This window comes from Cydia strobilella, chromosome 23 (genome assembly GCF_947568885.1).
Source record: "Cydia strobilella chromosome 23, ilCydStro3.1, whole genome shotgun sequence".
In the NCBI taxonomy this organism is placed as follows: domain Eukaryota; kingdom Metazoa; phylum Arthropoda; class Insecta; order Lepidoptera; family Tortricidae; genus Cydia; species Cydia strobilella.
This window is the reverse complement of record NC_086063.1, coordinates 2,351,735-3,326,283: the sequence shown is the minus strand read 5'-3', so window position 1 is coordinate 3,326,283 and position 974,549 is coordinate 2,351,735. Positions and strand designations below refer to the sequence as shown.

General features: G+C 38.6%; 22 protein-coding genes, 5 long non-coding RNA genes, 10 other non-coding genes and 2 pseudogenes across 48 annotated transcripts; 20 read left to right on the top strand and 19 right to left on the bottom strand.

Moving 5' to 3' along the window:
* The first annotated feature begins 26,302 nt into the window (after nucleotides 1-26,302).
* Nucleotides 26,303-27,568, top strand: LOC134751666 (probable deoxyhypusine synthase). The gene has a single exon (XM_063687109.1). It carries the CDS (start codon nucleotides 26,452-26,454, stop codon nucleotides 27,562-27,564), a length of 1,113 nt encoding a protein of 370 aa, XP_063543179.1. The 5' UTR covers nucleotides 26,303-26,451; the 3' UTR covers nucleotides 27,565-27,568.
* Nucleotides 27,569-27,900: 332 nt separating this feature from the next.
* LOC134751801 (tyrosine-protein kinase-like otk) lies at nucleotides 27,901-76,314 on the top strand. Its single transcript, XM_063687290.1, has 18 exons — nucleotides 27,901-28,324; nucleotides 38,479-38,505; nucleotides 64,559-64,627; nucleotides 65,589-65,701; nucleotides 66,116-66,266; nucleotides 66,523-66,666; nucleotides 66,752-66,797; nucleotides 67,373-67,524; nucleotides 68,007-68,114; nucleotides 68,643-68,759; nucleotides 69,323-69,424; nucleotides 69,526-69,659; nucleotides 70,045-70,173; nucleotides 70,921-71,087; nucleotides 71,671-71,782; nucleotides 72,223-72,318; nucleotides 74,375-74,500; nucleotides 75,427-76,314. The coding sequence occupies exons 1-18, from the start codon at nucleotides 28,276-28,278 to the stop codon at nucleotides 75,544-75,546; spliced, it is 1,962 nt and encodes a 653-aa protein (XP_063543360.1). The 5' UTR covers nucleotides 27,901-28,275; the 3' UTR covers nucleotides 75,547-76,314.
* A 5,859-nt stretch (nucleotides 76,315-82,173) lies between these two features.
* On the bottom strand, nucleotides 82,174-84,192 carry LOC134751811 (uncharacterized). The gene is made up of 3 exons (XR_010128707.1): nucleotides 84,146-84,192; nucleotides 83,160-83,228; nucleotides 82,174-82,351 (listed from the first exon to the last, which is right to left on the bottom strand). It is a non-coding gene; the product is annotated as an uncharacterized LOC134751811 (long non-coding RNA).
* A 17,458-nt stretch (nucleotides 84,193-101,650) lies between these two features.
* Nucleotides 101,651-103,183, bottom strand: LOC134751917 (uncharacterized). Its single transcript, XR_010128721.1, has 2 exons — nucleotides 102,249-103,183; nucleotides 101,651-102,147 (listed from the first exon to the last, which is right to left on the bottom strand). It is a non-coding gene; the product is annotated as an uncharacterized LOC134751917 (long non-coding RNA).
* Nucleotides 103,184-108,070: 4,887 nt separating this feature from the next.
* Nucleotides 108,071-112,144, bottom strand: LOC134751695 (uncharacterized). The gene is made up of 2 exons (XM_063687139.1): nucleotides 109,671-112,144; nucleotides 108,071-108,113 (listed from the first exon to the last, which is right to left on the bottom strand). The coding sequence occupies exons 1-2, from the start codon at nucleotides 112,142-112,144 to the stop codon at nucleotides 108,071-108,073; spliced, it is 2,517 nt and encodes an 838-aa protein (XP_063543209.1).
* A 2,799-nt stretch (nucleotides 112,145-114,943) lies between these two features.
* On the top strand, nucleotides 114,944-115,535 carry LOC134751767 (uncharacterized). The gene is made up of 2 exons (XR_010128690.1): nucleotides 114,944-115,018; nucleotides 115,447-115,535. It is a non-coding gene; the product is annotated as an uncharacterized LOC134751767 (long non-coding RNA).
* A 13,435-nt stretch (nucleotides 115,536-128,970) lies between these two features.
* Nucleotides 128,971-130,299, bottom strand: LOC134751826 (uncharacterized). The gene is made up of 2 exons (XR_010128711.1): nucleotides 130,059-130,299; nucleotides 128,971-129,132 (listed from the first exon to the last, which is right to left on the bottom strand). It is a non-coding gene; the product is annotated as an uncharacterized LOC134751826 (long non-coding RNA).
* Nucleotides 130,300-133,656: 3,357 nt separating this feature from the next.
* Nucleotides 133,657-170,342, bottom strand: LOC134751791 (homeobox protein SIX1-like). The gene is made up of 7 exons (XM_063687280.1): nucleotides 169,647-170,342; nucleotides 156,702-157,373; nucleotides 147,412-147,622; nucleotides 145,999-146,126; nucleotides 144,788-144,892; nucleotides 142,326-142,384; nucleotides 133,657-134,871 (listed from the first exon to the last, which is right to left on the bottom strand). Exons 2-7 carry the CDS (start codon nucleotides 156,804-156,806, stop codon nucleotides 134,727-134,729), a joined length of 753 nt encoding a protein of 250 aa, XP_063543350.1. The 5' UTR covers nucleotides 156,807-157,373; nucleotides 169,647-170,342; the 3' UTR covers nucleotides 133,657-134,726.
* A 12,140-nt stretch (nucleotides 170,343-182,482) lies between these two features.
* LOC134751802 (regulator of chromosome condensation) lies at nucleotides 182,483-205,661 on the top strand. Its single transcript, XM_063687291.1, has 14 exons — nucleotides 182,483-182,629; nucleotides 182,911-183,002; nucleotides 185,359-185,470; nucleotides 186,594-186,681; nucleotides 186,999-187,178; nucleotides 187,647-187,778; nucleotides 187,865-187,961; nucleotides 188,528-188,665; nucleotides 189,336-189,498; nucleotides 192,673-192,794; nucleotides 196,497-196,651; nucleotides 199,317-199,517; nucleotides 202,426-202,477; nucleotides 203,219-205,661. The coding sequence occupies exons 2-14, from the start codon at nucleotides 182,912-182,914 to the stop codon at nucleotides 203,533-203,535; spliced, it is 1,848 nt and encodes a 615-aa protein (XP_063543361.1). The 5' UTR covers nucleotides 182,483-182,629; nucleotide 182,911; the 3' UTR covers nucleotides 203,536-205,661.
* A 591-nt stretch (nucleotides 205,662-206,252) lies between these two features.
* LOC134751929 (U2 spliceosomal RNA) lies at nucleotides 206,253-206,445 on the top strand. Its single transcript, XR_010128726.1, has one exon. It is a non-coding gene; the product is annotated as a U2 spliceosomal RNA (small nuclear RNA).
* Nucleotides 206,446-214,806: 8,361 nt separating this feature from the next.
* LOC134751858 (methylosome subunit pICln-like) lies at nucleotides 214,807-221,249 on the bottom strand. The gene is made up of 6 exons (XM_063687364.1): nucleotides 220,955-221,249; nucleotides 220,249-220,389; nucleotides 219,536-219,634; nucleotides 217,908-218,038; nucleotides 216,496-216,603; nucleotides 214,807-215,115 (listed from the first exon to the last, which is right to left on the bottom strand). The coding sequence occupies exons 1-6, from the start codon at nucleotides 221,074-221,076 to the stop codon at nucleotides 215,087-215,089; spliced, it is 630 nt and encodes a 209-aa protein (XP_063543434.1). The 5' UTR covers nucleotides 221,077-221,249; the 3' UTR covers nucleotides 214,807-215,086.
* A 740-nt stretch (nucleotides 221,250-221,989) lies between these two features.
* On the top strand, nucleotides 221,990-225,375 carry LOC134751694 (uncharacterized). Its single transcript, XM_063687138.1, has 3 exons — nucleotides 221,990-222,208; nucleotides 222,298-222,442; nucleotides 225,287-225,375. The coding sequence occupies exons 1-3, from the start codon at nucleotides 222,119-222,121 to the stop codon at nucleotides 225,373-225,375; spliced, it is 324 nt and encodes a 107-aa protein (XP_063543208.1). The 5' UTR covers nucleotides 221,990-222,118.
* A 15,238-nt stretch (nucleotides 225,376-240,613) lies between these two features.
* LOC134751784 (uncharacterized) lies at nucleotides 240,614-283,395 on the top strand. 2 transcript variants are annotated; one of them, XM_063687273.1, is made up of 6 exons: nucleotides 240,614-240,934; nucleotides 279,148-279,304; nucleotides 280,140-280,668; nucleotides 281,198-281,260; nucleotides 282,094-282,255; nucleotides 282,772-283,395. In XM_063687273.1, the coding sequence occupies exons 1-6, from the start codon at nucleotides 240,739-240,741 to the stop codon at nucleotides 282,871-282,873; spliced, it is 1,209 nt and encodes a 402-aa protein (XP_063543343.1). In that variant the 5' UTR covers nucleotides 240,614-240,738; the 3' UTR covers nucleotides 282,874-283,395. The 2 variants fall into 2 exon arrangements, with proteins under 2 accessions (XP_063543343.1, XP_063543344.1); XM_063687274.1 differs by lacking the exon at nucleotides 240,614-240,934 and adding an exon at nucleotides 252,378-252,648.
* A 2,122-nt stretch (nucleotides 283,396-285,517) lies between these two features.
* Nucleotides 285,518-287,057, bottom strand: LOC134751734 (uncharacterized). The gene is made up of 3 exons (XM_063687178.1): nucleotides 286,823-287,057; nucleotides 286,307-286,463; nucleotides 285,518-285,898 (listed from the first exon to the last, which is right to left on the bottom strand). The coding sequence occupies exons 1-3, from the start codon at nucleotides 287,021-287,023 to the stop codon at nucleotides 285,654-285,656; spliced, it is 603 nt and encodes a 200-aa protein (XP_063543248.1). The 5' UTR covers nucleotides 287,024-287,057; the 3' UTR covers nucleotides 285,518-285,653.
* Nucleotides 287,058-287,434: 377 nt separating this feature from the next.
* Nucleotides 287,435-297,138, top strand: LOC134751723 (rRNA 2'-O-methyltransferase fibrillarin). Of its 2 annotated transcripts, none has more exons than XM_063687168.1 (8): nucleotides 287,435-287,594; nucleotides 289,231-289,407; nucleotides 290,406-290,481; nucleotides 291,615-291,717; nucleotides 292,553-292,723; nucleotides 293,466-293,587; nucleotides 294,401-294,524; nucleotides 295,240-297,138. In XM_063687168.1, the coding sequence occupies exons 1-8, from the start codon at nucleotides 287,582-287,584 to the stop codon at nucleotides 295,408-295,410; spliced, it is 957 nt and encodes a 318-aa protein (XP_063543238.1). In that variant the 5' UTR covers nucleotides 287,435-287,581; the 3' UTR covers nucleotides 295,411-297,138. The 2 variants fall into 2 exon arrangements, with proteins under 2 accessions (XP_063543238.1, XP_063543237.1); XM_063687167.1 differs by having other exon boundaries at nucleotides 289,231-289,410.
* Nucleotides 297,139-299,207: 2,069 nt separating this feature from the next.
* Nucleotides 299,208-315,118, bottom strand: LOC134751740 (WD repeat-containing protein 43). Its single transcript, XM_063687185.1, has 12 exons — nucleotides 314,869-315,118; nucleotides 314,345-314,677; nucleotides 313,334-313,500; nucleotides 311,193-311,331; nucleotides 310,850-310,998; nucleotides 310,364-310,514; nucleotides 309,739-309,915; nucleotides 309,411-309,535; nucleotides 306,950-307,078; nucleotides 301,529-301,651; nucleotides 300,337-300,449; nucleotides 299,208-299,381 (listed from the first exon to the last, which is right to left on the bottom strand). The coding sequence occupies exons 1-12, from the start codon at nucleotides 315,040-315,042 to the stop codon at nucleotides 299,215-299,217; spliced, it is 1,947 nt and encodes a 648-aa protein (XP_063543255.1). The 5' UTR covers nucleotides 315,043-315,118; the 3' UTR covers nucleotides 299,208-299,214.
* Nucleotides 315,119-315,566: 448 nt separating this feature from the next.
* Nucleotides 315,567-407,312, top strand: LOC134751769 (uncharacterized). 2 transcript variants are annotated; one of them, XR_010128691.1, is made up of 10 exons: nucleotides 315,567-317,583; nucleotides 355,437-355,507; nucleotides 393,335-394,463; nucleotides 395,736-395,910; nucleotides 396,342-396,573; nucleotides 397,486-397,811; nucleotides 402,057-402,250; nucleotides 402,911-403,022; nucleotides 403,521-403,582; nucleotides 404,815-407,312. XR_010128691.1 is itself a non-coding variant. In XM_063687231.1 (9 exons), exons 1-9 carry the CDS (start codon nucleotides 315,819-315,821, stop codon nucleotides 404,924-404,926), a joined length of 4,116 nt encoding a protein of 1,371 aa, XP_063543301.1. In that variant the 5' UTR covers nucleotides 315,567-315,818; the 3' UTR covers nucleotides 404,927-407,312. The 2 variants fall into 2 exon arrangements, 1 of the variants encoding a protein (XP_063543301.1); XM_063687231.1 differs by lacking the exon at nucleotides 403,521-403,582.
* Nucleotides 407,313-408,781: 1,469 nt separating this feature from the next.
* LOC134751693 (ALK tyrosine kinase receptor) lies at nucleotides 408,782-452,309 on the bottom strand. Its single transcript, XM_063687137.1, has 31 exons — nucleotides 450,998-452,309; nucleotides 440,613-440,701; nucleotides 440,125-440,240; nucleotides 439,395-439,599; nucleotides 437,985-438,066; nucleotides 437,689-437,755; nucleotides 436,795-437,104; nucleotides 436,069-436,235; nucleotides 435,211-435,398; nucleotides 434,901-435,045; nucleotides 433,812-433,959; nucleotides 432,729-432,872; nucleotides 432,046-432,205; nucleotides 429,440-429,619; nucleotides 429,256-429,379; nucleotides 428,994-429,070; nucleotides 428,291-428,436; nucleotides 426,987-427,098; nucleotides 426,461-426,562; nucleotides 425,950-426,166; nucleotides 425,149-425,361; nucleotides 424,585-424,752; nucleotides 423,365-423,559; nucleotides 421,664-421,782; nucleotides 420,661-420,767; nucleotides 420,317-420,400; nucleotides 417,732-417,796; nucleotides 416,220-416,314; nucleotides 415,612-415,741; nucleotides 414,301-414,421; nucleotides 408,782-413,456 (listed from the first exon to the last, which is right to left on the bottom strand). Exons 1-31 carry the CDS (start codon nucleotides 451,560-451,562, stop codon nucleotides 412,812-412,814), a joined length of 5,286 nt encoding a protein of 1,761 aa, XP_063543207.1. The 5' UTR covers nucleotides 451,563-452,309; the 3' UTR covers nucleotides 408,782-412,811.
* Nucleotides 452,310-452,542: 233 nt separating this feature from the next.
* On the top strand, nucleotides 452,543-469,469 carry LOC134751779 (transmembrane channel-like protein 7). 5 transcript variants are annotated; one of them, XM_063687263.1, is made up of 5 exons: nucleotides 452,543-452,825; nucleotides 458,146-458,340; nucleotides 460,365-460,472; nucleotides 463,240-463,340; nucleotides 466,236-469,469. In XM_063687263.1, the coding sequence occupies exons 2-5, from the start codon at nucleotides 458,163-458,165 to the stop codon at nucleotides 468,240-468,242; spliced, it is 2,394 nt and encodes a 797-aa protein (XP_063543333.1). In that variant the 5' UTR covers nucleotides 452,543-452,825; nucleotides 458,146-458,162; the 3' UTR covers nucleotides 468,243-469,469. The 5 variants fall into 5 exon arrangements, with proteins under 5 accessions (XP_063543333.1, XP_063543334.1, XP_063543335.1 ...); XM_063687264.1 differs by lacking the exon at nucleotides 452,543-452,825 and adding an exon at nucleotides 453,159-453,292; XM_063687265.1 differs by lacking the exons at nucleotides 452,543-452,825; nucleotides 458,146-458,340 and adding an exon at nucleotides 458,751-458,858.
* Nucleotides 464,194-464,386, bottom strand: LOC134751924 (U2 spliceosomal RNA). The gene has a single exon (XR_010128724.1). It is a non-coding gene; the product is annotated as a U2 spliceosomal RNA (small nuclear RNA).
* LOC134751931 (U2 spliceosomal RNA) lies at nucleotides 464,918-465,110 on the top strand. The gene has a single exon (XR_010128728.1). It is a non-coding gene; the product is annotated as a U2 spliceosomal RNA (small nuclear RNA).
* A 2,999-nt stretch (nucleotides 469,470-472,468) lies between the features above and the next one.
* Nucleotides 472,469-482,836, bottom strand: LOC134751853 (actin-related protein 2). The gene is made up of 10 exons (XM_063687356.1): nucleotides 482,662-482,836; nucleotides 482,462-482,572; nucleotides 478,963-479,034; nucleotides 477,421-477,564; nucleotides 475,978-476,187; nucleotides 475,218-475,367; nucleotides 474,692-474,817; nucleotides 474,201-474,353; nucleotides 473,247-473,375; nucleotides 472,469-472,852 (listed from the first exon to the last, which is right to left on the bottom strand). The coding sequence occupies exons 1-10, from the start codon at nucleotides 482,707-482,709 to the stop codon at nucleotides 472,811-472,813; spliced, it is 1,185 nt and encodes a 394-aa protein (XP_063543426.1). The 5' UTR covers nucleotides 482,710-482,836; the 3' UTR covers nucleotides 472,469-472,810.
* Nucleotides 473,822-474,014, bottom strand: LOC134751930 (U2 spliceosomal RNA). Its single transcript, XR_010128727.1, has one exon. It is a non-coding gene; the product is annotated as a U2 spliceosomal RNA (small nuclear RNA).
* Nucleotides 477,741-477,902, bottom strand: LOC134751923 (U1 spliceosomal RNA). The gene has a single exon (XR_010128723.1). It is a non-coding gene; the product is annotated as a U1 spliceosomal RNA (small nuclear RNA).
* Nucleotides 482,837-483,231: 395 nt separating the features above from the next.
* Nucleotides 483,232-516,926, top strand: LOC134751775 (CCAAT/enhancer-binding protein zeta). The gene is made up of 21 exons (XM_063687256.1): nucleotides 483,232-483,482; nucleotides 483,869-483,980; nucleotides 484,396-484,496; nucleotides 485,796-485,883; nucleotides 488,058-488,231; nucleotides 489,590-489,699; nucleotides 490,415-490,560; nucleotides 492,572-492,707; nucleotides 494,392-494,597; nucleotides 495,529-495,703; nucleotides 503,411-503,506; nucleotides 504,902-505,046; nucleotides 505,989-506,188; nucleotides 507,398-507,533; nucleotides 508,841-509,014; nucleotides 510,144-510,228; nucleotides 511,815-511,930; nucleotides 512,519-512,677; nucleotides 513,147-513,215; nucleotides 513,664-513,753; nucleotides 516,474-516,926. Exons 1-21 carry the CDS (start codon nucleotides 483,324-483,326, stop codon nucleotides 516,791-516,793), a joined length of 2,997 nt encoding a protein of 998 aa, XP_063543326.1. The 5' UTR covers nucleotides 483,232-483,323; the 3' UTR covers nucleotides 516,794-516,926.
* A 991-nt stretch (nucleotides 516,927-517,917) lies between these two features.
* On the top strand, nucleotides 517,918-743,646 carry LOC134751797 (ribosomal protein S6 kinase alpha-4-like). The gene is made up of 19 exons (XM_063687287.1): nucleotides 517,918-518,708; nucleotides 581,358-581,426; nucleotides 621,568-621,701; nucleotides 622,532-622,616; nucleotides 646,447-646,562; nucleotides 649,316-649,504; nucleotides 717,360-717,532; nucleotides 717,838-717,919; nucleotides 718,615-718,777; nucleotides 719,600-719,712; nucleotides 720,874-720,993; nucleotides 721,285-721,389; nucleotides 722,019-722,186; nucleotides 730,516-730,634; nucleotides 732,356-732,455; nucleotides 732,976-733,078; nucleotides 733,436-733,578; nucleotides 738,103-738,321; nucleotides 738,763-743,646. Exons 1-19 carry the CDS (start codon nucleotides 517,988-517,990, stop codon nucleotides 739,462-739,464), a joined length of 3,624 nt encoding a protein of 1,207 aa, XP_063543357.1. The 5' UTR covers nucleotides 517,918-517,987; the 3' UTR covers nucleotides 739,465-743,646.
* LOC134751804 (uncharacterized) lies at nucleotides 642,994-766,731 on the bottom strand. Its single transcript, XR_010128703.1, has 2 exons — nucleotides 766,651-766,731; nucleotides 642,994-643,119 (listed from the first exon to the last, which is right to left on the bottom strand). It is a non-coding gene; the product is annotated as an uncharacterized LOC134751804 (long non-coding RNA).
* On the top strand, nucleotides 746,196-795,631 carry LOC134751796 (mitogen-activated protein kinase kinase kinase kinase 5). Its single transcript, XM_063687286.1, has 21 exons — nucleotides 746,196-746,436; nucleotides 770,694-770,897; nucleotides 771,592-771,698; nucleotides 771,911-772,049; nucleotides 772,498-772,761; nucleotides 773,193-773,297; nucleotides 773,598-773,750; nucleotides 777,109-777,247; nucleotides 777,638-777,755; nucleotides 779,215-779,253; nucleotides 783,160-784,010; nucleotides 784,857-784,987; nucleotides 785,233-785,314; nucleotides 786,129-786,251; nucleotides 786,989-787,123; nucleotides 787,739-787,863; nucleotides 788,469-788,601; nucleotides 790,415-790,530; nucleotides 791,881-792,016; nucleotides 792,867-792,993; nucleotides 794,241-795,631. The coding sequence occupies exons 1-21, from the start codon at nucleotides 746,326-746,328 to the stop codon at nucleotides 794,338-794,340; spliced, it is 3,438 nt and encodes a 1,145-aa protein (XP_063543356.1). The 5' UTR covers nucleotides 746,196-746,325; the 3' UTR covers nucleotides 794,341-795,631.
* On the top strand, nucleotides 753,770-753,841 carry Trnat-ggu (transfer RNA threonine (anticodon GGU)). The gene has a single exon. It is a non-coding gene; the product is annotated as a tRNA-Thr (tRNA).
* Nucleotides 767,351-935,765, bottom strand: LOC134751799 (protein enabled). Its single transcript, XM_063687289.1, has 15 exons — nucleotides 935,089-935,765; nucleotides 917,436-917,601; nucleotides 916,497-916,652; nucleotides 915,730-915,848; nucleotides 915,318-915,429; nucleotides 912,830-913,005; nucleotides 912,289-912,385; nucleotides 912,034-912,084; nucleotides 911,561-911,758; nucleotides 911,027-911,200; nucleotides 900,602-900,704; nucleotides 899,858-899,949; nucleotides 898,538-898,661; nucleotides 897,619-897,757; nucleotides 767,351-767,363 (listed from the first exon to the last, which is right to left on the bottom strand). The coding sequence occupies exons 1-14, from the start codon at nucleotides 935,604-935,606 to the stop codon at nucleotides 897,729-897,731; spliced, it is 2,115 nt and encodes a 704-aa protein (XP_063543359.1). The 5' UTR covers nucleotides 935,607-935,765; the 3' UTR covers nucleotides 767,351-767,363; nucleotides 897,619-897,728.
* LOC134751928 (U1 spliceosomal RNA) lies at nucleotides 784,435-784,596 on the top strand. Its single transcript, XR_010128725.1, has one exon. It is a non-coding gene; the product is annotated as a U1 spliceosomal RNA (small nuclear RNA).
* On the top strand, nucleotides 792,428-792,546 carry LOC134751927 (U2 spliceosomal RNA; annotated as a pseudogene).
* On the top strand, nucleotides 792,583-792,752 carry LOC134751925 (U2 spliceosomal RNA; annotated as a pseudogene).
* Nucleotides 802,093-804,153, bottom strand: LOC134751794 (DNA polymerase epsilon subunit 3). The gene has a single exon (XM_063687284.1). It carries the CDS (start codon nucleotides 804,048-804,050, stop codon nucleotides 803,700-803,702), a length of 351 nt encoding a protein of 116 aa, XP_063543354.1. The 5' UTR covers nucleotides 804,051-804,153; the 3' UTR covers nucleotides 802,093-803,699.
* LOC134751777 (uncharacterized) lies at nucleotides 811,789-888,069 on the top strand. Of its 5 annotated transcripts, none has more exons than XR_010128698.1 (21): nucleotides 811,789-812,017; nucleotides 839,648-840,435; nucleotides 859,292-859,384; nucleotides 862,174-862,277; nucleotides 862,969-863,118; nucleotides 864,035-864,161; nucleotides 864,906-865,017; nucleotides 865,658-865,775; nucleotides 866,152-866,241; nucleotides 867,300-867,423; nucleotides 868,185-868,314; nucleotides 870,072-870,175; nucleotides 871,895-872,095; nucleotides 872,750-872,844; nucleotides 875,508-875,611; nucleotides 875,915-876,002; nucleotides 877,457-877,669; nucleotides 878,855-879,007; nucleotides 881,234-881,263; nucleotides 882,394-882,480; nucleotides 884,336-888,069. XR_010128698.1 is itself a non-coding variant. In XM_063687261.1 (20 exons), exons 2-20 carry the CDS (start codon nucleotides 839,821-839,823, stop codon nucleotides 884,382-884,384), a joined length of 2,691 nt encoding a protein of 896 aa, XP_063543331.1. In that variant the 5' UTR covers nucleotides 811,789-812,017; nucleotides 839,648-839,820; the 3' UTR covers nucleotides 884,385-888,069. The 5 variants fall into 5 exon arrangements, 1 of the variants encoding a protein (XP_063543331.1); XR_010128699.1 differs by lacking the exon at nucleotides 881,234-881,263 and adding an exon at nucleotides 870,824-870,844; XR_010128700.1 differs by lacking the exon at nucleotides 881,234-881,263 and adding an exon at nucleotides 870,824-870,844 and having other exon boundaries at nucleotides 882,394-882,490.
* Trnac-gca (transfer RNA cysteine (anticodon GCA)) lies at nucleotides 860,379-860,450 on the bottom strand. The gene has a single exon. It is a non-coding gene; the product is annotated as a tRNA-Cys (tRNA).
* On the bottom strand, nucleotides 874,013-874,084 carry Trnac-gca (transfer RNA cysteine (anticodon GCA)). The gene has a single exon. It is a non-coding gene; the product is annotated as a tRNA-Cys (tRNA).
* On the bottom strand, nucleotides 874,189-874,260 carry Trnac-gca (transfer RNA cysteine (anticodon GCA)). Its single transcript has one exon. It is a non-coding gene; the product is annotated as a tRNA-Cys (tRNA).
* On the top strand, nucleotides 891,605-892,204 carry LOC134751692 (uncharacterized). The gene is made up of 2 exons (XM_063687135.1): nucleotides 891,605-892,141; nucleotides 892,193-892,204. Exons 1-2 carry the CDS (start codon nucleotides 891,605-891,607, stop codon nucleotides 892,202-892,204), a joined length of 549 nt encoding a protein of 182 aa, XP_063543205.1.
* Nucleotides 935,766-974,549: the final 38,784 nt, after the last annotated feature.

Here is a 974,549-nt window from a genome sequence, read left to right as displayed (position 1 = left end):
AATGTCTGAAATAATGGGCTACTTGAATGAAGCTGTACTTAGGTCAAACCTTTTTGCATAATGAAATGAGAAGAGGCCTATGCCAAAGAGTAGTATAATATGCCTATGCCCAGCAGTGAATCGTTTACATATAAATAGGGTGGTTATGAAATGACACGTTAAATGACGTTTATAGATGAAGTTCATAATCGTTTTTGATCGTATTTTCTCGGAAACGTTCGTACCTATTTGTTATCCTAGTTCAGTCAATGTCTATAGGTAACTGTTTGTACCGAGACTGACTGAAATAGCAAGCCACGTTCGTACGTTTCCGTGAAAATATGATGGAAAATTATTATTAGCACGTTGTATAACTCTCCTAATTATCAGTAAAGTTAACACATAAGCACTTTATAAGTCTTAATGTTACAGTTTAAATATTACAGGGCTGTGTCTGCCCAAGAATGTACACATTAACTGCCAATGAGTGCTCTTGACGACTTAATGTCAGTGTTGGATAGTGTACATAATTGCAACCGCAGTAATGCAACGTGTTGACTAAAATTAAACCTTATTGTCATTGAAATAAGCTATATGTATGTTTATAGTTAACTGTGTATTCGTACGTGGTAGTGTTATTGGTAACATTACGCAGAAATTTGCGGAAATAATTACTTAACAGCTCGGTTTATAGGTATAATTTACACGGTTGTTTGTTTTGGTTGGAAATATTACTTAACTGAGGTATAATTTAATAGTTGAAGAGTTGACAGTAGAAATTGGTACCAAACTAAACTATAACATTAACATTACGTAGTTTATTTAAAAACACGCATTACACAGTTACATTCATATAAACAAAGACTTATGTTCTGTTGAAGTTGGTGCAAAGTTAACTTGGATGGCCTGTATCTATGTCTACTTTCCTGTCACTAAAATAGCGACATACATATAGCACTAGCTAAGTACGTCATACCTATTATTTTAGCGCAGTCGAATAGGCCCGTGTTTGCTAAGTTCCAAAGAGGTTCAAGAGAGGATGTAATGTAGGCTTGTATTTACAATTTAGGTATGCAACCATAAGCAACCTTTTTGCGTGCATTACGCCTTGTAAAGAACTACTTTTTATTCAACAGTTTTGTATCGGTTAATCCGGGTGTTAATAACGAATTGATTTTCTGCCTAATTTACTCTACATAATCGGAAGTTAGGCTCACACAACCGGAAGTTGTGTTAATAAGAGGTTGCTGGGTTATGGAACACAAAAACAGAGAAATTACGGTTTAACATTTTTAAGACGGGTTTTTACGAATGAGGGCTATCGTTTTTTTGCTCACCAGTTGGCGCCTCTGTTGATGGTGGTCCAAAAGACTAAAGAACAGCTGTCAGTCATTGAAGTGACAAGTGACATTTGACATTTCGAACTTTGCGAAGACCACCATCTACAATAGCGCCCCTAGCGGCGAATACATACGCGTTAGCCCTCATTCTCATTGCGTTAACCTAACTCGCCTTATAATAATCCGCATGAATTTTTGATACATGGCCAGCTAAGTAGGTTCAACGTATTCAACTGATCGATCAAAAGTCGCAATGTAACAAAAATCGCATGCGATTTGTTGCAAGGCAAAGGCAAGTAGAGGCTTATAAAAGTGCATTTTTTTCCTTAGATTTAATAAAACACTGCGCGCTATTACCGCCACACGGCCACACTATATACCTATGTAGATATATATCTTTTTTAAAGCTATTAGAGAATTAAAAAAATATATAGGTATATTTGGGGACAATCTTATACAGATCGACCTATCCCCAAATTAAGCAGAGACTGTACTATGGGTACCTAGGTAGGTACCCATAGTACAAGCTCTGCTTAATTTGCTCTCTGCCTTGTAATCTGCTTAGTAGATACTAGGCGACGATATCCATAGTAATGCATGAACCGTTCGTATATATTTTTGACGTGTAGTCTTATCCACCACTATTGATTGTGACTGTTCAACTGTAAGGACCAGTTTCACCAACCACAAACCACAATTAACAGACTGATCAACGTCACGGAGCAGCCCAGGTAGCAAAATGACGTAAAATGACGTCAGCGACGTCATAATGACGGCATTATTACGTCATTATGACGTCGTTGACGTCATTTGACGTCATTTTGCTACCTGGGAGTGAACTATGAAACTTACCATACAATAAAATTTTGCGAACGCTTTAACTGTGAAATACGGTTTCGAGCAACCGAACTTGTTGTGTGTTGACAGAGTAACATCTCTAGTGCGCAAAACGTTCAAGCTGATAAACAAGACCAAGTGCGGGTAGTTCGAAAAACTCGCGCGGCTAGAAGATGTTGTTGTCAACTTTAGCCAGTCTTCTCCGAGACAGGGGGGTGTCACTTCGCAGTTTAGGTACATTTGGCCGGCGCGCCTCCCGGGCAGGCGTATGGCAATGGGCTGCCGCTCGACTCGCACAAAATTGAAAATACATTATGCCTTAGAAACCTAAATCTATAGATATTGTTCTATTTACGGATGTCTGAATAAACTGAAGAACAAGGAAGCAGAAGTAACATTTTTTTTTAAATCCGGCGGACTATATTGACCGACATATTTTCAAAGGAACTTCTGTGGCATACCTACTTCCGTGAGAATCAAACATACTAACTCCAGATAAAAAAAAATATGTGTACAGAATAAACGCGCAACGTTTGTATTTATTCTGTTTATTTTATTTTATTTTTTATTATTATTTTATTCGTTATTTATTAGTTATTCTGTGTCCGAGACCACGGGGACAACGCCGTCCTCGAAACGTCGGAGGAAAATTTAAAACTTATTTTCCTCCGACGAACGAACTTAATTGTATTTTTTTTTGCTCCTAACTAAGTATGTAAACGTGACTAAAAATGTTCCTGGGCTATAAATTTTAATTGTTTACTTAGCTATGTGATTATAGCAAGGTTTACGACTGAGACCGATTTGCCACCCGGAATTATCAAAGCATTTTCGACGTAGAACGGTGTTTTTGCTATACTCCATATTGCGTGTACGGATCGAATAAATCATGTAACAAGCAGTATTGGCGAATAAATTATTTGGCATTACATTTTAACGTAATACATATACGTATCAGTAGCTTCTATAGCTCTTTATTCCGCAGAATGTTTTGCGCACCACGGGGCTTAGCCAATATTACAATGTACCTTAATAATGTATGTAAATAGTCACGTGATTTTTCGTAGCATTTGTCATCCCGATATATTTTTTCTTTACGTTCGGCGTTTGTCGATGTACGATTGTAATATCGGCTATGGCTAGACAACCAGATAATCAGTAAGAATGACATTAATAATATTATCATCCTCCAATTTTCGTATCTGCATTACACATTAATTTTTGTCTGAGTGAAGTTCGATCACATAAAAATCGAAATGGATAATTTACCTATAGGTAGGTAAGTAAATACATAGTGCATATATTCCTTGCACTTACGATAAAAAAATCTATTCAAGTATAAATAAATTGTTTTTATAGGTAAAAATTTTAGAGAAAGCACTTGTGATGTAGGTATTTATAAAAATTAAGTAATCCACTACAAGTTTAATTGTGTTTTGTAACTAAAGTTATAAAACACATTAAACTTGTATGTAGTACCAACTTTAATCACATATCTCAGTGAGTACATTTTAATCGTCGTTTCGCCAAAGTACTAAAATAAATCTTAACTGATCCTCAGTGGATCTTATCCCTTTACAATAAGGTATAAGAACTGTTAGTCAGCAGTGTTGACGACGGTACGCCGATTACCACAGTCCAGAGCTAAACACTGACGTTTTTGCCGCCACATTCCTATGACTTAATAGTTAATGCGCTGAGTTTTCTAGTTTTTAGATTGACTGATAATTTGAGTGCAAGCGGCAATTATTCTGGCGATGTGAGTAACGAAAGTAACAGAGTGACAGCAGAGATACAACCTGGCTGACTTATATATTACTTCGTAAAGACGGGCCTCACGACTCACGAACACTACGAAGTGGGCCAGTTCGTTGGTGTGCAAATGGCGTTTGTGCACATTATTCCTTGGTGCGCATGTTCGCTCATATTTTTGCACAAAACGCGAGTTTTAAATTAAATATTCCCAGTTCTAGTGGAGTAGGTAGGCACATCAATATTTTACATACCTCATTTCGTTATGAATTACAGGGACAACGGAGCACTTCGGTTTTTAAATAACATATAGCTTCTCTATGAGTATTTCTCAACTTATTATTTCGTTAGTTAACTGTGTGAATGGAGTATGCATGCACTGCCTAAATTTTTTAAACTCCATATGCACAACTAGGTATGACTGAAAATTTAAGTATCGCAATTTCCTGACGAATTGAGAGTACTTAGGGCTTAGGGCCGGCGTCGGCGTCTAGTCAACTCTATTGGCTGCTACTCGACGTAACGTTGGCGCAACTGCGCTGCGACACGATTTTCCATAGCGCCAACGCTCAAAAGACGCTAGTGTGGGGTGCCCATTAGTTGTCACTCTGTTATGTTTCTTTACTCCTATGTTCTCCTCAAGAGGCTGGCTATGTGGTGTGTCAGCTCAGCACGTGACGCATTAACAATTGAATTGCACTATTATTGCGTTCGAGTGTACAATGAGATGATATCACCCTGACATAATGTATGCACCCTGTATGTATCTAGTAGTTTGTCTATAAATTAAGAACTTTAAAAGGAGTGAAGGTTGTCTTAACAAAATCAATTTGTCCAAAAAGTGGCATATACATATTTAAAACAAATTTACCTGCGGTTGCGGTTGCTTTCATGTATTTATCAAAAAAATATCGAATTGGGGAAAAATCACGTTTGGGATGGGATTCAATATTTATTTTATTCAGTTTTTAGTATTTGTTTTTATAGCGGCAACAGAAATACATCATCTGTGAAAATTTCAACTGTCTAGTTATCACGGTTCAAGAGATACAGCCTGGTGACAGACAGACAGATAGACGGACAGACATGTTTTGCGCAACCGTATCTTCCAGTAACTTTATTGGGATATTCATTAAATAACTTTTAAATGTAGCAATATTTTTAATTAAAATTATACAAATCACAAATATTTGATAAAGTAATTTCATTGGTTCCATATTCACATATTTAAGTTATAGCAATGTGCCAAAGAGATTTTCAAAAATTGCAAAGTTCCCATGAAAATTTGTTCTCGGAATTTATTTATACACGTTTATCGCCAAACCTTCTTAAAGTTACTTTCCATTTCAATCATACTTGAAATAGACGACAATGAGTGACGTAAAAGTTAAAAAAACAGAACAGTTAAGAACACCGAGTAATTTATAATCCCTAATCTGAACGGGACCTTTCTAAGCGCCACTTGCACCTTCCCACTAGCCCGGGGTAAGCGGTTAAACCGTTAACCCAGTGTCAAATTATACCGAAAACCATGGTAACACCAGGTTTAACCGGTTAACCCCGGATTAGTGAATGGAGTAAGTGGCCCTTAGTGGAAACTTGCAAGAGATTTTTTTCATGATTTCCAGAAAATTCGGACTAGGTACATAGTTTTAAGTAAATAGCGTTTTAATATGTCTGCTACGGCGTTACGAGCGCGTTGCTCTATCATCGCGTGCCTGACTTCATTACATGGCTTATGCACATGATACGACAAATATCGCTACTGATAACACAACACAGAATGTATCACATTCATCAGCGATATTTCACTAATTTGTTCGGGCATTACGATTTTATATCCCAAAAATGTACATATTTCATATTTACACATTACATACATACATACACATACACACACACACATACATGTGATTTGTACATATTTTATATTTCATAGCGAATTTAACGTATTTTAATTATTATAATAGATTTACGCTCAACATCGATTTTTTTTTAAAATACTTTAATTAATAAGTAATTTGATTGGATACTTGACGCCTATTCCGTATACCTGAGAAAATAATGAGCGAAAATCATAGTCGTTTAATTTAATACAACGGACACCGCGTCAACGTTTAGATAATTGTGTATTTAGGTAGGAGAATAGTCTTAAAATCATTAAAACTACTAAGTTGTAACCTTTCTTTAACGAACTGTCTTGAATTTGAACTGTCCTAAATACAAACTTGCAATACACTAAAATTGGCATTATATAACATGGTGATCGATCTTATAGTCAAACAATTGCCACCCACGCGCTGGTATGTAATCTCATTATGCCACATGATCCGTTTACAGCCATTATACCACATACGCATTATACAAGTTAGCTTAATGGCGTCTGGCATGATAGGGTTCAATTTTTATTGCAGTTCAATATGAAGATGGTAAGTAAGAAGATCTAGAAAGTTTATCGTCTTTAGAAGTATTCGTAATATATATCTACGCCGGAAGTATGAAAAAGTTTTGATAGATCAGTATTAGGGTTCATCCATTAATTACGTCACACGAATTTCGAGGTTTTTTGACCTTTCCACCCCTTCACACTTGGTCACATTTAGCAAACCCCTCCCCCCCTGGTGTGACGTCACATTTTTTCAATGAAATTGGCAAATCAAATTAACTATTAATATTTTATCAAAATATTTTTGACAAAAGAAATATTAGTAATTTTATAACCCAAAACAGATTAGAAAAGAAAATTTAACGATTTAAAACGATTATCGTTCCAAAAAATTGTATATTATTTATATTTTATTGAAATTCATTCATTTATAGGTTTCAGAGGTGAAGTGGTTAAAAACGTCGTACAAGGACACATTTCATCCCTTTTGGATGTAAGAGGTTTCCAAAACCGGCCTTATTATCTATGTCACTCCTACTATGTAGGTACTTATACCTACTACTGTGTACTTACTATGTCAATCGAGTGATATGAGGGTTGCCAAAGAACATATGGGTAGCTATACAAACTCAGGTACCAACATAAATTCGAAATACATTGCCCTTCCTTCTTTGCCGGCCGGGTAGAAAGCCTACTTAAGTACCTAATTTATAGTTTTAATTAAGTTGTCACAGTGAAAATGATAGCAGTTCACCTGAGTTTGACTGACATGGCGTCCGCCCATTTAATGGGGTTAAGAGCTAAGGTAGCTATACCACTGGTGTTCATTGCTTCTTCTGTGATATTTAAAGGGGCCCACTGACTATCAGTCCGCCGGACGATATCGGCCTGTCAAATTTTGTTCGGAACTGTCAAATTTTTGTTCTAACTGACAGGCCGATATCGTCCGGCGGACTGATAGTCAGTGGGCCCCTTAAGATAACGTAGGGTGGAACTAGGAAACTCCTCTATCTAAATTCGTTACAAATGTTGCGAGTTTTGTTCTTGCCTGACGATCCGGTTCGAAGGACCACCTTCTATTGCTACGAAATAAGATCCATCGATGAATCATTTTATTATTTATTTATTATACTTAAATTAATGTTTGGTTAATTATACGAAATATACATAGGTAGTATTTATAAATATATATTTGAGTTTCTTTCATTTTACGCGGTAAGGGGCTTAAAGTACTTACTGTTAGTTCATTCGTTCAATGAATTGCCAGCAGTTATAAAAGATTAGCTGCGTGTTTAGATATTTTTGGCCGGAAAGTAATTAACCTCGGTAATGAGCCGATTAATTAAAAGCATCATAAAATCTACACGCGAACGTCCACTTCCGATGTGACTCAATTAAATCTAAACACGAGTTTCAGTCGATCGAGCTTTTAAAAGTTTTCAAGAAAACTTAATACAGCCCCAAAGGCCACCCCAAATCTTATCATATGATGACCTATGCAGGTAGCAAAGCGTCCTCAATTCCTACCGGCTTGCTGAATTTCAGGCAGTTGAGCACTTTTCCAAGTTCTAAAATAAAAAGTAAACCCAAAATAGATCCGACTGCTCCTCTAAGTGCATATATAAAAAACCTTATAATAAAGAAATGATAAATATATATACCTACTAAAATGCGGCAAATCCAAATCACTACATAGTATAAAACAATGTCGCTTTCCGCTGTCTGTCTGTCCGTCCGTCTGTCCCTATGATTTAGATTTAGATTTTATTTATTTCAGGATAAAAATTACACTATAAATTTGCATCAATGTCAAAATTATGCTTGTCTTCTTATCATGATCGTCAAACATGACATACTAAAAAATATAAAATAAATTAAAATAATTTATGTATGCTTAGATCTTTAAAACTACGCAACGGATTTTGATGCGGTTTTTTTTTAAATAGATAGAGTGATTCAAGAGGAAAGTTTATATGTATAATTTGTAAAGGTTTTGTGTAAATTAGTTGAAATACCCGTGCGAACCCGGGGCGGGTCGCTAGTGATCTATAAAGAATTCTTCCATACATACATTTTTTTAAATCACGTTTTCTAATAACAAAAATATTTGGCTAGAATATATTTTTTATAAAAAAGCGTATTTACGTGAAAATTAATTTATTAATAAAAAAATGTAGATATTATAGATAGAGTGAGCTCATGCATATACTTATTTCAAAATTTATTACCCCATATTATTTGCGCAGAGAGCCAGTGATAATTATATTTTCTTATCAATGAATTAAATTTTAATTCGGTACTAAAATATTATTTTATATCTATTTCAATCGGATTTTCCCGTATTCAAATTTTTCAATAATAATCACTACCATTATACTACGATTACTTAAAATTCAAACTATAAAAACTCACCTTTAAAAAAACACTAAATAATCCACAATTCACACACCACGCACGCGAATTAAAAAATAACGAGTTGTCTATGCGTGAGCGACCGGCCAGAACGCGCGCGTTTGATCGACTGTGGCGCGACCGCGTGTGATACAAGCTTTAGGAAAACGAAGGGATAGTTCGAAATTGAGAGTGCCTTAGGTAACACTAACTGAAACTTAGATATAATTATAACTATTAAAGTAAATGCTGATGGTTGAGGTTTATAGCTGCAATTAAGTCCCCGGCAAGCTCGGCCGAATTTCACCTTCCCATACAAACGGAATTTTGTGCTCATTTTAAAACTACGTGTTGGATTGTAAAGGAACTTTGCACATGCAATGACGTGAGGTATATCTCGGTCTGAAATTAGTTTATATAGCTCTAGTTTTTATGTTTTTAACAAACGAAATTGAGCAAAAACAAGTTTTGTATGAAAAACTTAAATTCGCTGTATTTCGTCACTCCACTACATAGGTAATAAAAAATATAGTTTACCTACGTTGTTGTAAAAGGAGCACTTTGGGTCATACGTAATACATACGTAAATTCTAAAGGGTACATTCTAACTGCGACAGCATTCCTACATCAGTGTCGATTTTCTGGATAATATTGACATTATTATTCACAACGACGGGACTTAATCGCATAAAATGAAGTTTTTTTATCTCCGACGTTTCGAGAACGGCGTTGTCCCCGTGGTCCCGTCGTGTCGTTGTGAATAATAATAAGTAAAAATAGTGAAAGTTTAAATCAATATTGACATTTCCTGCAGTATTGCTGTTGCAATTAGAATGTAACTTTTAAGCATAGGTCAGCCGCTCTTTTCTCGAGGGACTATATTTGGTTATTTGAAAAATGTACAAGTTTTTAATGTGTGACGTACGACATACAAAAAAAATGGTTCTTGCGGTTGGTGCGGTAAGGTATGACGCTAGTTTTTCTATTCTTCGTTGTACATTTTTAAATCATACATTCAATCTGACAGAAAAGCACCGTGGAACCCTATCGGCTTTTAATCGATGGACACTAGATTTGTGGATACATTACACATTACACTGATGTAAACTTTCACGATTTTTACTCATTATTATTCACAACGGCGGGACTTAATCGCGTAAAATAAGTTTTAAATTTACCTCCGACGTTTCGAGGACGGCGTTGTCCCCGTGGTCTCGGAGAAGACTGTACATTCTAAATTGTAAATAGTTGTGATACGTAGGAAAAATATAAATTATAAAATTACAAATGAGATTAGTGAATGCAATAGTTATTTGTGCAACAAGAGAGGAAAGTTGGTTTTTCTTGCGAGTGTTTATTTTGAGTCCCAAGAAAGCGAAAGATTCTAAGGTAGAATCTTGAGCGTAGCGAGGGACTCAAAAACACGAGATGTAAAATAACTTTGCTCTCGTGTTGCACACATAATTTTTCACCTCAGTAGTGAGAACATATTAAAGGTTAAAATGTATTTCGAATTACACAGAATAAACAAAAAAAAAGTATTATAGTATGTACGATACGATACGATACGAGACGAGACCGGACCGGACCGGACCGGACCGGACCGGACCGGACCGTACCGGAACGTACCGTACCGTACCGTTCCGTACCGTACCGTACCGTACCGTACCGTACCGTACCATAAAAAAAATGTAATAAAAGTATGAAGTTCATGGCCTTCACTAAATTAAAAAGCTACATTGTTTCACTCCCTGGAGTGAGGAAAGTCGCACTTTCCTCACTCCAGGGAGTGACGAAAGTAGGCTTGTTCGAGCTGCTGAGGTGAAAAATATATCGTCAGGTAAACCGTAATAGCTCCCAATTCACCCCTTATTGCGCGGCATGCGTGTCAAAAAAGTCTTAAACGTCTAATATTCTACAATTAGTGTCGAACTTCAAATTGTTCCAGAACCCGATCTGGCCTCAACATAGAAGAGAAAATGCATATGTAATGCAATCGCGTAAGCCGAGACATGTGCAGGTTGAGAGGGAAAGCCGCCCTACCTCTACCTGATCACTTGATAGTGCGTTCACCTTGCATTTTTTACACATGTCCCTGTAGTACAGAAGTATACACATGACTTGCACTTGTCCGGGGAACCATTGATACGGGCGAAATTGATATTGATAGGCCAAGCCTCACCATCCTATCTAGTGACTTGAATCTTGATCAAACGTACGAGTAACACCTTATATTTTGACAAACAGGTGTGTAGGATCTGCCGGGCTAGCACATGATTGGCGCGAGAGTATCTCGCCGCGACATAGACTACCCGTCCCCCTTTAATTCATACAGTTAGTAAAAGACGGGTAGTCTATCTCGCGGCGAGATACTGTCGCGTCAGTCATGTGCTCGGCCTGCTGCACCTCTTAAATATTGATCACAAATAGTTTGAAACAAACGGCAGAGCAGTTATATATTATAGCAGAAATAGCCTTCCCTAAAAACTGATGAAATTACAGTTACGTTTCAACCGATGGCTATCAAGCGGGGCATATTCGACATCGACACGACATGAAAAACACGAGCAGGCCAGCAATAACACGTCATTTCCACACGCTTTCACACGCCGGAAAATGATCCGCTTAGCCCTGCGCCTGCGCCTGTGCTGGATCCAAGCTAATTTCTTATTAAATTCGCTATTAAGGCCCCACAATTTAATACAGTTTTAAGTTAATTTTCAGATTCTTGGTGGTAATGAAAGTTAGGGTCTATTTGTGGACGTGCGTCAAATATATTCGAAGGGAGGTAGGAGCTATACTCTGTCAAGCGATTTCCGTCAGTGGAAAAGAGCGGCAAATTTAAAAAAATGTAGGCGCGAAGGGTTATTGTCCCATAGACAATTTTAATTTCGCGCCTTTTTCTACTGACAAAATTGTTTGACCGGCTATAACTTGTATTTTCTTTTCTTCCTGACCTGAGTCTCAGTAAAAATACTCAACTGACTAATTATTAGTAGTATGTATGTATGTATGTATGTATGTATATACTTTATTGTACATAGAAATAAAAACACGAAAAACACAGTCACAGAGCAAATTAAATACAACAAAGGCGAACTTATCCCTGTATGGGATCTCTTCCAGTTAATCTTAGTAGGCAAACATGTGGAAGTCGCCTTCTATGGAGGCTCCACCATTGCTAACCACACGCATGGCTCGGAAGCCTTTTAAAGTGCATCTTTGTTGCTTTAGCATTAGCATTAAATTCTCTAACGAATTTGTTGTCGCAAATGAATGGCAAGAATAGTTTAAAAAAAACTGGGTAAGTGCGAGTCGGACTCAGGCACGAAGGATTCTGTACCATTACGCAAAAAACGGCAATAAATCACGTTTGTTGTATGGGAGCCCCAATATTTATTTTATTCTGTTTTTAGCGGCAACAGAAATACATCATCTGTGAAAATTTCAATTGTCTAGATATCACGGTTCATGAGATACAGCCTGGTGACAGACGGACAGACAGACGGAGTCTTAGTAATAGGGTCCAGTTTTTACCTTTTGGGTACGGAACCCTAAAAAAAAGAGTTTGATAAAAATTATGTTTTTTATATCATGTCGGTGGCAAACAAGCATGAGGCCCGCCGGATGTGTTTCCTATTATATTTTGTGTAATAATATTAATAGTTGCCTAGTAAAAGACATCAACGCGTCAACTATTAAAAAACCTTGCAACTTGCAAAAATTAGCTGTTCTATAAGGCGGTAGTTAATATTTTGTTTGTCTTAATTTTCTATGTTTAATAATGTTTGTATTTTTGTGTCAATGTTAATTTATTTGTGTGTCGTTGGCGTACGTGTCGCCATTAGTTTTTAGATTAAGCCAGGTCCCACAGAAAACCAGCGCCACACGGTTTGCCGCGGCCGCGGCACTATGCTGAGTGGGGATCCTTTTTGGCGTCCAAATGTTTTTTGTCTGCATGCTTTTCTTTTTTATGTACTATGTTGTGGCGTCAAATAAATGTATTTTCTTTCTTCTTCTTTCTATAGAAAACATTGACTTCCGAAATGTTTGAGGCGGCAGATTTTTTTTTCGCGATTTCGGGGTTGGCCCCATAATAAAGTTGTTAAGTGTGACCTGACTTGTATTGACCGGGATATAGACCGTGATTAGCTTTTGTATTGTTTATACTCTATCTCTCTTCTCTCTTGTTATTGTTGTGTAAATAAACTCTTAAGTATGACCTATATTTATATTCAAAAAACAATTTCAATCTGTATTTGAAATGATATGAGAATCTACCTAGTCCCACACTAATAATATTCATAACTCAGGATAAACACACATAGAAAATGCCCTTTAGCTTATTACACTATCCTAATTTAGTGACTAACAAGAGGGACGCCGCTATACGTGAGAAACGATAGGATGTATCTCTTATCGCGTCTCACGTATAGGCGTCCCTCTTGTTAGTCACTAAATTTAGCAAAGTGTAATAAGCCCTACCGAGATTCGAACCCGGGGCCTCCTGTTTCGTAAGCAGGATCACTACTGACAAGGCTAGGACGCTGTTGATACTTAAGGGCCACCCATTACCATTTTGCTATATAGAATGCATATATATGTTAGTCTGTAAGGTATTTGTAATATGGACCTTGTTGGCTGATTTAAATTTTTAAATAAAATAAAAATAAATAAATTACCAGTCCGCCGGACGACATCAGCTTGTCAGTGAGAACAAAAATTTGACAGTTCCGAACAACTGACAGGCCGATATCGTCCGGCGGACTGGTAATCAGTAGGCCCCTGTGTTATTTAGTCCAAAGCTTTCATATGCCAATCAAAAAAATGGCGCCATCAGTCTGCACAACCGTCAAAAACTGTTTTAAAACGTTACGTAAGTTTGTTTACAAGCTCCGTGGGAACGTAACGAGTAATTAGCCGTAACTAGTTATAATCATAAGTGGTCCGGACGAAAGTGTCGGAAGTTAATGTTCAGTTAACATTTTGTCTAAACACGTCTCTAATATAATCTGAGCTTCTGAACACAACACACAACAAAACAACACAAACAAAACAACATTTTTTTGTTGTTGTAGGTAACAAAAAGGTCAAAAACGATTGTGAAAACTGGCGTCTATTGTGTCAATACGAAAATTTACGGTTTGGGTACATTTTACTGAGGCTTCACTACATATTATAAAACAAAGTCGCTTTCCGCTGTCTGTATGTATATCTGTCCCTATGTATGCTTAGATCTTTAAAACTACGCAACGGATTTAGATGCGGTTTTTTTAATAGATAGTGATTCAAGAAGAAGGTTTATATATTATGTATAATTAGTAAAGGTTTTGTGTAAATAAGTCAACTACCCGTGCGAAGTCGAGGCGGGTGAGCTAGTTAATTATATAGCTTTTAAGAAGTATAAGATTGGAACTTGCCTGTATGGGTCCGGCAAGAAAATTGTGATTTTAAGTAAATTTTTATTATGATGTCCACAGAAAAGTCGCATGTAAACTAAACCAACACTAAAAAAGTTTTAACCCAAAAAAGGAGTATTCGGGGTTTTCAAAAGGCAACGCGCGTGTGATATTTCAGTGTTACTTACTTGCACGCAGTAATAGGCTACGATAATATATAATAATAGCCGTAAGCTGGTTGGCTAGATTGGTAAATGGAAACTTTAGGACTCGATGTACATATTAATACTGTCTTCGGTTACCGCGATAGTTACTCATGAAATAAAACTATGAAAAACCCGAAACCCCGTTCGTGGTCACCCGTTGACCACGAACGCTATTAAGGGTTCGAAACGTTGGAATGTATTATAAATTCAATATACGCGATAAAATCCGTTTTCATAGTTTTATTTCAGGACTTCCTTTCCTCCTGATTGGCAACGTGTGTGTTACACCTCTGGAATTTACGGCGTCCGTAGCGTACTTTGACCGCTTACAAATAAATTAGCCACCAGAAGCTTATTAGCCATCGACTTGGTATACATATAATAAAATAGACTCCCTAATTCGGAACAGCTATGCAATGTAGTATATAGACATTGGAGACCAACTAATGCTGGTTTTCTTGATACGTTATGCATTTACGCTTTGTGAATAAGCGTAGATGATGTTGGTTATGTTTTGGTGAAGCAGAAAACCGGATAAATGACAGGGAATTATCATGATAAGATTTAAGTTTTGGCGCCAATAGCTTTCCTTCGTCTGTAAATAGACAAAGACGCGGGAAAGGGCCATTTCTTCATTATACAATCGTAAACGTCCTTCCCAGTTTTTAGGGTTCCGTACCCAAAGGGTAAAATCGGGACCCTATTACTAAGACGCCGCTCGCAGTCCGGCTGTCCGTCTGTCACCAGGCTGTATCTCATGAACCGTGATAGTTGAAATTTTCACAGATGATGTATTTCTGTTGCCGCTATAACAACGAGTAGCGTTTTTTACGTAATGGGTTGTAATGGTACGGAAGTTACGGAACCCTTCGTGCGCGAGTCCGACTCGCACTTGGCCGGTTTTTTTACGATATAGGAGGCAAAGGAGCAGGCGAATTTCCCGAGGGCCTACCGCGAACCACGTTCGACGTGTTGCCTCTCTGTCGCACTTGTAAATTCGTACGTAAAAGTGACAGGGAGGCAACACGTCGAACGTGGTTCTGAGTAGGCCCTCCGATGGTGGGTAAGCGATTAGCGATTACTGTCGCTCATAAACATTATATAAAGAAGAAACGATGAAGAATGATGGAAGATATGATTCGATGTTCCAGCTAATATTTGAATATTTATAAATTAGAATAAACATTTATAAATATTTGAATTATTGATATATGTATAATACGAAACATCGATCCCGACGAATTAAAAACACCTTTTCAAAGTCAATTAAAATGTCGAACATGACACGAATTATCAAAACTTCATAGATAAATCAAGAAAAGTCTGCAGATATTTTAATAGCACACGCAGTGCAGGTGTTATTTTAAATGTCAATTATTATTATATTATTATTACGAGCCTATTATGTCCCACTGCTGGGCAAAGGCCTCCCCCGGTTTTGAGCTACATCTGGCCAGTCGCTCAAAAAGGAGTCCAAGTTATCCCGCCATCGCCGACGAGGTCTGCCGGATCCCCGGTTTGACTCATGGGGCACCCACTCTGTGGTTATTTTGGCCCACATGTCATTCGGCATGCGGCAGACATGACCAGCTCAGTCAAACTATCAAACGTCAAACTTCTATAAAATTATGACGTAATAAATAACACTGGCACTGCGTGTGCTGTCAAAATCTCTGCAGACTTTTCTTGGTCTAACTGATGCTGAAATAAAATAGTCATCATGTATTTGTATGTATGTATATTTTACATTTGTAACTGCTCACATTGTGTAATTATATAAACCCTACAGCGAAGCATGACCTGGCACATATTGCTTATCTTTATTAGTTAACTGTTAAATTACTTCGTCCCAATACCGTTTAGCAAACACGATTGAGCCACAATTTAATGATTAATAAATAAAGCTTTACTTAACCTAACTGACACTTTGAACTGTGTGAAATACTTGTAGTTTATTAGCTGTCTCATTTACCGGAGCATTTACCCGATTGGATGGAATGTGTCGTGTTTTCTGTCCAACGGAGCCTGTTTCACGACAATGACAAATGACACCTGACATTAATTTCCTGTCCATTTCTGGGTCGATAAGTAACCTGCGTCAATATTTGACTTATTGGACCAGCAATGTACGGCCAATAGGGATGATGACACATGTTGAATTTTATAACAAAATCTGGTTAAAGCGATAAAAAATGAGCGATAAATTTATCGCAATAAATTGGACACCAAAAAATTGAAATGATAAAAAGGATAAGATAAGAAAGACTTCATAGATTCTAAATTGTTTTTTATTTAAGAATAAAATGGTACCATCCGATTCTTAGCATTTTATAAAAAACATATTGTATCACAATTACAGCGGAAAAAAAACTGCGAGTCGCAACATAACCTACTTAAGAACATAGCTCATGCCTCATGCCCATGTCAAGAGAACGTTAATTGATAATTTAGTAACACATTTTATCTGCATGACACAAACGTCCGTTACTTCAGACCGAGGACCTTTGACACCAACCCGTCGCAAAATCATTCCAATTTCAACCTAATAGCAATCCATTTAGGGCACAATTCAAGTGGGATCGAAAGTGAATGTGTTAGAAATGTAGAATTTAAACACACTTGCATTCGTGTTAATAAATTGCAGTAAGGATGATATTTCTTTATCTTTAAAGGCATGCCAATTGATGATTTCGTGACACTGATGCAGTGTTATGTAATTTATGGATTGTTTGGAAATGAGGTCAGAAGAGGACAAAATATTGACGAAATTCTGTGTTCGTCATACATTAGTGTGGTACTAGATATAAATAAACATAATACCTATAGGTATGAAAAACGTTTACTCGCCCTATTTTTTTGTAGGTACTACAAATACTGGACATAGCCTAATACCGGTTCCTTGAATGTCAACGCCAAGTTTCATGTCGTTTGAGGATGTCGATTTAAAATAAGTTTTTGGCAAAAATTTAATTTTTGGTACAAGCTTTTATCGCTGACTGTACTTTTCTTTCCACGTGCAACTAATACTTATCGAGACAATTCTACAAAACCCAATACAAAATTAGGTTTTGTTGTTTTATCACTGAGTTACTATGGCCACTTCCTGTCTCCATCATCAGATCAGCTCTATGGTACCATAATATTGCATTGTCACCCGACTTACATGTAGGTATGTATGCAAATTTTAAGCTTCATTGGAAGTCGGGAAGTGGGTCAAATTTAACTTGCAAGATTTGACTAGACATATTGACCGGGGTATGGAGATGGACCGTGATTATACCTTTTGTATCGGGAGTTCGAAAACAATACAAAAATTAATCACGGTCCATATCCCGGTTAATATAAGTCTAGTGAAACTAACCGTGAATCATTCAAAACTGGTATTGCAAAATTTGACCCGTACAAACATACATCCATAGGTACATTGCAAGTTATTAAAAATATTGTAAGGAGAGCGTAACTTCGGTTGTACGCCGGTTAGGTTCGTGTGTATATTTTTTATAATTTAATATGTAGGGGCCGTTAGCCCTTACACTTGCTCGATGTGGCTGGTAGCGTTGGTGGCGGAGGTAGAAAATAATACACTGAAGGTTGGATGGATACTGAACGATTTATTGAGGAAAACCAGGGTTTATATAGTGGCTGTCTACGTGCTTGGTTGGCATTTAGATGAATTTTACAATATTACCAATAAATATAATAATTATAATTTTCTTAGATGATTCATGCCCTTGACATTTTTATTGTGCATTTAATTACCTATTTTCTATTTTCTTAATGTCACATGACGTATGCATCACGTAGGGCTTACGCTTTAGTTCATCACAACGTAAGCATGTACAGTAATAGGACTGTACATAATAGGTATGCTTTTTAGAGTTATGCGAATACTTTTTGAGGTCACGAAGCTAACTGATTTTCTTTAACTCCGAATGGGGCCAAATCTACGCCATTTAAAGCAGCAAATCCGTACAAATAGTTGATAGATTACCAGATTACAGCATCGGGGTCAATAGAGTGATAGAAGACAAGTTAGCTTTCTACTTATACGGGAACTGAAAATACCAGTTTCAATTGAGATTTAAATTTAAAGCAATTTCAACTTTAAATGTTGGCTGTAAGACGCAAATTAGAATAGTGTGAGTGTGGTTTAGAACCTTTTTAATGGCTTACTTAAGTTAGTTATTTTATTATGATACGTATATGCTGTTGTGTAATGGATTGTGATAAACTACGTCGTGATTTAGGTGAGACTTGGATTACACAAATAAAAAACCCGACTAAAAGCTAATCAGGCTTTCGAAGATTTTATATATCAACGGATATTTTCTATAACATCACAATCGAAAAACTGTAATAGATGTCATATATCAAAGAAAAAGTGACGAAGCCCTCCAGTGGTGAAGGCCGGAACTCAAATCAAAATATTTAATAAAATAATTTGATTTGTTCCCAAACTTGATCACAATCGAATTTATAAATTTTACTTTGATTGGATTTATGTAATGTAGGCATAACGGAGCCGACGTAGTTTCATGGAAGGCGCCTAAATAAATGTAAATAATATAAAATAACTAATTTTAGACTAGGAATTCAACTTCACGAAATTATAGCAAAATTAAATTAGGGTTCAATAACAAAACAAAACAGTTTTACATTGTCCGTCTACCTGCTTCCGGACCGTTCGTCTGTTTAGCTCAGTGGTCAAAAAAGCTTTATTTTAATCAGAGAGTGAAATAGACAGACGTACGGATATAGAAAAATTGTAACGGTGTCGATTACGGAACCAAAAGAACTGGCAAGATAAATATACATTAATCAAAGTTTTGGTAAGAAATCGCCAATTTTGATACTAATATACTTAAAAACTTACTCAAAAGTACCTTTTACTGCATACCAAGCCTACGTAACGTTAGCAAAATCCAGTCTAAATAATATAATAATGAATATCTGTTCTTACTTTCGCCCGCGGCAAGCACTTGTTCAAAAACCGGCCAAGTACGAGTCGTACTCGCGCACTAAGGGTTCCGTACCATTACGCAAAAAACGACAAAAAAATCACGTTTGTTGTATGGGACACTTAAATATTTATTCTATTTTGTTTTTAGTATTTGTTGTTATAGCAGCAACAGAAACATCATCTGTAAAAATTTCAACTATCACGGTTCATGAGATACAGCCTGGTGACAGTGATGACAGACGGACAGACAGACAGCGGAGTCTTAGTAATAGGGTCCCGTTTTTACCCTTTGGGTACGGAACCCTAAAAACCGCTCTGCAAGTCACCCTGACTAGGCAACTTTTGTATTTCAACGTCTTCGCTGTCGAAAAAAATAAAAACAAAAATACTGATTGACTAAATTTCCGGAAAAAACAACGTATTGGCTTTTATTGTTTCCTGTGCACAGTCTGTTGACTGTCCTGTTTATAGAATATCCGCTAATGGTTAGTAGCCGGATATTCTATTATTTTTTTACTATAAGTGTACAGTCAGCAAAATCAAAAGTAGCGGATCAAACTACGCGTCAAAAGTGTCTACACACATTACACATTCACATTCACATTGACATTCAGGGCATTCTCTAACGGCTTAACAAAAATAAATATATCGTTTTCAGGCAAAAGGTACCACATTGTTGCTTGCCATAAGGATGCTCTGACAGGTTTTTCGTATAAAGATATAAGTAATTTTCGTCCTTATGGTATGGCGACAATGTGGTACTGTTTGATTGAAAACGTCACTAATATGTAAAACAATAAGACTGTAACATAGTTTACTTTGGACAGCGAACTGTAGAGATTTATCTCTATAATCTCTTATTTATAAAACTATTCCAGGCCATGGATGTAAGTAACATCTATTTTCCAGGCTGACAGATAGGTACTTTTGGCGCGTTGTTTTATCTGCTAATATTGATACTGACTGTACGTACACATACATATTATCCATACTAATATTATAAATGGGAAAGTCTGTCTGTCTGTCTGTCTGTCTGTTTGTCTGTCTGTCTGTCTGTCTGTCTGTGTGTTACCTCTTCACGCTTAAACCGCTGAACCGATTTAGTTGAAATTTGGTATACAGATAGTTTGAGTCCCGGGGAAGGACATAGGATACTTTTTATCCCAGAACTCACCCCTCAAGGGGGTTAAAAGGGGGGTGGAAATTTGTATGGGGAATCAATAACCGCTGAACCGATTTAGATGAAACTTGGTATGGGGATAGTTTGAGCTGTGGGAAAGGATATAGAATAACTTTTATCCCCGAAATCATCCCTTAAGGGTATAAAAAATGGGATGGAAATGTATAGTGTGGACCAATTTGGGGGTGAAAAAAGGATGGATTAAAAAGCAGATTTGTTTAAGAATTAAGGTACCCAAATTTACTAATTGTGGAATTAGTAATTTAAAATTACTAATTCCACGCAGACGAAGTCGCGGGCAAAAGCTAGTTATATATAATTTGAAATTACACATTTATAGAAAATATGCCGTATTCCAGGCAATAAAACTGTTAAGTATCCTTCTGCTCTAAATTTTTGCTCTAGATTTCGAAGAAACTTAGTTAAAAAAAAAAACAAATTTCGTGGTTATCAAAAGCAGTGCGCGTCACGTGCGTTCGGATTACTTACAGGAATCACCGAATGGGGTTGGCCGGTCGTAATTAGCAGATGGCGCAGGCGTAGCTTGCCCTGTAGATCGCTAGAATTGTGTTGAAACTTTGTTTTTTTAATGCCCTGGATGCCAGCTATGATGGCGCCATCTCTGCAAACCTTTGACAGTTGCCTACCCCATTAGCGAGGGTCCGGATTAGCAAGGCTACTCTACCTCAATCGGACGAGTAAACTCATAGCTCACTCAATGATGCGTAGCGACTTGCGAGGGATGTGTTTGTTAAGAATCAATAGTCACTTCATTTGTTTTTCTCGCTCAACTTGCAGTGATTCTATTGGTGCTTGAGGGGCCCGCTGATTATCAGTCCGCCGGACGATATCAGCCTGGCAGTTAGAACAAAAAATTTACAGTTCCGAGCAACTGACAGGCCGATATCGTCCGGCGGACTGGTAATCAGTAGCCCCCTTAAAAAAACACAACCCTCGCAACGCATTCTCGCACATGTCTGGTCGAAACGCAGGCTAATACTAAGAAACATAGTCAAGTAAAATAGCATGCCGATGTCTCAACTCAACAGTCACACGCAATTCTTCCCGGACGGGTCGCATTACTGTTACAAATGTTACATACTTACTTTAATTATACGTCTTAGACTGGAGGCTAATTGGAGGATACAAAAACGATTTAATTTTGTTATCATTAGCACGGGCATTTCGCTCGCACTTGTACGTACATGTATTGGCGCGAGCGACGCGCACGGGCGAATGATAACAAAATGAAATCATTTTGACATCCGGTAAGTTAGAATAATTGGTCTGGTCGTTGCGTCATTCGGATTCTCTAACCGGACTTTGGAACTACATTTTGGTAAAAAATATTACATGGCATACTTGATATGAGATATTATTACATATGTGGGTCGGCTTGAAGCTGCAAAAAGGAGGGCAATGATTTTTAGCTGGCGTGTTTATTTATTTGGCATGCTTATTAGCCAACAGGTTTGATGGATTTAGAACTAAATAGGTAGTTATTGATTGTGGAAAAAGCGGTGGTGGCCGAGTGGACATGACGTCCGACTTTCAATTCAGGTCGCGGGTTCAAATCCTGATGGATCGTACCAATGAGTTTTTCGGAACTTATGTACGAAATATCATTTGATATTTACCACTAGCTTTTCGGTGAAGGAATAGTAGATTGTGTCACAAGGGAGCAAAATGACATATTTACGGCGAGGGCGTACAATTGAATCCTAAACGAAGCGAAGGATTCTATAACATACAATCCTGAGCGTAGTGAGGGATTCAAGTGTTAACGCCCAAGGTTAAAATAATTTTGCTACCATGTGACACATACTGCTTTTCACGTCACCTATGAGGAAATTACATACATATATAATTTCCGAAAGAACACTATGAAGACTGATATCACTTATATTTATTATTATAAAGTTATTGATTTAAATTAAGTATTTACAAATTTATACACAATACAGAACCGCATCATTATGCTTTGTGAAATATTTGTATTTGTACAAAACTTTTTAAATATAAACTTTTTAAATTGCATAGACAAGTATGGCTGCGTTTAAGGAGATCTAAAATGTCAAAATAAAAATTAAATTATTAAACTAATATTTATTTACGTTTCTTTGTAAATATTACTCTAATTAATTAATTTACTTAATTTAAATATGCTATTAATTAATTTAAAATACGCTAATTACATTTATTGTTTACAATTACAACAAAATATTATTTAAGTTAGAAAAATTGTATGCACGTAATCGATTATAAATAAAATTGTAATCGATTATATGCATACTAATTTCATATGTCTTTGTGTCAATATTTCATACTGGCAACAAAATGTCCTTGAACAGAAAAGTGCCACTTTGATCCCTCCTAGCAGGGAAGAAAAGTTCCCTTTTTTTTAATACCACGTCGGTAGCAATCAAGCATACGGCCCGCCTGATGGTAAGCAGTTACCGTAGCCTATGGACGCCTGCAACACCGGAGATATTACACGCGCGTTGCCGACCCTTTAAAAACCTCCCTTTTCGAATAGGTGATGTGAAAACATTTTTTTCTTTGAACAAACGCGTTTTTTCGAAACCATCAGATTTTCAAAAGGGTTACAAAATATTAACCTATCCTAACCCAAGTTTCTGCAGCACCGGTATTATGGTCGCGTTTTTGTCACTTGTCATATCATGCGTCACTTTCGCACTTAGGTACGTACTTGTTAGAGCGTGACAGGTATTATGGTGACAATCGATAGACAGCCGTCAATCCTATCCTTTTTTTTTGATCATTTATGGCTCCATCTTATCCCGCTGGATGCCTTTTTCATAAAATTAAAAAAAAATACGATATTTGGGAAAAACGCGTTCGGGCTAGTGAAAATTTGGCACCGGCACGGCAACATCGGACAAACAAAGTTGCGATATGATACCGTTTTTTACCTCAAAGAAGCAAAATTTAAATTTTGTTTTTTGAAATTAAACTATGGAAACGGATTATATGGCGTATAATTAATTTACATACGTTTCCCTTTACAGTGTTCGTGGTCAACGGGACAACAGGTGACCCGTCAGTCACCCGATTTATTTCATAACTATCGCGGTAACCGAATACAATATTTTTTTTTGTTTAACCAGATATTAAACCTTTAGAAAGCTCATTCCTGTCAACTCCATAATTTTCATCATCATCATCATCATCATGTCAGCCGATAGACGTCCACTGCTGGACATAGGCCTCCCCCAAGGCTCGCCACTCCGACCGATCCTGTGCCGCTCGCAACCACCGAATTCCCGCGACTTTCACCAGGTCGTCGCTCCATCTCGTTGTAGGCCTACCGGCAGTTCGTCTTCCGGTACGCGGACGCCACTCCAGAACCTTCCGGCCCCACCGGCCATCAGTTCTGCGAGCAATGTGCCCCGCCCACTGCCACTTAAGGTTTGCAATTCTGCGAGCTATATCGGTGACCCTAGTTCTACTGCGGATATCATCATTTCTGACTCTATCACGCAGAGAAACCCCGAGCATAGCTCTCTCCATTGCCCTTTGCGTGACCTTGAGCCTTCTTATGAGGCCCATCGTTAGCGCCCACGTCTCAGATCCGTATGTCATCACTGGCAACACACACTGGTCAAAGACTTTTGACTTAAGACACTGCGGCAATTTGGACGAAAAGATACTGTGGAGCTTCCCGAACGCTGCCCAACCGAGTCGGATTCGACGAGTGACCTCTTTCTCGAAGTTGGACCTACCTAACTGGACTGTTTGTCCTAGGTATACATAATCGTCAACAACTTCGAGCGCAGAGCCTCCGATTAATACGGGAGTTGGCACAACATGGACGTTAGACATGATCTTCGTCTTGTCCATGTTCATTTTCAGACCAACTCGTTCAGATACTCTGCTGAGATCAGCGAGCATCGCACTGAGGTCCTCCATGGTCTCAGCCATGACTACGATATCATCGGCAAACCGAAGGTGAGTGATGTACTCGCCATTTACATTGATGCCTCGTCCTTTCCAGTCCAGAACCTTAAAGGCATCCTCCAATGCAGCGGTGAACAGCTTTGGGGAGATTACATCTCCTTGTCTGACTCCCCGCTGCAATGGAATAGGCTTCGAGCTCTGGCCCTGTAGTCGGACGGACATGGTGGCGTTTTCGTACAGACACTTCAGCACTTCGATATACCGGTAGTCGATTTGGCACCTTTGGAGAGACTGCAGCACAGCCCAAGTCTCGATCGAATCGAAGGCTTTCTCGTAGTCCACAAATGCAAGGCAAAGGGGGAGGTTATATTCCTCAGTCTTCTGTATAACCTGCCGCAACGCATGTATGTGGTCTACGGTACTATAGCCTTTACGGAAACCTGCTTGTTCGGGAGGCTGGAAGTCGTCAAACCTGCGTGCGAGACGGTTCGTGATGACTCTCGAAAACAGCTTGTAGACATGGCTCAGAAGTGAGATGGGTCTATAATTCTTCAGCAAGGTGTTATCACCTTTTTTGAAGAAGAGCACCACCACACTTCTGTTCCACGCTTGCGGCGTTTTTCCTTCGCGCATGACGGAACTAAACAGCGTCTGAAGGGCCTTAAGGACTGGTTTACCACCCGCCTTCAGGAGTTCGGCCGTAATTCCGTCATCACCTGGGGCTTTGCCATTCTTAAGTTGTTTGAGAGCCATACTAATCTCGTACAGGCTGACGTCCGGGATATCTTCGGTATAGTGTCGAGTTAGTCTAGCTCTAGGGTCTCTAGCTAGATCCACGACGGGTGCTCGGGTTGTTGTGTATAACTGTCCATAGAACTTCTCGACTTCTCCCAAGAGCTCAGGTTTGGATGAGATGATCCTGCCGTCGTCGGTCTTCAGTTTTGTCAGTTGGCTTTGGCCAATAGACAGATCTCTGGCAATTAACCATAATTTTAGATGTAAATTATATTTAAAATAATTTATAATAATAATAACCGTTTGCCATGTACTTACTTTTATTTTTATCTATGACGCAATTACCATTCAACACCAAAAAACCTTACAAGTAACATAATCTCACAATCTAATTTGAGCCTTATAACAATGACACTAGGTTCAAAATACTATGTAATTTTTTCTAGTTTAAGACTTGTTTGTCAAGAGAAGCGCAGGCGCAAGAAAACTTACTTTCATTAATCTTGGTTAAGGTGGATATTAATGGCACAGTTCTCTCAAACGCTTACTGAGGCTTACAACAAAAACCAATTTTAATATGAGCTCCGACAAGGCAAAGTTGTTAAGTATAAAGACATCATACTTAACTGGTTTTTTAATGGATTCGATGGGAACTTGCTTACAGCTTTTAATGCTTTTGGGGCGGTTAAAGCTAACAGCGCAGTTAAATGGTCTCGATTGCAGTTAAAGTTTTAATAGTTATTACGTGTTGAGGCCGTTTTGGTTAACTTCCTTGAATACATCTTTCACCATAAAACCATTAGAAAAGAGATATTTAAAGCGGGGCTCTCTAAGCTCCCTGAACCATTAGAGATATTGGACCTTTAAGTCTACGTACGGAGAGAATTTGCTCCTTATGAGTTCTGGCACTTCTGGCGCTTGTACAATGGGCTGTGCTCTGACGAATTGTTTGACATGATGCCTAACGGCCCGGCCACGACATCGCGCGGCGGCGGCAGCGGAGTGCGGCGGCCATAGGTTGGAGCGAGACAGCGATCGGACCTTTCGTTCCCACTAGTACTAGCACCCAAAAGAAAAGGATGAGTATAGTTTTTTTAGTTTTTATTTACTGCCGATTTGGTTTTACCAATATAAATTAAAGCTTTTTTTATATCATGGCCATTTATTTAATTCCTTGGCAACACACAACAGCTGCTTTTTGACGTTTGTCCTGTCAAATCAAACGTCAATGTCAAATTGTCTAAAAATTTTCGGTTCGGCCAAAGATTTCGACGCATTTTCATCGTCATTAGTGTTTTAATTAAGAAAACCATTCCTTTTAAATGTGAATGCTTGCTGAAGACTTGTACAAAAATATTTTTACTAATCATGGATCGAGTTATTATCGAGAAAGACAAGGTTATTGCCCCCGATGTGGCTCTAAACGCTGTGCTGCATCCTAGCCAAGAACTGCCCGCTGAAACCCCTATAGTGACCGGGTACGATTGGGAACTCGGTACAGACTACAATAAACTACTCGAGAGTTATGGAAACTCTGGTTTCCAAGCCACAAGCTTCGGAAAAGCTGTTGCAGAAATCAATAAAATGCTCAAATGTCGCTCAGTAGCCTTGACAGAAGAAACTAGCGATCCGTACGAAGAAGATGTTTTTATCAAGAAAAAAACTAACTGCACTATATTCTTGGGCTACACTTCTAATATGATATCCTCTGGCTTGAGAGACACAATCAGATTTCTTGTGAAAAATAAACTGGTTGATTGCATCGTGACAACGGCTGGTGGTGTAGAGGAAGATTTCATCAAATGCCTCGCTCCTACTTATGTTGGTGACTTTAATTTGAGCGGAAAATCCTTAAGAATCCGTGGTATTAACCGAATCGGGAATCTCCTAGTACCTAATGATAACTATTGCCGTTTTGAAGAGTGGGTCACTCCATTGTTGGATGAAATGCTTGACGAACAGATTAGAGATGGGACAGTTTGGTCACCATCTAGAATTATCGCAAGACTTGGTGAGAGGATTAATGATGAAAGCTCAGTTTGTTACTGGGCATGGCGGAACAATATTCCAATATACAGTCCAGCTCTAACTGATGGTTCTTTGGGGGATATGATGTATTTTCACTCTTACAAGCGTCCTGGTCTTGTAATTGATATTTTAGGGGACTTGAGAAGACTAAACACCATGGCAGTTAAGGCTAATAATACCGGCATGGTTATTCTCGGTGGTGGAGTTGTCAAACATCACATCTGTAATGCGAATTTAATGAGAAACGGAGCTGATTTTGCTGTATATGTTAATACAGCTAGTGAATTCGATGGAAGTGACGCTGGGGCCAGGCCAGATGAAGCGGTTTCTTGGGGAAAAATCAAACCAAATGCTACACCAGTGAAGCTGTATGCCGATGCTACTTTGGTATTTCCATTGATAGTCGCTCAGACATTTGCTAAGCATCATTTCAAAAATAAAAAGAATGTATAAATATCAGATGATAGTTTCATTCATTATTTTAACGGACTTATTTAAAGAGAAAATTTAATGGAAATTGTAAAGAAAAGTTACCTTACTATTTTTGGTGATTGCTAACGCCATCTAACGTCGAGTAGCAGAAGCACGCGCAGTGACATCTATCGGTGACTCTGTCAACGACAGCTGCATTCTGAAACAAAGAAAAACTGCACGTTTCTTTTCAAAACATAGTATTTCATCTGTTACGTTTTTGTAAATAAACTTTGATATTTGTACAATTTTATTCGTTTTAATTGTTCATTGCAGTTCGGAATAATTGTATTGTTTAATTATGAAATAATGTAAGAGATTAACGGATAAAAGGAAAAGGATAATACTCGATTTGGTTTCCGAACGTGAATGGTGTGAATGAACTGTCAAATATTCAATGAAGTTAGCTGCTGTCTGGAATCCTTCCGCCATGCTTGTGTGTGTGGAGATGCACTACTTCTTACATTAGTGTGCCGTCCGTGAAAGCGGTTTTTCAAAGCTCGCGCTCGCCGTTTTCATCGTTTGATGCGCCGCCCGGCCGGACGCCGGTGCCACTGGTGCATAATATTTACATTACGGCTTCCAAAAACCCAACATTCCACTTCCAACGTTGTCTTCAATTAAAAATGTTCGTAGTTAGTTCGAAAATCGAATGTTAACTTTTTAATGTGGCCAGTTTAAGTGAAGTGTTTTATGATGTGCTTTCTGCGAGCGGTTTTATTCCTTTCGTTGGTTTTATCCGGTAAGTCGCATCCTGAGTGCCCTTTGCGGTGCTATTTTTAAGTTTTATGGTCATTCGTTGCAGATATTAAAGTTTTCCCCGGGAGTGTGTAATTTGTCGCTAGGTTGTTTGATGTTGACAATATTACTTTGTACTAGACGCAGCAGTATGAATACTAAACAACTGTTTCTTACTTGATATTCGCTTAGGTATGCGAGATGCGTTTGTTCGCTGTTTTGTTCCGACTGCTATGAATAATACCTATCGATAATCGAGTCCATTGTATTGGTATCAACTGTTAATTCGAATTTCCGATTATAAAATACCAAGTTATTATTGTAACTATTGTAAGCGATTGCAACTTTTTAATAAATCAAGCCAATATTTAATTTTGCATCTTCACAAGTTCCCATCTCTGTTGTGTTGTCTTATCAGTAATTTATCTTAAATGACTCCTCTGAAATCAATTGTATGGTGTACAAAACAAGTTTATACAGTTTGTGTGCATTCATGAATTAAAAAATTAGTAGGAAGTAAGTAACATGCAGTTGAGTGCAATACATAAGATAAGAGACAACATAATTTAAGCTAGTTATTTATTTAGTATTTGTATTGTTACTACAATCCTCTTTATATTTAATTATGTAAATAAATGCTTTCCAATTTCATTCAATAAAGAGTTAAGTTCTTTCTTATACATCTCAGGCCAGTAATTTCCGAAGTAAAACCTCATGATTCCTGATTCCTGCATAGGGCTTGTGATTATCTAGATATCTGAATATGAAAGAGGATTTTCCTAAAATTTCATTTAAATACATTGTGTTTGCACAATTTAATAACAAAGAGGTACAATGGTAAACTTATTCTGAAGCCGCAAAAAAATAATCACAATGTGTTCTAAGCCTATATTTGTTAATAGTGCAAGCAAGAACCTTTTGACACAGGACAACGATATCAAAAAAAGATGGGCAGAATACTACAAAACTCTACTTAATATATCTCATCCCAGAGTTAGGGACTACAGCCGTCCGCCCGCATTCCAGGAACCACTTCTTGCGATTTCCCCTGAGGAGGTAAAGAAGGCTATTCAACAAATGAAAAATAATAAATCGCCAGGCCCCGATGAAATACCCGCTGAAGTCTGGAAACGACTGGGAGCTCAAGGAGTATCGTGGCTTTACAATCTATTTAATAAGCTTCTTCAAGGCCAACCAATACCAGACTCCTGGCGAAATAGCTTTCTAATACCATTTTATAAAGGACAGGGCGATGTAAGAGAGTGTAGTAATTACCGAGCTATCAAATTGATGTCACATACGCTTAAAATATGGGAGCGTGTCCTGAACAACCGACTGAACATAAATATCACCTTAACTCCAAATCAATGTGGCTTTGTACCAGAAAAGGGAACATCAGATGCTATTCAGACCATTAGAATACTACTTGAAAAAAGCAAAGATCAACAAAACTAACCTACATATGGTCTTTATTGATTTGGAGAAGGCCTTTGATCACGTCCCACGTGACCTTATCTGGGAAGCTCTTAGAAAACAACTTGTACCGGAATATTATGTCACTCTTATACAGGACATGTATAAAAGTGTTACTACTCAGGTACTTTGTCCAGCCGGAATAAGTGATAAATTTGATATCAAAGTAGGCGTACATCAAGGTTCTACACTTAGCCCTTTGCTTTTTAACACAACTATTGACTACCTCACAAAACATTGCCAGAGACCACTGCCTTGGAACATCCTCTATGCAGACGATGTTGCTCTTATATCGGAGGACTCAGCAGAACTCCAACAGAACTTCAATCAATGGATAAAAGCCTTTGAAGAAAATGGTTTGAGAATAAGTCGAACGAAAACAGAGCACATGTCTTGCGTCTTTGATGCTGACACAAACAGTAACAACATAAAGATCCTGTTAGGAGACACGCAACTACCAACTGTTAACCAGTTTAAATACTTAGGTTCTGTAATAAGCAGCGATGGGAAGATTGATTGCGACGTCACCCATAGAACAACATCAGGATGGCTAAAGTGGCGACAACTAACAAGCGTAATGTGCGACAGGAAAATGCCGATTAAAGTTAAGGGCAAAATGTACAAAACTGCGATAAGACCAGCGATTTTGTATGGATCTGAATGTTGGGCAACCAATAAGAGCCATCTCCAGAAACTTCACACCACGGAGATGCGTATGTTGCGTTGGTCGGGAGGTGTCACACTAATGGATAGGGTCCGCAATGGCTACATAAGGGGAAGCTTCAAGGTCGCACCTATAGCTGACAAAGTGGTAGAAAAACGCCTCCGATGGTATGGGCACGTACAGAGACGCCCTGAAGACCACATAGTCAAGCTGGCTTTAAACTTGCCGACGATACAAAGAGGACGGGGAAGACGCCCTTCCACCTGGTTGACGACGGTCGAGAAAGACCTCAAAGAAACAAACGTCAATAAAGACACCGCACAAAATCGCGTGCAATGGAGAAGATGGACAAGGAGGGCCGACCCCAAGTAAATGGGAATAACGGTCGAGGAATATATAATGTGTTCTAAGCCTAAGGCATTCTCTACCACCTACCAATCATTTAGTCAGCTCAGTCCAAATCACAAGCCTCACCCCTCTAGGCAATGCTTATTCTATATCCTCTAGCTGACCAAAGCTATAAAAATGTATATTTTAATTTGAATCTTTATTCTTACAAATCAAAGTTGTATTTGTCTTGGCATGTTTTGATGTATGCAATCCCTACTCATTCTGCATATGCAAGCCATTATAACTAGAATGTTGCTATAGGATCATGTCAATAATATCTGATATGCCCATCAATCAAGCTGTCTGGAACGGTGAACAATGTAATCAAATTGCTATTAATATTTGTTGTCATAATATTGTCTTCGGTTACCGCGATAGTTACTCATGAAATAAAACTATGAAAACGGATTATATCGCGTATACAGGGTGGCTAAAAATAAGTGCATTCCCATTGCCAGGGAGGTTTTCGGATTATACTGAGCAACTTTTACTATGGGACCAACTATGAAATCGCGAAATAAAAATTTACCCTCCCATAGAAAATGGACCAGCCAAAATGTATGCATTTACTTATTCAACTCGGTTCAGCAAATAAATGAAAGTCTGTGTAGACTTCATAGCTATTTCTGCTGCCAACTGTACCAACTAAACTAGTATAAATATTGATTGTATGTAAGTACAGTTAGCATCAATAGTAACAGATAAAACAAGTTTGAGTCGGACTCGCGCACGAAGGGTTCCGTACCATTACGCAAAAAACGGCAAAAAAATCACGTTTGTTGAATGGGAGTTAAATATTTATTTTATTCTGTTTTTAGTATTTGTTGATAGTGCCATATATTAGAGAGGGATTCCACCCTGAACCGCTGTCAAACTTCGGTTTTGTAGGAAGTTTCCTTTCTGTACGGTAGCTTTAGCTATTTTATATAAGTAAGTAGGTATAGGTACTTAAGTTTTGTTTCCAAGAAATGTTGCCAATTTAAAAGAAACCCTAAGAATGTTGTGGGCGTTGCGGCCCCAGGGCTCTTTCAGGGTTCCGTAGCATTACAGTAAAGGTTTTAACGCGGTTTTATTTTATTTTATACCTATTTCTAGGTAGAATTATTATATAATGCATTATAAAAACCCATAACTAAAATTTCCACGAATTCTTTGGAATTATATCGCGTACGAAACGTCGAGGTTAAAAAATTTACGCGTTTCGTAATAAAATCTTAGGTAGGCAGTCTTAGATTTAGATTTATTTATTTTCATAATATGAAATTACAATATAAATTATTTTTACACTAATCTATACGAATTTATGATCGTCAAGTAGGAAAATAACAAACTTAACTTTGCTTTAGTTAACTATGCAGCTCTATACTGATATTAACTTGGCAAGCGATAAAGTGCCTACAATGGCCAACATAAACCTCAAGTCCTATGGAAATATGACTATGAATAATACACTCCCACACTTTGTCGGTGCAGAGTTAGTATAGTTGGACTCTACTTATCGTCATACTCTCGTCATTAGGTTAAAAAACGAAAATCAAACATTGCAAATGTTACAACACGGACGACGGAACCCAGAGCTCAAAATCTGCTCAAACTTAACCTTTTTTTAAACAACACCCATTAATATAAATAAGCAGTTGTCGAAATTCGAAATGCTAATGTTGCAAAAAAACACAAGAAATGTATTTTTACTATGGATCATTTCGTAAACTTGTAATACAATGGAATAAGGACCCGTTAATACGCCTACCATTAATAAAATTGTCATAATATATCATTCTAATTTTATGTAGTTTGATAACCACAAATTATAGGGACAAAGTGCTGCTTGAAAATGTACATTTTAAAAGATTTACCACATCATGCTTGGCCGGATTTCATCATGTACAATTGTACAGTCTTTACAATCAAAATTGTGGTATTTTCTATAAAAAGGGACCTTATTGTCAATGGCGCTTACGCCATTATTAACGATGCTCCGATATAAATACAATGCCGCGCGAAGCTGTGCGGCGTAAGCGCCATCGACAATAAGGTCCCTTTTCATAGAAAATGCCCCAATTATATTTGTAAGTACCTATAACTCGTAAATATAACCTATCCTATACCTATAAATCGGTAGGATGGATAAAACCGTCCAAACTAAATTTATATTGCCATTGCAATTGCTTTCAAATGCCGCTTTTTTTGACGTAACAATCTTTTTGCATCCTTTTGCATTTAATGCAAAGTAACATTATGCTTATTACATTTATCCCAAGTCATCGTTATGACAATTTACGTTATGCATTAACATTATGCGTACTAAGTTATGCGGAATAATGTTATGCGTAATATATGCAGTGGCGTAGCTAGGCGAGGGCGAATGGGGCCTTCGCCCACGGCCTCGCACTTAGGGGGGCCTCGCAAAGCCAACCTTTTTATTACTTTAGGAAAACACATTGAAAAGGGCCTGCAGATGTGGTTTTCGCCCACGGCTAGATTGGTTCACGCTACGCCACTGAATATATGTGCCATTCTCAACCAAAAGGGTACTTATTGTCGGTTGTCAATAAGGCGCTATTTCCGTATAGCTTCAATTTGAAATCAACCTTATCGACAAGTGACAATGTGGGGACCTTTTGGTTGAAAACGTCACATATGTTATACCAATTTGAATTTGTATTACGTTATGCGAATTAATATAGACCCGGAATAAGGTCTCTTAATCGATCACACTTTGTTATTCTAAATCGATGCCAGAATGTTATACTCGTAATTATTTGCAATGTTTTTTCTACCTGCTAGCTAAATTGGCCAAAGTGTCCAACCGAAGCAAAAACATCATTGGGTCGAAGGTTCCAGACTAGAGCTGACCCGAACCATAGGTTTCGGTGAAACAACCGTAAAACACAAACACCTTGTTTCAATAATTAAATTGTAGAGTCTGACTAAGAAGTCTCCAGCGACTTTGATAGCACAGAGCGTAGAAGTGTTATCTTAAACGTCAAAATGTCTATGAAATCGATTTTTAATCTTTCACTGTTCCATCCAAGCTACAGGAATAACATCCCAGGTAGCTCGCAGCGGGGGCAATGCAGTCAAATGGCGCCAATGGAGGGAACCTGCAAAAACTGGTTCGTTAATGAAGCAGATATATGTATAATTAAGGTTCTCGAGATCGTAATATCGGGTGTTAAGACGTTGCTTGGATAATTCATACCTTGATTCACATTCCCGATTCCAGACATCCAAGCTAATTTTGCAACAATTTGATTAAGTAAGTAAGGGAGTAGTTATCGACGTCATATTTTCATAGAAATTTGACATTAATGATAACATTACCATACTTTGTCATTGCAAAAGGTTTCGTTTTGCGGAATGATGAATAAAATAAACCTGGCAAAAGCTTACATGATACAATAATATCGATATTCATCCTCTCATAATCTGCTAAAACAATATGGCGGCGGTCCAAACCAGAATCCAACTTAACAATGGAATTCCTTCGTAATCGTCATCATAAATATGTATAAGATTTTCGCCTTATTGCAATGGAGTAAAGTGCATAATAGTTTATATACTTTTGATTCCGACCATTGACCCGCGGAGATAGCTCGCCGAGTTTTACGATTATTACTTTTTTAATTAAAAAGTTTAAGGACCATCTGGATTCGCTTTAAACTGCCATAATCTATGGTTGCAAAAAGGTTAAAAATGTTGGAATGTTAAAATTGCAGCTATTGGCTATAATAAGGAATATGAAACTAGTCTACTCGTATCATATATTTTTCTCAGAAAAAATCTCCAGAAAATTAAAATCTTCAGAAAATTCGCATTTGTACGGGACAACGGTAGACAATTTCATGGAATGGCTGGAATGCTCCATCAGCTCATGGGCCTCATGGCGTAAAATACTGGTTCTCTGTGCCGGTTCTATACGTTGGTAATAATAGTTCAATGTTTTTAAAATTTAGCTGTCTTTACCATACACCAGACAAAGAAAGAAATCAAAGAGTAACTCCATTAGTAATTAGTGTGGCGTCGCTCCCCCATTGATTAAGACGTTAGAGCGCGACAGTGATCCCACTACTGAACCCGGGCGACATTCGACTTCCACTAATGACATGGCCAATGCAAAATGTTCTGAATGATTGCGATATCATCTGGGAATGGTCATTGATTTTTTTAGCGTTAAAGTATAAGGATTCATTTGGTTATAGGCACGTTGGGAAGAAATCTAGATGTCAGTGTTGTGTAAAATTGTTAACAGCTTGTGTGCACGTTAGTATTGATTTTATCACACAGGTTAATAGAAAATTTAAATTTAATAGAATCACCACACGGCTCTCTACAATATGTCAAGAACGCGCACTCGGCTTTTTGGTCATATCATGCGGTCTAAGAAGCATGACCTAGAAAGGCAGATATCTTGGGTCAAATGGATGGCAAGCGCGGGCGAGGAAAAGCACCCACGAGATGGTCTGATAGTGTGAAGAGGGTGGTTGGCGGCAACATGCAGAGCGTGACCCATATGGCTTATGACCGCACACTATTGAGACGGAGCATACATGGTCGCGATCCTCAGCAATGAGGGACCGAGGAAGAAGAGAGATAATAGAAAATTTGTACATCGTCTATTAACCTGTGTGATAAAGTCAATACTTACGTGCACACAAGCTGTTAACAATTTTACACAACACTGACATTTAGATTCTTTCCCAATGTGCCTGTAACCAAAATGAACCCTTATACTGCAACCGGGGTGAATACGGATGGCTGGGGTGAATAGGGACAAAACTTAAAATGTGATTTACCTTACAATTTCTTAATAACCTACATAAAAATGCATCATTCGATTGAAAATAATAGTAGACACCCCAGCCATCCCTATTCACCCCGGTTGACGGTACCTACTTATAAAGCACAGATATCTGAAGTTGCAAATGTCCACAAGGTTTGGCTTCCGATTGTTACAACAGGCGGGCCTTCGCTTTGCCGTCGCAGTATAAAATATAGTTTAAAATGCCAGAATAAAACAACTTCATCGTACAATCCGCACAATATATTTCTCATCTGTGGCTTCCTAAGGAAATGCCTTGAAGTTGAAAATAGCAATATTTCCAAGTTTTCCAAGTGCTGCCTACAAATCTGATCTTACACTATTATCTCCAGATAAGCAGTGAAATCACCGGTAACAATCCAAGGAAAATACGGAATCCGCCGATTGACTACCCCTGGCCCCTCGCGGGCGAGGCAGGGGCGCGCAACTATAAAACCCGACATATTTACGAGCCTGCGTCTCCCCCTGTTCCTAACGAGGGGGCGGAAGGGATGGGCGGCGAGCGGTTGTAAAAAAATAAATAAATGACCGGCTGGGAGAAATAGTGATTTATTTGTATCGTAATTATAAACTTTTTTTATAAAATAGCTTGCTTGCTTGCTTAGCTGCTTAGATTTATGATCTCCTGTGTCTTTCCCGGGCTTCAAACTATCTCCGTATCAAATTACATCTAAATCGGTTCAACGGTTTAAGCGTGAAGAGGTACCAGGCTGACATACAAAGTTACTTTCGCATTTATTTCTAATGTTAGTTAGGGATGTGGTCGTCTGCGATATAATGGAATTATACGGTAACTTTTAGAGGTAAATGGCCGCTTTGTCAATGTGTGTGCACCTTTACATGTGATTTAACCCTGTCAGATTAACAACGTGCATCCCACCCAATGATCTCACCCCTAAGTCTGGCTAGTGAAAGATCCCTGAAAGTTTTCCGCTTTTCACTTGCACCTCACTAAACCCATAGGAAAATCAGAAAGACATACATAGCAAAAATAACTTTAATCCAACCACTTAAAGTCGAAAATCAAACCCATCCCTCGCTTTCAGCCGTCGCGAGTACTCAAAACGTGTTACGGGTCGCTACTGTTAGATTTAAAAAAATCCGATTTTTTTATTTTAAAACTTGGTTATAGAAGGTAGAGTTTGAGAGCTCTTACATTCATCATGGAGAAAAAAAACTTTTTCATGAGATGCTCTTTTCATTAAATGTCTCAGAGGGCGTATTAGGTCTTTATGATTTTTAAGACATTGGGAATTTTCTTATAGAATTACGCCCCTTGGGTATTCTGTGCCTTGGGAGAGAAACTTAATTTTGATTAATAACGTGTAATAGCACACGGCAGAAATGAAGATGCTTAGATGGGCTGGAGGAGTTACGCGCCTAGACAGGGTAAGGAATGAACATATCCGGGGTTCATTCAAAGTGGCTCCAGTAACAGAAAAACTCCGAGAAAGTAGGCTCCGCTGGTATGGACATGTTATGCGCCGCGAAGACTGTACTTAACATCAATACAGGGCCTAGAGGAAGAGGCAGACCACCAGCCACTTGGTGGTCAACCGTCGAAAAGGATTTGAAAGCCCAGAAGCTTGCACCAGTGACAACCCGGGATAGAATATCCTGGCGCCGATGCACAAGGAGGCCCGACCCCAGGTGAACTGGGACAGAGGCAGGAAGAAGAAGAAGAACGTGTAATAGAGTTTAGACCAAGAAACATCTGCAGAGATTTTGACAGCACACGCAGTGCAGGTGTCATAGACATAGTATATACAAGTAGTTATAGACGCGCCACCGCGCGACCGGGGGTATGAGAAAGAATTCATATAAAATGTATACTACGCAATATATTCGGTTTGCGTGTCCAATGTCTTTTCTCTTTCACTCTTATAAATTTCGGTATTTCGCCATAGCCTCCTTGCTATAATGCCCACATGATGCCATATGCCATAACCCGACCATGAAAAAATGCCCGGTCGGTGATAAAGACAAAGCATGGCACTATTTTCTCTTTCCTCTTATAGGAATCGCAATAAAACTATCTTTCTCTATCAAAGAGTGTCAGGCCCTTGGCAGGTGTTAATTTAAACGTCAAACTTCTATGAAATTATGACGTATAAAAACACTTGCACTGCGCGTGCTGTCAAAATCTCTGCAGACTTTTCTAGGTCTAACTTATATCTGACTGACTCAAGAAAGACTGAGCTTCAAAAAGGTCATGTTATCGAGAAATCTATACAAAATTTGACGTTTCCTGCAGTAATGCATAGTCGAACTGCATTACTGCCGCAAATGTCAAAGGCGATGCTTCTGGCCGAATTTTTGACATTTGCTTCAGTAATGCTGGTGTACCTAGTCACAATCGGGACGGTACCTTTTAATTTAAATGTAAAATAATTAATTAATTATTTGGCACATATTTATGTAAATAGTAATATGTATAATTTTAGATTAAATAAGTATGTTTCCCTATGTGGAACTATGTTGCCGTGCCCTAACAGGGCGTCACATGAACAGCTTATATTTAAGAACACCTGTACCTGCTATGTGATATGCAATAAATGATTTCAATTTCAATTTCAATTTGTGTCATTTAAACGCTTTTTTAACGCGCGTTGAAAAAGCGCTCATAATTATGAGGCCTAAGGCTCATAGTTGTTTTTATTCCTAATACTAGCAGCAGTGTACACCCAGCTTTACATAAGTCCGTACGCACGGTCGCGCTGCACCCGAACGGATTAAATTAAAACTAAACGCATGACTGACTTATTTTTACACCCGGGTGAAAATTTAAATTATTTTGTTTTTGTTGCAGGCCTCCATGCTTCCATTGGGTCCGAAGGTAAAACACAGAATTTTAATATATTCATTCATAATTAACACAAAATTGTAGTTTTAATCAAGGGCACATGCCGTGAATAAAATTAGGTATAAGTAAGTACGGAAACTATATTTGCAAGGGGGGTCCCTTTGTTTGATATAATTATTGAAAGTCATAATGTTATGATTGTCATATTATCATTAGTCATAATTCTGAAACCGTTAACTTTTCAGGATTTTCCTCAGGTTATCCTATAGATAGGTTTGTTTTATGGCAATCCTGAAAAGTTACGCGTTTCTGAGAAAAACCAAATTATGACTAACGAGAATGTGGACAAACAATACATTATGACTTAAAACTATATGGGAAACAATAGAGACCCATTCGCAAGAGCAACTTCTAATTTCCTAAACCTCAAAAACCTTAAAATTTTAAAGTTTGCGGACGCGCTCAAAATGACGATGACGATGACAATGTGTGGCCTGTAATAGGAGCAAAAAATTAAACTGTAGGCTGTACTCCTCAAACTGACCAACATTTGTTCAGCTACTTTAAAAAATAATGAAGACTAGACTTCGTATTTTTCATACAAAATAAATATTTACTTCAATGTACGCCATTATCTTTGTGATTGACGTTGCCTAAACATATCAAAATTCGCAATACATTGCGTCTTGGAGAAAACTTTAGTGTATTAAAAATCAAAACACAAGTTATTTTTAAAAGTCGCTGAACAAATGTTGGTCGGTATGAGGAGTACATCCTACAGTTTAATTTTTTGCTCCTATTACAGGCCACATCATTGTATATGGTTACCCTGCGCAGTATAATTTTATGATAAAATAAGTAGTTAGGATCTGAGAGATCTGACAAGCAAAATTATAACAGTATAATATATTTTCAGAGTAATTGAGATAAAAGGTAAAATCCCACACACAAATATGCCATATCTTATTTTGTTCCAATATTTTCTAATTTGGCAACACGTCGAAAAACTTGAGATTCAATCTTGTAAGTTACTTTGTTACTCCATGTTATAAAAATATCCATTAAATTTGGAAGGCAGCCATAATATACCGTCTTATTAAATTGTAGATAATGTGTTGAAACAATATGAGAGGGGAAGCGATATGCTTTTGACCGTCGGCGACCTTTTCCGTTGCAGTGAAACCTGGGTAAACGGAACCTTGGAGACCAAGATCTTTGTTTAGAAAAAAAAAAGTTTTTCAGTTAATCAGTTCGTTTCGTGGCGAATATCCTGCCCCCTTTAGACTTTTGTGTTGTTTAACTTTAATGTTTGGGCCAAATCTTGCAAATTAGACCCACTTCCCATTATTTGATTGAGCTGAAACTTCACATACATATGTAAGTTGGGTGACAGTGTAATATTATGGTACCATCGAGCTGATCTGATGATGGACACAGGAGGTGTCCCTAAACCTAATTGTGTTTGGGTTTGTTAAAATTGTCTCGATGAGTATTAGTCTGGCAAAAAAGAGTAGAAATTAAAAAGTGGCAACAATGTAGTGTTGGCCCGTTTTTCTTAGATTGATTTGAAAGGGACGACACTACAGTGTTGCCACTTTTTAATTTCTACTCTTTTTTGCCAGACTAGTTGCGTGTTGAAAGAAAAGTACAGTCAGCGATTAAAGGTTTTATCAAAAATCTCGCATCTCGGCCCGGCACACACTGAGACTGGAAACCCTTTGCCCAATTGATTGTACTTATAAATTAATAATTGTTTTTTCTTATTCTTGTTTTATGTTATTTTATTTTAATTTCTTTTGTACTTGATAATGTGGCAATAAACAATTCTTATTCTTAAAAATTAAATTTTCGACAAAGAACTTATTAAGCTTGAATTCCGCTTCGACTCTGCAGGTACAGACCGCACCACACTTGTGAGGATGACTCATGTCAATTCAGCTTTTATGTTAAATAAACATATTTCAATTCTCCCTCTGTTTCACGGCATATAATTCATGTTAATCAAGTTAAGGCAATTTTGCCGTGGCACTGAAACGAATTGAAAACACGGCTATTTTCAGTTAAGTAAAAACGTGTTTTAACGTGTTTAAGTAAATTGCATTGAGTCAGTTTATAGAATTATTCTATCTGATATTTTGATTTAATTTACAACAGAGTGGCGTGGGTGGCGTGAGTTGTAAATGTAATTTTAAAACAATTTTTAGGTAAGTATTTAAGTTTTTCTTCAGTCACTTGCAATTTATGTACCTACGGCATTAAGTCCGCCTTTTTTGCGTTATTTATCGTATTTTAGTAATAATGATTTATTACACGCTTATATAAATACGGTGAAACACATTATATCTGAAATTTTACATCCTTCCGACATCCGATATCGGATCGGACAATGTGAAAACGCTTTTAAGGATTAAATTTCAATAAAAACTTTCCATAAAAGAGCTCTAAGTACAACATTTATAAAATATATTTTCTTAAATTTAAAGGTACTACAATTATTTAGGCTGTGCGTTGTCTGTCAGTTATGTCAGTAAATCTTAGATGTAACGCAGCTTTTATATGTACAATTGTACTTACCAATTATCAACTTGTCACTGAGAATCAAAACTAAAACAAACTTACACGCCACGCGCGCACCAAACGTCCTCGCAAGGAAAGACGGTGGTGACGGCCACGAAAACCAGCCAATGTGTCAGTATAACTGGACATCATCTTCCTCGCGTTGTCCCGGCATTTTGTCACGGCTCATGGGAGCCTGGGGTCCGCTTGGCAACTAGTCCCAAGAATTGGCGTAGGCACCAGTTTTTACGAAAGCGACTGCCATCTGACATTCCAACCCAGAGGGGAAACTAGGCCTTGTTGGGATTAGTCCGTTTTCCTCACGTTTTCCTTCACCGAAAAGCGACTGGTAAATATCAAATGATAGGTCATAGTAAGCGATTTGTCACTATAAGCGAAGAGCGAAGTCATCTTATCCGACTTCGTCACAAATAATTTTATATGAAAACCAAACTTCGCACAGTAATTGCGTCACAGTAAGCGGTTGGTCAGTATAAGCGGAGTCATAATAAACGGATTCCACTGTATATTACAAAGGTTATGATTCTGTGCATGCATTTGTTTGTCTCTATCACCATTACCTTAATATGAAGCAAGAGTGCCTATGTCTTCGTTAAAACTTTTTAATTAATGGACAATTACACTAATAGAGCTTAGAGCTTAGAAGTTTGAGCACCACGTGTTGTTAGCTAACTTTGAGGAACTATGGCTTCAACTTTAATGCTTAGTGCTGAGTCATAACATAACCAGTAAAGTTAACGCAATATCGGCGGATATAGCCTTATAATGACACGGCCTCACTTTGTTACTACATGATTATATTTCAATAGGTAGCAAAATGGCTTTTTTAAGCGTAGGTAGGTACAGGTACCACTGTTTTAATTTAAATTGTTTATTATCTTTGACGCTAAACATTAGACTATACATTTTATAAACATTACAGTATACTCATATTTCAGTATATATTTATATTTTGTAGAGTACTAGCTTTTGCCCGCGACTTCGTCTGCGTGGACTTAGTAACCGCAGCTAGAGTAAGACAGCGCCTGGATAAAATGTAATAGCAATCATGCAATTTAGCATAAGTATGCTTAATAGCTTATGTAGACAAATTATCAGGCACTACATTAATTATTTCAATTCCACCCCGCTTTTGACCCTCTTAAGGGATGATTTTCGGGATAAAAACTATCCTATGTCCTTCTCCAGGACTCAATCTATCTCTATGCCAAATTTCAACTAAATTGGTTCAGCGGTTTAATCGTGAAGAGGTAACACACAGACAGACAGACAGACTTTCACATTTATAATATTAGTATGGATGTACAGCTATATCGGCGTCTAGCCCCCATAGTACAAGCTTTGCTTAGTTTGGGGCTAGGTTGATCTGTGTATTTTTTATGTCACAATATGATATTATTGTAAATGTATTGACTTGTGAAAGAGCCCTTGAGGCCTACTTGCAGAATAAATTTTTGAATTATGATTCAGTTTATAACTGACATACAGGCAGTCTCATCTTAAGGGTTCCTTTTTGGTACGGAACTCTGTAAAAATTCAAAAGGTAATAGACAAAACATCAAAGAAATGATTTTATATTTTGTAACCGGCCAGCCCTATCAATAAACAAAAGAACGTTCCAGTCCATGACGCGACGTTGACAAAAAAACCAAAAAGCTAGATATCCAGCCAAACAATGATTTCCGTTTCCGCTCCCAATATGGCGGCCTTTCAGCCCGTTGTTTCCGATTCTAGTTTTACGCGATGATTTTAGTGAAAAAGTACGGGTTATGGAAGTTATGACAATGGGCGTTTTTAGTTTCTCGTTTTTGACGCAGTGTTGACTTAATCTTTAATAAGTTTTTTTTTAAACTTTCGGGTTTTGAAAACATAAATTCGCGATAGACCCGGGTATGTTTTAATATTTGTTTTGTTTCAAATTCATAATTCAAATACCGTGGCAGTAAGTGTAAAAATATGGGTGCACACATCTTACCTATTCAAAAATATGTCCCATAGTTCGGCGAATTAAGCATTATGTGACATATTTTTGAGTAAATTGTATGCACCCATATTTTTACACTTGACTGAACCTAGAGTCCGTCTAAGCTAACTTTGCAACGATTTGAAACAAGATCTTAAATTAGATTCGGACTCCTGAGGCTAAATGCAACCATTTCTAAACATAGCTTAGCCATTTAATTATAACGCAGCGTACTAAGTAGGCGAACAACACACGAACGCGAAGCGAAGCGATGCGGCGCGGGGTGAAGCAATCCTTTGATAGTGGATACCTATAGAAGTGTCCTGCGATGGGCGATCTCGTTGCGAATCAGAACGCCGTGTGGGCCCACCGCGCCGTTTCGCTTCGCGTTCGCGAGTTGTTACTTGTTCGCTTACGCAATTAGAACAAAAATTTGACAGTTCCGAGCAACTGACAGGCCGATATCGTCCGGCGGACAGTGGGCCCCTTAAGGCGGTTCACAATTGATGTGCAATTGTTTGATTGAGACTGCGCTATGTATGTATATAGCTTGGTCCCGCGGTGTGCGAATCAGCATCCAGTGTAAATACCGCCTTAGCCATTTAATATTAATCTCTAAGGAACCGGAGCGAGCTAGTATTTCTAGTTTTAATATCATACAGTTTATCTTCTCTGTATGCGGTCATTGAACAAGGATATGCGGTTAGCGGCTATCTTTAGATAAATTATCGTTTCATTCATATGCGAGGCATGATTATTTTGGTTTAAATACATTCTATTCGGAAGTTTTAGTAATATAACTGTATTTAATCTATAATTATATAACAATATATTCTATGATTCTTCTCTTTCCGCACAAACTCTATAATGTTTATCAGGTTGAATAAATTAAATAAAACAAAACTGCCCGAAACTTTAACATCCCTAGTTAGGGTAGTTTGCGTTTTATTCCGTTATTTTCGGGCAAACGAGGTGGTTTAATTTTCAATTTGTGTCTATTTTGTTTGCCTACAATTTGGCTTGCGTGCATTCGCTGGTTGCAAATAATAAATAAGTTTATACAGTAAAACCTCGATAACTAGAATCTAGATCAGGCGATATAGTTAGATATTTTTGAGCATCTTGTTCTCTCCAATAGGTTTATTTAATTAAAAGGCATTCACTTTTTGCCGACTGCGAGGAACTTATATGGAATGACCTATATGACAATGACAAACACACATTCAAAGATAGCAATACCAATTTGCATAAAATATGCAGTTTTAATATCTTCGGTGGAACAATACTGCTGGGTGGGTCAGGCTGAATGCATTGCATTCAAGACTCTTCAGAAACCCCTTGAAACGCCTTGAATATTTCCATACAAATTCTTCAAGCAAACATTTATTCGCAATGCATTTTTCTATTCCAAACCGGCTTGAATGTCATATGAGTATAATAGCGGATAAGCTCTTTCAATTCTGTGATTATCCGTTGTTAATCTCAAAAACCTCACACTACTTTTAAAGTTTGCATTCAAATTTCAACTTTGTCACTTTAAGATAAGGTTGAGATTGTCTTAACAATAGTTGTACTACAGATAAGACGGTGTGAAAGATATGTTTGTGCGTACATATAAAGTTGGAGATAGTTGTACAAAAGAATGCTCGGGTATTCATAGTTGTGGGGAGGCGACGGAGCGTGCACTACACTAGTCGATGACGATGACGTAGGAATGGGATCATGGTGATTTTTGTCTATACGATAAATAAAAAAAGAGCCCCTAGTAGTAGTAGTAGTAATTCACTTTATTGTACAAAGGTTCACATGAAATTAAATTAAATTTATATAGGTACAGGCCCGAACCTCGAAAGTCCCAAGGATTTATTTAACTTTCGGGACCAGTTGAGACAACTTTTGAGTTTCTGTGTGTAATTTTATGGTAACAGGTATAGGTATGTACATATGGGATCCAGAGGCTTAGTTTATAAGTTATTATAAGTTAGTATAGGTTTAACTAACATAGGCTTAAGGGAATGTACACTAACACTATGGACATGGTCTGAAATAAAATATATTGATTGATTGATTGATTGATTGATTGATAGGTAATTCATTTGTATATATTTATTTATTTAATCTTTATTGCACAAAAGAAATACTTATCTTACAAAAGGTGGACTTAATGCCAAAAGCATTCTCTACCAGTCAACCTTAGGGCAAAGCAGAGAGATTGTGGGCGGTGCTACTACTACTAACAAAATAGTATATAGCGACCTATTTAGAGATTTTGTTAATAAGAATGTCAGTACAAACAGCAACACTCTTGACTGTACATCGGTGAACTTTATTACAAAAGGCCTAAGGTCCACCGATGTAAATGTTAACAGTGTGGGCGATGGAACTTAACCGTTTGGTTATTTAATTTTCTAAATTACGGGATTTTGGAAATCATGTGCAAAAAAGATCATAATTCTATATTCGCGGTAGACCGCGGTAGATGGTCAGGAGACTCAGGAGACCATAGAGGTTGCAGTAAGCACAGCTTGAAGTAAGTTTATCGCTTACATTCAAAACTTAAAAAAACCTGTCGTAAGCTGCATTCTGTATTTTACTACCCTAGTTGTAATGAGCAATTTACACGCATTACGGTTACACAGCGTAGAAAACTAATTTCACAGGGCTTTAAAAAGTTTACAAATTCACCTTACTATGCAAAATGTTTTGTAATGTACTGTTTTAACCACGGTTTTAACTGCAAAACAAAACGAACAGTCGTAAAATTGGGAGTTATTCGTATAATAACTACACTGAACTTTTTAGCGAATTGTAAGTTCGAATGTGTAAATTCGATACATTAGCTGCTTTTGTAGTTTCAACGCGCATCCTATTAGTCTTAACATTACAGACGATATAATAAAGTTTATAGGAATATAGATAGAAACTTGAGGAGAATAATATTAAAGTTAAACTTCGACAAATTGTATTTTAATAACAAACATCCATCATTCTTTCGTAATGGGCACAAACATGTTTAAAATATGACATTATTAATCCGAATCAGTCGGCCAGTATCCAAAATCCACAATTTTATCGAGAGTTAAGAGCTCTATTTGATTAGTAGCCAAATTATTTATTCGTAATTCTGAAGCGGGTAGGTAGAGTAGCTTGATACAACGTCGATTATCGACATCACTTTTATCGATACTTTTCCCGGCCCTAGTTAGGAAATAGACACTGCCACTTGATGACTCCTCCGCCACGCATTGAGGACGGAAACAAGCACGGGAAATATTTTAGGGAAAAATGTTTTGTACAAACATCCTGTATTTATACAAAGTGTTTACTAGCGAATGGCGAATAATTAATGTTTTGATATTTTAAATTGTATTAGTTAGTTATAATTTAATTATCGTACGCCGAAAAGGTATATCATAACCATCGTGTTAATGTTTGTGTTTTGTTTAATGTTTGTATTATGTATTATGTACTTATGAAAAACACCCTATAACCTGTACTAATGTATTTACACCTGTGGTGACGAAATAAAAATGATTGATTGATATTATCACTAAGCCACCATGTTTAATAAGATCTCTGGTAATCACCCAGGTAATTATATAGTTCGACCATAAGTTTTCATGCCAAGTGCTAAGTCAAGGCGTTCCTAAAGAATATGTGTGCAGTGTGCATTGTGCAAATTTAGCGTACATGAAGTCTATACACGGCTTCATTTTTAGTACAGTGGAAACCGTTTATTATGACTCCGCTTATACTGACCAACCGCTTACTATGACGCAATTATTAAATGAAGTTTGGTTTTCATATACAATTCTTGGTGATAAAGTCGGATAAGATGACTTCGCTTGTAGTGACAAATCGCTTACTAGGACCTATAAATCCCATTTTCATGAAATTATGTCCGGTTATACAGACACATTCGCTGGTTTTCGTGGCCGTCCCCACGTTTTTCCCTGCGAGGACGTTTGGTGCGTGCGTGGCGTGTTTGTTCTTTTAGTTTTTATTCCCAGCAACAAGTTGATAATTGTTGCTGGGAATAAAAACAATAACAATAATAATATGATAATTGGTACAAGATTAATAAAACTCATCTCTCACAAAGGAATTTGACATTAATTTGGAAAAGTTAAAAATAAGAAGTTAATCCATTATGCTTTATATGACATCCGCTTAGTATGACGTTTTTGTCGCTTCCCTTCGATGTCATTATATGCAGATTCTACTGTACTAGTAACTAGTAAGCTAAGTTTTGATTTCTCCGTAACCATTCATGTTCGCTGGACATAATATATGGGCGTCAAATCAGTCTCTTAAGGGGCCCACTGACTATCAGTCCGCAGGACAATATCGGCCTGTCAGTTGTTCGGAACTATCAAATTTGTGATCTAACTGACAGGCTGATATCGTCCGGCGGACTGATAGTCAGTGGGCCCCTTTAGGACCACTTGCACCATTCACTAACCCGGGGTTAACCGGTTAAACCTGGAGTTACCATGGTTACCAGTACAACTTGACATTGGGTTAATGGTTTAACCGCTTAACCCCGGATTAGTGGGATGGTGCAAGTGGGCCTTAAGGTCCTAGGTAAAATTAGCCTTGGACCCGTACCTAACGAGCGCGCTTCATAAAAGTAATAACAATGATAACCGTAGCAAAAAAGTAAACGTGGGACTACATTCATATTAATTGAATGACAGATGAAAGCTGTCAAAAAACGAATGTTTCCTATAACTCTTAAGGCGCCACTCACATGCGCACAGTCAATAGGAGATTTTTTAAGCTGATTCATTAATCACTAATAACCTATACAAATGGCGATTACTAAATAGCCAAACTGTCGCAACATCTGTCCCAAAAACGACGAATAAAATGAATTTTCACCCCAAAAAAGACTATACGGAAACGCCAAATAGCACAGTAAAACAATACAGACGGCTAAAAACGTTCTAATCCGCCAACGATTCAATACGTTGCAAAAACAAAACGCATCGCCAGACTTGTCAATTATTCGAGGGCGCGAATACCGTTTCAAAACTCCTCTTTTACACGTCGAAATCGAACTCTATGACTGCGAATTTATGGTATAAATTCGGTCGGTCAGTAAAGTGAGATAGGAGGTTTTGAAGTATATTTGAAGAAGGAATTTTTGCGAACGCAACACAATGGCCCATCAATCTGCGCGGTAAAAACTGGCAACACTAACATACCTGGACAAAGGGTACGGAAAAACGGCGCAGCCAGCTTTGAATTCTCGAATTTGGAATTAGTTTTAGTTTAGGCGTGTACTCTCGATGATTACCTCTTCACGGTTAAACCACTGAACCGATTTAGATGAAATTAGGTATCGTTTGAGGCCAGGGGAAGGATCAATCTTTATCATCATTCCACGCAGACGAGGCCGTGGGCCGTGGACAGAAGTATTCAAATATATGAAACAGTTGCGTTACACAGGTACCTACTGACACCCAACGCACAGCCTAATTTAAAGCAGGGATGTTGCGGATGCCGATTCTTTGACATCCGCGGATGCGGACGCGGATGTCAAGATTTTAGGCACATAAAAGACGTCAAATATTACTCTTTAGTAATTTTTATTTAAAAAAAAACGAAACTTTTAGTATTTAAACAAGAATATAGGTGACCCACTATCGCATTACCTACTATACTAAAGTCCAAATAAAACAAACTTTTCACTTCTTGTCGCTGTCCGTCATAGGCTAAAGTGCTCGATCGACGAATCACAAAAACGAATGACGAAATTAACTAGCACTTACGCCGCCGCTAAGACGATCCTGTACCTACATGTTCCACATCCGCAACCGCATTAAGCACCGCATCGATTTTATGCGGATGCTCATGCGGATGTTGAAAATAATGCGGAAGTTCCGCGGTTGCGATGCGGATGCGAATATTCACAACATCCCTTTTTAAAGTAGAACATTAAACGAAACATATTCGATACCTATGCTATGTACATTCTTTAAATGTAAAACTCCTCTCAAAATGAGGATGAACTTTTTAAACGACTTCTACGCTTATGAAGATAAATGCTGCTTGATCCGAGAGTATCCTCTCCCATTTTTATCATTTCTCTATAAATAATGTATTGTAGATATACCACAGAAGGCATAGAAAGATAGCCGCCATATTGAAAGTTCATCAGATGGCCGATTTTGCGAAGCAACCCACTTTTAGAAAAGCAATTATTTACAAAAAATCGAGGCTAATGATAATAAATAAGTAATTTACGCTGTATATCTTTATCTTGCATCATTGAACAGTAATGTGAATATTGCTGGTCCGATCGAAATCTCATTAACGTCTGCCCCTAGAGATACGCCGGGAATACCTGCTTTTCTGTGCTGAATATAGGTGAAGGCGCGTCCTGCTACGGTATGTGCACAATAGGTACATTATATACTTACCTAGGTGCAGTTAGTGCATTCAAGTATTTGCGTATATCTAGGTAAGGAATTGCCAGGAAATATTCTGCTTTTCTCAGTGTTTTCGATATATTAGGTGAAGTGAAAGTGCAAGTTATTTTACGGTATAGGTGAGTTAAAAAATGTATTTACTTACTACTTGAATAAATAATATTGTTATTATGACTGGCATTATATAAGCTTTGGACCCGGATATGTCTTTAAACTACGTCCGGACCCGGGTATGTCCTTAAACTACGTCCGGACCCGGGTATGTCCTTAAACTACGTCCAAAAGAGAGGTATAGGCACTGTGAATGACATCTCGCTTTGTGTGGTAGGGCACAGGACAGCGGATGTCATTCCAGATCTAGAGCAGAGCCCAACTGGGGAAGTACCTCCACCTTACAGAAAACCGCAGCCAAATAACACTAGACCCTACTCATAGTGTTGTGTGTGTTCCTGCTGGTGAGTAAGGTCGCCAGAGCTCATCGAGGGTGCGGAGTGTTAGGGTCGGCAACACGCATGTAACTCTTCTGGAGTTGCAGGCTACGGAGACTGCTTAACATCAGGCGGGCCGTATACTTGTTTGCCACCGACGTAGTATAAAAAATATATATTAAGGGACCGGTGCCAAGATGATATCTAGGTAAAGCCATGTCGACAGGTTACCATTTCAGAGTAAATTTATTTATCTCTAAATGGTGATAACCTATACTTACCTATTGTCTTATATAAATAGTTACTTCCCCATATTATCAATCAAACGGTCCGGGTTCGAATCCCGTTCCGCTGTCGGAGGGACGGGCGCACGTGACTGGACTAGCGATAAACTGATCGTTATACGTAATACAGGGTTGGTGCTGTAACTTGAAAATCCAAAGTGTCGTGGCCAGATCATAGAATTAATCATTTCATAATCGCAATCATTTCATAAAATGATCGGTTGACCGCATCATGAAAATTATGTTTTATTTTGTAGTTTCCCTCTTCATTGTGTCGGTATTCTGTAATCTATGTTTGACGTGTGTTGTCACTTGTCACTAGTTTAGTTGTAGCTTAGTTTTAAGTCAGGTACCCACTGAAAATCAGCGTCATGGCTTGCCGAGGCATTATCCTGTTTAGCATCTAGTTTGTTTGATGAATGAATGTTCGAATATTATAATGTTATGAATGTTTTAAGATGTTAAATAAATGTATTTCTTTCTTTCTTTCTTCCTTCTTTCTTAATATAGTCAAACATAACCAAATCATGAAGTGTACAATTCTAAAATTTGAATAAAAAACTAACCTGTAATTATTTTTATTCGCATAGCTAGAATATATATGTTTCTAAAAGAAGGTTACGAAATATTGTCTTCGGTTACCGCGATAGTTACTCATGAAATAAAGCTATGAAAACGGATTATATCGCGTAAATTGAACTTATAATACATCCCTTATGGATGATTTTACACAGTAATCGCGAGTGTCATCAGCGATACGATCAGCGTAAATTATAAATTCAATATACGCGATATAATCCGTTTTCATAGTTTTTTTATTTCATAGGTTACAAAAGTAAGCCCATTGTACCTACTTTTAAAAACTATTGCATTTAGGTATCTAATCCTACTAATATTATAAATGCGAATGTCGATCTATATGTCCTCCTCTTTATGTTTAAACCGCTAAACCGATTGAGATGAACCGCGAAAAAGACAATTGTATAATAGGTATTTGTGGAAACCGACAGATTGAATTTATTTCGCATAATATTCAACCATCAGTTCTTCAAACTTCAGTACTTCACAGATAAGGGTTCAAACCCTTACCCACCCTCTTTAGGTTAAGGGTAAAAGGAAGAATACGTGAGGTATTTGGTTGGCAGATATTCGATAAGTCAAATATCGACGAAAAGCTAATCGCTTGAAAAACATCGACCTCACTACGGTTTTCCTCGTTAAAAAAACCTACTCTACGTACGTACATATATACGACTGCAAAAATGAAACTTGCCGTAGTCTGGTAAAAAAAATTGGGCGTTCAAAGACATGTGGACTTTCGGAGGACTTTCGACATGTCACAAACCTACCCACCTATGAAATACCTCCACCTATGAAAGTTGTTAAAATTGTTGCAGGTGAAACTTCTAGACTGGGCATCACGAAAAGACAAAAAAACAAAAAAAATATTAACCCTGTAATAAAACATAGTGCAATCGATTTAATCGCGACACTTTGTATAACATGAGTCATTACATGGCCAAACATGACAAAACAACGGAAACATTAATTTGAACGGGTTTTTTGTACAAATTCGCACAAAATCAAAAACCAAGTCACAAGTTTAGTCACAACACGAACTGTGAACTTTTAAAATTAAAAGTAAAATCAAACCGCGGCGCGCCGTTTTCAGCCGGAAACGCTTAATTATTAATATCGTTTCAACAGTGCCTTGCAGTTTGCCGGTTTTTGTTTTTTAACTAAATGTCCAATTTCAATTAAACGAAATTTTTTTTCACTGTGTGGTAATGGAATAAGTTTGTATGTTGACGAAATTTATGGTGTACACTAAGAGCGTTTTCACATTGTCCGATCCGATATCGGATGTAGGATCCTACATCCACGATGTCGGGCCGCGAGGTGTAGGTACCGGGAGTCTGAAATTATCGGAAGTGTCAATCCGATATCGGATGTCAGATGGCCTCTACGGGAAAGACAGTTCCTTGAGTGTCCTGCGGCATGCAGTTTGTGTATGGGACCAACCCCGAAATCGCGAAAAAAATTTTTTTTCGATTGGTCCGATAGTAAAAGTTGATCTGTATAATCCCAAAACCTTCCTGGCAACGGGAATGCACTTATTATTTAGCCATTCTGTATTTATGCCTGGTACTAGTTTTGTAATTGTTAATACACAGTAAATAGAGAGAGTGGAAGTTTTGTATGTAAAACTTCCACTCGTTCTAATCTATTTGTATTACAATTCCTAGCAACGAAAACTAGTACCAGACAAATATATGTTACTTGAGTAGCCATGCCAAGTTTCATATCATTTCAGTAAGCCGTTTTAAAATGAGAGCGTAACTTTGATTGTATGGCGGCCGCTAGGTTCGTGTCTGGGAAATTAAAATATAGAGCGTACCTACCTACACTGTTTTTGTTATGCTATAAAAATAGCAGTAAATAATTTTATAACTAAATAAACTTTTCTTATTACGAAAAAAATAACTTTACGACAGAAACTTCGTCAAGCTCATTTATTTTGGAGAGACAATAATTTCAACAGGAAAACACATCTCATTCCTGTCACGTAGTGGATGTCGCGTCTAGTGATGTGCCGTTTTTGGGAATGTTGCTGCCAAATCTTGATAAAATAAATACTATAGAACAATTTCACAAATCGACTTAGCTCATTAAGGCTTGTTTTGTGAGTAATCGCTTACCATCACGCGATATAGTTTAGACAGTATCTTTCCGTAGTTTTTGTAAAATTTCCGAATTTACATGGGAAGCTAACAAAATGACGGCCGTTGGACGAAAAAACAGTGTTATACAACGTTAATTTACTGGGTTTGGGCTACGAAATAGAATACGTCCCAAATAAAAGCAATCGGCGATAAAAGCTTGTAGGTATTTTGCATGGCTTTGGCATAAGCGTTGAAATGATATTTGCCACAAACTAGTTTTAACTTCCCACATCAACACTTATGCAGACGTCTTAACATGTCCCTAAAAACGTGTACCATTGTATGTTAATAGCCACACGAACATTATCTTAAGTTATTTTAGGGTTAGATTATATATTTCCTTGAGTAAATCTTTAAAACCATGTTCGTAAAATATCATGAATAAATAAACTCAAACTTTGAACTACTGCGAGCAGCATACATCGAGTCCAACTTCTGAATGTTTCGGAATGTTTCAAGAACAAGCGATTCAACGGAGCCACGGTGTTTTGACACCTAATTAAAGAGTAATTCATATTCATATTCAATTTTTTATTGCAGATAACAAATGATCCATATTTATTTATTTATTTTTTTTTTTTTTTTATTTATTATTTATTTACATACACACAACCATCAATTACAGGAAATCCTAATTCGACAGTATGGAAATTGACACAAAAAATAGGTACAATACATTAGCTTACAGATTACAGTAGCACAATACGTAAAGCGTAGCTCTTGTGAGTTCGTTCAAAGAACAAGAGAACAAATCTAACTCGATCGCTACTCTATTAAGGGTCCGAATTGCGCGCGTAAAGGGGGCCTGGCGAAGGAGTTGCGTTCGAGCGAGCGGCTCGGCCAGCAGGCTCGGCTGCCGCCGCCGCCACACATACCGATCTGGTACGTTCAAACGCACCTCTGCCAGGACTCCAGGGTTGCACAACTTGCCCCGCACCAACTTAAATATATATGAAGCTAGCCCCAGCTCCCTTCTAACTTCTAGTTTATTGTATCCTACCATTCCTAACACGAACAACGTAGGATACTTTAACGGATAAAAAGGGTATACTCCGTATAATTTTAAATATATAAATCTAATAAATTTATTTTGGATGCGTTCCAACATTAACCTATATTTTGACTCGTGTGGACTCCAGATTGCCGCATTACCCTCCAAGTGACTCCTGACTATTGCCTCGTACAAGACACGTATCGCGTTAATATTAGTAAACCCATGAGCCTGCCTCATTACAAACCCCAGATTTCGGAAAGCCTTCTTACATACTGAAACAATATGGTCTCGAAAGGTGAGATCGGACTTCAGCAGCACCCCTAAGTCCTTCACTTCGCCGACGCGCTGCATCGGTGACTCTCCTAACACATATTGGTAGCAAAGTGGATTCCGAGATCTGGTGAATGAGACAATGGCGCACTTTGACACGTTAAAATTTAACCTATACGTTTGACTCCATTTGACCACTCGGTGTATGTCCTCTTGTAATTTAATACAATCAGAGCTGTCATTAACTCTGCGGACAAGCTTGAGGTCATCAGCAAAGAGTAGACAAATGGAATCTTTAACAACGTCAGGAAGGTCATTTATCATTAAAATGAACTCTAAGGGGCCCAAATTGCTCCCCTGACTTACGCCAGACCTCGTGAAATATGGTTCTGACACGTGACCAGCACAGCACATACTGGCGCCTGTTACTTATATAGCTGGCAAGGAAAGTAAGAGTATGTGGAGTGAAACCCGCGCTTGCCAATTTCACGAGTAAAACATCATGGTCGACGGTATCGAATGCCTTCCGGAAGTCGAAGTATGCCACATCCACCTGGTCTCCTGCATCCACTGCCGGCACTATATTGACCATGAGATGCAATAGGTTACCTGTGGTACTGCGCGCCTTCCGGAAGCCATATTGCGCATCAGACATTATGCAGCTAGCTTGGGCCTGAACCGATTGGTAAATCGCAGACTCAAATACCTTAGCGACCGTACACAATACTAAACTACAATACAAAATTAAATAACAAACGAAACCGTCAACGCCATCTATACGACTGTAGGCCAAAACTAGTAGTGCCCTCTGAACGAGAATCAAATTTTCTTGATTTTCGAGGCACGTTTTTTCCTTAAGGAGCCCACTGACTATCAGTCCGCCGGACGATATCGGCCTGTCAGTTAGAACAAAAATTTGACGGTTCCGAACAACTGACAGACCGATATCGTCGGGAGGACTGATAGTCAGTGGGCCCCTTTAGACTGTATCCATCTATTACGGAGTTATATCTATCTTTGGTTAAAGCAACAATAAATAGGGACACTTAAAAATTATTAAAATATTAAATTCACCGAAGGGCAAGCGAATGATGATGGTAGGACCTCTGCTGGCTTGTTTTTCGTACTACGAGTACGTATAAGAAGATTAAGAAGACCCGTGCGTGCGGATGGCAAATGGCGTGATAGCGCTTCGCCAAATCTGGACACGCCGCTCCAAAACCATATATTTGTCGAATATTCCCGGTTTGGAATGTTCCCAGAGTACATCACTAGCCGCGACTCGTGGTTAATTAATTTCGTGCGGAAACATGGTATTAGTGCAAGTATTCTTGTTAGACATTGTTTATTTTCTTCCGAGATGAAAGGAGCTATTTTAGTCCGTAGACTTTCGGATCAATAACGCGCTTTGTTCAACTTTTAACTAGTAAGGCATTCGGAGTTGGATAATTAGTTATTCATTTGATATTATATGTATGATATTAGATATCTTGTGTGTTGTGATTGATGTTATTGTGTCCATAACTATTATTGACTGAATTTTAACTATTATTAATATTTATTTTGTAATTGTTTGTAATTTTAAAACATACCTTTTTATTTGTACAAGACTGAAATTTCAATATTTTAATAATGTTTAAGTGTCCCTATTTATTGTTATTTTAACGTACGTAATTTTAATGTAATATGCTGGATCATTTGTTATCTGCAATAAAGAATTGAATATGAATATGAATTACTCTTTAATTAGGTGTCAAAACACCGTGGCTTTGTTAAATCGCTTGTTCTTGAAACATTCCGAAACATTCAGAAGTTGGACTCGATGTGTGCTGCTCGCAGTAGTTCGAAGTTTGAGTTTATTTATTCATGATATTTTACGAACATGGTTTTTAGATTTACTCAAGGAAATATATAATCTAACCCTAAAATAATGGTAAATGGTAATTAAATAGTACACGTTTTTAGGGACATATATGTCATGGCGTCTGCATAAGTGTTGATGTGGGAAGTTAAAACTAGTTTGTGTCAAATATAGGTATGGCAAAAATGTTCAATGCTTATTCCAAAGCCATGCAAAATCTACAAGCTTTTATCGCCGATTGCGTTTTCTTGGGACGTATTCTATTTCGTAGCCCAAACCCAGAGAATTAACGTTATTAAATACCGCTTTTTTGTCCTACAGCCGTCAACCGTCATTTTGTTAGTTTCCCATGTAAATTCGGAAATTTCACAAAAACTACGGAAATTTAGATGTCTAAACTATATCGCCTGATGGTAAGCGATTGACATTGCCCATGGACACCCGCAACAGTTGCCAGCCGATGAAGCTCTCTTTTCTTGAGGGTTTGAAGGTCGTATCCGTCGGAAATACCGCAGGCGACAGTTCATTCCACAGTTTAGCCACAGAATAAGTAATAGTAATAGTATTATCATACAGAACGGCCACGCACCGCCCCGCCCCGACTCGACCCGCAACAGAAATCTGGCGGACTTTTGGCGTTCTCAGTTCGGTTAGCGACGCGATGACAGAACAAAAATCTCTAGAGAATTTCTAGAGAAACGCACAGTTGAGGACTGCCAACCATCCAAGTCGTGAAGATGAAAATGTTTTTGCTTAGAGTGATGGCAGAAAAAAGCGGCAGGGATAAATCAGAACACTTCCTCGGAGCACTCCCCGTTATTCTAAGTAATATCTTTCACTGCTGTATTTACGTTACGTCATAAAATATTTTGTTACTTACGCCAAAGTGTCGTTTTATGACATTAAGCGTTAGGGTAAGCGTCCCAGTTTATGACTTCGGCAATATTAGCTAGAAATATAAGTACAGATGTGTCCATAAGAACTGGCAGTTGTGCCTGGCAAACAATCTGTCAATGTATAACGGGAAGTAGGCACACATACTCCGTGTATGCCTACGTTTCCGCCTGTGTCTGCGGACGATATAGATCTGAGGGACATATCTGTCTCAAGTTACTGCTGTCTTTGGTAAATAAATAAATATTATAGGATAATTTTACACAAATCAATATAGTCCCACAGCAAGCTCAACACCTAAGGCGTGTTGTGGGTACTAGACTACTAGACGACGATATATATTGTGACGTTTTCAATCAAAAGGTACCACATTGTCGCTTACCATAAGGACGAAATTAGATTGTATTTTTAAGACGAATAACCTGTCAGAGCGTCCTTATGGCAAGCGACAATGTGGCACCTTTTGATTGAAAACGACACAACTAGCGCGAGCAGTAGGTATTAGAGACACGCTTAACCAAACACCCTGCTCATGAAGGGAAACGTGTGTCAAATGAAGCGCGAGTGAAGCGAGGGCGTCGGCACTTGCACTTTCCTTTAAAATAATATTGTTGTGTTCGGTTTCATTCACGCGATAATTGGAGTGTAGCATAGCATAGCACAAAATCGTTTAGTTTGCCGGGGCATACCACATAAAGGTCTTCTTTGTCGGGGACATGACGCGTATCAGCTACTTTAATAAACTGCAGAAATCTATTATATGTACCTACAATTTAAAAACTAAGATATCAAACGTTATCAGGCCAAATAGCGGCTTTTTATAGCTTTATGAGAAGTGTTAAAAAAATAACGTCACCGACATTTTTCTGGAATGCCCCCATCGTCTTGAAAAATCCTAAGACGCGTAGAGGAGTGCAAAATATTGTAGCCGCATATTTGCCAGCTAAAGCAGATGTTGCCATACATTTTGATGTAACTGCATGGACTGACCATTAACATCACAACTATGTTCCATTTTATTAATTACTATAAAATCGGTACTCAGATGGTACTAAGTATCTAAATTATGGCAGCTTTTTGTAGCAAGGTGTTGACAAAAAAATGCCAAGCCGTCAAAATTAATGGTAATATTTAGCATTTGTATAACCCCAGCAAATGTATATCATAATGCGTCCAAAAATGAGTGCAATTAATATTTTATTTGTGTAAAAATTATGTCACCATTTGGCGTGACCCCACACTTGACAGTTCCTTATCTCTTCCCCCGGGAAAATAATCTCGATCTACATAGTAATTGTAAACAAAAAAACGCTCCTGTTCGCCATAACTTTTTTACGATTCCATTAATGAAAGTTGCCACGCATAAACTGAATAATACAAAATGGCTGACTTTACATGAAAACCAACGGTGTTTACGACCTTATAATAAAGGTTCGTGATGATATTCCCAAGCGCTCTAACCAATATAAGTGTCACCATAAGACCGTTAAAGCTGATGCGTAAACGAAGTTACACTTATCCTGTTTTTTAAAGAAATGGTGAGGGATATGAATACGCCCCTTCCCTAGTGGCCCGATTCCGTCACAAAGCGACATTTTACGCCTTTCGACGTACTTTACGACTTGGGGAGCCTTAATTATAGCCTGAAATGCCACTGTCTAATTAAGTTTTCGACTTTATTGGGCTATTAGAACGTTTTTAAGTGGCGGTTTGTAAAGTAAAAGGTAGTGTTTGTCAGTTTGCGGGAGTATGTGAAGTAGTTGGACGTCTCATTTACGCTTCTTTTGTACTTTTGGGCTTGACTGCTTACACAACTGGTTTCTGGGAAAAAATAGACAAAATACTGGAAGACACGGACGGTCTTGCATTGTAAATTAATTAGCGTTTATTTCGATGTTGAGTTTAAAACTCGAAATTAATTTGTACTTGTACGCGGGGACTTACGAGTATAAATCAATACTTGTAAGCCAACAACGGAAGCCTTCCTCATAAGATCTTGCCCTTTCACAGACTTATAAAAAACTTATAAACTTACTCCAGCCTTCACCAAGTTGAAACCGCAACAAAAATGAAGTGCCACTGAATCCGCTGTGAAGGAATAAAATGCCGTCGCTATAATATATAGCCCTCGAGTCAACACTTCACCTAATCGAATAGTTTTGAAATGAAATTGAGCCACATACACATTCCCTTCGCGAAAACCGACATAACTTGGACTTTTCTGTGTTCGTTTGAGATTCGCTGATGGTTTAGTTCAGGGCACTGTGCCTAAGGTGCATAAGGTGTATGTAAAGTTTTGTATTTTTTCTGTAATACTTAAATAGTCTGATTTCTTACACAGTTCTATAGATAATAAATAGTCAATAAAAATTAATTGGATCTCATTCTAGTTTAGTTTTAGTTTGTACTATGCTTGTTTAGAGTCCGTACCATCGCCGTAAGATCGAACAAGGTGTGCTCGCTAATATTTTAACAACACTGTTGTGTTGAAGCTTTAGCCTATGTCTTCAGATGTTTTGAGCACTCTGTGAACATATTTGATAAAATAAATGAGATCCATAAAAATAACTAGGTATGATACAGTCAAATACCCTATTCTACTAGTTAATCTAGAATTGTTAGGTAAGGTTTCAGAATAGCACCCCTAATCTAATACATAGCGCTGTAGCGTACCGTTTTGAGCGCGTGGGGGCGCTGCTCGTAAAATTTTACGAGCGTTACCATGGTTACCGGCGCCATTATGACTAGTTCGCCACGGCGGCGCTAGGGGCGCTGAGGTTCTAAGGTTGTATTTTGATGGGTATTTCATTTTAAAACTGAAAAGCGTCAGGGTTCGTACTATGCATTAGAAATCTAAGATGCTATGTTGCGACATAAGCACAACAATCCAATATCGTCGAGACACATAAACAATAAGTTTGGTTTTAGTTAATTTATGGTTTGCACTGTAAGCCCCGACAGGCAGACGGCGGCAGTTTCATAATAATACCTATTATTATGAAACTGTAATATCATGATTGTTTTACTTACAGAAGAAGTTGTTGCTAGGGATATTTTTAAATTGGATTTATTTACATTACTTTATTTACACACAAACTATAGGTATACTCATAAAACTGTAGCGGGTACCTAAGGCAATTATAATTTCTAATAATCAAGCCAATCAGAGTTTTTGCTGGGAAAGGGTTGACGGGTGTCTGGAAAAAGTGTCTGGTTCTTCAAGAAGCAGGTATTTAGGGTTCTCAAAGGTGGGCAACGCATAAGTGGCTCCTCTGATGTTGCTTATGTCCATGGGCGGCGATGACTGCTTCCCATCAGGCGGTTCGTCTGCTCGTTTGCTTCCTATTACATAAAAAAAAATCCAAAGCAACAATCTTAACATAGGTACCAACTTTTACATAGTAGGAATTATTTAGATTAGTACGGTTTCACTTACTATTGTTTTTAAATTATTTGATATAACTATGTCTCACGATAGTTTAATTTCGATTAGTAGGAATTAATTTATCTTTGCCATTTATACTGCACCTAGTCCAAGCGTCGTTTAATTCTTTGTGATAAACTTCCTAAAGCATATTTACTCTCAATAATGCCTTCGCTTGTGGCTGATATAGTCCGAGCCTTTACAAATAAGACTTTACGTCTGTGTGTATGCAGTAATCTTATCTATGGCATGCGCATCGGCGCGATATTCAACACTGAGCGTGAGTTGACATACAATACACACAGTTTACATACATGCTATTATGTAGGCACACATACCAACCATGAGTTAGTAACCTGGAGCAATAGGTAACGGCAAGATAGTTGAGGTGAATGATTACATACAAAGTTGTTACACGGGTTCACAGGGCGGACACGCTATACTTTAAAAATCACTTGCGTTTCTATGTGTGAACGGCACGTCTGTACACGCGGCACGGTGTGAGTAAGTTGCTTAAAAACAGTACTGAGCGGTCGGCAAACGGCCGTCAATCTGCTGTCGCGGGGCGAGGTAATTCGAGTCGGGGCGGGGCGGTGCGTGGCCGTTCTGTATGATAATACTATTAGATACTTATTCTGTGACGGGTTCTTCTTTTATAGAAACTTTCCTATAATCTCTAGATCTAGATCTTTTCTATAATGTCTTGTATGCATACAGATACAGAGTAGTTTCAATAAAATAAGTAAGTAAATAGGTATTCTTTATTGTGCACCATAAAGTTAAAAAATACACAGAAAGCGAAATAGGTAAAAGCTTAAGACTAGGTAACAGCAGGCGGTCTTATTGCTAAAAATAATTTTCTAGATATAGCTAAAGGCAGATCAGGCTAAGGATATTGTCCCACACACGTGTATTTATCACGTATGTTATCGCTCAACGCAGATGAAGTCGCGGGCAGTTAAAACACTAGTTAAAACATAAAAAACCGGGTCTATCGACAGAGACGGGTTATAAATAAAGTAATTCACTAAGCGCCACTTGCAACATCCCACTAACCCGGGGATAAGCCGTTGAACCGTTAACCCAGTGTCAAATTGTACTGGTAACCATGGTATCTCCAGGTTTAACCTGTTAGCCCCGTGTTAGTGGAATGGTGTAAGTGGCCCTTAATTAATGGAATTGTAGCTACACAACGAAGTTTTTTTCTATATTATAGGTATATTGAACAACTTTTCAACGACGGGTCATGCCCGTCATGCGTATCATCTATCAACACAACGTCACATCACTACGTAAAGTTCGTAACGTCCGACTTGTTGACGGACCGTGTACAATTATACATAGTGACGTCACGTGTAGCTTCACTCAACATGTTCTTAGTACGAGTACAGTTACCGCTTAGCGGATGGAACATATTATAGTTCAATTAGTTCAAAGCTGGAGTGATGGATGAAGTGCGTACCTATTCCAGGTCTGGTCGCATCAGCGAAGAGAATAAAGGTGACGCAACCAAAGCAACTATTAGGTATACAGGGTGGCTTAAACATAAGTGCATTCCCGTTTGCCAGGGAGGTTTTGGGATTATACTGAGCAACTTTTCAAGCAAGCAATTTCGCCTTTGTACAAATGATGCGTTTTTCTCTTGTTTTATGTTTCTTTTTGTACAATAAAGAGTTTACTACTACTACTACTTTTACTTTGGGACCAACCACGAAATCGCAAATAAAAATTTTACCCTCCCATAGAAAATGGACCAGCCAAAATGTATGAAACAGTCAAATTTTTTTTCGCGATTTCGGGGTTGGACCCATAGTAAAAGTTGCTCAGTATAATTCCAAAACCTCCCTGGCAACGGGAATGCACTTATTTTTTAGCCTCCGTATATAATCTGTGACTTTCCGGAGTCTGACGCCGGACCAAGCTTACCCTGCAATATTTGCTTGAATGTGCAGGTAATTTATCTAACTGGCTTTAATTATCTTTACTTTTTAATTTATACATTTATTATGCACATCATCTCACAGTGGACCCATATTCATATTTGGCCAAACATTTTAGAGGCCAACTTATAATAGGCTCTAATTCTTGTAATCTCTATGAATAGTGTTGGGCTCGGAACTTGTTTATGGCCACGTTCTGTTTACCCTTTGATGTTGCCGCGTTTACGCTCATGTTTATGTTACAACTCCCACTGGAACTACTTATTTTTGGAGTCTGGTAAATATAGCTTCGACTTCATAGAGCTGAGATGAAGTGTTGAATGAGTTGAAGACGTCTTGACTCTTGAACGCATGTATATCCCAGTACGGGGGTCTCCAAACTTTTTTACCCAGTCCGAAGGGCCATGTTTATATAAGATACAAGTTGCTACGTTACCAATCATTTATTCATTATTTTTTTTAACCTGACGGGCTCTATTGCACCTAGGGCAATTAGAGCGGTAGGACTGTGTGGGGGGATGGTAGCCTGGGGAAAATCCACTAATCCAGGACCCGTCCGCATCACACGAGACGGTTCCTTTATTCAATATTTGCCAGATTCCTATAAAGAGAACTAGCGTTACCTAGTTTGAGTTTGTAACAGCGCCATCTTTCATGAAATTTGGACATCAAACTAAACAGGCCATATTGCACCTCAGAAACTTTCGCGCGGGCCACTACCGGGCGCCATTTGGTGGTGTCTGGTTGCTGATAATCCCAAGAACTGGACCTGGAAAATTGAAACGCCTCGCGGGCCGGGGTTTGGAGACCCCTGTCCTAGTAGATTGGACAAAGTTAGCTTGGGACCAAGGTAAATTTGTGAGGCGCGGACGGACGGATTCGCAGCAATCATGAGAAAGAGAATCGTGTCCCTGCTGGGTCGAATCAGGCATAGTACTAACAGCATTCTGAATGTGATTGCTGAAAAACTAACGTAGCTTTTAAGTACATTTATAACTAACATCTATGGAGTCTCAGTGCTTCGAAATAAAGAATTTATTATTATATAACTGCATGGCATTTGCTAAGACAACAACGTTAATAATGCCGTAGCTTCACTTTGTTCTGTTAAAGTTAGCTTACTAACTTTAGATAGTTATCACGTAAAAAGCGCTAGTTCCAATATGGCGAATGTTTAAAGGCTGGATCCACCAGTGTACGGCACTGTGCGGCACAAGCATATTCAGTACAAAAATGCTTGTGTCGCACAGTGCCCCACACTGGTGGAGTCCCGCCTTTGTTCTTGAAACATTGATGCGAAATAAGCAATGATTGCCAGTGCAGTTCTTGGTAGTCGATAATTAAGGCGTACATACTAGGAATGTTTAAGTTATAATAAGTCACGTACCTTGTCACTACATAGTATAAAACAAAGTCGCTCTCCGCTGTCTGTATGTCTGTCCCTATGTATGCTTAGATCTTTAAAACTACGCAACGAATTTGGATGCGGTTTTTTTTAATATAGAGAGTGATTCAAGAGGAAGGTTTATATGTATAATATGTAAAGGTTTTGTGTAAATTAGTTGAACTACCCGTGCGAAGCCGGGGCGGATCGCTAGTATGATATAAAATACAAATAATTGTTCATAGTTATAATTGTAACTGCATGCATACAAAATTCTTTTATTAGATTAGATTATTTATTTTATGAAATCAATTACAGTACAACTTTGCCTAAGCCAAAATTATAAGAATTCACATCACGAATGTTATTAAATAAATGATTTATGATTATGATTTATGAATGTCAAAAACTAAAAACTAACATCCAAGAATTCCATAAAACCATCATATAATATTTTATCTCCTAAAAAGGATAGTCAGGGTAGAATTCATAAGAAATATAAATATGAAATATATGTCAATTTTTCATTATAAAGAGAAATTACCTACTTAATATACTCATGTAAAAATATTAAATAACAAAAATATGTCTGTTGTAATGAGGCAATAAAATTAATTTTATCCATAAATTCTTTCAATAAAAGGTTTCTGAGTTTGCGTCTAATTGCTTGCAAAAAAATTAAATGTGTTCTAAGAACAGTCAACTATTTATATGTTTTATTTATTTATAAACAAGCATAATCTTAGACAAATCGAACAAGTTCCACCATGCATAATCTTAATAATAAGTCTTTCAAATATTCTTTGTTCTGGCAATAAGTTAGTTGCCTAATTAATAACCAATAGGTACTGAATTATATCGCGTCCCCGACAAATTATGTTTTTATAACATTTTTATGTTTTGTTTACAGATATCGACCACCATTCAGGACATAGACTACACAAGCACAAGACCAACAGAAAACACCGAGCTACTAATGGTAAGTTGGTGCAAAATAGTAAATTGATACCATAGAGTAACTTATACTAGAGCGGTACTGTCATAGTAAATTTTGTAACCCCAGTAAATTCACTGCCATCTGTCGACACACTTTAAAACTAAAAATGAAGATTTATAAAAATACGATAAAATGTATTTAGATAAATGATTTTTTTATTTGCATTAATTATTTTTATATGTTTTTGACCCATGTTCTTTCACTGGTATGCGTTAAAATTATAAATAACAAACGAAACAGTCAACGCCCTCTATACGAGTGTAGGCCAAAACTAGTGGCGCCATCTGATCGAGAATCAAATTTTCGTGATTTTCGAGGCACGTTTTTTCCTTAGACTGTATCCATCTATTACGGAGTTATATCTATCTTTGTTGTACTAAACGGCTTGCAAGTCTGTTGACGGCTGGCGACATCTCGTGGCGAGTAGCGGAACTAAATGTAACTATTATGTTAAACACGCTCACTTCAGCACTCGAGCAAAATACTAGAGTTAGACCAAGAAAAGTCTGTGCAGAGATTTTGACAGCACACGCAGTGCAGGTGTTATTTTAAACGTCAAACTTCTATGAAATTATGACGTATAAATAACACTGGCACTGCGTGTGCTGTCAAAATCTCTGCAGACTTTTCTTGGTCTAACTTTTTTTTCTAGATGCTTAACTACAGTGCCACAGAGGGGATATTATGTTGGGCTCGTCAATAATTTACAAATGAATCAGCAGCAAGAGGCGATATGTTGGATTGCGCTAATCTAAGACACGAAAACCATCATATGGTTCAATAATCGTATATGAAAACTAATAATTCAGTCGCTGTTTTTAACTTAAGCACGGATTTGCGATTTGGCCCCAAATAAATTGCTGCTAAGTAAAAGCTTGAAATTAGGTGGTTTTTCGACGAACTTTGCATAGACGAAGCTGAAAATATGTGTATTTTTTTACAGAAGATCTCCACTTCGATCCAAAACCATTCAGTAAGAAAATCGAACTGAATACACCCGGGAAAATCCATTGTAAAGTGGCTGGTGGGCTCTCTCCGACCGTACAATGGTTTTTGGTATGTATTATTAATTGGTTTAGTATTTGTTCTCTTTTTACCTAATGTTATAGTCTAATGTAATCCTATTTCTACATGAATAACGACATATTTATAATTGTACCTATGTAAAGTGTGCTAAACAGAAAATGTTAAATGATGTGTAACGCTTGTTATCAATTTACATTTTTATGAAACAACACTTACAGGTTACAAACATAACGAAAAGTATTAGGCATGTCGATATCGTTTTGTTAATTATATGATTCTCTGAAAATATATAGGTATTAGGTACCTTATAGGTATGAGATAAAAAAAAAAAAGTTTATTTACCAAAAATAATTTGACAAGCCATTGACATTACTCGAAAATAGGTACACATTTCATTGACAAAGAAGGCGCTTCGAACTCTGTTAATATAACCATACATTTCAGAATTCAGCAGATGCGCTGCCAGAAGGCGTAAGCTCGGCCAACGGTACGCTGCACGTGGCGTCGGCTGAAAAACGCCACGTCGGCAACTACACTTGCCGAGCCACTGATGGCAACCACACCATCACTGCGGAGATACATCTCGATGTTGTCGGTAAGATATTAACTTTTCTTCTTCGCAGTAAAAACCGCAGGCTGCTGAAGGCTGACACTAAGCGCTTTGTACGTGCCAAAGGCCGTCGAGTCAGACAGAAGGGGGTCCCCACTCTTGGACATTTCTGCTGCAAAGACTGTCCATACTAATTTCGCGTTAGGCCTCCGCTTCCGTTTCAAAGCCATACTTGTAGTAACTGCCTTTGACTATACATCTCTTATACAATCAATAATTCTTTGCTTTTATTTATTTTCAGTATCGCCAAAAGTTATCGAGCCTCTCCCGGACACGGAGATACACATCGGCGAGCGCCAATCTGCGCTTTTGAACTGCCGAGCTATTGGGGACCCGCTACCGACTACGCATTGGGTCCGAAATCTCACCATTATTAACCAATCGCGTAAGTTTTAATATAACATCATGATTGTAGACTTCTGAACCTTCATATTCTAGTGTATAAATTTAAATTGTTTTTTTATTTACAGAAGATGGCGTGGATATCGAAGGAGGTGTAAATGCAACACACGCCAGGTTAGATACAAAATAACTTTAAAGTGGTTAAAATCACTTAGGCTCTAGAGTCGGATCAAACTCTACATGGCATTTGCAATGACAAAGTGTGTCAATATCATAAATAATTTCACATTTCTATTAAAATACGATACTCCCTCACTTTTTCCTTCTATTCAAGCCGGTGCAAAATTATACGGACTCTAGTTACGAAATTTTCTATAAAAGTTCTCACTCGCTCACTGTGCTATACCTTAGTACCAAGGCACATATTTTTAAATAATCATTAAGGTAATCTACCCTGACTATCCTGAGATAATTATATTCTAACACATCAAATTAACTTACCCTGTATTGCAGCCTTTTTGTCTCATTGATAAATTCACGTGAAAAAAAAAACGAAAAAGTAAATTGACTGGCAATTTTAGATCCCCGAAATTCAAGCGATTGTGGAAAAAAATAGTGTTTTAGGGATAAAAATAACACTTAACTAGAGGTGCATTAAGTATTTTTGCGTTCTGAATAAAAGGTACACGCCATAGAATACTCGCGTTTCTCTTGTCGTGGAATGACCTTTAAAATAAGTTTTTTTGCAGAATGTTGTTACTAAACAACGGCTCCCTATGGATTCGTTCAGCACGGCGTGAAGACTCAGACCGCTACGCTTGTACGGCGGGCAGCGCCGCCGGTATGGCGCGCACGGAACTGATCCTTATTGTACATCCAGGCACGTTTTATTTTCTCAGTGGTTCTTTTATTGGCAGTGTCGTAGTAGATGGTAGTAATTTTTCGCGGCTACGGTTATTTTGGCAAGCTTGTTAAAAAGTAAAGGTCAGTATGGCGCGTACAGACCTGATCCTTATCTTACGTCCAAATAAATTTTACCTAACAGCGGGTATTTGCTGTTGGGTTCTGGTCGACGGACTGATATTTAACCATTTCTGAGTAGATGTAGATACATTTACTTGTTTCTCTACTCCCTGCTCCACATGGCGACCCTGCGCACATGAAATCTTCTAAACACACACAAATAATACATCATTGACAAGGCACGGAAAGCAAGGAACTAACTGACGAGGTAGTTTAAAGGGCCGAGGTTTGTCGAGGCCTCTCAAAAGCCGAGCTCAGGCAATCCCTGTTTTCGACAGCGATTTACGCAAATACGTGACATACAATAAGATCAATTATTTGCAGAGGGCTACTATGCGGACGGCGGGAATGAATCTGGAGCCGGGCGTGCGGTGTTGGTGGCCGCGGGGGTGGCGGCAGGTTATATGTTGCTGGTGTTGGCGCTGATGCTGTACTGCAGAAGGCGTCGGCGTGAGCGGCGTCTTCGTGGTAACTATACAATTGAGAACATGCAATAGTATATACGTTAAACAACACTAAATTAATGCAAAAATGTGAAATCCGCAATTGTGTTTTTTAATTGTATAAATGCATAACACTTTTATTAGATTCCTTATGTTGAAACAAGAAAAAAATGTATAGAGTTAAACCAAGAAAAGTCTGCAGAGATTTTACAGTGCAGGTGTTATCTTAAACGTCAAACTTCTGTGAAATTATGACACTGGCACTGCGTGTGCTGTCAAAATCTCTAACTTTTATAGTAATGAATACTTACACACATTTTTTTTTTACTCCACTCCACTCGCAAAAATAATGTAAAACAGTTTAATTTTTTTCCATACAGTTATTTATATTTCTACACTACCTTTTATACGTCCAGATTAAACTTTTCTAACCGTTAACACACGAGACCAGAGCGTACTGCTCTAAACTATATTTTTATTAGATATCCTCCTGCCTTTACTCTTAATTAAACTAATGTACTCAGTAGGTACAGTACTACTTTTGTAATCACAGGTGAAAAGATAGAGCTAGAAATGGCGGAAGGCCGCGAAAAGTTGGTGGAAGAAGGCGAGGACAAGCCCAAGACCAACGGAGCACCCAACGGAAAACTGCCACACGACAGAGACAGCGGTTCGTAGCCATATTTATTTCATAGCGGTTCTTAGCCATAGTTATTTCATAGCGGTTCGTAACCATAGTTATTTGATAGCGGTTCGTAGCCATAGTTATTTCAAGACCAACGGAGCCCCCAACGGGAAACTGCCACACGACAGAGACAGCGGTTCGTAGCCATATTTATTTCATAGCGGTTCGTAGCCATAGTTATTTCATAGCGGTTCGTAGCCATAGTTATTTGATAGCGGTTCGTAGCCATAGTTATTTGATAGCGGTTCGTAGTCATAGTTATTTCATAGCGGTTCGTAGCCATAGCTTAGGTATAACAGTTATAACTACAAGCATATGCCTCAAACGCTTTTTTATTCTTTTATTGTATTTTTGTGCCCATGACAACGGTCAGGCAAGTTCAGTTCAGTTTAGACCTGCTATAATAATGAGTTGATGATGCATGCGAGGCGCGGTGCTGTATGAAAATGGGGGTAGTATGGTGGCGGTGCTGTATTTTCTATATCTAGTATATTATACACAAGTCAAGCTAATTTTGCCCTATAATTAACAGGTTTGTGTTGTTTCAGGTGCCGACACGTCAGAGGTATCGGCGGCATCTCGCGTTTCCCGCCGAGGATTTGAACATCTCGCGGCCCCGAGGACCTTGCTCACGGAGCAGATCCCTCTAGGTAAATAGGAGTTTATTTTAATTATTTAAAAAAAGTTCCATCTTCTTTTATTAATGTGTACCTGCAATCGTATATTTTACTAACAATGGCATCCCTCTCAGGCCGCGGTGAATTCGGCGAGGTCTCACTGGCGCGCCTCGACGTGTCGGCACTGAAGCGCGCGCGCTCGGCCGCCGCCAGCTCAGCGCCACGTTTGCGTCCCGTACTAGTCAAGGCCCTAACTTCTAAGGACGAGGTAACTATGTCGCAGAAGGCCCCGAACTACATTGTGCCTACAGGAACACTCGTGTATAAAGAATCCTGTCCGCTGTTTGTACTGTAATACAATTTAATAAGGAGTAAGGACTTGTAAGGAGTGCAATCCAAAATATTTACTAAATAGCACGTCCAAAAGTATTTAAAAAAAAACCGGCCAAGTGCAAGTCGGACTCGCGCACCGAGGGTTCCGTACTTTTTAGTATTTGTTGTTACAGCGGCAACAGAGTGAAAATTTCAACTGCCTAGCTATCACGGTTCATGAGATACAGCCTGGTGACAGACAGACAGACGGACGGTTTTACCCTTTGGGTACGGAACCCTAAAAAAAAAACTATTTGTAAATTGTCCATTTTTTCCACTAGGCGGCCGGAGCAGAATTCCGTCGACAACTGGAATTATTTGGGCGCGTCCGGCACGAGGGTGTGGCGCGCCTGTTGGCGCTCTGCAGCGACGCAGACCCGCATCTTATGATCCTAGAGCACACTGACTGGGTACGTTATGTCTACATTTTCATTCCATTAACACTCAGATATCGTAGAAAACGAGAGTAAACACGTCCTGTTGCTGGCACAACTAGTATAATTTTACTTGTTAAGATAATTGAACTAGTTCGGACACGATTCGAAGGGGTCCTCCACTTGTTGATGTTCTGCAGCGACCCAGACACGCATCCTATCCTGGAACACACTGACTGGGTAACGTCTCGATTTCCTCTTATTGTTTGAAATAAAAAAGAGTAAACAATCAAAGAAAAACGTGATAAATATACTGGCGCAGTCGGTAGTATCCCGCGACCTTCACCAGGTCGTCGCTCCATCTCGTTGGGGGCCTACCGGCAGTTCGTCTTCCGGTACGCGGACACCACTCCAGAACCTTCCGGCCCCACCGGCCATCAGTTCTGCGAGCAATTCGGTGGATGCGAGCGGCACAGGATCGGTCGGAGTGGCGAGCCTTGGGGGAGGCCTATGTCCAGCAGTGGACGTCTATCGGCTGACATGATGATGATGATGATGATGATGATGAGTTGGTAGGATCTAAGGATTCTAAAGGTAACTATACTAGTACCTTATACACACTGACTGAGTACGCTCTCATTCTCTTAAATTTCAATATATAAGATCATAACTAAGATTTTAAGCACAACATGCCTTAGCAATCAACTAATAATCTTGACTAACATTATGGCTGTTCAATTATTTACGGTAAATCTAACCTCAGTCTTATTTGTTTCCATACAGGGTGACCTGAAAACCTTCCTCCAAGCCACTACTGCAGAACAAACAGCGCAGTTCACGGGCGCTAGTGGCGCCAGCGCGGCGCCGCTGTCGCCGCAACACCAGGCCTTGTTGGCCAGCCAGCTCGCACACGCGGTCAACGCGTTGGCCAACCACCGGCTCACTCACAGGTAAGATATCATAAGATTAGACACATAAAAACCTTCCTCCGAGCCACCACAGCGGAACAAACGTCCCAGTTCACTGGCGCTAGTGGCGCCAGCGCGGCGCCTCTGTCACCGTAGCACCAGGCCTTGTTGGCCAACCACCGGCTCACACACGGGTAAGAAAGAGACGAGAGAAAAGCTAACAAGAGTAAATACTGGAAGACTGGCGCAGTCAGTGGGATCTTAAGGGTCACCGGCAAGCTCGGTTCTCCATACAAACGTAACGCTCTCATTTTAAAACGAGTAGCTAGTTTGCTCTGAAACTTTTTACTTACAATAGGATAAGGTATATCTATGTCTGTAATTAGTTTATGTAGCTTCAGATACCATAGTTAAAAAAATACAGCGAATTTAAGTTTTTCAGACAAAACTTGTTTTTGCTCTATTTCGTTTGTAAACAAGCTAAACACTAATAACGACTTACACTCTTTGAAATTAAGAAAAATGATGGCCGATTTAATTCAATTAATTTATTTCACAATGTATATTCCATAGATTAGTTAGTAAACATAGTCAACGTCTCCTTTAATAGACATTTTTATTACAGAGACATCGCAGCTCGCAATTGCACCATCTCGTCAGCTTTACGGCTGAAACTCACTATGGCGGCCATGTCCCGGGGGCCAGACACCGCACATTACTACAAGCGACACGATCAGGTATTTATTTTTCTGTTCTCCGTGCGGAAAGCGGCAACTTTAGGCACGCTCGCTGCGCTTTGGCTAAACGAACGCTTTGCGGCTCCGTCGAACATAAAAATAGTAACAGTTAAAGACGCCGGTTCGAATCCGGCCTTCACCACTGGAGGGCTTCGTCACTTTTTCTTTAATATATGACATCTATTACAGTTTTTAATAAAAATAGTATACAAACCTAGTAGGCAGTAAATATGAAAGCCTCAGATCACATCATCGACTTCGGCTTTGCCTCGGCCGGCAATGACGTGTTATCTGAGACATTTCTTATTTTACTGCCCTGCAGCAAGAGCACGCCTTGTTTTGTAACTTCTGCCCTCAAGAGTTTAATAACCGTTGATATGACTGTTGCATAAACATACTGTATACTGTAGTAGATAAATACTTAGAGTTGTTTATTATAGGTGATCCCGCTGCGCTGGTTACCGGCCGAGGCGGCTTTGGAAGGCGAATACTCCGCCAAGTCCGACGCGTACATGTTCGCAGCTACTGTATGGGAGGTTAGTTACGCTATTCGACGAGAGGTGGCGCTAGTAGTTGTGTCTTATAGGTGATCCCGCTGCGCTGGTTACTGGCCGAGGCGGCTTTGGAAGGCAATTACTCCGCTAAGTCCGACGCGTACATGTTCGCAGCTACTGTATGGGAGGTTAGTTACGCTATTCGATGAGAGGTGGCGCTAGTAGTTGTGTCTTATAGGTGATCCCGCTGCGCTGGTTACTGGCCGAGGCGGCTTTGGAAGGCAATTACTCCGCTAAGTCCGACGCGTACATGTTCGCAGCTACTGTATGGGAGGTTAGTTACGCTATTCGACGAGAGGTGGCGCTAGTAGTTGTGTCTTATAGGTGATCCCGCTGCGCTGGTTACTGGCCGAGGCGGCTTTGGAAGGCAATTACTCCGCTAAGTCCGACGCGTACATGTTCGCAGCTACTGTATGGGAGGTTAGTTACGCTATTCGACGAGAGGTGGCGCTAGTAGTTGTGTCTTATAGGTGATCCCGCTGCGCTGGTTACTGGCCGAGGCGGCTTTGGAAGGCAATTACTCCGCTAAGTCCGACGCGTACATGTTCGCAGCTACTGTATGGGAGGTTAGTTACGCTATTCGACGAGAGGTGGCGCTAGTAGTTGTGTCTTATAGGTGATCCCGCTGCGCTGGTTACTGGCCGAGGCGGCTTTGGAAGGCAATTACTCCGCCAAGTCCGACGCGTACATGTTCGCAGCTACTGTATGGGAGGTTAGTTACGCTATTCGACGAGAGGTGGCGCTAGTAGTTGTGTCTTATAGGTGATCCCGCTGCGCTGGTTACTGGCCGAGGCGGCTTTGGAAGGCAATTACTCCGCTAAGTCCGACGCGTACATGTTCGCAGCTACTGTATGGGAGGTTAGTTACGCTATTCGATGAGAGGTGGCGCTAGTAGTTGTGTCTTATAGGTGATCCCGCTGCGCTGGTTACTGGCCGAGGCGGCTTTGGAAGGCAATTACTCCGCTAAGTCCGACGCGTACATGTTCGCAGCTACTGTATGGGAGGTTAGTTACGCTATTCGACGAGAGGTGGCGCTAGTAGTTGTGTCTTATAGGTGATCCCGCTGCGCTGGTTACTGGCCGAGGCGGCTTTGGAAGGCAATTACTCCGCTAAGTCCGACGCGTACATGTTCGCAGCTACTGTATGGGAGGTTAGTTACGCTATTCGACGAGAGGTGGCGCTAGTAGTTGTGTCTTATAGGTGATCCCGCTGCGCTGGTTACTGGCCGAGGCGGCTTTGGAAGGCAATTACTCCGCTAAGTCCGACGCGTACATGTTCGCAGCTACTGTATGGGAGGTTAGTTACGCTATTCGACGAGAGGTGGCGCTAGTAGTTGTGTCTTATAGGTGATCCCGCTGCGCTGGTTACTGGCCGAGGCGGCTTTGGAAGGCAATTACTCCGCTAAGTCCGACGCGTACATGTTCGAAGCTACTGTATGGGAGGTTAGTAACGCTATTCGACGAGAGGTGGCGCTAGCAGTTTTTTATTACAAGTGATCCACAGTTGCTAGTTTTCATTGCTTTTGAGGTGACAAATACATGTTATTAGTTAACGCGGTTTTTCATCGGGTTTCTATTATTATGTAGTCAGTAGCATGATTGGTTTACATTTACCTGATGGTTCGTAAACATTTATTTTAAACCGTACTCCATGCTGTTTGAAAAATACTATTGACCTGTTACTTCACTAAATGTAAAATTGTATGAGTTAATTTAATATCGAAATATTCTATTCATTATTAAAAATCATACAAATACAAAATTTATTTGTCCAACATAGGTGTACATGGGATGTTACAGATCCGTCAGTTTCACTATGTGGCGTCTTACGGCATACAAATTTTGAGAGCATGCATGTCAAAATATAAATGTATGTACATATTTACAATAAAATATTTAATCTGTATTTTGAAATATGTTAACATCGGCTGTTCTTGGTTGGTGAATATAATATCCCTGGCCAGCCAATAACAACACGGCGCAAATAAGTAAGAAGTAGTGTTTTAACTAAAACTCACTAGAATGTATTTGTATTTCAGATTTACACTAAAGCAGAGCTGCCATTTGCCAAACTAAACGACAACTCGGTTCTGGAGCGGCTGAAGAGCGGCTCCCTCGAGTGGACGGTCCCGGCTTCGATGCCCGAAGCGCTTGCTGAGTTACTGGTAAGTTTCAGTAAGAATATCATCATCATAAGTAAGTCTCTTGTCGGTGGAGCAATTTCCATGTTTCGCGGTCCTCTGCCTTCTCTTTGAGAGCCTGATACGACACGACGTTGAGTTTTTCCTTTATTTGATGCATGTACGCTCTCCTCGATCTTCCCTCCTTCCTCTTTACTTCAACTTTCCCTTCTTAGATGGATACAGTTTAAGGAAAAAACGTGCCTCGAAAATCACGAAAATTTGATTCTTGATCAGAGGGCGCCAATACCTTTGGCCTACTCTCGTATAGAGGGCGTTGACGGTTTCGTTTGTTATTTAACAATTTTAACGCATAGCAGTGAAAGAAAATGGGTCAAAATCATATAAAAATAATTAATGCAAATAAAAAAAACCATTTATCCATATTTAAATACATTTTATTGTATTTTTATAAATCTTCATTTTTAGTTTTAAAGTGTATCGATAGATGGCAGTGAATTTACTGTGGTTACAAAATTTACTATGACAGTACCGCTCTATCTTATTATATCCTCTTTGGTAAGAATAATAGGGCTGTTTATACTCCCAAGGATTAGATGGATACAGTCTAAGGAAAAAACGTGCCTCGGAAATCAAGAATATTTGATTTTCGATCAGATGGCGCCACTACCTTTGGCCTACTCTCGCATAGATGGCATTGACAGTTTAGTTTGTTATTTAACAATTTTAACGCATATCAGTGAAAGAACATGGATCAAAATCATATAAAAATAATTAATGCAAATAAAAATAATATTTTTTCCATATATAAATACATTTTATGGTATTTTTATACATCTTCATTTTTAGTTTTAATCGTGTGTCGATAGATGGTAGTGAATTTAGCTTTAAGTCTGTCGCTACGCTCAAGATACAAAGTTTACTCAGTCTTTTTTTTATCTTTTTTGCAGAAACGGTGTTGGAGCAACTCCCCATCAGAGCGGCCGCAGTTCGAAGCCATCTGTACCGAGGTAGACGCTGTATTACAAGCGGTTACATCCGCCGAAACTGCACAGGAAAACGACCCTTAAACACACCACTATACAGTTCAGTTTAGAATATTTGTTCCAGGCGTTTATGCCCTTTTGAAATCAATATTACAAGCGGTCACATCCGACGAAACTCCACAGGTAAAAGATCCTTATGTACATAACTTTACGGTTCAGTTTCTAGTAATGAGGGCTATCGTTTTTTTGCTCACCAGTTGGCGCCTCTGTTGATGGTGGTCTAAAAGACTAAAGAACAGCTGTCAGTCATTGAAGTGACATTTGACATTTTCAACTGCGAAGACCACCATCTACACTAGCACCCCTAGCGGCGAATTCATACGCGTTAGCCCTCATTGTGCCAGGCTTTTAAAGTCGATAAAATCGTTTCGATAGAAAAATGTCATACGAAACTGTCGCCAAAAAGCCGCTCCTATACAATCGAAGTTACAATCTCATTCACCGACACGGTATATTAAAAAAATCTTTGAAGCATCATAAATAAGAAGATACTTAAACAGTTAAATTCTTGAAACACGATCATATTTAAAGTATTAAGCGTAGCTTTAGTGAATATTTATGTCATTTTGATGCATTTACATTTATTAATATTATGCCGTTTTTATTTCGGAGTAAATTAAGTAATATTATAGTTATATTTAAGTAGTTTTAAGATAACGAAAGCTAAATGATACTGCCATTTTGTAAATAATGATATTAGAGTTAAGACTGATAGCCATATTAGATAAGGTTTAAAGAAGATTGCCGTTTTTGCAGATAATATTACGGTAGGTGAGTCAGATCAAGCTAGCTCGGCAGCGATTTCGATAGCACACTGTACAGTGCAAGTGTTATTTTAAACGTCAAACTTCTATGAAATTATGACGGTATATTAACACTTGCACAAACTGTGCTATCATATCATAATCGCTGCCGAGTTAAGTTGGTCTGACTCTACAGTGTGGAAATAAATTATGGGCCCTGGAGGAAAAGTGCCTTAAAACCTTAAGATAGCTCATTTTACTTAAAGGAACCATTATTTATAAAAAGAAACCAACTGCATTCAAAGATTTTTTTAAATTCGCTTGACCCGCCCGGGAATTGAACCGACTAAAAATTCCGAAAAATAAACACACTATTTTATTCGACTAGTCGATACAGTTAATGTTAATAATAACATTTCTCCAAGAAACATTAGGTCTTACACTTGTCTGTCATAAAAAAAATATCCATATAGTCGATAATAATTAAAAATCTTTGAATACAGTTTTTTTTTCTTTAAAAAAAAAGAATGTTTCCTTTAAGTAAAATGAGCTAACTTAAGGTTTTAAGGCACTTTCCCTCCAGAGCCCATTAATTTTTTCCACACTGTATATTATTATCTGTGAAATTACATACTTAAGGTAGCTAAAGACGGCTTTACAATCTGATTTAGTATACTTTACTCTATGCTATAGATAAAAGAAGACCCTAACAGTTTTGACAGCTGATATAGATGGCTGTACGTTCTTATACATTACTAGCTTTTGCCCGCGACTTCATCTGCGTGGAGTTAGTAATTTGGGTAGCTTATTTTTTATCCAATATGCTTTTTATCGATTTCTCATACAAACTTCCACCCCCCTTTTCACCCCCTTAAAGGATAATTTCTGGAATAAAAACTACCCAATGTCCTTCCCCGGGACTCAAACTATCTCTATATCACAACTAAATCGGTTCAGCGGTTTAAGCGTGAAGAGGTAACAGACAGATAGACACACATTCGCATTTATAATATTAGTATGGATTCGGTAACTCGGTTGTCGAATGCTTACGTTTGAAAATCCAGTTACTACCGAATGTATAAGTAGCGCTTACTTCAGCTATCAAAACTGTGACAATATTTAGTATTATCAAGTGTTATACTAATGTTTTTTTTTGTCTATAGTATAGCAAAATGTGTTTATACTAAGTGAGAGCGTCAGTAAGTAGTTGTCAAACATTTTGATCGTCCGAAATTAATGTAATTTGCACGTCCTAATCACAGTAGTACTTAAGCATTTATATTAAGATATTTAAGAAAAACTGTATAGAATTTTATTAGGAATAAAATTGGCTCTAAATTAAGCAAGTTACTTAGTATCGTTTGGAAATTAGTATCAATTTATAATGGGTACTTTTACTAATTTGAAGGCCTAGAGTTGGAATAAAATAAAGGTACTATTTTATTGTATTATCTAGGTTTATAATATGCTAGGATAAATAAAATATAAAAAATGAATTGATAACGTAAACGAAATATTATAATTTGATTCGACTTCAGTTAAACCGAATAAAGAAAAAACCTGCTGTAGAATAATTAAATTCATAAATTGTGTCGTTCTGAAGTAAAAGGGTGGCCATAAGGGTGAAATTTGCTTGCATCTCTATACGAATAACCTGTCAGAGAGTCCTTGTGGTAAGCGACAATGTGGCTACTTTTACTTGAGAACGACACAATTGTTATTTCAATGAAAAGTACCCTTATTTCGGCAGCTATTTATTATTTTTACTAGTATTTTAGCGTATTCGCAATTAGTAGTTTAATTTTGGTCTCAAAAAGATATTTTAATCTCGACTTTTATATAAATTGTACAGTCCGACAATAAAGCGCAGAAATAAAATAGAGAGAATATTAGTACATTACGATACAAGTGCGAAAAATAGGAAATTCGCAACGAGTGGCGATACATTAAAACACGACCGAAGGAAACCACATTTTAGACATTGGCGAAACCATCACAAATTTCACAAATTTGATGGAAGCCAGTTTTTAAAATAAGAAGATGGTATCTTTTTAAAGCAAAATGTGATGATTAATGTTAGGTGTTTTCAACCGTCATGTGAATGCAGCACAATATACAGGGTGGCTAAAAAATAAGTGCATTACCGTTGCCAGGGAAGTTTTGGGATTATACTGAGCAACTTTTACTATGGGAACAACCACGAAATCGCAAAAAAAATTTACCCTCCCATAGAAAATGGACTAGCCAAAATGTAATTTTGGGTTTTTTTGTAATATTGGGTTAATTTTATTGTTTGTAAAAACTGACATGTAAAAGTGCCCCTGTGGCCTATTTGCTGAATAAATGTTTGATGTACATATGAAACAGCCAAATTTTTTTTCGCGATTTCTGGATTGGTCCCATAGTAAAGGTTGCTCAGTATAGTCCCAAAACCTCCCTGGCAACGGGAATGCACTTATTTTTTAGCCACCCTGTATAATGTTGCGTACTTATGTACACTCAGTAATTCCCTAAATAATGATCTTACTTTTTTATGTCAGACTGTACTTATATTCTATTATTATTAGTATGTATTATATAGTTTATGTTTCTTGTACATTGCCAAGATACCAGACGACGCATTTATAGGTCATAAGTTTTTTGATATAGTTCATATGTATAGTTTAAATTACTCTTTTTCTACACTGAATTGGGCCTACAAGAATATTTCAAACTGATTGTTGCCCGATACTTAGGCTATAGACCTAGAAACTAGTCCCTTCCATAATATAAGATTTTGTAAAGTTCATTTACAAAATGAATTACATATGACGAAAATTGGTCTCAAAAGGCCTTTAGTACATTTTTAAAATAAAATGCGGTTAACATTGTGTTTAATATTTATAAATTACTTATACATAACAGTACAATATGCCTTCCTGGTTTAGTTGAAATAGCATTTATATCCTAAACCTTAAGGTCGATAATTAAACGGATTGCTCGTAGACAGAAATAAGGTTTTTAAGTGGTAACAAAATTTAATAATTTTGTCCGTGTAGATATTTATGAACTCCTGTTGATACGTCATTGATTTCTAATTAAACTAGAATACCTACTAGGCTTATATTATAAAAAAATCTCATTTTGATCCTATAGTTAAGATAGTAAGTAGCTTTTACACTTTTTTAACGGCGTAAATCGGTTCGAGTCGGTGTAACCGACGTAGGGTTAGTTTTTGTATGAAGTGTTCTGAAATTCTTTGCGAAAAATGGGTTACACAGTTAACATGGATCTCTATTGTTTCCCATAAAGTTTTAAGTCGTAATGTATTGTTTGTCCGCATTATCGTTAGTCATAATTTGGTTTTCTCAGAAACGCGTAAGTTTTCAAGATTGCCATAAAACAAACCTAACCTAACCTGTCTACAGAATAACCTTACGAAAATCCTGAAAAGTTAACGGTTTCAGAATTATGACTAATGATAATCCGACAATCATTACATTATGACTCAATAATTATGTCAAACAAAGGGACCCCTGTTAACACACTGTTCATGTATGTTTAAACAACAGTACGAGTAAAACTATTCAATTACATTGGATATGCTATCAAATGTACCTTCTATCTCTTTTGAAAAACGGTACTCTATTTTTACCAATCTCTCTCAAACCCCACCTAGTAATGTCAGGCGTGGCTCCGCGATTACGTCGCGTCGCTACAAGTACACGCGGCCCACACCAATTTTGGTGTCTAGCCGTAGCGGTTGCCGCGCACCGCTACCGAACGGACGCCTGCTCGCGCTTGCGCCACCTAGCGGTCATATCTGTCGTAATAGACGCGTTCTGTTAGAGAGTGAACCTTCTGTACCTAGTACTATTATTTATTCTGTGGTAATGTTACATAGTTAATAGGGTTTCGGGTACTTCCGAAAATCAGTGTTAAGGGTCCATTTTAAGAATTACCTGATATTCTGATTCTGAAGTTTGCGGAATTACTCGAATACAACTTACTAAATTACGTAATTATACTCATTTCGACACTTTTTGTCTATTTTACAAAGAATTTTAGAACATCTTATCTAGTGCCAGAATAGTATGTAATTATAGTAACAATTAACAGTAACATAAGGAGTAACAGTTAATTCGGTTGACTAGTTTACTTCTCAGTCGACATACTGTAAAATTACATATTATTAAATTATCGCGACAGATTCACGGGATTTGTGATTTCATGCGTTAATTTGTGAACTAGCCATAGTTTTGAAGGTCTTTTTAGCTTCGGATTGAGTAAAAAATATTTGATTTCATTTTATCTATAAAGAGAGAGACATTTGATTTTGTCTTACCTCGGCATCAAGTATCCCCGGTCTCCCCTTTTATTATTTTGGCCGCTGCCTAATATTCAGTATAATTTAATTATAATGAAAATTATTTATAACATTGTGTGATAATGACTGACTTTTTTGAACTTATATTAGTTATATTATTTTATACGTGTACTTTATTATACTGGTAACACATTTGGAGTTGTTATGTTAAAACTGGTTACAATTCGACTTATCTCATTACTTGTGACAATATGGCTTATTTTACTGTTGTGAAAAATTATGTCAAACCTTGAAGAGGGCATATTATAGCTAATTTCGTGATGTCACAAGATCAAATATTTAAAAAATGTCTATTCAGCGATTTCTGGGTTCTGTAGAGTTTTCATATTTAAGTGTTTTAGTTCTAACTCACAAGTATAATTTGGTAGATAAGCAGGAAAAAAATAAGAATGAACTCCTCAGAACTAATTTTATAAATTCACTTAGTGCGTAAGAGTATAGTGAAAATGATGCATTTGCAATTCTTTTAATAAAATGTCATTTGACTGCTAGTAAGCGCCTTGTTTCATTTTGGTTATCATATTCTATACAGGGTAATTTCTGGGTTGTGATCCTAAACCACTTTTTCTGACTGTAAATGATCCACATTATCATATGGTAGTATTTGATTAAAAGATAATTAGTAGATTTTTTCTTATTTCTCAAGTAAACTTAATCTTATACTAAGTACTGTTCTATCGGATACATTTCGGGGAGTGCGCACAGGAGCGATTGCACCCGTTCGCGGTCCACATTCCATTCGTTCGGACGAAACGTTTTGCCTCCTCCTTTTTGGTACGGACAGCTAAGGAATGGAATGCGCTCCCGCCATCTGTATTCCCTGATCAATATGACTTCGGTCTCTTTAAAACAAGAGTGAATAGGCTGTTACTGAACCGGTGAGCTCCATCTTAGGCCCTGTCTTCACTTTCCATCAGGTGTGACTAGGGCCAATCGCCGATCAGTTGATAATAAAATAAAATAAAAGTAATCATGATCACCCTATGACTTTTGACATACGTCATATGTCGATGACATATGTGGTATTTACTATAAAAAGGGACCTTATTGTCGATGGCGCTTACGCCATTATTAACAATGCTCCGATATAAATGCAATGCCGCGCGGCGCTGTGCGGCGTAAGCGCCATCGATAATAAGGTCCCTTTTCATAGAAAACGTCCCATATAGTGCATTATGTGAGGAAATCATTAGGAAATACAATAAAAACACACACTATATTACACGATCTATTCTGTTTATCGAAAATAAACACGGAATAATTATTTCCTCTGTTGCGGATAAGTGCCCACCACGCCCACTCTACGTAGCGGGTTAAAGTTCAAATTCAAATACGGAGAGCGGTCCAAAAGGCCGTTTCTTCTCGGAACAGGGGCGACATGATATGGCTTTTGGGTTATATATTTCTGCAATCTAATCTTTTGGCTCATCTTTCCAGGCAACTCCCTAAAAAGAGGCTTGATCCATTTGCTGAATTTTGGTTTATCTTCGTTCGTTTTCAGCTTGATACCTATAGATTTACTCATTAAGTTCGCGCCTTCGCTTCTTAGGGGCTTAATCAACTGGTTCAGTGCGTCCATGTTTATGTCCTGGCTCAGTATAGCATCAAGGCTTCGGATACTTGGTTTAATATTTTGACCCGTCCGTAAGGCTACGTTTTGTTGGTATCCCTGCATTACTATTTTGTAGAGCTTTGCTAACTTCTCAGCGCTTCCGGGTTCCTAAAGTAATAAACAAAATATAATATCAGACCTTAAACATTATATCTCAACTAAGTATAGATTCGGCATTCGGCCGGCATGAGTTGTGGGGCAAAATCGCCACAGAGTGCATGGGAGCCCGAAAACTCAAATCGGGGACATGGCAGACCCCGCCGGCGATGGCGGGATGAACTAGACTCCTTTTTGAAGGAGTGGCCAGACACAGCATTGGACAGAGATCTGCGGAGAGATAGGGGGGAGGTCTTTGCCCAGCAGTGGGACACGTAAGGCTCCAAATAATAATAATAATAAGTATAGATAGACTGAAGCCCAGCTAAAGGTAATAAAAAAAATCTTAATGTAACTTCAGCTTACTGTGTATGTAACAGCGTTGATTTTGCTGTATTTAAAATTTAACCAAACAAAGCAAATGCAATTCCATTACTCTTATTATTTACTGTCTTAATTAATGGCTTAAAAGAAGGTGTAGGTATCCCCAATCCCATTTGTCTCCGCCAGAACGTATTCCGTATACACATATACGCGCATTTATATGAATCATTCCCATCAGGCCCCGTAGACAACATGCCAATCGCTAACGCTACTTACGCTACGTATGTAGCTAGCGAACGAAACGCAACTGTCACTGTCGCACTAATATGGAAAAGTGATAGACGCAAAGCGATTCGATGGCGAAGCGCAAGCGATCGTCACTTGGCTAGTCCCTTCATGTATGGAGGCGGTCAATCGGTCATGTGGGCAGGGGTAAAAGGGAATACACCAGAAAAAATGGTGGCTAACGGCAGTAACGGCAAAACTAAATGATTACCTCTTCCATCCTAACGCAATTGGTTTCCCCGAAGGCAGTGATGCAGTAACGGGACCGGTGATATTTCACCTGGAACATCAAGGTACTGTAAATGTGCCGTTGCCTGGCATTAATTAACTGCCGTGCCAAACATTTGAAACATTGCCTGGCTCGAAAAACTAGTTCTCTAGACTTATATTGACCGGGATACACTTAGACCTTTTGTATTGTTTTTGAACTCCCGATATTTCTTGTTCACGGGTAAATTGAAGTGCCTTTTTTTCAAATTTTATGGTTGACCGATCTTGCCTCCCCGAGTACCCGAGTTTGTTTCTACGTGATGGTAACAGGGATGTTGCGAATATTCGCATCCGCATCCGCGGAACTTCCGCATTATTATCAACATCCGCATCCGCATAATGCGGACGTAATGAAAGGACGTGACACATGACAAGACAATATTATATCTACGTAACCAGCCCTTTTTTTTTCAAATAACCTATGTATATCCGGTCTTAATTTACCTTAGAATGCTCCCCAGCTGAGTCATTTAAGTTTGAGAATCTCAATTTAGCTCCAATTTGCCTGAGGAGGGAATATCGGACTAAATAATCGCAACAAAAAAATAATTAGTTGTTCTAGTCTAGTCACACCGCGCGGAATATCAGTACGATTTTGTGATATGTTATTGTTAACTTAAGATCGGATATTTTCGTTCTGTACACTATGCCGTAGCAACAGATTAGAAATTATAGGTATGCGTAGTCCGAACTTTGGCATCACTAAAGTTTCTTGTATAGTATCCAGAAAAATTGAAGGCGTCTCACACAAACTATTGCGCTTATCGAAATAAATAAAATATGATCAAATTCATTATTTTATTGTTAATTACTTTCAATAACAGGATAATTAGAAAATAGTCGTAGGATATGAAAAAAAAACTGCAACCCCGTCAAAAATCGAAAAAAAGTGTCCGATCTTAGGCGACCCTACCTTATTGTACGTACCTTAGCTTGTGCAAAGGGAAATTCAGTTATCCCTCCATCCTGCTCGTGTCCATTTTCAAGTTCTAATTGGAAACACTAGAATCACAGAAAAAAAACGACATGTTTAAATAAAAGCTCATGACACGGCCAGTTTTGTCTAAAAGTGCCAATGCAAAACATTAAGCATAGGTAGGTACCAGCCCGTAGAATCAAAATATAATGTAACTACCGACTCTAGACAACGTTAGATGGCGCTGTTCTGAACAGAGAAAACTGAATCAGGCTATCTAGATCGCGTGTTATTCGCCCATGAAGCGAGGTTTAGACTAGCAAGAACTTGCATGCTATTTACGTTACATTGCTGACTACTATGGTAAACTGCATTCAAAATGTTTATCAGATACCGCAATGTAATGAAAATTGCACGCAAGTTCTTGCTAGTCTAAACCTCGCTTTAAGTATGGAATGGACTTAGAAATACTGATTCTACTAAATTCTCGCCAATCGCTACACGTAAATAAAAATTATAGCATAAAGGATGACTCACGTTAGACCGGGCCGTGTCCGGACCGGAGCTTCCGGCGCTTACTTCTCTATGACATGATAGGTGATCGTGATGCCTTCCATAGAAAACGAAGCGCCGGAAGCTCCGGCCCGGACACGTCCCGGTCTAACGTGAGTCATCCTTTAATTGCAATATTAAGAACTTACCGAAATTGGTTTTAAAATACAAATAAAAAGGAACGCAAACACGATAGTGTTCATTTTCAAGTCTGTATTAGAATTGATAAATTCTCTTCAAACGAGCTTATTAAGTCCATAAAATCGATTTTCCAACTAATAATTAAATCATCACTAGGCACTTTAGATTGTAAATATAAGTGACCGTAAGAAATTAGTCAATCAACGCGATTTTAATCAGGTCTTGAAAATAAATATAGCCAATTTCTTACTATCTATCGTTATAATCAATTAAACGCAATACCTATATTGAATAAGCATTGATAACCTACGGTTAGCGAGACCAATATCACTAATATCCAATTATTGAATAATAATTATCTGAATACTCTATGAATAAATTGATCTAAAGCGTTTCGTCCTGTCATTTTAATTGCTCGCCGAGAGTTTCTTAGTTTTTTGGAAACCAGTATAGTGGGAACTTTGTATCCTTACCTTATGTTTGCATTAGTTTTTGTTCTCTTGCAGTTCCTCGCTCGCATCGCATCAATTTGAATCAAGTATTTGTCTATTTGTCGTCACACTCAACTTCGATTCTACAAACAAATAATTCTTCCAATCATTTGATAACTGCGGTTTTCAAGATGCGGACGCCATTCCTACTGTTTATCATCTTGTTTTTGATTATTGGGTCATTAGCTCAAGTAAGGATTTACTATAAGAATTGTATACTTAATTATTTTCAATTTGCTTTGACGTATTTTTATTAGAATATAGTTTCTAAATAAATGTGATATTTTTAGAAAACGTCTGTTGTTACAGGATGTCCATGATTCAGTAAGTATTTTTTTTTTTCAAATGGTGGACATACTCATGGGTAAAAAATTTAGGTAGTCGCTTACTTAGAGCGAAATATAAGAATTAGGGCTTGTTGTATTACCTACAGGAGTAACCGAGGTTTTCAAAACACTGATTTAAACTTTTACGATTTTTACACATTATCAAATTGTATAAAACGGGACTTAATCGCGTATTTAAGTTCTAAGACTTACCTCAACAACAAAAACCAAGATTTACCTCAACAACAAAAACCAAGATTTACCTCAACAACAAAAACCAAGATTTACCTCAACACCAAAAATCAAGATTTACCTCAACAACAAAAACCAAGATTTACCTCAACAACAAAAACCAAGATTTACCTCAACAAGACCAAGTCCGGCTAGTTCAAAAAACTCGCGCGGCTAGAAGATGTTGGTGTCAACTTTAGCCACCTTCTCCGAGACCACGGGGACAACGCCGTCCTCGAAACGTCGGAGGTAAAATTTAAATACTCGAGTAAGTCCCGTTTTAATCAATAGATCAAATAATTTTACAATTTAATAACCGAAGTTTTTCACTAGGATTTTGATTTCTTTGATTCAATCTTCTTTTTACAGAACCGTGACTCGTCGTCATAGTGAAAATTCACTAATCACGCTTCTTTTTAGCTAAGATACTAAATTAAAATAGTTATTTGTAAATGAAATAACGGTTATAAGTAAAGGAAATAACGGTATTATTTAACTTGTACCACCCTTTTTGAACGCAAAACATGACTCCTTTTTATTTGGGATATCATAAGTCAAAATAAAATCGCGAATAACCTCTTACTGTATTTTTATAGGGGAAGAAGTCGGGAAGAAGGGTAACAATATTTCCATTTTATTTATTACATTATTTTCATGGAGTTGTTCGACTTTGCTATTGTCAAATTAATAATTAGATTATGGACATGGTACGTATAGTCTGCATCTTCTCAAATGATTTTTACGCCTAAGCCGGTAATCTCTTAAACAAAAGCCATAGTTCCTTTTGTGACGGGCTCTAAGCTTTCAACTTAGGCACGTGGTAAACCAACAATGCCGTTTAAAAAGCAACTGTATCGCGATAGTACTAAAGTAAAATCTTATACGACGTACCTATAGATACACCATTTTAATTTTTTTGACAAATTTTGATATAAATTGATACAGTGAAATTGCGCTTATGTTGTACCTCAGTATAAGGAATCTATCCACAGTATCCTATCAAAATGAAAATCAGAGAAAAATGAAAAGAAAGACAACAAAATATATAATAGGTATAGTAACCCACTCTACATCACGTAGAGCAATAAAATTATATTACAGAACCTACAAACGTATGCTGTGGTGCTATTTTTTTAAATCATACCCTCAACCTATTGGTTTTTCAGGAATGCAACAAACGCTCATGCCCCGCGCTTTGGCGTCTTTAATAGGTAATTTTTTTTATATTTCTGTAAGGAAGGGCGTCTGCGTCCGCTAGCTGGTGCAGGCGGATGAGCGTGTTAACGAAAAATATGAGCAACGCCAACTGGTGCAGACGCATGCGACGGATTTTACCTAGAATAGTACACGCGTGCTTATGTCCACTCGGAGTGGGCGTAAGCACGCAGGTACGCTAGCTAGCGGATGCCTAACGTAGCGTCTTATCTACGTGCGAACACTCGCGAACGCGAAGGAAAGCGGCGCGGCGCGGCGGGCCCACGGCGTTCGCGTTCGCAACGGGATCGCCCACGTAGGACACTTCTATAGGTATCAAAGGATCGTTTCACCCCGCGCCGCGCCGCTTCGCGTTCGCGTATTGTTCGCCACGTAGTACGCTGCGTAAGAATTCCATCCCTTAGCAAGTCGTGCCCCAAAACAAGTCAATAGACATTATCTACAATAAAAGTTAAATTAAATCTTGACAATTTAAAAGTGACTTATATTGACCGGGATATAGACCGTGATTACCTTTTGTATCTTCAGTCACCCGTGAACATGATGCATGTAACTGCGTCGAAATATCGGGAGCTCACAAATAATACAAAAGGTAATCACGGTCTATATCCCGGTCAATATAAGTCTAGTGAAACTAACCGTGAATCATTCAAAACTCTAATTTAAAAGTGCTTGTTGCTAGGCCTATTTGAATAAAGAATATATTGACTATTGACTAACTGTAATTAGTTATAAATTAAATAAAAATAACAATAAATATTGCTAATATCTACTTAAAAATTAAATTAATACCTATTAAATAAAACTATATTAAAACTAAATTAAAGCTAAATATAGAAAGAAAAACTATAGATATAGAAAAATGTATACCGAAGTTATAAAAAGAACAACCCGTCCAAAACCTCCGCCAGTGGCATTGACCCCATAACGCTGGCTGCGTTACCTCTGTATTGTCAGCGATTTACGCTGGGAGAGGTAAGCGCCAGCGCTGTGGACTCTAAACCCCATTTAATAATTAAAATATATACTTTTGTTTTTACAGATTCAAGCATGCGTTAAAATAAATTTAAAGGCGATGCATTAATGTATTTTTATTTTTATAGCTTTAAGTATCCTAGAAATATATTTTAAATTTATTGGGATAACTCACTTTGTCTTGCGGAAAAGCCGTTGCACATATTGCCAGAAACACAACTAATAGTGGAAACTGGCCCAACTAATAGTGGGCAAAAACACGTGATATTATTTAATTATTTGAATTGTCAGTGATTAAATCACGTTATCTATATAGTATGTTATTGAAAATAAGGGTTGACAAAACTACATACTTATCTAAAATTCGCATTCAGCTCGCAACTTCCCTTAATTCACTAATTGCATGATCCCATGGTACCATTGGTGAGCGTGTACTCTCAATCTTTTTAATTTAAGATTAGTAGTTAAGTTAAATATTACATGTGTTTTTTTTATAAAAATAAACAGTTTAAAAAAAAAAAAAAAACCGGAAATCGTTTTTTCCAGATCGCGATTTTTGCCATTCGCAATTTTTACTTATTTTATTTTTTCTCAATAGCTTCCTTTTCCAAAAGCATTTCTAACTATTCGCATATTTTCCCATTAGTTTTATTTTCTTGTTACGTTTTCTAACCTTTCGCATATTTTCCCGTTTTTTATTTTCCAATAGCTTATGAAATAAAACTATGAAAACGGATTATATCGCGTATATTGAATTTATAATACATCCCGACGTTTCGAACTCTTTACAGCGTTCGTGGTCAACGGGTGACTGAGGAAAAATTACAAAATGCAAAAATACCCACATACTAAAATAATGAACAATCATAGACTACAAACTTTAAGGCTGGTTGTACATGCAAAATCGGTTCATAAGGCTAGTTATACCCAATAGCCAATAGCTTATTTTCCTGTTAGGTTTTCTAACCATTCGCATAATTTCCCACTATAAATATATTCCATTTGTTTACAATCACGGAAGACAGAAAATAGAAACAACGTATGCCGGCTTGTTGTCCCGGCCCGACCATCTGCCGGATGACTGACACTTGTGGATAAAATGTCACTTTGTAATCAGTTTCTGAAGAATTAAGAGAACCTTTACATAGGTACTAGCTGGTTGTATTGTTAATAACTGCTAAGTAGCTTAGCGTGCGCAGCGCTCAGTACTTAAGGTTATGCTCAAAAAGTCACCACTTTTCTCAACGGACAGTCTTTTCAGGGAGGCCTGCTTACTTAGTGTTAGAAAACTCTTTTTGGTAAAAATTGTCACCAGGGCCCACCGAAAGGTCTCGCTCTCGGTTGGACCGGTTGAATCCAACAGGCTCAGAAACCGTTGTTTTAGGATGCCATTAATGCCCACAAAGACTAGTTTCTGTAGACGTTTCAGTTCCTACCTAAAACCGTTCCTTTACAACAAGTTCTGCAAGATAGTTGACCTCCAAAAAATGACTGAAAGGGAAGTAAAAATTGTCGTGACTAGAGCATGCTTGGACTGGAACTATCACGAGACTGAACGTTTCTTAAGAAACATTTATATTTGACACTCCCATCCTCTCCTCCTTCTTCTCCCATCCTCCCTCTTCTTTCACACCCTTATATACAAACACACCCACACACACGCTCTCTCACACATACTCACTCACCGACTTTAATTTGTAAATTTATTAGTCGTTATTAGCTGTAAGTTTCCTCTTATTTTAATTAATCTCTTCTTTTCCTTTTCCTTTTATAGTAGTATAGTTTTGTAGTTTTAATTATTCAAATTTAAATAAAATAGGTGTAATATTCTTTAATGTCAACTGCATTCTAGGACCCCAAGTCACAGGCATAGCCTAGTTTGGGATCCACTGTATCCATGTGTCTGAAAATTGTTCTCTATTGTCAATAAAAATTATTCTTATTCTTATTCTTATTCTAAGTTACCACCAAAGATAGATATAACTCCGTAATAGATGGATACAGTCTAAGGAAAAAACGTGCCTCAAAATCACGAAAATTGTATTTTCGATCAGATGGCGCCACTAGTTTTGGCCTACTCTCGTATAGAGGGCGTTGACGGTTTCATTTGTTATTTATAATATTAACGCATATCAGTGAAATAACATGGGTCAGAATCATATAAAAATAATTAATGCAAAAAAAAATCATTTATCCATATTTAAATACACTTTAACGTGTTTTTATAAATCTTCATTTTTAGTTTTAAAGTATGTCGATAGATGGCAGTGAATTTACAGTGGTTACAAAATTCACTATGACAGTACCGCTCTATCTTATTATATCCTCTTAAGGGTTGGCCTTCACTATATACAAAAAAAAAACATTCATCTCTCATTCATTTTCTTTAAATATTTTACTCATAGGTAGCTAAAATAACTAATTTAAAGTGAATTAAACACGGAACGTTAATGTATATTCATTATCATTATCATGTAAAAAACATGCAATAATTTACGAATACTACGTCGGCAATAACTTTATTTAATTGTCTTGTCAAAATGTGCAGGTTGTTAAATTGATTAGTTCCAAATAAGTAAAACAACCGTCAAATTATACAGGGGTAAAATAATAATTTAACTAAACATTTTCTTTATCGCTGAACCTCACAAAGAAACCTTACTAATGAAAAGATAGTATTAGTGTTAGATATGTATCATTCTGTATATAAAAATCTTATAAATACTAATATCCACGTTATATTGCAATTTCATATTGATCAGTCATCAGTCAGTATTCAGTGGTAGCATCATAAGACATGCGGGTCCTTTCGGTTCTATTTCTGGTGGCAACTCTTGCCATCAATGCCATCCTAGGGCAAGAGCATGTAAGTTGAAATTAAAAAAGCTAAAGTCTTAGATATTCTAGCGATATACTTACATTGCATACGATGGAAAAGTTGGCATCGAACGTTGTAACGCGGGCGAGTGTGATGCTTTTGCAACCGGTGCAGTGCAGCTCACGGAGGTCTTTTTGAATAAAATATTTTTCCCCTCACTAGCTATCTATCTTTTATCCTTTAAAACAAGCGGGGAAAAACTCATTTTATCCACTAGTGGGGAAAATAATTTGACCTTGGATGGAGCGTGTTTAAGTAGCTTTTGACAGATAACAAAACGTAAAACGCTCATAATAATGGTTCGTTCGATATTAATTATCATTTAATAAATGGTTTTAGAATTTAATAAAAAATACCAAATTTAGCTTTATTCAATGATTTTAAGTCATAAACCTTAAATTCCTTAAGAAATATTAGTTTTTTTTTTAAATGATGTTTAATGTTATTCTGAACGCACAAGTTGAGTCGATGCAATTTCAAAACGCATCGTCAGAAATGTCAACATTGTCAACAAAAATTTTCTTACCGACTCCGACACGTAAAAATACACAACTTCCAGAGTTTTCTGTTATAATATTGTATTATCGTAAAAAAATGTGTGATTCCAGTGATGAAGTGGTTGTTGCTGCACTTTCCTCGCTATAGTGAGGGGAAAAGTTTTGTGTTACACACGGGTGCAAATGTATTTTACTTCTCGTGTGTTGAAACACTCGCTACGCTCAGGATTCTATTTTAGAACTATTATTCAACTATACAAACCTTTCGTTTGCTCGTGTTTCAATTCCACACTCGCGGGTAAAATATAACTTTGCACCTTTGTATAACAAATAACTATTTCACCACGCCAGCTGGTAAAGGCCCACGTGATTGTTCAAAAAGTAATGAGAAAGTTACGTTTTATTCACAAGTAGCAAAGTAAATTAATGCTAATTTTGAGCCTATATAATCTTAATTTTAATTCTGTAAATATTATTTATATAAAAACAACTCCGTAGCATCCAATGTACCTGCGAATTCGCAAGGGAAAGACTATGTGCATATACACGAATGTGAAGCAGTACTGCGTAGACGAAAGAGAGGTAAGTAACTAGACACTTTCTTTCATATATATAGTATAGTCCTCCTCATAGTTTTCGATGACGGCGACCCTAAATAATCATTATGGACGTTGTCTAGCGTGAGCCCTAATGTGGCTGGCCAGGCCGAACTTGTTCTTAAATGCTCTATTGCACGCGTGACAATAAAGTTGACCAGCTGCGTTTAACGTGTACACGTAGGAGGGCTTAGGTCTTTCTTTCCGCAACTGTATTATGTCTAGGCTGGTGAGGCGGTTATCTTCAAATATTTTGACACCGTTATGGATGGTAAAACGCCAAGTTGACCTTCCAGCAATCTCCTCCCAACGCTCAGGGACCAACGCTCCTTTGCGTTCTGTCATAGTCATATTAGTTATAGGCCAATCAAATTAAATTCATAAAAAGCGTAGGAATTAATTCCCAGCAAGCTGGAAATCTTTTTAATACCTTTCATTTGGTCCTAAATAAGCGCAATCCGAGTTTGCACAATCCCAGGAGGTCTGCATAAATTTTAGGAGCCTTAGGAGATATTTTTTTCCTTGGATTGCCAAACCACTTAATGTAGAAGGAACCCACCATCAAGTACATGGGCACTACCAGCAAGGTTTGGTGGATCAGAGACTGCTGAAAAGGCGTTTTTGGATTTTTAACGTGAAATTCAAAATGTCGGCCATTTTTTACAACTTTTGACTACGCATTCTATTCTTATTAGGGTCTGAAAGTTCGACTATTGATAATGTTTTTCGACTAGTATTGTACCAAGGAGGTTACCAAAGTTGCCAAGATTTTTATAGGAAAAGTTCTCAGAAATTTAAGTTTAGCAAACAATGAAAACCTTAATAAATACAAGCTTATTATTTGATATTTTTTGTCTGTCACTTAAAATATTTGTAGATATTTTTTGAAGATTATCGCATTAATTTATTTAGATAAAATTAGATATTTATTTATTAAAAAATTTTTTTTTCTTCAATTATTTTTTAATTAAACCCATCCAAAGAGAGTTGAAGAAAATGTCACAGGGACCATCATTCGGCACGAGAGGTGTAGTTATATTAGTAATGTGTAATGTAACCTAATTAAACATATACAGGTTCGTTAAAAAATAAGTGCATTCCCGTTGCCAGGGAGGTTTTGGGATTATACTGAGCAACTTTTACTATGGGACCAATCACGAAATCGCGAAAAACGTGTTTCCTTCCCATAGAAAATGGACCAGCCAAAATATATGAAACAGCCAAATGTTTTTTCGCGATTTCGGGGTTGGTGCTATAGTAAAAGTTGCTCAGTATAATCCCAAAACCTCCCTGGCAACGGGAATGCACTTATTTTTTAACCACCGTGTATTTAGGCATATTTCAAACATTGCAGAAGGTGTTTTCTACTACTTGGGTATGTATCTATATTACCCGACTCTTATTTTAGAAATATCTCAGATGTCGTGAATTTAGTGGTCGAGGTGTATTGTACATATACTATTTTTCTGTTCGACGGAGCGGAGCCGGAAAGCGGCATTTTCGTTTAGCGCAGCGTGCCGAAAGTTGACGATTTCCTCATGGAGAACAGAAAAAGACTTCTAGGTGGAGACGGAACGGCGACAAGTTACACACTTTTATCGGTTATTTGTTGAAATGTGTTGTTTCTGACTGTAATTTTTTTACAGTCACCTACTTACTACTTATCTAGACCAGGGGTCCATTTTTCTAACGGTATTAGTTTAATATTATTAGTGTATATGCGACCCTATTGTCTACTGTTTACGAACCTGCTTTGCTCAAAATATGTTTTATTTAATAATAATTAAGTTTAAGTGACATAAATACTTACTCTAGAAATGTTGTACCTACTATGTACCTACCTATTTTACTGACCTGTAAAACATTAACTTTTACCAATAAATGTCTTGTATCTTGTATCTTGTGTTGTCATGGCAACCCATACGATTTGACAGTTCGTGGACTATTACTACTAGTAGTCTAATAGCGTTCGAGAAATGAGCCCCAGGGGTCACCAATAATTAGTTTCTATAGGGGTTCTTAAAAAAATTACCATCGGGGTCCGTTTTTACTTGTTTACTAAATAAGAAAAAAAACCGGCCAAGTGCGAGTCGGACTCGCGCACCGAGGGTTCCGTACTTTTTAGTATTTGTTGTTATAGCGGCAACAGAAATACATCATCTGTGAAAATTTCAACTGTCTAGCTATCACGGTTCATGAGATACAGCCTGGTGACAGACGGACAGACGGACAGCGGAGTCTTAGTAATAGGGTCCCGTTTTACCCTTTGGGTACGGAACCCTAAAAATCAATAGGTCAGCGGCCCCTGATCTAGACGATTCTAATAAACTTAAAGTTTGAATTAGTTTTGGGACATTTTGGATTATAGTTTCACGGTATTTAAAAAAACTTAACAGATTAACCGGAATCATACTTATTTTATTTTTCTTTAGTCACCAATGCGAGATGGAGAAGAGTACCTGAGAATATCAAACACAGTAAGTACAGGAATATTTTAGCCTATGACGCTTTTTTCACAATGGAGAATGGCAGTTTGGCATTAGTCGGAGTAACGTAAGAATTGATTATGATTGTTATGAATAAACTCTTACACAGTGTGGAAAAAGTTAATGGGCCCTGCAGAGAAAGTGCCTTTAAATTTTAAGTTAGCTCATTTTACTTTAAGGAAACATTCTATTATTTTTAAAAATAGTAAAAAAATCAGCATTTACAGTTTGTTTTTATTCGCTTGCATTGCCTGGGAATAGAACCGACTAAAAATAAAAAATAAAAACTTGCTATTATATTCCACTAGTCGATACAGTTCATGTTAATGTTAAAATTTCTCCAAGAAACATCTCTCTTACACTCGTCTGTCGTACAAAATATCCATAAAATCGCATATGTAGTATTTTTTTGAATTTTTAATCGGTTCGATTCCCGGACGAGCGAAGCAAATTTAAAAAAAAACTGAATGCAGTTTTGAGTCTTTTTAAAAATAAAAGAATGTCCCTTAAGGTTTTGAGGTAGGTAACTACTTACTTTCCCTCCAGGGCCCATTAATTATTTCCACACTGTATAAACTACCTTAATTAGGACTCCTGCGACTTCCACCTGCTTCAAATACATTCTCGTAACTACTCAATCGACAATTTATATATAGGTAAGTATATATATATATATATATTGAACGGTGTTTGATATGTCAATTGATTTTCTCTAAATAGGTAAAGTTTTTTATGTAATATTATATTATTTACAGACGCCGGAACCTCGTGTAAAGAATGATGCAAAGCATGAAAGAAGGCTTATGGACCTCATGGTAAAAATACACAATAATACCTATTAGACTTATGTCCAATATGTAATACTTATTAGCACTTATTAGTCCAATCGTAAGTGTCATAGTGAAATATCTACTAGGTAATTACCTACACTCTCCAATTTTTAATAGAGTTTTCCTGAGCAAGTGAAATATTAAAGAACAAAATAAATGAATAGCGTCAACTTTTCACCGCCGTTAGGAAATAATTTCGTGATAAAAAACTTCAAACATCTAAATTCTTCTACGTTCAGTCAAGTGTAAAAATATGGGTGGACAACTTACTCAAAAATATGTCATAGAGTTAGACTAAGATGAGTCTGCAACGATTTTGATAGCACACGCAGTGCAAGTTTTTTTATGAAATTATGACTATTGGACATATTTTTGAGTATGATTTGTGCACCCATATTTTTACACTTGACTGTACCTATACTAAAACATACCTAACTTGTCAGTGGCAAAAGGCGCTAAATTCAAATTTTCTACTGACAACGTCGATAAGCCAAAGTAACTTAATTAACCGTTTCTTTTTTCAGCGTCGTGGATAGTCGGGACGTCGCGTCGGCAGTCATGAACGACAAAATAAAGACTAAACTTATGTTTCCAATTTAAGTATTTCTTTCTATTCCCTGGCCGCAAGTCGTGTCGAAAGCAAAGATTGAAACATATGATTAAGTTATATACAAAAAAACCACTACAAATTGTTCATGCACATCAATAAAATGTGTCAAGTCATGTGGCAAGCTACAATGTGGTACCTTTTGCTTGAAAATGACATTTAAAGAATGTATTATAGAAATATTCAAATAACATTTCATCGCATGTGGCATATCATGTTCGCATGTTTACTTTTTGATTAGCCTTTGTCGATAAACGAAACGGCTACGCTAAATTTTAACACCCACACTAGCGTCTCCCAAGCGTCGTCGTCTTGTCAACTCTATGCCTGCTGCTCGACGCAACGTTGGCGCAACTGCTCACTGACGCCAATTTCCATAGCGCTGACTAGACGCCGACGCTCAAAAGACGCTTGTGTGGGGTGGCCGTTAATCTTCACTAAATTGGTGGCTTTCGAACGCAAATAATGCATGACGGAAAGGAAATTACAAAAATTAAGAAGCTTCCTCTTCATCAGGCCCCGTAGACAACATGCCAATCGCTAACGCTACGTAGCGAACGAAACGCAACTGTCACTGTCACACTAATATGGAAGAGTGATAGAGAGACACAAGGCGATTCGATGGCGAAGCGAGAGCGATTGTCACCTTAGCTAGGCCGGCTGCTGATCAGAACAAATTTTCTATGGTACCACTACGAAGGTATACAAACTTTGCCACACTATGTATTACAAAGTGTGGCAATGTCATCATTAACAAATAACAAATAATTATTACCTATAGGAACATTCTTACACAAATTGACTAAGTCCCACGGTAAGCTCTGTAAGGCTTGTATTGTGGGTACTCAGACAACGATATATATAATATACAAATACTTAAATGCATAGAAAACAACCATGACTCAGGAACAAATATCTGCTCATCACACAAATAAATGCCCTTACCGGGATTCGAACCCAGAACCATCGGCTTCATAGGCAGGATCACTACCCACTAGGCCAGACCGGTCGTCATTAATCCCTTTTTTTATTTTGTACTGCCTATTCTTAAAACAAAACAAAACCTTAAAAATAATCTAGTTTGTATTTAATATATCCGCACCACAAGTTTCGTCAGGTGGCTACAAATGCAAATCAGCAACATGCTTCGTCCCAAACATACCAATTTAATGATGATATCCTTAACAGGCTTCGTCCCAAACATACCAATGATCCTCACCAGGCTTCGTCATAATGATACATTTATTTTCTATGAAAATATGACACTTCACCACTTTACGTTTATAGTTACACTGCCTCACTTTACGTTTATAGTGCCACTGCCTCACTTTACGGTGCAAAATTAGCTTAGACAGACTAACACTTGTATATAATGTCACTCTCACTTCAAAGTGAAGTGGTTGGACCACAGACCTAAAATTTATGCTTATGGACAGCCGATCCATACTTATTTGAAATTTGGAATATGACGTAAGCTTTGCAAATTCATTATTTACTTAGAAGCTCGATCAAAGAGTAGTATAATATAGCTCGATCCAAATCACTACCACAGAATAAGTAATATAAGTCGAATTAAGTCTCACCTCGAAATCCTTCCAAAGATATGAAATTTGGTATGTATGTTAATTAAAGGTCTCTTTTTCATGTCCACACTATTTCACATTTGGTGACCTCGAGGAATCGCAGCCATCTTGGAAAATGTGTACCATCCTGGAGAAATTTGCGTTTTACTCTAAATATACGTTCTCTATGAAAATATGGTGTAAGGCAACATTAAAGCTTATTAAATTCTACACAAATAAGTCCTAGATAACTTTGCGGAAAAAATACATCTTGTTATAGAAAATAATAGCTGAATCCAGATTTAGCGCTTATACCCTTACAGGGGATATTCTCTTAATATGAAACTTGGAGGAATATGAATTCCTCTTTTGTCTATACATTTGTACACGTTCAACTCCAATATCAACATTTTACTCGACTGCGACTTAAACAAAAAGTAGGGTTATGGGTTCAAATACTGAAAATCAGTACACCCTGTAGCTCAGGATACTGGACGGATTTTTTAAAACGACATATTGGTAGATAGATTCCTCTTGCCCTTCACAACCTGTTTACACCTGTTTTATTAAAGAAAAATCAATACAGCTTCCTTGAGAGGACGCCGAATAGTAAATCATATTTTTACTTCTAGCGCCTAAACTATTGAGTAAATTTCAATAAAATAGACATCAGTAGGTCCATAATTGGTACACGAGTGCTATGCAATACAAATTTACTAGAATAAATGGAGGAAAAATGCGTAAAACTTAAAAATGTGACTATAAAAACAGATTTTAGGTCTTAAATGGGGTTTAAACAATAGTGACAGTAATGAAATTTGATACCAAAAATTTTACGGTGCTTACGACGTTTTGGTCGCGTGGTACAGGTTGTGATTGCGATTAATAATAACAGCGCATTTCGATACATTTTATTTAATTTTCGATTGACATATCTTGGCAGCAGAGAACTTGTATCAAGATAATTGGACGTGTAATAAAATTGTAACTTCCAATTATAAAAACATACAGCATTTACCTATTACACTTAGATAATGTGTTTAATTAATTGCAATGAGGCGGAACCGAGCTAAAACATAAACTCATTAGTAAAACATACTAGACGGGTGATTCTAACTACTTTCGAATGTTTGATTATGTCTAAAACGACGAATTTTTATAATTGTTTAGTTTTAATCAGATATTAAATATTTTTTTTATAACACGTCACTGGTAGACAAGCATGCTACTGTTTTTTTCTAAAAATCACCATGCGACCAAGCGATTATCAGCCGTCTAATCAAGTGACAAATAGTTCATATAAAACGCCAATCAAGTGAAATAATGTATCTTAGTCAATCTGTGTCAGAATGTCCTATCATATTTATTTATTTATAAAAAAAAAAAAAAAGTATGAAAATGATCACGTGACTATTCCACCTGTTCCACCATTTCAATGTTGTATCGCTATTGAGAAATTAATATATATAAAAAAATATATATATATTCCCCTAAGGTGGTGAAAAAGGGGTTGAACGTTTGTAGGGTCATAAATTTTTTTGAGTGCGGGACTTGAAACTGTATAAAAGGCGTATTATTAAAATACAAGAAAAGTGGTTATAAATATATGTGAATATTAATCTGAATCTTGAAAACGTAGAATCACCTCGTGTTCAAGCTACAGACATGTTTGTTACTGATCCCGGCAGCGTCATGCGGCCAACGGACAGTGCATGAAAGAAGTTAATTCATAGATGTGGTTTCTGCTGTTGTGTGCGCTTGTGCCCTGGGCACGGGCAATAGAATACTACGATGACAATAATGAACACGTAAGATTATATAATTACAAACTTAGGCTGCCTTTCCATTGAAGCAAAGAGAGTTAAGAAGACTGCTCACTCCATACATCGGTTTTGTTACAAAAAATACTATTATTTTCGTTGGCGGAACAATCAGTACTGCTACTTTTAAGCGCTTCGGCCGTTCCTATATAGACATTTTGTTATTTTTCAGATAAAGATGCTCAAACAAAAGGTTTGTAAACATTCATTCGGTACATAGTGTTTCCCACTCTTTTTTACTAACCATCCCTGCGATGTATTTGTGTGTTTAGGTCTCAGTGAAACTGAACTTATTTTACCAGGCGACGGGTCATTCTCTAATAATAATATATGTCTGCGGTTGCGTCTAATTGCCACGCCTCTGTTCATACATTTTGTATGGGTCGCGGCATAGAAATACCAACTTCGTTTGTTATCAATATACGTACTTGACACGAGTCGCAATGCATTTCGGTGTACTGTGATGCTCTGCGGATGGTGTCAAAATCGTATAGTATCGCAAACGAAATTTGATAGTTCGAATAGGGCCTTTACAAAGTGCTACGCCGTAGTACGTAGAGGCTACTACGCGCGTATACTAATACTGTCCCAGGCCCATTCGAACACTGACATCAATGATATTTAAAATTATTGTATGTTTTTCTGTGTGTACTTTTAGGATAAGGTATATCTAGTCGTAAGTAGTTTACGTAGCTTCACATACCATAGTTTAAAAATACAGCGCATTTAAGTTTTTCATACAAAGCTTGCTTATGCACTATTTCGTTTGTTTTACAAACTGGTGCTATATAAACTAATTACAGGCATAGATATACCTCATGTCATTGTATGTGCAAAGTTTCATTACAATCCGACACGTAGTTTTAAAATGAGAACGAAACTCCGTTTGTATGGGAAGGTGAAATTCTGCCGGGCTTGCTGCGGACTCAAGTTAGCTTAGCTTTAAATTGTAAACGTAGTGTGAAAAATGAAAGATTTTTATTTAAATACGATAAATCTAATGTTAGATACCGTAAAAAATCTGTTTCACACATAAGCTGTCGTAATTATTTTCAATTTTCTAACCTATATATTTTATTTTTATTTAACTAAAATTTCTGTAATTTTAGCTCAAATTGTTGGATTCCAAAGAAGGGGTACGTATACAGGTCGTTCTTTTAACCTTTTGGACGCCAATGACTAATATATACGCACCGTTGGTTCAACGCCAAAGACCGATTAATCGGTCATAGACCACAGAGCAACATAGACCTACATGCATATGCATAAAGTTCAATTTCAGTTTTGACACTTCAGTGACGTGACGTCTGGATGACTGTTTTTGTGTTTGACACGGCGTCGAAAAAGTTAAAGGCAGGATTCCACCAGTGTGCGGCACTATGCGGCACAAGCATTTTTGTACTGAATATGCTTGTGCCGCACAGTGCCGCACTCTGGTGGAATCGCGCCTTAATACACTTATTCCTTGGCTTGAATGTTCAATAAATTTCTATTCATTTATTTGCCATGCTCGAAATAGAGCATGTGGCACTACAGAGTCTGTGGATGACTCACTCTAGAACGGTCCGAGTCTGGGCTGAGGTGTCAAGACATTTTGTTTTCTATATGTATAAAACAAGGGCCTGACACTATTTGATAGAGAAAGATAGTCTTATTGCGGTTTCTATATAGTAACGGCACCAGTCATGGGACTTGTAAGAGGAAACTTGGAGTATTTGTGATATTTCCCTGATACATGTAAAATGTTACCGCCTTGCGTGTTAGAAGTTGAATGTCCCATCCGTCTTTTATGTTTCAGGCGTGTTGTATCAAAAATTCAGCAATTAGTTTCCACATAATTAACAAATTAAAACTATGTGTTTTTTCTCCAGTCATGGTCGGCAAAGCTCCAGTAATGGTACCCCGGTAATGGGCGTGGATCCAGTAATGGTGCCCCTATAATGGGCATCCCTATGAGTATAAAATATTGGAATAGGAAATAAGATTTGGCAAATTCAGCTTCCAAAATTTGACCCACACTAATAGACCGGGAGCCAGGAACGGATTTCCATGACCAATCGCCTCCCGAGCGAAAACTCGTATGTACATCGAATAATTTTGTTTCGATTAATTTTAGGAATAATTATGATCATTGTTGTTTTATAGGTTTTAGGGACTGGATTTCGAAACTGATAACCATCTTGGAATCCAAGATGGCGGACATGCACTATGTCATAAAAGTCGTCATGGATGGCGTTTTATGGGTTTAAGCGAGTGCAGATTTCAAAAATTATGACCATTTTGGAATCCAAGATGGCGGACATGCACTATGTCATAAAAGTCGTCATGGATGTCGTTTTATAGGTTTTAGGGAGTGCTAGTTTCGAAAATGATGACCATTTTGGAATCCAAGATGGCGGACATGCACTATGTCATAAAAGTCGTCATGGATGTCGTTTTATAGGTTTAAGCGAGTGCAGATTTCAATAATTATGACCATTTTGGAATCCAAGATGGCGGACATGCACTATGTCATAAAAGTCGTCATGGATGTCGTTTTATAGGTTTTAGGGAGTGCTAGTTTCGAAAATGATGACCATTTTGGAATCCAAGATGGCGGACATGCACTATGTCATAAAAGTCGTCATGGATGTCGTTTTATAGGTTTAAGCGAGTGCAGATTTCAAAAATTATGACCATTTTGGAATCCAAGATGGCGGACATGCACTATGTCATAAAAGTCGTCATGGATGTCGTTTTATAGGTTTTAGGGAGTGCTAGTTTCGAAAATGATGACCATTTTTGAATCCAAGATGGCGGACATGCACTATGTCATAAAAGTCGTCATGGATGTCGTTTTATAGGTTTAAGCGAGTGCAGATTTCAATAATTATGACCATTTTGGAATCCAAGATGGCGGACATGCACTATGTCATAAAAGTCGTCATGGATGTCGTTTTATAGGTTTTAGGGAGTGCTAGTTTCGAAAATGATGACCATTTTGGAATCCAAGATGGCGGACATGCACTATGTCATAAAAGTCGTCATGGATGTCGTTTTATAGGTTTAAGCGAGTGCAGATTTCAAAAATTATGACCATTTTGGAATCCAAGATGGCGGACATGCACTATGTCATAAAAGTCGTCATGGATGTCGTTTTATGGGTTTTAGGGAGTGCTAGTTTCGAAAATGATGACCATTTTGGAATCCAAGATGGCGGACATGCACTATGTCATAAAAGTCGTCATGGATGTCGTTTTATAGGTTTAAGGGAGTGCAGATTTCAAAAATTATGACCATTTTGGAATCCAAGATGGCGGACATGCACTATGTCATAAGTCGTCATGGATGTCGTTTTATGGGTTTTAGGGAGTGCTAGTTTCGAAAATGGTGACCATTTTGGAATCCAAGATGGCGGACATGCACTATGTCATAAAAGTCGTCATGGACGTCGTTTTATAGGTTTAAGGGAGTGCAGAATTCAAAAATTATGACCATTTTGGAATCCAAGATGGCGGACATGCACTATGTCATAAAAGTCGTCATGGATGTCGTTTTATGGGTTTTAGGGAGTGCTAGTTTCGAAAATGATGACCATTTTGGAATCCAAGATGGCGGACATGCACTATGTCATAAAAGTCGTCATGGATGTCGTTTTATAGGTTTAAGGGAGTGTAGATTTCAAAAATTATGTCCATTTTGGAATCCAAGATGGCGGACATGCACTATGTCATAAAAGTCGTCATGGATGTCGTTTTATAGGTTTAAGGGAGTGCAGATTTCAAAAATTATGACCATTTTGGAATCCAACATGGCGGACATGCACTATGTCATAAAAGTCGTCATGGATGTCGTTTTATGGCTTTTAGGGAGTGCTAGTTTCGAAAATGATGGCCATTTTTTAATCCAAGATGGCGGACATGCACTATGTCATAAAAGTCGTCATGGATGTCGTTTTATAGGTTTAAGGGAGTGTAGATTTCAAAAATTATGTCCATTTTGAAATCCAAGATGGCGGACATGCACTATGTCATAAGTCGTCATGGATGTCGTTATATGGGTTTTGGGGAGTATCGATTTCGAAAATGATGACTAGTGTATTGGCGTCTCGAGCACTTACGTCATAGTGACGTCACTGACAGTTAGGTGTTAGTCGATGATAGACCGCGAGCAGAGCAGTCGTATCACGTGATGTTTGGGTTGACGAGCCGTTGGAAATACATTACATCGTATGATTTACTGTGGTAAATACAGGACATTACAATGACCATTTTGGAATCCAAGATGGCAAATTTACGACGGCTCAGCCATACGGTCAAAATTAGGTGGGGCTTGCTCGACCAAATGTTATAGAGGGACCCCTGGCAGTTTCTGACGCCGCCATTTTTATTTCAAAATGGCTGATTCTAAATGGCGCCCGATTTTCAAGTTTGTCCTAGCGCGCTAAATGTTGGTCACGGAAACTCGGGGTCCCATGGATTGCTATAAAAATATTTTTTTGAATAAATCCAAGATGGAAAAAATTACCACTTATTTTGTATAGCAACTTCTTAACGGTGCGAGATGGGTGAACGGTGCTCGACCAAATGTCATAGAGGGCCCCGCGACAAATTGGTCTGATATTGCTTAATCCGTTTTTTACATACACATAGCTTCTTTTGATAGGTACTGTAAAGGTTTTGTAACCTTTACAGCCTTTTTTATCAGTAACTGGTGACAGACACGTTTTGAATTTAGAATCGTATCGCCCTGTCAAATGGAACGCGGGTGCGTGATCGCCATTCCTGAAGAGGCAGTCATTCTGTATAGATGATTTGTCAATTAGCTAACCTGTGAGAAAAAAATAATACATTGAAGATCAATCCTCTATGTTTAAATATCTACCACATCTTCCCCAATAGGCGTATCCACTTTACAGTACTGGCCGCTTATTGCACTCCCTAAAACCCATGTAACGACATCCATGACGACTTTATGACATAGTGCATGTCCGCCATCTTGGATTCCAAAATGGTCATCATTTTCGAAACTAGCACTCCCTAAAACCCATAAAACGACATCCATGACGACTTTTATGACATAGTGCATGTCCGCCATCTTGGATTCCAAAATGGACATAATTTTTGAAATCTGCACTCCCTTAAACCTATAAAACGACATCCATGACGACTTTTATGACATAGTGCATGTCCGCCATCTTGGATTCCAAAATGGACATAATTTTTGAAATCTACACTCCCTTAAACCTATAAAACGACATCCATGACGACTTTTATGACATAGTGCATGTCCGCCATCTTGGATTCCAAAATGGCCATCATTTTCGAAACTAGCACTCCCTAAAACCCATAAAACGACATCCATGACGACTTTTATGACATAGTGCATGTCCGCCATCTTGGATTCCAAAATGGCCATAATTTTTGAAATCTGCACTCCCTTAAACCTATAAAACGACATCCATGACGACTTTTATGACATAGTGCATGTCCGCCATCTTGGATTCCAAAATGGTCATAATTTTTGAAATCTACACTCCCTTAAACCTATAAAACGACATCCATGACGACTTTTATGACATAGTGCATGTCCGCCATCTTGGATTCCAAAATGGACATCATTTTCGAAACTAGCACTCCCTAAAACCCATAAAACGACATCCATGACGACTTTCATGACATAGTGCATGTCCGCCATCTTGGATTCCAAAATGGACATAATTTTTGAAATCTACACTCCCTTAAACCTATAAAACGACATCCATGACGACTTTTATGACATAGTGCATGTCCGCCATCTTGGATTCCAAAATGGTCATCATTTTCGAAACTAGCACTTTTACTATACGAGTTTTCGCCCGGGAGGCGATGACTGACGAAATTTGCGTCTGGCTCGCGGTCTATAACTAATAGGGCAAGTTAATAATAGTTTGTAAAAACTATATTAATTTTATCTGAAGTCCGAGCATACCTCCTGACAAATTTCAATACTACATTTTATTGTTTAAACATGAAATGACGGCATGGGAAGCATCATTATGTAAATTGTCCCATCATAGGAGGCATGTAGTTTTACAGCTCCTATGATGGGATTGGGCAAAATACTACTATTTTTTTACATCTCTGGAGTCAGAAAATAGTGTGTTGTATACCTTATCTCATGGTGAATGCAATTAACAAAACACATTCTAGTTTACACCAACTAATAATTAATTAAAATTAAATATATGAACTCACCTCTCTTAGCAAAGTTGTTAAGAATTCTCACTCGTTACTTTTTTCAGTGACACGACAACTTTTGGGTTGGCGCCAATTCCTTAAATAATAACCGAATTTCATAAAAAGTCAAACTTAAGCAGCTCTATGACTCTTGTTTATGGTCAAATATTACCAGTGTTTATAAACTAGTTTAAGATACTTATTTTACAAGATTTGTAGTTTTATGACCCATAACCGGTTCCACGCCCATTACCGGGTCCACTACTATAAGAGGAAAGAGAAAATAGTGCCATGCTTTGTCTTTATCACCGACCGGGCATTTTTTCATGGTCGGGTTATGGCATCATAGCAAGGAGGACCGAAATTTATTAGTGAAAGAGAAAAAGGATTATGCTGCCACACATGAAACTGTCAATACATGAATATGTTTTCTCTTACCCCTGGTCGCTCGGTTTTATGTCTATAACTACTAGTATATATACTGTCTATGATATAAAACAACACCCATCATAGAAAACGAAGTGTCGGACGCCTCTGTACGGACCAGGGGGCCTAGCCAAGATGCCAATCGTTGGCGCTACCACAACGAAACACTTTCTGTCTCTCTATCATTTACATATTAGTGCGACAGAGAGACATTACACATTTTGGATAGGCACCTTAATTTGTTTTTTTTTTTCCTAAGAACAGTGTCTGATAGAAGACGACAGTGAAGAAATAATTAGTTTTAATCCAGACGATAACTCAGTCAAGGTACGTACTATACACCAATTATGCAAGACTATTGACAACTATATTGACCGAAGAGCTGGCGGCTTTCTCGCACAACGTATCAGCATTGCGATACAGCGGGGAAATGCCGCCACCATCCTTGGTACAATGCCTCAAGGGCCTATTTTAGATTTAAGCTAGTTATTAATTTCGTTTACGTAGTACCACTGTATATATCTTGTATGTAAATAAATGTCTATATTACTATGCAATGCAATCAACTATGTATTATAAATCACAATAATACTCGTAACTGTCATTTTTTGTTTGTTTTTACCAAAGATAGATATAACTCCGTAATAGATGGATACAGTCTAAGGAACAACGTGCCTCGAAAATCAAGAAAATTTGATTCTCGTTCAGAGGGCGCTGCTAGTTTTGGCCTACAGTCGTATAGAGGGCGTTGACGGTTTCGTTTGTTATTTAACAATTTTAACGCATATCAGTGAAAGAACATGGGTCAAAATCATAAAAATAATTAATGCAAATAAAAAAATCATTTATCTATATTTAAATACATTCTATCGTATTTTTATAAATCTTCATTTTTAGTTTTAAAGTGTGTCGACAGATGGCAGTGAATTTACTGGGGTTACAAAATTTACTATGACAGTACCGCTCTAGTATAAGTTACTCTATGGTTTTTACTAACTCAATGAAATTGTTATCAAACCTCCGAAAATTAATATTTTATGTCAGCTAAAATTATTTTGCATTAATGATATTTAATATAATTAAACAATTGGATTTAAATATAATAAAAATGTATAAACCTTTTATACCTGTTTTTGTATGTACAGTCGCCATCAGATATATCGGAGAGGCCGAGGTGCTCAAAAATATCTGAACACGCACTCTAGCGCTTTGACAATAGAGGCGTGTTTAGATATTTGTGAGCGCCTTGGCCGCTCCGATATATCTGATGGCAAACTTACTTAATGCAAATAATTATTGAGCTGAACTGAAATCGTATTGAGCTGAAATTAGGCATGAATTAAAGTGATAAGAATAACGCAACCTCATGAACTTTTGGGTTGTTAGAATCATCTTGCAGCAGTTTGTTGAAAGAAAAAGTAAGAGATCCAAGTTATTTAAAAAATACTTACTTGGTTGGCGCGATGACCCAAAATGAGTCTTGGCCTCCAACACGAGAGCACGCCTATTTGCCCGGTCCAGAGCGATATCACGCCAGCTTTCGCCGAACCCGAGTTCACGGAGATCTATCCCGTAACTACACTCGATCAGCGATTTTAACAATACGTTTTTTAAACCAGGTAAAGGATTATGGCGATGGGAAGCTAGAATTGTGCTTGCCTAGCCTCGGGAGGGAGTACTGCGTCACCGTACAGAAGGTAAGGATATTTACGTGAAATACTGCCTTTCAACTTTGAGTAGCAGTGTGAGATACGAGATTTTTTCAAACTAGTGCCGATATACATATTCACACCGCAATCTTTCGCTTGCTCGGGTGTCAATGTCACGAGCGGTTAAACGACAACTGTCAAACAAATTTAGGTTTTTTTTTAAATACTAACACCGTTATGGATCAATGCAGATCTGAAATAAACGATTTTTATTTATTTATTTAAATAAATATTGTACTTTTAATCCCGACTTTTTTAATATTAAGTTTAAATGCGAATGTAACTTTTACTGTCTGTCTGTTACCTCTTCACGCTTAAACCCCTATACCCATTTTATGTGAACAACCCAATTTAGATGTACTTGGTATGGTGAAAGTTTGAGACGCGGGGGAAGTTTTTAGCCATCATCATCATTCCACTCAGCAGAAGTCACGCAGAAGCTAGTACGTAATATACTAATATATTACGTAATATGTAGCCACTATTATTACTACCCATAGAACCGGCACAGAGAACCAGTATTTTGCGCCACGAGTTGTTCTTGTTTTGACAACAAACCATAGAAGCGGAGCATAAATCTCGCGACCTAAACGCGTAAGCGCCATTAATTTTACTGCGCTTAGGGTTCATCCATTAAATACAATTATTTTATTCGCTGTACAGTTAATAACAAGTTTTTGGAACGATAGTCGATATTCGTGTGTTTTTAATCGTTTAATTTTCTTTCCTAATCAGTTTTGAATTATAAAATTACTAATATTTCTTTTGTCAAAAATATTTCGATAAAATATTAATAATACTTAATTCGATTTGCCGATTTCATTGAAAAAATGTGACGTCACACCAGGGGGGGAGGTGTTTGCCAAATGTGACAAGGAGCCCCCAGGGGTCAAAAAACCTACAAAATTCGTGTGACGTAATTAATGAATTAACCCTTACGGCATTTTGGTCGCGTGATACAGGTTGCAATTGCGACAATTTCATTGTTTGGTATCGCTTCTCTATACTAATAACTCGATGTATGTAGCACAATGTATGTGGTGCGAGAGCAACTGAATTAACTAGATTTAAAAACCTGTATAATGAAGTTTTTGAAATTTTCAGAAGCAACACCGACAGCATGAAAAATCGGAAATTAAAGGAAAACTAAAACTGGTACATATGTAAATACATATACCTAGCGGCTGCCGCTTAAGTAAATATAAAAACATACAATACAAAAAGTCGTACAAGCAAAAGAGCGTATCTTCATCGCTCGTGTACTTACGTCGTTTTTAATAGGATCGTTTTTTTTACCTCCATGATATTTGTAAAGACCGCTATAAGAGTCTGCAGCGAGCTCGGTTCTCCATACTACCCGGACAGCTAATATTCTAGCGTAAGTCATCCTTAAATGTAGTGTAGACTCTAGTTCCTCATAACGTGAAATAAGAATTGAAACGCCGATTTGCAACACAATTATGTTATTAATAAATTAAACGCGTATACATGTTATTTCTTTGAAGGATATTGCAAAAGTAAAAAGCTTGACAATGGCCGCGCTTATATAGGTCGCAGGAAACCCGTAGCGCGCGATGTGTGCAGCGCAGCGCCATCTACCATGAAATTGAGTATGCTTTCTTGCTTGCCGCAACATACTCCCGCCTAAAGAATAGCAGAATCCTAGTGGACAGAGCTTCGAAATCGAGCGGGTTAGCACTCCAGTTGCTGTGCGGACTTCGTAGACTCGTGTCACGTTGTCTTGTCCAGGGTGTTTCTGTACAACTCTACCTAGTAGCCATTTACTAGGAGGTAATCTATGATCCTTAATTAGTACGAGGTCTCCGACGTTAAACTCTTGTTTTCTGATTTTCCACTTCGGTCTCTCTTGTAATCTTGTTAGAAATTCAGTTTGCCATTTTCTCCAAAATATTTGTAGCATTTTCTGAATGTTTTGCCATCTTGATAATGAATTTGTCTTATGTTGTGTCAAATCTCTCTCCGGGATGGTGACTAACGGTTCTCCGACAAGAAAATGTGCTGGTGTCAGCGGCTCTAGGTCATCAGGATGATCGCTCAGCGGTGATAAAGGTCTTGAGTTCAGACAAGCCTCGACCTGGTTCAAAAGAGTTGTAAATTCTTCGAAGGTAGGTGTAGCGTCTCCGAGAGTTCTCTTAAGATGAAACTTGATACTCTTGACTCCGGCCTCCCACAATCCGCCATGGTTTGGTGATCCAGGAGGAATGAACTTCCACTTGGTGCCTTCTGTATCTAGTAGGGCTGCTAGTTCAACAGGGATTGTTGACTTGCCAAGTCTCCAAGTCTCTAGTATTTCTTTGCTCGAGGAAATGAAGTTAGTCCCGTGGTCACTCCACATCTCCTTGACGAATCCTCTTCTTGATGTAAATCTTCTAAATGCTGCCATGAACGCTTCCATAGACATGTTGCTCATACATTCTATATGTATTGCTTTAGTTACCATTGCAGTTTCTTTTACATGTTTGTTTTTTAAGATAAGCCATCTTCTACAGTAGGCTATGACTGAGATGAGTTTTCTCAATGATGAATATCTCTTTGAAATTGTAAGTATGAAATCTTCTGTCTTCTGAGTCTTCTCTGACAAGGTAGTAGTTGCGCATTTGATAGATTTTCTTGTTTCTAGATCTGTATCTTCTACTTCATAGTGTTCTCTTCTCCATTCTCTTTGATGTAAAAATGTTGGGCCTTGAAACCATAGTGTATGTTCTTTTAATTTCTCAGGTGTGACTCCTCTCGATGCGGGATCTGCAGGGTTTTCTTTTGTGTTCACGTACGACCATGTTGTATCTATGTTGTTGTTGATTGCAATGACTCGGTTTTTCACAAATGTTGTCCACTTCAGCGGGTCTCCGAGAATCCAGGCTAAGGTTACTTTTGAATCTGAATAAGCGTATGTATGGTTGTGCTCGATTCTCATAGCTGTAGCGACGTGTTTCAGTAGTTGGCTCAGTAGCAGTGCTGCACTCAGTTCAAGACGGGGCAAAGTGAGTTGTTTTTTCAACGGTGAGATTTTTGTTTTTGCCATGATGAGTGATATTTTGACTTCTCCGTCTGGTTGGATTACTCTGCTGTAGACTACTGCTGCGTAGGCTGACATTGATGCATCAGCAAAGCCATGCAGTTCTACTAACTCGCTGTTGTTGGTCGTTCCGATCCATCTCTCAAGCTTCACGTCTGACAGGTGCTCTATGCCTCTGCAGAAAGTCTTCCACTCTGTCTTCAAGTCTTCAGGTAACTCTGTGTCCCATGATAATTCTCTTGACCAGGTCTTCTGTAGAAATATTTTCGCCATGGCTACAGATGGTGCTAGCCAACCCATTGGATCAAACAGGGAAGCGATGACTGTTAAGACGTTTCTCTTTGTTACTCGCTGCTCAGATAAAGTGTTGATTTTGTTTGTTACTAAGAGGGTATCTTCGTTTGAGTTCCAAGTGATTCCTAATGTTTTGATTGTCTCTTTTTTGTTGATGTCTATCTCAGAATTCTTCGCTCTCTTCTCTGGTTCTACTGTGTTTATGAATTCTTTGCTGTTTGAAGACCATTTTTGTAACTCGAAGCCTCCTCTTCTTAGTACTTCTGTCAGTTGACGTTTAGCCTCTACTGCGGTTTCTATTGTATTTCCCCCTGACAGTACATCATCCATGTAGAAAGAATGGTTGATGATTTCTCGAGCTTGTGCATAATCTTCTGTGTTTGCCTCATCGATTGCTATCTGTCTCAGGGTTTTGATTGCTAAGAATGGTGCACATGCTGTTCCGAAGGTTACAGTTAGCATTCTATACTCTCTTATGTCTTCATCAGGGCTGAATCTCCAAAGTATTCTCTGAAAGTCTGTGTCTTCTCTTCTTACAAGGATCTGCCGGTACATTTTGATGACATCGGCGACAAAGCAGACTTTATGCGTTCTCCATCTCATAAGAATGTCTCGAAGATCTCCCAGAAGTGACGGACCAATTAGCAGTTCTGAGTTGAGGCTTACTCCGTTGGCTCCTCTGCATGAAGCGTCATAAACTACCCGAAGCTTAGTAGTGTCTCTATCTTCACGGATCACAGGATGATGTGACAGGTATACTCTTCTGTCTGGCTCTCTCATAGGTTCATCTCGTTCAACTAATTCCATATGTTGTAACATTATGTACTCTCTCATGACTTCATTGTAGGATTCTCTCAATTTTGTGTTTGCTTCTAATCTTCTCTCAGTGCTCATGAATCTTCTCAGTGCGATTTCTCTCGAATTCTCTGGTAAAGTAGGTTTGTCACACTTGAATGGAAGTGATACGATGTATCTTCCGTTTGTATCTCTTGCTACTGTATCTTGATAAATGTTCTCAGCTCGAAGTTCTTGTGGGGTGAGAGTGTCGTTTTCCTCTGACTCTAATCTCTCTGTCTCCCAAAATTTTTCTACCATCTTCTCTAATGTTATGTTCAGATGCATGCTTTTGAACTCTCTCATGTGGTTGTTGTTCAACTGACCTCTCCTGACAGGATGTATCCCAAGCGAGTTTGTTGTGCTATGGGAGTACCTGGTTCTCCTTTAATCACTCCGTTCATCAAAATGTCTGTGTAGATGTGAACTCCAAGTAGTAGATCAATGTTGCTTGGTGTATGGTAAGTTGGGTCTGCAAGTGACAAGTATTGCAGATGACTCCATTTCTGTGGATTGATTGGGACTTCAGGCATATTGTCGGTGACATCTTGAACAATGTAGGCTGTGCAGTTGACTTTGAAGTTGTCGTTGAACCTTGAGTAAACTTCTATATCTGTAGCGGACTTGATTCTTGTTGACATATGACCCACTCCGGTAACTAATCCATCAGCTGGTTTTCTTCGCAGCTGTAATTGTTTGACAGTTGCTTCACTTATAAATGATTCTTGTGAACAGGGATCAATGAGTGCTCGTAGAACTTGTATACCATGGCCAGTCTTAATGTTTACTAGTGCGGTAGCCATGAGCGCAGTATGACTCTGAGTGATAAGGTAGTTTCTTATTTTTGGTGTATCTGAAGGTTTTGTAGTAGTCTCTTCTCTCAAATTTGTAGCGGTTTCTCTCGATGTAGATTGTATTGGATTTTCTCTCTTCTCAGTTGGTTGGTTTTCAAAATGAAGTAAAGAATGATGTCTTTTTTGGCAATGATGACAAGATACTCTGGATTTACAATTTTTCACATTATGTTTTGATGACATGCAGTTAAAGCAAAGTCTTTCCTTTTGGACATGTTGAACTCTGTTGTTGACATCTAGGTTTGCAAATTCTTTGCATAGATAGGTGAAGTGGTTTTGTTTGCAGTAGGAACACTGTATTGTAGTTGTAGCGGGGCTTGTTAGAAAGGATCTCTGTCTCACGATAGCTCTCTCTCTGTCCTTCGAATAGGTTGTAGATGGAACCATTTCTAACACTCTGAAACGTGTCTCTAAGAAGGTTGTAAACTTCTCTAGTTTCGGCAACTCTTGTACAGGTAGCGCTTTTATCTCCTCTTCCCACTGTTTGCGCGTCTCGTCATCCAATTTGTTGAGTATAATGTGAATCACGATAGTATCCCACTCGTTAATCTTTACGTCGTTGTTTTTAAGGCTGTTCAGGCATTCTTGGGTAGTATCGAGTAGCTCTCTGATAGATCTAGATGTGCCGTTGTACACTTTCTTTTGATTCATAAATCTATTCAATATGGTATTTACTATCATGCGTTTGTTGTTGTACCTCTTGTCTAAAGTTTCCCATGCAACATCATAGTTTTTCTCGGTTATTTGCAGATGCTTCAATAATTGTTCAGCTTCACCGGTGACACTTGATTTCAGGTAATGAAGTTTTTGTACCTTGCTCAGCGATGTTTTATTATGAACGAGCGACGTGTACAGGTCTCTAAATGACATCCATTCTTGATAATCTCCAGAGAATTGGGGCAGGATCACTTTTGGAAGCTTCACCTCTTGCGTAGAATGCTTGTTTACTTCCGACGTTGACTTGTATTGCGGTTGCGATTGCGGTTGCTCACTCAAAGTTTCGGATTTGTTGAATAGCTCGATAGTATCCGATAACTCTCCTTTAATCACAAAATACTCTTCTTCTCCATTGGAGTACAGGTCGGTTGTGAAGTAATTATGCTCCTTTTTCTGAGCCGTAGTTGCATATTTCAAGATTTGGAAATGGTTTGTTTGAAATTTCTGCCAATACTCGTTCAATGTATCAATTCTAGCTTGTACATAGCCTTTCGTAATACGTGATTTTCCTTGCTTCTTGAAGTTTATCCCGATCTTTCTTATTAATTCGTAAGTAATTTCTTGTTCCGACACGTAAGTATCCATTTTGTAGGTTATGTAGTAAAATCTTACGGAATATCTTGAATCTTCACTCTTTTGGCTTGAAAAACACTAAATGTTCGTAGCTTTGCTCGTTTTTACACGTTTTCTTCAAAATTATTACGAATCTCGATGTATTTTCACAGTTTTATGTCCATTGTTTACACCGAAGCGCCGACTATTTTTACGAAAATCACTCAATTATTGTTCTCGCGGTACTCGATATGGTTATTTATTGTATTTATGCACTGAAACCTCGTAAATATTGTTCATTCATCGTTTATTTCTCGTATTTTTAGTATTTTCACTCTTGTTCCTTCTTCATTTATTTTGTTCTAGAATGTTCGATGCGTGACGTCTATAATCTCTCAAAATTATTCTTATTTCACTGCGATTGTTCGTTTTTCACCACTAATTCACTATATTTCCGGCTCTAATGGACCACTTTGTAGACTCTAGTTCCTCATAACGTGAAATAAGAATTGAAACGCCGATTTGCAACACAATTATGTTATTAATAAATTAAACGCGTATACATGTTATTTCTTTGAAGGATATTGCAAAAGTAAAAAGCTTGACAATGGCCGCGCTTATATAGGTCGCAGGAAACCCGTAGCGCGCGATGTGTGCAGCGCAGCGCCATCTACCATGAAATTGAGTATGCTTTCTTGCTTGCCGCAACATGTAGTATGCTACATTTCCAGGTAGAAGAGAGAAATAAACTTTATTACGTTAAATAATACAAAATATATAAAATAATATCATAATAAAAAGAAGGGGAATCTAGTGTTCTATGATGGGCATTCCACAACCGTCTTCTTTCTATTCTTCTTCTCGTTCCTCTAATTCTCATGGAGACCGCTCTGATGATTGATATTTGTATTTTCACTTTGATTCATTTTGACCATTTTTCATATAGCTTTAGAGATGTTTTCTTTATTAAACTTTAATTCCAGGTGGAATGCATTCTGAAAAACATTGCTGTCGGATGGCGATCCGCGGCGTCACTTTGCTGGGACAGCCGGACAAGGTAGGTACATATACAGTATATGTTTTTATGTATGTATGGGTATGTAGGTGGGTTGTATTTTGACGTGTAATGTATGTGTATATTATTAATATTAATAAATATGAATATGAAATATATGAATATATACAAATTCAGTCACGCTCCGGATTGTTACGCCATTTAGGGTTCTAGCTAAATTGGACATTCCATAGCGTAGTATAGACCCATTCAGTGGCGGATTAGCCACGTGGCAAAAGTAGCAAATGCCATGTGCCTCGCGCGTTTAGGGGCCCCGCGCACCTACGCATTGTCGCCGCAAAAATCCCAAGTTTCACTTCGTCCGACAAAATTAAAATAATCCATGGGCCCCATGATTGAATTTGCTACAGGCCCCGCGCTGGATTAATCCGGCACTGGACCCATTAATAATTTTATTTTTATTTTTACAGGCGGGATTATCCTCGAACTTTTCACCTCAAACCTTTGAGTGAAACCATAGCAAGCGTAGAGTGAAATAAAACGTAAAACATTTATAAAACTGTTTTTAATTATTATCGAGATGATATCTCTACATACCCGAACCACAAATAAATAGTTAATAGTATTTTCACTTGTTTCAACTTATTTGTTTTACTATTAGGGGTCTAGGGGGCAAAGTTATGGTTTAAACCCTCACGCACATCAAAAGGAGAAAAATACTAACTGCAAACAATAATACAAATAAAATTCAAATCAACTTCATTAACATTTATCAATTTTATTATTCAAACTCATTACTTAAAAGGGCATCTATTTAAAGTTGTACCAAAGTTGGTACCAAAAAAATTTGTGTTAGAATTCGGAATTTTTATATTACCTATTTCTACTCAGAAACACGACCTTTTTTGTGCCTTTTTTACTTTTACTGAGAAAAAAAGCGTCTCCAAAACTTTTGGTCGGTTTGGTTACGGTTTTCAACATGTTTTCAATACAACCTTCATTCTATGACCGTAACAAAATGGACAAAACATTATGAAATTTTTGGGGACACTTTTTTTCTTAGGATTGGATTAGGATTGGTGGAGCTCGTGATTCTGAGTCGAAATAATATAAAAATTCCCAATTCTAACACAAAAGTTTTTGGTACAACTAAAATAGAAATACCTAAAAGTCAATTCTAGCAGCCAAAATGAGGAAACAACTAAAAATTTACATCAAACTTTAGTTTTACTTACTTACCCCTCTCGTCGATAACATGCCACTTTATTATTTGAAGTGTAGAGAAACAAGTGCAAGCGATTGGCATCTTGACTAGTACCTCAGGTGAGGTGAATGGTGATTTGATTTACACGATTCCACTACAAATTATTTGGTAAAAAAAATACTCTTTTTCTGTAGGCATCATAAAAAAATATAGGAGATTAAAGTTTTCACATTTAGTTTCGTAATCAACTAGTAATCTGAAGAAATAAAACTATGAAAATGGATTTTTTTTAATACCACGACGGTGGCAAACAACCATACGGCCCGCCTGATGGTAAGCAGTCACCGTAGCCTATGGACGCCTGCAACACCAGAGATATTACATGCGCGTTGCCGACCCTTTAAAAACCTGTACACTCCTTTTTTGAAGAACCCCATACTGTAGCCCCTCGGGAAAACCTCGGCAGGGAGCTCATTCCACAGCCGAATTGTACGCGGGAGGAAATTCCTCTTAAACCGCACAGTACGCGATCATTTAGGTGCTAGGGTGTGAGGATGAACGCCCTGCCGATGGCGAGCGGTGCGGTGATAGAAAGCGGCCGTTGGCATCATGTCAAACAATTCTTCAGAGCACAGCCCATTGTACAGGCGGTAGAACACACACAAGGAGGCAAAGTCTCTCCTTAGACTTAAAGGTTCAATACCGCTTGTGAGTTTGGGATCGTCGACAATTCGTACAGCGCGCGCAGAGTCGAAGGGTCCAAGCATATCGCATATATTGAATTTATCCCGACATTTCGAACCCTTTACAGCGTTCATGGTCAACGGGTGACTGAGGACGGGCGGGTTTGAAACGTCGGGATGTATTATAAATTAAATATACGTGATATAATCCGTTTTCATACTTTTATTTCCTGAGTAACTATCGCGGTAACCGAAGACAACTATCTGAAATTCTTTGAATCGAAAATGTAGGCTAAGCCGTAATAATAAAATAGTAAATGATAGAAAATTGTTTATTTTACACTCTAAGCGCATAGAAGAGACATTTTATACACAAAGGGCCTGAGTTGGCAACTTATAATAACTTATTCTTCGATTTTCTGTTAAATATACTGTTGCGTGACTGTTGCATTTACTTGCTATATTTTATGGATACAATACACTTCCCTTCTGTGCCGTTGGAGATTAATTTTAGTCGCAATAGAATTCATTGCAGTTGGAATAATCGTACACGATCAAAAAACAGTAGAGGTTGTAAACTGAAAGGGAAAATTTTAAACCAGGATGTTAAATTTGTAGGGAAAATCGACCCTTCGTGCCTACATTATTACGAGTATGCTGCATCTTTCTAGTCTGACAAAGTTAGATTGCTAGACTAATCAATTAATCACAGCAATCCACAGTCGCAATTTTTGTTGGAATGACACAGCGAAACATGTGCCATTCTCAATCAAAAGGGTACTTATTGTCGGTTGTCAATAAAGCGCTATTTCCATATAGCTTCAATTCAAAATCAACCTTATTGACAAGCGACAATGTGGTACCTTTTGGTTGAAAATGTTACATATATCCCATCATAACAGGGAGCTACAGTCTCATTTAGGGCTACAGCAGTCGTATCTGTTGTAGCCTTATGCCTTAAGTCTGCAAGTAATTAAAGCTGTTAGGTCGCGGACTGGACGCAAGCGGCGCGGCAAGCGGCAAATGAAGTCCATTCATACAGTGCGCGATTTGCGCGCTACCAAATGTATGAACGGCCTTGATTTGCCGCTCGCCGCGTCACGCACCGCTTTCGTTGCGACGGTCTGAGTGGCGAGAGAAGGGTGCGTTCGGCGGGGCGTGCAGCGTGGCGTCGAGCGTCTAAGGTATGTGAGCAGCGTACAATGAGGCTACTTGCATATGTTTAACATTAGTTTAGCATGCTCAAACTTCTATTTGAATAATAAAATAAAAGTACACTTACGTGTAATACAACTTGGGACAGCTATCAGGAAATACCAAGGAGCAGTCAGTTCTAATTTAACGGGGGCAGGGCCCTGTATTTTAATTAACAGTATTGCACAAGCTATTAAATCAGTAATGATTTTTATCCCAAGTATATTTGCATATGCGTTTTTCGCCCATTCCATATCCTGTAATTAAAAGGTAATTAAAAATACCTACTGTTTAAGTATTAATTTACCACGAAAAATACTATAAAAGTAAACTTTTATTTTATCTTTTTTGAATTCGGTTTTACCCTTTTTTACATTGTGCCGGGAACCCGCTCGGCGGGAAGCGGGAAAACGCTAGATCGGCTACGCGTGTAGTGCTACAAAATGTTGGCAGTAAATGCGTTAAGTTAATTTTTAGAGCCGGCTTCAGACTACGCGGCGCGAAGCCGCGAACGCGAGTGTGGAGTCGCTGATTAGCGAACTAGACTCCACTCACGTTCGCGGCTTTGCGCCGCGATTCGCACACGAGTGTGGAGGGCCCTTAGGGTCTTACAACCAGTTTTCTTCAGCGGGATTTACATTACGATATTAGATACATAGTAGGCATAAAACTTTATAATACTCTAGACGAACAGTTAAAATCTAATTCGGACTCGATGTTCGAGAAAAAACATAAACAGATATTGTTGGACATGGCGTGCTTCAGTGTCGACGAATTCGTTCCCTGCTACAAGTCACTGACCCATCTACGAAATTGTTAATCTGTGATATACCTTCTCGTATTTTAATTGTAACCTAATGTACCTAATAATTAATTTAATAATAATGTATAGTATAAAATAGGAATAAGCAAAATTGACATGTAAATTTTATTATATTTTTATCAATAAATGATCTATCTAGTGTCATGCATGTTGAAATCAGTTTCTCGAAAGTAGTTTCCTGAAATAATTAGTGCCGTGAAATTCACAGTATCCATGCATGCATGCATGTATTCGCAGTGACCATGGCCCCAACAGCATCGAAACTACACGTCGTCACAGCGCAGGCACTTTCGCGACACTACACTAGTTTTCACGTCGCATTTACACTACGAAACTAGTTGCATATAATTTCACCAAAAAATCGCACAAGGCACGAAAATTCACGTCGTGAAACACGTGAAACTGTTGGTAAAAATAATGTCACGAAATCAATTTCACGCCACCAATTTCGTAATGTAATAGGGTTTGTTACCTCATATGGGTTACAAGATTACCTGAGCAATCCCAAAAATGAGAAAAAAAACGCTGCAGATTGCTGGAATCACAACATTCGTGTTTATTAAAATAGCCCGCCAGCCACCTGAAATCATTACATTTGAAGAGGAAAGGGGGCGACTGCTTCTCCATCATTCAAACGTAGTCCACATTTTCCTCTCTGGATATTGACATTAAGTTATGAAAAATATTTTTGCATAATTTGATGTATATTATCTGATGCGTTATATATTAAAAATCATTAAGACTTTTTTAGACTTTGATTATTATAAGAATTAGGAGCGAAAAACAAATTCCATACAAATTTTTAAATGCTCCTATCACTAACAAATTAAAAATTCTAAAAAAATCAAACGAAGGGGCATAGCTGTGGTTGATCTACATAAAAGTGTGCCGAAAAAATTTCAATAATGCTAATAATACCCAGAGAGGAAAGTGACGAGGACGTTTGTATGAAAAGGCAATTTCGCGCGGTCGTCAAGTTTCGTCTGAAGTCGCCGGTTAAAGAAATTCAGCACCGGAATTTCAATGATCATTGATCACAGAATATCTGAATTTATTCCATGTACTTACACATTTCGGTACTCATGTGTAATATGAATATGTTTAATTGTACTTTAAAACTACGTCTACCTATACTACAATACACTGGGTACTTACATAGTTTATTTTTACGGCACATAAATTACATTTACCTATTGTAAAACTTAATCTATGTGGCCACATCTTCGATTACGAATCTAAATAGGTAAATTATTCTCATGGGTCATATTAAGAGGAGAGTCTGATTGCTTGGACTTGGTGGCGAAGATGACTACCTTTTTCGTTCCCGACAACTAGGTACTTACGTGGTCGTAGCCACCTCCTAGCGAATGGAACCTTTCACACGATAGCACACCAGTACTCTCCAATCGTGCCTGACTGCGACTCGTTTGTCGACAAAAATCATAAACTTTTAAAAGTATTTTTACGTTTTCGTGAATCAACATGGGTGACTTATTAATTATTGTCTTATTTATCGTATAATTTTATTACCTATAGCTTTAATTACTTAATTTTACAGCGCATTGGCGCTGGCAAATTTATTTTTCAATAAATATCATCAATATCATCAAATATATGTATTATGTTTAGAAAAACGTCTTCATACCTAGTCCCCCGTACTTTTGAATCAAGTGGACCAACACCGGCACTAGGATCGTTATGATCGCGATTACGATACTGCCGCACCGCAAACTGAAAGTGAAACAGCATTTCCCCAGCCACGGCATGACTGAAACCAGACGAGTAAAGCTGTAAAGCATCATTCCATTCATTCCATTTGTGGCAGCAGGCAGTGACCGCATGTTCCACTTCGCTTCAAAATATACGAGTGGCATAACGTAAGCGAACGCGAAGCGAAGCAAAGCGGCGCGGCGCGGCGGGCCCATGCGTTCGCGTTCGCAACGAGATCGCCCATGTTCTATAGGTATCAAAGGATTGATTCACCCCGCGCCGCCGTGTTGTTCGCCTACGTAGTACGCTGCGTTAATAATAGTGCAGTCAGCTATGTGGCCCACAAATGGTCTCGCCAGAAGATCAGCGCTGACTTTCGGGTCAGTATTATGCTGAGGCACAGGCTGAGGCGAGACCATTTCGTGGTAAACTTTTACTCCTACTTATTTTATAAATGCTTGTAGTTTTTAGTTATACTTTTGTATGTAATTTTAGTTTTAAGTTTATCACGAAATTCTGATTCTGTTGGATTGAAAAAAAATCTCTTGAACGGTCGATGGAACGTTGCACGTGCACGCCCTTTAGCAAGTAGGTAGATGCACTTTGTTTGATGACATAATGAGATCAAATTCATATTAAATAGCAAACGTTGAAGTAAAAAGCTGCTGAACCTCTCAACCTCCTGGAGACTAAATTTACCTGCTAAACATTGACCTAGATTGGATTTTTTATTTATTAGTAGGTATTAGAAAACGTAGGTTTTATTACAAGACTATGTCGGTTCAAAATTTTCTAGTTACTGGCTATTAAAGTGGCGTGTTGTCCTACATCTGTCTTCTCTAGTTTTGTTTTAGATACTTACGTTTTCAAATCCAAAATCCTTTCAATTGGATACTTATTAAGTTAATATACAAGAGTACTTCTGAAAAATTGTTAATCAATATCTGATAATGCCATGACAGGTGAAGGTTTCTGTCAATTTTTTGTCGTTATGGTTTATGATGGGTTTATGCCAAACGTAGTTTAGGACGTTCTGAACAAAGAATATAATACTTACTAGCTTTTGCCCGCGACTTCGTCTGCGTGGAATTAGTAATTTGGATACCTTAATTCTTAAACAAATCTGCTTTTTAATCCATCCTTTTTTCACCCCCAAATTGGTCCACACTATACATTTCCACCCCATTTTTTACACCCTTAAGGGATGATTTCGGGGATAAAAGTTATTCTATATCCTTCCCCGCAGCTAAAACTATTCCCATACCAAGTTTCATCTAAATCGGTTCAGCGGTTATTGATTCCCCATACAAATTTCCACCCCCCTTTTCACCCCCTTGAGGGGTGAGTTCTGGGATAAAAAGTATCCTATGTCCTTCCCCGGGACTCAAACTATCTGTATACCAAATTTCAACTAAATCGGTTCAGCGGTTTAAGCGTGAAGAGGTAACACACAGACAGACAGACAGACAGACAGGCTTTCGAATTTATAATATTAGTATGGATATTTTAGGTACTTTATTCGTGTTCTCTTGTAATGATAAGTTGTCTGAAATATAATTTCTTTCCGTACTGTTCCTGACACTTCGGTCGCTTAGGGCAGCGGGTAAATGTAATATCGAAAGACAGACTTTCGCATTAATAATATTAGTATGGATTAGAGCATTATAATTATTCGATGACCATGCCACACCTTGTTATTGCGAAGTCTGTGCAGTTAAATGTTTATCACCATCAAATAATATAAATACTCACTAGTGTAAAAACTTGTGTTGTTGTAAAGGCATCCACACACGTCACCGATATTTTCATGCGGCATTTGATAGATCGATTGAATTCGTTGCATCTACCAACCACTACCAACCATCAACCATCATTATATGAAATCGCATGCAGTTTGTTGAAACGTGAGTGAAGTCCGCTAATTATAAATAAGGTTTTACGTAAAAGTAGGTACACATAGTTTAAATTTCAGAAACATTTCAGAAACGTCATAAAAGTAAGTTTGGCATAAACTTTCATGTGTCATTATCAGATATATAATTTCATATAAAATTTTCAGACCAAAGTACTTTTTATAGCAGATTATACAAATATCAACATAAAAGTATAATATTTACAGAACGTAAGTACATAGCAGTGATTGCCCTTTTAACAAGCTTCTATTAACCTTTCATATATGTGTGGTGGTCAACCGTCAAATATCGTGGGTTTTGGAACCTCGGTGGTGCTGTACTTATAAATATTGAACTATTATTATTATACTACTCTTTGCTATTATTACTAACGTAATAGAGCCGACACAGAGAACCAGTATTTTGCGCCATGAGTTGCTGCCGTTTTGGCATCAAACCATAGAAGCGGAGCATGAATCTCGCGACCTAAACGCACGCACACACTTACGACGTTTTAGTCGCGTGATACAGGTTGTGATCGTCTCTATATTAATAATAAAATAACTCAATGCTTATAAAGCAGAAAAAAATCGTCCCCGAGAATTTTTTAAAGGATAACTATGAAATCGATCAGGATCTTTATCATATATAGACAAGAAGTGAAACTTGCCCTGGTAGCACAGAATAAATAATAGATAAGTAGGATACCTTTTTCACTGTACGAATTCATGTTATTTTAGTTTAATATCCTACAACACAGGAATTTCTCAGGACCCATAGGCGTGTATGACATGTAAGTACGTGTTTTTTGCTAATGAATATTTGTATTTCGAGTTCTATTAAATTGAGCTGTTTTCTGATTTGAATCAAATCTAGGAAACTCAATTAAAACCACTTCCTGAGATTCGATAATATTAGGTATACTTGTGAAAAACGATGAATACTTATATACAATATTATTATATGACATTGAGCTGATCTCATGATGGAGACCAAAGGTAGCCATAAGTACTTTGTTTCGGTTTGTTAGATTGCCTCAATCACTAGAAAACTGAAAAAGGAAAGTACAGTCTTCAATGGAGTAATTTTTTGACTAAAAACCTATACGTTTGTTCTACCGCTAACTCCTGTATTACTTCCTTTAAGAAAAAAGTTCATCTAATTAAAAACCACCTGCGAAAAATGTAAGGGTCATTTTTGTAGTTTTGAATTAGGAACCTTATTTTATTCCAATATCCAAATCTGATTTGATTTTGTCCATTTAAAAGGACATCGGGACTTGGGAGGATATATCAAACTTCTGGTTTCAGTGACCATGTACATGATTGACATGATTGTGATGGAGCGATGCTGCTACTCGTTTGGCTTGCGGTGCGGCAGTATCATAATAGCGTTGCTAACCTTAACGACGCCTATATTTGCCTACGGGTATCAAATGGTCGACGAATTCAGTATGAATACGTTTAATAATTCTAAAGTAAATTGTTTTAAGGGCCCCCCGCCAACTAGATAGTCTGGCCAAGTTAAAACTAACTTAGGCAAACTCCATCAAGCAGTAAGGGCTACGGGAGATCGAGACCGATGGAGACAAAATCACAGGAACTGCAAAACCAAGTGGTCAACCTTAGTAATGAGGGCCTGACAAGGAAGAAATACATGGTTGGTTTTTAAAAACGTGCTTCGAAAACGCAAACTGGAGTTTTGGACGCTCGACGCCACGGTGCACGCTCCGCCGAACGCGCCGCTGGCCGCTCAATATGCTTTTATGTCTCGGACACGGCGTAGTCAAAACAAATGTACGGGGGTCGGCATCAGGCTGACGCCCGTCAACCAGCGTCGAGCGAACGATTTTTATTTATAGATGTAGTTGTTTGTTTCTAGAACACAATTCTAGGGATTGACAGGGCAAGCTATGCTGGCGCCATCTGCTAAATATTTCGACCGGCCAACCCCACCAAGCAATAAGTAATTTTACGATGAATATAAATATTTCATTGACTTTATATTTTAACGTACAAAAGCAACTCATGTATTTTAAAGCAACCTCGTTTTACAATAAAAATGGAATATTTTCAGGTGGCTGGGTTGCTTATTTCATATACGCGAATGCTGGTATCGTAGGAGCCAGCAGCATTATGTTCCTGATATTTGGAATTAGACTGGTAACGTTATATTCAATAATAACCCTCTACTGAATACCTATTATGATTTAACTTCATTTTAGCGAATTATAATATATTAATATTATATCAAATGTTGAAACTGATATGCCGTCGCAAAGTTTCCCAAATTGCAAAATGGACAATTTTCAAAAACTTCTTACATTTTTTTTATTGTATGGGGATCGAACATTCCCAATTCAAAAATGATACAAATCAAAATATTTAACGAAATAATTTGATTTGTTGTTCTTCAAAGTTGTTCAAAAATAAATGTTTATTTATTTCCTGTGAAATTTTCGACAAGTTTTCCAACTTTTTGGCAAGTTTCGCTACTTCCACAACTGTAATTAGCTCCATGCATGAATTTATTTTTATTTTTGGATTTATAATTTATATCGTTGGAACACCGGAAATGATAAAAATACTTTTGTAAACCTTAATATTATTTTATTAAAAAATATTTAAAATGTTGAAAATTTTTGAGCGGTTGAAACGCTCATAATTTTTGGCGCGAATTCGACAGAGCGTGATGACGTCACACGTTGGGCGGCCCAACTGACGTTTGCTACTAATGACACTAATCTGTCGAACGCGTGACGTCACGTGGCGTTTCGAGAGTTTCGCTCACTAACTTTTCGCGGGCAAATTTTTGTTCTTTTTATTTATAATTTTGAGTAATTAAATGGTAATTTAAAAACGGAAATGCATTTGTAACATGATATAACGGTAACAAACATCCGAATAAAACATATTTCGTTCAAATATAAACTTCATGCATGAGGCTAATTGATAAGTTGTTTCTATTTCTATTTTTTTTTTCTTACCTTCATAAGCTACATATATGGCTGTATAGCTTAAAAGTCGAACTATATTATAGTCACTCAGGGTCTAAATTCAGTTATATCTGAGGTGGCCATTAGTATTCCTAATTCATTTTATAGATTGAATAAAAAGTTTAGTTTATTGCTTTTTTTTAGGACTGGAAATGGCCGAAAAAAATATATGCACAAATATTTAAGATAAAAATTTTCGCTGATTTCCTGTCATGTGTCATACTAATGGTTATAAGAACAGGGAATCCTGCTCTTTTCTATGCCGCTGTAGTTATTGCAGTTTTTTTGATAAGTAAGTTTTGTTTTTTCTCTAACTTACATGCAAATACGAACGGGAACTGCTTGACATCACAACAACATTGGATTCATATTGGAATCATATCGTACCTATGTTAGTCCTAGTCCGAATAGAACGAAATGAACGCGCGAAAGACAGCTCAGTAACTGTATATGATTCCAATATAATTCAAATATCGTTTTGATATCAGCGTTCAAATTGGCTTGTTAATGTTCAACAATGACAATGTTTGAAAGTTAATTTTATTTTCAGTTTACAATACCTACTGTTTTTTCGTGCTGTACAATTATTCCAAGTGCGGCGAATATTATTGGGGATAATAATGACGGCACTTCTTGGCTGTGACCAGTTTATTGGCTATACGCGAAGTGCATTGCGGGGAAACTACAAGCAACTATAACGCAAGGCGTGGTAAATATGGACACTGTCAAAAGCGATATTATCTTAGGTACCAGTTTACAGATGGAAGAATCAGGCATAAGGTTAATGCGATCAAATCCATCTGCAGGAAATGCTTTTACGAAACCTATTATTCAGGTATTTGAATCAACAACAACCAGGAAACAAGCTTGGTGTTTTTATTTAAATTTGTAAGGGTAATTTTATAAACCTTACATTTTTAGGTAATTTACTAGAAAAGGGCGTTCTAAGGCTTAATTTAATCTAGAATTTCCTACAGTTATATTTTAAAAAGAAAAAGTGATAACAAACTGAGAACCTCCTTTTTTGAAGCCGGTTAAAAAAGATCAAATAATGTACTACCATTATTTTTTTCCTATTTGGAAGTTAATTTTTTTTTTACTTTGAAGTCTTATATTTGTTTATTATTCCCATATATTTTTTAAGTTTCCAATTTATTGTGATAAATTGCACATTTACTATCTATTTAACTAGATTTAGTTATAAAATTCAACATGTGGAAACAACGCTATTGTTTTCCATCGTATTTTCACGGAAACGTACGAACGTGTCTCGCTATTTTAGTCAGTCTCGGTACAAAAAGTACTGAGGTTGGCTGAAGTAGCATGACAAATACCAACGTTTCCGAGAAAATACGATGAAAAACAATTATGCAATACATCTGTAGACATTTTTGGAAGTTTATCACATACATTTATTTAGAAATGTAACGTTCAAGTAAGTAATAAAAATACGGTAAAACATATTCCTTTACTTATTTTTTAAATTCGACACGGGTGTTTATAAAGCGGGATTTACATTACGAAATTAGTGGCGTCAAATTAATGACGTGACAGTATTTTTACCAACAGTTTCACGTGTAATTTATAACTTTCGTAATGGCATAATTTCACACCACTAATTTCGTAATGTAAATCCCGCTTAAGGGCAGACCATTCGCGTGGGGTTTTAACTCTTTATTAATTGTAGGGATCAATTAATAAAGAGCCTATATTTGATAATATTGCCGTATCACCTGATTTTACTGCTTACTTATCCACTTCCAGAAGTCCGACTGAAAATGGAAAAATATATATAAATAAAAATCATTTCAAATTAAAATTCTAACAAAAAATAAAATAATATTACCGAGGAGCGTACGGACGGAGGAGCGAGGATGGTACGGAGTGAAACATGTCGAGCGTTTTCGACTTAAAATACGTGAGTGACCCGTTATTAATATGTTTAATATGTCTGTGTCTCACGGAAGTTTTGTTATTAAAATATTATTTATTTATTTTTAATATCAAACATATTTTACATTTCATTGTCACAAAGAATTAGTATTATTATATACCCAATTAGAGCCAAGGTGAGATGGGGTAAGGAACAGTTTATTTTTCTCGGAGCAAAACGCCAATGCCATTTCTGGACAGTGTTTTCCTTGTCCAGTTTCATCTAGCCTAAGTCAAGATTTAAGAAATAGACCATTCCAGCCTCATGGCCTCTTGAGTTCTATAAATTTTTCATAAGAAAAATACATAAAGATGACATCAAAGGGTGGTCATTTTTGCCGTATAATATCTGAAGGGTACACGAAAAGAACATGTCTAGTCACTATTTTCGGAAAATCAAATTTTGATTTCAAAATGTAGAGCTCTTAATGAACTATTAGTTATACCTTTTGCTACCACTGTATAATATGTGTAACACAATTTTGTTTTAGTTAAAAAAGACCTGGTCACGGAATTACCATACATTTTGACATGGTTCCAAATTTTAAAACCTCGATTACTCAAAATGTTACTAAAGTGACTAGACATGTTCTTTCCGTGTACCCTTCATCTAAATATGCCCTATAAAAGGATAAATTGGCAACAATAACTTACCGATATAATAGTGACCACGTCAGCTATGAACTGTAACCAAATTAAATTACGATAAAGTGCGAAAAGTAGGAAATTCGCTACGAGTGGCGATAAATTAATACAAGACCGAAGATAGAGTTAGACCACTACGTTGCCAGCGATTTTGATAGCCCAGATTGTACAAGTGTTATTTAAACGTCATAATTTCATAGAGGTTTGACGTTTAAAATAACACTTGCACAGTCAGGGCTATCAAAATCGCTGGCAACGTAGTGGTCTAACTCTGGATTGATTTCTATGAAACTAACTTGGAACCACCGCAAGGAATCTCGCTTTCACACTAAAAAAACCGCATGGAAATCGGTCCATCCGTTGGAGAGCTACGATGCCAGAGACTGACAGACAAACATTAGCGTCAAACATTAGACACGCCTCTTTTTGCGTCGGAGGTTAAAGAAACCGATTTGGATCCGTTTTTTGGAAATCTTAAAATATAAAACCGGCCAAGTGCGAGCATGATGCGCGCACCAAGGGTTGCGTACCATTACGCAAAAAACCGGCCAAGTGCGAGTCGGGCTCGCGCACGAAGGGTTCCGTACCATTACGCAAAAAAACGGCAAAAAAATCACGTTTGTTGTATGGGAGCCCCACTTAAATATTTATTTTATTCTGTTTTTAGTATTTGTTGTTATAGCGGCAACCGAAATATCATCTGTGAAAATTTCAACTGTCTAGCTATCACGGTTCATGAGATACAGCCTGGTGACAGACGGACATACAGACAGACAGCGGAGTCTTAGTAATAGAGTCTCGTTTTTACCCTTTGGGTACGGAACCCTAAAAACTACTAATAATTATAACTTACCTGAATTCCTTTTGCTATTCCAGCTAAATTGAAACCTAATTTTGTCTTTGTCTTATTTGGTGCTGATGCTGACTTTATATGTTCTTGATGAAAGGCATGTTTAAATAAGCCAATAAGCTGCTTTTCTTTATTTTGTAATTCCCTTTTACGGCTGCTTTTTGTATTTTTGACAAATAATAATTTGCTGTGTCTTTTTACAACATTGTCGTGTTTGTCCATGCCGTTCTGTAACAAAGGTATCTCTCTAATGCATAATGTAGGTAGAGTCGTGTGTAAAAATATGGGTGCACATATCATACTTTACTTTTTGAGTAAGTTATATCCCTACTTCTCTTGTCCCGAGCGTAAAACTATGTTTCTCTTACCGCACGACGTTAAATATGATTAATCATTATAAAAGGCAAAATGTATTTGCAGTAATTGCAAATAGAATAGAATAATAATAATTTATTCATGAGCACAAACACAAAAATACAAAATTATACAAAACAGAGAAACATAAAAAGAGAAAGTGCCACGAAATGGTCTCACCTCAGCACGTTGCTGGCGACTTCCAGCGCTGATCTTCCGATGAGACCATCCGGTGAAAAAATCACGGCAGGTGACAAGAAGAACAACAGAATTAATATTTAACCAAAGATAGATATAACTCCGTAATAGATGGATACAGTCTAAGGAAAAAACGTGCCTCGAAAATCAAGAAAATTTGATTTTCGTTCAGAGGGCGCTACTAGCTTTGGCCTACTGTCGTATAGATGGCGTTGACGGTTTCGTTTGTTATTTAACAATTTTAACGCATATCAGTGAAAGAACATGGGTCAAAATCATAAAAATAATTAATGCAAATAAAATAAAAACATTTATCCATATTTAAATACATTTTATCGTATTTTTATAAATATTTACTTTTAGTTTTAAAGTGTGTCGACAGATGGCAGTGAATTTACTGGGGTTACAAAATTTACTATGGCAGTACCGCTCTAGTATAAGTTACTCTATGATATAACATACAAATGACAAAGATAGAAATGTTACAAATACATATTACAATAAATAGTTGTATTACGTACAGCTGTTATATCGGGCCAAACTCAACTTGGCCGTACATTACGCCTGAGATTATAACTAGCTAGATTATAAATAGGGCTTACCTCAGGGTAGAAGAGGTTGCATTTGACCCACCCTTGCCCGAGGGCCAAAACATAGAGCAGGAGGGCAGTTCTCATGGCGACGGTAAGCCAGCATCGGCACCTGGCACCTACTATTCAAGGAAATTAATTGATTGGATGCACACAAATTGATTATGCTTAGCGTGCTGCAATTAGATATTCTATAATTGGTCTTGTGATGAAATTTTCTTACGCACTTCTTGGATTTCAAAACTGAATAGATTGTTTGATGATTTTACTTTATTTTTAAAATTTTACTCGGTACGGATTTTCAAATTGTTATACTTATGGTAATTTTGAGACTAGAAAGTTACCTTATCCAAAGATTATGTTTTTTAGGGTTTCGTACCCAAAGGCCCTATTTAAGACTCCGCTGCATGTCCGTCCGTCTGTCTGTTTGTCTGGCTGTCCGTCTGTCACCAGGCTGTATCTCATGAACCGTGATAGCTAGACAGTTGAAATTTTCACAGATGATGCATTTTTGTTGCCGCTATTACAACAAATACTAAAAACAGAATAAAATAAATATTTTTGGGGGGCTCCCAGCATACAACAAACGTGATTTTTTTGCCGTTTTTAAAGATAATGGTACGGAACCCTTCGTGCGCGAGTCTGACTCGGTCGAGTCGAGAGGGTCTCGCCGAGTCGGCAAAAAACCGACTTAATCGGAGAAGGGCGAGACTAGACGAGTACTTAAGTGAGACGAAAATAAAGGGAGCAGTAGGTACCTATGTACACAGTCTTTCTCGACTTATCTGGGGGTCACTCTATGAACGTGTACACCCGGCATAACAAACAACAACTCTTTGAATAGCGCCCTCTCGAGACAAAGCAGTCAACTTCCAAGTAAGTAAATATTAAGAACCGCGCACATTGAATTAACTATGCTATGCGACATACCAAAATAGTTCTAGTGACGGCCGCTAGGTGGCTTTCTTCTATTAAACCATTATAAAACGAGTACTATGAGTGTGTTTTGTGTAAAGATTTGTCCATCTTATATGTATATTACACAAAGGATATATAAGATAGAGAGTTACTGTCATAGTAAATTTTGTAGTCGCAGTAAATTTACTGCCATCTATCGACACACGATTAAAACTACAAATAAAAATATCAGAAAATGTATATGTATATGTGATATATATATATATATATATATACGGTGGCTAAAAAATAAGTGCATTCCTGTTGCCAGGGAGGTTTTACTAAGCGACATTTACTATGAGACCAACCACGAAATCGCGAAAAAATTTTTTACCCTCCCATAGAAAATGGACCAGCCAAATTTTTTTCGCAATTTCAGGGTTGGTCCCATAGTAAAAGTTGCTCAGTAATATAATCCCAAAACCTCCCTGACAACGGGAATGCACTTATTTTTGAGCCACCGTGTATATTAGATTTTTTTATTTGTATTTATATTTTTTATATGATTTTGACCCATTTTCTTTCACTGATGAAACCGTCAACGCCATCTGTGCGAATCAAATTTTCTTGATTTCTGAGGCACGTTTTTTCCTTAGACTGTATTCATCTTACGGAGTTACATAATGTCTTTGGTATATTAAAATGCGACTGCCTTGGTGCGACCAGACCAGACCAGATGGCGTTGGCGTGAATTTGCGCTGTTCGCTGACTATGGAAATTAGATGGCCTTAAGTTTCACATCGAAGCATGTAAGTTAAATGAACTCTAAGCTTTCTTTATTTTTGATAGTTGATAGGTATGTAGGCCAAGCAATAAGAAGGTATAGAGGAAAATGCTAGGAACTCAATTTTTGACTCCGTAACTTTGTTTGGATTAGTTAGGAGGTGAACATATCAAAAGTCCCCGCCCGTAACCCCGGTGCCGGGGGAGAGACGGGTTTGAAGGTTCCATTTTTCTGTTATTCGATTATATCTCGGAAACTATGCGTCTGAGCGACGTGACCACTTATACAAAATGAAAAGTGATTAAATTTGTTCCAAGTTTTATTCAGTCAAGTTTTTCGATATAAATTAAATTAAATTAATTTTTATAGGACATTCTCACACAGATTGACTAAGTCCCACGGTAAGCCCAAGGAGGCTTGTGTTATGGGTACTCAGACAACGATATATATAATATATAAATACTTAAACACATAGAAAACACCCATGACTCAGGAACAAATATCTGTGCTCATCACACAAATAAATGCCCTTACCGGGATTCGAACCCAGGACCATCGGCAGGCAGGGTCACTACCCACTAGGCCAGACCGGTCGTCAAATATATCTTGTGTGTTCCAAGCATTTCCCTCTATAACTTTTTCTGTGCATTCATTTCCTGGCCTAATGTTTTGAGGGATCTTCTTCAGATATTCAAAGTTTAAATAAATCGCACTAATATTGTAAGATTAAAATAAAACGACAATTTTATTAAAAACACACGTTTGTTTGAAAATGCTACTTAACTACTAATAAATAAACTACCTACAAACATGCGAGGTCCTTAATTTAAAATTATTTATACAGTACAAGAGACACGCAGTTTTACTAAATAAATTAACGTGCTAAATACATTTAAATAATAAATAAAACTATGTATCATTTTAACAGCTTTGAGCATTTTTACTGCCCAAAATTTGAATTAATAGCAACTAAATCATAATATAACTAGAACCACAGAATATATAATAGTACTAGATATAGTACAGAAGATTCACTCCCTAACAAAACGCGGCTACTACGCGCAAGGCGGCGCAGCAAGCGCGTGCATGCGTGCGTTCCGTGGCGGTGCGCGGTGCGCGGCAGTTACTATGGAAAAACCTCAAAATTGAGGCGGCCTACCTAAGTACCTGCTTGTAGCGACGCGACGAAGTCGCGGAGTGAGACACGCCTGGTAGAACTCATTTTTAGTGTTCCGTACCCAAAGCGTAAAAACGGGACCCTATTACTAAGACTCCACTGTCCGTCTGTCTGTCACTAGGCTGTATCAGAATAAAATAAATATTTAAGTTGGGCTCCCATACAACAAAAGGTACGGAACCCTTCGTGCGCGAGTCCGACTCGCACTTGGCCGGTTATTATTTTAAAATAAGTATTTAAGATTGAGGAAAATATTTAAAGTTAAATTAAGCTACACATATACTTAGCATTGAACGAGTATGGAAATGACACCATAAACGTAATATTGCTATGAAAATATGGCGTTTGTAATGGCACTGCCATACTTTGGCACGTCAAGGTCGGTGCAAAGTTTTACTATTGGATTGCCAGTTGGATTTAATGGCTATTAATTCAAATTACTTAAAATTTTACTTATAATTAATATTATTTCGCAATGAAACAGTTACTTAATAGTAATTTAATAATGTAAGAATTTAATAAAAAAAATGTTTACAACGCTGCAGATAAAACAAATGTTTACAATGTTTTACAAGTGCATAAAGTCTTATTTTCTGTGCCTTCATTTTAAATTACATTTAAAATTTTTGACTTTCTTAGCATGTTATACTTGTACGTAAACATAATTACATTCGAAAGATGCAGGTTTATTTAAAACTTTAAAACAATCTTTAGTTTTTTTTACTATAAATCTTAAAAGTTTGTCCCACTTTTTATTTCCCAATAATTTTCTTTTAAAATTTAATTTAGAAAAAAAACTACAAAAATTTTGTTTTACAGTCTCTTGTTTATGATGGATCCATCTAGTTGATGGATCCATCATCTAAATTGATTTAAATTGAAAATTTAAATCGAAATCTATTTTTTATTTAAATATAAAATATACACATAGTAAAAGGAAGCCATGATTTTCACTTTAAATATAAAAAAACATTGAGGAATAAAAGGCAATATGGGAATAAACTTAGCAAACAAAAGTACTTTTTATACTTTGCATTTATTTTATAATCTCATTTTTAGAACAGGTGTGGTCCTATTTAACTCGAGAAATTACAAAATCTACTTGACGGGGAATAGAAGATGATAGCTACGGTAGGTACCTTCTGTCACTCTCCAGTCAAATTGAACCCAGTAATTTTTAAGTTACTCAATTTACCTTTAAAATCCTTTTTTTCCACATCCTTATTACTATAACCGTAACAATAAAATTATATTACAAATATTTGGCTAAAAGTGCATATAAATTGTATTTACATTTGTAAGTTTGTAAACTACGCATTTTTATTCTTATCTTTTTGACGCGGGTATGTCTATGTGATATTGTGTATCGACTCATCATATAAACTCGTATCGCTTTATCAAAACCTGTAGAATACATTACCGCTGAATATATATTATTCAGAGCTAAATGTCTTTTGGTTGCAAAAATCTGTTCAAATGTGGGTTCCTATATATTTAACCACACCACTAAGTGATTATGTGATCAAACTCAATTTATCCTTATTTTACACTTTTCTTTGTACGATAAGGATCCTGACAGCATGGTCACTCGTAATATATGGTCAGGATAGTAAGGTACGGTCAGGCGCGGTCATAATTATAGTTAGTGCGGTCACGAGTGGCGGTAGTGTAGATGTAGAGGATGATCGTAGAGCGGGTAGAGCGGTTGCGGTGATTTATCACTGTCGTCAGATGAGGAGTCTACGCTTCTCGTTGGGGTTTGAAGCTAGTACGGTCACGATTGACAGAGGCGCGGTCAGGTTTACTATATTAGTTAGTGAGGTCACGAGTGGTGGTAGTGTAGATGTAGGGGATGGTCGTAGAGCGGGTATAGCGGTTGCGGCGCGTGCGCTGGTAGAGCGTGCGTGGGCGCGGCGTCGGAATCGTCATCTGATGAGGAGTCTAGTTGCTTCTCGTTGGGGTTTCCACTGGAAATAAGAAAAAAATGCGTTAGAAAATCAGGTAAAAAATAACATATCGTTTGGTAACGGAGTTTTAAATACCCTATTACTAAGACTTCGCTGTCCGTCTGTCACCAGGCTGTATCTCATGAACCGTGATAGCTAGACAGTTGAAATTTTCACAGATGATGTATTTATGTTGCCGCTATAACAACAAATACTAAAAACAGAATAAAATAAATATTTAAGTGGAGCCCATACAAAAAACGTTATTTTTTTGCCGTTTGCGTAATGGTACGGAACAATTCGTGTGCGAGTCCAACTCGCACTTGGCCGGTTTTTATTTTTTCGTTTATGCTAACGACTCGGCAACAAAACGGCCGCGGGCCGACTACGGCCCGGCCACGACATCCCGCGGCGATACCTATAGTTCCCACCCCACCTATAGTTGCCGCCGCCGCCGCCGCCGGTGCGCAATTACGTGGCCGGGCCGTATTACATTTGTTATAATCAAACGGTCGGCGTCAACGTCGGATCGAGTATTCCGTAGCCCTCGCATAAGGCTGCTGCTGCTATCCGAACGGCACCTTTACTCTTCCATAGATATAGAGTTAGACCAAGATAATTCTACAGCGATTTTGACAGCACAGTGTGTTATTATTTCAAACGTCAAATTTCTATGAAATTACGACGTTCCTATAAATACCACTTACACAGTCTGTGCCGTGGAAAACGATGGATGGATTGTATGAGAGGATATGAGAAAGAAAGGAGTGAATGCTGAGTTGACGAAAGATAGAGGAGAATGGAAGAGTAAAACATGTTGGTCCGACCCCACATAACGTGGGATAAGGGCAGTCTGTGCCGTCCAAACCGTTGCAGAGTTATCTACCTACTTATTATTTAGTCTAACTCTACCTACTTATTATTTAGTTGAGAGATGCGTGAACTCATTGAGCCGCGCTGACAGTCCCTACTGACGTAACTTGATATGGCGCGCTCGGTCGAACACACTTTTTAGAATAGGGTTCATGCTCCATCGGCCGTGGAGCTGTTAGGTTAGTTTTGACATGTATAGGGGAGACCAAGGTGAGTTGTGACAGTGGAGAGTTGTGACATTGTCGATTTTTTGGAACCTCTCTGCGCGTGCCCGTTTGTTAGCTAGTAATTTGAAGCAAAGATAGATATAACTCCGTAATAGATGGATACAGTCTAAGGAAAAAACGTGCCTCGAAAATCACGAAAATTTGATTCTCGATCAGATAGCACCACTAGTTTATAAGTACAAATAAAAAAATGATTTATCCATGTATATATCGTGTGTCGATAGATGACAGTAAAATGACAGTACCCCCTCTATCCTATACATATATTCTCTTTGTATATTTGTATCTTTGTATTTGTATGTTTTGTAAGATGGACAAATCTTTAAACAAAACCAAAGATAGATATAACGGATATAGTCTAAGGAAAAACGTGCCTCGAAAATCAAGAAAATTTGATTCTCCATCAGATGGCGCCACTACCTTTGGCCTACTCTCGAATAGATGGCGTTGACGGTTTCGTTTGTTATTTATAATTTTAACGCATATCAGTGAAAGAACATGGGTCAAAATCATATAAAAATAATTAATGCAAATAAAAAAAACATTTATCCATATTTAAATACATTTTAACGTATTTTTATAAATCTTCATTTTTAGTTTTAAAGTATGTCGATAGATGGCAGTGAATTTACAGTGGTTACAAAATTTACTATGACAGTACCGCTCTATCTTATTATATCCTCTTTGCTTGAAGTAACAAACCCGCGCTATTGCGAGCTCGTTATTATAGTTAATGGATTCTAAAAAATCGATATCACAACTCTCCTCTGTCACAACACACCTCTGTCTAAAGAACGAACGTTTGAACCTGGCTAAGCTAACATTGCACCGATTTGAACAGAATAATGCGAGTCAGTGTCATTGTAAACGTCTTATTCCAAAGAAATTTGACATTAATTATTACATGTTTACACTGCCATGCAGAGTAAGATTGGGCCGACTCGACATTAAAAGAAAAGTTGCCACAAATGGATCGAAATCTCTGACTTTTTAACTGTGTTTCCAAAACAGGGGTCAAACTTTTTGACCCAAGGGCTAAGGGCTACCGCTTAGTATAGTAGACCAAGGCGAATTGGATCACAGGGCAAACCGGATCAGACAAAATATCTGTTGATATTTAAAGTATTATTTATGTTATGACTGACGTCACAGGCTAAGATGAGAAACGTTTGGCGCAATTTAAGCGAGCTCATATCAATGCAATATTTCTAAGAACGGATTTTTCATCTTGATCCGAATTGCCCTGTGATCCAAGAATAGAATAGAATAGAATAGAATATCTTTATTTTGCTTAAAAATGTGGTACAAGAGATGTTATAAAAAATATATCGTGGTCACACACATTCCCAATTCGCCTCAGTCTACCCTACGGCTTTTAAAGTCCGTCCGTCTAAGCTAACTTTGCACCGACATGAACAGAACAAAGTGAGGGAATATCATTGTAAACATCATATTTTCATAAAAAGACGTTAACACATTGGCTGCGGCAATCAGTTTTAACTTCTAACCATGCTTTACATGGGGTCGTTATAGTTAGGTCAACATTAAAGTTGGGTCATAACCAGGCATCGTAAACTGCGAGCGAAATCCATTGAAATGACGTACTTTGACTCGACTTGACTAAGTAACAACCCTAGTACTTCAATGGATTTCGCTCGCAGTTTACGATGCCTGGTCATAACACAGAAATCCGATCTGAACTCTTAGTTCGATTAGTTAGACTTACAGACAGACGCCTTATTTCTATTTCACCCTTTAACCTTGGATTTTTTAGAATTGAAGTTATGATAATATATTTTTCACCACACCAGCTGGTAAAGGCTCTATTGATTGTTCAAAAACTGATAAGAAAGTTGCATTTTATTCACATGTGAGGAAATGTAATCAAATGCAAATTGTGAGTTGCTTTCTTATGTTTGCTGCTAGAATTGACTTTTAAATGATGATTTTGAATGATAAATATTTAATGACATTCACTTTGAATCGATTTGCTTTGTAAAATATCAAAGATAAAAGAGGCACGAGCCTTGAAACCCTCGCAGCGCTCAAGATTCCATTTTTCGAACCACTCGCTAAACCTGGTTAAATTTTGGAATCTTTCGCTTGCTCTTTTATCAACGAGAGGTTAAACAACAACTTTGCCCCCTTGTAAAAAATATAACTATTTTTGGTTCAAGTTAATACCATTATGACAAAAGTCAAAAAAGTTTTTATATCTTCAACTCGTTAATCGCACTGTGTGTGCAAGATTTGTAGTACACGAAAAAAGGATCAGCTATAGGTATACCTACACTATTTCTGCAGTTGCAAGTGGCCATACTTGGTGTCCTCTTTCCATACGGGCTGAATGCTCATTTACCACCATTGCCCAATAACCTTGCCCAAACGGGATAAATATACTCCGACACCGACAAAAGACGCTTCCTTCCACATGATCGGACGTGGAAGGAATCTTTGTGCCCCAGGATTAGGGCACAAAGAAAAAAAAGAAAAAACAACAGAAAAAAAAACAAAAGCCGCGCCTTAATGAAACGTCAATAACTGACACTCGATACTTTGTAGTGAAACTCGATATTTGCAGTTTTTTCTAATTGTACTGTTGAGGTTTAATGAAGTGTAAATAGTATTGTAGATTATAGTTGTGTATAATTATGATTTAAACAACTTTCAAGAGTTCAAGTGGAGCCAGTGGAGGTTCAACATTCACAACAATACATATATGTAAAAACCGGCCAAGTGCGAGTCGGACTCGCGCACGAAGGGTTCCGTACCATTACGGAAAAAATAGTAAAAAAATCACGTTTGTTGTACGGGAGCCCCACTTAAACATTTATATTATTCTGTTTTTAGTATTTGTTGTTATAGCGGCAACAGAAATACATCATCTGTGAAAATTTCAACTGTCTGTCTGTCTATGCACGGTTCATGAGATACAGCCTGGTGACAGACAGACAGACGGACAGACGGACAGCGGAGTCTTAGTAATAGGGTCCCGTTTTTACCCTTTGGGTACGGAACCCTAAAAAACGTAATAATAAGGGTCCCCGGCAAGCTCGATTCTCCATACAAACGTAGTTCCGCTCCCATTTTAAAACGACTACCTAGATTGCTTTGAAACTTTGTACACTTACAATAGGATAAAGTATATCTATGTCTGTAATTAGTTTAATGTACCTTCAGATACCATAGTTAAAAAAACATGAACGCTGAAAACATTACACTCTTTTTTGGGCAGTCGTGTAAAAATACAGCGAATTTATGTTTTGCAATTAAAACTTGTTTTTGCTCTATTTCGTTTGTTTTATAAACTGGAGCTATATAAACTAATTTCAGACCTAGATATACCTCATATCATTGTATGTGCAAAGTTTCATTACAATCCAACACGTAGTTTTAAAATGAGAGCGGAACTACGTTTGTATGGGAAGGTGCAATTTAGCCGAGCTTGCCGGGGGCTCTTAAATAACTCCCCCACATATGTAGTTTTACACTATCTAATTCCGAATGCAGTGTTATTCAGAATGACTCACCTCGATAATAAAATGACGTCGTTTACCAAAACATAAACTCCATTAAGTAACAGCAAAGATAGATATAACTCCGTAATAGATGGATACAGTCTAAGAAAAAAACGTGCCTCGAAAATCACGAAAATTTGATTTTCGATCAGATGGCGCCACTAGTTTTGGCCTACACTCGTATAGAGGGCGTTGACTATTTCGTTTGTTATTTATAATTTTAACGCATACCAGTGAAAGAACATGGGTCAAAATCATATAAAAATAATTAATGCAAATAAAAAAATCATTTATCCATATTTAAATACATTTTATCGTATTTTTATAAATATTTATTTTTAGTTTTAAAGTGTGTCGACAGATGGCAGTGAATTTACTGGGGTTAAAAAATTTACTATGACAGTAACGCTCTAGTATAAGTTACTCTATGGTAACAGTTACTAGTTTAGTTACGGCTTAAAATTAGAGCTTTTAGTAATAAATATTTGTTTTTGACTTTTTTGCTATAATATTACACGTAGGTATATAAAATTACATCAAATTTCAACGACTTAGATATTGACTGTACCACTGTACCTAACCGTAAAATTGAATCATGTCAAAAATACATTATTATATTATAATCGTCCCGAATGCGGCCCTGCCCGCTTTTACAAACGCAGATGTGACGGTGTCAGGTTACATACGGCCGTCTCGCTCGGCTACGTAGCGCTCTTTCGCTCGGGTGCGCGAAACTATAGCTACGGAGGCTCAGGCAGGTATTTGGATATTTGTTTATTGTATTACACAAAACACGACACTAGTTACTACAAGAACTATTGTATAATAAACAATAATAAATAGTGAATCAATTTTTCACCTTACGTCCATAACGCGAAACGGTCAAGCCACATATTTTGACTAAGGTGTAGAGTGTAGAGTTTATGAAGTTAGGGCTTGTAGAGTTAGAAGCTTGGCTCTACAAGAGATCTGGGGCCCGTTTCTCAAAAGCTTGTAACTTGTAATACAAGTAAAAGTCCCTTTCTAACAAAAGCTGTCAAAAAGTGACATCCGCTTGTATTACAAGTTACAAGCTTTTGAGAAACGAGCCCCAGATAACTTTTTGACAGTGCGAGCCTTATGGTTTCATCTTGGCAACATTTTACATGAAAATGTTTTTTTAACATGCAGATACGTCTGCGAGCGATACTCCAAAGGAGGTTGCGGGTTCAAATTCTCCCGGAAGTGTAACTTTTTTCCATTTTTTTCCTTTAATATAAAATTTTAAAATGTTTTGGTGGGATACAGTAATTTTAAAACATGTTACGTACTTTTTGTTACATTATGTGAATGCATCCCCTTATAAGGAATAAATGGCCATAATTTGACCGTTAAATGTCACTGGTCACCGTTCTATATTTAAAAAGCTGAAGGAACACTCGCAAACAATATCAAAACCGTTCCACATCTCAATAATTACTACCTCGTTTACCAAGAAACAAAAGGTCAAAGCGCACATTTAAAATTGAACTCTATCCGAATAGTATAAAATCGAAAACTCAATAGCAGTGGAATATATCGTTGTGGGTATTATTCTGCATTTGAATTTGATCCTAAATATGTAAAGTATAGAGCTGAATTTCGTTTGGAGATAGGTATGGGATATCAGGTTACTTGAAGTCAGCCAAATGGATAGACAAACGTATGGCCCCTTTATATATATAGTGTATATAATATGGAGTTAGCAGCAATTTTGTTATCGTTTTATTCTAAGTATTAGTATTAAGCAGTTCTGTTTATCCTAAAGGGCAAGAGAGATTTTGATTAAAAGGCTGACAATAACTAAATTCGCTCACTGATAAGGAATTTGACTATTAACTACATACATTACTATACGTACTTATCTTTAAACTCAACACGTTTTCAAATAAACAAAAAAGTTCATGCCTCCCTGAACGCACTGTTTTTTTCTTTTTTTTTTAATTCTCCGGGCCCGGGACTTCCGCGCCATTGAGCCGAAACAGATGCGGATCGGCCAGATAAGATACGATCTGATTTTAAAGATAGGCCGGTTTTGGCAGCTATTGTATTGAGGAGCATGGGAGCTTAATTGATTTTAAAATACTTGTAATACATTAGACTCACAAGAAATGTCATATCGATCACGGCAAACCTAAATAAACATATCGTCGCTATACTTACTCACCTCATATCTGCAACAATCATTTGATGGAAATGTCGCTTTTCTTTCATTCGGAATACGGTGTTTTTGTCATCAAATGAGTGTTGCAGATACGAGGTTGAGTAAGTATAGCGGCGATATGGACGTTGTCTATCGTGAGTCCTAATACGGCTGGCTAAGCCGAACTTGTTCCTAAATACTCTATTGCATGATTTGCACGTGTGACAAAAAAACCGGCCAACTGCGAGACAGGTCTGTCTGTCTGTTACCTTTTCACGCTTAAACCGCTAACCGATTTAGTTGAAATTTGGTATACAGAGAGTTTAAGTCCCTGGGAAGGATATGTATAAGGGTGGTCTTTATCCCAGAAATCCTTTAAAAAGGTGAAAAGGGGGGTGGAAGTTTGTATGGGGAATCGATAAAAAACAGATTGGTGAAAAATGAGCTACCCAAATTGCAAGCCCAAGCAGACGAAGTCGCGGGCAAAAACTCAAAAGGTCAAGTAAATACTGAAGATTACTCGTCTCCAAAGATCATCCGACATCCGATATCGGACCGGACGATGTAAAAACGCTCTTACATTCAAACTGGACATTCAAGATCATATTTTTGCTGATCAAAAGAATGTACGTCCGCTCCAGAGTCCAGTTTCAGTGTAAGGTCCTTGGTCAGTTTTAACTAAAAGCAATGACTTACCTATCTTTGTGTTCTGCTTGTCTGTCTCTTTGTCGTCTATTTTTGAACCAATTTGAAACCTGTAAGAAAATAAATTTACGATTTGAATTTAAATTGTAATTTACTGTAACGTAGTGGCCGTAGTGGTACCACAGTGACCGACACTTCAATTTTTATTTTATCCAAGAAAATAACCGATCTAATATGTTTCCTTTTTTTCATATATGTAATCTGTTGTGGCGTTAAATAAATGTATTTTCTTTCTTTCTTTCTTCTTTCTTTCTTTCTAATACGGGAAGTGTGCTACTGGACAGTGTTGCCACTCAAATCGGCTTCCTGCCCTTATTTTCATGGATAAAAATTTAAGTGTCCGATTACTGGTTCGTTGTCGGTCACTGGTGCCACTACGTTATGAATATTGCTCAACATTACCTAGAGAACAAATCAAATTATTTTTATGAAATATTTTGATTTGTGTTTTTTAAGTAGTCACACTACTATACATACATAAATTATAAACTGAAATAGATACCATACACTAAAGAAAAAGCAAAGATAGATATAACTCCGTAATAGATGGATACAGTCTAAGGAAAAAACGTGCCTCGAAAATCAAGAAAATTTGATTCTCGTTCAGAGGGCGCTACTAGTTTTGGCCTACAGTCGTATAGATGGCGTTGGCGGTTTCGTTTGTTATTTAACAATTTTAACGCATATCAGTGAAAGAACATGGGTCAAAATCATCAAAATAATTAATGCAAATAAAAAAAATCATTTATCTATATTTAAATACATTTTATCGTATTTTTACAAATCTTCAATTTTAGTTTTAAAGTGTGTCGACAGATGGCAGTGAATTTACTGGGGTTACAAAATTTACTATGACAGTACCGCTCTAGTATAAGTTACTCTATGGAAAAAGTGACCAAGTGGCCGTGGCGGGGTGGTCTAGTGGTCAGGACGTCAGCCGCGTTAGCTAAAGACGCGGGTTCGATTTCCGCCTCGGCCACCGGTGGACTAGGTCACCTTTTTTTTAGTGTATGATATTTATTTCAGTTTATAATTAGTTTACCTAACATGCCAAACTTTATCTGGTTTACCAACCAGTGATTCTCTTCTCTACGAAGTTTTTTAAATCTTATTTCTATTAAGATTTAAAAAATTGCACCTCCCCATACAATCGTAGTTCCGCTCTCATTTTAAAACTACGGGTTGGATTGTAATGAAATTTTGCACATACAATGGCAAGAGGTATATCTAGGTCTGAAACTAGTTTATATAACTCCAGTTTATAAAACAAACAAAATGGAGCAAAAACAAGTTTTGTATGAAAAATTTAAATTCGCTGTATTTTTTTAACTCTATCTGAAGCTACATAAAATAATTACAGACATAGATATACCTTATCCTATTGTTAGTACAAAGTTTCAGAACTCGGAACTACGTTTGTATGGAGAACCAAGCTTGCCGGGGACCCTTAATGGTAATCCTTTTTCTCATTATTACGAATTAAAGATGAATAGGCAATGATTGACATTCAAAGCAATGTTGAGGATTATGGTACTTATGTACACTCGTACTGTACTTAAAAATAGAGTATTTCAGTACAGTCATCATTCGTTACCTATTTTAAGTAGTTGGTTGGTAGCAGTCACTAGCAGTTTTCATTAGGTATGTACAGTCGAGTTCATAAATATGTATACATTTTTTCACCTTATTGCAATGGATTAAGGGGAAGAGATGTATACATATTTATGACCTCGACTGTACATAAATAAGTCTCTTATATTAATTTCTGTTTGCTCTCAGTGCGATGCCCTCAATCATACTGATGTCAATATTGATCGGAGTTACTACCGGTAACACAATACCCGGTGTCGGGTGCCCACCGCAGCCCAACGGTGGGAAGACGATGTTTTTAGGGTTCCGTACCCAAAGGGTAAAAACGGGACCCTATTACTAAGACTCCGCTGTCCGTCTGTCCGTCTGTCTGTCTGTCACCAGGCTGTATCTCATGAACCGTGATAGCTAGACAGTTGAAATTTTCACAGATGATGTATCTCTGATGCCGCTATAACAACAAATACTAAAAAGTACGGAACCCTCAGTGCGCGGGTCAGACTCGCACTTGGTCGGTTTTTAAAAAAAAGGCAAACGATTACAGACCTAGATACCTTATCCTATTGTAAGTACAAAGTTTCAGAGCAATCTAGCTAGTCGTTTTAAAATGAGAGCGTAACTACGTTTGTATGGAGAACCGAGCTACGACTCTTAAACCGAAGTATTAGCTTTGTGTATTGAGTAGTGAGACTAGTGAGTGAGTCAGGAAACTTGGTGAGTCAGTTAGAAATAGTACCTGTACAGTGGTGAGACCTGTGGTCTCCGCTAATTCTCTCTTCTCTCGAGGAGATGGGTACGGATTGTGTATGTACACTATGTACCAGTTTCTTACTGAAGTATTGTGAGTCAGGCAAGAGTCATACCTGTACAGTGGTGAGACCTGTGGTCTCCGCTAATTCTCTCTTCTCTCGAGGAGATGGGTACGGATTGTGTATGTACCAATCTCGTAAAACTGACCGCGACTTCTCCTGCAACAAATAAAATAGGTTTGTTATTTTTAAAATAATTATTTGTGCAACAAGATAGGAAAGTTGGTTTTTCTTACGAGTGTTGATTTTGAGTCCCGAGAAAGCGAAAGATTCTATAATTGAATCACGAGAGAAGCGAGTTATTCTAAGTTAGAATCTTGAGCGTAGCGAGGGACTCGAAAACACGAGATGTAAACTAACTTTGCTCTCGTGTTGCACATATAATTTTTTACCTCAGTAGAATGTATTTCGAATTTGTAATAGACCCCGAAGTATGAAGTGGCAGTTCATGGCCTTCACTAAATTAAAAAGCTACTTTGTTTCATTCCCTGGAGTGAGGAAAGTGCGACTTTCCTCACTCCGGGGTGTGACGAAAGTAGGCTTGTTCGAGCTGCTGAGGTAAAAAATATTTAGTCATCAGTAACGATGATCGATGATGACTGATCTTGTGAAACAGTTGTTGATTTGAAATATTCTCTGGATTTCTCCAGAATTTAATAAAGGGATAACATAATGTCAATGGATGGAGTAACTGTGAAGCTCATTAAAACAAAAAAAAATCCAAAACGGGACATAGACACTGTCCACTAAACTTTACAATTCTGACCTGAAATAAATACCCGAATGATCTTGGCTTTAGGCTGCATAGCCGGCTGATTATAACTATCCCTCCCCCATACCAGAGCGTGTCACTTCTCACAAAATTTCGTCCCCTGGTATGCCGGCTGGTCCGGAGCTGGCATACTGTTCCTGGCTGGGTGTGGCGCCTAGGGTTTGCACGATGGATCTGAAATGTATGGGAAGATCCGCGTATTCGGATCCAGATCCGGATAATTTCATACATTTCGGATCCGGATTAAAAACCCTAGGGCGCCTTCTTGTCTTAGATAAATACCCGAATGCTCTCGCAAGCGAATTCGTTTCTTCTTTTCAACTCGCGGCAATGCTACTGAATCACGAATATACTTAGGGCCAGTTGCACCAACCACATTTAACGGACTGATAAAACATACAATAAAACTTAACAAACGCTTTAACGGTGACAGACGTAGACGGTTCGGTGCAATTTTCAGTTTCAGCCATTAAACACCTTGTTCCGCACTAACCTTGAAGCAGTAGCTAGTCTCTTCGCCGTCCCATATCGTCCTTGGTAATGGGAACTTGCGCCTAACTCGGTATTTGCCGACGGCTCCGAGCGGCCGCCCGCGCAACCTCTCTGCCTCCATGTAGTGTGCTGGAACAATCAGATTCAGTCAAATTTGATCCTCTTCTTTTCATCCTGTTACCCTCTGTTCACAGTCTGTTGTAGTGTAGGGCTCTAATCATATTTTTCCGCTGACTCCGGTCCTGAGGGCCTACCGCGAACTACATTCGACGATTTGCCTCCCAGTCAAACTTACGTACGAATTTACAAGTGAGACAGAGAGGCAGCACGTCGAAATTTGGGCAGTTTGGTTGAGTACCCTTCTCTCACCCCATCCCCAATACACCCTTCACGGAATGGCACCAAGTAAATTTAGGTAAAATATGATACTAAAACAAAACTTCCCACAGCCAGAGATACGATAATCACTATTTTTGAGGAAGCGACGTTAATAAGTTTGAAAACCCTTGTACACTCAGCGTCAAATACTCTGTAGCAGACAAAGTGGCCAAATAGTTCGGTACACCATACTAAATATATGGTGTACCAAACTATTTGACTATTTTGGTTGCTACAAAGTATTTAACGCTGAGTGTACTAAAAGTTAAAAAAATGGTGGAGGTGCTGGGTTTATACAGTTATTCCAAAAATAACCTTAAATGAAGGTTTTTTCTTATTTTATTTGTCTATTTTTTTTACTTAATTTAAGTGTCTCATTCTCAGTAAGAGTTGACATTCCTTTTCAAAATGCCTCTCCAAAAGCCTATATAATATAGATCCTCGATGGAAGGCCACCACTCCTTTGGCCTTCAGCACAGATTCTTGGGCATGAAATTTCTTATATTGTTACTATTAAGCCATAGAGTTTGAAGTTTCTCATGGTTGTGGGGTGTGATTATGAGTTATGACTTTCGTTAAAGATAAAATAGCGGTCATAATAAGTTGTCTGCTGATTTATGCCCTTACCTTTAAGCCACAGGGTCTGTAACTTGGCATGATTATGCGCACTGAACGTGTGTGATTCCAACAGCCTATACAATTAACTCTTTGAAGTTCCCCCGATGGAAAGCGACCATAGCTTTGGTTTTCAGCAGCAGACGCTCGATGTTGCCGGCTTGAGCATGTAGATTATATTTGGTCTCTTACCTTTTAGCCACAGGGTCTGGAGTTTCGCATGGTTATGTGGACTAAACGTGTGTGATTTCAACAGACTATACAACTCCTTGAAGTTCCCCCGATGGAAAGCGACCATAGCTTTGGCCTTCAGCACTGATTCGTGGGCGTTGAGTCGCTCGCAGGCTGGGAGCGACCAAGGAAGCGGCCGAGACGCTCCATGTCGCCGGCTTCAGCATGTAGATTATATTTGGTCTCTTACCTTTTAGCCACAGGGTCTGGAGTTTCGCATGGTTATGCGGACTAAACGTGTGTGATTCCAACAGCCTATACAATTCCTTGAAGTTCCCCCGATGGAAAGCGACCATAGCTTTGGCCTTCAGCACTGATTCGTGGGCGTGGAGTCGCTCGCAGGCTGGGAGCGACCAGAGGAAGCGGCCGAGACGCTCGATGTTACCGGCTTGTTGAAGGACCTGGGCAATGGAGAACACGGTCATTATCCAAATTATTCTGCCATCTGAGCAAGACCTAGAGGGTCTACCGCGAACCACGTTCGACGTGTTGTCTTCCTGTCACACTTACGTACGAATTTACAAGTGCGACAGAGAGGCAACACGTCAAACGTGGTTCGCGGTAGGCCCTCAGATAGTCTGGTCTCATAATCACTGGCCGCATGGAAAGGAAGTATAGGGATGGACGTATGGCCACGCATTGGGCGGACAAAATAACGACAAGAGACAAAAGCCACATAACAGAGGCTAGCATTATATCGGGCCTAAGAACTTTTGCCCACTGACGTCCAGTTTTTTGCGGGATACGGTTTTATGCAGGATTCCGTTTATTAGTATACGTGCTAATATAGCAACGTTCACACGAGCATTCTGTTTGCGGGATACTGCACTCATACTACAGAAAACTGGATCCTGCAACAAACCGTACCCGCATAAAACTGGACGTCAGTGGGAAAGCGGCCAACATAGAGCGACTTGGAGAACACTGGTGAAGGGTGTGCACAATCGTCAAATCATCCAGCCATGAGGATACGACAAAGAAGAGAGAGATCCATATTAATTTTGTATTAGGTAAAAACGTCTGCAAAAGATTCCGTAAGGAAATAAATTAAAAGTAGAAAAATCCACTGTTAGTATGGGGTGGCGAACACATTAGACCAAAAGCCCCAAAGTCGCACACATTAATAATTACTATTTCCCAATTCCCAACCCTTCAAACGCTCGGATGGCTTACGTACCATCAAAAATTAGAGGGTTAGCGAAATAATGGCTTCATTTTTGCTGTTATTCCATCACTTATATAGGTACAGTACCATACAGACCAGTGAAAGTAAGACCTCAAGCTCAGTAACCAGATCGATCTAGCTCCAAACTAATAAAAGCTTGTACTATGGGTACTAAATAGGCGGCGATATACATACCTACGTATATGATTTAAAAAAAAACGTTTATTTACAATCTTGCTTTAAACTAATTACATATATTCTTCTGCCAAAACACAGAGCCAAATATATACTTATATACATAGAAAACACCCATGACTCAGGAACAAATATCTGTGTCCATCACACAAACAAATGCCCTTACCGGGATTCAAATTCGAACCCAGGACCATCGGCTTCATAGGCCGGGTCACTAGTGTCACTACCCACTAGGCCAAACTGATCGTCAACATTCTAAGACAACTTTGTAGTCCTGATGATACCTACTAGGTATTACCTAGGGGCTTAGACAAGATTAAAAACTTTTGCAGAAAACGAAACAAAACGCTAAGATAAACGTAAATACTTACTTACTTGGCTTAGGTACTTGGCTTGGCGCGATGACCCATAATGAGTATGGCCTCCGACACAAGAGCACGCCACTTTGCCCGGCCCTAAGCTATCACGCCAGCTTTCGCCGACGCCGAGCTCACTGAGATCCGCCTCCACTCCATCCGCCCAACGATATCTAGGACTAGACATATTGACCGGGATAGACCGTGATTACCTTTTGTACAACCAACCACCAACGCCAACCAACCAACCAGACCAACGAGTGTGAACGCGACCAGACCAACGTGTGAATGCGACCGATGGTAACGTTGAAAGCGAACGCAGCCGACGCGCAAGAATGAGGGTAGACCTAGCGTGGTCTACAAAACTTTGACACCCACCCGCTATTTTCAGTCACCCGTGAAGAAGATGCATGTAACTGCGTCAAATATCGGGAGCTCATAAACAATACAAAAGGTAATCACGGTCTATATCCCGGTCAATATAAGTCTAGTGAAACTAACCGTGAATCAATTAAAACTCTTATCGATATCTGATATCTAGGGCGTCCAACAGGACGGCGAACGTAGGTAAATGATGTATGGAAATGATAATTTCGTTTCGTTTTCTGCAAACGATTTTCATCTTGGCTAAGCCCCCTGGAGTCCGTAATCTGGTAACGACTACGCGTGATGGGGGGTCATGGTATGTTGGTCGATGCGTCTACAGGTAGATTAGAGGCGAAATGCATTAATTAATGTTAGATATAATTAAACACACGTGTTGCGTTAGATAATTAATACGTTTCATTTTGAAATAATCCTATATTTTTATATTGAAATAAAATGTGATAAATATTGTATGTATTTGTGGGTTAATGCATTTAATTGTCTCTATCTCATATTTGATGATCATATTAATAGTTTTCTTTTTTTTTTCATATTATTCAAATTAATTTAATTCACTTATCATTACACTGTCTATAGTACCTAATTACTTTATTAATGATTTGGTCAGCAAAAGGCTCAAAAGGGTTTAAATAATTAATAAAATTAAATCCTTGGTCACATACCAACAGTATCGTTATTACATACTTTATTCCTCATAGGTTAACAAAAAAGGGCATTTAACACAGAGTAAAATTACATACCTAGGGTAGCTTTTAAGTTACGGAAATAACGACCCATCAACTACACTCTGATAAACAATATTTCTAACATAAAACACTTACATCTCTTCATGATAAAATAACCCGTACCGGCCGTGAAAAACAACTACGATAACAAATCCATATTATTTAATAACATCCCTTATCACACTTAATACTTCGCCCCGGCAAATCCCATTATTTCGGTTTCAACCCTCCAATTATGGAAGTAACCGATACCATCCATTAGGGGGCTTCTATACAATCGTTATGGGATTTCCTCTTTAGCGCCCTGGCAACAGTGGCAATACTGACGAGGCATCTTCGAAAATTAAAAAGTAGAATGCCGATAGGGAACAAATCAAATTATTTAATGAAATAGTTTTTAATCCAGTGGTTTGGTCCTGACTCCAGTTATTCCGTTCCAGTCACCTAAGCTGGCGTTCATAAAATTGATTGCACGCTGTGGTAGACTGCTAGTTCCTATATCGGAGAAACAAAGCGCACCATAGCAGAAAGAGAAGGAACATATATATTCGCAGCTGTCAAAAACCGTCAGCAACAAATCTGCTTTAGCTGAGCATTTACTGGAGTCAGGGCCAAACCACTGGATTGAACTGCATAATCCGAAAATCCTTTTCACGGATCGCCATATTGAAATCAAAAACATTGCAATTTTAATCGGGACGAGGGTTTTAAGATCTCATCCACATGGATTCCAGTCATTAGTAAATGTAAGCGGAAACGAATATCGACAGTCGATAAATCGAATATCGTTAGTGCTGTGAGTCGACAGAGTAATATCCCTAGTGCGCAAAACGCTGATAAACAAGACCAAGTAGGGATAGTTCGAAAAACTCGCGCGGCTAGAAGATGCTGATGTCAACTTTAGCCAGTCTTCTCCGAGACCACGGGGACAACGCCGTCTTCGAAACGTCGGAGGTAAATCCTAAAACTTAAATACGCGATTAAATCCCGTTTTACAATTTACTAATGTGCAGAAATCGTGAAAGTTTAAATCAGTGTTGTATTGCATTGTCTACAGAAGAAACCTTTTTTAAAAATGTGTTTGACCCTTAAAGAGAACTAGGTAGATAATATCTATCAGAAAATACAGAGGAAGGGAGCAAATTCCATTTCATAGCAGTTCCTACTAGAAATGACGAGGCAAATCGCTTCACCTACTACTACAAATAGGTACCTATTATTAATGTGGTGCCTCTAGATTAATCAGAACTAAATGTTTAAAAAACCCAATAGATAGACTGGGGGAAAATAAGATCTTTCAAAATCCGCCAATAATTGACGCTTATTGTATTTCAAGCGTCCACACACTACGACGTCCGCTTACCATCGCATGTGCTTATTTTTATTTGGCGTAATACCTATTGTCTCCGAGGTGGTCACAAATATTCGCCTATTTGCTGAACACACATGTGCCATTGCCATCCGGTGTCCTAAGTAAACAATATGCGCTTCTGCAAGCTGTATTAAAGTTACCAATCTTGGACCATTATTGTTGACGTTAACATCTCAGGAGCAAGGTACAGTCAGATGCCAAAGAGGATATAATAGGATAGAGCGGTACTGTCATAGCAAGTCATAGTAAATTTTGAAACCACAGTAAATTCACTGCCATCTATCGACACACTTTAAAACTAAAAATGAAGATTTATAAAAATACGATAAAATGTATTTATATATGGATAAATGATTTTTTTTATTTGCAATAATTATTTTTACATGATTTTGACCCATGTTCTTTCACTGATATGCGTTAAAATTGTTAAATAACAAACGAAACCGTCAACGCCCTCTTTTTTTTTATATACCACGTCGATGGCAATCAAGCATACGGCCCGCCTGATGGTAATGGGTAGTGATGGTGGCCTCTATACGAGAGTAGGCCAAAGGTAGTGGCGCCATCTGATCGAGAATCAAATTTTCGTGATTTTCGAGGCACGTTTTTTCCTTAAACTGTATCTATCTATTACGGAGTTACATCTATCTTTGCAGATGCTGAGATAGTTATCTTTTAGCAGGGGTGCGAAACTCCTCGCTGGCAAACTCGTCACCGTTCGGCTCAGCATTGCTCCGATCAATTATTAGGGTTGGCACAACTTGATGTGCCTTTACGTGCACGACCACAGATAAGATAATGACTTGAATTTTGACAACCCTAAAGGGATAGTGCCATATATTAGAAAGGAACAGCATGATTCGACCCTGAAGCACTGTCAAACCTCGGTTTTATAGGAAGTTTCCTTTCTGTACGGCAGTACTATTATTTATTCTGTGCTTTTAGTGTAAATTTCATTCGACAGCGTGACGTAACGTACGCGTTTGCGTTAAGTGTCATTCGGTATGGGATTTTAAGTTTCCAAAACGTCCCGCTTGGCGCGCTGTTTAAAATCCCATACAAAAATAGACATAAACGCAAACGCGAACGCTCGTCACGCTCTCGAATGAAATTTACACTAGGGATTCGCAAAGGATTTTGTTTTGACCCATTAACCACAATAATTATCACTTTCGTTGACGATATTAACAAGAATAACAAAAATATAGCTTTAGCCAATAAAAAGACGGCCAATAATGTTTTATAAATTTAGCAAATAATTTGTTATTTGGAAAAATGCTTGCTGATTTTTTATCAACCTAAAACTACTATTATTTTCACCAAAGATAGATGGATACAGTCTAAGGAAAAACGTGCCTCTAAAAAAAGTTTGATTCTCGATCAGATGGCGCCACTACCTTTGGCATACTTGGTGCGATGGCGTTGACGGTTTCGTTTGTTATTTAACAATTTTAACGCATATCGGTGAAAGAACATGGGTCAAAATCATATAAAAATTATTAATGCAAATAAATAAAAAAATTATATATTTATAAGAACATTTTATCGTATTTTTATACATCTTCATTTTTAGTTTTAATCCGTGTGTCGATAGATGGCAGTAAATTTACTGTGGTTACAAAATTTACTACAGTACCGCTCTATCCTATTATATCCTCTTTGTTTTCACGTATCTTGTTTCCAACTTTTTTCACGGCTCACTATCTCGCTAACCTAGGAGTCCACTCGGGGACCAAATCCCAAGAATTTGCATAGTTGCTAGTTTGTGAGAAAACGACTGCCATCTGCCACATAAGACCCTTAAGGGCCTTAAGTACACGATCGCTTTAAAATAAATATGTGACGTTCCACGACGGAAGGTACCTTATTATGGCGGTCGGCGCTAATAATTGCGTAAGCGCCGACCGCCATAAGGTACCTTTCGTCGTGGAATGTCCCATATCTTAGGTAGGACTTGATGAAAATAATCACTTGTTTTAAAAACGCCTCACGGACCCCGAACCCCGTTATACCCGGATCCATTTCCAATTTGCCCGGAACCCTCAAAACAAACAGTGGCCATGGCGACCCGGATATCCGGTTACTGGGCGGGGCGGGACACGCCCACAAATGGAACCTTTACAAATATTACGGTGTTTTCGTGTTGTCGCACCATTGGAGCAAAGATAGATATAACTCCGTAATAGATAGATACAGTCTAAGGAAAAAACGTGCCTCGAAAATCAAGAAAATTTGATTCTCGTTCAGAGGGCGCTACTAGTTTTGGCCTACAGTCGTATAGATGGCGTTGACGGTTTCGTTTGTTATTTAACAATTTTAACGCATATCAGTGAAAGAACATGGGTCAAAATCATAAAAATAATTAATTCAAATAAAAAAAATCATTTATCTATATTTAAATACATTCTATCGTATTTTTATAAATCTTCATTTTTAGTTTTAAAGTGTGTCGACAGATGGCAGTGAATTTACTGGGGTTACAAAATTTACTATGACAGTACCGCTCTAGTATAAGTTACTCTATGATTGGAGGCAGGGTAGGTCGTGAAAATTATGAAACTGAAATTTCGGGAAAGTACACCCGTTATTAGATATATCGGTGCTCACAAATATCTGAACACGCCTCTGTTGTCAACTCGCTAGAGTGCGTGTTCACATATTTTTCAGCACCTCGGCCGCTCCGATATAACTGATGGCGACTGTTCCTAGACTCCGTCTGACTGAGGTAACTTTGCACCGTCCGAAATACTTGAATATAAAAAAGTGAAGTGTCAATATAAAAGTAATAGTTTTATAGAAATTTTACATTAATGATGACGTTGCCACACTTTGTCATTGCAATTGTCATGCAGATATAGCTTTGTCAGACTCTGTTAATATTCCAGTTCGTAAAAATGTTAGGTTATATGACAATTGCTAACGGAATCTATAATTTATTTATTTATTGGAAACAATGTAAGTACAGTTTAAAACCAATTCACTTACATGCTAGGAATACAGATATGAGTAGGAACATACAAACTAACCAAAACTAACCTTAACATAAATACTTATAAAAACATGCGCATAAAAATGTCAAAACAAATTCTAATTGCAAATTTACTTACACGCTAGGAAACAAAAAAAATCTACCTTTTCATTGTTAACATTATTTGCCATTTCTATTGAACTCCACTTTTGATCCGTTATATGAGTATAATTTCCACACTCATGAATAAAATAGAATAATGTTTATTCAGGCAACACGTCATTAGTTACATTACAAAACGCATTTAAACAACAATGTGAAAGAAGAAGTATACAAAACACGGATAAAGACAAAGATGTGAGGCTGAAATGGTCTCCAGCTCTACTCAGCATTGCAGTTGGCACTCTCATTTGTTAGGGTTCCGTACCCAAAGGGTAAAAACGGGACCCTATTACTAAGACTCCGCTGTCCGTCTGTCCGTCTGTCTGTCTGTCACCAGGCTGTATCTCATGAACCGTGATAGCTAGACAGTTGAAATTTTCACAGATGATGTATTTCTGTTGCCGCTATGACAACAAATACTAAAAACAGAATAATATAAATATTTAAATGGGGCTCCCATACAACAAACGTGTTTTGTTTGCTGTTTTTTATGTAATGGTACGGAACCCTTCGTGCGCGAATCCGACTCGCACTTGGCCGGTTTTATTTTTCGTATTATTTTCTCCAATGTCATAACATTGAAATGTCAGATAAACTTTTCTCTAGTTTTTTCCAACTTGGTAACTGATTCGCCTAGGTAACCCATGTTCATAATGTGCAATTTCTTTAAAGTCAATGTGCGGAGGGAAAGGCCGTCCATCAGGTAAACCCGTCTACAAACTCTTTCGTCGCCTCTAACTTTTCCATTTACCGGAGGTCGGTAGAGCAGAAAGAGCGAAGTACTTCCTTTCTGACTGTGTCTAAGCGAATTGCTTGTTGTTAATTTTAAATGCCGGTTTTCTCCACATTTACCTTACGTAAGTACTTACGTTTTATCTAACACTAGCGATCCGCCCCGGCTTCGCACGGGTTACACAACCTTTACAAATTATACACTAAAACTTTCCTCAAGAATTACTCTTAATATTGATAGGTCCGCAATCAAAGACCGCATCAAAATCCGTTGCGTAGTTTTAAAGATCTAAGCTTAGGGACAGACAGACAGCGGAAAGCGACTTTGTTTTATACTCTTTATACTTTTATACTTTGTTTTGAATCAAATAACGGATGACGGTAGAAATGCCTTATCGTATCTTAGAATAATAGACCACCAAGGTGCAATGCAGTGTTGCAAATTCTCTTACTAACTACATAAACGGAAAAAATTACAAATCTATTTTAAACCTTAAGTTCGCTAAATTAGAGTTTTTTTCACAACGATGACAACATCATCAAAATAGACTTATGAAAAATTGTGCTTATGTAAAATTTCAACACGATCTGCTTTCTTTATATTACAATTTCTAGCAACTACTACCAGAGGGCCTACCGCGAACCACGTTCGACGTGCTACCTCTCGGTCGCACTTGTAAATTCGTATGTAAGTGTGACAGGGAGGCAACACGTCGAACGTGGTTCGCGGTAGGCCCTCAGACATAGATAATTCGTATGCTGCCTGCTAATTTTAAACGTCAAACTTCTATGAAATTATTAAAATAGAAATAATTTATTCGTTAGCACAAACACAAAAATATCAAATTATACAAAACAGAGAAACATAAAAAAGAAAAAGTGCCATGAAATGGTCTCACCTCAGCGTGTTGCCGTATTAGGACGTATAAATAACTTTTCCACTGCGTGTGCTATCAAAATCGTTGCAGACTTATCTTGGTCTAACTCTATTGTGTAAACACTATTGATTCATTTACTCCATTTGTACGAGCGTTACTCAATGTGATTGAAATTGTTGTACAATTCTGAATATGCTATAAATATTCGTTATATATTGAAAAGGAAGGAATGTGGCAAACGGTATACTATAAATTGTATAAAAATTATAATATTTTTAATTTTCAAAAAGCTTAACCAAAAATAAATTTAGAAATCTTGTCAATAAAATGCGTAGCCACCGTAGATAGGGTATTATACGCATAAGGCCTTTACCTCAACTTTTAATATTAATTTATATAAAATCAAAAGATAAAGAAATCCCATTTATCCTTTAAAAGGGAATCTATTTGTCTCTGGTTTATCTTTGCGTATGACCAACATCAAAACAATAAATTTAAAAACAAAAGAACGAATAAAGGTTGCCACACACGAACACTCACCTCGCATACGCAGGCAACCTGCTCCTGTGTGAAGCCGAAACTCGGCAGGGGAGCGTCTCTGGGTGGGGTGGCCTCCCGCTGCCCCCACTCGGGGCCCCCCAACATATCCAAATGCTCGTCTCCTGCCACTTTGACACCACAATTTGACACTACAAATTAGCACCACTTAGCGGTGCTAAACAATCCACATCAAAGTTAAAGAATGGCGAGCCTTATGCGATTCGAATTTGGAATTCGATTTTGACACGCACTAAAATGCATTTGTTTAAGGCGTTTTTTATTAGTCTTAAATGCGATCGTGTTTGTTTCACCGTTTTGTTTTTAAAAAGCCTTTAAAGGCAGCTATATAAACAGGGAAAGGCAGCAGTCCCAAAAATGTTTAAACAAAACCGGGCACCTTGAAGCGGCAATTATTTGTTTTCGAATTTCGAAAAGGGCCGAAGTTTGTATTGAATCCGAGTTGGTTTTCTTTTTACCGGTAAATAGAGTCAATATTTGGTCACTTCAAATGTTATTTTTTTTCTCTCATTAGTACCCAGTCTCTGTCTGGCTTGACGTTCACTTACACAATTAATAAATAGATTTTTAAATGCGTTCTGAGTTTTATTTATTAATCGCACGTGAATCTATTTTTTCTCTTCTTTCTCATTTTAATCTCGGACAGACGAATACCTGTAACAAAATAAGTTTTTGTTAATACTTTTGTGTATTTATTTATAAAACAAATATTAAACACTTTGGCTCGCCTGATGATAGTGAAATATCGCAAAAAACTCGCGCATCGAAGATTTTGATCTCAACTTTAGCCAGTTTTTTCCGAGACCACGAAGACAATATCATCTACAACGTCGGAGATAATTTTAAAGCTTATATACATATACGCAATTATGTCCCGTTTAATTAAATAATAATGATTTGTTTTCTCGTGATTCTAAATACATAGTAAAAATACAAAAGGTAAAGGTTATATTTTTTGAAATGCCCAATCATTACGCGTGGTACATATTAAAGTGAAATTAAATTACTAATTCTGCACGATGAAATCGAGGGAAAGATCTTGTATTTTTCCAATATGCATACCTACTTACTACTATATGATTTAAAAGACAGAAAGGCCATTTGCCTTAATATTGTTTTTAATACTAAGTGAGTATAAATTAATGTAAAGCGCTTATTAATTCTGCTCGTTTGACGTCATTAATTTATTATGAAATATGGCGCCCACGTGTCTCCTCTGTGTATTTTTGTCTCAGACGTAACAGACGTTTCACTGTTATTTGCATTCTGTCACAGAAAAGCAACATGTCCATACATTGTTTCGATAACTTTTTTTAAATTGGAAATTTTTATATAAGTACCTAGTTGAAACTTTTTTTTAAGTCTTAAGAGCCCGGTAACGATTTTGGAGCATAATGGCAAAGACAAATGTGTGTTGTTGTTGTTGTTGTTAAGTCAACAAACTCTACCGATTGTCACATCATGACACTTAAAACAGGCCTACATTAATCAGATCCTAACACAATCTCGCCCAAAATCTTTGAAAGGGTCGCCATCAATTCAATATTTAACAAACATACCATCACGTACTTTGAATCATTACAAAGATGCACTGACAAGACAACAAAGATTTACTATAAAACTTCATAAAACAAAAACCACAAACAAACTTTAATTTTTTTTAAATAACAAACTCATTAGAATATAAGCTTAGTAAAAACGCCTGTGAAACTTAAATTCGAATGTTCTCGTTTTTAATCTTGTAACGTTTTAGCTTTATAGTAAATTTGTAGGTTAGCTTTGTCTCTTTTCGTGTCATGTTTAATCCGCATGAGTGAGAAGGAAAGAAGAGCGAGATGTTAAATGTTTGGCGTTTTAAGTAATCTTTATCATCGACACGATCAAGGGGCTGATGTATGGAGTTGACGGGTTACCAGTGATGTAACTAACTCGATAATTATCCTGTTTACATTTTTTCTTTACGTAAAAACATCATTTTTAAGATAAGGGTTTCGTTTGCTTTCGAAATAACATTATGCAGACGCCCACCATATATCGGTCGGTAGTATGCTATTTTTAAAATTGGATGGTAATGTTTAGTAAGAAACTCAACAATGACGACAGGATGTTCCTTGATCGCCTACACATTGTAACTCGTATTGTACCAATTTGTAACGCTCGAAATCATGCTATACCTATAGTCATATGTGTCCGCGGCCGGTAAAACGTCCCACTTTGTTGCTTGCCATAAAGACGCTTTGACAGGTTATTCGTATAAAGATACAAGCAAATCTAGTCCTTTTGGTAAGCGACGAAGTGGGACCTTTGACTAGACTTCGACACATATTGCTTGCGCTTACTTTATTGTTGGGTATAACTTTTTTCAAAATATATAAATGAGCTCAGATATATTATAAGGTGGCATATTTTCTTATTTATAACAATACAAATAAAATAGGTACAGGATAATATACACTATGTACCTATCTCGTGTTTACGATCAGATCATTTCAGTTTTAAAGAAAAAAGGGGAAAAATTAAGCTAGGCTTGTATGATATAGATAAAAAGTATTTAAATATTAACTAAAGGACACACATGTCCGTGCCTCAGGGATAAATGTTAACAAAGTAATTGGGTTTAATATTATATGATTATAAGATTTTAAATAAAATTTTGGGCTCTACAATTCAACCCAACCCTTTGTGCGAACCATGAATCTTTTTTATTTATCAATAAAAAGGTGTCGAACTAAATGTTGAAACAAGAAACCCCATTCGCAATTATCAATATTCCTTATGCCTATACAGCCATTACATTCACGTATGAAATATTAAACACAGTGGTTAACGACCAACACACATAAGCTTATTAAATAACACACGCCATTTTACGAACTGACATCCTCATAAAAATATATTTAAAGACCTCGATATCAACAGCACATCACTATTACCCCACGTGGCGCGATCCCTATCGGGCGGGCCAGCTGTAAAACACAAGATTTATCGACAGATTACCGATTCACGATACGGTACAAATCGCCTCACTATTAGCGATTTGATTTTCGAAGGCATTCGAAACATGCCGGTGGGTGCGAACGTTATTGTTTCGGTTCGATTTTTGAATTTTTGGCGGTACTTTAACTTTGTTCAGTACATTTCGTTTTTAATCTGAATAAAAGTAAGTTATTGTTTGATTTATTATAGGTTATGTTACCCTTAATGTTAAAACATGTTTTAAAACGTAAAAGTTTGTTACGCGTTAAGTGTATTAACAAATAACGGCCTATGTAGTACCCGTACATACTTATATGAGTTAAACTTCAAACTACAAACCTATGGAATATTTTTCTCGCCCAAATCATACCCTGACGTCCCTGACTAAGTCATGACATGACTAGGTGGTCCACTGCGGAAAAAATTGTAAAAAATTCAATAGGTAGAATTTAAATGCCTGGTACTTGGTAGTGGAGATATTATTGAACGAAATACACGAAATCGAGCGGTTTGAATTCAAAAATCGGTCCCCTGGGTCATCATGGGTATAAGTTTTATAGTATTACTTTAATTTTAATTAGTATATAGATGTAGTACCTAATGTGTAAAAATATTTAGTTTAGGTAATAACTGCTACAAAGAATCAAAAGTAAGACCTAAATAAAATAAAAAAACTGTTGTTCAATAAAAAGATAATTTGAAGAAAATTGACCTGCAATCTTCATTCTTCTATAATAATAATAAATATAGACGTAAGTTAAAGAAGATTTTTCCGACGGAACGAGGTCGTTGGCTGCAGTTATTTTCTTGTTCTTCCTGCATACCTATGTGACAAAACATTTTTGTCTACCGCTACCGTGACATTTATATCAAAAGTATTTTAGACAGTTTAGTTAGTCGGACCAGCGGCGGTATCATGGTCGCATTTTTATCACCTGTCCTGTCATGCCATGCGTCACTTTCGCACTTACATATTTGTTAAGAGGCCGTAGTCGATTTTAGAGCAAAAATTTTAAATTGATAGATTTAGTCGTTGAAATTATACACGTTTTGTTACGTAATATCTAAATAACAAGTATTGGTTTCTATTAGCACGTCTTCTCATCTTGCCTTTTAATAATGAGGTCGCAAGCGTACGTCACCGGTAATATATGAAAAGAAGGGGCAGTTTTTAAAAATTCATCAAAAATTTATGGTGGTAAATTATACAAATTGATGTATAAGAATAGTTTCAACAAATGTTGTAGATTGTTTAAGTATCAAAATTACGTTGAAATTAAGTCTATTTTCAGAGAAATTGTCACTTGTTTTGAAGTAATTTCTGGAGAAAATTGATTTCGTCTAACTTTCATTTACACTACTTCAAAGTCATAATAATAAAAATGTAGTCTGATAAACGTCAAGTACAGGATATGTGTAATACAAAATGACCATGTTTAGCCGTCCAAACTTTACGAAATTTACAAATAAGAGCGACAAAATCAGTGCTTTACGCGCGTTTACCTAAACGTCCATCAGAAAAGCAAACATTACTAATTTAGTGAGTCTGTTTTCAACAAATTGATCTGATAAAAGGTAAGATAAGAAGATGCGCTAATAGAAACCAGTACTTGTTATTTCAATTAGGTAACAAAAGGTGTACAATTTCACCGACTAAATCTATCAATTTTACATTTTTGCGACTAAAATCGACACCGGCCTCTTAAAACGTGACAGGCATGGTGACAAATGATAAAAAACCGACCATCTTAGCCCTAATGGCCAACTCTACATGGCATTTGCAATGACAAAGTGTGGATCAACGTTATCATTGTTGTCTAATTTCTATGAAAATAAGCCGTTAAAATGACACCCCCCTCACTTTGTTCTTTTCAAATCTGTGCAAAGTTAGCTTACACGGAATACCTATACTTACTATAGTTTTCTCGTTTCTCGGCATCGTTTGGAAACATTTTTAAAATGAGAACGTTAAATTTAAGACTATTTTAGATTTAGAAGATGAAATGATTAGTGGGAGACGTAATCTTATTAATAGATGCAACAACGAACGTTGTTTCCTATCTCACGAAATTAAATATTTTAATTAATATTAATGTTCCTTTCCATTTTTAGTTCTGCATGATATATAATGATTCCCTTAATTAAATATTAACTAATTCCAAATCAAACTCGATAATAAAAATAACCGTTTATTAGATGTGATTAACAATTAAGAAAACAAAATCTCAAGGCCTATTTTAAAAAGTCGTATAAAGTGTACAAACGCGCGTAAATACGCCCTTTAAAATCTTTAAATCTAGAGGCAGAATAGGCGTATGTTCAAAATCTTGATGCTATCTGTGCTCAATAAAAAGGGTCTTTTATACTCTCGACTCGGGGGGTTAATTAATAGTGTTGTACCGTCATTTCACACAAAAGTTACGGTTGCCAGGTCTAATAAACTCAGTTACATTTGAGACATGTGTTTTGTGATAATTTTATTGGTTTTGGAACGCTCGTTAAATTTGATCAGGTTATTTTTTTATTGATTTGCAGCGACTGCGCAGTGTGCGGCCGGGATTCTACGTATTGAAGAAAACGGACACTGTCATGTAATCCTAGATAGTATAATAGATTGTGTCACATGGGAGCAAATTATATATTCTTTATTCATTCATAACAGTAAACTATTGTATTGACCATAGGGTCAACACAATAGTAAGCTTATGATTAAAATTAAAAATAAACAGTACATTTAATTAGATGACATTAAAGCTTAATGAGTAATGAGTGATCCCAAGCTGATGATATTAATGAAAAGTATTAAAAAATATATGGGGCATTTTCAATGAAAAGGGACCTTATTGTCGATGGCGCTTACGCCGCACAGCGTCGCGCGGCATTGTATTTATATCGGAGCATCGTTAACATTGGCGTAAGCGCCTTTTGATAGAAAATACCACATATATGTTTAAATATATAATTTTAACTATAATTTGTATCATGTCAATCAAATGTAATCAATGAAGCAAATATTTATGGTAATTCTGAACGAAGCGAAGGGTTCTACAATCGAATCCCCAGAGTAGCGCGGTACCAAAATTTTACAAAAAAAACAAACGGGAGGGACAGAACAAAATGGCGGAACTATGTTGCCAAAAATATCGCTTAATTAGCGGTAAAGTCTATGCATCCGGTCTTATGTCACGTCCGATCTTAGGCGACCCTACCTTACTGCTTTTCACAATTCCTATGAGTAAATTATTATGATTTAGGCTAAAAAAAATATAGTATGCAAAAAAGAAATAAAATCGGGACCCAGAACAGAAAATTGTCACTTTGATCCCTCGTAGCAGGGAAGAAAAGTGCCACTTTGATCCCTCCTAAAAGAAAAAGTCCTTATTCGAATGCGTAATGTGGAAAAATATTCTAATGTTGTGTACAATCGATTATAGAAAATGTTGACTTACCTACATAGAACACTGATTTAAACTTTCACGATTTTTACTCATTATTATTCACAACTACGGGGCTTAATCGCGTAAAATAAGTTTTAAACAAGACCAAGTGCGGGTAGTTCGAAAAACTCGCGCGCCTAGATGTTGATGTCATCTTTAGCCAGTCTTCTCTGAGACCACGGGAACAACGCCGTCCTAGAAACGTCGGTAAATTTAAAACTTATTTTTCAACACACTTGCTCAAAACGACGTATTTATTCCACTGATTTTTGGCTCATAATCCTAGATATTAGGTAAACACGCGTGCTTTTTCAGTATATTATAAACACTCGTGCTTTTTTATTATATTATCCGACTGAGTTAAGAACGTAACTGATTGCTAATAATATGCATGGAAACGGAGCCTTCTTTAATTAGTCTGACTGGCGGGCACCGGCGCGCCCGACCGCCTGCCGCGGCCCGGCCGGCCCGCCCGCCGCCCGCGGTTTTTTTGAACTGTTAAAATTTGATTAATATGAAAGTTTCTTTTTTTTCCTCGCAAGTGTGTTGAAAAACGTCGTAAGAAACGCGTGTGCATTGGTCATTACACACATCGGCTTTCTTATTACGCGCTCTCTTACAGCTCGCGCGCACAATATCGCCTCGTGTGTAGTGACCAACTTAGCACACTTGTATCACAATGTATTACGCGATTAAGCCCCGTCGTTGTGAATAATAGTTTTCTACATAGAGTCGACCAAAACCAACTCTGCACAGACTGCAGTGATAGTGTGGCGGTGCAACTAAAAACATCGAATTCGTATATATGACGTGTAGCAACGTGTAGGTATAAACGTAGTGGCACTCCGTACTTTATCATATCTTCAAAGTCTGTACTACAGTTTTATTTAGCTTAGACGCCTTAGTCAGGCGGACTCTAGGTAGAACATAGTAAATTTTGATTGACAAATCTGGTGATTAACAAAATAAGGGCTATCGTTTTTGTGCTCACCAGTTGGCGCCACTGTAGATGTAGCCTAGGTCCAATAAACAGATCTCAAAATTCTTTTATGCTTATTTTTATAAAATCAATACGTTCTAATATACACAAAGGTATTTTAACGTCGAAATGTGGCATTTTTTCAATCTGTTTAATTTTGCATATATTTTATAGTTTGTCAAAGGACTGTCTTATTTCAAACATAGACATAGAGAATATATATCTTTGTCTTACACTAGTACTAGCACCCAAAAGAAAAGGAGGAGTATATATTTTTTTGTTCTTATTTACCGCCAATTTGGTTTGACCAACTATAGTTGTCACTTTTGTAAACCACTAACATTTATTGAACTATATCTATTGTTTACCATGATTAATCAAAGATGGACATAGATTTACCACAATTATGAATAAGAAGTGAAAATTTTGTACACACACTAAGCAAGGAATAAATGAAATGAAATGAAATTCCCGATAAAAAGCTTGAAACCCCCAAAACTTGTATGTATTTGACATTTTGAAAGATTTATCCATGGAGACTGTATAAAGGAGCCAAATCTGTATGTATGAAAAGTGTCCATCAAAAAACAGTAATTAGGCGGCGCCACCATACACCGAAATACTACCAAAAACAACCTACGTAATTTGGTCGGGTTATTTGTTGCCTTATATGGTTCATGTTATACTCATGTCCCAGAGCCTAACTAGCGCCACCGGAGAGATTATGAACTATTATTTAAAGCTTAACGCGGTTACTTTTACAACAATTCTGCCATAAGAGATTGCGATCCTTTCTATACCATCCATAGATTTATCGTTATATTTCACAAATGTCAAACCATTGACAGATTTGTTGACTATGACATGAGAAACACATGGCCCAGTGCAGCCCAGCAGCCATATGGTTATCGGTCATGCATTTTGCATGTGAGTATGTCACATCATTAGTTAGTTTTTAGAATCAATAAAAAATAGAGGTCGATATATACAGTTTATCTTTATTTTTCGCAGATGTATTTTATGTGTTTTGAGTTTTGACATGATAACGTCTTATAAATCGATGAACACCGGTAGCATGTACGAAAAAGTGTCACGTATACAAAATAATGATAATTCAGTGATAATAAGTCATTCCAATTCATAAATAAAAGTATGCAATTTTTCATCAATGTTTTCTTATGACATTATCACGCAAAATTATCGTCCGTAAAGCGACTTTACAGACAACCATATTTTTTATACAGGTTTATTTTATTTTATAATAATAACAAATCTATCATTACAGGTTTTGCCTAATGCGATAGATAAGCGACAAACCAATAATCTGAATTATTGACAATATAAATATAAATTTATATTTATATATATTATATATATATATATTTATATTATATATTTATATATATATTTATATTATATATATATATATATATATATATATATATATATATATATATATATATATATATATATTATATTGTCATTTAGGAATACGTAAACTCAAGCAGCGTAATAACTTTATTGATAGTAATGCGAGCAAACCGTTGCTCGCACAAAACTGCTAAGTCGTTGTTGCATAGTTGCTGGAATGCATCTCATCAGTCAGTACGGTTCTTAATGAAGTGCATGGGGTCCCTTTGTTTGACCAAAGTGGATAAAATAGAATAGAGCGGTACTGTCATAGTAAATTTTGTAACCACAGTAAATTCACTGCCATCTATCGACACACTTTAAAACTATAAATGAAGATTTATAAAAATACGATAAAATGTATTTAAATATGAATAAATGATTTTTTTTATTTGCATTAATTATTTTTATGATTTTGACCCATGTTCTTTCACTGATATGCGTTAAAATTGTTAAATAACAAACGAAACCGTCAACGCCCTCTATACGAGAGTAGGCCAACTGTAGTGGCGCCATCTGATCGAGAGTCAACTTTTCGTGATTTTCGAGGTACGTTTTTTCCTTAGACTGTATCCATCTATTACGGAGTTATATTATATTACGGACTTATATCTATATTATTGAGCCATACTGTAATGATTGTCAGATTATCATTAGTCATAATTCTGAAACCGTTAACTTTTCAGGATTTTCGTAAGTTTATCCTATAGATAGGTTAGGTTAGGCTTGTTTTATGGCAATCCTGAAAAGTTACGCGTTTCTGAGAAAAACCGAATTATGACTAACGAAAATGTGGACAAACAATACATTATCACTTAAAACTTTATTGAAATTGAAATTGAAAATCTTTATTTCAGGTCTGTCGGCCCATATTTTGTTAGTTTACAGTTCTTAAAAATATATTAAATTAAATTAAATTATATAATTATTTATTTCAGAAATTCAATTTCCATAATATATTAGTAACTTATTCTATTGGATTAATAAACACACATAAATTGTAAAATAAATTATTTAAAATTAAAATTATAAATAAATTAGCTTCAATTTAATAAAATTTGATTAAAAATTACACATCCATTAAATTACATTACTTTACATTTAAAATTTATAAATCAATTAAATTAGATCTAATTACATTAAAAATATAAATACATTAAATTAAATTACATTAAAATAGAGTTGTTTTTATGGGAAACAATAGAGACCCTAACGAAGTAGATTTATTCTCATGCTCCCTGTTGCATGCTCACAGTTTCAAGCTATTGTAAAATAAAATATAATAACTAGCGTATAATATAATATATAATAACTAGAAACGCTGTATTTCTGTGACTGTTTCTGTTTTAACCTCTTAATAAATAAATAAATAAGTATCACACGTTAATTTAAACCCGATTCGTGTACCTATCTAACTCTAACGTAAACAAAATGTTCCTTAAATTACTTATAAAAGACATTTTAATAAGTATAAACTTATTATAAAGTAGAATTAATAAATTATTACGAGCCTATTGTGTCCCACTGTTGGGCAAAGGCCTCCCCCCTCTTCTTCCACTCCTCCCGGTTTTGAGCTACATCTGGCCAGTCGCTCAAAAAGGAGTCCAAGTTATCCCGCCATCGCCGACGTGGTCTGCCGGATCCCCGGTTTGACTCATGGGGCACCCACTCTGTGGTTATTTTGGCCCACATGTCATTCGGCATGCGGCAGACATGACCAGCCCAGTCCCACTTTAACTTGTCCGCTTTCCAAGCTACATCTATTATTTGGGTTTTAGAGCGCAGCGTGGTGTTCCGGATGCGATCCTCGAGTTTCACACCTAATATGCTGCGCTCCATACCTCTCTGACAAACCCCGAGTTTGGACTTCTGAGCTTAAAAAAAAAAAAAAATATAGTATGGAGTAGAGAAAAAACGTGAATATTTGATAAGCTTAATAAACACATCTGGCTCACTTGCACCATCCCACTAACCAGAGGTTTAGCGGTTAAACCGTTAACCCAATGTCAAATTGTACTGGTAACCATGGTAACCAGGTTTAACTGGTTAGTAGAATGGTGCAAATGGGCCTGGTAAGACTAACTAACTAAGAGAATAAAAATATTTGTAAAATAACAAGGAGTATGCGAAATCGGGACGGATTTCAGGAGAATTTACGATAACTAAAACGACCCCAACACAATTAATGTTGCACAACAGAAAGTCTGGCAAGCGTTATAGCGTTTTCACATTGCCCGATCCGATAACGGATGTCGGATGAAAGTAAAATGTGAAATATATGTGTTTTGTACCTGACGTTTTGAGCTTTGACCTGTAACGCTCTGTTGCGGTGGTTCTTATAGCTATGTTTGATAAAAATCGATCCAGCAGTTTGAGAGATTATCCAGCTCTTTTCCAATATGATATAAGGCATTATTGGCATAAAATATTTGCGTACTGTAAAATGGGGTGAGTAGGTTTCGCGGGGAGAGTTGGGTTATGGTTGGATTACAATAGTCCTAGACTACGAATTTATATCCAAGCTTGCGGCAATGGTATTTATGCTTAAACAATCTATCTCGCATTCCACCCTATCTCGCGCGTAAACCTGACTGGAAGCCTAACCGAAAATTTAAAGGTTTGCGTTTGCAACAAGAGCGTATCTCCCTTCCACAACTCCGGCTTCAGTTATTTAGAGGTAGTTTTCGCTATGCTGCGTGTAACTGCTGGAACAATTTGCCGCCACCAGGACTTAACTGTAAGTCCCTGGCAGTTTTCCAACTACGTTGCAAGGCCTCTTTACTGAACCTCCAAAAGGAAGTAACGTACACTTTTGGTTGAGTGACCTGCTCTATATTGAAATTCAAATTGAAATTGAAAAACTTTATTTCAGACACATTAGGTATCCATAAACATTGGTTAGTACTTAACAAATAACAAAACAAAACAAGGATAAGGTTAGTATTACTTAAGGCTAAAACAAAAAACTCTAACAAAAAATCCTAACCTATCAACTGCGCAGTCTAGATTGCCCGCTGTCACCGGACATGAAATTTCACCCAGTGGTGCTGGAACGGGCAATCCAGCCTGCTGGCCACTACACGTAGGAGGCTGTTGGGGCTGGCGCACACGCGTCGCATCAGGGATGCCGCACGTTTACGCATAATGGCATGAAAGTCTGTCCTGGACTCCGTGAACATACCTGAAGCACTGCAGTAGCGCGGCAGCCCCATCAGCATCCTAAATGCATTGTTGTATTGTACCCTCAGTGTGTTAAGGGTACTAATAGAATAACATATATATCTATAGATATTTAATTTTAGTTAAGATAGCAGCTTTTTATCCACTGCGCATAATTCGGTTGTGCTATCCGGTCCTATATATGTAATAGTTTAAATGTTTAATATACTGTCCTTAGCTAGATACAAATAAGGCGGTGGCAGAATAACAGCGTCCGTTGCTGTAAGTCTTTGGGGCCGCTGTGCCCCGAAGCCTTTTGGCACAGACATTAGCTGAGCCTTTTTCCCTTTCAAAGGAAGGCAAGCCAGAGCTGAGATTCCTGCGGGACCCTTGGGGTCCACTCCGGCCGACAAAGACACGCCGGAGACGGAGACCCAGACCGACTCTCGGGAGCACTCGAAAGTGTGTGACTAATATCCATATATCAATAGGCGTCCATAGGCCACGGTGGGACCCCATTGCACCCCCCCCCCCCCCCCCCGGCACGGCATAGACGGAAACGCCGCAGGGGATGTAAGTGGGTATTACTGGTTCCTTCCTTCTTATCATGGTAGTCATTAGACCTGCAGGTTTAGCACAGGAGCGCCGCGTCAGTATCTCGTACGCGAGATAGACTACCCCTCTTTTTTTTAAACTGTATTAATAAGAGAGGATTCATGGTACGTGGTAGAGTCGGCAGATCAGTAAAGCGAATGATAGAGACAGGAGCCATTGCTCTACCTCGACATACTCCGACAAGTCGTGAAGTTATGCACTCGTGCGGCTCGTGCCACAGTGAATGCTCGATACAGGCCAGTCAGTGACAGGAAATCAACAAAAATATTCAGAGCAGCTTTTTTTAGCGCCAAACAAAGTTCAGCCGTCGGTCGCGAGCGAAAATAAGGAAGGCACGGTTGGTATACTCACACAAATGCGCACAGCTATATTAAGATCCGTCTCACGCCAACAACAGCTTTAACAAGCTAAATGCTAAAAATAATATCCTTGCAGTGACGAAACACAACCTACTTAAAACAATAACCGTAAAAACCGGCAAAATCAGACAACGACACTTTAACACCTTTTAAAAAACAAACACTGAAAGGCGCTAGAAGATTCGAATTTAAATGCCAGTCGTTCCAAATTTGAAACGCGTGCGCGCGCCGTCGGAGCTAAAATGGAACTGGTTTGACTCGAACTTCCTCTAAGCTTTCTGATTGGTCAAGTGGTACCGTGGGGTTTGAATGGACCAATGGGGTGTTTTTTGGAGGTCGTGCGGCACCGCCTTCTATTGGCTCCGCGTGGGATCGCCATTTTTCAGTTTGTGAAACAATTGGAACTATTATTTGTAGGCGTATTCGGTCCATCCGCAGCAACGGTTTCAGAAATTGTGTAAGGTATTTTCGTGCGTCCTACTCAGGGTAATGGGGCACAGCTGACTTGATTAAATCATCCGATGCTGTAATACTTAAACAGGTTTAAGTGAATTTTACGTCGTTTTTGGCAGTTTATGTGAGAGGAAATGGTGTTTCTTGAATTTATGCTTTCTGTTAAATCGTGAAATGGACATCTGAAGCTGTATCTCGAAATGTAGTTTTGTAGAGCAAGAAACTGGATGAGATGCATTTGCTCTAAATATTTTATGTCGGAATTTTAATATCATAAAATGTTTTTCTTTTTTTTTAGAAATAAACTGTTTTTGTTATAGTTGGTCAAGCAAATCTTGTCAATAGAAAAAGGCGCAAATTTTCAAAAATTCAAATTTTCTATGGGACGATATCTTTTCGCGCCTACTAGATCTGCAACTATTTTTTTTAAGGGTGCTGTAGCCTTTTTATTACAAATTCGTCTATTTACCTGCGAAGTACAAAACTTCGCTATAAATTCACCATTTAGAATGGATATCGAATTAAGTTAAAATTTTAGGTAGAGTTTTAATATTGGAGGTCCCTTCTCCATACTCTACGAACTCCCATTCTTACACGATGATGTAACTGTAAAGATAAAGATAAATATATGTTTGTTTGTTTAGTAGTCCCCTTTCTTTAACGAACCGCCGAGCCGCCGACTTTTCGACCTTATTACACCTATCATCTACTATGACCTAGGTATAGGTACATTTAGGTAGTACAGTAGAGTCAGTTTTGCCAAACTCATACATTTCACTTAACTACTTATTAAAAATCGTAAATCTTTCTCAAACTAATTGTATTGAAAGCAGATAACAAGAGCATAACAATGGCATAATATTATCTTAAGATCAGTATAATCCACTACAATTTAAAAAAAAACGTCGTAACAGCCAATCCTGCCTATGAAAAACCGGCATTTTTACGTCACTGTGCGTACCGAAAAAGGTCGTAAGATCGGATTTTGTCTATGTAGTTGCAGATGTTTTTAAAATAAAAAAGGCTATTGTCGATGGATAGAGGAATGGTGGATTGGTCTATTGAAGTAGTGCTTGACTGCCGGCACTACTGAACGTGGTGAAGAGCGAATTTAAAAAAGACGAGAGGGGTTCCTTACACCCCTACGTACCTACCCCTAGTTACGTAGTGTACATGTAAAAGTAAAATTGTTTATTTAATCTGGAGGGCCTTTTGCTGAAAAATAAAAAATTGAAACTTTTTAACTGAACTTTCAACTGAATTTTTCTTTAAACAAAAGAGGCCACTAAGGCCCACTTGCACCATTCCACTAAACCGGGGTTAGCCGGTTAAACTTGGAGTTACCATTGTTACGAGTACAATTTGACATTGGGTTAACAGTTTAACGGGTTAACCCCGGGTTACTGGCATGGTGCAAGTGGCGCTAAGTGTTTTGAACGTTACGTGAAAAGCACAACGTGAAAGCAGGGCGTTTGGTGCCTCATTTACCAAATTTAAATGTCAGATCTATACGCGTAGCTTAGATCTTTAAGTATCTTTTCTGATCTCCAAAAAATAGTTTTGATATGTATAGAGCTGTTGGTTTTCCATGTACCAAAATAAAATAAATATAAAAATAAAATAAAAATCTTGTGCCCGTGGATAATTTTTTTTTCGATTTGGACTGGAATTAATTTTGATGTCCTAAAAATCTTACCCGATTCAACTTGAATTAAAAAAAAAAGTGAAAGTGGTAAGGCCTATATTCTTATTGTGATGTGTAAATGAGTAAATCTTTAGTACTTTACATTATTAATTTTAAAAATCCGTGGGTACTAAATTTTTTGTTGGCCGGAAAAGTTAGTAAAATTCTCAACCTATCTTACATTTTACACCCCTGTATTTTTCACAAAACATCCTGTATTTTTTTTTATAACCGTAGAACAAGGCTTTGGTTGTTATTAAGGCTTATAAAAATTAAATAAGCAGTCAATTGTTTCACATATTTCGATAATCATGAAATTAGTTTTCCTATAATGATCAAAATTCTTAGTGACCCTTATTTTGAGTTAGTATATTTTGTATAGCCCTATTCATCCCTAAATCGGCACCCCTATATCTGTCATTAAAAACAAGATGTCTACCGCTAAACGCCACAAAAGCTCTCGAAAGCACAAAAGCCGGCAAATAAGCGTATAATCACCTATATTCAATGCTTTATGTTCACTACCAACATAACAATGCCAACAGTACCAATCTTACGCTCGTACCCATAAAGCATATTTCACTTTTTTTCTTTTTCGAGTTCTAGATTCTTTTTTTTAAAGGTGTTTTTTAATGTAAGAATAGACCGAAATGAGCAAACAGACTGCCGCCTCTTTAATGTTTTATTTGTTTTTAGGTAGTTCAAGTTCCTTTTTAAATAGTGTGGCAAATATTTAAACATGTGGTTATTTGAGACACTCTTAATGAGTGCGCGTCTTAATCAAATTAAACTATGCTTTGGGAGCTATGTTTTGATTTTCGCTCTACCATAGAAAACATGACCAGCCAAAATGTATGAAACAGACAACTTTTTTCGTTGCTTCGGGGTTGGTCCCATAATAAAAGTTTCAATTACCTATTACATAGGTGATTCAACTCGTAAAATATGAGTAAAGGTTGAAAAATCACCTTGAATTGAAAAAAAAACTATAAGAGGGTAGCAGATACTTTTAGCACGTTGGTTGGTCATCTTTATTTCTTCTTTTCTTTCATTTATTCATAAACAATACAACTGTGTCTGAATATCCGATAAGTTACTATTAATTCTGACTAGACAAGCCGAGATACAAACCAACGACCTGTTGGAATCCACACGCCACCTTTTCATTAAGTATACTAAGTAGGTAGCTCTGTCTCTGTGACCTCATGAACCCCCATTTCGAAAAACACCAAAAACTGAATTGACAAAATTTCACGAGAAATTAAAAAAAATGTAACCTATAGAGGAGCATATTGGAAATACCAAAGCATTTTTGCCCAAGTTCAAACGGAGACCTTCTTGAAATACTATTGTGTGGAATTCAGATTGTGCAGAATTGCGAACAGGAAGAATCGCTACTGTACACAAATAATGACTGTGCACAGTAGCGAATGTGGTGAAATACTATTGTGTGGAATTCAGATTGTGCAGAATTGCGAATAGGAAGAAACGGTATTGGCATGAACGTCGAATAATCCTTTTCAACTACTAACTTCTAAATAACATATTCCACCAAAAAGAACCCCAAAATAAATCCACGCCCTATAAAATGACAATAATTTATGTTATTCACACCAATATAATGGTTTAACAACATGTCAAATACAGCAGTCTGGCCATTTTTCAATTATATGACGTAATTTTTTTTTACTACTTCAAAATTTCAAAGGAAGCGGTTCTCAAGTCACTGGGGTATACTATTATACCCCAGTGACTTGAGAACCGCTTCTTGAGAATGATAGCATTTTTAAACTGTTCTGTAATACAGATTCTATTTTCATACTTATTTTATTAAAAAGTGTACAGCCCGTTAGATCCCTGAGGCAACTAAAAAATTAAAATAACAACAACAACAAAAACAAAATAATAACAACAATTAAAAACAATTAAAATCACAAATAAAAAATAAAATCAATTGTATTAAAAAAGACAAAGTTCCAAATTAGAAAAAAAAGTTTAGTAATGTAATTCTGATTGTAAATAACAGGTTATGAATTAGATATGGATTGTGATCCGTCAGTATCAAAGGTAACGTTTCTGATAATTCTGATTGAAGAAAGATTTTTTATTTTATTTTCTTTATCTTCTCTTCTTTTCCTTTGCCTTATCCCACATTAGGTGAGGTCGGCTCTCCTTATCCTTCGGCGCCAAGACAATCTGTCTTGAGTTTTCGGGTTGGGTAGTTGGGCTTTTTCCAATAGTTTGGCCATACTCGTCCACCACGTCAGAGGGGGCCTTCCTCTACCTGTTTTACCTTCTGGCAGAGCTAGAGCTTTTTGCACGACATGGCCGTCGTCTCTCCGCATTACATGGCCGTACCACCTTAGTCGCGTTTCCGTACGTTTTTCGGAGATGGGAGTGGGATTTTCTTGCTTTATATATTTTCTTATTTATTCGTAATGCATGTTAATTATAAGATGTAATGTTTTGAAAATATATGTCCCGCCAAGTTTGTTGCCGGTCCCATATTGGGATACCCTCCTCTAATCGAGGGAGGATTTAAATCTTCTCGAGGCAGAGGTGTAGGGTAAGAGCCGGCGTAGCTTTATTTGACGTTCATAAGCGCATTGTAATATGCCTACATGAATAATAAACTATCTTTATCCTTATCTGAAATCTCACTTTTGACTTTGACAGATCATATCCAACAAATCTAGATCGAATTCATAACCTGTTTACGATCAGAATACGCCTCCTGGGCAATTCTTAAACATTCATTCACTATAATCGACCACAAAAGACCATCGTGTAAATATAACTCAATGAACTACAGACCCAGAAATCATTCAGCATCTTTAGACCATTAGTCAGCACATTGTTAGCGTCCCCCGTTTAATAGGGTACCAATTTGTTAACCCCTGTTTAGTTGGAAATTCTTTCAATGTCATGCATGTTATTACAATTTGAACATTCTAGCTTCACGATAGAGGCGTAATTTGAATGGATTACTTTCAGTCTTACTGTTTGATGTTTTTAAAGTAATAAATTGGGCATACGGTTATTAGGTATGGAAATTTCAATAGTCATTTCCATACCCAATAACAATATTACTAAGACTCCGCTGTCTGTCTGTCTTGCTGTCTGTCTGTCTGTCTGTCTGTCTGTCTGTCTGTCTGTCTGTTTGTCCGTCAGCAAGCGCAGTGCGCTATCAGTGCAGCACGAGGCCGCACTGGCAGGGTCGCCATGTGAGGTGTGGCGTCAATTGATACAACTTGCTGGTTGGAAGTATAGTTTAGAGACTTTAGAGCGGGCGCTAGTGTAGATGGTGGACTTTTCCATAGTTCGAAATGTCAAATGTCACTTGTCACTTCAATGACTGACAGCTGTTCTTTAGTCTTTTGGACCACCATCAACAGAGGCGCCAACTGGTGAGCAAAAAAACGATAGCCCTCATTGCGATTGACATTATTGAAATTCGGATGCTTTAATTTTAAATAATAGTTTATGAAGCCCAAAAAGACACTGTACTTGTCTAATAAGGTAAACTACCCTGTTATCGACACCTCACAATTCCTACACTAATACTCGTAGAATAATACTTATAAGACAAGTAGAGGCAAAAGAGGCATTTAGATAGTATGAATATTATTCTATGAACATTGGAAATGCAACAAAAAATGCAAACACTACAAGATCATCCTCCAATATTAATTTATTTTGATTTCTACTCCCGATGGGGTCACGATAAAGAGTCGACTCTTTATCGTGACCCTTACACATCAGATAAGCGCGTGAAAAAAATAATGGCTCTCTATGGTCATAAACTCGAGGGTAGATTGTCTTATTTGTCTCTGGTTGTGTATTACCATTGCCACTTGGTTGAATCGAGCTGTCGAAAGAACCAATACTACCTAAGAAGCTTACAATGTTTTATAGTTGCAATAGAAAATTTACTTTTCACATCACCTATTCGAAAAAGGGCTTATTCTTCCCCGCTAGGAGGGATCAGTGCCACTTTTCTTTCCTGCTAGGAGGGATCAAAGTGGTACTTTTCTGTTGTAGGACACGGTTTTTTTTTTCTTATTTGCATACTATTTTTTTAGGTAATTATTATTTTTGGAACATAATAATTTCTTCATATGTAATGTGAACAACAGTATGTGTCACATGGTAGCAAAATTATTTCTACCTTGGGCGTTATCACTTGAATCCCTCACTACGCTCAAGATTCTATTTTAGAATCCCTCGCTACGCTCAGGATTCAATTATAAAATCCTTCGCTTCGTTCAGTATTCAATGTACGCCCTCGCCGTAAATATGTCATTTTGCTCCCTTGTGACACAATCTACTATTGAAGAACTTATTCATCTACTTTACTGTTCTTTTTTTTACTGTTCCGTTTCTTCCTTTGATGGGTTGATTCCCGGTTAACGTTATATAAAAGAATAATAAGATTTATTTGATGTGCAACCTCCAGTATTTTTTATATAATGGCCTCTCCACACGTTACCGATAATCGCATGCGTCTTGCTTATACATTGCGGAATTTGATTATTAATTCGTTACTACTATAATACTTGTGTCATTTCTTGCACATCTGTAGAAGCTTAAAGTTTGTTGAGCGATTGGAACTACGTTGAAACGACATCAAACATCAAATGTTAAACGATGGAAATGGTCTCTATGGTCGTAAACTCGGCTCTGGTGTCGTTAGCAGGATTCCCGGGATTCCTGGGGCTTGTAACACATTCAATAAACTGTTTTCGAGTAAAGCTTAAATAGATACGGGTGGGGCGAAGTACAGTAATTATTACAATGTGGTTTTAAGAGGAATGTGGATGACCGCGCGAAAATGCTCTCCATACAAACATTACAAACGCAGTCCCCATTTTCCTTTTGGATATTTAAGTTTATGTATATTGATGTACATTGACGGTTGTTTTGTCGTGCAACCTCCAGTATATTTATAGTTTCACGACCAATTGGAACGCCATCAAACGTTAAACGATGGAAATGGTCTCTATGATCGTAAACTCGGCTCTGGTGTCGTTAGCAGGATTCTTGGGATTCCTGGGGCTTGTACACATTCAATAAACTGTTTTCGGGTAAAGGTAAATCTTAAATTGGTACGGGTGGGGCGAAGTACAGACATTGTTACATTGTGTCTTAAGAGGATAGCGGACGACGCGCAGGATCGTTTCTCCATACAAACATAATCTCTATTTTCTTGGTTATTAATATTATAGAAAATATTTTTACACAATTTAATGTATACGACCGAAGTTTCGATTTCGGCATAAAAGTAAAGGACCCGGGTATGTCCTTGAACTACGTCCAAAAAAGAGGTATTGGCACTGTTAATGACATCTCGCTTTGTGTGGTAGGGCACAGGACAGCGGATGTCATTCCAGATCTAGAGCAGAGCCCAACAAGTACCTTACAGAAAACCGCAGCCAAATAACACTAGCACTTATAGTGTTGTGTTTCTGCCGGTGAGTAAGGTTGCCAGAGCTCGAGGGTGCGGAGTGTTAGGGTCGGCAACGCGCATGTAACCCCTCTGGAGTTGCAGGCGTACATAGGCTACGGAGACCGCTTGTTTGCCACGTACTATAAAAAAAAGTTGTGTTTCGGCCGATATTTCGGTTTCTTTCTCAGCTCGCTGCATTTCCATTCTCTAGCTAGTTATACTTGCTTTGAGGGCCTGTACTTTCTCTTGGTTGTATCGTGAGGACGAACGGGCCCACCGCGCCGACACCCGACACCGCACTTCGTCACGGACCCAAACTCGAATGAAATAAAAATACTTAATTTCAATTTAATTATTTATTTCGATCATTTTGATCTATGTAGTGTTAATAATTACAACAAAACTTAAAATTAATTAAGGTTAGTGACATATGTACAATTACAATTTACAAAACACACACATAGGTACAATAAATTATAAAATAAAATACAATAACAAATAAAATAAATAAAATCTAGGCAATCTAGATGTACCATTTCTCAACATCTGTTGCTGCCACATGTTGACTGTTCCAGTCCAGTGTTTGAGTAATGGTGCATCTATCTTGCATGCCAACGTTTTCGATACTATTGTTACTGCCACACCGTCTCCGCATAAGCTACAGGTTATTTTATTAAATCTATAGTTTAGTCCTTATATACTCCAGTAACAGTAATGTTGATACAAAATACAAATACAAAATACAAAAATTCTTTATTTAATAAATTAGCAATATATAATGATTTAAAGGGATGGAGCCGCCCAGTAAGCATAAGAATGCCTGTGTCGGGAGACACCGCTCTTCCCTAACTATGTTTTTACATAGAAACAATAACACGACTAATACAATCAATTCTAAATTTAACATGCTAACTATAAACTATAACTATGTAAATAAAGTAACCTAAACTAAACAAACATATAGATTAATCTAACATTTTAGAATTCACATTTATAATACATTAGAAATTAAAAGAAACACAATTTAAAAAGTTACATGTAGATGTATGAAATAATACGAGCGTAAAGAGAGATCTTTTCTGTGTGTGTGTAAGAGCGTGTGTGGATGTGTGATGTGAGTGTAGGTGTGTATGTGCGTGTGTGTGTGCATGTGCGTGTGCATGTGTGTGTGTGCGATTGTTTAGATTCAACGTAGTAAGTTCTCTGTCTCATCATATGATTTAGTTTTTAGCCAATGGAGCTTTTTACAATCATGGTAAGATTTGGAGTGTATGTCTAGTAATTTATTAATTACTTTACTTTACTTTAGAAGGGCCAGTAAGTTAGAGCATAGAGTAACTTATACTAGAGCGGTACTGTCATAGTAAATTTTGTAACCCCAGTAAATTCACTGCCATCTGTCGACACACTTTAAAACTAAAAATAAATATTCATAAAAATACGATAAAATGTATTTAAATATGGATAAATGTTTTTTTTATTTGCATTAATTATTTTTATATGATTTTGACCCATGTTCTTTCACTGGTATGCGTTAAAATTATAAATAACAAACGAAACAGTCAACGCCCTCTATACGAGTGTAGGCCAAAACTAGTGGCGCCATCTGATCGAGAATCAAATTTTCTTGATTTTCGAGGCACGTTTTTTCCTTAGACTGTGTCCATCTATGTGTAGGCAAAGTGACAACCCTAGCGTTCAAGTTAATAATCAAGATCGAGTGCGGGTAGTTCGCAAAACCCAACCCAAGCAAGAAGATGTTGATACAATTCCTCGCCAGTCTGCCTGTGACCACGAACGTAACGTCACGTTCGAAACGTCAGGCCATAAATAAAAGTAAGTTTGTACGCGATTAAGTGCCGTGTTAGTTTTAAAATTAGGATGAATTTTGTTAGCTTGAAAAATCAATGCCATAAAATAAATACTTGGGTTATAAAAGGTTGTAATGAGGGCTATCGTTTTTTTGCTCACCAGTTGGCGCCTCTGTTGATGGTGGTCCAAAAGACTATAGAACAGCTGTCAGTCATTGAAGTGACAAATGACATTTGACATTTCGAACTATGGAAAAGACCACCATCTACACTAGCGCCCCTAGCGGCGAATTCATACGCGATAGCCCTCATTACATTGAAACGGAGTGTGCATTGTATTGCACATTGGGCCTCACGCGGATAGCAGGCTGGCCCACCGCGCGGACACCTGACACCGCACTTCGTCACGAGCTCAAACTCGAATGAAATAAAAATATACGAGCTATTTTCATTACAGACTGATTTGATTTGCCTGTGAAGCCGATGGTCCTGGGTTCAAATCCCGGTAAGGGCATTTATTTGTGTGATGAGCACAGATATTTGTTCCTGAGTCTTGGGTGTTTTCTATGCATTGATGTATTTGTATATTATTATTATATATAACGACAATAAAGGTTTCACATATATTATTAGGTAAGTATATAAAAAATACATTTGTACCACCTTGTACAAAAAGCGGTTAACGACAATTAATTTTTCACATCACCAATTCGAAAAAGGGGTTTTTCTTCCCTGCTAGGAGGGATCAAAGTGGCACTTTTCTTCCCTGCTAGGAGGGATCAAAGTAACACTTTTCTGTTCGAGGACACTATTTTTGCATTTTTTTGCACATTATTTTTTTAGCTTAATATAATAATTTAAACATAGGTGATGTGAAAAGCAGTATGTGTCACATGGCAGCAAAATTATTTCCATCTTGGGCGTAACACACTTGAATCCCTCACTACGCTCAGGATTCTACTTTAGAATCCCTCGTTACTCTCGGGATTCTATTATAGAATCCTTCGCTTCATTTAGGATTCAATGTACGCCCTCGCCGTAAATATGTCATTTTGCTCCCTTGTAACACAATCTACTATTTTTACATACTATATACCTACTTAGAAGTATGTAAAAATACTAAAACTTCTTAAAAAGTTAAAAACCAGCACGAGTGCAAGCGAGACGGATAATGAGACGGCGCATAAGGCTTTCGAGGTGGGCGGGGCGCCACACCCACTAAGCGGTGGTGGAAATCATTTTCATTGTTTTGTGAATTTGTAGAGTTGAGGGCCTACCGCGAACACCGTAGTTCGCAAATAGCGGGCATCTTTCTCTGTCACTCTAATTACGCCTTAATTGGAGAACAAAGAGAAAAAATTCCGTAATTTGCGAACTTTGTTGTTCGCAGTAGGCCCTTTGGACGCGCGCGCCCACGTCATTCATTTTGTCAAAAAATTGACAGATACAGCGGCGGCAGTAATGCAGCTACAGTAGACATTCGACTGTCACCTTTAAGGACATTCCATGGACAGCAATGTGCCAGAGTTTTCAAAAATTGCAAAGTTCCTATGAAATATTACGATATTTTGTAGAGATGCAACGGATATCCGGTCACTATCAGGTATTTGGCCTATCCGGCCATATTTTAACTATCCGGCCAGATACGGAATAGTTACGTAGTATCCGGCCGGATACCGGATAGTAATTAAGCACGATATTTATGTATAACATATGCACTAAACACTCGAAAAAAGTCCGTAGTCAACTAGAAACCCTTATAGTTTCGCCATGTTATTTTATTATATAGATATGCCATCTATATAATAAAATAACATGGCTGTCTGTCACCAGGCTGTATCTCATGAATCGTGATAGCTAGACAGCTGAAAATTTCACAGATCATGTATTTCTGTTGCCGCTATAACAACGTGCTAAAAATTAAATTTGTAGAACCCTCGGTGGGCGAGTCCGACTTGCACTTGTCCGGTTTTTAGTGTTTTTACCTGTAGTGCATAGCACGGCATGGCACCGAAATTGCTTGCACAAATCGACTTGCATTCGTGCACCATGCACGATTTGCATTTAGATTGGGACTGCAATTTGTTTTTGGGAGGGTGAACAAAAATTGCTATGATACGAGTAATAGTAGTTTAAAAATAAATTAACTTAATGATATTGTCATAAAATCTTATTAACGAATAAGGAAAAAACATGGAAAAACAATTAAAAAAAACGGCCAAGTGCGAGTCGGACTCGTGCACGAAGGGGTCGAACCATTACGCAAAAAACGGCAAAAAATCACGTTTGTTGTATGAGAACCCCCTTAAATAATTATTTTATTCTGTTTTTAGTATTTGTTGTTATAGCGGCAACATAAATACATCATCTGTGAAAATTTCAACTGTCTAGCTATCACGGTTCATGTGATACAGCCTGGTGACAGACGGACAGACAGACAGACAGACAGCGGAGTCTTAGTAATAGGGTCCCGGTACCGGGTAGCCAGGGTACCCTTTGGGTACGGAGCCCTAAAAAGTGGATTCATCACAATATTACACGAGTAAGTATATATATATGTAGGTACAAGTAGGTATATACTATATTTAAGCTTGATACCTATACAACCACACTTTTTTATGTGTAAGCAAACGAGCAGACGGGCCGCTTAATGAAAAGCGGACACCATCGCCCATGGACATAAGCAACATCGGAGGAGCCACTTAATTATGCGTTTCCGACAATTGAGAACCCTAAATACCCGCTTTTTTACTACAAGCTTATACTTATACCTACGAATAGCATTTTTTTTGGGATCAGTTTCAGGCGGAGTTATATTATAGGTATTTGCATATATTTTTTTTTATTTTTTTATACATTTTCATTTTTAGTTTTAATCGTGTATCGATAGACGGCAGTAAATTTACTGTGACTACAAAATTTACTATGACATGAACCCTCTATACTATCTATTCTCTTTGCCGTGCATACCTACCTCAAATTCGATGTTACCCCAGTGTAACAATAAAAACATACAGCATAACTGACAACAAATTATAATAATGCTTCTTTTCTTAAAGGAAAATACATAATTTTATGATAGTACGGAACCCTCGGAGTGCGAGTCAGTTATACTATTTTTTTATGACGAATGACGAAAAGGCACCAAGATATTGGTGACAACTAGCGACATCTAGTTAAAAGTAGAAGAGAAAAATTGTGACACTAAAATTACACCAGTGGTTGATAGATGGCGCTCCACTACGATCATACTAGAACGGGTAGCAAAGTATTTTATAATTATTTATGAAGTTGTTTTAATTAATATGCATTTAATTTTAATAATGCCTTAAATTTGACTGAATTTTATTGCCAAGCATAGACAATTGTATGTAATCGAATAACCGGTAACTTCCGACATGCTAATTTGACATTGAAGTGAATGAAGTGGGCAACACCTCGCTCCTAGTCGTTGGCCAAGCGCAGCAAACGGAGATGCAAAGAATTAGCAATCAGATAAATTAATACGTCATCTACCATTATAGTGATATTAAATCATACAATTAGTTCGGCCACAGTTGTAACAAACAAAAACACAGTAAGTAATCCGAGTGTTAAATCGCTTCGTCCTCACGCCAGTCACGCCACTGATGCGTTGTTTGGTTCGCGGTATCTATACAAATGCATAATATAACCTATTCTCGCTTTGCGTAAATCTGTTGAGTGTAGCCTTGTAATTGATGCGGATGCAGTGTAAGTGGTAATAGCGTAATGCGATTATAGGCATAGTGAGCACGTCATCGGTGCAAAGCCGTCGTTTTGTGATCGTTTCGCGCGTTTCGACCTCCACTGATACTGACGCGTCTGGTGTATTGCAGGCCAGAATGCCGGCCGCACGGGGCGTAAAACGCACGGCGTCGAAAACCACCTCTGCCACGTCAGCCAGCGTCTCGAAGAATAAGAAGAAACGCACAGGTAGGATTTTTGGAAGTGTTCACTTGCAGTTGTTTTCTTTACCTTTTTGTGCAACGTCAATGACCTGTCAAAGTATGATGGCGGGAAATGCGTCGGTCTTTGGCCCTTTCTTACTTTACCTATTTACTAAGCTTTACATAGTCTTATTAACTAAGTATGTCTAATTGAAAATCAAATGAATGTAACTGTAATTATGCTTGGAGTATTGAACTCAACTTATTAGATTTTGAGGTTATGCATTAAAATTAAATGTTTCAATCGTAAACATTAGCATATATTGAATATTTTAAATAGTCTCACACTTCTAATGTATGTATATTTTATTTTTCGTGTTGGTCTGTTTTCTATAAAAAAAACCCCATGATAAGGAGACGATAGATAAAAATCATGGAAAGTTTACATTCAGCCGGCCTATTAATTGAGTATTTTAAATAGTCTCACACCTCTAATGTATGTATATTTTATTTTGCGTGTTGGTCTGTTTGCTATAAAAAAAAACCCATGATAAGGAGACCATAGATAAAAATCATGGAAAGTTTACATTCAGCCGGCCTATTACTTAACACAATAATAACAAGCTATAAATAAATTCAGGGTTACACTATGTTTACTCTAAGTCTAAGTCTTATCTATGACTCATAAACATATGATAAAAAATATAGTATCAATACATCCATAAATATATATTTTTTAAACTTGTCACATTTTTATTGAGCTGCTACGGTTATTTATACCTATTCTTAATTGTCTTATTTTTATTTATTTTTTATTTATACCTAAAGCCCGTTACAGATAGAGCGATAATATATCGGCAGATATGGTAAGATACCGACAGATATTTTCGCTGAGCACCACACATGTCAACAATACTAAAATATATATTGCTCTCTGTCTAGTACCTACATTGTGAGAGAGACGAAATTGCAATAAGATATCGTATGGCACCAAAATATATATTACAGCATTGTGTGTGGACTCTTCAAATAGTACGTAAAAGATATCGTAAGATGCCATATCTTACGGTATCTGCCGATACATGTTTGCTTCTCGGCTTAATACATATTCCTTATATTTAAGATCAGTACTATTTCCTGCAAATCTATTTTAAAATAATGATTCAACATATTTCAACTTTGTCCATTGAAAAAACGTTTATGACCTTAAGTGCATAATGACTAACCATCAGAATCAGAATCATCGCATTTATTCGTGCAAATTTCGTCGGTCATCGCCTCCCGGGCGAAAACTCGTATAGCGGTTAACGGCTATGTATGATGAACCCTAGTGAACGTCAGCTGCCGCTTCGTTGGTGGGTTGAGGAATGGCAGCCACCGAAACGCGTAACACGGTCTTTCCACCGCGATACAACCAGGTGACGATTTGTTTTATTAACAATAGCATCTAAACTACCATCTGACAAAGTATCAAACGAGAGGCGATGACTCCGATGACTGAAAATAATTTTCTTTTTTACATGTTCATGTGACCAGCTTACGGTCTTTCCACAGCGATACAATTGGCTGACGATTTTGTTTATTAACAATAGTATCTAAACTATCATCTGACAAAGTATCAAGCGGGAGGCGATGACAATTTTTTTTTTATAGACTTTATTTGCTGCCATTCCTCAACCCACCAACGGAGCGGCAGCTGACGTTCACGAGGGTTCATCATACATAGCTGTTAACCACTATACGAGTTTTCGCCCGGGAGGCGATTGGTCATGGAAATCTGTTCCTGGCGCGCGGTCTATATAACATACAAAAGTATAAAAACAACGAAGAAATATAAACCCACCAACCATCTGTCTCACTTACACATGTAGTGGTTGACTACAATAGGGTATTTGACAAATTTTTATTAATGGTATCGTGGATCAGGTTTGTTCTGAGGATCAATTGTCTGTATGGGACCCATTGTCTTAAAGCAATACAAAAGTTACAAATGATGGTCAAAGTTCCCGCACTTTACTGACGAAATGCTTCTAACAAAATGGCAATACATCGTAACGTCGCTATTGCTTAGACTTAGAAGCCGTTTCGAATTTAATGTAATAAATTGCTCATTCTATCTATTTAACTAGATTTAGTTAAAAACTGTAATAGATTTAGTTATAAAATTCAACATGTGTCTACAACCCTATTATTTGTCTCGTTTCCATACATATATGGGTTAAACTGCAGAGTTTCAGCACCTGCACTCTTATTGTAAGAAATAATATCAAAATTTGTAAAGTAAGAAAGGAATGAGAACATGACACCTTTGTAGAATTTGGATCTGTCATTTCATTTGCCAATAATTTAATTATACAAAATACTGTATAATCCACTTTCTGACCAATATTGTTAAATTACAGCGTTCCAGCTTGAAATACCGAGCGCACCCAAAAAGAGGGGTTCGGTGTTCACATGCGGCCAGGGTGATGTAGGCCAACTGGGTCTTGGAGAAGATGTTATTGAGACCACTAAGTAAGTCTGAAAATATGTATAATTCATTCACTGATTTAGGTTCTAATCATTGTACATCTCAGATATGACAGTTTGAATACGTTAATCTGTCATTTTATTACAAAAACCGGCCAAGTGCGAGTCGGAGTCGCCCACCGAGGGTTCCGTACTTTTTAGTATTTGTTGTTATAGCGGCAACCGAAATACATCATCTGTGAAAATTTCAACTGTCTAGCTATCACGGTTCATGAGATACAGCCTGGTGACAGACAGACGGACAGTGGAGTCTTAGTAATAGGTTCCCGTTTTTACCCTTTGGGTACGGAACCTTAAAAACCCTGTCATTTTATTATGATACAAAAACACAATGTTATGTTAAAAGTTATAAATAAAAAAATAAAAAGTTGTTTATTAAAAGAAAGATTTTAAAATTACACAACAGGCTCAGTGGTCCCACACTAGGCTAGGCCTGTATCGTGGTGACCGCTCTACAGATTTACTACATAACAAGTTTAGGGGTATCCTCTAAAAAATTATGGAATGGAAACAACATTTAGGGTGACTGGGTAATGTACGGCTTTGGACAGAGTAGCATGGCGGTCTTTGGTGTCGAAGGCCAGGTTCCACTTCGGGTCGTCGCGCCACAGCAGTAAGTAAGTTGGGTGATGTAAGTTACAAACAGAACTAAGCTCCGTTATCCATAACTTTTGGGAACAGTGCAGCTGCAGACTCCTTTCTCTGTTTTTGACCTAAAAATCAGTAACATCAAAAGTACTTATTTCCATAATCCAATATTGTTTTCAACACTTCCCACAACACAAGCTGTGTTTTACTATGGGAGAATGGGACTTAGTCAATTTGTGTTATAATGCCCTATAATATTTATTGATTTATTATGTCAACTTAATTCAAACCGCCTTTTGGTATTGGATATTAAATCCGTCCAAAAGAAGCTAACTTTATTGTACATTACATGTATGGTTGCTAATATGGGAATCACCCTTATCAACAAATAACAATGTGTTTATTGCCTTTGGCCTAAAAAATATACTTTTGGTTTGACATCCAAAATATAAAACAAAAAAATAACATAATGTTCTGCAGTTAATAAAATTTTATAATATAATTTATTTCTTACTTTCAGGTTCAAGTATGTGTCGGGTCTCGGAGACAAAATCGTGGATGTGTGTGCCGGGGGCATGCACACCATCGCTCTGGACTCCGATGGAAAGGTAACACAATCTTCTTCATATAATGAAAGTTATTCTATGTACTGGTGTTATTAAACTTAGACGAGATATGTCTGTAAGCTTTTAATTCCAGAATTATGTTGTAAATTTAACAGTGGTTTTTATCCTTTTATCGATAAAGGCACCACTTGATAAAACTTTTTTGTCTGACTGTTAGTTCCTAATATGTCCTTGTATACTGCTGTAATTTAAGCTTATTGTACCTACTACTGTTTTTTTTACCGACTTTTAAATGGCTTTTTTTATTTTATATGTGTACTTACTTATGAAGAGTAATAAATAAATTATAAACTTATTAGGTGTGGACGTTCGGATGCAACGACGAGGGTGCGCTCGGGCGGCCCACGTCCGGGGACACGGAGGAAGGCACCGCGGGCGCCGTGGCGCTCCCCGCGCGCGCCGTCGCCGTCTCCGCCGGGGACTCGCACTCCGCCGCCCTGCTCGAGGACGGGCAGCTCTACGCCTGGGGAGCCTTTAGGGTAACTAATCACGAGGAAATCGTCTAACAGCCAACACGAGGAACCGGGGTTCGAAAGGATAATTATCAATGATACTTATCTTGATAATTATCGTGATTTTTAAGCCTGATAATTATCGATTTGATAATAACCTAAAATTTACGAAGATTCTATAAGACGAGATTATAAAATTTACTAAAGAATTCAAAGAAAATAAATATAGCACCATCCATACCTGGTATAATTATCCGATATTTATCGGATAATTATCTAAGGCTATAATTATCTGGATAATTTCTAACCCTGCAAGGAACTACAATAACCTGTCATGCTCTCATCTCTAGTCTGACATTAGTTTTTTCCCTGATTGTTGTCAGTCTCCACCTGTCATTTATTCTTATTCCTAGCATGCTTCTTTCCATGCCGTGTTGCAGAAAAGCACACAAGCAAAACCGTGATATATATAATATAAATATAATTTGTCTATAGGATTCGCACGGCAGCATGGGACTCGTGGTCCGCGGGCGCGAGGGCAAGGCGTGCCGGGAGCCTGTCCGTATCGATATCGGCGAGCCTGCTGCTGATGTGGCCTCCGGCGGAGACCATCTCGTCATACTGTCTGTGAGTACAAGATACAATACTTATGACTTCGGAGGGCAATTTGCTCGATTTGTAATTGTAATGACATGTAATGTACCTGTTAACAGACGACAGGGGGCGTGTACACGATGGGTTGCGGCGAGCAGGGCCAGCTCGGGCGCCTCGCGCAACGCTCCGCCTCCAGGGACTCGAGGCAGGGCTTCAGTGAGTACATAAATTACTACTCTGACCACGATAACTTTGCATAAACATGGCAGTAAAAATGCATACATATCTATATAAACTCCATACCTGACGTAGCACTTAGCATGAAAACTAACCGTGGTCTAAGTAAGTAAATAAATAGTAGTTGTGTGTATCTCAAATATATATTTTTTATAATTTTAGGATAAACAGTTTAGAAATTATTCAAGAAAATAGGCAAAAAATGACCATTCCCTCCCCCTCTATCTCCGAAACTACTGGGTCTAAATCTAAAATTTTGAAAAAAATACACTAAATAGTTTTTTATCTATAGATGACAGGAAAACCTATTATAAATGTGCAGTCAAGCGTGAGTCCTACTTAATTATTTAGATTTTGATCCGACCCCTACGGGTTCTTTTAAAAGACAATTCACACACGTTTCACATAAAAAAATGCATTGTTAAAAATTGTGTAATGTACGGAACCCTTGGAGCGCGAGTCCGACTCGCACATGGCCGGTTTTTTATTTAAGTTTCCTGTTGATTTTAAGTTAACTGTAAGTTAACAAAGTCCCATGTGATCAGGTGCCCTGCTGACCCCAGCGAAGCTGACGCTGAAGTGGGCCGCGTCCCACGTGTGGGCCGGCTACCACGCCACCTTCGCGCTCGACACCGCCGCCGGGAAGATGTTCGCGTGGGGACTCAACAACTACGGACAACTCGGTAACAACTAATATCACTTTTACAAGCAACAAAGAAATTGTACAGGTCAGGGATGTTGCGGATGCAGATTTTTTGACATCCGCGGATGCGGATGTAGATGCGGATTTTTAAAGGCTCACATGCGCGGATGCGGATGTCGAGATTAGGCACATAAAAAACGTCAAATATTAGACTAACGTCTGTTTTTTTATTCCGTAGACTAAACTGACGTTTCATGTGTAAGACATGACATTTCTTAGTACCACATGAAATGTCATTTTAGTCTACGGAATAAAAAAACAGAATATAAAAAAAAACGAAACTTAGTATTTGGACAAAAATATTAGGTGCCCCACAATCGCATTATTATACTAAAGTCCAAATAAAACAAACTATTCACTTGTCTTGTCGCTGTTCGTCATAGGCTAAAGTGCTCGATCGACGAATCACAAAAACGAAACAAGATTCCTATTGGCTAATGACGAAATTACCTAGCACTTATACCGCCGTTAAGACGTTCCTGTACCTACCTGTTCCACATCCGCATCCGCATTAAGCTCCGCATCGATTTTATGCGGATGCGGATGTTAAAAATAATGCGGAAGTTCCGCGGATGCGGATGCGAATGCGAATATTCGCAACTTCCCTGGTACATGTGGAACAGCACCCTAATGTCTAATCGTACGTACAGGTATAACGGGAGAAAAACGCAAGACAGCCCTATACGCGCCAACGGAATGTGACGCCTTCACTCAGGGTACCGGGTGGCAGCGAGTCGCTTGCGGGCAACACCATTCACTCGCTTTGGACTCCAAGGGACAGGTGTTTGCTGTTGGCAGATGCGAGTACGGACGGTAAGTAATATGTGACGTTTTCAATCAATAGGTACCACATTGTCGCTTAACATAAGGACGAAAATTGCTTATCTTCATACGATCGATCGACGATCCTTATGGCAAGCGACAATGTGGTATCTTTTGCTTTTGCACTATTAGTCAGATAAAAATATATATACGAAATTTATCAAAACTAGCTTTCGTCAGACGTGGCTCACTCCGCGATTTCGTCGCGTCGCTACAAGTACATGCGGTCCACACCAATTTTGGTGTCTAGCGGCGGGTGAGTCCGACTAGCACTTGTCCGGTTTTGGTATGTTGTTAGGAATGTTAAAATGTATTTTTAATTTTGTCGCATTGCGTATTTTCTGTCCCTCACGGGCACACGCGTATAGCACATCAATAGAAAATATACTAGATCCATGGTTTACATAATCGTTTTATTTCAGGAGTAACTATCGTTTTTAGGGTTCCGTACCCAAAGGGTAAAAACGGGACCCTATTACTAAGACTACGCTGTCCGTCCGTCTGTCACCAGGCTGTATCACATGAACCGTGATAGCTAGACAGTTGAAATTTTCACAGATGATGTATTTCTGTTGCCGCTATAACAACAAATACTAAAAGCAGAATAATATAAATATTTAAGACGATTCTCGCTGATTTGGCCTTGAGCGTCTCAGCGTCTCTGTACCCGCACCCCGCTCACTGAGATCGTACGTGAATTTCGTCTCGGTGCGGCGACTGCGGCGGAACGAGGTTCAAAGAATAACCTACAGCCCAGAGGCGCGCGGCATTTGGCGCTATACCTCGTATTTGTGTATCTTTTGCAGATATTTTGTTGTTTGAGTATGAGTAGATCATGCGTGTAGTGGAGGTCGTAAATTATAATAAAAATATATTCCCTTATGCATTATACTTTACAAGCCTCAATTAGTTAATTTGTGTTTTATCTGTTTCTTACAAATAAATACCTAAGTCAAATCGACGGGAATAAGATTTATAGCTAAAGCTTGGTATGTACTAAATTGAGGCGTACAGTGCGTTTATTTTATACAGTTTTTTTTATCCGTATTGTATTGTATTGTAGTCCGGGCGATTTTCCGCAACTCGACGACTGGCGCCTATTTTGCGTTTTTATCCGTAATAAATAAATTAAAATAATGCCATTAATAGTTAACTTATAAAATTAAAGTACCTACTACTAGCTTCATATACTACTACAAATGTGTTATTTTTCGAAGTTCGAAGTTTTCTCAATCATTACGTGGGAATATCATCATTATTAGGGTTCCGTACCTCAAAAGGAAAAAACGGAACCCTTATAGGATCACTCGTGCGTCTGTCTGTCTGTCTGTCCGTCTGTCACAGCCTATTTTCTCGGAAACGACTGAAGCAATTAAGTTGAAATTTGGTGTATATATGTAAGTTTGTGACCCAAAGACGGACATGTAACGTAAACAAATTAATTTTAAACACGTGGGCCACTTTTGGGGGGTAAAAGAGAAAATTAAAAAAAAGTTTTACAAACGATATCGTGTTACATATCAAATGAAAGAGCTCATTGTGAAAATCACAAATGTATATTTTTTATAATTTTAGGATAAACAGTCAATTCAATTCAATTCAATTCAATATATTCATTATTCAAATAGGCCTAGCAACAAGCACTTAAATTGTTTAGAAGTTATTCACGAAAATAGGCAAAAAATGAGCATTCCCCCCTTTATCTCCGTTTATCGTCTTTTGACGACCGGTCTGGCCTAGTGGGTAGTTACCCTGCCTGTGAAGCCGATGGTCCTGGGTTCGAATCCCGGTAAGGGCATTTATTTGTGTGATGAGCACAGATATTTGTTCCCGAGTCATGGGTGTTATCTATGTATTTAAGTATTTATATATTATATATATCGTTGTCTGAGTACCCATAACACAAGCCTCCTTGGGCTTACCGTGGGACTTGGTCAATCTGTGTAAAAATGTCCTATAATATTTATTTATTTATTTATTTATTATCTCCGAAACTACTGGGTACATACTACAATTACACTATTTAACACTAATTACTACTTAACTAAACCTACAATAAACTTAATAGTAAGTTTTTCCGTAAATAAAAATACGATAGGCCGTTTTGCTAGTTCTTAATCGATTAAAATTATTTTTAAACTACAAAAACAATATTTTTTAACAGGTACTATTCATACATACAACGTAATAGGTAATAGGTAGCTTATGTCAAATCAATTATTTATTGTTTCGAGATGGAATGGAACATTATTCAAAACGTAAAACTTGAATGACATCATAATAATATGTCGGTTAGTAAACATTTATTTATTTATTTCAAATGAAGTTTTCTCAAACATACGTATATTATAGTATAATATATACGGATATTATCATTACATTCGTTGTAATAGACCGCAAAATACCGTGTTGCGCTCGCTAATGTGCGTCGCAACCAAATCAGCGCTCTGCAGTTATTTATTCTTTGGCCACAATAACTCCGATATTATAGCACTTTGCTTATGCATAAGCGAACATAGTGCAAGGAAGGCACGGAGCGACGAGCGACACAGCCTCCTCGTCTCAAAGCTTCCACAAGACTGCCGGCCACGCCATTTTCAGGCTGCATACGCATGAAATGTGGAAAAACGTTCGATTTCTTAAGAAAATATTTTTTGATTAAGAAAAGCTATGTTGCATTTGTAGAACCTGTTAAAACATTTTTGTTAGTTTAAAAATAATTTTAATCGATTAAGCTGTTTAGAAGTTATAAGCAAAGTTAGCCGCAAAACGGCCTGTCGTGTTATTTTTTTTTCGGTGAAACTACAAATTTCAGGAAAAAAGTCAAATGTTGCGATTGTTGTCCATAGAGTGAAGATGCATATATATTTTTTTCATAATTTTTGGTTGACTCATTTAGAAGTTATAAGCTCTAAAAAGTAACAGTTTTTGGCCAAAAACTGCGCGAAGCGCCTTAATTGGGACTTTCATACAACAAACGTGATTTTTTTTCTGTTTTTTTTTCCGTAATGGTACGGAACCCTTCGTGCGCGAGTCCGACTCGCACTTGGCCGGTTTTTTTTTGTAACAGTATGTAAGCGAATTGGACATGATCTGTAATGCTTATTTTTAATCAATCAATCAAATCGATCGCGGTAACCGAAGACAATATGAATAAATTCCCAGGTTAGGCCTCGGCGACAGACAAGGCGACGCGGAGACCCTGGAGCCGGTGCCGGTGCTGGTCGGCAAGAAGTGCGTCAGCATCGCCGCGGGCACCTGCAACAGTTTTGCCGTCACCGATACAGGTATATACTCTTTCATTTTTTTATACTGGTGTGTTTTAAGATTTGATCAAATTTTGTAAACACAATATATGTATAGGACATTCTAAAGTATTATAAGTTTTTGGCAAAAATTTCATTTTTGGTACAAGTTTTTATCGCTGACTGTACTTTTCTTTCCACAGGCAGCTAATACTCATTGAGACAGTTCTAAAATCTCGTACTTAGCAAGCTTCGTTGTTTAAACACGGTACTCGACTGAATAGCTCTCTATTATATCACGATTGTATAATAGTATTTTATACAATCGTGATATAATAGAGAGCTTTTCAGTCGAGTACCGTGTTTTTGCTGAGTTGCTTAAGTAAGGTACGAGATTGAAAAGCTAAATTATGTCACTATTGTATATAATACTTTTTCTACGAGACAAAAAAAAATAATACTTTAAACTATATAGGTAAACAAACCAAAAGTATACAGCCCGCGATACGCGAGCTCTCGCAGCCCGCGATACCTTCATACTCGTACGCGCCCCGGCCGCCGGGCCCGGCGCCCCCGGCGGGTTGGGCTACGACACCTCCTCGTAACTCATGAGGCCCTGGTACCTGCTCCGCGCTAAATAATAGCATAGAGTAACTTATACTAGAGCGGTACTGTCATAGTAAATTTTGTAACCCCAATAAATTCACTGCCATCTGTCGACACACTTTAAGGTTTGCATTAAGGTGGTTCGACTAGGTTACCCAAAGCTTAAACCCCGCTAGATGGCGTCACTATCGCAAATTTTCAGGTTTTATTTTTTTGTGGAATAGTGTTGGTATCTGTATACTTAAAAGTATGTTTAGCGCACTCTTTACATAAATATTGAACTATTATAATAAACATTGAATACTTCATTAGTGCAAAAAACACTTTTAAAGTCGACAGAGTGTTTCTGTCATGCTATTTCCTACTATTACTCACACATGCAAACAGTGTTTCCGTGATGCTTGTAGTAGACAATTTCATGCAGTGTAAGTATGCTGCAATGGCGTTGCGGTATGTTCGTGGAAATACGTGCAAGAGGATTCGGGTTCGAGACTGATACGTCAGGGGTATTTTTTTTGTCCTTTCTGTGTTATGTTTCTTATACCTTTTAGTCTTCGAATTCTTGTCCGATTCCGATATAACCGAAATATATTTCAGTGATATCGGAAACGGCTCTAACGATTTCGATGAAATTTGCTGTAAGGGGTTCGATCTAGCTAGGTCTTATCTCTGGGAAAACGAGCATTTTAGAGTTTTTACTTATGTTTTCTTTTTCTCCCAGATGTTCAGTATTATTAATAAATTAGTTTATAACGTTTTATAAAAATATGTGACGTTTTGAACTAAAAGGTACCACATTGTCGGTTGTCGATTAGGTTGATTTCATTTTGAAGCTTTATGGAAATATGACAACAATAAGTAGGTACCCGTTTGGTTGAAAACGCCACATATATTGAAAACCTGACTTTCACAAATCTCACCTTTTTGGGTTCTTCCAACTCAGAAAGGATGGAGAATACTGACGATTCTTAGTAGCACTAGCCCAATAAAGTCCAGGTTTGTAAGTGTCAGGTATCAGTTTTTTTTTAAAGCGCTAAATATAGTTCTACAAGTAAAGCAATCCCTTACTGCCCAGCCTCTATAGTATTTTTCAAACTGGAAGGGTACGATGATAGATTTCATCTCCATACAATTTATAACCTAATAATGCCAAATGTTGCAAAATTATATTGAATTGAGATCTATCATCGTACCCTTGCAGTTTGAAATAGTTATTTACGATACAAGTGCGGAAAAGAGAAAATTCGAAAAGAGTGGCGACAGATTAAAACACGACCGCAGTGTTTTAAATCGACACGAGTTGCGAATTACCTATTCGCACGTGTATCGTACAACGTTTTACAGTACATATGGCCCTTTAAACTTTCGACATATGCATGAAAAGTGCTCTTTACGCACTAGGGCGAGAAAGTTGCACCATATGTACTGTAAAATACTTTTTAGTACATATGGTGCTACATATACGTTACCGCCCTAGTGCGGTAATTAGTACAATACGTGCATATGTCGAAAATGTAAAGGGCCATAATTATGTACTGTAAAACGTTGTACAATACACGTGCGAAAAGGTAATTCGCAACTCGTGTCGATTAAAACACTTCCTTCGGTCGTGTTTCAATTTATCGGCACTCGTTGCTAATTTTCTACTTTTCGCACTTGTATCGTAATGTACTAATAATAAAGTAGTAATTGTCAAATAAAATTAAAACTTTTTTTATATATATTTTTTTGGATTCAAGTAGGTACAGTGAGTAACAACATTGCATGGCCTTCTAATTATAACTATTATAGAAAACGGGATATTTATCATGTTTATTTATATTATTTATTTCTCGATATTTTGGCCGGTCTTGCAAGACCAGTCGTTGTGGAGATCCCTGGGGAGGCCTATGTCCAGCAGTGGATGTCTTGTTGGTGTAGATGGATTCACACAACAAATGAAATAACATTTTTTCATATTTGTTATCCGTAGTTGTCCCTGTACCTGAAAGAAAAATAATATCATGATAGCACAAATTCTCTAATGTCAGGAAGAAAGATGATGCAACAATATGGATTCTAATAAAGTTATCATTTACTTACCTAGTAATAATTGTGTTTTTCATTCATAGACAAAATTCCATAATTTTCATCCCCAGGAAATGTTTTATTTTACTTTATTGCAGTGAGGATGTCCTGATTTTTTCTGGCTAATGAAGGAAAACATTTTATTTCCAAGAATGCCTCTTCATTTTGCACAATACCTAAAAAAACCTAGAGTTAGTGACACATTGACTATTCGGCAACCAAAACAGTAATAATTACATTATATAGGTATTGTTCACTGCTTATATCTACCATTACGGAAGAAGTGAGAATTATTTTCTAAAAAGATCGGCACGAGAAAAGTACAATGTACAATGAAGGAATGAAACTGTACCTACCTTACGAAACTTCACCATCATGAATTCCGCTTCAATTGAGTCTGAATTTTTCTAGATTTTCGCGGACCAGAACACCGATGATTTTTGTAACTTGATTTAGACGTTGCTATCATTTTCAATTTATACAAACAAATTGATGTCACAATAAACATGACCCTATGTGTCAGTGTCAACACTGTCAAATAAAAATGCACTAAACATGACGGCACTGCAAATCCTGCCAGGTCGGCCAGGCAACGTCGCCAACGTCATAGAGTGGCAACGCCGCACGCAACGTATTTGTACACGACATTTGTGACACACACATATGTAAAATTGATGAAAAAATTACGTTGATTTATGTATGATTTCTGTATGGAACAAAGTTTTTCTATTAATTTAGCGCAAACGAATATTCGAAAGTAGATAAATGAGCAAATATTTGTGTAGTAATAGTGTGTAGTGCCTTAATTAAAGCAGATTGAATTTTGTATGAAAATCGAACCACCTTAATTATTTTTATGATTTTGACCCATGTTCTTTCACTGATATGCGTTAAAATTGTTAAATAACAAACGAAACCGTCAACGCCATCTATACGACTGTAGGCCAAAACTAGTAGCGCCCTCTGAACGAGAATCAAATTTTCTTGATTTTCGAGGCACGTTTTTTCCTTAGACTGTATCCATCTATTACGGAGTTATATCTATCTTTGATAATAGTATTGTTATTCCAGGTGAGGTCCTGGGCTGGGGCATGGGCAGCGAGGGCCAGCTGGGCACGGGCGCGGCTGCAGACGCGGCGGCGCCCACGCCCGCCGTGGCGGCCGCCTTCCAGGCGCGCCGGCCCGGCAAGGTCGCCGCCGGGGCGCAGCACACCGCCCTGCTCGCTGTTAGTATACTAGTGCAGCTCTCTCAGTACACACGGTTACTGCAGGCACATCCAGCTGGGCACGGGCGCGGCTGCAGACGCGGCGGCGCCCACGCCCGCCGTGGCGGCCGCCTTCCAGGCGCGCCGGCCCGGCAAGGTCGCCGCCGGGGCGCAGCACACCGCCCTGCTCGCTGTTAGTATACTAGTGCAGCTCTCTCAGTACACACGGTTACTGCAGGCACATCCAGCTGGGCACGGGCGCGGCTGCAGACGCGGCGGCGCCCACGCCCGCCGTGGCGGCCGCCTTCCAGGCGCGCCGGCCCGGCAAGGTCGCCGCCGGGGCGCAGCACACCGCCCTGCTCGCTGTTAGTATACTAGTGCAGCTCTCTCAGTACACACGGTTACTGCAGGCACATCCAGCTGGGCACGGGCGCGGCTGCAGACGCGGCGGCGCCCACGCCCGCCGTGGCGGCCGCCTTCCAGGCGCGCCGGCCCGGCAAGGTCGCCGCCGGGGCGCAGCACACCGCCCTGCTCGCTGTTAGTATACTAGTGCAGCTCTCTCAGTACACACGGTTACTGCAGGCACATCCAGCTGGGCACGGGCGCGGCTGCAGACGCGGCGGCGCCCACGCCCGCCGTGGCGGCCGCCTTCCAGGCGCGCCGGCCCGGCAAGGTCGCCGCCGGGGCGCAGCACACCGCCCTGCTCGCTGTTAGTATACTAGTGCAGCTCTCTCAGTACACACGGTTACTGCAGCCACATCCAGCTGGGCACGGGCGCGGCTGCAGACGCGGCGGCGCCCACGCCCGCCGTGGCGGCCGCCTTCCAGGCGCGCCGGCCCGGCAAGGTCGCCGCCGGGGCGCAGCACACCGCCCTGCTCGCTGTTAGTATACTAGTGCAGCTCTCTCAGTACACACGGTTACTGCAGCCACATCCAGCTGGGCACGGGCGCGGCTGCAGACGCGGCGGCGCCCACGCCCGCCGTGGCGGCCGCCTTCCAGGCGCGCCGGCCCGGCAAGGTCGCCGCCGGGGCGCAGCACACCGCCCTGCTCGCTGTTAGTATACTAGTGCAGCTCTCTCAGTACACACGGTTACTACAGGCACATCCAGCTGGGCACGGGCGCGGCTGCAGACGCGGCGGCGCCCACGCCCGCCGTGGCGGCCGCCTTCCAGGCGCGCCGGCCCGGCAAGGTCGCCGCCGGGGCGCAGCACACCGCCCTGCTCGCTGTTAGTATACTAGTGCAGCTCTCTCAGTACACACGGTTACTGCAGCCACATCCAGCTGGGCACGGGCGCGGCTGCAGACGCGGCGGCGCCCACGCCCGCCGTGGCGGCCGCCTTCCAGGCGCGCCGGCCCGGCAAGGTCGCCGCCGGGGCGCAGCACACCGCCCTGCTCGCTGTTAGTATACTAGTGCAGCTCTCTCAGTACACACGGTTACTGCAGGCACATCCAGCTGGGCACGGGCGCGGCTGCAGACGCGGCGGCGCCCACGCCCGAGTATACTAGTACAGCTCTCTCGGTACAGACGGTTACTACAGCCACATCTATTAGCCAAGCAGAGCGAACGATACCCTCCCAACAACGGTCATTCATGTAAGCACCAACATACACACACACACACACATACACGTGCACGCAGGTACTCACATAACCGCGATTTCGGTGTTGGTCCCATAGGTCCAAAAGTTGCTCAGTATAATCCCAAAACTTCCCTGGCAACGGGAATGCACTTATTTTTTAGCCACCTTGTATAATAATCTATCATCACTGAACGGTTAAATTAAAAACCACTGCTCCTCGGGATAGCTATAGGGCGATCTGTACTGGGCCTAAGGTTGAGCCCGGTCTTCCAAATTAAAATAAATATGCCCCTGGTAATAGGCTAGATGACAAATTTTCATTAATGGTATTAATCAATCAGGTTTATTTTTAGGATCAAATATCTATATGGGACCCATTGCATTAAAGCAATACAAAAGTCAGAAATGATAGTCAAAGCCCCGACAGTGGTACTTCACTCGTGAAACGCTTCTCAAAACGATGAGTGAATGTGACGTCAAGTTCAGCCCATTTTGAATGTATGAACATAATAAGAAAATTGCGTTTTTGTGGTGAAATATTGCGTTTATGTATATAGTTGCTGTACAATATTTTTTTGGATAAAATGTAAGGAATCGAATGGTACTCTTACTTTTTTCCTTTTTGGAAGTTGAAAAATTACTTAACTTTTGAAATTTTCAAGTCCTGTATTTTTGTGTTATTTCCATATATTATTTTTTATCTACATTATAAAAAAATTCAACATGTGTCAGGGGAGCGTTCTTGTCACAGAGAGTTTTAACCCTTTGAATACCACACACATCGTGTACTGCACGTGATCATGAACCTTGTAACAATGCACGAAGATTGATATTGGACTGTAAGTGAATGCGTCAGTTCACATCTTTGGCGGTCAACGGGTTAACACTCTTAATTACTCTATAGTCTTTTAACTACACTCATCATTCGCTTGCCCTTGTCCCATTACATTCACTAGGGGTCGGCGCAGCATGTCTTTTTCTTCCATACCTCTCAGTCACCCGTCATCTCATCATTCACTTGCGTTCGTGTTTTGACTACACTACAAGTCATTAATCAATTTGGTCCTAGTAGTAATGTTAATACTAAAAAGCTATTCGTCCCAACAGCTAGACACATCACCGGTCAAAGAAAAGTCCCCGACACCGGAAATGGAGACGGAAGAACAGCCCGTAGAAGCGAAGGAGACCAAAGGAAAGGAGAAGCCGAAGGGCAGACAGAACAAGAGGCAAAAGAGAGGGGAGCAAGAGGATGAGGTGTCTTCCACGTCGAGCGCGCAGCCTGATGTACCGGAGGGAACCAAACCACAGGTATAAAACTACTTATATAAGCTTATTCCCGGTATTCCCACGACTTCATTCCCAGCGGTTTCAGACTGTTAGCGTTTTACGGGACATTATTTTTGTTGCTCTGTTTTTTTCCCCAAAAAATGTGCCTGAGTGGAGCTTTTTGTATAATATGAAAATTTAGTTTTTAATTTTTCTCATGTAAAATGTAATCTACATGCGTAGCGGGGGATGTGTTTGTAAAGAACCAATAGCTATTCGTTTTATTTGTTTTCCTCGCTCAGCGTGCAGTGATTGTGTTTTACAGCACATATGGCCCTTTAAACTTCCGACATACGCATGAAAAGTGCAATTTTACGCACTAGTGCGAGAAAGTAGCACCATATGTACTGTAAAAAATATTTCGTTCAAATATAAACTTCATGCATGAGGCTAATTATACTCAGACAAAATTACGGGCAGAAGCTGAAGTCTGCTGCAGTATTTTTTAAATATTCTTTAACACATTTAGGTAAAAAAGCGGCGAGCATCTCCATCGTCATCTTCAGTACGGGGACGCAAACCAAAAAAGCAGTAGCGGCTCCGATAGGACAAGAGATACTTATCTATAGGCACGCCTTATAATTTCTTAATACTAGAGACCAGAATACAGGTGGCAGTTATGAAATGTCAGTGTCTCATGTCTAAACTTCGTCAACATTGCCTCTGACATTATTATACTTCCTTTTTTTAGCATTAGAAAAAGGGTAAACAATCTTGATGTATATTTATATTGAAAAAGGCTATTAAAAATACTACTAATGAAACCCTAAGAATGTAAATGCTCATATGCTTTGTAATTGTTACATATTAGGTGCAACTTATTTTTCAAAAGTATTTTTCATTAAAAAGACACGTCATGATCGCTTAATTACCTTCCTTATAATGCTAAAAAAACGTAGTATATGGGAGTTTTCATAAAATAGTGTACCCAATTAGCGTGAGTTGTTAAGAAAAGTATTTCACTGTCAGTTTTGTGACGATAATTAAGCATTAAATTTCAATAAAAACTCGGTTTTGGTGTTCATTTCATAAACTATAAGCGATATTACAATGTAAAAAAGGCAAAAAGTTGATTCCTATAAAGATTTGATGCTTAATTAATTGTCGTGTAAATAAACAAAACTGACAGCGATTAACTTTTCTTAATTACTCATGCTAATCGGGTACACTATTTTCTGAAAACTCCCATATGAATCAGACCCCTTAGCATGACGCGTGGTCGCGCGCGACTGCATAGTTGTAATCACACTTGTCATAATTATAGACTCGCGCGACAAATCAAGTCAAGCTATGGGGCAGTGTTGACCGAAACGTTAACCTTTTAAACGCCAAGAACCACTAAATAGGTCGTGTGCTGTCGTGCCTGCCACGCCAGCGACCACTAAAGTGGTCATGGCGGACGCTGTCAAAGCAAAAAGAAGGTTTATATTCGTTATTCACTAGTCGAGATATTGGCGTGTAGGCCACGTCTTGACGCTTGAGGAAAAGCGTTCAAAAGGTTAATGCAATTAACCATTAACCAGTACAAATTTAACCGTAAACTGTAACCGTCCTTTACGGTTTACGGTGAACCGTAAATTGCAATTAACCAGTATTGTATAGATATTTCTGAACACCTCGGTCGCTCCGATATATTTGATGGCGATTGTTTATTTGAACTATTGGTTGGTTATTTATTGTTAAAACTTTTGCGGATATCGGTGTTTACTTAAGGGGCCCACTGACTATCAGTCCGCCGGACGATATCGGCCTGTCAGTTGTTCGGAGCTGTCAAATTTTTGTTCTACCTGACAGGCCGATATCGTCCGGCGGACTGATAGTCAGTGGGTCCCATTAGAGTTGTTTTGATCTGGGGGTTGTAGAAAATAACCATAGATTGGCATTAAGGCCGTTCCATCGGTTTGCCGCTGTCTTTGTCACATTTCGCAAGAAAGAACGGGAAAGAACATACGCGCCAAGTGTCAATTTTGATCGAATTTTGTCGGTTTTTATTTATTTTGAAAACGTTACCTTACAATATCGAAATTCTAAAGCTATGAAATTACTATTTATGTTAAGATTGTTTTTTCTTCTTTTTTTGTTTATAGTATCACATAATAAATAACCGAGTAAAGTAGGATTAAAAGTCCGAGTTAGGGGTTACTTTGGGAATTAATTGTATCGAGCGAAGTGTCATAATTCGTGTATCGGAAGCTATGTTGTTAAAGATAATATAGTCAAGAACTACATATATTTTTTCCACGTCTACGAATATCAACGCCTCTTAGAAAAACATGATCATATAAGGAGATTTTTCGCCTTCTGGCTCAGGGAACCGCCTTAAGTGTGATTTTTAAAGGTCAAAGTAGTAAAAGATAAACTACCCAATGATGGGCCCTTTAACGGTTAAGATTAAGCCTCATTCCCTCCTAGTCCTTAAAATTCTGATGCAGAAAAAAAAATAAAAATATGTCGTTTATACGCTGGTCATGTTTTTTCTTATAAATCTTATTATGCCCTTTAAAGTTTAAAGTACCGTTAAAGAAAATCAGCCGGGCTAGCACATGATTGGCGCGAGAATATCTCGCCGCGACATAGACTAGCCGTCCCCCTCTAATTCATACAGTTAGTAAAAGACGGGTAGTCTATCTCGCGGCGAGATACTGTCGCGTCAATTATGTGCTCGGCCTACTGTGCTGCTTTAAATTAGGTTAAAGGGTACAGTCATTGGAAGAGTGCCGTCCAAGTATAATTTGTTTAGGTTACTAGGAATTAATTAAGTTGTTTTAGTATTCGCGGTTATGTTATGTTGGGTAGCTCGCGGTATTTAGCTAGTGGTGATGTCCTGTGTCGTCCATTTTGTTGTACTTTAGATAATTAATTTGAGAGTAATATTTAATTTGCTTTCTAGAAAGTAAATGGCGATGAGAAGAAGGAAACCCCCATGGAAGTGGACGAATCTGGTAAGAATTTATTAGTTGTCTTCGTATGATAAAGTATAATGACAGTTTTTGTCTAAGACCGTGCATCGTCGGGAGCTTTAGCAAACTTAGTTTTCATATTAAGCTTTCAGACAATAGGGGGTATTATTGCAATGTTCTGCCACCAGAGTGCAGTACTAGCCCCTTTAGTAAACCATAGAGTAACTTATACATACTGTGCCTTTAACAGTTTTTTGACAAGTTTTCAGAGATAAAATATGACATTGATGCATCAAGGCGATTTGTTTACAGAGGACCTACCGGGTAACGCGAACCGAAATTTCGCTATCTGCCTCGTTATCGCTCGAATATGCAAGTGTGACAGAGATGTTATATAACGAAATTTCGATTTTCTTGTTCCGCGATAGACCCTCAGATTATGGTATGGCAGAGTTTCGCGTAATATTCCCTATTCCATGAGTCATAAGTCCAAAGAAATTTAAATATCGTGCTTTCTATGGGTATTGTTTTTACGACACAGTTGGGCCTAGTGAGTAGTGACCCTGCCTTTGAAGCCGATGGTCCTGGGTTCGAATCCCGGTAAGGACTTTTATTTGTGTGATGAACACAGATATTTGTTCCTGAGTCATGGGTGTTTACTATGTATATAAGTATGTATTTATGTATGTATATATCGTCGCCTAGTACCCATAGTACAAGCTTTGGGGCTAGGTCGATCTGCATTAAGATGTCCCCTGATATTTATTATTTATTTATTTACAGACCACTCACAAGACAAAAAAGAGGACACTAAACCAGACACGGAAGCGGCTGAGCCACCAAAAACGGAAAAAACAGAAGCGGAACCCACAGAAAAAGCCCCAGAGCCAGCACCGGAACCGGCACCAGAAAAGCCAGAGGAAACCAAACCAGAACTCTCCGACTCCAGTCAAGACTCCCAAGACACAGACAAACCGACAGACGTTGAAATGAAAGATGAAAAAGTTAACGGGGCACCGGAAGAGGAAAAAACTGCAGTGGAAGCCAAGAAAGTGGAGGAAGCGATACCAAACGACACAGTTGTTGCCACCACGGCATGATCCTAGAGTTTAGCGTGTGTTTGTGACGAGATATCTATTGCATAGACTGAAAAGCTGTAGATTTAGACCAAGCTAATAGCCGTAACAGACTACCGCACCACACCGCGATCTTGGTGCGGTCAAAATATTCTCGCTCTAACTTGTAGCAGTTGTAGCTACGTCCTAACGCACGTACGGCGACCTCCTTACACACTATCGATAAGTGCGCCGCACCGCACCACGGTCGCCGTGTGGTGCGGTAGTCTGTTACGGTTTTAAGTTGGCAGCGATTTTGATAGAAATTATGACGTTTAAATAACACTTGCGCAGTCTGGGCTATCGAATTCGCTGCTAACTTAGCTTGGTCTAACTACTACTTTGTAATTTGCGTGGTGCCCGGCACAGGTTGAAAAAATTCAAAAAATAAAATTAGCTGTAGTCAGACCAAGCTAACTTTGCACGGCATTTGCTAACACAAAGTGTGAAAATGTCATCATAAACGTGATTTCTATGAAAATATGACGTTAATAACACTTACACAATTTTTTCTGTCAAAATCGATGCAAAGTTATCTTATTCAGACTCGACAAAGAACAAGCAATTTCGGTGTAACTGCCTAGTTCCTCCAAGCATTTGTTGCTTAGACCGTAGGCCAAACAGCGACAAACTTGGGGGCGTGTTTTTTTTTTAGACCACTACTACCATAAATAAGTCTGGTCATAATCATAAACATATACAGACGAATTTGAAATAAAATTTATTTCAGTGTTCAGTATAGTGAATCCAAAATGACCTTAGATACCTAAGTAAAATGTAGATAAAAGATAAACAAGATTTTGAACGTGAACTATTCAGTAACGAGCTTTCATCAGTCCATGTCCAATAAAAAGAAGAATAACACTAGCTCTTGTCACAAATGCTTTCAAATTCGGTTAATGTAAGGCTGCTTGCACACTACCAATCCTAAAAAGTAACTGTTTATTTTTGTAAAATTTTCGAAATATATAAGGAATTTAAATTACTGTGTGCGGGCCGCCTAAAATATTCGAAGTGTTTCATATCAAACAGTAATATACATTCAATAGTTCAATTCTCTCGCAATAGCAAATTAGTTAATACCGTACTTCGGTCAGTAAGGATAAAAAAACTGGTTTTGTCTATGGACTGTTTTAGGCCTCTACAACAAATTTGCAACAAATCGCATAGGATTTTTGATAAAATGTATCAAAATTGCATGCGATTTGTTGCAAGGTCAGTACAGGCCTTAACTGTAGAAAAAACTGCTTTGTTTTATTAAATCCGGTTGTTAAGATAAAGCCGGTTTTTTGCTGCATTAGCCGTTGATGTTCATTGTAATCAAATTGTTGTATATTTCATAAATTTATGACGAGATTTAAATATAAGAGTTCCGGTTTCGGACGCCCGTTCTTTGACCTGTATTTAAGATAAAATAATTTTGTGTATTTCCGTTTTTGACATAATAATGTGATTTCGGTGTAAGTTGATGAAGTTTTTCCTGCAATGTCATTGGTTCGCTGCCTTTCAGGGTCTGATTTTTAAGCCATTCAAATCGTACCTTAATAACCATTTTGTCAGAATGTAAAGGCATGCTCAAACCGGCGGAGCGCAGCGCAGATCACGTTAAATTCACTCCTATTTCAATTAGATTCAGGTATAAATTTGAATGCTCTGAAAGCGACCTCGGAGCATCACAGAGTATTGTCTCCGCGGCATTGTTGAGCATGTTAGAGGATACCGCGGCGGTAGGCGCCGGCATGCCGCGGCATGCGCTATGCGGTGTGCGCGGAGTAAATCCTCCTCGGTGATTTGCGCTGCGCTCCGCCGGTTTGCGGCAGGCCTTTAGTGATTACATTAGTAATCAAGAATAGTAGAACATTGAGGTTGCTAGATTGCTTTTATAATATAATAAGTTCGTTAGGTAGTAGGTACAAATTCTGAACTATAAGGGATCAGAACTTCACAGTAACATTTAGTAAACTATTTGTTGATTTTTTTATTTTATAGATATTTTCGTGCATGATTCTAAAGTACAAGAGTACAATTTCACGATGCTAATGTTTACTTGTTACGATAAAATGAACTATAGTTATAATGATTGTGTTTTAATAATAAAAACGTAGTGGAAATTCGGATTTTATTTAATTGGTAACCCCCGTAGGAAAAATCACGTCTTCATAAGGCAAACACTTTGTATTGTCCCCGGCAAGCTCGGTTCTACATACAAACGTAGTTACGCTCTCATTATAACGACTAGCTAGATTGCTTTGACACTTAGTACTCAATTTCAATTGGCGTTTTGTACAAGTAAACAAAACATTGATCAATTGGCCTACGCACCCAATTATTAACCCAAAAACGTATAAAATTAGCATTAATGGATCACAGGCACTACAACAAATCCCTACGTCACGTCATATAATGTACAAAACTGGTAAATGTTATCAATTACTGAATTTCGAGACCAGAACGTGAGTTAAAGCAAGTCTACCTAGAGCACGGTCTACAAAGGAATGGACACGGTTAACCACGCGGTCAGTGCTTTTGATTTTATGTCTTAAATCCTAAGCATAAGGTGCATAATTAATTGGGCGCGCCAGTGTAACTGGTTTACCCAATTTGCCGCTAGATGTCGCTGCACTACTCCAGTGGAAATCGTACATCGCGGTGTTAAGATTTTTCCTGATTCAATGACCCTCTCTGAACGAGTTTGTCGTGTTATCGCTTCTCGGCCTTTTGGCTAAGATCAAAGTGTAGTATCTGTTCTTTTCAGCTTAATATCTGAAAGTTCCCTCACTGAGGGACCAGTATATTAAACTGATTTTTGTAAACCGACGGGATGTTCGGGGCTCGCTCCACTCCCGTCACGGGTCGGCCCGGCATTGCAGTGCCGCCGGGATTGGCCCACATAATACTCTAAAAACGTATGTATCAATCAATTCATTAGTAAGTTCAATATCCCCTGTGTGTATATTTAACCTTATATACGCACCGTAGGTTCAACGCCAAAGACCGATTAATCAGTCGTAGACCACAGAGCAACATAGACCTACGTCCATATGCACAAAGTTCAATTTCAGTTTTCACACTTCGGTGACGTGGCGTCTGGAAGACAGCTTTTGTGTTTGACACGGCGTCGTAAAGGTTAATGCAAAAATAACTGAGGACTGTCTTTTCAAAAGGGCTTATTTTTGTATGGTGTTCATAGCAGTGCGGGGCCTGTAACAAATTCTATCATGGGGCCCATGGATTGTTTTAATTTTGTCGGACGAAGTGATCTAAGTGCAACTTAGGTTTGTAATAGCCACAATTGCGCACGTGTGCGGGGCCCGTGGCATTTGCTATTTTTGCCGCTTGGCTAATCCGCCCCGCCACTGGTACATAAATAGAGAAATAAGCCCTTTTGAAAAGACTCTCCTCAACTCTTGTCTCATGGTATTCCGCCTGTGGGGAGCCCCCAGATATTTATTTTATTCTGTTTTTAGTATTTGCTGTTATAGCGGCAACAGAAATACATCATCTATGAAAATTTCAACTGTCTAGCTATCACGGTTCATGAGATACAGCCTGGTGACAGAAGGACAGTGGAGTCTCCGAGGTGGCCGAGGAATAGCTGGATCGCGTTTTATAAAGACCTAGTCTATCAAAATATAAATGTTAGAAAAAGACAGTCACCAATTAACATTACAGGTTTGTCTCTAACGCAACCCATTCTTGAGCGGAAAAGGAATTAAAAATACATTTTGTATATGATATGGTTTATTAATAAAGGTTTCATGAACCAGAATTTATTTGGATTACAAACACTACGGACTTTGAGCGTTTACAGAAACGGGGTTCGAAAGGAATTATCAAGAATTGTTTGATAATTATCGATTTAGAACAAAATCACTGTCTATATGGCATGTGGCATAAAAAAAGCGAACGTAGTAACTGTCGTAGCGAAAATTGTAATAAAAGTCAAAGGAAAATTCATGAGCGAAATTCCCAATTAAAAAAATACAGCATTATCCAGATCTGTATTAAATAATACAGGTAGATAGTAAACACCAAGGAGTATAATTATTTAGAATAATCTAAATTATTTCGAGCCCTGTTAGTGTTACAAAATAACAATCAATCGTATTATTACATGAATTCACATCTGATACGAACTAATCATATAATTACAACAATCATTCGTTAGGTTTGTAAGGATTGCTAAAAAAATACGGGGAGAGTTAGACCAATATAAGTCTGCAACAATTTTGATAGCACACGCAGTGCAAGTGTTATTTTAAACTTCAAACTTCTATGAAATTATGACGTATAAATAACACTTGCGCTGCGTGTGACATCAAAATCGTTGCACTTATCTTGGTCTAACGTCTAACTACGTATATTTTCATTATTATTTATCCATCAGGTAATATGTAGTATTCTCTATAAAAAGGGACCTTATTGTCGATGGCGCTTACGCCATTATAATCGATGCTCCGATATAAATACAATGCCGCGCGACGCTGTGCGGCGTAAGCGCCATCGACAATAAGGTCCCTTTTCATAGAAAATGCCCCATATTTCTTAATTATATATTGCTTTATGTTATAACATTTTGAACAACACGAAAACATAGGCCACAAAACACTGTTTAATATCGCTGACAGAATCATAGTGGCACATTCCATTGTCGTGCGAGCAATGTCAAAATATGACAAGGTTTTAGTATTTAATAATACCTGTTAAGAGCCCATCAACGTGCTCACTAGCGCCACTGCTAAATAATTGTGATTATTAAAATTTAACGATAGATATTTAAAAAAGGGGGCCGCTACCGCTACGTACTGTATTTTGTAAGTACCTTTTGAATGCATCAAACTAGTTTTTACGTTGCTGGATCCGTCGATCTATGAACTCAAAACAAAAACGGCCGTTTTAACTTTGGACGCATAGATAGACGAATCCAGTAACGTAAAAACTATTATATTACAAAAGGTACTTAAATACAATATACAGTACGTAGCGACCCCCTTTTTTAAATATCTATCGTAAAATCTTAATAATCACAGTTATTTAGCAGTGGCGCTAGTGAGCATGTTGATGGGCTCTTAACATATGAAGGAGTTTATCAAATTTCAACAGCATTTTATTAACATTTTTATCAAAAATTAGAAATATTAAATTGTACATATGAAAAAGGCGCCAACTCTAGGTACATACATAAATATCACATTCACTCTAAATATAGCAAATACCAATTGGCAACGTTTGGGATATTTCAGTATCTATTTCCTAGCGTCACCTTTGAAGAACAGATAAAGACTCTTAAATTAAACTACAATCGAAATAATGTTATTAACGTTCTCAACGTTTTATCATGCTATAATCTCATACATTTTCATTCAATTGGTTAAAAAATGGAATCAAATATGGAGTTCACAACATAACAGATGTACCTATTACCTCATACCTACTTCCAAGTATAATTAGGCAGTCAAAGGAACAATCAAATGTGTCAAAAAGTTTGGTATTTCTAATAGAATCCTTAGCGCAGTAGCACCTTCACTACCAACAATAATTACGTGAAATAGGGTGGTATACATCTGTCCAATTTCTTTGTCCAATGTCATTGCCTCTCACTCTCTCATTAAGCAAAATGTGAGACAAAATACACATTGAAAGATGGAATACCACCCTTACCCTTGTGCTTGAAAACGGCACAAATTATGGTATAGCCATATTATTAAACAAAATGTAATTATCTTACTATAAAGCAAAACATTCTCCATACGTTCTTAAAAAGCTTTAAATTAACAACCTTAAACTAACTTAAAACAACAAATAAGCTAGTTAAGTTAAAACAAATAAGCTATTATTCCGGTATTCAAAACCTTTACAGAAATCTACATTTATAAGTCAATTACATAAAAAAAGACTTAAGAGCCAACAGGAGTGGTCATTTCTCCATACAAACGTACTCGACTGTTTCCTCCCTGGTTTTTGAAGCTAGAGGAATGATTTTTTCAACACAGATTAATATTGTTAATATCTGTGTCGGTGTGTTTTGCTTTTTTTGATATTTTTGTTTTTTAAAGCGCTAGAGCCCTTCAAACATGGCCAAAAATGGCCTCACTGACTATGCCGCAATGAGAGGCGTGGTATTCAAAACTGGTATCAATTAGCCAAAAAATCAAAACAGTCCGACACAGACAATTTCATAATCATTTAGATTTCCAAATTTAGTTACGATTGCTTAAGTTTTGGAGGAGGAAACAGTCGAGTACGAAACCTCGATTTTTGAGATTTTTACGCAGGATTTTTCGCCTAAGCTGCAGTTGTCCTTATCGCACTAATTTTAGGGGCGGGGTCAAGTTTCTAAATACGTACACGGACAGAAAAGTGATGGGCAATAGTCGACATTGAAAGTCGATAATCTAGTGATGTGATAAGTTATCGATAAACCATAACAAAGTCGCGATTTGCCTCTTAGTAGGCGAAGTAAGTAAAGTGAGTATGCACTTTGGCCTCAGGGGATATCGTTTAACACTATTTATTATTCCTTGGTTCATACAAAGCTGAGCTGACGCACTAGCTACGAGATTAAGTCCTGGCTACCCCCCAAAAAGGGAGGGGAAAAGTCGGCTTCTGCGGTTCAGTTTGCCTCTATTTCTACCTATCTCTTGATATGAGATCAAATTTGGTATAAATTTTGTGTAAATTAGGGACGAATAATTTATTTTAGAAATAATAGTTTCACATTTTCATACACAAATCTGAATATACGAACGAAAAATTAAAACTATATATAATTTTTGGTCACAGATTTGCTCTTTAGAAGCAAATTGTGGTGATTTGCACTAAAAATTAATTACACAATTTAGTTTATTCATTCTTTATTTAGAAAAGTATCAGTTCTAAGTACGTATTATTATATTGCTTTATATTTTACAATTTTCACTATTATTCAAAAATTTATTTTAAACAAAGTATTAATTTTATTAAAACTTTTGTGACGTGATCTCATGAAAGGGGCTCCACGAGGCGAAATACTTTTTACGCCAATTATTTCCTTTTTTATTTAATTTACAACAAAGACGAAAGTTCGAAAAAAATGTGGTTACTTAATAATTGCCTAACTTGTTGAAAAAATTACTTTACATAATATCAATTTATAACCGTAGTATATTCCATGATATGTTTTAAATACACCATATTATTTCCTAATTTTTAAAAGAATATTTAATACCTTTAAAATAATATCTGTCTATCTGTCTGTCAATCTGCCTGTCCGTCTGTCACCAGGCTGTATCTCGTGAACCGTGATAGCTAAAAAGTTGCAATATTTACGGATGATGTATTTCTGTTGCCGCTATAACAACAAATACTAAAAACAGAATAAAATATTTTTTTAAGTGGGGCTCCCAAACAACAAACGGGATTTTTTGCCGTTTTTTGCGTAATGGTACGGAACCGACTCGCACTTGGCCGTTTTTTGTTAATAGCTTTGAACTTTTTTTATGTGGGAATAAACGCTTCGAATACATTTTTCTAGACATCATTCTGAATCCAATGAGGTATCATACGTATTTTTAGGAGTTAGTATCTCTATTAGTGGCAGCCGTACAAGCCCAATTTCAAAGAAAAACCGCAAATCGATGTACAGGTTAGCCGTTTGGCACACGCATACTAAGAGGTCAAAACAAAATTTTTGACCCGCAGTTTCTAAAAAAAATCCCTTAGGAGGGGTATGCTGAAACATTTTTTTTGTATGAAAAAAAAAACATATTTTTTTTCCAAAAACCTATCGTGTGTGGTATCATACGAAAGGGCTTTTTGAGGCGATTCTAAAATTATACCACATCATTACATTTTAGCCATTTTTTTGTAAATTAAAACAAATAGAATTTTCAAAACACACCAAGTTTGGGGTCAAGTTAAAGGGTTAAGTAGAACTGTGTCACTTTGTATTGAAAAAAAAAACTAAATAAATTTTTTATTGCTTTTTTGGGGTTACATATGAGGATATCACGTATCATTTGTACAAAAAAAATCAGCCATATCGTATCTGGAGGAGCCCAAACTTGGAATGTTTTGAAAATTCTTTTTCTTTCAATTTAAGAAAAAACCGGCCAAGTGCGAATCGGAATCGGGCGCCGAGGGTTCCGTACATTACACAATTTAAACAATGTATTTTTATGTGAAACGTGAGTGAAAGGTAAATTGCGGTTTACGATTTATAACGTATTAAAAAAAACTACTAACTAGATCTCGTTCAAACCAGTTCTCGGTAAAAGTTGGCAAGGTAATGTACATCATATATTTTTTCAGTTTTATCATTCTCTTATTTTAGAAGTTAGAGGGGGGTTACACATTTTACCACTTTGGAAGTGTCTCTCGGTCTCGCGCAAACTATTCAGTTTAGAAAAAAAATATATGAGAAACCTCAATATCATTTTTGAAGACCTATCCATAGATACCACACACGGTCGTATGGGTTTGATGAAAAAAAAAATTTTTGGGTTTCAGCTCTAAGTATGGGGAACCCCTAAAATTTTTTTTTCCTTTTTGAGTGAAAATCTTAATGCGGTTCACAGAATACATCTACTTACCAAGTTTCAACAGTTCTTATAGTTTCGGAAAGAAGTGGCTGTGACATACGGACGGACGACAGACAGACAGACATGACGAATCCATAAGGGTTCCGTTTTTTGCCATTTGGCTACGGAACCCTAAAAATGGCTAAAATGCAATGATGTGGTATATTTTCAGAATCGCTTCAAAAAGCCCTTTCGTATGATAGATGAGAAGTATACGATAGGTTTAAAAAAAAAGTTTTTTTTAATACAAAAAAAGGTTTCAGCACTCCCCTCCTAAGGGATTTTTTTTTAGGAACTGCGGGTCAAAATTTTTGTTTTGACTAGTATATACGTGTACCAAACGGCTAACCTGTACATCGATTTGCGGTTTTTTTATGCGAACAGCTTGCACTATTTTTTTCACCACCTTGAACCTTTTGTAGACTAGACTATTGTCCCAAAATATTGGGCGACGACCGGTCGTCTGGCCTAGGAGGTAGTGACCCTGCCTGTGAAGCCGATGGTCCTGGGTTCGATGATATGATATGATGAGCACAGATATTTGTTCCTGAGTCATGGGTGTTTTCTATTTGTATTTAAGTATTTATATATTATGTATATCGTTGTCTGAGTACCCATAACACAAGCCTCCTTGGGCTTACCGTGGGACTTAGTCAATCTGTGTAAGAATGTCCTATAATATTGATTTAATATTTATTATTATTTATTTATTTATTGGGTTTCATATTTATTCCGATCAGAATTAGGAGCTCTTAAATTTATACCTATTTTTATCAAAATCTGACAAATAAAAAAACGGACCATCAATAAAACTGTATAATTACATCAAAGTAAGAAATATCACATGTCACATGTTTCTTTATTATGATAATTTTATCTAACCTGAGGCTTTCTTTTTTTCTATTCAACGGAGCCGGAGAGCGGCAAATTTGTTTTTCAAGACGCTTGCTCGAAAAGATGCAGGTGGATTTCATGCAGGTGTACTGAAGGGAAAAGGCCTATATTGTTCCCGCGGGAGTTATAGCTTTCTTTTTTAATTAGGTATGTCACTAATTCATACGAACCAAGTAAGTTATAAGTAAAATACTTTGTTTAAAATCAAGGTATAAGGGAGTTTTACTTTTAAAATACTCACGACTATAATTTAATATTTTTGTTTATCATATTTAAAAATATTTAATTGGATTAATTTAACAGCCGTTATCTTGTATGTTTTTATACAACAATGTTTTCTTGTATGTCCATGTTATGTTATGTTTTTTTACTATTCTGTAACTCGAAATGTTAATTAGATTGCAGGTTGTAGAAGGATATTGAATTCAGTTACTAAAAACGCGAGCGGCGTGAGGCCGGCGAGGAGCGCAAATAACGTGCGCGTCGGTGTGCGTGCACCACACACACTGGGATAGTCCCTCGGTACGCGGTACCGCCCCCGTCAGCGCGACGACGATATTCTCTTTCAAATCTCAAAATTGAGTTTGGTCTCGGCTCCTGTTGGCTCTTAAGATTCGAAAACAAGGTGAAAAATACTTGTAACACTCAAAAATATCTTGAAAACAGACTTGAGTAAACCGTTTGTGAATATCTTTCGTTCCGATCACTACATTATTCCATCCGGATCTAAACGAAACAGAAACAATAAAAACAGATACAAAATGTACGAAATTATAACACTTTTATTGCCAGCGACTCGCTAGGTTCTCTGTACGTAAGCGCTTTAATGTAATGTTTAGATTTAAAAACATGAGTTTCTTGCAACATTTTTCTCATAAAATGTCATTTTGAAACTCAAGAGGAGTATTTTTTACTCCCAATGTAAGATATATTATATATATATATTTATAGATGCCATTAGAGCTTATTAAGTCTGTAATTAAAATGCAGTCTTTTTGTGCTTCTATAACACAATGATTCTCGATATCACTATGCTCGACAACGTTATTTAATTGTCAATCAATCTTTGGGTAATATGGCTCCATCGATACTGTCGATGATTTCGCCAACGTCAAAATGGGATCCACGTGGGATCGAATTAATAATTCTTGATATAAAACATAAACTTCAGCCCGTGTACGGTAACAGTGTAAACAATAAAATTATTGCCTCTAGGGCTTAAGCCAGACACGGTTAGAGGTAGAAATACCAATTGCTCTTAGAGCACCACGTTGTTTGGTAGTTGTATTATACGTGTCGTTTTCAAGCAAAAGGTACCACATTGTCGCTTGCCATAAGGACGCGCTGACACGTTATTCGCATAAAGATACAAGCAAATTTCGTTCTTATGGTAATAGAGTTGTGCCGTTCCCGCTAACATTACCCATTTTGTATGGGGAATGTTACCGAGCGAGAAATTTCCCCATACAAAATGGGGAATGTTACCGGGAATGGCACAACTCTATATGGTAATCAACAATGTGGTACCTTTTATTGAAAACGTCACATATTATGAGCTGTAAGGTCACTTACTTGGCGTTGACGCCAAAATGGTGGTTAAACTCGTATCAAGATTAATTCTCCATTATCCGCACACTTCCACATTAGTTTACTGCATAATAAGCTATCAGTATAACACTTTAAACAACGTTAATGAGCAAAAACAAAGAAATTAATCACGATACAATGTGACCAAAATGGCGGTCGACAAGCAACTCCTATTTTATTGTCGTATCTGCCAATTGATATTTTTGTGTCTTCCTTCAAAGTAAACTTCTGTGTGCCAAAATTGAGGATATAATTTCCACTTTGCCATGCTTTCCGCTCAAAGCAGATAAACCACGTAATCCGCTAGCGCGCTGGCAGTATATTATGAATTAAAATTATTATTTTTAAAGATCCGAATGGATGTAGAGATATTTAAAAAAGTTTTCATATTTTCCCAGTCAATAAACGACTGAAAAGAGAATCTTTAGTTACTGGCACCTACATCATTGCTAACTTTATATTGAAAAATTAAAAAAGCTAATATAACCTTCCTAGGTTCACTCGTCTGCTATTTCATCTTCAGCCTCTGAAAAAAAAAAGGATTTTTGACAGCCCAAATTTATTTAAAAATTGAGTTTATTCAAAATTGCGTTTCGAAACGGAACCTTATCCATTCGTGATTTAAAGGGGCCCACTGACTATCAGTATATCAGTCTGCCGGACGATATCGGCCTGTCAGTTAGAACAAAAATTTGACAGTTCCGAATAACTGACAGGCCGATAATCATATTATAATCATAATCATATTTAGTGATAGCATAGAGTAACATATACTAGAGCGTGTGTGCGAAATGTACTGTCATAGTAAATTTTGTAACCCCAGTAAATTCACTGCCATCTGTCGACACACTTTAAAACTAAAAATGAAGATTTATAAAAATACGATAGAATGTATTTAAATATATATAAATGTTTTATTTTTATTTGCATTAATTATTTTTATGATTTTGACCCATGTTCTTTCACTGATGTGCGTTAAAATTGTTAAATAACAAACGAAACCGTCAACGCCATCTATACGACTGTAGGCCAAAACTAGTAGCGCCCTCTGAACGAGAATCAAATTTTCTTGATTTTCGAGGCACGTTTTTTCCTTAGACTGTATCCATCTATTACGGAGTTATATCTATCTTTGGTGATAGTCAGTGGGCCCCTTTATATACCAGATTCTAAAGGGGCTAGTTTTATTACCCCAATTTGTAAGACCATTCAGGAACACTGTTCCGCGTACGGGAGAGAATTTCATAATAAGATCATTAAATATAAAGAACTACATATTCGGGTCAAAATTTTTTCGTTGTCTTGTTTTTTGTCATATAATTAATGTCATTACTGGGTCTAACGCGATTAAATTTCATTATTTTACCTTTTTTCCGACGTTAGACGTTTTGTTTTGTTTTTTGTCCCCAAAAAATGTGACGGAGTGGAGGTTTTTGTATGGGTTGAAATTTAGTTTTTAATTTTTCTCAAGACAATTATAATCTACAGCTAGCAAGAGATGCAATAGCACTCAACTTTAATATTGGATAAAAGAAAAAAAAAAGTGTGACAGAGTGGTCAGAAACAAGACAACGAAAAGAATTTTGACCAATTTAATGACCTAACTCTCAGCTCTGTTAGTTTTTGGACCAAGTGCAAGTCGGACTCGCGCACGAAGGGTTCCGTACCATTACGCAAAAAATCACGTTTGTTGTATGGGAGCCCGACTAAAATATTTATTTTATTCTGTTTTTAGTATTTGCTGTTATAGCGGCAACAGAAACACATCATCTGTGAAAATTTCAACTGTCTAGCTGTCACGGTTCATGAGATACAGCCTGGTGACAGACGGACGGACAGCGGAGTGTTAGTAATAGGGTCCCGTTTTTACCCTTTGGGTACGCCTAAAACCCCTAGCTTTGCTCACCATCTGCATGTGTTCCGTTGGCGTGCTCGAGGCGCAGAGTGCGCAGGCGCGCCGCGGCGTCCTCGGGAGTGGCGTTGCTTTCTTCGGCGTCTTCGAACTCCTCATCTCCTGAGGAGAATGGATTACATTTTATTTATCGTCCAACGAAGTGTGCACGATTCATGATAACTTTATACACTAGCTTATATACTAGCTTTTGCCCGCGACTTCGTCTGCGTGGAAACAGTAACAGCAGCTATAGTAAGTTTAGCGCCTGGATAAAGTGTAATAGCAATCATTCAATTTGAGCATTAGCTTAATTGCTTAATATCAATTATCAGGCAATTCATTAAATCTCTCAATTTCACCTTCCTTTTCACTCTCCTTAGGGATGATTTCCGACATAAAACTATCCTATGTCCTTCCCCGGGACTCAAACTATCTCTATGCCAAATTTCAACTAAATCGGTTCAGCGGTTTAAGCGTGAAGAGGTAACACACAGACAGACAGACAGACTTTCGCATTTATAATATTAGGATGGATGGCAGACACGTGGCAGTGGCAGTGAGGTCTCTATTCGGGGCAAACTACTAGGTGTAGTTGAACAAACAAAAAAAAAACCGACCAAGTGCGAGTCGGAATCGCGCACGAAGGGTTCCGTACCATTACGCAAAAAGCGGCAAAAAAATCACGTTTGTTGTATGGGAGCCCCACTTAAATATTTATTTTATTCTGTTTTTAGTATTTCTTGTTATAGCGGCAATAGAAATACATCATCTGTGAAAATTTTAAAATATCTAGCTATCACGGTTCATGAGATACAGCCTGGTGACAGGCAGACAGACGGACGGTCAGTGGAGTCTTAGTAATAGGGTCCCGTTTTTACCCTTTAGGCACAGAACCCTAACAAATAATAAAAATGCATTTTTGCTGCAATTCTGGCCCTTCTCGTAAATTTGTTAAAGTTTCTGGCCCCCCACGAGGAAAGTTTGCCCACCATTTATCAAGATCATCGTCTGGGTCGGGGTGCAGGGTCTGTCCTTGAATCATGGGCTGGAGGTCTAACTCGTTCTGAGGAACCTGAAGCAGTAGGGGTCAGATGACTCATACCTTCATCGAATTCCTCGCCGTCCACATAAGAGTCATCATCAAGATCATCCTCTGTAGCCGGGTGCAGGGTCTGTCCTTGAATCATGGTCTGGTACATGGGCTGGAGGCTGGAGGTCTAACTCGTTCTGAAGAACCTGGAGTAGTAGGGGTCAAATGACTCATACCTTCATCGAATTCCTCACCGTCCACATAAAGATTCATCATCAATATCATCTTCTGGGTCCGGGTGCAAGGTCTGTCCTTGAATCATAGTCTGGTACATGGGCTGGAGGTCTAACTCGTTCTGAGGAACCTGAAGCAGTAGGGGTCAGATGACTCATACCTTCATCGAATTCCTCGCCGTCCATATAAGGGTCGTCGTCGAGGTCACCCTCCGGGTCCGGGTGTAAGGTCTGTCCATGAATCATGGCCTGGTACATGGGCTGGAGGTCAGACTCGTTCTGAGGGACGAACCTGGAGAAGTAGAAGTTAGAATATAACTATTAAGATAAGATAAGCTTAACTGTAAGAGATCCCAAAGGAATAAGTTCTCATTTGTACTAATGACAAATGTTATTTTTCCTGTTTTGTTTTGATTTTTGTACAATAAAGTGTTTTACTACTACTGCTAGTCTAGAGATGGGCCGAATATGGACATAGCCGAATACGAATATATGGCCGAATATTCGGTTGGGCTAAAACTGCCTAAAAACTGAAAACGCGCTGGTTGCTGCTGCTAAGGCTGCGTCTGCGTTCAGCTTATGGTTGGGCCGTGTCGTACGGCTGCCATCGTGGCCCAAAATGGTCCAGCCGGAAGATCAGCACTGACTTTCGGGTCAGCATTATGCTGAGGCGCGACCATTTTCGTGGTAAACTTTAACTCCTACCTATTTTATAAATTCCTTCTAGTTATACTTCTGTATGTAATTTTAGTTTTAAGTTTATCACGAATAAAACATTTGATTCTGATTCTGAAAACAAGTTCATACAGGTCCGCGGTCTGGCACTCATCACGCGTTTTGAATCCTTCCCCTTCCGACCGATGGGAAATCTTATGAAAAGAAACGGAACTGTCTCATGCCAGGCCTAACACCCGAAGTAAGCAAATTGCGGGCATCTTTCTCTGTCACCCTAATTACGCCATAATTGGAGTACCTAAAAGAGAGAGATGCCCGCAATTTGGGAACTTCAGTCTTCGTGGAGGGCCCTCTGATCGCGAAGTGCATGCGCGCCAGCTAGCGGACGCCCAAAATTTGTTTATTCGGTAAATATAATATTCGGCAGTGTGAACCGAACTATTCGGCCGAATACGAACATTGAAAAATATGCCGAATACTGAATAATTACCGAATATTCAGCCCATCTCTAACTACTACTATTAGAAGTCACATGACACTTTAACATGTATAAATATTAATAGCTTTCTAGTCTAGTCCTGTGTTCTAATTTCTTTGTGTGTTTACCATGAATATTTTGTTCCTGGGGGTTATGAATAGAATAGAAGATGCTTCATTAAGAAACGCTTAAACAGTTATGTATATATAATCATAGCAATCACAAAATAAGCCTTATTCACTTGGCTCAATACCATTAAAATTATAAATTTACCTAATTATTATTTATATGCCGTAAGGTCGAGGTATTTTAGCCCTTACAAGGTTACTTTGTCCACCCATGAAAACCCATTTATTGAATTAATAAATTCTTAAAAACGACACTAAATGCTTACACAAAAACAGATTAATCACATAATGTCGTTTTTAAGAATGTATCAATTCAATAAAATAGGTTTTCATGGGTGTGCAAAGTAACCTTGGAGGGCTAAAGTAACCTTGGAGGGCTAAAGTACCCCGACCTTACGGTGCCTAAATCATTTTTTTAACTGCTCTCAATTCATTCTTTCTAGTTCTGGGTATTGAATATTTGAATAAGTTCGATTATTTGTGTTATTAAGAGATGATATATACTCACAGCAGATTTGTAGAGGGAGGGTCATCAGCGTCAAACTCATCATCATCATCGTCGTCCTCCTCATTGGCATCGCCCGCTGCCTGGTTTAGTTCTGGCAGCCTAGGGAAAAAGAAAACCGTCAGAAATTGGTGTGCTAAAGCTAACCAGTCAAATAAGCTTCTTTTAATAAAAAGTCATTCTAGTTTTAGAATTTAGCTGGTTCTCTTAACTTATTGCAGCGAATTCTGTGTCGCTCGTACCAATGAGTTTTTCGGTACATATGTACGAAATATCATTTGATATTTACCAGTCGCTTTTCGGTGAAGGAAAACATCATAAGGAAACCGGATTAATCCCGATAAAGCCTAGTTTATCCTCTGGGTTGGAAGGTGAGATGGCAGTCACTTCCGTAAAAACTAGTACCTACGCCAATTCTTGGGATTCATTGTCAAGCGGCCGAAGAAACGCTGGTCTGAAGACATTACCCAAATAGCCGGAAAACACTGGACGGAGACAGGAGGGGATAGAGAAAGTTGGAAAAAACTGGAGGAGGCCTTCACCCAGAGAGGGATCCATAAAGACAAGTAAAACAACTTACTCAAAAAATACAAAAAAAAAACAAACATTAAGAAAGAATATGGAAGCAAAGGCTATAATAATAATAATTGTCAAGCGGACCCCAGGCTTCCATGAGCAAAATGCCGGGACAATGCGAGGAAGATGAAGGTGATGACCTGAGTTCATGTCCAAGCACCACAAACAGTGCAGGCAGAGGCTCCCGCTGTATGGCGTGCAGCGATATGTTGGGGTACAGCAGGGAGATGGTAGCCGACGCTCCACCGTTGGCGCCGACGCCGCCACCCCACACCACACTACTATTTAAAAAACATTTAAATTTTAATAATACAACTTGTAACGACTACACATCATATTCCCCCTGTCTTTCCTATATCTATAGTTTGCTAACAAAATAATTTAATTAAATTTTTCTATTTAATTCAACTTAATAAGACACTAGTGAAACACTAAAATATCCTTGTTTCTCAAACTACTCGACAAATGAGTTTTGGCAAAATTGTATGCCAATATAACATAGGTATAAGTATAAATGTAAAATATGCTTACACTAAATTTAGAATGTCCTTTCTGAGACAAAGGGGCATAATGACATTGTTATTTTGGGATTGAAGTACAATAACAACATCATTTTCAGTCACATTTTTAAATGAATTTGCTATTTATTCCAAAGTTAGTATAATGTCGCCCAAAAAAATACGAATATGATGATAAATTGTTTAACTACATGTCTCATATACTTCAGAATAAATAACTAAAAACCACAAAACATAAAATACACTTGATTTTTCTCTGAATTAAGGTTAAAATAAACAAATCTGTATACGTAAGAAAACGTGGAACATCTAGACCAAACAAACTTACTTTTCTGTAATGTACAATGTAGCAGTGCCTAGTTCCTGGCCATCTACCAGGAGTTTTGTGCCCGGAGTTTGAGATAGTACCCCTTCAACGGGAGCCGAAAAGGTGGAGGAAACTACAACCATTTTCAACTATTTTGACCACACTGAGTGATATATCAATAAGGTGAAATGAACAACTTATAAGGTAAATAAGTTTAAAAGATCGTGAACAATAGAAAAGCGTGTAAAACTTTCACAAATTCGTGGGAACACGTTTTCCTCTCAGCGATTCACGTTTTGCATCAATAGTTTTTGCATTTTTTGTTAATAATAGTAAGAATGTTTTCTATTACGTTTAAAAGACATTTTTATTCGTTTCTTTGTTTGCTTGGAAACGTTTTGTTATTTGTTCAACGTTTCAGGTTTGGCGTTTTTTATAAAAAGAAACAAATAATAATTAGAATAAAAACAAACAAAAACTATGATTTTGCATAATTAGGTTATCAAGTTTAGAAACAATATTTGTTGCAATATTTTATATCATTATTGATTTTTATGAAGCATACGTATAGCATTAACTTAACGCGGAATTTAATGTTGACCAATCAAAAAACATTCAAAAAAGCTTACACTACGTAACTTCTATATATTAACCAATCAAAATTAAGCAATACATTACCGACAACGAGAACGCACTTCCGTTTCTGTACTGCCATAATTTGAAATATACCGGAATTTTAAAATATTTCTCAACTTTTTCTTGTAGAATAAATAATTATGCCATTTCTCAACTGTATAGTAGTTTCCTAATGTTTATTCTCTTTTGAAGCATTATCATTTATGATGTAATTAATTTTAACTTAAATGATTCAAGTAATTTAAGTGGTTTTATGTTGTAGGATACGATTTTTGTTTTGATTTTTATTTTATTTAGACAGTGGTAACATTGGTTTTTAGTTGTCAGTCATGTCAAGTCGATGAAATCGAGAATGACGAATGACGAGAGTCGAGAATCGAGAAGTGTCATTCGTCTTTCGCTCTTTCTTTGCTCTTACGCATTTGCTGAAGTAAACCAAAAATATATTGAACAATGAACATTCGCACTGAACAAACAGCAATTTGCTATGTAGTACATCCATAAATAAAGTATTTTCTGAATCAAATACACTATTCCTAAGAGACTAAAATGAAGGACTCAAGTTATCATTTTGTGAATGTTGAGGAAACAATTGATCAAGACAACAGTGGCTCTGAAAATCATAGTGAAAATAAAGATGTGAGACCCCTTATTTACCAACTAGAATCATACCAAGTAACTGTTTCTCACCGAGTGTACTAGTATTGTTCTCTTCCTCTCTTATTTAGGTTCTGAAGTTATCAAGTATGGAGCAGGATTCTAGCCGTTTTACTGAAAATTCTGAGGAGATCTCAAAACCTAAGTACTACCGGCTGGACCAAGTAGTATTTGCTGAGTCTATAAACCATGGGGAAACTAATACAGAAGAACTAGGTATGTAATATAAAAAGTCGGAATAATAAACAAGTTCTTATGTTATAATATTATTAAATAAAAAATACACTTAAATATTGCTTAAGCAGTTGAGTAACTTTTTTCACTTCTAGTTATTTGATGGGTAACTTGCCCTAAAGTTGGCCACTGTACCTTATTTATATAGTCTAACTCAGTTCTATAGTTTTTGAAATTAGTGTGGAACTAAAAATTTAAAATTTGAAGTAGTGATAAGTATAAATTTGGGTAAAATATTTTCTAATCAGAAAATCATTTCAACAGACGAACAGGAAGATTTGGGAGAGATAAAATTCATTGACAAATTCATAGTGAAGACTAGACCTGGAAAAAGAAATAGATATTTTATTGATATGAAAGATGACTGTCTGGAATGTCCCATGGTAAGATTATTCTAGATATTAAACAACACCAAATTATAGGCACTACTTTTTAAATATTTGTAGTTATAGTTTATAACTGTTATAAGCAACTTTTACTGCCATCTGACTTTGTAACTAACCTTTCGAGACCCGGGCCCATATTCTAGTAAATATGGCTACCCAGGGAGCCGAGGGGTCTTGAAAGGTTAATCATATCAGCCTTCTATCGCCCACTGCTGAGCATAGGCCTCTCTTCAAGTATGCCACTTATCCCGGTCCTGAGCCAATCTCATCCAGAAGTGACCCGCAGTCTTCCGAATGTCATCCAGCCAACGAGCCAACGGACGCAAGGCACTCCTTTCGTCTGAAAGCGGCCACCATTCCATTAACATTTTGGCCCACCTGCCATCACTCTGTCTGACAACATGTTAAACAAATGAAGAACTAGGCCTTATTGAGATTAGTTTGAGTTCTTCACATTGTTTTCCTTTGCCACAAACTGCCTTTCACTTTTATTATCTAATCCATACTAATATTATAAATGCGAAAGTGTGTCTGTCTGTCTGTTACCTCTTCACTCTTAAACCGCTAAAGCAATTTAGTTGAAATTTGGTATAGAGATAGTTTGAGTCCCAGGGAAGGATATAGGTTAGTTCTTATCCCAGAAATCATCCTTTATGAGGGTGAAAAGGGGGGTGGAAGTTTGTATGGGGAATCGATAAAAAAAGCCGGCCAAGTGCGAGTCGGACTCGCGTTCCAAGGATTCCGTACATTACACAATTTAAACCATGTATTTTTTATGTGAAATGTCTTTAAAAAACTCGTAGGGGTCGGATCAAAAACTAAGTAATTAAGTCCGTCTCACGCTTGACTGCACATTTCTAACAGGTTTTCCGGTGATCTATAGGTAAAGATCTATTTTGTGTATTTTTTTCAGAGGGGGGAATGGTCATTTTTTGCCTATTTTCTTGAATAACTTCTAAACTCAAAATATTTATCAGTACGGTTTTTACTCACTATTATTTTTAGTCGCTTTTCCGAAACAATCCGAAACATGTCGCCAAAAGCGACTTAAAATAATAGTGAGTAAAAACCGTACTGATAAATATTTTGAAATATGTCTCACGATAGTTTAAGTGTGATTAACTTCTAAACTCGAGATTGGTATAGGCTGCCCAGGCTAGTCGTACGCGTCTGTTGATCTCATTGGTTTGGTTCTTTTTTCCAGTCACTATCTCTTGTCCCAAATACACGTATTTATCGACAGTTTCGATGGCGGTATGGTTAACTGTGATATTCGCCTTGACATCTGTGTTGGTCATAACTTTTGTCTTGTCTAGATTCATTTCCAGCCCACACCAATCTCGAGTTTGCCTTCAAAATGAACCTTAAGGCCGAACAAAAAGCACGCATATTTGACCAATGTATCCTGCCTGTTCTCACTTATGGAGCTGAAACCTGGGTTTTCACCAAAGACATACTACGTAAATTGAGCGTTGCCCAGCGGGCGTTAGAGAGAAAATTGGTGGGGATCACATTGAGAGACCGTAAAACAAATGAATGGCTGAGACAACAGAGCAAAGTCAATGATGTTATAAAACGCGTAGCCAATTTGAAGTGGGAATGGGCTGGTCATATAGCACGGAAGACCGATTCGTGGAGCAAACGACTACTCGAGTGGCGACCATGGGGGGAAGAGCGTCCTCAAAGTAGACCCCAGATGCGCTGGGACGACGACACTAAGAAGACTGTGGGGAAACAGTGGCTCCAAGTCGCACAGAACCGCGACGAATGGCGCAAAATGAAGGAGGCCTACACCCAAAGGGTAGAAAAAGGCTAAAGAGAGAGAGAAGAGAGAACTTCTAAACTGTTTATCTTAAAATTATAAAGAAAAGTATTTGAGATTCTCACAATGAGCTCTTTCATTTGATATGTAACACGATATAGTTTGACAAACTTTATTTTTTAATTTTCTCATTTACCCCCCAAAAGTGGCCCCCGTGTTTAAAATTAATTTGTTTACGTTACATGTCCATCTTTGGGTCACAAACTTACACATGTATACCAAATTTCAACTTAATTGGTCCAGTAGTTTCAGAGAAAATAGGCTGTGACAGACGGACAGACAGACGCACGAGTGATCCTATAAGGGTTCCGATTATTCCTTTTGAGGTACGTAAACAGATTGGATAAAAAATGAGCTAGTATACATATAAATAACTTTCATTTTTACTTTATATTGATGTAAAATTTTAGAGGCTTAATACATTTGTTTAACCTAATCCTTCCTTTCTATTTTATACATCGTTGTTTACCATATCTCTTCATCGCATTATCCCAGTTTTTTGTCACGGCTAATGGGAGCCTGGGGTCCGCTTGGCAACTAATCCCGAGAATTGGCGTAGGCACTAGTTTTTACGAACAACTTTGTTTACAATCAACTTTTAATATGCACATTTTTTAGTCAACCTGCTCACAAACTTTCAACACCCAAACACTTCTAAAGGCCCACATTCGCAAAGTCCACTGCGCCACCACCAAGTACATTTGTGAAGAGTGCGGCGCGGGTTTCACTGCACCATATCTATTGAAGAGGCACTCCGCTGTTCACGGGAGTAAGGTGCAGTGTGCGGTTTGTGACAAGTGGCTCAGTCGGCGGACTGAGTAAGTATAACTTCTTTTCTCAAAAATGGACGGCAAAGTCGACGTTGCCGGTTAAAAAGTAGGTCGCGAAGTGCGTAGTTTATGGTCAGTCAAAAAATTAAAATGTTAAAAACATTGCATTGACGACCGGTCTGGCCTAGTGGGTAGTGACCCTGCCTGTGAAGCCGATGGTCCTGGGTTCGAATCCCGGTAAGGGCATTTATTTGTGTGATGAGCACAGATATTTGTTCCTGAGTCATGGGTGTTTTCTATGTATTTAAGTATTTATATATTATATATATCGTTGTCTGAGTACCCATAACACAAGCCTCCTTGGGCTTACCGTGGGACTTACTCAATCTGTGTAAGAATGTCATATAATATTTATTATTTATTTATTGCAGTCTCGATTTCAGGACTGCAATGTTGCATACAAATTCCATTATTTGTCGAGTTCCAAACTTTTTAAAAGTTGAAGTGGCCATATCAAATGGAGGCATAGGTCCATTAAACAGCCAAACAGATGATCAGTACTTATTATTATAATGTTGGTACCGCGACTATTTAGGTGTCTCAAATAGGTTGGCGTACTTTCAGCAGAAAAATACACTTCTATTTTTAATTAATACAATAAAACGGCGGCAAAGCAAATCGTTTTACTTTTTTCTGTGAAAATATATACATAATAACGTTGCTTCTGTAAAATATTTCTATTTATTGCGCCATTTTTGAGAAAAGCACTATATATGACTCGGCTGAACTCCCAAGGTCGTCCGTTTAAAACGAATCCTCAGCCAGCAAATAGCTACTTCTGAGCCTCGACAATAATGTACTATTTGATCCTGTTACCCTCTGTTGGGGTACATATTCCTTCACTGACTCCTGTCATGGGCCATATACCTTACGGCCCGGCCACGACATCGCGACATCGGAACGAAAGGTCCGAACGCTGTGTCTCGCTCCAACCTATGGCCGCCGCTCGCCGCTGCCGCCGCCGCGCGATGTCGTGGCCGGGCCGTTAGTATTTGTTTATTATTATACATATCAGCACTTACAGATAAACCTTACGTGCTAATAGTGTTGTTAGTAATTATTTCATGTGATTATACACTAATATAATTCTACATATTCGTCTTTCTGTTATTATACAATTCTATCAAATGTTTCATTACGAATTATATCATTAAATAGGTACATACTTATATTATATTATTATGTCATTATGAAATTATACTAAATTATCATCATTATGTATGTCACATGTCACATTATTAACTATTTTTTTATTGTAACAAATATTACAGTACAATTTAATCCAAACGAAATTTCAACAAATCATTATTATTTTCACAGTATAAATTAAATTCACATTAACAAATAAAAGATACAACATAACATAATATAATCTAAACTTAATTACAAACGTTTACAACAATTATGTCACAGATTCTACAATAGAGCTAGGGGTTACAATACTTTCCAAGTAACGAGATGTTGCACTTAAAAATTTAGTCTCCGGGGAGAAGAAAATGTCAAGCTGGTTGTCGCTGTCCAGTATGTCATTCATCAATTTTAACGCGTGGTGCAGTGGAGAGGACTGGAGGCGAGCGCGCGCGTGCGCGCTGGAGGAATGGAGAAGAGATCGCGGCGGCGAGTACGCAGTTGTTTAGTTGATAAACGGGGAACGCGTAACGGTATTTGTGCTAACAGCTGGGAGTTTGTTAATTGACCGCGAATTAGATGGAAAAAATATTTAATTAAGTATATGTTTCTTCGGGCTTCAAGGGATGTATAGTTTACCATACCATATATGAAGAGCGTTGGATATAGGAAAGGGTATGCGCCGTATATTTTCTTGTATAGGAATCGCACAAACGATTTTTGCACTCTTTCCAATAGAAGCACGTATTGTTGCTCATGGGGGCTCCAGATGATGGCATTCGTCTCCAGCTTGCTACGCACGTAAGCGTTATACAAGATGGTAATGGCGTGCTGATTGGTAAATGATTTAGCTTGCCGAATTATGAATCCCAGACATCTTCTAGCCTCTTTACTAACGTTGGCTATGTGTGGATTAAATGTTAGTTGGGAATCAAAAGTGACACCAAGGTCTTTAATTTCATTGGTACGCTTCATAGGTTTGCTCTGAAGAGTGTATTGGTAGGTTATAGGCTGGCGAACTCGGGCGTATGTCATTACTGAGCATTTGTCTATGTTAAGGGTAAGGCTATTTTTTGACGCCCAGTTACAAGTTGCTTCTATATCAAGCTGAAGCAATGCAAAGTACTACTGAGTAAGTATGAGTTTATATGTAATAATTTGAATTTGAAATCATTTATTTCATGTAACTGTGTCACATACATTTTGTTAGTAAAAAACTGTTTCAAAAAGGGTTAGTACCTAAGCCTAGAAATTATGCCTATCTATACCTAAACCTACACACTCAAGAAATTGCCACACTGGATGCGTTCTGCGGTCAGCGGTCAGGTCAAACTTCAACTTCAAAGGTTGCTGTCAATGTTGTTTATACATAATGCGGGTTTGACCTGACTACTGACCGCAGAACGCATCCAGTGTGGCAAATCCTTTAACCTACAAGTTACCACTGTAGTTAGCCCATAGGGGAATATAATCCCGCACAGTGTAGCATTAGCGGACAATTATGCTACCTATCATTCTTAAGATGATGTTGGGACTGTCCTGCACCCGGCGCACCCGGGATGCAGTGCGCCTGCGCAAGGTCGTCTGAAAACAATCCACGCGCGCCTCCGCAAACATTCCTGATGCGCTACAGAAGCGAGGCAGTCCCACAATCACCCGGAACGCGTTATTATATATGGAAACGGATAATGACAAGTATGAGGATAAACGCACAAAGCCACAGAATAAGTAATAGTATTATTACAGAACGGCCACGCACCGCCCCGCCCCGACTCGAATTACCTCGCCCCGCGACAGCAGATTGACGGCCGTTTGCCGGCCGCTCGGTACTATTTTTAAGCAACTTACTCACACTATGACGCATGACGCGTGTACAGACGTGCCGTTCACACATAGAAACGCAAGTGATTTTTGATGTATAGCGTGTCCGCCCTGCGACAAAGCTTAACGCAGATGGCGCTGCGATCGCTTGAAAAATGTCAAGATAAAACAAAAAAAAACCATGACCTTTCGTATGATTCCTAAACAGTTGGTGCCATTATTGTCTGTTTTTAAACTCATTCATTTGTCACCAGCCTGTCAGTTCACATGCGAACACACGGTGCGACACGGCAACACGCATGTGCGTCATGCGGCAAGCGCTTCCTGCGACTTGCGTCGTTGCGGCGTCACGAGAAGTTTGTGCACCACGACGGGGACTTGGCCTGCGATCGTTGCGATGCCAGGTATGTAATGTAAATGAAAATAGCCTTTATTATTTAAGTTTTGGGTACATAGCATATTAGTTATTTGTTGTAATTTTTCACCTCAGTAGTAAGAACATATTAAAGGTTAAAATTGTAATGGCGCGCCTAGCCGCGCATTACAACATCATGCAACGGCCACGTGACAGACAGCGGAGCTACCTATCGAGCCGCGGCCACCGATCGAGTGCCAGCCCACTCGCCCCACCCGCCGCGCGCCGTGCCGAGAGTATAAAAGCGGCGCGCGCCCATACAACAGCGTCAGTTTAGGGTAAAGAGAAATAGGGCCGGAAACGTCCGGCCGACTCTAATGCCTATGTTAAAAAAAAAAAAAAAAAAAACAACAGCGTCAGTTGGGCTCACCGCCTTCTGCAGTGAGGACAGCTGATCTCCCGGTCGAGCCGGCGTGTTTTCAGACGCGTAGGCACCCGGTTCCCCTCCGACCCTTCCTGCTTCCCGTAACCCAGTCAGAGCCGGCGTGTTTTCAGACGCGTAGGCACCTGGATTACGTACCCCATCCTACCCTGTATCTTGGTCCGAGCCGGCGTGTTTTAGACGCGTAGGCACCCTTGATACTCCCTATCGCCCTGGTCAGAGCCGGCGTGTTTTAGACGCGTAGGCACCCTAGGCGCTCCCCCCCGATTCGCATATCCTTCCCGTCTCGCCATCCCCTTCACTCTTAGGGGATACCGTTCCCAAATCCGCGAGTAGCTTACCGCGCCGTACCGTTACAAGAATTAGAAGCCACCCCGCGTCGTACCTAGGATACCTATACTTAAGGAATCTTACTTTATAATAAACCGGCATAAAAGCCCGCCGATTTGTATTACAACATTACAACTGTGTTTCCTTATTCTCACTCTGCACCCTCTCTCTCCTCTGAGCTAAATAGGAAACCCTTGCTCCCGTCTGGAACAAGGGAGGTGTATGAGGTCGCGCCCGCCCCGGCGAACGTGACCCCATCACATCTGGCGCCCAACGAAAAAACTCACGTAGGAGTCCATAAGGTATCCTGGAAGGAACCATTGCTCGAGAGAGGACAGAATAAATAAATAAATAAATATTTAACATATACCGCCCCGTGTACTCATATATTCCATACAGCCGCTACACGTAGCATCACCGCACCGAGGCAACTGGGACTGTCGCATCCCGCCCACCCGTAGAGTACACCTAGCCCGCACAGAGGTACACCAGGACCCCCGACACGCTCCATCCAAGTAATAAGGTTAAAAAAAAAAAAAAAAACACCGTATACCGCTGCTTACCGGTAGGTATTAGAAATGCCTACAAGTTGGATATACCGACTGAAAAAACCCGAATTAATACAAGAAGCCACGGCACGTGGCGTACCGACTGAAGGCTTAACCATAGAGGAGATACGTAAGGGCTTGGTGGAGATCCTGAAGGAGGAAGAAGCCGATAAAATGGCGGAAAACAATGCAAAGGTAATAACAAAGCTAATAAAAGAGTGGAACCTGTCATTTGAGACCACAGACGACGCCGTCGAGTTCATAGAAAGGTTGGAGGAACTCATTATGGCGAGCAAGATTAAGAAGGAGGATATATTAGCAGCATTACCACGCATCTTAAAAGGTAGGGCACTGCTCTGGTACAGAAATTATGTAGATTCATGGACCGATTGGAATCAATTCCTGCAAACATTTAAGCTGTACTACTTCCCGGTAAATTATGAAGAGGATCTCATAGCCAAAATTGTCACTAGAAAGCAAGGAGCCCAGGAGAGGTTTACCGACTACGTCACAGACATTCTGACGCTGATGCGCAGGTACGGAAGTCTCGACGAAGCAGCGAAGTTACACCGCATCCACGAGAATATGTTCCATAGCTACAAGCTATACATCAAAAGGCAAGACTATAAGACCTTACCAGAGCTGTTAAAGTTAGGAACCGAGTATGAAAATATAAGGACACCCACGTACGGTGCAACGACGTCGTCAGGAGCGTGGCGAGACGCCAGCGACGACAGCAAATGGAGGGAGGACAAACAAGCAAGCAGCGAACAAACGACCCAAGGTAGGGACGACCGACGCCACAAAAACCAGAAACCGAAACCCGAACCGAAAGAGAAACCGAGCCACACAGTGCATCCGAAGTATGACCCCAAGACCAGCTGCTGGTCCTGTGGGAAACCGGGACATAACGCAGACGCCTGCAGGGGCAGACGCCAAGTGTTTTGCAGCCAGTGTGGAAAACTGGGAGTGCTGAGTAAGGCCTGCTGCAGGAAAGCAACCTGGATAGGGCAGGAAAAGCTAGGAGCAGCCGATAGCCCACAGGCGAGCGACAACCGCATATACACCGATTTGCACATAATGGGAAGAAAATACCGAGGCGTAATAGACACAGGATCCACCAACTCGTACATCAACCAGCAAGTATATAATGAATGTAAGAACATCGCGTACCAAAATAAGCTAAAAACAAGAGAAGTAATACTAGCGAATGGGACCAGGACACAAACCCACAACAACTTGTTGGTCGACATAGAAGTCAAAGAGGTAAAAATCAGACACTGGCTGAGGGTGCTGCCGTCAGCGACGGACATTATAATAGGAATGGACGTCCTGAAACGACTTGGAATGTCAATAAAATGGCCAGGAGAGAGCCAAGACGAAGAAGACCCCGATGACAAAGATACCCAGAGAAAAATCCGAAAAACGGAGAGGACAAGCAAAAAAATAGACACGCCAGAAGAAAATCAGAATAGCACAACCGCCGAATCCAGTCAACAGCAGCCAACCACACTGCTCACAAAGGTACATCACAGAATAGAACTAAAGCACACAGGACCCGTAAAACAGAGATACAATCCGCGAAATCCGAAACAGCAAGAAATAACCGACAAACACGTGAGTGACATGCTTCAACAGGGCGTGATCGAGAGGTCACACAGCCCACATAGTTTCCCCGTCGTAACAGTGGAAAAACCGTCAGGTCAGTACCGATTCCGTGTAGATTACCGTGAGAATAACCAGATATCCGAAAAGGATGCGTACCCGCTACCACAGGTAGATTTACCACATACCAGGAACATTGACCAGATATCCGAAAAAGGTAAATACACAACAAACCAAGTCCCGCACCGCCGAGCAAAAGCGAACCTTACACAACACACACAGAGTCCAGCGATAAAATACAACCGGAAGAAGAAAATTAGAAAAACAGAAACCACGCAGCGCGGACACGAACCGACTTCAGAAATGGAACATGGGACCCTTAAACGTCAATTTAATAGAAGAAAAATAGATATAGGATGGATACCAAAAAGTAAGTTACAAATCGCCAGCCCCCTGGCACCGGCACCGTCCTCGAGACCAGACACGGAGGGCGGAAACAAGAAAAGGACGCGCAGGGCGGGCAGAAAGAGGAACGGCGGCCAACAACACGGCCATACGAGAAGGCCGCGAACGCGGCAGGCGCACCCGCCCTACGAACGTCACAGCAAAAGAAAAAAGGGGGGAAAAGAAGACTAAAAAAAAAAAAATGTGTGAAGTGAAATAATATAAAAATATAACAGTGATTATATTAAAGTACCGTAATAAGAAAACCAAATAGTGTAGTAAAAAAAACCGTAATAAAGCGTAGTAAAAAAAAAACCGTCAGCAGATTTAAGTACCGTAGAAGCATAAAAAAAAATGTGTAAAAAAAAGAAAACCTATTGTTTAAATAAAGTAAAGTAATAAAATGAAGAATAATTACCGTGCAATCAAGTGTGACCAGTAAACCGCAATAGATACTTAATATAAACATAAATAAACCCGCGACATAGTGAATAAATAGAATAGAATGATACAAGCACATAGAAAGAATAGGTTACAGACCAAGTAAGTACATAACAGTGAAGTGCATGGGTAACATTAAGTCAAGTGAACAACAATATAGTGGGAATAGTATAATAGAATAGCAATATATTTACAATAAATAACTTTTAAAAAAACAAGACGCGGGTCAAACAGAGAACGTAGGCTCAAAATAAATAAACGTGTTGCAAATAGGAAGACGAATACTTAGAATAAATACAAAAATGAGATAAACATAATAGCATCCAGTAAATAAAAAAGAATAATAATAAGAATAAAAAAAAAAAAAAAAGAAATGGTATCGTCTTTCAGCCAGCATATTCTAACGGTGATTTTTCCCCATAGGTAAAAATCTCCAGACGGGTGACGGGACTGTAATGGCGCGCCTAGCCGCGCATTACAACATCATGCAACGGCCACGTGACAGACAGCGGAGCTACCTATCGAGCCGCGGCCACCGATCGAGTGCCAGCCCACTCGCCCCACCCGCCGCGCGCCGTGCCGAGAGTATAAAAGCGGCGCGCGCCCATACAACAGCGTCAGTTGGGCTCACCGCCTTCTGCAGTGAGGACAGCTGATCTCCCGGTCGAGCCGGCGTGTTTTCAGACGCGTAGGCACCTGGATTACGTACCCCATCCTACCCTGTATCTTGGTCCGAGCCGGCGTGTTTTAGACGCGTAGGCACCCTTGATACTCCCTATCGCCCTGGTCAGAGCCGGCGTGTTTTAGACGCGTAGGCACCCTAGGCGCTCCCCCCCGATTCGCATATCCTTCCCGTCTCGCCATCCCCTTCACTCTTAGGGGATACCGTTCCCAAATCCGCGAGTAGCTTAGGGTCCGCGCCGTACCGTTACAAGAATTAGAAGCCACCCCGCGTCGTACCTAGGATACCTAGACTTAAGGAATCTTACTTTATAATAAACCGGCATAAAAGCCCGCCGATTTGTATTACAACATTACAACTGTGTTTCCTTATTCTCACTCTGCACCCTCTCTCTCCTCTGAGCTAAATAGGAAACCCTTGCTCCGGTCTGGAACAAGGGAGGTGTATGAGGTCGCGCCCGCCCCGGCGAACGTGACCCCATCACAAAATGTATTTCGAATTACACAGAATAATACAGAAAAACAAAAAAAAATGTAATACAAGTATGAAGTGGCAGTTTATGGCCTTCACTAAATTAAAAAGCTACTTCGTTTCACTCCCTGGAGTGAGGAAAGTCGCACTTTCTTCACTCCCTGGAGTGACGAAAGTAGGCTTGTTCGAGCTGCTGAGGTGAAAATTTATTTGGTTTCACGACTTTAACTTCAACTCGTCCTTTGACGCAACCTCCTCCATAGCTTTCCACTTGTTTCTTTCTTTTGCTGTTTGCATCCATTTACCTCCATCTATTTTTCTTATATCATTCGACCATCAAAACTTTTGTGGACCACTCTTTCTTTTATTATATCTAGGACACCACTCTACAAGGTCCTGTGTCCACTTATCCAGGGTTTCTCTCATCATGTGGCCTGTCCAGTGCCACTTTTATTATTTTAGTTTTTGTTTTTGATTTTGCCTTGATAATGGACAATTTGACTCTGTTTAGGTTTTATATGGAGTATGCTTCTTTCCATATGGTTTTGACACAAGGTTATGGTGCTGCTTTTTTGTAAGTCCCCAAGTGTGGCAACCATAAGTTATTACTGGTATTATGCAACTATTGAAAACTTTAAATTTCTGCCTTGTTGGTATTTCTTTTGCCTTAAAAACTTCTTTCAAAGACCAATACTTTCTCCATGTGATGCCAATAAAATATTCATAAAACATTTATATCATCAAAAGTGTAAAGTTATTACCAGCTTCTGCCCGCAACTTCTATTTCTGCGATCTGCGAGCAACAGCTGGACCATAGGGACCTTTTGTCGTTACAATAAGGTTTAATTTTCAATTAACAGTAGGACAGATCACCTAAAAAAAATGTTTTTTTATTTTAATTTTAACTGTTTATTTTTCATATGGAACAAGAATTACAATATTTTTAGCCCTAATCTTATATTTTTAAGATTATATGGGCTAAGGGATATGGGGACCTCAAACAAGATGGAGTTTACAAGACAAATCACGGTTACCAAGTACAGTATGAATTATCTCAGATGATTTTTTCGGGCTCGGGCCCTAATCTGTTAAACAAAAGGTATTGTTACCTTTATGCCGTTGTTACACTGCTTACTGCTAATAGCCCCGGCATAAGTAAGGGGAACAAGCCCGTTTAAAAAGCAAATTTACCATTTATATGGCATTCATAAAACAGCCCATTCGGAGATATCACGTTTTGTTATTATTAAGAAAAACTCACCATGATTTTTAAACGACATGGTTGCTTTGGCACGTGCTGAAGACCGCTTAAAAAAAAAACAAAGGCTTTTGTTTAACGGATTAGGGCCCGAGCCCGAAAAAATCATCGGAGAAAATTCATACACGACGCCGCCGGCAGCGTATTTACAAAGGCTATACTGATATGGTTCAGATGCGAACTGAACTAGATTAGCTTTTGTTTGGACAAAACTTAACAAAACCCTAATCTATTATAGTATAGAAATTTACTGAAATCGTATAGACTTTATTAACTAAATTCATACGGATATTGTTACTACAAATGCTAGTCTGTTGCGATCTAAAATTTGAATAATATTTTGGTAACGACTCCGATTGTATTAAATAAATTACCGTTCATGCAAATTACTTAACAATGCCTAAGATTTTTTTTTACTTTTAGAATTATTTCAGTTGATAGGTACGAGTAACTAAAATTTCGTAACCAGCCACAGAATGGGAATCAAGATTCCCAGTTAATTTGAAGTCGGTTACGTATTGGGCCAGCGTGTTACCGTTTGGTAACTAGCTACAAAACAGGAATCTAAAATTCCTTGTATGTAGCCAGTTACGAATTGGGCCAGAGTGGAACCGTTTGGTAAATAAGTTTTGTAACTGGCTACAAAATGGGAACCCAAAATTACATTAAATCAATAGGTAGGTTAGGTTCGTTAGGTAGCTTCCCGAAGGGCAAACTGCCCAGAAATAGGAGCCTCGCGAAGCGGGGCTCCGTCTAGTTACGTTGTGAAGTCATTTTTTTTTAAAGAAACAGTCCGACGAACTCCAGCTGACTAGACGGAGCCCCGCTTCGCGGGGCTCCTATTACTGGGCGGTTTGCCCTTCGGGCATTTAAAGCTACCTAACGAACCTAACCTACCTACTGATTTAGTGTAATTTTAGATTTCCATTTTGTAAACAGTTACAAAACATTTGCCAACCGTGGCTAGGAATCGGTAATTCAAAAGCCCTATTTTGTAACCAGTTACATCCCGGGATTTATTTTTCCCGTTTCGAAGCCGGTTACCAATTCTTAGTTACCAAGCGGTACTAAAGGGTACTCGTACTTCTTATTAGGTTTTGTGAGAGCAAAATGTTTGAATATTATCGCGACAAAAACTAATCGATTTGAGTAAATAAGTATTATTAAAATTTAGATATTATATTCAAACGATACTGTGACGTTACTAAACTCGACTAGGTTTTGTCGTGAATAATATTCGAAAATATGTAAGCAAAAAGCTAATCCATTTGAGTGACTACTTTTTACCGAAACGGTATAGATATTGTTAACTAATATGCATAAACAAAAGCTCCCCGATTATAATCTGAGGCGTGACTGAAATAGTTTAGCTTTTGTAAATACGCCCCCCGGGCAGCCTTAGCCCCTAGGCGGCTCCCGCCGCGGGCGCCCGGGGACATAGCCTGCAACTCTGTGGACTCGGTTCGGGACGATGGTACAGATCACAACTTTTTATGGACCGCGAGCCAGGCGCAAATTTCGTCAGTCATCGCCTCCCGGACGAAAACTCGTATAGCGGTTAACGGCTATGTATGATGAACTCTCGTGAACGTCAGCTGCCGCTCCGTTGGTGGGTTGAGGAATGGCAGCCACCGAAACGCGTAACACGGTCTTTCCACCGCGATACAACCGGCTGACGATTTGTTTTATTAACAATAGCATCTAAACTATCATCTGACAAAGTATCAAGCGGGAGACGATGACAAAAAAAAATTATAGACTATTTGCTGCCATTCCTCAACCCACCAACGGAGCGGCAGCTGACGTTCACGAGGGTTCATCATACATAGCCGTTAACCGCTATACGGGTTTTCGCCTAGGCGATTGGTCATGGAAATCTATTCCTGGCCCGCGGTCTATTATTCTTCTTTGTCCTGCCCATTATTTGGGGTCGGGTCTCCTCACTCATCTGCGCCAGGCTATTCTGTCCTGGGTTGTCTTTTCAGGCAAAATTTTGAAATTTCGACCCAATTTAAAGGGGGTAAAGAGGTCATCCATTAATTACGTCACACGTTTATGGGGATTGAGGGGGGTCAAGAAAATGTGACATGTTGTAACAAAGGATCCCAAATTTTGTGACGTCACTTTAACTTTATCTTTAACCGAAAACATATTTTTTCCGCTGTACACTTAAAAAATAACTTGTTTTTGTTATGATAATCGTTTTTATTCATGTAATTTTTATTCCCTATCGGTTTCGTGTTATAAAATTTCTAATATTGCTGTTATCAAAAATATTTTTTATTAAAATAATTAATAGCTAATTCCAATTGCCGATTTCGTTGAAAACCAAATTGGCAAATATGTGTCGTCACACCAGAGGGGGAGGGATGACCGTGACCAGGTGTGACAAGGAGAGGGGAGGGGTCAAAAAATCTTGAAATTCGTGTGACGTAGTTTATGGATGACCCCAAATGTGGTTAATCTTTTACATGACCAAGTCGTGAAAGTTGGTAAATGTATGCATAATATGTAATAATATAGGTTTTTATTTTCAGATTTGCATCACGCACACTGTGGAGTCAGCACCGTAGAACACACAAGAGCTAAGGTAAGTCTACTTAAGCTAACATAGACGAAGCTCGGTACATTTTTGATTTCTAAAAACTGTCCATATGAATATGAGTGACACTATCTCACACATCGCCGCTATACTTACTTAACCTCGTATCTGCAACACTCATTTGATGACAAAAACACCCGTATTCCGAATGAAAGAAAAGCGACATTTCCATCAAATGATTGTTGCAGATATGAGGTTGAGTAAGTATAATGACGACATGTCACTGAAATGTTATCACGGCAGAATTTCCGTGGGGTTGTTTGTGCTCTAGCTCTAGTAGTCAGACTTCAATAGGCTGCTTTCTGATCATCCACTGTTTAAGATCACCTCGACATGAAAGACGAAGAATATATCAGGTACAGAGTATTCTAGTTCGTTGCTTTAAATAGCTTTTCGGTGAAATTATGGGATCTAATGCTATCTATTAATTAACGTAACATAAAAAAGCTGTTTTTTTGTAACGAGATAATTTTAATAAGTTTTTGGCAAAAAAATCATTAATGGCCACCTCCTGTCTCCATCATCAGATCAGCTCGATGTTACCATAATATTGCATTGTCACCCGACTTACATAGTGTATTGCACATTTTCAGCCTCAATGGAAGTCGGGAAGTGGGTCAAATTTAACTTGCAAGATTCAGTACATACATAGGTACATTACATTGCAAGTTAATAAAAAGCTTGTAAAAACATGTTTAATAACTTAATGCAAGATAAAAAAAGCAGTTTTTTTTGTAACGAGATAATTATACAGTAAAAAAATCGGCCAAGTGCGAGTCGGACTCGCGCTTCGTTCGCGGTTTCGTACTTTTTTGTATTTGTTGTTATAGCGGCAACAGAAATACATCATCTGTGAAAATTTCAACTGTCTAGCTATCACGGTTCATGAGATACAGCCTGGTGACAGACAGACAGACGTACAGCGGAGTCTTAATAATAGGGTCCCGTTTTTACCCTTTGGGTACGGAACCCTAAAAAATACCGAGTTCCACACATTGTGTAGATACTGTAGATAGGCACTATCTACAGATTTACACAATCTGCAGTAATCTAAACATGAAAAGGGATTGTTCGTATCTGGCGTGATTACAAGGTAACTTTTTCGTCAGAATGAGCGACTGTATATTTACTTCGTTTATAAATACGGGTCTCTATTGTTTCCCATATAGTTTTAAGTCATAATGTATTGTTTGTCCACATTATCGTTAGTCATAATTTGGTTTTCCTCAGAAACGCGTAACTTTTCAGAATTGCCATAAAGCAAACCTAACCCAAAGATAGATATAACTCCGTAATAGATGGATACAGTCTAAGGAAAAAACGTAACCACAGTAAATTCACTGCCATCTATCGACACACTTTAAAACTAAAAATGAAGATTTATAAAAATACGATAAAATGTATTTAAATATGGATAAATGTTATTTTTTATTTGCTTTAATTATTTTTATTATTTTGACCCATGTTCTTTCACTGATATGCGTTAAAATTGTTAAATAACAAACGAAACCGTCAACGCCATCTATACGACAGTAAGCCAAAGCTAGTAGCGCCCTCTGATTGAGAATCAAATTTTCTTGATTTTCGAAGCACGTTTTTTCCTTAGACTGTATCCATCTATTACGGAGTTATATCTATCTTTGCCTAACCTAACCTAACCCATCTATAGGATAACCTGAGGAAAATACTGAAAAGTTAACAGTTTCAGAATTATGACTAATGATAATATGACAATCATTACGTTTCGGGGTTGCATCTACTAACGCATGTATAACTTAATCTGGTCGTCATCACATTAGTGTGACAAATAACTAAAATATATAGGTACTTGATTATTGTTATAAGTACGAGTACGTGTTCGCATGTCACAAGTTGTAGGTGTACTCGGTCACCGCCCATTGAAACTAAAATATACGCCGCGATAGAAAAACTCGATTATTAACCTGCGAATTGATCAAGGCCAGCAATATCGTTTCATAACACCTCCGTTTTAGTTTACGTCTAAGATATCTCCACAAATTTCAACCTAACCCCTTTGCATTAGGGCGAAAATTGTATACACGTTTTTGGTATTACATTCGTATTTTCTTTCCTAAGGTAATTAATTTAACACATAAAGGTGTTTCTTTTTACATAAATATGATTTTTACACATATTATTGGACGTTACCTACATTACTTTCGATTTGACATTTTTACATTCTTAATAACAGATTAATTTAAATTTGATATTAAGTGATTTGACATTGGCTATTATTTAAAATTCTACAGTTGACATTTAATTTAATTTATTAATTAATTCGTTTTAATAGTATTTTCTTAATGCACTCATAGCAATAACTATGTAACAAATGTTTTGTATATGACATGTATTCCGGTTTAAATTAATGAAATCTTATTTACTTAAGTTGAGTTGCAATTTGTATGTCTATGTCATTTATTTTTGTTTTTAGCAATTAATGCATGTTAGCCATTAAGTATTAATTATAATGCCAATTAGCACGTAAGGTTTAGCTGTTAGTGCTGATTAAATGGAAAATAAATAAAATGAAATTATGTAACTAATTATATATTTACGTTCATTTTTACATTTAAAATTATTTAAACATGGAAACGAAATATTCAAAAAGGCCCGTACTTACGTTACGTATTTATTTATTAACAGGATGGTATCGCAACGAACTCTGAGCTCGCACCTATTCCGAGTTTTTAAGCACAAATCAAAAATGTCGTATCAGCCTATAGGTGTTATAGAGACATACGACATTTTGCCATATTACGGTAGTATTTGTTTCGTCCCAGGCGCGGCCATGTTGAGACCGATGCGCTGAGACGATTTCCCATCGCTTGACAAGCTACTCGCCTTGAATAAACCATTATAAGCATGAGTTCCGAGTTGTTAAGGATTTCTAGGCCATGTTTATACTGGTCATTCTGAAGGCGAAGACTCGCTTGCGCTCTGTATACGATAAGAATAACTGCCGCTACTTGCTAGTCCCGCCAGTTTAACGCGGGCGCTCGGACGTTACCGCTGTGCCTGCGCGAACGAAACGCACGCAATTCGAAATTCGAACGCGCGTGAAAATTAGAACTTCCGAATTTTAAATTACAAAAATGGTCAAAACCAAAGACGGGGACGGGATAAAAAGCAACCTGATTATAACGGAAGTACAGAAGAGACCTTGCCTGTTTGATTCTAACCATCCTAATAATGGTGACAGGGCTGAAAAGGCAAGGTGCTGGGATGAGGTGTACGCGAGCGTGGTTCCTGGGTACGCAGCTCTCGGGCTCACGGAGAAGTTTGCGGCTGGTATGTTCACGCGAATTTTCCGCGTCAAATATATGTCCACATTTTTGCGCCTTATTCCGTTGTGATAAGGCGAAATATGTGTACATATTTTTGGATTATTATCGCATGCGGGCGCGGCGTTCCGCAACCGGTCGACTTCAACTGTCGCTGCGTGTTCTTTGTTTGAACCGTCGTTTAGTACGGCTTTCGAAATAACGCTCCGTGTCCGATTGTACCGGCACGTGGTGTATCTTTGCGCTATTATGAAAATTTTATCACACCGCAATTTTGTATTATTTTAAATTACGAATCATTTGTTTTCGCTGCCTCCTAGATATTCGGGAGTCATTTCATTTGTTTTTCACCAATAGATTCTTGTTTGTGAAAAACAAATGACTTTCGAATATCTAAAACAAATGTTTTCTTGTTTTCCACGATACGCACCTAGCTTGCGGTAGTTTTAAAGAGTATTTCGTTATAATCTCGACGATAACGTCGCTATATAGGTACGTAAGTGGTATAACTATGTAGGTATTATCGCTGGATTCGCTGGGCGTCAACTCCACTTGCGTGACTTGCCCGGCGTAGCAATAATAACTTATGAAAATACTCGTAAACAAAATTGCAGTAAACTACGTGTATGGACAAGTTATTTATTATATACTAATGTAGGTACATAATAGTGTTAGATTAATTATGGATATTTAAGAATGTTTACCTACCTGTGTTACGTCATCGTTTTATATAACTAATAATCTACCCCTGTCTTGAGTAAAATGCAGCTAACTGCTTAATTGCTTAGGCACACGTATTGACTTGGTATTGATTTAATGCGTATTAAGTTTAAATTAGCTACTCCTTGAATCTGAGTCAGGGACCGGCCCGCTATCCCTTATCGGGGTTTTATAAGGGTATTGCATAAGGCTTAACTCACCATACCCTTTGCCAGACGAAACCCTTTGTTTTGGTTTTAAAAACCCTTATATAAAGCTACCACATTTGAGTAATCGGTAGCCCAAATACCCTTACAAAACCCTTATCATCCGCTCACCAACACCTTGCATATTGCTTATAAGGGTTAGCCTTATAAAGGGCTTCCCTTTTAGCATATAAGCGTGCTAATTTAAGTCGTCTACCTTGTTCATAAAGCACACATTACTTCGAATCCGAGCGATCGTCGGCGGCGACGGCGGCGTTCTTTGACTAGGCTAGTATTTTGTTTCCTTTTCATACACTACCGTAGATATATACTAATCCTGTCTCTTTCACGCAAAGGGAAACCTTTATAAAAACCGCTTAAAGATAAGGGTAACCCTTATTAAGAGCTAGCCTTATTTTTGGTTAGCTTTTCGGTAAGGGTTAGTCAAAGGTAAGGGTATGAATGGGCTTGCAGCTCAAAAGGGAAAGTCTTTCAATGTGTTAGCCGTGTTTAAGTGTCGCCCATTGAAAGGGTTTTATCGCGGAAAGGGTTGTCCGGTCCCTGATCTGAGTATTTTAGGAATTTACGTGACCATTTTAAGTCAGATAAAAATATGTAATTAGTTAATGGCATGCGCTTACATAATGTTTGCTATTAATATTAATTAAGTGGCAATTTTAAATAGGTTGATAATGACAACTATAAGTATTCTTGTTTGTTGTTGAAGTAGCTACGTGTTAAATGAGCACTTACGTCGCGTCGTAGTAGTATTTTTGTAGGCGTCATAAAAAAAAAAATAAAAAAAAAATAAAAAAAAAAAAAATGTCGTAAGGGACATTTCTTGAAGGTCCCCATTTTTTAAATGTTCGACACAAATGTGATCAATATACAATTAATTTTTGTAATTTTTTACCCATTGATAAAGCTAATCAGTTTTATAATGAAACGAATCGCTATTATAGTAATTACAAATAGTAATAAATTCAACTTTCTTAAAATAAAAAACGTATTCAAATTAACGCAATAATTATCTCTATCGTATACAGACAGACGCAAACGGGCATTTCCGTTTACGATATCTATCCCGTCCAAACGGAAAATGTTGTATCGTATATCAGATGAAACTTGGAGATACGACATTTGGGATTTTGCCGCAAAAAAACATGTAAAAGATCAGTAAATTAAAAAAAAGAAATTCATATTTTACAAATTTAGGGTTTTTGAAAATATTTATGTAGTAAAGAATTGGGTACAAGAAATGTGAAACAGATTACATACGTTATATTTTTTCATATTACTATAATGGTGATTTTTTTTTTAAATAATTTTATTGTAGAACTCTTCTGTATAACACATTTGGCATACTACGCAGTAGATGCTGAATACCTATGTAAAAGCATTAAAATAAAATGTATGGGTACCTACTCCCTCTATTTTTTTCAGTTTATAGAAATATTGTCTTACATATTCGAAATTTTAAGACATCTATACCGCAGTTTTTAGTAAATTAGTAATTTTTAATTTATACTACAGTCAACTGCAGAATACCTATGAGATTTTTATGCAGGGGAACATGTTTCAATGCAGCTGACTGTATCTTTACTCCTTAGCTCCTTACAAACCAAATGTGGTATTTTCTATAAAAAGGGACCTTATTGTCGATGGCGCTTACGCCATTATTAACGATGCTCCGATATAAATACAATGCCGCGCGACGCTGTGCGGCGTAAGCGCCATCGACAATAAGGTCCCTTTTCATAGAAAATGCCCCAAATTCGTCTAGGATTGTAAACCCGTTCCGCGCGTCTTCCGGATATAATCCGTCAAACCGCGACCCAAAATAATTGTTATACCATTCATACCGATACATCTTTGCCGATACCCAGGTAATTTTTACACTACTGTTTTTCTTATGAACTTTATAATTATAACACCTATAACAAATTAACGTAACCGCTATTTAAGTATACTTTAATGTAATTTATTTAAATAAACGTCAGTACAATAATATAGCTATTATAAAACAAGTAAAATGTAAGGTACGTACATGGTCGTACTGTGGCCCTAAGTTATTGTTTTGTTAATAAATATGCCATTGCCATATAAAGTTTTTGCTTAGTAAGGCAAAGGTACTAGTCTCGTTAAGTTGTTATTGTTACTAACAGGAAGTACAGAACGACCGTGGTTTCTGACGATTTGTATTACAATGGAAATTACAGCTATCAAATTTACTTGCAAAAATTATATTAGAGCACAAATTAAGTAAATTTGCAAGATATTTCATCAACACTTGTTACTCATCAATGCAGTGCAAGAATAAAATAATCTAAACTTCGCGCTCGAAAAAAAGACAACCGTCAACGTGTCACCAAAAACCACCATCATGAATCAATCATAAAACTAATCTTACGTACATTACGCGCTTTGTTAGTATATCTATGTCTCAGCGTTTTCAATAAACTAGCCATGGAAAAGAAGCAATGTATTAATGCACAGCGTTGTAGTAGTCAACAGAATTATCAAGTTGGCTGCATTGGTCCGCGGTGCGGTGTTCGTGACTCAATAGACGCAAGGGGCCGGCCCGCCCGTCTCTCATATCAAATATATACTATCAAAACCTCGCATCATCTTTATCATTCCATTGTAAAATAAACCTTTTGTCTTGTATATAGAGCACAATTTCAAAACAATCTAGAGTATATATATGAGGGCGTGAAAGTGAGAAGTTCATAATATAACACGTAATGTACTGTACGTCTCAACGCTAATCTCGCTGTGGCCAAAATCGGCTAGGAGGAGATGATGATGATGATGAATCTATGCAATGCTCGTTCTACATAACCTTTATTGGGACTCTTAGGGGTCTGTAAGGAAACACGTCTATGAAGAATTGGTAAATTTGGCCTAAGATACCTCTTTCAATTAGGAACGTCAAACGCGTATATATTTCGAATGGTGTTCGTTCCATATTTTGATGATTTTCAACGTATACGAATATTAAATTAGACAGTACGATAATTACTCAGCTGGAAACGGAACCTTTACCGAAAGGGTAGGTAAAAGTATTACTTAATTTTATATAATATTTTTAACTTTCAATGGGAACCAACTTATCAATACTTTTTTATATTGTATGTTAGTTTTTATAACTAAAATACATTTAGTAAACATATTTAATTCTTCTCTTGGCTGGGACGGAAAATAAAATAAGTCTGCGTCATTTTTGCGTAGGTATATGGCACTTACGGCACAAACAACATTTTGTGTTGAACGAAACCGTAGTATCTATATACATATTTCAAAGATGATAATAACAAATCGTGACACTTATTCTATATCCAAGTTATAATAAGAAGCCTACAATTATGTTGTCTAGTTGGAAGAATTGATGAGCAAATCGACATATTTTCATTTTCATCAGATGACGAATCGCTCACAAAATGGCTGAATTGAACGCCAAGTGTACAATCATGAATCAGAAACTATGAATTATATTTATACAGAAAACGCTATTATGCTTATTTGAATAGAGTTTAAATTGAAATATCAATACAATACCTACTTTTACTAAATTAGTTGCGTGCGGTAAGTTGGTACAAAATATCGTCGCAAGGAAAAGTAAAAAACTATACACAAAACACCCGTATTTTCTATATATATCATTATTTTATGTGACGTTCCGAATAAAAAGGAATCTTAGATAGATGAACACTTCCGGTGCTATGCGTCATATTCTCATATTTGTCATAAATAGTCTTAATGCATCGTTAAAAATGGCGTAAGTGCCAATTACATCAAATAAAATCTACACTCACATGAACATTGTTTCTAAATTCACACTGCAGTCATAGTACCTAAACCTAATAAAATCCCTGAAAAACAGCTTTCCTTAAAAGGGCGTATGTGCCATGAAAATATGACCTTTTGCCACTAAGTTTTTTGATTTAGCATAACACATCCATTGTACTTACATCTTACATTGTAGTCAGATACGAACTTTTGTTTTTATTACATACTTATATTCTAATATGTAGCATAGTTATTCTAGTATAGTACTGTATAGTTACATAGTTTAAATAATGCGGTTGTTTACTTGATTTTATTACAATTAAAATAAGTTTTAAATTTTGCAGTGTACCCTGGAACTTGAATTTTATGAACGTATACGCCATACGTATTCTGGTTGAATGCCCCATCAAGGGTTGTCCACTTTGCTCAGGCTTTCGAGAAAATACAAATAAAACTGATAGAAATAAAATCGGTCTTGTTGCGTTTATAAGGAAATTATTACATTAATAAAATAAAATAATATTTTTTGAATTAATAAAATAAAATAAAATAAAAATAAAATTATTTTCTGTTTTTATTATACTACGGGTAGGTTTTTACGCTAGCCAAAAAATGCTTATTATTTATACAAAGATGGAAACATTTTACGATTATTCATCAATATCCCATTTGTTTCTACATGAAAAAATATGGGTTTGTCATTTAGTAGTGTTATTTTGTTATTAAATTTAAGTACTGTATTTTTTTTAATATTTTGAGGCTTCACTTTTTGTTTTGCATTTACCTACTTCTAAGCAGAGTAGTAGGGCAACTTGTTTATGTGGAATAAAACAGCCTTGATTGGCTTTAGCGCCCACTCACTTCGTTTACCTATACGTTATATTATTATGCAATAATAAGTATGTCTATTAAATAAAATATTTTAGTAAGCCAAAGCCAACTTCCATGCCAGGGTCTATCTACAAGGATATCGAAGTGTTCTTAATGAACAACATTAAGAAAATATTTAACTAGTGGCTCTGTGAGCTGTAGACCTCGCGATAAGATTGATAAGCTTAAAACATGTAAAATAAAAAATACTTCGTTGAGTCACAGCAAAGAGGATATAATAGGATAGAGCGGTCGGTACTGTCATAGTAAATTTTGTAACCACAGTAAATTCACTGCCATCTATCGACACACTTTAGAACTAAAAATTAAGATTTATAAAAATACGGTAAAATGTATTTAAATATGGATAAATGATTATTTTTATTTGCATTAATTATTTTTATGATTTTGAACCATGTTCTTTCACTGATATGCGTTAAAATTGTTAAATAACAAACGAAACCGTCAACGCCCTCTATACGAGAGTCAGGCCAAAGGTAGTAGCGCCATCTGATCGAAAATCTAATTTTCGTGATATTCGAGGCACGTTTTTTCTCTATCTATTACCACAGAATAACTAATAGTACTACTATTACGGAGTTATATCTATCTTTGGTCACAGCGTTATTTCATTTCTAATGGGGCAATCCAATAATACGAAGTCGTTACCTAAAAACACAACTGAGTTCTATATTTCGAGTATAAAATAGTTCAAAAAATATGGTCATTTCGAAGTTTTTGCAAAAAACCGGTTCCGATCCCTGGTCTCAAGTGCCATAGACCCTAATGGCACTTAAGTCCTTTAAACCATTTTCTACCATTTTGAACATTTTCCAAACTAAACTACAGAAAAATTATATGTAGTTAGAATACACTAACTACTGAACCTGCTCACAAAATTTCACGAGGAACGGTTGAGAATTGCGACCTGTAGAGGAGAACATCCGGACACGAAAGCAGATTGCCTGAGTCAAAACTGAGACCTTCGCTAAACCTTAGTCGATTAAAAAAGAACCGATTTTTCGTGAAAAGTACGCAACATTGCAAGGCGTTCTCCATAATTCGATTATCTACTCGCAGAATTAACAAAGGACATGACGGGTCACTTTGATTCGGACGATACAACCTCCGAACCGAACACAAATGGCGTAAGTGCCATAATGCCGCTAGGATATTGTATTCTTTTGGAGACAAATAGATTTATTTACGCACTTGTTGGCTATCCGGTGGAATTAACATGCAATATTATTGGAGGATAATGAAAGTGAGACGCGTGATTTTAATTTCAACGGGTTATATGTGCGAATATATGTAAATATAATACTTATATAGTTATATTATAATTAATTATGTGTTTTAGTATACTGCCTTCTATAACATCTATTTGTTTAACCGTTGTTTAAGAATAAGTAAATACTTAAATTTGGATTTCAATAATGAATTGAAATTAATTCAAATCGCTTAGTCAATTTCCTTATCGACGTTAGGCAAAATGTCGTATGTCACTATGTGATCTGTTTTTTATAAAAGAAGATACGGGTTTTTAACTAACGCAGCGTCTTACGTAAGCGAACAACTCGTGAACGCGAAGCGAAGCGGTGCGGCGGGCCCACGGCGTTCGCATCAAAGGATTGATTGATGATTCACCCCGCGACGCAACGCAACGCTTCGCGTTCGCGTGTTGTTCGCCTACGTACTACGCTGCGTAAGCTGTAGTTTCAAATATAGCTAACACAAAAAAAAAAAAAATTTTAGGCAATTGATTATTTTAAGATTTATTAAGTAAACATTTCTAACAATTTTTTTAAAGTGAATATGTAAATACATATCGGCACTTTGAAAAAAATCTCGTATCTTACACTGAGCTGCGACTCAAAGTTGAAAGGCAGTAACTCGGATGCATCCCATACATATAGTCTGTATCTTTATCCTTTAGGTATTTAAAAGAACGTAAACAAACCACAATTAGGTATTTTATTGAGCAAGAAAATTCTTTAGGTCAATTAATTTAACTCGATGTGCCAAAACTTACAGAATTTTTACTACTTACAAGATTATTATGTAACAACGAAGCTGCTATAATCGTGCTATTTTGTTAATAAGAATAGAATAGAATAGAAGATGCTTTATTCAAAAACGCTTAATTTAGACTTAACTAATGACGCTAACAAATCGAAATGATTTGATTAATCAATAGTAATTTAGTTTTGTAATATTTGCTATTACTTCGCCCTAGTAAAGAACCTAAAACGAAATCGAATATTTAGCCATTTGAGGGTATTAGATGAAAATATTACACGATTAAATGAAATAGGTTAAAGCGAGATAAAGGAACCGATCCGGGCAGTTTTCTATTTGGTTGGTTAACGATAAATGTTTCAAATACCCGAAAAGCTAAAAACACATTGTTTACATTTATTTAACTACCGATACAGCAACAACTAAAGATACAGACTATTAGATACCACATTTTTCTTTTGATTGACAGAACAAGATACGAGTTTTTTTTTTAAGTTTTGCCGATATTTACTACACCCAAAATAATAAGTTGGTCGGGATTTTACATGTATGTAGCTAGAGGATATGGCATATGGCGCCCGGGGCAGTCCCCAAATTAGCGCCCCCTGACGACTGACAAAAGTTTCCCTGCTGCTGCCTTTTGCCCATTTTGGCGGCCACTTGCCCCTCTGTGCCCCCCCCCCCCTCCCTCCTTAGTTACGCCACTAATAAAGGTCGCATTTCATACTCAATACTCAATTAATATTGGCACAATGTACAAATACAGAATTTCATATGAATTGTTAAATCTTACATAGGCGAATCAACTTTTAGACCAACACTAATCTCTCCACGATATTTTCCATCAATTGAAAATTTCGCTTATAAATAATATATGTATTACTTTATATCAATTTAGACTAATAGTAATAATTATTAAGAACGTGATTTCTTGGTAACTCCGTTTTGTAACGCCAGAGACGTGAAAAGCATTAGTCTAAAATGAGTAGTAAAACCCAAAATCGTCAAGTTTTCACTCAAATGAATTAACCAGCGTAACACGATGCAGTCGTGACCCGGTTCCACATAAGCCTTGCTCTTCAACAAACTCACCCACCTTTATATTACAAGCAACACTTGACTAGCCAATAATATACCCTATGTACTTGCAATAAGGTTTACGAATGAATAATTAAAAGTGACAACGATGACTACACGAACCAGTTTAACACAGAGCTCCGATTGCAAGGAGATGTTATGAATGAAGGGACAAAAATATACTAGATACTTCCTACAGTCGAGTAAACGTATTTAGGTTGCTTATCGCTGTGACGTGGATTGTACTACGTAATCTAAGTATTTCTAGTTCTAATGAGTGTCGGTATGGTAGCATTTCTAATTAAATATAAAATAAACTTGTTATTTACACCGTGTTGGGGGTCAAAATATTGAGCGTTGTTTTAGATTCCCACGAATCGAAAGCCTGAATGCATTCACCACAAATACATATTTTTATCCCATAAGGCCATAAGGCGTTAAATATGGAGAAAATGAAGAAGTAATATTTTGTAAGTGCGAGAATTGCGAGATTATTGACTCGCGTTCGCCATCTAAAAGCTATAGAAACCATTCATCATCTTCCTCGCGTTGTCCCGGCATTTTGCCACGGCTCATGGGAGCTTGGGGTCCGCTTGGCAACTAATCCCAAGAATTGACGTAGGCACCAGTTTTTACGAAATCGACTGCCACCCTTCCAACCCACCCAAAGGGTCTAGGCCTTATTGGGATTAGTCCAGTTTCCTCACGATGTTTTCCTTCACCGAAAAGCGACTGCTAAATATCAAATGATATTTCGTACATAAGTTCCGAAAAACTCGTTGGTATGAGCCGGGGTTTGAAACCGCGACCTCCGGATTGCAAGTCGTACGTAGCCTAGGTACCATTATAATATGCGAAATATCATTTGACATTTATCAGTGGCTTTTCGATGAACGAAAACATCGTGAGGAAACACATACATATGCGAAGAAATTCAAAGGTGTAGGTGAACAATCCGCATTGGGCTAGCGTGGGGAGTGGGGACTATAGCCCAAGCCCTCTCGCGCATGAGAGGAGGCCTGTGCCCAGCAGTGGGACCTACATAGGCTGAAATTGTATTATTATTAATATGATATTCAGCAAGAACGAAGAATTAACAAAGACATACCTAAATAAAGTGATTTCTCGCGGAGACTTAAAAGAGTCCCTGCGCGGCAAGCTCGCTTCTCCATACAAACGTAGTTACGCTCTCATTTTAAAACGACTAGCTAGATTGCTCTGAAACTTTGTACTTACAATAGGATAAGGCAAATCTATGTCTGTAATTAGTTTATGTAGCTTCAGATACAATAGTTAAAAAAATACAGCGAATTTGAGTTATTCATACAAAACTTGTTTTTGCTCTATTTCGTTTGTTTTATTTTATATACTAGAGCTATACATATAATCTAACTACAAATCTAGATATACCTAATGTCATTGTATGTGCAAAGTTTCATTACAATCCAACACGTAGTTTTAAAATGAGAACGAAACTCCGTTTGTATGGGAAGGTGAAATTCGGCCGAGCTTGCCGGGGACTCTTAACGGCCCAATTCGAACAATGCTAATAAGATGTCACTGTGACATTTTAATTAGTTTCAAATTTCATGTTAGTGTCGAGAGTGACATTTCTTCAACCAAAAACGTCACTTTTGACACTGACAGATCGGTATCGTATCGCTGTGACATCTTATAAGCATTGTTCGAATTGGGGCGTAACTTCGGCACAGGTCCGGAGCATTTTCCCGGAAAACGCTCTATCGATTTTGTTTTAACGAGAAACACGTGTACATTAGTTTCATTATGTTATTGAAACTGTTTTATTGGAAAACTTTATAAATATAATATTTCAAATAAAACCTTTTCCTCCGCTTTCTGCAGAGCTCTCGACTCGGCCACTTTCGGAATAACCGAAATTTATTAATTAAATATAAAACCGGCCAAGTGCAAGTCGGGCTCGCGCACTAAGGGTTCCGTACCATTACGCAAAAGACGGCAAAAAAATCACGTTTGTTGTATGGGAGCCCCACTTAAATATTTATTTTATTCTGTTTTTAGTGTTTGTTGTTATAGCGGCAACAGAAATACGTCATCTGTGAAAATATCAACTGTCTAGCTATCACGGTTCATGAGATACATATACAGCCTTGGTGACAGTCAAACGGACAGTGGAGCCTTAGTAAAAGGGTCCCGTTTTTACCCTTTGGGTTCGAAACCCTAAAAAAGCTAGTCCCCGCACAAAAATCGTAGGTTAACCTTCTTATCTGTCTTCGAATAATATTTGTTTATGCGATACGTAGCTTCAAAGTATTTATCTGTATTAAAGCTAAGTATAGGAACGTTATATTTTATAAATAGAGCTCACAATCGTCAAAGATAAGATTTCTTGGGCCTTTTTCTATTGTAATACCTACCTAATGTAACTTTAACGTACTCTGCGCTCATTAGTGTGAATTCGCCTGTTTCAAATCTGAACACGCCGCAGAGCCATTACCATTTATAGTCATAATTACTGCTTTTAGAATGCTAGATAGTGGTTTTATTGTATTTGTAGCACATCTGTCCGCGGCGAAACCTCTCATTGGCGCTGCCACGGCAAGACTAGTTTGAGTCGGTCTCAGAGGTTTTACTCCATTTGCATTTTGTACATAGGCGAGCTGATGGCTCGAGCAAACCAGTATAAGTTCGCTCTTGACTACGCTTAGTTATTCGGGTACATGTTACACTGGAATAGCTAAGAACTGTGCTCACGTCAGCTATGGGAATACGCAAGCAGTTCTCAGTCGAACTATTTGAAAAGAGAATCTTTATCGAGTGCCCGTTGCAGAGCGGAAAACCGAACGCAAGCGTTCCATGTTTAAATTTAATATAATGTAATTGAATTTTGCGTCATAAACAATATTTCTTTTTTTTTTCTGTGGCCAGTGTCCATGCGCTAGTGACGTGATTAAAACCGATAAATACAGTGTCAAACTGGTTTTTAAATAATTATTTCTGCTAAATGTCTTTTGTTTGCTGGAACTAAAAATATGCAGTGATCATTCGTATTTTCAGTAGTTATTCGTCGTCGAAATGGCTGGTACGTAAACTAGTTATAATTAAATGTTATTGTCTTTGCGTTACTTGTAAAAATAGAATTAGTTAATTAGTTGTTGTGTTTTAATGATATTTGCTGAGTAGGTAATGCGGTCAATAGAGTATTAGAGTACATAATATAAAATATGAATAACGTTTTCTACATAGAAATTAGTTTTATTAGGTATAGCATTTTCTTTGTTACGTTGTTTTGAACACAACTAATAAGAGTAATAAGTGTCTGTTTGTAAGTCACTGTTTTAAAATAGAAAAAAATATAATAGAGAATTTAAAATTTACATTCGTATTGAAAATTTCCAAATGAATACTTCATAAATCATAGCAATAACAACTAGAATTCTATAGTCTCTTATGTCGATAAAAATATTGTCTTTAATTAGAATTGATTACCTACCTGCGTCTCAGATAATAAAATACCTCTTTAGATAACTCAGAAGTCAGAACCTAATATGTTTTTACACAATTATCGGCTGGTAATTTAGAAATAAACAGTTGTTTTCAACCGGTAAGCTACCGTGCTAAGTCAAAAAGGCCATATGTACATTCAATTTTTATACAAACTTACGGCTTTTCAACTTAGGACTGTCGTATGGACTATGGAGTCCCATTCGCTCTTCGACCTCCGCGGAGGTCGCATTTGGTTTATACAACATTTTTTAAGGCTAAAAAGCAGTAAGTCGCTTTAAAGCTCATATCGGGATACTACCTACATTTTTGATTAGCTACTATTTGCCACCCTCTGAAAAATATTAACACACAATGTCAGTTTTTTTTATATTTAAATACAAATACAAAAAATCTTTATTCAGTAGTAAAAAAGACATATAAGTATATATATTTTTTTTTTGAAAAATTAGTCATTCATGCGAGGTGTCCGATATTATTGCAATTATATTTAATGGCAACTGCGTATTTTTGAGATATAGAATAAAATATGTTGTTATTTTGCGTCTTGCAGTGTGACGACATAATTTTAAATATACCTGTTGTTTATTTTTAATTGTATTGCAATAATAATATTCAAACTCAGAATTGAAAATAATTATTGATTTCTCAATTCTCAAGAACGTTTTTGCACGTTATTGTTTGCTTTTACTGTGGCATTTAAGAAAAAAAAATAGAAAATTACACGTTTCAATAAAATGGAATAATTTTATTATTATAATTAATGTTAATAATAAAATTATTCTATTCATTGCGTTTACATTGTATAGAGAATTCTCATTTTAGCGAAATCTGACAAAAACATAAAATAAAAACAACAACAAGATAAGTTTCGGCCCAATTAAGAATGCAGTATGTATGTGTAATGTGTATCATACATAGTAATAAGGTCAAATATATATATATATATATATATATATACACACATAATATGTGAGTTATTAGAAAATAGAAAGGGTATTAAATGTAAAATCCTTCAAAATTTAGGAATAGGTAGTATATAATACAACGTAAATAAATATTTTAATTGAAATGTTTTTTTTTCTCTTTGATAGTCGCATAAATATTAATAAATACAAAATAATGTAAATATAGCTGGTCAAACCAAATTGGCAGTAAATAAGAACAAAAAAATCTATACTCACTCATCCTTTTCTTTTGGATGCTAGTACTAGTGTAAGACAAAGATGATTCTCTCTGTCTATGTTTGAAATGAGACAGTCCTTTGACAAACTATACCTATTTTATTTTAAAAAAATATTAAAATTGGCAGTTTGTTTAGTACGTCGTCCGGTTAGTAAAGTACCTATGACGTAATATCAGCGGTCCCTTGGGCGTCGTTATAGCCGGATTCTACTGCAGTTAGTAATGTAATTAATACGAGAATCTTAAAAAAATTGCCAATTTTGGTATTAAGATGACTAAATTAAATGTTACCTTATATTAAAATCTGCCAGCAACACAATTATCTGACTATTATACACCCTTTACCGTTGTAATAAGGGTATTTAAAAGTCACTTAATTATGTCGACGAGTCTGGTACATACAGCTAGGCACGGTTTAATATGGTTTAACCTTGAAGGCTCAATGTACTGGTACTGCCAATGTACCGCGCGGTCCGCACGCCTCCATTTCTCTTTAAGGAAACGCGAACAATCATGGTTTAATAAACATTGTAGTTTGTTAACTAGGTATTTAATTAATTGATTTTTTGATCTATTTACTTAATATAGGTTTAAATAATTTTATTACTCATAAGAATATTACAATTCACTTACATGAGTACTTATACTAATAATTAATTATCTTGACGAGTACACTTTTATTTGTTATATTATATGATATTACGTGCAAAATTAAGTTTTTGCAAAATAGACAAATTTACACTCAAAATATGCAGTATGTGGGTAGGGAGACATTTATTTTGGCCGCAGCGACTTACATAAGTAAGTACGCGTGCACATTATATTAGGTTACCATGCACAGTAGACCTGTACCAATAACTTCTGAGGTTATAAGAATATTAATGTTGCTTATTTTTTATATATAGTTTCCAGACCATATACTAAACCTAAAAATAATATTTTGTGTCATCCTAGGTATTTGCTTAGGTAGAAATTTAGGTATTTCTTTTTTCAATCAGCATTCTGTAAAAAAAATATTAGAGACGAAATTCTTTGTTTCCCTGTAAAGGCAAAGTGGCTTCCGACGTACACACGCATTTTGTGTCATTTTCATCCACGGGTATAATGGCATTTAATAAATACCTAATATTGATCCTAAAACGCCTAAAAAAATATTAGAGTCGGTAAGTGAAGTGTTGTACTTTACAGAACATTGTTATATGTTATTCAAACAAATCTGTGTCAAATTCATCCACCGCTTTTATTTAAAAAAAATTTTTTTCTAATTAACACCCTGTATCTGCCACAAAAAAAAAATCATATTATTAAGTTTACGTCTACAATATTATAATACCACATTGAGACATCTTTCATAATTTGGGTCATTTTGATCCACGGTTTTTTTACTATCTGGCAAAATAAAACTCAATTGAGCAAGAAGGGCGTGCGCGGGGAAGGGTACCTACGCGGGTGGGGTGCTTATTATACTTGCCGCAATATCAGCTGGCGACTGAGATCTTAATACTATCTCCTTTACCCTTGTTAAGACCAACCAAGAGTGAAAGAGATGGCATTATGAGCTGTCTCGCCACTTAGTTTTGCGATACAGTGTATTTATTTCATTCGGAGGCATAATTACATTGTCTTATCAATCTTACCGTAGTAGGTATATAAATATAATTAAAAATAAACTGTAGGCTGCACTCCTCATACTGACCAACATTTGTGACGTTCCTAATCAAAAGGTACCACTTTCTCTGTGTTAATGCAACTTATGTGGGAGACCGTACCCAATGCAACTTACGCAGCCTACCGTACGAGATCGCATCATCGGCAGCCAATCAGCGCCGATATCATGACATCTAAAGCCCCTGTGATTGGTCCAGGACGTTGCTACGGAGGAGCCGATCCCCACCTACTCAAGGCATTCGCTATTCACCGCATTACCAGATGCACGCATACGTGCCTTTTTATATATACTTATACCTTTTCTGATTTCTGTACAAAATGTACTAGTTTGTAATTAAAGTATTTAAAACGAAAGGCGTCGTCGACATTATTGCTGCTGAACCCGCTCCAAGAGGCTACGAGCTGAACCTAGCCATATCCACGCGCGTACATAAAGTTTGGACCTTCGACCTCGGATGCAACCAGCGACGTGGCTACAAAGGATACTTGGCAAGAGTAACGCAATCGGCAAAGATAGCCATCGGCAGCTACTCAGTGCTTTGGTAAGGCGAACCAATCAAGAATAGCGGCCCTGTCTCATTTCAGTTGTGATAAACGTGTTCATATTTAAATTCCAGTGGTTGTAACGTGCCGTCTTTGTGATCTGCCTACACGCAAAGGTCGCCAGGCCGGCAGCTGCATCGTTGGCAGTTGCAGGGAGCGATAAGTACCTAATCCGGATAACTGTAAGTACCTCGCTTCTTACATCCTACCGACATGGCGGAAGATAAGGTGTTAAAAGATCTTATTAAAAAGAGAGGTTCTGTTAAAGGTAGACTCACAAAATTCATTAAATATATAGAAACGTTCGACCAAGGTTTATCCATTAATCAAATGGCCGAAGTTAGGCTCCGTACACAAGGCGCTACGGGTTTATATACCGAATTTAATTTTATTCAGTCACAAATCGAAGATGCACTTCCCGAAACAGATTTGGACGCTCAACTCGACGCGCGAGACGAGTTTGAAGCCGAGTATTATAGTATATTGGCCCATGCTGAAAGTTTGGTAAAGGACGAGGTTAAAATCGATACCCAAAAATCGGCGATTGCATTAAAATCGGTTAAATTACCTACCATTTCGTTGCCTAGCTTTGACGGTTCACATGAGCACTGGATTGCCTTTCGAGATACATTTTCGTCATTAGTACACAGCTCGCGAGAAATTTCAGACATTCAAAAATTTCACTATCTCAAATCGTCACTTACAGGAAGCGCGCAATTAGTTATAGACTCACTTGAATTTTCAACCGACAATTACAATATCGCATGGGAGTTGTTATTGAATAGATATAATAATAGCCGCTTACTTGTTCATAATCATGTAAAGGCCTTATTTTCAATGCAAACGCTGCAAAAGGAATCACCGGTGTTGCTAAGGAAACTAATAGATAACGTGTTAAAAAATATACGCGCTCTCAAAGCCCTAAAGGAGCGTGTAGACTCGTGGGACACATTACTTATTTATATGATCGTTTCTAAATTAGATTCCACCACAGAACGAGAGTGGGAGCAGCACAAAGGTTCTTTGTCGGCAGATTCAACTGAGTCAAAATTAACTATTGACGATTTACTAACATTTTTAAGAGGCAGGGCAGACATGCTTGAAACTTTAATCGTAACGCACAGTAAGGCCAATTCGCAGGACACTAAAAAGTATACTAACAGTAATTATACACCAAAGTTGCACTGCAATGTCGTGACGGAAAAACCGCAAGTGAAAACACCTTTCAAAAAACAATTTAAATTATGTCCGATGTGCAGTGAGAAGCATCCTTTATATTCATGCCAGGCGTTTCTGGATTTGAAAATGCAGGATCGATTGCAATTAGTACACGATAAAAACCTTTGTGAAAACTGTCTGCGAACTGGTCATACAGCTGATGTGTGTAGGTATGGGCCTTGTAGGAAATGCGACAAAAAACATAACTCAGTTATTCATCGCGATGAAGTTAATGCTATCAGTACAAATAGTTGCTCCGGCACGTCGAATGCGAGCCAAAATAAACCTAATGAGCCCCATACTTCCACTGCTAAATCTAGCAATTATTCTATAACGAATCACGCACACATTGACAACGGTCAGGTGTCTAAGTTAGATGTCCAATGCGCACAGGCATCATTCGATGATTTCGATGAACCGGTTTTGTTGACAACCGCTATCATTGAAATAGTCGATGATTTAGGTAAAATTACGAAGGCATGCGCGCTTCTCGACAATGGAAGCGAACGGTGCATTATATCTGAATCATTATGCGATAAATTAAATACGCGCGTTATACAGTCCACACGAAGCTTATATGGCGTCGGGGAGGTGCCAGTCTCACAGGACACGCATTTTTGTGAAATTGGCATTAAATCCTTAACTAGCACTTATTCTACGCGCATTAAGTGTTTAGTATTACCACGCGTAACCCCCCCGCGGCCATACCTTAATATGCGCAAAGAACAATTCGTTATACCGGACGGAATCGTACTCGCGGATCCCAAATTTTATGAAAAAAAACCGATAGACCTAATAATAGGGGCAGATAGATATTGGGACGTGGTTCAAGAAGGTATTATTCGCCTAGGTAACGGAGCGGTGATGCAAAATTCGTATTTTGGCTGGTTCGTATCCGGGCGTACATGCAATTCATATAATACGCGCAAAAATACAACGAGCACTAACGTTGTATGTAATTTTATGCAAACTATAGACAAGCAAGGTTCCATAGACGAGCAGTTACGTAAATTTTGGGAACTCGAAGACGCGCCGATAAGTCAACGGGTTAACGAATCGCGCAGTGAGGATGAACGTATTTGTGAGGATTTGTTCATGCAAACCACAAAACGGCTTGACGACGGTAGGTTCTGTGTATGCATTCCGTTCAAACAGTCACCTGAGATTTTAGGCGATACGCGCAAACAAGCCGAACATAGATTCCTCGCACTAGAGAGACGGTTAGAACGTTATCCGAATTATAAAAAAATGTATAGCGACTTTATTAAGGAATATTGCGACTTAGGTCACATGGCGCCAGTAGATTCGTATGGTACGCCACACTACTTTACGCCACATCATGGCGTGTTTCGTGAACACGCCAAAACTACACGCTTAAGGGTCGTGTTCGACTGCAGCTGTGCTTCTACGTCGGGATATTCACTTAATGATTTGCAATTTGTAGGCCCCGCGATACAGGGTGATTTGCTATCCATACTATTGCGCTTTAGGGAAAACAAGTACGTGGCGTGTGCGGATATCGAAAAAATGTACCGCCAAGTACTGGTCGACGAGAAGCAACGCGACTTGCAATTAATTCTTTGGCGGGAAAATCCGTCTGACCCCCTACAAGTATATAAATTAAAAACTGTGACTTATGGCACGAATTCCGCCCCGTTTTTAAGTTGTAGGTGCCTTAAGCAGTTAGCGCTAGAGTGTGATGACCCTGAAATAGCCAGCGTAATTAATGATGATTTTTACGTTGATGACCTTATTTGTGGCAACCCTAGCCAGGATAAATTAAAACAAATTTGTTCAAAGGTCGACAAGGTCTTGCAATCGGGTTGCTTTCCATTGCGTAAATGGATTTTTAATTTCGATTTTGATGAATTTACCGAATCGATGGACTCGTCCAAAGAGTTATCATTAGGTGAAAACGTACAAAATAAAACATTAGGGTTAGGATGGTATAACCGTTCTGATGAATTGTTTTATAACACTAGATTTGAAATAAATTCTAAGCCGATAACAAAGCGCATTATCTTATCGGTTTCGTCTCAAGTATACGACCCTCTCGGCTTGCTTAGCCCGACTATTATGATCGCAAAGGTACTTTTACAGAGGTTGTGGATGTTAAAGGCCGATTGGGACACCCCGGTCCCAAACGACATCGCAAAGGCATGGACACGATTTGTCGCTGATCTTTCGAATTTAAAATCAATTCGCATTCCGCGTTACGTATCAAGTGACAATCCTAAACATTTAGAGTTGCATATTTTTTGTGATAGTTCTATAACCGCGTATGGAGCGTGCGCATATGTTCGCGCTATTGATAATGATAACAGCGTCACAGTCAGGTTATTATGCGCAAAGGGGAAAGTGACCCCAATAAAACCGGTGACCCTGCCAAAATTGGAATTATGTGCGGCTCTAGTAGGGGCACGACTGTATGCAAAAATAGATAGCTCACTTCGCAGTCGGTTAAACAAAGTTGTATTTTGGTCCGATTCCACAATTGTGTTATGTTGGTTACGCACGCCACCTAACTTACTTAAAACGTTTGTACAAAATAGGGTCACCGAAATACACGATTTAACCCAAAATCATCCCTGGTATCACGTCAGAAGCGAAAATAACCCCGCTGACTTGATTTCCCGATCTCGGCCGTTAAATTCGTTGTGGTCTTCTACATTTTGGGAACAAGGCCCAGAATTCCTTCACGATATAAATTTCGAGCCTAACTCTGACTTACAAAATAATAACAATGACGATTTACCCGAGCTAAAGGCGAATGTTACACTTTTTTGTGTACCTAAGCGTGATAATGAGGGATGTTTTCCTTTCCATAGATTTTCTCAATTTAATCGTTTACAGCGTACCGCGGCCTATGTTTTGCGGTTTATTTATAATGCGCGCAATAAACTTAGAAAAAAAACTGGGTCATTAAGTGTAGACGAGTTGAATGAATCCGTTCTGTTGCTGGCTAGGCTGGCGCAGTATGAGTCATACCGAGATGTGCATAATTGCTTATCACGTAAACAGCTGTTAACAAATAAACACGGTGCAAGCCTTACTAAATTAAATTTGTTTCTAGACAATACCAACGTATTAAGAGTAGGCGGCCGTTTAGATAATGCTAGCCAGTTTAGTTACGAGAAAAAACACCCTATTTTAATTTCGTGTAAACATTATTTAGCCGTGCTATTATTTCGTTTCGAACATAAGCGACTGTTACACGCGGCGCCACAGCTGTTGTTGTTTACTATAAAGGAAACCTGGTGGCCAGTAGGAGCTAGAAACTTAGCACGGAAGATCGTTCATGATTGTGTCACGTGCAAACGGATGCAAGGTCAAACATTGACACCTATCATGGGCAATCTGCCTCGCGAACGCTTGGAACCAGGGTATCCGTTCATATACTGCGGCGTAGATTATGGCGGTCCAGTGCTTATTTTGAATCGCAAAGGAAGGGGTGCGAAATTAATAAAATCATATATTTGTTTATTCGTATGTTTAGTAACGCGCGCTATTCATTTAGAACTGGTCGGTGACCTCACGTCTGATGGTTACTTGTTAGCATTAAAGCGTTTTATATCGCGTAGGGGTAAACCCGTTGAAATAATAAGCGATAATGGAAAAAACTTTGTCGGACTAATGAACGATTTTGAAAAATTTCTTTCAAGTATATCTGGCGATATACAAGAATACGCCGTATCTCAGAAAATTAAATTTCGCATGAACCCGCCATATGCAAGTCATTTCGGTGGGATGTACGAGGCAGGTATTAAAAGTTGTAAATACCACTTGCGACGCGTTGTAGGCAACGCACATTTGACATTTGAGCAATTAGGCACGACCTTGACCGAAATTGAGGCCTTGCTTAATTCTAGACCACTTACTCCTATGTCATCCGACCCCAACGATTTTTTACCGCTTAGCCCAGGGCATTTCTTGATTGGTCGTCCGCTAACTGCACCTGTGTGCGCTAGCCTGAGCGACGTTCCTGAGCATCGGTTAACGCATTACCAGAGAGTCGAACAGCTTCGTCAGCATTTCTGGAGTCGTTGGTCGCGAGAGTACGTGACGGAGTTACAAGCCCGATCAAAATGGAGGTTCCAGTCTGACGACCTTAAAGAAAACACGCTTGTCGTCATAAAGGAAGACAATACTCCCCCGCTAAAATGGAGTTTAGGCCGCATCGTCAAAACGTATCCAGGCAAGGACGGCGTCTCGAGAGTGGCCGACGTAAAGATGCCTTCAGGAGGAACTGTGAGACGCGCTTTCTCGAAACTGTGTCCGCTTCTTCAGCCAGACTGTTAGCTACATCTCCGACCTATTCTTCACATTTTGTAAACCACCAGTTTCCAAGGCCGGGAGTATGTTAATGCAACTTATGTGGGAGACCGTACCCAATGCAACTTACGCAGCCTACCGTACGAGATCGCATCATCGGCAGCCAATCAGCGCCGATATCATGACATCTAAAGCCCCTGTGATTGGTCCAGGACGTTGCTACGGAGGCGCCGATCCCCACCTACTCAAGGCATTCGCTATTCACCGCATTACCAGATGCACGCATACGTGCCTTTTTATATATACTTATACCTGTTCTGATTTCTGTACAAATTGTACTAGTTTGTAATTAAAGTATTTAAAACGAAAGGCGTCGTCTACATTATTGCTGCTGAACCCGCTCCAAGAGGCTACGAGCTGAACCTAGCCATATCCACGCGCGTACACTCTGACAGGTTATTTGTATAAAGATATAATCAAATTTCGTCTTTATGGTAAACGACAAAGTAGTACCTACCTTTTGATTGAGAATGTCACATCAGCGACTTAAAAATTACTTTTGTTTCGATTTTTAGTAGACTTTTTAAGTTTATTTTAAGACGCAATTTATTGTGATTTTTGTTATGTTTAAGCGTGGCAAGCAACATTAATTACATTGATGATGATGTTCATTAAATACAATATTTTTTCATACTATACTGAACTGTCACCCTATACATGAGAATGAACAGCGCCCTCTTGACAATGATCATATATTACTGGTCAGGCTTTAATATGTGTCATACTCATAATTTAGTAAAGTCCCCTTTGTGGATTCTAAGTTTCCGAGTTACAGCAGTTTAGTGAAAGCGTTTTTTTTAATATAAATTAAGGGTTGAATAAAGAGGAAAGAAAATTTGATTATTTTTGCGCTACGACGCACGGTTAAGGAGATACAGCCCTATAAAGTTTTTTTTATTGTTTTTTTCTTTTTTTCTTTTTTACATTGTGTTTTTTGTATATTACTTTGGGGTTTCATAAAGGGGAACGAAAATTTAATTATTTTTGCGCTACGACGCATGGTTTAGGAGATCAAGCCCTATAAAAAAAACTTTTTTTTGCGTTTTTTTTTTTGTATAAATTAATGGTTACATAAAGGGGACCGAAAAGTTGATTATTTTTGCGCTACGACGCACGGTTTAGGAGATACAGCCCTATATAGATTTTTTCTTTTTCTTTTTTACGTTTTTAAATCTTAATTAAGGGCTTCTTAAGGGGAACGAAAATTTGATTATTTTTCGCTACCATGCACGGTTTAGGAGATACATCCCTAAAGTTTTTTTTGTTGTTTTTTTTTCTTTTTTTTGTCATTGCGTTTTTTGTTATTACTTTGAGGTTTCATAAAAGGGAACGAAAATTTTATTATTTTTGCGCTACGACGCACGGTTTAGGAGATACAGCCCTATAAAGATTTTTTTTTTAAATTTTGCGGTTTTTTAAATATAAATTATGGGTTGCATAAAGGGGAACGAAAATTTTATTGTTTTTGCGGTACCACGCACGGTTTAGGAGATACAGCTCTATAAAGTTTTTTTTCCTGTTTTTTTTTGTTTTTTTTTTAGTATTAATTACGGGTTTCTTAAAGGGGTTTTTTAAATTATTTTTGCGCTACGACGCATGGTTTAAGAGATACAGCCCTATAATGATTTTTTTATTGTTTTTTTTTCTTTTTTTCTTTTTTACATTGTGTTTTTTGTATAATACTTTGGGATTTCATAAAAGGGAACGAAAATTTTATTATTTTTGCGCTACGACACATGGTTTAGGAGATACAGCCCTATAAAGATTTTTTTTTTTAATTTTGCGTTTTTTTAAATATAAATTATGGGTTGCATAAAGGGGAACGAAAATTTTATTGTTTTTGCGGTACCAGGCACGGTTTAGGAGATACAGCTCTATAAAGTTTTTTTTCCTGGTTTTTTTTTGTTTTTTTTTTTAAGTATTAATTACGGGTTTCTTAAAGGGGTTTTTTAAATTATTTTTGCGCTACGACGCATGGTTTAAGAGATACAGCCCTATAATGTTTTTTTTTTTAAATTTTGCGTTTTTTTTTTAAATATAAATTATGGGTTGCATAAAGGGGAACGAAAATTATTATTTTTGCGCTACGACGCATGGTTTAGGAGATACAGCCCTATAAAGATTTTTTCCTGTTTTTTTTGTTTTTTTTTAAGTATTAATTAAGGGATCCTTAAAGGGGAACGAAAAATTGATTATTTTTGCGCTACGATGCACGATTTAGGAGATGCAGCCCTATAAAGTTTTTTTTTTGTTTTTTTTTCATTGTGTTTTTTTTATATTAGTTTGGGGTTCCACAAAGGGGAACGAAAATTTGATTATTTTTGCGCTACGACGGTTTAGGAGATACAGCCCTATAAAGTTTTTTTTGTTTTTTTTTTTTCATTGTGTTTTTTGTATATTACTTTGGGGTTCCGTAAAGGGGAACGAAAATTTTATTATTTTTGCGCTACGACGCACGGTTTAGGAGATACAGCCCTAAAATGATTTTTTTTCCTCTTTTTCTTTTTTGCGTTTTTCAATCTTAATTAGGGGTTTCTTAAAGGGATTTTTTTAATTATTTTTGCGCTACGATGCACGGTGTAGGAGATACAGCCCTATAAAGTATTTTTGTTATTTTTTTCTTTTTTTTCATTGTGTTTTTAGTATATTACTTTGGGGCTTCATAAAGGGGAGCGAAATTTTTATTATTTTTGCGCCACCACGCACGGTTTAGGAGATATTATATCTATATATATAGCTATAATAGCTCTATAAAGTTTTTTTCCTGTTTTTTTTTTTAAGTTTTAATTAAGGGTTTCTTAAGGGGAACGAAAATTTGATTATTTTTGTGCTACGATGCACGGTTTAGGAGATGCAGCCCTATAAAGATTTTTTCCTTTTTTTTCTTTTTTGCGTTTTTAAATCTTAATTAGGGGCTTCTTAAAGGGGAGCGAAAATTTGATTATTTTTGCGCTACGATGCACGATATAGGAGATACAGCTAATACAGCCCTATAAAGATTTTGTTTCTTTTTTTTTTCATTGTATTTTTCATGTATTACTTTTGGGTTACATAAAGGGGAACGAAAATTTTATTATTTTTGCGCTACGACGCATGGTTTAGGAGATACAGTCCTATATATTTTTTTACAATGCATGTGCTCGAAAAGTGCGTTTCCTACGGAGCCATATCGTGCGGAAAGTACTGCTTTTCCGCACTAGTGCTTTTTGTTTTCAATTTTTTTTACAGTACATATGGTGCTACTTTCTCGCACTAGTGCGGAAAAGAGCACTTACCGTGCATATGTCGAAAGTTTAAAGGGCCATATGTACTGTAAAACGTACGATACACGTGCGAATAGGTAATTCGCAACTCGTGTCGATTTAAAACACTCCTTTTAATAATTAAACTTATTTGCCATGACATGTTTTTTTATTTACTCGCACAATGCATAGTAAAACATTGTATGATACACGTGCGTAAAGATGATTTCCGCACTTGTTGCATAAATAGCAATTTTTTTTATCAAAGAATGAAAGAAAGTCACGGTATTAATAACCAAATTTTACTTTAGTGGTACCTTTTCCCTATCACTGTCACAAATGTATGTGGCGTTCACGTAAACGCGATATTTTTAAGATTTCCCTGCGCAATGTTGCCAGCTCGCTCGCAAATCAAACATGTACTTACAGTTCTTTTGCATAATGGTGACATTGTACAATATCTATGAGTTTTAAATAGGTAAAAGATAATTCGACGCATTCTTTGCTTGCTTGTTGCTTGTTGTTGTGTTGGTTGCGTAACTTCTTTGAATAAGTTGCGTTAATTTGGCGCACAGGCGAAGTAAACATGCGTTGCGTACGGCAAGGTCACGCCGCGGCCCCACCCTGCACGGCCTCCGTTGCCCATTCAGACCGCCCGCTAGCTTCGTTTGAACGCAAATAATATTTTTGTAATATTTGTTTAAGCAGTGGATGCAAGTGACACAAATTCATACATCTTATTTATCCCGCATTTCAAATTAATAAGATGTAAACTCTAATATCTTTAATATTCTTTTGTAGCGGTGACAGCCTGTTACAACAAAATCATCAAATATCTTATGAAGCTATGCCTTAATAAGACACAAAATCATTTAATCGACCTATTTAAACGATTTAATTCGACCTAAGTAATTTTTTTTAACTCTAATTTTTTTTTGTGTCATTTAGAATATTATGACATAGTATCAGATTGCAGTGGACGTAATTGACACAAACTATGTTTTCACACTAAAAACACTATCCTAAATGCAACACAGTTACATGTTTTCTCTCGAATATTTTTTTCTCCAAGATAATTCAAAATAAAAAATAATTACCACAAAATAACAAATTACTAGAAAAGCAAATTATATATATGACACAAAACAAAATGTAAGATTTACATGTTAACAAAGTATTCATAAGCGAAAACAGAATTGACTTTAATATTTTTATAACCTAGGGGTCAAAATATAGCCAGCGGTACAGGTCTAAGATTCTTCCGCTGTGCGAGCGCAGGCGCGAAGTCTCAGGCTAACCAGAACTGCAGAACGTATATGTGTGAACTATACAGGTTACTAATAGCAACAGTTATATTATTATTAAAATAAATTGCACACTGGATGCGTTCTGCGGGCAGCGGTCAGGTCAAACTTCAACTTCAAAGGTTGCTGTCAATGCTGTGACCGCTGCCCGCAGAACGCATCCAGTGTGGCAAATCCTTAAAGGCCAGTTAACTGTGTGGCGACAATGGTTGAAAAAAAAAATTAAATACTTATCCAAACAAAATGGCAGTGTGGACTTGTGGAGATACGATATTTGGGTGTTACTATAACAAGTAGATAAGGGGGCGTTTCATATTACGTAACGCAATTTTCGAAGATTTTTGACCCCCCTCTCCCCCTACCTAAAAGTTACGTAACACCCAACCCAAGTAACCATGTTTACCTAAAAGTCACAATATGTCAGGATCGTAGTGGTGGTAAGTGGAAATCCGTGGTCTCTGCCTACCCCTCCGGGAAATAGTCGTGATTATGTATGTATATATTTTATTTTATTAAAAAAACATTGTTACGTAACGCCTTGTTCCAACCAACACCACACGCAAATTGCGTTACGTAATATTTGAACGCTCCCCTAACGCACTTCAGTCGTAAACGCCATCTGTGCGCGACGGTAGTGAAGTTACGTTGTTATGACTCATTTCTTATGAAGTGTGAACATGAACATACAGTTGATGAATAAAGTTTCTACTTCCCGTAGGCCGATTCGCACTTGATATTGATACCGTTAATGAATCTGTCAATTTGATCTCAATTTGTTATCACTCGCCCGTATGTATGTCGATTATACGTATATGGTAACGCTTAAGAAGATTCTGAAGCATCCCAAGCGGGAAAGAAAACAAATGAAACAAATGATGTATGAAAACAAACGAGATCGTATTAAGCGGTGGTTTGTTCGGTCGATCGTATTAAACGTCATAATTTCATAGAAGTCTGACGTTTAAAACTTTAAAATAACACTTATCACAAAAATAAATAATGTTAATTAACTGTGTGTTTCCCATGATAAAAAGGGAGCTCATGCCGGTTACGTCATAAAGCGTCGCATTTGTATTAGGGATAAATATTAACGTAAACGCCATGCCAGAAGCGCTGGTGGCCTAGCGGTAAGAGCGTGCGACTTGTAATCCGGAGGTCGCGGGTTCAAACCCCGGCTCGTACCAATGAGTTTTTCGGAACTTATGTACGAAATATCATTTGATATTTACCAGTCGCTTTTCGGTGAAGGAAAACATCGTGAGGAAACCGGACTAATCCCAACAAGGCCTAGTTTCCCCTCTGGGTTGGAAGGTCAGATGGCAGTCGCTTTCGTAAAAACTAGTGCCTACGCCAATTCTTGGGATTAGTTGCCAAGCGGACCCCAGGCTCACATGAGCCGTGACAAAAATGCCGGGACAACGCGAGGAAGATGATTAACGTAAACGCCATTCGTCCTAATATAAGGTCCTATTTTACACGGAATGTCATATTAGGAACATGGAAGTTTCATGCCTCGAGATCGAAATCGAAAATAAGACGCTATGAAGAACTGTAAGGTCAACAAGTGTGAATTTATAAAAGTTTTTATCATATGTAGGTATATTGATATTTAATATGTCACCAAAAAAAAATTTTCTCCATGTTACATGCCTTTCGTAGGTTTCTAGAAAGAAAATTATAATTATGTGGTTGATTTTCTAATGCACAGCATGGTTGTTTTTAACTGCCAACGTAGCATAGCGGTTTAAAGTAGCTTTGTTGCAGTTCTATTCACGTTTGTTCCAAATACGACCCGCCGTAAGATCAATCAGCTCATATTACGCTAACTGGCAGTTCTGTTTATAATAACATTATCTGAACAATGTACAGACGGGCAGGTAAATAAAATACACTATTGTACATTGTATAGTCAAATAACTGGACTAACTCAACAGAGTGTTGAACGAGGTAACCGAATTGTTTCTAATTTATAAATTGTAAATACAGATGTCAATCGCAATGAAAAAATCAAGATGATCAACTCTGGCCAACGTGGGATTGGAACCCACATCCTTGGATTGCCGGTCCAATGCGTTACCAATTCTGCATCTGTATTTACAATTTATAGATTGTAATAATGTGGTACGTCTCACAATAAAAAACCGACCAAGTGCGAGTCGGGTTCGCGCACCGAGGGTTCCGTACTTTTTAGTATTTGTTGTTATAGCGGCAACAGAAATACATCATTTGTGTAAATTTCAACTGTCTAGCTATCACGGTATGAGATACAGCCTGGTGAGTTGGTGACAGACAGACGGACAGCAGAGTCTTAGTAATAGGGTCCCGTTTTTATCCTTTGGGTACGGAATCCTAAAAAGGAAAAAATATATTAACATTTAAATTTCTGCTTGATACAAAATTAAAGTAACTGTCATTATAAACGTGATATTTTCTTAGAAATTTGATATTAAGAATGACATTACCACAATTAAAATACAGGCAACATTTCTACGTATTAAAACATTTTTTCCCCTCACTAGCTCGGAAAGCCGTCTTTTATCCTTTAAAACAAGCGGGGAAAAACGCATTTTATCCACTAGTGGGGAAAGTAATTTGACCTTGAATGGAGCGTGTTTAAGTAGCTTGACAGATAACAAAACGTAAAACGCTCATAATAATGGTTCGTTCGATATTTAAGAGCCAACAGGAGGTGAGCCCGGGTTCAATTTTGAGATTTCAAGTTGAATATCGCCGTCGCTCTGACGGGGGCGGTACCGCGTAGCTAGGGACTATCCCAGTGTGTGTGGTGCACGCACACAGACGCGCACGCATTTTGCGCTCCTCGCCGGCCTCCGCTGGCCGGCCCGCTACGCTATAGCTATGCATACCACATACCACGCCACACACCACCCAGTTCTTTTCTTACTTTATTCTTCGATTATAACTCGTTCGCTCGCTACCACCACTAAGCGTTTGCTTATTCCCTGTTATTGTGGTTAACTCCTTGATTTTAAGTAACTGAATTTAATATCCTTCTACAACCTGCAATCTAATTAACATTTCGAGGTACAGAAGAGTAAAAAAACATAACATAACATGGACATACAAGAAAACATTGTTGTATAAAAACATACAAGATAACGGCTGTTAAATTAATCCAATTAAATATTTTTAAATATAAACAAAAATATTAAATTACAGTCGTGAGTATTTTAAAAGTAAAACTCCCTTATACCTTGACTTTAAACAAAGTATTTTACTTATAACTTACTTGGTTCGTATGAATTAGTGACATACCTAAAAGTTATAGCTTAAAAAAGAAAGCTATAACTCCCGCGGGAACAATAAGGCCTTTTCCCTTCAGTACACCTGCATAGAATAAAATCTTTTCGAGCAAGTGTGATTAAAAACAAATTTGCCGCTCTCCGGCTACGTGGAATAGAAAAAAATAGCCTCAGGTTAGATAAAATATCATAACAAAGAAACATGTGACATGTGATATTTCTTACTTTGATGTAATTATACAGTTTTATTAATTGTCCGTTTTTTATTTATGTGTTAGATTTTGATAAAAATGTTTGAAGAGCTAATTCTGGTCGGAATAAATATGAAACCCCAATTTGGGACAATAGTGTAGTCTACAAAACGTTCAAGGTGGTGAAAAATATAGTGTAAGCTGTTCGCATAAAAAAACCGCAAATCGATGTATATAGGTTACCCGTTTGGTACACGTATACTAGAGGTCAAAACAAAATTTTTGACCCGCAGTTCCTAAAAAAAATTCCCTTAGGAGGGAGTGCTGAAACCTTTTTTTTATATAATTTTTTTTTCAAACCTATCGTAATCTTCTCTTATCTATCATACGAAAGGGCTTTTTGAAGCGATTCTGAAAATATACCACATCATTACATTTTAGCCAGTTTTAGGGTTCCATACCTCAAAAGGAAAAACGGAACCCTTATAGGATCGTGCGTCTGTCTGTCTGTGTGTCCGTCTGTCACAGCCTATTTTCTCCGAAACTACTGGACCAATTAAGTTGAAATTTGGTATACATATGTAAGTTTGTGACCCAAAGACGGACATGTAACGTAAACAAATGAATTTTAAACATGGGGGCCACTTTTGGGGGGTAAATGAGAAAATTAAAAATAAAGTATTTCAAACTATATCGTGTTATATATCAAATGAAAGAGCTCATTGTGAGAATCTCTAATACATTTTTTTTTATAATTTAGGATAAACAATTTAGAGGTTATTCAAGAAAATAGGCAAAAAATGACCATTCCCGCCCTTTATCTCCGAAACTACTGGGTCTAAAATTTAAAAAAAATACACAAAATAGATCTTTACCAAAAGATTACAGGAAAACCTATTGGAAATTGCAGTCAAGCGTGAGTCGGACTTAATTACTTAGTTTTTGATCCGACCCCTACGGGTTTTTTAAAGACATTTCACTCACGTTTCATATAATACATTGTTTAAATTTTGTAATGTACAGAACCCTTGGAACGCGAGTCCGACTCGCACTTAGCCGGTTTTTCTTAAATTGAAACAAAAAGAATTTTCAAAACATACCAAGTTTGGGCTCCTCCAGTTACGATATGGCTGATTTTTTTGTACAATATACCACAAATGATACGTGATATCCTCATATCGAACCCCAAAAAAGCAATTTTAAAAATAATTTTATTTAGTTTTTTTTTTTTTTCAATACAAAGTGACACAATCTACTTCAATACCTATCTTACGAGACTTATGGAACTGTACTGCAGATACGGTACATATTAATCATACAATGATACGTAATATCCATATATCCAACGGGAAATACCTCTTTAACCCTTTAACTTGACCCCAAACTTGGTATGTTTTGAAAATTCTATTTGTTTTAATTTACAAAAAAAAGGGGATTTTTTAGGAACTGTGGGTCAAAAATTTTGTTTTGACCTCTTAGTATGCGTGTGCCAAACGGCTAACCTGTACATCGATTTGCGGTTTTTCATTGAAATTGGGCTTGTACGGCTGCCACTAATAGATATACTAATTCCTAAAAATACGTATGATACCTCATTGGATTCGGAATGATGTCTAGAAAAATGTATTCGAAGCGTTAATTTATTCCCACATAAAAAAAGTTCAAAAGCTATTAACAAAAAACGGCCAAGTGCGAGTCGGACGCGCGCACGAAGGGTTTCGTACCATTACGCAAAAAACGGCAAAAAAATCACGTTTGTTGTTTGGGAGCGACATTTAAATATTTATTTTATTTTAATGTTTCGTTCATATATTTATGTATGAAAATGTGAAACTATTATTTCTAAAATAAATTATTCGTCCCTAATTTACACAAAATGTATACCAAATTTGATCTCATAGATCATGATCAACAGATAGGTAGAAATAGAGGCAAACTGGACCGCAGAAGCCGACTTTTCCCCTTACTTTTTGGGGGGTAGCCAGGACTTAATCTCGTAGCTAGTGCGTCAGCTCAGCTTTGTATGAACCAAGGAATAATAAATAGTATTAAACGATATCCCCTGAGGCCAAAGTGCATACTCACTTTACTTACTTCGCCTACTAAGAGGCAAATCGCGACTTTGTTATGGTTTATCGATCTTATCACATCACTAGATTATCGACATTCAATGTCGACTATTGCCCATCACTTTTCTGTCTGTGTACGTATTTAGAAACTTGACCCCGCCCCTAAAATTAATACGATAAGGACAACTGCAGCTTAGGCGAAAAATCCTGCGTAAAAATCTCAAAAATCGAGGTTTTGTACTCGACTGTTTCCTCCTCCAAAACTTAACCAATCGTAACCAAATTTGGAAATCTAAATGATTATGAAATTGTCTGTGTCGGACTGTTTTGATTTTTTGGCTAATTGATATCAGTTTTGAATACCACGCCTCTCATTGCGGCATAGTCAGTGAGGCCATTTTTGGCCATGTTTGAAGGGCTCTAGCGCCTTAAAAAACAAAAATATCAAAAAAAGCAAAACACACCGACACAGATATTGACAATATTAATCTGTGTTGAAAAAATCATTCCTCTAGCTTCAAAAACCACGGAGGAAACAGTCGAGTACGTTTGTATGGAGAAATGACCACTCCTGTTGGCTCTTAAATAAATGGTTTGAGAATCTAATAAAAAATACCAAATTTAGCTTTATTAAAATTCCATAAGAAACGTTAGATTTTTTATAATGATGTTAAATATAATTCTGAACGCACAAGTTGAGTCGATGCAATTTCAAAACGCATCGTTGACATTTCATACGTCAGGTCAGAACAGAAATGTCAACATTAAAAAAAATAAAAAAATAGTTTATTTACCAAAAAATTATACATTGATTTATTAACCTATGGTCTCCACACTAGGCTAGGCCTGTCTTGTGGAGTCAGTTGAGACAATTCCAATTTTTAATTAACATTTTCCTACGCTGAAGTTTTGACATTGTGCTAATACTAGGTGATACATATAGCTTAAAGTATTATATAAAAATAAAAACTTAATCTATACAAGATAAATTAGGTTTAGTAAAGAAATTACATCAAGGCACATTATTACTATTTAATTGTAAACAGCATTGTCAACAAATTTTTTACTTAAAAACAATTCTCACCGACTCACGCAAAAATCAGAATTTCCAGTGTTTTCTGTTATAATATCGTACAAAATAAGTGATTCCAGTGATGAAGATGATCTAACGCCTGTGGATGTTGCACTTTCCTCGCTATAGTGAGAGGAAAAGTTTTGTGTTACACATGGGTGCAAATGTATTTTACTTCTCGTGTGTTGAAACACTTGCTACGCTCAGGATTCTATTTTAGAACCACTCGCTTCGCTCGTGGTTCAACTATAGAATCCTTTCGCGTGCTCGTGTTTCAATTCCACACTCGCGGGTAAAATACAACTTTGCACCCTTGTATAACAAATAACTATTTTCTAACTTCTAACCAAAGATAGATATAACTCCGTAATAGATGGATACAGTATAAGGAAAAAACGTGCCTCGAAAATCAAGAAAATTTGATTCTTGTTCAGAGCGCTACTAGCTTTGGCCAACTGTCGTATAGATGGCGTTTACGGTTTTGTGGGTGTTGTGAAATTATGTGACTTTCCACGAGTAAAGGTACCTTATGGCGGTTGTCGCTTACGTTTGTTGGAGCGTCGTTAATAACAGCGTAAGCGCCGACCGCAATAAGGTACCTTTACCCGTGGAATGTCACTATAAACTCATTGGGCAATAGTACAGTTAGGAACATACTTGGGGTTTGTGGGTGTTGTGAAGATACGATCAAGGTTTCTATGTGGGATGTGTTTAGTAATACATACAGCGTTTGTAACGCGGTTTTCGAGAATTATAAATACTTATATTAGTCGCTGTAAAAATAATAATAAAAAAACAGCAAAAAAATCACGTTTGTTGTATGGGAGCCCCATTTAAATATTTATATTATTCTGTTTTTAGTATTTGTTGTTATAGCGGCAACAGAAATACATCATCTGTGAAATTTTAACTGTGTAGCTGTCACGGTTAATGAGATAAAGCCTGGTGACAGAAAGACGGACAGCGGAGTCTTAGTAATAGGGTCCCGTTTTTACCCTATGGGTACGGAACCCTAAAAAACAAGTAAAAATCCTCAAATTATATAAATTATCTATACGAGTACTACGTTTGCGTTGGTTTGCGTCTGCCAAAAAGATATTAAATTGTACTAATACTTTACCTTTCGTATGCTTAGGAGCAGATCTGCTCCATATATATAATATACATATGTGACGTTTTCAACCAAAAGGTACCACATTGTCGCTTGTCGATAAGGTTGATTTCTAATTGAAGCTATATGGAAATAGCGCCTTACTGACAAGCGACAATAAGTACCCTTTTGGTTGAAAATGGCACATATTATGTATATTCAACTAAAACATGAAGTTGTCACGATTGCTATTTATATGGCCAATTTTTTGACATGCGCATACGAAAGTATTTCGAATCATAATTCAATATTTTAAACAAATGATTTTAAATTAAATAAAAATATTATTCAGAGCAAGCAAGCAAGCAAATTTAGGGTTGGTACGTAAATAATTGCACCATTGATTTGTGTAAGAATGTCGTAAAAATTTTATTTAATTATTGATAGCGTGGTTTGATTTAGACCACATTTAGACTGTTGCTGTTAGTATCTACAAAGATAGATATAACTCCGTAATAGGTGGATACAGTCTAAGGAAAAAACGTGCCTCGAAAATCAAGAAAATTTGATTCTCGACCAGAGGGCGCTACTAGCTTTGGCCTACTGTCGTATAGATGGCGTTGACGGTTTCGTTTGTTGTTTAACAATTTTAACGCATATCAGTGAAAGAACATGGGTCAAAATCATAAAAATAATTAATGCAAATAAAAAAAATCATTCATCCATATTTAAATACATTTTATTGTATTTTTATAAATATTTATTTTTAGTTTTAAAGTGTGTCGACAGATGGCAGTGAATTTACTGGGGTTACAAAATTTACTATGACAGTACCGCTCTAGTATAAGTTACTCTATGGTATCTATATGAATATGACGGTTGGTTCGTCACTGAACAGCTGACAGGGATTTATCATTTATCGTTATCGTAGACAAATAATTACAGTAGTTATGCGAACGCTGCGTACACACCTGCGTAACGGTCACATAATTTAATCACTAACTTACACCCGCGACTTTGCCCGTGTAGAAACGAATGGCGTTATTCATAAACACGTTACTGGCCTGAATTAGCTATAAATTAAAATTAAATTAAATATGGTGTTTTCTATAAAAAGGGACCTTATTGTCGATGGCACTTACGCCATCATTAACGATGCTCCGATATAAATACAAGCGTAAGCGCCATCGACATTATCGACAATAAGGTCCCTTTTCATAGAAAATGCCCCAAATAATCATTTATTTCGGAATATAAATTTCCATAATGTATCAGTAGCTTATTACTAAAATGTTTAACCTATGTTAGTGATACAATAATTATGTTATATCAAAGATAGATATAACTCCGTAATAGATGGATACAGTCTAAGGAAAAAACGTGCCTCGAAAATCAAGAAAATTTGATTCTCGTTCAGAGGGCGCTACTAGCTTTGGCCTACTGTCGTATAGATGGCGTTGACGGTTTCGTTTGTTATTTAACAATTTTAACGCATATCAGTAAAAGAACATGGGTCAAAATCATAAAAATAATTGATGCAAATAAAAAAAATCATTTATCCTTATATAAATACATTTTATCGCATTTTTATAAATCTTCATTTTTAGTTTTAAAGTGTGTCGACAGATGGCAGTGAATTTAATGGGGTTACAAAATTTACTATGACAGTACCGCTCTAGTATAAGTTACTCTATGGTTATATGTAATTTATTCTATCACAACTCACAAGCATGTAGGCTTTTCCAATATTGCCAGAAAGCGCCATCTACGCATCTACCCTGTCCGCGACTGTGGCAAGGAGACTGTTGGCTGGTTTGCGCATGATGGCGTGGAATCTATGAATCGTTTGTCTTTGTTTTTCATTTTGACTTATGTATGTGTAAGAAAGGGATAAAACATAATTTAACTAAATCAGGCCCCTAAAGTTTTATGAATAAGGGGGTAAAAGGCTAACGCAAAATTGTAGTTGTTATATTAAATTTTTACACGTTTTAATCGGGCCAAATGCCATGAAAAATATTCACAGGGAAACATGACTAGGTATATTTGTGAGGGCAGACCCTAACCAAATTTTAAAGTTGGCTCAATAGAAAAAAATCACGAAAACATGTCAATTTTTCATTTAATTTCAATTGTTGTATTTTCCATAAAAAGGGACCTTATTGTCGATGGCGCTTACGCTATCATTAACGATGCTCCGATATAAATACAATGCCGCGTGACGCTGCGCGGCGTAAGCGCCATCGACAATAAGGTCCCTTTTCATAGAAAATGCCCCAATTGTATATCGTTGCCCTACATATCATGACCATAATTTTTATTTGCTACGATCACGACATACCTCTTTCGCTTCCTTATAAGCCGCTTATCCACTAGAGGAAGGCTCGGATCGAGCGGCTGCCTCGCTCCGAGGCCGCACAAGTGGAGGTGCTGCCTCAACCTCAGGCTCGCGGTTGAGGCAGCGTCTCCCCTTCACACGCTCGCTCATTTCTTCAATTTTATGATTATACTTTGCTGCACATAATTGTGAATTTTAGGTAAAAATGGTCACTTGGCTGTTATGTAACATTTACGTAGGGGAGGGGGGAACACGAAAACGTTACGGCGCGTTACACGGGGTAGAGGGGGGGGGGGGGGGTCAAAAATCTTCGAAAATTGCGTTACGGTTACGTAATGTTTGAACGCTCCCTTTGGCAAATTGTTAATTTAGTATCTGGGGTATATGAACAAGCATTAGTGATTGGGTATTATGTACGTCATAATATCTATTCTATTCTGTGACAGTACGTAACAGAAATGATTTAACGTAACCGACCTTGGAGCGACGTCAGTATCTTGGCATATAATATCGCGAGGTCACCCGAACGTTCAAGTTGAAGGTCGAGCTACTCGCGCCAGTACTCGTCTGCTGCCAATGATTAATAAGGAAATGAAATGACGGAAGGAAAAAGTTGACGAAGTACTTTTGTTTTAAATCTCACATTTAAAAGAGGATAATAGTAATAGTGGATTGTTATTTTTCCTTACATATTCCAGAGAAAATTAAGAAAAAAGTAGGCGACCTATTCTCCCTACATGTCCCTACTGTCCTCATTTTCCTCTCTGGATATTAACATTAAGTATAGAAAATATGTGACGTTCCACTGGTAAAGGTACCTTTTGGCGGTTGGCGCTGACGTCTAGTATCACCGAATTAGTATTACTAGTAGTAATTAGTAGCGTCGTCGTTAATAATAGCGTAAGCTCCTGACATAAGGTACCTTTACCGTGGAACGACACATATGTTTACACAATTTGATAGCTATGCCCCTTCGTTCTTTTTTAGGGTACCGTACCCAAAGGGTAAAAACGGGACCCTATTACTAAGGCTTCGCGGTCTGTCTGTCTGTCCGTCTGTCACCAGGCTGTATCTTATGAACCGTGATAACTAGACAGTTGAAATTTTCGATGCATTTCTGGTGCCGCTATAGCAACAAATACTAGAAAACAGAATAAAATAAATATTTAAGTGGGGCTCCCATACAACAAACGTGATTTTTTTAAGTAATGGTACTTGCCCTTCGTGCGCGAGTCCGACTCGCACTTGGCCGGTTTTTTTTATATTTTAGAGGTATGGAGAGGCGGTCCTCCAATTTCTTCTTAATGCCACTTAATGGACTGGGTCGATTTGTGAAGGATTGTCCCATAATATTTATTAATTTACTATTATCATACGATAACAACATAATATGAACAAAATAACTAAATAAATCATTATATTTATTATATTTTTTTATTCATTAAATATATACAACAAACTTTTCACTATTTCTAATTATACATTTTAATTTAAGCCAGCATTTAAAGACATAGAGTGCAGTAACAGCCCAAAAAGACCGGGGCCTGTGCTAGGGCTAGTTACAATATATGTGACACAATTTTTAGAGAGGAACGTCACTTTTTGATGTATCACATTTATAAATATAATCATATTTCGCCTGTTGTTTTTCTCGTTGTGTGTGTTTGCTATAAATTACTTATTATAAGTAATAAAATGCAAATCTGCAAGGGACCATAATAAATATACCTACGTACATATACCTCATACCATACCTATTATATCCCCGGGCTTTTGGGTGCCATAATGCTTTCGTATATTTATAACTTTTTTATTGTAAAATTGTTACCAAACCATTAATTAAAAATAGCTAAGCTTCATGTACTTAGAAATGTAAAAATAATTTCTGTTTTTACAGTTTTTAATTTTTAATTATATATATATTTTTACTAGTGTAACCATTATGGGCCAGTGTTGTCTAAAATAAATAAATTGAATTGAATTGAATTGTAAAAGATTCTCATACTTTAAACCCCGCGGTGTAATAATAACGCATATATACTGTCTGCGCGCGAATTCCGTGCACGGCTGAGGAATGTTAGGAATGTTGGGCGTCATGACAGAGTGGTGTCATTTTGTACGTACGGGCGGGGCGCATATCCCCCCACTTCCTCGACCTCCGAATGCACGAAATTGGCGCGCGGACAGTAATGAGTCAAACAAAATTTATTAAGTAAGCCTATAATTTAAAAAACCGGCCAAGTGCGAGTCGGACTCGCGCACGAAGGGTTCCGTACCATTACGGAAAAAACAGCAAAAAAAATGACGTTTGTTGTATGGGAGCCCCATTTAAATATTTATATTATTCTGTTTTTAGTATTTGTTGTTATAGCGGCAACAGAAATACATCATCTGTGAAAATTTCAACTGTCTAGCTATCACGGTTCATGAGATACAGCCTGGTGACAGACAGACGGACAACCAGACGGACAGCGGAGTCTTAGTAATAGGGTCCCGTTTTTACCCTTTGGGTACGGAACCCTAAAAAAAAACAAATTCTCATTAAATCATTATTGTCAACAGGCAAAGAAGTCCAAAAAAGATGGCGCTCCATACGAGACTCTTACACCAAGGCGTATCGCCAGGGCAAATGCGTACCCGCAGAACAGTGTACACCCGGCAGCCGTCGATATCAATACCACGCACAGATGTCGTTCTTACTACGAGCGCTGAAAAACAAGTGAGTACACGGGTTATAGGGTACAAGGGTGCGTGCTAGGGTACCCGTCGAGCAATGTACCCCGGGCAGCCGGCGGTACCATACCACGCTCAGATGTTGTTCTTATACGAGCGCTTGTAAACAAGTGAGTACACGGGTTATAGGGTACAATGGTGCGTGCTAGGTTAACCGTCGAGCAATGTACCCCGGGCAGCCGGCGGTACCATACCACGCTCAGATGTCGTTCTTAGACGAGCGCTTGTAAACAAGTGAGTACACGGGTTATAGGGTACAAGGGTGCGTGCTAGGGTACCCGTCGAGCAATGTACGCCGACAATTGCAGTCGGCCATAGCAATATTATACAAAATCTCAGAGGTCACTCTTGTTATGTGCGCTAACTGCGCGGATGTACGGAACAACATATCAGTATCAAGCACTTATTGATATTATTCAAAGAGTAATATAGTCCCCATTTTACAAATATTCCTTCTTTTGTCGAAACTCGACTCTTTTTTTTTTGGAAATGGAATTAATACCTTAAAGAATTTAGAACACCTATAATAAAAAACCGGCCAAGTGCGAGTTGGACTCGCGCACCGAGGGTTCCGTACTTTTTAGTATTTGTTGTTATAGCGGCAACAGAAATACATCATCTGTGAAAACTTCAACTGTCTAGCTATCACGGTTCATGAGATACAGCCTGGTGACAGACAGACAGACGGACAGCGGAGTCTTAGTAATAGGGTCCCGTTTTTACCCTTTGGGTACGGAACCCTAAAAATTGCCATCGATTAAAATCCAGTTGTTACTTTTTTATTCAGCAATTATATTAACCAAATACTATTTATTTTCCAGAAAACCAAGATACTCCCAAGACAAATACGAGTCGTTCTCAGAAATCTCCAATTCACCACAACACCCGCCTCCCGAAGACCCGCCATTGCCCAAAATAAAGCACGAAATCATCGACAGACCTCTAGACCTCAAAACGAGACCTGAAAAACCTACGCAGGACAAGAGCAACCAGGCTACCATACAAGAGAAAAATTCTTTAGAAATCAAAATAGACGCGAACTCAATATTACCTGACGACCATTTTGACGATGATAAACTTTTTATGAACTCTCTACTTCCTCTATTTAAAAAAATGGACGATGACACTAGATTATTATGCCGCATAGAAGTTTTAAAAATAATAAGATACGCCCTCAAGGGTCATAAGTGTTTTGAAGCGTTGAGAATAGCTGAGGATAGTTTTTTCAGAGATAGGATGAGTGGGATATTGGCTAAGCAGGAAGTTGTGGAAGAAATTAACGCGCCTAAGTCTACGTTGTCTATGACTACTCGGTCTGCTGATGGTAGCAGGCCGGTTAGGAAACGAAGAGTAAGTATTTTTTTAACTTAGTACTATATCTATAGGTAATATAGGATTTCAGTAACTTACTTCTGTACACTTTCTTAATATAATTATAAGGCAATGGGGATCAATCTAGATTCAACCAATAATTACCTATAATTTTGTCTGTAATGTCACAAAAGTCAGGGATGAACGATTTATTCAATTTGATAATCATACACAGCGCTCTTTTTAGGGTTCCGTACCCAAAGGGTAAAAACGGGACCCTATTATCTACTAAGACTCCGCTGTCCGTCTGTCCGTCTGTCTGTCACCAGGCTGTATCTCATGAACCGTGATAACTAGACAGTTGAAATTTTCACAGATGATGTATTTCTGTTGCCGCTATAACAATAAATACTAAAAGTACGGAACCCTCGATGGGCGAGTCCGACTCGCACTTGTCCGGTTTTTTTTTTATTTTTAATGAATGTTAGACTTCTATTTATTATTTATTTAATAACTTATCTTGGTTCATAACGCCATATAACAAAATCTTTGTTTTTTTTTCTTACAGAATCGTTCTCCGTCTCCTCTACCAATGCCACCGAAAAGAAGAGGACCCGGCCGCCCTAGAAAGGTAAGTTATCGTATGTTTTGGAGTTGTTGAATATACGCAGTTACAATTACGTTTTTTTTTTAATCTTTATTTGCCAACAAACTGTTTTGCAGTTTGGCAGAAGAATTAATGTAAAAATATAGGGTTTATTTCGCCAGAATAAATAATTTATTTATTTATTACACAATACATGAAGGTACATATGGCGGACTTAATGCCTTAAGGTAATCTCTACCAGTCAACTAATGTGTTAAACCAGAAAGATTAAGTAGGTGCAGTGTATTTTAAAGTAAATGAATTTTGAACCAAGACTATATGAAAATAAACTATATTGATAAACTTACACATATACTTAATACATACTTTATAATATTTATCATTAAGTTGACGAAGAAGCAAGTTTGTCACGGAAATTTATGTTTAGTTTTAATAGCTTATCACTACGAAACCTTCACGGGATTGAAATTAAAGTCAAAATAAGCTATTTTGTCCAAATAAGTTATCGCAGACTGTACTTTTATAGGTAGTTCATCAAGACGATTCTAACAAACCCAAACTCAATAAGATTGCGTTGTTTTATCACCTAGTTCCTATGGCCGGTCTCTATTATCAGATCAGCTCAATGTCCTTATAATATTGCATTGTCACTTGTCATTCATAAATACACCAAATTCGAGCCCAGTCTAATATCAGGAACGTCAAATTTTCTTATGCTTCCAAGGTTTATAAATTTATATGAGAATGTTTTATAAAATTTATATGAGAGGCTTTTATGTGAGAATTTTGACAGTTTATTACAAATCACGTGTCGGCTCTTATGACTCTACCTGTAACCCATGCACCCTATTTTTCAGGTCCGTCCGCCTCCATCTGACTCCGACGAAGAACAACTGTCAAAGAAACGCGGTCCCAAGATGAAGGTGGTACCACTAGAGGTTCCCAGAATGTCAGAGATGGACGAGTCTCTCAGTAAAGCGACTAGCGTAGCGCAACTCTCCACGCCACTCTTCATGAAGGTAAGAACACTCATACAGCCCTCCTGCCTTAGCCTATCGACCTATTGAAAACCTGAGGGTCTACCGCAATCCACGTTCGACGTGTTGCCTCCCTGTCACACTTACGTACGAATTTCCAAGTAGGTAAATTCGTACGCAAGTGTAGGCCTTCTGCACACTCCTTTTCTGAAGATCCGATACTGTGGTATTTTATAATATAATCTTCGACAGGAAGTTTATTTATATCGAAGGCAGAAGGAAATCTTTCTGTAACGATTGTTTTATGAGTCTTTTTATAAAAGCATTGATTAAGATGGTCGATCAAACAGTAATATTAGTATTTAGGATATAAACATAGTATGGCAGGGCAGTTTACGATTTTGGTCTAAGAGGCATTCCTACGATATTTATACCCTCAACTTTGATTCAGACCAAAATTATTTACACGTTTACCTAGCTACACCTATTTTTATATTTATACATTTTAATATTTCTACCTTACCCTGTGTTTAATACTTTTCTTATTGTCTATTTCAGATGTACAACCTAGAACGCTCAAAGACGCCCACAGCTCTCCCCAATCAGCAGAACATGCTAGTTTCCATCAAGACGGAGCCGGTCGACGATCAAGGTTATTAGACTCTTATGCGAAGAGTTAAGGCTCAAATTTCATTGTGATTTCACATTATTCTTATTGGAGGTACACGGATTTCACTCGTGTAACGTAATCCAGGTATATCAGACTACAATGAGCTTAAGGTTCAAATTTCATAACACCCGTGTACCCAAGGCCTTGCATTAGACTAATGCGATGAGTTTAAGGTTCAAATATCATTCTGATTTCACAACGCCGTATTAAAGGTACACGGATTTCATACGTGTAACCTAGGTCTTATTTGGATTATTTGACTCTCAACACGACCAGTTTAAGGTTTAAATTTCATTGTGATTTCATATTACACATGTTAAGGGTACACGGGTTTCGCCTACACTTTTGTTTGTGAGAATTAAGTTTCTTTAGGACCGGTTGAGTACTTTGGTACCAATGTTACAATATCTGGGATAAATTCATATCATTTTATATAAAGCTGTAAACGTTTCAACATAAGTGTGCTTGATTTGGTTGCCTTCCCAAAATTATTGTTCAGCTAACCCTATGAACGCCAAGAACCCCTAAAGGTGTCATTACTAGTCGTGCCCACAGCGCCAAGGACAACTATAAAGTCGTCGTCAATAGAACTTGCAAACAATGTAAACGAATATGACAGATTTTGTTAGCGTTTGACACATAACCTAACATTTTTACGAAGGTTATTTTCGCTGAAATATTAATAATTAACATTTAATTTAAATAAAAAATTATATAAATTAAATGTTTAAGTATATAGACTGGACTGTTGATAAGGTCATGGTTGTCCTTTTAAAAAGCGAGATTACGAAGTAATGAAGGTAAAATGGTATGTTTACATTCTTTGCAAGTTCTATTGACGACGACTTTAGGAGTTATAGCGGACGCTGTCAAAGTAACCTTCACACTTTCAAGTAAGGTTTACATTCACTTGCGCCCGGGACCTAGGCGTGTTAGTGACGATTTTTTTTATGACAAAGCGTTGAAAAGGTTAAAAGGAGCTTGAAAAGCACTAAAATTTAATCTAGTGTGATAAATTTTATGTTGATTAAAAACTAATTGATTTATTATTATTGCAAACAAACAGTTGAAAAATCGATATGTGTTATCATTAAGAATATGTATTATTTGTTCGTTTGATTGTGATAAATGTAATAGTTATGCTTCGCCATTTATTTAGTTATTCTTAGAATCGATTATTGAAAGAGCATTTCATATTTAGAATGTAAGTTATGTTAAGTAGGTATAAGTAGTGGCCAGCAAAAAGTTATATTAATGTGGTTAACAAGCGTACGGTCCGCATGTTGGTGAGCGATTACTATAGCCCATGGACTTGCAAATCCGAGGAATATGAGAATAATTGCATGTATGCGTCAATTTCAAAGTTAATTAATTGTGCCATTTTCAACCAAAAGGGTTATTGTCGCTTGTCAGTAAGGCGCTATTTCCATATAGCTTTAATTAGAAATCAACCTTATCAACAAGCGACAATGTGGTACCTTTTGGTTGAAAACGTCACAATTTAATAATTAAGGGACAAATGCAATTCTTTTACCGTCAACACATGTCAACATTTGTCGATCTCAGAACAATTATTATGAAAATATAAAAATTTTCAAAACATAATCATTTTGCTGGTCACTGCCAAATAACGTAAAAGAAATATTTTTATAGAAGTCACATGGTAAATATTAGTTAGGAACATACATAATTATAATAGAGTATGTAAAAGAAAATTAAATACAAGGATAAATGTACAGTCAAGGAATTTGTTTTCTGTAACATTTCTTATCTCATCTTTCATTGAATGAACACTCCTTCTTTCGTGCAAAGTCGGCTCCGTTCGGCTCAGTATTGCTCCGATCAATTATTAGGGTTGGCACAACTTGACGTCCCTATGCGTGCACGACCACAGATAAGATAATGACTTGAAGTTTGACAACCCTAAATAGCCGAAAGGGATGCCATACATTAGAAAGGGACATCATGATTCGACCCTGAATCGCTGTCAAACTTCGGGTTTGTAGGAAGTGTCCTTTATGTACGGTCAAGGGCATAAATAATAGATTCATGAAATATACAAACATTAAACATAAACAGTAAACATTCCCAAAGTTTCTAAAATATGTGTACGGTTCTCTTACACCTTAGACAATAAAGTCGTGTTCACATATTTTTGAGCCATTTGTCTGGATCTATATTTTTGCCTTACGGTAGACTATTACTTATTCTGTGTTATGACAAGGTACGAAGTGGTACAGAGATCAAATTCCTTGAAGTTGCTTAGCGGGCGAGGTGTTCAAAATGACCTTTACACGCTCTTAAGTTTTAACAATAAAGTCACGTCAAGATCATTTTGAACACTCCGCCCGCTTAGCAACTTCTGCTGCTTACTACATTGGATACTGTGTTGTCTGTCGTTTACATTCCACGTAAAATAAGACAATAAGGTCATAAGGACTGTAAAGAAGGAATAAATACTTTTTCTATATTATTGTTTTATTTAAAGTTAACTTGTGACGGTATGTAAATTATATTCAGTGATGTATTTATATATTACTAAAACAATAATTCCTTTTCACTTTGTGATTTGTTATTTTAAGTTGTGCTATTTGCAGTGCATCTATCATCTAATTCCTCAGTAAGTCAAAAGAAAGCAACGGCAACGCAATAACAAACCTTGAAGTGGTTTCCCGAATGTTTGCGAAAATATTAGTACAAATCTGGCTTAGCTCTTGCTCTTATCGACTTGGACCCTCAAGTAAAACCGATTACGGCATTATTAAATACGTTAATTTGAATGTAAAATATCATCCGCCGGTTTACTAATACTAATATTTCTAAATTTAACTTCCAAGCCTTCCCGTTGCGGCGTACAAGCCATAATAGGTCCAACAAAATACTTGCTGGCTGCAGGAAATGGACAAAGCCTGAGTAAAGTCCAAGTTTCGTTGTCTATGGAATATTTGACGCACACGGCGTCGCGGAGGCGGGTGAGGCGGAGGTAGAATTTGTTGGGGTTACCAGGAAATATGCCTAAAACAAAAAATAGCAAAATGTGAAATTTAGGAGCTTTGTAATCTCGTAAATAGTGAACTCACGTATTGTATTGGATCCCATTCATTTCCCAACAAGCGCGATGTAATCTTTTTGTGAATTTAAATTACTTTTACATGGCTACATGCCTTCAAAATCATCTTCTTACATAGGTAAATCGGGGGGCGCCAAAATGGTAAATCAGAAAAAAAATTGTTTTAAAAGACGCGAGTGTGACGCGAGCCCAAAAAACGGTTCGTTTTGCTTTTGGGTAAAAAGCTTCATCGAAGGGCGCCAAAACCCGATTTCGCTCTACCCTGATCAAGGACTCGGGCCGGCACAGGTAAATAATTATATTCTGGCAAGAAAACTTTGTTGGGATCGAGTAGTTTTAAAGATAATACATACCAGTAGCCCAGTCTGAAACTCCGTTGGTAAGAACGCTGCCGATCATAGGCTGCCCGTCGTTATACTCAATGCCAGCCTTCAACCAATGGTGCTCATCTATGTAGATCATGAGACCCGCTTGATCGTAGAGAGTTGTGAAATTTGCTTCGACGCAAACCTGAAACGAGAGCAGTTTAAGATACGTGCATACTGTAAGGTGCATTTAACAAAATTAGCAAAGAAAAGCTTGTATTATATCACTTACACCGCTTAAGGTACCTTTCTACACGCAGGTGGTTTAAAAAATTGTTACCAATATTTTGAAATAATTCAAAATCATGGGACATCATGAAATATTATTTAAAACAGCAATGATATTTTTGTAAGGTTCACGAATTCAACATTTCTTATAAACAATCATCAGAATGTGAGACTGGGGGTGATGTGGGTAGTTTCCAAAGTAAACCTCGTGTAGGAGTGGTAGTGGCAGTAGAGAGGGAAAGAAAGCTAATGTTATAAAATTATGATTTACTTTACCTCTAAAGTGAAGTCATCTTTTATTTCTACTGCATACAGATGTCCGGTAGTAAAAGCGAAACCGTAAAAGGTTTTCTGCCAAAAGTCAGTTTTATTATCAGTGGAAAATTCAAGCACTTCCTTGTTAGCTTTCCAATGTTTCGGTTCATTGAGCCATTTGAAATCATTAAAGGAAACTTTACTAAAAGAGGATGACTCCATTACAGATAACTAAAGATTACTGGAGTGTAAATATTAAAAACACGTATATTTATATGAACCAGGGGGTACGTAATAAACAAGTACGTGGCAGGAAACGGACAGTAGGGTTAGATCAGCATGAAAGTGATTGGTCTACAAATATGTACATCATACGGTTTGTTTATCAGCGATTGTTGGTTTCAAGTAATTATATAGAAAGTCCTTGAGATGGAGTTTGCTGTGCATTTTCAAGCCCTTTAGTGAAGTGATCGTTATCAACGTCGTATTTACATTCCAACTTCAGAAACAGGATTACGTAACTTCGTAACTTTACTTCGAAATTTTAGCAGATATTCAAGAAAGTAATATGGCAACACCAACAACGTCAAAGTTTTTTTTACACTCAACCCAAACCAATGAAACCAACCACGCAGATTCAAAATGGCCTCACTTCCGTCAAGTGCACACCGGCGTCATGGGCTCGCGTGGTTTATGAAGAAAATAAAGTTTATTTTTGTGTATAGATAGTCAAAAATAATATAACATTGGATTTTTAATAATAAGTTCCTGAGCTTCAATATGGGCAAACCAGGTAAGATATTTTTTACATCTTCGCTTTGACATGTATGATCGATTTTTGCGTCCAGTTAACTATGAAACTGTCACGTTTTTATGTTTATTCCGAATTTTATTGTATCAATTTATATGTTTTTACACCTAAAACAGTTTATATTTAATACTTACACTGTAACTTCTGATTTACTATGAAATATCACATGCGGTATTTTAGGTTAGGTATGGATTATGTTCGCAGCATTTCTTTGATTTTTCTTATAAAATAACCACAAGGTGGTCCACGTTGGCTTTAACTACATCTTTATTATGGTAACTGTTTTATTACGATGTTATTTCTATTCTTTATTCAGTTATTTCTTTAACCCCACGTGTAGGCTGAGGCGTCTTATCGCCCATACAAGCATACATAACCTCATTTTCCAGTTTGGGAACAACTGATATAACACCCATGCCTACACATGTGGTATGCATGTGGTGGTCTTATTTCAGTAATTTTAGTTCAATATTTCTTTCATTCCATCTATGTTATCCTATGAAATATTTTTTTTAATTTAAAAGTAGGTATAATATAATGATATTTTTGATACTTTTAGCTATGCTGATTATTTTAATACAAGTATGAGAACTATGTGATTTAGTTCTATTTACATCCATTGATTTGTTGAGGTCTATAATTATTAAGCGAGGTTTAGACTAGCAAGAACTTGCATGCAATTTACGTTACATTGCCGACTACTAAGGTAAACTGCATTCAAACTGTTTATCAGATACCGCAATGTAATGAAAATTGCATGCAAGTTCTTGCTAGTCTAAACCTCGTTTTATAGCTCCAGTAAAAACTATACATTTTAACAAAGCATATATTATCAAACTTTCTCTTCATTTAACTTGACCATTTCATTAAGGTCAAATTTTGCTTTATGTTTTCCTCAAGCTTAAAATTTAATAATCCTTGTTATCTACATTTAAGGCTGCCATCCATCCAGACTTCCTAAATTTGCTCTAGATTGGAGCCTGTCGGGACAATAAAAAAAAAAAAAAGAAATATTAAACCAAGTCTAAAGAATTAAGCCATTGTAATTAAAGTAAATGTAAACATGAAATAAATAGCGACCAAGTGCGAGTCGGACTCACGCACTAATGGTTCCGTACCATTACGCAAAAAAACGCCAAAAAATCACGTTTGTTGTATGGGAGCCCCATTTAAATATTTATTTTATTCTGTTTTTAGTATTTGTTGTTATAGCGGCAACAGAAATACATCATCTGTAAAAATTTCAAATGTCTAGACATAGACAGGCGGACAGACAGACAGACGGTCAGTGGAGTCTTAGTAATAGGGTCCCGTTTTTACCCTTTGGGTACAGAACCCTAAAAAAGAAAGAAATGTTTAACCAAGTCTTATAATTAAGCCATTGTAAATAAAATAACAAATAACATCGGATAAAAATGACTGAACATTTAGCACCATTTATAAATTGGTAATACACTTAGCTGTCAACACATATTGCGATGACAAAAATGATGATCAGTGGTCCCTCTAACCTGACCTATTCGTGAAGACTATATCCACTTACCCACTTCTGATCACCGCACTGAACTCCACTTTTAACCATATACTGGACATCACTACAACACCCGACATGTTTCAGAGTTCAACGGAGGCCGTGGCGGCGGGCGCGGTGGTTTTGGCGGCGGACGGGGCCGCGGGGGATTTGGGGGTAGAGGAGGTTTTGGAGGTCGCGGCGGCGGCGGCGGGGGTGGCGGCCGCGGGGGATTTGAGAAGAGGGGCGGCGGTAGAGGGTTTGGCAGAGGAGGAGGAGGAGGTGGTGGTAAGAATTTTTTACATATTTTAATATGTATGAGGCTTCCCTCGTGTGTGCATCATCATGCACAAAGTTAAGTGCAAATGGCGCTGCACTCGTAGAGGCTCCAGCTGCTGGTAGTGTTTAAATTTAAGTTTTCATTTAAAAATAAACTAGGTTTTGTTTATGGAATGTGAATATGATGGCAATTGAGTTGAAGATATACCATAGAAATAAACAACAGTTGGACCCTCTCCAAGTATTGACAATATTGACATCAATTTAATCTCCAAAGATACTATTTTTTTTTTTTTTTTTTTACGATAAAATGTGATTTATTTTCTATTAAAACAATAAAGTGAGCTAAAAACATAATGACCTAAACTATTTTGATACTATTTTGTATGTTCCAAATACTATGTCAGTAACAACCAGTAATATTTAATATTTAGCATCATTATTTTATTATTTTACTAATTTTCTAAACGAACTTGACATTTAACGTTGCATAAACGTCGATAAAATATAAAGTTATAATTATAGATTTTATTGCTATTTGTATGAGATGCATGTAATTTTACCTAGACTTAAGAAAATTGAGTGCCCTGACAGGGTGTCATGTACCTACCATCCTCAAACTGTAACACCTAATGTATTATGAACATGACTGCAATACAATAAAGAATAAAAAATGTTACCATTCAGTGCAAGTCCGAACCTACCTATGACCTACTGCAGAAATCGAACTTTTGCTAAAAGCCTCTATCATGCATATTCAAGCATAAGAGAGGCAGACAGATAAATGATCAAAGTTGTATGTTGAAGGTCCTCAGTTAGAGAAAGCATATCAAAACATGAGATGAGACCTATTTACTAGGATAGGACACAAAATGATGATCAGTGGTCCCTCTAACCTGACCTATTCGTGAAGACTATGTCCACTTACCCACTTCTGATGCTGCAACTCTTAACTGTCAGTATCTCATCATTTTCCTGTTCTGATTATTGTTTGGTGTTGGCAGGCCGTGGTCGCGGCGGTGGCGGTAGAGGAGGCGGTGGCTTCAAGGGAGGCAAGCAAGTTGTCATTGAGCCACACAGGTTTGTTAATAATTAACTACTTATGTGACAGTAAAGGCAGAATTCCACCTGTGTGCGTCACTGAGCACCACAAGCATGTAAAATAAAATAGATAAAATAGCCTTTTATTTCAGACATTTACAATGATATTATTATTAAAGCTTTATTTGTTTTACAGTCAGGTTATTATTACAGGCTCGAACGATATTGGACTAATATTATTAGTGTGTTGCTACTTAAACTCATACGATTTGACAGTTCGTGGACTAATAATATTAGTATAATACCTTTCGAAAAATGGGCCCCTGCTGGGCGAAAGCATTTACAATAGACAGGTTGAAATATCATTATCATTTTTGTACATATATTTTAGTAATCTTTAATCTATAATATCACACTTCTTTGTCTTTTGTCTGTTTGCCAATTGGCAAAGGCCTCCAACCTTTTCCTTTCTTTTCTATCCTGAGGTACTGTTCCAAGTTGTTCCAGTCACTTGGCGTATATCATCGTCTCACCTTTTCAAGGGTCAGCAGTGTCAGCACAAGCATATTCAGTAGAAAAATATTTGTGCCAGTAGCCGGGTCCACACAAATCGAGCATAAGCGCGAGGCGACTTCCTCGCGCACAAAACGGCCAGTGTGGACGTGCCTCGGCCGAGGCGCGCGTGTTGTATCACTTGTATCGACATTTTTAGACGTGATCGCGCGCGCCGCCTCGGCCCAGGCACGTCTACACTGGCCGTTTTGTGCGCGAGAAAATTGCCTCGCGCGTATGCTCGCTCTGTGTGGACCCGGCTAGTGCCACACTGCCGCACTCTGGTGGAATTCCGCCGTGAGGCTAACAAAACTGGTTGTGCAGACAAATAATTAGGTTTTGCTAAGATCTACTGATATCTAGAATCAGGAAGAGTATATTGACAGTTGTTTGAAATTGTTATCTGATGAAAATTTTCTATTTCTTTTTAATGGACGCACGAGACTAATAAGTCTCCACACTTACAGTTACTTGTTAACTTTGAAATGATGTTTTCTACAAAACTTTCGTTCTTCTGAAAGCGAATGCTTGAAGCAACTTTTGTATCTGATCAACTACAAACCACAATATTCTCAAGACTCCATCTTTTCTTTTTGTTGATCGTCTTTTACTTTTCTTAGACACGCTGGAGTATTCATCGCCAGAGGCAAAGAGGATGCGCTAGTGACCAAAAATCTTGTGCCGGGGTCAGAAGTTTATGGAGAAAAGAGGATATCTGTGGAGGTTTGTATATTTATTATGTTAACCTTGAACTTTAATCTGGCTTTTGTAGAAGAATAAAACAGCCTTGAAATTATTAGTTTTAGTTACGGACATTGATATTCTATACGTATTCAGTAGTAAGTACACAATCTCACAGGAAAAATGGTCATGAGTAAATAGTTATTTCGCAATATAATACTCTTGTTTTTTATGGCCATTGCAGAAGCTCTGGCCCTTTGACTAGATTTATCAATTTCAATTCAATTTCAATTTATTTAAAACAAAATGCAATTTACAGGACTAGCCTAAGTCATTACATAATGTGTTAAAGCTATTTTATCTTTTTCTTCTTGCTCCTCGCGTTATCCCGGCATTTTGCCACGGCTCATGGGAGCTTGGGGTCCGCTTGACAACTAATCCCAAGAATTGACGTAGGTACTAGTTTTTACGAAAGCGACTGCCATCTGACCTTTCAAGAGGGAAACTAGGCCTTATTGGGTTTATTTAGTCCGGTTTCCTCACATTCCTTCACCGAAAAGGAACTGGTGAATATAAAATTATATTTCGTACATAAGTTCCGAAAAACTCATTGGTACGAGCCGGGGTTTGAAGCCACGACCTCCGGATTGAAAGTCACACGCTCTTACCGCTAGGCCACCAGCGCTTCTATTTTATCTTTTTGCAATGTAATATTTTTATCTACTTTACTAGTTACTGAACCAACGTGATGATTAGTGGTCCCTCTAACCTGACCTATTCGTGAAGACTATATCCACTTACCCACTTCTGATTCTCCCACCAACCCCCTACTTATTTCCCCCTAATTTATATCCACTAACTAAGAACTTCTTTGCAGACCGACGGAGAAAAGGTGGAATACAGAGTATGGAACCCGTTCAGGTCAAAGTTGGCAGCGGCCATCATGGGCGGTGTGGATGCTATACACATGCCTCCGGGCTCCAGGGTGCTGTATCTTGGAGCTGCTAGTGGAACTACTGTCAGTCATGTATCTGATGTTGTTGGACCGGTAAGTTGATGGCATAGTTTGGGGGTATTTTCTTGTTGAAATTCAGTTAGCATGATTAACTTTACACATTGAAAAGCTTTGAAAGTAATCTGTATAAAAGCAATGTAACCTTAGAAGAATAAGATAATATAACATTTAATTTAGAAAATTTGATTGAAGTAAAAGTTTCTCTAAGAATTGGTTTCTACTGAAATATGTGTGCATAAAGTGAAACGATTTATTATTATTTATTAACGATTCATAGCATTTATTGCAGCCATAGTTTGTACGTTATTCTTATAAATCTAATTAGGGTTCCGTACCCAAAGGGTAAAAACGAGACTATTACTAAGACTCCTCTGTCCGTCTGTCTGTCACCAGGCTGTAACCATGATAGCTAGACAGTTGACATTTTCACAGATGATGTATTTCTGTTTCCGCTATAACAACAAATACTAAAAAGTACGGAACCCTCTGTGGGCGAGTCCGACTCGCACTTGTCCGGTTTTATTTTAGTTTCACTTATACATTTTGGAAACTGTTTTTTTTTTTCTTTTCAAAATTGAGTTACAGTACAGCTAAGTACGTAACTAATATTCATTTTATGCTATTTAAAATCAAACTAAATTCTTAATGATGATTAGTGGTCCCTCTAACCTGACCTATTCGTGAAGACTATGTCCACTTACCCACTTCTGATAACCCTCAACCATACAAAGCTTCACCTGCTTACTTCGCAAACTGAACCCTATTTCTATTACAGGAGGGTCTGGTGTACGCTGTGGAGTTCTCCCACCGATCTGGACGTGATCTTATCAATGTGGCAAAGAAGAGGACAAATATTATACCTATCATTGAAGATGCCAGGCACCCGCTTAAATACAGGTTGGTTATGGAAACAATTAAATACAAGTTTAGTATGAAAAAAAAGAAAAAAAAATGCTACAGTAGTACAAAAGACTTTAGGATCAACGGCTATTAAAGTATATAGCGTTGTAATAATGCTCTGCTCCCACATTGGCTGTTATTAAATGTAATACAGGTTAGAAAAAAATAATGGGGCCCGGAGGGAAAGTGCCTTAAAACCTTAAGTTAGCTCATTTTACTCCAAGGATGTTTCCTTAATTTTCTTCTTTAATTTTTTTAAACTGCATTCAAAGATTCCAAAAAATAGTTGATTCCTTTAAGTAAAATGATTTTATTCAATGCATTTTTAAACAATAATTTATAAACTGTAATAGATGTCATATATTAAAGAAAAAGTGACGAAGCCCTCCAGTGGTGAAGGCCGGATTCGAACCGGCGTCTTTACCTATCGCGGCTAACGCCATGAACCCCTAGGCCACCCCGCCACGGCGGTGCCCGTCCGAATTTCTCGACTATATGCCATCTTAGTAAGACTAGGCGTCTTTGACCAACTCTAAATAATAATAATTTATACTTTAGTGTTGCAAATGAAAATGACAATATAAGGATACTTGTTTTCATTGCTAAGTCAAATGTGTTCGACTAAAGAGTTGTTAATTATGAAAAGAATTAAAATTAAATCTGAGTAATCTGACTAAATGATGATTTCGTTCTTCTAAATCTTTCATGTTGATACATTGAACTCTCTCTCTGATTGCACAGCAGCAGCACATCACTTAGTTTTCACAACATATCGGCCACATCACTAACACATACACGTCCATATTTCAGAATGCTGGTGGGCATGGTGGACACGATATTCGCGGACGTGGCTCAGCCCGACCAGGCGAGGATCGTCAGTCTGAACGCGCAACACTTTTTGAAGAACGGAGGACATTTTGTTATTTCCATCAAGGTATGTCTATTGATATTTTAAGTTTTTTAGGAATCTTGGGAAAATCAGTCTAAATCTAATAAGGCCTAAAGTGGTGTTAAATAGAACAGACAAATAATGTAAACAAATATGACGATTTTGTTAGCATTTGTGAACATATTTTAGTACCTATGATACATTTTAATATAGTATACATATGTAATAATAAAAATCAAAATCAGAAAAATCAAAATTTATTTATTTGTAAACAGGTTAAATGTGACGTTTTCAACCAAAAGGTACCACATTGTCGCTTGTCTATAAGGATGATTTCTAATTGAAGCTATATGGAAATAGCGCCTTACTGACAAGCGACAATAAGTACCCTTTTGGTTGAAAATGGCACATATAGATCTTATACAATAATTTATGTTTCACTATGTTTTGTCATTTGGCATACAAATATAATTTAAAAAAAAGTATGATTTGTATGTAAATTGACCACAACTGTCATTCTATTATTTGGGATATAAAACAGAATACAACCGGAATACAAAAGAAAGTGCTGATGATGATTGTAAATTGTAATGTTACAAATGTAACATCCCGAGAAATGTTAAAATTTTAATCTTATGATGAAAACTAAACGCTAAATCTTTCATGTTGATAAAGAACTCTCTCACTGAGGATTCCACTTTCCTTATTCTCACTTCTCCTAACTTCTCTAGCACCTCACTAACTTTTTTCTATTTCTCAGGCCTCCTGTATCGACTCGACGGCCCAACCCGAAGCCGTGTTCGCGGCCGAAGTGAAGAAATTACAAGCTGACAAACTGAAACCCCAAGAACAGCTGACATTAGAACCTTACGAGCGAGACCACGCGGTCGTCATCGGGGTTTTTAGACCACCAGCCAAGAAAGACAAATAGATTACTTGACTATCAAAAGCTAGATTTTTAGGATTACGTCAATATGAATTTATAGACCGCGAGCTACGAACACATTTTAATTACCAATAGCCTCCCGGGCTCCTGAAATGGTTAAGGGCGATGCGTAATGAATTCTAGTGGATGTCCGCTGCCTCCTTTAGTTGGTTGAGGAATGGCAGACACCGAAACATTGATTTAAAAAAATCGTCAGCCGGTTGTATCGCGGTGGAAAGAGCGTCAGCTGGTCGCATGAATTTTTATGATAGTGATTCAAAGTCATGCAACGTTTATTGAAACGCCTGATGGCATGCTGCATACTTTGCGGACAATGGTAAAGCGCAATTTTTTTACATGGTCATGTGATCAGCTGACGGACTTCCCACCGCAATAAAACCGGCTGCCTATTTTTTTAATTCATGATAGTATCTAAACTATCATCTGACGAAGTATCAACCAGGAGGCAATGATTAACGATATATGCTCCCGGCTCGCGGTCTATTAAGGCTAATATACCGTGCCTAATACTTTTCTGTTATATTAAATAACAGGGAACACCCAATAATTCCGAAATATGTTTTTCCGAATTTCATAAGCACGATTTTCATAATCCCGATTTTTATAAGTCCGAAATATCAAAATTACGATTTTTAAAAACACGATGGAAGAAAATCACGAATGTGCTATTTCCGAAAAATTTAAATCCAATTGTCATTTTACCGAAAGCTTAGTTCCGATTTAACACTTTTCCGAAAAAATGTTTTTCCGAATTCTTAAATTCCGTAAAACCATTGTCCGATCAGAAATAAAATAATTCGGAATTCAGAAATTCGGTCTTATGTAAGGTCGGAAAAATGAAATTCGTGATATTAAAATGAAGACGCGTTTCGTTTGAGTAATTCGGTCTTTTATAAGGTCGGAAAAATGAAATTAGTGATATTCAAATGAGGACTCACGTTTTAGTAATTATTACGGGTGCCTGTCGTGCCGCATCACGTTAAATTCGCCATAAAATATTTTTGGCATAAAAATTCGGCATAAATAAATTCGGATTCGGAGATTCGACCTCCAAGAAAACCAAGAAAGTGGGGGTTAGGTTAGGTTAGAACGGCGACCCCCACTAAAAATAATTGTTTTTAGAGAAGTAGAAGGAAGAACATCAATTCGGAATCAAAAAATTCGGAATAATGGCAATTCGGAATTCGTGATTTCAAAAATCGTAAATATAAAATTCGGCGTTTTTCACTGTCGGAATTGTTATAATCGGAATTTAAAATTTCGAAATAATGGCAATTCGGAATTCGTGATTTCAAAAATCGTAATTGTTAAATTTCGGTGTTTGTCACTATCGGAATTGTTATAATCGGAATTATCTGGTTCGGAATTTACAAAATTCGGCTTTTCGGAAATATAAATCTTCGTGATTTTCATCATTCGTAATTACGACAGTCGGAATTTTGATAGGTCGAGCATTTAAAAATCGGTATTCTGAAATTCGGCATAACATTTTTCGGAATTATGTAGTGTACCCAGCTTTCACACATGTAAGATTCCTGTTTGTCATTGTGTTGCTATTAAAAAGATATATGAAGTTGAAAAGTATTTGATATACTGCCGATATGTCATGTTTTAGTATAAGTATAATGTTAAGTAAGTTTTATTGGCATACGTGAGATGTATGTGTAAGTTTTAAGAGAATGATAAAATATAAATGATGGTGCGAATGACAAATACTGTTTTATTTTGTATCTTAACCATAACTAGATATAAATTTGATCTCGTGTTTAGCACTGTCTATTCCTATTCATACCCAGCCTCTAGTGAAAACGAGGGATAAAAAAATCTCTCCAAATCGGAATAAATCCACATCACTGGGGACAACGCAAATTAATTGCCAATGATTTCTTCAGAAAGAGTCGATTAGGTCTGTTCATGAAGCACACGTAAGTATTTTGTGCGTTTTGTAAACTAAATATTAAAAACCTGATTCTCACATCCTGGTGTTTTTAGGTTCTTTCAACTGAGAATCACTAGCATATTCAATCCTGATGATAAAAAAAGTCCCAAAAAGTATGAAAATTGTACATTCCATTACGCTACGTACTACCACTTGTGTTTTTTTTTTACATTAAAACGTGACGTAATGCTGCAGGCTCCTGGTTCCCGATATTCAAACTGCCCTTTTCAGTGGCAAACTAAACTGCTCTTGTCAGAGCAACTTCACACGTTTCTCTGCTTAACCGCGGAGTATGTCAATCGCAAACTGTTCTTATTAGAACAGTGTCACTGTTTCTCAGCACACGGTGTCAATCGATGTATATTTATGTAATGTGCTCCCACAGGATGAACATTTTGGAACATCTTTTTTTTTAATGGCAGGATGGAGAATGCTGTCGATTCTGAGTAGAATGAGCCCAAGAATGTCCAGATTTGAAACAATCAGGTTTTCAATATTTATTGTATAGTAGAAATTAGTGCATATGCCAATCCGACTCCCAAGCTCCCATAAGCTGGGAAGAACTGATAGAAATGTTACCTTTTTTGCTAATCAAAATTGACCCTCACCACCAAGAAACGCGATCATTCATAAAGTCACAACCTTTTGGACGCCAATGACGGATATATCGGCGCCGCAGGTCCAACGCCAAAGACCGATTAATCGGTCAAAGACCACAGAGCAACATAGACCTACGTGCATGTGCATAAAGTTCAATTTCAGTTTTGACACTTCGGTGGCGTGGCGTCCGAGTGACAGCTTTTGTGTATGACACGGCGTAGAAAAAGTTAACACATTCACCGCTGAGCTACGATCGTAGCCGATAACATGGATTTCCCGGTATGTAGCGCAAATGCTTCGTAGAGGCAAAACGACGTGTCGTGATTAGCGCTGAATAGGTTAATCTTTTTGTTGTCATTGTTTTCTAATTCGTAATTGCTCTAAACGAGATCTGATGCTCTAGTTCGAAGTCTCTTTCTGTCATACTAAAATTGTTTCTTATGGTCCCACCCTGGCAATGTTATATATATAACATTGTGTGACAAGGACAAGGTAAAACACTATCATGATGTCCCTCTTGACGATGTTATACACGGTGGCTAAAAAATAAGTGCATTCCCGTTGCCAGGGAGGTTTTGGGATTATACTGAGCAACTTCTACTATGGTACCAACCCCGAAATCGCGAAAAAAAATTGGCTGTTTCATGCATTTCGGCTGCTCCATTTTCTGTGGGAGGATAAAAAAAATTTTTATCGCGATTTTGTGGTTGTTCTCATAGTAAAAGTTGCTCTGTATAATCCCAGAAACTCCCTGGCAACGGGAATGCACTTATTTTTTACCCACCCTGTATGCGATGCCAGTGTGCGACCACCATTAGAGTACCATTTTGGTATTTTAAAAGGTTCATTACCTAAAGGTAAATTTAGATACAGATGGATAGTCTAAGGAAAAAACGTGCCTCGAAAATCAAGAAAATTTGATTCTCGATCAAAGGGCGCTACTAGCTTTGGCCTACTGTCGTATAGATGGCGTTGACGGTTTCGTTTGTTTAACAATTTTAACGCATATCAGTGAAAGAACATGGAACATGGGTCAAAATCATAAAAATAATTAATGCAAATAAAAAAAATCATTTATCCATATTTAAATACATTTTATCGTATTTTTATAAATCTTCATTTTTAGTTATAAAGTGTGTCGATAGATGGCAGTGAATTTACTGTGGTTACAAAATCTACTATGACAGTACCGCTCTATTTTATTATATCCTCTTTGCTAAAGGTAAATAAAAGCCATATAACATATATTGTCACTCCCCCCCGCTGTCACTGTCATCACTGCCGCCGTTTTGGACCTTTTGCCGACGTCGCGGGCGCTCCTCGTCACTATCATCATCATCATCATCAAAGTCCTGTTCGTCAAAGGAAGCGTCGCTCGCTGATTGTCGCTCTACTTCCATCTCTTCGTCCGAAGTGTCTGTGGAATAAGTTTTTATTTATAAATATTAAATTTGAACACCATAGATGGTGCTGGCCGGGGTGCAGGCAGGCCGAAAAGGAGATGGCGGGACGACTTAGACGCATTTTATCCGGATTGGCGGGACACTACAAACGACAGGGTCGAGTGGAGGAAACGAGGGGAGGCCTTTGCCCAGCAGTGGGACACTAAATTAGGCTAGTGAAAAAAAAAATTGAAAAAAAACTGCCTACGCACAAAAATGCTTTACATAATTTTGGAAAAGAGCTGATACTGTTCAAACTGCTGGATCGATTTTTTCGATTGGATTTTCGAAAAACGGGACCCTTTTACTAAGACTCCGCTGTCCGTCCGTCTATCAGTTTGACTATCATTTCTGACTTTTGTATTTATTTAATGCAATGGGTCCTATATAGACATTTGATCCTAAAAATAAACCTGATCGATTGATAGCATATATAAGATTAATACTCTGAGCCAGAAGGCGAAAAATCTCCTTATATGATCATATTTTTCAAAGAGACGTTGATATTCGTAGACGTAGAAAAAATATATGTAGTTCTTGATTATATTATCTTCAATTTATAAGCTTCCGATACACAAATTGACACTTCGCTCGATACAATTAATTCCCAAAGTAACCTCTAACTAGGACTTTTAATCCAACTTTAATCGGTTATTTATTATGTGACTCTATTAACAAAAAAAAAAAGAAAAAACAATCTTAACTTAAATAGTAATTTTACCGCTTTCGAATTTCGATATTGTAAGGCAAAGTTTTTAAAATAAATAATAAAAATCGACAAAATGTCACTTGGCGCTCATGGTCTTTCCCGTTCTTTCTTGCGAAATGTGACAGTGATAGCGGCAAACCGATGGAACGGCCCTAATGAAAATTTGTCATCAAGCCTATAGCTGGCGTTAGGTGTAACCACACAAGTTCAAGTTCACTTACCATTGTAGTCAATGAATGGTTCCTCGGCGGGCGCCGTTTGTTTTTCTGCCCGCTGTGCTAGTGTGAGCTGCAGCCTTCCGGACACGTTGAGGAGCTGACACAGGTGTGCGCGTCTACACACACGAACAAAATTATTATTTTTTCATTATAAGCAAAGATAGATATAACTCCGTAATAGATGGATACAGTCTAAGGAAAAAACGTGCCTCGAAAATCAAGAAAATTTGATTCTCGTTCAGAGGGCGCTACTAGTTTTGGCCTACAGTCGTATAGATGGCGTTGACGGTTTCGTTTGTTATTTAACAATTTTAACGCATATCAGTGAAAGAACATGGGTCAAAATCATAAAAATAATTAATGCAAATAAAAAAAATCATTTATCTATATTTAAATACATTCTATCGTATTTTTATAAATCTTCATTTTTAGTTTTAAAGTGTGTCGACAGATGGCAGTGAATTTACTGGGGTTACAAAATTTACTATGACAGTACCGCTCTAGTATAAGTTACTCTATGATTATAAGTAAGTAATAAACACTACGAAAAACTATTGGTCACAGCATATGATACATAATATACACGGTGGCTAAAAAATAAGTGCATTCCCGTTGCCAGGGAGGTTTTGGGATTATATTGAGCAACTTTTACTTTACAGCGATAGATGGCGCTAGTAGGTCCCATCATTTATAATTTGTAATAAGTATTATTGTCCACAGATGTTATCTATTCGAGAGTAGACCAAAGGTGTAGGCGCCATCTGTCCGAGAATAAAATTTTCTTGTCTTCCAAGGCACGTTGTTAGACTATATTCATCACGTAGTTAGTAGGAATCTCTATTTTTTTAGCCACCCTGTATATGGATAAATGATTGCATTCATTATTTTTATATGATTTTGACCCAAGTTCTTTTACTGATATGCATTAAAAGTGTTAAAAACGAAACCGTCAACGCCATCTAGTCGAGAATATGCCAAAGGTGGTAAAACGTGGTGGCGCCATCTGTTCGATAATCAAATTTTCTTGATTTCCGAGGCACGTTTTTTCCTTAGGTTTAGGGTTAAGTTTTTACGTTATATCCATCTTATACCGAGTTATATCATTGCTTGAAGTGTCAATGTACATGTTTATGTTTCAGAATCAGGCCACAAGATGGCCCTCCAACGCGAAAGGCCCCTATAGAGTTTGTTTTACCTGTTGGTGAAAGTGGCGAGTAGAGTGGCCAGCCGCTCGGCGTTGTGTGTGTTCATGGTGGCCAGCAGCAGGGCGGCGTGCGAGCGCAGGATGGCGGACACCCATACGCATACTGTGGCGCATCTGTGGACAATAATACTTATTAGAAATTATGAATTATGGGACCTACTGGCGCCATATATCGTTGAAAAGCGGAAATTTGGTGTACTGTCATAGTAAATTTTGTAGTCACACGATTAAAATTAAAAATATCAAAAAATGTATATACACGGTGTTACTTGAGCCACTGAAAACCTGAGACACAAAAACAGATTTTTTTTATTTTAAACTCATCTTGAGTATTTATTATTTAATCCGATAAATATTTAAAAAAATATTCGTTGTTTAGTTTTCTTAACAATTCTATTCGACTGGTAATTCTACACAAGATACTTGGTCGTTTTAGTGACATAAAACAATTGCTAGTTACCATCGTAAACACTGTTAACTGACCATTTGCATACCTTACTGCAACGAGATAAGGTTTACCAATGGCCAGTTAAGGGTGTTGCTCATTGACAAATAACTTGTCAAATGCTAGTTATTGATATTGTTGCATTACAAACTTGTAGTTAGCATGAAAAAAGATAAAAAAAATACCCCCATTAACATATAGCGCAACCGATTCTCCTATCGATTCTGAACAAACTGTTTTTAGGTTTTCAGTGGGTCATGAAACGCCGTGTATACATGTATATGGATAAATTATTTTTTTATTTGTATTTATTATTTTTATATGATTTTGACCCATGTTATTTCACTGATATGCGCTAAAATTGTTAAATAACAAACGAAACCGTCAACGCTATTCGAGAGTAGACCAAAGGTGTAGGCGCCATCTGTCCGAGAATAAAATTTTCTTGACTTCCAAGGCACGTTGTTAGACTATACTCATCACGTAGTTACATAGGTGTTGGCGATACTCACGTGGCGGTACGCTTGGTGGCGAGCGTGGCGAGGAGGTCGAGCAGCGGCGGCACGCACTCCGCGGGGAGCTGCGCCGTGGTGCGCGCCCTTAGACTATACTCATCACGTAGTTACATAGGTGTTGGCGATACTCACGTGGCGGTACGCTTGGTGGCGAGCGTGGCGAGGAGGTCGAGCAGCGGCGGCACGCACTCCGCGGGGAGCTGCGCCGTGGTGCGCGCCCTTAGACTATACTCATCACGTAGTTACATAGGTGTTGGCGATACTCACGTGGCGGTACGCTTGGTGGCGAGCGTGGCGAGGAGGTCGAGCAGCGGCGGCACGCACTCCGCGGGGAGCTGCGCCGTGGTGCGCGCCCTTAGACTATACTCATCACGTAGTTACATAGGTGTTGGCGATACTCACGTGGCGGTACGCTTGGTGGCGAGCGTGGCGAGGAGGTCGAGCAGCGGCGGCACGCACTCCGCGGGGAGCTGCGCCGTGGTGCGCGCCCTTAGACTATACTCATCACGTAGTTACATAGGTGTTGGCGATACTCACGTGGCGGTACGCTTGGTGGCGAGCGTGGCGAGGAGGTCGAGCAGCGGCGGCACGCACTCCGCGGGGAGCTGCGCCGTGGTGCGCGCCCTTAGACTATACTCATCACGTAGTTACATAGGTGTTGGCGATACTCACGTGGCGGTACGCTTGGTGGCGAGCGTGGCGAGGAGGTCGAGCAGCGGCGGCACGCACTCCGCGGGGAGCTGCGCCGTGGTGCGCGCCCTTAGACTATACTCATCACGTAGTTACATAGGTGTTGGCGATACTCACGTGGCGGTACGCTTGGTGGCGAGCGTGGCGAGGAGGTCGAGCAGCGGCGGCACGCACTCCGCGGGGAGCTGCGCCGTGGTGCGCGCCCTTAGACTATACTCATCACGTAGTTACATAGGTGTTGGCGATACTCACGTGGCGGTACGCTTGGTGGCGAGCGTGGCGAGGAGGTCGAGCAGCGGCGGCACGCACTCCGCGGGGAGCTGCGCCGTGGTGCGCGCCCTTAGACTATACTCATCACGTAGTTACATAGGTGTTGGCGATACTCACGTGGCGGTACGCTTGGTGGCGAGCGTGGCGAGGAGGTCGAGCAGCGGCGGCACGCACTCCGCGGGGAGCTGCGCCGTGGTGCGCGCCCTTAGACTATACTCATCACGTAGTTACATAGGTGTTGGCGATACTCACGTGGCGGTACGCTTGGTGGCGAGCGTGGCGAGGAGGTCGAGCAGCGGCGGCACGCACTCCGCGGGGAGCTGCGCCGTGGTGCGCGCCCTTAGACTATACTCATCACGTAGTTACATAGGTGTTGGCGATACTCACGTGGCGGTACGCTTGGTGGCGAGCGTGGCGAGGAGGTCGAGCAGCGGCGGCACGCACTCCGCGGGGAGCTGCGCCGTGGTGCGCGCCCTTAGACTATACTCATCACGTAGTTACATAGGTGTTGGCGATACTCACGTGGCGGTACGCTTGGTGGCGAGCGTGGCGAGGAGGTCGAGCAGCGGCGGCACGCACTCCGCGGGGAGCTGCGCCGTGGTGCGCGCCCTTAGACTATACTCATCACGTAGTTACATAGGTGTTGGCGATACTCACGTGGCGGTACGCTTGGTGGCGAGCGTGGCGAGGAGGTCGAGCAGCGGCGGCACGCACTCCGCGGGGAGCTGCGCCGTGGTGCGCGCCCTTAGACTATACTCATCACGTAGTTACATAGGTGTTGGCGATACTCACGTGGCGGTACGCTTGGTGGCGAGCGTGGCGAGGAGGTCGAGCAGCGGCGGCACGCACTCCGCGGGGAGCTGCGCCGTGGTGCGCGCCCTTAGACTATACTCATCACGTAGTTACATAGGTGTTGGCGATACTCACGTGGCGGTACGCTTGGTGGCGAGCGTGGCGAGGAGGTCGAGCAGCGGCGGCACGCACTCCGCGGGGAGCTGCGCCGTGGTGCGCGCCCTTAGACTATACTCATCACGTAGTTACATAGGTGTTGGCGATACTCACGTGGCGGTACGCTTGGTGGCGAGCGTGGCGAGGAGGTCGAGCAGCGGCGGCACGCACTCCGCGGGGAGCTGCGCCGTGGTGCGCGCCCTTAGACTATACTCATCACGTAGTTACATAGGTGTTGGCGATACTCACGTGGCGGTACGCTTGGTGGCGAGCGTGGCGAGGAGGTCGAGCAGCGGCGGCACGCACTCCGCGGGGAGCTGCGCCGTGGTGCGCGCCCTTAGACTATACTCATCACGTAGTTACATAGGTGTTGGCGATACTCACGTGGCGGTACGCTTGGTGGCGAGCGTGGCGAGGAGGTCGAGCAGCGGCGGCACGCACTCCGCGGGGAGCTGCGCCGTGGTGCGCGCCCTTAGACTATACTCATCACGTAGTTACATAGGTGTTGGCGATACTCACGTGGCGGTACGCTTGGTGGCGAGCGTGGCGAGGAGGTCGAGCAGCGGCGGCACGCACTCCGCGGGGAGCTGCGCCGTGGTGCGCGCCCTTAGACTATACTCATCACGTAGTTACATAGGTGTTGGCGATACTCACGTGGCGGTACGCTTGGTGGCGAGCGTGGCGAGGAGGTCGAGCAGCGGCGGCACGCACTCCGCGGGGAGCTGCGCCGTGGTGCGCGCCCTTAGACTATACTCATCACGTAGTTACATAGGTGTTGGCGATACTCACGTGGCGGTACGCTTGGTGGCGAGCGTGGCGAGGAGGTCGAGCAGCGGCGGCACGCACTCCGCGGGGAGCTGCGCCGTGGTGCGCGCCCTTAGACTATACTCATCACGTAGTTACATAGGTGTTGGCGATACTCACGTGGCGGTACGCTTGGTGGCGAGCGTGGCGAGGAGGTCGAGCAGCGGCGGCACGCACTCCGCGGGGAGCTGCGCCGTGGTGCGCGCCCTTAGACTATACTCATCACGTAGTTACATAGGTGTTGGCGATACTCACGTGGCGGTACGCTTGGTGGCGAGCGTGGCGAGGAGGTCGAGCAGCGGCGGCACGCACTCCGCGGGGAGCTGCGCCGTGGTGCGCGCCCTTAGACTATACTCATCACGTAGTTACATAGGTGTTGGCGATACTCACGTGGCGGTACGCTTGGTGGCGAGCGTGGCGAGGAGGTCGAGCAGCGGCGGCACGCACTCCGCGGGGAGCTGCGCCGTGGTGCGCGCCCTTAGACTATACTCATCACGTAGTTACATAGGTGTTGGCGATACTCACGTGGCGGTACGCTTGGTGGCGAGCGTGGCGAGGAGGTCGAGCAGCGGCGGCACGCACTCCGCGGGGAGCTGCGCCGTGGTGCGCGCCCTTAGACTATACTCATCACGTAGTTACATAGGTGTTGGCGATACTCACGTGGCGGTACGCTTGGTGGCGAGCGTGGCGAGGAGGTCGAGCAGCGGCGGCACGCACTCCGCGGGGAGCTGCGCCGTGGTGCGCGCCCTTAGACTATACTCATCACGTAGTTACATAGGTGTTGGCGATACTCACGTGGCGGTACGCTTGGTGGCGAGCGTGGCGAGGAGGTCGAGCAGCGGCGGCACGCACTCCGCGGGGAGCTGCGCCGTGGTGCGCGCCCTTAGACTATACTCATCACGTAGTTACATAGGTGTTGGCGATACTCACGTGGCGGTACGCTTGGTGGCGAGCGTGGCGAGGAGGTCGAGCAGCGGCGGCACGCACTCCGCGGGGAGCTGCGCCGTGGTGCGCGCCCTTAGACTATACTCATCACGTAGTTACATAGGTGTTGGCGATACTCACGTGGCGGTACGCTTGGTGGCGAGCGTGGCGAGGAGGTCGAGCAGCGGCGGCACGCACTCCGCGGGGAGCTGCGCCGTGGTGCGCGCCCTTAGACTATACTCATCACGTAGTTACATAGGTGTTGGCGATACTCACGTGGCGGTACGCTTGGTGGCGAGCGTGGCGAGGAGGTCGAGCAGCGGCGGCACGCACTCCGCGGGGAGCTGCGCCGTGGTGCGCGCCCTTAGACTATACTCATCACGTAGTTACATAGGTGTTGGCGATACTCACGTGGCGGTACGCTTGGTGGCGAGCGTGGCGAGGAGGTCGAGCAGCGGCGGCACGCACTCCGCGGGGAGCTGCGCCGTGGTGCGCGCCCTTAGACTATACTCATCACGTAGTTACATAGGTGTTGGCGATACTCACGTGGCGGTACGCTTGGTGGCGAGCGTGGCGAGGAGGTCGAGCAGCGGCGGCACGCACTCCGCGGGGAGCTGCGCCGTGGTGCGCGCCCTTAGACTATACTCATCACGTAGTTACATAGGTGTTGGCGATACTCACGTGGCGGTACGCTTGGTGGCGAGCGTGGCGAGGAGGTCGAGCAGCGGCGGCACGCACTCCGCGGGGAGCTGCGCCGTGGTGCGCGCCCTTAGACTATACTCATCACGTAGTTACATAGGTGTTGGCGATACTCACGTGGCGGTACGCTTGGTGGCGAGCGTGGCGAGGAGGTCGAGCAGCGGCGGCACGCACTCCGCGGGGAGCTGCGCCGTGGTGCGCGCCGCCGCCGCGCGGCTCGACGAGTGCACCACCATCTCCAGGATACTACGAGTACACAACAACAACATATTACACAACACAACACCACACCACAGAATAACTAATAATGTTTTCTACTCGTCGACTATAATCTGTGTATTACGACTTAATATACAACACTACAACCTTACTCTTTTCAACGTTGGATAGTCTATGGCACTTCAGACTCGAGCATAAGAATTTTATCGATACGGTTTAGTCAATTATAAAAATTTTGAAAATAGAACTTCATACATTTCGATAAAATATTCCGTGTTTAAGGAGACTCGAATCAATGCAAATTAGCCTACTTAAACACGCTGCTGCGTCGCATCTGCTTTGTGATTGGTTGGCCAACAAAAACATTTTATTTTATGATGTAGTAGAAACAATTGCTTCGTAAGTCAGAAACGCGCATGTGACACCCTTACCCTTAGCAACATCCATACCCTACGAAACCGCTTAGCGTTGCTTGTTAGTCTCCATAGGCTACGGTGGCTAAAATCGAGAAAAAAACTGTTTTAAAATTGAATTTAGCAAGGAGCAAGTACCAGGGCCTCATGAGTTACGAGGAGGCGTCGTTGACCAACCCGCCGGGGGTCCGGGCCCGGCGGCTGGGGCACGTACGAGTAGTATATTTTTGATTTGTTTACCTATATGATTCTACTAGTTGAAAGTATTATTTTTTTGTCTCGTAGAAAAAGTATTGTATACAATAGTGATTTAATCAAGCTTTTCAATCTCGTACCTTAACTTAAACACGGTACTCGACTGAAAAGCTCTCTATTATAATCACGATTGTATAAAATACTATATTGATACGGTTTAGTCAATTATAAAAATATTGAAAATAGAACTTCATACATTTCGAATTTTTGATAAAATATTTCTTGTTTAAGGAGACACGATTCGATGCAAATTAGCCTACATAAACACGCTGCTGCGTAGCATCTGCTTTGTGATCGGTTGGCCAACAAAAACATTTTATGTTGTAGTAGAAACGATTGCTTCATAAGTCAGAAACGCGCATGTGACACCCTTAGTCTCCATAAGCTACGGTCGCCAAAATCGAGAAAAACACTGTCTAAAAATTGAATTTAGCGCGGAGCAGGTACCAGGGCCTCATGAGTTACGAGGAGGTGTCGTTGACCAACCCGCCGGGGGCGCCGGGCCCGGCGGCCGGGGCGTGTACGAGTATGAGGGTATCGCGGCTGCTCGCGTATCTTAGCTATATACTTTTGATTTGTTTACCTATATGATTCTACTAGTTTAAAGTATTATTTTTGTTGACTCGTAAAAAAATATTGTATACAACAGTGATATAATCAAGCTTTTCAATCTCGTACCCAATTAAGGCCACTCAGCAAGCTTGGCCTTAACACAGTACTCGACTGAGAAGCTCTCCATTATACCACGATTATATAAAATACTATTGTTCCTTTCGGCGTCGAGACCCTGGGTCCGTGGGGTCCTGGCGCTGAGTCTCTTTGGAGACCTTTCAAAGAGACTCAGGGACGCAACTGGGGACCAGGGAGCTGGCAGTTACCTCGCTGAACGCTTCTAGCAGTTCAGCGGGATAACGCAGCCAGCATCTCAGGGAGCTTGCCGCAGGGGCCTTTTTAGATTTAGTTTAGTTTAGTTTTATTTTTGAATAGTCTGTATTTATAGGTAGATTATTTGTTACCGGTTACCCGTGAATAAGATGCATGTAACTGCCTCGAAATATCCGAAGCTCAAAAACAATACAAAAGGTAATCACGGTCATATCCCTGTCAATAAAAGTCTAGTGAAACTAACCGTGAATCATTAAAACTGTTAATTTTAAGTTGTTCTTATTTATTGTTTTTGACATTTTTTTTTGTACCTTATACATATATGAATAAATTCGTAGCGTATTAAAAAAAACATTAATTATGTAGCTCAAAACCATGGGCGAAGGTTCATTTTGACGGCGCGAGAACTCGCAAGCGAGTTTTATTTCATTGCGGTATTTGACCAGTCGGCTGAATTAAACTCATATGAAATTAGATTCAACAATTCCAAATTGGTTTTTGAACCAGAGGGCCTATCACAAACAGCTTCGTTTGTCCATTTGTCTCGAATATGCTAGAGTGATAGAAAAGCAGATAACGAAATTTCAATAAGAGTTTTGAATGATTCACGGTTAGTTTCACTAGACTTATATTGATTGTCGAAATATCGGGAGCTCATAAACAATACAAAAGGTAATCACGGTCTATATCCCGGTCAATATAAGTCTAACGAAATTTCAACTTTTGATTTTCATCATAACATAACCTTAAATCAATACAAAAAAAACTGTTAAAAGTAAAATAAAAACTTGTTGAAATGTACATACTCAGTGTCGTTAGACTGTAGCCCCTGTATCAGGAGCCTGGTGAGGTTCTGGTTGACGGCGGTCTTGTCTCTGGCCGCCGTGTCGAGAGTAAGGTTGGCGAGCCGCCTCTCCATAGGCACCTCCACCTGAAAACGGAAAATATTTTAAAACAACACTCCATAAAAGGTGGTTCCCCTTCGTCACGCCTGGCGAGCGCGTCGCTTCATCATGAACCTAGCTTGTTAGAATGCACGAAGGTTGATATATTTTGTGAATAGCGAACAATATTTTTAAGATAAATCGTTTTAAAGTAATAAGACAAAACATACGAAATTCGATCAATTCTTACCTTGGCGCCCGGGGCGACTCGCTTTCTAGTAACCCCTCCCATCGGTTCAAGGTACTGTGCATCTTTGCTGCTGGTTGCAGCTAATTTGTTGATCTCATTCGGAGTGCTGCCTTTGATCTTCTTCGGTTTGGCATCGCCTCGGATCAGGACTTGAGTCTTTGAGGAGAGGTCTGGGGTCTGAAACAAGGTAAGCGTTAACCGTAAGGTCTTTAGGGGCTACGATAAATAAGCTAAGTTGTCCAGGGGAACGTAACCGTGGTATAGAGATAGTTTTAGTCCCGGAGAAGGACATAGGGTAGTTCTTATCCCAGAAGTCATCCTTTAAGGGGGTGAAAAAGGGGGGTGGAAGTTGGGGAATCGATAAAAAGCAGATTGGATAAAAAATAAGCTACCCAAATTACTAACTCCACGCAGACGAAGTAGCGGGCAAAAGCTAGTGTGTAATAAAGGCATGAAGGCTAGTAAACTTACGATTTTTTCGAAGATTAGTGTGGGTCCCTGCATATACCCAACTTGTAATTTGGAATGCGACAGCAGGCCAGGGGGAGCGGCGTGGCCTCACCGTCGTTATTTGCATCGTTAGGTTAGGCTTGCTCGATAAAGGCATGAAGGCTAGTAAACTTACGATTTTTTCGAAGATTAGTGTGGGTCCCTGCATATATCCGACTTGTAAGTTGGAATGCGACAGCAGGCGGCAGCAGGCCAGGGGGAGCGGCGTGGCCTCACCCGTTGTTATGTGCACCGTTAGGTTGGGCTTGATTGGCTTTGTTGATGCCCTAAACATACACAAAGACATAGTTATTTTGTCAGTTCTTAAATGGGAAAAACATTGCGTAATTTCAGCTAATGACACACTCAATCTAAATGAAAGTATTAATTATTGTAGAAGACTATTATCCAAATGAAATGGGTAAATTTTATAGACATCACAAGCAAAATAACAGAATCACTTCACAAACACATGTTTCACTTTCTTCTTTTGGATGGCATGAATATTAGAAAAGTTATCAAGCAGAGAAACCAAACATGTGAAGTGATTCCGTTTCTTTGCTCGCAAGTGTATAATATTCACCAGGACATTGAGAGAGGACTTGTTAGTTTGAATGCTAACCCATTTAGCGTGTGCGAGTAATAATGCACGACTCCACTTCTCGTGACGGCGGCCAGGGTCAATTTTACGTCACCCTCCTCTTTGACTCCGACGTCGATCATCTTGGGAGCATCCTCCAATACGAAATTGTATGTAGGAATGTTCACCGTCTGGAAAATAAATAAACTTTACAACAATCAGGTATAGTATGAATTATCTCAGATGATATTGTGGCATGCGCTGATACACAATGGCCACGTGCTCAGAAACAATGGCCACGCGCTCTCACAAAAGAAACAATGGCTTTTGTTTAACAGATTAGGGTCTTTGGCGTAAAAATCATTTGAGAGGATTCAAACTATACCTTGATTTCTTTGTCAGTCTGTGATATCGATTTCCTCTTCTTCTTCTTATTTGGAGTGATGTCTTCGTCTGTGCCGTTAGTCTGCGGCACCGCGTCGGAGGTCACCGTCACGTCCCAAAATGCGAGGAGCCGTTCAGTTCTAAAAAAAGGAAGTTATCGTTTATTTTCATTTATGTATTTAAGCTTGTAGGTGTAATTCGGATAATATATAATGTCGATATAATATGTAATTATAATTTTTATTTATTTATTATGAAACAAGAAACAAACGGTCATTTACAAAGTGCGTAGTAATTATACATTACATTTTAAAGTTAGACCTACAGTTTCCTCAGAATGTTCCTCTAATGTTCAGAATGTCGGGTAATGCCGATATAGTACATTACGATACAAGTGCGATAAATAGGAAAACGAGTGGCGATCTGGCGATAAATTAAACACGACCGAAGGGAGTGTGTTAAATCGACACGAGTTGCGAATTACCCATTCGCACATGTATCGTACAACGTTTTACAGTACATATGGCCCTTTTAATTTTCGACATAGTTACGTAATGTGCTAATTATCGCACTAGGCACTAGTGCGGTAAAGTAGCACCAAATGTACTGTAAATAGATTAATATGATGGAATTATAGGCGATTTTTGTATTTAATACCCACACTATGCAAAAGTTTATCTTTGTCCTTGATTTTGTCAATGAACAGTAGTGTGCAATATAATAGCAGTGTACTAGAGATATTTGAGTGAATAAGTTTTAAAAATAAATTATAGACAGTCATGGTTTGTCGTTGGTGGCACTATCACCAGAGCCTCAAGCAACAAATAAACCAAGTAGCTGAGACAAAATTGGACTTAAAATTTTTTCATACCAAATTTCTTCTAAATCGGTTCTACAGTTCAAGCCTAAAGAAGTAACAGACAATCAGACACACAGTCACTTTCACATTTATAACATTTATTTATTGAAGCTTTTTTTCTCGCACATCCGTTATAAAATTGACTTTTCTTTTCTTATATTTTCACGATGTGTGTGATCCCTTGAAGGTAAAAGCTATACCTCCATTTTTTTCCATTTCTCTTTGTCTGTAGCATTATTTCCCCAAGTCTTTCCTGCAATTGCTATGATGACATCGACCCATTTTTTTCTTTGTTTCCCTAAGTTACGTTTGCCCAGTGGGCCTTTCCATTTGGTTGTTCGTATAGTCCACCTCTTGTCTTTGCATCTAGCCAAATGTCATTTATAACATTAATAGGGATAAAACATTTTGACTGCAGCATTTTGTCAGATGTAGAAGTCTACAAGTGTAGTAAACAAGTGTTTACTAATATAATTTAAAGTAAGCATCATACAACACTGGCTTATCTTATCAATTGTGAAATACTGATAATACATCTACAATATGTTATCTATACTGTTCAGAAAAATAAACCAAGGGATACAATACACAAAAGATAAGTCAAAGAAGTAACAATTTTGTTCAGCAAAGTCAGTATTCAATCCAATTGGGGTCCCTTTGTTTGACATAATTATTGAAAGTCATAATGTAATGATTGTCATATTATCATTAGTCATAATTCTGAAACCGTTAATTTTTCAGGATTTTCCTCATGTTATCCTACAGATAGGTTAGGTTAGGTTTGTTTTATGGCAATCCTGAAAAGTTACGCGTTTCCGAGAAGAACCAAATTATGACTAATGATAATACGACAATCATTACATTATGACTTTCAACAATTATGTCAAACAATAGAGACCCAATTCAATTATTTATTTCAAATCATTTGATCCATATAGTGTTAGTAAGTTACAACAAAACTTAAAATTAATTAAGGTTAGTGACATATGTACAATTACAATTACAATTTACAAAACACACACAGGTACGATAAATTATAAAATAAATTACAATAATAAATATTATAATTAAAATAAAATCTAGGCAATCTACATGCACCATTTTTCAACGTCTGAAGATTATTATGTGAGGACATCATGTGAGCCTTTTATAATAGCTTAAATATTATAAAAGGCTGTTGTTGCCGTTTTGAGTTGTTGTGTTCAAGGAACTTTTTCATTGTTGACTCATTAAGAAGCCTCCACAGACTCAATTCCTAGAGTATTATTACGAGTCAAACTTACTGTGATCCCTCAATGACCCACGTCTTCTCACTAGTAGCAGCGATCGCCAGCAGGGACTGTTTGGAGGCGTTGTGTCCAAGGCACTTTATCGTTGTGGCCTCTCCATCTTGGAGCCTCCACACTCGAAGCTGCCATGACGCTGTTATTATGTACTTAGCACTGGTTTCCTGAAAAACAATGTAGATAAAATAATAATAATAAATAAAGAATATATAAAGCAACCAACAGAGAGGAATGGAAGGTCTTAGGGAAGGCCTATGCCGGGAGGCAAGTCGACCGATGTCAATAAAAATACCAAATAACATATACAACAAAGAACTTTATTATTATTATGTTTAAATTAAGAATTTGACATGTTTTGTTTTTCTTTTCCTAAAACTTGACAAGAAATGTAAAAAATTTAATTTGAGGTCGAAATAAATGGCTATTTTATTTTATTTTATTTATTTATTCAAAAAGATTGAACATAGGTGGAGCATTCCACGAAATAGTCTACCGTTGTCCCATACAATCGCGAATTGTCTGAAGATTTGCAGGTCTAGGAGAGATCTTTTTCTGTGATAAATGGGCATCAGCTTAAAACACCAAAAAAAAAGTAATATACTAATAACTTAAAGTTAGAAAGGCATAGGTCCCACAGTAACCCGTACAAACACTTTTTGAGCAACCGAGTAGTGAGGGCTAGGAACAAGCTCCCCGAAGATGTGGTTACTGCACAAAATGTGAATCAATTTAAAAATAAATTAGACAAGCATGCAACTACATCTGCCTGTCAATGATAACTGGATACAGGCTATATCAGTTGTCACAACTGCCTGCCTGCTTACTGAATAATAAAATAATAATATACGAAATAAAATGCGTTTGTACGAGACAGCCCGTGGAATGCTCCAGGTACATAATAAAGTGAGCTCAGCTAATGTCATGTAGATATGGAGTATTTATTTATTGTTTAGGTATGGAACAATAAAAATAGACCACACATATGAAAGGTTAAACCAAATAACTTACCTGACTATGAGGTATAAGTTTGATGGCATTGATAGTGTTGACTCCTATATTCTTCCTATCCATGTTCACATGATAATTGTTACTCTGGCCCGCGCCCAATTTCCACTCACAAATGTAGTTACTCTTATTACAACTAAATAAACCATCTCTTCTGTTCCAGTCCATGGCAGTTATCTTCTGCTCCTGAGCCTTCCCAAGTTTCATTTCTAAAACTGTTTGCACTTTTGCTTGTGCTACTGAATATATTAAAATCTTCCCACTGGTCGTTCCTACGGCTATACATTGTGCCTCTTTTACTTCCTGCTCTGAAACACTTGATTTTCGCTTCTCTTTCTTCACAGGAATATGAAATTTTAAGGTTATGTTATCTTTAATGCAAAACTTATTGGTAACTAAGTTTGCCTTACGTATTCTAGGTGAGTACGTATCGTAAGTCAGTACAGAACTCATGCAGAGTTTTAAAAGTCATAACTATAGTGTTTACGTAAAGTTTAGTAACAAAAACCACGTGTAAATTGACTTACCCTGGACGTCGCAATAGTTATCCATTGCAAGCATGATGGCGGGGCCGTTAAATGAAGGTCTGGCGTGTACTCCTGTTTGAGTACATTAGTTTCTGTGTCCCATATCCTTAATCTACCATCCTGGCTAATCGCAGAATAATATTTTCCGTCTTCGGAAAATGCCGCCTCTGCCATCTTTACATGTCAAGACAGAAGTTCTGCGACTGTGACTGTTCCGTTATGCCCACATGCCGACTATAAACGACGTGTGAGGTCACGTGACTTGGTAAGCTTGTTGTTAAAGTTGGAAACTGAAAATACATATGATAAATGAATAAAGTGACACTAATTATATGATAAAACTTATTTATTAGGAAATTTCAATTTTAGTGTAAGTAAAAAATCAATAATATGTAAGTAATATAATATCGCGATTGAAAACATTAGCTGCGTAAACCTGGACACATTTTTGACAGCTGGCTGACATTTGTAAATGTTACTAGTAGAATGGAGAATGGAATTAAAAAAATGTTTTATAAAATATATACAATTTTGACATATTTAACAATACAAAATATGTATAAAAATGGTTAAAATGATAAAATAAATTAAGACAGTCATAATACAACAATATCGGTTATAATAAATAATAGGGTTGCCTACAACATAAAACCATAAAGTAAAAGAAAAGTAAGAAAACACTTCCCAGTTTCATTTTGAACGTCACAAACATCTGTCATGTCGTATATATTTATCCGCTGGCCACTGTCGCGATAGTAGGCGGAGTTTATAATTATTACATTTTTTAGCTCTAATAATGTTCTCGTTCCACTTTTCGATATTATTCTTTGATATATAATTTCCGTGTTTTGTGCTGTGATCGTTACGTCGACGGTGAAGTGAAACAAAGGCTGTGCTAATCGTTGAGTTTCGTATGATGTCACAACTATATCGCGTGAATCCTTGAAAATATGAGTGTTAGTGTTGAAGCGGACGCGTCCAGCCCTCTATCGGAGGGTCAGAGCGCGGGGTTGGACCATACTGGGTCGAAATCATCATCAGATAGTCCAAGTCTCGATACGACGACCGAGAATGGTGAGGCAGGTCAGGACGCCGAGAAATCGGAGCCGAGCACGCCCAAGCCTCACCCCATGGCCTTCACGATCGACTTCGGGGCTTCCAAGCCAGTCGACAATCGCAGGCTTGAGGAACTGGCGAAAAAATCGCAAGCACGGCATCAGAGGGTGCAGTCCATGTCAGCTGGCTTGACACGACCCAGCCCTACGGCTCAGAAGCCTCCAATGAGCGCTAAGCTGCCACGAAAAGCCCAAGGATATAACTCTGAGGGCTACTTCTCCTCAGACCAGGAAGACAGCTGCTTGTCGGGTTCAGTAAAGCTCCGGAGTAGTCCATTAGCCCAATTCATCACCAGTCCCGTTACAAACAGACATATCAAGTCACCCATCCATGATATTCAGCCTAAGAAAACGTCCAAAAGTCCTATAGTTGATAGTATCATGTCCAGGAGTGACAACTTCACGTCCCGACAAGGTTTGAATCTGCCATTGAAGAGTGTAAATAGTTCCTACTTGAGAGACGTCCATAGAACGCCAAGTTATGGTACCTTGAATCTATCTTCTAGTTATCAACGGCCGATGCCAAACATAATAGACCAGAGTCCTGAAGGGGTGCTATTAACTGATATTTCTAGTCCAGAGTTAGATATTTTGACCCCGGATAATGGTTTGTCAACTCCAGAGAAAAGTCCACTCCGCAAAGTCCGAGCCCAGTCTGAAACTCCAGATTTGTTGTTTAAAAAATGTAATCCTACAGTTGAGCCTTTGTATATTGATGATGAGGTTGACGGACAGTCAAATTCTTCTACCGGTACATACACTATTGAAGGAGATAACTATACAGAGGAACAGAAAGCTAGAATGAGCATAGACAGGACTTTTGGTAGCTCAATAAATGATACGATTGAGGAAGTCTTCAGGCCGAGTGAAAGAGACCCAGAACTAGTATTCGACTATCCGAACAGGGTAATAACAAAAGAACCTAGAAGAGATACCTTGCGAAGTCCAAATCTAAATGAAACTTTTGAATTCCCGAAAGTCTCTAAAGACAAAAATGTTCTAGAAATCTCATGTTGCTATGAATCACCATCGGAAACCGATTTAGCCGTACAAACTTCCAAACAGATCAAATCTACTCGTAGTTACTTAGAGAAAATCAAGAATCGGGTCCGAACAATAACAGACAAAACTTTTGCTAAGCCTCCGAAGCATGGTGATGAGGGAGATGTTGGTAGCTTTACCTCAGTCACTACCTCAGGTGTTTTAAGCTCTAAATATCTAGCAAAACAAGAAATCCCTCTCCGTAGACGTTGTAGCCTAACCAAGTCCGAAATAGATCAAACAGACTACATCCACCGATTGTCCAGAGAATCCTCAGTACCAGTTTCTTTGCCAAGCAACAAGCCTCTGGAAGCCAAATTTGAGAGCACTGCCCTTAAAAACGCTCAAAAAGCTTTAAGAGATGACCAAATGTCTGACCAAGTAGTGGGACTGTCCTATTTAAGCTTAAACAGATGCAAGGGTGACAAGACGTGGATACAGGACTGGGCGGAGAGTGTTAAGAAGTACAATAACCACACGTTAGGAAGGAAGGAGGATTTGAATGGGACTTTTACTGTGGACGACGAGCGGCCGCCTATCAGCCCGCAACACGTTAAACGTGAGTAGACCTTGTTATGTTTGTTTAAGGTTGAATTTCGTCTGGCGAATGTTTTGGTATGTTTCAAACGTTTTACGCCACATTATAGATAATGAGACATTAGAGATAGATCTCTATCTTATTCTATCGCAGCTTGCATCCTGTAGGTTTGCCGTAGCTTAGGATGCACGGAAATGCAATATTATTCACTAAAAACCTAGTAGGTAGTAGGTATTCGTACCTTATTCGCGTTTAATGCTGTTACGCATACCCCCTGTGACCTAGAGAGGCGTCGGCGGTTATGTGGGACTCCCATCTCCCATTACTTTCTATTAGCGAGAAAAGGGGGAGAAGTCCTACCCACTAAACCCACATCGGCTTTACTCGCATTGCCGTATGGGATACGTCGTGGGATCGCGAACATTCTACCATGAAAGTTCGCTTTGACCCGCGCTGACGCTGACCTTATCAAAAATCCATCCTGTATCTGTATACATCATGTATACATACATACTATTACAACATAAGAAATAGAGGGCTTACAGGAACGCCGTGATACCCACTTACCCAGTCTTTTTCTAACTGTAAAAGCTCGTCACAGACGTAGCGATAATATATCTGCCGATATCGGCAGGTACCGTCAGATATCTGCGAGCACCAGAGCACCACACACGCAATGATAAATATATGTCGCTCTCTGTCTAGCTTGTGATCATTGTGAGAGAGACGAAATATACCGACCGATACAACGCAAGGCATTTGCAGCAGATGCCTTGCGATTTCCGCAGATATCAAAATAATTATATATTACAGCTTCGTGTGTGGGCTCTGTCAAATAGTACGTAAAAGATATCGGCAGATGTCGTATCTGTCGGTATCTGCCGATAATCGATATATCGCTCCGTCTGTGATAAAAACTTTAATTAGAGGGGGACAGATCTATGTTGCAGGCGAGAAACTGTCGCGGCGCTCCTGTGCTAAGCCTTCACCTTCAGTACCGGGCAAAAGTTTAAGACATTTAAGTTCACCCTTTGTTTTCGGTACAAATTTGTTTCCAACTGGTCCGTTATTGTTTCCAGATATGTGTTTTGTTTGATTAGTCAGTCCTGTAGTCCATCTGATAAAGGAGCAAGCGAGACAGACTGTGAGACCTTAGTGTTGGATGGTGTTGGACATTCTGAGTATAATATGTTTTGAAAAGATGTGTCCCGCCGAGTTTGTTGCCGGTCCCATATTGGGATACCCTCCTACAATTTAGGAGGGAATTAAATCTCGGGTCTGAGGTGTAGGGTTGGAGCCGGCGTAGTTTTTATCGCGTGTATTATATATGTTTACTTGAAAATAGTTGTATTGTATAACTAGCCTTATGAACCGATTTTGCATGTACAACCAGCCTTAAAGTTAATATAAATAAAGGTTCATTATTTTTAGTATGTTGGTATTTTTGCACTTTGTAGTTTTTCCTCAGTCACCCGTCACCCGTTGACCATGGACGCTGTAAAGGGTTCGAAACGTCGGGATGTATTATAAATTCAATATACGCGATATAATGCGTTTTCATCATAGTTTTATTTCAGACACAACTCATTCCCTAAAATCTTATAGGAATGACGGCAAATGCTAGGCCATATGGCCTGAGGGGCATAGCTGTGGTTGATATACAATAAATTATGTCAAAAATCAAAATATTTTCAACAATATCCAGAGAGGAAAATGAGGACTACGTTTGTATGAAAAGGCGGTTTCGCGCGGGTCCTCCACTTTCGTCTTAACTTCTTAATCAACAAGCAACCTTTTGAATATTTAATCTTTAAATATAATTTAGTTTGTGCAAGAACACCCTACTCATAGTGTTGTGTTCCTGCCGGTGAGTAAGGTTGCCAGAGCTCAACGAGGGAGAGGAGTGTTAGGGTTGGCAACGCGCATGTAACTCCTTTGGAATTGCAGGCGTACATAGGCTACGGAGACTGCTTAACACCAGGCGGGCCGTATGCTTGTTTGCCACCGACGTAGTATTAAAAAAAAAAAACAAGTTCAGAAACATAAAATAGTTATTTACGATACAAGTGCGGAAAAGAGGAAATTCGTAACTAGTGGCGATAAATTGAAACAAGACCGCAGGAAGTGTTTTAAATCGACACGAGTTGCGAATTACCTATTCGCACGTGTATCGTACAACGTTTTACAGTACATATGGCCCTTTAAACTTTCGACATATGCACGAAAAGTGCTATTTGACGCACTAGTGCGAGAAAGTAGCACCATATGTACTGTAAATAACTATTATCGTGTACAAGTTTTGGGAACAAATCAAATTATTTTATTAAATATTTTGATTTGTTTTTTTTAAGTAGTCACACAGTCACACTACTATATATAAAAAATTAAAACTGTAATAGATGTCATATATTAAAGAAAAAGTGACGAACCCCTTCAGTGGTGAAGGCCGGATTTGAACCGGCGTCTTTAGCTATCGCGGCTAACGCCATGAACCCCTAGGCCACCCCGCCACGGCGGTGCCCGTCCGAATTTCTCGACTATATGCCATCTTAGTAAGACTAGGCATCTTTGACCAGCTCTAAGGGCAAGCTGTGCGCGCTTGCACCTCCTAAACGAACTCCTTACGGATTTACGTTGTAGCGAGAGAGACTGGTGCTGCCATCTATGAACAAGTTTTGGGAACAAATCAAATTATTTGATTAAATTTTTTTTTTTTTTTATATATAGTAGTGTGACTACTTAAAAAAAAAACAAATCAAAATATTTGATTGTATTACTAGTTGTATGCACAAGGGCATGTTATGTAAATACTGTAAATAGGTATCTATGTCTACGTTATTTTATTTAATAATTTACATCAGGCAACAAGGCCCATATTACAAATACCTACTTTATCTTATTAAAATATACACTATTATAGTTATTTACGATACAAGTGCGGAAAAGAGGAAATTCGAAACGAGTGGCGATAAATTAATACACGACCGCATGGAGTGTTTTAAATCGACACGAGTTGCGAATTACCTTTTCACACGTGTATCGTACAACGTTTTACAGTACATATGGCCCTTAAAACTTTCGACATATGCACGAAAAGTGCACATTCCCGCACTAGTGCGAAAAAGTAGTACCATATGTACTGTAAATAATATTTCGCAGGAAATGGGACGATGCCTAAAACAATTAGGCAATAATTTCCCCTAATTGGCAGTTTTTAGTTTTCGTTTGGTGAGCTATTTGGGATGTAGAAAAACAGATTTTAAATAAATAACTAAATGCTATCTAAGTGCTATACTAAGTGCTATCAGTGCTTCCCTGCATGCAAAGGTTCATGAACTGTCCACGGAAGCGTTATAATAGTAGATTGTTAACCGAGGGATGAAAGGCACTCATTTATGCCGAGGTAGTTTGGCGCTCGAACGCAGTAAGAGCGCCAATAGTCCGAGGCTGAAATAATGCCTTTCACCCGAGTTAAACACTACTTTTCATTTCGAATACGAGGAAAATAAAATGCATGTGTTTTTTTTTAAACATGACTAAGTATCTAAGTATAATTTTTTATAGTATTTCTTGAGGGTACTTTCAATAAACAATTTAGGCAAAAGTATCGTTATTTATGTAATGGGGAGTCAAATATCAGAATGGAAATAACAAATCAATTTAAACAGATTTCAATTGCTTATCATAAAAAAATTACGAAAGTCGTACTTGGAACTTTAAATGCTCTAGTGCAGAAACGTATCATTTTCTGCACACCTTTTAGAACAACAATAACAATAAGCGAAGCGCTGGTGGCCTAGCGGTAAGAGCGTGCGACTTTCAATCCGGAGGTCGCGGGTTCAAACCCCCGGCTCGTACCAATGAGTTTTTCGGAACTTATGTACGGAATATCATTTGATATTTATACCAGTCGCTTTTCGGTGAAGGAAAACATCGTGAGGAAACCGGACTAATCCTAACAAGGCCTAGTTTCCCCCTCTGGGTTGGAAGGTCAGATGGCAATCGCTTTCGTAAAAACTAGTGCCTACGCCAATTCTTAGGATTAGTTGTCAAGCGGACCCGAGGCTCCCATGAGCCGTGGCAAAATGCCGGGATAACGCGAGGAAGATGACAGTTACTCATATTTGAACTATATCTTAATTTCGCAACGGAGATTGCGCTTTTCGGAAATGCGCCTTAATAGTTTACAGTAAGGTTGAGAATGGATTGCATCACGTTATCTGCGTCGAGATAAAAATGCACCGTCGTGACGTCATGCGTTATTTCACTGATAGACTTAGGTGTACTTGTATTGTGTTTTGTGTTGAGAAAGGTTACTTTTGATCGTATCATTATTTGTCCTTTTGGCGTCGAGACCCTTGGCCCGAACACTCCGAACGCGTCTCTACACTATAGAATTGTCTAAAAGAATACAAAAAGGCCCCATCGGCGATTTTATTTAAGGGAGCGAAAGTTTGAAGAATGCTATGTTCCGCCTGTGGTAATCTATAAGTACATCCCTATTACAAAGTACAAAGTTACAAACTCGCCCAGTCGTTAACGCTAGTTTGCTCTAAACTACTCTAAAGTGTAAACAGCAATGAAATGTTACGCCGCTTCAAAGACGGGAGCAGTCATAACAATGTGGAATAAGGAAGGTTTCCAACTGTTTCAGGCGTGGAACTGGAATAATAAATACGCATTCATTATGACAGGATATTAGGTACTAACAGGAGGTTACAGGAGGATACTGATACCTCTTCGTAAAAAAAAAGAATTGAACAGGATTCGAAATTATCCAGATAATCATAGTTTTTGATAATTATCGCGATAATTAACCGATAAATATCGGATAATTATCCCAGGTATGGTGCTATATTTATTTTCTTTAAATTCTTTAGTAAATTTTAAAATCTCGTCTTAGAATCTTCGTAATAGGTAATTATCAAATCGATAATTATCAGGCATAAAACTCACGATAATTATCAAGATAACTATCATTGATAATTATCCTTTCGAACCCTGGAATTGAATAAGGATAACTTTGTATAGACCCTCTATAAATTTAACATGATCCGATCGACAAATTGTTGTCGAGGCGGGATTCGAACCCATGACCTCCAGATTAAAAGTTGCACGCAAGCACTTCTACTCCTATTGCCGCATTGAAGATGAGGGAATTATGTAACCGCACAAATGTGCCATTTTCAACCAAAAGGGTACTTATTGTCGCTTGTCAGTAAGGCGCTATTTCCATATAGATTCAATTAGAAATCTACCTTATCGACAAGCGACAATGTGGTAACTTTTGGTTGAAAGCGTCACAAATGAGGGCAGCTGTACGTTACATGACAATTAGCACTGGCACGAAAGGCTTGGTTAGGTTTCATTAGTACTTTCTGTGATTTGCCTAAATTAGAAAGTACCTCATTTATTATGAGTAGCAAAGAGGATATAATAAGATAGAGCGGTACTGTCATAGTAAATTTTGTAACCACGGTAAATTCACTGCCATCCATCGACACACTTTAAAACTAAAAATTAAGATTTTTTAAAATACGATAAAATGTATTTAAATATGGATAAATGATTGTTTTTATTTGCATTAATTATTTTTATGATTTTGATCCATGTTCTTTCACTGATATGCGTTAAAATTGTTAAATAACAAACGAAACCGTCAGCGCCCTCTATACGAGAGTAGGTCAAAGGTAGTGGCGCCATCTGATCGAGAATCCAATTTTCGTGATTTTCGAGGCACGTTTGTTCCTTAGACTGTATCTATCTATTACGGAGTTATATCTATCTTTGTGAGTAGGCTTTGGCCTCAAGGGCTCTCTCAAATGTCAATATAATATTTGGCGACATGAATTTACATAGCATTCAGGGTCGCAAAGCGGACAAAGCCCTACGGCGAAACAAGAATCAAAATGAGGGACAGGGGATATCGTCTTCGTGGAATCCAGTGATTAGCAAATGTAAGGGGCGAAAAAATATCCCACCACATACCATGGATGTCGTAAGTTAGGAGGATATAATCAAACGGAGTAGCCATTAACAGGCATTTCCCTCTGTCGAAAATAGTCTGCCAATGGTCATACCATACACAATGTATGGACTGACGTTTATCTGACATGGCTATTTTGACGTTACGTATACATTTGACGTTCCCCTCCCCCGCAAAAATTGGCAGACTTTTTTATACAGAAAATTGAGCAAATTACAGACGGAGCCCGTTTGGTTCTCCTCCTAGGTCGTGAGTGACTGAGTGTTGTGTGTAGGCAGTGACAACCCTAGCGTACAAGTTAATAATCAAGATCAAGTGCGGGTAGCTCGCAAAACCCGCGCGGCAAGAAGATGTTGATACAATTCCTCGCCAGTCTGCCTCTGACCACGAACGTAACTTCACGTTCGAAACGTCAGGCCATAAATAAACGTAAATTTTACGCGATCACGTGTTAGTTTTAAAATTATGACACAAGAATCGTTCTGTAATTACAAAAATAATGCCTAGATGTATATATACGCTTGTTTGATGCAAATAAACGATCATTCATTCATTCATTCGGGACCAGGCTCTAGCCGGAGAAAGACCCCATTTAGAATTTTAGACCGAGAGGCTGTGAACACAGCCATTGCCCCTATTCCATGAGTTTACCAAGGATCTCAGTTGGTTAGTTTTATTGGTAGCAATGTTAACAAAAACGACAGCCAATACCTGTTAACCCCTAAACATTACATTATAAATTATAATACTTAATCTTATTTAATACAAAAAAACTCTCTACTATATGTATAACCTAACCTATCTACTCGTATATGGATAACTTTACCTAGATACGGGTGATTCATGAGACGTGAGCAGGACTAATCCTGCACACTCAGTAACTGTTCACTGATCGATCACCGTCGTATTTAGTTGAAACATACCACATTTTTTGTTATTTTTTTCAACTTTTAGGTAAGGACAAATTTAATTCTCTACAAGCATGGTTACCCTACAACACCTAATTAATAAACATAAAACCTCTTTAACCGCAATGACAGCATTTTGATTATGAAGAAAATCTGACAAACTTGAGTGAGATACGAGTTTTTAAAGTGACGTTTTCAACCAAAAGGTACCACATTGTCGTTTGTCGATAAGGTTGATTTGTAATTGAAGCTATATGGAAATAGCGCCTTACTGACAAGCGACAATAAGTACCCTTTTGATTGAAAATGGCACATACGGGTGATTCAGGAGACGTGAGCAGGATTAAGCCTACACATTCAGTAACTTATAAGCAACTGTTTCCTTCTTCTAATTTTATACTTATTTCTTTAATGAATAATGAGCCTCTAGGACCTGAAACTATATAAATATTTAACAATAGCAAAAATGTTTCCAAAAACCCTTTTTATATTTAAAATTACCACCTAAAATCCGTCACGTAACATTTCGTGCCTAAGAATCGATTTGTTTAAGCCTTGTTTATAACCATTTCGAAATATCATTTTTTTCTAAACGTTTAACCGATTTAGAATCGTTTGCATAGGTAATGCGTTATGATTGGCCACTTAGGGAGAAAGCAAATTTTATTTGAGCCATTTTCTAGTTACCAACTGAACCATATGGTTTAATGTGTGGTTATTGTTTTATACACACATGTGAACAATATGCTTATTCTTAAACATGTGAACGAGTGTTGTTACTATTAGACTTTGTTAGGGTTCCGTATCCGTCCCAAAGGGTAAAAACGGGACCTCTATTACTAAGACTCCGCTGTCCGTCTGTCTGTCACCAGGCTGTATCTCAACCCTCGTGAAGTTGACCACCCCATTTCGTTTGCCCGCAAATGGCATATCTATATCGTTAGTTCATCGTTAGTTCACGTTTGTTCAGTAGGTAAAATCGTTAGGACCCGATTCCAAAGTCGATTTTTTTTTTTTTAAAAAAGGGGTGGCTGTCTTCACGCTAGCCACCCCAAACCACTTTTTGTTAGTTTTTTTGGTCTAGATAGCAAGATATTCGTTAGTTCATGATTGTTCAGGCATTGGAATCGTTAGGACCCGATTCCTTCATTTTTTATTTTTTTTTAAAGTGGGGTGGCTGTCTTCACGCTAACCACCCCACCCAGAAATCAGTCAAACTAACCATGTGAATCCATCGGGCGACGTTAGTTCACGTTTGTTCAGGCATTAAAATCGTTAGGATCTCAATAGATTTGCTATAAAAAAATAAAATCAAAAAATTCATATTGGCCGGCCGAGATAGTTCAGCAGGGGGGGCGTAACAAGCAATCGACTCAGATACTAACGATTCTATGCCCTAAATAAGCATCTATAGACGATATACAACCGATACAGTACGGTAACTTGCGGGTATTCAAAACAGATTAAAAGATTTTCGTGGTTTTATATATTTTTTATTCTATGGTGGTGGCTGTCTTCACGCTAGCCACCCCAAACCACTTTTTGTTAGTTTTTTTGGTCTAGATAGCAAGATATTCGTTAGTTCATGATTGTTCAGGCATTGGTAGCGTTAGGACCCGATTCCTTCATTTTTTTTTTTTTCAAAGTGGGGTGGCTGTCTTCACGCTAACCACCCCACCCCGAAATCAGTCAAAATAACCATGTGAATCCATCGGGCGACGTTAGTTCACGTTTGTTCAGGCATTAAAATCGTTAGGATCTCAATAGATTTGCTATAAAAAAATAAAATCAAAAAATTCATATTGGCCGGCCGAGATAGTTCAGCAGGGGGGGCGTAACAAGCAATCGACACAGATACTAACGATTCTATGCCCTAAATAAGCATCTATAGACGATATATAACCGATATAGTACGGTAACTTGCGGGTATTCAGAACAGATTAAAAGATTTTCGTGGTTTTATATTTTTTTTATTCTATGGTGGTGGCTGTCTTCACGCTAGCCACCCCAAACCACTTTTTGTTAGTTTTTTTGGTCTAGATAGCAAGATATTCGTTAGTTCATGATTGTTCAGGCATTGGAATCGTTAGGACCCGATTCCTTCATTTTTTATTTTTTTTTAAAGTGGGGTGGCTGTCTTCACGCTAACCACCCCACCCAGAAATCAGTCAAACTAACCATGTGAATCCATCGGGCGACGTTAGTTCACGTTTGTTCAGGCATTAAAATCGTTAGGATCTCAATAGATTTGCTATAAAAAAATAAAATCAAAAAATTCATATTGGCCGGCCGAGATAGTTCAGCAGGGGGGGCGTAACAAGCAATCGACACAGATACTAACGATTCTATGCCCTAAATAAGCATCTATAGACGATATATAACCGATACAGTACGGTAACTTGCGGGTATTCAGAACAGATTAAAAGGTTTTCGTGGTTTTATATTTTTTTTATTCTATGGTGGTGGCTGTCTTCACGCTAGCCACCCCAAACCACTTTTTGTTAGTTTTTTTGGTCTAGATAGCAAGATATTCGTTAGTTCATGATTGTTCAGGCATTGGTAGCGTTAGGACCCGATTCCTTCATTTTTTTTTTTTCAAAGTGGGGTGGCTGTCTTCACGCTAACCACCCCACCCCGAAATCAGTCAAAATAACCATGTGAATCCATCGGGCGACGTTAGTTCACGTTTGTTCAGGCATTAAAATCGTTAGGATCTCAATAGATTTGCTATAAAAAAATAAAATCAAAAAATTCATATTGGCCGGCCGAGATAGTTCAGCAGGGGGGGGGCGTAACAAGCAATCGACACAGATACTAACGATTCTATGCCCTAAATAAGCATCTATAGACGATATATAACCGATACAGTACGGTAACTTGCGGGTATTCAGAACAGATTAAAAGATTTTCGTGGTTTTATATTTTTTTTATTCTATGGTGGTGGCTGTCTTCACGCTAGCCACCCCAAACCACTTTTTGTTAGTTTTTTTGGTCTAGATAGCAAGATATTCGTTAGTTCATGATTGTTCAGGCATTGGTAGCGTTAGGACCCGATTCCTTCATTTTTTTTTTTTTTTCAAAGTGGGGTGGCTGTCTTCACGTTAACCACCCCACCCAGAAATCAGTCAAACTAACCATGTGAATCCATCGGGCGACGTTAGTTCACGTTTGTTCAGGCATTAAAATCGTTAGGATCTCAATAGATTTGCTATAAAAAAAACAAAACAAAAAATTCATATTGGCCGGCCGAGATAGTTCAGCAGGGGGGGCGTAACAAGCAATCGACACAGATACTAACGATTCTATGCCCTAAATAAGCATCTATAGACGATATATAACCGATACAGTACGGTAACTTGCGGGTATTTAGAACAGATTAAAAGATTTTCGTGGTTTTATATTTTTTTTATTCTATGGTGGTGGCTGTCTTCACGCTAGCCACCCCAAACCACTTTTTGTTAGTTTTTTGGTCTAGATAGCAAGATATTCGTTAGTTCATGATTGTTCAGGCATTGGAATCGTTAGGACTAGATTCCTTCATTTTTTTTTTTTTTTTTTTTCAAAGTGGGGTGGCTGTCTTCACGTTAACCACCCCACCCAGAAATCAGTCAAACTAACCATGTGAATCCATCGGGCGACGTTAGTTCACGTTTGTTCAGGCATTAAAATCGTTAGGATCTCAATAGATTTGCTATAAAAAAATAAAATCAAAAAATTCATATTGGCCGGCCGAGATAGTTCAGCAGGGGGGGCGTAACAAGCAATCGACTCAGATACTAACGATTCTATGCCCTAAATAAGCATCTATAGACGATATACAACCGATACAGTACGGTAACTTGCGGGTATTCAAAACAGATTAAAAGATTTTCGTGGTTTTATATATTTTTTATTCTATGGTGGTGGCTGACTTCACGCTAGCCACCCCAAACCATTTATTGTTAGTTTTTTGGTCTAGATAGCAAGATAGCCACCCCTGTCTTCACGCTAACCACCCCACCCCGAAATCAGTCAAACTAACTATGTGAATCCATCGGGCGACGTTAGTTCACGTTTGTTTAGGCATTAAAATCGTTAGGATCTCAATATATTTGCTATAAAAAAATAAAATCGGAAAATTCATATTGGCCGGCCGAGATAGTTCAGCCGGCGGGCGTAACAAGCAATCGACACAGAAACTAATGATTCTATGCCCTAAATAAGCATCTATAGACGATATACAACCGATACAGTACGGTAACTTGCGGGTATTCGAAACAGATTAAAAGATTTTCGTGGTTTTATATTTTTTTTATTCTATGGTGGTGGCTGACTTCACGCTAGCCACCCCAAACCACTTATTGTTTGTGTTTTTGATCTAGACAGCAAGATATTCGTTAGTTCATGATTGTTCAGGCATTGGAATCGTTAGGACCCGATTCCTTCAGTTTTTTTTTTAAAGTGGGGTGGCTGTCTTCACGCTAACCACCCCACCCCGAAATCAGTCAAAATAACCATGTGAATCCATCGGGCGACGTTAGTTCACGTTTGTTCAGGCATTAAAATCGTTAGGATCTCAATAGATTTGCTATAAAAAAAATAAAATCAAAAAATTCATATTGGCCGGCCGAGATAGTTCAGCCGGCGGGCGTAACAAGCAATCGACACAGAAACTAATGATTCTATGCCCTAAATAAGCATCTATAGACGATATATATAACCGATACAGTGCGGTAACTTGCGGGTATTCGAAACAGATTAAAAGATTTTCGTGGTTTTATATTTTTTTTATTCTATGGTGGTGGCTGACTTCACGCTAGCCACCCCAAACCACTTATTGTTTGTGTTTTTGGTCTAGATAGCAAGATATTCGTAAGTTCATGATTGTTCAGGCATTGGAATCGTTAGGACCAGATTCCTTCATTTTTTTTTAAAAAGTGGGGTGGCTGTCTTCACCCTAACCACCCCACCCCGAAATCAGTCAAAATAACCATGTGAATCCATCGGGCGACGTTAGTTCACGTTTGTTCAGACATTAAAATCGTTAGGATCTCAATAGATAAAAAAATAAAATCGAAAAATTCATATTGGCCGGCCGAGATAGTTCAGTAGGGAGGGTGTAACAAGCAATCGACACAGATACTAACGATCTAAGCCCTACATAAGCATCTATAGACGATATAACACCGACACAGTACGGTAATTTGGCGGCATTAAATAAGGTTAGACAGGCAATAATAAAATGCAAAAACTTTAACTTATGCTCCTAAGTCGACGGCTGAAAAAAATACTCAGAATCGGGTCCATACGATGCCACTTGCAGAATAATATCAGCCGACCATGCTGATTCAAGATAGGTAGGTCATTTGCGGGCGATCAAAGCAGATTTTACGGAAAAAAATAAAACTTGAAAATTTGAATAACCCAACTTATGCTCCTAAGTCGACGGTTGAAAAAAATACTCGGAATCGGGTCCTTACGATGCCCCTTACAGAATAACATCAGCAGACCATGCTGATTCAAGATAGGTAGGTCATTTGCGGGCGATCAAAGCAGGTTTTGCGGAAAAAATAAAATTTGAAAATTTTAATAACCCACCTTATGCTCCTAAGTCAACGGCTGAAAAATATACTCAGAATCGGGTCCTTACGATGCCACTGGCAGAATAACATCAGCAGACCATGCTGATTCAAGATAGGTAGGTCATTTGCGGGCGATCAAAGCAGATTTTGCGCAAAAAAAAACTTAAACATTTGAATAACCCAACTTATGCTCCTAAGTCAACGGCTGAAAACAATACTCAGAATCGGGTCCTTACGATGCTACTTGCAGAATAACATCAGCCGACCATGCTGATTCAAGATAGGTAGGTCATTTGCGGGCGATCAAAGCAGATTTTGCGCAAAAAAAAAAGAACTTGAACATTTGAATAACCCAACTTATGCTCCTAAGTCAACGGCTGAAAAAAACACTCAGAATCGGGTCCTTACGATGCCACTTGCAGAATAACATCAGCCGACCATGCTGATTCAAGATAGGTAGGTCATTTGCGGGCAATCAAAGAATATTTTGCGGAAAAAAATAAAACTTAAATACTCGTATTTTTATAACCCAACTTATGCTCCTAAGTCGGCGGCTGAAAAAAATACTCAGAATCGGGTCCTTACGATGCCACTTGCAGAATAACATCAGCCGACCATGCTGATTCAAGATAGGTAGGTCATTTGCGGGCGATCAAAGCAGGTTTTGCGGAAAAAAATAAAATTTGAAAATTTTAATAACCCAACTTATGCTCCTAAGTCAACGGCTGAAAACAATACTCAGAATCGGGTCTTTACGATGCCACATGCAGAATAATATCAGCCGACCATGCTGATTCAACATAGGTAGGTCATTTGCGGGCGATCAAAGCATATTTTGCGGAAACAAATAAAATTTGAAAATTTGAATAACCCAACTTATGCTCCTATGTCAACGGCTGAAAAAAATACTCAGAATCGGGTCCTTACGATGCCACTTGCAGAATAACATCAGCCGACCATGCTGATTCAAGATAGGTAGGTCATTTGCGGGCGATCAAAGCAGGTTTTGCGGAAAAAAATAAAATTTGAAAATTTTAAATAACCCAACTTATGCTCCTAAGTCAACGGCTGAAAACAATACTCAGAATCGGGTCTTTACGATGCCACATGCAGAATAATATCAGCCGACCATGCTGATTCAACATAGGTAGGTCATTTGCGGGCGATCAAAGCATATTTTGCGGAAAAAAATAAAACTTAAATACTCGTATTTTAATAACCCAACTTATGCTCCTAAGTCGACGGCTGAAAAAAATACTCAGAATCGGGTCCTTACGATGCCACTTGCAGAATAACATCAGCAGACTATGCTGATTCAAGATAGGTAGGTCATTTGCGGGCGATCAAAACAGATTTGCCGGAAAAAAAATTTAATTACCCAACTTATGCTCCTAAGTCGACGGCTGAAAAAAATACTCAGAATCGGGTCCTAACGATGCCACTTGCAGAATAATATCAGCCGACCATGCTGATTCAAGATAGGTAGGTCATTTGCGGGCGATCAAAGCAGGTTTTGCGGAGACAAATAAAATTTGAAAATTTGAATAACCCAACTTATGCTCCTATGTCAACGGCTGAAAAAAATACTCAGAATCGGGTCCTTACGATGCCACTTGCAGAATAACATCAGCCGACTATGCTGATTCAAGATAGGTAGGTCATTTGCGGGCGATCAAAGCATATTTTGCGGGAAAAAAAAAACTTAAATACTCATATTTTAATAACCCAACTTATGCTTCTAAGTCGACGGCTGAAAAAAATACTCAGAATCGGGTCCTAACGATGCCACTTGCAGAATAACATCAGCCGACCATGCTTATACAAGGTAGGTAGGTCATTTGCGGGCGATCAAAGCAGGTTTTGCGGAAAAAAATAAAATTTGAAAATTTGAATAACCCAACTTATGCTCCTAAGTCAACGGCTCAAAAAAATACTCAGAATCGGGTCCTTACGATGCAACGTGCAGAATAACATCAGCAGACCATGCTGATTCAAGATAGGTAGGTTATTTGCGGGCGATCAATGCAGATTTTCCGGAAAAAAGTAAAACTTGAAAATTTAAATAACCCAACTTAAGCTTTTAAGGCGACAGCTGAAAAAAATACTCAGAATCGGGTCCTTACGATGCCACTTGCAGAATAACATCAGCAGACCATGCTGATTCAAGATAGTAAGGTCATTTGCGGGCGATCAAAGCAGACTGCGTATAAAAATAAAACTTAAAAACTCGTATTTTAATAACCCAACTTATCCTCCTAAGTCGACGGCTGAAAAAAATACTCAGAATCGGGTCCTTACGATGCCACTTGCAGAATAACATCAGCCGACCATGCTGATTCAAGATAGGTAGGTCATTTGCGGGCGATCAAAGCAGATTTTGCGGAAAAAAATAACTTGAAAATTTGAATAACCCAACTTATGCTCCTAAGTCAACGGCTAAAAAAAATACTCAGAATCGGGTCCTTACGACGCCACTTGCAGAATAACATCAGCAGACCATGCTGATTCAAGATAGTGAGGTCATTTGCGGGCGATCAAAGCATACTGCGGAAAAAAATTAAACTTAAATACTCGTATTTTAATATAACACAACTTATCCTCCTAAGTCGACGGCTAAAAAAAATACTCAGAATCGGGTCCTTACGATGACACTTGCAGAATAACATCAGCCGAACATGCTGATTCAAGATAGGTAGGTCATTAGCGGGCGATCAAAACAGATTTGCCGGAAAAAAAATTTAATAACCCAACTTATGCTCCTAAGTCGACGGCTGAAAATAATACTCAGAATCGGGTCCTAACGATGCCACTTGCAGAATAATATCAGCCGACCATGCTGATTCAAGATAGGTAGGTCATGTGCGGGCGATCAAAGCAGGTTTTGCGGAAACAAATAAAATTTGAAAATTTGATTAACCCAACTTATGCTCCTATGTCAACGGCTGAAAAAAATACTCAGAATCGGGTCCTTACGATGCCACTTGCAGAATAACATCAGCCGACCATGCTGATTCAAGATAGGTAGGTCATTTGCGGGCGGTCAAAGCATATTTTCCGGGAAAAAAAAACTTAAATACTCATATTTTAATAACCCAACTTATGCTTCTAAGTCGACGGCTGAAAAAAATACTCAGAATCGGGTCCTAACGATGCCACTTGCAGAATAACATCAGCCGACCATTCTTATTCAAGGTAGGTAGGTCATTTGCGGGCGATCAAAGCAGGTTTTGCGGAAAAAAATAAAATTTGAAAATTTGAATAACCCAACTTATGCTCCTAAGTCAACGGCCCAAAAAATACTCAGAATCGGGACCTTACGATGCCACTTGCAGAATAACATCAGCAGACCATGCTGATTCAAGATAGGTATGTCATTTGCGGGCGATCAAAACAAATTTGCCGAAAAAAATAAAACTTGAAAATTTTAATAACCCAACTTATGCTCCTAAGTCGGCGGCCGAAAAAAATACTCAGAATCGGGTCCTTACGATGCCACTTGCAGAATAACATCAGCAGCCCATGCTCCTAAGGACTCTGTACATTATAAAACTTATCGGCAATCTGATCTGGGGGCACGGTAGTGCCCCCGCCAAGTCGAGCAAAACAAAGAAGCACGGCCGTACCATCCTTTTCTCGAAGCCATTCAGGCCATTTTCAACGTCCTGTAATTTTGTGCTGGCTAAAGCTAGAGCCCTGAATTTTCAGTGACATATAGGGCATAATAGGATATAACATTCAATTTGAACTTGTAGTTTAAGAATTATTGCACGTCAAAGTTCCTTATTTTTGTCACTGACACACTCACTCACTGATCATCATAATTCTAAGGTACTTCTAGCCAACCAACACGCTTCAAATTTTAAACATAAGTAGTTTTTAGCTTAACAAGCCATAAAAAACCTAAGAATATAGCAATATCTGTCTCGTTTTAAATATTTAGGAACTGCATAAGTAAGTTTGTATTCCCATATGAATATATTCTATTAAAAAGTTACTTTTGCAGTTCCAACAAATAGTAGGTAAAGGTCTAAGATGTACGATGTGTGTATAAAGATGTGTATGGTATGAGCAGGGGGGTGTCACTGCGCAGTTTAGGTATATTTGGCCGGCGCACCGCCCGGGCAGGTGTATGGGCTGCCGCTCGGCTCGCACGATAGTGGTGTCACGTGGCGCTCGCGCAAAATTGAAAATACGCAATGGCTTCGAAACCTAAATCGCGATCTAATCTGTATCAAAGATAATGTTCTGTTTACGGATGTCTGAATAAACGGAAGAACAAGGAAGCAGAAAAAACATTTTTTTTAATTCCGGACTATATTGACCGACATATTTTCAAAGGAATAAGTACTTCTGTGGCATACCTACTTCCGTGAGAATCAGACATACTATCTCCGGCTAAAAATTGTATGTTTACAGAATCTACGTTTGTAATTCCTACATATTTATCTTAAAAATAATAAATCAGTAGGTATAGGTGCAGAAACTTGTCAAGTGACAACCCCGTGCCGACACTCGCAGCTCGGTCATAAAACTGCGGCGCGCAAAGAATATTCACAATTCGTGCGCGGTTATAAGTTTCAATTTTGCTTGCAGGCGGCGAGTGTAGGTATAATTTTATACCTAAATCTGGCTTTTGTGAAGAAGTGAATTTTTTGTATGGTAGTACTATTAGTTATTCTGTGGTATGAGTATGGTATGGCTATGAGTATGGTAAGAATTTGAATATGGTATAGGTTCATACCATACATATGGCACTAGTGTGCGGGTATGGTGTGGGATGGGGACTTGGGTATGAGTATTGGATGAATACAAGTATAGCTTGGTATGACCATGAGTATTGTACAGGTATGAGTACGAGTACGAGTAACAGGTATAGTGTGAGACGGGTATGAGTATGAGCTTTCAGAAAAGTGGTAGCTGACGTACAAGAAGTAGTACCCGAAAAGACGGACTGCCTACAAAAAGAGATGAGATCCCAAAACTTCTACAACAAAAAAGTTTAGAGATGTAATATGATACCAAGTCTGTTATTTTAGTCAGTGCCGGGGGGTGTTAAAACCGCATCAACATTAGATAACTTTAATTTTTAATACATATAATGACTTGGCAATCGCACAATATAATGCTTTACTCGTACCGTACTCCTATAGTATTTTATACAATCGTGATATAATAGAGAGCTTTTCAGTCGAGTACCGTGTTTAAGCAACGAAGCTTGCTGAGTTGCTTAAGGTACGAGATTGAAAAGCTTGATTATATCACTATTGTATACAATACTTTTTTCTACGAGACAAAAAAATAATACTTTCAACTAGTAGAATCATATAAGTAAACAAACCAAAAGTATACAGCTAAGATACGCGAGCTGCCGCAGCCCGCGATACCTCGCGCCCCGGCCGCCGGGTCCGGCGCCCCCGGCGGGTTGGTCAACGACACCTCCTCGTAACTGTACCTGCTCCTTGCTAAATTCAGTTTTAAGACAGTTTTTTTCTCGATTTTGGCCACCGTAGCCTATGGAGACTAACAAGCAACGCTAAGCGGTTTCCGTAGGGTATGGATGTTGCTATATGAAGGGTGTCACATGCGCGTTTATGACTTACGAAGCGCGGAGCAGGTACCAGGGTCTCATGAGTTACGAGGAGGTGTCGTTGACCAACCCGCCGGGGGCGCCGGGCCCGGCGGCCGGTGCGCGTACGAGTATAAAGGTATCGCGGGTCGCGGCAGCTCGCGTATCTTAGCTGTATACTTTTGGTTTGTTTACTTACGTATATGATTCTATAGGTACTAGTTGAAACTATTATTTTTTTGTCTCGTAGAAAAAGTATTGTATACAATAGTGATATAATCAAGCTTTTCAATCTCGTACCTTAACTTAAGCTACTCAGCAAGCTTCGTTGCTTAAACACGGTACTCGACTGAAAAGCTCTCTATTATATCACGATTGTATAAAATACTATTTTCTCAAACATGCTATGTAATATTGATATTACGTTCTTTATATTAGGCTGGGAAGTATCACGTTTCAGGCGCGGCTAGACGAGAGGTCTGTAATGAAACTAATGAAATTTCATACAGTGGCAGGCCTAGGCCGGGAAGTGGCTTTTTTTAATTTCTATTTCACATATAATTGTGGCACAGTATCATGGCATTCAGCCATTTAAAAAAAACTATAAACAATATTTGCTTTTTGGTTCGTTTATGACATTCTGCCAATACGCCTATTAAAAAAAAAAACATTTTGTTTGTGTTTTTTTTTTAACCTGACGGGCTCTATGGCACTAGGGCCATTAGAGCGGTAGGACTGTGTGGGGGGATGGTAGCCTGGGGAAAATCCAGGACCCTTCCGCATCACACGAGACGGTTTTGCTACGCTGGAATACTCCTAAAGATTTAAAAAAAACAATAAACGATATTTGATTATACCTATATATAGTTGGTCAAGCAAATCTTGTCAGTAAATAAGAACAAAAAAAACTACTCATCCTTGTCTTTTGGGTGTTAGTACTAGTGTAAGACAAAGATAGTATGATGATTCTCTCTGTCTATGTTTGAAATAAGACAGTCCTTTGACAAACTATAGACCTATATTAAACGTTTGAGAAAAGCACTATACATACATCGGCGTGAAAACGGGTTGTCGGCCTCATAACTATATTCTATTCGGCCGGCAACCCCTTTCTTCCCGGCCTCTGTAGTAATGTACTATTAATGCTCAAGCTGCATGTGATTAGCGCTAGCGTTATGTTCAATTAGAATTATTTTTAATAGTTGATGATCCTTGTGTCATTATGCAGCCGTGCGATGGCCAAGTCATTATACGTATTAAAAATTTAAGATATCTAATATTAATGCCGTTTTAACGCCCCTGGCACTGACTAAAATAACCGACTCGGTATCATATTACATCTCTAAAGGTCCATCCACATTCATGCGCGAATTGCGGCTTCGCGCCGTGATTCGCGCATGAGTGTGGAGGGACCTTAAACTTTTTTGTAGTAGAAGTTTTGGGTTGCGAGACGGGCATCATTTTACATGTACGAGTAATGTTTTTGATGGAATTAAATTGTCTGATCAAATCAGATGGTGGACGCAAACGCCAATTTGGCTCGATTCGGTCAATTCGGAGGCGGACTAGCACTTGTTAGTTTAAGAGTTCCGTACCCAAAGGGTAAAAACGGGACCCTATTACTAAGACTCCACTGTCCGTCTGTCTGTCACCAGGCTGTATCTCATGAACCGTGGTACCTAGACAGTTGAAATTTTCACAGATTATGTATTTCTGTTGCCGCTATAACAACAAATACTAAAAAGTACGGAACCCTCGGTGGGCGAGTCCGACTCGCACTTGTCCGGTTTTATAATTTTAGGATAGACAGTTTAGAAGTTATTTATTTTGTTTTAGAGCGCTCAAATATCATATCACCATGACGCCAATTTTTCATCATCAAATCGGTCGATTTTATCATATCGTCTGTACTGGGCTTATTTGCCAGTAGAAAAAGCGCGAAATTAAAATTTTCTATGGGAAGTCAACTCTTGGTGCCTAAATTTTTTTTAAATTTGCCGCGTTTTTCTACTGACAAAGTCGGTGTACCAGAGCATTTTAAATTTAATTACGGTTTCGCTTCATGTTGTAGGACACATATGTATTGGGCCAACACAGGTTAATTAAAGGAGTTTATGCGGTGGGCCGGAACGAGATGGCAACATGGCTTTCTCCTTACGACGCTGGTGTGGTTTGAGACATGTTCGATTGTTGGACGGTGCAGCAAATTTAATTGATCGATCAAATGTGGCAATGTAACGCAAATCTCATGCGATCATCGATTAAGCCTGCCCGCAGACGTTTCGCAAAATTTTCCGTACGGAATCACATGTACAAGCGAGACAGCACTATGCATTTGTTTCCACCTGTCATTCGGTTTCCGTATGGAATGACAGGTGCAAGCGAGACAGCGCTTTGCATTTGTAGAGCGTCGTCTCGTTCCCACCTGTCATTCCGTATGGAAACCGAATGAAAATTCCAAACGTCTGCGGTAAGGCTGGCCTCAGACGTTCGGTTTCCTGATCAGGAATCCGAATGAGGGCTATCGTTTTTTTGCTCACCAGTTGGCGCCTCTGTTGATGGTGGTCCAAAAGACTAAAGAACAGCTGTAAGTCATAAATAAATAAATAAATATTATAGGACATTCTTACACAGATTGACTAAAGTCCCACGGTAAGCCCAAGGAGGCTTGTGTTATGGGTACTCAGACAACGATATATATAATATATAAATACTTAAATACATAGAAAACACCTATGACTCAGGAACAAATATCTGTGCTCATCACACAAATAAATGCCATTACCGGGATTCGAACCCAGGACCATCGGCTTCACAGGCAGGGTCACTACCCACTAGGCCAGACCGGTCGTCAAAACGGGTGTCATTGAAGTGACAAGTGACCCTTGACATTTCGAACTTGGCGAAGACCACCATCCACACTAGCGCCCCTAGCGGCGAATTCATACGCGTTAGCCCTCATTGGGAATACAGATTCGGAATTTTGTAACCATAGCGCACACATTCGATTATTTGCGTTAGGTCTCATACTCACGAGCGCTTTTTCAACGCGCGTTAAAAAAGCGTTTGAATGACACTAATGGAAACATGTGTATTTATTCACACGATAGCGGTAGCGCGTTTTATGAAGCGTTGTTGGATTTCAACTTTAAGCCTTGGTAGTTAAATCGAATTTAGCGTGCGGGCAATTTCAAGCGTTTGTTTAACGCGCGTTGAAAAAGCCCTCGTGTGATGGGGCCTTAGGCCAGGATTACACTTGTAAGTTTTACTTACGTAAGTAGGGACAAAGCTATTTGCTAGAATGAGATAACGATATTTATATCTCATTCTGTAGTATAGCTGTGCCCCTACTTACGTAAGTAAAACTTACAAGTGTAATCCTGGCCTCAGGGCAAACATACGGAATTTTCGATCGGTTTCCGTACGGAATGACAGTTGCAAGCCATTATGCATGTGTATAGCGACGTCCCGTTCACACCTGTCATTCCGTACGGAAACCGAATATTCTGTCCGTGTGCGGCGAGTCAAATAAAATATACGTAGGCACTAGCTGTATTCGGGATGACGTCATTCGGTTTTTACCCGACTGCCAAAGGAGGAGGGTAATGTTTTTCGAGTGTATGTAAGTATGTATGTATGTATGTATGTATGCCTGTTTCTTAGTGGCCTCCTGTAGCCTAAACGGTAATGAAACTTCAAGTTGGGTTGCAAATGAACTGACGTTTTAATAGGGGGAAAAAAACAGGTGACTACACATATTTCACACAGATGGCGCTAGTGGTAATACAAACACTATTATTTTGTTACTATGATAGAAACTAGAAAGATAGATTTACAACATCCTCTCCTAACAAAATAATCTAAAAATCACCTGAGAGTTTTCAATCTCAAAAACAACAAACAGAAGCTTACATAATATAACAGTTTTGTTTCAGAGGCTTACATTCTAGATATACCCATTAATTTCATAAATTTATAGTGCTTGTCTGCACTAAGGCTTTTTGTGAGCAAATCAGCTGGCATGTCAGAAGTTGGTACATATTCTAGTTTGACCCTATCATGCATGACACACTCTCTAACAAAATGATGTCGCACATCAATATGCTTGGTTCTCTTGTGGAACAATGGATTTGCTGCTAATTTGAGTGAACTTTGACTATCACTGTATAAGCATATTGGTGTACTCTCACAACATGGTTTTAATATATCATTTAATAAATTCTTTAAATAAATTGCCTCTTTACAAGCTTCACTTAATCCCATGTATTCCGATTCACAGCTCGACAAGGCAATAGTTCTTTGCTTTCTGGATTCATAAGATATTATACATCCCGACATTATAAAGCAATAACCTGTGTAAGATCTTCTATCTATAGTACATGCTGCCCAATCAGCATCCACAAAACCATGCAAACAACTATTACTCTTTCTATAAACTAAACCATAGCTTTTAGTTTTCTGTAAATATCTTAACAATCTTTTTAAATGTTTCCAATGAGTTTCATTATAACTATTGTTATACTGGCTAAGAAAACTTACACTATAAGCAATATCAGGTCGTGTTAGAACAGACAGGTACATAAGACTACCTATTAATTGTTGATAGGGATACCTTTTATCACAATTATTTATTTCCTTTTCTAATTTTAAATTGACTTCCATAGGAGTACTTGAACCTTGACAATTAGGCATATTAAATTTGTTTAAAATGTTTTCAACAAATTGTTCCTGGTCAACAGTGATACAATCTTTTTTAACATTTACTGTCATTCCCAAACACTGCTTGATCTGACCTAAGTCCTTTATTTTAAATGTATTAACAAGTTCTGACTTTAACCCTTCATATGAATTTTTGCAATTGTAAAACACAAAGAAATCATCCACAAATAATGCAATATATACTTTCACATTATTTTCACATTTTATGAACAGACAAGGTTCATACTTTGATTTCTGATAACCCAGTTTTAACAAACATTCTTCTACTCTAGTGTACCAGGCCCTAGCAGACTGCTTGAGGCCATAAATTGCCCTCTTTAATTTTAGTACCTTATTACCACAATTAATAAAATTTGAACATTCTGGTATTTCCATATAAACATTTTCTTTAATGAAACCATTCAAAAAAGCTGTAGGTACATCTAAGTGATTCATATTTAAATCTAATTGAACACTCAGGGCAAACAAGAGTCTTAGGGTAGAGTACCTTAACACTGGCGAGAAGGTTTCTGTAAAGTCTATGCCCTTCTTTTGCGTGAAACCTTTTGCGACTAACCTTGCTCTATAGCGCACTTCACCATCACTGTTAAATTTCTTTTTAAACACCCACTTATTTTTCACCACTGTACCGTCCTTTGGCCTATCTACCAGCACCCAAGTGTCATTATCACTGAAAGATTTTAGTTCCTCTTTCATTGCACTTTGCCACTGCACTTTTTCTGGTCCGGTCACAGCCTCGGTAAGTGAGATATTTTCACCCGGAACCTCATCAACGCACATGGTTGCATAGCCATAGTAATCTGGTTGATGTCGAACACGCTTGGACACCTCCTGCATTTCTTGCTCTGTCTCCTGTGTCGAATCCATTTCTGGCTCATAAAAGCTGTCATCCTCACTTGGAACATATGTCACATCATTGTTAGCTTCGTGAACGCTGTCATCTGTGGAACTTTGTGACATATTTCTAGACCGGCTACTCTGTGCCTCTAGAGTCACACACTCACTATTCTCCTCTTGATTATCTTCTACCAAAAGTGTTGTATCCTTTACACCAACATTTTCCATAATTATTACGTCTCTGGCAATAACTATATCCTGAGAATTTGGATCATACAAGCGATAACCTTTGGTGATTTCTGAATAACCAACAAGGAACATCTTAGTTGCTTTCTTGTCCCATTTTCTACGCTTTTGCTTTGGGACATGCATCATTACTGGGCTACCGAAGATCCGTAGATGGCTAATGTTTGGTTTCTTGCCTGTCCACCTTTCAAAAGGTGTAGTATCTCCATCTAGTCCTGATGCCGGTGACCTATTTTTCACATACACTGCTGTGTTTATGGCCTCTGCCCAAAACTTCTTATCAAATTGAGCATCGAAGAGAAAACAGCGTGCTTTCTCTACTAAAGAACGGTTGTATCTTTCTGAAACACCGTTAGATTCTGGTGTATAAGCAGTTGTTTTCTGATGCACTATGCCGCACTGCTTCAAGTAGTTCTCCATTTCAGTTGAACAAAATTCTCCACCGCCATCACTTCTTAAAACTTTAATTTTCTTAGACTGCTGGTTTTCAACTAATTTCTGGAACTCCTTGAAGTATTTGAATGTTTGATGTTTTGATTGAAGAAAGTAAACAAAACACATTCGGCTATAGTCATCGACAAATAGGAGGTAGTATCTTGCATTTCCAAGTGACTTATTTTTCATTGGGCCGCACAAATCCGTGTGAATTAATTCCAGGACCTCCTTGCTTTTGCTTGCACTCTGAGGAAATGGCAGTCTTGCTTGTTTTCCCTCGCAGCATACTTCACAGCTGGATTTATTTATCCTGCCACTTTTATCTTGAAATGATACACCTTCAACTACTCCATTATTCATTTTATTGAGATCATTTGCATTAATATGACCCAAGCGTCTATGCCAAACTTGATTCATACTTGAAGTTGCTGTTGCTGCTAGCATACTTATTTGCCTAATGTTTAAACGGTACACTCCATCTACTAAATCAGCCTTTCCAATGACTTGATTTTGTGCATTTATAATGTAACAGCCAGTTTTCTCAAAATGAACCTTGTTTCCATTCGCAATCAGCTGACTGACTGATAACAAATTCGTGGTTAGGTTAGGAATGCACAATACATTACGAACTGGAATGTCATACTCCGTATTATTCACCACTGTAGTAATCTGTGTATCTCCTGAACACACTACAGGTGCACTAGCTTTATTTGCAACGATTATTTCTTTAATTTCCGGTTGGTAACAAACATTGGATAGAATGTTTTTATTCGACACAAAATGGCCGCTCGCGCCTGAATCGACGTAAAAATCATCCGGGCTAAAATTCCCAGTTAAAAATACGGCACTAAACGCATTCATCTTCACCTTCTGCCTCTCAGGACATTGGTTTTTATAATGCCCCGGCTGTTTGCACTGGTAACAAATAATCGACGCTTTTGACGTTTTGACGTTTCTGTTGACAGCTGTCGAAGAACTCGAAGATTGCGTTTCGTTACTCCCACTGTTGTAACGGTTCTTCTGAAATGTTTTATTGCTACCTCCAATTCGTTTGAGCGAATTTTTAGCAATGAATGCGGTTTCTGATTTAACCTCAAAATCTGTACTCATATCCAATAACTTTGTTTTTATAGCATCTGCACTTATAGTTATCCCCGAATGCTCTATAGCCATAATCATCGGGCTAAATTTCTCTGGAAGACCCGCCAATAACAAAGAACCGATCCACTCATCGTTTATCTCGAAACCAGTACCTTTTAATTTCTGTGCCGTGTCCACTAACTGTGTCACGTACGCAGTCATAGACTCACTTGTTTCTAGGCGTATTGAAATTAAATTTCTGAGTAAGCTAATCTTACGCGTGTAACCGGAGTCGTCAAACAATGATTTTAGCTTAGTCCAAGTACTTCGCACTGATGCCTCGCCTTTAATATGGACGTAAAGCGATGGATCGATGGTTAAAATCATCTTAGCTCTGGCTTTTCTGTCGCTTGCGTCGTCTAGCACTTGCTGGCTGGTCAAGTCGACGCCCTCCAAGACGAGAAAGTTTTCCACAGCAAACGCCCAGTCGTCATAGTTTTCTCGCCCTTTTAACTTTGGAACGTTCACTGCATAGTTCGTTGACATTTTAATTCTGTGCACCACAAAAAAACTACCGAAAAACTAATTAAATACGAGCTGGACCGATAACCTAATGAAACTTCAAGTTGGGTTGCAAATGAACTGACGTTTTAATAGGGGGAAAAAAACAGGTGACTACACATATTTCACACAGATGGCGCTAGTGGTAATACAAACACTATTATTTTGTTACTATGATAGAAACTAGAAAGATAGATTTACAACAAACGGCTTGATGGATTTTGATGTATGAGGTATCGTTAGATTCGTCTTGATCACGGGAGTGTCATAGGATACATTTTATCCCGAAAGTCCTACTAGTAGGAGATACGGCTTATATGGTCGACCTTCACGAATACAATGGTATAGGGTTGCCTGCAAAAATCCGGTCACAAATAAGGGTTGCCAGGCTTTAAAAGAAAATAAGAAGGTTATAAGTTGCTGATTAGCGAACTAGACTCCACACTCGCGTTCGCGGCTTCGCGCCCCGATTCCCGCACGAGTGTGGAGGGGGCTTAGTATATAAGTGGATCAGTCATGGATTCTCTTTGCTCGTACAAGACAGTCTTAAGCCACTCGTGTGTGGAGGGGGCTTTATACATGTGCGGTGGGGGGAATGGACCGAACGGGACAGTCTTATACTAGAAGACGCTTTCTCTGCTACACCTACTGAAAAATACTTGAAGATACATGTATATTTCAGTAGGAGTATAGTGCACATAGTATGGTTTATGGTGGGTAACAAATAAAGCCCATCACAGATACGGCATCTGCCGATATCTTTTAAGATCCCTCCACACTCGTGGGCGAATCGCGGAGCGAAGCCGCGAACGCGAGAGTGGAGTCGAGTTCGCTGATCTGCGAAATCGACCACACTCGCGTTCGCGGCTTCGCTCCGCGAGGCATCTGCAGATGAATTGCGATGTATCGGTCTGTATATTTCGTTTCTCTCACAATTTGCAGTGTTGCTTCCCAGCGAGATCTTGGTGTCGTTATAGCTGATAACTTAACATTGGGAGGAACACATTTTGGGTTTTACCAAAAAGGCTAACTCTGTTTTATATATGATTAAGAAAGCTTTCCGTTATATGGATATAGTTATTTGTTATACAAGGGTGCAAAGTTGTATTTTACCCGCGAGTGTTTCAACACACGAGAAGTAAAATACATTTGCACCCGTGTGTAACACAAAACTTTTCCCCTCACCATAGCGAGGAAAGTACAACATCCACAGGCGTTAGATCATCTTCGTCACTGGAATCACTATTTTTTTTACGATATTATAACAAAAAACTGGAAATTCTGTATTTTACGTGAGAAGTTTGTAAGTAAAAAGTTTGTTGACAATGTTGAAATTCTGACGTATGAAATGTCAATGATGCGTTTTGAAATTGCATTGACTCAACTTGTGCGTTCAGAATTATATTTAACATCATTATTAAAAAACAAACGTTTCTTAGGGAACTTTAAGGTCTATGACATAAAATCATTAAATAAAGCTAAATTTGGTATTTTTTATTAGATTCTCAAACCATTTGTTTAATGATAATTAATATCAAACGAATCATTATTATGAGCGTTTTACGTTTTGTTATCTGTCAAGCTACTTAAACACGCTCCATCCAAGGTCAAATTACTTTCCCCACTAGTGGATAAAATGCGTTTTTCCCCGCTAGTTTTAAAGGATAAAAGACAACTTTCCGAGCTAGTGAGGGGAAAAGAATATTTTAATTAAACTCTATAAAACATACGTAAGATCCTTATTGGAATATGCGTTCCAAATTTGGAATCCATATTTCCGAAAGGACATCAACCTTATTGAAAGAGTCCAAAGAAGAGCAACAAAATTGGCGCCATCTCTTCGCAACCGATCTTACGAAGATAGGTTAAAGGAATTGGGCCTGACAACAGTGACAACCTTGGAGCAGCGAAGGCAACGTGGTGACTTAATAGAAACATACAAAATACTCACAGGACACTACAACGTACCCGGGTTAAGTGACATTTTCACTCGGAATATGAATGACAGACTGAGAGGACATTCTCTGAAGCTGGCACGGACGCAGAGTAGTAGCAACCCAAGACGACACTTCCTGTCTAACCGTGTAGTGAAAGTGTGGAACAGTTTGCCCGAATCCGTAATCAGTGCGCCTTCAGTGAACTCCTTTAAAAACAGACTCTACAAACATTTTACGAATGGACAAAACACAAGTGCAGGACATTGATATGCACGTATCAGCTATTTTAAGCTGCCTGTGCATTCGTATATAGTAATAATAATAATAATGTAGGTGCTAAACAGAGAGCGATATATATTTTGGTACAATTTCCAATTTTAACATATAGTTGTTCAAGCAAATCTTGTCAGTAGAAAAAGGCGCGAAATTCAAATTTTCTTTGGTACGATATCAATTTGCGCCTACATTTTTAAAATTTGCCGCCTTTTTCTACTGACAAGATTTAACTTACTTAAAGTGACAAGTGTTTATTATTCTATAATTTTATTGTAGTACTAAAAAAAAAATTCTAATTATGACAATATAACATAATTAGTTATTTACCTATTTTGTTTCACTTTATTTATCATTCAATACATTTAATTTTTTTATGCCTTTAGTCCTAATCATCTGCACTTTCAATCCGGAGGTCGCGGGTTCAAACCCCGGCTCGTACCAATGAGTTTTTCAGAACTTATGTACGAAATATCATTTGATATTTACCAGTCGCTTTTCGCTGAAGGAACACATCGGGAGGAAACCGGACTAATCCTAACAAGGCCTAGTTCCCCCTCTGGGTTGGAAGGTCAGATGGCAGTCGCTTTCGTAAAAACTAGTGCCTACGTCAATTTTTAGGATTAGTTGTCAAGCGGACCCCAGGCTCCCATGAGCCGTGGCAAATGGCGGGATAACGCGAGGAAGATGATAAGTTCTAATCATCTGCGCACCACAGTTTGCTCCTCTCTCCAATTCCCTGAAATGTTGGTGCCTTCTATACATAAAGCCCCAAGCAACTGCTTTATTTGATCACTGGTTTATCCGGCACTGATAGCATACCTTTAAGATAACAACCCTCCTGCCTACTGACAATAGGAGGATATAGAATTATAAATATAGCGAAACATATAGATTTATTTATAGGTACTGAATTTACTGATCATATACACTGTCAACATAGGTTAAAAAATACAATGTACAATTTAAGATCAAAATGAACTACAACTAGTGCCAAATATGTGCGATATTACATTGACTTTTTTTTATACTACGTCGGTGGCAAACAAGCATACGGCCCGCCTGATGTTAAGCAGTCTCCATAGCCTATGTACGCCTGCAACTCCAGAGGAGTTACATGCGCGTTGCCGACCCTAACACTCCTCTCCCTCGAGCTCTGGCAACCTTACTCACCGGCAGGAACACAACACTATTAGTAGGGTCTAGTGTTATTTGGCTGCGGTTTTCTGTAAGGTGGAGGTACCTCCCCAGTTGGGCTCTGCTCTAGATCTGGAATGACATCCGCTGTCCTGTGCCCTACCACACAAAGCGAGATGTTATTCACAGTGCCCATACCTCTCTTTTGGACGTAGTTTAAGGACATACCCGGGTCGGATATACTTTTGTTATGTTATAATAATTATTATAAATTGCCTATCATACTACTTAATGTCTCAATATATTTTGATAATAATCAGTACAAAATGCGTAGTGACAAGTTTTGGTGTTATTTTTTTTATACTACGTCGGTGGCAAACAAGCATACGGCCCGCCTGATGGCAAGCAGTCACCGTAGCCTATGGACGCCTGCAACCTGTTTATTTCAAGACTTGGCATAGTATAGTAAAGAACAAAGAAGTTTTAACGGAAACAGCCCTTTCTTGTCACTAACAATTTTTGATTGGTGGCATAGGAAGATCAATCAGTGATGGGGTTTCAAATGATTATTCCCACTAGGTACCACCAAATTGGTAACAGTGGTAACAACAGATTTTTTTTCACCTATACCCAGTGGAGGCAACCATGAAAAATAATTTCCAGAAAAAAGCGCACTGATAATAATCATCTTGCTGGTCAGTTGCTGATAATGCAGCTTAAGATATCATGCTTAGTACAAAATACAACTACTCCGTAAGAAAACTATTTATAAGTCAAAGTTGCCTGCAGCAATACATTTAATCAGATGATGGACTGGGCTCTGGGCATGATGTATTTGACGCTATTTTTATTTTTTTATTTGAAATCATTATACAGCGTGGAAAGATAAGTCGGGCCCTGGAGGGAAACTACCTTAAATCCTTAAGCTGGCTCATTTTACTTAAAGGAGACATTCCTTTATTTTTAAAAAGAAACAAAACTGCATTCAAAGATTTTTTTAAACTCGCTTGCCTCGCACGGGACTCGAACCAACTAAAATAAAAAAAAACAAACACTCCCTATTTTATTATACTAATCGATAGTATTATTATTCAGGATAAAATTTCTCTAACCAACATTTGGTCTTAAAAATAAAAATGATCGTTAAATCTAACATTAATTTTATTTTACTATCAATTTGTTACACTTAAATTATTTAACTGATAAATTGTTTGAAATGAGCCCCCTCGTTCCGGCTACACAAAATTAGTCGCCGTTGAAATTCATTTCTTGTACCCTTCAGCAAAGTTGTAGCGGAGTTTTACTCCAAGGGGGATGTAATGATAACCTCGCTACATGGATCTCTATGTATACAAAGCACAGTATAAAATAGCTATTGCACTGACCAGGAATCAACACTCGATGGGCGCACAATTCCATCTGCTCTCAATCTCATACCTCTATTCTCTTGTTATGAATGTAACCTCAACACTCTCAGGGAGATTAGAAGGGCCCCAAGTCCCGTGGCTTGTATCAGTGGATGCACGGCACAACTGAATCTCGACAAGAGAACTCATCGTGCATCCCGCATCTCATAGGTATACTCTTCTCAACCTCATCCGATGAGTACTGAGGTGGGAACCATGTGGTCCCCGACGAGCCTCCACAACAACCCCTACAGCTCATCCATCAGCCTCCATAAGAAACCTCCAGTAACTCAAACCGATAAACTCCAGCCAATTTTTTTCAGCCGTCTACTTAGGAGCATAAGTTGGGTTATTCAAATTTTCAAGTTTTATTTTTTTCCGCAAAATCTGCTTTGAGCGCCCGCAAATGACCTACCTATCTTGAATCAGTATGGTCGGCTGATGTTATTCTGCAAGTGGCATCGTAAGGACCCGATTCTGAGTATTTTTTTCAACCGTCGACTTAAAAGCTTAAGTTGGGTTATTTAAATTTTCAAGTTTTATTTTTTTCCGGAAAATGTGTTTTGATCGCCCGCAAATGACCTACCTATCTTGAATCAGCATGGTCTGCTGATGTTATTCTGCAAGTGGCATCGTAAGGACCCGATTCTGAGTATTTTTTCAGCCGTCGACTTAGGAGCATAAGTTGGGTTATTCAAATACGAGTATTTGTTTTATTTTTTTCCGCAAAATCTGCATTGATCGCCCGCAAATGACCTACCTTTCTTAATTCAGCATGGTCGGCTGATATTATTCTGCAAGTGGCATCGTAAGGACCCTATTCTGAGTATTTTTTTCAGCCGTCTACTTAGGAGCATAAGTTGGGTTATTCAAATTTACAAGTTTTATTTTTTCCGCAAAATCTGCTTTGATTGCCCGCAAATGACCTACTTATCTTGAATCAGTATGGTCGGCTGATGTTATTCTGCAAGTGGCATCGTAAGGACCCGATTCTGAGTATTTTTTTCAACCGTCGACTTAAAAGCTTAATTTGGGTTATTTAAATTTTCAAGTTTTATTTTTTTCCGGAAAATGTGTTTTGATCGCCCGCAAATGACCTACCTATCTTGAATCAGCATGGTCTGCTGATGTTATTCTGCAAGTGGCATCGTAAGGACCCGATTCTGAGTATTTTTTTCAGCCGTCGACTTAGGAGCATAAGTAGGGTTATTCAAATACGAGTATTTGTTTTATTTTTTTCCGCAAAATCTGTATTGATCGCCCGCAAATGACCTACCTTTCTTAATTCAGCATGGTTTGGTCATGTTATTCTGCAAGTGGCATCGTAAGGACCCGATTCTGAGTATTTTTTCAGCCGTCGACTTAGGAGCATAAGTTGGGTTATTCAAATACGAGTATTTGTTTTATTTTTTTCCGCAAAATCTGCATTGATCGCCCGCAAATGACCTACCTTTCTTAATTCAGCATGGTCGGCTGATATTATTCTGCAAGTGGCATCGTAAGGACCCTATTCTGAGTATTTTTTTCAGCCGTCTACTTAGGAGCATAAGTTGGGTTATTCAAATTTACAAGTTTTATTTTTTCCGCAAAATCTGCTTTGATTGCCCGCAAATGACCTACTTATCTTGAATCAGTATGGTCGGCTGATGTTATTCTGCAAGTGGCATCGTAAGGACCCGATTCTGAGTATTTTTTTCAACCGTCGACTTAAAAGCTTAATTTGGGTTATTTAAATTTTCAAGTTTTATTTTTTTCCGGAAAATGTGTTTTGATCGCCCGCAAATGACCTACCTATCTTGAATCAGCATGGTCTGCTGATGTTATTCTGCAAGTGGCATCGTAAGGACCCGATTCTGAGTATTTTTTTCAGCCGTCGACTTAGGAGCATAAGTTGGGTTATTCAAATACGAGTATTTGTTTTATTTTTTTCCGCAAAATCTGTATTGATCGCCCGCAAATGACCTACCTTTCTTAATTCAGCATGGTCGGCTGATGTTATTCTGCAAGTGGCATCGTAAAGACCCGATTCTGAGTATTTTTTTCAGCCGTCTACTTAGGAGCATAAGTTGGGTTATTCAAATTTAAAAGTTTTACTTTTTCCGCAAAATCTGCTTTGATTGCCCGCAAATGACCTACCTATCTTGAATCAGCATGGTCGGCTGATGTTATTCTGCAAGTGTCATCGTAAGGACCCGATTCTGAGTATTTTTTTCAGCCGTCTACGTAGGAGCATAAGTTGGGTTATTAAAATACGAGTATTTAAGTTTAATTTTTTTCCGCAAAATCTGCATTGATCGCCCGCAAATGACCTACCTATCTTGAATCAGCATGATCTGCTCATGTTATTCTGCAAGTGGCAACGTAAGGACCCGATTCTGAGTTTTTTTTTCAGCCGTCGACTTAAGAGCATAAGTTGGGTTATTCAAATTTTCAAGTTTTATTTTTTTCCGCAAAATCTGCTTTGATCGCCCGCAAATGACCTACCTATCTTGAATCAGCATGGTCGGCTGATGTTATTTTGCAAGTGGCATCGTAAGGACCCGATTCTGAGTATTTTTTTCAGCCGTTGACTTAGGAGCATAAGTTGGGTTATTTAAATTTTTTAAGTTTTATTTTTTTCCGCAAAATCTGCATTGATCGCCCGCAAATGACCTACCTATCTTGAATTAGCATGGTTTGGTCATGTTATTCTGCAAGTGGCATCGTAAGGACCCGATTCTGAGTATTTTTTTCAGCCGTCGACTTAGGAGCATAAGTTAAAGTTTTTGCATTTTATTATTACCTGTCTAACCTTATTTAATGCCGCCAAATTACTGTACTGTGTCGGTGTTATATCGGGCTTATGTAGGGCTTAGAATCGTTAGTATCTGTGTCGATTGCTTGTTACACCCTCCCTACTGAACTATCTCGGCCGGCCAATATGAATTTTTCGATTTTATGTTTTTATCTATTGAGATCCTAACGATTTTAATGTCTGAACAAACGTGAACTAACGTCGCCCGATGGATTCACATAGTTAGTTTGACTGATTTCGGGGTGGGGTGGTTAGCGTGAAGACAGCCACCCCACTTTAAAAAAAAAATGAAGGAATCGGGTCCTAACGATTTCAATGCTTGAACAATCATGAACTAATGAATATCTTGCTATCTAGACCAAAAAAACTAACAATAAATGGTTTGGGGTGGCTAGCGTGAAGTCAGCCACCACCATAGAAAAAAAATATATAAAACCACGAAAATCTTTTAATCTGTTTTGAATACCCGCAAGTTACCGTACTGTATCGGTTGTATATCGTCTATAGATGCTTATTTAGGGCATAGAATCGTTAGTATGTGTCGATTGCTTGTTACGCCCCCCCTGCTGAACTATCTCGGCCGGCCAATATGAATTTTTTGATTTTATTTTTTTATAGCAAATCTATTGAGATCCTAACGATTTTAATGCCTGAACAAACGTGAACTAACGTCGCCCGATGGATTCACATGGTTAGTTTGACTGATTTCTGGGTGGGGTGGTTAGCGTGAAGACAGCCACCCCACTTTAAAAAAAAAAAAAAAAATGAAGGAATCGGGTCCTAACGATTCCAATGCCTGAACAATCATGAACTAACGAATATCTTGCTATCTAGACCAAAAAAACTAACAAAAAGTGGTTTGGGGTGGCTAGCGTGAAGACAGCCACCCCCTTTTATTTTTAAAAAAAATCGATTTTGGAATCGGGTCCTAACGATTTTACCTACTGAACAAACGTGAACTAACGATGAACTAACGATATAGATATGCCATTTGCGGGCAAACGAAATGGGGTGGTCAACTTCACGAGCATTGTATCTCATGAACCGTGATAGCTAGACAGTTGAAATTTTCACAGATGATGTATTTCTGTTGCAACTATAACAATAAGGTTAATATTGTAAGAAGCTCGTAAGAAGTGGCAATGCAAACTCGAAAACGTTGTTTTATGACGATGTGCTGTTCGAATTGGACAGACTAAAAACGAAACGTAAATAGTACACATATTTGTATGGAATTCGATCAGGGACCGGCCCGCTATCTCTTATCGGGGTTTTATAAGGGTATTGCATAAGGCTTAACTCACCATACTCTTTGCCAGACGAAACCCTTTGTTTTGCTTTTAAAAACCCTTATATAAAGCTACCACATTTGAGTAATCGGTAGCCCAAATACCCTTACAAAACCCTTATCATCCGCTCACCAACACCTTGCATATTGCTTATAAGGGTTAGCCTTATAAAGGGCTTCCCTTTTAGCTATGTAAGCGTGCTAATTTAAGTCGTCTACCTTGTTCATAAAGCACACATTTCTTCGAATCCGAGCGATCGTCGGCGGTGACGGCGGCGTTCTTTGACTAGGCACGTATTTTCTTTCCTTTTCATACACTACCGTAGATATATACTAATCCTGTCTCTTTCACGCAAAGGGAAACCTTTATAAAAAGCGCTCAAAGATAAGGGTAACCCTTATTAAGAGCTAGCCTTATTTTTGGTTAGCTTTTCGGTAAGGGTTAGTCAAAGGTAAGGGTATGAATGGGCTTGCAGTTCAAAAGGGAAAGTCTTTCAATGTGTTAGCCGTGTTTAAGTGTCGCCCATTGAAAGGGTTTTATCGCGGAAAGGGTTGTCCGGTCCTTGAATTCGATAACGCTTGTCCTTATTGGCACATAATAACCACCAATCGTCCACCATGTTACGTTTATTGTGATGTTTCATTAATCTAAAACTATTTAGACGTAATGACACAGTACACAAGTTTATTTAGTGTAAAGTTTGCCAGGTGTAGCAGGGGAGTCAAATGTACATTATTTTATGCATATTGTCTTTCTTTCTACACCTGTCAACTGTGGGTCAGGTACAGCAGGAAAACGTACAGCGCCATCCGTGTGCAGTATAATAATATATTCCGGACACTGATGGGGCTGCCGCGTTCCTGCAGTGCCTCCACCATGTTCGCGGAAGCCAGAATTCCTGACTTCTACGCAGTGATACGCGCGCGCATTGCTTCCTTCTGGGAGGGATGCGCCGCTCGCAAAACACCATTCTCATGTCGGTGTATCGCAACATTAGTTGCAATATGTTTAGGCACTGGCTTTCCGTGCACCAAAACGGGAACAAAAAATAGTGTACTTAATGCTATTTAAATTGTTCAACTTATTTTATTTTATTTTATTATTAAGTACTACTTCTTTTGGCGCTTTAACTTTTAAATTGTATCTTGATATGGGTGTACGAATGTACTTTTTGCCTGAAATAAAACTTTATTTATTTATTTTATTTTATTTTATTTAATACTAATACTTAAATAAGTAAGTAAATCATCTAAGTACGTGTTTTAAAGATATTCATGGATAAGCCGATTAAATTTTGGCTTTGACTTACTTTTACTTAGAGTACTACGTAATAAGCTGCTTATGTCGCCTTGTTTAGGCAAACCAATTTTATCATATAGACAGCTTGAAATACATAGTAAATACACATTGCATATTTAGGTAAGTTCTGTTTTAGTTATGACACAGAGTGTACAAATCGTTTTAGTGTCTTATGTCCGCACTACGTGTCTGTCTGTGTCATTACAATACAAGCATCAATGTATGTGTTGAAACAGCAGTTGAAAATATTTTAGCTTAACCTATTCGACGCCGTGTCAAACACAAAAGCTGTCACTCGGACGCCACGTCACCGAAATGTCAAAACTGAAATTGAACTTTATGCACATGCACGTAGGTTTATGTTTCTCTGTGGTATGTGACGAATTAATCGGTCTTTGGCGTTGGACCTGCGGTGCTGATATATCGGTCATTGGCGTCCAAAAGGTTAACCATGGCAAGTCTTCATATTCTATTGGTTGATCATAAACAAAAGTGCGTTTTTTTCTCTTTTGACTAGTATCTAATGTGCCAATTGATGTTTAATAGCGATTTTAGGACGGACATTTGGTTAATACAATAGATTATGCTCTTGTCTAATTCATGTTTTTCTGCACTAAATAACACTAGCGTTCCATTTCAAATATAAATACCATCGTTTATACTGTTACAACTATTTTACAATGGCTTATAATGTTCTAATTCTTGCAATACTCTTACAAAGTTATTTCAATAGCTTTCATGGTCTTAATATCTGCGTATATGTAAATCTTACGTTGTGTACATAGAATATGTGTGTATGTAGGTCTGTGGGTTGTGGTTTGTTATTAATATTAATATTGTAAGCATGACGTAGAATTGAGTACGCGATACGATACGAGTCAATCTACTTTTTCTTACGAGTATATTTAGTTTTTTGGGGACAATCTCACACAGAACGATATAGACCCAAAGCAGAGCTACCTACCTAAGGTATTAGTAAATACTTAAGAACAACACTTTTAAGTGACTATCTGACACAGAATTCACAGATGGTGGACAGCAATAAGGTTTAAAATATTGTCAGATTGTCACAATTTAGGTACCTATTTCAACTTTGACCTGATTCAAATTTTGTCAATCTCCTCATGCACTGTCAATTGTCATGTTAGATGAAGGAATATTCCTATCGTGAGAGATTCTGCACACATCTAAGAAATTCAAAGTGTGAAATATGAAATTGGGAAATCCTCTTGTGCGAGGATGCCTGTGCCCAGAAGTGAAAGCAAAGAGTCTTCTTAAATTAAACTTGGAAAGAAGTATGTAACTGAGGTAAGGAAGTGTGGTAGACGCACGCGGCCGGTGAAATATTGAAGTTCACGCCGCGCGTGTGATTCCGGGTTGAACTTGACCAATCAATACCTAGTAAAGTTGAATGCCTTTCTAACACCGAATATCAGGTGGGCAGAGAAACACTCAAAAGCCATGAATTCAGTCATATAGTATGGAAATATATTTCAAAATAACCCACTTTCATTCTACTTGAATATAGTAAAATTGTAGTAACATCTTTGCCTCGGATGTCTTTCTTTAAGACGAAGCGTATTTTATCAATATGCCGATATTAATTTGTATGTTGTTTTAATCAATATATGCCTGTCATTAGTTTTTGGTTCAAACTGAACTTGAGGTTACCGGTTCTCTACATTCATTTTTGGATGAGAGCGTTTTTTATAAAAAACGAACCTTGTAAGACCCAGGCCAATTTTTGCGCCTTTAAACTTGGAACTTTCTTTATTTCTATTCCAAAACTTGGTCAAGGTCAAATATAAATGGATGAACTAACAGTTGTATTATTTTGCAGCCCGCAGCCCGCATGGCAGTGCGACCAAGATCCCCAGCCCTGTGGGGACCTTACTCTACAGACAGACACCGGTAAGTACATTATTTTTATTACAGTATAGAACACCTACACATAACAATAAATCTTACCTTTAAAAAAATGTATAGAACGGAAATAACAATTTTAAGAATTGGCTTGGGCATGAGTAAGCTGCACATGCTTATTCGGTTGTATGTATAGTCCCAGGCTAATGTAGAGGGAAGTTCAAAAGTGCAACGCATGATACTCTATTAAGCCCGGTTCACATTTGTCTGACGCGTGACGTGTCGTGTTGTGGTGTGTCGTGACGCTTACCGGTTTCATACATTTAATATGGTTGCGTTCACATTTGTCTGATGTACGCTGTGTGATGCTACGGCGTATAACTTTAACGTAACTTACGTATCTTCTTCAAAATTAAACGTATCCAGCAAATGCGAAAAATTTGCCGGTGCCGGATCATTATAACAAAATGACAATTTTCTTGGTTGTGACGCATATAACAGATACAGAGGAGTTGCGTTCTTCAAAAAAGCATTTAATCAGGGGATTTATGGGAAAAATTAAGAGAATCTTTGGCGTTGTCCTTTTTGTATAACCTCACCCTGGTTTCCTGGGGTCCCCTGGGGGGGGAGTGGGTAAGGAATAAAGTTAAAATTATTAGATACTTTGTTACTACAGAAACTAACACATCAATTGATTTTAGGAAACAAGTCCAAGACAGGTTTTTAAAGGGTCGGCAACGCGCGTGCAATATCTCTGGTGTTGCAGGCGTTCATAGGCTACGGTAACTGCTTACCATCAGGCGGGCCGTATGCTTGATTGCCACCGACGTGGTATAAAAAAAAAAAAAAAAAAAAAAGTCTCAAAATATTCACTATGTTTGTGCCAATCAAGTAGCAAGAAGGAAAGCAATTTAGTACCTAATTTCATTGTTAAACATTTATTTTCTTAATAAATATTATATTTAATTTCGTACTTCTAGTTTTTGTGTAGTAGCAGGCGTGGCTCACTCCGCGATTTTGTCGCGTCGCTATAAGTACATGCGGCCCACACCAATTTTGATGTCTAGCTATAGTAGTTGCCGCGTACCGCTACGGAACGGACGCCTGCTCGCGCTTGCGCCACCTAGCGGTCATATCTTAGAATAGAATAGAATAATATTTATTCAGGCAACACATCATTCAAAGATACATTACAAATTCATTCAATTTCATTACAAAGATACATTAACAACAACAAGGAAGAAAAAAAAAGACAAAGGTGATAAATACAAAACTAACAGATAAGGATGTGAGGCTGAAATGGTCTCCACTCAGCAATGCAGTTGATATCTGACGTAATAGATGCGTTTTGTTAGAGTGAACCTTCTGTACCTAGTACTATTATTTATTCTGTGGTAGTAGATATGCACCAAGCACTTGCAGCACGTGACAGTTTGGAAATGTCACAAAAAACGTTTGACATGTTTTATTTTCATTAGTGTCCGACTGAAACCGGCTTTTTTGCCGTAACCGAAAGGTACGGTTTTGCTTTAGTTTCAGTCGAAACCGAATCTTCGGTTGGACACTACCGAAAACAGTTTCGGCGCGGACGAATGGTTCGTCGGCAGTTATTTGGCCGAAGCCGAACCTTGAATGACCTTCGGCCGAAACATGATTTTTATGCCGAAACCGAAACCAAAACTTCGGTCGGACACACATTTTCATTGACATTTTAGGTTTATTAGGTACCTATATGGATCAAACTAAGGCCAAAGATAAACCGAACTGCCTATTTTACCCCCCATGTTCAGCGAAAATAATTGGTTTGGTAGGCATTAGGCAACCCAAAGGCACAAGCTACAACGCCTTCGATACTTCTTCGGAAACGATGTACTTAAGTGTGGCGGCTGACTTATAATTCCACACTCCACACATTACAATCGGTAACAGTGAGCTGAGATACCATGCTACATTAAAGATTCTGTCTTACAAGTGGGCCGTATGCTTGTTTGCCACCGCGGGGGTATAAAAAGCAATTGGTTTAAGATTACTTAACCAGATTAATATAATTGAAGTTTCACTGCTTGGTAATTATGCAAGGCGTATGTGGAGTGGAACAGAGAGGGAAATTTCTCTTCGCCGTTTTGGTTTTGCAAAGGAACTTTTACTGAACTCCTCATTTTAGGGTCATCCTCAAAAAATATATGCCATTCTCAATCAAAAGGGTACTTATTGTCGGTTGTCAATAAGGCGCTATTTCCATATAGCTTCAATTGAAAATCAACGTTATTGGTTATTGACAAGCGACAATGTGGTACCTTTTGGTTGAAAACGTCACATAACTCACATATGTCTGCGGTCTAATTGCCGCGACCCATACAAAATGTATGAAAAGTGTCGTGGCAAATAGACCCAACCTCAGACATATTCTGAGAGAATGACCCTTTAGCGGTTTTCCGGTTGCATCCGAAGGAGCCCTGGAGAAATCTGTACTGACGACAGTGACGACTGCCTCGGCAGTGTAAAACTGACATATTCGATAACGTCTGCGTAACTTACTTACTTTATTTGCGTAACGCACTAATATGAGAGTAAGTTACGCACACGCTAGCGAATATGTCAGTGTCAAACTGATGGTAGCCGTAAAGGTATCATGCCAAATATCGGCTTCTTAGCTTTAAATATAAGAGGTGGTAATAAAACAGGCCGATGAAAGCTGATTGAAGATGACGCTCTTCTAAATTTAATTAGAGAAACAGACAGAAGTGATTGATCCTATGGTTTTAATACAGAACCTTCTTAAAATGCAAGCGAAGCAAGCAATACATTAACTTCAACCTTTCAATTATAGCTTTTTTTTTTTTACATTTATGGCCTGGATGCGAGTCCTTTAAGCCAAGTCTTTATTTTGCTATTTTTAAAACACTTCATTTAAAGGGTTAAATGGCAGAGAATGCACTAGTAATTTTGTTAATACACTTCACTTTAAATCTTCAATGCTGTATTTTTGATATACTCGTATAACGGAACGTAACTGTCAACGTTTTTAAGAATATCGGTGAGGCGGCGGGGGACATTATTATCAAACACTTCACTTAATTCACTTGCAAGAATGAGTCTTTGAAACGTCAATTATAGTTACCTAAAGTCCTTTTAAAAGGACAAATTCAAATCTAATTTTGAACTATAATGAAATAAAAGAAGGTTCCGAATTAAAAACTGCAAAAATGACTCTGGAACTTAGGAGGGTAGAGTTATTAGGTGGTAACAGTTGATTCAGTGGAAAATCAGTTCGGGACGAAACAATCAGTTTTTTTCCGAAATAAAATAAACTACGTCTGCCGTACCAATTTAGTTTTTTAATGACCATCTTTGGTAATATTAATATCATTTCCCCATTTGGATTTATTTCTTGCACTATTGATTCAAATTAAAAGGCTATAATTCCTTTGAACTCGAGAACACAGTGTATTTAATATACCGCCGGGCGACTAGTGCTCTCGCAATAAAGTCGAGCTGGATAGGAATTCAATTTAATGGATTGCAGAAGCGACTTCCTAGCTAACAGTTATTGGAGTTAAAAATAGAACTGAAAACACTGAAAGGTTTTACTTCAATGTTCGTGAAATAATTACGTTACCGACTAATACAAAAATTGTTTCATTAAAATATATTTATCCTCAAGCCACCCATGCATCAAAACTTGTCAAGAAGACGCAAATTTGAGTTGTCGAAACAAAGATTCAAAATAGATTTGAATGGGAGAGACCTCTGAGCTCTGCTCGGCAGGGCTCGGCTAGAGGATATAGATTTGAATGGGAGAGACCTCTGAGCTCTGCTCGGCAGGGCTCGGCTAGAGGATATACATATACATGTTTCGATATGTATTTGTTATGATCAGAACTCTGTTCCCACTGGTTTCCCTATGGTTTGCCTCGAGACAATGAGCACCATACCATATGCTACCGAAACCAGAAGTAAAAGAAAACTAAATAAAACTTGCCCAACGAAATAAAAAATTAAAACCCATCAAATGTAATGTGGTTCGCTCGAAATAGTATAAAAGTTTTCAACCCCAACTGTTTACTTGTTACAAAGTAGGTAAATACATTACTCATTTAAACAAATACACGCAATAACTCTTCTGTAGACAAGCAGACGCTTAACACGTGTCTAACTTCATACAATAACATAAAACAAGGCAAACACAATCTTACCACTAAGGTAATAAACACTAAGACGAACGCAAAAGTTGAGGTATTTCAGTAAATTCTTGCCGCCTTTTTTCTATAAAACCACAGACAAGGAAGTCTTTTACAACTTATTTATTAGTCTGCACGATTAAAATAATTGTCTATAGATTAGTCATACTACAGTTAAATAGATTTTTAGATAAATTACTGTTTCCATCCACCACCTGTTTCACGAATTAACATTAGAACAATGAAAAGATAGCATCTTGAAATGGTTGGCTGAATGAATGATGCCATAGTGTGATGAAAAAAGAAGATCAAGTTCGAATTCCGAATGAGTCACCTGTCAAACTTTTGCGGTAAAAAATGGCCGACTGAAATAGCGATGGAACGGTGTACGGTGAATCACTGATCATGTTTTTTTTCTTTAGTGGGCAATAGCTTAGTAACTGAAGTGGGTAATGATTATTTATCATCAGTACTTTACTACTGTACTCCTACAGTTTTTACACAAAATGGTGGCAATTCACTTCGACTCATTTGCGCAAATAGTAGACTATATCTCTTGTTTTTTTTTTGCTGGCTATGTGGGCTATGCTGCTAGTGCTTTTAGGGGGAACCATGGGCAATGGTTACTCTGCCGAATAACCTCAAATTATCATTTTCCTTGATATGTGTGTCACTGTCGAATGACTAACACAACGCGGCACACACAGGAATATTAAGGAGATAGATTAATATTACAAATAATTGGGCCAAAAAAACTGAGCTCGGTAGCTCAGTTTTTTAATTGCAGTCAATTAAATATTATTAAAACTAAGTGTTGATACTGTTGATGTAGTGTACAACATCAACATATATTTATATAGGAATAAGACATAAGAAAGTCTAAAAAAAGCTAGACACCTTATTTAATTCGCAAAGTTACAATGCGAAAATAGTTTTTGCCGTATTACTTGAAAACTTTCACTGAAAGAATTCCAATGTCCTAGGCCAAACTTATTTCACGGTTGATTTTGATCGATGAAGTGAAAACGATGAAAAACTTGCATAACGGATATTAAAAATGATATAACAGATAGTGGAAAGTAATTTACATATTATAAATAACTTATTAGCGGATTAGCAATAGAACTAGTATTTTAGTAAAGCAAAGTAAGGGCTAAAAAACCGGCCAAGTGCGAGTCGGACTCGCCCACCGTGGGTTCCGTACTTTTTAGTATTTGTTGTTATAGCGGCAACAGAAATACATCATCTGTGAAAATTTCAGCTGTCTAGCTATCATGGTTGATGAGATACAGCCTGGTGACAGACAGACGGACAGTGGAGTCTTAATAATAGGGTCCCGTTTTTACCCTTTGGGTACGGAACCCTAAAAACGGAATGTAAAAAACTCACAGATTAAAATTTATTTTTAACCCATTGAAGACTTCATTTACAATATTCCGGTTTGAATTAATGAAATCTTATTTACTTAAGTTAAGTTGCAATTTGTATGTCTATCTTTTTGTTTTTAGCAATTAATGCATGTTAGCCATTAAGTATTAATTGTAATGCCAATTAGCACGTAAAGTTTAGCTGTTAGTGCTTATTGAATGAAAAATAAATAAATGAAATGAAATATGTATGTCGGCGGCCGATCGTAAAATCAGGCAGGTCATGAAATTCCTAGGCGTGTCACGAATCGTGAAAATCATTGTCTCGTTCCCTGAGCACAGTTTGCCCTTCGGGTATCTGAATTCTGAAGCAACCTAACTAACCTATCTTACCTATCTATTGGTTTAATGTGACTGCCGTCAAAATCAAAACATTACACATCAGGAACTTTATGTTCGGCCGCCGATATGTACATGGTTTGGTACGTACAGACATTGACACCATATGCTGCTGTCATATGTCCAGAATCAGAGACCGGTTGGTCGCCCCTCACTCTGTTTCAAGGATTCCTTTAAACGCGGCATAAATGGCTTCAGCATTCCAGCTAACCGTTGGGAGGAACACGCGGAGATGAGACCCGAGAGTGGCGTCGTAACCTGCGGGAAGGCATGGCAAAGCACGACGAGCTCTGGCTGAACCAACTTAAGCAGAAACGAATTCGCAGAGCTGCTGGATCACCCCAGGAGTCAAGACACATTTGTGATCGGTGCGGCAAGAAATGCCAATCGGCCATTGGTCTATACAGTCACCGCAGTCTACTGTAGACTACCTCCTCAAAATACCTCTAGTCGCTCCAACTATCATCTGTAAAGATACTGTGGCCAATGATGATGTTGATGATTTCCAGAATACCTGGCGTACGGACGGCTTCATCCGGAGACCAAGGCTTAACTAAGCTACGAAGACACAGTGACTCGCACTACAGACCCGCCAATCTATAATCATATCTAGCCTAAGTCATGACACGGACACATAGCTCATAAATACGACCCTTGAATTTAATGCAAATTATAGCTTTCAAATGTAACACTGCATTGTTCTACATTGCGACAGTCTGACTCATTCCATCTTTAACGGACAAATGTATCTTGGACTTATGTTCTGTAGTAAACTTAATACAAGGAAGGTCTTATGTAGTTGTGCGGTAGATTAGCATACCTATTTCTATTGTGATAGTTTAAGAGGATTGTGCGATGCTGTGTCATCGGTTAAAATTAAATCGTGGCTATTGACAAACTTAAACTGTTTCCAAGTTTGTGAATTAATACATATGCGGGTCATATAGAGATTTATCTTTAATTTCCGGGTGCATTCCAAAAGAACAAAATTGATTTTATCATTTAGCTCTGTGCAAGTAGATATCGGTAGCAGCGGTAGCTAGATAGAAGTATCATAGTGATATCTCTCATTTTCTATTGATCAAGATTTACACTGTTTCCAGAACTTACATAGCTAGTTCGGTCATTTTAATATATTTCCGATTTAACGACTTAATATCTCTTCTAATCTTCTGATATTAATATTATTATTTTGGTTTACCATTGTTAATAACACGTGAGTGAGTGATTTCTTTACTGTTTGATAATACCTCTTGTACTTAAGATTTATAAACATTAATCTGATAAAACACGCACTATTCCTGTCATGACTGCTACATGCTAAAACCAATAACACGGCCTTAGCCCCTAAATCAGAATTGACTACCAGTTACCAGTATAACACGAAAGGTTAATGTTGAGACTTGTCCCCTATAGTGTTTATTGTTACACAATTGGCTTTGGTTTGGGTTTAAATTGTTTTATGACTTAGTGGTTTAATCGTTTAAGTTTTATGCCCATCTGCCTGTAGAACAAAATGTTAGTTAGACATAAGTATGGAATTATTGAAATTGTGTAATATTTTCACATTAGTTATTATGGTGTGTCCTAGCCCTAAGTTAGCTCCTAGTCATTAGTTAATTTGCATGTTAATTTGTTTTGTAATTGCACTAACATTATTTTTATTAGCTATGTAAGTTACTAACACATATGGGTGTATTAGGCCTGAAATAAATGACAATTTAATTTATTTAATTTAATTTATTATATAAATTTTACTCATATTCATATAGTATAGAAATCTTTTTGGTTAATCATGCGTCAATGACTGAACGGATTTGAAATTGGACAAAAGGTTAATTTTTACCTTGGATTAATGTATCCTGTATAACAGTGTTTATAAAACGAAGCCTCCATCAGGTCGACTTGGTGCTCGCAAAGACTTCATCATCATTCAATTTAAGAGCTGCGGGCTCTTTTCGGTGCAGCGTGATGAAGTTGTCTCCGCCTTGGTCGATCCGAAGCCAGCCATTTAGCAGAACAAAGACTCGCAAAGACTTAGTAGAACAAAAATGTATCAGGCCGACACTGAAAAAAATGTTTGCATAACAGTAACTAAATATTTAGTTACTACTTACATAAAAATTGGGACTTTCGAACTATGTGTTACACCGGCCAACAGGTCGACTTGTACATGATAGCAAAATTGGTAAAAATAATAAAGGAAATTTATTTATTTGTTATTTACGTAAGTTTAGTTACTATTCGAGTTCGGCTATTATTATTTTTCAGTAAAGTGAGTCACGTTATAAAAAAGATTTAAAAACTTTGCTGTAAACAGTTTAAAAGCGGGGTTAAAAGTTAATTCGGATTATTGTCTAAGGATATCGTGGAGAGAAGGTAGTTAATTACTATACGTAATACGTGAACGAACTCGTAACTTAAACATATACTCATGCATCTTGCCTTCAGTTGGACATACTTAAAAACTCTATACTCTGTATTTATCGTTCTCCTGCAAATAAAAACGCAGAGAGCTTTATTGACTCCCTAAGGACCCATTTAGAAACATTAAAGTCGGGAAATAGTATTATAATCACAGGTGATATAAACATTAATATTAATCCAAAAACACTAGAACCGTCACACGAACTTAAAAATAGAATAAATTATTTAAACACCTTATCGGCATTTGGACTCTTAGCCGGTCATACTAAACCTACCAGGGAAAAAACCTGCCTCGACCATTTCATTTTAAAAATTAACAAAATTTTGTACTCCCCTACTATAGCAATTATAAAAACCACGATAACAGATCACTTCACTATTTTTCTATCACTTTCTAAAATTAAAAATACACCTCCTATAAATAAAACCAAAACGACTATTAACTTTGAAAACGCATTAAAATACCTCAGGGAAAATAATATATCGGAACTAAGGTTCTGTAATGACCCCATCGCTCTTACAGACCGCTTAATATTCATGCTTACCCAATCCTTAGCAGAAAATACTAAAACTAATGTGATACCAAGCAAAAAACGTATTATCAAACCATGGATAACCCCCGGAATATTGAGATGCATAAGAAACCGAAATCAGCTACAAAAAAAGGCACGTAATAATCCTGACGACAATATTATTAAGATTACATATACCCGATACAGAAACTTCTGCAACAAACTCATAAAAAACTTAATAAGAAAATTTGAAAGGGAACTCCTCGTTAACTCTGTTAATAATAATAAGTTGTTATGGAAAAATATAAAAAAATTAACGTTTAACAAATCTAACAAAGTCAACTCAGAGCTATTGAATATAAAAGACAATGCTGCCGAATCAGCAAACTTTGTTAACAATTACTTCGCTAACATTGGGGAAAAACTTGCCCAACAAATTGTCCCCAACCCGCAAGACGATATCAACCAGTACCTTAGTCGTATCCCTACTCAAACTGGATCATTTGTATTATTACCTGCTACTGTCGATGAAGTCTACAATACCTTGACTAACCTTAAATCTAATAGCGCACCGGGCTGGGATAACATCACTAGTAGCTTTTTGAAATTTATCTCTGCAGAAATAGTCCCCATCATTACACATTTAGCTAATCTTAGCTTTAACCAAGGAATATTCCCGCAGTCCTTGAAACATTCGCTGATTACACCCGTGTACAAGAGTGGGGACAGAGACGACGTCAGTAATTATAGGCCAATATCGGTACTGCCTACAATATCTAAGATTCTAGAAAAACTTCTCAATACTAGACTGCTTAGCTATTTAAACAAATTTAATCTCCTATCTACCGCACAGTACGGATTCAGGCACGGAAAGTCTACTGAAGACGCAGTAACTGATCTCACATCGCTTATAGTAGATAATCTTGATAATAACAACAAGTGCTTGGCAGTCTTCCTAGACCTTAAGAAGGCTTTCGACACCGTCTCTGTCCCTATTCTTCTACAAAAACTTGAGAAAATTGGTGTAAGAGGTACACCACTCTTGCTACTTAAAAATTATATCACTAACAGGAAGCAAAGAGTTAAAATATCACAACGCACCAGTACTGATGAGAATGTCTCTTACGGTGTACCCCAGGGAAGTGTTTTAGGACCTACATTACTTCTAATATACATCAATGATCTCTGTAACATGACGATTCCTAACGCAAAACTTTATTCGTACGCGGATGATACGGCTGTTGTATATACCGGCAAATCATGGGACTTAGTGAAAATCAGCGCTGAACTAGGAATGACCGAGATCTCTAAATGGTTGCGAATGAACCTATTGACACTGAACACCGGAAAAACAAAATATATGTGTTTCAGTATTACAAGTAGCTCACAGCCCAAACAGAATATGGATATCAAAATACATTTTGATCAATCTTGTGTTGGTACAAATTGTGGATGCCCATCTATCGAAAAAGTTGCACAAATCAAGTATCTGGGAGTTCTAGTAGATGAGCATCTAAGTTGGTACTCGCACATAGACCAGGTAATATCTAGGATCAGAAAGCTACTCTGGATATTTAAGACACTAAGACATATTGTGCCTGTAACAATAATCACGAAAGAAACAAAAAGTCGTAACATTTTAAATGAAATATACACGTCCTTGGTACAGTCTGTCTTGATGTATTGCATCACTGTCTGGGGGGGTGCTGCTAAAAGCCGGTTCATAGACATTGAAAGAGCACAACGAGCACTTATCAAGATCATGTATTTCAAAAAGAATAGATTTCCTACTGAACTACTATACCAAATTAGTGGACTTCTATCTGTCAGAAAATTGTACATTCTGCAGACTTCCCTTAAAAAACATAGGACTCTACCATTCAACCCAAACTACAAAAAGAAAAGATTGATCGTCAATATAGCTAATCCATCTAAAACTAGAACCTCATTTGCTAGCTCACAGTTTAACATAAAATCCGCACACCTTTACAATAAAATTAATAAATTACTAGACATACACTCCAAATCTTACCATGAGTGTAAAAAGCTCCTAGCACATTGGCTAAAAACTAAATCATATGATGAGACAGAGAACTTACTACGTTGAATCTAAACAATCGCACACACACACACACACATGCACACGCACATGCACACACACGCACATACACACCTACACTCACATCACACATCCACACACGCTCTTACACACACACAGAAAAGATCTCTCTTTACGCTCATATTATTTCATATTTCATGTAACTTTTTAAATTGTGTTTCTTTTAATTCCTAATGTAATATAAATGTTAATTCTAAAATGTTAGATTAATCTATATGTTTGTTTAGTTTAGGTTACTTTATTTACATAGTTATAGTTTATAGTTAGCATGTTAAATTTAGAATTGATTGTATTAGTCGTGTTATTGTTTCTATGTAAAAACATAGTTGGGGAAGAGCGGTGTCTCCCGACACAGGCATTCTTATGCTTACTGGGCGGCTCCATCCCTTTAAATCATTATATATTGCTAATTTATTAAATAAAGAATTTTTGTATTTTTTTTTTGTATTTTTTTTTTGTATTTGTATGCGTGTAAGTGAACGTATTAGCTATAAAGTAGCAAGGTTCAACAAACTTGCGACACTCATTACCTAAGTCATTATAATCCAATCGCCTATTAACATAATACTATATAACCGCTTTACATTTGCATTTTGGTATTTTTTTTGCCGCTTTGCATTTTTGATACCCGGTTTACATTTTAAAACTAACAAAAAATAATGAGAACATCAAATTAACGCGTCAATTTGAGAAGTCATAATTCACATACACCAGAAAAAAGTGTCATTCCAATAGCATCAGCGAGTAAATGCCCAGATATAAATTCGTATAAATGCGTACGTATTTTATACGTCTCATACTACGTCGGTGGCAAACAAGCATACGGCCTGATGTTAACCAGTCTCCGTAGCCTAAGTACGCCTGCAACTCCAGAGGAGCTACATGCGCGTTGCCGAGCCTAACACCGCACCCTCGTTGATCTCTGGCAACCTTACTCACCGGCAGGAACACAGCACTATGAGTAGGGTCTAGTGTTATTTCTTTTGTATTTAAACCCTCCATAATGCGGTGTCCGTATAGTCTGTGCGGTAATCCAAAGGTCACGTTAGAGTGGTTCACTCGATCAGCCAACCAATGGGAACGTGCAGAAGACATGGACAATAGGAAGTTCGGCGCGGGAGTCGGTCAACGATCTACTTATGACTCACGAGATGAGGATGACGTTTAAAAAGTTAGACTTGGGGATGGGAGGGTTCTGGTCATTCGTGAGGTTTGTGGTTTTTGTGAAACCATATACTTTACAGGATGGACTCGGATATCTTATTAGTAATTCATTCATTTAGTTAAAACCTCTGGCCGCCCAGACGCCTATAAAAAGGTCTAAAAAAAACTACAGAATAATTCATCTTTGATCTTAGGTAGTTTGAGTCTTGAGTCCAATTGCGAAAATTCCAGTCCAGTCTTGATTAACGTAAACCCAAGGAACAAAGCTTACGCCTCAGTTAGATAAATTAAAATGTATGTATACAAATGTATACACCGCTCCACGCTTGTCATTCATCAAATTGACTGCCTTAATGAATGTGTTTACAATTGAAATAGCTTCGTCGTGCGCTCAGAATAGTCACTTCGTGGGGTTTAATGCCGTTGGCCTATCGGATCGGAATTCGATTGGTTAAGAATTGTTAGGGTCATCAGCGCAGATTTTCTATTCTGTTAGGCCCGGGTCTGCAACAAACGCCGCAGGTCGCGTCCGGCGTGACGCTGTACGCGACGTACGAATGCTTACTATGGAAATTCACTATCTCTCTCACACGCCAGACGCCGTGCGCCGCGTTGCAGACCAGGGCCTTAGAGAAACCCCACGCTAGCGTCTTTTGAGCGTCGCCGTCGGCGCTATGGAAAATGGCGTCGTTGCGCAGTTGCGCCAACGTTGCGTCAAGTAGCAACCATAGAGTTGAGTAGATGCCGACGCTCAAAAGACGCTAGTGTAGGGTGGCCCTTAACCCCATTACCTACAACCGCTGGAATCCAATTATCCCTACTAATATTATAAATGCGAAAGTTACTCTGCCTGTTATCTCTTCGCGCTTAAACGAGTTATGATGGACATCGGATAGTTTCTATATCAATCATCATCAATATCATCATCATTTCACGCAGACGAAGTCGCAGGCAGACGCTAGTTTGCAATAAATTCTGAGACGTTTGTAATCATAATTGGGCCTGTATGTAGTCTGAAAAAATGTATATAACTTTTTATTTATATAAAATATTCCTAGCAGTAGCTAAACGCAGCCGTCGCGTCGGGCTCTGTTAGTATGCGGAGGCTTTTTTAAAGCACCAATAGCAGCGCTCCACATCATTTGCATCGCGGTCAATTAGAGGCACCTAAATTTAAACCACCTTTTTACTGTTCAATTTCGCTAAATCACTCTCTCATCAGCCTCCATACCATAACTACCACTTCTACACTTTTTAACCGTTTTGTCAACTGTACCTTTGTAACCAGTATTGAAGATTATATCAGTTCACTTCAAATCGAAGTCTTTTTATTTGAGTCGTCGAGACCTGCACGGCGGCTACACCTATGTGGAATTCTGTTGTAAGATAATTGTTATCTGTTCTTATCCTTTTCATGTACTGAAATCTTATGAGGTTGAAGGTGGAAATCGTACGTTGACTTGTAATCCTGTCAAATCCACCAAATGAGCAGGTTGTAATACTTCGCGTTGTGAACACGACGTATCAAAAAATATTAAAATCACCCACCGCGACCACGATTAGTCAAACGTGCATCGAAACGTTGGAAATAAAGGTAACAAGATAAATCGCGATAGAGCCGGTTTAAATATGTTTTAATACAGGTTGTAACAGCTTATTGTGCCTTCGCAGTTATCTTTTCAAATAGTTTTAATTCTCAATCTCTTCTTTTTGGTAACCCTGCACATAAAACATGCATTGAAACGTAAGAATTTACATATCGACCAAAGCTGAATTAACAAACGCGACTAGTCCGGAAACATTCCAATTAGAACCCTTTCGTCATAAATTTAAAGTTTATTTTCAAATAAGAAGTTAGTTGCATTCTATTCGGATGTCCCAAGAGAAGATTTAAGTATAAGAATAAGAATATACTCTACTTCGTGATGTTAAGGTTGATTTCAGCTTGAAATGCTAAAAACAGGACACAGTATAAATATTCAGTAGACAATTCTGGGAACAGTATTTAAAGTGGTCATACAAGCTGCATTCGGGATAAGTGTTTTTAGGAATTGGGAATAACACATTATATATAAATTACTTGGAAATATTCATAAATGTGTAAGGTATGGTTAGAATTAGAGAAATACCATCTTTTTAAGATCATCAGAAAAAAAGAAATATGTATAAGCATGTGTATGATGTGTAGTGTGCGCTAAGTCACGCACACATACGGATTAAGGATAAAAAATATACTTTTACCAGCGAATTTTTTTTTTTCATTTAAGACGTCAAGATTTTTTTTAGTAGTGGTCGCGTGACGTTAAAAAACTTTTGCCTGTAATTAATGACACGTTATTTTCTTGATCCTTAAATTTGTTCCAGAAACATCAAGACATGATATGAAAGAATCATTATTTCGAGTAAAAAAAACCTGGCTTCCATTTTTTAAAATAACTTTCAAAGTTCGGAATACGTGGAAGAATAAAGAGTTACATTTGCCCAGCAGTGGGACACTTAGGTTCTTAAATATATGTTTTGCTGCAGTTCTACTCTATCTCATTTATAAACTTATAATGTAAAGTTTAGTCTAATTGATACCTTATTTGCCAGCTGCTCCAGAAAGTTATAATTTGAGCTAACTAGTGGTGGCCTCGACTTACTTCGCCGACCTGGATTCGTGTGCCAAACATTTTCTGTATTTAAGTATTCGGGCAATTGTTTAGGAACGCCATATTTTAAGCAGAAGAATAAGACCAGATTTATATTCTGAGAAGATACATCTGGGGCTCGGTTCCCGAACGATATTAGACTAATATTATTAGTCCACGAACTGTCAAATCGTATGGGTTTTGCCATGAACACACACTAATAATATTAGACTAATATCGTTTGAGAAATCGGCCCCTGGTCTTACACTTTTGTATACTTAGTTTAGGATTTTACTTCATAAAGGTGACAGAAAAGGATATGGGCCACATGATGATCAGCGGATACTGTAGCTCTTTCTTTAATGATGGTTTTATGATGCATTTAGCTTTAAATAAGAACTTTACCATTCCTACACCTACAGTCGCCATCAGATATATCGGAGTTCGTGCTCTGATATTTCTGAGCACCTCGGCCGCTCCGATATATCTGATGGTGACTGTACTAGTGCACTACGACACAACACTAAAGGTGCATGAGGTTTGGACAAAAAAAATCCTTCCAGAGTTTTGGATGCTTTCCTAAAGCTACCGACGTGCCGACACTCCCATGTCATAGACCTTTTGGCTCAAAAATACACTATTAGGGAATGTTAAAGGCTGACTACCATGCCAACAGACGAAAAATGCCTGCCTACACAAAATGACTTATTTACATAATGTATTCATTGATCTTGAAAATTCGATTTAGAAGCGAGGGCCGAAAGAAAACTTTTCAATATGAAATGACTCGATTTCATCAAGAAATTTTAAATTCATGAGTTCATTTAGAGCGAATATATCATGCACAAAATGACTTGTTTATCTAAATAATGTATGATACTTAAGTCCTTCTAGAAAGAATGGTAGGTTTTGGAGCAGATCCAATGTAACACTCGTTATGCTATGTGGGAGATTGATTTCGTGTCTGTTTTTCTAACGAATCGATGACAATAAAGACTTTGTAATAAATCTTTATTTTTTAAGTTTAGTTTAAGTGTAGGATCTCTCTTTTGCCTGTTAGTGTTTTCTTTATAAACTGTATAAAAAGTGCTTACTTAACTGTCTGTTCGGACAAAAAATGTTTTCGTATGTCTGTCTGGTCGTTCTCTAGGTACAGCTCGCATTTTTTCAATCTTCACTCGTGAAATTTTATCAAAATTATTTTGTCTCGCGATGTCTTCAGCTCTTAAACCAATAGTTTTCTAATTTTCGTAACTCAAACAGTACGATAGCACTATAAACGTTTTGAACTTATAGCCGGCTTTTGTTTATGCATTGGTAATGAATTGTGATTGATATGAAAAGAACGAACGAAATGAACGAATTACAAACGAATGTCATCGTTTAAACTCGATTGAAACGATCGTGACCTAGAGACATCAAAAGGTTGATGCAATGCTGATCGTAACGGATTTTAATTCAAACTAATTCTGACTAAATTTAGAACGCGACCTTGGGATAGGAGCGAGATCTGGTTGTAATCAGATTCGCATCTATAGTGGAAAGTATTTACATTTACATAGCATACGCCAACGATTTAAGATCAAAGATGATAAGATAAAACGAAAGTAATGCATTGAATTCATGTCCTGAGGTGAAGCTGTAATTCTTGCCAAATAAATAGACAAACTCCTCATAATCATATTATCAAACTTGGTTAGGTACAATGCCCTCATTTGGCTATCACTTTTATTAGTAAGTTGAAAATGATGCTGATTTTATCATTTAGGGACAGCTGAGTGATTATCAACGCGATCGAGCCAAAAATGTAGAAATCTAAGATGGCGAATTCTGACGATTCTCGCTTTCAATTAATTGTTTATCTGTGTGTATGATCCAGAGGTCTACCACAGATAAGATCGTGGTTTAGGTTTAGGCCTTAATTTGGTGTTTAGCTATAGAAATCCTATTAATTAATTTTATTACGTACATTGAGTCTTTATTTGTGGGTACAGTAGAGTTTAGTTCATTGACTGTTAGAAGTAAGAGATGTTTTTTAAGGTCAACTTTTGAATGCCGTTTGCTTTACTCATTTACACCCCATTCATGTAGGCGTTATAGGAGTTTGAATTAATCGCAACAACATTTAATAACGGATAACCCACAAAAACGAGTCGGTAGTTCCGTTTTATACGTAAATTTATTTAATTAGCAACAACAGGTGGAAAGGTGTGGCTTACGCCTTATTTGAAGAGTCTGACATCACCTTTATATTTGTTATTAAATAAAATTGAGCTCTGTTTTTAGAGAAATAAAGTTCATATGAGCGCTCATCATAGACCAGACGAGGTGTGTTGGCTGTTTGCAATTTGAAAATGGAATGGTATTTCTCGTTTGCCATTAAAGTTTGATATAAGAACACTATGGCATCGCATATATCTGTGACCCTTTCGAATGGGCATGTCTCGTTTTACGTATGCTGTTAACTTTATCTTTATGGATTTGGGAATAGAGTCGTGATTCTAATAACATATTCGAAAGAGATACAATCTCGCGACAGGTATCCTGCGAAATAGTTGTGTTCGTTGTTTACTTATTGCAGTTAGTTTTCAGCTATGCAATATGTCATTTATTGTGTTTATAATAAGGTTTAATCTTGATAAGTACATATTTTATAGATTTAGATTACTGTCACTTTCCAACGATTTGCCGTCGAGGTTTTGGTTACGGTCTAAAAACCCACACGACGCTCATCGCAACTACTTAAATGTGCTCAATTTTATGTCTATTAAAAAAAAGTATTCAAAACTCGACAAATATAGCCGGTCAAACAACTTTGTGAGTAGAAAAAGGCGCGTAATTCATATTTTCTATGGGCCGATTAACCTTCGCACCTACATTTTTTAAATTAGCCGCATTTTTCTACTGACGGAAATGGCTTGACAGACTATAACTGTGTAACTGTACCCAACGTGTTTAACAAAAAAATACTGGCCCAAAATAAAGGTATTCGAGCGTTGGAAGAAATATAAAATTGTCTATGGTTCACAAGAGCACTAGGAGTAAAAAGTTTAATGTCAAAGGAACGCGAGAAAAATGACTTTCCCGCGCTTTTTAAAGTCATTGTCACCCGGATGCGACCTATAATTATAATAAAAAACAACCATATAGTCTTCAACTTTATTGTGTGAACTGTAAAGTCTATTATGGTTTAAAAATATTGTGCACTTTGCACCTTCAAATGGTATGAATTGAGGTTTATTGTTGCCTTCATCATAGATTAAGGTCGTGGGATTTAGTTGTGTAGACGCTCATTAATGTATTATTAAATAAGTTATTATAATATTGTATTAGAAAAAGAATATGAAAACATTTATTGCCACACAAAAAAGAGAGTTTACAGAAATATATTAAAAATAACATTAACAATTGGCATGCGCGTCAAAGGGAACGGCCTCGGCATATGCTGCGCCGGCCATTACCTTACAAATTGACCGCGCAGCGCTGATTTTCAGTCCGCCCCCTGTCTATTAAATAAGACTTACTTAAATAAGGAAAAATTTGGAAAGGAACTCTCATCAGAACATATAATTTTGATAAAAATATAGTATGATTTACAGCAATTTTTTGTTACTAGTGCCTAGTTTCTAGTTCTACTGATTCTTAAAATTCTAATAAATGAGGGACATAAAATGGTAACAAAGAAAATGCTTGTCATTGTCATCCAATTAATACTCCTAAATTTTCGTGTCGATGGCGATTTCAATACACTTATAAACGGGTAAATAATAGATATTAACGCATCAACTTATCTTGAAGATTAATGATTTCCTCATTATTTATGCGTTTATTACACTTGAGAGAGGAAATGTGTCATAACTCTTTACTCATTCTTACTAAGTGTGTTCTCAATTGCAACTTTGTTTTTAACGATTTGATGCAATGATTAAATGGCTTGGCGTTTAAACTGTACAATTTATGATGTTCTTAATAATCTTAATGCAGTAAATGTATCAAAAATTCGATTTTAACATCGTAAAATAGGGTTTGTGTTCTTTATAGAGTGTTGATAATCAATTGATAAGACATTGCATTCGTTAAATGTATGGATGGTATAGAAAGGATGCCAATCTCTTATGGCAGAATTGTTGCAAAAGTGACCACTTTCAGCTTTAAATAATAGTTCCTAATCTCTCCGGTGGCGCTAGTTAGGCTCTGGGACATGAGTATAACATGAACCAACAAATAACCCGACCAAATTACGTAGGTTGCTTTTGGTAGTATTTCGGTGTATGGTGGCGCCGCCTAATTACTGTTTTTTGATGGACACTTTTCATACATAGAGATTTGGCTCCTTTATATAGTCTCCATGGTTAAATGAATGTAAAAGTTGTAGAACATTGTCAAAAATTCAGAAAATTCATACTGAGCTTATAGACTTGTAAAATGACTGCCTTTTACCAATAAAACATCTGAATCTGAATCTGAATCTGATAGGGCCTATCGCGAGTATCGAAATTCAGATTTACGATATCCGCTCGAATAGGTAGGCAAGACCGATAGAGAGGCAGGCAGGCACAGGGACCGGCCCGCTATCCCTTATCGGGGTTTTATAAGGGTATTGCATAAGGCTTAACTCACCATACCCTTTGCCAGACGAAACCCTTTGTTTTGGTTTTAAAAACCCTTATATAAAGCTACCACATTTGAGTAATCGGTAGCCCAAACACCCTTACAAAACCCTTATCATCCGCTCACCAACACCTTGCATATTGCTTATAAGGGTTAGCCTTATAAAGGGCTTCCCTTTTAGCATATAAGCGTGCTAATTTAAGTCGTCTACCTTGTTCATAAAGCACACATTACTTTGAATCCGAGCGATCGTCGGCGGCGACGGCGGCGTTCTTTGACTAGGCACGTATTTTCTTTCCTTTTCATACACTACCGTAGATATATACTAATCCTGTTTCTTTCACGCAAAGGGAAACCTTTATAAAAAGCGCTTAAAGATAAGGGTAACCCTTATTAAGAGCTAGCCTTATTTTTGGTTAGCTTTTCGGTAAGGGTTAGTCAAAGGTAAGGGTATGAATGGGCTTGCAGTTCAAAAGGGAAAGTCTTTTGATGTGTTAGCCGTGTTTAAGTGTCGCCCATTGAAAGGGTTTTATCGCGGAAAGGGTTGTCCGGTCCCTGGGCAGGCAGGCACGCAATTTCAATTGTCGATGATCGCGGTAGATCCCAAATTTATTAGAAAATATTTTCCTAATTTGTAAACTTCTGCTTTTTGTATTGCAAGGTTTTAAAAGACCTTCAATCAATCAATCAATGTTTTTATTTGTTAAACATAGGTACATAAAAGCAATATAAGTAGTAAAAAAAGTTCAACATTAATTTTGTCTATTACAGCTGTATTGAATTTGATTGGTCAATTAATCCCAATGTTTTCTGCAACAACCAGTTAACGGTTGCGCAATTTAGTTTTGATTTGATCATTATTTGACGACTGTCAAGATTCACTCTGTTTCCGGAAGCGAAGCATAGAGCCGAGCCGTGAATTTTTTTTTTCTAAGACTGCGGTCTTATTTATTTTACTAGTTTTTAATCCGTTAAAACCCATGGAAATTGTGAATTTGTATTTATTTCCGCGAAGATCAGGAAAGTTTGGATTATAATATCGTGTTTATGGAGAACCTTAGTTAACAATATGTGTCTACTTAAATATGTATATGTATTGTGGAACAATCAGAGCACTGCCTACATTATGATGTGAAATTTTAAATACTTTTTTATCGAGCGTCATTTGCAAAATTTATGTTGTGCATGAAACGGGTGACCACGAACGCTGTAAAGAATTCTAAACGTCGGGATGTATTATAAATTCAATATACGAGATATCAAGTGAATGGGACAAGGGCAAGCGAATGATGATACGCGATATAATCCGTTTTCATAGTTTTATTTCATGAGTATAAAGCCTGACCAGGAATATATGATCACGCGCCATGTTGCGGAATTTCACTGGAACTAATATTTTCATACTGTACTGAACTGTCACTCTATACATGAAAATAACAGCGCCCTCTTGACAATACTATATTAATATGTTTGAATGAAATGAATAAAAGTATCAAGAGAGCGTTGTCTTTATTATTGTTATGACTTTAATATCGCGTTTTTAAACTACAAAAACACGATATGCATTCCATGCATTTGGCAAATGTGAACCCAACCTGCAACCTTCATCGCAAGCGAACCTTCGTTTTGGTAATAAAAGTTAATATAACAAACATTTAAACGTATTACATTGCCATATCCCCTTTGTGAGGTCAACACTCGTTCCGTTAATTCTGAAATAAATAAGTGAAATGTTCTGATCTGAGTGAAATGTGTATCGTTCTGTGAATTTTAATAAGGATGAAGACAAAGTGCAAACAAAATCGGTCATCGTCTAATAATCGGGAAACCTACATAATGTAACTAGAACCCGGTTAACAGTTTTGCTGTCCCACCAAAAAAAAAACAAGTAACACGCTTTTTGCTTTCTTTTGTTGTCTGATTTTCCTAAGGTTACATTACGATTACATTACGGCAAAGTAATAAAATAAAAATTATAGGGCCACGCCCAGCTAGAAGGTCAATTTGGCGAGCCCTAATATCGTGTGATAACATGGCATAGAGCTCATCACGTTATCTATGGGTGTGCTAAAAGTACTGGTAAAGCTAATTCGACCACGCTAAGTATGCACGGACTAGACTCTTGGTAGTCACAAGTCACAATCCTATTATGACTGCACCGTACATCACATAAAATTTGGCGTGTCCTAAGGAGGAGGAACGTGTGACGTAGAGTAAATAGATGGATCAACTTTTCTTACTACTTATTGCCATGGTTCTCGGGGTAATTCTGGTAAGTAATAAGCTTCGTCTACATATATTCGGACGCTGTTCAAACTACGATAAAATCCCCTGCCACAAAACAGGTTGGATTTGGTTGGCTGATTAAGGCCATGAAGGCCTACATTAAGGTGTGCGTGGGCATGTGATGAGGAGGGATGAATGCCATATAGGCAAAAAAATGTTAGGGATGAATGTTGATGGATGGAGAGCGAATGGTAGACCCAAAAAACGATGGATGGATTGTATGAAAGAGGATATGAGAAAGAAAGGAGTGAGTGCTGAGGTGACGAAAGATAGAGGAGAATGGAAGAGAAACATGTTGTGCCGACCTCACATAAAGTGGGGCAGGAAAAAGAAGATTTACGTGTGCATACTGCTTATTTTATACAAATTGAAAAATTGTATAACATTTTAGAAATTTTCAATGTTTTGGTGTAAACGAATGCGACACGACGTGCATTTTTCACCACACCTTAAAATTTCTTGAAAATTGTTGTAATGGTTTTAAGGTTTCTTTAGAAAGCACTCGAGTCTGTACCATTGGAATGGTTTATTAGCTTAAAAAGGCAGCTTCAATAAAACAATATATTATTGATTACTTAATAGACACCCTCAAAACACCCTTTGTTTACTGACAATGTCAGGAAGTGACGTCACGCAGGTGCAACGCAGCTGCGCGCCACACCACAGAAGGCCGCGAATTAAAACAATAATTATTGTCTATGGGCGGCAAAGGTCGGCCATGTTTTAAGAAAGGTGACTGCAAGATGTGGAATAATAATGTTGAACATCATCACACACACTAACAAGTTCCCTTACGTAATCTCTCTGTCTGTTGAATTTAACCTATTTCAATACGAGTCTTGACTCTTGTCGATATTAATTTCAGGGCTAAAAGTGCGGTTATAATACGTAGAAATTAAGACAGACATGACATTAAATATTGAGCCCGAATTTTATTTTTTTGTCAGATTGAAGTTTGGTAGGTTTGAAGAGCTCTCCTCATTCTGGTCGGAACAAACACCAAATCCCAATTTGGGACAGTTACAAAAATTCCATACATTTTCGTAACTCAGCAGTGGAAGATTTTGTAGGGTACATACAGTGAAATTACGCTTATTTTGTACAGAATAGGGAACTCTATAGCTATCCACAAAACCTAACAAAATTAAAAACCGACATCAAAATAAAAATTGTCCCATCAAGTAAGTTGGAGTTTTGTAAGGCAAAGGTAATTTACAATGTCGAAGATTAATTCTTCGCATGATTAGTTTTAATTAATATCTTGATCGGAGCGCTGGTGGCCTAGCGGTAAGAGCGTGCGACTTTCAATCCGGAGGTCGCGGGTTCAAACCCCCGGCTCGTACTAATGAGTTTTTCGGAACTTATGTACGAAATATCATTTATACCAGTCGCTTTTCGGTGAAGGAAAACATCGTGAGGAAACCGGACTAATCCTAACAAGGCCTAGTTTCCCCCTCTGGGTTGGAAGCTCAGATGGCAATCGCTTTCGTAAAAACTAGTGCCTACGCCAATTCTTAGGATTAGTTGTCAAGTGGACCCCAGGCTCCCATGAGCCGTAGCAAAATGCCGGGATAACGCGAGGAAGATGATGAATATCTTGATCGGAGATAGGGCTCTTGAATGCCCAAGTACCTAAAGTCGGAATAAGGTCAGAAGAAAATATTTACAGTTATGAATTGACTGTTATATATAGGGTGGTATATGCAGCCACAGATCATATAATATGCAGCTAAGACCTACCTTTCAACTGATAGTTTCATACGGGTCAATTCATAACTGTAAAAATTTACTTCTTACATTACTCCGACTATAGGCAATAACTCGGATATCGGTTGCATAGTCATCACGCGGCAAAAGTTTCTGTACATTCTGTTCACAGATTTCTTTTTGAATAAAGCCTGTCTTTTACCTACTTTAACGCTTGAAGGTAATGGCTTGGACCCTGTGAGACAGGATACACTTGCCGTGACCGGCCAAGCGTGACTCCGGACTTCGGGCACGACAAAACTATTCTTACTTCTTCCTAAGTGCAGGGGAATTAGTCATTATGATCTCTGATTTAATGTAGTACTTATTATAGTGTTGGAGTTTTAATAGTGCTGGTTTTTGTGAGGCGATTCTTAGGTGATGGGCTGATGGGAATATTGTTTCGGGGTCTTGCACCGCACCATGCACGAAATAATCAACAATTACCACAGTCCGAGTGTCGAAATGTCCTTCGATTGTCCATGGCGTCTATCGACAGCGGAGCAGGCGGGATATGGGCTCACTTAAGCTCTGTTTTTAGGGTTCCGTACCCAAAGGGTAAAAACGGGACCCTATTACTAAGACTGCGCTGTCCGTCTGTCCGTCTGTCTGTCTGTCACCAGGCTGTATCTCATGAACCGTGATAGCTAGACAGTTGAAATTTTCACAGATGATGTATTTCTTTTGCCGCTATAACAACAAATACTAAAAAGCACGGAACCCTCGGTGCGCGAGTCCGACTCGCACTTGGCAGGTTTTTCTAGGATAGCGGTGCCGTCATAGCGGCCGTCAACATACAAAATAATACGGCTAAAGATGGAGTAATTGGAGTAGTATATTGTATGGAGACGGCCGCTATATGCACCGCTGTCCTAGGAAATCAGAGCTTTATATCGCAGCGCCATAGCTAAATGACAATCAGAGCGCGCGTAAGTTAACCCAGGAAAAATCTAAATTAACCCGCGCGCCCCGCACCTGCCAAAATTAAAATATGTCCTGATAAGGCGTTCTCAATGTAATCTTAGACTGCAGTATATAATTACATTTCTTTGATTTAATAAATATCATTTGTGACTACAGACTCATATTATATGGTTAGTATGTACTTAACTACTTACAGCTATGCTAGAATCTACATTTTTACAGAAATAAATAATTACTAGGGCAATGTTTCTAGAAGTACCTACTTAAATAGTTAAACATAATAGGTACTTCTAGAGACACTTATCTTAACAGAAATATTCGAGACTTAATCCGCTATCGACCCACAGCGCAAAACCAGACAGTCCAGACATGAAAATTAGTTGTGAAAACATTTTGAAACAAATTTTAAAATAGAGGAACTACTGCAATCCGTAACCAATTTCAGTAATTCACACTATAAACTGAAATAGACAGAACTGAAAGTTGTTTAATTCACCCTAATTAACTCACAATTAGCCAAACGGTGAGTATGACCCAGAACCTCTGTTGACTCAGTCGGTTATTCAAGGATATGTTTGCAATACTGTCGCGAATGTGCGCGGCGGCCTCAATAGGTTTCCTATGTTTGTTCCGCTGTCTTGTATTGAAAGTATGGAAGGTTAATTTCTTATTGTCAGTTCATTTACAATAAGACACCTTAAAGAGCTATCTAAATATTAGTTCTTAAGACAAGGCCGATTCTTAGCCTAGGGTACTTAATTTAATGATGATATATGTGTATGAGGTTTTTGTCTGTACAATGAAGGACGGCCATTATGAATTTTATTGAGTGTGAAAAGAGAAGGTTGTGTTTCTTATATATTTTATGTGTATTAAATAACTTTTCTTTGTTCTAAAACCTGGAATAACAATAGTACCTATTCAGGAAGTTAGCAGATGCGTTCGTTTCATAAACTCATTTTTGTTGTTTTTAGTGTTCCGTGCAAAACTTTGTTTTGACAAACGGAACACTTATGGGATCACTTCGGTCTTGCAAATCAGTTAAATGCGTTTTTCTCAGAGACCGTTTGACATAGATACCTAAAATTTGAAACAGTTATAGCAATTACCACCACTAATATTGTAAATAAGTCAAAACCACTTATTTCTTATTTTCTTTTGAAGTCACTTTGAAGTATCGTCCTGGGTTCGTTCCCAGGCCGGGGGCCCATCTCTCAAACTATTAGTCCACGAACTGTCAAATCGTATGGGTTGACGTGACAACACACTAATAATATTAGACTAATATCGTTCAAGAATTCCACGCAGATGGAGCCGCGGGAACAGCTAGAACGTAATACATTATGCATATGTTATAGCTTTCTGTGGGAGTTGAATATGGCAAGGTCGTGGGTTCGAGTTTGCTCCGACAACTGTTACAATCAAAAATTATTCTTATATTATTGTGATAAGGTTGATTTGTCAGTAACTTGTTGAAGAATGAGTATACACGTCTGTTTGTGATTCACACGTGGCTTTTTATAGGAACAAGTGTGAATATGACAGTGGGTGGATATTATGATGTTATACTCGTAGTGCGATTTATTTACTGTGGATTCATAGTAATAAATTACGTAATTTGTGCGATTTCGGATAAATAAATATTATGGAACAATCTTAGACAAATCGACCTAGCCTCACAGAAAGCTTAATAAGGCTTTTGTTGTAGATACAGATATAATAGATATGTACTTTAATACATAGGAAACACCCATAACTCAGGTCAGGAACATATTTGTGATAAACTTACAAATAAATGCTCTTACCAGGATTTGGACCCGGGACCTACTTCGTGGACATCTGCAGGGTCACTACCGACAGACCGACTAGTCTTGGAGCCTGTTATGTTATTATAATTAGGATATACACTTAATTATCTCAATAAGGCCTTTGCCCTTCGGTCGAATGGTTAGATGGCAGTCGCTTTCGTATAAACCAGCACTTTGGACCCTTTTTTGTTTTGTTTACGGAGTGGGCGAATGCATTTACGCACCGTCCCCCCGGCCGCGGGAAGACCATTGATGGGGGGGTGTGTGGGACTCGTCGCTAATGTCCCCTCTCAACTGGCGAGAGGAAAGGGAGAACTTGGCTCTACCCACTAAACCCACTCCGGCGTCACCCTTTTTGCCGTTTGCGAGAGCGCCATGGGATCGAGTACACTTCACACTTTGGACCCTGCGCAAATCTTGGGATTTTGATTAGTCTTTACTCTGAAAATCCTTGGACCATTGCTAGTATTTTCAGAAAATCGCAACTAAATCAGTTGACCACCTTTGAACATGATTGGAAATATCCACTCGTGTGCACAAACACAATACTTTTACCCTAAACGTATGTCAATTCTGTCAGAGGTAAAAACAATCATTTTCCCCGGTGAATCATTAACTAGCAAAGAATGTTTTATGGTCATCTCAAATCTCATGTGAGGTCTAGGAGGATATAACCAAACGGAGTAGCCATTAACAGGCGTTCCCCTCTGTCAAAAAATTTTACGTTACGTATACATTTGACGTTCCCCTCCCCCGCAAAAATCGAGAGACTTTTTTTTTACAGAAAATTACAGACGTGGCGTCTCTGTTTGGTTGTATCCTCCTAGTGTGAGGTGACTCACTCACAATGACATCAACATCAACATGGTGTCAGAGATTGCCTCATATCTATAGTTTGTTACTTTTCGTTTTGGTTGTTAAGTATAGTTACTTAGTGCTGTTTTACTACATATTGGATGTTATTAACTGGGATTTTATTTTAATATATTAACGGTAATATTTTCATATGGTACTCGGGAATCTTGATGAGGAGAACTCAGTAGTTACACGTTTTCTAGTAGACGGAACTTTAGTTTAGTGTAGGATTAAAACAGTGGAGTAACAATATCAACTGTTTGTGGAAAATTCATCGAATAAGATCAATACGGAGCATTTCACGGGCTGTACCGTACAAATGCACTTTATATCCTGTGTTGCGACTATTTTTTCGGAGCAGATGATTATTTTTCTGTCACAGAAAAGGAAACTCGTATACCTGCAAATCCTGAGAAAATTCGCGTTCGTACGGGACAACGGTAGACAATTTCGTGGAATGCTCCAGGGGTAAGGTAGGCTAAGCTATAAGTTTCTGAACCTATAAACAAAACTTTCTTATTTAAAAAAAAGATTAAAAGCTCTACCTTCAAGGACCTAATGATGATGATACGTAATGAGGATGGTGCGCTAAGCTAAACTAATCAGTGGGTGGAAAGTAAAACCTTACCTAGTACAACTAAAACATTGTTGGACTTTTGGTGAGGTGAGTTGTGACAGAGCAGAGTTGTGACATTGTCGATTTTTTGGAACCTATTAACTTTTAGCGAGCTCGCAACAGTGCGGGTTTGTTAGCTAGTAACTTGAACTATATAACAAACGTGCGCTAGCGAGTTCGTTATTAGTTAATCGACGATGTCACAACTCTCCTGTGTCACAACTCACCTCGGTCTCCCCTACAACTAAGCGCTTCTAGCGAAGATTGAGACCATCTATTCCATTACCCATTTCCAAGCAGTGGCGTGAAAAGTAATTTTCTTTCCTTCTTCGTTTCAAACTAGAGGTTAAAGTATGTTTTTGGACATCCAGACTGCCTAACGCGGGTTCTTTGAGGTTCGTTGACTGTCTGCTGCATCCAATATACAGCGTGGGTGTCAATAAATCCAAAAGACTTTAACCCCGTACTTTAACTACGCATTCCTTAATATTACGCATAAAAATGCAATGTCAACACAAACATTGGCAGTTAAACTCAGTATTTTTCCGAACATGATAATTTTATTTTGTTAAGTAGCTTTTTGCAATAACATCATAAGTTGCCCAATTAAACTAATCAGTTATTGACAACGCTGACAGTAAGCGACATATTACCTTGTAGGATATAACCAAACCAAACAAACGGAGTAGCCATTAACAGGCGTTCCCCTCTGGCAAAACTCTATGACCAATGGTCATACACATTGTATGGACTGACGTTTATCTGACATGGCTATTTTTACGTTACGTATACATTTGACGTGCCCCTCCCCCGCAAAAATCGGCACTGTTTTGTACAGAAAATTAGACAAGGCGTCTCCAATTTTGTTTATATCCTCCAAGCATATTACACATTAGAACCTAGATAATTTGTAGATTTTGGAAAATAAGTAATATCTCGTAAATTAAATTAAATTTGTTTATCGTGTACGTTATTGTAACCTTTTTAATCCAGCTCGAGTGGTTACCGATCCGCCAACGCAGAGATGTGCATGTCGTGTCGTTGCTGTTCAATATACTCTTCGACCCCCGTTCCCTATCTTACCTAACGGAAAGATTTAACTATCTGGCTGAAGGCAGTGATCACCGCTTACGATCGAGTTCTAATCTCACGCTTGCTATTCCTCCTAATAAGACGCGATCGTATGCAAATTCTTTCACGGTTCGCGCTGTGAAGTTGTGGAATGAGTTGCCCCTGTCGCTCAAACAGTCCCAGTCTGTAGCGTCACTCAAGACTAATCAGAAGCTTTGGCTTTCCAATCAGCGTGATCTGGTTAAGTACTAACCTTTATTTTAATTTTCTTACACTTGTGATATTTATATATATTATAATATATATTTAGTATTGTATGTATGTATGCTAATATGTATTTTATGTATTTTAATCTTTAGTGTTATTTCTTTTTTTAAATATTAATTTGTACATCCTGTAAGTTTGTCTATCTGACCTGGCTATAGTTTTCCACTCATCTACTCGAAGGTTAGCTGGAAGAGATCCCTTATAGCGATAAGTTCGCCTTTGTACTTCCATTACTATAATTTATTTTTGTAAACCTGTGTTGTGTACAATAAAGTGATTACTACTACTACTACTACTTAATCTAAGCATCAAAGTAAAATCATTGCATATAGTTTTTATTGCTTAAAGTTTTGGAAAATAAGTAATATGGGTCCCGTAAATTAAATAACCTACATTTGTTTATCGTGTGCGTTATTTTATTATAGCCTTTTTATTCTAAGGATCAAAGTAAAATCAATGCTTAAAGATTCTAAGCATCAAAGTAAAATCAATGCTTAAAGATTCTAAGCATCAAAGTAAAATCAATGCTTAAAGATTCTAAGCATCAAAGTAAAATCAATGCTTAAAGATTCTAAGCATCAAAGTAAAATCAATGCTTAAAGATTCTAAGCATCAAAGTAAAATCAATGCTTTAAGTTTGTCGGGTTATTCGGGCTCTCCCTGTATAGGCATGTTAATGGCTAAAAGAGTTTCGATTACTCAGAGGGTTTGGGTTGAACGTCCTATCTGTTTTGCAGACTTTGTTGGCAATAAAGATATTTTGTTTTTGAAATGTAGACAAGTACGAAATTTCTGAGGGCGTTGTAGATAATGTTTTTAATTAAATCCAGGTATCACGGGAAAAAATACTTTGGTAGAAATGACAAACCCGCTTTGTAAACGGCGTTTAGAGTAATGTTTAGTCATTAACATTAAAGTTTAGCTGTCAATACAGGTGCTAGCTATGTTTTACAACACTTTGGTAATATGAAAATGTAATTCTCACAAAATACTATATAAAATAACTTAAATCGACTTGTTGCGATTACAAAAAGTTTGTTGTCGTGGGAATTAGAAAAAAATTGTGATTGTTACTATTTTTTTGTTGGAGGAAATTAACTTTTTTTTTTCAGATACATTAACGTATTAATTATAAAATAATCGACCGAATGCTCAGAGGTCTGGGTCAACTAGGGGTGTACCTACTTTCATGTTTGTATGTTCCAATCTTCAGAATTGTTTATCCAATACAGAATTGTTTATCCACGACAATAGCTTAGATCAAATAAATACAGTTTTTAATTTCGAATATGCGAAGGATCGGCCTGAAAGTTGAGTTTGAAGGGCCAAAATGTATGCATGAGTCGCGATACCTCTCTTCTGTTCTATTCGTAACTAGCAAAAATAGATATAACTCCGTAATAGATGGATACAGTCTAAGGAAAAAACGTGCCTCGAAAATCAAGACAATTTGTTTTTTTTTTTCGATCAGATGGCGCCACTAGCTTTGGCCTACTCTCGTATAGAGGACGTTGACGGTTTCGTTTGTTATTTATAATTTTAACACATATCAGTAAAAGAACATGGGTCAAAATCATATAAAAATAAAAAATGCGAATAAAAAAACATTTTATGCATATTTAAATACATTTTAACGTATTTTTATAAATCTTCATTTTTAGTTTTAAAGTATGTCGATAGATGGCAGTGAATTTACAGTGGTTACAAAATTTACTATGACCGCTCTATCTTATTATATCCTCTTTGGTAACAAGGTACTTACCTTATATTAATATTCACTGACTTTATGGTACTTCTTTACTTATTATATTTTAAAAATAAAAATCACGACGCTATACTGTATTACTGTATCAACCTCAATGAATACTACGAATGTAGTCAAGGATCCAAACACTATGTCGTTGGTCTGTTTAATTAATCTAAGCATATATTGTCACCGACTTTCACTAGCCGGCATACCGACGCCGGTGCCAAAATATTGAGGACACAGGGCCATTTCAATAGGCTGCTAAACTAAATTAATTGTCTAATGCATCCTTTATAACAGGTCTGGTCTATCACTATTTTATTTTTGAAATGAAATGCGTTTATTTGCTTAACATTATGTACAGATAAGATGGTAGAGTCAAAAGTATTATATCCAGATAATGTCAATACCTTATAATAGTAGGCATGCAAAGTGATTTAAAACCTATTAACATTTTATTACATTAAATTACATATTTACATAATGAATTACAATAATTTATTAAACATGAATTTATTTTGTTTAAGTAATTCTATTTTGTACGAGTAGATTGCGTAGTGTTTAAGAAACTAACATTGATCTGTTTTTATAACTTAAACAATGATCACATTATAATTAAATAATTGCCGACAATGACTAATAACCGACACACATTTTAGTCTTGATTTAATAATTTGTTTACCATTACCTAATTTACCTAATATTTATTCTACATTTATTGGGCTTTGATATTCTCTAATATCTAGAAAATCAGACATTTTAAATGTATTCTGTGCTAATAATAAATATAAAATTAAAATAAACTCTTGAATCGCGACTGAATAATAAAAGAAAGTGTCTTGTTTGATCTAATGACAATTTGACACCTGCCTAAAATTGGTGTCACAGGGCCAGAGTCAAGGGGTCACTAAACGAATAAATTATTTGCCTATGGCGGCAGTAGGGCAACCTTGTCATACTACTCTCTGATTGATTAGCTTTTGATATTTACTAATAATTCTAGTGAAAGAGAAAATAAAAATATGGCGAAATTTAGAAAGACAGTTATTATAGCATGAAGGTGGCAAATAAGCACAGCCCGCTTGATTGTAAGAGCGGTTTCGCACTACGTCCGATCCGAATCCGAATATAAAATATGGTGGAACTATTTCTATGGTAAGTTACGCACTATAGATCCGATGAACGACGGAAAGAAATCGGATGACGGAGATCGGATCTAGTGCGTAACTTACCATAGAAATAGTTCTACGGCTACGACGGACCATATTTTCACGGGTTCGGATCGGATTCGGATGGGACGTAGTGCGAAACCGTTCTAAGACGTTACCGAATAGTTTAGACCATTTTGGTCCTTCGAGCCGGATTACAGTCATTTGTATTCTCACCTTGTGTACACTCATTATAATTAAGTGCACTTAAGTGCTTTAAACCAGGATATTTACGTAAAGATAACGCGAACCAATTAAATTTTATATAGGAAATGGAGGTCATGTATTGTCTAAGCTAAAGTTTGTCTAAAAAACAGTTTGAAGATTACCGTTCTGTGAATAAGGTCTACATTCTTTGAGCCAAAGAGCTGTTTTAAAAATTACTTACTTACTTACTACTTACTGCTGTGGCGCGACGACCCGAAGTGGATCTTGGCCTCCGACACCAAAGACCGCCATGCTACTCTGTCCAAAGCCGTTTCTGTCGAGTCGACGGCGCCGAGTTCGCTGAAGTCTTTCCTGCACTTCGTCTCTCCAACGGTACCTAGGGCGTCCAGACGGTTTTTAGGGTTCCGTACCCAAAGGGTAAAAACGGGACCCTATTACTAAGACTCCGCTGTCCGTCTGTCTGTCCGTCTGTCACCAGGCTGTATCTCATGAACCGTGATAGCTAGACAGTTGAAATTTTCACAGATGGTGTATTTCTGTTGCCGCTATAACAACAAATACTAAAAACAGAATAAAATGAATATTTATGGGGGGCTCCCATACAACAAACGTGATTTTTTTGCCGTTTTTTGCGTAATGGTACGGAACCCTTCGTGCGCGAGTCCGACTCGCACTTGGCCGGTATTTTTTAAACTACTGAAGTGTCTAAATCTCGGACCAGTGATTGAACTAGATATTTGGTCTGTGTTCTAAATGCAAATGCGTCACCCACTAAGCGATGTGTCTTAAGTCGTAACAATGCGGAAATGTAACAAGTTGAGCTATTGTCTGCCTGTCTGTCTGTGTAACGCTTAACGTAACGCTTTGCAATATTCTGAAGTGTTCAAACAAAACGTATCTCACAGATATAATTAGGAAAAAAGTATACATATCTACTAGAGAAGTTATAGGTACAGTACCGGCCAATAATATATCAGATCACCTTTTTTTGTATGAGCTTGTATAGAGTAAACAATATATAGGTTAGTTTGTAGATTGCATATTTAACTAGTCATTGTATACAAACATATGATATATTGCAATGAAATACTGTGAATTACAATAGGATACTCAGCATATTACTAAAAAACCTCTATGAAAAAACCATTACATGAGACCAATTTTTCTCATCGCCCGTACAAAGGAATACTACTAGACTACCTAAAGCAGTGAGGTGGAAGTCACTCACAAATATCAAAAAAAAATATGCCGTAAAAACATGGAGGTGATATATTATTGGCCGGTACTGTAGATGTCGTATTTCAGCTAAATTTTAATAAGAGGGACAAAGAAAAATGCAATTACAAACTGATAAAAAATTACAAAAAAAAAAACAAATATCCTGACCATTCCTTTTCCTTCGAAATCTAAAAGTTGGTTAAACATGGCGCTAAGAGTTTTTTGAATTACTCAATCAACTATTTTTTACACACTTATTTAGCTTCAATGCGTGTATATATACCAATCTATCTTCTTTGTATAGTGCTTCAAATCTAGTAACTAAAATTTAAATCACTTCCCGGTATCTGATTCAGTTGAAATTTGGAGTACTATCGTAATTCCGGTGACAATGCAATACTATGCTAACTTGGAGGTGTTCTGATGATGCAGTCGGTAAGGTAGCCCAAGCAAGGAACCCCTCGATAGAAAAAAACACACATCAAGCTTAGGCTTATTAGAAAGGTCTCAAGATGTACTCGACAGTCGATAGACATGCAAATGAGATGTACAGTCAGCAATAAAAGTGTGTGTCACAAAAAAAATTGACAGATAAGTTTCAGTTTATTTTTCTGCGCGTGTATGATCCAGCCACGTGGATGGTAAGGCCACTGCGCAATATTCCTGCTTCGAACCGCACATGATGAATGACTGCAAACATTTAAACACGAAAACAATCCGCTAGTTAGCCTAACGCGGTTATTTAACATTCCGGCACGTTTGCCTTTCTCTCTAATCTAAATAGTTCGGTGATATGATCGGCAGTATAATTACTTCAAGTTCGTGGCGAGCACTGATATAATATGCCACAGATATCTTGTTTTCATAGTTTTATTTAATAGGTATATACTATAATTTAGTTATACTTATAATCCAATGAGCATTGAGTAAGGTTTCCGGGTGATTGTCGCCATTTTTGCCCAGTGCTAAACAAGGCCGAGCTAAATATACAACGTTTACGAATGCTTTACATTTACTAATGGTACGAATGGAAAGGAGGGGCTGACTACAATCCTTGGGGGTCAAACACATTTTACAAAAAGGTCTCTTCTGTGGACAATGCAATAAAAGTTAACGAACAGTTGTCATGTAGGTACTGAAGAAATGTAAAAGGCAAGCGTAAAAAATAGCTTTTGAATCTCTTTACTTAGTGTCTACAGGAAAAACGCGAACGAGTTAACCATTTATGATAAAATCTGTATGACGGGTCATACAGATTAAGGGTCCTTATGGACAAAACCACTATGGAAAGGGAATTTATTATAAATTCAACCTTCTGCTCCGGTTTTGGATTTGGCTACTAGGTTTTCTTGAGAGACCGGTGCGGTATTATAGGAGTTATTTAAAACAAGTGTACAGGTTTCTATATAAAGAGTTGGCAATGCACATGTGCTACGGTAACCGCTTACTATCAGACGGGCCATGTTATAGGCAGTTTCGCTTGCCACCGAGGTGGTAAAAAAATATAAAAATACATTTAGGTAGTTACCTATTTAGCCTACTAGCTAATTATACTATTGTATGTACCTAAACTTACGAGTACCTTGGGTATAATATGTATAAGCGTATTGAACGCAGGACCAAAAAAATGCGTAATTTCTAGCATACGCGCCAGGTAAATCGCCATAAATTGTACGCAATTAATTGCCGGCAAAGCACATGTGTTTAAATTACTTATTAATTAGTTTTTAGGGTTCCGTACCTCAAAAGGAAAAAACGGAACCCTTATAGGATCACTCGTGCGTCTGTGTCTGTCTGTCTGTCCGTCTGTCACAGCATATTTTCTCCGAAACTACTGGACCGATCAAGTTTAAATTTGGTGTACATGTGTAAGTTTGTGGCCCAAAGACGTACATGTAAAGTAAATAAATGAATTTTAAACATGAGGGCCACTTTTTACTTTAGAAATAATTTACAGAATTCACACCCCACGGCAGTGTAAAATGCTAATGCTCTGATCACAAACCACTTTATTACGGACGCGAAGCGGTAAACGACTAATTAACACCTCGCCTTAATTGCTTATGAAGTTTACATTTAATTAGGCAGCGTAAAAAATATTACTTGCAAGTATCTTAAGAATTACAAATCATTACTGTGGTGAAATTTAGCAGGTCAATGCTTCAAAGCAGCAGTTTTAATCACAGATTTAATATATACCCTAGATGACGCAAATACCACGATTTGTATTGTAACCAAGCGTGCCGACTTTTTCATACAAAATTTACGCGTTAATATTAAAATTACTTATTTGTGATAGGAAATATGTTCTTGCCTTTGGGTGCTCGCAATTTTTGGGCTGTTGCAGTTAATTATCATGCAACGAAGCATTTTTTAAGTTTTTACGGACGTCCGGCTGCAACAACCGCGTGGACTGTAAAGAGCGACGGTCAACCTCGACGCTTGGTCGGGGTTCGGACACGCGAAGTAGGTGCATTTGCGTCTTCTATTGTATATTTATTTCTGTGGTTTTAATAATATTTGTAAAAAAATTGCTATACAGACGAACGTGAATGGTGAATGCAACGTTTATACGGGACGAATATTTGTTATTTTTATATGACACAGTACAGTTATGAACACATTAGCCGCTCAGATATATCTGATGGCGACTGTACCTACCTTTGTGTTGGTATTATGTGTACAACTGTACATCCCATCAGATATATCGAATAAGATTTGACCCCAAACCCGAACATACATTGCAAGTTAAATAAAAGCTTGTAAAAAAACCTACTTCTTAGAAGATATAATAGCTACTAGGCCTGAAATGCATTTTATTTTCTCACTCAATAAAGTGCACGTGCAGTTACGTAAGAGAAGTGCATTATTGTGCCGTCTGCCTGTCCGTCCGACAGTAACGGACGTCGGACGCATATCGGAGCACTGAAATAAATTGTATCGACTAGGTGGATATTTTCAGGAAACTTGTGGGCAGGGTTCGTTACCGGTATAACTTAAAATCAAAATATCACGTAGCATTCGAAATATTTCTTTGATATTGTAGAATGGTATTTAGGTAAGGACAATGGTATTTAGGTAATTAACACCTCGTGGTTAACGGGTGACACCCGTCACCCGTTGGCCACGAACGCTGTAAAGAGTTCGAAACGTCGGGATGTATTATAAATTCAATATACGCGATATAATCCGTTTTCATAGTTTTATTTCATGAGTAACTATCGCGGTAACGGAAGACAATATTAAGGACAATGAGTTATCATATTACCTAAATGAAATGGAAAAATATATATAAACAACCGAGATACCGAAGTTGAATACCGGTTAATTTGTATGAAAAATATACCGGTATTCGATCCCTACTGCTTGTGGGTAACTTTCGCTACTACTTTTACAGTTGTCATTACATTTTGCCTTAAACTTAAGTAAAATAAGTAGAGTGGTGCCGTAACGATATTTGCATTTAACTATGAATATCACAAGTCGACTTGTAATAATAATTATGTAATAATAATATATTCTTAGTTAATTTAGTATTATTATTGTTTTTATAATTTTAAATAAATACAGGGTATAAATAGATGACAATAAAAAAGTAAAACCTTTTTATTAAATATTAGAAGTTTTGTTATTTTCAGTAGACACATTAGGTAATATGGACAGAAACTGAAATAGATGCCATAGGTACGAGTAGGTATACGAAACAAAGTCGACTTTTATTATCCTACTTCTTCCTGTACACAAAAACACACATCTATATATTATTGTAGCGGGATCAATCCGCACAACTCTCTAAAAACACGCATCTATATATTATTGTAGCGGGGTCAATCCGCACAATTCTCTAAAAACACACATCTATATATTATTGTAGCGGGGTCAATCCGCACAATTCTCTAAAAACACGCATCTATGCGTTAAGAGCGAGGGGATGATTAGATATTTTTAAGCATCTTAATCGTGAAATAAAACTATGAAATCATAGTTTTATCGCGGTATATAACCGAAGACAATATCACCTTAATCGCTTCAATATGACGGACTGTATGTACTTAACATCGAATGTTTAAAACGTAACAACCGAAGCTTCTTGTCTTGTACTAATTGTAATTATAACGTTCCACAGACAATCACAATCTCATTGATGGTTATCTGTGGTTCAAAACAATGGCCGTTTAAATGTTACTGCCATTCACTGCAGTTAAATATTATGACTGTTACTTACGTTGGGAAGGCTTGGGTCTATGAGCGGTTTAGTTTTGATACGAATATCGTGATCATTTGATATAATAACATATTATGATACAATCGCTTGGTATTTTAATTATGTAATTCAAGTGTTTTGAAATTATATTGGTAGTTCATAGGTAGATTTATTGGGTCCTTGGTGGGAGATGACCGCTTTCGCCGTGGCAAAAATGTGACCTTTCGTGGCATCTGACATCTGTTTGTTGTCATTAAACTAAATTTTATTTTTAGAAGATTGTTAACTTAGCGGAGATAATATAATTCGCGAATATAAATTCATTAACGTTTTTTTTTTTGTTACAGGACCTCATCCCCATCCAAGACACCGAAACGTATCTCCGCAAAACGCAAAATGCCATCACCAACCTACAAGCCAAGCTCAACTCTCGCCCCTCCATTCCCCCCCTACTCACCTCCAGCCTCATCAGCGAGAAGACCGCCATCTCCCGTCTTCCAGTTTCGCAACTAAGCCGCTCCAACTCACTCAACTACAGGCTAAGAAGAAAAGATACTTCAGGGGATAACAGTCCTTTGAGAAGTCCAGGAAATTACATTATTACTGGCTCAGCTAAAATTCCAGAAAGCACAAAGATTTTACTTAACAGCGCTACAAGATCTTTAGACACAGATAAACGAAAACGCGACTCTAATATGAACAGTCCTTCCTCAGAAAGAGGTTTGTTAAGTAACAGTTCTGATGATAAAACTATATCAAATCGTCCGCAATACGATGTCGACGCGATTCTTTCACCGCATAGAAAACACGTTAGGAACAAATCTTTAGATGGCCCGGATCACTTTAACACTGATAACAGCAACGCAAATCTAGTTTGTCTCAAGACGGTATTGAAGAATAATGCTGAGGCATATCCGAGAATCGATACCCGTTACCAGGGCGACAAGAAACATCAGAGGGTAGCCAGCGATGGGAAAAAACCTGGCTATACTAACTACGCTCCTTTCGGCTCTTCAATAAAACGATCAAGCTCTTTCAACACTGTTAATAAGAATAACAACTATTTAGATCCGCAGAGGATAACCTCTAGAAGATCGAGCGGACATTCAGAGGAATACAAAGACTATTTATCCGATGAGTCTGACAACGGATCTTATGAGAAATCCCAAGATAGGTACAAACGCACGCATCGTGGTAGAATCGATTCTCCTGACCTAAAATCGATTGCGCCAGCGAATTCTCCAAAATGTCCAAATACTCCAGAGATGCACAGAAAATTCGGACCAGGATTGGTTAGAAATTCAGTTCGGGTGACGAATAAGGAACGAATGAGGGCGTCGGAACCGAGAGAGGTGCAGAAACCAGTCGGTCATCAGAGTAGAAGGATATCGGAGCCGACGAGGCAGGCAGTGCTGAACAGGCTTACTAAGTCTAGGAGTTCGACGAGAGAGTTCCAGCCTAAAGCTCAGGATAAAGGTATGTACTTATTATTAACTTTATAAGGCAGAGGGAATATGTTTCCCACACTTTATGAACTTTATTTCAAAGTGATGAGAGTGATAAACAATGATGTGCAAAACACGGATTACACGATTAAACTTTTACGATTTTTACTCATTATTCACAACGACGGGACTTAATCGCGTAAAATAAGATTTAAATTTACCGCCGACGTTTCGAGGACGGCGTCCCCGTGGTCTCGGAGAAGCTGGCTAAAGTTGACATCAACATCTTGTAGGCGCGCGAGTTTTTCGAACTACCCGCACTTGGTCTTGTTTATTAACTTGAACGTTTTGCGCACTAGGGATGTCACCGGATCGAAACACAACACTCACAATATTAGATTTTTCAACTTTCGATATTTGTTTTCGCACTTATTAATTACTGGGTTCCATGTGGATGAGATCTTAAAACCTTCATTCAGATTGAATTTTTTTTGTTTTTGTTATTTCAATGGCTTCACGGATTTTTCTACTATAAATTTAAAACTTATTTTACGCGATTAAATCCCGTCGTTGTGAATAATTAAAAAAAAAACCAATTAAGTGCGAGTCGGACTCGCGCACCGAGGGTTCCGTACTTTTTAGTATTTGTTGTTATAGCGGCAACAGAAATACATCATCTGTGAAATTTTCAACTGTCTAGCTATCACTGTTCATGAGATGCAGCCTGGTGACAGACAGACACACGGACAGCGGAGTCTTAGTAATAGGGTCCCGTTTTACCCTTTGGGTACGGAACCCTAATGATGGCAGTTTAGTTTCCACCAATAAAGGCTAATATAAAATAAAAAAATACGAACGTACTTAACGACGTTCGGTTGGATTCGTCTCGGTTGCAACACGAAATCGGTTGTTTGTTGTTGTTTGGCAACAGGTAGGGCTAATCGATTAGCTCGGTACTGCTATTATTGTTGTGCGACTCGAGTCCCCGGCAAGCTCGGCCGAATTTCAACTTCGCATACAAACGGAGTTTCGTTCTCATTTTAAAACTACGTGTTGGATTGACACGAAACTTTGCACATACAATGACGTGAGGTATATCTAGGTCTGTAATTAGTTTATATAGCTCCAGTTTAATACAACAGACGAAATAGAGCAAAAATAAGTTTTGTATGTAAAACTTTAATTCGCTGTATTTTTTTAACTATGGTATCCGAAGCTACATAAACTAATTACAGGCATAGATGTACCTTATCCTATTGTAAGTACAGTACAAAGTTTCGGAGCAATTTATTTTTTTGTTCAGGTCAAAAGAAACCAAGCCAATACCGATCATCCTCTGCACTCGCTTCCAAAGAGGCAGAGTTTAACAATTGGAAGAAACGATCGTCATACGACCCCATGAAAGCGGCTCAGGAGGGAAGGAGAAAGCAGATCGCAAAAAGGCAGGAGTTCAACAAGGACGACCTTAGTTCTCCCAGGTACGTGAAGGAACGGTTCTCATACGACCCCATGAAAGCGGCCCAGGAGGAAAGGAGAAAGCAGATGGCCAAGACGCAAGAGTGCAACAAGTACGACCTTTGTTCTCCCAGGTACATAAATACATATTGTACTGAAAATGTTCGCGTTTACAAAGCCGTTACAAGCCTCTAGGCTACGGTGTATGCTTAGCATCAAACCATCATTGCATGAAATCTTGTCTAAAGCAGGCGTGGCTCACTCCGCGATTTCGTCGCATCGCTACAAGTACATGCGGCCCACACCAATTTTGGTGTCTAGCCAATAGCCATAGTGGTTGCCGCGCACCGCTACGGAACGGACGCCTGCTCGCGCTTGCGCCACCTAGCGGTCATATCTGTCGTAATAGATGCGTTTTGTACCCGTTGAGCCTTATTTATTTTATCTTTTTCAGCCACTCATCACCAGTGCACCGCTCGCAATCCTTCCACACCACAAACATAGCGGACCTCGAGACCCTCGACTACTCATCCGAAGAGGACCCCATGACCCTGCCGATAGATCCTATGATCACCTCAACACACTCGGATATCTTGGACCTCAGGCCGAAGGAATACCGCGACTTAAGAAGACAGGCGGTCAATAATGATGTGGTCATGACTAGGGACTACGTCACTAATTTCCAGGTAAGATATTTGGAAAAGTTTACTCAATTGTGCGGTAGATGGCGGTGTTAACTGGGGAGATTTGTCTACATCGCGCTATCGTTTGTTTCCCGTAGATTGTAGTTAAGGTTTGGAATGTTTGTTGCTATTTGAGATTAGTATGGGGTGACATGGTTCGAAAGAGCCCGGTAACGATTTTGGAGCAAAAATGTATAGTGGATAGATTTAGTCGTTGAACTTATACACGTTTTTTTACGTAATATCTAAATAACAACTATTATGGTTTCTATTAGCACGTCTTCTCATCTTGCCTTTAATAATGTGGTCAGTTTTTAAAAATTCATCAAAAAATTATGGTGGTAAATTATACAAATTGATGTATAAGAACAGTTTCAGAAAATGTTTTAGATTGTTTAAGTATCAAAATTACGTTGAAATTAAGTAGATTTTCAGAGAAATTGTCACTTGTTTTGAAGTAATTTCTGGAGAAAATTGATTTTGTCTAAGCTTCATTTACACTACTTCAAAGTCATAATAATAAAAATGTAGTCTGTAAAAGGTGGGGTACAGGATATGTGTAATACAAAATTACCATTTTTAGACGTCCAAACTTTACGAAATTTACAAATAAGAGCGACAAAATCAGTGCTTTACGCGCGTTTACCTAAACGTCTATGAGAAAAAAAATCATTACTAATTTAGTGATTCTGTTTTCAAAAAATTTATATCTGTAAAACGGCAAGATGAGAAGACGTGCTAATAAAAACCAATACTTGTTATTTAGATAGATAGATATATTACGTATCAAAAGGTGTACAATTTCAGCGACTAAATCTATCAATTTTACATTTTTGCGACTAAAATCGATAACGGGCTCTTAATGCTTAGTTATAGTTACTAGCACTTGAAAACTTATCGTTTTAATATTTACAGGTCAACCAACCCGCAGAAAAGCTCAAACGCAGCGTTCACACAGACAAACGGAAAACCTTCATCTTAGACGACATAACACCGACCAAAGAGAACATAGATTTCCTCTCCAAAGCCGAAGCTATAGACAAGCGAAAAACTTTTATTCTAGACAGCGATACGTCTACCACTAATGGCAGTAGTCCAAGGAATTCGTCCATATTTAGCCATGAGAAGAGTATGACCACGGGGACGAGTGATACTGAGGGAGAGAGCGGACCGGAAGATAGGAGTGCTCCGGTTGTGATGAGACAGGGAAAGAAGCCGGCGGCACAGGCGAAGCAGCAGAGGTAAGCACTTCTTTTATTCATGAAATAAAACTATTAAAACGGATTATATCGCGTATATTGAATTTATAATACATCCCGACGTTTCGAACTCTTTACAGCGTTCGTGGTCAACGGGTGACTGAGGAAAAATTACAAAATGCAAAAATACCCACATACTAAAATAATGAACAATCATAGACTACAAACTTTAAGGCTGGTTGTACATGCAAAATCGGTTCATAAGGCTAGTTATACACTATAATTATTTTTCAAGTAAAGATATATATATATACGCGATAAAAATAAACTATGCCGGCTCCAACCCTACACCACGGACCCGAGAAGATTTAATTCCCTCCTAAATTGTAGGAGGGTATCCCAATATGGGACCGGCAACAAACTCGGCGGGACACATCTTTTCAAAACATCAGAATGTCCAGCATCATCCAACACTACGGTCTCACAGTCTATGTCTCGCTGGTTCTTTTATCAGGTGGACTACAGGATCCCAAGCTGGTGGTAGAGAAAAGCCATCTTCCCTATTAAAGTTTGGATATTTCTTAATCTCAATGGCCTCGCGCAGCATTCTGGGTATGTAACGCTTCTCCTTGGCAAGAACCAGAGGCTTATCAAACTTTATTGAGTGATTGGCTTTATCCATGACATGCTCACAGACAGCAGACCTAGGTCGACGGTGCTTGACATCAGCTATGTGTTCCTTCACCCGAGTGGAAATGCTCCGTTTCGTCTGCCCGACATATGATAGGCCACACTCACAGTCCAGCCTGTACACTCCTGCAGTCTGTAGAGGGGTATTGCATTTTACAGGCCTCAGGAATTGTGACATCTTCTTCATTGGCTTGAAATATGTTTTTATAGAAGCACGCTTCAAGATGTGGCTGATCCTGTCCGTGACCCCCCTGACAAAAGGCAGAATGGCAGGCCTGCGCTCGACTGTGGGGATCTTAATGTGGGACCTCTGGTTGACCCGCGGTATCCTGAGCTCGTTTGCCTGGAGCGCGCGCCTGGCATGCTGGAGCTCCGCGGCCAGATGCTGGTCATCACATATCCTCTGGGCTCTCTGAAACAAAGATTTGCCTACTGTAACAAGTTGACTGGGATGGTGATGCGATTTGCCATTTAAGTACCTATCAGTATGAGTAGGTTTCCTATACACAGTGCGACCTAGGGTGTTATCAGGATTTCTTTTTACCAATACATCCAAGAAGGGGAGAGAACAGTCTTTTTCCAACTCCATAGTAAATTTTATTTTGCTATGGATGGAATTTAGGTGATCCAAGAAAGTTGAAACACTACTTTTTGGAAGTATAGTAAAAGTGTCATCTACATATCTTTTAAATATCTTCGGTCGCACAGGAGCCAATGAGAGTGCCCTCTCCTCGAAGTCCTCCATAAAGATGTCAGCGACTACTGGAGACACCGGAGACCCCATGGCCACGCCGTCGACTTGAAGATAGAATTCACCATTCCATAGCAAGTAGCCAGATGTAAGGCAATGTTCCAACAGCTTAGCATATTCCTCTGACATGTTCTGCTCACATAACCTCTTCTTGACAATTTCAATGCAGTCTTGTACCGGTAGGCTTGTAAATAGCGACTGGACGTCAAAACTGACCATGATCTCATCATCAGTCAATGTTAGGTCTTTAATCTCACCGATGAAATGGTAAGAATCCTTTGTATGCGTGCTAGTGTTACCACGTAATGCTGAGAGGGCTCCCGCGAGGTACTGAGCCAATTTATATGTGGGAGCATCTATCTGGCTCACTATGGGACGTAGTGGGGCACTAGGTTTGTGTATTTTTGGCAACCCATACAACTTTGGAGGCACGGGGCAGTCAGGAACTAAACTTGCAACATTCAGATCAAGGCTCTCCGAGTAATCACTAATTAGTTCTTTAGTGGTTTTCAATACTTTCATAGTCGGGTCCGTCTTTACATGTTTGTAGGTTGTAGTATCCGCTAATAATTCCCTAATTTTCTGGTTATAATCTGAAGTATTAAGTCTCATTGGCTCCTGTGCGACCGAAGATATTTAAAAGATATGTAGATGACACTTTTACTATACTTCCAAAAAGTAGTGTTTCAACTTTCTTGGATCACCTAAATTCCATCCATAGCAAAATAAAATTTACTATGGAGTTGGAAAAAGACTGTTCTCTCCCCTTCTTGGATGTATTGGTAAAAAGAAATCCTGATAACACCCTAGGTCGCACTGTGTATAGGAAACCTACTCATACTGATAGGTACTTAAATGGCAAATCGCATCACCATCCCAGTCAACTTGTTACAGTAGGCAAATCTTTGTTTCAGAGAGCCCAGAGGATATGTGATGACCAGCATCTGGCCGCGGAGCTCCAGCATGCCAGGCGCGCGCTCCAGGCAAACGAGCTCAGGATACCGCGGGTCAACCAGAGGTCCCACATTAAGATCCCCACAGTCGAGCGCAGGCCTGCCATTCTGCCTTTTGTCAGGGGGGTCACGGACAGGATCAGCCACATCTTGAAGCGTGCTTCTATAAAAACATATTTCAAGCCAATGAAGAAGATGTCACAATTCCTGAGGCCTGTAAAATGCAATACCCCTCTACAGACTGCAGGAGTGTACAGGCTGGACTGTGAGTGTGGCCTATCATATGTCGGGCAGACGAAACGGAGCATTTCCACTCGGGTGAAGGAACACATAGCTGATGTCAAGCACCGTCGACCTAGGTCTGCTGTCTGTGAGCATGTCATGGATAAAGCCAATCACTCAATAAAGTTTGATAAGCCTCTGGTTCTTGCCAAGGAGAAGCGTTACATACCCAGAATGCTGCGCGAGGCCATTGAGATTAAGAAATATCCAAACTTTAATAGGGAAGATGGCTTTTCTCTACCACCAGCTTGGGATCCTGTAGTCCACCTGATAAAGGAGCAAGCGAGACATAGACTGTGAGACCGTAGTGTTGGATGATGCTGGACATTCTGATGTTTTGAAAAGATGTGTCCCGCCGAGTTTGTTGCCGGTCCCATATTGGGATACCCTCCTACAATTTAGGAGGGAATTAAATCTTCTCGGGTCCGTGGTGTAGGGTTGGAGCCGGCATAGTTTATTTTTATCGCGTATATATATATATCTTTACTTGAAAAATAATTATAGTGTATAACTAGCCTTATGAACCGATTTTGCATGTACAACCAGCCTTAAAGTTTGTAGTCTATGATTGTTCATTATTTTAGTATGTGGGTATTTTTGCATTTTGTAATTTTTCCTCAGTCACCCGTTGACCACGAACGCTGTAAAGAGTTCGAAACGTCGGGATGTATTATAAATTCAATATACGCGATATAATCCGTTTTAATAGTTTTATTTCATGAGTAACTATCGCGGTAACCGAAGACAATATTCACTTCTTTTATTGTTTACTCAATTGTCCGGGAGATGGCACTGTTACGTGCGGCCCTATTTCTACATCGCGCAAGCGTTTGTTTCCCATAGATTGTAGATATGGTTTTGATTATTTTCCATTTGTGTAGGATTTTTGCAAAGAGATGTCCAAGGGCTGGTACACTGTGTACTGTGTGCAAGTTACGAAATGGTACAGAAATTAGATTCTTTCACTGTAATATCGTGTTATTCCCACTAGTTACCACCTAGTAAAAAAAAGGGTAGGTGGGATTTTTTTTCCAGTAGTTACCAGTGGTAAAAGGTGGGAAAAAAAATTCCAGTAGTTGATTTAGCTAGTATGTTTATCAGAATTTAGTATTGCATAATGTTACTTGGTAGAAATATCGTTTGGCAGAAATATTTTGCGCATACTGCTTTTCGGATAATTTTACTTCACATAATATTATTTGGCAGAAAACTCTGACCTTACCCACTTAAAAACATCTGCCGAATGAATATTATGCCAAAAGACTATTATGGCAAGTATACATAATATATAAATTCTTAACACTTAACTTATTTTGTACATCTTATTATTTGTACCATGTAATTTTTATTATGTATTTTTGTACAATAAAGAGTTTGCTGCTACTACTACTACTTAAATACATAGAAAACAACCATGACTCAGGAACAAATATCTGTGCTCATCACACAAATAAATGCCCTTACCGGGATTCGAACCCAGGACCATCGGCTTCACAGGCAGGGTCACTACCTACTAGGCCAGACTGGTCGTCAAAATAATATTCTGCCAGATAATGGTAACCCATTATTCTAAGCTTCATCAGTTAACCTTAGTTACATCTTTCCCTCCAGGTACAGCGGCGATTTCTCCATGTCCTCCTCAACCACCTCCCTCAAGAAGCCCGTGGCCCCCCGCTACCTTGACATCTCCAAGTACAAGTCGGAAAACTCCCCGAAGAATTTCCTGCGCCGCGACCCGAGCAAGACATACGTGGCCGTGTTACCCGAGCGGGCGCAGCGAGGAAGCGCACAGCAAATTGAGATGGGTAAGATGGACCCAGTATTTTTATGATGGGTCAATTTGACCCAGTAACTTTGGTGGCAGGTTAATTGGACCCAGTCACTTTTTCTGACGGGTCAATTTGACGCAGTCGCTTTATGAGGGTCTATTTGACCCATACATTTTCTAGATAAGGGTGAAATTTGAATTTGCCCGTTAAGCATCTAGACTAGAGATAAATAAATCCATCGTAAAGAAATCCGTGGCCCCCCGACTGGACATCTCGAAGTACAATTCAGAGAGCTCTCCGAAGAATTTCCTGCGCCGCGACCCGAGCAAGACATACGTGGCCGTGTTACCTGAACGACCCCAAAGAGGGAGCGCACAGCCAATTGAGATGGGTAAGATAGACCCAGTACTTTTATGATGGGTCAATTTGACCCAGTATCTTACTGCCGGGTCAATTTGACCCAGTAACGTACTGACGGGTCAATTTGATCCAGCCATTACTAACGGGTCAATTTGATTCTGTTCGACCTTCGGGGTTTCACATTAAAATCGCACACTTTTTTTTCACGGTAGTCTGTCACTAAGCTCTAATTTCTACGTTAGAGCCCATCACTAGTTCTATTCTCTCTACAATCCGGCTTATCCGGCTTTCTTCAATAACCAGCAGTCGTTCTCATTGAAAAACTTTTGTTCACAGAACAAAAGAAACAAGAATTAGAAAAGTGGAAACGACGGGCATCATACGACCCGCGCAAAGCCGCGGCATTAGGCAAGTCGCCCGGCACCAAAGCCCCGCCCAAAACCGCCAGGTAAAAAAAATGTCTATGGTTTACATTTTAATTTTAGAATTATTTTGGGTGACTAGAGTAGGTGTTATGCTTGGTTTACATGATCTTAGTGAGCAAGTAACGTAGTATTCAAGTACAAGTCTTCGTGTAAAAATGAGTTTACAGGTAAAGATGTCAAGTTCAACTAAAAAGCTTTTTTACTAAATTTCTCACTAGAATTATGTCAACCAAGGCATATTTGTGGGTAACCATGAGTAGTTTTGACATTTTTGTTTTTTTACGGGCGACAATGGAATCCTGCAGGGAGTAAGCAAGATAGAAGAATTTTAATTTAATTTATACATATTTAAATTTTAATACTGTTGGTTGTTGTACTAAAAAGAAATTCCATCATTGTAACATAATAGGAATGATTTCTTATAATTTACCCGTAATGTTAGTATAATTTTCTTATTAACATTGATTTAATATTAATTTTCTTTATTTAAACTAATGTTAACATGTCATTACGTCTTCTAGAGCGTGACACGTGTCAATGTGCATGCAATACTGCTAGAAGGAAGCCATCTCGTTTCTGTGAGGTTAGTCGAAATGTCAGTTTGACAGTTGTGGCGTCCGACACTGCACCAACTTTACCTATGGTGGTTATGGCTTGAATTTCGCTTGTATAACACAATGCTGATTGCTAGACGAGGGGTGTAGTTATCTGTTACAATGAAACATAGATGTATGTCTTATCTCATTCTATCATATAGCTGTGACTTTTTCAATTAGCAAATCGGATTCCAAGTACCTACTGTGTGCTTTGTAAGGGCGGATTTTATTAGACTGGTTAAGAATTATTGAAAGAAGAAGAATTATTGGTGAAAGTGAAAACAGGATTGTTGAACTTGTTTGCGTTGCGCTTTAAGCCGATGAGATTAAATCCTATTTTTTTGGATTGCCAAAGCAGTAAAATTAAATGATGTTTATTATCTCTAACCAAAATAGTTCCTTTTATCGTTTTTGGTTGGATTGTGTTTTAAATTCTTACTAACCTGGGACAATTCGGCCGCTAACAACGCTTTAATCTTTTTAATATTATTCTCTGTTTTTAATAAAAAACCCTGTACCTATTTCTTCTTTAGCAAATCTGGCAGATGCACGTAGTTAATTGCAATTTTAAGACGTTTTTTTGTGTCAACTGTCACATAAAAACCCTGTAAATAACACTTTGCACCGACATTACCTTCTACTACTACTAATACTAACCCAAATGTGCACTATTAATAAATGCTTTGACTGTGATTGGTATGCTCCTAATTATTCTTATGAAAGCTTTAATTACCCGATAGGTAACACAGTAAGTATTATTATTTAAAACGCTGAAATTTAATAGGTATACGTACATAGTAAAATTATTCATCCCTCCGACTACTACTACTATTTTTGGTGTTTTTTAATAGGTGAAATTTTACCATGACTATTTTTTTATTAAGTACATAAAATGTAGGTATATTTAATAGAGTTGTAAGTTACAAATTAAAAAAAAATCTTCATAAGTATGCTTACAAGGTCTAAAGCATATTTATGCATATTTTTCCAAAGTACATTTTTGAGGTGTACTCTCCAAGAAGCTCAGTCAACAATACTTAGAATATTATAATTATGCTCTAGTACAGCGTCCTTGTCAGTAGAAAAAGGCGGCAAATTTAAAAAAATGTAGGCAGAGTTGTCTTCCTACAGAAAATTTGAATTTCGCGCCTTGCTCTACTGACAAGTTGGGTGTGTTTCAGTAGGAATAGTTACTATTTTATTATCCATTTTATTACAGCAGCGTCCTGCGATCTCAGTCGTTCCACGGGCCCGTGCTGACGGCGGGCCGCTACCAGCCGCCGCCGCACATCGCGGAGACATACGACGCGTCCAGCGACAACGACTTCTAACCAAATGGCATAAAGGCTCATTTCCTTTGAACGTTGCTACTGGCATGCACTTCCAACTTGCCAGCGGCACTGGCGCCAGTCGCTTGAACGGTGTAAACGAGCCTTCAGTTAGGAGCTATGTGATAGTGTGAGTGTATTTTGAAATTCGAAACGCAAAGTTTTTTTATTAGTCGTAGAACGTATTTTCCAAAGCGAGGTAGCCATTTTGAACACCGTTGGCGCCAAATTCAATCGTGATTTTTATTTGAGTTTTTTTTTGCGTATAATACATATAATGATGCGCAATAATAATTATACAAGTCATTTTTTATTTTATTTGACGATTATTTAAGTTTAAGCTGGGGTTGAGGCAATTTTGTTTATTTAAAGATTTACAAATTGAATTGATATAGGTATATTTACAATTGGTATTGATAATGGAATTATTTGAACCATTTGGTACTACACTATGGAAATATATTAGGTAAGTACAATGATTTAATTGAGTATAAAATAATTTTGCGATATATTTGAGATTTGTTCATTGTATAATTGTATATCAGAGTTAATATTAAATTATACAGTGTATTTCATTGTTATATTACGTACTATTTATGCTTTAAATGTTCATTTGATGGATTCGGAAGTTGAACTAATCATAATCATCAATGTGATTTTATTATAAAATACTATTAAATAGTTATTTACGATACTAGTGCGAAAAACAGGAAATTTGCAACGAGTGGCGAAGTTGCGAATTACCTATTCGCACGTGTATCGTACAACGTTTTACAGTACATATGGCCCTACGTAGCTACGTAATGTGCTTACTATAGCACAGGGTGTCGTAATGTAGCACCAGATGTACTGTAAAAAATATTATTCCATAGTATTGTAGTACCGTCCTGTTTTGTTGTCAAAGTATTAAATCGTTATATATAATAATGCAATTTAAATAAAATAAAAAATTATATATATTGGCATCACTTTAAGTTTAGGTAAGAGATTCTTTTTATACATGTTTCAAAAATAAATATGTAGTAGGTTAGGTTTTAGCTCTATTCATAAATTAATTATTTTCTAGTAATGTTGGCTAATTTTATTGTTTGATTAGTTTCATCAGCAACATTATGTATAGAATATAGTTTTTTTTTTTCAGACAGCTTGGGTACGGTGACAGATGTCATCGCCATACAATTTATAACCTTAAAATGCAAAATCTAGCAAAATTGTATTAAGATAACATCTGTCACCATACCGAAGCTGTTTAAGTAGTATAGTAATTTGTGGACGCCAACATAATCCTCCTAAAGTCCTTCCAAGAAAAAATGCCATTTGAATTTGAAATCAATACTTAAAGGAATAAGGCTCAATTTCTTTTGTTTCAATATTAAGCGAAATGAAAGAAATACAACCGTGTTCCAAATTGAAATGGTTGAGATTTCATTGAAGTAATTAGTACCAAAGGTAGGACAATGGGCGTTGGGAGGATAGTGAAGTTTAATTTATGAATAGAGTTTTGTCCATTATTGCTCATATCACACATCGATGTTGTTTGCAATTCCTTATGTATTATTTGTTGTAGAAACCTAGTTAAGATTTTTTTTGTAAGTGCAATATTTCATCACATTTTTTTCTATTGAGCATAAGTACATAATGAAATAAAAATAGTACCATTTTTTTTATCGAGGTTGCTATTTTTGTATGTTTCGATTAATATATTTTATGCGGTAAAATACTCAGGTTATTCATAAAATATTAAAAATAATTGTATAAAATAGTTGTGGAAAGCTTTACGTATAAATATGTTGCTTTATATAAGTGTAGGAATTTAATTATATTTCCGAGCAAAATCTTTTTCTCTTACAGATATTTTTTTGCTGTTCGTCGCTAAATTTAATGTAATAAATAAGCTACTCGAAATTAAGAAAAGTGATCATTATTTGTAAGTATTATTCCTGTGTTCAGGCTAACATGTATTACTTCATTTTGTTCAAAAGGCCAATATAATAATGTATTATTGAAAATGATCTCTAATGGTTTTTCTTTCCGTTTAAAAGATCTGAGTACTTACAAAATACAAAGTTTTCTGAATTTGGAGTAGTGATTTTAGAATAGTGTTACATTCTTGGCCTTATTCGAACAATGCTTATAAGATGTCTCAGCGATACGACACCGATCTGTCGGTGTCAAAAGTGACAATTCTTCAACCAAAAACGTCACTTTTAACACTAACAGCGGTTTCGTATCGCTGTGATATCTTATAAGCATTGTTAGAATTGGGCCGTGACTCCGAATGATCATGTTAATATCAGTGTCAGCCACGTAGTATTTGTAATAATTTGATGTCTAGCATTTCGTAAAGAATAATATTTAACAGGAAATTAATAATAAAAACTGAAAGTAATTTTGTATTTTATTTTTAAAACCTGTTAATATTTCTGATACCAGGGGCCCGTTTCTCAAAAGCTTGTATTGTAACTTGTAACACAAGCGGATGTCACTTTGACAGCTTTTGTTAGAAAGGGACTTCCACTTGTATTACAAGCTACAAGCTTTTGAAAAACGGGCCCCAGAAATAACTAATATATCATATCATTTATTAAACTCCAGACAACAATGGTCCACAATAATACAAATTAAACATTACAATTAAATTAAAATAGGTTATAAATTAACCTTTTCGACGCCGTGTCAAACACAAAAGCAGTCATCCAGACGCCACGTCACCGAAGTGTCAAAACTGAAATTGAACTTTATGCATATGCATGTAGGTCTATGTTTCTCTGTGGTCTATGACCTATTAATCGGTCTTTGGCGTTGAACCTACGGTGCGTATATATCGGTCATTGGCGTCCAAAAGGCGTCTCAAAAATTAGATAAAAATTACATAAATAAATAAAAATACATTAAATTATATAAAATCATTTACTTGCTAGAGCCCGTACATGAACACTTACACAGTGACTCATATATGGGCAATCCAGCCGGTCTGCGATCATGGCCAGGACGCTGTTGCGGCTGGCACGCACTGTGCTGAGCAGCGCCGCGCACGGCTTGCGCAGGAGAATATAATCCCCAACAAAACGGTATCGGTGAAAGTATGTTTAGTAAACTTGAATGTTCACAATGTACTACACTAGACCCATACACATACCACATAGACGTAGCATTACATAGATCAGCTATACGCGTGCGCCCGTGAGGGACAGAACATACGCAATGCGACAATATGATTGGTCGATTAGATTTGTAGACCACCATAAACTATACAAATTTACGGTAAGGAATAAAAAAAATGTGAGACTGTGACAAGGACAAACAACAGCGCTTTCTCTGCTACTCCTACGGAAAGATACATAAGACTATCCCGTTCGGTCATTTCCCCCCACCCCTCATGACCGATCCAGTTATACTAGATTGACATGACATACCACCACCATACGCCGCACACGATAGGCGTGACGTCCATAGGGTTATGACAACTGTAAATATAGTTATAGTTATTCATCAAGAACAATATATAGGTACCTAATGTTTTTTTAGTAAAAGGAAGCAATATAAATCCTTTCCATGCCTTTACCTTTTGAACGCTTTATGTCATAAACACAAACTACTCAAACGCCAAGCCCCCGGGTGGAAGGGAGCTAATGTAAACCTTACTGGAAAGTATGAAGGTTACTTTGACAGCGTTCGCCATAACACCTATTTGTCCTTGGCGCTGTGGGCACTAGTGACAACACCTTTAGGGGTTCTTGGCGTTCATAGGGTTAAATTTGACAAATTCACTCATTTATTCCCTTCCGTTCGCCTCCAGGGAATTATTTTTATTATAACTGGGTGTATTAGGATGTTAAAATAAAACGACTACTTAGGTACATTTATTATTAATGATTTATCTTTGAATATCAATTACACTTTTGTTTTGTATTTTATAAATTTACATGCAACTTGTATTCATTGTGTCATTCATATTTTCACAAGTAGACATAAGTGCTTTCTATTTAGCATATTTATATATCTTAAAACGATCATCGCGTATCCAACAAGTGGACTTTCTGTCTCAAAAATAAAACGTTAAAATATGCTCAGGACAATTTGCAACTTCGTTGTTCAAAACAGTATTAAACACTATCATTTCGTTCACGAGAAATGACACGAGTTACTGTCATTTTGTTCAAAAGAAATGATGTGGAAGAATAACATTTCAGAGTCACTCGCTTCAAGTCGAAGGATTAGGATGTTTACCGTCACTATACATACTTCACAACCACATTTAAACTTTTTTGTTAAAATAAAATCATTAGAAAGTTTATCTAATTCAAAAAGAATAATTCTAAATTGAGCAACGTTACAGAAGTGACAGTAAAACGTTATTCGTCAAACAAAACTGTTTTTATTTTTAGTGAAAGTTTCTCCGGGATATATCCATACGTTTTCATATGAAAAGTTATACATTCATTTTCCATTCGTACTCATGTCAAAAACCATCGAAACTATGTTACGTTAAGCCTGTGGCCTTTACAAATATTCCCATATAAACATGCTCCCTGAAGTATTTCTGCACTTTTTACACTCGACTCCATAGTTTTTAGAACCATAATTACTTAACCCTATGAAGAAATATAAAACGGGAGTCCAGCCGCTAATATCCCATCCTAAACGATACTGTCACGGCAATCGTTTCAAAAATTATTCAGGGAACATTGTCTTAACAAACACTTGCACAAAATTCTTTCACGTACGCCTCAAAACAACACCTTGAGGCTTAAGGGCGAAAGGGCCAAGATCCTCGACAGAAAACGAGAAACTAAAGTTAAAGAGAACGAATCGTACCATGATACCCTGTCATTTCATGCCTCAATAATACAAACAGAATATCCTAAATGCAAAATGAAAGGCAGTAACCTATCAAAATTGGCACTACTCTGATTAAAAACAACGATTAAAAATCAATTTTTTGCTATATCCACAATAACTTACATTATTCTTAGTTTAATTAAAGCATTCTCTTAAATTTTACACACGTTTATATTCCATATAAATAGATATCATCCTATATTGTTTTCTAATGAAACAACATTCATTTTCTGTAACCTATTCCTAACATACTGGGTGAATTTTTTAAATATATTTGTATATTATATATATATAGCGGACACCCATTCTTAACGGAATTAAAACTATTACAACAAAAACAGATGCGTATTTCTATATCTACATTAATTGTAACGGTTTTTTATAATTATATGAATATATAAGGTCGGAACTTATGTAATAAATGTCTACTTTTTATATTATTTACAAACATTTTATGCATTACTACTTACGTTTATACTAATTGTTCTAGAATTATAATGGTGGCTGAGTTTGTTTAAACATTTCTTTAAATCTCTATTTTGTGGGTCTTTCAACAAGTCCTAGGGAAGGATATTTATTAAATAGGCCAAAAATGAGCTTTCATAATATTACTGGTTTTTTTGTCACAAGATAGAAAAGTAACAAAAAGTCTGAAATTAAAGTATATCATGTTTTAAATAATATTATTATTCTGAACAAAATGATTGAGTAAATCGTTCAGTTGAATTTCAGCTTTCATTTCGTAGACAAGTAAAAAGAAGTTCTATAAATTTATAGTTTTTACTTTTTTATTACTGTTTAATGGAGCATACAGTTTCATAATTTGTTGGTTACTTTTAGCTTACCCTTGTAGGTATATCTGCAACTGTTTCATTTCCCTTTCTCCGTGGTTTTCCTTTTAAATTATGAGTGTGAAAGAAATAAAAATCGGCATATTTAATAGATAACCTTCTTAAGTTTCCATTTCCAGTCAACATTAATATATTACATTTTTAATCAATTTTATATTTTCGTTTCTTTATTCATATCTAATTAGTCTATTATTAGCACGGTCTGAAAAAATCGCGAATCTACTTGAAACTGAAGAGAAAGATTTCGATGATCTTATTTATATTTCAAAATATTATAACTATTTTATTATTAAGTGCAATGTGCGTTTGATTTCCGAAATATGTTTTACGTTTCTGCGAAACTTATTAAGTTTAATTTAATAACGTAATTATTAAAATATTTGTAGATATCTTTATAAGATCACGCAAATTTCAGCTTCAAGTCTTCTCCCGAACAAAAAACATGCAATACGATTATCTATCTATCCTCCTGAGACCCCTGGTACAAATTTTTGTGCATATTCCAAAATCTATTTTGAACTTTTATAGAGTAACTTAGTTCCAAATTCAAAATCAAACCAAACGCTTCTAAGTCTCAGGGGGCCATAGATCTACCACTTATCTCGGACGGTTGGTAAAGATGTCGGGCGGTGGTTTACTAGTAGAAGGCGAGTCTTGAGACTAAATTTCGCACTTTGACCCGCCATTTGCTATCCCTATCGCACGCGCATATCTATATAAGTTTCCCGCTCGCACAGTGGCATTAACCGCCGGCACTAGGGCGGGACAGCAATATGATTACACGAGTGCGATAGAGATAGGAACAGGCCGTTCAATGTTTTCGTGCTTAGCGTCCTTGCTTTAATAGATGTTTACATATTATATATTTACTTACATAACATAATACAAATCAGCTTCATGTAGCCAATCTGTCAGTTGCTGACCACAATTACTTCTTACCAACTGCCTCAATTAAACGATAGTCCTATAGCTATAGCAGGATTTAATGCAAGTCAAAATCATATTCAAATCGAGTTAGGTAAATATTTCTTATGCTGTTTAGGACGTAAATAGGTAAAAAGTACTGCTTCATTGTTTGTCCAAATAACTACGAAAACTTTAACTCAATATAAAATACAAATATATAAATACATTTTACAGTTCTCATAGAAAAAAATGCTACCAAGCAACAATTTTTAAACAATTTCTCAGTATAAAATTCCATTTTAACATATTATGGATACCTACGTAGAAAACCTAACATTTTATATTTTATTTGGCCTACAACCGGCAAAATATTGAGCAACTTGAGCAACAATAAACTATTCATCTATAAGCGATCCAGGAAGCCATTACAATTGTCAAAGAAATACATTTATTACAAAACAAATTTGTACACATCGACAAAAATACATTTTCGAAATAATCCTTAATCTCGAACTATATTAATCTTAATTTAGATGTAAAAGTTTTTATATTTACAACTTACATTAATTACTTATTTAGTTATATCTATAGTTTTTTTTAAGTCTAAAGCATTTTAAAGTTTGTCACGGCAACGCCGCATCACTCCGCACAACCAATGGCGTATAATTCCACTACAAGACGCTTGTAGAAGCGAAACTGACGCCGTATCACACACTGATTACAGACAACCTTAGTCTGTCGTAGAAATAAATTGTTGTCAACCAAAAGCCATTAGAAAATAGTAGTAGTTGTTAGCACTTTATTGTACATCTTACTAATTGTACATGTTTTTGAAACAAAGTGAGTGTTGGTTATCAACCGACGAAATTATTTTTCGTTGAGAGACATTGGCGGTTATGAAACTGTTGATTGCGTCCTTATATTTTACAGTGGAAAAATTATTGGCATTTACCCACATAAGAAGTGTTTGTCTTGTTCCGCTTTAAAGCCATTCCAGTTATTAGTGAAATTATTCAATATTCGCAGTAGTTTTTTGGACATGGTTTGGGGAAAATAGGGATACTTCTAGCCACCCAACGGCCTATTAAAATCCTTCCATTTATAGTATTTTAAATGTTTCTTTTAGTCAAATCTAAATTGCTTTGTCTTGGTATCTGTGCGACTACAAGGTAGTCAAATTATAAAATATTTAACAATTTCATTGTCTGAACCACTGCATTGCTATAAAAATCATAAGACGGTAAACACTGTAAAAACCTTCAGCTTCGCTTCTCCACGCCCATTACACTTTAACAACTAATCTCAGACTCGGCGACCCCATTGCTACCCTGTTTAATAATCTTCCTCTCACCAACGATGACGTCAGAGTAATTCTTATTCTTCTCATTGTTTATCTGATTTTGTCCATTGCTGCCAGAACTTGATGACGCATTATCACTGTCCGCGTAAGGAACATCTGTCATAGGACCGTTTAGTAAACTAGCTGCTGAATTTGACTGTTTTAGCTTGGTTTTCTCCTCTTTAGGCTCTTCTCTTGGACTATTTAAATCCTGTATGACAGCTTTCTTAGGATCGATCTGTATAGTTTTAGATTCGGATATCTTATTAGGGGTAACTACGTTGAAATATGGAGGTGGAAGGATGTTCATTGTCGTTAGGTTAACAGATCCTGAATTCTTTTTAAGTGCGTTTAGATTTTGTTCTAGCTGGGCTGCGTCTAAGCAGAGGGGTTTGGGTTTAAGTTTAGGAGGTTCTTTAGCCCAGGCCGTGATCCGGGGTGGGTCGGGGGAAGCTATGGGGGCAGTCTTTCGTTCTGGCATGAGGCTGTTTTTGCTGTGGTTGGTTTTGTCCATGATGTTAGCATCTATCGCTATGGATAGAGCGTTCTCCGGGGGCTTGGGCGACGTTGGTGTTATGCTGATTAGTTTGTCAACCTGGATAACAAAAACATAGATGTTAGTTAATATTATATTGACAAGAGAAGCCCCTACTAACTCTATCTGTCTGTTACCTCTTCCCGCTTAAACCACAGATCTGTGGTTTAAGCGGGAAATATTTAATAAATAATTTTACTTATATTTAATATACGTAGAAATAGTTGTTTAAGGATTAAATGAAAGGCACCTCTATCTTATGTGTATGTTTTATATGTACGTAATTGCAATACCCTTTTAGGGTAACATAATTATTGTAATGTAACTATTGTACCTAGAGTAAGACCTGTACACATGAGAGCAATAAAGATATTATATTATATTCTAATAAAATTAAGATACATAGTTTTATTTATTATCATTAAGATATTTTTTATTACCATTAAGATACCTACATACAAGTATGGAGATAGTTTGTGTCTAGGGTAAGGATATATGATAGCTTTTGTATCACGGAAATCATTATTCTACGCAGACCAGACGAAATTAAATTTAAACGACTTTTCAAATTTAAAATGTGGCGCAGTTCGATTCATAAAATGAACCCTTTTGTCTAGATCTAGACATACGCGTGAACGGATGAATGAACTTGAACGTTCTATTTTCGTAGAGGATTTATTTTTAACTTCACGCAAATCAAAGCTTGTACATTTAGTCAGTTTCGATGAAAATGATTTTACGTCACATTTGCAAGATCACAAATAGTATACCATCATCTTTGAGTAAATGAGCTTTGGAATACAGAAAATAATTTTTGGTTGACTCATTTAGAAGTTATAAGCTCTAAAAAGTAACAGTTTTTGGCCAAAAACGTAGAAGCGCCTTAAGAGATTTCTGGACTCACCGCCGGCCCCGGATCCACAGGCCGCTCGGGCCGCTCCGAGAACGAGGTTTCCCATACAGCCGGCCCGTCTTCCGACGCCGAGTCTGAGTCTACTGAACCGCCGTCCACTGAACTTAATAATCTGTGAAATAAGTCAATATTGTAATCATTACTGCTCTTCTGAATGTGAAAATGGTCACTTCATTCATAGATAGAAGATCATAATAAATTATATCTTGATACTTTTTGACAGGTAACATTCCGTCGACCAAATGATCAGTAAATGAGTAAATTCTCTAAGTCTTTCAAGCTTCGTAGCTTCACTCTTATTTTAACAGAAAGTCTAAATCTGAGAAATATGTACCTATCTCGTGACAATGACTTTGATCTTCAGTTCTACATAGTAAATGAGTGCCATGAGTAAAGGAGTGAAGTGGGATGTCCCACTGCAGACTGCAGCAGCAATGTTGCTGCGACTATTCAACAAAATTAGTGGTACAAAATCTACAAATGAGGTGCATCACTAGTGAAACGCAACACTATACACGCTTAACAGTGGTAGAAGCGCGTTGATGGATTAGTTGTCGTTTTAATATTCGGCATTCGTCACATACCTATGAAGATCAAAAGTGCAAGTTAGTTCTCTCGACAGCTTGAATGAAAGAGAACTGAATTGATGGAGGTGGCGAAATAATCTTGATCTGGTGCAATTAGCCTCATGCATGAAGTTTATATTTGAACGAAATATGTTTTATTCGGATGTTTGTTACCGTTATATCATTTTACAAATGCATTTCCGTTTTTAAATTACCATTTAATTACTTAAAATTATAAATAAAAAGTACAAAAATTTGCCCGCGAAAAGCTAGCGAGCGAAACGCTCGAAACGCCACGTGACGTCACGCGTTCGACAGATTAGTGTCATTAGTAGCAAACGTCAGTTGGGCCGCCCAACGTGTGACGTCATCACGCTCTGTCGAATTCGCGCCAAAAATTATGAGCGTTTGAACCGCTCAAAAATTTTAAATATTTTAAATATTTTTTAATAAAATAATGTTAAGGTATTACAAAAGTATTTTTATCATTTCCGGTGTTCCAACGATATAAATTATGAATCCAAAAATAAAAATAAATTCATGCATGGAGCTAATTGTAAGAGATAATGATGTACCTGTCAGTGGAGTTAGACGGCAGAAACTGTGGTGGTGTTTGTCTCGGCGGCGGGAGTAGCAGCCTCGCGCCTTGCGCCGCCGCTGTCGCGCCGCGACGCCATTGGAATGTTGCCATATCCTTGTGATGCTGTCGAGCGAGCGTTAGTCTAATGATATGTACCTGTCAGTCGAGTTAGACGGCAGAAACTTTATGGTGGTGTTGGTCTCGGCGGCGGGAGTAGCAGCCTCGCGCCTTGCGCCGCCGCTGTCGCGCCGTGACGCCATTGGAATGTTGCCATATCCTTGTGATGCTGTCGAAGGGACGAGTGTTAGTCGTTTTCTAGTAAATATTGTGTCTTCTAAATCCTATTCATTTTTGCAGTTTTGAATTAGGAAAAATTTGACGCAATAATTTTTGTCTCTATGGAAAAGGTCGTCCAAGTCGGTCAACCCTCCATACAAGCCCAAATCTTTTTCGCGTCTAATAATTTTTTCTTCTACTTTTTCCTAATCAGAACATCATGGCGAATATGCCCTAAAACGGACCCCCACTATTTTTGTTTTGTAATTCTATTATGTCTTGGCGCAGTCGGTAGGATCGAAATAAAAACCTATCCACCTAAGTCCCGATGTCTTTTTAAAAGGACAAAATCAAATTGAATTTTGAACTATAATGGAATAAACAAGGTTCCAAATTCATAACTGCAAAAATGACTGGACCTTAGGAGGTTATACATTCACATGTCAAACTGCACTTACAGAAATGTAATATCGTTATAGTATTCTTACCTTTCAGTAGAGGTGGATATTGTGAATCCTCGATTCCTGGAAGGTCCGGCGTCGCCGTTGGCGATTTGCTATGAGGCAGCAGCTGATCCGTTGAGCTATAAATTTATATAACACGTTATATAACCGCCTATTTACTTACCCCGTGTCCATTCATATATTTAAAAAATATATACATTTTCATTTCTCAGAGATGATTCATTATCATTTCGATATAGGAACATGCTTTCATTGATTGGATAATACCTAAATATTTCTACTATACTTTTCCATTTACTAGATCATAATTTTCAAGATAATAACATTTATTTTACAAAATATAGTTTTTGAAAAATCATTATCATTTTCCAAATAATCATCATTTCAGTGAACATTAATCTTTAGAGCAACGTGCTTTGCAATATCCAAGTATAGAAGTGACATCTGAAAAAATATTGGAACGTAGAATATTGCAATTAAATTGGGTTACTTTTAAAATATTTTATTATTCTTTTATAGAGGAAATAATATTGGTTAGGAGTAGAATCTTTGGGGTAAAATTGACTAACACTAATCATGCTCCAGCCATAGTCTCTTGGCTGGTTCGGAAACTTTTCTTTTTATGTAAATGATTGTCTAAATATTTTAAAATTTAAAACCATTTATAGAATGTATACTTATGATGATTTATCAATTATTATTTTCATAATAACATTTCTATTCAGTAAAAATGAACACAAATTTCCCAGTATAATAGATTATTTATATCTAAAATATTTAGTCAATCAAACATATGCCTTTTATTTTATCACTAAACAACATTGAATTATAAATATCACAGAAACATTAAATATAACAGAAATTGTTAGTAAAAGTTTGATTAAAAGGCTGACAGACATTTACAAATTATACGCTAGTTTTTCTATGTACAAATAGGTATTTTTTTAATTACTTGGATAATCTAGCCGGATAAACGGTTCGATGATATTGAATAATATAATAATTAATTGTATTTTATGTATGTACACCGAGCAGCAAAATTGCATGAACAAACAATGAGTCTTCCGGCTGACAAAAACTTTTAAGATTCCCATAACTACTTAATTTGTTACTTCATAAAAAGATGAAAAAATTAAGTAGAATAATAATGTCAGAAAAACAAGTAACAAGAAAATACTTATGAGATGTAATCCTATAAGTAGGTAATATAACATAAAGTGTAACATTTAGAATCAATTGTCGGTTGTCAATAAGGTTAAGGTTAATTTAATTTTTAATTTAATAAGGCACTACTGCAGATTGCGCCATTGCTCATCAAAAACCGACAAGGCTGCATACCTTTAGCCGTAAAACGTCACAGATATCCTTAGATGTCTTGCCAGAAGCGGTTAATTTTTATTTTTTTCTTTTATATAAAGATTTGTAGTAGACATATTGGTCGATAAAATAATAGTCACAGATAAAGACAGAGAATTAAATTCGATGTCAGTTCATTCATATATGCTTGTCAGCCATTGTCGGAGTCGGCGGGGTTACCTAGAGGTCGGCGGCGGGTCGGCGCGCGGCGTGGGCTCGAGGTAGTCACACGAGGGCGGGGCGCGCTGCGAAACCACCCGCGTCAGTCTCGGCCCGGGGAGACAACCCCCAACCCCTTACTCTTGGTCTTTGGACCTTATCAACACCTACGCCCCAGACCATGGTCTTTGATAACCTTACCTACAACTGCTTCGCAGGCGTTGCGAAGTGAGTCGTCAAACCTCGTAGGATAGGTTTGATTATTTAGCAATTACTCTTCCCCTCTACCTGACCTACAAGGCAATCACAGGCCACAGGCCTTCTTGAAGTCTTAAACAAGCTTACAAACCGAGTCCCAAAATTTAACCAATCCCACATAGCTACTTTACCCGACCTCAGCTGCTCGCGGGATACATTCATTCGAGAAACCTTAAAAAGCAATCCAGCAATGTAGATTACGAAATACTTTATTTTTATTTTTCTGAGAATGTGAGGAAGTTCTGAGTTTGACACAGTAATTTTTTTAGCCCCGCCATTGAAGATTATCAGGCTAAACATCTGTTTCCTAGCATTTCCAATCGATCTAATTTCATCAACGTACCTCTCAGAAGACAATTGTAATTTTAAACAAAGACCATGGATATAATTTAAACAATTTTATTAATTCTGCATCAAGTCTCCCCGGGCCTCTCACACAATCTACTCGTGCAGAATTACTGGCTCTTGCAAAACTATTATCATTTCAATTGTATTTGCCAAATATTTGATATATTTTATTTAAAAAAATGACTAATGAAATGTAAAATATTTAAATAATCATTTTTCGATTAAGAGGCATCCCACATGGGCTAAAATAATTAGGAATTCAATACCGAAATTTCTATGGTCACGCATCATCCAAAATTTAGGTGCCATAGAGATTCCGGTGCTTAATTTCTGATGATTTCCGCCCGTGTGGGCTGCGTCTTGATATTGTTTTTTATTTAACAACCCCAATTGAACCCCAGGCACGCAATTTTGCAAAATCCAGCGTAAAAGGGAAATAGGTAAATAAGACAAGAAATAGGTAGATTCCCGCTATAGCTACTAGGCAAGTAAAACACTTATTGAAGTATCGTATCCAGAGAGATTCCTTGAAATGTCCGCCGAAGCATGATTCGAGATGAAAATGATTTAGTCATGTTAAAAACAAGATTAAATGACATGCATGAATGATACATTCCAATGAATCTCCGTCTAACTACGAGGGTCTATTTTCTAAGTTCCATTCCAGGACAGGGAGGAAAAATAAAAATATGAGCTATAAATGCCATAATGGTGCATGCCAAGCACGGCTTTTCACGGATCTAACATCGATACTTAACAGATTAAATAATAAGGGCCCAGTTACTTGCTTCTAGTAGCCAGAGCGAAAACGTTTGGAAAAAACAAAGTCACAAATTAGTCTTTTTTTTAGAATTCGCTTTTTATTTAGAGGTGGGTAAACTCAAATTTTAGCCTGTCTTTACATGCATACAATATTTTTTTATCGATTTCTTAAAATAGTAATGTAGGTCCTTAATCATGGATTTATAAATGTAAAGACAGTACAAAGGGGCGATTTAAAAGAATTTTCTCTAAATTATTGGATTATTTTGTCATTATTAATATGAGGCATCGCTGGTGAAAAATTATACACGAAATGATTGACACTTTCATTTCTTATGATAAAAATGAAAGTGCGTAGTGGTATAATATATTATGGTAAATATGTTTTATTAACTATAATTATAATCTTTAAAAATAAACAGATTTTTCAAAAACTTATAAATAATAGGCAAGACTTGGGTATATTATCCGCACCTGTTATTTAATTTGTGATTAAATAGTATTTTTTACAATTGTGATATAATACAGAGCTTCTCAGTCGAGTGCCGTGTTTAGGCCACGAAGCGTGCTGAGTGACCTAATCAAGGTACGAGATTGAAAACTTGATTATATCACTATTGCCTACTGTAAACACTACTTTTTCTACACGTTAAAGAAAATTAGATTAATATCTCAGTAGTACAAAAGACATCAACGCGTGCATAATATATGAATAGGTATTACTCATGAAATAGTCGCGCGTTGGTGTCTTTTCCACTGGACTGCGGCGCCACGTTATTGGTCAAATTCATTTTTCGAAATGAATATTATAGTTGAGTTGGAAGCCCATACATGAAAAGTACCCAATAACAGTTTGGTATACGATAATTCAACCATTACAGTCGACAAGTAGAAAACAGACTTATAGCTTAAAAGTTAGTTTTGTGACAACACATTTTGTGTCGTGTTATTTTTGGACATAAAATCACAGGTTCCAGTTTGAACCTGTAAGAGGTAAGCACTAAGCAATGATAGTACTTTTTTTAATCGATGTTCAAAGTGCTTGCATAAAATAAACATTCATAAATTAATAAAAATGTATTTTTAGGCGCATACCTGTCAACAAAAAATAAAACTGCAATTTTATCACTTAATAAAATAAGTTCGCTAAAATTCGAATTCAAGGGATTTTTGTAAAATTTTTCAGCCATCAATGCCTCATTTACCTAGCGATGTATGACATAAAGCTTAATACATACCTGCGGGCCATTGTTGAGCTGCACCTCGGTCGGAGGTAACAGGGATCGCACCACGGGGAGGGGCGCGCTCACGATTTCTGGGTCCTGATGCATATTAAGCAATATAGTTTCACTTTCGACCTCATAGGTAACAGGGTACTTTGACACTTTCCTACTAAGTAGTCAAACCTTTTATACCTAGCTGTTTGGTATTAATGTTCTGTTTCTCATTTTTTGTTGTCACAAATACTTAAATGTCTTTTATCTTTTACAAAAGCATTAAATTAAATTAAATCATAAAACCACATTAATCGTGTTTACCCTTTGGGTACGGAACCCTAAAAAAAGGGTCCTCTGTAACAAACCTTTAAGAAGCACTCGAGCTGTATGAGCATGTTGGCGAACGAGGGCCGCTCCGAGGGCGTGGGGTTCCAGCAGTCGCACATCAGTCGGTAGATTTCTTGAGGACAACCTGGAGTGGCATACATTAGTTTTAAACATGGATGTAAGTAAAGGGAGGTAGATATCAGAATCAGAATTGGAACAATATTTATTACCACAAAAAAAACTAAGTACATGAATTTAGGTACATGAATGATTGGGCAATGGGCTCCAATCTCAGCATATGCGAAGCACTCCAAGCAGACGGCCTAGCGCTGGTTTTCAAACTGGATCCTTGAGATCGGTCGGTCGCAGGTTAACGATGACCGATATCAACGATATGACACCCGGTGCTCGATCGTGAGCCATCAAATATAGGTTCCGGAACCTATATTGAGTAAGTCGTACGGCTGACTCCAATGTGTCAAGATTGTCACAATCATCTACTAAATATTGCCTGCAATTTAGTTTTGTCAACTATGAACGTCACGCGTCTATTATTAATAAAAGGTAATTGGTTTTAAAACCAAAAGCAATCTTGCTGGCATTTTTTCTATGTAAAAAGAGCGGAATTTGTGACTACTTTCTGTTAGATCTACTTAAAGGAGTTACCATCAAGGCTCTGTTTCTTGTAGAAGTACTCTTCTCTCTTATTGCTGTCTGTCTGACTTATTTTCAGTGGTTTGCGAGGCAGAGAAATAGTTCAAGGATAGGGTCCCTGGTCCCTGCTTGTTATTAACCTTTTGAACGCTTTTCCTCAAGCGTCAAGACGTGGCCTACACGCCAATAAAAAACGAATATAAATCGTATTTGTCAGCAGGACAATTGCTTTGACAGCGTCCGCTATGACCACTTTTGTGGTCGCTGGCGTGGCAGGCACGATAGCACACGACCTATTTAGTGGCTCTTGGCGTTCAAAGAAGAGTTCCTGGACGCAGGGCCCGACAAAACAAACAAATAAGTAGTTCGGCAATAAAAAAAACTGACCATAGGGTTTTTCGAGCCGGCCGCCGCTCGACACCATCTCCATCACCTCCCTGTTAGCGCAGCCCGTGTACGGCATCACGCCCAACGAGAACACCTCCCATAAAAGCACCCCGAAGGACCTGCATGGGATCACACATCACCGTTTTATGAGAAATGCAACTTCCATCGCGGCGTTTAAAGTTATTTTATAATTATCAAGATTTTTTTGATCTCCCTATAATTCTTTAAATCAAAAACATATCGCAAGAATATGTATGTTTTTAAATAATATGTATTTTTGACAGTTAGAATGTATGTAATAAATGCAATTAATTTATATAATATTATAAAAATGATGTGATATTTAAAATCTGTAACTCTGTTATTAATAATAAATTTTATTTTATTTTTATGATCATAGGTACATTATCATTGTGAATACTTAAAACGTTAACTGTCCTCATACTCAAACTCAAACATAATATTTATTGTTATTATACAAAATGATATAACAAAGTCAAACGTCACTTTAAAGTTGTGAACCCATAGTGGAAGCACGGACTCCTGAAAAAAAAGGTTCATGACCAGTGGGCAGGAAAAGTGTTAAAACAGACTGGAAAGAATAGGCATTTATTTGAGACCTAACCGTCCGGGATCAGGAACTGTCAGTTCTTTCTGACATACTTCGGTGACCATTGAATTTTGACTGAGAGTAAAAGAGAAAGATCCCCGCAATTTGCGAATTTCGGTTTTCGCGGTTATAGCCCTGAATCCAGACGTGTCTGTGATGCCCTGAGAATATGCAACTAGCAACCCAAAATTTAAATTCGAATATCACGACAATATTGACAATATTCGTTATTCACAGTCTTGGAGGATATAACCAAATGGAGACGCCTTGTCTGTAATTTTCTGTACAAAACAGTCTGCCGATTTTTGCGAGGGAGGGGCACGACAAATGTATACGTAACGAAATAGCCATGTCAGATAAACGTCAGTCCATACAATGTGTATGACCATTGGTCATAGTTTCGACAGAGGGGAACGCCTGTTAATGGCTACTCCGTTTGGTTATTTTTTAATATTATTTATTTAATAAAATACAGAGTATTCTTAATATATTCATAGTCCCGCAAAACTCAATAAAGAGTGACTGTGGGGTCATCAGTCTCTAGTTACTAGTAGTGCAATTACTACAAAATATTGAGGTAGTGTATTTTTAACATAGATTTCAATTTGGACTTATTATTTTCACATCTTATGGCTTCGTGGAATTCTTTTCCTAAGGGTTCTATCCCCGTAGTAGTTATTAATTCTAGGAACGCATAGTTTGCCTGAAGTCACAGCCCTTGGGATGTGTGTATGATGATATATATGACCGACCGACCATGCCCGAGGCGCGGGCGCCGGTGGCGGCAGGGGGGGCGAGAAACGTCGGTGGACAGTGCGGACGAACCATTAGCGAATGACGTAGTGAGTGTTGTGTGCAACCCATCATTTGACAATAATGCCGTAAACGAGGGTAGTTTCTCGCCCCCCCTGAGCGCCGAGTCATCGGGCGCGGAGGGCTGCGGCCCGCAGTCTGCGCCGGTCCGTCACCGTCGACGCAAGCTCCTGATGACGCTACTCGGTACGGAGTGAAACATGTCGAGCGTTTTCGACTTAAAATACGTGAGTGACCCGTTATTAATATATTTAATAATATTTTCAATGAAAACTCACCAGACGTCCGTCTTAATGGTGAACACCCCGTCTATATAGGCCTCGGGCGGCATCCACTTGATGGGCAGCATGGCCTTGCCCCCCTTCTTGTAGTAGTCGGCGCGGTAGATGTCGCGCGCCATGCCGAAGTCCGCGATCTTGACGACGCGGCCCGGCCCGCGGGACGACAGCAGGCAGTTGCGGGCCGCGATGTCTCTATTACATGGTTTTTTTTTTCTTTTATTACAAAAAGGCAAGCATTTGACCGCAATCTCACCTGATGGTAAGTGCCGATGCAGTCTAGGGTGGATCATGCTTACCTAAAAGATGTCTATTCACTCTCGATTTAAAAAGATCCAAGTTATAGTGAACTGGGAATAGATTTGCGGGAAGTGAATTCCACTCCTTAGCCGTTCGCATGATAAAGCTGGAAGCATAGCGCTTAGTACGAATCAGTGGCAGAGTAACGACGTAAGGGTGAAACGCAAGTCCGCGTCTAGTCCCACGGTGGCAGAATGGAGATGCGGGGATTAGATTATGTAATCCCATATAGTCATTGCGCTAGTTTCCGTCCATGTTCTAGTTTTCGTCCACTTGACGGATTAGCAAATAACACATTTCATTTTTAATTTGCTACTTGCGAAATATCATTTTTATGTAGATAGATATATTGTTAAGACATGTAGGATTGCAAATTTCGTTAAATGGACGAAAACTAGCGCCATGACCCTATGTTGCTTTCAATTGTGATCTCCAACTTGGTATCTTTATGGCAGTCCCTCACATTCGTACGAACGCGAACTCGCATTTGCGAATGGTTATGCGAATATTTTTTGATTTATGATATTCTTGTTTTCTAAATCGTGAAAGGACCTTATACGACATATGTTGAAACGCGAACCGATTTGCGCTTCACATTCGCAAAACGACTATCTGAAACCCTTTTACTTGAGTAAAAACGTGCACACATTTCAAAAATGATCGCACAAATAAATGTAATAATGTTGTGTTCCTGCCGGTGAGTAAGGTTGCCAGAGCTCGAGGGAGAGGAGTGTTAGGGTCGGCAACGCGCATGTAACTCCTATGGAGTTGCAGGCGTACATAGGCTACGGATACTGCTTAACATGAGGCGGGCCGTATGCTTGTTTGCCACCGACGTAGTATAAAAAAAAGTAAATATCTCGGATTCTACAATATTTAATCATCTCCACTTCATCAATTTTAGTAAAAACATCACTAACCTGTGTATAAATCGGTTGGACTCCAGATACTTGCAGCCCTTGCACACATCTATTGAACAGAGGAGCAAATCCTTCATAGTGAGCACGCTCGCCCGCTCCGGCCTCGGACGAGACTCCCGAAGGAAATTCTTGAGATCTCCTCCTGCGAGGAGCTCGAGAACTATGAATCTGGGGGCAAAAGAAATCATCATCATCATTTTAGCCTTCAGTCGCCCACTGCTGAGCATAGGCCTCTTTTCGTGCACGCCACTTATGCCGGCTTATGATCCCGGTCCTGGACTATCTAAAAATGTCGCGCGAAGAAATTTTAAGGACACGAATTGTTGGAAATTAAATCTCACCTGGGATGACTATCGAAGTACACTCCAATGAGATGCACAATATAAGCGTGTCTAAACTTGGCCATGATGGCGGCTTCCATGAGAAAGTCGATTTCCCCCTGTCCAGTAGATAATTCTGGAAGGATCTTCACGGCTACTGGGAGCTCTTGGTTTTTGGCCTTAGTCAATAGAACCAAAGATCTGGGAAGTTTCCTTAAGCCATAGAAAGAACCAAAGATCTTACCTAGGATGACTGTCAAAGCACACTCCAATGAGATGAACAATGTTAGCATGTCTAAACTTGGCCATGATGGCGGCCTCCATGAGAAAGTCGCTTTCCGCCTGTCCCGTGGATAACTCTGGGAGGGTTTTTACTGCTACAGGGAGCTCTTGATTGTTGGCACCGTGGCGGTAGAGGCCCTGGTAGACCTCACCGAAGGCGCCTTGCCCGAGGGCTCTGGAAATATAGATGAGATTTAATCAGCTAGTTTCTTATAAACAAAAAATATAGGACATTCTTACACAGATTGACTGTACTCAGACAACGATATATATAATATACAAATACATAAATACATAGAAAACACCCATGACTCAGGAACAAATATCTGTGCTCATCACACAAATAAATGCCCTTACAGGGATTCGAACCCAGGACCATCGGCTTCACAGGCAGGGTCACTACCCACTAAGCCAGACCAGTCTTCTTATGAATTAAAACATGACAGAATATTAATATAAAATTAGCTTCCATACTTATTCAGATTTGATTGATTTTTACATCATAGAGATGTAGAATTTTTTTATGTTTCACTCGGTGGCAAAGTTTGTTTAATTCCTCGTGCCAATATTAATACCGAAAAGCGAAAGATTGCAAAATTGAAGCACGATCGTAGCGAGTGGTTAGAAAATGGAATCTTGAGTGTTGCGAAGGTTTCAAGGCACGAGGGTTAAACCAACTTTGTCCCTTGTAAAACAATTAACTAATGTCGCTAGACACCGATTGTGCATTAACCAACGTCCGGAATATGAATTGAATACTCACTTAACCAACTTCAAGGCTTCTCTCGAAACTTGCGGTAGTCCTCTAACATCGATCCCTTGAGGTAGAATATTCTCGCTCCCATAGTGAGGGTTGAAAGCCATGCTCAGAGGGTTCTCAGTGCCTCCGGGTGCGTTCCTCAGTCGGTGCAACTGGACTTCTTGTTCGAGGAGGTGCTTTTGACGGAGTTCGGACTCTTTCCTACGCTGGTAAATGTTGTCTGTGGGAGAGAGATGGAATGAAATATTAAAATAAAATGTCACGCCATTTCCGAGAGGTTCTGAGATATAATGACAATAGGGGTTTGGATCAAGATTTTAGAATAAGTAAACTCTTTTTGCGCCATTATATCATAAAACTGTGATTTTTTGTTTGTAAGAACGGGCCATTTCTAAATGTATTTTTCGGGACTCGGTGACAGATTGACGGACAAACTATTTTGTTGACGATGACTCTATCATTAGTGTTGGCATAATTGTAAAATAAACATACTTTGTCAATGTCTGTTACTTACACATGTATAGACACCCAATGACGAATATCAGCGCGAAGATAAAACAGAATACTCCGAGCACCCACACCAACATGTTGGACATGTTCGTCCAAGATTCTTCCACTGTAACAGAAAAAAATACATTTTAATCATTCAATCTACTGACAATGTACTGCACTTGAAAACATGGCTGCGTATTTTATCTGATTATACCAAGACTATTATGTATGTATGTATGTTTCGTAGGGTTGTGTTGTGAAAAAATATAAACATCGACACTAGAATTCATTTACTTTAAAGTCACTGCACCTACTTAATCTTTCTGCCCGCGCAGCATGGTTTCCCCTATCCCTAAGTCCGTTACTTTCGCACTCACATACTTGTTAGAACGTGACAGGCATGGTGATAAGCGTACCGTGCTACGACTCCTGGTTTAACCCATTGGTTGACTGGTAGAGAATGCCTTAAGGCATCAAGTCCGCCTTTTGCACCTTCATGTATTGTGCAATAAAGTTTATAGAAATAAATATGAAGGGGTACCACGTACGTATACACTTGGTAGGGTCGTTGGCGTCAGTGGTCCAGGTGGAGGGGCAGTAGCAGCGCACCTCGCTCCGGTGCTCGTTCAGCGCCACGCAGCGGTAGGCGCAGCCGCAGTCCTGCACACGGGAACATGAGCCCATATAACCATTCCGGTCGCAGAAATCATCAAAGTAGTAACTAAATGTCAGATATGTCGTAACGGTGTCATAACAGCTCCTACACTTTGCGACTGTGTTCAGTTTTGGTCACTTAGTGTGGTAACAGTGTGTACACAATGCGACCAGAATTGTTTCAGTAACTAAGTTAGGTCGCCGTGTCATTTTCGTCGTGTCGTTTTCGGTCACAAAGTGTCGAAACATTTTTTTTATACACTGCGTTCAGTTTGTGACCATGTGTCGTAACCGTTACCGAACTGTTTCGAAACATTGTGATCGAAAAAAAAATGGTAACAATGTGTCGACTCTCCCCCATTTCTGGTAGCGGTGTCGTAAAAAAATAAATTAATTAATGCAATAAATAAATTATGAATTATGAACGGCGACGACACTGCGACCGGAATTGTGAACGGAAAAAACGGTGTCGACCGACATGTTTGCGCCGTAACAGCGACCGAAAATGGTTGTATGGGAGAGGAATATCGTAATAATCTTCATTAGATTGACTTTTCTGACAGTAGCTGGCAAAATCTGTTAAACTCTTCACGTCGGTTGTAAACAAGCCATTATGGTCCGCTTTAAGAACCTGTACACACACTTTTTAAAGTACTCCATACTGTAGTTCCTGAACGAAACCTCGGCAGGAGCTCTTTTCCCAGCCGGAGCGTCCCCGCGATAGAAAATCTCTCAAACTGTCTACATCGGTGGCAAACTAGCCTGTACTCTCCTGTTTAAAGTGTTTAAACTGTAAACATTCTCTGTAGGAACTTCATTCAACAGCCGGAGCGTTCGCAGAATGAAATTCCTCTGAAACCGCACAGTTCGCTACCATTTAGGTTTCAGATGAACGAACATTTAGGTGAGAGAACCTTAATGTTTTCTTGATCTTCCAGTTCAAGGCTATATGTAACGGAAGTACGAATATTTTCAGTTAAGTGAGCTCAAATATTTTCACATGTCTATCTTGACTGAATGTATAGTGGGAAGCAATGTATATAAATTAAGATCTTATGTTATCATATGTTCATTGTGAATAAACGATTTCATTCATTCATTCATTCATGAAGAATCAGATAGTTTATCATGTTGTTCGTTAGAGAAAACTAAAACCGGGACCATTAATACAGGGAAAGAAAACCATGTGCAGACTCACGTGTATAGCCGGTATGATCAGCACCTCACCAGGACTGCTTCTCTGTCCGACTGTGACTTCACTATAGTCTCTAATTGCTCGTGCCGTGTCCACGTATGACCACCCTCCTTCGCTGTGATGGCCATGGCCTTCGTTTGTGTTACCACCTGTGAATTAGTTGAGAATTAAATGACACATCCCACCACATACCATCGGATGTCGTGAGTGTTGTGTGTAGGCAAAGTGACAACCCTAGCGTACAATAATCAAGATTAAGTGCGGGTAGTTCGCAAAACCCGCGCGGCAAGAAGATGTTGATACAATTCCTCGCCAGTCTGCCTGTGACCACGAACGTAACGTCACGTTCGAAACGTCAGGCCATAAATAAACGTAAGTTTGCACGCGGTTAAGTCCCGTGTCAGTTTTAAAATTATGAATTAAAACAGATTCTGCATGTTGCAGAAGACCACTTCTGTAACCACCCCGGCTTGTAAGCTTACTCAACACACGCGAGGCCGCCGACATCTTTTAGCCCCCCTTTGTCTAACACTAGTAAATTCAACTATCCATCCTCCTCCTCCCCTTCTAAGCACCCCACCCCCTCCGAATCCTCATGAGCTTGTCCAACACACGCCAGGCCGCCGATAGCGCCATCTTTTAGCACCCCTTAAACTTACCCGAAGCCTACATTATCACTATCCTTGTCTAACGCTATTGAACTCACCAATCCATCCTCCATCATCTCCCCTTGTACAACCACTCCTATCCTCCGAATCCTCATTGACGAACGCCGTCGTATAACTAACACGAAGGTTATATACTAACTCATCTGCTATCCTTGTCTGACACTAGTAAACTCACCTATCCATCCTCCTCCGCCACCGCCCCTTCTGCAGCCACCCCCACCCCCTCCGAATCCTCCATGAGCTTGCCCAACACACGCCAGGCCGCCGATAGCGCCATCTTTTAGCACCCCTTAAACTTACCCGAAGCCTACATTATCACTATCCTTGTCTAACGCTATTGAACTCACCAATCCATCCTCCATCATCTCCCCTTGTACAACCACTCCTATCCTCCGAATCCTCATTGACGAACGCCGTCGTATAACTAACACGAAGGTTATATACTAACTCATCTACTATCCTTGTCTGACACTAGTAAACTCACCTATCCATCCTCCTCCGCCACCGCCCCTTCTGCAGCCACCCCCACCCCCTCCGAATCCTCCATGAGCTTGCCCAACACACGCCAGGCCGCCGATAGCGCCATCTTTTAGCGCGCCTCCTCGAACTAACTCGAAGCCCGGTGTGATGGGTTTCGCGCCGGCCACCCATCCACCGCCGGCACCTGACGACAGAAAATTAACTTACTAAAGACAAAGGAAGCAGTGAGTGAGGTTTTCACTGGCGAATGTGGAAAAAGAAGTGCATCTTCCTATCGTAAAGCCTATCTTGAAAGTAAGATCTTAAAGATCTTACACTCGCATACAACAAACGTGATTTTTTTTGGTGTTTTTTGCGTAATGATACGGAACCCTTCGTGCGCGAGTCCGAATTGCACCGGTTTTTCCTATAAGCTCACCTTACTTGACAGGTCCTACGTCCTGTATCTTAGGTCCAGTTGCACCAACCACAGTTAACAGACTGATCAACGTCACGCAGCAGAGATGTATGAAACTTCCCATGCAATAAAATTTAGCGAACGCTTTAACGGCGTCGGACGGTTTGGTGCAACCGACCCTTAATACTACAGTTTTTTCACATCACCTATTCGAAAAGGGTACTTTTCTTCCCTGCTAGGAGGGATCAAAGTGGCACTTTTCTGTTCAAGGACATTTTGTTGCCAGTATGAAATATTGACACAAAGACATGAAATTAGTATGCATATAATCGATTACAATTTCCTTATAATCGATTACGTGCATACAATTTTTCTAACTTAAATAATATTTTGTTGTATTTGTAAACAATAAATGTAATTAGCGTATTTTTAATTAATTAATAGCATATTTAAATTAAGTAAATTAATTAATTAGCGTAATATTTACAAAGAAACGTAAAAAAACATTACTTTAATAATTTAATTTTTATTTTGACATTTTAGGTCTCCTTAAACGCAGCCATACTTGTCTATGCAATTAAAAAAGTTTATATTTAAAAAGTTTTGTACAAATATTTCACAAACATAGACCTAGCATTACATAGACCAGCTATACGCGTGCGCCCGTAAGGGATAGACATAGATGACGTCATAAACGTGGGGATACCATATTGGTAAAAATTACCCCAATATTTGATATCACGTTGGGGCGATTACCCTGGAGGCAAAGTTAGCTTGTTTGACGGTATTAAAAAAATGTTAAATAAAATGTCAATGGGCCGTTCTTTTTAAGCGTATAAACAATGAAATACCTCCTATAATTCGCGCAGGTGGTACAAAACTAAACATGTTTAGTATATACAATGTATTATGGGTTTTAATTTAAAGAAATCACAAATCGCAATCACACCAATTAATGTACACCACATTTAATCTTCACAACATTTGTTTATTTATTTTTTGGAATTAGAAGTACGAAAAATCTTCGAGGTCAAAATTACCCATAAAATTATGATATTTTCATCTGGTATCCCTAACATGATTGTTATGCAGCTAAATTAAGAAGAAGTTTAAAAATGGCTGACCTCAGACTCCTACCTACCTACGTAATTTGGGCGGATAATTTTACAAGTAATGTTTTGTTAATTTGCGTAAATAATTGTGATATTTTTATTGAAATCGTTTGATTCTACATTGCTTTGAGTGTAACGTAATTTTACGATGTTATTCTCACATATTGCGTTAGGAGGAAGGTGTAAAATACCGTACTTACGTGTGAAAGGTTATGATCTCATATTTTTGCTCAGAGCAGCTATTACAGCCGATTACAGAACAATTCACCAGTATTTTATCATAGTTCAAGCATTCAAAACGCTAACCATCACTATATTTCATAAGAGAAAGCACAATTTCATACAAAACAACGATAATTAAACAAGCAACGAACAAACATGACATGTCACGTACTTATTTGTTTGCCACAACCTCGGTTGTGGCAGCGGTGGAAAAGTGAAACTATGACAAGGACAAACAATAACAGCGCTTTCTCTGCTACTCCTACTGAAAGATACATAAGACTATCCCGTTCGGTCATTTTCCCCCACCCCTCATGACCGATCCAGTTATACTAGATTCATGTTCACAAAGCATAATTATGCGGTTCTGTATTGTGTATAAATTTAAATTTGTAAATACTTAGTTTAAATCAATAACTTTATAATAATAAATATAAGTGATATCAGTCTGCATAGTGTTCTTCCGAAGATTTGGTTCAAAGGGGTACGTAATATGTGACACAATCTACTATTACACATGGCTACAAAATCTCAATAGTAGTTTGAAAGACAAAGAGCCATCCTTCTCCTTTACCATCTCATCTCAACCAGTGGGGGGACACTCATCCTTTCAGGCATTCTCGGCTCCGTACGGCTCAGCATTGCTCCGAGCAATTATTAGGGTTGGCACAGCTTGAAGTCAATTTGCGTGCACGACCACAGATAAGATAATTATTGAATTTTGACAACCCTAAATAGGCGAAAGAGCCATATATTAGAAAGGGACAGCATGATTCGACCCTGAATCGCTGTCAAACTTCGGGTTTGTAGGAAAGTGTCCTTTCTGTACGGTAGTACTATTACTTATTGTGTCTCAACTACCAGGATCTCAGCACTCACCAGGAGTTTGTCCAGGCTGACCGTACATGTAACCTGACTCGGGAGTGGCGTTGGTGGCGGGGCGCGCGTGCTGCGAGCCGTCGTCGTGGAAGGTGCCGAGAGATATGCCCCCGCCACCGCCTGCCACTAGCAGGGGGAACTCTTGCCCTTCTTTGTCAATCTAGAAGGGAATGGTAAATTGTTAGCGAAAACATTAACTAAGTATAGGACGATATTTTTATTTTCACATCACCTATTCGAAAAAGGGCTTTTTTCTACCCCGCTAGGAGGGATCAAATAAGTGGCACTTTTCTTCCCTGCTAGGAGAGATCAAAATGGCACTTTTCTATTCTAGGACACGATTTTTTTTCTTTTTTGCATACAATTTTTTTGGTTAAATAATATTTTGGAACATAATAATTTCCTCGTAGGTGATGTGAAAAGCAGTATGTCACATGGTAGAAAAAATATTTCCACCTTGGGCGTTAACAATTATAGAATCCTTCGCTTCGTTCAGGATCCAATTTACGCGCTAGCCGTAAATCTGTCATTTTACGTTTTCTTGTGCATTGTCGGTTCTGGCATCTTGTGACACATTGGAAGCTTAAACTTGACATTTACACTTCGCGCCAATAAACAGGGGGCTCCTGTGCTGCCCTCTACAGCTCATGCATGTTCTTTATACAGTAGTTATTATAACTCACAAGGAACACATAGGTGGCGCCACCGCCGCCGCCGCCGCCATCTTGGACATGCGTGTTCCGGACCTCGTGCGTCTTGCTAGTGAAGATGATAGCCGAGTCGTTGGCTCGCTTGTTGCATTCTTGCGTTTCTTGAGCCGATAGACCCTGTCGGAAAAATAAAACAAATATTGACTTTAGAAACATTTATAGCACATTCATAACAACCAGACAATCACAATTAGCATATATGTTTTCTTTTTGGTCAGGCAACGAAAAGGTAAGAGGGAAATGCTTGGAACACAATTTTGAACTTCGTAACTTTGTTTGGACTAGTTAGGTGAACAATGAGGGCTATCGTTTTTTTGCTCACCAGTTGGCGCCTCTGTTGATGGTGGTCGAAAAGACTAAAGAACAGCTGTCAGTCATTGAAGTGACAAGTGACATTTTGACATTTCGAACTATGGAAAAGACCACCATCTACACTAGCGCCCCTAGCGGCGAATTCATACGCGTTAGCCCTCAAAAAGTCCCCGGCTGTAGCGTAGCCCTTGAGCTGGGGGAGAGGGCGGTTTGAAGGTCCCATTTTTCGGTTTATCGCTTATATCTTAAAAACTATGCGTCCTAGAGACATTATCATTTATTTTTACAAAATGAAAGCTGATTAAATTTGCTACAAGTTTTATTCAGTCAAACCTCTATACCCTTTTTGAGCATTCGTTGCCTGGCCGATTTATGTAATTCAAAGAGAGCTTTAGCGGATGCTCCGTGGGCCACTCCTACACAACTTCCACCGAAGATTGATTAATATATGGACATACCTTCTTACTAGCGTTTAGTCCTTGCGGTCCCATCAACATATGTATTTTCTCCTGCTTGTGAAGCTCGATGAGAGCTCTTGCTGATGCTCCGTTGGCCACTCCTACCCAACTTCCACCGAAGATCGATTAAAATATGGACATACCTTCTTACAAGCGTTGAGTCCTTGCGGTCCCATCAACATATGTATTTTCGCCCCTTTGTGTAGCTCGATGAGAGCTCTTGCTGATGCTCCGTTGGCCACTCCTACCCAACTTCCACCGAAGATCGATTAAAATATGGACATACCTTCTTACAAGCGTTGAGTCCTTGCTGTCCCATCAACATGTGTATTTTCTCCCCTTTGTGTAATTCGAAGAGAGCTCTTGCTGATGCTCCGTGGGCCACGCCTACCCAACTTCCACCGAGACCCCCACTTGCACCTAATGCTATTATCCTGCAAATAAACAATTGGCATAAGCGAGAGATATACGTATGACAATAGGGATGATGACAGACAAGTCAGTTGTCATTATGGATGGTATAGAAAGGATCGCAATCTCTTATGGCAGAATTGTTGTAAAAGTGACCGCGTTAAGCTTTAAATAATAAATCCTAATCTCTCCGGTGGCGCTAGTTAGGCTCTGGGACATGAGTATAACATGAACCATATAAGGCAACAAATAACCCGACCAAATTACGTAGGTTGTTTTTGGTAGTATTTCGGTGTATGGTGGCGCCGCCTAATTACTGTTTTTTGATGGACACTTTTCATACATAGAGATTTGGCTCCTTTATACAGTCTCCATGGTTGTCATGTTAACGATAGTGATAATACGACCAGTTTCAGTTACATAAGTATGTAGTGGAAGGTGATGTCTCTTCTGAATAACCTAAAATTACCTACACTTTGAAGTTACGATTTTACGATTTTTTTAATATAATTTGTTCAAATTATATTATAGCAGCCTACGCTCTTCCAATAAATTGTAATGCTTTATTTTGTGTATGGTTTGAAATAAATTATTTTAACGAAGGACCGTCTATTTCGTAATATTCAGAGATTGCCGCAGTCGCCGCTGCATCGGCCATATTTAATGCAATCAACGTTCAAAAGTAATGAATCCGGGTCATTATACTAGTATACGTAAATTCTGTAAAAAGAGACGCTTTTCTCTTTTCCTTTTGAGGGAGCGTGCAGGTATCAACTGGGGCAGCACGTTCTTATTGAGTTTTAGCTATCAACAGTGATCATAACTTACGTACAACCCTTCATGAGGCACGCCAGGCACGTGTCACACCGGTGTCCGGGTTTATACGTCGCACATCGTCTGGTTGGGCCCGAAGCGGCCCGTGCCACCACATATTATAAATATTACTGTTCAGAGAATAACTTACGTGTACAACCCCTCGTGAGGGACCTGCCACACTTGTACGCCGCTGTTGACGGTGACAGATACGCCTGTTTGGTTATACGCCGCGTCGCAAATCGTCTGGTTGGGCCCGAAGCGGCCCGTGGCACCGCATGTTGTGAATCGGTAGACTGAAACGAGAGGCAATTTTAGTACCTTGAAATGTACTATGCGAAGTGAATATGATTTAAAGTTAACCTCAAATAGCTTGCGAGATTTCACCCAAACAAACAAATAGGTAAGTAAATAACAAATAGTGTAAGCTAAATAAAAGTTTGTAAATAGTAGACACTCACAGGTTTTATCAGCAAACGCATGATGCGGCGTAGTTTTTTCTTCGAACACAGGGTCGTAATAATTATACTCTCCTAGCTCGTCGGGGTCTATATTGAGGCCGAAACACTCGGGCGCCATAGAAAAGTCGTCGATTGCGGCGTCCGAGTAAATTCTCATTCCTCTCCGAGTTTTGAACTCGAGGTAGTATCTGTAATAGTGTTTAAAAAATTCAAAATCTCCAACACGGAAGAACCGATTTTGATAAAATATGTCAAAGAAGCAGCGCCAGAAAACCAGCTTCCAAATAAAGAAAAACCGTTTCCAAATCGGTTAACGCGTTTAAGAGCTACGGTGTCACAGACAGCCACACATGGCGGTCAAACTTATAAGACCCCTTCGTTTGCGGCGGGTGTTAATAAATTAAGACCCTCTTGTTGTACATTTCCTGGTAGAGTTGGGCCATAGAAGCTTTATGATGAACTGACTACCTACTCAAAACTCTCAAAAGACACTTTTCATACAAATGCATCCAGTGCCGTATACACGTACCGTGTACGTGTGCTATAGCATAGAAAGTTAAAGAATGATTAAGGTTCTATGAATAAAATAACATGATTTTGTTTTTGAATAGGCTTCTGACTCCTCGATCCTTAGAAATTAACTCAATGTTTATAAATAGCGACAAAAAATCATGATTAATAAGTCTGATTGCAATATTTAAGCACGAATCTTCAAACCCGAAGTCGCTTTCAAACATAGAATCAAGTTACTCGTACCTAATTGAACAACAGGTGTGCCACAAGGCACTATACTGCGACCATTACTTTAAATGTTAAACTAAACATTGCATAAATATATTTTACTGTGAAATAACATACCGTCTAGTAATATTAGGCAGGAATATAATGGCTCGTAACCAGTTCTCGCCTTTGTCTCTGTGCGAGAACCAGACTTGATGCGAGATGTTGCCGCGCGTGGACAGTTCTACGACGTTCACGCTCAGAGAGCCGGTGTTTCGGCCATTTTGTTGATAGTAGAAACGAATCTGTGAAAATATATTAAAATCACGTATTTTGCTAAATGTTGTGTAATGTAAATAGAAAATTCCTGATATATTAACAATTAGTAAAGAAAACTAAGCGAATAATCGTTTAAAACTTCATACATATCGATTGACATAGCAGGAAAAGACCAAGTAGAGATTTGGGCTTTATATTTAAAATATATTTCTTTGGCACATCTCTGAGGTTTCTCCTGTAGAAATACCTAAAGTTAAGAGCAATAAAGCCCAAAATTGAATACTAATCGCCATAACTTTTTTATTAACATATTTTCTAAAAACATTACTCATATGCACACGGGCAACTTTAATCAACGGAAAGTAAAAAAAAAATGTTTTAAAAGCTGTGACTGTTAAGGTCAAATCAAGAAAAGTTTGCAGAGATTTTGACAGCACACGCAGTGCAGGTGTTATTTTAAACGTCAAACTTCCATCAAACTTCTATGAAATTATGACGTATAAATAACAGTGGCACTGCGTGTGCTGTCAAAATCTCTGCACTTTTCTTGGTCTCTAGTACCCTGTCTTAAATAGAAGAACTTACCATACAACAATTATAGTATCTCGACGACGGCCGCCCATGCAGCCTCGGAGGTGGATTAAACACCACCGTCTTCATAACCGCCGTCGAAGCAAAATCGGCTTTCTCCTGATTAGGCCCAGTCACGTTCATGTTCACGAACAAGTAATATCCTATACAATGGGTGAGGGTGAAGTTCATGTGGGCTGGGAAGAGGGGAGGGACTACTTTAATAGGGGAGTGTGTTTCTGGTTGTCCGCAGGTGTGGTCGTGGTTTGGACCTGTCTTGTCGGTTGGGGTTGGACCGCTGTGACGAACCCATTTTAGAATTGGTCTGTGGAAGATGTTTAACCTTTTTGATTCTCGTACGAGACACATTGACACCTAGTTTGTTTTATAAAAAAAAATGCAGTTGCTTTTTCATTACCTATTCAAAATTCATAGCAAAATTTTGAATAGGTAATGATAAATCAATTGATTGCAGAAACTTTTAAAAACTTACAAAAATAAGTTATCTTGCCATGGGTATAAATCTAATATTACCGAGTGGTACTACGTAACGAAATTTAGGCCCTTGAGGCATTGTACCAAGGATGCTGGCGGCATTTCCTCGCTGTATCGCAATGCTGATACGTTGTGCGAGAAAGCCGCCAGCTCTTCGGTCATTACGTCAACCAGATCTGTATATATCTTGTATGTAAATAATTATTTAATAATAAAAAAAATATTGCGAAGTAAGTACATTATTCTCTTAAAAACTTTATTTAAATAGAACCAGTATCGTCTCCCGTATTTTAAACTTTAGAATTTTTACATTCAGATATGGATAAATATGCTGAACTTGTGTTATTTTACAAAACATATTTTTAAAATGTTATTAATACCGTCTATGATATTTGAGAAGACCACAATACTTACTGAGGTATATTTTCAAAACCGCAAAAGTCCTGCTCGAAGTCGCAGTACGATCCATACGGCATTTTATCTGTAAAAATCACAAAAATACTTAGATACCTACTAAAAATATGAAACAGTCGCATTATATGTACAATACTGCCAGACAACGTACAACCCACACCGTTGAGGAACCTTAAAATTAGAGGTATTATTCGATAAAAAAAATATATTTTTAGAAATTCACCCTTGAATGGGGTTAATTGGCTAATATTATAATCTTCGCGAGATACATATTTATAGTTGGCCGGGATACTTACCGCAGTTTTGATTCTCATCGCTGCCGCTGTCGCAATCTTTCACCAGATCACACACCTGCTGTAGCTTGATGCATGATTCCTTCTGCAAAGAAAAAACAATAATTGAAAAAAAAAGTGTGTGCGTGTAATCTTTACGCGCGATTGAAGTAAAACTTCTTTGACGATGACGTTTATCGCTATGTTGGCACTTTTACGTGTGTCCTATTGTGCGTGTGTCACTACTGAGCGTTACTTCGGTCAGAAATCAAATCTGAGTTACCCTCTAGTCGCGCCTAAAGAAGTTTTACTTCAAAATATAAATTTAAACCTTTGAACGCACGCCTATCGTGCGTCGCGCGTCATCCTGAACCTTATCAGAATGCATGAAGGTTGATATTGGACTGTAGCTGCGCGCGTCAGTTGACGTCTTTGGCGATGAAAGGGTTAATAATACTTACTTTTATGTATGGTACTCTTACCATAAGTATATTTGTATGTCTCAGGAGAGCCAAAAGGGCCTCTATCACAGGGCGGACACGTTATACCTACATCAAAAATCACTTGCGTTTCTATGTGTGAACGGCACGTCTGTACACGCGGCATGCTTCATTGTGTAAGTTGCTTAAAAACAGTACTGAGCGGTCGGCAAAAGGTCGTCATTGTCGTCAATCTGCTGTCGCGGGACGAGGGAATTCGAGTCGAGGCGGGGCGGTGCGTGGCTGTCTGTATGATAATACTGTTACTTATTCTGTGCCTGTATGCTTCGGCTCCGCGTGAAATGCAAATGCTACCAATGAAAAATGAAGGACACCAGGTTGATTCACGAAAGCTGAGTGACCCCTATATTAGTGTAGAGTCAGAGCCGCCATTTTATTGGTCAGTGTGGATAAATATACAGATATTTTCATTCACTCATTTATTCCAACAAGTGCCAGTTGTATGTTTTCACAAGTTATACACGCGTATAACTTGTGAAAACATACAACTAACTAAATTATATTTATGTATAAATAGGCGGTGCAGGAACACAATCCACCATCCTAATGTTGTCTATTGCGATGTTTGGCATCTTGGCAAGGGACTGTAGAGTTTAACATAAGAATTTGACTGACTTACGCCCATGATTTCGCACTTAAGGATGACTCACGTTAGTCACGTTAGACCGGGCCGTGTCCGGGCCGGAGCTTCCGGCGCTTCGTTTTCTGTGGAAAGCATCACGTGATCACCTGTCATGTCATAGAAAAGTAAGCGCCGGAAGCTCCGGCCCGGACACGGCCCGGTCTAACGTGAGTCATCCTTTATGCTGCGCGGCTTGCACTGCCCATTATAAAATATATAGGTGGTTCAGGATCGCAGTCCACCATCATAACGTAGTCGATGGCGATGTGAGGCAGCGGACTGTTCAGACTTACGTAAATTTGACTGACTTACGCCCATGATTTCGCACTTATGCTGCGGCGACTTGCACTGCCCATTATAAATGGGTGGTTCAGGAACGCAATCCACCATCCTGATGTTGTCTATCGCGATGTGAGGCAGCGGACTGTTCAGACTAACGAACGACGGCCGAGTGATCTCCACCATGATGTTGACCTCTTGCTGGATTTTGGCGATTTTCACTTTGAAATATCGCCATCTGTACAGAAATACAATTAAAATTTTATAATGGGGTTGGCCGGTCGAAATAATTAGCAGATGGCGCCAGCATAGCTTGCCCTATCAATCCCTAGAATTGTGTCAAATTTCTGTTTTTTTAATGCCCTGGATGCCAGCCCTTTAAGCGAAATCTTATAGAAAAAGGGGCAAGCTATGATGGCGCCATCTCTGCAAACCTTTGACAGTTGCCAACCCCATTATCAAGTTAATATAGGAAAAACGGTAGGTACCTACCAATTCAGATATGTGGTTATTTCAGTTTAGAGCCATTAACGAGATAAGAGTTTTTGAGACAAGTTTTATAAATCCTCGTGTCGTGGTTCGATGGTCAAACTAAGTGGAATATAATATCCCTTATAGTCCGTGTAGTCGGACAGACGGAAAACTCCTCGTCCACCGACCTGTCGAACTACGCGGCCGGGGGGTAATTTTTGCGGGATTTCGTAAAAAATAATTCCCTCAGAACTGTAAAACTGACAAATCACGCTCACAATCTTATACTTACTCTTCATAGTTATTCCCGGTGACTTCAGTCAAAATCCACTGAATCCCCGACTCTGACTCGGATACTAAACGTATACTGGCGTTTTGCATCCTGCTCTGGTGAAGCCAGGCTTCGAACTGTGGGAGGGAGACACACACAATTACACAGTCATTTTGTCTTATAATGAAATTGAATAATTCTTCTGTCGAATGGATTGAAATCCGTTTGTAAAACCAACGAAAAACTATAATTTTAGGCCTTCTCCGCTAGCTTACCCGCTTTAGGCCCTGACGGGGACTAATAAATAGGATTTATATTGTTTATATTTTTTATACCTTTTGTATATATTTGTCACTTTATTATATTGTTTTATATTTTGTTTTAGTTGTCAGTAAAATCTTGCTCTGGAAGCCAGCTTTTTCGTTTTGCTCTCCTTAGCATCCTATTTATTTTAATGTCTAACAATTCCTGGACAGGCCCCTAACTAAAAATTTAAATATAATAGGTACCTGGCATGTTTCCCACAGTCCTCGGAAGAGTGGCGACCGTATGACCATATTTTCCATCGTGGGGTCTACCGGAAGGTACAGGAAGTGACCTGGGGAAGAAAACACAAGTCAGCGTGATAATGTGACTCCATTTGTTGAAATTGTATGATAGATATCCGAATAAGAAACAATATTTACACAAAAAGCTTCTCTATTTCCTTGATAAAATGAGTGACGTTCGCCACCGCATTACAGTCGCGATTATGACTTATTTTATCAAGGAAATTGACGGATACAGCGCCAGTGTCAAGGAGGCAGCAGAAATGTTGCAAAAGTTATGCAGCTGCAGTTAACATGTCACCTTAATGTGCAATGGGCCAGCAAAGTTTTTGAAAAATCGTAGCGCTTTTTTTTTTTCAAAAAATTCGAGTATGAAGGAACCGATCAGATATTTCTACCGTGGCGCAGTGCCAGTGTTATTTATACGTCATAATTTCATAGAAGTTTGACGTTTAAAATAACACGACTGCGTGTGCTGTCAAAATTTCTGCAGAATTTTCTTGGTTTGACTCTAGCTGTGTTCCGGTCGTCAGTTACTAAATTAAGTAAGGTGTGTGAAGCGAGCCCATGCAGAGTCAGTAAATCAGTGTAAACGCGGCCTAAATAAAATAGCTGTCGCTAGAATCGCCGTGGTAACTTTGGATTACCGCGCGAACTCTGACATTTGCAAGGCGTGGGCTCGGCGTTGCTAGGGCGAAACTTTTGGATTCTCTATGTGGTAAAAAATTGGGATAAATTTGCAGTTTTATAACTTAACTAGCGACCCGCCCCGGCTTCGCACGGGTTGCAAAAAACGTTATCATTTTGTACACCTAAACCTTCCTCAAGAATCAATCTATAAGTGAAAACCGCATAAAATCCGTCCAGTAAAACTTTAAATCACATTTACAATCACGAGTCACGATCAGTGAAACCTGTGTCGAAACGTCGGTAAATAAAGGTAACAAAATAAATTCGAGATATACCCGATAAATGTGATTTAATATGTGTTCAAAGCGCGAAGGTTTTAAAAATTTAAATGTTATAATCCGTTCAGTCGTTTTTGAGTTTATCGCGAACATACATACACACAAACAGACAGACGCGGCGGGTGACTTTGTTTTAAAAGGTGTAGGAAGAGTACACGTCCGTCTAAGCTAATTCATCAAACACATTTTAAATAAAAACCGGCCAAGTGCGAGTCGGACTCACACACGAAGGGTTCCGTACCATTAACTATAAAAACGGTCACCCATCCAAGTACTGACCCCGCCCGACGTTGCTTAAGTTCGGTCAAAAATCACGTCTGTTGTATGGGAGCCCCACTTAAATCTCTATTTTATTCTGTTTTTAGTATTTGTTGTTATAGCGGCAACCGAAATACATCATCTGTGAAAATTTCAGCTGTCTAGCTATCACAGATCACGAGATACAGCCTGGTGAGTCTGGTGACAGGCGGACAGACGGACAGACAGACGGACAGCGGAGTCTTAGTAATAGGGTCCCGTTTTTACCCTTTGGGTACGGAACGCTAAAAAACGTCATGTCTGAGAGCAATACAATAAAAACCGGACAAGTGAGAGTCGAACTCACCCACAGAGGGTTCCGCACTATTTAGTAATTGTTGTTGTAGCGGCAACAGAAATACATCATCATCATCATCTTTTTTTTCTATTTTTTTTTATGATGATGATGATCATCTTTATTTTAGACTTCAGTCGCCCACTTCTGAGCATAGGCCTCTCTTCGTGTACGCCACTTATCCTGGTCCCGGTCTCATCCAAAAGTGCCCCGCGATTTTTCGAACGTCGTCCACCCAACGAAAAATTTTCAACTGTTCTAGCTATCACGGTTCATGAGATACAGCCTGGTGACAGACAGACGGACAGCGGAGTCTTCAATTCAATTCAATCTTTATTTGCAACCAAGTAGATACAGTTTACACAAATACACATGCAACTTAATGCTAGGTAGGTACATACATAGTTATGTACTAGGACCCGGTAAGGGCTTAGCAAAGTATTAGGGTTTTTAAAATGTCTTAGTAATAGGGTCCCGTTAAATGTGCCTATAAATGTGGGTACACAGCGATCATCGCGCTATGGTTTTTTTTATGAATGAAAGTTTCACATTCAAAGGGACACTTCTGATTTTACTAAGCCCAGACTCGCTCGCGCTGGGCATTTGCACCGACTATTTCGGGAGGGCCGCAAATAATGCAAAATGGAAGAAAACGTACGGCTTTGTTGTTATTTCAGAGACAAAGCCCTGACGATCAACATACTGCGAGTAATTACTAATAGGGAACGCGAAACTGCGTAAGGGGCGCCACTACCACAATCTGAGAGTCTATCGCGAAACAAGAAAATCGAAATTTCGATAGCGAAATTTCGGATTCGCGTTTCCCTGTTGTAAACAAACCGCCTTGATGCATCAATGTCATATTTTATTATTATTATCTCTGAAAACTTGTCAAAAAACTGTTGAAGACACAGTATGTATAAGTTACTCTATGGTTTAATAAAGAGGCTAGTGCTGCACTCTGGTGGCAGAACATTGTAGTAATACTCCCAATTCTCTTTATGAAGAGAAACAATGGGCATTTTACATATATTTTTTCCACGTCTACGAATATTAACATCTCTTAGAAAAATATGATCATATAAGGAGATTTTTCGCCTTCTTGCTCAGGAACCGCCTTAATTAGGGTCCGACCGATAGTTTCGGTTCGGTTCGATTGCGGCCGAAGGTTCAGTTTCGTTTCGACCAAAAAAAACTGCCAAAACTTTCGGCCGCGTCGAAACTTGTGTAAAATTGTATTTTCCCCTCACTAGGTCGGAAAGCCGTCTATTATCCTTTAAAACAAGCGGGGAAAAACGCATTTTATCCACTAGTGGGGAAAGTAATTTGACCTTGGATGGAGCGTGTTTAAGTAGCTTGACAGATAACTATTGAATATCATGTATACACCCCACATTGGATCTTCTATTAATATACTTAATCTATGACAGCTAATTGAAGTTTGCTGCATCTATGTGCGTTACTCTATCTATGGCACCTTCCTGTCAAACATCTCTACAACGCGAACATGGCTCCGTAATTATGATATTTACTTTAAATACTAATCTTAAGGAATCTTTTAAGTCTTTTATCAAACTTGGACTCACAATGTTGTAAGTTTATTATTTATTCAATAATAAAACAACATTGGCTGGATTTCGGCATTTTATTGAAGACACATGTAAGTAACCTTCCTTTCATATCCTCGGCGTACGCGAACCACAGCGCACTGATCTGCCAATAGGTTATGGGCCCAGATATAACGCCGTGAGATTGTATCTGCAAAAATATACACCAAGAAGGTGCAAGATACATACGTTTTGAGGTTACATGTGGATCAGACAGATTTGCACTTATCCCCTCGTGCAATCTGTTACATCTTCATCCGAATCCAGCCATAACTTAAAAGATGTCTTCAAAGCATACGGAAATCCCCATCGAGAAGTTGGATGGCATCAATACATACGTAAATTGGAAATTTGCCATGCAAATGGTACTGACCCTTGACGGATTGTGGACTTGTGTCGAAGGTACCAACACCGATGCAACCAATGAAGCCCGTGCCTTGGCCCGTATCTGTCTAGCGATTAAGCCTAATTTATACCAATATGTGCGTGAAGCGAAGACCGCAAAAGACGCTTGGAAGAAGCTAGCAGATACATTCGAGCCGAAGGGTCTTTACAGGAAAGTGCTACTTCTCCGGCAATTACACAAGATTGAATACAAGCAATATAGTGGGATGTCGGATTATATCGAGGCGGTTATGCGGTTGGTGCAGCAACTGGCAGACATCGACAAAACTATCGAGGACGATGAAGTAGCTGAGATATTGCTTTCCGGCCTGCCCCAGGAATTTGACAATCTTGTTTCTGGTCTGGAGACTGCCTGCTTGACAAGCAAATTAAGTAGTGAAGTGGTCCGGACGCGCCTGCTTCAGGAGGAGCATAGGCGCAATGGAGAGGAGAACGCTACAGCTTTACATGTTAAGAAGAAGAGTCCCTTATACTGCAGCTTTTGTAAGAGGAATGGACATACAGTAAAACGGTGTTTCAAAAAGAAAAGGGAGGAGCAGAAGGATCCGCATACTCACTCCATGTATGCATCAGCGAATGCGGCCTGCAGTGAAGGTGCTCAAGATTTTATAGTGGATTCAGGCTCGACATCCCATATGTGTTCTAATAAGGACCTTTTTAGTGAAACCCAAGGTAAAAATTCTGTTGTTTTTATTGCTAATGGTCATAAACTGTGTAGTAATGATACCGGTAGGGTTCCTATATGTTCTAACATAAGCCTAAATAATGTTCTCCATGTGCCAGACCTTACCAATAATTTATTGTCAGTGGGACGTATTGCCGATAGGGGATATACTGTCATTTTTACTAAGGATAACTGTCGAATATATAAAGATTGTAAAATCACAGGCAACCAAGTTTTGACTGCTAGGAAAGAGAAAGGGTTGTATAAAGTGAAGGTGCAAGGGCGGCCTGTCTTCGAGGAGGAGTCTCTCAAGCCCATGCACAGGCAAGGGACAGAGAAGGCTCATGCTGCGTCAGATGTGTCTATGGGCAGATGGCATTCCCGTTTTGGACATTTGTCGGAAGAAGGTATGCGTACGCTGGGTGATGGGAAACACTGCATGAATTTTCGTTTTCAGGAAAAAGACATGAGTGGTAGCTGCGTGTCGTGCTTGTCTGGAAAAATGCCTAAGGCACCTTTTCCAGTCAGCACTAGTCGTGCTACTGTCCCAAACCAGCTTATACACTCCGACGTCATTGGCCCGATGCAAGTACGCTCATGGGGCAACGCACGCTACTTGCTGACCTTCACTGACGACTATACCCGAAAAACATGGGGCTACCTGATGAAAAATAAATCTGAGGTGAGTTCCCATTTTATTAATTTCAAAAGCCTAGTTGAGAAACAGAAGGATTTGCCAATTAAAGTGCTTCGCACAGATAATGGTACAGAGTATGTTAATCATAGACTCAGTAGTTATCTTCAGCAGCACGGTATTATTCACCAGACCACTGTACCTTATTCGCCCCAACAGAATGGTGTTGCGGAACGTGCAGGTAAAACGATTTTTGACAAAGCAAGAGCAATGTTACATGAATCCGGCCTTTGTAATCGCTACTGGGGAGAGAGCGTAATGTGCGCGATTTATTTAAAAAATAGGTCTCCTACCAGAGCTTTGTCGGGTGACATTCCTGAACGCTTATGGTCTGAGTCTGATGTAGATGTTAGCCATTTACGCGTCTTTGGATGCCTTGCTTATTCTTTGATTCCTAGTCAAAAACGTCGTAAGCTTGATCCGAAAGCGAAAGCTTACATATTTGTGGGTTATGGTGAAAACTGCAAAGGTTATCGTTTGAGTGATCCTGCCAATCCTCGTAACGTAATTCTTGCAAGGACAGTAAACTTTTTAGAGGATAAATTTCCTGGAAAATATGACAGTTGCAAGCCAAGTTGTGGAGATGAATTTTATTTTTATAATGTTGACATGGATATTGGCAATTTTAATAATGTTAATAATTTAAATTCAAATGAATCTAGTCAATGTATTTTAAATGATGAATTAATTTTAAATAATGAATTGAATTTAAATAATGAAGCCAATTTTAATAATGAACGTGATAAATCTGACAAATCTTGCTCAATTAGCCCTCGTCACATTTCAGATGCGGAGTCACCGACGCCACCTGCGTGGTCGCCGCTGTCTGAAAGATATTGTACTGGCGATGAAGGTGATGATGACGCGCGTGATGAAGACTATGTGCCGGTGGGCTCTGAGTCTTCGCTTCCTGCGTCATCACTTGATAGTAATGACAAAGGTAATGGAGCTTGTGACCCGCTGGGCGCTGTGTCTTCTGTGCCGGAGTCTGCTTCACCTGGTAAGGAGTCGATGTCGTCGGCTGTTACCGACACATTTAGCTCACGCCCCGTACGTAGTACGAGAGGTACTGTTCCTGGCAGATTTGACGACTACGGTTTATCCATGTTATCAACGATGGCTGATGGTTCATTAGATGAACCCTCGTCATATGAAGAAGCTGTGAACTCGCCAGAAAAGGATAGTTGGTTCGAGGCGATGCAATGTGAGTATAACTCTATGATCAAGAATAATGTTTGGACGCTAGTCGATCGGCCCAAAAATGAAAATATCGTAAAATGTAAATGGGTATTTAAAAAGAAACTAGATGATTCAGGTAAAGATTCTAAATTTAAAGCAAGACTGGTTGCTCGTGGCTTTAGTCAGAAAGAGGGGATAGACTACACTGACACTTTTTCACCTGTTGTAAGGCACAGCACTTTGAGAATCTTATTTTCTCTTGCAACTGAATTAGAACTAGAAATTGATCATATAGACGTTACTACTGCATTTTTAAACGGAGAACTTAATGAACAAATTTTCATGGAGCAACCATCAGGTTTTAAACAAAATGACAAAGTTTGTTTATTAAATAAGAGTATTTACGGGCTAAAGCAGGCTAGCAGAGTGTGGAATACTAAAATACACTCAGTTTTATCACACAATGGATATGTTCAAAGTAAATGTGAGCCATGCATCTACATTAAGAAAACTGAGACTGAATATGTAATAATAGCTCTGTATGTTGATGATTTTTACATCTTTCATAGCAATTGTATTAAAAATGTTTTAAAACTCTTGCAAGACAATTTCGAAGTTCGCCATTTAGGTAAACTACAGAATTGTTTGGGAATGAATGTTCACAGGCAAAATGGCGTAACTACATTAGATCAGTCAGCATACATAAGACGTTTATTAGTTAAGTACAATATGATAAATTGTAAGGCTGTATCCACACCACTGCCTGTAAATAATAAATTTGAAAAGCCAGATAAAGCATGTTTAAATGATGATGCATATAAATATAGGCAATTATTGGGCAGTTTGATGTATTTAAGTGTTTGTACAAGACCTGATATATCATTTGCATGCAGCCAGTTAGGTATGTTTAGTAATTGTTTTAATGAAAATCACTGGCGCGCCGCAAAACGTGTTCTGCGTTATTTAGCTGGTACAGTTAATTATGGACTGTACTTTACCAAAAGCAATAGTTTTGATATTAATGCTTACACAGACGCAGACTGGGCAAACGATATATCGGACCGTAGATCTTACACTGGGTTTGTCATAAAATTAGGCGAAAATGTCATCAATTGGGAGGCCCGAAAGCAACGTTGTATAGCTCTATCAAGTTGTGAATCAGAGTATATCGCTATTGCTGACGTTTGCAAAGATATTTGCTTTGTTAAAAATTTCATTTGTGAAATTATAAACAAAACTTGTAATGTAATTGTATTTAACGACAGTCAAAGTGCACAAAAGTTGCTTCTTATAAAAGATCACTCCCATAAGAGAACTAAACACATAGACCTAAGATACCATTTTGTCAAAGATTTAGTTCAAAGGAAATACCTAAGTGTAAAGTATTTGCAAACTGACCGTATGGTGGCAGACGTACTAACTAAGCCATTATGTAGTCAGAAACATAACAACTTTGTGAAGGCATTGAATCTTAAACCGTGTTAAGCTTGTGATAAAATATGTTTTTAATGTTATGTTAAGTTATGCATCATCTCTTGTTCTACTTATGTCTAGCATGCTATTATGAGACATTGTGCATCATGTTAATTTTAAGCTCTACCATACTTGCTTGCCCATGTTTTGTATGTTTATGTAGAGCCATATTTGCAGTTTGCAATCTCAGGATTGATATAATCCAATGTGAGGCGTAAGGAGGAGTATTGAATATCATGTATACACCCCACATTGGATCTTCTATTAATATACTTAATCTATGACAGCTAATTGAAGTTTGCTGCATCTATGTGCGTTACTCTATCTATGGCACCTTCCTGTCAAACATCTCTACAACGCGAACATGGCTCCGTAATTATGATATTTACTTTAAATACTAATCTTAAGGAATCTTTTAAGTCTTTTATCAAACTTGGACTCACAATGTTGTAAGTTTATTATTTATTCAATAATAAAACAACATTGGCTGGATTTCGGCATTTTATTGAAGACACATGTAAGTAACCTTCCTTTCATATCCTCGGCGTACGCGAACCACAGCGCACTGATCTGCCAATAATAACAAAACTTAACGCTCATAATAATGGTTCGTTCGATATTAATTATCATTAAATAAATGGTTTGAGAATCTAATAAAAAATACCAAATTTAGCTTTAGTTAATAATTTTAAGTCATAAACCTTAAAATTCCATAAGAAACGTTAGATTTTTTATAATGATGTTAAATATAATTCTGAACGCACAAGTTGAGTCGATGCAATTTCAAAACGCATCGTTGACATTTCATACGTCAGAACAGAAATGTCAACATTGTCAACAAAATTTTTACTGTTCTTCTCACCGACTCACGTAAAAATCAGAATTTCTAGCGTTTTCTGTTATAATATCGTAAAAAAATTAGTGATTCCAGTGATGAAGATGATCTAACGCCTGTGGATGTTGCACTTTCCTTGCTATAGTGAGGGGAAAAGTTTTGTGTTACACACGGGTGCAAATGTATTTTACTTCTCGTGTGTTGAAACACTCGCTACGCTCAGGATTCAATTCCACACTCGCGGGTAAAATACAACTTTGCACCCTTGTATAACAAATAACTATTTCTTCTGTATTGTACAAAATAATGTTTCGGTCGAAACTAGAATGCGTCTTCTCGCGGCGTTGTATGAGGGACTGAGGGTTGTCAGTCTTCATTATTTACTCTGTTCTAAACCGAATAAATCATGGACGTATCACGAACGTATCAGCAGGAAGTTATTAAAGTCTATTTCCATATCATTGAGTTGCAAACATCTAATACTCAAATAACATGCCATTTTAAACCTTACTTCAACGGCATAAGGTGCTTTTAGTACGTACCTAGATCAACAGGGAGTTAACTAAAGCAGTAAACTGAATTGGTTGTTTTTTAGGGTTCTGTACCCAAAGAGTAAGAACGGGACCATATTACTAAGACTCCGCTGTCCGTCTGTGCGTCTGTCCGTCCGTCTGTCTGTCTGTCACCAGGCTGAACCGTGATAGCTAGACAGTTGAAATTTTCACAGATGATGTATTTCTGTTGCCGCTATAACAACAAATACTAAAAACAGAATAATAGAAATATTTAAATTATGGGGCTCCCATACAACAAACGTGATTTTTTTGCCGTTTTTTTTTTCGTAATGGTACGGAACCCTTCGTGCGCGAGCGACTCGCACTTGGCCGGTTTTTATTTTATTATAGTTTAGAGGGAGACCTCTATCATATCCATAGACAGACAGCGGAGGCTTAGTAATAGGGTCCCGTTTTTACCCTTTGGCTACGGAACCCTAATTAACTAAGCTAACTCTGCAATATCTGCATGGCATTTGCAATGTGTGGGAATGTCATATTTATTTCATTATCATTGTCCTATGAAAATATTAAGTTTAGAATAAATTTAAAAGTGGCAAAATAACTGATTTGGGTGAGACTTGACCTCGCGGCCTCTGGATCGATACTCCAGAGTCCAGCGCTCTGTTAACTGAGCTACCAAGACCTCATCCATAGTCAGCAAATCCATAGTCAGTATCGATCCAGTGGCCGTGAGTTCAAGTCTCGCCCAAGGCAGTAATTTTTCCACTTTTAAATTTATTCTAGCTTAATAGCATTCGTTCGTAGAATCTTTGCTTGTTAAAAATTAATCTATGAAAATATGACGGATATAATGACACTCCCACACTTTGTTGTATTAAAGTTGATGCGAAGTTAGCCCACACGGACTCTAGCATCTTAATAGAGTTAAACCAAGAGTGCAACGATTTTGGTAGCACACGCAGTGAAAGTGTTATTTATACGTCATAATTTCATACAAGTTTGACGTTTAAAATAACGCACTGCGTGGTGCTATCAAAATCGTTGCAAACTTGTCTTGGTCTGACTTTATTGTTATTGTGACAAGGTTTTACGGCGGTTCATTATTTAATTCAACTGTAAATTTAAAAGTGGAAAAATTACTGCCTTGGGTGAGACTTGAACTCACGGCCTCACGGCCAAGGCAGTAATTTTTCCACTTTTAAATTTATTCTAAGCTTAATAGCATCGATAGCAGACGTTTCTGCTTGTTAAAAATTAATGATTCAACTGTACTAACTTACTGTACTTATTATGATAATAAATGAGTATTTTTACGGTAAAACGACTTTATTTGCATCTAGCTGGGAAAAATAGTTTTCCCGAGTTTTACATCCACCCAAATACTTACTACCCCAAGAAAAAAAATCCTCACCATCAACATTTCCATCTGCATCCGTCGGAGGTCCCGAAAACTTGAGCCCCCTCGTCGTCTTATTCAATAACACCAAATCCGCAGCCGTCGCCACAGAGAACCCCAGTCCGTGTCGTGACACAGACGCGTTCCACAGCCACATACACATGTCCGTCACATTCGACACGTTCTCAAAGTCACAATACACTCCTACCACTTGTGGTGTGTAACTGTTCACAGATGCAGGTGTGTAATTCGGACCCGAAGGCCTGAGCGCGTCAATCTTACGCGCTAGCGAATCATTCGACGGCTTTTCATGCACAGTTAAAACTCCTTCGTTGTCATTCATCATATCATCGTTAATATTCAATTGTCTCAATATATTTTTCTTCCGACCCACCTTCGTATTATTTTTCAGTAAACTCGATATTTGCTTTAAAGAGCCTCGGTCTTTGGGATTAGCCGATCTGGTCTCCTTTTCCGCCGCCACGGTCTTTTTAGTTTTATTTTCTGTTTTGACTTCATTCTGATCGCCGATCACGATCGCGACTATGACGAGAATGATGAAAACTCTTCCAAGCGCCATTAGTGATCGGGAGTTTTCAGATAGCTATCTTTTTGCCGCTCGCGGCGGTCTGATTTCGAACTGGCATTTTGTGCGTTACGCAGAATTGGGGTGTTATTGTCAATGCTTTGTAAATTATTCATAACAAAAGCGCTAACGTCCTCACGCCCTCGTCGGGCACGGCCGTGACCCACCGATTATCTTATCAAGCTGGCCAGAAACCACACGCTAGGTGCAATATGGACAGTCCACAAGATTCGTCTTTGTCGGTCGATACACGAGCGACGTCCCAATACATCATTACAAACTACGCGATATGCCGAAATTGGCGGAACATTGATTCACTACCTAAGCCACTACATAAGCACATAATAATAAATTCGCAAATATTCCACTACAAAACTCGCCCGGCGGTCCCTGGAAAAACGAACGACAGTCAAATGGACGATCAGGCGCTGTCTATAAAACTCGGCTTCGCAGCCGCTGAAACCGCACTACGCACATTTTCAGCTCGCAATATAACACTGGGACTATAATAAAAACCGCTTCTCGAAATATATCGCCCAAAATTTTCAATTTTCTGCACTAATATTACGTTTTAACAGCTTAGTATAACAAGGTAGATACATCGCCATCCCACTCCCGGAGCGCAGCGCCGCGGTGGGAGTATGCGGAACTAAACGCCAGAGGACCGAAATAATCATTACTTTTCGCGAGATGTGATCTTAGAGCGACTGATGCTGCGCAGGTGTCAACTCGCCTTCAGACAATTCAGCCCTTTCCCGGGTTTTCGCGCAGGATGTTGCTGCGTCCGGCACCGGATATCACATTGGTCCAATTAGGATCACTGTTCACGTCAAACGTCTCCCATTGGCCCGTCCTATCGTTGATCCTTCTTATTGGTTGGTGCTAAAATTACCGCGTAAACGAACCAATGGTGAGCAGCACCGGATATTGCATGAAGAAAATTTCCTCAGAGATTTGTTTACGCGAACGGTGAGAGGTTGTCGTTTTTCACCGAGTTCCGATAGCTGCGGATATTAAATCGGAAACCCTTATTACCTCTCCCCTCAATAGACTTATCTCCGTTTCGAAAAATGCTCAATTTAAAGCAAGGATTTAAAAAATGCTGAAACAAGTTTTACAGGAGTTTCATTCACCATGTTCCTAAATAAAAGTGATCGATAATATTTTTCTTTTGAAAGAACAAAAAGTGTAGCGAATCAGTTATGATTACAATAATAACTAATTTACATACGCTTGAATAGTGTGTGAAATTGAGAGGTAAGTGGTATCGATGTCTAAATACAATAATTGATGAAAATGAGGGCATTTCGAAGTGAACAATCAACTTTGCTCTGTGTATGTGTGAAATGTCTGAATGACAGCTCAATTAGGGCCAAGCGTTCTGAAACTATTTATTAAAACGAACTAAGCTGAATAAATCTCACACTTTTCCTTAATAATTATCATTAAGCTATTTCCTTATAAAAATATTTTCTGATCTCCGCGGCCCTTAAAACTAACAATGGAAACTAGGTATAAGAACACTATGTTATCGAATTATGTTCGTTCTTCTCGTGACAATCTATGTAGCAGAGCAGATTAGTTTCAGAACGCCGCACCACTCCTTGCGGTTTCTTTTGTGATCTCCAGTTATTTTTTTGCGAAAAATAAATAATTATATTGTGTTAAAGTCGGTGAAGGTAAAAAAATGTGTTCTACATGGAATTGTGCTATTTTCTTATGCGGTACGTGTGACAGTTGTTTCGCAATCCAATGTTCTGGGTTCTGTAGATAGACACCTCCACGTACTTACAGAAATAAATAAACAAAACGGTATTCCACAAATACCGATCTATTTTGGAGGTTTTGAACTATAACAGGACACATTAACAAGACGTAGTTTTAGTTTAATTAATCCTGTTTAGAAAGAACGAATGTTTAAATATAGAACAAAACCTAAATTAAGTTTATGAATAATTTAAACGTGCATCTTAATAATTGTAATTATTCATCAGTCGCGCTAGCTTTAGCTAAGCTAAGCACACAGCCCGACTGATGGTAAGCAGTATTGTAGCCTATGGACCGGTACCTGTTTTTTAGGGTTCCGTACCCAAAGGGTAAAAACGGGACCCTCTATTACGAAGACCACTGTCCATCTGTCTGTCTGTCTGTCGTGTGGGCGAGTCCGACTCGCACTTGGCCGTTTTTTTTTCAGTAAATGGTATATCATTTGATATATTTTTACTCTATCTATATACTGTGCCTTTGTCTGACACAAATTGCAAAAAAATCTATATCTCATTAACATAAGCATTATTATGGCTATGTTTCAAATGTTTCAATAGATAACAAGTCTAATGCATGATGATATTGATGATAAATTGCCCATATCTTATCAGCTGAATAAAAATACATAGATTAAGATTATAGTCGATAAAACAAATCATAATGATATTAAATACTTATCATAGATAGGGAATAGGGAATGCAAACCGGTTTTTCCATAGGGAATAACTAGTTTTACATAATTGCTGCAGAAATATTGGTTCCCAAGATAAAGGCTGCAAGGTGACTGTTGAAAAATGTGACGTTTTCAACCAAAAGGTACCACAGTGTCGCTTGTCGATAAGGTTAATTTCGAATTGAAGCTATATGGAAATAGCGCCTTATTGACAACTGACAATAAGTACCCTTTTGGTTGAAAATGGCACAAATGTTCACATTATAACCTTATAACCTTCCATATTATTGTTTGTATTGTGTGAAGTGGTCAAAAACCTCGGTTGTACTGTATAGAGCAGAAAAAATCATTCTCGAAAAAATGTAAAAACCGCGCAAGTGCGAGTCGGACTCTCGGACGATGGAAATAGCGCCTTATTGACAACCGACAATAAGTACCCTTTTGGTTGAAAGTGGCACAATTATATATATTATGTATTTGTTGTTATAGCGGCAACAAAAATACATCATCTTTGAAATTTTCAACTGTCTACCTGTCACGGTTCTTGAGATACAGCCTGTTGACAGACAGACGGACAGTGGAGTCTTAGTTGGGGTCCCAATTTTACCCTTTGGGTACGGAACCTTATAAAATTACTAAAAATTCATTCAGGATAATGCAACAGACAAGAGTTATGCAATGCAAATTTTGTATAGTGAGAACAAGAAAGTTGGGGGCAATTTACATTTTAATAATGCTTTTTATGGTGTCTTCTATGCTTCATAAGTTTAACATGTGTTTTAGTGTGTTCTGTAGCATGTTTAGCTTACAAATGAATCAATTTAGTGTGGTTTTCTGTAAAGCATTAGCAACTATGATGTTACTTAGATAAATGGTGCTGATAAATGTTATTGTGTTGGGGTTTTTAAGTTAATTGTTATAAAAATTCTAATGTGTCATATTGGGGTAACGCAACATTGTTAAAACACTGTGGTCAGAAATTAGGGGTCAATTAATCAATCAACAAAATTTGACTCATAATTATATTGTACAATACAACTAAACTATGCTTATTTCATCAAAAAACATGTGTTATACCATAGAGTAACTTATACTAGAGCGGTACTGTCATAGTAAATTTTGTAACCCCAGTAAATTCACTGCCATCTGTCGACACACTTTAAAACTAACAATGAAGATTTATAAAAATACGATAGAATGTATTTAAATATAGATAAATGATTTTTTTTATTTGCATTAATTATTTTTATGATTTTGACCCATGTTCTTTCACTGATATGCGTTAAAATTGTTAAATAACAAACGAAACCGTCAACGCCATCTATACGACTGTAGGCCAAAACTAGTAGCGCCCTCTGAACGAGAACCAAATTTTCTTGATTTTCGAGGCACGTTTTTTCCTTAGACTGTATCTATTTATTACGGAGTTATATCTATCTTTGGTTATATCAAACCAACCATCATGATACAATCAAATATTCCAAATATAGACACATTTTATTTACGAGTAAACATTTAATATATCTCACACAATAGGTACATCGAACTTCTGCAAAAACCGAACAATACTTTTTTACAATATCTGTCAGTAAAAACATTTTAGGGAAAAAATAACGATATGCCAATCAAATTCAAACCTTATGCTAGTGGTTATAAGGTACCTAGTCTTTGTTTCCTGTCCAAAGTAGTGATTCATAGTTTCCTGTTGAGTCAGGTAGTTTTTAATTAATTAATCTGGCGCTGTTTGAGACTTAAGCTAGGTATTACTTTGTTTGTCATTTTACTATTTTTAACACACTTATGTTAGTTTCACTTCTATCAAAAAAAAATATATTTTTATCAGAAACTTATTATTATATACGAAATTTTAAATTTATCAATACAACTTTTCACCTAATATTTGCTCGTACTAACTCGTAGTTTCATATAGCCAATAAGTACTCCGTAGATTTCTACTGCGGTTGGCTGTTCTCGAAAGTTTGCTGACCCCTGATATAGGACCTCAATGTGTACTTACCTGGTCTGCTTAATTAGGAATTATGATTCTTACGCATACGCAGCTATACATATACGACAGTTATAATATAAATAGTATTGAAAAACTAAATGTTACTTAGTTAACAGTGGATTTTCAGACAAACATTTAAATTAACATACATTTAGGTAAAAAACTGGCTATGTTCCAAAAGTGAGAGGTAAAAGAGATGATCGAGTAAATTGTGCGTATTTTAAATTGTGTGTATTTGCAGCAAACAAATAAACGCTTTATCTACCTATCGAGTACGACGTGGCAAAAATCTGAATGTATATAGTCCCTAGTTTTCATACTAGGTATTATACACTAGCCAACTGTCAAATACCTGTGACCGTAATACCTGTAATCAGGGTACTTATTGTCGCTTGTCAGTAAGGCGCTATTTCCATATAGCTTCAATTAGGAATCAACCTTAACACAAGCGACAATGTGGTACCTTTTGGTTGAAAACGTCACAAATAGATAGTGACGGCCAAAGTGGCAAAATATATCGGTCCACAACCTTATTCCTATGGTAACAAAGATGTGTTACGATAAAGTTGGCCACTCAGGCTGTCACCATCTATTTGATTCTACACAGCCACTACCTACTTCATTTAAATAACGCTACAGGTAAAAGGAAAACGTATGGAAATACCAGAGCACTTATAATTAATACCTCATAATTCGATTTCTTCCATAAACATAACGTATTTACGGTAATACTGATAATTCGAGATAACATATCGATATCAGAAAACTTAGTTCTAGTCCTATTATAGTTTTAATTGAGAGAAGAGTGCTTTTTGTGTTTTTAGTGCTGATCATAAACATTTCTGCTTAGATTAAGGGTCGGTTGCACCAACTGTTTGTGATCGTTAAAGAGTTCGCTAAATTTTATTGTATGAAGAGTTTCATAGTAAACCGCCGCGGCGCGCCGGGTGACGTTGATCAGTCTGTCAAGTGCGGATGGTGCAACTAGCACTAACTATTGTATTTTTGAATAAAGAATATTTGTAAGTATTAAATGCCTCGGGTGAGATTCGAAGTCGTGCGGCACATCTGTACACGCGGCATGCGTCATTGTGTAAGTTGCTTAAGGCCGTTCCATCGGTATGCCGCTATCACTGTCACATTTCGCAAGAAAGAACGGGAAAGGCCATGCGCGCCAAGTGTCAATTTTGATCGAATACGTTACCTTACAATATCGAAATTCGAAAGCGGTAGAATTCCTATTTAAGTTAAGATTGTTATTTCTTCTTTATTTTTGTTTATAGTATCACATAACAAATATCCGAGTAAAGTTGGATAAAAGTCTTAGAGGTTACTTTGGGAATTAATTGTAACGAGCGAAGTGTCATATCGGAAGCTTATAAATTAAAGATAATATGATCAAGAATTACATATAATTTTTCCACGTCTACGAATATCAACGTCTTTTAGAAAAATATGATTATATAAGAAGATTTTTCGCCTTCTGGCTCAGGGAACCGCCTTAAAAACAGTACTGAGCGGTCGGCAAAAGGTCGTCAATCTGCTGTCGCGGGGCGAGGTCATTCGAATCGGGGCGGGGCGGTGCGTGGCCGTTCTGTAGGATAATACTATTACTTATTCTGTGGCTCTACTAAGTGAGCTACTGGAGCGTTATAACCAGTAAATGTATTTTTAAATTCGCTGTAAATATTTATTAAATTTAGCCTTGCTCAACTTTTCGTATAAGGGCCACAAAGACGGTTTTGTCCCCCGGGCCACAAAATGAATTTGCTTAAAGGTAACATTCGAATGTCAAGGTTATGTATCTATACCATCAGGATCATCTGGCGGGCCACTTAGAAAAGCCTAGCGGGTCGCTGGTTAAGTATGGCTGTCTTAGGGTCGGTTGTACCAAACTGTTTGTCACCGTTAAAGAGTTCGCAAAATTTTATGTATGGAAAGTTTCATAGTAAACCGCCGGGTGACGTTGATCAGTCTGTCAAGTGCGGATGGTGCAACTGGCACTTAGTCCGTAACTTATAAAACTCTCAGCTCTTACTCGTATCATACAAATAAACACTCTTTTACTGTAATTCAAACTATGAAACACTATTAATTTATTATCATTAAAGTAACATTTTCTTTCGCAGCATAAAATGACGTAACCATGTCAGGCGGCAACTCATCAAAGGGCAAGTCCCACGCCCGCCACTCCGGCTGGGAGGAGGCGGGGGGAGAGTTCTACCAAGAATTATACCCTGGTGCCGAGCAAGAACTATTCGATAACCTACAGCGAGCCGATGCTAACAAACTAGCAACGCTATTGCCATCCAAACAAGCCCGAAGTGAGTATAGTGTGTAGTATGTAGAATTCATAAGTCGGATTCAGGGTGGTCGGGGCGAGTTCTACCTAGAGTTATATCCTGGTGCCGAGCAAGAACTATTCGATAACCTACAGCGAGCCGATGCTAACAAGCTAGCAACTCTATTGCCATCTAAACAAGCCCGAAGTGAGTAAAGTGTGTAGTATGCAGTACCATAGTTCATAAGTCGGATTCAAAGTGTTTTAGGGTGGTCGGGCGAGTTCTATCAAGAGTTATATCCTGGGGCTAAGCAAGAACTATTTGATAACCTACAGCGAGCCGATGCTAACAAACTAGCAACGCTATTGCCATCTAAACAAGCCCGAAGTGAGTATAGTGTGTAGTACTAAGTTCATAAGTCGGATTCAAAGTGTTTTAGGGTGGTCGGGGCGAGTTCTACCAAGAGTTATATCCTGGGGCTAAGCAAGAACTATTTGATAACCTACAGCGAGCCGATGCTAACAAACTAGCAACGCTATTGCCATCTAAACAAGCCCGAAGTGAGTATAGTGTGTAGTATGTAGTTCATAAGTCGGATTCAGGGTGGTCGGGGCGAATTCTACCTAGAGTTATATCCTGGTGCCGAGCAAGAACTATTCGATAACCTACAGCGAGCCGATGTTAACAAGCTAGCAACTCTATTGCCATCTAAACAAGCCCGAAGTGAGTATAGTGTGTAGTATGTAGTACTATAGTTCATAAGTCGGATTCAGGGTGGTCGGGGCGAGTTCTACCTAGAGTTATATCCTGGTGCCGAGCAAGAACTATTCGATAACCTACAGCGAGCCGATGCTAACAAGCTAGCAACTCTATTGCCATCTAAACAAGCCCGAAGTGAGTAAAGTGTGTAGTATGCAGTACTATAGTTCATAAGTCGGATTCAAAGTGTTTTAGGGTGGTCGGGCGAGTTCTATCAAGAGTTGTACCCGGGAGCCAAGCAAGAGCTATTTGACAATCGACAGCGAGCTAATGCTAACAAGCTACCAACCTTCTAGCAACGCTATTGCCTTCAAAGCAGGCCAGAAGTGAGTATACTAGGGTTCAGATTTGGGATCAAAACTGTTTTAGGCTGGTTAGGGCGAGTTCTACCAACAGTTGTCACGGTAGAATCTCAGGCATCCTATAGCTCCTTCAAAACGGTAAGACGGATGTCGCAGGAGTGGCTTTTAGTGGGTATATCTCCTCTCCTCCTCTCTTTAGGAGAGGATGGCTGCAGGAGGGAGTCCCACATATCCCCCAATGGCTCCCCAGGCCGAAGGAATGCGTAACGCATTTTACCACTCCGTCAAAAAAAAGACATACTTCATTAAATCATTTTACGGTTTAGACTCACTTGTTTTAGTCATTCGCGCGACTCGCGCGCGTGAGTTCGTGCTGTGTGGCGCTACAAGTGTTAGGTGACCCAAACCCAAACACACCACTGTGCCCGCCTACAACGATAGCGCAAGACCTCCCCCAACCGGTTTTCTCGGCGCGCGCGCAGCGAGCGACGCGGCGCGCGGCAGCGGCAGTACGCAACACACGGTCGTCGTGAACGCTGCTCGTACTATTAGTGCTTGAGAAAGAAGACCTAGGCTCTCCGAAACATGTCGCGCGAGTGACTAAAACAAGTGAGTCTAAACCGTAAAATGATTTAATATTAGTATGTCTCACAACAGTTTAAATTCGATTAGATACTTCATTATTAATCTACAAAAAGCTTAATATGAGAGAGAGAGAGAGAGCTGGTATAAGTAGTATTTAGAGTGGAATAGGGCAATTGTTAGGGGGTTTACCGCCAAACCCAGAGAATAACCTACATAATATGTAGCGATGCTTTTGCCGTCGATGCATAGGGCAGTTTTTGAGCGGGTGAGTTCTACCCAAAAATTACAGCTACTTACTAGCGTCGCTTCTGTCTCATAGTCCCTTCATGCTGTTCGCGTAGTGATTACATATAGGTAGGCACTAGGTACTAAATACGTTGGTAAAGTCATAAAATTAATATAATTTATTTTGTGTTCCAGCTACGACAGTGAAACGTGTGCGGTCTCAGAATGAACGAAGACAATCCACCTACGCGCGCACCACGCAGAGCCGCGACATACATCTGTCTATGTTGCCGGACCTATCAGGTACGATTCATAATTGTAATGTAAACACAACTTAAGAGTTCTGCCAAACTTGCGTTTTCATGAGGGTCGCAGTTCTAACCTAACCTAACCTACTTTTCTGCCTACATTTCGTGTGCATGGCCTTCATGAGGGTTGCAGTTCTAATCTAACCTAACGTACTTTTCTGCCTACATTTAGTGTTCATGGCCTTCATGAGGGTCGCAGTTCTAATCTAACCTAACGTACTTTTCTGGTTGCAGTTTTTTCGTGTGGGGGCACACGAAGAAACTGCAACCAGAAAAGTACGTTAGGTTAGATTAGAACTGCGAAGAAACTGCTACTAAAAAGTAGGTTATAATTAAAACTGTTATAAATTAGGTTTTAGAACTCTACATTTTGTGTATTATGTCATTTATTTAGTAGGTATACAGACGGTATACTATATAATAATTTGTAAATTATTTTATCTTGAAATTTAATATACATACATTGTACAGTTATACATTTTGTTATTATGCATTCGCAGTATTTGCACGTTCTATCTACTTATTAAACCTTATGTCGTACAAAGATTCAAATTAAATCTATAGTTTGTGATCATTATATTATAAGTTTGTATACCTACGTTATATTACGTACCCATTGGAAATAGGTTAAAACCGTAAATCGATTTCACCATTTTGTGTGTGCTTTGTGTTAACACAATGTAAGTAAAGGTTTGGTATTTTGGTAAGAAAACTGGACTCACCTCAATATCTCAGAATTCGCGAATCAACAATTGTGCTAATTACCTGCGAAATCTCACGATAACCAATACCTTAGTCGAATCAGTCTACGCCATCTTTTCAGTCGAGTGAGAGTTTATCTGTGTGCTGGAGTTATGTTATAGTTAACTGCATAGGTAGTGCTTTATAGTGATATTGTTAATATTATGGTGACAGGTAATTCTTACTGTTAAAATTTGAAAGTGGTAATGTCCAATGTAATACAAGCAGAAACTTTATTAGTTACACTTTAAAGTATAGGTATAAGTAAATATTTGAGTATTGAGTTATATACAAATAGGCTGTGACAGACGGACAGACAGACGCACGAGTGATCCTATAAGGGTTCCGTTTTTTTTTCTTTTTGAGGTACGGAACCCTAAAAACACAAAAATCCAAACACAATGTTTATTGTTACACTGAGTAAATAAATATGAAATATGAATATAAATTATATTAGCAACGTTCAAAATGCAGGTGTATTAACGTGCTTTGTATTGGGCCTTTAAACTTATTGCCCTAAGGAACTTACTTTTACTCACACACACCCAGATAGGGTCGTGTCCGCATTCTGACGGTACAGGCGGCCTAGCTTGCACTTCGCCATCGAATCGCTTTGTCTCTCTATCACTCTTCCATATTAGTGTGACAGTGACAGTTGCGTTTCGTTCGCTACGTAGCGTTAGCGATTGGCATGTTGTTTACCGGGCCAGTTCGATTCACGAAAGTTAGCATGAATGCAACGTATCTTTCATTGTATGAGTGACCCCTGTATCGGTATGGGTTCATCCATTAATTTCGTCACACGTATTTCGAGGTTTTTTGACCCCTCCCCCCCTCCTTGTCACACTTGGTCACATTTGGCAAACCCCTTCCCCCTCACATTTTTTCAATGAAATCGGCAAATCGAATTAAGTAAGTATTATTAATATTTGTTCTAAATATTTTTAACAAAAGAAATATTAGTAATTTTATAACCCAAATGCAGATTAGTAAAGAAAATTAAACGATTAAAAACGATTATCGTTTCAAAAACTTGTTGTTTAACTGTACAGCGAATAAAATAATTTTCAATAAGTTAAAGTGACGTTACATACTTTGTGCCTCCCCCCTCCCCCATGTCACAACATGTCACATTTTACTGAACCTGCCCAGACGAAGCTCGGAGTGACTAATCGGGGCGGTTAACTCAAGGCAGTTTAATAAGGCCGTGCACCTTTTAATAATTGCTTCTGACCGTTGAACAAAGTCGTTGTCCTTTTATCAGTAGTATGAGTTCATTGCTGTATGACGTATCAGATGGCTTCATATAAACAGGATATTTATTAGTACATTTTATACAAAAAAGGGGGTAGCGAATTTTTTCCCATGTCAAGGGGATCGTGCTGTGAAAAAGATTGAAAAACACTGGGCTAAACTTTGTCAAAATCACTGGATATGAACGTATTAAAAGAACATAAATTTCAGTAAAGATTCTTTAGAGACAAGCTGACTAATAGGGAAAACAGACAATCGGATTGGTTGGTATTTATGAGTCCAAAAAATGACGTAAAAGGAATACTAACCTAAGGCCAGGATTACACTTGTAAGTTTTACTTACGTAAGTAGGGACAAAGCTATTTGCTAGAATGAGATAACGATATTCATATTTCATTCTGTAGTATAGCTGTGTCCCTACTTACGTAAGTAAAACTTACAAGTGTAATCCTGGCCTAACCTACATATATATTTTTCATAATTTTTATGACATGCAATAAGCCCTAATGCCTAACCTTACTTACTTACTTTTGGCACATAAAGTGTAATTTCAAACTCCAAAAATAAAAATGGTAGATTGACAGAGTATGGTGTAAAACTGTAAGTAAATGAAAGCCAAATGTGCCATTTTCAACCAAAAGGTACCACATTATCGCTTGTCAATTAGGTTGATTTCAAATTGAAGCTATATGGAAATAACGCCTTATTGACAATAAGTACCCTTTTGATTGAAAATGGCACAAATATTTCTATGTTATTTCTTACAGAGAACCTGTCAAATGAGGAACGAACATGGGAGGAGATCATGCAGATCAAGGCCATGCCGGTGCCCATGACCCAAAAAAGGGACCTCAAGGCCAGGCTACAGGTAAAGCTTTACTTAATACTGTTTCATAGAAGTTTGACGTTTAAAATAACATTTACACGTATGTGCTATAAAAATCGCTGCAGAGTTATCTTGGCTTGACTTTATACCCTCTAGCGGCCCACAATACAAGGAAAAATGACAGTCAAATTGTAATTAATGGTATTAGAAAATGGAATAGGCTTGATTACAAATTTTTATTAATAGTCCGTATCACATGAACCGTGATAATTAGACAGTTGAAATTTTCACAGATGTATTTTTGTTCCCGCTATAACAAGAAATACTAAAAAGTACGGAACCCTCGGTGGGCGAGTCCGACTCGCACTTGTACTGTTTTTAGGATCAAATGTCTATATGGGACATTGCATTAAAGCAAAACAAAAGAAATGAATAAGTGAATGCGACGTCTCCGTCCAACTGAGAACAGTGAGAACCCATAGTATGGAAATAGGAAAATTGCGATTTTGTATATATTAGTTGCTTTACATGATAAAAAGTATGGATTAACCCTTAAATGCATGATTTTTTGTATAACTTTTTAATAAATTGAAATAGATGTGTCATGTTGTATAGATTGAGGGAATAATATTTTGGATAGCTGCATATTGAGCCACGGACTATCAAATATACGATGCATATATACATCATTATGCATTTAAGGGTTAACTATAGTTGGTCAAACCAATTTGGCAATAAATAAGAACAAAAAAAACTATACTCATCCTTTTCTTTTGAGTGCTAGTACTAGTGTAAGACAAAGATAGTATGTTTATCTCTGTCTATGTTTGAAATGAGACATTCCTTTGTCTAACTATATATACACGATATGGATGGAATTTATAATTTTCAAGTAAATTTGTGGGCAAATCCCGGCGGCACTGCAATGCCGGGCCGACCCGTGACGGGAGTGGAGCGAGCCCCGAACATCCCGTCGGTTTACAAAAATCAGTTTAATATACTGGTCCCTCAGTGAGGGAACTTTCAGATATTAAGCTGAAAAGAACAGATACTACACTTTGATCTTAGCCAAAAGGCCGAGAAGCGATAACATGACAAAATTGTTCGAAAAGGGACATTGAATCAGGAAAAATCTTAACACCGCGATGTACGATTTCCACTGGAGTAGCGCAGCGACATCTAGCGGCAAATTGAGTAACTACACGCGCGGTACTCTTGAACACTCTTTGTTGATATGTACACGTTCACCAAGGCTATATTATAGTTTACAGTTGCAGTAATGTGTGTATGTACCTACCGTAAAACGTTGTACGATATACGTGCGAATATGTGTGATGTAATACATTTGTGTGATGAGCACAGATATTTGTTCCTGGGTGTTTTCTATATATTTAAATTTAAGTATTTGTATATTAGAGATGATGGGCCGAATATTCGGTATTCGGCAAGTCTTCCAACGTTTCCATACCTTAAGGTGCTTAATTGATTGGGCGCGCCAGTGTAACTGGTTTACTCAATTTGCCGCTAGATGTCGCTGCGCTACTCCAGTGGAAATCGTACATCGCGGTGTTAAGATTTTTCCTGATTCAATGTCCCTTTTCGAACAATTTTGTCATGTTATCGCTTCTCGGCCTTTTGGCTAAGATCAAAGTGTAGTATCTGTTCTTTTCAGCTTAATATCTGAAAGTTCCCTCACTGAGGGACCAGTATATTAAACTGATTTTTGTAAACCGACGGGATGTTCGGGGCTCGCTCCACTCCCGTCACGGGTCGGCCCGGCATTGCAGTGCCGCCGGGATTGGCCCACAAATTTACTTGAAAATACAATACCAACTGTATACTAGTCGATGTAGATCCCTATATTGTCATATTAAAACCCTTTCGTAATTGTTTTATTAATATTATTTACAAGCTTTTTATTAACTTGCAATGTACCTATGTTAGTATCTATGTATTTACTTATGTAACTACAGTCCGTTAACTCTCAGAACGACATTCGTTTTTCGGGTAAAATCGGATGTAATCGCGTAATAGAAAATGACAGTCTCTTACTGATTACTGATTTAGTTGCAATTCAACACCCAAAGAGTGCAGTCGTCTTTTCAGCCTTAAACTATATAAGACTAGTTAATACCACCATAACAATAATATCACAATTTTCCAATTGTATAGTTTTACCATATGAATTGAAATATGTAACTGATATTATCAACTCTATATAATTTCAAATTTGTTTTCGAATTTCAAATTCTGATTCTATTTTATTTAGATTATGACAAAAAGTCAAATCGCAATATAGTCATCAACCGAATATTAAACATAATGTCATTAGATTAGGGCTTATTTTACATTGAGACAATACGTATCCTTAACTTTTTGCGGTAAGTTTAAAACTTTTTGTGACTTATGAAAGCAGAACAGCTGTATCACCTTCGCGTGTTATCGCCGATACCCGATGTATCTTTCTAAAATCCGAAGGTCATTCTGAGAGTTAACGGACTGTATGTTTGTACGGGTCAAATCTTGCAAGTTAAATTTGACCCTCTTCCCGACTTCCAATGAAGCAGAAAATTTGCATACATATAAGTAAGTCGGGTGACAATGCAATATTATGGTACCATCGAGCTGATCTGATGATGGGCACAGGAGATGGCCATATGAACTCTGTGTTCAACACAGCCTAATAGTGTTTGGGGTTTTTAGAATTGTCTCGATGAGTATTAGTTGCCTGTGGAAAGAAAAGTACAGTCAGCGATAAAAGCTTGTACCAAAAATTAAATTTTTGCCAAAACTTATTATTTAGGTACATATCTCGGATCCGCAATTAGATGAAGAGAATTGACGTTAATAGAAAGTAGCAAGTGTGTATAAATAAATAAATAGGTCTAAATCGAAACTTGAGTATATTTTGTGCTAATTATTTTTTGGAACTTCCAGAATGCTACAAAACTCCGCCTCGTTGGTTTCGAGCAGCTCCAATGGCGTCAAAGAAAAGTATGGCATCGCTTCCGTATCCGGTTCACAGAAGTAATGGGAAAACTGGAACTTTGGCAGTCCCCCATGCGAGAGATAGAGGGCAGCTTCGGCACTGGTGTAGTATCATACTTCCTATTCCTACGTTGGTTACTATTCCTAAACCTAGTAATATCACTAGTAGTAGTTACCTTCCTAATATTACCAAAGACTTTACTAGTCGAAGACACTCAAGAATGTAATGAGAACTTCCCTAACTCGACTGAATGTTGCTCCGAAGCGTATTTGGAAAAGAATTTAACTGACAGTAATATTTTTTTTGATGTAATACAAGGCACTGGATGGATGGAAAGGACCTTCTTGTTCTACGGTGTGTATAGCAACCAAATATATACGTACTTCTTAGAGGGTTTGCTGAATTCAGGTATGTATTATAACATGCCCTTGGCTTATATATTAGTACCTATCTCTTGGGCGTTATTATCTTTGATAGCTATAGTCAAAACCGGAGCGAAAGGATTCAAAGAAAGGTTAGTAGAAAGCGAGGGACAATTCTACATGTATTGTAACCTGGTGTTTGGGGGATGGGATTTCTGCATACATAATGATAAGTCGGCGAAAATAAAACACAAAGCGATATACAACGAAGTCAAAGGATGTCTTGAACAGGAGAGGTTTAAAGAGGAAAAGCAACTTAGAAGCAAGGAAACTCAAATACTGTTGCATTTAAAACGAATTTTCATCAATTTGATCGTGTTTGCCATATTAATAGCTTCAGGCATACTTATCTATTTAACATTTAACTATACTATAGATAAACTCGGAGAGTTATTAACAGACTCGAATTTGCAATCGAATTACGAATCTGCTAATGCAACGCAAGCGCAACCTATAACCTTAAGATTATTCAGAGAAGGATCATATTCCTTTAGCCAGTTGCAAACCACCTTACTCGAGTTTCTTCCATACATTTGCATCGTCGCTTTGAATATTATTGTACCAGAACTATTCAGCTATTTAATCAAATTTGAAGATTATACTCCAGCGAGTGTTATAATAGTAACATTGCTCAGGACAGTACTGCTCAGACTATCTTCCTTAGGCGTTCTATTAAGCCAAATATATCACAGAATCACAGGGAAACACGGTGGAGTTTGTGCATATAACAACGATGATTCTCTTGCCTTAGAATGCTGGGAAACTTACGTAGGCCAACAACTGTACAAGTTGATACTTACCGATTTCGCGTTGCAATTCTTCACAACATTCTTTATCAATTTACCTAGAGCTTTCATAGCTCGGCATACTGTTAGTCGGTGCTTTAAAATCATTGGCGAACAAGATTTTTATTTACCTAAACATGTGTTAGACATAGTTTATACGCAAACTATAATCTGGATGGGTACTTTCTTCTGTCCATTTCTACCTATAATCGGGACTGTGTTTTACTTTATAATATTCTACGTGAAAAAATTCACTTGCTTGGTCAATTGCACGCCTTCACCAGTTGTGTATAAAGCGTCTAAATCCAAAAGTCTTTTCATGTCAGTGTTGCTACTAGGTTTCGTTGTGTCTATCGTCCCGGTGGCTTATTCTATCGCTGAAATATATCCTTCAGTTAACTGTGGACCTTATAGAGGTTTGACAACTGTTTGGTCATTCGCTGTACACACTTTCGTAAGTTTACCGCCCGCTATAAGAGAGTTCGTCTTCTTCATAGGAACGTCCACTTTCGCGATTCCAGCGTTCGCTGTTATGCTTTTCGCTTTATACTACTATTGGGCTGTAGCGGCAGCCAATAGGCATATGGTGGTAGTTTTAAAGAATCAACTAGTCCTCGAAGGGCATGATAAGCAGTTCTTACTGAACAGATTGAGCGCGTTCATAAGACAGCATCAGAAAAGGTGTGAGAGGAGGAATAGAGCCAGTTTTGCAGACGACGATTCGTCTATTAGGCAGAGTTCTAGGTAGTCTGGTTTTTAGGGTTCCGTACCCAAAGGGACCCTATTAAAAAGACTCCACTGTCCGTCTGTCTGTCTGTCACCCGGCTGTATCTCATGATCCGTGATAGCTAGACAGTTGACATTTTCGCAGATGATGTATTTCTGTTGCCGCTATAACAACAAATACTAAAAAGTACGGAACCCTCAGTGGGCGAGTCCGACTCACACTTGTCCGGTTTTAAGCGATGTTAGAACTTATTGTACAGTACTGTTACGTCGCTGGCGCTAAAAAATCTACACACAATAGGGAATATGACGCGAAACTGCGTAGAGGGCGTCACTAGCACGATCACAGGGCCTACCGCGAAACACGAAAATCGAAAGTTAGGTTTCTGCCTCTCTATCACTCTTGCAAATTCGATCGATAGAGAGGCAGATAACGAAATTTCGATTGTAAGCAAACCGCCTTGATGCATTAACGTCACAGTGAGAACTTGTCAAAAAACTGTTTAAGGTACATTATGTATAAGTTACTCTATGGTTTTCAATAGGTGCTAGTGCTGCACTCTGGCGGCAGAATTTTGCAGTAATACTCCCTATTGTGTTTAAAGTCCGTCTAAGCTAACTTTGTACCGACTTAAAAAGAACAAACTAAGAAAGCGTCATTATATTCGTCATTATTTTATAGAAATTTGACATTAAATGTTTGTCTTTGCCACACTCTGTCATTGTAAATGCCATGCAGAGTTAGCTTGGTCCGAATCTATCAAAAAAAGTAGTGTATATTTTAAAATCTTTTCGCACGCTTATACGTTGAGACTATCTTGGTGTTTACTTCAAGATTTGTTGTATTTTACTCTAAATTATTATGAAGGCATGAATGATTTCAAGAATTATATTACACGGTAAACATTTTTGCATTGCTAAAAATAAAATAAAAGAGATATACATGTATAATAAACATATTGTACGGATGTATCTTTCTCTAAAAGATTTGTAAGATAAGTAATATCAGAAATTGAATGAAATATCGGTGTATATTATGTAATAAGATGATTTTGAAGACTTGTTCTTATCGAAATTATGTCAAACATCGATTTGACTATAGCCCCAAATTATTTATATTATAAATTATTTATTTCTAATACGTGTTTTTATACATTGTCCTTTTTTATAAATTTTCGCTCACATTATCTTCCATTTTACGCGAATTCTCTTTTTAATATTTAAATTTTGTATTATAACTACTGTAATTATAAATAAAAGGCTGCTAGTCAAGTAAGATTAACCATGTGGCAGTGTCTGGGACAAAATGGGGACAAATGTGACGTTATCAAGCAAAAGGGCACTTGTTGGTAGTCTATAAAGCATTAATGCCATAAAGATTCAATTAAAATGGACTACATATACCTATCGATATCCAACAATATAGTACCTTTCTGCCGAAACCGTCACAAATATTTATGCTTACCCCCTTATTCATAAAACTTTGAAATTTACATACCTCTGTTAAATTTTGTCTCTTCCTAACAAACAGAAATGTCAAAATGAAGAATATGGCTAAACGATTATCAATGATTTGTTATATTTGACAAACGTTTATGAATAACGCTATTATAGTTTGTCAAAGGACTGTCTCATTTCAAACATAGACAGAGAGAATCATATTATCTCTGTCTTACACTAGTACTAGCACCCAAAAGAAAGGGATGAGTATAATTTTCCTGGTTGTTACTGACTGACAAATTGGTTTGACCAACTATAAATATAAAACGTAATCCCAGACACTTAACACAATTAAAGTTAGACCAATAAAAGTCTGCAACGATTTTGATAGCACACGCAGTGCAAGTGTTATTTTAAACGTCAATCTTCTATGACATTATCACGTATAAATAACACTTGCACTCCGTGTGCTATCAAAATCGTTGCATACTTTTCTTGGTCTAACTCTATATTCCTATAGATCCATACTGAATGATCTCTTATGTATTTATTACTTGAACATTTGTTAAAATTATGAATTATGTTAAATCCACTGGTTATCATACCGACATTAATGTATATTATGAGATTTTTTAATACTTAAGACACATTTATTATTCAATGTTTTACTACTAAAATTAAATATACTTATACTTGTGTTTATTTTAATATCAATATGAAAAATATTTATAATTGGTATTAAAATATTCATACTGTTACTTTGTTTCCGAGGCTTGAATTTTATTAAATTTTTAATCGCAGAAATTAATAATTCAACACGTGCTTTTATTTAGTGCCAAATTTTGTTAGATATTTTATATGTTTAAAATAAATGTTTTGTTAGTCAATATTTCTGAGTTGTAACAATTAAATTAAATACTCAGTACAGAGCATAGCATTTTAACAGTAAAGTAATTCAGTGAATAAACACCCAGACAGATTATTTATTTATTCATAAATGTTACTGAAATGATTTTGTATGTACAATGGCATTTAGTTGTAGAAATCCGGGTTTTCAGTCAATAGCCTAGTATTTTCCATCTGTTTCATAAATATAAACGAATATTATGTTTTTTTATTACGTATTATTTTTCTAAGTCTTCCTTTTAAAGCAAAGGTCACAGAAAATATTAATTTAAGAGACGATTACGATTAAAAGCATGTATGAAAACAGAAATTTATAAACACAAAACTGATAATTCTATGACAATATAATTAGTTGAAAAAATAATAATTAAGTAATAAGCAGTACTAAAGACAAGTAGAGAACAATAGAGAACGTAAAAGCGCCAATTACAAAATACGAGGCTCGCGGCGTTGTATAGAGCTCTCTGTTAACTTGCCTCTTTGTAGTCTATATTTTGAATTGAACCAGAGCACTACCATACACTTTTTCAAATGCACATGTCTATTATAGCTCAAATAATCAATTGTTTTGTATATACATATATTTCTGGTCTAACTAATAAATATTTGCCATAACGTGCCAGATACAGTAGCATAGTACATAATTTAAGACGCAGTACGTACAGACAAATATAAAAGTGTTAATACGTTCGGTTCCACTTACTCCTATGTAATTTTCTCCTAAAGAAACTATACAGTCAAGGGCATAAAAATATATACATTCCCAGTTTCAAAAATATGTGTACGCTCTTACACCTTAGAAGTTAGACAATAAAGTCGTGTTCACATATTTTTGAGCCATTCGTCTGGATCGATATGTTTGTCTTCGACTGTACCTACTTAAAAATGAGTAAAGTAGGTCAGATTATTGTGTCCGCTTTAATAGCTGACGTAGATGGCGCTGTACTGTCCTGTATATGGGTATCTAAGTTGTCAAGCACTTTTCTATTTCTATGCTAATTTCGTTTCCACAAAACTTATGGCGCCGTACAGCGCCGTCTATCTACGTAAGTTTAATTTGCTTTGAAAAAAAACTCACTATTTTAAACATCTTTAAGAATAAAGTTTCTTTGAATGAAGAAAGATATTTTCTATCCTAGCGAAGTGTTTGTGTTCTCATATTTCGCATTCCTTATATAAGCCTGCATATAGGTCGTCTGGTTAAAAAAAACCCTATGGCAATAAGTTCGCCTTTTCTAAATATTTTTTATTAAATAAAAGTATAATGTAGGTGGCGCCGAACGTCTTAAATATACATTAGCTTTCCAAAACGTCCGCTAGACGTAGTGAGTAGACATGAAATGTAAAGTTTTGAACCATTTTATTGATCCACTGCCAACTTTTGTAATTAACAGTAGATTTTTATTATTTACTGTAACTTTTATACACGACTCCATGAAATAAAATAGACTTCGTTAGCATTTACGTAAGTGTAACCTATTATGTGTATTTATATGTACATATAACATTTACACTGTATTTGTTCTTATACATAATAAAAATGTTTAGTACCGAATCGGTTTTTTATTACATACCAATCTTACCATTATTTGTTGATGCCAACCAGAAAACAAAGTTTTTTGTGTTAGGTCACCAGTAAAATAGCTTGTAGCCCCGTACTCGTCACTATTACATTATTTATAAACCTTAATGTGACTCGCTACGCTCGCGATTCTGCTATATCATTTGAGTTTTATGAGTCGATAGTTTGAGAAATCGGGACTCGATATTAGCGTCAAAAACCAACTAGCTCAAGTTACTATTTTTGTTCTACTTACTTTCCACCATTTTTCTTTTTGATCGGGTATTTGCGGGTAAATAAATTAAAAGAATATATTATTTGTTATATTTATTTAGACTATACACGATTTCGTATTAATTTGTAAAAATGTCACACTATACATAAACATAATTTTAAATACAATAAATGCAGAAGAAATAACAGTCTTTATCAAATACATGTCTTGTCATTTTATATTTTTGCATCTGCTATGCTAAGTACATTTTTGTGAAATTTATAATATTTTGAGCGAAATTTGCTTGGTTTAAATGGTTATTTTACGTGGATAGGTTTTTAAATAGTATTGTTATTGGAATAATCTCATCCTATATAAAATAATACGGTTAAATTATCCTACATGAAGTAAATCATAATAATAGTAAAGGAATCATACATTTTTACATTATAATTTAATTGTCATTGGATTAACTTGCGCGGGGTCCCAGTTTTCGTAAGCACGCCAGACCCTGAAACAAAAATAAAGTTCAATAATTGCATCCTTACAGATTTTAATGGTAGTCGGGAACGAGAATAAGACCATTGATATTTAGGAAATTGTGTTTGGGGTTTTTAGAATTGACTCGATGAGTATTAGTAGCCTGTGGAAAGATAAGTACAGTCAGCGATAAAACCTTGTACTAAAAATATATTTTTGTCAAAAACTTATTTCAACTTATTTAGGTACGGTTTCATTCACTATTATTTTTAATCGCCAACACGAATCCGAAACATGTCGCCAAAAGCGACTAAAAATGATAGTGAGCGATACGATAGTTTAATTTCGAAAAACTTATTTGTATAGATAAATTCATTTTGATTTGACAAATGGCCTTCCCCATCCCAGAATATTTTAAGTAATACCTGTTCCTGATACTCGGCCCTCGAGAGCCAGAAGTTGTCCCTGTTCTTGCAGACCTCGGCCAGCACGGCGCCGCCGATGAACACCATGTCCTTGCGCCGCGGCGGGTCCTCTATGCGGATCTTGAATTTCTGCAAGTATGACGTAAGAGCGTTACAGCTCTGATTTCCTAGGAAAGCGGTGCCGTCATAGCGGCCGTAATATTACGGACGCAAAAAGATGACCGTCTTTACGGTAACGACACGTGGAAAGTTCCACGGCCATAATAACACACCGTCGGCCACCAATCATTTATTCAAATCTCATGGTACAGAAGGTGCATTTTAAATTTCGTCGTCCTCGCTGCGCCAGTTGGAGATGGAACTCATTTTGCACGTCGGCCCGGTCAAAAAAAACCCCAATACCTATAATATAATGATAGAAATGGCTTCATCGCTATCAAATAAAACGTTCACGAAACACGAAACTAACGACACCGTCAAGATGGCCGTCATGCAAATGGCGGCACCGCTTTTTGGCTAAATACATGCCTACATGGTACTCCGTAGTTAGCAATTTATAGCGGAATTTACAAGTAAATTTGTGGGCCAATCCCGGCGGCACTGCAATGCCGGGCCGACCCGTGACGGGAGTGGAGCGAGCCCCGAACATCCCGTCGGTTTACAAAAATCAGTTTAATATACTGGTCCCTCAGTGAGGGAACTTTCAGATATTAAGCTGAAAAGAACAGATACTACACTTTGATCTTAGCCAAAAGGCCGAGAAGCGATAACATGACAAAATTGTTCGAAAAGGGACATTGAATCAGGAAAAATCTTAACACCGCGATGTACGATTTCCACTGGAGTAGCGCAGCGACATCTAGCGGCAAATTGAGTAAACCAGTTACACTGGCGCGCCCAATCAATTATGCACCTTATGCTAAGGAAATAAGATATAAAATCAAAAGCACTAACCGCGAGTTTATCCGTGTCGTTCCTTAGTACACGCTCTAGGTAGAGCTGCTTTATCTCGCGTTCTAGCCTCGAGGGGAGGCCGGGGTACATAGTTGAGCCTCCGGACAAGACGATGTGCTTGTATAACTCGTTGCGCATGTCTATGTCCGCCGCCTGCAATTTTTTATTTTATTTTATTTTTTTATTGAGTAAGCAAACAAAAGTTACAATCAAACAAAACAAGTACGGAGTGGGGTGAGTATATTTAGGTCAAACTGGGGTATGTAGATCATTTTGGGTAGGAACATCTGTTCAAGCCCACAATCTGCCTGATATTCCGAAAAGCCTAATCTCAAAAACAGATTCACAATCACATCGGTTCACGGGTACCACAATATAATCCGGTTTAAGGTTTAAGTCATGCTACTCGTCACTAGAGGGCGCTAGCAGAACTTAATTTGAACATTAAAGAATCTTACTACTCGCCAATAGAGGGCGCTAGTAGTACTAACCTGAATAGTGTTGAAAACAAGCTCGGCGATGCCTTGTCCCTCCACATTGATGAGATGCGGTTGAAACAGCGCCTCCGGTGCTTCAAACCGCTCGCCACCAACTTTGATGACGCGCCCATCTGGTAACTAGAGATAAATACAAAAACTTAGGAGTCCGGGAGACTTGAACAATTATATTAAAGATAAGATAAGATAATCATTTATTGCCTAATTATAGGTTGTTTTCTTAATTTCTAGCAGGGTATATTAAATATATCAATAACGGGTCACTCACGTGTTTTAAGTCGAAAACGCTCGACATGTTTCACTCCGTACCGAGGAGCGTCATCAGGAGCTTGCGTCGACGGTGACGGACCGGCGCAGACTGCGGGCCGCAGCCCTCCGCCCTCCTCGCTCCTCGGTACGGAGTGAAACATGTCGAGCGTTTTCGACTTAAAATACGTGAGTGACGCGTTATTAATATATTTAATATGTCTGTGTCTCACGGAAGTTTTGTTATTAAAATTGTCTAGCAGGGTATACTTACAACATAAGGCTCGACTAACACGGTGGTCTCCCAAGCCAATCTTTGTTCCTGCTCGATGTTGTAGCCGATGTAACACAGCTTCTCTTTCATCATTCGGACCGTTTCGAAGTCGGCAGAGTGGTTAAACGCATAGCCACGAAGGAGGAGCAACTGAAACAAGTAAAATGTTTAAAATACGATGGCGGTTTTTAGGGAACCTTCTAATGTTTAGGAAGTCTGCTATGAATGTAGGCCATGCCAACTGGGCCCCATTTTTTGAAACGATACGATTTGACAGTTCGTGGACTAATAATATTAGTTTAATACCGTTCGAGAAATGGGCCCCTGGGTGTAGCCGCCGTGCAGGTCTCGACGACTCAAATAAAACTTCGATCTGAAGTAAACATATAATCTTCAATAGGTACTGGTTACCAAGGGTTCCTTGACAAAACGGTTAAGTGCTCTAGCAAAATTGAACGTTAAAAAAGGTGTTTTAAATTTAGGTGCAGACCTAAGCCCTCCAACGTATACACGTAGGAGGGCTTAGGTCTCTGCACAATACGGGCTTACGTACAATACGGCCGGTCAACTCTACTGTCGTGGGTGTAAAAGAGGTTTTAAGAGCAAGTTTGGCCTGACCAGCCACACAAGAGCTCATGAGAGGAAAAAGCCTTGATTGTTGAGGTCGCCGTCATCGAAATCGATGTGGAGGACTATACTATATATATGTTGTCGAAATGAATAAAGTTTTTATCTATCTATCCATCTATACACAACCTACCTTGATGAGATACCGCGTAATATCCCTGCCGGCTATATCCAGCCGCCTCGTGAGGTGAGGCAAGGCGAACTCCTCGTACACCGGACATATGTGAGTGACCCCGTCCCCCGAGTCCACCACCACCCCGGAGATGAGGCCCTGGGCGTAGAGGGTCAGCACCGCTTGGATGGCGATGTAGGCGCTGTCGAAACCGTATTTTTCGAACATCACCTGTAAGTAAATAAAGTACCGTAAAGCGGGGTGGCTTTGAAATGTAGGGGCGACTTTGAAATTTCAGTTTTTTTTTTAAAGTAGGTGACCGGTATTATATACAGGGTGGCTAAAAAATAAGTGCATGTCCGTTGCCAGGGAGGTTTTGGGATTATACGGAGCGACTTTTACTAGGAGACCAACCACGAAATCGCGAAAAGAAAAACACGATACAGTTGAAAGAACTTTTTTTTCTCATTTACCCCCCAAAAGTGGCCCCCACGTTTAAAATTCATTTGTGCCATTTTCAACCAAAAGGGTACTTATTGTCGGTTGTCAATAAGGCGCTATTTCCACATAGCTTCAATTCGAAATCAACCTTAACGACAAGCGACAATGTGGTACCTTTTGGTTGAAAACGTCACATTTGTTTACGTTACATGTCCGTCTTTGGATCACAAATTTACATATGTGTACCAAAATTCAGCTGGTCTAGTAGTTTGGAGAAAATGGACTGTGACGCCTGTGACAGACGAACAGACAGACAGACAGCCGCACGAGTGATCCTATAAGGGTTCCGTTTTTTCCTTTTGAGGTACGGAACCCTAAAAAAAAATTGGCACAAATCATCATCATCATCGTATATTTAATAGTAAGACTCTTGTCAGTGGAGCAATTTCCATGTTTCGCGGTCCTCTGCCTTCTCTTTGACAGCCTGATACGACACGACGTTGAGTTTTTCCTTTATTTGATACCATATACCTTTTTGGCATATACCTTTTTAGGGTTCCGTACCCAAAGGGTAAAAACGGGACCCTAATACTAAGACTCCGTTATCCGTCTGTCTGTCACCAGGCTGTATCTCACGAACCGTGATAGCTAGAGAGTTGAAATTTTCACAGATGATGTATTTCTGTTGCCGGTATAACAACAAATACTAAAAATAAAATAAAATAAATATTTAAGTAGGGCTCCCATACAACAAACGTGATTCTTTTGCAGTTTTTTGCGTAATGGTACTGAACCCTTCGTGCGCTAGTCCGACTCGCACTTGGCCGGTTTTTTTACTAAAAAAAAGTTGTGTTACATATATTATACAGTGGTAGCAAAATATATAACCAATAGTTTATTAAGAGCTCTACATTTTAAAATGAAAATCTCATTTTCCGAAAAAAGTGACTAGACATGTTCTTTCCGTGTACCCTTCATATACCTTTTTTTAATTTAATAGTTATTTAAAGATTACAGGAGTACCTCGATCATCTTCTCCCGGTTCTTAGTCGGGTTCATGGGCGGCTCTGTGAGCAGTATCTTAGTATCAGCCGGTTCCACATTCATCTTGCTGGGCCCGAACGTGTAATCCCACACGTGACACATGTCCTCCCAGTTACGGACCACCTGAAACGGATACATGTTTTATACGTTTGAGAGAGAGATGGAAGATTCTCTGTGTACAGTGACGTCTGAAAATATCGATACGGACAATAAGGTGGTGTATACATATTTTTGGCACTTTTTCCGCATCGATATTTTCTGGCGTGACTGTACGTAGACAATTTTTACAGTATTTCCGAGGGGGACAGCGCGTACGCAGTCCCCACTACCAAAAATAACGCGTCCGAGTTATCCGCATTAGGGATAATCGCAAGGGTCAACCCGACCGCAGTGCAATGGGAGGGTCTCGCCCTGGGGGAACCGCCTGAGTGATCACGGTGTCCCCTACGCCAGGTAAGTATGACTACACTTCTGTATGGCGAGGGGGTCATTGAATCGGGAAAAATCTTAACACCGCGAAGTAGGAATCGACGCGGACGGTACAGCGCCATCTAACGGGGAATTCGGTAACTAAAACGTTCAGGTGTTTGGTGTGGTGATGCTACCACGGGTAATTTATTTTATTATGTATGCACGGATAATTTATTTATATTTATCTCAGGTTACGTATTTTCTCGGATTATAGTCGTTAGGTTAATGTTTTAAAGACATCCAATTTATTAAAATAAACTAAATAATATACCGCATAGTCCACATACCCCGACCTTACGGCAATAAATTACATACTTTACATACACGCTACCTACATATTTAGGCACTAGTATTTTTTAGAACCAAAATTTTGCTTGTACCAAAGATAGATATAACTCCGTAATAGATGGATACAGTCTAAGGAAAAAACGTGCCTCGAAAATCAAGAAAATTTGATTCTCGATCAGAGGTCGCTACTAGCTTTGGCCTACTGCCGTATAGATGGCGTTGACGGTTTCGTTTGTTATTTAACAATTTTAACGCATATCAGTGAAAGAACATGGGTCAAAATCATAAAAATAATTAATGCAAATAAAAACAATCATTTATCCATATTTAAATACATTTTATCGTATTTTTATAAATCTTCATTTTTAGTTTTAAGGTGTGTCGATAGATGGCAGTGAATTTACTGGGGTTACAAAATTTACTATGACAGTACCGCTCTATCTTATTATATCCCCTTTGCTTGTACATACATAATTTCACCTAAGCAGTATATTTTTATTTAAATAGTAATTTTTTTATATCCATATTAGGCGCAAATTATACAAATACGGCGTAAGGTGGAGGCGCGGCGCAACATGATGCCGCTTCAAAACGTTTTCATACAAAATGTACGTATAGGCGACGTGTCGTGATTAAACTCAAGCGCCGCGGCTTAGGCACGCTCTTCCTTGCGCCGTCTCTGTATAATTTGCGCCTTACAAACTGAATGCCCTGATATTTAAGGGTACTATTAAGTCTATTAATAATAAGTTCTGTACTTACTCCATTTTCCATGGGATAACTGACTTCGAGCATAGACCTGAGTTGAGACGCTTCATCTCCCACCATCAAATCCTGGAACGGGAATCACATCAATTAGAGTACAGCCAAATAAGGGATAGGAACAAACGACACGCTCAGTTAATGCAAGTCTGAAAAACGACACAAAAAATAAGGAGAAATTGTTGCTGCTGTCTAAGGTAAATATTCAATAATACTTGATTCTCTACTTATTTTATTTGTGACCTCCTGCAAGCATTTGGGGTCTCCGGCAAGCTCGGTTCTCCATACAAACGTAGTTCCGCTCTCATTTTAAAACGAGTAGCTAATTTTGTCTAAAACTTTCTGCTTACAATAAGGATAAGGATAAGGTTTATCTATGTCTGAAATAAGTTTATGTAGCTTCAGATACCATAGTTAAAAAAATACAGCGAATTTACGTTTTTCATACAAAAACTTGTTTTTGCTCCATTTCGTTTGTTTTATAAACTGGAGCTATATAAACTAATTTCAGACCTAGATATACCTCATGTCATTGTATGTTCAAAGTATGTACGTTTGTATGGGAAGGTGAAATTCGGCCGAGCTTGCCGGGGACTCTTGACTTAACCGCGCGTCCCTAGGGCCTAACGCGAACCACTTTGTTCGTTCGTTCGTTCTCTCTATCGCTCGAATAAGCAAGAGCGGTAGAGAGGCAAATAAAGAAATTTCGATTTTCACGTTAGTTTCCAACTCAAACAGCAGCAACATAAGTGAAAGAATTTGTTATTTGTTATATAGGCTATGCAAACTATAGTACAGATTATAGAAAACATATAAAAATTCACAAGCTAAGTTTAGTTGCTTGTGTTCACACTACTGCCAGTTATGTTTTAATGTTTTAATGTAATAATTTATATTCTTACTAGCCTTTGCCCGCGACTTTGTCTGCGTGGAGTTAGTAATTTGGGTAGCTTATTTTTTATCCAATCTGCTTTTTATCGATTCCCCATACTTCCACCCCCCCCCCCCCCTCTTTTCAACCCCTTACAGGATGACTTTTGGGATAAAAACTACCCTATGTCCTTCCCCGGGACTCAAACTATCTCTATACCAAATTGCAACTAAATTGGTTCAGCGGTTTAAGCGTGGAGATGTAACAGACAGACAGACACACTTTCGCATTTATAATTTACTAGCTTTTGCCCGCGACTTCGTCTGCGTGGACTTAGTAACCGCAGCCGCGCCTGGAAAAATTCTCATAGCAATCTAAATTTGAGCATATTATGCACACAAATTAGCAAGCACTTCGTTAATTATCTCAATTTCACCCCGCTTTTTACTTTCTTAGGGGATGATTTTCAGGATATAAACTATCCTATGTCCTTCTCAGGGACTCAACCTATCTCTATGCCAAATTTCATCTAAATCGATTCGTAGTATGGATATACCATTTTAAATATTCGCATTTTGAACACATATTAAATGAATTAAATCATAATTTTTAGCGGGCCTATCGCGGCCTATTTATATTGTTTAGATACCGTTATAAAATGTATTGTTCAACAAAAATCTTTGAATCTTGATTGTGCATGACTGATGCCCCAGCATAATGAAATTCGCAATAGACCCGTTAAAAATTATGATTAATATGAATTAAATTTACGTTCCATAAAGAAATTTAATTTAATAATTGATAACAAGGAAATACAATACCGTGTATACGGGTTATTAAACTATATCCTTTTAGATGACCAACCATTAGGATAAACTAATATTAAAATATATACAAGCCAAAATATAGTATTTAAATGGCAATAGCGTGTCTCAATAAAGTCTAAAGGGGCCCACTCTGGCACATATCGGCCTGTCAGTTGTTCGGAACTGTCAAATCTTTGTTCTAACTGACAGGCTGATATCCGGTGGACTGGTAATCAGTAGCCCCCTTAAAGTTGCTGTCTAAAAAGAAATCCCTAAAAGCAGGCCACGGAAGCACTATGTCTAATCTGTACATGTCTATGTGCCTGTACTGATACCTTTACCTGAACAACTTCGGGACCAAACGTCTGCGAGCGTGAAACGTCAACATTTGTGCCATTCTCAACCAAAAGGGTACTCATTGTCGGCCGTCAATAAGGCGCTATTTCCAATTCAATCAAGTCTAAAGGATTAAGATCTGGGCTAAAGGAGGGCCAATCTTCATGCCGTATAAAGTCGATTTTATTGGAGGCGAGCCAGGCTTCAATTTGAAATAAACCTTATCGAATAGCGACAATGTGGTACCTTTTGGTTAAAAATGTCACATTTACACATACATAGTTACTTACATAAAGAAAAGACCAGATAGGTGTACTATGAAAGTTTATGGAATGGAAAAATGATGTCTCTTTATTACTCTACTAGCTTTTGCCCGCGACTTCGTCTGTGTGGAGTTAGTAATTTGGATAGCTTATTTTTTATCCAATCTGCTTTTTATCGGTTTCCCATACAAACTTCCACCCCCCTTTTCACCCCCTTAAAGGATGATTTCTGGGATAAAAACTACCCTATGTCCTTCCCCGGGGCTCAAACTATCTCGTGGGGTCGTGCACGCAAAGGGACGTCAACTTGTGCCAAGCAGAATGGAGCCGACTTTGCACGAAGTGAGAAGTTTCGCACCCCTGCTACAAGTTGGATTTTTTTCACACAAATACATGTTTTAACACATAAAACATTTTGTTAGCTCAGAAACACAACTGTTATTTTCAGAAACACATGCTTAATACTTTACGGACTCACTCCTATAGTAATGTCACGTAACTGCAAAATTAAATTTATACTTAAAACATAAATAGTAAATAAAAATATGGTATCAGCCAGATTGGATGAACAAAGGTGCTAATGTAACTAAAGTTGTGCCATTCTCGAGAATGTCCTCCGGATGGGAAATATTCTCAAGCAAGAATGTTTTCCATACAAAATGGAGAATGTTCTCAAGAACGCAGCGACTGTAAACACAACCCAGCGACACAATCAGAATAAGTAAAGCAAAAATTAACAGTGTAAAAAAAATTTTTTTTTTCTTATGCAGAATTTTTTGGATTATGAAGTCACAATGAGGCTTGAATTATAGATTTTTTTTTATCTGGCCTATTGAAGGGTTACAAAATATATAATGGAAGTTAAATCATCAAATAAGGTTCAATAATAATAATAAAATGATAATATTTTTCCTTAACAACAACTTAATGCACAACTTCCTGAACATGAATCATTAATTCAGTCACTGCTAGTTTAGTTCATGTAACTTATATTATATGTTTATATTTTTATAGTATAATAATACGTTTTATGCACACTTGCAGTGAGAATATGCATATTAAGATTGGGGGTATGCAATGAACAACTGTAAACACTAATCAAGCTATTTGTTTTTTTAAAAATAACACAAAGTGCAAAATTGTAGTTTTAAAACAGTGTAAACCAGAGAGCATGATAACTTGATATTCATAAATAAATATTAGACAAAATTTTTGGCACATACCTTAACATCAATATCACCAATTTTGTTCTCCGCCCGAATGATAGGCCTGCCCACCATCGACGGGAAAATGAAAGCCGGAAAATTACTTCCTGCGTAGCCGCATTTCACAAACTAAAAACCAACAGAATATGAGGATCTGATGATTCAGTGATATCACTACAATCGCAGAACGGAACACAAAGTATTTCGCCGTTACTTACACCGGTGCCGTTGTCGCAGACGATCACCTTCCTGCCTTGGTCGTCCATTGTTGAGATTTTATATAAATATCACCGGATTTCTTGTAAATATACTGCCAAATATGATAAAATAAACGAAACTATACCAATGCCACCCGCACCGAACCCGTTTCACTTTTTTTTAATGGTATCTGACAAATCCTTTAAGATACGAAAGTGTTATACAGTAACAGACTTAAAATAGCTATGATAAAGTGCATATTTGCGTATCATTATATGACACACCTCGTATTGCCACATATTGCCAGATCTAAAAAACTAACATCTGATGTCAAATAAGACTTGCACAAGGAGCTTATAGCTTAAGCATGTTGAACAAATGTTGAACATGTTGAAGCAAACTTTATGACATTTATTTTGCGCTTGTTATTATACTTCGCCTCTGTTCAATAATATAAACAAGCACGAAGGTTCAGTGTTTGCTCCTAGTGCAATCCTAGTTCAAGGACAGATATATCTGTAAAAATCGGACCCTTGGTTGCTAGCTGTCACTGTCAAATCAGTAACTGTTCTTGTACTGTCAATGTCATGCTGTGTGTGTTCTGTGTTCTTATAAACCACAACGCACGTGTTGTATTGAGAAAAATATAGTTTGAATGTGTTTTACAACGATATAACTAAAAATGAAGCATAAAAGATTCGAGGAGAATATATTAGTTGACGAGGCATACACAAATTACGGTGCAGAGGATAAAAATGCCGACCATAAAAAGGGAGCTGGCATCGCAAAGAATTTTGCTGAAAGTCTCGAATATGGAGAGAAAAAGAAGTGGTATCAGCAGGTAACTCATATTAGCGCATACTTATAAAATTAATTTTATCACACAATATGGAAATTTGAAGGATTTAAATTTAAAAGTGGAAAAATTACTGCCTTGGATGAGACTTGAACTCACGGCCTCTGGATCGATACTCCAGCGCTCTGCCAACTGAGCCACCAAGACCTCATCCATAGTCAGCAAATCTTCCCACTATATGGGTCTAGGGGACCCTAGCGACATCTACCGTAAGAGTGTTACACTTCTTAAACGGCCACCGGAGTTCCAAGTCATATTGGAAATTCACCAGTTACGATGTGCTACCCATTCTAAATTAATTTTGAAGGATTTAAGTCGAAAAAAAACGAAATACTACTATCAGGAATGACGACTTACATACATTTTTTCAGATGCCAGACGAACCAGCTACAATAAGTAAGACATTAAGCCAGGATATGATAGAGGAAATGAGGAAAGAGGCAAGCAGTGCCTTACATGGCGACACTTTAGCATATGAAACTAGTAAGTTTAAAATTCTATTTTTGAAACTGGTGTCACTGGTGTCAGCCACAAGTTAACCTGTCCGATCCCACGACCCGAAAACATAAGCCCCCGAGCCGAAGGTTTTCAAGGTAGCGAAAGATTTGGAAATTTTATTTACGCTGCATATTTGGGCCCTTGGGATCGAACAGGTTAATGGTGCTGGTTTAACTCCTGCTCTGGGCAATTTTTCTTTCATATATGAGATTTTTTTTATTTTTTATTTAATAAGCAGGCAGGCAGTTATGGCAACTGATATGGCCTGTATCCAGTAGTCATAAAGATATATAGTTATCATGAACGAGTATTAGATGTAGTGTTATGTTTGTCTAATTTATTTTTAAACTGGTTGTCTAATTTTAGTTTCAGTTTTTAAGTTTCTGAATAATTATTTCAGAATCAAGCAAAAATGGTTCATCTGACCACCAGTGGGCCCGCACTTTACTGAACAAAGGAGCCATTGGAGACAGAGTCGCAGCAGCTACTATTTTAATTCAGGTAAAATTGTAATAATTTCTATTTACAGTGATTTATTTAAGTTTTATTTCGCTTTCGGCTCTTTAATAAAGTCTCATCTTTAGCGTTATTAACCTAAGCTAAGATGGTTAAAGCAGGAACAATTTTTATATAGATTTTTGTACATTAACCCGCCTGTTGCTGTCTCTATCGCACAGGTATAATTATGTGCATGTAAAAAAATACGCAAGTAAGTATAACGGGTTATCACTGACCGACTAGCACGTTATCTTTTCGCAAATTAGCAAAGTAATATTTTGGTATTAATCAATAAAGTTTAAATAAAAATATTCATCAGTACAGTTTTTACTCACTATTATTTTTAGTCACTTTTGGCGACATGTTTCGCATTCTTTGGGAATCCATCCTCAGGCACGAGTGTCCGCGGTGGTTGTTGTTGTATTTTGAAATATGTCTCACGATAGTTTAAGTGCGAAAGTTTAAATAAATAAAAATAATTAACAAAATTCCTTTTTTGTATTTTTGATACACCGGAACAGCTAGTTTTGGCAGTTTTATAGGTTTTATTTCCACTGGCATCACTGTTATATAAGTTATATTTTGTGGTGGTTTTTAATTTAGGGTTATTTTTTGGAGGGTTTTATTGTGTTGTATTGTATTCTTTATTGCAGATAACAAGATCCATATTACATTAAAAAATCACGAGCATAATTAAAATAACAATAAATAGGTACATTAAAAAAATATTTTAAAAATATTTTTTTTTAATTAAATTTAAATTGAAAACTTTCGCGTTTTGAACACATATTAAATCACATTTAAACCTGTGTCGAAACGTCGGTAAATAAAGTTAACAAATTAAATTCGCGATAGACCCGATTTTAAATGTGATTTAATCAATTAAAATGTCCGTCATAAAACAAATAAAAAGGCACATTAAAAAATTCAACAATTAAACAAATACAAATTAAATATTAATAATGTCAAAAATTCCGTCAAGTCAACTTACTACATGAAGGCTATTCCAGTGTCTCGCTATGGGGAAGTCTAAATTGCTACCGATTAGCCGGGTCCACACATAGCGAGCATACGCGCGAGGCAATTTCCTCACGGACAAAACGGCCAGTGTAGACGTGCATCGCGCGCGCGCTGCCTCGGAGGCACGTCTACACTGGCCGTTTTGTGCGCGAGGAAACGCGCGCGACGCACGTCTATACTGGCAGTTTTGTGCTCGAGGAAATTGCCTCGCGCGTATGCTCGCTATGTGTGGACCCGGCTATTTATGATTTGCTGAAATTATAAAGTTAAATGTATTTTCAGGACAACCCTATTTACAACATGACAGCGCTAAGGAACTTAGTGAATAATGTGAAACCAGCCAAGAAGAAGGACGGTCTTGTCATTATTGGTAAGGGATCAATAATTTATTTTGTGTTCAACCTTCTCAGATATTACGGCTTAGCTTTAGCAAACCCATCCAACCTGCATAGTTGTGAAATACCACACTCATGTTTGATTAAACTGTATTCCACCAAAACCATTTTCATGTAAATTGTTGCCAAGACGCGACTCGTCCAAACACGTCTTAACAAATAATCTCATAATTTTAAACGAACACGGGACTTAATCGCGTAAAAAACTTACTTTTATTTATGGCCTGACGTTTCGAACGTGACGTTACGTTCGTGGTCACAGGCAGACTGGCGAGGAATTGTATGAGCATCTTGCTGCGCGGGTTTTGCGAACTACCCGCACTTGATCGTGATTGCTACGCTACTTGTACTCGTACGCTAGGGTTGTCACTGCCTACACACAACACTCACGACATCCGATGGTATGTGTGGGATGTTTTTTGGCCTTTACATGAAGACGAAATCCCCTTTCGCTCACGTCACGTCACGTAACGTCAGGCCATAAGTAAACGTGATTTTTTTACGCGATTAAAGCTCTTGCTAGACGGTCGCCGACAAGCCCCTCGGACCGCGTGGCCTTGGTCTGGACGGACCGATGTAGACAGTTGTTTTCAACAAAATTTCATACAAACACTATCAAGGTCAGACGGTCTGAAGGCTTGTCAGCGACCGTCTAGAAATAGAAATAGAAATAGAAATAATTTATTCGTTAGCACACACAAATAGAAAATTATACAAAACAGAGAAACATAAATAAAAAGAAAAAGTGCCACGAAATGGTCTCACCTCAGCATGTTGCTGGCGACTTCCAGCGCTGATCTTCCGGTGAGACCATCCGGTGAAACAATCACGACAGGTAACAAAAAAAACAACAAAATTAATATATAATATAACATACAAAAGACAGAGACAGAGATAAGTTAAAAATACATATTACAATAAACGCTATCACCACGTACAGCTGTTATATCCGGCCGAACTCAGCTTGGCCGTACATTATAGCTAGCGCCATGCGGCAGATACGTAAACTAAACTAAAATTACAGCTAAGACAGGTCGATTTTATCAGAACTTCTCTTTGATAAAAAAAAAAAAAACAATACTGTATCAATCTAAATTTGACTGCTTTAGTGCTTTAGTCTAGCACACGCTTTAGTCCCGTGTTAGTTTAAAATTATGAGTGAAAATCGTGTTAACCTCTCGAAAGCCGGAACGCGGACCCACCAGCAGGCATTGAACTCTTATCAACTAATTAGAATTTCAATACCCACTGCGCGGTTCCACGTTCCGGCGTTCGAGAGGTTAATGTACTACGCTATCTGTTAACTCTGCCATTTCATGTGATGTTGAATAAAAATGTTCTATGTCTATGTTAGTTTAATTTTTTTTTCATAGTAAACACATTTTATTCTACTTTTATAAATACTATAAATTTGCATCATGCTTATATAACTTAAACTATGAGACTTAAAATATATTTATATATTCCCATAATTTATTCCAAATGTTAAAAACTAAAACAAACACGTACACATAAAACTAAAGAAAAACCAATATAACAAGTAGTCTAGTCTGACGACACCATAATTATAGCTCGCACTGTCAAAAAGTTATCAGATCTCATGTAGAGCCGAGCTCCGAACTCTACAAGCCCACAATCTCTTTACCTTAGTCTAAATATGTGGCTTGGCTCGTCAAAAATTGTACAACAGAAAAGTAATTAACACAGTGAATAAATTTCTCACCTTACGCCCATGTGACGGTAGCAAAAGATTAGTTATGGCAAAGATAGATATAGATGGATACAGTCTAAGGAAAATAGATGGATACAGTCTAAGGAAAAAACGTGCCTTTTATTCTCGATCAGATGGCGCCACTAGCTTTGGCCTACTCTCGTATAGAGGGCGTTGACGGTTTCGTTTGTTATTTATAATTTTAACGCATATCCGTCAAAGAACATGGGTCAAAATCATATAAAAATTATTAATGGAAATAAAAAAATCATTTATCCATATTTAAATACATTTTAACGTATTTTTATAAATCTTCATTTTTAGTTTTAAAGTATGTCGATAGATGGCAGTGAATTTACAGTGGTTACAAAGTTCACTATGACAGTACCGCTCTATCTTATTATATCCTCTTTGGTTATGGTATACATTCCTTTACAGATGCACTCTCCGAGCTCCTGATCACAGACCTTTTAATCCCAGACGTGAAACTTCGTACATTCGAGCAGCATGCGTTAGGACATGTTGATGAAATGACATCAGGCAATAAGCAAGCGCGCCGGAACATTCTGAAGCTCTGGTTTTATGAGGACCAACTTAAAGAGCTGTATGGAAGTAAGTTATTTCTTTAGCAGGCAGTCTTTCTGGTGGCTGTCATGTTGTACCTAATAACAATAGCATAAGAACCATTGTACCATTTTTAATGCAAAATATCTGGGCGACCGAGCTTTGCCCGGAGAACATAAATTTCCAAATTTCCAATTTTACATTAAAAGTTTTTGCGTATTGTTAGTAATTTTCTTATAGCTAGTAGTTAGTGTTAAGTTTATGTATGTTATTTACTAATTTAATTTAGTTTGGACCCCACTTTGAGTGGAGGCCTCCTCCAATTCTCTCCATTTTTCTTTCCCTGCAGTTATATTTAAATTTTCAATGTTTTCTCTGTTTTAATGTCATTTTGTAGTGTTCTGCGTACAGGTTCTTCATTTGTTTTGAAATTGTTTTTTTGTTTAAGTTTCTATTGTGTAGTTTTTTGTTGTTTAGTTTCGCTGGGATTACTAAGTTAGAGTTTTGTTGCGCATGATTTGTTTGTGGTTCTTTCGTTGGAGGGTTGCGGTCATAATTCCCCACGATGACCGCTATTCGTCTTGGGGAAGGAGAACATAAAAACTCATAAATGCTGTTTTCCCAGACATAAGACCTAGCTAGATCGATTTTTCGCCCCCGAAAACTCTCATGTAGCAAATTTCGTCAAAATCGTTAGAGCCGTTTCCGAGATCCCCTAAATATATAAATATATACATAGATAGATAGATATATATAAGGATTGCTCGTTTATAGGTATAAGATAAGAAAAAAATGAAATGCAGTAGTCAAGTGAGCTAGGTAATTTGATCTTCACATGTTTATTTTGACAGGTAATTTTTAGGGTTCCGTACCCAAAGGGTAAAAACGGGATACTCAGACTCCGCTGTCCGTCTGTCTGTCTGTCACCAGGCTGTATCTCATGAACCGTGATAGCTAGAGTTGAAATTTTCACAGATGATGTATTTCTGTTGCCGCTATAACAACAAATACTAAAAAGTACGGAACCCTCGGTGTGCGAGTCCGACTCGCACTTGGCCGGTTTTGAATAGCTACTGACTGAACTGGCGCTATAGGCTCGGCGAACTATGTATTACTTCTTCCTTCTACTAATTCCTGATGTAAAATTGTTTTTAGGTGGCTTGGGACACTTTACAATAAAATCATGTCATGGTAGCACCAGTTAAGGAACAATATTCCGTTTAACTAACTTAGCGGTTTCACTCACGTATTTTTATTCACTCGCGCGACATGTTTCGGAGAGCCTAGGTCTCCATTTTCAAGCACTAACAGTGCCTGAGTGAGTAGTGGTCACGACGGGTGACGGAATATTCCGTTATTACTTAAATAGTACTACTTATTCTGTAACATGGATGTCTTGTTTTTAGCGTATGTGGAGGCTCTAAATAAGTTCGCGCACGACTCCGTGGACGCCAACAAGGAGAAAGCTGTCAGCTCCATGTCGTATTTGCTTATGCATCATCCTGAAAGAGAAAAGGTATGATTTATATCTCTCGGTCATAAATACTACGCAAAAACCTATCACCTCTATCAAACTTGGCAGAAAACATATCTCAACTATGGAACCGCTCACTAAGCACCATACTGGGCTGGCCGAGATGCAGGATCAGTATCGCCGTTATACGCCACCAGCATGTGCATCCGAGGCACACGTCATCGCTTTAAGTCCACGGCAATTGTCAGTTACAACATTTTCCAGAAAATATATGTATCATAATTATGTAAAGTTTTGTGATACAATCAATTGTAGAGTTGTTGATACAATTGACATATATGTAAGAATTTTCCGCTACAAATTTGTTACTTGTATATTTTGTGGTACGCACACTTGTATTATTACAAACTTGTAATTTGACACTTGTAAAATTGTAATTGTAAGTTTTGTGGGATATGCCACTGTGACATACAACATTATACAATTTACCTTTCACTCACGTTTCACGTAAAAAATACATTGTTTAAATTGTGTAATGTACGGAACCCTCGGTGCGCGAGTCCGTCTCGCACTTGGCCGGTTTTATTTAATAGATAGAGTGATTCAAGAGGAAGGTTTGTATGTATAATTTGTAAAGGTTTTGTGTAAATTAGTTGCTACCCGCGCGAAGCCGGGGCGGGTCGCTAGTAAATAATGAATATAAATAAATAATACATTCTATTCGAGATTTTTGAGAAAGTTTAAATCGTTATTTTAGATGCTGTTAACGAGTATTATCAACAAGCTCGGAGACCCGGCGCAGTCAGTAGCTTCGAAGGTTATCTACCATCTCTGCCAACTACTATACAACCATCCCAACATGAAGGCAGTTGTGTTGGCCGACATTGAGAAGATGCTTTTCAGGTAATTTTACAGAAGTTTTGACGTGAACGTTATGCCCCCTCTACACTATCGGCTATGATCGTTGATGGTATCATCGTCCATCATCGTGTAAGCATCCACATGATCGCCTGTACAACGCAACCACCCGGCGATAACTGATAATTTTTTATTTGCATTAAATATGGTAACATAAACAGGTCTTAATAATTCATTGGAGCCATCATATTTAACCGTGAAACGGCATGCAAAATACACAATGTTAATGTCTTATAATTATATCAAACACTTAACTAAACTAACTTAGCGGTTTCACTCACATGTTTTTAGTCACTCGCGCGACATGTTTCGGAGAGCCAAAATTAAATTCAATTATATCAAACAGAATTAAATTACCTATACGAGTTTTAGTTAGTTAAACATAAACAGAACAAAATTTCCTATTGTCAGTAAAGTTTATACAAAAATAATGTCAAATTACCAGTTTGTACTTACAATCTAACATGCGTTAATTTATACAATAATATTTTTTTTTCCACTTATTTAGACAGCTCATGCTTCACCGTGGTTTTCGCAGAAGTAATTGTTTACTGAATAAAATAGGCCAACAGATTGGCCTTAAATTTATTAAATGGTGATTTTTTTAAGTCCTCTGGTAGATGGTTGTCAATTTTCACTGACATCGCGTAACAATTTTTGCTGTACAGGCTCGTTCTTGTTCTAGGCAGTATTAATCTATCTGGGTGTCTATTATTAAAGTTAAATGTATCTTGCCTTTTATTTAAAAAAAATGGATGGGTTTTAACAAAAATGCATATATTTCCCTGCCATTGATGCGTGCCCTAAAGATAAGATCTTTATCTTTGATCATTTATTTTCAGCTAAAGGTTACAGACATTCCAGGGGTCTCCGCTCTAGGCAATGCCTGTATCGCGGGGTACCAATTACAATTTAAATATCAGACTTGTTACAATTAAAAACTATCATTTAGTAAGAAACTACTAACTACAAACTATGGCTTAATCTAGACATAAAAACCGACAACTCCCGGGTCACAGGCGATCATTGGCGATGATAGACGATGATTTGCGAGGACTGCCGAGTATGCCCTCTACACTATCGTGCCTGCCATTCATCGTCTATCATCGCCGATAGTGTAGACGAACCATTAGGTGAACGTCTTTAAAAACCGTAGGAGCCGGACCAACAACCAGATGTAACGAAAATATTATGGCGCGGTGGTTTATATCTCTGTAACTATAATACCTATATGTATAGTTTTGATATCAGTGTATAGAGGAAAGTAGCCATTATTTTTTAATGACTAGCCACATTGAGAGGTGAATGTGTAGCTCGTACCGAACGATTTTAAACCTTTTCTGCTTCCGCTTTTGTACATGAGTATATATATATGTACATCGAGGAATGGGCGGTCAAACCCGATATATGTATACTCTTACCAGGAACCGAACCCGGGACCTCCTGCTTCTAAACCTTGGTCATTGCCTCATTGGTCAAAACCTCTGTGGGGTCGTCCAAAAATCATGTGAGCGTTTAGGGGGGGAGATAAATATCACGAATGATCACGATGGGGGAGAGGGGGGGGTTGAGATATCACGTGTAATTTTTTTTTTCAAAGCGGGAAAAATAAAACTGTCACAATTTGCGCGAGCTATGAGACGTTTTTCAATCATCCGCCATGGCTATCAAAATCGAATGAATACATATGATAGGATGTATGTACGAGTATGTATATAATATATGTGATAAGCAGATTTTTACGATGCCTGTTTTTGAGAGATAGCATCTTGAATACAGTAGAAACGACAATAGACTTGCTTAGCGTCTAAGGGTACCAGCATCATAATTATCACGTGACCTTGTGGCAGGAGGAAGGGGGGGTGCGTTAAAATCACCAAGGTGAGGGGGGGTCCAAAATTGGTCAAATATGATCACATGATTTATGGAAGACCCCTGTTATTTGTAAGTTTTTAAAGATTCAACGTATTTATATAGGTCCTATTCATATTTTTAGAACGAACATATCACCGAGAGCTCAGTACTACGGCATATGTTTCCTGAATCAGTTCTTCTTGGGCAAGGACGACGCAAGACTGGCTGAAAATCTTATCAGGATATATTTCTCGTTCTTCAAGGCTTCTATCAAGAAAGTAAGCAACTAGGATGTTGATGCGCGTAAATAAATGTGATATATGTGGTATTTTCTATAAAAAGGGACCTTATTGTCGATGGCGCTTACGTCATTATAAACGATGCTCCGATATTAATACAATGCCGCGCGACGCTGTGCGGCGTAAGCGCCATCGACAATAAGGTCCCTTTTCATAGAAAATGCCCCATATTGTGGTCACAAATTTGACGGCTGAAATAGATGATGCCATACATTTTGCGGTAATAGGGTATTTGACTACTAGTCAAATCAGTTTCTTTTTTCGAACTGTCAAAACGATTTTGATACTATGGAATTTATATGAAACTTTAGCATGTGATGTCACGATGAAATTCCCTACTCTTGATAGTTTTCAAATATAAATTGTGTCTAAAAATAACTGCTGTCTACATTTCTCTATTAATCTTCTGGTGTTTTATTTCATGGTGTAAAATAATTTATTTTAAATACTGTCAAATACCCTATTGGATTATCAAGCTTTAACGTGTTATAACCTAATTACCGCAGAATGTACGAGAAGTTATACAGTATAACGTCATCTACATATTCTGTGTAGAATAATTATTTCCATTATAAAAAAAAACCGGCCAAGTGCGAGTCGGACCTGCGCACCGAGGGTTCCGTACTTTTTAGTATTTGTTGTTATAGCGGCAACAGAAATACATCATCTGTGAAAATTTCAACTTCGTTCGTGAGATACAGCCTGGTGACAGACAAACGGACGGACAGACGGACAGCGGACTAGCGGAGTATTAGTAATAGGGTCCCGTTTTTAACCTTTGGGTACGGAACCCTAAAAAACTAGTAGTTCACAAAAACAAAGGTCAACGGGAAGTACCCTATCGATTTTGATTCCCTTGAGAGTGTCGAAATATTCGTTTTTTGCGCCATAAACGGCGGTATATTTTTTTAAAGTTAACTTAGAAGTTTGATTCTTTCACAGCTTCAAGGGACCGTAGACCTGAGTAATTTCAACTCGATACCTCGACGCGTTCCCGAGATAAAGGGTATTGACAGACAGACTTGCTTTCGCATGTATAGTATGAGTAGGGATTTTCATAAGTGAAGGCGGTTCCCTGAGCCAGAAGGCGAAAAATCTCCTTATATGATCATGTTTTTCTAAGAGGCGTTGATATTCGTAGACGTAAAAAAATATATGTAGTTCTTGACTATATTATCTTTAATAACATAGCTTCCGATACACGAATTATGACACTTCGCTCGATACAATTAATTCCCAAAGTAACCAGTAATTTCATAACTTTAGAATTTCGATATTGTAAGGTAACGTTTTTAAAATAAATAAAAACCGACAAAATTCGATCAAAATTGACACTTGGCGCGTATGTTCTTTCCCGTTCTTTCTTGCGAAATGTGACAAAGACAGCGGCAAACGGAGGGAACAGCAGAGAACGTGAAGAGAATTAAGCTTTTTTAATTGAATTAAGTAAACTTTATATTATAAGAAAATTGTTTATCCAAAATCCGATCGCTCTCTAAAAATTGTGTCACATATATTGTAACTAGCCCTAGCACAGGCCCCGGTCTTTTTGGGCTGTTACTGCACACTATGTCTTTAAATGCTGGCTTAAATTAAAATGTATAATTAGAAATAGTTTGTTGTATATATTTAATACAAAAAAAAAAAATTAAAATGTTTCCAGGGCGACATCGACTCCCGCCTAATGTCGGCCATCTTGACGGGCGTGAAGCGCGCGTACCCGTTCGCCGACAAGGCGCGTCTGGCCGAAACTCCCGCGCACATCGACGCTATACACAAACTAGTGCACATGGCGACGGTCAACATTGCTATACACGCTCTAGCACTGTTGTTTCATATCAGTGACGCTTCTAAAGGAACCTCTGACAGGTAAAAACATAAATAATCCGTTCGCTGAAGTCGTTAAGTGGCTTCAAATCAAAATGTCGTGCACACTTGTTAAAAATTCAAGTACAAACATCCCAGTAACATATAAATCACTTGCACACTTTTATTTTGTCACTCACACACTTACATTTCCGCGTTTTAGTTTTGGTATTTTTTCTGTAACTGTAATAAATACTATTCTTACCATCTCAAATTAAATTTAAAATAAGGGTTCGTTTTGTACCTTTTTAGTACGGAACCCTAAAAAGACGGTAGTTAATGTCATGTGTATGATTTTTTTTGTGGTTTACTTGTGTCTTAATTCTCTGTTTAATAATGTTTGTGTTTTTATGTAAATTTTAATTTCCGTGTCGTTGGCGTACGTATCGCCATTAAATTTAGATTAAGATTAGTCCCCACAGAAAAGCAGCGCCACGGTTTGCCGCGACATTATGCTGAGTGGGATCCTATTTAGCGTCCAAATGTGTTTTTTATGTCTGCATGCCTTCCTTTTCTTTTATGTACGATGTTGTGGCGCTAAATAAATGTATTTTCTTTCTTTCTTTCAAATATCATCATCACATTCATCACTTACATTCCCCGTCATCACTCCAATAAGACACCCCCTTATAATGTGTTTCTAGTTAAATTGCATCAAAATAATTACTTAAAATATTTAGATCCGTACGGTTTCACTTACTATTATTTTTAGTCGGTTTGGGCGACATATTTCGGATTCATCGGGAATCCTTCCTCGGGCACGAGTGTCCGCGACGGCTGTACGTCGTGCCTGAGGAAGGATTCCCGATGAATCCGAAACATGTCGCCAAAAGCGACTAAAAATAATAGTGAGTGAAACCGTACTGATCTAACTATTTTGAAATATGTCTCACGATAGTTTAATGTCGAAAATAATTACTATAATAATTTTCAGATACTACACATCTCTATACCGCAAGCTGACCAGCGCGGACATATTCACGACGTCCCATTCGGCGTTGCTCTTCTCGCTCATATACAAGTCATTGAAGCAGGACAACAACGTTCCGAGAGTGACGGCCATTATAAAAAGATTACTGCAGTTGTGTTGCCAAATGTCGGCAGCTCAGGTGAATGATTGAAAAACAAACCGGCCAAGTGCGAGTCGGACTCGCGCACGAAGGGTTCCTTATCATTACGCAAAAAAACGGCAAAAAATCACGTTTGTTGTATGGGAGCTTAGAGGATATTTCATTTCATTTATTTTTTTGCTCATATAAGCTTACAGTTCTTCTTCTTCTTCTTCTTTTCTAGGGGCTATGTAAGGCTCCAGAGCCTATGTATCACTGCGACCATCTCTGATCTATTGTGATCGCCACCTACTACAACTCTCGATCCAAACCTGCAACTTCAAACAGCTGCAGGATCTTTTTGGTTTCGAGAGACTTTAACTCCTCCGGGCGCAATATATGTCCACCCAGGATCAAGTCACGAGTGCGCATTAGGCAGGGGCACTCTGTGAGGATGTGTAGGGGCGTCTCCTCTGCCTCCATACAGAGTCTGCACCGCCCCATGTCACGTTTCCCCGTAGTGTGCATGTGCTTATTTAGGCCGCAGTGCCCGGTAAGCACCCTGACCAAGTTGCGCAGTTGGTTCCTAGGCAGCGCCAAGGCGCTCGAAGACGCCTTTTTGCTGAAGGCCTTGATAAGCGCTTTGGAATGGTTCAACCCTGGTTTCTCCCTCCAGAGTTGAATGGTTTTGTATTGACAGTAGGTCTTTAGGGTGAGCCGCGTTAGGCTTCTGGGAATCCCACAAAACGGCTCAGGACTGTAGTTCTTCCCCTTAGCCCCTGCTCGCGCGAGTTCGTCGGCCTTTTCGTTTCCAACGATACCCGCATGCCCCGGGACCCAACGTAGAACAACCTTGTTCCTGGCTCCAAGGTTGTTCAATAATTGCCTGCAGTTCTCAACCAGCCTCGATGTGGTGACATCAGAGGTTAGGGCTAAGAGTGCCGCCTGGCTATCCGAATGGATATAGATAGTATGGTTGCCGTAGTTGCTTTGCAGATTCATTGACGCACATTCAATAATGGCGTATACCTCTGCCTGGAATATAGAGCAAAAACGCCCTAGGTTTAAGCTGATGCTTTTCCTGGGCGCTTCACCATATACTCCGCAGCCTACTTCAGATCCGGATTTGGAGCCATCAGTGTACCACCTCAGGCTTCCTTCTTTCCACTTAATTTGACTGTTTGACCAGTCCTCCCTTTTGGGGAGTTCCACTGAGTAGAGTTTGAGTGGACAAAATTTGGGTGCCATAGTGTCGGACGGCATCCCAAGAACAGGAATATCGTACACTGATTCCCTAAACAGTCTCAGAGTTTGCGATAACCAATTACCTCTCCTCGCGCCCGCTATTCTAAGCATACTAGATCTCGCCTCCAATTCCAGATGCAGGTGAAGGGGCGGTAGATTTAGTATGGCCTCTAGGGCTGCCGTCGGGGAGGATGACATGGCTCCAGTGACGATGACACAGGCAGTTCTTTGCAGGCTGCCAAGCCTCGTCACTGTTGCCTTCTGCGTCGTTTTCCTGTACCATGCTACGGAGGCGTAAGACACTATCGGCCTCACTATAGCCGTGTACAGCCACAAGGCAATCTTGGGTTTTAGACCCCATCGGTTGCCTGCTAAACGACAGCATATTGCCAAGGCTGATCTAGCCTTTTGTATAGTTCCGTCCACATGCTTGTTCCAGGTCAGTTTCTGGTCCAGTGTTACCCCCAGATATTTGACCTCTGTTGAGAACGGAATAGTTTTACCATTCATGACAAGCGGCTTAAGTTTGTCTAGTTTCCGCTTGTTCGTGAATGGAACTATAATTGTCTTGTCCGCATTGATAGACAATTCATTATCTCTGCACCATGTATTCATGGTGTTGAGAGCCCTCTGCATAAGGTCTGATAAAGTACTTTGACAGTTGCCCCTCACCGTCACAACAAGGTCATCTGCGTACCCCTGAGTGTCGATTCGGAGCTCCGCCATCTTATGCAGAAGTCCATCCACCGCGAGAGTCCAGAGCAAGGGAGATAGTACACCCCCCTGCGGGCAGCCTCTCACAGTGGCCACTTCCAGTGTAGTGTTAAGCAAGTCTAGCCTAACCATTCTGCTTGAGAGCATGCTTTGCACCCAGCGGATAGTGGTGTCGTCCACCTCCTTGGCCCTGAGCCCTTCCACCAGTGTCCGAGTGGGTGTATTATCAAAAGCGCCCTCAATATCTAGGAAGGCCGACAGGGCTATGTCCTTGTCTTCCAAAGCCCTTTCCACTCTGTCAACCAGCTCCAGCAGGGCAGTCTCTGTAGATCTGCCCCTACGGTAAGCGTGTTGGGTGTCGTGTATGGGTTTGTTTAGAAGACAGCTCTCCCTGATATACTTATCAATTACCTTTTCCAAGGTTTTAAGGAGGAACGAGGAGAGGCTGATGGGTCTGAAGGACTTGGCTAAAGCGTAATCCTTCCTCCCAGCCTTCGGTATAAATAATACCTTAACCATGTTCCACTGCTCCGGTAGGTGTCCCCAGGCATAACTAGCTCTGAAGATCCTGACCAAATGCGGGATTAGGACTTCAGCTCCTCGCTGCATTAGCACAGGGCTTACTCCGTCCAGGCCGCACGTCTTGTAAGGTTTAAAGGAGTTTATAGCCCACCTCACTATCCCAGGTCTTATGACGAGGGCAGCCTGCCTCCAGTCCTCTGGGCGAGGCCTATGCAGGCCTCTGACCAGCTGGGGCTCGTGTGACTGTCCTGCCCCCGGAAAGTGAGTTTCAGCCAAGAGCTCCAAAGTCTCCATCTCACTAGCAGTGAAGGAGCCATCATGCCTCCTGAGAAGGCCTACTTGATTACTTCTAGCTTTGGAGAGTATCCTGTGAAGTCTCGCTCCTTGAGGCGTATTTTCAATTTCCTCGCAGAACCTCCTCCATGACGCTCTCTTAGCTTTCCTAATCTCTTTACTGTATTCATTTAGGGCTTTCCGATAGACCTCCCACTCCTGTGTCCTCTTAGCCCTATTGAATAACTTGCGTGTTTTGTCCCTGAGCCTCCTGAGGTTGGAGTTCCACCATGGGACCACACGTTTGGTTGATTTGAACTTGGGAGCACAGTTTTCTTCAAAGGCACTTACAATGCCATTTGAGACCACCTCCACCGCAAGTTCTAAACTCTCCCGCGTTTTGATTACCTTCGCTGCGGATTCCAGATTACTTTCTAGGCTGCTCCTGTAGCCTTCCCAGTCCGTCCTCCGGGGATCCCTGAAGGTGACCGTTTGAACGCTGAGAGAAAAAGCTATATTAAAACAGATGTGCTTATGATCTGACAACGATTCCGCATCACTTACCCTCCAGTTCTGAATGTGCCTGGCTAGATTTGAAGATGCAAAAGTCAAGTCTAAAACCTCCTTCCTGACCCTAGTGACAAAGGTGGGTGTACATCCCATGTTTAGAATTTGGAAGTTATTGCATAGAAGAAAGTCATGTAGTAACTCACCCCTATCATTGATGTCGGTGCTTCCCCAGTTGGTGTGATGGGCGTTAGCGTCACATCCCACCAGCATTTCTGCGTTGTGTCTGCGGGCGTACTCGGCCACGGCTGTGAGATCCGCAGAGGGGTCGTTCCTGTCTCCAGGGAGGTATGCCGAGCAGAGTATAATTCTCTGCCCGCTCCATCCCTTGAGATTTACATACGCTGCTACCAGGTCGTCTGTGCATAACTCTGGAACAGGTAGAAAGTCAATGTTCTTGCCAAAAACAATGCAGGCCCTAGGCTTAATTCCATTAGTATTGCATAAAACTTTACCAACCGAATTCAGTCCTAGTATGGTTGAGTTTCGCACCCAAGGTTCTTGAAGTAGTGCGAGGTCGACGTGTCCTGCAAGCCGGCTTTCAACAATGGCCGTGGCGGCTGCCGCATGATGGATGTTCGCTTGCAGGACCCTCGCGGGTGCCGTAGGTCCAAGGCCTTTTATTTGGCCCTTTTGGTGACCCGTTGTGGCCCACCCCTGCCTCTCGCAATAGGAGTCCCTTGAGGCCCTCCTGTCGCCGAGGTTATGGGTCTGGCCCTACCGGGTACCATGCCCCTCGTCATGCCCCTTGTGCCTCTGGCTGCCGGTTGCCCGCCCCCACGGCCACGAGAGCCCTGGGGTATGGTTCGGCCGCCAGGTACCTTGGTACTTGGCCCTGGAGTAGATTCGGCGAGGGACTGAGGTTGCTGTTCCGTCTGCTGTGCTGGGGGAGCGTTTGGCCCCCCTTTTAGCCGGAACAGTACTTTCTTAAAGCCAATGGCTACCTCTCCACGATTGGCCTTAAGAGTTTCGGAGGAAGGCTCATCCAGAGCGAAGGTGACCACCTTGCCCCCCTGCTCAGCCTTTTCCCCGAGAACTTTCCAGAGTTCTGTGTTCAGGCCAAAGTTCTGGACCCTGATCAGCGCCAAGGCTTCCTCCACTGAGGCCGCCTCAGACTCCGGAATAAAGGTGATAGCCGTAGCTGGTTTGGGTAATTCACCCTCCGGGATGACGGAGAGTTTGGCCTCCGGCCACGGCTTTAAGTTCGGGACCTCATTCACAAGCCAGTCCCTGCTAACCTGGTTAACACAGGTCACAAGTATCCAGCCTGTCTTGTGAATGAAGCCCAGAAACTGTGGTGCACCGCCCTTCGCATTTGCCCATTGCTGGACCATGGCGAGATTTAGATGACGGTGGACCAACTTCATCTGGTCCTCACTCATAGGGTCCGAATTACGGATCCCTACTCGTGAGGACCCCGCTACCTCCCGGAAGCTCGGATGCCGAGACTCCCCTGAGGTTTCAACGCGGAGTTTCGGGGCCTTTTTCACTGATCCCTGCGGAGATTCGTCCTCAGATCGGACCCTTTTTACAGGGCCTTTTTCCGTGGCCGGCTTCTCCACAGTGATCTCCGCCCAGGGCTTACGGGCCATAGACAGGGCTTGCTCTTTGGCTACCCCGTCACCCAACAGCCTGCGGAATCTCTTGCGAGCAGCACCCGACAAGCGTTTCGAAACATGCAGCTCTTTGGCAGAGGAGTTGTCGTTGGGCGCACCAGAGACGATGTCGTCTCTGTCGACCTCAGCTTTCCCCTCCCCTCCCTGGGAGCAAACTTCGGGCGTGCTGGAGGCTTCTACAGCCTCCATCGCTCCGATATTACCTTCGGCCTGGATCCCGTCCAGAGCCGAGGACATGGCGTCAAAGCTATTTAGATTTTTATTTATATTTGTATCTTCCATAAAACGTCCCACGAGTAGCAAGGGAAATGGTGGTCACAGTACGGCAGAGCCCCGCTTGCCGCCTGAAGGACTGAATACTGCTACGATTCGCCCCGGTTTCGTAGAGACGCCGTTTGAGACTGGTCTCGCCACCAGCCACGCATCCATCGGCACGGTACGTATGACACCTTGGATTGGCGGAAAAAGGAGTAAGATAAGGGAGCAAGAAAGGGGGGAGATAGAGAAGGGAGGGAATTAGAAAATACCCCAGTAGCATTCCGGCCAGCACCCTGCTGGGCCTCCGTTTACTTACAGAGACCCAACAGAACGCCGTGCCAGAATGCCACTGGGGTAGAGGGGATAAAGATAGGAGTGAAGACAGGAAATGACTGTTTGGAACACGGGATGTTAACCTCTCGAAAGCCGGAACGCGGACCCACACTAGCTGACACCGAACTCCAATTATTAATTAAATTGGAATTCAATGCCTACCGCGCGGATCCCCGCTCCGGCGTTCGAGAGGTTAAAGACGGGAATTCTAGGGAAGGGAAAAGGAACACCTGGCGGGTGGGGATGCCACATCACTCGGCGTGGCCCACACCAGGCGAGGCCCTCACACTCTGCTACTAGTGGTCCGGGGTATGTTGGTAAACATAGCGACGCCCGTACTAACCACTAGCATTGCCCAGGGGGGACGACAGGGACGTGTGTGATGGACTTGGGGTGTTGGCCAATAGCTCAGCGTCGCATACCTGAGCGTACCTACTACCCCCTCCCCCCCGAAGCTTACAGTTATATACCAAATCGCTTAACAAATACAACATTCTGAAACAAATAACACCATAGAATTACAAACTACATAGAAGAACAACAAAACAGGTTACGGTTAAACAGGCAAGTCAAACATGAATAATAAAAATAATAGTCAATAAACAATAAAATTATGAATTAATTACTAAGTTGGGTGCAGTTCAAAGCCGTTATGGCGGCTTTGATGAACTATATACTGATATAACCAAACGGAGACGCGTTGTCTGTAATTTTCTGTACAACTCTTGGTAGCTAAATTTAACCCACTTCCCGATTTCCGATTGAGCTGAAAATTTGCATACATGTGTAAGTCGGGTGACAATGCAATATTATGGTACCATCGAGCTGATCTGTTGATGTACACAGGAGGTGACCATAGGAACTCTGTGATGAAACAACGCAACCTAATTGTGTTTGGGGGTTTTAGAATTGTCTCGATGGGTATTAGTTGCCTGTGGTAAGAAAAGTACAGTCAGCGAGAAAAGCTTGTACCAAAAATGAAATTTTTGACAAAAACTTATAAAACTACCTAGTCTTTACCCGGGCCGGGGCCTAAACTATCACCGTACCAAATTCTATCTCAATTCAGCGGTTTTCACGTGAAGAAGTAACAGACAGTTACTTTCGCATTGTTACACCATAATATGTGGCGTTCTCAATCAAAAGGTACCACTTTAGGGTCAACCATTAATTACATCACACGGGGGAGGGGGTCACGAAAATGTGACATGTTGTGACGAGGAGGGGGAGTCACAAACTTTGTGACGTCACATTAACTTATTTAAATTATTTTATACGTTGTACAGTTAAATAACAAGTTTTTAGAACGACAATCGTTGTTAATCATTTAATTTTCTTTTCTAATCTGTTTTGGGTTATAAAATTACTAATATTTCTTTCGTCAAAAGTATTTTGATAAAATATTTATATGTAATACTTAATTAGATTTGCCCATTTCATTGAAAAAATGTGACGTCACACCAAAATGCCAAATGTGACCCAGTGTGACAAGGAGGGGGGGAGGGGTCAAAAAACCTCGAAATTCGTGTGACGTAATTAATGGATGAACCCTTTGTCGCTTACCTTAAAGACGAAATTTGTTTGTATCTTTTTACAAATAACCTGTCAGAGCATCCTTATGGCAAGCGACGATGTGCTTCCTTTTGATTGAGAACGTCACATATGCTTTCATTAAAGCACATTAAATGTCTGGCTAAGCATTATTACAACCCTTCTTTTATGGAATAAAAAATGGATTCAGTATGGAACAGAAGGAATTATAGAAATGACGACGTAGTGACCCTGCCTGTGAAGCCGATGGTCCCGGGTTTGAATCCCGGTAAGGGTATTTATTTGTGTGATGAGCACAGATACTTGTTCCTGAGTCATGGGTGTTTCTATGTATTTAAGTATTTATAAATTATAATTATCATTGTCTGAGTACCCATAACATAAGCCTCCTTGGGCTTACCGTGGAACTTAGTCAATTTGTGTAAGAATGTCCTATAATATTTATTTATAAAAAAAAAACCGGCTAATTGCGAGTCAGACTCGCGCACCGAGGGTTTCGTACTTTTTAGTAATTGTTGTTATAGCGGCAACAGAAATACATCATCTGTGAAAATTTCAACTGTTCATGAGATACAGCCTAGTGACAGACAGACAGACGGACAGCGGAGTCTTAGTAATAGGCCTAATAGGGTCCCGTTTTTACCCTTTGGGTACGGAACCCTAAAAGTATGTTTTTCATCTGTTGCAGGCTTGCGGTATGCTTTTCTTAGTGTCGCAAGTGTTAAAAGATGGTGCGAAGAAAGAAGCAGCCAGACTGGTGTGGACTGAAAGAGAAATTAAAGAGGTAAGTTAAGTCTAATAAAAAACCGGCCAAGTGCGAGTCGGACTCGCGCACGAAGGGTTCCGTACCATTATCTATAAAAACGGAGCCCCCTTAAATATTAATTTTATTCTGTTTTTTAGTATTTGTTGTTATAGCAACAACAGAAATACATCATCTGTGAAAATTTCAACTGTCTAACTATCACGGTTCATGAGATACAGTCTGGTGACAGACAGTCAGACGGACGGACAGCGGAATCTTAATAGGGTCCAGGTTTTACCTTTTGGGTACGAAACCCTAAACACGCTTTTGTAATTACTGAAGTACCCTGTTGTGTGGGTTTTTACTTTTTTGAAGTTGTTTTTTTTTTTTAACGTTTGTGACGTTTCCAAGCAAAAGATACCACATTGTCGCTTACCATAAGGACGAAATTGGATTGTATCTTTATACGAATAACCTGTCAGAGCGTCCTTATGGCAAGCGACAATGTGGTACCTTTTGATTGAAACCGACACATTTATATATTCTGTGAAAAACAAAATTCAATGAACCCAAGTCCCAAGATTATTGTTCACACGCTCTTATTGTATCTTAACATGAACTATAATGTTATTATCATTTTTTATAATTTGAATGCTTTAGTAGCTTCTGCTGTTGATAGTACGAAGTAAATAAACTTCTAGTATAGTCAGGGGTGCGAAACTCCTCGCTTCGGGCAAACTCGGCTCCGTTCGGCTCAGCATTGCTCCGAGCAATTATTAGGGTTGGCACAACTTGACGTCCCTTTGTGTGCACGACCACAAATAAGATAATAACTTGACTTTTGACAACCCTAAATAGCCGAAAGAGATAGTGCCATATATTAGAAAGGGACATTATGATTTGACCCTGAACCGCTGTCAAACTTCGGTTTTGTAGGAAGTTTCCTTTCTGTACGGTAGTACTATTATTTATTCTGTATATAATATTGTCTTCGGTTACCGCGATAGTTACTCATGAAATAAAACTATGAAAACGGATTATATCGCGTATATTGAATTTATAACACATTCGTGGGCAACGGGTGACTGAGGAAAAATTACAAAGTGTAAAAATACCCACATACTAAAATAATGAACAATCATAGACTATAAACTTTAAGGCTGGTTGTACATGCAAAATCGGTTCATAAGGCTAGTTATACACTACAATTATTTTCAAGTAAAGATATATATATACGCGATAAAAACTACGCCGGCTCCAACCCTACACCACGGACCCGAGAAGATTTAATTCCCTCCTAAATTGTAGGAGGGTATCCCAATATGGGACCGGCAACAAACTCGGCGGGACACATCTTTTCAAAACATATTATACTCAGAATGTCTAACATAATCCAACACTTCTTATTCTGTATACTTTCGTATTAATTTCTAGGAACCAAAAGAAGAGCCTCAAGAGTTAAATGAAACAGATACAGAAGAAAACGAGACGGCAGACAGCGCAGAACAGACAGAAGAAGAAAAAGTGGAACAGAAGAAAATTGACCTTCTGAAGGGTGATAAGAAGGATTTGCTTATGGGTAAGAGATCCTACATTTAGTACAAAACCGGCGAAGTGCGAGTCGGACTCGCACACGAAGGGTTCCGTACCATTACGCAAAAAACGCGTTTGTTCTATGGGAGCTCCACTAAAATATTTATTTTATTCTGTTTTTAGTATTTGTTGTTATAGCGACAACAGAAATACATCATCTGTTATAATTTCAACTGTCTAGCTATCACTGTTTCACTGCACGAGATACAGCCTGGTGACAGACGGACAGACGGAAAGACAGACAGACAGCGAAGTCTTAGTTTTTACCCTTTGGGTACGGAATCCTAAAAACCAAAATTTTTGGTTTTTGTTCAAATTTGTTTTCCATTTCCACTAATATTCCTATAATTCAAAATAATAAAATTTATCTAGCAACACCAGATTTCCGGTCCAATATATAAACGGTAAACGTAAATGCGTCACTTATGCGACAGAATTTGTAATGTTTGTTTGAACCCTCATGAAAATACATCATAATTTAAAATGTTGCCTCCTTTAGTTCAGTGACGCGCGTGACGCCCTTAGACCACTGGGTACAGCCAGCAGTTTTTGAAAATCCGTAGCGTTTTTTTAATTATTTTTTAAAAATTTGCCCGCCTCTGGAACACATTGTTCCAAATCTCATGGCCTTTTAATAAATAAATAAATATTATGGGACATTCTTACACAGATTGACTAAGTCCCACGGTAAGCCCAAGGACGCTTGTGTTATGGGTACTCAGACAACGACATATATAATATTTAAATACTTAAATACATAAAAAACATCCATGACTCAGGAACAAATATCTGTGCACATCACACAAATAAATGCCCTTACCGGGATTCGAACCCAGGACCATCGGCTTCACAGGCAGGGTCACTACCCACTAGGCCAGACCGGTCGTCAGAATTATTATAGTTATAGCACAATTTCTGTCATTTTCAGACGACGACGAAGAAACTTACGTAGACCTCAAAATAGATGAGCAGGGCAACATAAAGCCGGAGAAACGTAAGCCAACGGCCGCCGTCGCCGGCTGGTACCACGCCAGGGTCAACAACGAGGATGTTAAGGATAAAGAGGACACTGAGGACAAGGAGGTTGCTGCTAAGATACAGTTGAAGAAAACTATTAACAGTGAGAAGGTAAATTAATTTTTAACAAGCAGAAACGTCTGCGATCGATGCTATTAAGCTTAGAATAAATTTAAAAGTGGAAAAATTACTGCCTTGGGTGAGACTTAAACTCACGGCCTCTGGATAGATACTCCAGCGCTTTGCCAACTGAGCTACCAAGACCTCATCCATAGTCAGCAAATCTTCCCACTATATGGGTCTAGGGGACCCTAGCGACATCTACCGTAAGAGTGTTACACTTCTTAAACGGCCACCGGAGTTCCAAGTCATATTAGAAATTTACCAGTTACGATGTGCTACCCATTCTAAATTAATTTTTAACAAGCAGAAACGTCTGCGATCGATGCTATTAAGCTTAGAATAAATTTAAAAGTGGAAAATTACTTCCTTGGGTGAGACTTGAACTCACGCCTCACGGCCTCTGGATCCAGAGGCCGTGAGTTCAAGTCTCACCCAAGGCAGTAATTTTTCCACTTTTAAATTTAGTGAGAAGGTAAGTTACCAAAATAATGTGCTTATAGCATATGATCGTTTTCACTGGTTGGTACCGTTTTCCTACCGTGGTACAGTCGCCATCAGATATATCGGAGCGGCCGAGGTGCTCACAAATATCTGAACACGCCTCTATTGTCAAGGCGTTAAGAGTGCGTGTTCAGATATTTTTGAGCACATCTGCCGATATATCTGATGGCGACTGTACCACGGTAGGGAAAACAGCAAAGACATCAACGTTAAGAGGCCGGTGTCGATTTTGGAGCAAAAATGTAAAATTGATAGATTAAGCCGTTGTTTCTTTTATGTGAGCGCGTGGCCATGGTGTCTCAGCGCGTGGCCATTGTGTCTCAGGGCGTGGCACGCGCTCAGACACAATGGCTTCACTTGTTTAACAGATTAGGATCTTTGGCTTAAAAATCATTTGAGAAGATTCAAACTATATACACCGCAGGGAAACGGATAACGACGTCCATAGTAAATAGTGGCAATCCCTAATTTTCCAGGACCATATTAATATAATAATAGTTATTTACTATACAAGTGCGAAAGATAGGAAATTCGCAACGAGTTGCGAATTACCTGTTCGCACGTGTATCGTACAATGTTTTACAGTATATATGGGTCTTTAAATTTTCGACGTAGTTACGTAATATGCTTATTATAGCACAGGGTGTCGTAATGGAGCACCAGATGTACGGTTAATGTAATTATATTTTTTCCCAGGAAATAACGGACTACAATCCCTACGCACGGAACCCAGCGTTCGCTGGCGCGGATCGCAGCGCATATTTGGAGTTACTGCCGCTGCAAAACCATTTCCATCCTACAGTGAAGATGTTTGCTGATAAACTGTTACATGGTTGGTATTCCTGTCTAGATAAAAAACCTGACAAGTGCGAGTCGACTCGCCCACCGAGGGTTCCGTACCTCAAAAAGAAAAAAACGGAACCCTTATAGGGTCACTCGTGCGTCTGGCTGTCTGTCTGTCCGTCTGTCACAGCCTATTTTCTCCGAAAGTACTGGACTAATTAAGTTGAAATTTGGTATACATATGTAAGTTTGTGACCCAAAGACGGTCATGTAACATAAACAAAATTAATTTTAAACAAGGGGGCCACTTTTGGGAAGTAAATGAGAAAATTAAAAAATAAAGTTTTACAAACTATATCGTGTTACATATCAAATGAGCGAGCTCATTGTGAGAATCTCAAATATATTTTTTTATAATTTTAGGATAAACAATTTAGAGGTTATTCAAGAAAATAGGCAAAAAATTACCATTCCCCCCCCCCCCACCCTTTATCTCCGAAACTACTAGGTCTAAAATTTTGAAAAAAATACACAAAATAGATTTTTACCTATAGATTACAGGAAAACCTATTATAAATGTGCAGTCAAGCGTGAGTCGGACTTAGTTACTTGACACTGATTTAAACTTTCATGATTTTTACTCATTATTATTCACAACGACGGGACTTAATCGCGTAAAATAAGTTTTAAATTTACCTCCGACGTTTCGAGGACGGCGTTGTACCCGTGGTCTCGGAGAAGACAGGCTAAAGTTGACATCGACATCTAGGCGCGCGTGTTTTTCGAACTACCCGGACTTGGTCTTGTTTATTAACTTGAACGTTTTCGCTGAACGACCTCGAAAAGGTAAATTTAAAACTTTTTTTTTATATACCACGACGGTGGCAATCAAGCATACGGCCCGCCTGATGGTAAGCAGTTACCGTGGCCTATGGACGCCTGCAACACCGGAGATATTACACGCGCGTTGCCGACCCTTTAAAAACCTGTACACTCCTTTTTTGAAGAACCCCATACTGTAGCCCCTCAGGAAAACGCGAGAAATCGCGAATTTTACGCGGTTAAGTCCCGTCGTTGCGAATAATAATATCGGAACACATTCTTTATTCTTTTGTTAACAAAGGTGTATTACGATTTACGATATATTTGGTCATTTTATACGTTGTATTTGATCAGTATCAATACATAGACAATCAGTATTGTACCTAACTTACATTTCATTAAATTGTCTAGTCTCTAGGGTTTACGTGTTAGCTTCGGCTCTATACACATCTCCACAATGTACGGAACACCATTCTGTATTTCTGTGTTAGAGGGCTAAATTAAATACGTAAACTAAAAAAAAACTGTCCACAGAGCAAGTAATCCAGTACAGCGGAGACCCACTGAAAGACTTCTCCGGCATCCGCTTTCTGGATCGCTTCGTGTTCAAGAACCCGAAGAAACGAGAAGACGAGCAGCACGGGGACGTTAAGAGAGTCAAGGGGTCGCATCCCAAGTTCGCTGTTAGGAAGAATTATACTGCCAAAGGTATACAGATATACATTATTCGAAAAACATAGCTTACGATTACGACAGGTAGAGACAAACAAAAGTTAGGGAACTAAACCTAAAACTCTCAATTTTTTCAAGAGATTTAGTTTTAATAAACCCCCAACAAACAAACGGAGGAACCGATATTGAAAGAAAGAAAAGACATTTATTGTAAAAAACCTTCTACACAGCGCCACTTCAGTTACAAAAAAGAACTTACTCACTAAACACTTAAAGCTAGGTACATGGTAGTTATTAAAGTAAATGTTACACAAGAATAGACAGGTCCACCAGCAGAGTGAAAAAGAGAAGAAAAAGTATATTGCTAAAACATATCTAAGAACCACCACTAGAAAACCTGCTTTTAAATAATAATAAAAAATCCGTTTAGTTGACTGCTATTATTTTCGTACATTTGAGATAGCAATTTTTGCAAAGGATACTAGTTTGTCAGTCTGATGTAGTTTGGAAAAAAGTTCATTTAAATCAGCTATAGGGTATTTGACTACTAGTCAAATCAGTTTCTTTTTTCGAACTGTCAAAACGATTTGCTACTATGAAATTTATATGAAACACTAGCGTGTGACGTCACGATCAAATTACCTACTCTTTATAGTTTTATATGGGGTTTAAAATATAAATTGTGTCAAAAAATATCTGCTGCCTACATTTCTCTATTTATCTTCTGGTGCTCTATTTCATGCATGGTGAAAAATAATTTATTTTAATTACAGTCAAATACCCTATTCCCAGTACTCGACCTCGCATAGCCTTATGCATACCTACGCCTTTCTGGGTCATCAAATCTGTAGTTTTATACAGGTTACTTATTATTTATATCTCCTTGGATTTCACGGGCTTATAAATCCCGGTTTTTTTATGGCTAGCGTGGGGATATAGATCCAACACGTAGAGGCCCCTTGGAGAGCTTTAATGTCATATAGAACGCCAGCTGGAACCCGTTCACAGTCTCAACAATAGACACCCATGAACCGGTCGCAGCAGGCATTGGGATTGTAGAAAAAGTGAACAGTATACCGGTCTATGGATTGAAGTTTGGGTGGACAATGAGACTGGGCTATTGTAAGAAATACAGGTTACTTTATTATTAAATTTGTAATTTCAGGATTGAAGAGCCTCCCTGTGAATTCGTCATCGTACCTAAATGAGGACGCCAGCAAAATACCAGTAGATGAAAGATTCCTTTATGAGTGAGTAACTATTATCATTTATTATATTTTCTTCGTATAAAATAATTTCCTCGTGACGCGGCTCTTTTTGTGTAGACCCGCTTATTGAACAACTTTTTGTATAAAGTTTTCATGATATCTGGTCTGACAAATCTTCTTCTTCTTCGACTACCGGTCTGGCCTAGTTGATAGTGACCCTGCCTGTGAAGCCGATAGTCCTGGGTTCGTATCCGGTAAGGGCATTTATTTGTGTGATGAACACAGATATTTGTTCCTGAGTCATGGGTGTCTTCTATGTATTTAAGTATTTATATGTTATATATATCGTTGTCTGAGTACCCATAACACAAGCATCCTTGGGCTTACCGTGGGACTTAGTCAATCTGTGTAAGAATGTCCTATAATATTTATTTATTTCGACTAGTTATCCTGGGCACTTTTTACGCATATCGCATTATATGCAACACTCGTAACACTATTTAAAAAAAACCGGACAGGTGCGAGTTGGACTCGCCCACCAAGGGTTCCGTACAAATTTAATTTTTAGTATTTGTTATTATAGCGGCAACAGAAATACATCATCTGTGCAAATTTCAACTGTCTATCTATCACGGTTCATGAGATACAGCCTGGTGAAAGACGGACAGTCGGTGTTGGTCCCATAGTAAAAGTTGCTCAGTATAATCCCATAACCTCCCTGGCAACGGGAATGCACTTATTTTTAGCCACCCTGTATATGTATATCTCCTCTATAGTTGGTCAAACCAAATTGTCAGTAAATACGAACAAAAAGTTGACAGCCCCTTAATCAGATACTGCATTGTCTTTGGTTATTTTCATTTTTCGCCCAATGAATCCAATCTTAGGTATTATAATAGTCTATTGTTAACATTAAAATTAATTTTACGGTTTAATACGCGTGTTAATAAGTCTTTTGTTCATTAAGTGACAGACAAAATTAAAAAACCGGCCAAGTGCGAGTCAGACTCGCGCACGACGGGTTCCGTACCATTACGCAAAAAAACTGCCAAAAAATCACGTTTGTTGTATGGAATCCCCACTTTAATATTTATTTTATTTTGTTTTTTGTATTTGTATAGCGGCAACAGAAATACATCAATCTGTGAAAATTTCAACTGTCTAGCTATCACGATTCATGAGATACAGTCCGGTGACAGACAGACAGATAGCGGAGTCTTAGTAATAGGGTCCCGTTTTTACCCTTTGGGTGCGGAACTCTAAAAAACTATACTCATCCTTTTTTTTCGGGTGCTACTACTAAGAAGACAAAGACAATGATTATCTCTGTCTATGTTTGTAATGAGCACGGATGTAGATTTAATTCATGGAAATGAGACAGTCCTTTGACAAATTATACTATTACGTTACTAATTGCGGGCAACACAGGAAATGTTATTTTAATATCTTATGGCTCCTCTACATGATGGCCCAGCTTAGGCCAGTCCAAGGGACGCATTTATGCGTTAGAGGGAGCAAGTGATATTGCTATCTCATTCCACCGCATAGCTGCGTCCCTTGGACTGGCCTATCGTGTAGAGGAGCTATGAGACGTAGAAATATTATTTATTTGTTATTGCTTGTTGCAGTTTCCTCCAAAAACGTCGTGATGCAGATGAATCCGACTCCGACAGTGATGCAGACTCCGTTAATAGTGAAGACTTCGAAAAATATCTTGATTCGGTCACGGGCACCCGAGCTAGCGGTAAGATCATAGCCTCCTAAGGCCCAGCCATCACCTTCCTCGCGTTATCCCGCCATTTTGCCACGGCTCATGGGAGCCTGGGGTCCGCTTGACAACAAATCCTAAGAATTGACGTGACGTAGGCACTAGTTTTTACGAAAGCGACTGCCATCTGACCTTCCAACCCAGAGGGAGAACTAGGCCTTGTTAGGATTAGTACGGTTTCCTCACGATGTTTTCGTCCACCGAAAAGAGACTGGTTGATGAATTATTAAAATTCAAATTCTAAATCGAAAACATCAAACATTTATTCAGCAAATAGGCCACAGGGGCACTTTTACATGTCAATTTTTACAAACAATAAAATTAACCCAAAATTAAAAAAATCAATTACATAAATATAAATGTCAAATTACACAAAAAAAAACTAATAAAATAAAAAATATACAAACAACGAAGTACTATAATTGTTTAGAGATACACAGATATGATATATAAAGGAAATGTTGGATTTGAACCAGCGTGTTCAATTTTCATAGATGAATATATTCTATAAAAAATAATTTGATTATTCCGTATTTCTATAAAAATGTCTTCTTTTTTTAACAGCCGACGACGACGACGAAGAATTAGACTTCCTCGCGGACATGGAAACAACGAAGCAGAAACGGCCAAAGAAAAAGGGAGAAGAAGACGATCAGCTCGGAAGCGATGATGATGGTGATGAAGAAATGGAAGACGTGCCTGAGGGTGGGGATGATAGTGGAGGTAATTGCACTCTTTTTAGGTGGGGAGCCGGCGATGCTAAATGTGTTCGAAATCGAAAGATTAGATGATAAGAAGAAAAAAAGGTTATAACCTCGTAAGACCCACCATATAAAGTTTTTAAATTTTTAATTTGAACCTTATTCTGTAAGTAAATTGGAACGAATTTCGTTTGTTTTACAACGCAGTGAAACAAAAGAAATGCTACTCTATTTGTTTCATCAAAAGGTTCAAATTGGATTGCAATGATTATGTACATTTTAATGTACATTTAGACTCACGAGGGTAAAGTTTTTGCAGCGAGCAGGAAAGCGACTACAGATTTTTTTTAAATTTCGGGGGGTTGATGGAGGGTTAAAAAAATCGTTAAGTAGATTTATGTGTTAAACTTTCACGCAAAATAGGCGCAATATATGACGTCGAGTTGCGGAAACCAAGCCCGCGAAAACTTAAACTTCCATTCTGTTAACAGATAGTGAAGATGGGGAGCTGAATATTTCTGGAGACGAGGATGAACCCGTACTCTCAGGTGAAGAAGACGGTAAGAAAACTTCATTTGTTATAAATATAATATAAAATAAACCAATAATAATATAAACCAAGCATCTAAAAAATACGTAGACTCGCATACTAAGTGTGTGGCCCGTAGAATCCGTAGATGACAACAATATTTGATTCGAGAGATTAAGACCCATTAGAGCAAATAATTTTGACATAGGACACCTATTTGTCTAGTACCCACGACACAAGCTTTATGAGCTGACTGTAGGACTGGGTCAGTCTGTGTAAAATTGTCCTATTCTAAAATGAAATGAAATAAATAAAAAACTGCAATAAAAATACAAAGTTTTTTGATACCGACATCAACATCTAAACAAATACTTGGAATTCAACTAACAAAAAATATTTACTTAATTATTTATTTCTTCTGTCACAAATCTAAATTTTCTTGACATTTTTTATTCTTCAACCATTGCCTTTTGTTACAGAATTACTTTTGGAAGACAGCGATGAAGATGACGAGATTGGAGTACCTGGCGAGAAGTCTAAAAAGGGCAAGATGAAACTAAAACTCAAAGGTTAGTGAATCAAATACCATTACTTTAAATTAAACAATCCATACTAGCGTAAAATGAAATCCCATCAAAAACATAATTGTGAAATTAGAGCCAAGTTCAATATGTATTAATAATATGCGTCGTAAGTCAACAAACTTCGCCGAAAAAAGAATTGAGATCTATATGGGTGCCAGGTTCTAGTTCACTTGGGATGTAATTAAAGTTCAGGATTTGACTTGGCTAGTTTGTACGTACACGATATATTATATTTGACTATGTTACTTTTCTAAAATTTAGTTTATTGGTATAAAAACTAGCGAAGACAAATCCTGAACTTTACATCCCAAGCGAACTAGAACTTGGCAACCTCAATCCTTCTCAAATCAATTCTTTTTCAGGTGAAGTCAACAACGCAACGATGCATATTATTAATATTGAACTTGGCTCTCATTTCACATTTATGTTTTTGATGGGATATCATTACTTTTTGTACAGAAATTATTAGTATTCATCATAGTTGATTTCGAAACTAAAATTTATATTTCCTATTAAAAATTCGGTAGGCGCTTAGTGTGTAAATAAAAACAGTTTTTTGGAAAATAATAATACAAATCGTAAAAAAAAACACTGTTTCTGTATCTCAGTTTTGTAACCACACAATAGGCTTTTTGACAAATTTTTGAAAATGGTTTTAATTTATTGTTTATGACTTAATAATTACACTACATTGATATTTCCGTGAAATTTCCTGTATTAAATATAAAAAAAAAAAACAATGTTAAAGTTTGATTATTTTGAACGCGCCTTAAACGCTGTTTTTGCAAAGGGGCTAATCACGTGACACGTTTGACGTCACGCGCAAGTAAACTCACTAAACTCAGTCAATGACCTTATAGTCTAAGATACGTTATATATGGTCGAACTTCACCCATACGTCTGACGGATGAAACTTATATTTTATGAAAGAAAATATGTTCCTGAACATAAATAAATAGGGTTGCCTAATGAAATATGGTCAAGGCTATTTTTAATAAATTTTTGAAAATATATTTTATTTTTTTTCAAATTTCATTGATTTGTCTGACGAACGGAATAAGTTCCAATGGAAAGTATACAACTTCTACAACATGAATAAATTAGGTTGCCTATGTTTTTCCGGTCACTATTATGAGGTTGCCGTGTTTAAACAGGTGAGTTAAAATCGATAATTGCACCCATCTGTCTAACGCTTGAATTATATATCAAAATAATGGTAATTTTATTGCGAATACAATGGTATAGGGTTGCCTGCAAAAATCCGGTCAGAAATAAGGGTTGCCAGGCTTTTAAAGAAAATAAGAAGGAAAGACTTTTAGCGATAACTCAAAAACGGCTTTCATAAAATATAAGTTTCATCCGTCAGACGTATGGGTGAAGGTCGACCATATATAACGTATCTCCTACTATTAGTTAATCCTATATTGAATTCATTATTTCACTGTAAAATGGTATATAAATGGTGTATAGTGCCGCAATGTTCAAGTACGACTATAAAAAATCCAGACAATTCGTTTGTTTCCATTCCAACGAATCCCAAAAAAATAAAAATGTGTTTAAAACTAGCGCGAAGAGACCCAAAGAGCATTTTAGCGCATACAAATGATTTAATGTGTGAAGACCACTTCGATGTAAGTAATACTTAACTGTAAATAAATATGGTAATTAAAGCAGCGGATTTTGTTATTTAACGAAACAAGATCTAGGTATTTAATGTATTACTACATAACCTCATAACATAGCTCTTTCAGCATTAGTAGGTAGTTAGTAGCATACTTTTTCTTTCAAACTAAAGTGCAGTATGGAGATATATACTATTCTCGTCATCGTATTCTATATATATATCGTCGTCGTATTCGTATCATCGAAATCGAAATATTCTTAAATAAACAATTTCTACGTATACTCACACAGCTGTTTTTACATTTCTAAGTTCCGCAGCATAGTAATCCGGATTATCTTTAAAGAAAAGTGCAACCATTAATACCTACTTCTATGTCTGGTAGGTTGCCGCTATCAGCTTTCACATATTTCGGCTCCATTTTGAGATTCTTATGAATATTGTGCCACTAGATATACGGATAAATCGGAATATATCAGAAAACTGTAAAACAATAACTAAAATTAACTAAATACAAATAAAACAGTTAAAACATTCAAGACAAACAAGAATGTTTACCCGCGTGTGACGTCATCCGAGCGTTGACCAATCACAGAGCGTTCACGTCCCTGATGAAATTTCAAAAAATATTAAATTTTCTTTCGTTTATTTTCCAAAAAATAAACATAATTTACATTCAAATATAGTGAAATATACTTTATTAGTTTATTATCTTTCAGGATGACAGCAATTCGTTATATATTTTTAATGTCAAATACCCTATTGCCAAGCTGGATGCCAAATTTCAACTTGCTATCATCTGGAAGTGGGTTAGTTTTTAAGTTTTTGATATGTTTGTATCTTAACCGTTTGAGCTATATTCATTAAATTTGGTGTTCTAGCTATCCTTAAAGGGTCTTAATAGATGAACCAAATTTTATGTTTATGTTTAATAGACTTTAAGTTACGTAGGGGTCAAAAGTGGCTTCAAATGGTTCGTGTAATATAACACACGGCCGCTGCGTCGCCACTTCTGTTCTTTTGAACTTGGCTTGATACGCTCCCGCGTGTCTTGATGAATACTAATTGTATGTTTTTCTCTCAGGTAAAGACGACCTTGGTTCGCTGTTTGCATCAGCAGAAGAATTTTCAAGCCTTCTAGAAGAAACAGCCGCAAACAAAAAACAGGGCTCCAGCCAAGCCGTAGCTAACACAGACAACTCCAGCATGAAACAACTTGCATGGGAAGACAAGAGAGATCAATGGATGAAGGGCTATAACAGAAAAGTCCACGGCGCTAAAAACAAAAAGTTCAACAAAAACAAACAAAATGGCCGGCCCAATAAAATGGCTGACAAAAAAGGCGGGAAAAGAAAAGGCGACAACTTCAGTGGCGTCGGCGGCAAGAAAAATAAATTCAAATGATTTTGAACATGAACAAAAACACTGTTCGTAGCAGAACAATGCTACCTAATATTCCTCGTTAGAATTATTCTATAAGACTATACAAATTTGTGTGTTACATGAATAAATAACATTATTTTTAATTGTCTTTGAATTGTCCTTGTTTTGTTATGAGTCACCTGTCAAATGCAACCTGTTGCTAACCCAACAAAACAGCTGAGACGTTAATTTCGTACATAACTGCCATAATACATATTTATTAACCACACAAAAGACTAAAACATACAGCTAATGGCCAAAGCTGAATACTTACGCCGTGAAAAAGATTGCCAATTACCTAACTTGGACGTTATACGAAAAAATTCCATGGCTCGCCGAGCTTTATCGATCTGACCTTGAGCCACCTTTAGCCGTCTACAATACATTGCAGCGTCATCGAAATACCCTTTGGCGTGTGTTCGCGAATTTACTGAATTTAACTACGTACTAACTTAATAATTAATGCTACGTTTGCAATATATTTCGGCTCGCGTTGCAGTGAATATTTTCCTGTCCGGCCGGACAGCACAGCGCAAGTAGCGCAACGCGCCTTTCTTGTTTGTTGACAACTATCATATAGCTACGCGAATTCGGATAGTCGTTGCGCGCAAGCCGTGTCACGCATTTATATCGCTATTCGAGACGTATTACATCCGAAATAACAGTGAATACTATCGCTTAAGTGCTTTGTTGACATTATTGGACGTATTTACGAGCGTAATGCCAGTGAACATTGTGATTTAGCAAAAAGGCGGGCAAAAATCAGTGCAAGTGACTATTGCGAGGCTATTTATAGACGGACGCGAGGCAAGATAAAGCTGTATTTATTGACATAAGAAGTGTGTGGTGAGAAATATACATTGTAGACTGTTGTCGTGACTTTATAAGTGTGATTTCATTTCCAATTAGACTATTTTTTCTATGAATAAAACGATACCGCGAAACTAGTTTGACAGCTCACGAATGCACACAAACAAAGATTGCGGCATTGCGCACGTGTGGGTGTGCTGACTGTGCTGTGAGTTTAGTGATGTGAATATCTTGCGCTTATCGATTCGGTCCGATTAAAATATTTCAAGGACGATTGTTAATATTGGTTTGGCATGATATGTAATAATAAGAATAACATTGAATGCTACAAATTGAGCAAAAAAAAACACCCATTTTAATATAATTATGGAGACGACTAGACCTGAAAGTCAAAAAACTGAGGAACTGGCTTCGGCAAGAGTTTCTTCCTCAAGTTCTAATCAACTATTTATAGCAGACACTTTGGACTTGCCTGACGACATATTTCGTATGAGTCTGGATAGTTATTCAGAAATCGGCGAAAATGTGACTTTAGGAGACAGGAACTCTTCCATAGAGATACAGCCCACTGGGTTGACTAAAACTCCCGCTTCAACGCCGGCCGTCGAAACACCTGAAACTCTAATTGCTGAGCCGTTTACTCCGCCTCCTGATGCTATCACTGATCCTTGCACGCCACCCCCAGAACCGTCCCCGGCTATTGTAGAAACACCGAAGATAAACGAGCAAGATAAAATACAAAGAACGCAGAATTTGTTGAAGTTATCGCTCATTAAGAACACCGATGATGTTTTCGTTAAGCCGTCTCCAGTTATGGAGGTCATTTCGCCGGCAAGAATGCTACAATTCGAAGTGGACGCGTGCGCGACGCCGACTATGAAAAGAGCTGCAATCAATTTCGCTTTCTTTAAACAGAACAATTTTGATGAATACTTTGACGATGACGTTGACGTCGACCCTAAAGACGAAGTGGAAGAGAAGGAAAAGATTGAGGTTTCTAAAGATCCCAATCCAAATGAGAAGCCGTTTGAAGAGGCTGCCGTTATCGTGAAGGCCAAGGACACTGTACGGCATGAAATTGGTTATGGTAAGTTGATAACTAGAAATAACGCATAATATACATATTTTTTCAGTTTTATTATTCAACAGCGGATATTGTTAACAAGGTCGGTGGAGTTAAAATTTATTTCCCGTGGAATTGTTTTGATTTCTCAAAATCGGTACGAAAAAGAAGAACTGCATCCCTGTCCCTGCAGGATTTCTCATTTCTCACAATGGAACTGATGAAAGTGAGGTAGGTAAAGGTAATTCATAATACCTATGGTTAATCTACAGGATTATATGACTTCTGCAAAGTACCCGCCTATGATATGAAAGACTTTATTAAGATAATTATATAATAATGATTTGGGAGCACGACAGTGCCCCTGCCAAGTCGAGCAAAACAAAGAGGCACGGCCGTACCATCCTTTTCTCTAAGCCACTCAGGCCATTTTCAACGATCTGTAATTTTGTAATAGCTAAAGCTAGAACCCTGAATTTTCAGTGACGTATATAGAGCATAACATGATTTAGATATATTATTAATAACATGTAATTTGAACATCAGGTGATCCGTCTGCTCGTTTGCCTCCTATATCATTAAAAAATGTAGTTTAAGATATATTGCATGTCAAAGTTCCTTAGTTTTGTCGCTGGCACACTCACTCACGATCATCATAATTCTAAGGTACTTCTAGCAGACCCACAAGCTCCAAAGAAACGTAATTAATTTTTAGCGTATTAAATTAAGCCAATAAAAACTTAAAAGTACTGCAATATCAGCAGTCACGTTTTAAAAATTTAATAACTGCATAAGTAAGTTTGTAATCCTATATAAATATATGCGATAACAAAGTTACGTTTGCAGTTCCTACAATTAGTAGGTTAAGTATAATAGGTACACTACGTTGTACGATGTGAGTATGAATGAAGATGTGTATAATTATGATATGTGTATACATAGTATGAGTATGGTATAGATCCCATCAAAACCATTACATGTAAAAAGATGCAAGTGCAAGTCTCTCAACGCAGTTCTTCTACTACAAAAAGTTTGAAATGTAATGTGAAACCAAGTCGTTTATTTAATCAGTGCCAAGGGGTGTTAAAACCGTAACAATATTAGATAACTGATACCTTTATTTCTTTAATACATATAATGACAATCGCACACAATGCTTTACTTGTACTCGTATGTGTATTGCTCAAACTGAATGTCATTAGGGCTAGCGCTATATTCAATTAGGATTATTATAAATAGTAGACGAATTATCCTTATGCCATTATGTAGCCGTGTGATTGCCAAAAATAAAGGTATCTAATATTGATGATGATGATGATGATCCTTCCGGCCGATTTCGACCATGGCGACCACTTCGACTCCTAGTAATTAGGAGCTAACTGTTACAGTTAGCACGGCGCTCGTGCGCCCGAATATGGCTGATGTAGCCGATCTTCGAGGCGAACCCCCGTGCACATTGAGAGCACGTGAGAACACCAGCCACATAATGGTAATGAATGGAAGCAGGCTGGCGTGCTTTCAGCTCGTCGCGTTTAGCATCGAGGTCAACTATGCGTTGCTCCTCGAAATCGCGGACTTTGTCCAGCACCATCCTGCGCCACTCAGGACGCTGTGCTGCCAAACCTTCCCACTGAGAGAATATTATTACGGTTTTAACACCCCCTGGCACTGACTAAAATAACCGACTTGGTTTCACGTTTCACATTACATCTCAAAACTTTGTTGAACAGAAGAACTGTGTTGCGAGACTTTCATCTTTTTACATGTATATAATGTTTTTGATGGGATTGTATTTTTTGTATTAATTGGTTAGTTGTAATTGGAATTTCCTTAAAATCTGAAAAAAGATGTACGATCAGATCAGATTATGTAAACAACATCTGCAAGTTCTGCAGCTATCTTCAACCGTAATGGCTTCGATAAGCAGAGTTAGGATATAAATACCAGGCGTCGTGTAAAACGAGAAAGGTCCGAACAGATAGTTAACGTTATCATTAGGGATAATGATTGTTAATGGTAGTGATAATTAAAATGTTTGTCTTTAAGCCTGACATCTCACTCGATACTAACTATTATGGTGCGATACAAAACGTGAGTAACAAAGAAGATTATAAAACAAACTAGACATTTTATATAACAATACATTTTCCAGACACGTGTACTTTTGCTATTGTGCAAGTAACAATTACAGCATAGTCGACAAACGCGACTAAAGTTTACTTTTAAGGACCAAATTATTGTTAAAGAAGTATAATGTATTATATAATCTGTGCCATTACCATGGGAGAAAGATTGGTTAATTTGATACACATGGTATACCTTAATAAGGTAATAAGCCACAAGTTAAAAGTTCAAAAAAATGGAACTCAAGGTATAAACTCGGATCTAGTTCCTACACTGTTGTGGGGTGGGAGATAAGTTCAAAATAAGAAAACGAACAAACATGCATATGGGTAGCAACATTTTTCCATACCTATTCGGTTAAAAACCTACATAAATTAAACATCTATTTGGTAGGTAAGAAATAATTCATGATGCAACCGTTTTGTGATGATACTGTTTTTTGTAGACAACATACACCATTTTAGTGTATGACTAACTTCACCAAACATGGGTTTGAGTGTAATACATAGGGATACACTATGTTGACCGGTATATTTTTTTGGGCCTGTCATTCTCATTCCGCTGGTAAGGTAAGGGAGGGAACTCTAGTGACCCCTGGTTAAAGGTATTAAAATAAAATAAAAATATTTTTTTTTCGGACCACACAGAACTCCATAAAAGGTTAGTCAAACATGTATTTGCAGCGGGAACATAAAATTAATTAAATTAAAGGTATTGCTCCAATTATGAAGATAAGATTGCGAGGATAGCAATGCTGTTCGCTATAGGTACACTACACACGATAAGATTTTATAGGAGTTATTACATCTATCCGTTTTCAGGGCACTTTCTGCTTAGAGGGATAGATAAAGACATGTTGTTTTCATGTCCAGCTCTTGCTATAGTATAGTAAGTGTCTGGCGAAAGGATAAATGTTAAATTATAAGGTAAATAGCTCACCTCCGCCGATCTCTGGTTATAATATAACCCCTCAAGATATGTAAGACAAAAGGTAATCGAGTGATCCCGAAGAACAACTATTCCAATTATGAAGAAAACATTGGGAAGTTCAGTTTATGGAGTTTGTCAGTTTTCCATTTATCCACGATAACACATCATTTTCATGTCACATCGCTTTAGCGACTGTTATCTCCGATTCCAAGACGAACGAAAACAAATATGTACTCGTATCTACGATACTACGTGATTTTTCTTCAACCCGCGAGGCCTTGGCGCTTCCGTGTCTCAAATAACCTTCCTTATTATCGCGATAGGATAACCACGGTAATTACACGTCTGCTAAAGGGCAATTTCACAACCTTCCGAGTAATTGTTATTGGGAATCTTTAATTGATTAGTTTTTATTGCACAAACGTTAGATTTTGTTACGTGCCAGTTTTATATGTAAATAACGTGATCTTCAATTGTTAGCAGCACTAGTTGTCGCTTAGCGCAGTAGGTATCTATATCCATTCTATATCTATTTATGCCGCCGTGATTGAAATTTAAAAAAAAAAACACGAATTTGCCGTTATTTCTCCTTATATCCTTGACAAGGTTTTTTAAACGTAGAGCATGGAATAAAATAGTAATTCACGGTTGTATTCATTTTAAGGTTTTTAAGATGTTCTCGAACCGATCAAACGCGATTCTCTTTAATCGATTGATTTTCCTAATTGAAGACTGAAGTAGGTACGAATGATATTATGATTGATACAATTTCAATCGTGTGTCAATAATTTTAGGTTTATTATCTTACTAGCGACCCGCGCCGGCTTCGTTTGTGTCAACCAGGGATCGGATACCGGTATTTTTGTATGGGAACAAAAACGGTATTTTTTCGTTCTTTGTTAATTATTTCATTTCTAATTGGGCAATCTAATAATACGAAGTCGTTACCTAAAAACACAACTGAGTCCTACATTTGGAGTATAATAATTCAAAATATATGGTTATGCAAAAAACCGGTACCGATCCTGGATGTCAACCAACTGTCAACCCTAATGAGGGCTAACGCGTATGAATTCGCCGCTAGGGGCGCTAGTGTAGATGGTGGTCTTTTCCATAGTTCGAAATGTCAAATGTCACTTGTCACTTAAATGACTGACAGCTTTTCTATAGTCTTTTGGACCACCATCAACAGAGGCGCCAACTGGTGAGCAAAAAAACGATAGCCCTCATTAATAATTGCTCGCAGCCATGAAGTTATACCCTAAACAGGAGCGAGCTGTCACTTTTTTTGCCATACTAAATTGAACCTTATCACCGAGCCAGAAAGGTGTTCGTACCAGACTAGAGAAAACAGTCCACATGAGATAGCAAAAGTGGGTCGCGGTGTCCCACTCGCACATGTTGCCAATGTTAAAAAAATACCATTTTGGTAGTATTTATATCAATAACTACTAAAATTAAATACCTTCTTATATTATTTAAGTGCTATATTCAGAGTGCGGTTCTGATATCTTTTACGTAATTTGTAAATAGTTATAATGTCAATATTATTAACTGATTTAACCAAGCATGTGCACAACAAAAAATACATTAATTTTAATATGGTAGACATTGTAGTACATTTGAATATTAATTGGTATCCCCAACTTGATAAAGAAATTTTTAAAATACATGAATGGCGGCGCTCAAAATTTATTTGCGAAATAAAGTATAAAATGGGTAAAAGATATTGTGTGAAAGGTTCCAGAAGTGAAAGTTTTGTTGATTGTGGTATATCTTTTCACAGGTAAGCCTCAACTATTAAAGTTTACGATAAAAATACAAGAAAACATTGTCAAACTCATTAGGGTGACTATGATGTCGGCACGATGTGAATCGGCCTTACAGAGTTCTTATTACCTACGTACTTACTTAATGTAAAAATAAGTTTACCTAAATAAGTATATCTTTATTTCGGCATGTTTAATTATTTGGTTGATAAATAGATAGATAGATAGATAAATGATTTATTTGTGCACGTAATGAGAGCTATATAATTGCCAAAATTTGGATCCAAAATCCTTAAATATTACAGACACATTTATACATAATATTATAAGTTGAACACACATTTCCGTCAGTACACGAAGGCGGCAAATAAAAATAAATGGTGCAATTAACTACGATGACGCTTAAAGAATAGCTGAAGTGTGCAAAAGAGAAGCCATTACGTATATGAACATCATGAGTGCGAAAGAGGCAGACTACAAATGAAAAAAAGTGACCATTTTTAGGGTTCCGTACCCAAAGGGTAAAAACGGGACCCTATCACTAATTCACTAAGACTCCGCTGTCCGTCTGTCAGTCTGTCTGTCATCAGTAACAGCTTTTATAACGACTAAATTAAGTAAGGTTTTGAGAAGCGTTTTACAGAGGAGAAAACTAGGCCAAAACTAGTGGCGCCATCTGATCGAGAATCAAATTTTCGTGATTTTCGAGGCACGTTTTTCCCTTAGACTGTATCCATCTATTACTGAGTTATATCTATCTTTGCTATGCATGAATGAAAAAAGATCTTGGCCAAACTATACATTCCAACTTATCCTAATATCCCACATACATATGACTTATGGTCACCCTAATTAGAAAGAGATGCAACCGCCCACTTTGACTTCTCATGTGGACACACTTTTTGGCCCGTGTACTCCATCCGGTTTATTAAAATCTAAATCCGTGCTCGCAGCAATGCTGAGCCGAACGGCGAACGGAGCCGAGTCAGCCGAGTATGGATGGTATAGAAAGGACACCAATCTCTTATGGCAGAATTGTTACAAAAGTGACCGCTTTCAGCTTTAAATAATAGTTCTTAATTTCTCCGGTGGCGCTAGTTAGACTCTGGGACATGAGTATAACATGAACCATATAAGGCAACAAATAACCCGACCAAATTACGTAGGTTGTTTTTGGTAGTATTTCGGTGTATGGTGGCGCCGCCTAATTACTGTTTTTGATGGACACTTTTCATACATAGAGATTTGGCTCCTTTATATAGTCTCCATGGAGCCGAGAATGCCCGAAACAGGCCCGAAAGGAGGTGTCAAAAAACGGCAAAAAAACCACGTTTGTTGTATGTTGTACTTAAATATTTATTTTATTCTGTTTTTAGTATTTGTTGTTATAGCGCATAGAAGGTAGGATCCTTGAAGTGGCCTACCACGTGCGCCCGTGAGGGACAGAACATACGCATTGCGAAAATATGATTGGTCGAGTAGATTTGTAGCCCACCATAAACCATACAAATTTACGACGGGAATAAAAAAAAAAGTGAGACTGTAACAAGGACAAACAATAATAACGCTGTCTCTGCTACTCCTACTGAAAGATACATAAAACTATTCCGTTCTGACAGTTCCCCCCACCACTCATCCCAGCCGCGAACCCGAGTGTGGAGTCGATTTCGCTGATTAGCGAACTAGACTCCACTGTCGCGTTCGCGGCATATAAATATAATTTTAACAATGTATTGGTTATGTGAAACATGCATGAAACACACACACACACACACACACACACACACACACACACACACACACACATTTTACCACTTTGAAAGTGTCTCTCGCGCAAACTATTCAGTTTAGAAAAAATGATATTCTCAATATCATTTTTGAAGACCTATCCATAGATACACCACACGTATGGGTTTGATGAAGAAAAAAAATTTGAGTTTCAGTTCCAAGTATGGGGAACCCCCAAAATTTATTGTTTTTTTTTTTTCAATTTTTGTGTGAAAATCTTAATGCGGTTCACAGAATACATCTACTTACCAAGTTTCAACAGTATAGTTCTTATAGTTTAGAGAAAAGTGGCTGTGACATACGGACGGACAGACAGACAGACAGACATTCCGTTTTTTGCCATTTGGCTACGGAACCCTAAAAAGCAGGTACGCATGGTGAGATCAGAGGGCCTACTGCGAAAACCGAAATTCGCAAATTGCGGGGATCTTTCTCTTTTACTCCAATAAAGGCGTCTTAAGAGTGATAGAGAAAGATGTCCGCAATTTGCGAACTTCGATGATTGCGTTTATAGCTCAGAGCATTATTTTTATCTCAGATTTTTATTTTCTAACAAGCCTTCATTACCCTTAATATGTAAATGTAACAATAAAATACACCGCGACTAACTGTAACGACACATTAATGATTAACTAAACAATTCAAATATTATGAAATTTATGTGAAATTTATAACTGCAACAGCTTCGATTATGAATTATTGTTGTCATAATCCAGTCTAAATCGAGTTAAAAAGCTAAAAGTATGTAGAAAGAGATGAGGAGAGTTTCGTCACTAACACATCTGGCATCTCGCTTGGCTTCTTAGATAACCGATAGCGTTGTCTCTCTTTATTTACGTCCATGAAACGGTGACTTCACAGTATATGCAAAGAGAAACGAAGCAACAGTAAAACTGCGCAGCTTATTTCACAATGGAAGGGTTTTTGTTAAGTTAATTTTAAAGTGTCGGTTTAGAAACCTACTTTTAATTTGTTTTTCATTCAAAAAAGGATGAATACATCACTAAAAGTCAGGTATTTGTCATTTTGACGGTCTATCGATTGATGTGGTTGTTTTGCCTGCTCTACTTGGCCTCGTAAATCGTGGTGGGGGAAGCGCTACTCGCACGGTTTCTATTTTGCTTTTCTCGATTCAATTTCAGTTATTTTACCGCGCTGGGTGAGTCCGTGTCTCATTCGCGCGAGCGTTTTCTAACTTATTTATATTATATTATAATTTAGTGTACTTAGACATTAAAGGACTAATATAAATAGTGATAGTGAAAGGTTACAAAACGGATTTGGTTTGGATGTTATGCGGTGGTCTGTACAGACAAGTGTATTGCAATTTTTATACGAATCGGATGGATTGATGCAAATACATTATTGTGCGTAACCCCAAGTAAGTGGACGACGAAATATGCTGTGATTTTGTAACGAAAGCATACAAAGAGGTAAAAATAATAAATTGACGTTTGTATGGTGTGAAAGTAGACGCAAGTGAATTTGCCAACGACGGAATCGAGCGAGCGAGTTGCGCGAGGAGTCGGCTTGGGTGTGAAGGACTCCCGAAATCGGGCGGTTAGTCTCGCCACCGCCGCGCCATCTGGAGCTCGTGTCGCATTAACGCGAGCCGAATAATGTTCGCAAAATTATACGTGTCCCGTACTTTCGCTGACAAAGTTAGTTGTGAACTGTTGTAAAATATTGTTTACTTCCCGCTAGTAGCCTACATGGTTTTGGTGTGCGGCTGAGCCATGGCGACCGCCGAGATGAGTGTGCCGGATAAGAAGCCTGAGCACGAATCAGGATACTACGAAGGTAGCGACCAGGAGGGCAGCATGGAATGCGGGTGCCCGAGCCCTATTAGCAGTAGAAACAGCTCTCACTCGACCAAGCGTCGGCACACGGGACAAAAACACAAGAAGGCACCTGTGAAGAAAGCCAGGCCGGAGCCTAATGGACATGAGAGGGACAAGAGTGTGGAAATAGTGGAGTGTTCTAGTGCTAGTTTACCGTCAGTGAAGGAGAAAGAGGAGCCAGCTCCGGTGGCTGGGCCCAGCATGAAACGGAGCAGTTCCGTTGAGCTGATCGGTGGGACTGTCCCCGCTCCGGTTCAGCACTCTGTGGACTGGAATCTTGTGGATGCTAGTAAAATTAGGAAAAGATATAAAGGTAAGTTTGTTTAATTATTTTTCTTGATTATAATATTTATAATTCGTTTTGAAAACTTGTTCTTAGGGAAAATAGAAGAAAAATTATATAATATCTTTTTAAGTTTTTATTTTTCCCAATTTTAGCATCAGAACTAGAGTGGGAGCAAGTCATATTATATTCTTTGGAGCAAGTTAACTGCATGGCATTTGCAATGACAGTGTGACAAAGACATCATTAATGTCAATTTTCTATGAAAATATGACATAGTTTATAATGACGATTTCTACTACGTTCTGTTTAATTCAGGGGCGTATTTTGAAATTTAGCTATGGGTGGGTGGTGGCCGTAGGGTACATATTTGTACATATGCCCCTAGTTCAATTCAGTGCAAAGTTTAGCTTAGACGGACTACCAGTTTTTGGAAGGAGGAAAATTTTCTGCAATTACTTTAGCACTGATAACAGTGCAACCAAACAAAACATGTTATATAGATACATATTGATTGCTTGAAATTTTTATTACTGAATAGAATAGAATAGAATAGAAATCATTTATTCAGACAACACATCAATACAACACATATATAGCAAATACAAGACAAAGATAAACGAAACAGTAGAAATAGAGATGTGAAGCTGAAATGGTCTCCACTCAGCAATGCAGCTGGCACGACTAGCGTGGTCAACGGCGCTGGTTTTCTGTGGAGCCAGCGGAGTGTGCGGGACAGCATAGTTCGGGACGGGACACGTTGTGGACGACGTGATATAATAACATAGAGTACTACTAACATAAATATATACATCGAATTTATATATATATATACAAATATACATAACTTAACTTGTGAATAACTAAAGAACAGAACAGAATAGGTAATAATGACGATAACGGGATCCGGATTTTTTTAATATTTAGCTTACTGCATATTCTTTTTATTGTACACAACAACATTTATCTCTGTATGTATCTATGTTAGTTATATCATTCCTATTTACATTGTGAAGATGCAAAAAATGTCATTGCAATGACTCAGGTCATTGCCGTTTGTGTAATTTGAATACACATGAAAAAAGACATCAATAATGCAATATAACTAAAATACAAATTAGAAACCAACTCCACTAGTCTTTAAACCTAACTTTGCACTAGCTTGGAAAGAACTGTGCAAGGAATTGTCATTATTCAAATACGCATGTTTTCATATAAATTTTACATGTAGGAATCATTGCCACACTGTCTATGCAATTTAAATATATAAAAATTCCATCTTTTATGATAATTATGATCTTCATCAGCAATTTAATTTTTGCAAATATGTATGTCTAAACAACGCAATCATTAAACCCACCTGGACCTATGGGATCCAAATATGGGGAACTGCTAGCGACAGTAACATAATGTGCCTTCAAAGAGCTCAGAACGCCATCCTTCGTGTGATTGCCAATGCTCCCTGGTTCACTCGAAACGATGAAGTACACGACTATCTCAACATGACCACCGTAAAGGAAGAGATCAAAAAATTCACTAAGAATTATATTGAGCGCCTGGCAAGGCATCCAAATCCACTGGCTTCAAAATTACTGGACAAGACTGAAACAGTACAAAGACTCAAAAGGAAGCACATCATGCAAAATTAAAGCAGTGGTTAAGTGGGACGATGGTCTCCAAAACCCAAAAATTATATTTAATACAGCAAAACTGATTATAGTCGTTACCGACTGATGGCAGTTCTAACCAGAAAAAAAAAAATGTATGTCTAAAAAAGTACAAATCCAGGAAATGCTAGAAATATATCCTAATCAATATACCTATAGAAGTAGAGTGTCTCCTTGAATATTTGAAGATTTCCCTCAGTTACTTCGAGATCTCATCATCAGATCTAGAATAGAATCAACTGTAAAATGACTTGTTTTCATCATTCAATATTGTTTATGTAGTAAAACCAGCACGTCCGTTCTTACGCCATTTATTTGCAAACAACCCGAATAACCACATACCATATTTATCAAAGATTATGACTACCTACATTACACTCCTAAATTTATGCACTTATATTCTAGGGAACCTTTTAACCGCCATCTATTGAGCTGGAGACGAATGTCATCTCTGAAAAATAAAGTTACATTAGGTAAACTAGTAAATAATAATTTTGCAATAGGCTGTTAAAGGGTTTTACAGCTTTAACATTCTAATTTTTTTACAAGCAACTTAAAAGACGACCCTTTCACACAAAAGAATAATCCCCGAGACAATCCAGCCAACCTTGTACCTTGATTTCTCAAAAGCAAGCTCAACCGAATTCTGAAAAAAACCGCATCAAAATCCGTTGCGTAGTTTTAAAGATCTAAGCAAACATAGGGACAGACATACAGACAGCGGAAAGCGACTTTGTTTTATACTATGCAGTGACAAGGTACGTGACTTATTTCACCTTCCCATACAAACTGAGTTTCGTTCTCATCTTAAAACTACATGTTGGATTGTAATGAAACTTTGCGCATACAATGACATGAGGTATATCTAGGTCTGTAATTAATTTATATAGCTCTAGTTTATAAAACAAACGAAATCGAGCGAAAACAAGTTTTGTATGATAAACATAAATTCGCTGTATTTTTTTTTTATATTGTATTTGAAGCTACATAAACTATTATCCTATTGTAAGTACAAAGTTTCAGAACAATCTAGCTAGTCATTTTAAAATGAGAGCGTAGCTACGTTTGTATGGAGAACCGAGCTTGCCGGGGTGGGGGGACTTAATGTAACCATAAGTATATTATTTCAAATTACAATAGCCAAGTCTGTTTCGAGTGTTAAGTATGAAATGACGAAAATACTTATTGCCCTTGGATCGAAACAAAATACCTATCTAGTTATTTTTTTATAGTATACATAAATATCTGGTAAGTATGATAATTTTGTAATGTCTCTAAGCGTCCGTACCCAAAGGGTAATAAAAACGGGACCCTATTACTAAGACTCCACTGTCTGTCTGTATTTCTGTCACCAGGGTGTATCTCATGAACCGTGATAGCTAGACAGTTGAAATTTCACAAATGATGTATTTCTGTTATACACTATATAAACAAAGTGTCTGTGAACCTAGCATATCAAGTGCTAGCATCTCAATCTTTTTTAAGAGTTCTAGTAGCATCCCTAATAGTTCTACAGTTCTAGGTGGTTTTTTTTCATAGTTCTGCTCATTTTCGCGAAAAAAATGAAATTTGAAAATGAGATGCTAACTTCACATTTTGACACTCCAGCATCCCAGCCGTTATCCACTCCACAGCCTCAAAATAGCATTCAAACGTAAGATACTAACATTTCTAGACGATATATAATGAGTTCTAGTCAAAACTGTAAAAAAATTTTTTTCCATATATGTATGGGACACGAACATCAAAAGAAATTGTAGGTATATTCTGATTAAAGCTAAGTTTGAGCTAAAATCCCAAATTTGACAGCTAGCATCTCAGCAGTTCCGGATAGCCAGATGCCTAGTGCACTAGAATACACACAGTTGTATCTTCTAGAAGGAAATTTTACAGAGTTTTGATAAACTATATCCGAAAATAGTCGCGAAATCGAGTAATTGCTAAGTTCTGGGCATAGCATCTCAGCCAATGCAGATCTGATACCAGGCATCTCAGCAGTTCTGGATAGCCAGCTCACTAGTGCACTAGAATACACACAGTTCTATCTTCTAGAACGAAATTTGATAGAGTTTTGATAGATTATGTCCGAAAATAGTCACAAAATCGAGTAAATGCTATGTTCTTAGATTAGCATCCCAGCCAATGCGGGTCTGGTACCCAGCATCTCAGCAGTTCTGGTTAGTCAGGTCTCTAGTGCACTAGAATACACACAGTTCTGTCTTCTAGAACGAAATTTGGCAGAGTTTTGAAAGACTATGTCCGAAAATAGTCTCGCATTAGAGAAATTGCTAAGTTCTGAGCATAGCATCCCAGCCAATGCTGATTTGATACCCGGCATCTCAGCAGTTCTAAATAGCCAGCTCACTAGTGCACTAGAATACACACAGTTCTGTCTTCTAGAACGAAAATTGGCAGAGTTTTGACAGACTGTCCGAAAATTTTCTCAAAATCGAGTAATTGCTAAGTTCTGAGCTAGCATCCCAGCCAATGCTGATCTGATACCCGGCATCTCAGCAGTTCTAAATAGCCAGCTCACTAGTGCACTAGAATACACACAGTTCTGTCTTCTAGAACGAAAATTGGCAGAGTTTTGACAGACTGTCCGAAAATTGTCTCAAAATCGAGAAATTGCTAAGTTCTGAGCTGGCATCCCAGCCAATGCAGGTCTGATACCCGGCATCTCAGCAGTTCTGGATAGCCACCTCACTAATGCACTAGAATACACACAGTTCTATCTTTTAGAACTAAATTTTATGGAGTTTTGATAGACTATGTCCGAAAATAGTCAAAAAATCGAGTAAATGCTATGTTCTTAGATTAGCATCCCAGCCAATGCAGGTCTTACAACCAGCATCTCAGCAGTGTTGGATAGCTAGAACCCTAGTGCACTAGAATACACACAGTTCTATCTTCTAGAAGGAAATTTGACAGAGTTTTGATAGACAATGTCCAAAAACAGTCGCGAAATCGAGTAATTGCTAAGTTCTGGGCATAGCATCCCAGGCAATGCTGATCTGATACCCGGCATCTCAGCAGTTCTAAATAGCCAGCTCACTAGTGCACTAGAATACACACAGTTCTATCTTCTAGACGGAAATTTGACAGAGTTTTGATAGACTATGTTCGAAAATAGTCGCAAAATCAAGAAATAGCTAAGTTCTGAGCTAGCATCCCAGCCAATGCAGATCTTACAACCAGCATCTCAGCAGTTCTGGATAGCTAGAACCCTAGTGCACTAGAATACAGACAGTTCTATCTTCTAGAAGGAAATTTTACAGAGTTTTGATAAACTATATCCGAAAATAATCGCGAAATCGAGTAATTGCTAAGTTCTGGGCATAGCATCTCAGCCAATGCTGATCTGATACCCGGCATCTCAGCAGTTCTAAATAGCCAGCTTACTAGTGCACTAGAATACACACAGTTCTATCTTCTAGACGTAAATTTGACAGTTTTGATAGACTATGTCCGAAAATAGTCGCAAAATCAAGAAATTGCTAAGTTCTGAGCTAGCATCCCAGCCAATGCAGGTCTTACAACCAGCATCTCAGCAGTTCTGGATAGCCAGCTCACTAGTGCACTAGAATACACACAGTTCTGTCTTCTAGAACGAAAATTGGCAGAGTTTTGACAGACTGACCGAAAATTGTCTCAAAATCGAGAAATTGCATAGTTGTGAGCTAGCATCCCCGCCACTGCAGGTCTTACTCCCAGCATCTCAGCAGTTCTGGATAGCCAGCTCCCTATTCCACTAGAATACACACAGTTCTATCTTCTAGAAGGAAATTTTACAGAGTTTTGATAAACTATATCCGAAAATAGTCGCTAAATCGAGTAATTGCTAAGTTCTGAGCTAGCATTCCAGCCAATGCAGGTCTTATACACAGCATCTCAGCAGTTCTGGATAGCCAGCTCCCTAGTGCACTAGAAAACACACAGTTCTATCTTCTATCACGAAATTTGACCGAGTTTTGATGGGCTGTCCGAAAATAGTCTCAAAATCGAGAAATTGCTAAGTTCTGAGCTGGCATCCCAGCCAATGCAGGTCTGATACCCGGCATCTCAGCAGTTCTGGATAGCCACCTCACTAATGCACTAGAATACACACAGTTCTATCTTTTAGAACTAAATTTTATGGAGTTTTGATAGACTATGTCCGAAAATAGTCTCAAAATCGAGTAAATGCTATGTTCTTAGATTAGCATCCCAGCCAATGCAGGTCTTACAACCAGCATCTCAGCAGTTCTGGATAGCTAGAACCCTAGTGCACTAGAATACACACAGTTCTATCTTCTAGAAGGAAATTTGACATAGTTTTGATAGACAATGTCCGAAAACAGTCGCGAAATCGAGTAATTGCTAAGTTCTGGGCATAGCATCCCAGGCAATGCCGATCTGATACCCGGCATCTCAGCAGTTCTAATTAGCCAGCTCACTAGTGCACTAGAATACACCCAGTTCTGTCTTCTAGAACGAAAATTGGCAGAGTTTTGACAGACTGTCCGAAAATTGTCTCAAAATCGAGAAATTGCTAAGTTCTGAGCTGGCATCCCAGCCAATGCAGGTCTGATACCCGGCATCTCAGCAGTTCTGGATAGCCAGCTCACTATTGCACTAGAATACACACAGTTCTGTCTTCTAGAACGAAAATTGGCAGAGTTTTGACAGACTGTCCGAAAATTGTCTCAAAATCGAGAAATTGCTTAGTTATGAGCTAGCATCCCAGCCAATGCAGGTCTTACACCCAGCATCTCAGCAGTTCTGGATAGCTAGAACCCTAGTGCATTAGAATACAGACAGTTCTATCTTCTAGATGGAAATTTGACAGAGTTTTGATAGACAATGTCCGAAAACAGTCGCGAAATCGAGTAATTGCTAAGTTCTGAGCATAGCATCCCAGCCAATGCTGATCTGATACCCGGCATCTCAGCAGTTCTAAATAGCCAGCTCACTAGTGCACTAGAATACACACAGTTCTGTCTTCTAGAACGAAAATTGGCAGAGTTTTGACAGACTGACCGAAAATTGTCTCAAAATCGAGAAATTGCATAGTTGTGAGCTAGCATCCCCGCCACTGCAGGTCTTACTCCCAGCATCTCAGCAGTTCTGGATAGCCAGCTCCCTATTCCACTAGAATACACACAGTTCTATCTTCTAGAAGGAAATTTTACAGAGTTTTGATAAACTATATCCGAAAATAGTCGCTAAATCGAGTAATTGCTAAGTTCTGAGCTAGCATTCCAGCCAATGCAGGTCTTATACACAGCATCTCAGCAGTTCTGGATAGCCAGCTCCCTAGTGCACTAGAAAACACACAGTTCTATCTTCTATCACGAAATTTGACCGAGTTTTGATGGGCTGTCCGAAAATAGTCTCAAAATCGAGAAATTGCTAAGTTCTGAGCTGGCATCCCAGCCAATGCAGGTCTGATACCCGGCATCTCAGCAGTTCTGGATAGCCACCTCACTAATGCACTAGAATACACACAGTTCTATCTTTTAGAACTAAATTTTATGGAGTTTTGATAGACTATGTCCGAAAATAGTCTCAAAATCGAGTAAATGCTATGTTCTTAGATTAGCATCCCAGCCAATGCAGGTCTTACAACCAGCATCTCAGCAGTTCTGGATAGCTAGAACCCTAGTGCACTAGAATACACACAGTTCTATCTTCTAGAAGGATATTTGACATAGTTTTGATAGACAATGTCCGAAAACAGTCGCGAAATCGAGTAATTGCTAAGTTCTGGGCATAGCATCCCAGGCAATGCCGATCTGATACCCGGCATCTCAGCAGTTCTAATTAGCCAGCTCACTAGTGCACTAGAATACACCCAGTTCTGTCTTCTAGAACGAAAATTGGCAGAGTTTTGACAGACTGTCCGAAAATTGTCTCAAAATCGAGAAATTGCTAAGTTCTGAGCTGGCATCCCAGCCAATGCAGGTCTGATACCCGGCATCTCAGCAGTTCTGGATAGCCAGCTCACTATTGCACTAGAATACACACAGTTCTGTCTTCTAGAACGAAAATTGGCAGAGTTTTGACAGACTGTCCGAAAATTGTCTCAAAATCGAGAAATTGCTTAGTTATGAGCTAGCATCCCAGCCAATGCAGGTCTTACACCCAGCATCTCAGCAGTTCTGGATAGCTAGAACCCTAGTGCATTAGAATACAGACAGTTCTATCTTCTAGATGGAAATTTGACAGAGTTTTGATAGACAATGTCCGAAAACAGTCGCGAAATCGAGTAATTGCTAAGTTCTGAGCATAGCATCCCAGCCAATGCTGATCTGATACCCGGCATCTCAGCAGTTCTAAATAGCCAGCTCACTAGTGCACTAGAATACACACAGTTCTGTCTTCTAGAACGAAAATTGGCAGAGTTTTGACAGACTGTCCGAAAATTGTCTCAAAATCGAGAAATTGCTAAGTTCTGAGCTGGCATCCCAGCCAATGCAGGTCTGATACCCGGCATTTCAGCAGTTCTGGATAGCCACCTCACTAATGCACTAGAATACACACAGTTTCATCTCCTAGAATAAAATTTTATGGAGTTTTGATAGACTATGTCCGAAAATAGTCTCAAAGTCGAGTAAATGCTATGTTCTTAGATTAGCATCCCAGCCAATGCAGGTCTTACAACCAGCATCTCAGCAGTTCTGGATAGCTAGAACCCTAGTGCACTAGAATACACACAGTTCTATCTTCTAGAAGGAAATTTGACACAGTTTTGATAGACAATGTCCAAAAACAGTCGCGAAATCGAGTAATTGCTAAGTTCTGGGCATAGCATCCCAGGCAATGCCGATCTGATACCTGGCATCTCAGCAGTTCTAATTAGCCAGCTCACTAGTGCACTAGAATACACCCAGTTCTGTCTTCTAGAACGAAAATTGGCAGAGTTTTGACAGACTGTCCGAAAATTGTCTCAAAATCGAGAAATTGCTAAGTTCTGAGCTGGCATCCCAGCCAATGCAGGTCTGATACCCGGCATCTCAGCAGTTCTGGATAGCCAGCTCACTATTGCACTAGAATACACACAGTTCTGTCTTCTAGAACGAAAATTGGCAGAGTTTTGACAGACTGTCCGAAAATTGTCTCAAAATCGAGAAATTGCTTAGTTATGAGCTAGCATCCCAGCCAATGCAGGTCTTACACCCAGCATCTCAGCAGTTCTGGATAGCTAGAACCCTAGTGCATTAGAATACAGACAGTTCTATCTTCTAGATGGAAATTTGACAGAGTTTTGATAGACAATGTCCGAAAACAGTCGCGAAATCGAGTAATTGCTAAGTTCTGAGCATAGCATCCCAGCCAATGCTGATCTGATACCCGGCATCTCAGCAGTTCTAAATAGCCAGCTCACTAGTGCACTAGAATACACACAGTTCTGTCTTCTAGAACGAAAATTGGCAGAGTTTTGACAGACTGTCCGAAAATTGTCTCAAAATCGAGAAATTGCTAAGTTCTGAGCTGGCATCCCAGCCAATGCAGGTCTGATACCAGGCATCTCAGCAGTTCTGGATAGCCAGCTCACTAGTGCACTAGAATACACACAGTTCTGTCTTCTAGAACGAAAATTGGCAGAGTTTTGACAGACTGTCCGAAAATTGTCTCAAAATCGAGAAATTGCTAAGTTCTGAGCTGGCATCCCAGCCAATGCAGGTCTGATACCCGGCATTTCAGCAGTTCTGGATAGCCACCTCACTAATGCACTAGAATACACACAGTTTCATCTTCTAGAACAAAATTTTATGGAGTTTTGATAGACTATGTCCGAAAATAGTCTCAAAGTCGAGTAAATGCTATGTTCTTAGATTAGCATCCCAGCCAATGCAGGTCTTACAACCAGCATCTCAGCAGTTCTGGATAGCTAGAACCCTAGTGCACTAGAATACACACAGTTCTATCTTCTAGAAGGAAATTTGACACAGTTTTGATAGACAATGTCCAAAAACAGTCGCGAAATCGAGTAATTGCTAAGTTCTGAGCATAGCATCCCAGCCAATGCTGATCTGATACCCGGCATCTCAGCAGTTCTAAATAGCCAGCTCACTAGTGCACTAGAATACACACAGTTCTGTCTTCTAGAACGAAAATTGGCAGAGTTTTGACAGACTGTCCAAAAATAGTCTCAAAATCGAGTAAATGCTATGTTCTTAGATTAGCATCCCAGCCAATGCAGGTCTTACAACCAGCATCTCAGCAGTTCTGGATAGCTAGAACCCTAGTGCACTAGAATACACACAGTTCTATCTTCTAGAAGGAAATTTGACATAGTTTTGATAGACAATGTCCGAAAACAGTCGCGAAATCGAGTAATTGCTAAGTTCTGGGCATAGCATCCCAGCCAATGCTGATCTGATACCCGGCATCTCAGCAGTTCTAAATAGCCAGCTCACTAGTGCACTAGAATACACACAGTTCTGTCTTCTAGAACGAAAATTGGCAGAGTTTTGACAGACTGTCCGAAAATTGTCTCAAAATCGAGAAATTGCTTAGTTGTGAGCTAGCATCCCAGCCAATGCAGGTCTTACACCCAGCATCTCAGCAGTTCTGGATAGCTAGAACCCTAGTGCACTAGAATACACACAGTTCTATCTTCTAGAAGGAAATTTGACAGAGTTTTGATAGACTATGTCCGAAAATAGTCTCAAAATCGAGTAAATGCTATGTTCTTAGATTAGCATCCCAGCCAATGCAGGTCTTACAACCAGCATCTCAGCAGTTCTGGATAGCTAGAACCCTAGTGCACTAGAATACACACAGTTCTATCTTCTAGAAGGAAATTTGACAGAGTTTTGATAGACAATGTCCAATAACAGTCGCGAAATCGAGTAATTGCTAAGTTCTGGGCATAGCATCCCAGGCAATGCTGATCTGATACCCGGCATCTCAGCAGTTCTAAATAGCCAGCTTACTAGTGCACTAGAATACACACAGTTCTATCTTCTAGACGTAAATTTGACAGTTTTGATAGACTATGTCCGAAAATAGTCGCAAAATCAAGAAATTGCTAAGTTCTGAGCTAGCATCCCAGCCAATGCAGGTCTTACAACCAGCATCTCAGCAGTTCTGGATAGCCAGCTCACTAGTGCACTAGAATACACACAGTTCTGTCTTCTAGAACGAAAATTGGCAGAGTTTTGACAGACTGTCCGAAAATTGTCTCAAAATCGAGAAATTGCTTAGTTGTGAGCTAGCATCCCCGCCACTGCAGGTCTTACTCCCAGCATCTCAGCAGTTCTGGATAGCCAGCTCCCTATTCCACTAGAATACACACAGTTCTATCTTCTAGAAGGAAATTTTACAGAGTTTTGATAAACTATATCCGAAAATAGTCGCTAAATCGAGTAATTGCTAAGTTCTGAGCTAGCATTCCAGCCAATGCAGGTCTTATACACAGCATCTCAGCAGTTCTGGATAGCCAGCTCCCTAGTGCACTAGAAAACACACAGTTCTATCTTCTATCACGAAATTTGACCGAGTTTTGATGGGCTGTCCGAAAATAGTCTCAAAATCGAGAAATTGCTAAGTTCTGAGCTGGCATCCCAGCCAATGCAGGTCTGATACCCGGCATCTCAGCAGTTCTGGATAGCGACCTCACTAATGCACTAGAATACACACAGTTCTATCTTCTAGAACAAAATTTTATGGAGTTTTGATAGACTATGTCCGAAAATAGTCTCAAAATCGAGTAAATGCTATGTTCTTAGATTAGCATCCCAGCCAATGCAGGTCTTACAAATAGCATCTCAGCAGTTCTGGATAGCTAGAACCCTAGTGCACTAGAATACACACAGTTCTATCTTCTAGAAGGAAATTTGACAGAGTTTTGATAGACAATGTCCAAAAACAGTCGCGAAATCGAGTAATTGCTAAGTTCTGGGCATAGCATCCCAGGCAATGCTGATCTGATACCCGGCATCTCAGCAGTTCTAAATAGCCAGCTCACTAGTGCACTAGAATACACACAGTTCTATCTTCTAGACGTAAATTTGACAGTTTTGATAGACTATGTCCGAAAATAGTCGCAAAATCAAGAAATTGCTAAGTTCTGAGCTAGCATCCCAGCCAACGCAGGTCTTACAACCAGCATCTCAGCAGTTCTGGATAGCCAGCTCACTAGTGCACTAGAATACACACAGTTCTGTCTTCTAGAACGAAAATTGGCAGAGTTTTGACAGACTGTCCGAAAATTGTCTCAAAATCGAGAAATTGCTTAGTTGTGAGCTAGCATCCCAGCCAATGCAGGTCTTACACCCAGCATCTCAGCAGTTCTGGATAGCTAGAATCCTAGTGCACTAGAATACACACAGTTCTATCTTCTAGAAGAAAATTTAACAGAGTTTTGATAGACTATGTCCGAAAATAGTCTCAAAATCGAGTAAATGCTATGTTCTTAGATTAGCATCCCAGCCAATGCAGGTCTTACAACCAGCATCTCAGCTGTTCTGGATAGCTAGAACCCTAGTGCACTAGAATACACACAGTTCTATCTTCTAGAAGGAAATTTGACATAGTTTTGATAGACAATGTCTGAAAACAGTCGCGAAATCGAGGAATTGCTAAGTTCTGGGCATAGCATCCCAGCCAATGCTGATCTGATACCCGGAATCTCTGCAGTTCTAAATAGCCAGCTCACTAGTGCACTAGAATACACCCAGTTCTGTCTTCTAGATCGAAAATTGGCAGAGTTTTGACAGACTGTCCGAAAATTGTCTCAAAATCGAGAAATTGCTAAGTTCTGAGCTGGCATCCCAGCCAATGCAGGTCTGATACCCGGCATCTCAGCAGTTCTGGATAGCCAGCTCACTAGTCCACTAGAATACACACAGTTCTGTCTTCTAGAACGAAAATAGGCAGAGTTTTGACAGACTGTCCGAAAATTGTCTCAAAATCGAGAAATTGCTTAGTTGTGAGCTAGCATCCCAGCCAATGCAGGTCTTACACCCAGCATCTCAGCAGTTCTGGATAGCTAGAACCCTAGTGCACTAGAATACACACAGTTCTATCTTCTAGAAGGAAATTTGACAGAGTTTTGATAGACAATGTCCAAAAACAGTCGCGAAATCGAGTAATTGCTAAGTTCTGGGCATAGCATCCCAGGCAATGCTGATCTGATACCCGGCATCTCAGCAGTTCTAAATAGCCAGCTCACTAGTGCACTAGAATACACACAGTTCTATCTTCTAGACGGAAATTTGACAGAGTTTTGATAGACTATGTCCGAAAATAGTCGCAAAATCAAGAAATAGCTAAGTTCTGAGCTAGCATCCCAGCCAATGCAGGTCTTACAACCAGCATCTCAGCAGTTCTGGATAGCTAGAATCCTAGTGCACTAGAATACGGACAGTTCTGTCTTCTAGAATGAAAATTGGCAGAGTTTTGATAGACTGTCCGAAAATTGTCTCAAAATCGAGAAATTGCTTAGTTGTGAGCTAGCATCCCCGCCACTGCAGGTCTTACTCCCAGCATCTCAGCAGTTCTGGATAGCCAGCTCCCTATTCCACTAGAATACACACAGTTCTATCTTCTAGAAGGAAATTTTACAGAGTTTTGATAAACTATATCCGAAAATAGTTGCTAAATCGAGTAATTGCTAAGTTCTGAGCTAGCATTCCAGCCAATGCAGGTCTTATACACAGCAGCTCAGCAGTTCTGGATAGCCAGATCCCTAGTGCACTAGAAAACACACAGTTCTATCTTCTATCACGAAATTTGACATAGTTTTGATAGACAATGTCCGAAAACAGTCGCGAAATCGAGTAATTGCTAAGTTCTGGGCATAGCATCCCAGGCAATGCTGATCTGATACCCGGCATCTCAGCAGTTCTAAATAGCCAGCTCACTAGTGCACTAGAATACACACAGTTCTATCTTCTAGACGTAAATTTGACAGTTTTGATAGACTATGTCCGAAAATAGTCGCAAAATCAAGAAATTGCTAAGTTCTGAGCTAGCATCCCAGCCAACGCAGGTCTTACAACCAGCATCTCAGCAGTTCTGGATAGCCAGCTCACTAGTGCACTAGAATACACACAGTTCTGTCTTCTAGAACGAAAATTGGCAGAGTTTTGACAGACTGTCCGAAAATTGTCTCAAAATCGAGAAATTGCTAAGTTCTGAGCTGGCATCCCAGCCAATGCAGGTCTGATACCCGGCATCTCAGCAGTTCTGGATAGCCAGCTCACTAGTGCACTAGAATACACACAGTTTGGTCTTCTAGAACGAAATTTGACACAGTTTTGATAGACTATGTCCGAATAGTCACAAAATCGAATAATTGCTAAGTTCTGGGCATAGCATCCCAGCCAATGCTGATCTAATCATTTTGATTCTGACGTAAAATTCTGTTTTGCATTTGCTTGCACATATGCATTCTTGCATTCTTTAAAAATATGCCCTTTGTGCCGCTCAAGGGTTTAATGTTTTCGCACAGTAAAACTCAAAAAGAAAACATATGACAAATTCCTAGACAAATTATTGTTCACATCAAGGTATTCGAAAAGGGAACTTTTCTTCCCTGCTAGGAGGGATCAAAGTGGCACTTTTCTGTTCAGGGACATTTTATTGCCAGTTTAAAATATTATAATATGTTATAATCGATAACGTGCATACTATTTTTCTAAGTTAAATAATATTTTTCCCCGCACTAGCTCGGAAAGCCGTCTTTTATCCTTTAAAACAAGCGAGGAAAAACGCATTTTATCCACTAGTGGGGAAAGTAATTTGACCTTGGGATGGAGCGTGTTTAAGTAGCTTGACAGATAACAAAACGTAAAAAGCTCATAATAATGGTTCGTTCGATATTAATTATCATTAAATAAATGGTTTGAGAATTTAATAAAAAATACCAAATTTAGCTTTATTAATGATTTTAAGTCATAAACCTTAAATTCGATAACAAACATTTCTTTTTTTAAATGATGTTGTATGTCATTCTGAACGCACAAGTTGCAATTCGAGTCGATGCAATTTCAAAACGCATCGTCAAAAATGTCAACATTGTCAACAAAAAATTTCTCACCGACTCCGACACCTAAAAATACACAACTTCCAGTTTTCTGTTATAATATCGTATTATCGTTAAAAAATTAGTGATTCCAGTGATGAAGATGATCTAACGCCTGTGGATGTTGCACTTTCCTCGCTATAGTGAGGGGAAAGTTTTGTGTTACACACGGGTGCAAGTGTATTTTACTTCTCGTGTGTTAAAACACTCGCTACGCTCAGGATTCTATTTTAGAACCACTCGCTTCGCTCGTGGTTCAACTATAGAATCCTTTCGCTTACTCGTGTTTCAATTCCACACTCGCGGGTAAAATACAACTTTGCACCCTTGTATAACAAATAACTATTGTTGTAATTGTAAACAATAAATGTAATTAGCGTATTTTAAATTAATTAATAGCATATTTAAATGAAGTAAATTAATTAATTAGCGTAATATTTACAAAGAAACGTAAAAAAACATTAGTTTAATAATTTATTTTTATTTTGACATTTTAGGTCTCCTTAAACGCATCCATACTTGTCTATGCAATTTAAAAAGTTGATATTTAAAAAGTTTTTTACAAATATTTCACAAAGCAGAATTATGCGGTTCTGTATTGTGTATAAATTTCTAAATACTTAGTTTAAATCAATAACTTTATAATAATAAATATAAGTAATATCAGTCTTCATAGTGTTCTTCCGAAGATTTGGTTTAAAGGGGTAAGAGCTAATTTGTTACCAGAAAAATCCACAAAAATAATGTACTTGATTTTTATTGTATCATTTTAGGTGTTTGCTGCTGTCTTTGAAAAGATATTAGGTACATAATTATGAGCTGTAGGTACTTTTAATTTGTCAGTACAGTCACGTCTGAAAATATCGATACGGACAAAGTGCCAGAGGTATGTACCTATACTAAGGTCGTGTATACATATATTTGGCACTTGTCCGTATCGATCTTTGCTTAAAATACAAATGTTTTGAGACCTAATAAACCTAATATGTAATTTCCTCATAGGTGATGTGAAAAGCACTATGTGTCTGGGGTGTCACATGGTAGCAAAATTATTTTCACCTTGGGCGTTAACACATGAATCCCTCACTACGCTCAGGATTCTATTATAGAAGCCTTCGCTTCGTTTAGGATTCAATTGTACGCCCTCGCCGTAAATATGTCATTTTGCTCCCTTGTGACAGTTGTGACACAATCTACTATTGTACCAACTAAGCTAACTAATATAGTTACTTTATTAATTTGTTTTATGCAAATTATAAATTTAATAAGTACTTGCATTTTTTTAATTAAATGCAAGTATCTAATAAATTTCCAATTAAAAACTAAAATCATTTTACAGGCAATGGTACGGGCAACTTAACGGCCTGATTTAGTTAAATTATGTTTTATCCCTTTCTTACAAATGCATAAGTCAAAATGACAGATAAAGACAAACAATTCATAGCTAATTCAGGGAAGTAACGCGTTTAAGAAAAAAACCGGCCAAGTGCGAGTCGGACTCGCGCACCGAGGGTTCCGGACTTTTTAGTATTTGTTGTTATAGCGACAACAGAAATACATCATCTGTGAAAATTTCAACTGTCTAGCTATCACAGTTCATGAGATACAGCCTGGTGACAGACGGACAGCGGAGTCTTAGTAATAGGGTCCCGATTTTACCCTTTGGGTACGGAACCCTAATAACGCCATTAGTATTATTAGTAGTAGTGGTATTTTTAGTCGTATAAGTATGATTTTGGCTCCGCTATAAATATTTCTTAGTTACATACATACATACATATAATCACGCCTATTTCCCGGAGGGGTAGGCAGAGACCACGGATTTCCACTTGCTACGATCCTGACATACCTCTTTCGCTTCCATCACTTTCATAACATTCCTCATACACGCTCGCCGGTTTAGGGTGCTCTTGACCTGGCATTTCTTCAGGATTTCCCCGATCTGATCAGAGAAAGTCCGCCGAGGTCTGCCCCTTCCAACTCCCGTTTCTACCTCTCCCTTATATACTCTCTTTGTTAGCCTTTCTTAGTTAACCCTTAAATATGCAATAAACTTGCAAAATTTTCCTAGATATACAATAATAATGTAATGAACTAAATTTGTAATTATGTTAATTTGTTACTGTATATGCCCAGTCAAACAAACCTATTTGTAATTGATGAACCTTCATAAACCAAATATTCACCCTACAATAATGACTTGTAAAATGTATTTTATTTTACCAATAAAGATCTGTATATCTGTAATATAACCGACTCTCTCTTACCTACAATGATACAATGCATATCGTCAAGTAAATTCTCCCTAAGCTATGGGACCTTTTTTACAAATAAGTACTTAGAGCGTAAAATTGGTCGATCTTATATTATAAACGAGACCAATTACATATTATAGTATTTTATACAATCGTGATATAATAGAGAGCTTTTCAGTCCAGTACCGTGTTTAAGCAACGAAGCTTGCTGAGTTGCTTAAATTAAGGTACGAGATTGAAAAGCTTGATTATATCACTATTGTATATAATACTTTTTCTACGAGACAAAAAAATAATACTTTCAACTAGTAGAATCATATAGGTAAACAAACCAAAAGTATACAGCTAAGATACGCAAGCTGCCGCAGCCCGCGATACCTTCATACAGTTCATACCGATGCCCCGGCCGCCGGGCCCGGCGCCCCCGGCGGGTTGGTCAACGACACCTCCTCGTAACTCATGAGGCCCTGGTACCGGCTCCGCGCTAAATTCAATTTTAAGACAGTTTTTTTCTCGATTTTGGCCACCGTAGCCTATGGAGACTAACAAGCAACGCTAAGTGGTTTTCGTAGGGTATGGATGTTGCTATATAAAGGGTGTCACATGCGCGTTTCTGACTTATGAAGAAATTGTTTCTACTACAACATAAAATAAAATGTTTTTGTTGGCCAACCAATCACAAAGCAGATGCATTGAATCGAGTCTCCTCGAAATGTATGAAGTTCTATTTTCAAAATTTTATAATTGACTAAACCGTATCGATAAAATTCTTATGCTCGAGTCGGAAGTGCCATAGCCTATCCAACGTTGAAAAGAGTAAGGTTGTAGTGTTGCATGTGAAGTTGTAATACGCAGATTATACTCGACGAGTAGAAAAAATATATTAATAACGGGTCACTCACGTATTTTAAGTCGAAAAACGCTCCCCCCCCCGCATCCGACCCGTTAGTGACCCGTTATTAATATATTTAATATGTCTGTGTCTCACGGAAGTTATGAGACCAATTACCTTGCTTGTTTAATGAAATAATGAATGAGACACCAAAATACGTATAAGCATATATTATGCTTCTCTAAAAGGATGTAATAAAATAAAACGTATCAATATGTAGAGTCCACATTAAAAATATGTAAACGTTATTATTGTGCGTAGTGACACATAGTTTGCAAAAAAAATCCCTTATGAAAATCCTGTCTAAACTAATTTAAATTTATATTTACTTGAAAAATTCAATCAGATTCAGATGGCTCACCGCGAAAATCGGAGTTTGTTATCTGCGTCTCTATCGCTCCATTATGCAAGTGCGATAAAGAGGCAGATAGAATAGAATAGAATAGAATAGAATAGAATAGAATAGAATAGAATAGAATTTGTTTATTCATTATAAAAACACAATACAAATTTGTATCACAAACTTATACGTATTTTAAATAATTATCGTCAAACATCATAATATTCATAATTATATAAGTACATGTGTACATTACAATTTATTTGAACTTAAACTAAGGACAAATTATATTTACCTACTTACACTATTTTTTCTTTAAATCGACGTCAAAATTGGAGTAGTCATTTGTGAGGTATTCTTTAACGCTATACAGTGTGCGAGATAATAGCAGCGTTTTCAGGCGTATACGAAAAGAACTCTCACTTTCGATATTCTTCACATGGTAAGGTAGTTTATTGTAAAGTTCACAGCCCATTGCATTTGGCAAGCGTTTTGAAAGTTTCAGCCTGTACACATTCGGTACTATATCAAGGGATCTTTTGGTATGGCGAGGGTTGCATTGAGACCGTGTCTTGAATTCGTGGATGTTCTTTCTCATATGCATGATTACCTCCATTATGTAAACTGAGATAGATGTTAAAATACTCAATTTTATAAAGTGCTCTCTACAAGAATCTCTAAACTTTGCACCAACAAGTACTCTGATTGCTTGTTTTTGCATCTTCAGGACGCGTTCATTATCAGAAGAGCCCCCCCACAGAATTATTCCATATGATATTATTGAGTGAACGTAAGCGTAGTAGGTCTCTTTCAAGCTATCATCCGATACCAACGTTTTCAACTGTTTCAATGCATAAACACCCTTTGCCATTTTATTGCACACCATTTCTATGTGTTTATTCCACTTTAGTTCAGTGTCTAACCGAAAACCTAGTAGTTTAACTTCATTTACTGTTTGCAGGAGTCTATTATTACCTAGATTTACATTTATTGATAATGTTGGTTTTGTGGGGTGGAATAACATTATGTTCGTCTTATCGGAGTTCAGTTTAAGGCCATTTGCACTAAACCAATCTTCACACAAGTGTATGGCTTTAGCAATTTTAATTTCTAATTGTTCTAGTGATTCAGCACTCACTATGATCGATGTGTCATCAGCATGTAACATGATCGTGCCATCAATATTCAAAGCTGTTAAATCATTAACAAATATGAGAAATAGTGTATTTCCCAATGCGGATCCCTGCGGTACGCCAATTGAAATATCCTTAGCGGAAGATCTTACTCGCATTCCATTTATATTTAGTTCAACTGATTGTTTTCTGTTTGATAAGAATGATTTGATTAATTCTCCGCTTTGACCCCTGACACCATATATTTCCAACTTTTTTAGAAGTAATACGTGGTCTACGGTGTCAAAGGCCTTTGACAAATCTAGAAATATCCCTGCTACTTTCAGTTTACTATCCAAGCACTTACAAACATGTTTTATAAATTGATGTGTCGCAGTTGTGGTTGATTGACCCTGTCGGTAAGCGAATTGCGCATCTGAAAGTGCACCATTGTATGTTACATGCCTGATAATGGTATTTGACAAAATCGCTTCAATTAATTTTGATATTGTAGGTACTATGGTAATGGGCCTATAGCTCTCAACATCAGACTTTTCTCCTTGGCCTTTATATATAGGACATATGCGGGTTTGCTTGAGAGAACTTGGGTACACTGTTGATACTAAGATTTTATTGATAAGATGTGTTATTTCCATGTGTAATGTGTGTAACACCGCATACACCAATTTGCCTGAGATATCATAAAGGTCCTTAGTATTGGATTGACTAATTTTAGCACTAGCAAGTTTCATTAGTTCATCTACGCTTACGGTACTGATTTTGCACTCCAGTTGTTCAGATGTATAATTTAGCAGATATTTCAATGCCTTTCTATTATCGGGAACATTATTGATGGCGACCTGCGACCCTATTTCACTAAAGTAATTGTTGATGTGTTCTGGGGCCGCGTGATTTGGAATAACTTTGCCGGTAGTTTTATCTGTTAATTGCCATTCCCATTCTTCAACTGCTTTATTAGTCTCCTCTTTTATTATTGACCATACTTCCTTTTTCGGATTTTTTGATTTATACAGTCTTTGCTCCAGATATTTTTTCTTGCTATCCCAAAAAGTACTGTCTCTAATGATCTTTTTATCTTTAATCCGATTTTTAAATGAGATATTTGGGAATTGTTTTTGTAGATGGTGCAAGTCTTCTATGTCTTTTTGTACAAACTTTCGTTTGTAGCGACAGGCCCTCCGAGTACCCTTATTTGAGTTGAAGGCGAACTTAAACTTTAGTGATCACGTTAACTCACTCGCAGTCCGGCTCGCTCGCACCAACATAGTGTGAGCAAGAGGCAAGAGTACAGGGCTATAACCATTTACCTCGGCGAACCTTTTCATTGTTTCTAATATCTGCTCTAGTATCTTATCTCTGCCCCTTGTCACAGAAAGCCAATTATAATATAAAATAAAGCAATCAGTCGCACACTGCATCTCGTTGTTGTCGCTACTACTCCCTAACTCGCTATACGCTCTCTGAAAATTCTGACGACCCTTGGCTATTCATCTTGGACTCTGGTGATTTCCCTGATATTGACCCTGGCTTGTTTTTGAATTCCGATTCCGCTTTTATACCGCTAAACGCTATCCGTTTGGATAACTTTGGTTCGAATAAATCTTGGTTTCTACACCAATATAAATCTGTGTTTGTATTCTGCGTTTCTTTCTGTTCGAATATTGATTGTATTAACAATTATTTCGTACAATTTGCAATAAATAAATAAAACTATAAGTCAAAATAAGGTCGTTTGGTTTTGTTGTAATAAATAAATCGAAGTCAAAATCGATTGGTCGTTTCGTTTATGTCTATTTGTTTGTTGCTGTCCGAAAAATTTAAAAAAAAAAAAAGTTCTATTACTTGGAACTGTTAAGTGGGATTGGAGCGGTCATGCCTTACGATAAGGATAAATTGGGGGAATTTTTACTTAACGACGTAGAATGTCGAACCGTCGACGAACATGGTTCCATACCTCTGCCGATTATTCAACAGTCTTTCAAAACTCTGCCAAATTTCGTTCTAGAAAATAAAACTGTGTGTATTTTAGTGAACTAGGGAGCTGGCTATCCAGAACTGCTGAGATTCTGGGTGTAAGACCTGCATTGGCTGGGATGCTAGCTCAGAACATAGCAATTACTCGATCTCACGGCTGTTTTCGGACATAGTTTATCAAAACTCTGTAAAATTTCGTTCTACAAGATAGAACTGTGTGTATTCTAGTGCACTAGGGTTCTAGCTATCCAGAACTGCTGAGATGCTGGTTGTAAGACCTGCATTGGCTGGGATGCTAATCTAAGAACATAGCATTTACTCGATTTTGAGACAATTTTCGGACAGTCTGTCAAAACTCTGCCAATTTTCGTTCTAGAAGACAGAACTGTATGTATTCTAGTGCACTAGTGAGCTGGCTATCCAGAACTGCTGAGATGCCGGGTATCAGACCTGCATTGGCTGGGATGCCAGCTCAGAACTTAGCAATTTCTCGATTTTGAGACAATTTTCGGACAGTCTGTCAAAACTCTGCCAATTTTCGTTCTAGAAGACAGAACTGTGTGTATTCTAGTGCACTAGTGAGATGGCTATTTAGAACTGCTGAGATGCCGGGTATCAGATCAGCATTGGCTGGGATGCTATGCTCAGAACTTAGCAATTACTCGATTTCGCGACTGTTTTCGGACATTGTCTATCAAAACTCTGTCAAATTTCCTTCTAGAAGATAGAACTGTCTGTATTCTAATGCACTAGGGTTCTAGCTATCCAGAACTGCTGAGATGCTGGGTGTAAGACCTGCATTGGCTGGGATGCTAGCTCACAACTAAGCAATTTCTCGATTTTGAGACAATTTTCGGACAGTCTGTCAAAAAGTCTGCCAATTTTCGTTCTAGAAGACAGAACTGTGTGTATTCTAGTGCACTAGTGAGCTGGCTATCCAGAACTGCTGAGATGCCGGGTATCAGACCTGCATTGGCTGGGATGCCAGCTCAGAACTTAGCAATTTCTCGATTTTGAGAAAATTTTCGGACAGTCTGTCAAAACTCTGCCAATTTTCGTTCTAGAAGACAGAACTGTGTGTATTCTAGTGCACTAGTAAGATGGCTATTTAGAACTGCTGAGATGCCGGGTATCAGATCAGCATTGGCTGGGATGCTATGCTCAGAACTTAGCAATTACTCGATTTCGCGACTGTTTTCGGACATTGTCTATCAAAACTCTGTCAAATTTCCTTCTAGAAGATAGAACTGTCTGTATTCTAATGCACTAGGGTACTAGCTATCCAGAACTGCTGAGATGCTGGGTGTAAGACCTGCATTGGCTGGGATGCTAGCTCACAACTAAGCAATTTCTCGATTTTGAGACAATTTTCGGACAGTCTGTCAAAACTCTGCCAATTTTCGTTCTAGAAGACAGAACTGTGTGTATTCTAGTGCACTAGTGAGCTGGCTATCCAGAACTGCTGAGATGCCGGGTATCAGACCTGCATTGGCTGGGATGCCAGCTCAGAACTTAGCAATTTCTCGATTTTGAGACAATTTTCGGACAGTCTGTCAGAACTCTGCCAATTTTCGTTCTAGAAGACAGAACTGGGTGTATTCTAGTGCACTAGTGAGCTGGCTAATTAGAACTGCTGAGATGCCGGGTATCAGATCAGCATTGCCTGGGATGCTATGCCCAGAACTTAGCAATTACTCGATTTCGCGACTGTTTTCGGACATTGTCTATCAAAACTATGTCAAATTTCATTCCAGAAGATAGAACTGTGTGTATTCTAGTGCACTAGGGTTCTAGCTATCCAGAACTGCTGAGATGCTGGTTGTAAGACCTGCATTGGCTGGGATGCTAATCTAAGAACATAGCATTTACTCGATTTTGAGACTATTTTCGGACATAGTCTATCAAAACTCCATAAAATTTAGTTCTAAAAGATAGAACTGTGTGTATTCTAGTGCATTAGTGAGGTGGCTATCCATAACTGCTGAGATGCCGGGTATCAAACCTGCATTGGCTGGGATGGCAGCTCAGAACTTAGCAATTTCTCGATTTTGAGACTATTTTCGGACAGCCCATCAAAACTCGGTCAAATTTCGTGATAGAAGATAGAACTGTGTGTTTTCTAGTGCACTAGGGAGCTGGCTATCCAGAACTGCTGAGATGCTGTGTATAAGACCTGCATTGGCTGGAATGCTAGCTCAGAACTTAGCAATTACTCGATTTAGCGACTATTTTCGGATATAGTTTATCAAAACTCTGTAAAATTTCCTTCTAGAAGATAGAACTGTGTGTATTCTAGTGGAATAGGGAGCAGGCTATCCAGAACTGCTGAGATGCTGGGAGTAAGACCTGCAGTGGCGGGGATGCTAGCTCACAACTAAGCAATTTCTCGATTTTGAGACAATTTTCGGACAGTCTGTCAAAACTCTGCCAATTTTCGTTCTAGAAGACAGAACTGTCCGTATTCTAGTGCACTAGGATTCTAGCTATCCAGAACTGCTGAGATGCTGGTTGTAAGACCTGCATTGGCTGGGATGCTAGCTCAGAACTTAGCTATTTCTTGATTTTGCGACTATTTTCGGACATAGTCTATCAAAACTCTGTCAAATTTCCGTCTAGAAGATAGAACTGTGTGTATTCTAGTGCACTAGTGAGCTGGCTATTTAGAACTGCTGAGATGCCGGGTATCAGATCAGCATTGGCTGGGATGCTATGCTCAGAACTTAGCAATTACTCGATTTCGCGACTGTTTTCGGACATTGTCTATCAAAACTCTGTCAAATTTCCTTCTAGAAGATAGAACTGTCTGTATTCTAATGCACTAGGGTTCTAGCTATCCAGAACTGCTGAGATGCTGGGTGTAAGACCTGCATTGGCTGGGATGCTAGCTCACAACTAAGCAATTTCTCGATTTTGAGACAATTTTCGGACAGTCTGTCAAAACTCTGCCTATTTTCGTTCTAGAAGACAGAACTGTGTGTATTCTAGTGCACTAGTGAGTTGGCTATCCAGAACTGCTGAGATGCCGAGTATCAGACCTGCATTGGCTGGGATGCCAGCTCAGAACTTAGCAATTTCTCGATTTTGAGACAATTTTCGGACAGTCTGTCAAAACTCTGCCAATTTTCGTTCTAGAAGACAGAACAGGGTGTATTCTAGTGCACTAGTGAGCTGGCTATTTAGAACTGCTGAGATTTCGGGTATCAGATCAGCATTGGCTGGGATGCTATGCCCAGAACTTAGCAATTACTCGATTTCGCGACTGTTTTCGGACATTGTCTATCAAAACTATGTCAAATTTCCTTCTAGAAGATAGAACTGTGTGTATTCTAGTGCACTAGGGTTCTAGCTATCCAGAACTGCTGAGATGCTGGTTGTAAGACCTGCATTGGCTGGGATGCTAATCTAAGAACATAGCATTTACTCGATTTTGAGACTATTTTCGGACATAGTCTATCAAAACTCTGTCAAATTTCCTTCTAGAAGATAGAACTGTGTGTATTCTAGTGCACTAGGATTCTAGCTATCCAGAACTGCTGAGATGCTGGGTGTAAGACCTGCATTGGCTGGGATGCTAGCTCACAACTAAGCAATTTCTCGATTTTGAGACAATTTTCGGACAGTCTGTCAAAACTCTGCCAATTTTCGTTCTAGAAGACAGAACTGTGTGTATTCTAGTGCACTAGTGAGCTGGCTATCCAGAACTGCTGAGATGCTGGTTGTAAGACCTGCGTTGGCTGGGATGCTAGCTCAGAACTTAGCAATTTCTTGATTTTGCGACTATTTTCGGACATAGTCTATCAAAACTGTCAAATTTACGTCTAGAAGATAGAACTGTGTGTATTCTAGTGCACTAGTGAGCTGGCTATTTAGAACTGCTGAGATGCCGGGTATCAGATCAGCATTGCCTGGGATGCTATGCCCAGAACTTAGCAATTACTCGATTTCGCGACTGTTTTTGGACATTGTCTATCAAAACTCTGTCAAATTTCCTTCTAGAAGATAGAACTGTGTGTATTCTAGTGCACTAGGGTTCTAGCTATCCAGAACTGCTGAGATGCTATTTGTAAGACCTGCATTGGCTGGGATGCTAATCTAAGAACATAGCATTAACTCGATTTTGAGACTATTTTCGGACATAGTCTATCAAAACTCCATAAAATTTTGTTCTAGAAGATAGAACTGTGTGTATTCTAGTGCATTAGTGAGGTCGCTATCCAGAACTGCTGAGATGCCGGGTATCAGACCTGCATTGGCTGGGATGCCAGCTCAGAACTTAGCAATTTCTCGATTTTGAGACTATTTTCGGACAGCCCATCAAAACTCGGTCAAATTTCGTGATAGAAGATAGAACTGTGTGTTTTCTAGTGCACTAGGGAGCTGGCTATCCAGAACTGCTGAGATGCTGTGTATAAGACCTGCATTGGCTGGAATGCTAGCTCAGAACTTAGCAATTACTCGATTTAGCGACTATTTTCGGATATAGTTTATCAAAACTCTGTAAAATTTCCTTCTAGAAGATAGAACTGTGTGTATTCTAGTGGAATAGGGAGCTGGCTATCCAGAACTGCTGAGATGCTGGGAGTAAGACCTGCAGTGGCGGGGATACTAGCTCACAACTAAGCAATTTCTCGATTTTGAGACAATTTTCGGACAGTCTGTCAAAACTCTGCCAATTTTCGTTCTAGAAGACAGAACTGTGTGTATTCTAGTGCACTAGTGAGCTGGCTATCCAGAACTGCTGAGATGCTGGTTGTAAGACCTGCATTGGCTGGGATGCTAGCTCAGAACTTAGCAATTTCTTGATTTTGCGACTATTTTCGGACATAGTCTATCAAAACTGTCAAATTTACGTCTAGAAGATAGAACTGTGTGTATTCTAGTGCACTAGTAAGCTGGCTATTTAGAACTGCTGAGATGCCGGGTATCAGATCAGCATTGCCTGGGATGCTATGCCCAGAACTTAGCAATTACTCGATTTCGCGACTGTTTTTGGACATTGTCTATCAAAACTCTGTCAAATTTCCTTCTAGAAGATAGAACTGTGTGTATTCTAGTGCACTAGGGTTCTAGCTATCCAGAACTGCTGAGATGCTGGTTGTAAGACCTGCATTGGCTGGGATGCTAATCTAAGAACATAGCATTTACTCGATTTTGAGACTATTTTCGGACATAGTCTATCAAAACTCTGTCAAATTTCCTTCTAGAAGATAGAACTGTGTGTATTCTAGTGCACTAGGGTTCTAGCTATCCAGAACTGCTGAGATGCTGGGTGTAAGACCTGCATTGGCTGGGATGCTAGCTCACAACTAAGCAATTTCTCGATTTTGAGACAATTTTCGGACAGTCTGTCAAAACTCTGCCAATTTTCGTTCTAGAAGACAGAACTGTGTGTATTGTAGTGCACTAGTGAGCTGGCTATCCAGAACTGCTGAGATGCTGGTTGTAAGACCTGCGTTGGCTGGGATGCTAGCTCAGAACTTAGCAATTTCTTGATTTTGCGACTATTTTCGGACATAGTCTATCAAAACTGTCAAATTTACGTCTAGAAGATAGAACTGTGTGTATTCTAGTGCACTAGTGAGCTGGCTATTTAGAACTGCTGAGATGCCGGGTATCAGATCAGCATTGCCTGGGATGCTATGCCCAGAACTTAGCAATTACTCGATTTCGCGACTGTTTTTGGACATTGTCTATCAAAACTCTGTCAAATTTCCTTCTAGAAGATAGAACTGTGTGTATTCTAGTGCACTAGGGTTCTAGCTATCCAGAACTGCTGAGATGCTGGTTGTAAGACCTGCATTGGCTGGGATGCTAATCTAAGAACATAGCATTTACTCGATTTTGAGACTATTTTCGGACATAGTCTATCAAAACTCTGTCAAATTTCCTTCTAGAAGATAGAACTGTGTGTATTCTAGTGCACTAGGGTTCTAGCTATCCAGAACTGCTGAGATGCTGGGTGTAAGACCTGCATTGGCTGGGATGCTAGCTCACAACTAAGCAATTTCTCGATTTTGAGACAATTTTCGGACAGTCTGTCAAAACTCTGCCAATTTTCGTTCTAGAAGACAGAACTGTGTGTATTGTAGTGCACTAGTGAGCTGGCTATCCAGAACTGCTGAGATGCTGGTTGTAAGACCTGCGTTGGCTGGGATGCTAGCTCAGAACTTAGCAATTTCTTGATTTTGCGACTATTTTCGGACATAGTCTATCAAAACTGTCAAATTTACGTCTAGAAGATAGAACTGTGTGTATTCTAGTGCACTAGTGAGCTGGCTATTTAGATCTGCAGAGATGCCGGGTATCAGATCAGCATTGCCTGGGATGCTATGCCCAGAACTTAGCAATTACTCGATTTCGCGACTGTTTTTGGACATTGTCTATCAAAACTCTGTCAAATTTCCTTCTAGAAGATAGAACTGTGTGTATTCTAGTGCACTAGGGTTCTAGCTATCTAGAACTGCTGAGATGCTATTTGTAAGACCTGCATTGGCTGGGATGCTAATCTAAGAACATAGCATTTACTCGATTTTGAGACTATTTTCGGACATAGTCTATCAAAACTCCATAAAATTTTGTTCTAGAAGATAGAACTGTGTGTATTCTAGTGCATTAGTGAGGTGGCTATCCAGAACTGCTGAGATGCCGGGTATCAGACCTGCATTGGCTGGGATGCCAGCTCAGAACTTAGCAATTTCTCGATTTTGAGACAATTTTCGGACAGTCTGTCAAAACTCTGCCAATTTTCGTTCTAGAAGACAGAACTGGGTGTATTCTAGTGCACTAGTGAGCTGGCTATTTAGAACTGCTGAGATGCCGGGTATCAGATCAGCATTGGCTGGGATGCTATGCTCAGAACTTAGCAATTACTCGATTTCGCGACTGTTTTCGGACATTGTCTATCAAAACTCTGTCAAATTTCCTTCTAGAAGATAGAACTGTCTGTATTCTAATGCACTAGGGTTCTAGCTATCCAGAACTGCTGAGATGCTGGGTGTAAGACCTGCATTGGCTGGGATGCTAGCTCACAACTAAGCAATTTCTCGATTTTGAGACAATTTTCGGACAGTCTGTCAAAACTCTGCCAATTTTCGTTCTAGAAGACAGAACTGTGTGTATTCTAGTGCACTAGTGAGCTGGCTATCCAGAACTGCTGAGATGCCGGGTATCAGACCTGCATTGGCTGGGATGCCAGCTCAGAACTTAGCAATTTCTCGATTTTGAGACAATTTTCGGACAGTCTGTCAAAACTCTGCCAATTTTCGTTCTAGAAGACAGAACTGGGTGTATTCTAGTGCACTAGTGAGCTGGCTATTTAGAACTGCTGAGATGCCGGGTATCAGATCAGCATTGGCTGGGATGCTATGCCCAGAACTTAGCAATTACTCGATTTCGCGACTGTTTTCGGACATTGTCTATCAAAACTATGTCAAATTTCCTTCTAGAAGATAGAACTGTGTGTATTCTAGTGCACTAGGGTTCTAGCTATCCAGAACTGCTGAGATGCTGGTTGTAAGACCTGCATTGGCTGGGATGCTAATCTAAGAACATAGCATTTACTCGATTTTGAGACTATTTTTGGACAGTCTGTCAAAACTCTGCCAATTTTCGTTCTAGAAGACAGAACTGTGTGTATTCTAGTGCACTAGTGAGCTGGCTATTTAGAACTGCTGAGATGCCGGGTATCAGATCAGCATTGCCTGGGATGCTATGCCCAGAACTTAGCAATTACTCGATTTCGCGACTGTTTTTGGACATTGTCTATCAAAACTCTGTCAAATTTCCTTCTAGAAGATAGAACTGTGTGTATTCTAGTGCACTAGGGTTCTAGCTATCCAGAACTGCTGAGATGCTGGTTGTAAGACCTGCATTGGCTGGGATGCTAATCTAAGAACATAGCATTTACTCGATTTTGAGACTATTTTCGGACATAGTCTATCAAAACTCTGTCAAATTTCCTTCTAGAAGATAGAACTGTGTGTATTCTAGTGCACTAGGATTCTAGCTATCCAGAACTGCTGAGATGCTGGGTGTAAGACCTGCATTGGCTGGGATGCTAGCTCACAACTAAGCAATTTCTCGATTTTGAGACAATTTTCGGACAGTCTGTCAAAACTCTGCCAATTTTCGTTCTAGAAGACAGAACTGTGTGTATTCTAGTGCACTAGTGAGCTGGCTATCCAGAACTGCTGAGATGCTGGTTGTAAGACCTGCGTTGGCTGGGATGCTAGCTCAGAACTTAGCAATTTCTTGATTTTGCGACTATTTTCGGACATAGTCTATCAAAACTGTCAAATTTACGTCTAGAAGATAGAACTGTGTGTATTCTAGTGCACTAGTGAGCTGGCTATTTAGAACTGCTGAGATGCCGGGTATCAGATCAGCATTGCCTGGGATGCTATGCCCAGAACTTAGCAATTACTCGATTTCGCGACTGTTTTTGGACATTGTCTATCAAAACTCTGTCAAATTTCCTTCTAGAAGATAGAACTGTGTGTATTCTAGTGCACTAGGGTTCTAGCTATCCAGAACTGCTGAGATGCTATTTGTAAGACCTGCATTGGCTGGGATGCTAATCTAAGAACATAGCATTAACTCGATTTTGAGACTATTTTCGGACATAGTCTATCAAAACTCCATAAAATTTTGTTCTAGAAGATAGAACTGTGTGTATTCTAGTGCATTAGTGAGGTCGCTATCCAGAACTGCTGAGATGCCGGGTATCAGACCTGCATTGGCTGGGATGCCAGCTCAGAACTTAGCAATTTCTCGATTTTGAGACTATTTTCGGACAGCCCATCAAAACTCGGTCAAATTTCGTGATAGAAGATAGAACTGTGTGTTTTCTAGTGCACTAGGGAGCTGGCTATCCAGAACTGCTGAGATGCTGTGTATAAGACCTGCATTGGCTGGAATGCTAGCTCAGAACTTAGCAATTACTCGATTTAGCGACTATTTTCGGATATAGTTTATCAAAACTCTGTAAAATTTCCTTCTAGAAGATAGAACTGTGTGTATTCTAGTGGAATAGGGAGCTGGCTATCCAGAACTGCTGAGATGCTGGGAGTAAGACCTGCAGTGGCGGGGATACTAGCTCACAACTAAGCAATTTCTCGATTTTGAGACAATTTTCGGACAGTCTGTCAAAACTCTGCCAATTTTCGTTCTAGAAGACAGAACTGTGTGTATTCTAGTGCACTAGTGAGCTGGCTATCCAGAACTGCTGAGATGCTGGTTGTAAGACCTGCATTGGCTGGGATGCTAGCTCAGAACTTAGCAATTTCTTGATTTTGCGACTATTTTCGGACATAGTCTATCAAAACTGTCAAATTTACGTCTAGAAGATAGAACTGTGTGTATTCTAGTGCACTAGTAAGCTGGCTATTTAGAACTGCTGAGATGCCGGGTATCAGATCAGCATTGCCTGGGATGCTATGCCCAGAACTTAGCAATTACTCGATTTCGCGACTGTTTTTGGACATTGTCTATCAAAACTCTGTCAAATTTCCTTCTAGAAGATAGAACTGTGTGTATTCTAGTGCACTAGGGTTCTAGCTATCCAGAACTGCTGAGATGCTGGTTGTAAGACCTGCATTGGCTGGGATGCTAATCTAAGAACATAGCATTTACTCGATTTTGAGACTATTTTCGGACATAGTCTATCAAAACTCTGTCAAATTTCCTTCTAGAAGATAGAACTGTGTGTATTCTAGTGCACTAGGGTTCTAGCTATCCAGAACTGCTGAGATGCTGGGTGTAAGACCTGCATTGGCTGGGATGCTAGCTCACAACTAAGCAATTTCTCGATTTTGAGACAATTTTCGGACAGTCTGTCAAAACTCTGCCAATTTTCGTTCTAGAAGACAGAACTGTGTGTATTGTAGTGCACTAGTGAGCTGGCTATCCAGAACTGCTGAGATGCTGGTTGTAAGACCTGCGTTGGCTGGGATGCTAGCTCAGAACTTAGCAATTTCTTGATTTTGCGACTATTTTCGGACATAGTCTATCAAAACTGTCAAATTTACGTCTAGAAGATAGAACTGTGTGTATTCTAGTGCACTAGTGAGCTGGCTATTTAGAACTGCTGAGATGCCGGGTATCAGATCAGCATTGCCTGGGATGCTATGCCCAGAACTTAGCAATTACTCGATTTCGCGACTGTTTTTGGACATTGTCTATCAAAACTCTGTCAAATTTCCTTCTAGAAGATAGAACTGTGTGTATTCTAGTGCACTAGGGTTCTAGCTATCCAGAACTGCTGAGATGCTGGTTGTAAGACCTGCATTGGCTGGGATGCTAATCTAAGAACATAGCATTTACTCGATTTTGAGACTATTTTCGGACATAGTCTATCAAAACTCTGTCAAATTTCCTTCTAGAAGATAGAACTGTGTGTATTCTAATGCACTAGGGTTCTAGCTATCCAGAACTGCTGAGATGCTGGGTGTAAGACCTGCATTGGCTGGGATGCTAGCTCACAACTAAGCAATTTCTCGATTTTGAGACAATTTTCGGACAGTCTGTCAAAACTCTGCCAATTTTCGTTCTAGAAGACAGAACTGTGTGTATTCTAGTGCACTAGTGAGCTGGCTATCCAGAACTGCTGAGATGCTGGTTGTAAGACCTGCGTTGGCTGGGATGCTAGCTCAGAACTTAGCAATTTCTTGATTTTGCGACTATTTTCGGACATAGTCTATCAAAACTGTCAAATTTACGTCTAGAAGATAGAACTGTGTGTATTCTAGTGCACTAGTGAGCTGGCTATTTAGAACTGCAGAGATGCCGGGTATCAGATCAGCATTGCCTGGGATGCTATGCCCAGAACTTAGCAATTACTCGATTTCGCGACTGTTTTTGGACATTGTCTATCAAAACTCTGTCAAATTTCCTTCTAGAAGATAGAACTGTGTGTATTCTAGTGCACTAGGGTTCTAGCTATCCAGAACTGCTGAGATGCTATTTGTAAGACCTGCATTGGCTGGGATGCTAATCTAAGAACATAGCATTTACTCGATTTTGAGACAATTTTCGGACAGTCTGTCAAAACTCTGCCAATTTTCGTTCTAGAAGACAGAACTGTGTGTATTCTAGTGCACTAGTGAGCTGGCTATCCAGAACTGCTGAGATGCCTGGTATCAGACCTGCATTGGCTGGGATGCCAGCTCAGAACTTAGCAATTTCTCGATTTTGAGACAATTTTCGGACAGTCTGTCAAAACTCTGCCAATTTTCGTTCTAGAAGACAGAACTGTGTGTATTCTAGTGCACTAGTGAGCTGGCTATTTAGAACTGCTGAGATGCCGGGTATCAGATCAGCATTGGCTGGGATGCTATGCTCAGAACTTAGCAATTACTCGATTTCGCGACTGTTTTCGGACATTGTCTATCAAAACTCTGTCAAATTTCCTTCTAGAAGATAGAACTGTCTGTATTCTAATGCACTAGGGTTCTAGCTATCCAGAACTGCTGAGATGCTGGGTGTAAGACCTGCATTGGCTGGGATGCTAGCTCATAACTAAGCAATTTATCGATTTTGAGACAATTTTCGGACAGTCTGTCAAAACTCTGCCAATTTTCGTTCTAGAAGACAGAACTGTGTGTATTCTAGTGCAATAGTGAGCTGGCTATCCAGAACTGCTGAGATGCCGGGTATCAGACCTGCATTGGCTGGGATGCCAGCTCAGAACTTAGCAATTTCTCGATTTTGAGACAATTTTCGGACAGTCTGTCAAAACTCTGCCAATTTTCGTTCTAGAAGACAGAACTGGGTGTATTCTAGTGCACTAGTGAGCTGGCTAATTAGAACTGCTGAGATGCCGGGTATCAGATCGGCATTGCCTGGGATGCTATGCCCAGAACTTAGCAATTACTCGATTTCGCGACTGTTTTCGGACATTGTCTATCAAAACTATGTCAAATTTCCTTCTAGAAGATAGAACTGTGTGTATTCTAGTGCACTAGGGTTCTAGCTATCCAGAACTGCTGAGATGCTGGTTGTAAGACCTGCATTGGCTGGGATGCTAATCTAAGAACATAGCATTTACTCGATTTTGAGACTATTTTCGGACATAGTCTATCAAAACTCCATAAAATTTAGTTCTAAAAGATAGAACTGTGTGTATTCTAGTGCATTAGTGAGGTGGCTATCCAGAACTGCTGAGATGCCGGGTATCAGACCTGCATTGGCTGGGATGCCAGCTCAGAACTTAGCAATTTCTCGATTTAGCGACTATTTTCGGATATAGTTTATCAAAACTCTGTAAAATTTCCTTCTAGAAGATAGAACTGTGTGTATTCTAGTGGAATAGGGAGCTGGCTATCCAGAACTGCTGAGATGCTGGGAGTAAGACCTGCAGTGGCGGGGATACTAGCTCACAACTAAGCAATTTCTCGATTTTGAGACAATTTTCGGACAGTCTGTCAAAACTCTGCCAATTTTCGTTCTAGAAGACAGAACTGTGTGTATTCTAGTGCACTAGTGAGCTGGCTATCCAGAACTGCTGAGATGCTGGTTGTAAGACCTGCATTGGCTGGGATGCTAGCTCAGAACTTAGCAATTTCTTGATTTTGCGACTATTTTCGGACATAGTCTATCAAAACTGTCAAATTTACGTCTAGAAGATAGAACTGTGTGTATTCTAGTGCACTAGTAAGCTGGCTATTTAGAACTGCTGAGATGCCGGGTATCAGATCAGCATTGCCTGGGATGCTATGCCCAGAACTTAGCAATTACTCGATTTCGCGACTGTTTTTGGACATTGTCTATCAAAACTCTGTCAAATTTCCTTCTAGAAGATAGAACTGTGTGTATTCTAGTGCACTAGGGTTCTAGCTATCCAGAACTGCTGAGATGCTGGTTGTAAGACCTGCATTGGCTGGGATGCTAATCTAAGAACATAGCATTTACTCGATTTTGAGACTATTTTCGGACATAGTCTATCAAAACTCTGTCAAATTTCCTTCTAGAAGATAGAACTGTGTGTATTCTAGTGCACTAGGGTTCTAGCTATCCAGAACTGCTGAGATGCTGGGTGTAAGACCTGCATTGGCTGGGATGCTAGCTCACAACTAAGCAATTTCTCGATTTTGAGACAATTTTCGGACAGTCTGTCAAAACTCTGCCAATTTTCGTTCTAGAAGACAGAACTGTGTGTATTGTAGTGCACTAGTGAGCTGGCTATCCAGAACTGCTGAGATGCTGGTTGTAAGACCTGCGTTGGCTGGGATGCTAGCTCAGAACTTAGCAATTTCTTGATTTTGCGACTATTTTCGGACATAGTCTATCAAAACTGTCAAATTTACGTCTAGAAGATAGAACTGTGTGTATTCTAGTGCACTAGTGAGCTGGCTATTTAGAACTGCTGAGATGCCGGGTATCAGATCAGCATTGCCTGGGATGCTATGCCCAGAACTTAGCAATTACTCGATTTCGCGACTGTTTTTGGACATTGTCTATCAAAACTCTGTCAAATTTCCTTCTAGAAGATAGAACTGTGTGTATTCTAGTGCACTAGGGTTCTAGCTATCCAGAACTGCTGAGATGCTGGTTGTAAGACCTGCATTGGCTGGGATGCTAATCTAAGAACATAGCATTTACTCGATTTTGAGACTATTTTCGGACATAGTCTATCAAAACTCTGTCAAATTTCCTTCTAGAAGATAGAACTGTGTGTATTCTAATGCACTAGGGTTCTAGCTATCCAGAACTGCTGAGATGCTGGGTGTAAGACCTGCATTGGCTGGGATGCTAGCTCACAACTAAGCAATTTCTCGATTTTGAGACAATTTTCGGACAGTCTGTCAAAACTCTGCCAATTTTCGTTCTAGAAGACAGAACTGTGTGTATTCTAGTGCACTAGTGAGCTGGCTATCCAGAACTGCTGAGATGCTGGTTGTAAGACCTGCGTTGGCTGGGATGCTAGCTCAGAACTTAGCAATTTCTTGATTTTGCGACTATTTTCGGACATAGTCTATCAAAACTGTCAAATTTACGTCTAGAAGATAGAACTGTGTGTATTCTAGTGCACTAGTGAGCTGGCTATTTAGAACTGCAGAGATGCCGGGTATCAGATCAGCATTGCCTGGGATGCTATGCCCAGAACTTAGCAATTACTCGATTTCGCGACTGTTTTTGGACATTGTCTATCAAAACTCTGTCAAATTTCCTTCTAGAAGATAGAACTGTGTGTATTCTAGTGCACTAGGGTTCTAGCTATCCAGAACTGCTGAGATGCTATTTGTAAGACCTGCATTGGCTGGGATGCTAATCTAAGAACATAGCATTTACTCGATTTTGAGACTATTTTCGGACATAGTCTATCAAAACTCCATAAAATTTTGTTCTAGAAGATAGAACTGTGTGTATTCTAGTGCATTAGTGAGGTGGCTATCCAGAACTGCTGAGATGCCGGGTATCAGACCTGCATTGGCTGGGATGCCAGCTCAGAACTTAGCAATTTCTCGATTTTGAGACAATTTTCGGACAGTCTGTCAAAACTCTGCCAATTTTCGTTCTAGAAGACAGAACTGGGTGTATTCTAGTGCACTAGTGAGCTGGCTATTTAGAACTGCTGAGATGCCGGGTATCAGATCAGCATTGGCTGGGATGCTATGCTCAGAACTTAGCAATTACTCGATTTCGCGACTGTTTTCGGACATTGTCTATCAAAACTCTGTCAAATTTCCTTCTAGAAGATAGAACTGTCTGTATTCTAATGCACTAGGGTTCTAGCTATCCAGAACTGCTGAGATGCTGGGTGTAAGACCTGCATTGGCTGGGATGCTAGCTCACAACTAAGCAATTTCTCGATTTTGAGACAATTTTCGGACAGTCTGTCAAAACTCTGCCAATTTTCGTTCTAGAAGACAGAACTGTGTGTATTCTAGTGCACTAGTGAGCTGGCTATCCAGATCTGCTGAGATGCCGGGTATCAGACCTGCATTGGCTGGGATGCCAGCTCAGAACTTAGCAATTTCTCGATTTTGAGACAATTTTCGGACAGTATGTCAAAACTCTGCCAATTTTCGTTCTAGAAGACAGAACTGGGTGTATTCTAGTGCACTAGTGAGCTGGCTATTTAGAACTGCTGAGATGCCGGGTATCAGATCAGCATTGGCTGGGATGCTATGCCCAGAACTTAGCAATTACTCGATTTCGCGACTGTTTTCGGACATTGTCTATCAAAACTATGTCAAATTTCCTTCTAGAAGATAGAACTGTGTGTATTCTAGTGCACTAGGGTTCTAGCTATCCAGAACTGCTGAGATGCTGGTTGTAAGACCTGCATTGGCTGGGATGCTAATCTAAGAACATAGCATTTACTCGATTTTGAGACTATTTTTGGACAGTCTGTCAAAACTCTGCCAATTTTCGTTCTAGAAGACAGAACTGTGTGTATTCTAGTGCACTAGTGAGCTGGCTATTTAGAACTGCTGAGATGCCGGGTATCAGATTAGCATTGGCTGGGATGCTATGCTCAGAACTTAGCAATTACTCGATTTCGCGACTGTTTTTGGACATTGTCTATCAAAACTGTGTCAAATTTCCTTCTAGAAGATAGAACTGTGTGTATTCTAGTGCACTAGGGTTCTAGCTATCCAGAACTGCTGAGATGCTGGTTGTAAGACCTGCATTGGCTGGGATGCTAATCTAAGAACATAGCATTTACTCGACTTTGAGACTATTTTCGGACATAGTCTATCAAAACTCCATAAAATTTTGTTCTAGAAGATGAAACTGTGTGTATTCTAGTGCATTAGTGAGGTGGCTATCCAAAACTGCTGAAATGCCGGGTATCAGACCTGCATTGGCTGGGATGCCAGCTCAGAACTTAGCAATTTCTCGATTTTGAGACAATTTTCGGACAGTCTGTCAAAACTCTGCCAATTTTCGTTCTAGAAGACAGAACTGTGTGTATTCTAGTGCACTAGTGAGCTGGCTATCCAGAACTGCTGAGATGCCTGGTATCAGACCTGCATTGGCTGGGATGCCAGCTCAGAACTTAGCAATTTCTCGATTTTGAGACAATTTTCGGACAGTCTGTCAAAACTCTGCCAATTTTCGTTCTAGAAGACAGAACTGTGTGTATTCTAGTGCACTAGTGAGCTGGCTATTTAGAACTGCTGAGATGCCGGGTATCAGATCAGCATTGGCTGGGATGCTATGCTCAGAACTTAGCAATTACTCGATTTCGCGACTGTTTTCGGACATTGTCTATCAAAACTCTGTCAAATTTCCTTCTAGAAGATAGAACTGTCTGTATTCTAATGCACTAGGGTTCTAGCTATCCAGAACTGCTGAGATGCTGGGTGTAAGACCTGCATTGGCTGGGATGCTAGCTCATAACTAAGCAATTTATCGATTTTGAGACAATTTTCGGACAGTCTGTCAAAACTCTGCCAATTTTCGTTCTAGAAGACAGAACTGTGTGTATTCTAGTGCAATAGTGAGCTGGCTATCCAGAACTGCTGAGATGCCGGGTATCAGACCTGCATTGGCTGGGATGCCAGCTCAGAACTTAGCAATTTCTCGATTTTGAGACAATTTTCGGACAGTCTGTCAAAACTCTGCCAATTTTCGTTCTAGAAGACAGAACTGGGTGTATTCTAGTGCACTAGTGAGCTGGCTAATTAGAACTGCTGAGATGCCGGGTATCAGATCGGCATTGCCTGGGATGCTATGCCCAGAACTTAGCAATTACTCGATTTCGCGACTGTTTTCGGACATTGTCTATCAAAACTATGTCAAATTTCCTTCTAGAAGATAGAACTGTGTGTATTCTAGTGCACTAGGGTTCTAGCTATCCAGAACTGCTGAGATGCTGGTTGTAAGACCTGCATTGGCTGGGATGCTAATCTAAGAACATAGCATTTACTCGATTTTGAGACTATTTTCGGACATAGTCTATCAAAACTCCATAAAATTTAGTTCTAAAAGATAGAACTGTGTGTATTCTAGTGCATTAGTGAGGTGGCTATCCAGAACTGCTGAGATGCCGGGTATCAGACCTGCATTGGCTGGGATGCCAGCTCAGAACTTAGCAATTTCTCGATTTTGAGACTATTTTCGGACAGCCCATCAAAACTCGGTCAAATTTCGTGATAGAAGATAGAACTGTGTGTTTTCTAGTGCACTAGGGAGCTGGCTATCCAGAACTGCTGAGATGCTGTGTATAAGACCTGCATTGGCTGGAATGCTAGCTCAGAACTTAGCAATTACTCGATTTAGCGACTATTTTCGGATATAGTTTATCAAAACTCTGTAAAATTTCCTTCTAGAAGATAGAACTGTGTGTATTCTAGTGGAATAGGGAGCTGGCTATCCAGAACTGCTGAGATGCCGGGTATCAGATCGGCATTGCCTGGGATGCTATGCCCAGAACTTAGCAATTACTCGATTTCGCGACTGTTTTCGGACATTGTCTATCAAAACTATGTCAAATTTCCTTCTAGAAGATAGAACTGTGTGTATTCTAGTGCACTAGGGTTCTAGCTATCCAGAACTGCTGAGATGCTGGTTGTAAGACCTGCATTGGCTGGGATGCTAATCTAAGAACATAGCATTTACTCGATTTTGAGACTATTTTCGGACATAGTCTATCAAAACTCCATAAAATTTAGTTCTAAAAGATAGAACTGTGTGTATTCTAGTGCATTAGTGAGGTGGCTATCCAGAACTGCTGAGATGCTGGGAGTAAGACCTGCAGTGGCGGGGATGCTAGCTCACAACTAAGCAATTTCTCGATTTTGAGACAATTTTCGGTCAGTCTGTCAAAACTCTGCCAATTTTCGTTCTAGAAGACAGAACTGTGTGTATTCTAGTGCACTAGTGAGCTGGCTATCCAGAACTGCTGAGATGCTGGTTGTAAGACCTGCATTGGCTGGGATGCTAGCTCAGAACTTAGCAATTTCTTGATTTTGCGACTATTTTCGGACATAGTCTATCAAAACTGTCAAATTTACGTCTAGAAGATAGAACTGTGTGTATTCTAGTGCACTAGTAAGCTGGCTATTTAGAACTGCTGAGATGCCGGGTATCAGATCAGCATTGGCTGAGATGCTATGCCCAGAACTTAGCAATTACTCGATTTCGCGATTATTTTCGGATATAGTTTATCAAAACTTTGTAAAATTTCCTTCTAGAAGATAGAACTGTCTGTATTCTAGTGCGCTAGGGTTCTAGCTATCCAGAACTGCTGAGATGCTGGTTGTAAGATCTGCATTGGCTGGGATGCTAGCTCAGAACTTAGCTATTTCTTGATTTTGCGACTATTTTCGAACATAGTCTATCAAAACTCTGTCAAATTTCCGTCTAGAAGATAGAACTGTGTGTATTCTAGTGCACTAGTGAGCTGGCTATTTAGAACTGCTGAGATGCCGGGTATCAGATCAGCATTGCCTGGGATGCTATGCCCAGAACTTAGCAATTACTCGATTTCGCGACTGTTTTTGGACATTGTCTATCAAAACTCTGTCAAATTTCCTTCTAGAAGATAGAACTGTGTGTATTCTAGTGCACTAGGGTTCTAGCTATCCAACACTGCTGAGATGCTGGTTGTAAGACCTGCATTGGCTGGGATGCTAATCTAAGAACATAGCATTTACTCGATTTTTTGACTATTTTCGGACATAGTCTATCAAAACTCCATAAAATTTAGTTCTAAAAGATAGAACTGTGTGTATTCTAGTGCATTAGTGAGGTGGCTATCCAGAACTGCTGAGATGCCGGGTATCAGACCTGCATTGGCTGGGATGCCAGCTCAGAACTTAGCAATTTCTCGATTTTGAGACAATTTTCGGACAGTCTCTCAAAACTCTGCCAATTTTCGTTCTAGAAGACAGAACTGTGTGTATTCTAGTGCACTAGTGAGCTGGCTATTTAGAACTGCTGAGATGCTGGGTGTAAGACCTGCATTGGCTCGGATGCTAGCTCGCAACTAAGCAATTTCTCGATTTTGAGACAATTTTCGGACAGTCTGTCAAAACTCTGCCAATTTTCGTTCTAGAAGACAGAACTGTGTGTATTCTAGTGCACTAGTGAGCTGGCTATTTAGTACTGCTGAGATGCCGGGTATCAGATCAGCATTGGCTGGGATGCTAGCTCAGAACTTAGCAATTACTCGATTTTGAGACAATTTTCGGATATAGTTTATCAAAACTCTGTAAAATTTCCTTCTAGATGATAGAACTGTCTGTATTCTAGTGCACTAGGGTTCTAGCTATCCAGAACTGCTGAGATGCTGGTTGTAAGACCTGCATTGGCTGGGATGCTAGCTCAGAACTTAGCAATTTCTTGATTTTGCGACTATTTTCGGACATAGTCTATCAAAACTCTGTCAAATTTCCGTCTAGAAGATAGAACTGTGTGTATTCTAGTGCACTAGTGAGCTGGCTATTTAGAACTGCTGAGATGCCGGGTATGAGATCAGCATTGGCTGGGATGCTATGCCCAGAACTTAGCAATTACTCGATTTCGCGACTATTTTCGGATATAGTTTATCAAAACTCTGTAAAATTTGCTTTTAGAAGATAGAACTGTCTGTAGTCTAGTGCACTAGGGTTCTAGCTATCCAGAACTGCTGAGATGCTGGTTGTAAGACCTGCATTGGCTGGGATGCTAGCTCAGAACTTAGCAATTTCTTGATTTTGCGACTATTTTCGGACATAGTCTATCAAAACTCTGTCAAATTTCCGTCTAGAAGATAGAACTGTGTGTATTCTAGTGCACTAGTGAGCTGGCTATTTAGAACTGCTGAGATGCCGGGTATCAGATCAGCATTGCCTGGGATGCTATGCCCAGAACTTAGCAATTACTCGATTTCGCGACTGTTTTCGGACATTGTCTAACAAAACTCTGTCAAATTTCCTTCTAGAAGATAGAACTGTGTGTATTCTAGTGCACTGGGGTTCTAGCTATCCAGAACTGCTGAGATGCTGGTTGTAAGACCTGCATTGGCTGGGATGCTAATCTAAGAACATAGCATTTACTCGATTTTAAGACTATTTTTGGACATAGTCTATCAAAACTTCATAAAATTTTGTTCTAGAAGATAGAACTGTGTGTATTCTAGTGCATTAGTGAGGTGGCTATCCAGAACTGCTGAGATGCCGGGTATCAGACCTGCATTGGCTGGGATGCCAGCTCAGAACTTAGCAATTTCTCAATTTTGAGACTATTTTCGGACAGCCTATCAAAACTCGGTCAAATTTGGTGATAGAAGATAGAACTGTGTGTATTCTAGTGCACTAGGGAGCTGGCTATCGAGAACTGCTGAGATGCTGTGTATAAGACCTGCATTGGCTGGAATGCTAGCTCAGAACTTAGCAATTACTCGATTTAGCGACGATTTTCGGATATAGTTCATCAAAACTCTATCAAATTTTCTTTCTAGAAGATAGAACTGTGTGTATTCTAGTGCAATAGGGAGCTGGCTATCCAGAACTGCTGAGATGCTGGGTGTAAGACCTGCATTGGCTGGGATGCTAGTTCACAACTAAGTAATTTCTCGATTTTGAGACAATTTTCGGACAGTCTGTCAAAACTCTGCCAATTTTCGTTCTAGAAGACAGAACTGTGTGTATTCTAGTGCACTAGTGAGCTGGCTATTTAGAACTGCTGAGATGCCGGGTATCAGATCAGCATTGGCTGGGATGCTAGCTCAGAACTTAGCAATTACTCGATTTTGAGACAATTTTCGGACAGTCTGTCAAAACTCTGCCAATTTTCGTTCTAGAAGACAGAACTGTGTGTATTCTAGTGCACTAGTGAGCTGGCTATTTAGAACTGCTGAGATGCCGGGTATCAAATCAGCATTGGCTGGTATGCTATGCTCAGAACTTAGCAATTTCTCTAATGCGAGACTATTTTCGGACATAGTCTTTCAAAACTCTGCCAAATTTCGTTCTAGAAGACAGAACTGTGTGTATTCTAGTGCACTAGAGACCTGACTAACCAGAACTGCTGAGATGCTGGGTACCAGACCCGCATTGGCTGGGATGCTAATCTAAGAACATAGCATTTACTCGATTTTGTGACTATTTTCGGACATAATCTATCAAAACTCTATCAAATTTCGTTCTAGAAGATAGAACTGTGTGTATTTTAGTGCACTAGTGAGCTGGCTATCCAGAACTGCTGAGATGCCTGGTATCAGATCTACATTGGCTGAGATGCTATGCCCAGAACTTAGCAATTACTCGATTTCGCGACTATTTTCGGATATAGTTTATCAAAACTCTGTAAAATTTCCTTCTAGAAGATACAACTGTGTGTATTCTAGTGCACTAGGCATCTGGCTATCCGGAACTGCTGAGATGCTAGCTGTCAAATTTGGGATTTTAGCTCAAACTTAGCTTTAATCAGAATATACCTACAATTTCTTTTGATGTTCGTGTCCCATACATATATGGAAAAAATTTTTTTTACAGTTTTGACTAGAACTCGTTATATATCGTCTAGAAATGTTAGTATCTTACGTTTGAATGCTATTTTGAGGCTGTGGAGTGGATAACGGCTGGGATGCTGGAGTGTCAAAATGTGAAGTTAGCATCTCATTTTCAAATTTCATTTTTTTCGCGAAAATGAGCAGAACTATGAAAAAAAACCACCTAGAACTGTAGAACTATTAGGGATGCTACTAGAACTCTTAAAAAAGATTGAGATGCTAGCACTTGATATGCTAGGTTCACAGACACATAAACAAATACTAAAAACAGAATAAAATAAATATTTAAGTAGGGTTCCCATACAACAAACGTGATTTTTTTGCCGTATTTTGCGTAATGGTACAGAACCCTTCGTGCGCGAGTCCGACTCGCACTTGGCCGGTTTTTTTTTTCATTTTGTGTGTCACTTAATGAACAAAAGACTTATAACACGCGTGTTAAACCGTAAAATTAATTTTAATGTTAACAATAGACTATTATAATACCTAAGATTGGATTTATTGAGCGAAAAATGAAAATAACCAAAGACAATGCAGTATCTGATTAAGGGGCTGTCAACTCCCAATGCCCTTGAAATTAATGTTAAGTACTTTAAAAAAAAACTGCTAGAGTAACATCAATATACATATTTCAAAGACCGTGGCCGTACTTGATACATGATTAAACGAAATCAGCTCGATAGAAAATAATTGTAAAGATTGGTCTTAAAATCATCATTAACATTTCTTTGACTTATGGGTCTGCAATTAAAATCACAATTTTAAAACATTTATATATTTTTTATTTCAGTAGTTTTCTTATTATTCCCTTGCCCAGGCCCAGTAACATGCAACAGTGCTATCTCATTTACTCCAATACAAATGGACAGTGTGCGCGTTTTAGGTATTGACAGCTTCTTAAGGTGTTGTTCTCATAAGTCATAAACATAATGTCATGCCCAAGAACAGTTTAAAATACTTTGCTTTGTAACTTTTACTGACTATATTTGATTAAAAAGTAAAACTCCTTATCTATCAGATCAGATCAGAGATTTAATTGTGTAGTGGAAAATTATAACAGGAAACATGCTGTTATGTATCACTCCAACGTAACAATTTTTATCTATTTCATGCAAACAGATAAATTATGTAATACATATTATCAGAATTAGATGATGTTATTAAATAGATTGTAAACAACATAGGGGTGTTCTCTTTGTAATTGGTTTTATTTTCGTAGGTAAGTATATTTTTTAGTTTGTGTTTTTATTTTATTTCTAGGTTTAACTTTAGTTTTAATATTATAAACATCATCATCATCATCATGTCAGCCGATAGACGTCCACTGCTGGACATAGGCCTCCCCCAAGGCTCGCCACTCCGACCGATCCTGTGCCGCTCGCATCCACCGAATTCCCGCGACCTTCACCAGGCCGTCGCTCCATCTCGTTGGAGGCCTGTCAGGGGCCCGTTTATCAAAAGCTTGTAGCTTGTAATACAAGTCTCTTTTTGACAGCTTTTGTTAGAAAGGGACTTCCACTTGTATTACAAGCTACAAGCTTTTGATAAACGGGCCCCAGCAGTTCGTCTTCCGGTACGCGGATGCCACTCCAGAACCTGCCGGCCCCACCGGCCATCAGTTCTGCGAGCAATGTGTCCCGCCCACATAATATTATAATTTAATTTAATTAGTTTAAACATTATGTATACATTTAATTATTGTGGAAAACAAATCTTTATATACATTTAAAAAAAACGACATCACACAAAAAACTAATTTTAGGTAGAATTTTGAAAATGGATCAAGTTAAATTTTCTTTATGTATTTACCTAATACGAAATTCTTCATTTGCTATGACAAAATTTCATTTCATTTAACTGTTGTAAAATCATGTACATAAAATCAAAAAGGTGTTAAGTAATTAAATAACTGTCAGTCCATGACAGTGACACAACTCACACAACATACTTAAAACTAAATTAGTAATAATTATTAAAATCTATAATTAGTAATAAAAAAAGTAAGTATTTAAAAGTAAAACTACTACATATGTAGTAGTTACTTTTAAATAGTTAATAAAATATTACTAATTATAGAAATTAACATTACTAATTTAGTTTTAAGTATGTTGTGTGTGTAAGTACCTCTACCTACCTATTGTGTAATACAAAGTACCTATTTAGTAGTTTGTAGTTTATTACTACTAGGTATTTGAAAGGATTGAAAGTGTGAATCTTGATCATGATGTTGGGGATAAGATATTATTACCAGAGGGCGGAGTACCGGTGGCAAATTTCACACTAAATGTATGGAGTCGCCTAAGTATTCTTATGATTAAATAAATAACGAATAAATTATTAATTTTGCATAATAATTTTTAGGAACTTATAGAAATAATTTCCACTCATAAATGGATCTTCAATAAATTAAGAAACCGATTCACTCCGAAAAACCAGGAACATGTGGCCATAGTCCAGTCATTTTATAATATGGATACGCACTTAAGTGTAGATTGTGAGGAGGACCTCGAACACATAATTCCAATCCTCAATTGTAATTGAATGGTCTTGAAAATAATATATCGTTTGGCAGGTATAACTTCTTAGTCTAGTATTTAGTCCCTAATGATAATGTTAATATTGTCTTCGGTTACCGCGATAGTTACTCATGAAATAAAACTATGAAAACGGATTATATCGCGTATATTGAATTTATAATACATCCCGACGTTTCGAACCCTTTACAGCGTTCGTGGTCAACGGGTGACTGAGGAAAAATTACAAAGTGCAAAAATACCCACATACTAAAATAATGAACAATCATAGACTACAAACTTTAAGGCTGGTTGTACATGCAAAATCGGTTCATAAGGCTAGTTATACACTACAATTATTTTCATTATAGATATTAACAACATATTACATTATATTTGTATGCTCGTAAGATAATTTCTATAAGTTCCTAAAAATTATTATGCAAAATTAATAATTTATTCGTTATTTATTTAATCATAAGAATACTTAGGCGACTCCATACATTTAGTGTGAAATTTGCCACCGGTACTCCGCCCTCTAATTATTACCTACTTAGCAATGCTAAAGCAGTCCTAATGAATAAAATATAGAGCTATTTTGTGACTAAATAGGTAAATGTTCATTATTAGTCATGTGCTGTCGTTGATAATTGATTGTCCCATTCTGTCATTTTGACATTTGCATTTGTTAGACAGAGACAAAATTAAACAAAGGTTTGCAAGTTTGTAAGAAAAAGGAGCCAGTATTTATTGAGCTATGACCCTTTTCCAATGCCACTTTACACAAATAATAACACTTACTTTTCTGAGCTAAATGTAAACAACAATTAAAAAATATGTTGATTCATCTTTTAAGTTGCTCGTAAACAATCTTGAATGATGAAAACAAGTCATTTTACGCTTCTGCAATGAAAATACACAACTTAATGTTTTGACTAAGTTCATTCCGTTCATAGGTTCATTTACAATTACATATTTCTTTTGAAATTATCAAACGAAAAGTGCTACTGGGTACTAAGTCTTTCTCTGTTTTTAGAAAACAATATTATTAAATTTGTACACACAAATTTAAAAATCATCTCAGCTATAAGTAATAATAATAATAAATAAATCTTTATTGATCAAAACATACATGGTACATATGCAGTTGGAGCCCTGGAGACTGCGTTAGTTTACACTGTGTTGCAGCCCCAGTGTTTGCCCGTATTATATAATCAGTTAGAATTATAAAGAACCATTAGACTTAACTTAAAGTAAGTAAGTCTTTATTGTGCTAAAATATAAATCTTTTAAACAGTGTATAATACTCACAAACAGTCAGCATGCCTGGTTGACCAGTATTTCTGTGCCAACGGAAGTTTGTGACTGTAATTAGATCAGTGGCTGAGCGTACTTTGATTGCCACCAGCTTTCCTAATTTACAGACATTTTTTTTATTGTTTCATCTGCAATGAGGGCTAACGCGTATGAATTCGCCGCTAGGGGCGCTAGTGTAGATGGTGGTCTTTTCCATAGTTCGAAATGTCAAATGTCACTTGTCACTTCAATGACTGACAGCTGTTCTTTAGTCTTTTGGACCACCATCAACAGAGGCGCCAACTGGTGAGCAAAAAAACGATAGCCCTCATTGGCTAGTTTATCCATAGTCAGATTTTCTGTCCTTGTTGAGGGTTGTGAGAGGTATTCCATTAAAAACTTTCTCTCTCTCTTGACACTGATACAATTTGCCGTCTAGTCTAGTGCGTCTGGTCTAGCCGCAGTATTTGCCATCTTTTTCAGCCCAGTCCAATTCGTTTGTATGCTTTTTCAAACGTTCTTTGTACTTTACAGTATCTGTTGAATGTAAACTGTTGGGAGACACACTAACATTAAATAATTTCACGGTTTAGACTCTCGGAGAGCCTAGGTCTCCTTTCTCAAGCACTAAGTGAGTCTAAACCGTCAAATTATTTAATATCTGTTGAACTTCCTCATTGAAAGTTCGCATCATTAGGAATTCATGTATCTGTGTTTTTTGCGAACTGTGGTGTATATGTTATAGCTCTTAGGACATTATCCTGAAACTTTTGAATAATCTCGATATTTGAGTTACTGGCCGTTCCCCATAGTTAAATCCCGTATGTCCAAATGGGTTTTACATTTATACAATAATATTGGTTAGTGTAAAAGATGCATCAGTCATGCATGTCGAGTTGTCGACCGATTTTCAGACAGTTGAGTCATTTTCTTTAATCCCATGAAGGGAAGAAAAGCCTAGTTAGGTCTGGCTTGTCTATAGATACCCACTGCTGTACAAATCCCTGCTGTGCTGGTGGCTGTGGGTTTTCCCGAGGGGCTACAGTATGGGGTTCTTCAAAAAAGGAGTGTACAGGTTTTTAAAGGGTCGGCAACGCGCGTGTAATATCCCCGGTGTTGCAGGCGTCCATAGGCTACGGTAACTGCTTACCATCAGGCGGGCCGTATGCTTGATTACCACCGACGTGGTATAAAATATATATATATATATATGTATGCAGGGGTGCAAAGCTAATAGTTTTGCTGACTGTACATTAAAAGGGTCATTCTCTGAGAATAAATATGTCCCCCGGCTGCGTCTAATTGCCACGACTCTTTTCATACATTTTATATGGGTCGCGGTAATTAGATCGCAGACATATTTTTTGAGAATGACCCAAAAGTATTATCCTTCTTTTCCCTTTGTAAATATTATACTTTTAATATTATCTTGTTTCCATTATCTGTTTATACTTGCACCTCTCAATAAAAATATTGCATTGTCACCAGACTTACATATGTATGCAAATTTTTAGCTTTATTGGAAGTCGGGAAGTGGGTCTAATCTAACTTGTAAGATTTTACCCGTACATACGTACATAGTTAGGTTCATTGCAAGTTAAATAAAAGCTTGTAAAAAATAAAACGTTTTTTACAAACCGCAATTGTTTTGCAAATGGCGCCTCACGTCTATCAGGCCTTGGTGCGATAGCCGTTATCAGGCATGGACGCCATTGGCTTCTATTGCCATGAAACGAAAGTGTTACAAGGTGTTTAGTCCATTGCATTATTATGGTTTTGATAGGATTAGTATAGTTTTGTAAGTAGGAAATGTAAAATAATGGTTGATTTCTAGAACATATGTGGCTTTCTAATTTCATGTGCATAAGGGCCCTTTTCTGATGGAAAGCCACCTTTACATGCAGTAAAGTTAATACCTACTTTACAATGTGTTTCAACAGGCAACTAATACTCACCGAGACAATTCTAACAAACCCGTAAGGTAGCATTGTTTAATCATAGAGTTCCTATGGTCACCTCCTGTGTCCATCATTAGACCAGCTCGATGGTACCATAATATTGCATTGTCATCCAAGTTACATATGTATGTAAAGTTTCAGCTCAATCGAATAATGGGAAGTGGATCTAATTTAGCTTGCAAGATTTGACCTGAACATACAGTCATACATACATTGCAAATGAAATAAAAGCTTGCAAAATTTCATAAGATAATTGCCAACAGTCAGTTGGCTGTGTAAACGCAACTACATATCCAATAATGTAGGTCATAAATATACATTCTGGTAAATTATGACAATTCTCACCTTTAGACAATTCATAAAGAGAGTTCAACGAACTTACGTCATTGTAAATATTGTAAAGTTAAAAAATATCATTATCAGTTGTCATGTAAATGATTATCTGGGCACAAATGTTTTTAAAAACACTAGTGTGTGTGTATATCGGAGTGCATGTTATTTTTCGGGTGTGTTGGTATGTTTATCTTAATTGTATTTCAAAGTAAACATCGTGATGGCTTGTATTGTTATAGCTGCTTATACTAAAAACTTGTGTGTAAAGTTTATCTTATGAAATAAAACTATGAAAACGGATTATATCGCGTATATTGAATTTATACTACATCCCGACATTTCGAAAGGGGGGTTTCAGGGGCTCGAAACGTCGGGATGTAGTATAAATTCAATATACGCGATATAATCCGTTTTCAGTTTTATTTCATGAGTAACTATCGCGGTAACTGAAGACAATATTAGGTTTGTCTTAAGGGGCCCACTGACTATCAGTCGGCCGGACGATATCGGCCTGTCAGTTAGAACAAAAAATTTACAGTTACCGAACAACTGACAGGCCGATATCGTCCGGCGGACTGATAAGTCAGTGGGCCCCTTTATGTTAAATGGTTTTCGAATTTTTACTTTTCGAGTGTTTGGGTGCGTTGGGGTAATGTCTGCGTATATTTTAGAAATATGGACAGTATGTCCGTGTTTATAGACTCCAAATACATGATTTATAAAAAAAACGCTTACAGTATATTGACAGAATCCGTAATAGTCTATTCGTCACGTGTAGTAAATTTTACTTTTTATATATAGTTTAGATTGTATTAATGTTTAGCAATAATAAATTACATATATGATTCTTAACAATGTGTTAACGCCCTTTTACTGGCATATAGAACAGCAGCGCCAAGCTAAGGATGTAATTATTCATTTATATGCACATAAACACAATATCATTTCACAATGAGCTATGTTGGGACTATTATTAAAAGGTGCAAAAACCTCAAACAAATAAATATTTCATAAGAACAATACGTGTGTACATATTTACAAACATTATTGTGAAATTGAAGATGTCAGTATTTTAACGTAAAATAAACGCTTGTTATTTATCTAGTACTTGCACTGCCGTTGCCGTTGCCGTTTTAATGAAACCTGTAATACAGAGTGTTTTTTAGGGTTCCGTACCCAAAGGGTAAAAACGAGACCCTATTACTAAGACTCCGCTGTCCGTCACCACTGTCACCAGGCTGTATCTCATGAACCGTGATAGCTAGACAGTTAAAATTTTCACAAATGATGTATTTCTGTTGCCGCTATAACAACAAATACTAAAAAGTACGGAACCCTCGGTGCGCGAGTCCGACTCGCACTTGGCCGATTTTTTATCCCTTAGCAATATTTTGCGGTTTAAATAAATTTATATACAAATACATATTGAACGACTTTTACTATGGGACCAAAAAGTTTGACACTCCCATATAAATATTACATTTCTGAATAAATGAATGTGCTCAACAACAGGGGAATAGGGGATAAAGCAATTATTATTTTTTTCATTTTTGTTTTTTAAGTAATCTACTTCAATCGTTCGTTTTCGTGGTAAACTATTTATTTTTATATTTATATTTCTTTGTTGTTATTATACTTTTTGTATGTCATAGTTTATCACGAATAAATGCGATGATTTCTGATTTCAAATACATTTTAAACTGAAATAGTTGTCATACACTAAAGAAAGAAAAAGTGACTAAGTCCACCGGTGGCCGAATGTCTACAAACATTTTACGTGATTGTTACTCCATATAAAAATGAACTGTCTTAAGGGGCCCACTGATTATCAGTCCGCCGGACGATTTAGCCTGTCAGTTAGAACAAAAATTTGACAGTTCCGAACAACTGACAGGCCGATATCGTCCGGCAGACTGGTAATCAGTGGGCCCCTACTGATTCGACGCGAGAGTTACATAGGCTAGAGGTAAGGACTAACAATTGAAATTGGCTTATTATTTTCACGGCGACAGAAAAATTAAAGAGCAGCAAACTATTTGCAACTAAAATAATAACTTGTCAGCGACACAGATTAATAAATAGTTACTACGTAACAGATACATCATTCCCATACAAAAGCGAAAATACCTACTCTATAATAGCCTACAAAAACTTAATAATAATACCTGCTGCTCAGGACGAGAAGAAATGTACCATAAGTATGGCGCACAAAGAGTCGAGACTGCCTTGCTCGCCGTGCGAGCCACGTGCCAACGCGTCATCGTAAGAATGCGCTAGGGTTGTACTGTTACTTATGTTATTATTGTAATAAAACGAATGTTGCGAATCAACCATATTTTATATTAGTCAATCAAATATTTAAAAACAACACTTATAATACCTGACTCAAAAAACTCCTTAATTTACGATTTATCTACTTATGTTCAAAGAAATAAATAGTGACAAAATTCATAAATATAGATTTAAAATACTACTCACCTTTCTTTGTCTCTCGGAAATGAAAAAACCGGCCAAGTGCGAGTCGGACTCGCCCACCGAGGGTTCCGTACTTTTTAGTATTTGTTATTATAGCGGCAACAGAAATACATCATCTGTGAAAATTTCAACTGTCTAGCTATCACGGTTCATGAGATACAGCCTGGTGACAGACGGACAGCGGCAGCGGAGTCTTAGTAATAGCATAGAGTAACTTATACTAGAGCGGTACTGTCATAGTAAATTTTGTAACCCATGTAAATTCACTGCCATCTGTCGACACACTTTAAAACTAAAAATGAAGATTTTTAAAAATACGATAGAATGTATTTAAATGTAGATAAATGATTTTTTTATTTGCATTCATTATTTTTATGATTTTGACCCATGTTCTTTCACTGATATGCGTTAAAATTGTTAAATAACAAACGAAACCGTAAACGCCATCTATACGACTGTAGGCCAAAACTAGTAGCGCCCTCTGAACGAGAATCAAATTTTCTTGATTTTCGAGGCACGTTTTTTCCTTAGACTGTATCCATTTATTACGGAGTTATATCTATCTTTGGTAATAGGGTGCCGTTTTTACCCTTTGGGTAAGGAACCCTAAAAAACGAAAAAATTTTCTTTTGTTTTTTGACTTTTACACCCATCTACTGCACAATAATTACGTGGTTTCGGCATTTCGAAGCGTAAGCGCGGGAAACGTGCGGTGCGAGCGCTCAGGCGGGCGTTCGGCGGCCCTCTGTCGATTATATCGTCGACGATACGCCGAGCAGTAGGCATATAGCGCGTGGCTTTGAGCGAGTGAAGGAGGCCTGTCAGCGATTAAATATTTTGGCAATCATTTATATTAAATGAGCTTTAAACTAAGGATATTTTAAAATTCAAATAATGGCAGCTACTTTAAGGTAGCAGAAATAATAAACAAGATTACTGAAATCATAGGCGAGGTACTATGAATAATGACTTGGCGACTAATATTAGCAGAAGGATAACAAACTTTATATTAGTGGCAACTACAGGTCTCCATCTAAAAAAGCATTTTGGGCTTTGTTTTGCTGGCAGCTTAAATATTAAAATGGGTGCTATATAAAAGTAATGGGGAGTTATTTTTTTAGTTTTCGAAACCATAATGTAATGAAAACGGCGACAAGCGCGTTCGTTTGAAGTGGAGTGCGGGTCGCGTATTTACAAAAGCTAAACTATTTCAGTCACGCCTCAGATTATAATCTAAAATTACACTAAATCAGTAGGTAGGTTAGGTTCGTTAGGTAGCTTTAAATGCCCGAAGGGCAAACCGCCCAGAAATAGGAGCTCCGCGAAGCGGGGCTCCGTCTAGTTAGCTGGCCACTAAATAAAACTATAGACCAAAATTATTATTTATACATGCAATTTTCAGCTTTGATTAAAGCTCTTAAAGTGTCGCACAAAGTATTTTTTTTATGACCTTGATTTATTTTATATGCAATCTCCATTGAACAATTAGAGTAGGCCATTTTCAACTTTTTATCCGCTGTCATGTTTCCGCTTAATTAGTTAATTCAGTCGCCAAAACAATAACTCGATGCTAGTTTATATTGAAACAAATCCGAAAATTGATTACTTAGCTGCTACTTTTTACTTTATACTAGTCTCCGCAATTAGTCGCCAACTTATTATTTTTGCTACCACCTTTAATTTTTTATCAATCCCTAAATCAGATTAATTTGTCGCCGCGTTAAATACATGCCATTGAAATTCATCATAAATATAAACGTAACATTGATATGAAGTTACAACACTGTATACAATTTTCTAACTGCGCATAAATGTCTTGAAAACCGTGCCCTACAGTTATTTCTCACACCGAATGCATAATGTATATTTTATTTTAATTATCCATTCTTAACTTGCGCCTGCGTTGATTTTCAAGTAGGCAAATATTTAACTGTACCTATTAAAGTTCCCATGTTATTTTGTAAGATATGATTTATGAGAATGAATGCAAATAATGTATGCAGTTGCTTTGTATTAAAAAAAGAATCTTCTAAATATGACAAATTGTTTTAGACATTAGGTAGTGCAAACACAAAGTTGAATTATTTAATATTTTTTTAATTTAAAACTAGTGACCGGATGGCGGATGCAAATTCACTTATAATGAACAAATTGTATCCAGCAGCCGCGTTTTTGACCGAGCGTAGCGAAGGTGCGCGTTTCAGCTTGGGCAAAAACCCTTTCATAATATGTACAGCAGGTTTGATAACTGCAATTTTTTTGTCGTTGCAATTTTTAGAATTTTTTCAAAATGGCGGAGCCGTGGGGTTTTTCGAGGTCAACAGCTCACAGGGCCACTAGTAATTAAAACATCCGGTTTATAAAGCTCAAGTCAATTCTGTGTAATTTAAATTATTTTAAATAAATATATTCACAGACCTGTAACTATAAATAAATAATTTCTTTATTCACACAGCAACGTGGTTCATATTTTTTTGTTGATAATTAAAAAATATGGACCTCGGCTTTTTTGTTAATATATAAGCTGGGTAAGTTATATTTAAACTAAACATCTTATTAATTTAAATAATAAACATCACCTTTGAGGGTTTACCAAAAATGTTTAAGTAGTTGTCAAATAACTAACATAGGATTTTTTGTTTCAGTTAATCTAAACGGACAATCAAAAGTGGACATATCACATTTCGATCTGCTCAAAGTTCTTGGCACAGGAGGTAAGTCACAATTTTATAAAATAATCGAATTTAAACTGTTGTTAGACATACTAACATTAAATAATTTTACGGTTTAGACTCGCTTGTTTTAGTCACTCGCGCGACATGTTTCGGAGAGCCTAGGTCTCCTTTCTCAATCACTAACAGACACTAACACTTATATAACAGTGCGAGCAGTGTTGACGACGACGACGGCCGTGTATCGCGTACTCTAAAGGAGCGTACTACTGAGTGCGCTAGTGCGTAAAAGAGCACTTTTCGTGCATATGTCCAAAGTTGAAATAGAATAGAATAGAATAGAATACTTTATTCGTAAACACACACACAGACAATAGACATACATTAAAAGAACATGAAAATAAAGTGTCACGAAATGGCCCCATCTCAGCATGCTGCTGGCGACTTCCAGCGCTGATCTTCCGATGAGACCATCAGGTGAGAATCACGGAAGGTAACAGACAAAAAGAAAGCAACATAAAAGAAAGAGACATAAAATATGGCGAAAAATAAAATTACACATCGTTAGCTTAAATAGCCATATGTACTGTAAAACATTGCACTAGTTAAATAGCCATATGTACTGTAAAACATTGCACGATACACGTGCGAATAGGTAATTCGCAACTCGTGTCGATTTAAAACACTCCTTGCGGTCGTGTTTTAATTTCTCGCCACTCGTTTCGAATTTCCTCTTTTCCGCACTTGTATCGTAAATAACTATTATAAAATAGTTTAAAAAAAATGTGAAATCGTCTAATTTTGCCTTGCTAAAGGTTTATCCAAATCAATATGGGGCATTTTCTATGAAAAGGGACCTTATTCTCTATGGCACTTACGCCTCAAAGCATTGAATTTATATCGGAGCATCGTTAATAATGGCGTAAGCGCCATTGACAATAAGGCCCCTTTTTATAGAAAAAAGCACATATTATCTATCAAATAAGAGTTTGTGAACTGGTAGAAATAGAGTTGGCCCAAGCGAACTCTGCATGGCATTTGCATTGACTAAGTGTGGCAATGTCATTATTAATCTGAAATATCTCTGGAAATATGAGGTTTATAATAAACACTCCGTCATCCCTCACTAATCAATTCGGTGCAAAGTTAGCTTACACGAACTAGTAATCATTCCATTTAATATGCAAGTACGGAGATTAGTAAATATTAATCATTAATATGTTAATTGAATGAATATCCTACAATTGTCTATTTTATCAGTTATGTATTTAACGAGAAAATGTACCAAAAAAAATAAGCTGTCGGCATTTTTCAAATTATGGGTCGCGCTCGCGACAGTCGCGACGCATTGGTGGGCCGCGAGTGAATATTTAGTGGGCCCTGAAACTCAAACTACTGTGGAATCTGAAAGTGAGCGATATTTTATGCCCCCTTTTTACGACGGTCTAGAAGTGGGTCCCGAATTTGGCAGTTTTTGTTAGGTGAGTCGAAGCCCAGTCAACTTTCGGAACCACTGCGCTAAGCAATTAAGACTAACTTATTCCTATTCGACTGGAGTACACCGTTCATGGTTCACAAGAACTGCGTGCCTATGGAAATACGGACAGAGGTCGTTGACCTGCCGCATGGGGTGTTTATTAGATAATTGGTTCCGAGCTTTACTAAGACAGCTGATTCTTTGAGTTAGTATTATTAAATGAGGCAGTGGTTTGCGAGATTAGACTTTATTACTAAGTGTATACAGTCCACTTTTAAATGGCAATGTAGATTCATTTATTTAATTCTGTATTTATGGTTTCTGGGTGAATTTTAAGTACCTATTAAGGTGGACGTTCGTGTGCTCATCACTGTCCCAGTTCATGTCACCTAGCTTAAGTTATTGTAAGTTCAGTTTTAAAAATAAAAATGGCTTCTTTCCATTGGGGCAATTTATTCAGTATCAAGGTATGGAGAGCCAAATTATATGACGATCTAGCAACATCAAAATTGTGCTCTTAGAGCAAAGCAGTGTATGTACGGTGATAACTTGATAAGCTCTTAGTATAGTCTGCGTCTTCTTAAATGATTTTTACGTCTAAGGCCCTAATCTGTTAAACAAAAGCCATTGTTTCTTTTATGCGAACAGTCATCCATTGTGTGCCATTGTTAGACACAATGGCACGCGCCGTGGCACGAGCTAGAGACAATGGCACACAGTGGCTAACCACTCGCACAAAAGAAACAATGGCTTTTGTTTAACAGATTAGGGTCTTAGACGTAAAAATCATTTGAGAAAATGTATACTATAAAGCGATAGCTAGACTTTACAAACAGCCACGTGGACTGCCGGGTGTTGACTACAGAATGGTTGTACGCGATTCGAGATTAATTCTTCATTATCTGCACACTTTCACATTAGTTCACTGCATAACAAGCTATCAATATTACACTTTAAACAACATTAATGAGCAAAAAACAAAAATACTCATGAGTCATGAGTGAGACGCCATTTTAACTGTCAATCCTACGAATAGGGTCAAACTCTTTATTTTTGGAATATCATGGCCTGGATGTCTGCCCCTTACGCCAAATCCCATAGAACAAAACTAGAGTCTAGAGACAGGTAAAACCTATGCTGGCGACATAAAAACCTTTGCAAACTCCATTCGATACTTTATTTTATTATTATTAATTGGGGCATTTTCTATGAAAAGGGATCTTATTGTCCATGGCGCTTACGCCGCACAGCGTCGCGCGGCATTGTATTTATATCGGAGCATCGTTTATAATGGCGTAAGCGCCATCGACAATAAGGTCCCTTTTTATAGAAAATATCACAATGTATTAAACACTTCTTTTAAATTGGAAATCTGTTTACTTATTTATTTCCATACGTAAACAACATTGTTTTGAACGGTTTGTTTGCGCAACGGCCGTTTCCATTTTTCCATGAAACAACGTCAACACTCATTGACCATCGATGGGTCTTAAGTCTTTGACATTAAGGTTCATGATAAGTTAACAGCGAATTGCGAATTTCCCGTGTTTGGGCGGCGGAGTTCGGAACTGAAGCCCGAGCGGTGTGGTCACGTTGGCAGTAATGCTCGGTTGTCATGCCTTTCAGTTTTCATGAACGTATTATTATTAGATGAGGCATTTTCTATGAAAAGGGACCTTATTGTCGATGGCGCTTACGCCGCACAGCATCGCGCGGCATTGTTTTTATATCGCAGCATCGTTAATAATGTCGTAAGCGCCATCAACAATATGGTCCCTTTTTATAGAAAATACCACAGACTATGTCTAATTAAATAAATATAAATAGATAATTGACCAAGTTCCACAGTAAAGGGGCCCACTGACTATCAGTCCGCTAAACAAAAATTTGACAGTTCAGAACAACTGACAGGCCGATATCGTCCGGCGGACTGATAGTCAGTGGGCCCCTTAAGGCTTGTGTTTTGGGTACTACTTAAGACAACGATATTTAAATAAATATTAATAAATACTTAAAATAGGAAACGCCCATGACTCAGGAACCAATGAGTCGCTTAATTTCAAACTCGTATAAATAGCTACTATTGATTCTGACTGTACACAAGCCATATCCAGCGTTATTTGCAAATTCCAGGTAGGGTGGCCATTGTACTGTGAAACGTGTATTAAGTAATAGCTGACATAACGGTTGCAATAATTAGTACGCACGCTATTAGGTACGCTAGCCGCGTATTTAATCTGTAATGCCTAGTGCTTCCTTCCTTCCACGCATGATCTAAAACCGATACATCATCACCGGCTTTTACTTCCTGACTCTTATGTATATGAATTTAACTTAAAAACCGGCCAAGTGCGAGTCGGACACGCGCACGAAGGGTTCCGTACTATTACGCCAAAAACAGCAAAAAAATCACATTTGTTGTATGGGAGCCCCACTTGAATATTAATTTTATTCTGTTTTTAGGGTTCCGTACCCAAAGAGTAAAAACGGGACCCTATTACTAAGACTCCGCTGTCCGTCTGTCCGTCCGTCTGTCCGTCTGTCTGTCTGTCACCAGGCAGGCAGGCAGGGTGACAGACGGACAGACAGACAGCGGAGTCTTAGTAATAGGGGTCCCGTTTTTGCGCTTTGGGTACGGAACCCTCATTCATTATTTTATTATTACGGAACCCCGAAAACATAACTTGGTTTGAATTGGCTGAGATGCATAAGATCATGTCACCACAATGTGTGCGTGCGTGTTTCAATAAGATCTTGGAGACTGTTTTTATTTCCGTAACTAAGAATAATACGATATACAAGAAATTCTATTTAAAAACGCTCAGATCCGTTTGAGAGATACGAGACCACAGATAGACACACAGACACACACACACACATGTTAAAACTTATGAAGTATGAACATCTTTTTTGAGTCAGTGGTAAAAAAATTCTTCGGCAGTAGTCCTAGTTCAAAAGATTGGGAATGTTAAAAGCGTGTAAACTTTGACTTTACGCAATTAAAAAGTTGTCAAAAATCCTTAGTTACAAAATGTAAATACCGATCATTGAACTCTAACTATCTCCGGTCATCTCTTTGACCGATTACCTATCCTTATCTATTCATGAGTGAGAACAGAGATAAGCAATATGTTTCAATTATTTTATTTATGCGGAACTCAGAAAATACTGAGAGCCTACCTCTCAAATATACAAGGGCGATAGAATGGCAGATAACGAAATTCTATGTTGGCGGTATCGGTAGGCCTTCTGCTTTGTTCCAATGAGATTGAAACCATTGAAACCCACATGTGGTAATACTAACAAGTTTATCTCATTGATTTATTGGTAACAAACCCTTATCAGCTTCACTTTTTGTAGTTTTAAAAATATTTGTCGTATCAGTGACTAAAAATAAAATAATTTTACGGTTTAGACTCACGTGTTTTTAGTCATTCGCGCGGCATGTTTCGAAGAGGCTAGCGTTAATGTTGGGTACAATAAAAAAAATTATAATATAATATACGTATAATAAACTGCCATTGCTCACTGCAGAGAGGTTTTCGGAACTAACAAAAATCTGTAAATAAAATACTCTATGGTTTATCTTGTTCACTTTCTGTATTATTTCAAAACGGTCCCTTCTGCGAAGCTACTCTTGTGCTCATTGGACAATTTTGCGGAAAAAATGACGACAATAGTACATTACGATACAAGTGCGAAAAGTAGGAAATTCGCAACGAGTGAGTGGGCGATTAAAAAAAATCGACACGAGTTGCGAATTCGTTCGGAAATATCCCCACTTATTCACAAATAGTCATACTTGTTATGGCCATTTTTTGCCCGGATGCTGCACTTCATGATAAAAGCAAGCCGCTTTGCACAGTGCTAGTAGGGACCAAACTGAGTGATTTGACCCGCAGCAGCGCAAGCTTCACCCCTTAGGAACAGAGATGGCGCCACTTTTTTTAAAAAATATTTCAAAAAATTCTACAAGCTAAACCAATGAACCGATTTAAATGTTTAATATCTCAAATGAAAGCTTATTATATACATTACTTTTAAAAAAATACTCAAAAAATATATACTGATTACTTTCGACAAAAAACGGCATCTTAGGTTTTTTTTTTACTCGATTGATAGTTTTTACTTGGTTTCTCAAAAAAAATGTATGAAACATGAATAGCTTAATGCATGTATATATTACTGAATAAATAACAAGTATTATAAAAAAAACCCGACACCGATACCTCTCATACTTCACGAAATATAAAAGTTTGAATGTGAGTGTAAATTTCTACAAAATATATTTCAAAAAATTCTACAAGCTTAACTATTTGACCGATTTCAATGTTTAATATCTCAAATGAAAGCTCATTATATACATTACTTATAAAAAAATACTCATAAAACATATACTGAACCCTTTTGGCAAAAAACGGCATCTTAAGTTTTTTTTCTTACTCGATTGATAGTTTTTACTTGATTTCGTAAAAAAAATTATTATGGAACATGAATAGTTTAATAAATATATATATAGTACTGAGTATATAAAAGTATTACAAAAAAACCCGACACCGATACCTTTCATTCTTCACGAAATATTTAAGTTCAATTATGCACGTTCTTACAAATAAATCCTTTAAAAGAAATCTTCAACCGCAGTAAGTGCACTGATTTTAATATGAAATGTGTCATATGAAAAGAGATCACCCAATTTATTTTAATAAATATTTTTTTTTAAATAAAAACTGAATAAAGTTTTTTCCTGGTGGTGAATTACAAAAAATATATAACAAATCTAAAATTAGGAATTATTTTTATTTAAAGTGACTACATTTGTAAACAAAAAACTTAAATGTCCTCTTCGGGTTCATATTTCATATTTATTTATTGCAACCATGGTTTTATAGGTATTACAAATTCTTGGTAGTTCCACATGGACCCCGTGGGGGCATAGCAATATTACATGCATACTTAGGATCTAATCTTAAATCTATGTGTATAATATAAAAGTAGGTCAATTTAGTAGTTTTATACATATAAGCCGAATTGAATCAGATAATTGTCAGTGTATTAAATACAAAAATAAACGGGCAACTAATTATTATTAGGTGATGTCAAATTATATGGTTCACCGGTAGATGTAAAACTGAAAAAGAAAAGTCGTTTTGAAGTACTCGTACCATTCCAATACTACAAAATCACTGATCATACATGAACTGGTTGCTGTAGATTACTGTTGAATTATTTTTGTGCCTAGTTGATAACCATTAAACCTATAATTTTGTGCCAGTCCTATAATTAGTGGTCAGCATGCAAAATAACCCTGGATTGAAAATTACATTAACTTACTTTTGATTTATACAGCCACATTTGCATGATTTACACTGGGCTGTGCATGGCCAGCTGACGCGACGACACCCACAATGCATAGTTTCGCAGCCAGATTTGCAGCCACAATGGTCCAAGAGGCTTAATTGAGACCAAATCGCTGTAATTGCCGACCATTCCGGAGTTCAACTCTCTTTTTCCTCAGTCCATCCCCGAAAAGATGTACATGGTATGGAAACTTCTAGTTTCAGAGCGTTTCCCCATATATGGCCCTCTTGGTAAGCTGCTCGAAGTGCATGTTTATAGAGAGCAGCTGATGTAGGTGGCAGGGTTGGCAGGTTCTAATTTCTCGGCCAAATCAGATTTGTTCCCTGAACGACGCCCTCCATTGACTGACAACGAAGGTGGACAAATTTGGTTTTCGTACTGAAAGAAATCGTTCAGATCAAGCTGCCTTTCTCTGGCCACTATAAAAAGACGGGAAAATAGGAGTATGTCAACTTTTAAGTTTTTAATTTTGTCAGTTGTCAGGTGTGTAACTACATATTTTAATTTTAGTATAAAGTTACCCTATATTTGTGTTATTGTTTGGCCAAACGGAACACATAAACGTAAATGAAGTTCACAAATATTTGTTTGCTTCAAAAAACAAGCTTGTGACAAGCCTGCCACCTACATCAGCTGCTCTCTATAAACATGCACTTCGAGCGGCTTACCAAGCGGGCCATATATGGGGAAACGCTATGAAACCAGAAGTTTCCATACCATTACCATCTTCTTGGGGATGGACTGAGGAAAAAGAGAGTTGGACTCCGGAATGGTCGGCAGTTACAGCGATTTGGTCGCTATTAAGCCTCTTGGACCATTGTGGCTGCAAATCTGGCTGCGAAACTATGCGTTGTGAGTGTCGTCGCGTCAGCTTACCATGCACATCCCAGTGTAAATCATGCAAAGGTGGCTGTACAAATCAAAAGTAAGTTAATGTAATTTTCAATCCAGAGTTATTTTGCATGCTGACCACTGATTATAGGTCTGGAGGCACAAAAATAATTCAACAGTAAATCTACAGGCACAAAAATTATCCAACAGTAATCTACAGCAACCAGTTCATGTATGATCGGTGATTTTGTAGTATTGAAATGGTACGAGTACTTCTCAAAACGACTTTTTTTTTCAGTTCTACATCTACCGGTGAACCCGAAGAGGACATTTAAGTTTTTTGTTTACAAATGTAGTCACTTTAAATAAAAATAATTCCTAATTTTAGATTTGTTATATTTTTTTGTAATTCAGCACCAGGAAAAAGCTTTATTCAGTTTTTATTTATTAATTTTTTTTATTTATTAAAATAAATTGGGTGATTTCTTTTCATATGACACATTTCATATTAAAATTAGTGCACTTACTGCGGTTGAAGATTTCTTTTAAAGAATTTATTTGTAAGAACGTGCATATTGAACTTAAATATTTCGCGAAGAATGAAAGGTATCGGTGTCGAGTTTTTTTGTATTACTTTTATATACTCAGTACTATATATATATTTATTAAACTATTCGTTCCATAATATTTTTTTTATGAAATCAAGTAAAAACTATCAATCGAGTAAGAAAAAAAACTTAAGATGCCGTTTTTTGCCAAAAGTATTCAGTATATGTTTTTTGAATATTTTTTTATAAGTAGTACATATAATGAGCTTTTATTTGAGATATTAAACATTAAAATCGGTCGAATAGTTTAGCTTGTAGAATTATTTGGAATATATCTTGAAGAAATTTACACACATTCAAACTTTCATATTTCGAGAAGTATGAGAGATATCGGTGTCGGGTTTTTTTTATAATACTTGTTATTTATTCAGTAATATATACATGTAATAAACTATTCATATTCCATACAATTTTTTTGAGAAATCAAGTAAAAACTATCACTCGAGTAAAAAAACAAACTTAAAATTCCCGTTTTTATCAAAAGTATTGAGTATATATTTTCTGAGTATTTTTTTAAAAGTAATGTATCTAATGCGCTTTCATTTGAGATATTAAACATTTAAATCGGTTCATTGGTTTAGCTTGTAGAATTTTTTCAAATATTTTTTAAAGAAGTGGCGCCATCTCTGTTCCTAAGGGGTGAAACTGCCGCTGCTGCGGGTCAAATCGCTCAGTTTGGTTCCTACTATCACTGTGCAGAGCGGCTTGCTTTTATCATGAAGTGCAGCATTTTGTTCATAACAAGTATGACTAAAAAGTCTATGAACAACCACGACGATACCCCGCGAGATACAAAAATAATTTGGCAATTACAACAAAAATTAATTTAAAATTGTACCAAGCAAGCCCAAACATGATGGCTATTAAGATCTATAACAAGCTCTCAGATAAAATAAAGAACGAAACATCTGAAAAAAAATTCATAGATAAACTCAAACAATTTCTAATAAATAAAAACTACTATAGCCTTCAAGAATTTATTGATGATATCGAAGAAACATAACAAATAAAAATCGTCGGTCTGCCTCTATTCACACTATTCACAGCAATGTAATGCGCATAATAAATTCCAGTAATACATTATATTATTATTTTAGCTAAGTATGTAGTAATGTTATGAATAAGACACTGATGAAATTAGGATTTTACATTGCAATTTGACATTTTTTTTCTACCATTAGCCTACTTATTATTATACGACATCAATAAATTGAAATAATAACTATTAATAATAAACTGACAAATCAATTCAATTAATCATTTACCAATATAATTATTTTTGACGATATATTCTTAGATTTAGTTTTAAGATTTGCGGTCATTTATTTTATTTTAACTTAAATTGATTACTAATAAGTAAATGTAATTAGCCTAGAATAATATTACTATTGTGTGCCCTTACAGGGTGTCATGATCTGATTTTATATTATGTAACACCTATTATGTACATGACAATACAATAAATAAATGATAAATGATTACCGTTTCGCACGTGTATTGTACAACGTTTTACAGTACATTTTATACTACGTCGGTGGCAAACAAGCATACGGCCCGCCTGATGTTAAGCAGTCTCCGTAGCATATGTACGCCTGCAACTCCAAAGCAGTTACATGCGCGTTGCCGACCCTAAAACTCCTCTCCCTCGTTGAGCTCTGGCAACCTTACTCACCGGCAGGAACACAACACTATGAGTAGGGTCTAGTGTTATTTGGCTGCGGTTTTCTGTAAGGTGGAGGTACTTCCCCAGTTGGGCTCTGCTCTAGATCTGGAATGACATCCGCTGTCCTGTGCCCTACCACACAAAGCGAAAGGTCATTCACAGTGCCCATACCTCTCTTATATTATGGCCCTTTAAATTTTCCGTAAAGGGCGGTAAATGTGACGTTCTCAACCAAAAGGTACCACATTGTCGCTTGTTGATAAGGTTGATTTCTAATTGAAGCTATATGGAAATAGCGCCTTACTGACAAGCGACAATAAGTACCCTTTTGGTTGAAAATGACACAAATTAGCACCATAAGTATGTACAGTAAATATCATTTCTCGTTCGCGCTAGTGCAGACTTCATCAAACTTAGACCTGTACCGCTGGCTATATTTTGACCCCTAGGTTATAAAAATATTAAAGTCAATTCTGTTTTCGCTTATGAATACTTTGTTAAGATGTAAATCTCACATTTTGTTTTGTGTCATATATATAATTTGCTTTTCTAGTAATTTGTTAATTTGTAGTAATTATTTTTTATTTTGAATTATTTTGGAGAAAAAAATATTCGAGAGAAAACATGTAACTGTGTTGCATTTAGAATAGTGTTTTTAGTGTGAAAACATACTTTGTGTCAATTACGTCCACTGCAATTTGATACTATGTCATAATATTCTAAATGACACAAAAAAAATTTAGAGTTAAAAAAAATTACTTAGGTCGAATTTAATCGTTTAAACAGGTCCATTAAATGATTTTGTGTCTTATTAAGGCATAGCTTCATAAGATATTTGATGATTTTGTTGTAACAGGCTGTCACCGTTACAAAAGAATATTAAAGATATTAGAGTTTACATCTTATTAATTTGAAATGCGGGATAAATAAGATATATGAATTTGTGTCACTTGCATCCACTGCATAAACAAATATTACAAAAATATTATTTGCATTCAAACGAAGCTAGCGGGCGGTCTGAATGGGCAACGGAGGCCGTGCAGGGTGGGGCCGCGGCGTGACCTTGCCGTACGCAACGCATGTTTACTTTGCCTGTGCGCCAAATTAACGCAACTTAATCAACGAAGTTATACTACTACAAGCAAGCAAAGAATGCGTCGAATTATCTTTTACCTATTTAAAACTTATAGATATTGTACAATGTCACCATTATGCAAAAGAACTGTAAGTACATGTTTGATTTGCGAGCGAGCTGGCAACATTGCGCAGGGAAAGCTTAAAAATATCGCGTTTACGTGAACGCCACATACATTTGTGACAGTGATAGGAAAAGGTACCACTAAAGTAAAATTTGGTTATTAATACCGTGACTTTCTTTCATTCTTTGATAAAATTCTACTTTGATAAAAAAATAGCTATTTATGCAACAAGTGCGGAAATCATCTTTACGCACGTGTATCATACAATGTTTTACTATGCATTGTGCGAGTAAATAAAAAAAACATATCATGGCAAATAAGTTTAATTATTAAAAGGAGTGTTTTAAGAGAAGAGTTGCGAATTACCTATTCGCACGTGTATCGTACGTTTTACAGTACATATGGCCCTTTAAACTTTCGACATATGCACGAAAAGTGCTCATTTCCGCACTAGTGCGAGAAAGTAGCACCATATGTACTGTAAAAAAAAATTGAAAACAAAAAGCACGATATGGCTCCGTAGGAAACGCACTTTTCGAGCACATGCATTGTAAAAAAAAATATAGGGCTGTATCTCCTAAACCATGCGTCGTAGCGCAATAGTTATTTACGATACAAGTGCGGAAAAGAGGAAATTCGAAACGAGTGGCGATAAATTAAAACACGACCGCAGGGAGTGTTTTAAATCGACACGAGTTGCGAATTTCCTATTCGCACGTGTATCGTACAACATTTTACAGTACATATGGCCCTTTAAACTTTCGACATATGCACGAAAAGTGCGAGAAAGTAGCACCATATGTACAGTAAAAATAATAAAATTTTCGTTCCCCTTTATGTAACCCTAAAGTAATACATGAAAAATACAATGAAAAAAAATATATAGGGCTGTATCTCCTAAACCGTGCATCGTAGCGCAAAAATAATCAAATTTTCGCTCCCCTTTAAGAAACCCTTAATTAATACTTTAAAAAAAAACAGGAAAAATCTTTATAGAGCTATATCTCCTAAACCGTGCGTGGTAGCGCAAAAATAACAAAATTTTCGTTCCCCTTTACGGAACCTCAAAGTAATATACAAAAAACAATGAAAAAAAAAAATCTTTATAGGGCTGCATCTCCTAAACCGTGCATCGTAGCACAAAAATAATCAAATTTTCGTTCCCCTTTAAGAAACCCTTAATTAAAACTTTAAAAAAAACCAGGAAAAAAACTTTATAGAGCTATTATAGCTATATATATTATTATATACATACATACATACATACATACATATAATCACGCCTATTTCCCGGAGGGGTAGGCAGAGACCACGGATTTCCACTTGCTACGATCCTGACATACCTCTTTCGCTTCCTTCACTTTCATAACATTCCTCATACACGCTCGCCGGTTTAGGGTGGTCTTGACCTGGCCTTTCTTCAGGATTTCCCCGATCTGATCAGAGAAAGTCCGCCGAGGTCTGCCCCTTCCAACTCCCGTTTCTACCTCTCCCATATACACTCTCTTTGTTAGCCTTCTTTCACTCATTCTTTCCACGTGTCCAAACCATCTCAACATACCTTTCTCAATTTTTGTCACTACTTCTTCGCTCAGTCCACACTTCACACTATATATTATATATATTATTATATATAGATATCATATCTCCTAAACCGTGCGTGGTAGCGCAAAAATAATAAAATTTTCGTTCCCCTTTATGCAACCCATAATTTATATTTAAAAAAACGCAATTAAAAAAAAAACATTATAGGGCTGTATCTCTTAAACCATGCGTCGTAGCGCAAAAATAATAAATTTTCCTTCCCCTTTATGAAGCTCCAAAGTAATATACAATAAAACATAATGAAAAAAAAAGAAAAAAATAACAAAAAAGCTGTATAGGGCTGTATCTCCTACACCGTGCATCGTAGCGCAAAAATAATCAAAGAAACCCCTTTAAGAAACCCCTAATTAATACTTAAAAAAAAAAAACAAAAAAAAACCAGGAAAAAAAACTTTATAGAGCTATATCTCCTAAACCGTGTGTGGTAGCGCAAAAACAATAAAATTTTCGTTCCCCTTTATGCAACCCATAATTTATATTTAAAAAAACGCCAAAAAAAAAAAAAAAAAATCTTTATAGGGCTGTATCTCCTAAACCATGCGTCGTAGCGCAAAAATGATAAAATTTTCGTTCCCCTTTATGAAGCCCCAAAATAATATACAAAAACACAAGAAAAAAAAAAAAAGAAAAAAATAATAACAAAAAAACTTTATAGGGCTGTATCTCCTAAACCGTGCATCGTAGCGCAAAAATAATCAATATCCGTTCCCCTTTAAGAAGCCCCTAATTAAGATTTAAAAACGCAAAAAAAGAAAAAGAGAAAAAAAATCATTTTAGGGCTGTATCTCCTAAACCGTGCGTCGTAGCGCAAAAATAACAAAATTTTCGTTCCCTTTTATGAAACCCCAAAGTAATATACAAAAAACACAATGACAAAAAAAAGAAAAAAAAATTTAGGGATGTATCTCCTAAACCAGTGCATGGTAGCGAAAAATAATCAAATTTTCGTTCCCCTTAAGAAGCCCTTAATTAAGATTTAAAAACGTAAAAAAGAAATAGAAAAAAATCTATATAGGGCTGTATCTCCTAAACCGTGCGTCGTAGCGCAAAAATAATCAACTTTTCGGTCCCCTTTATGTAACCATTCATTTATACAAAAAAAAACGCAAAAAAAACAACAAAAAACAGTTTTATTTTATAGGGCTGGATCTCCTAAACCATGCGTCGTAGCGCAATTATAATAAAATTTTCGTTCCCCTTTATGAAACCCCAAAGTAATATACAAAAAACAATGAAAAAAAGAAAAAAATAATAACAATAAAAAAAACTTTATAGGGCTGTATCTCCTAAACCGTCGTAGCGCAAAAATAATCAACTTTTCGGTCCCCTTTTTGTAACTTTTTTAAATTAGTAATAAATGTTGTATCAGTTTTTGTCCAAAATGGATTTAGGTAAATTTTGCGAGCTTTCACTAAACTGCTGTAACTCGGAAACTTAGAATCCACAAAGGGGACTTTACTAAATTATGACACATATTAAAGCCTGACCAGTAATATATGATCATTGTCAAGAGGGCGCTGTTCATTCTCATGTATAGGGTGACAGTTCAGTATAGTATGAAAAAATTAGTTCCAGTGAAATTCCGCAACATGGCGCGTGATCATATATTCCTGGTCAGGCTTTACTTAGATTTTTTTTTATATTGATAAAAATAATGTTATCCGTTGGAGACGTCCTGAAACGAAAGCGTTCAATTCATGTTATGTTGTGGGGGCTTGGCTAACGATAATCGCAAGCCATAATTTTGTAACATACTAATATACCAGGTGGGGCCTGTAACTCGATCAAAATAATTAAAACATAATATTCTACTCATCAAACTGGCACTTTTTTTTAATAACTTTCAAATATCTAGGTATTATAAAGTCTTGTATTTAATGTACATCATCATCATTGTAATTTATGTTGCTTGCCACGCTTAAACATAACAAAAATCACAATAAATTGCGTCTTAAAATAAACTTAAAAAGTTTACTAAAAATCGAAATAAAGTAATTTTTAGGTCGCTGATGTGACATTCTCAATCAAAAGGTAGGTACCACTTTGTCGTTTACCATAAAGACGAAATTTGATTATATCTTTATACAAATAACCTGTCAGAGAGTCCTCGACAAAGTGGTACCTTTTGATTAGGAACGTCACAAATGTTGGTCAGTATGAGGAGTGCAGCCTACAGTTTATTTTTAATTATATTTACATACCTACTACGGTAAGAAGAAATAGAAATATATTTATTTGCCATTAAATGTGGTATACAATGGTGTTACATTATTATTTATAGAGCCATACACATTTAGACTTTAAAAAGCCATGCAAATTGAAAATGATATTGATATGAGATTGATAAGACAATGTAATTATGCCTCCGAATGAAATAAATACACTGTATCGCAAAACTAAGTGGCGAGACAGCTCATAATGCCATCTCTTTCACTCTTGGTTGGTCTTAACAAGGGAAAAGGAGATAGATAGTATTAAGATCTCAGTCGCCAGTTGATATTGCGGCAAGTATAATAAGCACCCCACCCGCGTAGGTACCCTTCCCCGCGCACGCCCTTCTTGCTCAATTGAGTTTTATTTTGCCAGATAGTAAAAAAACCGTGGATCAAAATGACCCAAATTATGAATGATGTCTCAATGTGGCATTATAATATTGTAGACGCAAACTTAATGATATGAATTTTTTTTTGTGACAGATACAGGGTGTTAATTAGAAAAAAATTTTTTTTAAATAAAAGCGGTGGATGAATTTGACACAGATTTGTTTGAATAACATATAACAATGTTCTGTAAAGTACAACACTTCACTTACCGACTCTAATATTATTTTAGGCGTTTTAGGATCAATATTAGGTATTTATTAAATGCCATTATACCCGTGGATGAAAATGACACAAAATACGTGTGTACGTCGGAAGCCACTTTGCCTTTACAGGGAAACAAAGAATTTCGTCTCTAATATTTTTTTTACAGAATGCTGATTGAAAAAAGAAATACCTAAATTTCTACCTAAGCAAATACCTAGGATGACACAAAATATTAATTTTAGGTTTAGTATATGGTCTGGAAACTATATATAAAAAATAAGCAACATTAATATTCTTATAACCTCAGAAGTTATTGGTACAGGTCTAAACTATGTACTTACCTGTGTTGTTTATTGTCCAATTCGACAAAGTACGGGTCCTTAACTAAAAAAAACATTCAGACAGAAAGCATTGAAATAAACTTAGAATAAATTAGGCTCAAATGGGACTGGGCCGGTCACGTCTGCCGCATGCATCCAGACAGATGGGCTAGCATAGCCACCAAATGGATGCCAGAAGAGGGGCGCGGACCCGGCAGGCCCAGACGGAGATGGCGGGACGACCTAGACACCTTTCTCAACAACTGGCCGGAGGAGGCACTATATCGGGAGTCGTGGAAGACAAGGGGAGAGGCCTTTGCCCAGCAGTGGGACACCATATTGGGCTAGAAAAAAAAAAAAAAAATTTAAAAGTGAATAAATTACTGCCTTGGGTGAGACTTGAACTCACCGCCTCTGGATCGATACTGCAATAACACCGTAAGCTTAGTAGCATCGTACGCATACGTTTCTGCTTGTTATAAATTAGCATTGAAATACACTGGAAATCTATCATATTTATTTGATTATTAATTTATTAGAATATCAATCGATCATATTAACTAGTTTAACGCTGGTTAAGTTTGCACATTGACTATAATAACGTATTTATATGGGTAATTTCTATTTAATATCGATTTCCCTACAAAGAGCTGAAGGTCTCAGGAAAGGCGCAGAAGCTATATCGACGCCATACAAAACGTGACCCGGTCGTGTACACGTGATATCTACTTTTATAATCCATGTTGCCTTGAAATAGGGATATTTTGCCTGTATAATCAAATTATATATATAACAGTCTTAGCGTTATATTATATACCTAGATACTGACAGACAACGCACAACCTAGTTATTTGAAGGTAAGGATTTTGAAGTTGGAAACAGCGCTCGACTAGGAAAGGATTTTTGGAAATTCAATATAAAGCCCGTCACAGACGGAGCGATAATATATCACAAGAACGCGATCATTTGCATTCTAACTGAAGATATATCATTAAATTTAATTGGTGAAAGTTCTCTAAAGTACAACGCAGTACTAAATCTGATACTGACCGATTGATTTTGATCGAAAGTTGATTAAATCTGGCTAGCGGATCTTTGGTATCTTGATTGATGTCGATCTGCATATTCTGAATGTTTAACCGATTGCTGATTTATGGGATAGTTTTTACAATCAATTCATGTTTTTTGTACATATGTACTTAATTATCTATGACTTCACCCTGATGACCTGCAAAGCCAGCTACCAGAATTCTATCTCAAACCATCTGTATTTATAATGTTTGGTTCATGCTGACTTTATTATGCAATAAAAGTTAGTCTATTGTCAAAGTCCTTGTTGTCAAATGTTGTAGATTGTATATTTTACTGGTAACATCTGTGTGATCATTACCATACCCCGTAACCGAACCCGCAAATCTGTAGCATTTGACAGTTTGATGTCAGGGTTGACGATTACGATGAATAATTTACCTACTCTACTGCACGTATAAGTACTTATTAATGATAAGTAAAAATAACCTTACTGACCTTCTTTAGATAAAACCTAGTTTGATTTTCTATCAAAGAAAATAGAGTAATAATTATGTCAATGTCATCAATGTTAAATGCGTTTTAATGTGTCTGTCATTTTATTCATAAAAGCACGTATTTTGAATTAATATGGAATCTTTGTTACTTGAAAATATTGGTGTACTAGAAAAAAACGAACAAAATATTTTTTGTATCGTATGTGCAGCAAATATAAAATCAAAGAAAGACAACGTCGTTAAACATTTAGCTAGTAGAAGCCATCAAGAAAAGAAAGATGGTTACTCTTCACATTTAGATTTTCTTTTACAAGATAAACCAGGATTACAGGTAAAAGATAACAAAATTTACTGTATTTCATGTAATATTTTCAATAACATTGTGTTTTTTTATTAGTAGTACATAGGTAGTGACAACCCTGACGTACATTTGCTACGGATTTGCGGGTTCGATTACGGGGTTTGATCATTACTATCATTGGCATAAAATCTGTGGTGCCTGTTGGTTTTGTGGTATGTAGTGAGAGAGGGATCACCAATGTAGTAGGTGTAGAGAGAGGGCCAATAGAGAGTACTCTCTCCAGGCGGGTGTTATGCCTGGGGACCGAAGTCCACTGAGAGTTAGTCAGAAGGAGTATATATAGTAAGTGACATTTGAAACTTCGTAACCGCGATGTAGGCTTCTAGCTAATTGCGTTCTAGCTCCCTAACGCCATCTGTTAGATGACGTCGACAGTGGCAGCTAGAGGAGACGCCACATCAGCCCCCCTTTGAGCGGAGGGGTCAGCGACGACGTATGAAGCGTGCAGCGAAACCAGGTGTGTGCTCGAGCCAGTGTGGCGAGCGAAGATGCTCAGAGTCACAGGCGAGCGGAGCTGCTCAGAGCCAGTGTGACGAGCGCAGTTGCTCAGAGCCAGAGCGGCGAGCGGAGAGAGAGAGAGTGAGAGAAGTTGAGTTGCCAGGCATGAATATTTACAAGATATTTACAGGATATAATACATATGTACAGAACTGTACAGAGGCATGCAAGGTGGCACACTCCGAGAGGAAACTGTTTTTGCTGCGAGGCGGCGTCATCAGGATCTTGAGGTCTTCATAGCTGTCCAATGTCGGAAGGTCACCAATGTGGTAGAAATAGAGAGAGGGCCAATAGAGAGTACTCTCTCCAGGCGGGTGTTATGCCTGGGGACCGAAGTCCACTGAGAGTTAGTCAGAAGGAGTATATATAGTAAGTGACATTTGAAACTTCGTAACCGCGATGTAGGCTTCTAGCTAATTGCGTTCTAGCTCCCTAACGCCATCTGTTAGATGACGTCGACAGTGGCAGCTAGAGGAGACGCCACAGTTTCATGTTCACTTTAATCTAAATGTAAAAAAAAATTGTCAAGTACTGGTAACATCTGTGTAATTTTTGTTTACTTCTTTGTTCATTAGCATAAAATTATGGTATTTGTTTTCATGTTGACATGACTGCACTAAATTGTTGTACACAATTCGGGTAACACTGTTGATTTCGTTAACTAACATCATTAGCATAAAAAACTATGGTGTTTAATTTCATGTTAACTCGATATCACTGCACTATTGACATAAACTAATCGCTGGAACTCATTATTTTTATCACCGATTTTTGTAGTGTGTCCGATTGCGACGTTTACTTATCGATGCTAATTATGTCGACATTTAACACGTGACCATAACAAACATTAATGTTTTTTTGTCAGATAGGGACTATGTCAAAATCAGGTTGCTTTTCACCAACCCTTTTTCAACATTCGGAAGATTGCGGGTCACGTCTGGATGAGATTGACTCAGGACCGAGATGAGTGGAGTATTCGAAGAGAGGCGTGTGCTCAGCAGTGGGCGATAAAAGGGTGATATGATGTAATAATGAACGCTTTTCCAGCCGTAGTACGATGTATCGACCATATTCTGCATTCGCGACAATGTAAATTTAACTTTAGCATTCTAATTTATGGTTCAAATTAGTTCACTTTCTGGAAATGTGACATGTCTTCAAATAGTTCAAATTAATCATCAAAGCTGTATAATTGGAATATATGTGTTTGGATGTTTTGGGAAAACCTTGTAGATAGGTGCGGCTTGGAAAAAGGCTAACTGTGGAGCAGTAGAGAGACTCCTTACAGACGATTGTACTAAAACTATAATAAACCAACGTGTTGTATTGCTTGAACTGAGAAACTTTGCCAAAACATTAAGGCCCTGTTTCACAATGTCCAAGTATATAAAGTCCTGAATAAGCTACTTGCCACTTATCTGACGAATAAAGTCATCGTTGGCGTTTCACAATCTCAAAATAAGCTTTATCTGCTGGATAAAGTGCTTTTTTTGTAGAAAAATTTATCTGACAGTTAATTTATTTGTTAATTAGCTATCCAATACTTTACTTAGATATTGTGAAACAGGCCCTTAAGGATGTATTAACGGCGAAGTATTATGCATTTTCCCCTTATCTTTTATTAAATCTATAGCTGAAAGAAGTGATAGAACATTTTCACATCATAACATTGCTCACGTTTGATTTAAGAGAAGGCCATATGCCATACGGAACAGTTTCGTACCTACATGTAACCTTACCAATCGTTATTGCATAGCATACATGTGATTGTCCAACTGACCTTAGATAAGTTACCTAACGCATCCGTCACCGTGTCAAGCGATGAAATCAGTGCGTCGAGCGTCAACGTCGGTCGTATAGTCGCCATCAGATATATCGGAGCGGTCGAGGTGCTCAAAAATATCTAAACACGCACCCAGCGCCTTGACAACAGAGGCGTGTTCAGATATTTGTGAGCACCTTGGCCGCTCCGATATATCTGATGGCGACTGTACTCGGCCGTCAAAGTCATTTTGTTCCTGTTTCAATAGGTATATGCAATTATGCGTCTAATATGTAATATTGCCTTTACCTGAATGGATACGCAAATTAGATTTTTATTTACTACGATCTTGACATGCATCTTTCGATTCACTTCATAGTGTTTCATACTTTTGAGTTTCTGTTGCTGATTATTTTTAGCCACATTTTACCTATTTCAATTCAATTAGCCTCATGCATGAAGTTTATATTTGAACGAAATATGTTTTATTCGGATGTTTGTTACCGTTATATCATGTTACAAATGCATTTCCGTTTTTAAATTACCATTTAATTACTTACTTAAAATTATAAATAAAAAGTACAAAAATTTGCCCGCGAAAAGCTAGTGAGCGAAACGCTCGAAACGCCACGTGACGTCACGCGTTCGACAGATTAGTGTCATTAGTAGCAAACGTCAGTTGGACCGCCCAACGTGTGACGTCATCACGCTCTGTCGAATTCGCGCCAAAAATTATGAGCGTTTAAACCGCTCAAAAATTTTCAACGTTTTAAATATTTTTTAATAAAATAATGTTAAGGTTTACAAAAGTATTTTTATCATTTCCGGTGTTCCAACGATATAAATTATAAATCCAAAAATAAAAATAAATTCATGCATGGAGCTAATTGTTATTATTTCATCCACCGCATCAGACCGTCTGCATACCCAATTAAAGACCTACTCAAATTTTACATAACGTTTTTAACAATCAAATTAAATTAAATTTTGTTGCGTGTAACTAATACTTGTGGTTGTTTTTATTTTAAAATGACCTAAGACAGTTACTTTGAATGCTGCGGCTTACCTCAATTTGCATCGTTTTCTAAAAAATATTCTTAACTTAGAAACCTGTAAAACTACCGTTTCATAACAAGATTAGTTCGAATCGCTCTCCGTGTCTCTTCTTTTTAAAGAGATTAAAACATTGTAATCAATTTTCTAGTTTTCAATAGACTCGATAAAAATGAATGCTTTTTTATAAAAGTCATGACGCTCTAATACGGCGCGCAGAATTCGTGATCTTTATGAGTTTCATGCAAAAACTGTAGCAAACGATGGTCATTGGTCTCTTCTCTTGGTACTGTTACTAGGAATTCATTTAAACTTGAATATAAATCTGTATCTTATTATCGTACGATTACGTCAATGGCATGTTCTAGGACGTCTAATTATTGGTCAAATTCACCTTTTTATTAATAATAAATAATTAGTTTTGTTCCAAGTCGGGGGTATTAACGGCAGATACGTTAAAACTGATTTTCTATTTCTGAAAATTAGAACAGTGATGACACTGATGACGTCATGCCGGTTAAAAAAAAGATTCTTGTCTCTGGCATATTTTTTTTGAAGTAACAATGTTTAAATACATAGTTAATAACTATAACGATTAGTTATACGTTTACCCGTTAGAATATGTTCTATCTAAAAACAACATTAAATTTACTGATTAAAACAAGAAATGAACCACCGAGAAAAAGAAAATACAACACTTGACAACGGTTTGTTTAAATGAGTGTAAATAGGTAACATTTTTTTAAATACTTTATTGCACAAAAGAAAACACATCGTTCAGACGTTAAAATTAATGCTATCAAGGCATTCTCTATCATTTTTAAACAGAATTACCTACACACATCATGTTAATATAATTTTTGCAAGTTCCCTATTAAACCGGCGTAGGCACCTGCCGCCATCGCCAAGCACGTTCGTTTTTGACGCGGTGTTAATGTCCTAGTGAAGTTCAACGTCACTACTACTGGATTGTGACCATTCGGTTCTACGGTTAAGGACGAGTCAATTAAACTTTATTACCGTTGGCTTTAATCTTTATAACCGAGGTTTTAAGTTGACTGTACTTTAATAAGATATCAGTGAACCACTTCAATGTAATATTTGTCTGGATTCTTTAATGATCTTTGGTTTGGTTTTATTTTTAATCGACATTCTAAAATATGGTTCTTAAGTTGACTGTGTAGGAGTCGTACTTTTATGTTAACTCAGATGAGAAATTAATTGTCATAATCCAATTTTTGTTAGAACTGAGCTCTTGATGAAATCCTTGAATAATCAACACAAACATCAATTGTTTGTTTATGAAACTCATGTGTTTGCTTACTTTAAGGAAAACATCTTCAGATCGGGACGGGATCTGTTGTTCCCACAAATTAATTAATTAACTAGTCTCGTATATGCGAAAACGCTCCGGTACCAGGTTGTAATGCAAACGTAGGAGGTTGTCTCAGGACGCCGCGGTCGCCGACCCTCGAAAACTGGCGCGTAGCGGTGCCCGGTCGTTACCCGCCCGTCCTTACTCTTCTGACCTTATGCGGCCCTGGTACATGAGAGCGTTCACTCGTTTTTTAAAAATCATAAAAAGTATGAGTTTTATCGATAGTCCCATTGTCATTTGTTTATGATTTATTGATTTTCCAAGCCTAATAAATCTAGAACTGCTTTAAACGTTCAACAAACTTCACAAAAACTTTTCGCCAAACTTTTAGGTCAACTAATATCACTAAGTAGCTCCATTCCATATCCTAATTATAAAAAGTATTAGTTTGATGGACGGTTTACTTTGATTGCATTGTCAATGAATTCCAAGCCCAATAAAATCTAGAATGACAATCAACTTTAAAGGTTGAACAGACTTGACAAAGAGCGTATGTACTTTTCGCCAAACATTTAGGTCAATAGCTACTAAGCTCCTTATCCTAACCTAAATATGAACAATACATTGTTTACCTAATTGATAAAGACCACAGAAATTTGTCGTTATAAAAATGGGCGATCAGATAGCTGACCGGAATTTGAGGTTGTTACCCTTGCTAGCGCGGTAAAAAATGTACTCGCGGGTAACACCGGAACGGGTGTTTAGGCTTTTTATTATCGCAGGTTTTGCGAATGTAACGCGAGTAGTCATCATGTCGGAGCTAACATGGTGGTCCTAAATATCTGAACATAATCGTTAGAATTCAGAGCACCTGACTTTTATAGTTTTACCAAGGGAAGCATTTATTGCGATATTTTTTTGCCTTTTTATTATCAATTCATAGATGGATGAAAAACCTTTCTGAAAACGGGAGTGATCCTATAGGAGTTTATTGCTTTTAGGATGTTTTAGGGTTCCGTACCTCTGAAGGTAAAAAACGGAAACCTTATCGCCCTAAACGTGTGATGTAATTAATGGATGACCCCTAATTGCGAAATAGATGAAACGATAGTAGCTTGGAATTTAACTTGTGCTACCATTTAGGGTCCTGCATTTAAAAGATCGGGAACGCGCATGTGACGATCTCATATGCAAAATTTTGTGCAGAGTTAGCTTGGTCTGACTTTACCATACATACAAGCATAGAGTAACTTATACTAGAGCGGTACTGTCATAGTAAATTTTGTAACCCCAGTAAATTCACTGCCATCTGTCGACACACTTTAAAACTAAAATTGAAGATTTGTAAAAATACGATAAAATGTATTTAAATATAGATAAATGATATTATTTATTTGCATTAATTATTTTGATGATTTTGACCCATGTTCTTTCACTGATATGCGTTAAAATTGTTAAATAACAAACGAAACCGTGAACGAGAATCAAATTTTCTTGATTTTCGAGGCATGTTTTTTCCTTAGACTGTATCCATATATTACGGAGTTATGTCTATCTTTGATACAAGTCCATTTTGTTTACTTTATACTTTAATATTGATTGAAATCTTCGTAGTGACGTGTTTTTATTAAATAAAACATCATGACATGCCATTTAAATTGATAATAAACAAATTACTTATTCAAAGTTTTGACGTCATGTTTACGACAAAATCTCAAGTAGACGATGGATCTCTATATTGATGTTAATATTTAAAATATAAGATAAATGAGTTCATTGTTATAATAGGGTATTCTCCTATTATAATATTTGTTCGTTTGGCCTCTACTATAGCCAAATCAGTTTCTTTTTTAGAACTGTCAAAACGATTTTCACCTCAGCAGCTCGAACAAGCCTACTTTCGTCACTCCCTGCGACTTTCCTCACTCCAGGGAGTGAAACAAGGTAGCTTTTTAATTTAGTGAAGGCCATGGACTGCCACTTCATACTTTTATAACAATTTTTTTTTGGTTTCTATATTATTCTGTGTAATTCGAAATACATTTTAACCTTTAATATGTAACATTACACATTGACGTCACGGTCAACTCACCTAATTTTTATATTTCTATCCGATTTATTAAATAGAACTTGTGTTTAAAACTAACTGCTATCTGTTTTTCTTATAATTATCTGGTGCTTTATTTCATGCATGGTGTGAAATAATTTATTTTAAATACAGTGTAAATACCCTATTGTTAATTATATCCATCAGTAAATACGTACAATTACGCATAAATGTCTAAAATTTAAATTCAACAGGAAGCATTGATTGATTTTTCTATAAATAGTACGTACTTGCCACAGCCCTTGTCCCTTCCTTTTTTTTTCGAAACCATAGACTAGGGGCACAGGCCGTTGACACTGGCAACCCATATGTCGAGATAAGATTGTTACGAGCGCGTTTACTTTTTAAATTTGGAATTTGAATATTCACCGGCCAGTCTTTTCAATACGTAACTTTTTATTTGTATCATAATATCGTGGATTCATACATCATTAATGTAATGCAGATTTGTATAGAAAGGATATCCATGTCAGTGAACTACATTTAAATAATAGTTTCATTTAAATGTTTAATGTGATCAAAGATAGATATAACTCCGTAATAGATGGATACAGTCTAAGGAAAAAACGTGCCTCGAAAATCACGAAAATTTGATTTTCGATCAGATGGCGCCACTAGTTTTGGCCTACACTCGTATAGAGGGCGTTGACTGTTTCGTTTGTTATTTATAATTTTAACGCATACCAGTGAAAGAACATGGGTCAAAATCATATAAAAATAATTAATGTAAATAAAAAAATCATTTATCCATATTTAAATACATTTTATCGTATTTTTATAAATATTTATTTTTAGTTTTAAAGTGTTTCGACAGAATGGCAGTGAATTTACTGGGGTTACAAAATTTACTATGACAGTACCGCTCTAGTATAAGTTACTCTGTGATGTGATTTTAAACTTCATCTAATCTTTATCGGGCAGGTCAACTCGGTCGACGTAGACCGTGTATAATAGCTATGATTATGAGATGACATGTATAAAACATTTACGTATTAAAATAACTTGATACGTGCGACCGTGAGGGTCAGAACATACGCAATGCGACAAAATTAAAAACACGTTTTAACATTCCTGACAAGATACCAGAAACAACCTACGTAATTTGGTCGGGTTATTTGCTGCCCCTTCCCTATTTCATATCTACATTATTATACCTCTATGGTTCATGTGATAGAGTGTCCTATATATTACAATACTCTTTGGTCTCAGAGCCTACCTAGCGCCACTGGAGAGATTAGGAACTATTATTTATTGCTGAAAGCGGTCACTTTTGCAACAATTCTGCCATAAGAGATTGGCATCCTTTCTATACCATCCATACTTCGCGCCAATTATAGACATAGTATATACAAGTAGTTATAGACGTATTAAAAATTAAAATAACGGATACGAAAATCACAATCTGAGGGAGAAATCTTAAATTAGCCCATCAAGCTCTGCTAAAGTAAACTATATTGTTCTCGATCGATTTGTTTATAAATTATAATACATTGTGCAACGAGGGCCCGAGGGGGTAAATGATTTTTTTCAGTATTCTTACCCCCGGAGTTACACACACAATTGTTCTTATGGAGTTACACACAATTGACACAATGTTTCTCATCACACTTGCGAAGAAAAAAAAACTAAATTTTAAGCGAAATGATTCTTAAATACGGTGACATTTCAAACATTCGTCCACCATATTGTCATTTGGTGACAGGTTAGACATCGAAGGCGCAGACCAATTCGGCATACAGCCACGTTTGAAAATTGTGTGAATATATTTTAAACGGCTATTAAATTTGTCAAATTAAATATTTTTAAACATAAACAAGATAATCGAAATTAAACTATCGTGAGACATATTTCAAAATATTTAGATTAGTACGGTTTCACTCCGCCACCGCGGACACTCGTGCCTGAGGAAGGATTCCCGACGAATCCGAAACATGTCGCCAAAAGCGACTAAAAATAATAGTGAGTGAAACCGTATACTGATCTAAATATTTTCATAAACAAGACAATTAAATTATAAACGTTAGTATTGTTTTGAAAGTAAAATTCATTTTATACCTTGAATTTTAACAAGTATTTTACTTAGAACCTACTTGATATGATATGATATTTATTTATTTATATTACATTGCATTATAAATTATTATGTCAATATAGATATAAAAAATAATATTAATTGGTTCGTATCAGTTAGTGGCATAATTTAAAAAAAATGTAACTCCCGTGGGAGGAAAATGGACTTGCGTGAAATAGCACGCTTACCGAGCAAGTGTGATGATAAATTTCTAACACACCTTTCAATTCTTAAGCCGCTCTAATTTTGATCTTAATTCCTCTGAATTACCTTTAAATTGCTTGCAGAGACATTTGATGCTCTTTTGTTCTCGGCCGGTGATACAATAATTAGTACCACCATCAAATATAAGCTTTATGCTTATGACAATAACGATGGCCCTAGTCGTTCTGCGAAGACTTCCTTATCCATAATGTACTAACAACAACACAACTAACTAACCATTTATATACCTTATCTCGCTGCAATAAGATTCACGCACTATCAAATTGCGTCAACGATGGTCCTAAAATGGCTTGATTAAAGTTTTATAGCATTTTGCTCGTAGACATCCGGCCGGTTGCGTGACGTCGGGAATGCAAGCTTCGGGCCACCTGTGCAGTCTTCGGCCTCAATTTACACTCGAGACCAATGCAAACGGGTCACTTCGCATATCACTACATAGTATAAAACAAAGTCGCTTCCTGCTGTCTGTCTGTCCCTATGTATGCAAAGATCTTTAAAACTACGCAACGGATTTTAATGCGGTTTTTTTAAATAGATAGTGATTCATGAGGAAGGTGAAGCCGGGGCGGGTCGGTAGTAATATATAAATAGCGGTGAATTTTTAATAGTTTTGAGTGTTCAAAAATCTCTTGAAGCTCAGCCCTAGTCTACATATTCAGTTCCCTCTTAGGATCTAGCAAACTTGTCAGTTAGTTTTCTAATTAAGTCCTAGCGTAGATTCTCCAGCGAGTCGTTTCACAAAAATGAGGTTATTTCAAAAAAGCCTTACCTGAAAACAAAATTAGAAGAAAGACATTTATTCCATAAAGCACACATACACAGGACAATACAATGAAAGAAAAAAGATGTTTAAAAAAGGGAATATAAAAATAATAAACAAAAAATTAAATTATTTACACATTAAAAACATAAAAAAAAAACATAAAAATTACACACGGGTCCAGCAATGTGTGCAGTAGGGAAGAGGCCCTGTCTCAGCATATTGTTGCAATTTGCAAACGAGGCAAATTTCAACGCTGTTATTCTGCCAAGGCCTTAGGGAGTGACATATAAATATTAATAAGATGTATATAAATATATATATAAAAAAAAACATAATAAATGAATAGTCATTGAATGCATTGTAATATTTGTAATTTTTATAATTTAATGTAAGGATATGAAAAATGATGTCAATTTAGAATAGTATTGTAATGTAATTACTATGTGTAAAATTGTAATTTTATTAATAAATAATTGTAATTGTAATGAATACTTATTGGGTGATTTATGCAACATTTTTTGATATTTTAAAGAAGAAAAAGAAATACAAATACAAAAATTAGTACATATACCGACGGTGGAAATTTCTAATGTCGTAAGGGACATACGGCCATATGTCCCTTACGACATTAGAAATTTCCACCGTCGTAACTTTTAAATGAAATGACAGTGTGAAACTGACAGCTTAATTTGATACACTAATTTGTTTTATTTATTTAAACTTTATTGCACAAAAGTAAAACTTATCGTACCAAAGGCGGACTTAATGCTAGAAACTCTACCAGTCAACCTTACAGCAAAGCGGAGAGATTGTGGGCGGTGATACTACTACTAAAAAAATATAAAATGCTAAGCTAAATTAAAATTTAACATACATATGCAAGAACATCAAAATATTTACAACATTATTTACAATATTACAATATACAATTATACAGTATACAGTATACATACAACATATACCTACATATATAAATATACAAATTATAAAACTAGGAATCCTTCATTCTACCAGCAAAGAAAGTTTATTGCCATATTATATGTCTAAACAGACTCTCTGGCTAACCTTTCGTTGTCAAGCGCTTTATTTTTCTGTGTTTCTTAGCATATTACTTTCCCAAGTCAATTCTGTAAAAAAAAGATATACGTTTTTGTGGGGTAAACTGGTCCTTGATCATCTAACCCTTTCAAATGTTGCGCGCCGGATGTTAAATGGGTGTGAAGAGGACGTCCGGGTGGTAACACCGTTTTTTACACGGCCACCACAAGTTAGTAGCAAACTCTGATGAGGATGATATTGCTGTCTCTTCCACTCTTGATGGGAAAGATGTGAGAGAGAAGGTTAATTGTTTCAGCCTCTTCCAGACCCTCACTCCGCCGGAGTCATCTATCGAATTAAAAAGTACACGTAAAAAGATATCTGAACACGCCTCTATTGTCAAGACGTTAGAGTTCAGATATTTTTAAGCACCTCGACCGCTCCGATGTACAGTCAAGGGCATAAATATGCAGGGTGATCAATCCAAATGGGTCAGTATGGAGAAGTCAGTAACTATGAGAAATAACGACATCTGTTCTTAGGAACCATGGCTTCCATTTTAGATTTAATAATAATGACATTAAAAAAAAAATAGTCAAATTTCATAGCAAAATTTGGTCCTTATACTTTCAGGATCAATTATAAAAACAAATACTACACGCGATTACATAAAGAATATTGACCAGGTTCGATTCCCGGTTATGTATGAGTTAAAAAAAAAGTTTGAATAATATGTCATTATTATTAAATCTAAAATCGACGTCATGGTTCCTAAGAACAGATTTCGCTATCTCTCATAGTTACTGAATTCTCCATACTGACCCATTTGGATTGATTTGAAACTTTGGAAATGTATATACAGATATACATTCCCATAGTTTCACAAATATATGTACGCTCTTACACCTTAGACAATTAAGTTGTGTTCACATATTTTTGAGCCATTTGTCTGGATCGATATTATTGCCTTCGACTGTACACGACATCTTAAATATTATTAAACCAATATCCGTTATCGTTCAACAGTTTTAAAGTGCAACAAAATGGCGTTTCTTTTATCACACACGTGAATGTGAACTGATAATGTTAACAACCTTTAGTTGGTGTTGGTGTAAGGTGCATTGAGCTGTTTGAATTGCGTTTGCGCACGTTTTAAGGTTATAATTTTGCTAATTACCTGACTTATGTTATCGTGTTGGTAATTTTGCTTTTAATGCAAGATTTTAGTGCTAAATAGTGATTTTAGTGCTATTTTAATCATATAAATCAAAGATAGATATAACTCCGTAATAAATGGATACAGTCTAAGAAAAAAACGTGCCTCGAAAATCACGAAAATTTGATTCTCGATCAGATGGCGCCACTAGTTTTGGCCTACACTCGTATAGAGGGCGTTGACTGTTTCGTTTGTTATTTATAATTTTAACGCATACCAGTGAAAGAACATGGGTCAAAATCATATAAAAATAATTAATGCAAATAAAAAAATCATTTATCCATATTTAAATACATTTTATCGTATTTTTATAAATATTTATTTTTAGTTTTAAAGTGTGTCGACAGATGGCAGTGAATTTACTGGGGTTACAAAATTTACTATGACAGTACCGCTCTAGTATAAGTTACTCTATGATATAAATAAATGTGATAAATATTAGAAACTAGCTTTTTCCCGCGGCCGCGACTTCGTGCGCGAGTCGCAACTCGTTTTGTTTCAGCATTTGGTACGGCTTTGGGTCTTATTTAAGATTTGTATGTATTAAGTATAAAAATCAATCAAATTCTTATTCAGAAACTGTCCTACTAGTTCCGGCTAATTATAGACCGACAAATTTCCTAGAATAATCAGGGTTATTTTATATTAGGTCAGGTTAATATAAAACATCTAGGGCATCTAGGCTAATATCGATCCAAACATGACGCGTTCTGCAGACCCATTTCACAGACATCTTACACAAGCTCCTCAACAACCAAAAATTACTCTTATCTTCGCGTCAATACCGTTTATTTATCCTTAGCATTATTAGCAGACACACATTATGTGCAATTTTACGAAAACTTCTCACCATCCAAAAATAACTCTTATCTACGCGTAACACAGTTTATTTATCATTAGCAATCATAGCGAATACACATTGGGTGCACTAGAGGTCGTGTTGAACCCGCTGCCAGGTGGTGCGTTTTTTTATCGGACAGATGTTCAGTTGTGTGGGCATTTACCTCGCGGAGTATGGATTTTTTGATCGTCAATGCACCCTGAGAATTACGAGAGCGACGTGTTGTATGGCGTTTACACTTGTTTAGTTTTTTGAACCTGATGTTACGAAATATTTAGAAATTGTACAGTCGAAGGCAAAAATATCGATCCAGACAAATGGCTCAAAAATATGTGAACACGACTTTATTGTCTAAGGTGTAAGAGCGTACACATATTTTTAAAACTTTGGGAATGTATTTATGCCCTTGACTACGTACATCTATGTTGACTGATAGCAAATATTACTTATTTACGCATTCAGGGCCGGTTTCACTATACCGTTTGTCATCGTAGTTTAGTAAAATTTGCTTGTTTGAATAGTGTGACAGTACCTACTCGATGGGATGCCGCCGCCATATTAAACATTTATCACTGATATTTAGTGGTGCAAACCGCTCGTAATTTTCTTCAACATCCAAAACTGTTGATTTAATTTTAACATTTAATTAATTTTATTTATTTTATTTTATTTATTTTATTTTATTTAAATATGAAACAAACGGTCATACATAAAATATTGTTACAGTTTCTTCTCTTAGTCTAGACCTATAGTTTCCATTTTTATTAAACATATCTTTATATATAGCACGAAAAAGTACCTATCTTGGCTTAAGTTCAGCAGATTAGTAAAAGGTTACACAGAATTTGCGAATAGGTATCGACAAACATGACATAATAGGTATATTAACACTTTTAGATATTGACAGATCGCGGCTAGATTTACATACTAGTCCTGAATAAAAATTTTATTGAGCCTATGGTACAATTAAATATGTCTACATTTTTTACAATGTTATTATCATTATAAAGTGCACATGCTCGCTTAATAAACATATTTTTAGAATAGTTAGTTCTACTACATGGGATGGAGAATAAGTGCTTGTATCCGAGACGACATCGGCGTAATTAAGAATATTTTTTAAGAATACAATAGATAGTTTTCATTGTTTTAATCTACTTATATAAAATTACATGTCTTCTTGCATTTTGTGTGGCAAAACTTATCAAAAAGCCCCATCATCATCCATGGCATCGGTGTTACGCTTTGATACTTGTAAGAGAGTAACTTGGAGCTTAAAACAGGATTATAGAGATGCTGAGGCACTTGACGGTCCTCGAACAGATGTACAATCATCCACAGACAGGATTGACAGCTGGTTAATTATAAATCGTGCGCTATTTATACATTCGTCTACAGTTAACGGACAATTGGTAAACCCTATTGTAAAGACATAGAGTCCATCAGTGTTCAGTTAAGTGTCGCTATTCATAAACCCCGGCCGGACTGTCGTCAGGTGCGCTGGATAGCACTTAACTATTGTATCTTCAATAGGTTGAGATGTTTCTTCTAATACCATACATCTTAACATTCCAACATTTAATGGGTGTATAAACAATTAAACAGTTATTTTATAGTTGGAATGTGGAATTATTTCATGTCATAAATCTAACTTCATTTGAAATCAGATCAGACTTCACTTAAGTCGGGTCAATTTGTGGTTCTACGTATTGTGACTCGTTTTCGTTGACTTTATGAGTAGTTAGTTCATGCAGACATTGGATATGCTTCCTCTGTCAATGGTCAAGTGCTCAGCTAAGACGCTCCGAACCTTCGGCTCAATGTGGAACTCTAAAGGCAAGAGTTCCAGCATTCGAAACTTTGTTAATCTTATTTTAGTTCTTACAGAAAACAAGAAGGACGTATAACCCTCATGGCAGACGACATACCCTTTCCTTACGTTTTATTGTTTAATTATACATAATATTCCAACATAAGGTATTATTTTATTCGCCATTGTTCGGGTTCATCGGCCCGCCCGAACGCGAATTACCATTTTATCAGTTACTTCAAACTGTTGACACGCCACGCCACCGCCGGCTCAAATATTAATCAAACGAGTAATGCCGAAAAGAGAATACAATGCAAGGAATACAATAGTTTACGAGGCAGTCTTGCATTTGCCCCTTCAACACAGTGAATCAAATCACTGTAATCAGGCTCACTGTCATACAGCGCATCGTAAAGTGTATTTGAGGCATTTTCTATGAAAAGGGACCATATTGTCGATGGCGCTTACGCCACACAGCGTCGCGCGGCATTGTATTTATATCGGAGCATCGTTAGTAATGGCGTAAGCGCCATCAACAATAAGGTCCCTTTTTATACAAAATACCACATTTAGTGCTAGTATCGTATTTTCGGCACAGTCGTAACAGTATAGATCAACTCGCCAAAAGTATCAGACACCCTCGAATACTTTTACAGATAGAGGTACACCTCTACAATTCGGTTTCTTTAGTCTACTGTTTCACTTATAGAGAAATGATTTTTTTAAATTGTTAGAGAATGGTAGATATTTTTGACTCGTATTCTCATCAGCTACTATAGATGCAGACTGTATTTTCCTACCTTCCATTACCACTTGTCTTTTAAAATATCAATCAAAAGAATTATTTATTTATTTATTTTAAACTTTATTGCACAAGAACAAGTACAAAAGGCGGACTTAATGCCTTGAGGCATTCTCTACCAGTCAACTACTGGGCCAAACAGAAACACAATTACACAGAATTATGTATATAATATGTACTTTAGTCGCCGATGAATCACCCTGCGCGTCAAATAGTTAACAAACGAATGACGCATAATGTTGATATACTTTTTATTATAGGAAATATAATCTATACCTAATGCAAATATTCTATTCTATGATTACTTCAGAGATCTTTTTTAGGGTTCCGTACCCAAAGGGTAAAAACGGGACCCTATTACTAAGACTCCGCTGTCCGTCTGTCCGTCTGTCTGTCTGTCTGTCTGTCTGTCTGTCTGTCACCAGGCTGTATCTCATGAACCGTGATAGCTAGACAGTTGAAATTTTCACAGATGATGTATTTCTGTTGCAGCTATAACAACAAATACTAAAAAAGTACGGAACCCTCGGGCCTCGGTGGGCGAGACAGACTCGCACTTAGCCGGGTTTTTTATAACTAAAGGGGCCCACTGACTATCAGTCCGCCGGACGATATCGGCCTGTCAGTTGTTCGGGACTGTCAAATTTTTGTTCTAACTGACAGGCCGATATCGTCCGGCGGACTGATAGTCAGTGGGCCCCTTTACAAACCGTCATAATCGCGTGTAATGACGTTCGCTGTCGGCTTACGTTGACACAAAACATAACTGTTACATTATTATTGTATGTAGAGTGTAGATGTAATCACGTTTAAATACTTTAAGCGAATTAACTTAAAACTTTGTTGATGCACAAGCGATAATCCTATGCCAAGAATATAATTGCAACGTTTTTAACAATACTTACAACTATGTATTAGATATAATTCAATTTAAAAAAAAAACAGACGAGACACGAAATTCATTTGTGTACAGTTGTACACGAAAAAGCAAATACACAGCAGCCCTACGTTATTAATATTTACAGTCTCCGTTCCATCGTAAGTATAGATGTGCTAAAAATATATTTTTTTATTATTTTAAAGACGAGTCGTTAATTTATTGTTCAGTGTGACAAAATCCCTAGTCTCGCCTCAAAGATTACTTATTAAACAAAACTAGCTAATTACACTTGAAACAAAAGAAAAAGTCGTTAAAAGCTGTTCAGTCGTCCTAGTGCTAGAACGTTTCAGGATATGAGATTTGGATATTAATTATTATGATATGTTCCTATAATATCATATCTATGTTAAGCTAACGGACTTAAGGCGGTTCCCTGAGCCAGAAGGCGAAAAATCTCCTTATATGATCATGTTTTTCTAAGAGGCGTTGATATTCGTAGACGTGGAAAAAATATATGTAGTTCTTGACTATATTATCTTTAATAACATCAATACAATTATACAATCTTCACTTCGCTCGATACAATTAATTCCCAAAGTAACCTCTAACTCGGACTTTAAATCAAACTTACCTCGGTTATTTATTATGTGATACTTTTTTTTTATACCACGTCGGTGGCAATCAAGCATACGGCCCGCCTGATGGTAAGCAGATACTATAAACAAAAAAAGAAGAAAAAACAATCTTAACTTAAATGGTTATTTCATAGCTTTCAAATTTCGATATTGTAAGGTAACGTTTTTAAAATAAATAAAAATCGACAAAATTCGATTTTATTTTTTAACCTGACTTGGGCTCTATTGCACCTAGGGCAATTAGAGAGGTAGGACTGTGTGGGGGGATGGTAGCCTGGGGAAAATCCAGGACCCTTCCGCATCACACGAGACGGTTTTGCTACGCTGGAATACTTCTAAAGTGTTTTCGCTCCAGCACAGATCGGTTGAGCGGTCTCAACCTGATCTGAGGGTGTAGACAAAATTCGATCAAAATGGACACTTGGCGCGCATGATCTTTCCCGTTCTTTCTTGCGAAATGTGATAGTGACAGCGGCAAACCGATGGACCGGCCTTAAACCCCGGAATATTGCATCCTAGATCCGATCACTGCTTATAATAGAGCCGTGAACTAATTTAAACCTGCTGATTTCATCTGGAGTGCATACATTTCCGCCATGTTTTTTGGCATCGAACTGTTATTTACTTGAAAATGGCAGAGCAACGACCCCTCTAGGTCGAACAGGCAATGCACTCGTACAATGTTAGTGTCAGTATGTTTAATTTTCGTTCGCACTTCGTTATGTCATTTGTATGAAGGTCGGTCGAAGGTAATTTGCGTGTTTAACATTTTTAAATGCTGCTTGCTTTTCTGCAAGATTACTTAATTATTAATTTTTCTGTATAGGTAATTTTAACTAATTTTAATTATGTTTGCAGTTTTTGTTGTATAGCTGTGATTTAAACAAAAGTTGGCAGGTGTGACCCTAACAGTAAAACAGTCTTTTTATTAACAAGAATAGACAGTACAGTCAAGAAATTTTATTTCCTTACCACATTGCATATTGGGTTTTCGTATTATTGTCAGTATGACAAGGCACACCTTCACCGTACTGATTACTCATTTTAACATTTAACTGACCTTATTTCTCATGTTAATACACCATGCAAATGACGTATACTTAAACTAATTTCAGTGGTACAAAACGGAAGTATACCTAAACATACAGGTCAATTCGAGTTTTAGATATTCGATTTGTTTCCGATATGATACTGGTCTGTCACTGTCAAAAGTGACATTTTTCAACCAAAAAAGTCACTTTTGACACTATCATATCGGATCATATCATACAGGTCAGTATCATATCGGAAACAGATCGAATAACTAAAACTCGAATTGGCCTGATAATATCTGCGTCGTGTTGAGAATTCAGTCATTATTTTGCAATTTGAACAATGCTTCGGTGGGTAAACATCCTAGCCGGTACGCACTCGTTCTTGATGTTCTTTTTGCGTACTAAAGTTCTACTAATTAGGAGTTCTACTAGGTTTTGTAGAAACGGAACTCACGTGCTTCATTTCTTTTATATTTTGATAAATTGAGATACCAATTCTGCCAACTAAATCGAAGAATAATCTTTACCAGAAAGGAAAACAATACCATAGAACCGGAGCGTGAATCTCGCGACCTAAATGCGTAAGCGCCATGCATTTTACGGCGCTTGCGACGTTTTGGTCGCATGGTACAGGTTGCGATTGCGACAATTTTATTGGTTGGGTCTCTATAGTAATAGGTAATTAATAATAACTCAATGTCTGTAGCAAGTTTTAACTTTTGTGGCCGATACATACTACCTATATATTAGTGAAACAAGCCCCGACTAAATTGTCGAGGTCCTTTTATTTTCGTCCACTGTTTTACTGCAAGGCATCACGTGCAGCGCTAAAGTATCAAGTACACTAATTCAATATAAAAGGATTACTGATCGCTTTACTAGCTCTAATCTGCTAGTTTAAAGTCTACATATAGATGCTTACTGAAAGTACACGTATATGACTGTATAACCTGTCAGTATATGTATTTACGAGCCCCGATGCAAATTAGTTCGTCTAGTTCCACACAACAGTTTTGTTTTTTCTAATCAATTTTACACATGAAGATAAAATAACCCAGTAATGGGAACTGTAATAGTAATGTTTAATCTAGTTTATTTTGATCGTATAATAAAATTGCATGAGACTTATTGTTAAAAAAATGTACTTTTCAAAAACGTTTTCCAAATCATATTGTCCTCTCCTATAGCACTGCTGCATGCATAGACTCGAAACAAAATTGTCAATACATTGGTAGAGCCTTGTTGCTTTCCCTAGTAATAGCCCTTTTCACATCTGTTATATTCCTACCCGTCAAATAAAAAATCGTTATTTTTTTTTCTTTTAGTACAAACGGTATTTCTTGTATTTGGATTTAGTTATTGGAGAATATTACCATATAAATTAAACAACATTAGCATTAGCATTAAATGTTAGTGATTTTTAAACTTAAACATTATTTTTGTACAAACGCGAGAACCTCAAAAAATGGTCTTTGTAGACGAAAACATAATGCATCGGACTCGTATAAGAAGCAATTAAAGGTAGATGCTAAATGTATTCGATGACTTCCATTTATCAGACAGACTGATATCTCACCTGAGCTAAATGTATGCAAATGCAAGAGATGCTCACAAAAAAACAATAATTATGATTGCCGTTGATTCATTATGGATCGTATTATCAGATCTTAGTTCTGACAGGAATGGAGCATTCCGTCATACTAACAAACTCACAAACAAAAGTTACAATCTCACCAGGACTCTTTATTTTTAGTTATTTTTATCTTATCTTTTAACAAGTTTGGGAACAAATCAAATTATTTTATTAAATATTTTGATTTGTGTTTTTTAATTAGTCACACTACTATATATAAATTAAAAACTGGAATAGATGTCATATATTAAAGAGAAAGACGCCTAGTCTTACTAAGATGGCGTGTAGTCGAGAAATTGGGACGGGTACCGCCCTGGCGAGGTGGCCTAGGGGTAGGGGTTCATGGCGTTAGCCGCGATAGCTAAAGATGCCAGTTCGAATCCGCGAATCCTTCACCACTGAAGAGCTTCGTCACTTTTTCGTTAATATATGATATCTATTACAGTTTTTTTTTATCTTATCTTTTGTTTTATTTTAGAAGCAAAGTAATATTAGATTTGGCATGGAATGGTAAATATGTCAAAGCTTGCCTCCCTGGTGTGAAACATTCTTAGTCCCTCTAGTTCACGCTGAGTCTTGCCCTATTTCCTCTTGTACCGGTTTTTTTAACACACTTATGTTAACTTCACTTTTAACATACAATATCCATACTAATATACTAATCCATACTAATATTATAAATGCGAAAGTCTGTCTGTCTGTCTGTCTGTGTGTTCCCTCTTCACGCTTAAACCGCTTAATCGATTTGGATGAAATTTGGCATAGAGATAGGTTGAGTCCCTGAGAAGGACATAGGATAGTTTTTATCCCTAAAATCATCCCTTAAGAAAGTAAAAAGCGGGGTGGAATTGAGATAATTAACGAAGTGCCTGCATACTATGCATAATATGCTCAAGTTTAGATTGCTATGAGAATTTTTCCAGGCGCTATTCTTACTTTAGCTGCGGTTACTAAGTCCACGCAGACGAAGTCACGGGCAAAAGCTAGTATGTAACAAAATCCTTTAATACCTACTTGCAAACCTCTTTGATTTATTCTTGTTGCCACTGGAAATATCTGTCATCTTACATTGACTCTCTTTGTTTTGATAATATGTAATTAAAGTTACATCGAATAATATAAAAAAAATCTTGCAAGTCGAGTTAAACCTGCTTCTAATCGTTTTGCCGTTCGTTTAAAAACTTTTGCAAGTACAGTCGAAGGCAAAAGTATCGATCCAGAATTCCAGACAAATGGCCCAAAAATACGTGAACACGACTTTATTGTCTAAGGTGTAAGAGCGTACACATATTTTTAAAACTTTGGGAATGTATATATATTTATGCCCTTGACTATCCATACATATATAGATGATAAAACAATTATCTGATACCTAGTACAGTCGGCAATAATTAAGTTCTGAGAGACGTTCAGGGTTATTTACCTACACATAATGCCAATCACTTGCATAGATAATATACATATATACCATGTTTATATTAAATTAACGTGTGCTCAGCTTATCATTATCAATTTAATAAGTCAGCGTGATAACCCTTTCATGTATCCAGTATTTCTCAACTTGTTGACGCATTGGTGCAGTATTGATTGATTTTGTAGCATTTATGCGGTCACTAAGCTTTATGCTATCGACATAAAGAGTGCAATGAATAAAGGGCGCATCTAAAATAGCTGATTTACTCAGACCAATACTGAAGCGGTGTACTTACTGCGACACTGCATGCATTTTTAATAACAAAACTTCCGTCAGGCACTGACATATTAACTCGACTTCATAAACGTGAGTGACCCGGTTTAATATATTTAATACTGCATGCATTGGTTAAAATGTAAGTTAAAAGGGTCTGCCATCTTGTGGCCTGTATCGGAAATATAAACTTTACATTGACATTTCACGCCAAAGCAGGTGCTGCCCTCAACAGCTCTCGTATACGTTTTCTTGCTAGGTTCTGCCATCTTGTGACCTACATTGGAAGCCTAAACTAGACATTTATTCTTCGCGTCAATAAACAGGGGGCTCCTGTCCTGTGTGTGCTGCCCCCTACAGTCCATGCAATAGTCCCCCAAGATTGTAAATATAGAAGTGGCCCAGTAATTTAGTAATGAACTATCGCCTGCGGTATTTCCGGACCGATATGACCTTCAAACCTTCAAGAAAAGAGCGTATTCCAATCTTAAAGGCCGGCAACGCACTTACAATCCCTCTGGTGTTGCGGGGGTGTCCATGGGCGGCGGTAATCGCTTACCATCAGGTGATCCGTCTGCTCGTTTGCCTCCTATTTCATAAAAAAAAAAAAAAATTTCATTGACAGTACAATTGAAAGATACCTACTTTGTACGATCTTCAATAGGCTTTAAGTCTAACATGTAGTTAATTAAGAACGCTTTAAAGTAAAACCCACATGCACAAATAATCACATTACCCACATTCTCCTCACGTGTGAAAGTCAAAAACCGACATTGGCAAATTCACCCCGTGCAAAATTGCGGGGAGTAAAAGCCAGATAGGATAAAAAAAAAAGTAAAACCTACATGCACAAGTAACCAAACCCATTTACTAATGACGTTATTCGTAAATGCGCTACAAGCCGCAATAAGCTAATAATCGGTTGTCTTAATCTATAATTTTGGCTTATGTATTCGTAAGAATATTAAAAAAAAAAAACACTACTTCCTAATTGACGCTTTTAAAATGTTATGGGGGTAAGACTGACTAACGTTATTTTCTCTTTGTTTCAGCGTACGGTAAAGTGTTTCTAGTGAAAAAGAGATGCGGTGTCGACGAGGGCAAACTATACGCGATGAAGGTGCTCAAAAAGGCTTCTATTGTGCAGAAACTAAAAACGGCAGAACACACCAGGACGGAGAGACAGGTTGGTTTTTATGTTTTTATTTTATACATAATGCAATTCGATATCGATAGTGATATTGAAGATAGAAACTATCACTAATATCACTATTAATCCTATAGAGTTGGCCGCTAAAGACAAACTGCGACTTCACTACAAGCCGATTTCACACGCACACATGGTCAGTTTATTCGGGTTCGAGCCATTCAACGCTCAGTCTCGAGTTGTGAATGTGTGCGTGTCGTTCGTAAACGGCAATTTGTCTTAGCGACGCTATCTCTATCTCTACCGTAAAATGTGCTCACTGTGCTCCACCGTTAGCAACTGCTTGAGTAACTACTCAACAACCTCATTCATCCATTCTTTTAAAATTATGGCTTCAGTTCAATGGGGGCTATTTCGTCAGTATCAAGGTCTTAGGAGCTTTAAATAGGACTAAAATTGTACGGTTAGTACAAGACAGTGTACGGTGATTTTATTAGCTCTTGTAAGGAGATAGGGACTTTACAAGGGGCACGTGGCCTACGTGGGGCTCTTTTCGTGGTTGGACCCATAGTAAAAGTTGCTCAGTATAATCCCAAAACCTCCCTTGCAACGGAAATGCACTTATTGCTTAGCCACCCTGTATAGAATTAGAAGGAACATATGTAGAAAAATAAATTAGATTCAAATATCTTTGTTTTTTCGTCTTCATTTCGGAAACTTATCATCCCTCCCTCGTAACATACCTACCACAATATAATCATTTGTAATTCGATCTATGAAGCAAAGTAGGCACATTTTACGATACCTACATATCTTTAACTCTCCCATAAGTCTCGAAGACCAGTCTATTAAAGGCAAGGTTTCTCCAGGTCCTGGAAGCAGTGAGAGAGTGCCCTTTCCTGGTCACGCTACATTACGCCTTCCAGACAGACTCCAAACTACACCTAATACTTGGTAAGTCTCACATATCCTTGAAATAGTTAAGGCTAGAGTACACCGGCTGCGCATGCACGTGCACGCACATGTCACGCAAGTGATGTGCCGTCTCTCATAAGGATCTGTACCTATATATTACAATGCGCACGTGAACGTCTACACACACCCGGACCCACCCACCCGCACACACACACCCGCACACACACGCACCCGGTGTGTGTTCTTATTTTGAAACTTGAGCAAGCGATGATGTTCGCGACATCGCGACTCTAATTTACTATCTACAGCGTAGCGAAGGGACTCTAAAGACACATATAATAGAATTATATTAGAGTTAGTGCATAATCACATGAAATTATTACTAACAACACTATTAGCACATAAGGTTTATCTGTAAGTGCTGATATGTATAATAATAAACAAATATATTTTGCAGGGTGAATATTTGCAGTCAAAAATAGAGGGTTTGTTAAGCTAGTTTAGCTAGTTTAGTTTAAAGTGCTCAAGGCAGTTTAGTAAGAAAGGCTAGACAACAATATTAATTTATGGGATGAAACTGACATTTTATCTAACTAAAAGCCTGCGAAGTTTCTAAAATAATTAATTACATCATGTACAAAGGATGCCCTTGACACGTTTCTTTGAATATTATAAAAAACTTAGCTGTCTAGACTTGCGAAACTGGTATTAAATGTACACCATTTGTTAAACATCCGTCCTGCTCTGACTGTTAATGAAAGAAAAGGAAGACATCTTGGACTATTTCAATATGCGGGCATTTTGGTTTGGTGTAGGGATCTTGTAAATAGCATGGATAGAGATTAACCAGGAAATAGAGAGAGAATCTATTCAACAAAACATAGTCCGTCTGAGCTTTTTTTTCTGATTATCAATGCGATGCGTTCACATATATTTATTTGCAGGAAAAATAAACCTAGAACCTATTTTGAAATTACGTCTCTAATGTTCAAATCTAATAGCCTAGTGGTGGTTAGATTTGAAATCCAGACCCAACTAGTCTTAAAATAAAATTACGGGGATAATTCTAGGTTCTTCCGATTTTTTTTGTATCAGATTATTAACATAGAGGCGCGTTTTAGGAATGGTTTTAGTTCAAACTTATGCTTATATGTGCCATTTTCAACCAAAAGGGTACTTATTTTCGGTTGTCAATAAGGCGCTATTTCCATAAAGCTTCAATTTGAAATCAACCTTATCGACATATAAGTATTGCTTGACGTGTAAAATGACTTTATAAATAAATGAGTATGAGTTGATCTGATGATGAGTCGCTTAGTATCTTATCGTTTTCTACTCGTAATAGACTTCGCACTTAAACTATCGTGAGACATATTTCAAAATATTTATCAGTACGGTTTTTACTCACTATTATTTTTAGTCGCTTTTGGCGACATGTTTCGGATTCTTTGGGAATCCATCCTCAGGCACGAGTGTCCGCGGCGGTTGTACGTCGTGCACTCGTCGTCGTGCCTGTGAGTAAAAACCGTACTGATAAATATTTCGTAATAGACTTAACGGTAAAATGTTGAGCAATTTTATGGTAACAAAACTAAACGAACCACTTTTCGACCTGATCTCACCAACTAAATCTACGCTCTAATAAAATACTGAAATATAAGTAAATGTTACAGGATATTCGCAATACGTCCCAGGGCGTATTTACCGGACTAATTTATTACTCTCCGAGGTCCTGTAAATCTTTCACGGTGTCCCAATAAATTGACATATTAACTAATTTAAACTAACACGATTTTCACTTATAATTTTAAACTAACACGGGACTTAATCGCGTTTTTTTTAACCTGACAGGCTCTATTGCACTAGGGCAATTAGAGCGGTAGGACCGTGTGGGGATTTGCGGTTTTTTTAACCTGACAGGCTCTATTGCACTAGGGCAATTAGAGCGGTAGGACTGTGTGGGGATTTGCGTTTTTTTAACCTGACAGGCTCTATTGCACTAGGGAAATTAGAGCGGTAGGACTGTGTGGGGGATGCGTTTTTTTTTTAACCTGACGGGCTCTATTGCACTAGGGCAATTAGAGCGGTAGGACTGTGTGGGGGATGCGTATTTTTTTTTTACCTGACGGTCTCTATTGCACTAGGGCAATTAGAGCGGTAGGACTGTGTGGGGGGATGCGTTTTTTTTTTATCCTGACGGGCTATATTGCACTAGGGCAATTAGAGCGGTAGGACTGTGTGGGGGATGCGTATTTTTTTTAACCTGACGGTCTCTACTGCACTAGGGCAATTAAAGCGGTAGGACTGTGTGGGGGATGCGTTTTTTTTAACCTGACTTGGGCTCTATTGCACTAGGGCAATTAGAGCGGTAGGACTGTGTGGGGGGATGCGTTTTTTTTTTTAACCTGACGGGCTCTATTGCACTAGGGCAATTAGAGCGGTAGGACTGTGTGGGGGATGCGTTTTTTTTAACCTGACGGGCTCTATTGCACTAGGGCAATTAGAGCGGTAGGACTGTGTGGGGGGATGCGTTTTTTTTTAACCTGACGGGCTCTATTGCACTAGGGCAATTAGAGCGGTAGGACTGTGTGGGGGATGCGTTTTTTTTTAACCTGACGGGCTCTATTGCACTAGGGCAATTAGAGCGGTAGGACTGTGTGGGGGGATGCGTTTTTTTTTTAACCTGACGGGCTCTATTGCACTAGGGCAATTTGAGCGGTAGGACTGTGTGGGGGATGCGTATTTTTTTTCAACCTGACGGGCTCTATTGCACTAGGGCAATTAGAGCGGTAGGACTGTGTGGGGGATGCGTTTTTTTTTAACCTGACGGGCTCTATTGCACTAGGGCAATTAGAGCGGTAGGACTGTGTGGGGGATGCGTATTTTTTTTAACCTGACGGTCTCTACTGCACTAGGGCAATTAAAGCGGTAGGACTGTGTGGGGGATGCGTTTTTTTTAACCTGACTTGGGCTCTATTGCACTAGGGCAATTAGAGCGGTAGGACTGTGTGGGGGGATGGTAGCCTGGGGAAAATCCAGGACCCTTCCGCATCACACGAGACTTAATCGCGTAAAAACTTACGTTCATTTATGGCCTGACGTTTCGAACGTGACGTTGCTTTCGTGGTCACAGGCAGACTACCTGTTTTTACGCGATTAAGTACCGTGTTAGTTTAAAATTATATTACTCCATGTAGCTGTAGTAGTATAATTCATTTGCCCTTTGAAGAGACAACTTTAAAATTCCAGAAAAACATTGCTTCGATTATTATTTTTAGGGTTCCGTACCCAAAGGGTAAAAACGGGACCCTATTCCTAAGACTCCGCTGTCCGTCTGTCACTAGGCTGTATCTCATGAACCGTGATAGTAGACAGTTGAAATTTTCACAGATGATGTATTTCGGTTGCCGCTATAACAACAAATACTAAAAAGTACGGACCTCGGTGGGCGAGTCCGACTCGCACTTGGCCGGTTTTTTTAAACTAAGCCCAACTATTTAAAAGAGACTTGAAGGAACTTTGAAAAGGACCGTCGTTTGACGCTAGAGGTATAATCAAATACGAAATGTGACCTTATAATTTCACTAAATTACGTACATGTGTGTCAAATCAATATCCACCAGTAAAGGCACCCGTCAAGACCGACCGAGGACGAAGGGCGACCGCTAGACCGTTGAACCTTCAGACCTCTTAAGGTCCTTCGGCCATCGAACTACCTCTGAGGTCAGGTCTGGGTCTAACGAACCGAGTTGCGTAATGGGTCATGTTGACGTCGCGGATGTTTTTGATAACTAGAGTTTTGAATGATTCACGGTTAGTTTCACTAGACTTATATTGACCGGGATATAGACCGTGATTATCTTTTGTATTATTTAAATACAAAAGTAATACAAAAGGTAATCACTGTCTATATCCCGGTCAATATAAGTCTAGTTTTTGATAACGACAAACAAAGTATATAAAATATGTGTTAACTTTGTTTCATTATATTGTCTTCGGTTACCGCGATAGTTACTCATGAAATAAAACTATGAAAACGGATTATATGGCGTATATTGAATTTATAATACATTCCGACCCGTTGACCACGAACGCTGTAAAGAGTTCGAAACGTCGGGATGTATTATAAATTCAATATACGCGATATAATCCGTTTTCATAGTTTTGTTTCATTATTTCTGTCAGTCGTCTATTTCACCAATTTGTCAATTGTCAGGTGACAATGACAATTTCCTGTACATTTCTAATGGGTCGTTAAGTGTCAACGAATAACGATCTAACATCGATGCGTAGAAAAGTAGGGGCCAGGATCTCATTTTTAGGGTTCCGTGCCTAAGGGACCGTATTACTAAGACTCCGCTGTCCGTCTGTCTGTCACCAGGCTGTATCTCATGAACCGTGATAGCTAGACAGTTGAATTTTTCACAGATGTATTTCTGTACTTTACAACAACAAATACTAAAAAGTACGGAACCCTCGGTGGGTGAGTCCGACTCCCACTCTTCCGGTTTTTGTTGAAGTACAGTCGCCATCAGATATATCGGAGCGGCCGAGGTGCTCACAAATATCTGAACACGCCTCTATTGTCATGGCGCTAGGTGCGTGTTCAGATATTTTTGAGTCGCTCGGCCGCTCCGATATATCTGATGGCGACTGTACCCACGTGTTACAAGCGTGTCTACGTGTAGCAAAGATACATTCATTTAGTAAGATGTGTATAATCTAAGATAATTCCGTGCTTCGAATTTGACATCTAAACAAGATGGCGCTGTACGGCTCCATACATTATGCGGTAACTTTGACCGTCAAAAGTTGTCGTTTGACAATTCAGTGAACATAAAGTAGTTTCCGGCTGTCAAACTAGGGAGCCCGTTTTATTCTTAGACTTCACCTCTCTATTATAATCAATTTACTTTGAAAACTGTAATAGATGTCATATATTAAAGAAAAAGTGACGAAGCCCTCCGGCCGGATCCGGCCTTCACCACTGGAGGGCTTCGTCACTTTTTCTTTAATATATGAAGATGTCATTACAGTTTTTAATTTATATATAGTAGTGTGACTACTTAAAAAAAACACAAATCAAAATATTTAATAAAATAATTTAATTTGTTCCCAAACTTGTTCAATTTACTTTGCTTGCACTGTATCATTCTTCCCGAAATTTCAATATTATTTGTAGCAAGCATAATGAACCTTGTGAGTTTAGACTACCAATAAGATCAGTACAAAGGCATCCAATATTATTTGAGAAGATAATACACCTTAGGAACAGTGAATGTGTGGCCTGCCTGACTCGTGTAATACAAGTCCTAGTTGTCGCTCGGCCTTGGCAAAGAGGATATAATAAGATAGAGCGGTACTGTCATAGTAGATTTTGTAACCACAGTAAATTCACTGCCATCTTTAAAACTAAAAATGAAGATTTATAAAATAACGATAAGATGTATTTAAATGTGGATAAATGATTTTGCATTAATAATTTTTATGATTTTGACCCATGTTCTTTCAACGATATGCGTTAAATTGTTAAATAACAAACGAAACCGTCAACGCCATCTATACGACAGTAGGCCAAAGCTAGTAGCGCCCTCTGATCGAGAATCAAATTTTCTTGATTTTCGAGGCACGTTTTTTCCTTAGACTGTATCCATCTATTACGGAGTTATATCTATCTTTGGCCAGTGGTAACTACTCAGACGGTCCCTGATATACCGCCTACTACGGACTAACTTATGCGAAAGCTATTTTCGCTTTAATTTCAGGAAAGTTCTCTTCACAGTGTAATAATTAATAAAACTTTGTGTTATTAGTACAAAATAGGTGCAAAAGCAGGATTATTGGATAGTTAATTGGCCAATCGACAACCAATTTCTGTTTTTGACATTCTGGACCATCTGGGAGCCTAGCCAACATGACAATCGTTCCCAGAGAAACGAAACGCTATCTGGCTCTATCGCACTAATATGGAAGAGTGATAGAGAGAATCGTTTCGTTTTCTGCAAACGATTGTCATCGTGGCTAGGCCCCCAGTTATACGCGACCACGACCAGTGTAACCTGCGTCGAGGTCGAAACTAAATTATTTTTAACAAGCAGAAACGTCTGCGAACGATGATAAGCTTAGAATAAATTTAAAAGTGGAAAATTACTGCTTTGGGTGAAACTTGAACTCACGGCCTCTGGATCCGATACTCCAGCGCTCTGCCAACTGAGCGACCGAGACCAGTCAATCAACAACAATAGAGGCCATGAGTAAAGCACCCAAAGCAGTAATTTTTCCACTTTTAAATTTATTCTGCGTCGAAACGTCGGAAATAAAGGTAACAAAATAGTAACGATAGACCCGGTGTCTTAAGTCAAAAGTCTTTGACCAGTGTGTGTTGCCAGTGATGACATACGGATCTGAGACGTGGGCGCTAACGATGGGCCTCATAAGAAGGCTCAAGGTCACGCAAAGGGCAATGGAGAGAGCTATGCTCGAGGTTTCTCTGCGTGATAGAGTCAGAAATGATGATATCCGCAGTAGAACTAGGGTCACCGACATAGCTCGCAGAATAGCAAACCTTAAGTGGCAGTGGGCGGGGCACATTGCTCGCAGAACTGATGGCCGGTGTGGCCGGAAGGTTCTGGAGTGGCGTCCGCGTACCGGAAGACGAACTGCCGGTAGGCCTCCAACGAGATGGAGCGACGACCTGGTGAAGGTCGCGGGAATTCGGTGGTTGCGAGCGGCACAGGATCGGTCGGAGTGGCGAGCCTTGGGGGAGGCCTATGTCCAGCAGTGGACGTCTATCGGCTGACATGATGATGATGATTCGATGGTTGCGAGCGGCACAGGATCGGTCGGAGTGGCGAGCCTTGGGGGAGGCCTATGTCCAGCAGTGGACGTCTATCGGCTGACATGATGATGATGATGATGAGACCCGGTTTAAATATTTATGTTTTAATATAAAGCCACACGACTCCGCTGGCTTGGTCACCTGGAGAGGATGGGAGAGGATCGTGCTGTTAGAAGAGCGTATGAGGGGCATCCGGGCGGAAAGCGTCCGTCTGGTCGTCTCAGATACCGCTGGAGTGACGAAGCCCTAAAAAACCTGTCCGCCCTCGGAATATCCAACTGGCGTGAAGTGACGCAGGATAGGGCAGAGTGGCGCTCTCTAGTGTCGGAGGCCAAGATCCTTTTTGGGTCACTGAGCCAGTGAAGTAGTAGTAGTAATATACAGTCGCCATCAGATATATCGGAGCGGCCGAAGTGTTCACAATATCTGAACATGCACTCTAACGCCCTGACAATAGAGGCGTGTTCAGATATTTGTGACCGCCTTGGCCGCTCCGATATATCTGATGGCGACTGTACAACCGAATTGTCATGTCATCAGATCGGCTTAGGTATCTCTTTATCTATTTTATTCAGCATGCTGTTTAAGTTTATTAGATAAATGAGAAAGCAATCGGTTTATTGTAACAAGCGTATTTATCAGAGCAAAAATCTCGGGTTACCTTTCACCACTTTCACTGACGGACCTGGATTCTAGAATGTTGTCAACAATATACACTTTCAGCAGTTTATCATGGCACTGATACTTAGATGTTTCAATATTATTATTGCGGTTGTGATAGTAATATCAAAGATAGATATAACTCCGTAATAGATGGATACAGTCTAAGGAAAAAACGTGCCTCGAAAATCAAGAAAATTTGATTCTCGTTCAGAGGGCGCTACTAGTTTTGGCCTACGGGCTAGATGGCTTTGACGGTTTCGTTTGTTATTTAACAATTTTAACGCATATCAGTGAAAGAACATGGGTCAAAATCATAAAAATAATTAATGCAAATAAAAAAAATCATTTATCTATATTTAAATACATTTTATCGTATTTTTATAAATCTTCATTTTTAGTTTTAAAGTGTGTCGACAGATGGCAGTGAATTTACTGGGGTTACAAAATTTACTATGACAGTACCGCTCTAGTATAAGTTACTCTATGGTAATATTATCACATGTAACAAACCGCTATCGATGTGCGCTATCATAATGTGGTGTTTTAATGTTCTATCGGAATATATCATCATATATTTAAGCGTTAGACTCTTGTCGGTGGAGCGATTTCCATGTGTATCGGTCCTCTGCCTTCTCCTTGACAGCCTGATACGAAACGACGTTGAGTTTTTCCTTCACTTGATCTATGTATGTTCTCCTTGGTCTCCCCCTCCGTCTCCTTGTCTCAACTCTCCCTTTAATTATGTTTTTTGATAAATTCGTCGTGTCGCAGCAGGTGTCCAAGCATTTTTCCTCTTCTATTTTCCGGAACCGGAACAAATTGCAATATATACTGTACTGGTTTGACATATAGGCCAATTCGAGTTTTAGTTATTCTATCTGTTTCCGATAATTCCGATATTATAGTGATCTGTCAATGTCAAAAGTGACGTTTTTGATTGAAGAAATTGGAATTACATTGGAATGTGTGTAAGGCTAGAAGTTGCATGGCGTCAAACATATTTATCGGGCAAGGAGTTCATTTGTCTTACGTTTTTTCCGAGACCAGCCGTGCTAGCACATGATTGGCGCGAGAGTATCTCGTCGCAATATAGACTACCCGTTTCCCTTTAATTCATACCGTTAGCAAAAGATGGGTAGTCTATCTCGCGGCGAGATACTGTCGCGTCAATCATGTGCTCGGCCTACTGTAGGATTTGGTGCGTAAATTTATTAAAATGGGCATGCCAGTAAGAATCAAGCTTAAAACTTGAACGCTTAACTATCAAAAATAGCTACTAAAAAAATCACACTATAGGTAGGTATTTTACTTATCATGATCTTCCTCGCGATGTCCCGGCATTTTTTGCCACGGCTCATGGGAGCCTAGGGTCCGCTTGACAACTAATCCCAAGAATTGTCGTAGGCACTAGTTTTTACGAAAGCGACTGCCATCTGACCTTCCAACCCAGAGGGGAAACTAGGCGTTGTTGGGATTAGTCCGGTTTCCTCACGATGTTTTCCTTCACCGAAAAGCGACTGGTAAATATCAAATGATATTTCGTACATAAGTTCCGAAAAACTCATTGGTACGAGCCGTGGTTTGAACCCGCGACCTCCGGATTGCAAGTCGCACGCTCTTACCGCTAGGCCACCAGCGCTCTAGGTAGGTATTTAACTATGAAGAGATATTAAGACCGCATTTATAGCGTAGATAATTTTGCTTGACTGAACTTTGTGTATATTCTATTAAGTTAGTTAGAGAGCATAGCAATATTAGCAATTATCTGCCTAATCGACGTAGTCTGAAACGATTATCGCCATCGCTATCGCCTTGACCTACTTGCACACGTTTGAATGATCTACAAACCCAACAGACAATACTTCTTAATGAACGCTATGTTTGGTCGCCGAAACCATATCGTTGTCAAGCTGTCAACTAGTATGTGTATGATGTATAGTACAAGCAGGAGTAGTATTTCCGAATCGATACGACCTTCAAGAAAGAGCTAATCCCATCTAAAAGGCCGGCAAGTGCGTTGCCGGCCTTTTAGATGGAAGGATGCCTCTGGTGTTGCAGGTGTCCATCTGGCAGTTTGTCTGCTCGTTTGCCTTCTATATCATAAAAACCGGACAAGTAAGTCGGACTCGCGCGCTAAAGGTTCCGTACCATTACGCAAAAAACGGCAAAAAAAATCACGTTTATTGTATGGGAGCCCCACTTAAAAATTTATATTATTCTGTTTTTAGTATTTGTTGTTATAGCGGCAACAGAAATACATAATATGTAAACATTTTAACTGTCTAGCTATCGCGGTTGATGATACAGCCTGGTGACAGAGGTGTTTTAGTAATAGGGTCCCGTTTTTACCCTTTGGGTACGGACCCTAAAAAGAAGTAGTTCACGAGGTCTTGTGTTGTGCCTAAGTTATTTCAGATACTTTTGACCCAGTGAGCGAGATGCAGTGGCGTTTCCAATCTTTTACTCTTCACCGATTCGAAAGTGTTTTTCGCAAGTCTTAATAAATGTCTCAGTAACAAAGTCAGGTAACCAAATCTTACGAACAGTTACAATTGACAAATCAAACCAGTGAACCATTTATTGTGCATTGCCAACTCTTACCACAGCAATTATTCGGTTTACGTCTTTGTGGAGGTTCGCGCCGCGACAGAGACAAGCAACCGAGTCAGAAGACCGCGACCGGAGATAGCGACCGTCACTCTGTCTCTGTCGCGAACTGTCGCTTATATGTTGCCTACCGTCAAGTGACGGTCGCTGTCTCCGGTCGCTGTCTTCTGTCTCGGTCGCTTTTCTCCGTCGCGGCGCGAACCTCCACCTTTTGACAGAAGAAGGGGTACACTACATTTTGTTGGATTGCTTGTATGAGTGGATAACTTTTTTTTAACTGTAGCGTACTACAGTTTAAAAAAAAAGTTATCTACTCAGACAGTGAATCGTAATTCAGGAACTAAAATGCCATACATTTTACCAATACTTCCGATCAGTCCACAACACGATGCACCAAAGCACATCAGTAATGATATGACTAATACTCTTATTAAGGGTTCGATTCTAGTCCAAACAAGCAGGTCAAGGGAACAAGCCGTTTGCCTTACCTTAGCGAGTCAAGCTCTCTGTCATACCATTATAACTAGACCTGTGGAATCTTAAGCTATATGAAGGCTTATATGCTGGTATTTGTGAGACTTAGACTCGCTTGTGCTAAATAGGCGTTGGGAATAACGCAGTGCCTTGCGTAAATGATGCGGCTTTGACTCTTTTCAAGTGATTTGCAACTTTATTTAGTTGGAGTTAGAGTTGGTTTTTGATGGGTTGGGTAGAGTTTTCTAATTGTTAGGCCTATGTCGCTGGTCTGCTATTGTACTAGGTTGTTTAGGTATAACGAATTGCTGTGGGTTAAAGAACTAAGTACATCTATTTATTTTATTTCAGTTGCCAAATACATAGTTTAAAAATAAATGCTTTTGACGACAAAAGTTAAGTCATTATAATAAAATATATAATAGTTTTATATATTCGAGAATCCTAAAGAGTTTACTTAGTTTTGAAACAAAACGTTACATTCGAAATTAGTTATTTTTTTAGGTCAATGAAAATCATCAAATATTGGCCATAAATGCTGAATGTAAACGTTCAGAATCAGTCGCTTTTTAGGGTTCCGTACCCAAAGGGTAAAAATTACTAAGACTATCCGTCTGTCTGTCTGTCACCAGGCTGTATCTCATAAACCGTGATAGCTACAGTTTTTTTTAAATAAATGATTTTTTTTTTACTAGCCCATTATGGTGTCCCACTGCTGGGCAAAGGCTTCTCCCCTTGTCTTCCACGACTCCCGATATAGTGTAAATAAATGAATAAATAATAAATATTATAGCACATTCTAACACAGATTGACTAAGTCCCACGGTAAGCCCAAGGAGGCTTGTGTTATGGGTACTCAGGCAACGATATATATAATATATAAATACTTAAATAGAAAACACCCATGACTCAGGAACAAATATCTGTGCTCATCACACAAATAAATGCCCTTACCGGGATTCGAACCCAGGACCATCGGCTTCACAGGCAGGGTCACTACCCACTAGGCCAGACCGGTCGTCAATTTGAAATTTTCACAGATGTATTTCTGTTGCCGCTATAACAAAAAATACTAAAAACGGCAAAAAATCACGTTTGTTGTATGGGAGCCCCCTTTAAATATTTATTTTATTCTGTTTTTAGTATTTGTTGTTATAGCAGCAACAGAAATACATTACCTGTGAAAATTTCAACTGTCTAGCTATCACGGTTCATAAGATACAGCTTGGTGACAGACAGGAAGACAGACAAACAGACAGCGAAGACTTAGTAACAGGGTCCCGTTTTTACCCTTTGGGTACGGAACAAAAACTGACCTACATATTATGTCCTTCCCTGGGCCTCAAACTATCACTAATTAGCACCACCACCGGGTTTAGTAGTGAAGAGGTAACAGACAGACAGACTGAGTTACTTTCGTATTTATAAGTAGGTATTAATATTTACAAATATGAACACTAGTGTCAGTTACCTGTGGTAATAAAAATTACGGGTCTGTCCTATTTGACTCTGCAAGGTGACCCGCAAATTACACCTTTTCTTGGTTCATGGCTGAAACATACTGTCTCTTTCATTCGCTACTGTGATCATAGAGACAGCAGATGGCGTTATATAATATATTTGAATACTGAAATTACTTAAGTCCTTGTGAAGGATAAATGTATACAAATACAAATGAATTTATTTCATTACTTTTTACAGCTATATGTATATGTGCCCACGCTGCGCTCTAAACCCCAAATAATAGATGTAGCTCGGAAAGCGGACAAGTTAAAGTGGGACTGGGCTGGTCATGTCTGCCGCATGCCGATATGCCGAATGACATGTGGGCCAAAATAACCACAGAGTGGGTGCCCCATGAGGGGGAGGCCTTTGCCCAGCAGTGGGACACAATAGGCTCGTAATAAAAATGTATATGTATGATGTATATAGGTACATATATGCCCCGTTGCTTAGTTACGAAGTTCCTATGGCGACCTTCATTTTACATCCGTGAAGCTTCATACCTTAAAATCGCATTGTCTTTGTATTTTCTTCAAACTAAGTAACGTAACGAATATTAATCGGTACTTCTAGACATTTCATTCGATAGGGCGACGTAACGTACGCGTTTGCGTTAAGTGTCATTTTGTATGGGATTTTGAGTTTCCAAAACGTCCCGCTTGGCGCGCTGTTCATAATCCCATACATAAAAAGACAGTGGACACAACGCAGACGCGAACGTTCGTCACGATATCGAATTAAATTTACACTAGGGATTCTGATATCGGGAACTAGTTCAAATCGTGCTTCCAAGATATCAGATGGTCAGGTGACTTGATTTGATCTAAACAAGCAACCATTGTGGTAAAAATAAAAGCATGTAAAGAGACAACCAGTATTTAAGATCATAAAGCACTATAACACTTAATCCCAATGCCAGCAACGTCTACATAATGTCCCAACTTTTGTACCGCAATATTTCCTAAACTGGGTCAAGCCACGAACAACTTGTGCCTTACGAATTTCACGTTTATTAGCTTTGAAAAGAGTCACTTCTCTGAGACTTTTAATTCGGATCCTAGTGGTAAAGTGGAGTTTTTATAACACTGATAGTAATTTAACTTGTTAGTTTTGTGACTGCAGGTTTCAGGCTAGTATCGCGTCAAAATGAAATCAAATCATGTGACCGGTTACGGCGGTTATTGCTGAGTCATCGCATTCCCAGGGGTCCCGGGATATTATTCTTTCCTTGCAATTTTCGCGCATATTGACATAAATGCTTAGGAAACAAAAATAAATATCGACTCATGATGTAACTCACCACAAAGGGCTTTGTAAAGTATAATCTCTCGATACAATACTCATAGCACGGTCATCTTACACGTGTCAAATAAATAGTGCCATGTGACTAGGGTTACCAGATTTTCTACAGGACAACCACATTCAAATTTCGTGGTTAAAATTCGGGACACTTAATATAGTAAAACCAGCTTAAGAAGACTCCGAAGAGAACACTCCAGAAACGGATCTTAAGCGGGAAAGCGAAAACGTGAAAAACATTTACCATCGCCCACACTGATAACTCTATATCATAGTTTTGAATAGTTTCTGATAGCTTTTTAGGTTCGCCAAACTTGCGACCTTATGCCTTTTGTAGTAAGGTCCATTGATGTACAGTTAGGAGTGTTGTTGATTTGTAAAGATAAAGATAGTTTATTATTCAAGTAGGCATTTTACAATGCGCTTATGAACGTCAATTAAAGCTACGCCGGCTCTAACCCTACACCTCTGCCTCGAGAAGGTTTGTTTGTACTTATGAAAAATTTGCAGGGACCTGTTTAAAATATTGAGTACGCGGGAAACCGTATTAAAATAAATGGTATTAACTTATTAAGCTGGATATACTGTAATTGCGACAAATATAACAATATTTGTTTGAAATCAACATACATATCTTTCAATTAGCAGCTGGTTAACGCTCATATTCATTTTGTCATTTGAGAATTGGTAATCATCATCAACATACTTATAGTTACTATATGTTTCATTCGAAAGCTTTTTTAGATATGTACGGAATAAAGCGCTTTGTAATTTATTAGGATTTGGTGTCTAATGATCAAAATTCGAGACAACGTTCTGACCATTTGGATTACTCAAATTCGGGACATTACCAAAACAATGTCCTGAATAATTCTGTACGCCTGGTCAACCTACCTATAACAGTTGTTTGCAAGCATATGTGACCTTTACCCACTTCGGCATCGATTAGGACTTTACATGCAGTAAATAGGCAATAAGTTAGAACGAAAAACTGACATAAAAAGGAAATAGACGAAATCAAGGTTGAACTATATCCGTACGATGGAAACTTGAAATAAGTATAATAAATATTAAGTAAGCAATACCGGAAATCGAATATTTTCAATGAAAATATACTGTATAAAGTGATTATTAGAGTATAAAGTGATTTTTGTTTATTGGATATTTACAATTATTTATAGAAGGCCGTTTTCGGAAGTGTCCAAATTTGCGTTACTCATATCAATACAGGTCAAAAATCATTTTGAAATCTTCTTCAACCTAGGGTTTCCCGGCCTAGCGCCAGGGTCCGCTTTCCTACTCAATCTTCTCCACTTTGCCCGGTTTCCTCATCCGGCATCCTCAGGTATGATATTGTTCTGTTCCATGTCCAGCCAGCGCTTTTTATTTTCAAATAAGAAACAAAAATTCTCATATAAAACGCGCGTTGCCAACAATTGCCAAATAAACGCCAAAACATTTGCGGACCCACATTCAAACACCTTGACCCACTGCGCCTACAGTTATGAAAACACTGACTTACAACGAACCGTATGTCTTGGCAATAGGGTTTAACAATATCCAGTTAACTGATAGTATTTTCACCAACTCATTTTTAACGACCCATCTCACATATTGTGCAACGCGGCAATTAAAGTATTACAATAGTCACGATTTTCGCGCGCCCTTGCGTTGGAGGAGCATTCTGAGAATTATTGATATCATATTTTACTGTGTCACGTAATATATGTCACGCTCGTTCTAAAGCGCAGTTACATGTGTGTGAATGCGAAGCACTGATGTTGAAATCGACTTCATGTGTCTGAATGTGGTCTGAATATGTCTCTTGGTTTCTTGTGTCGCGTTCTGTGGTTCGATAAGATTGGTTTGCGGCTTTCGATATTACATTTACCTAAGCGACCGAAGTGTCAGGAACAGTACGGAAAGGAATTATATTTCAGACAACTTATCATTACAAGAGAACACGAATAAAGTACCTAAAATATCCATACTAATATTATAAATCCGAAAGTCTGTCTGTCTGTCTGTGTGTTACCTCTTCACGCTTAAACCGCTGAACCGATTTAGTTGAAATTTGGTATACAGATAGTTTGAGTCCCGGGGAAGAACATAGAATACTTTTTATCCCAGAACTCGCCCCTCAAGGGGGTGGAAATTTATATGGGGAAACAATAACCGCTGAACCGATTAAGCTGAAACTTGGTATGGGGATAGTTTGAGCTGTGGGAAAGGATATAGAATAACGTTTATCCCCGAAATCATCCCTTAAGGGTGTAAAAAATGGGGTGGAAATGTATAGTGTGGACCAATTTGGAGGTGAATAAAGGATGAATTAAAAAGCAGATTTGTTAAGGAATTAAGGTACCCAAATTACTAATTCCACGCAGACGAAGTCGCGGGCAAAAGCTAGTAATAAAATAAATAACGATGAGAAACCAAAACAACCTCCACTCAACAATGTAAGCACATATATAAAGTGGTAAGAAGTATAAACACCAATAAAATTTATATTCTTGTTGAAGATAAACTTTACATACATGAAATCACGTTGCATTGACTTTTATTGTGTTTTCCAAAAGTTACTACACATTTGGTTCTTTTGGCTTTACAATACACGTCAATTTGAGTATGTCAAAACAGTAACTGTCAAAAGTAAAGCGACCTTTAAGCTGACCGCAGGCCAAGGGTCGACATAACATTGTTGGTTCATATGGCTCTTTTAACACAGTGAGTGGGAAAACAGCTAGTCATGAAGTCACAGTTTTGTTAGCAAACCTCTCCGTCTATCTGTCGACTCTGCGGGGCTTAAAACGCCAATTGAAGTGAAACTTCTAATGCGACTTTCAACACGGTTGCATTAAACGTTTAACGCTACCATAGATAATTTAATTTTATACTCTATTATTAACTCACTAAAGTTAACTTTCGCTCGACCAGCACGGTGTCTCTTATCTCTCTCTCTCTCTCTCTCTCTCTCTCTCTCTGTATACTTGTTTATGTCACCTAACTTTTATTAATGAGCATCTATCATGCTGGTCTTAATGATAAAATTTATTTTATGCAAAAATTCAAACCACATTAAGCATTGTTGAAGTGAATACTGAGATCTCACTTTGATCCTCTTTGGGACTAAAACTAACCGCCCAAATATTCAGCAGAATGACAAAGCACCTGCAGTCTATGCTAATTTTAGACTAATTGATTTTTGGCAAGTTCTCCGTTCCATAAGGGGAATTATACGAATTCCTGAAATCGCTGAATTGGGACACGAATCGGGTTACGCCACTAATGTCATGATTTTGTAATGTATGATAAATTCAAAACTATTTCTAGAAAGGCTTGCTAAGCCCGCGTAATGTATGACACTTCGCTCGATACAATTAATTCCCAAAGTAACCTCTAAAACTAGGACTTTTAATCCAACTTTACTCGGTTATTTTTTATGTGACACTAATCACTATAAAAAAAACCCGGCCAAGTGCGAGTCGGACTCGCGCACGAAGGGTTCCGTACCATTACGGAAAAAAACAGCAAAAAAATCACGTTGTATCGGAGCCCCATTTAAATATTTATATTATTCTGTTTTTAGTATTTGTTGTTATAGCGGCAAAAGAAATACATCATTTGTGAAAATTTCAACTGTCTAGCTCTAGCTATCACGGTTCATGAGATACAGCCTGGTGACAGACAGACAGACGGACAGCGGAGTCTTAGTAATAGGGTCCCGTTTTTACCCTTTGGGTACGGAACCCTAATTTAAATAGTAATTTTACCGCTTTCGTATTTCGATACTGTAAGTTTTTAAAATAAATAAAAATCGTCAAAATTCGATCAAAATTGACACTTGGCGCGCATGTTCTTTTCCGTTCTTTCTTGCGAAATGTGACAGTGATAGCGGCAAACCGATGGAACGGCTAAATATACAAGCCACGACAGGACGATTATCGGTATCGTGTCGTCTGTCGTGTGAACACCTCTATTTGAATATACGGGCCATGACGCACGGCTATCACATTTCTCGTTACGACAGTGGGAACCCTAATGGCGTTATTCATAAACGCGTTACAAGCCTGAATTAGCTGTGAATCGGTTGTCTTTATCTGTCATTTTGACATATGTATTTTTAAGAAAGGGATAAAACATAATTTAACTCAATCAGGCCCAGGCCCGTAAAGTTTTAGGAATAAGGGGTAAGTATGTGTCGATTGTTGTTATAAATTTTTCATTAGCGTTTATGTGGACAGAATTTTATTGTCAAAATGTTTACCGATATTATAACGCTCAGAAAAAAAATAAAAATTTCTGATATTTTGAAGCTGACTCATACGACCCTCGAGTTGAGACTTGAGAACTCGTTTACGTAGTTGACACATGATTAAATGCATAAATTGTTTAGGAAAGGAAAGACTAAACGAAATCAGGGTGCCTAATGTTAGCTAACTTCATCTAATGAATATATATTACATAAGTATTAAAACTTCAAGCTGTGCTATTAGCATTAGCAGCCTTATTAACATTGTAAATAAAACATAAACAACTGATAATTGTTTTAAGTTGTTGTTTATCAAATCTAATGAAAATGAAACCGGCGTTCTTTTCTTGGTATATCCCAATTACGCGTATATTATTCTAATTTTAGAGCATCCAGGCCGCGCGTGGAATAAAACAGCGTATAACGTCGTAATGAAACAAAATACTTAATAAATAAAACAAAAGCGACACGAGTTATAAACAATAGAATTTAACTAGTATGTTTTTACTCTGATTTGAGTTGCGTGGAAGCATGCTCGTGTTATGTTTATTGCAATGCTTTCTAAGTAGTAAAAGGAATTCCAGGTACGTTGTAGCAAATATTTACTGATTTATTTGCCAGAATTCTAACTTGCTCAAAGTGGCAATCGTTTTACTTCTCTCCTACGCTCGAAAGGAAAAAACTGGGTTGTTGACATGAGCTTTTTCTGCCTATGACTCATCTCTTGACTGTATGTTTTGGAATCCTAAACACGTGCCAGGTATGGGATAAATTGGTATAATGATAAAGACCTAATAGTACTAATGCATTTCCGGTCCATGAAATCATTGATTTTATTGGCATATTGCTATTGAGAGTTAAATATAATATTACACCTACATAACGGCTGACCGGACGTACGGCTTGCACAAATAGCGAAAAACACTAATTTAAACTTTTACGATTTTTACTCAATAAACAAGACCAAGTGCGGGTAGTTCGAAAAATTCGCGCGGCTAGAAGATGTTAATGTCAACTTTAGCCAGTCTTCTCTGAGACCACGGGGACAACGCCATTCTCGGAACGTCGGAGGTAAATTTAAAACTTAATTTTACGCGATTAATTCCCGTCGTTGTGACTTGTGAATAATAGCGAAAACCAGTTTTAATGAACAGTCAGCATATATCGGCCGATCGGGACCCCTGCAAACACATTATATGCAGGGGCGCTAATCCAACAGTTAAGCTTACTGTACCTTCCTTGTGGTACGTACCTTACCGGTGGCAATGCTCATGTCGCACACTCCTGGTTGACAGTCTTTATGCTTCGGTATCCGCTTGTCCATACCACTCTCAGCTTATGCTTATATGCCACTGACTACGAAGTCAGTACCATTGTTGGCCGAACGTTAATTGCAATTAACCATTAACCAGTACAAATTGAACCATAAACCGTAACCGACGGTTACAATTTACGGTTCAATTTGTACTGGTTAATGGTTAATTTGCATTAACGTTTCGACCAACACTGGTCAGTACAACGTCCTGTGACATTAAAACCTGTACAGTACAACGTCCACTCTGTCCGCAAATCAGGCATATTTGTCCAAATTCCTACCCGTAAGCAATCAATTAATTACCACCGTACAGTAAACAAGCCGTTTCATAACGCTTTTCGCTGCCTTGACCCGCCGCCATTGTGGTGCTTGCACGTGCCTTTGAGCCCGCCGACGTTAAGGGTCCCCGGCAAGCTCGGTTTTCCATACAAACGTAGTTACGCTCTCATTTTAAAACGACTAGCTAGTTTGCTCTGAAACTTTGTGCTTACAATAGGATAAGGTATATCTATGTCTGTAATTAGCAAACACCGGATTGACGGGGGCAAATCTGAACTGACGTTTAATAGCGCGAGGACAAATTAAATTAATTTTATTACTTGATATCGATAAAAATGACGTACAACCGTTGTGTAATTTTAAGAATAAGAATTAAGAAGAAAACGACATACACATAAAACATAAATAAACTTTATGAGCAATTAATCTTTTTAATATTTAATATAATTTTCATAAAATACAATCAACATTTTTCCACATTTTCAGACTTTAATCTTCGTCGCCTGGGCGACAATATCCATTTTGTAATTAATCGGAATGTCCATTTTGTAATATTGTTGTACTGAATTAATTATTCAATGTAATTTCAATACTTGTCACAAGTGACTCGACACCGTCAATGTCAGATATCGGTTGTTTATACTTATGATAAGTATAAATGAAAGAGGTTTGCACACAATTAAATGTAATCAAACTTAGCCATTTTGATAATGATGGATAAAATTGTTTTTTACGATGTCGATAAATTTAGTCGATTTTTAATTAATTACTAGCACTGGTGCACTTTTGCCCCCGTCAATCCGGTGTTTGGTAATTAGTTTATGTAACTTTACTTACTTACTTACTTACTTACTTTGCTGGCGCGATGAGCCAAAGTGAGTCTTGGCCTCCAACACAACTTCAGATACCATAGTTAAAAAATACAGCGTTTTTCATACAAAACTTGTTTTTGCTCTATTTCGGTTGATTTATAAACTGGAGCTATATAAACTAATTTCAGACCGAAATATAGTTTCATTACAATCCAACACGTAGTTTTAAAATAAGAACGAAAATCCGTTTGTATGGGAAGGTGAAATTTGGCCGAGCTTGCCGGGGCCTCTTTAAGTTACGAGAGATATAGGTTTAATGAATAACCATGCAGCTTTAAAGTAGAGAGCGTCCGCCTAGAGGGCAGTACTGGAGCGGGTCTCTATTGTTTTCCATAAAGTTTTAAGTCATAATGTATTCTTTGTCCGCATTTTCGTTAGTCATAATTTGGTTTTTCTCAGAAACGCGTAACTTTTCAGGATTGCCATAAAACAAACCTAACCTAACCTAATCTATCTATAGGATAACCTTACGAAAATCCTGAAAAGTTAACGGTTTCAGAATTATGACTAATGATAATCAGATGACTCAATAATTATGTCAAACAAAGGGAGCAGGAGCAAGTTGCCGGCGCTCCTGGTCCCTGTCTCTTGTTATGACGGTGCATATGATATGTGCATAGTTTCATAACGCTTTTCGTTGCCTTGACCCGCCGCCGGACGCTTTTTCCGCCGCCATTGTGGTGCTTGCACGTGCGTTTGAACCCGCCGACGTTAAGTTATGAGAGATAGCGGTTTATTGAACAACCAGCTGTAGAGATAAGTCAAACAGCTCATTTCTAGGGCTCCGTACCGAAAGGGTAAAAACGGGACCCTATTACTAATACTCCGCTCTCTGTCAGCCTGCCTGTCTGTCACCAGGTTGTATCTCATGAACCGTGATAGCTAGACAGTTGAAATTTTCACAGATGATGTATTTCTGTTGCCGCTATAACCACAAATACTAAAAACAGAATGAAATAAATATTTAAGTGGGGCTTCCATACAAAAGGGGGCGCGTAATGGTACGGAACCCTTCGTGCGCGAGTCCGACTCGCACTTGGCCGGTTTTTTTTTGTTCACTGACTAATGTTAATTTAATTTTTAACTTCCTGTAGTATTTAACACAATATTTTTTACAACGAAATTTTTATCACAAGTATTCACTCGTGTCTTTGGGATCATTGCTCGCTTTTTCCGACTGCACTGTATTTTATAAACTTTCCTTCAATGCATATCAACCACGTTGAGCCTCGTGAAGTTTATCAATCGCACTGTTGCCAGGCACGGGTGCACTGAGAGGTTGGGAAACACTCGATAGAACCGCGTGTATAATGGCGGAGATAAATAGAGCCCGCATTGTACTTATTATTAACTCAAATTGCCTATACTTAATAAAATTATTATAGAAAAGAAAATTAATTTAAAACTAGTAGTAGTAGTAATCACTTTATGGTACACAACACAGGTTTACAGAAATAAATTACAGTAATGGATGTACTAAGGCGAACTTATAACACTACTTAAGCCTTATAAGAGTACTTGTCGACATGGAGGAAAAATCGATATTTCTATTCCGTCCGTAAGTACAGGCTTTTTATCTCGACTAGTCGTCCGTAAAAACGAATTTAACACTCAGACAAAACTAGATTTTTTGGTTAAAACCATTCTGTGTCCTGCTTTTTATCCATAAAATCATGTCAAACTGGCAACAAAAATCACTCTGTCTTAATTTGCTTTCAATATGAAATGAGATTTTTATAAAAAAAGAACAAAATATACAAACAAAATAGGTACATAAAAAATAACGTATTTTCACTTTTATTAACAAAAATACAAGCAACGCTCTTAATGGCTCTTATTTCAAAATATGATGACTCCTGTCAAAAAAAAAACCTTTCAGAATATGACAGTCTTACCGGGCCCACTGACTATCAGTCCACCGGACGATATCGGCCTGTCAGTTGTTCGGAACTGTCAAATTTTTGTTCTAACTGACAGGCCAATATCGTCCGGCGGACTGATAGTCAGTGGGCCCCTTAAAGGGGCAAACGGAGATAACTAGTGCGTAGTTGGCGTTCGCCTTCTTGCATTCTACGCGTTTACTGACACATAATATGGTTAATTCGTATTTCTATTAAAATAACATGAATTCAGTGCATCGTATAATCGTATTACTGCGACGAGTGCGGCGTTTTCAAGTGTATTGTTCTTTAATAAAGGGATGCTCAGGATTAGTTTACAAACAGTAGCAAAAGTAACTTAGCAGGCGGAGTGTTCAAAATGGTTTACCAAACAAACAAAATTGCGTTGTAAACTGAAATAGATGTCATATAAATATTAAAGAAAAAATGACGAAGCCCTCCAGTGGTGAAGGCCGACAAAAAAAAATAGTATTTTATGAAAACGTTGTTTAAGAGAGGTCAAAAAAGGCGAGTGGCGTGAGTAACAATTTGAGGCGAAGGCGAAGCCGAAAATGTTAATAAAGAAGCCACGAGTATTTTTTGACACACTATCAATACTTACGTTTTCGGCACTGTATTGTCAATATTATATGTAATATTTTTCAATGTCACTTTTCTGTAATGACTGTTTGTGCCAAAATAAAGAGAAAAAAAAAGTGCGCCGCACGCATCGCAACAAGGTCGCGGTGCGGTGCGGTGCGGTAGTGTGTTACGGCTTTAAGGTGCATTAGGGCATTATCATACTTGCCGAATGACGTCTTTATTAGAGCGACTTCAAAAGCGGGATAATTTTGAAAATGCCAAATATCTACTGAACTAATAGAAGCACTTTATACTGTACCAATGGTACGCAAGATGCCTTCCATAGCGTCAGTGTTGCTAAACTATAAAATTCTTCTTGTTTCAAACACGCCCCTACTGTCAAGGCGTTAGCGTGTTCAGATATTTTTGATCACCTCGGCCGCTCTCATATATCTGATGGCGACTGTACTCCAATACACTATCAATTTATTGATTGTTTTTTTTGACTATCGCTTCGACGTCAATCCATTGATCTATCGCTAATGGTCAATCTATTAATGTGGTAACCCTAATTTTATATTGATTGATTTCCATTTGCGCTAATACGTCTTTTTATTCTTATGCCATAAGACTTAACCAATATAAATAAACAACACTCGACACTAATGACTATCTAGTGCCCAAACTAGGACATTCCAAAAAGCAGCCTCGTACCGCATTAGTGCATTTAGGCCAACTGATATTTCGACCTACATACCGGCAAATTACGATTCCGTTTCAAGATCAATAGCCAATTTAATGTAGCTCAGGTGATTTAGTGTTCAGACTCTTAGAGCGTTTTCACATTGCCCGATCCGATATCGGATGTCGATAGTTCGCTGCATGCTATACCTATACGCGGCGTGCACGTGCGCGTTGTAATATACAGATCCTTTTGGGAGACGGCACACCGCTTGCGTGACGTGTGCGTGCACGGCTCAAACATTTTAGCGCACGTGCACGTCTACGCATAAGCTGCTCTGGCCTTTAAGGCTTAGATGGTGCGCGAACTCGCATGCGATTTTAGTTGCATTGCGAACTATTGAGATGACATCCATCTCAGCTGGTCTTCATTAATATTAAATTTCTTTAAAAATATGACGTCTAATAATGACACTAACACACTTTATTGTTAAATCGGTGCAACGTTAGCTTAGACGGACTAGCAAATTAATTAATTATACGCGATATAATCCGTTTTCATAGTTTTATTTCATAATTAATTAAAAGTTTGGTAATTTTTGTAACATATGCCGTTATTTCCAGATTACGTTGCTGGCGGAGAGCTGTTCACACACCTGTACCAACGGGAGCATTTCTACGAAAATGAAGTCCGGCTATACATCGCCGAGATCATACTTGCCCTCGAGCAGTTACATAAGGTATGATTCTTCATATTAGCCGATTACGTCTTCTCCCATTCCCGTACTCCCATCTTTCCCACACTCCATTCTTCCTTTCGTACTCTCACGTAAAAGAAACCGAATCGAAATCGGTCCATCCGTTTGAGAGCTACGATGCCACAGACAGAAATTGGCAACAAACCTGTCTTTTTGAGTCTGGGGTTAAAATGGAATGAAAATATCCAAAAGAATATCTATAACTACCATCTTTAATCCCAAAGTGTAAAACTTTCTTCTGAATTTGTATAACATGACATCTGTCCAACTAACTGTCAAATTGAATCATTTTACGGTTTAGACTCACTTGTTTTAGTCACTCGCGCGACATGTTTCGGATGTTTAGGCTCTCCGAAACATGTCGCGCGAGTGACTAAAACAAGTGAGTCTAAACCGTAAAATGATTCAATGTTAGTATGTCTCACAACAGTTTAAATTCGATAACTGTCAAATAATTAATGGTTCAAACCGAAGTTGGTCAGTAGGACACTCCGTGGGGTGATTCAGTAAGTTTTATGAAACAGTTTTGAGAAAAAGTTTGTTGGCGTGATAAATCTTAAATACCTTTCCTTTTACCGAATTATTAGAAGTATCACCTTAAAAGTTGCATAACAAAACAACGAAGAAGAACGATAGAAATACTCAATTGTCATGAACGAAATAAATTTAGATTCTATGCTTCAGTTAGACTTTTCTCAAGTCTATATTTGTTTCAAGTTCACCAATATAGCACACCATTATATCACAGGAAACTACTCAGATCTTCACCGCTGAATACTTGCCAAATTTTCCAACATTGTCAAATGGTAATTTAAAAAACTCATTCTCTGTCTGCCCGGCTCTGAAAAAAATGTTGGCAACATTAAACACGTAGTGTTTCATCTTGTGAAATCATATCCCACTACTTTTGTATATGTAGGTACCATTAGGGTTGCCATCCATACTATAATATATAGTATCGTACTATATTTTAGTCAATTGTACTATATATTATTTTCATAACTTAAGAAAGGGTTATACAAATGTCACCGATATCACATCGTATGCGAATTGGATTTTTAATTCGCCTCAAACCTCAAATCGGCGTCCTATTTTTTATTTTATTTTTCCCAGTAAATACTATATTTTTTTCAATATTTTGACAAAAATACTATGTGTGTAAAGAAAAAGGTGGCAACCCTAAGTACCATCCACACTGTTAATAATGGACAATTTTGAAACCTTATTATAACATGAGTTTTACTGTTTTTAGAAGTATCTTAAACTAATGCGTTATTCATAAACGCACTAGGTACAAGTTGCAATTAGCTATTAATCGTAATCTGTCATTTTAAAAGAAAGGGATAAAACATAAATAAACTAAAGGAAAAGGTGGATGAACTGTTTGAGAGTTGAAATGAAAAGAAAGCAGGTGAATGATGAAGTGACGAACGACAGAGAAATGAAGGAAATAAACATTAGACATGCTGTGTTGATCCCTAGTGATGGGAAAATGGCAAGCGAATGATAAATTAACTGATTGAGGTTTTTAAAGTTGTATGAATAAGGTGGTGTTTTTTAATTGTAATGGTACAACTAACTCTTTGATGTAATATCGTTAAAGAAATCACGGTCAAAAACACCACTTTATTATTTAGTTAACAAAATAATCCTTATAAGATTCTTAGAAGACAACTTACTTCAAAAGAAAATACGAAAAAAATATTTAAGAATCAAGATGTTAAAATTGTACACAAGATAATTAGTACAGTGTGAACTTCATTCAGGAATTGAGCTTGTTATTTTAATGTGAATTTTATGACTAATTATTTTTGCGGTGAAACAAAGAGTGCCAACAAATTAGCATTTATCTCCATGTACTCGTAATAAGCTCTACAATTCTCTTCTTTGTATACAGAGCTAATGAAGACTCATTGGGTTTGTTAATGTTTCAACTCTGCGTATTAGGGAGTTTTACCTGTCATCCGAGTTGGCACACGTCCTACGTGTTTCTGGAAATACCCGTTTATCCCACAGGTCTTTTTCCGATGAATAGTGATTCAGGGCTGTCACGACTTGGGAGATAATATTTTGTTACTTCCATTGAGTTATTATTACTATAGAGAAGCCATACCAAACAATGAAATTTCATTCGCAAGCGCAGTGAAATCATGGCGCTTACGCGTTTAGGTCGCGAGATTTACGCTCCGCTTCCATAGTTTGTTGTCGGCCGTCAACAACTCAATTTGTGTAATAAGGTCCTATTTTTATTTATTTTTACAACTGATGGATAGTTTTTCCCGCCTGTCTCATCATTTAATTTGGAGACAGCCACTGTAGAAGCACGAGTAATTCTTTCCAATTCACCACAAACTAAGACAAGTCTGACACCACTAGTTTGCGTTGACCCGTGCTTATAGCACAGAATAAGTAATAGTCTTATAGTCTGAAGTTCTTGAACAGAACGCCACGCACGCACGTTACAACAACACTTGACTGGGGCCCGTTTATCAAAAGCTTGTAGCTTTTAATACAAGTGGAAGTCCCTATTTGACAGCTTTTGTTAGAAAGGGACTTCCACTTGTATTACAAGCTACAAGCTTTTGATAAACGTGCCCCTGATCATTGGTCGACCATATTTCGTTGCAAATTGCATAAGATTTAGGACACACGTCTTATTTTGTTCGTGTTACTGTAATTCTTTTTATTGTTCATCCAAATCATTAGTAATCCTAACCAATAATATTCTTCCCCAGCTCGGCATCATCTATCGCGACATCAAACTGGAGAACATCCTTCTGGACGCCGAAGGTCACATAGTGTTGACTGACTTCGGCCTCTCCAAGGAGTTCTGCGGCGGCGAGAGCAGAGCCTACAGCTTCTGTGGAACCATAGAGTATATGGCGCCTGAGGTGGTCAGGAGCGGCAGTCAGGGGCATGATATCGTGAGTAACTTTATATATTAACTTAAGGCAGGTTATGACCGGTAAACTGGAGAATATTTTCCTGGACGAAGGCCATATAGTGTTGACTGACTTCGGCGTGTCCAAAGAATTCTGCGGCGGAGAGAGTAGAGCCTAGAGCTTCTGTGGAACCATAGAGTATATGGTGCCTGAGGTGGTCAGGAGCGGCAGTCAGGGGCATGATATCGTGAGTACCTTTATATATTAACTTAAGGGAGGTTATGACCGGTAAACTAAGGAAAATTCTCCTGGACGAAGCGAATCTTACCAACAATATAAAACCTAAATTTGAAAATTAAAAAGAATCATTACTTTACTATTTCAAACTAATTATTTTTTAAATGTTCCCTACTTTGATCGAATTGTCCTTTTCATACGTCCCTTATATTGTAAATTTCATCGAAATCGCTAGAGCCGTTTTTGAGAAAAAACTAAAAAAAAATTCAAATGTATCTGAAAAAATATTATAGATTATTTTCCGCTACTGTATAATGAACGATCGAATAAATATGCTACTTATATCAGCAAATTATCTTAGTTACGCAACTTGTATTACTTAAGAAAAGCTGAAACAGCGTATAATTAACACTAAATCCATTTACTTGTTTCGACTCTCAAACAGCGAGTTAAACGTGGAAGTAAAAATAATAGGAACATTGCGTAACCATTTAGTTACGGTAGTACAGTGTTCCGGTGGAACTGATTTACGGATACGGACTGTTTTCTGCGCAGAAATATCTATACTACTCAGGCATTCCATAATATCTTGACATAGACATACAGTCAAATAATTTAATTTCAGTACCATTTCGTACCTTGTTACAGTGACAATCAATATGAAAGTCGTTAGGGACCTCATCATCATCATCATCATCATGTCAGCCGATAGACGTCCACTGCTGGACATAGGCCTCCCCCAAGGCTCGCCACTCCGACCGATCCTGTGCCGCTCGCAACCACCGAATTCCCGCGACCTCATACTCATACAATATAGTCACTTTGTTGCGCCTGAGAACAGGTTCCAGCAGGCGTTCTTCATGACGTTATAGCTCTCCAAGGGGCCTCTACGTGTTGGATCTATATCCCCACGCTATAGGCCCGTGAAATCCAAGGAAATAACTTGAATAAAGAAATCTAGGTAGACTCAAGAAATCAAGATACAAATATGCCATATTATGTTGTTTTTAACATTCTTTAAAATGAATACTACGGTGTGATATTTTCGTCTTTGTAACGGTATCCGGAATGAATTGTGTGTTTTATTTTGACCTACTTTTGTTTTAGAATCTTGACGTGTTCAAATGTTATGTTATGTTTATATTTATATATCATGTCTGGTAAATAGAAATGTTTATAAAGTTTATGACAGAATTCGGTGTTTATACAAGTTACAGTTTTTTTTGTGCTAATAAATATTTCTTATTCTTATTCTTATTCTTACACATTTTTCAAAGTTACGTTTTACATAAAACGCGATTTTCTGACCTAAATCTCAATTAAGAATTGTTCAACTATTTCACACTACCGTTGTTGTTTACCAGGTTTGTTATTAAATATTTACTTAAAAATGAAGATTTAAACAGTTTTTAAGCAAAAAACTATTTATTGTTATAAATATTCAAAAAGAAATCAACAACCCACCTTAACCTTTGCCTGATAAATTTACAAATAAGTACATTTCTTCTAAATAACAGCAAGAATACGATTAATTTTTTTTACGATCACAAAAGTAAACAAGATTATAAACTTAAAGATTCACAAGATTCTAGAACACTCTTTATAGCTCGTAAATCAGTTAGGAACCATATTTCCCCTTTTAAATAACTTAACAATTTCGGCAGTTGAAAAGTAGGCAACTACGAAAATACAGATACAGTAGTTAAAGCCATTAGGGTCAGGTCGTGTTCAAATGCCTTTCGCCGGTGCTTTCATTTTTCTTACCGTGCTTGCCTCATAATACTCTCAGTTACTCAGTTCATATTCACTTATTATGCGTATTTTTAAATATATTTTAGCTATGTAGGTATGTGGGAAAGGAGACTGTAGCAGCAAAATTATTTAGTGTGGCAATATAATTTCCCATGTGCTTTAACTTTTCTTAAGGCTTTTCTTGTTCTTGGTCAGTGTTATACTCGTAATACGGTTGTTGAGTCGTGCTTTAGGTCTCATCATCATCATCATCATGTCAGCCGATAGACGTCCACTGCTGGACATAGGCCTCCCCCAAGGCTTTAGGTCTGGAGTATTTTAATTTAAAAATTCATATATATGTTGTATTGTCTTCGCACCATTGACCAATCATCAGTGCACAATTACAAATTTAATCGCGCCCATTTCCCTGCTGTTGATTTCCACTTGCTACGATTCTGACACACTTTTTCGCTTCATTCACTTTCATAGCATTCTTTATACACGCTCATCGGTTTAGTGTCTTGACTTGATAATTATGTATACTTACAGTTCTAATATCACTGTAATATGATCTATTATTGTTTGATACACATTTCTGTGCAATGTTCTTGCACCGATAATACAGCATGCTCGGTTCTTGTAACCATACCATCTAGTCTGCCCCTGTTTACAATGATTCGATTTTAGAACCCTGAACCAGCTAATGAGCACCTTTACCGACAGCAGCTATATGACTGATGGTAGACCTTAAAGTCTTGGCAATAGAGTCCATGAATGATCAATAAATGGTGTTGACTGTCACCTCTCACTCAATAACTCTGAAAGTATACTTCTGTTTAAAATTTTGCTTGAAGAATAGCTCGGATTTGACGATATTATACTAAAATTATACTGTTGTCGCATGCAGGGTACTATATACAATTGAAATTAAATTAGAAGTAGACATGTTTTCATGGTATTTTTTTTGTTGAGCCAATTTTAACCTAGTTTGGTTTTACTTGGAGTATGCCCTTAGTTCCGGTGTTATTTTTTTCATTGCATTTTCCTTTGTAAAAACGTGTAACAATGCAATATATACTACAATTTGGCGTTTAACTGTGTTGAAAACGGTTCTTGTATGCAAGAGTGTTGTATTAGCTTGCTGGGCTGTTGGAACGTCATCCCAGCTGTGCGGTGTGAATGAAACCAATCTTTTAATAGAAAGTTAACGTATGCAACAATACACTCTATTTTACACTTTGTGCAATTTGTTTTAAAACTGATTTCACCTTGTCTTATGTATACTACAGACAACGGCCAGGCCATATAAGACTTTACCACGATGTAATAAGGATGGTCTTAGTTTGTATTAATGGATCACTCAAGGTAGTAATTAGATCTAATCCCAAGAGATAGTGGAATCTTTTAGAATCTCAACGCTTTTAATTGTTAGTTTTGCTTTAAAGAATTCAATAATATTAAAGTCTAAGTGATGGTAACATAAATATTATATTCTGGTGGGCATAACCAATTACACACACTGGAAATTCATAAACTTTATTGCAATTATATAAGAGCCACCGATGATTTAGTGTTGCTTTTAGTACAGTCGCCATCAAATATATCGGAGCGGCCGAGGTGCTTGGCCGCTCCGATATATCTGATGGCGACTTTACTAACAGGATTTCAGCACAGCCACACTTTTCTTTACCCGTCACATCCCACTAGATATGGAGTCGGCAAAGAGAATCAAAATACAGTTGTGTTTTTGGTTGTAAAATTTGGGCCCCTGGGAGCTGAGGGGTTAACTGACCTTGTCTTTTAAATAAAGTTTACGAAACCATTGACATTATATTTGTAACATTATTAATTTGTATCGATATGCTCTTCTTCAACACTACTTCAAAATAGCTAAACAAACGAAATCTACACAAGCCGACAAATACGAAATGCTGTAGCTGACAGGGCGAAGTTTCACAAATATCAAGCCGATTTCTCCATGAGCTCGACACCTTGGATACAAGCCAGAAACTGACTCGAAATTTACAAAAATCCAAGACTAAATTGCCTATAAGCATAAAAATCTGCGCTCGCGTTCGCAGCTCATCACTACAACCACAGCACAGCAACCAGTACAAACTGATACACGATTAGGCAAAGTTGTTCGACTTTTTAGGTCAAGATATATCGGATAACTCGATACAGTGTTTGAGTTGAATGTGGTAACTGCATTGTGCATCCCTTTCATGCTTTTTAATATCGCATCTTGCGTCGCTTGCGATCGGACCGTGACCTACATACATGTCTCCGCGGTCGTTCGGCGCTAATTCTGTGCTATCTCCGAAATCCGAAAGTACTTAAAAATGTTTGCTTGTGGTATGCAGACTGAGATAAGTATCTGAGCGAACAAGGTGCTTAGAAATATCTGCATATTTCTCTAGTTGGTAACCTCTGCCCCTGACAACCGGAATTAACAACATTAAATCGGAATATACCACAGTATAATAATTTTAAAATGTACATTTATTTTCGAATTTTGGAGCAAAGTAGGCATTTAGGTACACATTCTACGGCATTGTTATTTGTTATTTAGTTTTCGAGTTGCAAGATCGGCGGACACAAAACATTTATCAGTTTTAGAGCCAAATGTCCGGCAATGCGGCAAAATAGTTCCCAGTCTAATTATACGCGAGTCGGGTAGTGACGGACAAGGCCTTCTAAATAAAATAAGCGGTATTTGTATACTGTGCACACGATTATTATTACACATTTTTATTTAGCTTCACCACAGAATAAATAATACTAGGTGCAGAAGGTTCAATCTCTAACAAAACGCGTCTATGACGACAGATATGACCTCTATGTGGCGCAAGCGCGAACAGGCGTCCGTTCTGTAGCGGTGCGCGGCAACCGCTATGGTTAGACACCACAATTGGTGTGGGCCGCGTGGGGCCGCATGTATTTGTAGCGACGCGACGAAATCACGGAGTGAGCCACGCCTGGCTTCACTGCGTATATTTCTTTGAATCTATACAGGAAGTTTTTTTAATAACCTGCAATATTTTATGATGTGAATATTATAGGTCATACGGAGCAACTTTTACTATGAGACCAGCCCCAAAATCGCGAATAAATTTGCTAAAAATCATTAGCAAATACCAGAGAACATCTCTAAAATTTAAAATGGACGAACAGGAAAAATTTGGACGTGCAAACTCAAGGTCGTTTCAAGCGGCCGATTGTGGTTGTGGCACTAAAACACGCTCATGTAAATATCTAGGTCGACCACTAAACAATACACGGAGATCAAGGCAGGCTACTGACCTATACTAATATTCTAATTTACACAGAATACGTTAGTATTGTCACAGTCACAATCAGCATCGAAAGCAGCGAATCAGACTACGTGTCAAAAGCATCTACCATTCTGTAACAGCTTAACAAAAAGAGATGTCTCGTTTTCAACAAAAAGGTACAGTCAAAGGCATAAATATATCGACGGTGGAAATTTTAAATGTCGTAAGGGACATACGGCCATATGTTCCTTACGAGTCTTACGACATTTGAAATTTCCACCGTCGATATATATAGGTACAGTCAAGGGCATAAATATATATACATTCCCAAAGTTTCAAAAATATGTGTACGCTCTTACACCTTAGACAATAAAGTCGTGTTCACATATTTTTGCCTTCGACTGTTACATTCTCAAAGTTTAAAAAATATGTGTACGCTCGTACACCTTAGAGTCTAAGGTGAAATCAACCTTATCGACAACCCACAATGTGGTGCAGTCGAAGGCAAAAAAATATCGATCCAGACAAATGGCTCAAAAATATGTAAACACGACTTTATTGTCTAAGGCTTAGACAATTTCAAATTTAGATTTCAAATCGAAGCTATATGGAAATAGCGCCTTATTGATAACCGACAATAAGTACCCTTTTGGTTGAGAATGGCACATATACTAGTACTTAAAAAAAATGTTTTCGTGTAACAATCTGTTAATTAAGGAAGAGTGGTGTTGCCCAACACAGGCAAATTTTGCTTACCGGGCAGCACTATCCCCTACTTATAGACACCTGTATATTTTACGAAAATAAATAATTTTAATATTTTACGAAAATAAATAATTTAATTTTTTTTTTTTTTTAATACAGTATAAAACCTCCCTGGCAACGGTAATGCACTTATTTTTTAGCCATCCTGTATATCGTCTATTCTGTGTCCAAAACGGCTTACAAGGTTAAGATCATCAATCGGCTTACTAATTAACTAGCATCACATTAGCACCGCCATTTAAAGACGGTTTTTTGCATACCAAGCCCATTCCGATGCCCAATATCATATAAACAATCTTACGTCCGCTGACCCTATGTGTCACAATCTCCCCTACCACTCGAAATACAACTTTCAATCAATATAATAAGGTACTATTTCTAATAACCTCAATGTTTATCGAACCGACTTTGTTGTAAACCCGAATTGTGATGATTATGTGATTTTAGACTTTATTCCGATAAAGCTAGATTGGATTTTGATTGATGTAATAATAAAATAGTTCTTTGTTGAGTAGTAGTGCATTGAACTATCATTGTTTACAAATGTCCATAGGTATTAAGGCAACCGGTGACAAGTTGACAACGTTTAAAGCTTCTCAGAATTAAAATCGATTGGCCTGGCTGTAGGTACTTCTAGAATATACTACACATATTATTTATTTATCGTATGGCATTACAGTTACTGGAATTAAATGAAATATTAATCTAGATTGAGGTTTCCACTCTTCAGATACTCACATACATACTATATGAGCTTTAAAACCAAAGCACGATCAACAAAACAGGCGTCAAATAAAAAAAAATAAGAATATGAGAAGAAGGAGATCGCACTTAAACTATCGTGAGACATATTTCAAAATACGAGCGACGAGGCGGGCGGCGCGGGCAGTGCACGACGAACAACCGCCGCGGACACTCGTGCCTGAGGATGGATTCCCAAAGAATCCGAAACATGTCGCCAAAAGCGACTAAAAATAATAGTGAGTAAAAACCGTACTGATAAATATTTTAAGAAGGAGATCAAACAAAAACTACACCTTTTTACATAAAAATAGTACAGTACATTAAAATTTTACGTAATTATACATGTTAACGTTGAAATTTATACATATATTTTTTTTTATAAAATCGTCCATTTTTGATTGACAAAGGCTGTAACGTTCGGATAACTGAGGGTTCAGATAATCGAGGTTCGGACGATTGAGGTTCTACTGTATATATATATTTTTTTTTATTTATATATTTTTTAAAGACAACAAACAAACAGTTAATCCTAGCCTACGTTAGTACTTAATAATAAACATTAGACTACCTATCAAGAAGGACCGGATTTCCGCCTAGGCCCTCAAGCCCCAAGCCCAGGCAACCCAGCAATGGTTTTGAGATGGAGAAGGGGGCTTCCCTAAGTACCATACTAAGTGCCTAGAGGCCCTAAGTCTCTAAATACGGGCCTGTAATCAAGGTCGTTAAACAGGCTATAATTATGTCTGCCTGCAACACTAGTTGTGAAACACGGATATTAAAAGATATTACCCACAATATATAAACCACAGCAGAAACCCCACTGACCCAGCGTAAATCAACCGAGTTTATCTCCGTGTCACCTTGCGCGTACGCATTAAAATAGAGCGGGACGCTAAATATAGCTCCACTCTCCGAGAGACAGGGATAGCACGTGCATATGCACGTTTGCGTAGGCCCGCCGGAAAATAGAAAGACTAATTCTAATTGTTTTAGCGTAAAAGAATGTGGACATTGTGGACTGTTACGTTCGGAGATGTCAGTTTTAGCTTGTTTCAATGAAAATTCAGGGGCTCGGTTCTACATGTCGTTCTACGTGTCGGATGAACTTTTTACCGAAGGCGATGTCACCAGTCACAAATTATTAGATAACAGTCGTGAACCGTCGCTACATCCGAATTCGGCGTTACACCCGAATATCCACATGTAGGGTTGCCATATGAAAGAATTAAATGTCCTGATAAAAATCCTGACATCACCCTAAAAATCCGGACATTTCTTGTAACAGAGATTTGGCGTAGCTTGAACGACGCCCCGGCGGCACGCTGCGCTCTGCGGTGTACTGTATCGTGAGGTCTTTCCTAAAAATCCGGACACTTGCCAAGTCCGGCCGCAATCCGGACAGAGGTTCAAAAATCCTGACATATCCGGAAAAATCCGGACGTATGGCAACCCTATCCACATGAATCTTGTAGTAAAGTATGCTTTAAATTCATAGGACTACATCTAAGGTCGTAATAAATGAAATCCACTGTATTTTTATGACCTAACCAACAAGCCTTGCTCTAAACTTACAAAATGTACAAATACACACAAAATTGTACACGTAGCAATACTCGCAATGCAAAGCGTGATTTCGGCTTAAAAATTAGTAGCCGCAGCCGAGTCGCCGTGACCCAGATGTCCGCCATGTTGGCGCGGGCGCACTCAAACGTTGCCGTTGTCAAAAACTTCACAAGCTTTTATCGCCGACTGTACTTTTCTTTCACTCAGCTTATCCACTATTATACCTCTCGCGTTCGATGATGGCCCCTATGACAGTTCCTTCAAGTCTCTTTTGGTTGGGCTTAATTTAAAAAAAAAATTGAAGGTATATGTTTTTAATTTAAACTCTGTACCTAAATCAACTGATGCAGAAAAAAATCCAATCAAAGAAAGTATAGTCAATTTGTGTAAAATATGTCCAATAATATTTCTTTATTTTATTTATTATTTATTTATAAACAACTTCGCATTGCACAATATTATTTAAACACACACTTACGAGTACCTACTCATACCAACAAGTCCAACAACATATAATAATAACGGAAAATATCCCGAAAACTCTCAGTTCTGATATGAGGAAGGTTATTGTTAAGGGGTCAAAAGGCAATTTGACAACAATGGCGTGGCGTGTAGGTATTTGTGTGATATTGTGATCATGATTCATTTGTTATTCTTTATTACCGAAGCACTGTTGTTTACAATAAGCATGCCGGGAAAGAACTCTCACTCTCTCGTCAGTCATTTGCATGCTATTAATATATTGTCATGATATGTCAGTTGCAGATGAAGCATATGTTATGATGCGTTTTTATTAGGCGCCCCAGCGACTCAGTTAAGATGCTACTAATAAAGCGCTTAGATGAGAGAGACTGTTCACAATTGGATCAGTAAAAGTAACAGTTTAAAACACATAAGTTGTGCGATATCTAAAACTCAATGTACGGAACCGGACGAATATAAATAAATAAGTGCTGTTTAAAAGAAGCACTTAACACACACTGACTCACACTTAGCTACACAGCTCTCATGATCCTGAAGTTATATTGAGTCAGTGTAGGAAGCCTGGATGCTACAGCGAACATCGAAATTCGAAAACTGCCTTTCTAAATCCCACGTTTTCGAATATTGCGAGAGCGGTAGGGATTCAGGGATGGTTCAAATATCTATTCAAAAAAACCGGCGTAGGCACCGGCGTTTGTGGTATATATGCAGTGGTAATATTCCGGATTAATTGCGGAAACCGAAGTTTATAATTAAACTATTATGCAATTTTTATTTTAAAGAATCACCGATTTATAAAGCAGTCCCCAAGTTCCTTAACAAATAAGATTAATAAACGGTTCGCATTGAAATCGCAGCGCAGAAAGCGAGGCTAACCGGGGTAAGCGTGTCCGTTTTGCGACATTACGACCGAACGGGTTGTCCCGTTACGCTGACGAAACGAGAGGTTAACTAACGTAACAGATAGCCCTGTTTCTTTGATTATCGCATTAGCATCCAGATCTATCACACAGTTAGAACATTAAAGCAAAAATAGATAAAATTACTGATTAACTTAGCTACACCTCATTGTCTTCCGCCGCTGTGCAGACCTTTAGGGCAATCTTAGAAATAATTAATGTTCAAAGAAAGAACTGCCTACTGTCATCAACATCGTCAAAAACCTAGAAATATTTGCAGAATATAATGTCGTTCTCATGCAATTATCAGTAATTTTTATTCTCTACAATGTCGAATAGAATTGTGACATATTTCATCAGCTCTTAAGGCAGAATTATGTAAATCAAATCAGCATTGATGGTTGTCAATCAGTCTTAGAAAACCTGCGATTTCCTATAGGGGCCGTGCGCGTTGGAGGATCTGCCATCTTGTGGCCTGAATCGGATACATAAACATGTATGTACATTCACGCCAAAGCAAGTGGGCTATATCGAAACGGAAGCATAAACTTCACAGCGCCTCGCGCCAAAAATCTGACGACTCCTGTGCTGCCCCCTTCAGTTCATGAACGCTCCCTATAGGTTTATATCGGAATGTTCGATGCTAAGGAGTACCTTTTCTCTATTTCCGAAGTGTGTAGCGGTCAAGTCAAGGTCAAGTTATTTTGGTGCATTAATGATTAAACGAATAATTAGTTCCATCGTGACATTAACTCCTCCTAGTGAAAGTCACCATTCACATTTATGCAAAACTGTATATTGCGGCGTATTGCGAAACTGCCGAATGTTTCAACGTTATCAAGAAGGTTCCCAGCAAGTGAAAGCGTACGCACTCAGTTCCGCAAGCCTTTCGCGCTGCTCAATGAATTTATATTGTTATATTGTTAGCTGTGCTCCAATTATTTATTTAAATTGTTGGTCTACTAGGACACTCCCTTACTTTACCCATACTACCAAGCTCTAGCACGTTTTGAAAAACAAAACGGAGTTCTCCACATCAGGTTACAAGACGTCAGGAATTTTATCCGTTTGTCAGGAATGCGACTGGAATACGAAAATGTCAGGTTTTTTTTATTATGTACCTAAAAAGGTACATTATTCAAATTTACTTACATTAATCCAAAACAAAATGGTTAAAATTGACCATTTATCAATAAGCATACTTACATAGATATCGCTAAAGGCTAGCCACCCCTCGTCGCCGATATATGAGCCTCAGGGAAAATATTCGCAAACTAAGCTTTTTTTTAGAAAATACTTTTCCAGTTTATAGGAAAGATTAAATAAATGTAGCTTCCTCTGTGGCACCTCAGATGGTGACTGGTGAACTAGAAAAAAATTCTGTTACAAACGCTGCAACAGCTTAATACATTTTCGGCTTGTTTGCCAATCCGCTTGGAGAGAAAAAAAAGTTAGTCTCCTTGGCTCTTAAATGTTAGTCCACCACGGACCCCACGGACCACGGTATAGCTCCCGAGAAAATTATTTCTGCAATATTGCAAAGTCTGCACAAGGTCTGATCGGACAGAAATAATATATTCAACGAATGTTTTTATCACCTTTTCTTAAAGCTTTTGATAAGGATAAACAAGATAAATAATTGTAATTAAAAGCGCGGCCAAAAACGGAAAATAGGACTTCCTCATGATTCATGATAATACGACTTGTCATGTAGCGATCATTATGCCAATATGGACATGCGATATGGCTTTAGAATGCAGTCTGTCTTAGACACATGCATATGGATTTAAACGCTCAATCAGCCGAGTTGTTACATGTTCAGTGCACTTGCTCTTAAACACAACAACATGTTATGTAAAACAATAACTGAAGCCTTTTGGTGTGAACGCCGGAGTTACGTCTGCAGTAGAACTACTTACTGAACAACTGACGTATTTAATAAGCATTCCAATGCAATTGTGACGTTTATCTTCTAAAGGCCTATGTGTAATATGCAAATCAACCTGTTATATCAAAACATCAGAGCTATAATACCTATCACATTCAACCGTATCGCTGTATGCGAACTAGTGTTACGGCGAGTCCCACAACCGTAACTACTGTGAATAATCACGATTCAACTCTGCTGGTTTGCATATGGCGATTCGGGAGAAACAAGCCAATGAATGCACTGCGCTAGATACTTGTTTATCTAACTTAATGACGCGTACAACACCTTATTCAATAACTAACCCACGTTTCTACGATTCGATATAGTTTCAAAATACATAGGACCATTATTGGACTTTGCAATCGCAGAACGCCATTCTAGATGTGAAAGCTGGCAAAATAATTGCGTTTATCAGAGCGGAACTACTGTTTGTCGAAAAATAAAATCGCCATTGATACATTCAAATACAGGAGGTTATTAATGAGAGGATAATCGTTACAGGCTAATTTTAATTATTTATTTTCGCACTACCCGTGCGGCGAAGACGCGCCCGGAATGGGGTCGACTTGTTCCAATTTTAAATTTCGATTGTCAGAGAGGTTTGATACCGTCACTTTCACTGTAAGCCACAGTTTTTTTTTTCGTCATTATCTAGAGGTCTTTTGTAGTCTGTTCCGCCTTTTAGATCCGGCTCGTCAACGATGCTTTATTGTGCATCTTCTTTTATGTAATTAACTGGACATTATTCTGCAGATATTGCCCTTCCTTATACCCATTTCATATTTTATTTAGTTTATTAACAATTTCAACACCGCTATATTTACTAGCTTTAGATTTAACATGGACAAACATTTTAACAAAAACTTATTTTTATTTTTCCATTTATGTATCCGCTATCCACGTTATCACTGTAAACAGTAACCCAGATGACACATCGCGGTCCTGTTATGAACCCAGTATCATCGGTCCAATTATAAATAGAGATAAGTTCCGCTACTCCATTTGACTCTGTCTCTCTTCCACCCGACCGTATCTGCACTTGAATGATAAAGATAAAGTTACTAGCTAACCTGTTTCTGTGCACTCGCGTGCCACGGCTCGGGTTTCCCCGTATAGCGCCTCCACTTTCCTCGACATGCGAATATTGGATGTTTCAAATAACCACTTTAACTTCTTCTAGTTAAAGTGTAATTTCCAATAATTTCTTGAAGGGTCTGTAATTATACTCTCAGAGGCCTGACATTGCAATTTTCTTTACCCTTTTCGAGAGGTCGATTAAATGCCCCGATTCGTCTTTAAACCATTTACTTTAACCGGATCACAACATCCTATACTTAAACGTGTGCAACTTCACACTACTCACTGTATTCCTTCTTGGGACCTAGTATAAGACCCTAAGGAATGCGGCCTCTTTAAGTTTGCTGGATTTTCTAACGTTGTTTACCTATTACCTCTCTCAGTAACTTAAACAACTTTACTAGTAGGGACTGACAGTTAACTGACTATTGCATTGCACTAAACGGTTTGATGACAATCAATTTGTGTGTCGTATAATATATTGTAATCGCATATGAATAAAAGGTTATTTTTTTGCAATCGTCCGCTTCGGCGACCTCAATTCTCTAAGTTTCTACACGGTCGCCTGTAATCGGTTTGTCGTTACTGTTATTAATGTTTACTTTAACAAATTCTCGGCACGGAATACCAGTAGTGAAATATTTTCGAAAGCGATTCGCTTGATTTATACTCTTTGTTCTTCACAGAACGTGGCATTATCTTAATTAATGTCCATTTCTCTAATTCGATGCCCGGAGGTTTATTATAGAGTTGAACTTACCCACGGTCTAATTTCCGACTTTTTAATTCCCCAGGCACACCTTCATTAACTTATCTTTATCAATGCTCTAGTTTCTGTATCGTAGGTGTGGTAACTTCCCAGTGGATCACTATCTACCTATAGTTCTATAGAGAAACATCTTCAGAGTTAAAAGCTATTTATGTCGTTATATCGTTTATGATTTCCGCCTGCATCTTATTGTAATTCAATGCCTTGTGTTTGTGTCATTTCAGTTGTTATTACCTGCATAGACAATAGTAACATCATTAACATTTACCTGCTAATTATTAACATCTTCAGCCATTTCTATACTAGTTAAGGTCAGGTATTTTTCCAAGATTGCCCTCATTTGAATAGTATCGAGAATTTTAAATGGAACGCACCGGCTCGTAGGCATAATATAGCGGTCCGACCAACGTAACAAGAGTTTCACCGCTCGGTAACGGATGACACAAGCGGTTACGGTACCGGAGACGTGGTGGGGAGCATTCGACTTTCAAACTCTTGCGCCGAGAGCCATTGCTCGTGCGCTCGGACGCCGCTCGGCTATCCTCGGCCGTCTTCGGCCCCGCCCGCTAAAAGACACGAATAACCGGCGATTTGATCTTTATTCCTTTTTTGGAACGATCTCTTTTCCCTTAATGCTTGAGCACAAATTCTGGGTTTTACTGCCTCGCGGACCCTCCGTTCCGATCTAAAGGTTATCAACATCGTCTTTAAGTTGAATTTGTATTGTTTACACTCGTCGTACCGTTAGCAGTGAAAGTGCTCTAGCAAAAGTGAAACGGATGATTTAGAATGGCGCAATTGACTCGAGATTGGCGTAAAAAATCGCGACCGAGGAAACGCTAGAAGTTACTGGTTAATCTAGCCTTTGCACTTGACTTGTTTTATTTTAGATCTCTTAAAGAAAGTTATAGAATCGTTTTGCACGTTTTGGTTGGCTTGTTTCCTTGTGCCGCCATGATTGCCGCATGCTAATTCACGATGACTTGCAGACCTTGATTACAGAGCTGTCAATTTATCGTCGACCGCCGCTCGGGAAAACTGCTAGTTAGGCGGCACGCCATGGCAAAAACTGATTTCACTTATCGATTTTTTGTTAAGCACCTTTACGGTATTAATATATTCAGACGACGCCATATTATTGAGACTAAAAATAGTTGGTAGCAATACGCATTCCCTATTCGTATAGATACTAATATATTTTCAGCAACCTTGACATTGGAAAACAGTAACCACTCAGGCATGTAGGACGCTGTGGGATGCTGTAAGCTGGAGGCTAGATGGGCCCCAGTTTCCATTAACCTTTTGTTTCCACACCGACTGACCCTTGGCAATTCAGTCAGGGAATTAATGAAAATGAATGCTCGTAGGTGGATATAATTTAGATATTGATGATGGCTTTTGAAATCATCGGCTTTGTGACATGATACTTAGTGATTTCAGCGGTTTAATTAAATCAGGTAAATTTTCTTAACATGACATGTAACAAAATCATGACTATTGATCAAAGCACGTGGGCTCTTTTATCGTGTTTGTGTTTACATCAGCTTACTTATATTTGTAAACATTTCGGCGAATTTGTACTTCGTTGTTCCTTTTGTTGAAGAGAAGCTTAATTTTATACGTTTTTGAGTATTTTTTCCTTATAAGCAAGCGGCATTTCCTGAAATTAAAATTATACGAAGAAAAAAAAGATACATTTTTATATACGTGGTTATATTTACAATATCAAACAGGAAAAAAGTTGTGCGAAAACAACATATAGTGGTATGTTTGAATTTATAATATGGATGTTGAATACCTACTTATATACAATCGCTGAAAAGTCAACATACAAATATAATTATGGTAAAAAAAACCTGCTTTCGTGAATGACTTCGGTTGTTTTTTAGAAGGTTCACATACTATCCAACTTCATAAAATTCGGTATCAGTTAAGCGGTCTTCACATTCAATGCGGATCTGCTCGCCGCTCCGGTGTGCGAGCGGGACATCGCTGTATACGTGCATGGCGCTCTCATTCACACACCGGACCGGCGTGCGGACCCGATTTAGTGAGATCAAGGGGTGTTAAAATTTGGTGCCGTGACCAGGATGACAGATGGATTTATAGGTATACTAGCTTTTGCCCGCGACTTCGTCTGCGTGGAATCAGTAACACAGTAACAGCAGATAGAGTAAGTTTAGCGCCTGGATAAAGTGTAATAGCAATCATCCAATTTGAGCATAATCTTTATTGCTTTGACATCAATTATCAGGCAATTCATTAAATCACTCAATTTCACCCCCCTTTTTACTCTCTTTAGGGATGATTTCCGACATAAAAACTATCCTATGTCCTTCACCGGGACTGAAACTATCTCTATGCCAAATTTCAACTAATCGGTTCAGCGGTTTAAGCGTGAAGAAGTAACACACAGACAGACAGACAGACTTTCGCATTTATAATATTAGTATGGATTAGACCTGTGTTACACATACACTTTCTATTAAAAAGGGCAGGGCCTTCGCAAAACCGAACCCGGATCCCCATCCATCCGGCAAGCTAACTCGGTTATCTTGTCCATTCGCTGTAATCTTCGTAATCGTTTCCTCGTGGCTTTTCTAGGTAACACCGGTTGGTCGCAAACATCAACAACATTATAATTAAGCGAAACGTTTATCTATGCATGCATACTTGCTTATATAGCCTCGTAAAGTACTCTACTACGCGTTGAACAAGTATTTCGTATACTTCGTCCAATATTCATTGAAAACTGTTTTCATTGTTTCTATTTCGTGAGGTCCTACTTACTTATTTACTTACTGCTGTGGCGCAACTGTAGTGTGTGCTATGCCTTGCCCTCACATACACATAAAACATTAAAAAACCAACCACATAATGCAACACCATGAAAACTTCAACATATGTGGTACTTTCTATAAAAAAGGGACCTTATTGTCGATGGCGCTTACGCCATTATTAACGATGCTCCGATATAAATACAACGCCGCGCGAAGCTGTGCGGCGTAAGCGCCATCGACAATAAGGTCTCTTTTCATAGAAAATGCCCCATATAAGAATTTCAACAGCTCTTACACCCGAAGTGGATCTTGATTCTTGGCCTCCGACATCAAAGACCGCCATGCTATTCTGTCCAAAGCCGTTTCTGTCCAGTCGGCGGCGACGGCCAGCGGTACCTAGGGCGTCCGACGGTATTCGGCCATTTGGCCTGGAAAAGTTAGTTACGAAAACAACTCAAATAAAAGCAAGATCCGTGAGGTCCTACTAGTAGTACTAACTATCTAATTTTAACCTTTTTCATGTAGTGTTTTTTTGATGAATAAACGAGAGAGAGAGAGAGAGTGAGAGAAATTGCGTAGTTCCAAAGCGTAAGAAAGACAGTATAACATAAGTCGTCATGGCATGCGATTAAGTAGGTTAGTTCAGTTAGTTGATAAATTTTCTGCAATATCACTTGTTTTGTATAAACGTTTATAAAAACACGAAACACCTCTGCCATTTTAGCACGTTTCACAAAATGTTAAAGGTTCCTATTTTACAAGCTTTTATTTATCTTGCAATGTATGTATGTTCGGCTCAAGTCTTACAAGCTAAATAAAATTAAACCCACTTCCCATTACTCAATTGAGCTGAAACTTCACATACATATGTAAGTGACAATGCAATATAATGGTACCATCGAGCTGATGTGATGATGGACACAGGAGGTGGCCATAGGAACTCTGTGATAAAACAACGCAACCTAATTGGGTTTGTTAGAATTGTCTCGATGAGTATTAGTTTGCTTGTTGATAGAGAACTATAGTTAGCGATAAAAGCTTGTATTTTTTTTTGACAAAAAACTTATTGATGTACATTAAAAGCAATGAAGAATCTTGCGCCCCTAACACTACGGCTTTGCGACCGTTCGCGCACGACATAGGCTACGCAAGAGACCGGTATCTCGCGCGCGACATATTGTCGCATGCTAAGGTGCACGTAGTCACAATCCTTAAAAACTTGCCAATGCAACTATGCCAACCAAGGCCTAAGAAAGGCAGGAGTGTACGGCGTACGGGTATACCAACTACATTAAAAGCAATGAAGAATCTTGCGCCCCCATCACAACGGCTTCGCGACAGTATCGCGACATAGACTACCAGCGATAGAGACCGGTCGCGTGCTAAGGTGCACGTGCACGTAGTGACGACCCTTAAAAACTTGCCAATGCAACTACTAAGGCAGAGGAGTATACGGCGCGCGGGTATGTAGGTTACTCGGCCGCGGGGCCCGAGATAGGTTTCGGTTTCGACGTTCCGTTATGCGGGAAACGGATTCGTTTGCACGTTAATTGTTTATTCACTTGACATTCCTGAGGTGTCCGAAATGTAAGCTGCATTTATGTTTATGCTGTACAGGGTATTGATAGATAGATAGATGATATCCACTATGAAGAGCCGTAAAACTCGATACCGGATTTGGAGGCAATTTGGTATTGTTACAGTTGAGAAAGAAACCAGAAACCAATTTATAAGTTAAACGTCCGGCCACTGTTATACATGACCTATGTTAATATTGACCAGATAGTGCCTTAGTAATGAATAATAAATTAAAAAAAACGTTAGAAAACGTATGAAATTTTACACTTTTGTTACGTTTTTTTTTTATTAAAGCATGTCTTCTGACGAACTTTGTAAACACCTAGTTTCACCGACTGGGACATCTGTTTATCGATTTTCAAACTGGGTAGACCGTAGAAGATAATATTATCGGTCGATTATATTTGAGCAAAATAGCAGGCACACTAGGTACCGTTACGCGGGATAAAAACCAGACTAACTAGATCAAGTCAGTTAAGGGTGGTATACCACTTGTCCAAGATCTTTGTCCAATGTGCATTGCGTCTCACATATTTTTTAAGCAATATTTGAGACGCAAATACACATTGGACCACCCTTAGAGCAATTTGCCCCGTTGTATCCTTCCCTTAGGATTGTAGCTCATGTCGAAAAATCGTAATAGTAGTTTATGTGACTGTTACATAATGAAACTCGTGTGATCCTTTTATGAAACTCATTGCATTCGTTTCATAAACCCACACTCGTATTTTAATGCCTAATTATGTACAGTTACATACACTGCTTTATCTATATAAATATCTTAAGCTTCAACAAAACAAAGTAATTTAAAGTAATTTTATACTTACAAACTAATTAAACGTCAAATGGCGGTAATACAAACTTTTTCGCGCATGTCACGCATCCGTTTTTTTTTTTAATTCAGAGACAAACTAGAGTCGGGGCCCGACTGCCATATCGTTCGACATCAATTAACTTGCGAAATTTTACATAATTGTTTGCCACTGACACTTCATTTCGAATAAAACGTCATAGCGACTGATGTTAGAATAGAGGCCAAATCACATTTCTTTGTTTCTCAGTTGTCCTAATTTTGAATGTAATTAAGGTATTGGTTATCGATAACGTAAAGTTAAAATTACGATGCACCCACAGATACAGGTTTGTTAATATAGGCCGTTAACTTATCGTTTCTGAATATATTTTAGGGAGGTTATGATATTGATGTAGATAAACATATATTATAGAGAGCCTTCCTCATTAGGCTGTAATACCTGAGCATGCACTGTGTGTAACCAATGTACCTTATTGGCTCCATAATATCAGTCTATTCATTGACTAATCGACCATATTGCTATCTTATTGCAATGAAAAACGAATAAAAGCATACCTTTTACGTCTACTTATATTATTGTGTCACCTTCATTGTAACGTATCTACATAAACAAACATTTTCTCACATGTAAACAGACAGAAATAGACGTATCTAACCTTACCTAGGGTCATCAGCTAACATATACCTATATATTCTTTAGTAAACATTATAACACTTCCTTGTATGAATTGCGACAATGTCAATCTCATGTATTAAATATACGAATTTTCTGAAAATTGCAGAAGCGGAATTCGTTTTTTTTTTTAAATGTATTACTGTTTTTTATTTGCTCGCAGCGCATTTTTCTTGCACCAATATACAAATACGAGCGAGATAAGGGCTCTTTCCCACTGAGTATCCCGTTTTTTGCGGGTACGATTTTCGGCAGGATCCCTATATCATAGGTGCAGTATCCCGCAAACAGAATGCTCGTGTGAATGTAACTATATTAGCACGTATACTACTAAAACGGAATCCTGCACCTGAAGAAAACCGTACCCTCTAAAAACGGGATGTTCAGTGGGAAAGAGCCCATACAAGTCAGTGGCCCACACACGGGCGAATTATAATAAAATGAGGTAGAGGAGTTCCTTCTTTTGTAACAAAATCTGTAAGAAAACCTCTGATCTATTAATAGCGTTTATTTGACGGAAAAACCCTGCGTTTGTTAGGGACATTCAGAGAGGCACGTAGATCCTCCCAAAACTTGTCACTTAACTGTTCCTATTAGACTTACTTCGTTTCTTGTCAGTTTTTTCCCTGAAAAAATATTTAAGAATCCCGAGGGGATCTAAGCTATTTCTGTTCTTCAGAGATAGACTTAATTTAAAACATAATCTCATAAGTTTAAATTGGAAAAAGTTGGAGGTAAAAATCCTAAGGCTTAGGGTTGTCAACCCGTGTTGACGTCAATCTGAATGCTAATTCGATTAATTATTTTATACCTTTCTCCTATTTTGTTTTTCAAGGCTTTGGGTCATATGACAACTATTGTATTCCTCTTTAGAACTCCTTATGTTAGGATGGTACTCACTCGTATTTCTATGATAGTAAAATTTATGGCATCCATTAATCGCGTTATAATTAATACGTACTAGGTTTTGCCCGCAATTTCATCCTTGCTTGAAGTCATCGAATTTAAAGTTGAATTTGTGAAAACTTTTAACCCCATCTTCATTTTTTCCATTCACATTTTCATTTTCATCTTCACCCCCTTAGAATTTTATAAAATATTACACTAGAAGGATACTGAACCGCAACGGATATGTTTTATATTATATAGATTGAAGATTAATTTCTGTAAGCAGTGTTTGATAGGTTTCACACGCCGTTTGGATGATATAGTGGTATTGACTGAGTTTTGACACTTTGCCAACGGACTGACAATATATCAACCGGTTGACAACCCTAATTATTTTAATTCGCACATTTATGCTTCTATTCGATAAATGTTCGATTTAATGTACATTTTGTATTCAATGATCTTGATGGTGTTCGTTCGAAAGCTCAACAGCCTTTAATTGATCAGTTATATACGGTAGTTTAAGTATGGATTGTATGTACTCCAACTCTAAAGTATTAATATGTATCTGTGAGTCCTCTGAATACAATATCAAAAGTAGCATATAACCAGAAACTGACCCTAAAGTCTGAATTCACAAAGCCTCAAAGAACTTAGCAGGTTTTATGATCTCAATGTTACACGAAGAGAAATATCGCAGTCGGTGTGTTAAACGCCTTAGCAACCCGAAAACCAACTTAACCAACCCATTTAAAACCTTACTTAGTTATCTATAGAGTAGATATTGGATTGATCATATTTAAAATTCGCGCTCTCAAAAAACAATAGAAGATCACAACACCAAAAACTGTCACTAAGGCTCTGATAAAACAATTCACAAATACCTTAGCAACCCAAAAACCAACCTATTGCCAACCTTAACCGGTTATCTATAGAGTAGATATTGGCGTATGCCGTATAAAAGTGTGCCAACTCGCGAGGTCGAATAAGCGGGTCAGTAGGACGCCGCAAGTGGGTGAGTGACGGCCCAGCATTGAACTTGGTGCTGTTATGTCACTTCTGCCTGTGACGGTGTCCAGTGGTACGTCATGAAGGCACTAGGATGATGACGAAATGATTTAAAGCCTTTTTGAACTGGCGTTTAGGCCGGAAATCGCGGTTTTTCCATTTGAACGAGCTGAGCTATGGTAAAATGTAGGTTGTATTAGACAAACCGGTGATAAATGGGTTTCTTTAGATATATGAGGTCAATTGGGTCATGCCAAATGCGCTGCCTCTAGAATTACAAATAGGTGGTTAATGCGAGTAGCGGTCAGGCGAGTGGTTTTGACAGTACTCGCCGGCAGTGTGACCTGTGAGCAAGCGATTAGCGATTAATATATGGATTTATTCAATTTGTAAGGAATATATCTTCACGTACCATCGTCCACACTGTTCTGTGATTCAAATTCAATTCAAATTAAAATTCTTCGCTAAGCAAAAGAATGCCTGTGTTGGGAGGTACCGCTCTTCCCTAGGTTTATGAGGTGTATATACTGATTATTCTTGAACCTTATTACTTAAGATATAAAGTCCACCGACGGTCATATAACTTGTGTTGCTGTTTGTACGTTTCAAAGCGAGAAAATACTTAGTCAATAGCTCTCTTCCGCCTTTTGTCGGACAACTGCCTTTAATAGCGTGACAACTGCGACATTACATTACTTTTCATCAATACGTGAGATACGATTGCCCAGTCACTCTTCGATTATCGATCGATTAATTAGGTATCCTATACGTGTGAAAATCGAATAATGTAATCGCAATCGCTACATGCAATTACGAAACAGTCGGATCGATAAATTATTTCCATCGATGTCTGTCTGTCACGTTAGACATACGCTATTGTTTAGATTAATGGTTTTTTTTTTAATAGATTGTTTTTGTTTGGCTTATTGCATTTAGCTAATGAAAAATGAAAGGACATTGGAATAGATAATGTTTTTATGTTTATTAATTGTATGTTGTATCAGTTGTATTGTATGTAATGTTAGTCTTCTGTGACATTAGGTACCTAATTACTACGTTGTTACTATGCGTTCATTGCTAACTTTCATTAATTTACTTTTTCCATAGTGAAATATAATTAATTCGATATCCCTATGTAAATAACCACCTAACTAATATTGTCTCTTGTTTGCTTTCAGGTAAGTAGCCGAACTTCAAACCCAGTGTGTATGTTATGTATTTTAATATCTTCACTGCTTCCAGTCCAATATCCAATACATTCTTTCATATTTGGATCAAAAACGTTCTGAAAAACTAGCGTGTTTCGTGTGGGTAATGGGTAATATAATAAGATTAATAAGTTAACGATTTCAGCACATTTTATTAAAGCTTTCATCACTGATTTTAAGATTTGGAAATATCTACAAAGCTTGCCAGGAATGAACGCCATTTTGTACTAAAAAATCTACTAATTCCATAATTTTATTCAAATATCCGAACAAGCATATGTAGAATACACGTTTATTGCTACCCACTATCGTTAACATCCCTTCTCGGAACGTCTAGACGACCTTTACCTTCAGACTTAGGTGTAACCTTGGTGCCGCGACCAATGGAATCGGTTTCGGCTATTTTGTTGTGTGAATCTTATGGTATTTTAGTTTTTGAGCCGTTGGGTAATCATCAGGCATCGTAAACTGCGAGCGAAATCCATTGAAGTACTAGGGTTGTTGTCAAGTCAAAGTACGTCATTTCAATGGATTTCATAATCATAATGACAGAAGTTATATCATACCTGGCAACGTATACTCGTTTATTACTACCTACCTTCGTTAACATCCCTTCTCGGAGCGTCTAGATACTTAGGTATAGGGTGGGCCAATAATAAATGCACGAAAGACGTCAATACGAAAAGAGAATTTATCACTGGCCCACCCTATATAACCTTGGTACCGCGACCAATTAAATCGGTTTCGGCTATTTCGTGGTATGAATCTTTAGGCATTTTGGCAACACCCAAGTTCGCAAATTGCGGGAATCTTTCTCTTTTACTCCAATGCAAGCGTAGTTAGAGTAACATGAGAAAGATGCCCGCAATTTGCGAACTTTGGCCCTCTGGTATCAGTCTCGGCGAAAACCGCCATCCCTATCTGCCCACGCTCTTCAGGTGTTCTTGAAACTAGCTTATTCGTCCTCGCTGCGGAGTGCGGAATGGAAAATAAACACGACCTTTACTCAGATTCCCTTGTTACATAACATGATTGAAATGTAATAAATGGAAAATGAGTTGAATTTTGTAGTTGGGAATTTCCATTGTCATTTGCAGGAGTTTTGGGGTTAAGTGACTAAGTGTAAGTTATGTTTAAGACGCATTCATTAAAGAATTTGCTATGGAAACAGATGAACAATATGGGACATGAGTTATGTAGGTATCTTTACATATCTTAGAGGAGGGGCCTCAAGGTTAATATTTTTGTAGCGCCACGCTGCCGTAGCCCTGAAACGTATTAGCAAGTATGTAGTGAAAATTGATTGCAGCACGATTAAAATCTATAGTACATTGAAACACACACGCAAACAGTCACAGGAATAAGTATAGATTTTTGACTAATAAACAGCATATCTAACAGGTAGATTATTAAAAAAGAAATACAGAATTATTGACAGAAGAAAACGTTGTTTACATTTTTTTACTGTGACTGGCACTAGGCTAAGACTGTCCGACCTTACATAGGATTCACAAAAAGCAAGACGCTTAAGAGAGAAAAACATTCAATCACTACATAGTATAAAACAAAGTCGCTTCCTGCTGTCTGGATGGATGTCCGTCCCTATGTATGCTTAGATCTTTAAAACTACGCAACGGATTTTGATGCGGTTTTTTTAATAGATACGAGTGATTCAAGAGGAAGGTTTATATGAATAAAACGGGTATCTATTGTTTGACATAATTATTGAAAGTCATAATGTAATGATTGTCATATTATCATTAGTCATAATTTGGTTTTTCTCAGAAACGCGTAACTTTTCAGGATTGCCATCTTACCTAACCTATCTATAGGATAACCCGAGGAAAATCCTGAAAAGTTAACGGTTTCAGAATTATGACTAATGATTATATGACAATCATTACATTTTGACTTTCAATAATTATGTCAAACAAAGGGACCCCGTATAAACCATCAGTATTGCACCCGTGCGAAGCTGGGGCGGGTCGCTAGTTACTTATAAACTATACAGAAATTCCCTTGGTTATCGCTATCAATGACCCACTCCAATACAACCTAATTACGATATGCGGGTGATCTATTAAAAGGCCTCGTGTTGATAAACGTAGCAAAAGGCAATCTTTGCCGTATTGATGTTCTAATTATAGGACTGCCGACGGAGCTCTGGTTTTATATAGCCACGTGTAACGCGTAGGAGGTTACCTATTACAATGTAATGTATTTTTTTATATGAGTGCATTCATCGTTCTCAAAAGTACGTATTTTGGTAGAACAGTACATTTTTTAATGTCATATTTTATTCACCCATGGCTTTTTTCCAAAAAATTAAAGAATATCTTATACCTTTAAACAAGCAATTCTTGTATATATATATATATATATATGTAAATATATATACAAGAATTGCTTTAATTTTTAATTGAATGTATATATATATATATATATATAAATATATATACAAGAATTGCTTGTTTAAAGGTATAAGATATTCTTTAATTTTTTGGAAAAAAGCCATGGGTGAATAAAATATGACATTAAAAAATGTACTGTTCTACCAAAATACGTACTTTTATATATATATTTCGGGGATCTCGGAAAAAGCTCTAACGATTTCGATGAAATTTGCTATATGGGGGTTTTCGGGGGCGAAAAATCGATCTAGCCTTTTTGAGTTTTTATATGTTTTCCGAGCAAAACTCGGCCCCCCGGGTACTATTACTTACATGAACAATTATATAAACTAAACAAAACAATACCGTACTTTTGCCTATTGTTTTGCGATAGCCCACTGAATTTATTTGTTACGCAATATATTGGCTTCTCTTACGTAACATGTTATGCGGAACATGTTTCTGACATATAAAGCTTTTCCCGATTAATTATACCTAAGCGTTGAAAATTTAATTATATATGGTACAAAGGACTTATTTTAAATAGGGGCGTTAACTCCTGGTAAAGTTCTTTGTATATTTATTTTTATTTTTGTTTGCCCAATATTGCGTAAAACCAGCCCTGAAATTAAAAATTTCCACCCAACTTCTATGAAAAACAGCTAAAACAGAGAAATTAAATACTTAGTATGTACTACACTACAGTCGCGTTCACAGTCATTTACAAGCGAACGTTCCTAAAATATATTTTTAACAGTTTCTTTCTGTCAAATGTCGAATTGTGTCGGGGTGATATGAATGTTTTATCCTACTTTTATCACGCGATAAACTAGACCGACCTAGGTATTAATTGGGGCCATGAGAACTACGCATTTAAGCGTATAGTTCCCATACAGGTTGCATTTAGAGTGTATCAGGTATTATAAGTAATCGTGTAATTGTAAGACGAGATGGGAGTTAGAAATGTGTAGAACTTTAAAAAAAAACCGGCCAAGTGCGAGTCGGACTCGCGCATGAAGGGTTCCGTACCATTACGGACAAAAACAGCAAAAAAAATCACGTTTGTTGTATGGGAGCCCCATTTAAATATTTATATTATTCTGTTTTTAGTATTTGTTGTTATAGCGGCAACAGAAATACATCATCTGTGAAAATTTCAACTGTCTAGCTATCACGGTTCATGAGATATAGCCTGGTGACAGACGGACAGCAGAGTCTTAGTAATAGGGTCCCGTTTTTACCCTTTGGGTACGGAACCCTAAAAAGACACATTGTTTGCATGTAATTTGTAACATTGTGTATGTCTTATACGTTTCATTATATCTAATGTGCAAGAAAACGTATCATCAACGATAATAAATGCAAATAAAACCTTAAGGTCAAACAAAAAAAGAATGCTCATCTTACACATGCACGCTCCAACGTCGCGTGCAATTCGTTGTCTGGATGAAGTAGGTTGTAACCGCCATCTTCCGCGTATAACAAGGACGCTGCGAACACCGAAGTTCACAAATCGCTCTTTTACTCCAATTAGGGCGTAATTAGAGTGATAGAGAAAGATGCCGGCAACTTCGGTGTTCGCGGTAGGCCCTCAGGTTCTAGCGTATTTTATCTTATCAATCAGTCGTCTGATAAATGTCATTTAGTAAACCTTATCGCAAAGACATAAGGTAAACCGATAGTCAGTTAACGAGTGTTGCTGTTGGTGACAAAAATTATGTAAACTGAGATTCTGCTTCATGCGTATCCTTTACCTTGATGATGTGTTCCTGTTATCCCGCATTAAAGTCACTCGAGTGGCTACTTCCAACTCTTTCTAGCCGATACCAGTTGAGCCAACCTTTTCAACTGATCGCCTTCATGTAGGAGATCGTCTACTACCGTTCGATTGCCAGCGCGGATCCTTTGCAAACTGGTCCTCTTACCTTAATACTGTATTGATATAAATTTAATATTTCTTTTATCTAACTTTTGTCATTTCTTCATATACAGTATTGATACATACTTCATCACGCCAAGACCCTAAATTAATCCCTTTTGATTAGCCTTTTTAATTTGACCATTGCATGTCATCAATAAAACTGTTTGGCCCTGATCTAATGCTTCATGTACCAGTATCAGTTAGATAATTCGGGTCATCAATTTCGGTATATTCGAAACGTATAAGAAGGTTTTATTCCAGCTTAAAAATCTCCTCATACGTTTCTGAAAAGAACACTAATTTTAAAATGCAGGTAGTGTTCTAGAGAATTTTCCCTGTATTATCATAAGTGAAGACCAAGGGGCTATCGCTATTTTTATCTTTTCCCAGCCGTCATATATTCCAATTTCCCAAGCTCATACCTTCGAACCTCGATATGTCCTTACCGCAAATAATTAGCATGTGAATTATGACCTAATTCAATTTATCCAACTTACTCCACATTGTTTCGAGTCCCTCGTCACGTGATCGCCGCCACGTGAGTGCACGTTGCATGCACTCGTGACATTCTCCCGTGGCTTCGGTTATGTACACATGTGACTTTGTGAAGGACGTTTTAGGGAATTGGGAGTATTTGTAACATAAAGCGCAAATGGTTTGCGCAAACATTGTTCCACTGTCAGTCTAAGGCTTCTTTCCATTATACTCTTGTCTTTTAGATGAGGAACAATCTTTACCTATTATTTGGAATACGGTCCAGCAGCGGTAGCACGGTCGCATTTTTATCGCTTGTCACCATGCTTGTCTCGTTCTAATAGGTATGTGAGTGCAAAAGTAACAGACATAGTGACAGGCGATAAAAATGGAACCATGCTGCCACGGCTGTAAGTGTTGATAGAACCTTTTTTTTTTTTTCGACGCAGGGGTAAATGCATTTACGCATCTCACCCCCGGGCTGGGGAAGCCCATTGGGGGGTGGTATGTGGGACTCGCTCCTCCCATAACTTCCTCTGCTAGCCAGAGGAAGAGGAGGAGAATACCCACTAACATCCCCTGCGGCGTTTCCGTCTATGCCGTTGAGGGGGGTGCAATGGGGTCGCGAGCATGTCGACCACGGCACCCCCCCAAGTGTTGATAGAACCTAGATACCTAGAAGTTAATGAAGACATAGGTAGGTGAAGGCGGTCACAATTTCCTAACCAGATGGTCTCTCTAGTGCGACTTACTGAAATGGCAAGGGGGCGCAGGCGCAACTACGAAGGTTGAAAAACCCATAATCTATATTAATGTTATTTCGATACTGGTTGTCTCTTTCGTAAACTTATAAGTATCTTAGCAAGCATCGGTATCTCTTCGGTTGTTCCATTTGATAAGGATCAACAAAATGCGACTTTACTCTCATGATAACTGAAACTGAAACGATATTGAAAGCACCATAAAGTCCTTTAAATAAAATAAAAATTAAACCTTCTTATATCAGATATGGCTTTAAAATACCCTCAGATCAAACCCTTAGAACAGAGTAATACAAAATAATACACATATCAACAGTTAGACCTTTTATCTGTATTTATAATAAACGATACAGTCCTTAGCGTATACAATAACAAAGCACGGCGTCGGAACGCATTCGCAAGGAAATAAACAAAACAATACAGGCAAATTTACCGTACCATCAATCAAGCTGTACCTATGTGTGATACGGACGTGCGGCGGCGCATCATTTACGTAGGTATAGTGTGTGCTACTACGTTAGTGGTGGGGAAATATGAAACCTTTGCCATAGGATTTTTAATATTTTTTATGGTATAACACTTTAAAAACTCTCGGGTTTTATATACATATTTAGTGATATGAACCATATCAACTGGTCTACCGCGAATACCGCGATATAATTTCATTATCAGTCATCCTTGACCACAGCTGGTGCAAATGGTTCCATTTTTATCGCCTGTCACTATGTCCGTCACTTTCGCACTTACATACTTGTTAGAACGTGACAGACATGGTGACAAGCGATAAAAATGCGACCGTGCTACCACCGCAATTGTAAAGTTGGGCTTAAGGTAAAAGTAATAAAATTATTAGTAATGGTGTTAATAAATCCTATGTTTTGTTAGGATCAAATGTCTACATGAGGCCCAAATTGCTGACTTTTTTGTTAATTCACTCAGAAATAAGAGGGGTTTTAGTTTTACCGAGTCTTCTATTTATATAGGTACATACGAGTAAGTACGTTTCATACAATTCATACTAAACTAAATGTAATTTATAAGGTACAAGTTTTTAGATAGAATCTAAAAGTAGACATATAACAGTGATGCTGTCCTTATACTTTTGTATTCTTCTGTATGTTGATAGATTATATATTAGATTAGATAGATAATATGTGCCTACTCGTAAGACGCACTAACGCTAACTGATAATGATAACTGAAATATATGGGCCAAGTCCATTGAATTGAGGACATTAATTTAAAACTTTTTTTTACTAAAACCTGAACTGAATTTGGTCTTATCCTTGAACTTAAATAAATTCAAAAATCAAATGGTTTTACACTTACGATCGATACAAACATGGTCAAGCAATTTGATTTTCTACCTTGTCAAAGTGACAATAGTAAGAGATTCCTAGCGGCTTTCATATTGATTCTCACCGTGACAAGGTACGAAATGGTATAAAAAGCGTGTGACGTCGTTGTTCACTTTATTTATTCAATGAAAAATCGATTACGTTTTTATTATTTGTTACAAGCTAACGAGCAATTGAACGAAATCTTGCCTTGAATAGGACTAGATCGCATTCTCTAGCGTGACTGAGTACCTAATAACTTTAGGGCCATTTATCCAATAGCTTCGTCCGTCAAATCTATCTGGCAGATGTGTCTAACGGAGAAATCTGTCAATGGAGTTAAGCACAAGATGTGTCTGCGGACAGATCTGCTGAAAACACGTGTGTCCCTAATTCCCGCCATACAATACATTGAGTTTAATATCTTTCGGCAAAAGTCGAAAACTTCGTAACGTGTACATATTATTTATTATAAATCCTTAATCTCCTCTAATGGAGTTACGAGGTTCGAGTTTTTCGCCGAGCTGACAGACGCATCTGTCCGACAGGACGGACAAATCTGTTCGTATATCCCTAGCTAATGGTTTCAAAAGTCCCCGATTTGTCACCGCGATTTTGACTAATGACACAAACAACTAAATTGAACAGTTATTGCGTAACCTAGCCATTGGATATAAGTGGCGTCTTCCGGATTTTCTCGGGTTGTGCCAACGACTACACCGACTGATAAATCGTCAACCTTATTGAGAGGACATAAAGTACACCATTGGTCAATTAATAATGTTAGTACCATCTACGTGGGCTCGCAGTTTTCTTCCTAGTCATTTTGCTGACCAGAAGACTTTATGTCATTGTGATACGATCTAAATACAAGTCTTCAAGGTCAATTGTGTGGATCAGTCCAACATGACCTTTGAGATACTTTGTAAAAAAGATGGTGTACAAAAAGAAACTATTCTTAATTCCCTTGGCAATGTTTCTGCTCCCAAATATGTTTCAAACCTATGAATGAAAGGTATACACATAAGACATAACCACTGAGGCAATTTTTAATTTTTTCCGGCTGTGAGAACTATCCCACACAGATCTTAAATTAAGAATTAAAACGTCTCTGGGTTCTGATTATTGATTGATTATCTCTGATTTTTGCTATGAATCCAATGACTATTAGACATTCAGAAAGAGACCCATGACCCAAAGAAATCCCTAACTAGTAGGGCTCATATTTTGACCAAAATATATACCAGTTCAATGGAACTTTCTATTTGAAACCTAACGTTAATTGATATAAATGTTTAAACTAAAACCTACATGAAGTTTACTTATTAATTTTCTTATATAATCCAGTCAATCCACACGAGCCTCTATTGATATATTTAGCTTCAAAAGCCATTAGCTAATTAATCTCGTTACGTAAATGATCGAATTAATTAAATGCTAATGGTACAAGGCCACTGCCCGCCTATGCGGTGACATTAGAAATTGACTGGTTATGGGTACAACTTTCTTAGGTGACAGACTCACTGACTCAGTCAGTACTGTCGCCTTGGTCGGGTGCCATACAATTTGGTTGCCAACCACTTACTATACAGTCGGAAATTACCAAGGTCGCCGCCAATATAATGGGAGATGGGAGTTTTGATAACTATTTTCCATTTTACGCATTAAAAAAAATAGACCGACTTGTTAAGTACATAAGTACCTATCTGTAAATCAAATGCCGGATTCAGGTTTGTGTGTCGAATGCGCCCTATTTGTTGGTAGCTTGTCGCTTAGCCGTTGCGTTGCATAAAACAATGGAAATGGCCACAATGGTCGGGTTTGTTTTTGGTTGTCAACCACTTTACTACACAGTCGGAAATCACCAATAAGGTCGCCGCCAATACGAGTATAATACAGGTTAAAAGCTCCAGATTGATAACGGTGGTCCTTTTTACGCATTAGAAATTATCCGACCGACTTACCTATCTTTGTAAATAAAATGCCGGATTCAGGTTTGTGTGTCGGATGCGCCCTATTTGTTGGTCGCTTAGCCGTTGCGTTGCATAAAACAATGGAAATGGCCACAATGGTCGGGTTTGTTTTTGGTTGTCAACCACTTACTACACAGTCGGAAATCAGGAAATCACCAATAAGGTCGCCGCCAATACGAGTATAATACAGGTTAAAAGCTCCAGATTGATAACGGTGGTCCTTTTTACGCATTACAAATCATCCGACCGACTTACCTATCTTTGTAAATCAAATGCCGCGGATTCAGGTTTGTGTGTCGAATGCGCCGTCCCATTTGTCGGTCGCTTAGCCGTTGCATAAGACAATGGAAATGGGCTACCTAGCCGCATTGCTTCATAGATTCGCAGGGTTGCCGGCGAGAGTAAACGTGTAATTAACACCACTTAGCTAGGCGTTCTTAGTCGATATCGGCAGCAACCCCTTTGGCATTAGTGACCCGCTAGGCGGGTTCCCTGGTCGAAGGCGATTTTCGCTACATAAGGCTACGCTCGTAGCGCGTTAGCTCGCGCTGGCAGGGAATGTGTTGTAAGGATGGGACCCAAGACAGAAGTAAAACACAAGACTGTCGGTTAAATACTGAAGATATAATGCTTCAATTCAAAAGATACAATCCTTTATATACTAAATTATCGAGGTTAACTGTGAATCACACTACTTGGGAGGTCTACACGTGAAAGGTGTCAAATGGTTGTTAGAGAGTCATCTTACATTACTTTCCGTATATGGATTACATTCCTAACCTAATATGGGGGAGAGTCATCTTACATGACTCTCCGTATATGGTACCGCTAAGCTATATGATCCTTATGATCTAATTACATGTTATTTGAATCCTATAAATACCTAATATTCTATGCCTACACTTCATCTCCCTCCTTTTGGAAAAGGAAAAATATATTATTGAATATATTTTTTCTTTTTTTTGACATTTTTTATATTATTGTTTTTATATATATTTTTTACATTCTCTTTTCTTTTTCTTTTTTTTTGACATTTTTTTTATAATTATTTATCCATAACACAAAAATAATATTCATATGTCTTCCACTATAATAAGTATGGTTCATAATTATGCTAACATAAAATTTTACTTACATGTTAAAATAAAACCATTAATAATACAAAAATCTCTTATCTTAATAAAATTAGACTTATTTGATAACAAAGTAATTCTTAATTCAATCTCCTTTTCTATTAATTCTCTTATTTCTCATTGTCATTGTCATTGATTAATACGCGTATTAATTATTTGTCACAATCCTAGGTACCTTAAATTACACAGGTTTTTTTTTTATATTGTCAGTATGCATAACTTTTCATAGTATCGTCTTTCCTATTTACTTGCAAGAAAATAATGTTTCACAATTTTTATTTACCTCTTTCTCTTTTATGACGTCTTCACATGCGTATTATGTTTATTATTTGTTTTCATACTATCTCTTTTATAAAGCATGCACTGTATGCGATTCTCATTGCAAAGGGTATACAGCATAATTATCTATTCTGTAGCGCTACAATATCTCTTCAATATATCATATATTCATTAATTCACTCATTTATTATTTTATTCATTATTTCTTTCAGGATACAAGGTATATTTTTATTATTATTTCTTTCTTTATTGCGCATATATTATTTATACCATTAATTATTACTTAACAGGCAGTTCTTTTAACACTTCCTTTCTTTAACAAACATACCACGTGTCCAAGGACCTTCACGAAAGGTAGCTCGACCGAATCATGATCAGGTATCAAGGATTTCGTGCCTGCCCTTGTACCTTGCTACATTGTTTTAATTCGCACAACAGTTCCCTTCGGGCCACTGAAGCTAACGAATATCATTATTACCGCTCTCATTATTCTCATATAATCTCTTTTAAAATAATTAATTTTCCTCATAATCTAAAAACAATTATTATCCGCTTCATATTACTCACAAACCATCAAAACTACTACATATAGGTATTTAATTCGCTTTTAGGTGATCAGGCTAATTGCATCATAAAAACTTATCTGCTTAGCTTTGCCATCTTTAACACAACTTTATAAACCTCACAATTTTAACCTTCTATCTTCGCGAATTTTCTCTTTAAACCAGTCCTTTATATTGTAATAACTTCATTTTCTAAAATAATCATATAACATCACTTTACAAAATGTTACCTACGAACATTTAATTTTCCATATCCCATAGTAAAATAATATCAAGTTTTATTTCATAGACATATCATAATATTTAACCGTTTTTCGTTTAATCTTTGTTACATATATGTATTCCACGTTTAATTTTTCTATATATATCACTTATTTTCTTCCTCGTTATTTGTTTATTATGCATTCAAGTCCGTGTTAACAAAGTAAAATCCGGTAATTTTTTTTAAATATAGTGCAAGTTAAATATCCACATGTACACTTAAAAAAATAATTAAAATCTCGAACACAATTATTGAGTGTACCTTAATATAATAGGAGTCCATTTCTTCTTGTCTATTTGGGTCCACTTAGAGTCATCCAGCCGCGCCCACAGCTTTCGTTACTGGTTAGCAATAACCGTCATCACATACACATGCAGTCTTGGTTCGCGGATTTGCACAGTACTTTATCCGAATAGTTAAATCACGTTTTCACATTCACGCTGATAGATTTCTCATCTTGTCCATATTATGTCTTGCTTTATTTAATTTTACGTATGTTTATCACTAGAGTCCACTTTCCCACACATTATTTTAGTTTATTTAAATTATTGTTTGTTTTTCACTTTCAGTTTTTGCTTTTTGATATTTTAGTTTTTCACTGTTTTTTTTTTCGTGTGAATGTCCACATATTAAGAGTTTTAAATTATTTTCTTGAATTATTTACTCGAAATTTTGCCATTGAAGCGCGCCCCGCCAGTGCAGAACCACCTACTGCACCGGCAGGCGCCATATGGCGTAGACTTTACGCCACTGGCAGGGTCGCCATGTAAGGATGAGACCCACAACAGAAGTAAAACACAAGACTGTCGGTTAAATACTGAAGATATAATGCTTCAATTCAAAAGATACAATCCTTTATATACTAAATTATCGAGGTTAACTGTGAATCACACTACTTGGGAGGTCTACACGTGAAAGGTGTCAAATGGTTGTTAGAGAGTCATCTTACATTACTTTCCGTATATGGATTACATTCCTAACCTAATATGGGGGAGAGTCATCTTACATGACTCTCCGTATATGGTACCGCTAAGCTATATGATCCTTATGATCTAATTACATGTTATTTGAATCCTATAAATACCTAATATTCTATGCCTACACTTCAGTGTTAAAGAAATTTGTGTTGCGTCGCTGATCCAATTTTGTAAGCATAGGCAATGCTGACGCCTTCGCTCGGCAGAACACCTTTTCTGATGTGTCGCTTACCTTGAGGCATATGAGAATCTAAGGCATAAGACAAAGATACTGTGAAGGTCTGCAGGTTCGTGTAGTCTCCGTGATTATTTTCCTCGAAGCAACGGATAGTTTGCATTTCTCTAATTTGTTTACGGAATAAATATTATTAAGAAACCTGGAGAAAAACTGCTTAAAAACCTGTATTCTCAAGAGTTAACATGTGATAGAAAATATGTATAGGTACAGTCAAGTGTAAAAATATGTGCCCTCATCATACTCAAAAATATGTCCCATAGCTCTTATGTCCGCGAATTAAGAACTATGGGACACATTTTTGAGTAAGTTATATGCACCCAATATTTTTACACTTGACTGTATATACAGGGACATATATTTTTGTTAAGCTATCAGAGAATGATGATACTTTTGACGCACAAATTGATCCAATATTTATGAAATAAAACTATGAAAACGGATTATATCGCGTATATTGAATTTATAATACATCCCGACGTTTCGAACGTGACTCCCACCCGTTGACCACGAACGCTGTAAAGGGTTCGAAACGTCGGGATGTATTATAAATTCAATATACGCGATATAATCCGTTTTCATAGTTTTATTTCATGAGTAACTATCGCGGTAACCGAAGACAATATTATGATCCATTATTTCTTAACTGACTGTACATCAAATATCAAGAGTTTATTGAATTGGATGTTGACTGTACCATAGAGACAAACTTGTTCAAATAATTCCTTAGTCTTGGGTAAATTTATAAATCATATCATCCTAGTTGTCAGCCCTGAAACCTGCAGACGTCGTGAGTTATGATCTAGTTGCTTGTCTGATTTGTCTATGCCCTTGTTTACTTTCACCGGCTTTGTCTCGAAGGATGTGGTCGTGTTCGGGCATTGTGTAAGCCCTGATTCATTTGTGCCGGATTGTCAAATTGTAGGTACCTAATTGATAATTTAAACTCTCGTTATACTGCGAAAGCTGAAGTACGCTCGGTATTTCTAAAAACAACAACTTAATATTAACATAACCTTTTTGAAATGATTCAGGGAGCACATAAATATATCTAACCCCAACGCAACTTTATTGACAGTGCGAATAGCCGAGTCCACACATAGCGAGCAGCCTCGCGAGGAAATTTCCTCGCGCGGCAAACGCCCGGCCTCGCGCGGCCGCGTGCTCGTGTAACTTTTGCCTCAGCACGTTTGCCTCATCGGGCGAGGAAACCGCGCGCGCCGCCTCGGCCAAGGCACGTCTACACTGGCCGTTTAGTGCGCGAGGAAATTGCCTCGCGAGGCTGCTCGCTATGTATGGACCCGGCTAATAGCCCTCGTTAGGGGAGCTTCTTACAGCAGTTTTGTGTGAGCAACGGGTACGGCCAGCAGTGGCGGCCGGCGGCGGCATTATGGGAATTATGGGACAATCTTACAAAAATCGTCCCTAGTAAGCTCAATAAAGCTTATGTTGTGGGTAATAGTCAGGGTTGATAAAAATCATGATTTTTATAAAAAAAACATAATAATCCGATTAATTTGATTTAAATCGGATTTATTTGATTAAAATCAGATTCTTTTTACATTTTCTTGTCTTTTTTTATTAATTAAATAGCCAGTTCAGTTATATAATAAAACGAAAACAACGTATTTTAATTAAATTTATTAAAATCAACAATTTTAAAAGTTTTAAAACGACATCTTTTTGTTGTATTCACTCTTTCACTAGTCAATTACGAATGACCGGGCGAAAAGCGAAACGCGTCTCGTGTTTTAGTTTCGGGGAATCCTGGAACACCCTCGTGAAGTTGACCACCCCATTTCGTTTGCCCGCAAATGGCATATCTATATCGTTAGTTCATCGTTAGTTCACGTTTGTTCAGTAGGTAAAATCGTTAGGACCCGATTCCAAAGTCGATTTTTTTTTAAAAAAAAAGGGGGTGGCTGTCTTCACGCTAGCCACCCCAAACCACTTTTTGTTAGTTTTTTTGGTCTAGATAGCAAGATATTCGTTAGTTCATGATTGTTCAGGCATTGGAATCGTTAGGACCCGATTCCTTCATTTTTTATTTTTTTTTTAAGTGGGGTGGCTGTCTTCACGCTAACCACCCCACCCAGAAATCAGTCAAACTAACCATGTGAATCCATCGGGCGACGTTAGTTCACGTTTGTTCAGGCATTAAAATCGTTAGGATCTCAATGGATTTGCTATAAAAAAATAAAATCAAAAAATTCATATTGGCCGGCCGAGATAGTTCAGCAGGGGGGGCGTAACAAGCAATCGACACAGATACTAACGATTCTATGCCCTAAATAAGCATCTATAGACGATATATAACCGATACAGTACGGTAACTTGCGGGTATTCAGAACAGATTAAAAGATTTTCGTGGTTTTATATTTTTTTTATTCTATGGTGGTGGCTGTCTTCACGCTAGCCACCCCAAACCACTTTTTGTTAGTTTTTTTGGTCTAGATAGCAAGATATTCGTTAGTTCATGATTGTTCAGGCATTGGAATCGTTAGGACCCGATTCCTTCATTTTTATTTTTTAAAAGTGGGGTGGCTGTCTTCGCGTTAACCACCCCACCCAGAAATCAGTCAAACTAACCATGTGAATCCATCGGGCGACGTTAGTTCACGTTTGTTCAGGCATTAAAATCGTTAGGATCTCAATAGATTTGCTATAAAAAAATAAAATCAAAAAATTCATATTGGCCGGCCGAGATAGTTCAGCAGGGGGGGCGTAACAAGCAATCGACACAGATACTAACGATTCTATGCCCTAAATAAGCATCTATAGACGATATACAACCGATACAGTACGGTAACTTGCGGGTATTCAAAACAGATTAAAAGATTTTCGTGGTTTTATATATTTTTTATTCTATGGTGGTGGCTGACTTCACGCTAGCCACCCCAAACCATTTATTGTTAGTTTTTTGGTCTAGATAGCAAGATAGCCACCCCTGTCTTCACGCTAACCACCCCACCCCGAAATCAGTCAAACTAACTATGTGAATCCATCGGGCGACGTTAGTTCACGTTTGTTCAGGCATTAAAATCGTTAGGATCTCAATATATTTGCTATAAAAAAATAAAATCGGAAAATTCATATTGGCCGGCCGAGATAGTTCAGCCGGCGGGCGTAACAAGCAATCGACACAGAAACTAATGATTCTATGCCCTAAATAAGCATCTATAGACGATATATATAACCGATACAGTGCGGTAACTTGCGGGTATTCGAAACAGATTAAAAGATTTTCATGGTTTTATATTTTTTTTATTCTATGGTGGTGGCTGACTTCACGCTAGCCACCCCAAACCACTTATTGTTTGTGTTTTTGATCTAGACAGCAAGATATTCGTTAGTTCATGATTGTTCAGGCATTGGAATCGTTAGGACCCGATTCCTTCATTTTTTTCAAAAAAGTGGGGTGGCTGTCTTCACGCTAACCACCCCACCCCGAAATCAGTCAAAATAACCATGTGAATCCATCGGGCGACGTTAGTTCACGTTTGTTCAGGCATTAAAATCGTTAGGATCTCAATAGATTTGCTATAAAAAAATAAAATCAAAAAATTCATATTGGCCGGCCGAGATAGTTCAGCAGGGGGGGCGTAACAAGCAATCGACACAGATACTAACGATTCTATGCCCTAAATAAGCATCTATAGACGATATACAACCGATACAGTACGGTAACTTGCGGGTATTCAAAACAGATTAAAAGATTTTCGTGGTTTTATATATTTTTTATTCTATGGTGGTGGCTGACTTCACGCTAGCCACCCCAAACCATTTATTGTTAGTTTTTTGGTCTAGATAGCAAGATAGCCACCCCTGTCTTCACGCTAACCACCCCACCCCGAAATCAGTCAAACTAACTATGTGAATCCATCGGGCGACGTTAGTTCACGTTTGTTCAGGCATTAAAATCGTTAGGATCTCAATATATTTGCTATAAAAAAATAAAATCGGAAAATTCATATTGGCCGGCCGAGATAGTTCAGCCGGCGGGCGTAACAAGCAATCGACACAGAAACTAATGATTCTATGCCCTAAATAAGCATCTATAGACGATATATATAACCGATACAGTGCGGTAACTTGCGGGTATTCGAAACAGATTAAAAGATTTTCATGGTTTTATATTTTTTTATTCTATGGTGGTGGCTGACTTCACGCTAGCCACCCCAAACCACTTATTGTTTGTGTTTTTGATCTAGACAGCAAGATATTCGTTAGTTCATGATTGTTCAGGCATTGGAATCGTTAGGACCCGATTCCTTCATTTTTTTTTAAAAAGTGGGGTGGCTGTCTTCACGCTAACCACCCCACCCCGAAATCAGTCAAAATAACCATGTGAATCCATCGGGCGACGTTAGTTCACGTTTGTTCAGACATTAAAATCGTTAGGATCTCAATAGATAAAAAAATAAAATCGAAAAATTCATATTGGCCGGCCGAGATAGTTCAGTAGGGAGGGTGTAACAAGCAATCGACACAGATAGTAACGATCTAAGCCCTACATAAGCATCTATAGACGATATAACACCGACACAGTACGGTAATTTGGCGGCATTAAATAAGGTTAGACAGGCAATAATAAAAGGCAAAAACTTTAACTTATGCACCTAAGTCGACGGCTGAAAAAAATACTCAGAATCGGGTCCATACGATGCCACTTGCAGAATAATATCAGCCGACCATGCTGATTCAAGACAGGTAGGTCATTTGCGGGCGATCAAAGCAGATTTCGCGGAAAAAAATAAAACTTGAAAATTTGAATAACCCAACTTATGCTCCTAAGTCGACGGTTGAAAAAAATACTCGGAATCGGGTCCTTACGATGCCCCTTACAGAATAACATCAGCAGACCATGCTGATTCAAGATAGGTAGGTCATTTGCGGGCGATCAAAGCAGGTTTTGCGGAAAAAATAAAATTTGAAAATTTTAATAACCCAACTTATGCTCCTAAGTCAACGGCTGAAAAAAATACTCAGAATCGGGTCCTTACGATGCCACTGGCAGAATAACATCAGCAGACCATGCTGATTCAAGATAGGTAGGTCATTTGCGGGCGATCAAAGCAGATTTTGCGCAAAAAAAAACTTGAACATTTGAATAACCCAACTTATGCTCCTAAGTCAACGGCTGAAAACAATACTCAGAATCGGGTCCTTACGATGCTACTTGCAGAATAACATCAGCCGACCATGCTGATTCAAGATAGGTAGGTCATTTGCGGGCGATCAAAGCAGATTTTGCGCAAAAAAAAAAAACCTTGAACATTTGAATAACCCAACTTATGCTCCTAAGTCAACGGCTGAAAAAAATACTCAGAATCGGGTCCTTACGATGCCACTTGCAGAATAACATCAGCCGACCATGCTGATTCAAGATAGGTAGGTCATTTGCGGGCAATCAAAGAATATTTTGCGGAAAAAAATAAAACTTAAATACTCGTATTTTAATAACCCAACTTATGCTCCTAAGTCGGCGGCTGAAAAAAATACTCAGAATCGGGTCCTTACGATGCCACTTGCAGAATAACATCAGCCGACCATGCTGATTCAAGATAGGTAGGTCATTTGCGGGCGATCAAAGCAGGTTTTGCGGAAAAAAATAAAATTTGAAAATTTTAATAACCCAACTTATGCTCCTAAGTCAACGGCTGAAAACAATACTCAGAATCGGGTCTTTACGATGCCACATGCAGAATAATATCAGCCGACCATGCTGATTCAACATAGGTAGGTCATTTGCGGACGATCAAAGCATATTTTGCGGAAAAAAATAAAACTTAAATACTCGTATTTTAATAACCCAACTTATGCTCCTAAGTCGACGGCTGAAAAAAATACTCAGAATCGGGTCCTTACGATGCCACTTGCAGAATAACATCAGCAGACTATGCTGATTCAAGATAGGTAGGTCATTTGCGGGCGATCAAAACAGATTTGCCGGAAAAAAAAATTAATAACCCAACTTATGCTCCTAAGTCGACGGCTGAAAAAAATACTCAGAATCGGATCCTAACGATGCCACTTGCAGAATAATATCAGCCGACCATGCTGATTCAAGATAGGTAGGTCATTTGCGGGCGATCAAAGCAGGTTTTGCGGAAACAAATAAAATTTGAAAATTTGAATAACCCAACTTATGCTCCTATGTCAACGGCTGAAAAAAATACTCAGAATCGGGTCCTTACGATGCCACTTGCAGAATAACATCAGCCGACCATGCTGATTCAAGATAGGTAGGTCATTTGCGGGCGATCAAAGCATATTTTGCGGGAAAAAAAAACTTAAATACTCATATTTTAATAACCCAACTTATGCTTCTAAGTCGACGGCTGAAAAAAATACTCAGATTCGGGTCCTAACGATGCCACTTGCAGAATAACATCAGCCGACCATGCTTATTCAAGGTAGGTAGGTCATTTGCGGGCGATCAAAGCAGGTTTTGCGGAAAAAAATAAAATTTGAAAATTTGAATAACCCAACTTATGCTCCTAAGTCAACGGCTCAAAAAAATACTCAGAATCGGGTCCTTACGATGCCAGGTGCAGAATAACATCAGCAGACCATGCTGATTCAAGATAGGTAGGTTATTTGCGGGCGATCAATGCAGATTTTCCGGAAAAAAATAAAACTTGAAAATTTAAATAACCCAACTTAAGCTTTTAAGGCGACAGCTGAAAAAAATACTCAGAATCGGGTCCTTACGATGCCACTTGCAGAATAACATCAGCAGACCATGCTGATTCAAGATAGTAAGGTCATTTGCGGGCGATCACAGCAGACTGCGGATAAAAATAAAACTTAATAACTCGTATTTTAATAACCCAACTTATCCTCCTAAGTCGACGGCTGAAAAAAATACTCAGAATCGGGTCCTTACGATGCCACTTGCCGAATAACATCAGCCGACCATGCTGATTCAAGATAGGTAGGTCATTTGCGGGCGATCAAAGCAGATTTTGCGGAAAAAAATAACTTGAAAATTTGAATAACCCAACTTATGCTCCTAAGTCAACGGCTAAAAAAAATACTCAGAATCGGTTCCTTACGATGCCACTTGCAGAATAACATCAGCAGACCATGCTGATTCAAGATAGTGAGGTCATTTGCGGGCGATCAAAGCATACTGCGGAAAAAAATTTAACTTAAATACTTGTATTTTAATATTATTAATATAACACAACTTATCCTCCTAAGTCGACGGCTAAAAAAAATACTCAGAATCGGGTCCTTACGATGCCACTTGCAGAATAACATCATTAGACCATGCTGATTCAAGATAGTGAGGTCATTTGCGGGCGATCAAAGCATACTGCAGAAAAAAATTAAACTTAAATACTCGTATTTTAATATAACACAACTTATCCTCCTAAGTCGACGGCAAAAAAAATACTCAGAATCGGGTCCTTACGATGACACTTGCAGAATAACATCAGCCGAACATGCTGATTCAAGATAGGTAGGTCATTTGCGGGCGATCAAAACAGATTTGCCGGAAAAAAAAATTTATAACCCAACTTATGCTCCTAAGTCGACGGCTGAAAATAATACTCAGAATCGGGTCCTAACGATGCCACTTGCAGAATAATATCAGCCGACCATGCTGATTCAAGATAGGTAGGTCATTTGCGGGCGATCAAAGCAGGTTTTGCGGAAACAAATAAAATTTGAAAATTTGAATAACCTAACTTATGCTCCTATGTCAACGGCTGAAAAAAATACTCAGAATCGGGTCCTTACGATGCCACTTGCAGAATAACATCAGCCGACCATGCTGATTCAAGATAGGTAGGTCATTTGCGGGCGATCAAAGCATATTTTCCGGGAAAAAAAAAACTTAAATACTCATATTTTAATAACCCAACTTATGCTTCTAAGTCGACGGCTGAAAAAAAAACTCAGAATCGGGTCCTAACGATGCCACTTGCAGAATAACATCAGCCGACCATGCTTATTCAAGGTAGGTAGGTCATTTGCGGGCGATCAAAGCAGGTTTTGCGGAAAAAAATAAAATTTGAAAATTTGAATAACCCAACTTATGCTCCTAAGTCAACGGCTCAAAAAATACTCAGAATCGGGTCCTTACGATGCCACGTGCAGAATAACATCAGCAGACCATGCTGATTCAAGATATGTATGTCATTTGCGGGCGATCAAAACAAATTTGCCGAAAAAAATAAAACTTGAAAATTTTAATAACCCAACTTATGCTCCTGAGTCGGCGGCCGAAAAAAATACTCAGAATCGGGTCCTTACGATGCCACTTGCAGAATAACATCAGCAGCCCATGCTCCTAAGGACTCTGTACATTATAAAACTTATCGGCAATCTGATCTGGGGGCACGGCAGTGCCCCCGCCAAGTCGAGCAAAACAAAGAAGCACGGCCGTACCATCCTTTTCTCGAAGCCATTCAGGCCATTTTCAACGTCCTGTAATCTTGTGCTGGCTAAAGCTAGAGCCCTGAATTTTCAGTGACATATAGGGCATAATATGGCTTACATATATTCCCAAGAACATTCAATTTGAACTTGTAGTTTAAGAATTATTGCACGTCAAAGTTCCTTATTTTTGTCACTGACACACTCACTCACTGATCATCATAATTCTAAGGTACTTCTAGCCAACCAACACGCTTCAAATTTTAAACATAAGTAGTTTTTAGCTTAACAAGCCATAAAAAACCTAAGAATATAGCAATATCAGTCTCGTTTTAAATATTTAGGAACTGCATAAGTAAGTTTGTATTCCCATATGAATATATTCTATTAAAAAGTTACTTTTGCAGTTCCAACAAATAGTAGGTAAAGGTCTAAGATGTACGATGTGTGTATAAAGATGTGTATAGTATGAGCAGGGGGGTGTCACTGCGCAGTTTAGGTATATTTGGCCGGCGCACCGCCCGGGCAGGTGTATGGGCTGCCGCTCGGCTCGCACGATAGTGGTGTCACGTGGCGCTCGCGCAAAATTGAAAATACGCAATGGCTTCGAAACCTAAATCGCGATCTAATCTGTATAAAAGATAATGTTCTGTTTACGGATGTCTGAATAAACGGAAGAACAAGGAAGTAGAAAAAACATTTTTTTTTAATTCCGGACTATATTGACCGACATATTTTCAAAGGAATAAGTACTTCTGTGGCATACCTACTTCCGTGAGAATCAGACATACTATCTCCGGCTAAAAATTGTATGTTTACAGAATCTACGTTTGTAATTCCTACATATTTATCTTAAAAATAATAAATCAGTAGGTATAGGTGCAGAAACTTGTCAAGTGACAACCCCGTGCCGACACTCGCTGCTCGGTCATAAAACTGCGGCGCGCAAAGAATATTCACGGTTCGTGCGCGGTTATAAGTTTCAATTTTGCTTGCAGGCGGCGAGTGTAGGTATAATTTTATACCTAAATCTGGCTTTTGTGAAGAAGTGAATTTTCTGTATGGTAGTACTTATTAGTTATTCTGTGGTATGAGTATGGTATGGCTATGAGTATGGTAAGAATATGAATATGGTATAGGTTCATACCATACATATGGCACTAGTGTGCGGGTATGGTGTGGGATGGGGACTTGGGTATGAGTATTGGATGAATACAAGTATAGCTTGGTATGACCATGAGTATTGTACAGGTATGAGTACGAGTACGAGTAACAGGTATAGTGTGAGACGGGTATGAGTATGAGCTTTCAGAAAAGTGGTAGCTGACGTACAAGAAGTAGTACCCGAAAAGACGGACTGCCTACAAAAAGAGATGAGATCCCAAAACTTCTACAACAAAAAAGTTTAGAGATGTAATATGATACCAAGTCTGTTATTTTAGTCAGTGCCGGGGGGTGTTAAAACCGCATCAACATTAGATAACTTTAATTTTTAATACATATAATGACTTGGCAATCGCACAATATAATGCTTTACTCGTACCGTACTCCTATAGTATTTTATACAATCGTGATATAATAGAGAGCTTTTCAGTCGAGTAACGTGTTTAAGCAACGAAGCTTGCTGAGTTGCTTAAGGTACGAGATTGAAAAGCTTGATTATATCACTATTGTATACAATACTTTTTTCTACGAGACAAAAAAATAATAGTTTCAACTAGTACCTATAGAATCATATACGTAAGTAAACAAACCAAAAGTATACAGCTAAGATACGCGAGCTGCCGCGACCCGCGATACCTTTATACTCGTACGCGCACCGGCCGCCGGGCCCGGCGCCCCCGGCGGGTTGGTCAATTGGTTGGTGTATACAATAGTGATATAATCAAGCTTTTCAATTTCGTACCTTAAGCTACTCAGCAAGCTTCGTTGCTTAAACACGGTACTCGACTGAAAAGCTCTCTATTATATCACGATTGTATAAAATACTATTTTCTCAAACATGCTATATAATATTGATATTACGTTCTTTATATTAGGCTGGGAAGTATCACGTTTCAGGCGCGGCTAGACGAGAGGTCTGTAATGAAACTAATGAAATTTCATACAGTGGCAGGCCTAGGCCGGGAAGTGGCTTTTTTTAATTTCTATTTCACATATAATTGTGGCACAGTATCATGGCATTCAGCCATTTAAAAAAAACTATAAACAATATTTGCTTTTTGGTTCGTTTATGACATTCTGCCAATACGCCTATTAAAAAAAAAAACATTTTGTTTGTGTTTTTTTTTTTAACCTGACGGGCTCTATGGCACTAGGGCCATTAGAGCGGTAGGACTGTGTGGGGGGATGGTAGCCTGGGGAAAATCCAGGACCCTTCCGCATCACACGAGACGGTTTTGCTACGCTGGAATACTCCTAAAGATTTAAAAAAAACAATAAACGATATTTGATTATACCTATATATAGTTGGTCAAGCAAATCTTGTCAGTAAATAAGAACAAAAAAAACTACTCATCCTTGTCTTTTGGGTGTTAGTACTAGTGTAAGAAAAAGATAGTATGATGATTCTCTCTGTCTATGTTTGAAATAAGACAGTCCTTTGACAAACTATAGACCTATATTAAACGTTTGAGAAAAGCACTATACATACATCGGCGTGAAAACGGGTTGTCGGCCTCATAACTATATTCTATTCGGCCGGCAACCCCTTTGTTCCCGGCCTCTGTAGTATTAGCGCTAGCGTTATGTTCAATTAGAATTATTTTTAATAGTTGATGATCCTTGTGTCATTATGCAGCCGTGCGATGGCCAAGTCATTATACGTATTAAAAATTTAAGATATCTAATATTAATGCCGTTTTAACGCCCCTGGCACTGACTAAAATAACCGACTCGGTATCATATTACATCTCTAAAGGTCCATCCACATTCATGCGCGAATTGCGGCTTCGCGCCGTGATTCGCGCATGAGTGTGGAGGGACCTTAAACTTTTTTGTAGTAGAAGTTTTGGGTTGCGAGACGGGCATCATTTTACATGTACGAGTAATGTTTTTGATGGAATTAAATTGTCTGATCAAATCAGATGGTGGACGCAAACGCCAATTTGGCTCGATTCGGTCAATTCGGAGGCGGACTAGCACTTGTTAGTTTAAGAGTTCCGTACCCAAAGGGTAAAAACGGGACCCTATTACTAAGACTCCACTGTCCGTCTGTCTGTCACCAGGCTGTATCTCATGAACCGTGGTACCTAGACAGTTGAAATTTTCACAGATTATGTATTTCTGTTGCCGCTATAACAACAAATACTAAAAAGTACGGAACCCTCGGTGGGCGAGTCCGACTCGCACTTGTCCGGTTTTATAATTTTAGGATAGACAGTTTAGAAGTTATTTATTTTGTTTTAGAGCGCTCAAATATCATATCACCATGACGCCAATTTTTCATCATCAAATCGGTCGATTTTATCATATCGTCTGTACTGGGCTTATTTGCCAGTAGAAAAAGGCGCGAAATTAAAATTTTCTATGGGAAGTCAACTCTTGGTGCCTAAATTTTTTTTAAATTTGCCGCGTTTTTCTACTGACAAAGTCGGTGTACCAGAGCATTTTAAATTTAATTACGGTTTCGCTTCATGTTTTAGGACACATATGTATTGGGCCAACACAGATTAATTAAAGGAGTTTATGCGGTGGGCCGGAACGAGATGGCAACATGGCTTTCTCCTTACGACGCTGGTGTGGTTTGAGACATGTTCGATTGTTGGACGGTGCAGCAAATTTAATTGATCGATCAAATGTGGCAATGTAACGCAAATCTCATGCGATCATCGATTAAGCCTGCTCGCAGACGTTTCGCAAAATTTTCCGTACGGAATCACATGTACAAGCGAGACAGCACTATGCATTTGTTTCCACCTGTCATTCGGTTTCCGTATGGAATGACAGGTGCAAGCGAGACAGCGCTTTGCATTTGTAGAGCGTCGTCTCGTTCCCACCTGTCATTCCGTATGGAAACCGAATGAAAATTCCGAACGTCTGCGGTAAGGCTGGCCTCAGACGTTCGGTTTCCTGATCAGGAATCCGAATGAGGGCTATCGTTTTTTTGCTCACCAGTTGGCGCTTCTGTTGATGGTGGTCCAAAAGACTAAAGAACAGCTGTAAGTCATAAATAAATAAATAAATATTATAGGACATTCTTACACAGATTGACTAAAGTCCCACGGTAAGCCCAAGGAGGCTTGTGTTATGGGTACTCAGACAACGATATATATAATATATAAATACTTAAATACATAGAAAACACCTATGACTCAGGAACAAATATCTGTGCTCATCACACAAATAAATGCCATTACCGGCATTCGAACCCAGGACCATCGGCTTCACAGGCAGGGTCACTACCCACTAAGCCAGACCGGTCGTCAAAACGGGTGTCATTGAAGTGACAAGTGACATTTGACATTTCGAACTTGGCGAAGACCACCATCCACACTAGCGCCCCTAGCGGCGAATTCATACGCGTTAGCCCTCATTGGGAATACAGATTCGGAATTTTGTAACCATAGCGCACACATTCGATTATTTGCGTTAGGTCTCATACTCACGAGCGCTTTTTCAACGCGCGTTAAAAAAGCGTTTGAATGACACTAATGGAAACATGTGTATTTATTCACACGATAGCGGTAGCGCGTTTTATGAAGCGTTGTTGGATTTCAACTTTAAGCCTTGGTAGTTAAATCGAATTTAGCGTGCGGGCAATTTCAAGCGTTTGTTTAACGCGCGTTGAAAAAGCCCTCGTGTGATGGGGCCTTAGGCCAGGATTACACTTGTAAGTTTTACTTACGTAAGTAGGGACAAAGCTATTTGCTAGAATGAGATAACGATATTCATATCTCATTCTGTAGTATAGCTGTGCCCCTACTTACGTAAGTAAAACTTACAAGTGTAATCCTGGCCTCAGGGCCAACATACGGAATTTTCGATCGGTTTCCGTACGGAATGACAGTTGCAAGCCATTATGCATGTGTATAGCGACGTCCCGTTCACACCTGTCATTCCGTACGGAAACCGAATATTCTGTCCGTGTGCGGCGAGTCAAATTAAATATACGTAGGCACTAGCTGTATTCGGGATGACGTCATTCGGTTTTTACCCGACTGCCAAAGGAGGAGGGTAATGTTTTTCGAGTGTATGTAAGTATGTATGTATGTATGTATGTATGCCTGTTTCTTAGTGGCCTCCTGTAGCCTAAACGGCTTGATGGATTTTGATGTATGAGGTATCGTTAGATTCGTCTTGATCACGGGAGTGTCATAGGATACATTTTATCCCGAAAGTCCTACTAGTAGGAGATACGGCTTATATGGTCGACCTTCACCCATACGTCTGACGGATGAAACTTATATTTTATGAAAGAAAATATGTTCCTGAACATAAATAAATAGGGTTGCCTAAAGAAATATGGTCAAGGCTATTTTAAGTAAATTTTTGAAAACATATTTTTTTCTTTAAATTTCACCGATTTGTCTGACGAACAAAATAAGTTCCAATGGAAAGTATACAACTTGTACAACATGAATAAATTAGGTTGCCTATGTTTTTCCGGTCACTATTATGAGGTTGCCGTGTTTAAACGGGTGAGTTAAATTCGATAATTGCACCCATCTGTCTGACGCTTGAATTGTATATCAAAATAATGGTAATTTTATTGCGAATACAATGGTATAGGGTTGCCTGCAAAAATCCGGTAACAAATAAGGGTTGCCAGGCTTTAAAAGAAAATAAGAAGGTTATAAGTTGCTGATTAGCGAACTAGACTCCACACTCGCGTTCGCGGCTTCGCGCCCCGATTCCCGCACGAGTGTGGAGGGGGCTTAGTATATAAGTGGATCAGTCATGGATTCTCTTTGCTCGTACAAGACAGTCTTAAGCCACTCGTGTGTGGAGGGGGCTTTATACATGTGCGGTGGGGGGAATGGACCGAACGGGACAGTCTTATACTAGAAGACGCTTTCTCTGCTACACCTACTGAAAGATACTTGAAGATACATGTATATTTCAGTAGGAGTATGGTGCACATAGTATGGTTTATGGTGGGTAACAAATAAAGCCCATCACAGATACGGCATCTGCCGATATCTTTTAAGATCCCTCCACACTCGTGGGCGAATCGCGGAGCGAAGCCGAGAACGCGAGAGTGGAGTCGAGTTCGCTGATCTGCGAAATCGACCACACTCGCGTTCGCGGCTTCGCTCCGCGAGGCATCTGCAGATGAATTGCGATGTATCGGTCTGTATATTTCGTTTCTCTCACAATTTGCAGTGTTGCTTCCCAGCGAGATCTTGGTGTCGTTATAGCTGATAACTTAACATTGGGAGGAACACATTTTGGGTTTTACCAAAAAGGCTAACTCTGTTTTATATATGATTAAGAAAGCTTTCCGTTATATGGATATAGTTATTTGTTATACAAGGGTGCAAAGTTGTATTTTACCCGCGAGTGTGGAATTGATACACGAGAAGTAAAATACATTTGCACCCGTGTGTAACACAAAACTTTTCCCCTCACCATAGCGAGGAAAGTACAACATCCACAGGCGTTAGATCATCTTCGTCACTGGAATCACTATTTTTTTTACGATATTATAACAAAAAACTGGAAATTCTGTATTTTACGTGAGAAGTTTGTAAGTAAAAAGTTTGTTGACAATGTTGAAATTCTGACGTATGAAATGTCAATGATGCGTTTTGAAATTGCATTGACTCAACTTGTGCGTTCAGAATTATATTTAACATCATTATTAAAAAACAAACGTTTCTTATGGAACTTTAAGGTCTATGACATAAAATCATTAAATAAAGCTAAATTTGGTATTTTTTATTAGATTCTCAAACCATTTGTTTAATGATAATTAATATCAAACGAATCATTATTATGAGCGTTTTACGTTTTGTTATCTGTCAAGCTACTTAAACACGCTCCATCCAAGGTCAAATTACTTTCCCCACTAGTGGATAAAATGCGTTTTTCCCTGCTAGTTTTAAAGGATAAAAGACAACTTTCCGAGCTAGTGAGGGGAAAAGAATATTTTAATTAAACTCTATAAAACATACGTACAACCCGGTCACAATATCTGTGCACCTCGCTGGAATGTGGCGCCTCTCCCGCTTCCCCTGTCACCTCTCCGCGCACTCCCCGGTGCGACAGTACGGTTAGCATCTTCGTTGCCGCTACACCTCCACATTTCTCGAAAAAACTTTTTTTCACACCGTACCCAGACCGCCGATATGACGTCACGAGGTCAGGTGCACAGATATTGTGACCGGGTTGTAAGATCCTTATTGGAATATGCGTTCCAAATTTGGAATCCATATTTCCGAAAGGACATCAACCTTATTGAAAGAGTCCAAAGAAGAGCAACAAAATTGGCGCCATCTCTTCGCAACCGATCTTACGAAGATAGGTTAAAGGAATTGGGCCTGATAACAGTGACAACCTTGGAGCAGCGAAGGCAACGTGGTGACTTAATAGAAACATACAAAATACTCACAGGACACTACAACGTACCCGGGTTAAGTGACATTTTCACTCGGAATATGAATGACAGACTGAGAGGACATTCTCTGAAGCTGGCACGGACGCAGAGTAGTAGCAACCCAAGACGACACTTCCTGTCTAACCGTGTAGTGAAAGTGTGGAACAGTTTGCCCGAATCCGTAATCAGTGCGCCTTCAGTGAACTCCTTTAAAAACAGACTCTACAAACATTTTACGAATGGACAAAACACAAGTGCAGGACATTGATATGCACGTATCAGCTATTTTAAGCGGCCTGTGCATTCGTATATAGTAATAATAATAATAATGTAGGTGCTAAACAGAGAGCGATATATATTTTGGTATAATTTCCAATTTTAACATATAGTTGTTCAAGCAAATCTTGTCAGTAGAAAAAGGCGCGAAATTCAAATTTTCTTTGGTACGATATCAATTCGCGCCTACATTTTTAAAATTTGCCGCCTTTTTCTACTGACAAGATCTGCTTGCAAGATTTAACTTACTTAAAGTGACAAGTGTTTATTATTCTATAATTTTATTGTAGTACTAAAAAAAAATTCTAATTATGACAATAGAACATAATTAGTTATTTACCTATTTTGTTTCACTTTATTTATCATTCAATACATTTAATTTTTTTATGCCTTTAGTCCTAATCATCTGCACTTTCAATCCGGAGGTCGCGGGTTCAAACCCCGGCTCGTACCAATGAGTTTTTCAGAACTTATGTACGAAATATCATTTGATATTTACCAGTCGCTTTTCGCTGAAGGAACACATCGGGAGGAAACCGGACTAATCCTAACAAGGCCTAGTTCCCCCTCTGGGTTAGAAGGTCAGATGGCAGTCGCTTACGTAAAAACTAGTGCCTACGTCAATTCTTAGGATTAGTTGTCAAGCGGACCCCAGGCTCCCATGAGCCGTGGCAAAATGGCGGGATAACGCGAGGAAGATGATAAGTTCTAATCATCTGCGCACCACAGTTTGCTCCTCTCTCCAATTCCCTGAAATGTTGGTGCCTTCTATACATAAAGCCCCAAGCAACTGCTTTATTTGATCACTGGTTTATCCGGCACTGATAGCATACCTTTTAGATAACAACCCTCCTGCCTACTGACAATAGGAGGATATAGAATTATAAATATAGCGAAACATATAGATTTATTTATAGGTACTGAATTTACTGATCATATACACTGTCAACATAGGTTAAAAAATACAATGTACAATTTAAGATCAAAATGAACTACAACTAGTGCCAAATATGTGCGATATTACATTGACTTTTTTTTATACTACGTCGGTGGCAAACAAGCATACGGCCCGCCTGATGTTAAGCAGTCTCCATAGCCTATGTACGCCTGCAACTCCAGAGGAGTTACATGCGCGTTGCCGACCCTAACACTCCTCTCCCTCGAGCTCTGGCAACCTTACTCACCGGCAGGAACACAACACTATTAGTAGGGTCTAGTGTTATTTGGCTGCGGTTTTCTGTAAGGTGGAGGTACCTCCCCAGTTGGGCTCTGCTCTAGATCTGGAATCTGGAATGACATCCGCTGTCCTGTGCCCTACCACACAAAGCGAGATGTTATTCACAGTGCCCATACCTCTCTTTTGGACGTAGTTTAAGGACATACCCGGGTCGGATATACTTTTGTTATGTTATAATAATTATTATAAATTGCCTATCATACTACTTAATGTCTCAATATATTTTGATAATAATCAGTACAAAATGCGTAGTGACAAGTTTTGGTGTTATTTTTTTATACTACGTCGGTGGCAAACAAGCATACGGCCCGCCTGATGGCAAGCAGTCACCGTAGCCTATGGACGCCTGCAACCTGTTTATTTCAAGACTTGGCATAGTATAGTAAAGAACAAAGAAGTTTTAACGGAAACAGCCCTTTCTTGTCACTAACAATTTTTGATTGGTGGCATAGGAAGATCAATCAGTGATGGGGTTTCAAATGATTATTCCCACTAGGTACCACCAAATTGGTAACAGTGGTAACAACAGATTTTTTTTCACCTATACCCAGTGGAGGCAACCATGAAAAATAATTTCCAGAAAAAAGCGCACTGATAATAATCATCTTGCTGGTCAGTTGCTGATAATGCAGCTTAAGATATCATGCTTAGTACAAAATACAACTACTCCGTAAGAAAACTATTTATAAGTCAAAGTCGCCTGCAGCAATACATTTAATCAGATGATGGACTGGGCTCTGGGCATGATGTATTTGACGCTATTTTTATTTTTTTATTTGAAATCATTATACAGCGTGGAAAGATAAGTCGGGCCCTGGAGGGAAACTACCTTAAATCCTTAAGCTGGCTCATTTTACTTAAAGGAGACATTCCTTTATTTTTAAAAAGAAACAAAACTGCATTCAAAGATTTTTTTAAACTCGCTTGCCTCGCACGGGACTCGAACCAACTAAAATAAAAAAAAACAAACACTCCCTATTTTATTATACTAATCGATAGTATTATTATTCAGGATAAAATTTCTCTAACCAACATTTGGTCTTAAAAATAAAAATGATCGTTAAATCTAACATTAATTTTATTTTACTATCAATTTGTTACACTTAAATTATTTAACTGATAAATTGTTTGAAATGAGCCCCCTCGTTCCGGCTCCACAAAATTAGTCGCCGTTGAAATTCATTTCTTGTACCCTTCAGCAAAGTTGTAGCGGAGTTTTACTCCAAGGGGGATGTAATGATAACCTCGCTACATGGATCTCTATGTATACAAAGCACAGTATAAAATAGCTATTGCACTGACCAGGAATCAACACTCGATGGGCGCACAATTCCATCTGCTCTCAATCTCATACCTCTATTCTCTTGTTATGAATGTAACCTCAACACTCTCAGGGAGATTAGAAGGGCCCCAAGTCCCGTGGCTTGTATCAATGGATGCGCGGCACAACTGAATCTCGACAAGAGAACTCATCGTGCATCCCGCATCTCATAGGTATACTCTTCTCAACCTTATCCGATGAGTACTGAGGTGGGAACCATGTGGTCCCCGACGAGCCTCCACAACAACCCCTACAGCTCATCCATCAGCCTCCATAAGAAACCTCCAGTAACTCAAACCGATAAACTCCAGCCAATTTTTTTCAGCCGTCTACTTAGGAGCATAAGTTGGGTTATTCAAATTTTCAAGTTTTATTTTTTTCCGCAAAATCTGCTTTGAGCGCCCGCAAATGACCTACCTATCTTGAATCAGTATGGTCGGCTGATGTTATTCTGCAAGTGGCATCGTAAGGACCCGATTCTGAGTATTTTTTTCAACCGTCGACTTAAAAGCTTAAGTTAGGTTATTTAAATTTTCAAGTTTTATTTTTTTCCGGAAAATGTGTTTTGATCGCCCACAAATGACCTACCTATCTTGAATCAGCATGGTCTGCTGATGTTATTCTGCAAGTGGCATCGTAAGGACCCGATTCTGAGTATTTTTTTCAGCCGTCGACTTAGGAGCATAAGTTGGGTTATTCAAATACGAGTATTTGTTTTATTTTTTTCCGCAAAATCTGCATTGATCGCCCGCAAATGACCTACCTTTCTTAATTCAGTATGGTCGGCTGATATTATTCTGCAAGTGGCATCGTAAAGACCCGATTCTGAGTATTTTTTTCAGCCGTCTACTTAGGAGCATAAGTTGGGTTATTCAAATTTAAAAGTTTTATTTTTTCCGCAAAATCTGCTTTGATTGCCCGCAAATGACCTACCTATCTTGAATCAGCATGGTCGGCTGATGTTATTCTGCAAGTGGCATCGTAAGGACCCGATTCTGAGTATTTTTTTCAGCCGTCTACGTAGGAGCATAAGTTGGGTTATTAAAATACGAGTATTTAAGTTTTATTTTTTTCCGCAAAATCTGCATTGATCGCCCGCAAATGACCTACCTATCTTGAATCAGCATGATCTGCTCATGTTATTCTGCAAGTGGCAACGTAAGGACCCGATTCTGAGTTTTTTTTTTCAGCCGTCGACTTAAGAGCATAAGTTGGGTTATTCAAATTTTCAAGTTTTATTTTTTTCCGCAAAATCTGCTTTGATAGCCCGCAAATGACCTACCTATCTTGAATCAGCATGGTCGGCTGATGTTATTTTGCAAGTGGCATCGTAAGGACCCGATTCTGAGTATTTTTTTCAGCCGTTGACTTAGGAGCATAAGTTGGGTTATTCAAATTTTCAAGTTTTATTTTTTTCCGCAAAATCTGCATTAATCGCCCGTAAATGACCTACCTATCTTGAATTAGCATGGTCTGGTCATGTTATTCTGCAAGTGGCATCGTAAGGACCCGATTCTGAGTATTTTTTTCAGCCGTCGACTTAGGAGCATAAGTTGGGTTATTCAAATTTTCAAGTTTTATTTTTTTTCGCAAAATCTGCTATGATCGCCCGCAAATGACCTACCTATCTTGAATCAGCATGGTCGGTTGATGTTATTCTGCAAGTGGCATCGTAAGGACCCGATTCTGAGTATTTTTTTCAGCCGTTGACTTAGGAGCATAAGTTGAGTTATTCAAATTTTCAAGTTTTATTTTTTTCCGCAAAATCTACTATGATCGCCCGCAAATGACCTACCTATCTTGAATCAGCATGGTCGGCTGATGTTATTCTGCAAGTGGCATCGTAAGGACCCGATTCTGAGTATTTTTTTCAGCCGTTGAATTAGGAGCATAAGTTGGGTTATTAAAATTTTCAAATTTTATTTTTTTCCGCAAAACCTGCTTTGATCGCCCGCAAATGACCTACCTATCTTAAATCAGCATGGTCGGCTGATGTTATTCTGCAAGTGACATCGTAAGGACCCGATTCTGAGTATTTTTTTCAGCCGTCGACTTAGGAGCATAAGTTAAAGTTTTTGCATTTTATTATTGCCTGTCTAACCTTATTTAATGCCGCCAAATTACTGTACTGTGTCGGTGTTATATCGGGCTTATGTAGGGCTTAGAATCGTTAGTATCTGTGTCGATTGCTTGTTACACCCTCCCTACTGAACTATCTCGGCCGGCCAATATGAATTTTTCGATTTTATGTTTTTATCTATTGAGATCCTAACGATTTTAATGTCTGAACAAACGTGAACTAACGTCGCCCGATGGATTCACATAGTTAGTTTGACTGATTTCGGGGTGGGGTGGTTAGCGTTAAGACAGCCACCCCACTTTAAAAAAAAATGAAGGAATCGGGTCCTAACGATTTCAATGCTTGAACAATCATGAACTAACGAATATCTTGCTATCTAGACCAAAAAAACTAACAAAAAGTGGTTTGGGGTGGCTAGCGTGAAGACAGCCACCACCATAGAATAAAAAAAATATAAAACCACGAAAATCTTTTAATCTGTTCTGAATACCCGCAAGTTACCGTACTGTATCGGTTATATATCGTCTATAGATGCTTATTTAGGGCATAGAATCGTTAGTATCTGTGTCGATTGCTTGTTACGCCCCCCCTGCTGAACTATCTCGGCCGGCCAATATGAATTTTTTGATTTTATTTTTTTATAGCAAATCTATTGAGATCCTAACGATTTTAATGCCTGAACAAACGTGAACTAACGTCGCCCGATGGATTCACATGGTTAGTTTGACTGATTTCTGGGTGGGGTGGTTAGCGTGAAGACAGCCACCCCACTTTAAAAAAAAAAAAAAAATGAAGGAATCGGGTCCTAACGATTCCAATGCCTGAACAATCATGAACTAACGAATATCTTGCTATCTAGACCAAAAAAACTAACAAAAAGTGGTTTGGGGTGGCTAGCGTGAAGACAGCCACCCCCTTTTTTTTTTAAAAAAAATCGACTTTGGAATCGGGTCCTAACGATTTTACCTACTGAACAAACGTGAACTAACGATGAACTAACGATATAGATATGCCATTTGCGGGCAAACGAAATGGGGTGGTCAACTTCACGAGCATTCCTGGAACTGTTTCGGTACCATGCGTCTCGTATTATAGTTTCGGGGTTTCCCCGAAACTGTTACGCTATGATTCGGTTGCACATGTGTGCGTGCCGTAGTGGTCCGGGGAATTCCCTAAACAATTTTGGGCCGATTTGGTTGTAGTAAAAATTTAATGATTTAAATCAATGATTTTTTTGAAAAAATCCCTTGATTAAAATCACGATTTAAATCACTGATTAAGATCACGATTTAAATCACTGATTTAAATCAAGTGATTTAAATCATATCAACCCTGGTAATAGTCGACGATATGATTTTTATATTATTATGTAAAATGTTACATTAGCTACAATACAAATCATATTTTGTAAATAATTTATAATATTGTGACATGTAATACGAACTATTATGAATAAATATATAAGTATGAGTATATTTATAATATATAAATGTAGATAAACACTTAGACATAAAAAACGTCCAAAATTCAATAACAAATATTTGTGATTTGAACGACTGTAGTCTAGGAGGCCGTTAATGTTGTTATCACTTATCACAATAATACAAATTCACACGCTCCTTCCTTGTGTGTGTGAGACAGTATTATGCACGTATATAGCGATGTCCCGCTTACACACCTGAGAGACGTGTGCATCCAATTTGACGACCGCCTGAAGGACGTACACTAACTGTGGTGTAATGAGATCTCTATGTATAACGTTAGTTGATTCTAAGTGCCAGTTGCACCATCCGCACTTGACAGACTGATCAACGTCACCCGGCGTGCCGCGGCAGTTTACTATGAAACTTTACATACAATAAAATTTAGCGAACTCTTTAACGATGACAAACAGTTTGGTGCAACCGACCCTAAATCTAACGCATTACTGCGTCCTTTACTATGGTCAATGCGGGCGCAATGTGTACGCAAAATACTTACCAATATACTGACGTTTTATCACAAAACCGGATAATATTAATCACGGTTTCTCGACATTTTGCCACTTTAGATAACATAAAAACTCAAAAGGCGATCCGCCATGACATATTGGAATGTCATGACTAATCTAAACGAGTATTTTAGTAACTGCTTTCACGCATATGATTTTGTCGAAGCATTCCATTGCAAGCGTCATGTTATTTGTATATCAGTAGTTTTTTTAATATAGCATTTATTTATTTATAAATGATATGACGTAGAATTCACCTGCATGATGCACTATTAATCATTTGCGTACGAAATGACGTTGTAATACAACATAAAACATAAACTATATCAAATTTGCTATTCTGCGGGGCTCTGTCGTCAACTGCGACATGCCATGCATTTCTCGATTTACGATCATTGCGTCGTGCGTTATAAGTTATGAGTTCAAATCGAATTACAAGTGCAATTGGGTGCATGTGTTGCTGGGTATTGAATAAAGTAAATGTTAGCGTTACACTTTGATATCAGTGACTGACGATCCCGTTCCAAAAAAGTCACAGTGAAAAGTCATCGTGACTTTGTCATGCCTGTTACCTGTGCGTGTCACTGCATGATATTTGTGGTAGCGCCTCAGGCGTCATCCGATGTTCGCCACTTCCGAACACTCCCGACTGAGCCCGATTAAAGTCGAGTTACAGTCACAGCGTCAGTAGCGTCACGCTCCGCGTTTGTCGTGATTTGAGTAACAGAGACTACGCTAGGAACAGTAGGAACGTATGTGATTTTGTAACGTTGTTCTTTTGTGAAAAGTCACAGTGACACCTTTTCACGGCGAGTCACGGTGATAAGTCACCGTGACGTTATTTATCCCCCATGTTTAGTAGATGTTTGTAATTGTAACAATAGGCCTACAAAGATAGAAAACGTTTTGACTAAATCGAAAAATGTTGTTGTTGATGAAACATAATTTGCACCGATTCTACATACATACAAGCTGTTCGAGAGATCGGTGCAAATTATATTTCGTCAATCATAATTAATTAGTATGGCTAAAAAAAATTATAGACGTCACTGGTGATCGTAGAGCTGGCAGCTTCCTCGCACAAAGAGTAAGCATTGCAATACAGCGAGGAAATGCTGCCAGCGTCTACGGAACCATGCCGCGTGCCGCAGGGGATTAGTTTTTAGGTATTTATTTTAAGATTAGTTTTATTTATTTTTAGTTTTAGTTTTTTAAGTTTTATATGTATTTCTAATTGTTATTATATGAATAAAAATGATCATTAGTAGGTAGGTAGGTAAGTGTACAATTACCGTTACAACTTTATTTACAAAATATGTATGATACTTTGTTAATATTAAAGTTATTATATATATTGTTTTTGTTCTTTTTTTTATATAAATTTTTATTCATAATTACACAGGTCAAAAATACAGATATGCAATGTCAAAAATTATATAAAAAAATCTAAAATCTAAAAAATAAATAAGCAATGAATTCCGAAACAATAAAATACAATCTACATACAATTTCATCAACAATACCTTATACCTAATATATTTTATTATAAATAAGGATACAAGAAATTACAACTCAAACATTACATTAAATTAAATCATTAAACCACATTAAACATTATTAGATTAGATTAGATTAATTTATTTCTTATTGGAAATTACATTTTTTTTTTTTTTTTTTTTTATTATTCAAATTAGTTACACAGCATTACAGTATTACTACCAAGGCACTGCGAACTACAAAACAAATAAAAATACAAAGATACAATGCCCTACGAGAAAACACAAAAATTTTAGTATTTAAGATTTGGGCGACGACATAACAGCGTGGCTCCGTTGCGTCGTCTGGCTTGGTGTAGAATTCGGCAAGTTGCCCCGGAACCGCCGAAACACCACACCCTTCGGCCAGAAGTCCGCGCTAGCGATGGTGTCCTGCAGCGGCCGCGGCACGCGCACCACAAATGAACTGAAGTGCACATAGTGACGCGACTGTAGCTGGTGCACCCTCAGCGTATAGCCAGTCTTCTTGCGGATTTAACAATGTCACAATGTATCTAAATAACATGAACTCACAAAAAGATCGACAAATTGTAAAATATAATAATTCAGTAAAATAATTAAAAAATAAAAACAAAAATCATAACAAATAAATAAATTAAAAGTCAAATTATATTACTACATATTGTGTTGTATTTATTCCAATGGACTCTCTAACCTATTCGTAACCTTCGTAGATTTTTCAATTTTGGCCACATTCATGGAACGTATGATATATGTACCAGCTTTTCCTATAACTGTAATAAGGCAAATAAACGTTTTGGTGTCAACGCGTTCGGTTATCGCTAACCCGGTTACAATATATAATAATTAGGCTTTGTTCTGCTAACTATATGTCTATTGTTTAGCAGTCTAGATTGTTCTGTAAATTACCTAACTTAGCAATTAATATATCACGCATTTGTGGTGGTTCGCCCAAACATGTTATTCGGCGAAATAATCATAATTTTGTCGGACAATGGCACAAATTATGTCGGTGCTGAGTGCTGATTACTCATATAACGATCAGATTAGAACGAGATTTAAAAGATTTGTCATATATTGACGTTTAATGTTGATATATTTGGCAAATATCGAATAGCACATTATGATACGAGTGTGCTACGTTGATCATCATACTCGAGAAGATATTGGGTGCGAAGCGAGCTCGTAATAAGAAAGCCGATGTGTGTAATGACCAAAGCACACGTGTTTCATACGACGTTTTTCAACATACTTGCTAGAAAAAACAAATGTATTTTAAATCAATTATACTCAATCTGTTCAAATAGTTTTATTTTATGATACTTATATAAATATTATTCTAATTGCGGTTCAATAACAGTAATAGTAGAGGCGTTGCGGCCGAGATGGTGGCCGAACATTCGGTAGGTAGCACCTGCCGAATGTTCGGCATTGTCGCTATTCGTGCCATCTTTAATCCTTATCATACACCATTGCCTCTTATTTGCGGCTGAACAGACGAAGACACAAGTTTGTTTGACTTTAACATATCAATTACCTGTTTATACATAAAATACGTTCAAGTTTAGTCGGAGCTTTCTATTTAATTTAATTTTATAATCGTCTCGTCTAAGACTTTTTTATTGTTTCTGTTTCATATCTTAAAAGTCGATCGATTCGACTTTACTCATCAAAAGATCTAAAATTCGGCACAGTGCCGTGTTTTCAGATAATCAAAACAAAAGAACAAACAAGTCTTTTCTTAGAGAACAATGCCCGCACGTGCAAGAAGCCCGTACACGTATGATTCTACTTGTCTTATTCTTATTGTACATGTACATACATACCAAGTGTGTTGCCAGTATGTTGCATCAACATAGTAACTAGTTGAATATCAAATATGTACACTATGGCGGTTAGCGTTATCTTAAGTTTCGAATGACTCCGAATTTTAGGAAAATCTTTATCATTTCTGTACGTATGTATGTTCGTACTTGTTGATCGAGCGTCGGCTTGGGCAAAAATGCTTTAGTATGTCCGGATGTTTTCCTCTACATGTAGCAATTAATAGTAATAGTAATAATAGTAATCTCAACCGATTCTCGTGAAATTTAGTAAGCAGGTCAAACTTGACAATGTTTTGTCGATAGAAGTTTTTTTAAATTTTTTTTCATATAAGCGGAGCCATACATTTATTGATTTTCAAGCTATGCTCGCGAGGTCTACAGCTCACGGAGCCACTAGTTATTTTGTTTTGGTTTTCCAATTTAGCCTCAAACAAGTGCTTGCAAGGCTACTAATCCAACAGTCTAGACCAGTGCCCTGTTTATCAAAAGCTTGTAGCTTGTAATACAAGTGGAAGTCCCTTTCCAACAAAAGCTGTCAAAAGGGGAGGGGACTTCCACTCGTATTACAAGGTACAAGCTTTTGATAAACGGGCCCAAGAGATCAAACTTTTGAGAAGAGCCATCCGCAGTAAAAAATAACGGGGAGAGCCACAATCGTACCTCCAAAGAGCCGCATGCGGTTCGCGAGCCACGGTTTTCCGACCCTCTAGATAGTTTTATAAACGCCAAGTTACTGGGTCATAAGTATAAATGGGGCATTTTCTATGAAAAGGGACCTTATTGTCGATGGCGCTTACGCCGCACAGCGTCGCACGGCATTGTATTTATATCGGAGCATCGTTTATAATGGCGTAAGCGCTATCGACAATAAGGTCCCTTTTTATAGAAAGTACCTGCACAAATATTTGAATAAGATCATAAGTTTATACTTATGAACTTAATGATTTCTGGTATTCTTGTATCTTGACATTTTAGGTAGGTCTTCTAGACTAGAATATTCAATAGCTCATTATATTTTTGAAACCAGTAGTAAAAATATTAATAGCTGACTCGCTGATTAAGTGACTGGCACATTTCCGATATATCATTTTTTTGCATATAAAAAGGAGGTTGGCGTAACTGACATATTCTTTTATCTAACGCCTCAATACAGCAAATTTAAAAAATTGAACAGAACATTTTTCTAATTCTTGCTAGTCCTCACTTATCTCCTCCGATTAAATGTGCAGTTACACGCATCTACAACCAAATAGCAACCTTATTTTGATATTTATAAAGTCCAAAATCATTATCGATCTATCGACGTAGCAACCTATTCAATGAAGCAATTCGTACATTGTAAGATTAGTTGCCATGCGGTTCGCAAAAAACGTTATAATTGACCTACTGAGGGATACTAATCAAATTTGCACCTTATTACAAGCTTTAAAAGTGCAAATTGCTTCCGCACATCAATACTTTAGTTACAGCTGTTAAATTTAAAGTTTATTCTAAACTTATTAAAGTCCATTATTGTCTGAAACGATTTTAAACCATTACCGTAGTTGTAACCTTCCGCGTGTGTATTCGGCCTCGCTCCTGCCACGTTCAAGGTTCGATTCCAGTGTGACATTTAATGTTAAACTAGACTTAGAGGGGTTGATATAAGATTCAGTTTAGTTTGACAGAGGTTGACCGTGGTAATATAAGAAATTTGTTGATAAGCGTGTAATGAAGATAATTTATTTGCTAGTTGAAACTTACGGAAGGCAAGATGTAATGATACTGCTTTGAGCCTGACTCACGAGCGGAACGAAAACTGATGAAGAGAATTATCTTACTACCAAAACAAAAGTACTTACAGTCGCCATCAGATATATCAAGGCGGCCGAGGTGCTCAAAAATATTTGAACACGCACTCTAGCGCTTTGACAATAGAGGCGTGTTCCGATATTTGTGAGCGCCTTGGCCGCTCCGATATATCTGATGGTGACTGTACATCATTCCTACTACTTTTACAGAACAGTGAAAATAAGTAAGAGATAAAGTTTGAATAAATGAACTGATCGTACCTATCTATGTTAAAGTTATGTCAGTTAAGAGTAATATGTATGAATTTCGAATACAATACAACAATTCTAATAACAAATCTTCCGTGAGACACAGACATATTAAATATATTAATAACGGGTCACTCACGTATTTCCGACTTAAAATACGTGAGTGACCCGTTACAATACAACAAACAAAAATATGTAAATAAGTCGTGTGAGTCATGTCAGTCATGTGCCTTTCAAGCTACCCTAATACTAAGAATAGAAGTCATATTGTTGACATACTTATAAAAAAAGTATACGATAAGCAGAAATTAATGACTTATAAAAAAATACCGGAAGGATCAAATAATACAACAATTACAGCAATGGATCAGTTCCCTTTGTTACTTTCTATTTGTAATACCAAAGATAGATATAACTCCGTAATAGATGGATACAGTCTAAGGAAAAAACGTGCCTCGAAAATCAAGATTTGATTCTCGTTCAGAGGGCGCTACTAATTTTGGCCTACAGTCGTATAGATGGCGTTGACGGTTTCGTTTGTTATTTAACAATTTTAACGCATATCAGTGAAAGAACATGGGTCAAAATCATAAAAATAATTAATGCAAATAAAAAAAATCATTTATCTATATTTAAATACATTCTGTCGTATTTTTATAAATCTTCATTTTTAGTTTTAAAGTGTGTCGACAGATGGCAGTGAATTTACTGGGGTTACAAAATTTACTATGACAGTACCGCTCTAGTATAAGTTACTCTATGGTAATACTTACTGCAAAGGTTGGATTTGATAAACAAACCTATAATCGGCTCCAAGTGATCCAACTCTTTCATTACACAACGTTGATACACGGTAGAACAATATCGGTCGCCAAGGTTCCATCACAGTATACGGAAACAGTATCTTCACTTATTTATTGCTAGGTACTTATTTTTCTTAAGCAAGGTTCAGGCCAGGATTACACTTGTAAGTTTTACTTACGTAAGTAGGGACACAGCTATACTACAGAATGAGATATGAATATCGTTATCTCATTCTAGCAAATAGCTTTGTCCCTACTTACGTAAGTAAAACTTACAAGTGTAATCCTGGCCTTAGACTAGCAAGAACTTGCATGCAATTTACGTTACATTGCCGACTACTAAGGAAACTGCTTCAAAAGTTTGATCAGATACCGCAATGTAACGTAAATTGCATGCAAGTTCTTGCTAGTCTAAACTTCGCTTTACGAGACGCGCCACATTTTGGCATTCAACATTAATCCTGGTTCTTTGCGATTTCCTGTCAGTTGTCGAATCAAAATCCAACTAGGACCAGAGTATTCAACGCTGAATGAATGAGTTACAACAACAAGTTACTGTGGCAATGAAGTTTCGAAATTCATTATGAGGACATACCTAATTATGAGGAGTAGACAGTAACAACACTAATAACAACACTTAACTGACCATTATGTTTACGCGATAAAGTTTGCGAATTCGCAGTTAACAATGTAGGTGTAATAACTGTAATTGTCCATTTCATTCCATAAAAAACCTGTGTCGATTTATACGAAATATGACTTTTTATTAATTAAACTTACAGCCAGGTACAAAATTGCATAGACAAATTATGAATAAATTCATTCAAAAAGTGGTCATGCCAATATGACAGCTGGGTTTACATTACTTGAACAAAGTTGAACAGTTGCACTCAGCATACAGTAAAGCTGCATTTTACAGAAAATTTTGGATTAAATAAAAAAAAAAAAAGATTAAAATTTGCTATAAAATCAATGAACTACTAGTACTGTATGTATATTAGTACTGTGGTCGGCCACGGAAGCCAGTCGTTCGGTCGCCGTCGGCTCCGCTCGGCTATCCTCGGCTTGTAGAAAAACGACATTATTTGTAAGGAAATTGCTTCTTTAACGCCAACTGATGTTTATTTTATTATGTTCGGCTTATATTTAGACCGATATCACATTGATCATATGTGTATTAAAAGTTATGTAGCGCTTGCCTTGCTCTTTTGGCCCAATGGCTTTTTATAGACAATAGAGCGTGACAGCAGATATTATTGTGCGATTGATTATATTATATTGCCAATGTTATAATTTATGCACGAATGTAGGAAGTAGGTATCCATAGGTATATCTACATCTACTTGGTTGTTTTATTCTCTTAAATTAATAATCAGCTAATCATGCTAAATTGCTTAATTGGGAAACTTTTAATATCAATTATCTCTTTTAAATATTATAGTGTGAAAGAGACAGTACCTATGACCAAGACCAATCATAGACATAGACAATAGGGTATTATACTAATTTACTACTACCTAGTCAAATCAGTTTCTTTTTTAGAACTGTCAAAACGATTTGCTAATATGGAATTTATATGAAATATTACACAGTGACGTCACGGTCAACTCACCTTTTTATAGTTCAATGCGATTGATTAAATAGAAATTGTGTTTAAAAATAACTGCTATCTATGTTTTTCTAATAATTATCTGGTGCTTTATTTCGTACATGGCGTGAAATAATTTATTTTACAGTACATATGGTGCTACTTTCTCGCACTAGTGCGTCAAATAGCACTTTTCGTGCATATGTCGAAAGTTTAAAGGGCCATATGTACTGTAAAACGTTGTACGATACACGTGCGAATAGGTAATTCGCAACTCGTGTCGATTTAAAACACTCCCTGCGGTCGTGTTTTAATTTATCGCCACTCGTTTCGAATTTCCTCTTTTCCGCACTTGTATCGTAAATAACTATTAAATACAGTGTAATACCTATGCGATAAACAAAACCGTCACTTTGTACAATCGCCATCAGATATATCAGAGCGACCAAGATGTTCAGAAATATCTGGACAATGCCTCTATTATCAAGAGGTTAGTGCATGTTCAGTTATTATTGAGCACGAACACGTAATAACGACATAAAGCAGAAGCGTTCTTTGCACGCACTATAGGTGCGAAAGTCCTCATAGTCTTAGAGTAGAATAGAATAAAATATATTCAGAGCGTTTAAACAACAAAAACTTAAGGCGGTTCCCTGAGCCAGAAGGCGAAAAATCTCCTTATATGATCATGTTTTTCTAAGAGGCGTTGATATTCGTAGACGTGGAAAAAATATATGTAGTTCTTGACTATATTATCTTTAACAACATAGCTTCCGATACACGAATTATGACACTTCGCTCGATACAATTAATTCCCTAAGTAACCTCTAACTCGGACTTTTAATCCTACTTTACTCGGTTATTTATTATGTGATACTATAAACAAAAAAAGAAGAAAAAACAATCTTAACATAAATAGTAATTTCATAGCTTTAGAATTTCGATATTGTAAGGTAACGTTTTTAAAATAAATAAAAACCGACAAAACTCGATTAAAATTGACACTTGGCGCGTATGTTCTTTCCCGTTCTTTCTTGCGAAATGTGACAAAGACAGCGGCAAACCGATGGAACGGCCTTAACTAACACATATCACAAAAACACTTCATAAAGTCATTGAAATGGTTTCAACGGTTTTAGGCGTTTTTAGCGTCCAAAGGGTTTATGAGAGTACAGAAAAACATCATGATGTTACACATAATTAGTTGTAAATGTAAAAGCGGTCGTGATTGGATCGATCAGCTGACTCGTTTCATTTGAACCATGCCCTATAAAACAAATGGAGCGTAAACATTGCTTGCAAAAAGATGCTAAATCCATCCGTTGTCATATCCGTTATTTTATAATACACCAGTAGCTAGCGGAGCGGACGAACTCTTCAAAACAATCTTGACAAGACTTTTTACTAGTATCCGACCGAAGTTTTGCCATTAAAAAAAAAACATATTTCCGCCGAAGGTTCGGTTTTGGCAAAAAATCTGGTTTCGTTCGGACACTACTTTTTAGTCTCGACGGAACGCATTTATGGCTAGAGGCTGTTTGTTTGTTTGATTTTTAGTGTGTTTGTGCATATTAATGATGTCAGTTATGCATGTATTGGTTTTCTGTAAAAGATTTGTGTACACAATCGATAGATTTGAATTTTTTTGAAATTTTTACACTTCGAGTTAGGTATGTGAGGAAAGTAACAGCATGTGCAGATTATTTCAAACATTTCGTTTGCTTAGAACATTTTGCCGCTGCCTATAAAGTATCGACAACGGCTCAATAAGGTACAGTAGCACAGGTCATGGATATGGTGAATAATTATCGCCATAAGTAAAGTAGGTCGCATTTATGTAGGCTGATCTGACGTGAATTCAGGGCACCTACAAACTACATATCACATTAGATAATGCTTAGATATTGACGATCGACATTGATCGACAATTATACGGTTTGAAATAAAACTATGAAAACGGATTATATCGCGTATATTGAATTTATAATACATCCCGACGTTTCGAACCCTTTACAGCGTTCGTGGTCTACGGGTGACTCATACGGGGGTGGTGACGGGTTTTCATAGTTTTATTTCATGAGTAACTGTCGCGGTAGCCGAAGACAATATATATTAATTATACGGTTTGTACTAGGTAATAGTAATTTTATCACAATTCAATTTAAAAAAATGTGTACGCGAGCCCGACAATTAGGATCCTATTGCCATCAAAAAGAAGTCTAATAAAATTTATGGAATTATGATATTCTGTCAAGCCATTTCCGTCAGTGGAAAAAAGCGGCAAATTTTAAAAATGTAGGCGCGAAGGGAAATCGTCTTTTTCTTCTGGCAAAATTGTTTGACCGGCTATAGTTTTTCTGTATGTTGTCTATTTAAGGTGAACTACCCAACGACCTGACCTTTTAAATCACTGTCATTGGTCTATAATCTTGTAGGAATGTCATCACTGCTCCATTTAAATTAGGTTGAAACGCCTAACATCTTAGGATCGCGAAAAACTTTAGTATAGATAGTTCAGTACTAGGACTTGAAATATCATATTAAACCTAGTCTCTTTTGTCCACAGGCGGTAGACTGGTGGTCGGTCGGCGTTCTCACATACGAGCTCCTCACGGGGGCTTCACCGTTCACAGTCGAAGGCGAGAAGAACACGCAACAAGAAATCACCAAACGCATAGTGCGGTGTAGCTACCCCGTGCCTACGGAAGTCAGTCCTGAAGTGCAGGACTTTATTAAAAAGTGAGTCTTACTCCTCACACGGAATCCCTTCGCTGTACAAGGCTCTCCTTTTCCTCCTTCCAGAACAGAGAAACCGAGGAAAAGGTGGATGGACTGTGTGAGAGATGATATGAATCGGAACACAAGTGAATGATGAGATGACGGGCGTCAGAGATGTGTATGGAAGAAAAAGACATGCCGCGCCGACCCCAAGTGAATGGGGTCTGGGCAAGCGAGTTATTATACCCCTCTGGATTACCTACTTGACCTACCTCACTTTTTGAGCTACTAACTACTCGTGTCTAAACAGTCGTGTATAATTTCAGATTGCTAGTGAAAGACCCGCGGCGGCGCCTCGGAGGCGGAGAGAGCGATGCCGACGAACTGAAGAGACATCCATTTTTCCAGGTTAGATCTTTGTTGTCAGGTTAGTGTCCACATGGGCCACCCTACACTAGCGTCTTCCAAGCATCGTCGTCTAGTAAACTCTATGGCTGCTGCTCGACGCAACGTTGGCGCAACTGCGCAGCGACGCCATTTTCTAAAGCGCTGACTAGACGCCGACGCTCAAAAGACGCTCGTGTGCGGTGGCTCTAACATTTTGTACAATACCTTACAATGAACAATATCTTGTACAATATCTTGAATGTAGTTTCCAAATTTAGTTTAAAATAAATTGAAATGTATGAAACGCTCGCTGCGGCAATTGTGCAACTCGTAGTTAAGCGTACTTTGTATCGATCCTTTTGGCCCAGTGCCGCAGTGAGCGTTCGAGTTTAGTATTATTGTCAATTGCGATTTAAGTAGGTATTGTATCCTACATATTAAAAACTCAAGAGGAGTTTCTAAATGTGTAATGATTATCTGGCAATGCACGTACTGAGTAAGCATTCCATAGAAAGACATCGTGCAACGAAATGCCTCCTTCGGTTAGCGATTTTTCGCGAACTGTCTGCCAATGGCCATTTAGGTTTAGGGACGTATTCTATGTATAGGTGTTTTGCGGCTCTGTATGTATATTAAAATGAATATGCGCTTTTTTATACTGTAATCAATGTAGATATAGTAAAGCCCACTAATACGTCTGGTTTATTTAACTATAGAACCTCGACTGGGACGCCGTAGCGCGCCGCGAGATCACCGCGCCGTTCGTGCCCGCGCTCGAGCACGCCGCGGACACGCGCAACTTCGCCGACGAGTTCACGCGCATGCCGCCCACCGACTCGCCCGCGCAGGCGCCCAAACACAGCGACAAGCTGTTCCTAGGTGAGTGTCCGACGTCCCAACAGTAGCGAGGCTAGCAGTTACACCGTGTCCGACACGAGACACGCGCAACTTCGCCTATTACCAGTGACCACAATTTCAACACCGTGACACGCTTGAGCTGAGCGTGTTGGATGTTTTAGATTACTATAATATTTATTGAAAACGTGTCTTACACATACTTTTAATTCACAACGACGGGACTTAATCGCGTATAATTAAGTGCTTGACGACCGCCATCTTGGCGACATCGAGTCGGGATGATTTTTTTGTTTTTGCTCATTAACGTTGTTTGAAGTGTAATACTGATAGCTTATTATGCAGTAAACTAATGAAGATGTGTGCGGATAATGAAGAATTAATCTAGATACGAGTTTATCCACCGTTTTGGCGTCAACGCCAAGTAGCTCCACGTGGCCCTTGTATAGTCGCTATCGCTATACAAGAGCTCATAATATCACAACTACCGAACAATGTCGTGCTCTAAGAGCATTTGGAATTTCTACCTCTAACCGTATCTGGATAGAGCCCTAGAGGCCATAATTGTATTATTTATACTTTTACCGTACACTGGCTGATTTACATCAAGATTGAAGAAATATAACGCGATCCCACGTGGATCCCACTTTGACGTTGGCGAAATCATCGACAGTATCGATGGAGCCATTCTACATAAAGATTGATTGACACACAACACTCAGATGTTCGACTTTTCAACAATTTCTAATGACTGTGTTCCATGTGGACAACTGGACAATAATAAAATCTTGAAAGTTTAAATCAGTGTTTCAATTTTTTTTATTTTAATCGCTACTTTCCTTCCAGGATATTCGTACGTGGCTCCAAGCATTCTGTTTTCTGAAAACGTCATATCAGACCAGATATGGATGCAGGCTACGGGACAGAAGCACGATAAACTCAAAGGATGGGTTGCCAAGGTAACTAATGTAGTAATGTAATTATTTCTTACTAGTATTCTACAACATTAGAACCATCTCAATACGAACACTTGTAACATGGCAAACCTGCATAGTGCAGCCACCGGGCGCACTGGCCGGTTGTAAAAAAAAAACCAAACCCGTCTTTTGTTTTTTCTCATCACACTTGTTAGTAGTGTGTGTGTGTGTGTGTGTGTGTGTGTGTGTGTGTGTGTGTGTAACGTCACACTCACACTCTTTTAGCGTAGCCTTATACTGGATGAATTTGGGGTCCGGGTGGTCATAATAAACAAATTTCCCCATGAGACTAACCACAATATCGCGAAAATAAATCTAATTTATTCCCTTATATGTATGGGCCTAGGAGTAAATATTTTCACGATTTTCATATCGGTCTCGTGGGAAACCTTGTTCAGTATGACCACCTCAATACATTTTTGACATTGGGGATCACGACCCCGAAATTAACCAGTATACATATACGAGTGCTGTATGTTATATTATTAGTTGTCTTATTGACGCCCCATCACATGGCGACCCTGGCAGGTTTCGAACCGGAAATCTTCTGGAATCTTTTTTTTTTGCTGGAATCACACTTCATACGATTTCCCATGTAATATATGTCATTTTACACTTGTGAGGACCAGTGAGATAGGACGAGGGTCCTTTATGTTTAAGTTTTACTTGTCCTCGCACTTTTTAAACGTGAAACCAAATTGCGCTCGTCAAACCGGCGTATTCCTATTTGAGTGGGAATACACCGGCAATATTCCCATTTGAATGGGAATACACCGGCAATATTCCTATTTGAATGTGAATACACAGGCAATATTCTTATTTGAATGTGAATACACAGGCAATATTCCTATTTGAATGTGAATACACAGGCAATATTCTTATTTAAATGTGAATACACAGGCAATATTCCTATTTGAATGGGAATACACCGGCAATATTCCTATTTGAATGGGAATACACCGGCAATATTCCTATTTGAATGGGAATACACTGGCAATATTCCTATTTGAATGGGAATACACCAGCAATATTCCTGTTTGAATGGGAATACACCGGCAATATTCCTATTTGAATGGGAATACACCGGCAATATTCCTATTTCGGGGAACAACGATCATAACGATGGATTTGTATTTGTTGCAGGACTCTCCGTTCTTCCAAAAATACGCCGTGGACTTAAGCACGCCGCTGTTAGGCGACGGGACCTACTCCGTCTGCCGAAAATGTATACACCGCGACTCCGGGAAAGAATACGCTGTCAAGGTAACTATCACTTTGTTCTTTTGTAGAAGATAACACTTCGGACGCACGCATGCGGGTGCTATTATAGGTATTCCGTCGCACTCGTCCGCGCCAGTTAGCGTTCCTGTCGTTGCTGATACTATTTCTCATTAATGTCAATATCCAGGGAGGAAAATAGCAAAAAATCTAGTGTTTTTTTTCTAACAATAGTTCTAATTCGATAGCGGACCCCAGGCTCCCTGAGCCGTGGCGAAAAGCCGGGACAAACGCGTGGAAGAAAGAGTTCTAATTCGACAATCGTCTCGGTTTCAGATAATCTCCACTCAGAAGAAAGACATTAAACAGGAAATCGAACTGCTAAAAGCATGCCAAGACTGTCCCTACATCATAACACTCCACGAAGTCGTACAGGATTCTGTAAGTTTACCCTATTTACTATGTTACAAATAGTCACTAGAGAACAATGTGTGTCATTATTGACCCACATTATTCTCACAATCACTATGGGTTAATTGAATTGAAATTGAAATTCTTTATTTCGAACTTGACGTCCATAGGGTTAGGTCATACAATAACTTAATCTAGAGTTAGTATTACAATTAATTAGACAAAACAAACAATTGGACAAAACAAACAGAACAAAACATTACATAACAGAACATTAGTATTAAAGCTAGGTTAAGTTATCTCATTATTTGTTAATTTCACTGTTGTCTCAGATAGCATTTCATAGTATTAAGTTTTATTAATAATTTACATACAGGAAACTATAGGTCTACATTGTAATAAATTCTAGCTGTCAGCTTATTCACCTACATGTTTTATAAGTCTGTTTGTTTCTAAAAAAAAAAAAAAAAAAAAACATTACATTTATAAGTTTCGCGGCGGAGCAGCAACAGGTGCGTGTAGCTGCATGTACCGCTTGACTAGGGGCGAGTCCCAACGCTGCGCCAGCGTACTTAGGATGCTGTTCGTGCTGTTTCGGCTGCGATTAATAAATAAAATATGAATATATTTTGATTAACTGTAATAATTGTTTCCCACAGGCATTCACGTACATAGTGACAGAGCTAGCGACGGGCGGCGAGCTGCTCGCGCACATCGGGCCGGGCGGCGTCGGCGAGCGCGTGGCGCGCCGCCTGCTGGCGCAGCTCGCGTGCGCCGTGCGGCACATGCAGCGCCGGCGGGCCGTGCACCGCGACCTTAAACCTGAGGTAACCGTACTGTGTAGACATTCACGTACATAGTGACAGAGCTAGCGACGGGCGGCGAGCTGCTCGCGCACATCGGGCCGGGCGGCGTCGGCGAGCGCGTGGCGCGCCGCCTGCTGGCGCAGCTCGCGTGCGCCGTGCGGCACATGCAGCGCCGGCGGGCCGTGCACCGCGACCTTAAACCTGAGGTAACCGTACTGTGTAGACATTCACGTACATAGTGACAGAGCTAGCGACGGGCGGCGAGCTGCTCGCGCACATCGGGCCGGGCGGCGTCGGCGAGCGCGTGGCGCGCCGCCTGCTGGCGCAGCTCGCGTGCGCCGTGCGGCACATGCAGCGCCGGCGGGCCGTGCACCGCGACCTTAAACCTGAGGTAACCGTACTGTGTAGACATTCACGTACATAGTGACAGAGCTAGCGACGGGCGGCGAGCTGCTCGCGCACATCGGGCCGGGCGGCGTCGGCGAGCGCGTGGCGCGCCGCCTGCTGGCGCAGCTCGCGTGCGCCGTGCGGCACATGCAGCGCCGGCGGGCCGTGCACCGCGACCTTAAACCTGAGGTAACCGTACTGTGTAGACATTCACGTACATAGTGACAGAGCTAGCGACGGGCGGCGAGCTGCTCGCGCACATCGGGCCGGGCGGCGTCGGCGAGCGCGTGGCGCGCCGCCTGCTGGCGCAGCTCGCGTGCGCCGTGCGGCACATGCAGCGCCGGCGGGCCGTGCACCGCGACCTTAAACCTGAGGTAACCGTACTGTGTAGACATTCACGTACATAGTGACAGAGCTAGCGACGGGCGGCGAGCTGCTCGCGCACATCGGGCCGGGCGGCGTCGGCGAGCGCGTGGCGCGCCGCCTGCTGGCGCAGCTCGCGTGCGCCGTGCGGCACATGCAGCGCCGGCGGGCCGTGCACCGCGACCTTAAACCTGAGGTAACCGTACTGTGTAGACATTCACGTACATAGTGACAGAGCTAGCGACGGGCGGCGAGCTGCTCGCGCACATCGGGCCGGGCGGCGTCGGCGAGCGCGTGGCGCGCCGCCTGCTGGCGCAGCTCGCGTGCGCCGTGCGGCACATGCAGCGCCGGCGGGCCGTGCACCGCGACCTTAAACCTGAGGTAACCGTACTGTGTAGACATTCACGTACATAGTGACAGAGCTAGCGACGGGCGGCGAGCTGCTCGCGCACATCGGGCCGGGCGGCGTCGGCGAGCGCGTGGCGCGCCGCCTGCTGGCGCAGCTCGCGTGCGCCGTGCGGCACATGCAGCGCCGGCGGGCCGTGCACCGCGACCTTAAACCTGAGGTAACCGTACTGTGTAGACATTCACGTACATAGTGACAGAGCTAGCGACGGGCGGCGAGCTGCTCGCGCACATCGGGCCGGGCGGCGTCGGCGAGCGCGTGGCGCGCCGCCTGCTGGCGCAGCTCGCGTGCGCCGTGCGGCACATGCAGCGCCGGCGGGCCGTGCACCGCGACCTTAAACCTGAGGTAACCGTACTGTGTAGACATTCACGTACATAGTGACAGAGCTAGCGACGGGCGGCGAGCTGCTCGCGCACATCGGGCCGGGCGGCGTCGGCGAGCGCGTGGCGCGCCGCCTGCTGGCGCAGCTCGCGTGCGCCGTGCGGCACATGCAGCGCCGGCGGGCCGTGCACCGCGACCTTAAACCTGAGGTAACCGTGTACTGCGTAGACACTAGAGATATTCGCCAACTATTCGGTATTCGACCACTTTGCCCAATATTCGGTATTCGGCCGAATGTTGCCTACTATTCGACCGAATACAAAATATCTGTTGCACCTACCTAAAAAGAAAAATTACCAAAAACTAGGTATATTTAATATTTAAAATGTATTCTTGGAAAGTTGTTAAATGCGAAGACGTTTTTTGAGATGGGTCTGATTTGATTGACTCTAACTACATCAATTAATTCTGTTCAACAAAAAATATATCTTAGCAACGTTGTGCTTTGTTGGCGAACAGTTTTCATAATAATTGTGACTCATTAAAATGTTCGCATATCATGCCGAGAGAGTGGCCGAATATTCGGTATTCAGTCAAAACCACTATTCGGGGCATTTCTACTATAACAAAGAGTTATTGATATGATAACAGAAATTAGTCTAAATTAGTCTAAGTAGTTAAGTACCTATGCTATTCGTGCGAGCGCATACCTAGTTATAGATCAATATATGTATACAGTCCACATCGATATTAAGTTAGTATTGAATAAATGACATGAGAGTAAACACGCTTCGAGTTTAAATTCCCGGCTCCTCAATAGTCAACCTTGCCGCCTGGACATATGGTCCAAATCGAGCCGGATTGGATTGGTCACACCTGTGGCCGGGCGGCCGGCGCTCGAGATAAGGAAGCCGGACGAGTTTTACTGCAAGTTTTAGTGCAATTATAATTAAACGTAATAACATCGAGTGTGAACATTTATAACTTTTGGTGTCTATAAGTGATTTTTGAGACCTTTTCGCTACAGTTTATTACGTTTAACGTTATGAGTGAGTTATAATATTGAACTGAGCAATATAAACCGAGTTTTTGAGACAATTTCATCTGAGTGCTAGGTTATCTACCTACTTACATCCTACTTATATCTGCGAGAGTTGTGCGAGTCATCATGTCATTAGAAGAGCTTATCGAATATCAAGAAGAGTTAATAAATAATATGAAAACATCAGAGAAGAACTATAAAAAATCGCCGAAAGAGAGAATCAAGCAGCCGTATTTAGAGACTAGACTTGAAGTACTTGAGTTACAATTTAAGGAGTTTCAAAGCGGACATAAGGCGATTATTTCCAAAGCGTCAGGAGATAGAACGGAGACATATTTTACACAAAAGATGTATGAGGAGTTTGAGGAGGTGTATGTTCAATATAAAACGATTTTACGGGAAGCTTTGAAACCGTTTTTGCAACAAAGTGCACAATCATTACCGCAAATTCGTGACGTGGCCGTTGTCAGTGAAAACGGTAATTGTGACGTCAAATTGCCTCGCATTGTTTTGCCGACTTTTAGTGGCAAATATGAAGAATGGCAAACGTTTAATGATATGTTTTCCTCGTTAATCCACACAAATAAGAACATTACGGCGGTTCAAAAAATGCATTATTTGAAAAGTAATTTATCTGGCGAGGCGCTGAGTTTACTTAGTAATTTTTCGACTACCGATGCAAATTATGATGACGCTTGGAAACAATTAGTTCGACGTTATGATAATAAAAGATATAACTGTAATGCTGTTATGAGGAGCTTATTTTCGACCAAGAAAATACACAACGAGTCTGCTAACGCTGTGAGGCAATTATTGGATACTACATCAACATGTTTGAAGTCGTTGCAGAATATGGGTATTAGTACGAGTACTTGGGACGCAATTGTCGTGTATTTGGTGATTACAAAATTGGACGCTGAATCTATTAAGCAGTGGGAGCAGCATTTAAATACGCTAGGCGACGACTTACCTACCTGGGAGCAGTTGCGTGAGTTTATGGAGTACAGATTCAGGTCATTGGAGATGATTGACACCAACACGTCCCGACCAACACCACCAGCTAAGCCTGCAGCTAAGGTTAAAACATTTCACACTGCTATCGAGAATAAAGTCAAGACGAGTGACATCGAGTGTGATATGTGCCATGAGACCCATCACATTTATCACTGCAAGCAGTTTGGTTCTATGACGCCTAAGGAACGTCAAGATTTTGTGCAAAACACTAAACTATGTTTTAACTGCCTGAGGCCTTCACACTCTGCAATGAAGTGTCGTCAGACGTCTAGTTGCCGTAAATGTGGAAGGAGACATCACACTCTCCTTCACTTCGAGAGAGATACCAACCAGGAGACGAGAGCTACGAGCGAGGTTGCTGCGTCATCGGCGTCGCCGAGTGTACCCCTACCCGAGAAACCGAGCACAACACGAGGTGACACAAACATTACAACAGCGTTTTCGAGAGGTGAGGCGCTTCAACCTAACAGAGTGCTACTCGCGACGGCTAGAGTTAAGGTATTTAATTCCACTGGTTGTAAACAAACTATTAGAGCTTTAATTGATCAAGGAAGTATGATTTCCTTTATTACTGAGTCAACTGTGCAATTACTTGGTCTCAAACGTAGACCTATAAGTACTTCGGTGTCAATGCTAGAGGAGTGTAGTTTAAATACCAAACACATGGTTTCATTTCGCGTGCTATCATGCCATGACCCAACGAGTTCAGTCGAAGTCTGTGCTTACGTATTACATTCTTTAACTGCTTTGCTTCCAGCTACCAAGCTTAACGTGTCTAAGTGGGCAGAGATTGAAGACTTACCTTTAGCGGATCCTGCGTATACAACGCCAGGTAAGGTTGAGATCCTTCTAGGTGCCGAGGTGTATGCAGAAATAATACTCGAGGGGTTGATCAAGAAGCGTTCAGAGGTTGGCAAAGGAACCATGATAGCTCAAAATACTATGCTCGGATGGATCGTGTCAGGCCAAGCAGTGAGAGGATCTGAGACTGAGGTGAGTGCTAGATTTACTAGTTTGCATGTTCATATTCAGGAAGATGACTTATTGAGAAAGTTTTGGGAGATGGAGAACGAGCCTAATATGATTAAAAAGGACATGACTAAGAGTGAGCAACAATGTGAGGAGTTTTTTAACTTAACGACTGTGAGAGATGACGATGGCAGGCTTGTAGTAAGACTACCATTCGCAACTGAGGACCCTAAGTGTCAATATGGCAATTCTAAGGAAATTGCTATCAAGAGATTAGAGATTTTAGAGACAAAATTACTGAGAGAACCTAAACTTAGAGAAGAGTATAACAAGGTCATGGAAGAATACCTAAGTCTTAATCACATGAGGGCAGTAAGTGAGAGAGAACTAGAGAATCCCAAGGCAGTGTATCTTCCTTTTCACGCTGTAATCAGGGAGGACAAGGAGACGACAAAATTTAGAATTGTATATAATGCCTCGAGTAAGGGAGACAACAACGTCTCCTTAAATGACGATCTCCTTGTCGGCCCTAAACTACAACAGGATTTGAGACACATTTTAATGAGAGCTAGGAGTCACAAAATATGCATTGTCGCAGATATCATTAAGATGTACAGGATGATTCGTGTAGCTGAGGAAGACACGGATTTCCAGAGAATCGTTTGGCGATTTAAGTCAGACGGATCAGAGCCAATACAACACTACAAACTATTGAGATTGACATTCGGGACAGCTTGCGCGCCTTATTTGGCCGTTAAGTCATTACAAAAGCTTGCAGAGTTAGAAGAGAGTAAGTATCCATTAGCTGCGAAAATAACAGGACAAGACTTTTACATGGACGACTTAATTACTGGAGCTGAAACTGAGGCTGAGGCACTAAAAATATTTGACCAGATGAATGAGTTGATGAGATCTGGTGGTTTCGAACTTCAGAAATGGAATACTAACTCTAAACCTGTACTAGAGAAGATTGTAGATAATAAAGAGGTATCAGATCAGACTGTACACCTAAAACTAAATAATACAATGAAGGTTCTTGGAGTGAGCTGGAACAGAGAGACAGATAATTTTGAATATACACTAAATTTATCCAAAGTTCAAGAACCTATTACTAAGAGAAAAGTGTTGTCTGATGTAGCGAGGTTATACGATCCCCTTGGGTGGATTGCTCCAGTCGTGGTTGTCGCCAAAATCTTCATCCAGAAGTTGTGGAAGTCGGGTCTAGAATGGGATTGTCCATTGACAGAAGAGTTAGTGAGTGAGTGGCTGTCGTTCAGAGAGGCATTGGTAGATCTTAAGCAGCTGGCGATACCAAGATGGCTAAACGCCACGCCGAGCTCAAAGATAGAACTGCACGTATTTTCAGACGCTTCAAAGTCAGCGTTTGCAGCAGCGGTCTACATGAGAGTGACTGATGAGCTAAATGATGTACACGTACATCTGATAACAGCTAAGACAAAAGTAGCCCCAACAGAGAAAGAAATTTCCATTCCTAGACTTGAGCTGTGTGCTGCGGCCTTAGCAGCGAAACTTATATTTGAAGTTGCACAGGTAATGGACGTACCAAAAGATAACCTACAAGGTTGGACAGACAGTACAATTGTTCTAGCCTGGCTCAAAGGAGGATCAGCTCGTTGGAGTACATTTGTGAGTAACAGAGTGTCCACGATATTGAATATACTGGAGTATGAGCAATGGAGTCATGTACCTACAGAGTGTAACGCTGCAGACTGTGCGTCTCGCGGTGTACAACCAAGAGATTTACTAGATCATTTATTGTGGTGGAATGGTCCGCAATGGCTAGCTCAACCTGACTTTGAGAGAAATGACATAATCATAGAAGACACACATGAGGAGGAAAGAGTCGCATCTTTAACTGTTGTATCCCATGTTGATGAAGAACCCCCAATCTGGTCGAGGTTTTCTTCATTATCGAGACTGTTAAAAGTTATTTCGTACTGTAGAAGAGTATTAAATCTAAAATTGCCAAGAAACGAGAGAGTTAAATTACCTAATTATGTAACTTCTGAGGAAATGGATAAGACTTTGCTTTCGTGTATTAATCAAGTTCAAGAGAAAGAGTTTTCACATGAGATAAAACAGTTAAAGAGTCGAGGAGTTGTGCCTAAAAAGAGTTGTCTACGCACTCTTTGTCCGTTTTTGGATGAAAAGGGGACATTAAGAGTTAGCGGTAGAATAGAACAATCTGATGCAAGTTACGATACGAGGCATCCGGTGATTATGCCTGGTAAAAATCTATTTACTGCGCTTCTAATTATTGATGCTCATCATCGTACTTTGCATGGCGGTCCTCAAATCATGTTAAACTTTTTAAGATCCAAATATTGGATATTGCAAGCGAAGGATCGTACTAAGAAGGTTTATAGAGAATGTGTCACGTGTTTGAGATATTCGAGCAAGAAGTCTATTCCTCTAATGGGACTTCTACCTAAAGCGAGAATGAAACCCAGTAAGCCTTTCAAATCTACGGGGGTAGATTACTGCGGTCCTATAAATATAAGGTTTTCACCAGGTAGAGGAGCTAAGTCTTTTAAAGGCTATATATGCCTGTTCGTGTGCATGGTCACCCGGGCTATACATCTCGAGGCAGTTACGGATTTGACAGCCAAGGGTTTCATTGCTGCATTCAGACGTTTTACTGCAAGGAGAGGTTACTGCCAAGACTTATATAGTGACAACGGCACTAATTTTATTGGTGCTGACAGAGAGATGAGAGACATGTTCAACACTGCTAAATCATCATTACCTGATGAAATAGCAGCCATACTTACCTTAGAGCATACGTCATGGCACTTCATCCCTCCGCACGCTCCCAATTTCGGCGGGCTTTGGGAAGCTGGGGTTCGTAGTACAAAAGGGCATTTGAGGAAGGTAATAGGGAATAGCACACTTACCTATGAGGAATTAGCGACGGTCCTAGCGCAAGTGGAATCATGTTTAAATTCTCGGCCTTTATCCGTATTGAGCGATGATCCAAACGACCCTCTACCCTTGACACCAGGTCACTTTTTGGTAGGTGAACCATTGATAAATATAGCTGATGAATATAATCCTGAGTGTAATGTAGTTGGCTTAGATCGATGGCGCTTAACGCAAAAAATTGTATCTGATTTTTGGAAACGGTGGTACAAAGAATATTTAGTAACCCTTAGTCAGAGATATAAATGGAATTCTAATGTTACTACCGAACCTGAGATTAATGATGTTGTTATTTTAAAAGAAGACAATATACCTCCTGCTAAATGGATTTTAGGCAAGATAATTCAAAAACATACTGGGCCTGACAATATAACCAGAGTTGTTACTGTGAAATGTAAATCAGGAATATTGAAGCGTCCAGTTAGTAAATTGTGTGTAATAACTAAGTGATGTTATACATAACTTATACTTGTACATATTAGTTTTAAGTGCCGACTGTGTTATGTTTAACATTCTTTATTGTTGTTTTAGTAGAGTTTTGCCGTGTAAATAAAGAACTATGTTCTTGGCGGGCGGGATGTCCAAATTAGTCTAAGTAGTTAAGTACCTATGCTATTCGTGCGAGCGCATACCTAGTTATAGATCAATATATGTATACAGTCCACATCGATATTAAGTTAGTATTGAATAAATGACATGAGAGTAAACACGCTTCGAGTTTAAATTCCCGGCTCCTCAATAGTCAACCTTGCCGCCTGGACAGTTAAAGTCTATGAAAAAAAAACTTGCCCTATAAAAAACGCTACGATTTTTCAACAACTGCTCGTTAGATCCATTGCACCTTAAAGCGGACTCCGGCCTACGCTAAGATGTAGAAATGTATTAACAAATAAGTTTATTTTTTCCAGAATATAATGCTGACGACGTGTCGGCTGCACGAGGCCAAGGTGAAGGTGGTGGACTTCGGGTTCGCGCGCCGCACGCCCGAGTGCGAGGAGCGTTCTCGCATGATGACGCCGTGCTTCAGGTGATTATAACTATATAATATAATGCTGACGACGTTTCGGCTGCACGAGGCCAAGGTGAAGGTGGTGGACTTCGGGTTCAGAAACTTTCCCTCCAGGGCTCATATTTTTTCTCCACACTGTATCGTCGTCTAGTAGTCAAAATACCGGCCTTATTGAGATTAGGTCGGTCTGTGTAAATTGATTGTATAATATTGTTTTCAACACACTTGCTCAAAACGACGTTTTTATTCCACCGATTTTTGGCTCATAATCCTAGATATTAAACACGCGTGCTCTTTCAGTGTATTATTCCACTCGTGCTTTTTCATTATATTATCCGAGTGAGTTAAGAAGGTAACTGATTGCTAATAATATGCATGGAAAGGGAGCCTTCTTTAATTGGTCGGACTGGCGGGCACCGGCGCGCCCGACCGCCTGCGCCGCCCGCGGCCGGGGCGAGGGGCGGCCCTGCATGACAGATGCAACACTCAATACTAAATATTTTAACTATAAAAATTTGATTAATATGAGTTTCTTTTTTTTCTCGCATGTGTGTTGAAAAACGTCGTATGACACGCGTGTGCATTGGTCATTACACACATCGGCTTTCTCATTGCGCGCTCGCTTACACCTCGCGCGCACAATATCGCCTCGTATGTGATTATTTATTATTATTTTATTTATTTACAAGAACGGTTTACACCAATTACACTTGCAATTTACGTAATATTAACACACTTATACAAAAGTAACAGTGCAGAAATTATTCATCATTCACTCGTTCATATTCTCACAGTAAGCGAGGCACCTGGACGCTAGCTTAGACCAGGAATCAGTAAATAAATCTACTTGTAGATCGTTACTCAGAAACTCGTTCAACGAGCTGATCATATCGCACAAGGGTGAGTAGGGTGGTAGCACCACAGATTAATAAATAGTTACTACGTAACAGATACCTCATTCCCATACAACAGCGAAAATACCTACGCTATAATAGCCTACAAAATCTTAATAATAATACCTGGTTCTCAGGACGATTAAAAATGTACCATAAGTATGCGCACAAAGAGTCGAGACTACGTTGCCCGCCGTGCGAGTCACGTGCCAACGCGTCATCGTAAGAATGCGCTAGGGTTGTACCCATGATGATTATTGTAATAAAACGAATGTCAACCACATTTTTTATTAGTCAATCAAATATTTAAAAACAACACTCTAATACCAGACTCGAATAACTCCTTAATTTACGATTTACCTACTTATGTTCAAAGAAATAAATGGTGACAAAATTCAAAAAGATAGATTTAAAATTAGTATTTTCACCTTTCTTCGTCTCTCGGCAATGAAAAAAACGACAAACTTTCCTATGTTTTTTGACTACTGAACAATAATTACGTGGTTTTTGGCATTTCGAAGCGTAAGCGCGGGAAACGTGCGGTGCGAGCGCTCAGGCGGGCGCTCGGCGGCCCTCTGTCGGTTGTATCGTCGACGATACGCCGAGCGGTAGGCATATAGCGCGTGGCCTTGAGTGAGTGACGGAGGCCTGGTAGCACGCGGGCCTGCGCTGTTTGAAAGCTGCAGGTAGGGGCGCCGGCGAGATCTGTTCGACGGAACAATGATGCGGTTGAGGATGTTGTGCAGTTCCATGCTGTTAATTAAGTTTCGGAGCACCTTGCAGGACGACCAACTTAGCACACTTGTATCATAATGTACTATTGATGATGTCGTACGTTGTTCCCAGTTTGCCGTACGCGGCACCAGAAGTGGTGGCGCGCGCTCGCTCGGGCGCGGCGCCGGGCTACAGCGCCAGCTGCGACATGTGGAGTCTCGGCGTTATATTCGTGAGTATTCATATACTACGAATCCTAATCTGTTAAATAAAAAGTCTAGTCAGGCTCCTATATTACTCTAGTTCGTCGGTTCTGAGTGAGATCAGCATAGGGAGGAAACGGCTCGGGTAGAAGATTCCTCATGAAGTATTGGTACATAGTGTTGTGTGTTGTATAGTATGAATTTTCTTAAATGATTTTTAGGTCTCAGGCTCTAATCGTTTGAAAAAATTCATACTCTCTACCAAATTTTAAAGCGAAATAAAGATACTCTATTCTATTCAAAAAAAAAAAACGATTAAATGTCATAATAAAAAAATCTAGTTAATGACTAGTTTAACATTAACTTTGTTATAGAAATATCCAGCTCGATTCAATTTTAACCCCCAGACATTTCAGACACGACAGACAACCCGTCCATAGCACTCGAAGAATAAAGGAGATAGTTTCATAATGCTTATGTACGATTTTGAAGAAAGAAAGAAAGAAAATACATTTATTACAAGATTAAGATTTATTTATTTTCTTACAGTACTGCATGTTATGCGGCAAAGCGCCTTTCCAGCCGGCCTCCAAGAAGGAACCCATCACCGCGTACATGGACCGCATCCGACAGGGCAGCTTTTCCATGGATGGTCAGTATTCTACATTACAAAGTTCAGGGTAATTTCAGATAAAAAGGTCCATATTGCACTCGAAGCATAACCCTTCTGCGATGGAAAGCCACATTTACGCTTGTAACAATGAATGCATTACGAATGATTATATCACACGCACACACACGCCACACACAGCCACAGCCACACGGTCACCTCACCACAGTCTCCTGGCCGTCGTCGTCGTGGCAGGGAGATGGGACAGTGCACTAATTAGGCACTGGACCTCCCAACATTTTAGTTTAGGTACTAACATAGTAATTTAAGTATATTTGTAACTGACAAAATATGGATTGTATCGTCCGAAATAAATGTTTATTTTATTTTATATTCCAGGTCCAGTATGGGAGGCCATATCGAGCGACAGCAAGCGCCTGGTGGCGTCGCTGCTGACGCGCGAGCCGCAGCGTCGCCCGGCGCCTGAGGATGTCCTGGCCGCGCTCGGCGTGCACGACGACCACGGCAGCTTCAAGCTAGCCGTGAGTACTGAACACTGTACCACCCGAGCCTATCAAACATATCGAGCGACAGCAAGCGCCTGGTGGCGTCGCTGCTGACGCGCGAGCCGCAGCGTCGCCCGGCGCCTGAGGATGTCCTGGCCGCGCTCGGCGTGCACGACGACCACGGCAGCTTCAAGCTAGCCGTGAGTACTGAACACTGTACCACCCGAGCCTATCAAACATATCGAGCGACAGCAAGCGCCTGGTGGCGTCGCTGCTGACGCGCGAGCCGCAGCGTCGCCCGGCGCCTGAGGATGTCCTGGCCGCGCTCGGCGTGCACGACGACCACGGCAGCTTCAAGCTAGCCGTGAGTACTGAACACTGTACCACCCGAGCCTATCAAACATATCGAGCGACAGCAAGCGCCTGGTGGCGTCGCTGCTGACGCGCGAGCCGCAGCGTCGCCCGGCGCCTGAGGATGTCCTGGCCGCGCTCGGCGTGCACGACGACCACGGCAGCTTCAAGCTAGCCGTGAGTACTGAACACTGTACCACCCGAGCCTATCAAACATATCGAGCGACAGCAAGCGCCTGGTGGCGTCGCTGCTGACGCGCGAGCCGCAGCGTCGCCCGGCGCCTGAGGATGTCCTGGCCGCGCTCGGCGTGCACGACGACCACGGCAGCTTCAAGCTAGCCGTGAGTACTGAACACTGTACCACCCGAGCCTATCAAACATATCGAGCGACAGCAAGCGCCTGGTGGCGTCGCTGCTGACGCGCGAGCCGCAGCGTCGCCCGGCGCCTGAGGATGTCCTGGCCGCGCTCGGCGTGCACGACGACCACGGCAGCTTCAAGCTAGCCGTGAGTACTGAACACTGTACCACCCGAGCCTATCAAACATATCGAGCGACAGCAAGCGCCTGGTGGCGTCGCTGCTGACGCGCGAGCCGCAGCGTCGCCCGGCGCCTGAGGATGTCCTGGCCGCGCTCGGCGTGCACGACGACCACGGCAGCTTCAAGCTAGCCGTGAGTACTGAACACTGTACCACCCGAGCCTATCAAACATATCGAGCGACAGCAAGCGCCTGGTGGCGTCGCTGCTGACGCGCGAGCCGCAGCGTCGCCCGGCGCCTGAGGATGTCCTGGCCGCGCTCGGCGTGCACGACGACCACGGCAGCTTCAAGCTAGCCGTGAGTACTGAACACTGTACCACCCGAGCCTATCAAACATATCGAGCGACAGCAAGCGCCTGGTGGCGTCGCTGCTGACGCGCGAGCCGCAGCGTCGCCCGGCGCCTGAGGATGTCCTGGCCGCGCTCGGCGTGCACGACGACCACGGCAGCTTCAAGCTAGCCGTGAGTACTGAACACTGTACCACCCGAGCCTATCAAACATATCGAGCGACAGCAAGCGCCTGGTGGCGTCGCTGCTGACGCGCGAGCCGCAGCGTCGCCCGGCGCCTGAGGATGTCCTGGCCGCGCTCGGCGTGCACGACGACCACGGCAGCTTCAAGCTAGCCGTGAGTACTGAACACTGTACCACCCGAGCCTATCAAACATATCGAGCGACAGCAAGCGCCTGGTGGCGTCGCTGCTGACGCGCGAGCCGCAGCGTCGCCCGGCGCCTGAGGATGTCCTGGCCGCGCTCGGCGTGCACGACGACCACGGCAGCTTCAAGCTAGCCGTGAGTACTGAACACTGTACCACCCGAGCCTATCAAACATATCGAGCGACAGCAAGCGCCTGGTGGCGTCGCTGCTGACGCGCGAGCCGCAGCGTCGCCCGGCGCCTGAGGATGTCCTGGCCGCGCTCGGCGTGCACGACGACCACGGCAGCTTCAAGCTAGCCGTGAGTACTGAACACTGTACCACCCGAGCCTATCAAACATATCGAGCGACAGCAAGCGCCTGGTGGCGTCGCTGCTGACGCGCGAGCCGCAGCGTCGCCCGGCGCCTGAGGATGTCCTGGCCGCGCTCGGCGTGCACGACGACCACGGCAGCTTCAAGCTAGCCGTGAGTACTGAACACTGTACCACCCGAGCCTATCAAACATATCGAGCGACAGCAAGCGCCTGGTGGCGTCGCTGCTGACGCGCGAGCCGCAGCGTCGCCCGGCGCCTGAGGATGTCCTGGCCGCGCTCGGCGTGCACGACGACCACGGCAGCTTCAAGCTAGCCGTGAGTACTGAACACTGTACCACCCGAGCCTATCAAACATATCGAGCGACAGCAAGCGCCTGGTGGCGTCGCTGCTGACGCGCGAGCCGCAGCGTCGCCCGGCGCCTGAGGATGTCCTGGCCGCGCTCGGCGTGCACGACGACCACGGCAGCTTCAAGCTAGCCGTGAGTACTGAACACTGTACCACCCGAGCCTATCAAACATATCGAGCGACAGCAAGCGCCTGGTGGCGTCGCTGCTGACGCGCGAGCCGCAGCGTCGCCCGGCGCCTGAGGATGTCCTGGCCGCGCTCGGCGTGCACGACGACCACGGCAGCTTCAAGCTAGCCGTGAGTACTGAACACTGTACCACCCGAGCCTATCAAACATATCGAGCGACAGCAAGCGCCTGGTGGCGTCGCTGCTGACGCGCGAGCCGCAGCGTCGCCCGGCGCCTGAGGATGTCCTGGCCGCGCTCGGCGTGCACGACGACCACGGCAGCTTCAAGCTAGCCGTGAGTACTGAACACTGTACCACCCGAGCCTATCAAACATATCGAGCGACAGCAAGCGCCTGGTGGCGTCGCTGCTGACGCGCGAGCCGCAGCGTCGCCCGGCGCCTGAGGATGTCCTGGCCGCGCTCGGCGTGCACGACGACCACGGCAGCTTCAAGCTAGCCGTGAGTACTGAACACTGTACCACCCGAGCCTATCAAACATATCGAGCGACAGCAAGCGCCTGGTGGCGTCGCTGCTGACGCGCGAGCCGCAGCGTCGCCCGGCGCCTGAGGATGTCCTGGCCGCGCTCGGCGTGCACGACGACCACGGCAGCTTCAAGCTAGCCGTGAGTACTGAACACTGTACCACCCGAGCCTATCAAACATATCGAGCGACAGCAAGCGCCTGGTGGCGTCGCTGCTGACGCGCGAGCCGCAGCGTCGCCCGGCGCCTGAGGATGTCCTGGCCGCGCTCGGCGTGCACGACGACCACGGCAGCTTCAAGCTAGCCGTGAGTACTGAACACTGTACCACCCGAGCCTATCAAACATATCGAGCGACAGCAAGCGCCTGGTGGCGTCGCTGCTGACGCGCGAGCCGCAGCGTCGCCCGGCGCCTGAGGATGTCCTGGCCGCGCTCGGCGTGCACGACGACCACGGCAGCTTCAAGCTAGCCGTGAGTACTGAACACTGTACCACCCGAGCCTATCAAACATATCGAGCGACAGCAAGCGCCTGGTGGCGTCGCTGCTGACGCGCGAGCCGCAGCGTCGCCCGGCGCCTGAGGATGTCCTGGCCGCGCTCGGCGTGCACGACGACCACGGCAGCTTCAAGCTAGCCGTGAGTACTGAACACTGTACCACCCGAGCCTATCAAACATATCGAGCGACAGCAAGCGCCTGGTGGCGTCGCTGCTGACGCGCGAGCCGCAGCGTCGCCCGGCGCCTGAGGATGTCCTGGCCGCGCTCGGCGTGCACGACGACCACGGCAGCTTCAAGCTAGCCGTGAGTACTGAACACTGTACCACCCGAGCCTATCAAACATATCGAGCGACAGCAAGCGCCTGGTGGCGTCGCTGCTGACGCGCGAGCCGCAGCGTCGCCCGGCGCCTGAGGATGTCCTGGCCGCGCTCGGCGTGCACGACGACCACGGCAGCTTCAAGCTAGCCGTGAGTACTGAACACTGTACCACCCGAGCCTATCAAACATACCATTCTCAAAGGACCATGGAACTTCGTATGGAACTGCTGGAGTTAGCTCCTTAAACGGATGGAACGGCAGCCTTGCAGCTTGCATTATTTTCTCCTAAAACATGATATTTAATTTTTTTAAACGGTTTACTCGCGTGGTAGTAAGTTGAATATTCTCGAATATTAGATCGAAATACACTACCGCTCGTAACTATTTAGGCGCTCGTAATTTTTTCCATACAAATCGACTTTCAGAATTATACCGCTAATTTGAGTAACAGTTTTTTGTGGAGTTTACTTTTTTAATTTAACAGACGTATCGAGCTTCAAAATTATGTACAGAATATTCGTGTACGTTGTCTGTTTACCAAATGGCGAGCGTAAAAAAATCCATAAATCGTTTTTCAGTACAAAATCGTTTTATTCTGTATGAACAAGTACATAAGGGTTTTTTAAAACGTTGCATAAAGTAAACTCGAATTTTTTAAGAATGTCTTCGGCAACAATTTGAGGCTCAATATATTTACCTAAATAAAAATTCAATCCAACATGTAAGATCGATTTGCCTGCGATCGAACAGTACGATTTTGTAAATATTTTTTGTATACAATTGTATGGTGAAAATTGCGGGTGCCTAAATACAAACAACATAGCGGAGAGCGGGGAGCGGTAGTGTACGTCGTGTGTTTATTCGACTTATTTGTTTTACAAACTAATTTAATACTCCCCAGGACATGACCAAGGCCGAGCTGTACAAACGCCGCAGCAAGACCAAGCAGCGCTCCTCCTCCGACACGCGCGCCGGCGACGCGCCCCACGCGGACCTCGCGCTCGTGCGCACCATCAACACCAGAGACAACAACTCCATAGAGAACGATGTGGAGCTGATCAAAGCTAACACTTTGGATACGCCCGTGGTGGAGGAAGGCAATAATGAGGATACCGATGAGGTAGGTTCAATTATTTTAAGAATAGAGTCAATAGTTAATGCACACCATGAATTCCATTAAAATGTATTGTTTCCTTTATACAGTGGTTACACTGCTTACTGCTAATAGCCCCGACATAAGTAACGGGAACGAGCCCGTTTAAAAAACAAATTTACCATTCTAACTATATGATTCAAATTCATGAAACAGCCTATTCGGATATAATACGTTTTATTATCTCCAAAAACAATACCGCCCAGTTGTTCTCTGAATGAGCTGTCACATGAATTTGAACTTTAATACTATCACGATAGTTGCTTTTTAAACGACATGGTCGCTTTGGCACGTGCTGTAGACCGCTCTTAAAAGAAACAAAGGCTTTTGTTTAACGGATTAGGTCCCGAGCCCGAAAAGATCATCTGATATAATTCATACTATAACTGTTGTTCTATTCTTTTCTAGGTACCCAGCGTCAAACCTGTAGAAAAAACATACTCCAAATCCCGATCAAAACTAGACGATTACATTTACATCGAGAGCAGCCAAGGCCTCGACGGCACAGAAGTCGCCTTCCCCAAAACTAGTCGCGCCAAGAAAGCCAAGGAATCCACCTCGCCAGTACCAAGGAAACGTAGAAAAGTAGACAAACCTAAACCTAAAGTTAACGACGAAGGTACAACCAAGTCAACCAATACTAGAGAGCTGCGTAGCAAGGAAAAACCTAAAGAAAAACCGAGCCCCAGCAGACCTAAAGAGTCGATAGAGAACGAGAAAGCGGTAACAAGAGTCACTAGGAAAAGGAAATATGACGAGATGGTCAGTTCCAAGCCGGTGCTTAGAGAAAAAGGACAAAATGGGAGACAATCTAAAAATAGCGTTGAGACTAAAGAGGCTACTAGGAAAATCGCGCGACGGAGGAAGCTGGCGCCTTTAAAAATAGACGTTCAACCGACCAACATCCGAATGACACGCTCCAGAATGAGACGGCTAGAGGTCAGTCTGTCTCCCTCTCAGGTCAAAACCATAGTACCTGCTTTCTCGTTCGAGTCGGATAAGAGAGTGGATTCGTCGGAGAGTAACACAACTAAGAAGACGCGAAAAGCCAAAGCGAGTAAAGCTAAAACTACCGTCCGAGCGACTCGCTCCCGCGCTAACAGGAGGTGAATGTTGGATACTATAGGTACACGCTAAACTTTCCGGCTGTACAGGGTTACATTTTAATCACTAGCCATACTTTGCGCAGTGACTATTTTGAACAACTTTTATTATGGAACCAATACAGAAAACGCAAAAAAAGTCGGCGGCATCATATCAGCTGGAATGTATGGAACAGCAAAAAATTTTTCGCGATTTCGGAATTTGTCCCATAATAACAGTTGTTCAGTATGACCTACTTTGCGCAGTGACTTTATATTGAACAATTTTTATTATGGAACCAATTCCGAAAACGCAAAAAAAAATCGGCGGCATCATATCAGCTGGAATGTATGAAACAGCTAATTTTTTTCGCGATTTCTGAATTTGTCCCATAATAACAGTTGTTCAGTATGACCTACTTTGCGCAGTGACTTTATATTGAACAACTTTTATTATGGAACCAATTACGAAAACGCAAAAAAAATCGGCGGCATCATATCAGCTGTAATGTATGAAACAGCCAATTTTTTTTGCGATTTCGGAATTGGTTCCATAATAACAGTTGTTCAGTATGACCTATAAGGTCACTACGCAGAGTATGGCTAGTGATTAAAATATCACCTTGTATTGTAGACCTTATGTGAATGAATATAAGGTTTATGTAAGGTAAGCTGGAAGTGTTGTTAGTTTGACCTACAATAGTATAGTAGGGTTGCTTAAGCTAGTATAATTGGCCGCGATTCGCGCACTGTAACAATGTCCAGCCGACGAACAGCTGATCTAAGGGACGCAGCTATGCGGTGGAATGAGATAGCAATATCACTTGCTCCCTCTAACGCATAAATGCGTCCCTTAGATTAACCTACGTTGGGCCATCGTGTAGAGGAGCCATGGAAGTAACTGATTAATCGGAGAGATATGTGACGTTCAACGGGTAAAGATACCTATCTGCCTTGTGGCACAGAATAAGTAATAGTACTATCGTACAGAAAGGAAACTTCCTAAAAAACCGAAGTTTGACAGCGGTGCAGGGACGAATGATGTCCCTTACTTATGTATGGTACTATCCCTTTCGGCTATTTAGGGTCTTATCTGTGGTCGTGCACGCAAAGGGACGTCAAGTTGTGTCAACCCTAATAATAGGGTATTTGACTACTAGTCAAATCAGTTTCTTTTTTCGAACTGTCAAAACGATTTTATTTTGTATGGCTTATAAAATAAATAAGATTTAAAAAAAAAACGATTTTATTTACTCTTTATCGTTTTATACGGGTTTTAAAATAGAAATTCTGTCTAAAAATAACAGCTCTACGTTTCTCTATTAATCTTCTGTTGCTTTATTTCATGCATGGTTTAAAATAATTTATTTTAAATACAGTCAAATACCCTATTGCTCGGAGCAATGCTGAGCCGAACGGAGCCGAGCATACCCGAAAGGAAGAGTTTCGCACCTCTGCTTATGGTGTCGCGTAGCACCGCATTAGTATTGGGGCGTTGTAAGCGCCGACCGCCGTAAGGTACCTTTACCCGTGGAACATCACATATGTGTAATTGTAGCCTTAATAACTTTCCGCTGCCACGATTGGCTGATCAAACAATAATATTTGCAGTGCGTAGAATCGCGTGGACAGTTATGATAAAGTAAGGACCCTAACCACGAATAATTTTGTACATTGTCCCGCCTTTTCCTATCGAACGCACGCACATAATTATAGTATGAATTTTCTCAGATGTTTTTTTCGGGCTCGGGCCCTAATCCGTTAAACAAAGGCCTTTGTTTAACAGATTAGGGCCAGAGCCCCAAAAAATCATTTGAAATAATTCATACTATATATTGCTGGGCTGATGATGTAGGCGGTCAATGCCACTGTAGGAGCAGGACAGCAATATAATTATGCGCGTGCAATAGAGATAGGTACAGGTGTTAATGTACGAAATTCTTAGTGCGTCCTCACTTTAGCCTTACACAGATAGCGTTCATTAAAATGTTTTCAAGACAGCAATATGGAATCTAACCTTTTTTTTGACCGGTAAAATCGTTTTTTTACATACATGATTACAGTGGTACTACTAAACGAAAATAAATAACTAGCTTAAATCTAAAAAAGGCCCTGACCCAATCTAACCTTTAATTTCAGACGAAGTGCCGATTTCATTCCTTTTATAGTAACTACGCTTCTTCAACTTAATTTCTTTCGATTTGTTTTTCTCTTACTAAAACGGGTCGGGTCATGAAAAAGGTTGACAAACACGGTTCTTGAGAACACGATTTCAACTTAATTTTTTTTTATAAATCGCATTTTGTGATCGACTTGTATTTGTGCCGAATAAAGTTAAATATATCTGTCATTGCTAGAATGAGATGATAATACGCACTTCTCATTCTAACAAAGATAAGTTGCCTTCTTGATAAAACATAAATGAATCGTGAAATAATCCGCATAAATGTACTTTGTAGTACTCAATTTATATGATATGTTTTTTTTTTAAGTGTAATGTAGTCAGTGTAAGGCAGGCCACTAGCACCCCCTAACCTCCCACTCCAAATATCGACAGAATAGTGATGGAATAAAAACAGGCGCTTTGCTCAGCGTAGTGATGGGATGAAATTATTTATTGGCGAGTAAGTTATATCGTAGTTAGCTCCACCCTAGTTCGATAAAGAATAGAACCTGTTTTTATTTTTTAATCCCTCTATTTAATGTTAATTTAAAATATTTACGATACCTTTTTTCCTTATTATTACCATTAGAGTTAATTCTTTGATGTTGGTTATTATGTATTTCAGTAGATAATATAATAATAAAATAGGTAATTCTAATTTTGTGTGTGAGTGCGCACTTGGCCCATAGTTAGAAACGAGTCCTATCTGTATTTTGTTTGCATCGTCGCGTCGCGACGCCTTGTTGCGCCATGCAACGCCACAAGGCGCCACGCAGCGCCATATAGCGCCATGAAGCGCCATATAGCGCCTTGGCACCGCGCAGATACATTGAACAGATCTCTTTCCATAAAAACTTAGGTTGTTTGTGTATATTTGTTTGGGAACTAGATTTAATAGGTTAAATTTGTAAATGTGTTTCGAAATAATGTAAAAGCAGTTTGTTTAGAGTATTGTTTATCTTCCATTGTTTCTGTAAGTGTACGAGCGAGCTACGAGGAAGAAATGCTACGCGGTTCGTGCCAAATCATGCTTGGGGCGCCCGCTAATATTGCGTTTTTGAATTCAATGAATTTGTCAAACTTTTCCTTCTCGTTTTAAGGGCTTCTACCAAATAAAACTATTGTGTTGATTATTTCATTGTAAATAATTTAGCATTTAGTACAAAATCGGTGGAAGAATTAATTATATAAATTTAAATTATACAGAATAATCTCAATACGAAGGGCCCGCGGCATATCATTAGGAGGCGTGGCTTAGTGATAATTATATCGAAATTCAGTTTTGCCAACATAATAACTATTTTTTCTTAAGCGAAGTCTAAATCAATCAACATTTAAAATCAAATTGCTTGCTTCGTGATATTTATATTTCTTTTTTACAACAATAGTGAGAAAAATAAGTACATGGGACATAAGGAACTTTGTTTGCATTAAATATCGCACTGGATTTCAATACTTTTTTGTTTTTAAGGAAATCGAAGACCAAGGTGATGAGTACCATGTAAGATGAATTATATTGATGACATGAAATTGATTTTTACTTTTTGTCAGAAAAAAATATCAATGTAGGGGTGTTTTTACAAGTACAATGCGATTTAAATGCGAGGTAATATTTTTTACACAAAAAAAAACTAAATTGAACCATTTCATCATAGGTGTGTCATTGTAGCAGTTCAATTTATCCCTTTTAGTAAAATAATATAAAAAAAAAAACAATACCTACTGTCATGGCGGCTAAATGTTACGAGCAAAATTCGCGAAGTTCATGTAAAACCACCCAGAAAACGCATAATTACAAATCAGTGCCGAACTAACGTATATTCGTTTTAGGAAATTTAATTTCCACAGCTTAATATGTAAAAGATAGCCTTTACGTCACTATCGTAACGTGTTAAAGTGCACTTAATGGAATGTACCAAAAGATTATATAATTTTATAACAAAGTTAGAGGTTACTATTGAAGTCGGCGACAGACAAATTTTGTAAAATGTTACACTATGCCGGACGGAGATATTTGATTGTAATAATATACCATTTTAACATTAACTATGCTGTTTTAATTGCCTTTCTATTTCGATGCTACTGATGATGGTACTTAGTATCAGCACAAAATAACTAATGGTACTACGTATCAGCACAGAATAAGTAAATCCTTTAGTGTTTTTTTTTAAATAAAGCATTTTGTATTTTATTTGAAATACCTTTCGAGATGTATTTTGCATTTTCAATATTAATTTCAAAATGCAAAATACTTTGTGATTAAGTTTAGCCAACATTACCAGTCAAACAAAATGAAATGAACGAATGACGCTTGTATTGCCGAATTTGACCGACAGAGGCGCCTGTTAGCCATGCGCGCCCTTTTTAGGGTTCCGTAGCCAAAGGACAAAAAATTGGATTCGTCATGTCTGTCTGTCTATCCGTCCGTCCGTATGTCACAGCCACTTTTTTCCGAAACTATAAGAACTATACTGTTGAAACTTAGTAAGTAGATGTATTTTGTGAACCGCATTAAGATTTTCACACAAAAATAGAAAAAAAAAAACTATACATTTTGGGTTTTTTTTTCATCAAACCCATACGTGTGGGGTATCTATGGATAGGTCTTCAAAAATGATATTGAGTTTCTAATATCATTTTTTTCTAAACTGAATAGTTTGCGCGAGAGACACTTCCAAAGTGGTAAAATGTAAACTTGTAAAGTAAGTAGTTTTTTTTTAATACGTCATAAATCGTAAACCGCAATTTACTTTTCACTCACGTTTCACATAAAAAATACATTGTTTAAATTGTGTAATGTACGGAACCCTCGGTGAGCGAGTCCGACTCGCACTTGGCCGGTTTTTCTTCTTTGGTCAGAGTCATAAGAGTAACTTATACTAGAGCGGTACTGTCATAGTAAATTTTGTAACCTCAGTAAATTCACTGCCATCTGTCGACACACTTTAAAACTAAAAATAAATATTTATAAAAATACGATAAAATGTATTTAAATATGGATAAATGATTTTTTTATTTGCATTAATTATTTTTATATGATTTTGACCCATGTTCTTTCACTGGTATGCGTTAAAATTATAAATAACAAACGAAACAGGCAACGCCCTCTATACGAGAGTAGGCCAAAACTAGTGGCGCCATCTGATCGAGAATCAAATTTTCGTGATTTTCGAGGCACGTGTTTTCCTTAGACTGTATCCATCTATTACGGAGATATATCTATCTTTGGTCAGAGTGAACGCCGCGCCTTGTGTCGTTAGGGTTCCGTACCCAAAGGGTAAAAACAGCGGACGGACAGCGGAGTCTTAGTAATAGACGTTTTTGTTCGGCTCGGCATTGTGTCTCTGTTTCTCATGATAAATACCTAAAATAAATAAAAATATCTGAGATTTGGTAAAAAGGTATTTTATTTTGAAAATACCTATTTTGCATTTAGCATTTTGTATTTACATAAATGCTTTTTTAAAACCATTTTGTATATCTCTGATAACCAAACGGAGTAGCCATTGACAGGCGCTCCCCGTCGAAACTAGTCGGCCAATGGTCATACACAATGTATGGACTGACGTTTATCTGACATGGCTATTTTGACGTTCCCCTCCCCCGCAAAATTTGGCAGACTTTTTTGTATAACAAATTACAGACAAGGCGTCTGCGCTGGTTATATCCTCCAAGGATAATAGTATACCCAAAGTATTAGGCAGGTGATCACATCGCTCATCAGAATATCTTTGGGAAAGTGGAAGAAATGGTATTGGGCCCCATACATTCCACGGCTCTTCTCTTTCAGCACAGACTACATTTTTGTGGTTAAATAGAGCCTATGGCTAGATTCTCTACAAGTCTACACAACATCCTGTGCTTCTCAGGAGGGAAATATTGACGATTGAGCTATGCCGCCCATTTATTATGTCTTAGGAGTTTTCCCCTCCATTACCTCCTTGGTTGGAGTTTACCTCATTAAGTCATTACTACTTCGTTCTATTCGCGCCTACATTTTTTAGATTTGCCGCCTTTTTCTACTGACAAAGTGGCTGTGCCAGATTATATAACACTATGATAAGAATGAATAGAGTTTCAATTAATATATTAAAACATCAATACAACTTGTACAATACTCAATTTCTGTGTGAGTATTGTATTCTTTAGCCCGCTCCAGACTACGCGGCGCGAAGCCGCGAACGCGAGTGTGGCGTCGATTTCGCTGATTAGCGAACTAGATTCTACCTATAGTTAATAATCTGTGACTAGATTCGACACTCGCGTTTGCGGCTTCGCGCCGCGATTCGCGCATGAGTGTGGAGGGCTTTAGATTTCTATCCGCATTAAAATCCGCGCGTGTGCAATTAGCTTTACTAGTGATGTCCTACAAACATAAAGTTACGATTAGCCGATTATGTACAAACGTCCTATGGTACCTCTAATTTACATTATTTTTAGTTACACATTTTATCATTAAAAAATGTTCAATAAAATGTTTTAGAAAAGTGTTTTAGAATAAGAGAATTTAATTATATTTTTTAAAGTTACAAATAAAAAATGTTGCCACTTCAGAAATGACGTGAAAGCAAATTGGCAGAGTGGCATCTGTGGCAAACGTCAGACGATGTCGATGTCGGAGTTTGTGTAACAAAAATAATTAATATCTCTGAGTTTTGTGATAATATTATGTGAATTATGAGATGAAAGTGTGAATAAATGTTAGAATAGTGTCTGTTAGTGATTATGGCGCATAGTGGTGGTGTGTTGAGCTCGGATATATCGCGACGGAACCCGCAGGATGAGTACGAGCTCATTCAAAGGATTGGTTCGGGCACCTACGGGGACGTTTACAAGGTACGGACTAGTATTAAACTTGATTAGTTTTTTTTTTACCATTTAGGAAGCTTTGTCCTACCTTTTACACACAAATAGACTTGATATTAATCCCGAATAAGAATTTACATTTTTTTGCTTTGCATGTCTCATTTCATTATTGCCACAGCTGATTTGAAAAAGAAATCGTATTTGCTATTTATTTTAATCGTTTGTTTTCAATGAAATACAAACACTCGTCCTTGGACGAGCAAGAATTGATTATTAATAAATTGAAGCAACGGAAATTCATCGTTTTCTCAAGTGTCCAACAGATGTATGTTTTAGCTTACCAGTCTTAACTTCTTGTCTATATGTATGATAAAGATCCTGACCCCAATTTTTAGTTTCCTTTTAGCATTTTTTTCAAGAACGATATTTTGTGCTCTATGCAGCTCAACCAAGGTTTCAAACCCATGATTTTTGACCACAACACACAAAATTTTGAAAGGTTAATAGTTCTTTAAAAGTGATGGGTAATTGCTCTATAAAGGCCTAAACAATTTATTTCTGTAAATACTTTAACATATTGCAGTAAATTTTCTATGGATTTTCTACTTTGTAAAGTATATTTCCCAACTTGTAGTGTAGGCAATGGTGGATCACACTGAACTGTATATTTGCTAAAAAACCCGGACAAGTGCGAGTCGGACTCGCCCACCGAGGTTGCCATACGTTTTAGTATTTGTTGTTATAGCGGCAACAGAAATACATCATCTGTGAAAATTTCAACTGTCTAGCTATCACGGTTCATGAGATACAGCCTGGTGACACTCACTAAAATAGATCAGCAGAAGTGGAGATGGACTGGCCACATGTTGAGAGACAGGCGGGAAAAATGGAGCAAAATAGTAACAGATTGGTATCCAAGAGGTTGTACACGGGGCCAGAGGAGACCTCGAACAAGATGGGAGGATGAACTCAAACTCACAGCGGGCCCGAACTGGAGAAGAGTGGCCCACGACAGACCTCAATGGAAAGAGCTAGAGGAGGCCTTTGCCAAGCGGCACACTGAGCTACGGGACATACTCTAGCTCAGAATGAAAGGGCTAGATAGATAGATAGCTATCACAGTTCATGAGATACAGCCTGGTGACAGGCAGACGAGAGAGGAGTCTTAATAATAGGGTCCCGTTTTTACCCTTTGGGTACAGAACCTTAAAAACCAATCCAGTGATCAATTTAATTATTACCGAAAATCACCCTGCATATGCATAAAAAGAGTACAAATTGCTTATTTCTTTTAAGTTTTAAAACTATCTAGTCATTTTTGCAAAGTTTGTGGTTAAGAGTTGCGTTGGACTAATGATGTTTAAATTACAACAATGAGAATCAAATTGACCGGCTTAAAGTTAAATATATGTCTGTTCATCTGTTGACAATGGTACAAAAAAGTTGTGTCTTTGTCATGTGAAATCTAGCAATATTTATATCTTCTTCTTCTTCTTCTTTCCCTGTTACCCCCTGCTGGGGTGTGGGGTGTGGGGGCAATATTTATATATATACTCCTATTAGCTCAAATTATTTACCGCAGTATTTACAGACTGATAATGTCTATGATGTATCGCAAACCATGGCACATCTACTGGCGTGCCCCGCATGCCCATATCACTGCTCGGAACTGGATCTGAGGGATGCGACAGCCAGGACTGTCAACACAGCTGCCTACTGGGCATCCATCGTATAGAAGTAGGGGTAGAGCCACGACACGAAAAGAAGAAAATCTTATCTTATCTTATGGTTTCGGAGGCCCGTGCGGATACACTTCGACCCATAGGGATCTTTAGGGATGTCTACGATGTAACCTGGTATTTAATCATAATGCAGCATGACGCATGATTTTAATTTGTTATCTCTCGCTTCGAAAGATGGTCCCTTATTTGTTTGAAATGAAACCTCTCAATATCTTTGAAATGAAACCCATCCATTAAGTGGATATTACAGCTTAAATTCTGAAAACTTGAATCTTGTTAAACATTGCTAATTAACCTAAATACCTAATCAGTAAGTGTTGCCTGAAATCACAGTTATTTCCAAGGTCTTATGCAAGACATGTGTATGCAGTCTGAAGCAATGTTTACACTCTGCTATGAATAACTTTACCTTATAGGTGTAGGTTTATTATAATATGAACAAGAAGAGCGTATGTGGGGCATCCGGGCGGAAAACGTCCATCTGGGCGTCCTAGATCCCGCTGGAGTGACGAAGCCCTAAAAGACCTGTCTGCCCTCGGAATACCTAACTCGGGAAGTGGCGCTCTCTTGTGTCAGAGGTCAAGATCCTTTTTGGGTCACTGAGCCAGTGAAGTATGTATGTAGTATGTATGTATAATATGAACAAACTTCACAAAACAGTTTAAGATGCTTTCAATTTAGCATCGTGATCATCAGATCTTCATCTATTTGACCAAATGTTTTTATGGAAACATGAGTTTTATTCCCAGGTAATCATGAGATACATTGGTCAAATATGCGTGCTTTTTGTTCGGCCTTAAGGTCGCATATTTGACCAATGTATCCTGCCTGTTCTCACTTATGGAGCTGAAACCTGGGTTTTCACCAAAGACATACTACGTAAATTGAGCGTTGCCCAGCGGGCGTTAGAGAGAAAATTGGTGGGGATCACATTGAGAGACCGTAAAACAAATGAATGGCTGAGACAACAGAGCAAAGTCAATGATGTTATAAAACGCGTAGCCAATTTGAAGTGGGAATGGGCTGGTCATATAGCACGGAAGACCGATTCGTGGAGCAAACGACTACTCGAGTGGCGACCATGGGGGGGAGAGCGTCCTCAAAGTATACCCCAGATGCGTTGGGACGACGACATTAAGAAAACTGCGGGGAAACAGTGGCTCCAAGTCGCATAGAACCGCGACGAATGACGCAAAATGAAGGAGGCCTACACCCAAAGGGCTAGGCCTAGAAAAAGGCTAAAGAGAGAGAGAATCATGAGAATCTAAAGCCGCTTCCCCACTTGGCGGCGCGGTATCGGTGCAGTACGCACTGTACGCAGTATTTCTTCCTGATTAGCGCCCCCGACTGATCAGATGCAGATGCTTTTGCGATGATTTGTCCGACCTCTGCTTATGTCAATGGCATTACGTTTTTGCTTTTACGCCTATTGTTACAAGTTACATCACACCGCGTAAGCCTACGGCGGTAAGGAAACCTGGATTATGCTAATCTTACCAACCTTGATAGGTACGGCACATTATCACTGCATGTTAATGTCCGTGTTTACATTGATGCATGTAGTCCCATCAGATATATCTTATGGGAAGATATATCAGAGCGGCCGAGGAACCTACTCACAAATACCTGAACACGCACTCTGTCACGTGATCAGCGCTGGAAGTCGCCAGCATTATGCTGAGATGAGACCATGTCGTGGCACTTTCTCCTTCCTATGTTTTTCTGTTTTGTATCATTTTCTCTTGTTTGTTTTTACGAATAAATGATTTATGTTCTATACTATTAGTGCCGAGTGTGCTATTATGTTGTTTTAGAGTGAGTACCAGTAACTTGTAGTTGAGAAAAAAACTATAAATTGTATAAGAACATGACGCTACCACGTGTGGTGCTTAATAATCTGAAATCTCAAGTGAATATCGACTTTATTCACATAGTATTTCAGTTGAAAGTCGAAGAGGTAACTGAACCCCACACGCGTTGGTATTGTAGTCATGTGTTCAGCGCTGCTGCAAAATTCATTGGCCAATGAAGAAGTTCAAGTTTTATTGTATTGACCTTCCTTACCTAATTAAATAAATAAATTAACCCAAAAAGGAGGAGATTCTTAATTCATTTATTTCATCATTTTGCTTTTTTAGGGTTTCGTACCCAAAGGGTAAAAACGCGATCCTATTACTAAGACTCCGCAGTGTCTGTCCACTGTCACCAGGCTGTATCTCATGAACCGTGATAGCTAGACAGTTGAAATTTTTACAGATGTATTTCTGTTTCCGCTAAAACAACAGTTCAGCAAATACTAAAAACAGAATAAAATAAATATTTAAGTGGGAACAAACGTGTTTTTTTTTTTGCAGTTTTTTGCGTATGGTACGGAACCCTTCGTGGGCTTCGTGCGCGAGTCCGACTCGCACTTGGCCGGTTTTTATGTATGGATTTCTCGAAGAATGGACCGACAAACAGGCGACTATTTCACCAAACTGACAATTGATACCTGACACTTCAATTTTTGTAAGGACATATTCGGGTCGATAAGTAAAGGCAGTATGTAGCATCAATACATAATTAAGTGCTTGTTGGACCAGCAATGTGTAGCAAATTTTTATTGTCAAGTTACAAGAAATTGCTTACATGAAGTCACTTTTAAACTGCGTCAGAAAGAATGCAATTATGGAATGCATAGCTTTGTTTTTAAAACGGAAACTAGGCAATATACACATGCATAACAACTATTTTAATGCACTAGCTTGCACTCACTCATTTTAATTGACACTTCACATAATTTACTACTATTGGTCACGATTTACTTACGAATATCTTATTTTTAAAAAGACTTATACGTACAAAAACTTATTACTGCTACTGCCTTTTTTTAATAAACAATAATAACTAGGAAATAATGTGTGAAACAAGCAATATTAGACTATAAGGTAAATGCTTAGGGTCTATTTTATTTCTGTGGTTTACCAGGTTTTCATTTAAAGTAATAAAAGGCGAATCAAGATAAGCTTTACGTGACACTACTAACCTATTTACCCTAAAAAAAGGTTAAAATTTTGCTTTGTAATTTGTAAAGAACGGCTCCTAAAATATCCGTCTGTCACCAGGCTGTATCTCATTAGCCGTGATAGCTAGACAGTTGAAATTTTCACAGATGATGTATTTCTGTTGCCGCTAAAACAACAAATACTAAAAAGTACGGAACGCTCGGTGGGTGAGTCCGGCTCGCACTTGTCCGGTTTTTTTCCGTAATTATAGCCAATTATATTACAAAAGAGAGGTAAACCAAGGATTAGGTTAGACTACAAGCTGAAATGCAGCCAAAAAGATCCAATAAAAAAATACTGTGTCCTTCCCAAAAAACATTTCTTGGCGCATTGTTTCTGGATGGCCGTTCAAATCACTGGCATAGACGAGTTTCATTTTCAATGTTGGCAATGCATTTGGTATGTTCGGAATGCGAAGGTTCCATAAAAGAACTCTTTCCGTTTCTGTTTTTCACTTAAGGTGACTGAGAAGTGAGAATAGTAGATTTATTGACCGAAGCGTTAGCGAAGGTCTCCATTTTGACTTTGGCAAACTGCTTTCTCATGTCCGGATGTTCTCCTCTGCAGGTCGCAATTCTCAATCGGTTCTCCTGAAATTGAGCAGTTCAGTAGTTAAATAGAAATGTGTAGTTCTGCCAAATGTGCAAAATTGGCATAAAAGAGTTAAGTGTCATTAGCGTCTATGGCACTTAAGACTATTGCGAGTACGCTGTGAAATTACTCAAAGATGTTTTTTTTATTTGTACATTTTTTAAGCTTATGATCTTATGAATCTTAACGCAAGGTCAACAGCTCACAGAGTCACTAGCTCTTTGTGTAACGTTTCAAGTAATATTCTTGGGAGTTCTTGATATTTTTAGTATATAGTTTTAGCTGTTTCTTATTTAGTAAGTGCACAATAATATTGTTTACAATAACAGTATCCGACTGTGACGTCACACAGCTGGAATTATAACAAACAGTGAACGCATAATCAACAACCAACATTCTCGGTTCTGAACGGTTCGGTTCGGTGGCGTGTGAATTACAAATTTAATTGTATCTTCTTAATTACATAACATTGTTATTTATAAATCTCTTTGAAACTTGTTTCAAGAATTTTAATGTTATTAATTGATGCTACGCTTTATATATATTCTTTCTTGAGTTTATTTAGAATAAATCTTGCATTTTATTTCTGATTCACTTAAAATCAGGACTAGTCTCAAACGTAAGTTGAAATTAAAGGATCATTAGGTACAAATGGAAAATTGTCCAAACTCGAAAGTATACGTCAAAGTAGAAAAATGACAAAAATACACAAAAAATTAAATATATAATAAATACAATATATTAGGAAAATTATTATAATGGCATAATGTCGATAAAGAATTATGTCCAATAGTAAAAATAGGGTGTGCTGTGACAGACGGACAGACAGACAGACGCACGAGTGATCCTATAAGGGTTCCGTTTTTCCCTTTTGAGGTACGGAACCCTAAAAATGTCAAATATGATACGAGTCGAAAAATATTTGTCCATTTATGTTTTCGTACACTCATATTCATATCAGTTATTGCATACATGTGTTTACACGTTTACAGTAAGGTCTTATTTATATCTACAACATGCACCCGTAAGGGCAGAGCAACACTCAGAAAAACTATAATTTATAATGGACAAAATTCAATACTGGCTTAATTAATTTACGACGATTACGAATTTAATTAAAAATGGTTTTGAGTACAATTACATTTTGACTAGATTCACTTTGGATACTATTACTTTTGATCCAACTTCAAAATGGTCATTTCAAGTGGACGATTTTCCATTTGTACCTAATGACAGTAAACCAAATTAAAGCATATTTTTCTTTAATATAATCGATTTTGTAGGCGTGGACTGTAGTTTATACTTACAATTAGTATTTTTCAAACGATGTATTGAGATGACATCAGTCACCGTACCGAAGCTGTTTGAAAAATACGACAAAGATGCTAGAGATGCTTTGTTACTACAACTATACCAAGAGGTCCAAATGTATATTTTTACTTGAATGAGTTTACGTTCGGCCAAAGAATTCCAAGATACACTTGTAAGTTTTACTTAAGTAAGTAGGGACACAGCTATACTACAGAATAAGAGATAAATATCGTTATCTCATTCTAACAAATAGCTTTGTCCCTACTTACGTAAGTAAAACTTACAAGTGTATCTCAGGCCTTACAATTTATTTACACACTTACACACTTACGTTATGCGTATAACGGCGAGATATTTTTAGGGTATTCTATTTATGCGCTACAGTTGCTACACGTGAGGCTGTGACATACTGCACTTGCTTTGGCCACCTGTTGACCTATGTTTGAGACAAGGCTGATCATCTAAATCATATGTAACTCACTAAGAACAAATTAAATTATTTTCGATAAAAATATTTTAATTTGTGTTTTTTTCAAGTAGACACACTACTATTTAAACTATAAACTGAAATAAATGTCATGTACGAAGAAAAAAAAGACCAAAGCCTCCAGTGTCCAGAGCCACAAGCCTTCGGGAAATTGTCATATACTTGGAAATTTCGACCCATGCCACCGTGACCGGATAGCCGAGCGGTTCAGGCACCTGTCCGGTAAACGGGAGACGCTGGTTCGATTCCAGCTCTGGACACTGGAGGCTTTGGTAATCTTTTCCTTCGTATATGACACTCATTTCAGTTCATATGTTAACCCATTTTTGTTGCCTGAAACAGTCGTTAGGGAAGTTGGACGCTGAAAAGCCTATTTATTTTTCAACAATGTTCAAACTGCCTAAGGTGAGAAAGACCTTAAGCCCGAACCACACGAGAGGCGTAAGTAGCGTGGCTCCAGCAACCCTGTATAATATATAGTTATAATGCCAAGAGTGCCTAGTCGGTACAAAATTATAAATTGTAAATCAAATGGACGGGTACTTTGTAAAATCATCTCACCTGCCTCATTAGTGATGCATCATCGTGACGTCACCATCATCACAGTCATCAAAGGGGCTTCCGTGCCATGATTTACAACTTTACACTATTACTTGTCAATTCGTAAACCTTATAACACCTTTGACGACCGGTCTGGCCTAGTGGGTAGTGACCCTGCCTGTGAAGCCGATGGTCCTGGGTTCGAATCCCGGTAAGGACATTTATTTGTGTGATGAGCACAGATATTTGTTCCTGAGTCTTGGGTGTTTTCTATGTATTTATATATTATATATATCGTTGTCTAAGTACCCACAACACAAGCCTTCTTGAGCTTACTGTGGGACTTAGTCAATCTGTGTAAGAATGTCCTATAATATTTATTTATTTATTTATTATTTATTTATTTATAACAAGGTCCTAAGGATCACCATTGGTCAGTTCAGTGTTGTTTTTAGTACAGTCGAGTTCATAAATATGTGTACATTTTTCCACCTTATAATTGCAATGGATTAAGGTGAAGAACTGTGTACACAGTGCCGGCCCGAGTCCTTGATCAGGGTAGAGCGAAATTGGGTTTTGGCGCCCTTCGTTGAAGTTTTTTACCCAAAAGCAAAACGCGTCTTTTAAAACTTATTTTCTTTTTCTCATTTGCCATTTTGGCGCCCTTCTTGCCATCCGGCGCCTAGAGCGGCCGCTCCACTCGCTCTACCCTAGATCCCTGTACCCTGTGTGTACATATTTATGAACTCGACTGTACGGTGTACGCATTTCGCGGATGAACCTGCATGACGATGAAGGCTCATCTGCAAGCGTCTGCCGTGACTCATAATATCCGTATATTATGAGTCACGGCAGACGCTTGCAGATGAGCCGTCATCGTCATCGTCATCCGCGAAATGTCATCGTACGGAAAGTGGTCAAACTAATAGGGCGATTTACGAGACGAATGATTTATGTATGACACAAAGTTGACGTTCTATTGCCATATTTAGACGTTAATTTTTTCAATATGGTCAAATAAATAAAACAAGCGCGAGTCGGACTCGCCCACCGAGGGTTCCGTACTTTTTAGTATTTGTTGTTATAGCGGCAACAGAAATACATCATCTGAAAAAAAAATTACTGTCTAGCTATCAAAAAATCAAAAATCAAAAAAATCAAAAATGTTTATTTTCTTTAACAATCTCATCATCTTAAAAATTAGTGGTTGGAACCTCCTTTTAAGCTTTAAAAGCCTGTGCCAGGAGGTACCGCCCTTCCTTATCTGGAGAATATTAACAATAGCGCGTGCTACATTTATGAGTAGGTATTTATGCTAGGTAAATATTACATTAAGATTTACTTACAGTTACAAATGTTACAATAATAATGCTGAGAAGCTTTATACAAGACATGCAAAAGGTATGTACATATAATTAGAAAAATAAACAGATGTAAAATCCCTCGTGTGTGTGTGTGTGTGTGTGTGTGTGTGTGTGTGTGTGTGTGGGTGTGAAATTTTTTTGTACGGCTGTGTGTATTTTATGTTCAATAGGTTAGTCAAATGAGCAATTCTTCTGTTTCCTCATATGTCTGTGTTAAAAGCCAAGCCGGTATAATCTTTTTGCACTCATAATAGTTTTTACTGTGAATATTAAGGTGTTTGTTAAAGAAGGTATATAAGTGTGCAGATAATGCTACGTAATGCCGTTTTGCAAATTTAGTATTATTTTGAGGTACAGTAGCAACTTTATACATTCGTCTTCTTTGTGTGCAAGTGTTATCATATGGTAATAAGTTATGTTTTTTCAGAACTATGTAAAGAATAAACAATCTTCTTATGGAAAGAAGTTTTGTCATACTATATAGTTTTTTAGTGGGAAATCTTTTTTTCTTAAAATACATGACCTTTAATAGGCTGCGCTGTGCACGTTCCAGTTGTAAGAAACGCGTTTTGGCTGCGCCTCCCCAGATAGGTATACAGTAAATTATGACGGACTGTACCAAAGCAATATATATCTCTTTGAGTAAATCTTTGGCAGAGTCTCTAGATTCATCCACTCCCCTTGGCACCACATATCTTAAACTTTTAAAGATCCAGATTAATTTTCTTATTCGTGAGGAGACATATTCAAGGTGTGGGTACCAAGAGAGCCGCTGATCCATGAAAACTCCTAGGTATTTGGCTTGTGCAACTTTTTGGATGATTGGACAGCTACAACTACATATTCCAGAGGTCAGCGTATCTTCGCAAATATGTATTTTAATAGTAAAATTACTGCTAGGTTGTGTGTTGTTAGAAATACTAAAGCAAACATAGTTTGTTTTTGCTGTGTTAAGCGTTAGTATATTATTATGCAACCATTTCTGGATTTGTCGTAATCCTTGCTCAGCGTGAACTCTAACTTCATCCCAAGTCGCCCCTGTAAAAACGACAGCGGTGTCGTCGGCATACGAGAAGATTTTAGCATTAGTGATTTGCATACCGCAGAGATCATTTATGTAAACTAGGAATAAGGTTGGACCAAGAACGCTTCCCTGCGGTACGCCGTAAGTGATTTCCTTAAGCCCCCCTGTACAGTTTTCTAGTTTTACTTTTTGTTTTCTATCAGACAGGTAGTCCTTAAGTAAAAGAAGCGGAGTTCCTCTTATTCCAATTTTTTCTAGTTTATGTACAAGGATGGGAACAGAAACGGTATCGAAAGCTTTTTTCAAGTCTAGGAATACGGACATACACTTTTGCCGGTTATCTAATTGCTTTACTACTAGTGAGGTTAACGCTGCTACCGCATCTTCGGTTGATTTACGTTGCCTAAAACCAAATTGAGTGTTTGATAGGATATCAAATTGGTTTAGGTAAGCTATTAATCTGGAATTAAGCAATTTTTCAACAACTTTGGAGATTGCCGGTAGCACCGATATGGGTCTGTAATTACTAATATCGTCTCTGCTCCCTCCCTTGTAAACTGGCGTGATAACTGCCTGTTTGAGTAGAGTAGGAAATATTCCTTTCTCGAAACAAATGTTTATAAAATGTGTTAATACGGGGACAATTTCTGCATTTGCCATTTTTAGAAACTTTGTAGGGATATTGTCCCAGCCAGGAGCACTATCGGATTTTAGATTCATTAGTGTACTATATACCTCTTTATAGTCAACATCAAGTAGAACAAATGAATTCGGCTGAGACGATAAATTTTGCAAATAAGTGTTTTGCTCATCAACTGACAGATTAGTCTGCTGAGTGAGGTTCTTACCAATATTTACGAAATAGTCGTTTATAAAATCCGCGGAAGCAATTTGTGTTGATTTAAGGTTAAGTAATTCTGAATTAGAAGTGTTATTCTTGTTAGAATATGTAATGTTCTTAATATTTTTCCATAATTCTTTTTTATTTTTCGTATTTTTTGCAATCAATTCTTTTTCATAATTTCTTTTAAGTTTCTTTATAAGCCTATTACAATAATTTCTATATCTAATATACGTTATTTTATTGATTTCGTTGTAAGGATCAGTTTTAACCGCTTTTTGTAGTCTATTACGATTTCTGATGCAGCGAAGCATACCTTGTGTTATCCAAGGTTTAATTATGCGGTGTTTTTTTGATATATGTGTGATCACTGTATTTTCTTGTAATGAATAAGTCAGCTTGCTTATAAGATTTTGAATAATCATGTTAGGATCATCACAAAACAGTAGTTCTGCAATATTTTTAGATTTAAGACTTTCTAGTGCTTCTTCAAAGTTTATAACTGTTTTTGTCTTATTTGGAGAAGAGATGATTTTTAATTTTGAGATAGATAAAAATGTAGTGAGGTGATCGGTTATGGTTGTGTTAAGTATAGCTATTGAGGCTACTAGTTTTCTTTTATTTAAATATAACATAAAGTGGTCAAGACAATTTTTCTCTCTGGTGGGTATTGTGTGACCTGATAATATGCCATATGATGATAATGTATGTAGATAGTGGGTTCTATTCTTACGTTCGGTTGACGGTTCCATTGGCTTAAGCGCAATATTAATGTTGATATCACCTGCAATTATTATACTTTTATTACCAGAATCTATATTACGAAATGTGTCCAGGTGAGCACCAAGTGAGTTTACAAAACTTTCCGCATTTTGATAAGACGGAGATCTATATATGCCTAAAACAATGTTATTTAAGATGTCTAGCTGTAAACATGATGCTTGCGACAGAGTTATTTCCTTGACTTTATGATTTAGATTATTTTTCACGTAAACAACTACCCCGTCATTTTGGTTTAGTTGACACTCTGTATGATACGAGTTATAGTTAGGTAGTTGAGGTAAAGGTTTGTTTGCATTAAGTCTGCATTCTGTTAGGATTATAACGTCAATATCGAAAAAGAGAGTAGATAATGTAACCATAAAATCGTCGAAATTGGAGTATATACTTCTGATGTTTTGAGATATTATTGTAAGGTCGCTCTTTTTAATTTTAAAATGTTTTTCTAGCTCTTCCATATCACATTGTAAAGAGCGCGCAATCTCCAAGTTGTCTATCTCGTTCACAGTTTGAAGTGTGCTATCCATAATGACCTGGACGGTAGCGCGTCATAATAATAGAGTGTCGCGAGCTATCACGGTTCATGAGATACAGACAGACAGACGGACAGCGGAGTCTTAGTAATAGGGTCCCGTTTTTACCCTTTGGGTACGGAACCCTAAAAACAATGCGTAAAAGAATGCTTAATGCCCGCCCGCATATCCCAGATATTAAATTGATAGTTCAATTCGCTAATTTTAATTTGATGTATATTAACTTAATATACATCAAATTGTGTAAAAATATTTTCCATAATGTCAATATCCAGAGAGGAAAATGGAGACTACGTTTCTATGGCTTTCTACGACCGTCCCCTTTCCTCTTAAGATCGCGCGTAACCGTCCCTCCGCGGGGGCGGGTTATGTATTTTTAGCTTAATTATACAAAGAAAGGAAAAAGACTGAAAGTATCGCATCCTCTTAAGTGGCCGGGAGCGCGTTTTAATTCCTTTTCATCTATTTATAGCACTTTTATGAAATCGTTTAAATAATTATACGACATAGTTAATTAAGGAAAGAGTGAAAAAGCCGCCGGACTTTTAAAATTGGACAGGAAATTGCTCAAAAGGTGATTCTATTTATGTGTACGCGGTGGCAAAAAAATAAATGCATTCCCGTTGCTAGGGAGGTTTTGGGATTATACTGAGCAACTTTTACTATGGGACTAACCACGAAATCGCGAAAATAAAAAAATCCCTCCCATAGAAAATGGACCAGCCAAAATGTATGAAACAGCAAATTTCTTTTCGCGATTTCGGCGTTGGTCCTATAGTAAAATTTACTCAGTATAATCCCAAAACCTCCCTGGCAACGGGCATGCACTTATTTTTTAGGTACCGTGTATATCTACCACTACCACACATACCTACTCCTTGTAAATAAGTTTATTATTATTTAGGTACAGGTACGGTACGGGTACTGTATTTCTACTAATAGTCAACCATCGCCCTAATAAAATATAGAAATTGCGGGTTCAAATATTTTGAATGCGAATTAATAAAATAAAATAGTAAGACGTAATAACTGTGACGTAACTCATAATTATGACTTAATGTGTGTCATGTTTAAAAATAATGCGTACAAATATGTTAGTGCGACGTCTTATATGTATACAACAATAAGTGATAAAAAAGCAATGATAATACGCTTGTGTCGTAAAAAAGTTTCGTAAAAATTGTGAAAGTATACACCCACTAATTACCTAATTAGTGTAATGAGACTAATGAGCCAGGTTACAGTAAATGATCTAACTTGACAACTGTGACTAACGTCACTACGTCACTTTCACTTTGGCGACCTTGCCTTCTTGACAATGCCTCGAACCGGATTCGTACGACAGTTAGGTACTTGTTTGTTTTGGTTTGTTATTGTTACGCTGTTTCAACATAAAATACACACTAATAAATATGCTATGTCAAGTATGGCCAGAGGGTCTGTATTGTTTTCCATATAGTTTTAAGTCATAATGTATTGTTTGTCCACATTTTCGTTAGTCATAATTTGGTTTTTCCCAGAAACGCGTAACTTTTCAGGATTGCCATAAAACAAAACTAATCTAACCTATCTATAGGATAACCGTACAAAAATCTATGACTAATGATAATCCGACAATCATTACATTATGACTTTCAATAATTATGTCAAAGAAAGGGACCCCATGGCCGGACCATACATTGTCACTGCAAAGTCCGGCCAAAATTAGCGTAGACAGACTGACAGACTCCACTTTCGGCCAAATATATCTGAACACAACCGAATTTATATGGTAACAAAGGTGTGTTACAATATATTTGACCGTCACTTTTTAGGGTTCCGTACCCAAAGGGTAAAAACGGGACCCTATTACTAAGACTCCTCTGTCTGTATCTCATGAACCGTGATAGCTAGACTGAAATTTGCACAGATGATGTATTTCCGTTGCCGCTATAACAACAAATACTAAAAAGTACGGAACCCTCGGTGGGCGAGTCCGACTCGCACTTGTCCGGTTTTTATTTGATGATGAGATTGATTGACTCTCGACCGTACAGTTCACAAACATCTGTACGAGCCAACTTTCCAAAATTATATTTACACGACCTCTTATTGTCAGAGTGTGTTGGGGCCCACTGACTATCAGTCCGCCGGACGATATCGGCCTGTCAGTTAGAACAAAAATTTTACAGTTCCGAACAACTTACAGACCGATGGCGTCCGGCGGACTGATACTACTGATAGTCAGCGGGCAAGTGGGTCCTCTACTCCCGTGTAGATATATTTTTAGAACGTTGTCTTGTACAGAGTTTGTGAACTCGACCGTACCTACATTATGGTTTTGGCTCTCAGGTAATTTAGAACCCTCGAATTCCAAGGTCATTGTTTTTCCACAGTTGCGTTGCATTGCTTATGGAATGGACCTGTACCAGTATAAGCCTAACCCCCGGACACGCAAAGTTATCCAGAATTCAGGGGTCAAATTAAACTAGATCTTGTAGACGAGTGTGAACCAGTTAACAGATAATGAGGCAAGATTGAGCGAACGCCGGCACTTAATCCAATTACAGAGGAATCCGATTCTACGCTTAACGTGGTTAAGATGTTTCCGTCACGCTTATCATCTCTCTCGCTCTGATAAAGTGCTCAAATGTAAAGCTATATCCAGATCTCCCGAACGATCATAACATTTTAGCAATAGCGTCGCATTTGCCAAAGTCGGACCACGCATTATGCATTCTTACTGCCAAGTTTGTGCATAGTTACCGTGTTCAGAGTCTAGGTCTGGACGCACCTTTAGTAGTGATTATATGAGACGTTAACCAATAGTGAAACGAAACTTAGCAAAAGAATCAGAATCAAATGTTTTATTCGTGGTAAACTTAAAACTAAAATGACATACAAAAGTTTAGGTTAGTTTAGTGTTTAGTACCTAGTACAGCAATATTCTTATTAGCTAGACTCTTTTTGATAATTTCAATGGTTTGATTTGATCAGAAACCGAAACCCGTGCCATTTGAAAGGTAAACAGCCTAAACAGGTTGATGTCCCAATTACTCGTTAGCATGTTTATTCAGTTAATGTAAACGGTAGTACCAAACATATATGCTTACATTCTTATTGATTTGTTGCCATTTTATGTGCTCCAATTAAAGGAATATTGTTCAGTGGGAGTTTTCGGGATTTCATTGATTACGGGTTTTAATTTCCAGTCTGCTGATTTTATAGACAGGACGATATGTTAACGTTTTAAGTAAATGTGCCACTTTCAATCAAAAAGGTACTTATTGTCGGTTGTCAATAAGGCGCTATTTCCATACAGCTTCAATTTGAAATCAACCTTATTGACAAGCGACAATGTGGTACCTTTTGGTTAAAAATGTCACAAATATAGGCGGCAATAAATATCTCTGTTGTGTCGTTTTCTCAATGTGGGGAAAGACCGTTTATAAGCTTTCGTCGCTTGTAGTGTGTGTCCTACACCTTACCCTCACACACATCTCCTTTCACACGTATTTAAGGCCTTGTACCGTTTCATTTAATGCATTATACGTATATACTCGAAGCTAGTCGTTTGTTTTTACGTCTCACCCCACATGGCGACCCTGCCACCCTGCCTGCCTGTTTAACTCTACGTTTGTACACATAGTCCCCTCATCTCAATTGTGTTGTTTTCTGTGGGAAAAGACCGTTTATAAGCTTTCGTCGCTTTTAACTCTAGGATCTTCACATCTGACTGTGTCTGAACGACGTACGTAGGTATACAAATATGAAAGTTCCTGCCCTATGTCTTTCCAGTAATAAATTTTATATGCCGGTCTGACCCACATTGACATTAAAAAACAATGGGGTTGGCCGGTCGAAATATTTAGCAGATGGCGCCAGCATAGCTTGCCCTGTCAATCCCTAGAATTGTGTCAAATCTTTGCGTTTTTAATGCCCTGGATGCCAGCCCTTTAAGCCAAATCTCATAGAAAACGGGGCAAGCTATGATGGCGCCATCTCTGCAAACCTTTGACAGTTGCCAACCCCATTGCTGGCCCTTATGGCAGAATTAACCTAAATAAAAAGTCGTTATCGAAAAAGAAAAGCTTGTACAAGAGCAAATTACCCATTTATTCCCGGCACGCATCGCAAAGTTCAACATTGCCTGAATTCCAGGGCCTCTGTTTTCGGTGAGAAATTAAATCGCGAGCGGATATGAAATAATCATCATACTCGTAGAATTTCGTGCACGTTTCGTTGTAACAAAGACCTGTATAACTCCGTATAAGATGAATACAGTCTAAGGAAAAAACGTGCCTCGGAAATCAAGAAAAAAATATTCTCGGACATATGGCGCCTACGCCTTTGGCCTATTCTCGGTTAGATTGCGTTGATGGTTTCGTTTGTTATTTAAGAATTTTAACACATATCAGTGAAAGAACATGGGTCAAAATCATATAAAAATTAAATAAATACAAATAAAAAAATCATTAATCCATATGTATATGTATACATTTTATGATATTTTTATACATTTTTACTTTTAGTTTTAATCGTGTGTATTAATTGCGACTGCGATTATGTATAGTCCATTTTCTTAGGGATACGTTCGCTTTTATTGCACTTATTAAAATTAAAATTAAAATTATTTAGATACTATTGATGATTACTACAGGCATATTATTGATGTACTCCAAAATGCAGCTATTGTGAGTTCTGGTGCATGTGAACAGAGGCGCCATAGGAAGGTGCCCGGTTGGAACTATCACGTCAGAGACAGCCACGAGAAAGCTAGGATGTACTTCCGGTGCTGGACGGTTGCTGGGAGGCCCTCTAGCGGTACCGAATACAATAATATGCGCGAAAGTCGTACAGTGTTTAAAAACAAACTTAAATGGTGTCAAAAAAATGAGGAAAGTATTAAATTGAATATCTTAGCCTTATATAGAAAAAATAAAAATTTCAGCAAGTTTTGGAACGCAACTAAGAAATTGAATTATAAACAAAGTTTACCTGTATCCGTGGAGGGCTGCCAGGAGCCGTCCGGTATCGCCGAGCTGTTTGCGCGGAGATTTAAGGTGAGCCCACTGACTGCGGAGCGTGTGCTCGATACTGAAACTAGTCATGACGATGACGTCATAGAATTTACACGTGAGGACATCTCGAAAGTCATACTGAGTATGAAGCGTGGTAAATCACCGGGACATGACGGGCTCAATGTCGAGCACATACTCTGGGCCAGTGACAAGATTTTTATACATTTATGCCGTCTGTTTAATATGTGTATTAAATATAGTTACTTACCTGAGGCATTGATGCGCACCACTGTGGTACCAATTGTCAAGAATAAAACGGGCGACCTTAGCTCTGCGTCTAATTACCGGCCTATCTCATTAGGGACTATACTAGGCAAAATATTAGAGCGTCTTCTTCATCCTGAGCTGCTTAAGAACATTAAAAATGATGACGCGCAGTTTGGTTTCCGTCCCGGTCTTTCAACAGATGACGCTATATTCAGCCTAAAAAGCACCGTCAGCTACTACACGTCGCGCAAAACATCGATCTATGCGTGTTTTTTAGATCTTAGTCGTGCATTTGACCTCGTTAACTATGACACCTTGTGGGCGAAGTTACGTGCATCCCGAGTGCCTAATGGAGTAGTTAATCTGCTGAGATTCTGGTACGGAAACCAAACAAACATTGTAAAATGGGGCGACGCAACCTCTAGCGAGTACAGGCTAGAGTGTGGGGTCCGTCAAGGGGGGGTTACCTCTCCGGTCCTGTTTAACCTGTACGTGAATGGCTTGATCGAGGAGCTGAGGGGCACCAATGTCGGCTGTCATGTAGGGAATGTTTGTGTAAACAACCTTAGTTATGCGGACGATATGGTGCTGCTCAGCCCTTCGATCAAGGGAATGAGGAGGCTACTTTCGGTCTGTGAGCATTATGGTAATGCGCATGGACTGAAATATAATGTTTCCAAGACGGAGATGATGGTATTCGCGTCGGGTTCTGGGCCGGACAGCGTACCTGCGGTGTATTTAAATGGGTCGAAAATTAATGTTGTTAAGCGGTTCAAGTATTTAGGACATTTGTTGACGGAACGGCTGCAGGACGACGATGATATTGAGCGCGAGCGGAGGGCCCTCGCCGTCAGAGGCAACATGCTCGCTCGACGGTTTTCTAAGTGCAGCAAGGATGTAAAGACCACACTCTTCAAGGCGTACTGCTTAGGCATGTACACCTCTCAGCTGTGGATAACGTTCACGCAGAAGGCAATGAGCAGAATAAGAGTTCAGTACAATGACGCGTTCCGAGCTCTTATGCGGCTGCCGCGGTGCTGCAGCGCGTCGGGCATGTTCGTGGACGCGGGGGTCCCCGACTTTTTCGCGATAATTAGATCCCGCGTTGCCTCGTTCTGGAGGAGACTGCGCTGTTCCGACAACAAAATACTTGTGGCTGTTTCTGACGATATAAGGAGTCCGGTGTTTAAGCGCTGGATTTCTGTTCACATGGATCAGAACAGAAAATGACTGAACCTAGATTTAGACTTATTTTTAACATGACTGGCACCCCTTTACAGTGTCAATTAGTTCTTAAGTAGTATTTAATTTTGTACGCAATATGGGTAAATGCCTGAAATAAAAGCTTTTTATTTTTTTTTTATTATTTATTTATTATACTACTTTTATCTGATGTAACTATGATTCCTATCTTTCCGTACAATAAAGTGTTTAGTTACTAAGTACTAAGTGCTTCCATAGTAAATTACACCCCCTTTAGGAACGATTTTCGTCATAAAAAGTATCCTATATCCTTTCCTGCTACTCATCGGGTATCTGTCTGACAGAGAGTTACTTTTGCATTTTTAATATTATAGTTTCAATCTGTTAGCGCTTGCATTGTGTTTATTACTAATTATTTACCATATGCAATTGTAAGATTATTATCAAAACGTCAGCGCTAGTTTTAATAGTTTGGTGCGGTATCCTAAATGCATATCGTAATTTATTGTTCTACCATTACATGTCGTCTATTTATAATGATTATAAGACACATGATTTCTATATCGTTAGCCGCCAATTTTTGTAAATTGTATCTATTACTCGACTGAGAAAGTGAGAAATTTCTAGCGATAACTAGCATTATGCAAGTAGTTGTCAGAAAAGTGACTCTGAGCTACGACTATGGCATGGCAGCAGGTGTCAGAGGGGTGCGATTTTCGAAATTTGTGTATCTTCATCTCTGTCTCTCGTATAATGCAGGAGCGATTATTAAGCGACTGTAAAAAATGCCATACGAATAAGTAAATAAGCCACAAAATCAGCAAATAGAGCGATATATATGCAGGTATACAATACTCTAATTCAAACAAATCTGAATTAATATGACATATCACGTCACGATCTGACACATCGGAATACATATATCCCTTGCTATTTACAATTGGACATATGCGACAATTTCTAGAGTCAAACCACGCAAGTTTATGCAAAGTTAGCGTGACTATAGACTCATTATTTAAGTCTTGATCTCAGTCCTATTTCAGCGAAATAAACTGCAAAATCAAACGATCGATAACACCGGTCCGCAACCCCATTCCGCAGACAGTATTTACTCAACTTTAGGCTAAGTGTCAACAATCCGACTAAAAGTCTAGACGGATGCCAACAATTACCACCCACCGAACATTCCCAACCTTATTCCAACTTCATAAGGTTTATATTAACTTAATATCTGTCGCGTCAAGTTGAATCAAACGGCAGGTCATTGTTTCCAAGCTTTTGTATTGTATGTCTGTCTGTATCGAGCGGTCCTTTGTGGTGAGTGGTGATGTAGGTGTTCCTCGTTTGTGCCAGTTGGCTAGTTTGATCTGATGGCCTTACATCATATATTTCATAGGAATCTCTATTGTTTCCCATATAGTTTTAAGTCATAATGTATTGTTTGTCGACATTTTCGTTAGCCGTTAGTTTTCTCAGAAACGCGTAACTTTTCAGGATTGCCATAAAACAAACCTAACCTATCTATAGGATAACCTGATGAAAATCCTGAAAAGTTAACGGTTTCGGAATTATGACTAATGATAATATGATAATCACTACATTATGACTTTCAATAATTATGTCAAACAAACAGAAACAGGTGCTACATTTTGTTACTCGCACAAAACGCGATTATATAAAATGTTAAATTTTTGTTCTAACTGACAAGCCGATATCGTCCGACGGACTGATAGTCAGTGGGACCCTTTATAGTGTGTATTCTGTATAACGGTGTATTGGTTGCAAACAAATAAATAAATGTGAATGAAAACTTCGAAAATAGGGTAAAATGTATCACCGAAGACCCAAAAAACTCGGTCGTTAACTATTTATAAACAGGCGAGAAATCGTCCCTGCACAAAACAAATAGTTCCCAAGAATCCCAAGGGACTTAATTAGATAGTCCCACAATTCACAGACCCTACGCCCTTTGTAGTGGTCAGCCATCGGCCCAATTCCACTGAAATGGGGTCACTTGGAGGTTTCACCTTTAAACCGATACGTCAAATATACAAAAGGTAGCAGAGGAAAATAATCTCAAAGACCTATCGCAAAAGGGTTAAGTTTCTGTAAAGGCTGGTGAACACTTAGGTTAAAATTAAGAAGAGTTGTCTGACAATTTGTAGACAATACAGTTTTACTATACGATTAAAACATTCAGTCAATGCTTTGATGAGACACGGACATACGCCTTAACGTTTCTGAAGTAAATGTATTTAATTATTCGATCGGCAGTTGTGGCAATTATGTAAACATGGCGCTGGATGTTACTCAGATGTCACATGTTTATGTAAAATTATTCTAATTTGGGGTTGGGGATAAACGGGTGAATTTGGCTAACGCTTTTCATACAGTCCACCGAAAGCAATAAACGTTTTCGTGCTGTCAACAGAAGTGGCAAAGCGAACTAGTTTTACAAAATCTCCTCCGGCTGTTATGCCGTGTAGGGCAGATCTAACAAAAGGTTTCTTTTGAAAATGTTTACCTCAAAAAAACTGCATTTTGCCGACACCTGATAATATGCATCTGGGAATATCAAAGAAGTCTTTGATAACTAAAACAGACTTTCAATCCTATCGATTTAGAGCAAATATCCTAAGCAAAATATAATAATAGATTCTATTATATCCAAATATATGAAATTAAATCTAATCTTTCAATTTTCATGTTGTAACACTTATTAATTGAAATATTTGAGCACGGGAAGCGTGCCGAAGGGCCAGTGGCTCAAACAATCTAATCATCGGCTCCGTTGGTGGTCAAAATGGGTCACTCAGTCACCCTTGCGCTGCGTAAAAATGGACACTAGAAAAATATAACATTGGGTGATATAGGTATAGATTATAGACTCGGTGTACCGTAGCTAACTACATTGTTCACAAACACTAGAAATATTATAATTGTGTAAACCGTTGAAACGATTTAAGTATATGAAATTTGGTTCGGAGATAGTTTGAGGGCCGAGGAAGGAAAGGACAGGGGTTGTTTTATATCAATCATCGTTATCCCACGTCAGAAGGGTTTCTGACAAAAGTATTCCCTCAAAAACTGACAAGTAGCCAGTTAAATCATCATCATCTTCCTCGCGTTATCCCGGCATTTTGCCACGGCTCATGGGAGCCTGGGGTCCGCTTGACAACTAATCCCGAGCATTGACGTGGGCACTAGTTTTTACGAAAGCCACTGCCATCTGACCTTCCAATCCAGAGGGGGAACTAGGCTTTGTTAGGATTAGTCCAGTTTCCTCACGATGTTTTCCTTCACCGAAAAGCGACCGGTAAATATCAAATGATATTACGTACATAAGTTCCAAAAACCTCATTGGTACGAGCCGGGGTTTGAACTCGCGACCTCCGGATTGAAAGTCGCACTCTCTTAACAGCTAGGCCACCAGAGCTTCACGTAGCTAGTCAGTTAAATGGAAGAGTTAATTTTTATGAAAAAGACCGGATGCTTTCAACGTATGTAACTTATTCTCCTTGCTCTAGTTGGAATTAGCTATTAATCCGATCTTAATCAAAGAAGGTTTTTCGGTTTGGTGGCTTGTAAATAATGTAATTCAACGTTACGTAGAAAAATAGTCCGGTCTTACCCCGGGTATACCTTGAATGACTTGCATGTGGTTTAAGTTTTCCATATACTTTTAGATATACATGTAATTAATAGATAATAAAAAAATCATATCAAATATATCAATGCAATATTGAGCAGATTTTAAAACTCTTTGCCTAAAACAACATGTCATCATAACTACGAGTATAACTTGCTGCGCATCAACATCACAATCTGACATATCATGAGCCTTACTGCACACACATAAGGCTCACCTATGCTTAGTAAAGTTTACTGTTAGGCGCGGCGAGTTTGGTGCTCGCCTAATTAGTATCGGGTCGGGGACCTCTCAACTCGTCCGACACTGCCCAAGAGAACGGAATACGTGCTTTATAATGGCGGATTTAATGGTAAAATGGCATATTTGCAAGCTTTTATTTAGTTTCACCCTGTCTCAGATTCAGATTCAGATTATTTATTTATAAACATACATTAAATACAGTTTACACCTCAATATCTTAATCTGTCTGTCTGTAATCAAATCTTGCAAGTTAAATTTGAGACTTCCCGGTTTCCAATGAAGCTGAAAATTTGCAAACATGTAAGTTCGGTGACATTGGTGACAATGAAATACTTATCGTGTGTTCAAACATTTGAGAGCACCATGGCCGTTCCGATATATATGATGGCGACTGTACCTATACCTACACAATATCGAGGTTGCTATAACAATAAGTTTCTCATTAACTCTAGGTTGTTTCGGCAATTTTCACATTACTAGTTATCACAGGTTCCTATCGGGTTGCTATTAAACAAAATTGCTTCCTATTGGAACTCGGAACAATGTGTCGGCCTTACAGAATACAGATCCTGCCATTAGATAGAGCATATACATACTCATTTTACGACGAGTATTCCACGAAATCATCTACCGTTGTCCCGTACAAACGCGAATTTTGTAAAAGTTTGCGGGTATAGGAGTTTTTCCTGTCACAATGGATGTGCTTAGTAAAATTACCGTAGACTTAAAACGCTGAAAAACTGTATGGACCGCGAGCCAGGCGCAAATTTCATCACACACACATACACACACACACACACACACACACACACACACACACACACACACACACGCAGTACACAGTTATATTTTGTCGTAACTTGCACACAAAAATAACTGTGCAACTGTTAGTCCGTAAACATATATCAGATCAAACTACTTGATGAAATCTGGCAAGTAGAAAACTTAAATAAAATATAATATTTGTAAATAATGATACTATGAACTTTCTCTCTGCCCCCAATGTATGGGGCATGGAATATAAATACTTCACATTACAATGCAAAGTCTATGAGAGGCAGTCTGTCTGTAGTCGGCCCCAAACAATGTTTGCTTTGAATTCTAGATGCTTTCTTTTGTTTTGCTTGTGCTACGTATAAATATTGTGTTCCGAACGTACAGACTTAGGTCATTCGTGAAATATTTTGTTCGTTCGTTACGAGAAATATTGTTCACCCCCTTTCACACCCTTAAACGATGACTTCTGGGTTAAAAACTACCCTATGTCCTTCCCCGGGACTCAAACTATACATGCAAAATTCAACTAATTAGGTTCAGCGTGAAGAGGTAACAGACAGACAGACAAATAGGCATAGTGACAATAACTTGAGACTCCAAATGGCCTTCATATTGACTGTTTCGGTGGCAAGGTACGGTCGAAGCACAGATTAATAAATAGTTAGTCGAAGTCACAAAAATCTTTACAAAAATATGTTTACACGACGTTATCGCTAATGTCATAGAGGCGTGTAAATATATTCTTGCAATGTTGGCTTGTAAAGGTGTTTCTGAACTTGACTGTACAAAGTGGCATAGAAATAAAATCCTTGACTGTATAACCGTACATTCTGCATTTGGATGAAAGAAATGTGATGATGATGATGTTAAAGAGATTTTTCTTCGTTCCAGGCGAAACGTCTCAACGGGAACGGGGAGCTTGCCGCCATCAAGGTGATCAAGCTCGAGCCGGGCGATGACTTCGCCATCATCCAGCAGGAGATCCTGATGATGAAGGACTGCAGGCATCCCAACATAGTGGCCTACTACGGCTCGTACCTCAGGAGGGACAAGCTGTGGATCTCTATGGAGTACTGTGGAGGGGGGAGCTTGCAGGTTAGTGGTCTACAAGAGATCCTCATGGAGGACTGCAGACATCCCAACATAGTGGCCTACTTACGACTACCTCAGGAGGGACAAGCTGTGGATCTCCATGGAGTACTGTGGAGGGGGGAGCTTGCAGGTTAGTGGTCTACAAGAGATCCTCATGGAGGACTGCAGACACCCCAACATAGTGGCCTACTTACGGATACCTCAGGAGGGACAAACTGTGGATCTCCTATGGAGTACTGCTGGGGGAGGAAGCTTGCAGGTCAGTTTCATGTCAAGGTTTCTCATGCTTTCCACTTCTAGCCACTTGACAAAGCCCTACAGATGATGGTCGAGTGTGGCTAAGGGCGGTTTCAGACTAGCGTTATTTTCTGCTCGTTTACGGTCGTTTCGGCGTTACGCGCTTACACGCGCGCTACATTTGGTACGAGCTTATAGACGCGTATAAAACGCTATTCTGAAACCGTCCTAAAAGATCAGTGTTTTCTGAATCAAGGCCAACTGCAAGAAGTCGCCGCCGATGTGCCCCATCTGCGAGAGGACATTCAAGGTATGTGCAGTTCATAAGAGACTAAGCTGTGTCTAACATGACTCTATCTCTGTCCCTCTAACTCGCTGCGACTATCTACGACGACTATGCTCATCTCTCTGTCGCGTGCCTCAGAATCGTCCATAATTTTATTTATTTCTAATATTCCAGGACATCTACCACGTAACGGGCCCGCTGACCGAGCTGCAGATAGCCTACATGTGTCGAGAGACATTAATGGGGCTCTCCTATCTGCATAGCATGGGCAAGATGCATCGGTGAGCTCTTCAGCTATAGCTACACTTGACGCCTATTTCACCAACTTAACAAATTTCACCTGACAATAACAATTTCCCGACGAAACCTGGTTGTAAACTTGTTGAACCAGCAATGTCCCTACGGTGAAGTTATCCAGCTAATAAATATCAGCGTGGTCAATCTAGGACCTGGTCTCACAGCTAAATATAAACAATGTTTTTGTACTTTACAGGGATATAAAAGGCGCAAACATCTTACTGACGGAGTGCGGGGATGTCAAGCTGGCGGATTTCGGGGTTTCAGCTCAAATTACAGCCACAATCAACAAGCGCAAGTCCTTCATCGGGACGCCATATTGGATGGCGCCGGAGGTATGATAATCCTAGTCCAGACTGTTAACTGACAATTTGTTTCAAATACCTAATAGTCATCATCATTCGCTTGACCTTTTTCCAGCACTTGGGGATCGGCGCAGCATATCTTTTTCCTCCATACCCTCTCTGTTGTTCGTTATTCATCCGCTTTCTTTTCATCTCATCTCTCACACAGTCCATCCAGCTTTTCCTTGGTTTTACCTTCCACATTAATTACCTTTCGCGTCACATGGCTCTCATTCCTCCGCATCATATGCCCGTACCACGCTAGGTGTTCTGATCTTAGTTTTTCTAAACAGTGTATCTGTCTATCTATTTATCTATCTCAACAAACACTCATTTCGATTAATATTTTGTCAGAGCTATACCTTTTTTCAGCACAAAATGCCAGAATTCAACAGCGCACAAAAGTCCTCTCCAAATATAATTTCTTTTCGTTTTCCAGGTGGCAGCAGTAGAAAGAAAAGGCGGCTACAATCAGCTTTGTGATATCTGGGCCTGCGGTATCACCGCCATAGAACTCGCAGAACTCCAGCCTCCCATGTTTGAGCTGCACCCCATGAGGGTCCTCTTCTTGATGTCTAAGTCTGGCTTCAAGCCACCGCAGCTGAAGGAACGGGAGCGGTGGTCGCAACTGTTCCACGCTTTCCTTAAGTTGGCGCTTACTAAAAATCCGAAGAAAAGGCCGACAGCTGAGAAATTACTTCAAGTAGGTACTCATTTAAAATAAAACGTAAAAAATTACGTGAAACAGTGTAATTGCACGAGAGTGAAAAACACAACTTTAAATGTCCTATTGTTCAGACACTGATATTTTTATCTGTTTTTTTGATCCCTGACCATATAGGTTAGACTGGCTAGAGTCTGTATGGAAAGAGTCGTGGAATACGACTGTTCTCTTTCCGCACAGACTCCAGATGGTTTAGTATCACAATGGGATTTTACATAACTTTATAGTTGCGTCCAAATTTCCTGTGCGTTTATCAAGTTGGTTTTCTTCAGCTGATACTTAACCCACTCACAGTTGGACCAGCGGGAAACCTATTAAACATAACATAACCAAGTATGATGGGTCACGTCCCTCAGACAGGAGGATTCGACATGATACAGAGATTTTAATTGCTATTATCTTGTCCACAGCACGCGTTCTTCCAGCAAGACATGAACAAGCGGCTCGCTATAGAGTTGTTACAGAAGTACTCCAACCCGCCCAGCGTGTGTAACTCGGAAATGGATGATGATGGGGTACGTTTATTTACTTTATTCTAATGTACATATAATTATATTATATACTATATTAGCTCAGATATCCAGTTGTTTCGTTTGGTTTTATTCTACTTGTTCTATGATAATTTATTTATAGACACTTATTATAAAAGCGACGAACCTAAACATGAGTCTCATCTTTAATTTCATCGAAATCCACAGTAATCATTTGGACTCAATTCACTATATATTGTTTATGTATGTTTATGTTGTCTCCTAAATCGTTTTCCAAGTTTTCATCCGTATATTGAACTAACGGAAGTGTGGTATTGTGTACAGGGTGTATCGAACGTGCCGCAGCGTATCGCCTCAAAACACACCGGGCGCGGGGCGGGGGTGGGTGCGGGGGCGGGGGTGGGTGTGGGGCGGCGCGTGCTCGAGCAGTCCCCCGGCGCCGCGCGGGCACGGCCCCGGTCTCTACTGACAGACCACGTGGTGCCCACCAGGGACCTCTCCAGTGGACGTGTGAGTATTGTGTACAGCAGGCCCCGGGCACCGCGCGGGCACGGCCCCGGTCTCTACTGACAGACCACGTGGTGCCCACCAGGGACCTCTCCAGTGGACGTGTGAGTATTGTGTACAGCAGGCCCCGGGCACCGCGCGGGCACGGCCCCGGTCTCTACTGACAGACCACGTGGTGCCCACCAGGGACCTCTCCAGTGGACGTGTGAGTATTGTGTACAGCAGGCCCCGGGCACCGCGCGGGCACGGCCCCGGTCTCTACTGACAGACCACGTGGTGCCCACCAGGGACCTCTCCAGTGGACGTGTGAGTATTGTGTACAGCAGGCCCCGGGCACCGCGCGGGCACGGCCCCGGTCTCTACTGACAGACCACGTGGTGCCCACCAGGGACCTCTCCAGTGGACGTGTGAGTATTGTGTACAGCAGGCCCCGGGCACCGCGCGGGCACGGCCCCGGTCTCTACTGACAGACCACGTGGTGCCCACCAGGGACCTCTCCAGTGGACGTGTGAGTATTGTGTACAGCAGGCCCCGGGCACCGCGCGGGCACGGCCCCGGTCTCTACTGACAGACCACGTGGTGCCCACCAGGGACCTCTCCAGTGGACGTGTGAGTATTGTGTACAGCAGGCCCCGGGCACCGCGCGGGCACGGCCCCGGTCTCTACTGACAGACCACGTGGTGCCCACCAGGGACCTCTCCAGTGGACGTGTGAGTATTGTGTACAGCAGGCCCCGGGCACCGCGCGGGCACGGCCCCGGTCTCTACTGACAGACCACGTGGTGCCCACCAGGGACCTCTCCAGTGGACGTGTGAGTATTGTGTACAGCAGGCCCCGGGCACCGCGCGGGCACGGCCCCGGTCTCTACTGACAGACCACGTGGTGCCCACCAGGGACCTCTCCAGTGGACGTGTGAGTATTGTGTACAGCAGGCCCCGGGCACCGCGCGGGCACGGCCCCGGTCTCTACTGACAGACCACGTGGTGCCCACCAGGGACCTCTCCAGTGGACGTGTGAGTATTGTGTACAGCAGGCCCCGGGCACCGCGCGGGCACGGCCCCGGTCTCTACTGACAGACCACGTGGTGCCCACCAGGGACCTCTCCAGTGGACGTGTGAGTATTGTGTACAGCAGGCCCCGGGCACCGCGCGGGCACGGCCCCGGTCTCTACTGACAGACCACGTGGTGCCCACCAGGGACCTCTCCAGTGGACGTGTGAGTATTGTGTACAGCAGGCCCCGGGCACCGCGCGGGCACGGCCCCGGTCTCTACTGACAGACCACGTGGTGCCCACCAGGGACCTCTCCAGTGGACGTGTGAGTATTGTGTACAGCAGGCCCCGGGCACCGCGCGGGCACGGCCCCGGTCTCTACTGACAGACCACGTGGTGCCCACCAGGGACCTCTCCAGTGGACGTGTGAGTATTGTGTACAGCAGGCCCCGGGCACCGCGCGGGCACGGCCCCGGTCTCTACTGACAGACCACGTGGTGCCCACCAGGGACCTCTCCAGTGGACGTGTGAGTATTGTGTACAGCAGGCCCCGGGCACCGCGCGGGCACGGCCCCGGTCTCTACTGACAGACCACGTGGTGCCCACCAGGGACCTCTCCAGTGGACGTGTGAGTATTGTGTACAGCAGGCCCCGGGCACCGCGCGGGCACGGCCCCGGTCTCTACTGACAGACCACGTGGTGCCCACCAGGGACCTCTCCAGTGGACGTGTGAGTATTGTGTACAGCAGGCCCCGGGCACCGCGCGGGCACGGCCCCGGTCTCTACTGACAGACCACGTGGTGCCCACCAGGGACCTCTCCAGTGGACGTGTGAGTATTGTGTACAGCAGGCCCCGGGCACCGCGCGGGCACGGCCCCGGTCTCTACTGACAGACCACGTGGTGCCCACCAGGGACCTCTCCAGTGGACGTGTGAGTATTGTGTACAGCAGGCCCCGGGCACCGCGCGGGCACGGCCCCGGTCTCTACTGACAGACCACGTGGTGCCCACCAGGGACCTCTCCAGTGGACGTGTGAGTATTGTGTACAGCAGGCCCCGGGCACCGCGCGGGCACGGCCCCGGTCTCTACTGACAGACCACGTGGTGCCCACCAGGGACCTCTCCAGTGGACGTGTGAGTATTGTGTACAGCAGGCCCCGGGCACCGCGCGGGCACGGCCCCGGTCTCTACTGACAGACCACGTGGTGCCCACCAGGGACCTCTCCAGTGGACGTGTGAGTATTGTGTACAGCAGGCCCCGGGCACCGCGCGGGCACGGCCCCGGTCTCTACTGACAGACCACGTGGTGCCCACCAGGGACCTCTCCAGTGGACGTGTGAGTATTGTGTACAGCAGGCCCCGGGCACCGCGCGGGCACGGCCCCGGTCTCTACTGACAGACCACGTGGTGCCCACCAGGGACCTCTCCAGTGGACGTGTCAGTGTCTAGTATTACTTGTTCATCTGGCTTACCTGTCTCATCTCCGAAAACTTTTTTTTTTTTAATATTTATAGAGGCTTCCGTACACTCGTGGTGACGATGCCGGCCTCATAGGAGACTTTACGTGTGTAACTAACCCTCTGATCTAACTTCAAATATTTTCTCGGCACCTTCTGATAGCGGTTGAGAAAGCAATAGCAATTCATGGACAACGCACTGTCCAAAACATTTCCTACAATGCTTTTCCGCTCGACTTGGCCTCTAGTGCACGCCCGAAAACTTTAAAGCCGATTATTAAAACCCCGGGAAATGTTAATTAGACTCAACGCGTTTTTATATATCGTTGTCTGAGTGCCCATAACACAAGCCTCCTTGGGCTTACCGTGGGACTTACTCAATCTGTGTAAGAATGTCCTATAATATTTATTTATTTATTATTTATTTTTCTAAAAACTTGTAGTTTTAGAAGGGTCGCCAATCTAACTTAACCAACTCTGGCTTCTACAGGATGCCTTTTTCAAAAGTTGGGAAAATTGACGGTTTAAAAAAAAAAACGCGTTCGGTCAAATGAAACATCCGGCAAACATATTTCGAAGTTGCGTCATGTTACCGTTCGTTTGGTCGACGATGGCTGATGTTGAGTGTTTCTTGGTACAAGAAAGCTGTCTGTACAAAGGGTATTAACATTTGAGCCGCCATTTTGTTGTCATTTCTTACAGACAATAAAGATTATGATTATCAATTCTATGTGACAACTGATATATTTCCCAGTTCTAACCTACGGTGCACAGACTTGGTCTTTGACTAAAGTCCAAATTCGGGGTTTGCCAACGAGCAACGACAATTTCTTCAAATAAAATAGTTTTGTATCCCTTTTCAGGTCCGTATGGAAGAAGAGCGGGCGGCCCGTCGAGCGGGTTACGATGACTCTCCCATCATAGATCTAGACGCTGATGAAGACCTAGGTCACGGGGCGGCTAGGGCCCGCCTGCACAACTTTACTGACGAGCCGGAACGAGCGGATACCGTCAAACGAGGTGAGGCGAACTAGGCCAGACCGGTCGTCAATATTCCATCAATCCCATCATACTTTCCTAAACACGTACAATAGGGAATATTACGCGAAACTGCGTAGGGGGCGCCACTACCACAATCTGAGGGTCTGTCGCGAAACAAAAAAATCTAAATTTTGTTATGTAACATCTTTGTCATTCTTGCATATTTGAGCGATAAAGAGGCAGATAGCGAAATTTCGGAATCGCGTTTCCCGGTAGGTCCTCTGTAAACAAACTGCCTTGATGCATCAATGTCATATTTTATCAAAAACCTGTTAAAGATACAGTATGTATAAGTTACTCTATGGTTTACTAAACAGGCTTGTGCTGCACTCTGGTGGCAGAACATTGCAGTAATACCTTCTATAACAGTTTCAGTGCACCACAGACAGCCGAGCGAGGATTGGAGCGTGAAATCTCTCATGACCTGCCCGAAACACAACCCCCTAACTTCAGAAATGGCCAACGACACCATGCCCAACAGCGAAAAGTGAGTAAACCACAAATTAACAATTTCCAGCTTCATTATTCTTATTTATTTATTTACTTAAATTTCGTTATTATGTTATAGCAAGTGGTGTCGGGTGATCACGGGTGATGATATTATGAGAATGAGTCTGAGGTATATTTAAAAAAACTTTATTTTTTGTTAACATTTGTTGCGGTTATTTCTAACAAAATTTTGAAGCGTGTTTTGATGATTTTTCAATGTGTGTATCAGGGTTTTTAGTTTCGAGTGTCATATATGCACTATAAGTAGATATACAATGTTTTAAAAATGTGTTTTCGTCTATACGTGCATGATTTGTCTCGATTTCCGTTTGGCTTTTCGTTATCTATTTTATGTACATTATTGTGAAATATGAAATTTGAGTGAGGTAAGATTTGAAGTGTGATAAGAGTGAACAGTAAGTTTTGAAGATTTTGCAGTTGAAAAATGTTCTTTTACTGTTTTTTTGTTTTTATATGGTCTGAAGTTCTGCTCTTTCCCTGTTAGTTACTACATTTTTCCATTGTAGTTGCATGGTATAGTGACTACAATAAACTACGTTCTTTCTTAAACAGATTTTACTGTTAAGATACTTTCAATATAGAGTTAACTTTTTGGTAACGGATACCGAAAAATTAGGCCTTGGCAAAGGCCTGCCTAGAATCAAAATATATTTATTATTCCATGCATGTATGCTATTCAATCTATTATTACTAAGTTTTATTCTGTAATAAATTTTCTGACTTTAAATGCAGATTAAAACTAAATCGGTGATTTTCATGTAAATAAATCAATATGTATTATACCAATTTATGAATTGTATCTCCAGCCGAGAGCATTCGTTTGGCTACTAGATTTTTTTAATCTTAAAGGGGAGGGGGCCAACCCTTGGCGACGTCTATGCAAAATTATTGTTTTTTTTTCTTAGATGACTGTTACTATATAATAGAAGCTATATTTAGAGGTATGATAAAAAAATCAGTGTTCCGGGAGGACCAATCAGGATACCTCCCACTCACAGCCATGACCCTCAGCGAAATTCGAAAGAGTGCTCTAGCGCACAGCCCAAATAAAAAAAACCGGTCAAGTGCAAGTCGGACTCGCGCACGAAGGTTTCCGTACCATTAGGCAAAAAACGGCAAAAAAAATCGCGTTTGTTGTATGGGAGCCCCACTTAAATATTTATTTTATTCTGAGTATTTGTTGTTATAGCAGCAACAGAAATACATCATCTGTTAAAATTTTTAACTGTCAGACGGACAGACAGACAGCGAAGTCTTAGTAATAGGGTCCCATTTTTACCCTTTAGACACGGAACCCTAAAAAGGTTTGAAAAAAATCTTTCAGTCAAGTTTTCTAGTTCTTTTTTATCAATTTTCGCGGCAAACTTCAGGCCATATCCAACCTAGGTATATTCGCGCGCGTGTGCACACTCTGTATGTCGTCTCGTTTGTTTTAGGAGCCTCTTGCAATATATAGACGAAGAATTAATGCTCAGGTAAACCGGACACCCGCATGTTACGCATGTATGTGTGTATGTGTAGTGTATAGCTGTTCGGAAACATCTCCATGGGGGATATTATGCAAAACTGCGCAGGGGGCGCCGCACTACCACATACTGAGGCCCTTTTTTTGACGCAGGGGTTAATGCATTTACGCATCTCACCCCCGGGCTGGGGAAGCCCGTTGGGGGGTGGTATGTGGGACTCGCTCCTCCCGTACATCCTCTGTTAGCCAGAGGGAGGGTAGGAGAATACCCACTAACATCCCCTGCAGCGTCACCCTCTTTACCGTTAGGGGAGTATCATGGAATCGCTTGCGGCTTTCTATCCGCGAACATACTGAGGCTCTACCGCGAAGTACGAAAATCGAAATTTCGTTATTCTGCCTCTCTATCACGCTCGTATATTCGAGCGATAAAGAGGCAGATAACGAAATTTCGATTTTCGAGTTTCGCGGTAGGCGTCTGTAAACCGCCTTGATGCATCAATGTCATAATGAAAACTTCTCAAAAAACTGTTTAAGGCATAGTATGTATAAGTTACTCTATGGTTTACAATATGTGATAGTGCTGCTCTCTGTCGGGAGAACATTGCAGTAATACTCCCTATTATAAACTACCCGTGAAACTCTTAACGTGTTGGACACATTTAAAACTGGTTACTCATGAAATGTCATCTGGAGTACTACCCACGACTCTTGCTAGTAGGAAATTAGACAAATATTTCTGGAGTGACTGGTTTTTAAATACCAATATTAACGATATTTCAGTTTTTTTTTGGAGTTACTACGTTTTTGCTGGCCGCTGTTATTTAATGCTTTTGGATTTTAATACTGTTAATATTTACGGCGTGACATTGTTGTACTCATTTTTTGTTTTATTTTGCACAAAATAAGTTGTATTCTTTTGAAAATAATCATTTTATTTTAAAATTATAACTTTAACTACAATTTATACTGTTTGATGTAATTTTGGCGGGTCTCTATTGTTTCCCATAAAGTTTTAAGTCATAATGTATTGTTTATCCACATTTTCGTTAGTCATAATTTGGTTTTTCTCAGAAACGCGTAACTTTTCAGGATTGTCATAAAACAAACCTAACCTAACCTATCTATAGGATAACTTTACGAAAAACCTGAAAAGTTAACGGTTTCAGAATTATGACTGATGATAATCTGACAATTATTATATTATGACTATCAATTATTATGTCAAACAAAGGGACCCCAATTTTGGCTTGTTGGCATAAATTGATGATACTTAATAGTTCCTTGGAATACAAAAAATAAAACCAAGAAAAATGTATACTAATCAGTATCACTTTTGTGGTACCTAATTAATTGTTTTTTTTTTTTATTGTCTGTACTACTTGAACCGGCTTAGTGACGCTTAGGCGAATCACACACTGACTCCGTAATCTGCCAAGGGGAGCATAGCAGCAGGTTTAACATGTATGCATGTACATACGTGAGTTACATCATCATCTGGGGCCCATTACTCGAACGGTATAGGGCATATTACACGAAACTCTGCGTAGGTGGCGCCACTACCATAATCAGAGGGTCTATCGCGAAACAAGAAAATCAAACTTTCGTTTTCTAACATCTCTGTTACTCTTGCATATTCGAGCGATAAAGAGGCAGATAGCGAAATTTCGGATTCGCGTTTCCCGCAGGGACCGGACAACCCTTTCCGCGATAAAACCCTTTCAATGGGCGACACTTATACACGGCTAACACATTGAAAGACTTTCCCTATTGAACTGCAAGCCCATTCATACCCTTACCTTTGACTAACCCTTACCGAAGAGCTAACCAAAAATAAGGCTAGCCCTTAATAAGGGTTACCCTTATCTTTAAGCGCTTTTTATAAAGGTTTCCCTTTGCGTGAAAGAGACAGAATTAGTATATATCTACGCTAGTGTATGAAAAGGAAAGAAAATACGTGCCTAGTCAAATGTGTGCTTTATGAACGAGGTAGACGACTTAAATTAGCACGCTTATATGCTAAAAGGGAAGCCCTTTATAAGGCTAACCCTTATAAGCAATATGCAAGGTGTTGGTGAGCGGATGATAAGGGTTTTGTAAGGGTATTTGGGCTACCGATTACTCAAATGTGGTAGCTTTATATAAGGGCTTTTAAAACCAAAACAAAGGGTTTCGTCTGGCAAAGGGTATGGTGAGTTAAGCCTTATGCAATACCCTTATAAAACCCCGATAAGGGATAGCGGGCCGGTCCCTGGTTTCCCGGCAGGTCCTCTGCAAGCAAACTGCCTTGATGCATAAATGTCAGATTTTATTATCTCTGAAAACTTGTCAAAAACCTGTTAAAGGTATGTATAAGTTACTCTATGGTTTACTAAAAAGGCTAGTCCTGCACTCTGGTGGCAGAACATTGCAGTTATATCCCCTATTAGGTTAATATTGTTAGTCCACAAACTGTCAAACCGTATGGGTTTCCATGACAACACACTAATAATATTAGCCTAATATTGTTCGAGAAGTGGGGCCCAGAACTCGCGGGGTAACGCGGGGGTTGCTTGCTTTTTAAATGTCGCTCCGCTGACTGCGGCAGATCGCAACGTCAGTGTGTGCATCGCCTTACTGGTAGAACACTGGCATAAATTAGTACTTTCCGGACAGCTATGGTATAATATTTTTAATATTGTTACATATACGATTTATGTGTTATAACTTATAAGGATTTTATGTATGTAGTTTTAGAGCATTTGTTACATGATTTGTATTTAGTCATAAATAATAACTTATTTGTTGAAATTGTTTTTTTTTTTAATTTATAAATTGTAGAAATAAATAAGTACCTCGACATAAATCTAGCAATAGAATATAAATAGACAAAAAGCGCCTTTTTTTTACACAACAGTTTTTTTTTAAATAAAAATCTGTTTTTTTATTTAGCATTATTTTTTAGTGCTTGCTTAGACGTATTGTCAAATAAAAGTTAAGCACTAAATCTCAGAATGTATAAAAAAATCTTTTACCCAAAAATCCAATGTCGTCCATTTTTTCAAAATTATCACCATTTTAAAACCAGTTTTGTCAACCACCAGCACCACTTGTTATTTAACACCAATAAATAAATTAATTGCTTGTTGAATAAATTGTGTCTAACAGCACAACCCCAAGCTTAAAATTAACCGCACTGCTACCCCAAGCTTAAAAGCTAAAGTAAGGACGCTGACCACGAACAATTTCGTACATAGACCCGGTTCTTATCTCCATCGCGCATGCATAATTATTTGCTGTCCCACTCGCACTTGTGCATTGAGCGCCAGCGTCATCGGCGGGACAGGAATATACAAATGTAGTAAATAATCCTTTGCCATCGTATTTTCACGGTAACGCAGGAACGTGTTATGCTATTTTACTCGTAAGTCAGTCTGAGTACAATAAATATCTTTTAAACTGTTTATCCTAAAATTATTAAAAAAAACATATTTGAAATTCTCACAATGAACTCTTTCATTTGATATGTGACACGATATTATAGATTGAAAAACTTTATTTTTTAATTTTCTCGTTAACCCCCCAAAAGTGGCTCCCATGTTTAAAATACATTTGTTTACTTTAGATGTCAGTCTTTGGGCTACAAACTTATATATGTGTACCAATTGGTCCAGTAGTTTCGGACAAAATAGGCTGTGACAGACGGACAGACAGATAAGGGTTCCGTTATTTCCTTTTGAGGTACGGAACCCTAAAAAGTACTGACGTTGACTGAAGTAGCATGACTAACACGAACGTTTCCGAGAGAATACGATGGCACTACATCTGTTATTTCGCGCATGCGATCGAGTTAGGAAATGGCAGATTTATGTACGAAATTAGCGTTCTTAATTTACTATAAAATTCTACCAACATGGTAATTTTCTTATTTTCATAGGGCAACACTACCGATGACAGCGGACACCGCAGCCATGTCGCAAGCGGCCGGCCTGTCAGTACACGATCAACATCTCTCTCAATGTATCCAGCTAAAACAAAACTTCTTAAACAATTCTACTACAAACATATACCAGAATCTAGCTTCCAACTACCAAACTCCTATAAACGCTTCTAGAGTATCTATAGACGATCCATTATGTAGACGAATGGGAGAAACTGATATAATGTTCGCAGATCAACCCGGCAGCGAATCCATAGTAGAATCACCACAAATTAGAAACTCTAACTGCGAATGTGGTCTATGCCCTAAACCGGAACCTAGAGACAATAACACTTTGAGCGATTTACAGAGATCCGTCGCTTCTAAATGCTCTTGCGACGCCTGTAACTCCAACGCCGACATATTAAGCTATTACAGAAATTGCTCGAATCAGAATTCTGACTCTGGTATAGTTTACTGTGATACTTGTAAGAAGCAGAAGATATCAATATCTAACTTTAAAGCGCTACAGATAGCTAATAGACTCCAAATAGCGGATAAAGTCGAAAACGGGTCAACTTCAGACGACGATTTATGTCGAAAAATCGATATAAGTATGACGAATGACACGCATGAACATAGAAAGAGACATAACAGGCATAATTCGGAATCTACAGTCGGTATAGATCTAAGTCAGTTTTGTCAGTGTGAGTTGGAAAACACTAAGAGGAAGACGTCATCTGTAGACGAGATATTCAAGATGGCGGAGGGGGATGTGAAACAGGAAGCGCCGGAAGAGGATAAATATAGCCAGAGGCAGAGGAGTTTGTCCGACAGCCAGAGGGATAAAGCCAAAGTGGAGACGAAAGGTAAACTTTTTACTTATTTTAGGTTAATAATTTATTTTTCACCACATCAGCTGGTTTGTTTGGCTTTCAAATGAAAAAAAGAAACTCATTCACATCGGTTCTCTTGTTGAGCTATCGGCTCTCTTGCAGTCAAAGTTATAACACTCCTCTTTTTGCGTGGGGGGTATAGATATCATGCTGAACAGTAAGAACATTTTACTAAGAGGTTAAATATTACTTATATGTAGTACAAAAATTGCTGGGTTGTTTACACGTGTTTTTTATGCTCATTTTAAATAGCATTGAATCTGCTCGCTAATCGCCATACTATTTTAGTTACCGAATTCATCGCTAGATGGCGCTGTACCGTCCGTGTCGATTCCTACTTCGCGGTGTTAAGATTTTTCCCGATTCAATGACCCCCTCGCCATACAGAAGTGTAGTCATACTTACCTGGCGTAGGGGACACCGTGATCACTCAGGTGGTTCCCCCAGGGCGAGACCCTCCCATTGCACTGCGGTCGGGTTGACCCTTGCGATTATCCCTAATGCGGATAACTCGGACGTGTTATTTTTGGTAGTGGGGACTGCGTACGCGCTGTCCCCCTCGTAGACAATTTTAAATCTTGTATATTTTGATATTGGTTTTGAATAGACTTCATTATGTGATATTATACTGCAGTGAGGCAACAGAAATACATGTGTGAAAATTTCAACTGTCTAGCTATCACGATTCACGGTTCATGAGATACAGCCTGGTGATGGACAGTGGTCTTAGTAATAGGGTCCCGTTTTTTACCCTTAGGGTACGGAACCCTAAAAACTAACTGACAAATACCGTAATCGTGGTCCACCCTCGTATTGCAGCGCTGGACACCCCGCCGGTGCCGCCGCGGCGCGCGCGCCCCCGCCGCGCGCACACCCCGCCCCGCCCCCGCCCCGCGCCCAACGGCCTCCCGCCCACGCCCAAGGTGCACATGGGCGCCTGCTTCTCCAAGGTATATATACACGGTCACTAAAAAATATGTGCGTTCCAGTTGCCGGGGAGGTTTTGGGATTATACTGAGCAACTTTTACTATGGGACCAATCTCGAAATCGCAAAAAAAATTTGGCTGTTTCATACATTTTGGCGGGTCCATTTTCTATGGGAGGGTAAATATTTTTTTAGGTATTGTAAATACCTAGTGTTGCACACCTCTTTAACTAGGAGATAAGAGATAACGTACAAATTTTGTATTGCAGGTGTTCAACGGGTGTCCGCTGAGGATAAACTGTACTGCGTCGTGGATCAACCCGGACACCAGAGACCAGCATATACTCATTGGTGAGTGTACTAGCTCAATATTATCGGCGCGTCGCTATTTATAACTTTTAAACTTTTAATTCGTTCTAAATTATTTGTTTCTTGAACTTGAATTTTACGTATTAGCAGGGTAAATCGTCATTTACTGGCCACCGGCTAATAACTGGCCACCCTAAACTAAACAGGAATTCTATTCCTTTATAACTGTTTTAGTCCATATAATTTGAGGGATGGTGTCTCCCGGTAAGCAATATTTTTGCCTGTATTGGGAGGCACCGCTCTTCCGTGTTTATTGAACTAATACATACTAAGCTAAGCTATACTATTTACAAACATTTAATACCTATTTAGGCTCATCCATTAATTACGTTACACGAATTTCGAGGTTTTCTGACCCCTCCCCCCCCCCCCCCTCCTTGTCACACTTGATCACATTGGCAAACCCCTCCCCCCTGGTGTGACGTCACATTTTTTCAATGAACTCGACAAATCAAATTAAGTACTATTAATATCTTATCAAAATATTTTTGACAAAAGAAATATTAGTAATTTTATACCCCAAAACAGATTAGGAAAGAAAATTAAACTAGTCAAAACGGTTATCGTTAAAAAAACTTGTTATTTAACTGTTCAGCGAATAAAATAATTTAAATAAAGTGACTCCCCCCTCCCCCTTGTCACAACATGTCACATTTTCTTGACCTCTCCCCCCTCCCCCCTAAACGTGTGATGTAATTAATGGATGACCCCTTTCCTAAACTACTATTTACAAACAAACAATCTATACTAATTACAATATTACTTACATTACTTGAAACTGTTTTTCGGTTTTCAGGTGCGGAGGAGGGCATATACACACTCAACCTGAACGAACTTCACGAAACCGCCATGGACCAGCTGTGTCCGCGGCGAACGATATGGTTACACGTCATACAGGATGTGCTCATGTCACTGTCAGGTAATGCATTACTTTTACTATGATTAAAGATTACTTTAAAAAAAAACCGTATACAGGATTGATTTTCTTAGCGGCTCAGTGAGGGCAGCTACCAGATCCCGTGCTGCTACGCGAAAATGGTCTTAGAAAATCTTCCGTCAATTTCAAATTAATGAAGCTAGTTTACAGATTTTGGAAAAAAACATACGGGGTGCGAGAAAAATTTCATTTTTGACAAAGTTTTTTTTGATGCCAATCGATCCTATTCCTATCCAAGGTCAAAAGCTTGTATGGGCCAAACGAAATACATAAATCGAGGAAAACTTTTCCCATACAGTTTGTATGAAAATTACAACTTTTTTTATGCCAATCGATTCCATTTTTATCCAGTATCAATAGTTTCCTAGGGGTCAACTTACGGTTATGTACAAAAGCCATCCATGCATTTGTCGATTTCGAGGTTGGTCCCATAGTAAAAGTTGCTCAGTATGACCTAAATATTTAGCCCGTAAATTATTGCAGGTGACTAAATGGGGCATTTATATGAAAAGGGACCTTATTGTCGATGGCGCTTACGCCACACAGCGTCACGCGGCATTATATTATATCGGAGCATCGTTAATAATGGCGTAAGCGCCTTCGACAATAAGGTCCCTTTTTATAGAAAATTACACAAATAAACACCCCGTATTGACAACATTACAGCTAGGAATGCGCCTTATAATCTCTAATATTGTGTTATACATTTTTAATTACAGGCAAAACGCCATCTTTGTACCGGCACGAGCTATTAGCTTTGATAGGTGCGCGCGGGAACAAGTCGCTGCGAGTATTACCGCCACGTCTCCTTCCACGACGATTCTCGCTCACCACTAGAGTCCCAGACACTAGAGGTATAGTATGAATTTTCTCAAATGATTTTTAGGCCTCAGACCCTAATCCGTTGAACAATCGTGATATAATGGAGAGCTTTTCAGCAGAGTACCGTGTTTAGGCAACGAAGCTTGCTGAGTGGCCTAAGTCAGGTACGAGATTGAAAAGCTTGATAATATCACTATTATATACAATACTTTTTCTACGAATCAACAAAAATAATACTTTAAATTAGTAGAATCATATAGATAAACAAACCAATATATACAGCTAAGATACGCGAGCAACCGCGATACTCTCACTCTCGTACGCGCCCGGCCGCCGGGGCCCGGCGGGCTGGTCAACGACACCTCGTAACTCATGAGGCCCTGGTACGTTCTCCGCGCTAAATTAAATTTTTAGACAGTCTTTCTCGATTTTGGCGAGCTGTGATTGGTCAATTTCATTATAGTTGACTAAACCGTATCGAAATGAATATTATAGTTGAGTTGGGAGCTCGTACATGAAAAGTACCCAATTACAATTTGATATACGAAATCTTAATTCAACCATCACGGTCTACGAGTAGAAAAAAGCCATTATTAATAATAATTGAGATACTAGGGTTAGTTGTTACAAAGGGTTGTATGTTCCAGGTTGCATCCGTTGCGCGGTGGCCCGGAACCCGTACAACGGCTACAAGTACCTGTGCGGCGCCACGCCCCATGGCCTCTTCTTGATGCAGTGGTACGACCCACTGCACAAGTTCATGCTCCTCAAGGTATTGCAACTTAAGAATAAGAAACACACAATTAGCCTTATGCATGAAGTTTATATTTGAACGAAATATGTTTTATTCGGATGTTTGTTACCGTTATATCATGTTACAAATGCATTTCCGTTTTTAAATTACCATTTAATTACTTAAAATTATAAATAAAAAGTACAAAAATTTGCCCGCGAAAAGCTAGTGAGCGAAACGCTCGAAACGCCACGTGACGTCACGCGTTCGACAGATTAGTGTCATTAGTAGCAAACGTCAGTCGGGCCGCCCAACGTGTGACGTCATCACGCTCTGTCGAATTCGCGCCAAAAATTATGAGCGTTTCAACCGCTCAAAAATTTTCAACATTTTAAATATTTTTTAATAAAGTAATGTTAAGGTTTACAAAAGTATTTTTATCATTTCCGGTGTTCCAACGATATAAATTATGAATCCAAAAATAAAAATAAATTCATGCATGGAGCTAATTAAAAATAAATACATATATAGATGCCGAAAAATACAGTCGGCGTACCAAAAATGAAATTTTTACGTTATGTATTTTTTATACGAAGCAACAAAAACATTAATTATACGAGTATGTTGTATAATTATGTTTCCAGAACATAGAGTGCGTGCTTCCGACCCCTCTGCTGGTGTTCGAGCTGATCATCGCGCCCGAGCTGGAGTACCCGCTGGTGTGCGTGGGCGCCGTGCGTCGCCCGCTGCGGCTGTGCTTGCTCAACATTAACTCAGGTACGCACTTACCCCCTTACTCATAAAACATAAAACTATACGGGCCTGATTTAGTTACATTATGTTTTATCACTTTCTTACAAATACATAAGTCAAAATGACAGGTAAACGCAAACGATTCATAGCTGATTCAGACCAGTAACGCATTTTAGCTATAAAACTAGTGAGACTCAACCATATTAAATTATTTTAAACCAGGTCACTCACGCCCTCGACCAGTGAAAACGTGACGTTGCTCCGTGAAGACGGTCCTCGTAAATTGGACCGAAACATGTCGAGCTATTCGACTTAATAATATGTGAGTGACCCGGTTTAAAATAATTCAGTAACGCGTTTATGAATAACGCCGTTAATGTTTGAATTAACCCCTCGATTGGGTCAGCAAAAATAATCGAAATTTAATTCTTAAGACTTAAATGTGGGAGTTGAGGTGTTAAGACACCATTTTTAATTTTACTTTTTGTAGTTTGCAGCGTCTGTCAATTGTTAAATTTAAAATCACGCTATAGCTATCAATAGATGGTGTTACTCTAGCCTATTCGCATACCAAACCAACATTTGGGGCATTTTCTATGAAAAGGGACCTTATTGTCGATGTAGCTTACGACGCACAGCGTCGCGCGGCATTGTATTTATATCAGAGCATCGTTTATAATGGCGTAAGCGCCATCGACAATAAGGTCCCTTTTTATAGAAAATACCACATTTTAACTCTTAAGCGAGGTTTAGACTAGCAAGAACGTGCACGATTTTTTTTTTAATGTAAAACTTAATGTTCTGCCAAACTGTGAAGCCGATTTGATTACTATCAGATTTTCTGTATAAACTCTTAAATGGCCTTACTGATTCTTCCACTCTTCTTGAAAAAATTGTCTTTAAATTGCCTCGTTGTATTCCCTCGCGCCACCCCCAAACATTCCATATCGATTTTTGTAGATCTAATTTCGCCAAAAATACTTTTTTTAGACGAGCCTGTCATGATTACAATGTTAATTTTATAAATCATCATCATCTCATTGTCTTTCGGTAAATATAGTAGTGGTCTGCGGAGCTTACTTTTTCCATAGCACTGTAATGCTACTCACTTTGCTTTAAAAAAAAAAGAAAAAAAAAATGTAATTGTTCTATAGTCTTATGTAACGTATGTATGTTTGTAAGCATGTTTGATACTTAGGTATTTTATTAGTTGTGTATCCAATTGTTACTTCTGTGTATCTTCCTATTTATAGGCAGTGCCAAACAAGCCCTGTTTCTACTTGTTATCAATATCAGTATGTTATAATTAATGGAACTAGGTCTTATTGTATATCTGCAAGTTTAAACTTATCTGTATGTGACTGTTTGTTTCCTAAAAAAATAAAAAAATAACTGATTATGGGGGGCTATCTTAATTTGGACCTGGTCTGTTCAAATAACTTCATCTCCATTACACATGGAGGAGGAGGAGGACAAATACATGAATACCAAAGATAGATATAACTCCGTAATAGATGGATACAGTGTAAGGAAAAAGAGTGCCTTGAAAATCAAGAAAATTTGATTCTCGATCAGATGGCGCCACTACCTTTGGCCTACTCTCGGATAGATGGCGTTATCAGTGAAAGAACATGAGTCAAAATAATATAAAAATAATTAATGCAAATAAAAATAAAACATTTATCATATAAATACATTTTTTGATATTTTTATATTCAGTTTTAATCGTGTGTCGATAGATGGCAGTGAATTTACTGTGGCTACAAAATTTATTATGGCAGTACTGCTCTATCCTATATCCTCTGATGAATACTAACATTTGTCTTGTATGGCGCAGGTGCAACCTGGTTCCACTCGGACGAGCTGAACATATGCGGCGGCAGCAACACGGTGGTGCCGCGCGGGGAGCGCTTGCACACTCTGCGGGCCGTACACCAGATTGACAAGGACACGGTTAATATATTACTTAAAACCATAGTACACAGACCACCTATTTCTAAAGAACTCGTATAGAGCAATTATTTCATGAAACCGATGCTGCCAGAAATACAGGGGTGCGGGGGACGAGGTGAGCGAGTCCCGTGCCGTGATTGGTCCGCCGACTGAAGTATGATTGGTGGCGTTATTCGAAATTCGAAAATTTATCGAGTAAAGGTACCGTATGCGTGGCAGAGGAGGTAGCGGGACTATGCTATGTCTTTAGAATACGTGGTCTGTGACATAGTATAATACAAGTAGTTATAGATGCGCCACCGAGCGAACGGGGGTAAGAGAAACAATATTCATATAAAACTTTGGGCAGCATAGGATTTTTTCTCTTTAACTCTTATAAATTTCGGTATTTCGCCATCGCCTCCTACCTATGATGCCACCCGGTCGGTTATAAGGACAAGGCATGGCACTATTTTCTCTTTCCTCTTATAGGAATCGCAATCGCAATAAGACTATCTTTCTCTATTAAAGAGTGTCAGGCCCTTGCTTAAAACATATTATACTATAGGACCTCTGCACGTTGTATAAATCGGATGTTTAGAGTTGAAAGTGCTGCCCCCTATACTTCTTGCAGCAGCTGTAATAGATATATTTAACTTTTTAAATCTACAGAGCTAAATACAGGAACTCACGGATAGTTTTATTGGGTCACTTTGTGTGGGGTGACTGGTGACCACTAGCGCCATCTAACATTAAAGAAGAAAAATTCTTGCACTATTTTATAGACATACCTATTCATTTATAGTATGTCACTCTATTATACCTATTTTAGAAAACATGAAAATTTTAAACTTACACATAACTCATTCTAATTCATTGTTTTTTCTTTCTTTCTCTCCTTGCACCAATTTTGTGTCTCTGTTTGGCCCTATGGTTGACTGGTAGAGAATGCCATTTGGCATTAAGTACGCCATTTGTACATTGTTGTATATATTTTGTGCAATAAAGGTTAAATAAATAAATAACCTACCTTTTAAGTAACCAACTAACAAATTTGGAACGCCGTGTCTGAATAAAGAAATTATTTATTATTATTATTTATTTATCATAACGTGACCCTTGAATATTGCAATGCAATGATTTGGTTTAGTTATTTTCCTTTATCTACAGTCTGTATCTTTAGGTAGTTAAATAAATGTAAACAATGTGTTATTACATTTTCGGGTACTTGAAACATTTATCAGCTAACCAACCAAATAGAAAACTGCTTGGATCCGTTCCTTCAAATACCTAAAGATTAGTAAAGATACAGACAAAGTCTTACAGCAAACCACTAAAGTGGTCAATAATCTTAATACCGTTACGTTGTAGGTGTTGGTGTGTCACGAGAACGTGGTTGACATAATTCCCGTGTTGCCGCCCGCGTTGGACACGCGACGGGAGGACGAGAAACGCAAAAATAAACTGCTGCCGAGGATAGAGTTCGACTTCAATATTGATAGCATATGTGAGTACATCATTTATTCTTCTTCATAAGGTCAAAAAATCAGTTTTAAATACCATAAATGAAGCAAAAAGAAAACGAAATGAAATTAAATAACTTTACCTGTACTGAAAAGTTATTGATTGCAGGAGGTGTAAAATGTAAGACAAGTATACCCCTGAGTTAAGAATTCTTTCATCAATACCTGCCTTTTGCATTGTACTAATAAACGTTACGAATAAGCTCGCGGATAGTGCTTTTGATTTTATACCTTATTTCTATACCTTAAGGTGCATAATTGATTGGGCGCGCCAGTGTAAGTGGTTTACCCAAATTGCCGCTAGATGTCGCTGCGCTACTCCAGTGGAAATCGTACATCGCGGTGTAAAGATTTTTCCTGATTCAATGACCCTTTTCGAACAATTTTGTCGTGTTATCGCTTCTCGGCCTTTTGGCTAAGATCAAAGTGAAGTAGTATCTGTTCTTTTCAGCTTTATAGATATAAGTAAAAATATTTGTACACCGACTTCACGGTAGAATATGATCGAACTATTGGAACTTGCATTAACTTAAGATCACATCAATGTACCATATTCTGACAAATGAATACATTTCATTTTATTTCTATCTGAAAGTTCCCTCACTGAGGGACCAGTATATTAAACTGTTTTTTGTAAACCGACGGGATGTTCGGGGCTCGCTCCACTCCCGTCACGGGTCGGCCCGGCATTGCAGTGCCGCCGGGATTGGCCCACAAATTTACTTGAAAATATGCTTTATTGACTGGAATTAAATTTTAAGGATTAAGTTCCAAGTTTCAAGATTTTTTTTTAAATTACAATGAACGTTTGTATTGTATTGTACGTTTGTTCAGTGTGCCTGGCCGACTCGGTGCTGGCGTTCCACCGGCACGGCGTGCAGGGCCGCTCGCTGCGGCACGCCGACGTCACGCAGGAGATCACCGACGAGAGCCGCGCCTACCGGCTGAGGGGGAGCGACAAGTGAGTCACATACCATACCATACTGCATATACATAGATATAGATGCGACTTTCTTTTCTCAGGAAAAATGATTTCATAAATAGCCGCATGCATGAAGATTTGAACGAAATATTTTTTATTCTGATGTTTGTTACCGTTATATCATTTTACAAATGCATTTCCGTTATTAAAGTTATCATTTAATTCCTTAAAATAATAAATAAAAAGTACAAAAATTTGTCCGCGAAAAGCCAGTGAGCGAAACGTCACGTGACGTCACGCGTTCGACAGATAAGTTCACATAAGTGTCATTAGTAGCAAACGTCAGTTGGACCGTCCAACGTGTGACGTCATCACGCTCTGTCGAATTCGCGCCAAAAATTATGAGTGTTTAAAAATAATGTGAAGGTTTACAAAAGTATTTTTATTTTTTCCGGTGTTCAAACGATATAAATTATGATTACAAAAATTAAAAAAAAAATCATGCATGGACCTAATTGTCGTTAAATAGCTTTATTCTTCTAAACAGACCAAACTTTATTTTTTTCCAATTTTTTTTAGTTCGATAAAATTTCGCGAACGGAGTTCCCTATTCTGTACAATATTAATTAGCGCTGTCAACATATGACTTACAAAAACTTCGTATGAGTTACGAAAACCTCCACCATACAAATTTGATATTTTGCCTTCACGACTCAAATGGGTTGCTCTTCAAACCAATCAAATCTTATTCAAATGCAATGTAAAAAATCGACCATAAAAATAAAAATCAGCCCGATTCCTAAAAGATTTTTTGTTTTGAAATTCAGTTAAAACCCTGTTTGTTCTTATTTAATTATACGAACGGGTCTACCGCGCTTTAATTTCATCGTTTCCGTGACCACAGCTGGTGCATCTCAGCTAAAACGTCGGAATTTAAGGTTAAAACAATTAAATTAAATCGCGGTAGACCCGTTCGTATAAATAAATATGTGTCGTTTTCAAGCAAAAGGTACCACCACATTGTTGCGTGCCATAAGGACGATCTGACAGGTTATTCGTATAAAGATACAAGCAAATTTCGTCCTTATGGTAAGCGACAATGTGGTACCTTTTTCTTAAAAACGTCACATATTTGTTCAATACGCGAGTTTTAAGTGTTATATTGCGAACCTGTTTGTTCCTGTCGAAAAAAAAGTTGGAAGATGTCCCTTACACAGGTCTCTGGGATCCAAGAGGTTATGTATGTATAGCAAACATGCTTATTAAACCATATACCTTGTTTTCAGGGTTGTGGTGCTGGAATCGCACTTGCTCCAAAGTAACACGCTGTCCGGCGACGACGGGAACGATCTCTACATACTGGCGGGCCATGAGGCGTCTTACTAACCAGACATATTATAATATTGATATAGGTAACTAACACACATGGTAGAGACAGACATACACACATGGACTGTAGTCAGCCAGGCAGGGCTCGGAACCGGTATTGTAATACCTGTTAATATCGTTTCTAAAACCGTTATCGAATTTAAACTGTTGTGAGACATACTTTAACATGTCGTGCGAGTGACTAAAACAAGTGAGTAAGCCGTGAAATTATTTAAAACCGTTATATTATTTCTTTCATTAACCTTTTGGACGCCAATGACGGATATATCGGCACCGCAGGTCCAACGCCAAAGACGGATTAATCGGTCAAAGATCACAGAGTAACATAGACCTAAGTGCTTGTGCATAAAGTTCAATTTCAGTTTTGACCCTTCGGTGACGTGGCGTCCGAGTGACAGCTTTTGTGTTTGACACGGCGTCGAAAAGGTTAAAAACCGGTTAATAAATGGAACGCGAACTAATCAATCACGTTATCTCTTCTAACCGGTAAGAAGACGGAACGGAATTTTATGCGGGTTATGCCAAGTGTGACAGTACGTATTAACGACCTATCTTTTTCCTATGAAAAAATCTTACAAGGGGGTGGGGGGTCTAAAAAATCTAAATTTTGTGTGATGTAATTAATGGACGAACTCCATACATACATTCAAATATAAATATAACATTAAAACAAAGAGGATATATTAGGATAGAGGGGTACTGTCATAGTAAATTTTGTAGCCACAGTAAATTCACTGCCATCTATCGACACACGATTAAAACTAAAAATGAAGATGTATAAAAATACTATAAAATGTATTTATATATGGATAACCAATTTCCCAGCAGGAAAAGACGCATAATTTTCCAAATTTGCGGCCTTTTTCTACTTATAAAAATGGCTTTTTAGAGTATGTCGTCTCTGGATTAGTGAACTGAATGGAGAAGACCTAGAACAATTAAGCAATCTAGACCTTATTTGTGGTATTTTCAATAAAAAGGGACCTTATTGTCGATGGCGCTCACGCCATTATTAACGATGCTCCGATATAATATAATGCCGCGTGACGCTGTGTGGCGTAAGCGCCATCGACAATAAGGTCCCTTTTCATAGAAAATGCCCCATTTGATGCAATAAGCATTACATAGTGAAAATATTTATTTATTAATAGTACCTCGTAAAGCGTGTAACAACCAAATAATTGTGATTATTATTAATCTCTAATAATATCGGTCTGTAAGGGGTAGTAACATCTAATAAAAGACATTACTTATATAGTACATGAATAAAACAGTATGAAGAACAAATTAAAAACATTATAATATACAGTACATACTATAGTTTGTCAAAGGACTGTCTCATTTCAAACATAGACAGAGAGAATCATACTATCTTTGTCTTACACTCGTACTAGCACCCAAAAGAAAGGGATGAGTATAGTTTTTTTTGTTCTGATTTACTGACAATTTGGTTTGACCAACTATAAAATAAAAATTATATTGCCATAATTTTGGACAGTGTGAAATACAACAAAATAATGTGTCCTATAACCGTCTTATTTTGACGATGTCAGAAAATGAGTGAGTTGTTCTTTATATTGTTATATTTGTGATATACTTATACATAGTTTAACATAGATTTGAAAATGTAGGTTGTACGTATATTACCGAACCCAGTGGTACATATATGAGGTATACACGGTGACTTTATTCGAATTATGGCAGCTCTGAGTGACATTTTATTATATTCGGGTTTGACACTCAAATCAACAAACAAATCATGGAGACTATATAAAGGAGCCAAATCTCTATGTATGAAAAGTGTTCATCAAAAAACAGTAATTAGGCGGCGCCACCATACACCGAAATACTACCAAAAACAACCTACGTAATTTGGTCGGGTTATTTGTTGCCTTAATATGGTTCATGTTATACTCATGTCCCAGAGCCTAACTAGCGCCACCGGAGAGATTAGGAACTATTATTTAAAGCTGAAAGCGGTCACTTTTGCAACAATTCTGCCATAAGAGATTGGCATCCTTTCTATACCATCCATAAAACAAATCTTGAAAAATATTCTCACGAAGAAATTAAAAGTTAACCACGATTTGTTTTGGCATCTTTCAAGTTTTGCTCAAATATTGTGCAATATGAAAAGTCAAAATAACATAATATTCACCCTCATTTTAACCCATATATGCCCATTGGGTCGTTTTCGACCCACACTCTTTAATGTTACAGGCTCACTCCCCTACTAATTTTAACGTGTAGGAGCTTGTTTTATTCATATGGGTTAAAGCAAATTATTATTCCATGGACGACTAAACTAACATTTAACATTTTAGAAAACATATTAAAGTTCATGATAATTGCTAAAAAAATAGTTGTGAAAAAATGCTGGCATCGGTAGTATCGTAAACTAGCTTGTGTATTTTTTGTAAATAATTATGATTATTCCAAACTAGTTTTAGCCGATTGTATTATATGAATAGCGTAGTTATTGTAATTTTAAAATGTATTTAATTTTTTTTTATGGAAACCTGATGGACTGGTTTTGACGTAAAGCTCTTGCAGGGTTGGGCTTTTGACGGTCATTCTCAAGAAATATGTCTGCGGTCTAATTGCCGCGACCCATACAAAATGTATGAAGAGGCGTGGCAATTAGACGCAACCACAGACCAGAGAATTGCCCCTAAACGCCAATGACCAAAGCGGTCGACATACATAGTTAATGCATTAAAATCATAACTTTGCGTTCTAAACTTTTTATCAAGAGGATTTTTACAATAGCTTTTTTATCGGTCTTAAATGTTGCTCTTTGATTTAATATTTATTTAGAAAGATACTTCTCGACTGTCATAAAAGTACCTAAATGTGTAATTTAATATTAATATCAGTGTATTCCATCAGTCTTATGATTTGAGATTATGAATTTAACATTTGTTTATAAGTTTTATAATGTTAACTGAGAATATTTTTGTTCCATCACAGATTTGCTTTCGATAATCCCGTTTATTTATCTCCCGTAATAAACATTTATTTTGTACATTTTTATTTGTTTTTATTTCTGCACCTTTTCTTTTACCAGTACATTTTAAAAACTATAAAAATATAATTTTACTAATCGTCACCTTTTTAACGAAAGTTATAAAGATAGCAGTCTTTAAAGTTTGCTTGTCTCTAGTTTTACCCTATTTTTATTGATATGAATGTTGATAATATGATACTCGCTTGAATGCTGTATACAAAAAAGTAACATTTTTAAAAGTACAAAAATAGAAGTCAGTTTTGACAAAAGGATGTTAAAGAACAGGCCAGTATTTTGAATAATTTTTTTTTTGTCCAAGTGTCTCAGGTCCCTTTCTACGCGTAAAGACGCATTCAACTTTAAATCTTGGATTTGGAAAATAACACGTCACCACTACGCGATGAAAACAACTAAAAATAATTTTCTTTCCATTTTGATTATTCGCAATATAAATATCTATAATAGTCTCATAGTATATTCAATAAGAAGCTATATATCTTCGCTTCTAAAGTATATCGTAGTTTCATGATTGCCAAATGAATTACTTAGCGTTAAGGTTCAATTCCATTTCTGGCAGACTGAGGTTTCACGTTCCGTCGCACTCTAAATTGCACCATAATAACAAGGACAGAGTGTTCAATTTGAGATCGTGTTTCTTGTCAATTTAACATACCATTATGGTTTATTTTGGAGCGCGGCAGAAGGTGCGGTGCTGCCTACTGTTAGAAAAGGTATGACACCTTTAAACCTCGCGCGGACTGAATAAGGGCTGTATAGAACCGGGTCGTATGATTCTGAACATGAGTCTAATAGTTCTGATCTGCAGTTGTCAACCAGATATTCGACCACTTAGATCGATGACCAAAATCGTTGCAAGATCGAACTTCAAATTAGAAACTAATAATTTGCAAATAATACAAAGAGCTCTGAAGATGTATTGTGTTGATAGCAAGAAACCTGTCTTTCTTAACCTCTTGAACCTTGAACGCTTTATGTCGTAAACAAAAACGTCAATGTCACGCCAAGATAACGGGCGCAAGCGAGCGAATGTAAACTTGAAAGTGCTAAGCATGGAGACTATATAAAGGAGCCAAATCTCTATGTATGAAAAGTGTCCATCAAAAAACAGTAATTAGACGGCGCCACCATACACCGAAATACTACCAAAAACAACCTACGTAATTTGGTCGGGTTATTTATTGCCTTATGTCCCAGAGCCTAACTAGCGCCACCGGAGAGATTAGGAACTATTATTTAAAGCTAAAAGCGATCACTTTTGCAACAATTCTGCCTTAAGAGATTGGCATCCTTTCTATACCATCCATAGTGCTAAAGTTACTTTGACAGAGTCCGCTATAACACCTATAGTGGTCCATGGCGCTGTGGGCACGACTAGTAACGACCACTTTATGGGTTCTTGGCGTTCAAAGGGTGTTTCCTACACTACACCGTTGATGCAGCTGTTAGGAGCATGACCTCGAGCACCGCGAGTATGAGTGCCCGCAGAGTAGATACGGTTATGTGCGGTGTGCCATTTCGTACCTTGCCAGTGACAATGATAAGAGATACTGCGGTTTTCATATTGTCACTGTAACAAGGTACAAAGATATTGAAATCATATATGTACGTTGACCGTACAAGTAGGGTAGGGTAGAAAACAGTCGCTCGGAAAAAAATTGCCGGGTACAGTGGCTCACTCAACCTAATTCCAACACGATACAGGCGATATTTGGGCGACTGAGACACTGTTCGAGCTGAGCCACTGTTTCCTACGGGTAATGGTTGACAACAGTGGGGTCGATTATGAGTCAACATTTACATGTATTTTGTAGATATACGTTTTGAATTAATAGTATAAGGTCGGAAGCGACGTTGAGAACACCATTAGTGAGTAGTCTGCTGGTGCTAAGGATTTAAATAACAAGTTTCCCTTTTTCTAAATGAGAAAACGTAGTTTAATATGATTCCTTATCTACCCGCAACTGTAATTAAATGTAGGTAGGTCAACATTCTATCCGTTGTCTTGTCTTTTGTCCCCAAAAAATGTGACGGAGTGGAGCTTTTTGTATGGGGTGGGCCGTGGGGTGAAATTTAATTTTTCCCAAGAAAATTATAATCTACAGCTAGAAAGATATGCAATAGCCCTAAACTTTTTTATTTATTTGTTAAAAATAAAAATAGAAGCGTGACAAAGTGGTCACAAACAAGACAACGAAAAGAATTTTGACCCAGGCACTATTGAGTGGGGCTATATGGAAACTAATATTTCGACTAAAAGCTTAAGCTCCAGCCAGACTACGCAGAGCGAAGCCGCGATTCACGCACGAGTCTGGAGGGAGCTTTATGGTTAACGGTCAAGCATATTTCCAAGTCGTAAGTACTATTGTACTTGTACTATTGAACATGTTAAAATATTAGAAGTCCTTCACACCAGCAAATTGCTTAATTATATTAACGTAGATAATAATTACCTTTTTAGAGATTAAAAATTATTCAAATCAAAGTCTGGAATAAAGAGTCTATTATTAAAATGTAAAATTACAAAAGTAAATGTTAAAGAAGTATTAAATTAGTAATGAAAATGTAATCTATTTACCTGAGCTTGTTTCTTTGTAGGATATGCTGTCATGATGTCTTCACTGGAGATTCGACTTTATTTTGAAGGCTATATATAGAGTTTTATATTTATCAAGCAAGTGTGTGTTCACCACTAGCTTTGTATTCAAGGATAGATTATGATTATGACTATTATCAGTTACTTTCGTATAGACTAGAGCCCACAACTCCTGCGATTATGTCACCGTACAGTCTGCCATTTTTTTTATGTTTATCTTCTACCTACGCCTTTTCCCACTATCTGAGGTCGGCTGTCCTTGTCCTTTCTCCACACAGGATGATTTTTTGCCGTTTCGGCGTCAATAGTTGTTTTTCAGGTCATTTTGGACCATTGTCAGCCAAACAACAAATATAAATGTTAGCAACTACTAAAACATTGGCTGCAATAATTTATAACAATAGATCTTTAGTGTAGACATCGTAGCATCATGTCAGTATGACCAGGCCTCATCAAATAAATTCCGAAAAGAAAATACTTGAAGCGGCCTGTGCTTGGTAATGTTCTTCTAGACGACATAGTAAAACATGTTACTCTCTCTAAATAAATACATGGTCCAAGATGCTTTCCAGCTAATTTTGTGTTTTTTCATGTAGAAACAATACAAAATGATTAAGCTTGCATGTTGACCAGACGTAGCATACAAAAAATATTTTTCATAGATTTAAGTCTTTCCAATTTTTCTCTATAAAATTAAAATATAGTATTAAAACTGGCTGTCAATAAATTTCGTCAATATTATTGATGAAATTTATTGTTAGTATTAAATATGAAAAATTAAATTCTTGCAATCAAAGATTATAAATTAGAATAGGAGATAGAGATATGATATTTATTTTCGTTATGTGGAGAGTTGGGAGTCATCTGGTGTACATAAGCTAGCGCAGAGCACCGAGGGTGCGGCGGTTCATGTTACAATTACAGATTGTTTAAGCAGATTTTATTCCTGAATAAAGTGATGACAAATATCATGTGGTTTTATTATTAACTTTATCCATTCTAGAGCCTTATCTTTTTTAAAGCCAGGGTTTAAAGGAATATTCTACCATATCGGATAATGGTCCTTATTTCGTCGAAGTTATATCTTTCTACGGGGCCCCGCTTAATGTAAAATCTACCACTAAAAGCCCAATGTATTTTTTTTTTCAGAATTATTAAATACATTTTAGGGGTAGCTACCGCTCTTTAGAGATTGATTTAGAGGCGCTTCCATACTTTCCGTTCCTATAAACACAAATAAAAAAAAATATTTAAAAAATTTGCAATGTTATCATAAATTAAATTGGATATTAATACACCCTGACTCATTGCCCCACAACGAAAAAAAAAATCATCATCTTGTATGAAGGGGCCAAATTTTCAGTGCGGTAGCGACCCTTAAAATGTATTTAAAAATTCTGAAAAAAAATACATTGTTTTTTTTTGTGGTACATTTTACATTAAGCAGGTGCCCCGTAGAAAAACATAACTTGGACAAATAAGGACCAACCTAATATAGGAGTTTTTTTCTGTCACAATGGATGTGAAGAATATATTATTTCCACTCAGAATCACGAGCTCTACCGATCTTAATACGAGAAAAGAGCTTCTCCAAAATTTCATACAAATTTTTTTGTCCGTTTTGCTACGGTCATAGATAGTTGTAATGGAAACGTAACCAAACAGACTAAAAAAGTTTTCTCAGTCAAAATGGAAAAAGAATCACGAGCTGAGTAGAAATAATATAAAAAACCGGCCAAGTGCGAGTCGGACTCGCGCACGAAGGGTTCCGTACCATTACGGAAAAAAACAGCAAAAAAATCACGTTTGTTGTATGGGAGCCCCATTTAAATATTTATATTATTCTGTTTTTAGTATTTGTTGTTATACGTAACAGAAATACATCATCTGTGAAAATTTCAACTGTCTAGCTATCACGGTTCATGAGATACAGCCTGGTGACAGACAGACAGACGAACGGACAGCGGAGTCTTAGTAATAGGGTCCCGTTTTTACCCTTTGGGTACGGAACCCTAAAAACGCCAATTCTAACAAAAAAATCTTTGGTATAACTTTAAATAGAAATGCCCATTAACCACTCTTACTGCCCCTTAGCTATTTTAGCTTTCGGACTCCAATAGAAACAAAGTTTAAAAAACAGGAATCATGTATTTCATCACATAAAACTTATAACTACTATCTTACAAAATAACATATGATTTTCCAAACATTATACAAACACTAGTTTCATACTAATTTAGTTGAAGCAGCATAATAATACCGGTGTTGTGTACAATAAAGTTATCACTACTACTACTGAATACATAGTTTACACTTGGCAGATATAAGGATCAAAATTCTCTTCATTGTCTTTCTTTTTGTCCCCAAAAAATGTGACGAAGTGGAGCTTTTTGTATGAGATGAAATTTATTAAATCACATTTACAATCAAGTCTATCACGAATTTATTTTGTTACCGTTATTTACCGACGTGTCGACACAGGTTTCACTGGTCGTGGTCGCGGCTAACTGACGTCCCAGCAAAATGTCAAAGAGATTTGTGTGGCTACCCGACGAAAAGTGCATTTAATGTTTGGGTTACATAAAGGTAATAAAATAAATTCGTGATAGACCAGATAGTAAATGTGATTTAAATTTAATACGTGTTCAAAACGCGAAATTTTGAAATGTTATATTGAGATGAAATTTAGTTTTGAATTTTTCTCTTGTAAAATATAATCTACAGCTAGACATGCGATAGCACTCAACTTTTTTTTTTTATACAACACATACAAGCGTGACAAGAGTGGTCAGAAACAAAACAACGAAAATAATGGTCTTTCTAAATTAATCTATTTGCAAAGTAAGTAGTTGCTTAAGGGGTATAGTCAGCATCATTAGAAGCATATGAAACAATGCTCAAAAAGTATAAGATATGTGCTCCTTCAGTGAACACTTTTAAAAACAGACTTGACAAACACTTAAAACAACTAACAAAAAGAACAATAGTTAAAAAAAAAAAACCAAGTGCAGTGATATATACGCTTTCAGCTGCTAGTGTATTAAACAATATACCAATATATTTAGTTAAGTACGGTTTTTACTCACTATTATTTTTAGTCGTCGCATCCGAAACATGTCGCCAAAAGCGACTAAAAATAATAGTGAGTAAAAACCGTACTTATCTAAATATTTTGAAATATGTCTCACAATAGTTTAAGTTCGAATATAACAATATGTTTCTCTACAGTTTGCATTCTAAAGTATCTGTCAGTCTAATTGTTGTACAGTCAAGTGTAAAAATATGGGTGCACTCATCATACTCAAAAATATGTCCCATAGCTCTTATGTCCATGAATTAAGAACTCTGGGACACATTTTTGAGTAAGTTATATGCACCCATATTTATACACTTGACTGTACATACAGGGACATATATCTTTGTTAAGCTATTAGAGAATGATGATACTTTTGACGCACAGATTGATTCATAATTTTTAACTGACTGTATGTACAGTCAATTTGATGTTTAAATATCAAGTTTATTGAATTGGATAGATGATTCCAAGGAGACGACAGGGCACACATTTTCTATAAGTCTTAATCCGGCACTGGGTTCTGAAAAGCATTCCAACAACTGCAGGTTACAATAACTCATGGTCACATCAGTTCAATTACTTAGAATTTACTTAGGTTTTTGTACTACAGTAAACTATGATACTAACTTAATTTAGATATAGTGACCAACGTAAACGCATCAATCGTCCTCAATCACTTCCGGCTCCTCTTCTTTCTTCTTGCCGCCCGATTTTCGCGCCGACATCACTTGTTTATACTGCTCCAAAGATTCCGTCAACGGTTCTACAAATCTGTCGAATTCTATATCTTTCATAGCGTCCAGCACTATTTGACCAGTTAGGGCCTTCTTCTTCTTCTTTTCCACTATGTTTGTTGCCGCCGAAGTAACGTACAGAACGAAAACCGACGCAGCTTTCGCAAGCCCTGTCCGGGCCTCTTTCGAGATTGAAACTCCTTCTGGCAAAGCTTCCTTTACTATACGTGTGACTACGGTTAACGGAAGGTTCAAATCTTCTAGTTTTTCTGCCATTGTCTAGATTGCTATTTTGATCAGAAATTATAACAAAATTAAAAACACGCGTGCTTAATTAATAAGTAATGCGATAACCGCCAAAATAATGTCGGTTTTTTGACGTCTGTCACTGTCAACAGTGTATTTTTTTTTTTAATTTATTTCATGACCATGGATGTCAACAGTGTCAACTGGCAGGGTGACCTGTGTTAATAATATCTAAAAGTGCCGTCAAGGTGCCGTTTTCCAGTGTGATTTATGAAACACTAGGTTTATGACTTTATATAGTTGGTCAAGCAAATCTTGTCAGTAGAAAAAGGCCCGAAATTCAAATTTTCTATGGGACGATATCCCTTCGCCCCTACATTTTTTAAATTGCTATATCTGTAATGTAAGATTTGTAAGTTGCGGTAAGCTGTCGAGTTATCGCCCGGCATGCGATGGCCGACGAAATTAATTAATTAATTAGCGCCTGAGGGCCTACCGCGAACCACGTTCGACGTGTTCCCTCTCTGTTGCACTTGTCAATTCGTACGCCCGATTCTTATTAGCCCTTATAGATAATCTCTTTCTTTATTGAGTACTTTACTCAAGTAATTTGATTCAGTTTAAAAATCCAGGAATACTAAAATGCATTTAGTACCTAACGAAAAATAATTTACTTTATACATACTTACTTAAGTAAGTTTTATTACAGTGCGTAAATCCAATACGGCCCGTATACGGGCAATAAATTAAACCAGATCCGTCCGTCAGAATTTATCGGTCTAATCATTAATTATGAAGTTTTTTAAGTTACACACTTAATTATGACCCGTATGATGAATACGAAATAATAATTTTTAGGGTTCCGTACTCAAAGGGTAAAAACGGGACCCTATTACTAAGACTGCTGTCCGTCTGTCCGTCTGTCTGTCTGTCACCAGGCTGTATCTCATGAACCGTGACAGCTAAACAGTTGAAATTTTCACAGATGGTGTATTTCTATTGCCGCTATAGCAACAAAGCAAATACTAAAAACAGAATAATATAAATATTTAAATGGGGCTCCCATACAACAAACGTGATTTTTTGCTGTTTTTTTCCGTAATGGTACGGAACTCTTCGTGCGCGAGTCCGACTCGCACTTGGCCGGTTTTTTTAATTTACCGAGCAGCAATGTACTGCAAACAGCAAGAAATATGACATGAAAGCTTTTTATAGTAACTTAACTGCAAACAAGCGTTGACAGTTACTTTAAAAAGCTCGTATCCCGTAACTTGTGTGGTGTATTACATTGCGGGCCGAATTATTTTGTATGGTTAACATTTTACTGTATTTCTAAGCAAAATCTATCTCAATATACTTCTTAGGTCCTATGCTACCACCGTTTAAATATTTGCCCGTATTGGATTTACGCACTGTATAGCAGTATTATATTCTTTGCTGTATGTATATATAGGCACTTAATTATTTATGTGACATCACTTGCCTAGCACATTTTTAAAAATAATTATTGATTACAGTTACCTAAATCAAAAGGAAAAATATTTACACAGGGATGTAAGTACTTATTTCGGTCGGTCGGTAGCAAATAAAATCGACATCTTAAGTGTATCTTAAATAATTTCAATGTATTAATGATGTAGTAATCAAATTGCAAAACTATCTTAAAATATATAAAATTAAAATAGGTACCTATTTTAATTGATATCTTAGGTGACTTAAGTAAAAATTCCAAAAAATATTCTACTAGTAAGTATATAGGTACCTACGACGCCTCAAAGGCTCTTTCACAAGTCATATCATTAAATTAATGATTTTGTAATTAAACTGGTAAATTATTCTAAAATATATTAAATACAATTTATAAGTAGTTAAAAAGGTTAAATAGGTAAGCAAGTATTCACGCGGTTAGCGTATTAAAATCGATGATGAGAACTTACTCAAGGCCTTTAGTTACGTTAATTATTGAACAATGTCATCGGTGAATGACCTAAGTGACAAACTAAGAAAGAATATACCTATTAAGCTTCTTACCGTTATTCGAAGCATATTAATTATATATTGAGAGTGGCAACATTGATTGCTATGACGTTACGGTTGCTGAATAGTTGCGTTTCCCACTCCTTTTTCCTCCTCCACTAAATTTCCGTTTTTACCTGCTTGCCACCAGGGGCTCTCGCTTGCCTTCATTGGCATCTTGAATGCGAAACGGTACGGTCGCGCTTACAAATTGAAGAAATTTGTAAGTCAAGCTGATTTATTTGAAAAATCATAACGGTTTTACCGTTCGAAAAAGATTTTTAAATAAGTGTATTAATACTAAATTATTTTTACAGAGAACATGTCCGAATCTAGTTCGTCTAGTTCTGGCTCATCATCCGATTCTGACGAGGTTGCACCCACTCCGGGGCAGTCATGGGAGCCGATTCCGGGGCTATCATCGCAACAGCCGCTTCCTGTAGGGCCGCCACGTTCTTCTCACCGGCCTTCGAAAAGGAAAGCAAAGAAAACAAAATCCGGACTGAAACGTAAGCGACAACGAAGTAACGATGTCATACAGCAACTGGCAAACCAGGTAAATGAGATCCAAAATTGCATCAGCAATATGCTGCAATTTCAATCAACGGGTCCCGCAGACCGATCTTTTGATCAAGGTGACGAAATTGAGGGTAATGTGAGCGGCGAGTTATATGAAGCGGAAGAAACCGAAGCCCCGGCTCCTAATAATGATGTAGCAACGTTAAAGTTAGCATTCAATACAGTTTTAAAAGAGCCACCTGTTCCAAAATCCTTGCCCGCTCACGTTGACCTCTTAACGGCTGTTCAACATTTTGACTCGGAAAACTGGTCAAGCGTTAGATATTCCGAGGTACAAAAACTTTATTGCTCACAACCAGCCTTCACAGAATTAGAAACAAACGATGAATTAAAGCCTTTTGATAAGTTTTCGAACCTGAGCGTCCTTGAACGTGGTTTTGCGGCTATCACGCAAGCTTTGATCAAACAAGGTGAAACTGCCGAGACTTGCTTTGATTCCTTAGTAACGTGGGCTAGGACCACTACAGCACTTACTCCCGAGTCTTTGCAAAATAAAATTAAAGAACTTTTTATAGAGGGCTCTTTCCAAAAGATTTCAAACGATGTTTTGCAATTAGCATGTGGTCACCGTGCTGACCTTATACAGCAAAGACGGGACAGTATTTTACGTTCTGTAAAAGATAAATATTTCAAAGAATCCTTGAGAAAGATCCCCCCAAGTCCTCAATTCATTTTTCAAAAAGATTCGCTGTCTTCAGCAATCGAAAAACAAGGGGGAGTATCTAAATGTTTCTGGCCGGTCCGACCGCCAACCCAAAACAAACCTGCTGCGCAAGCAGGCGTCAATCAGACTAATAACACTCAAAGAGCACCCGCGCAGGGCGCTTACGACCCCTCAAGCTTGCTTATGACCATGCCTAGACCTTTCTTACCTATGCCTGCGCAAGGCCACTATAATTTTGCACCTATGGCTTGGCGCGGTCCTTTTCGCCAACCAAGACCAGACACATTTGTGGGAAGTCAAGGAAAGGCTCCACGCCAACGGGGCAACGGTTCGAGACCCCAGGGTCCGTATGCATATCAGCAAGGTGCCCGAAATCAAAGACAAGCGGGCCAGTACGTTCCGCGCAGGGACTATAACTCAAAACGGAAATACTGACTCGACAAGTTTTCGAGCGGGGCAGTTAAAGGAATTTGTGGAAAACTGGAAGCTATTAAATGCCCCTCCAGAATTAGTAAAATTAATACAAGGTTTTCAAATCCCCTTTTACATACCGCCCCCTTTGTCATGGCCCAACCTAAAATTTCAAACCCCTTACTCGCCCCAAATGCAAGAAGCTATACAAAAGCTAGTAAAGATGGGAGTGCTAGAATGTGTGAGCCCGGGTCTCAGCTTTGTCTCCCCTATGTTCTTGACCCCCAAAAGCGATGGCACATTCCGGCCAATTTTCAATTTAAAAAGGCTGAATCAGTACCTACCACAGCTGAAATTCAAGTTACCAAACATGCATGCGATCCCGGCATTCTTACAGCCTTCAGATTGGCTGATAAAAATAGACCTCTCGGATGCCTATTTCCACCTGCCAGTCGCATCAAATCAAAAACGGTTCCTAAGACTGATTTTCAAGGGTCAATTGATGCAAATGACCTGTCTGCCATTTGGCATCGCTTGCGCTCCGAAAATATTTGCCTCCCTGACCAACTGGATTGCCCAGCTCCTACGGGAAAGAGGATTTCGAATCATAGTCTATTTAGACGATTTCCTTCTTGCGAACCAAGACCCCCAGGTCTTAGCAAATCAAGCTTTAGAAGCGACACAAACCTTATACCAATTAGGGTGGAAAGTAAATCGAGCCAAATCCATCTTAACCCCTCAAAGGGTTATAGAGTATCTCGGAATATGCTGGAACCCACATTCGAACCGGAAATTCCTTCCGGCGAAGAAATGCTCGGTTCTAAGGCAAAAAATACTCAAATTACTAAAGCACAGCTCAGCCTGCCTAAAAGAGGTTCTAAGTATAGTAGGCTCCCTCAACTTTGCAAGCTTTCCAGTACCACGAGGCCGCTTGAACCACAGAGTCCTATTAAAGTTTTGTCAAAGCCTTCTTTACCAGCCCCCTTACCGCCGGCTTCCGGTTCCACAAGAGGCCCAGAACGAACTGTCTTGGTGGCTAAGCAATGTCGAAAACAAATCTATGATCCATTATCCCCCGGTTCGTCACTACTTGGTGACAGACGCATCATCACTAGCATGGGGAGCTCAACTGAACAATATAAAATTATGGGGCCATTGGACCAGAGCCGAAGCCAGTCTCCATTCAAACCAGAGGGAAATGCTTGCAGTACTTTACGCCCTAAAACGTTGCTGTCATTACCTAGCAAATTCATCATCGATGATTCAAAGCGACAACCGATCAGTAGTCGCCTTCCTCAAAAACGAAGGAGGAACCCGATCATCACCTCTGATGAATATATGCTACCAGATATTTCACCTTTTAGACCTATACACGTTCAAATTCATTATCTCCCCGGGAGGTACAACTGCGAGGCAGATCGCCTGTCTCGCCTGTCGCTCACTCCGGAGTGGCATCTCCTACCCACGGTAACGGAGAAGATATTCTCAAAGTGGGGCACCCCGACGATAGACTTGTTCGCCTCCGCGACAGCACATGTGGTCCCCAATTACGTCTCGATCGACGCGACAGATCTTCAAGCCCAATTCCACAACGCATTCAGCCGAACTTGGTGCTACCGACTGGCATGGGTGTTCCCACCACCACTTCTAATACCCCAGGTGCTAGCCCACCTGAACACGGCCAGAGGGATATACTTAATTGTGGCCCCGCGGTGGCCGAAAACATTTTGGAGACCAGATCTCAAGAACCGAGCCCTAGCCCCGCCGTTTACAATACTTACTCTGGATATGGTATTAGTAGACACTGTCACGGGCCGACCGCCGCCCCAAGTCCACTCGATGAACCTGGAAGTATGGAAATGTGGGGGTGGGCGAAAAGTGTGAGTAATTGGTCCCAAGAGCAAAAGGATTTGTTGCTATCTAGCTGGCGTGAATCCTCCCGAAAAACCTATCAACCAGCTTGGAAAAGGTGGTCTTCATGGACCCATGATAATAAAGTCAATACCTTTAAACCATCAGCAGCAGACTTGGCCAGATTCTTAATAGATTTGCATCAAAAAGTCGGGTTATCTTACTCTACGATCCTAGTTCATAAATCAGCAATTGCCACCTTAACTGATCCCGATAACCAGGCTAACTTGAGTTCTCATGCTCTAGTAAGACATGCACTAAAAGCTATTTCCATTAAAGCTCCAAAAGCAGACAAAGTCCCTATTTGGGATACAGATAGTCTTATAAACTGGCTGAAAAACAGTACAATAGATGAAAATAGCTTTTATGAATGTGCAAAGCGGGCTGCGATTTTGCTCTTATTGTGCTCAGGACGCAGGGTACATGACCTCACATTATTATCTATAGATAGTGGTAATTGTATTGTGTCTGAGAATTCAATAACATTTTGGCCAATTTTCGGATCGAAGACAGATTCCGTTTCAAATAGACAATCAGGCTGGCGCTTATTTCAAAACAGTGAATATAAGAATCTAGACCCAGTGTTTTGGATCAAGAAAGTAATTTCATTGTCAGCCGACAGGCGTAGCAAATGTAATTCTAATAATCTGTTTATTACAGCCTGTGGGACTCCTAAGTCTGCTTCGCGCACAGTTATCGCGAACTGGATCAAAAAAGTACTGCTAGACGCAGGCATCCAGGCAAGCCCGGGCAGTGTGCGCCCCGCAGTGGCTTCTAAAAATTGGGTACAAGACCTTCCATTAGACGATATCTTAGCTCGCGGTAACTGGCGCTCACAGAACACATTCCTTAACTTTTACCGTAGAGAAATTAGACCTCTAGCAACTACATCATCAAGTTCATCAATAACAAATTGTTTTGCCCCTATTTGACAATTAAAATCGAATTAGAATTACCTATATACTTAGTGATTGATGTTTATTACTGTATATTCTTGCCTTACTTGATATAAAAGAGAAGTAAATAAAACAAATAAATGTAGGTATTATGAGGATTTATTTTATTTAAATTACTTACTATTACAATTATGTCACTTGCAGATGATTATAATTATAACCTCGAATGTTTCAAACTTACCTGCTAGTAAGAATCATTTATACACCTTAGGATTAATGTGTTATGTTATTGGTAGTTACACACTATAGTTGTGGCATGATTAACTAAATGTATGATTTACTTTAAGCATAGATTGAGTGAGACTATTATGTATAAATAAACAATGTCTTATGCTGATCTCTTTGTGTTTTTCACATCACATCACCCTTTTGTTAATTTATTTTCTAACCCCATTAGAAATCCTGTTTATAATGGTTGCGATTACAGCTGAGGGCCCTTGCCCACAAATCGTACACATTTTATCACTTATCTGATTCACATTGGCATCTGGCCACCAGGCGGTCACAGACAGATCTCAATATATAATTAATATGCTTCGAATAACGGTAAGAAGCTTAATAGCAGTGTTTTACCTACCAATAAAACACTTATTAAGCGAAATACCTTATTCGAAGCATATACTTGTAGGCCGGCCTGGCGGTAGATTGCAATGATCCACTGTCATCTTGGAATCCTATAATTATAGTTAAAACACTATTATATTGTCACTTTCACTTCACTGTAGTCGCTAATATAAAATACGAAAGTAATTACCTAATTACGCAATTATCCTATTGCTTTTTACGTGGAACATTGCAATAAATTGATAATAATCAAAATTGAGATTCAATGAAGGCAAGCGAGAGCCCCTGGTGGCAAGCAGGTAAAAACGGAAATTTAGTGGAGGAGGAAAAAGGAGTGGGAAACGCAACTATTCAGCAACCGTAACGTCATAGCAATCAATGTTGCCACTCTCAATATATAATTAATATGCTTCGAATAAGGTATTTCGCTTAATAAGTGTTTTATTGGTAGGTAAAACACTGCTATTTTTTTAAAATGAAACCTGCAAAAATAATCTTTAAAGTTGAACATTAGATTAGAAATGGAACGAAAACATCACAGAAAGAAAAAGCTGTTTACTTAAATCTTTCATTTACCTGGTTAAGTTAGATTTAAGCACAAGCATGGCTGGGTTCGTATTGCGCAAACTCCAATATGCACGTTTCGTTTTACTTTTGTCAGTTTTGTCAGTGCGGTACCAAGCGCAGCACGGTAGGGACGTTTTTTACGCTTCTTTCTATTGATTTCCAGAACACCGCGTTATTGTGATGTTTTTTAAACAAAAACATGATTAATAGTGCATAGTCGTTACACTAATTTGGTCTAGATTCGGTCGTTTTTCAGTTGTTTCTTATTTTAATGAGTTGTTCGTGATTTTGAGCGACTCTTTTGGATTATTTTTCGGACATCAATTGAGGTGAGTGTTTTATCGATAAGTTATTGAATTGCTAAATTATTTTTTCGCAACACTATTTACTGAAATAGTGATGTACCTTTGCGTGAAATATAAAAATTAATATCATTTTTTTTAGTCAAAACATCGTTCCTTTTAAAACAAATATCGTCAGGAGACAACCAAAACTCACTAATTACAAAAAAAATATAAACAAAAATTAACCTTATTTTATTACTAATATGGTTCACTATGGCTACTTGCTAGTTTATTAATTCGTGGCTACTTGGTTGTCACCAGACGATATTATGATGTTTTAAATGTGAAATGCTAAAATGATATTCTTACACAGTAGCCAAGCACCAAAGCATTAAAGCATTAAAGAAAAGCGATGCATATTCAATGAATTCATTGATTTTCCCAATTTTCCATGCTTCGCTGAAACTGCGTAAGAGTGAGATTCATACCTATTGTTTTTAACATTCTCGACTTTATTTCGTTTGCAATAGAGGTCAATATTTGAAAGGGTAATAAAAAACCTCGTGCAGAGTACTTGCCTACATTGTGTTATGCGAACCGATAACATGACTACCTACCAGCATGCGTTAACCGATAGCAAAATAGCTTCCGATTATATTCCTATTATAACATTTATTAGGTATCCTACCTATCTTTACCTACGTTATAATTGGAAACAATGATAAGTAAATAGTTATTTGTGCAACAAGAGAGGAAAGTTGGTTTTTCTTGCGAGTGTTTATTTTGAGTCCCGAGAAAGCGAGATTCTATAATAATTCTAAGGTAGAATCTTGAGCGTAGCGAGGGACTCAAAAACACGAGATGTAAAATAACTTTGCTCTCGTGTTGCACACATAATTTTTCACCTCAGTAGTGAGAACATATTAAAGGTTAAAATGTATTTCGAATTACACAGAATAAACAGAAAAAAAAAGTATTATAATATATTGTACGATACGATAAGATACGATACGATACGAGACGAGACCGGACCGGACCGGACCGGACCGTACCGTACCGTACCGTACCGTACCGTAGTATGAAGTTCATGGCCTTCACTAAATTAAAAAGCTACATTGTTTCACTCCCTGGAGTGAGGAAAGTCGCACTTTCCTCACTCCAGGGAGTGACGAAAGTAGGCTTGTTCGAGCTGCTGAGGTGAAAAGATAATTTTTAAGATCCTTTTTACACCACGTTTTTTCATAATTTTATTGAAATGACAATAGCTTTTTATGATGCTTGTGACAAACATTTTTACCGAGTATACAAAGTGGCACATAAGTACCTACCTAATTAAGGTCAGAGATTCATTGATACCTACGTCAACTTTTGACACTCAGTTCCTGCATAATGTACGGCGTACAGCGCCACCTATATTATTAGCTGTGACAAATGCGAAGTGTGTCAAAAATAATACTGTGATTCCGCCCTTTACCCCTTGTAGGATGGAATCGGGAAAAGCGCTAAGACGAGGAAACAGTTTTTTTATGAAGTCTGTATCCCAATTTACGCATTACATAAAACAATCGAACATAATCTCGGATATGCTTTTTTTTTTATATACTACCCAAAAATGTACCATGGAAGCAAGAAAATCAAAAAATAAATGAATACTGAATACTTAACGGCAGCCAATCATAATTAAGCAAAGACTCATCTGATTGGTTCCTACAATTTTGACACACGCAAGCCGGTTAATTCGATTTAAATGTAAACATTTCTTAACATAATTACGGCAGGTGTACGCATTTAACTGATTTAATTAGTTAACCTGCTAACTGTTATTGAGACGTGTTTCTTGCACCATGACGGTACCGCTGGATGCCCATACATTCAATACGTATATACCTAATCTTAGTAAATTGTATTTCTGTATATATAAACTCTTTATTGTACAAAACACAGAACACAAATATGGCACAGAAATAGGCAGTACAAAGGCGAACTTATCCCTTTAAGGGATTTCTTCCAGTTAACCTTTGAGTAGATGAGAATTGATGAAGAACGGTAGACAAATATAGCACTGCGTACAATAGACTAGAGGAAAGTCAATAAATTCTTCTCTTAGATCGTATCATATTATAACTACGAGTCTATGGTACGTTTAACTGAGACGGTTGGTGAGAAGTTACTAGTGGGACTTATCCCACGGTAAGCACAATAAGGCTTGTGATGTATGTATATATAATATACAAATACTAAAATACATAGAAAACATCCATGATCAGGAACAAATATCTGTGCTCATCGCCAAATAAATTCCGTTACCAGGATTCGAACCCAGGACCATCGGCTTCATAGGCAGGGTCACTACCCAGACCCACTAGGCCAGACCGGTCGTTAAAAATTATGAAAAAACACATAGTTTATAGACGTCGTTATTGTATTTTTAATATGTTCATAATGGAATCAATTTTCGCATTGCGGAATCACGAAATCTAATGAATCCTGGCGGCCGGCGGCGCGGCGCCGCGGCGGGACCGACCTACCTAGGTGTCCTAGATCCACAAAAACATAAGGAACTAAATTCGTTTCTCTGTTTGCGAAGGTTTGGCTCTATTTCCATTGAGTTTTAATGTACCTATAAGTACAGTTAATGCTAGATTAAATTATTTGATATTTGACTAAGTTTCAAGTTAACTATCCAAGAAATATTATGTGAGTCATACACATCAATTAGTTTCCCGTATTGCCTGTAGACATCCAAACTTAAAGGCTATACCTAATGGAGGTCTAATTTTCTGGGGTAAGCCCTGCCGTCATAATTTTACTGTTTTTTGTACATACTCACAAAATGAGCTGAATCTGAGGTAATTGGGTCAAAAATGTCAAAATTCTTTTCGTTGTCTTATTTCTGACCACTCTGTCACGCTTGTATTTCCGTCTTCTATCAAATAAATAAAAAAATTCGAGTGCTATCGCATGTCTTTCTAGCTGTAGATAAAAAAAAAATTTATTTACATACATGATATATACAGTGGTACTACGTAAACGAAATTAATAACTAATAGCTTAAATCTAAAATAGGCCCTTGAGGTATTGTACCAAGGATGCTGGCGGCATTTCCCCGCTGTATCGCAATGCTGATACGTTGTGCGAGAAAGCCGCCAGCTCTTCGGTCACCAGTTACGTCAACCAGACGCTTCGCGATTTCTGCAAACAACTTATGCGCGCTGGGACCCCATGGACCTAGAGTTTCAACTCCAAATGGAACGAAATGAGAAAAATTTAAAAAATAATTTCACCCCATACAAAAAGCTCCATTCCGTGAAATTTTTTGGAGACAAAAAATAGGACAACGAAAAGAATTTCGACCCAATAAATGCAAACGAAGTTAACGATTAACTGTAATCAGAATTAATAAGCCCGAACGATGTTGTACGCAAATTGACGTAATCCTGATAAGTAGTTTGCATAATCTTCTTTACTATTTTCATTTCGTTACTTACATTTACATCTCACGCTAACCTCGCTTACGTTAAATTATTACCGATGTTATAAGCTTAATAATTTGATATTGTCAGGGGCATTAGTTAGAGGATATGACGCCCGGGGCAGTCACTAAATTTGCGCCCCCTGACGACTGACAAAAGTTTCCCTGCTTTTGCCCATTTTGGCGCCCCCCCTTGGATGGCGCCCGGGGCACTTGCCCCCTCTGCCCCCCCCCCTAGTTACGCCAATCTTTCGGGCCGGCCGCGGCCGTAGCGTACGACGGGCATCTCTCTATCAATCTTCCATATAAATGCGACAGAGACATTGGCGTTTCGTTCGCTACGGAGCGGTTTGTATTATTAAAAAGTCAACGTCGACTCAAAAACTAATTTTTCTTTCAAACATGAATTTACAGGAATAATGCATTGAATTTAGACAACGCGTGCTGGTGTCATTGTGTTTGTTTACATCCTTTACAAATGCAGCTATGAAGGTCCTTGTTTCGGGAGGATCTCTATTGTTTCCCATTTTTAAGTCACGTTGAACAGGAGTACGATTTTGTCCCGTTTGCCGCCGAGACGGCGGGGCCTTGGTATGCCGAGGCCAAAGCCTTTATTAAGGATATAGGGCGACGCTTAAGGGAAAGGGGCGGCGACCCTCGCTCTGGTTCTTTCCTTATCCAAAAGATGTCCCTGGCCATTCAGCGAGGTAATGCCGCCAGTATTTTTGGCACATTTGGTCCGGGGATGATCAGAGTGGGGGGTAATATTTTATTTGTTAAATCATTTAGTTTTACTTTTTCTTATTTTAATTTATAAGTAATTTGTATGTTTGATTGCTACGACATTTTTATCTGTTCATAGCTTGTTTTTATAATAGTGTACGTTTTATTATAAATAAATCTTTTGGCTGGAGTCATAATCATAATATCTCGTTTGTCCGTATTTTCGTTAGCCATTATTTGGTTTTTTCTCAGAAACGCGTAACTTTTCAGGATTGCCATAAAACAAACCTAACCTAACATATCTATAGGATAACCTTACGAAAATCCTGAAATTAACGGTTTCAGAATTATGACTAATGATAATCTGACAATTATTACATTATGACTTTCAATAATTGTCAAAAAAAGGACCCCGTTTTGACATTTTAACTCATATTTTCACATTTTATAAATTAGAGGGAAGTAGGTATAGGTAGGTATATAGTTATTATTTAATTCAAATTGTCCCCAGATTGTCCAAACTGAAGGCCTCCCGCGAACACCGCAGTTCGCAAATTGCAGGCATCTTTCTCTTTCACTTTAATTACGAATTAATTGGAGTAAAAGAGAAAGATGCCCGCAATTTGCGAACTTCAGTGTTCTCGGTAGGCCCTCCGATCCTAGCAGATTACTGAAAAGACGTTAAGAGTCCAAATGCTTTAACAACCTCCAAAATCAATACCAAGCAATATTAAGCCACAGTTTACTAGCTATAAGGAGTATAATCGAATCTAACAACGTGTACTTGTGCCCTTCTAGTGTGGGTACAGATTGGTGTCACCCGGCGCCGGCGTTGTCGTTGAACCTGAATGACTGGTCCCCGGCCTTGACCTTCGGTTAGATCATCAGTATCATCTGCTTTCGGGGATTCGGTAGGGAGTTTTACACTTTTAGTAAAACAAATTTAGACTGTATATTAACAAGGATTGAGAGCTTAAATTACAAAAGCACGTTTATCAGCATTCATAACAATTCTATTTAATTTTACTGTACTAGGTACGTTTTCGCTGTACAAGAAACGCGAATGCTAGTTTATGGATATCTAACCAATGTTTGATGTTGATGTTGTTGTGGAATGAATTACAGTCCGCGGTATTTCCGGACCGGACATTCAAACAGCAAAAACAGAGCGTACTCCCATCCTTTAAGCCGTCAACGCACTTGCTTGTTGCAGGTGTCCATGGGCGACGGCAATTACTTATAATCAGGCGATTCATCTGACCTTTAACTCCTATCAAATCATATAAAAACCACTCGACCGTTTACAAAAGACGGAACGTTTAAAAACCTCTCTACATTTTCCATTTAGCTGCAACAGAAACATTAAGGCAACCTTTCGACTCACCCTCACATTTCTTGAAGGCTTCGAAGGTAACGCCGGGGCCAATTACACACAATCGTTAACTGGATGTCAAGGTGACTGTCAACTGTCTATAATTACATAGGTACAGTCGCTATCAGATATATCGGAGCGGCTTCTTCTTTCTTCTACAGACAGAGCCCAATGAAGACAGTTGGAGGAGGCCTATGCCTTACAGCACACCGAACTGAGACATATATTACAATATTTGTAATTATAAAATAATCAACTGTAATTTATATTGTTCGGAACAAATGGCTTTATTATTATTGTTATCTTCTTCTTTTTTGTCGTTGTACTCTTTGCAGTGTCGTGGTCAACTGCTGACATCAGGCACAGATGTTGCTTCTCGCCATTTTCCGCGGTTGGAGGTCATTCTGGCAAATGCATTCAGGGGCCCTACTAGGGGGTTTCGGAGCGGCTAAGGCGCTCACAAATATCTAAACACGCCTCTATTGTCAAGGCGCTAGAGTGCGTGTTCAGATATTGTGAACACCTCAGCCGCTCCGATATATCTGATGGCGAGTGTGCACTTGTATTACTTGTCGTACCTATAGGTAAAGCCCTGACCCTGACATTACATGATTATTTCAGTTTAATAGTATGGTTAAATGTAGGGGGAGGGGGAGGCGGGGCTCAAAAGCCCCATTTGAAATCTTGAATTGTCAATGACAAGTTAGGGACCTATTATAAGTAATTCTCATTTAGACCAAAGATAGTCAATTATATTATGACTAGGTATTTCTAGGTACTAAAAAAAGTGTGTGCGTGTAATCTTTACGCGCGATTGAAGTAAAACTTCTTTGACGATGACTTTTGTCGCTATGTTGGCACTTTGACGTGTGTCCTATTGTGCGTGTGTCACTACTGAGCGGGACTTCCGTCAGGAAAAAAACCGAGTTACTCTCTAGTCGCGCCTAAAGATGTTTTACTTCAAAAAAATTACGTCGACACTATGGGCATTTAAATATCTATATGATGGTATTAAGCGCTTAAAATATATATCAATAATATAAAAAAATTACGTTAGGATATTTAATAATTTTATCTAATCTATCCATATGGTGACATCTGTTTCTTCCGCATAGATTACTATACTATCCATATTCGATAATAGAATTAATAAAAGATTGACGAGGCATAAAAGGCATACTATACTCAAAGAGAATATATAGGATTGAGGGGTACTGTCATAGTAAATTTTGTAGTCACAGTAAATGCCATCTATCGACACACGATTAAAACTAAAAATATCAAAAAATATATATATACCTATATATGGATAATGGCTGATTTTTTTATTTGTACTTATTATTTTTATGTTTTTGACCCATGTTCTTTCACTGATATGTGTTAAAATTGTTAAATAACAAACGAAACCGTCAACGCCATCTAAACGAGAATAGGCTAAAGGTAGGTAGCGTCATCTGTGCGAGAATCAAATTTTCTTGATTTCCGAGGCACGTTTTTTCCTTCGACTTTATTCATCTTATACGGAACTACAGCAAAGACCTATATACGGTGTTTCATGACCCACTGAAAACCTTAAAACAGTTTGTTCAGAATCGATAGGAGAATCGAATGCGCTATATTTTAATGGGGGTAATTTTTTATTATTTTTACATGCTCAGTCTACAAGTTTGTTATGCAACAATATCAATAACTAGCATTTGACACGTTATTTGTCAATGAGCCACACTCTTAACTGGCCATTGGTAAACCTTATCTCGTTGCAGTAAGGTATGCAAATGGTCAGTTAACAGAGTTTACGATGGTAACTAGCAATTGTTTGACGTCACTAACTTTTTTAAAAATATTTATCGGATTAAAGAATAAATTAAATACTCAAGATGAGTTTAAAATAAAAAAAAATCTGTTGGGGTGTCTCAGGTATTCAGTGGCTCAAGTAACACCGTGTATGTATAACTATACTTATAGGTAGGTACATAGTTACGTACATGATCTCAGCATGCAATAATAGTCTCTTTGAATAAGCGATGCGTTGGGGCCCTTGTAACATTTCCCGTCCATTGTCCAAGCTTCACATAGTCTCTAATTTGCATGCCAAAAGGTATCCTTCTTATGCGACAGCCCGGTAAGATCGAACGGTTTAATGTAGGTAAGATCAGCAAAATAGCGAACTATGTGCTTTTATTTAAGGTACCTACATAGTTATCTGCTTCCTAACTTACGGTGCACAAACTTGGTCATTAACTGAGGCCCTAAAATCGAAACTCAAGGTTTGCCAGCGAGCTATGGAGCGTAGTATATTAGGTGTTCGTAGAGCTGATCGAATCAGAAACACGGAACTACGCTCCAGAACTAGAGTTGCAGATGTAGGCGTCAAGACCGCTAAGCTTAAGTGGGACTGGGCGGGACATGTCTGTCGCATGCACCCGGAAAGGTGGGCCAAAATGGTTACTGAGTGGGACCTACGGAGCACCATAGACGGTGCAGGCCGGGGTTCAGGCAGACCAAAAAGGAGATGGCGGGACGACTTAGACGCATTCTACCCCAAATGGTGGGAAAATGTCGATGACAGGGTCGAGTGGAGAAAACGAGGGGAGGCCTTTGCCCAGCAGTGGGACACCAAAGTAGGCTAATAAAAAAAAAAGTTATCTGCTGGAAATTAAGAGATCACCTTTGTATGAAAACCCTTCTCACCCCAATTACGAGGGACTACGGTCACTCGTCAGTTATGAAATGGGACTACCCAATATAAAATAAAAACTAAAATATAAACGTCCGGAACCGGAACACTTATAATATACACCATTCAGTTTGCATATGTAAAATTATCGAGGTTTGAATGTCAGTTTTCTTCCCACTCACCCCATTTTACGGTATTCGATCTACAAAACAATCAAGTATTTACACTGACGAAAGGTTTACTAATGTGTGTTGGATTAGCAATCGTTACAAATAAATAATGCATTGGCCGATGTATGGCGCAGTGTGAAAATCGAAGCGAATGAGTTCAGATGTAATTTGTCTGGATTAGACCGCTATTTAGCAATAAGACCGACTCATCATCCTCCTAGCATCATTAAAGAATGCATTGACTAATATAAGGCAGTGTGAAAATCGAAGCGAATGAGTTCAGATGTAATTTGTCTGGATTAGACCGCTATTTAGCAATAAGACCGACTCATCATCCTCCTAGCATCATTAAAGAATGCATTGACTAATATAACGTAGTGTGAAAATCGAAGCGAATGAGTTCAGATGTAATTTGTCTGGATTAGACCGCTATTTAGAAATAAGACCGACTCATCATCCTCCTAGCATCATTAAAGAATGCATTGACTAATATAAGGCAGTGTGAAAATCGAAGCGAATGAGTTCAGATGTAATTTGTCTGGATTAGACCGCTATTTAGCAATAAGACCGACTCATCATCCTCCTAGCATCATTAGATCATTACAGAATGCATTGACTAATATATTATTTCAGAATTTTGAAATGGCTCACTTATGCAAATTGCAGCCTGTACCTAATACGCTCAGCAAGATAATCCCTAGAATTGGCAGATGAGCTAGTTTTTACGAAAGTGATAACGTGACAAAGTCTTTACGTGAAAGCGAATTTCCTTGCGCTGATTCTCCGCAAGGAAATTCGCTTTCACGTAAAGAAAACCATATCGAAATTGGTCCATTAGGGTGAGAGCTACGATGCCACAGACAGACAGACAGACATTGGCGTCAAACATATAACACCCCTCTTTTTGAGTCGGGGGCTTAAATATGTCAGAGCGGTCGTACAAATTGGGCTAATCGAAACAAAGAAAACTTTAACTTAGAATTCAATTTGGCACAAAGTGAGCTAATTCTGAGGTCACAGACCTCGTTTTTGTAGTGACGCCATTTCTGTAGTCCCTGATGTCAGCATTACGTCACTCGTTTTTGCGTGCAGTGCTTGTGGTAAAAAAAACCGGCCAAGTCGAGTCGGACTCGCGCACGAAGGGTTCCGTACCATTACACAAAAAACGGCAAAAAAATCATGTTTGTTGTATGGGAGCCCCACTTAAATATTTATTTTATTCTGTTTTTAGTATTAGTTGTTATAGCGGCAACAGAAATACATCATCTGTGAAAATTTCAACTGTCTAGCTATCACGGTTCGTGAGATACAGCCTGGTGACAGACAGACGGACAGACGGACAGCGGAGTCTTAGTAATAGGGTCCCGTTTTTACCCTTTGGGTAAGGAACCCTAAAAATGGAGTCTTGTCTATGGTGCTTTATTAAGCAAAAAGACGTGACGACTGTGACGAGCATCGCATTTAGTGTTTGGATACGTGCTTGTTTCGTGATGCCATTAAAAAGGATTTAAAGTTACGTTTACGTTAAAACCGTTAAGATGTTGTTTGTAAGGTACCTATAATAAGAAAAGGAAAACGTTTTTTTTAAAGATCTCCATTTTCAGTTCAGACAACAGACATGGTTCATGGTTCGATCTCATACAAGCAAACTTTATGAAGAATCAGACCTGAAACCGCAAGGTCACTATTATGTTTTTAAATAAAGCAAACCCACCAATCTCTGACGTCATCAGTCGATGCCGAATTTACTTCAGGGTCTATAAACACACTGTATATCGCGTTTACAGAGTGACTACACTACATCAACTGAAACAACTAACCTTTTAGTTCGTGACATAAGAGCCTGTTTTTGTGGAAGGCCTTGACCGAGACGTGTGTTCTTATTTCAACGAGTGAGGGAAAGACGAGACTCACTAACGTGAATTCAGTAGCGTATTTTTCCGTTACTAAGTATTTCGGAAAACTGCGTAAAAACAATTTTTTCGATTTCATTAACGTATTTCCAGTCACTCGCGCATTAAGGATGACTCACATTAGACCGGGCCGTGACCGGGCCGGAGCTTCCGGCGCTTACTTTTCTATGACATGACAGGTGATCACGTGTTGCTTTCCATAGAAAACGAAGCGCCGGAAGCTCCGGCCCGGTCACGGCCCGGTCTAACGTGAGTCATCCTTTATGTTTCGGGGAGTCTTGTAGGTCTCTATTTCTTTACTTACGTCAAAATTCGACTTAAAACATTTTTTGCCTAAAACTAAAAGAGTCATAAATATGTTTCGGGGAGCTTTAAGTAGGTCTCTGTTTCTATACTTACGTCAAAATTCGACTTTAAACATTTTTTGCCTAAAACTAAAAGAGTCATAAATATGTTTCGGGGAGCTTTAAGTGGGTCTCTGTTTCTGTACTTACGTCAAAATTCGACTTTAAATTTTTTTTGCCTAAAACTAAAAGAGTCATAAATATGTTTCGGGGAGCTTTAAGTGAGTCTCTGTTTCTATACTTACGTCAAAATTCGACTAAACATTTTTTGCCTAAAATTAAAAGAGTCATAAATCAAACCTATTACTCCTAGTGTAAATTTCATTCGATAACATGACGTGACATACGCGTTTGCGTTAAGTGTCATTTTGTATGGGATTTTGAGATTCCAAAAAGTCCCGCTTGGCGCGCTATAAAAAATCCCATACAAAATGAGACTAAACGCAAAACGCGTATGTCCGTCACGCTATCGAATTAAAAGTAGTAGTAGTAGTAGTAGTAGTAGTATTAGTAAAACTCTTTATTGTACAGAAAGAAACATAAAACAAGAGAAAAACGCATCATTTGTACAAAGGCGAACTTATGCCTTTCAGGGATCTCTTCCAGTTAACCTTTGAGCAATTGAGGGAGACTTGGAGAACGGTAGACATCAAAGCTGTACTAAACGGCATTAAAGAAAATATTTAATTTCCTAAAAGATAAAAGGTACAGTCAAGGGCATAAATATATATACATTCCCAAAGTTTCAAAAATATGTGTACGCTCTTACACCTTAGACAATAAAGTCGTGGTCACATATTTTTGAGCTATTTGTCTGGATCGATATTTTTGCCTTCGACTGTACACTAGGCTTCTGTAGTATTTCAGTTCGTAGATACGTGTTGTCATTTTGGGTCGTACCGCGATATTGATAATCTAAATTCGTATCTATTAGCTCGATTTCTGTCACTGTTATAATGCAAGAACGATGTTCGTGGTAGCTCTCTTACATAATAGGCTCTGAAGGGACTACCGCGAACATCGAAATTTCGTTATCTGTTTCCCTATCGCTCGAATATGCAAAGACGCAAGATTTTCTATATTCTGTAGCAGGGATCGAATACCGGTATATTTTTCATGCAAATTAACCGGTATTCAATTTCGGTATCTCGGTTGTTTATGTATATTTTTCCATTTCATTTAGGTGATCTAATAACTCATTGTTCTTACCTAAATACCATTCTACAATATCAATGAAATATTTCGAACGCTACGTGATATTCTGATTTTAAGTTATACCGGTAACGATCCCTGTTCTGTAGGTCCTCTGAACTGAGTTAGCGAAAAAAAAACTTTAGACATATGTTTACGACCAAAAGCCTAGTTTGTGAGAATCCTTGAGATCTAAAGAGAAGTGTAAACATATTCAGTGTGTGAAGAACTCAGTGCGCACACACTTATTATTAACAATGGCGTAGCATGAGTCACGGGGGCTATCACTGAAATGTGTGATAAAAAATAAAAATAAAATTCATTTATTTCGGACAATTCGGAATCCATATATCACAATTCACATATCAAATATAAAATATTAAAATTCAAATTCAAATTCAAATTAAAATTACGACATTGTTTAAATTACAATTAAAATAGAATTCAAATAAATAATTAAATTAAAATTTTAAAAATTGATTGATAAAACGAACATTAGTGAATTTATTTACCATTCAACTATTATTACTTACGTATAGAACCGGCACAGAGAACCAGTATTTTGCGCCATGAGATGCTGCCGTTTTGACATCAAACCATAGAAGCGGAGCGTGAATCTCGCAACTTAAACGCGTAAGCGCCATGAATTTTACGGCGCTTACGACGTTTTGGACGCGTGGTACAGGTTGTGATTGCGACAATTTCATTGTTTGGTATGTCGTTTCTATGCCAAAATCGCCTGGTTTATGAGAGACTCCTTATTTTATAACATTAGCTAGCCAAAAATAGAAAAACTGATATGGGTAGACTGGGGTAGACTAATCCTAACGTTAACAGCGTTAAAAAAAATATATAATAAAATTACTAAAATGGCAAAATTGGATTCGACTTAGATAGTTAGGTAGGTAGGTATATTGTACATAATTAGCGTTCACCCTGTATACTATAGACTAGACATATCTTTTTTTTAATCGCTAAAAAGTAAAAAAGTAAAATAAAATATGCGCATACGCTTAACGAAATTCCTTACTAGCAAATGCTCATTAATAATTTATTAGAATCTCACATGAGTGAAGATGTAAACGATTTAAGAGTCACAAAACGGTCTCGGTAATGTCTCTCTGTCACACTGATATGGAAGAGTGATAGAGAGGGATTACCGTTTCGTTCGCTATAGCGCAAACGATTGGACTCTTGGCTAGGCACTCAGAGCAGTCGTATGCCGTGAGCGCCCGAATAGAGTGGGTCATTCTACAAAAATCTCATTCCCCTGGTCATACATATTCGCACATTCCCAGAAGACGTCGCTTTATTAGCATCTCATCATCATATCAGCCTTCTATCGCCCACTGCTGAGCATAGGCCTCTCTTCGAATACGCCACTTATCCCGGTCCTGAGCCAATCTCATCCAGAAGTGACCCGCAGTCTTCCGAATGTCGTCCACCTAACGAGCCAACGGACGCCAGGCACTCCTTTCGTCTGAAAGCGGCCACCATTCCGTTAACATTTTGGCCCACCTGCCATCACTCTGTCTGGCAACATGTCCCGCCCAGCTCCACTTAAGTTTGGTAATGACGTATCCGACGTCTTGCACCTTGGTGCGGCGTCGGATCTCGACATTCCTCACTCGGTCTTGAAGTTTGATGCATTATATTTGATGATTAGCATCTCATACAACCATAACTGCTGAGCGGAATCTCTTGGGAATTTGCGAATAGGTATAGCCAGGGGAATGAGCAGTGAAATATGTACTACGATATAACAAGCTTTCGGTCGCTTTGATGTTCGGCGCTGAGGTTTTCGAATGTCTGGAATAGAATCATCGGTCAATACAAACTGGTTTTAGTTTTGGAAACTAATTCGGAGTTGATCCAATGTCAATAAATATTGAAAATAAAAGTCCGTTTATTTACATAATTAAATAGGTAGGTATACAGAGCTACAATACAAATACTTAATTAAATTAATAACTAGGTTAAATCTATATTGAAATTGGATCGTGAATATCGCGATCAAACATTCAAAATACTGCTTGAATAAGATATTCTCAATAGTTATTATCAGGCATCGTAAACTGCGAGCGAAATCCATTGAAATGACGTATGACAACAAGTAACAACCCTAGTACTTCAATGGATTTCGCTCGCAGTTTACGATGCCTGGTTATTATAATATAAAGTACTTAAATTACAAGGATTTAACCCACAAACTGGGTCCATTTGACCTAAGATGCCGATATCGCAATTATGAAGATCATGACTACTGACTGGATTGGTGCATGCATATCTATCTTTGTGCATGCGAAATGAAGTGAAAGTCGTGCGTGAAATGCGCGCCAATCATCAAGACGATCTTCAGTCATATCAAAACCAGTTCACAACCATAACGAGTTTTTAAATCTGAATTGGGCTCTAGGCCCCCTTGTATAGCTTATAAGTAGATATATACTAGCGACCAACCCCGGCATCGCACGGGTAAAACTTCCTCAATAATCACTCTATTGATAGGTGAAAACCGCATGAAAATCCGTTCAGTAGTTTTTGAGTTTATCGCGAACATACAGACAGACAGACGCGGCAGGGGACTTTGTTTTATAAGGTGTAATGATACTATGTGTATTCCTGAACGTCACACAATTGGAAGCAATGTGATTACGATATAAACTTTCACGATTTTTACTCATTAGATATTATATTTATTATTCACAACGACGGGACTTAATCGCGTAAAATAAGTTTTAAATTTACCACCGATGTTTCGAGGACGGCGTTGTCCCCGTCTTCGAAACGTCGGAGATAAATTTAAAACTTATTTTACGCGATTAAGTCCCGTCGTTGTGAATAATAATGTGATTACGATTATAATCAGCTCGTACGCTTGTATGCAACTTCATTACACTCCCATTCCGTGTCAGTAGCTCGAAATGCTGCAAGTTTGTGTTTCTGGAATTTTCAATTATTTCTTTACCTGGCGGTAACTGATACGTCTCAATTCGCACTTGCTATCAATTCTTACACCCGATGCAAAACATACACTACTTATAAAAACATAGAGTATAAATTAGCGTAATTTGCAGTTATAACTTAGTGCTTGCGAGGAGGTTGAGTCAGTCTGTGTTTGTGTGCCTAAGCTTGCGGTCTTCTGTGTAAATATGTGTTATTAGTGAACAAAGACTTAGCGTTTTTAGGTGTGATATTGTGAGCTATAGTTTCATGCGTTATAGGTGAGTTAAAATTATTTTAATAATGTTGTTACTTACGATTTTGTTTTTAGTTATCAAATTCTAAAGCTATAGGTTCATTGGCCAATTTGCTACAAAATCTGTCCAACCCCGACCTCCCAGATTAATAGTCGGTAGACACCCTGCCTACGAAACAGGAGATCCCGGGTTCGAATCCTGGTAAACTCACTGGAACAATTTTTTTCATACTATATTGAACTGTCACCCTAACATGAGAATAACAGCGCCCTCTTGACAATGATCATATATTAATAGTCAGGCTTTTTGTTCTTGAGTTATGAATATTATCTATTAGCAACCCGCCCCGGCTTCGCACGGGTTACACAAAACCTTTACATATTATTCTTCCTCGAGAATTATTCTATTCATAGATGAAAACCGCATCAAAATCCGTTGCGTAGTTTTAAAGATCTAAGCATGACAGACAGACAGCAGGAAGCAACTTTGTTTTATACTATGTACTATGTAGCGATGCATCTAAGGGCACTAAGGGCCACTTCCACTTTTCCACTAACCCGGGGTTAACCGGTTAAACTTAGAGTTACCATGGTTACCAGTACAATTTGACAATAGGTTAACGGTTTAACCGGTTAACCCCGGATTAGTGGGATGGTGCAAGTGGCGCTAAGTATGTATTCATTGTTTGAACAAAATAGTCAACTTTTGTTTATTAATATCCATCTACACATGTTCTATCGTTTACTATCTAATATTGTTTGTAATCACTACATAATAATTATAGAAAGTGACATCGATATTTACTGATAAATCGCAGATCAAAAGCATTTATCAATGAAGTGACAATATGTTTACAATGACACATACATACATAACATATATTGCATTGTGTTTACTATTGCTTATATGCAAATAATTAGTAGTATTAGTTAGTTTAAGGTAAACAACGAGGTCTTGAAAGAGTGTTTTGGTACCGTAAAATGGGGTGAGTAGGGTTCGCGGGGAGACTTGGGTTATGAATGGGGAGAGAAGGGATCAAAGGGGGTGAGATGGGATTTTAAGGCTACTGCTACAAAAATAATATTATGTATTCCATAATATTGTCTTCGGTTACCGCGATAGTTACTCATGAAATAAAACTATGAAAACGATGATGATGATGATGATGTATTATAAATTCAATATACGCGATATAATCCGTTTTCATAGTTTTATTATGTATTCCAGTTTAAAATGGAGCTATAGCTACTCATAATAATAAAAAAATCGATCCAACAATCTTCCAAAATCACCGTTGCATGAAATCTTATCTCACCCCAATTACGAGGCACTACGGGGTGAGGTGGGATTTCCTATTTATCGTTAGTTATGAAATACCCAAAATAAAATACAAACGTCCGGAACACTCATTATATAGGTATACACCATTCAGTTTGCATACGTAAAAATAAAATGTTATCGATGTTTGAATGTCAGTTTTGCTCCTAGATACTCACCCCATTTTACGGTAGTAGATAAATTATAATAATTATAATAAACATTACAAAGTTACCTAATAACAACGTGCACTGTTCTCTATTTTGGTTAGTCTGAGTAAGAGAACGTTTTCACTTTTCGATATCGCATGTGGGATAGCCTTTAAACGCTTTTTTAGGGTTCCGTACCCAAAGGGTAAAAACGGGACCCTATTACTAGGACTCCACTGTCCGTCTGTCGTTTGTTCCACAGTTGAAATTTTCACAGATGATGTATTTCTGTTGCCGCAAAACAACAAATGCTAAAAATTCAACTTGTACGTAACCCTCGGTGGGCGAGTCCGACTCGCACGTATTTTTCTAGAACTGATAATTTCGGATAAAATAAAATAAAACATAAATAAAAAAAATATTATACTAAAAAAAATAAAAAAAAAATCTTAAAAAACAAATGTTTTTTTTTTTTAAACTTGTTTATGTACATATTACCTTTGCCATTATATATTATTAATCTAATTCATCTTATTTGTTTACCATGCAGAATTTAATTAGTTTTTCGTGTAAAATTTTCGCTCCGATATGTAAAATTTCAGGAAATGCTAATAATATGATGACCAATCAGCGTGGGAGCTGCGTTGTTATCGGCTTATCACAACGAGTCCTTGGACGAACTATAATTATAATTAGAACCAAGAATGTACAGGCAGCAGTTGAAATGGCTAATGCGCATATAAGTTTTTGAATAAGACTTCAAACTTTTTTTTTTAAACCGCTCAGTGGCAAGTAAGTAATAAATTGTCCGGATGATGGCAAACTCGGTTACCTTTGTCTATAGACGCTTGTAACGTCACAAGTGTCACATGCGTGTTGCCGATCCTTTAAAACTCTCTTTCTCTCTCTTTAAAACACTCGTTTTTGAAAAACCCATGCCGTAGTCACTTGAGGAAACTTCTCATTTTAATACCTACTCCAATTGGGCTTTAATATTTTTGAAAGGTACCAAAAGATACCTAAAAGGTACTCCAATTGGGCTTTAATATTTTTGAAAGGTACCAAAAGATACCTAAAAGGCACTCCAATTGGGCTTTAATATTTTTGAAAGGTACCAAAAGATACCTAAAAGGTACTCCAATTGGGCTTTAATATTTTTGAAAGGTACCAAAAGATACCTAAAAGGTACTCCAATTGGGCTTTAATATTTTTGAAAGGTACCAAAAGATACCTAAAGGGCACTCCAATTGGGCTTTAATATTTTTGAAAGGTACCTAAAATATAAATGGACAAATTGAAAATTGCTAGGGCTAGATTCAGTACTTAAGGTTAGTGTTGCTAATAAGATATGTCTAATACCAAACCATTATTATGGTATTAAATCACATTTAAAATCGGATCTATCGCAAATTTATTTTGTTACCCGATTTTAAATGTGTCATCATTCGCTTGCCCTTGTCCCATTCACTTGGGGTCGGCGCAGCATGTCTTTTTCTTCCATACATCTCTGTCACCCGTCATCTCATCATTCACTTGCGTTAGTTTCATATCATCTTTCACACAGTCCATCCACCTTTTCCTCGGTTTTCCTCTCCTCGTTCCTCCACATTCATTCTTATTACCTTTCTCGTCACATGACTTTCATCCCTCCGCATCACATGCCCGTACCATGCTAGGCGATTTTAAATGTGTATGTGTTCAAAACGCGAAAGTTTTAAATGTTATAATGGTACTTTAATATCGCAGTCGCCCCAACTTAACGTCCTTTAAAAGCGTTATAAAATCAAACAATGATATGATGGGAATATTCACAGTTATGACTAATATAGTTGTGCTTCTTATTATAAAAGATGTATTGGAGATATTTGAACTGCTAACTGTACCTACACTTTACTAAATATTGCATACTTTATCGATTCATGTAAGCACCGCTAATGAATCATTTAAAGTAGTACATACAATGTTCAACCTTCGATTCGAATTACCTCAAAATTTACTTAAAGTGTGAAACGGAATTAAGGTTCCTTACATCATCTTATATTGAGTTGAGGTCATGCAATAATCATTATTCCATTTATACTTGGTGTCGTTGGTGGTAAATGGTAATGACAGTAATAATTAATTGTAATTATTACAAATTACAATAAGCCATTGCAAAACAACCGTAATTACCGTAAAGTTTCTCTTTATTCTTCAAAAATTGATGAGAAAGTTGCATTATATCCTGGCAAAAGAAATTGGTACAAATTTTTTAGTTGTTTCATATGTTGACTGGTGGAAATAGTGTAATTGACTTAGACCAAGTGGTATATTTAAAAGCGTTCTTTTGGATTTAATTTGTAATGTTTTACAGTTAGTATATTCCTCGGTTGGTGAAAGTGCGAGTACGGTGCGTACTCGCCCACCGAGGGTTCCGTACTTTTTAGGATTTGTTGTTATAGCGGCAACAGAAATACATCATCTATCACGGTTCATGAGATACAGTCTGGTGACAGACAGATGGACAGTAGAGTCTTAGTAATAGGGTTCCGTTTTTACGCTTTGGGTACGGAACCCTAAAAAATGTTGTTTCAGTCGTAGGAAAGTTTGTTAGTTAGTTAGTGGTAAAATTTTTGAAACCTTTTTTAAAAAAATAGACTAATATTGCAGATGCGACCGATTTCGCACAAATCTTAGCCCCGACTGGACGTCAGACGCTTTAATCAAATTTACATTCTTTTACACTTAATTAGCCTCTGTAATTTCTGTACCATGCTTATCCGCACCCTGCCAAGCCATTTTAGACCTTATCACCAGGTTGCAAAGTCTATACAGTAGCTACTAAAATTGTCAAGTGCCAAGCGGATTTGTAGTCTATCTTGTAAAGGAATAAGGTTAGGAACGCATTCATAGGCGTTCGTTATCGGGTGACCGCATAGTGATGTCATTTGGGCAAGGTCGGACAAGCTCAGGATAAATTTGTTTAATTTATTTTTAGTAATGATTAATTACAACGCCAATTAAATTAAATGGCTACTTTTGTCTTGTTGGTGACTGGGTTTCAAAACCCGCTAAGAGCATTTTTTTTAAATAAGTACTGGATCATGAAATAACTGTCAATTTTTTTTTGTGACACACTTATATTGCTGACTGTACTTCTTCTCATTTGCATGTCTGTCGAGTACTTCTTGAGACCTTTCAAATGAGCCTAAACTTGATGTGTTTGTGTTTTTCCATCAAGGAGTTCCTTTGGCTATCTACCGGCTGCATCATCAGAACACCTCCATGTTAGCATATAGCATTGTCACCGGAATTACGACAGTACTCCAAATTTCAACTGAATCAGATACCGGGAAGTGGTTCAAATTTTAGTTACAAGATTTAAAGCACTATATACATACATATATATACGCAGTGAAGCTAAATAAAAGTGTGTAAAAAATTGGTGGCCGATATGACCTTACAACTTGTAAGTTACAAGTTATACATTTTGATAAAAAAATCTGCATCTCATGTGTTATAACAAGATAACTCTGCTGCGATTTTGATAGCCCGGCTGCGCACAAGCGTTATTTTAAATGTCAAACTTCTATGAAATTATGACGTATAAATAACACTTACACAGTCTGTGCTATTAAAATCGCTGCAGAATTATCTTGGTTGACAAGATGTTTAGTTCGTAACTCTGAGGTGATGTGAATGATCCCTTACATTAAATACAAAGTTCTTTCAGTTCCCCCCTCTGACCTATATTCTTTTTGTTAAAAGTAATGATTTATTCATTATTATTCACGTGGTGAATGCGACAGATGGACAGAAATACTGACTAAACTAAGTAAAGTAAAAAGTTTACAAGTTGAAAGTTAAAATAAACTAATAATGATAGAAAACTCAAAACACTGATTTAAACTCACGATTTTTACTCATTATTATTCACAATGACGGGCCTTAATCGCATAAAACGTTTCGAGGACGGCGTTGTCCCCGTGGTCTCGGAGAAGACTGGCTAAAGTTGACATCAACATCTTCTAGCCCTTCTAGGCGCGCTAGTTTTTCTAACTACCCGCACTTGGTCTTGTTTATTAACTTGAACGTTTTGCGCACATTAAATTCATTAATATATTTATTCTGTGGCTTAAGTAGGATCAGTTTAAAAAGAGCCCTAACTTGGGAGGTTTGGCATATTTGTTCAGATGTCCAAGTTTTCTTACCACTGGGAAAATATTTTTAACAATAATATTACAAATACTCTTTATTGCACACCTCAATAGAAAAAAATAATACACAAGACACTCGGAAGCAAAGTTTGTTTAACCCTTGTGCCTCTTAATCCTCGCAACACTCAAGATTCCACTTTTCTAACCACTCGCTAGGATCTTGGTTCAATTTTGAAATTTTCCTTTGCTCGAGTTTCAGTATTATGACGCGGGGTTAAACAACAACTTTCAAAACATATAACTATTGGTCAACTCATATAGTGATATAGGTTTGCATATGCTTGACTTGACACCCGATAATTGTACGGGATGGAAAGGTCAGCAAATAGAGAATCGCAAACGATGAGTCACGAGGGCGCCGCGTGCCGGGCACACGCTATTAATTTTGATGGTCCTGCTATTTATTACGACAATTAACCTAATAATTACAATAAGGGATAAAATATTAACTGTAATTTATATTTTATTTTAATAAGCCACTTTATTTAGTTCATGACAAGGTTAGAATTAGATTGAAACGAATATGTATATTGTAATGTACGATTGAGCCTTATGAAGATAGAATGGAATAATTTATGAGGATTTATCGAAGGTTATTTCTTTATATTAAGTTTAAGTTTAGTTTAGTACCTTACCTACGTAAAAAAAATTTTTTTCACCTATTTTCACAGTAAGCTAAGCATATGATTTTGGTTATGTACTTACACTTGTTAACTAATTATTTATTTTTAATCGGGCATTGTATCAGAAATATATATAAAACTTAAAAAACTAAAACTAAAAATAAATAAAACTAATCTTAAAATAAATAACTAAAAACTAATCCCCTGCGGCACGCGGCACGGTGCCGTAGATGCTGGCAGCATTTCCTCGCTGTATTGCAATGCTTACACTTTAAATTAATATGTTGATCAATTGTATTCTCGACGTGTGTGCATTGCTTCATTATCAGTCAGGTCACGGGTCTTATGTTTTACTAAACTTAAATAGGCGCCGAGCTGGAGGTCAGATGGAGGTCTAAAGTCTAAAGGAGAGACTGGTTTGGGCTGCCTTGGATGCGAGAGGAAAAGTTTTGTTTCGTGTTGTCCTGTTTAAAGATACATTTTGGAAATCCACATTTTACTTTGTAATTATATTTTTTGAGTAAAATAGCTTTTTTTATGATTTAGCATTTTTTTTGCGATTTTGGACTTGCTCTTGCTCCCATAAGTACCATAAAGAAATGACTACATTGTTCTCTACACATTAACCTCGTAGAGTAATATGGTTAGTTAAAGAACACCATGTCTTGCCTCCGGAGTTCCGGAAGCAATAGTTTTTAATACAATTTCAAAAATATCGAAGTATAAATCACACCTTATAAAAGTTATAAAACAAGTTCCCCGCCGCTCGTGTCTGTACCTATGTATGTTCGAGATGCAAAAACTGCTGAACGGATTTTCATACGGTTTTCTTTCACCTATGAATAGAGTGATTCTAGAGGAAGGTTTGAGGCTGCCTGTGACCACGAACGTAACGTCACGCTCGAAACGTCAGGCCATAAATAAGCGTAAGTTTTTACGAGATTAAGTCCAGTGGTTAGGTGTTTAAAATGTTAAGGTTTCGGTTACAATATAACATACACATACACAGTCTCACGAGGATAGTTACTTATAGAAGAAGAAGTTATCAAACTGGCATTTTTATGCTGCAAACAATCTGTTTATCAGCTGATAAAATAATAAATAGGTCAAGCCATAACCATTACAATCGCGGTTGGCCGAGTAGAAGATGTATCGACCGGTGTAGACAGACAATGGACGATTAGCCGGGGCTTATGGCGAGCATTGCATAATAGAGCATTCATTAGAAATGTAAGTAGGCTACTAAGCTATTCTGTAATAATCTTAATATAAATCAATATTCGGAGTTCGGAGTGGCGAGCCTTGGGGGAGGCCTATGTCCAGCAGTGTACGTCTATCGGCTGACATGATGATGATGATGATGAAATCAATATTATAAAAGTTAATTCGCTGGCATTTAAATTAACCAAACATTAACTTTTGTGATAGTTATTATAGTGGAAGCCGCTCGACCCCAATTTCAAAGAAAAACCGCAAATCGATGTACAGGTTAGCCGTTTGGCACACGCATACGAGAGGTCAAAACAGAATTTTTGACCCGCAGTTCCTAAAAAAATTGCTGTGTGCTGAAAGATATTTTTTTTTGTATGAAAAAAAATATTTTTTTCAATAACCTATCGTGCTCTATCAAAAGGGCTTTTTGAGGCGATTTTAAAAATATACCAAGTTTGGGCTCCTCCAGATACGATATGGGTGTACAATATACCACAAACACAAATCATTTGTGGCACAAATGATACGTGATATCCTCATATCCGACCCCAAGAAAACAATTCTGAAAATAATTTCATTAAGATTTTTTTTAAATATTTTTCATGTGTATAATTTTTCAATATTATAATATTGAACACACACATACGGGACATGGCATTACTGCAACACGATTTTTCGTGTCATTAACGTAATAACCAACTAATCATCTAACGACTTCTATCATTTGCCATGACTGTTAAGTGTTAACCGTGTTTTCGCCGCATCACGCATAACAGCCGCAAGCTGTACCTATCAGTAATGTGAAAACCATAAACCATATTCAAGTTACAAGATCTTAACCGCCGCAATACAATACAATCACAGTTACGCTCTTATTTTAAAAGCTGACAATTTTCTTGCTGCGGGAAAAAGCTCTTTCCGTGCCTATATATGTCGAAAGTTTAAAGGGCCAAATTTACAGTAAAACGTTGTATGATACACGTGCGAATAGTTATTTCGAAACTCGTGTGATAGTAGTTAGTATAGGAGTTCCATACTACTGTGAAACTGGAGCGTTCCAAAATAAATTCGACCCGACGTTTCGACATTGTCCCAGTGGTTCCAGAGAAAGACTGGTCAAAGTCAACAGAAGTAGCTAAGTTTTTTTTAATACCACGTCGGTGACAATCGAGCATACGGGCCGCCTGATGGTAAGCAGTCACCGTAGCCTATGGACGCCTGCAACACCAGAAATATTACATGCGCGTTGCCGACCCTTTAAAAACCTGTACACTCCTTTTTTTAAACCCCATAAGTACGGTAGCGGTAGTAAGTTGCTGCTACAGACTAATTATACGCTTAAATTACCATTTGTATACCTTAAGTCATCAGTAATAAGGCTTATAAATGATCATTTCCATGCGTCTTCCGTACCATTACAAGACTAGTCGTTATCTCAAGGAAACTGTCAAGGTACACTAATTATTTAGCTAACTATAGGGGCTCCTGAACAAACCACAGGTTACGTATAGAAAATGAATAGCTATGAGTAAAGTACGATTCCCAACCGAACGGGCGGAGTCGGAGCGCATTTCACATTTGTATGGCCGGAAGCCGGTCGGCTCCTCGTGGACGCGGACGGCTCCGGTCGGACTCCATCGCTTCTGCCATAGGTATATACAGTCAGCTGCAGAGAGAGGTGACCCCCTCTGCATAGTTTCCAGGGGGGTCACCTCTCTCTGCAGCTGACTGTGCATATTTATTTAATCTTTATGACACAAAAGAAAATACAATCGTACAAAAGGCGGACTTAATGCTATGAGAAGAGTGCATTCTCTACCAGTCAACCGTCATGTGCATAAATAAATAGGCACATTGAAAATGCGCTCCGACGCGGCCCGACCAGCCGGTCGGTGGGAATCGTATATAACGCAAATGTCCTAGATTAGAGTCCGATCCAGATTTAACAATTTGTTATAGTTTTGTTACGACTTCGAAGATCGCTCACGGTATTCGGTGCATGCGAAATGAGGTGAAAGTCGTGCGTGAGATGCGCGTCAATCACCAAGACGATCGTGAAGGTCTTATCAAAACCAGTTCAAACCTATAACAAATTGTTAAAACTGAAAAAAAAATTGTTGTTACAAAAGCGTACTGACAAGAAAGCAGCCGAACGCTAGCAACCGGGCGACATTAGTACTTGAGTGGCGCGATAGATGGCGCTGCCATTTGATAAATTCCCTTAATTATGGCTGAACTACAAGGGTGTTATCTCATATGTGGTTCAAGCGGGAGGCAAGGACACCTAAATAGTAGATTTTGTGCATCAATAATAATTTACTTCGGTAGAGAGTACTTTTTTGTACCATTTGGAGTTGTAACTCTATTAGGTCCATGATTAACGACTCAATCAGAAACATAGGCTTCAATACAGTCACTCAGATGTTTCGAGGACGACATAGTCCCCGTACCTACTCCCCGTAGTCTAGGAGAACGACTCAAACTTGTTCTTTCTCCGAAACCGCGTGGTTGCCACATACAATGCCCTAATTGCTTAATTGTTTATAGCTAAGTATATATACGCTAGAAGTCCGTAAAATAATAATGTGTCTGTTACTTCTTCACGATTCGCTGAACCTTTTAACATGATATTTGGTATGGAGATAGTTTGAGTCCCGGGCCCCGGGGAAAGATACATTTTATTACGGAAATAATTTATTTAATTTTTTATTTTATTGGTAAGGATAACAACAGCCGTAAATATAACTAAGACATAATTATGTTTACATAAAACAAGGCCAATAACAGTCATCCATCGAGTTACATTATGTATAACGATTAAAAATAACAAAAATAAGAAAACACGAGAATGTACAATACATATACACAAATGCTCGCAGCGCTAGAAGTACATATTGGTTGTAAAATGTTTAAGTAATATAGTTTAATTTACTTACTTATTAAAATAATTTTGATTTTAATTTTAAATTATTTTAATTTTAAAATAAAGTTTTATTTTAATTTAATTTAATTCTGATATAAAACCATGACATGCCATTAGTTGCAAATCAGACATCTGTCATCATTAATGTCAATGACAAAGACGCGGGCAGAAGCTAGTACAGTCGCCATCAGATATATTATATCGGAGCGGCCAAGGTGCTCAAAAATATCTGAACACACACTCTAACGCCTTGACAATAGAGGCGTGTTCAGATATTTGTGAGAGCCTCGGCCGCTCCGATATATCTGATGACGACTATACTTATATTCAGGATAAAACGTGTAGGCATCACGACACACCTACACACGTGTCGTAGTCGTGCTATGATCGGGTTGTAAAGAATGCTAAAAATCGCCGAAAGTAAAGGCGACTTTCTATTGATGCAGTTTCTTACCAGACGGCGTGTCGAATATATAGTTTGTCAAAGGACTGTCTCATTTCAAACATAGACAGAGAGAATCATACTATCTTTATCTTACACTAGTACTAGCACCCAAAAGAAAAGGATGAGTATAGTTTGTTTTGTTCTTATTTACTGACAATTTGGTTTGACCAAATATTTTATATATCAGAATGTCATTTTAAAATGAGAACGTAACTTCTATCTATTGTATGGTGGCGGCTAGGTTCGTGTAACTCTATATGGACCACTTGCGCCATCCAGGGTTAGCCACGGGGTTAACCGGTTAAACCCGGAGTTACCAGTACAATTTAGAAAGAAGAAAGAAAGAAAGAAAAAGCATTATTAGCACAACATAACAAGACTAAAACTAGAAATAATTAAACAGAATGAGGTTGCGCTAAATGGTCCTTACTCAGCTTGGTGTCACGGTGTGAGCCGTGGATACCGGTGGGAGCCGTATATAAATTTAACCCTGTGTTAACGGTTAACTCCGAGTTAGTGTCTAACCCTGGATGGTGCAAGTGGTCCATTCCAATTTCCAATAAGGCGGAGATGAGCAGACAGGCGTGGCTCACTCCGGAATTTCGTCGCGTCGATACTAATACATGCGGCCCACACCAATTTTGGTGTCTAGCCATAGAAGTTGCCACGCACCGCTACGGAATGGACGCCTGCTAGACGCGTTTTGTTAAAGAGTGAATCTTACTACTATTTATTAGAGTACTATTATTTATTCTGTGGCAGAGATGAGAGGAGTCAATGACTCCGCCTCAGTAAAAAGGAGATCCGGCTTAAAAAGTTGCTAAAGTGACCTCGCCAAAAACGCGTCTGCGTTACGGCGTGATATTAATGTGTGAAAACAGTATATTACGCAAAAAAACATGCAATTTATAAACTGAAAGCGCAAAATATCGCAAAATTCTATTGAGAATCTCAATTTGAGACGACAGATAGACAGAATCTAATAGTGTTGTGTTCCTGCCGGTGAGTAAGGTTGCCAGAGCTCGAGGGAGAGGAGTGTTAGGGTCGGCAACGCGCATGTAACTCCTCTGGAGTTGCAGGCGTACATAGGCTATGGAGACTGCTTAACATCAGGCGGGCCGTATGCTTGTTTGCCACCGACGTAGTATAAGAAAAAAAAGATATGGCAGAAATTCGCAGCTGATGGGAGTCAAGTTCCATCGACTGGTATTTATCTACCTTGCTATGAATAATATAATAATTACCTATAGATTTCACTTGAGTAATTGTGTGATGGATGACCTTATTGTTCTGTTTAGTTGTTGACAAGGACCCCAAGGTTAATTATAATGACTGGCATTATGTATGAATTAACGATTATAATATTTATAATTATAATTAATTAGTTTAATAATCGTTTTATAATACAATATAAATAGCCATACTTTTAACTATTTTATTGCTCAATAAAAAAAATGGTGAAGATAGATAACAACCGCAATCTGTATTATAACTTATAATATATAACTTATATTATATAAGATATATGTATAAGGGAAAAATGAACACCCTATAACATCATCTTCTTGTATATTATTGTAGGTATATTTAGCCTTATAGAACTATGAAATAGCAATGATGATTGAATTTGAATTGTTAATTGTTTTCAATTTAGACCGTTAAAATATTAATCGAAAAAATCGATTTCTTCTAAACACGGTGTTGCTATTATTGATAAGTATTCTAACGCTATTTTTCATTTGTTTCAGCCTCAAACAATGTCATCTAAGATCACGAACAGAAACAACATTTAAATACGAACGAACGAACGACCAAACAGACTATTAATACTGTGTTCACTGTTTAAAATGACTCTGAACGCGCCCTAAGAGAAAGAGACGGAGCTGGTTCTCAAAATAGCACGTTCAGGAATAGAAAAAAAATGGCCTCAGTTGGTGGCGGGACGGCGGCGGGCACAGATCGCTCGTGGTGGGCCACAACATGGAGCGCCATGGCTGACCTCGCCGAGGCGGTCGACGATCTGATATGTAGCTTCGATTATATGGACACAGCCATGGACAACCTAGTCATGCTTATCTTCATCTGGCTACTCTTCTCCATAGTCCTTCTCGGCATAGCCAAATGGGCTTACAGTCGCTTCAAGCCGAAAGCTGTTGAACCAGAAAAGCCGAAAGAAGACCCAAAATCAGTCAAATCTACGGCTACTGAGATCGTTAACAGCGCTGATACCGTGTTGGCTACTACTGCTAAAGTTAAAAGTGCTGCGTTTAATTCGTTCAAGCCTAAGCCTAGTGGATTTGTGCCAGCAACTCCTCCCAACAAGCGTCGTCTAGGACGCATGTCTCCTGGCCCCGAAGCATTGCACAAGAAACACCAAAGCATCATAGTACCGACGTGCACGGGCCCGGACCCGCCGAGCGTACAGTGGGTGAACGACTTGTTGACGTGGTTATATAATGATCTGGTTATTGTGAACGAACTAGTGCAGCAATGGATTGTGTCCATGAACGAGTTCTCGAAGAAGTCGGTGGAAGAGGTAAGGGATTTAATTTTGCCACCTAAGTCACTTGAGCACACTAGCGTCAGCGTCTAGTCGGCGCTATGGAAAATGGCGTCACTGTGCAGTTGCGCCAACGTTGCGTCGAGCAGCAGCTAATAGAGTTGACAAGACGACGATGCTCGGGAGACGCTAGTGTGGGATCTTTCTTATAAATCTCAGGTGATTGGTACGAGTAAAGAAGTTCCGCGGGTTTCTAGCAGAAGGTAGCTGTGTTGGAATTAAAACTAGTCTTTGTATATAAAATTTTTACTTAACAGCAAATCAGCATTATGCAGCCAACGGTAGTAGCCTTCTGACGGTAGCTGACCATAATAACTTCTTATGAATCGCCTCAGTTAAATGGTAGACCTAGAAATTGACACTAAAAGCATGTCTTTTAATGCTGAAATCACTGAACAAAATCTGGAATTGTGCGTACTGCAAATGTCTTATTTTCATAAGAATTTGACATGACACTGAGTGGACTCATTGTCACTGTAAAGTCTATGTAGAGTTAGCTTGGTCTGACTACCTTTATCTTTTATCTAACATTTATCTAATATCGCATTTTCGTAAATGTAGGTAGCAAGTCACTAGTCACAGTATTTTGAATGTATTAAATAGGTATATTCAAAGTTGAGTAATTTGAAAAGTTTGTCAATTAAAATACAAAAGTTTACTAACCTAATCGTTAAAATAGTTTTAAAGCTAAAACATTCTAGTTAATTCTGTTTAAAAACCATTTGCTTAATTGTCGAACATTTCCCACAACTATTCAAGTTCTTTTTGGATTTAAACACTTGAATAAGTTCGATATTTATAAATAGGTATTCGTCCTTGTTTTTAAACGCTAATCAATCATAATGATTTAAGTCTTAATAGGCTGCTGTTATTTACAGAATACATATCTATACTTAATAATCTTCAAAAAAGTTTGTATGTATTGTATAATACTTGACTTTTGGTTCAAAATAATCAGGTTGTCAATGTTGTCATATAAGCAGATTTTTCTTTTACGTACGTGTTTATTAGGTACATATTTACACGATCAGAAACAAAATACTACAGCAATAAAACTAATTTCACAGCAAAACAGCATTCTGCTGCGCAAATCAGAATTTTTTGAATTACGTATTTTATTTGAGGACAGTGCGGAGTGTTAGGGTCGGAAACGCGCATGTAACACCTGAGGAGGTGCATGCATCCATAGGCTACGGAGACTGCTTACCATCAGGCGGGCTTGTTTGCCACCGACGTAGTTAGTATTAAAAAAATACGATGGTAAAGGATTAGTCACTACATCTGTAAACACTGCACTTTAAGGATTGTGGAAACGTTTGCATTGCTTATCTACACATGACGCAACGTTAGCTTATCTAGTTATCTAGGCTATTTATAGTGCTCATCATCTTATAGCTTTCATTCTAGATTTCACAATATTCTCGTGCCTGCTGCATAATCGCGGGAAATGTCATGTCCTATTTATGCATGCATATTAATTAGTATGTATATAGGTTGAGTAGAAACCGCTTCGAGAAAGAGCCGAATACTGTGGCCGAATAGAAGGATACAGGTGGCTAAGCGAAACCCTGGATAATATGCTGCCTTTAAAATCTGGATTGTAATGAAAAGTGTTGCGTGAAAGTCTAAAACTTTTCTTTATGACAAGAAACTGACTCCCATAGAGTTTGATAGGAATTTTTGAACAGTCACAGAGCTGACATTTGACATTCCACATTTCTTATGCGAACTGCCAAGGAGTGGAACGCCCTGCCCGAGTCTGTGTTTCCGCATGAGTACAATTTGGAGCTCTTCAAGGCAAGAGTTAATAGGTATCTCATAGGTAAGCGTGCTCCACCGTAGACCACATCATCACTTACCATCAGGTGGGATCGTGGTCAAACGCCTGCCTATTCATTATAAAAAAAAAAAAATTCTTAAAGACCCTAAGATAATATTGTGATATTGTGTTAAATTGAAACTATCGTGCGTCATACAATATCATTATTAACATTAGAGCTTACTCGTAAATCGCGTCAGGCATTCGTCTTCAGTTAGGTAACATTATCACGGGGCTTTTTACCTCACAATTTTACGTGATTAGGTCTAAGTTTAGCCCGCACCATTAGTTCCCCATTTTCAGCCGGAACTGAAAATGGATTCCCATTAACAAACCATCACGAAACACCGAAACTTACTCTATTAAGTACATAAATAAATCTCTACATAAATACGAAGCTCCGAAATGGCTTCAAAGACAAACTGAAATAAATGAACAAAATAACTTCCTGGAATTTCCTGTTAGATCAACAAATCTATAGCTGTCGGCGGACAGCAAACTAAATAAGACTTTATAGTATTGTAATAGGGTTTTTATTTGCTTGGAAGGCAATATTGGCTTGCCTATTATTAGGTCGTGTATAAAAAATCTAGATCAAGAACGGTCTTTATGGTTAACTTATGTATTATTGTCGTGGCGCCGAATATTTGAATCAGGCTGTTTATTTGAAATACAAAACGTTTCGAGTTAGGTACATTTTCCTGAAGTATCGCATCCTGTTTGTATCTCTATACTTACCTACCTACCTCTAAATATGCTTCATTACATTCAGAAATATAGTATGTACCATAATACTTGCACTATCCTACTAACCCGGGGTTAACAGGGAATTGTACTGGTAACCATGGTAACTCCAACTTTAACCGGTTAGTGAATGGTGCAAGTGGCATTGATACTATATGACCCACTTGCATCATCCCACTAACCACGGGTTAAGCGGTTAAACCGTTAACCCAGTGTCAAATTGTACTAGTAACCATTAACTTCAGGTTTAACTGGTTAGCCCCGAGTTAGTGGAAAGGTGTAAGTGGGCCTAATTGTTTTAAATCAATTTGCGACGTCGAGGCAAACAAACCTCGGTTTTTTTTTATTCGTCACTACGCAAGTACGCACTACATTGCCTCCATTTATTTTGGCGTAGGTATAAACATCAGCAAATGTCATTGCTGTTACTTTGTTATACATGAAATAAAACACACAACATGATTTCAGTTTTATTTCAACTATCGCGGTAACCGAAGACAATATTATGTTACTTTGTTGTTAGTTAATATCCTTGAGTCATAAAAACAAAATAGCGAGGCAATTTTAGCCATAAAAGCTGTAGTTATATATGAAGGTCAACTGAAACAACAATGTTAGCAACACAACATACATGTAACAGTAGTAAAATTAAGAAACAAAATAAGCATACGCATAACCATCTTCCGTAGTCGGGTAATACGATGTCGTGCATGCCAGTCAGATTTGCTGACGCTGCGTCTTACGTAAGCGAACAAGTTGCGAACGCGAAGCGAAGCGGCGCGGCGGACCCACGGCGTTCGCGTTCGCATTGTTCGCAACAAGATCGCCCACGTAGGACACTTCTATATGTATCAAAGGATTGATTCACCCCGTTCGTGTTCGCGTGCTGTTCGCCTACGTAGTACGCAGCGTGAGGGTGTTTACTGGAGATATATCTACTTTAATAAACATTTGCAGTTGCTTTACATCTTAAAACTCAAGGCGGTTTAGACAGCTCATGCCACATTTTTGTTTATCAAAATCCTGGCAAATCGAGATAACTTTAAAAGGTTGATTCACGTTACAACGGTCCGGGTCCGGGCTGAGGCATCCGACACTTTCTATAATATAGGTACCTAGTATTACGAATGAATGTGGAGGGAGGTACGAGGAGAGGAAAACCGAGGAATTGAATCCTAAACGAAGCAAAGGATTCTATAATAGAATCCCGAGAGTAACGAGGGATTTTAAGGTAGAATCCTGAGTGTAGTGAAGGATTCAAGTGTGTTACGCCCAAGACACATACTGCTTTTCACATCACCTATGAGGTAATTATGATGTTTAAAAATATTATTTAAGCAAAAAAATATTGTGCACAAAAAATTAAAAATAGTGTCCTAGAACAGAAAAGTGTTACTTTGATCCCTCCTAGCAGGGAAGAAAAGTGCCACTTTGATCCCTCCTAGCGGGGAAGATAAACCTCTTTTTCGAATTGGTGATGTGAAAACTAAGTTTCGGGCAACTCGGCCCGGACCCGGACCCGTTATAGTGTGACTAGTGTGAGTCATCCTGTGATCAGGAAAACAAAGCTTTTAAATGGAAGCTTCATTTTAAACCATTATAATCATGGAAGCGTGTGCGTGTAAGCATTGTACTATATCGCATTCTTATACACGAATGATATAGATTGTTCTAAAAATAGAAATGTAGGTACCTAACCTATTTACTCTTATTACTCATAGACACACAAACACTGCAATATTATGTGTTTATGTAAAGATGGTCTCAACATATATATGCATATTGTACATATTTAAGATTAATATTTTATGTTTGTTATCAAACAACCAATGCAGTAAAGTGCATTGAGGAGTGTTGACAATGCATTGCATTAAAGGTCAAGTTATGTCCATTAGTTGAATAAAGGTTAGATTCGGATTACGTCTGCAACAGCGTTGCTGCTGCATTGACGCGGTCATTGTCAATTTGCTTGATAAGTTGAGTGAAGCATTGAAAATCCTTATAACGACAGCGATACGGCAACGGCAGGAAGTTGACTGTGTTACGGCTCGGCCACGAGGCCACGACATTCTGCGACCGGCGACAGCAACCATAGTTGGGAAGGGAACAAAAGGTCCGATCGCTGTGTGTCGTTGCGGCGTCCTATGGTTGCCGCCGCCGCAACCGCCGGTCGCAGAATGTCGTCGCCGAGCCGTTATCGCCCGTTCCGTACCCAAAGGGTAAAAACGGGACCATATTACTAAGACTCCTGACTGTCTGTCTGTCTGTCCAGAATCAGAATCAAATGTTTTTATTCGTGATAAACTTAAAACTAAAATAGGTAAGAGTTAAAGTTTACCACGAAATGGTCTCGCCTCAGCATAATACTCCCGAAAGTCAGCGCTGATCTTCCGGCGAGACCATTCATGTCCGTGTCCATCTGTCACCAGGCTGTATCTCATAAACCGTGATAGCTAGACAGTTGAAAATTTTACATATGATGTATTTCTGTTGCCGCTATAACAACAAGTACTAAAAACAGAATAATATAAATATTTAAGTGGGGCTCCCATACAACAAACGTGATTTTTTTGCCGTTTTTTGCGTAATGGTACGGAACCTTTCGTGCGCGAGTCCGACTCGCACTTGGCCGTTTTTTTTCGCTATTGCAACGCTGCATCATCAATACTGCACCAGCAATGCTGCTAGTAACGCAGGTGTTGCCATAACTTTACCATAAACAGGTATACAATAAGATGGCGTCTCGTGTGACCAGAATGACAATATTATAACGTAACTAAATTATACACATGAAGGATAACATGGAGGAAAATATTTAAACTGTGAAACCTTGACCGGACAGTGACTCATCAACGTTTTTGCTAAAACCTACTACATATTATGCAGGTAGGTACCTACACAACTATATTTTAAATTAACTTTAGTTAGAGTAGGGATATAAACAATTTGTAATTAATAGAAATTCAAACTCTGACTGAACTTACTAAGTATTCATTAATCAACTATTATATTTATTAATATACAACTCACTGGCCCAATTGTTCCATACAAACGACATCAACGCGCCTCGCGATGCGCTTGACACTTCAATTTTCAACGTACATAAATATATAAATACCTAGTTTGTTTTATTATTTCGATTAACTCGTAGAAAAAGTACTGCCATAATTAGTTATCCAAATCGAAATCATAAGGAATACTCATTCCTGGCTAAACTACTAATTTGTTTCTAACATGACACTAATTTCTGTCGCTCTCCTGTCGATGAGATTATCATTCACGAAAAGATGATACATGAATTCTCATGATGTAATGAAAATGGCATTCGGGATGTGGGTGAGCGCCCAAACAGATGCACTTAACGTTTTTTGCAGCAGTTGTGGGTTTTGGGGCATTATGTACAGTATTTACAGTACATCACACATCACTCACATTTGTATTTTATACAATCGTGATATAATAGAGAGCTTTACAGTCGAGTATTGTATACAACACTTTTTCTACGAGTCATCTAAAACAATACTTTTTTGTATAAAACCTAAATTAATAATGAAAATTGGTACTTACCAATTTGACTCAGATCTCAGTAGACAACAATGTATTTTCTATGGGAGCGCGGCGGAACGTGATTGGTCAAATTATTTTATAGTTGACTACAGCGTATCGAAATGAATATTATAGTTGAGTTGGGAGTCCATACATTTATTTATTTATTTATTCAACAGTACATGTCATGTGCATTACAAAAGATGTTAGTTACAGTTAGTTGGTACATGACAGGGCACAAAATGCTAACAGATAGGTACTTACAATTCTAGCGAAAATCAAAATAATTAATATAATTTAAAGCTAAGATAGTTCATGCAAAGGAAAGGTATGTCATGAAAAGTACGCAATTATAGTTTGGTATACGAAATCGTAATTCAACCATTACAGTCGACGAGTAGAAAAATGTCATTAGCTCCATACTATACTTACCTCTGCGCCTCTGACTATACCAGTATTAGAAAATGTCCATAATAATAAACTGACATAATAATATAAATTATAGGCATAATGCATGCTGTTTGGTATTGCAGGTGTTCATGGACAACGGCAATTACTTACCATCAGGCAATCTGCTTGTTTGCCTGTCACATCATTAAAAAAAACCGGCCAAGTGCGAGTCGGACTCGCGCACGAAGGGTTCCGTACCATTACGGAAAAAAACAGCAAAAAAATCACGTTTGTTGTATGGGAGCCCCATATAAATATTTATATTATTCTGTTTTTAGTATTTGTTGTTATAGCGGCAACAGAAATACATCATCTGTGAAAATTTCAACTGTCTAGCTATCACGGTTCATGAGATACAGCCTGGTGACAGACAGACAGACAGACGGACAGACGGACAGCGGACGTGATTTTTTTGCTACGGTTATGGTACGGAACCCTTCGTGCGCGAGTCCGACTCGCACTTGGCCGGTTTTTTTTCCAAACTGCTTTAAAATTCCATCTGGTTCTGGTAGGCAAGTTAATTATTTAAGTTGTTAACAAATAAAAAAAGCATTAAAACATTAAAACTACATATAAACTAAACAAATTAAAACTAAACTAACATTTAAGATAATATTTTATCGTAGAATATCAAAGGCTGTCGTTATTTTTACTAGAGCTTTTCCTAATTGGAAAAACTTACTAAGTGGTAATAGGCCGATTTTGATTTTCTTGTCGACTTTTTTTCGTCAGTTTTTGATAACATTTGCCAAGTTTGTAATTCTCCAAATCCTACAAACTGGGACAAAAAATGTAAACATACGTTTTCGTAATTCAGTTAAAAAGATTTTTAGGTCATTCGGCAAAATTGTACAGAATATTAGGGAACACAAGTAATAATCACCATCGAAATCTGACGAAAAAAAGAAAACGATATAATAAAAATCGGCCAAAAGAGCAGTTTAGCGTGTATTGCAAGCAAAGCAATGCTGCGTTCTCGGCGATAAAACACGGTAACTACTTTGTTCTGGCCAGCGACCTGGAATTCGAGTTATGTCACTTTTATGACAGTTTTACGACCTCATTATGACGGTTAAATTTTGCCAAACGTCGTGCTGGGATACGGAAGTGTCTAGGCACAAAAAATGCTGTAGCAAATAATGAAAATTTTTGGGTATTGCCATAGAGAGCTCACTGTCACTCCATACATCAGTTTTGTTACCAAAACGACTATTATTTTCGTAGTCGACATCTAGCGTCAAGTAGCGGGATTATCAGTACTGTTACTCGACAATAGATGTCGCGACGAACGGAAAGTGTAATGCTCAACAATTTTCAGCTAATATTATAACCGGATCAACCGGAACTCTGTTTTCAAATCCTTCTGCTTGTAATATTAGTTGAGCAATACACTTTTCGTCAGTCGCGACACACGTGACATCTAGTGTTGAGTAGCAGTACTGTTAATTCCTCTACTAGACGCTAGATGTCGATTACGAAAATAGTTGTCGTTTTGGTAACAAAACTGATGTATGGAGTGAGCACTCTATGTTTACTTATTTCTCTCCGGTCTCCTCACGATGTTTTCCTTCATTGAAAAGCAACTGGTAAATATCCACAGATATCAAATGATATTTCGTACATAAGTTCCGAGAAACTCGTTGGTACGAGCCGGGGTTGCAAGTCGCACCTCTTACCACTGTGTGGTTTGGCAGAAGAAAATATGTATTTAGTTGTAAGTAAGATCTTTGAATAAACGTTTATTTATTTATTTATTTTTTACCGCTAGGCCACCAGCGCTAAGACATACTATATGCATAGTTAGAGTTAGACCAAGATAAGTCTGCAACGATTTTGATAGCACACGCAGTGCAAGTGTTATTTTAAACGTCAATCGTCTATGAAATTATGACTCTATAACTACGCACTACCAAAAACTTGTAAAAACAATAAAAGATTTCACGCATGGAATAAAGGATATAAAGATGATATAAAGGAGCCAAATCTCTATGTATGAAAAGTGTCCATCAAAAAACAGTTATTAGGCGGCGCCACCATACACCGAAATACTACCAAAACAATCTACGTAATTTGGTCGGGTTATTTGTTGCCTTATATGGTTCATGTTATACTCATGTCCCAGAGCCTAACTAGCGCCACCGGAGAGATTAGGAACTATTATTTAAAGCTTAACGCGGTCACTTTTACAACAATTCTGCCATAAGAGATTGCGATCCTTTCTATACCGTCCATAATTATCTGTAATTATCTGTATTTGCTACACCCTATTCAGGGTCCATGTGATACCATAAGAAATATGTAAATACTACCCAAAAATGTACCATGGAAGCAAGAAATAAATGAATGAATACTGAATTATTTCACGTCTTCATCCGCGCTGCAGACTCCGTGAATCTGGGTCAATGCGGGAGATTTCAAATTTAGAACGCGGAACCGCTGCACCACTGCGGTATGCACTATCAAAACAAACTACTCCAAAACTAAAACTGAGTTCCTCGCACAACGTATCTTAATGCCTCAAGGGCCTATTTTAGATTTAAGCTAGTTATTAATTTCGTTTACGTAGTACCACTGTTTATATCTAGTATGTAAATAATAGGTATTATCAGTCGCTTTTCGGTTCGGTGGAGGAAATCCTCTTGAGGAAACCGGACTAACTCCACTATTACACTTAAGAGCTATAAAAATAAGTAGCTTTGTATGGACATACCCTAAGAAATGTTATAGAAATATGATGTACGTAGCATATGTTGAAATTATATTGCAGTCACATTTCAGAGATAACTTTTTTTGCTTACTAAATCGGTGCAGTTAGTCATACCATGCCATTTTTAAAGTATAGACTATTAGTGACAGAGTCTGATACCTAAACGTCAAATATTATAAAAATATGATTTTCATAAGGGCACTACCACGCTTTGTCACTGCAAAGGCAATGCAGACGATATTTATAAATTAACCTGGACATTTAATATTTAGCATCATTATTTTATTATTTTACTAATTTTCTAAACGAACTTGACATTTAACGTTGCATAAACGTCGATAAAATATAAAGTTATAAATATAGATTTTATTGCTATTTGTATGAGATGCATGTAATTTTACCTAGACTTAAGAAAATTGAGTGCCCTGACAGGGTGTCATGTACCTACCATCCTCAAACTGTAACACCTAATGTATTATGAACATGACTGCAATACAATAAAGAATAAAGAATAAGATATGAGAAAGATATGTCCGATTATTTCCACTACTTCCAGTCATTGCGCAGGTACTCGTATTATGAATTATGATCTCAAATCTCAATATCTTACGTAAACAATTGTATGAATCAATGAATGTTTACGCGAGATGAGTTCACGTCTCAATTTAGCTGGTGATTGGAAGTCAAAGGTCTTTTAGATTGGCGGGCTCTCGATAGGAGAACAATGTAGCCCGAGAGGCGACCTTCACGTTGTTTACATTATCGAATAATAAAGGATGTCCTTAGGCATTGGACAAAGCCGAAATTTAATGCATTAGGGTATTTAGAATCAGTATACAAAGTATCATAACAACCGGTGTAGCGGTTACGAAGAAATTAACAAATTACGATTTTTTACTTTGGAGCAGCCTGTATGTGTTAATAGCTCTTAGTAATAAATAGTATGAAACCTTCTTCGACCTTATTGATTATCTTCTTTATTTATAAAGTAAAGTGAATAAAGTAAAATTTTATTTTTTAAAATCAGTTACATTTATGTGTGTGTTATCACTAATAACACACATTAATAAGATTCAGACTTTTGATAAATGTCATCATTGCCGCACATTTTCGAACAAATTGTCATAAATACAGCATGTTTCTTTTTGTTGTCGATCATTGGAATTAATTTTTGTTCGAATTTTTTTTTATCTCTTGTTCTAATTCAAAAAAATTAACGTTAGAGCATTCCTGAGAAGTTACCCTACGTGGGATTTCAGGGATTGTCCAATGGCTAAGGTCAACCTGTATACGTCTAATTATTTTGAAAAAAATGCCGATTCTGACCAATGATTCTTGCTTAAAATTAAATATTGATTAGTTTATTCAAAGCATGTTTCAATGAAAAGAAGATGAAGTGACATCTCAATTTAGCGTAGTGATTGGAAGTCAAAGGTCTGTGAGATTGGCAGGCGCTAGATAAGCGCGTAATGTAGTCCGAGAGACGACCATCACACTGGTTACGTCACTTAATAAACTACTATTAGTGAATTAGTATCTGTGTTGAAAATAACTGGATGTTGACTAGGACTCAAGAAGGTAAACATGACTAAAAGTTCTACGTAAAATTATAGTATATTGTGCAACGTAGCCCTACGTTCTGGGGTAAGTGAAATATTGTACGAGAGTCTATATATATTAACAATATTCTTACCCCCGGAGTCAAAAACAAAAAACTAAATTTTAAGCGAAATCATTCTTAAATACATTTCTTACATTCGTCCGCCATTTTTCCTTAGGCACAGACCCATCGGCATTCAGCCACAATTGAAAATTGTGTAAATATATTTGAAACGGCTATTAAATTAATCAAATTAAATATTTTAAAGCATAAACTTTCAATTCAATTCAATTCATAAACAAAAAAAAATTATAAACGTCAGTATTTTCGAAGTGAAATTCGTTTATACCTACTTGGCTCGTATGAATTAGTGACATAATTTAAAAAAAACTACGAGTGCTTTATTTTCATAATCCATAACTCCCGCGGGAACAATATAGGGCTTAAACTTCAGTACACCTGCATGAAATAAGATCTTTTGCGAGCAAGTGTGATGAAAAAATTAAAGCTATATAGCTAAGCTAGCGACTATAGGAAATAGCCGCAATCTTAACGAAATTTCGGAAACTGGATGAGTAAAATACAAAGTATTATTAATTGTTTTTATTTTAGCTAGTTGATTAAGCAGGCAGTGTTAAGCGCTACAATATCATAAAAAGCAAAACACACCGGCACGTTATTATATTTATAACCTCCAAAACTATATTACCAGTGTGTCAAATACAATAGAGCAAACAATCGAAAAGGTTTCATGCACGTGAATTCATATCTCGATTTACTGTTGTGATTAGAAATAAAAGTCCGAGAGATAAGCGTGGAATGTAGCCCGGGAGATGACCTTCACACGCGTTACGTCATCGAACTAATAAAATGCTAATCGTAAATTTGCATCCAACGGACGCTTGAAAGAATACATTATTTTATTTGTAAGATAAGAGATCCTTGGATATAAAATTGACATAATACCAGAAACCTGATGTATTTTCGATTTATTTGTAATTTTTTTTACGACATACGATTAAATAAAGAAAACAAATGGATTTTCTTTAGTGTAGTGTCTTGTAGGATGCTTATAAAAATCTACCCTGGTTTTAGGGTGCGTGTAATGAGATAAGTAGGTGCCTACATCTTATATTTTACTTTCAGGCATTGAAGAAGTAAGTTATTCTGAATAGAATGTTTTGCAAATATGTTTTGATTGATATGCTAGTATGAATCCAATGTAACATCCAAATCTACTATTATTGTTAAATACATATTACACGAATAATGCCTACAGCCACAGCCGAAAGTTTCACAGTGCACAGTTTTCACACTCGAATATACATGTAAGAGCAATACAGACAAAGATAACTAAATTTAGATTTTCGAAAGAAAGAAAGAAGAAAGAAAATACATTTATTTAACGCCACAACATAGTACATAAAAAAAGACATGCAGACAAAAAAAACATTTGGACGCTAAAAGGATCCCCATTTAACATGATGCCGCGGCGAACCGTGGCGCTGGTTTTCTGTGGGGACCTGACTTAATCTAAAATTTATGGCGACCGTACGCCGATATCGATATGTACTCTATCTTAAGAGAATAGATGTGATTGAAACTGAAATTCACATGAAACATGTGAGCTTAAAAAAAAAATCCGACAACTTGACTAAAATTAAAAGTGATTATTAAATAATGCATGCGTACCGCGTGACGGTGACACATCTGACACACCGTGACTTTCATATTGACACCAGACTCGTCTCGTCTCGTCAGCTAAATACAGGTCTATTATTAGGATCTAGAACTTAACGTTAGTGGGCGATGCATGCGTTGTTCCTCTAGAAATACTTGGCAGGTTGCGCTTTTACCTTTATGACGTTATGTTTACCTGTTACGATAAGAATATGAAATAGACTATTGTTTAAAAAATAATAATATGGAATATGATTTTTTATTTTATTTCTAATACTTATTTTTAGTTAGTAGCAATAGTCTATGTAGCAAAGAAAAAAAAACTTATTGTAAGTTTCGTGTAAAGCATTGGCCTTGCCTCATGATGTGTTCATTCTTCAACTAAAAATGGAAAACGAAAATGGTATTTTTTAAGTTCTTATAAGCAATCAAATTTGAATAAAATCAATTACAACTAAATTAAAACTAACTAAAATAGTCCCCCAGATCTGATCCCTGCGGAAGGGTGCCCATAATGCTGGCTACATTGCCTCGCTTAATGGCAATTCCGATTCCTTGGCCAAGAATGAGCCAGCCCTAGGATCTCTGGTGGTGTCAAGAAGCATCTTTAAATAAACTTAGCGCATCCTGACACCAAGGTCCCAAATAAAAGTCTTACTATTAATACTTCTCTTAATAGTAATACTTAAAGAAATATAACTTAAATTATATACAGAAAAAAACTTAACACATTCTTTAGAGTATTTTTAATCAGGTTAATTTTAGTTTATTTAGAAAATACTGTATTAATAATTAGTTATTTTGTTTTGCTTTATTTATTATATTATTTTATTTTTATGTACCGTAATACGAACAATTAAACTTGAAAATTGTAAACTCGTTATAAAAACGCCACCTGTATAAAATCTGCTCGCAGTGCGCCGACGAGTTTTATTTAACACTTACACAGCAATTAAATAACAGCTGACATTCACTACACAGCGTTACGCCGGGCTTGTGTTTATTATTAGGTAGTTTCCGTGCATTGGGTGACACGTGCGAAATCACGGTCGGAACTCAGCCCGACAGCGGTTTTGATGTCTAGTCAACGTCAATAGTATATTGTGTCACAAGTGAGCAAAATGACATATTTACGGTGAGGGCGTACAATTGAATCCTAAACGAAGCGAAGGATTCTATAATAGAATCCCGAGAGTAGCGAGGAGTTCTAAAGTAGAATCCTGAGCGTAAGTGCGCACTGTCCGATTGGTATCTGTCGCTTGACCTGTGTTGCTACAGTTTGAATGAATTTATTTTAAGGAAGTGTAATAAGCCCTGACATTAGATAAAAAACTGAGATATAGATATAATAATTGTAATAACGAATAGAAAATAAATATAATAATTGTAATAATGAACTTTATCAATAGAACTACGAACACAAATTGTATATTGTAACGTAGTATAAATCTATTATAATTATATGGTTGACATTGTATATTATAGTATGGCTGAATTGACGTGTAAAATTTGTACAATTTTATCAATAAATGTATCTTATCTTATCTTATGGTAGTATGTACAATAATTTGTCCCCATAGCAATAAATCGATAAGAGACTCGATAGCGGCGGCGGGTGAAGGCCGCGGGGAGTCGGGATCACGCGTTACATCAGACATCAACTTTCCATAACCATCATTGTGTGCCGTTCTCGTGAACGTTCTCCGTTTTGTATAAGTAATGTTCTCGCACGAGAACAAAATAGTAAACGGAGAGAGTACCTAATAGAGAGTAAAGGGATAACGTTCTCGAGAAAGGCACAATTAAGTAATATATTGTAAACCACCAGCTTCTGTCCGCGACTGCGTCTGCGTGTAATGATGACGATGATGAGATAAAAAACTATGCTATGTCCTTCCCGGGCATTAAACTATCTCCATACCAAATTTTATTTAAATCGGTTCAGTGGTTTAGGCGTAATGATTGACAACCGACAATAAGTACCCTTTAGGTTGAAAGTCGCACATATCTGAAACGGCTTGCGTACACTGCAGACCGTTATAATTTTCAGCCTATTTTTGTGTATTTTTAGTTCAACAAAGTCTCAACGAAAGAATCCACCTTCAAAAGCATTGAAATAGATCACTTATGTTTATGACAGAATATACCATTTCGTTGACAGTTTTTTACGGTATTCTTGGTATATATACGGTACACTTGATTATTCAAAACTGATAGAAAAATGGGCCTGTAAAATAAACGTTGTGAAGCAAACCTAACACTAAAATAAATATAAACACTAACCAACAACCGGTTTAAGACACTAGAAGAACGCAAACATTTAGCGTCCGTCGATAAATAACTCAACAATGGAACTTAGCGATTGGCCAGCCGCCAGTATATTAGTTTCTGTGCCAACTATTCACAATAAACTCTTTTAAACTCGTTTCTAATACAATTTTATCCAGAGATTCATAATAAGTGTATGTAATCGTAGATCAGATATATGCTGGTTTTGTCGTTAGGAAGATTTGTAAATATTAGCAGCAACCACAGAGGTTATTGGCTGAGGCAACGTCTACATATTATAATTAAAGCGAATTAGTTCCAAAACGTCGCAATGCATTTGGTTATTCTGGAGATATCCGACTTTTAGACCGAAAGTGTGTTGTGATATGATTACCGTCTGATGCATGAGGATATTTTTGTCTCTTAATGAAGTTATGCAATTTTAATTGTTTGACATTGAATTTGTCATTAAGGCGAATATTGTACTTACTATAATTCAGGTATAGGTAGTTTTTTTCCTATTCCTATGCGATTATGCCATAAACGGGTTGATTTATTTTTTATAATGGTTATTTATTCACGGTTAGTTGGTAGGTTGGTACTATAGTATTTTTTAAAACAGCGTGCGTGCGGTGACAGATGCCATCTTCGTACAATTTAAGTATAACCTTAAAACGCAAAATCTCGCAAAATTGTATTGAGATGACCAAGCTGTAAGAAAAATATTATAAGAACAAAATACTTGCTAACCTAAGATTTAAAATAAAATTAAGGTAAAAAAGTTTTAAGTTAAACGGTTTTATTTTAATCAGAATGTGGACCAAAAACTAGAAAATAAAAATTATTATACTAATTAAAAGAATCAAGAAAACATTTAACAAGCACTTGGACTATGCATTAGACGATCAAATTTATGACTTTAAAATACATCAAAAGTTAATTATCTGCCGGAAGTGTAACTTTTTCCATTTTTTCCTTTAATATATTTGGAACATCAAAAATTAATTAAAATAGCACCATGACAGACGAGGTAGACAGACAAACATTTAACATACCATTCCAACAATGGTTTTACGTGACCAAATACTAAAACGATTTGATTACCATCGTAGGTAACCATGTCGATAAGAAACGTAAGGCTTACCGCCAAGGTTTAATGGTGTTATATGGAGAAATATAATTAAATTCAACCACGTTTTCAGACGTGCAATAAGTAGCAGAACATTCTTACGAAAAGTTACGAAAAATCAATTAAATAAAGATTTAATTAATTTATTTTACAATTTATGTGTGTTTACTAATATATCTTTAAGAACTGTAAACTAACAAAATATGGGCCGACAGACCTGAAATAAAGATTTTCAATTCAATTCAAAGATAGAGGCAGACAACAGGCGATCTTATCGCTGAAAAGCAATTTCAACAACCTCTCTATAAGGTGCCATGTTTATTGCAATACAAAATCTTCAAAAATGCTAAAAGCCAAAACGCTAGTTAAATCATGGCCGACGCTCATTTGTCAGAGCAATTCGTGCGTAATTTGACATTGACAAAGAGGATATAATAAGATAGAGCGGTACTGTCATAGTAAATTTTGTAACCACAGTAAATTCACTGCCATCTATCGACACACTTTAAAACTAAAAATTAAGATTTATAAAAATACGATAAAATGTATTTAAATATGGATACGTGATTTTTTTATTTGCATTAATTATTTTATTATTTTGACCCACGTTCTTTCACTGATATGCGTTAAAATTGTTAAATAACAAACGAAACCGTCGACGCCCTCTATACGAGAGTAGGCCAAAGGTAGTAGCGACATCAAATGTTCGTCATTTTCGAGGCACGTTTTTTCCTTAGACTGTATCCATCTATTACGGAGTTATATCTATCTTTGACATTGAGTAGCGAAGCTTTTAGGCTGATTGATAACGTCAGACAGATACTGATTAGGCAAGGCCTACCTGTTTGGGTTTGGTGTGTTTTAAAATGTGGCTAAAATATTAATTGAGTACCAACACAGACATTTGAGTAGGTACAGACATTTGATCAGCCAATTCAGCCTGATCATTAAAGGGCCTTTTTAGGATTCCGTACCCAAGGGGTGAAAACGGGACCCTATTCTAAGACTTCGCTGTCTGTCTGTCTGTCACCAGGCTGTATCTCATTAACCTTGATAGTTAGACAGTTGAAATTTTCACAGATGATGTATTTCTGTTGCCGCTATAACAACAAATACTAAAAAGTAGGGAAACCTCGGTGCGCGAGTCCGACTCGCACTTGGCCGGTTTTTTTTTTCTGTTAGATTTGGATAAAATTTGGAGGGTTTAAAGAGCTCCTAATTATGGGTGGAAGAAATACGGTACGCTTAAAAATATACAGTTTTCCGTTGATTTACTAAAATAGGTACATTATAATTATGTGTTTGTATACCTGTCCGATTTCTAAGAGCCAGTTCGCCATAGATTTACTATGGCAAACTGGCTCTTACGCAGCGTACTACGTAGGCTAACAACACGCGAACGCGAAGCGAAGCGATGCGATGCGATGCGTCGCGGGGTGAATCAATCCTTTGATACCTATAGAAGTGTCCTACGTGGGCGATCTCGTTGCGAACGCGAACGCCGTGGGCCCTCTGCGCTGCTTCGCTTCGCGTTCGCGAGTTGTTCGCTTACGTAAGACGCTGCGTTAGAAAAGCGGACAGATTATATAACTGGGGAAGTTTAGAAGGACAGTAAAGTTGCTCTTATTTTTCACATATCCGCCAAATTTTATCGAATTCTCACAAAAACCTAATACAAAAAAATTAAAATCGGCCCAGGTACATTTGATCAGTCAGATAATTAGTTTAGGTACTAACATGGTAATTTAAGTATATTTGTAACTAACAAAATATGGATTGTATCGTCCGAAATAAATGTTTTTTTTATAATTTATTCGATGCGCCGCTTGATTCGGTTCAAAAGGGCCTACTAGCATACTATTACTTATTCTGTGCTACTTAGTAATCCTGAAATCCTGTAGAACTTCGATCGGCTCTCTCCTACTTTAATAGTTTTTGATATGTATGCTCTAAGGTCAAACTTGTTTTGATTTATTAACCAAACAAACTATCAAAACAACCACAACTGCGTTTAATTTATACATTATTTATCCTTGGTTTAATGATTTTCTTACCCATTCATTACAATTTCTTACCCATTATGCTTGATTGCCACCGACGTGGTATAAAAAAAAACCGGCCAAGTGCGAGTCGGACTCGCGCACCGAGGGTTCCGTACTTTTTAGTATTTGTTGTTATAGCGGCAACAGAAATACATCATCTGTGAAAATTTCAACTGTGTAGCTATCACGGTTCATGAGATACAGCCTGGTGACAGACAGACAGACAGACGGACAGCGGAGTCTCAGTAATAGGGTTCCGTTTTTACCCTTTGGGTACGGAACCCTAAAAACAATCACTATAAACATCATACCAAATCATACATGGCGAAATCATGGAGGCGTGCATATCAACTTAATTCTGTTTATATAGAAAATGAAACTACCACTAGGTAATAGAAATAATTTACGTATTTAACACCCCTAATGTTAAGCATATATTCTAGGAAATTATTTTTCTTCTATTAATATGTAAGGGGACCACCCTACTAGGTGGTGACAAACCCTCACTCCGATGTTTGTTATGATGTTGTAAACCATAGCAACCTTCCATCCATGACAATAATAATTATTGGTTGTTTTAATTATTCAAAGACTATAAAGGGTGAGGCGCATTTTCCTCGCAAATCGGGAGTTATTTGACTTAGTATATACCTATATATTATTATACGCGATTAAATTTTTTTTCTTTTTTTTTAATCGCGTTAGACCCGGTAATGACATTAATTATGTGTACAGAATGCGAGAGTTTAAAGTGTTATAATAGTTGGGTTGGTTTTACGGTACTTACAAAATTAAGGTCTATTTTACTGTTGAGTGCGTGTCTAAGTAATTCGTTTTCTTGTTCCAGCAAGGCATCGGAGTGGAGCTGGTGCGCGCGCTGGACAGCAACCCACCTAACGTGTCCAACGTGTTCTGCGAGTGTGACTCTAAGGACGACGTGGTAAGTGTTGTCTGACTACCTGTCTCTCTCATCGAAGTGTTGCTGGACAGCAACCCACTCAACTTGTCCAACGTGTTCTGCGAGTGCGACTCTAAGGACGACGTGGTAAGTGTTGTCTGACTACCTGTCTCTCTCATCGGAGTGGTGCTGGACAGCAACCCACTCAACGTGTCCAACGTGTTCTGCGAGTGCGACTCTAAGGACGACGTGGTAAGTGTTGTCTCTCTCACATGTAGTCTGTCTCTCTCATCGGAGTGGTGCTGGACAGCAACCCACTCAACGTTTCCAACGTGTTCTGCGAGTGCGACTCGAGGACCACGTGGTATTAAGTATGGTCATTTTTTGCCTATTTTCTTGAATAACTTCTAAATTGTTTATCCTAAAATTATAAAAAAATATATATTTGAGATTCTCACAATGAGCTCTTTCATTTCATATATAACACGATATAGTTTGAAAAACTATTTTTTAATTTTCTCATTTACCCCCCCAAAAGTGGCCCTCAAAATTCATTTCTTTGGGTCATAAACTATATGTATACCAAATTTCAAAATTGGTCCAGTAGTTTCGGACAGACGAACAGACGGACAGACAGACAGACGCACGAGTGATCCTATAAGGGTTCCGTTTTCTCCTTTTGAGGTACGGAACCCTAAAAACCGACAACTCACGGGTCGCAGGTGATGCACGCACGGCAGGGAATTGCCGGGTGGTTGCGTTGTACAGGCGATCATGTGGGCATTTGATCATTTGCACGATGATCTTGCCGATGATAGACGATCAACAATTATGCAAATAATTCCTGATTTTCTAAGTTTTAGTTAAAATAGAATTACACTGAATTACAGTGATAAAAAGACGCAAGTCGATTGTGTCGAGTGTTCGGAAAGAGAAATCGTACCTATATTGAATTTTATCAAATAGCGATACGATGTAACAATGAAAAATAAGTCAGTTGCAAAAATGCTTTTTTTAGTGGTAAAAAGGCATTTTTAGGGGACACCCGGATTTGAACCGGGGACCTATCGATCTGCAGTCGATTGCTCTACCACTGAGCTATATCCCCACATGATATTAATGATGAAAAATACTACTATATTCTAAATAAGTAAATAACAAAAGGCTATCGTAGGCACGTAGGCGGATGACATTCCTATATCGCCTATCAAATCGAAACCTCTTTTCTAAATTTGAACCTAATTACTTTGTAATACGGTTGATTATTGAATTTTGTCAAATAGCGAGATACGATGTATCCAAAGTTTGGTTCGATAGTTTTCTAACTGCCCAGATTACGTTGAACTTTGACAGTGGTCTTTAATTAGAAAGCGTTTGAAAATGCAAGGGTCACGTCGGACTGGTTAGTGATAACACATTTTTAAACAAAAGTACTAAAATAACTGCGTTATTTTAGTACTTTCCATCGATTACATATAAAATCAAATGTCAAATGGCAGTTTAATGTTCGACATGAAATTTGTTTGTACCATCGCCCACACTGTTAACTGTCAGTTAAGAGTGTTGCTGTTTGTACATACTTACTTATATGATAAAAGTTTCATGTTACTGAACTAAAAAAAAAACCGGCCAAGTGCGAGTCGGACTCGCGCACGAAGGGTTCTGTACCATTACGCAAAAAACGGCAAAAAAATATTTTTTGTTGTATGGGAGCCCCACTTAAATATTTATTTTATTCTGTTTTTAGTATTAGTTGCTATAGCGGCAACAGAAATACATCATCTGTGAAAATTTCAACTGTCTATCTATCACGGTTCATGACATACAGCCTCGTGACAGAGAGACAGACAGACGGACAGTGGAGTCTTAGTAATAGGGTCCCGTTTTTACCCTTTGGGTACGGAACCCTAAAAAAGGTAAAACATAAAACTACCTATTTATTGAATCAATCAGACAGAAATTGCTCAAATCCTTAACTGTTATTGCCATGTAACATTAAATCTGCCTTTGATGCTCTAAACATTTTTCAAAAATATGATAGTTACAACCATATTTTGAAGCAAACCCCTTCCCAAGGTTCTTGCTTGCTTCCCTGAAGCGAAGCGAAAACCTGAAGCCAATTTACAGTCACGATACAGTGACTGAGTGTTATAAGTACAATACTTGTTTTATATAAATAATTTTAATTTATTCGTTATGTTGTATCTTCCCGCTGTGTAACTTTTTCTTATTTAACTATTTGTTCATTGTACGTTAATTACGTTATTTTATGTCTTTTTTTAGGGTTCCGTACCCAAAGGGTAAAAACGGGACCCTATTACTAAGACTCCGCTGTCCGTCTGTCCGTCCGTCTGTCCGTCTGTCTGTCTGTCACCAAGCTGTATCTCATGAACCGTGATAGCTAGACAGTTGAAATTTTCACAGATGATGTATTTCTGTTGCCGCTATAACAACAAATACTAAAAACAGAATAATATAAATATTTAAATGGGGCTCCCATACAACAAACGTGATTTTTTTGCTGTTTTTTGACGTAATGTTACGGAACCCTTAGTGCGCGAGTCCGACTCGCAGTTGGCCGGTTTTCTTTTTGTCTGTTACCTTCCGTGATTCTTCTCACCTGATGGTCTCATCGGAAGATCAGCGTTGGAAACCACCAGCAACATGCTGAGATGAGGCCATTTCGTGGCACTTTAATCTTATTTTATGTTTTCTTTTATATTATGTAATACAAGATATTACATAATATAAAAGTGTGTTGTTTGTGCTTACGAATAAAATTTTATTCTATTCTATTTAACTAAGGATGAATCAGAATGTAAATGTTTCAGACAATCACGTGTGACTGTGAGGCAACGCCTGCCTTCCAAATCAAAGCCTTCAGTCAGCGAGGGGAGAAGGTGGAAGTGTCACACTACCGAGTCAATGTGAATAGGTAAGATGTATGATATGACCACTCGCCGTCAAAAGGGCGTTCATATTCACACCCTGAGACTTTAATGGTCGGGCAATTCGGGATACTTGGGAAAAGAGGTATTTTGTGCTGCGTACGCTCTTGCTTGGATTGCATGCTATAAGCCGAGGTTGTTCTCTAAAATACCAACGTCAAGTTCGTACGAAGACAGAATATACTTTAAACTATGAGTCTGTCCGTTATTGGGTTTCCGAAAAAGGATAGCAGTTTAGGACAACTTTTGACAAAAACAAATAAAATGAATAATAAATAATAAATATTATAGGGACATTCTTACACAAATTGAATAAGTAAGCTCAAGAAGGCTTGTGTTGTGGGTACTCAGACAACGATATATATAATACTTATATAAATACTTACATACATAGAAAACATCCATGACAGGAACTAATATCTGTGCTCATCACACAAATAAATGCCCTTACCGGGATTCGAACCCAGGAGCATCGGCTTCACAGGCAGGATCACTACTCACTAGGCCAGATACCGGTCCTCAAAATACACATACAATCAATACAATCAATGGAAGATACCTACTTCACCGACAAGAGAATAACTTAAGTTAATGATGAGATGTGAATCAATAAGAAAATATGTGTCAAATATTGAAATCTACATATTTTAACCAACACGCGTACTCTACATGTTCCAGGTTCCGCGCTCGTCTCAACGTAGTCTGCATAACAGAGAAGTTGACGGGAGAACTACGATGCGATGGTTGGCCAGAGGTCAAAGTGGCCCTGGCTCCCGTGGGACCTCTGAAGACGTCCTCCAACGAGGCAAACCTACAACAACTAGTCAGGTAAAGTCCAAGAGTTGACAAAAGAGTTACGATGCGATGATTAACCAGCGGTCAAGGTGTCCTCGAGGCCGTTGGATTACTAAAAACGACCTCAAAAGAGGTCTATTTTCAACAACTAGTCAGGTTATAAAACTTGAGGGGAGACTTAAGGGCCTTCGCTAAAACATGCGCGCATACCGGGTGTGGTCTGTAGCACGAGAAATAATTAAAACAATGAAAAGATGAAACACTTCTTCTTATTATCGTGCCATATCAAAAGTTTTCTTTACTCTTTGCCGTTCTAGAAAGAGTGGCGGCGTCCTTGGTACCGGTCCAATCCCTAATATTGTTACTCCATGTTGTAACACATATTATTTAACAACTTTTAAAAATTATAAATCTTTTACACTTCGGTAAGTGATAAAAGTGTCAGTCAATCTGCCAGAACGAGTGACATAGAGTGGAATTAAAAGAAAGCCCAGAACAGAGTCCAGCAGCGTACCATAATCCATATTGTGATCAAGTAGGTAAGCAGTTACTGAGATGGGCAATTTAGTAAAAACTGTAAACACCGAAAATCGGTTTTTGACAAAAACTGTGATTTTGATTTGCAACGCTTAAATTAGGTATCTACGAATTTAAGTATCTTTTAGGGTCCCACCTTGTCGATACCTAAAAAATCGTCGATATCATATTTTTCATCAAGCTAATCACTATTAACTCAATCAAACCAATTCTGGCCGCTTTATAAGCCAACCGTTAAATGTTATCGTATCGATAAATCAATCGATCATCAATAACCGATCGTTCTTTCGAAGGGTTCAACGTATAAAAACTATAAAATTATCTAAAGCAACCAGATTATTAACCTAAAGCCATTTTGTTTCGATAGATTCCGCAGACGATTTATTAAAATATTTGTGTTTTATGTTTTCAGTGACATCGTGGTAAATGCGCTCCGAAACACGCAGCTAGCGTTTAATTTATCTCACTACCCCACGTGTCCGAGGCTGCGAAGACACTTTGACACGTCGCCGCGGCTGCCCCTCCACTATGATTCCATGGTGAGTAAAATACATACAAAAATTTGGTTCACGTCCCTCCTTTGGACTCAAAAATTAAGTGCTATAAAGGCTAATTCTCCAGTTAAGCCCTTGCCCACAATCCACATAAAGGGGTATGGTATTCTCATTCTCTTATCAAAGTTGTAATTTGAGTGCTTTCATATTTGATAAGATGTTGACGATGTCGTTATGGCTCCTTATGCACGTGCAGCCTGTGGACAAATTATACTAAAAAAGCCTTCAATGCCCTTTTTTTTTTTTTTGTCGGAGTGGGAATGCACTTACGCACGGTGTGTGGGACTCGCCGCTCCTTTTCCCTCTCTTGGCGAGAGGAGCCTTCAATGCCCTGCGCGTCCAGTAACAATGGGTTCAGGATGCTGTTGGGACTGCCTCGTTTTTTTTTGCAGCGCGTCAGGTATGTTCGCGGAGGCGCGTACGGACTGCTTCGGTGCGATAATACGCAAAAGAACTGCCTCCCTGATGCGTCGCGTGCGAGACAGTTCCAATAGCCTCGTGCGCCTAGTGATAGAGTCGCCTGCTTGCGCCTTCTGGAAACATTGGGACAATGTACATATGGGATTCAGAGGCTTAGTTTATAAGTTATTATAGGTTTAACTAACATAGGCTTAAGGGAATGTACACTAACACTATGGACATTAGTCTGAAATAAAATATATTGATTGATTGATTGATAAGAACCCTTCTCTGATGGAAAGCCACAAATGTTTACGTGCTATGTTCCAGTTGTCACACGACCGGATGTACGCGTCGACGCCGACGTCGGCCTCCATGTCCAACGTGCATCTCGGCGAGAAGAGGCTGCTTGTCAAGGTCGTCAACGCTAAGGACTTGGGAGGTAAGAAACCGAAAATCAACACTTTTCCTAGGAAGAAGTCAGTGTCTTCAAAACCTTCAAGAAAATAGCGTACCTACCACCTTAAAGGTTCGCAACACACTTATAAGTGTTATAACTGCTCTAGTGTTGGACACCCGGGTGACGGTAATCGCTTACCATCAGGCGAATCGTCTACTCGTTTGCCTCCCATATCATAAAATTTTTTATGAACTTTGCCCTCCTGTTGTATGTAATCTGTTGTGGCGTTAAATAAATGTATCTTCTTTCATTCTTTCTTTAATTAAGCCTTTGAACAAGTAAGTGTGCTTATGTGGGGCCTATAGATATCTTCATTTTCTATTAAGGCTCGGGAGCTCTATCTTCCCGCAATGTGTTGTCTCTTGCCAAGTCGGTGCAGGATTCAATCAAGTCAACATTCTTATTGCAATAGCAGCATTATTAAAGTAGCTTTGCTGCTACAATCAATTTCCTTGAAATTGTGACGGATTAAACGTTTTAATCGCAACGACAGCAACGCAATTTGTCCAGGGAATTGACAGTGATAAAATCCATTTCCCACTGCTGCAATGCTGCAATTATGCATCAGCAACAATGCAGCAGTAAATTTCAGGATGTGACCTTTAGAATCTGTGATTTTCAGGCAAGGCGGGCTGCCGCGCGCCATACTGCGTGGTTGAGATGGATGAGCCCCCGCAGAAGAACCAGACTGCCTTTAAGAAGGACACTAACCAACCGCAGTGGGAGGAACATTTCCTATTGTAAGTATGGATACAAGGTAGTATTTATTCTAGTTTGAGAAAACCAGCATCGGTGCTGACTTTTATACAGCCAAGACAGGCAAAGGCCTATCCATATCCTAATTATTATTATTATTATTGGTCTAATCTTTTACTACTTCAATGGTCCTTTGAGAAGTCGGATTATGAGAAGATTAAAAAAGTATATAGGCGGTCAAACGAAAGGCTCAGGAAAGAGATACATTGCTCCACCGACAAGAGCTAAGCTCTTAAATTAATGATGATGAAAAAAGTATATAGAATAAAGAAAATAAAGAATAAGATTTGTATAAAGAATTATAAATTTAAAATGTTGAATCCCTCTATATTTTTGCTGATTAGAGCATTTTTCTTACAGCGATCTCTCACCACAAACCGCGGAGCTGCTATTTGAGGTGTACGACCGCACGGGCCCACCTTCCCCCGGCGGAGGCCCATCCACACACAGGTAACTCTTCACATTTTTTTTATTTAATGCCATCAAGTTCTAGTTGTAACATTATCTATATTTATTAGTGGACAAGAATTTTCCAACTTGCTGTCATAGACAATAAATACATAGTTATATATTTTTTTTAAAGAAAATTAGGTTCCGTCATTATTATCCGTGCTTCTGCAAGTTAAGAGGCTTCCATCTGGCAAGCTAAAAGATTTGCGAACTGCTCGCTTGCTATATACTCGTATTCTAATGCAAAATGTACACGAGCAATTAGCATTTCCGAAAATTTCGCAAGATTTTAAAGCACCGTTAAGATTAAAATGACCTTATGTGGTTACTTCTTTAAAACTATCCTGGAGGGGCGGATAGGAAGGAAGCGGGGTAGAGGAAAACCCAGACGCAGCTTTTTAGATCGAGTGAAAGAAAAAGTAGGGGTCGTGTCGTATCGGTCTTTTTAAGTTTACACGGGTTTCATGTTACGTCCTATGTAACTTTACTTTTGAGTGGCATTAACGTAAGACACTTCATTCGGTTCTTGTCTGTCTGATTTAATTTCTTGTCTTATAATTACTTATATAACAATTCAAGTCTTGGAGACCCTTTACACCTCTAAGGATAATTTGATGATCGTTTTTTTTTCTAATTATACATATTTTATCTCTGACACCTAGAGACTTTTACATCTCTAATCCAGTCTAAAAAAAAGAAAACTAATAAAAAATATACAAACAACAGACAATTACTAAAATTGTTACAATTTTAGTTGTTGTTTAGTATATTTTTTATTAGTTTTCTTTTTTTTGTGTAATTCGACATTTAGACTGGATACATCTCTGACAAAGTATCAAATATTTTATTGATTCCATATTTTTTAATTGTTTTTTGTAAATTTTGGTTTTGTATTGCTTGTAAAAATTGACATGTAAAAGTGCCCCTGTGGCCTATTTGCTGAATAAATGTTTGATGTTCGATCAAAAAGTCAAAGAGCTGGCGCGGGATAGGGAAAGCTGGAAGATACTCCACGGACAAGAGAATAACTGTTAAGTTAATGATGATGGTGGTTACAGGTTCCTTGGCCTGGGTCTGGTGGGTATAGACGAGCTGCTGGCGGCGCCCTCGCAGCGGCAGCAGATCGCGCTGCAGACAAGGCCTATGGAGGAGCACGATATTTCGGGCACACTCACTGTAGAGGTATGTAGATAATACTAATACTAATGATGTAACTGTAATACTCGTTTTTTTTAAAAGTTCCGTTAATTTCACCAAGATCCAATCTTGTTACTTTATCCAGCAGTCGGATACTAAAGTAAAGTTCTAAGTTAAAAATCGCTGCCAACTTAACTTGGTTTAACTCTAGTTTACTTTAGTATCCGACTGCTGGATAAAGTAACAACGATGATTGGATCTTGGTGAAATTAACGGAACTTTTTAAATACGAGTATTACCAGTTACATCATTAGTATTTTTATCATTATCATTTGCTTTCGGAAAACTCGGACCACAAAAATAATGGTATCACTATTTTGTGTAATCGGTTCTTCTATTGTTGGAAATGTTCACTTTAAGACATTCGACTCACTCGCTTAAATTGATCGGTTTATACAGTAATAAGAAGATCCTACTTTATGGTTTGATTTTAACAGTCACGCTGCTTGTGCTTACCTCTAAATTGTCATATAAAAAATCTTAATAGATACTGCTGTTGAACTTCATAATCTGGTTCAGGGGCTTTAAAACTTGTATTTTGTCTCACGTAGCTTTATGATGCACAATAAAGAATGTTTCCTCAGTTATGTACTTTTTTCTCGCGAGCCACGGCGAGGTTACTTTTGTTTCATAAGCCGGATCGTATGACATTTGCCTTACATGTTTTTTCCTGGGACCAAAACTAGGGCCGTAGCTCGAAGACTTCTAATATCTCTTTATTATGATACATATGAAAATGTTTTCAGTTCCTATTCATTGAGGGTGCAGACATCCCTGACCTCGGTTCCCGGCCCGTAAAGATCAAAGAATCATTACGTACGGTGTCGCCGCAGGGACACCTCACCACTACCACCAAGACAATATTTAAACAAAACGGTCAGTACTATTTACCTTGAAGTTTTTTTTATACTGTAGTACTTGATGTATGATTTTGATGTGTAGTTTGTGTTAGGTGATGCAATTGAATGTATGTTATGTATGTATGTAGTAGTTTTTAAGTTTGTGTTATTTATGTTCATGTCAATTGTATGCAAATAAATGAGTTCTTATGATTTAATTGAGCTCTCTCTACTCTACTGAGCTCGTTCACTTACCTGTACTAACCTAACTACCAACATGAGAGCAATAAATATTCTATTATATTCTAACAATGGCATTCTGTTAAACAAAAGCCATTATTTCTTTTGTTTAACAAAATAAATAATGTTTTAATATTGTCTTCGGTTACCGCGATAGTTACTCGTGACGAGTCACCCGTTGACCACGAACGCTGTAAAGAGTTCGAAACGTCGGGATGTATTATAAATTCAATATACGCGATATAATCCGTTTTTCATAGTTTTATTTCATAAATAATGTTTTGTTAAAAAAAATTTTGTTTAATAAAAAAAAAATCCATTCATTTAATTTATTGTAAATTTTTAAATTAATTTAATTTAAATAGTATTTTAAATATTAACAATAGATTTTATTTTATTTTATTTTATTTTTATTTTATTTTATGTACCTAACCCCAATGGATCCTAGTTATCTTAATAAAGAAATTATAAATTAAAATTAACAGAATGCCATTGTTAGTACGTAAGTGAACGAGCTCAGTAGAGATAGCGTTAACTATACCTTGATAACCTAGATCTGGTCTTTGATGTTCAAGGAGTCGTTTTGAACGCTTTACGCATTACTGGCCCTCGCCAAGACGACTAAAGATAAGACCAAGTTTAAGCAGAACGGAGAGTACCAGTCTTTCAGTAGCTTAAAGTTGGACATAATAATTTAACGAATAGAACAAAATGAAATAAAAGTATGAAAACGGATTATTTGATATTTATTTGAATAAACTTTTACAGCATTACAGCTAAGAGGCGCCAATCCGCTGCAAAATTAAGTAATTAAAGCTATAGGTACTACAATTAGGTATACGATAAATATGACAATATAATTAATAAGCTGCCTATGGTGATTCACAAAAACGTAAAAAATATTTAAAAAGTTTATGATTTTTGTCGGCAAACAAGTTGCAGTCAGGTGCAAAAGATAAACAATTGTTTTGTAGCTTTTCCTCAGTCACCCGTTGACCACGAACGCTGTAAAGGGTTCGAAACGGGATGTATTATAAATTCGATATACGCGATATAATCCGTTTTCATAGCTTTCATGAGTAGCTATCGCGGTAACCGAAGACAATATGAATGGAACAAAAGTTATGGTATTGCTGAGCGCTCAGGATGTGAATTATCGCTGGCCACATCAATATACATCATCACATCAATACGTACACAACAATATGTATCATCTTTAAATAGACTTGAAATTATCGTTGGTCTGCAATGTCTACATATAGTGCTGATACGTGGCTGATACTAACCATTACCGCTACTCGGGAACTGATGTAAATATGACATTTTTTTTACTTTTTTTTACTCTTTATTTACATACATATATACAGTGGTACTACGTAAACGAAATTAATAACTAGCTTAAATCTAAAATAGGCCCTTGAGGCATTGTACCAAGGATGCTGGCGGCATTTCCTCGCTGTATCGCAATGCTGATACGTTGTGCGAGGAAGCCGCCAGCTCTTCGGTCACCAGTTACGTCAACCAGATATAATGTTTACAATATTTATGTTTTAGGACACGAAAACTCGGCACTGACAGAGTCGGCTCTCCGAGAACTGGAGTTGAGCCCCACTAGCGCCGCCAACAAATCCACCCTCATCATACACTCCGTGCAACGGGTGAGACCCCAAGGCTTTTTAACCCTTTGACCGCCGATGACGTCAACTGATGTGCGGCGGCTACAGCTAAGGAATACAATAACCGGCCAAACCTCATAACCGGTTTCGGTTACGGTTATGCCCGAAAAATAACCGATAATTAGTTATAATCGGTTACGGTTATTTTCGACAAAAAATTATAAATTTACAATCAAGTAATATAAAAAACCGGCCAAGTGCGAGTCGGACTCGCGCTCCGAGGGTTCCGTACTTTTTAGTATTTGTTGTTATAGCGGCAACAGAAATACATCATCTGTGAAAATTTCAACTGTTTAGCTATCACGGCTCATGAGATACAGCCTGGTGACAGACGGACAGCGGAGTCTTAGTAATAGGGTCCCGTTTTTACCCTTTGGGTACGGAACCCTAAAAAATACTAAAATAAAGGTCCAGTAGCTATTGCCGTTGTATCTTCGTCGCCGTTGCGTAGCCCTATTTACTAAGCACTTATTATCGTTCTTTTAATTATTCAAAATACAAGTTGTGTGTTTTGTTTGTTTTAAGAGTTCCAATTTGAAAGTTTGATTTGAATTAACATTGACTTTGTTTATTTTCATCCTGCCTGCGTTTTACCATGATGCATGATTTGGATTGGATTTATACAATCAGGAGCCGAAGAAGTCGATCAAGGTAAGAAAAAATGCTATACAAAATTCTCATATTTTTCATATCAAGTTTAAGTTGTCAGTTAGTTATTAATTTAGACAATTTTGGCATGTTTGCTAGAAGTTCGTTACTTAGTTTTAACCTAGATTTTGATTTGGATGTTCATTTTATTAAGGAGGCGTTTTAACAGTCAAAAACTTTGATTACTTTGTTTTCACACTCGTTCTTTTACCTCAGCCAAGATCATAAGCCAAAGAATAAATCTCTATTTATTCTTATTCCGTCTATACTAACTCTGTGCCGACTTGGTAAGGGACAAAGTGTGAAAGCGCTATTATAGATGTATTTTTTTAAATAAAAATATTACGTTCATAATAGTGTTTCCTCACTCCGTCGCTACCAAATAGGTACATTACCCCTAGTGTACATTCGATAGCGTGACGTGCGTTCGCGTCTGCGTTATGTCTATTTTTGTATGAGATTTTTAACAGCGCGCAAAGCGGGACTTTTTGGAAACTCATAATCCCATACAAAATTACACTTAACGCAAACGCGTACATCACGTCACGCTCTCTTCTTCTTCCTCGCGTTATCCCAGCATTTTGCCACGGCTCATCGGAGCCTGGGGTCCGCTTGACAACTAATCCCAAGAATTGACGTGAGCACTAGTTTTTACGAAAGCGACTGCCATTTGAACTTCCAACCCGGAGGGGAAACTAGGCCTTATTGGGATTAAGTCCGGTCTCCTCACGATGTTTTCCTTGCAAAGCAACTGGTAAATATCAAAAGATATTTCGTACATAAGTTCCGAAAAACTCATGTACTCACTCAAACTCAGGTACGAGCCTGGGTTTGAACCCACGACCTCCAGATTGAAAGTCGCACGCTCTTACCGCTAGGCCACCAGCGCTCTCACGTCACGTCACGCTATCGAATGGTTTAAATACACTGGGGGTACCTTGGACGGACTCAAACTATTAATATCAAGTCCTCTTCAACAATGGAAAAAACGTCTGAAAAAACGCCTCTTTAAATTTGTGCCGTGTTGCCATACTAACCCTATGAACCCCCAAGGTCGAATTAACTGATTCCGGTAAATTCATCGAAGTGGAGCGAGAAGATACGCTAAACAGCGTAGACTCAGCAGAACTCACTAACACCACAATGGAGAGCATAGACGAGAACAGAACAGAACAGCACGTGTCGCCCAACTCGTCGCCGGCGCGGCAAGTTCGCATCAAGGAGAACGGTGCTAAGGCGAACGGAGATACGGAGGTACGGTTTTTGTATTAACACGCACGTGTTTGCATACGTTAGGCATGTTATAGTATTTTTAGCGTTTTTAGAAAGCTATGGCAGGTTCTCATTATGTATAAATAATGTAGGTATATTAAAAGATTTAATCCGAGAGTATACGCCTCAGCCTCAAGAACTTTTCGTTATGTTTACTCACTCAGTAAATGTACCTACGAAAATGTGAATATAATAGGAATTTATATTGCGAATTTGTAGGTATACATTTTGTGATTATTAAAAAAAAAACAAATTAAGTTTCCCCTTGCAAGACAAAGAAAAGTAGGGCCACAGCCAACTTTTCGTTATGTTCACTGAATGAACCTACGAAAATGTGAATATTATACGAATTTATATTGCGAATTTGTAGATACATTTAGTGATTATTAAAAAAACAAATTAAGTTTCCCCTTGCAAGACAAAGAAAAATAGGGCCGGGCCAGCCATCACTGATCACCGTCATTCAGCAGTGAAATATAACATCAGTAAAATAAAATTTAGCGAACGTTAACAGTGACAGAGGGTTTGGTACAAGGCGCAACCGACCTTCATAGCGTATAATTTCAAACAAAAAATACTTTTAATTAATTTTAAATTAATTAAAAGTGTTAATTACTAACCAAGTTATATTTTCAGCAAGGAGATTATGTCCAAAAGCCTGAGGAGGCACCACCAGAGCCTGCGCCGCGGCAGAAGAGAAGGAGAGACTTCTTCGGTACCATTAAAAGAAGGTGAAATATACCTATCCTTTGTATATAGTATGTACTGCCAGGCAATGATATTATAAGTTAAGATATGTTTGCTAGCACAGTGTTTTTCAACCTATATTCGAAGCCCCTATTAGTATTAAGAAAAAAAAACAAAGCAACGGACAATCGCCAAACGAAAAGTAAAAATATATGATTGAAATCTTGGCTAGGCGGCCTAGCCAGAAACGAAGGTCAGTGGGTTGCGAAATTGTTTTTAATGCCAAGAGGGTCGCGGATAAAATATTTTTTTTATAACACAACTCTCGCGTTTACAGTACACATAATTAATGCCATTACCGGGTCTAACGCGATTAAATTTCATTATTTATTAACGTCGGAAAAAAGGTAAATTAATGAAATTTAGTCGCGTTAGACCCGGTAATGACATTAATTTAAAAAAAAATTTGTCAATGGAAAACACTGATTTTTGACTGAAAAAACTTTAAAAGAAGCTATATTTTTTTTGGTATTTTCTGCTTTACATTGCTTTATATTTATATATTTATTAATGTTTTATTAAGTATCTGTGCGTGAATAGATTAGACAGAAGTGTTAACATGTTTTTGATGTGTTGTGCGTCGGTTCTTTTCCCGACTTGTTTTTTTTAAATATTTTTTTCTTTAGTTAGGATGTAAAACAGTTCGTGAGAAGTTATCAGACGATGGACCCAATAGCCAAAAATTGAAGTTTTGTTTAGGCCCTTAATATAATATTTCTATAAATCATTATTATCTTGTCCCGTAGGGGTTCCCCCTCTTACCATACCTAGGGGCAAGATGGACTGCCAGTTTAGGATGTTTTAATAGGGTTTTTTCTGTTACATTAAAATTAATTATTTAATTTATGTGTACAAATTATTTATTTAATTTTTGTTTTATACCTTTTTTTAATACCACGTCGGTTGCAAATAAACAATAAAAACATAATTTTAGTTCACAAAAAACAGGCTACATAACCGAATTTTATTAATTTTACCGGGAATCTCAAGCGATCTGTATCAAAAAATGCAGTAATATTTTTTTTTGTAATAATTGCAGCCGGGGCCACGTCTGAAACAGAAAGGAAGGTTGCGAAATTTTTATGTTGTTTTAAACAAAACCAAAAAATATAGTTTTTATAGGTTTTGTAAAAAAGAAAGTGTTTATTTTATAGGGGACACCCGGATTTGAACCGGGGACCTATCGATCTGCAGTCGATTGCTCTACCACTGAGCTATATCCCCACTTGACAATATTGTTGAATAATTTCTAATACTTAATTAACACGTAAGTCGCTTTAAAAAACAATTGTCACTCACTAAAAAATATAAAAAATAAGATTTTGCTTAGGGGACACCCGGGTTTGAACCGGGGACCTATCGATCTGCAGTCGATTGCTCTACCACTGAGCTATATCCCCACTTGAAAGAATAAGCAAAAAACGCATTCTCTTTGTAAAACAAAACACGTGTGGGTGGCAGATAATGTCGCGTTTGTCACGTCCGATCCATATTTCTACTTTAAATATTTGTTGCTTAAAAATCAGCATTTTACGACCCCGATCATGAAAATAATCGCTTATTGTTGGTAAAAAACCGGCCAAGTGCGAATCGGACTCGCGCACCGAGGGTTCCGTACTTTTTAGTATTTGTTGTTATAGCGGCAACAGAAATACATCATCTGTGAAAATTTCAACTGTCTAGCTATCACACTCCGTGAGATACAGCCTGGTGACAGACAGACGGACAGCGGAGACTTAGTAATAGGGTCCTGTTTTTACCCTTTGGGTATGGAACCCTAAAAATGATGACTTGTAAAAAAATAGTATATAACTAGGTATATATTGGAACAGCTGTTTTTGTTGAATCGTTCGGTTTATTCAAGTTTATTAGAATATTGCAGTCCATGCACAAATTATGATTGACTAAGATAAGTTATTTAAAGTACCTATTGCTCATTTAGATACATATAAATACATGCAGTAGTTTTAACCACATTTGTTATGTTTTACAATACTTTAACAATTTTACGTCATGCATTAACTTTCAGTGCGATTTTTATATATTTCTGATTTGGTACATTTCATCACAGACTCATAGATTCAAAATGTACTGTAGGCAATCATCTACCTAAAGCCTGGCCAGGAATATATGATCACGCGCCATGTTGCGGAATTTCACTGGAACTAATTTTTTCATACTATATGAACTGTCACCCTATACATGAAAATGAACAGCGCCCCCTTGACAATGATCATATATTACTGGTCAGGCTTTACATGATTTTAATAGTTTGTTTGCCATATTATTCAATAATTCACACTAGAACTTGGAATGGATATGTCCCGAATTCACTGTAGGCATTCATATAGGTACCTACATACATTCAATATATATTTGCCATGTTGTTAACTAATTCACATCGTATTTATGAAGTAAAAAACTATCCGACAAGTCGGATATCTCGGTCCAAATTAGTATGACAACACAACACAAAATTTGTTTCTTATGTTGGTAGGGTAGGAAAGAGTGGCTCAGTCGCCCCAATTTCGCCTCTATCATGTTGGAATTAGGTTGAGCCACTGTACCCGGCTATTTTTTCCGAGCCACTGTTTCCTACCCTACCCTAAGCCATCGGACATGTCCTATAATCCGTTACGTTTAATAGGCTGGGCCGGTCGCGCACGCGCGGCACGTCGCTGGACCTGCCGAGCGACAGCGACGCCGACCAGAGCCGCGTGCGCAGCATCAGCGCCGAGAGAAATCATCACGGTGAGTGCACACTTATCCATACTATCCATACTAATATTATAAATGCGAAAGTCTGTCTGTCTGTATATAACTATTCTGTGTGTTACCTATTCACGCTTAAGCCCCTGAACCGATTTAGTTGAAATTTGGCATAGAGATAGTTTGAGTCCCGGAGAAGGACATAGGATAGCTTTTATCCCGAAAATCATCCCTTAAGAGGGTCAAAAGCGGGGTGGAATTAAGATAATTAATAAATTGCCTGATAATTTGTGTAACCAATTAAGCATATGCTCAAATTGAATGAATAACTTTGTGCGGTTTCAGATAAAGCCCTATCCGTCCCCAATAGAAACGTATATTCAGCGGGTGCGTCACCAGCGCAATCTGGCGACGAGTCGAGAACATCTAGAAGGTACGTGATTGTAACCTTTATACACAGTGTTTTTCAACCATTAGAGCGTTTTCACATTGTTCGATCCGATGTCGTATTTCGGATAACTATTGGAGAAAAACGCTGCTACGGCACTCCGTATGTAGGCCGCCTATGGGATCAAATGCTTCTTGTTTTACATTTACGTTTTCTTTTGAACTACAAAATGAATATAATACAGTACCTTTTTTCTTCTCTGTGGTTGTATTCGACATCCTATATTGAATTGGACATCTGAAAATACTCTACGTCATATTTTACAAGATAAATTTATAGGTCCTACTGAGAATCTTTTAGTATGGGACCAATTTAAAATCGTGAAAAAAATTACATCTGATTTTTTTATGTGTTCATATGCTGAATGTTTATTGTCTTGTTTTTCTATGAGTGTAAATTACATGAAATAAATAATTTTGAATTTTGATCGGCCGAAATGTATACAACAGGGCAATTTTTTTTGCGATGTAAGTTTATTAATAATAGTATAAACATATCATATATACGGTTGATCCCATAGAAAAGGTTGTACAGTATGACCTAAACACCACGCAAGTTAGCTAAGGAAAACACCCCGTATATGTAAAATCATTGGTCAGAGAAGAATAAAGTGCACTGGCTGGAAGGATACAAGCTTATCTATAGATTTGCACTCAACAATTATTTAAACTTTCTTATATTCTTTAGAAAGATCAGAGAAACGCAATCAGTAATAAATAGAATGTACATTTTATTCATTGAAGACTGTTGCTCTTAAAATATAAACTCACTGTATTTTTTTAGCAATCAAAGTTATTATTACATAGTTTATGGCTGTGGCATGGCAAGACTACATTATATTATCTAACGTTCACATAAAAACACATTTACGTTTATGATATTTTACCTACACAATTAAATTACCTACTAACTGAATATGCTTATAACTGAGTGACTGACAAGTAATGCTGTCTTGCCATAAAATATTTAGAATATTTATATAAGCTGGTAACATTACGGCACTAATAGTAAATTTTCTTTCTTTCCATCTGTCAACACTCATGCGCTGGGGGTAATCGCACTGCAATCTGGTAACACTGGTTTTCATACTAAACTTTTCTCTCTAAACGGCGTGATCAAAACGCTTATACACGCTTTTTGTCACACTAATGTTATCACTAATGTTTTGCAATTCACTTTTCAAATAATTATATCTCATCGAAATTCAATTTTTTATTCTTTTACATACTTTTTATCAATTTTTTCCTTATGTAAAAATGACTTTATAATCATGGAAAACAATGCATGTAATGCCATTTCATATGGCCAATATTACAACGTTCCTAATGAAAATCGGCTAAACAAAACATCACTCTTTGGTTTTGGCGGCATCGAAAACGACTTGTATTTTCGTCGCATCACTATCGTTTTCACGCATACCTTGATGCACTAACTATCAGATCCTCCCTCAGTGAAGTATCCGGGTTCAGCACGGCGTCGGCGCGCACGTTCGTGCACGAGGCGTCCACGCTGGTGCTGGAGACGCTGGAGGCCGGCATCAGGAAGCACTACCTGGTGCCGCTGGCCGTGGCGCAGCGCTCGAGGTGGCGGCGGAAGGGCGTGAAGCTGCACATTTACAACGAGCACACGTTCATCGCTAAGCATTTGAGCGGGTACGTTGATTATTGAAGTAAAACTTCTTTAGGCCCGACTAGAGGGTAACTCAGATTTTTTTCTGACGGAAGTAACGCTCAGGAGTGACACACGCACAATAGGACACACGTAAAAGTGCCAACATAGCGATAAACGTTATCGTCAAAGTAGTTTTATTTCAATCGCGAGTAAATGAATGAATGAATGAATATTCTTTATTTCGGACCATGTCCATATACAATTGAATAACATGTAAAATTAATATTAAATTATATAATAAATTACAATAAATTACATTTGTTAGTAGCAGTATGAAGTCTTACAACTAAGAAAGATTACACGCACACACTTTTTTGCTAAGAAAGTTATTGTTTCCAAAGTCTCCTATTTTGATATGTATCTATCGAGACCAAAATGGTAATAAACCTATACATATAATATTTAACTAGATTCTGGTTGGTGCTGTAAGCTGCTGTTTTCAATTTGGAATACGATAGATCAAGTTAATGTACAAAATATCATTTGATATTTACCACTTTACGGTGAAGGAAAACATCGTGAGAAAACGTGCAGGACACATCCGCGAAGAAATTCAAAGGAGTATTGTAGTCCCCAACTCACTTTGAGCCAGGGTGGGGACTATAGCCCAAGCCCTCTAGCGAATGTGAGGAGGCCTATACCCAACAGGTTGAATTACTGTAATAATAGAATGTGATGTGTATCAAATAGTTATTTGTGCAACAAGAGAGGAAAGTTGGTTTTTCTTGCGAGTGTTTATTTTGAGTCCCGAGAAAGCGAAAGATTCTATAATTGAATCACGAGCGAAGCGAGTGATTCTAAGGTAGAATCTTGAGCGTAGCGAGGGATTCATAAACACGAGATGTAAAATAACTTTGCTCTCGTGTTGCACACATAATTTTTCACCTCAGTAGTGAGAACATATTAAAGGTTAAAATGTATTTCGAATTACACAGAATAATCAGAAAAAAAAGTAAGTCCGAACCGGACCGGACCGGACCGGACCGGACCGTACCGTACCGTACCGTACCGTACCGTAGTATGAAGTTCATGGCCTTCACTAAATTAAAAAGCTACATTGTTTCACTCCCTGGAGTGAGGAAAGTCGCACTTTCCTCACTCCAGGGAGTGACGAAAGTAGGCTTGTTCGAGCTGCTGAGGTGAAAAATAAATTGTTCGTTTTTCAGCGGCACGGTGTGCGAGGTCTGCCAGAAGACGATCGCGCGACGGCTCGGCAAGCAGGGCTATGAGTGCCGCGACTGCGCGCTCAAGTGCCACAAGCACTGCCACATCAAGGCCGCCACCGCCTGCCCCTCGTCCTCCGTGCAGAATATGGAGCTGTGAGTAGTACCCATGTAGCATTTATACGTCATTATGACGTCGCTGACGTCACTACTACCTAGGTATAATATGATTACTATTTTAGGTGCTTCCAGGGCGACTGTATTAACGTTAATGCTCCTTATTCGTTTGCCTAATTTGTCAAATTTAAATATTCAAACTTTTAGAGAAACTTTTCCGTTTAATTTAAACAGGCATTTCCGGTCGGTTTGCACTAATTTATGAAACAAAGATCATTTGCTTTCATAATAAAATCAGGTCTGGTCTGTATGAACAGGAAAGGTCTGTAATGTTATCTCTGTGTTTAATTTACATATGTATTAGTTTAGAGTAGATAGATAAAATTGCAATACCCTTACAGGGTGTCATGTTGTGATACATTATCGATTAAGAACATCTGTAATTTTACCAATGTGAAAGCAATAAATATATATTATTCTCCTGTGGGTTTGTCCCTGCATCCAATATCAGGTACCTACATACAGGTAAATACGAGCAAAGCTACATATAAGTGCACCTGACCTTTGAAATAAGGAAAAGACAGCCATATTTAGTCGTTCCATATACCAAAGTATCATGCGAGTAGGTAGATATGAGCAAAACAGAAGGGGTGCATTTTATGTTTTATACTTAAGTACAAAAAGTCTTCGTCATGTATGTACAAGTAATTTTGCATTTACTTTTAAAATTACGTAACATATTATAGGTGTACTTAATCTGATTCATGCTTGCTGCTCACACTGCCTACATTTTGTACCTAAAAATTAAGCATTTCATCTACAAATGACAACCCACGTGATAAACCCTTCAAGTTGCAACATAATTTTTTACTAGTTGAAATTTTGATTTTATCTCAATTAATCAAATTTTAAATTGAAATGACTAAGAGTCGGTTACACCAACTGTTTGTGATCGTTCGCTAAATTTCATTGTATTTAAAGTTTCATAGTAAACCGCCACGGCGCGCCGGTTGACGTTGATTAGTCTGTCAAGTGCGGATGGTGCAACTGGCACTTAATCGACCATGAGCCGGCGGCCTGCCACTTGAAGGGTTAAAGAGATAATGCATGACGTAAAACAAATTAACGTAAAAGTACACTCGGGCAAAACATTTTTGCGTCACAAGTGGTTAAGTCAAGATTTTAAACGAATTTTGAATTTTTGAAGTCCATATATACCTATTTCAAGTTGGTTGTTATTCTCATTCTGGGTAGTTACCTACTTTTTTATCTATATCACTCATATATAGCCTGTTTTATACGGATATGGTTTATTAACATTACACCACGAAGTAAAATATGTTTACAATCCTTTAAGCAGTTATCAATGAATTAGTTTGTTTCTTGAATAAAATATAATTTTCCTGAAAAACTTTCTAGTTTACGAGATTGGTTTAGCTTATTGGTGATAGTAATTTATATAAAATAAATAAATAAAAATCTTTTCAAACAACTCTTTACGGTCGTATCAGAGGTGAACCTTGAAACATTTTACTCTTACTATCTTGTATATTATACATAGTTTTTTTTTCTCTAAATCTTTCTCTAAATGGGGCTTTAATCTATTTAAAAATCTGATCTACACTGAAAAGCAAGCATTTCTTATGCAAGGGGTAGATTTCTCTGATACTGAATGCTTTGTCTACATCATCATATAGAGTTTAAAATATAAAATGTAACTGTACACGTAATCATAAAGTATTACATATTATTTCTAAAGTGCAATCGTATTTATTAACATTTACCGTCTGTTGAGAAGAAAAAAATAATGGTCCTTCGAACCGGATGTTTCTATCAAATAAAATAAGTCATATCATTCGAATCATATCGATCAAAGGGCATGAGAGATGAGCTGGTGGCATCGACCGCCATATATAGGTTTTCAGGGCATTCCATAAAAGTGTCGGGTAAGTGACGCTATTTTTTAAACATTCCTGATAAAGCTAAGAAGCTAATACTTGGCAGGTTATTAAGGTAGCTTTCACGTCCCGACCTTTTTAGTGCCCCTTTCTCAGTTTTATCGGCGTTCGATGCTGTCAGAAGGCTAGCCACTACCGTCGTTTTTTTTTGCTCTGAGGAGACCGAAATTCGTAACTATGGACAGCAATTAATAGTAGTTTCTGCTTCATTTCAAACATCGTAGCATAGTTTTAAATCTCGCTCCGCCAATCTCGTAACTAACTATACAGTATCGCTTATATGTATGTTTACTTCCATCGCTGCCAGGTCCCATTCCCATAGCTTTGGAAACGGAAGGTATCTATGTTTTATTTACTAATGTTGTCGTCACGTGCTTCGTCCGCGCTTCGGCTAGTCGATCTATCAATTTAAAAAAATAAATTATTTTTTATTTTATTTTTTTATTTAATTAATTACATCTACTGCGTACAAATACAAGTTTAGATTATTCCTTAGGCACTTTAATTAACTAACTCCAACACGCACATATCCTTGTGCTGATAGAACTACCGTGTCTAACTTCTAAATATTTTTGTACCCTTACCACGAGCTTGACACTGACATATTCGTTAGCGTGTGCATAACTTACTTTCTATGCATCTCGCTCGTACTCACATATTGTGTATAGGAAGTAAGGTACACAGACGTTAGCGAATGTGTCAGTGTCAAACTTGTGGTAAAGTCTGCATCTTCTCAAATGACTTTTTCGTCTAAGACGGTAATCTGTTAAACACAAGCCATTGTTCCTTTTGTGTGAGCGGTCGCCCATTGTGTACCATTGAGTTTGAGCGCGTGCTACGGCGCGTACTATTGTCAGACAATGGTACACAATGGGCGACCGGTCGCACAAAAGGAACAATGGCTTTTGTTTAACAGATTACGTACCGTCTTAGACGAAAAAGTCATTTGAGAAGATGCAGACTATATACTGATTTAAACTAACACGATTTTCACTCATAATTTTAAAACTAACACCATAAATAAACGTAAGTTTGTACGCGATTAATTCCCGTGCTACTTTAATAACTAGAAAGACATTAGTAGGTATTTTACGCGAATGATATTTTGCAGTGTCACATATTAGTTAATCATTAATAAAAAAAAGTGATGATTTTGATATTTATCACACCTGCTATGAGTTGTTTTAGACTGTGTCTGTATCTAGTATAATATAAATTGATAGACCGAACTTGCTTTCATAATAAAATCATATGTCAATATTAAGTAAATTAAAGTAGTATATACATTTTAAATATTATTTTATAGTTTAAACATAATTTTAGTTTTTAATCGTATATTGAAAAGTGAAACATAATGGTCCTTCGAACCGGACATTCGTTTTAGGTATTAGATATTTTCTATGTTATTAACTAAATTAGCCTTGTATTATTAAACTACTAACATTAGTATTAAACTTATTTTTCTAGATCCATGCTCCCTGTGCTAAACGAATAGCGAGCCGCGAGAAGACTGCAAGAAAAGAAACTTTTATAAACCAAGCAATTTCCACTAAGGTTTAAACTGGTACTAGTTTGTACGTTGTTGTGGCTTTTGTCGTTCGTAGATAGGTGACCTGAGGAGTGAGACACATTCAAATAAGAATAAAAACACTTTAAACTCTCGCGTTTTTAACACATATTTAATTATACGAACGGGTCTCAGCTAAAACGTCGGAATTTAAGGTAAAAACAATGAAATTAAATCGCGGTAGACCCGTTCGTATAATTAAATGATAATAATAACATTGAAAATTCGAAATTTACTTACCTGATCGCCGAAATGGTTGTAGGTTGACGAGAGCAAGTAGGAAAGGCGGAGGTCGAAGATTCAGAAAATCTTTAAAATCTAATCAGGAATTAAATTCAGCCTCACGCTCCTCAACATCCGCCGCTAAATTTATTTATAATTTAAATAGTTCTAAAGTATACTAAACTAAATTACCAATCAGAAGAGAGCTTAGAAAAATCGTGTTTCTAATAAAAACATACATTTATAAACCACCTGCTCTATTTAACTGTAATTATATCACATTCGGTTATGTGTTTTTAACCCTTAAATGCATGATTTTTTGTATAACTTTTTAATAAATTGAAATAGATGTGTCATGCTGTATAAAAGTAATAAATGTGATTTTGGATAGCTGCATATTGAGCCACGGACCATCAAATATACGATGCATATATACATCATTATGCATTTAAGGGTTAAGCACAGTGTCTCACATTCTTCAGTCAGTTTAGTATGCATGGTTGAAGTGGTTCCCATAAACAAGTGAAGCACTTTTTTAACGTAGTCATACTTATAACTATGAAAATAACATGCACTTTTGTAGTTTCGCATATCAGATCCAGTGGTGTCAGCCTGGTTGCATTTTTATCACCTGTCACTATGCCTGTCACTTTCGCACTTACCTACTTGTTAGAACGTGACAGGCATGGTGACAGGCGATAAAAATGCTACCGTGCTAATCCCGCGAATTAATAACACCTGCTTTATGAAAAAATATGGCAAACAAGTACGTTTCTTACGCTAGTTCTTTTCAAACCCTTATATATTTTCGGCTTTATAATTGAAGAAAATATATAGAATAATGCTGCTTTTTGAAAAAAGTCGCATGCTCGGCTCTTGCACGAAGCTGTGAATTTTCTGTTTTTCTTTCAAACACAAAATAATCGATTTAGCACACAAATTAATGTACTGACGCCTAGATTTAGACCCGAATCACACTCGAATACAAAGTATTGTTAGATCTGATGTACGATGCATGCCATGCATGGCACTATTATTAATTCTAATGTATTGAGAAATTTCTGCCTTGTCTTTGTCTTGCTTTCGATGTCTTGTGTTCGTTGTGCAGTAAAATAAAATAATTTAATTTCCTACCCATTTTTTACTTTGTCACAATAACAATAGTATGAGGTCTCTAGCGACTTTCATATTGATTGTCACTGTGGCAAGGTACGAAATGGGTCGGAAATTTAATTATTTGTCTGTACCTACTTAAGTATTAAGGATAACCCGTCCTCATCTATAATACTCAGCCGACTCGACCTCAAATTATGAACAAGGTTGTTTAATTCCTAAGGTTGTTCTAGCAAGTTTAAAGCATGATGTAACTGCCTGGAACTAAGTTCGGAAAATAACCTTACAGTTTTTTTTTATGCTTGCGATTTTTTCTACCTTCTGATATTTTTAGTAAAAATATTCCATTAGGCATCCAAGATTTTAATATTAGTAAGGACAAATGTGAAATATTATTTATTACTCCATTTTAGTAAGACTAATGAGTGTTTTTTTACGATTTTTTTTTGTATATTAAACGTAAATTATTTCCTATTGTAGGTAATTAACGTATTTCTCTTTTTCCAGGGCTTACATCTCATCTCCGTACACCGACAAGAATATAAGGATGTTGTGATTTTTCTGACTATATTAAAACGCTTCGATGCACAAAGCATTACATTTTACCAACAAATATTTTAATCTGTCTGTTTTAAACCTGTCGACAAATAATACTTAAGGCAAGGTATATCTTATTATGTAAATTTACAAGTCTCTTAATATTTACCTATATAAACAGATTTTATAAACTATAGTTATTTTGTTTGCTGCTATAAGTTGTCCTATGGTTGTCCTATACAGGCTGACATGGTATCAAGTTGATCAACTATCAACGTCATTTTAGGATATTTCATCTTAAAAAAAAAAACTTTTTATTTGCATAAAATATGGTACAACAAGGTGATATTGGAAAGGTTTTCCCGTACAGTGACATAAATGAATTATAATTTAATAAGTTTCTCAATGTACGAAAATTACAAATTTCGATTAGGTAAATATGCCTAAAACAGAACGAGATGAAAATAATACAAAATTATTACGGCGACTTCACTTTTACTTTAATAAGCATAAAGTATTTCTGTACATTCATGTCGACAAGTTTGAAACTGATTATAAAACCACAAATCTCTAAGTACAACACTTATGTACGCTTCTGTACTTTGTATATGTATAGGCTTTTTTACAAATATATTTACAATATTAATGTTATAAACTAGTTATAAGGTATTAGTGTTTCAGACTGCCTGGAAGGGTAACGTTCGTAATAACTGTGTCATAGCGAAACCAACCTTGTTTAATGGATATAAGTGTTAAAATCTTTTGAACGTTATCCATTGATGTTGATACCCGCTTTCTTTGGTAAAATTAGAATTAGTTTAGGTATCGCTAGAGCCCACCCAGCATTGAAAATAATCTAATAACCACTTAACTCAGACGGTTGGTGAGCAGTTACCTATTAAAAACTTGGTTTGTTCCTAACTCTAGAAGTCTAGACAAATATTAAATTTTTACTTTAGCCAAACATCGAAACACAATGTTATCACTGTCAACCATCTGAGTTAAGCGGTAGACCTATACCACTGGCTGAGTGCATGTGAACTTTATGACCGCCAAACACGTCTGACGCGCACGGCTACAGCCCAATGTCAACCTTCTTGCATTCCGATAAGGTTCATTATGACGCGCCGCCAGTGATCAGAATAGGCAAAGTATAAATACCTAAACTTGGTAGATTAAAGTCATAAACTGGAGACTGCCTTGCTATAAAATAAAAAATCCGGAACGAAAGTCTCGGAAACGTACTAAGTAAATAATATTCTTATAAATACAGCAACAACGCATTCCTCGTTTTTGTCCAATACAATCAATAGGAGTAAATTAAAAAAAATGTTTTTATTTGTAACTTTCTATATATACTGCTCAAAAGAAAATAGGGGCCATTAAGCGTTTTGAACGCTACGTCGTTTCGTGAAAAGCATAACGTGAAAACAGGGTGTTTAAGTGCCTCGTTTGCCAAAATAAAATATTGTTTTATTTTACGCCTATTGATTGTATTGTATTGGACAAAAACGAGGAATGCACTGTTTTTACCGTATTTATAACGCTATTATTTACTTTCCGGGACTTCAGTCCCGCATAAAAAGTTTATCGCAAGACAGTTTGCACTATATGACTTTGTTCTACCAAGTGTAGGTATTTATTTGTACTCTTGCCTGTTCCGATGACTGCGCGCCGCACACGATAGGCGCGGCGCTCTAAGAGTTGGACGTATTTTTGCAAACGGGAACCAACCCACACCAAATACGCATAGAAAATCGAACCTTAATGTTAAAACAATGTAGTAAACATTTGAATGAGTAGGTATTTGGTGTGGGTTGGATAAAAAGCATGTGAGACCTATATAAAATGTTCTTAGTGTGCTCTTAGAGGATAGGTATAAATATAACCAAATGGAGAAGCCATTATCATTCGTTCCTCTCTGTCGAAAATAGTCGGCCAATGGTCATACACAATGTATGGACTGACGTTTATCTGACATGGCTATTTTTACATAACGCATACATGTGACGTTCCCCTCTCCCGCAAAAATCGGTAGACTGTTTAGTACAGAAAATTACAGACAAGGCGTCTCCGTTTGGTTATATCCTCTAAGGCTCTGCTGATGAAAGAATTTTAAAATGTGCCCAGGTTTATTTTGTATTATTTTGGATTTAATTTTGTAGTGAATTAACTTTATATATTTATATTAATGCCGACAATTTAAACTATACGTCACTACGTAGACATTACTAAATATAAATAGTTACGATTTCATAAAGTTTGCTCTGTAGAAAATCTAATCGAAATTATCAATTATAAACCTTATTATAAAAACCGAATGCACCCAGCCAAGGATCCATTTAAAAAACCAGCCAAAGTATATAACCGAGATGTTTCTATTTATCTCTACCTCAAATCTAAAAAAACAATTTAGTTACCAAAATATACATCACATTTTTGTTAATTTATGTTGTTATCTAACTTAAATAAGGTCCTACGGAGGAATTGTGACAAATGGTAAATTAAACCTTAAACTTAGTGTACTAAGTGCTATTTTGCACAAATTGTGATCTGATATGTTAAAGTGCAATAATTAATACTTAAAACATTCACTCGCTTCAGCTTTCATCGCTACTTAACTACAAAGAACTCCAAAAAGTGACTTAAGTAGGTAATACTTTTTGTTAAATAAATAAATAAATGTATGAAATATTTCACTTTAACTCGAATAATTTAATATTGTCTTCGGTTACCGCGATAGTTACTCATGAAATGTTTTATTTCTCGAATAATTTATTTCAAAAGCTAACAATGTCATAGATAGGAACATACAAATCTAGAAATAGCTGTTAAAGCCTTTAAACGCTATACCTACGTTTTATACAAAACTCACTCATACGCCAAGATCAAGGGTGCAAGCGAGCTAATATGAACCTTATGTAAAAGTATTAAGGTTATATTGACAGCGTTCGTCAAGTGTTCATGGCGATGTAAGCACAATTACTCACAAAAAGGTGTTTTGCTGTCCAAAGCATTTAAAAAAACACTAAAATTGGAGCTATTTCATCAAGATCCTTTGACATGGTTAAAGTAGCTTAGACCTTCAGAATCTCAATTCTCAAATGACCTAGTACTCCTAAATAGGGAGATAGCTTGACATTTTCACAAGTGATTTATCACTAATGTGTGATATTAACTGATATTCCTTTTATTCACAAATGTGAAGAAATTCCTCACTGTCTTTCGAAGAATAAAGACCCAATTGCATAAAGTCTGCTGTAAAATAAAGTTATTTTGTAAACGGATCTAACGATAAGTAACATTATAGACATTATAGTCTCTATCCCCCTCTAATAGCTAGGTTATTGTGGAATAACCTAAGGATAGCTCAGAGATGCCACCAATTATTCACTACTGCGGCCTCATTATTACTAAGCCTAAGTATTTCCCTGGATACTGCATTCTATTCCCACTTCTGAATTATCCGCCGTTTTGTAAAATTAGCGTGCATACAACTTTTATTCCCAATGTATATTAAAAATTGCAGTATCCAGTGATTTGACTTTGTATAAAATAAATATACACTGACAATTGTAAATTTCAATAATTGTTGACGCATAATATGTGGTTATGACCGATAGATATTATTTATAAATGTTGCGCTATGTGTTTTTTCTGTAATTTTATTTTCTCTTTTTTAATAAAAGAAATGCCTTTTTAAACTGTGTTTTGATTATCAGTAATGCGGGCCAAACACATTCAAGTAATAATGACATTTTATCCTCGTGACCCTCGTTTACCTATATTGTAGGTACATATCCAAAATATTATTTTGACCTGTTAGTTAAGTAGTATATGGGCATTTTCACTTAACTGTTTACCAATCGCGGCCGGTTAGCAATCGTCACAAAACTGACGGTCAATATAAAATGCCATATATTTACGGGACGTTACTAAAACACGACAAGTCGCGCTTTAAAATACAAGTGAAAATGTCCATAATATGGGTATTTTCACTTTTATTTTAAAGCCTTACCTATATGAAAACATAATGCACCTCTTGAAGATATCACACCGTAAAGTCAACATATGTGCCATTCTCAATCAAAAGGGTACTTATTGTCGGTTGTCAATAAGGCGCTATTTCCATATATCTTCAATTGACAAGCGACAATGTTGGCCTTTTGGTTGAAAATGTCACATATTATTTTATCAAAGCTGCTATGAATGATATGGAAAATCTGTCATCGTGCCAGTGACAGTGACCTGTAAGCTAATCAAGTAAGTACACGGAAATCGCGGACATTCCCGGTGAACCATCTTAAGTTTAAACATGTTGCAGACGGTCAGGCGATATCATAAAAGTGATGACACTTAAAAATGTGGGTGTTGAAAAAAAATTAGCTCCAGGTAAAATTTATTCTCGTCATTGTCTTTGTGACGGTCGGCATTTGCAAACTAAGATAAGGAATCCAAAATGCATCCTAGTTGGTTCTTTATGGGGAGGTGAAGCTTAGCCTAAACAACACCGACTAATAAATTGTAACATATACCTATTGTTTGTCTCATTACCTGTTTTTACCCTTTTCATTATTAAGATAAAGAATCCTGAATGCACCGTAATTGGTCATCTCTCTATGGGAGGCGGAGTTTAGCACGCTTGTAATAATCGAGGTAAAAAAATCTGAAGTGGTTCACCGGCGATGTCCCCGATTATACCTACAAGGTGGGCCACAATATGTTTTATTCCGTTGTCATTTTATCGTAGGTAGGAAATTTGTAAATGAAATCTCACATACATTTCACTTATCCATTTATTGACTCCAGCGCATGTAAAACATTACAATAGTTAACCAGACGCTGACCAACGTAACGAACAATCCGCCTTATTGCCAAAAACATTAGGTAGATATTTCAATAATCATGTCTATACAATTCTGGTACTGGTTTCTACCAAAATGGCTTTCGATTATAATTAGTGTTGTTTAATTTACAGTTTAAAATAAAATCGTGTACGGCAGTGCATTTTATTAGGATGAGTAGATATAGTACGTCTGTACTGGCACAGCTGCTAAAACGCCGCGTTTGTAATGCTGAATTGTATGATTACGCAAAAAAAAAACTTTTTTTTGTGTCTACTAGCACCTTGTTAGCTCTAATTATAGGTTGACCGCAAGCGATAACACGTGGTGAGAAACAGCCGAAACAGGTCATCGGATCGGCGGCATTATCGTCATAAAAGAATTGCGGGCCAGCTCGTTAACGGCGCCGTTCACGCCGCACGTAAGGTGGTCGTCAACGGGGGCCGTAAACCGGGGACGTGAACGGCGCCGTTAACGAGCTGGCCCGCAATTCTTTTATGACGATAATTCCGCCGATCCGATGACCTGTTTCTCACCACGTGTTATCGCTTGCGGCCCGAGCTATAATTATACACACATAACGGGTTGGATAAAACAGCTGCGTAAACCCGTTTCATTCTTATATCTGTTTCTCACCACGTGCTACTGCTTACGGTCAACCTATAATTAGACTAACATGGTGCTAGTAGACACAATTTTTTTTGCGTAATCATACAATTCAGCGTTACAAACGCGGCGTTTTAGCAGCTGTGCCAGGACAGACGTATTATATCTACTAGGATGTCTTGATAGGAAAGCAAAAAAGGTAAATAATACTATAAAATTATGATTTTAACCCTTTTCTTGGCAACATACCTTAAATTAAAAGATACATACTTTTTCACCCTTTTTTGTATTTTTTTTTCGTTCTAGGTTTGAAGGTATTGAATTCACGTTTTTTTTATTTGCCAAGAAAAAGGTTAAAAGCAAAAGGTTCAGTTTCCAAGTGTTAAATAAAAAAAAACAAAGTGTATGATCACAAAAAAATATAATTTGTTACCACTATTTACAATCATGAGTGACTACAAAAAAAATAATAGGACATTGTAAATCTACATGGTAACACTAAGCTAGCGGCACCTACTGACATACAAGCACTCGAATAAGTTAATATATAAAGCAGGCCTGACACTGTCAATAAGTAATGATAACACGTACTTTGCTTCGTTAGGGAACAGATTTTATAGTATAACATTTGTGGCGAAGATAATAGGCCAAAGTAAAATAGTAGTGTAATATTGGATCTCCAAGTGGCCAAACAAGAACGACAAGACTTCCTTTAATTTTACTGGCTGATTAGATTATATTATCATACGTTGGTGAAAATATAAGTAGTTTAGTCTATACATAGATAGCCTAAATAATTCATCATCATCATCATCATGTCAGCCGATAGACGTCCACTGCTGGACATAGGCCTCCCCCAAGGCTCGCCACTCCGACCGATCCTGTGCCGCTCGCAACCACCGAATTCCCGCGACCTTCACCAGGTCGTCGCTCCATCTCGTTGGAGGCCTACCGGCAGTTCGTCTTCCGGTACGCGGACGCCACTCCAGAACCTTCTGGCCCCACCGGCCATCAGTTCTGCGAGCAATGTGCCCCGCCCACTGCCACTTAAGGTTTGCAATTCTGCGAGCTATGTCGGTGACCCTAGTTCTACTGCGGATATCATCATTTCTGACTCTATCACGCAGAGAAACCCCGAGCATAGCTCTCTCCATGCCCTTTGCGTGACCTTGAGCCTTCTTATGAGGCCCATTGTTAGCACCCACGTCTCAGATCCGTATGTCATCACTGGCAAATAATTATAAATAATTATTAAGCTGCAATCAGATAAGTTCTCGACTGTATTTCAAATCAATTTTTAAATTCGTTTTACAACCGGGCTTCGTTATGATACCCCGTACTTCGCGAGCCGTTTTGGGATCTAGCTCTCTGATCACTTGGAAATATTTCGTAGAATCCGCTTTCACGCCCCAAACAGCGAACTGCGCCTCGACCTGGGCGAACCAAACTTCCGCATCTTCTGCCCAAAATGGTGGTAATCTCATGGTCAAACGATCTACCGCTGCGCTGGATTGCTCGGCCTCTATTTTCTCGCAAACGGAGTCTTCGAAGTTGTCGGTCATTTTAAAAGTCGCGGGTCACCAATTTAGTGCCTTTGCCTTGAGCACTATTTTTATATTAAATGATACGCGGAGTGCGATGAATATATATAATGAGAGAATATTTACAATGGCTAATTACAATTGGATTCACAAATAAGATTTAGGCTTCCGTATGATAGAAGGTCTTGGCAGAGCTTTGTGGTGCACAGCTGCGTCACACGACGGCTTATCATCCACAAGCCAATTCGATGGTCGAGCGTCTGCACCGCTCCCTGAAGGCAGCCATCATGGCCCACAACAGCACGAGGTGGACTGAGGTGTTGCCGATCGTCCTACTCGGCATAAGAAGTGCGTGGAAGGAAGACATCAAATGCTCAGCTGCAGAGATGGTGTATGGTGAGCCTTTACGCATCCCGGGTGAGTTCTTTCATTCTCATAACTCTAACACCCTGCAGCCTGATGATTTTGTCACTCAGTTGAAACGCCAGATGTCTCACCTCAGACCTATCCCCGCATCAAGGCACGGAAACAAATCAGTCTTTGTTCATAAGGACCTAAGTTCATGCAGCCATGTTTTCCTTAGACAGGATGCACTGCGTGGATCACTAGAACCGCCATACACAGGCCCATATCGCGTGCTACGTAGAACGGACAAGACCGTCACATTGGACTTACTACGAGGACCAGTGACAGTCTCCATTGACCGTATCAAACCAGCCTACATGCAGAACGACACAGCTTCACCTACAGGCACAAATGCTAGGCCTACTCAAGCTGTTGTCCCGGTGAGAACCACTCGGTCTGGCCGGAAAGTAACCTTTCCTTCTCATTTTCAGGCAGGACTTTGATTCTCCCAGGGGGGTCCTGTGGCGCATCACAATACTGGCTGCTCACAACCCGTCTACGTTGCTACGTCAACGTGTCAATGTCATTCCTACACAACTAAATTTTCCTTCTATCATACGGAAGCCTAAATCTTATTTGTGAATCCAATTGTAATTAGCCATTGTAAATATTCTCTCATTATATATATTCATCGCACTCCGCGTATCATTTAATATAAAAATAGTGCTAAAGGCAAAGGCACTAAAGATCTATCGAACATTTAATTGTGACATAAATATATGTTTATCATTATTATTGACAGTGCATTGCTAGTAATAGATCACTTAGTGTCGCACAACAAAACAAAGAAATTCAAAATAAATTGTCAATCAAAACACTGTGAAAATATGAAGGTAGAAACGACATTTAAATTGTCAATTTGTTATAAACAATATTAGACAAAAAATATGATTGCAAGTGTTATTGAATAAAAATAAAAATACTTATGCCGTGAATGAACTAATTTTTTTAACATTTAATTTGAACTTCATTAACAACTTTCTGACTTACACTCGACAATAAAAACAGGTCAAATTGTACAAACTGTATGCAGTGACCAAATTTCATTGTCCTAAGTATATATATTTTTATAATGTTCCAAAATCACAATCGTTCCAAGGATTATACACATAAGAGGAATTCACTAAGCGCAGTGCATCAAAAAATTCACTATATGTGCCATTCTCAACCAAAAGGGTACTTATTGTCGGTTGTCAATAAGACGCTATTTCCAATATAGCTTCACTTTGAAATCAACCTTATCGACAACCGATAATGTGGTACATTTTGGTTGAAAACGTCACATATTTTCATCGAAATGGTATGAAATAATCCCAGCTATTACGTTATACAATAAATACACATCTTTGACATATTGAGACCAATATAAAATAATAGTTCAATGAACAATATAATCCAACTAAATTTGGTTAGTTTTTTTTAATAAAAAAAAATTATCACTAATTTTTTTTTACTTACATATTACAATATTATAAATATCACTAAGTGTAATCACTTCTAGTGAATGAATGATTTTTATTAGTCGATAAATTATGCACCGGCATTAATACAAAATTAAAAAAAATCGATGACACCACAAGAAAATCATTCTACGATTTTTCAACAACTTTAAGGCCGTATTGAACCAAACGTGTAGAGGCGACATTTAGGTACCTAATAAGATCACAAATTAATTGAAGTATCATAAGGTCATGTAGGGATTTTAGGGTACTTAAGAGAAACATAGTTTAGACAAGCGTCCATGGGTCCATGGGCGGCGGTAATCGCTTACCATCAGGTGATCCGTCTGCTCGTTTGCCTCCTATTTCATAAAAAAAAGGAAACCGAATAATTTTAACAGCTTATTCTTGATCATATTTAAAGACTAAAATGTCCTATAAACTTTTCTGTAATTCGCCTAGTTTCAGAGATAATACCAATGAAAAAAAAAAACAAGTTTTTATTGTTACATCGTGCAAAACGCATTTTTGATGGCGAAGTTGCCACTATGGGACGTAGTCTAAGTATCCTTATTGATAGATGTCAAAAAGTGACAAGTAACACTTTGTAAAAAAAAACTAGGTTTTACGAAAAAAAGTAAAAGTCCATTTTAAGTTACAAGTTTACCAATAACTGTTTACTTTTTATGTACAAAAATACATTAGAAAAATGGGAAAAAAATTTTTTTGCGAATTTGACCTAAACTTATTAAAATTTTTCCTTCTTTTGGCCTCAGAAAAGCGTGGTTAAAATCTGTCGGGTTCCTCGTGAACACATAATGTCGCTTCTACACGATACAAGTATAATGCTTTCATCAGTAGTTATTCAAAACAGGTTTATATAACATACTCGGGTGTTTTAAACTATACAGGTGTCGCAAGAAAATTGTCGCGATTCGAATGAAAAAAGGGAAAACACATGAGTTGATTTTGGAGACGCGAGGTGATATTGTGATAAATCTCTAAGTTTTTCAATTGTCTAGTGACAGCCTGTATACTTAAATATACAAAATGTAATATTTATTACTGCGAGCACCAGAGTTAAAACATCTATTGGTAAATTACATTTTCAGAATCCCAAAAAGGACATGAGCGCTATGAAAAAAGTAAAAAAAATGTGTAAACATCTTCCAAATCGCATGGTGTTTGTTTTGTACGAAAACTCAATAGGCCGGTTGTGCCTGGCAGTTTATAGTGGAATGATATATCAGTCAGTTTAAAAGTACTCTTAAAACTAAAAGGGTCGTGCCTCGAGCCGATTCTTTAAGTAAAAAAAAAAGTGTACCGCAATGTACTTTTGAAATTTCGTCGTTTTTTTTTTTAATAATATGTGATACATTTTCGTAATATGAGTTTTTCTAGTCCATTGCCGGAAGTAAGAAGCTTGCCTAGGAATCTACGAAGCGCTTAGTCTAGTTTGGCCTATGAATTTACTACATAACTGGATAAGTTACAAAAAAATCACAAGCCTTAAAAGCAGACTAATTGGCAATAAATATAAATACTGGAAAATAACATAACTTATTGCCAACATATAATAAGAGCTTGTTATCTGTTTTTATTATTTATTTATATGAGATCCACTATTTATATAAAATTGACCTTCAACATAAATTCCCATAAACATGACTTTATGATGGGGGTTTGTTTGACATAATTATTGAAAGTCATAATGTAGTCATTGTCATATTATCATTAGTCATAATTCTGAAACCGTTAACTTTTCAGGATTTTCCTCAGGTTATTCTATAGATAGGTTAGGTTAGGTTTGTTTTATGGCAATCGTGAAAAGTTACGCGTTTCTGAGAAAAACCAAATTATGACTAACGAAAATGTGGACAAACAATACATAATGAAATAAAACTATGAAAACGGATTATATCGCGTATATTGAATTTATAATACATCCCGACGTTTCGAACTCTTTACAGCGTTCGTGGTCAACGGGTGACTGAGGAAAAATTACAAAGTGCAAAAATACCCACATACTAAAATAATGAACAATCATAGACTACAAACTTTAAGGCTGGTTGTACATGCAAAATCGGTTCATAAGGCTAGTTATACACTATAATTATTTTTCAAGTAAAGATATATATATATATACGCGATAAAAATTCCTCAGTCACCCGTTGACCACGAACGCTGTAAAGAGTTCGAAACGTCGGGATGTATTATAAATTCAATATACGCGATATAATCCGTTTTCATAGTTTTATTTCATGAGTAACTATCGCGGTAACCGAAGACAATATTAATACATAATGACTTAAGACTATATGGAAAACAATAGCTAGAGACCCCTTTATGATACCGATATATAAAAAGAACCATTCTTATTCTTAAGTAGTCCTTGTGCTTAAAACATATCTTGCATCCATGGTTGGTTAAAACATTACATGGTACTAGTATTTTCTGGCACTTACGACTTTTTATCTCAGGACAGAATAATGTAAGTGATTTTTTAAAGTACTTAGTGTCGAAATTATCATTTTTAGGTTAGAAAGCAGTCTACTATAAAGTAAGATAAGCGTGGTGTTTGGTAGCTCTCTATGAAAAACTGCTGAGACTTATGTTTTATGGAAGACTTAATACTATTATGGGAAGATTTGGTTGTCAATGTTACGTTTATATAAAATACCGGCAATGGAGTAAAAAAACCAGTAACATACATTCATTACACATTATGTATAAAGTATTTATAACTAGGTGACGCGTACAAAATACGCATTTATAGTCAATAAATATCGAATAATACTAGGTATAACGCTAGAGGAATATTACACATACTTTAAGCTCCTTGCACTATTTACTATTGATTTCGTAACGAATTTATAATAAATTATATCTCATTTACAAAATACGAAGATGCACATACAGATGGGGTAGGATTATAGTTTTAATAATATACGAATAGTGAATGATACATGACGCTAAGTGTGCGTTCGAGTTATTTTATATATTACAATCTTAAATTAGTGAATAAGACATTTGTACAAAAGAGGGTTGGAAATAATAATCAATAGTAAATGTCGCCAGGGCATCTCCCTTATAACTACGTACAATATACGTATCCGAATAAATATTTATTTAAGTATAAAATTAAAAAAACACAACTTGCTTTCTGCTTCGATATTCGTGCGCTAATTCTACTTTATTATTAATCGCTCGATAGGATACTAACGATTTTATCATATAACATTAAACCGTTATTTTTTGAAAAATACCGGTTTATATTTAAATATTGTTACACAATAAAATCACACTGAATGGCTTTATAGACCGATTTAACAGGCAACGTCGTCCGCGGACTTAGAACTTTTAGTATTTACTACAATTTAGTGTTTAAATAGTTACTAAATGCTCTGAACCTCTGGCACCTTATCACGAAACCCGTATTTTAAAATCATCTATCTCTATCGTTTTCTAATGGAGTGACAGAGACACGGATTTTGCGGTAAGGGCAGTCCACGATGCAAACTAACGCTATACGAACATACGTCATATGATCACAAGTTACCGCGGTTACTGGTGAACAAGTCAACCACCCATATATAATAATATCCGGCGAAATATTGTAAATCAGGCTCGTTTTATAGGGTTTTGTTCTCAGTCATCACGTTTCAAAGTGACATCGACGCTTCAATATATAAATAGATCAAAACACGAGTGTAATAGATGTTATAGATGTACAAGTGATAAATATCACAAAGCATTGAGAGAAAGCGTTGTTTGTTACGTCTCATAACATTTTACCAATCACTTCAGTTTTAACTGTTAATTGTTAATTTCGCAAGAATTTCTATTTTACATAAGTAATCGCATCATATAACCAATTAGCTCCATGCATGAATTTATTTTTATTTTTGGATTCATAATTTATATCGTTGGAACACCGGAAACGATAAAAATACTTTTGTAAACCTTAACATTATTTTATAAAAAAATATTTAAAATGTTGAAAATTTTTGAGCGGTTGAAACGCTCATAATTTTTGGCGCGAATTCGACAGAGCGTGATGACGTCACACGTTGGGCGGCCCAACTGACGTTTGCTACTAATGACACTAATCTGTCGAACGCGTGACGTCACGTGGCGTTTCGAGCGTTTCGCTCACAAGCTTTTCGCGGGCAAATTTTTGTAATTAAATGGTAATTTAAAAACGGAAATGCATTTGTAACATGATATAACGGTAACAAACATCCGAATAAAACATATTTCGTTCAAATATAAACTTCATGCATGAGGCTAATTATAAGCCTCTTTCGACTGGCTAATCGAAGACCGATTTGTTAATACGTTTTTTTATTAATCATTCGCTGTACAAACTGGAAATATCAATGGAACAAACTAATATAAAAACACCGTACTTCAGGAACATACGTAGTTGTCCTGCTCTAGTGGAGTAGGAAGGAGCGGGATAAAACACGTTGTTCACCAGTATGCGGCTGCGATGGACTAGTTAACACTCGATGCGTCGTGGCGTGCTTTACCTGCGCGCGAATTCCGCCTTCATGGCTGCAACAATAAGGTTTAAATTAAAGCAATGTATTTTTTTAAGTCGTATTAGTTATTGGTCTACGTAAAGTATGTCATATTTCCGTTTGTCACCACTAGGTTACTTAGTATCGAGGATTCTACGTAGTCTACGTTGTCACCGTTATAGCCATGATTCGTTTAATACCGTGAGGTTAGTATAGAGTATTTTATGTAGTCTACATTTGTCACCGTTATTCATATGTTAACTTCGATCTCATATTACTTAAGATCGGTTGCAAGTTGCAACACTTGCAACAGACCATCTGTCACCGTTAAAGCATTCTTAAAATTTTCTTTGGGCAATTTTTTTAGTTCACTGTGATTGACGTGGATCATTCCGCTAATTGTAGTTAGTGCAACTAGTCCTCAGTCAGTATCAGCAAAGATAGATATAACTCCGTAATAGATGGATATAGTCTAAGGAAAAAACGTGCCTCGAAAATCAAGAAAATTTGATTCTCGTTCAGAGGGCGCTACTAGTTTTGGCCTACAGTCGTATAGATGGCGTTGACGGTTTCGTTTGTTATTTAACAATTTTAACGCATATCAGTGAAAGAACATGGGTCAAAATCATAAAAATAATTAATGCAAATAAAAAAAATCATTTATCTATATTTAAATACATTCTATCGTATTTTTATAAATCTTCATTTTTAGTTTTAAAGTGTGTCGACAGATGGCAGTGAATTTACTGGGGTTACAAAATTTACTATGACAGTACCGCTCTAGTATAAGTTACTCTATGGTATCAGTACTCACCGTCGAGTATCTCGCGCTTGATCTGCGTGAGCTGCGCGCGCATCTCCCGCAGCATGTCTTGCTTGAAAGCGTCCCACTCGGCCGCCGACACGTAGCCGCCGCCTTCACCGCCGCCGTTCACTTGCTGTACAGAAACAATAAATAAGCTATAATTAATTTATTTTTTCTACTCGTCGAGTATAATCTGTGTATTACGACTTCATATGCAACACTACAACTTTACTCTTTTCAACGTTGGATAGTCTATGGCACTCCGACTCAAGCATAAGAATTTTATCGATACGGTTTAGTCAATTATAAAATTTTTGAAAATAGAACTTCATACATTTCAGTAAAATATTTCTTGTTTAAGGAGACTTGATTCAATGCAAATTAGCCTACTTAAACACGCTGCTGCGTCGTATCTGCTTTGTGATTGGTTGGCCAACAATTGCTTCATAAGTCATACACGCGCATGTGACACCCTTCATATAGCAACATCCATATCCTACGAAAACCGCTTAGCGTTGCTTGTTAGTCTCCATAGGCTACGGTGGCTAAAATCGAGAAAAAACTGTCTTAAAATTGAATTTAGCGCGGAGCAGGTACCAGGGCCTCATGAGTTACGAGGAGGTGTCGTTGACCAACCCGCCGGGGGCGCCGGGCCCGGCGGCCGGTGCGCGTACGAGTATGAAGTATGAAGGTATCGCGGGCCGCGGCAGCTCGCGTATCTTAGCTGTATACTTTTGGTTTGTTTACTTAAGTATATGATTCTACTAGTTGAAAGTATTATTTTTTTGTCTCGTAGAAAAAGTATTGTATACAATAGTGATATAATCAAGCTTTTCAATCACGATTGTATAAAATACTATATCGTGTGGCATATGTACACAGCTTATAGGCTTAAATTAATAGGCACCCAGAAAACGAGCCATCTTGTAAAAAAATTGCCGCGTAAAGACAGCTGTAAAGACATATGTCGCCTGAGGCGAACGCACGTAAGAACACGATGCCTGTTTATTGTAGCATTTCCTCACTTCTAATGAATAAACATCTAAAAGTTACACGAAGAAGATTACCATTCGATGAGGGCAACGCTTTAGCGCTTGTTGTGGAGGTCTATGTTTAGTGGTTACGGTCTTTAAAACATCTCATAATGATGCTAAAAAATTAATGTACAGTTTTAGAAAATTATGTACAGATTTACTTGTCCCCCCCCCCCCCCTTGCAAACAAATTTCTATTCAGAGGGGGTCAGTAATCTCTGCAGGCGACGTCACCTCAGGCCGCATTGAGAAAATGATTATGAAGGACTTAGCAACCTGAATGAGATAAAACATACCTTAAGTATAGTCTCCTCGCTCGCGGATCCGAAGCGCTTGCGCACCGACCGCGGCGACTGCGGCGCTTGCGTAGCTGGCGACTCGGAGTTGGCTGCAAACACAAACACATGTAGCGCCACTTGCATCATTCCACTAACCCGGGGTTAGCCGATTAAACCTGGAGTGGTTACTGGTTATCGGTACAATTTGACACTGGATTACCGGTTTAAGGGTCCCCGGCAAGCTCGGTTCTCCATACAAACGTAGTTAAGCTCTCATTTTAAAACGACTAGCTAGATTGCTCTGAAACTTTGTACTTACAATAGGATAAGGTATATCTAAGTCTGTAATTAGTTTATGTAGCTTCAGATACCATAGTTAAAAAAATACAGCGAATTCAAGTATTTCATACAAACCTTGTTTTTGCTCTATTTCGTTTGTTTTATAAACTGGAGTTATATAAACTAATTGCAAACCTAGATATACCTCATGTCATTGTATGTGCAAAGTTTCATTACAATCCAACACGCAGTTTTAAAATGAGAGCGGAACTACGTTTGTATGGGAAAGTGCAATTCGGCCGAGCTTGCGGTGACTTAATAGCGAATAAGGCGCAGCCACTTGAACATTGCCGTCCTCTATTTATTTGAATGTTTGTATTTTTAGTTAATCTGCACATGTATTACATGTAGCATTATTAACATTTTGTGTTGTGCAATGAAGTTTAAAAGTATATTTAAATATAAACACAAATGTAAACTCACGCGTAGTGCCATTACAGGTATTGGGAAGGCGGTGTGGTAGCGTAGCGGCGCGCTCCCACGTTTTCAGGGGTGTAGAGTTGGCGCTGTTATCCCCTGACGACTCCTGAAACAGGTACGTTGTAACATTAAAAAAACACTTTTCCCCTCACTAGCTCGGAAAGTTGTCGTTTATTCTTCAATACAAGCGGGGAAAAACGCGTTTTATCCACTAGTGGGGAAAGTAATTTGACCTTGGATGGAGCGTGTTTAAGTAGCTTGACAGATAACAAAACGTAAAACGCTCATGATAATGGTTCGTTCGATATTAATTATCATTAAATAAATGGTTTGAGAATCTAATAAAAAATACCAAATTTAGCTTTATTTAATGATTTTAAGTCATAAACCTTAAAATTCCATAAGAAACGTTTGTTTTTTTATAATGATGTTAAATATAATTCTGAACGCACAAGTTGAGTCGATGCAATTTCAAAACGCGTCGTTGACATTTTATACATCAGAAATATGAACATTGTTAACATTTTTTTTACTTAAAACCTTTTCTCACCGACTCGCGTAAAATACACAACTTCCATAGTTTTCTGTTATAATATCGTAAAGAAATGAGTGATTCCAGTGATGACGGTGATTTAACGCCTGTGGATGTTGCACTTTCCTCGCTATAGTGAGGTGAAAAGTTTTGTGTTACACACGGGCGCAAATGTATTTTACTTCTCGTGTGTTGAAACACTCGCTACGCTCAGGATTCTATTTTAGAACCACTCGCTTCGCTCGTGGTTCACCTATAGAATCCTTTCGCTTGCTCGTGTTTCAAGTCTACACTCGCGGGTAAAATACAACTTTGCACCCTTGTATAACAAATAACTATTAAAATGTTTAATATTTTAGATATAGGTTGCAATCTTCGCTTCAGATGGTACAAGAGATCATTACTTATATAGACCGTGATTACCTTTTGTATTATTTATGAGTTCCCGACTGAAGATAGCTGGTGGGGTGGGGTAACTAACCGTGAATCATTCAAAACTCTACAAGAGATCATCTTGGCAATTTAACAGGGCAACGCTGACAGTGTCATGGCGACGTTCGAGTTAGCTACGGTCAAGGCGGCATTTTTAATTAATTTGATTGACTGGAGTGCTCGATGGCGGGGGGTTGAAGATGTAGTGTAAAGCTACGTTTGCTCCAGAGCTGTGCAAGGATGAGTAGCGAGTGATGTGTTGGTGAATAACCAATAGAATAACTTCATTTAACTATCCTCGCTCAGCAAAATGAAATCGCAAGCGTATGCCGTACTTAGCATCGAGGACTTTGTCGTCCACGTTTGTCACCGTTAGGTTTCATAGCATCGAGGACTTATCTACGTTTGTCACCGTTATATGTGACATGTGTAGTTACCTCGGCGCGGTCCAAGTGCGCCCGGCGGCGGGCCAGCGTGCGCTGCATCTCGTGCATCATGCAGTGCATGTTGTTGTTGCCGCGCGCACTGCCGCCCGAGCTGGACGACGAGCCGGAGTGTTTGTCACCGTTATATGTGACATGTGTAGTTACCTCGGCGCGGTCCAAGTGCGCCCGGCGGCGGGCCAGCGTGCGCTGCATCTCGTGCATCATGCAGTGCATGTTGTTGTTGCCGCGCGCACTGCCGCCCGAGCTGGACGACGAGCCGGAGTGTTTGTCACCGTTATATGTGACATGTGTAGTTACCTCGGCGCGGTCCAAGTGCGCCCGGCGGCGGGCCAGCGTGCGCTGCATCTCGTGCATCATGCAGTGCATGTTGTTGTTGCCGCGCGCACTGCCGCCCGAGCTGGACGACGAGCCGGAGTGTTTGTCACCGTTATATGTGACATGTGTAGTTACCTCGGCGCGGTCCAAGTGCGCCCGGCGGCGGGCCAGCGTGCGCTGCATCTCGTGCATCATGCAGTGCATGTTGTTGTTGCCGCGCGCACTGCCGCCCGAGCTGGACGACGAGCCGGAGTGTTTGTCACCGTTATATGTGACATGTGTAGTTACCTCGGCGCGGTCCAAGTGCGCCCGGCGGCGGGCCAGCGTGCGCTGCATCTCGTGCATCATGCAGTGCATGTTGTTGTTGCCGCGCGCACTGCCGCCCGAGCTGGACGACGAGCCGGAGTGTTTGTCACCGTTATATGTGACATGTGTAGTTACCTCGGCGCGGTCCAAGTGCGCCCGGCGGCGGGCCAGCGTGCGCTGCATCTCGTGCATCATGCAGTGCATGTTGTTGTTGCCGCGCGCACTGCCGCCCGAGCTGGACGACGAGCCGGAGTGTTTGTCACCGTTATATGTGACATGTGTAGTTACCTCGGCGCGGTCCAAGTGCGCCCGGCGGCGGGCCAGCGTGCGCTGCATCTCGTGCATCATGCAGTGCATGTTGTTGTTGCCGCGCGCACTGCCGCCCGAGCTGGACGACGAGCCGGAGTGTTTGTCACCGTTATATGTGACATGTGTAGTTACCTCGGCGCGGTCCAAGTGCGCCCGGCGGCGGGCCAGCGTGCGCTGCATCTCGTGCATCATGCAGTGCATGTTGTTGTTGCCGCGCGCACTGCCGCCCGAGCTGGACGACGAGCCGGAGTGTTTGTCACCGTTATATGTGACATGTGTAGTTACCTCGGCGCGGTCCAAGTGCGCCCGGCGGCGGGCCAGCGTGCGCTGCATCTCGTGCATCATGCAGTGCATGTTGTTGTTGCCGCGCGCACTGCCGCCCGAGCTGGACGACGAGCCGGAGTGTTTGTCACCGTTATATGTGACATGTGTAGTTACCTCGGCGCGGTCCAAGTGCGCCCGGCGGCGGGCCAGCGTGCGCTGCATCTCGTGCATCATGCAGTGCATGTTGTTGTTGCCGCGCGCACTGCCGCCCGAGCTGGACGACGAGCCGGAGTGTTTGTCACCGTTATATGTGACATGTGTAGTTACCTCGGCGCGGTCCAAGTGCGCCCGGCGGCGGGCCAGCGTGCGCTGCATCTCGTGCATCATGCAGTGCATGTTGTTGTTGCCGCGCGCACTGCCGCCCGAGCTGGACGACGAGCCGGAGTGTTTGTCACCGTTATATGTGACATGTGTAGTTACCTCGGCGCGGTCCAAGTGCGCCCGGCGGCGGGCCAGCGTGCGCTGCATCTCGTGCATCATGCAGTGCATGTTGTTGTTGCCGCGCGCACTGCCGCCCGAGCTGGACGACGAGCCGGAGTGTTTGTCACCGTTATATGTGACATGTGTAGTTACCTCGGCGCGGTCCAAGTGCGCCCGGCGGCGGGCCAGCGTGCGCTGCATCTCGTGCATCATGCAGTGCATGTTGTTGTTGCCGCGCGCACTGCCGCCCGAGCTGGACGACGAGCCGGAGTGTTTGTCACCGTTATATGTGACATGTGTAGTTACCTCGGCGCGGTCCAAGTGCGCCCGGCGGCGGGCCAGCGTGCGCTGCATCTCGTGCATCATGCAGTGCATGTTGTTGTTGCCGCGCGCACTGCCGCCCGAGCTGGACGACGAGCCGGAGTGTTTGTCACCGTTATATGTGACATGTGTAGTTACCTCGGCGCGGTCCAAGTGCGCCCGGCGGCGGGCCAGCGTGCGCTGCATCTCGTGCATCATGCAGTGCATGTTGTTGTTGCCGCGCGCACTGCCGCCCGAGCTGGACGACGAGCCGGAGTGTTTGTCACCGTTATATGTGACATGTGTAGTTACCTCGGCGCGGTCCAAGTGCGCCCGGCGGCGGGCCAGCGTGCGCTGCATCTCGTGCATCATGCAGTGCATGTTGTTGTTGCCGCGCGCACTGCCGCCCGAGCTGGACGACGAGCCGGAGTGTTTGTCACCGTTATATGTGACATGTGTAGTTACCTCGGCGCGGTCCAAGTGCGCCCGGCGGCGGGCCAGCGTGCGCTGCATCTCGTGCATCATGCAGTGCATGTTGTTGTTGCCGCGCGCACTGCCGCCCGAGCTGGACGACGAGCCGGAGTGTTTGTCACCGTTATATGTGACATGTGTAGTTACCTCGGCGCGGTCCAAGTGCGCCCGGCGGCGGGCCAGCGTGCGCTGCATCTCGTGCATCATGCAGTGCATGTTGTTGTTGCCGCGCGCACTGCCGCCCGAGCTGGACGACGAGCCGGAGTGTTTGTCACCGTTATATGTGACATGTGTAGTTACCTCGGCGCGGTCCAAGTGCGCCCGGCGGCGGGCCAGCGTGCGCTGCATCTCGTGCATCATGCAGTGCATGTTGTTGTTGCCGCGCGCACTGCCGCCCGAGCTGGACGACGAGCCGGAGTGTTTGTCACCGTTATATGTGACATGTGTAGTTACCTCGGCGCGGTCCAAGTGCGCCCGGCGGCGGGCCAGCGTGCGCTGCATCTCGTGCATCATGCAGTGCATGTTGTTGTTGCCGCGCGCACTGCCGCCCGAGCTGGACGACGAGCCGGAGTGTTTGTCACCGTTATATGTGACATGTGTAGTTACCTCGGCGCGGTCCAAGTGCGCCCGGCGGCGGGCCAGCGTGCGCTGCATCTCGTGCATCATGCAGTGCATGTTGTTGTTGCCGCGCGCACTGCCGCCCGAGCTGGACGACGAGCCGGAGTGTTTGTCACCGTTATATGTGACATGTGTAGTTACCTCGGCGCGGTCCAAGTGCGCCCGGCGGCGGGCCAGCGTGCGCTGCATCTCGTGCATCATGCAGTGCATGTTGTTGTTGCCGCGCGCACTGCCGCCCGAGCTGGACGACGAGCCGGAGTGTTTGTCACCGTTATATGTGACATGTGTAGTTACCTCGGCGCGGTCCAAGTGCGCCCGGCGGCGGGCCAGCGTGCGCTGCATCTCGTGCATCATGCAGTGCATGTTGTTGTTGCCGCGCGCACTGCCGCCCGAGCTGGACGACGAGCCGGAGTGTTTGTCACCGTTATATGTGACATGTGTAGTTACCTCGGCGCGGTCCAAGTGCGCCCGGCGGCGGGCCAGCGTGCGCTGCATCTCGTGCATCATGCAGTGCATGTTGTTGTTGCCGCGCGCACTGCCGCCCGAGCTGGACGACGAGCCGGAGTGTTTGTCACCGTTATATGTGACATGTGTAGTTACCTCGGCGCGGTCCAAGTGCGCCCGGCGGCGGGCCAGCGTGCGCTGCATCTCGTGCATCATGCAGTGCATGTTGTTGTTGCCGCGCGCACTGCCGCCCGAGCTGGACGACGAGCCGGAGTGTTTGTCACCGTTATATGTGACATGTGTAGTTACCTCGGCGCGGTCCAAGTGCGCCCGGCGGCGGGCCAGCGTGCGCTGCATCTCGTGCATCATGCAGTGCATGTTGTTGTTGCCGCGCGCACTGCCGCCCGAGCTGGACGACGAGCCGGAGTGTTTGTCACCGTTATATGTGACATGTGTAGTTACCTCGGCGCGGTCCAAGTGCGCCCGGCGGCGGGCCAGCGTGCGCTGCATCTCGTGCATCATGCAGTGCATGTTGTTGTTGCCGCGCGCACTGCCGCCCGAGCTGGACGACGAGCCGGAGTGTTTGTCACCGTTATATGTGACATGTGTAGTTACCTCGGCGCGGTCCAAGTGCGCCCGGCGGCGGGCCAGCGTGCGCTGCATCTCGTGCATCATGCAGTGCATGTTGTTGTTGCCGCGCGCACTGCCGCCCGAGCTGGACGACGAGCCGGAGTGTTTGTCACCGTTATATGTGACATGTGTAGTTACCTCGGCGCGGTCCAAGTGCGCCCGGCGGCGGGCCAGCGTGCGCTGCATCTCGTGCATCATGCAGTGCATGTTGTTGTTGCCGCGCGCACTGCCGCCCGAGCTGGACGACGAGCCGGAGTGTTTGTCACCGTTATATGTGACATGTGTAGTTACCTCGGCGCGGTCCAAGTGCGCCCGGCGGCGGGCCAGCGTGCGCTGCATCTCGTGCATCATGCAGTGCATGTTGTTGTTGCCGCGCGCACTGCCGCCCGAGCTGGACGACGAGCCGGAGTGTTTGTCACCGTTATATGTGACATGTGTAGTTACCTCGGCGCGGTCCAAGTGCGCCCGGCGGCGGGCCAGCGTGCGCTGCATCTCGTGCATCATGCAGTGCATGTTGTTGTTGCCGCGCGCACTGCCGCCCGAGCTGGACGACGAGCCGGAGTGTTTGTCACCGTTATATGTGACATGTGTAGTTACCTCGGCGCGGTCCAAGTGCGCCCGGCGGCGGGCCAGCGTGCGCTGCATCTCGTGCATCATGCAGTGCATGTTGTTGTTGCCGCGCGCACTGCCGCCCGAGCTGGACGACGAGCCGGAGTGTTTGTCACCGTTATATGTGACATGTGTAGTTACCTCGGCGCGGTCCAAGTGCGCCCGGCGGCGGGCCAGCGTGCGCTGCATCTCGTGCATCATGCAGTGCATGTTGTTGTTGCCGCGCGCACTGCCGCCCGAGCTGGACGACGAGCCGGAGTGTTTGTCACCGTTATATGTGACATGTGTAGTTACCTCGGCGCGGTCCAAGTGCGCCCGGCGGCGGGCCAGCGTGCGCTGCATCTCGTGCATCATGCAGTGCATGTTGTTGTTGCCGCGCGCACTGCCGCCCGAGCTGGACGACGAGCCGGAGTGTTTGTCACCGTTATATGTGACATGTGTAGTTACCTCGGCGCGGTCCAAGTGCGCCCGGCGGCGGGCCAGCGTGCGCTGCATCTCGTGCATCATGCAGTGCATGTTGTTGTTGCCGCGCGCACTGCCGCCCGAGCTGGACGACGAGCCGGAGTGTTTGTCACCGTTATATGTGACATGTGTAGTTACCTCGGCGCGGTCCAAGTGCGCCCGGCGGCGGGCCAGCGTGCGCTGCATCTCGTGCATCATGCAGTGCATGTTGTTGTTGCCGCGCGCACTGCCGCCCGAGCTGGACGACGAGCCGGAGTGTTTGTCACCGTTATATGTGACATGTGTAGTTACCTCGGCGCGGTCCAAGTGCGCCCGGCGGCGGGCCAGCGTGCGCTGCATCTCGTGCATCATGCAGTGCATGTTGTTGTTGCCGCGCGCACTGCCGCCCGAGCTGGACGACGAGCCGGAGTGTTTGTCACCGTTATATGTGACATGTGTAGTTACCTCGGCGCGGTCCAAGTGCGCCCGGCGGCGGGCCAGCGTGCGCTGCATCTCGTGCATCATGCAGTGCATGTTGTTGTTGCCGCGCGCACTGCCGCCCGAGCTGGACGACGAGCCGGAGTGTTTGTCACCGTTATATGTGACATGTGTAGTTACCTCGGCGCGGTCCAAGTGCGCCCGGCGGCGGGCCAGCGTGCGCTGCATCTCGTGCATCATGCAGTGCATGTTGTTGTTGCCGCGCGCACTGCCGCCCGAGCTGGACGACGAGCCGGAGTGTTTGTCACCGTTATATGTGACATGTGTAGTTACCTCGGCGCGGTCCAAGTGCGCCCGGCGGCGGGCCAGCGTGCGCTGCATCTCGTGCATCATGCAGTGCATGTTGTTGTTGCCGCGCGCACTGCCGCCCGAGCTGGACGACGAGCCGGAGTGTTTGTCACCGTTATATGTGACATGTGTAGTTACCTCGGCGCGGTCCAAGTGCGCCCGGCGGCGGGCCAGCGTGCGCTGCATCTCGTGCATCATGCAGTGCATGTTGTTGTTGCCGCGCGCACTGCCGCCCGAGCTGGACGACGAGCCGGAGTGTTTGTCACCGTTATATGTGACATGTGTAGTTACCTCGGCGCGGTCCAAGTGCGCCCGGCGGCGGGCCAGCGTGCGCTGCATCTCGTGCATCATGCAGTGCATGTTGTTGTTGCCGCGCGCACTGCCGCCCGAGCTGGACGACGAGCCGGAGTGTTTGTCACCGTTATATGTGACATGTGTAGTTACCTCGGCGCGGTCCAAGTGCGCCCGGCGGCGGGCCAGCGTGCGCTGCATCTCGTGCATCATGCAGTGCATGTTGTTGTTGCCGCGCGCACTGCCGCCCGAGCTGGACGACGAGCCGGAGTGTTTGTCACCGTTATATGTGACATGTGTAGTTACCTCGGCGCGGTCCAAGTGCGCCCGGCGGCGGGCCAGCGTGCGCTGCATCTCGTGCATCATGCAGTGCATGTTGTTGTTGCCGCGCGCACTGCCGCCCGAGCTGGACGACGAGCCGGAGTGTTTGTCACCGTTATATGTGACATGTGTAGTTACCTCGGCGCGGTCCAAGTGCGCCCGGCGGCGGGCCAGCGTGCGCTGCATCTCGTGCATCATGCAGTGCATGTTGTTGTTGCCGCGCGCACTGCCGCCCGAGCTGGACGACGAGCCGGAGTGTTTGTCACCGTTATATGTGACATGTGTAGTTACCTCGGCGCGGTCCAAGTGCGCCCGGCGGCGGGCCAGCGTGCGCTGCATCTCGTGCATCATGCAGTGCATGTTGTTGTTGCCGCGCGCACTGCCGCCCGAGCTGGACGACGAGCCGGAGTGTTTGTCACCGTTATATGTGACATGTGTAGTTACCTCGGCGCGGTCCAAGTGCGCCCGGCGGCGGGCCAGCGTGCGCTGCATCTCGTGCATCATGCAGTGCATGTTGTTGTTGCCGCGCGCACTGCCGCCCGAGCTGGACGACGAGCCGGAGTGTTTGTCACCGTTATATGTGACATGTGTAGTTACCTCGGCGCGGTCCAATTGCGCCCGGCGGCGGGCCAGCGTGCGCTGCATCTCGTGCATCATGCAGTGCATGTTGTTGTTGCCGCGCGCACTGCCGCCCGAGCTGGACGACGAGCCGGAGTGTTTGTCACCGTTATATGTGACATGTGTAGTTACCTCGGCGCGGTCCAAGTGCGCCCGGCGGCGGGCCAGCGTGCGCTGCATCTCGTGCATCATGCAGTGCATGTTGTTGTTGCCGCGCGCACTGCCGCCCGAGCTGGACGACGAGCCGGAGTGTTTGTCACCGTTATATGTGACATGTGTAGTTACCTCGGCGCGGTCCAAGTGCGCCCGGCGGCGGGCCAGCGTGCGCTGCATCTCGTGCATCATGCAGTGCATGTTGTTGTTGCCGCGCGCACTGCCGCCCGAGCTGGACGACGAGCCGGAGTGTTTGTCGCCGTTATATGTGACATGTGTAGTTACCTCGGCGCGGTCCAAGTGCGCCCGGCGGCGGGCCAGCGTGCGCTGCATCTCGTGCATCATGCAGTGCATGTTGTTGTTGCCGCGCGCACTGCCGCCCGAGCTGGACGACGAGCCGGAGTGTTTGTCACCGTTATATGTGACATGTGTAGTTACCTCGGCGCGGTCCAAGTGCGCCCGGCGGCGGGCCAGCGTGCGCTGCATCTCGTGCATCATGCAGTGCATGTTGTTGTTGCCGCGCGCACTGCCGCCCGAGCTGGACGACGAGCCGGAGTGTTTGTCACCGTTATATGTGACATGTGTAGTTACCTCGGCGCGGTCCAAGTGCGCCCGGCGGCGGGCCAGCGTGCGCTGCATCTCGTGCATCATGCAGTGCATGTTGTTGTTGCCGCGCGCACTGCCGCCCGAGCTGGACGACGAGCCGGAGTGTTTGTCACCGTTATATGTGACATGTGTAGTTACCTCGGCGCGGTCCAAGTGCGCCCGGCGGCGGGCCAGCGTGCGCTGCATCTCGTGCATCATGCAGTGCATGTTGTTGTTGCCGCGCGCACTGCCGCCCGAGCTGGACGACGAGCCGGAGTGTTTGTCACCGTTATATGTGACATGTGTAGTTACCTCGGCGCGGTCCAAGTGCGCCCGGCGGCGGGCCAGCGTGCGCTGCATCTCGTGCATCATGCAGTGCATGTTGTTGTTGCCGCGCGCACTGCCGCCCGAGCTGGACGACGAGCCGGAGTGTTTGTCACCGTTATATGTGACATGTGTAGTTACCTCGGCGCGGTCCAAGTGCGCCCGGCGGCGGGCCAGCGTGCGCTGCATCTCGTGCATCATGCAGTGCATGTTGTTGTTGCCGCGCGCACTGCCGCCCGAGCTGGACGACGAGCCGGAGTGTTTGTCACCGTTATATGTGACATGTGTAGTTACCTCGGCGCGGTCCAAGTGCGCCCGGCGGCGGGCCAGCGTGCGCTGCATCTCGTGCATCATGCAGTGCATGTTGTTGTTGCCGCGCGCACTGCCGCCCGAGCTGGACGACGAGCCGGAGTGTTTGTCACCGTTATATGTGACATGTGTAGTTACCTCGGCGCGGTCCAAGTGCGCCCGGCGGCGGGCCAGCGTGCGCTGCATCTCGTGCATCATGCAGTGCATGTTGTTGTTGCCGCGCGCACTGCCGCCCGAGCTGGACGACGAGCCGGAGTGTTTGTCACCGTTATATGTGACATGTGTAGTTACCTCGGCGCGGTCCAAGTGCGCCCGGCGGCGGGCCAGCGTGCGCTGCATCTCGTGCATCATGCAGTGCATGTTGTTGTTGCCGCGCGCACTGCCGCCCGAGCTGGACGACGAGCCGGAGTGTTTGTCACCGTTATATGTGACATGTGTAGTTACCTCGGCGCGGTCCAAGTGCGCCCGGCGGCGGGCCAGCGTGCGCTGCATCTCGTGCATCATGCAGTGCATGTTGTTGTTGCCGCGCGCACTGCCGCCCGAGCTGGACGACGAGCCGGAGTGCTCGGCGCCGCCGGGAGGGGACGCGTCCGCGCTCGCCGCAAGAGTGACCGCTTGCTGGAAAATGGAAGAGCAAAGGTTAGTGAAGGAAGTGTCACAAGACTAGACGTGTCAGATAAAACATTTGTTGCATCATACCATCTGTCGACATCATGATAATTTATTAAAATTCTTTAATTGTTGTGTAGCAGCTAGATATGTTGCTAACAAATAGCTGCTGCTGTAAAACAACAGCCATCCTCGATGATACTTCTAACGATTTGGTCATCCCGATTTGAAGTAGTTTTCAGTAATATTAATTCTAGCGACTCGGCCGCCCTTTACTAAACGTTCTATCGACTCGGCCATCCTGACCTAAACTAGTAATTGGTGATATTCGGCCATCCTGACAGGAAGTAGGTCTCGGGGAGACGTTACCTTGGCTTGCCGCTTGAGTCTCGCCTGCTGCAGCTGGGCGGCGAGGCCGGACAGGTCGGGCTGCGCGGGCTGCGGGGGCGGCGGCGGCGGGGGCGGGGACGCCGCGGCGGGAGCGGAGGCGGGGGCGGCGCCGGGCGGGGGCGGGGGCGGCGGCGGGCCGGCGGCCGAGGGGGCGGGGGGCGCTGGTGGGGCGGCAGGCTGGAAAACGAAATATTACATCATTTTAACCTCTCCAGACCCAGTGTACTAAAAGTAGAACATACATTTTAAATTGCAAGGCTCTGAAATATAATCTGACTGTATTCGAAAAACTTTAACATTAAATAAGTATGTGTATCTATTTTAGGACGTAAGTATCCAAATATGTGAAATACACATGAATATAAAAGTATAGACTTTCGCGTATATAAGCTCCTAAAAATTGGTTTATAAAATATGGCGTTTCTAACAAATATATAATTAAAAATACTTACCGCTGGAGGAGGTTGAGGCGCGGCAGGGGGCGTCGGTGGCGCTACGGGACCCTATATAAAAAAGTAATTAACAAAAATACTATTCTTAGTTTATACCAATTATAACTTTCGTCTCAAATGCATTGAAATGATGGCAATAATGGATGGATCACGTTGAGAATTCGAGGTGATTAGTTAACTAGACTAGCCATTAATAGTTCAATGAAAAATTAAAATTAAAAAAAAAATCACAAACTATTTTTGCGGAGTACTCACATTAGTTGCGGGTAAATTTTGATGGGGCGGTACAGGCGGTGGTGCGGGTGGACCATTGTTCGCTGCCGTTAGGCACATATTAGGCGGCATCGGTGCGCTAGTAAAAAGTAAAAAAGTTATATGGACAGTTTTTTTTTAAATACCACGACGGTGGCAAACAAGCATACGGCCCACTATTCATGTGTTACATGAATAGTGTAATTGTGACGATGATTTCAATGTGAAAGCAAATCATTCAGCACATTTACGGCCAGCTTGAGCTACGCTCGTAGCAGACTCCGCTTTTGTAGAGAAAAGCGCCATGAACAGAGAACCCGCTTTGGGTATCTGGCAGAGAATATACAAAAATTAACTACGCTGGCTCAGGGGCTCTTAGAGAATCTTGACCTCTGACATCTGAGAGCACCATCTTCGTTCGTGATTATTCCTTAGGGCCGGCACCAAAACTTTTGTCACCGTTAGGTGTCATAGCTATTTGCTGACTGACTTCGATTAGTCCGTAGATTAAGGTCTACAGTCGTGTATATGTGAGAGTATGTACCTGGAGGTGCGATGGTGTGTGTGCGCGGGCTGCGAGGGCTGGTGCGGCAACGTGTGCGTGTGCGCGTGCGCGGGGGCGGGGGTGCCGTGCGCGTGCGCGAGGGCGGGGGTGCCGTGCGCGGGCGCAGCGTGCGGCGGCGGCGCTGGGGCTCCAGCGCCCGGGATTGGTTGTTGGTGCTGTAAATATAGATAAATGTTACGCGCTGACTAATAAATACGTTTTTACTTTCCAACTATTTAGTAGAACACGATGATATGTTCTAAATTTCTATATGATAGAATAGAATAGAATAGAATAGAATAGAAATAATTTATTCAGACAACACATCAATACAACACATATATAGCAAATACAAGACAAAGATAAACGAAACAGTAGAAATAGAGATGTGAAGCCGAAATGGTCTCCACTCAGCAATGCAGCTGGCACGACTAGCGTGGTCAACGGCGCTGGTTTTCTGTGGAGCCAGCGGAGTGTGCGGGACAGCATAGTTCGGGACGGGACACGTTGTGGACGACGTGACATAATAACATAGAGTACTACTAATATAAATATATACATCTAATATATATATATATATATATATACAAATATACATAACTTAACTGGTGAATAACTAAAGAACAGAACAGAATAGGTAATAATGACGATGACGGGATCCGGATTTTTTAAATATGATATGATCTCGTCTCTTTACGTCTACATTTTTATGCAGCAGTCTTAAACTTGTATACAACGCGAAACATTTTTTGCAGATTCGTGATCGTCCATGTGTTATAATAAATTTCGAATAAATATATTAGTCTTCACTAAAAACGTACATTATTATACATTACACGAACTGTCACTGACCGAGTAACTTCTTATACTGAACCCGACTTGGACACATGTTCAACAAAGTTTAATATAATTAACAGCCTAATACTATTTAATTATACCGTAGTAATAAACACAAATTAATTAGCAAGAAACACAAATAGATTAACCAACATTTGCTAATATATTTTTTTTTGTTGTAGTAGGCACTAATTAGTTCTTAATTATTATTTCTCCAGCTGAGCCACCGAAACATGAAATTATTACTATCCCTTAACGATAGATTTTTTTTATTCAGTCGTAAACAACTAATGGCGGTATTCATAAACGCATTACAAAAATTTCAGGAATTAAGCTATCCTTTGTCTTTATCTGTCATTTTGACTTATGTATTTGTAAGAAAGGGATAAAACATATTTTTTTTTTATTTATTTATTTAGGCAACAAACAGTCATATACAAAAATGATGTAATAATAAGCAATGTGTTAATAGACCTTGAGTGCCCTACCTTAATTAAATAATTTCTAATCTAAAGTAGCTAGTGTAGGAGCAGTAAGCGGAAAACAAAGTTATCATTAATTAACAAACTTATCAGTAACTTGAAGTGTATCTATATTCATTCATCCATGTATATGTATGCACGGGCAGGTTGCTTACTCGTACATACAACCACACGGGGTACACAAATTTAACTACAGGCCTGTAAAGTTTTATGAATAAGGGGGTAAGATGAGAGTTTTATATCTGGGTACGCAAAAAGAGGGGTGTTATTTATATGTTTGACGCCAATGTCTGTCTGTCTGTGGTGTCGTAGCTCTCCAACGGATGGGTCGATTTCGATGCGGTTTTTTTTAGTGTAAAAGCGAGTTTTGTGCGGTGGTTCTTAGCTATGTTTTATATAAATCTATCCAACAGTTTGAATAGTATCAGCTATTTTCCAAAATGATGTAAGGCATTTTTGTCATAAAATGGATTTTGTTGGCATATAGCGTAGGTTTTTTTTTATTTTTTTTTATTTAATAGTTATTTAGTCAAACGAACTGTAGAAAGAATCTAAATGAATCTCGATAATCAGACTGTCTTCGGTCCCGAGACTTGGAAAGCGTTAACCTGTTTACTGTCCGTGTACCGTATACGGGTCACGGCAAACTTCTATCACAAAGCCGTAAGGTTAAAAATTCAGATTAGGACAGTTAACGTTAGGCTACGCGCGCACTGCGGATTTATACAGTGCGTTTTTTTCCGCAAAATCTGTGAAGTATGCAACCTCCTTGAAGTGCGCGCACTGCGGAAAATAATCTGTATGCGGATTAAAATCTGTGGTTTGCTGCAGATTGGTTGCGGTGCGGCGCCGCACGAATTTTCTGCATCCTATGGACTATTGAATAAATCCGCGCACTGCGGAATAAAATCCGTGCGGACACCGGCCAGCAGCCATCCAGTGACGCAGTTGTTCTCGCGACACGGTGCTGCTGCAGCACGCGCGGTCTAGCGCGTCTCCGAATTTTCAACGTCCGTTCTTAACTTGAGTTGGGACTAGAATGGCAAAACGTGCGGATATATCACCGCTGTGCGCGTACTGGACACACACGGTTTTTTTCCCTTTGCGTATTTAAAAACGCACCGCCGCCCCGTAGTGCGCGCGTAGCCTTAAAAGGGAGTATATATTACCGCGTGGTGTGGCGCGTGGTACTGGCTGGGCGGGTGATACTGCGGGTGCTGGTGCTGGGGCGCGTGGTACGCTGGCTGTTGCAGTATGGCTGCGTCTTCGCGCGTCATCGTTCTGAAAAAAAAAAACATTTTAAATAAATATTAAACAGTAATGCAAGAGTGATAGAGATGAATATCACCGGTTTTAGACTTTCGCGGTAGCCTGTGCCGGTCAACTCCTACGAAGGCGGAAATTATCCATTTAGGTGGTGAAAAGAAGGAATTTACTATCAGAATGGTATATGGAAATAGTAATTCTATTAAGCAGACGAAGTCGCGGACGAAAGCAAGTTTTTTATGTCATGATAGTGGCAAGCAAGCAGCCGTGTTCGTTAGTGAGTCAATTATAAGGAAATCATTGAGAAGTGGTTACCTGTAGCCCATATCTTCATCGTAGTGTTGGGTGTTGTTGTGTCCATTAAAAGGTACAGGCGGATTAGGCGGTTGTGGTGGTGGCGGCGCCGAGTTTCCGATCGGTTTGTTTGCCAGGATCTAGTACAAATAAATATTGTATAGAATTATAAATACAATTATAGTAAATCATCATCATCTTCCTCGCGTTATCCCGGCTTTTTGCCACGGTTCATAGGAGCCTGGGGTCTGCTTGGCAACTAATCCAGAAAATTGGCGTAGGCACTTAGTTTTTACGAAAGCGACTGCCATCTGACCTTCCAACCCAGAAGGGAAACTAGGCCTTTTTGGGATTAGTCCAGTTTCCTCACATATTTTCCTTTACCGAAAAGCGATTGGTAAATATAAAATTTCGAGCCGGGGTTTGAAATATAGCAAATCTGTACATATAAAAAAATCTAAGTAATACGAAGTCGATTTTTTATCAATTAGCTTTTCCGATTTGAAGCCAGATGAATTCCATTGTGGCTGTGGCCTACGCGACTTGTCCCTTTTAGCCTATAAGCAGGCGTGTCCCACTCCGCGATTTCGTCGCGTCACAAGTACCTGCGGCCGCCTCAATTTTGAGGTTTTTCCATAGTAATTGCCGCGACCGCGCACCGCCACAGAACGCACGCATGCACGCGCTTGCGCCGCCTTGCGCGTAGTAGACGCGTTCTGTTAGGGAGTGAATCTTCTGTACCTAGTACTATTATATATTCTGTGCTATAAGAAAAGTCCTAACTATACCTCAAGTGTGTGCATCATGGCTCTCGCGAAACTGTCCGCGTCCTCGCGACACGAGAAGTTCAGTCCGTACACATGTCGCGCGTCTCGCCACTGGTGAAACGTCGCCGTCGCCTGGTTGTACTTGAGCCCGCGGACGATGCCGCAGTTTATTACCACCTGGAATAATAAAAAAATACTTCAGTAGATATATAAAGTAAAAAAAAAAACAACGGGTTGCACTCCGGGAGTGCCGGCAGAAGTGAAAACTTGAATATTGTATTTTACCACATAAATAATAGTACTTTTATACTGATAATTAAAGCAATTTGTGCAAAACTATTCCCTAACCACTCCAAAATATCAATCACTTCAACAATATTCATTTATTGCGCTATCGTATACAAACATAACAAGTTATATTACATTAAAAATTTAACACTTCATTAAAATTATTTAACATTAAAAAGTTTATCTCTCAGAAAAATCAACTTCCATCCATTGGTCACGTGTCCGTTTTACGAATTTTCAATCTGTCGGTCACGTGACCTGTCGCAAAATCTGTCGCGAGTTTAACATTTTTTCCCCGTCACAAAAAGTGCACAGCGCCGCTAAAGAAATTTTCACTTCAAAAACCCGGCCACGTGCGGGTCGGACTTGCGCTTGGTGGTTATGTAATCACACATTTTTTTCCTTAAGATCGATTGCTGCTAAAGATGCTTGAACTTTCTTATTTTCCTGTACCCAGCGTTTCAAGCCATCATCATACTAGTAACAAACTACAACAATGATATAACTAACCTCATGATCATTGAGTTTCCTCCCAACAACCCTGAAGGTGTTGTGCTGGGTGTGATGGTAGATGTGGACTTTGGACAGCCCCGAGCTGCTCCCTGACGGTACCCAGCGTTTCAAGCCATCATCATACTAGTAACAAACTAAAACAACAATGATATAACTAACCTCATGATCATTGAGTTTCCTCCCAACAACCCTGAAGGTGTTGTGCTGGGTGTGATGGTAGATGTGGACTTTGGACAGCCCCGAGCTGCTGCCGGATGGCACCCAGCGCTTCAGGCCGTCGTCGTACACCATGACGGAGGCGCGCGCGCTGCTTATCGATTGTTCGCTGTGGACAAAAACATCATGGTTAAAAATGTTAAAATTGACCAAAGAAAAACAAATGTGGACGGTTTTTTTGCTAGGGTTTCTCCGGATTTCACTTTAGGATTTCGAATTTGGAATCCGTTTAGATATCTCTAACGATTCTTATCGGAACTCGTGAAAGTTGGAGATAGATGAAAATAGGCAATTTATGAATCGGTATCATCCAGAACACCCTGCTTATCTTAGGTAGTTATCACCTCAGGGCATAATTATACGTACGGCGTGGAGGTCATTTCGCCATTTAATTGATTGATTTAGGTTATTAATAATTTCGAGAAGAAATTAGATTTTTGCACGCCGTGTTGTGTTTTTTGTTTGTATAACCATGCATTTTGCAGATAACCATGCTAGGGTAGGTTAAAGCGCTTGTCTAGACTAGCCTTGACGCAGAAATCGACGAAATTAAAAGGATCATTTTAACTTTTAGTCATCATATACTCAAATAATCAAATATCTCTGACGCGTGTTGTTCGTCATCATAGATTACGCAAGAATAAGAAATCATTAAAATGAAACCAACATTAAATAATTTTACGGTTTAGACACTTGTTTTTGTCACTCGCGCGACATGTTTCGGAGAGCCTAGGTCTCCTTTCTAAAGCACTAACAGTGCGAGCAGCGTTCACGACGGCCGTGTATCGCGTACTCTAAAGGAGACTTAGGCTCTCCATAACATGTCGCGCGAGTGACTAAAACAAGTGAGTCTAAACCGTAAAATGATTTAATGTTAGTATGTCTCACAACAGTTTAAATTCAATTAATGAAACTAAGTCATCGGTTATTTACAAAACTTAAGCGCATGCATTTACACATTGATTAATGTTTAGTGCGAGTTCACAGGTACATTTGCTACTTGCGTTTAGGTACCTTTGACCGCAATGGAAAGTTTCTTTTAGCCCGTAACAAAGGTTTTTCCGTTTGCAAATCGAGCACCTGTACTAGTATTTGTGATTCGCTACGGTTCCACTGGAACAAGTGTTTTATTAGCCAATGGATCATAGCGAATTGCGAGCAAACACCAGATCTGGGTCAACTAAATGGAGGGATGACAGACGGCTCTGCATTTCGGTTCAACGTTGATATATCTCTGCAGATTAAGGATTTAGAGGATTTTAAATTTAAAAGTCTAAGTAATGCTGTGTTTTTGGCGCGTTTTGTTTGGTGCTAGAAAACCAGGGAGGTATTACGTAAGTACGGGTAAAAAGATAATTTATAATTCAATAGGTGGATTTAAATTTACATTAAATACAATCGATCAAAAGGTACATTAAAATAAATTACATTAAAATTATCTATACACTAAATTAAAACTAAACAAATCCACAACCTAGTCAAACAACTCGTCCCGCGCCCTTCCAGACGCAAAGGTGCCCATCACGCTCGCCGCGTTGCCGCGCTGAACCGCGATAGACAGCCTCTGTATCAGGAATGACCCGGAACGAGGGTCATGACCTCTCTCCCTCAAATGCCGCCCCAATTCGCTCAAGAATATTTTGGCCTCGGCACACCAACACCCGGACGTCCGAATCCCGAAACCGAATCGGGCGTCGGAATAGGTAGAGAAGTATTACAAATATAGGACAATTTATTGTCATTTCCTCATTTACAATACATATGCGCTCCTTGCATCAGCCTCTCAGTGTGATTTGTTTGCAGGCAGACAGGTGGTTGTGCGTGATGAATGTTTGAGGTTCTGTGAGAAGATGGATGCACGTCCTTCAACTGTTTAAAATGTGTTAATTATTTATTTTTAAATGTTAGTATTTTAATTTGTGATTATTTGTATATTGTTTCTTTTTCTTTTTGTATTTTCTGTGTAAGTTAGCAGTAGTTTGGTAATTTACTGTCATGCTGTTTAACTTGTTTGATAAAAAAATAAAAATAAAACTAAAAATGATAATACTGTACTTGTCGGAAAAACATATGCTCTATAATTATGTCGATATAAATACATACTGACCATACTAATATTATAAATGCGAAAGTGTGTCTGTCTGTTACCTCTTCACGCTTAAACCGCTGAACCGATTTAGTTGAAATTTGGTATAGAGATAGTTTGAGTCCCGGGGAAGGACATAGGGTAGCTTTTATCCGTGAAGTCATTCTTTAAGGGGGTGAAAAGGGGGGATGGAAGTTTGTACGGGGATCGATAACGCGCTGAAATTAGATGAAATTAGGTATGGAAATAAGTAGTCGTTCTGTCCAAATAATAGTTTTCATCCCCGAAACCATATGTAAAGGGGGGGGGGGGTCTTTTAACACGGAAAAGCTAGTTTTCAAAATATAGTTATTAAGCCAGGCAAAACTTTTCACTTCTTTTCGACAAAATTCATGTTTACAAAGTTCATTGTTCGTTACAATGCCAATTAATTGGAAAACTATTATCTTCAATGCAAATCTGTACTGTACGTGACACACATGACATGACTGCACGGCATTGTCATGTCGTTACCTTATAGCTCCGTTAACAATATTGATGTATGCGTTCAGCCTTGCGTAAGCAGGAAAATGAAACATTCTGCAGTTTTAAGGCCGAATTCCCGGTGTTCAATTGCGTTTAGAATCATTTGATTTCTAACTTATTAAGTGGGGCAGAATGGGGAATAATAAAGAGTTTAGGCATATTACAATGCACTTACGAATGCCAGAAAGGAAAACTAGCATCGGTTCGTACTTACCTCTGTCTCTGACCCGAGAAGATAGATACCTACCAACGCAAGAAACTAAGGTTATTTTTTCAATTAGTGTACATTTCTTAATTTACATGCATTAAATGGCGTCCATTTCAGATCATGATTTTTGTGTCTGATTTAGAATAGTTCTTTCAGTGTTTGTCTTTTAATTTTTTTTTTCAAAATGTGTACATTTTATAATTATCAGCATTCCATGCAATCAATAGCCTTTTGTCGTTAGGTCAAGATTTTTTGTGTAAGTTTGTGAATGATTCTGTCACAATTCTTTCCGGTGTATGCTAGATCTAAAAATGGAGTTCCTTTAACGTCCTTTCCCAGTTCCTACTGGTTTCAAGGAGCTTCATATTAGGTCCAAACATTGACCCCATAAAACCGGACGTAGACGATCATCTCATGAATTTGGACAGCGATCGCGTGTACATCCCGTGATTGTCTTATGTAGTTACTATTTTTCTTATACACTTGGTTACTATCTCGGTTATTATGGTTGACGTATGGCCTCGGCAGGACGCAATTATAAATAGACGCTTTGTGTTTTGTAGCCGAAAATCTAGAAATACTGACTGCAATTGCTTCTGCAAGATCCTATTAAAGTTACATACAGAATTAGAATACAGGGCAGGATAGAAGTTTGAATATATTGCTCCATTCAAGATTTGCGTAAAAATACGAATGAGTAGAAGTGGAAACATGACATATAAGAGTATCTACAAATTATGTAGTGGTATACCTATTATACCTAAACAATATTCTCAAATTAGGGACTCTGCAAACCTGACCGATAATTGCATGCGATGTGCGTTACCTACATTGAGGCATTTGATGTGCATTTGATCGATCGATGAAGTTCGTTGCACCTATATTAAACGTACTTAGCCGGCATTTTTTTTAAATCGCTTGCGATTTGTTGCAAGGTCTATAGAGGCCTTAAGATAATGAGGTTTTTATTTACTGATAAGATGAGTTCGGACACTAGATCGCAAAAAATGTAAGAAGTGAAAGGCTAAGCAACTGTAACAATTTGATTACGTGTAGTAAGTACTTACGGATCAAATTACGTACGTACAAACGTTCCTATAAACTGGGCATCTACCGTGACAAACTAAAATGCTGTAAGTAACTTTCGATTTCATCTAGACACACGACTTTTTTGATCTAATGTAATGGACCAGAGATTAGCCGGAATAGGGCTTGCTTAACGCGGCAAGTACAAACGAAAACATTTAAGTGGTTATTACACCTTAAGCAGTGGAAATAAGGTCCACAAACGATTCGATTAATCGGTACGGCGATGGATGTAAAATGAGTCCTGAACCTGATATGTTATGGACACGGAGTATGCGATGAAGTCAAGTAAGATACGGATAGTCGTCGTGGTCGTTATTAAACGGAAGGAGTCCGTTTTATGTCATAATGTGGTTGTCCTGTAGGTAAAAATACCGACCAAGTGCGAGTCGGACTCGCCCACCGAGGGTACTTTTTAGGGTTCCGTACCCAAAGGGTAAAAACGGGACCCTATTACTAAGACTCCGCTGTCCGTCTGTCTGTCACCAGGCTGTATCTCATGAACCGTGATAGCTAGGCAGTTGAAATTTTCACAGATGATGTATTTCTGTTGCCGCTATAACAACGTACGGAACCCTCGCCTCGGTGCGCGAGTCCGACTCGCACTTGGCCGGTTTTTAGTATTTGTTGTTATAGCGGCAACAGAAATATACCTACATTATCTGTGAAAATTTCAACTGTCTAGCTATCACGGTTCATGAGATACAACCTGGTGACAAACAGACGGACAGACAGACAGACGGACAGCGGAGTCTTAGTAATAGGGTCCCGTTTTTACCCTTTGGGTACGGAACCCTAAAAACAGTTCAAGGACGCTTTTGCACTTTTCAATTACTTTAAAACAGCGATAGTCAAACTTCAGCCCGCGTGATGCGTGCGGCCCCCCAAGCTTTTTATTTTAGATGGCCCGCGAGGTGATCCGTGATCCTGGTATATAATCTTCCCATGCGATCACCTTGCGGCTCGGGGCTACAAGACAAAACCGTATTTGTGGCCCGCTTAAAAAAAGGGTGAGTATGGCTGCTTTAAATCAACAAAAACTCATAAAACGTTGGATTCATTCTGACGTCACATAATGCGTTCTCAATGTTCTGTCACAGCTGATTGTCCTGACCATTTTTTTCTGCCAGCCACCCTGTGTAAAGGCCAACTCTCACCGGCTCTCTATATAGACACGCGTGTTCACATGCCGGTTGTAATGTACGAAACTATATGGCAGATGTCACATCGCTTGTAAGTCTCTAAATCATAAATTCATCATAAAATCATTCTTAAAAATTGTTCTAAAAGCATTACCGCACGCGACGCTGCCTTTAATTTTTAATTCAGTTTCAACTTGAATTACATATATCTTAGATTTTAAGCGTAGCTCGATACTGTGTCCCCGAGTGTCCATATAATTACGCAACATAACACAACGGACGCAAAATTGGTCCAGAAGGCCACCGCCTACGGTACGCGAGTGGGCTTAATATTGACAAATAGTCAAATGTCAAATGGTCACTTTCATTGATATGCGTATGATCGTTTTTAATTGTTGTTTGTTTATTGCAAGGTCTATGTTTAACCGTTTATTACCTACAATAAACCGTTAAACATCAGGCTGTAGAATACATATTGCATTATGTAACTCTCCAACAAATCTGTAACTATTTATTGTAGGAAACCTCGTAGTCCGGTTCCGCTGTGAAAAATACTAGTTATTATGGTGATAAACAAAAATTAAATTATGCAATTTTTATATTCTGGACAATTTCCATATGAATACAGATACCTACATTTAGGTAACTAGATGATTTTGAACTGGTATTAAATGCCTCAATAAATGCATAAAAAGCAAGCTTGCGACATTATGCTAATATAATAGTATTCTCATTTTTGAGTTGTTGCGTCTGAGGTCTGTATTAGGATAATTTGATTCATAAAATATTTGTTAGATTGCTTATGGATCGGCAAAAAACATAAATAAGTAGTATAGTACAGTAACTATGTACTAAGGTATTTTGACATCCGCGGACGCGAATGCGGATTTTTAAAGGCGGATGCGGCTGTCAAGATTAGGCACATAAAAAACGTCAAATATTACACTATAGTAATTAAAAAAAAAAAGAAACTTGGTATTTGAACAAGAATATAGGTGCCCCACAATCGCATTACTATACTAAAGTCCAAATAAAACAAACTTTTCACTTCTTGTCGCTGTCCGTCATATGCTAAACGCTCGATCGACGAATCACAAAAACGAAACGAGATTCCTATTGCCTAATGACGAAATTACCTAGCACTTATGCCGCCGCTAAGATGTTCCTGTACGTATCTGTTCCACATCCGCATCCGCATTAAGCTCCGCACCGATTTTATGCGGATGCGGATGTTGAAAATAATGCGGAAGTTCCGCGGTTGCGGATGTGAATATTCGCAACATCCCTGTTATAAACGCCATAAAACAAAAATGCCATGGTAGTGGAAGTCATATTTGACTGAAAAGTCAAACCAGTCTTTTTTTATCGAGCTGACAAAATGATAATTCAAATTACGGTCATATTACCTACCTGGTATTATTAAAACTTATGTCGAAATATACCTGCTCTCTACGTTTTTCCAATAATTTTCTAGTTTTTTCGTGCATGTTTAAAAATAATTTATTTTACATACAGTCAACATCGCTCTTATTCAATAAAATGTTGGAAGTGGCCCTGCTAGGCATCATAGCTAGGTAAAATTTTACCATCTACCAAACATCTCATTTTATTATATTAAACATATTAGTAACGGGTCACTCACGTATTTTAAGTCGAAAACGCTCGCACCATTATGATATGGCAAATAGTACACTTTTATCCTAATTATAATGTCCTACGCACCCTGCCCTGAATGGAAGGGTCGAAGAAACGATGACAATATAAGTCATAAAAGGGAAAGGTCGCATTGTTAAATTGTCGCTTTTTCACACAAAGAAGACCGTGTGTCCGAATAGCGCAAATAATATATATTCATTAGGTTCTTTTATATTTCACAGAGTTTTGGGACCATTTATTTGTTTTATTCTTAATGTAATAAACTAAACTAAAATAATTTGCATAAAAAAACAATTTCTTAGGGTGTGACTGGCAAAGCAATAAATACTTTTAGCTTGGGCTTTCGTATCTCTTTGGGCTGAAGTTATTTTTCAACGGCTTAACCTGAGAAACATAAATGACCTATATTTACATATAGTTCGCACTCGCTATATATAAAAGGAAGAGCAAATTGATGGTAAATTATACGTGCCCTATGAAGTGACAGGTACAAAAGCAGGGGCCCGTGAAATGATCACGGTATAGGGACAAAACATGAATCTAGTATAACTGGTAGGGTCATGAGGGGTGGGGGGAAATGACCGAACGGGATAGTCGTATGTATCTTTCAGTAGGAGTAGCAGAGAAAGCGATGTTATTGTTTGTGCTTGTCAGTCTCACTTTTTTTTTTCCACCGTAAATTTAGTGTCGTTTATGGTGGGCTTCAAATCTACTCGATCAATCATATTGTCGCATTGCGTATGTTTTGTCCCTCACGGGTCTATGGGACAAAACAATACAAAAATAGCTTTATCCTCCAGCCGCCCAAAGGCCTATAAAAAGACCTTCGATTCCATTGTATTTTGAATCTTTATTTTGACAAATCAAAATTGCATTTGTCTTGACAGGTTTCGATTTTTGCACAAGTTAAATCCTGGAGAAAGAGGTTTATACAAGCTGCAACTATATACAGTGGTGTCCTGAACACAGATACAGCAAACTGATATGAACGCGTTGTGGTTAATGTCATCTAGTTTTTATTATCTTATCTTATCTTATCTTTAGTCTTAATTAAGTATAGTCACTTTTATGGTTCTACTTCTTTTCGTTAAAGTTTTAGGAGAAAAATCCAGAAACATTTATTCAATTGTAATTTTTTTACACAATTGCTGTTACACCAGGTCTCTCCTTTTTCATCATCGCATTTAAGACTAGACTTTTTCTTTTAAGACTCTAAGACTAAGCAAACTTTCTGACAAAAATAATTATTGATGGCTACATTTTTTAGTGCACCAATATCGACAACTAATCGAGAAAATTTAATTGATTTTTACAAAATATCAAGGAAAGTCAAATTTGAGCATCAGGAAATGATATTCAATATCAGACAGACGGACAGCGGAGTCGGAGAAAGATAGTAATAAGGTCCCGTTTATACCCTTTGGGTACGGAACCCTAAAAATGATCAAAATCTTACTTACAGACCCGCAAACATCAAACCAATTCCCAATTTCCCAGTTAAACCGTTTAGTAAAATCATTCATAACCTCGCTCACTCGCAGCGATCCAACTAGTGTTGGTCAAAACTCGAGTCTTTTGAGTCTCAAGATTTCGAATCGTCTCGAGTAGAGTCCTTTGCCGAGTTCTAAATCGCAACATAAAAGGACTCGTGCCTTCGGATAGACTCGTGCCTAGGATAGAAAATTGTAGGCTTTATCTAAATAAACACTAAGGAAAATAGACATTATCAAATTATGTGTACCTAAAGCCCCATTTAAACGGCGCGAGAATTTGCATGCATTATTCATGATAGTTATACACACATAGCGAATGCATAATACATTGCTAACGACAGAGTACAAAAAATTCAGTCGATCGACCAAATACCACAATGGAAGGAAAACCACCATGTACTTGATCCGTCTAAATGGGGTAGTATAGTAATCCATATTTCGTGCGGAGACAATGCGTTTTAGAAATCTTTGGTACTTACATAATTTGAAAGTCCTCTTTAAAGGACTCGAGTCTTTACAAAATATTCCAGTTTCGATAAAAACTCAAGCGTCGACTTAATAACTAGAGTCGAGTCTTAAAGCAGTGGACTCAAAGGACTCGAGTCTTAGCCAACACATTCAATTATGCAGACGCGATGGCTCTGATCCAAACCGATACCTCAATTGAACCAATTCGATCGTATATTATGGGAATTTTTAGATTCATAAGGTATGACGATAAATTATTAATGAGCTATGCGCTCGAACACTTAGTGTATTGTTAGAAATTCGATAGAATTCGTTAAATCTGCTCTGCAATTTTGCGTCCACAGTCACCGACCGAACATTTAAAATCCCTTTCCACCGCGACACAACCAGGGACCGGCCCGCTATCCCTTATCGGGGTTTTATAAGGGTATTGCATAAGGCTTAACTCACCATACCCTTTGCCAGGCGAAACCCTTTGTTTTGGTTTTAAAAACCCTTATATAAAGCTACCACATTTGAGTAATCGGTAGCCCAAATACCCTTACAAAACCCTTATCATCCGCTCACCAACACCTTGCATATTGCTTATAAGGGTTAGCCTTATAAAGGGCTTCCCTTTTAGCATATAAGCGTGCTAATTTAAGTCGTCTACCTTGTTCATAAAGCACACATTACTTCGAATCCGAGCGATCGTCGGCGGCGATGGCGGCGTTCTTTGACTAGGCACGTATTTTCTTTCCTTTTCATACCCTACCGTAGATATATACTAATCCTGTCTCTTTCACGCAAAGGGAAACCTTTATAAATAGCGCTTAAAGATAAGGGTAACCCTTATTAAGAGCTAGCCTTATTTTTGGTTAGCTTTTCGGTAAGGGTTAGTCAAAGGTAAGGGTATGAATGGGCTTGCAGTTCAAAAGGGAAAGTCTTTCAATGTGTTAGCCGTGTTTAAGTGTCGCCCATTGAAAGGGTTTTATCGCGGAAAGGGTTGTCCGGTCCCTGGACACAACCGGCTGACGGTTTTTTAAATTTTAAATAGCTTTTAAACCAGGGTTTGAAAGGATAATTATCGATGATAGTTATTTTTATGCCTGATAATTATCGATTTGATAATAATATAACCTAAAATTAAGACGAGATTTTAAAATTTACTAAAGATTTCAGATTTCAGATGATTTATTGATAAATGTACATCTCATTTACATGTCAAACACAAAACAAAACAAAACAACAAACTAAACAAAAACAGAAAACAAAGAAAATAAATATTCCATACCTGGGACAATTATCCCATATTTATCGGATAATTATCGCGATAATTATCAAAGACTATAATTATCTATAATTTCGAACCCTGATCTATAAACTATCATCTGACACAATATCAATCGGGAGGCTATTACTGAAAAAACATTTTTTTTACATGTTCAGTCATCAACTCAGTGTTTCCACCACGATACAACCGGCTATTTTTTTAATTCATGAATAGCATCTAAACTATCACCTGACAAAGTATTAGCCGGGAGGCGATGACTGACGATATATGCTCCTGGCCCGCGGTCTATAACATGCAACGTTGCAATGCATCTCATATAAAAACTATTGCAACGCCTATCAAACATACAAGTTATCGTACAAATGAATCTGGGGTTAACGCAAACATTGCCTTCGACGTGGGCTTGCCGTCCTACACTTCACTTTTACTTTTGCGACATAAAAAAGGTTCGGATTTGGCCTAGTTTGGTAATACGTAGGCAGGAGGTCATTAGTTTCACTTATTACTAATACGATGGGCTAGCGAAAACTATGAAGATATAGTATGGAACTGAATACAAAACGCGGGCTTTCGGATTTATAGTCACCAAAAAAAAGTTTTTTTTAATGTGATAGTCAGCAAGCGAGCAGACGAGCCGCCTGATGGGAAGCAGTCATCGTCGCCCATGGACATAAGCAAACATCACAGGAGCCGCTTAAGCATTGCCGACCCTTGAGAACCCTAAATACCCGCTTCTTGAAGAATCCCATGTCGTAGCGCAAAGGGAAGGCAACTCATTCAACGTTCTGAGAAGAAACGAGCGAGATGCCCGCTTATTCTTGGTAGTCACACGCAGTACATATGTGACGTTTTCAATCAAAAGGTACCACATTGTCGCTTACCATAAGGACGAAAATTGCTTGTAACTTTATATGAAAAACCTGTCAGAGCGTCCTTATGGCAAGCGACAATGTGGTACCTTTTGCTTGAAAACGACACATAGAGACTATAGTAAATAGAAACTCGTATTCATTAAGTGCTGTGCAAATTATGTTACGGCGCTGAAGAATGAGATATTAATGTATGTATGTATGTGTATGTATTATATTGATGTATTTTAATGAATATTTAAGTTGTATCATAAAATATTTATAGTAATCGTAGGTACGCTATTTTCTTAAATCTATAGAAATATTGATACTTAGGGTAACTCCAGCCAGCAGATCCTGCAGCAAGGACTAGGAAGAGGAGACTACAAGGGGGAGGCGATGATGATAGAAAATAGCACTGTAAGCACAGAGTAACTAATAGTACGCTAATAATAGTAATAGTAATAGTAGTAGTAGTAATAGTAAGCTCGCCTGGCTCTGCTGATTCAACCTAAGTGGCAGCGAGCCGGTGGAGTATGTCAGGCTATTTTCTTAAATCTATAGAAATGAAAATAAAATGTTTAAGTTGACTTTTCACACACGTATTTATTTAGTTTATATTAACTGGATAATTGAACAAAATCGCACTATAAACGAGCATCTTCATCTCCACAATCCATCACGCAACCCCAGACATTGTTTACTAACATCAACCTCATCTTTAAACTTATTAACATGTATACAATTGTGCACTTTATGGCATTGTAATAAAAATTATATGCAATAGTTGCAGAGTCAACCCACATGTGGCCCGCATCTTGGTTTCGCCATGCTGCCGGGCCCACACAAAGTACCACTCTCGCAAACCTAATACTAACTTTAATGCAATGGAATAAGGTTGAGTTTCTAACAGCGAAGGAATGTGTAAATTAAGAATAACAATAGGTAAGTAATAGCAGTAAAGCTGCTGGTTTTGCAATGTGAAGAAAAAGAGCTTAAAGGCACACTTTGGGGCATTCAAAACCGATTCAAGTCACAATCTAGGCTAAATGCTTGTACTACGGGCACTGATGAAAATACGATATTCATGACTCGGGATCGAATGTGGAATAAATTGAAGGACAATGAAAACTGGCGCCTTTGTCAAATTTTTACATGATATACAGATGAATAGGTACTTATGTGACGGAAAGTTTCCCAAAATTACGAAATTTCCACTTAGAAATAATTTCAGAAACTTCTCATATTTTTGTATGTGAACCGTAATTATTCCATTTCCAGAATGAAAATTTGTTTTGTTCTTGTGAATTTATTCCTGAAATTTCCGAAAACTTTTCCAACTATTTGGAAACTTTCCGCAACTTTCACATCTGTACAGATCAATTTGCTTTTACCGGTATTCAAACTAGATACTGCTATTTACGTGGCCAGGTCCACTGACAACTTTTACCTACAGGTCAATGCGGCCAAATCCGTCATAGGGGAAATTCCATACGTAAATACGAGAATATATTTCTTTTTATTTCAACCCTAGGAAAAAGAGACTATCTGCTTTTGACTGCTGAAAACTAAAAGCAATAATAAATTGTAAACTTATACCGTATGGCGGATTTGTCCGCTTTGACCTTAATTTGTAAAGAAAGACTAACATTTTTCGTTAAAATCTCCTCGTAGATTTCGTTGACAAATCGCCATTGTAACCATTTCCTAACCTACTGAAGAAGGCCCTTTGAATACATTCTTATGAAACGCGTTACGTATGGGCCGATTGTATTCTGTCCTACGCGAGATATTATCCTCCGTTTAGTTCAACTGCCGAACAAAGGATAAGCATGTCCGACATTTCAAATGGTAATGTGACATAGATATGTTATGTTATATGGTTAACAATTCGATATGCTAGTTATAAACACTGACTAAATAAAGCGACATTGTTTTATCGCTTATTTTAGGGTCGTCGTTAGTTTTATTTATTCATGGACATTTTATTATTTAATATTCAAATTGTTACCAACTTATTATTAGTTTTTTTAACAGGAAAATTTACCCACTATTTTCATTTCTGTCGTAATATTTTCTATATTGTACTTTTATTTTATGTTAAAATTATTAAATCGTCAATTATTTGCATGTCGTGTCCTCGACTGAATACTGAAACATGTAAACCTTTTCTGTTTTCATCTTATGCACGTATTCAAGCAAATAAAGAAATTCTATTCTATTCTATTCGTCGGCTGAACCGAGCCGTACTTACGACGTGTTTTTCGCTCGTATTACGTAGATATAAAGCTTTTTTTCTATCACACAATAGGTGTGGGAAGATCCTTAACCAATAACTAAATAAACGGATATTGTTATTTTATTATTCGAAAAGTCTTCCAATGGAAAACCACTATTATTGATTTGTCTGAATTTGCTGGCTTCGTATTAAATTCAACGGACTTAAAATAAATGTCATCTATTCAAAATTAATACTCAGCGTGCAGTATCCTTTTGCATTTCCCGAGTCTATAATAATAAAATAACTACTATCTTTTGCCCCCGACTTCGTATGCATGGAGTTAAATGAATAAAATAAACTACCCTATGTCCTTCCCCGAGGAAACTATCTTTGTACAAAATTTCAACTAAATCGGCCGCAGCGGTTTAAGCGTGAAGAGGTAACAGACAGACAGACAAACACTTTCGCATTAATAATATTAGTACGGATTGCCGACGCGGTTTGTAAAACTAACTTATAATTTAATGTTCATAATGAGCATTAATGTACTACATACAACTAAATATTAGTAAATATACATCCATTATCTGTTTACAAACATTCCTGCAAAATTAATTAAGTACGACTGTTACTACTGAGAAAGTGTTATCATTTATCATTATTATCAATCATCGCAAAAACGGGCGCGGTACTATGCGTAAACAAAAACATCCGTTATCTTTTATTACGCTTCCTGTTATCTACTGCTTGCATCTATCTGACCATACATACATACATACATAACATATCATACAGTGTGCACACAGAATGAACATAAATGCGCAAAAACAGACGCAGTTGGCGCTGAAATCGTGTTTCCGTACCTTGTTTAATGTAGTTAAAAATTCGAATAAGTATGACCCAGGAGAATTCTAGCCCGATGATCAATAAGAATCTTTGACATAAATCAGGTCTCCAAACTTTTAATTCGAAGGCCAAGACTAAGCCTTCGATTCTCCTGCTTCCTTTAGTAAAGAACTCAAAATAATGGTACTCGAGAAGATGCTAGCCCGGTCAACGAGGACCTTGGCCAAAATCAAAACCCTCCTAACTTCCTTTTCGCGGGCCGGATTGTATGACTGACTGTGTCCCTTGCCATGAGAGTTGGAGACCCCCTAGTCTTAACACGCTACGCCACTCTTACATATTCTGTTCTGAGCCAATTCGCCAAAACATAGAGATAACCAAAACACAAGCTCATTGGAATGAGAACAGCAATATGCCAACGGCTATCACATTACGAACCAAATAGATAAGAACTATCCACCCGCGCGCCCCGGCTTCGCACGGGTTACACAAAACCTTAACAAATTATACACCTCAACCTTCCTCAAGAATCACCATATTGATAGGTGAAAACCTCTCTCCCCTGGCTCAAGGGCTACGGCCGGGGACTTTTGATATGTTCACCTAACTAGTCCAAACAAAGTTACGAAAACGAAAATAGTGTTCCAAGCATTTCCCTCTATAACTTTTTTTGAGCATTCGTTGCCTGACCTAGTTATTTAATTTAGTGTGTATTTTCAATAAGAGTCCATCTAATCCATTAATTGGCAACTGGCAAGTTATCTATTACGCAAAACTTGCTAGAAAACATGTAAACAATCACATCCTACACGCAAAGGAAACTATTTAGAGTCGATTAAAGATTGCGACAAAAAACATTGAAGGAATTCTTCTACTAACAATGTACAGTCGCCATCAGATATATATTATCAGAGCGGTCAAAGTGCTCAAAAATATCTGAACACGCACTCTAACGCCTTGACAATAGAGGTGAGTGTGAATTTGTGAGCACCTTGACCGCTCCGATATATCTGATGGCGACTGTACCTATGAACGTAAGCCAGTAATATATTTTTATGACCCAAGTTCTTACCAAAATAACTTATAATGTGATGAAATTTCAGTCCGGAAGAAGTGATAATGTGGGTATAGCTAGCGTTTTTCAACCCACCGACGGAGCGGCAGCTGACTACCCAAACCTAAAGGCATCATCTTCCTTATTCACAAAAAAAAAATATATAAATTAAGATTTGTTTGTATAGATCGATTCACGAAAGCTAGCGCGGATTTGCAATGAAAATGTTGACAGTATGTACAAATCTCGCGCCAGCTCTTATGAATTTACCAAGTAACTAACACGACATGGACGCAAGGTCTGAAATAAAAACAATTTAATCGAATAAAGATTCTAAGTATTTCAAATAGACCTTATTGACTATACAATGTGGTGCTTTTAGTCTGGTGACACTTGATGCAATAGGAATCAAGGCAATGACTAACATGGTCTGATAGTGCTATATGATTGGACGTGATTTCCGTGTCAACATATCTTTTATATGTGTCAACTGTTATCTAAAATACATACATACTAACTTGTCAAACAGCAACACTTTTAACTTACCATAGATAGACTTTAAATAATAACTTTATATGTTATATTATATAGTATGGAAAAACATTATGGGCCCTGGAGGGAAAGTGCCTTAAAACCTTAGCTCATTTTACTTAAAGGAAAGATTTTTTCCCCTCACCAGCTCGGAAAGTTGTCTTTTATCCTTCAAGACAAGCGGGGAAAAACGCGTTTTATCCACTAGTGGGGAAAGTAATTTGACCTTGGATGGAGCGTGTTTAAGTAGCTTGACAGATAACAAAACGTAAAACGCTCATGGTAATGGTTCGTTCGATATTAATTATCATTAAATAAATGGTTTGAGAGTCTAATAAAAAATACCAAATTTAGCTTTATTTAATGATTTTAAGTCATAAACCTTAAAATTCCATAAGAAACGTTTGTTATTTATAATGATGTTAAATATTATTCTGAACTCACAAGTTGAGTCGATGCAATTTCAAAACGCATCGTTGACATTTCATACGTCAGAAATGTCAACAATTTTTTTTTCTTAATAATTTCTCGCGTAAAAATACACAACTTCCAGAGTTTTCTGTTATAATTTCGTAAAAAAAATTAGTGATTCCAGTGATGAAGATGATCTAACGCCTGTGGATGTTGCACTTTCCTCGCTATAGTGAGGTGAAAAGTTTTGTGTTACACACGGGTGCAAATGTATTTTACTTCTCGTGTGTTGAAACACTCGCTACGCTCAGGATTCTATTTTAGAACCACTCGCTTCGCTCGTGATTCAACTATAGAATCGTTTCGCTTGCTCGTGTTTCAATTCTACACTCGCGGGTAAAATACAACTTTGCACCCTTGTATAACAAATAACTATTTAAATTCGCTTGTCTCGCCCGGGAATGGAACCGACTAAAATTTTCCAAAAATAAACACTCGGTATTTTAATAGTAGAATACAGCATGGTAGTATTATGGTGGTATGTTGGTGGTGGTGTAGTATGGTAGTATTTTGTAGTAGTAGTAGAATACAGTTATGTATTAGGTCTTACACTCGTCTATCGTACATAATATACATAAAATCGAATATTTAGTACTCAAGAATCTTTTTAGTCAAGTCAAATCTTTTAAAGCAGTCTTGTTTCTTTTTAAAAATAAGAGAACGTTTCCTTTAAGTAAAATTTAAATACATAGAAAACACCCATGACTCAGCTGCAACTGCAACTGCTCCATTTACAACTTCTATCGAGTTTTTAAGAATTCTCTATCAGGTGGAAGGAAAATTGATAACGAATGACGTCACTACGAATCGGATATAGAGTGAATTATTATGACCAACACTTCGGACTAACATATCAAGTTAAAATGCCAAAATTGAGTCACGTTTTTCTGCGACATTTATTAGGGCAATGCGTTTCGGAGAACAACAGATTTCTACGAAAGGGCCGTTTAGCTATTGCTTTTCAACGTGCGAGTTGCGTTCTCAGATGGACCAGTGTAAGCTAATCCGTAAGAGTACCTTTATCAGAAAGTGGTTATACTGGTTCTATTGCGTACTCGACTTTGGTAGTGATTATAACGACCGAGGGATTGTTATTGATGTTATTGTTATTGCATTCAGACGCCCGCATGTGTTTTGGAGTACGAACTTTCTAAAATGACGAAAATACTTGTAGTTTAGATATTAAACCTTTCGTAGGCTTGATGATGGACATTATAGGACCTTCCATCTCTTCACTTTCACATAGAACATTAATCTGGGGGCACGGTGCCGGTGCTCCCGCCAAGACAAGCAGTCGTCGTTTTTATTGAACCCTCATAACTTGGGTTTGGATTATACCAGATTGAGATGACAGATGTCAGACGCATAGCAAAAACTGAAAACCCTGATACTAAATTTCAATATAACATTTGTATTTCGTTCTGTTATTCAAATTGCGTAGGTTTATTATGATGTTAAGTTACAATGAAATGAAACATATGAAGTGTATGTGGAGTCCTATCGGCCAGCAGAGGAACTGTACCCCAATCCCTCTCGTGATAGCTTGTGCCTAGCACTCTCAGCAGTGGAAAGTAAAACGTAACCTATACTATTATTATGTAATTATAGGCGAGCAGCTATTTATCTGATGACTTAGCTATAGGCAGATTTATTATTAAGTGTTATAAAATAAAAATAAAACAACTTACTGCGCCCAATACTCCTCCCAATTCTTCTCCTTGCTCGAACCATATCCTCTCGGCAACGTTGCAGTCCTCCCTCTCCCATTCAGAGACGCACACGACCCTCTCTTATCCGGCAGACTTAACACAGAATGTCGTTGTACAGGCTCCGAACGAAATGATTGAAACGAGATTTGAGATCCCATTTCATCTGATTTTAAGCTTGTTTGGGATCCGCGACCATTTTGATTGTGGTATTTTAACGCGCCATATTCTCCGTTTAGGGATTTACTGCCTGAGTTTATTTCGCTGTTAACTCTTGCTAAAGGCGGTCTTGGAGCTGGCCGTCTGTATTCTAAACTTTCGCCCCTACTGAAGGAACTAGTCCTCTTAACCATCTTTGGCGACTCTTGGACGTTAATCAGCGAGGTCATTTTGCTCTCCATCTCCAAGTCTATCTCGTTTTCCAGCTGAGTTTGTACGTGCGCTAGCATCTCCTCTAGATCCCCCAAATCGGGATCTATGTTCATTTTAACACGACGCATTATCACTTTTGGAATGTAACGTTTTGTGTATCACAGTTCACTTTCACTAAAAAAATATGACAGTAAATCGATGGGTTTCGTCAATTTGAGTGAGTCACATTGTGAAGGCGGATGGCGGGGAAACGTGCGCGCGCGTCGATGTCTCGAGTGCTACTGATTGACTGATTGTATGATTGACGGACATTAAGGGCAAGGCTACACGCGTCGCAAGCGCAACTGTATAATTTATTAATTTGTGGTTCCAGTTTTTTTAACTGCTCTGATAAAGCAATTTTAGTGATAATCTATTCTTAGTTACTGATTTTAATATTTGAATTATTTACGCTGCTTTTATCTGAAAATAATATGATATACATACATGGTAAAAGATGTTATTAACATTATGTTGACAGTGACACTGTTTGATAAATTTAATAAGGTTAAGAATACTTTGTGAGGTCATACTAAACGATATTCCCTGGGTAGATACATATCTATACCACCTACCTATACTCAAATAGAACATTGTGAAAATTGAATCTACCACCTACGACATGTAACAGCTTCATAGTTTTCATCTTCTTATCGGTTAGTCTTAAAGTAAAATATAAAATATTTCCAAAACATCAGGAAAATAATATTTTTAAATCTTTTTACAGTTTAGACTCACTTGTTTTAGTCACTCGCGCGACATGTTTCGGAGAGCCTAGGTCTCCTTTCTCAAGCACTAATAGTGCGAGCAGCGTTCACGACGACCGTGTATTGTGTGTTAGTATGTCTCACAACAGTTTAAATTCGAATAATATTTTTGTAAAAATTTTCGGTACCTTTAAAAGATAATCGTGTAGCCTATCCCTATGTTTATCTCCACCTCCAGTAACAAAGGCGAGTTAACCTCGGTGCACATCACACGTTATCTTGACACCCGATACAGATAACTTGACAGAATCATATTATTATTACACGTCACATTATCGACCTTACCACACCGTAATACGGGGGTAATTTTTACTAGGATTTTCTAAAACAGGCTTGGAACGCGACGTTGTTTTTCTGAAGCTACAAATAGGTATTCCAAGATTGCATGAAAGCGGGTTACGGTGAAAACTAGATGTAAGCTTATATGGCTTGGTAATTATATTTTTTATAATTTCTAATAATTTGTAGTCTACTTGCAATTAACTAGTCTAGAAAGCCCTTTAGTGTTTCTTACTGACCTATCTATTTGTAGGAAATCTGGGTTAGGAACTTTTGTGTTTAGTGTCCATCTACATACGATGAAGATATTTGCACCGATAATTTCATAGAAATTTGACATTGCTGATGATATGGCCACACTTTGTGATTGTAAATGGCATGCAGAAATAGCTTGGTCCAAATATTATAGATTTGTGAGGCTTAAATGTGAAAAGAATAAAATTCTTACCATCAGGTGGGATCGTGATCAAACGGCTCCCTATACATCATTAAAAAAAAGTCAACCATAAACACATGCTCTGCTGTATCCGTCATGCCTTAGCCTTATGTTACTCGTACCCATTTACCTATCTGTAGCACCTGACAAAACATTGATCGCTGTAGCTTATAAAACAGACAAGGTATTACGTGGTTTAGTTTGACATTGTATATAGGTGAATTGACTTTTCATTGACACTCGTTGCCATGGTTACGTTTCCCTGCTGGCCTGGGTTATACTTTAAACCCTGGTTTCATGACATTTTAATTAAATAAACATACCTTTTGTGGTAGGTATAGCCCTTTTTATAATGGGGCATCTACCAAGCATGTTACTAGAACGCGTTACAGCAATTTTTTTTTAACTATTACTATTTCCCTCTGGCTATAATATTAGAAATTATAAACCATGGCCTATTAGTTAAGTCATGTGCGTATTCTACGAGTACAATCAGATTTAAGTGATTGCTAACTGCTACTATGTGACGCCATCTGAATTGCAATTAACAAATCTACTGCATCTATGTATGTATATTTGGCCAGTATAACTTGCACCGACTAGAGTTTGTCCAAAATAACTCTGCACCTATTTACTTTAACTTTTCAAATTCAAATCTTGTGGAGATGCCACAACAATGTAGAGGATTTGAGCTGGAGTGTCTCCACGGGCTGGAGTGTCGTTACAGGAGTGTAGCGCTACCCCGTTTTTACGGTTCCGTACCCAAAGGGTATAAACGGGACCCTATTACTAAGACTCCGCTGTCTGTGTCTGTCCGTCTGTCACCAGGCTGTATCTCATGAACCGTGATAGCTAGACAGTTAAAATTCACAGATGATGTATTTCTGTTGCTGCTATCAACAAATACTAATAAAAACATAATATAATAATACTTAAGTGGGGCTGCCATACAACAAACGTGATTTTTTTGCTGTTTTTTGCGTAATGGTACGGAACCCTTCGTGCGCGAGTCCGACTCGCACTTGGCCGGTTTTTCATGAAAAATGGGCACTATAGCTATCGAATTACGGGAAAACCTGGGATAACTAACTGACGTCATAATGTTTTCACCGAAATTTGAAGTTAATGTAGACAATTACTAACATTGCATATAGTCTGTGTATATAAGTAGTTTGGTCTGATGGTTATTCCCACTAGTTACCACAAAGTTCTTACCAGTGGTAAACTACTGGGATTTTTTTCCCAGTAGTACCCACCAAAATTTTGTTAGCGTTCAATAACGTGTTATCTTAAACTAAATTGTTACAACATGGACCCTAGGGTATAGCAAGTTTTGTACGAGTCAGACGTGTCAGTACGTGGACGAGTCAGACCGGGTTATTCCCAGTAGTTACCACAAACTCGGTTTGGGTTTGAGTAAAAAATGGGAAAAAAAAATCTTAGTAGTTACCACTGGTAACAACTTGGTGGTAACTAGTGGGAATAACCCGGTTTGACTTGCACACGTTATTGTTAAAGGCCTCTACTCACCATGCAAGAAACCGTTATGCAATTTTTGACACATTGCTCGATCGATCAATTCGTTGAACCCAACTTTTAGCCATAAATGTTGTATAATTTGTTGTCAAGGTATTAAACATCAGGGGTCTAACTTCATTAGGTACATCAGATATGAGCCAAGATAGTAGGTAACAAGTAATCAAGCCAATTAGGCCTGGATTTGTTGGGACAATGATCCTATTGCCGCGATTGCCCTTTTCATTTGCGAAATGGGGAACTAGACTAACTTTCAATTAACTAATTGAGAGAGACACTTTAGTAATCGTTACAGTTAAAACATTTAAATAATCATATTAAGAGGAAAGTGGACGATTCCTCTATGGATATTGACTTTATAGAAATATTTTTACACAATCTGATGAATAAAAACGACAGCAATTGTTTGATTTTTCCTTTTTTTTATCTTATCAAAAAAAACAAAAGACGAAGGAGTTTTATCGAACTAGCCCTCTCCATTCGGGGCAGATGCCTAGACCACTCGGTCATCCGGGCCAGGGTCGGATTTGGCAAACTTAATTTCAGTTTATTTGACAGAATTCGGTCTGAAACTACCGAAATAAGGCAAGGTTTTCTTTTAATACCAGGAGCCAGGTTTTGAAAGAGAACATGCAACTCTCCCCTAAGCAAGTCAGTTGGATCAATGAAATAATAATATTAACATAATGATTCTCAAAACAAACTGATACATTCGCACGGAGATGAAAGAAAATAAGTGATAATATAATACACTTTCAACATCATGTGTTTACATAACTGGAAATGGGAAGTATAAAGTTGATATATATATAAAACATGACCCTGAGTGACTAAAGGATAACGCACAGAACAAAGGAGATCTACCTAAAGTAGGAACCTTAACCATTTTTCGCCGAGAAACCATTCGTAAATAAGTATGCTAGTACCTTTAATAAGTGTCTTGAAAGTTTTCAAAAATAGTCTCAATATCTAAGGCTGTGTTTCAACCAGGAATATGCAAGGATGCGTAGGAAGAGATGTGTTTTTTAAGAACTAATAGAATCACTTCATTTATTGAGATATGTATCCTCGCTCAGCACATCTCTAGTGGACAATATTCTCGCACATTCTCGCACATTTCAGGTGGAAACAGATAAAACCGATTTATGAAAGTTCATAAAAACTTGATATTTAAGATTGTGATTCGTACTGTTTATTGAGGTGCAATTTGGTACTTTTATGTTCAGACATCATTACTTTGTAGCAATTTCAATGCAACATTGTTGTTTTAAAGGTCTCTGTATAGCTAGTACCTACTCAATTCCAGCAGAAATGATTAATTGGAGTTATTAACAGTAATATGAACCTTAATTGGTCTCTCTTGAAATTGTTTTTAGAAATTGGTTTAACCACTTTTTCACCACATACGTGTCATTAGAATTTAGTTCCGATTCATGGTTCATTGGAATATATGTAGATTTTTCGGGAAAATCTTCTAGATTTGTGCGGCCTGGAAAAGGGTTAATTCAACTAGGTACACTGTATAAAATTGCTACAAAATTAAAGTGCCTGGGTTATGTAATTATGTTATACATAATATGTATATAATATATAAATACTTAAATACATAGAAAACATCCATGACTCAGGAACAAATATCTGTGCTCATCACACAAATAAATGCCCTTACCGGGATTCGAACCCAGGACCATCGGCTTCACAGGCAGGGTCACTACCCACTAAGGGTACTATTACCCACTAAAACTTGTCACTCACTGCAAAAAACGCCTATATTATGTGTATCACAATTTATAACAAGTTACCGGATCGTTTTAAAGACATGGATCTTAAACAATTCAAGTCAAACACAAAAATGTGGCTTATAGAAAAATGTCTTTACTGTGTTAATGATTATTTAAGTTAGTCATAAGTATGTGCAGTATTTAGATAAATATGTAAATATGTGTTGCAAATGTATGTACACCTGAAAAGGTAAAGTCTCAGTGTAACTGAACGTGTAATTGTATATTCGACCTGCAATGTAACCTGATTCTTATATACAATAAAAACTAACTAACTAACTAAGGCCAGACCAGTCGTCAAACATCAGCAAAGGGATTGTAATCAAAGATAAAGAGGATAACCGTAATAAACCCGTAAAAACTTTCTCCACTGCATCATCTAGCCGTCAAGGTTCACCTACAATCGATAATCGCCGTGCTCGGCCGGCAATTCAGAAGCTCTTGTGATTCGGTATGTCCGGCTTTTACTGTAGAACGCCATTTCCGCGAGGAGTCATTATGGCAAAAGTACCGTGATCTACGCTATGAGGTCGTGTTTCAATGAAATTGTTTTATGGGCCAATTCGAAGTATAGTTAAACTAGCGACCCGCCCCGGCTCCGCACGGGTTACACAAAACCTTTACAAATTATACACTAAAACCTTCCTCAAGAATTACTTTATTTATAGGGGAAAACCGCATCAAAATCCGTTGCGTAGTTTTACAGCGAAAAGCGACTTTGTTTTATACTATGTAGTGATATTCGTTGGTTAAACTGTAGTTTTTATTTCTTCAACCAAAAACGTCAATTTTGACACTGACAGATCAGTATAATATCGGGAACAGATCGAATAACTAAAACTCGAAATGGCCTGTTAGTGGCCAGTTTGAAAGTACCTATACTTTTGTGTCTAGCACTACTACTAATCGTTGACTTCGGTGGACTTAATGTTTTCAATGAGTGTAGGTAAAGGTTTACGAATTGTAAGTTGAAAGTGTACAATACTGATAAAGTGACGCATAAATAGAGTAAAACTGTGTAAGTTCTGTTCCACTTGCAGGCTCTATAGGTAAAATTGTCGAAGATTGTTGATTTTTGCACCACTTACCACGATTTTGAAATCCAGCTAACGTTATAATATTTTGATGAGTCATTAAAGAATATTAAGAGAATAGAGCGATTCACTACACGATTCAGTTAATCTGTCATTACTCATTAGCAGTAATTATGATTGGTAATTAAACGGTAATTAGTAACAACCTCGTTATTTGTGATACAAATGGGTGACACAATGGAAGGTATGATTATAGACAGGTAAATAGGTGTATTGCGTCACCAGTCACACACACTAAATTATATAGCTGTAAACACAGCTGCAAAAGTGCTTACCTACCCACTTTATCAATATCATTTATTCATAAAGATATGCACTTTTGTAACTCGCTGTACTTTCCCATTTTCAGCATCCTGCATTGAGTATGATGAAACTGTGTAAACTTTTACTGCCGACAGTGGTATTACTCTTATGTAAGTGAGAAAGAGAACGTACATTATGGATTACACTATTCTAATCCGGTGTAATGACCCATACACAGCTAATAAAATTGCCACCTGAAATAGTTTCAGAGGAACCCGGAACTCAGAACTCGGCTTCGAAACTAGAATTATACAGAGGTGCCAAATAGAATAAAGATATTCGCGCTTTATCAGCACCCGGTATTTCAACCAGTGGCGTAGCTAGGCGTGGGCGAAGTGGGCCGTCGCCCACGGCCTCGCGCCCCAAGGGGGGCCTCGGGCGGGGCCCCTTCGGGCACGGTGAAAGAAAAGGGCCTCGCAGATGCGATTTCGCCCACGGCTAGATTAGTTCACGCAATGGCACTGATTTCAACTTCAAGTGCTGTACCGCCCTTTAGAATGAGCAGTTTGAAAATCTAATCTCTAGTAGCACTCGTACTTGCGCTTAAGCCCTACCCTGTCTAATTATGCCGTGGCACAGGAACCAGTGCTAACAATGTTAATTGGGAGCCAATGGCCGCCCGGCTCTGTATTGGCCGCATCCTGTCGCGTATCCGTCGTGTAATTGTGGTGAAATTACTGGCAGCTCTTTGGTTACAACGGGTTCACAGTTATCTATGCAATCACTGCACTAAATACAATTGAAACCAGTTTTATAGATCATCGCTCATCGCTTTATGATGGTGGTGGTGCGCGTGCCGGTTTCTGCTGGAAACCATCGTGAGCGCGGACTTTTGGCCGAAGGGTGTGGTATTTCGGAGGTTTCGTGGGAATTTTCCGTATCCTACACCTCAATAGATAAGTAGATAACTGATGTGACGCCGACATTATTTTTTTTTAGCTTATAACTTATAGGTATGAATCTATGGGTTAGTTGCCTGAAAATAAATGATTTTATTTTTAGTTCCCCCATCACGTCAAATACGACAAAGAAAGTCTTTTTCTCAGTGGTATCATAAAACGAAAAACGTGTCCATCTTTGAACAACATTGATTTATTTACGCTTGACCAACATTGATCAAAGCGCTTAAGGCTTACGATTTAAGTATTTATCTCAGTGGGTAAAGAATTTATACACCTTACATTTCTCAGCAGGAGCCTTAAACAGTTAACAGTTTGAATAGTGCAGTACCTACATGGTAAACGCTATCATACTCGTAGTGATAAAACAATGGCATTGCAACAACATACCGTACATTATTATATACTGTCATATTATACAGTATACTCGTCCATACAGCCCGTACAAGTGGTAGCCGTTATTTTTTGTTATCTGCTGATGGCGGAAGCAGTGTCGCAACCGAAGTATTCCACGTGCTACTACCACAAAGACGAATCAACGACTCAAGCGTACCCGTTTCAGTCCGTCTACTCTAAGATAACTCTGCACCAGCTTAGACAGAACAAAGTGTGGAGGTGTCATTAATAGAAGTTTGACTTGAATGTTATTTATGATGACATTTTCATACTTTGTCTTGGCAAATGCCATGCAGAGTTAGCTTGGTCGGACATCCGATAAGACGGCCGCACCGCACATTCATCGCCTTTCGCTGTCAGCATCACTCTCGCACTGTCCAATCGTGACACAGCGACAGATGATAAAGGGGTTGCCATCCTAGCCCCTATGGAGGTCACGTTACGATGGTGCAAGATTGCATGAAGCAGTGGGAATGCACGGCCAGATAAGCCCCCGCGCAGAGTGATACAGTGCACGCTTGCGCATGAGTGGATCTCGGAAACCGGCGCTTAGGAAATTCGCGTTTTTTGCACGTGTAGGGTGTAACTATGACATTGTGCAGAGTTTGTAGAGGGCGTACGTGTTTCAAGCAGTTTAAACGCGTTACTATAAGGCAAATAAAGTATACATCATCATTCTTATGCCAAAGTAAGAATAAACTACAGCTTTTTCAAAGCTGAGTAAAGTGATGTATTTTATTTTACGTAAAATGTGATTTTAGATCATGTGTATGTGTAGACACTAGACACATACAAGATTACATATATATCTTAAAAACATTATAAAATATTAGCGATTACCTGAATGTATATGTAGCGATTGCGTTTAGAATTTTAGAACTAACCAGGCAATAAAATAAAACAATAACAACAGGATTACGATTGATATAAGACAACAATGCTCTAATTGTAGTGGCTAAGATAAAAAAGGATGACGCTTAAAATAATGAAAAGTGTTTAAAAAAAGGTTTAATCCCATGACTGCACGGAAATTACTACTCAATGCAGTTTAGTTACAGTACAATATGGCGTAATCCTTTCTACAATGGACGGTCAACAAAACATCGAAATTAGGTGGAAGCCCGATATCCGTAGCAAATTGTATGGAAACTCGGCCTTTGTTTTTTGTTCTTGAAACTTGGCTATACAACTTACAAAATTTCCGAACACTTTTCTGAGGTAGAACGTAGAACAGTCTAATAACGACTCTAAAGGGGCCCACTGACTATCAGTCCGCCGGACGATATCGGCCTGTCAGTTAGAACAAAAATTTGACAGCTCCGAACAACTGACAGGCCGATATCGTCCGGCGGACTGATAGTCTGTGGGCCCCTTTAGATCCGTAAAAAATATATGTACGGTGAGATATCACTTATTCTGGTTCAAGATGCCTATGGCAATAACTGCCCTTGCGATGGATATATATTACAGTTATGTCATAAAATCACAATTAACACCAACAAGCAGAGCGTGACGACAAAGAAAGCATAAATAAGACCAAACGAACCATGACGACTTTCGATGCAGAAATTAATCCGAGAACATTGATGGCTAATCAGTCTAATCACGTAGATAGGGATAGCTAATAATTAACTGCAAAATCACGTGTTGAGTTTGAGAACCACTAGACCGTGAAGTCACGGAGGTGAATGATTGGACGAGATGACAGTCGATGTTAACATTTAGCCAATTATTTCATTGGGAAATGATGGTCAACGATCCAAAGTAAACATCATAAAAAATGTGAAAGATTTTTTTGGATTTCCTCCCTTTGAGGTCGGAGGGCATGACGGCAATGACGGCATATGATATGAGGATATGACACAGACCGAAACCCACATATTTGCAGAATCGCGGCCAAAACAAGTATGTTTTACGATAGAAACAGGTGAAACGTTTTATTTGTTTACAGACCATTTTGCAATAAAAGCGCTTCTTTTCGCAATTAAAAATGAAGCTTTTTATCGCTTTGAAAGCTGCCGGAAATTAGCTTAATAGCATACATCCGGTGTCATTGAGGTGGTAAGGTCACACGGGGTCGAGGGAAATAGGGTGGCGAATATACCTAGGCTGGTAGATAATTCGTGCAGCTAAGAAGCAGGTTTAAGTCGTTTAAGCCGAAAGTATCACAACGATTCTGGATCAACAGCTCTTAAAAAAAACTAGCTGGAGTACGAACTCAGCCGTGGGTGCCAGTGTGCGTGTTGTGATTGTGACATAGCTTCGTGACCGAGCAGGCTGGTGCAAATTGCAATGATGCGTAACTTTAGGTTATGGTCAAAGTTAAAGAAGTCCCACAAACTTAAAGAAGACAATCGAGCCAAAATCAAACCAGACCTCGGACAAAATAACAAAGATTCTATATCAACACTATCAACAGCAGCTCTTTAAGCAAACTTGCTGGAATGTGAACTGCTCCAGCGACCAAGCTGTGGCTGTAAGCTGTGGGTGCCAGTGTGCGTGTTGTTATTGTGACATAGCTTCGTGACCGAGCAGACAGGCGCGGTGATGCGTAACTTAGGTTATGGTCAAAGTTAAAGAAGTCCCACAAACTTAATAAAGAAGAAGGCAAGTGGGTAACAGTCGATTTGAGCAAGACATCTTAACCGGCAATGCACTTTACAACCTAATAGCTTAGCATCAAGCGATTTGCATTTTTTTGATAGTCAATTTTCGTATTTTCTCTTTCTGCCAAAGATAGTAGCTATAGTAATATCATCCAAGAGATATCACCTCAATTAAGAGAATTTTACTCACACGTGGAGAACCCTAATTTATTCCAGATGACCAGGACGTCACCATTTCGCCCCTTAACCATCTTTGCAAAAAACTTTTACACCGTAGTTGAATAAGGGAAGCCAAACCACACAGATTTTTATTTAGGTATTGTATTTTAGTCATATCTCTATGTCAAGAACTAAGAGTAAAGTCAGGACTGCAGTGCAACTTGAACCCCTTTTCTTCATAACTGGAGGTTTGTCAATTAACCTCAAAAACACTAATCTCGCTTTCGTCTTTATACTCGTGCCATAGTCAAAGCGATAAAAACTCCCAACACCATAGCAGATTGGTCGCGGTGGACGTTGGAAAGAAATGCTGGGAATCCTGAGACCATTACCAGTTATCGTCGGGCAAACGATGCGAGACCGCGCACGATTAGGTACACCTCGGTGAATAGGGCCATTTATAAACGCGTGCCATGGATTGCAAGATCGTAGTTTTGTTGTTTTGATCGTTTAAGTCGCAAACTGAATTTATGAGGGTATTTGACTTTGAATTTGACAGTTTTGATACAACTGTTTGGAACGCCAATGAAACTACTGTAGCACAAGTGATTTCAATTAATATAGTTAGAAAGAGAACGCTGTCTATGACTTGCGATAGTACGATCGTATGGCTTAATATTAATGTACAAAATAAACACGTGATTATAGGTTATTTGGCAGGGAAATTGTCACTGTACAATATTATTAACACGTGAAATAAACAGTTGTGCAACAAAATATAAAAATAATTTTCAAATTAGGTTACATTACAATCTAAAATAGTTGTTTAATTATGAACTCTTGAACTTGAACACGACCGCTCTCTCAACCCGCCAACGCGCAAATGACGTCTTTTACCAGATGATATTCGACACATCCGAAACAGGACTACTCTACCCACATTATAACGAATGGTGCGCGTATTAGGCAACTATTATTGCAACATTATGTTGCAAAACTTGAAGAAACGAAGAAAGTTTATTTTACATTCTTATTTATGTATCTGTTCATCTACTTTTAACGTGGTGATCAATTGCATATGGAATTTTTTTATTACTCTGTAATGCTAATGATGATACGATAGGCAATTAAGATATTGATTATGAGTCTCAAGTAAACAAAAAGGCTGCACCCTTAAGCGAGGTTTAGACTAGCAAGAATTTGCATGCAATTTACGTTACATTGCGAATCAAACTTTTGAATGCATTTACCTTAGTAGTCGGCAATGTAACGTAAATTGCATGCAAATTCTTGCTAGTCTAAACCTCGCTTATAGTCCGGACCTTTGAAATCTCTACGGGAAAGATTATACAATAAAATGTGTATGACCCATTTGTTCCTTGCTAAGTCATTAATTAAGGTGTCTGTATGGACACCATCAATACAATTCTACAGATATTTAATGACACGAACGAGTCTACCGCGATTTAATTTCATTGTTTCATTAAAACAGAAACGGGTAGATAAATTTATTTGTCTACCTCGAACATTTATATAAACGAATGTCGGGTAGTTTAGTGTTGTTTACCAATATGTCAATTGACATTTTGCTGGGACGCCAGTCTTCCGTGACCACAGCTAGTGCAACCTAGCAGAAATGTCGGAATTAAAGGTAAAAACAATGAAATTAAATCGCACACACATTTAATTACACGAACGGGTGTAATTAAATGTGTGTTCAAAACGCGAGAGTTTAAAGTGTTACAATTCTACAGAGAGTACAGAGTTGTAGGGACTATACTTTTGTTAGATTAAAATCGTCACTCAAGGATATACTCGTAATTATAAACAGATCTAATACGAGGTGAAAACGAGAAGCCTGTAGGTCTCTATCAAAGACAATATCATGTTTGTGGTCGAACCAACCGCATTACGAAGTACGAACGCGTTACGTCTCATTACAATCAGGGACCGGCCCGCTATCCCTTATCGGGGTTTTATAAGGGTATTGCATAAGGCTTAACTCACCATACCCTTTGCCAGACGAAACCCTTTGTTTTGCTTTTAAAAACCCTTATATAAAGCTACCACATTTGAGTAATCGGTAGCCCAAATACCCTTACAAAACCCTTATCATCCGCTCACCAACACCTTGCATATTGCTTATAAGGGTTAGCCTTATAAAGGGCTTCCCTTTTAGCATATAAGCGTGGTAATTTAAGTCGTCTACCTTGTTCATAAAGCACACATTACTTCGAATCCGAGCGATCGTCGGCGGCGACGGCGGCGTTCTTTGACTAGGCACGTATTTTCTTTCCTTTTCATACACTACCGTAGATATATACTAATCCTGTCTCTTTCACGCAAAGGGAAACCTTTATAAACGTATTTATAAAATAAATAAATAAATAAAAAGCGCTTAAAGATAAGGGTAACCCTTATTAAGGGCTAGCCTTATTTTTGGTTAGCTTTTCGGTAAGGGTTAGTCAAAGGTAAGGGTATGAATGGGCTTGCAGTTCAAAAGGGAAAGTCTTTCAATGTGTTAGCCGTGTTTAAGTGTTGCCCATTGAAAGGGTTTTATCGCGGAAAGGGTTGTCCGGTCCCTGATTACAATACAACAACTGCACTGTGCAGAGGTTTCATTAGATAAAAATCTAATACGCATAACCTATCCGATTTAAACTTGCTTGCAAGCGGCAGATTCGTCTGTATACACCTTAAGAGACTTAATGCAAATTCTAGTACCCAATACCAATGCTTATCATTTCTTTCTTAAGGCTTCATCAATCGTGATAAAAAAACAGCGGAAGAAAGACTCACCCCTCTTTTTAGAGTTCCGTACCCAAAGGCTAAAAACGGGACCCTATTACTAAGACTCCGCTGTCTGTCTGTCACCAGGCTGTATCTCATGAACCGTGGTACCTAGACAGTTGAAATTTTCACAGATGATTTATTTCTGTTGCCGCTATAACAACAAATACTAAAAACAAAATAAAATAAATATTTAAGTGGGGCTCCCATACAACAAATGTGATTTTTTTGCCGTTTTTTGCGTAATGGTATGGAACCCTTCGTGCGCGAGTCCGACTCGCACTTGGCCGGTTTTTTTATTACATACAAAGTGAAATTGACTGCAAGAGTATTTGCACTTTGCAGCCCGCGAAAATACAAGTTTGATGTAAGGTGTATTCGAGCAATTTCGTATGTCGAACAAGTCCGAAAATCAGATGAAAATCACCCAAAATTCCATTATAGTCCCTTTTCGGAATTATCCGACGGTTATCGACATTCACCCGAATACTCCTTAATCAATGTTGAACATAAGATTGAACGTAAGCAAACAAACAAGTGTATAGGTCAAAAACTAATTACATTGTTGAAATAAGGAAAGTTGGAAAAGTTAGAAATAAACGAAAATAAATATAATCAGTAAGTCTTGATAATTGCTCTCGCCAAGCAGCTTTCCCAACAGCAAACAGAAACGTAGACAAACTTTACGAGCGGCTTTGTTCAAACAAATGTAAACAAATTAATGGCGTAGTAGAAAAGTATCGAAGTGAAAAAGGCCATAACATAGAGTATTAGAGCGGTGCAATCTGAGTTTATTTCCATGCACCTATTTCACCAACTTGAAATAGTTATTTACGATACAAGTGCAGAAAAAAAGAATATTCAAACGAGTGGCGATAAATAAAAACACGACCGCAGGGAGTGTTTTAAATCGACACGAGTTGCGAATTACCTATTCGCACGTGTATCGTACAACGTTTTACATGTACATATGGAACTTTCGACATATGCACGAAAAGTGCTCTTTACGCACTAGTGCGAGAAAGAAGCACCATATGTACTGTAAAAAAGTATTCTTGTTCATTGCTGGATCGGCAAGCAATCAGCAGACCAGCTTTTGCTGTTGGACCTGCTAGTCCGTGAATTGGCACTGTCTGGTGACAATTATCAAATTGGTGGCTTTGAATACGTAGCGTTTTTTTAAAATCTCTTTTTTTTCGTAAGGTGATGTGAATGAGGTTCCCAGAGTAGGGACGTTTGTATTACACACGCCTGTAGCAATATGGATTTATATGTCAGCTGTAATAACGCTTGCGTGCTCTACACATTACAGGCACGTCAGAATAAAGATATAATTTTGCAAACATTGCAAGCTACTTTTGTACGTAGGAATCCGTGAATGCCGTGTTGTATACGCACCGTAATACTTACGAATAACCTGCTTCCCAAAAATTCTCGTTCCATTTTATCAAGACATTTCATTCTTTAGAAATGACAGAACTTTAGTTATAAATTAGAATATATTTTTAGTAGGTATATTCCTTTTGTGTTTCGTTCCAGTTTGCAGCAATAATAGCCAAATTTAGATCGCGTAGGAAGAAGTTTTGCATGCTAGCCTTATTGGTATTTGGATTAAGCCACACAATGGCCAACAACACCTACAAGTTTCATCCGTGTAAGTTGAAACTATTGCCTAGATTTTGTAAATTACTGTTTATTGTTCAGAATTTTTAAGAGCTTAGGTTTCCAAACTAGATGCGCGTTCGCCTAAGGGGGCTTCATGGGGGGCAATGCCACGAAGCCGAAATAGCCATTCCCAACACGCCAGGGCACATAAAAAACACCTGGGGCGGCTCATATTCCAGTGTTTTCATCTTCTTGACAATATCTGCCGTTAATTTTTAAGAAAATTGCCTCTGCCCACTGCGATTTCGTCACCGTAGAAAATGTTAAACAGCAACCCCTACATCTTAGAACATCAATTCCGGAATAAAAAACTGTACAAGTAATTTGCACATGCATCATATTGTTCGTTTGCGCCATCAGTATTTAGTTTATATTAATGTTTCGTAATTAGTCAGTAAGTACCTATTCATTCATTCACAATATATTCAAGTTCGCTATTCTATAAGTGTGCACACCTATCAAGTTATAATAAATGTTCGTGTTCTCTTTCGTGTTCCAAATTACTATCAAGATATCTATCAAGTAAATGTTAGCAATTACTCTAACAAGTTTATGTCATTTTCTACATTATAAACTATCACTGTGCCAAATTTCATCAAAATCCATTTAAGCGTTTTCGGTTTCACGTGAAGGAGAAACAAGCATCCAACTTTCACACAAATAACAAAAATTATCAAACCAAAAAACTATGTCATTGATACAGCAATTTTTGCTCATCTTCAAAATTAGATGCTGCTTTATCGACACCGCGTGGGTACAGGACAAACAATGAACGGTACAAGATCGCTTCTCGCGGAGGGTTCACTTTTAAGCAATAGGATTGCAAAAATCGATCCTAAAAACTATGTCATTGATACTCGCAATCTTTACCTGCTTTCTCGGTAGGTACCATCGCGTGGGTACAGGGCAAACAATGTAAAAACGGTACAAGATCTCTTCCCACGGAGGGCCGGAGACACAGATAAAGATGGATTCGTGACCATCCGCCGTGACTGGTGTTGGGAGGTGACAGAAGTGATTTAGGCGGTGGTAAAGCCTATATCGATCTTGGGCATGCGACTTTGGAATAGGGTTGACTGGCAGGTCAAATCAGTTGCTTTCTTATTGTCAAAACTAAGCTAGATTCCGGAACAAAACAAAGCAAAGTTGAACAGAACAAAGTATGGCAGTGTCATTATTAAACGTCATATTTTCATAGGAATTTGACATTAATGATAACATTGCCACACTCTGGTTCGACTCTATGGAGTTTAATAGGTATATGAAGTACTTGGGTGTGACCGCACGGTCAAATTACTATTTGAAATTGTTTTCAGATAAAACTCGTGTCCAAAACGTGTGAATGTAAGTTTATATATTATCAGAGATGTTTTGACATTAAAGGTCTCAACGTTGAACAAACGATATCGATATAACAACTTTGGGGTGATCAAGTGCAGAGGTTATCATTTCAATAAAATCAATTATATCGGCCAAGTCGCGGATTACAAGGACAAAACATACCTAGTAGACATTAAAGACATAACATAACATAACTAACCACTTACTAACAGCAGCAGTTTTAAGCATTGCTGAATCTCATGTTTTCCCAATAAGTTTACGAATTGTAAACGGAGTATAGCCATTTAAGTGACCCACTGATTAGTGATTACCAGTCCGCCGGACGATATCGGCCTGTCAGTTAGAACAAAAATTTGACAGTTCCGAACAAATGACAGGCCAATATCGTCCGGCGGACTGGTAATCAGTGGGCCCCTTAACAGGCGTTCCCCTCTGTCGAAACTATTACCAATGATCATACACATAGTATGGACTGACGTTTATCAGAAAATTACAGACAAGGCGTCTCCATTTGGTCAAGTCCTCCAAGATAATAGATATGGACGATCGAACCATCGCGACCACTGTTAACTGTACACCGGTGGTCCTTATTACAAAAGGTCCACTGATGGACAGTTAGTTAAAAATCGCGTTTTGAACACATACAGTCGAGTTCATAAATAAGTATACATTTTTTCCCCTTATTGCAATGGATTAAGGTGAAGAAATGTATACATATTTAATTATGAACTCGACTGTACCTATTAAATCACATTTAAAATCGGGTCTATCGCGAATTTATTTTGTTACCTTTATTTACCGACGTTTCGACACAGGTTTCACTGGTCGTGGTCGCGGCTAACTGATGTCCCAGCAAAATGTCAAAACAGAGATCTGTGTGGCTACTGGCTACCCGACAAATAGTGTATTTAAAGTTTGGTAAGTTAGCCGCGACCTCGACCAGTGAAACCTGTGTCGAAACGTCGGTAAATAAAGGTAACAAAATAAATTCGCGATAGACCCGATTTTAAATGGACAGTTAAGAGTGTTGCTGTTTAAGTACAGTAAATAAGATTAAAGACAAACCACAGGATATTATCAATTTGACCCCATTAAGTTACTAATTGAGTTATATTTGTACATTAGTAAATAAACATATACACATACCGTAATAGAGGAAACTTTGCTATCGGGCAGAGGAGTTATTTACTAACAATCTAATCAAATATGTGCTATATGGATATGGTAAGAGAATAAAGACTTTATTGTTATTGTGATAAAGTGGTTAATTAAAATAAATATAATATTCGAGTGGTTGTTATAACATAATAAACGCAATTCATGATTAAATTGAATCAACAGGCCGGGAAATACACGAGTTATATTAGCGACCGATATTGTTAAGTCGATATTAGTGTAAAAATAAAATACCTATTTTTTATCTAAATACTAGTCGATTTCATTCGCGTAGAAGTAGTTAACCCTCCCCCCCCCCCTTAGAACTAGTGCACCCCCTTAGGGTTCTGTGTCAAAAATATCATACGTCTTTTCCATGTTATAAACTATTTCTGTGCCAAAAACATCAAAATCTATTAAGCCATTGTTACTTCATGAAGGAAGCAATCCAAACATACAAACTTTTAGATTTCTAGTATTATAGAATGTGTAATTTCCTAATTACAACCTTAATGTAACAAAACAAGGAACTACTCTGCAAAATAGATTAAAACAGTAATTCGCTTACATTTTCAAGATGAAAAATGTCACGTTCCATTTCAAAGTTAGGAATTGGCGCGACAAGTTAAAAAACCGGCCAAGTGCGAGTCGGACTCCCGCACGAAGGGTTCCGTACCATTACGCAAAAAACGGCAAAATTTCACGTTTGTTGTATGGGAATATTTATTTATTTATTTACTTAAATATTTATTTTATTCTGTTTTTAGTATTTGTTGTTATATAGCGGCAACTGATATACATCATCTGTGAAAATTTCAACTGTCTAGCCATCACGGTTCATGAGATACAGGCTGGTGACAGACGGACGGACAGCGGAGTCTTTCAGTAGTAATAGGGTCCCGATTTTACCCTTTGGGTACGGAACCCTAAAAATTAAGGAAGGTAGTCGTACAAAGTTATCCAGTCTGACCGTGTATTCCCAATGATTCCGACGATTGCGGGAGAGTCGAGCTCTTGGTAATCCAGTATAATGCACGCGCTAGAACCGTAACAAATGTGTAATCTTATGCGTTGAGTAGATAATAAGACTGCTTGACAATCGCGTTTGATCATTTACCACCTAGCTTGAATAAATTACGTACAATTCCTACGTCGTCTGATACATCCGCTTGCCAAGCATGCTTGATCGTCTTCGCACACTCTGCACGGAGTAATCCTGGTTTTGTTTGAGTCTTCGACTTGCTCGTGGTCTGTTGAAGATTTAATGAGAAGGATAAAGTTTTAACAGAAAACTCCGCGAGGGAAGCAAGGCGGAAACATGAACTCCACGGTTCATATATATAGTTGGTCAAACCAAATTGTCAGTAAATAAGAACAAAATAAACTATACTTATCCTTTTCCTTGCTAGTACTAGTGTAAGACAAAAATAGTATGATAGTCCCTGTCTATGTTTGAAATTAGATAGTCCTTTGACAAACTATATTCTGCACGAAATAGGTCAATGAATTGTTCTGTGTGACAAATCAGTCGTCTAACAAATATGCGTAGTCTAGGAGCGACCTTATACTGGTCTGTCTAACCCTTCGACTCGCTTATGCTCTGTTTGATATTAGAATGAGACAAGGATAAAGTTTGAACGGAAAACTCCGGGAGCGAAGCAAGACGGAAACTTACTGCACGGTTTAATATGTAGAACCACGCGAAATAAGGTCAGTGAATCTTTCTCGGGGCAACTGAAAAATCAGCGCTGTAGCGATTCGGACTTTTTCACTAAATATAAAGTGACTATTCCCTCCATAACTTTAAACAGAAAAATGTAGCATTTGTCACATTTCTGTAGCTTAAGTACAAAGTTAACAAACTACCTACAATCAGTATAGGTATGTGATGCGCATATTAATGCCATTATTATTTAATAAAAATGTACATACAATACAATATTTTCTATTGCTTGTCAGTAATAAATTATACAAAAACAGGAAATCTCCTGTTTTAGGACCAATTTTTATTAGGGTTCCGTACCCAAAGGGTAAAAACGGGACCCTATTACTAAGACTCCGCTGTCCGTCTTTCAGTCTGTCACCAGGCTGTATCTCATGAACCGTGATAGCTAGACAGTTGAAATTTTCACAGATGATGTATTTCTGTTGCCGCTATAACAACAAATACTAAAAAACGGAACCCTCGGTGCGCGAGTCCGACTCGCACTTGGCTGGTTTTTTTTGTTTAGTTTAGGTACATACTTATTTATTTTTATTGATTAGTAGTAAACTAAACATTAAAAATTGGTAGATAAAATGCGGTCTTATTGCTAAAAACCGATGTCTTTCAGACAATCATAAGTGTGGTGTAGAACACGGAAACAAAAACAACACAAGTGTAGGTAAAGCTAAATTAAGTAAAATAATCGACATTTTTACAAAATTAATTTTGTTTACCTAGACTTAAAGTCTGTCACCATGGTATCGAAATTCAAAATACAGACGATAGTTAAGTGCCCTTGAACGTAAAAATAATTTGTTATTTTTTTTGTAAAAAGTTGTAGAATTGTGACACAATTCACACTTTTATTTTACTCTAGAGAAAAATGCTGCAGCTGTTGTCTCCCGTATTTCAAGCTCGTATGTCAGCAATGTATTATGCACTACTGTAGTCGTGCAAAATAAAGACACTTCTCATACGAACACATTTCTTCCATTGTTGGCACAACTAACTCATCTTGAACCTTATTCCAACGAGACAAAGTCTATCAACGGCCAGTGAAGTGTGTTTCAGTTATGTAGTTGGTACTTGTTTAGATATTCGGTCAAAAATGCAACGCTCCGTTTCGTCCCGGATGGGTATTTAGCTCAAAAATGCAACGTCAATTATTAGCAATGGAAACAATGCAGTAACATCGTAAACACAAGTTATAAAACGTGATTTATTGGCTGGTGCTCACGGCTCGGTTTGCGTGCGATTCGGTTTGTCATTCGCGTTGGGTGGATTTCCGAGAATAAGACTACTTTATCCGTCCATTCGTTTTCAGTTTAAGTTTCCTGCATGCCAAATTTCATAGTTTAGTACTTTAGCCGTGAAAGTCTAGTGTTGTGGGTTGGAGCTAATTTCGAGTCGTTAGTGAATTATTGAACATGTCTTGTAAGTACCTAAAGAATGCATAGAAACAAGCTTGAAACCTAGTATGAGTATGGGATAGGAATTTAATGGGTTTGTCTGTGCCGGGAGCATCGGGAGCCAGCCGCATCCGGTCACGTCACGCTCGATTAGCCTAGGTCATAAAATCAATTCCATATCGTGTGATGATTTCGTAAAATGCAGCTTTTACACTGCTTTCGTGCGGCTTTTTTATTTTCCTTTTTAGAAATTCACACAATTCTGGTACAAATCTACCTCGGGGGCGGTTTGACCGAAAACACCCGGAAATCACATACTAATACCTAATAAATACTTGTACAAAACAAACTTCATTTTCCTTAGGTTGGTAACGAAAAGGTAACGTGTTTGACAGCCACTTGACAGCGGAAGGTGTAGAACGTTCATAGACATCCATACTAATCCATACTTCCATACTAATATTATAAATGCGAAAGTCTGTTTGTCTGTCTGTCTGTGTGTTCCCTCCTCACGCTTAAACCGCTGAATCGATTTAGATGAAATTTGGCATAGAGATAGGTTGAGTCCCTGAGAAGGACATAGGATAGTTTTTATCCCGAAAATAATCCCTTAAGAAAGTAAAAAGCGGGGTGGAATTGAGATAATTAATGAAGTGTCTGCTAATTTGTGTGCATAATATGCTCAAATTGAATAATTGCTATAAGACTTTCTCCGGGCGCTATTCTTACTCTAGCTGGGGTTACTAAATCCACGCAGACGAAGTCGCGGGCAAAAGCTAGTAGTATATACATAGACGTATAGTTATAGACGCGCCACCGAGCGACCGGGGGTAAGAGAAAGATTATTCATATAAAATTTGGGCAGCATAGGATTTTTTCTCTTTCACTCTTATAAATATCGGTATTTCGCCATCGCCTCCTACCTATGATGCCACCCGGTTGGTGATAAGGACAAAGCATGGCACTTTTTTCTCTTTCCTCTTATAGGAATCGCAATAAGACCATCTTTCTCTATCAAAGAGTGTCAGGCCCTTGAGAACGTTACGCCTCCCGTTACGTTACGTTATCCCTCCCTATCCCAATTGTTGTTTGGAGCATTGGCGAGCGAGCCCTAATTGAGTGATACTGATACCACAACTGATGAATGTAGGCGCTGTAACTTTCTATGGTTATTACAAAATATGTCTTTCTACTTTTGACGTTTCGGAATACCTACATCCTTATGAATAGCTCACCACACAGCCTTACTTCTCGCAATAGGCAGAACTGCAACAGCAAACCTGAGCTAATTAGCGTTGTTTGAGACAGTTTCAAGCCGCGACCCAGTTACGGGCGATTCAGCCCTGCAGAGGAGTAGCTCTCTTTGGCATTCATATTGCAATAACGAAACGCTTTTGAAAGCTTTGGATGTTATCAGTTATGCATGTTTGGGGCTCAGGAAAAATGTGTGTACAGAAAAAGGTAAAACATTTGAAACACTAGCTTGACTAGGATTTATTCTAGTACCTATAGGCCCTCCTATTTTGAAAGTCGGAGAAGCATAGAACCTAATCATTAAGAAAACGTTAAATTTGAAAATTTGTCTGGAAAACTAATAGGTGTCAGCAGAAAGAGAAACTAATTTGTCAGTAGAAAAATGTTGGCGCAAAAGATGGATAATTTTGCTCCATTTTGCAGATAAATTGGTTTGCCAGACAATAATTATTATATTAGTAACTAGTACTAAACTAATAAAAAGTAGTACTGAAGGAAAATTTTGTATTATTAATAAAAATTCCTCACACTATGCCCTATGCCATATGAAAGAAAGTAAGTACGTTATATGTATTTAATAATAATTTCTCTTGTTGAGTAGTTCGTAATTTTAAAGTCAAACCCATGAACCCTAGTGATGAAAACTACCGCATTCCTTCAAAATAACAATAAGGGTCTGTGTCTATGAGAACGAATAAAATTGCATAGCACTTGTGTACGTAATTATACAGTGGCTTAATTCGAGGCTGAGTTCCCGTTGCTACGAGATGATGAGTCGAACGTTAAGTGAACAAGTGTAATTTTTTTAACAATGTGCAATGTATAATGCCGTCATAAAAATCTATTCAAAGCAGTTTTGTGGAAGATATTATTTTATGATTACATTATACACTCAGCCAACTTATACACATTTGTACGCTGGGTTGCTAAGCTAATTGTTTTGCTGACGGTACATATTTGCATTGTACATAAAAGTCAACGAAACTTACAGATATCGTGTAGTACCCGTACCATGAGTCACTGACAGTGTCAAAACTGACATATACGCTAACGTCTACGTAATTTACTTTCTGTACATCTCGCTCGCACTAATATGAGAGTACGAGCGAGATGCATAGAAAGTAAGTTACGTTCTCGATAGCGTTAATGTTAGTGCCAAACTGGTGATAGCCACACTGTAGGCCGAGCACATGATTGACGCGACAGTATCTTGCCGCGAGATAGACTACCCATCTTTTACTAAATGTATGAATTAAAGGGGGACGGGTAGTCTATGTCGCGGCGAGATACTCTCGCGCCAATCATGTGCTAGCCCGGCTGCATCTTCGACTCTAAAAGCAGCTGTAATAATGTGCTCTTTCTTTCAACAATTAAATTGGTATTTCACAACCTCCTATGCTGTTTTACTTGGTTATAGTAAATATCAACATTGCCGTTTATACTTTACAGTTTAAAATTGAATGTAATATTTTGTTTAATAAGTAGACAAGGTTGAGAAAATAATTAGAACCGGGCCGCTTCTTGATTGTGAATGATTTTAATGAATGGTAGCATCACGACTTTGATTCGTTGTATACACGTAGCTTATAGTTGACTATAAACTTGAAAGCTCGACCTGTTTTTAAGAGCTTTAGAGAGAAAATTAGCTTTAAATTCCCTAGACTGCGATGTCTACAGAAAAGACGCGAACGAGTTAAGCGTACTGTAAAATGTGTATGGCCAGTAGGTACTTTATGATGTTGACAGGAAAGACGATTAAGTTAGATTTTCTACAAAAACACAGCATCAGAAAATTTTTGGGGTTCCTAAAACTGGACATGGACGCTAAGCTTGCGTTTCCGAAGATGCGTAGCGAGGGATGTTTGTTAGGAACCAATAGAATCATTAGAATCATTTCATTTATCTTTCCTCGCTCAGCGCAGCTGTAATGGACATATTGATTCTTAACAAATACATCCCGCATCATCCCTCGCACATCTGGTGGCAACGCAACTTCACTCTCACACCGCTCAGCTACCTGGCTCATTAAACTTACGAGTATATTGACCGGGATATAGACCGTGATTACCTTTTGTATTGTTTATGAGCTCCGGATATTTCGACGCAGTTACATGCATCTTGTTCACGGATTCACGGGTGTTGCGGACGGGTTGTGTTGTTGTTCGGGAGCTCATAAACAATACAAAAGGTAATCACGGTCTATATCCCGGTCAATATAAGTCTAGTGAAACTAACCGTGAATCATTCAAAACTCTTACCTGGCTCATCTCTAGAAAATACTCAATAACAGATTGAGTTGTTAGGCAACTAGCGACGAACAAAAGCGATTGTGTTATGTTTGTAAAACGATAGAGCAAGATTCATTAAACACGCAAGTAAGTAGTATCCCGTTATAAAATATAAAGCACTGTTATGAGATAACGAGAATTGCATTTGTAGCATAATAGCTAGTACGTGTTCTAAGTATGATCTATGATATAGTGTTAATAGGACTTAACAAGAATAGATGGTTTCAATTGAAGTTCATACAATTTGACGTCTTTTTCTACTGTTTTATCTTTTAGGTTTAGTCAAGTCGGGGTTTGAGTCAGTCTTCATATTACATAGATATTACTAATAGTTTCAGATTATTGTATGTTACAATGGTAAATTGTTATACATATTAATTATCCACATTTTTCCTAATATTATATCAGTAGGCCTAGCACATGATTGGCGCGACACTATCTCGCCGCGAGATAGACTACCCGTCTTTTACTATCTGTACGAATTAAAGGGGGAGGGGTAGTCTATGTCGCGGCGACATACTGTCGCGCCAATCATGTGCTAGCCCGGCTGTTTAGTCATACATAATAATAGTAGTGGTTTATACTGTACCTATTTATTTAGTTTGACTTGAAAAAATCTTGTTCCATTGATAATTTTCATTAAATTACTTCTAAATAAAGACATTATTTATATCAAAAATATGACGACCGGTTTTTAAAGAACCACTTCGCTTTTGAAGTCGGTAATAAGTGTTGGAATTCTGTACATATTTCCAGGACATAATATACCACCGTAAGGCTCAAATTGGCGATCTACCCATCGATACCATAAACAATGCACGCATAATCACGTCACAGACAATGCACTGTCAAACCTTAAACAATCACAATAGTTATATATATAACACTGCACTATACTGATCACGATATACCGATATCCAGAATTGAGAAGAGTAAACTGACAGTAATGTTTTTTAGGGTACCATACCGAAAGGGTAAAAACACATTCCTCCACAGTCCGTCTGTCTGTCACGCTGTAGGTATGTCATGAATCGTGATAGCTAGACAGATTTTTTTACAGATGATGTATTTCTGTTGCCGTTATAACAACAAATACTAAAAACAGAATAAAATAAATATTTAAGTGGGGCTCCCATACAACAAACGTGATTTTTTTTGCCGATTTTTGTGTCACAGTACGGAATCCTTCATACGCGAGTCCGACTTGCACTTGGCCGGTTTTTTTTTTTCATGTACAGTCCCCATCAGATATATCGGAGCGGCCGAGGTGCTCATAAATATCTGAACACGCCCTCTAGCGCTCTGATAATAGAGGCGTGTTCAGATATTTGTGAGCACCTCGGCCGCTCCGATACATCTGATCGCGACTGTACCCAATGAAATGTTCGGATAGACATTCTATATTTTAAATTTGTAATATGACCTAAGGTTTGCAGGTACATTTTTCTTTCCATGATTAATCCTGTCCACAATTTTTTTTTTCAGAAAGTTTTAACAGGAATAGTCAGGTATTTTTTTTATTGTTTTTTTTTTTTGTTCAACTACATCCTAGGTGCTTTAGCTAAGTTTTTTTACCTATATTGTCATGACACGCTCTTCAAAGCTCAACTGTCAATTTACTTTTCTGAATTCTGGACACGAGATTAATGATCCATAGATCATGAGATCGCGTCTAGCTGCGCGCGCGCCCCGCGAGCGACTGGTTGCGGTAAAATTATAAACATTGAGGGAATGAGACAGTACGATGTCATGTTTATATGCGTGATTGTTTCCGGTAGGAGATTGCGGTGTAAATTATAATCAGGAGCGATGACTGCGATGAGAAAGGGTCAGTTTTTATGGGTGTTTCAATACTTTCAATATAAAGGAACTTGTTTTGATTGTTCTAGGGCGTAGCTCATCACAGTCATCACTGTTTTAATCTCCTGTAGCAATTAAATGCTTACGGATATTATTGGGGTAGATTGCAAAATAGTAGATTGTGTCACAAGGGAGCAAAATTACATATTTACGGCGAGGGCGTACAATTGAATCCTAAACGAAGCGAAGGATTCTATAATAGAATCCCGAGAGTAACGAGGGGTTCTAAAGTAGAATCCTGAGCGTAGTGAGGGATTCAAGTGTGTTACGCCCAAGATGGTAATAATTTTGCTACCATGTGACACATATTGCTTTTAACATCACCTATGAGGTAATTATAATGTTTAAAACTATTATTTAAGCTAAAAAAATATGTAAAAAAAATTAAAAATAATGTCATAGTCTATGACATTATTTTTACATTTTTTTCACATATTTTTGTTCTATGACTCATAGAACAGAAAAGTGTTACTTTGATCCCTCCTAGCAGGGAAGAAAAGTGCCACTGTGATCCCTCCTAGCAGGGAACAAATAACCCTTTTTTATCGGTGATGTGAAAAATATATAATTTAGATAGTTATGGACTTTATGGAGCTGTAATTTAGTCTTAAGTTAATTGACTCCATTGTGTTACGACAATTAATCAGTTCCAACTAGGGAACAAATCAAATTATTTTATGAAATATTTATTGATTTGTTTTTTAAGTAGTCACAGTAGTCGCACTATATGTATAAATCCCGGCGCCGTGTTCAATTCCCGCCTCGGCCACCGGTGGACTTGGTCACTTTTTCTTTAGTATATGATATTTATTTAAGTTTATAATTAAGCAGTTTCTTTTTAAGTTACATACATGAAAGTGTGTTGGCGTATGACTTTCTCTGATCAGATCGGGGAAATCCTGAAGAAAGGCCAGGTCAAGAGCACCCTAAACCGGCGAGCGTGTATGAGGAATGTTATGAAAGTGAAGTAAAAGCGAAAGAGATATGTCAGGATCGTAGCAAAGATAGATATAACTCCGTAATAGATGGATACAGTCTAAGGAAAAAACGTGCCTCGAAAATCAAGAAAATTTGATTCTCGTTCAGAGGGCGCTACTAGCTTTGACCTACTGTCGTATAGATGGCGTTGACGGTTTCTTTTGTTATTTAACAATTTTAACGCATATCAGTGAAAGAACATGGGTCAAAATCATAAAAATAATTAATGCAAAATAAAAAATCATTTATCCATATTTAAATAAATTTTATCGTATTTTTATAAATCTTCATTTTTAGTTTTAAAGTGTGTCGACAGATGGCAGTGAATTTACTGGGGTTACAAAATTTACTATGACAGTACCGCTCTAGTATAAGTTACTCTATGATCGTAGCAAGTGGAAATCCGTGGTCTCTGCCTACCCCTCCGGGAAATAGGCGTGATTATATGTATGTATGTATGTATGTGTTGGCGTATGCTATAAACTTATGTGTGTATGAATTAAGTAAGTACAATCAATAAAATACAATTTACATGGTTAATTTTCGTAACACAATGGAATCAATTAACTTAAGACTAATTACAGGTCCTTAACAATACGTAATTTTTTTTTGCAATTCACCCTTAGACGAGTTATTGATGGATTGCAAACACAATCGTACATTCGAGATGCAAAATCCCGCGGTATTTCCGGACCGATAAGATCTTCATACGTTCAAGAAAAGAGCGTACTCCCATCTTAAAGGACGGCAACGTTTGCAAGTTGCAACTGGTGTTGCAGGTGTCAATGTGCAATGTAATCGCTTACCATCAGGTGATTCGTCTACTCGTTTGCCTCCTATATCATAAAAAACCGGCCAAGTGCGAGTCGGACTTGCGCACGAAGAGTACCATTACGCAAAAAACGGCAAAAAAATCACGTTTGTTGTATGGGATACTTATATATTTATTTTATTCTGTTTTTAGTATTTGTTGTTATAGCGGCAACAGAAATACATCATCTGTGAAAATTTCAACTGTCCAGCTATCACGGCACAGGGCTACATGCACTCGCCGTCGTTTTTAGTTTTAGTTTTTTATGCCGTACTAACACTAGTAATAAGATTGTTTTGTTTTGTTGAAGTTTATTATAAATTGTAATTTGCAAATCGACATGCCAGTTAAGACGAAAGTGGAAGACCCGCGCGAGGTTTCCATACAAACTTAGTCCTCATTTTCCTCTCTGAATATTAACATTTTTGAAAATATATTGCTACAATTTGGTGTGTAATCAACCCCCTTCGCAAAGCTATGCCCCTTCGTTTGATTTCAGTTTTTAATTATAAGTTAGGAGCATTGAAAAATTTGTATGGAATTTGTTTTTCGCTCTTAAGAGTCCCCGGCAAGCTCGGCCGAATTGCACCTTCCCTCCCATACAAACGTAGTTCCGATCTCATTTTAAAACTACGTGCTGGATTGTAATGAAACTTTGCACATTGTAATGTTTGCTAATGAAATGAAATGAAATTCCCCCGTTTTTACCCTTTGGGTACGGAACCCTAAAAAAAACACCTGCCTTAAAGGTTAAAGTAACGGCAAATACCATCCTTATCTGTCTGTCGCGTCTAATTACACGGTCATTAACTAACGACGTTTAGTGACATTATCCTATCGCGTGACGTAAAATTTGTCTGCGATATAAAAAATCTATAAAAAGGGACCTTATTGTCGATGGCGCTTACGCCATTATTAACGATGCTCCGATATAAATACAATGCCGCGCGGCGCTGTGCGGCGTAAGCGCCATCGACAATAAGGTCCCTTTTCATAGAAAATGCCCCAAATGTAGAGATGACAACCACAATCCATATTAGGTTCGTCGCCGCATTGCCGGCCATTGGCGGCGCAAACGCGTGCAGGCGTGCGTTCCGTGACGGTGCGCGGCAATTACTATGGAAAAAACCTCAAAATTGAGGCGGCCGCAGGTACTTGTAGCGACGCGAAGAAATCGCGGAGTGAGACCCGGTTTTTTGCAATAAAAAAACCGGCCAAGTGCGAGTCGGTCTCGCGCACCGAGAGTTTCGTACTTTTTAGTATTTGTTGTTATAGCGGCAACAGAAATACATCATCTGTGAAATTTTCAACTGTCTAGCTATCACGGTTCATAAGATACAGCCTGGTGACAGACAGACAGACAGACGGACAGCGGAGTCTTAGTAATAGGGTCACGACGTTTTTACGCTTTGGGTACGGAACCCTAAAAAACATCGAAATAACCATATATTTCGATATATTTTGTACTCGAAATGTAGGACTCAGTTGTGTTTTTAGGTTACGACATCGCATTATTAGATTGCCCAATTAGAAATTAAATAATTAGCAAAGAACGAAAAAATACCGTAATATCTCCGGTGTTGCAGGCGTCCATAGGCTACGGTAACTGCTTACCATCAGGCGGGCCGTAGGCTTGATTGCCACCGACGTGGTATAAAAGCAATAATACCGTTTTCGTTCCCATACAAAAAATACCGGTATCCGATCCTTGATAATTGTTTTTTGTAATTTTGGTTAATTTGATTGCTTGTAAAAATTGACATGTAAAAGTGGCCTATTTGCTCAATAAATGTTTGATGTTTGTTTGCCTGAATTACAGTATTATATCATAATTTCCAAAGCTATTTATTTACTACATACAAAACCTCCAATCCACACCAAGTTAAAAGCTCCACCTTTTAGCTAATGCAGCCAAACTTCAAGCTTTCCTCAAGTTTGCTTAATGCCGCATTTCCTACGACCAGAGACCAATAAATATAAGACTGGTAGTCTATATTTATACAATGTCCTTTTTTCGAGTTGTATATGACGGCGCCTACAGGCATCACGCCAAAGTCGTCAAATATAAAACTAGTGGCTCTCTGATGTGTGTGTGTGTGTAGTTAGGTTAAAAATGTAATCATTGAGTCATTCATGGAGCGCGAAAATGGCCCCATGCTCAACCGTTGGCAGGGGCTGCATGCACTCGCCGTCTAGTTTTTATTTTTAGTTTTTATGCGCTACTAACACTAGTAATAAGATTTAAATGTTTGCTAACCATGTATGGACCTTTTAGTCTGCAATAAATGATTTTTAATTTTTTTTTTTTTTAATTATCATAGCAAACTTACAATGATCTTAAGTGCCATAGACCCTAATGGTACTTAAGTTCTTTATGCTAATTTATACCAATTTGCTGAACATTTTCCAAAAAAAAACGAAACGACAGGAAAATTATATCTTACTACCGAACCTGCAGCTCACAAAATTTCATGATTAGTTCAGAAACGTGACCTGCAGAGGAGAACATCCGGACATACAATAGTAGATTGTTAACCAAGGGATGAAAGGCATTCATCCCTGCCGAGGTATTTTGGCGCTCGAACGCAGTGAGCGCGCCAATAGTCCGAGGCAGAAATGATGCCTTTCACCCGAGTTAAACACTCTACTTTTCATTTTGAATACGAGGAAAGTAAAATGCATGTGTTCTTCCAAAAACATGACTAAGTATACATTTCTATAGTATTTCTTGAGAGTACTTTCAATTAACAATTCAGACAAAAGTATCGTTATTTATGGAATGGAGAGTCAAATATCAGAATGGAAATTGTATAACAAATCCATTTAAACTCAAATTTCAATTGCTTATCGTAAAAAAATTAAAAAAATCGTACTCCGAACGTAAAATGCTCTAGTGCAGACATGTATCATTTTCTGCACACCTTTTAGAACAACAATGACCCTCTTTCAGAGCATGAGAAATGAAAAAGTTTGTTTGTTTTGCCCAAGCTGAAATGGACACCTTCGCTACGCTTCGGTAAATAAATGCAAAAAAGATGACTGAAAACGTGTGCAAACTACGACAAAAATGTTGTATTGAGGCGCCATCGCTATCAACGATTGATCCTGACTACACAGGATCGAAGATAGCCAGTCTGTATAACTTGCTTGTCTCCGCTACTGCTAACTTACTAGATCACATCCATCATTGGCGAAGAATTACCTGCAAACAGAAAGGAAAGTTTTAGTTTTACATGTTATGCGTCTACTAATAGCTATGTTTCTGTGGCATCGTAACTTCCAAACGGATGAACCGATTTGAGTGTAATTTTTAAATCGAAAATCTTGTCTGCAAAGATGGTATATAGCTGGTTTGGTGGAAATGATTCTAGTTTTTTTACTTATATCAAATATTTACGAAAGCCTATTTTGAATAACTGATAGATAAATCTTTCCTCTTTCAATATCGTTGCAGTTGCACTGTCTACTTCACAGGATCTACAATTGATTTTATGACCTAGGCTAACCGAGTGATGGGACCGGATGAGGATTCCTGTCGACCACAGACATATATCTATCTAAATAGTGGTCGCATGCATAATAATTTGTACCTATTTAAAGCACACCAAGACTGGGCATTATATTATTACTATAATTAGGGTATCCTGAGAAGCGCTGGTGGCCTAGCGGTTAGAGCGTGTCTTTCAATCCGGAGGTCGCGGGTTCGAATCCCGGCACGTACCAATAGAAAGCCGTACCGTATAGAAAGTTTCAAGACTAGTATTTTTTATAAAATTTTTGTGTTTGACGATCCTTTTGTGAATTCTTATTATTAAGTTTGACATATCTATAATAATTCAATGTTTTTAAGAATAATAATAACTGCATCAATAAATTGCTCTGATATTCAGATTAAGGTAATATTTAAAACTTGCCAATTTAAAAGTGCTTGTTGCTAGGCCTATTTGAATAAAGAATATATTGACTTTGACTTGACTTTGACAATGAACTTATGTACGAAATATCATTTGATATTTACTAGCCGCTTTTCGGTGAAGGAAAACATGGCGAGGAAACCGGAGTTATCCCAATAAGGTCTAGTTTACCCTCTGGGTTGGAAGTTCAGATGGCAGTCGCTTTAGTAAAAACTGGTGTCTACGCCAATTCTCGGGATTAGTTGCCAAGCGGACCCCGGGCAAATGAGACGTGGCAAAAGCCGGGACAACGCGAGGATGATGATGATTAGGATATCCTGACATATTTATAAACGGTCGTAATTAATGTAAACATATTTTTAATTTGACGTGATCCCAAATTAAATTATGGATTATTGACAACCAAGAACACCACATTTAGGGTAAAAAAAATTAATTAGATATAAATACAAATGTGCTTTATAGATTGACATGATCGTTATAGTCTTTATCTTCTCAAATGACTTTTTCGTCGATGACGGTAATCTGTTAAATAAAAGCCATTGTCTCTTTTGTGCGAGCTGTTGGCCATTGTGTGCCATTGTGTGTGAGCGCAGCACGCGCCGTGGGACACTCGGACAAAAGAGACAATGGCTTTTGTTTAACAGATTACCGTCTTAGACGAAAAAGTCATTTGAGATGATGCAGACTATACCGTAAGCAGCGAAATAGGTGTGTGCGTTGTCTATTTCAGTATGTCTGTGCTACCGACAATTCCCCTACGCACGCATTGACAGCGCACCAACAACATCTGCTATAATGCAGATATTTCTGGACATAATGACTATTAAGGCTATTCATACAGTTTCTGACACGACATTCATACACGCGACAGATTTAACAATATACGGTGTCGCTTAAGGTGGAGGTTCGCGCCGCGACAGACAAGCGACCGAGACAGAAGACCGCGACCGTCAGTTGACGGTAGGCAACATATAAGCGACAGTTCGCGCTGAGACAAGAGACAGAGACCGGAGACGCTCTGTCGGTCGCTTGTCTCTGTCGCGGCGCGAACCACCACCCTTAGGCCCACTTGCACCATCCCACTAACCCGGGGTTAACCGGTTAAACCGTTAACACAGTGTCAAATTGTACTGGTAACCATGGTAACTCCAGGTTTAACCGGTTAACCCCGGCATAGTGGAATGGTGCAAGGCCTTAATGTCAGTACGGTACCCCTACTGTAAATTTCATTCGATAGCGTGACGTGACGCGTTTGCGTTAAGTCTCATTTTGTATGGGATTTTGAGTTTCCAAAACGTCCCGCTTGGCGCGCTGTTCAAATCCCATACAAAATGAAAATTAACGCAAACGCGTACGTCACATCGCGTTATTGAATTAAATTTACACTGAGGGTTCAGAATTTCAGATACATGTGTAAGTTTCGGAAAGTTTCCAAAAAAAATTTTGAAATAAGAAAAAATAACATATGAACGTAAAAGTGATACGAAATGGTTTCATCTCAGCATAACGCTAGCGCCTTTCAGCGCAGTACAGTACAGCTACCGCATATTAGTGCGAGCGAGATGCATAGAAAGTAAATTACGTTCTCGATGGCGTTTATGTCAATGCCAAACTGATGGTAGCCGTACTGGTCTTCCGATGAGACCATCAGTGGCTGTACCACGGGTTCACACTTGACGTTTACGTTAGCGACAGAGTAAACTCGATCGCAGTGCTACTCACTCGCCCTTATGTATTGGTTCACGTAGTCGCGAACGTAAATGTCAAATGCCAACTCGCGGTAGCCGTGAAGGTGAAAAACATCACGCCCTTTACGACAACACTAACTCCTCAAAGAACTATTTCAATCACGGCAACCTCAGAGCGCGAACTAAATCAATTTCCTTGACAGTGAAGCAATAAATTAAACGTCTCCGATTTACTACTACAGCTAATAACTCAGTCGCCGCAAGGGAGTAAGGAAACGAAACAGAGTCGAAGTTATAGCTAGATCCCGTTATCTCGCACTGACATTTCTTTAGCGCAAAGCGCTTTATTGTAACGCTTAATAAGAAGAAAAACCGGCCAAGTGCGAGTCGGACTCGCGCACCGAGGGTTCCGTACTTTTAGTATTCGTTGTTATATCGGCAACAGAAATACATCATCTGTGAAAATTTCAACTGTCTAGCTATAACAGATCATGAGATACAGCCTGGTGACAGACAGACATACGGACAGCGGAGTCTTAGTAAAAGGTTCCTTTTTTTACCCTTTGGGTACGGAACCCTAAAAATGACATAATTTACGCAATATTGAATTTCACGATTTCTTGTCTGTCTTGTCTGTACGAAAGTTGAAGCAGGTTATTCTGTTTCGTTTCTTTACTCTTGTCAATGCGCCACCCACAGCTCGACCCGATTGCCTTTCACGTAAAATAAACTAAACAATACTGAAGGCACTTGTGGTTGTCTACTAAACTATACAATATATATGTATATACGTTGATCAATCAAGATAGAAAGCTTTTATCTACCGAGTTACCATAATGTAGTTTAGGTTGTTGCTGTTAATGATAGACTGAATAACTAGAACATAAAACAACTCAATTCATACAACTTACAAGCATTAAACAATTCAAACCAATTTACATAAAAACATTAAATGTGCCATTTTCAACCAAAAGGGTACTTATTGACCTTATCGACAACTGACAATGTGGTTTTGATTGAAAACGTCACAAATATTAACTAATACAAAAAAAAACGTAATTTGATATTTCGATATAAAGCTAAATGCAAACCTTAATCTGGACCCTGTGCAAGTAACAGAATCGAATAACTTTAAAGGGGCCCACTGACTATCAGTCCGCCGGACGATATCGGCCTGTCAGTTGTTCGGAACTGTCAAATTTTGGTTCTAACTGACAGGCCGATATCGTCCGGCGGACTGATAGTCAGTGGGCCCCTTAATAATTCAAATGTGATTCACCATAATAAAGACTATTAAATACTTATTGACTAACAAAGCTGTACGTATCAAAATACTGGAAAAACTGTCTAAAACAACTTGACGAAACACTTAACAGTTGGCTGGCTAGACTCCTTTCAAGTCTTTCAACGCCTATTATACACCTATCACTGTCAATATCTCCGCATATTGCCTAGCCGTTCAGCTAGGCGCTTTCGGATTTCTGAACAATATTATGACATCAAGCTCGTCTGATGATGGAAGAGAGCCACAGGAACTAGATCAATGGTCGGCAAACTTTTGAGAAGAGCTCTTTTGAAAGAAAAGTACTAAATACTAGTAGGCAATAAAATCTTTTATCGAAAGTGACATTTGTCACAAAAAAACCTGACGGCAAGATAACATTGAAAGTAACTTGACGTAGAGAGTCCCCGACAAGCTCGGCCAAATTTCACCTTCCCATACAAACGGAGTTTCGTTCTCATTTCAAAACTACGTGTTGGATTGTAATGAAACTTTGCACATACAATAACATGAGGTATATCTAGGTCTGTAATTAGTTTATATAGCTCTAGTATATAAAACAAACGAAATAAAGCAATAACAAGTTTTGCATGAAAAATTCAAATTCGCTGTATTTTTTTTACTATGTTATCTGAAGCTACATAAACTAATTACAGACCTAGATATACCTTATCCCATTGTAAGTACAAAGTTTCAGAGCAATCTAGCTAGTCGTTTTAAAATGAGAGCGTAAGTACGTTTGTATGGAGAACCGAGCTTGCCGGTGACTTAAGCGTTAGATCGCTGCTAGACCTATAAAACCTATAATGACCTATTCAACGCCTATTGAGCACCTATCAATATGTGCGGATATTGCTTCGCTATTCAGCTAGGCGCTTTAGGAATAATATTGCTATTTAAAGCGAAGAAGGCCTAACCTGATTTTGCTATGGATATAGTATAGAATATGAGGTATTTATCAACACTCAGTGTGGAGCCTACGTTCCAATTATCCTTGTTAAGAATCTGTTAGTACCCTCCTTTTTTGCACCGCCTCAGGTTTATTTAGGTTAGAGGACAGGTCTAGTTTAGATTTACCGATTAGTCCACATAATGAAACTTGACGAAGCGCTTAGCCGTTGGATGGCCGCTATTCAACGCCTATTGAGCACCTATCAATATGTGCGGATATTGCCTCGCTATTCAGCCAGGCGCTTTCGGAACAATACTGCTATTTAAAGCCAAGAAGGCGTATGTTGGCCTGATTTTGCTATGAATATGGAATTTGAGGGATTTACCCGCAGCTTCGAGCCTACGTTGCACCAATTATCGTTTAGGTAGTTAGTGATCTTTTCATAATGTCTTGTTACATTACTTTACTGTCTGTCCGCGACTTTGGGATGATAACCTGCCACCACTATCCTTACAGCTGTTCTTACAAATTCCGAATAGCCGAATCCTATGACTTTCATTAATAATAATAATAAATCATTTATTTCAGACCGAGCTGATCCATAGTTTGTTACATAGTTACAGAGTATCTTAATAACTATGTTAGTGGCACAATACAAAAACAACAATAATTAAAATGGAACAATATAAATATATAAAAAAAAAATTAAAACTAAATATATTACCTACACGACATAGGAAAAAACTATTTGGCAGGGGCAAGCAAGGCAGACAACCTGCAATACTTGGCCCTGCCAATCGCCACTTCCACCCAGTAGCGAGTGAGAGGAGAGTCGAGGTCGAGACGCTCAGCCAACGCCCTCAGAAGGCTGCTGCTGTTGCCCCGCATACGACTTAGCGGTGATCCAACTCTTTTTCTCCTGACGGCGCAAAAGTCATCTGTACGCGCCTCAGCAAACATTCTAGATGCACTGCAATGTCTCGGCAGCCGCAACAACATTCTGAGGATGTTGTTGTATTGCACGCGAATTGCGTTGTAGGCTCTTAATATTGGTACTTACGACTTTTCCACCAAGCAAGACCTAGCCCGTATCTAGGGCAACGTCCCCGCGTCCCGGTTCCCGAGTTTAATTTCCGCCAGCGGAGCGATGCTTAATGCGCCGATTTAAAATTTTAACTGGCTTTAGCTCGTGCAGGCTTTTCCTTTTTTAACCTATATAGGGATAAACAGAGACTGAACGTGGGATTATCATTTGTTTTGTTTTTAACGTTGAACAATGAAGGTGTCGTTTTTTTTAAGGATGACTTTAGAGCTGCATCTTTATCATAACACCCCTGTCGTCAAATAGGGAATATTCCGCGAAACTCTGCGTATAGGGCGCCACTACCATTATTGGTCTATCGCGAAACAAGGAAATCGAAATTTCGTTATCTAAAATCTCTGTCACTCTTGCATATTCAAGCGATGAAGAGGCAGATAGCGAAATTTCGGATTTGCGTTTCCCGGTAGGTCCTCTGTAAACAAACCGCCTTGATGCATCAATGTCATATTTTATTACCTCTGAAAACTTGTCAAAAACCTATGTATAAGTCACTCTATGGTTTACTAAAAAGGCTAGTACTGCGATCTGGTGGCAGAACAACAGTTTTTTTTGTACCATTTTGGATCTCCGTGCTGCGTGCTGCCATCGCTTTAAGGGGATTGAATTTTTTTGCAATCACTATTTGGTACTAGCTTGTCAGTTATTTATGGATTATTGATAAGACTCAGATGTTTGCAAGTCCTTAGACAGCAGGTTGGCACAGAGCAGCAGTAGGGCTTCGATGAAGATTTTACACATCACTTGATCAGGCGCATGTGGCAGAGTATAGTGTTTCCAAAGACAGATGTGCCGAAAAAAGAACATCTTTGGAATTTGATGAATGTTTATAAGAAATTTAAAGTTGAACAAATTTTGTCACATAACATAACCTCGGAATAAAGCCCGGTTCACATCTGACATGTCGTGTTGTGTTGTGTCGTGACGCATATCGGTTTCATACATTTAATATGGTTGCGTGCACATTTGTCTGACGCAGCCGCAGCGTGCATCAGACAAATGTGAACGCACCGATGCGTGCGAACCGGGCTTAAGTAAATGAAAGTTTGGAGGAGCTAGTACTTTTTAGTACTAGCTCCTCCAAACTGCGCTCCTAGAACGCGGCTGGCAAAGGCGAAAAAGTGTCTCAACTACATCGGTCCTAAAATTTACAATCAGGTCTCCGACGAGATAAAGACTGCGAGAAACAATAACCTGTTTGTATCTAAACTGAAATCTTACCTAATCTCTGCTGCTTACTATTCGTTGCAAGAGTTCTTAAGCAAGTAAAATTATAAGAAAAGTTTATAAAAAAAGTAGAGTCGAGTTACTAAATATATTCATGTGACATTCATACTCGGACTCAAGCTCAAGTGATATAATTAGGTATAAATACCTACTATAATTAATACTAATTATTGTTGTATATGGAATATAAATTATAATTGTAAAATTTGAAAATGTGACGTGTAAAATTATTATTTTATAAATAAATAATTGAAATTGAAATTAGGGTAGGAATGGTAGGATGTGTTTGAAATTAAAATCGCGTGAAGGATATATCCTTCATGCGACAGTACAATAGACACAATAATGTTAAATAACGAAAATAGCCAACATTAATTCTTATAAACTTAATCATTTAAGTAAATTGTTAGAAAAACCGTTTCGTATAAGTAAAAAAAAAACGGATTAAATAAAAATATAGCGCGACCCCCCTTCCGCACTCCAGGTGAGTTTGAGTATTGAGTCGTGATTGACAGTTGACACCAGTTGCACTGTCAAAACAAGTCTCATCTGAATCAATCCACTACCACAATGTGACAGTGAGCTTGTGTGGCCAATTCATGAACCATTAAGCCACACAAGTGCTCACTTAGTTCCGGACAATGCCGATAGATGGCGTGACGCGTCGCCGCCCGCCAACAGCGACTCTTGCGCATAATAACAGAAAACCACGAAAACTTCGTAATCGACTGTGAGCATGTGGCTAGCGTATCCTGAGCTGTGGAATAGTAGAAACTGTTCGTGATCAGAGTTCAAGAAGTACATGGATTGTTGGTTATAGAAGTGATGGGTTAGTGTTGTGAATTTAGACCAGCCGCAAGCTGTTGATGTTGACATAATGAGATAAACACCAGCCCGCCAACGCTGAACGGATGGCTTATATTGAACATGCGGTGTTATGAAACTTTAACTTATGCTATATTTCTACCATCCCTGTCAAACTATATATGTTTATGGTGCTTAGAGTTTAACGTAGGTATTCAATTTACAGTGGCTATAAAACTTGTAAATCAAACGAGACAATAAGTTTAAGACAAGGTGAAGGTTGTGAGTGATTGGACATTTGGACGGAATAGTATTGTGGCCATCATTGAGGAAGGCTTATAAGTACAGCAGTTGATGTCAATACGCCAATCGAAACTATGGAAATAACCACGTGACTTCGTAGCACCTGTCATCCCGATACATTTTTTCATTTCGTTTGTCGATGTACGATTGACAACTTATAGCTTGGCCCCCGGAATATATACTTCTTCGTGAAATATTTGTTTAAATACCAAGGGACAATTAAACTTAAAATGCTACAGACTGAGAAATGGACACGTCACCATGATTCTTAAAAACTAGTTGGTCGAAGGTAACCGATGCCATCAAAG

Coding starts and splice junctions, on each gene's coding strand:
- LOC134751666 (XM_063687109.1), top strand. CDS start 26,452: ATGGATCGAGTTATTATCGAGAAAGACAAGGTTATTGCCCCCGATGTG.
- LOC134751801 (XM_063687290.1), top strand. CDS start 28,276: ATGATGTGCTTTCTGCGAGCGGTTTTATTCCTTTCGTTGGTTTTATCC. Junction 68,115..68,642: donor GCGTGAGCGGCGTCTTCGTG/GTAACTATACAA, acceptor TTGTAATCACAG/GTGAAAAGATAGAGCTAGAA. Junction 69,425..69,525: donor CACGGAGCAGATCCCTCTAG/GTAAATAGGAGT, acceptor CATCCCTCTCAG/GCCGCGGTGAATTCGGCGAG.
- LOC134751695 (XM_063687139.1), bottom strand. CDS start 112,144: ATGAGAGAGTTCAAAAGCATGCATCTGAACATAACATTAGAGAAGATG. Junction 108,114..109,670: donor CATTTTCTTGTCGGAGAACC/GTTAGTCACCAT, acceptor ATTACGTACTAG/CTTCTGCGTGACTTCTGCTG.
- LOC134751791 (XM_063687280.1), bottom strand. CDS start 156,806: ATGTTGGGGGGCCCCGAGTGGGGGCAGCGGGAGGCCACCCCACCCAGA. Junction 144,893..145,998: donor AGACTAGCTACTGCTTCAAG/GTTAGTGCGGAA, acceptor TATTTGTTGCAG/GAGAAGTCGCGGTCAGTTTT. Junction 134,872..142,325: donor CAAGCAGAACACAAAGATAG/GTAAGTCATTGC, acceptor TCTTATTTCCAG/TGGAAACCCCAACGAGAAGC.
- LOC134751802 (XM_063687291.1), top strand. CDS start 182,912: ATGCCGGCCGCACGGGGCGTAAAACGCACGGCGTCGAAAACCACCTCT. Junction 187,179..187,646: donor ACGCCTGGGGAGCCTTTAGG/GTAACTAATCAC, acceptor ATTTGTCTATAG/GATTCGCACGGCAGCATGGG. Junction 202,478..203,218: donor CATGGAAGTGGACGAATCTG/GTAAGAATTTAT, acceptor ATTTATTTACAG/ACCACTCACAAGACAAAAAA.
- LOC134751858 (XM_063687364.1), bottom strand. CDS start 221,076: ATGGTTGTAGTTTCCTCCACCTTTTCGGCTCCCGTTGAAGGGGTACTA. Junction 219,635..220,248: donor GTGCTTGGACATGAACTCAG/GTCATCACCTTC, acceptor CTTTTTCCCTAG/GCTGCCAGAACTAAACCAGG. Junction 215,116..216,495: donor CAACGGAACACATGCAGATG/GTGAGCAAAGCT, acceptor TTTTTTTTTCAG/AGGCTGAAGATGAAATAGCA.
- LOC134751694 (XM_063687138.1), top strand. CDS start 222,119: ATGAAGGACTCAAGTTATCATTTTGTGAATGTTGAGGAAACAATTGAT. Junction 222,209..222,297: donor ATCATAGTGAAAATAAAGAT/GTGAGACCCCTT, acceptor TCTCTTATTTAG/GTTCTGAAGTTATCAAGTAT. Junction 222,443..225,286: donor AACTAATACAGAAGAACTAG/GTATGTAATATA, acceptor CACATTTTTTAG/TCAACCTGCTCACAAACTTT.
- LOC134751784 (XM_063687273.1), top strand. CDS start 240,739: ATGGTCAAAACCAAAGACGGGGACGGGATAAAAAGCAACCTGATTATA. Junction 280,669..281,197: donor GGCCGGTTAGGAAACGAAGA/GTAAGTATTTTT, acceptor TTTTTCTTACAG/AATCGTTCTCCGTCTCCTCT. Junction 281,261..282,093: donor GACCCGGCCGCCCTAGAAAG/GTAAGTTATCGT, acceptor CCTATTTTTCAG/GTCCGTCCGCCTCCATCTGA.
- LOC134751734 (XM_063687178.1), bottom strand. CDS start 287,023: ATGGAGTCATCCTCTTTTAGTAAAGTTTCCTTTAATGATTTCAAATGG. Junction 286,464..286,822: donor AAGATGACTTCACTTTAGAG/GTAAAGTAAATC, acceptor CTCTCGTTTCAG/GTTTGCGTCGAAGCAAATTT. Junction 285,899..286,306: donor AGTTTCAGACTGGGCTACTG/GTATGTATTATC, acceptor TTTTTGTTTTAG/GCATATTTCCTGGTAACCCC.
- LOC134751723 (XM_063687167.1), top strand. Junction 289,411..290,405: donor AGGAGGAGGAGGAGGTGGTG/GTAAGAATTTTT, acceptor TGGTGTTGGCAG/GCCGTGGTCGCGGCGGTGGC. Junction 291,718..292,552: donor AAAAGAGGATATCTGTGGAG/GTTTGTATATTT, acceptor ACTTCTTTGCAG/ACCGACGGAGAAAAGGTGGA.
- LOC134751740 (XM_063687185.1), bottom strand. CDS start 315,042: ATGGCAGAGGCGGCATTTTCCGAAGACGGAAAATATTATTCTGCGATT. Junction 301,652..306,949: donor GCCACCAAGCGTACCGCCAC/GTGAGTATCGCC, acceptor TATTGTCCACAG/ATGCGCCACAGTATGCGTAT. Junction 299,382..300,336: donor ACCATTCATTGACTACAATG/GTAAGTGAACTT, acceptor CTTATTCCACAG/ACACTTCGGACGAAGAGATG.
- LOC134751769 (XM_063687231.1), top strand. CDS start 315,819: ATGAGTGTTAGTGTTGAAGCGGACGCGTCCAGCCCTCTATCGGAGGGT. Junction 394,464..395,735: donor GCCTAAAGCTCAGGATAAAG/GTATGTACTTAT, acceptor TTTTTTGTTCAG/GTCAAAAGAAACCAAGCCAA. Junction 403,023..404,814: donor GCCCCGCCCAAAACCGCCAG/GTAAAAAAAATG, acceptor ATTTTATTACAG/CAGCGTCCTGCGATCTCAGT.
- LOC134751693 (XM_063687137.1), bottom strand. CDS start 451,562: ATGGCGCTTGGAAGAGTTTTCATCATTCTCGTCATAGTCGCGATCGTG. Junction 439,600..440,124: donor ACCGGGAATAACTATGAAGA/GTAAGTATAAGA, acceptor ATTTCTGTACAG/ATGGCGATATTTCAAAGTGA. Junction 432,873..433,811: donor GACTCAACGCTTGTAAGAAG/GTATGTCCATAT, acceptor TTTTTCCGACAG/GGTCTATCGGCTCAAGAAAC.
- LOC134751779 (XM_063687263.1), top strand. CDS start 458,163: ATGTCAGGCGGCAACTCATCAAAGGGCAAGTCCCACGCCCGCCACTCC. Junction 458,341..460,364: donor GCCATCCAAACAAGCCCGAA/GTGAGTATAGTG, acceptor TTTGTGTTCCAG/CTACGACAGTGAAACGTGTG. Junction 463,341..466,235: donor ACCTCAAGGCCAGGCTACAG/GTAAAGCTTTAC, acceptor TGGAACTTCCAG/AATGCTACAAAACTCCGCCT.
- LOC134751853 (XM_063687356.1), bottom strand. CDS start 482,709: ATGGACGACCAAGGCAGGAAGGTGATCGTCTGCGACAACGGCACCGGT. Junction 479,035..482,461: donor TTGGTGATATTGATGTTAAG/GTATGTGCCAAA, acceptor TTCCCGTTCCAG/GATTTGATGGTGGGAGATGA. Junction 476,188..477,420: donor ACCGGGAGAAGATGATCGAG/GTACTCCTGTAA, acceptor ATTTACTTACAG/GTGATGTTCGAAAAATACGG.
- LOC134751775 (XM_063687256.1), top strand. CDS start 483,324: ATGAAGCATAAAAGATTCGAGGAGAATATATTAGTTGACGAGGCATAC. Junction 483,483..483,868: donor AAAAGAAGTGGTATCAGCAG/GTAACTCATATT, acceptor ACATTTTTTCAG/ATGCCAGACGAACCAGCTAC. Junction 506,189..507,397: donor AAACTATTAACAGTGAGAAG/GTAAATTAATTT, acceptor ATTTTTTCCCAG/GAAATAACGGACTACAATCC.
- LOC134751797 (XM_063687287.1), top strand. CDS start 517,988: ATGGAGACGACTAGACCTGAAAGTCAAAAAACTGAGGAACTGGCTTCG. Junction 721,390..722,018: donor ACGAAGTCGTACAGGATTCT/GTAAGTTTACCC, acceptor TGTTTCCCACAG/GCATTCACGTACATAGTGAC. Junction 722,187..730,515: donor ACCGCGACCTTAAACCTGAG/GTAACCGTACTG, acceptor TATTTTTTCCAG/AATATAATGCTGACGACGTG.
- LOC134751796 (XM_063687286.1), top strand. CDS start 746,326: ATGGCGCATAGTGGTGGTGTGTTGAGCTCGGATATATCGCGACGGAAC. Junction 786,252..786,988: donor TGTGCTCATGTCACTGTCAG/GTAATGCATTAC, acceptor TTTTAATTACAG/GCAAAACGCCATCTTTGTAC. Junction 788,602..790,414: donor CTTGCTCAACATTAACTCAG/GTACGCACTTAC, acceptor TGTATGGCGCAG/GTGCAACCTGGTTCCACTCG.
- LOC134751794 (XM_063687284.1), bottom strand. CDS start 804,050: ATGGCAGAAAAACTAGAAGATTTGAACCTTCCGTTAACCGTAGTCACA.
- LOC134751777 (XM_063687261.1), top strand. CDS start 839,821: ATGGCCTCAGTTGGTGGCGGGACGGCGGCGGGCACAGATCGCTCGTGG. Junction 866,242..867,299: donor GGAGGCCCATCCACACACAG/GTAACTCTTCAC, acceptor TGGTGGTTACAG/GTTCCTTGGCCTGGGTCTGG. Junction 872,096..872,749: donor AGGCGAACGGAGATACGGAG/GTACGGTTTTTG, acceptor TTATATTTTCAG/CAAGGAGATTATGTCCAAAA.
- LOC134751692 (XM_063687135.1), top strand. CDS start 891,605: ATGGTCGAGCGTCTGCACCGCTCCCTGAAGGCAGCCATCATGGCCCAC.
- LOC134751799 (XM_063687289.1), bottom strand. CDS start 935,606: ATGCGTCGTGTTAAAATGAACATAGATCCCGATTTGGGGGATCTAGAG. Junction 912,386..912,829: donor ACACACCATCGCACCTCCAG/GTACATACTCTC, acceptor ACTTTTTACTAG/CGCACCGATGCCGCCTAATA. Junction 897,758..898,537: donor CAAGCGCGAGATACTCGACG/GTGAGTACTGAT, acceptor TTATTGTTGCAG/CCATGAAGGCGGAATTCGCG.